This window comes from Podarcis filfolensis, assembly GCF_964270895.1.
Source record: "Podarcis filfolensis genome assembly, chromosome: 1".
In the NCBI taxonomy this organism is placed as follows: Eukaryota; Metazoa; Chordata; class Lepidosauria; order Squamata; family Lacertidae; genus Podarcis; species Podarcis filfolensis.
In genome coordinates this window covers 41,577,274-42,730,706 of record NC_139604.1, presented here as the reverse complement: position 1 = coordinate 42,730,706, position 1,153,433 = coordinate 41,577,274, and the positions used below count along the sequence as shown (strand labels likewise).

At 40.4% G+C, this 1,153,433-nt stretch overlaps 5 protein-coding genes and 8 long non-coding RNA genes across 26 annotated transcripts in view; 6 read left to right on the top strand and 7 right to left on the bottom strand.

Moving 5' to 3' along the window:
* Positions 1 to 2,115, top strand: part of LOC310748043 — a 39,280-nt gene extending 37,165 nt beyond the window's left edge. Inside the window, exon 3 of the long non-coding RNA XR_014541070.1 lies at positions 1,773 to 2,115. This is a non-coding gene — a long non-coding RNA (uncharacterized lncRNA). The remainder of the gene's footprint in view (positions 1 to 1,772) is intronic.
* Positions 2,116 to 21,951: 19,836 nt separating this feature from the next.
* LOC310748064 lies at positions 21,952 to 40,024 on the bottom strand. The gene is made up of 3 exons (XR_014541077.1): positions 39,966 to 40,024; positions 25,176 to 25,243; positions 21,952 to 22,069 (listed from the first exon to the last, which is right to left on the bottom strand). It is a non-coding gene; the product is annotated as an uncharacterized lncRNA (long non-coding RNA).
* Positions 40,025 to 118,643: 78,619 nt separating this feature from the next.
* LOC310747993 lies at positions 118,644 to 145,368 on the bottom strand. Its single transcript, XR_014541056.1, has 3 exons — positions 145,264 to 145,368; positions 128,733 to 128,826; positions 118,644 to 118,685 (listed from the first exon to the last, which is right to left on the bottom strand). It is a non-coding gene; the product is annotated as an uncharacterized lncRNA (long non-coding RNA).
* A 90,961-nt stretch (positions 145,369 to 236,329) lies between these two features.
* DPP10 (dipeptidyl peptidase like 10) lies at positions 236,330 to 789,104 on the bottom strand. 3 transcript variants are annotated; one of them, XM_083582231.1, is made up of 29 exons: positions 788,954 to 789,104; positions 733,085 to 733,180; positions 729,550 to 729,768; positions 729,324 to 729,510; positions 409,830 to 409,944; positions 403,845 to 403,940; positions 355,896 to 355,990; positions 348,838 to 348,912; positions 305,441 to 305,493; positions 305,277 to 305,358; positions 288,869 to 288,989; positions 287,428 to 287,582; positions 284,932 to 285,029; positions 281,274 to 281,397; positions 279,049 to 279,087; positions 278,328 to 278,435; positions 272,377 to 272,468; positions 270,942 to 270,989; positions 270,232 to 270,353; positions 268,286 to 268,333; positions 265,420 to 265,518; positions 265,243 to 265,312; positions 248,415 to 248,609; positions 247,263 to 247,317; positions 241,019 to 241,118; positions 240,734 to 240,792; positions 240,562 to 240,634; positions 239,008 to 239,081; positions 236,330 to 237,415 (listed from the first exon to the last, which is right to left on the bottom strand). In XM_083582231.1, the coding sequence occupies exons 4-29, from the start codon at positions 729,381 to 729,383 to the stop codon at positions 237,278 to 237,280; spliced, it is 2,394 nt and encodes a 797-aa protein (XP_083438357.1). In that variant the 5' UTR covers positions 729,384 to 729,510; positions 729,550 to 729,768; positions 733,085 to 733,180; positions 788,954 to 789,104; the 3' UTR covers positions 236,330 to 237,277. The 3 variants fall into 3 exon arrangements, with proteins under 3 accessions (XP_083438357.1, XP_083438356.1, XP_083438358.1); XM_083582230.1 differs by lacking the exons at positions 729,324 to 729,510; positions 729,550 to 729,768; positions 733,085 to 733,180; positions 788,954 to 789,104 and adding an exon at positions 455,662 to 456,596; XM_083582232.1 differs by lacking the exons at positions 729,324 to 729,510; positions 729,550 to 729,768; positions 733,085 to 733,180; positions 788,954 to 789,104 and adding an exon at positions 455,424 to 455,445.
* LOC310748036 lies at positions 347,734 to 353,059 on the top strand. Its single transcript, XR_014541069.1, has 3 exons — positions 347,734 to 348,011; positions 348,833 to 348,934; positions 352,685 to 353,059. It is a non-coding gene; the product is annotated as an uncharacterized lncRNA (long non-coding RNA).
* Positions 789,105 to 817,901: 28,797 nt separating the features above from the next.
* LOC310747940 lies at positions 817,902 to 830,871 on the top strand. The gene is made up of 2 exons (XR_014541038.1): positions 817,902 to 820,930; positions 829,575 to 830,871. It is a non-coding gene; the product is annotated as an uncharacterized lncRNA (long non-coding RNA).
* A 34,287-nt stretch (positions 830,872 to 865,158) lies between these two features.
* LOC310748002 lies at positions 865,159 to 871,978 on the top strand. Its single transcript, XR_014541059.1, has 2 exons — positions 865,159 to 866,049; positions 866,836 to 871,978. It is a non-coding gene; the product is annotated as an uncharacterized lncRNA (long non-coding RNA).
* LOC310747966 lies at positions 868,073 to 916,212 on the bottom strand. Its single transcript, XR_014541044.1, has 2 exons — positions 916,056 to 916,212; positions 868,073 to 868,523 (listed from the first exon to the last, which is right to left on the bottom strand). It is a non-coding gene; the product is annotated as an uncharacterized lncRNA (long non-coding RNA).
* Positions 871,747 to 922,449, bottom strand: ACTR3 (actin related protein 3). Of its 3 annotated transcripts, XM_083582904.1 has the most exons (13): positions 922,385 to 922,449; positions 918,656 to 918,713; positions 887,062 to 887,117; positions 884,327 to 884,451; positions 883,065 to 883,175; positions 882,019 to 882,114; positions 879,820 to 879,927; positions 878,642 to 878,785; positions 877,802 to 877,975; positions 876,506 to 876,598; positions 874,893 to 875,018; positions 873,156 to 873,239; positions 871,747 to 872,685 (listed from the first exon to the last, which is right to left on the bottom strand). In XM_083582904.1, exons 4-13 carry the CDS (start codon positions 884,396 to 884,398, stop codon positions 872,590 to 872,592), a joined length of 1,104 nt encoding a protein of 367 aa, XP_083439030.1. In that variant the 5' UTR covers positions 884,399 to 884,451; positions 887,062 to 887,117; positions 918,656 to 918,713; positions 922,385 to 922,449; the 3' UTR covers positions 871,747 to 872,589. The 3 variants fall into 3 exon arrangements, with proteins under 3 accessions (XP_083439030.1, XP_083439029.1, XP_083439031.1); XM_083582903.1 differs by lacking the exons at positions 918,656 to 918,713; positions 922,385 to 922,449 and adding an exon at positions 905,480 to 906,195; XM_083582905.1 differs by lacking the exons at positions 918,656 to 918,713; positions 922,385 to 922,449 and adding an exon at positions 889,143 to 893,337 and having other exon boundaries at positions 887,062 to 889,090.
* A 544-nt stretch (positions 922,450 to 922,993) lies between these two features.
* Positions 922,994 to 954,087, top strand: SLC35F5 (solute carrier family 35 member F5). Of its 6 annotated transcripts, XM_083582482.1 has the most exons (19): positions 922,994 to 923,262; positions 926,248 to 926,317; positions 927,600 to 927,661; positions 928,259 to 928,329; positions 928,435 to 928,516; positions 929,708 to 929,849; positions 933,085 to 933,228; positions 935,279 to 935,341; positions 936,717 to 936,798; positions 938,343 to 938,533; positions 940,175 to 940,256; positions 941,727 to 941,814; positions 942,518 to 942,582; positions 943,271 to 943,375; positions 944,003 to 944,162; positions 946,016 to 946,106; positions 949,056 to 949,210; positions 950,010 to 950,101; positions 950,764 to 954,087. In XM_083582482.1, exons 6-18 carry the CDS (start codon positions 929,715 to 929,717, stop codon positions 950,092 to 950,094), a joined length of 1,446 nt encoding a protein of 481 aa, XP_083438608.1. In that variant the 5' UTR covers positions 922,994 to 923,262; positions 926,248 to 926,317; positions 927,600 to 927,661; positions 928,259 to 928,329; positions 928,435 to 928,516; positions 929,708 to 929,714; the 3' UTR covers positions 950,095 to 950,101; positions 950,764 to 954,087. The 6 variants fall into 6 exon arrangements, 4 of the variants coding, with proteins under 4 accessions (XP_083438608.1, XP_083438610.1, XP_083438611.1 ...); XR_014540984.1 differs by lacking the exon at positions 949,056 to 949,210; XM_083582484.1 differs by lacking the exon at positions 928,259 to 928,329 and having other exon boundaries at positions 923,015 to 923,262.
* A 51,414-nt stretch (positions 954,088 to 1,005,501) lies between these two features.
* GPR39 (G protein-coupled receptor 39) lies at positions 1,005,502 to 1,134,125 on the top strand. Of its 3 annotated transcripts, none has more exons than XM_083582379.1 (3): positions 1,005,502 to 1,006,025; positions 1,006,303 to 1,007,178; positions 1,132,277 to 1,134,125. In XM_083582379.1, the coding sequence occupies exons 1-3, from the start codon at positions 1,005,917 to 1,005,919 to the stop codon at positions 1,132,801 to 1,132,803; spliced, it is 1,512 nt and encodes a 503-aa protein (XP_083438505.1). In that variant the 5' UTR covers positions 1,005,502 to 1,005,916; the 3' UTR covers positions 1,132,804 to 1,134,125. The 3 variants fall into 3 exon arrangements, with proteins under 3 accessions (XP_083438505.1, XP_083438506.1, XP_083438507.1); XM_083582380.1 differs by having other exon boundaries at positions 1,005,504 to 1,005,947; XM_083582381.1 differs by having other exon boundaries at positions 1,005,507 to 1,006,123.
* Positions 1,088,524 to 1,091,551, bottom strand: LOC310747982. The gene is made up of 3 exons (XR_014541049.1): positions 1,091,459 to 1,091,551; positions 1,090,362 to 1,090,555; positions 1,088,524 to 1,088,718 (listed from the first exon to the last, which is right to left on the bottom strand). It is a non-coding gene; the product is annotated as an uncharacterized lncRNA (long non-coding RNA).
* The window catches only part of LYPD1 (LY6/PLAUR domain containing 1), a 29,452-nt gene continuing 6,321 nt past the window's right edge, over positions 1,130,303 to 1,153,433 (bottom strand). For all 3 annotated transcript variants that reach the window (XM_083583220.1, XM_083583221.1, XM_083583222.1), the window contains one exon: positions 1,130,303 to 1,133,431. In XM_083583220.1, coding sequence (XP_083439346.1) covers positions 1,133,193 to 1,133,431 — 239 coding nt within the window. In that variant the 3' untranslated portion in view covers positions 1,130,303 to 1,133,192. The remainder of the gene's footprint in view (positions 1,133,432 to 1,153,433) is intronic.

Genomic DNA, 1,153,433 nt, shown 5'->3' with positions numbered 1-1,153,433 from the left:
TGGCAAGAAAAATAAAGAGCATAATTTTGTCAAAAGATGAATCCCACCAAGGCTCTTCATACTCCAAATGGCTTAAGCAGCAAACAGCAGAGCTGTGTTTTCAGTTAATGAAATGGGTAAATCACAGTGGCAAAGGCAAAAAGAAAACCAGGAAGGAATTGTACAATCATTTTCCTGTTAAAAGCAGACCAGAATTGTAGAGTCTTAGAACACTGCAATTACTGCAGTGAGATTTGGTCTGTGTGCATTAGCAATTTTTTTTAAAAAAAATAAAAATTGGCCAATATATAAGTGAAAAATGAGGTAGGAAATTATTTATTTATTTACCTATTTTCCTGATTTTCACAAAACAAGAATTGGGAAAGATGCAAAACTATATTTGTTTCTGTATTACCCAATCATGGCCCAATTTTGCGAGGTGGAGCATGTTAATTTCATTCATCATTTGTAAACTATAGCAAGAATCTAAGATTTAGGACAGTGGTAGCCTACATGGTGCCCTTAATATTGTTGTTCAACTCCGGCTCCCATCTAAGTCACGGTGGTAGTGTCACTTGCAACCATCAGACAGCAGTTTGAAAATGGATGCACTAAGAAGGAAGAGGGGCTCCTAAATGCTCCTAAATACATTTAGAGTGTCCTCACCAGACTCTGAAAAAGAGACTGTGGAAGCATGACGTGCGGAAAGGAAATGTGCAAAGTGTGAAGAGGAAAAGGAGAGAATAGTGTGTACAATAGAGAAATGAAGGAGTAGATGCCAGAGGTGACCTTTAACCATAAGGACTAGAAGCTTGAGAGTAATTGAAAGGTGAGAGGGACCTGGTGCAGAGATGGGAGGAAAGGGGGAAATGGCTTAGCCACTCAGGAGCATTGAGATGGGTCAACTTGATGCAGTAACAAAATGAAAGCTCATCAAGTAACATCTGGAATCCACAGGCAAGCATACAAAGTAACGTCTCATAAAAAGCAGAGCGAAACTCCTCTGATATTCTTGGTATACAATACATGCTGACTTCTGCAAACAGGCTGTCAGAACCAGATGGAGTGGAAGGTCTGTTAATTTTATGGAACAGTGATGGATGCCCACAAGGGCCTTTGCTTACAGTATGTTTCATTCAGTACCTGTGGTGCTGATTTTATAACACATAACAAACTTTCTCAACATATTGCTCATAAGCAGCCCTGTCCGGGTTAAGCTGTAAGCAGCTATCAGGGAAGAGCCAAGCATTGTGTCAGGGGAGTCAGAGCTGGGGAGAGGCTCAAGACCTATAGCAAGAGTGTTGTGAAAGCCTCATCTTTATATAGCTTTGTCCTTTGTGAAATTCTGTTGACATTTTAAAAGACAAATTCTTTAAATGCCAATGGTCCATAGGCAAGGTCTTTCTGTACCCCTCCTAGGAGTATCTAGAAGCTTCTAAATGGGAACCAAAGTTATTCCAGGGAGAAGAGACTGCAAGGAGAGTAGAATGGAAAAAAGCCACTGAGTTTTCCTGAAGGAGGCATGGAAGGACCTAGTTATGCGCGAATGACCTGGCTGTGAAGTTGTATGACTGCAAGCTCCGTGTTGGCATATAGACTTGAGGCTATTCATGGGAACTGGCAGGCCACAATGGTTTACACTGGAAAGCTCTCCACACAGATTTCCACAGAAGTGGAAGAACTACCTCATGGACATGGGCCCCAATGCAAGTTTTTACCTTTGCTGTTTGGTTTCCAAGACTACTTTGCGTACCGTATGTAGTACCTGTAATTTCATTTCGCATTAATGGCAGAGCTGGACCATGCTGCACTCCAGCAAATGTCTGTGTTTGGGCACCTCCAGACAATGACAGATATCCTCCCACTGATCTGCGAATGAACCTTCCGCTGTGTCACGAGGGCTGCTGTGATGTCATCTCTAATAATGGATCCTATCCAGGAAAACTAAAGAGCAACTTGGCGATTAATCCTCCTGGCACTGTCAAGATTGATCACACTTCAAGAGACGGGTGCTTCTAAGAAAGAAACAGCGGTGACTTTCATGGACAGTCATTGTGGAGTGACAAATTCCTCCTCAAGTTTCTAGAAGTTTGGCGCTGCTCTTAACACTTGGTTCAGCACTTTGAAGCATGCAAATCACGCCCACACACCTGCTTTGTAATATATTTACCCCAAAGCTCTTGGAATCTTTCTCAATAAAGTTTGCAAAAAAAGAAAAAGAAAAATCCTACCAGGCTATCTTTCCTTGCCAGCTTTTCCCCAAGCAACTCAGAAGCGAAGGGAAAATGCGAGAGTGCTAGATGGTGCTAGTTTATGGGCCTGAAGAACACAACTGCCACCTCATTGTATACTCTATTTACTCAGACATACACACAGCACTCAGGTGAACCAACTGCATTTTCCGATTAATATAGCGGTGACAGAGAATGTAATTTCCCCAGCGAAACACTTCTTGGAGTATGCTGGATATGTGAATAGGGGCCACAGCTCATCAGGCACACAGTGCATTATACTTGGACAACGTAATTTAATTCCCAATCTGTTCCTAACAAAGTAAAGAAGCGAGTAGGCAGACATTATAAATTAGAGCTCAAGGCAAACCCAGTGTCATTATTATAGCTATATTACAGAGTCATTTATCAAAATGGATTAAATATTAATGAAGTTTTAATTGCTATTGCAGAGTAACACAGGAGCTGTAGCCAACGCAGGCACAAAAACTGCAGGTTGCTTCTCTGCCAAAATTTGACTGGATTGTTTTGGTTACATGTGGGCGTTTTAAGCTTCTGTGGTGCATTCCAGAATTAAGAAGAATTCCCTTGAATCCACTGAAAGTCAAAGCTCTTAGAATACTTTAATATAAAATTACACAGTCTTATTACAGATATTCATGCAAACTGATGGTGCATCACCCTTACAGCTAGTTCATGCAGTTAGTTGTCTCAGGGATGGGGTTTGTATTTTTATTTGTTTGACTTCACTGTTGCTCTTATAACAAAAGATTAAGATCAAAAAGTGGAAACCACATCCTTAAATTAACACTGAGAAAATTGGCTCCCTGTTGAGTCAGTTTTGTTAGTTCCAGGTATCGGTCCAGCAACATCTGCAATTAGCTCAAGGCAACAACATTAGAGGGAGTCTTGGCTTGTTATGAGTGGCAAGAAACACACTTCAAAGTGGGCTGCTTTCTCTCTCATGCTTAGCTGAGCTGTTGATTGAACTTTTACAGCAGCTCTGTCCAGCAGTGATAGCACATAGCCAGCAAATTGTACCCAAACGTTTCCAAAGTTGGAAAGCCTTGAGACTGCCAAACTTTATGAGCATCAGCAAAATTGGTCCCGATATTGGGAAATCAGTGAAGCAAGGGAAAGAAAAGAATAACCATGATGTGACAGATATATCACATCCACACATCTTGCTATAAATATGGTACCCTCCAGATTTTGTTGGACTGAAACGCTTATTGGCCCCAACCAGCATGGCCAACAGCCAGGGGTGATGGGAATCATAGTCCAAAAGATATGGAGTGCACCACAATGGCTATGCCTCTTATAACAATGTTACATCAAGCGATTCCTCATAGTAAGGATGGTGCAGAATTTACATGAACTCAAGTTCATTATGCCTGCAGAACACCAGCCCATCCAGCAGTTTAGGATTCTGAGAGTAGTTAAAAGGTAAAGGGACCCCTGACCATTAGGTCCAGTTGTGACCGACTCTGGGGTTGCGGCGCTCATCTCGCTTTATTGGCCGAGGGAGCCGGCGTACAGCTTCCGGGTCATGTGGCCAGCATGACTAAGCCGCTTCTGGTGAACCAGAGCAGCGCACGGAAACGCCGTTTACCTTCCTGCCAGAGCGGTTCCTATTTATCTACTTGCACTTTGACGTGCTTTCGAACTGCTAGGTTGGCAGGAGCAGGGACTGAGCAACGGGAGCTCACCCCGTTGCGGGGATTCGAACAACCGACCTTCTGATCGGCAAGTCCTAGGCTCTGTGGTTTAACCCACAGCACCACCTGCGCCCCTACTGAGAGTAGTTAGGAGGCCCCTATTCCCCATCCAGACCTCCTGCAGTAGCGCCAATTCTGCTGAATGGAGCTGTTGAGTGGGCACATATGGGGTAAGATGATCTTGTAGGTAAACTGGTCCCACATTGTTAAGGACTTTATATACTAAAAGTAGCACCTCGAACTTTGCCCAGCAGCAAATGAGCAACAACTGCAGATCTTTGAGCGCAGGTGTTATATGCTGACAAGGCCTTTCTCCTGTCAGCAATTGAATTGCAGCATTCTGCACTCATTACAGCTTCCGGATCAAGCTTGAAGGAAGACTCACATAGAGTGTGTTGTGGTAATCCAGTCTTGAAGTAACCAATGCATAAACTACTGCAGCAAGGCTTTCCTGGTCCAGAAATGGCCACAGCTGTCAAAGCAGTTGCAGTTGCTGAAAGGCACTTCTATCCCCTGAGGCTACCTGAGCCTCCAGTGACAGAGCTGGGTCCAGAAGCACCCTCAAGCTTTACCTGCTCCTTCAGAGAGAGTGCAACCCCACCCAGGGTAGGCAGCTGACCAGTTTTATGGACACAAGACCTCCTTACTCACCCACAGTGCCTCCATCTTGCCAGGATTCAAGCTCAACTTGTCATGATACTACTATAAATGTACAGTGCAGATGGGGCCTTAATAAAGATGTCGCTCACATTGCATTTCATTTCATTCTGGTGGTGTGGGGGCAATCATGTGATCTGGACAATTAGCTGGCACTACACTGCTTAAACAATGATTTTGAAGATTGCTGTAATGTTTCCTTTCTAATTTTTTTTCTTTTGCTCTGGGTTTTCACTCTCTTAACCTATGGCTTCTTTAAATATGTTCTACCATGAAATCACATTACAATATACTTTATAGTTTGTAGTATTTAAATATGAATAGCTTCTTTGTATACCTGGGGTGTGGGTGTGTACCTCACTTATAACTTATCCTCCTTAATTGAGTCTTATCAGCACCACAAATGGTGCAATGGGAAAACTACATGGCCATCCAAAATTACCTGCTGCCTCTTCTTTAATCAGCAGGAGGGTTTACAGAAAGGTGATTAAGACCAAGATGCTTTATACTGCCAACCTGCCTAGGTTATATTCTCGATTCTTTATCTCAAATTATCTGAGAGTAAGATAGAGGGAATTTAAAAGTCAAATGGAGAAATAAATGGTAAGAACCAAGAAAAATGATTAAACCTAAGGAGTACATCTTCTACGTTCTGGAATTCATGCAACTATAAAATGATAATTTACAGATTTTTTTTTTAAAGGGACTTCAGGACGGGACAGAGATTGTGTTTTATTGCACAAATACTCCTCAGTTCCTGTGTACTTGCTTTAATTGGCAAGACAGGATCCTAAAAGAAGCCACAGACCATAGTTTTTCCAATTAATATTTTCCTCATTCATCTTTTGCCCCCGCTCTTTTGTCACCAAAGCCATCTATCAAATTTCAGTTGACGTCAGCGATGCAAGTCAGTGCCCTTAGTTTCAGCTTTCACTCCTCATTTCTGACCTTTGAACCCCATTGCAGACAATGCTTCTTTATTACTGCCACACGTAGTTTCTGCAGAATGTTTTGGGGAATAAAACTAAGAGAGAGAAACAAACTAAAGATAGCACATTAAAATGAAAATCTATTGACAGTTGTTCCTTCTCTCTTCCTGAACCACTCAGGGTTATGTTCTTCTTTTCCAAAAATGACCCCTCCCCCCCAATAAAAGTTACAAAGCTTGTCATAAGAGTAAAAGGCACACAGGTTGCTGTGCTTGATTTAATAATTGATTTAGCATTTCAAAACTTAGTATTAGACTCCAGAGAGGCAAAGTTGTTTTGTTTCTTAAATTTAAAGTCCAACTCCATTCATTGCCCAAGGCATGTTTCTGTACCTCAGCTTGGTTCGGTTTCTGTATTCAGAAATTCAGTTTAATAATTCACTTAGTTTAACTTGTAAATTCTTTTTGAAAAAGATGACACTAAGGTAAACAGCACAATATGAAAAGTCTCACAATGCTACTCACATAGTATACATATTCTTTTGAAGATTTTGGGCATCATCAAAGTATTCACAGAACTAAGTTACTTTTAATAAATTATGCCTTTGAAACATTTTTTAATAAAAATAAAAATAAAAAATCAGTCTTACAATATTTGGCAAACTATGGGTGACATCTATTGGTGGCAGAACACAAATGGAATAGACTTCCACTCGTGCCATAGCACCTACTCTGCTTTTTCTCCCACCTCCAATCCTTCAAATATGGGGGACCCCATGAAGCGGGTTTGAGAGGTATGCAGGGGCTGTGGGGAGAAGTGGAATGGGGAAGCCATGCTGCTCAACTGGAAGTCTGTTCGGAACTGGATTTCACCTTTAAAAAAAAAAAGTTCTATCAGTAGATGTACCTAAAGGAAACGCTCGTTAGGCTGGGTTGTTAACTATTGTTCCCTCTTACTGGAGATGTTGTAAAGTGGTGTGGGATTTATAAAGCCTTTCTGCCATTGCTTGTTGGAACATCTGCTTCTCCTGCAAATGGTGAGCAGCTTGTGTGGTTGTTTAATCACATACCTGACTAATTGATCATACTAATCACCAACAGATGGAATTCGTGGAATCACAGAACTGTAGAGTTGGAAGGGACCCCAAGGGTCATCTATTCCAACCCCTTCCAATGCAGGAATCTCAGCTAAATCATGCATGACAGAAGGCCATCCAAAGAGGGATTTGACATAAACTTTATCAATCCGCTGTTGAAAAAGGGAACAGTGGATCTCTTACACAATGAACCACTGGCACAACAACTATTGAAATCTCCCTGCTAAAGATCTTGTTGTTATTTTCCATATGGACAGACTTCCACTGTTATTGAAGACTGTTCAAAAGTATATTTCAAGAGACTACCTAATAAGGTAACTGTCTGAGCTAGTCAGCTTGGATGAAGAATGACCAGACTGAAGACATTATTTTTCTGGAAGCCTAACATTTGGCAAGCTTTCTCCTACCATTTTTTAGTACAGTGGTACCTCAGGTTACAGATGCTTCAGGTTACAGACGCTTCAGGTTACAGACTCTGCTAACCCAGAAATAGTACCTTGGGTTAAGAACTTTGCTTCAGGATGAGAACAGAAATCATGTAGCAGCTGCGTGGAGGCAGCAGGAGGCCCCATTAGCTAAAGTGGTACCTCAGGTTAAGAACAGTTTCAGGTTAAGAACAGACCTCCAGAACGAATAAAGTTCTTAACCCGAGGTTCCACTGTATGGCGTTTTAAGGTTGTTTGTTTGTTTGTTTTGTACTGCTTCAAAGATTATTTGCTTGGATTCAACTAACCCAGCACGCAGGGCAGACTTTGGTAATCTTTCAAAATATGTTGCCCTGTGTGAAGCCAAAATTTGGTGTCCCCAAATGGATTTTCCCAATTATGGATCTTCTCAGTTTCGTGCCCCCTCGGCTTGGTGCCCTGTGCTGGGGAACCACCTGCTCCACCCAAAATTCAGTGCGTCAGTACAGAAGCCAGCTTAAAGACTCCTGCTAGTGCAACAGGACTTCTCTTTTTCTGTGCTCCTGTGCCTCCCCCAAATCCTCTCTGAAGGGTCACAGGAAGAGCACAGAGGGGAAGGAAAAGAAGATCATTCCATCTGGCAAGCAAAAACACTTCTGTTGATGAAATGATAATAATAATAATTTTTATTTATACCCCACCCTCCTAGCCAAGGCTGGGCTCAGGGCAGCTAACAACCATTAATAAAAACAAGTTGAATGAATACAACTTAAAAACAAAATTAAAATACAACATTAAAATATTGAAACATTAAAATATTAAAATGTAGCCTCATCGCAGGAGGAGAAAGGAAAAGAAAAAAGAAAGAGGGGGAGGGAATCAAATTGGCTCCAAGCGAAAGGCCAGGTGGAACAACTCTGTCATACAGGCCCTGCAGAAAGAAATCAGATCCTGCAGGGCCCTGGTCTCGTGAGGCAGAGCGTTCCACCAGGCCGGAGCCAGTGTTGAGAAGGCCCTGGCTCTGTTTGAAGCTAATCTAACTTCCTTAGGGCCCAGGACCACTAGGGTGTTGCTATTTATGGACCTTGAGGCTCTCCGTGGGGCATACCGGGAGAGATGGTCCCGTAGGTACGAGGGATCAGAAGTGTGTGGTGATGAATTCTTTCACACAAATGCAGCTCCCACCCGTCCAACACAAGCATGGACCCCATTCATTGACCATCCATTTGTTCTCTCTTCCATTCATTGGCTTGCATTCAACGTAGCACTAAGGTGAATGTTCCATTAGCACAAGGATTTTTCTTTGTGTGATGGAGCATTCTCCCTTCTCTTCCCCACTTTGCATCCCCTTAAACAGCTCCCTTCTCTTTGTCCAGCAGTAGAAGGATTGTGGCAGTGACAGTAAGGGCGCTGGGGACTGTAGATGGAGGCTGAGGGTCTCATGCAGCCCAAAGGCTGTGGCTTGCCCAACTCTGCTAAAGAAGTCTTAGTGGTGGTGGTAATGAACGAGAGAACTGCTGTACATTCATCTGCCATGTTGGATATATATGGAGGCAGGGGCGGGGAAAAGGTATACATTCTCCATCATACACTTTCCTGCTATTTGTTGCTAAGAGTAAACAGCAAGCTTGTCAGTGTAGAAGAGAATCTGTTCAGGAATGACACAATAGATAATTTGGTGCACTTTATAAAGAACTCTGCTATAAAATGGATAGCTATAGGAGGGAAATTTTGATGGCTAATAATGGAAAGGTCAGGGTCGAAACTACCTTCTCTAATGCATAGCTTTAAGTTGTGGTGGAGCAATAGGTTATCATGGACATTTGTAATAGTTTTAGTCTGGAAATTGCTGATAGTTTGGGGGCAGACTATTGCCATTTGGGTCTTTCCATGATCTATTAACTCATCTTTGTAGTGAGACTATAAAAATTATTCTTCCCTAGAAATCATGTAGTCAGGCTATCAGTCTTGTGTTTGTTATTTTCTTTCTATCACAGCTCGTGATTTGTTTGACAATGTTTCTGCGGCCAGCCTTTGGGGAAATGGTTTTAGGTAAACAATTTGCAAAATCTTTTCTTTTCTGTTCTGTGTCATCCCAATAAATCACACAGAATCTCTGCCCTTCATCAATAAAGTGAGGGAATGTTAATTCCCTTTATGTTCCTGTATACTTTAAAACAACCTACATGGATTATCATGAAATTTTACCACTCATGAGACTCGACTGTACTGCAGTGGCATGTTCATAACTGCCTTTAAAACACATGACAATAATGTGATGGTTCACAACCTTGAAGCTTTTATATACACCGATGTCATACATGTTGGCATTTTTATTCTATTAAATGTTGCAGCCTTGCCGCCCCATGAAAGTCACTGTGGGGCCTCCTCTTCAGTGGGCCATCCTTTCTTTCTAGAACTATGTGGCACCCATGATCCTTAGCACAAAACAATGTTTTGTGGGTCAATTGCTGTTGATGGAAGTCTTCAGCACCTATTACTCCTTCCTTAAGGTGATTTTTTTTCCCTTGAGGAAGAGGGGCCAGGAAAGGAGGACACAAAGTGATATAACTGGGTTACGAGTCCAGTGCAAGTGGTCACCTGTTTGTTTTTGTGGACATGCATGTCTGTCCATCCATTTGTTCTGCCACAATGTACAAAGAACAGTTTTGGCTACCTCCTGAGAAAGGAGCACAATACTGAAACAGCAGAGGGGTGGTGGTCATGGTAGGGTGCGTGGATTAGCTGCGAGGCAGGATTATGGTGAAGGAAGACTTACTCAAACTAACCCCTCAGGCAGATCTGGTAAGGCAGCAACCTGAGGCCCTGGTGGCATAACAGACACCAACTGTTCAATGCCATTTATCCTAAATGGGGGCCAACAAAGATGATCCCACCTTAGAGGCAGGGTGGTATTGTACAAACAGGATTGTCAGCCAGAAACATCCCTCCAAACTTTCCCCTAATGATAGTGACTACACTGAGAGATGGCTAGGGGATGGATGATAACACCCTGTTTCAGATCTAAGTTTGTGGTGCTGATTACAATCTATAACCCTGCTTTTCGTCTTCATTCAAAGTGAAGGAACAATCAATCTTCCTACCCCCAAAACAAGTGATTGGTGCTCTCAAGGCACTGCAGAAAGTACAAACTGGCCTGGAATTGTACACTCAGTTTCAGTGCAGTAAGGTGCATCTTGCAAGCACACCAATCCGGGAACAAGATGCTGCTTTTACTCTACATCCATGAACACATGCAGCAAAGTTACCTGTGCACCATATGCCAGTCTTGGATGGCCATAGTTATAATGCAAATTTGTAGAATCCTATAGCTTATGTTGCACTTGCTTGTTATTAAAGCAGAGGCACTGTATGTGGGTCACATACACAAGAAAAGAGAAATACTGAGGTTGCTAAAGACTTCTTTTGGGAAATCAGCACTGTATACCTATAGTCTTTTTTCTCCTTCCTTTGAACTGAAAAGTACATATGTGCTTTAATCCAATGACCTGATATGCAAATGACTAGATAACTTTAAAGAAATTCCTTAGAGAAATGTTATCTTTGTACCATGTATATATATTTTCCTTTTAAAAAGGAGAAATAATAGTTGCAACATGCCAGACCTTCTGTTCATACTGGAATAAATGTGCTTCAGAAATGCTAAATAATTAAGTGACACTTCATATTGTATTTATCTTTTCAAAATATGTTTCACAGCTCCTTTTAGGGTTAGAATTTTATTTTTAACATTTGAATTGTTTTGATGCAGCTGCAGCATTTTAATAGCTCTTCATGGTATCTCCAGGGTAATTTCAGGTTCTGCACAGACTACTTTTGTTGTTCGAAATGAGGGATGTTTGCACAAGACTTTAAAAAGTTTTAGAGCTTTACCATAGCTGCTTGTGAGAGAATCAAATGTTTACTTTTAAAAACAGATTAAGGGTTTATGATGCTTTTATTTGAAGCATACAATGTCATCTTATTCACTGCTTTCTTGCATCCGACCTAGAATAAGGAGTGCAATTCAGTGTAAAAAAATTGCAACTTACACTGCCCGTTAAAGGATGCAGCCTACAGCCCATTAACTCAATGAGAAATGTTTTGGCATTGCACACTATATCACAATCACAAATGTGGATAAATTCAAAATGTTTCCATTGCAAGCTGTTGCTGAATACATCAGCCATTGTCACTGGATGTATTCTATTAAAGTCCACCACAATGCCCTATTTATGAAATATGATTGCTTGAATAGAATGGCTAGAACCACTCTACAAACTACAAACAGGCTACCACTCTACAAATTGTGTCCTTCCCCTCTCCCGAAGCAGGAGGGTTCAGTTCTGCAGGGTGCCCCTTCGCAAACAGCTTCTCTGCCAGCAAGTGAGCAGATGCAGAGGCAGTAATCCTACAGGGTGTGGTTGTATCACGCAGGATGCAGAGTCAGGTAGCCTCAGGCTCCGACCTTCTCCTGAGAAATACAGTCGCAGATCACTCTGGACCATCCAACCCAACCATCAGCAATCCCTAGCTGTCTCAACCCACCTTAACAAAGGCCAGAAGAAAATAATTTTTCATCTTACAAATTTTCCACAATAAAAGTAACTATACGTTGATCTTTGACTTCCCTTTCCCTCCCCCCTTCCATGGTTTCCTCCAAATATCCATTTTTACTGCATATTCTAGTCAATCCTTAACCTATCTCATTTTTAACAAAACTTATACTGCTGAATTTACTCTAAACCTGCTAACGTTTTAACCCGTTTACAGCGATTCTTCATATGTTCCACAAACATTTTCCAGTCTCCATTGAATACTCTTTTCTCTTGTTCTTTGATTTTGCTAGTTAGATTTGCTGGTTCTGCAGAACTGGTGTGTATGCAAATTGGCCCAATTTGGCTCAGGCCTTGGCTGAATCCAGGACACAGCCCTATTAGTATCAGGCTTTAAGTAACTAAGTTGGCCTCTAGGGTGATGCTCATCTTTTAGTGGGGTGGGTAGAACTTGCCCTCATCATTGTGTTATTAGAAGGGCCTTTTTTAAGTCTTTTTTTTATCAATTCAGTATATTTTCTTTTAATTGTCAAATAATTCTGTGTACATTGTGGCAGCCTTTGGCTATGTGCAATAAAACTGACTGAGACTGAGAAGGGCCTTTTGGGTATTTTGTATGGTACGCAGTTTTAAATTGTCTGGTTTTTGTTATCATGTGTTTATATTTTATCCTGTGAAGTTGCTCTGAGACTTTTTTTAAAACTAAGAAGTGATAACAACAACAACAACGGCTCCCTGGGACTGTAGTTTAACTGGGGCTGTTAACAAGGTCTAGCCTGGTAAGAATCAATATATAGACACACACACACATGTTGGGCCCAAGTTGTTTAAGGCTTGGTGAATTGACACCAAAACCTTGAACCTAGCCCAGTAGCAAATGGGCAACCAGTGCACCTTTCTCAGCAGCAGAGTAACATGTTGCCAGAAGTCTGCTTTTGCTGCATTCTGCACCAATTGAATCTTCCAGGCCAGATACAAGGGCAGAACCACATAAAGTGTGTTACAGTAATCAAGTCTTGCTGATTCATGGACCAATGTAGCCAGACTATCACAGCCCAAGATCCACCACAGCTGGCCTACCAGCTGAAGCTGATTAAAAAACAACAACGCCACAGGCCACAGAGGTCACTTGGGAGAGAGATGGCTCAGTTATAGCTTCTATAATTTCAGAGCTTAAACTTCTTATATTGGTTCCCCAAATTAAGTACACAAGGAGGTGTTTCATTTTAATTTATTCAGTCCACTATGGTTTCACAATACTTTGCGGGATGGATTCAGTTAACCCAGTGCACTAGTGGAAGCCAGTGCAAGAGCCCTTGCTCGTGCAAAGGGGCTTTCCCCTCCTCTTCTTCCCCCATTTGGATTGGGGGAGGTCTTGTCAGGAGTATCCCCAGAACAGTGCACAGCAGGAGAGGGGAGAGTGTTCCATCAGACATAGCATTTCTGCTTGCCTGATGGAGCAATCATATTAGCATGATGTTCAGTTCCACCCTTGGTGACCTTTTAATGCAAGATATAATTTAAAACAAACAGCAAAATATGAATTGTTAGACTGTATTCTTTTTGAGCACCTGGATTACTGTATCTGAACATCAGTTAGAAATTAATGTTATCAGTTCAGCTTTGTCCATTCAGAGGTGTTCAGGAATCCACCAAACAATGGATAAAATTGTAGCACTAAATGAAGTGCTATAGCAAAAGCATCCCATATAAATACACATTAACATAAGAAATAAATGCTAATAATTCTACAAATATATGTTTTTTGAAGGGGAAATGCCCAAAAGGAACATGAATTAATTTCCACAATGTAGTTCTTTTGGAAACATCATTTTGCAGCTAGCAAAATAACTTGAGAAGAGCCATTTGCTGTCAAAAAACCAAAACAAAACAGTTAACTTCAAGGATTGCCTAGGGATCCCATACTAGCAAATAAAATTAAAAAATAATGGGAAAGAGTTTCTGTTTTTCTTCTCTGGCTTTATCATTCTGAGCTTTCAGAATTGTGTGTGCTTATTATTTCAGTAAATAGCCAAACACTTCAACACTCACACAGTAGCATCTTGAGGGATTAACACCCCCTTTTTTTTTGGTTTCCATTTCATGCATCATTTAAGCTCGGAAGATAGACGCATCCTTAACGCAAGGTTAAGAAGTTTCCCCAGTGTTAGGCCTGTTTGAAGGTTTTTCCAAGAGAAAGACAGATCTGTGTTGTCATTCCCTGTTTTAAGTCTGTCATTCCTACGGCACTATATGAGAATAAAATAAAAGCAATGCTACAAAACAAGTACAACTTTTAACATCCCGGATCACACTTCTCCTCTTCATGTTATGTGTCTCGGGGAGTTTTGCCTGTCTGTGTGCTTCAGTGCTCTGCTTCAGAAATGTCTGACATTCTAAGAAAGAAAATGCCCAGAGCCAGAACCTTCAGAACCTCCTGAGCATCTCTGTATTGTAAACCATGTACTCACATCCATGTTGTACCAGCCCTGGTTGAAATAGAAAGAGGTTAGGTCCCATACCTGCTGTACTATACAAGGCCACACCTGCTTGTTTGCTTCCTCAATACATTCTCTTCACATTTGTATAGACTGCCGCTTATGTGCTAGACTTGGAAGGCACTTCTGTTCACAGGAGGGGACTTGTGCTCTTAGGAGGGGAAGGGACACAGCTCAGTCAAAGAGCATCTGGCTTGTGTGCAGATGGTCCTATGTTCAATCCCTGACAATCTACTGGTAGGGCTGCATGAGACCCATGACTGAACCCTGCCAATCTGTGCAGACACTGCCGGGCTAGATGGGCCAATGACCTGACAGTAAGGGTCCTCCCATGAGCACAATTCTCTTTCTGTGAATGGCAGGAGTATGGATCCAAAGCTACATCTTGGTTTAAAGAGCGAGGAGCCACTTTTCATTCCAAAATTACAAAAGCATGTGTAATAGAACGCTATCCCATGTCAAACGGAAACCAGAAAGTCACAGGTTAGCATCTTAACTACATTCCTGACACAGAACAAACCACAAAAACATCCTACCTCAATGAAACAAAGGAGCAAACACTATCTAAATGACCATAAGGTTCAGTGCCAGCTCCAGTTTTGGGGAAGCGCTCAGAGGATGCCCTCAGGTAGTCTTCTCTCCTCCTCCACACAGTCACCCACTTGCTTTCACGGTGACTCTGACCTCAGTCCCCATTACTATCCAAAGTAGGGCTTATGGGTGTGCAGCCAGTGGAAGTTGCTCTTCGTTTTCATCACTTCTACCCCATACTGACACTAGTAGGATAGAGTGGGCAAGCAGGAGACAATGGCAAGAGGAGCAGCAATGAAGCCAATGAGCTCTGCTGGTCTGAATTGGGCTCTGGTGGTCTGAGGAGCCTGGAAGACCTGCTGTGGAATCTCATTTTGTTGCTATTTTCATTTCAGTGAAAATTCCAGAACTCATCAGAGATTCACCAATCTGAGCCAATGATCCCAGACAAACAGACAGTGGCCCAGGAGTGGTCTATAGATGAATATCACCACATGAAGCAGTTGGGTTTTCATCATTTGATCAACAAACCATTGAAAAGTCACCTAGCAGCAGTATCAGGCTGCAGAGCTCAGGAAGAGAAGAGCAACAGGGCTAGTTGCTCATCTTTACCTAGAGACCAGCTGCCCTCAGCCTCCTGCAACTGCAGCAACCATTCCGTCATAATACCTGAACGGTTTCCAGCTTGTCATTATAAGAACTTTAAGAACTGGTACCCTGGCTTGCTTTCTGCTCTCCTCCCTCCCCATTCCTTTTTCTTTCAGCTAGTGGAAAGGGATTGCCTTTATCGCTGATTTTCATGAGCAGCTCTGGGAGCCCTATCAGTTGAAGGGCAGGTTAAAAGGGCTTTAAACAAACAAGCACCTGGACCTTCTGCTTCTCAGAATTCCACCTGCATATTATGTTAATGGAACCTTATTATTTTTGAATGCATCGCATTTCCTTTTGTCCAGTTAACCACGTTGCAGATTAGTATTGGATAGCCTTGATGAATATGCAAAACTGTTCAGATAAATCAGGTTTTTCTACATATACTTTAGGAAATTTGGCATATTAAGAAACTAGTGCTTTTCTTTAAAAAATAAAATAAAACTCCATAAAGTAAAAATTATTAAGCTAATAATCTATTCAGCATTTTGACAGGCACATTAATCAGAGTAGTTAGGCAATCCTTTTCCAACCCAAAAAGACATTTTAGGCTGTTATTCTACAGCACAAAATCCTACTGGCTCTTAATTTACTTTTGTCAAGAAGAATGTTTGAATTCTTCTGGTTGCTTGTATTATTTTGATCTCAGGGGCAAGAAACCTGCCGAAACCTAACAAATCTGTGTTAGATTATATAAGTGCTGAAATGTCAAACAGAATGAAATGCATCACCAAAGCAATGCTGTAGTTATGGAGTGACAATCCGGAAAATCAATTATTCATTGAACCACATCCTCACACTTTTTTGTTGGTGCAAGTCCCTCAAAAGTGAATATAGCTTACAATTAGCTTTAAAGGCTAGGAATTGTATATTTGAGTATATATTTCTTGCATCGCCGTTAAGCTTTTAACTAATGAATAGTGCAATCTTACTAGCAGTCACGTATGGAGCATGGCCTGGGAATTCTAAGAAGAAAAATATCAGTGAAGTTTTATCAGGATGAGGAACACCTTATATTTTATTTGATTGTTTGATTATTTGAATGTTGTTAGCCGCCCTGAGCCCGGCTTCGGCTGGGGAGGGCGGGATATAAATAAAATTTATTATTTATTATTATTATATTGGCCAAACGGTTTGCATGCCAAAAGCAGGTGGAGCCAATCAGGACTGGCCCAGGACATTTTGAGGCAAAACAGAAAATGACAACCTCTGTCACTGCCTCCTCTGCCTCTGCTCCCCCCATCTCTTCTGCCCTCCCCTCTGTTGCTGCTGCCTGAAGGTAGCAGTGGTGGGTGGTGGCTGAGGGGGTGCGCTCTTTGGGGGCCTGGATCTGCCTCTCCTCCCAGCTTAGCACAAACACATAGGGACAGAGAGTGATTGACTTTCACACCCACACTTAACACAAGCACACATATCTACTTTTCCCATAGTGACTTTCTATTGGAGCATTTTTAAAGAAGTCTAAATTAGAAGCCTAGATGTCAGGACTACCCTGCTGTTCTGATCCCCTGGCCTACCTGGCAGACAGTGTGCCAAGACAAAGTTCAAAAGCCAATTCGCACGATGAAGTTCCAAGTCCAGGAGCCAATCCACACAAGCCAAGTCCAAAGATCAGGACATGTAGTCCGGGGTCAGTCCAAGTAAGACAAGTTCAGCAGTCAGGATGCAGTCCAGAGTCAATCTCGAAGTAGAAACCCATGAAGGTCCAAAGAGAATCCCAGGCGAGGTCCCCCAACATGGACAGTTGAGCAGATACTGTGTCTGCTGATTGCAGCATCTGGGCTTGATGAGGCATGTGACCCTACCTCTTAGGACCCGCTGTGTTCATGGGGATGGGGGCCTCTCTGGCTCTGGCGAGGGGTCCCGCTGCTCGGCTTCCTGTGCATTAGCCCCTGTCCCCTCATCATCCTCTGTCACCCTGTGAGTATTAAAAATATACTAATACGCCACTTCAAAATAATGTATATATCATACAATACATCTCACAAAATATACAAGTGACTGTAAGTTGTTGTATATATATGAGTCAAATGAGGAGTCAAACAAGTCAATGAATAATGAGGAACGCCAAGCCGTCTCTCAAAAGAAGATGGTCTATAAAAATCTCAAAGGAAGACGTCTCTCAGAAATCTTAAAAGGAAATCTCAAGAGGACAGTGTATCCGGAATAGATCACTGTTTCAGAATAAAGTCATAGTATGAAATTTTTTCATGCTATCCAAATCTGTGCTATTTTAAATCTGTCACTTTATGGGTTGCCTTTGCATCGTGATACCATATTGATGTACTGTCCCTTTAAGTTTCTTTACATTATCTTCAATTTATTGTTATTTGAAACATCTGTGGTCAACTCTATATGTCCTATGCATTTGTGTTGTAAGCATCAGCAGCTACACTATCCAGTGAGCACCGATCCACTAGCAAGATTCCCACTTGTATGAAAATTTCCCATTGATAATTATTCGGTATGTACCTCTTTATAATTTTTGTTTTACTGTATAACATACATGCAGGTTGCTCAGTTTTGTTGTCATCCATTGCTAGCAATGCCTTCTGTTCCATTTCCAGCTGATGAATACTTTATTCTGAAACAGTGAACAGTGGCATATTAGTATATTTTGAATGACATTGTAATTAATTATATATCCACTACCAGTTATTAGCCAGCGTGTTGTGTTTGCATTTGTGTTGATTGTTACATTTTGCAAGACAGGGGTTTGTGTTTGTCCACCCTCTGAGTATTGTGTACACCACCCTCCCTTTCCCCATCCCCAGCTTGCTCCTGTGTGACCCACTCCCAGCTGCACCCCATGCCAGGATCCTCTGCCTCCCCTTCCTCCTTCCTGAAGTCCTGCCAGTCCATGACACCTGGTTGTCCAAGCAAGCAGAATCCATATTTTGTTGATTTGAATGCTCCAGCAAATCATACTTTGCCTCAAAATAGGAAAGGAGGGAAGGGCCATATCTCAGTGGTGAATCTTCTACTTCATGGCAGGTTCAATACCATGTTCAATTCCTGACATCCCAAATTAGGATTGAGAATGTACCCTGTCTAAAATTCTGGAGAGGCACCATAAATCAGCATAGATTATACTGAGCTAGGTGGATGGATGATTTGCTGCAGTGTAAGGGAGCTTCCCATACAGTGGTACCTCGGGTTAAGAACTTAATTCGTTCTGGAGGTCCGTTCTTAACCTGAAACTGTTCTTAACCTGAGGTACCACTAGCTAATAGGGCCTCCCACTGCCGCCGCACAATTTCTGTTCTCATCCTGTAGCAAAGTTCTTAACCTGAAGTACTATTTCTGGGTTAGCGGAGTCTGTAACCTGAAGTGTCTGTAACCCAAGGTACCACTGTATTTCTATGTAGGAATCGGTGTATGCAAGGAAAGAGGAAGGAAGGGGAGGGGGAGAAAATAGACACAAGATAACCTCTAAATGTTTTAAGTCATTCCTTATAGAGAAGGTGCTTCATGCCTTTATTCGTTTCTGTTGCCCTTTTCCATAACCAAAATGGAGATAACTTCAGGTTAAGGGGAAAAGATATATGTACCCAGTCACTTATGTCAACGATCTTTATTTTATTTTACCACAAGTACACAGATAGGTATGTTGATATGTAAGCTTATACCTGTTCTCTCTTGGTTTATCTCACGTTTCCGCAGCTGTTTGTTTGCATCCCCCCCAGTTACAATATGAAAGCTGAGCTTTCCGTAGCTATAACAGTTCCTCTTAAAAGTGATTTACAGCATCCAGTCAAAGAGACTTTGGTGCAAGAATATTTCAAAGTAATCAAGCTGGCATATTTTATAGCCAGAGGTCTTGACATTTGCAAACAGCCAAATGTGTCCAGTATATTAATGACCAAATACGTGTAAATTAGCTCTCCAAGTTTTGATGTCCTATGTTTTCCTTATGAATTCAAAATATGATTCAAGATTAAATGTGCAGCAGAAGCAAGTGCACTGCATTATTTTGCCCATATAAAATACTAACAAAACCCTACCAAAGTCTCTAGACCATCTGATGTTTTATGGCTGTATGTGACTCTCACTCAAAAGACACTTATGCTAGATCTTCTGTCCAAAACAATTTGCTCTGTTTGGGTCTTACTCAAATGTGTGCATAGTTATCTTGTGATCCAGCAGGCATCCTTCACCTGTTATCTCACAACCTAGCCCTAAATGCAAGTCACAGAACATTGGTTTGAAATGAATTAATTCCAAATAAAGCGTACAGATTCAGGGAGCAAATGACACATGACTAAATATAATAGTCTCCTTTCCTTCTGTACTCTTGACATCCGTGGAAAATAACTCACTGTTATGCTTTTTTCATGCACATGTTTTGGAATAAATAACATGTATCTTAAAACATGAAATTGGATATAGAAATTCCTGTGTTCATGTTCCTTCATTCCCTTCCTTGCCTGTTTATAAACAGGCATCCCCATCTATTGTAACCAAGTTCTCCTTGGTAATTTAAACAGCTCCAAGCTTACTGTCTTATCATTATTATAAGTATCATATTATTGTCAGAACATCATCAGATGATTATAGAGCAGTATGCATTAATAAATAAAAGTGAATACCATACATTTTACATCATAATACATGCTAAGCAACAGACATCACAATGAATTCTGAATAGCCCATATGACATCAAGCTCTTTCCAAAGCTGGAATGCATCAACACACTTGGGGAAAGTGACAAAAGGAAACTGTTTGTATGTCCAATAGATGGGAGTTTCATTTGTTGAGATGCCATGATGGTGAATGTCCTGCTGCATTCCATTGTGTACCAGGCAACACCTGTCACTGCTGCACCTACAGGGTCCCCCCAGCTAATCTTAAAGGCTGCAATGGGAGTTACTGGGAAAGGTGATCTATCAAGGGTCTTGCTCCTGACCATTTGGGGCTTTATTCACTACTCCCTTCAATAGAATTTCAAGACATAATAGATTCAATTCTTCCGATACCTGCAATGATGTTTGTCTAGAAATAAATTCCCACCTGACCTGCGCTGTGAGTGCTGAGCTGGTTGAAGGTGCAAAGGCAGCATAACTTCCTATTCTGTCATATTGCCTTTGGGGTATGTCACAGTCTTCCTATGTCACTGAAGGGCTGGCGACTGCTAATAAAGCATTCTCAGAAGAATTACTGCTGAGGACTGGTCTTGTGAAATGTGCTCTTCTTGCCTGCATACAAAATTTAGAACACATTATGATGGTACAGTGTAAAGTGTTTCATTTAGGATCTTGAGTTTGACTGTATATTCTTATTCCCTGCTCTTTCTCTTCCTCAGGTTCTTTTGTTCTTTCCAAGGTTCTTATCTTCATTTCTCACATTGCATGCTTCTTTGAGAAGGGACCTGTTGGTCTTCTCCTTTGTCAAGCACAAAACATGTGTCAGTATGCTGAAGGGATGTAAAAAACAAGTTTCTCAGACTTTAGTGCTTAAGAACTAACTAGCTGAAGTCCCGTTTAAACTTTTGGGGCTATATCCCATTGAGCTTGCTCCCAAGCAAACATGGCTTGACTGGAGCTGCATAGCAGTTCAATAGTGACTAGGAAGTTCTTCATGTTGACAATATTCCTGAAGATTTAGCATCACATGTTACTTATGGACTTAAACAATGTCATGCTTAAAGATCCGTGGGTACCAACTGCATCTCCAGTAGCTAGACAGCAACCTTGCCACTAAGTGACAATGCTATGCATTTCTTTATACTAATGATGGTTGAGCTCACCCCAGTCTATGAGTGATTGGATTGGATTGCTTTGAAGTGCCCTCCCCAGCAAAACCTGCAAGGGACCCTCTTGCCCAAAGAATGCTCTGTAAATAGAGAGCTATTGCTCCCTGGACCAGTTTTTCTGGGGATAGCCCTTCAAAGCCGCTTTCCAAACAATGCAACAGAGAATTTCACCTTTGCTTTGCCTGGGGCAATGACTGCAGACATCTGGGGGTGAAGAAAGTGACGTGTAGTTCTTTAGAATTACAAGTAATGCACAGCCCTAAAGCCACTCGTTCCATGTACTGGATTGAATTACATTCAACAGATGATAAATGACCACATAGGCAATGAAAAACCTGAAACAGGATTGGCACATATCAAGAAGTCCAAAGGGGGGGAAAACCAACTCCAAATAAGCTAATGTGTTTGCCTATAGAACACTACAGAGATGCTGTGGTCTGAAATTGAGGCATCCATAAGGTTCCTCAGGAAAAGTGATATTTTAGACTAAAGACGAGTGATATGAAATGAGGGCTATCCGATAAACAAAATGAAACAAGGACAGAGCAAAAAGAAAACAACATTTTACCTTTTTTCTACTACAGAAAAACAAGCTGAACGGTTTAATCTTCGAAGTATAAAATGATACTCTGTTTCTCACAGAATTGCGGGGGAAATGGAACCATTTGGCACTGTCAGAAAGATTCACATGCATTTGCACTGCTCTCTTCTGTGAAAAGAGTCCTGTTTGGCAAGTAACGTGCTGCCTCCCAGGCAAATGCTTTGCAGCTATGCCTAAAGTGACATATGACTCAAAACAGACCTTTAATGGTAGCAGGGAGAAGTTCTTCTTCACTGCAAATGTTCGGACTGGCAAACTAAGTCAGGAGTTATTTTATCCTGATTATTCTTACCCCCATTTCTTTAAAGAGAGTGTTCTGTAGAAAGTTTCTACTTACAGTGAAGTGCTTATTCTTTCCAATCAGGACAAGAAAAATGTCAAAGGTTCAGAGGCTCAGGACCAGCTTTTTGTATTCTGGCACTACTTTTTGAATAGAGGAAGGTGCTTCAAACAAAAAGAAAACCCTTGGCTGAAAAAGAAAAGAGATTAAATAAAAATAGGGGTCAGGTGGAAGCAAACTTACAGCAAAAGAGCAGACCTAGAACTTTTATAAAACATTCCCCAGGCACCTCTATTAGTCTGAATCCCCACTGGTCAGAATCCGATTGCTGAGAATCTATTTTATCTATTTTATCTATTTTATGAATTATGAATTATGAACAGGAATTCAGAAACTATGCTGCCATACCCAATCATTCAACAATCATACTCCCCCTGCACCCACAACAGCATTCCATCCACTCAACTCTCACTTCAGTAAAACACTCAAGCATTTATCAACCAATAATCATGTGGAGGTAGATGTGTCCACTGAATAAGAACAATCCAACAATAGGCGAAAAGCCAACAAACCTGACACTCATTTCCACCCCATCTCTCATCTGAAGTGATACAAACAAAGACCCTCTTCCCCATCACTCACCTGTAGAGAATTGTCCTTCCCTGCCAACAGACTCTGACTCTGTGGGGGGTTGGATACAGCCACCAGTAGACCTGGTGCTTAGTACCTTCCAATCAATCAATCAATCAATCAATTTCCATTGAAGAACAATAACGCCCCAAGAACATCAAAAGTGGACAGCTCCTTGAATCTACACACCATTTGGCTGGGCATCTTGTCATTAAGATGCCAATCACAGCGATAATTTCTTCTGTGCAACTCTTTGTGAGCTTCTGCTGACTTTATGAATATTGCCCTACATGTATTAAGAGGACTTGTGTGAAGAATCCACTATGCAGAAGCTGTTTATGGCTACTTGTATGTCATGGAGGTCTTGTGCTGATTCTCCAAAAAGCTATCAACGTCTGCTAGCTATGATGGCTGAGTACCAATTTCAGCATCTGAGGCAGTATACCTCTGAACACTAGCTGCTGGGAATCACAAGTGGTGAGAGTGGCATTGATTTTGTGTCCTGCATACAGGCGTCTCATGGGCATCTGCCTGGCCAATGTGAGAAGAGGATACTGGACTAGATGGGCCTTTTGGGGGGGGTGTACACACACACACACACACACACACACACACACACACACACATTCTTATGCATACATTATGATGCTAGCTAATCTGTAGTTAGATGAAGGGGCTTTTAGTGTAGTGACCAACATTGTCAAGGAAGGAATTCAATGTTGCTCTAAGGCAATTGCTCCATCAGGAAAACCACTTTGTCTTGCCATATGGAGTGATTCCCCACCACCACCTCCCATGTGCTGTTCTAGGACATCTCCTTACCACGCTCCCTAAAAAAAATCTGGGGCATAGGGAAGCCCCAGTGCTCCCCCCCCCCAGGAGTTACTCAAGGGTACACAGTACCAGCACCTCTTTTTGATGTTGATGAAAGGTGTGGCACTTACTGTAACAACTTCATGGTGATTACTGGCACCTATTTTTCTGGGGGGGGGGGAAGCACTGGGAAGCCCCATTGCATAAGCAGAAGTCCTTGTTCTGGGCTTCCACCAATGGGACTCATTAGTGGAGTCCCATGCTAGTTGTTACAAGACACACCCCACACATAGCTACAATTCTTAGCACCCTTAACAAACTACAATTCCTAGGATACTCTAGTGGACACCATGACTGTTAAAGCGCTTTAAATGTTTGGTGTGGATTTGACCAAAAAGACTTGGAGGGTGCATGATATTTTCTTTTTTAATCAGGTACCTCAGACACTCAAGCAATGAGGCTACAGTGAAGCCCCAAGGTCAACCTTAAAGTGAGTCATTATTTTATAGGAGCTTTATAATGTCCCACTTACATTTAAGAGTTGATAAAAACTTTTGTGAACCCTTTAACCATTTTGGAAGTATCACTGAGTTTCTTAAGCTCTTCTTGCCAGTTCTGAAACTCACACATTGATTTTCTTAAGATTGTCCTCAAATAAAGCACAGAAAATAGGTCCATGTCTGAAATTCATGTTCCTGCCAGACACAGTTCTTATGATATATTGCAACAATACATCAGAGAAAAGGAGCCCTGTTGATCTATTGCTGCGCTACAGTGCACCCATAGAGAAGAAGGAGCAAGCAGAAGCTCCAGCTTTGAAAAACTGACCCTGCTTTTCAAAAGTTGTCTGCTGCTGGCAAAGGACTTTTACTCGCCCTTCCTTCCAAACTTCTCATTTAAACCATGCCAGACAGCAAAACTGAACATTCCAAAGTACAGCCTTTGCAGGTAATTTTTTTTAACTGCAGGTTTGTTTTTGTTTTCTGCTACTTGGAGAGCATCCAGAAGTTCTTCCTAAGTGCTGTAAAACCAATCCCTTAGTTGCAAAGTGTATGAGGTTGGTATAAATCCATTTAATGGACATGCTCTCAATCTGAAAATAGGACAAATACTTAGAAAATGGTGGAGGGTGAATATAAACAAGAAGAACATGCTACCATAAAAGAGCATGCAGGAGGAGAAAATGGAGCTCTTTGGTTGGATATTTTGCTTGAAATCAGAAAGAACAACCTTTTACGATTTCGTTTCCCTGAAGAATCCTTCCTGTTTCAAACCAGCATCTTAGAGATTAAATTTAATTAACTTTGTTTCAGTAGAAACAAAAGATGACCCAGACTTTGTAATTAGCAGTTCATGTCCCACATTAGTGAACTGCCCAATGGCAAATAATCTATCTCCCCTCCACCCCAGTTTCTTTCTTTCTTTCTTTCTTTCTTTCTTTCTTTCTTTCTTTCTTTCTTTCTTTCTTTCTTTCTCTATCATCTATCTATCTATCTATCTATCTATCTGGCATTTGCAGTCCAAAGATAACCTGAACTTCAGTTGTGTGACCTATAAATGCAATTGCACCATTGCTTCCTGGGTCATCTTACTTTTGCTTCCTTCTTAACATTTTCTTTGATTTAAGCATGCAGTGAAGATGGCTCATTTAGTACATCTGCCTTGGCTTCCTAGTAAATCCTCCATATGGCCCCTAATTCATATTTTTTGGAATCTTTCGCAGTCCATAAAGCACATGCTCCTTCTTCTTCTCTTTAGCTAGACATAAAAGGGTAAAGAAAGACTGCAATAATTCCTTGAAATATAAAGTTAAACAAATAGATAGCAGCTAGGAATAAATGTCGTGACTTACTTGCAGCGGGTTCTTCTCATTTCTCTTTTGAAGTTCATGCTAGAGCCTCCCTTCCAAGGTCTCCCCTGCTGAGAGTATATGAAATGCCTAACATGTTGATCAGGTTCGGATCAAAAGACAGGGAAAGGGACTCTAACTTTGACTCTCAATTACTTCAGTGCACCAAGTTTCATTTGAGTAAGGGAAAAGATATTTCTACTGAAATAGGGCATCTTTGAAAACTGTTTTTGTTTAAGGAAGCACATTCCCCCCCCCCAGAAACATAAAGGGGTTTATACCACTTTCTTGTTGCCTTTAAACTCCTTGGGTCCTGAATGTATATAGTACTATACCATGGGCCTTTCAAGATGGGTCCCTATGTTGTTTTTATCTGCCCTCTGCATAAGAGATCATTTGTCCTCACTTGCCTTACCTTGGTTACATTTTCCCTGTCTTGACCTAACATTTCATGTTGTGACATGGGCTTTTCCTTCCTTGTCCAGGCTTTGCCTCCTCAATCTGACCTTCCCTACTGTGACTTAAACTGTGTTTACCTTGACCAGATTTTACCTGCCTTGATGTGATTAGACACTACTGATTCTCTTCGAACTAGATAGCTAACAAGTGTAACCATAGCAACAGTGGTGGACCTTGGCATAACAAATTTCAGTGGCACCCTGTGTGACGCTAAAATCCAATGCCCCCTTGCCTCACCTTTCATTGGACATAACAGTAGTGGCATCCACTGTGGTGCCTCAAAAGCTTCATATCCAGTTCAACTGCACCGGTCTCGCTCCCCTAGAGCTGCATCTGACAGCAAATTCACCTTCCTCCTACACCACTGGGAAGACAACTGGTACAACCATAGTGATATATGATAGTGCCTAGAAAATGAGCATATACACACTGTGGGACCCGACGAAGAACATAGGAAAATGTGCATGTAGTGTACCCCCTCTTTCTTCCACCTTATATGACAATGAACACATATTCATTATTGTCACACTGTAAGTTTTTCTCTGAATGTTGACACGGCCTGTCCAAATATGTGACTTCCAGTATTTCAAATGCAAGAATGATTTGAAAAATTAAAGGCAATAACATGGGAGAAGCCAGCTTGTGGTGATGTATATCTACCCATCAGAGTTCAGTGGCTCTCCCCTGAATGGGGCAATTGTGCCCCTGAAGGACCAGGTGCACTGCCTGGAAGTCATTTTGGACTCACAGCTGTCCATGGAGGCACAGGTTAATTCTGTGTCCAGGGCAGTTTCTGATTGGGGGGCTGGCATGGGTTGTGTTGCAGGGGTCACTGGGTGCATGCATGTTATCTTTTTGCTATTTTTGTATTTTCTGGTTTCTCTCCCCCCCATCCCAGGGTTGAGGACACTTTGAATTTGGTGGCAATTCTGACAGCATAGCAGTGGTGTATTTACTTGAGCTCTTCACAACTAAAGAGACATTTAATTATACCACAAAACCAACAGACTTTAATTTTAACATCTGTTAGCTATGCGTCCATGCCAGTAACTATGTTTGGAAGTATTTGCCAAATATTTATTCAACAAGCTGCCTTGTACGACCAAATAATTGATTTGGTAGATACAAATTGATTTTAAATGTTTCTCAAATCTGGTTACAAAATGAAAGTTAAAGAGGTTGTTATATAGTTAGATCATCCTTCAACATTCACCCTCCATGTCTTGGTTAAGTATAATTTGGAACAAGTGAGATTTGGCCTGTGCTTGCATGTAAATATAAAGGGCATTTCCTGATCTGTCTAGCAGTTCTTGAGAGTCCATATGGGAACTGCCATGAAATTACTGGAGGTTCTACAAAGTATCAAGCCATACTGTTGTTCAATTTGCACTTATCTCAATAGTGCCTCACATGTCTCTTTTGTTTCTTCGATTTGGGTGATGTCCAACCGAGTCATATGCAATAGACTAACTGAAATGAAAGCTGATTAATGTTGGCTATTACCCATAGTCTGTTTACTTGATGTACTTACAGACTAGAAGAGATGAACCTCCAGACCATGGACCTATTTAGATTCAACAAGGATCCCAAACGGTTAGGGAGACGACTTTCTCCACTCCCGTGTCCCCTGCACCTGACATCATATGTGATGTCAGCCATGAGTCAGATAAGGACACTGATCCAGAGGAACAACTTGGATCTCAAAGTGAGCTCATTGTTTCTTTGAAAGTGGGGCTCACTGACAGTGCCAGTCAGTGCCATGAAGTTCTAGAGTAAATTGGATTCTACGGTGTTTCGGGGATTGGTTGTTTCAGGCTCTCAATGACAAAATTACTGTAGGGAAGCCTGACCCATGAAATAAAACATTTACTGAGTAAAAAGGAATTCCTGCCCTCAAACCAAGTACCACATTTTAAAGGTGCTTTAAAAGTAAAAGCCATATTCCATGCTTAGGAACAGAAGGAGGAATTTTAAGCAGACCGACCTATTACCAGTTTTGATGTATGATTCCTGCCACTATAATTTATGTACCAAGTAGGGAAGCCTGGCAATGAGTATTCCTCCTATTGCATTATTTCAGGCCCTTATGAGTTCCTTTGATTAAGCTGGGAACCGTCAGTCAGAAATGGTTATGTGATATGTACATTGTTATTTATTGATTCATATATTGCATTTCTCTAATTCCATACAATAAATCCCACTGGTGTTATTTACTGAATGTTTGCTGAGTCCCATCAGCAAGCTTGATGTACTCCTGTGCAGAAACATGTGTAAAACTTTACATCTCAATTATTCTGTAAATTTACCAAATGCACATTATGTTTCCTTTAAGAGAAGGGGGATACGGAACAGATCTGAAACAAATATTCACTAATAAAAGCATGGGAAACCTGTGGCCCTCAAGACACTGGTAGTCAACACAGCATGGCCTATGGTCAGGGTTGATGAGAGCTGGAGTCTAGCAAAATATGGAGGGCCACAAGTTGCCAATTCTTACACTGATATTTGATATGAATTCTTGGATCCTCCTTTCAAGACATTCTTCTGTTTTCATGGCCCACCATAAGGTATTTTATTGTAAATGGGCATTTGGTAAACACATAGCAATATCTAGTATTTGGTTTTGGTGTACGCAAATAATAAGGACTTTTTATTGACCAGGGTCTTTTCCATGCTGTTTTATCACATGTTGAAATTTTCATGGGCCTAGTATTAGTTATAAAACCTATTTTAAATTAAAACAACATAATCACTTATTTGGGTTCTCTTTGGTTATTTTTAATTTCCTGTGAGGTATTAGCTACTCTGAGAACCCCTTGGGGTTGAACTATATGTATAAACAAAGTATCTGATACATTCTGAACTATGCTTCATGGATCACAGAAACATCTACATTATTTATCCTTGAACCATCAGCTCATGTTTGATACTCATTGGTAGGGTATTTTTGATCCAGTAGGATAGAAAAGATTATACAGCCCCCAGAATGCTTAAAAAGTATACTCATGCATGCAGGTGCGCATGCAGGTGTGGTATGCACATGCATACATGAGTATACTTTTCAATCATTTTGGGAGTCTGTATAATGTTTCTCTCCTACTGCTGGGTAGGTTGGCGCATGATCTGCTTTAGAATGCTGTAGCCCTGTGTGCATAGACAGGCCACATGAATAAGACCCACCCCACAGTTCTCTCTCATCCAGTTAGCAGTCTACCCAGAGCAAGGATGTCCATTGTAAGACAAATGGACACCTGACCATGTGATTGAATTAATTCCACTGATATGTCCTATAGTGTAGGGTCATACCAAGGGGAAGTGGTTCCCATGCCAATGGACATGTCTGCAAGAGGGGCAGGGAGTCACAGAGATGATAGTTTCACTTCCCTCCATGCAATTGTTCTTGCCTCTAATGTGAACAAAGTCAAACAAAAACAGTTTGTGAGCAGAACCAACTGAAGATATTTAGCTGCCTGAAGTGAAAGATTAGATGGTAACCCACACCCCTATTCCATGTGCAGAAACCAACTAGCAGCTGGATCTTACTTTAACACTAGGGAAAGGACATCCTCCTCCACTATACCCAAGGGCACCAAGTTACTTTATGGCAGTGGTAACCAATGTTGTGTCCTCAAGATGTTGCTGGAACTTATCTCCCTATCATGCCCAGGCAGCAAAGCTCAGGGATGATGGGGGTTGGTGGCAGTATGATAGGGGCAATACTGGCTCATATACAGAATGTATGGGCCAAAGATACCATAATCAGCCACTAAGTAAAACCAACCAACTAACCCTGAACTCCCCACTCAAGAGAACATATTGTCACCCCAGACCTATCAGCTGGTAGAAACAAAGAAGATAGAAGAAGAAAGGAAGGGGGGGCAGAAGACAACGTGGATTTCCCAATGCAAGCATCACAGTGGTGCTATCCATCTATCATCTATCTATCTATCTATCTATCTATCTATCTATCATCTATCTATCTATATCATCTATCTATATCTATCATCTCTCTCTCGCTCTCTATCATCTATCTATCTATCTATATCTATCTATCTATCTATCTATCTATATCTATCTATCATCTATCTATCTATCATCTATCATCAGAAATGGCCCTCCCCCCCAAAAAAAAACTCTACAGAGAGAATAGAAGCCATCAGTGTGTTTCATATATCAAAGGGAAAGAAATAATATGCCAAATGGAAAGAATGCATGCTTTCTAAAAACAACATCGCCCACAACTATAGCGAATAGCATTCATCAGATATACTGCAAGCTTCCACAGCACTACTCATAAACAAAGGAAAGATGAAGAATTCTAAAACCTTTTCAACAATCTTTCAGAATTATTCATGAACAAAAGCATTTTCAGGGAGAAAACATTAACAAGCTTTTTAAAGGTAGTTTTATTCAAGTCACCTGCCATGCAGATGTAGCCTACACACACAAGAGAGTTATCAGCAGACCTGGGATGTCTATAGGAGTATAAAAAACACGGGGGGGAGGGCTAATGAGAGAGGGAATCTCCCTATATAGTCCAGTAAGGACTAATGACCACAGAACGCTGACTGACTGAAAAGAAGAAAACAGACAGGAGGGTGGGGCTCAAAAAGGAAGATGGCAACACATAGAAGAAGAAGAGGAGGAGGAGGAGGAGGAGGAGGAGGAGGAGGAGGAGGAGGAGTAGTTTGGATTTGATATCCCGCTTTATCACTACCCGAAGGGGTCTCAAAGTGGCTAACATTCTCCTTTCCCTTCCTCCCCCACAACGAACACTCTGTGAGGTTAGTGGGGCTGAGAGACTTCAGAGAAGTGTGACTGGCCTAAGGTCACCCAGCAGCTGCATGTGGAGGAGCAGAGACGCGAACCCGGTTCCCCAGATTACGAGTCTACCGCTCTTAACCACTGCACCACACTTGTGGTGTATACATGGGTATAAAAGAGTAGACTGAAAATCAAATTGTCCCTGTAGCTTTTCGGTGGGAACCAGGAAACAGCCTATTTTTAAATACTGTTCCCAGAAAATGGAATTAAAATTTCCCATTAAAACCAGCAGAAAATCAAAGACACTCTACTCCCCCTGCCAAAAAAGGAAGTCCAAAATAGCCATCAAAAGTTGCCAAACGTAGACTGAGCATGCTTCTTGGGCATGGAGCTGATAGGAGCAAGTGGCAGTAAGTCCTGAATATTTTGCATGTACCATTACCAATCTCAGCTCTCTGGGGTGCCAGTTGGTAAAACATCATCACCTACACACTAGATGGAGAAATATCTTCATAGGAAGCACAACTGTAGAAATGGATAATACCTCTATGACCACCATCATCACCACACACAAACACATATACACCACCAATGAAGCAGTTCTCTCCAAAACAGCCCAGTGAGGACTGAACCACCCTGCTTGGTATTTGTGGAGGAAACCCAGTTGGATGGGAAACAGAATGGAGTGTCTGTAACCCTGAATGTCCATACCATTATCTAGAAAGTGACAGACTCAGGCACATAAAAGTTCTTTGGCTATCCTGGCTACCATGCAAATGGTATCTGGCATTTTGTTTAAAAGAAGCAAGATGGATTTCTGAAGTCTTTTTATTTTTCCTTGCAATCTTTCAAATAAATACTCAACACATTTTCAATAATCATGTTCTTCATTCTCTGAAGATGGCTGGTAGTTACCTTGTGATCATTAAATTCTTTTCAAATTTTAATCTTTTCTTCACAGCTTCAAGAAACAGTAGATAACTCCTACAGTAGGTTAGTAAATATTTACCATACAAATGAAAGGAAGGTTTTTAAAGATACTGTATGCCTTTTTAGTTATTCCATCTGGGTTTGGGTTTTTTGGGGTTGAGGTTTCGTTTTATTTTTGTTTTGTATTCTTACTTACTTTCTATGTTACGCAGTTCTTTTTAAGGAATGCAAAAATAACAAGACAGATGAGAAAAACTAGTTGTTAGGAAAAGTAGCATCAGTTAAAAACATAACAGCAGGGTAGATGCAGAAAGAAAATATTAATACAACTATTTATCATAGACTTTAAGCTTTCAATAGGAAAACTTGCAGCCTGATCCTATTTTACTTAGAAGCAAGACCCAACCAAGTTAAATTTGGCTGACTCTCAAGGGTGTGTGTGTGCCGCTTTGCAAGCAAACCTGGGCTGTTTTATTTCTCCATACAACAGCAGAAAGAGAAGACAACCACAGGATTGATTTGAAGTTCACCCATTTTATCCTCAAAACCACCTGTGAGTTAGGCTTGGATAAGGAGTCACCCAGTGAGCAACATGGCTGACAAGGCATTTGAAACCAAGGTGGAATCTACACACATATAAAAAAACACTGTGAAAAATGCTTCTTTTAAAAAACATTTTGAAAAATACATTGAATTTTGCATAGCTCACTGTCTCCATCTTGTGTCACATGTGTATATTGCACTTTACAAAACATTTAAAACATTTTATTTACAGCTGTGTAGCTGAATCCCGGAAGTATGTGTATAATCCCGGTAGCTATGTGACCCGGAAGTGTCTCTGGACAGCGCTGGCCCCCGGCCTCTTGAGTGAGATGGGCGCACAACCCTAGAGTCTGTCAAGACTGGCCCATACGGGCAGGGGTACCTTTACCTTTAGCTGAATCCCAAGTCTCTATGGTAGCAGCCTAGCATTCTTATGACCACACCATCTGGCTAATATGTGGAAGTATGTACCTGACTGCTTATGGTTCCTGAAGTTAAATGGCTGTATGGGAGGTGTTTACCTCATGATCTCATTATCCGGGCTTTGATTGAAGCATGAGCATTCAGGAAGGCTGGTAAGTGCAGACCACTGGTGAGATTATTAGTGAAATGAAGAAAGAACATTCACAAACATCCCCTCAAAGTAGGATAAGTGTGGCAATCTAGTCATGAGAATTTCTCCAACATTTCTCTTCCCTTTGATTATTTAACTTTCTTTCCTCATTAACTGATGGGAAATGGGGGGGGGCACAGGTTTTTTGTTTTTTTTAGTATAGCACTAATATCAGCTGGTGGCTGGTCTCTGATGTGGCTGAATTTGGTGCTGACTGGAAGTTTGTGGTCCATTGGGCTGATGGCTGCTACTTGGAGGTTCTGGAAACTGCATGTTCTCTAGTTCTTAAGTTCCTCTTGAAAATCGTCTGCTTGTACTTCCATATCCCAGTTCAAATGTCAAGACTCACAGATATTACACCCATGTTTGAGATGACCTGCAGAGCACAGGTACCCTGCAGGTCAGTTCTGTAGGGGGGTGACAATACAGTCCAAGTATGGTGAAAGTGGTTTCCTGCATTCCCCGGGGGGGGGGGGGGGAGACCTTCCTATGCCTATGATGACATGAAAAACCAAAACAGAGAGAATGAGATCAAAGATCACCATGCAGGTAAATGGTACTGACTTGCATTGCCCTTAGGGTGATCTTAGAGTAAAAGAACACACGTAGGCAGAATGAACTCAGAAAGCTAGAGAGAAAATGGAGCACTGCAGAGGGTCAGAGAACTTTGCTACTTAAAAAAGAAAAGAAAAGAAAAGAAAAGAAAAGAAAAGAACAACCTCTTTTTTTTAAAAAAAAGATTGATCATGGAAGAATATTCTCACTTTCCATCTCAATATTCTATTCACCCCCACTCCAGTGCTGGCCCAGTACTGGATTAAATACTCTAACGTCAAATCCCTGCTTGTTTTGACTCTTACACTGTGATAACTGAGCACATTTAAGGCTAATTCCTGTTGGAACCAAATTATGTAAAAGTAAAAATTATGTGTGTTATCAGAAAGAGGCCCACAACTGACAGTAAAAAGAAATGGTTAATTATCCCAAGGTACTGTTTAGAGATGGGGGGAAATACGATATCAGTTCTCTACTAGAACATCACACAGTCCTACTACTGGGAAGCAAGATAAGTATGTGATCACTCAAAAAGGTTTAGTAGTGCAATAACCATACATTTGCACTACAGCCCTGGGGATGATATAAAAATTCAAGGAAGAATATTCAGCTTCTTATAGAAATGATGTTAGCATATAAAACCATGCTCGATTTGAATGACTTTTTCTCAGGTACTAAAATAAATTAAAGGAGCTGCCTTGAACCAATGGCTTACGCTTCACACTTTATTGGGTTGGAAACCTACAATTCATTCCTGCAAACATGAATAGCAGATGGCTTATTTGAGTATCATTGCTCCTGTGGTGGTGCACATGGGAAGGAACTGCCAAGCAATCCTTCTTCTTTGACATACATAGGCTTCCATGCGGCATCTTGCTGGATCAAGACAATGGCCCCTCTAGTCCAGCATCCTGTTCTCACAGTGGCCATCCAGATGCCTGTGGGAGACCCTCAAATAGGACACAAGCACAAGAGCACTCTCTCTTCCTGCAGTTTCCAGCAACTGGCATTCAGGTGTTATTGCCTTTGACCCTGGATGTAGAGTATATAGCCATTGTGGCCAGAATTTGTCTAATCCTCCTTTAAAGCCATCCAAGTTGGTGACCATCACTGCGTCCTGTATGAAGGAGTTCCATTAGGTTAACTATACACTTGTTGTTTAGTCGTTTAGTTGTGTCCGACTCTTTGTGACCCCATGGACCAGAACACGCCAGGCAATCCTGTCTTCCATTGCCTCCCGCAGTTTGGTCATACTCATGTTGGCTGCTTCGAGAACACTGTCCAACCATCTCGTCCTCTGTCATCCCCTTCTCCTTGTGCCCTCCATCTTTCCCAACATCAGGGTCTTTTCCAGGGAGTCTTCTCTTCTCATGAGGTGGTCAAAGTATTGGAGCCTCAGCTTCCTTCCAGTGAGCACTCGGGGCTGCTTTCCTTAAGAATGGATAGGTTTGATCTTCTTGCAGTCCATGGGACTCTCAAGAGTCTCCTCCAGCACCATAACTCAAAAGCTTCAATTCTTCAACGATCAGCCTTCTTTATAGTCCAGCTCTCACTTCCATGCATCACCAAACTATACACTTACAGGGAACTAATACAGGGAGGGAACCCAGACTGAAACCAATGGAAGACTTAAGGAGTTGAGTCATGGATTGGATACAATACCACCAGTTACATGAGATGTTTAAGTCAGATTTTAAAATTGGATTTTTGGACCAAAGCTCACAATTTGAAAGAGAATTATTACAGAACAAGGATAAACATTTGTTTAAAATGTATAATTTTCTATTGGAATGTGAAACAAAAGATGAGCTTGCTAAAGCTTCAGTGACACATTGGGCAATAGATGTAGGACATAGTATAGACTTAAACCTTTGGGAGAAACTTTGGAAGTATGATTTGAAATTAACTGCATGTTTTTCACCGAAAGAGAATTATATGGAAATGATTAATCAATGGTATCTAACTCCAAGTAGGTTGGCCAAGATGTATAAATCAGAATTTGATGTGTTGGAAATGTAAAGAAATTGAAGGTATTTTTTTTCATATGTGGTGGACATGTAAAAAGGTAAAAGACTATTGGGAAATGATTTATAATGAGGTGGGGAAAAAATGTTTAAAATGACTCCCCGTCCCCCCCAAAAAACACAAAGTCCTTTTTGTTCGGAATAATCTGGACAGAAATTCCTAGATGTCAGAAAAAATTATGTATGCTACTATGGCAGCTCAAGTTTTGTTAGCCCCAAACTGGAAAGTAAGAGAGGTCCCAGGTAAAGAGGACTAGAAACTTAAAATGTTAGAATATGCGGAACTTGCAGGTTTAATGTCTAGAATAAGAGAGCAAGAAGAACATATATTTAAAGAAGAGTGGAAAACATTTAGTGACTATATGGAAAATAACTGCACACAGCTAAAAACGCTGGCAGCATTAAGATAAAATCAACAGTGTAATTATTGTTTGAGGGATGTAAAAATGGAGAACTGACAAAAATGGTTTTAGTAAAATATGCAGGGAAATAAGATAAATAAAATGAACTGAGGAAGGAGAGGGAAGTCATTGGATATTCAATGGTATGTAAAATGTTTGTTTGGTTTGTATAATTGAAAATTCAATAAAAATTATTATTTAAAAAATAGCTCCATAGTACAGGTTGTTGTGTTGCTCATGCAAAGGCTAGGAAGCCAGGCAACTAGGGAACTCCCTGCTCCCCCCATGTTTATAAATGGCAAAATAAAAAAGTATTATTATTATTATTATTATTATTATTATTATTATTATTATTATTATTATTTTATACCCTGACCCCTTCACACACAAACATTTTCCTCATAAGGCAAGCTTATAGACAGTTTCAGTAGATTCTTGTCTACAGCATTTTTGTATGTCTAAATCACTGACATGCCAGAAAGTACATCAGGAGTGCCTGGTTCAACTTCTGCAACTCATACAGATCCCATCAAGACACCCTGCCTCAATTTAGAAATTGAGATTTGTCTAAATCCAATGCACCCCAGTAATAATTATGCCCCCAGTGAGGTAGGACATATTGTGCAGCCTTGCAGTCAGATTCTCATTTATACAATCCTTCACACCAAAATGGGTGAATGTATCCAAACTACATAAACCATAAACCTGAGAATGTTCTCGGTGATTGTACCCTTTGCCATAATACCTGGGAAAAAACCCTTGTAGACAAGGAAATGCTTTATATTTCATGAATTGTAAGGGTTGTATATCTCAACAGCATTTATAAAATCAATGCAACGTAATTTCATAAGAGGGAAAGACAAGTGAAAAATACTGCCATATAAATCAAAACTATGAGAAATAAACATGTCACAGACATCCTGGATTGAAGGACAACTAGAATTAAAAACAAAATAATGGCTGAACACAAACCACAAAGTATTATACTCATGGGGCAACTTAAGTAGGTAGGCATCTGTTAGATGCCAAATGCAGTAGCACAAATTTACAGAGGACAATGTTGTGGTCCAGAAGGCGCTCAAGAAGTCAAACACGCAAAATCTACACCCTATTTGTGGGTGGTGAAATTGAGTGGATGGTAGGGTGGGGAGAGGCATTTTTAGAATATTATTTGGGGGGGGCAATTGATTCAGGTAATTATATGGAAGCTGAAGTCCAACAATATCTGGAGGACCAGGTTCTTGAGACTCTACCTGTAGTTCCCAAGGGCTTTGAGGTTGAAGGGGTGTCGTAATCACAAATTCTGGATTGAAAAATTACAAGCAGCTCAATTCAATCACACTTCAATTGCTTTCCCAAGCAATTGAATGGTTTCTCCATTAATGGTTTCTCCATCTTCTTTTTGTGGGAATCCCCTGAAGTGTGCCAAACACAGCCTAAACACCTGAACCAGAAACACCGTTTAAAACCCTATAAAATAACCAAATCTACACTCAAGAAATAACACTTTAAAACTTTTGGCTTCTTAAAACAAACTTCTCACCTGGTGTTCAATGTCTTGGAGTTAACGTATAAAGTTTCTTGGCGATCACTCGTAGCCGATTAAGATTGTCTTCCATAAACACGGTTTTAAAAGTGAGTCTGTAGGTGACTGTGGAGGCCAATTCTGGATCCACATGTCCTTCCACAGTGGGGACATTGGTTTCCGGGCAGGAGTTGATCACGGTATGGATTTGCCAAGCATGCCTTCCTCTTAGCATGTTTCTTCCTTGTGTCCTGAGTTCGAGTGTCTTCAAAGCCATGACACCTTTGGTAAAGGCTGTTTTCCAACTGGAGCGCTCGCAAGCCAGTGTTTCCCAGTTGTCAGTGTTTATACTACATTTTTTAAAGATTTGCCTTGAGACAGTCTTTGAACCTCTTTTGTTGACCACCAGCATAGAGTAGTTGCTTTGGAAGACGATCATCAGGCATCCGCACAACATGACCAGTCCAACGAAGTTGATGTTGAAGAATCATTGCTTCAACACTGGTGATCTTTGCTTCTTCCAATACACTGATATTAGTTCGCCTGTCTTCCCAAGTGATGTGTAAAAATTTTTGGAGACACCATTGATGGAATCTTTCAAGGAGTTGGAGATGGTATTTATAAGTGGTTCATGTTTCACAAGCATATAATAAGGTTGGTAGTACAATAGCTTTGTAAACAAGCATTTTGGTTTCCCTGCGAATGTCCTGGTCCTCAAACACTCTGCAATTCAATCAGGAGAAAGCCGCACTCGCAGAGCTCAGGCGATGCTGGATTTTGGCATCAATGTTGGCCCTTGTGGAAAGATAACTGCCTAAGTAGGAGAAGTGATCAACATTTTCCAGTGTTACACCATTGAGTTGGATTTGTGGCACTGCAGAGGGCTTATTTTGTACTTGTTGGTGCAGCACTTTGGCTTTTTGGATGTTGAGTGATAGGCCAAGCTTTTTTTAAGCTTCTGCAAAGATATTTAGGATGGTTTGGAGGTCATCCTCTGAGCATGCACACACTACTTTGTCATCAGCATACTGTTCAATGTCTTATAGTTAACATATAAAGCTTGTACAACCTAGAACCAGGTTATCTAGCAGATAACCTTCAATATATGCCAGGGCCATCACAGAGATAATCAAAGGGGAATTTTTCTGACAATGCCATTACTAGGGCTGGGCGATATCTTGTTTTCAGCATTGTGATAGATCAGCAGCTAAATATCGTGAAATGTGATGCAGATATCACAATGTCTGGAATGTATCTCAACTGCTTTCTCTTTCCCACCTTAGGGGAGGAAGAAGCAGTCAAAATACATAGCCCAACCCTGCAGCTGAGCAAGCCCCCATACCGCTCTGGCTCATGTGAGCTGAAGGGGCATGGAGGCTTCCTTAAATGGCTGACCTGGGAGGCGCGAAGCTTGCTTAAACTATGTTGCTGCTCTTCACCCTGGACCCAACCCTTTTAGCACAGGCATTCTTGAGAACTGGGGGAATAGTTCCACCTCTTTCTCTGATAGCTTCAGTTGGTCACAATCTGGAAGGTCCTACAAGAAGACCCTTAGCACCAGCTTCAGAGGACACTGCTGCTCCTCAAGGTCCTCAATCTGTGGAGTGTCTGCTTCATCGTCCAAGGACTCTTTTTCTGGTACCAAGTCGGGGCTAGGCGTGACATATATTTATGTTGCACAGCCATGGATAGAGGGCATTGGGGGGTGTATTAAATTTGAGATTTAACATTTCTAATGTCAGCTAAACAGTGAATGCTATGTTAACAGGAAACAAAGATTGTCAAAGGACAGGGACAGATCCTAGGCATTAATGGCACATCTTAACAATGTCATCATTTTTCAAAGCTTTGCTTAAAGAAGAAATAATCCTTTCATAACACAGAAATAGATTATAAAAAGATTGATCTATGTCTTTTGATGAATAACAAACCAAACGAGGTGACACTACATATTTATCAAACCTTATCAGCAAACAAGAAAATATATCTGGCAGCTCAACTGTTTCAACTTCTAAGATAATATCTCCATGGAACACAATGTTGAAAAATACCATATGTCTGTCAGTGCCATTTGTATACAAGACTACAGCCACTGGGTGCAACCTGTCCTGACAGAAAGCAATAGCACAGCTCCCACTGAGTTTCTGGATTTAGGTTTTCACAATGGATGAATTGTGGCCTATTATTTAATAATACATAGCACAGAAGCTTTTATTTTGATTTTGACAGTCTTGATAAAGTCTAGGGCATCCTTGCTTTATTTAATTCAGGAAAGTTAAATACAGTAGTACCTTGGTTTAAGAACAGTTTAGTTTATGAACAACTTGAATTAAGAATGCTGCAAACCCGTAAGTAGGTGTTTTGGTTTGTGAACTTTGCCTTGGAAGCAGAATATGTTCCACTTCCTGTTGAGTGTGTTCCATTTGTAAATTGAGTCCCCCGCTGCTATGGGAAAGCACGCCTCGGTTTAAGAATGCTTTGGTTTAAGAACGGACTTCTGGAATGGATTAAGTTCGTAAACCAAGGTGCCACTGTATATTGCTGCACACTACCCCAATCTTGGAATGATGCAAGATTCTAGGGATTCCAGGCGCTTACCCAGGGTTTGGTTTCCTCAGAATGAGGGACAGCAGAGACTGGGGTGTCTTTATGATATATGGTTTATTTACACATATATTCAACCTGAACCTATGATTCAGGGGCTCACAGCATTAATACCTCAAGAAGGTATTGCTACTCCCATGGCCACAGAAGGACAACAAGGAGGCAGCCAGTCTAGCTTCTCTAGGAAGGGAGTTCCAAAGTCTGGGAGCAGCCACAGAGAAGTGCGTAGTTTTATGAACATTGCATAACTTGAAGGGAGTGCCAGAGAGCCAGATGAAGAGACCAGGTGAAGTAGAGGTTCATCATTCCTGCGCAAGGACTACAATACTAAATATATTATTTTGGGAGTGTGTGTGAATGATTTTGGATACTTACCCTTCTCCATGTTTTCCACATGGATTTTTTTCTAATTCCCTTCTTATTCCTTGATCTCACTGGAAAGCAAGTTAATGTTTTTTACTGTTTCTGCAAATAATACAAACAATTTTAGTATATTATATGTATTAATATATATTGTACTATTATAACCATATAGACCTACACACACACACACACATACACACAAGCATATATATATTAATACTAATATAGCAGAAAAATAGTACTGGGTAGAATTTGTCTCTCTTATACATTTATTTAAACATTTTAAAAATATATACATAACTAAACTATATGCACATGACATATTTGTTTTGTTGTTTTGTTAATAATTATTTCCCGTGTGCTTTACCAGTAATTTTATCAGGCACACAGCTTAAAATGCCTTTTAAATTAATTGTTCTATAATTTTTTCTAAATAATGAAACAATTTTACATATGATACATATAATATACATATTTTTTATCAATTTGCATGTAATTAGACAATACACAAGCAACTCAGACCTAAGCGGATGCCTGATACAAGAATTGGTCCAATTTGGCAAATCTTAATCCGAGTCAGAACTGCCAAATTCCATATACTGTATATAAAACCATTTAAAGTGGATTCCTCCTTCATCTCTGTGTGTAATTTTTTCCCCCTCCAAGACCATATCAAATACCCAGAATTATTTCCCCTCCTCCCCCATCACTTTTCAACAATAAAAAGTGGAAGATTCTTTTGATCAGACAGTGCTCCATTTCTCAAATTATTGCAACCTGAAAAGCAGAATCTTCATTTATTATTTTATTATTAATAAAGAGTTCAATGCCTAAGCCCACTTGTCTCTTTTTTATTGTTTCGTTTCAGCCTAGCTACTATTTTTTTTTTAAGATAATACCTTGCATCTTGCATCTACCATTTTGGGATCTGGGATCTTAGAAAAACAGATGAGCCATTGAATGTATCAGACACAAATAAAGGAAGCCAAACGCTGGCAGACATGCCCATATTTACATCAGAATCAATGGGACAGTTGGCTGCATTTAGCGTGGGGCAGTGTTTTACACAGCCAGCATGATGGTATAATTGCTAAAATGTCAAAGTCAAGTATGCAATGGTGACATATCTGATGTTGTACATCTAATGAAGCACACTTTTATAGACAATTCCTTTGTCATCCCACAAAGACACTGATAAAAAAATTTTTTTTTTAAACTTCCTGTACTATTAACAACCTCTTCTATTCCTACTAAAGTCATTGGCAAAATTACCTTTGACAATGACCAGATCTAAGTCTTCTATGAAAAGCACTCCTCCATTCTTTGGGGATTGCTTAGATACATGTGAATTAACTTTCCTTATACTGTTTGAGAAGAAACAGGAAAATGGTGCGACATACGTTTTGTTGTTGTTGTTGTTGTTGTTGTTGTTGTTGTTGTTGTTGTTCCAAGGGTTTGATGTGTTTTCTTTCTGTTATCATTCATTTGAGTTGCAATCCAATTTTTCTCAGGTCTGTTTCTCAGGGGTGGGTTTTTTGTTTTGTTTTGTTTGTTTTGTTTTGCCCTTTAAGGACAAAAAAGGTGACATACCTTGCAATCTGGCATTGTTGATGATTGCTTTGCCAATTATCATAACCACTAATTGTATTTAGCTTTTTAAAAGGCAACCAGTGCCAAAATGCCCTTGCTGCATATGCATCATATCACATAATTAGGGTTCTTGTTTGTTTGTTCAAAGATATATACACCACCTTAAAATATAAAGATTTAAATAAAAATACTATTATATCATGTATACCACCCTTAAATAAGACTATCACACTGTATCCCCTGACCTTAAATATGCACATTATCACGTTGAATATCCTATCTTTAAATATGAATATAGTACAGACTGGTGTGGTTTAGTAACTGGAGGAGTTAATAAGTTCCATGGGTGGACCATGGGTGGACCACTTCCTGGTGATGTTTGAACTGGGGGCAGTATCTTCCTCCTGTAGGAGTGGGGGACCCCTGAAGATGGTCTGACCCCAGAGACCAGTGAAACCAGATGGATTCCTGAATCTTCTGGGGGTGCTTACAATTGACACAGTTGGCACTCCTTGTCTCACTACAGAATGTTGAAACAGAGAGGGCCATCAACATTGTTTTCCCTGGTGTGTCCTCTCCAGCATTGTGGATCCTGGAGTGTCCTTGGGTTTATAGAGTGCAAATACTTGTTCTGGATTGGTGGATCCATCTCTGGCATCTCCCTCCACCTTCCAGCAGATGTGGATCAACAGAAATTACTGTTCAAGGATATAGAAAAAGTCAACTAAAGATAGTCCCCCTTGGGACTGTTAGTAAGTGTTCTTTGGCTGACCTCAACATAAACTGAGGAGACATAGTTTGTCAGGCCATCTGAAAATAACCAGGAGCCCAAACTTTATACAGTTTTATAGATGAACTCAATTCCTTGAATTGCGCCAAGATACAATCTCAATAGGCACCAGAGCTGAACAATAAGGGAGAAAAACAACACCCAGCTATAATTATCTTATGCCTCTTCAATCTTCCCATTTATAAGGAAAGAAATCCAACCATTTAGTGCTGAAAAGGGAATCGCTTCTTTTAGAAGACTTCATAGTCTTCAGACAAGCAAAAGTCTAATTGTTCTGGATAGTCTCCCACAGAGAAGTATACAAACTTTTTCCACCTGTTTGCCAATGATGAGCAATTTTCCGCCAAATGATTGAACAAGAAACACTGCTTTGGCAGTCCACACTAGGGTTTGGGGTGAGGGGTTCATTGCGAAGCATGCTAATGATGCAACTGTAATGCATAAGTGGTGAATCATCCAGGTGGAATCCTTGTCAAACAGCTCTTATGGGCAGAAAATTCTTCCTGGTATCAGTGTCAAGCTCACAGTAAGTAGTTACCTGGGTCTTCTTTTTGAAAACGGGGGCCAGGGCTTTTTTTCAGCCAGAACTCACCAGAACTCAGTTCCAGCACCTCTCAGGTGGATGCTGTTGCCATTATAAGAAAGCAAGGGAAGCGTTCCTGATAAGTTCCAGCACCTCTTTTTCTAGAAAAACAGCACTGATTGGGACAACAATTGCCCGCCTCCAGTCTGCAATGTTGTGTGGTTGGACAACTTTTGAATGCACAAAAAGACGTTGACCATCTGCACTGCACTTACGACAGAAAGTGAGTTTGGATATGCAGCCGTATCCTGTCCTGGCTAGCCAAATAAATTGTGGATACAACTGTATGCGGTATCCACTCTTACTTACTGTGTGAATTAGTATTTTTAAAATGAGGATTCTAAGAAACAAAAATGGCTTAGCAATGAGGACATGTTCCACCCAGCACACTGTAAAAAAGGAGGGGTGAGAAAAATCAGAAATTACATATTGAGAGACAATAATCTTCATCAAAATGTATACCAGCCCAGCTACCCAGTTTCAGCTCAACACTAAATGTGTTTCTTTTTCCTCTTCTGCATTTAAACACAAGAAGCTTTTAAGCCATGTGTTTAAGTATGCCTGCCTACTTCAAAACACTTGCTGAGTGAAGTGAAGTGAACTCCCTTTACCTTACAGAACAGATGAACCCACAGCTTTTGAAATGAGACTTACCCTAGGAACCGCGTTGCAAAGAGATAGCACAGAGATTCTTCTGGTGGCGGTGGGTTAATGTACCGTCTACCCACCCATAGAGGCCTGGTCTTAAATGCCAGTTTAGATCACACAAGTGTATTTGATAATGCTACTTGCAATTCACATCTCAAAATGGCCACGAAATTAGACCCAGCGGGGAGTCTTTGTTCCACCGAAGGCCGCGTCAAGGTTTAAGGTACTCTGGAGGAGCTGCCTGGGAGCACACCTGCCTGCCCTGCACTATGCCGCCTCTTCCATTTCAGAAGACCCCCACAGAGAGACATACACTTCAATTGCCACGAATCGCAGGCAGCCATTATGTGAAGAGCTTTGGGAAAGGGTCTCACCGGCGATGCTCAGCGTCTCCAATCTGGCACAATTTTCCAATGAGCTCTTTCCCCCATTGTTTGCAGTGCAAAAGGCACATTTTGCAGGCTGCCCCTGAAGGACAAAGCCATCACTCGGAGTGAACTTGGGAGAAGGGCCAAGGATAGGAGGATAGGAAGGGTAGCATTGCAGCCCCTGCTGCTGATGAAGAAGCCTGTTTTTAGGAGTGACGAGTCTGTACAAGCAAAGATGGGAGTGCTTAGGATAACTGCCGATATATAACATAATTTGTATCTCAGGTTTAAACCTTGCCAGATACAGTACTGATAAGTACTTACAAAAGAAGAGACTATTGCTGTCCTCTTCAATTTTGTAGATTATTTTTTTGTTTATGCACAATATAGAATGTTGCAGACAAGCAAGCAAATAAATTCTTCTGTGTGTCTGTGGCTGGGTGTGCTGTGCTGTAATTTGTACAGGGCTGCCTGCAAGCACTTAATGCAGGCTTCCTCAACCTTGGCCCTCCAGATGTTTTGAGGCAACAATTCCCATCATCCCTAACCACTGTTCCTGCTAGCTAGTGATCATGGGAGTTGTAGGCCAAAAACATCTGGGGGGCCAAGGTTGAGGAAGCCTGACTTAATGGATGTGATCTTGAAGAAGCTTCAGCTCCATATGCACCATACACTTAAAGTGCATGGCTTCTCCCAAAGAAGCCTGGGAACTGTAGTTTACCCCCACAGAGCTACAATTCCCAGCACTCTAACTACAGTATGGTGTGCATGCAGTCTTAGACTGCAATCCTAACCTTGTCTGTTCAGAAGCCAGTCCTCTTGAATTCCATGAGGCATACTCCCACTAAGTGGGGTAAGGATTGCTGCCTTAATGGTGAATATAAGAAAAAGAGCAGAGAGTTATGTTCATCGTGTCAACATATTGCAACATTTGGCCAGAGAGCCTGAAGCAGCAACGCACTGGAAAGCATCTGTAAACGTCACCAACTTCAACAGCATGAAGCCCACGAGGGCTCAGGAATAGTGAAGGAGCTGGGCAACTGGAGCTTTGGAGATGGTTGGTGGAGCACTCTGCTTCACAGCACATACAGGCACCCACTCTTGCCCACTTCTCTAGGCAGGGAGGGAGGAAGAAGAGCACCGAAAACCAGCGGTGACTAAGGCACATGGAACACCACCCCACCAATCTCAGACTGCCCTTGCCAGACCCCACTGCCTACCTTCCTACTTACAACCAACCCAGGCAGAGGGCCCTGACTGTCAGCTTTCTCCTTCTGTCAGTGATGCCCTTGCAGAATTCAGCAGGGAGGAGAATGGGTGCAAAATTGTAATGACTTGGCTCTATCCGTCATTGGCTCTGGTTGCCTCTACTGTTTGGTCTCCTTGCCTTCTACCTTATCAGTCCAATGGGCACCAGTCACCACTGCTGACAACAGCAAGCCAACAAGCACCATGGCAGCAGAGAGGGAGGGCAGTAGTGAGGCCCCCAGGATAGCAAGGGAGCACAGGGAAGCCACATTGGCCAATACCTCCTCAAAAAGACATCTGTTAATCTCCTTTTAAATATCCTGATCCAGCAGAAGATAAGACATGTCTATTCTCATCCTAAATATGTGACCCACACACTTACTGTTTGCTGTGTGGTATAGGTTGGAGCCCTGATCAATTACAGCACATCATGGAAGAGGAGATGACAGGTCTGGGTGCTGGGGGAAATGGGCAAGGACTGCCTATGGCTGCCTTAACTCCTGTTGCATTGAAAGATTTCAAAGTATCAGTCATCATACCACTACTAGTGGTTAGAGTATATTGTGGAAGAAAGACCAGAGAAAAGTCTGGAGGCAAATGAGACATTCATACTGAGCAGGTCTCGATGTGAAACTGCCTGGAGCCATGTGTAAGAGATAAAGCAATCAAGGGATGGCATTGGCAGAAATCACTCTGCTCAGCATGTGTTCACCAGCCGCCTGCGCCCAGTTAATATATCTATGCATGACATAGATCAGCTTAATACTATCCAGATTCCAATTTCAGAAACAAAACAAGAGCCCTTTAGAGTGAGCAGAGAGGTGTGTTTCTATGTAAGGTATATAAAGCAGCCATAGCAAGTCCTTTTCAGGTGACATTGTGATTTTGCAATATGCAATTGAGTCTGATGCAGTGTAGGCCTTTGACCCTTGCATTACATTCCACATGCAAAGCCCAGTATAGTAGTCAGTGGGGGATTTGGGGCTCTCAAATTTCAGTGGCACCCTTTGTGGCACTAAAAATTGGCAGCCCTCTGCCTCTCTCACTCCCTTCTATAGCATTTCTATGGTGTCCCCTGCAGTGTGGTGCCCAGTGCAGCCAAACTGGCCTCACCACCCTAAAACTGCCTCTGCAGCAGTGGTCAGTTAGCACTTTGCTTGATGAAACTACTGACGGCCTTGGGGGCCACTAGGGGGCGCATCGGAAGATGGCTGACAATAACATCTCTCCGACCCACACGAGGTAATTTGGAGGCTATGATGGGAGTAATTAGCCTCCCTACCCCCCCCCCGGATGGTGGGGGGGACTGCCCTTGCCTGCTGTGCCCTATACCACCCCCGAATTTGTGGGGATGGGGGCACTAGGCACAAAGCCCTCCTGCGGGATTCCGGCGCTCCTGGACGCCATCCCTGATCCGCGCCACTAGCTGCAAGAACTTCAAAAGAAACAATTTGGATGAAGGAATGCACATATTTCAAGGAAGGAGGGGGAGTAAAGACTGCTAACAGAAGAGATCTCTGATAAAACAAGACAAGAATAAAACATGAGAAGATACGCCAAGATACGGTATGGCAAATGACTGATGGGGAGGGGGAAAAACTTTCCTTTCTTTCCTTATGTGATTAAACAAGAATCCCCTCCCCTCACGAGTCAGAAATGTCGTTTTAAGGACTTAAGCTGTGGATTTAAGGCTGTGTGGAGATAAACTTTCGAACCAAAGCATGTTTTAAGAAGAGCGTGGAATGTATAAGAGCTTTGGAATGACGCAGTTAAAAATGCCGTTGCCATATTGGGAAGTTCTGTCGGAGGTCTTGAGTCTGGGAGGAGAAAGAGAGAAATAGAGCTGTTTATATATTGTGGGTGAAACTCCTCAGAGGGACTTAAGAGCGACAGTTTTGCGAGATTAATGATGCAAAGAGCGATGTTATTTATGAAAGTGATGATATATGGAAACCATCTCGAGTTGAGGATTGGAAGAACGGAAAAATTCACACAGGATTATTATTGGTGTTTATCGGCTTAAGGAGACTATCAGAAGAGATCATAAAGAAAAAAGAGAAAATATATGAACAAGATGTGATGTGGAAACAGCAAGATAAGACTGGATAGAATTATGAACTCTGTTTGGACTGATTTGGATTGATTTGGATATTAACACAGTAGCAAGAAGATGATCAGAATCCCCCTTCGGATCTTGAAATATGGGTCCCCCCAACAAAATTTAAAATTCGGCTTTGTAATTCGAAATTTATGTGATGTGATTTAATTTGATTTGATTGGCCGGTTAAATTTTTTTTTTTAAAAAAAGAAACTACTGACGGCCTTTGTATAGCAATCAAGGGGGAAAGCGAATCCTGTCTATGCCTTAAACCCAGTGAGGTGCTGACAGAAGCAAGCAGAGATGCCACAGCCAGCTCCAGGCAAGGCACAATTGGTGGCTGAATGGCTGCCCTGATGGCATTAGCAGTCTGTGTCTACATCAGGACAACTGCTCAATAACATACCTTCAGATATGAAGCAGCCCCAAACCAGGACAACATCTTTCAGGGACCCCCCCTCCCACATGAGTCATGTGACCCATGCGAGATCGCAGCCACCCAAGAAGAGCTTTTTCAGGGCACAGCACCCAAAACTACATATTTTGGGGTGCTGTGCAAGATCACTGCCTCAGAAAAGCAGTTTTTCAGGGTGGTGATCTTGCATAGTGCACCAAAACACATGTTTTTGGGTGCCTGCTGGAAAAAGTGAGGCCCGTAATCAAACAAGATCACAGTGGTCATTTGGGCTGCTGTCTTCTTGTGAGCAAAAACAGGATGTCCTATTTTTCCAGAGCAGTTGACAGGTATGCAATAAGCGACTGTGCACCTGCATCAATCTCCATCTCTTCCTCCCAGCTGTGCTTAAAGGGTTGGGATGGGATGCCCCTCATCCTTTGATATAAAGGCAATGGCTGTCAGCAGTTCTGCTCATGAAATCACCTCACCACCTGCTGTTGTCCCACTATAATCTGAAAAAAAAGAACTCCTGAAAACAGCTTCCTCAATATATTGCCTGCATTCCGCATTCACTTAAAAAAGGACTGTTTCTTGTTTTCTTATTAGTTTCTTAAGTTTCAAAAAGCCAACGCAAATAATGGTATCCAGTGACAATGTTTTTATTCTTTATGGCCTGTTTGTGTTATGAGTTGAAACTGAAATGGGTAGAATTTTTACTTTGATCGCTATTCATGTTGGGGCATTTCGAATCCTGTGATGTGGGAGTTTCAAATTATATCAAAGTCCCCAGCTATCACCTTGATCTGTGGACTGATTTTCCTTTCCCCTAAGGCATCAGTTCCTTCAAGTTCATACATTCTGCCTTTGCATGTCATAAATATTCCCGTGCGTCACATTTCTCATTACCACAGTTTTGGCTATTGGTGAATAATTTTATTCAGGGATATTTTTTTTTAAGGGGAAGGGAGATATATTGTTTTTAGGAAGCTCGCTTTTTGTGTTGTGCATAATGGCAAAAAATGGCTATGATGAGTATAATTTTTAGGGGTGTACTCTGAGGACAATATTTGGTTCAGATCCCACTTGAGAAAGTGGGTTGGTTTAGCTCAGCTCAATTCAGGGGATGTGGGTCCAAATTAGAATCTCACTTCAGAAAACCTGAAGCTTTATATGTCTCCCCATTGACTTACAAGGGGAAATGGCTGTCGCAGGCATAACAGCTTGTTCTGAATGGTCGAAGACTGGCAGATTTCATGCTAAAGGTGCAGGCAGTTTTATGCAACCAGTCTTTAAATTTTGATATTTTAAAGAAGAGGAATGCCTGTAATGCTACACTTTAAACAACCACCAAATCTCTTGAAAATATCTCACTTCCTTTCAGGATTCAGAATTCAGAATTCATCTATACTGAATGCATACTCCTAGCAAAAGTTTTCTACAGAAGAAGAAAACTTGGGAGTTCCTGATACTGATTCAGAGGCCCATTTTTATATTTTCATGTTATATACAACCAGCATACATTTGCTCATTCATTTTTTCCTCTATTCATTTAAACATTTACTTATATATTCCTTATTAAATATCATACATTATGGGACAGTTTTTTTCTAGATTACATAAGAACCATGTCTGGGATGCAACTGCGGTCCTTGTTCTCCATATGGAACTGACAATATTGAGCTAGATCGGGGGAGTCAACCTTTTAATGCATCTTTCTTGATGGTAAATTTTCCTTACCGCCCACCAGTGCTCAATGGAAGGAGGATTCAGCTTGTGCCATAAAACCCCCTACTGCCCATCTAGAATCCTGAACACCCACCAGTGGGTGGTAGGGACCAGGTTGACAACCCCTGAGCTAGATGAACCAATGGTGTAATTCACAATATGAATTCCCTGATTGGCAGTTGCTATCTAAGGCCTCAGCCATTTCCCTTTAATCTGGGAATCTTTTCAAACTGGAGATACCAGGGATTGACTTTAGGCACAGCGTAAACACCAACAGATGGGACGTGGGTGGCACTACGGGTTAAACCACAGAGCCTAGGGCTTGCCAATCAGAAGGTTGGCGGTTCGAATCCCCGCGATGGGGTGAGCTCCCGTTGCTTGGTCCCTGCTCCTGTCCACCTAGCAGTTCGAAAGTACGTCAAAGTGCAAGTAGATAAATAGGTACCGCTTCGGTGGGAAGGTAAACAGTGTTTCCGTGCGCTGGTCTGGTTCGCCAGAAGTGGCTTAGTCATGCTGGCCACATGACCCGGAAACTGTACACCGGCTCCCTCGGCCAGTAAAGCGAGATGAGCGCCGCAACCCCAGAGTCGGTCACGACTGGACCCTAATGGTCAGGGGTCCCTTTACCTTTACCTTTAAGCACCAACAGACGTCCCCCTCAGGTGATAGTCTCCTCTAAGCCTCCTTCTATTCTCAACTTCCTGAAATATATGAGAGGAAATAACTAGCATTCAAGGAAGCTGTCTTCTACTGAATGAAACTATTGGTTCATTTAGTCCAGTAGTGTCAACACTAGCTAGCAGCAGGGTTTTAGGGAGAGTACGTTCTCAAGCCTACCTGGAGATGCCAAGGACTGTACCTTTTGAATCCAGAACAGATGCTCTACCACTGACCTACAGACCTTTCCTGGGCGTGAGCATATAAGTAACAGGGGGAATGCTCCTCTTGAAGTCATGTCCTCCCCCTTTTCCAGAATTTGAAATGAGAATGAGGCCAAGTTGTGCCGGAGGAAAAGAAGTCTTCCTTTCCCTTAGCACAGCACAGTCTGTCACTCCTTTCCAGATTTCCACCTGGGGATACAGGGTGGGAAAGCAGAAGGAGACAGTGATGATGCATAAGGATTGTCACCAGCTCTAATGTTGTCAGTAGTGGGAACCAAGCATCTGGATGTGCATACATTACACACATAAAATTACGCAGATTTATTGCCAGTATGGGAGTGGGTGGATAAGTATTACAGGAAAAGAAATGGGATTTGCATGTGGAAAAGGATCTGGGCTGTATTTTTTTCAAGGGCTTACAACTGCCTAAGAAAGTATGAAAATACTAACACAGGGGCATACTTTGCCAAATCAGTGAAAGCTCATTATCTGTACTCTTCCCTCGCCCCCCGTTTGGGTCTTATAAGCCTAGGATTATTATTTTTAAAAATAATATATTGGCAGCTGCCCACATCACATACTTCATATAGCCCCATTACAAATGTTGGGAGGAAACATTAAATCATAGAACCATATTTACCTTTTAGTATGGTCAAATATTGTTATGGCTGCTGACAGACCACCCTTTTAAAAACCTTGCAATAGTAAGATTCCTCCAATGGGAGCTAATTGTGAGGAGAGGCTTCTTTAAATGGATTATTCACCTGCAGAAGTGATATATGTGAATCTGCAGGGTATGTGCATGAGAGAGTGACTGTTTTACAAATTTACAAAAAAATGAGAGAGCTGGGAATTTCTAGCTGAAGTTGGCTGAAAACCAAGAATGTGGCCTGGGGGAATCCCGAGAACTTCAGAGTTTCCCTCTGGTAGTATGATACAGGCTGCTTGTATTAAGAGTATCTGTTTGCATCCCAAAGCACCTTGTAAATAAACCAAATATTGCAAGGACACAATAGATTTCCAGTATTCAGCATCCAAAAGGAAACTAAGACCTAGGATAGACGTCACTCTGCTCTTGGGTGGGCAAGGTGAGGGTAAGAAAAAGAAATAGTAGCCATGGATTGGGACAATGGCACATACAGATGGAGAATCTGATTCTTCCCTCAAGTCCTTTCCCTCCTGAGAATCTCTCCCTGCAAGCTGCCATTTACTCCTGAAATATGCCAGGAAAACAGCATTTGTGGAATGGCTTTTGATAGGAAACAGTATACATGCTTCACCTCACCAAACACCATAATCTTAACAGGAAATGGTTCCTCACAGCTACTATTTGTATTCTTTTTCTTAAAGATAAACCCTGGCTAGGTTGATGATCACATGACAACTGCACCATCTATGCTGGGTCTAATCCTGAGGACTAACTTCTATAATGTCTCACAACTCAGGAAGATGTAGACTATGTAATCATACTAGCCAGGGATTAAACCTTAAGGTGTAGAGCTTTATGGAGTTCAGCAATGTGAGTTCAGATCCACAGAGAAATATATTTTAAATAAACACACTCACACACATATGCCCTTGTCTGATTTGTGTTCCCAGGAGAAAATACAGTAATGGAGAACACGGAGCCATTTTCGTTTCTAAGGAAATTTTGGGCAGGCAGGGTTTAAAATACATTTGTCCAACACCTATGTAAGAATAAAATAGCCATAACTCCTGCAGTGATTGTCAACAATAGCCATTTCCAGGCTCATAGGAAAACACATGGGTGAGTCTAAGCCTCCTGTTCTGATCCTATATTGTGTGCCACCAGTTTTTCCCCACCATCACCCACACTATCTACATGTGAGCGGAAGGCAACCCGCAAAAAAATAAAAAAATAAATATTCCACCAGTAGGAGCCTCTGTTGGATCTCAGTCCCTTGTGTTCCAAAAGGGGACACACTGGATCCCATCCAGTTTCTTGAAGACTAGTAGGTTCTTAACACAGTTACCTTGCCTTGACAATAGAATCAAATTCTATTCTCTCTCTCACACTTTTTATTTTGCTATGCCTTTGCCATTCCAGTTATAACTGTATCCAGTTATGACTTTATACCTTTATTGCATGATGTAACCGAGGTTTAGCACTTCCAGGTCCCATTGACTTCTGGCAGAGATGAGCATGGGTTTGACTCTCTCTCATGGTGGGGGTGTGAGGGGGGGAAGAGAGAAATTAAAACTTCATAAATTTGGCGGCTTGGGTTCCCAGTCCTAAATAAAACATTAAAGATATTTGAGCAAGAAGAAGTCTAAAATATTTAAAATCTTTCTGCTGTCTGATCTTACGTTGTTTTGGTTGACGGTGCTTCTGATATTGCATCTTGTATTTCAAATGTGCAAACTGGGAAATGAGCAGCACTGTTTATTAAACCTATTTGTTTTAGAAGAAGGAGGCTCATGGCCATCCTATGTCACAGACACAAAATTATAAAGTGGATTACTATAATGGTATGGTGCAACAGAGTTCAAGCATAAACACATTAGTTAAAAGCAGAGCCTGTACAATTCATTTCCCCACAGATAAGTGTCCAATTCTAACTGATTGAAATTCTTTCAACTTTACTGCAGATGTTTGGCCTGCATTAGACCATCAACATTCAATAACATCTCTAAGTAAAGGTAGACTCCTTGCATCTCCCAGAATTACTGTATTTTTCGCTCTATAAGACGCACCAGACCACAAGATGCACCTAGTTTTTGGAGGAGGAAAACAAGAAAAAAAATATTCTGAATCTCAGAAGCCAGAATAGCAAAAGGCATTGCTGCACAGTGAAAGAAGCAATCCCTATTGCTGATCTGGCTTCTGGGATAGCTGCACAGCCTGCATTCACTCCATAACACACACACACATTTCCCCTTACTTTTTAGGAGGAAAAAAGTGAGTCTTATAGAGCAAAAAATACGGTATTTCTCCTCCTTTGTGCATGTTGCTCCTTTAAAGCAAGTTGTTATATTATTGCTGCTTTATAAAATCCATGGGGTTATTTGAATGAATGAAGATTTGAAAGGAATATTCCTTGAAATTTGTAGGAGAGGGGTGGGAGAGACATCATGGCACTGATTTTGAAGCACCTTCTCTTTCCTGTGAACCAGAGAGGTTTTGGAGGAGACTATAACATGGGTTTTATGGCTCTGCACATCTGAAGGTCTTGTGGGAATGCTTGAAAAGCATGCGATCTTCATAGCAAAAGATGCATATACAGAATAGCGTCCCTATATTGCATCTTTCAAAGTGCAAAATATGTGGCTGTAGAAACCTATACACAGTATGGCACGTGTATTTAAAACTTCATGACTCAAGTCCCTAGGTATTATGTATCAAAGCTGAATTGCTAAAATGTTCCAGGGCTCTATTTTTCTTTTAAAGACTGGTGCTTTCAGAATCTTTTAGGAATGTTTAGATCATTTCCCCCACTGGGTTCCACTCCATAAACATGAAGGATAGAAGCACCCTGAAATGAAATGAAATGCGTTGCTAAAGGATTCGTGAGTTTAGTAGCAGAGCTTTAAGAAAAGCACCAAGCAACACCCAAGGTTGTCAATGGTAATATGAAGATTATAAGAAATGTCATGGCCAAAAAGAATTCAATCCTTGCATGCCCACACTGGGGGACTCTAGAACTGGAGCTCAGGTCAAGGGACCATGAGGATGACTAGGGGCATCTGGGTCCTTAATGAAACAGGAATCCAAGCAGCTAGCTGCTTCTTAGAAACAGAGGCAGATTCTCTGTCTCTCTGTCGGTGCTGAGGGACTGTGATTCTGGTACAGTCCCTGCTAATTCTCAGCTGCTAGTGTATTATGTTGGAAACTCAGCACAAATCAATAGGTGGCATTTGATCACTACAAATACTGGGATGGACACCATCAAATTTTACTTGGTTCAGTTTTCAAAGGGTGTGGAATTAATTTGTCATTCTTTGCCAAAATTACAGTCAGTCATGGAATCTGTAGCAGTTTTTTCACAACTATCCTGTATTTGAGACTGCTAGATTGGGGGACAGGAGGTCTAGCATAGGCATGTGACCTCCGATGCAGGTAAACAGGAACCTTACCATACTGCCTTCCCAGAAACTTCAAAATAAATATGACTACTACCTGCTTGCATCTGAGACTGTGAGATACAGTATATGCTACAGGGATCTAAAACAGATTTTTAGGTGTGCTATTCCCTCTTCCTCCTACCCTCACATCTGGCATTTTCAATTGAAGGCATGGGGTATCATAAAAAAAAACACATTTGCATCAGAGGAGACATTCTGGTGAAGGGAGTAAAACAAAGAAATATAAATGATCACACACAGGTACACTGACTGAATCTAAAACTGTCAGATATGAGATTAGGGAGATGTATCACAGCTAGGGGGCTGAGGTAGACTTCTCTGCATTTGACAGTCTGAGAAAGCAATCTACCCTTCTGCCTGTATCCATGACTCTCTGGTTCTGGCAGCCCCCAACCCCTGTGCATAGATCTCTGAAAACCTCAGATGAAGGCACACTCGTGGGTTCTGTTCTGTGCTGACACTGGGGCAAGGAAAAAATGGCCACTCCACATTTCTGAGAATATGAAGCCTGACTTGTAATCAGTGATGGAAGAGAAATGCCATTTTGTTTTCATTTTAATGAGAAACAACCTATTTTCCACCTTTTTTTGAACTAATGCAAACCAAAATACAGCTATGCTTCAAAATTCACAGGACTCTGTGAAACACAAAAAAGGAATTAAAGAGCAGAGAGAGCAACTTTTTTATTTTTTACACACACACAAACATATAGGAAATAAAATAATATGCCACTACTGGTTGACTCAATAAAAGCAGTCATTCATACAACCGTTAAAAGATTCCTGTTGTGAAATAATTGAGTCGTATTCTGTGCTGCTCTTTCAAATAGTACATTCAGGTTTTACCAGCGTTACTACAAAACGATGGGTCCACATTTCACTTTGCTGAAGGCTTACTTTAAAAAGAGCACCTCTCAAAGAAAGCCCTGGACTGACAGGGAGGGGAAGTTCTCTCAATTTGCACTGTGGTGTTTAAAATGTTTATTTTTCCCATTGTTAAATTATTGACTTTGAAGCCACTTTCTTGCCTGGTAGTGTCATCAGATGTCAGATCCCTTCCCCACTGGTGTCCATTGTTCTTGAACTGCAGAGAGGAAATTGCTTTCTCTTAGAGAAGGAGCTTGCTGTCAGGCAGCTGTTAAGTTAAACAATAGCGGTAGGTGAAGCTTTTTGAGCCCCCAATTTATATTCTGACATGGCACCAGGAGTGTTGTCAAGGCTTTGAAAGAGAAAGGGAAATAAGAATAATCACCTTAGATGTGTGCAGTAGAGTTGTAGCGCACTGGGCCAAAAATACAATAGGAAACAGAGAAAGGGAAGGGTGTTTGGGTAATATCCAGAATATTATGTGACCACTCCAAAATGACCTACAATGATACAAAGGAAAAGTCAAAGAAAGCACATACTCGAGTTATGTCAAAGGTTAAAGAGAGCACACACTAGTGCTTCAATACATATTAGAGGTATGCACTAAGCAGAAGATTCAATCTGGACAATGATTCAATGCTTTGGAAAACAATCTCTCTCAGTCTGAAGCTCATGGGAGACTATAAGATTTGGGTCAAGGTATGAGGCCAAGTCTACTTCAGGAGGGGGGAGGAGCACCTCTTTGGGGATGCTATTTCATAGTCAGGGTGTCCCTATTGAAAAGAGCCTCTCCAGACAAGTCCCTCACTTCATTTGGCTGGGCCACTCAGAAGAGGACTTCTGAAGCAGATCTTAAGGATTGGGTAGACACTTACAGGAGAAAGTGACATTTTGCTTTTGCTTATTCATTAAATTTGTATGCCATCCTTCATCCGAAGATCTCAGAGCAGTTCACAGTATAAAAATACAAGATAAAAACACAAAATACATAATAAAAACAAGAAGAAGAACAAAACAAACCTGGTAACTTGCTCTTATATCTTTGAGGATAAAAATAGCATGGTACAGTGGTACCTCAGGTTAAGAACTTAATTTGTTCTGGAGATCCATTCTTAACCTGAAACTGTTCTTAACCTGAAGCACCACTTTAGCTAATGGGGCCTCTCGCTGCCGCCACACAATTTCTGTTCTCATCCTGAAGCAAAGTTCTTAGCCCGAAGCACTATTTCTGGGTTAGTGGAGTCTGTAACCTGAAGCGTCTGTAACCTGAAGCGTCTGTAACCCGAGGTACCACTGTATACTGGAACCAGGAGGCACTGTTGTTGATACAGCACAAGTGAAAAATGGCCAAAGCAACCAGCCCCAGTTAATAAGCTTATGGGTCCCATTTTGAACCTACTTCAGTTTCTGAATTTCTTTTAAAGTCAATTCCATTTCTAACACATTAAAGGTAAAGGTACCCCTGCCCGTACGGGCCAGTCTTGACAGACTCTAGGGTTGTGCGCTCATCTCACTCTATAGGCCGGGAGCCAGCGCTGTCCGCAGACACTTCCGGGTCACGTGCCCAGCGTGACAAGCTGCATCTGGTGAGCCAGCGCAGCACACGGAACGCCGTTTACCTTCCCGCTGGTAAGCGGTCCCTATTTATCTACTTGCACCCGGGGGTGCTTTCGAACTGCTAGGTTGGCAGGCGCTGGGACCGAACAACGGGAGCGCACCCCGCCACGGGGATTCGAACCGCCGACCATGCGATCGGCAAGTCCTAGGCGCTGAGGTTTTACCCGCAGCGCCACCCGCGTCCCTCTTCTAACACATTGCAGCAGTCTAAATATCAGGGCGCCAATGATGAATCTGATAAAAGGTGCTTCAAACCACAGAGGCTCCTTGAATGTCTGCGACAACGCTGATAAAAAAAGCACCCAGATTTCAGACCTGATCCTTTCAGACCTGGTCCTGCCACTGTCTCGTCTGGATTGAGTTCCAAGTTTTTCACCCTCGTCCCATCCAAGCACTCGTTTCTCAATGTCTATAGCATCCCACCTGATGAAAAAGAGGTAAATCTGGATGTGTTTGCGTTGATGACACCTCAGACCAAATCAGACTGAACTCCTGGTTGTTGTTTAGTCATGTCCGGCTCTTCGTGACCCCATGGACCAGAGCACGCCAGGCGCTCCTGTCTTCCACTGCCTCCTGCAGTTTGGTCAAACTCATGCTGGTATCCAACCATCTCATCCTCTGTCATCCCCTTCTCCTTGTGCCCTCCATCTTTCCCAACATCAGGGTCTTTTCCAGGGAGCCTTCTCTTCTCAAGAGGTGGCCAAAGTATTGGTGCCTCAGCTTCAGGATCTGTCCTTCCAGTCACATAAATGCTGAACAACATGAGTAAAAAATAGAACTGTGTGGAGCCCCATAGCACAGCTGTAGAGGTGTTGAGCAATGGCCTCCTTCAGGAATTGCCCATCCAAGGAGGAGTGGAACCATTGCCAGGCAGTGCCTCCCACACCCAATTTAGACAGCATATCCAGAAAGATGCCATAGTTCATGGTATTGAAAAATGTTGACAAGTTCAAAAGCAGCTCCAACGCGATGTGTTTTCAGGAAATAAAAATACCGTCCTAGGAGACACTCCTATAGAACAAAGAGGATGCAGTTATGTTAATAAGTTGAGGTGACATCTGCTTATAGAGAAATGCCATGTTTTTAAAACTCCATGTTACTCTGAGATGTCACCTTGGAATAGGCAAGCTTATTAAAAACAGGTGTCAGTCGCCTAGAATGAAACCTATTTCTGAATATCATTATCTCATTCCTATCTGTGAAATTCAATAAGATGGGATTTTATTTGACATACAGTACATGCAGTTTCACAATGCCTTCCCCTGATTGCTGTGCAACACAAGTGAAAGATGGCCTATTGTAATCAAACGGAATGTGACAGAACAATGTTTTTTAATGCTGTTTTCAACTTCAAATGCTTTCTTTTTTATGCATTTACCCTACGGCCAGCTTCTTTACAAGATCATGTTCTATTATTTTATTATTTACATCAAAATAACTTCATTTCAAACTGATCCAAAAGTAATCTCTGTCTCCACTGTAAAACGTGCTTCTAACCACCCATTTTCTGCCAGACCCTTAAAAAAAGAAGCACCGGGTGTGTAAATATATTGATCATGACACTTTTTGAGATTGTTTCCACTCCTTATGAATTGCAACCTGCCCCAGAAGTAGAAGTTATGTAAATCAGAACATTAAAATTTTTATTCTGTACATCTGAAGGCAGCCCTGTTTAGGGAAGTTTTTAATGTTTGACAGACTATTGTATTTTAATATTTTGTTGGAAGCCGCCCAGAGTGGCTGGGGAAACCCAGCCAGATGGGTGGGGTATAAATAATAATAAATAAATAAATAAATAAATAAATAAATGAATGAATGAATGAATGAATAAATAAATAAATAAATAAATATAGTAAGAATCCAAGAATCACAATAAGAAACAACCATTTCTCTATTGTCTCTGCCTTTTCTTCTGAAAGTGCATGATTCTTGAAATATGTACTGATGAGTAATGATCTTTGAACACAGTGGAATTTTAATTTATATTTGTTCAGGTTGGTGTGAAATATCGATCTCTGGTCAGTATTCAAAAGCTGGACATATATGACATAACCAGCTGTCATATACTTTGTCAGATCATTGGTCCATCTAGGCCAGTATTGCCTTTGCTGACTGGCAACTGCTCTCCAGGGTTTCAGGCAGGAGCTTGCTTTCTTTTCCCCAATTATTTATACTTTTCAGTTTGCAACAAACACGAAATATACGTTTAAATTTTAAAAAGAGAAAAGCCAAAACTCAGGACGCCAGTCTTACTTGTAGCTAGGTAATCTCATTCAGTCACAGGCCCTCTCTCTCCTAAGCAAAAATAAGGAAAAAACTCAAAAAAGAGTCCAACTAGCTGAGTATTGTCTACTCTGACTACCAGAAGGCTCTCCATGGTATCACAAAGGTGTGCATTTATGAAAACTGAGAAGTGGGCTGTACTTTTCAAAAACGCAATGTATACATGAGTTGGCGAGTTTACATATTTCAAATAATTATATCATTCCTTTGGGTTACATTTTTTATACATTGTGTTATAAATTGTTCTTAACATTGCATTTTTTTTGTCAGTTGAAGATGCTGACTATTCACCTTGCTATCTGCAAGCATGGTATCTTGAGACATTAGTTAGCATATTATTTGAAGTCATAGGAACTGAAGACATATGGGTAAAGTATGTTTTAAAAAAATTGCTTTATGGGCATTTAGAGCTCATGTATACAGAACTTCTGTATGAGAACTTGTGCCACTAAGGGTCACTGACCAGGCTGAAATGCATTTGGCATTCAAAGTATTCAGAGAACTTCACTGAAGGACATTAATTATTTTAACAGATCACGCTTAATCTGCCATATTTTTAATACATGTTGTTTACATATGACTATTATTACTATCTTATAGTTCATGGATTCAACCTTCCGAGGTTTTTGAATTGAACAGGTTCTGTGGAAGGTTGTATTTACTAAGCTTTTATCCTTTTGTATCTTTGTTTATAATCTTTGTATATATTGCGTCAAATGCATTCTTATCACATGCTTGTATAAGCATTGGAAATGTCAGTAGGTTGACTTTATTAAGAATTGAAAAATACAATATATTCTTTATTTGCAGCTGTTTTACCTTGACTTTGGGGTTGTTTCTCAGGGATATTTTCTCTCCATTCTGGCTTGATTTCATAGCCGGTTCCTGCAGTACTGGGTTTTCCTCTGCAGGTTTGATTAATGTTAATACAAGCAGTTCACACACTTCAACCCACCAACATGCCTTTATTTCCAGCCATCACTGCAAACACACAGGTACAGTCAAAAATCACTTTTTTCCAGGTCTAGAATTCTTCTCCTGGTCCTGAACTGCTAAATTTGATATTCTAGAAAGGAAGGCAAAGATTGCAGGAAGCCATGTTGGCCTAATACCTTTATTAGGACCAAATGAAGCATCACAAAGAGCTGCTTTGTGTTTACCAGAACTCTTATTTAAGCTGAGTGTTAAGCAAAAAGAAGGGGTGGGAGAAAGAATGTTGATGGCCTTGATGATGGAAAAGCCAAGTCTGCAACTGTAATAGCCTTAAGATAGAATGAAGGTGTTCTGCAGACTTGAATAGGCTAGACTGTCCCTAGTGTAGAAATTACCTGATTTGTCTTTTATTGACTCTTCTTCTACTGGAACACCTAAAATGAATGTCTATCTCTGCTAATATATAAACAACTACATTTTTCTTTACTGTTGCTGTTTGCTTTAGAAGGGTCATGTGTGTTCAGTTAGCTCTGAATGACTGATGAATGCTACATTTTTAAAGGGACAACCATCATTGCTTCTTCCTGGTGCTAGGCCTTGCTACAACCTGAGATTTTCTGCTACTAGATATGCTGTCCACCTGCATCATCTCCCACCCTCCCCAATCTCTTTTGGTTGCTGCTGCTTAAGATTTTTCCTTTAGCATAATGCTGGGGAACTTGGGATGACACCCGGGGCGGACCGCACCCACCACACACCCCTTCCTCCGCCAGTGGGTCAAAGGCTGCAATAATAATAATAATAATAATAATAATAATAATAATAATAATGTATACCCCGCCCATCTGGCTGGGCTTCCCCAGCCACTCTGGGCAGCTTTCAACAAAATATTAAAATACAGTAATGCATCAAACATTAAAAGCTTCCCTAAACAGGGCTGCCTTCAGATGTCTTCTAAAGGTCTGGTAGTTGTTGTTCTCTTTGACATCTGGTGGGAGGGTGTTCCACAGGGCAGGTGCCACTACCAAGAAGGCCCTCTGCCTGGTTCCCTGTAACTTTGCTTCTCGCAGTGAGGGAACCGCCAGAAGGCCCTCAGAGCTGGACCTCAGTGTCTGGGCAGAATGATGGGAGTGGAGATGCTCCTTCAGGTATACTGGACCGAAGCCATTTAGGGCTTTAAAGGTCAGCACCAACACTTTAAATTGTGCTCGGAAACAATTATTATGAGTGCATTTATTCATTCATTTAACAAAATGCATATACTGTACTGCCTTATTGTAACAAAACCTCAAAGTGGTTTACAAGAAATATGTATAAATAGTAGGATGTGGATAATAACCTTCTTCCCCTACCATCTGTGCCTGAGACAGTGTTCGGGGAATTGTTGGATGTGGCATCGGATGTGTTTTACTGTTAATTTTAAGTACTGTGTTTTCTTTAGGGATGGGGAGACATTTGATTCAGCTTGCATTTAAAGTGGAATTTATCAAATTTTGCACTTTCCAAAAGTTTGAGAACTCGAACACAGCCATCCTTCAAAATGCGCACTTATCCAAATATTGCAATGTAGTTCTTGAACCAACATTCATAAAAAACATTATTCATTCATTTATTAATTATTAAGAATATTTATATTCCACCTTTCCAACAGAATACTGCTCAGGAATAATAATAATAATAATAATAATAATAATAATAATAATAATAACAGGAAGTGTGCATAAAAATGAATATATTTCTGATGCATTATATTTGAGCAAATTACTTGCGAAAATGTACGTTATTCAAAACAGTATATGAAACTGTGTTTATCAGGAGAAATTTGTACTAAAATGCCAAAGAATTGTCAATGGTCAGACGTTGCAACAGAAATGTGGAAAACTGAATTTAATTTCAGAAAAATATGAGCAACTGGGAGAAGAGAAAGCAACACATTCTTCCACCCCTACCTGCCTTCAACTATTGGATTTTAAAGAATCGGATTGCACGGTATTCAGCTAGGTTTTACTCAGAGTAGAACCACTGAAATGAACGGCACTAACTTAGTCGTGTTTATTAATTTCAGTGACCATTCAAAATGTAGTTGATTGCCACCCATTGTGAACTGCCTTGTAGACTGATTGTGGCAAAGGGCATGGTAGATTTTTTAAAAAATAAAGCAATAATCCATAAGATAAAGGTGACTGGCCTTGCTCCTTCACAGCACAGCAGTACAATGGGTATTATGTACTGAAGTTCTCACCCTGGGCCAGCAGGGGGATACTGTAGATAGTTATGCAAATGAAGGATCGAAAGTGACGTTCAGTGATTGGATAGTTTTAGAAAGGTACTGGAGCTCTATATAAGCAGGCTAACTGAGCACTTCAGTTCAGTTCTGTTCCAGCTTACAAATAAAGAGCTGCTTTGGAAGAATCGCTGTGTCATCTGCTATGTCTACCCACAACTTAACAATGGGCTTCAAGGAATCACAAGGAAGGGGCAAGGGCAGAGGAAGAAAAGCCTGATGAACTCTTCAGCCTGATCTGGGAGCATGTAACATCTATAGCAGGGGTCAGCAATCTGTGGCTCATGGGCCACAAGCGGCCCACAGGGGTAATTTAAATGGCCCATGAGCCGCCACCAAACCGAGCCGCCTGCTTGATGAGTCCCTGCGCACTGCGCTAAACCGGCACAGCACGGAGCAGGGACTCGCTTCTGCGGCACTGGAAATTGCGTCTGCGCATGCGCAGACACAATCCAGCCCATGGAGTGATCTCTGCAGGAGTGAACTGGCCCAGGCGAGGTAAACCTTGCTGACCCCTGATCTATAGAAAAGGAACACAAATGTGCACTTCCGAGGTCAAGATAAATGAGGTTCCACTTTGTAGCAACATGGTTGACTTTTCCATTGTTATTTTTCTTTACAGAGGCGTTTTGGTTTCAGATAAAATACTGGAGGGTGGAGGAATCTCCCTCTCATCCCTTCCCCAAAAGAGATAATAAAAGGAGCATCTCAGTCCTCACTGCAGCATGTTACCAAGATGAATACTTGGTAATAAAACATATAAATCACCAGCATTTTGTATTAACAACTTGACAGGACATTCTGTGCTGCAGACACTTTCAGTAAATGTCATTGCGTGAAACTCGTTTGAACACTCACCTAATTATAGCCATGCATAATACACCAGGCAGAATACTGAGTAGGTACCTCAGATAGCGCTTGAGTCTGCAAAGGCAACTGGGCCCAAATGTAGGGAATTCATGATGTTAGTGCTTCTGCTATGTGAGGGATGGGCATTTTTAAAGCCATTGCTTTTTCAGAATATTAGCAGAGAAGAAGAAAGATCTCTTTTCAAGGTGAGGGTCATCATTACCTCATGAAGTTGGCAACCATTTCAAGGTTAATGATAATGGACTGTAGAAATTCTGGCTTACGGTTTGACCTTGTGTCCAGCGATATAACCATTTGGTGACACATATGCCAGAGTAGGTGTTTACCACTGTCCCCATTTTCTTAGACTGCCCTTGGTAACAAGCACACTATCTCCACTGAGCACAGAAGAATTAATTCCTGCCTGACCATGCATTGGATTGAACTCTTAAGGTTTAGTTTGCTAAATACTCTAGGAATACCTCTAGTTGACTGTGCCCTGCCCACCCACCATTCCACAATGGAATGAACCATTGAAGGAAAAACATGGATGTTAAAATGTGTACAGAATCTGCTCACACAAGTGCCTTCCTCAAGCATGGTAGCTTCTCATTACTCTAATCACACCATACAATTTGAGGTGGGGGAGAAATTCAAGCATCCTAATATACTTTTAGTTAACTCACAAATATGAAACCTTTCGCCTCTATTTGAAACCTACATGTTTTCCTATTCTTCATAGACTTATATAGCTAAATGTGATCCAGTGGTACCTCAGGTTACAGACACTTCAGGTTACAGACGCTTCAGGTTACATAACCTCTGCTAACCTAGAAATAGTACCTCGGGTTAAGAACTTTGCTTCAGGATGAGAACAGAAAATGGGTGGCAGCAGTGTGGCGGCAGCAGGAGGCCCCATAAGCTAAAGTGGTACCTCAGGTTAAGAACAGTTTCAGGTTAAGAACGGACCTCCAGAATGAATTAAGTTCTTAACCTGAGGTACCACTCTATTCCATGAATTTAATTCCCTTGCAGACACTTGGAGCTATGTATGCTGAGAGGACCAGAAGCATGATGGGGACATTACATAAGCGGAATATTCATGTACCTCCAAATGTGTTACTTGCTTAAATTTTTTTTAAAAGGTAGAATGCAATGCAATGCAGGTAGAAAATCCTGCAGTATCAAAAGCTAGGTAATAGTAGGATGTCATGACCTACTGCAATGAAACACTGCACTCTGTAAGTACTTTCCTACAATGAGATTTGGGATTCTTATTTTTTGGTACGTTGGTTCTCCATTCCCTCCATTTTCCTAAATGCACATTGTGTCTGAATTTTGAAATGCAATGACTATCCCCCTTTGGATATCAAATGGCAATGTCCCTCTGATTTCAGCAAGTTTTGTTGTTCATCTTAGATTCATAGACTCTTTATTGTTGGTAATACAAATTACACCAAAAGAGTATCTTCCCTTTCAAAAGGTTTTGATCACCTCAAACATGACAGGGAAATTTACCTGGATATCGACATTCTCAAAATCTTAGTAATCTTAAAATAGTCTATTATACAGAGCAGCTATAGAGAAGATAGATTACTATTATTACCGTACATTAGATTAAGTGATATTCCAACTATCACATGGGTCTGCCAATGTTACACTAAAGCGTAGGCAACACCTTTATGTACATTTTCCCAACATCTTTCAATATAACTGAAAGATGAGAACAATGATGCATAAGAAAAATAGTACCTTTTCTGAACTGGGTTCATATGCAAATCCAATATGACATGTATTTAAATTTGCACTACCTCACACCAATACCACTTTGTCTTATCTAGTAAGAGATATCCATGATTAGAACTCATATTATCAATAACTAGATTAAGCTAAAGTGGAATGTGATTTGTCATTTCCTACGGGAGATGGCAAACATATTCATTATTCAATTATTTTGTTTTATCCTGGCTCACACTGACTAATATTTTTCCATGTATCTTTCATCCCCTAATTTCGCCTTTTCAATCTCCCCATGCTAAGAGGACTATATTTCGAATCACAGAATTAAGAGTTACGATCTTAGAGATCCTCAAGTTCAATTCCTGTTCAATGAAAAATCTGCAATGCAAAGTGTAACTACAACATCCCTGAAAAACAGCTATTCAGCCGCTTCTTAAACACCTCCAGCAAAGAAGAGCCTGATACCTCCCAAGGAAATCTGTTCCACTGTTGAACAACTTGCATTACAATGTTTCTCACAATATTTAGACAAAATCTGCTTCCCTTCAGTTTCCATTCATTGGTTTGTTCTGAGGCAGACTTCAGGTTGTCAAAACACCACATATCAATGCATAAATGTGTATCTGGAGAATTTCTCTGACATCCCTACTTGAGACCTCCCTCAGCTTTGACCCAGAGCCATTGATAAGCACTAATTGAGTTGGGTTGCCCAACCAGCTGTGGGATCCATCTGAGGGAAGTATGGTCCAGCCCACATACTACCCTCTTGTCAAAAAAGGTGTCATCAAAGTCTTTGTCAAATGTTTTGCTGAAACAATCCACTAGAAGAGAACAAACCTATTTTTAAAAAGGCTCAAAAAAAGTTGGTCTGGAATGGCTTGTTCTCAATAAAACTATACTAGCATTCACTAATCATTGCATTATTTTCCAGATACATGTATCATTTAATAATATCATTTAATAATATCTTATAGAATTTGGCCTTGTATTGACATCAGGCTGTCTGGAGTGTAGTTGTTTGGATCCAACTTCCCTTCTCCCAAAAATTATACAAAATTAGAGTTAGTGACTCTGAAATAATAACTGCAATATACAATGTGGGGCCAGTTCATACATGCAAACCAGCCTCTTACTTTCATATAGTGCAAGAACCAGGAGGAGGCGGCAGTTGTTTTCCAGGGAAGGGAAGTTCCATTATGATTTTCAAGTTTTTGGCTCCCCAGAGAAAGGAAATATGTAACAGCAGTACATAACACCCTGCCTGTGCTAAACCAATATTTTAAATCATACCCTTATATTTGTCAGATTCCCACATCTGGCAGTAGGCATTTTGTAAGCATTTCTCTCTGTTTTCAAAACAGCATCCCTCCTGTTTCTCAGAAATGAAATGTCACAACACTTGACAATCACTCTTGCAGCACTATGCGTATAGAAAAGGACAACACACTAAGCTTGAAGTTGAAAAGAAATCTCCTTAGGTAAAATGCAAGTAGAGGAACCAACTTGCCAATTCATAAGAAGTGGGAACCAAGGACACAATATACCACAAAATAGAAAAGAACAAAATGCCCATTCCCCTCTAAAACAGATAAGCAAGAGATTGTTAAATATTATGTATGAATGACAGCAGCATAAGAAATCCTGTGCAAGCGGCCAGTATTTTTACAGTACAAGTGGACAAGGAAAATTATTAAGATCAAATTCATTTGTTTGCCATATAGAAAGATAACAATTGCTCTCATAATGTACCAGTGGTGATCATTTCCCCATTTTAGGACATTTTTTGCAAGAGATTCTTTAATCAGTTTTTCTATTTCTGCACCCATGTGATGATGTTCCACGATACCATGCCTGCCATTTTCTTCTCTGCTTCCGCTTCTCACCAGCAAAATAAAGAAAATGGCAATCAGTGACAGAAATCAGCAACCAATAAGGCATTTCATCTAAAGGAAAATGCATACCCATCAGATTATTTGGATTAAAAATACTTGGCTTGCACTTTGCACACTATATTCATAATTCATACGTACAACTTTACCAACCAACAAACTCCCAAAACAAAAATGCATCAGATACCCATTAGAATGAGCAAACCCAGTGGCAACCGATGAAGCAGGAATCTGATGGTCCATCTAACTGAGCATCATCATCATCATCATCATTATTATTATTTTTACACTGACTGGCAGCAGTACTCCAAGGTTTCAGGCAGAACTCTCTTTCAACTCTACTTGAAGATGCTGGGCATTGAATTTGGGATTTTCTGCATGCAGAGCAGATGCTCTGCTACTGAGGCTGAGCTCAGGTTGAGTGTGAAACAGTAGGCTGCCACTGAGATGCAGCTAAGAAGCATGGGAACTGATACCATTACTGGTAGACACCTGTTGGAGGCAACCAAGCCAGTGATAGCTCATAAGAACATAAGGAAAGCTCTGCTGGATCAGATCAAAGGCCCATTTAGACATTCAAGACTGTGCAGAGTATTGTTAGTATACAGTGATTAATCGCATGGTAGTGCTGCTGGCTAGATGCCTGAAGTGAATTGTGTGAGCCATCTCCTGATTTAGCTGCCTCCCACAACAGGCACATAGGGCTTGTAAGGGTTTAGAGCAGGCATAGGCAAACTCGGCCCTCCAGATGTTTTGGGACTACAACTCCCATCATCCCTGACCATCCCTGAGCTAGGGATGATAGGAGTTGTAGTCCCAAAACATCTGGAGGGCCGAGTTTGCCTATGCCTGGTTTAGAGCTTCCCCTCTTCTCACTGCCAGTTGCCGTTTGACTTCTCTCACTGTCAACCAATGAGTAAGCCCTATATTACCACAAGTTGTGCTAAACCACCAAGCCTCTGATAGTGATTCTAGTCTTTTAAGAACAGGCATTCCAAGTGGGGCATTGAGTTTTCAATCTTATCAGCAGGGATGAAAACACATGGAAGACAGAGGGCTCTAATGCAGAACTCAGACTTGTATGGCAAAATAATAATAATAATAATAATAATAATAATAATAATAATAATAATAATAATTTATTTATACCCCGCCCTCCCCAGCCGAAGCCGGGCTCAGAGCAGCTAACAGTAAAATGATACAAAACTGATCTTGGGCCTTTGTAGATGCTTTATGTGGCTTGATAGCTGAGATTTTTCTTCACAGGATGTGCCAAACCAGGGAGTCCTTTAGTGGCACAGCTCTACAAAATAAGTATTTCTGCTGGGTCAACACTGGCACTGTGTTGAAACCATGTTCATGAAATCATAGTAATGGAAGTCAAAATTCTAGACAGAATTAAGCCTCTGACTTTTATTTTTGTATCATTTCCATCATTATTATCTTTACTTACTTATTTTTATTGAATTATTCATTTTCTGAATAATGTTTCATTATTCCGTATTCATAGTCTTAATGTTCACACTCACTTTCTCCCAGCCCTTGCCTTTTTAGCTGCATGCTAAAGGAAATCTGGGATTCTTGACAGCCAACCCAAACCTCTCTTCTTGATTGTTGTAAGTTGATCCACAGCTACTTTCAGGTGCCAAAATGACCTCAAGCTGTTTGGATGTTGCTTTGCTATTTTATAGCATCTGAACACTAACAATGTATTTTTGAAGCATGTAATACGATTTCAAACCTGGCTTTCCTTCTGGGGAAAGATTTGCTGCTGAATAACCTACAAAAAGGCAGCGATATGAAGCAAACGCAAAAGGAAACACATACAACACGACAAGGAATGCATTATGGATGCATCATAATTGTATGCACAGTTCTGTGCATCGCTGCAGCCGAAGTGTGATTGTATTATTTTATAGTAGAGAAGAACTGACTGGCATTTTAGAAAATCCTTGTTTATTCCTCACTTTCACTTATGGCCAGTGTGCATTTTTGCTTCTAGAAGGATGAAATTTGTAGATGTAGGAGGAGACCCCATACTGTTATCATCCAAGTCAGAGTAGTATGATGGCTTTTGCAGGCACAACTATGACAAGGTGAGAGGAAGGAGTAAATAGCAGCAGTCCTAGACAGTTATTTCACAGACACTGAGGTTGCTGTCAGGCTCCAGTAAGAGTATATGGGAGTGAGTTATTGCTCGTGCAGACTTAAACACTAGTGTCCACTATTAAGCCATTGCCTCACGTTGTATGATATCAAACTCTGTGTCCATACAATGTGGCCTACTCGTTTTATAACCACATTGAATAAACTATGGGGTTATCCAATAACACACGGAATATCCTGGGGATATGATTATTAATGCTTCTTCTTTGAAGCCAAACAAGGCAACTCAAGAACCGTGCCACTTCATTATCAACTATATCAAAGGCTGCAAAGAGACCACAATGGGATCAATAGGGTTCAATTACCATGATTGATTTTTTAAAAAAACAAAGATTGTCAGCAATAGGTTCAGACTCAATGAAATATTTGGACAGCAATCCAGTCTGAAAGGGGAGTGTGAAGTTAATAACATCCAGTTGTTAATGAGGTTAAGAACCACCCACTACTCAACCACCCCTCCAAATGGTAAGGCTGGAAAGGGGACAGTAGCTGGCTAGGAAGTCAGTATCAAGAGGTTGGCTTCCAAGCACAAGACAGAATGAGCATCAATTGTGGCTGTGTGTATATTCCACATGCCTTTCCAAATGAGAAACTGACCAAGCCAGCTAGAAGAGTACCCAAATTTTCCATGCCAACCTTCGCCATCCTGGATGAATGTGGGCCCCAGCTGAAACCAGTACAATACCCTTCTGCATCACTTAAAGCTACCGACCAAGACTTATATAGATAAGACCAATCTGCTTACTGCAGTATTCTGATTTGCTATTGTTCCACTTCAGTTGACCACCCCACCACCTATAAAGCTTGCGGTGCAGCTTTCAGAATTTTGGATCAGGTACTACACTCCTTATACCTGGCATGTCCCCGTGAACTAAAACTGGGAGATGGCCAGTTCTCCTGGACAGGGACATCCCTTTGCATTAGGGTGTGCCATATAAGAGGCTTGGGGACAGGGGCAGACCTTGGTAATATGATGCCCTGTGTTAGGCCAAAATTTGACGCACACATCCCAGCCCAAAGCTACCTCCCTAAAGCTGGGTAATGGAAGTGCAGGGCTTTGGGAAGGAGGCATGAGGCTCTGGCAGGGTCCTAGAGACCTCCCACCTCCTTCCCAAATCTGGGCTAACTAGGCTTTGAGAAGAAGGCAGAAGGACTCTAGGATCCTGTCAGAGCCCTCACACCTCCTTCCCAAAGCCCAGCACTTAATAGGCTTGGGGAAGGAGACGAGAAGGCACCCCCTTGGCCCCTGCACTATGTGGGGGGGGGACAAGTAATGCGACCCTAAACCTGCCTCTGTTGTGGACAAGGATGAGGGAGGATAGTTGGAGAGGATAGTGACAGTACTATTGTACAGTGTAGGTCTTATGGCTCTTAAGGTTTTATTCCATGTCCCCAAAGTCAGCAAGAATATGTAGTAAGGGGGCTGGGATGGAAATGAAAATACTTGGGGGGGGGGTGTAGTTTTCACTTACCTTTTATTATAGGCTGCAACTGTTTTTTACTGCTGAGCAAAGCTCTTGCTCGCAATGTGGCAGCTACAGGTGGGAGGATCGGGTCAGGCTAGCCAGCTGTTGCCTAAGATTATTCCCTATACGGTCACATCAATTACATCTTCTTGTATTGTAAATTATACATGTTGTAGTAGTATAACAGAATTTGTTATCATTCATCTCAATTCTAACTGGCATGTTACCTTTTACTCCATAAATGCCTATTACGAATATGACTCCAGTGAACAGTTATAGAGAAAGAATTTACTACATAGTTAAACTGAAACATATAAAATCTGTTCTCACTTATAGGCGGATTTAAACAGTGGCCGTCTGGTGCTATTTGCATTTTATCTCGCAGGTTTAGCACAGTACACTGTGTAACTTAATACCATACTGAGCTGTGTGCGATTAAAAATGGCATATTTTGACAAAACATGGAAGTCTAAATCATTACAGAAAGGGAGAAAGAGAGAAGGATGTGCTGCCTTTACAAAATTCACAGAGGTGAAATTGTAAGGTACTGCTCAGTCCAATGTTTCCCACTGAAGAAGTTGATCCTGTACTCCAGTTCATTTAAAGTGCATTTATCAAAGTCCCCCTTTTACTATAACTGTGAAATTGACTTATTTGGTACAGCCCATAATACCTGATTAACCTTCCTAAAGCCATTGTGAATACATATATTCAACCCTAATCTTCTGCGTGATTTCCCAAGTTGCTCTGCACTTGGCATTCTGCTGTAATGATTTTTGTTCCGCCTGCATTTTAACTAAGATAAGAATGCCACACATAAGTGTGAGGCCTTTCATTCATTTACTTGCTTTGCCTTGAGCAGGTAGCCAGTAGAATCAGACATACTGTAGGAGCCAGCTATCTAAATGGCAACAGGTTTAACCATGTCCTCACAAACAATAGATGAAGTTGAAATTACGTCCCTCTTCAATGTGCTTGGTGTGTATGTGTCAATAGGACTGAATGGCCCTACAAATCAACCAACAAAATCCTTGCAGCTTGAAAATATCAAGGAGAACATTTTTAGACTAGACTTTTCCTCAGCAAGCTAGATTTCAGTGAAAAGGGAATTTGGAGGGATGGAAAAAGAGAAGTGACCAGAAGGGGCAGTGCCCACAGCACCCATTCCCAAAATCTGAATGTATCCACAGGCCTAAAAAGGTTGGCAACCCCTCCCTAAAAGAAAGGTATCTCACAGAAAGTGTATCCTTAACTATGCCTGTGAGTGAGAACATTATATGCAAATGGTGGGATTCAGTTCTCCATTAATTTTCACTCCTCTGTTGTGTGTTCTGATCTCTCACCAATTCTGTCTGTCAAAATGTCATTTATTGATAAAACAAGGATATAATATAGCTCTCTATTAGGAATGATAATATCAACTAGTTGATTTTTGTCTGAGCTTGGAAATGTGAAATCTTGTAAAAGGATTAAAGATTATTAGAGGTAATATAGATGCAAAGAAACAGATTTCGTTGAAAGATGGGTAAATTGCCATTATTCCTTGCAACGCTTTTCTCTTTCTTGTGGTGTCAGTCTAGAAATTTATTTGCAGTCTATTTAGGTACATGAAATAAGAATGATCTCAGTAAGATGGAAAGGGTGTTTGGGGCTTCTGATTAGAGCTGGCCCTACCACTGGGCAGATCAAGGTGACCATCTCGGGTAGCAGGTGCCTGAGGCAGCAAAATACCTTGGGCTGGCTCTGCTTCTGATAGTGCCAGAGGAGGCATCTGTTTGGACAGGGTTGCACTTGTAATGAAACAGTGAGATCTACTGGACCCATCACTATATAGAGTTCATTACAGTGATCTACCTGGCACAGCCAGGTTCACCTTCTGCAAGAAAAAATGGGATCCTGAAGAAGTTGGAGCTGGTGATGTTATTCATGCCTTGGTCTGTAAGGCAATCTGTGTGGAGCTGCCCTTGAAGACAATCAGGAATATGGTGCAGAATATAGCAGCCATACTTTCTTTTTTGGAACTAGCATGATAGATCATACTATGCTGAACTTATAGCTTCTCTGGCTATCAATTTGTTTCCAGGGCGAATTTGAGGTGCTGGCTTTTGAAGCCTTGATCAGTTTAAGGATGGGTTATCTCAGAACTCATGTCCTTCCACACGAACCTGCTAGAAGAACTTTGAGCACTTCTTGCTATCCCAACACTGGCAGGTATTCAGATGGCAGGAACAGGAGTGCTGGCCATTTTTGAATGCAGCACCCAGATTATGGAGTGATCTTCTCAGAAAGATGCATCTAGCTCCCTCATTACCCATGTTTAAAATTAGCTAATAAGGCTGTTTTTGCAGACTTTTTGTTAATTAAGACATTCTAGGGTTATGTTTTAGTGCTTCTATTTGCTCTTACAGTACCATTATCAGCTTTATTTGAATTCTAATTAAACTTTTCATATTTTTTTTTGCTGTTGTATTGCTTTGTCCTGTTTGCTCTAAGCCATCTTGTGCCTCCGCTGCAAACACAAAAAGGTGAGATATACAATTTATTTAAAAGTTTAAAAAATATTAAATTGAATTATTTAATTAACCGCACAAGTTTTAGACTGCAGCTTGTATCTGCAAGATTCCTACTCAATTCAGTAGACCGCCACATTGAAAGCAATCTAGGCTTTCAGCTTGTTCTGTTCAGAAACGCTTTCCCACACATTTTAGGACAATCTAAAGTTTCATTCTTCTTCAATGCATTCTCAGTGGATAAAGGCAAGATTAGCTGACGCTCCAAAATCCTTGGGATATTTTCATAGCAGCTTCATTTGTAAATCACTTGATGATTAATCACTTATGCAGTGATTAATATTTGAACTGTAAATGACACACAGAGCTTAATTTTCTGCTAAGAAAGCTACCTCATGATCCCCAACTGGGAATTAAGCTCTGTGCATAATTTCCATTGCAGCTAAGGAAAGGTGGGGGCTCTCTCTGAGACTTTTCTCCTACTGTAGTCCACTACCCCTCCCCAAAGTGAGGCTTTTGTGGGAGGGAGATGGAGAAGTGGGACTGTTAGAGAAGATGAGAGCCATGCCAATATGTTGTGCTTTTTGAGAATCACTACCATAAAGGTGGGACGCGGGTGGCACTGTGGGTAAAACCTCAGTGCCTAGGGCTTGCCGATCGCATGGTCGGCGGGGTGAGCTCCCGTCTTTCGGTCCCAGCTCCTGCCCACCTAGCAGTTCGAAAGCACCCCTAAGTGCAAGTAGATAAATAGGTACCGCTTTATAACGGGAAGGTAAACGGCGTTTCCGTGTGCTGCGCTGGTGCTGGCTCGCCAGAGCAGCTTTGTCACGCTGGCCACGTGACCCGGAAGTGTCTCCGGACAGCGCTGGCCCCCAGCCTCTTAAGTGAGATGGGCGCAGAACCCTAGAGTCGGACACAACTGGCCCGTACGGGCAGGGGTACCTTTACCTTTACCTTTTTTACCATAAAGGTAAAGGGACCCCTCACCATTAGGTCCAGTCGTGACCGACTCTGGGGTTGTGGCGCTCATCTCGCTTTATTGGCCGAGGGAGCCGGCGTACAGCTTCCGGGTCATGTGGCCAGCATGACTAAGCCGCTTCTGGCGAACCAGAGCAGCGCACGGAAACGCCGTTACCTTCCTGCTGGAGCGGTACCTATTTATCTACTTGCACTTTGACATGCTTTCGAACTGCTAGGTTGGCAGGAGCTGGGATCCAGCAACGGGCGCTCACCCCGTCGTGGGAATTCGAACCGCCGACCTTCTGATTGGCAAGTCTTAGGCTCTGTGGTTTAACCCCCACAGTGCCACACACGTCGGTAATTACTACCATAGACATACCCAAAAACCTACCTTCACAATTCTTGTGTATCCCAGTTGTTGGTCCTCTTTGAGGGCTTCTCATAGGCGTCTTTGTTGGCCACTGTGAGAACAGTTGGACTCGATGGCCTTTGGCCTTAACCAGCAGAGTTATTACTATGTTCTTATACTTGCAAATTCATTCAAAGTTTTTGAGCATTCAGCAGGAACATGTGAAAAGCTCAATTGGCCTTCAGGGCACATTTGAGGGGCCTCTCACATTTCTACTTGTGGAGCTGGCCTTAAAATGTACTTAGAATATATGGGGTCCTTAAAATTTACAAACAAACGAAATCATTATGAACTTGGGAGATGATCGAGTTAATAGTCAATGACCTTCTTCTTGCCACTCATTTAAATACTGTACTCCCTAGTTGTATGTGTGATGTTCTAGCACTGTATTAATCAGGGAAATATTGCAATAAAATTTGTGTATGGGCCAAAGCTGCTTTGTGCACAAAATCTGACTGTCTACATGAAGAGAGAAACACTGGGCTAAGTATTATCCTTGATATACACCAGATTGAGATATATTCTAAAGATTTTAATCAAGTTGGGCTTTCTTACTTCCCTGCACCCCAAGTGAATTAAATATGACCTTGTGCTATCACATGCACAGCCACCAGCACTCTCTTTATTTATTTGGTGTATTACTTCATTTTTAAGGTCTTCATGAGCTTTTACTCCATTTCATGATATGCCCAGGGTATTTACTGCGAACACAAAAGGGATCCTCAAATAAATTTCTCAGACAGGTAAGTCTGATCTAGAAGAGGAATTTTCTGTCCTCCTTGTGAGGGAGCTATGTATTTGAATTATTTATTATTTTAACAGGGCTTTTGCAAGTCAGTGTCCTGTATGGCGACTCACTAAAATAAGACTTTCCACAATTCCAGTGGTCCAACCTATTTGAACTCCTATCCCTCCACCCTTTTGAAGTGTTCCCTATTCAGCTGCTGTTCTTGTCCTTCAGAGATAATTGTCCATCAGGGAACCTGCCATTTCATATTCACCTCACCTTAAACCTCTGAGTAGGTTTCATATTTGAAATCATTTACTTTTTGGATCACTTCTAGAACTTATTTCCTCTATATCAATTCCTAAGTATACGTGGCCCTGTTGCTTGCTTATGAAACCAACATTTGTCCAATTGCCCAGGAAACACATGGCTGCATGCAAATTACAACAGATTGCCAGCTTATATCCATTTTATTAGCCACACCTTTAGCAGATGTAAAGAATTATAATGTAAGACCAAATTAGACAATACAATAAATTTGTATTTTGAGTATCTTCACATCTACAAATTTAACAATTTTCCCCAAACAACCTTCCTTTTAAGTTATGGTTTATTAGTATTGAAAATAATCCAATGAAAATGTGGGTAAAAACAAGAGCTGGGGGATGAACTGCTTTGGGGCAAATCAGTTTGGGCCCCTAAACGATGAATTTTGGAGCTGTAGCTGTCAGCTGAACTGTGTTGAATCCTTTCTGGCCAGGAGTTATATTCAACAAGCCACTGCTAGAAGCATCATTTGAGTAATGCACTTTGGTTGAAAATATTGATGGCCGGCAACTTGCCTCCCCAAACAGCTTTCTGTCTTGCAGATAATTTAAAAGTTTGATGAAAGAAAAAGGCTCCTGAAAGAAAAATGTTTGTTGAATTTTGCCAGCAGCCGAAAAAGTTGCCAAAATGAGCACACCCCGATGGGATGGCAAAATGAGAAATGACATTTCATCCTATCCGTATGGAAACAGACAATTCCTGCCTGTACCAAAAAGAGAGCATCGTTCTCCTTATTTCTGAATGCCATAAATGTTATCCCAGACTAATGTTCCCTGAAGTTGACAAACCAAGGTGTGATATATGACTCAGTAAACCAAATCTGTTGAGCAATGATTGGTTTGGTTTGGTTTGAGATTAGAAATTTAGGTGCTGTTTCCCCTTACTACTGCTCATAGGTTAACTATAAATATGCCAGATTTCATTTCTATAACTTATTTGGTGAATGGTTAGTGTTAAGGTAATTTATGTAACCTCCTATATAAGTCAACATCAGCAATTATTTGTAATATAATATTGACAGGCACGCTTGAAAAATATATGATATTCTGTTCCACAGAAAGCTGATAGATGAACACAGGAAGCTACCTTATATCAAATCTGACTCTTGGTCCATCTAGCTTAGCATTTCCCACACTGACAGGCAACAGCTCTCCAGAATTTCCCTCAGGAGTCTTTTCCATCTCTATCTGGAGGTGCTAGGAATTGAACTGTATGGAAAGCAGATGTTCTACCATTAAACTATGGCCCTTCACCAAATGCGTATAAGTTGAATGGTTTGGAGACTAGCAAAAGGCAAATGAAACCCATTGAAATGAATGCCTATTGTGTGGATTACACGATTTATCATACCCCCAAATCTATAAGAATTATTTAAGTCTACCCCTTAATTATACATAATGTCACTTTTTCCTAGGAAAGCATTTTTTTCTTTCACTCTTCCCAAAAAGTCCATGGCTGTCATGTTTCCTGATAATTAGTCACTCCTACAACATAACATCTGGTAATCGTTGGATTTTCTGCTGGTTAAATGAGCTGCATCTAATGCTGAGACTAAGAAAAGCACCTCAATAAATAGCAGGCGCTATTAACTGCTCAGTGCTGCCGAACTCTCCAGGCGGACTTGGACAGACTGTACGTGGGCACAGCTATTGGGTGCCTGAAGAACAACAGATGCTGTGGAGCATTAGAGACAACAGGGTTAAAGAAAGCCAAGTTGACACTATACATCTCAAGAGGATTCAAGAATGAAGATTTGTTTCTGAACGCACATTGCAAACATCAAGCTGCAGTGGGGAGGGTGCTCGGATCAAAGAAGATGCACATTTTGTGAAAAAGCAGAAACTACAGTCCTTGCACAAAATGCTGATTCGTGACAAAGCCTGCTCTGGGTAGGGTGGACTTAAGAAACTCCCTCTGAAGAACCAGGTTCACAATCTGAGGGTGATCCTGCCTGCTCAGGCTATGGCTGTGGCTCGAAGGTCTATGTGACCACCATCACCTTGGTTGCAATCTGTTTCAACTACAGTGGATGTTTGGTTTGCGAACGTGATCCATGCGGGAAGCACGTTTGCAACCCACAGTGCGGTGCGGGCTGCAATTTGGCACTTCTGCACATGCGCGACCACCGAAACCTGAAAGCAACCTGTTCCAGTACTTTCGGGTTTCGGCGCATCCGTAACCTGACAAAGCACAACCTAAAGCGTCTGTAACCCAAGGTATGACTGTACAGTGGTACCTCTGGTTGCGAACGAGATCCGTTCCGGAGGCCCGTTTGCAACCTGAAAGGAATGCAACCCGCGTCTGCGCATCTGCGATTCGTCGCTTCTGCGCATGCACGTGATGTCATTTTGTGTGTCTGTGCATGCGTGAGCGACGAAACCCGGAAGTAACCCTTTCTGGTACTTCCAGGTCGCCGCGGGATGCAACCTGAAAACGCTCAACCTGAAGCAAACATAACATGAGGTATGACTGTACTGCAAAGCGCTATATGTGGCACTGCCTTTGAAAAGGCTTTAGAAACTGCAGCTGGTGCAAAATGCTGGGGGCAGGCTGATGACGGGGGCCCAGCTATTCAGAGCATGTAACTATATTGTCATTCACTCTGCGCTGACTCCCAGTATGTGTCTGAGCCCAATTCAAAGCCAGTTTTCATCTTTAAAGCCGCACTGAAGTCAGTGTGACTTACTTTTGAGTTGATGTGCATAGGATTGCACTGTTAAAGGACTTCCCACTTCCATATGACTCTACTAACCCACTGATATCTACCACGGGTGGGGTGGGGGGACCTCCTCAGTTTTCTACTATTGTCTAGAATTTGGGCTGGAATGAAATCCCTCAAATGCATTTTGAAACCTGCATTTGGAAAACTGGCAAAGGAGAAGGGCTGTTTGATTCCCACAAGAAGGGGCACTTACTATTCAGTTTAAAAGCTGCTTCTGGTTCTGCCGGCTGATGCCCCTGCTTCTACTGCCATGCTTCCTTCCTAGGAGGTGTTTTATTGTACAGTTAGTATTTCACACCTGTGTGCATGAAAGGGTTAACCTGGGCCCTGAGCTCAACATTCCAGTGGGTGGAGCTTGGCAGGTTCCCAGCAGCCTTTGCTTCCTCCCTTTCTTCTCTGTGCTCTTTCCTGGAAGAAGCTGCAACACAGCTCTCAGGAGCAAGAAAAACCATATGAATGGAAAACTTCTCAAAAATGAGATTTCTTTCCTAACTCAAAGACTGCATGGTACTTTTGAGATAAAACAAGGAAGCAAATGCAAGGAAGCCACTGCTACTACCATGGGGCAAAATCCCATCCCAGTTGGGCAAGCTAGCATCCTCAAGGTAATTAGAGCCTTACTCTGTATTATTATTATTATTATTATTATTATTATTATTATTATTATTATTATTATCATCATCATCCCACCTTTCATCCAAGGAACTGTTCCTCCCACCTCCATTTTAAGCGCAACTTTGTGAAGTTGGGGTGGCTGAGAGATGGTGATTGGTCCAAGGTCACCTGGGGAGGTTTATAGCTCCAAGGTTCCACTCTAACCCCCTTGGTGCTCTCATGGCACTCCCTCCCATCATCCCTGACCATTGGTCATGCTGGCTGGAGCTGATGGGGGCTGTGGTCTGAAACAGGTTGGGGGGTCTGCATTATTTAGACAGGCCTTCAGTTTGGAGTAATCTGCCACTTAACAAGGTAGGAAACTGGCGTGTGTGTGGCTTGTTTTGCTTTGTTGCTGTTTTTTATTTTTATTATTGTTTTATTGAGTGTGGAGGGGGTTTTTTTGTGAAAAATTTTGCATGCATTGCCACTTGGGGGGCTTTCTGAAAAGCGGCTGTTAAATCAAAGAAAGAAAGAAATGTAGTAGTTTGATGGTAGCCATAAAGTGAAAGATGACAGCTTTGTTTAGGCTGGGACTCAGACTGTAAAATTTTAAGTGTTGCTTAGTTCACAAACATACATTTTCCAAGAAAGCAATTCTGTGAATTTTAATCTCAGCGTGGCTCCCAGGTTCCGTAACAACTTGCTTTTGACAATTTCAGATGAACTTGTTCTAAAGAAGGGCCCGTATGTCATCCTAGGGAAGATGGGGAAACAAGCTCTGATTTTGTTTTCTTTAGTTTCACTTTTAATTTGTATACTGCATTTATATACAGCTACACACAAGGTGGTTTACAAGTAATAGAAACAATAAAGACATCCTATAACAATCTGATCCACGGGATGTGATTTGATGGGATGTATTTTCCATGTTGCTGCCACAATGTGCAGGATGGTGGCTTGCCTTGTGTGTGTTAGGATGCTTAAATCAGGAGTCACCAATATGATGCCCGTGAGTACAAATGTGCCTTACAGAGGCCTTCCCACAGGATCCTGACCTTCGCTGAAATTAGGCTTGAAACATAAGAAGATTTGACATTAGATTCGGCTGGCATGCTTATTCGTGGCATGATAAAGGAAAGATCCATAGAGGCTTCTCTAATCATATCATTAGAGGCTCGTTATTAGAAGTTTGGAACAGGAACAAAAAGCTGATTGAAAGAGACACCCCTTGGTGGCTTTCACCAATTGATATCTTAACAATAAAAAAGTTAAATCTGGAATGTGAAAGATGGACATACGAAGATCTCCTAGTTAAATCAGAAAGAGGGTGGAAAATTAGACCGTACGAAGAGCTAAAGGATAAATTAACTGGATGGATACAATTTCACCAAATTAATGCGTTATGGTACGATCATAAAAAAATAGGAATGAGTGAAAAAAAGTCCAGGTACCAGGTGGAAATCTTAGAAAGTAATACTAAACTTTTATCCAAAATGTATAACCAACTGTTAGACTGGGATACTAAAGATGAAGAGGTGAAAGGAGTCATGGTCAAATGGGCCAGAGACCTTGGATATAATCTGGAGTTTGACAGATGGGTAAAACTTTGGAAGAAAGGTATGAAGTTCACAGCATGTGCTGCTCTCCGAGAAAACATGGAGAAAATGATGTATCGTTGGTACATCACCCCGGCAAAACTGGGGAAGATGTATAAGACCGGAGACAGCACATGCTGGAAATGTAAAACTAAAGAGGGTAATTTCTTTCACATGTGGTGGACCTGTGACGAAGTGAAAAGATTTTGGGGACAAATTTACGATGAATTAAAAAGAATACTGAAATACACCTTCCCCCAAAAACCTGAAGCGTTCCTTTTAGGTATGATCGGAGAGGAGATCAAAAATGAAGACCAAACATTCTTTCAATATGCAATGGTGGCCGCCAGGATTTTGTTAGCGCAAAACTGGAAAACTTCCAATATCCCTACCATTAGAGAATGGCAAATGAAATTATATGAGTATATAGAATTAGCTAGAATGTCACAAAAAATTAGGCATCAAAAAATCGTTAAGTTTACGAACGACTGGAATAAATTTCTAAGTTACATTGAAATCAATCTAGGTATTACCAAAATCACAGTGGGCGGAATCTAAAACCTGCGATGTAAAGAGCTGATATAATACAATCTGCAGATAAGTGATGAGTTTATTTTGCCTAAACCGAGATGGAAGGAAGTCAATTGAGTGATGTTATGTTGGTTTGTCTGTTTTATGTTTATAGGCGTTGTTTGCTGTTGTTGTTTGTTTGTTTGTTTGCTTTTTTTTCTTTTCAGTCTTTTTTCTTTTTTGTATCGTTTGATGTCGTTTCCAAAATATCAATAAAAAGATTAGTAAAAAAAAAAAAAAAAAAAAAAACATAAGAAGAGCCTGCTGGATCATGCCAATGGTCCATCTAGTTCAGTATCCAGTTATCACTGTGGCTAACCAGATGCTTGTGGGTTTGAGCACAAAAGCACTCGCCCCTACTGTGGTTTCTAGCATCTGCTATGCAGAAGCATTGCTGCATCTGACTGTGGAGGCAGAACGTAGCCATCATTGCTAGCAGCCATCGGACAGCCCCCTCCTACATGAATTTGTCTAATCCTCTTTTAAAGTCATCTAGTTTGGAGGACATCTCCTGTGTGGGTGAATTCCGTAATTAAACTATGCTTCTGTTGTAGCCAACGGCATAGGTTGCAGTGTGCATTTGGTTCTGTGGTGTGTATGGTGTCTGCAGCTGTTTCCCTAGTTGTCAAATGTGCCTCTATGAGCCCCCATGAGCCCTGTCTTAGATGGAGGGCTCCCCCTCACCCTGCTTTTTTTTAAAAAAACATCTTATTTTGTCATGTTTGATATTACATTAAAACTGTCCTTGTGTAATAATAATAATAATAATAATAATAGTAATAATTTATTATTTGTACCCCAGCCACTCTGAGTGGTTTTCAACGAAGATTAAAAATACATTAAAATGTCACACATTAAAAGCTTCCCTGAACAGGGCTGCCTGTACTTCTAAATGTCAGGTTATTGTTTATCCCTTTGACATTTGATGGGAGGGTATTCCACGGGTGCCACTACTGAGAAGGCCCTCTGCCTGGTTCCCTGTAGCTTTGCTTCTCACAGTGAGGGAACCGCCAGAAGGCTCTCGGCGCTGGACCTCAGCGTCCGGGCAGAACAATGGGGGTGGAGATGCTCCTTCAGGTATACTGGGCCATGGGGCAACATACAAAGCTTGGGGGCCAATTACAGTTCTTATGGTATGATAGCATGGTCACAGTAGCTCATTCATTGGTAACCTTGAGACAAGATTGCTAAAATGTGCTCAATGTGGGGCTGCCCCTGATCCTGGTCTGGAAGCAAAAGCAGCAGCGAGTCGGTTGATGGGGACAGATGGCCAACAATGATATGACACCACTGTTTGCACATGTGCAGCCAGTGTAGAGGTTTCGTTAGTAGAAGTTCAGTGTTCTTAGGTTGATATACAAAGCCCTGAACAACTTAGGTCCAGAGTCCTGACCCAGAGAAACACTGTTAGTCGTACCCCATGTTACAGAGGCCCAACAGGCCTCAACCACAAGTCCGTCATTTAGTGTTGCCTGCTCCATTCTGAGGATGACTCAGAGATTGGGCCGGCACCCTTGTTAAATTCACTTTCATGTGTGACTTGAAGACTTCCTTTGTGGCAGCAGGCCTGTGCTTGATTTCTTTTCTGAGTAGCCAGTCATTTTAATGATCGTTCTGTACTGATTTTCAAAAAAAGTGTTTTTATATTTCTTTACCCCTACCCCTGATATTTTATGAGAGAATGGAATATACTTTTATAAACAAACATGTAAATTGGCTCCCTCACAGTTACCTCCGTCACCCTCCACATACTTTTACAATTCCACAAAACAGGGCTGCTGAGTACCTTTAACTGCTCTGGAGCAGATCTACATTTTCGATGTGAAATGTTCTTAGAGACTGAGTAGTAAGAGACGAAGCCAGCTTGTTACTTTGTATTATGTTGACACTTAAAAAAAAAAAGTTATTTTGTTGAGATGTAAAAGAAAACAAGAAGTCACAAAGTCATAACACTGAATGGACCATGAAACGAGTCACTAGAAAGGCTGCGTAAAGGAATGAGGTAAGTCAAAAGGCAGAACAGTGTGCCAGGAAGAAGGCCCCAAAATACTGGGCTTCGGGGGGGGGGATTTTATAAGGAGGGGAAATAGCAATAAGGAATCATACTGTACTGTATTGTGAAATAAAGTACTGGTGTTTGGTTTTCTTTTTTTAAGGATGTGTCTGGCATGGTTTAATGATATTCTGTGATATTATTTGTAAAACCCATTATTTGAACCTATTATTTGAACTTTCTTTGGTGAAATATTAAGATTGTAACTGAACAGTGACATGAGTAAAAAGATGCGACTATGCACATTCACTTCACTTATATCTTTAATATAATCCAAAAACTCTCCTACAAATCACATACATTTGTCATTAGCCATGCTCATAAAACCACTATTATTATCAATTAAGTTAAGTGATGGCTTTATTTTCTGGGCAGAAGGATGTTATAAGCAAATTTGCCCCATTATGGTGCCTATTTCCTTATGCAAATGGACTTTAAAATGTGATGATAGCCACCACGTTCCAAAATTGTGCAGTCATGTGGACTGGAACTTATAATGCCACTTTTCAATTAGCACACAGTCCATCAGCATCTAATGCCTTTTTTGAAGTGCTTAATGCTATCTGTTCTATTACTTTTTATTGCTTATCAGTACTGAACAGTTGGGAGAGTGGATTTGATTTTTGTTTAAATGTTATTGTTTAAAGGGCAATTAAGAAAGGCAACAGCAGAAATGTACTAGGGTTGACCTTGTTTACAAAAAAGAAAAAAAAACCCCAACCCTTACGATTGATTGTACACATATACCTGTTTATTGATTAACCAAATTGCTCATAAATTAAATGGCTCACAAATATCCCCATCAATTTTGGGTACACTCCTCACTTCACATGGCCCATTAAGCGTTAGCTCCCCGGAGGTTTACTGTTTTAAAGTGTCTATTTTATTGGATGCAATTTCCTCATGAGTGATTGTTATGCTGTAGGAAGCTTCATCTGTATCAACTAGATGTTTATATACTACAAAAAGCCTTGAGCAAGGTAATACCGTTTGCATGATAATTATATATGGAGGAAATAGATTAATTAACATAAGTGTAGCTATTCTCATAGGGCTTACTTCAGTGTATATGATCCGTGACCTCTTCCTGTTATTTGTTAGACAGATCATGATTCGCAGTTCAAGCTCCTTAGCAGACAATGAAGCTAAAGATGTTTTGCTAAAGTGTTTAGGAGAATGTCAAGAGAACTTGTGAGATCTTAAGTGATTGATCTCTAAAGTATTTTGTAAGCATTTTGTTGCTTTATTGTAATAGGGGCATATGTTCGCGGCTCCAAGTATTGAGAGGAAGGGATTACAACTGTATGGATTGATCTCATGCATAATGAGTGCCCATGAATTGACAACACACGGTTTGTAGGGTATAGATGTGATATCACTATAGATCTATTTGCATCATTTGTAGACTGCTTTTCACCACTGTGTAGCCACAAAGCAGTTTAAAATGGTCAATAATACAACACACATTTAAATTTAAATCAATAAAACCCTGTTAAAAACATCGTAGATTCAACTAGGACCATACCAAACGATCCTGAGATCCAGAACAGGCTTAATCAAGCCTGGATGAAGAAATGTGCTTTAAGTTGGTGATGGAAACTCATCAAAGGTGCAGCCATCTGCAGTCCAGGGCAAGGGAGTTCCACAATTGAAGTTTGTCTTAGCCTTTATTCCCCGTGCAGTAAGTAGCAGCTGCTTGGTGGAACAATAGGGAGGACCCTCCACCCATCTCAGAGCCTGGGCAGGCTGATATAGGTAGATACTGCATCACATACCGAGGTCCCAGGTATTTCAGGGCTTTGTAGACAGTTAATATCAGCACCTTAAATTGGGCTCAGTAACCCATTAGTCCAAGATCTCATTCTCCTCATAGGATACCTCACCTTCTAGTACCAAGTAATTCAGCGTATGGTGAGGGTGTATCACAGAAGAGCAGCCATTACCCTAGCATCCTTTTTGGAGAGAGCCAAGCAAAATCGGCCTCAGCCTACAAAATCCATAGCCAGGTCATGAACAGGTTAATCTCTCACAGCTGGATTTTGGAACGGATTGATGAGGTGGGGTTCGGCACTTCTGATTAAAGGACCAAAGGAGGAGGCTCTCCCTTAAAAAGGTGAAGCACCTCTCCTTTCTAATTGATCATGTGTAGGTTGTAGCATTGGGTCTCTCCCTCCCTCTTCCACCACTCCCAGTACAAGCTGATTGAACTTCATTTTCTCAGACAGTGCAACGGTTTGATTGATATGTTCATCCATCTACGTGTTGTAGCACCTTCGGGGAATATAGTATGAAAATATAGCCCTCATTTTGTTATTACCTTTCTGAGATTTCAGTGCTCATCTTGATTCCTTCTCAACATGTTGATGAAAGTAGGCTCTCTCCCCCCCCCATCTCCTCTCTCTTGCAAAGGACTCTGTATTGTGGAAATGAGATCCAAAGGACATCATGCAGAAAAATCTACTTTGGAAACTCAATGGGTTGCTATTGATTTTCCTTTTTCAAAACTAGGTTTGCATGCTTTAAATGATTTATGGTTCATTAGTTCAGGTTAGATAAAACTTTTACTTTGTTATTTTGAGCTGGAGAATTCAATAAGAGAAAGGAAAGCTATTGTGCTTGTCACTCAGGTTTGAGGGGGGTTGGGGGTGGGAAAGAGGAGTTCCAGTGTATGGGTTCGGATTGTGAAATGGTAGTTAAGAATGAAAGGCACACTTTCAAGTCTGGTTCTTAACCTATTTTGTAAGCACAGACTGCTACAATCTATGTGCTGCATTGCAGACCTATGTAATCAGCACTTCAGCCCCTTTACCTGTGTTTGTTTGCTATGCCATGCCATTGCAATCATATTGTTGTGAGGCAGGCAGGCACAACGTAAGACCCAGGGAATGATTTCAGTAGCTATTTGCAGTCCCTAGGCAGGAGCCAGTGTAGCACCACTGCACCACTCAAGAAATGGCAAGAAAACCTCAGCCATGAAGATGTCCATGCTGCTGCTCCAGACTACTGTACGCGAGGGTTACGCATCAAAAGAATGCTTAGAAGCATGTTTAGGGTCATCCCAGGTGGCATAGGGTTTCTGAGTGACATCTAACTAAGCGCTACACAGAGCAGGCCCATTGAAATTATGGGACCCAAATTAGTTAGGTCTACTAATTTCAATGCGTCTAGTCTTGGTATGGGACGCGGGTGGTTCTGTGATCTAAACCAGAGAGCCTAGGGCTTGCCGATCAGAAGGTTGGTGGTTCAAATCCCTGTGAGGGTGAGCGCCCATTATTCGGTCCCTGCTCCTGCCCACCTAGCAGTTCGAAAGCACATCAAAGTGCAAGTAGATAAATAGGTACCGCTCCGGCGGGAAGGTAAATGGCGTTTCCGTGTGCTGCTCTGGTTTCACCAGAAGCGGCTTAGTCATGCTGGCCACATGACCTGGAAGCTGTCTGCAAACAAACGCTGGCTCTCTTGGCCTATAGAGCGAGATGAGCGTCACAACCCCAGAGTCTTCCGTGACTGGACTTAATGGTCAGGGGGTACCTTTACCTTTTTTAGTCTTGGTATGGTTAATGTTGGATGCAATCTTCTTGCATTATCTTGGCGGCTTAGGAAGCAGCCACACTGTAGCAGTTCCTACACTGTCAGCATAATGTAAGAAGGCCTGCCAGGCAGATGAAAGGGTAGAATAATACAGTGGTACCTCAGGTTACATACGCTTCAGGTTACAGACTCCGCTAACCCAGAAATAGTGCTTCAGGTTAAGAACTTTGCTTCAGGATGAGAACAGAAATCGTGCTCCGGAGGCGCGGCGGCAGCAGGAGACCCCATTAGCTAAAGTGGTGCTTCAGGTTAAGAACAGTTTCAAGTTAAGTACGGACCTCCAGAACGAATTAAGTACTTAACCTGAGGTACCACTGTATTTGCATCACTACATCTAATTCAGCGACGTTACAATAATTTAAAGAAGGTTAGTTCCTGTCCTTGGCAGGAAGAAGGACTCTGCCAATAATTGCCCCAGCCACCATCTTTCCCGCTTACTTATCCTGCCCTAGTATTGGGCCTTAAAGAGATGGCAACAGGTCCTATGTTTTGATCACATATTTGGAAAGCCCCTTGAGGCTCTTTGAGGGTTTAGCTGAAGTACTAGGAAAGTCTCAACACAGAAGGGGACAGTTGTCAACCCTTACCTGCTTTCCTCCTCCTCTCCATTGTTTCAGGAGCTTGTGATGAAGTTGGCTTCAGGCAGTTCATTCTGTTGCAGTCAGTCATGCCGCACAGCCCTCTGATGTCCTCTTCAATGAGTTTTCACTAGAAAAGGGAAAATATTGTGTGCTGCTGCTGAATTTAAGAAAGAGTGCTGGTGGGGAGAAGCAGGAAAAGAAAGGAGAAAAAAGATAATGCATTGAGATTAACGGGAAAATGAAAGTGGGGGAAGGCAACAAATTTGGAAGATGAGGGCAGGGGGTGAAAGAGAGAGAGAACCCAGGATAGACTGGATCTATGTACAGGAATCATTTTAATGTGAAGACTTGTGAAGGTGACAATTGATGTGCATCAGCCCATCTGCCTTTCATTAAATGCCTTAACTGTGCAGCTGTAATAAATGATCTTGAATGCTAATTATTAAGGACAGAAAAAACAACTGTTCTGTCTGAAAAAGGACTGATAACTCAGCACACAGTTAAGAGTCCCAGTTATGTCAAAAACTGAAGATTTTCAATATAGATCCATTTCTTAGTTAATTCAACTATTTAACAAAGACTAGCTCTGAAGACCAAATCTCACCAGATGAAAAGCACTATTATTCTGCAACAGAAGTTGCCAACATTCTTGGACCAGTTGGCATGTTTCAAATTTTGAGAGAGTGCTGGGGCCACCAGTCACAAAAAAGTTGGTAAATGGGGGTGTGGAATAGTGTAAAATACCTGCCATGGTAAGTATGGCATAATGCAAAATTAAAGAGACTGGACCCTCCCCCCCCTTATGCTTACTATGGGAAGTCAGCTATATCCTGTTGGTCCTGGTTATGGAGATCACACAATATTGAATTTATACACACACATGTACACATCCATGCACGTGTGTGTATACACTTGCACTCTCTCTCTCTCTCTCTCACACACACAGATATTGCTGCTTAATAGCAACAGGGACCATTCCTCAGTGCCAGGAAAAATATACAAGGTGGCCACAGCACTCACTTAGAAGGTATCTGCACATTTTACCTCCTAACCAAGAACATAAGACGAGCCTGTTGGATCAGGCCAATAGCCCATCTAGTCCAGCATCCTGTTCTAACAGTGGACAACCAGATGCCTGTGGGAAACTTGCAAGCAGGACCCAAGCACAAGAGCACTCTCCTCCTGCCCCACATGGTTTGCAGAGCATAGCCATCATGGATAGACTTTGTCTAATCCTTTCTAAAGCCCATCCAAGTTGGTGGTTATCACTGTCTCCTGTGGGAGCGAGCTCTGTAGTTCAACTGCGCTGCATGGACAAGTAGTTTCTGTTATCTCTTTTATCTGCTACAAGAGAGGGAGTAAAACTTTTCTTTATTCATTTTTTTCTATGCCATGCATTATTTTCTAAACTTCTATGATATCACCTCTTAATTGCCTTTTTAAGTTATAGAAGTCCCCAGTACTGCAAACTTTCCTGATAGGGGACAGGTTCCTCAAAGGGGAGAAGTTTATTTTAGGAGGGCTTGAGACTCTTCCTAATTGAAAGCCTTCATGGGCACTGAGTTGGCACCCCTTGTTCTAAAATAATGTATCCTATTATGTTCAGAATACATCCCTGATGTATTATGCTAACCCATGTGACGTTTAAGTAACACAATTATACTCTGAGAATGATTGAAATGCAGGGGCAATCTTAAACATGCACAGCAATGTTAGTGAACCAGGACCATTATAAGACCAGATACTTATTTCATAGGGATACATGTATTCACCCACAATTTCATAGTAATTTATTTCCTATGAGGCATCTTTTCAAGGCAGTCACACAGCTCATTTTTGGAAGGTTCGGACTGCCATCTTGTTTCAAAATGGCATCCAACTGTATCCAAGCATAGACAAAAACCATTCTTCAAAATTTGCTTTTGATAGTTTAGGAGGTGCCCAAATGCATAATGAAAGAAACCAACTTTCCAACATATATAGCAGATTATGCTTTTTAAGCTGCCCCTTACAAAGAGTCTATTGAATCAATAAATTTATTGATTTCTGGGCACTTTCAAGATACTCTTTTCTGTTGCCTTCTGGAGGAGTGAGAGTGGGAATGGTGGTCAACCACAGGCAACACCCTTTATGCTGATAAAATTGCAGTCCTGTGTCTTACCTCTTTCTCCTTGGTGTGGATGCAAATGCTGGAATCTGTAAAAATCCATCATTGCAGAATCACAAAACTCTTGAGGTTCTGATAAACCAGCAATTACATGACGATACCCATTCTTTCATCGCTCTTTCATATATAGTGATAATAAGTGATGGATATCTACAGTGACATTGCTGCTTCTGGAGTTTTGTTCTTCTGGGCAGACGTTTTCCATGCTGTAGATTCTGAAGAGACCACATTAGCTCCAAGTGGCAATGGTAACTCAAGTTATTTGCAAGAGGCCCTGCAGCATGCTGACTTGCCACCCCTCTTGACAAACGGCTAGCACGGTCCATCTTGCATGTTGCCTTGGTGACACTCACTTTGGAGACCGGCAAGGCAGAGCTGTTAAAATGAATGATTGCATAAACTTTGCAAACCGATTAATGTGCATGGAACACTGAAAATATTAAAATCTTTAGTTAATCATGATGCCGGAGGGACCAAATCAAGACTAATGTTGCGGTTCAAACTGCCTTCCTTGTGTTAAGAGATATAGTCCTATTTACTCTTATTGGGCTCTGAAATTTCATTCAAGCACTGTTCACACTGTTTCCAGCCCCTTAATCAACAAGCACTCATTTCTGAAAATGTTTAATCTTCCAAACTGTAATGTGATACCAAATGATAAAACAAAACAAAGCCACCCCTTTTCAAAACAGGATTTTCTGTTTTGCCACTTCCAAAATCATGGAAATATACTGAAACAAATGCAAGGCAAATGGTTTTTTACAACTTAGTTTGCTATTCTTTACTGTATTCCTGTGCTGAGTGAATCAATAGTACAGATGACTTCCAGCAATCCTTCCAATGTTTGAGTGTGGAAGTCTGCAACTGTAAGTATATTACACAATTGTTGTTATCCTCAAGCGGAACACTGTCAAGTTTACCAAAGACAAATCTGTGGACAATCTTTATACTGGAAGATAATAACACCAGAATGGTATTTATGACTAAGATACTTCAATGTACAATGAACCATTCAGATATCTGTTTGCTACATAGAGCTGGCACCTACTACAGTTTAAATCTTGGTATATGTAACAGATGGAGATAGAAAAGAAGTGGAAAATTATAGAAAGGGGGGACACATTTATTATTTCCATTTATGAGCCATATAATAAAAACTATTCTCTAGGTGACATACAAAAGGACAAACAAAACTAAAAACACAACAAAGGCAATTCAGCAATAAAACCAAACCAGGAACAATGCAGCAATAAAATCCAACAAAGCATAAAACAAACACAACTTGTGATCATAAATACTGAGAAAATCTGTAGTCCTTACACAGGTTACTTGGGAATAGATCCTGTTGAACTCAGTACAATTTACTTCTGAGTGAATGTACATTTTTGGATTTGGCTGATGGGAGTTGGAGTCCAACAACCTCTGAAAAGCGACATGTTCCCTATCCCTTTCCTAGAGCTGAGTTCGTCAGCCTTGGATTCCCAGATATTGTTGCACTACAATGCCAATCATTCCCAATCAGTTTAGCTAGTGGTCAGATGATGAAAACTGTAGTTCAACAGCATCTGGAAACTAAGGTTGAAGAAGACTGACCTAGAAAATCTTCAGGAACCCAAAGAAAAACCAGGAGATCAAGTGCAATCTGCTGTACACCAAAACTTTGCAGAACTGAAACACTTGGTTCCACCCACCCTTACTCATGAGTTTTTGCCTTTGGTAAAAAACTTTTGCTAGTTTGGGAAATATTTGCATCATACATTTCATCCTTGGTATGTAGAAGCCCCCCCCCCCTTCAAGTGAAGAGAAAGTTAGATACCGCACTGTCTCCTTCCGTCTACAGAGATTAGTAATTTTTTGATGTAGGCAATTTAACAGAGGGAAAATGGAAATTGATGAGCAAGCTCAGATGAATAAGAATTATGTGCTGCTGCCTAAAAAACATTGCTCTTGCAGAATTGCTGGTTTCTCTTCCCAGTTAACACACTGCTGCTAAATGACATGACCAATTGACAAACACAATCACCCAGGACACAGACATGTCTAGTGCATTATTAAATTATCGGCAGATTAAAGTCATTATCATGTCAATCTAAATCAATGTGTTCAAAGGCACGTGTTACCTTAGAGGAATTAGCAAGGCTATTAAAGCTGGCAAGGAGATCCATCAGCAAAACAGGTGCTAATCAGCTCTGAAGAAAGATCATTGCATGAAGAAACAGATGCTGTCATAGCCTAAACTGGGACAGCTTCTGACAGACGGGAAAGTAAAAGCTGGAATCCAACAAATGTAGATTAAAATACTGAAGGGAGAAATTACTATCTAATGAACAACGCAAAGCATTGCCTAGATGAGTTGTGGTTCAGAAAAATGTGCCATTGAGCAATTTATCTTACAAAGGCAGAAAAACTCAGTGCCCAGATTTTTCTTGAGCCAGAAACATGAGAGACTAGAGGAGGTACTTAACTATAGATTCAAATGTTTATCCCAACAAAAGCAAAATATAATCCTGTTGAATTCAAAACAGGAAATGATTGGCCATCTGTCCAAATAATAGTGGAACCATTGGTAGAAAAGCCTGCTAAGATTCAGCCCAAACAATCTGATGTAGGTGAAGAGAAGGCAGCCATATGGTCTAAGAATGATAAAGTAATTTGAACACAGTCTTGGCCCTGAAAAAATGCTTTTGGAATAGGATGCAATGAATGTCTCTTCAAACTTAGAACAGGGATGAGTAACCTATGGCCCAAAATATGTTGTTCAACTGGAAATCCCATCAGCCCCAACAAGCATGGCCAATAGAGAGCCAATGTGGTGTAGTGGTTAAGAGCGGTAGACTCGTAATCTGGTGAACCGGGTTCATGTCTCCACTCCTCCACATGCAGCTGCTGGGTGACCTTGGGCTAGTCACACTTCTCTGAAGTCTCTCAGCTTCACTCACCTCACAGAGCGTTTGTTGTAGGGAGGAAGGTAAAGGAGAATGTTAGCCGCTTTGAGACTCCTTAGGGTAGTGATAAAGTGGGATATCAAATCCAAACTCTTCAATGGTCTGAATAAATATGGGAATTGTTGTCCAGCCGCAACAGGACAACATCCATCCCTCCTTTAATTCATCCCTAATTAATGAAACTACAGTCAGCATCCACTCTCTCTACTGCACTCTTTGTTGTTATAGCCTGCTAACCTGTCATTATGAAAAATTATTGCCACTACACAATTCTCATTTTAGGATGTCTGTTCATTGTTTTTCTTCCCCTATCTTGAAGCCTACATTGTTCCAATTATCTTGAACCTGACGAGTCATTAGCAAAAATCATTGTTGCTGTTTGTTTGTCTTCTTTATTAATGCAGCATCATGTAATGCATTGTGTTTGGACTAGCAAATTAGTAGTGCTATCAGATCACACTTATCCTGTCATTTTAATGATGCATGCAATTTAGGAGTCAGGGAAAGAAAACTTAAGTTCAGTTTGCTGGGGCATTATCCCTTGTATCGCCCAGCCTCCTACATCAAAGCCCTTGTTTAAAGAGATGCTCTTGGGTACCCTCCTGATGTCACAATTTTCTGGAGACTTCCAGGTTTTTAACATCAACATCCCAGGATATTGTGTCCTGGGAGAGTTCAAGAAAACCTGCACACAACAGTAATAGAAGAGGCTCACAGAGGTCCTGTTTGTGCCCCTTTACCATTGTTTGGATGGCAAGAGCTGCTAGCTAGGAGGGCTGTCATACTTGTCTCCCTCACCCTATGTGCTTCAAGGGACAATGTCCTAAATTGAAACATGGAGTAACTAATAATAATAAAAAGCAGACAGATGCATTCCTCAGCCCTCCTGTTTTTTATGCTAGTAAACTCTTTACATTCAACTGATTTCATTTAGAATTATTATAAGCATGGTTTCTGTCAGCTGGGCCTCTTCCTCTATCATAACTGTAAGTCATTATTTCATTTGTTTTGACTGCATTATATCCATTCACTCCTGTTCTTCATGTCTTTCATTTGATTTTTTTTTCAGAGCAGCATCAGTTTAACTAAAGAATGCTGATCTCATCTCATATATATATAGCAAAAGTGCTGTTTGCATTAATGCATCTCATTAATGCTAGTTCCAGGAAGGGTTCTGTCATGTACAAAATAATAATATGAATCATGTGTATAGTATTTACTGCATGTTCAGAGCATACATCACACACACAAACACCATTTCAGAAAACTGTATTATAGTCTTGCAAGTTATGGGTCAGTATTAAAGCTGAACTACAGGCAGTTGCAAGTAGTTTAGGGTCTGGAGTGCAATTTAAAGGGGAATGTTGCCCAAGATGATAAGGTTGAGCACCCTTCCCCATGCTCCACTTTCCCAAGATTACAGATGGCTACAACAGCTTTTTTGTTTCGGGGGGAAATAATTGAAAAACGTTGTACATAGGTTTGCATGTGCTTTAGCTCTTTTTATACCCATATTGTGGAAGAAGAAGGGAATTATTATTGAAAGAGAGAGAGCAGTTTTCCTAAGGTCACCTGGTGAATTCATGCCAGAGGAGAGATTTGGCATCCTGGTTCAAGCTCTGTTTCTACACTGGAACATATTTTTTTAAATAAATGCCAATTTCATGTGGGTACCTATTTGGACATCTGGAGGGCTTATATTGACTTACTTGTTTAATTTCAGAAAGGAATATTCATGGCTATTGTATTCTCAGTGTGAGCTGACACTGTGTGTATAGTTATTGTGTGTGCTTTCTGTAATTTATGTTTTTTAAATCCATTTTTGTCCGTCTCCCCTTCTTTGTTAAACTTGACACTTAATAAAATAAAAGCTCAGCTTCTTATCCAGTATGTTTCTCTAGTTTTACAGAACTTTCTAAAAAAGATTTCCCTGGGGGGTGGGAATCCAAGCAAAGCATCTAGGACTAGTACAGGAGAAATCCAGCGGTGCATTTCACACTTCCATTTGCATCATTTTGTAGGCCTGGTCACCATTTATCATAAATCCTGCCCACTATAGATTGAGCTTTACAATCTGCATTGTTGGTTTTCCTGTTGGTAGGAATACTGAACCAAATTGGGGATGGATCGAGATCACCAAATTGGACCCCAAATCATATGGATAATGCCTTGCACATCACTACTTTTCATCATTATTTTAAAGCAATGATCACTGCATTACAAGCTATCCATCATTTGAGATGCAGTAAAGCAGCAGCTGTTAATGAAAGGTGCAATTACACATATACTGAACTCATATATCACAAGTCCCATGTATTGGTGTTTCACTTGTACTCTGTTTGTAATTATGTAAAAAGATGGAGAAGACATGATGGACAAACAAACTCCATAGAAATTTCAGGTGCTGGCATACTATGGGCTACTGCAGTGAGCTATGGATGGCAATGATTTGTTTTCAGTCTCAGAACCAGACTGAACATGAAATTAAATATGTTTTTGCAAAGGTGTGCACAGGCATCCATGGCAAGAATGGTGCTCTCTCTGCTTCAATATGTTTTTCAGATTCTGAGCTGCTCTGTGTAAGACAGAGCTCTGTGTGTCCCCTTTCACAATAATGGGAAATTGGAAAAAGTATAACTTCCTCTGCTCTTGTGGCCAAAGTAGATTAAATTTACAGGCAGAGTGGTGGGTTAAGTCAAACTGCAGACAAATAGGTCCGGGGATGTTTTGTGGGAGAAGTGAAAGGGATTCACTTTCCTCCATAATTCTTTAAGAGAGAGGAGAGCAGGGGGTTGTCTTTTTTTTACCTGAAAATAATTAAGAGGTGGTTGTGTGATGTGTATTCAAGTGTGTACTTCAAAAAAAAACATACCTTTGCAGCTTCACACTGGGCTTTCTCCCTGGTGGTTCTTTGTTTCCTCCAACAACCCTTATAAGCTGCTTGATAGGCCTCTGATAGGCTTTACTTTGTGAGAGATTGGGTCCTCCCTTAAAGAGGGCACATGTTGCGGTGAGACCTGGCAACCAAACCCTGCATTGTGGGTGGGAATGATTGGATAGCCACAGCACCCAATTGGTAGGTCCCTTGATGCAGGGTTTAATCAGGCCAGTGGGACGCAGGCTAAACGGATCAAGGGACCCATATATACCTATGCACGTGACCCAGAGCTTCCTCTTTCGGTGTGTGCATCGGAACAATTTAGGGATTGTGCGCTTGACTTTGATATGCCGTCGTGTGTTGTCTGTCGTTAGGACATGGGCACAGCAGATTGGCTGATTGGCTGGTGCCATTTGGGTTTCGTCTGCCACGTAGCAAATCGTTACAACTTGTAAGGTTGCGGATAGGCTCTGGTTCTGGTGATAGGGATGGGAGAACACTCTTGCCATCCCTATGTGAAGGGTATTCCATTAAAGGAATCCAGGGACTCGATGGTTTGGTCAACCCCTGTGAGGGGGGGTGCCCGTGCCTGAGTCCAGGGGGACATTTGGGTGGCGGAGATGGCCTGTTCCCAGCTTTCCGCTTATCCAGGTGTTTACCCAAGGCTGACCTATGCTGGTGCCCTGGGTCAGCGCTACCTGCAACGGTGCAGGGAGCTAGTCGAACCAGAGCCTATGCAACCATTCACTTGCTGTAATCAATAAAGCTGTGACCTAAATTCTGCCAAAAACCAAACGAAAATTTGAGTCTTGTCTGAATTTATTTAAGGCGTAGGTTTAAAGGTCTAAACACACAAACTTTAGAATGCTAACTATGGGGTTTTGAGGAGCTCAGGGGCTGAGGTTGTTGCTGTTAAAGCAGAATACTGTAGGATTCTTTTTGGAAAAGATTTTAACTTTTTTTAAAGGATCCTCCTTTTCTGTGCTTCAAAAACAACAAAAAGAGGTATTCGGTATTTTGCAGGCAGCATTTTTGATAGCCTCCCTTCTTGCAAAGTGACTTAGAGAAATGAAAATGTAGGGCAGTATACAGCACAGAAGCAGAAGGGCAGAGTGACAGGAGCTGTCATGGGAGCCCTGACCAGAGGGCCAGAGGCTACTATTATAATGTTTTGATTTGCGGGAAGATGCCCCAAATTATCTTCGCACAGATCTGATGCACACACACTCCTCCCACCCTGTGTTTGCATTTAATCATAGAATTGTAGAGTTGGAAGGCACCCTGAGGGTCATCTAGTCCAACCCCATGCACTGCAGGAATCTCAACTAAAGCATCCATGACAGGTGGCCATCCACGATTTAATCTTTTCCTTCCTTTCTGCAGTCCTCATGAAAACTGCACTAATGAGATGACTCCATTGGATACAACCCACTGTGTTTAGTTTACTTTCAACATTATTACTGCTTGAATAAGGAGAATCTATTGCCTGGGTTGTGCTGATACAAGCAGAGGAACAATATCTGCAATATTTGCAGAGCTATTGGGATGGATTTTATATATGTGGTAAATCAGCCTGTAAAAAAGGAATATTGAGAGGGAGACTCCATATTTTGGTTGTATCACACAAACAATGCACTTCTCTCCCTTAACACTTGCATTGGTCTAAACTGAAAAAAATAAGTTATAGCACTATTTTCTGGAGGAGGAAGGGAAAGGAGAAAGAAATTTCCCACTGCAGAATTTATTCTTTAAATCAAAAAACAAAAAAGTATATCACAGAATTTAATCAGAACTTTAGCTCATCCACTATATGGAGACATAAGCTAACGCCCCAAACCTGGAACCAATTTATCGCATGTCTTTGTCAATCTTACCTGTTACAATCCAAAAACCAACATTAATTAACATGAAACTGCAGCTATCTAAGGAAACCCTTTGCTACCGAAGCCACTCTTTCATTACAAAGTTGGTTTGCCTCCCTTATTAATTTCGACATCTTGAAGTGCCATATACTTGAACATGCCACTGCTACATTTCAGAAAATGCCATTTTTTTTGTAATAGGCTTGCTGATTTAATGCTGTCACTGAAGCACCACTTGATATTTCAGCATCCTGAGAAAAACAGAAGAGTCCACATTGGGATTGTATAAGCATTATAATATTTCTAGCCTAAGCAAGAACTTGTCGGGAATCCAGTCACTGGGAACAAATCTACACTCATATGGCTACTTGGCAAAATTAAACACCGAAAACCTGCTGATCTTTTTATTTTCTCCAACATAGTGATTAATGCTTAAGAGCAAAAACACCTCAGGACTTCCATTTAATGAGTAATTTACAGGTCAGAACACTTCAAGTGTTACAAAAGCAAGAGGAACAAAGGAGAGGATGTGCATGAAGTGGTGCTTAGCCCTTAAACATAGGGAGCATTTTAAAAATAATCCCAGTTTGTAAAAGAAAATCTGCAGAAGGCAACCCTTCCATAAGTGTCATGGCAATTCTGTTCTTTTAAACTTGATCGTTTTCTTTGGTTTTCATGTTATGATGGTGGAGAATGACTTGCCGGAGTTGCTGCGGCCATTGCCTTTCATTTCCATGTAAGCTGTAACATCAGTGTTTCTTGTTCTCTAGTCCCAACCCAGCTGCTCTGAGTTGTCCTCAAAAGAGTGTGGTACAGATCAGGGGTGGAATTCAATGCCATGCTGTTGTGAATGTTCCATCTGAATGTACCATTTCAGCTTCCCAGATTAAAAGACGCCCTCACCCATTTGTTCTCCATGCATGCTGTTCTGGGGGTTCTCCTAACTCTCCAGAACCAATTTTGGTGGGGTGTGCAAGGGGAGGAGAGAGCTCTGTTGTTCAGGCAGAAGTCCTGCAGGGCTTTCATGTCTTCTGATGCTTCCCACCCTAAGTGTGTGTGATAACTCCCTTTGATAACAGTTGATTTGGATGTGGCCTGGCTGGCCTTGATTTCTTTCTTGATGTCAAAGCCCCTATATGTTCCCTAAGTGGTTATACTTTGGTATTTAGAATCCATTTTATTGGCTTATGACGTTCACCAAGGTTAGGGGCGGGTCAGTTTGGGGTTCTCCCTCCCCCCTCTCTTTGTCTCTGGATTGTAAATTCAAATCTCCAAATTGCATCTTTATGGTGGCTCCTGGCTCTCTACCGAGGGATGTGATACATTTTTATCTGACTTTCCATAGTCAAGACTAGCTCCAATTTACACTGATCTACTGTGCATGAGTTTTAGTGCACGAAGTGATATTAGGGTTGCCACAGGTCCGGAATTTCCTGGACATAGCCGGGATTCTACAATTGAAAACAGTGTTCAGGCGGAAATCGCTGAAATGAGGAAGTGTAGATTTTGGTGAATTTCCTTTAAAATAGCCCAACAATCTTTGTGTCCATATTCTTCCTTTTTAAATATGGCAACCCTATGATAGATAATAAGTAGGAAGGTCAGGTTGTATGAAGTCTTGAAACATCCTTAATTGGGTTCCAATGAATTTCTTATTCTGAATCTAATTTGGATATTTGGCCTTCAAATGACTCTTAGAAATATTCTGTTATTTATTCAGTATCACTGAATTCAGTATTCAGTATTTATTCGGTATTATTCAGTATCACACAAGGCATCTTACACCACAACAGATAAACACTTTTAAAAAAACAATAAAATATTGAACCACCCCACCCCCATAAAACCCACAACAATAATAAATACACATTTCAGCCCATATAGGAAACAAAGGGGTTTTTCCCTCCACAAGTCCATAAATCTAAAGGACCATTACAGTAGCATAGAGAATCACTTATGAATAAGCTAGTGAAAATGAGTGGGTCTATATCGTGGAAGATATGCTATTAACAGCTACTTGCCATGATGACTATGTTCTGCCTCCAGTGTCAGAGGCATCATGTATCTGAATGCCAATTGCTGGCAATCACAGTTGGGCAGTGTGCAGTTGCATCCATGTCCAGCTTGCAGGCTTCCCACAGGCATCTGGCTGGTTGCTGTGAAAACAGGATGCTGGACTAGATGGGCCATTGGCCTGTTACAGCTGGCTCTTGCTATGTTCCTCTGACCTTGCCTGTCAGTACTGTCTGTGGCAAGCCATTTATGCTATCATGTGTCAAGGTTGGCCTTGCGGTTGAGGAGCAGGGTGTACTTGCACCTGTCTCATGGTGCTTCTATTTAACAGGGCAAAATGAATTTGATAACTACAACTGTTTCTAAGACCCTACTGACCCACTCCTTTGTTATTAGCCCTTTAATAAAGTCATAGGCAGTTTAAATCCAATTTTGTTGTCAAGGTCTTCCTTCCACCTCTGCTCGCAACCGTAAGGCCTGAGCAGCCCTCATGTGCCTTCTTTCCTGCTCACGTCTCCCTGTCAATAATATACAGTTTTCCTTTTCCTTTGGCCCTGTGATATTTCCCCAGCCTTTTCATCACAGTTTGACTACTTTGAATCTTTCCTGAAGCCCCGGTTGAAAATGGATCTTTAACTTGCCTGGCGTTAAACTAATTTATTGGCCAGCTGGCACTTCAGTAACGAGAAAAGTGTTTCCTTCTTGTAAACTGCAGGAACACAGCACCAGGGATATCTCTGCTATCACCTGTTAGTGATTGGTATTGTTTTCTTGCAAGACTGTAGGGCCCCTGACTAACTTGAAATAAATCCCATCATAATCAGGAAGCAACTCTTTCCCCCAGCCTCCTTTGCACAAAATGCGATTCAGTTTTATGTTCCTTCCTGGGGTATGTAACTGAATAGTAGAAGCAAAATCAGATATGAGCCATGGCACTTCCTGTTCTAATAGCTTTGATTACTAATGAGTCTATTTCCTGATTTTTGTCGGCTGCAGATGAATCCCGAAGAAGTCTCGAGTCATCAGAATTTGCCTTCCAAATAACCCGATAGTGTCCTTTTCATCTAACGTCAATTAGATTAGCAAGCAATATACTCTAATGCACCACAAGAGAATAATATCCTTCAGCACAAATGCTGTCCTTTTAAGACTTCTGATTATTTGTGGTAATGAGCAGTCTATGCTATGGTCTTTTCTAATGTACTTTATCTTCTCAGTTGGTAAAAGAGTTGGTTCAATCTCCTGCAGAGCTATTGGTCAAGTTCAGAAAAATAACAGCTTTTCTTGTTTCTTTAGCTGTTGAAGGTTGAACCATTCTAGCATCAAATCTGAGTGGCTTTCTTCACTTGCAAAATAACCAACCCAGATAAATAGTTGTTGTTGTTAATGTCTTTGAAAGCTTTTGCCAGTGTTTGTACTCTGCATCCAAAACTCTTCCCCTCTCATCTGAACTTCAGTAAGCGCAGACATTTCTCTCTCCCTCTCTCTAACTGTGGTGTTGAAATGGTTCAAAAGTGTACTCTGAATTCGTCCAGCACAAAGATATCACCACTTGTTATTAAGGATGTGCAACTTGACAAGAGACAAAACTGCTGTTCTCCCCACTTCACATGGATTTAATTCTCGGGTACCACTTGAGCTCTTGCTGCAGTCTGGAGATGCCGTCAGGAAAAGTGCACTTACTACTCACTGGTTTCTTTTGTGGTGCCTCTCATTTTTCCTTAAGGGTCCTCAAAAGAGTCCAAGCCGTTAGCATAAATCATTCTTCAGGAGATACCTTCTCTCAGAAGCCTAGAGTGGTCTATTTACCTGGTTCAATAGAGGTAGCTGCTCTGCGGCATTTGGCATGACTCCTTGCTGTAGAAGGTAACAGAGCAATTGAATAAAGTACAAGCCATCATTGAGCAGTTATGCCTTCCAAAGTAATCAGTCCTTTCAAGTGGAAGTGGGTTTTTTTACTAAAGAACTAGTGTGTGGTGCCACAAGAATGCCTAATTTCAGCAATGGTGTGAAGATCGTATGTGAGACTGTGTGCACATTCCCTCCTTACTAAAGCTGGTGCAGCTCCTCGAGAATACAGAATTTAAAAAGTTTGCATTTATTGCATTGTGGCCAGAAAATCTAGTGCAGATGTACGATCACTTGCATCACTTCGATGAGCCATGCAGTTGAAAATGCAGGTTTGCTACATTCTTCGTGTCCCTTTTTAAGTCTTCACATACAATATCTTCTTCCAATGTATGAATCAGCTGATCAATAACGAGGCTATTCACTCTGATAATAAGGATAAGAATTTCAGTTTATAAATAAGTAAATAAAATCACTGCAGATTTCTAAACTTCAGTTCAATTACAGAGAGAGAGAGAGAGAGAGAGAGAGAGACTCAGCGCTCACTAGAAGGATCATTAAAGTGGGGTGGGATGGGTTGCGGAAAACTTGCTCCATTAATTCCTATATTTAAAATAAGTAATGAAATCTGACATCTTGAAAGCTAGTTTATATGATTACATCAGTACAGTTTTTCAAGCTGGAGAGTTTGAGCAGTGGAAGTACTTGATTTCTTTTCTGGGCTTGCTTCATAATTTTAATTTGTATCTGCATTTTTAAAAGAGATTTCAACAGTCCACTTCCTGTTACCTTTTGAACATATTTGTGACCCCCTTTCTCCTTTCCCATGTATTGTGATGCAGATAGTTCTGTTGCAAATAGTAAGGTCTAGTTGCTTCCTTTGAACTTTTGTGCACTTTTCTCATTTCTGACTTGAAGAATAGAATAGCCCTTTGGGAATCTGAATGTTATATCTTAAAAACTACAAATAGATATGAACAATATTTTCTAAAACATATTCTCTCTCTCTCTCTCTCTCTCTCTCTCTCTCTCTCTCTCTCTCTCCACAATATAGATGAAATGGTGCTCCACAGTCTATATAGGCTTAATCTGTTGCCATGCACTCCAGAGTTCTATGGTCCTTCCAAGACCTCACTCTTGGTTATTGCCTTTAGCTAGAAACTCCCTTCTCTACCTACTTTTTCTGCCTCTGCTAATTCCAGTTATAAACCACATTGCTGTCTTGCTGCTTCCTTGACTCAACTTCTCCTAGCACTGTTTGGTACAGTGTTTTATTCCAAATATTCATGGGAGATACCCAGTGTCACCTGTGTGAGAGCACAGCACCAAAAAATGTGTGTCTTTTGCAAGCTCCAGCTCATCCTACTCCCTGCCAGAGGCAGCAACGCTGGAGGGAGAAAATGGGACATTCCAGGATCCAATGAGAAGCTGGGATGGCATCTGTAATTCCAGAATGTCCCAGGAAAATTGGGACAGTTGAGGCATGTGAAACAGGAGCCAGTCTTCCTGGACTATTAGCCAGCTATCAGCCTAACATAGGAGCCATCAGCCAACAGGATTCACCAAAGAAGAGGGTTACGGAGTTAGCGATTTGTATTGCCTTGAATATTGAATTAACAGGTACTATTATTCTGCTGCCATTCTGTAACCCCTGACAAATCAGAGAGATAAATAAAGCCAGTAAAAGAATATGAGTTTGTATGTACTGGATGTTTCTAATACAGAAATGGATGGCAGTTTGGATTTTCTGGTATTTGACTTGACATACAAAGCAGACAGACAAGTAGCACATTGATTCTAGGATGGTGTGCAACAGCAGTGCAAGAGGATCAGAAGCCTTGTTTTGGGATTAATTTGAACTCTCCGTACTATGCATTTGTGGTTAAAGTAATCCTACATTTCTCTCTCTTTTGTTCCTCCTTCACTCACTTTGGTGCTTGGCCCAGAAACCTTTGATTGAGCTTTAGGCCTTTTTATTTTTGCATTGATTTTGTCTGGCTGGGCAAACACTTTTGCTCTGGGAAATCCTTGCTGAGATTCCATGACCTGCAGTTGCCTGGTGATGCAGAGGGCAGAGATCCAAGAAGATGAAACTGTGCTTCAATCAACACCTGGAAAAAGGGGTCTTAAAATTTTTGTGCTCAGCAGCTATTACTGCTGGAAACCTTCCTTATAAAAAAGGACTGAGCCTAAAGTCATGCAGAGAACTTGGGGAGGGGGGAGTAGACCTAGAATCATGTCCAGATTTGTTCTTACATTTGAGTTGGAATTTTGATTGGTTGGTTGGTTGGTTGGTTGGTTGGTTGGTTGGTTGGTTGGTTTTTACAAGTCCTGGGATCTTAGGTATTGCACTTAAACTCATCATTAGGAAGTTGCTGAAGATTTATTTCTTTTTCTCTAGTGGGTAGGATCTTTTATTCCCGGTTGAAAGCTACAGTTATTTCTGTGTACAGGACGATCCAGGTCTTTGCTTAAATGTGCACATTTGTCTGTACCTTCCTGCAATCTTGTCCCCACAAAATACATTTGAGATATCAAAGAACAATTGCATCAGATGATACACCAGAGTAACTGAGACTGCTCTTCAGGTTGTACTGCCAAGGTCTGTTTATCTGTTGCCTTCCTGGGAGTAATATTATTTTGGCCACTTTCAAATAATCAAGCTGGGTCCTGAAGCAAATATTTTGGGTGGTGAGGGAGTGCCAAGATGAGAAATAATGGCTCAAACCAAGTGTATATTTGGTTCTGCAAACTTATAAAAAGATGCCACAGCAGACTGAACTGTGGAACAAGCACCCTTTGGAATGCTTCCTTAAGGTGGCTAAGATGGCTGCTAGTTCCTTGCTAGCGTTCCTCAGAACTGCTTGTCTCCACAATCCTATTCACAGAATACTTTTACCCCTTTCAGTCGTTAGGGCTCCTCTCCATGCATAGGATGAGTGTGCAGGTGGAAGCCCTCCACTCCCTCCCCTACAAACATCAAGACACACTTCTGCAATATGTATTAAAAGCTCATCCAGACTTCTGCTCGCCCTGCCATTTTATTGCAGGGAAACCCTATCTTCACCACTGAATTGGAGCAAATGCCAAACAGGTTTTCCGCAGTTTGACATTTTCTCCGATTCATTGCTAAAGAGTGGGTTTTCCCAGTGGGGCTAACAGAAAACTGCTCAGACCAGTGGAGAAGCACTCAGACCCATGCCTTCTAGGCTTGGAAGTGTAGACGAGCCTTAAGAGTGCTCATGTAGGCAAGTCGTCAAGTGAACTATTCTTTTTCGGGTTTCCTGATCACATGGAGCCGTGCCACCATGTCTATGCATTTTGCAGGCCTGCATTTAAATGTGTAGATGGCAGGAGGTGGATTCTACCGCTGCCTGCCATTTGCATGTTCATTCCACACCTGGACAGGAGTCTGAAGACATGAAAGTGATTTTTGATTTCTCCTTTCCTTACACTAGCTGTAAAAGAGCAGAAGCGATGCATTTTATTTTGGGGAAGTGGTCAACGGTGCTATGAAAATAAGCAAAGAAGGACACACAGATACAAGGGCGTGCCAACCTAGGTTTGGCTGCTATAAATGATGTCCTGGAGAAGTTGCTTCTGTTACAGTTTTTGGAACAGAAACTGAGTAGAGTAGTTATATTGATTTGTGTTGAGCACAGTGCAAATGAAATTTGTGCAACTCTGTTACAATGTGATTACACAGAGATAAATCCACAGGTTCAGCCTTCAGGAGGGGTTGTAATCTGTGTTCAGCAATACCAGGTTACTTTGACCAATTCTGATAACAGAATTGGAGGGAAATGAACAGAGTCTCATGAAAGACTTACCGGTAAGTGCTTCCTGCAATGTAATGAGGCAAACAATTCGGAAGTCAGTGACAGTAAAGATGCTTATTTAATTATTTGTTTTATTTGATGTTGCCTTTTATTTGTCAACCACCTTGATATTTCTTCTTAAATGAAAGGCAGTATATGCAGTCTATTATTATTATTATTATTATTATTATTACTATTATTATTATTTCTTCTTCTTCTGATGTGGCAATTCTCTCTGTAGCCCATCTACAATTCCTGCCAGGACCCTTCAACCCATACTTTCTCAGCCTTGGGTCCCAGATGTTGTTGGACTATTATTCCCATCATCCCTAGCTACCAGCACCAGTGGTCAGGGATGATGGGAGTTGTAGTCCAATAACATCTGGGGACTCAAGGTTGAGATGCTGCTTCAACCAAATAGCCAGCCCACTGCACATCACAGAGCTGAGCTCACCAGCTCTCCTAGCTTTCCCCCTATATACATGTCTTCACTACTGATAATGATCACTATTATAACTGAAGTAGCCTATGCTGAAGGCTGGAGCAAGAAGCTGGATATTGTGTGATACCTATGCTGCATGTAAGCCTCTGAGTATCTGAACCTCAACAGTGTGGTTCTGTTTCATTTGAAGCCTTATGTTTTCAGTGGAAGAGTGGCCAGAAATGGACAGAGAACTGATTGATAGGACTGCTACAGCCATGCATATTTACTAGCCAATTCCCGGACAGGATTTGAGAAAAGGCGCCATGAGACTTAATGTATTGCTTAAGGTAGTACTCCTGTAACAGCTACTGTTGCTTGACACTTGTAGCTTAGATTTTATTAGTTGCCTTGGTCCCAGAGGCCATAACCTAGTTATGGGAGAGCATTGGCTTTTTAGCATTGCAGCTCTGTTTGGTGTGCCTATATTAAATGGAGTTGCAGTTAACTGGGGCTTGCCTCATGTGGGTTCCTTGATTTGCTTTTAACTCACTCAAGTCTTTCAACGATTGCCAGCGTGGGCCCAGTGGAATACCTCACTCCAGGAGATATGAGTATCAGATTCTGATACTGTCTATATGTTAAAAATATAAACTCACATCTAGTTCACTTTCTGTTTGGGCTTAAATTCCTGTTGTGTGCCTACTAGTACGTTTTAAAGTTGGTGTTTAAGGATAAAGAGACTGCCAGAGTATTTTACACACACACACAGACACACAAACAGACTTGCTGCCATTATTGCTGTTTGAACTGCTTTTGGTAATGGTGTTTTTGAAAGACCAGCTCTGAAATCCATCTCTTAACATTGTTTGTTTTTCCTTGTAGTTTATGTGCAGGTCTATTCCTTTTTAGCTCTCCTCTCCTGCAGCCACTCATCATGACTGCTGATTCACCGTGTGTTTTTCCGCTCACAGATAAATCTTTTATTTACTAAATTGAGCACTGAAGCATTTGTTTGAGGGAGAATTACGGGGAAGCACAATGTGTAAACTTAGCAGCAAATTGAAGAAGAAAGGGTCAGTGAGATTTCTGTGCTTGCTAAGATGGAAAGGAACGAGGCACCTAGGAAACCAGGAAGCAATCACATTGCTCCACTGTGCATTTTACAGCCTTATGGAAGGGGGGAAGGAGAAATTGAAACATATATTAAGAAGGCTGTCCAGGTTGGTCATGAGAGAGGACATTTGGTTAATCAGGGGAAGTATGCCAAAACTACAAACATGAAAACAGCAAGAAGCAACCACTATGAGACCGTGTCCAGAATTCTGTTTTCTAAGGTTGAGAGGAATCTCAAGCTCATAAAAGGACTGAGTATAGAAAAGGGCAACCAAAATGATCAGGGAGATAGAGCAGTTCCCTAAAGCGGGATAGTATTTCAGACATTTTAATCTAGAAACAGGTTATTTATTGTTATTGGCCTTCATTGGCATAAGTTTAAACAATAAAATCATACAAAGTCATCCAAATACATTGATGATCCAAACACATACAATATATAAAAGACTAGATAACCACCACTGAATAAATCAGGCAACTTTAGATTTTGCTTTAAAGATCTCAGCTAAATACCCCAGAACAATCCTGGTAGTTTCAGGAGAATCATCCCTCAACAAATACTGGATTATAGACTCTTTGTAAATTGGTATTTTAAGCTGTATGGGAGTCACCAGGAGATCTTTGCAAGGGTGTCAAGAAGAGAGTAATCCAGAATTATGTGATGTATTGTATCTGGTGTTTTCTTATTACTGGAGCAGAATCTGTTCTGGAAGGGGATTAGTTAAGGTTAGTTAAGAGGCGACTTCCTTCTCCCGTAATAGAGACTTCTGTTTTTCTGCCTCATTTGCAGGTTGCATTAGAAATCTTGAAAGGTGCATGGACTGAGCGTACCTCATTGGCCCAGGGTGGATTGTGTTCTCTTTCCATTAAACATTTGTCCAGCGTTCTGCACATCCTTGTCTGGGAATGCCCCACAAGACAAGTTGCTTCATGATGTCTCCCCCGCTCCAGCAGGAAGCCAGAGACACCAGCTACTAATCACACCTGAGGTTCCTGCACTCACTTATTTTGTTTGTTATAGAAGTCCTTCCTTTTACCTTTTAAAGGCTCTATTTCACCCTGATTTCTTTAAAAGCTCCTGGCTGTTGTTAACAGCTTCTCATGCCCAGCCAAAGATGCCAAAGCACCCAGGAACACTGCAAAATGCAGGCCACAGGTATGGTGACATGGAGTGCAAGACAGGATACTATAAAAAACAACAACCTGCCATCTTGAAAGCAAGGTAGATGCAATAAAATTTGTATTGCTTTCACCCCATTGCTGAGTAACAAGAGATTCACATAAGAAAATAAAGGAAAGATTCACATGGGGGGGGGGGAATAAGATGGGTTTTACTTTTATACTAGGTAAAAACACAGTTCTCAGTGTCCCAGCCATGTCCCATCATGGTTGCTGCTTTGATCCAGTAGGTTCCAGTCTGGTCTGAGGCCTACAGGCAGTGAAGTATCAGTACAGTGGTACCTCAGGTTAAGTACTTAATTCGTTCCAGAGGTCCGTTCTTAACCTGAAACTGTTCTTAACCTGAAGCACCACTTTAGCTAATGGGGCCTCCTGCTGCTGCCGTGCCGCTGGAGCCCGATTTCTGTTCTTATCCTGAAGCAAAGTTCTTAACCTGAAGCACTATTTCTGGGTTAGCGGAGTGTGTAACCTGAAGCGTATGTAACCTGAAGCGTATGTAACCCGAGGTACCACTGTATTCAACATTAGTTTGCAAGAAGGCACCCGGATTCAGTGCAAGAAACTTCTTTCCATCAAAACAGCTAAACCTTAAGCAGTATGTTTCCTTTGCAGACTAATAAAACTGAATACAGTATATATATTCCTTTTCAGTGGTTACCCAGGCTGTGACTGAGGCTCAAACTACACATTTCGCACCACCGCTTTTAACAGTAGTTATTTAAAAAACAAGACATCGTGTTTTATGTTAGTAGAGAAGCAACCAGAAATGCTCAGTCCCATTTCATGCCCAAATTACCAATCATCCATTCTCCTCTCCTCAGTGGCTATTCTTTCCCCAATTCTGACCACTCTTTCCCCATTATTTTCACAATTTCACCTTGTCGCATTTCTTGAAGGCCACATTGGCAATGGTGAGAATGGTGATTCTGGTTTCTAACAGTACCTGTGACATACACACACCTCGGCTAGTAGGTAGCTTCTGAAATATTGCTTGAATATCTTGTTATTTCACCCCATCCCCTTATATTTTCTTGTATTTGGCTTCTCCCGCAGAAGATGTTTCACCAGACTTAGATGTCTCCAGTTTCACCTTGAATGACAGCTCAAGATGTTCTGCAGGCTTCATTAATGTATCAGGAAGCCAAGACTCAATAGGACTTCGTTTCATTACATTCTAGTTTCTGGGGAAAGAGTTCAGTATTTTTGCACTTTTATCACAAAATTCGTTTTCTCTTTCCATTTTCTTTCCATCCTACTTTGGCTTGTATGAAAGTGATTCACATCTCTCCGAACTGAAAGAGATTTATTGGCAAGAAGCAGAGATTCCAGCCTTCTGTTCATTAGCACCTGTGGAAATGAGAGAAATGTCTAGTCACTTTAATGACTGAGGCTTCAACAGTCCTTTTAGTATGAATACATGGACAACAAACCTTCCCTTTCTCTCCTCCTCCTCCTCCTCCTCCTCCTCCTCCTCCTCCTCCTCCTCCTCCTTAATGTGTATTGCTGGAAATTCTGCATTTATTATCATTTTCACGCCACCAGCCACTGAAGGGATCTCATTACAGTCAGAGTTACACCAAGGAGGGAGAGGAACATTGTCTCTTTGTCATATCCTCATCTGTAAAAAGATTCTGGTGACATGAAAATGTTTAAGCGGTGACTTATTTGTCTTTCCCACTTATTTATTCTTCTTCCTATTGAGGAGAGGAAGGAGGGTGTGTGAAACTGTGTTTTTAGAGATGCAATGGTTCAAAACTCTTTCTAAATACGCAAATGCTTTAACTGTTTTTATAAGTGCCATTGTTTTATATGTGTTTTATTGCATTCTGAAATTGCTTTGAGATGCTTCATAGGAAGCCATTCAGGAATGAAATAAATAAGAGTAATAACAATAAATAACCTCCTGCCCTGTCACCTTTAAAGAATTGCAGTGATTTAAAAGCAGACTTGAGATATTCTTGTTAGTAGTGCTCTTCCCTCTTAAGTTTCTGCCAGCAATTTATAATTCTTGCATTGGAAATCTCTCTTGTGCCGCCCCCTTGTATACCCTCGCTGCCCCTTTAGACTTAACCTTGACCTTAACTATATGGTGCTGGAAATCGAAAAGCAAAATAACATTAATTTCTTTAGACTCAGCATTCTGTTGCTGTTGTTTATTTTTTACAGTGGTTGACACCCCCATTCCCACTACCCAATACTACAGTTAGTGATACAGGACATATAACATTAGGCCCCCATTTCCCATGGCTCCTCCCACCCCCCAACACTTCAAGTCACTGGTGTCTGAAGTTCCATAACTTACATACTGTAGAACTGACAGCTGTCATTTGTTACAATCTGGCTATTCATATATATATGGGTGTGATTCTTTTAAATAATGTATAGCTTGTTACGTATTTTTGTGTTTTTATATTGTAAACTGCTCCATGACCCTTTGATGAAGGGCAGGATAGTAATTAAATAAATATAAAATAAATAAAATAAAATACCTACAGAATGTATTTTCTCCCCCTGGGATTTGGAAAGCCAGAATAATTCAAAAGGATAGCTACAGATAAGGAGAGGTCTTTGATTCAGTTTGCATTTAAAAGCGACTGAAACAAATTTGAAATACAGTAATCTTTTCCACTTTTCTGATGTGATGCAATTCTCCAATCAACTAGTGTTTGCAAAAAAAGCGCTTATTTTAGTGGAAAGTGTGCATAAAAATACATATATTAGTGAAAATAGCCTTTAAAAATGCAGGACATTAGGAAAAATTGCCTGCAAATATCTGTACATTAGTCAGAACTGCATATAAAAAAGTATTGATTGGGAGAAATTTACATTAAAATGCTGATCAACTATTGTGAGGATTTGATTTTAGGAGATTGCTGCAAATATCTGGAGAAGTGAATGTTAAGTCTGGAGAACCAAAAGTAGTAGACACCACACCTGGAGACACTGAGCACAGGACCTGAAGACGAATGTCACTTTTTTAACCCACATGAAATGCTTGAAGTTAGGTCTGAAGCAGAGCCAGCACATGGGAGGGCATTGAAAGTAGAGCTTAGGGAAGGGCCATCGCTCAATGATGAGAGCATCTCCTTTGCATACAGAAGGTGCCAGGTTCAATTGCGAGCATCTCCAGATAGGGCTGGATATCTGCTCTGTCTGAAACATCAATGTAGACATTACTGGGCTAGATGGACCAATGGTCTAATTTGTATAAGACAGTGTGGACTTCAAAATAGGCAAAAATATATCAAGTGAAGCCTTTCCACAGATCCTGATGAAAACGTGTTGCTGCCTGAAGTGAAGAGCAAATTGGGACTCCCGTCCCAATTATGATGCATAGTACCAAAGGCTAGACAAGTTATTTTGGCCCCTGAGGCAGAAAATCCCTACTTTCCTCTTCCTGACAGTAACATTATAGGAATAATAAATTCAGTAACTAACCATTTGCTGCCTGCACTTTGGTGACATTCAAATTCAGCTGCCTTAGGCAGCTGCCTCATTGCTGAATAGTCAAAATGGGAAGCTGCTTTATACTGATTCAGACTGTTCCATCTACTTCAGTACTGTCCACACTAACTGGAAGAGGCTCTCCAGTGTTTCAGGTGTGTGTGAGGGGGAGTATCTCCAGCCCTACCCAGAGATAAACCAGGGATCTTTTACATGCAAAGCAGGTGTAACAATATAAAATTGTCAAGCCATGGGGAGATTTGAAGCAGAGAACTTTGGCTGTGCCTTGATTTTGGGCTGCCAACTGATCATTAAACAGACTAGTTTGGGATATTCCTAGGACTCAAACTACAAGTTGATTTGCAGATAACATTATTATCTGATAATTGCTGGACATGAAATGGCTGTCAAAGGCGCAACTGCAGAGGCCTTAACAAAAGTTGACAAGTCTACCTGGAACAATGGAATAAGCAGTGAAATTTCTCAAGTTTGCTTTCAAATCACTGCAGTTCTCTTACGTTGTTCAGGCAGGGTCCTTAAGATATTGTGGTCCTGAGCTGTATTCACATCCATTATGGCTTTGTGAGGTAGGGGAAGGGGGAACGAGTCAAATTGCAGGTGTCTGTTCATAACTCCCTGCATTCTTCAATTCATCTGCTCCTCTCAGTTCATAACTCTTTGCTTTAAAGTGCAAAGGTGGTCCTTCTCCCCACCCCCACCCCCTATTTGTCCTCTTCTTATTGTTCTCACGGTGCATTAGTTCACTAGTAGGTTTTATTACATGCAGACAGATATTTGCATTCCCCTCTCCTCCTGATCTCACTCCAGGGGATGTAAAAACAACCACTTTTGGCTTGCTATATCATACTGCACCAAGGTAAGAAAACTGACATCTGCTTAAAAAAAATATCCCAATGGAAACCTTCAAGTTTTGTGATTAATAAGGTGCTGTGTGGAAATGTGGTGGCGTATTAGTCATTTTGCAAGTCAATCTATTCAAGAGCCACAATCCTAAGCACGCATACTGAATAGTAAGCCCCATTGAACTCAGTGGGATGTCCTTAGGATCATGTAGTAATAATGCAGCAAAATGTAAATTCCATGATTTAAATGGAAGTGCCACATTTCTGACAGTTTCGATTAGTCTTAGCGGTTTTCTTACTCCTCGAGATGGTGTGTACCACCACATTTTTTAGAAATGTGCAATAAGAGCATATGCCAAAAGACACTGTCCCCTGAGGCTTTCATATTATTTTCTTGCATTTTCTTGAAATAAAATGCATCAATCATGCGCAGGCAATTATTTGACAGTTTCTTTAAACATATTTCTAAGCTTTCTTAAAGAACAACAGTTAACATACCAAAAGCCCATTGGTTTGATTCATAGGCTAGTTTCCGAATGAGGTACAATATGCACAGAAGTGCCCCTTTGTAGTGGCTGAAAAGTGTTCTTTGACCCCTTCCTTGCATTGCCCTCTTTCACCCTCTGACACTATAGCATCTGCTCTTGCACTGCAAAACTAGGAAGTTACCCTCTGAAATTATTCTCTCTAAAGTTGGCTCCTTTAATTTTCAAGTTCTCTTAATTTCAGTAAAATGCCGAGATGACAAATTCTGATAAGTCTGTCTTTTACCTTTCTCCACCACTCTGAACCTGCAATTTTACCAGCATGAGCTCTTAATGACTTTCTCCTCCTACCTTTATCTAGGAAACTTTCTTCTGTTCTCTCTCCACTTCCCATCCCTTTTCAAGATGCCACCATGCTTCGTCTTAAGCTATATGCCTTCAAATAAGATCTGGATAGCAGAATATTAGCATAATAGCTTGCAACAATGGTCAGGCCAAGAGAGTATTTGCATCTGAGGAAGGTCAAAACAGTTGCTCCAGGAGGGATGGACTTAAAAGCTTAGAGACACAGAATAGGGAGTGGGATGCATGTCCCTTTTTGTGATGTAATAAAGGATAATAAAAAATGCCCCTTTGTTTCTTCTTTCTTGCCCTGAAGGCATTTGTATTTATTTTTTTTCTAATGGATGTGATTTCTCTGAAATGCTTGTGAACACTTTATCCTTTCATATTGTATGTGATATTCTCTTTTCAGCTTTCTCCTTATAAATACATGTCCTTTTTTTTGGTTCTCCTACATTTCCCTTAAGTGTAGGATGTAAACCTTTACTATGTTTCAGATATGTGGATTACTCTGCTTAAAAAAGTTTGCTGTCATGGCAGTGTTATATATTGTCAAACATAAAGCTGAAGAGAGGAGGAACTATAGGCCAATTATTCTGCTGTTGGGATGTATATAAGCAGAACTCCATCCATTTCAGAAGTGGTTACTGGGTTATATTTGCTGACGAGCTAGATATAAAAATATACACAAAACCATATTCAGTGATTGTTGCCAGCACCACTGGAGGGGGGAGGGGAGAGAAGTGAAGTAAAAATTAGATTGGGGAAACTCTCTCCCATGCAAGTATATGGAACTGAGTAACCACAGACAAATAATATATCCTCAGCTCTAAGGAGAATGATACCATTTTCCATAGAATTAATATTCTAATTTATTTTAGCCCTTCATTTGTTGCTTTAGCTTATATTTGCTGCCCTTGAATCATACAAAAAATTCTGTGTTAGGCTTTTAAAAAAAACCCATGCTGAGAGACCTACTCGCATATATTTATTTATCCATTCATTTTGAATGGAGGCCTCGCACTCATCTGCTTTGCTCTTGTAGCCTTGAATATGAAACACTGCTGAGCTCTTAACTCTGTTTATCTTGAAATGTCCTTGCCTCTTCTGTGGTGTTATGTGTATTTGTGTTTTGAGTAGAAGATAGCTGAACTTTCAACAGCCACCAAACAGATTTATTTTCTCAGTCTTCCTGGAAGGGGGAACATGATCCACTGCAATGTTATGACATCTGCTTGCTTTCCCAGAGCTTTCCTGCCTGCAGTAATTCAGCTCAGTTGAGTAGTTAGGAGGAAAGAAAATGTCCTCGTGGCTGGGTAAACTCTGGTCTGGTTTAGATGTTCATTCGCAGCTTCACAAACTGTGGTTTATGACCTTTGGGATGATCATGGGCTCGAAAAGCTTCTCTCTCCTTTTTCTCCTTGTCACCTCCTGACTCTGGCATGGAGACACAATGAGTCTAATACAAAACAAACCTGGATTCCTTCTCCAATGTTTGAACACGATGAGAGGAGAGGTGTGGTGTACTAGGGCTTCTGTGTGTATGTGTGGAGGAATGCATGCAGGGCTCTGGGTCAGGAATCATGTGTCTTATTTTTTTCTTGCATTATACATATACATCAATGTTGCATTCATATGCCGCAGTCTGTGATGTAATAAGGGATTACAGCATCTGTGGTGGACTTCTTTTTGTTGAACGGTCAATCCCCCACTCCCAATGATGTATGGAAAATGCTGCATACTTGGAGAATGAGTATGTAGCTTTGAGAGTAAAAACAAGACATTGAGCTGTGGCTGGCCAAAATATGCACATAAAAGCAGTAAGATATTATCTTATGGTTACATCTTTTAAACGAAGTGAGCCATTAACAGTAATGAAGGAAATGGAGTGTAGACTGGCTCAATCTCAGATAGGTAGGTGGAATCCATTGTTTGTGCCTGTTAATGCAACTGAAAATGGAAGTCCATCTTTTGCAAACACCTAGTCTTTGAGTATCTTCACACTGGCTCCGGATGTAGGTTGGATGTGGGGGATCGGTTTCTCTGTTACTGCCTAATGAGTCTCCGATGAGCACAAGGTTAAGCTATATAATGAAGAAGTAGAGTCCATGCATAGAATAGTTGACTAGCAAAATAAGGAGGCATCTGGAGTAGACTGTGTAAGCAGAGGAGACTGGGAAGTTGTTTGGAATTCAGTAAGTGCTCACATAGATGAAAATATTACCTGGCATATGTTGTGGGAAAGGTCAATTATTTGACACCAGTTCTGAGGAAAGTACCATGAAAAGACTGGGGGGAAAGCTCTGAACTGCTCGTGAGTGAAAATCCTATTTCATGCTGTGACTAGCCTTTCATTTCACCCAAGGGAGAACCCACCAAAGGCCACCATCGAAACTAGCTGTGCAGTACTGTTCATTTTCCATGGTAGAAGAAAATTGCTTAGAAGAAAATTCCTTCACTTACTGAAGATGGTGTTGAACGATGGGGGTAATTCAAAGCTTTGCATGTACAGGGGCCTTTCTTTTGTTTCTGTTTAATAAGGGAATGTTTCATGTGCCTTTAGGAATATCCTGCTCTGCATACACAGAGTTACTGTGCTCAGGGAAGAGGAAGTCTCAATGTGTGCATATTAACTGCTGGATCTCAGCCAATCATTACATAAACTTATAGTAACTGACAGACATTTTTCATTCATAAATATGAATATTTATAATATTTGGCAGCATTGAAGCATCTCATTTTTGACAGTGTATCCTCAACCAGCTATCTATAGAAAACAAGCCATTAAAAAAGTAAGAAAACCATTTGAGAAACTTCATGTTCTATTAGTTAAATGGAAGGTATTTATGCCTCTCTCTTTTAAACTGTTGCAGAAGAAAATTGCATCTTCTTTTGTGATACATCTTCTTTCTATGCAATTTAAACACACCCAGTAGATATTTAAATAGGACACAAATCCTAACAGTCCAAAACTGAGGAATGCGTATTCCTTAGGGAACTTCACGGGCAGAATTTGTGCAGTGCATACAGACAAACATTTATAGCAATTAAACTGAATACAATTTACAATAGAATCACCAAATAAAATCCCCACAAAAAAAAACACACACACAACCAACATCAGAATAGCAAAACAGTGGTACAGAAATTCAGTGCACAGCAATGTAGAAGAAGGGGAGGGATCCCCTCAACCAAAGTGTCTCTTGTCAGTCTGAAAGAACTCTAGGAGCTTAGACTATATGGATTGAATGTGCAGCAGAAAATGAAACCTAGGTGACCAAAGACATTAGCTGCCTTGCCTATTCACTGTGGAACTCATTCCATTAGAAAAGAAAAACTAAAAATAAATATTTACATTATATCCTCTCATTTCTAAATAGCTGAAAATCCTTATTAAGCTGTCCCATCTGCTGCTTACTGAAGATGTTCTCATATATCCCTAGCCTTGGCTTAGAGAGAAAAATGACTATATGAACCTCACAACTGAATCAATCAATCTTACATCTTGTTAGAGCTACCACCACTATAAATGAAGGATTCTGTCATTCCGCCATCCACCCCAAGCTATGAATGATTTGGTTTCTGTCTGCTTCTATCTTAGTCCATCAGTAGATAGGTAGATCCACTGTACAGTAATTAAAATTTTGCAGTAGCCTTTTAAATATGCTGCCAGTTTTTCCTTATGAGTAATGATTTAACTATCAGTTAAATAGTTTGTTATTGCTCATTTTCATGTGCAGCATTTTATTATTTGCAGAAAGGTATCAAATTGTGTATGTAAATCATAATGCTCAGGTGGCTGCATTGATTACCTAATGATCAGCATTTTTAAAAGCTTTTCAGAAGAGATTGTGTACATCAAAGCACAAAAAATTGCCCAAAAGGAAAATTATGAGCAATTAAGTTTTGGGAATATATTTGTAAAATCAATTTATAATGATAGGTTGAAGAATTCTGCTGAAAATTGATAAGGAAACAGAAATTACGGCAAAAACTGAAATTCAGAAGAACGGGAACATCTCTGATTATGATGAAAACAAGTTGGAAAAAAGTCACTGCCTTCTTACATCTCTGTGCATAATGTACTCATTGTCCACGGTTAATACAGGATTCTCACTACAGATATCTGTACACTATGGTATAAGCAAATTTTGGTATAGCAATGCCTACTGATGCTTCAGTACAGGCCTGGTAGAGGCATGAGGAAAACAGCTACATTTTCCAACAGTACAGTGGTACCTGGGGTTAAGAACTTAATTCGTTCTGGAGGTCTGTTCTTAACCTGAAACTGTTCTTAACCTGAAGCACCACTTTAGCCGCGCCGCCGGAGCACGATTTCTGTTCTCATCCTGAAGCAAAGTTCTTAACCTGAGGTACTATTTCTGGGTTAGCGGAGTCTGTAACCAGAAGCGTCTGTAACCCGAGGTACTACTGTACCGAGATGATTCAGCCTTAGTCTGTGAACTAGTATGAACTTACTGGGAAAGAGTTATGGCTCAGTGGTGGATCATTTGCTTTGCATGCAAGAAGTCCCAGATTCAATCTTGAGGGGGCTGTGGGAATACTCCCTACCTGAAAAAAAAATAGGTTAGCCACAATACTCAGCTACTTGGACCAGTGGTCTGACTCGGTATAAGACGACTTTCCTAGCTTTTTGGATTGTAGTGTAAGTTGCAAAAATGGTTGTCCTAAGGCATTGGCTGTACAGTGGCAGTAGTTGTGAAGCAACATGTTTTCTTTAAAGTATTTAAAAAGTGCTATTTTACCATCTAGGAATGCAAAGAAGTGACTGTTGAATAATGCTTGACATTAGAAGTGATATAGAGGTGGCATTAGATCAGCTTCAGATAACTGTAATGTTTTGTGAGTGGGTGTTTAACGAAGTACACACCATTTGTTCAGATGGCGCTTAGCGGAAATAGTGAACAGCAAGATATATTTAATCTTTATTAGATGAACTAAGATTTGAATATGATCATGAGATGTCTGACACACTAATTAACTTGCCAAGCATATGGATGCCTTTTGTTATCGTGCCACAATATGTTTCTCTCTAAATGAAATAGAGAGAGGGTTTTTTGTTGGGTTTCTTTTATTTAAAGAAAAAGTTAGGTGACAGAAATTTATAGCCTTTTGAGAGAGAAGGCCTTAGGCATCTATGGTTCCTTACATTGCTGCATGGATTGGAGATTTATTTCTGCTCAGTGAAAATTTATTGCATACATAAAAAGTGGCAACACACCAAGATCCAAGGATTTTAAGATGCCATTTCCCACACAATTTGTAGTTTTCTATTAAAGAATATTTATTCAGTATCAAATGCTAGGAGTTAAACATATACTATTTTTGAATAATGTGCACTTTGGGTTGGTTTATTAATATATTTCAAAAGATTTACTATTAGAAAATATAAGATACAAACTCCTGAAAAAGCTGTGTGTATGTGTGTGTGTTAAACTATACTTACTTTTTAAAAGTAGATAGGCCAATAATTAGTTGTCAATTACAGCTTTTGCATAATCCTTCTTGTGTTGACTGCTTCCTACTGGGGTGGGTATTACAGTTCTGTTCTCACGGGCTGGACCATGCTCCAGTTTTTCACATTGTTGGGTGGAATGTGATAGATAGATAGATGATAGATTAGATAGATGATAGATGATAGATAGATAGATAGATAGATGATAGATAGATAGATAGATAGATGGTAGATTAAAAGCATTGAACAGAACTTCACACACAATCACTCAGGATCTCGCATTAAAATAATCTCTGTGTTCCTCTGATTAATAAAACAAAGCATTTTTTAAATGTTTTGGTTTCTGCCTTCATCAGCTACTCTGATAAAAGGAGAATGATGCAGTTTCCAAGGTGGCAGGTTGAAGACATGCATTGTTAATATGTCCTTAGTCTCAACCTAGAGCAATGGTTGGCTTCAGTGAATAAAGCCCTTCTGAAAGCATTCCATCCTCAAAGCTTTATCACTGCTACCTTGGAAATGGCATCATTTAATCAGAGCAGCTGATGATGACAGGAGCCCTAACCTTTTTCCACATTAAAAAAAACACACCCTTCTGTTTTGTTGATCACAGTAAACACATAAACACACATTCTCATATACATACAGATTTACGGTTTTCAATGTGCAGTTCCGATTGGAGAGTTTGTGGTGCTGCATCACAGTCCCGGACTTGAAAGAAGTCAGGGATGGGGAGGAGAGCACAAGAGAAGGCAGGTTTTAAAATGGCAGTTTGAAACAACAGAGGGTTGAATAAAGCAGGGCTGGAGGGACACAAATGAACTGTGGAAATATGGGGGGGGGACATAAAGGAGCTGGGAAGGGATGGGGTTTTGGAATGAAATGTAACGGGAGAGGCTTGGAGAAGTTGGCAAGGAGTGGGAGGTAGGCAGCATTGACAGACAATTGAGCAGGGACAGCAGCTTCTAGTCTCTCTCTCTCTGTGTTGGGGGGGGGTTTGTTCTTTGGCCAGATGCTTATAATAATAACGATAATGATTTATTATTTATGGCCGCCCATCAGACTGGGTTGCCCCAGCCACTCTGGGAAGCTTTCAACAAATTACAAAACCACAGTAAAACATCAGATACATTAAAAACTTCCCTATACAGGGCTGCCTTCAGACGTCTTCTAGAAGTCAGATACAGTCATACCTCGGGTTACAGACGCTTTGGGTTGCGCACCGCGCCGAACCCGGAAGTACCGGAACAGGTTACTTCTGGGTTTCGGCACTCACGCGTGTGCAGAACCACTGAATCGCAACTTGCGCGTGCGCAGACGTGACGCTGCGGGTTGCAAACGCTGAGGGGTTGCGAACGTGCCTCCCGCACGGACCACATTCGCAACCTGAGCGTCCACTGTAGTTTCCTTGACATCTGACGGGGAAGTGTTCCACAGGGCAGGCACGACTACCAAGAAGGCCCTCTGCTTGGTTCCCTGTAATCTCACTCCTTTCAATGGGGGAAATGGCAGGTTAACATTTCAAATAAAGAGATTCCAGGTGACTAATGAGTAATTAATACTCATGATGTGTCTGTGTGTGTGTGTGTGTGTGTGTGTGTGTGTGTGTATGCTAAGCCTAACCTGTTATGAATATATTAAATTCCCCCCCTCAAAAAAAAGACTGCTTCAGCATCGTACTGGGCTATATCCTATTCTATGGCAGCCCAATTGAGAATTACCACACTAGAATACTTGAAACAGAGAAAGGAGTGACAGAGAAAGAACATATAAGATATAGCTGCTTTAGGGACCAAGTATGATTGCATGCTTTTGCAGAAATATTTATTTATTTTTAAATCAAGGACTATGCCTTTTCCCCCCTTACTATTCCGCGTTCTTTCTTTCATAAAAGTTCTTCTTTCTAGTAGTTGGGTATCCTTTCCGTTTTATATTAAAGGATGGTGAGATTTCTCAGGTGTTTAGATGGAATAAAAAGATATTGTGACCATACCTTTTTTTTTTTTTAGTACTTGGGACAAACTGGGACATCAGGTAAGCTTTCTGCACAAAATTACTACTATGCATAAAACGACATATTCACTGTGTAGCAATAAGAACAGATTGCCTTGCTGGTGCTCTCAGAAACTCAGGCTGTTTGAGATATGCAATTTGAGCTCAATGAGAATTCAGAGTTTCCTATGAAATATTGATTGCAAAAGGTTTCTTTGGCAGAACTTTTCTATCAGCTGGTTAAAATGCTGATGAGGGTCCTCAGAGAACACAGCAATATAGCAGTAAGCGCCGTAGCTTTAGTACATGTCGAAAAGCCCTGCAGGCTGCAATCCTACACACACACACCCTACATCTGGGAGTAAAGCAGCTTACTTTTGAACAGACATGTACTGTACAGGACTGCACTGATAGTAGTCTGAAATCCAGTTCTTGAATTAAAGGGTGTGGGGAGCCGAAGAGATTCAACCCCCTTATCCATCCTTGGCTACCTCACAATCGTAAGGTAAACTCAGCTCTGTGCTCTACTAAAATTCTGAAGTACTCTGAAGCAGAAAGCATGTGAGAAATTGGAGGATAGGTTTAATGTTGTCACTGTGTTTCACTGACATTTTGGTATAAAAGAGCCTCACGTTATACTTCAAGCCACCAAGAAAGCCCTATGGATAAATAGATAGGCGTTTTCCCATCACAATGTCACTTCTAGTGGGAGAGTTAAGTATTGTTGCATGCCACCCCAGTCTCTGATCGGTGTGAGATTCCAGGGGTTCCAAACGCCCTTGTTCTCAGGCACTCACCACGGTGTCCCATTGCGCCAGAAGTGGTTTGGTCATGCTGCCCACATGACCAAGAAAGTTGTCTGTGGACAAACGTCGGCTCCCTTGGCCTGAAGCGAGATGAGCGCCACACTCCATAGTCCAGTTTGACTGGACTTAACTGTCCAGGGGTCCTTTACCCAGGGTCTATGTTTCCTTTTGGAAAATAAGGCACAGCGGAGACTGTGGTGTCTTTATAATACATGGTTTACTTACACATATATACAACCTGAGCCAGTGATGGAGGACCTCCCATCATTACACTTCAAAAGAGTCTTGCTTCTTCCATAGTTGTAGCCTTGGATCTAAATAGACCCCAGCCATGGCTCCGACTCTGTGTAGCTTGCGGCATTTAACTGAATGCCACTTTTTGTCCATCCTACATCATCCCCAACAGCAATCCTAAATTCTACTCTGTGTCTGCTGATTTAGATCTCAGGGTGCAGCTCCCACCATTTGCCAGCTGGCACACTGTCTTTGCTTATGTCCCACCCCCTGTCTTTGTTCTCTTTTAATGGCTCAGGCGATTGCCTGAACACAGGAAGCTGAGACCAACTATTAAGAATCTGATTTCCAGTTTAACTCTCCAAGAATTTAGGGAAATCTAGCACCCACAATTTATAACAGTATGTTGCTTAAGTTTCTCCCATTGAAATAAACTTGACCTAAAAGTGGATGAATCAGTTAAATACTGGGATGCCTTTATCTGTTTTTTAGTGTCTGCCTGCCTCTTCCCTCTCTTTCCCTGTTTTAGGTGATAAAATCTTAACAGGATTTTATTGGGCGTTACGCAACGACATGGTTGCAAGTGTTCTGAAGGCTGCATAATTAGGGTACTTGTCAAATATGTATTATAGAACCTGACAGTGAACACAGAGAACATCTTAGTTTGTGGCTTTTTAAAGAGCACAGTCAATAGGAATACTTATTTTATACTGCTGCTAGGCTTCTGGCTAAGCCAAGGGTCAGCTTTCAACAGACAACAGAAGATGACCTAGAAACAATGGAGCTGCAGAGAATTATAGAGAACAAGAGACTTTGCTCTGAAATGGCAAGATGCATTTAGATAGAAGATCAGGTCAAGATAACATGTACATATATTAGCTTTGAAGAAAGTGAACTGGGGATTCAGTGGACCTTCAGCTGACATTTAGAAAAGTTCACCTGCTTCAGGAGCGATTCTTGAAAATTGTAAAGCAGAAAATAGATAGCTAGAGTATCCAGCTGGCACGCTTAGATGAAATGAGGATATGGTTCTTACATTTGGAAGCAAGGTTTCTGTGATAAAATAGTGATTCAATTTTGGACCCATTTTTCCCAGACTAGAGGAGAGTGCCTTCATATATGCAATTACAATAGCAGCACCCACATGCAAGAGAGAAGTGGGGGAAAACTGGGGAGAACCCCAAGGGTTTCAGAAATACAATGTAATTATGGGCGAAGCCTAAGTTGGGAAGCCCTGCAAACCTGCCCCATAACGATTCAGAATGTTGATTTGAGGAGGGGGCTGACAACACATGGAATGAAGTAGGTGGAAAAGAAGGAAGCAGGAAGAAACGCATAGAGATTAAAAGGGTACAGACAGAACAGTATCATTGACCAGATAAGTCACTTCCTGGATCACACTCAGAAGCTGAAAAAAATCCATGAAGCAATGCAATGTAGGTAGAATTGGGCACCAGTGTGTTTTAACATCTGCACCCCAACCCCAAATAGCAGCAAAGAGAATCCATGCACTTTCTCACTTCTTATCTAGTGTGAAACATTTTTTAAAATATTCCATTTGAATGTAAATTCCAAAGCAGATGCAGTGGGTTCTCCACACTGAAGGTTTCAAGCAGCTGTGATTTGGAAAGTGTTGGCTTACGACAGCTCAGCTCTGAATACAAGATCAGACCCTGAACAGCTTACAACAACCCTGCAGTGGTATCCACTGCTTTTATCCCTGTATTGAAAGTTGGGTTGAGAGAGCAGAATACAACAAACCTATGGGTGTGGATGTGTTTGATTTTTCATCCATCACATTCATTCTTAGTACTTACAAACAACCTTTCAGGGCAAAGTACCCTCTGCACCACAAGGCAGCTTATATAAAAAAATAATTAGATTCATACAAATACAAGACAAGTTGTCTCCATAAACATAGCTGTGGCTCTGAGCTGCAGTGGTATCTATCCAGGCACATTAGAGGGGTGCATGAGTGAGCCTTCCTCTCCCTCTGATGGCCTCAGTAGTGGCAGCTGGTAGCTATGTTTGATGGGGCTCTCAGCTGGAAGCTATACAGTGGTACCTCTGGTTGCAAACGGGATCCGTTCCGGTGCCCCGTTCGCAACCTGAAAGGAATGCAACCCGCATCTGTGCGGGTCGCGACTTGATGCTTCTGCAAATGCGTGTGACGTCATTTTGTGCGTCTATGCATGTGGCGAAACCCGGTCGCCGCAGGACACAACCTGAAGCAAACGTAACATGAGGTATGACTGTATTTAGTTCAGTGTTAGAGCCCAGTTGCAGGTTGGAGGGCTGTGCTGGCAACAGATAGCTTACAACAGTGGTGGCCAAACTTGGCCCTCCAGCTGTTTTGGGACTACAATTCCCATCATCCCTGACCACTGGTCCTGTTAGTTAGGGATGATGGGAGTTGTAGTCCAAAAACAGCTGGGGGACCAAGTTTGGCCACCACTGGAATAACTTTGCAGTGTAGGCTGTTGCTGATATTTTTCAAGCCTTTACGTCACATGCTAGGTTGGCGCACACACACACTCACACCAAACATACACTTCCAACTGTGTGCTGTGTGGCACTGGTTGTCACCTGTATTTTACTCTGAAATGATATTCTAGAATTGAGGCAGCCTGTGTTGTTTTTGTTTGAAGTGTAGCTATAGCAAATAGATTGGCAGGGGAAGGTGAGGACAGGATTTTCAACCTGGGCTGCTCTGTAATCTGCCTGACTCAATGAAGCAGGTGACATGAAATCCATATATATATTTCTGGGATCAGTAAGATGGTATGGTGAAGGGTTTTCTTCCTTATTGGCATTTCACCCATATGACAGGAATCTATGCTTATGGGACCTAGGATTTTATTCACTGTCCACTGATGCCTGTTGCAAAATGCCCCAAACTATGATCTAGTTTTAACTGCACCAGCAAAATTATTTCTTTCAATGACACGATCAGCAGTTGAACCACAAAGATGCAACTTGACAAACAAAAAATGATTGTATGTGTCTACGTGCACAATGTTGCATGCTGCTAGTGGCAATCACCCTGCTATAGTAGCAAAGCCTTTCCTAAATAACCCTGGCTGTTTCCTTGTTCTCTTGACTGGCCAATATACAGTCCCGTGCATCTGTCTTTGTTACAGAATTACCGGTAAGTCTCCTGTGTCATTTCTCCCCAGTAACCAACAACTTAGTCCCTTTCAGAGAACAACATGTTTTTGGGTGGGGTATAAATAATAAATTGTTGTTGTTGTTGTTGTTCTGTACCACGGATTAATTTTATGGCGTTGGGGTGCAGGAATGCAGTGTCAGTCCCCAAACTCATACGTACGTACATACATACATACATACATAATTTTATAGGAATTCCACCTTAGCATAGTTAAAACCATGCTCAAGGCATCTTATATAATTACAAACAAAAGTAGTCATAAACAATAAATAAAACATTAAAAGTACACAACAAAACTGAACCATTTCTACAAATTGTGGGGGAAGGCCTGCAAGGCAGGGAGCAGGTCTTCCAGGATTCACAGCCAAGAGGGCCTCTGGCCTCTTTAGCCACTACAGCTGGAGTCAGTCAGGGCCCTGCCCTTCCAGGCCAGGTAGAAAAAGACCTACTTTGACTGCAAGTTAAGGAGCCTGCCTTTTGCATGGTCTGTTTGCATATACAGAGCTAGGGATCTGTTGAACCCACCTCTACACACACATTTGGGGGGGAAATGTGGGATTAGCCTCATATAACAAACATGCTAAAATCTAATTAATGCATGAAGGGGTTAATACCATAGAGCAAGCTGTTCAGCTAGGCTTAGCTATGTCACTCCCCTTGCCTTAAGAGGAAATAGGTAATCAAGCTTAATGTTTCAATCCTGTGCACCTGAGAAGCTCAGCTGTGTGAGGAGGTTTGAGCTGCTTGCTCCAGCTCAGCTGCATGGCTCTCATCAGCAATTCTTGAGTTGTTATAGCAATAATTTAGGAACTTTGGCCACTTTGTAACTAAGCCAAGTTCTACTGCCTGTGCAACTTTTCTGAAGAACGTGAACCTGACCTTTGAAGCGTTTGTAAGTAAACCATTCTTTTATTTGCCAAACACGTGGTCTTTTTCCCATGCTGAGGGAATTGGGAAACTTTGAAGGAAACCTTTTAAGGGGACATTTTTGCAGCTCACTTGGAGGGGCACATATTTTAAAGATCTAACAGCCAATATTTCCACACTTTACTTCACTGCATATTTTGTGACTTTAAATCTATGCTGGGGTTCTATTACCAAAGAATATTTGCCCCAGACTGTGTTCTTGGCATCCAGGAATTCTCCTTTATACATGCACAAACACACACATATAGCATCAACAAAATATGACCATTTTTCTGTTCTCTGTGTGTGAAATTTCTGACAAATTTATAAGTGTGGTGGGGGAGTGTTTGCACTTCCCTTAATAATGCTACAATATGACTGTTCCTTCTTACTACATTACTGATAGATTAAGTGCAGAGGCAAGTTTACTGTGGCGATTCTCCTGTACTATATTGGTGAATTTTCCTTCTAAAATCAGTGATGCAACTACAGTCCACTGGGAAATGTCAGAGGAAGCCCTATACAGTGATACCTCGGGTTACAGACACTAGAGGTTGCAGACTCTGCTAACCTGGAAGTAGTACCTTGGGTTAAGAACTTTACCTCAGGATGAGAACAGAAATCGCATGCCAGTAGTGCAGCAGCAGTGGGAGGCCCCATTAGCTAAAGTGGTACCTCAGGTTAAGAACAGTTTCACGTTAAGAACGGACCTCTAGAATAAATTAAGTTCTTAACCTGAGGTACCACTGTATATGTAAGGTTTAAATTGGGGGCAGTTTGAAGTGAATATTGATGGCCCAAATTATACTTCTTTTTATCACGGCACACACTGCAAGAATAATCTTCTACCTGCTGCAACAAACACCAAAGGGGATTCTAGAGATTACGCCTGGTCAGGGCTTCAATTTATATCTTATTCAAAAGGTAGCATCTGCTAAAAGTGGTGTGCAAGGGAATTACCACAGAACTGACACAGATGGCAGAGCCTTTCAGCAGCAACTATTCCCAGCAGTGCACAAGGTTACCTTATGAGGCCTCCTACTCAAACTATAGCTAGCTAAAGAATGTGTGGTTTCTGTTAAGATCACAACCTGAGGTGTTACAATTTCAGAATCTTCCTGGTTTTGAAGATACTTGTAAATGATTCACTTCTTATGTTCTGCTCGCAGAGTTTTGATAGCTTTCCTAGCTATCACAAAAATACTCTCTTCTAATATAAAGGTTCTTAAAGTGTGTGAAAGGCGAGCCCTCTCTTTCAGGGGATCACCAGTCTGTAAGTATTTTGGGAGATGGGATTCAGGTGCCTTCCAGAACTTTAGGTTTTCCTATTTAAAAATACGCAAAATAAAAATAAAATAAAATGTTTTGTGGTTTGGAAAGTGATGGGGAAAGGCGTTGAAAAGTATGAGATGCAGGAATGATTGAGAGGAAGGCAAGTAAATACCCCTCAAGCAAATCGGGACGAATGCCAGATGAATGCTCATTGTCATATAACTGCCCGGTAAACAAATCAGAGTGTATGGATATCATCTAATCACTGTGTAAATTTTGTGCAAGCAAAGCAGGATGAATGCTGAATAAGCAGGTCATCTGGAGCAGCCCTCAGTCTCATGTGTGACTAGTTCGAAGTATATTGCATCTACAGCTGTAGATGTCTTCTCTCTCAGTCTAAGGATAACTCAGGCATGTAAAGGGGAAAGGTGGCGCTGTGGGTTAAACCACAGAGCCTAGGACTTGCCGATCAGAAGGTCGGCGGTTCGAATACCCGCGATGGGGTGAGCTCCCGTTGTTCGGTCCCGGCTCCTGCCAACCTAGCAGTTCGAAAGCACGTCAAAGTGCAAGTAGATAAATAGGTACCGCTCCGGTGGGAAGGTAAACGGCGTTTCTGTGCGCTGCTCTGGTTCGCCAGAAGCGGCTTAGTCATGCTGGCCACATGACCCGGAAGTTGTACGCCGGCTCCCTTGGCCAATAAAGTGAGATGAGTGCTGCAACCCCAGAGTCGGCCACGACTGGACCTAATGGTCAGGGGTCCTTTTACCCTTTACCTTTTTATAAAACACCTTAATTGCAGCTATGAGTTGTTTTGCTTGCTGAATGCTGGAGAGCTGTTTGCCCTTTGAGGTATTGTTTACATCAGCCATTAGAGGTAAAAATGTGCCAATATCAGATTTTTCTTATATGTGTTTTCCCCAAAACCCTATTATATCAAACGTCTGGCCTATATCTGGAATGAAAGTATTTCTAACAATGTTGACCCATCTGTGAGTGGAACAGGCAGGTGTCATTGTTGCCGTTGGTGCTACACAACTGAAAGAAATATATTTCTGCCTTGAGGAGTTGTGTCCCCAATTAGCTGATTTCAAACTTTTATCCCTAATTTAATTACTGATATAAAATGTTGCCGAGGCTTCAGCTTGAAGTGGGGGATTGGAAAATTTTCATTGGATCTTTGGGGTGAGGGTATTGAAGGCCTTCTTATCCCTTTTCCCTTGGGACAGCTCTTCTCACCTAAAATTTACCCCAAGCCAAGAGGTGGAGAGGAAGTGTATAAGGCAGGCATAGGCAAACTCGGCCCTCCAGATGTTTTGGGCCTACAACTCCCATCATCCCTAGCTAACAGGACCAGTTGTCAGGGATGATGGGAGTTGTAGTCCCAAAACATCTGGAGCGCAGAGTTTGCCTCTGCCTGGTATAAGCAATAGGGAAAATAAAAGGGTGTGTGTGTGTGTGTGTGTGTGTGTGCTTTGTTCATGATGTCATTCAAATATCCCATTTACTATTCTACGGTGTGGAGGCAGCTAAGCCCCTGTAACATGGATTTTCTGGAAACAATCCAGCCAGAGTTACAGCGTGAAGTCCAGTGTAGCATAAGCAGGCTACAATGGGGCTTCTCCTTCATCTACTCCACCTGCAACCCAAATGCAGAAGTGGGTAGACATCACTGGATGTGGCCTGTGCATTTTGCAAAATGCCATAGGTTTCAAAATGGAATTGAGTATGTACCGGAAACCAGAATATTTTCTTTTGTCTGGATGGTCTCCTTTTGTATGTTGGAGAGTAATCTCTATCTTGATTGTATGCAATGTCCACAGTAAACAGATAATGATTTCTTCTTTATCCAGAATTATGCCATAATTAAGAGTTGGTAGCTTATTGACTGTAGCACACAAAACTGTACGGATCAATTTATAGGCAAGAACATAATACTATTTATGTGGCTTTTAGGTAACTAGGTTATGTAAAACACTGATTAATAATGAATCATGCCATTGGATTGGCCCATTCCAGTTCCATAAGCAAGTCAAAACCTTATTATAATGCTTGCCATGTTCCTTAACTAACTCACAATCATTTTTTTTAACGAAAACCAGAGGTACAATAAGGTGCTTGAATTAACATTCACTCCGCAAACTCCATCATGATTCTGCTCACTATAAAGTATTGGATGTGCTGCCTTCTCTTGAATTACTTTATTGCACTTAAATTATCACAGCATTTTCCCTCAGATAATAGCAATTGGAATAACTACCAGGAGTACAATCTGGTAACTATATCCTGCTATTTAAAGTCATTGTCTGTCTCATATGTTTCTTTTAAGTAGGCTGAACTGTATGTGCAATAAAACCAAAATAAATAAAGTAAAACACTCACCTTAAAGAGCAGGTCTGAGAACCGGGGAAATAATTCGGCTTTGCAATCCCACAACCTTCTGAGGCATCCTGTGTGAAAGAATATCCGTTGCATGCTGGGGAGAGAAGAACACAGCTTTAGTCAGATAGGGCTACTTCACACTCTAGTGAGAACAAGTTTTTGGATCCCTCTTGGTTGTTTTCGTATGTCTGCTTAAGCCTAGTTAATCTCTTTATAATCAGACTTCATCCTACTGAGCAGATAGTTAAAGAGAATGACATATATCACGGTTGGGATTTTCTTCCCCAGAGGCAGATGTTCTGTGTCACAGTTTATGCAACACAAATGAATGTGCACTCAGAGGATGCAGGTGGTGAAGGAGTGGATATAAGTCATTTTGTATGCACTATTTATGCTTTAAAGATCTTCCTTGTCTGACTATCGCAAATCTCTGTATTTATATTGGCTGTCTCAGTTGACTGAACTAATTAAAGAGAGTCTTTATCAAAGCGTTCATAGGTATATGTTTGGAGGCAGAGGTAGGGAGGCAGGAGAAATTCATGCAGCTTATATTTTCAAATGAACTAATATAATTCACAAGTCCTAGAGTATATGTGGATTGGAACACAACTATCAACCTGATTACACACTTCTATGATTTTGTGGTGAAAAGATGTGCATAAAACACAGACGTGTATTTTAGGGGGCGTAAATGTATGTTCCATGTGCACAAATGGAGCGATAATTCCTGTGCCTGATGGAATTATCTCCCCTTTCTGACCCCCATGTGCTGTTCTGGAGGTTCTCCTGACACCCTCCTGAGTCAATCTGAGCAGGCATGGGAGTCACACAGTGGGAGGAAATCCTTTCATATTTTTTTCAGGAGCCATTCACAGAAAGCCTGCATGTGTGTGAGAGAAATAATGAAGAAATAATAGAGCTGAGAGGGAAGCGTTAACTGGAACATGCAATCAAATCTGAAAAGCACCCGTGTCAGCTAAATGCCACTAGTGTCCAGAAAACAAGTACAGTAGTACCTCTGGTTATGTACTTAATTCGTTCCAGAGGTCCGTTCTTAACCTGAAGCACCACTTTACCTAATGGGGCCTCCTGCTGCTGCTGCGCCGCCACCATGCGATTTCTGTTCTCATCCTGAAGCAAAGTTCTTAACCCGAGGTACTATTTCTGGGTTAGCGGAGCCTGTAACCTGAAGCGTATGTAATCTGAAGCGTATCTAACCCAAGGTACCACTGTAGTGCAAAATGTGGCCACTTGCATAATAGCAATTTCAAACGATTGTTTGGAAAGTACATCAGCAGATACCAAGTCTCAAGGGAAGTCAGCCTATCCTTATGTCATGCTGCACTTACTGAGTATTTATTGAACTTCCTCTAGTATTTATCTATCCTGGAGAAAACCCAACCCTGGAGATGAGAAACTTTATATATCATCATGGCTTACATTTTACTTGGCAGGCCTCTTTAACAGAAAAATGTATGATATGATACATCTTACTGAAACAAAATAAATAGTAACATAAACACAATGCAAATATCAAATAAATTATTGCACTACAACTGCCTGGAAAAACTCACCCAAGGGTTTGCCACAGTGTAGCATTTGTAGCGTGTTTGAGGCAGTTGTTGCAGCCATCCTGGCTTCTCTTGGTACCAGTTTAATACAGGTATATGCACTTGTTTTTCCACAATTATTCTTTACATTTTAGAGGCACACCTAAGTTGTTTTTTTTAAATCTACACCTTAAAATGCAATATGAAGAGGTCCTTACACCCCTTTTCTTACTAGCCTCATTAGAATGCAAATCTCATTGGTCTTAATAAACTTACTCCCAAATAGTTGTGCTTGCATGTATAATTACCCAAACAGAAATGGGACTGTGGGTCGGACTGGTGCGGGGGAGGGGGGTTGGCCAAGGGATTGGTGGCCAGGGGGGCTTGGTGAGCAAAGCCAGCAGGGTTGGCAGTCCCTAATAACAAATAGTTGGTGCAAACTGCTTAGAGGGTTTTATTAAACTAAGTGTTGTATAAATCTTCCTAAGGAAATAAAAATAAATTTAGTATTCTGGCCTAGGGGGCTTCAGATAAGCAAGACTGATAAACTGGGAGTTCTTCAAGAGCTGTGGCTGATTGCAGTGTTCTGGATGCCTTCCAAGCCATTCAGATATATGAAGTTGTTCTGAAGTCATTTGCAGTGCTTATCACCACACTTTTGAAGGAACTATGATTAAGAATATAAATATAGTTCATGATAATACTGTTAAGTAATAGAATATTGATTCAATATTTTCATAATTGCTTAGTTCGTAGGAAGCGAGTGGTACAAAGGATATCTGATATTATCCCATTTCTTCTAATAACAACTTGCCCATGGGAGATTCATGTTCAACCTAATGCCCTTAATTTAAAAGTCCACCTTATTAAGACTGCAAGCATTAAGCTATGGCAGCCTGATGTGAACCGTCTCGGGAAACAGATAATGCTAGGACCCAAACTGTGTATTCTTTGCAGCACAGAATGAAAAAGACCAAGTGCACATCCTAAAATCAATAATCACTCTAGAAAGAAATGGAAGATCAAAATCAAATGAGAAAAAACGTTCCCTTACACACTCCTGCTATATGAAGTTATTCTGAACATGCTTACTGGTCTCGTGATTAAGAATATAAATATGGCTGCTTTGCATAGTTGCTTCTTAAGAGTTTATTGTCTTAGAGCAAGAATGGGGAACATTTGGCCCACCAGGTGTTGCTGAACTGCAAATTCTATCAGCCCTAGCAAGCATGGCCAATGACCAGAAAAGATGGGGTTGTAGTTTAGCAACATCTAGAAGGTCACAGTTTCCCCACACCTAACTTAGAGTTCACATAAGTCTAACAGTTTACTTAGCATTGCAGCATAAGGCAGTATGATTCTTACAGCTGTCATTAATGAACCAGCCCAAGCAGTAGCTCTTTCCATGAGAAGGGCTGGCATAAATCAGAAGACTAGAGCACAAGGAGAGCATGCTAATCATGTTTGTATTCCACTGTGTATTGCTTTCTCCATCAAACAAGGCCTCTCATCCTTCGTGGTTCCCTACTGCTGTGCAGCTCTCTTGGGTGCCTGCTGAGCAGCAATAAACAGAGTTGGTCAACACCTAGTGTTAACCAGCCTAAAAACCTTTATACCTGTCTGCATCTGTACTGAAACTGATTTTTAACTTAAATGTTTGCATTGCTTTTTATATTTGGAATGGTTTTTCATTGTTTTATCTGCAAACCACCCCACCTCTTAATTTAATCATTAAAGGAGGACAACCTCTTCCCTGCTGTTTCTGTTCCCTGTTTGTTTGGAAATGAAGTCTATTGCTTGAAATTGTCTTAAGTCACAAGATTCAGGCTTACCTGCCCTTAATTTTTGTGACTGGAATTACCTTATTTTGGTGTTTATCTCATATACTATCTCCATCCAGAACACAGATTTTGCTTTGTTTTTACTTGAAATGTAGCACTTCATGTTTGGCATGTATCATATGGGAGGGGTGAATTGGAATACATTTGCTGTTTCCATGGTGGATGTCGCTGCAGGAAGATTTCTTATTCCAAGTGAGAGTGAGCCAGAGTACTTCTGGTGGACAAGGGAGGTCTTGTTTTAACTGACAAGGAGTGATGCCATCTGAGGAAATGCACCCCTTCTTCTTTTTCCTTTTCCTTTTTTGAGAAACCCGCTCACAGCTGTGACATATGCTTACAAACCCAGTGATATTTCTCCAGTGGAACAGCTATTTTGCTCATGGCAATGCTTATTCCTTCAGCACTGCAAGGCACTTCACAGCTGGGTAGTATGCAACAACCATGCTGACATAAACAGATGGGGAAAGACACCAATATTCTTGGAACTGATGGCTAAACACTGTTGATAGACAATGTTGGATAAAACCATCACTTATAGAACATTAGAGAGGCCAAACCTGACATTTTATTTAGTAATTCAAAATTTCTACTATAAATTCAGTTGCTTGGGTGTAGCTCTATAGAGTGAATTGTATTTTTGAATGGAGAGTAACACCTGACCTATATTTTATCAGTACTGTAAACTATTAAATGGGACACGGGTGGCGCTGTGGGTTAAATCACAGAGCCTAGGACTTGCTGATCAGAAGGTCGGCGGTTCGAATCCCCGCAACGGGGTGAGCTCCCGTTGCTGGGTCTCTGTTTCTGCCAACCTAGCAGTTCAAAAGCACGTCAAAGTGCAAGTAGATAAGCAAGGCTTTAATTTTATTTTAATTTTAAAAAATATATAGTGACACCCAAGTGGATCCCTACTTTTAGCAGGGATTGGCTGCACTCGGGGACTCCTGATGGGAAACTCAGGAGTGCAGCCAATCCCAGCTGTGGTTGCTGTCATCTCCAGTTGAATTATTGCAACCCCCCACTTTTGACAGGGAATGGTTGGGGTTTATGGGGTGTGCTGTGGGTTAAACCACAGAGCCTAGGACTTGCCGATCAGAAGGTCAGCGATTCGAATCCCTGTGACGGGGTGAGCTCCCGTTGCTCGGTCCCTGCTCCTACTAACCTAGCACTTTGAAAGCACATCAAAATGCAAGTAGATAAATAGGAACTGCTCCGGCGGGAAGGTAAACAATGTTTCCGTGCGCTGCTCTGGTTCACCAGAAGCGGCTTAGTCATGCTGGCCACATGACCCGGAAGCTGTACACCGGCTCCCTCGGCCAATAAAGCGAAATGAGCTCCACAACCCCAGAGTCGGTCACGACTGGACCTAATGGTCAGGGGTCCATTTATCTTTAAACTATTAAATGGCTCTGTTCAAATTGAAAATGGCAATATCTAATGACCTAATAAGGGGACGCGGGTGGCGCTGTGGGTAAAACCTCAGTGCCTAGGACTTGCCGATCACATGGTCGACGGTTCGAATCCCTGCGGTGGGGTGAGCTCCCATCTTTCGGTCCCAGCTCCTGCCCACCTAGCAGTTTGAAAGCACCCTTAAGTGCAAGTAGATAAATAGGTACCGCTTTATAGCAGGAAGGTAAACGACGTTTCCGTGTGCTGCGCTGGTGCTGGCTCACCAGAGCAGCTTCGTCACGCTGGCCACGTGACCCGGAAGTGTCTCCGGACAGCGCTGGCCCCCGGCCTCTTAAGTGAGATGGGCGCACAACCCTAGAGTCGGACACGACTGGCCCGTACAGGCAGGGGTACCTTTACCTTTACCTTTAATGACCTAATGCAAAGCAATATATTTTGGACAGAGCTTCCCTGGTGGAAAGGGTATGCTGCTTGATGTTTCACATGAAGCAACATATTATTTTACATGTTAACAGAAGCGACATGTTTCCCCCTTGGGAAAAAGGATTGAACTCCTAGGCATTTGTGTTGAAATGAATGGGCTTTAATATACTGGGGAATGAGAGTTGTTGGGTTAAAAAAAAAAGAAAGACATTTAAGATCCCCCCCCCCAAAAAAATAGAGTCAAGTTCTGTGCCCACTGCTTAAAAAGAAGTGGTAATGATTAATGAGAAAAGATTTATGAGGGCTAAGTGTTATGAAAGAAAAAAAGCGGCAGCTGACAAAAGCCTGATGCTCTGCAGTCGTGATTTCCAATTATCCACTCACTTTTAATTATTTGTCATCTTTATCTTTTTTTGACTGTTTGTTAAATTCCTCTGTCACTCTGCGCCCTGTACCTTTACACTTTGCCTCTCTTGTTACATAATGCACCACAAAACAGAATATTTGGTAGTTAGCAAGAATAATCATTTATTTTAGTACAGTGTCATGCCAACCTCCATTAGTTAGTAATAATGATTGGCAGTGCAATTTTTCTTGGCAATGAAACCAATTAACATGCACCTCAATGCCTGTAGCTGAAGTATTTCCCTAAAATTCAAACTTGTTCATGCCTGTTTATCGCGAGCCATTAAAAATTTCCATGACCCAGAAACGCAATCCATAACCTGTCCCATTTTAGATGAAAAATAGCAATGAATGGGTGGCAAAATGCATGGTACAAGATCAGCGAAAGCTGCAACTGTATTTGCAATGTTCATATGAGAGGGTTTAGGGGGGTGGGAGACATTTGATAGAAGGAAATAGTTCTGACAACCACCTGGCTGGACATTTAATAGCAGCATAATTGTAGCTTCTTCTTCTTTTTTTAAATCTTCATTGCATTTTTAAAAATTACAGAGAAAGCATGAAAACATTACATCTAAATATTTAAAAATACAACATACAAAAAACTGAAAATATAAAAAGAAAAAGACAAAACTAAAAGGAATAAATAATAAAAAATGAAACAGAATTAGTCAAGTACACAAAATTGTTAAAAGGATACAAACAGTAATTTGAATATTCTATACGCCAGGTTGAGCTTCGAGGCCCCCCAAGCCCACTCCTGAGAAATAAAGACACAAGGACACAGAGATTAAAGTTAATGTTGGTGGGCGAATTTAGGCCACAACTTTATTGATTACAGAATGTGAGCGCTATTGGCTTAGGCACTGGCAAGCAAGACTATATCTGACTCCTGCCTGCTTTGCTGGAAGTCAGGCAAGGGTAAACTCCTGAAGAGGCAGCCCGGCCGCCATGAACCAACTTGAGCACCTCAGGGTTCCCCTGGTCATGGTATGGCCCTAGCCCCTCCGTAGGCTTCGGACAGGACCCAGACCCCTGGATTCCTTTAGCAGCATACCCTAAAGCATGGAAAACTACTTTGAATCCCTGCTTTTTAGTTGACTTCCCTCTATCTCTCTGCAGCTTCAACATTTCACTTAAGTGACAAATATTCTGTATTTCGTTTATTAAAATCAGTTTTTTCCCATTATATCATAATTGTAGCTTCTAATCCAAATACTGCCCATCAACAAGAATAGATCTTTTTTATGATTTTTTGAGTACTTTAAGACAGTCAGTCTCTGGATCTGGAGAAAGACAAATCTTACTCATCAAGCCAGCCTTCAAATCATTCAGCGCTAACATAAAGTCTGTGCCATTTACAGTACAGATTCATTTATCTGTACAGTCTATGTGACATCTGAAACGCTCAGATAATCAAAGGATTGGATCAATGGGAATGTTTTCACAGTGTAATACTGACATGGAGCCACACAGGGGACACAATAAAGTCCAAAGGCTTGGAGCTTCAGACACACACAAGAAAAAGATTTCAATAGAAGCTTCACCACCAAGGGATAAATTAAAAAAGGGAAAGGAGTAGAAATGTTTATGAGTCATGTGAAAGTAATCACATAGGAACATGGACTTAACTTTGGTGGGGTTTTTTGCACAAATGCTAGACAGGTAGCATGGAATCCCTTTTCTCTAGGCCTGAGACTGTATAATGTTAGGTAGGGAGTAGTGGGCCCATGCCTTCTTCCTTATCCCTTACATTCCCAGAGTTAGCAATTTTGTGTACTTGGAGATTATGTGCTTACATTGCCTGCGTAAGTTCTATGCATACAGAAACAATGGACAAGTGGAGGCTGTGGAAGGGGAGAGTAGCTGCAATCCCACTTCCCCTCTGATAGCTTTGTAGCCGAAACAAGTCCATCAGTGAACTAGAAAAGGAGGATTCTTTAATTTGGGTGCAACCCCAAGTTATGAAGAAATTGAGCACCCAAAAGGGGAGGGCTCTATTTAATATTTGATATCTGTTCAGGCTGTAGTGACTGCTCAGCGGGGTGGATAAAAATCGATGATTTTAAAAAAATAAATCAGATTTTAAAAATTTAAATCAGATTTTTTTTATTTAAATCGGTTTTTTAATTTAAATTGGATTTTTAAAATAAAATGCTTTTTGGGGAAAAAAATCTTTCTAAAGATAGTTTTCTACTTAAGTTACCGTACATTATAGTCCAAAGGCCATTAGGAAATAAGGATTTGTTTTAAGTTTTTCATGTGTGCTGAAACTCAGACTAAGGGTTTGTTTTTTTAAAAATGTTTAACTACATCAGTTAACAAACATGGATACATATGCTATAATATTATTGTTTTAGTTAAATAAATTGTTTAAATTGTTATTGAGGAAAGGATTATTTTTCTCTTTCCAATGAAGTACAGCAAAAAAGTTGTCCAAATATAAACAGTTAACTTATTAAACCTCACAATAATTTCATAATTATCTGTCTATCAGTAATCTTTGATATAACTGTAAAAAACTACTCTGAAAATTTATTATTCCAAAAATGAAACCTTCATCTGGTTGAAAATATTAAGATTATACCAGCAGGAATGCCTTTCTGTTTAAAAAAAAGAGATTTAAATCAAGTCTTACTGACTAGTGATTTAAATCAATTTGATTTGATTTTGATTGAAATCATATCCACACTGCTGCTCAGCTCCCCTGACCATCAGAATTCTGGCCTCATGCATGGAAGAATGTAACAAGTGAAGAGAAATGAAGAGCCCATGAGATTGTGAGAGGCAAAGTTCAAGAGGGAGAGGAAGCAGAGAAGTTAACAATTGGGGAGGGAGAGGAAGAACCACCAGCAGAAAAGAGACATGTTGTGAAGGGGCCCGCAGAACTCCTGAACAAAATTATCTTATAAGGATTTTAAAAATGCATTAAGCCTGGGAATGTCAGGCAACTTTTCTTTTTCTTTTTGGAGGGTCTAACAACAACAGCAGCTCACTAGCTGTCATAGCCATAATACCGTATTTTTCCCTCTATTACACGCAGATTTTTTCTCCTAAAAAGTAAGGGGAAATGTCTGTGCGTGTTATAGAGCGAATGTGTGGTCCCTGGAGCCAAATGGCAAAAAAAATCAGGCAAATATCAAATCGTCCGGAGAAGGGAGGAAAGAGGAAGCTGCGGCTTTCCTGCATTCTGCCTCAGGGTCTTACTGCCCACCCGCTTCTGTTTCCTTACTGTGTTTGCTCAAACGGAACAAAGAGCAGAGAAAACCCCTCCCCTCCAGGCAAGCAGAGTGGAAAGCTCCTCTCCGTGCGTCTGGGACTCGAAGGCAACATGCAGGTTGGGGGGGGGGGAGAGAGAGAGAGCTGGCTGGCTTGTGGGGGGGGGACTTTTGCCTTCCTTTCCTCCCTCCGGTAAAACCCCTCTCCTGCATTCTTAGCCAGCTGCTTCTCTGCACACCCCTCTCCTTGTCGCTTCTATGTTTTTCCTTCCCTCCCTACTTAAAACGTGGTTCCAATCACGGATCCACATGGATCCTCAGGATCTTTGCATTGAGTCACCCCAAATTCACCATCAGATCACATAGCATGTCCATGGCTACAGCCTGCACCAAAAAAATCACGCACCCACTGTTGCCTGGGGCTGCAATGGTACAAAAACGTGGTTACAAAGCATGGATCCACATGGATCCTCAGGATCTTTGCATTGAGTCACCCCAAATTCACCATCAGATCACATAGCAATGATCTGATGCAAAAACAGGGCTGCAATGCTGCAAAAACATGGTTACAAAGCACGGATCCACATGGATCCTCAGGATCTTTGCATTGGGTCACCCCAAATTCACCATCAGATCACATAGCATGTCCATGGCTACAGCCTGCACCAAAAAAATCATGCACCCACTGTTTCCTGGGGCTGCAATGGTGCAAAAACGTGGTTACAAAGCATGGATCCACATGGATCCTCAGGATCTTTGCATTGGGTCACCCCAAATTCACCATCAGATCACATAGCATGTCCATGGCTACAGCCTGCACCAAAAAAATCACGCACCCACTGTTGCCTGGGGCTGCAATGGTGCAAAAACGTGGTTACAAAGCATGGATCCACATGGATCCTCAGGATCTTTGCATTGGGCTACCCCAAACTCACCGTCAAATCACATGTCTGTGGCCGCAGCATGAAGCACAAAAATGATACATCCACTGTTTCATTCAGAATTTTTTTTTCTTGTTTTCCTCCTCTAAAAACTATGTGCGTGTTATGGTCAGGTGCGTGTTATCGAGCGAAAAATACGGTAGTTAAGTCACATTTTGGGAAAACTGAGCAAGCTGCCCTATCCCATACAGCTTAGAGAAGTACTGAGGACAATGTTTGAGCTTCTGTATTATGTAGATTTCATCGAAGCTATTAAATGCAGCAATCATGAATGCATTACAGTGTTTACTTTCAGAACTTAATCATATAGCACAAATTCGATGTTGTGGATGGTCAATCAGTAGCCTTTAATACCGTTTCTTCTACCTGAATAAATGATTATTCATTAAAGGGACAATGAATAAATAAAGAGCACCAAAGCAAATGAGTCGCTAAAGGGAATGATTTCCTGTGCAATTGTGGAATTTGTACTTTGTTCCCAGAACAATTTTGAACACAAAAAGATCTAGTCATGTGAATAAATGAAAAGGAATGAACAAGGTCCAGATAATCAGCTGTTTGAAATTGAAGCAACTATTCATAAATATTATTTGGTACAGTGGTACCTCGGGTTACATACGCTTCAGGTTACAGACTCTGCTAACCCAGAAATAGTACCTCGGGTTAAGAACTTTGCTTCAGGATAGAATAGAAATTGTGCTCCGGCGGTGCGGCAGCAGCAGGAGGCCCCATTAGCTAAAGTGGTGCTTCAGGTTAAGAACAGTTTCAGGTTAAGAACGGACCTCCGGAACGAATTAAGTACTTAACCCGAGGTACCACTGTATAGTAGAGCTGCTGTCCAAATATATTTGCTACAGTATTTTTGCTACAGTATTGTGTCCTGGGCTCTGTACACACCATGCACTTAAAGCAAATTGCTTTCATCAATGAATCCTGGAAATTGTAGTTTACCCTTTCAGAGCTACAATTCACAGCATCCTTAAACTATAGTTCCCGGGATCATTTGGGAGCTCCCAAGTGCTTGGAACATGCTTTAAGTGCCTGGTTTGTGTGCAGCCTTGTTTCTGCCGCATGCCACTCCATTCCCCATCAATTCCCTGGTTCAGCTGAAGTGACTGTTAGTGCTGCCTCTGAATATGAGCTCTTCTATCAAGCTGTCTGAGCAAGTCTGCTTTCGGAACAAAATGATACTTTTCTGCCAAAAGGCTGGTGCAGCTTAGATGGCATAGGGCTCTGTTTGATTTGTTACCATTTGGTATGGAAGGACCATGGGGAATATCTTCATTTGCCATGGATTGTAGGCCCAGCAAACTAAAACCAGCTTGGGTGGAGCAGAATGGAACTGATCCATTGAGATAAGTAATGAGGGCCAAGAAGCTTGTAGTGTATTCCTGGAGAGCAGAAGTGCTTACATGCTATGGATCTGGTGCAGTGAATGTGCTACCACAGCTGCACTGTTCTATTCGCTTATTATGAAATAGTACCGCACAATGCAAGGGGCCTGTGAAGGAAACTACAAGTCACAAGCAGACACTTCTTGTTAAGTTGTGGGCGAACATATCAGATGACACAGCGATTCTTCAAACAGCTCTTGTTTATTCAAAGGCCAGAACAGAACTGAACTGAAGAGCTCAGTCAGCCTGCTTATATAGAGCTCCAAAACAACGTAACTGTAGCAACTTTCTAAAACTATCCAATCACTGAACGTCACTTTCGATCCTTCATTTGCATACAAACTATCCAATCACTGAACGTCACTTTCGATCCTTCATTTGCATAACTATCTACAGTATCCCCCTGCTGGCCCAGGGTGAGAACTTCAGTGCATAACACTTCTAATACATTTTTTTAATTCTAAAGAATTCATGAAGTTTTGTAAGTATTATTATTATTAGTAGTAGTATTATTATTACAATTAATGACCCACCCTTCAACCTAAGGTTCAGGGGTCGGTTACAACAATTAAAACATAATAACAAAAAACAGTTTAAAGCAAATTACCTAAATAAGGTGGGTCCTAAAAAATGTACATCTAAGTGTCAAAAGCCAGGATAAGGAGGAGCATCTTAAGCATTTGCCAGAAGCTGCATAATGAGGGACGCTCACAATTCAGGGGCTGCCACAGAGAATGCCCTCTCCTGAGCCACTACCCTCTGAGATTCCGAGGGTGGTGGCACCTGAGAGGGTTTGTGGGGAAGGAGGCAGTCTTTGAGGTATTTGGGGCCTGAGTCATTTCAAGTTTTGAGCACCTGGACCTGGACCCAGAAACCAGTGCATCTGTTTTAAAACGGGGGTTATATGAGATCTGAAGGGAACTCCAGGCAGTAATCTGGCTGCTGCATTTAGGACTAATTGAGGTTTCTGAGCCATCTTCATGTGTGTTGGTAGCATTTGACTTAGAGACACTAAGCCCAGACAACCTTATAGAAACTTTGCAGAAAGAAAATTGGAAAACATGAAAGCCTCATCCCAGCTAGCATGTGTGTAAGTTTGTGTGTGTGTGTGTGTGTGTGTGTGTGTGTGTGTGTGAGAGAGAGAGAGAGAGAGAGAGAGAGAGAGAGAGAGTTGTTTTTTTTTTTTTTTTTGCTAATGCAAGTTTTATCTGTCTCTTTGAGGTCTCTTGTTTCCAGAATGCCACATATTTGAGAGTTAAAAGCTTAGACCATGGGTAGGCAAACTAAGGCCCGGAGGCCAGATCCAGCCCAATTGCCTTCTAAATCTGGCCTGCGGATGGAATCAGCGTGTTTTTACATTAATAGAATGTGTCCTTTTATTTTAAATGCATCTCTGGGTTATTTGTGGGGCATATGAATTTCGTTCATTTCCCCCCCCCCCAAATATAGTCCGGCCCCCCCACAAGGTCTGATGGACAGTGGACCGGCCCCCTACTGAAAAAGTTTGCTGACCCCTGGCTTAGACATTATAACTTGATGCATGAAAGCATGACTGCAGCCATTGATTTTTCGGCCTTTTCTATCCTGTCTGCACAATGCGCTGAACAGAATACGCTTCTCACGCAATGCAACATGCTTCCCTTGCATACACATTTTACTACAAACAAATTGTTAAGTGGAGCTCTGTTGGGGAAATTTTTGCCCTTGGGCACTGCAACAAGTAGACGATAGAGAGGTGGCAGAGAATACCTAATTAATGGGATGGGGTGGGTGAACCTTGCTTTGCTTGACGAGGCAAGGATTTGGTTTCCTGCATGGCATAGGCAGGCAATCTTCAGTAATTTCAGTGATTCTTAAGAGCAGTTGTGCTGACAATGCAGAATCTGACAGTTTATCAGAGCCTTCTGACAACTGACAGTCTAAAATCCTTTATTCGCTATAAGCAGGATGGATGGTTGCTATTTGCTTTGTGTTCTTCTGCACGCCATATGTGATCTTTGTAGCTTGAGATATCTAGCCTGGCTATGTAAGAACAGAGAGATGAGGCTGGCTCCAGGGTTTTACTGCCCGAGGCAACCTGTAAATACCTGGAATGTCTCTAGCCACTTTTCACACTATACAGTAAGATATTCTGCTACCCTCCGCGAATACCTCTTCTTCCCTGTGGGTGTTGCTGATGGATCCAATACTGAAGATTCATATCGCCACAGAAAACACGCAACGTCTTGACTGGATGATTGGGGGGGGGGGAGAGAATCACTTTGAAGCTATGTTATCTCTTACCATAGTCTCTAAATAAATCACCATGCTCTGGAATAAAGGAAATAAAAAAAAAAAGCTGTAGGATTCCCGATTAAAAGGAATATTCTTTGGCTTCATCTGACACCCAGCACAGATGAAGACTTAAGATGTCTCATTATTTCTAATGCAACAATAGAGCGGAAAACTCAGAAGGGGAGCAACGGCCACTCTGTTTTCTGTAAACCCTCTAAAGCATGGCGGTGATACATATGCAAATCATTGTCCTAGTTCATCCTCTTTATTGGCAATGTGCAGTTGGGCAAGAGTGCCACAGTTAGGGTGCTGCCACTGAGAAGACCCACTTACACATGCCCAACTCCTTCCAGTTCAGCAATTGCCACCAAGCTGGCTGCTAAAAAATCATGCAGTGCAGAATATTAGCCAAATGAACCCCATCAACAGATACATAGGAATTGTCTGTTTGGAATGTCAGGTTGCCATAAAGTCTCCCATTGTTTGACCGATCACATTTATATACTGCCTTTTTGCCAAAGAGGTTTGCAGTTGTAAAGTACTAAAACAAATGATAAAAACGTAAAATTGGCCGAAGGGGGGAGCAGTCCAGTTGGAGCAGCTTCTCTTACTGACTTTGCCCGTCTACCTTGCTCAACTGAAATATTAAGACAAACCAAAGCATTTTATCATGGACCATTTTGTATATTTTTCACTGCAACATTTCTAATGGGAATTGTATGCCCTCAGTTGAAATATCATGCTCACTGGATGTGCTGCCAGCGGGGTGTTCATGTGAATATCACTGTATTTCAAGCTCTGTATCAAAGTCTAGCTGAAATTGTTCCGGGGGGGGGGGGGAATGTTATTATTAGAACCTTAAAACAACTAATAACCAAATGCTTTAAAAAATGGGTTTATTTTCTACACTGATGCTCTCCGGCCCTGTAATCAGATCCCTGATATCACCGGTTCCTGGAAGATATGACAGCTCTATCTTCTTGCTGAATAGTGCAATGCCTAATGGTTCCTTTTAATACATGAAATATAACATCCTATGTTAAGTGTGTGTGTGTATGTGTGTGTGTGTGTGTGTAAGGGGTTGGTGCTGCCAAAGCTAGCATAGATAAAACTTCAGGCTCACAGCCAGGTTCTGTCTTTAAGATTTATTTACAAAGTTCAAACGGTTCCAAGAGCTTCAAAGGCATGTCCGTGCCTGTCTCACTCAGATGCCTCGAATGGCTTTTTCTTACTCCTCCTCCCCCAGCAGGCCAATCGTCAAAAGACCCGCCTCTTACTTCCTCTGTTCAGTGAATAACTAGTTCCGGGCTCTGAATCCCCCCTCCCTGTCTCTTCTTCCGAATCAGATGAGAAACTGCTAATTAGCTCTTTCAGCTCTCTATAAGTGCTAGTCTCCCCCCTTGGCTCTCTAGCCGTTTGCACTTCCCTGACAGTGTGTGTGTGTGTGTGTGTGTGTGCGCGCACACACACACACACACACGTTTACTCAACCATCAGCAATAATACATTATTGCTCAATACTGCTGAAAGTACCATGTATGAGTTGTATGTTAACAGGAGGAGTTTTTAATAATAATAATAATAATAAATATTAGAGATCATTTGAAAAGGGGAAGGGAAACAACCTGTTAATAACAGAAAGTAATGGAACATATAGTCAAACCAACACTATGGGTTGTCAGAATCAGTGCTCATGGCAAGGCCGATTTTGTCAATCATTCATTTTATTGAATGTTAAATATTCAGATGGTGTAACATATGATGGTTCTTCATTATCTAAATAGGAAAATAGGTCAACAATATTTTAATATTGTATGTCCTTGAAAATCCCCAAACACTGAATGGGAATTACAAGACAGCTAAAAAGCACAGAGTAGAAATGTGTAAACATATTAATTTAATTTGCCTCTTGTGCATGTCATTTAGGATAATATTCATAAATTTGTAATAATTTTGATGTCTGTTTCAGCTGGAGATTCTACAAAATTCAGCTGAGATATACACATTTCCCAAGGGCTGTTGGGGATTGTGTATCTTGACTGGTAAATGTGCACAATTCCCTCTTCATGGAATGATTATTTGCACATTCTCTGTGATGCCTGGTGAATGTGCACAATGATCAGTAATTATACCCGTTATCCTCTCAATTTTCATCTTGTTTAACAGATACACAGAAACAAAATAGCTCATAACGGTTTATTCAGGATTCACTGTAGGGGGTGCAAAATGCCAGGGTAGTTCAGATGCTGCTATTGCATTCAATAAGAATATAAGGGTTCATCACAGGGATCATGAGGATCTGGAACAGAAAGTGGGCGCTAAAAATCCTTGATCCATATATGACACACTATTCATGTCTCTTTCATTCTCAGTCCACGGCTCTATATACCCATGGCTACACAAAATTAGGTTCTAAAATCCATTAGAGTTCAATACTAATTTTGCAGCTTATAACACTAATAAGGACAACTCAACATGGTTGTATTTAAATTATGCTTCCTTATATTTTTTTAAAATATGGGACATAAAAACAAGATTTTCCTGGTCATTTAAATCCATATGTCATAAGAATGAAAAGAATGAAAGCATATCTTCAATCAGTAGAAGAATCAAGCTTCTAAACAGGCTGTAGAAGCAAGGCAGCCATTCCAGACTTTGCAGTTAACTCCAGTTATATTTTATAGGAAATTGTATGCAATATTTTTCTTGGGCAATGAAAGCTAAGCAGAAGTCATTTGTCTGAACACCCTGTGGTTGCATAAACCAGTAAGGACTCCTGCCAATGACTAGCAGCAAGCATCAACACACAAGCAGAAATCGAGTTGATACTTTCTTCTCCCCACCCAAAATAGAATGCCAAAGGGCACATCTTGTAGACTGCAAGACAACAGAGAGGAAAACAGATGGCAAAATCATTTGCAGCCTGAGCAGAAGCAGATAAAACGATAAACTGAGGCCAATGGACTTTTCTCCAAACCATCATGCGCTAATCCATCCAAGTTATTAAATAGCTAATTAATTGATCTCGGGCTCATTCTCCTTCTGCAATTGTATAATCAGTGCTTCCTGGCTTACCTTAAAAAGCACCCATTTTGTACTTAGGTGAGTAGAGCTCTTCATTTCTTCTTCCAGACCCTGTGTAGTGGAGCTGAGGACAGACAATCAACTGCTCCGTTAAGTAGTCCCTATTTCACTCACTCTGTTTCTAGGCAGCTCCTATAAAGGCTTCCTCATAGATATTTCTTTTCCTAAACAAATATTTACTTTTTGAGAATTCAGGAAACACATTCCGAATGCAACTCTTCCATGGCTTTTGTGGTCTGTGCCAATGTGTCATCGCATCTGACAGGCTGTCAGTTGTGTTAGTCTTACCACTGTCTCTGGAAGCATTCTTTGCCACGAGCTGTTTGGGGTGGCAAGATATGAAGTCTGTGCAATGGTTTTTCAAGGCCCTTTCTCTGAGTTAGACTTAACAACACAAGGTAGGTTCAGTTGGGCACATTCAATATGCTACTTGATTTCCTCAGCACTAGACTGGCAGCTGAATGTGAGAGCTGGTCTGTTAAAAGCACTGGGGTATGAGGTGAAGGAATACAAGCACTTTCTCTGTGGTGTTTCATCTGGGATGGCTCATTCAGGCACACAAGCCACTGGATATCAAACAGACATGTAAACCAGTACCCCAAACATCTAGAGAACCACAGATTCACCACCCTTAACTTGCAAAATAACATTTCTTAAAGAAGTCAAACAAGAAAAACAAGTCAGAAAAATAATAAATTAAGAAGGTTATATAATGGCTAGGGTCAATGGTCAGGGGGCAATTAGATTCCCAATGGTTTGGTGGGGGAAGCTGGTGAGCTCTGAGCTACTTTATCTGAGTGTTCTGTTTTCCGAGGGTGCTTATCATAGCAGCAATGACTTCCCCTCCTTCCTTCCTTATACATTTTAAAAGCTACCACCTGTGAAAGTCGAGGAGGTGGCACCTGAATTTAAAACTCAAGCTGTGGTGCTTGGAGCAAGAATTATGGCAACCTTTCTACCCACAGAATGTGATTCCAGGGACAGAAAAAAGGAAAGGGAGGAAGGAATGAAATCTACCACCTGTCACTGTAACATCACCAAAACTGGGTGAACTAAGTAGCTCAGAGCCCACAAATCCCCTCTGAGAATAAATGTGGTGATGACATCACCACCCCAAATGGGAGGTGAATTTGTAGCATGTGGGGTTGTTCGGTTTCCACTATGAAACCTCAGTTCATTTTGGCAGGGGAATGACTCTTCTGGCAAAAAGCAACCACTGAGTAACCATCATTAACAGTAGACTCATCCATGTAGTGTGCTAAAATAATAATGCACCTGGAAAAAAGCATGGCAGTTTGGTTATTTAAATATTTCCTAATAAAGTATATTGCTTTGTGTTCTCAAGAGAACAAATGCTTCTTGGGCATTATGTATGAACAACATCTCCCCTCCCCCACCAAAGAAACCCACAACAAATTACGATCTAAAACTGAAAGAACCATAATATTTTACTGTAGTTATTGTTTAAATGACCTCTTATAGAGAAATTCAAGGGTCATTTTGACGGAAACTTTCAGAGAAAACTGATGTCACCAGAAATCATTTTAATGGAGCCTCATCTTCACATCCTATTGATTTATCTGTGGAGTATGAAGGAAAATCAATATGCAGAATAATCTTCAGTCTTTTAAACATTTATGCAAGCCAAGAAAATACTGTCAAGTGTAGGCAGGAGTCTTTGGCAGGAAAATAATAATAATTGTAATTAGTAGGTTTTAAATCACTTTGTTTTGTTGTGTATCAGTCTCCTAATTCTTATATGATGTCCATAATTTGTATTTTTAAATGTAACTAATAAACAGAGAGAAGTGGAAGAAGTGTGACTGATTTTTGCTGATTTTTCTAATTTAATTCAGGTGTTGCTATTATAATTGCAATTAATTAATTAATATACCACTTAATGCCCAACAATTCCACAAAATGCTTAAAACACAGACTCATTAAAAACAGTCCATAATTAAAATACACAATCCTATTGAAATATGAACAACCATTATTAAAATGTGTAATAATATTGTTTTATTAAAGCAAAACTGGAGGTTTGGGTTAAGATATCACAGGCATGCATGTGTAAGCAGCTTCAAAAGTCAGCAGAATACCAGTACAGATGGGGCCTCCCATATTTCATTAGGGAATACATTCCACAACACCAGTGGCACCAGAGAACAAGCCTGCCTCTCCTTGTCATCATCAGGCTGTGATGAACTAACTGGGTTCTATTTGTTGAGCTTAATGCCCCTACTGAACAACTGAGGGGAAGTATGTCTTTCTTATAACCTGGTCCACCAGTGTTAAAAATATGGCTTGTAAAGCTCTCCTACTGGGAGAAACGATAGTTTCAGGTGGTGCTGGTGGGAGTTATGAGTATGGGATGATGGAGGGCAGCATAGAAGACGCTGATAGCCTCAAGCATTGGAGTGGGGAGAGGCATATCATCTCCTACATCTTCTCGTGCCAGCACCGAGGGATGGTAAATACAGTGCCATTTACTCGAGTAAATATGGTAAACCATCACAAGGATTAAGCCAAATGAAGAAAATGTCCAACAAGAAAGAAGTTGCTTGATTGGTGGACTGGTCATGTAGTTCACAATCGTCAATGAGTTTCATCAAGAATTAGCTGTTGATTAAATAACTTCTGCCCATGATGCACCAACAGTGCAATTGGCTTTATATAGGTAGTTTCAAACCAAATACACATATTCCTGTGGAAGTAGGTGGCCTGCCACATTTTCCCACTCCAGCCTTTCCTCATGGTCAGAACTTGTTCTGAAGGCAGATGGAAAGGAAAATATTGAAGGAAATACATTTTACACATACATATATGAAATAGTGTTAACTTTTGGTGCCTCTGATCTTCAAGGTAATAAAATGGGTGACGTGGGAAACAAATGGCAGGTTTTTCTCTGTTCTCCATGTCTAGTGCGCCAAAGTTCAATTACTCTCTTTTTTTTTTTTTTTTTTTTTTTTTTTAAATAATATTTATTAAAATTTTTCAAAAATACAAAAAATATCACTTTACGGGACTCCCCCCTTCCCCCACCCCTACCATATTCCCCTTTCATATTGTTGGCCAAACAAGTTCCCCATTCAAATTGAAACTTAATTTGTTTTACCCTTAATAATAATAAAAAAAAAAAAAAAAAGAAAAAAACCCAGTGTTCTTTCCCCAAGACCCACCCCATGTCATTCCACAATTTCCATTTTTTAATAAAAGAAGCACCCCAGATAATAGAAACAGAAAAGGTAGAAAATAAAAAAAAATATAATGAATAATAGACCAATTCAGCAAAAAATAACAAAGTTGGCAAGCCTTTGGAGTTTTAGTTCTCCCCCCCCTGTCTCCGGTTTAATTTCCCCCTGACCATCAACCCCTAGTGTCTGCCTGGAATTCTTAAGGCCATAAATCACAACTTTTCCCCAACTCCTTGCTGGCTATTTCTTTTTAAAATTAAAAATAAATTTTTTTGAAAATCAAAATTATTATTATTATCATTATTTTTCAAAACTTTAACTTCAGTCTTTAATAAAACTGTAATAGAACTCCCTCCATTGTTCTTTCCAGGTTGTAGTCTAATTTCCCTTTGTTCCGCTGCTAAAACGTTGTAATTCGAAAGTTTGGTAAGTCTGCAGGGATGGTTGTTATTCAGGGGCAAAACCTTACGTTCAGTCCCTTCCTTTCTTCAATAGAAAAATCTATTGTCTCCTTTAAAAAAACAAAAAAGAAAACACCCTGAAGACGAGATGTTATTTCCGTTTTGCAGCTTTCCCAGAAGATAACCAGTCCTGTAAAGTTCCATTGGTGTTTTTCCACTTTCCCAATCCTTGTAATGTCCCGAAGCTCCTCAAGGGGGATTGTTGTGACTTTGTTTCCTCTAATCCAAAAGTCAATTTGTTATCCATATTCGCCATTTTGTATCCAAATTTTAACAAGTTGTATCAAATTGTATCAAATTTAACCAGCCAAGTTCTCATAATAAAATCCACTCCGCTTTTCGACTTTGACAGCTATTTTGACAGCTGTCAAAATCTCCGACTCCTTTCACCAGGCTCTCTCTTCAGTCGCCCCGGTTCCCAGGGGGGGGGGTTGCGTTTCCCTTCTCCAGTTCCTCCTCCAGCACAGTTCTTGTAGTTCCCCATCGTGAAATTTTGGATTTTTATCAGCAATGCAAGCCTTTTTGGGTCTTGGTTTCCCCGTCCTTGTTTTGGAAAGTTTACAATAGGGAGGGGACTGACTTCCTTTTTGGATCCCCCCCGCTCGTATCCAATTCGAAAAAAAAAAAAAAAATTTTTTTTTCCTCCTTTTGAGCCCGGTTTCCAAATTTACTCACGGGTTGTTGTTGAAAAGTCCGAATTTTCGGACTTCCGGGTTGGCGCCATCGCCGAATGGCGGACTCCCTCCGAGCTCCGGAGGGAGTCGGCTCGGCAGGGGCTGGGTTTTACCGCACCGGCGATGCGGGGACCCTTAGAAACCACGGCCACGGGGGCCGTGGACTTGGAGACTCGGCTAGCACCGCTAGCGCCCTCCCGACTCGTGAAGGAGCCTTTTTAAAGGCTACGGATCGGGTGCCGGGGAGAAGCGTGGTGCTTTGAGTCCTCTGCCATCCCTGCCGAGCGAAGCCGCATGCCATCCGGCGGAGAGCGCTGACTTCTTCCATTGAGAATTTGGACTTTTAACAACAACCCGTGAGTAAATTGGAAATCGGGTTTAAAAGAAGAAAAATTTTTTGGATTTGAGACGAGCGGGGGGGGATCTAAAAAGGAAGTCAGTCCCCCTCCCTATTGTAGACATTTTAAAACAAGGATTGGGAAGCCAAGGCCCAAAAAGAACGGTATCTTTGCTAAAATCAAGAATTCCATGATGGGGAAGTACAAGAATTGTGCTGGAGGAAGAATTGAAGGAGAAGGAAAATGCACCCCCCTCCCTGGGAACCGGGGCGATTGAGGAGTGAGCCTGGTGAAAAGAGCCGGTGATTTTGACAGCTGTCAAAGTAGCTGTCAAAGTCGGAATTTTAAAGAGGATTTTATTACAAGGACCTTGCTGGTCAAATTTGTTACAACTTGATATAATTTGTTAAGACTTGAATACAAAATGGCGAAAATACGGAGAACAATCGGATTTTTGGAAACAAAGTTACAACAACCCCCCTAGAGGAGCTTCGGGACATTACAAAGATGGGCGTAAGCCGGGAAAAATACAACACTTCGGAATTTCACAGAACTGGATATCTCCTGGGAAAGCTGCAAAATTGAAACTGAATCTCGTCTACAGGGTGTTTAGACTAAAAGGAGACAACAGAATACTTTACTGAAGAAGGAAGGGACTGAACGCAAGTTTTTGTTCCTGAATAACAACAACCCATGTAGAGTTACTAAACTTCTGAATAAGAAAGTTTTAGCAGCGGAACAAGAGGAAGCTGGACTATAACCTTGAAAGAACAATGGGGGGAATTTTATAATTTGACATTTTTAAAGATTTAGGAATTAATTTTTAAAAAGTAATCCTAAAAATGGGAAATAATTCTGCAAGGAGTTGGGGGAAAAATGGGATTGATGGACTTAAGACTTCCAGGCTGGAAACATAGATTGGAGGATAAGGGAAATTAAACCGGGGAAGGGGAGGGAGAATTAGAATCCAAAGGCTTGCAACTATTTTCTGAATTGGTTTTCTTTTTTCTAATATATTTCTTATTTTTTTATACTTTTATTCTGTGTGCTTTTACTTTAATGGGAAAAAAGGGGGACATTGTGGAAAGAAAAGGGGGTGGGCTATGGGGAGAGATCTTTTGCTTTTTTTTATCAAGGGTGTTGCATAAGGTTTGTATAAATTTAAATTTGAACAATGGGGTATATAAATTGTGCTTTAAATCAGAAACAGAACTTGTGGAAACAACAAGATGAAAGGGGAATATGGTAGGGGTGGGGGAAGGGGGGAGTCCCAGAAAGTGGATGTTTGAAAATAAGGTTCTGAATGTATCTTCATAATTTCTTTTCTTCTCTTTCTGTATTTTGGAAACTTCAATAAATATTATTTAAAAAAAAAAAAAAAAAAAAAAAAAGAAAAGTCCGAATTTTCAATGGAAGAAGTCAGCGCTCTCCGCCGGATGGCATGCGGCTTCGCTCAGCAGGGGAAGCAGAAAACTCAAGGCACCACGCTTCTCCCCGGCACCCGATCCGTAGCCTTTAAAAAGGCTCCTTCACGAGTCGGGAGGGCGCTAACGGTGCAAGCCGAGTCTCCATGTCCACGGCCTCCGTGGCCGTGGTTTCTAAGGGTCCCCGCATCGCCGGTGCGGTAGAACCCAGCCCCTGCCGAGCAGACTCCCTCCGGAGCTCGGAGGGAGTCCGCCATTCGGCGATGGCGCCAACCCGGAAGTCCCAAAGTTCAATTACTCTCATCTGGCAGATGAAACAGCTTGCTAATTTCAAATTAGAATTTCAACATGAAGGACATAGATTCCTCGAGGCTTCCCAAACTATATTGCTATTAAATTCCAATCTCCCTGCAGCTTCTAATCTTTGAAAATCTAATCATGCTTTCTGCTGGTATTATATTGCCACATCAAAGAAATCATTGTTGCTACCACCATTTCAGGTGTGCAGTCTTAAACACTTGAAACTTAAGTTTAGGATTCTTTCAGTGGGCAATCTGATTTCTACATTCAAGCAAATGCTCTTCCTGTGGCCGCATCTTTCCCATCATATGAACCAAAGAAAAACCATGGGGATGAGGTTCCCCCTCACATCCAGAAAATTGTATTAACTGATCATAGAAGCCTGCCTTGTAGCACCAGGGGTAGACTCTTCCTGTGGGTGGAAACTCTGGACTTTCAGGAGAACATTGTTCCATCCAAGAACATTGTTTCACCCAAGGATAACGTTGACAGCAGAGGGCAGGACTTGCTAGGGACTTCATAGGAAGGTATGTAGGCATGGCAGGGAGTGATTGTTAATCATACGTAGTGAATGCTTGACAAGGATTATAGCCATTGTACACAGCAAGGAAGACTAGTAGTCTATCCTCATGCTCTGACATCAGAGGGGTGAGTCTTGAGGAATGTCCTGCTCTACCTGAAAGCTCATCTGTCAGGAAGACGCCTGTTCCTCTGGGAAAGCATGGGTTGATCCATGTTTCCTTCAGCTTGCCATCAGTCAAAGTGAATGTGCTGATAGTTTAGCTGTGGCTGCAAAGCTGAAAGTAAGCCTACATTGAATTCACTGAGAGCTGCACTCCTTTTGTTGGATTTAAGATATAGACAATCATCATTCATTTTCAAGCCTTTTTCTTACTTCAAAACAGAGCAATCATACCTCCCTGCTTCTGTTTTAAAGGCAGACATATTCAAAGGATCCTTAGGCAAAGACTGGAGAGGGAATTCAAATGACGTGTCAAGTTGCAATTGATAGTATTTGATGATAAATTACCATATAATCTTAAATGATAGTGATAAATTGGATTTAACAACATAAAATTATAGTCAAATTCTTTTTTGCAGATAATTCACATGACAAAGGATAATAACTAGAAGAGACCTTTTATAGCAAGCTGCCACATCCATCACTTTGACCATTATTCTTGGCAAGGGAAGCACAGAACATTTTTGCTTCGAAATACTGTTGAAACACTGGACATCTTTCTTGAGTTGGATAGGATACTGATTTTCATATTTAATTTTGAAGTGGAATGAGCTCGGCTTCCTTTGCCCATTAGCATCAATGTAGTTATCTCCGAACTACAATCTCAGAGATAGGGAACCTGTGCCCCTCCAGATGTTGTTAGACTTCAGCTCCCATAATCTCTGGCCATTGGCCATGCTGGCTAGAAATGATGGGAGTTGGAGTCTAATAGCATTTGGAGGTCCACAGGTATGCCACAGCTGCTCTAGCTGGTTTACAGTGTCTAATTCAGGCATGGCCAAACTTGGCCCTCCAGCTGTTTTGGGACTACAACTCCCATCATCCCTAGCTGACAGGAACAGTGGTCAGGGATGATGGGAATTGTATGCCTGGTCTAATTGAACCATTAGCACCCCATATGTATTGGGTGTGTTCAGTTCTCCTGAAACACACCTCTCTACTTGAGAAGCTGTCAGAGTTGAAGAAGGTATCATAGAATCATAGAATCATAGGGTTGGAAGAGACCACAAGGGCCATCAAGTTCAACCCCCTGCCAAGCAGGAAACACCATCAGAGCACTCCTGACATATGGTTGTCAAGCCTCTGCTTAAAGACCTCCAAAGGAGGAGACTCCACCACACTCCTTGGCAGCAAATTCCACTGTCGAACAGCTCTTACTGTCAGGAAGTTCTTCCTAATGTTTAGGTGGAATCTTCTTTCTTGTAGTTTGGATCCATTGCTCCGTGTCCGCTTCTCTGAAGCAGCAGAAAACAACCTTTCTCCCTCCTCTATGTGACATCCTTTTATATATTTGAACATGGCTATCATATCACCCCTTAACCTTCTCTTCTCCAGGCTAAACATGCCCAGCTCCCTTAGCCGTTCCTCATAAGGCATCATTTCCAGGCCTTTGACCATTTTGGTTGCCCTCCTCTGGACACGTTCCAGTTTGTCAGTGTCCTCCTTGAACTGTGGTGCCAGAACTGGTACTCCCACAAGAAAGCATCACATGAAGAAAGAAAAGAGAGGTTATGGAGAGGAGGGTGAATTTCCCTTTCCTTTTCAATTTGCAAGAATGTTACAGTAGAGAGAGACAACCCTTGTATTTTAGGAAGGATACAAATATTGTGAATGAATTAATTGGTATTGTGTTACCATTAGCAGCCCACCAAACATTTAGCAGGCGTGTAAGATATCAGATGTTTCAAAGAGCCGTTGTGATGTGATACACTGACTAGAATGTGTGGCTTTGACTGAGGGGATCAGCGTTTAAAGCCACAAACTTATCCAGATAGCCAGTCTTGCTAAACTAATTTATGCACCTGTTACACAGGGTTGTCGTGGAAGTAAAGTGGATGAAACACATATGCCCAATCTCTTTGGAAGCAGTATAAATGTGACTATAGCATAATTAGTTTCAACAGCATCATGCTGTTCAGTTTCCTGGGAGGGGGCATTGATCATTAAACCACTCTGTGAGTCTCCTAACAACTCTCAGCACCCTTAACAAAGTACACTTCTTTGGGGTGTACAGAGTTTCTTGGGGGAAGACATAACTGTGTAAAGTGGTATGATACTGCTTTAAACGTATAGTGCAGATGCGGCCTGAATAAAGCTCACGGACCCACCATACCAAAAATCCACCTCTGGTTGTAGTGTCACACTGTGAAGTCTTTTGTTATCACAAGGAGTTAGAAATGATGTCGGCAATTGCCTCTTTCTAATGTTCCTGTATGAGGTCTAACAAGCCTGGATTTAGCATTGCTTGTGTTAGTCTTTAAAGAGTTCTAAGACTCCTTGTTCTTTTGCAACAGACCAACATAGCTACCCCTCTGGAAGAATAAAAGGCATGTGATTAATCAAGAAGATAGCATAAATAAATAAATAAGACAAAAGCATATTGTATGAAAATATCAACAGAGCGGTAATGAAGGCAAAGTGCTCAGTCTCAGGAGAATGAGTTACACAGATATTGCCAGAGGCTCTGATCATTAATGGATACTAATGAATTTATATAGCTTGTAGTTAATGGCAAATTTAATCACAACTGCAACTACAAAATGGTCTGAATCTGCTACTGTCAGCCCTAAGACAGACATTCCACAAATGATCACTTCAAATATACGATGCTACTATAGGCCAACAATACTTAGACACAAAACTTCTTCCAATGCCAATGAACAGCAAGGCTTTAATTTTATTTTAATTTTAAAAAATATATAGTGACACCCAAGTGGATCCCTACTTTTAGCAGGGATTGTCTGCACTCGGGGACTCCTGATGGGAAACTCAGGAGTGCAGCCAATCCCAGCTGTGGTTGCTGTCATCTCCAGTTGAATTATTGCAACCCCCCAATTTTGACACGGAATGGTTGGGGTTTATGGGGTGTGCTTGGGGTTAAACCACAGAGCCTAGGACTTGCCGATCAGAAGGTCAGCGATTCGAATCCCTGTGACGGGGTGAGCTCCCGTTGCTCGGTCCCTGCTCCTACTAACCTAGCACTTTGAAAGCACATCAAAATGCAAGTAGATAAATAGGAACTGCTCCGGCGGGAAGGTAAACAGTGTTTCCGTGCGCTGCTCTGGTTCACCAGAAGCGGCTTAGTCATGCTGGCCACATGACCCGGAAGCTGTACACCGGCTCCCTCGGCCAATAAAGCGAAATGAGCTCCACAACCCCAGAGTCAGCCACGACTGGACCTAATGGTCAGGGGTCCCTTTACCTTTACCTCTGAGGGGGCACTTCATGCTCCTTCTCGGGTAGTTTGTCCGCCTTTGGTCCCCACCCTGCACTCAGTTCTCACCTGTGGCTCTTAGAAGCTGTCAGCATGCAACAGCGGCCACACCCCAGGTTGGCTAAACTAGTTGAGGGTAGATGATGAGTCTTAAACTTTCAGTAAGCTAGGGACTTTCCCTGCATGTGAAGACAGGCTCTGGCAGATTGAGCAGATGAGACCAATAGTGGGTCCAAGGGTCAAGAAGGCGGTTTCTGTTTCTTCTATAGGTGGATGTGAGGAACAGATGGGGCTCGTCAACCTGGGAAATGTAGCTTATCTAGGAGAAGGAAAACTCTTATCCTAAACCTCAGTTGCCTTTTGGGAAAAGAAAAGGCTAAGGAGTTAACCCTACACAAATCCAGAGTGGGGTCCCTAAGATGGTTGGATGATGTGTACCTCCTAGCAACTTCTGCAACCAAGTTGGTGCCAAATGTATTGCTCTGCTTTCCTTTGGGCCACATCAGTGATGCCCAGGCTTGTGCCCTGGGGAGGTCACTTTGGTGCTGCTAACGCAATGGTTTGATTTCACTCCCAGACTACAGCCCTCAGGAGCTCCCAAGTGGAAGCAGTCTCAGTGGGGCTTTTATTTGCTACCAGATTCAAGCCCCACTTTCCAAGGGACAATCTAGACCACACTTAAAGGCTCCCATTTGTTCACTTTCCTCACACCTGACATTGGCTGGGCACAGTTTGGGGAAAATGGCACCATGAGCCAAATTAGGACCCTGACTGGGCCTAATTTGTCTGACAGGCTTGAGGCTTCCCACTGCTGCTTTAAGTAATACATTCTGCGGGATCACATAGAGCATTGGTAGAATAGCAGGCGATGATGGAGTGCGATGTAAATCGGGGTCTTGAATCAAAGTATCTAGAAGTATATTCCCAACCCACTCACATTCTGTAAGCAATATTTTCGTTCTTTCATGTTGCAAGTTTCCCACAGGGAATGATTCAAGGCCCAGCTTCATTTGACAAATACCACCCAGCAAGAAGCACCAACTTCCGAAGGCAGTAAAGGTGACATAAATCCATGCTACTGCTGTGCCATCTTCACTGAGGCATCATGACGAATTGGATGCACCCATTATGCTGCTGGAGATGAACATGAATATGCAGTTGGCATTACTATTTCCTTTCAATGCTCTGCTCAAGCTCAGCCCAGCAGGATGTATTGAAGACGAAGCATGCTGCATTAAGGATAGATTTTCAGCATTATATCTCCATTGATTTCCCTTTTCTTTTGCAAGCTTAAATTGGATCTTTTAATGCCGCCTTAAATATGCTTTTTTCTGACTTAATTATACTAGTAGTGAAAGTCAGATTACATACCCCCTCTTTCCGTCGCTTAGATTGTGGAGGAAAAAGTACTACTACTAAACAAGTGAAAGTGCATCTGTTGAGAATAAAGGAATAAAAGTGATGATCAAGCGGGGTGAAAATAACCGTCCCCTGCCAGACTGAACCAAAGTTTGCTAGATTCATTAGATTAGCTTTAGATCACAGGGAGTCATTTTATTTCCCTATGGCAACTCAAGGAAAATTGTATGTTTTAAAGATCCTGGTACTTTGGTTTTCAAACAGGACAAGGAGAAAAAGCATGCAGCAGCAATGTTTACAAATAACTCCAAGAGTTAATGTCATTACTTTGTTTTGTCTCGGAAATTCCCACAAGAGTGTCTGGCTGCAGCATAATGCACAGATTCTGCCAAACAGGCTATTGGGCTGGATCATTTTTGGTGGGGGGGAGAGATGCACAGGTGTACTACAATCTGTGTTTTTATATTAGCATCCCTCTCTAGCACCCAAGTGAATCAAATACTAATATTTAAGTCTTTCCCCTCCCTACTCACTTGTTTGACTGCTGCTATTGTCTGGCACAATGCGGAGTGGATGGCACAGTGGGTTAGTGCATGCTAGGTGAAGTAAAAAGGTAAAGGACCCTGGAATGGTTAAGTCCAGTGAAAGGTGACTATGGGGTGTGGCGCTCATCTCGCTTCAGGCCAAGGGAGCCAGCATTTGTCCACAGACAGCTTTCCAGGTCATGTGGCCAGCATGACTATAATAATAATAATTTATTATTTATACCCCGCCCATCTGGCTGGGTTTCCCCAGCCACTCTGGGCGGCTTCCAAAAGAATATTAAAATACTGTGATACATCAAACATTAAAAGCTTCCCTAAACAGGGCTGCCTTCAGATGTCTTCTAAAAGTCTGGTAGTTGTTGTTCTCTTTGACATCTGGTGGGAGGGCGTTCCACAGGGAGGGTGCCACTACCGAGAAGGCCCTCTGCCTGGTTCCCTGTAACTTGGCTTCTCGCAGTGAGGGAACCGCCAGAAGGCCCTCGGTGCTGGACCTCAGTGTCCGGGTAGAACGATGGGGGTGGAGACGCTCCTTCAGGTATACTGGACCGAGACTAAACTGCTTCTGGTGCATGGAGAACCGTGACAAATGCCAGAGTGCATGGAAACATTGTTTCCCTTTTCACTGCAGCAGGACCTTGTTATCTACTTGCACTAGTGTGCTTTCTAACTGCTCGGTTGGCAGAAGCTGGGACAGAGCAACAGGAGCTCACGCTGTCATGCGGATTCAAACTGCTGACCTTCTGATCAGCAAGCCCAAGAGGCTCAGTGGTTTAGATCACAGCACCACCTTACCTGCATGCTATCGGCCTCCCAACAGCAGTGCTTACCTGGATGAGGTGGGAGCATGGCAACAGCAAGGTCGGGGCTGCATGGGTGCACTAGCAGAGCCAATCTGGTGTTGACTCAGGGCTGCTTGCACAACCCTGACCGCGTGGTTGTCCGTCTTCATTGCAGTAGTGACACAGCTACCTGGGTTGCAGCACCACAGCACCATCCTGCCAAGCTGGCCATTCCTGGTACTACTGCACCTTAATGCAGCACACGCGGCTAATTCTGCAGGCAAAGTGAGTCTTCATTCACTCTTCACCACTGATTTCTAATTCTATACTATTGCATAATGTGGCTGCTTAGTCCCATTATAAGTGTGCATTGTCTTTATCATTTGCTGTGCTTTGAAAATGCCTTCAATGTAATGTATTTGTCTTAACATCTTGCTACAAGGGTGCCAGCTCCTGGGGGCAGGGGCACTGGGGGCCCCCAATCTTTCTTTTGAAGGGGCCCGGGCCCCTCAATGTTCAGAGGGGTGGCATCAGGATGTCAGGTGGTGTTACACGTGGGGCCCCTCAATCCTCCGGTGAAGGTCCTGCCTCTGTCTATAATCTTGGTGGCTTATAGCTATGGAAGAGTAACACCAACAATGTACGTAGTATATGCAATCTTCTGGGGTTGCCATAAGTCCAGAATTTCCTGGACATACCTGGAATACTGTAGTTGGAACCAGTGTCTGGACGGAAATTGGCATAAATGTCTGGGGAAATGTCTGTACGTATGGCGAGCCATGTTGGCAGTGTTGTTTTTGCCAAATTTTCTTAAAAACGGCTCAACAACTTTGGTTGAAAAAGAAGAAAGCTCAACAGCTCTGCGCCCCACCCCAAAAAATAAGCTCAACAACATTTGTGTCTGGTTTTCACTTTTTGAAACATGGCAACCCTACATTCTTCTGGTGTAACTTCTTCTTCTGCTCCTGTCAGATACCCAGTTTAAGCACAATTGTATAAAAACCTTCTAAAATGCTGGTGATAACTTTGCTTGTGATACCCATGGATGGGTGCTACTGTACAGCAGAGCTGCTGGAACATTGCTTGGAAAGGATCATAGCCTGGAAAGTCCATTTACTCCCACAGAGGAGGAGACTATCCTTCTAACTTTTCAGCAAAATCTTTTCATCTTTTCACTTTGAGGCAGTAGTTCTCCAAAACTTAAGACTCTCATAGCATGCTAAGCACATCATACACATCTGAAGCTTTGCAGTTCTTTGCTATTATTTCACAGTTCATTCAGCATTATTTAGATCAGCTTTATATCTACTAACCGCAAAAGGAAAATAAAAGTTCACAAACGTGGCCACTAAAATTGTGGAATGACAATAATACAACACCGTAGTGCACAGAAAATAAAATGTTATGGTTGCTTTCTAGCACTGTGTTTCGTATTAGACATTCATGGAAAATTGGCAAGCTATATATAGTATACAGCAGGGTCTGATACCTCTAGTTGTGTTTTTGTCTCTGCAGATACAGCAACACTGGCTGTTTTGCCCTGCCTCAGTTGCTGATTCAGTTTTTCATTTGTTTCCTATGTATGTGTTGATTTGTTAAATCTTGAAGGCTGTTTTTACAAGATCTTATGCGTCTAAACATGACTAAGTCACGAAGAGATTGCCATAGGTTAGTTGTATAACAATTTAATTTGCGTTATCATCATCATCATCATGAATGTTTTAGTAGCAAATGTGCTGAAATGGATTGAAACTTAGAAAGCATGAGACATAGCCTAGTCTCACACCAAGCCTGATGGAGCTGCTCTTTCAGTCTTACAGGACAGCCCTATTTTTCTTCATTACTTGACAAACAGCCAGTGGAGTCAGAGGTGCTATTCATGAAATAAGCACAAGTGAGGGGGCAGGGGCAGTGTCTGAGTGATAATTAGGTTACGACACTCTGGCCTCAAAAGGATTCAGCTGTGTCAAAAAATATCAAGTACACAATGCTTGATTGGGTTCTAAATTCTGCTTGTCCACCCTCTTACTCCTCAGCCAAGCCAATTTTACTGCATCCCTTTGTGAGACATTGCACCAAATGTCAGAGCTTAAATTGAGTAGAAAAAGTAATTGCGGAGCTGTCTCCGTGACTGAGAGCATTGCAGATATGTAAATTCTATAAAGCAATATTTCTTCTTTTTGGGATTCTTCTAGAAGGCAAAAGCTAATAACAATTTTTATACTGCTGCATCTTCCTTTGTTATCTTGTCACGTCTTGCTGGATAAAGTTAATATCTTAAGCACACAAAAGTGTGTGTGTGTGTGTGTGTGTGTGTGTGTGCGCGAGAGAGAGAGAGAGAGAAAAAGAGAGAGAACCAGCATTGTAGCTTCAAAAGAGCAAATGGCCTAAGGAAAAGAATAACAAAGCTCTTGTAGCACCTTAAAGACTAACAAATTAAATTTGTTATGAACAAGCCAAGATTCAGCAAAATATTGTGAGTCAACCCTACCCATAGATTTTCAAGTTATTCAGATTTGATATTATTTTACTGTGGGCAGCTTAGGGTAACAAAAGGAAGAAGACTAGTCTATAAATAGGTTGTTGAGGATTTGCATCAATCCCAGTTTGTTGTAACTCTTTTTGGGCACCCACCAGATATGTGTTTAATCATATTAGTATCTTCAGCTGTAAGCCTCTCTGAAGGGGCTGATGGCTCCTTAAACTACTGGACCCAGGGTCACATAAGGGTTCCTTTCTCCCACATGGACCTTCATGGTTATTCAGAAGCTAGATCTCAATAGTCCAATACTCTATTCATTACTTCACATTGACTTTCCCACACAAGTCAAATGGCATCAGAATGACAGATTTCTCTCGCTAGCAAGAGCACCTATGTCTCAGACTGCTTGTTATCTAGCAACATAGTTTTGTTCTACAAGTTCTTACATTACAATCTAGTAGTCTATAGACGCTTGGTGGGGAGACTTCAGGCTTGTGAGATCTACTTTGCTTTTTTACTTAGAATCCCAAGGTCTACCAACTGAAATTGTGCAAAATTGTGGCTCAGGCAGCCGAACAGATGCTACGGAATAAGGAATAAGATACACCTGAGTATACACTCAGCCTAGAAATTGGCAATCAGTACCAGAACTAGGGACGTCAGAGACTTCCAATGAAAATGGGAGCAGAAATTGCTGGTGTTACTTATTCACACCATGTCTGGAATAGAAATCAGTCTATCAAATACTATCTGTATTAACTGTTGTTACTTTCAGTCTGCAAATGATACATAACAGATTTTGCTCCCCCACCCCCGCATTTTCAATGTATTATCTTTGCACTGAAATGAGTGGAGTGAAATAACATAACATAATGACAACATAATATATGTAACTTGCATAAATGATAACAAAAAATATGCAATTTCTCCATACTGGAAAGTGAGATGAATAACATAGCTTTTGGTGGAGGATGAACTGCAACTGAACAGAAACGATTGCAGATCTTCTCTCATCAATCTACCTGTAGATCCCAATCTACCTTCTGCTCACACGCCCTTGGTCCAGACTCAATACTTTAGTCTTTCACAGATAATCTTTGCTCAAGTCCATGTGCTCTACACATGTAAAGTATATTTGCGCATTTAGCTCAGATGGCTATACATCCAGCTAACAAGTGTAATCTGGAAAGGGCGGAGAAATCCCATTAACCCAAGAGCCAAGTATTAGACCCTTACAAGACTCAGTATGAATCTTGCATAAATAATGTATGAAATAATCACACTCTGAAATGTAGAAAGTGCAGAATAGTGTGTGCTTCATAAGCTTGCTTCTGCAGTTAGGGAGACAACGCAGCTATGAAGCTATTAATCACTTAAGTGTAAAATTTGGAGTTTCCAATATATCTTGCAGGACAGATCCACAGCACAGCCCGTTGCACAGTATGGAAGACATACTGTTACACATTTGCAAACATCTTCCTCTACGAACGTTTTGTCGCTGATAATTTACTACTTATAACCTCAGCTAGATTTGTTAGCAACTGGAGATGTAATGTAGTGCCTAATACTGTGTGAGCTATGACCTGGAAAGTCCATTAGTTTCTATACCACATCCAGTACAGGAAGAAGTTGTTGCCATTGTACATCATTTGGCTCACTCTGCTCTTCCTGACTCAAAGAGTCAGGTCACAAAATTGTGCCATGAGCTTGTGGTGGGTGGGGCTCCATTTCCTGCATCTCTTTCTTTCTCTCTGGAGTTTTGGCTCCATTTTGATCTATCTTGTACATGTGGGCAAGGCTCTAATAACAAAAATTAAAAGTCACCTCCTGCCATAGAAGGTTTTTGATCCAGTGGACCAATCCCATTGATGGAAGTGTGAGAGTCCCTTTCCATTCACAGAAGGCAAGGTCTGGATCAAATCCCTCTATCTCACAGTAGTTAAGATTATACCGGTTAGTATCCCACCCCTTATTCCCTCCCTTTCAGGTCAGTCTTGTTATACTGTCACAGCACTGTACATTAGCTTGTACTGCCAGCACACTATCAATAGTTGAAGTCTGTCCCAAATATTTGTTTGACAGCCTTAGAGTTCATAGGATTGCCCCCAAAGTTCTCAACTTTATTTTATATGCTTAAATGTTCACTTTCAACACTAGCATGATAGTAGTATGATACCTTGTAAATTTTGGTTGCTAAAATGAATAAGTATTAAATTCACAGCACTGAATATCTGTAGTTCTATGAATCCAGAAATTTCCTATATATGAAACGAATGGATTTGATTGTTTTCTCCATTATCCTTTACACTCAAATGAACATTATGTTCCTGAATGGGCATTACTTAAGGCAAGTGATTCTTCTTGGATGTTGGACAGAGTTTTTTAAAGACACATATATCAAAATGAAATGCGCATTTCCACTGATGTTGCATTGAATGATCCTTCAGTAAAAGGTACAGTGAAACAATCCATTTCCCCCAACTTTCAGTGTTCATTTTCAAAACAGCCCTCCTGGCACCCTTACAAAACACCTTCATCAACTATGTGTATTTGCAAAAAGAATAATCAGAGTCTGTCTTTAATGAGCATATGGATGTCTGCAAGTGTATAACTTATGGGCATGTCTTATTAAAGGGGTTCAGCTTACATCTGCAGAATCTTGTCTTCTATTATTTATGCCTCAGCCTCAAGTGCAGCCAGCAGCCAGTCTATCAATCTATCAACATTTATGTAGAACATTCCCCATTTTTTGTGTGAACACATTCACGCCCAGAACACCCTTCTACAAATATGCGGAATGCATGCAGGGCTTGCTGAATTTCCACATGCCCTTTTTGTTACCACCTTCAAGATGCTGATGTGGTGATACTGTGCATGTATTTTGCATCTCATTGCACAGGGGATTGGTTAAAACAGTAGTAAAAAGAGGGAGCCACAGATGTACAGCAATTAGAACTGGTTAACTAGGTCTACGTGGTTCTCTTTCCCAACAGGAACTTAATGCATGAAGGTATGTTACATATTGAGGAGGAGGCAGAAAGAAGTAACATGACAATTTGTAACTGAGCCAAGTGAGCACTGCTTGAACAACAATGCCATAATGTTTGCACCAACAACATATTAGTAGGTAAAAAAGAGGCAAGATACAAGTATGAAGGGTTGAATTGAGGCCATGTTTTATTCAATCCAGATCTCCGCAGAGGGTACAACAGTAGTGCAGGAGCAACCATCACTCAACCAAACTTAGGTAGCCCCATTTGCTCAGGGCTAGGGCATGACTTGCTCATAACCCCTTAACTTGAGCTTCTCTGTTAAGGTGACTAGGAAGTCTTCCTGACTCCAGGCCAGGGCCACACAACTCTGGGTAGGTGGCACTGGGTAGCCCCAAAAGTATTCTGTATCTAGCTCCACAGGTTGCACAAGCCAGAGGGGCTAGCCTAAGAGTGCCAAAAGAGTGTTAACCCTCTCATCTTACAACCCTTCCTTCCCACATACCTACCTGCCAAAATTAAACCAAATCAACCTATTTATCCACACCAACCATCTGCACCCTTTCCTCACCACACTGCCCCACAGTGCAGTAAAGAGTAAATGAGAGGGGGAAACCTGCCCGCCAAAGCCAGTTCACAGAAAAGGGGAAAAAATTGTAACTCAGTCCTGCAGCAATTGGCAACCAGACCTGCTTTAAAATATAAAAAAGCACAGCACATTTTGTGGTTATTAAAAATGGAAACCAAATTTCTGGGACGGCAAATGCCAGTGGGAAGGGGCTTCAGGAAAAGTAAAAAAAATTGCCACCCCCTGCCACATAATATAGAGACTTTACTTTAAGAGATGAGCATTCAGCCATGTTTAAGAAAGGAAAACACTGTCAAATAGTCTGGCAGGCAGAGAAATAAGGGAAGATACAAGCCAGGAAAAGCTGCTATGACAGAAATTATTTTATGGAAGGACATTTAGCACCTCTCCTAGGAACTAGCTTGTTGGAACTGATAGCTTTAGATAGATTTTTTTTAATTGCATTTTTTAAAATTAAATTTTAAAGATTAAATTTATCCAGGAAATTTAAAGATTAAATTTATCCAACAGTTTCTCTGAGGTGGGGCTGACCCTTACAAATGGCAGAAGCACAGCTTCTTTCTCCTTCTGCCATTCCGCCCTCCCCTCCCCGCGCTTCTGCAGAAGATAGCAATAACAACTTTTGAATCCATTTTGCAACCTCCACAAAGCACCATTCTGGGCATTGTGTGCCATTGAAGGGAAATTTCTACAAAGTAGTTTTCTTTTATAGGGGGTGAAGAAAGGGAAAACCTCCACGTGGTATCTAGTGTGCCTGTTTTGCTAAAACAAGGGACGTACACTGTGGTTGTATGTTGTGATCCGCCCTGAGATCTGTGGGTATAGGGCAGTATACAAATTTAATAAATAATACTAATACACTGGTGGAACAGAACCTTTCTCTCTTCATTCCTGCAGCCCCCTATTCAGTCTGAAGATCAACTCTGGAGCATCAACTCCTCCCTCCAGAGAAGATTTGGGGTAGGGCACAGTGGGAGGAAAGAAAATAGAAATATCACTGTGACAGCAGAACTCTGCTGGTGCTACTTTGGATACAACCCTCAGAAATTACCTCAGAAAAATGTCTTCTGAGGAATTTTGACTCAGCTCTAGCAATTACAGACATAGAAATGTTGCAGTGCCATGAACCCTCTTTGTGGTGAGCATTGATCAACTAAGACAGACATTATACACATCTGTGGGTTCCTTTCTCATAAGTGCAACAGTCCTCCCACAGGACTCCCTCCTACTAACTTTAAAGAAAAATAAAATGTTCTTTACAATGTATTTTAAAACATAGTAACAAATGATCAGATAACACACACACAAAGACAAACAATTTAGAATATCGCAATAAACAGCAAACGGCATCTTCTTAAACATCAGAATAAAACACTGAATGTAAAAATCAGCTACAAAACATACCAATCACAACTCCACAATTTAGAACAACATAATTACCGGCTTTCTTTGCAACTAGACAAAAGAAAATAATTACAACAATTAGCACAACTGAAACACACCCTTCCATAATCAACGCACGTAAACACTATATGGTAATATACTCTTCCAGCGCACTCTCCAATCCCATTATCAACACTCCACACACACACCCCCTTTAAGTCAATCTCACATCCCTAACCAACAATCCACTCGTTATGTCTGCACCGTATGACCCTGAAGAACCTTGACAAATATTGCGAAGCAAAGAAAACAACAATACAGAAATACCGTCAGTAGAAAACATTCATACCAAGCTCTCTCTCCTCTCACTTGTGAGGAAGGAACCTGGAATCTCTCCATAAAAGCAAGCAGGCGGCAAAATGGGATATGATCAAGTTTTTGGTGATCCACATTTTGATGGCTACAAGAGCGCAAAGCCAATACAGCACAGTACACCACCTCAACTGATTGTGGTCATTGCCTGCTCCTCCTCCATTCCCCCCACCTTTTACCTCCCCTCTCTCTCCACTGCCTTTTCCTTCATCATGTTCTTCCTCCTCTTCCTTCCTGCTGTTGTTTCCTGGCTGCCCTGGCTCTTTGAGCCTTCCTTTACTTCTGCTTGTAAGTTCATACCTGTTTTTAGCCATCACATGCTGGTACAGTGGTACCTCTGGTTACGTACTTAATTCGTTCCGGAGGTCTGTTCTTAACCTGAAACTGTTCTTAACCTGAAGCACCACTTTAGCTAATGGGGCCTCCTGCTGCCGCCGCGCAGCCGCAGCACGATTTCTGTTCTCATCCTGAAGCAAAGTTCTTAACCCGAGGTACTATTTCTGGGTTAGCGGAGTCTGTAACCTGAAGCGTATGTAACCCAAGGTACCACTATAGTGTCATGATTCCATGTCCCTATAATCTTGAAAACCTTTGATTAGTCAGGAAATTGTGTGTAATCCATGTACCTGTATGAATACTATTTTAGTCCTACTACGAGTGGCAAAGACAACTGACACGGGAAAATGTGCAAACCGAGGACAGTACTGGAAGAGATGAAGTGCTCTGTGAGTCGTGTAGTCCGTTTCCCTTCCTTTGGGATCCCTGTACCATTCGTTCAAAGAAAAGCAAGTGTCAGCAGGGTTGAGGACAGCTCCTTCTGGGGACACCAAATGCCAGTAGCTGGCATTTGTCTTACCTGACAAATCTAGCCATCAACTAGATGCTTTGGAGCATCACTTTGGGGTCTTTAGCAGCTAGAAAAGAAGCGCCTGCCCCTAACAACAAAAAGTGTAATACTGGAAGCAATTCTCTGTGCATCCATTGCCAGATTTATTTAAAGAATAAAATAGTAGGATACTCAGCTTTAGCATCATTAAGAATGTTCCTGCTGCCCTAAATGGTGCCAGAGGAGCAATGCATTCTCCAATTGTGCTGAGGAGGTGAAAAAGCGATGTCTAATCTCATCCTAATGAGACTTCCTGTTTGAGTTTACAGAACCAGAGGAGTTTATGATTCAGTGTGCAGAGTTTCCTTTAAAAACAGACTTCGGGGGCCTTGGATTTTAAAGCTCAAGTTTCATATTTCTGCCCTCCACATAGAACAAGACACTTTCATAGCAGATGCCTGTGGTGACAACATACATTTAAAACACTCTTATACCACTTTAAACAGTTTGGCGTCTCCCAAAGAATCCTGGGAACTGTAGTTAGTTAAGGGTGCTAAGAGTTGTTAGGAAACTCCCTATTCTCTTCACAGACCTACAGTTCTCAGAGTGATTCAACAATCACTCTGTGCATTGTAGCTCTGTGAGGGGCTCTGTTTAAATTGGCATGTCACTGCTTTATATGTATAGTGCAAATCGGGTCTCTGTTATAAGTAAGAGTGTATACAAATTTAGAAAAACTCATTCTAAAGCAAAGTGCATGTCTTTTATCCCTGGATAGGGGTAGCTTAGCCACTGTGATTTTAACACTGGTAACCACCTGATTGGATTACTGTAGTGCCCTTTATTAAGACTGGCCTGGAAGATGCCGCTGGTGAAGAATTCAACAGCCAGCACCTTGGTTGGAGGCAAGCATTATGCCTGTGTTGAAAGAACTGTACTGGCTGCGTATTAGCTACTGGGCCATCTTCAAGGTCTTGCTATTAACCTATAAAGCCATGAGCAACTCAGGGCCAGTTTACTTAATGCACTGTCTTCCCAGTAGATCATTAAGATTGTCAGAGGAAGCTTACAGATAGTGCTGTGACTCGTTGAGTGTCATCTGCTGGCAGTACAGAAAGGGAGGCCTTTTCTGTGCTTGCACCAATACTCTAGGATGCCCTTCCCTGTTATTCAGGAGGCACAGATTGTTAGGTGCTTTCATCATTTTATAAAAACCCTGTTTGCTCAGACTTTCCTTGTCCAGCGACACTGTACCCTTCTGCACGATTATCTGTTGTGTGATTCCTGTGCTTTAACTTGTTTCAATATTTGTTTTTACTTTGGTAAACTGCTTGTGAGATTTCTTTTAATATAAGCAGTACAGAAATATTATCTCTTATAAAAACACACATGGGAGCTCTCCCCCAGCCTCCAAACCTGAAACCTTGGGCCAGATGTTTATAAGAAAGCATTCTTTAACTTCTGGCATTATATAACACACAAGACCTTTTCTTTGCCACAGAATGTGACCTTTTTTCCTGCAATGGGGACACTGAAGTTTAAAAATTCAACACCAGGCAGACAATAAACAAACAGCCATGTGGCATTGCATGCAGCCAACATCTCATTTCAACTTGCTCCTGGGCAATTACATGTGGTGGTGGCCATGCTTTAGGTTGCTAACACTTCATGCTGGTTTCAACAATGTGCTAGCCATGTGCAATGCCACATAGGTGATTTCTCTTTCATTAACTGGGGCCACAGTTAAATGAGGCCTAAGGATGATCTTCTTCTTCTTCTTTGGCAATCACTTGTGGCCGAGTAATATTGTCTTCCATAAACACGGTTTTAACAATGAGTCCGTAAGTGACTGTGGAGGCCAATTCTGGATCCACATGTCCTTCCAGGCAGGAGTTGATCATGGTGTGGATTTGCCTTCCTCCTAGCATGTTTCTCCCTTGCGACCTGAGTTCGAGTGTCTTCAAAGCCCATGACACCTTTGGTAAAGGCTGTTCTCCAACTGGAGCACTTGCAGGCCAGTGTTTCCCAGTTGTCAGTGTTTATGCTACATTTTTTTAGATTTGCCTTGAGACAGTCTTTAAATCTCTTTTGTTGACCACCAGCATTACGCTTTCCATTTTTAAGTTCGGAATAGAGTAGTTGCTTTGGAAGACAATCATCAGGCATCCGCACAACATGACCAGTCCAACGAAGTTGATGTTGAAGAATCATTGCTTCAACACTGGTGATCTTTGCTTCTTCCAGTACACTGATATTAGTTCACCTGTCTTCCCAAGTGATGTGTAAAAATTTTTCGGAGACACCATTGGTGGAATCTTTCAAGGAATTGGAGATGGTGTTTATAAGTGGTCCATAGCATATTGTAAGAATCATAGAATCATAGAATAGAATCGTAGAGTTGGAAGAGACCACAAGGGCCATCGAGTCCAACCCCCTGCCAAGCAGGAAACACCATCAGAGCACTCCTGACATATGGTTGTCAAGCCTCTGCTTAAAGACCTCCAAAGAAGGAGACTCCACCACACTCCTTGGCAGCAAATTCCACTGTCGAACAGCTCTCACTGTCAGGAAGTTCTTCCTAATGTTTAGGTGGAATCTTCTTTCTTGTAGTTTGGATCCATTGCTCCGTGTCCGCTTCTCTGGTTGGTTGGTTGGTATGTTGGTAGTACAATAGCTTTGTAAACAAGCATTTTTGTTTCCCTGCAAATGTCCCAGTCCTCAAACACACTGCACTTCAATCGAAAGAAAGCCAGACCTGCAGAGCTCAGGCGATGCTGGATTTCGGCATCAGTGTTGGTCCTTGTGGAAAGATAACTGCCTAGGTAGGAGAAGTGATCGACATTTTCCAACGTTACACCATTGAGTTGGATGTGTGGTGCTGCAAAGGGATTATTTTGTACTTGTTGGTGCAGGTTTTTTGGGTGCTGAGTGATAGGCCAAGCTTTTCGTAAGCTTCTGCAAAGATATTTAGGATGGTTTGGAGGTCATCCACTACATTGTCATCAGCATACTGAAGCTCTATGATGGAAGTTACTGTAACCTAAGGATGACATTCGCTGCATATCTCAAGTGACCTGGAGGTCAATTCAGTGGGTGCAACTGACCAGCATGAATTTCAAAACACAGAAGCAAGCAAAAAAGTTGGAACAAGGGAGTCATCAGTTTCCAATAAGAGCGACATAAGCAATTAGTCAGTGAAGCCAAAATGGAGTCCATAAAAGTAAATCACTATGAAATGAGTACAAACAACTTGATAAGGTCGGGATAATGCACAAGCCCACTTATCATTAAGTGCAATAGTTGCTGCAGTGATGATAAATAGCATTGTAAATGCCCAAATTAATTTACCATGAAATATTCTGACTTTCTCTCCAAACACAGTCGTTTATTCAAGAGACACCCACAAATCTCTCTGAATAGCATTTGTTGTACAATTAATTAGCTGTAAATACCATGAAATCTTGATTTTAGCTTCTAGGAGAGCTGCCAGCATTCCATTGTTCCTCTTAAGAGCTAATTACCAAAATGTTATCTTTCAGATCTTCTTCCACAGGGGTTCTTGTATTGCTTCCACCATGTAATGTTCTCTCTCATTGAATTTTTGGACATTGTATACATCAGTATTCAACGTTAGACATGCAAAGATAACCTTCAAGAGACACAATAGCAACTAAGACAGTTTGGTGCGTATTTTAATCCAGACATAGTGTCAGATAATACTGCTCCATTATCAAAGCCCATTAAAAACACAATATTTGTATTTACTGGTACTTAGATGTCAGACAAGTAAATTTGTTTAGTTAATAGTCAAAAGGCACACATCAATATTCAAGCAATTGTTGCCACCCCTGGAGAGCCAGAAGGAAGTAGATTTCATTACCAGCTGTATGACAACTAAATCATCACATTCTTCTCAAATTCCAGAGACAACTATTTTGCTTGTGCATCCAAATGGCTTTCTGAATAGTGGGTGAACAGATTGGCTGGTGTTTTCTTTTTCTTCTGAGGATGAATGTTCTTGTATGGATGGATTTTGTATTTCTAACAGCAATCCACAGTGGGATTCCAACTGGGAGAAAAACAACAATGCTGTGAAATGCGGCACAATAACACAAGAACCTCTGTGTGTCTAATTTCCATAACATATCTTGGGCAACAATCCTCACAATGTCAGGTCGATCAACAGAAGGCCTCAGAGCAGGAATTGGGGAAACAATTTAAGAACTTCAAATTTTGAATGCATAATATACCATCACCAACTTCATATGACAGTGGCAGATGGAAGGGGTTTTCCCATGTATCTGGATTTTCCTGTTTTTCCACTAACACTCTTTCAATGCCTCCATCCCCAGTAAGTGCACTCCAGGCAGTATTTAGCAATTCAGTTATCTTCATTCACATTAACCTTGAAGCCAATTGCAAATACACAATATGGCTGGATCAACTTAAAAAAAAAAACTAGAGAGGGACAAACTTTCTTCAGAATCTAATGAGTAAACTTTAGCAATGGGATGGATGCTTCATGATACATCCAATATTTATTGGCACTCTTGGCAAGAATTTGTTGAATCTTTTTACAACCCTTATCAATTTTATATGTTTGAATTGCAGGTACTGCATTTCAAGTAAGACCTTGCAGTGTTCTTGGCAAAGGGAAAGCTGGGGCTGCCAGATTTCTATCCATATATATTATTTAGCATTTTTCATGCTCCTGATTGTTAGGCAGTTTTCATGCCCGGTGTACCCATCTCATCTTCACTGGCAAATGACCTGAAGCTACCATTTTCCTAACCTAATGGGGGAAAGTCATTGCTCAGTGTGGCCATATTATGCATACAAACATGAAGCCCGCCATGGCCTTCTTCAGAGGATGGGGTGGAGGTGGGATGTTGCTCTTTCGTTTTAAAATGTGTAAGAAGTTTCTAACATTTGTAGAACCTGAGATATGAGAGAAAATGTACAGACATTCTTCTCAATTTTTTTGTGAGAGAAATTAATGGTTTAATTTGCCCTACCTGTATAAATTCTGCTACCACCCCAGAAAAATTACTGTGGGTGCGCATGAATCCCACATAATGAAATCTAAAGCAACTCTTCTGACACATGGCCAATTGTCGAAAGAACTCGCATTGCAACATATTTTCACCTTTAAAAGGTTATTGTAGAGTTGGAAACGGTTCAGAAAAAGGCAACCAAGATTATGGCTATGATAGAGCGAGTCCCCTATGAAGAACTTTAAATTTTAGAGAAAAGGTAAGAGGTGACATGATGGAAATTTATGAAATTATGCATTGCATAATTTCTCACTGTCTCATAACACTAGAACTTGTGGACACCCAATGGAACTAAATATTCGAAGGTTTATGAGAGACAAAATAAAGTGCCATATTTTTCGCTCTATAAGGCGCACCAGACCATAAGACGCACCTAGTTTTTGGAGGAGGAAAACAAGAAAAAAAATATTCTGAATCTCAGAAGCCAGAACAACAAGAGGGATTGCTGCGCAGTGAAGGCAACGATCCCTCTTGCTGTTCTGGCTTCTGGGATAGCTGCACAGCCTGCATTCGCTCCATAAGACGCACACACATTTCCCCTTACATTTTAGGAGGGGAAAAGTGAGTCTTATAGAGCAAAAAATACAGTATTCCTTGCCCAGCACATAGTTAAACAATAGAACTTGTTCCCCCAGGAGGTAGCAATGGCCACCAAACTAAATGGCTTTAAAAGAGGATTGAACAAATTCTCGAAAGGGGAGGGCTATTGATAGCTACCAGCCATAATGGGTTTGCTGTGCCTCCGTTGTTGAAGGCAGCGTTGCCTCCAACTACTAGTTGCCGGAAACCAAAGGAGGGAAGAGTGCTCTTGTACTGAAATCCTGCTTGCTGGTTTCCCACAGGCATCTGGTTGGTCACTGTGAGAACTTGAAGCTGGACTGGATGGGCCATTGGCCTGATCCAGCAGGCTCTTATGTTCTTATGTGTACTTTCATGACATCTGCCAGCAATGCTGAGCGAATTCCATTCTGCAGTGCTCCTGGTGTCTTGTTCCTGGACATAATAGCATGCTTTGAAGTCAAGGAGAATCCAGAAGGTCACACTCCATCAGGCTGACTGAAGTTATTTCTGTGCCCTCAGCAAATAATCCATTTAATCTACAAGAGCTTGGAGTTAGCTAGCCACCACCCTCTCAAGTTTTGTTGTCTAGGAAGGGGGTATTTGTGACGGGATAGTAATTGTTGCGATCGTCTGGATCCAGAGAGGCGCTCTAAAGGAGCAGTTGCTCCAGCACTTCCTTCAAGGCACCTGGAACTGCCCCCTCTCTCTTGAAGCGGGGATTGCCTCCTGGACCCACATAATTGTTAGAAATCCTGCTCCATGATTGCAGTCATGGGATTTTTGTCTTTCACATGACGGTATATGTTTTGACTCCACAGAGTGGGAAGTGATGGTTACAGGATGTTTGTGTTCCTGTGTCCTACTGGGTCCTACTCGAGTGTAGGCTGAACTCCTAACAATAATCAGTACCTTTTTGCTAGGTTTATATAGCAAATGGGAGATGAACTGAACCCCTCCATTGACCTGGTCTGCATCCTTAGGCCATAACAACTACTATAACTGTTGACTTCACAAATCCAAAAGGATTTGTTAAATAAAATATACAACGTACAATGGAGAGTACCCTTCCATTAAAATGAGCTTCTTGCTATCTTGTCACTTTTCTTCATATATCTCTCCCATGGTGTTTTCATTGCTAAGGTAATGCAGCCATTCAATATTTCATGACTTAACTGTTTTTAAATTAGTTGTAAAAAGAAATACGGACAAAGCATGGGAAATTTATAATCAGTGCCACCCACTCTGGCCTCAGTGACAAAATAATGTGAAATAGATTTTGTTACTGAAAGTAATCTATGATAGGGTTGCCATACGTCTGGAATTTCCCAGACATTGCTGGGATTTGGCCATCAACAACTTTGCCAAAAAATGCTCAACAACTTTTGTGTCCGAATTTTCACTTTTTGAAATATGGCAACCCTAATATCTGTATTCTTTCATTATAATTTATTTTAAAGTGTTGGATTTGAATTCAATCACTGAGTATAACATTTCATTTTTATTTGTATGTATTTTAGCTTTACGGCTTTCCGTTTGTCTGAAAGCCACTAGGAATCCTCTTAATTGGAAAGCTGGTTAGAAATGTTAAGGAATAGCTAATTACAAAGAGCTAATACTTTAGGCTGCAACACTGGACATAAGGAGTGAATGTGGATACAAGCAGATACATTGGAACTTACTTCTGAATAAGCATGCATATGATTGGAATATGACTGAGATTCTGGAAATAGGCCATGTCTTCAACTCAGAGCAGACCCATTAAAATGAATAGGCAGGGCATATTGATGTCAATTTCAATGGCTCTACTCTATGTAGGACCCATTGGGTGGTACTTCAACTCAGAGTAGACCTATTGAAAATGGTTCTTAGTTATGCTAGCTCTTTTACTAATCTGGGTCTGTCTGTTTCGGAAAAAGCCAAGGTATTGATTCACCCAACACCAATTTTTTTCTTTTTGTAAAAGCGGGTGAACTTTGCAAATCTTTCTGCTGCTTGTACCTGTGCCTTGTGCTCTTCTTTGTTTCATGTGTGCTGCTTATCTCCTTGGTGTGTGCTTTTCACAGAGTATTTTAATCTGTTTTAGTTTCCAGTTTGGTACATTTTCCTTTAATTCTTTAGCCACCTTAAGCAACACTCTGTGGGAAAGGTGTGATATAGATATTATTATAATTAATAAAAATAAATAATGTGTTTATTAATTTTAGCAGCTATGGGTAAAATGTTGTTAAATACCACCCATTTATTTTAATGGTCCTTACTAGTTTCCACCATGTTTGCTTCCAGTAAATAAAGCCTATAAAATATAGGTTGCAGTTCTGTACGCAACTACCTGTCAATAAGTCCCACTGAAATCAATGGCAGTTGATTAGGCATGCATAGGATTGCACTGTTGGATACTTAAACATTACATAAATGACTGAAAGTCCAATCCATTGAAATTATTAGGAGAGACATATTGCAGCATTGCCAAACTTGATTAATAACAGAACATTTGTCATGGGAGGACTTCACAGGACTTGGCATCTGAAAGGATAATAACCTTTTAGGTGTGTAAAAAAAATAGCACTCCCTTTTGCAATGAATGTGCAATAGAAAAAGCCACCAGGGTATATTTGATCATTCCAGCCTGTTCAAGTGTCTTAAGTTCTGAAGGAATGTGTGCCTTTCAATATGAACTGTGAGCTAATAGCAAAGTTGAAGAGATGAATAGCCTGTTCCTGAATCTTGTGAATTCCAAAATGGAGTATGTTGTGCTGCTGCTTTTCACCATTTTCTGTATATGAAGGCTGGAGTAATTACATTACACATTAGTGGGAAGCATAGGTGTGGCATGGGGAGGGGGGCTGGGTGCCCCAGCCCCCACAACATTCTCAATGAAGGGGTGGGGCACTCACAATTTTTTGCTCCGGGGCCTGTGGGCCTGACGTCAGCATGCCCGCTGACATGCATGTGAGATGTCAGAAAGGGCCTGGTGAGAAGACAGAGATAAAAGTATTGGACTTATCGGATAAGCCACAGTGAACCGTAGGCTTTCATGCTCCCCCCTACTTACCCTATCTCCAGGATGACTGTGAAGAGAAGGCACTTGAAAGCTTTCATTTCTGGTTTAGATCAACTGTACCTTCTTGTGTTATGCAAACCCTACAAACTGTGGTTAATATTAACTATGGTTTGAACAAGTTGGCTTGTGTTAATAAACCATAGTTGGCATTAGTCATGGTTTAAAATGTGGATAAACAGTGGTTCATTGAAACTGAAAAAGAAAGCTTCTGAATTGCTTCCTGTGACCACTCCAGAGGAGGAGAGGTGGGGAGTCCGTGCACAAACTGAAAGCTCAATGTGGCTCATTGTCATCATACTAAACTATGGTTTAGTGCAGCAGTGGGAAACCTCCAGCCTATGGTGCTAATTAGACCTGGGTAGAGGTCCAAATTTTGCCTGTGAGGTTGTTTTCCTCAGAAACATGCCAACCTACTCCACATCTGATGTCATTTTTATGTCCTCAGATGTGGGTGGGTAAAGATGCGGATGTAAAGGAACAACTGGGAGCTTACCATGCGCTCCCAATTGTTCTACAAAGCTCCCTCTCAGCAGGGACTATGCCCTGTGCAAGACCAAAATTTGATGCCCCCCCTCCTGCTCTTGCACCACCTTCCCAAAGTTGTATAAGTTAGGTGCTGTGCTTTGGGAAGAAGGCACGAGTACTAGATCCCTCCTGCCGCCATCCCATAGCTGGGCATGCGCTAACTAAGCTTTGGGAAGGGGGCAGGAGGACTCTGGGACCCTATCAGAGCACACACACCTCTTTCCCCAAAGCCCAGCACTTATAAGGGAACTGGTTGTGGTGCCCTTAATCTACCTCTGCTGTCAGTACTGATCAGTCAATGCAGATGTTTTGGATGGCAACTTCCATTACTCAGGCATTGGCCAAGCTGGCTGAGGCTGATGGGAGTTGTAGTTTAAAATCCAGAGGCCAGCACAAGTGGTGGACCTTGGGGCCTAAAATTCCAGCAGCATCCTCTGTGGTGTCCCCCAGCCCTGGCACTCCTGAGGCTATGTGCCTGGTGTGACCGAACCAGTTACGCTTCTCTCAATCTGCTCCTGCCATCCCATTAGCTATCCCTGCTGTAGATTCGTAATATGGCTCAGGATCACAATACCAATCCCAACAAAAAAATAACTGGATCTTACAGGCATCACCAGAGTCTCTTCTCTGTGTGTACCTTCCAAGAGAGGCTCAGAGGGTGGCAACATTGGACAGAGTCTTGCCATTTTTAAACACACACCCCTTGTAGTGCTAGCAATGAAATCCTTTCTTTGCCATGTTTAGACTTTACAGACATTCACTTAGGGACTGCTCTGTGTTAGTCACCTAACAGTCAACAACATAAGTAGCCTCACAAATAACTCTGTGATATAGATTAGACTGAGTCTTGCCCTGAGTCACTGAGGAAACTTCAGAGCTGACAGGCGAACTTAAGGTGCCTTCCATGTCCAAGGATATAGTCACTGAGTTGCACTGATTCAAGTTGCCAGTCTGCTAATTTTTGAACGTTGCATCGATTTTTAACCTAAACAAAATGGAAAGCTGCCTCAGAATACTTTTCAGATATCTTTGGGTGCTAATGCCATGACATTTCCTTATCAAAAAAAAGAAGAAAGAAATTATAGGAGTTTTAATTTGTTAGAGATAAAAAAACAAAACTTCACTGTTAGGAAGAAAATAATCAACCATCTCGGTCAAAGAAAACATTGACCTCATGCTTATCTTCTTTCAGAGATTTGAAGGGTGATATTAGCAGCATTTCCTTCAAAGACTAATCTTTTCAGAATTAGTGTACGTATTCAGCTTTCAATTTTTCTCTTCTGATAATGGGCCACCTAGTTAGTTACCTTTAGTGCTTATCTTTCTGCCCTCCCAGGATCTTCAAGCTGCGTGGATGAAGTCAGAGAATATGCAAAACTTTCTCTGACAGTTGAGTTCATGGATTTACTGTTTAATGAGCAGGAGGCTGGGGTCAACCCATTTCCTTTCAAAAATATATTTCCATCTGTTCACATTAGGCTGTAAAATGACAAAATATATTTATAGGCTGCCAGAACTTTTGGGAAAATTATTGCAAGTTGTCAGCAAACCCTATACTGGGAGCCAAAAAGAACTTTTCAACATTAGACTGTTGGGGGCATCTTGTCCTTTGATAACCCAAAAGTGTAATGTTGTCAGGACTTTTGGCTTTATTATTTCATCAGTGGAAAGTATGCCTTTATCTTTTTATATATATAAATAATTATCATTCATTTTCCAATAAAAATCTTCCAATTATTAACAAATCAAATCAAGTCATAACAGATTATATACATCATCGCCAATTATATATTCCAAATTCAATTCAATTCAATTGATTTCCAGGGACTCCCCACGTTCTGGTTTCTAGAGGTAATGTCTTTTATTTATTTTCTGCTTTCTTGTTTATTGGTTCCAATTTCAAAATTCTAATTGTCCATCTTCATCTTATCAATCTGTCAGTCTCTGATATGTGACTCAAAATCTTGTTTTAACAGGTCCTTATATCTAATTAGCATGCCTTTGTCAACATTATATCTTAAAGTGTGAGTCTTAAAAACAAAAACAACTGAGGTCCTTTTCAGCTTTCTTAAATGATAATTAAAAATGTTATCTTCACTTACATTACATTATATTTAAATTTAAATATTAACCCTGGAGTTCCATAGCCACCTTCATGAACATAGCGACATAATGAGTATTTGCATCATTTAAGATATTTTGCCCATTCTATGTAGTGGAGGAGTAAAAAAAAAATGTAAGTGTATAAAAAATAGTGTGTGGAGACCAGTATTAATTTCCAGATGGGTAGCTAAATTAATCTCTGTTCCAGTACAACCAGTTTAAGGCCAGTTATACAGTGTCCTGGGAGGCTGAAATGCCACTCCCCTGCTTTACTATATTGCCGTTTCTGGTGGCAGATTCATGCCCATTTATTTTTTTGCATAGAGACTGACCAATTATTCCTGTGCTGAAGAGTATTGTTGGCAGATAATGGCACTGTGGCCATTGGAAGGTTGAGCAAGTGAATGAACTCCTCGTGTTGTTGTGCATGACATTGTTTTGTGTTGTTGCAAAAGTAGATATGGGGACTGAGTTGGTATCTGTGTCTGCCATAGGGAGTGCAAACATCAGAGTGGGGAGAGGGTGGAGGGAGTGTTTCTTTGTGACTGGCAGCTCAAAGTTGCAATCGGAGGCCTCACTCTTCTCCACATTGTATTAATGGTGCAGTTACACCAGACCTAAAATGGTGGTCTGCATAGCTCACCGAGGCCTGTCTGCATATTGCCACAGGTATGAGCACCAGCTGTGACTGCAGTTCTTTTTGTTGCCTCTCTGAACTGCTGATACTGTTTCTCCTTGCCACACAGTCATGCAAACATTTTTTCCTTCTATTACAAGTGTTCCTTTCAGTTTGTAGACACTTCTGTGATCGTCACAGTTTTCACTCTCTGCCGTTCACCATTGTGGATTGTTCTTCTTAGCAGCTTTTATTTTCTCCCTTCACTTCCCCACCCCAATTCTTCCCCACCCCAATTCTTTAGCCTTCTTATGATCAGTACAGTATTTAAGGATATGCCTCTTGGAAGCACTTCAGTTTTTATCTTGATGGCCCAACACTCTGGGTGGATCAGATTTGTTTTCTCCTATTCTGGAGGCTAGAACCTGAATCAATGGATTCAGGTCACAAAAAAGGAGATTCTGACTAAACCTCAGAAAGAGCTTTCTGACAGTAAGAGCTGTTCAACAGTAGAACAGAGTCCCACGAGAGATGGTGGACTCTCCTTCCTTGGAGGTTTTTAAGCAGAGGTTGGCTGGCCATCTACCATGTATGATTTAGTTGAGATACCTGCATTGCAGGGGGTTGAACTAGATGACCCTCATGGTCCTCTACAACTCCATGATTCTGTGACAGAAAAGAAGAAGCCAAGAGAAAAAGAATAAGTTGAGTGTGTTGCTGTCAATTCTACAGTTTAAAATTATCCTTGGGTTGGAAGGAATGTGCACTTTTACATGCCCAAAGATATAAGATGCAGCTCAAGAATTGCTGCCCAGAAAGAATTTGTCCCAAAGCCTGGCCTAGCCTATAAGAAATCATTTACAGGAATGGGCCTGGCTAAAACCCAACAACAACTGAAACTGCAGCCATCTTATAACCTTAATTTGTCCAAATCAGATATTTCCAGCTGAGCACAGGCTCAAAGAAAAAATTATACTATATACTCATTAAGACAAAGGTCACCTGTAATGCTCATTTGCCTGCATCCGTAGAGAGAAATCTGATTTTGTTAAAGAGACTTTTTTTGTTTCACCTGCAATACAAAGGTCACATTTCACATTAGGGATTCTACCCCCCCCCTTCACCAGCACATGCAACCCAATAATAAATGAGTGCAGCTGAATTTCAGGAGTTTAATCTCCCCAGTATCACAGAAATTAACTGCATGCCATTCACTCAGTGAATGATGTGTTACCATCAATTTGTATTAAATGTTTTAGGATAATGATAATAATAATGCTTGTGTGATGTTACTTTTCATCTGAGGGCTTCAAAGTCCTTTACAAACATAAATAATAGGGCTTCCGGCAGTAATTGAGCCTCACAACAGTCCTGTGAAACAGGTATAAAGCAGATGGGAGAAAATGAACCATGGAAATGCTGAGAGACTGTCTCAAGGTCACCCTGTAAGTCTGAGACTCAGTGGCAGTAGTACATGAAGCCATTGGATTGTATCCATCATTTACATTTAGAGCAACAAAGCCCTAGTGATAAAGCTTCTTTATTCAAGGGTGGGACTACTCCTTTTTACAAGGGCATGCTAATATAAAAATATTAGTAGCTTAGAAACTTAAAAGGCTCATGTATGCAGATCACACAATTTTATTTCACAGTATATCACAGCAATGTTAAGGCAAACAAAATATGATTAATTAAGGCCCAGAATAGGTTAAAAAAAAAACCAGTTGTGGTGTACAACTTACCTTTTAACATTTGTCAAGGCAGAGAGGATTTTCAAATACTACTAGTTAATCACACAAACTTTTTTTTTTTTTTTTGGCCAAGTTATTAGAGTTTATTTTTTCAAGATTGCAGACCAGAAAACACACAGAGTGTGTGCCTTGTCCTTCTATTTCCTTTAAATATATATAGAAGCATCAAAATGGAAGCCAAGAAAAGGAATAGCAATCAGTTTTGTCCTTGATTTATAATTATGGGGGGAAACAAGAATTGTTTTAGGCAACAGCTGTCAAACTGTCATAAATGTTACTCTCAGGGGAATGGTTTTTGCTTACCCTAAAAGCTAGAAACTGAAATATAACGTTAAAGGGAGAGCACAGGGAAGTTGTGTTTTTTTAAGAGGAATTAATTACTTAAGTGGAAGAGAATCATGTTCTTCCTTGTCACAAAGGAAAGGTAATAGGAGTGGGTGGTGAGTCAATAATCCCTCTTCTGGAACTGTTGCTAACTAGAATGAAGGAAGGAGAAGCATTTTCTACCACCATATTTAAAGTGTGGGGGGCTGGGGATGAGCTGAACAGCACACTTCTTCATTATTTCCCAGTTCCTTTGGGAAGTTTTTAGACATCTCTTTGTGTAGTAAAAAGGTAAAGGTAAAGGGACCCCTGAGCATTAGGACCAGTCATGGAGCCGTCATACAGCTTCCGGGTCATGTGGCCAGCATGACTAAGCCGCTTCTGGTGAACCAGAGCAGCGCATGGAAACACCGTTTACCTTCCTGCCGGAGCGGTACCTATTTATCTACTTGCACTTTGACGTGCTTTTGAACTACTAGGTTGGCAGGAGCAGGGACCGAAAGATGGGAGCTCACCCTGTCACGGGGATTTGAACCGCCGACCTTCTGATCGGCAAGTCCTAGGCTCTGTGGTTTAACCCACAGCACCACCCGCGTCCCTCTTTGTGTAGTAGTTGGACTTAAACTAAGGAGATCAGATCACTGACACAGCAAGCACACTGGTTGACCCTATGTCAGCCTCTGTTTTAGCCTCACATACTTCGCAGGGTTGTTCTGGAACTAGGAGACCAGGGACTTACACTGCCCTGAGCTCCTTAGAGTAAGGGTAGGAGAATCATCATCATCATCATCATCATCATCATCAACAACAACAACAACATCTAAGCTGGAGGAGGAGGGCTCTTAAGTGAGAGAAGCTGGGTGTACTAATACCAGATTCGTTATCTGCTCAAAAGCACATGCTACAGAGTTCAGTGGGATTTATTCCCGGGTAAGTCGGTAAAGGATTGCAGCCTCAATTTTGTAAAAGCTTCAAACTTTCATAACAATAATTTTTAAAAAATCAGAGTGCACACAACCATCCAGGAGAGCAACATAATTACTATTCTTTCTATGATTTATTAAAGAGTAAGTTTTAAAAAATGTTTTTTTTCTTTATTGCTCTTTCTCCTTTCTTTCAAAAGGAAGCACACCCATAGCAATTCCCAGTATTCATCCTTGAATGTGTGTAATATTTGGGATTGTAATTGTTTTGACAACAATGTGAAATGGTGAAGACATTTTATATGCATGATGTTTTGTCCTTGCCATAGCAAAACATTTGCACCTGGATCAATATTGGCTTTTATTCTTGTGCTTTCTCATTACCAAATCAATGAATCATTGGATGGTTGAGAATCTAAAGCCCTTGACATTAAGATATGTGATCTGAGAAACCATACCTTCTGCAGCATGGATTTTCTGTTGTGTAATAACACTGGGAGTTATGAAGTATCTAGACAGATTCATACAGTTACTCCATTATTGTTGTTATTGTTATTAAGTTTCTAGAGTTCCATCTATGCACATGGAGCATCAGAAAGAACAGGTTTGACAGATTGCTACTACAGTGGTACCTCAGTTTTTGGACATCTCCATTGCTGATTGTTTTGGTTTTTGAATGCCGAAAATATGGAAGTGAATGCTTCCGTTTTCGAATGCGCCTCGGAAGTTGAACGGCTTCCGCTGTGTGTATCTGTTGTTTTTCACAGTTTTCTCTAATGAATTGGCAGACCACCCTTTGTGCCTCAGTTTTCAAACGTTTCAGAAGTCAAACGATTTTCCGGAATAGATTACATTCGAAAACTGAGGTACCACTCTATAAGGGGCTCATCATCTAAAGTGGACATAGATAAGCTAACAGAAAAACTGAAAGAAAATAGGGAGGAGTAGGGTATACTCAGCCTTCACCATGAGTCCCTGCATCCAACCCAAAACACTTGACTGCAAAATATAGAAAACTAGAGATATTCAGGCAAAAACTGGCTTGTTACCGCTAATGTGTAGTATTCTGCCCCCCCCCCAATCATGTCCTCTCTTGGGTTTCCCTACAACCCAGTTTCCCTGCTGTCCAAACAACCTTGTGTTTCTACTCAGTTCCTTTCAAGAAAACACAGGTCGTCTTCTGTCTTAGACCTATATACAGAATTCCACAAGCGCAAGTTTCACATTGACACTTTCTTTCCTCTGCTTTTGACTCCTCCACACTTTATATTCTTTCAGGTTCTATTCAGGTTCCTGCTTCTTTGCACTTTAGTATCTAATAGGAACCTCCCCTCCTTTTGATGCCTTGACTCCTCCTTGCTGTGTCCCTCGCATGGGAGGACATGATAGAGGCAGGGATGGTTCTGTTCTCTCAGTTTCTCATTTTTCCAGTCTTGAATTCAGTTCTCTACATTTCTGTAATGCAATTTGCACTGAAGGAAATTCTCATGGAAATTCTCCAGTACAGTAGTTTAGTGTGAGTTTCTTCTAATAAACACATTTCCGTGTGCAGTTATTACATGCCCATCTAAAACCAGTGCCTCTAGCTTCTCATACCTCCTAAACTTTATTGCTGGTTACTGCCATTCATACCCTGGGGGTCTGTCTTTTCCCCCAACAGACCTCCCTCTTACGCAAGCCAAACTGTCTGTTAGCATTCTAATACAGTGGTACCTCGGGTTACAGATGCTTCAGGTTACAGACTCTGCTAACCCAGAAATAGTACCTCAGGATAATAACTTTGCTTCAAGATGAGAGCAGAAATCGCGCCGCAGCTGTGCAGCAGCAGTGGGAGGCCCCATTAGCTAAAGTGGTACCTCAGGTTAAGAACAGTTTCAGGTTAAGAACGGACCTCCAGAACGAATTAAGTTCTTAACCCGAGGTACCACCGTACAGCACTTTACCACACTGTCATAACTGCAGTTCGGCCAATGGCTAATAGGAATTGCGGACAAAGAAAAGGCAACAGTGAATCAAACAGCAGGAAGGTTTTAACACATCCAAAGGTCAAACTATCCTGTAGCTGACATTTGGCTTGCTTTGATCACTCACTACCACAACTCATGTTCTTGCATTGCACTGCTGACTGATTTCTGCTGATTAAATCAGACAGATACCTGACAGAAGTCACCACCCACACCAGTTTTGGAAAGGCTGCTCAAGGCCTGATATTAAGTGACCCATAGTAAGGTTAATTATGTGCTTCCCTTTGTGTGGAAATATAATTTAGAAGCGATAAGAGAACCGCTTACTGTATATAGTTGTCTGATTGAATCTTTGTCTTCAAACAGAACAAGAACAAAGATAATTAAGGAAAATTGTGTTATTTTGTAGTTTTCAGTGAAACAGTGATGACATCCTACAGATAAATCAAAGGGATTTATTTAGATTGACACCAGATTGAGTTTATCTTTGGAGAACTAAATTAAATACAAGGAGTGGAAAACATACCTGACAAAAAGACACTGACAATTTAGTTCTTCTCTTTTAAAAGAATAGCAATCAGTACAGTGATCGGTAATCTAATGACAGGTATTACAAAATGATCAGAGTAAGCTATTGAGCATGTGTGGTTAACATATTGAACAGATTTCCGTGACATCAAACAAATAATCGAAACCAGTGCCAAGCCAAGGCAATGATTGTCATGTTGTAACCCTCAATGTCATGTGTTGCATTGTGATCTAGTGACTTCATGTTCTGAGTGCTACATTTTAAAGTTATTTTTTCATCCCAAGAGGCAGAAAAGTTGGTTGCAAGTAGTGAGAACTTGCAGGTTAGACTAGATGAACCTTGGGTCCCTTCCGACTCTCAGATTCTATGAGGAGTTCCAGCATTCATACAGGGCAACTTCCTCTTAATTATTCATCATCATTATTACTACTCGTATGTAGTAGGCATAGTATATCACATAACTTTTGGGTTATTGTCATGGGCTCAGGGACAGAGCCCATTATATATAAAACCTACCATTCAAAAAAACTCCAGTCAAGTGATCACAAATGGCAAGAAGATTGTCATGCATGCTGCATGAGTGGCTCTGGCTGGATTAACAATTTATGAAAGCCTTATATACTACGACCATCAGTCCAGCTAGTTCAGCGCCTGTTCAGGTTCTTTCCCAGGCCTTCTGCCTGTGATCATATTTTAACTATTTTAACTTTAGACATACCAGGGATTTAGCCTGGGACATGCACTCAGCTATGGAGCAATGCACAGTCAGCGATGGACAATCTGCGTAACTTGATAACTGTTTGGAAACCAGGAATTTGGTAACAACTAGTAGTTCTGGGACGTGGGTGGTGCTGTGGGTTAAACCACAGAGCCTAGGACTTGCCAATCAGAAGGTTGGTGGTTCGAATCCCCACGATGGGGTGAGCTCCCATTGCTTGGTCCCTACTCCTGCCAACCTAGCAGTTCGAAAGCACGTCAAAGTGCAAGTAGATAAATAGGTACCGCTCCGTTTCCGTGCGCTGCTCTGGTTCACCAGAAGCAGCTTAGTCATGCTGGCCACATGACCCGGAAGCTGTACGCCAGCTCCCTTGGGCAATAAAGTGAGATGAGCGCCGCAACCCCAGAGTCGGTCATGACTGGACCTAATGGTCAGGGGTCCCTTTACCTTTACCTTTAGTAGTTCTGGACTAGAGGCACAATTGCATAGTCACAGAGGAAAGTCTTAATCTTCTCTGTGTATCTAGATTCTGAGTCTAACTCAAGAAGCCAACCATATCCCAAAAGGGCTGCATCATTAGAAAGTCATGGCAAATGACCTGGGACTTGAAAATAGCACCACATCAGAAAGCATGTGTATATAAATATTGGACTGCAGTGGTTTTAAAAAGAAGGGTAGATGGTGAGGTGGCGGGGAATCTTATTTACTGCTTAAAATGTTTCCTTCACATACTTCAGGAACCCAGAGGTCATTTATTGTAGTTGTAACTAACACATTCATTTCCACTGAGGATAATAAACATTGCAAATTAAGTTGAATAATGACTGCACTATCTGTTTCATTTCCACAGGAGAGATGCACTTGGGACCAAATGTAAGACAGTATTTATAATGCAATATATAAGTTTCAGTCAAAGATGGAATTGCAAGAAATGTGACAAACATTTATTTATTGTTACTGCCTTAGGAAAAAGAAAAACTTGTACGTGCCACCGAGGACAGAAGTAAAAAATGAACAATTTTCCTAGCAATTTATAACTTTATTAGAAGAAGAGGGTATAGAGCAACTTCACGAAATCAAAAGTGAGAAAGAAATGAGTTACAGGCGGCCAGTTCACAAGGTTTTAACTAGGCTAGGAATGAACTGCTTATTTTTGCATACCTCTTTTAAGTATTTCTATCAAAAATAATGGTAGAGTTGAAAACAAAATCACGTCTAGCCTTGGCAGAAAAGAATAAATGGGAAAATAGTATGTCACTGCCATAAATAAGCATCTGCAGAGCCAATTCTCCAGTGTGTTCTAGGTTGCTGACATGCAACACGAAGTTCCCACCTCAGTTTTCATGATTTGTTCTGACATAAATGGAGTGTGCAAATGCTACAGACCCACCATTCAAAGTAGTCAGATATGTTAAGTAGGTTAATAATGGATGGCTTCCCTCTTGTGTGTGGGGGGGGGGGGGTAGGCTACAGAAACTGGGAAAGGAAATATGACTGGGAGACTCAGATGAACTACTGAATGAAGTTGGAAGGGGATAAATGCTTGAAGAAAGAAAGATGGCAGTCCAGTAGAATAATTTATTAGAAGCCCAGTGGTCAACCTGTATGGAAAGTGTACTTTGGACAAGTATTAGTTAATACTGCTCTAATGCATATTTGAGTAGTTTTACCTCTAATCTACTGAGCCTGGAAGCACAACAGCATGGAACTGTGTATTGTTTCAATCCCAGGCAAAGACTCCCTTCCCACCCAGGATTTGAACACCACCAATGATTGGGAATTATTTTACTCTGACTGTACTTTTAATAAGTTTATGTATCTTTATTATTTCTTTTATTCTTGTTGGAAATCAGGACTTTTTGCTGAAGGAAGTGATAAATTCAGTATATGTAAACCTAATACGAATTAACACCAAAGGTTGGAACTCTTCCCGTCTTTCATCCTGTGGTTTATCTTCTACTCCCCTTGTGTGGTATCTCATAATGACCTTGATACAGAGGAAGTGTAATAGCTTAAGCATGAATGTGTTGGGGTGTATGCAGGAACATGGTATGTGTTTGTATATTTTTGTCTGTTTTAAAGATGACTACAGAAGTCAGACAATTAAGAGTTTCCTTAAATCCATTATTTGGAGCTGGTATGGTTGAAGAGAGCAGGGCTTGTTGACATCTTGTGCTTTATCTGCCATAAGCGTGTGTAGTTCATATTTTTAGAAACCAGGGACTAAGACTGAATAAAATTTGACAACTGAGAGGTACAAATACATTCTTTGAATCTGGAAACCCAAATTGCAGCCTGCCATTTTAAAATGGAGGTCAATCCAGTTGGCTGAATTTGAGCGGCATACTTTGAAGTTAACCCTTTAGGATACAATAATGGTTTTCAGTGAAAACTCCCCCCCCCCCCAGGATGCCAGCTCACCAACTAAAATGACAGGCCATGTATCAGTTGATGATTGTCATGGGGGCATAGCCATTTTCCAAAGGTGATGGATCTCACTGTTCAGCAGGGAACATCTGAGTGCGGAAAGAACCTTGATTGCAGTATGTAGATTGCAGCTCTTTCATTTGCAAGGAGACCTGCTGCATGAAGATCAATGCAGAGAGGGAACTGTGTCAGCAGAGAGGCAGACTTCTGTTCCTGGAAAAATCTGCAAGTGGTGTCCATGCAGTTAACAATGGCATACATGCAATTTTGAGGGTGCAGCTGGATTTTGAAGTTTGAGCTTCGAATAGCTTTAAGGCAGGGCTTTCAGTTCAGTTGTGTATTTATTGATCTTATTTGCATTTTTCTGATGAATTCCCTTTTCCTGAAAAATATTTCCCTCGCTTGTCCTAGAGTAAACAATGGCATTCAAGCATGATATTATTATGAATGCAAGCTACATTCTCAGATTGTATGGCTGGATAGAATGTACTTGTAGTTACCTCTGGTGCAATGTAACCTGTTAAAGATGATAGCAATGCTCATAATCCGTATTTCACAGTGATAAAAATATATTTGCCGCAGCAAGCACCTTGAAGCAAAAGACCAAAGAGGATTTTTAAAAAATGAAGTTCCTCAACAGTAACTGTCCCTCGCCAGGAAACCAAAGCCAGCTATCCATTTTAAGAAGATTAAGAAAATATGCCAGCTGGTCATAGAGTAAAGTATAATTGTTACAATAGGGACTCGTTCCAGGTTTCATAGGAAGCTTCCATTTGTGGCAACATATCCCAGCAACTTTTCATTGCTGTGAACAGCAATTGCATTTAAAAGACACTGGCCCTTGGAGACCTGCTCTATAGAGAATAAAGATGCCCTTTTATCACAGACGATGTTAATGAATCACAATGCTGACATGGTGTAAAGAGCAAACACAGTGGAGCATATTAAGAAAGATTTGGGAAGATTCATCCTTTATGCGCTAAGAATAGTGTTGGACATGAATTCTGAATGTCATTTCTCAAACAATAATTAACTACTTGGGTGCACACACATAGGTGGTGCTTTCTAGAGGTTTGCAACAGGCCCAAAATCTGCCTTGTACGTATATTCCAAACACACTCTGGGACAGTGCACTAAATAGGAAGGTCCTCAGTGTCCGGGCTGAACGATGGGGATGGAGACGCTCCTTCGGGTATACTGGGCCGAGGCCATTTAGGGCTTTAAAGGTCAGCACCAACACTTTGAATTGTGCTCGTAAACATACTGGGAGCCAATGTTGGTCTTTCAAGACCAGTGTTATGTGGCCATGCCCAGTCACCAGCCTAGCTGCTAAATTTCAAGATTCATTTTGATGGCTCTAGACATTGCACATTTTCTCTAGAAGTTGAAAAGCTGTGCCCCTTTGCCACTGCTCTTTGCCCCACTTCAGTTTGCTACTCTACATCGCCTGCCATCAAAGATGAAAAATGGGGTCTAAGTAGGGTTCATCCACATGCCAACCACTGCTGTCACCTTCTTGTCATACTACAGACAGGCAGTAAAAAGTAGGAAATGGGTGTCATCAAAATTTCTCTAGGAAAAAACCCTTCGTCGACAGAGGGGAAGGTTTCAGAGCATCCCTGATCCCACTCATAAACATTCATTTTCACAATGAGCAGGAAAACACTGGAAGGAACGGAAGGCTGTTATATGTCATTGACCTTCAGTACTAGTGTATTCCCTTCTCCCTAGTGCAATGCTGATGCTGAGCCACTGCCTTTTATTAGGCAACCAGGGATTAACTTGGCAGCTCTCATAGTTCACAGGACTATTCTGCCCTCCCTTTCTCCACACACATAACCCTAAAATGTCAAAAGCGGCCACATGCACAGGTTGATAAATATGATCCAAATGCCATTGGTGTGTATTTTCAGGACCTCATTTTGCTATTATTTTAGGAAGCACAGTAAAGAGACAGTGACATTTTGTTGGGAATTACACTCAGGCTCCTGTGTGTGCTATATGGATTTTCTTTTGGGACACAAATGGCAGAGATAATATTGCATGGATCTCCACCTAAAATGAGAAATAAAGGCCCAGACCAAGGCATTTTGCTGCCTGAGTTGTCGCGGGAAATGTGTTTTTTTAAAAAACAACAACAACAACCCACCACCACACACAAGTTAAGTTGTGCTGTATCCAAAGCATGCCAAATTATTTTGGCACTTGATGCAGAAAATCCCACAAGGGACTGGCTTGTAAAAAGAGAACAATAATAAATTTAAAAACAGTTTGCTGTCCTTTCATGACACCTAAAATAAACTTCCTGATGTAGTCTTCTACCTCTTCCTAACAGTAGGACTGGTCTTGTGGATTACTGAGAAAACATATGTGAATTCTCTGAACACTTGTTATAACACTGGACCAAAGAAATGTGCATTAGCATTGCCAACATAAGAGATTTGTGGCAAAACCAAACTGTTTGGGGGTACGCTGAATGTTGAGATTTGTCTTTTCATAATTTTGGCATTTTGGGAATTAATTAGCGATATTTCCCTTTTCATGCATGACTAACTAATAAAGAAAGCAGCAATTTCTAAGAAAGCTGTGAAACATCATCACTTCATCATTTTCCAGTGCAAAAGAGCATCCAGCTTTTCTTTAACAAGTATACTCCATAGCTAATTAGCTGAGATAAATACATAGTACATCTGTCATCAGAGTTAATCTTCATTTCCAATAAGGTTTTTAGAGATGTAGGCCTTGCCTCAAGACAGATGAGGGGATGAAAAAACAGCTCTATATGGAACAAAATATCTTGTTGTTGCCCAAATAAATTTGTTTACGTTCCAAAGAGTTATGTAGTTGACTATTCTCTTAGCATGTGCATATGTCTGCCTCATAATAAATAAACAGAGATGTAATCCCACACCACCCTGTGATTGGACTGATAACCACATTCACGAGCAATCATGCTGCATGTATGTGGCAGTTTTGAAGATGAAAGAGAGTGAGACAAATTCAGTGACTATTGATAGTTGCTACCCAGGATGGTTGTGCTCTGCATTCACATTTGGGAGGGTAGTGTTTCTGAATACCCGTTACTGGAAACTGCAGAAAGATAGAGTGCTCTTGTGCTTGGGTCCTGCTTGTGGATTTCCACAAGCATCTGGGTGGCCACTGTGGAGAATTGAGTATTGGACTAGTTGGGCCATTGGCCTGTTCCTGAAGGCTCCTCTTATGTTCTTACATTAAGTTCTTAATGTAGTTGCCATGCGGATCTAGACATCATTTTGCAATTTCATCTACAGTTAATTAAGTGCATCTCCAGTTATCTTGCCCCACACATCCCAGTATGAAGACTTCGTTGTTTAGTTGTTTAGTCGTGTCCAACTCTTCGTGACCCCATGGACCAGAGCATGGCAGGCACTCCTGTCTTCCACTGCCTCCCACAGCTTGGTCAAACTCATGTTCGTAGCTTCCAGAGCACTGTCCAACCATCTCGTTGTCTGTCGTCCCCTTCTCCTTGTGCCCTCCATCTTTCCCAACATCAGGGTCTTTTCCAGGGAGTCTTCTCTTCTCATGAGGTGGCCAAAGTATTGGAGCCTCAGCTTCAGGATCTGTCCTTCCAGTGAGCACTCAGGGCTGATTTCCTTCAGAATGGATAGGTTTGAAGAAAACTCCATGGACAAAGACAACAGGCATATAAAAGTTATGACACTGGAAGATGAGCCCCTCAGGTTGGAAGGCGTCCAACATGCTACTGAGGAAGAGCGGAGGACAAGTACAAGTAGATTCAGAGCTGAAAGGTCGCTCAGTTGCGGATATGCCTGGAAGCGAAAGGAAAGTCCAATGCTGTTAAGAAAAATATTGCATAGGAACCTGGAATGTAAGTATGAAGACACATAACAGTAAATACAGTGGTACCTCTAGTTACAAACTTAATTCGTTCCGGAGGTCCATTCTTAACCTGAAACTGTTCTTAACTAGAGGCGTGCTTTCGCTAATGGGGCCTCTTGCTTCTACTGCGCCACCAGCACACGATTTCCGTTCTCATCCTGGGGCAAAGTTCTCAACTCAAGGTAACTCTTCCAGGTTAGCGGAGTTTGTAATCTGAAGCGTTTGTAACCTGAGGCGTTCGTAACTCAAGGTATCACTGTAGATTGAAAGACGAGCCATGACTTTATTAATTCAGACATATAATCTGCCAATATCCTAATTTGTTAAATGTAGAGAGTGGGCACCTGCCATCTCATAGGGATGTGGGAGGCTTCTAAATTTCAGAAGCCGAGGACTGTTTCTTGTCTGTCTCATAATAATAAATTCAGAGATGTAGTTCCACAATGCCATATGTTGCTAAACCTCAATTAACATCATATTTTTACCAGTCCTTGGAAATATCCCCCCCCCCCATTTGCTGATCTTTCTGTTTCATTCCCCTCCCCCTTGGTAATGGTGTAAACAGCAGTGACACAGAAATTTGCATAATTAACTGTTCTTCGGTTTTAGTTCAACAAATGATACTTGTTGAATGGGTGATGTTAACTTGTACAACAGGAAGAAAGACTAAGTGCACAATTTTAACACATGGTTAATGAAAGACATCACAGGACTAATCCAAGCATTTACAAAGGGCTGGGACATTTCTGCCATTATTTTGGAATGTGTTCCAGCACTTCATTAGCCACTATTAGCTCCTGAATATTTCAGAGGGTTTATAACAGATTTTGATTCCAAAAGATGACACCCATTGGGAAAAAGAGAGCATGTTCTGAAATAGCTAATTCATAAGGAGGTTGTATGAAATCCTAGTTTTTATTTACACCGAGAATGACAAAGCTTCATTAATTGTGGTCTACATTTCTTCCCATGAGACGCAACTGTGTAATAAGATGATTATGGATTTCTAATGCATTACAAGATAGTTGGGAATTCATTTGGTATTTTGAGTCCATAAAGAATTTGCATATGTTTTAAGTATCCATTTTCTTTTGGTCTAGAAACAAAGAGATCTCTGGAGGCACAAATCTCACAGATGTTTAATGAATATGCGAAGGGTCAGTATGCATACCAATACAGTCTTATCACAGCCTGTCATGGGGAAAGACAATAGTTTAAGCTAACCCAATTTGGGCTCTGTGTTAAACAATGTGGGAGGGGGAAGTTTTCATTTTCAAAGAACTATGAAAGGATAGCTAGCAAGCTTTGTATTTTCTAAATTACTTAACTTATGCTAATTAAACAAAAGGCAGTATGGTTCTGAATACTGACGCAAATAATACTGTCGCTCTGTGCTCATTCAAGTTCAAGGCCAGCCCAGGACATTTTGCTCTCTGAGATGGAAAAGCAGATTGGACATGTCCTCCTCCCAAAATTCCCTGTACCTCATGCACCGTTCCCAAGGTCAGCCAAATTATTTCAGAACCTGAGGCAGAGAATCCAGCAAGATGCCTCACCAGGACAACAATTTGTAAATCTAGGTCAGCATGATCTACTTGGACAGGCAGCAGATCTTTAGTCTTAGAGAGATGTCAATTAACAGCTAGTTGCCTGAATCTTTCCCACCTGATAAGCACTTGGCAAGGATTACAGATTTTCTGGGGAAGGCCCAGGTGACTGGCCCCTTCATCCACTCACTGTCTCCAATGGCATCACATATTGGAAGAAGCCACCTGTGTCACTGAGGCAGGCCAAGAAGGTGCTGAATTTTCTCTGTGCTGCCACTGTAGAACTAGGACTTTCTTCACAGGAGACATGCCAAGCCATTACTTCAGAATTTTATGTACAAAGTGAAACCCTTTTGAGTCCCCTAGGCTGGTATTGACAGTAATTGATGTTCTGCTTCCTGTTTTATGTTGTGTTTTGAACCCAATCCTATGCAAGTTTAGTCAGAAGTAACTCCTGTTATGTTCAGGGCTCTTAAAGAGCAATTCTAACCATAGAAAGTCCTTGCCAGCAAAATTTGCACAGGCATAAATTACCCTCGTGCCAAGCTTAATTCAGGGGGAATTTGACTTAACCACCTTTATTTGCCGGCTAAGTTCTGCTGAGTTGCTAGATCATGTGACCCAACAGAAAAGGGTTTGAAATAGGTGTAAGTCTCTCCTTGCCCTGTCCCATCCCTGCCACACACTCAGAATGCCCCTTTTGGGAACTTAGGTTGGTATAAGTTCTGCTGGCTGAACCCCACTTAATGCTGATGCATTTCCAGCTGAATCCAGCTCAGCCTGGAAAGCCCCAAATCTGCTACATTAAACTCCCTCATCCCAGTAGATCTTGGGGGTGCATTACACTGTTATTGTATTTCTCTGTGTGTGTTGAGCTTGGATTCCACAGGTCTGGGCCCCAGTATAAAATAATTCCCCTTTAACACCACTTAGAGGTTTTATTTACAACTAAGTGGTATACCATTTTGTTCTTAATTAAGAAGTGCAAAGCTGCTGCTCTTCCTCATGCAATAATTCTTCCTGATCATGTGCATATACATACACCACATTTGCAAACAGAGCTGATCTCATCCAATTCTTCAGCAAGGCTCTCTCATCTCCACTTAGCTGTGATTCAGAAATGGCAAGAATGATTCTCTGGCTGCATTTTTATTTGTCACCAATGTCTATAAGAGAAATGCAGGAAAAGCCCTTTTTTCTGTGGCTGGCTAAAAAGGTCCATAGAAATGTGCCCACATGAAGCTAATGTTGATATAAAAGGCTCACAGAGTTTGCACATCTCGCTTCAATTTTCTAAATGGGCAGGCTGGCATGTCTTAGGAAGTAACAGCTGTGAAAGTGTTATGGGAAATTGAGATGGAGCTGAGTGGATGCCCACCCAGGGAGGCTACATATGCCTTATAAAATAGACATTTAGTTATTTTAATACTGAAGTTTCTGAATTCATTCCAGAAGCTTAAGACTTCTGGAAGGGTGATTTGGGGTGTGTGTTACTTTCCTCTCCAACCCCGCCCCAGTCTCTGCAATTAGAGTGCACCGTCAGTTTCCCCGGATTATTTAGAAGCAGAACATTTTATGCTTCCCTTTTCTCCTGTGTTCATTGCTCAGACCTTGTGCAGTGTACCTAGTCGAGTTATTGGCAATGAGAGGTGCCAAAGTGAATGCCATACAAAAGGAGGATTGTCATTGTAATCATGAAAGAGACAGACCTCACATTTTAGGCACCAGCCAGAATAGTAATTAAAAAAGCAAAAAAAAACCAAACACAACTTCATGTTTACGTAGCACTTTTGAGTATACTTCAGATACATTATCTTGAGTAGTTTGCACAACAGGCTTGTAAGTAGGTCACCACATTTGTCCATGTTTTGCAGATTGGAGGCTGCAGTTGAAAGGCAGGAGCTTGCCTTAGAGTCTACTGAGTCATAGGCTCAGTGGTGAAGGGCTGTAGCTCAGTGGCAGAACTTCTGCTTTGCGTGCAGAAGGCCCCAGGTTTGATCCCCAGCATCTCCAGAGAGGACTGGGGATGACTCTCCTATCTGAAACCCTAGAGAGCTACTGCCAGTAGACAATACTGATCAAGATGGGCCAGTGGTCTGAACCAGTAGAAAGTAGCCACTTGTTTTTTTCCTAAGAGTTCGAAACAAGAAGGAAGATTTGAACCAGAGATTTTTCTGGCTCAGTTTCTTAATCATTTCATTACAATAGCTTTGAGATGGCAATGCATTTTTCAGTCCCAATTAAAAATAGGGATACACATATAAAAGATCAAATTCACCACCTTGTACTTGTCTACTCATAAGAAAGTCCCATTGACTTCAATGGGATTGACTTCTGGGTAAGTGCAGCCAAACAAGGGAGTCCTGTGTATGTTTACTTGGAAGCAAGTCCCACTGTGCTCAGTGGAATTTACCTTCATGTAAGTTTGTTGGTGTTTGCAGCCTAGGGTTATAATCCTGTACATCAGTGATGGAGAACCTGTAGTCCTCTGGATATTGATAGGCCACAGCTCCCATCACTCCTGGCCATTGGCCATGCAAGTTGGAGCTAATGGGAGGGTCACTGATTCCTGCTGCTATAATGGAACTGACTTATCAGCAAATGTCTAGGTGATTGGGTGGTATGAACCCAGCTGACCCCCACCAGGACCTGTTTCAGTTATTCAGTTTGTGGAGAAATGGGTCTTGAAAGGATCCTCACCAGAAGCACACACTGCTTCCAATCTGTGCTTAGCTTGAAATTATCAGGTAGCAATTTTCACCTCGTACCCCACAAGCACACTAACCCAGTTTCTGGCAGACTAAAAGGCCTGTGTGAGTTGTTCCTTAGTATCCTCAGTATATGCAAACTTTGCTATGGATTGGAGGTCTGAAGTAGCCTAAGCACAAGGGAGATAAGAGGATGGGAATAAAGATGCTACTTAGCAATGGTAGCAGCTACTGCAAAACTCTCAGAGGTCAAAAGCAAAAGGCACTCTCCTTCAGGAGTACTATACCTGAATGTTCAGATTTTGAGAGATTAGATCTTAATCCTTGTGCCTGTGCTTACCCTTATGCACTGTGAATAGACTTGGTGAAAATCAATGGATCTTCTTCGACCATGTTAAGCATGCAAAGATGCCTGTAAAATGAGGAGCTATTCAAAAGCACCACTGTAATTCCAGCATCTCTCTTTTCCTTTACACCACAAGAATAAGATTTAGAATAAAGAGACATTTCCAAATGCACACCACTGGCACAGTATGAAACAAAAAATTATAGATACTGAAGAGAAGGCAAGGAACTGGGGGAAGGACTAAAGCTCAGAGTTACTGATAGAGCAAATGGGGTGTACTCAGAGTAGACCCACTGGAGTTAATGACATGACTAGGTTAGGCCCTGTAATGTCAGTGGTTTTACTTTGAGTACAAAGTTGAATGCCACAAATTACTTGCATGCAAAAGTTCCCAGCACCTCTAAGTAATTCAGAGAAAGACCCCTATACCAAATTCTGGAGAGCTGTTACTGGCATTGAGCTGGATGTACCAGTGATTGACTTGGTATAAAGCAGATTCATATATTTTTATGAGGTCAGTAGGAAGCTGCCTTAAACCAAATCAGACCATTAAACTGCCTAGTTCGGTTATCATGGAAGGGTGATAGCTCAGAGACTGAGCATCTGCTTTGCATGCAGACAATCCCTATCGCCAAGTAGGGCTATGAGTGTCCCCTGTCTGAAATTCTGCAGAGCCACTGCTGGTCAATATAGACAATACTGAGCTAGATTGCCCAGTTGTCTGCCTCAATATAAGGCCGTTTTCTCTGTCACTGTGTTCCTGCTGTCTACACTGACTAGCAGGGACTTTCCAGATGTTTCAGACAAGAGCAATTGCCAACATTGCACGGAGAGTATGAACCTGATACACCTTGCATACAAAACATGCAACACTACACATGAACTATGGACCTCTTTTCCTCTAGCTTGCCTACATATTGAACCCAAAATGAGAATCAAGTAACACTGAGAAAATTCTCAGATAACATCTCAGTGCAGAGATGTTTGCATAGGAACCTTCCACACCTGAGCAGCTTTCCTTGTGCAGAATTCTGTGCCAATGCACAGACCCCACCTGAAGAAGCATGTAGATTCTACACATGAAGAATACCTGAAAAAAAGCTATACAGTGGTACCTCGGTTTAAGAACAGTCCTGTTTACGAACGATTTGGTTTATGAACTCCACAAAACCGGAAGTAGTGTCCTGGTTTATGAACTTTACCTCGGTCTACAAATGGAAACCGAACGGTGGAAGGGCACCAGCTGTGGGAGGCCTCATTAGGGAAAGCGCGCCTCAGTTTAAGAACAGATTTGGTTTAAGAACGGACTTCCAGAACAGATTAAGTTCATAAACCGAGGTACCACTGTAGTGTGAAAGACGTCAGTTCACTTTCTACTTGGGAAAAAACAGATAAAGAGAACCATAATGTTGATATGAGGTAGTGGTAAAACCCTGTGTTCTACATAAACAAGTAGTTACTTATTGTCGAGAACTTGTGGGAAATGTGTACAGTTTCACTCTAGAAATAAGTAGTCTTTAGGGATGGGTTCAAAGGATTCCAGGGAGTTTATTAGAGTGTTCTAAGCTTAGTACAAAAATATTAATTTTTGACTGCTAGCTGCACATTGCAGGTGCATGGAAGTTTGCCACCCACGTTGAAAGCTCAGTTTCATTCAGCCCAGATTGTGCAAGTAAAACTCACTGAGGGAAGTGAAACAACATAGGAGTAAATTTGCACAGTAGCATCAAACTTTGGTTATTCATGTATTTCTATGCACATGAAAGCCTGCTGCAAAGGTGATGCAGTTAATGTGAAAAGAATGTGGTGGCCTTATTTTCACAGGTATTATGGGCCTCCCCTTCAAATGTTAGCACACCCTCCCAGTGAGCATTAGCTTCGTGAAGATCCAGGATAAGTGTGAGAAGCTGTTCTCGCACACTGGTTCTGTTTTCCCATCCTAATAAGATTGCTGGAGTGCTAAATCTCAAAATGAAAGAGAAGTACACTATGTGAGTTGGTGAAGAAGCATATTGAATATGTTTGAGCATCATCTAAAAAAAGGTACTTCTTTCATCTTTCCTGAACCTGCCTGCTCATCCCCTGATGACACATTGGCTAGGTATGTTTTTGTTGTTGCTTTAGTTTGCATTGAAAATAGGTGTAGGTGTATACCGTTCTTCATTCAAAGTGGAGGTCAGCTAGCTATTTTATATCTGCTCTGCTTGTCATTTTGTATGTTTCAAAGTAAAGAATGGCTTGCTGCCAGATACCTTGTGAATATATAAGACACCTGGACCACTTGTGACAAGAAATGTTCAGACTATTTTCTAGATGCATCCTTTCTTGTGTTGGGCTGAAGTATTTGGTGGAGGTATTTTCAGTGATGTTGGGATCAAAGTGGGCTGAATACTGGCTCTATTTTCAGGGGGTAAATAGTATGCATGGAGGGGCTGGAGACCTTTGCACATAGCTGTCAACTTTTCCCTTTTCTTGCGAGGAATCCTATTCGGAATAAGGGAATTTCCCTTAAAAAAGGGGGAAAACGTTGACAGCTATGGCCTTTGCATGACTATATAAGACTGTAAATTCTCCAACTTTTCCCTTCTTTACACATAAAGAGGCTAGGTGGGGCAGCACCCCCCCCAAACAGCAAGGCTCAAGGCGGATTACAACATGGGGGGAAATTATATGGTTCCATTGGGCAAGCTGAAACATTTGCACTGATGGAACTATTGGAAAAGCACAATGTGGAATTCCTCCCTTCAGAATTAAAATTTCCCTGTGCACCTGGTAAAACCTGACTACAGTGGTACCTCGGGTTACATACGCTTCAGGTTACAGACGCTTCAAGTTACAGACTCTGCTAACCCAGAAATAGTGCTTTAGGTTAAGAACTTTGCTTCAGGATGAGAACGGAAATTGTGCTCCAGTGGCGTGGCAGCAGCGGGAGGCCCCATTAGCTAAAGTGGTGCTTCAGGTTAAGAACAGTTTCAGGTTAAGAACGGACCTCCAGAACGAATTAAGTTCTTAACCCGAGGTACAACTGTATCACCAAAAATCTCTAAAAACCAAATTTAGCTAACAGGCTCTCCATTATCTGACTCAAATCATGTAGATAATTGGTAGGAGGAAACAAGATAACACCCCAAAAAGTGTCAGTTTAAACCAATTAAAAGCCTATCGCAGTGGCAAAAAAGGAACGGTGTATTAATCTCTCAAACTTCACCACCACCGATTGTTCCCTTAAGATGCACCAAATGGAGTGGTGCCTTCTGGGGACTTGCAGCGGCAAGAGCAGCCTCTATACTGTAGTTGAAGGCAGACAGGGCCCTGCCCTCCCAGACCAGAGGGAAATGACAAATGAGCCAGAGAGAGAAGGTCTTGTCGCAGAAATCACAGCGAGATGGTCTCTGAGCACCTTCATGCTTGGCCTGCTGACCATTTTGATTTATATCACTGCAACCTTTTGCAAGGAGTCCTCACGTAACTGGAAGCTTAAAAAGGGCCAGCTTGAAAGAATGTTGTCAAGGTTGCCAGGCTAGAAGCTTGCCTAATTTAATTACATATAAATATACAGTGGCAGCTTTGACTCGTATTTATAGCCGGGTCACTTGAATATGGTAGGACTCGACTGGCATGGACATAAATAAAGTTACGGTGATAGATATATACATACACTAGAAGGGTTTATCTCCCTGCATGCGAGGCTAGTGAAACCTCATAGATTATGGCCAGAGTCCAAAGGGCTTTGCCCTAAGCAGAGGAGAACCCTCTTTCCTCCTAAAAGCAAGTTCCTGTGCTGACTGAAAAACTGCCCACAAATTTTGGAAAATTCTCCTGTGCAAGAGGAGCTGCTGTTTAGAGAGCAGAAAAGTTAAGATAAATTCATATATGCAAAGGGACTCTATAGATCTCATATCTTGTTACTGCATTGCATTCTAGTAGAGAAGAATTCCTCACAAAAGTGAAGTATCTTGTTCCACACCACCAATTGGTTTGAGATGTACGCCACAGATTCCAGCCCCCCAAAAGCATACTTTGAGAGTGTCCCCAAATATTTTGTAATTGATTTAATGCATTTAATGCAAGGGACACCTCACAAAGTGACACACAAATGCCTCGTCAAACTGCCCCCCCCCCGAAAAATGCAAAACACCATTTTACATTTTTTAGCAGTATCCTAATAACGGTGGATTGAGCAGCCTACTTCTGCCCCATTTCTATTTCACTGGCAGTCAGTCACAGTCAGGTGGCACAATGGGTCAGTACATCTGGCTGTTAATCAGAAGTTAGGTGGTTCAAGCCCACCATGGGTGGGATTCCTGCACTGCAGTGGTTTGGACTAAATGACCCTCTGTGTCCCTTCCAACTCTATGATTCTATGACTTCCAAGTCCACCTTGTCTCACTTTGTGTAGATTTTTTTTTTTAAGAACACAGGAGTGGTCCGCATTTAAATTGTATTCCCTTTGTATATACTTATTGCATTAAAAACACATTCCCAATGCATTTTCTTGTAAATTACGCAATCAGCACACATTTCTAGTATAATATACTGTATTTTTCTGTGTATAAGACTATATTTTTTCCCAATTTTTTAAAGTTTAAAATTGGGGGTCATCTTATACACAGAATGTTGCAATTAATTCTTTCTTAATTTGGGGCTCAAAAAATTGGGGTCGTCTTATACATGGGGGTGTCTTGTACACGGAAAAATACAGTACATATTTTGTGCACCAAAACACCAGAGTAGCATAAATCTGACTGAAGGTTACATTCTGATCTGCAAGCAAGATTGGTCGCATTGAATGGGGTCAGTCCATTGCAAAAAGTGGACTCAATGACTTCTTCCTTCACTCGTACTTTTAATAATCTTGAAAATAGCTAGCATACAGACAGTCATCAGCTTAGCATTCTACTGGGCACACCATAGGCAAAATGAAAATAGGAACACCATTGTTCTGTTGCTCTGCTAAAGTCAAACCACAAGAGCAATGGAGAAAAGAGAGGTTTTCAAAGCCTGTTTAAAATTTTACACTGATAGGGCTTGCCTGATCTCACGTGGAATTGATATACAATGGATACATAATACATGGGCAACTCCAGGGCCAGGCATCAATGGGCAAATTCCTCTTGGCTAGATTTGGAATTGACTCAATATCTACAAGCTTCCTTTAGCTAGTATTCAGAAAAAAGCTTGACAGCTTCCAAGAGTTCTGAAAAGACTATTGATGGTGCATATGTGCTGACTATGCTCCATCCATGATCATTTTTGTATTCCTCTCTGCCATGAGAGAAAGGCATCTGGAAATTCACCCTCTTTTCTGAAAAGCACACTTGTGGAGCAGGTGGGGAGGTTAGATCAAGGGTATCAAAGGTGGTGCTGGCCAGGTGTTGTTGGTTTCATCAGCCTCGGCCAGCATGGTCAATGGTTAGGAATGATGAAAGCTGTAGTGCAACAACATCAGAAAGGAACCATATTGACTACCTCTCTTTTCATATCGAAGAGATACAACAGCAAAATGAAAATATTTTCAAGGGAGAAAAAATCAAGACAACTGAATGACGGAAACAGAAAATACATAAGGCTGCTTAGACAGGTGGTTTGATCATGGAACATTTATTCCTCTGCAAGAGAGGCTTCCACTTTGCTTTTTTATATATAATTTTGGTGGGTGCAGGTTTATGAGCTCAGGCAATTGTTGTGAGGTTGCCAAGGGTGGTGCATGTGTTTTTCTTTGCTGTAAACGCTTCTCCAGCACTCTGCAGCCTCCCCAGCTGCCCATATCTGTGAAAAAGCCCCATGGAGTAATTTATGTCACAATGTGTTGCCCTGGGCTTTGATTGACATGCAGGTATGCAGTAAGGTGGCAGAGTGGACCATTGATGAGATAATTTTCAGCATGAAAGAAATGACATCACAAACAGCCCTTGGTGGCCTCAAAAGTACAGTAAGCACAACAAAATCTCTGCATCCCTTTCCCACCCATGAGGTTTTCACCAAAAATTTCTCTTCCCTTTCAACGTTATTTCAAGCAATTTCTTTTTCTCATGAATTTATGGAGATGGCTGGCTGGCAGGGAGAATTGACCAGCACAAGTACTAAGTGCAGCTGAAGAGGTAACAATATTTTAATGGTTGTGTTCTCTGCCTTCTTGTGGGTCTTCCAGTTTTGTCAAAATTCGAACAGTTCTGTAGCTGTACAGAGGCCTGCAGCACCATGATGAAAATGTTGAAAAGATCCATGTTTTGTGATGCTGCACTAGTATACTTGTTCACAAACCTCTTGTTCTGGCTCAGCAAGCCTTCAATATGGCTGTTTGTGAGGTTTCTGGAGTTTGTGATTTACTACGTGTCACAAAGTGGGCCAAATCTTTACTTTCAGAGTCACTGTTCTGGCTAGGTTTTGTTTTGTTCTGTTCTGTTCCATATGCATGAACTGTGAACATTACTATGCTCATTCAGGACCCCTTTTCAATGTTGAAATCATAACATTTCTCCCTTCTTTATTTGACAGCATAGATTCCCCCTTTTAAGAAATCACTGTAGTTACCAAGCCCCTCCTGCCCCACATCCCTAAACTCCAGAAGACCATCATTATAATGCAGTACATCATCTGCTAAGCCTGTAATTGAAAGAGCTTCTGGTGCATGGAAAATGAGATTCAGGTGTATGAAGAAATCTGATGGGACATCACAGCACAGTCCCTTTAAAATGTCAACGGTCCCCTCTGTCTTCTGCCTGCTCTGTGTGACATTGCTGCCGAAAGAGTATAGATTGAGGGCAAGCTCATCGTAAATGAGTCCAATAATGGTGATTGATTTAGATGACAGTGTACTCAAAGGACCAGGTCCTAAGTGGGTAGAACTTGGCATAACACCATTAAATTCTGCATCTCATATTGGAGTTATAAATATCAAGAGCCAACGTCACACCTAGAGCAAGTAGGTCAGATTTCAGCGACTAGACTGGTATCCATTTTTTACCATAATTATACAGATTTCCGCTTAGGTTAAAAGTTATAGTGCATTAATTGTTCCTATAGCTCTGAAAGCAAACGGCAATGTAAACAAAAGAAAGATTAATTGCAAACTTTTCATTTCTGAAGTTATCTTAATGCATAAACAGGGTTTGGGTTTTTTAGACAGGACTCAACCCCCAAACCTATTTCAATGACTACACTGACTACATCATTCAGATGTGCTAATATTTTGAGGATACCTCCCAGTCCTTCCAAGCACTTTCCCTGGATATTGCCATTTCTGTTATGTAGTGAAAAAGGCTGTTCTGTGAATTTGCAAAACTGTTAGTGCAGAGAGTGCCGTAAAGCATTTGCAAAGAACCTTTTCACATTGGTAGCTACAGGCTGATACCATGAAAATGGAATGAGCTAAACTGAATTATTTAGTTTGGTCTAAACTAGTTTAAGAATCAGTTATTAATTTATGACCTACAATTCTCAGATAACCCTGGAAAATGTAGTTCTGCAAGCATTGCTGGTGGTTAGGAATCTCTGAGAATTGTCTGCACCTTACGACTATTTCAAGGGTTCTTTGAGGGAAGCCAGAAAAGTTGAAGTGGTATAAAATATATGTTAGTCAGAGGCTCCATTTTGTTTTTCATTCAGGACTAAGGATATGTGTACATTTCTTCAGTGGCCAGAACATAGATTATTATTTACATGTTGGCATTTATAATATTTGTACATTACTCTTTTGAGTTGTGTGTCTTTTTAGTAGAATGAAAGCAGGTTTATACAAAAATATGATGGACGTGTGGGTGGACTACTCTGCATTGCAGTACATGGGAAATTAAGGCAACAGCTGTTTGCCATTTTGTCTGCTTAATACATTATAAATGCCAGTTGTTGCAATTCTGTGGTCTCAAGGCACATTTGTAAATCTCACTACTGTTGTTGGAAATAAATATTACTTTGATAAGGCACGCCAGGCTTTGGGGAATGGGCCATAGTTCAGTGGTAGAGCACAGAAGGTCCAAGTTTTGAGTAAGAGCCATAGACCATGTGCCACTACTTCAGAAAATAGCTAAAGGACCACATCACTGAATTGTTTCCCTACCCTACCCACATAGAACTCTTCCAAATAATTGGTATATAAAGGGAAAGCTGTACTCAGGTCAATGTACATGATGTGCTATCATAGAATTGTAGATTTGGAAGGTACCCTGAGAATCATCTAGTCCAACAATGTATATTCCTGCAATGCAATGCAGGAATATACAGCTGTCCCATATGGGGATCAAACCTGCAACCTTGGCATTATGTTTATATGGACTGTTCTGCACATATTGTATACATGGACATTATTCAGTTATGAAAACTCATCTGTGTCTTCTGTAGAAGTACAATCCCAGAAAACCTATACCCAGTGGTTTTTGTGTGTGATGGTGTTCGCCAGTATGGAGTACTGTCACCTCTTTTTTGCTGTCCTGGGCAGCCTCCCCCCCCCCCCCAGCACCCATGGCACTTTTATGAAGATATGTACCAGCACCTCAGTTTTTATCAGAAAAGGAAAACACTGCCTGTGCCAGGTTTTGTTTCTTAACTTGTAGATCACCCATAAATAAATCCCATTGAACCCAAGTTTGCTGATTCACTAGTTGCAATGCTTAAGAGAGGATCCCTTCATTACTATGATGTAGCGAAACAAGCCTCCAGGCACACATCTGCAATATATTGGTGCTTTGCGTTAATCAGTTCCCAAGATCCCATAGCTATATTAGGAATGGCATTCGCGACCACAGTAGGGCAATGAACGAAATCAGTAGCCTCTTCTAATTTGCAGTAATCGGACTATCCCAGTTTAACTATTCACATATTATGGCATTCCATGATGGACTCAAGCAGCAGCACTAATTAAAGCACAATGTGCAATCAAGTTTTAAATAACATTGAAATAAACTGTTTATATAGCACTTTATGTAACGCACCATGAATACACTAGGATCATGCTCTTAGTTAATTTGATAACGGAGAATGTTACATTGCATAAAGCTGGAAAGTGCTCATAAAGATCGGGCATTTTTCAGTAGCTATTGTACAACATGGGATCTTCATTTATCCTTTTTATCCATTTACTTTACTTCTTATATCTGCTAGCCACTAGATTGCTAAGTTCTCCCCTATAGACTTAGCGAAGCCTGGAATGTCATTAATGAAACACGACTTATAATAATAATAATAATAATAAAAATCCCAAGAGGGTAAGATCAAAATTGCAAATAGAAACAGTCAAACACTACTTTGGGGCATTGCATTATTCCAATTGCTCTTGCTTTTCATAAAATGTGAATAAATATAAATTTTATTAGCTTTTCATTCATGATTTCCCTAATGGGTACAGATTGTAGTATAAATACTTTGTTACAATATTTGTTACTTGGAAGGATGGTTACATTTGAATTAGCTCCAGTTTAATCAATGAAATTAAACAAAAGTTGCTTCTGAATGAGTTTCAAACTCTAGGGATAAAAAAGAAAGTTGCCATAATCCCAGTATCAAGGGTATCAAGGGATGTGTCATTTTCCCATTCATTTCTATGGAAGCAGAAGCTCCATTCATGCCTTTCTCTGCAATCAAATAGCCCCTTCATCCATCAACATGAATGAGGTTGCCCTTGTGGTCAGGAGAGGGTGCTGCACCTATGGGAGCCAAATCCAGAGATCACTGGATCAATCTGTTTACTAAATCAAATATAGTGTTTTCTTATGCTATACAGATAAAGACCGTTGGCATTCTCTTTGATGCTGCAGTAAAACAATAGCATTCCAGACCTAGGGTCTCATTACTTTACCATGCCAGTGGGACAATCAACCTGCCCTCTTTCCCGCTTTTCAAAAATCATGTGCAATTTGCTTCTTTCGGGAGGTTGCTACCAGTGACATGCCTTGGAGGCAGCAGCATAATGCTTTGCAGGCACAAATGTGAGAGGTACATCAGTAAACTAATTTTGGCATCAGAAGGAACACTCAGTCAGCCTGTTGCCTTATCAGAATGCTTGCAGATATACCATCTCCAGAGATCTTAATATGTATATTTATATCATCTCCTCCCTCTGTTGTCAGAGTTTGCCAGTTATGTGCCCAACTAATCATCCTCAGCATCGGTAAGAATCATCCTGCCCTCTGCAATACACCACAGGGCAATTTGAGATTTTAGTACATCACAAAACAAAAATTCCTGTTTTCAAAACAGATGCCTGCCTTAACTAATAAAAATTGAGATGTCGGACATATGCATCCATTGCCTCCCAACCCATCTCAAGTGCAGCTCAATCATGACTCTGTCTTCTGCTTAGTCTCTTCGGCGCACTTTGCATCCCACTAGATGTGCCTTGTTTTGCACGAGGTCTTTCCCTGGAGCAAGAGGCTGTGAGATGCCATCGAGCTGATTGAAAGTGACTTGCTGCTTGACAATTTAGCCTGGCTGTTTCCAGGGGGCATGTGCGTGTCTATTAAAATCACACACACACGCAAAAGTTAATATGCAATCCAGATACAGCTGTTAAATCATTCATTTGGAAGCAAGCCTCTGGTCTTTCAGGCTGTGTGCGTAAACAAGCCCTTTTCTGATGCCTCATTCTGCCCATCCCACCTCAAAAAACCCCACTCATCCAGGTGGCATTAAAAACATTGCATTGCAGTAGCAGTGAAAGAAGGAGCAGTCTTCCCATAGATGGACAGCCCTCCTGCTTTCTCTCTCTCTCTTTAAACAAAGTGGGAGAGGACCAATTCTCCCGTTGGCCTCATGCCAAGAGATGGGACAGGGCTGGCTGTTAGGCCATATGGTGTCATGGTAGAAGCTTTGTTGAGTGAGCTATTTATGGCCAGGCTCCACCTCCTCTAGACATAGTCAATCAGTCCAGCACTTGTCATTCCACCCTTGGTACAACGTGAGAGGTTTCCGCTTGCCAAATATTTTTTTTTTTACCACATAAGAATATATATATTTTTTCCTTTTAAAGCTACATGTTGGTCCTGAGACTGAACTGGTGAGCACCTTGAGGAGAAGGACAGAGGCACTGGGAGACTCACTCACCAAGGCTGTGGGGCTTGGGGACGTGGACAGGAATAGGGCTGGACAGACCCATAAAATCTGTCCTTTTCTTGGAAATATTGTGGCCATGCCAGCTCTTGAACTGGGGTTGAGACCACAAATACAACAGCCTGATACCCCTGACAGGAAGCAGAGTGTCCATCCCCCCCGTAGACACAGACCAAAGCCTCCCCTGATTGCAATAGAAGTTGTGACAAATTATATCTTCATTAGTTCCTAACTGCAGTATTGCTACTAGGAAAGCAAAACCTCTACAACTCCAAGTCTCCGTTGTACATATGAGTAAAATTCCTGCTCAGCCTTGTCAATCAGTGCTTAATTTCTGTTCATAGCAATAACAAACAGCTCTTCTACAGAAGCTGGGACAGGAAGTTTGTAATGGCCATGCTGAAGCCAAAACCTTGGCTCTCCGCTTGTGACCAAGGAGCAGAATTTCTTTCACATACAGAGAAAGGGAGAGGTTGGGGCTGCTGATGCTGCTCATTGCCTTTGAGGAGCAAGGCCTGCCCAGCCTGCATGTATTTGGTCATGGTATAAGTGATTCTGCCTGCCTCTATGCAGACAAGGACCCATGCTGCATCCTGTATAATGGAAAACATAGGTTAACAGCATGAATCCTTGGGACAAGATGTGTAGGTTCCTTATAGCAACTGGAAATTTATTGCACAGTAACATGATAATCTAGAGAGACTTTAATACTTCAGATCAAAGCAGATTTAAGCTGAACTTTCTCAGTAGTAAATGATTTACAATTGGCAGTAGTTGAAGCTCAAAGCCAGAACAGTGTGTTGAGCAGGGATTACACTGTGATCCCAAAGAATACAAGGTCAAACAAATAAATTCTTCATTCAAACACAATCAGGAAATTGACTTTGATGAGTAAGCACAAAGAGCACCGAAGAAAGCATGTGCTGTCAGTGTCTGAACACCAACCAGTCTAAAATCAGGATCAGGAAAGCGCTGGACAGCTTCAGTGAAGTTGCAAATATACCTCCAAGATTTGCCTTCCCTGCCTTTGAAGATGTTATTTAAAAGTCTGATGTGTCTTCACTACAAAAGCAGAGGTTTGCCATTATGCTCACTTCTCTCACCCTTAAGATAACAACAAGGTTGCCTGTAGGTACAACTGTTCAATTCATTAATGATTTTCTTTCATCTACCACAAAGCAAAGGAACCAGAACGGTTAGCTGCTGTATACCCTTGTCTGCTCAGATCAGTATTTACAGAATCCCATATTTAAAGTTGGAACCCTACATATCACTTTCTGGCACTCTGAGTTTGTACCAGCTCTTCTGCTCAGACTTCACTAAGGCAAAGTGCCATAGGTCATCCTTGGTTACACATTGCTCCCAGGAAACAAATACTCCTTGTGCCTCTCATATCCATGCAGATTTTCATTTTTCATTAGCACATCAGTAGTTCATGCCATCTCTTTCAGCAACAGAATCAATCATTTGCATTCAGAAACCGGAGTGAGGTATACCCCTCCCACCTGCGAGCATCTTCTCAACCCACAGGGGATGGGCTATGAGCATATAAGAAGTGCTGAGAGCAATAATTTAAAATTATCTTGGCGAATCAGTCTACTCTTTTAATGAACATTGTTTTCTGTTCCATTGGGAGGACACCAGCAAGGGAGGAAGATAACAGGGCATCTTACATTTTATGTCAATGAGCTCTCCTACTGTAACCGTGAAGTAAATGAGGTGTGAAAAAGCAATGTTTTTGTTTCTATCTTTTCCCTTTATCTGATTGAATTACAGCAGGAAAGGTGTCTTGGGACAATCCAGATAGGGAAGTTTCAGGTTTTATAGTTCCAGTCCGTCATAGACTATTACACCGGTTCTCTAAGTAATGCAACTAAACTGCAATAGCTGCAATAGCGATTATGGGGTCACTGTGTTTAAAATAGGGCTGAGAAAGGGGGGGGGGAACAACTATTTCCCAACCCGTTTTTTCTTGTGTTGGAAAGTGTCTGCTGAACTTAAAAAGCGATAACTGCTTTAATTCCATTCTATGAGTTGCTATTTCCAGTCTTCCTCTTCTTTGCAATCAGCTGGTAGGACACAAGACTCTTCTTCTTGGGATCATGGGTTCAAGCTCCATACTGGGCAAAAGATTCCTGCATTGTAGGGGGTTGGACTAGATGACCCTTGTGGTCCTTCCAACTCTACAATTCTATCATTCTATCACTGTTTTCATTTGCCCTCCATTTGCCTTCATGGACATTTAATTTGATGATGTTGCACTGAGCACATAGCCGACAATTGAATGAAAATGTGTTGGCACAGGAGAAGGAAGGCAAGTCCAGAAGATCAATATCTGCCAGATTGGGGAAGGGGGACATTAGGACTGGGAGGAAGGAAAGACACTTAATAGCTATGGATAGGCTGTTCCAAATTAACTGCACCGGGTGATTAGCAGAACTTGTTAATTACTTTGAAGGTGGCCAATGTAAGTTGCGAAAAATTCCAATAAAATACAAATTCTCTCAGTCATCAAGATTTAATCTTGAATGAAGGATTGGACCTGAGACATAGAGATCTACTGTGACAAACCCACCCCACATATTTTTATGCAGAACAACAGTACCATCTGCAGCATCTTGGATCTGGCACTCATCCTGAATAAGCAGTACCCTGGGTTTTTTTACCTCCAGTGCATATTCTGAGTTTAATCAATTCCCACCCCTCACAATAACGCAACTGGTCTGAAAGTGAAAGTTCTTCTGTAATGAAAGTTAAAGACTAAGTACATTTCTGGTTGACTATCAATACCCTTTACATCAGATATGAATATTTTCTCCCCATTGGACCAAATTACAATTCATCTCCAGTCAGAGGCTGGCTTTTATTGGTCTTGGATTCCCGTGACTCTGTAAGGCATCATCCCAGCACTTTGAACCACCCAAATCAGGAATCCAAAGATGCTCTGTAAGGATACCTTTCACAACCTCTTTCCTAAAAGCAGGTCTGCATATGCCCTGAAATCCAATGTTCTACTCAAAAGGTTCTTGCATAACTGGCTATGTCAGATTGTTTTTATTGATGTTTATTTGCAAATTTATGTGTGTCCATAGCCTTCATCCCCACCCGTATCCCCACCGTCGTACACAAATTGCCCGTTGACATGTGTATTCATTGGCTTAAAAAAAAATAGAAGCTTCTCTCTGAAATTTCCCACTGAAATCTTCCTATGATTGCACAGTTGTTAAGGTATTGTGCACTGGATTGTATAAGATCTCTCATCCTCTGGGATTTAGAAAAGTAAACTTAAAATTACTTTATTTTTACATTTTTCAAGAGCTGGGCTAAAGAAGGACCCTTGTCTGAAAGGCTTAGAAAGAAACACAAACAGCTTTCATTATCTCAGTCTAATGACAGCCTAATCTAGCTATCATCCATCTATCTATCATCTATCTATCTATCTATCATCTATCTATCTATCTATCTATCTATCATCTATCTATCTATCATCTATCTATCATCTATCTATCTATCATCTATCTATCTATCTATCTATCTATCTATCTATCTATCTATCTATCTATATCTATATTGGGGGCGGGGCTATACAAAAAACCCCTTGGACTGAACTTGGTGAGGCAGTGCCCCATGTGTCCTCCACTGGTATAGCTATGGGAGGGAAGGTTTTCTGTATTTTCAGAAATTGTTTCTGTCCCCAGCTATCCTATCATCACACCAAGTGCAAAATATAGATTCCTGGTGTTAGGCAGTAGCACTTCCAGGATTATTAAGATTGTGGCTTTAAAATGTTTGATCAATTTTATATGTTTAAATACATTGTGAGTCACATTGGAAGGGGGAGGGCTAATCCCATAGAAAGTGACCTGCATATACTGATATAATTAAATATTTAAAAGGATCCTCCCTGCCCCCAAGGGCTTCAATTACCTGTTTTAATGGAAGTGTCTGCTTTTCATGATGCTTCTTCCTGTTGTTTTATCCGACCGGTTGTTTCAAATCTTATTACTTCGCTTATTATTTATTTTTTAATGTATACAGAGGCCTTTTTTCAGCTGGCAAGTAGGGTATAAATTAATTAACTAATAATAGTTAAATCAATCGCTTATTGTCCTTTTGGCTAAGATCAACTAATAATGGTTAAATCCATCTTGTTTTGCAGGTTGTGTGATGACACCACCTCTGACATGTTATTTAAAGAAAATCCAGGTCTGTCGCCGCAGTCAAATTTTGGGTACAGCAAAATCCAGATTAGCTAGCAACATAGCTTAGCGAAGCCGCTGACAGTGGAAGCAAAGAAGGAAAATGGTGCCAGGAAGAATCAAGCAACCGTCAGAAGAACAAAAAGGCGCCAGGCGGCACTGAAAGAATGTCAGCCTTTCAGTAAGTCATGTTGAATGTGCTACTTTTGAAGCAAATATCAAAACTAGAGCATTTTGTGCAGCTTTCATTTTCAGCCTCAGGGCTCCATTCCCTACTGGGCAATATGCCATGTGGAAGTGGTGGATGGAGCCAAAAGTGGATGGGGCAGGGAATATAAGATTTTGATCTTGTACAGGAGACTAGTGCCTGCACACACATATCCCTCTCTAATCTCCAGCCTGGCAAAAGTCATCATCAGCGTTCAAGGACACATTCCAGCTAAGCCAAAACATGTACAGCCAGTGTGAAGCAAGGTCCCAGTGAGGGATGTGCCCAAGGGTTGGACAGAGAGATCTGAAGGGCCACGTTTGGTCCCTGGTCATGAATATTATTATTATTATTATTATTATTATTATTATTATTATTATTATTATTTATACCCCACCCATCTGGCTGAGTTTCCCCAGCCACTCTGGGCGGCTTCCAATCAAGTGTTAAAAACGATACAGTGTTAAAAACGATTCCCTAAACAGGGCTGCCTTCACATGTCTTTTAAAGAGAAGGTAGCTGCTTATTTCCTTCCCATCTGAAGGGATGGTGTTCCACAGGGCGGGCGCCACTGCCGAGAAGGCCCTCTGTCTGGTTCCCTGTAACCTCACTTCTTGCAATGAGGGAACCGCCAGAAGGCCCTCAGTGCTGGACCTCAGTGTCCGGGCTGAACGATGAGGGTGGAGACACTCCTTCAGGTATACAGGACTGAGGCCGTTTAGGCCTCACCCCATCATTTCCATATTTTGCATTGTTTGTGTTATGATAATATCTGTGTTATGGGAGGTACATTTTAAATGCAGGTTCTGCTAGGTTCAGGTGCCATTTTCTTCAACGGCAAAGAAAGTTTTACATTTCATTTTGAAAACCGAGTAGGAAATTCTATTAAAGTGCAAAAGGAATCCAGCCATTGCTAATGAACATTTTCGCAAAACAAAAGATAAACTTTTTCCACATCTCATTTGATTTGTACTATTGCCTTTGCACTCTTGAGTGCACAAAGACAGCAGCTTTTACCTGCCAACCAAATAATTTAAATGGCATAAACGTTAATCATCAAAACAAACACACACTATTAACTGCTTGAGGGAGTATCTTAAATGAGCGAGATGGTGAAGAAAACAACAGCATTTGCTGCTACTGAACTTGCAAATCCTCTGGGGTTTCATCAGAAGCCTGTATGCATGTTTCTGACTGCAGTATCTGACGTATTACATGCAGGCAGAGGGCTGGAAGAAAAAGGGGAAACACCCTATTTTGTTCTCTGTTCTTCATTCCCCTTTAATTCTCAGTGGAATATTCATGGCTTATAATTCCTAACTCAGTTATAACATGCACATATGGATGATTAGTAGGAATCAGTGACACTGTAATGCTAGTATTTAATTAAACTTCCAATGTAGCAGCTCCTGGGAAGACTATAATGAAGGGCCATATCTCACAGATAGAGCCTATGTATGGCAGGCAGAAGGTCCCAGGTTCCATACATGATATCTCCAGCCCCCAGAAATTAGGAAAATAAAATTAAAAGGGGTAATGTGTCAGGTGATGATAAAGACCTGTGCTGGGAAGCTCTGCCAATCATAAGAATATAATATAAGAAGATCCTGCTGGATCAGGCCAATGGTCCAACTAGTCCAGCATCCTATCCTCACTTTGGTAAACAAGATGTCTGTGCAAAACAGGACCTGAACACAAAGCATTCACCCATTCACTGTAGCTTCCAGCAACTGCTATCAAGGAGGGTTACTGCCTTCAACCATAGTCATCATGGCTAATAGGCAATATCAACTTTCCAGATAACAAGATACTTATATGCCATAGGAAACACTGAGGAAATATACAGACACAAGCCAGGATCGTTAACCAAGTCAATACAGCTTCACATTTCATGTTCAGGTGGATGAAGGTGTTCTCCCTGAAATCAAAACCACTTTGTTGTATATCTGTAGCTACAGCTGTACCTTCATGCATGTTTATCTGACCCAGGATGTCTTTTTCAATTTCAACCTGTTATTCTAGCCCTGAAGTCAGTGTTGATGCTGGTTTTTACTTCCAAATAAACCACCAAATCAAAGAAGCTTACTAATGGGTAGTTTGTGATCATTGATTAATTTCAGTCAACAAACCTGCCGTCAAAACACAATAAAGTTGAGTTAGTAGTCACTTCAGCTATTTTTAGAAGAAGGGTTGGGCCAATAAAATAGGGGTGAAGGTCAATAATTACATAGGGAGTGCACCGAAAGCGATAACCGGCAATATTTTCACATGGCAAAGATGAAGGGAAACTGTTGATTCATCTGCAGCGCTGCCTCTAGAAAGGATATTGATTCACCTGCCAGCTGAATGCCTTTGATATAAGGTGAATGCTTGGCTTTTGCATCTGTAGCCCTAAGCACTTTGATGAGTATGATTCAGTGTTATGGCTTCGGAGGCATCACAGCTAGGTTTGGTTCTACTGTTTTCATTCTCTCCCAGTGAAAGCAGGGGCACGGCCATGACCGAGGGACAGAAGCAGTCTGGGGAGCAGTTTTCCAACAATCTGACACATTTAAGGACCATTCCAATGTTACTTTTTGTGGCTTGGGAACTCTACAACTTGGCTTCTGCCTCTTATAGGAACTGAATAGGAGTGGAAATCCATGGTCACACACTGAGGAATCGTGCTATAGCTTCTTCCTCTGCCAACATGGGAATTACCCTAAATGTCACCTTGAAAAATGCATGCAGAAACAAAAGCCAGCTGAAAAACAGGTTCGGGAATGACACTATAAATGGCGCCCCTTTGTAATGTCGGGAAGAAATCACTATGCAATCAAATGCCATCACATTTTGAGTTTCCTTCAAAGGGGTGGAGAAACTCACAGTATAGTGATGGTATCACATCACACAGCTAAATTACCAGGTGTTACAAGTAAAGGGGGAGAACAAATCACAGAACAGGTATTTTCAATAGCAGCATCTTGCCTGTTAGAACATTGCAGGCTCACCCTCCAATTAAACAGACTGCAATCCCCGTTCGTCTCCAACACCTTACCATGGCCCTCTTGCCAAAATAGGACATTCACACCTCTAATTTAAAATATTTATCCCATACATTTGCCATATTCATTGTGGCTGATTATTTTTAAACTGTTTTTTGACCCAGACAAACAAGTCAATCCAAAATAAGAGAACTATCCAGAGCGGATGCCATTTCCCCAATTATTATTCCAAGGGGCTTCTTCTCATCTGACACCAGAAACGGACATATACAATTAAATGTGCTGAAAATCAGGGTGATAATCTTACATAATACCCAATTTGTTGTTGCTTAGGTCTAGGGTAGAAGGATTAGTAATATGAGTCACAATTCACTGTTTTGAACCACAGGCTTCTGCTTGACAAAGGTTCTTTCCTCCTGCTACATATCACACCAGAACACATTTGCGCTGCTCTGTAATGTGTTGAAAACATCAACATTTTTGCTCCGATAATGTAGTAACATACCGGTAGCAGCATGATGGAAGACCCACTTTGTCACATGCTTCAGTATCCTTGTGCCCTATTTTTTATAGAATGAGAAACATTTCCAATTATTTAATGTTATATTAACTTCCCGTTTGCCTCATCCGGCTTTGATTTATTGTACAGCTTCTTGCCAGAACTGCTGATTCCCTATAAATCACTGCATGCAAATCAATAAAATGAAATCAAACAAATCAAGGGACCAAACAATATTTCATTACCTCCATTTTTACTGTTTCATATAAACTTAATTAAAGTTTCAGATTAATTAAATTTAGTTGTCATCAGCACTGCTGCATATAAACGACTTAGCTTCTATTTCTTCTGCGGCACACTGGGGTGGGGGGAATAGCAAAGCAGCACTGGCAATTCTGCAAAAGAATGCTTAGCAATTTCTCTTCTGCTTTGGCCTCTTGAAGATAATTGACAGCAAGCTTAGAGCTCGACATCTCCACAGCTCCACAGCACAAGTTCTGCTACTGGCTACTTATGTACATATCGTATATCTCACCTGTGCATTTTCTCTGGTCTAAAAAAAAGGTAAATTTTGTGTGGGCATATGAATGGCAGATTAAACAACATGTTATATGCACGAATGTCCGAGGTTTGTTGGCATGCTCTTCATACTCTATTCTGCATACCTAGGTTTGTAAGTTCTGGCCTGTTTTATTGCTCATAGGGAAGGAAGATTCCCTACATATGATTTGTAGCAATCATTGCTTTGTTATGTCAAGGACAGCTGCCACTGAATACAAGATACTAGAATTTCAGTGCTGAACATTTGGTGTATCTCTCACCATCTGAGTGATTGCCATCTCTTGGAGAAAGGAACATTTCTGCAGATCCATTTGACTCTTGCCCGGAATATATTTTTATTTCTAATGTTCCTTATGCAAGATGAGGCTTGAATGCTGGCTTGGCTTGCTGCCATTTTGCTGCTTTGTTGTTTCTCTAGAAGTGTGTAGAGGTTGGTGGTTCGATGGACCCACCTTCTTCTGGGCTCCTCGAACTCTGTAAGATGCAAAGGCTTGCAACAGTTGGAGGGGAATTCAGAAAAAACTAGATGGAATCCAGCAGATCCACCAAGGAAGGATTGAATACACCCCCAACTGACTCTTTGGAGCAAATTTATTTTGACAAATCAGGAAGAAGAAAAGTTGATCTCTTCCACCACCCCATTGCATTTGTTGTTGTTATTACATATCTTTCAACGTGTAGGTACCTTGCAACTATCACTTAATCATCCTCACACTGAACGATGAAAACATGATTACCGTATTTTTTGCTCTATAAGACTCACTTTTTCCCTCCTAAAAAGTAAGGGGAAATGTGTGTGCGTCTTATGGAGCGAATGCAGGCTGTGCAGCTATCCCAGAAGCCAGAACAGCAAGAGGGATTGCTGCTTTCACTGCACAGAGATCCCTCTTGCTGTTCTGGCTTCTGAGATTCAGAATATTTTTTTTCTTGTTTTCCTCCTCCAAAAACTAGGTGCATCTTGTGGTCTGGTGCGTCTTATAGAGCGAAAAATACGGTATTTCTGTTTTACAGAAGGCTGGAAATATTGCTTTTGCTGAGTGGTCTGGTTGACACCTAATGCTACAACCCAATACACTGTTACTTGGAAGTAAATCTCATTGAACTCAATAGGACTTACAGCTAGTGCATTTTTACAGGGGGTACTCAAGGGTACGCAGTACCAGCGCCTTATTTTTTTGGTTGGTGTTAAAATGTGTGACACTTACTGTAACAACTTCACGGTGAGTACCGGCACCTATTTTTCTAGAAACAAAGCACTGCTTACACTCGAATAACAAGGCATAGGATTGTGCAGTATATTAGCTGAAGAAGCAACTTCATGGCTACCTACTAGGGCTGGTATGTGGATGGCTTTGCCCTTCTTCTACTGTTGAAGCCAGTATGCCTTAATACCAGGTGTGGTTACACTCAGATCCTGGCTTTCAGGTTTCCCATACACAATTGGATGCCCATTGTGAGAAAAGGATGCTGGACTAGAAGGGTCTCAGGCCTCATCCACATTGGGGCTCTTAGGTTCTTGATGCAATTGCTACCACTCTCAGCACCACCTGTGTTTCACCCCACATTATTCAGAAGGGTCTCATGACCTCCTGGAGAAGCTTCTTGGTAGTGCAGGTATCTGCTGTGGGGAGAAGGGGACAGCAAACTTTCCTTCCATGGTCTTCCTTAAGTTAACCCCTATCCTAAAAATACAATCCTATACACACTTACCTGGGACTAAGTCCCACTGAACTCAACCGGGCTTTCTGCGGAGTAGATTCATATAGGATTTCATTTTTAGTATCCAAATCAAAGCCATTTTGATGGCCGTTTACAAGAGCTTATTGAAACGTTTTTGCACACAACTTCTTAGACTAACTGATTTTGCGCTGGTTTGTCGTTTGAGGTTGAGCTGCGTGCCTGTTCGCAGTTAAAACGCTTAACTCCAGCTGACTGCTATCCATCTTCTCAATTGGATTCTTACAATTTAAAACACTTGCTATTGTGAGGCAAGAGGGGGAATGGCCGGATACATTGGAAGCCATAATGGAAAAGATAAGTGAACTCAAGCATCCACATATTTGGATAGGAGAGGCTAAGGCGAGAGAAAGCCTTAGTATACAATTTCTTTACAAAGAAAAAACCCCAGTCCTTTCAACATTATGTGGTTAAGCTTTCTGGGGAGTTCTATAAAAATAAAATGATGCAATTTGAAAGCAGGCAAATATTCTCAACTTCCCCAGGAACAGTACATTTGCTATGCTTAGCTATTTTAGTCGATCTAATTTGGTTCTGTAAATGCAAGGAAGCTGTTCAAATACTACCACCATTTGCCTACAATTCCCCGCATTTAGTGCTATTTGTTTTATCCTGAAATTCTTCTAGCTTTGAAGTTGCCCTATATGTGCATGCAAATGTACACTTCAGGAAGCAAACACGGTAGCTGTCTATCAATGTGAATCTGAAAACGAGGGTCTTGAAGAGTGGAATTCTCCCCCTCATTTGAGTTCAATGCACACTTACCGTACATTATTTTTAAAAATGTTGACATTCCGATTGACATTACTTTCATCATTTCCTGCCCCCAATACATCCTTGCTTACAATTAAAAAGTACAAGTTTATAATGATAAATAATTTATTCCCTCATCTCTCCATCCTTCTCTCTCTTGGCTTTATCCTTTACTTCCCATCTTGCCAATACGCCTATAGAGAAGAAAATGTTGCATTAATGCCCACTCTACCTCTGTGCTCTTGTTTGCTACTGCTTTGGGGTACCATCTTTCCTTTCCTTTTTCTGCCGCCACCTCTTTCCATACCAAACACATTTAATATCTCTCCTTGATGCATTAGGAAATTCATTACGGCCACACAGGCCTGCCAAGATCTTTTAATGCAGGTAAATACGTGCAACCCTTCCCCCACCCCAGGTTAGTACTGATTGCATGTTATCTAGCTGTGCACAACTACAACTGGATTGGAGTAATGAAATACAGCGGTGGTGTAATTGTCGCTGGGCTGATATATCACCAACCCCCCCCCAAAAAAAGAAAAAGCGTGAGATGGTAGTGGGTTGTGTGGTGTAAAATGTTCCTCCAGGCTCATTGTACTTGTTTTCCATTTCTTTTGGAGTCTTGATGATCCACCTCTCTGCTACACAAGTTCGCCTCAACGTGAAGGAATGCTTGCTAGTTTCCAGCCAGACCCTAGGGCTACAGATTGCCCATGCGATGCATGGACATCATACTATACTCCAGACTCAGCACAGGGAAAAGAGAACATGTCCTAGGCAACAGCTTTCCTTCTTCCTGCTCTGTGCCATAGGCAAACTTTGCCTAGATGCCATAGGCAAACTTCTCTACTTCATCCCACCTGCCAATTGCAGCTTGGTCAACTAGGGGGACGTGGGTGGTGCTGTGGGTTAAACCACAGAGCCTAGGACTTGCTGATCAGAAGGTCAGTGATTTGAATCCCCACGACGGGGTGAGCTCCAATTGCTCGGTCCCTGCTCCTGCTCCAACCTAGCAGTTCAAAAGCACGTCAAAGTGCAAGTAGATAAATAGGTACCGCTCCGGCGGGAAGGTAAACAGCGTTTCCGTGCACTGCTCTGGCTCACCAGAAGTGGCTTAGTCATGCTGGCCACATGACCCGGAAGCTGTACGCCGGCTCCCTCAGCCAATAAAGTGAGATGAGCGCCGCAACCCCAGTCGGTCGCAACTGGACCTAATGGTCAGGGGTCCCTTTACCTTTTACAATAAGAGTTTCAGTGGCCATCTATTTTAGAAGGCCAGATTAAGGCTTCAGCCCCCTAATCAAAATACACACTAGATATATAAAATTGCTTCATTGGCATTGATCCAACAAACATCTTTTCCGTTATTTGTAAGGTCTCCCCCTCCAAAAATGCCCCACTTTCAGCTAAGTCATACTGGTATAGCACATGGAAGTAGAGGAGGAAACCTGTGTCTCTGTCTGTCATTGATACCTGAACAAGAGAGATAGTTTAAGCCCTGCTGATGTTAATGGGTGGATTCAGTATATGCTTTCAAAAGGTTGATACTTCTGTTACATCTACTTGTCTGTTGACTTTATTGGTATTTTTTTAAATGAATGTTTTATATTTAATGTATAAACCACTTAGAGGTTGATTTCAATTATTAAGTGGAATATAAATTTTGTTAAAAGAAATAAGTTCCCCACTAAATGAGAGAGACTTGAAACTGCTCACCTTTGACCAGGGCATGCCCACAGGTTTTTATTTTTTGTAGAAGCTGGGGCAGAAAAATACAGCCTTGAAATATTGCAGAGGTTGTATAATATTTTGTGTTCGAGACAGGGGGAAACAGCTGTCAGTGGAAAAAGACATCAGCAGGAGATGTTTACCAAAGAGATAATGGAGCTGAAACTGACAGAAGCTTAAGGATGAGCAGCGTCTTTTAAAAGTCTACCTGTTTCATCTTCCCCTGATCCCTCTGTGTGAAAGAAAGTCCTTCAAAGGCATACTAATCCCTTAAGTAAGTGAGCTTTTGCACTTAAAAAAATGGGGAGAAGCAAGCAAGTATGGTACAAAGGAATGATGCTTTGACGGGCATTGGTGGAAAGTGACATAGTCCTACAATTCCTCATGCAAAGTGGTCTAACTGATGCCACTGAGAGTAGATTTACTGGGATTTCGGGTCATGCATTCATTTTCTCAGTCAAGTAGGTTAAGTTTCAGCAACAGCTAAATGAACTGGGGGAGGATGGAAGGAGAGAGCTGATTTCGTGAGTTACTTGTTTGATTAAGTAATGATATTAAATCCAGTTGTTAAAATCCTGTGTGGTGTATGAAAGCAGATGTTTGCCAGAGCTCTTGCAAATGGATTAGGTAGTCAAATAGGATGTATGGCAGGGTGTGGGTGTGTGCACGCATGCACACACACTCCTATGTGGTGGACTTAACCATCTTCTTATGCGTGGTTATCTTTTTTTTTAAAAAAAAAACCCTTCCCCATTGGTTCCAGTGGGGGGTAAGGTTAGAAATATATAAACATGGGGTTGGGGGGGAACTCCCCTAAACCCTAGAAATTGATAAATGGTAGGATTTTGGTTGTTTGGGATATGAAGGGGGAAATACCAGCTGCAGAGGAATTCCTGAGCTAGCCTATGCAAAACCAACCTGGCCAAGCTAGGGCTATTAAGAAACAATACAAGGCCATTAGGGCTATTGGCAGTGCAAGAGAACTGTGCTCTCCCCCCCCCCCCGCCGCCCTGAGGTGTGAAGAGAGACTGAGGGGTTGGAAGGTTGCCAGAGTAACTGGGTGTGATGTCACTGGAAGAAGTTGGGACCTTTGACACAAGGCTTGGAATATGAGAAAAAAGACAGAGATCCATTTTGGGCAGGCTGGCTGAAGGCAGACTGGGAGAGATACTTTGGACTCCAGTTCTGCACTGCTGGGGGCAACAATCTTCTCTTGAGATAACCATGCTGTAAGAGCTGATCTCCTTTCATCTAAACTTAGGTGTAAATATGTGAATAAATCACATTTATTAAAACTATGACAGCCTCTGCGTGGCTTGGCAGGGATTTGGATGGTCAGCAACATTAGGAAGCTGCCTTGTCCCAAGTCAGACCATTGGTCCTTCACAGTGTCAGACAAGAGCCTTTCCCAGGGGCACCGTGATGGAACCTGGGACCTTTTACATGTGCTCTGCCACTGAGCTATGGCCCTTCCTCATATGGCTTCAGGTTGTCATGAGGTGTATATGGTCCTAGGCCTTTTGTCTCGTAGATCCAAAGCTGCCCATTGTGTGTTTTCCACCACTACCCTGGGGGTAGTTATTTATTTATTAATACTACTTTATGTGACTTGATGTACATGATACCCAAGTAGTTTACAGAAGATGTTAAAACCAAAATATAAATACTTTCCACCAAAATAAAACAGTTAACACACAACATCAATTAAAAAAAACAAACATCTTAGGAGGTCTTCATTATAAAGTGTGAATTTCCAAGGCACATTTAAAAGTAGCATTTAAAAATGCTCTCCGATGAATCCTGGGAGTGTGTGTCAAGCACCACAATATCCTTCTGAGATGGGTTGACCAGAACACTAGGTGGTATTCCAAAGAATTATGATACTGGTTTTCTTGTTTTCAATCTCTAGCATGCAATTTATCTTTTCCATTGCCACCACACACTGAGTTAATGCTTTTCACTTACCTGTATCCATCACCCCCCTATGATTTCTTTCTTGGTTGCTGACTGCATGTTCAGATCCCATCTGTTTATGTGTGAATTTAGGATTTATTTATTTATTTTGCGCCACTGTGAATCATGTTTCAGTACTTCTACCCTGAACCACTTTTACAAGTGATGATTTTACACTTTCACACTGAACCTCATTTGTCATTTTGTTGCCCAGTTTTAAGAAATGCTTTTGGGGCCCTTTGGTGTCCAATACCAGACAATGTATTAATAGGTTTAGCAGCATTCGCCTCAATACTCAGAAGTAGTTTAAACTGCACGTTACACCTGCTAATACATGGTAGTTATGATTCCCAGCACCCTCAAGAAACTACAGTTCCCAGGATTCAGTGGAGGAACGTGTGTGCTTTAAATGCACTACAAGTGTATGTTGTGGATGCGAGCCTTGTCAGCTAGGGTTCCTGTCCCCATGGAAAGTGTGTGTGTGTGTGTGTGTGTGTGTGTGTACATGTGCTGCACATAGAAGAAGAAGAAGAAGAGTTTGGATTTGATATCCCGCTTTATCACTACCCTAAGGAGTCTCAAAGCGGCTAACAATCTCCTTTCCCTTCCTCCCCCACAACAAACACTCTGTGAGGTGACTGGGGCTGAGAGACTTCAAAGAAGTGTGACTAGCCCAAGGTCACCCAGCAGCTGCATGTGGAGGAGCGGAGACGCGAACCCGGTTCACCAGATTACAAGTCTACCACTCTTAACCACTACACCACACTGGCTCCCATATTTTGAGAGCACGAGGCTTCAACACACAACAAAGCAGTTATGTGAGATCATGGCCACCGTGTGTTTGGCATGCGTTTTTACTACATGGAGTGGTATCAGGGATGAAATTTCACTTAGTCTGAAGATAGACAGATATCAGGATCACAGCACACAGGGATGGAGATTTATTCCTTTCCAGCCATGACTCCCACCAGCCACACAGCTTAATAAAAAAAGTTCCCATCGGCACTTAAATCCCATCAATTCAAGAAAAACAGGAAGAGGCATTGCCACATCATCTACATTAACCTTGATGAGTTACCCATTAGAACACTTCATTTATATTGTCCAACAGCAGAGAGGAGTTAGAATAACTATCCTTCACAGTTTCTAAATGGGTAACAACTGTTTCCTTCTCTGATATATATATATTTAAACAAAGAAATCATTTTAAACTGTACACTGGCTCTAAGGCTAAAAACAGCTGGATGTTCAAGGCCCATTTCCCTGACTATACAATTTTGAGATTAAGAAGAAACTTCTCGAAATTATTTATCCACCACTCAATTGCAAGGAAACATCTCAGCAGTATATAAAGCTATAGAATCAAATTTTAAAATTCTTGATAATTTCACCAGTTTAAAACAGGTGTCCCTATAGAAAGCATAGTATCATATACGGTCACCATTGTGTAAAAGCCATTGTGACAATACCTTGACACAGCATTGATAGTGCCCAGAAATGAGAGAAGTGAAAAAAGCACCTGGTGAGCTTGGACTGGCATGAGAAATGTCAAACACGTGCACTGAAGGATTTGACATCTTTGTCAGGAATATTAATGGCTTCTAAGAGAGGGGAAAGCACTTTAGCCAAAAAGAGCCCGAGTCACTCTAAGATGAAAAGCAAAGTCATAACCTTCAATCGCAGCTGATTCTTTTGTCTATTCAAAGATAGATAGTGCCTGAGTTTTCCTGTGCAGCTCACCAGGTCCAGACTCTGTTATTTTAATCTCAATTCATTTTATCTCTATCATGTAGTATCAGGTGCTATTTAAAAAGCGGGTGTGGGTGTGGGTGTGTGGACTTTGTTGATATCCGTCAAACCATACCAATACACACTTAGTAAGAAAACCTTCTGTGGCAAAAAATGTGGTGGCAGAGGGAGATCTCAGGGTCTGGAATTTGTTTTCTGATTTACAAAGCTGTGGTGTTCAATAGTCTAGTGAGCTGTTCCAAGCCGTTAACAGCTTTGGTATGATGCTACCATTTCAAAGACAACAGGAACCTGAAGCCTCAATTACTTTAGCCCTACCGTAAGTTGAATGTTGTGTTTTGTTTTTTGCCAGAGGCATTTCAATTCACCCACAGCTTTTCTTGATGGGATTTTAATAATAATAACAATAATATTGAAAGCAGAATGCAGCAAGTGTTATTCCATACTGATGGCATATATTGTGTGCAAACAAATATAAAGTCCAGTAAATCAATAAAATGCTGGAGTGATCTTTTCAGTGTGGATTAGTGGCAGCTGGTGGTAGCTAGACCTGGTGCGGAACCTGGACAGAGCCTAGGTCATTTAGGTGGAGCCTAGGAAGTGACTGTTTGTGAGGTCCTCATCCTCTTCACTTGTAGGAAAACAGTAGACACTTACGCAGTACAGTCACCCAAATGCTCAGCACCTAAGTGTCTCACTTTGGTTCAGAAAGGGTCTCCTCTGTCTTGCCTGCTTCTTGGAAATCACATTTCTAGACACCAAGTTAGAGGGAAAGTGTTTGAGATAATTGAATCACTACCCAGTGGCATGTGGTCAGTAGACTAGGGGTTGACTAGGCTAGTTCCCTAAATGTTCCCAGTAAATTAGAGTATTAAAGTTTGGCCCCTCCTTCCCAAAGCCTGGGAAGCATCTGCGCATGCACGTAATGTTGACCTCCACCATCGCCCTCCCAATCTGGCGCCTCTGGCCCTGTTTCCCCACAAAAATATTCCCCACCCACCAATATCACCACCTCTCCTTGTTTTCCCCTTGAAAGTCAAGTCCACAACTTCACCACTGTAGGTTAGAGATGGCAGATTCTGCCAGGTGCCCAGTTCCAGCCTCAAATCTTACATCTTACGCCACTTTGCAAGAGAAACTTGCTGTAGAGTCTAAGGGGTGTGGGTGTGCATGCACACCTTCTACTTTCAATGCCTAACAATGGCCATGGCTATGCATGAAGCTGTTAGTATTCCAAGAAACAAATTTTAGACCAAAAGTTTAAGTAAGGCACCTGCTGGAGCTAGTTGTACATTAGCTCACCACTATCCTAGTAACTAACCAGGGGTAGTGGTGAGGAAAAACCACCAGCCGACATGTAGAATCATCATGGCACTGTGTAGCTGGGATGCAGCTCAGCCATCTCATTATTAGGTATGTCAGTCCCAATAGGTAAGAATTCCCAATCAACCAAGATGTTATTTGCAATTCAACACACTTTGAGCTGTGTGTGCCATCGTTGTATGCAGCCTTTAACCTAAGAACATTGATGGCTCTGTAGTTAAAATTAAGCCAAAATTTGGTCGTTTTAAATGAGAGTGGGAGTAGCAATCTGACCCCAATGCACACAGTTTCCTTTCCTTAAATGTGGCTCCAGGTTATTCTTCTGCAACAGGGCATGTCTTCAGTTATCAGACAACAAACCAAATATGGGTTTACTGGAAAATAAGATTAAACACAAAAAGAGTATTCCAGTTGTATAAAACAATAAAAGAAAACAGGAACCCACAAATCAAAGAATGCATAGATTTGATTTGATTTGTATAGAATAATTTGGCAAGAAATCACGTTGCACACATTTAATTGTGCGTATGGTTTAAAGTCTTTTGTTGTGAAAGTCAGATATGTGGCATTCAATAATAAAAAGAATTCATTGCATGTAATGGTGTTACAGCACAATCCAAATCATGTCTCTTTAGAAGTATTGAATTCAATATGAATCACAACTCTTGGGAAGTTAGGACTGAATTTAGCCTGCAAGCCTATCCCCACTTACCTGGGAGACATCCCTTCAATAGAATTCACCTGTGAATAGGCTTGTGCTGTTAGTCAAATACACTTCTCCCACCTGTAACCTCTTTTAAAGATCTGCAGTTGTGTTAACTAGCTAATGCAGCTGTGAGGTGGATGAGGAAAGCAAGCTGAGCTTGAATCCTGGCAAGATGGAGGCACTGTGGGTGAGTGATTCCTGTGTCTGAGAAAGTGATCCTGGTTGCCCTTCCCCACTAAAAGAGCTGGTTGGGGGTGGTCCTGAGGTGCTTCTAGATTCAGCTTTGTCACTGGGAGCTAGATGTGCTTTTGACCAGCTTTGGCTGGTATGACAGCTATTACTAGTCATGGACTGGGAAAGCTTGGCCATAGCAGGCCATGCATTGGATGACTGCAATATGGGACACCACTCACACTTGATCCGGAAGCTGTAGCTAGTACAGAATGCTGCAGTATGGTTGCCGGCAGGAGTGAGACCCAGGGGAGGTCCTGCTGTTGGGGCTGCCACTTGGGGTTGCCCAGGTGGTGGTGATGTGTGCTGGGGTCTTCTCAGTGGTGGTTCTTTGTTTCTTGAATGCCCTCCCTAGTGAAGTGTATCTCTCTCCCTCATTATTAACTTTTATGAGAAATTGAAAGCGCATTCCTGCTTTGGATAGCTGAAAGTCCTATCCCTGGCAACTCTGAATTTGTTAGTCTGAGAGCAGGTGATTGCCTTTATGTGTGTGTTTTTGTTGCTGCTTGTGGAAGTTGGTTTTTTAGAAGATACAGTGGTACCTCAGGTTACAGACACTTCAGGTTACAGACTCCGCTAACCCAGAAATAGTACCTTGGGTTAAGAACTTTGCTTCAGGATGAGAACAGAAATCGCGTAGCAGCAGGAGGCCCCATTAGCTAAAGTGGTACCTCAGATTAAGAACAGTTTCAGGTTAAGAACAGACCTCCAGACTGAATTAAGTTCTTAACCCAAGGTACCACTGTATAATTATATTCTCTTAGTATTGACATATTTGCCACCCTGGGCTTCTTTGAAGGAAGGATGGGATATAAATTAAGCAAGCAGCAGTTAGCTGCGAGATGCACAGATCTGTGCTTTGCAAACACGTGGTCCTTATAGGCAGGTGGCATGAACCTTCCCTGTTCTGTGAGATGAGACAGCATTGCAGAAACAAGCAAACCTATGAGGAAGCCAAACTAAATCTACTATGTAAGAAATGAAAATAAAAAATGAGGCAGGAAAGGTTTTCAGCCATATGGATTTGAATACAAAAGACCCAGATAGAAAGTAGATGAGGTGGAGAAAGTCACGAGTGTTTTTCTAAAACAATCACCATTAGAATGGGAACCATTCCTGGAGGGTTTGGCATAGAACCCTTTGCCATATGCTATTAACCTCACCTTCATAAATGTTTATTTTATGGTCTCTATGAACATTAGAAGGGCATTATTTTCAGTAAGCAGCAACAAGGCAACAGAAGCTAAGTGAATGCAGTGATATATGTCTAGTTGTAAAACTGAACAGCTAAGGCTTTTCTGAGCATATTTTTCCCTGTAAGGGTAAGAGTGTCATTGTGTGTCCCTCCTTGCTTCCTTTGGGACTGTTTCCCTTCTGTGGGTGCTAACATGATGTAGAGGGATTTTTGAAATAATTGACACATTGCATTCACATCTTTAATCAGTGTTGCTCTTGTATTCTACTGGGACAGATTAGATAAAGAATTGTTCTCAATTTCTAGTGAGGATTACTCACTAATATTCAGAGATGAGCTAATTGCTTTTCACACAGTGTGGGGAACTTTCTTTAGACTGTGGAAAGAAAGGTACTGTATTTGATCAAGAAAATATATTTCTCATTGCCATTTATATTCCGGATGGAGAAAACAAAAGTTAAAGGTTATGTATTAGCAAGGAAAAATGAAGGAAATAAATTCATATGACAGTCTTCGAAAGAGCGCACCAACAGGAACCAAATAAATGATTTTTTAAAAAAAATCAGTTTGGTTCTAGAGTATGAATTTATCAAACATACAAAACCCAGAATAAAGTGTGGGATAACCAACCTCATATAATTCATGAAGGTGTTAATACATAGAATAAGATGTCCTGCCAGGATTAGCTATGTCCATCTCATCTTGGGAGGAACTAGGTAATTAAACCTCCCTCCGTCTACCTGAGAACTTCAGCATGTGAAAAGGTTTGAGGTGATTGCTCCAGCTCAGCTTTCATCAATCATTATTGAGTTCTTATATTAATAATTTAGGAACTTTAACCACTTTGTAAGTAAGCAAAGTTTTACTGCTTGTGTATTTCCCCCCGAATGCTGTATGGAAAAACAAACAAATCTGACCTCTAAAGAGTTTGTAAGTAAATTACCAAATGTTTGGTCTTTTTCTATGCTAGGGAGCAGAGAAACTTTGGAAGGAACTTGAAGTGACCTATATTGCTATGCTTTATTTTGCTGCATATTTTGTGATTTTAAATCTCATTTGGGGTTCTTTCATCAAAGAGTACTTGCACCAAACCTGGGTCTTTGCATCCAGCAATTCTTGTGTGTGTGTGTGTGTGTGTGTGTGTGTGTGTGTGTGTAACCAACAGAAAGAAGTAGCTGTGAATAGTTTTCTGAACAGAAATTCCTCTCTAGGACCAAAACACCTCACCTTTCTTGGTACGGGTTCTTTTGATAACAATTACAGCCAAGCTAAGCGACTTGTTCTAACCCTCTGATTTAATCCCTCCTGCACTATTTGACATACTGTTTTTCTGCTGTTATTTTACAGTCACTATACTTAATTCTGTTACCGAAGTTTTCATTACTTACAGACTCCTGCAGTTCTTTGTAATTTCATGGTGTAAGCATTTTAAAATGATTTTCTATTGCAAATGTCGTTTCATTCACGTAAATGCACCAAGAAAATTAGCTGGTATAACCCCTGTCCTTAAACACAATGTAGATGACATTTCGGCCATCAAGTAAATTAGTTGTCTCTTGCTATAACTTCCAATAATAATAATAATAATTAATAAATTTGGAAGCCTTTAGAAGCCAACCATAATGCACAAACAGATGCCCCGATAACTTTTTTGTGGTTAAGTTCAATGTATGTGGCTCTCCTTTCCAACTGAAAAGAAGCAATCCAACTGAACAGAGGAATCCTAAGTGAGCAGATATGTCAGACGGGGGAGAGGGGGAGAGATAAATTAAGCTCATTCCTAACTGCTTCTGGCCAGCGTTAGGTCTGTGTGTGAGGGCATTGCAAATGTTTGCTTTTTCTGCTTCCATTGATTCCTATGAGGTGAATTACACCTGCATTTTGGGTGGTGTAAGTTCCACCTAGTTCTACATGCAGTATCAAAAAAAGGAGGGGGTTAGAATGAAGCATAATTCTGTTCATCCCTCGCTGTATTCTTTGCCCTTGGCATCTTTACAAAGGCTTTATGTCAGCAAGGTTAAGGTTATTTGTTCCAGGGTGCTTTACAACTTACTGCAATTTTGACTCATCTTAGAATCATCTATCTCTGGGGTTGGGAACCAGTGGCCCTCCAGATGTTCTTGGGACCCCAGCTCCCTCCATTTCCAGTCAGCAGGGCCAATGGCTAGGAATGAGATGTGGACTCACAATATCTGGAGGGCTACAGGTTGCCTACCCTGTTTCTCATTTTTTCAGAAGAAATTGGGTGATTTGCAAATCTCTCTTCTTTCCATTGGTCGGTTTGCTAGCTGCCAGAGCACCACATCCTCCGCTAGGTACAGCCCTGCTGGATGTTTAAAGGCATGGCCTGCAAGTTTGCTAACAATAGTGCTTCCTGTGAACACATTTTGTAGACAAAGCTGCCTGTCTATGAGCATCTTTCTTAAAGGATAAGCTGAGCACAGTAGTGGGCAGCAGGGGTGTTGCAATGCATGGCCTCAGATCAGCGGAGTTGCTGTTGCTTATTGAAAGGGACAAGGGGCAAGGTGGTTGGCATTGGACTAATGGGCCAGTGGCAGCAGCAAATGGGCTCTTCTCCTGTGTCTGCACTGTGTAGCCCAGGCATAGGCAAACTCGGCCCTCCAGATGTTTTGAGACTACAATTCCCATCACCCCTGACCACTGGTCCTGTTAGCTAGGGATGATGGGAGTTGTAGTCCCAAAACATCTGGAGGGCCGAGTTTGGGTATGCCTGGTATAGTGGAACTACACTACTGCTGCTAGTCATAAAACTGAAAAGTTCACACATACAAACTGAGGTTTCTGGGCAGGGTAGGTTTCTCACAAGTGGTGTGCCTTTGCATTATATATATGTGACATATATATGTGGCAAACCTACATGAGTTTCCCCACTATCTTCAAACAGCAATATGAAATAACTAGATAAAGTGCTTTTTAGACACAACTGCTTAGAAAGGGCACGGAAGATGAACCATCAATCCAGTCAGACATCCATTGGAAACCATATTGGAAACCTTTGCTTCCATGTTGAATGGAATGTAGTCTTTCACATATCAGATGGAAGAATCGTAATTGCCCAAGGCACTTTGTTAGGATATTTTTCAAGCTTAATTGCCCTGTCATTTACAATTAGGGATGTTAATGCGACTGTTAAATGTCACAAATAGCTTGCAGCTTTTACTCCCCACTTGGCAAATGGGAATGTCCGGCTGCATATTTTATTTGGAAACATTTTGATGCATTTTAAAACTATGTTCAATGACAAGTTAATCAATTTAATGCTACAATAAAGAGAGCATTGCCTAATTTTTTTCTGCTGAACTATTTCAGCTGCAGCTACATTGGGTGGTCATGCATGATAATGTGCAAACAAACTTCATTTTGTTAAGGTGGCTGGTTAATTGGGACAAGGATGGAGCAGGAGCAGCATTCTAAGTGCATCGCACAAAGCTGATATATGACTGCTAGATGCTTCTTCAGTTTCCGAGCTGTGTGCTCATCTGCCAATTTCTGCAGTCATCTACTGCAGGAAAAAATCCATTAGGATTTTTATTTATTATATTGATGGACAGCTGCAATTTTGTTCCAACAGAATAACTTGTTTTGCAACCACACAAGAAAATAAAGAGGCAAGACAGAAAGATTAGGTGCACGGGGTCACATTTATTTATTTAACCTCAAATAGATCTGTATAGGGGAACAGAGGTCTATGGTGCATGAGCCAGCTCTGCCAACAGTGAAGGGCAGCTTTTCTTCTAGCCTACCTTACAGCTAGGGATTCCATCCTGCTGCACCCACTCCTGGGGCGCCACAATGCCAGGCAGGTGTTACAGGTTGGCACCAAAGGTGCTCCCTAGCCATGCCAGCCCTGAAGGCAAGCCTCTGAACTTCACCTTTAATGATGCCCATGGGTGTTCAGCTAAATCAGCTCTCCTCCCTTAGTTTTGAAGCTGTGTGTATCTGCATGCTGAAGCTACTTGCCAGGCCCCTTAATTCCCTAAGTAGCTGCAAAAGCTTTGGGCACAAGAGGGCCATGAGATTATTCTACCCAAGGACAACTAAGTTTTCAATATCTGTAAACTGCATATTATATTATAAACTAAGGATCCAGAACCAAGAGATACCTATAATGCTAATAATTCTGAATTTCAAATGTGACACCCGGATCTAAAGCATGCATTAACAATAAAAATTCAGCACAATTTTGATTAGACAAACTGGGTGCCATCATCCTCAAATGACACATGCATAGTGGAACAGAGCAGGGTTTCTCTGCTATGGGTCCAGTTCTATTGAGTGTCCTTCCTGAATTCTTGCTAAGGTACAACCTTGCCAATATTGATGGTGAAAAGAGTAAAACCCTGGGAGGAATTTAGTGTCATGCTTTTCTGGCCATTCCATTAAAAAGGTAAAGGTAAAGAACCCCTGACAGTTAAGTCCAGTCACAGACGACTCTGGGGTTGCGGCACTCATCTCGCTTTGCTGGCCGTTTGTCTGCAGACAGTTTTTCTGGGTCATGTGGCCAGCATGACTAAGCTGCTTCTGGCGAAACCAGAGCAGCGCACGGAAATGCCGTTTACCTTCCCGCCAGAGTGCTACCTATTTATCTACTTGCGCTTTGATGTGCTTTCGAACTGCTAGGTTGGCAGGAGCAGGGACCAAGCAACGGGAGCTCACCCCGTTGTGGGGATTCAAACCACTGACCTTCTGATCTGCAAGTCCTAGGCTGAGTGGCTTGTCAGATGCAATGATTCCGCCCTCTCCTCCTCCCAGGCAGAATTCCTGGGCTTCTTCTGATCTCCCCAGAGCCAATTTCATGGGGCATGGAGGGAAAGAGGGGAGAAGCCTGTTGTGCAAGTAGAAGTCCTTTCATGGGACTTACACTCATTAGTCAAATCCCACCTATTTAAATTTAACTCTTTCTAACACACCACATTTTAGGTATACCCCTGAATAGTTTGAGTTTACACAGGCTACAATGTATTAGTATACATAACTATGGATATATTATTTATCAAAATATATGTAAATTCACACACCCATGTACCCATGTGTCATTTTATCACTTAGTGACTCATCTAAACTTTGGAAATGCTTCTCTTGAAATGATAGTGGTTGTAGCCCCTTACTCATTACTGAGAGTACACTTAATGAGCCCAATTTAGTCATGTTAATTAATTTCAATGGCAGTGCTCTGAGTAAAAGTTGTGTTTAAGGTGGCATAGAAGCTGTGATGAAATCATGATTTGGAGTGTAGTGTAGATGATTTGGAGTGTAGATTTGGAGCTGCAGTGATTGCAGCAATAAATGTTAATTTGTGAATTGTACCTTAATTGCCAGTATGGCAGGATTTAGGACTGGACAAGTCAGCATTTGGTTTTGGAATTGTAGTCTTTGAAAAGACCCTTCATATTGTGTATAGACTAGCCAATACAAGGAGTCAGAAATAGCAGTATTTACAATATTGCATTACTTGCGGTGGTTTAAAGATAGTGGCTAAACTTCAAAAACTAAATTTATATGCAGGAGGAGAAGGATCTATCAAAGTTGTAATTATTGTAGAGAGGTTGTGCTAAAATAAGTTTGTGATCTATACACTTTCCGCTCCTTGGCCAGTTGCTCTCGATTTCACAAACATCACTTACCTGTCACAGTGGCTTGAAACGATACGAAAAGCTAAGGTTACTTTTTATGGGCAGAAGCTCAGTTTCAGGGGATGTGCTTGGCATACAGAAGCCCCAAGGTTCAATCCCTAGCAATTATAGATAAGACTGAGAAAGAACTTGGTCCGAGGTACTAAAGAGCTGCTTTCAGTCAGTATAAACTAGGGCTATGCCCTGGATTCAGCTGAGACCCAAGCCAAATCAAGCACCTTTTGAGGGAGTCAGGTGCAGGACAAGTCAGGTACAGGCAGCCATGGCTCGCTACAAGTCGGGTTGGATGGCTGGCCCAGAATGATCCATGGCTGTCAAAGAGCAGGGCATCAGGCAGGAAGGAAAGACAGGCACTGGGTGAGGGGGGAAAACCCTCTGAAAATACCCTGATCACCCAGAAAACGTAGGAGCCCACCACCTGACTTTCTTTCCCAGCATGGTGCAAAGTGCTCCATTACAAATGGCTTCCCTGAAGAGAAATTGCTTGTAAAGGAGCAATATGTGCCAAGCAGAATTGAGGTGTCTGGTGAGCAGCTCTTCTGCAGAGGCACCGATCCTGCTAGGGAAGCCACCTGCAAAGGAGGACCCACAGAATTTACCCCACTGCTCTCAGTTGGGAAAGGGGAAAATTAAGAGCAACATTTCCTTCCTCCTCCTCCCTTCCTTTTCACCCTCCCAGCTGTATTTATTTAGACCCTAAATAAACTTTGGGATTGGATCCGTAACAGGACTCGTGGTTCACAGGTTAGTCCAGGGCTGGTTTTGGGGTGCATTGCGGCCGTAGTATGGAGCTATACACAGCCCTAGGACGCACAGTGCTTAGCCAGACTGGCCAATCTTTTTACTTTGTGTAAGGCAGCTTCCTACAATTGGAGCAGCCCAGATGAGAAAAGAAGAAATTGGATATAGCTTCATCCCCCTTCTTTGCAGAATGATTAATATATTGTTTTAATTTATGCAAATATATCCAGATGTTACAGTGGTGTGCAGATAAATTATTGTATAAATAAGCAAATGTGTCAACAGTGGGGATAATTAGCTCAGTAAGAGAACATGCTTCATGATAAGACAGGTTCACCACCACTGGTAGCCTCAGTGACAAGATTGATAACATGCCTTTGCAAATATTATAGCCTAACCTTTTGCATTCTGAATTGAATTCATCAGTGGTTTGCACTAGGCTCTGGATCAATAGGAAAAGCCTAATGGTGTTATAGATACATGGCGGCAGTGCTTACTTGATAGTATCTATATTGTTTGCACCTTCAAATTATGGTCGAGGTCCAGATGAATGTGTATGTAATTATCTTGTGCTTCCTGCTTTTTTCCCCTTTTCATCTTAGCGGCTGCCTCTGGCTCCGATATCAAACTCTCAAACCTAAAGCTATTTGTGTAACAAACTATTTGGAAGGCATCAATGGCTGTTCCTATTGAGTGGTGCCCTAGCAAAAAACCATATACAAGAGAGAAAACCCAATGTAGCTCTCCAGCCATCTATAGTGATCTGCCAGGTACTTGATAAGGACTGTTCCCCCCCCCTTTTTTTGGAGGCAGTAAAAACTAGAATCACCCTCCCAATAGGCTGCTCCACATAGCTGGCATGGAGCACTCAGCTTAGCATGTTAAACGTTCTTCAGGCCTCTTTAGTTTTGAGCAATGGAACTAGGATGCCAATACAAACCAGCAATTGTTTTTTGTTGTAACACCTTTTCAAAAACCATCTTCCATCCTATATTCATTTTTTCCCCACTTCTATTTTGTTGTTGCCTATTCTTCCTAAGGCATTAATGGAGTATTTGCTCCATTGCTAGTAAAACTCATGATTTGAGGGCATGGAGCTACAATGAAACCTCCCAGATCTAAGCTGTAAATGAGCTAGGGAGCATCCTGGGAAAATTATCGCACTCTTGTACATCATATGAGCCTAGAAACCAAACTCATATGATGGGCCCTGGCATCCCAGGCAAGAAGCAAAGATACAAATATTATCAAGGTACTAACCTATGGCTAGCAGGCCATATTTGATTTGGTATTTCAAAAGTTGCACAGGACTAAGGTACAAAAAATGTTTGCTAAGGCACACACTTCAAAACTAATGTGAATGCTGCAAGGTACTCAAAACAGGAGACAATACTAATGAAGAAAGCCTGATTTGCAAACTATCCCTTATCTAGTAATTGTAGCTATTTAAAATATTGTGTCTATAGATCAGATTTCTAAAATATGACCCATTATGTCAGATAGTAAAATGTTTTGACACAAATAAAATTTTAAAGTGGGATATTTTCAAGTAAGTATTTCCCCACATAAAGTGGATCACTAGGCACACTTAAGGAATTGAATCTGAGTGCTGCTCTTCGTGCTTTTTCTGCTGTTTTTGGTTTGATAATGTGTATTTTAATCATCAGGATTATTGCTATTTGTTAGCTGCCTTGAGCAGATCCTTTTCTAAGAAGGAAAGTAGGATATATATATATTTTTAAAGGAAACAAAATGCACAACATTGTGGTAAAAGCTATCAAGGCCATTCAGCTAATGCATTTAAGTGCAGTCTTGTAAATGTATTGTGTGAACAAAAAAAGGAGATAAATTTGTGTTTGCTCATCATCCCAGTGAATTAAAGGATAGGGCTATAGGACTAGTTTCCATGTATTCATCTACCACATTTCTCTTGTCGTTGGTTGAATGTTCTTGCCATTCTTTGATGCCATGAACAGCAGAATATGGACCTGAAGAGACAGCTCTGTGACCAGCTTGAAGAGCACATTAGAGTAATATACCACAAGAAGTTGTAACTTCTAACACTTTGAGGGTTTCATATGCAGGGTGTTAGGTACAACAATATTGCATGTCAAAGAGATGCTCATCTAATAAAGATGAGCCAGGCTGGCCCATTTTTACCACCTTATTGGGAGTGGAGAAATGGATACCACATTGGCCATTTTTGCCCCAGGAGGAGAAAGCGCTACAAATTATTTCAGGCAACTCTGCTGTCTCAAGAAACTCTACAATTTTGTTTCTTTACAACTTAAAAGGTGGGCTTTCTTTTGATGCACAGCAAGATATAGATAGAGCATCCTGAGTGTTGAAACAATGCTATAGTACTTGTAACCTGCTTCCACAACGAACACAACCCCCAATGCATAGTGCTTTTAAAAACAAAAGTGTAATACCCAGGATCAAAACTCCTAGGGACAACAAAAAATTATTTGGGTTGGACCCAACCAACTTGCCTCGTTAGCACAAGTTGCCTCTGCCTGCACAATAGAATTTTCCCTCCCTCTCCCTCGCCATGTGTCCCTCAGTCTCTGCTGGGTTTTCCTTGCCAACTTTTCAGTGTTCACATGAGGGGCAGATGAGAGTTTAGCTGTGCAAGCAAAAGTCCTTGTGCAAGTTGGCAAATTTCTTTGGATGAAACAGCATCTTAGAATGTATATCTAAAATTAAGAGAATACAGAACTTCAACCGTAGAAGTTAATATTCTGATGGCCAAAGTTGAGTGGGTTGTTTATTTCATAGTGTGATTTGTAGGGCTGTAATTCACCTTGACAATACATTTGATGCATTTCAGGGACTTCACCTGAATAAAATAAAAATTTAAAAAATCATTCATCAGAAGGCTCCTTTAGAAATAAAACAAATCATTTCCCAGGCTGAATTTAAATCTTCATGTAACAGCCTAGGCAGCTGTGACACACCAAATAAAAACTGACAGACTGTTCTGTGATGCGCTACCACAAGTTGGCGTTGAAGTTCAGAATGGAATCTCAGCCCATCTGCAAGAACCAGCTTCACAAATGATTCATCAAAGTAGTACTCAAATGGCTTACATTGTTAATAAAATCTCTTTATCTGAAACTATAATTTAATATTCATGTATCTAATTTACATGTGACAAAGTAGCATATTCTAAAATTAGAGTGTAACCAGCAAACTATTGACTACTGTAAACAATACGAAAAAACACAACCCAAATATTTCTTAGTAAATGAAAAGATACAACTTTTAACCAGGGAAACTATTTTAGTTGTTGATACTGGTTTAAACATAGCTGTAATCATGGCTTGAAAAAATTGTTCAAGCACACAGACATTTTCTGTGGAAGGAGTTTTGTGTATATACATAAAGTCCAAGCGTATACTACCAAATTTCTGCTTATTGAATTATAGTTGGTACAGTAAAATAGTGAATGCTTGAAAAACTTTTACAGGGAAGGGAAACAAACTAATATGTGTATTTATCAGACTTAATCTGATATTGTTTCCCAATGTAAATTGAAACAAAATGATATTTTCTCAATATTTTGAAGCTTGACAGTGAAGAAATTGCACTAATTGAAAAGTTGCAATAGTTGGTTAGGCTGCAGCTCTCCTGTGCAAATATCAATATTTATGTCAGGTGTGCATTATGCTGAAATTGAGAAATCATGTGCATTTTAAATAAAAACAGAGCAACTACGTACAGAACAAACAGTGAATCTTAACAGAATCAACATGCACTAACCCTACTCTTATGCAAAATTAATTTCTTCCAGGAAACTGCATCTGACCATTGGCCTTCCACAAAGGTATATGTTTTGTCCCTTGGTAATACATTTGGACTTTTGTATTCAAATCCCAGTTTGTTAGCTCATTGTCACCAAATGTGCTGCTCCACTGGTATATCCTTTAGCTGCCCTTGGGCTTCTGTAGAATCTGTTCTCTCACAGTCACTTTTATTTATGGTTTCAGTGAGCCTCACTGAAAATCTCCTCAGTTCTGTACAAATAGCTTCCTTATTCATCTTCCTCTGGTTCCTGTGATAAAATTGGCGCTTCCTCCTTTAAACAAGCACTAAAGAAGCTGAGAATTGTGCTATAAAGGTGATATTTACTCTTCTCTGCTGTGATGTAATGACCTTCATCTGGGTAGATCTGGGTGAGGAAATGTAAAAATAAATAGGCTTTAAAAACCAAATGATAGGGGTCTCTGATTTGTTTTAAATGCATTTGCATCAACACAGAATTAGGCATTAGGCAATGTTATGGCGTCATTGAAAGCTTATAAAATTCAAACTAAAATTCATTTTCCTGATATTTTAAATCAGCATTTCATCACCTACACTGAAAGCTTTAGCAATAAAAGTATTTACATATATTTATTTAAAATGGCCTTTCTGATTTGGATTTTCAAAATGGTTTAGGGGAAACAGATATTTAATTTCTATAAATTACTGTATCAGCCTGATATACAACCTGGTAAAAATGTGGATCTAGTATGACTTCAAAAGTAATCCAAAGGTTTATTGTACAGTGGTACCTCGGGTTACAAACGCTTCAGGTTACAGACTCCACTAACCCAGAAATATTACCTTGGGTTAAGAACTTGGCTTCAGGATGAGAACAGAAATTGTGCAGCAGCGGGAGGCCCCATTAGCTAAAGTGGTGCTTCAGATTAAGAACAGTTTCAGGTTAAGAACAGACCTCTGGAACGAATTAAGTTCTTAACCCGAGGTACCACTGTACCTTGTTTTGAGTCCAGGATCCATTCCGGAGCCCCGGATGCTCAATGAAAGGGACACTCGACAAAGTTCTGCTTTGTGTAAGCGCGTGAACAGTTTTGCACTTCTGCGCACGAGCGATTTAGCACTTCTGCACGTGTGTGAGCGGCAAGCCTGGAAGTAACCCAGAAGTAACTTCTGGGTTTGCTGCAGAAATTCCATGAAATGGACGCTAAACGGGGCGGACTCACAACAAGGTACTACTGTACTAGCAATATTAATGACATGGAGCCCAGATAGTGGGTGGGATTGTATATTGCTGCTACTGGTAATATTTGGACATAAACGTGGGTATTGATAATGATACTGGACTGCCTTTGCGGTTTTACTTAACTGACAGCTGATAGGAAATGAAAACTACTATTATTGTACGGTTGCCAAACCTAATTTCAAAATTAAAAGGTTTAACAAACATATTTTACTTAAACAATCAGTCACACATGTTAACTGGTGTCTCCAAATATATTGTTCCAAAATATTTCTGTTCTCTATCTCCTACAGATAGTCTACATTTCAGTAGTGTTTCACAACCTTAAAAAAAAAATGGCTTGGCTACTTCCAAGCATTTCATCCTTTCTAACCAGCAAAAGCAGAGTTTTAATTTCCAAGTTAACCTTATAACAGATAGGAATAATGCACTTATAGTATATAGTATTGTGCTTCTAAATACTTAAAAGAGCATCAAAGAGGCCAAGATGCTCAAGCTCTGATACCACTAAAGCCATCTTCCTGCAGTGCAGAGTCCTCTGTGCAGAAATCAGTCTGGATCCAACTCTCTATTTTTAATTTTATTTTTGCATAGATTCATTTTTTGAAGTTATTCAACTATACATAGTCTAGAAAAACATGATGCTATTTTCTTATATATTGTGTACTTGCAAGGAAAATAAAAATAAAAATTCTAAGACTGGTCATAATTAAAACATATTGAAGGATGCACTATTGAGATATCTGACCATTACATACCTGCATAGTATAATTCACTCCAGCTTTTATTAGATGTTTAATTAATTCTGCTGAATGCTGGAAATGAACTTTAGCTGTGGGACAATAACATGTGTTAGCAAAAAAGCATTATTAATGTCAATCAGATCTTACAGATTAGCTGCCATCCTGTTCAGGCTTCAATCTAATATGCTCATACAAAGGGCCTTATTATATTTCTGCACTTAACATGTGAAGGTCAGGGACACTGTAATGACGGGGATCTATCAGTGAGGCCACAAGTGCATCTTCTCTGTTGCTGTTGTGTGTGAGTGCCCTACACACAAATAAAGTGGGTAATTCTGCTGAATATTCTTTCCTAGCACTTCCAGAAATATCTTCTTTCTTCATAACAGGACAGCCATAGCATAGTAGCTAGGGATAGAATTCTCTGGAAACACCTCAATGCCAGGCTTGATTTTTCCTATTTCAATCCTTGATCTAAAAAGTGAGTATTTTTTTTACTGGTTTGTCTAATTTTTCATACTATATGTACAATATTATATACACAATATTGTATTGCATTTAAGTATTTTTATTCAGTTGTATTTATTCCGTATACAAATACTTATAAAATATGCTGCAGAAGTATAGTATTGCATGGGCCTTGACTCCTTTATATGTATTATATATAGGGTATACATATTAATATGTTTGGGTAATATATGCATTTTTAGACACATTGACTAGTGAACTGCATCACAAAATTTACAGTAGTATGGATATTTAAGGATAGTTTGTTTTTATTTGTGTATTGGTTTAAGAAGGGCAAATTAGATTCTGATTCACCATTCCTAAGTGAAACTGAACCTCTTAGAATTAGCTGGTTTTTCCAGGAAAATATATTTCATCCTGCTTCCACTCAATTTTAGTTTTGCCTTCACAATGCAGGTAGTGGTTCTGGGTCTTCAGCTGGACTGGTTGAATGATTAGCCTTTTTAGCTGTCCAATGAGGTAGAATGGTTGTACCCATCCATTGAGCTGGGACAAGGTGTTCCAACATTATGAATCAGTGTTGGAAAACCCACTCCTCTGGAAATATTATTCCCATACTAGTTAAGCTGTGTTTGAACATATAAATATAAGAAATCATGCATTGCTTAGCAGTGAAGAGCAGTACACTGTAAATGCACTATAGAAATTAATCCACTACAATCTATTGTACGCCACAAGTCCCCCCACCCCCGCAACATGTATATTTTGCCAATGGTGGAATCAATAATAATTTGAAAGCTGATTAAATATTGATGCTGTCATTTATTAATATATGTTGCCATCTACCAATGACATGGGTGTTTTATATGATTTAAACAAATTGGTACCTACAGCTGCTAAGAGTTACAAATATTCAGTTACGAGAAATGTCATCTGTTCAGATGTAAAACCGTCAATTGACTCTGACAACAGGCTCTCTGGGGGCAGACAAAGCTCAGTATTATCAAAAGAACACACACAGACACACACGCCTCTCTTTCACTTAACTTAGCTGCGCCACTAGCTGCAACTGTAAATGGAACTATTTGTGTTTCTACTTACTATCAGCTGTCCCGTGGACAATTAACAACTTTTCTTCTTTAAAGCCGTGAATATTGTGTAGCACGCTGGATGCCTTTAGGAAAGAAACACACACACTTGTACACCTCTACGAGTGATTTGCATTTCAAATCCCCCTGCAACACCATAAATATCTAAAGTACAACTTGCTTACCTGATAAGCATTTTCTTCTTTAGATGGAAGGCCAAGGTATCTTTCTGAAAAAGCTGATGCTGCAGGGGAAACAGGATTCCTTTTTATTTGTTTCTGTTAAATTGTTTCCAGATTAAATGAGTTAACATTTAGGGACCTAATCACACGTAACTAAACCCAAGGCTTCATGGGTGCAGAATGGGTACAGTCCCTTCCAGTGTAAAAGATTTGCTATTTTTTAATCCATCAGAGAGGGAAAATTGGGTACCTGCCTAGTAGACAAACTGAATAATACAAAATACTCACCATACAATCTCATGTCTGTAATTGGTGCAATCACTGCTCCACACTTGAAAAGCCTTTCATTGGACTTGAGAATCATTGATGCAATGTATCCTCCATAGCCCTACAAAACAACCTAATGTGAGTTAAAATGTGCCCATTATTGCCTTAATGAAACTGGCTTTTTTGTTATGCAGTACCATAGCATTTACATCTATTTCTATGGCCCTCTGATCTTCTGTGAATTATAAATTGACATTTAAGAGAGAATTAAACCTATTCTAAGCCATTTTTGGTCTTTAAAAGGTGTTTTGAGCCAATATTCACTACAACAGTGTGCCCTGAAATTATTTAAAGTTTATATCTAGTGGTAAAAATGCCATTTTAGCCTCCTACATCCTCTCAGTAGTATGGTGGCTTGGGAAGCATAGGAAGATGCCTTATACAGCCAGACTATTGGTCCTTCTAACTTGGTATTGTTGACTGTGACTGGCAGGGAATAAACCCTATTATTCAAAGGTTAAGTCATGTTTTTTTCTTATTTATGAATAAATATTTGGAGTCCAGAATCAAATGTTACAGGAGATGTGTGATGTACTTAAATATTTGATGTATTTATTCATTGGTGGAAATGGTGTGGGGTGGATGTTAATGATGGGACCCAGCACTTGTCCCCGCTTTCCTTGGCATTTCATGGGCTGGGCAGAGCCAAAATACACTCTAAATATTTAAGAGATATTTACGAGGGATTTCTAAGACTTCTCAACAGGCACGGGGGTTATGAGGTAGCTGAACCTTGTTATTGTTTTCTTTTGCAGATCAGAGCCACTCCAGCCCCTGCAAACGCCTTATGGAATGAGGCTATATCATGATGGGCATTCAAGCAATAGTAGAAGAGAAAAACCAGTCACCCCAGATTAAGGTAAGAATTAAGAAAAGGGTATGTCATGTGAAAGTTCTTAGAGCCCCACTCCCCTGCGAAAGGTAAGCAAATATAACCCCCTCCCACATTTTTTCAGGGGAATGGGCCTTCCAAAGTGGTGATGGGGAACTATTTGGTGTGTGTGTGTAGAAATTCTTTGGCTTTTGGCTACACACTGAATGTGGCTATGGCAACCTATATAACACCTTACGTTGATTCTCAGACTGTGCCATCTTAATACGCAGGAAGTTCATGTCTAAATGTTTATCTGATTTATTTGTTTTTTTAGGAGGGAGGAGTGTGTCTAGAAAAACAGCATATAAGGAGAAATATCTCTCTCCAACACATGCTTTTGTGCAAGGGGTTTATGATGCAAGAGGGAATCAAACAATTTATCAAAACTCGGGCAGTTGCAGGAATGCTGTAGCAATGATATTTTTTAACATACAATAGGCTCTAAAAAGTAAGCACTGGTTTGCTCTTCACAAATTATCTCCAGTGTCAGATGTGCACCACAATGAACATTATGCCCACAAAGCAGCTTATGATGGCCAACACCTGCCTCACTCAAAATTTATAAATTGTTCTTTGTTGGATGAAGATGAACTGTGTTGAAATAGCTGTTTTTTGTTTTTAAAAAACAAAGCCTGCTTGTTTTGTTTCCATAGAAAATGCTTGCCAATTGATTCCACACTTCTAAGAGAGAGAGTTCAAGGTCTAGCAATCCTAATTTAAGACTTATATAACCAACAACAGGTTTCTCCAAAAAACCTGTGTCATTCCCTACTCTGTGGGAAGAAATCCATCCCTTTTAAACCCAGATAATAATTTATTAATCATTATTATTATGTGCAGAGGATCTTTTGAGTCCTTGACAATATGGACTTTCACTGTGCTCTGTGTATGTCTACCTCAGAATAACATCATTTATTTAAAAAATATATATCCCTGAAAACTACAATAAAATTTTATATAACCCAAGATAAACAAAGTTTATGCAAAGCACACAGTTCAAGATTTGTAAAATAAATTACTTATAACTATAAAATACAAATAAAAAGATTGGGGGGAAATTCCTTCATTCCATTACTTCATTGATTTGATCTGCCACTGTCAGACGAACGTGGAAATCAGAACATAATTATGTTTTGGATTTTGCACTTTTCCGAATTTTGTGATATAGCTGTTGACATTAAATACATTAATAATGCATTTTAATGAATAAAATACACTTAGGAATTTAAATATTTATTTTATCTCAATGTACACATATCCAGGTCTTTTTTCCCAGCTAGAACAGCATTCCGATACCTCTCACCCCGGCCCTGGGAGAGTCCTGACCAGTGTGAGCAAAACCCCACTGCACCTCTGGCTCATGAGGAAACCCTCCCCGGACCCCAAATGGGATATCCTCTATGGGCTCTGGAGAGGCAGAGGCACAGCGGGGCTTTGCTGAGGCTCTTTGGCCTCCCAGCTGATGTGTGGGGAAGCCATATCTCAGCTGAGCAAGCCCCCACCTGCTCCAGCTCACGTGAGCCAGAGACGCATGGGGGAACCTCATTAAGCTCCTCAGTAAAGCAATATCAGCAATAGGCCTGGACGATGTATTGATACATCATCCAGGACTGGTATGAGGGCCAGAGCGTGATGGTGGCTTCACAAGGCAGTGTATTGCCAGGGCACTGGGGGACTCAGGAGTGGCAGCGTTTTTACCAGTGATATACTGCTGATGAAGCAGCCATCACACTCTGGCCCTCATACCACAGATGGGCTGTGTGTGCAGGCAGCTTCTTTAAACTGCTCCACTCAAGGGCGTGCGGCTGGCTGCATCTCAGCGGAGCAGTTCATCAAATTCCCTATCCTGCTTCTGGCTCACATGGAGAGGGGGGTGGCTTTGGCTTTCTGTTGAGGCATGGTCAGCCTGACAGAAGCTGCCTCTGGTTGATGAGGAGATCCCCAGCCCAAATATATCCTCCTTGGGCTCTGGGTGGGTCTTCTGAGGGAGGTGTGTTCTGGCACCTTTTACTCTAGAAAAAAAGCACTGCTTGTCTCTGAGCTTGGCTGAGTGCTGCATACCAATGAAAGTGATAGGAATGTGCCATGGTCTTATAAAATAGCCCAACCAGAGATGGCAAAAGGGGGCCTATTTCTGTTATACAAGGGGGTGGGAAGCATCGATTGAAGTGGTAGCGCAGGAACCTTGCTTTTTGGACATGAAGGTTGTGTGTTAATGGCCACATAATTAAAGATATATCTAAAATGTCAGCAATAAAGGGGAAGATATATAACTTTCCTGGACTGATGGATATTATATTTGATACTGAAAGTGTGCAGTCTGTAGTACACTGTATGCGCGCATGCAGTCACAAATTGTTACAGCATTCACAATGAGATTTACAACTAGGAAGGGCACAAAGAGTAGATGTCTTAAAAGAGTTGCTTCATCTCTTGCATCCAAAAGAAGCAAACATCGATATCTGAAAACTACAACTCTTTTTGTGGTTAAGTTCTAAACACGGTTTGAGACAGAGCAAGAGAGATGGTTGAGAATCTATTTAACTTTTTGCTAAAGGTGAAAGTATTTGTCTGGCTCTTCTATTTAATGCCAGAGGCAATAGCATCCAACAGCTGACAGACTAACAAAGGATATCTTGAACAGATGGCACAAAAAAGGATGTTACTCATAGCACAATAGGCTGTGAATGGGTTTGCATGTAAAATATGTATTAAAAAGGGAACGATGAAAGTAATAGCAAGCCACATTTGCATTTTTGGATGGAAGGTTTTTTTTTAAAAAAAGATGTGTATATGCAGGATAACTTCAAATGCAGGATTCTAGATTCAGGTAGGTAGCCATGTTGGTCTGACGCAATCGAAATAAAAATTTTAAAAATTGTGCAGTAGCACCTTAGAGACCAACTAAGTTTGGTCTGGGTATAAGCTTCTGTGTGCATGCACACTTCTTCAGTTACACTGAAACAGAAGTCACCAGACCCTTATATATATATAGTGGGAGGGCGGGGGTTTTCTCAGAAGGGAAGTAGGAGATGGGTGTTTGACTCCATGGGTATGGTAAACCGGTTGATGACCGTTAACAACTGCAAATGCAGGAAGTTAGTCTTTACTTCTACCATGACTTCTGTAACCAAGCACCTCCAGAAAACATAAATATAAAAATGAAACTGCTTGATTCAAAAATATTGGAAAATGTTATGTATTAAAGGCACAATGAAGTCAAACTTCATACTTTCAAGTCTCATTGATTTCCATAGGCAGATTGACCATGTACTTAACCTAAGTGGACTTTAAAGTGATTAACTTTGGCTATATTGAGTTCTGTTATAAACCACAGGCTTAGTTTCAACATTTGTTTTTTTTCCTTTTCAGATTACAGTAGTACTTAACTTTTGCTGTTTTGAAGTTGGCACTCAAGGGTGCATTCCTAAAGGTAAAGGTAAAGGGACCCCAGACCATTAGGTCCAGTCGTGACCGACTCTGGGGTTGCGGCACTCATCTCGCTTTATTGGCCAAGGGAGCTGGCATACAGCTTCCGGGTCATGTGGCCAGCATGACTAAGCTGCTTCTGGCGAACCAGAGCAGCGCACGCAAACGCCGTTTACCTTCCCGCTGTAGCGGTACCTATTTAGCAGTTCGAAAGCACATCAAAGTGCAAGTAGATAGTTTGGCAGGAGCAGGGACCAAGCAACGGGAGCTCACCCCGTCGCAGGGATTCGAACTGCCGACCTTCTGATCGGCAAGTCCTAGGCTCTGTGGTTTAACCCACAGCGCCACCTGCGTCCCGGGTGCATTCCTAGCTTCACCTAAAATTGGCAGTAGAGCTGGGCAGTAATCCAATCTAATGTCTGAAATAGTATGGTGTTCACATTGCGATACCAGCTCAAGTTGCCTGAGCTTGGTCGGCTGTGTCTTTCCTCTTTGGGCCATCAGTTGCTCCAGGAGGAAAGATGCAGCCCACCAGCTGGGGCGAAAACAGGCAGGCACCTTTGAGGGAGCCCTGGTGTCCCTCGGGGCTCCCTTACCGTTGCAGGGCTGGGCAATGTATCTCGGCTGCTTCTTCCTCCCCTAAGGCATATAGAATGATATTGAAAACCAGATTATTGTCCGGCCCTAATTGGCATATTTTATTTTTAAAATGTCCACTCTATATAGCACTCAGAATGTCACAATGGAAACAGTAACAAGTCAAATAAAAAGGTACCGTATTAATCACCAAAATGATGGGAAGCTTTCAGGTGAACTTCTTGGGGAAAGAAATCCCAAAAAGCCCTGTCCCAGTCACTACCTATCTGACATGATGGTGGGGCCATTTGGAGTAGGCTGCTGCTGGTGACGTCTGAACATGGACTGGCAGATGCACATTCCTTCAGTTACACTGATCTCAAACTATACGGGACTTTAAAACAAGAATGGGTAACCTGGGGCTCTCCAAATGTTGTTGGACTCCAATTCCCATGAGCCTGAGTCAGCATGGCTAATGGGGGTTGTCCAGCAGCCTATGCAGGACAACAGGTTACCCATTCCAAATTTAAGCACCAGCAATTTGACGTGTGCTCTCAAACATTTGTAATTAATGCAGAAGTGATATGGTTCAACCTATTGGTCAAAAGCTTTGCAGCTGAATTTTCCAAATCATCCTCAAAAGTAGCCCCATGGAAGCAGCCTTACCTGGAGGTTTCACAGCATGGGTCACTATCCAGGCACACCCTGCCTGAGACAATGGCCCTGCATCTCCCAACATCAGCTGGACTGAGTTTCAGTTTACTGGCCCTTATCCACTCCATTGTGAATTATAGGCACTGCTCTAAGACTTCTAGTTCTTCAGCTAACATGGATGTGAAAAATAAATACCCTTGGGTTTAATAACCATACTGATGCTGCCTCCACAGCTGCTTCATATAGATGCCAAAAGGAGTGGGAGAAGTAATGGAACCCTGCAGTATCCCTAATATAAAAGCCAAGCAAAAGTCTCACTACATCACCTCTTGGAAATGCCCCTACTCCAAGACCCACCAGTCCCAACTGCAGAGTGTCTATGGAGAAAGTTACCCAAGTCCTCCCCCTACATACCACTCCTGGCATAGGTTTTTCATCAGGGTTATCAAAGCAGTATCTGTGAGAGTTCCAGGCCTGAAACCAAAGTTAATTTAATCTAGATAATAAGAAATAAATAATCAAAGAATACCTGGAGTTGTATTACCACCACTCCTAGAGGGGGATATTAGTAATTGTTTGTAATAAAAACAAAATTAAAACATAAAAGAATCAGAAACCAACGAAATGCTATTAGGAGCAAGTTGCTACATCATATTCATTCCAGAATGTTACCTTTCCAAATATGCTCAGTCTCTTGGAGTCAACGAATGGTTGTTTTATCAAGTATCTGTAACAGGAAGTTTATATCGTATTACAAAAAAGTTGTTTTTCATTAAAGTTATTTCCTGAAGAAGAATGTTCATATTTATGACTACTGTGCTGCAGATAATTCAAAAGAGGATATTAAATAAATTACACTTTGTTTTAAGTCTTCCACATTTTTTCTTGATCCCATTAATAATACATACTGCAGTTGTAACAATCTTCAACATAAAAATAAAAGCTGCAGTGTTCACAGCAGGATAAAATATTAAAGACATTTTGTGAGCTTAGGCCACAATTCTTGTTGTCCCTTAATGTGGGATCCCAGGAAAGAAAAAAAGCATTCAAGCAACCAAAACTTCCATACTCCTGACATTATATATGGTGTCAGGCCCTAGGAAGGTGGGTGTGGCTTACCCAAAATGGCATGATATGATAGCCTCTAAGACTTGGTGGGCCTTCATAAGATTACTGTTGTAATACAATTTGATGCATTTTTAGCTATTATTAGTAAATAACACAATTTTTCCATTCATTCAGACTTTTGTATGTCTTAAACATGATTATTCATTAAGCTATTACACTGATTAGGGATGTATACATTTTAAGATAAGTTAAGAGTACAATCCTGTGCATGTCTACTCAAAATTAAGTTCATTTTGTTCAATGTGACTTGCTTCCAGGAAAATGTGTATAGTATTACAGCCTAAATAGCTTTGTCAAATGAGTGTGGGATCTGATAAATCAATTTGATTTATTATGCTGAAACAGGATCCTTAGCCCAGAAGTGGGATAAGCAGAATTGTACTCTTCATAACTGGGATACATTGCAATTGTCTGATACATTTTAACCTTTTATGCATTAACATATGGAGCCCATTCTCCATTATGTGATGTTTAATTAGTCAATTAAAAATCCCAGTTAGAGTAGACCTTGAAGTTTCCTGTATCAGGAAATCCCAAAACAATGGTTCAGTGAATTTTATTTAATTTTCTTGCTATCAAACATTAAACATTTTTATATTGATCCATTACAGCAAATATACATTTCCAAAATAAACACTGGATCAACCCAAATAGAATAGAATATAGGAAATAGAATAATATTTTGCACATACGTACTCTACAGCTGCTATCTGGTCCTTCACTTCCACTGATCCTAAGGAACGGTGGACTTCTTGCAGAATCTTTAGACCTTGAAATCCACTCCCTCTTCCATCAAACTGAGCTACGATGACATTATCAGAGTTGACAAGCACAGAATCCCAGTCAATGTGAAACTTATCTGTAACCAACTGGCTGCCTGGAACTTCATCGCTGTAAATACCAACATACCAGACAGAAACGAAGGCTATTGACAATGTGATGCACTTTGCAGTTCTTCAATATTTTATTTAACCTGGATGGCAGAGTTCACTAGAGTTACGCAACCCGGTTGAATTATTGTCAGTTTAATCTATAACAGCACATTAACCACTGCTGTTATCACTTATGGGGAACAGTAAACACAAATAACTTCTTGAACTGTACAGAAATAAGCTGTTAAGATTAACACGTTGTTTACTCGTCTCATAGCCAGGAAGGAAGGCACACACGAAGATGCTTTGTACCATGTCAGACTACTTGTTCATTTTGAAAACATCTCCCCAAGGTTTCATGAGAGATACTTAACCTGACACTTTTAAATGAAGAGACTGAACGCAGAATATGATGGGGTGGGAGGGTAACAGTGGCCAGGAAAAAGGCATGAATAAATCTTAACCTGGGCAAAACCACCTGGACAAAAACATTTTAGATACAATTAGAGCCCAACTGTTTTATTTGCTGCAGTGTTTTCAGGGAAGGGGAAGGCAGCCTACCTGCATTTTAGCCAGTTCTATTTTCATTTTCCAATCAACACTACTTTTGCAGGTGGCTGGTGGTGCAGGAGGAAAAGTACATTTGGTGACATCTAACAATCAACTTAAACTTGCACAACCAGCCACCTGTGAACCATCTTTCTTTTTTTAGAAAAAATAACCATCCTATTTCCAGTTGCATATTTTCAGATTTGCTGTGCATATGAAATAAAATCAGCAAAATACTATGTGTGAATAATAGATGTGCCTTCCTCCCTTGTTCACTTGCGCACTCACGATTTGTGTGCATCTTACCCAGGATAGATAATATGTGATTCCCCCATAAAAGATGTACAGGTTTTAGCACAGGAAACCGATAAGCAAAGAAAGACGATGTGTGAGTAACTCATAGCACTTGCTTCTGTCCACTTACATAATCTCCATAGTTTTGATGAGTTTACTAGGCATAAGTACAACAGCTATTTGGAGGATTCATAACCACACAGGTCTGAAACTGACGGAAAGGCCAAATTCCTGCACTATAATTTATTTTTCTTTATTAAATTTATAGTCTTCTCCAGACAGGCAAATGCCCGATTGGATTTTATAATAACCTCTAGGAGATTTAGGAAATGCTGTTGAGAAAAACTCTTTTCTCCTTCCAAGTTAGTAAGATACAGAAACGACTGTAACTTATTTTGTGACTATAAATACAAATATTCTAGGATGGGGTGAAACACTTCTACTGGCTATTTTCATCCAACACTGCTGCTATTCATATTTTTTTTCAATGACAATTAAATGTCAGTTTTGAGAAAGGTTTGTTATTTTCCCCCAGCCACACATGTCATAAAACCAAGCAATCTATCAAGAAGTGGTATATCTCAGTGAAAACTATATATGCCAGTAGAATTAAAATAAATGTATATTTGCTTGTACCTTGTGTGGAAATTAGATTGGACAGTATCTATGAGCTCACTGTTCAGGGTTCTTGAAGAGTAGAGTAAAATTAATCACTGTGGGAGTCTAAATTTAAGAGACATAGAGGAACATACTAAAAATTACAACTATTCCCTTCAATCATTGTTCTTTCTGGGAACATGGAGGAGATCATCTGACAGTGTTGCTTTGCCAATTTACAGCAAGACAAGCATATTGCATTCCATGATGTCACGGTCAATGACAGTAAGTCCTACTAGGTCATAATCTTTTAAACTACTTCCAAAGAATAAAGAAGTTTCCATTTATGAACATAATTCCAGATTGCAACTGTTCACAAAACTGTCGTTTATGTGAATTACAGGAGCTTTATCTCTCACCCATTACATAACATCTTGGGTTCTTATTACCTCTTTGTTTAATTTTTTTGGGTTCTTTGCATCTAAAGATGTGACACTTCGCTTTTTTTGAGGAAGATTTAACATGCCTCCAAAGGACTAAAAGAGATATAAATACAGTGGTACCTCGCAAGGCGAAATTAATTCGTTCTGCGAGTTTTTTCATCTTGCGAATTTTTCGTCTTGTGAAGCACGGATTCCCTGGGTATTAACGGTTTTAAGAAAAAGGAAACAAACTCGCAAAACGTTTTCATCTTGTGAAGCAAGCCCATAGGGAAATTCGTCTTGCGAAGCAACTCAAAAAACGAAAAACTCTTTCGTCTTGCGAGTTTTTCGTCTTACGAGGCATTCGTCTTGCGAGGTACCACTGTACTGAACACTCTATCTATCTATCTATCTATCTATCTATTTATCATCTATCTATTAGAATTGATTCCCCACTGTTTAGCTGAAAAGGCTATCATAGACGGTTCCTGGCCTCACAATCTTAGGAAAACAAACAAACAGCCCATTGCCTCCAATGAGGTCATGATTAAAGATACTACAGGCATTTACTTTCCAAACCTTGCAAATTTTTTATCCATGTCCTGTGCATATTCGTCAATCAATGATTTCAGCATTAAAACACCCAGACAGAACTTATATTATCACCCGTTGTTATATCAAATGCTACATTTTTTCCCCCATGGAGGCTGCTCACATATTTCGCAGCCATTCATCAAGCGCTGAGTAATAAAGGAATAAGAAGTGAAATACACACATGCAGATACCAGATCTTATCTGAATCCCCACAAAAAAGAAAAGTGCATTCTGTTCTAGTAAATGAAATAGCAGCAAAAAATAGCTCCCACTCAACTGATAATGCAGATTTCTGCAGATTTCACAGTTCAACCACAGAAGGGAAATTTGCAGAAGATACCCTTGCTACCAATTTTTTATTGGCCACTTCTACCCAAGCAGTACTACATTGATTTTAGGCAGGGACTAGTTTTCCTCTTTTCCCTAATCCTTATGAAGTCCATGTTTTTATTTCTGCATTAGCAGTATCCTCCAACAGTGCAGTCCTATAACTCTTCATTGGTCTACAAAGTTGACACCCACCAAGTCTGTGCCTGCAGATACTAATGATATATATCTTATGAACTTGCAGTGTTAGCAGGATGTATTATGATTCAGAACATCTGCCAAAGCTGATGTGCCTTTTAAATATACAGGAGATACCAATTACACAGCAAAATGATGGACCTCAGCAGGTAATTTGCAGGCTTCCAGCAGTGCAGTCCCTCACACAATAGATATTCAAGAGGGAGAAAATGGCAGCCCATCACTTGGTATTTGAAATCTGAAGACTAAACCATAATTTCTGCTTGGAGCTCTGAGGGAAATATGAACTCCATTACTACAATTAGTATCAGATCTGACAGTTCTGGACTCTGCATCTTCACTTTTGTACCAATCAAGAATGCAATGAAGTTTCTCAGCCTCTTTTGTCTACTGGACACTGTATCACTATATACAAAGGGCTAATTAATTTTAGTGAATGAAGCAACAAAACAAAATAAGCAAAACACAGTCTTCTAAGACTTGCAATTTTAATTCAATTTATCTTCCTTTCTCTTAATAAACTCTCTTATGCAAATGAACCTGAAACAGCTATGCAAAAGAGATTGACAATAAAATGTGTAGCTACTATCTACTATGTCACTATTTAAAAATTCAAGGATTGTTTAATTTATTCATATAAGAATTTTAACCTGGCCTTCTAACACAAATGCATCTGTCAAGGCAGCTTAAAACATTTAAAAATCTCAGTTTAACAATAAAGCAGTTGTATTTTTTTTAAAAAAAATCAATTGAGGAAGGCAGAACAGAGATAACTGAAAACCTTTGCTTAAAGCATTATTTGCCTGACAGCTGTCAAGGGAGTAAACCCTTGAAATTTCATGAAGCAGGGTGCTCCAGAGTTTGGGTGTAGCCCCTCTCCTGTCACAGCCTGCCATGCTTCTGTCATAGGTAGGACTGAGGTTCACCAAACTCTACCTGCCTAATTCCCAGAACAAATAATCTACCAAGAGGACCAAAGCTGCCTGAAACCCCAAACCTAGGCCTGAAGACAGATTGTCTAGCCCCATTTAAATCTGTTTCATCCAATCACCCTTGGATCTGAGATGCCACCACACCTTCAAGCACCTTCCCCAAGAAGAGTAGAGCAGAGGCTGGCTGGAAACTTATCCAACCCACCCAGAGAGAGATTTTCCTATAAAAGTTTCATGACAGCCACCTTAAGGCTAAATAGACAAATAGACAGTCCCCACTCTCTGTGCCCACTCAACCAGACCTAGCTTCCTTAATGTGCCAGGAAGGGCAGGGATCACTTAATCTTGCCCGTCTCCTCAGACTGTACAAATGAAATGAATCAAGTACGACAAGACATGCAGGAGTCAGAGATACATAATTAGGATTTGGTACAAACACGGCATAAAAGTCACAGTAGATGTGAGCAACTTTATCTGCAAAATGTCTAGCAATACTGTCAAAATGGGAAATCACATCCTTTTCCTCAATTCTTGATGCAACAGACTCTTTAAAACTCATAGTTCAGCTAGGTGCCTCTCGGTAGAGGCAAAGTGTGGGGTTTTTTTCATCACCACAACAGAGGACTCAACATGGGCTCTAGTCCATGTCCAGTCATGTTGTCTTGAGTTTTCCTCCCACTGTTGCTCAAATAATTGTCTCTGCCACATTATCACCCTGAGTTCCCAGAAAAACAAAGGAGGCAGCTGGCTCCATTATCAGCTGCCTGAACCCATCAGTTTGGGTGAAATTCTGTCAACCACCTAGGTCATTTTCCTATCCCAGAGACAGGCCGAGACTTTGACAGAATCACTGATTGATATAGCAGAAAACTCACTCAGAGCACTTAGGAAATGATTTAGGTCCATCTTTGGACCTTTATAATGGGTCATGTACCACTCTGAGCTTAGGAGCTTATTTAAGCCTAAACCCCACAAGGTAGGAATCTGTACATGACAATAAATCTATGACCCTAAATCCAAGTAAATACCTAGCTCACCAACCACCCCATATAGAACCAAAAAGCCAAGTCAAGAATCTGTCCTACAATATGAATGGGCCCCGATATCAGTTGGTAAATTCACACAGATGCCAAGTAGTCCATGAAGTTCTGAATGTCTACTGAAAGGTTCGCATCAACATGGGCATTGAGTCATTTAACCACTAATCAGAGAGACTACTGTGCTTAATACTACTCTAGCTAGCTCAGGCAAGGAGACTGTTGGGCAGCAGGGAGACCTGAACCCAGGGGCAGCGCATCCTGTTTTGCTACTTGAGGCAAAACAGGAAGTGCTGCTTTCCCCTGCCCTGCTACTCCTGTTGCGACTGGCATACTTGTTGCCACTGGCATACTTATTGCCACTGGTACCGATTCTCTACCTGCCTGCTACTTCCACAATTTCGGGCAAGAGCTCACATGATTTCGGCTGATACTGGCAGCACTTCTGCACTGGTGGGACAGGGGCGGCACCTGCGGGGCATCCAACTTGGGGGCTTCTGCTGCCTTAGTCTGCCTCATGGCAGAGCCAGCTCTGCCAATATCCCAGCAGAATTCCCTATCCTCAAGTATAAACAGGAAGATGGTTTAATTGGAATCCTGGTTATGCTGATGGAACTTCAACACCGCAGCAGCTCTGCTTCCCTACCCACCTCCCTAGCACTTGGATGGGTGCTATAGAGAGAATCCTGGAGGAGAGATCTGAGACAAATTCACCCTGCCCACTTCATCTAGCCTTATCTGTGTAATGCATAGCAAGTCAGCTCCCTCACCCAGGATCAAGTCCTAGATGGCCATGCCCTTCCTATTTATGGAACTACCTTCTAAGATAACCATCTTCAGACTAAGAGAGATGCCACCACAGCCCCAAGGAATGTTTGACCAAATGAGCTGGAAGAGAAGGAAAAGACTACCTAGTCACCCCTGCTTTTCCTGTAATGATTAGTCTACCATTCCTCCCATTGCATGCAGCCCTTATGACCATATGTGGCTCCTAAGGATATCTCCAATACTGGACATTAATATAAATCTTGACACATGCCTGTAAACCCATTCCAAGCAACATTTACAAATGCAGTAAGTTACATCATTATGGTTGTCCGGCTTGTTTTAAATATACATCCCCAGAAGTTTTTCTTCTTACCTTTTAATCAAGTACATAGTTATAGCTCTGCCTTAAAAAAAATAGCATGACATTATAAAATGTAAATCTGCATGTATTAAAATAAGTTATGAAAATGGATGATTCTCCTATCCTGCCATGTTGTTAATCCAAAACGTAATAATTCCTTCACTCTGTTCCTAGAGAAAACCTCCAAGGACAACACTAACTGTACACAGTGGGTTCTCTTTTATGCACCTATATTTCTAGATTGCAGACTATACAGTTTTGTGCAATAGAAAATACCACATGTATTGTAACTTTATACTTAGCCGTGTGTTCTTCCATTATCATATGCATCACATATTGATCAAAGCTAAGAATATCCTTGCGGCAAACAGACCAGAGGAAATCAATAAGTATAAGAGTGCTATATTTAAAGTAAAATTGCAGCTGGATAGTTCTGCTTTCCTATGAACTTTCTGCTGTTCATATTTAATATAGCATAGTCTGCGTTATTCTATCCTGCTGTTCTATGCAGCTAAAATTCACTGTATCACATTTTAAAATTCCAATATGATAATGCGTTTGTATAGGAAGCTTGGTAGCCAATGACTGAAATTATGCCAGATCTGAATTATTTTCCATTTGCATAAAGCAGGGATGGAGAACCCGCGGCCCTCCAGATTTTGGGGTACAGGTTTGGGATACATATTTATAAAATTATCAATATATTGCCTTTTGGAGCATAGGCCACCCAAAGGAGTTAAAAATTTCAAAACCCACAGTGAATATGACATTCTAAAATAATCTCTGATCACTGGCCATGCTGGCTGGAGTTGAAAGGAATAGGAATTCAACAATACCTAAAAGGCCACTGGTTCCCCAACCCTGGCATAAGGGAAGCAGAAAAGAGTGCAATCCAGTGGGTGCCCTTGTACTCATGGAAGGGAGCTGGAAAGGGGGGAGGAATAAATAATTTACATTACCTACTCCACCCCTTCACCTCCACCCCCCAGTTTAAACTCATATCCAGAAAGTTGGAGGACTTTTTAGATCAGTGGCTGCAGAGGGAAAGTGGGCTTGGCAAATACTGCCCTCCTTCTCTTCCGTAAGTGGATGCCTCCACTGTGAATGAGACGGGCACCAACTGGATTCTACCTACTGCAGAGAAACAGTAGCTTATCCTGATGATTTAATTGTTAAGATTACTGGAGACATGTGCTGATTCACTTGTACTATACCCAAATTTTCAAACAGTATTAAACAATGGATGCTACCATTTAAGATGCATTATCTACACATTTCAAGGAACGAGGTTAATTGTGTCAGAGAGAGAAAAGAATGATGATCACCTCTCACTTTTATTATACAGATTAAATCCTGCTGCCTTCACTCTACTTAATTATTTCCTATGCAGCCAGGGAGTGTATCTTCCAAATCTCTAAATGAATAAGGTGGACATTAATGAGGAAAATCAAAGATCTGAGAGTTAAACTTTGATCCTAATTATATAGAAGAGAGATAATAATCAGTCTTTCAGGCAATTATGGTACATCTCTCTAATCTATAGAGTACAGTATATATAATGTAGTTAAAGGAAGCTGAACATGAAGCATATTAGAATGGGAGGACCAAACTGAAGAATTAGCAATTTACAATCTACTTAGCAATTTTAGTGTATGCATCAAAACGAGAGAGAGAGGTAAGTACAGACAATTGTAACATGTGTAAATTTAGAGGCTAACACTTCTGCTATAGTGGAAATACAATATATACACATTTTACAACTTTCCTTGAAATATCCAAACCATTTATGTTGAAATGGTCCACAGAATCAGTGTACTGAGAGTACACTAAGTTATACTTTGAAAAGGAGGAATGTCTTAAGGTGGGGGTGGGTCTTTACTGAATATTCACATCTGATGCTACACCCTTTAAAAGCAGCCCAAGGGAGTTATTGGTCCAACGCAAATGGAAACTGCATCCTTCAAAGCAACCACATCAAACAGCTGCAACAAAAAGAAAGGCTTTAATAGCTGAGGGAGTCAGCCAAGACAAATCTGAACTTTGCTTGACAAAAATAACCTAAAGGCTTTCTGTGAAAGTCAGTTGTTGTAAAGGATGAGACTTCACAACATTAATACTAATAATATAGGGATCATATCTCCTTTATTTATTCATTGTTCCTAAGCCACCTCTCATGCAAATGAATCCCTGGGCAGTTTACAAACAACAACAACAACTGCAGATAAAAATATAAACTATAAATAAAGCAAAAAGGACAAAAGGTAGCATAAAGTAGTAGATTAAAAAAAACTGCAAAAGGCAGAATACTGCTCAAATCATGAAACCTTGAAAACACTAATCAGTACCACTGAAAGTGGGACATGGGTGGCACTGTGGTCTAAACTACAGAGCCTAGGGCTTGCTGATCAGAAGGTCGGCAGTTCGAATCCCTGCAACAGGGTGAGCTCCCAGTGCTCGGTTCCAGCTCCTGCCCACCTAGCAGTTCGAAAGCACGTCAAAAGTGCAAGTAGATAAATAGGTACCGCTCCGGTTGGAAGGTAAACGGCGTTTCGGTGTGCTGCTCTGGTTCGCCAGAAGCAGCTTAGTCATGCTGGCCACATGACCCGGAAGCTGTCTGCGGACAAACGCCGGCTCCCTCGGCCTATAGAGCCAGATGAGCGTGCAACCCCAGAGTCATCCGTGACTGGACCTAACGGTCAGGGGTACCTTTACCTTTACCTTTTACCACTGAAAGCCTGCTTGCAAACATATAGTAGCAGTACCAGTAATAATAATAATAGTAGTAGTAGTAGTAGTAGTTGTTGTTGTTGTTTTGTTGTTGTTGTTGTTATTCTGGGTGGCTTACAACATAATATATAAATATAAAAACACAATGTTTTGACTTGGTACTGGAAGTCTATTGATGTAGACTAACATACCCCTAAAGGTAGAGGGTCAGATTCAAGTATCCCACTACACTAGCTGAAGGCAGTGCAAGGACTCCTGCTAACACAACAGGTCTTCCCTCTTCTTCTTCCCCCAAATTTGCTCTGAAGGATTGTGAGAAGCCCCAAACAGCATGTGAGGGAGGGGTGGTAGTTCTGTCTAGCAAGCAGAAATGCTTGCACTGATTGAATTATTTTATTAGTGCAACATGGATTCCCTCCTAGGGAATTCCATAGTCAGGGTGCCACCATAGAGAAAGCTCTATGCTGTGTCCCCATACAATGAGCTGTCTCCATCCACAGGGCACAAAATGCTGCCTCTGCAGATCTTAGAGCTCAAGTTGACTGGTACAGGAATCCCAACATAGCTCCTTGCTATGATCTCTGTCATCTGAATCTGTGTTGATTCTATAATTATAGTGGCATAAAAGCCTTAAAAGCAGTGCATACACATAACATAGTATGATTCTAAATACAACTCAACTATTTGTTTTAGGTTATGAATATATGGGCCTTCCATATATGTCTTCCATGTAAGTAGTTAAGAGCCATTCACAGGCACCATGCTGATTGTCAGAAACTCATATGGCAATGTCTTTTGGCACGGTAGGCTTGCAATACACAGGCCTCAAGCCAGGCCCTTCCTCACCCTCCTTTCAGAAAGACTTCATGACTTATTTCCAACCAATAAGGATTCCAAGCAATCCATGTTGTAGCTATTGCTGCCTGAAAAGAAATAGAAGGTGATAATATTGGCTGAACTGATGCTCAGGTATTACTAAGTGTATGGAGGGGGTAGATTCAGCCATGCTCACATAACACTATCTGGCTATCTTCTGTCTTCTCATTCTTATGAGCACTTGGGTAACCCCCCCCCCAAAAAAAATGCCTTCTTCAATAACTAGTTGCTATAGAAGTGATTTTTCTTTGAGACTGATAAAAGGATAATTGCCAATACTGTGTTCATTCTAAAAGGAGGAAGTCCTCACGCTTTACCCAGGATTACTCAGGTTTCTAAATCACACGGAATGCCTCTGTATGTAGATAAAGCTCCCTGCCGCAGAAGCTATATTCAGTGTAGCTAAATATACAATCAAGATGCTTTCATTATGTCTCTGGATACCAATTGTTTGGGATCACAAGCAGGAGAACGCTTTTGACTTCATATCCTGCTGGTGGGCTTTCCGTAAGCATCCATCTGGCCTCTAACAGAATGAAAGAATAGGCCCAAGAAGGCTCACCTAATATTTTTATGTTCTTTATATGTGAGCAACGCATGAAGAGGGCTACAGATTCTTAATATTGTCCTCTTATATCTAATGGCCCCAAGCCCTTCATATCATGCCCACATTTAGATGTGGAGCTTTAAATTAATTGAAGCTACAGTAGCACTGTATCAAACTGCAAACAGTGTAGAAAAACAAACAAGACCAGGAACGTTGGCAGAGTTCTGAAAATGCTTTCAGTTAGGTGTGTTATTGTAAAGGGGCACTCCTGAAAGAAATTAAACCTTCGAAGAGTGATACAACTGTCTGAAGCTTCCAGCCCTTCAATATCCAAGAAGGTGCGAACTACGCTGACTTGTAATCAGGAATAAAGCATCCTGCAATATCATCTGAAAGGAAATTAACTGTTTACCATATGTGCACCATCATACAAAAAGAGATTGCACACAGAGACCTGGTGTGATAGGACCTCATGTTAATTGCAGAACTACCACTTTCACAATGTAGAGGTTTGATAATTGACATCATAAAAGGCATCTATATCACTGCTACTTGAAACTGAGGGAAATTTATGCAGCCAAACATATCTATACATAATTGTCAGTAAGAAAGGGGTTAGGGATCCCAGAGTTCTTAACTGCTAGAAAAGACTCAGGTTGGTCATGACCTCTCTCCTTTGGGCTGGTTCTTCTCTTAGAAGCATGCAATTCACCAGATACATGAAGCTGGAGCTCCCAAGCAATGACTCCATATCCAAATATACTTTTTATATTTTGTAACTTAAGAATACCTTATCCATGCTGCTTCTGCTGGGGCACAGAGTTCTCATTACCACAAGTAAAGCATTTAAACTTAAGGTTGTGGTCTATTCACTCCAAGGTGGGAGAGTACAATTGTAAGTGCTTAATACTGGGGCATATAAAGGTTTAACCACACATATTCCCCACACTTTGCAAATGCTGCACTTATTTCTGTTTTAAACTCTGCTGGGAGCTCCGAGAGTGAGTCAGGCCCCCACACTTTTGAATTCAGACAGTCACCCATTTTTCTTCTGCTGTTTCCTACACGAGGGACTTCAGAATTAACTTATATTCCCCTGATATTTCCCAAAAGAAACAACATGATTCTGTATCTGAACTAGCAGTACAGTGGTACCTCGGGTTATGAACTTAATTTGTTTCGGAGGTCCGTTCTTAACCTGCAACCATTCTTAACCTGAGGTACCACTTTAGCTAATGGGCCCCCCACTGCTGCCACACCGCCGGCGTGCGATTTATGTTCTCATCCTGAGGTAAAGTTCTTAACCCAAGGTACTACTTTTAGGTTAGTGGAGTCTGTAACCCGAGGTACCACTGTACAGTGGTACCTCTGGCTGCAGATGGATCCCGAGGTTTTCACAACCTGAGGACCGCTTCTGCGCATGCACAGACCCTTTACTGCTTCTGCGCATGCGCATGTGGTGAAACCCAGTAAAATACTCCCGGGTTTGCCGTGCACGCATCCCGAAGTTTACGTAACCAGAGGGTTACATAAACATAGGATCGACTGTATATTTTTTTTTAGAGCAGGTACTTCTGGTGTTGAGAAGGAGGAAAAGGTCACTGCTTGGACATGAGAGGGGTTTTTTTTTTTTTTTTTGGTGTTTTTAAGTGCCAATCTATATTTCCCCCACCCCAAACCAGATCTCTGAAGTCTGCACACAGTTCAATGGACTTAATGCTGTATTCATTCTGGATAGAAGCAACATGCGAACCGCAAAAGTAAGTTCTGTATTCTCAGGTACAATTTGGGCTTATCTTTAATTATAAGAGGATACTAATTCGGCACTTTCAGGGTAGAGGTTCTAGCAAATTGGATTGAGGATTACCACCTCCTGCTCTTCTGAAAGATCCAAGACAAATTAAATCAGCCCCAGAAGGTCTCTCCTGACAGACATTTAGTATTGACTTTTCATTATATTGTGAAGAGATTTCTAAAAATAACTTCTCTAACACCAGCAGTGAAAATGTATAACTGAAAAGGTAAGGGGTTCAGCAGAAAGAAAAGAAAAATGGTTTACTGTTAGAACAACATAGAAGTGTTAATGTGTTCCTTTCGCCCCACTTCTTCTTTCCTTGGCAGTGAGCACAACATAATTGCATTTGAACAGGGAGGCCAATATGGTGGCTCCCACAACTTGTTAAACTACAACTCCTATCTGCCCCAGTGAGACTGGCCAATGGTCAGAGATGTGGAAAGTTGTAGTCCAGCAACATTGAGGGTACCATGTAAGCAACCCCCTGCCTCAGAAATATAACGATTCCCATGTTTTAAGATTAAGTCAGATGGGTGAACTGTGAAGCTTGCACTCTCAGAATTAACACTTTCCCAGTACCCTTCTGTCAATTCAGTTGTCTCAACTATTATTTTCCAGATCTCTCTTCTTGCTTCTATGTTCTGATCGTTCTTTAAAATGACAACCTGGTACATCCCCATATACAGTTACACCAGAGTCTGTCACCCCTGCTTGCTCCATTCACCAACCCCTTTGCTAACTCCTCTCCCCCTTGGCTACCCCCTCACAGCTAGCTCAAACCTCTCCTCATCCTATAGCCTCACAACTCATCCTACCCCACCCCTTAGAGTAGCACGAGTTGGGTCTAGTTGTTTAGGCCATTACAAACAAAGGCCTGGTCTCATTAAAGATTATACGCACAGTGGAAGATGGGATATGTTTGAGTGAAACCAAAGTTCACTCCTATATCCCATTCTACATATCACGATCACATGTGAACTGACTAACAGAGGTTTTCCAACTGCTGGAAATCAGTGCATGTCTTAAAATATCATCCTGGATTGAAGAGGTTTCAAACTGTAGCTCTTTGGTTTACAATTGAAGACCCGTAGGTCAAAAGGCAACTAGCAATCCAAGAAATAAATAAAATGAGTAGAACAGAAAATAGTAGCCACTTAGACATCACCAGAAGAAAAGACTAAAGAGAACACCGATTTCTTAAAATGTGCATATTTAGATGCAAATTTAGTAACAATTGCAATACTTTAAATAGAAATACAATACATCTCACCAGCCTTCTGCCCAAGTACTAATTGTTGATGGACAACTTCAATGCCCCAACCCTCCCTTCTTATTGTTCTTTGTTTTAAAACTATACTTGGACTATGCAGTCCTTCAAGTAGAGGACTATCTTCTGTTAAAGTAGGACACATGACAACCCAAATCTAGAGTATTGTTTTGTTGCCTTACTGATCATTATGGATGCTTCATCTTATACAAACGATTTATGTAACCATACATTAATATATACTTTATGATGTAACTTAACTTGCTCAACGGTGTTCTAATGTTGCAGACATGTGCAACTGTAGAAACTCTTCAGCTTTTTAAAAGAGTTCATAACTAGCATACTAGCAAATAGTACCCACATATACTAAGTAGCAACCCAGTTGTACTAGCAATAATTTAAATATTGTAAGAAAAAAGGAAAATTAAATGGACAGCAAAAACAGAATATTGGGAGAAAAGTATATGAGGCAAACTGCCTGAAAACAGCACAACCCACAAGTGCAACAGCTCTTTTCAGTTTTAGGTGTTCTAAAGGGGTGGGGGGAGAATATGATAAATTCAGTCTTATCAATAATCAAAGGTTAGCAGATGCTGAAGGTTCTTCTGTGCACTTCCCATTCATGCTAATGAGATTCCTTGCTAATTGCTATTTCTTTTCATATTGCTACACTGGGAGGTGGGGGGGGGGGGAATCTGAAAACATTCTGTAACATTATGTATAGTTTAGATGTGCAACTTCCAGATTCATTAACTAGAATTTCCTTTGCACTGTGAGAGCTTTATGAGAAAAAGGCACGCTGAGGAATCTAGATGACGATGTTCTCAATTTCAAATGTGCTATACTTAGCAATCTGAGCAATGCTAATTTGACAGGTGGGCTAAAGACTGTATAACACAGCTCTGTTTGCCATTTCCCAACACTGGAGCAAGAGGATGACAAGTCATCAGCAAGCTGTTACAAATGGGGGTTATGCAAGGAGGCGTACAGGCCAAGATATAACTACATGAGCCATATCTATCTAGTAGGGTGAAACTAAAATATCATAATAAGTGAAAAGTGGTCCAGTCCAGATAGAACATTAAACCATGATTTAACATTGCCAAAAAGGGCCTTCTCTAGCCTTGAAGATCAGAAGCAACCTCATACTGAACCAAACCATTGGTCCACCTATCCTAATATCGTTGACACTGACTGGCAGTGACTCTTCAAGGTTTCGGGTGGGTAGTATTTCCCAGCCCTTTCTGGAAATGCCAGGAATCGAAGTGCAACCTTCTGCATGCAAAGCCTGTGCTCTACCACTGAGCTACAGCACTTGCCCCTAAATGCCCCTAAATTATGAAACCAGGCCACTATCTAACCAAACAGTAAGTTAGGAATCCTTGATGCAAATACAAATGATTAATTGATGATGGATGCAGTCTGAAAAGCCATTCTAATTCCCCATCTGAACTATGTAGATCTCTTAAGCTTGGAGGCCTTCCATAACACTCCCATTACTTTCTGTAAGATATCAGCCTTCAAATAGCACATCTGTGTTAAAAAGGTAATTGTGTGGTGGGCCCTTGGCTTCACACTGAAGGCCACGTGTGAAAAGCAACTCATACAAATCAGCTGATTTTTAACTACAACAGAACCCTCCCCTTTCCTTTTCCCATTGGTAAGGACTGTGATCCAAGCGAGTCTCCTGCTGGTGGGACAGGTGATAATTGTTGGTCTGCCTCCCTGCCTGCAACTCCCAATACCACTTCCAACACGGCTCTGGTTTTCCAGTGCTCCAGAGCAACATTTTGGAGGAAACAAAAGTGGAGGGGGAAAGGGAAATCTGCAAAAAAATCTCTTCTCCTTCCTGCTTTCCACCAGCAAGAGCAGAGTTCAAAGGAAATTAGGATTCTATCTATCACAACTGTTCTGTGCTATTCTTTTGATGGATAATGGTGTAATTTTGCCTTGTTTAATTTTTGCATTTTTAAAGAATTGACCACTTTAAGCTTGTGGGGAAATGGTACAATATATTTAGATAAATATATGTAAGCTACCCCAATGAATTCTTTGCACACTTTTGAATCAGACACTTTTATTATGGCCAGTGTAGTTCTGCTGCCATGATCATATATGAATTCTATTAGCACAGTGACCTCCAGGTGCTACTAAACTTGACTCCCAACCACTGACTATGCTGGCTGTGGATGGTGGGAGCTTTAGTGAGAAAGTGGGTGTAATTTTAATCTGCTTTAGTATTTTAACTTCTGTATGTTTTAAAGTAAAGTTGTAATTTTATTCTTGGTTTTAGTCTTTTATCTTTTGTAAACTGCTTGGAGGTTTGCTTGTTTTTTACTATCAAACAATACATATTTTTTATGAAACAAGGAAATAGTTAAACAACATCTGGAGGGCACTTGCCACACATGCATCAGATGCTTAAAAAGTCAGAAGCAGATTATTGTGGTATGTGCTCACTACAATTTAAATCAAATCTAATATCATTTTTCAGCTATTACATATAATCAAAATCCTTCTAGCTTGCAAAGATTCTAGGACAAATTATTTTTAACCTGAAAAGCTTTCCTTCAAGAAATTTCACCCAGGTATAATACCCAGTTTGGCACACACACACCTGTGCACATTTGCGTGCACGCACAAACACAGACCGAGCCTCAATGGTGCCTCGAAAACCCAGATAGCCCCCCAACCCTCGTAGCTACGGCTCTGGCTATTATTATCATGAACAAAAAAAACCCTGTGCGATCCCTGCAATGGTCAAAGCGTACAGGAATGTTTTCCATGCTCAGAAATAGAGAAACAGCTAGTCACTATGGGAAAAGTAGTAGCGACTTGTGTAGATCCCTTTGGTTTTCTCTCAACATTTGAACAGTTTCTGTGAAAAATCTACCATCCACCCCAGGGAAGATATTCTTGGGATAATCAAGTGGTTATTTTGTTTAACATCTGATCCCTTCCGAAGGTGGTGTGCACATGAGTGCATGATGTGAACCAAGCAGATAGCTCCTCTTACGGACATCTTTGGGCACGATTAAACTAATGAATGCTGTCACCAGAAGCCTGCTCAATGACTTCTGCTTGTACAACAGCTTCTCCTCTTCCTGCAGTTCCTTCAAATTTGGCTCTGGGGTGTTGGGAGAGTCCCTGAAACAGCACATGGGAAGAGGGGGGATAGTTCCATCCAGCAAGATTAAATATTTGCCCTAATGGAACGATGGTCCTATCTATTGATATATAAATAATTTACAGGATATTTAGTGAAGCCCTTCATACAATGACAATTTCATGTGGCCTAGAATAGCATGCAAACAAACCATTTCATAAATCAATTTAACTAATTTTAATGATTTATACTCACACTATTAAGAGGACAGGATATGCACTCCGTTCTGTGAAATCCTTTGGAAATGACAACTGTAAAGGAAGTTCTTTTAAGAAAAGAGTAAAACATTAAAGGCTGGTAGTTTCAAAGATGAAAAAATATATTATTTGAAAATGTTCTGTTTGGTTCTCAACAGCATTCAGATATATTTACCATAGTCATCAATGTGAAGCATTTTAGTTTCCGCCCTGAATGTTCTTTTCTTTAAGACTGCTTCATTTAATACAGAATTATTTTCTAGTATATAAAATTCTGCAAGAGCAAATGACAAGAAAAAGAAACGCATATGTGTGTGTCAATCAGTATAGTATAAAAATAACAATCCATATTTTTAAGGAGGCTAAACCCAAACCAAATGCATGTTCTAAAAACATATTTATATAATGGACACTATGAACACTCCTTAGCTCAATTTGTAACACAATTGAATTTGATTCATTGTTAAATACTGATTGTGATGGGATGGTGAGCTGCTTGTGCGTAAAATCCTGATCCCTCAGAGTTTGGCTAAGTTCCCAAACCTCTGTCTGTGATGGAGCTCCTTAAGCATGGCTCCATCAACCGCTCGTTGAATCGGACAGTGGGCGTTTACGGAACTTCTTCCAGCATAAAAGCTCCTTAACGGAAACGCGTCTTCTGGACTCTCGGCGTGACAGTTTCCGCCGAGGAGTGGGTGTCCCTACGGAAGGTCCTGAAACCTCTCCACTGTTCTCGCTTGAAGTATCTCTGAGCCCTCCCTCCGACTCACTTTCCCTTGTAACTCCACTTCTCCCCCTGCTGGTCCCCTCCTCCGCTGAGTGGTCTCTCTCACCCTCCATGAGCCCTTTCACCTCCTTCGTCTCAGATGACAGTTCCCTGACACTGATGTTACCTAATTGAGCCTGTTCTTGGGTGGATCAGGAATAATATTATCTATAGAGTATAGAGAGAAGGGATGTTCAGCTGAGTAAGGCCACAAATGACTGCCTTGAGTATTTTCCTATTTCCACCTTTCAATTCTCTGGGGTATGGATGGACAACTAAACTACTGTAGGCCAGACCTGGCTGAGGTGTGTTTGGAACTGCCCTGCAGCCTCCCCACCTCAATTCCAAAGTAGGCTAAGGGGGAACAAAGTATCCGTTGAATCCAGGACAGGGCAGGTGATTTTCAGGGGCATAGAGAAGGTCCAGAATTCAATCCCTGACATCTCCAGGTAGGGTTGGGAGAGACTCCTGAAATCTTGCAGAACTGCTGTCAGTCAGCGTGAGCAAAACTGAGCCAGGTGGACCAATGGTCTGACTTAGCATACAGCAAAGTCCTCTGTTCCTATGGTCCTTAATTAAATGAACCAGTGCAGAAAAAGTTGTAAATCAGGGAATCGCTTGCCCAGCGTGCCAGAATGAAAAGAGAAGTTAAACTCTAGTAATGCATTTTCCCAGTGCTCAATTCAGAATGCCACAGAACCTTAACATTACAACATGGTTTGAATTAATATTTTTTAATCTATCTGGATAAATATTTGATTGGTTTTCTCTCAGCTTCAATCTTCATTTTTTCATTTTTTATATCTCTCCTCATTTAGGGCAACAAGGGATAATCTAGCTAGGAAGTAATTTCTGGGCAGTCAACCAAAATATTGTAATCATTGTTTCAGATACAGTAATTGAAGTAAACTTCAATCGTGTATTTTCTGCTTTATTAATAGAAGAGATTATCTAATTTTGCATTCAGGCATTAGATACGTCATTGGTTTTATCGTAAATGGCAAACAATGATCTCTAGACATTATCCAATTTTCTGCTAAAAATGCTCTGAACAAACAAAATCTTTCCTTTGAACCTTTGCAGATGGAGACTCTAAAAAGGATCAGAGCCAGTCATTGCTTCTTTGTACAAGTATCAAACCATTATGCTGACAACTGCCTAGTCCAGTTAACATAGACAAAAATATTGTACTTTAAAGAGAATATCAAAAAGACTTGAACAAGGGATCATCTGGATCCAAGTCTTCATCAATTAAAGTGCATTAATTACATTATCCAAATGATGCACAGCTGCATGGAGTGGACTGAAATGTTACTTTCCAGCCATACATTTGAAATTAAATTATAATTAATGCTAAGAATGTTCAGACTAAATGCCAGCAGTACAGTAGTGCTAAAGCTAATGAAATGTTGATATTTATTTTTGAGATTTCAAATAAAAAGGTAAGGAGAACACTGCAAATCCCCAGCTCTGCCGGCTGAAAGAAGTTAAGGAGGAGAGCAGGTGCCTGTTCACTGACAGAAAAGTGTAGAGCAGAGGTTCCAGTATAGGGTCCCACATCTACACTAGCCTTGGAACCAAATGGGATAAAGAAATAAAAAGAAAATCTAGCTGAGGAAGCTTGTCCATACTTCCTGATTTGGCCAGGATGAGCCAACAGGGTTTTGGATGTGGCAGGTAATCTGTCACTTCACACACTCCCAACCCTACTGGGCTTGTATTTTTATATCATCTGTGGAAATGAATTATTAGAGTAGAAAGAATATTGAGGGATTTTTGTGGGTGGGTTTTTTATTGGATATATCTTACAGTTTTGGAGAAACACACTGCACATTTTTAAAGAGTTTTGTAATACTGCAGAAGATTAAGAAAAGCAAAATTTGGTTTATTAAACGTAGGTTGAATTAGACAAGTAGCACTCGTAAAACAGCACCTTAATCCAAACTAATTGGATTACAGCTTTAAAGTATTTCAAAGCATATAACCGAGTCCCTGTAACAGGAACTCAATTTGCATAGTTAGTGAAAGGGATCGTGCCATTGTGCCACCTAATTAACGCAAGCATTAACAGGAGTTAAAAGATATACATCTAGTATAACATCAGTCTGCAAAATCCCTGGTATGTTATAGTCACTTGATTAATTTTCCTCTACTCTTATCACTTACAGGGATGTTTATTGCTAGGCTGTAATTAAGATGGGTTTTCATAAATTAATTCTGCGAAGGTCTAAAAGTAAGAGAGAAAATCCACAATGAACTAGTAGTGTAGACTTACTTTCAGGATTGCTTGTACTATGCACACTGACAACTGGAACACCAGGTCCTATAACATCAGACAACATACACATACAATTATTAAACATAAAATTATAAAATATAGAGGCATCAGCATTTCAGTAGAAAGCAAGCATCTCATGATGCGCTTTAGCTGCTCTGCACTCAGTCCTCCAAACAATTAATGCATGTTCTTCAACACTAAACCCATGAGTAGTCTCGTTAATGCCAGTGCATTACTAGGATAGTCCCATGGCAAATAATACAAGTTTGAGGTACTATTATTATTATCATCTCAATTTTACAGTTGAGAAACTGACACATAGAGCGATTAATAGTCTGATTATAAAAAGTATGGAACACCTGCAGCTACTATTAAATTCAAAAGAGAACAGTGAGTATTCAGCACTTTTCAAAGTCATTTGGAGGCTGTTAGAGATTTAGGGAAAGAACTCAAAAGTAATGTGTCCCAGGCTCAGTTCAAGATTCAAGGGCCAGACAACAGTATCACAGTCAAGGACAGCCTGACCTCAATTTATGTTCTTGCTGCTGCGGTTTCTACTGTCCAACAGTCAAGCTGACTTCTGAATCTGTTTCTTTCCAACTGTGGACTGCTCTTCACCAGCAGCAAGTTCCTATGCACTTTCCTGAGATTCCTGATAATGAAGGCAGTTTGAGGCTATAGGACCAGTTCTCACATAACACTAAGTGAAACCATGGTTTAGTGCAAATGAACAAACATGTAAATGGCAGCAGCAAAGGTTAGACTGCTTTGCTGCTCCCACAGTCCTGCTCCTGCTCTGCTGGGTACATCAGAACCCAGCCTTGCGCTTTTTATCTTCCAGACAAACTATGAGCAGTAAACCAAGAACAAACCTTGATTACACTTTGTGGTTTCCTTGGAGTGACACAAACCATGAGCCTGGGTTCGGACATATCGCTAAGCCAAACCATGGCTTAGGCCTGAGTAGAGCATTAGGACTGAGGGGGCATCAGTCTTGAGAACCTGCACGTTTGTAGCAGGTCATGGTTTGCCTTAGCATTATGTATTAACAGGGCTAAAGAGAGCTTACTACGGTATGTCATTTTAGATCTTTTAGGGACTTAGTGGAGTCTGGTAATAACGGATCCCAATATTTATTTCTATCAAATACAAAATCTGGCATCAGGTTAAGAACTGGGAAATCTATGCTATCAGAAAACAAATGTGGCTCCCTGTAACCATAGCTTAGGCTTTAGTGTCATATACAGACTGTTGTCTTTCCTCTACCAATACATATACATATGCACTTATAGATAATTCTAGACATATTTTCCATCTCCTTGTCATTGAGCTTTAGCAGGGGTGGGGGTGGGATTGGAAATAAAAAATGTTAAAACATCGTGCAAGAAAGCTAGTTACATAAACCAGCTCTGAGCTGAGCCACAAGGAGCTTATCCATCACTATTCTGGATGAGTCTGGAACAGAGCTTGCAGAGTGTCCATACTTTTTTACAGGAAGGGGGAACCTATGGCCCTCCGGATATTATCATACTCCAATTGCTATTGGTTGTATAATTGCATATGGCTGCAATCCTGGGATAAACTTCCATTGACTATTGTGGGGCCCACTTCTGAGAAAAAATGCATACGATTGCTCTGCTGCCTTTTCATAGCTTCTACCTTCCCTCATGTCCTCTTCTCAGTTATGCTCTTAGCCGATGCCACATATTTTTATTTCTTTTCTGCAAGGTCTGAGTTCTTTAAATAAACAGTGTAGTATTGTGCCGTGCAGTTGTGACTACCACATCTGCTGCCAGCTCCTTCCCATCTCTATTCCATAAACTTCCATGGATTGATGGCATGAAGCTTATGGGAAGATGACAAATGGATAATAAAAAGGCAAAGTGTTGGTGTTTAAAATAAACTGAAATACAACTAACATCAAACTGAGGAGGCTGACTTACCTTTACATTGCAGAATGAAATACTTGATAGTTGGGCTAAACTTTGCATTGAAATACGTGCACTGATCTTTCATGAAGTTGCATGAAAGGCACTGGCGATTCAACAATTCAATCGTTGACACACTGAAATGCAAATATATATGCATATCTTGACAAAGCGCATGTCAACATTTAACAAATATATACAAAGAAGACATTAAGATAGCATGCAACATAAGCATACACTAGGTTGTATGCAATGATGGTGTAATCAGAGTAGACACATTAAAATGAATGAACCTAAGCTTGTCATGTCTATTAATTTCAATGGGTCTACTTTAATTTTAGCATTGGATACAACTGACTATGAGGACCAGTATCATAGGAAACTAGCTTAAAGGGGACAAACTTTTTGTAAATTACTTCATTCCCCCAGTCTCATTTCTCTTTTCCTGAAATGTTTCAATGTATACAAAACATTAACTAGACACAGTATCAGGATCAGAAGAGAGACTGAAAGTGGCACTCATTTTATCACAACATACATCACATATATAAAATAACATCCTTTGTAAGACCACAGAATTGTATTGTCTGTTTCTCAGGTAACTGATGGCACATGAATAAGAATGCATGGAGCTATTTCTTCAGACATTAAGGATAACAGGTTTTATAAACAAAGAGGCACAGGTCCTGTCAATCAGTTGGAAAATATGCTGTTGTTCTGCTTACCTATGTAGCTGTCTTCCTCTTGGTGAACTCTCAGTACTTAAAAAATAACTGGCAATGAAAGAGAAAATTAAATACCTTCAGCTGAGATAATAGTAATTTGTTGTAAAGATAAACAAAAGGAGTATCATAACTGCAGCAGATATATGCAGTAGAGGATATTTTGTAAATGCATTTTTTTCCTATTTTGACAAACTATCTCAAAATCTATTGGTACAATTAAGAGATAGATTGCAACATTATTGTCAATAGCACTGAACTGCTTTGAATAGAATGTGACCTAGCTTAAAATTGTTGTCTCTCTCTGTGTGTAGTATAATGTATAAATAATGTGTTCTCTTAACCGGGCAGATTAATTCATTCTCACATCAGGTACAGATGAAGGGCCATGTTATGATGTGGAAACCTCAGCATAATAAAAATTCTTCGAAAATTAACTGGGGAAATCTCACAAACCTAGGGAGCAGTCCAAACCAAAGATCCACCAGGATGAGTAGAACAGGCATAGGATGCCTGAGCTCAGCCAGGGATATGCTGGCTAAAGTGCCTCATCCCAGCTCAGCCAAATATATGCCTTTGTAAGAACTAGATCCCGGCTCTGCTGAAGAAAGGGTGTTCTAGTAGCATAGCGGTGGCGAAACAGGGCCACCTCTATTTCGGACTCATTTGACCTACCCACCTGGTGGAAGCTACACTAGCAAAAAAGGGTGGTATAATTCAAACTCCACTTTAAAGGGTTGTTTTCCTTCAGCCAGGCTTGGGCAGGCTCAGCTGGCAGCAGCCCTGCTTCTGAACAGAGTTTGAAATAGGCATATAAATTATGCTGGCTTCCTACAGTTTGGATTGCTCTGCCTACCGTATAGAAGAATTACAATCATAGAAACATTTCTTACTCAACCTTCGAAAATGCTTCTTTCCCTTGATAATATTGCGAGGGTGGCAGACAAGTCCTTTTATAAGCAAAACACCCCCAGCACATTCATCCTTACTGACGATATCCGACATTTATCCCTAAGTATTCTAAGGAACACAATTAATCTGTAGGAGATTTGAGAATGTAATCCAATATATTAGCTTTCCAAGTTGTATTCAAGTTATGCTCCTTATTTATTAGAGCCTAGAAAAACCCATTTTTTATTTTAATTTCTGTTATTTCTGTCAATGTAGTCAGCCAGAAGATGTCACAGTCTATCTCTGCTCTTTATCTGAGAAAGATTCTTCAGTACATTGACAGATGAAATGAATTAGCACTGCAATCCCTGTCTGGGGATTGGCATGGCTTAATGGAGGCTGACAGGGCTGGAAAGAGGGGTCCTTTGCCCAATCCAATATCTCCCCCCCCCCCACAGCCTAGTGTAAAGCAGGGTGGATTGCAACAGTTTTTTAGCTTGATAACACATATATTTTACCTGAACAGACAAAGAAAAATAATGCTCACATCTTTTGCGTATATTCGTCATATGCCAAGATTTTGATAACTTCCCAGTTTCCTGATGTCAGATGTCTTATACTAAATTGTTCACTCTTGGTCTGCAAGAAAATAAACAAAAATAATAATAGGTATGTCAATGTCAATGTCCCCACTCCTCTCTCCCCCCCAAATGATTTTCTGTTGCCTCCTGAATTACCTGTAAATATGATTATAATGGCATTTTCAAATGTACAAGTTTAATGTACACAAAATGCACATTAGGAAGACGGTGATCATGATCCTGTGCATGAAAGGCATTGCATTCCAAGCATAAATATCTAGCCTGAGCCAGAGACAGATGATCAAAAGTCAGTTTGTGCAATGAGGGCTTTCTTGACTTGCATGCAAAAATGCTACTCTGGCAGCACCTTTGGGAACAACATTTGATGGGGTATTGTGGAACTGCTGCAAGATGTGGAAATTGGGGGAGGGCTACTGTAAGCAAGTTTCTGAAAAACATCCCTGGATACAAGCCAGGCTGCATTTTTGAAGGCTGCTAATATGAAGTTCAAGTGTGTGTGTGTACATGTGGAGTGCTAATTCATTGTACATGTGGAGTGTGTACATGTGGAGTGCTAATTCATTTCATCAAGGTTTTAATCTACAAAAGTCTGGATATGGTAAATGGCAAGAAAAGAACTGACCAATTTATGGGGGGCTACCTATGATCTGCCAGTAGCTGACATTCTTTCAAAGAATGCTAAACTTGCAGGTCTTACTCTAATGCAGCAAGACATTTCCTATGTGCTTATAGAAAAGTAAAAAGAAGATAAATGCTTGTGGTATCTTAAAGACAATCAGATGTACACAGAGAGACAAAATAAATAAATAGTGAATTAAAATGGCACTCATTGACAATTGATGTACACAAGGAGGGGAAAATCCCTGTCTCCCATGTTCCCCTGGGTGTAAAGGAAAGCCTTCTCTGCCAAAGCAACTATGGAGAATATTAATTCCCTTCCCCCCTTCAAACTAAGTGTGGAAGAAAGTGGACTTAGAGCTGGTATATCTTTGGGTCTGTCCCTCTTGACTCTTGAAGAGATTTGGGAAAGAGGTATGTTCAGAGACAAGAATGCATTCCATTTGGTCACGTTTGAGAAGTGGGCCAAATGTGTCACTTAAAGGATAAAGGGACACTTAAGCCAACCATGGTCAGAAAACCCAAGCTGAATTTTATATATATATATATATATATATAAATTCAAGGGCATAATCTTGTGTTAATATAATAGCAACTTATTTTTATGCGCAACCATGCATTTACTGGAAACTGCAGAACTGACACATACGCTCAAGCCTTGTCTCTTTCTGAAATGACTCGCTATTAATTTCCTTCAATCCTCAGTGACACTCTGGCTACAAGCCACAATGCTATGCGCCCTTAAAATAGCTTATTCCTGTGGGATTCAGTGGAACCAACGTTACACTTTGTCAGTCATTTCTTTTTATTTTTCCTGAAAGTGATCTACCTATGCAGAGTAACTATAGCAATTTCCAGCACCAGAGAAGTATACTGTAGTGCTATCCTGATCATGAAAATTAGGCAGCCGCACCATGCGAGCTACTTGTTCACACAGCAGGGTGTTCACATTACTCATGTGAGAATACTGCAAACATGAGAGGACAGCAGTGGAGAAATAGCACAGAAAATGTGATCTGTAAATTAACCTTTTTTTTAAAAATAATTTTTATTAACTGGCCAATCACATCAAATTAAATCACATCTCATAGATTCCAAATTACAAAGCCAAATTTTTAAATTTTGTTGGGGGAACCCATACTTCAAGATCCAAAGGGGGATTCAGATCATCTTCTTATTACTGCGTTAATGTCCAAATCAGTCCAAACAAAATTCATAATTCTATTCAGTCTTATCTTGGTGTTTCCACATCATATCTTGTTCATATAATTTCTATTTTTCCTTTACGATCTCTTCTGTTAGTCTCCTTAAGCTGATAAGCAAAATAATAATCCTGTGTGGATTTCCCGTTCCTCCACTAAGTCCAGATGGTTTCCATATATCTCCTTCGTAGATAACATCGCTCTTTCCATCATAAATTTGGCATTTTTCGCTCTTGAGTCCCACCGAGACGTATGTAAACAACTCTATTTCTCTCTTTCTCCTCCCAGACCCAAGAGCTCCAACAATGCCTCCCAAAATGGCGACGGCATTTTTAACTGCGTCATTCCAAAACTCTTAGCTTTCCAGCTTCGTCTTGAAACATTGCTTTGGTTCGAAAGTTTATCTCCACACAGCCTTAAATCCACAGCTTAAGTCCTTAGTTCCTGACTCATTTGGGGAGGGGATTCTTGTTAAATCACATAATGAAGGGCAGGTTGTTGTTTTTCCCCCCTCCCCCCTCAAGTCATACCGTATCTTGACGTATCTTCTCATATTTTATTCTTGTCTTGTTATCAGAGATCTCTTCTGTCAGCAGTCTTTACTCCCCTTTTTCCTTGAAGCATGTGCAATTTATCTCGTCCAAATTGTTTCTTTTGAAGATGCTTGCAACTAGAAGCGCGAATCAGGGACGGCGTCAAGGAGTGCCGAAATCCCACAGGAGGGCTTTGTGCCTAGTGCCCCCACCCCCACAAATTTGGGGGTGGTATAGGGCATAGCAGGCAAGGGCCGTCCCCCCCACAATCCTGGGGGGGTTAAGGAGGCTAATTACCCCCATCATAGCCTCCAAATTACCTCGTGTGGGTCGGAGAGATGTTATTGTCAGCCATCTTCCGATGCGCCACCTAGTGGCCCCCCGATCTGTAAATTAACCTTAAGTAAGTCTACTCCCTTTGTGGTTTGGGAATATGTTTCTTTTTGTACCTAGTTCTATGTGATAAAAGTCTAATGAAAATAGAATTCTATTGTATACAGATATTTTAAATTCCATATACATTTTAATTCCTATGCATCTCAAATAAAATCAATATATGATGCTACTTTTAATCAGGACTACACAAAGCTTCTCTGAGGCCTGGGCCAAAACTTTACTGGTCTCTTCCTATCCAAGATATAAGGCACCTATGTGCATGGAATTCTATCATACAATACTCCTTTTAAGCCCCACGTGGAAGGCATGAGCTAACACTGGTTCCTCGTCCTATTTAAAGCAGCCTTATTTCTTATTGCAGCAACAGTGAATTGGTTAGGGTGGGAAACCACTTGAAAGTGTTGTAGTTACTGAAAGGGAATTATAATTACCTCCTTTGTCAGTGGCTTTTGAAAAGGATCATGTAACCCTAGATGTAATATCAACCCAGGGGAAAAAAAAGTTTTCTTACTTCTTCCTTAGTGTTTAGTGCAGCAAAGGTAAACAGTGGTCTAAATATGATAGCAATTTGACCCCACCTCTCTCTCTCAGTCCCAGACATAGATGAGTAGTGCAATGTAAAGAGGTTTTCCATCACTACAATCTCCCAGCATCCCTCAAAACTGTTGCTGCTCTTGAAGTTCTTCCTGGAATGTCAAGTGATTGGGCCATGAGAGGCTCACATGGAATGGAGAAACTGTGAGAATTTGGTGGGGCTGCCATAGAATCATGGAATGGGAGAGTTGGAAGGGGCCGCAAAAGTCATCTAGTCCAATCCTCTGCAATGTAGGAATCTTTTGCCTAATGTGGGGCTCAAACCCATGATCCTGAGGCTAAGAAGGAGACTTGGATCCAGAATGTGGCAGCTAGACTGGTGACTGAAAAAGGCCACCAGAACTATATAACATCGGGCCTAAAGGATCTTCGTTTGCTCCCAGTATGTTCCCGAGCATGATTCAAAGTGTTGGTGCTTTAAAGCTCTAGATGGCCTCAGCCCTGTATGCCTGAAAGAGCATCTCCACCTGCATTGTTCAGCCTGGACACTGAGATCCAGCTCCAAGGGCCTTCCGGTAGTTCCCTTACTGTGAGAAGTGAAATTACACAGAACCAGGCAGAAGGTCTTACTGGTAGTGGCACCCACCCTGTGGAATGCCCTCTCATCAGATGTCAAGGAATAAACAACCATTTGTCTTTCAGAAGCCAACTGAAGGCAGCCCTTTATAGGGAATTTTTTAGTGTTTGATGTTTTATTGTTTTTAATATTTTGTTGAGAGCCACCCAGAGTGGCTGGGGCAACTCAAACAGATGGGCATCTTATTCTTATTCCTATGCTCTACCAAATGAGCTGTCAGGTGGATTGTGGCAGAACAGAGTCTAAAACAAAGATGTGCGCTCCCAAGACCACATTCCTAGCATGTTCACACTCTTGTTTCAGCAACATCTATGCTGGCTTGGTCATGTCCACAGAATGGAAGATGGCAGGATCCCCAATGAGGTGTTCTATGGGTAGCTGGCTTCAGGCACCAGGCTTGCTGGCCGACCAACTCTGTGTTATAAAGACATCTCTGGTTCCAAGCATTATACATATACATTTTTATGAGATTCCATTCAGAAGGACTAACATTTCAGTAAATGTTAATAGGATCTGAGTAACTGAGATTCACCCTGCCTATGGAAAGAATGCTAGAATATCTCTTAATTACTATTAAAAATGTAGTCAACTTAATAAAAAGAAAATAAGGTGTTCCAGCATTATCCAAAGTATAACACACAGGGGAAAGCATTAGAAGCATTCACTGACAGATCACGATAATCACGCAAAGCTTCAGTACTGCCGCTGTGGCTTCCCATGGCTTTTTAAATCCCATGACATTTCACAGAATGTTCCTCTAATTACTACAGAAACATTAAATGAAATGCCACAGACAGTTGTCATATATTTCTGTCAGTACAAATGTATAAAGTACAATAAATGTGCACTTTAAAATCTACAATCTCAAGATCAATAGCATGGTATATAGGAGCAACATATCAGGCGGTGGGGAAACACACTGAAAATACAAATCCAGCACATACATTTCAAAGTCAAGTCGGCACATTCCCCAACAGACCTTGGCTGAGTCTAGACTTGCAGCAGAATGAAGTGGGTTCTTTAAACTACTGGTGGGCAATAGCACTTTTGATAGTGACCTCATACAAAGCAAAAACAAAATAAAACAACCCTCCACATACGGCCCCATGGCCTCCCCTCTCCAAGTCTGCTCTGGAGGGTTGAGTGGACTCCCAGAACAGTGCATGTGTGGAGGACAGGGGAGATTATTTTGGCAAGCAAACAGAAATGCTTGCACTGATCAAACATTCTTCTTAATGTTAGGATGAATGCCTCACAACACTTCTAGCTCAGCTCTCTGCCCTTTTTTGCTGGTTTTCCTATTTGTGCTACATTTTTAATGTAAGGAAGCAATAAAAAAATGTGATCTCCCACTAGTAATATATCATTTCACCATACTACCACACATTGCACCCTACCGTCTCATTCTGCTGAATGTGTAGACCAGGTCTTTGTTTCTTCCAAGTAAGTACAACCAGTGCTTTTTTCTGGGGCTACTCAAGGCTGCACCCGACTACTGCCACCTCCCCCCCCCACATGTTAAAAGTGTGGCACTTACTGTAACAACTTCATGGAAAGTACTGGCACCTTTTTTTCAAACAAAACCAAACCAAAAAAAGAGAGCACTGAGTACAATGCCCTGAGATACTCAAAATGGTTCCAAGTGCTTCATTCACTGGCTTCTTTGCAAGTGCTCTTTCATGAAACAGCAAAGGAATCTTTAGTCATTCACCAGCTTTCTTGCCAAATCAAATCACCACATCAACCTGCTGGAAGGATGCTTTTCATCATTTCAGAGGACAGAGCTATGCATCATTTGAAGTGTTCTGTGATTACGATTTTTGCTAATACCTACAAATCAGTGACTAAAATCAGAATATATTTGGAGGAGCGTGCAACTCAAGGCATCGTACGTCGCTTCATAAGACGTTTAAGCAACAGTATAATTAATTACAGACTTGTGCAATTATGAACTTGAAATTGTGAAATAAACTTACCTGAACATTAAACATGGCAATATGATGGAATTCACCACGACCACCTTGCTTAACAGGAACTGTCATAAAGAATTTATTGCCATCTTTAGAAAAAACTGGCTCCTCATTCTATAAAAATGAAATAGAATCAGAATTCTGAAATTTTCTGTTAAGCACTATGCTTGCCCGAGGGATAATATTACACCAATCCTGTAGTAGCTGCACAGGTTATCAATTTACCTCTAGGCACAACTGATAGTTTTGGTGGTTCCCTTTAAAGTCCTAAATGGTTTAAGTCCAAGATAACTTATGGGCCCCCACCCATCTTGCTAACTCCCTAAGATGAGAAATAGGGAGGAATACTCCTAAGGTGGAATCACATCACTATAAATGTGACAAGCCATGTGATTCTTGCCTGGTACATTAAATGTTATTAATTAAGATCAGACAGCTGTATACACCTGACACTGCTCCTGTGCACCTGTTCCAGAATATCTGCTTGAAATGCCATCCCAATAGCCTTGCGAGTTCAGTGTACTTCCAGAATTTGTAATACTTCTGCAGTTACTCCAATGCTTAAAAACAATTTTGTTTGCTTCTCTTAAATTAATCTTTAATTCTTTTTCAGATTAATGGATCAACATAGTCTAGTTTAAAATGCGGACATTTACCAACATTTTATTAACAGCTAACGTTTTAATGATACACATTTTCCATTCAAAGCCATTAATAATGTAAGTACCTGTTTAGAAAGCCACACTTCAGATGTAAACTCATATTTCTAAAAAGAAATATATATAAAGTTATAAAATACATATACAAAATCTTGCTAATTGAAAATCATTGCATTTTGCATTTTCCTCTGTTACCTATTTAAAATGCCACACAAACAGAAATAGCAGCAGGTTGCACTTTGAACCACATAGTTCCTATAACACAGGCAATTAAGATGGCCTTTTTTAGAGAGTGTGCGCATGCAATTTCTTTGTTGAAACACTGCCTTTTGATTTATTTCCAGGCATCAAAGTGCTGCTGCTGACCTTTGTTTAGGATGTTGAAGAACCACTTTTCCCTGCTGGAGTCTGCTTGTCAATTGGGCTAATCTCTGGAAGCTCTCCTGTGTGTCTCAACATCCCCAGAAATATGCTTATTTGAGACTAAGGGAGGACTCTTTTTTTGGTAGCTGCACCTAGGCTTTCAAACCAGATTCCAAGGGAAACCCATGTTGTCTCCTCAGCAGTGACCTTTCAAAAACATCCCCCTTTTTAGAAGGGGTTTTGGCTGTAAACTGCTGGAATTGGTATTAACTGTAAATATTTGAATTTTTAAAAATTGATGCATTATGTTATTATATCCTGCTGCTGCTTTAATGTTAGGTTGTAAAGTATAATTAAAAATTTTACATGTTTCTGGCTAATTTATGTTTTTATTTTATTTTGTAAGGTGCTCTGAGCTCTTTGGAGAAAAGACAGGATACAAATATTTTTTTAAAAATAAATGAAGTGGTATCCTACAGAAGATTAAATTAGCTACTGACCCTCTCCGGTGCCAAGACTGGCAGAAGGGCTTTCTTTGTTCTCTCTCTCTCTCTCTCTCTCTCTCTCTCTCTCTCTCTCTCTCTCACACACACACACACACACACACACCTACCCCTGTGTGTAGGGAATAGTGGCCTGGAAGAGGGCTTTCACTGTGGAACCCCCAAATTGCAGAACTCCCTTTTCATAGAGTTGCACCAGCATCTTCTTTGTATAGCTTTTGCTGTACGATGAAGAAACATCACTTTTTCCTGGCTTTTGACAGTTAAGGGGTTTTGATTTATGGGACCTTCTTTTGCTAATTTTGTACTGTTCTGGCAATAATGGTTTTACTTGCTTTTATAACCGTAACTGTTTTATCTGTTCCTCTAATTGCCTGTTATACCTTATAAACAACTGAATAGGTAGATTAAATAGCATGTCCTCTGTACTCAGCTCTGATCTAACTCCTGGAAAGCTTTGGATTGGTCACCACTAATTTGAGTAGGAAGGCTTTTAAAAACCTATGTCATTTGTTTGGGAGTGAACGTGTATTTTGATAGCTAGCATTTCAATGTTAGTATATCGGAAGCATACAAGCAAAGAACAATACACCTATATACAGTGTCTTTGTAACATAGCTCTGTCACACAATATCAAATAATGTTTGGTTTTATTAATTATTTCAGCCCATCATAACTGAATATTTATTTTATGGTTCTTTTGGTTAACAATTATACATCAAAATGAAATATTTAGATTAGCTAACTGTTCAGTGAAAAAAGTGAGCAAATGCGTGTGCTTGAATAATATTTACAAAAAGTGTGTTATTAGGAAACATTTCTAAAATGCATGTAAACAGTAGTAAGGCTGAAGTTCTAAATATCCTGCTATTTTTTATGATTCTCAGCCTTACTCTGAGAGTTGAACTCAAACATTTTGCTTAGACATAAATCACACTTATGTCAATAACTCTGATAATGAAGAGTACTCTTGTGGTTACTAACACTGCTGGAACACAGATTTATCTTTGGCTAAAGGGCCAATTATTGCTGCTGCTGTTTGCTAAGTGCTTCCAAAGACCCTACTGAGAATCCAAATGTTTCCTCGGTGTATTGAGTTTTGGCAGGTAGAAATCTGTGTGGAACTCATGCTTCCTCTCCACACACCCAGCAGCCCTCCCTACTAGATTATCAGGCCCAACTTTTGAGAGGAAGTAAAAGCATGGCAGCAGGGCAGGTGTTTGTGTGTTTTTCCATTCAGAACAATGTGTTCCACATTATTTCAACCACAAGGTGAATTCTAACTCATGGAAATAAATTGGCCTCTGGCACTGGCAGGAAAACAAGCAAACAAATTAAAAATAAGGACCAAAAGCATGTGCTCTGCATACAGGGACAATAACTGTAAATCTATCCTATGAAAACGATAACAAAAATAAATTGCATACCATGCTACAAGCACCAGTTGTCGTCTCGCACACTGTAAGGATGGACAGGTTCTGAGGTCTGTTTAACCACCGCACGACAGTTTTAGTATTGCTGACCCACTTCACCATCATTATGTAATATTCTCTATGGCAGATACACATTTAAAAATACAGTGGTTATATTGTTCCCACATAAACTGTGAAATTACATCCTGCGCACTGCGATAAAGGACACTGATCCATTGTTCCACTCAGCATTATACTGGTAACAAACCACATTCCAAGAGCACATTCAGATTCAACATGCAAAACATACATAGCGAAATTATTGTACAGTGACTGTACAGTGGTACCTCTGGTTACATACTTAATTCATTCCGGAGGTCCGTTCTTAAACTGAAACTGTTCTTAACCTGAAGCACCACTTTAGCTAATGGGGTCTCCTGCTGCCGCCGCGCCGCCGGAGCACAATTTCTGTTCTTATCCTGAAGCAAAGTTCTTAACCTGAAGCACTATTTCTGGGTTAGCGGAGTCTGTAACCTGAAGCGTATGTAACCCGAGGTACCACTGTACCACTGTGCTCCGGCAGTGCGGCGGCAGCAGGAGGCCCCATTAGCTAAAGTGGTGCTTCAGGTTAAGAACAGTTTCAGGTTAAGAACGAACCTCCGGAACGAATTAAGTACTTAACCCGAGGTACTGCTGTACTATATTTTACAAAATTGACATAACAATTGGTTTACTGGTTACTGGCTGTCATGTTGCTCTTAACAACTTAGGTTGCCTTATGCTTTACAGTTTTGCTTTAGGTTTTGTAACAAACAATAGTGTTTTCAGTGATATGAAGTAGTCAGAAATAATGTAAAATGCCAAGGACATTCTGCAAACACTCTGTGCAAAAAGGGTAGCCGACAAAGGAGCACAGATACTTGCTTCCATAGAAAAAAAGAAAAGAATAATAATAATCCCCAGCACTGTATTGCCAAATAGATTGCCTGCCTGCAAACATTTGTAGCTAAATCGGTTTTATCAGTGGTACAGAAAAATGCTCTCTCCTTCTAAATCCTTGTTAGATTGCCATGATGAAACTGTTACCAAGACCACCTAGTACAATCTGTCATGTCTAGGCAGTTCAGTACATTATTTGTGGCTACTGACAAACAGCTATCACCTATCATACTCTACGAACAGACTCCTTACCCACCAGACCTTCTATGAGAAATGTGGGCTGTTGAGGAGGCTGCGACACTCAGTGCTAGTACTGGGGGCGGGGTTAAGGTAAATGAAGGATATGCATCATTGTAACCATATTAAGGTAAGTATCACTCCCAATCCACATACCCCAAAATTTCAGGGAATATCTTCACATTTTCTCTCATTTTTACAGGAAATTCCCAATATTCAGGGGTGATGACTTTTCACTTTCTCTTCCACACAAAAGCCTCAGAATCAGCACACCCCTAATTTAAGCTACTCTAGGAACCTGGGATGCAATTTTCAAGTACTTTACTGAATGAAGCAAAACTCTATTATCTTATACAATGCTACACAAAAGACAATGGCTTCAAGAATGCAACTCTAAGCACATTTTAGATCATAGCATATGGGTAACATGACATTAATTTAGATTTGATTAAATATTTGTTATTGTTTTTACTGAAATATATATACCTATATTTCCAAACTGTAGGAATGATGACTCACACTGTGTATAGATATAGGTATAAACACACACAAACACACACACGTATTTCTACAGATGTGCATGCAAAGACTGAGAGATACAGTTCAGAACAACATAGTTGAATGAATGAATTCATAGTTGAATATGCCCTGACATCTGTAGCATTTGGGAATGTTTTACTACCCATTCCACCTGATGTTTAGCTCATATTTGATTAGCAAGGAACTTTAACAAGTCATCTTTCTATGCATCGCATACCATCTCTTTGGGAAAGTATGTTTTAGTGCTTTTCCCCTTAATTTGATGATTCAAATTGTTTGTATTAAAATGCATTACAATACATTTATTAGAATAAAAAAACTGTCAGAATCCAGCCTGGGTCATCCAAACCCCAGCAGCACAGAGCAAGACCAAGAAAGAAATCTTAACATACACAGTCATTAGAGTAAGGACTGTTTTCAATGTATATACAATAACACACAATTTCTGTGGAGTGGGGGAAGAAGAGATAGAAATTGGACAATCTCTCTCTCTCTCTCTCTCTCTCTCTCTCTCTCTCTCTCTCTCACACACACACACACACACACACACACACACCCCATATATATGAATGGTTTATACTGCTTTAGAGCAGCAATATTCAGTAACCAGAGAAGGATTTCATAGATAAAATGGATTTTCCTAGAAATGTACATGGTCCTCAAGGCTTCTGTAAAGTAACAGCAGAATGGATTTTTAAACAAGCTCCAACTCAAAGAGAATATATCAAATGCATGGAGCTTAGTAAGAATGTATGAACCACAGTTTTAAAAACAAGACTGTTGTCACTTTGATCTGCAGCATTCTTGCAATCTTCCAGCTGGTGGGATATTACTTATGTGCCTACACTTGGTTGAAATGATTAGAGAAAGCCATATTTGATAGTCAGAGCTAGAAGGATGAGTTAGAAGCATTTCCAGTTATGACTGAGCCTTGGTATGGTACAATCAGGTCACATCTACACTATATGTGCACATTTCTACCACTTTCACAGGCTTGGCTTCCCTCAAAGAATCCTGGATGGGCTTTACTAAGGTAATGGCTACAGGTTCTAGCTCTGGGGTTGGTCAGTTTCCATAAAGAACTTTGTGTTTAAAAGAGAAGGGAAGAATCAGTATTCTAGGAATTCTATAAAAACTTTATTGGAATACAAGCCTATGAGTGGGATTACCAGTTTAAAGAGAGTGTAAATTTTGGGCATTAAATATGTGAAGAATTATCTGTGTTTCCAAGTAAGAAAAGAGATGGAACAGAAACTGGCAAGCTGTAACTTAGTGGCTGTAGTCTCCTGATACTGGTTGGCTATGGTGTCAAGAGAACCTGAACAGAGGTGACCATACTCTGTAATGGTCCCTCGTGCAAAATCCTCTTTTTTTGCAGGGGAGGCTCCAAATTGAGTTTGATGATATACCTGTATCCAACTACATACCTTCTGATCAGAGGTGAAATATGATTATGAAGAGAAGACGTTTAATTAAATATGATGTCTGTGTCTTCACTATGTACTATGTAGAAATCATAGATCCATATTTATATTTAATATTAACTAACATGACAAAGCTATATTAGAATAATAATCTAATTAACACCAGTAACTTTAAATTCGTTCAGTTCGAAATTTAAGGGTATTTGTGAGCTGGGTGGGCCCCTTAGATCCTATGGGCCCCATGCATCTCACACCCAGTATGCTGTTTATGACAACCACTAAATCTGGACCAAGTTATTATGCAGAAATGATTGTACTTCAGTTCCATTGCATTGTAATGCATTGGCCATTACAAGCCTTATAATAAAGATAGTCTATTTAAACCCAAGCTGATAGTCCTGCTGTTTTTTCCAGCTACATGTTACTTCCAGAAAACTGTTGCAGGACTGTTATCTTAAACAGAGATTAACTTCAATTTATTTGTGCATGTAGAGAGTCACAGATAGTTAATTTTCAGATGACATACTGCTTACCTTGATTTAAAGCCATCTGGTGGCATGAGTTCCAATGTATGTGTTGGTCCATACAGATTGACTACGTATAACTTGACTGTTGGATTCATTTCTCCTGCCTTTGAAAAGAATGGATGAATAAGTGTGATATGTATTTGCAAAGACACAGAGAAGAACCACAGCTGTATGTGAAAATGTTAAAAGATGGATAGCATAGTGTCAGGGAATTGCCATCAGTATTGGAGGGGGAGCGCAAAAGCCAGAGGGATTCCAGAGAGCGTCCAGGGATCGGGAGAAGCAGCCCATCTTCTGGGGAAGAGAATCAGCGTAGCACCAGTGGAGAAGGGGGGCAGGTGGGGGAAGTGGCGAGGCGGTCCCATGACTCCTTGCCGGGGACCAGCGGGGAGAGTAGAGGTCCTCCGTTGCCCACGCCCTCCCTGCGCAGAAGGCTTTCACGCAGAGAGGGTAGGCGGAGACTAGGCGTCAAAGAGCTTCTTTGCTGGAAGAAGTTTAAGAAACGCCCACTCACGGATTCTGCCAGCGACAGTCAGCCACGGGTGAGTGGCTGTCCGGACAGAGGAGGTTCACTTTGGCAGCCCAGCCAGGTGTTTGCACCCAGCCAGGGAGATAGGCATCTGCTTACGCATGAGCAACCCCTTAGAACCATTACACATAGCTAACCAATTGTCATCGAATACATACATTAGTTGAATTCATGTGTCTTAACCAATTGTTGAGAATGCCCAACCCTATGCTCCCAGCTATGAGGCCATGAATGACTACATACAAGAAAGCATATATTCCTGTAGGCCTGGTGGAATGTATTACATATCCAGAGTAAAATGATTTAAAAACATGGATTTTAATCTAAAATGGGGGGAAAGAACAACTATTATTGAAAACATTTACTTTCTGGATGGACTATTCTGACTCCTGTCTTTGTAGTTTGGGGAAGATGTGTACTGCATACACAAAACATTGTAAAAGTGGAGATCAGGCTTTCAAGTTAAGCTGTGTAAAAAGAAAGAAAAAAACCTAACCTTAGTTATCACTTGCTTGCAGCCCAAATATGCTGCTGCCATGGTGTTACTTTGGTATGTGTTTTTTAATCTTCTTCGTTGCTGACTGATTCTAGCTAATCAGGAATTATATAGCAACTACATTATCAAGGCATCAGAGAGCCAATCAGGACCACTTCACGACACCACTGAGGGCAAATGAATCTCTCAGATTGTCCTTATTCTGATGGGGGATGGATGTGTCATCACTGCTGCAGAAAGCAAGCAGTCTGGCATTCTTTTCTCATTGCATATGTGTTTTCACTGAAATAATGCAAGTCATAGATGGCCAGCTGCATAGCAGAATTTGGACAGAACCTGAATGTGGATGCCATCCATATGCATTTCATTCCTTTCACTGAAATGTCCATTTGAATGTGTAATGCCATCTCAATAATGTTGCACTGAATCAACTACATATATTATGAGATTAGGATGAGGTGATGTTGCCACAAGAGGGATGTGTTCTGTCTTCCCTGACACCCATCACCTTGTAAACACTTTTCACAAGGGGATGTCAAAGTTGCTGAAAAGGATTGGTGCTTTTTGTATGGGATGAAAGCATTTGTAAAAAGTGCCATGGAAACCCTATTTTGGCTCAGCAGCAGTCATAAATATTCCAGTAGTAATGAAGTGGAATACTGTACTGCAATAACAAAGTCCTTTGTCAATATTACCAGATCACTAGCTTCGTAATTAATTATGGTGAATTGAAAGCTAACAGAAGTATTAAATAAAGGTAAAGGTTTTATTAACATAATTCTGCATTGCCTGTGATAAATGGAACTAGACTTTCATTTCCTCTTCCCAAAGCTTAATTTTATTGTACAGCTTGTCTTTAATTTTGTTTTCCTTTTGGCACTATAGAATAAGACATTGCTAAAGAAAACTAACAAAGCGATTCTAGAGATTAATTTTCCTGCTACTGAAAAGAAACAGGATATCAACTGATTTATTAAGTAAAAATAGTGTTGCCATTCAGTTGTAGACACTGTCATATCATTTAACAATTTAATTTAGTTAAATGGAATAATTGTAACTGTCAAACAGATCCTATTACATGATAATATTATTAACTTGTTATGTTTATATTAGTTTTTATTTATGATTTACTAATATTGATAGGTGAATTCATATATTCACAGCAAAAAAATCCTTGAAATCTTGCTGATCCAAATGCTTGTACAAAATACCCAACCCCTCCAGATGTGCATCATATGTAGTTATATTAATATATTAAGTTATGTTGTCCTATACTAAACAAAAGAGCTTTTGTTTCATTCAATCCAGAAAAGAACAAAGCTTTTGTAGCTTTTTGAGAAAACAGTGTATACAGTAATTTCTGCAAAAACCATGACAACAAAAAATGGCTTCCTTTCCTTTTTGAAATAACTGTTTTAGTAACACTGAACACTATACCTTAGGCAAGTAATGAAGATTGTATGTAAAATTTCCTTACCTTTGGATAAGGGTACTGTTTTCCTCTGGGATACAGGAATCCAGTAAACCGGGGAATAACCATGTTTGGTACCAATGAGTCATTTATCATAAGAAATGCCAGCCTCTCTCCATCAGGTGACCACCAGTGAGTTATGTGAGAATGAAGGAGCTCCTCTGGGGGAGGGGAGGGAAAATGTTCTTAAAACCCATGAAATTAACAATTGCCATATATAATTTAGATCCCAATCCACTGGCTGCCCACAACAGCTTTGCCACTTTCTCCACTGTTGTCTAGAGTCTCACTGAGGATTGCTTTATATACACATTTTGCTGCTGTTGGCAAACTTCCTACTGTTAAAAATAAATCAAACAGAGCAAACAGACAATGCTACATTATTTTGTACCTGTTAGGCCATAGCACAGCCAGGAGGCTGTGATTTTCTATATTCAACTAGATTAGTACTGTTTTGAAATCTGTTCAATATCTCAAAAAAAAATTTTTTTACTGCAAAAAGGCTTTTATTTTCCTTTTTTGTAGATCTCATTCTCAAAATACTTAGAATTTCTGTGATTGTGGGGTTTCAGCTTACTTTATTCTTTCGAGCTGACCCAAGGTGGTGTGTCTGTTTCCTCTCCAGTAAACCTTTCTGCAGTCTCCTTAGCTGCTCACACTTCCTGATCTGAAAACACTCAATTGGAGGAGTAACCTCATGATATCTTTACCTAGTCTTCATCTGTGGAAAGCTGGAGAGGCTGCAGAGTGAAGACCACTGGTGGGATGATTTAATGAATGAAAGAAACAGACACCTGAGAATTTCATTGACTCTCTCTCTCTCTCTCTATATATATATATAGAAGTGGCTGTATCTCCTTCCATAGTCTTGTGAAAAATATAAATTGAGATGCTGCAGGAAGAAATGTAAAATGCCAACAGCTTTTTAGCTGCCTTGCATGAACCACAATTTCTAATGCTTGTCTTTATAACCACAGATTACTTCCAGGACACTGTTGGGTCCCTTATTATTCTGCATCCCTATATTTATTTGTATCAGAATAGTTATATGCAACCAAAGTATAATATTTGTGATGCAATGCAAAACTAGTAGTCATATTTATAAGTTGAGCATAATCATATACAATTTCTGCAAATATGCCAATGAAAAATAGGTGGAGTAATTTTCAGGGCTGTTATGCAAAATAATGTATGTTCTTGTTCTGTTCCCTTCCCCATACAATAGTTTTCTTCTTGAAACAAGAAAATAAGGATTTTGACAATTTAAATGATCACAAACAAAAGCTTATATATAGGCATCCCTTTGTTTTAATGCAGACAATTTTGCAAGAAAACATTAAAAAGAAAAATCAACAGCATTGTCCTATAATGAACAGATTGTTCTCAGAAAAATTGGATGCATGTATGTCCTCTGCATTTCTAATAAAGTTGCATCTGTGCAATTTACCTTCATATAACCAGTCTGCAATTCCATTAAATACAATTCCTTCTTTTCCAGACGATGTTAGTCGCAATGAGCTACTCTTTACATCAGGCTGGTAGTAGATGTTATTTTCAAAAATGTAAATCTAAATTAAGTAAGAGGGGGAAAGGTTTAATGCAGAAGCTAATGAATATTTTCAAGTTCAGTGACAGGGGGAAAAATATGCAGTTTAATAATATTATGTACTGTAAAGGATAACTCTTTCTAGTTTTCCACCAGCCATTTCCTTCCATTTACTGCTTTTTATTGTGATGTAGATTCCAGACATTACCAGAATGTGGAAATGGATAGAAGCTGAATAACGCACATTCACATTCACCCTGTTGAACCTCTCACAACTCCAAAATATTCTCATTCATCTACATAGCAAATGTTGTTTTGCTTCATGCTGTTCCTGAGATGGACCAAGATAGTAGGCTGTATGCTGAAATAGGACTGAAACTGAAGGACATAGCTGATATCCACAAGCTAAAGCTTATTTTGCTATTTCATCATTTCATCGTCTCTATATTCTAGTTTTCTGGAAGTCCTACAACCTGTGTTACGGCTACCCAGCTATGTCAGCTGTCCTGCTGTCGTTGTTGGACCATAAATATTCAATCTGTTAGTGGAGCTGAGAGTTGTTAGTGCACAGTAGACCTAATGCACTTTACAGTTTAGTTGCTGAATATCCCGCCCCTCTGTGAGCTGGGCCCAGCAAATCCCCTCAGAACCCACCTCACCAGAGCAGCTCCCTCCCTTGCAGCTGGGCCCCAGCTCCAACCACGTCACAGCGGAGTGACCCAGCAGCGAAATGTGTAGCCCCACAAGAAACAGGAAGGGAAGGGAGAATGTGCAGTCATTTCCTAACCTCGCCCCATGATGTGCTCGGCTTTCCCTCTCTGCCCTTGCCACCTAAGATCAGTTCCTCCTCTCTAGATATCTGGTAAACATATCCATTCATAATTATATTTATTAATCTACCTGTGCTTTTTTCTAGAAAAAAGGTGCCAGTACTGTGTACCAGCACATACCGCCAGAAAAAAGAACTGGTCCCACATATATGACTTTTTAGTTGCCATTCTAATTCCAGGGTCCACCAGCCACCGTATGCATATAAATTGATTTGATGAATGTGTTCTTGTTGTTTTGCTCTCTGTATACTTTTTAAAAAAGTATTTATGGAAATATTGTAACTGTTTATATGTTTTCATTATATTGTAATTCGCTTTGGGATGCCTCGTGTGAAGAGAATCATAAATGAAATAAGCATATATATCTCCAATATGGATACTAGCACTCCAAACCAGAACTGTGAATTCTCATTTCAGAATAAAAAACTATAGTTCCACACAGGCATTTGACACTGTGTACACAGTATACACAAAGGGTTGTATACTGGATCCCTTATGGACAGGCCATGAAGTGTTACAGCATTAGACCAAAAATGGTGGTCCTCTAATAAGTGGCTATTTTTTCCTAGGTTTTTAAAAACATTTATTCCTTCCCTTATTCATTTACTGTATATACTCGAGTATAAGCCGACTTTTTCAGCACATTTTTAATGCTGAAAAAGCCCCCCCATGGCTTATACTCGAGTGAGGCCAGTGGCAGCGGTGGCGGAGGGACGAGCAGCCCGAAAGGAGCCCTTTCTCACCGCTGGTCCCGCCACCGCCGCCCGCCTCTCGCAAGAGCAGGCACAGGAGCCATGGTTGGGAGAGGTGCTGCGCTGCACTGTGCCTCTCCCAACCGTGGCTCCTATGCCTGCTCTTGCGAGCTGCAGAGGCAGCAGCAGAGGGCTCCTTTTGGGCTGCTCCTTCCTCCTCCACCGCCTTTGCTGCCACCACCAGGTTTGTGGTGTGGTGAACCGGCATATACTCGAGTCAGTAAGTTTTCCCAGTTTTTTCTGCTAAAATTAGGTGCCTTAGCTTATATTCGGGTCAGCTTATACTTGATACAGTGGTACCTCGGGTTAAGTACTTAATTCGTTCCGGAGGCCCGTTCTTAACCTGAAACTGTACTTAACCTGAAGCACCACTTTAGCTAATGGGGCCTCCTGCTGCCGCTGCGCCACCAGAGCACGATTTCTGTTCTCATCCTGAAGCAAAGTTCTTAACCTGAAGCACTATTTCTGGGTTAGCGGAGTCTGTAACCTGAAGCGTATGTAATCTGAAGCATATGTAACCTGAGGTAACACTGCATAAGGTATCTTTTACAGTCTCTTACTATTTCACTCTCTTTTGGACTCAAAGTTACTCATTAAAGTTGTCCTTTCCTATGTGCTTGTAAACAGCAGCCACAAACAGCTGTGTTTTCACAGAACTTAATTACTTTTTATCTTTTTATAATGTAATTGCATAATAGAAAAGAACATACTAGCGATAGTGTAAAAAACAATGCACTTCTGATACTTTAAAAATACACAGGTATCTATCACTATAATCATTTTAGGAGAACACAAAACCTTCTCATCTTTACACATAACAGTATGACCTTTGCTCCTTCAGCTCAAACACTCAGGGCTTCTGGGGCACAGCACTCCCACAGAGAATGTCAAGCAATTTTGTTTTAAAGAAACATGCCCCCTAAAGCTCAAAGCAATACACTCTTTCCTATCTCACACACACATTTTATACTTTTATTTGAACATTTCTATCAATCTATTATTCTCTGGCCAATCAGGTCTATACAGCACTCAGCGTATCCAAATCCCAAAGTACAGAATGACCCAATTTCTAAACAAGAGGAATGTATTTAGAAGGACTTTAAATGATTTCAACTTTTTGAATAAATCCATGAGAGGCACTGTTAAATAAATGAGAGGACTGTTAAATCAGTAGTTCTACAAATATTAAATAAAAGAAGTGACAGCATCCAGTTTTAGGAAAGATGTGAAACTCATGTAATAATTAAAATAATGAAAGGCTACATAACCTACAGGCATGAAATGGAAGTCTTGCTTGTTTCTCTAGCCTTCTAAAAATATTACTACGTATATTAGATTGTAGCCCCAAGGTATAAGATTCACAGGTTTAAGACTGAATGTTGTGTAAGCAGCCTTCTACCTGTGCCGTGGGACTTCACCTTCCCCTCCTTCCCCACTGTACCCCCAAAATCTGCCCTGGAAGATCTTCCAAAGATGAGAAATCCATTCCACCAATTGTGTCCATTCCACTGGTGGGCACTGTTGAATTGCACCCAAAAGTAGTACTGTATGTTATTTATAGGGCTAATGGAGATAATATTCATTATTTATTTTTAATACTAATCTCAGATACCAATCTACTCAATAAAAGAATTGTTTTCTGTTTCTCTACTCCTGTATCATCTTGGAAAAGATGCAAAGCATTCATAAACTTTCACTTAAAAGTTCTATTAGCTATGCTATGACTTATCAGATCCACATAAACATGCTGTCTACTGGAGAGAATCTTGCACCCACTTTGCTCCTCCATGGTCCTTTTAGCATGGACAGCATGCTGCAACAGCTAAGCCAAAGTCTGACTGAACCCTGGATTGTGGGGTTAAGGTCTCTCCTTCCTACTTCGCTCCTCTTTGAGAGCAGGCTAAGAATGGCTGACTCTTGGACCATGCCAGCTGAATTTGCTCCCTTTTGGCTGCTCATCCATTTATATTAGCTGGCTTGAATTGCACTGCCAACCTGCACAACACAAGGAAAAATATGCTACCTGACCAAGAAACTAAAGCCAAAGACTAAGTAGGATTTTTTTTTAAGTCGCCCTCTGTTATGGGACTACAATTCCCATCATTCCTGACCACTGGTCTTGCTAGCTAGGAATGATGGAAGTTGTAGTCCAAAAACAGCTGGAGACCCAAGTTTGGGAAACACTGGTCTAATTGATATGATATAATTTATGATCATGAGATGACTACGCAAAAATGTCACTAATAGGTATAGGAAGTTGTATTATTCAGGTAGTGCTCAATCCAATATAAATTTTGTGCATCTTCCAAAGCTTAGATATCTGACTGTCAGCTCACCACTATAGTCGTATATAATATTTAGAAGAATTTCTTGTGTTTTCCTTACCCAAATTAGTCTGAGTGTAATTTGCACTGCCAGCACTTCAAAGTTGTTGTTTGCTATGTTATTAATAAAGCTATGGCCCTTTAACCTCACATGGTTGTCATGTGTGTTCATTCTGCTGTGTGGGTGTGAGAGGGACATCACATCTGTATAGCACTTTCACGGTTTTTAAAGTGTTTCACAAACATTATCAAGTTGTAATTCTTACAACAGCCCTGTAGGGTAAAGCATCAAAACAATGTGAGGTATATATTTCTTTTTCTGTAATTTCTTTCACTGTATCAATATTATATTGCAAGTACTGAATGTTCAGTGCAGTCCTATATATTATGATGATATATAGCATAATTCTGAAACTGCAGTTCTCCTGAAAATAGTTGAAAGAGAAATTGCTTACATGGTATCATATATAGATTCAAGTGTGTTCTCATAAATTTATTGGTGGCTTTGTGCCTAAAAAGCTTTCCCTGATTTTTGGCATGAAGATAAGAAATAAATTGAAAAAGGCAAGAGGTGGAACCAGGCTATATTACCTTGCATGAAAATCCTACTTTTTTTCTTTTTTTTTTTTAAAAAAAGCTTTTCTCCTAACTGTCCCTGTGTGAAGACTAATACCTTTGATTGCAATTTATTTAGTGATTAGTAAATTTGAAATATTTACAAGCTGGGACACAAATACATGCACACACATGCATATTTCCATGTTACATCACAGAGCTCTTATCCTTTGGCAGTCCCATTCATGTACCATTTTGTTATTTAATAAATATATCTTTGGAAATTAGGATTAGAGGGGGCTTAAGAGTTTATCATAATCACATTTTTATGATACTGTGGATACTGTGAAGAATTAAGGGCGCAGTCACATTAACATGGTACCTCTGTAAGGAAGCCTCCATGATACTGTATATTTATAGTTTCATAATAAAATGAAATGTTAATCATCCAGCTAAAGTAATTGTCATCTCTATTATGATAAAAACAAAGGTTTCAGGACCCAGTCACTGGTTCACATGCCGTTATCTGAACAGACATTAATGGAATTGCTGATTTCATGGTTTGGCAAGCGCTTCTGATACTTCAAGGCAGTGGTTTTCACCCTTTTTGAGTCCAGGGCTCCCTTGACCAGCTACGTTCTTTCTGTGGCTCCCCTGGGAATCCCCACTTATGCAAGGGTTTCATTCTGGACCACTGTTCACATTGCCAGGATGAGAATAAGTGGGGATCCTCTCTACTCTGTCTCTGCCCCACCCCTTTCTAGTGCCATTTTCAATGTGTGTGTAAGTGGGAGTGTGCATGCTCATTGTGCACAAGTGAGGATTCCCCTGTACCAGGTAAAAACTTGTGTTGTTTTGCCCTGCCTGACCTCACCTTTGTGTTTGGTCTGGATCTCCCCCCCCCCCCCCGCCTTTGATGCAGCGGAGAAGGAGAGCTAGGAGGGGGAATAGAGAGAGAAGGCATGTACATTTTATCTTTAATGTGGGGTGGCAGGGTTTGTTTTTTAAAGAAGAGGGTGTGAGAGGAAAGGGCACACACATGGAGAGAGAGACGGGGAGGAAAAGGAAGAGGGAGCGATACAGAGAGGAGCTTCTACGTAGCGCACCAGAATTGTACAGGGGGAAGGACTAAGAATCTAGGACATATCTGGGAGAAGGTGGTGTGGATTGGCGAGAGTAGGCAGGAACAAGGAAGGGGAAGGGGAAGGGGAAGGGGAAGGGGAAGGCAGTGGCATGGAGGACGAGGAGGGAAGAAAGGTTGGCTGGGGCGCCCTGAACATTCTTCAAGTCTCCCCAGTGAGCTGTGGGTCACCAGCTGAAAACGACTGCTTTAAGGAGAAGAATTCTTAGTGCCCACTGCAAACATTAATCAAATGAAGAGAATAGGATCACCATTTCCAAGCATGTGCATGCACACACACACTCTCTCTCCAAAGACAATATAAAAAGGCAAGTTAAAAGACTATATTATTATAAGGCAGTTTGAGCTACAATACCATAGCATAATATCTCTAACCTATTTTGGCTCCATTGTCTTCTTAAACTCAAGCAATCAGTACTCATCCAGGAACAGTAAGCTTATTATTATGCAATCAGGTTACCTCACAAGTTCTTGACAAACACACCCCTTGCAGATACAGGACAAAGGAAATTCTCTGCCACAATGTACTTCAAGTCTTTTCCTCTCTAAAAGTACTGCATAAGCTTTATGCCATGAGGTGAGATCGCTCAGGGATGGTGTTTATGTTAGACACACTCACAAGAATCAACAGGTTGAATGAGCAGGTGCCCTTCTGTAAGCTGAAGGCCTCTTCTGCATGCAAAAGAACTTTTTCTGCCTCTGTTCAACACCACTGTGTAAGAAGAGAGAAAGACTATTGAAATGTAGAGGTGTATTTACATCTGTGGCAGGCATTGTGCTTTCTTGCACAAGGTCTTTTTTACTTATCTCAGAATTTTATTATTATTATTACTTAGCAGCCCTTTTTGTGGCTTTTTATATGCTTTTAAATATTGCCCAACCCCAGGCTTCTTGAAGTTCATCTTTGCTGTGGCGAATTTTGTATTGTAACTGTTTCCATGGTTTTGCATTATATGTTACATTTCATTTTACATTTTTACATGCTCTACCGAGAGCATTTCGGTTATAGGCTGACATAGAAATTAGGACTGTGCACTGGGATCTAGCCAAATCCAAAACTGAGTTGGGCTAATCTGGGTAGATCCCACCTTTGGCCAGCACGGGTTGATAGAGCTCAGGGTCGGCCAACCTGAAGCAATATGGGGTAGTCTAAGGCTGTCATAAGATGGGACATCAGGTGGTGGTGGGGGGATAAGGAAAGGCAGGCAGCTTCTGCAAAGAGTAGCGCAGAGCCGTTTGCAAAGGGGCTTTCAATCAGTCACACATTGCACTTGGCTTTGTGTGCCTGTTCCCAGTAGGGGAACATCAGTACACAGTCAAACTGAGCAAAACTGAACCCAAAATTAAGCACAAAAATGGCTGAAAGTCATATTCCTTTTCAGGAGGTCAATACAGATGGGTTGTATTTAGGCACTGAAGGCGGCAAAATGTTGAGCAGAGACAGACTTGCCAAATGTCCCTATTTTCCAGGGATGTCCCTGATTTAGAGAAGCCATCCCGGTTTCTGAATTGATCCCAGAATGTCCCGCTTTTCCTTAGGATACCCCTATTTTCATTGAAGAAATATTGGAGGGTATGGAGTTATCCAACACCTGAGCTGTCTGAAGGAAGCCCTATACAGTGGTACCTCAGGTTAAGAACTTAATTCGTTCCGGAGGTCTGTTCTTAAACTGTTCTTAACCTGAAGCACCACTTTAGCTAATGGGGCCTCCTGCTACAGCCGTGCCGCCAGAGCACGATTTCTGTTCTCATCCTGAAGCAAAGTTCTTAACCCGAGGTAATATTTCTGGGTTAGCGGAGTCTGTAACCTGAAGCATCTGTAACCTGAAGCGTATGTAACCCGAGGTACCACTGTATAAGGATGTTTTTTATGTTTAATGTTTTATTATGTTTTTAATATAGGAAGCTGCCTAGAGTGCAGGGGCAACTCAATAAGATGTGTGGGGTATCAATAGTAAAATTATCATTATGCAATGGGACGTCTCCCTATTTTCATCAGAAAAATGTTGGAGGGTATGCAGAAAGTGAGGGAGGAATAGGCATAGGCTTTTGCACAGCATCAAAAGCACTGAAGAGGCCCTTGGGATTCCTAGGCTGAGTGTAAGTGTGAATTTAGCTAGGTTGATGGCAGAGGAGAAAGATTTTTTATCACACTGTTCCATCCATTAGATTACTCCCACCAAATGGCTTTCAATACAAAAGTCACAAATGCAGTAAAAACTATTCAGACTCTTGCTGAGGTACTTTGGACCCAAGCCATTTAGGGCTTTAAAGGTCAGTGTCAGCATTTTATCAGCTGATTGATGGGAAAAGAGGATTGCAATTGGATAAGTACAATGCACCATCAAAGATAATGGAATTATTCATTGTACGTTTCAAGGATCAGTAGGTTTTGTGACAATTTACCCTCTGCACACCAGGTTTGATAACCTCCTTAAACTTAATGTTCTAGACTAATAGATAATAACAAATGTCTGATGTCTTGATGTAGAGAGTACACAAGAATTCACACCTCACTGAAACTTTTTTGTGTGATTTGCAATAAACATATGGGAATATTCTAACCATAGTATATTGCTGAGAATATTAATCTTGTATTCTTGTCAGTCCTGCTTGTTTATTTTATTGTCTTATTTCTTATATTTTTTAACTTTTGCGTATTATATAATATTGTAAAACAGGACTAGTACTGGGCCCACAGAAAAATGCAGCAAAGTGCTGAAAAGAAGTTGTGTGTCAAACAGTGGTGAAAAATCAACCCAAAAGATCACTGAAGGGGAGCACATTTCACAGGCAGGTAAAATGTTCACAAAATGGGTATTTATTAAGTCAAAATAAAGCGGCAGAATCTTTGGTTCCATCAGACTAAAATCTAGTTTTATACAGAATGTGGATTGCGCAAAAAATATAAAAGGGTCAGTAAAAATATTGTCACCCCAAGAGTGTAAATACTGAAAGACGTGTAATAAAGGATCTCATTGTTTAGTTTGGACTCTTCCATTTTCCTAAAAATGAAGAACAAATAGGAACATCAAAAGAAAGTGAACTGAACAAGGCCAACGTACCATGGCAAATCTAAATGGTGAAGTCCACTGCAACATGATGAAGATCATTTTATTATTGAAATTACTGGATGGTTACAAAGTGAAATATACTCCATGTTGATTTCCAGGAATAAATGTTGTCAGGATATCCTGCTTATATTCAGGTAATCAGCTTCTCTATCATCCATGACACGAATAACTAAACATCCAATTCTTCAGCTCCCATTACATTAAAAGTCTAGCCTATATGACATCTCTCCTTGATGTGATATTGCCAGCTAATTAGCTGAATGATTTAAAGCCTTCAAGATGTTTTCCCATATGAGCTAGTTGCATATCCATTTGTTCTTTTTCCTGTTCCTGTGTATATAATTGAGCCAACCTCAAAAAGAGTGGATGAAATTAATCCATCACAAGTAAATGGACAAGAATCATGTTGTCCTGGTCATCAATATGCAATGCTCAACATTGAGATAAAACATGAATTTCTTTGAAGTTTGGAATAATTATTAACATGTTTCTTTACCATGCAATCCTATACACATATACTCTGAAGTATATATTCAGAAGTATGCTGAAGTCATCTTGAGTTCCATGAAGCTTAATCCAAGGTAAGTGGGTATCAAATTATAAACACAATGTAACAAAATAAGAAGGGACCAAACTTTTTTTACAGGTGGTAACCATTTTAGGCATGTCCAATTGAAGCATGATTGCTTACGTCCAGGTCCTTTGGGACCCAGAAGGGGGCAGGGTGGAGTATAAAGGGGCGGGTCACACTTATGTACACTCCGCTGATGCACACCTGGGTCGGAAACAGAACCCCCACACAAAATGGCCACCACCTGTATTTAATATGTGCAGATAATTCTAGACATGCACTCAGATGCTACTCCCCTGAGTTCAATTAAACAGAGTTCTAATGAAATGTGTATAGAATCACAGCCTAAGCCAGCAATCCAAACCTGCTGATGTGACCACTTAGGCTCTGCTGATCAACCACTGCATCCACAGTCCAGACATTCACTCCTTGCATCACTAATTGAATACATATGCCATGCTAGACAAGGGAGAGTAAAAGATAAAGAGACAAAGGAAGGCTGGCTGTGTAGATCACAACTTTCATTACTAAGCTTTCAGCCATCACTTGACATGCACTTTCAAGCTTTTCTGTTCCAGGCTGGAAACATACATCAATACAATTAAAGCTGAAATTCCAAAGAAGCTATATTCTGAATCTGAATCAGATGAGATTCTGAATCTGAATGTTTATAATCTGAATCTGGATTTGTTATATCCTATACCCTCAGAATTACAACCTTTATCTTAAGACCGAAGTGAATGCTCGACATTCATCCTTAATATATTTGGGGCAACCCATCATATCCTTATTTATAATCAAAGTATTCCTCATAATAATAAAAAAGCACCATAAACAGGAAAAAATGTGATACCTTAATTGTGGAATGCTCTCCCCTTTGAAATTTAGCAAGTATCTACTCTGTTTTCACTCAGATGTACCTTAAAATGTGGCTCTTCAGTCATACCTTTGAAAGTTAATAATGCCCAGCTGGAAAGACAGTGTTCTTTTACAGTTTCTGTGATGAATTGTTAGGTGCATTTTATTCTGCTCTTAATTATTAAGGAGTGTACATTTTAAGACCGATATTCTTTTCACCGGTCACAAAATCTCTGGATGTAGGGTGGGGTATAAATGATACAAATAATAATAAAATAAATGAATAAATAAAAATATCCTGAAGGGCTTTTTAACTTCTGAAACATGTCATCAAATCCTAGTGATCTAAAAGGTTAACCTTAAAAAGGAGTGTGATCATCAAATCTTCCCCTTGCTTCAGAAATACAGAGAGAGCAGAAAACTTGTCCATGTCTTGTAGGTTTTGTGTTCAAAACCTACATATAACATTGACAGTGACACAACTATCATAACAATGCACAATCATAATAAATACCAGCAATTATTTCACCCATTCACCAGAGGTGGTACTTCTTCTAAGCAATGTGAATGATACAATTACAGCTTGTCACAGTGGGAGTCCTTAATTAAGACAAAAACATAAAATATATGGGAGTGGGAGAGGTGTATTCAGATAGGTTCATTAAAGGTACTTTGTTTCTTTCTCAGAATCTCATTAGTCTATCACAGCTCATTGGGCAAAACCCCTAAATGTGGCTAGGATAAGTGTGGCATATAGAATCTTAAGAAAATGGAAAAGGGCTCTGTATTATCTCTGCTCTGCTTGAGTTGCAGCAATGCCATTATCTATCTGACACTTGTGCTTTAGCATTATAATTTTTACAACTGCACATTACCTAGAGGACTATTACATCTCAGTTGGTGTTTCATTGGTTACGCATATCCAGGACATGGAATGACACATATTCATCAGAACACAGCTAGAAATGTCTCTCCCCACCCTCAACATACAGACATACTTTTGAATAAGCTGAGTTGTGGCAAGAACTAACATAAAGCAAGTCCCAGGTGGTCTCAGAATTGCTTGTGCAAGTAAATATACTCCAAATCTTTGGAATTCGATATGAGACAGGCCACTGTTGTTATAGCCAAAACACAGCCATCATTATAAAGGAGACAATGTATGGCATGCAGTTTGAAGCAAATAAAAATAAAAATACTGTTTATGGGGGGATGCTCTGAGTTAGTCATGCAGATGCAACTTTTTGCATTTAATTGTGGTTTGAACATGCATTTGCTGCTCAGGGAGGAAAACCCACCTAGCTTGGAATTCAGTGACCCACCCTGCCAAATTTAGGAAGTATTTAATGACACAGTTTGAAAGAATTGAGGCAGTGAAGGGGCAAGAATCAATGCAGAAATGAAATCAGGTCTCTAAAGAATGCAACAAAGTCCACGTTCAAAGCTGATTTCCCTCTGCAATGGCAGCTACACAGATTTAGCCTCCCAAAGTAGGAATTGCTGGAATTGCAGAATTTCTGCTGCTACAACAAGGTATTGCTCTTTACAGGATCTGCTTGCTTTGTGTTATTTTCTTGTGAAAGTCAATGCTTATATTAAAATGTGAAACTCTGGTAATTAAGTAAGTAAATGATGAATTCACACCAAACTGGCTTTGATGTATCTGAAAGGAACAGTTGCAGACTCCTTAAGGGTTCTTATTAGATGAGCCTTCGGAATGTAACCATGCATTTTTCTCACAAATAATCCCTCAGATGCCACAATAAGTCACATATAAAGACAAGTGCACACAAATGCAATTAGGCAGCATGGCTGGAAACTTTTTACCCACATCCATTAAAAAAAAAATTCCTGGGGTTGATTCCTAATTACAACTCAGTTATCAACACATGGTTTTCATAATATATTCAATAAGCATTTTATCTTTCTGTCAGTGCTATTACTATTTGTCTCATTAGGACAAGAATGAAAAATAAATATTCAGGAAATCTTTTGATAGTTCTATTCATGATTTAATGCTGTTTCATCTAGCAGCTTAGCAAAAGGCTTTGAAAAAAAATACAAATAAAAATAGCACCTTTAAAATATTTATTTATAAAGAGGCTTCATTATCATTAATTAATTTCCCACTTGGCTCGTGAACTTTGTCATATTTCCCGCTCTTTACATTGCAAATAAATTTTAAAAAATCCCATCAGAGTATGCTAAAAATTCCAAGGGTACTAAATACTAATTATGGTGATATAAACATGTAACTCAGTATCTTCCCAAAAAACACACACCAGATATGTTGAATTGTGTGATAACTATATTTTGAAAGTTGGAATATGTTATATAACTAATAGGAATTAAGCTTCTACAATGAAGCGATTTATCCAGAGTGCTATTCCACCATGATTCCTAAGGATGCAAGCAAATGCAAGAATCAGGGAAGCTAAACCTTTTACACAGGTTAGTTGGAGAATTTCCAAAGATTTAAAAAGTGAACAGAAGTAGACCTGGTTTTCAGCTAACATTAAGCCAAATCATGGCTAAACATAGGGGCATGAGAATGTGGTTACTAACAGGAAAATTCACGGCTGTTTTGCTCCTCCTACTGAACTGCTCCTGTACTACTGGACCAAAGCCATCATTTGGCTTAGCATTACATTAAAACTCAGGCTTGTGGTTTATCTCTCTGAGAGACAAATATTCATATCTGCTTCTGGGTGTTTCTTCTAATCCAATTTTCCAAACTGGAATGGAGCAATTGCATTGGGATATATATTTTTTTTTTAAGTGAACCCTTTCCTCCAGTGTTGTTTTCCCAATTTAAATTACCACCCCTGCCTGAAAAGCTGGTATTTGTATTTATTCACCTATATATGTCTTATATTTATGCTATTCCTTTCTTATTATCCTTTGTTTGACTGTAATATAGCATGTGTTGATCTGATTTAATAGAAAAGCAAACTTAAAAAAAATAATAAACGCAGAATTAATTCTTTTCACAAAATCAGAGTTTAGAAAATAAATATGCAACACCAATGAAAAGCCTAAATGTTTGAGAGACCACGAATGCTCTTGGAAGAAGCCAGAACTCGCACCAGAAGAAATATATGCTTTCTTTTTTAGGATAAAGGAAGATTGGAAGGATGGAAAAGATCCCATTCCTGAGACAATATTTGTTGTTTAGTCGTTTAGTCATGACCGACTCTTGGACCCATGGACCAGAGCACGCCAGGCACTTCTGTCTTCCACTGCCTCCCACAGTTTAGTCAAACTCATGCTGGTAGCTTCGAGAACACTGTCCAACCATCTCATCCTCTGTCGTCCCCTTCTCCTTGTGCCCTCCATCTTTCCCAACAGAGACAATATACAGAAGGCAAATAGCATATACCTGTCTTGCTATTGCCTTCCCTGTAACTCAGCAACTGCCTCAGCACAGTGGAGTGAAGATGGGAAGAAGCTAACTGTTTCCTTGAAAACTTGCTTTGGGGACAACTGAGCTATTAGTGTTCCCTAAAAAGTGACAATACTTTCTGCAACACATCTTCTAAGTTGTCCCCACTCCCCTTTGCTAGCAAACAAAACCAAAGACCAAAGAGCAGGTAACATGGAGAAACCATAGCTTAATGTGGCATTACCATTTGCCAAGTGGTAACTTACCAACATATACGTATAAAAGCTGGTTGTCTGGATTGTAAGACCAGGCGCAGTGAGCCCGGGTTCACGGGGGGCAGGCGGTGTGAGAATACCAGTAAAGATAGGAAAAGAGCTTGAGATAAATATAGCCACAACTTTTTTGACCACAGGTGTAAGTCCTAGCCCAATTGCTGGTTGATTGCTCCTTTAGGGTTGATTCTGGGTTAAGGGATCCTCCTGTGTTCAGATCAAATGAAGGCAGACCTGCTACACCACCACTTGTGACATTTTAAAGCCTGTTAACCCCTGTCTGGGCCTTTGGACAAATGTTTTTACTTGGACCCCTTTACCAAAGTACTCTTAACATCTGGTTTCAGTTTTGGCTCAGGATTCAGTTACCAGAACTAATTTTGGAGTGCACAGAGGGAGGAGGAAGCTCCATTGCGCAAATGGATATCCTCCTGTGGCACTTCCGCCGATGGGACTTGGTTAGGTGAATCCTGCTTAACTAGTTTAGATACACATTTTGCTAAAGTTTTATATTCACCCAAACAATTTTTAAAATGGGTCATACTGCACTGTTACAGTATCACAAGCTGCTATTTTACACCAACACAACTGTGCACCTCTTAGACAATTGTATAAGGTTATGATTCCAAGTATACGTTTAGCCAAAATGCATGACATTAGCCTTCTTTCCCCCCAGGAATCTTAATTCCTAGCCATCTTGTTTATCTGTTCAAATATTTCCCTACCCTTCCATATGTAACAATTAGACAAAATCATTCTTTGCTTCCAGTGCTTTTACACACACACACACAGTCTTTTTCAAATGTTTCAGGGATGTGCAATTTGATGAAGCAACAGTCACAAGGGGTGTTCTTGGTTATGTTCCATTATATTGTTAGCTGCCTGTGTTATATAGCCAAGTGTGAAGAAATAAGCCCACTCTTCCTGGTAACATCTTGCAGCATATATAGGGAAACCTTTATGCCTTCTGTACTTTTACCTGCCTTTCTGTCAAGAGTGCATGCTTCAGTTAGCTGCTCTCCTCATATTTCCGACATATTTAATTTTGTCGTTATGCTCTGATGTATTGATAAATTAGCATAGTTAATTATTTAAACATTACCAATCATGTTCCAGATGGATGCAATTACTTCTCCCTTCAGCACCGTTTCCTGCCCCTATTTGTTTAATGTGATACTTCCTAACCAGAGGCATTTTTCACCATTCATGCAGTCTTGATTAACGATACATGAAGCAGTATATCCTTACCAAGTGCTTGACTGTATAGACTATTAGAAAATTTCTGTCTCTTATCAGAAGCTGCATGTGTGTGCCCAGCTCCAAGATCACAACCCAAGGCAACAATAAAACATACTCATTTTTGAATATGTGTGTGTTTTCACCAACTCCTAAGGGCCCAGGTCCCTTCGGCCCACCTCAATAAAATATTTGACCTACCCGCCTCCATTGATGGGCATTCCTTTCTTTTCAACATTTGGACTTAATTTCACAACAAGCCCTGCAAAAGAACTTGTAAAAACGTTGTTGGATGGCAAGAAAGCTGGGATTGGGCCAGCTGATGACATGGTTCACCAAATCTCTTTTCTGATGAGAGCAGCTTTTGCATCTCATTTGGAAACCAAGGACCCAGAGTCTGGAGGAAAAATGGGGAGGCACACAATGCCAGATGCTTGAAGTCCAGTGTGAAGTTTCCACAGTCTGTGTTGATTTGGGAAGCCATGTCATCAGCTGGTGTTGGTCCACTGTGCTTCATTGAGTTCAGGGTCAACACAGGTCAACGCAGCCGTCTACCAGGAGATTTTGGAGCACTTCATGCTTTCTTCTGCAGATGAGCTTTATGGGGTTGCTGACTTCATTTTCCAGCAGGACTTTGGCACCTACCCACACTGCCAAAAGTAGCAAAACCTGGTTCAATGCCCATGGGATTACTGTGCTTGATTGGCCAGCAAACTTGCCTGACCTGAACCCCATAGAGAATCTATGGGGCATTAACAAGAGACAGATGAGAGACATGAGACCGAGCAATGCAGAAGAGCTGAAGGCTGCTATTGAAGCACTCAAGAGATGTCACTTAGACAGTAAATGTGGAATCCCTAGACTTGTCTCTCAGAGCTACTGAGCTCAAAATAAGGACAGGGGCTTGTCTACTTCAACAAGAAAAAATAATAAGCCCAAAGGGATGGTCACTGGATGTGTGAGGTGTGATGGATACGTGGCTTGCTGTGTGGGCAGAGGTGCCATTCAGCCAACTACATCACAAGTTCATGGGGATGCTGGTAGATAGGTATATATATCACAACCTATTGCGGGTTAATTAATGAATAAAGTTGTTTATTTAATCTGAAATCTAGTGTTTTGTCTCCTTATTCTCAAATGTTTGTGCAGTAGATCCTTATTTGAAAGGAAACCTCAAGTGGATTAGAACATATAAAAGGACTAAATGCTTAGAAATCCATAATAATAACCATCATTCCTTTATATTTTATCCCCCCCAGTTAACAGCCCCTTTAAAGCACAACCGCAGATAAATATGAAAATTATTTGTCTTACCAGTTGCTGGCCTTGTACACCCCATGCTGCATACTGTAAAACTGAATCCTCTACCTCCGGAGGGTTTAACTCCCAAACTTCCCTTGAAAAAAGGTAAACATTTTACTTGAACACATTTGCACCATTACATGGCACAGAACAGCATCGATATAACACCATCTTACCTCGTACGTATGTTATATATCACATATGAAGCCGTATACGAGTAATGAAAAACCTGTGAAACAAGGAGAAAAAGTAGACATGAGCACCGTCATGGGATACATTTGGAAAACTTGGGGAGAAGAAAACTTTTATTCATGATGTTAGATATCCCATTGTCTAAATTGACATGGCACGCTTGCATAAGTGGGCTTGGTCTGTGCTAAACTGTGCTATCTTTAGCTGTTAGTACTCTTTGTTCCAGTTCACAAGTACATGTTTATTGTCACTTAATGAGTATAACACCATTCAGTGACATGCATCTTTGAATATGCACCACAGATCAAATACTAAAGATTGAACTTTCAAACATTATCATGAGCACAATACTTCCCAGTGGAATCATACATTCAGCTGTGTGAGTTATGAAGCATTAAATAATCACGAAAAGAGAAGTCAAGAGAGGTACTTGCATGTGTGTGAATACGGTCAGGATAAAGTGTCACTGGAGACCACATGATTTTTGTGCTGAATTGTAGCCTAGATTTTTTTTTCTTGTTTGTGCAGTTCAAACAAATAAACACAAACACCCATGGGATCCTAACATCCATAATTCTACCTTCTAAAACATTTTTTAGTTCTAAAACCACTATGAATCATGCCTGCAAAACTGCAGTAAAGATAAATAACTGCCCTTGGAAACCTGCTGCTTGTACTTTTGATTCAGAATAATTATTTTATCCAAACATATGTGGCTAGGGGGGGGGGAACCCATTTGTTACACTGAATACTTACTAATTATTATAAGGTTTTCCATAGCTTAATCTAAATTTCAGCTGAAGCAGGGAACTACAACCACAAATTAATAAGGACAATACTCCATCAAAACAATTTCTGTAGACCAACAAACTAAAAATAATTCCTATATGAGATGTTTTCAAACCTACAGGCACATTATAAATTAAGCACTTCAAATATTTTCCCCCAGAATGTTGATATGTAAGCAGTATTTAATAAAGCACAGAACTGTATTAGCATTCAATTAAAATAGAGGCTGATCTAATATATGCAATACATGGACAGCTCAGAAAAACTACAAAAAAGAAGACACTCAAATTTCTGGAATGAAACTCTAGATACAGTTGTATGACCCAATTTCCCACCTTACCTGGAAATTCCCAAATTGCACCCAAGCACAGTGAAGGTGGGAAACACTGCTGTTTGACTTCAAACAAGCATGGCTGCACAGGCACTGCAGCAATGAGAAACAGCTGGGTTGGAATGTGGACAAGCCCAACTTCAGGTGGGTAATTGGCTTCAGCTTGGCTTCCCAGGGGAGGGGAGGCAGGCCTGGGAGTGGATTAGCTTTTCTCTGGTTGGCTCATGGTCTAGTAAAATAGGCCCAGCCCAGTGTGATAAAGACTTCCCCAGTCTCATTCCCTAGTTACAGAGGTTGTGCTTTGTTTTTGTTTATCTGGTTCATTTTGCTGTTTTGTCTGTTCCTCAAGATACACTGTGCTATGGTATTAGTCAGACACTGGTTACTTTTACCTGTGGGCTTTTTGCATTCCTTATAGTAACAGTGCTATATGATATTGATATATATTTTTCTTTCACAATTTCCCTTAGCAGTAGAGGCATTGGCCAAGATCTATTGTTGAGTAAAGCAAGGGATCAGCTCCCCGCTCCCCAGTGGAAGATCTTCTTAAAGGCGGTGTTTCTCAAACTTGGGTCTCTAGCTGTTTTTGGACTACAGGTCCCATCATCCCTCACCACTGGTCCTGCTAGCTAGGGATGGTAGGAGTTGTAGTCCCCAAACAGCTGGAGACCCAAGTTTGGGAAACACTGCCTTAAGGGATAGTGGGATGTTGCCTTGTGCTGGGTTGCAGCACTCCCAAGCTGCTTGGGACTAGACTATGCTGATGTGGGCCTATATACTTCAGCCCATCTGCTAGGGGCTGTGGACATTGGACAGCAAGGGGGCTGCACATTGAATAGATCTTGCACTCTGCCATGGTTGTTGTAACCAAAATAAAAGTTGTGGCATTGTTCAACCCATCAAAGCCTCTGCCATTTACTGCTCTGACACCCTATTCTGGGCACGCAAACATCAACACAGGAGCTCAAGGTGGTGACACACTGACTGGTCCAAGGTCACCCAGTGGGCTTCATGCCTCAGTAGGAATTTGAACCCAGGTCCAACACTCTAACTGGCAGTCCAACAACTAAAGTAAGTAAATTTTTATTTATACCCCGCCCTTCCCAGCCAAGACTGGGCTCAGGGCAGCTAACATCAAATGTCAAATACATTAAAACACAAACAATTGATTAAAATACAGCTTAAAAATTAGAATCAGGATAAAATTAAATGACTGCCCATGAAATTACAACCATAGGGGTTGGAAACCTCAAGTATGCACCAGTGCCAGCTATCCATGTATGCAATTATGCTAATGATCTGGAGTTCCAATGACATTCTGCAGCAGGCTTTAAAGTCATCGTCTTCTTTAAAGTGGTGTGATACCAACATAAAGCCACTGAATTTGAAATTAATTAGGAACGTTTGAGTAAATGTTCATTATAAGAACCCCAGTCTGCGTGGAAACTGGTTCGTCCCCACATGCTGAGGAGAGCACAGTGTCGAATGAGACAACAGGTTGGTGGGGCAATCATTTGGGTCAATAGAATGCAAAATAGCATTCCCATGGGAGGAAGTTAAGGAAGTCACTTGATCATTCCCACATGGTTGCGGCTTTCAAATGAACTCTCAAGTCATATGGGAAAACGTCATGGAAAAACAACTCCAGCTATCATAGAAAAGCAGCCATACTTGCAAGGATGACTGCAGGTATGATTTAACAGGTAATTAGTACAGTATCATCAGTAATATAAAAAAGTCAAAGGAAGATTACATGCATATTTTAATATGGTGATTTTTTCTAGGTTTAAATATGGAAATAAGAAACTTACTGTATTTACAATAACATACATTTGCATGTTTATATTTAGTATTTCTAAAAGGCTGCTATTATATTGCCAACAACTTATATTTTAAAAAGTATTAGTTGTCAAATGTGCTTTAGAATAAATTATATTTTATATACATGCAGTAAGGTATTCTATATTCCATTTAATTAATCTGCATTTATGTTTAGTGAAAAATCTTTTAAATATTTATGAGGCTTTTGCTGAAAGTACCACTTATAAACTAAAAAAATGCAGATTTTATAGATATCCTAGAATTACACTTCAGCCCTGTGTGAACAGTTGTTTATTTCAAAGCATTACTACAATAGTTAAACAAAGTCTAGGTGCCTCATTTTCATGATGTCATACTGAATATAGGGTTGCACTACCCTATGCATTGCAGGGGGTTGGACTAGATGAACATTGGGGTCCCTTCCAGATCTACAATTCTAAGATTCTATGATTCTGTACTTCACTGATACACACAAAGAAGGCATCAAACCTTTCTGTTGTATTTGCAAATAATTTCACTAAATACAAAGAGTGTTTATCTAATTAGAGGTTCAGTAGTAAGTGTAAAATGGACAGACAGAGTTGATATTTTTTATTTTCAGTCAGTTAAACAGAGATTACCAAATCTGTATCTTAAGGCACTTCAACATTTGCAGTAGACACCCACTCTCGATTTCTCAACCCTTTGATTTCACTCGATTACAAGCACCTTTAATCTTTACCCAGGCAACTCAAGTGCCCTGATCACATCCTCTATATCTGTTGCTTAGCCTCTGATCCAATTTCCCTGTTATTTGATCTCCATTGACTTGTGACATGCAGCTGACGCTTGCTTATTCCATTCCGGTAGCAGACCCATCCGTGTTGTCCAGTCACCCAGCAGTACCAAGGGTGAAGACAACCATAACAGTCTACAGAGACAATCCTGTAAACCCTGGAGTAAATCCCATTGGACACAATGGGGCAAATTACATTTCCCTAATACCAGACTAAAAGGAATTAGCAATCCCTCAACAGACAACCTTAGAATAAAAGAATATACAAATTTATTATAGAAAAAGAGAAAGATTGATTGATTGGCAGGCAAGTCCTTAAATAAAAGATTTGCGATTATGCTCAGCAACCCTCAGAATAATTTCAAGGTTCTTGGAGGGAGATAGATATCAGGTGGTGTCTTGTACAGGGGTGTTGGACATATTTCAGCCTGAGGGCAGTATTTCTTTCCGGGCAGCAATCCAGGAACCACATGCCAGTGGCCAGAGGAAAAATGGGTGGAATGTTTGATGTAAATGTTATCTTTGTACAGCAAGCTGCTTTCTACACAAGGCCAACATACCCCTCTCTATCCTCTACCCAGGCAAGGAAGGGGCATCATCGGAGTTCGAGGTCACATTGTAGCCAGGCAAAAACACTAAAAGAACGGAGCAAAGCAGGACCAGTGAGGGGTGTGGCTGGGGACGGGGTGTGGCCTGGGCAGAGTGCTGTGGGCTACAGCTTGGAGGGCTGCATCTGACCTCTGGGTCCGAGGTTCCCCACCCCTGCTGTATGGGAATAAAACAGTGATAATCTACATCTTAGAGAAACACAATAAAGTTTAAATTAACTATAGTTTATATAGTTATGTAAATGCATGGCATTTTTGTTTTTACTATTCTAGGAAGAGGGGGTGGGGGGAATGGAATAATCCAGTACAAAAAGGATGAAGGCTAGGGAAGAGGGTTGAGTTAGGTGGGCAGAGCTGAAATTGTAAATTAGCTACAAACTCTTCTGGCGTATCTGAAACAGCTCCCAAACTCAGCAATTTACATTTTCATAAATACCCTGACCCCAGAGGATCCCAAACTAGCACTCCAGTTTTATAAAACTCAGCACAGGTCCAAAACATTCCTGTTTCAGCAAATGTCATTGATGGAGCTGCAGGAGATGCCAAGGTACCAATTAATCCTGACTAGATGGGATTGCAAATTCTGCCTCTGATCTGAAATCATTATACAGAATACAGAATCAAACATAAACACGTGATCACAAAGGAAGCATTATCATCCTCCCATGATTCAAGTTTCCACTATCAATTTTTCCACATAACTGTGATGAAAGAATTGCACCTGAAAATCTACATATATAAGTGCTGATGGGATATGATGCTGTTCCATTTTTATACTGATACAAAGAAGAGTAACTTCTTAATGATATATTAAATGATGTCTGAATGATATATTTTGAGTCTAACATGAAAGAGACAATGAAACCCTTTGGTGTTGGCTTAGAAAACTAAACTCCTACACCAAGGACAAAATACCTACCCACATCTCAAGATTTTATTGGCCCATTCCATTCCTACAACAAAGCAATATTCTATACTTACTCAGCTTTAACTTATAGATATCTGACACTGCTAAGATTGCAGTATAAAGAAAATAGAATCCGTACTTAATTTGCCCAGAAAATTTTCAAGCAGCAATAAAAATGACTTATTTTTTTACTTGTTCTGTCTAAGGGAGAACTGTAGCTTTCCTGTTACTAAAACATCTGATGCAGTTAATAAATTGAAATTAGTAGCAGCATGTCAGTTGCCTATGGCAATGTAGAATTGATAGATAGTAAGAAGAAAATCTCCACTCCAGTTCACAGTGCATCTACTAAATAAATTAGTAAGACCATCAATAAAGTTTAAATTCATTTTATGTTGAAGCACCATTATCAATATAAGATGCAGTCCTTGGCTTGGTAGACTCATTGGGGCAAATAGTCCCATGAATCTCCAAATGTTGGGTCCTAGAGAGAGAACCATGACACACAAGCACTCCTTTGGTGAACCTGAGAATTCTCATATAGATATTGGTTTCCAATGCCATGACTCTTCAATGCTGAAATCATATTGTACCCTCATCAGCACAGAAATAATGTATGAAGTTCTAAGACTTAAAATTGATAACCAACAGATTTAATGTCATATACCTTGCCAGAGAGAATGCATGGGTCCTAAACTGAAGTTGGCATTCTTTATTTTGCTGTTTCTAATAATTTACATGTTTCCAATAAATTAGAATTGTAGGCAGTGCTCAATAGGATGCTTGCATTTAAATGTCACTGTAAGCTCTGGTCTGGAAGCTCCTTAGTATTTCCTAATTCCCCATGGAGTACAGTCACAAACATACTGCTCCATGCATGTCTTGTTATTAGGCTTATTCACCAGTCTTCAAGTTGCTTGTTTCTGTACCAACTGGAAGCTTTCAGAGAACTCAGAGTTTCTTGTATTGGACAATAGACATAAAGCAGCATACAGAAAAGTTCATTGTGTTACATTCACTGAATTGAATTCCACTCAGGATGCTCCCCTTAACAGAAAGAGGGGAGGAAGTTTCACCAATTTCCCCTTTCTCCTGCAGCCTCAGCATCACACTATTTCAGAAGGATCTTCTGGAGAAGACATTCAATAATATAGGGAGCTACAGGGAAGGCGCTCAACAAAAATAGCCCCACCCTTCCATTCTGCTAATAGGGTTTATCAGACAGATCAAAAGCCTTTCATGGATGAAAGCCCTTCCATTTGTGGAGAACAAAGTCTGGATTCAACCCATTGGGCTCAACTGTACTGCAGGTAAGGCCTCGTTCATATTTCTATACTGAAAAACATAAAATGTAAGTTATTTTATCTAACTGGGGAGGTGATTAGCTACATTAGCCCATTACATACTATATTGTCTCAATCCACCTAGAACAGAATGCATGAACTAAAAGAGTTTTGAGGACCTTTTTTCGAATAGAGAGCTACCATGGTGTGGTGGCTAGATCAGAACTTTCCAAACTGTGTGTCACAACACGTTAGTGTGTAGGTGTGTTGTGTGAACGCTCCCCATGCTTGTCCCAAGGCTGGAAAAGGATCGATTTATCCTCTGGTTTGCTAGTAAAACTGAATTACTGTGTCACAAAATGATGCATGTCTAAAAAGTGTGTCACCAACATGAAAAGTTTGGAAAACTCTGAAAATTAAGAGAACACTGTAAACAACTAAAAACCTTGGCAGTATTTGAGTAATGCTTATAATGTATGAAAAACCATGAAAAATGGATTACTATTCTTTTAACAAATTAGAGAAAATATGATAAGCAGTTGGAAAAAAAGATTGATAATGGTAACCATGGAAGGGCAGAGGGAAGTCAAAGGATTCAGGGAATCCTAAATGAAGAGGTGAATGATTTGTTTGAATTTGAATTTAAATTTGTTATGTAAAATATATTTTTTAAAAGGGCAAAAGAGAAAAGTTTGGAAAGCTCTGGGCTAGAGCATTCAACTAAATCCAGGGAAACTGAGCTTCAAATATCACTCAGAGCAAATATCACTAAGCTCATGGAGTGATCTTAAGGAAGTCAATGTCTCTCAGTCTGAGCTACCTCACAAGATTGTTGCGATGATCGTGTGTGTCCTTATGACCTCCACACTTACATAGCATATTGGATATAACACTGCTTGCTTTATATTTAATTTCAATTCCTGAATCCAGATAATTGGTCAGCTGCCTGGTTTGGAAGTGGTTGTACTCTCCCTGAAGTATTGTTTGTTATGAGAACTATTTCATTTACTAATAAGCAGCACTCAGAATTGCAATACAAAGATCACACAAATAATCCTCTTAGAAACTGTTTGAAGTTTCAACATGAGAATGGAATTAGAAGATCAAATTATTAAGGGACCAGTTCACTATTAGCCACTAATATATTCATCTCATTGAGTAAAACAAGATGGCATCAGTGCGAATTACCAGTAGATCAGTTGAAGTGTGGCACTTCTGATATTGTTTGTTATTCAAGAATTCCTTCTTATGAATAGCACCCAGCCAATAGTTACCCAGCCTAGCAAAAAGAATCAATATGCTTTGAATTAGAAAATCAGGGATAAGAACATTGAAACAGACAACACCGCAAGAAACAGACTATTTTGCTTTTCTCTGCCATTTTGTCTACTGATTCAATTTGATGGCCTAAAAAGTGCAAACTAGCAGTTTTTTTACCTTCACTTCCAGGAATTTATAAAGTTATGTGGGTTCCTACAGAAGCATTATTGGGTGTCTTAAAGCACAGCACCAGTTCGAAAAGAAAAGAAAAGAAATAAGAGAGGTGATTCCAAACAGATACAATAAAGTTAAATGACAAGGTCATAACCTCCTAAAGCATCACATTTATTTTATTCAATCAACATCAATTACTTGTCATGATTGATGGCAACTATTGCATATCATTGGACGGAATTTATGGATAGTATTAACACTTTTGGCTATGAAATATTGCTACCATAACAACGATATGCTGCCAAGCCAAAATAAATATAAGAGAGGGAGATTTCTAGACATCTAATTCATCTAACAAGAAAAAAGGCTGTCAACCAAGACTAAACAAAAAAAGCACATCTAGAAAATCTGCTTAGGCTTATGCTGCACTACTTATCATTTTTCACTAAGATTAATTATCTCATGAAAAAAGTCATCTTCTTTGGAGTGTTAATTAATTCACAATCAATTAAACTCAATGCAGCTAACCAAAAGTTCAAATGTGATACACACTGCAGATGAATACTATTTTAGAGAAACCCAACTATGCTTGCTACTATTTCTACCAGCATTGAGATCCCTAGTCCTGTATTTGAATGCATATTTCAATCATTTCTCTTTTAATACCTAACCATTTGAGATGAGTGAATTACTCAAAAAATGTTTCCCATTACCACATTTGAAAGCGTCATATATCACTGTCAATGGAAATTCTTTTACTACATTATCTTGTAAAAAAATGCCTCTTTTGGAGTCTCTGCAAGAAAAATAAAACCAAACCATAAAATATGGAAATAATTTTAATGTCAAGTGATATAAGAAGCACCGCCCATGACAACATTCACAGGTGTTGTTCACAAATTACTTTCTAGCAGAGATGGAGGAGATTTTGTTCAGTCTGCATTTTTCAGTGAAACAACCTGATGATGATGATGATAAATATTGAGACCATATTTAAGAAGTTCAACTTTTGTTAATCAGTGTAGCACTAATTAAAGTGATTGTAATGAGAAAAGGTTCTAATTCTAGACCATCACTTCCCTTTCCTCCCTACCACAAAATGTGACGGAGTACAAATTGCAGGGAGAGGAAGAAATCCCCATAGAGTGAAAATAAGGAACAAAAGCAGCAGCAAAACAACAAGCATTCCCTTTAGAAATTCAATAAAGAAAAAGAGTTTGCAGCAAGAAAATGAAGATACTGTACAAGTGCAAGTAGTGAGCAAGCATGAGGATGCCAGAGTCACATATGCTAGGAAGGGAAAAGTATAGTAGGGAAGGGGGAAAGTCGAGTGACAACATGCATGAGAAGGGGCAGAACTTCAAGGGGATGAGTTACAGGGTAGGAGGCAGCAGAAGGAGCTATGTGGATGTGATAACCGAAGCACACACACCACAGGAAAAAGCTGCAGTATCCCAAGAAAGAAGGCTGCCTGCAGCACATGGAGCATCATTCTGTATCTATAGAGAATAAAGTCAGAAAGCCAGTAGCAGCCAGCCAGTCCATTTGCACCCACCAACCTCCCCATTGGCTCCCTTCCCCTTTCAAGTAAGCTGTAGTGGTAGAATCACCCAGAACCCACTATGCCATCCACCACTGCATGAAGTGGAACCAGAAAAGAACTTGCTCTATTCCTCTTCCTTTGATTGACAGTCGTCAAATATCTTACACCTGGCAATGAAACATAGTACAGATTATGAGCACAATCATTTCCCATTCCCAACAGCGGTGCTCTGTGGAGAAGCAGGACCACATAGAAAGTGGGGTAGCAGGACCATTGGGCTTGATACCGTCACATGACAGCACTGTGACCAGCTCAGGAGCTAATGGATTTCAAATTGGCTCTGCCCATTCCTCTACCAGACTTTTAATTGCCCCACTTCAGGGCCATCTGCTATCAATGGTGGGCATTCTGCCAACAGCACTCCTGTCCACCCATCCATTTGACAGCTGGAAGGGGGAGTGTTGCACCAGCAGCCTGCAGAGGGCCCGCTTAGGCAGCAGAACTGGGCGGAAGGACACTCCACCCCAAGCCTGGTTTAATGAGGAGGAAGGTTGGATTGTTCACTAACAGAGGAGTTTGAATAACAATGGTATTTTGAGAGGAACTCCTCCACACTATTTTACCATACTTTAACAACCCCAATTGCCTAATGTAAGGAAAAGCTGTTTTAATGATTGCCTAACCTGCATTGCATAAAGACAAGTATGAAAACGTTGGCATTAAACCATATGGTTAGTTGTAAAATCAGAAGACGGATGTATCATTTATGTTAATCTGAAATAAGTGGGAATATGATTTTGCTAATTACCATCATGCCAGCTCAAAGAAGGATCAACATCAGGCATATTGCTCATATATTTAGAATAAATTGTAATAGTGCTGGTATCATTAACCAGGACTCTGGTTTATCCATTATGAAGATTATTTTCATGACAGTTTACATAATAGCGGAGAGATTAAATTATAAGTTATAAAATATTATTAAGATCATATTTATTGACTAATTCCTGGTAATAAGCTCTAAAATGACCCTTCTAGAGATGAACCAGGGATAATTTCCAATATCTTACTCTCTTTGTGGTTCCAGATTAATTTAAATATAATTACTCAAGCTTCTTGGGAAATACTAAGGAGCTTCCAGACCAGAGCTTCTTGTCTCACAACCAATAATATGGATTAAATTAAATGTTTCTATACTAAAATTAAATAAGAATATTAAAATGATATGGATTGTTTTAGTTGTTAAAATACATGCCTTCTGCAACTATATCTGGGATACCATGCACAGTTCTGGTCACCTTACCTGAAAAAAGGATTTTGTGGAGTTAGAAAATGTTCAGAAAAGGGCAACCAAATTGCTGAAGTGGATGGAGCAACTCCCTTACAATAAAAGGTTCCAGCATTTGAGACTTTTTAGTTTAGAGAAAAGGTGAGTAAGAAGTGACATGATAGAAGTTTAGAAAATTATACATGGTATGAAGAAAGTGGATAGGGAAAAGTTTTGACCTGTCTCCATAACCCTAGAATCCTTTAACATTCAATGAAGCTGAATGCTGGAAAATTCAGGACTGACCAAAAAACAACAACCACAACAACCTCCTTATGCATGGAACTTGCTCCCACAAGAGGCGGTGGTGGTCACCACCTTGGATGGCTTTAAAAGAGGATGAAGTTATCAAAGGCTACACTCTTTCTCCCTGGATGGAGGCAGTATACTTCTGAATACCAGTTGCTGGTAAATGGAGGAGGGGAGGATGCTCTTGTGCTCAGGTCCTGCTTGTATGTTTCACACAAACCTCTGGTTGGCTACTGTAAGAACATGATGCTGCACTAGATGAGCCATTGGCCTAATCCAGCAAGCTCTTCTTACATTCTTAGGTGTTCTTAACATGCATCTGTTAACAGTTCTTGCTGAAACTAAGCACTGAAGTTCAGTGTTCTACTTATTAGCCCTGAAAGCAATTGACCACATAAATGTAGCTGAATAATATATCAACAGTCAAGAATGGCTTACTTGTTGTATTCTGCATTTCATTAGTAAAACAGGAGAAGAAATATGTAGAAGAAGATGCTAGGATGGTCTATAAGACGTGTGTATTTTGGTACACCCATGTTTCAAGCCTGAGTCATTTCAATTTAAGACATGATTATTGACCCTTGGGTCATTTTATTGCTCTTATTGTTTTGTGTGTCAACATTAGTCACAAAGGCACTGTAGAAAGAAGTTATCTGAAATATCCAACTTGGAGAAAGGATATTGAAAAAGAAGTCAGTGCTAAGCTATGACAGATCTTGCTGCCTGGGAGTAAGCTGGTCACTGAGCGAAGAAGACTGAAGCCCCATCCCAGAGAGAGTTTGCCAAGTGGCAGAGGGCTGGTGCTCAGCAGCCATTTCTGATATTTTTGAATCAGAGCTTACCATAATCCAAAGATGTTATTTTAGGCAGCCTTAATTGTTATCTGAGCCAAAAGAACTAAGAACTCTGCATGACCACATAGCCATGCCAAATCTCCCAATAAGCATGCTGGAGTGTAGGGACCCATTTAATGAAAAAGGACTTACTGGAATATAAGCTAGAATGGTGTCTAAGGGCAGTCAAAAAGTATTTCATATTCATTTCAGAATGAACAAAGAACTTTGCAGCTGATGGGAAGTTTCTCGGTATGAGTCAATTTGAAATAAGGAAATGTGTATTATAGTTAATGTCTATGTGAAGCTATATCCAGTGAATGACACACAATGGGGGTGTGTCCTACACAAAATAAACATGTTTAAAGGAAGGTATCGGGCTTGGCAGATTTATAACCCCTTTTAACTGAAAGCATATTTTTTAAAGAAAATCAATAGACATTTTAGACATTTTAGAGATAGTACAACTTATAGCCAACAAATCAAACATCCTCCTTTGTCTAATATAGCATATTTTCTCTACCTTTGGTGCATATAGTTTAAAACATTTCTTATACTGGCAGATCTGATTTAAAAGGACTTGGCTCTGCATTGCATTTCAAAGTATTCAGTCCTTTTTCGAAAATCTTCAAAAACATTTTCGGTTTATCTACAGCACAGAAATGGAGCTAACTGTTATTCTCTTGGGATTCCCCTATTCAACAGTTCCTTTTTCAACAGGTCTCTTTTGTACATTCAGGTATGCAGTGTTTAGAAATGCAGAAATAAAAGTGTATAGCAGCTCCCCCTCCACCCCAGGTTTTGGGAATAGTCTTTTATACTAGCAAACAGAATAAAACCAGCCATCATTAAGAGGCAATCATGGCCTTCCTATATATGAAAGAAAGGGGCTAGCTCACCAGGACAGGATTACTTATTTTTTTACAAAGAAATTGGGAGGAAGGGAGCCACTGAATCACATTCAAATGCCATGCCTGCAGCAACTTTGTTCAGCAGTGTAACCTCTGTTGAAGTCTTTAATTTTGCTTCCTCTTTTTCGTTGTGCAGGACATCCCACAAAAGGGTTCGTGATAATTTGATTCTTTCCCACCCACCCAAGAAGAAATTAGTACATCAGGAAGCTGCCATAGTTCCTGTTAAATAAAGAATTAACTGTATAGATTTCAGTTACCCAATCTGAGGATGTGGACAAGGTTCTGGGAGAGATGCAGCCTGCCACTTGTGAGCTTGACCCTTACCCTTCTTGGTTCATAACACTGAGCACATAACATTCTGAAGGCTGAATGTATCCTGCTGGTGTGCCTGCCTGCTCCTCCTCATTAACATCCCAGTACTCGGCACTGACTCCACTGCCAGGAGGCTTTGTCCATGGTGTTGCACCTCCCCCAGTGGCTACTCCTGCTGGAATCAGGTGTGTTGAACCAGCCCTGCCAAGCTTAAAGAATCCCAAAGTAGCAATACAGTGGTACCTCGGGTTAAGTACTTAATTCGTTCTGGAGGTCCGCTCTTAACCTGAAACTGTTCTTAACCTGAAGCACAACTTTAGCTAATGGGGCTCCTGCTGCCGCCGCGCCACCGGAGCACGATTACTGTTCTCATCCTGAAGCAAAGTTCTTAACCTGAAGCACTATTTCTGGGTTAGCGGAGTCTGTAACCTGACGCGTATGTAACCTGAGGTACCACTGTAATGAAATAAGATGGGTAACAGTAGTTGAAAAGGTCAGCTCTGTGTAAGCTTTGTGGAGACTTAGAACTTGCAAGGTGGCCTCACAGAGTAGCACCACTTCCAAACAGGAACATGCACAAAGAGGCCAGTTATGCTATTTTGTATATGCCCCCAAAAAAGCATCTTAAAAAGTAGAGACATCACCTTGCCAACAAAGGTCTGTATAGTAAAAGCTATGGTTTTCCCAGTAGTGATGTATGGAAGTGAGAGCTGGACCATAAAGAAGGCTGATCGCCGAAGAATTGATGCTTTTGAATTATGGTGCTGGAGGAGTCCCATGGACTGCAAGAAGATCAAACCTATCCATTCTTAAGGAAATCAGCCCTGAGTGCTCACTGGAAGGACAGATCATGAAGCTGAGACTCCAATACTTTGGCCACCTCATGGAAAAGACCCTGATGTTGGGAAAGATGGAGGGAACAAGGAGAAGGGGACAACAGAGGACGAGATGGTTGGATAGTGTTCTCGAAGCTACCAGCATGAGTTTGACCAAACTGTGGGAGACAGTGGAAGACAGGAGTGCCTGGCGTGCTCTGGTCCATGGGGTCACGAAGAGTCAGACACGACTAAACGACTAAACAACAACAACAACAACATATGCCCAAAGTGAGCAACATAAGGTATTTCAGATTCTGTGTGTTATTCCGGAGTTTTCGTGTGCTAGAATGAATAATTTATACCAGAGGCATAAATATTTATACTAGTGTATGTGGCCCTCCAGATGTTGCTAGCCAATGTTCAAGGATAAACACACATTTAATCCAACAATATGGAGGTGGGGCAGTTTTTCCATATCTGGCTCAAAGACTCTCTATGAAAACTCTGGTGGAATGAATACACTTGATTTAGCTCAGTTCCGCTCTAGTGCACTAATTCTGCATAGTATGCACTCAAAATGTCAAAACTACTGTATCTCAGAGGCTACTCCAGTCATTTGTCTAGGGACCAAGAGCATCTAACTCCATAATGAAAATGGCACCATCTCACAGCATGGTCTTCATATTTATGGAGCATATACACTCAGTCATAGAATTAGATATCAATATGTATGTTTGCATATTACATACAAAATCCAAGAAAGTAACTGTTACTTTTGAATGTAACTCTTTACAATTCTGGTATGGCTATCAGCATCCAGAATAATTTCTTTGGAGTTGCATCTGGTCCATGGACACCAGTTGGCCATCGCTGACCTACACCTTATACAGTTTGTATGATGCAAGATGTTTAGAGACTGTGAACCTCTTATATTTTTTGAAACATCTGTGAAGGCACCAACTCTTTTCATTTCCTTTATTTATTGCCTTGTCAAGCCAGAGACAAAGGTGATTTAAACTCTCAGAGCATGAGTTTCTAGAGAATAGAACAACTGTCTATGTTTTGTTGTGCCTTCATGTTAGCTGGTCCTGAATACATTATATCAAATGTGTAGGTCATAGGTATTTCAGCACAAATTGATAGTGCAGATGGTGCAGCCTATATTAATACGGGGCTCAAGGGAATTAACTTTATTTTGCTCATGTTCCTTTGTCTTTCAACATTTGATAATTTTGTTGATGTATTTATAGAATCTGAATTTCCCATCTGTCAACAGGCTGGTTTCTTGTTTCCATCAAGTGAGATTGGTTCCAAGCACATTATTGTGCTATTTTATGACGCCACGTTCCATTGTCACAGGATGTTTATCAATACATACAAAATCCACTGGTGGCCACTTCACTTATCACTTTGCAATGCAGTATCCAGGAATGTTTTAAACTACCTATATTTATTAAATAACCAATAACAATTTCATAATGTTTAATGCCAAGAGGAATTCCAAGGTTACTCTGCCAACTGAGTTGATAAGCACTCAAGGATAAAGCAAATCTATTTCGTTGATTACCCTTGAAAAATAATTTGCAATCATCTATCTGGGGAAAAAATCAGTGTGTGTAAAAACCAGTTTCAACATTATAAGTAGTTCACTAAATTTGTATGGAAAATCCTTAGTAATATTAACTGCAAGTTTTTAATGGATGGGCTGAATAAACTCATTGCTTATAGCTACATAATGAAGTTATTCTGCTGGATGCAGAATATAACTTAAATAGACATTGCTTTGCATTTATTTTTTGTTGATTGACCCACAATCCTTTGCGGGGTGAGACAGTGAGTTTCATTTATATGAAGTTCAGGTAGTAGGGCCTGGTTAATAGAAATAATTTAATAATATTGTTTCTCATTTGCTTTGATGAAATAGTATGAGACACATTTATTGAATTTGCTATTAGCAGTTTCAGCCTTCCTAGTAATAGTTCAGTACAATGGCAAACAAAAGTGAGATAACCAATGAAGCTTTGTGTGTGTGCCACATTTTATTCAACCACTTAAATAATCAAATGTGTAGGAGAGCTGTCATTAACGTTCTATAGCCAATATTGCACAAGCTCTGAACTCACCAGATCCCATCATCGTTCTTGTTAGAATTATCATAAACTATACTGTATTAACTGAATTATACTAACTTCTTTAGTACTTCCTATGCCAACATGGTAGCAGACTTTCAACAAACATGGTCATTCGGTGCACTTTTCATTCAATATTTCTGTCTATAAGTACTTTCAACACAATTAATAATATATAATCCATTTGATCCTTGGATTCTGCAATGTTGCCAATAGAATCAGAACCAGAAAGAACATCAGGATGATTTTATTGATATTTGCAATATTTATTTCATCTGTCAAAATGTGGGAATGAAACATTCTGGCTCTGTCAGCCTCATTCTGTGCAAACAGGTTTAGCAAGGAGGACTGTAAAACAATGTAATGTTGCTGACAGATTTAGATTTTAGGAGCAAATAGTGAGTTCAACCTAAATCTCAAGTCTAACAAAAACACTAGATGAAGGACCTACAGAGCAAGAACTAGGAGAATATAAACAATCTCATCTAGGAGATCAGTGGGCAGTTTACATTGAGAACTAGGTCAAATTAGCTAAATAGGTAGACTTCCCGTAGCATGTTTTCCTCCATGTTGAAAAAGTCTTATAATAATAAACTCAAACTCAATTTAAACATGACAAAGGGTCTGTATGGTGAAGTGAGTTTGAGTTTGTTGGCCCTTATCCAGCACAGAAAAAAAGACTTTCTTGTGAAGTGAGTATCTCATAGGAAATAGTCTGAACCCTTTTCATCTCATGTATTTTTGCATGATCAATACCATGATCAAGCAAGGAGTGGATCTGTTCATTTGTGCAATGACATGACAGATGGACCCTAGAAAATGAACCTAAAGGACTGAACTGTACAACTCGTGTGAGAATGCCAGGAGGGCCAGGCTAGAACTGAACATCTTCAATTCTGTATGCAGTTGCCCCGTGCACTGCCATATAAGAACTACACTTTGGAGTAACTTCATGGCAGTGAAGTATTCTCTGACTCTAGGCTAGCCTGACCCACCTAGGCTAAGGAGAAGGGGGGCTATAAAAGGTTTCCTGGTAGGGATTTTGTTTGAGAAACAAGATCTTCCTAGCTTTGATGTGCTTCAATTGATTTGGACCTCATAGAATCATAGAATTGCAGAGTCATGGGAGTTGGAAGGGACCTCAAGGGTCATCTTGTCCAACCCTCTGCAATGCAGGAATCTCAGCTAAAGCATCCATGACAGATGGCCATCCAGCCTCTGCTTAAAGAATCTGCAATCTATGGAGGGAGTACTGACTTACATCTGACAACTCCTTATAGCTCAACCTTGGGGGCCAGGGCAGAGAGATCTTATACCTTATTTTACATATTGTAAAAAACTGAAAGTATTAGGATTGAGGTGTGTGTTTGCATTATACAGGGATATTTTAAGACAAAGAAAGCACCCCTTTCCCTTTGCAACTCTCCTGAGTATTTCCTTTTCCATCCTGCTATATAGTATAAAATGTTGGTAGCCACATCAAATCTGAGCCCTCTATTCCTAAGTAGCTCAATAAGGAAAGAACTGGAAATATGTGATTTCCCCATTCCTTTTATGACCCCTCTCTCCAAATAAATAAAGACAGGCTCCTGTTACAAGGTATGTAGAGCTCTGAGCAAATGCAGTGCTTTGGGGGATTGGGACACATTACAAAAATTCATGAAGGTTGCACTGATTTGACAGTCAATTCACATCCATTATTTCAATATGAATAATTAAATGATTAAACCAAAGTAATTATATATGTAATGAGGAGGTGCATGTTATCAGCCCCTTACAAAATTCAATTTAATTGGTGGGAGTTGTAAAACTGGTAAAGTACTATTACTTTAATTCACAGTTGTTTTCTTGTCCTAGTCTTAATAAAAATAAATTACTCATCAAATCAAATGAAACTTCTCATGCTTTTCAGTAAGTTCAGGCTAATTCATTATACATTATTAAAAACACTATTTGATGGTATCATGTGGAACCACGTGCAATTAAATTTCACAATTTGTTCTTAAATATGCTGCTGTAAGAATGGGGACATACATTATTTAAAATAGATACTTTGAACCTGTATTTCAGAAATTGCTTCAACTGAATCATAACCAATACTATTATGTAAACAGATGAGAGATTATCCAACTCTAGGGTTGAATTAGCAACATGATGGAATTAATATGACGATGATGATTGAAATTATTTCCTGCCCTTCATCAGCACATCCCAGGACAGTTAACCACTATCTATAATTCAGCATTAAAAGCAGTTAAAACAAATCACAGTCACAAATATAAGGTGGACCACAAAAACACATACCTCAGGGTGTCTAAGGCTTGCGGAAAGAGGCATGTATTCAGCATATAACAAAAGCTATATAACGAAGGTGCCAGATGCATGTCTGTAGTGAGGGAATTCCTAGGAACTACTACAGAGAATGCTCTCTCTCAGGCAACTCTCTTCCCAAAAAAACTTTTGAGGGACATGGAATTACCAAGCCCCACCCCCTTTGCTGATCTTAACACCCAAGATGGAAGGAGACAATTTTGCAGATATTTGGGGCTAAATCATTTAGGACTTTCAACACTAACATGACCATCTTTAATTGGGCCTGGAAAAGACCTGGCAACCAATGCAGCTGTTTTAAAACAAGTATCATATGAGTTCTAAAGGAAACCCCATCCAGTCATTTGGCTGATGCATTTTGAACCAGCTGAAGCTTCCAAGTCGTCTTTGCGAGCAACCCCACAATCAAGCGCATTGCAATAATCCAAATTGGAAGTTACCAGAATGTGAATTATCATGGCCAAGTCATCTGTCCAAAAAGTTGGTGGAACAACTGGAGTCAGAAATAGGCACTCCTAGCCCTGAGACCACCTGAGCCTCAAGAAACAAGCTACAAACAAGTAGAACCTCACCTGTAACTATCTTCTCACCTCCAGGACTCAAGGACTTGGAACATATAACACCACTGTCTTTTTGGGACTGAGCTTCAGTTTTTTGGCTCATATCCAGCCTATCACTACCTCCATCTAGTACCTCAGCTGCCTCTCCTGATTCAGATGGAATGGAGAGATAAAGCTGGGTGTCACCCACATATTGGTGATGCTCCAAATTTCCAGTTGCCTACTCCCAGTGGCTTCATGAAGGCGTTAAATAACGTGGGAGACAAAATGGAACCTTGCAGGGTGTCACAGGAAAGCTCACATGGCAAACAGTTCTCCCACCTCAGAACTACTTTCTGGAAATTGCCCTGGAGGTAGGAGCAGAAGCACTAAGGTCAAGTGACCCCAACCCCCATATCCCTCAGCCACTCCATAAGATTACTGTGATCAAATGGTATCAACAAAGGAAACATCTCGCAAGTTAGTGAATGTGGGATTGCAGCTTTATTTGTGACTGTGTTGATTTCAATGGAACTTAGTTTCAGGTGACTTTTGCTAGATTATTCCCTTATCTATTCATAAAGTACACAATAAAACTTTTAAATTACAATAAAGAAATAGTTTCCGGCACACATTTCCCTTCAAAAAATGTTATCAGAATAATACTATCTCTCTGCCCCCTTTCATTACACAGGGATACGATAAAGAGGAGACATCACTGTGATTGGGTTAGCATAGGAACAGGGTTAAGGGAGAGGGGAATTCTGTATTTCTAAGTTGCCTGGAACTGCCCTTATGTTTCCACTGATATTTCTCTAAAATAATATGAAAAATATATTACTGCAAGCAGGTGAAATGACAAGATCAGCAGGAAACCTAGATACTAGTAAATCATTTCCTTCCTCCATCAATCTCAGCCACTCTAGGAAGCAGTTTGTGCTTGGAAAAGGCGATCTTGCCATGGAATCCTATATTATGCCATGTTTCAAACTGCTCAGTTAAATATTTCTAATAGGCAGCATATACTACTGTACCAAAATCTCTGAAGACTTTCATTATTTTAGGTTGGCTTTGTCATGGATTAAAATTGTGACAATTGCTTTAAAAATATATAGTTTGTTACTCAGATGTCTTTCTACATTCTGTAAATTTAAGGTGATTACATATTAATATTACTGTAGTTTTAATATTCTATGTACACAAAAATGCACTTCTATGAGGTACCATTCTCTTTATGTGCTACTTATTGTGAAAATCACAATACAAATGGATCAGTGCATTTATTTCCATATACTATCCAGAAGGCTGCTCAATATCTTTCCACCTCAGTTAGAAAAATGACTGAAATTATGATCTCCTCAACAATTTAAAATCATTACTTTGCATAGGCAGTAAATACATGGCTGTTAAAGAATAAGTTATTTTGGTTATTACACCTGTCAACTAGGCATTTAGTTGCCTTTTATTGTTTTCAAAATGCCAGATAACATTGCATCTTTATAACTATGGAAGATAAATAGAATGACTGATTTAGAACCAAGCTTGTTGATACTTCATAAAAAACCACCCAAAATGTAAATTGATAATATGCATGTTAACAATAATCATAAGAGAGTATTGAATGATTAGACAGTTTCCTAAACCTAAGGAACTAGGCCCTATAACCAACTCAGAAGCCAACTCAGGACCTCCGGATTCTATTAGGCCGTGTAAGAACATCGACCACATCCATTTACACATCTTCCAGTGAACAGATATCACCTTCTTTAGAATTTAAGCTGTATTATGCACCCATGTTTTTAACTGGACAACTGGTGTTTTAACTTCTTGCCTTAATTTCACATATGCTTTGTTATTGCTTCTTTTGTAATTAAAAAAAAATGAGAGTGTTGCTAAAGAAGCAACATGCAAATATGTTTAACAAATGATTAGAGAACACATTTGATATTTGAAGATAATAAATGAGCTGAAAACCATGATATAATGTTTGATAAAAACTGATGGTAGATAACTAATAATTATTCTGCTTGTATTTCTGTATAAGGTTATGGGCACACACAAGTTTTCAAAGAGATTCTTACTTGGAATGATGCAAAATCTCTCATTGAAATCTAAATGTCCCTTAGTTTTCACTTGTCAGCCAAAAACACGTAGCAAAAAAGGCAGCTTCTTCTAACACACATCTCATAAGGGCATGTTATTATATTGTTATCCTCAAGGTGCCTGCAGACTGATTGCTTTATTATCAGCTTCAGTGAAAAATCCCATGGCGAGGTTAAAGTAGGTGATTTGTAATTTTCAGAATCTGTCGGTATTGTCTGAGTGACTCCCTTTGTTTTCTTGCTTTTCTGATATTTATATCCACTTTGTTTCTTTCCTTCCATTTTGTCTCTTCTCTGTGGCTGAGTATTTGGCTTCATCTGTTAATTGTAGTTTCATGTCCTTTTTCTACGAATTTGATTTTCTCTAGTTTTATTTCTGGAGGACAAGGCAAAGACATAATTTCATCCTAAAATAAATTATAACACTGTGAAGGAATTTTTGCCTTGGAATCTAAATGCTATAAAAGCAGAAGGCAGCTCTGAGCAGACTTTGCCTTTCCCCCAGCAAATGGAAAAGTCTATTCAGAGAAGAGGTGCCCTATGTGGTGCCCAACGTTGGACAACAACTCCCACTATCCCTGAACACTGACCAGGTTGACTGTGGCTGATGGGAGCTGTATTCCAACAATATCTGGAAGGCACCACACTGGCTATTGCTACCCTAGATGATTTGGAAGACCTGAACATCATAGGATGGGGTATATGTGATCTGGAAACTGATGAGGAGGTGGGAATTTCATAAACAACATTGCAGAAGGAACTGTGGACAAAAAAAGCCATCTTCCAGTATCTTCCATCTGCTCATTGTTCTCAGGACCCAAGTCAATTAGACTGTCATAAAAACAAAACAAAACAACATTCCAAATATATGTGCAATTTGATTTTTAAAATTTTCAGGAGTCTGCAGCTGGGCTTACGAAATATATCCCTTCACTTGGTTTGTCTAAGATGTCTTAAAGCACTGGATTCCAATTTGTCTCTGAGCTGAATCCTTGTCACTTCGACTGAAAAGAAAGGAATCAAATGGTGATGGGGAATTTCTTTTCTCACCTCCTCCTTTTATTTACTTGTTAAAGGCACTGGCTCTGCCAGAGGTATGGCAGCACTAGTCACTGCTATCTTTCTTTCCAGAGCCAATATGCAGCCAGCAGGGTCAAAGACTTTAAGAAATTAAAAAAATAACAACTACTAACCTATACTTACACCTGCCACATACTGCCCCCCCCCCCAAATTTGGGGATCCTATAGTGTATTAAGAAGCAAGACAAAGTAATTGAAAAGATCTGACAACCATTTGAAACGGCAATGGTGAGTCTGGAAGCAGATGTTTGTTGCCTTGGCTCTGTAATAGCTTCACAGAACAACCAACCTACACAGACACAGCAAGCCTCTAGCTGACCAGTTCTGGACCAGTGTAGGCCTGTTACCTTGGCTTTGCTAACTTCTACTAACATATTGTCTGGCTTTACAATTGCACTAGGTCCCCTCTCACACTTGAACACACAAACACACACACACTCCAAACTTGAAACTGCTGGGAGCAGTACTTGTCCTTGCATTGTATGACATCAGGAACAAGACCTTCCCACTGGGAAAGATTTCTAGTCCTGGAGATCACAATTTTTTGTCTGGCTGCCAAACTCAGCAATTATTTGTAGATCTCTGGATATGATTAAGCTAAAAAAGTATGATTATATCAAAGGTAAAGAAAGCTCAATTACATTAATAAAATTGAAAAATAATTTTGTTTCAGATGTTTCTATTCTGCATTTTGATCAATTTTAAAAGTAAGGATCCTGAGGTGTTTTAACTGGTGGAAGTCACCAGATGAAGCCTATGACACTCATCAATCAATCAATCAATCAATCAACAAGCTAAATCAACTCCACCATTAATCAACAAATAAATGTACAGACTGAAAACAAATAATAATCATCCAGAAAGAACAATATCAATAACTTGTGCTCCAGGGCTCCCCAGACAGTCTGTTGGTGTGGTGTCTGGGTCCACAGATGCAGCTTGGAGGCTGGGACTCACAGCCTTTGTATGAAACTCAGGGAAGGAAGGAAGCAATTCGAAAAGTTTGCTGCAGTGTCATTTTTGGGGAAACGCTTGGGAATTAGTAGCAGAACCAAAAGATAAGCACTTAAGAGGTAAATCAAATCTTCACAGATGCAGAGATGCTGAGACAAGATATTTTCACACCTCTACAGTGCCCACAATCTGTTCTGCCAGCAGCAGCTTTCTGAAGCCCAAAGAAGGAAATTAAGCAAATCAAAGCACTATTTGGATAATTTTGTAGCTTAAAAAGTTGGGTGTATGTTTCAACACTGATTAAAGGCTGAGGCTGAATCATCATCATGTTTCAGGCAACATTAGTTGCAAAAGACATTTCTTAAACACACACACACACAAGAGCAACAAAAGACATGATATAATAATTTGAGTAGAAATACTCAGTGGTGTTGTAGTTAGTACACTTCTTCACTTTGATAACATTTACTGGTACTTCACTTCTAGAAACCTTCACTATTGAGATTAAAGCTGAATACTGAATATGTTCATATTCAATTTCAGCATGATGTAAAAATCTACCATTTACTAAGTATATGGAATGCTAATTTCCCATGATCTACCAAAATGTACATCTAATTCTCTATTGAAGAGTTAAACACCTCATTTTTCTGCACATTCAGCAAAATTTTTATGCAAAGCATTCTATTCTCTACAAATACAGTCACATACTTTGATTTGTAGCAGAATGATTTTCACTTTTACTACCATTAAGAACAGCATAGATTTGATGTAATATAGGTATGATGTTTTTAAAAATATAAATATTCTAAGGTTCTGATACACATTGGCAGCATTTAACTAACGAGTCACATTAGCAGAAACTCTACACAAGCACTTTCACTTGTGCAATGGGATTTGACCTTCCTCTCCTCCTGACACACACCCCAAAATTGGCTCTGTGGGGGAGAGTCTCCAGAATAGCACATGGAGGGGTGAGGAGAGAGGGAATCATTCTTTCTGGGAGCCAAAATGCTTACCCTGAAGGAATGATTGTCTTGGCACAAGTATAGGTACATAAGTATAGGTACATATTGATACAATTTACCTTTACAACAGCCTTTACAACAATGTCAATCTTTATTGCAGATATTAATATTACTCAGCTTGAAGCAACAGGATTAATAAAAACTGACTCCTCTTAGAATAAAAATTGTCCAGTCCCAAAATAGGGCTTCAAAACTTTACTAACAGAACTTTCTTCAAAACAGAACATAAAATAATTATGCTATATCCAGATAGTTGCATAAGATCATGTGCTTGTCCAAGTACAGGTTCTTCTTCTTACAAATATGAAATACAGTACTGTTTATAATCTGAGTTGATACAGCTCTGTCTCTCCCAGAGACTCCATTATCCTGAAGGCTGTTTTCTCTCCACACCTTTGTCTTCACTTGCTTGGGGGAAAAAGGCTCACAGAAAATGGAGATTTGCAACAGACTGACATGTGATCTAAGTTAGACACACGGAGGGCCAGCAGAGATACTTAAAAAGTAAATTATCAACCTGGTGGCATTTAGACAGCTCCTAGTTTAGGTCAATGGAATTTTCCAAACCCTTTTAGCAATACACATGCAGAGCTATTTTCCATTTCAACAATTAAACCATCATATTTAACAATCTTTTACTAAACTAAGGGCTGCCCAAGACATCATGGTTTGTAATCTTAACGCTTTGTTATTGTTAACTTTAAAAATTTTAATTCTTCTCTGCTTATGATGGATTCCATAGAGCAAATGCTGATCCCTCTCCTAAACACATTAAACTTCAAATATCACACGCACACACGTCAAAGATTGGTGGGAGGTCAAAAGTTTTTTTCTCCTGGTATCAGCCATACTGCTTACATCAAATTTCAAATGAGTAAATGATATTTTATCTGCTGGTAGATTATGAATCAAACAGAAATATTCAATTGAAGTTTCTCGTTCTAATTAAACTTTCACTTTGCATAATATGCCATTTACTCCATATCTACAGTTGCAATCACTGCTACATAAAAGAAATGTCAACTTCAAAGTAAGTGTTCCTTTCAGATAAGGCATTCTGCCTCTGTGCATTATGTGTAGCTGACTCTCAAAATAATTTAAACTTGGATGAACTACATTTTTCATTGCATCGAACGGACATTATGCTCAAGATGATAACATCAACTAAGGCCGTTAGATTTAAATTAGAAATAACATGCACAGCTAGAAAATTATGAAGCATGGCATCTGAAGCTAATGTATAATAAAACTCCAAAACATGTATTGAGTATATGCCATTTTTTCCACAGAGACTTGCACCCATCATGGGTAAGATCCAACTATTCAACCCTACTCCTTTGCCTCAGAAGACATCAATATCTGTAGCAATACAAGTGTACAACATTTATATTTTTCCACAGCCACCATTGCATATCATTTGACTCTGGTTGCACAGTCCTAATATTTGTTATTCAATCTGAATGACTCCTGAACTGGGTGGCTAAATTTAATTCAGAGTGGAATCATTGAAATTAATGAATGTGATTGACTTCAATAATTTCAACTGTTCTAGAGTAAAACTTAGTTGAATATCACCCACAGTCTCCAAAGTGTTGCAATTGTTAATCACAACACCATTTAAGGGGAATGTCAGGGTGGGGAGAGAGGTAGTAGGGGAACTGGACTTCACTCATTGAAAGCTTCCAATCCAGGGGTAGAAGCTCAGTCAACACTTTCCAATCACTGTACTTAGGTGGGAGGGATATAATCTGTGCTATGTTTTCTGTGTGTTAGTAGTCTGTCTTCTGTTTGTGTCAGTAGGCCTTGTAGGGAAAAAGTAGCATATAAAAAACTCTGGCCTGTCACCCAGCCCTGCTACTTCAAGAGAAACCAGTCCCAGGCAGGCAGGCAGGCAGGCAAGCAGGCACTGGCATAGAGAGGCAGGCAGACAAGGGAGAAATACTCTTGCCAGGCTGGCATCCACAGACCCCATACGGCAGTGCTGAAAAGGCAAGGAAAGTTGAGCTACTATACTGGAGCGTGAGAATTGGCAGGATTGGAGTACGAGAATTGGCAGCATTGGCCAGTGCAAGTGATTAGGAATACCAAAGATTTGGATTTGTAGAGCAGGACAGAACAATTTTTGTGCTGAGTCGGGGATGGATCTGGATGTATTAATTCAATCCCAAGCAAGATCAAGGAGGCTTGCACAAACAATCCCAATAAAAGGGAAAAAATGCACTTAATACAAATACAAATTTACCACATTTGTATTCCAATGTTTACCAAACACCACTTTCTAGCCACGTTATTTTATGAATTAAAATGAAGTGCCATTATTTGTGTTGATTGGAACTATTCTGGCATATAATGGGAGAAAAATATAACGGCAGAAGCCCTATTTAAGTCAGATACCATAATCATTGCTATGAAAAGAAACAGCTATAAAACAGTATGCCTCCAAGCGAGTGTCCAAGACAACATGTGATCCATTACTCTTTTCAGATATCTCTTCCCTGGATTTTGCATGATACAAGGGGAGTTCAGGCAATTTTTCCATTTCACTTAGATCACCTCAAAAAGACACTCTAATGTGGGCATTTGAAATCCTTAAATAAAATTATATGTTTCCCTGTATTTCTCTCTGGGATAGAAATTCTCACAGCATGCTAGAAGCAAAACCCTCTCATCCTTATTTCACCAGGCAAGCACAAAATCACACTTTATATACAGAGGAAACCATGCACTGGATTCTCTGTTACTTTTATTCACAGCAGCTTGCTTAGATTCTACTACGTACTTCTTCAAAACAACCCAAGGTAATTTTTTATGGTAGCAATAGCATCCCTATCAAACTCTTCCTTTATTAATATGTTTTCCAGGGTATATCAATAGGAAAGCAGGATTCCAATCAATAAAAATACCTACCACTCATCCTATCTTTTTATCCTGCTGTTATATACTTTTAGAAATATAGTTTCATATTCCATTCCAAGTCCTGTTTTTAGTTTGGGTTCTTTTCAGTCTGCAAATAAACAGTGGGTAGTCGATAGGCCATTATACTACTCGACAAGGCTAATAATGATGATCCAGCTCTCTCTGCTCCCTTCTTATAACTTATTCAGATAGTTTCATTTATTATTTTCCCCATCTTATATGACACACTCAAGAACTGGTTTTGATCCCACTAAAAGGTGAAGACAACATATCCCTTTGTAGCTAAATCCTTCTGAATCTGCATTATGTACTCATATCCCAACAACATAAGTTTCCTGTTAAAGAACGCTCCTTTTCCCCAATCACAAAGACTTTTTTTATTGTGAACACAGAACAGAAAGAAAAGCGTAATATTACCACTTATATGATCCTGCTGTTCCAGTACCTATCTTTGCCCAATTTTCCTTAATTTTTCATAATAATTATATTAAATATTAAATATTAAAATAAAAAAATCCTGTTTTTTAAAATAATAATTCAACTGTTGAGGAATTGTTAAGAAGATTTATTTTTGTACTGAAAGGATCCATTTGTACTGATAGCATCAGTCCTTGTGGAACTCATGTTTGTTGGATATGTGTGATATGTAGGTCTGGCCTGATTTTATTAGGGGGAGGGGAACACAATGCTACTTCAGTTTAACATTTTAATACATACTTAGGGTCCCACAAACCCTTCGTTCCATGTTCCTCCTTTCTGCAGCGATGGCTTCCAGGCAGCATTTAGGCCTTTTGGCTGAACATTCTAAGCTCTGAATAAAGGTTTTACAAAGCTGTTGCTGGCTGCAGCCTCCTTCTCCTTGGATGAGAAAGAGTAGACCTTGCCCTTAACTACCGGTACTTCCTGGCACCTCCCAGGAATAGTAACCCCCTCAGGTTGTATCTAGTAATTATTTCCTTGTTACAGTGGTAGTCCAAACCTCAAGTCACTTGCATTTAAACTTCTGCCTATTGTATCTAGGCATTCAATTTTTCCTGATTACCTAGCACCTTTTTTACTTCATAAAAGGCAATTTTCCCACCTATATCCATCTCTGAAATAACAACTGTCTCAAATTGAAGGGTTATGGCTCTGCTTTGCATGCAGAAGTTCCTAAGTTCAGTCCCCAGCACCTTGAGGTTAAAATTAATGCTCTCTAACAGGAGAAAAACTTGTGTGGATGTGATTATTGTTGTTTGTTATTCAAAAGCATTTAAGACTACCTGAACATTTTCAATGTAATGCTTTCTTTGAGATGGTTATTATATTGTCAATAACTTCCTTTGAAACCACCCGGTATGAAGAAGGAAACTTTATTTTTATTTTTCTATCGATCGGTCAGGTATGAATCAATATAGAAATATTTTCCTTTGTGAAACAATAAAACAATTATTGCTCTCTACTGTGTAAACAGGAGAAGGAGAAAGTGAAGGAAGAGACGTTTCATATCCAACTTATTGGAAAACTAGTCTTAATACACATAACAACCATTCAGGTGAAGAAAAGCACACCTGTAACTTAAGAGAAACCACAGAGAAAAGTTGTACAATTCAGCGATTTCACAATACTTCGCTCTAATTGTTATAGGTGCAAAGCGTTCCCTAGGGACAATATAAGAAGAGAACGGATCTTGGTAACCCGTCATTAACTCCTGGGGGAAAGCAGCTTTTTCAGCTCACCTTCAAATCCAACTCAGAAAATAAAAATCTATGTCAGGTGGTGTCCATATATTCCTTTCCATGAGAAGAAAGGCATTTTTGACAGCCTTGTGTTAAAAACACAGAATTAAATTTAGAGGTGTGTTTACATTTGTGCAAAACATTGCTCAATATTTTCTACAGGGTCTCTTGAACAAAGTCCCAAGATGTGTGCTAGCGCAAGTTATTTCACAGTAACACGAAATAGTTTCCAAGGTATTTTCCTACTATGGTACTCAAATCATTTGGCTATGCTAGCAGATATCTAAAAATCCAGAGAGCCACTGCCACTCAGTGTGGGCAACATTCAGCTATATGGACCATTGGCTAGATTCAGTACAAGGCAGCCTTATATGTTTCTATGTTCTAATAGTCTAGGTATTTTAATTCTGGAATTTACTTTAATTCTTAGCTGCAAACTTGGTATACTCCTTTGTAATCCAAGATCAACTTGCAAGCACTCGTGATCTCTGGCTGAAAACACGGCTAGCTTCCTGCCACGCAGGACATTGGACAAAATCTCTAGTGTTGGTTTTTTGGCAGGAAGGGAAGGATCTTGTATCCTTTCCCTATTCATCGTTCCACTTGACTTCATATAGGATACAGAAAGTGGCATTTGTGAACTCCTAGCTCCTCAGAGAACATTGTGTTAGACATACAAATGCTAAGAATAAATAATGAGTAGGAGAACAAAAACAACCTCCATCCTGCTGAGGGCCTCTTACCCATTCTCTCCATATAATAGGCCCTCAGGACCTTTGTTGGCCTGAGGGTATTATTCATTCATGGGCAATTACCTAGACCACATACCAGTTGTGGAAGACCAGAGATAAAATTGGATAAAGCAATGATGTGATTCTTACCTTATATATTAGTTTACATTCTAATCACAAGACAATAGCTAGCTAGATAGATAGATAGATAGATGATAGATAGATAGATAGATAGATAGATAGATAGATAGATAGCCAAGGAGGGTGTAAAGCAGGGCTGCTGAGGGGTGTGGTCCAAAGGCCAGATGGAGAGACCTGGAAGATGTCTTCATCTCCTGGTTCTGAGGTTCTCCATCTCTGCCCTCAGGGGCAGCCCATCCAATTTCATCATCCAAAGAGAAATGGAAATTACTATCTCCTGCCCCACTTGCTGTGCTAAATCCCACCACCAAACCCACCACCACCATACCCTCCTTACGCTGAACTCAGCAGGTGCCAGGGCATTCCTCAAAGTATTGTGTTCCTCAAAGAAATGTCACATGCCAGAATGCCTCCCTTGTGGTGAACAAAGCAGTGAGGTGGATGCCACTTCTTGTACCTCTGCTGCCTGAGTCAGGTGCTTCACACCGCCTCATGGGTGGACCAGCACTGCCTGCCTTACAAGGGCACTCCAAAACTGCAGGGAACCATATGCCTTCTGTGGCCATAGATCTGTTAAACAAACTTGCACAGCCAGTAGATAACACATTAGTCTAGGCTTTGACAGTCAAGGATGGAGGCCACAGACACACAGTACTTACTCATGGAAGGTTAGCTTCATGTGACCAGCGGAGCTCACATGAGGTCTCCTCCTGCTTAACATTTAGCAGTCAAGAATTGGAAAGGCTTGTAAATTTGTACAATCTGTGACTGATATATGGAGACGGTCTCCTAATTTAGACTGTCTTGCAAATGTCCTAGAATCTCAAGGAAATGGCTAGGTTTAGTTCCAAGCCAATCTGAGGCATGTCGCAGGTCTGTCAGTTATCTTTGAGAAGAATACAATAGAAATCAGATTTTCATTTCATGAAACAAATTCAATAGGCAATCCTGAGCAGTCCACACAATGGTACCTCTGGTTATGAACTTAATACGTTCCGGAGGTCTGTTCTTAACCTGAAACCGTTCTTAACCTAAGGTACCACTTTAGCTAATGGCAGCCTCCTGCTGCCACCGCATCACCACCACACAATTTCTGTTATCATTCTGAGGTAAAGTTCTTAACCCGAGGTACTACTTCCGTGTTAGTGGAGTCTGTAACCCAAAGTATTTATAACCCGAGGTGTTTGTAACACGAGGTACCACTGTATAATAAAGATAAGAGAAACCTCCTGTACCAAAATAATTTCACAGTGTTTGCTTTACAACACAGAACTCTTAATGTTAGAAAATATTAATAGCCTGAACATTTTAAGGTGTTGAAGCACTTAAGATCTGAACTTTATTGTTGTTTGCATCAAGCTCCATTAACTCCTCTCCATGGGATATCTCAGCATGTTATGCTAGTGATCTGTTACGCAGTGTGTGGTTGAAATAAACAATGAATATAAGTGTGGAAGTGCTCTTGGATGTTTCTTCTTTCAATAAATAGTTTTGGCAGAGTTTGAAAAACTTCAGAACAATCCCTGGTTTTCACAGGACCCAAAACATGGTAAAACTATTGTCTGTGAAGCAAAACAGGAGAGGGAAAAAGTGCCAGGATTTAATCACTCTTCTATTTTATGCTACAGTAAAGCTCTGTACTTAAGATACTTCCAAGCTTTTTCTTTGAGGCTGAGGGTATCATTGTGAAAGCCACAATGAATCTTGATTTGTGAAAATGTCGGGGAAAATAACAGACAACCCATGATTTGGCCACCCATATGGGATTCCACAGCCAACTACAGATGAGACAACTATACACATTCAATGGAATGCAATACTGAAACTGCCTCCCTAAAACTTGGTGTGTACATCAGACACAGCATGGGGGAGGTGCACTTTAGGAGCCAGCAATCAAATAGGGCCTAGTCCAGGCTACAACCCAACTACTAAAGGAGGTGGGTGGGGTGGGTGTAGGATATTTAATGAAGATTATTTCCCTGAGTCTCAATTCTTAGAATGAACTAGTTCAGTTAAACATAAACAACAATATCTGAACTACACCCTGACCAACTAAAGATGAATTAGGTTCATTTTGGGGTAGAGCTTCAAAGAATTTCAAGTTTATTTTCACATCTGGCCTGAAGGAAGTTGCAGAAGTGATGGTAGCTCGCTATTGCTCGTTTGCAAAGCACTTTGAAGGTAAAATTGCTTGCATTCACTGGAAGATTGACTCCACTGTTACAGCAGATGATCTCAAGGGTGTCCAGACCACTGTCTAGTGCTGGTGTACTGGATGTGTTTGGGTCAGGGAGGTGATTGATGGCTCCCTGCAAGATAGGGTGGTCGCTGCCTGAAGGAGGCAGTGGTAAGACCACTCCTTAAGAAGTCATTTCTGTTCGTGGGATGCTTTCCCTAGAGAGGCTTGCCTGGTGCCTTCATTACATATATTTAGGTGCCAGACAAACAACATAATGAGGCAGATATATAGGTACTGCTGTTAGTAAGACTGATTAGTCCCTTAATCACTGTTGCTAAGCAATTTAAGGGAAGAAATCTGAAGCATTCCGTGTATCTTTCCTGCTGAAGATATTTGCACTCTTCCAACAGGAGCAGATTGCAGTAAGAAGTACAGATAAAGGAACAAAATGAATTATGCCCTGTGTCTAACAGCTGTGTGGCTGGCACATATTAAATTGGGTAAGTTCTTTTCCAGTTCTCTTGGCATTCTTTCTGTCAGAAATTTTATTACTTGTGTGTGGCCCCTAATTTACTTTTGCCCCTACACTTCAGCACAGCAGCTTATAACATTGTCAATGCTATATTTAATTTTGGTGTGTTTTTTTTCCCCTTTTCGCTATGGATGATCTTTTTTGTGAACTAAAATGTTCATCTGGATGAACATGTACTGAGCTAGTTTCTTTTAGGGAAACTAGAACTGCAACTAGTTCCTTTGGGAAAATGAATGTTTAATGAATTCCTATTTAAAAAAACCACCTAATTTTCCAAGCATTTTTGTATCTATAGGTCTGTTGTCCAGATCCTATGAGTGAGATTCACCTAATGAACCACAGCAGTAGAAGCCCTTGCCCTTGGGCCTTTCCAATCTTTCTTCCCCGCCTTCCAAAATTGGCTCGGGGGGTGTCAGGGAGATGGCTTCAACTAGGAAGGTAATACGCTTGTGCAGATGAAATTGTTGTAATACCACAATGTTGAATTCTACCCTGCAGTCAGCAGTAAGTTGAATACTCTGACATAGCTTAAGCCAGTAGTCGCTGGCACATTGTCTGGCAATCTGCTGAGCATTGCTCATTGCCTTTCTCAGTGCAGCAAGTGTCTTCTCACAGGACACACATTTGTAGTTCGCAGGAGCCTAGCACTATGCAGTGACAACAGGTTCAATGTCTTTAATGCCAGTCAGGGATCTGCTGCTCTCTTTTGCTGAAAAAGGGCATAGCTGTATTATAGGTTGCCTTTTTGATGTGCTTTCAGCTGATTTTGACACTGTCTCTAGGGCACTTCATTAGTGCTGTTTTGATGGAATCAGAGGAGCATTCACAAAGTTCAGGTATAACTGCTCTGGAAGTGTTGATTTGAGGCAACACTTTCTGCTTTGTTATGGCCCTTCTTTGGCTGGAGAAGGATCTTGCTCACCACCATGTGATCCATGTCACAATCAGCACTGTGATAGCCTATGTGACATGAACACAGTTCAATGCCAATTGCCTCGTAACAATCAAGTCCAGCTGGTGCCAGTGGCCTAACCTTGGATATCTCCACGACACTTGCCATTTTGCCTTGGCAGAGAAGAATGTGTTTGTGATGCAAAGGCTGTGAAACGAGCACAACTCAAGCAGACTTTGTCCATTCTCGTTCGTGCTGCAAATACCAAAGTGCCCTGTGCAGTTGTCCCATGTGTGATGATTGTCCCTAACTCTGGCATTGAAATCTCCCATCCAGAATAGGTGTTTGCAGGCCAGAGGTTCATTTCATAAACAATGTGATCTGCACCTGTCCATGAGATGTTGTGGATGTGTATTGAAAGCATATAAGTGACACTTGAAATATAAACGACACTTGAAATGACTGATCAATCCAATAAAGATCTACTGTGGTTTCTCTGCTACGCTCTGCCCTGTGTAATCCATTATATCATCATTACTGCTTTAAAAGGGCACCTACTTCCTTATAATCTATCATCCCTCAGTGTAGTGTATCAGAGATAGAAAGGAAAGGGCAGGCACAGCCTTGGGAAACAATCATGTTACAATACAATGAGTAGCATCTCTTACGTAACTTGAACAAATAAAGTAACTATTATCCATAAAATTTACTTCTCTGACTTGAATTTTAGCCAGGATATGCACTCTTCCATAGATTTCCAATTTGGGCTTGAAGGGAGCCAATGTACCTTTGCTTGAAAATCATTAGACAATATCCTTCCTTCTATCAGCTTAGGTTAAAGTGTATATCAAATTATACACTTACAAATTAATCCATGTCATATTGATGACAGTGTGCCAGAAGTCGAAAAGAACAGTGTGTCTGTTACAAGAGCTCAGATATGACTGAAAAGTGCAGTCATAGTTAAGGTAAAATGCTTGTTCTTCAGAGATGAAATATCTACTTTAAACCCTCAAAACGTGTTATTATACTTCAGTTAGACACTTACAATAATTAATGTAGCTGGTACCCAGTCTATCTTGCCTGCGAACTTTATTTCTGACCTTTTTTGAGACTTATAATTTCAGTCTACTAACAACTGTTGATGCTGTTGCTGCTCCTGCTGAGTTTACTCATTAAGGAAGAATATTGCCAACAGTTTGTTTGATTGTGTTCACCTTTGATGGTCAGGGGGATTTACTATGACTAAATTATAATGAGCAAATAACACTATTTTCCATCCTTGTATGAGTGCTTATTATGTTTGATGCAAGATATAAAATCTCCACTTATACAAGCCCTGTTAATTTTAATTCTTTTATCACTTATTTTATTGCTTTATTTAAAAGCATTTATATGCCACTTAATATTTCAAAAATCTCTAAGTAGGTTATTATACCCCCAAATCCTGTTGTAAACATGGTCCTTTCTAAGTAATGAGTGGGGTTGTTACACGAAGCCAGTGGAACTTATGTCACAAACAGTTTAGCTGTGGGAATTCCAACAGGAAAAGAAGGGTGTGTACAAAATTTTGCAGCAGGCTTGAGGAACTAATGTTTTAGAATCTAGATGTTGATACATGCTGCCAACCTATACCATCGCTGCTCAACCATATTTGTACTTGAAGCAAAATAACCCCTATGGTTAGAGTGTTACATGACTGGGGTGCCATCACGCACATAAAAACCTTTTATTTGGCAGTCATTCAGCTCACCATGGATGACAGTGGTGTCATTAGAAAGCCCTCCAGTGAAGTGGTATGGCTAGGTAAAGATGTAGGCAGGTGGTACTTCAAGTACTCTGGTCATTCACTTAATAGTCCAGAACAGACTGGTAAAGTGCAGCTAGCATAGTATAGGCACTAACTGCTGTTTCTTAACAGTCTTCAAATGTAGTTTCACACATCCCATGGTTGTCTAATCTGGAGACCACTAGAGTATGGATAATTTACAAAATGATATATATTACTATTATCTCTTAATGCAATAAGAACATTAAATAAATACAAAAGTTATTTTAGACTGTTGTATCAAATTAAAGAATGCTACTAACCAAAGTATGCATAAAAAGGAATGTTAGCAAAGCTATACAGTTGTTTTTCTTCTTTAAATGCAAAAATTATCAAGTTTGTTTAGCAGAGGTGTACGTATGGGTCAGTGAAACCTGTGCACGCCCAGGGTGTGGGTGTGTGCAAAATTCACCTATCAGACTATAGACTACTGAATATATGACATATATGTGAGTGCCGACGCACCACTGCTATTGCCGTGAGATCAAACATGGGAGAGAAGCTTTCTGTCCTTCTTGCACTGTGGTGGTGGTGGTGGTTGCCCTCCTAGCCTCATCCTCGCTCATCCTTGCCTTGTCCTCACTCCAGATGCTTTGATTACTTGGGTCACATAAAACGGAGTAATTGCTAAGGTGGCTATTGTGAAATTGTGATTTTTTGTGGAGGAGGGGCTCTTTGCTGGGGGTGCCAGGGCCTCTAGGTACACCTCTGCTATTTAGTACCCCATGGTGCTTCTGTATAGGCTGTCAGTAAGATTAAAATTCAGAATACTGTGATTCAATATTTTTTTAAGATTAAGTGTTCACTTGCAGCTAAATTCATCATTACTAATGGCATATTGTTTAAATATTTAATGCACGAGACTTAGTACACACCACATTCTCTGCAGCAAGCTACTGCAGATTTTCAACCACAACACAGTATTTATTGACATATTTAATTTAAAAATGCATTTTCTAAAAAAATTGGATTTGCTAAAAATGTTTCGTACATTAAAATGGAAAGGTATGCTGTTGTTTGTGAGGGCAATTTTCCAGGATTGCCTGGCTTTGTGCCTGTAGATAAAGGGAAAGAGTTTGTGGGGGTCGTTAAAATGAGCTCTGATGAAAAGGATTTTGTAGAACACTTTAGCACGCACAGTGGTGTCACTGAGTCCTACCAAAAGCAGCTCCCCTGACTCTCAACATGGTGCTCTTGAAAATCAAGAGGATTAAGGAGTGACTTCAGATTCCCAATGGATGTACAGTTCTAATTATATCATGTAATGGCTTTCAAACACACTATGTAAAATCATTTTTCAGAGTCCCATATGACAATGTAGATATCTTGTGTAAATTATTGATTTATTCATCAGCAGACTTTGCTCATCTGACCTCCCGGAGTGTGGTATGTATGCATGAGCCAAGCTCACCAAACTTAACTCAGTATGATCCATCAGTAAAAGACTACTAAAACCCTATAGAACAGCTATAGAAGCCAACTCCACTGTATCTAAAACATCGAGAAAGTATACAAATGCAAAACACAGCAGGGCTAAAAGGTAATTCCCACAGAAAATACCAATATATTTTCTGAGTGTTAAGAAATACCATTTAGTTTGTACAGTATTTGAAACACATTTCAATACCCAAATTTTCAGTACTACCCACCTATGAAACACAACAAAAGTGTTTATCCAGTAGAATTATTAGTACAATTTTGACACTGAATGTGTTATTTGAATATCAGGCCTAACATACACCGTTTTGTTATTTTTTTGCTTAGTTAGCAAGAGGTTCTACTGCATTCTATATGCACTATAGCAGGGGTTCGAATTTTGATTCTCAAGTGTTACTATTCTCTTGTGCTAATATAATAGCAAATTTGAAACATTCAAGATGGACTTAGTTCTAGCAATAACTTGCAGCTTTACTCTGCATCTTACAGCCACTTACCCGGAAGTAAATGTCACTGAACCTAATGGGACTTAATTCTTGTAGACATTTATAGGATGGCATTCCATCAGCGTTTCAAAAAAGGCACTTATCATAAAGTTTTGGTAGTATACATATTTATTGAACTGGCTAGTGGCTGATAAATTATTATTTAATTGATTTACAGTACTGATTACACTAATAATGTCATTCTTCCCTGAATTATTCTGTCATCCCGGAAACCTGATATTGTCAAAACTGTCTGCACAACTGAAAGAAACAGGTCATGTCAATGGACATGGGTTTCAAAACAAGGACAGAGCTTCAGATAATCTCTGTGCTATCCATGGAGATGGAATGTCCAATATCAAAATCATTGTTCAACTTATTGTTTCCCCAGGGGAGAGACATACAGGATCTGTAAGCATTTGTGCTTTAGCTTACAGAACCAAGAGGAAAACAACACTGGAGAAACCATGAATCAATTAGTAGTTTTAGGAAGTCAGCCATTGTAATTGCGTACTTCACATTTCTGTTTCTTGGTAAGTATGGCCACTATATAACTAATTGGTACTTCAAAAAATATTACACCAGTCTCCACTTCTCCTTCATTGGAAAGTCAAGCAAGAAATAGCTCACTTATGCTAATATGGATAGTTTGACTAAATAGTAACAACTAGGCCACATGTTGAATATGGCAAAGGAACAGGAAACAATTGTCCCTCTAATGGCCGACCCAGTTAGTTGGTTGGTTGGTTGGTTGGTTGGTTCTAAGTATTTATAAATCACTTTCTGGTATACAGCCTCCCCAAGCAGTTTACAAAATGTCATGGTACCATAGCAAATAAGGCAATCTCATCTCCCCAGTTAACTGATCTTAGCCTAGGCCATTTACCGTGATGTGCAAATAGTGTACTTATCTTCGGCAATTGTTTCAGAGTCTTAGCAAGAATACTTATAGGCAATGCCTCTTTTTCTAGAAAAAGAGGTGCCAGAACTCAATATGAACGTCTCCCTTCTTCTCTTATTTTGTTCATTTTTTCTTGCTGTTAAAAAATTGGGATTCAGAAACCCTTGCTGAACTATTGTCAATAGCCAGCAGATCTGCCATTAGATGCTGATCTACCTTCTGTCAACCTCTGGTGTAGGAAAATACAGAAGGATCTCAGTTGAGAATCTTAATACCATACAAGTTTTAGGGCTCTGAGGTTGGCCTCTTCTGGCATACCTAGTCTTAAGACAGACAGTGTATGGGTGGCTTTTTGAAACTTGCCTTTTGTGATAAAGGAGTGACTCAGATTTCTGCCTGGCTTGCCATTGTTATGGTCAGTTAATAACAGCAAGGAGCTGGCCACTTCTTAGAGATAGCAGTAGATGTTTATCAAGAATGAAGGAAAATTTCCCTTCACAAACAAGGCCAGTCTAACTAATTTACCTGGGCATTTGCAATATTGCTGCTGGCTTTAGTCACACTGTTGCTGTGCAAAACATTTCTTGATAAATGTTTTGCTGCTGGAATGTCTGCAGAGGATAGGCCCAGCCCTACCCCCTCAACTACACAATAGAATCCAGTTCTGCTAGAATAGGGTAAGAAAATACTCTCCCATTCCTTCCCCACTCCCACTGTAAAGTCTGAAAATTGTTAGATATTTTGAACTGTAGATTGGCCACCGTGTACCTAAGCACCTTACATTTTATACCAGCATAGCAGCTTATCTGAAGAGAGAGCTGCTGGCTTGCTATCCATTGCACTTGGATGCCTCCCATAAATAAGTGTTCATCTGTCTCTGCAAAGCCTTAGTATGTATCCCTGGCCCTCCAAGAAACTTTCTTTTCTTTTTTAGTGAAGACTAAGCAAGTGCCATACTTCATAGTGTCTGCACTATCTATCTATCTTGTCTGCACAGGACTTGGACTAATTTGGATTTCAGGCTAGCTACTCAAAGTCTGACAGTCCTCCACTGAAACCACAGTGTTACCAATATTGAAGCAAAGTGAGGCCTTAGGTCTAGCATTGCCACTTGCTCACATACCAACTATAGTGGGTGAGGTGAAGTGGAAGGAATAAAAAGACTCAGAAGTCTTCTAATGGTCTCGTGATGCTCACCTGGCCTTCCGATCATCACCGCCATCACCACCTGCCAAAACTGATGAGCCTACTACAGTACAGAATTATGTGGATGGAAAAATCAGCATGCTATACATAGTTTCTATAAACAAATTATTCTACTATTTAAGTAAGTTCAACCAAAATGGTTGAACTTGAGCAACGTAATTGGAAATTTATTACTGGGTTTTGGTATTTTTCTCAAAGATTCTTCAGAGAGCATTCTGCAGTTTAGTAAGCCTGTCAATATGATTGAAAGCAAATGCTTGTACTGTGAATAGATGTATTTTGTAAAAAAATTATCTTTGACAAATGACGAGTAGCTATCGGGGGGGGGGGTGTTTGGGAAAAGAAGCTAAAACCAAGTTACAGCCTGAAAACTGTTTTCTCAAATTGTAATTATAAGAACCTGAGCAATTAAAACAGAAATTACTGAGGTGTGTATGAAAGGAAGGCTAGCAGCCATATTAAAGTAGAAAACTGTACAGAACATCTCCTGAGGAGGTAGCTTCCTCGCTATTGAACTCCACTTCTCCTGCCTATTCCTTCTTTAATCCATGAACAACCACAAAAGTATCATGCCACAACTCCCAAGTTGGCAGACATTGAAAATTGTAGTGAAGTATCAGCTGGTATTTTATCATCATTTTATTTTCATTCTGCAGTTGTGGAAGAGACCATGAACATTAACCAAAGTCTGTTCTAAACGTGCACCAGCATGCTAGCTTGCTAACTGTAAGCCAAAGTTTGGCTTAGCTTTATGTGTGAAATGAGTCACTAAAAAAATTATTTCATGGTTTGACAGTGGGAAGAGAGAAAGTGAACAAAGGATTAATAACCAAAGATCTACCATTTCCAACTTGCTTCAGAGGCCTCATTTGCCAATCCGTGTACAGACCACATGATAAAAACTCCTGAAATCTTATCACACTTAATCTGAAGAATGGAAACACAATAATATATCTGCCCTACCTAACTGGAGATATTTCCTAGATACCTGAATATTTCATATCAAATCCTTGAAAAGGAAAGCACTGTGGGATGATGTCTGTCGTGCTCAAAGTCACTTGAACAGTTTAATTCATCAGTAGCTCATGTGTGAAAACTTTTATAACCAGAATCAAAGTCTTCCATGACTAGTAAAGCATAATGTCATAAACACATATGAGGGATGATTTTTAAAGAATCCATAAACTGGGCTCCAGTAATCTGAATCCTTTATCTCACCTTTTCACTGCCGATCTTACTTATAATACCAATTAGGGTGACTGTGTCTACATTTAGGCTTTATTAGGCTTGTTCAGGGCCTTAGAGCTTCCAGCAGCAGCCTCAGAGGGCTACCTAGGTAAACCCTTGCCTTGAGATGGTCCTTCCATTCCAAGTTTGACTCTGCTCAAGTGTCAGACCCCCGGCAACAGCAGGCTGAGAACAGATATACACCTGATGTCTGAGCCAAAGCCTACCTACATCTAGAATAAATAAAGTTGCAGCCAATTTTAAAATCCCAGAACATTGTCCTGTGCAGTTTTTTATATCCATCTTAGACTAGGTCTTTGTTCCCTGGGGGCAGCAGGAGTTGTGTCACTGTGATTGGATCTGCCATTATGGCTTTCTTTTCTTAGAAGGAAGAACACTGTTTTGTACATGCGTGAAAATGGCATTGGGCAGGATCAACATAATAAAGGAGGGAGGGTGGCCATAGTACACCCAAGCTCAGGGTGAGGTCTCTGCCTGACCGGAATGCTCACCCTGGTCACCCAGCGAGACCTTGCCAGCTTGACTTGCACCATAACAAGGTTCAACACTGGCCAACTCCCAAGGAACAAGTCTAGTATGGTTCAATCCCAGCTGATTCTATGCCATAAGCATTGGGTGGATGGAATGAAGAACTGATCCTGACCCTACTGCCATGCTAGTCCTTACCCTGCCTGCTCCAGTCAATACAAGATTTGGTCAGTTTTTTCATAGCAACACCTAGTGTCCTGTTCGCTTATCTGCTGCTTTTCTGGGTCACATAATGCTCCTAAAAATGCAAAATGTAGCTAAACATCTGTATTGGGGGGCGGGGGAATGACTTCAGTTCTGAATACAAAAGCTGAAGTGAACTTTTCCCACTAAGAATTAACATACACTTATTTTAATAGCCCAAGTTTATAGAGCAACATCACAACAACTGCAAAAGCATGCATCTAACAACTTTCCTTATTCTATCGTATACAGCATGATTTAAATGATTCATTCAATTATTACTTTTGTATTCAAAGAAAGCTTATTTTCATGCAAATTTACATCCCGTTATGAATAAAGGATATTCTTAATTGTGCTGAAACAACTTCAAATTTAATTAAAGTTTGACTTTCCAAGCAGAAAATAGATTAAAGAAAATGCTGACAACATAAAAATAAATATCCAACTATTTAATTTAACTCTGCATTTATTTTTAATCCAAACATCAAAATAGCTATGGCTCTAATTACAATTTCAGGGCAAATGTTGGGTGGAACGTGTGTCCTCATTTCTTTATTCAATTTGTTTAAACTTTTCAGTCGTCTTTATGCAATAGTTTTGATGTAAAAATTGTCCACTCTTTTATGTAATGTGTATTACCCAAGGAACTATAAGATTTTATTTAGAAATCTCTATTTCTAAACTGTCACTAGGAGGAAATAAGAAGGGAAGGTGGAATATTATTTTCTAACAAGTCCACCTTTTCTAAAGATTCTTCATATTCAAATGACATCTCTTGCCCTTTGAAGACTAGTGTGACTTTGAAGACAATTACCTAACTTAATGACAATTATGGACAGGAAACTAACTCTGTGATTTATAACTCACTCTGATACAACAGAACATGATAAGGGAAATTTGACCTGCTTGCAGCAATGCTGATGCTGCTGACACAATTTGTTAACATGCAATCCACTGTAACCATGTAAATGGATAAATAAGCAAAACTGGGAATGAAATGGCAACAACCATTTCATTCATGTCACTCTAGGAAATTTGTTTGGCCAATATGAGCTATATACACTTGGAAGCCGCCCAGAGTGGCTGGGGAGGCCCAGCCAAATGGACGGGGTATAAATAATAAATTTATTATTATGCTGTATATGTTCTAAGTTCCATCCTATTTTTCAAAGAACACACATATACATGCTAAAACCTGACAAAGAATTTGGTAGCAAGTTGTTTTTGGTTTTTGGTTTTGTTTTTTTAAACATGACAGCGTATTCAAACATGCAATCTCTTGTAGCATTCCGAAGTGGCCAAAAGAATTGCAATTAGTCTAAGCAAGTTGAAATATCTTCAATAGAGTGGCCATTATCCAAGGGTCTGCTACCTATATTGCATGTATAAGAATAAAAGCTCAGCTCACAGACCTGTAACTTAATGACACTTTAATTCCACCTTAGCATACTCATAATTTTCATGTTTTAATTCTTTTCTTTCTTTGTCACTTCAGCCTCAGCCTAAGACCAGAGAGATGTCAGGTAAGCAGCACAGTTCTACCATGCCATTTCCTAATGTTTCTATGCATTTTTCAAGGTTCATATTAATTATTTTACGTAGCTAACGATGGTGATATTTATTTATTTATTTGATTTATTATCCTCCCATAACCATAAGGCCACAAGGGTGGGGGGCACATCAATTTAAAAACACAATATTAAAACCAATTTCCAACAATTTTCAGTAGGATGAATCCTAAAAATATATAACTCAGTTGTCAAAGGGCACCTGGATAATGAAGGTGCCAGATGTACCTCTGTGGAGAGGGCCCCCTCTGTTGATCTTAAAAACCTGACCATGTCTATAAGCGATTTGGTGCCAAGTTGTTTAGATCCCTTGGAAAAGTCAATCTTGCATATGCACACATTCTTGCCCTCCCTAGAGTTTTCATCCTGATCCAATTCCCCCCATCCCAGACATTGCCCCCAATGCCCTTAATTTTTAAAAAGCAATAGATCTTGATTATGGATCTTTGGAATGGCATATGGTTTAACCCACAGAATTACACTACTGTAAAAAAAAAAAAAGTTATCCAAATGTAATAAAGACTTGTCAATCCATCAAGACAACCTTACAGAAATGTCAGTAGTAAGAAATTCTAACCAAAACAAGCTTAATCCAAAAAGGAAATGGAACCAACACTTTGAATCCATCCTATTAACACAGGATGTCATCAGTATTAAAAGAGTTAAATATATATTGTTTCATAAATGAGGATGTTTTAAGTATAATTTTCTGCATATTACTATGCTCAGACTTCTAACCAGCATGTATTCTAATTTTATTTTTGGCCAACTGCTAGCTTACCTGTTTGATGTCATATGCAAGGAGAACATATTTTAAATCTGGGGAGACTGAATATCTTGATGCTTTGAAAGTTACCTAAGAAAAGAACACAGTGTTGGTAAGTTTGTTACATGAAGAACACTTTGTCTTAGACATTTCAATTACATTGTGTATATATATTACATTTTAAAAGACCCCAGAGAAAGGGATGTTCTTAAAATAAAACAAGTATTAAAAAAACAAGTATTAAAGTACATTAAAGTACAGTATTAAAAACACCAAGAGAGTTTAAAAGCAATTGATGCAAGAAGCAACAAGGCAGCATGATTTCTTGATAAAAATGCAGATACATATATCATGCAGTGAGATTTTTTTTTCCCCTGGTCCAAACATTTTACACAACACCTACTTTTTATTTAAGAAAATGCTTTACAGAAGATTTAAAATCCTCAGTGGTGTGGCAAAAATGGAAAAGGAGAAGGGAACATTATCAAACTAATAACACTTTATGTCTAGATAAGAATACATGACACCCAATTGAATTCAAGGCTATAATTTAATCAAGAGGTAATGGTGGTGTCAGAAAGAATTTAATGGAGCTGATGTAGAGGAAGGACCAGAAAATACTTGAAGCAGTGGAACCATTGAAGGGATTTCTTTTTACGTGGATATGAAGATACTTCCCATCTGAAGAACAAAGAGGTCAAGCACAAGGCACATCAATAGTGCAGGGAAGATGGAAAGAGTATTTATCTGTAGCTGAATTATATATTACAACTAAAATGGAAAGTATAGTGGGGAAATGTCTTGCACATGAGCTTATGCCCCTCTTTGTCTCATAGGTAAAGGTAAAGGGACCCCTGACCGTTAATTCCAGTCATGGACAACTCTGGGGTTGCGGCACTCATCTTGCTTTATTGGCCGAGGGAGCCGGCGTACAGCTTCCGGGTCATGTGGCCAGCATGACTAAGCCCCTTCTGGCAAACCAGAGCAGCGCACGGAAAAGCCGTTTACCTTCCCACCGGAGTGGTACCTATTTATCTACTTGCACTTTGACGTGCTTTCGAACTGCTAGGTTGACAGGAACTTTGTCCCATAGGAATGGGCAATTTGGAATACACAGCAGTGAGTTAATTAGCACAAAATAGAGCATTTGTTGGCATTACCAATGAATTACTAATGTATTTAAACAACATTTTGTGAACTGCTGCAAGTAAACTGTCAAAAATCATAATGCTAAGTTAAACAAGCAAATATATTCAGGTAGGGAGCCGTGTTGGTCTGACACAGTTGAAATAAAAAAAAAATTAAAGAATTGTCCAGTAGCACCTTAGAGATCAACTAAGTTTGTTCTGGGTATAAGCTTCTGTGTGCATGCACACTTCTTCAGATACACTGAAACAGAAGTCACCAGACCCTCATATATATAGTAGGAGGTTGGGGTGGGTTTTTTCTCAGAAGGGAAGTAGGAGATGAGTGATTGACTCAATGGGTATGGTAAACCTGTTGACGACTGTTAACAACTGCAATTAGTCCTACAGGAAAAAGCAAGGGATAGTATGCAGAAGACCAAAAATAGCTTTAGCATATGTAATGAGACAAGAATCCAATATCTCTATTCAGACCAGGTCTCTCCATAGTTTTCAGTTTAGTAATAAATTGTAATTCAGCAACTTCTCTTTCAAGTCTATTTAAGCAAATATATGTTGTTCCTAACAAAAAAAGCAAACCATTACTAATTCTTACAAATGATTGTTCCTGCCCTGAAAACTGTTCCATAGATTTGTTAGTTCCAAAGAAGCCTCAAGATAACATTAAAATACATTAGCATATTTGACAAAAAAAATCACAAATTAAGACAATGAATTCAAATAAAACAAAGTTAATAAAATCATAGGAATGGAAGACTAAGTTCTAGACAAAGTCATTCATACTTGAGTGACTTCTAGATAGTCTATTAATTGTCAAGAAACTTCAGCTTGGGCAGAACGTTGCAACCTGGCTGTTGTCCTGGAGTTGGCATTCTCATATTACATCCCCGCCCCCTAAATAAATTCTGTCAACATCTTGAGTACCATTGTGTTTCTAGTGTAGCTGTTTCCAGAGCTAGTTCAAGATGCTGGACTTGACATATAAGGAAATAAAAGAATACTTGTGAGTAAGCTACTCCTCGTGAGCAAAGCAAATCTGTAAGCAATGTGCAGCTGTGTTCTGAGTGGGGCTCTGAAAACTCAGGTTTAAAAGTCTCCTTTTCCAAGCACAGAGGACTAGTACAACATCCTTGAACTAGCTCCCTCAGTTGTCTTTGCCTGCCACCTAGCTGCTTGCTGCACAAGGGGAAAAACTGCTACCCTAAGACAGGTTCTAGATCTTTCGTCCTGTGTTGCCACTGTTTTAGACTTTGGACTGCTTTTTGGCCTGGCTTCTTGGGGGTTTTTTTTGCTCTGTTTGGACTTTAGACTGCTGTAAAACTGTGATCTCTGACTCATAGCTGCTCTACCTGGGCATCACTTGGAGCAGGAGAACCGTCCCTAATGAAAACTTTACATATGGATCCCCCATGCACACCTTAGTGAAGTTACTACTCTACTGCTCTGTGGGACTACCCACAGCTCATTTCTGAGACTTGGAAAAGACAAGTATTCAAATTGAATGCTGTATCAACACCAGCTTAAACCAAAGATCTCCCAAATACTTAAATTCAGGCTGGAGGCAATCTCAAAGAAAACAGAAGCAAAGAGCAGTTCTGGGATTTATATGATTTGATAGAACTCCTTCATGGATTAAAAGCATTTAATGTTCGTCAGAGCGCATATTGGAGAGAGGTCTGGGGCAGGAGGCCCTAGGAGCCTCATGAGATCTACCAGCTTTTCATACTAAGCCTGGACCACATGGTCACTTGAAAGTAAGCACTTTTCTAGTTTTTGCATCATTTTGTGCATATATTTATAGTTCAAGTGTCAAGCAGCTGGATTTTCCTGATATAACAGTACATTTTACTGTTATATAATATATAGTAAATAGATAATGCCACCCCACATATAAAAATATTTGCCCAAAGTCATCTCAGCAAATAAATATTTGGAATATTTTCAAAATTCACAAGGTGAACAATTTATAGAACCCTGAAGGGAGCTCTCCATGCCTAATTCAGTTTTAGGCTCTCTTTCAAATCCCTGATTAAATAATTTGGCAACTGAAACATATAGTGGAATGGAAGCAAATTCAAGAACAAGGTCCAGAAGTAGTTTTAAGGATATTAACCATAGAGCAGTTTAAATAACAAAACAAATAAAAACAACAACAAAATGCTTCATTTCTTACAATACAAACACAGGTCTTTCTATCTAAAAAATATATCTAACACCCCCCCCCCAAAAAAAAAATATATGCTAGCAGGTCAAATAAAAACAAAGGAAATCATCTATTACGTCTGATTTTGCTTTCTGTGGTGCATGATTGTCTGCATCAACCGACTTTAAAGTTACGTAATTCCATCACGTATATCTGGGATTATTTTGGAGATTATCAAACAGAGAGTTGTTGGCAACAACACGTAAAGACAACAACATGTGATTACCCCCTTAACTAATGTATATATTCTGTTGTTTTGTTAACACAACTCTTTCCCAACTTATCTGAAGTATCCCCAAAATTTTATTTACATTAAAAATATTAAAAGGGAATCATAGATTTAATTAGTTGTCATTTAAAAAAGTAAAAGTTTGTTCTTTTCAGATAAGAAGATTCTCATTCTACTGACAGCAGGATTGGGCAAAACTGTGTAAAACGAGTTGCAGATTGAATTTCTTGCCTTTTCCCGAAAAAGTACCTTTCGTGACCTGAGTTTTAATTCTCTACTTGACAGTGATACATGAGGGTGCGATGCTCCTTGGACAAGCAGCCCAAGCCTCTTCTCTGCGCCCAAGAATGCACTTGACAACCGTGACCACAAGTATTGCCAGTACCACAGATGACAGGGGTGATAGTCAAATGGAGACAGAAAGATAAAACACTACAAAGAAGGACTCCCACCCCCTCCATTCTCAACCTTTATTGTTTCACGTATTCTAGGAATACAAACATTAGTTTTTGCTGAAAGTAAAAGTAGTTCTGTACTCTGAAACGATCTATCAGTCCACTGCGGCCCTGAGACTAGAGAACCATGCAATGAAATGAGGGGAACAGAAAGAATGTAACTTCCATGCCCCGCTTAAGTAAACAACTTTAACATGTCTCTTGACATTTGTGTTTGCCAAAAGTATCCGTTCTTTTCCAAGCAAATAAAGCACACACTCATGTACCAAAAAAACAGTATAATTAAGGACACATTGTTTTAATTTCCCCACAAGTTAAGTGGTAAATTTCTACAATATCTGAGATACTGAATTAGTTTTCAAATCAGCCTGCAAGAACAACTTAGCCTTTCTTGTTTACCGGTAATTGTGCTTCCTGACTAAATACATACCCTGTGTTGCTGTTGTTGTGTGGCTGGTCCTTTAATCTTTGCTCAACAGTCTCATTTGCTATGCACTACTACTGCATCAATTTTAATTGCTTTTAAAGTACGGTTAGTGTCCCCCCCCCTTTCAACTGAACATAAGAAATGGGGGGGGGGGAGAAACTGCACCACATCCACTGTTTAAGAAACAAAGGCTCACTTCTAAAATACATTCATTTGTGTAGTAGCCTTCAACCAAGACCTACCTTTAATCTCAATCTACAACACTGGATTATTGTCATGGATATTACAGAAATTTCACTTTTGCTCCTCATACTATATTCATTTTAGTCCTAGCAGCCAGCCTCTACATCTTTGCTCAGGGCTATACATCTAGGAGAAGGAATTTGTTACAATGATGAAGAAAACTAAATTTATAGTGGGGGGGGGGAGGCATCTTCCTGAACTTAGTAATATTTCTGCTGTCTAAACAGCCTCTTGATCTTTTAAACAGGGAAAATGATAAAGTTATGATAAAATTATGATATGATAAAGAAGTAAGATTTCTAGATAAAGAAGTAAAATTTCTAGTTATGATAAAAAAGTAAGATTTCTTACTGGCTGGCTATGGAACTGACAAAGGGAGGAGACACTGAACTTAATCTTATGTGGTACCCAGAACCTGGTGTGAGATACAAGTGTTGTTGAACTGACTAGGAAAAGTGACCACAGTGCTATCAAATTCAACTTACACGTAAGGAAGTCCAACCATTACATTTTACTTTAAATGTCCCCAAAAATGAGGGGACTGGTAAAAAGGAAGATGAAAGTCAAAATGAGGAAAGTCAAATATCTCCGGAATATTTGGCATTATTCAAAAGCACATTAACACCGGCTCAGCTAGAATGTATAATGCAAATCAGGAAATACATCAATGAGAGTGTCTGTATAGTTAATAATCATAATCAAGGAAGCTATTACAGGCAAGAAGGCTTCCTTCAGAAAATGGAAATCTTGTCAAATGAGGAGAACAAATAGGAACACAAACTGGGAAATGGGACACTGTTGTTTTTATATTGTGGGAAATCTGTTGTGATGTCTTTTTTCTTTAGTATTTATAGGGCACAACTGGAAATGGTTTTCTGGGGTTTTCGAATGGCTTGTCATCACCATCCAAATAGTGGAAGGAGATTTACCTGGGACATAAAAATGCACATGTGTGCATTAAGGAAAGCTGCATATAAACATAGGTATATTAGGATAAATTCACACTAAGAGCTGGTGAATTTTCTTGAGAACTAAAAATAATAATCACAAACTGATGTGGCAATGTGGAGACCTGTACTTAAGACAGGAAAAATTAGAAGAAGAGAGAAGCCCAAAGTGACAGATTCCACCCACCCCAGTTGGGTGCATGTCCTGAACTACTGTAAATATGTTTTATATGACAATGCAAAGGGTTGGACTAAATGATCCTTGTGGTGCCTTCCAACTCCACAATTCTATGATGCTAAGACTTTGTTGTATCCACTAATAACCTACTTGAAAACAAAATTATTTATTTAAAATATTTGTATTGCACCACTTAATCACAAGGATTCTTTAGACATTATAAATATATGTTTTAATATCCTAAACGTTGTTTTAAAAATTAGGAATAAAAATCTATAACAAAACTGAACAGATAACACAACCAGCACATTCATTTTATCAGCAGCACCAATCAAATTCATTAAAAGTTAAGAGAAAGATAATCATTTTCAGTTGTCTTCTAAAATTCATCAAAGCCTGAATGACACGGTCAATGGAGAGAGTTTCAGAAGCAACAAGAACTAGAAGGCCCTGTGTTGTATCATCACCAACCTACCTACAGAGTGATGACTTCTGCTTAGGACTACCAAAGGCCAGGCTTCTGTGGGAGCAGGTGGTCCTTTAGGTAGCCACAACCCAAATCCAGCACTTTGAATTATCTGAGGAAACTAACTGGTAGTCAGCATAGTTCTCTACAGGTGGCATGTGTTCCACACTAAAAGAAGAGCTAGCATCCTTGGTAATAACATTTTTCACATCTTGTTTACAGACAAATGGAAGACAGATCCAAGTAAGGAAGACCCACATTAAGCAGACTGCAATAATATAACCAGTTATCAGGTCATGTTTGATAGTGGCTAGGCCATTCCATCTCCCCCACCACCCTCAGAACAGCATAGCTTATAAAGCAGCCAAAGCTTATAAAAATCACATCACTATCTTCAAGTGGAGTATAAGCAGAAAACCTAGCAGTTTTATTCAGAGAAAGGACAGAAATAATCAATTAATGCTATAATCATGGAAAACCAGTGTCTACATGTCCATAATCTGCTCTGCTCTACATATCTAGAATTGCCTGGAAAGAAGGTGAAGATGTTCCACAAGTATGGTGAGCAGTTCCGCCATGTCACATTGCTAACCATCTGTACAATTAAGCTTCAGGAGTTTGAAATGAAGGCGGAGAGGGGGAGAAAAAAAGAAGCTGTATTGGTATGCATTTAAGATATGTGGTTCTTTGCCAAACATAGTATAGTAATTTTACTAGGTCTGTGACTGTATAATAGAACTTGTTGTTGCCATAGTAATCATAAAAAGAGTTAATACTTACAAAAGTTGCATTTTCCAGCAATAACGTACTTGTATTTGTTTCTACATTCAGTTTAACAACATGCCCATGTCTGCTTTTATACACCACTTCTGTATCTGTTAATAGAAAAACACATTAAGGATCAGCAAAGGCAAAACATTTCACGCAATAGCTTCTTAGTTAATGGACCTATTCAACAAAGAAAAGACATCACTGACCATCCAATACATTAAAATGTGCTTAGGTTGAAGTAATGAATTCATTAGTAGCATCTAATTTTGTTGATTTGTCCAGAGATAATTGGAATGCTCAGTGCTTCTAGTCTTTCTGACCTTGCTAATGGAGGTGGTTTCATCAAATCAGTATAGCCACATCCTACTCCTTTGTGTAAAACAAGTTCAATTGTACTGTGTAAAAAAAGCAGCAACATTGGCCATATGGTCTTAACCCTTGAACCTTTATTTGGTTAAATGGCTGTTAATCAAGAATGAATTCCGATTGCACTTGCATGAGAAAATGGTTACGTAACCAAAATATTTACAAGAACATCCAACAATTTCATTGCTATGATTTGTTTGTTTGTTTGACTATATTTATAACCCACCTTTTTCTCCCAGTGGTGCAGCAATAAAACTGCTAGTACATTTACAAAGCAGGGTCCAGTATGGTTTCAAATTAGATGGGGGCCGTAGATTCCTGCATTTCAAGGTATTGGACTAGATGACCCTTGAGTTCCCTTCCAGCTCTACAATTCTATGATTCTCCAAGGAGTTCAAGGTGGCATACATGGTTCCCATCCTCCTCATTTAATACCTATAACAACCTTGAGAAGTAGGTTAGGCTGGGAGGCAGAAACTAGTCCAAGGCCAGTCAGTGAGCTTCATGGCCAAGTGGGATTTTGAAACCTGGCCTCCCAGGTCCTAGCCCAACACTTTAACCATTATGCCACACTGATTTTCAATCCATCTTTCTATCCATCTTTTTTAAAAATAAAAATAAAAACACTGAAGCATGAGAAAACTTTTACTGTGGTTTTATCATTCAACCTCAACAAAGCCACCTTAGCATATTTCATAAATAGTGGTTTAGTGCTTTTTAAAATCCTTGCGCTGTGGGTAAAACCTCAGTGCCTAGGGCTTGCCGATCGCATGGTCGGCGGTTCGAATCCCCGAGGCGGGGTGAGCTCCCGTCCTTCGGTCCCAGCTCCTGCCCACCTAGCAGTTCAAAAGCACTCTTAAGTGCAAGTAGATAAATAGGTACCACTTTATAGCGGGAAGGTAAACGGCGTTTCTGTGTGCTGCGCTGGTGCTGGCTCGCCAGAGCAGCTTCGTCACGCTGGCCACGTGACCCGGAAGGGTCTCCGGACAGCGCTGGCCCCCGGCCTCTTAAGTGAGATGGGCGCGCAACCCTAGAGTCGGACACGACTGGCCCGTACAGGCAGGGGTACCTTTACCTTTACCTTTTTTACATACCATGGAAATGAAACAGTGCAGAAGGAAGAAATTTACAGAAAAAGTACAATGATGTAACATTTTCTTGAGCAGAAACATAATACGCAAAACCTCTGTTAATGTATATTAATTGTTGCCACATGTTCTGGCCACATGCTGTGTATTTTTCTGTCTCTCTTCATTCGAAACCCATGTATTCTGTGAAGTCTAGTTGTTCTGGTCCTTGTACCTGATGGCCTGCAACCAAGCCTAGGCAATTGCAACTGGAACATCTGCTAATTGCTTCCCTGTTCAATTCAGCCTCCACCTGCCTTCCTACGTTACTTTCTCTCTGTCAAATTATAGATCGTAAGCTCCTTGGTGTGGTGACCTGCCATTTTGTACTCTGAAAAGATATGCAGCTGATATGTTTGCACATTAGAATCAGATGAATAGGAAAAGGTAGATCCATTGCTTATTTCAAGAAACTTTTATAGTAATTTCAAGAAACTACTTTGTAGTTGTCATTTCCCCTTATGTTTGAATAGAAAGTTTTAGAGGAGAAAAATGGAATGACACAAAAAGTCAATTCTTTTTCATTGTCGAAAGTATGATGTTTGCAAACAATGAAGATGTCTGCTGAAGAGTCATACAGAGACCCTGGTGTCACAGTCACCTCGGTATAAAGCAGAAAACCTCATTGCAGTGAGTGTGAACAGATAAAAATCCTTGAAGTGTTGGAGATACTAAAATAAAGCTGTGCATATACATAAGTACTAAGCAAGTGCTGAGAGTAAGTATAGTAATCATGAACAATCACTATTAATGTCTATTAAAGTGTCAATCCAATGAATGACATTTTGTGTGATAAAGAACACTTCCTAGACAGAATAATGGAAGCATTTTATGGCCATTTGACAAAATGATGGATTAAAAAAAAAGTAAAAATCTACAGAGCAACTATGGGCATTTTTTCTTCAATAAGAGGGGGAAGTAAGGGAAGTGGGCAGGGGTAGCCAGAAATGATACTTGGCAAGTATTTAAACACTTATGGATACTTTCCTTTCCTTTTTGTTTCAAAGAGGCTGTCTCCTTTTTCATACTTGTACTGTACGGCCTTCTGCCTCTGCTGCTGCAACCCAGTGATGATTTCTGGCAATGGGATAAACACCCTTGGTGGCAACTCATTTGCATCAAGTAGCTAGCTCTCTCCGAGCCCCATCCAAGCATGCTTTAAGCCAAATCACAGGAAACATGTGGACATCCTAGTAACATTGGCTCCTAGGCTGGAACTCCAGCTATCCTTCAGATGCCAGCCTCTTCCTCTGTTCCTGGTTTCCAAGAGGCTTCCCTGAGCCTCTCCTTAGCCTATTCCTAAGTCTCTTGCCATTCCACTCTAACTGTGGAGCTCCAACAGGTACTTTCCCTAACCAGTATTTACACCAGCCAAGCTTTTACACCCAAACGTAACACTTGGATGAAATTACATCCTCTTATTGGTCTATAATTATGAGCCAATAAGAAGAGGATTTCAGCATTGCATTCTTCTGATCTTTCCCTCTGACTCTCCAGAGCAGATTTCAGAGCAGTGCACGGAAAGGGGGAGAGCCCTGTTGCACTAGCGAAAACCCTTGCACTGGCTTCTGCTAGTGCAAATGGGTTAGTTAGTTGAATCTGGGTTATGATGTCCACTAACTGGCCAGCTAAAGCTGACCACCCCTTTGATTCCAAACATAAAGCCAGAGATCTTCCCATTTGTTGTATTATAGATAAATTATGATGAGGAACAGTGCAACTGAAACAATAAACATGAAGGGTGACTAATATTGGGCTTAGGCCCTACAAATATTTGGATTCTTTCTGATTCAAATGCAAACCTATTTTGAAATAACATTTAAAAATAAATAGCCCTTTAGTTAGCTGGGAAAAGAGACCTGTCTAACAGTGAGCAGCATAGTGTGACTAGCAAGAATCATGTTTAAAAGCATGGGCATTCTATGCCCATGCACTAACTTGAAAAGCTTACGTGAGAAGTTTCATCTAAATATGAGCTGATTTGTGATGGTTTTACAGAGTATGAATCATAATGCAAAGCATTATAGACAGCTGTGGGGAAAATGAAAAGCTGACCTTATAAATATAAACCAGATGTAATTTAAAAAGACAGTACAGCATAATAAAGATTTTAACAACATGCACCAATCTTCAGTGGAATGCATATGTATATATAGTGTAACATTGCATCATAGCACACAGTGTGTTTGCATGTGTGCAAGCATTGATTAAAAGGATAGGAGGTTGGTTGAAGCTCAGTTAGCACAGTGCAATGATTGCTGAAGCCTGACTTAGCCCCACATCTCCACAGGTTGCATGGTTGCCGAAGCCCCACACCAAAGAATATGCCACAGTTTCCCTGCCACTCAGCTTCATTGGCAGCTTCATTTAGCATCACAGTTTTGAGACTAAGTTTTACCATAAGAACATAAGGAAGAGATGTGACATGCCAAGAAAATGTACAGCCTTCAGATAGACAAAATGAAACATTTGTTTACTGGACTGCATATAAATTAATTTAAGGAATCCACTGTCTGTAAGATGTAGTAATGGTCACTACCCAAGACTGATTTTAAAATGATTTGATTGATTAATGTTACCAACGATAACGTTCAGATACAGTAGTAACAGAACCTGATTTTGGGCTCCTCAACACAAACTAGGGGCAGGGGTAGCCAATATTGTACCCTCCAGATGTCGGTGGATTACAATGTTAGGATTGCTTTATAATGAAAAGAGGATAACAAATTTAATAAATGAAGAAAATGCAACCCCCATCATTCCTTCCTATAGGCATATTGACTGGTGCTAATGGGAATTGTAGTTCAACAACTTCTGATGGACATTGTGTTGGCTACCCATGCTAAGAAGATCATTATCATCAGGCCCTTCCTGTGAATTTCAAAGAGGCAATTGCCTGACTGCTGCTAACAACAGAATACTGGACTGCATCAGGCCGCTTGGCCTGATTCAAAAAGACAGTTCTCAGAAAATCAGCAATGATTTGTTTTCTCAACTAGAAAATTGAGGGTTTCTTTATGGATGCTGTGCTTTTCTACCTGAGGTCCTGCTCATTTTGCGCAGCTCAGGCTTATAGGGGAGCTTGTGAAGAAATGACAGTTTGGTGACAGTATGACAAATGAGGGTCACCACCTCTAAAATTGTGTTCACTGTTAACGATAAACATCAGGAGGCACAGAGCTACTGTAGGTCTAGCCTCATAGGTACCCCTGCTCATAAGGCTTCTATCCAAAATCAAAAACAATATGCAACAAAATGAAAAGGAATCAATCTTTCCAATCTTTTTGTTCTCTCAGGTATAGAAGTCCATAATATACAAAACAAAAACAATACATTTTCAGTAGGGAATATTGTGGGCTAGCTTATCTCCTGAGTTACATCTGTATGGCTGAAGAGAATAGGACTGCACTGGAAAAGACAGTTATACAAACATATAACTATGACAGTTTGTTGTAAAATTATCTAAAAGCACTACAAAAGTACCCATCCTAGGTCACAGCCCACCTTGCTATAAATAGCTCAAAGTATTGAAAAATGCCTCAAAGATCTTAATACCTGGGCAGGTTTGTGCAGAAAGAGATAATCCTTGAGGTACTTTTAGTCCTAAATTCTGAAAGCTAAAACCAACACTTTAAACTGAGCCCATAAATTGACTGGGAGCCAATGAAGCTGTTTCAAGACTTGGAAATGTTTTCCATATGCCCAGTCCTAGTTAGTAACCCTAGCTGTCACGTTTTGTATTAACTATAGTTTCTAATTTTATACAATTCTTCAAGGGCACCCCTATGGAAAGCACTTTGCAGTAGTCCTGAAGGGATGTTACCAGAGTGAGAATCACTGTGGCTAGACCATCTCTATATTAAGCTGGTGAAAGGTGGTCTGTGTCACCAAACCACTAGTTACGGTCAGGTCTAAAACCACCCCCAACCTATGAACCTGGTCCTTAAGGGGCAATACAACCCCATGCAGAACAGGCTACACAGCATCTCCCAAAACATACAAACCACCTACCAATAGCATCTCCGTCTTATCGAGATTGAGCTTCAGCTTACTGGCCCTCATCCAATCCATTACTGATCTCAGACATCGGTTCAGGACTTCGACAGCATCACCTGAATTTGATGAAAAGGAGAAATAGAGTTGAGTGTCATCAGCAAACTGATGACACCACACCCCAAATCCCCAGATGACCCCATTCAGCAGTGGCAAGTAGAAGTTGAACAGCATGGGAGACAGAATATAGCTCTAAAGAAGCCCATAGCATAGCTGTCTTGGGACAGAGCAGTAGTCCCCCAGCATTGCTTCTGGAACCGACTATCCAGGAATGAACGGAACCAAAGGAACCAATGAAGCACAGTGCCCCCAGTTCCAACCTCAGGTAACAAGTCCATAAGGATACAATGACTAAAGGTATGTATCAAAAGCATCCAAGAAAACTAAGAGAATTAAAAGAAGCACATTTGCCTTGCCTTTCTCCCAACAGATGTCATCCATCAGTGTGACTAATGCTATTTCAGTGCCAAAACTGAGCTGGACACTTGGCTGAAATGGATCTAGATCATCCATGTCATCCAAAAGTGTTTTTAGCAACCATTCACTCAGACAACTTGCCCCCAAAGAGTATCTTTGCAATTGGCGCATAGTTGGAATAATTTTCATGGTCAAAAGATGCTTTCATAAGGAGTGGCCTTATGACTGTCTCTTTGAAAGTGGCCGGAGCCATTTTGATAAAAAAGACTCAGAAATAAACTGAATTTAGCATTATTATTTATATAATTTGTGTGGGGGAAAATAAAGTTTTAATAACTTTGAGGAATTTGTTCCTCAAACAGAGCTTTTAACTCTGTTATTTGCCTATTATATAAGCAGATGTAAAAATATCCCCGAAAAATAGCTAATACTTATATCTTTTTAAACCCACTACTTTTAGGGTTCCTGTGCAGACAGCAACAACCAACAAACATCAGCTTGAAGGCTCAACACTCCTTTCTTTCTGAAACATACCAAAAAAACCACCAAATCTTTTAAAAGGCAAGATTTTAAATTTCATTACTGAAGACAGCAAAACAGAGATACCCAAAAGTAGACTTCTGGAATCCGAAGTTTCCAATTTATGTTTTAGTGCCTTCTTAGAAAACACTATGCTTGCTCATTCACACTTCATGCACATTTGGTCTTGTCAAATGGTACACGCGTAATCTATCCCGAAAACTAAATAGGTGAGAATGTAGCTCAAGTGATGTGCTCCGCCATTCACAAAAAAATGATTATGACTTGTGATTTTTATGCCTTATTTGACACCCTCTTTCTTTTTTCTAAAGACTGAAAAGGTTGTTTCACAGCATGGGAAAATGTGTAGTGATGTGACACGAATTGTTTTGCCAAGAATAATCATGTATTCTGGACAGGGGGGGAAAGACTCATAGTAGCATTATGTGAACCTGTCATATGAGTGTGGCTGCATTTGTTAGTGAATGCATCAGTAAGCAGTGCCAACCAGGATCACAACAGCATTACTTTTCCCAAGTTCAGATGTTATCTGGAGAGCATCTTAGAAATCAGTAGAAATTCCAACACTGGCTTATCTGTGATCATGAAGTGCCTTAGTATCCCTATTTTTTTCTAACTATAGCCTGCTGTACAATGAGCTATTCTAATGCTATGTTGCCATCTAGGATGCCACAGGAAATAATATTTGGAATTAGGTTTATTGTATGGATTGCCCAAAACACAAGGATAATCTCCATGCCACACATTTCTGGTCACTGCTATCTCTAATATAACAACAGTCCATCTGCTCAGGTAATTCAGATTGTATGCAACACTTATACATTATGGACACTGCTTGGCACATCCACAAGTCTTTCTTAAAACATCCTATGTGACAGCCATAATATCTTTGTTGTATTTGATAATAAAGTTATCAATGGTATGTGGTGTGTAGATGTTTAAAAGGAGATTGGCTATAACGATCACCCCTCCTATGACTCACTGAATGGGATTTGTGTTTGTGCTTTTATTTCACCAGCTGAGTTTTGCAGGGGTGGGAGGGACAACGCTCAGATCCATTCCTGTTTGTTAACTGTCTAATAAAGCAACTGTTCAACAGTTCTGCAGAAGTCTGCTGGGGTGCATGGTTAACAGGGAGGTGTGAAATCATTTGAGTAGATGCACAAAGCACCCATGTAAGACTACCACATGGTGTCAAGAGTTGGGCCTATTCCACACTGGTATCTGAACAGTGTGGTTATTGCAGAAAGAGTGCCTTTAGGAAAGTTGCTGCTTCCAGGCAGCACGGCCAGCAAGAGGAGGAAGCAGAAGCAAGGCATTGACGTTTATAGCATTGCTTGTGGTGTAGATGCAAAAGATGAAAGATTCCATACTGTTTCTGTTTCTGCATGTGGTTGCAGAAGAAGCCGGGGAGGTTTTCAAGAGTTCCCAACCTTTTACTGAGAGGCTGACTAGCAGAATATCACAATTGTTACTGTGCTCCAAAAAAGAACGTGACAAGTACTTAACCAGAGCTGGAACAGAAGAGGAAAATAATTGATCCCCATGTTACATAATTAAAGCTGCTTTACAAACTTGTGATTTGGAGGCATGGGTGACTCACTCATTAGATATTGTATTATTTATGGTATTAGATCAGACCAGATGAGGGCTGGCAGGCTGACAGGCTGTTGTCATTTATGGAGCTGAAGAAGAGGCATAGCAGTTGCAAGCTCTTGGAGCTGCAGAGAGGAAAACACATGCAGTGCTCAAGAGAAAAAGAAAGTTATAGGAATACAAAAAGTAAGGAAGTTTCCTGCAAACTCCAGCACAAACGGAAAGAGCAGACCCAGGAATTGCCAGGTGCATGGAGCTGTTTGTTTTTATTGCTGAGGAAAACATCACTTTGCAAAACCGTGCAGGGCTAAGCAAACAACTGAGCTTCAGGATATGGACCTGAATGTTCTGTTTGTAGATACTGTATTTGCAAGCCAGAGAGCGGAGCAGAAGGCATCTACTGACTCCTGGCATGCTAAGGTTATTGTTCTGGAAAGCCCAGTTCTTTCAAGCTTGGCACTGGCGCAAAAGCTAACACTCTTCCAGAGGACACAGATTAATTATTGCAAATAAAGGTGCAAAACAAAACAAAAAAAACCCTCCCAAAAGTTGTCACTTTGATTTTGTTTAGGGGTGCCAATAATCATATCCAGAGGTGTGTTTACAGCCCTATGCGAGAAAGGTGCACTTGAGGAAGATACTACATTCTTGATCACTGCTAAAGGAGATCCATCACTCCAGGGTTATGCTGAATGTGTGATGCGACTTGGCCAGGCATGTGAATAAAATCCCATGTCAGCGACCCACAATTAAAGATGATTTCTTTACTGCATATTTTGATGTATTTGCAGGGCTGGAATGCTTTCAGTAAAAAAAACCAACAGTCTGCCTCCAGAACATTCATAGAAAAATGTGAATACTGCAAAGACTTCTGTTACTCAGAGACCAATGGAAATATTCACTTTGATGCTCCTATTTAGATACTAATTAACTCCAGGAAATGTTACTATGAGCATCATCCAGCACACACCTTCCCCAGGTGGTTGGATTTACATTGCTTGGCAAATAATTCCACCTTTATTCTTTCAGAACACTTTAGAAAGTTGACTGCTCTCTAGTGGAAAAATTATATCTGATGTCAGCTTATTACCTGTATTCGTTGTCATTTAATGTCCCTTCTATCTAGGCCTGTCCTTAACAAGACTGCCTTTTGTGTAAGAATTAATGCCTGATAGGAAGTTTCTTTCATATAACTTTCAGTCCCCACTTTGTGCAGCCAGGAAGCTATTCTGCACTATTCTTTTCCAAGATGCTCCAATCAAGGGGTCGCTGTGAGAGTCAGACTTGTTTAGTTTCTGCGATACACCCCCCCACCCCATTACCCTGCCTTCACACTGTGTTTGTTATTTTCTTTGGGACTAGTCAGGAAGCAAAAAGCCAGTGTCGTCTGAGGATAAAACTTTCTGGACAGGATTCAACTAATGAGTTCTATCAAAAGAAGTCGCAAAGAAGGACTTAACCTTTGTAAGGGGACTTTCCCCTCTTCCTCTCATGCATCATACTGCTCAAAAACATGTCCTCCCCAACAATGGAGAGCAGCATCTCCCACACAGGGGAAGTACTGTATCCTTATGCAGTTAGTTCTTGGCTGGCAATGGCTCTCCCCCACCCACACTCCAACAATTACCACTGCTGCCCAAACATGCATGAGCACTTTTGCCTTTCAGGATCACAACCTAGACACATTTTCAGGATGGATATAATATATCCATAAACTGTTTTACTTGAATGATAAGACATCCCTCTCCTCCTGTTCCCATTCCTGTTCCCATCTCTAGCTCTCTACTGAACTACCTTATTTACTGAACTTATTTAAGTAGAGTTGATTCCTATAATTCTGAACATCACCCCCTGCACACACACATAGCTCCCTTAGAAACCAATACATATTTTGACTAGCAGCAGCAGGAAGTTGGCCATCATCACTCAGGGGGAGCAATAAAAGGCAAGAATTGGACTCCACCATCATGAAAGATCTCCACAACTGAACTATGCCATTAAATCATCAGGAGGATATTAAGGTCTGTCAAGAGCTATTTTGAGTAGCACTGTATAGCTTCCATTCCTGATATACTATACATCTTTCCCAGTTGTAAGAGGAATTCTGAATTCCTTTATCATCTGATGGCAAGAAGTGCCTTAGGACAATTTTTTTTTTTAATGACGCATTGTGCAATAATATTTCCTGCTTGTTCCCTAACACATGGCAGTAGAGTCAGAAGAATAAAAGGAAATCAAATTGCTCATACATTTCTTATTCTTATTCTTTTCTAAACTTCTTTACTAAATATCATAAAAATTGATTTTCACTGTTGCTCTGAAGTTGATGGACCACAATGGAATAAGTAACTCTACAATTTCCCTCTTCAAGAGGGAGAAGCTGGAATCATACGTTCTAGAGCTGTGGATCAGATTCATCTGAATACCAAGCTGAACTGTATCAATTAAACAAGATTCAGGATCTCTCTAAAGCAGCTCATAGCAAAACAGGAGCCTGATGAGGATGGGGAGGGAGAGCTCTTTTATGACTGACAAGTCTAGCTTCTAATCAGAAGGCCTGAATTAAGAAGGCTCTCCAATTACCGGTACATTGCCTTGATGGAGGGATGCTGTGGTAATGTACTGTGCTCTTTGTATCTCTGCTAGTGCTGCTTGCTTGAAAAGTGCTTGACCTTCATGTCATGCTGCTTCTGGAGTTGTTTCCTCCTGCCCCATTTATCATAAATCCCTACCCTATGGACCCATCCTTCTTAACTCTCCTAGGAGGACTTCTACGATACAGAATATTTTCATAGTGAAATACCCTAATTGCCTGCAAAACTACAGTGAGGGAAGTTAATCCCTGTTAAAAGAAATGTAAACACAAGAGTATGTTAAAATGTCACTGGTGAAAACAAAAGTAAGCAATTTGTTCTATGCTTATAAAACCATACCACATTTTATTAACATCCTTTTATTAATCAACATATGAAAACTAAAGATTTTTTCCCCGTATGGAATACTGTACACCACCTGTTTTAACTTTATATTTCGCTCTTCTTCATCTTGAGTGCCTAATAAAGGGCTTTGTTTTAATTGTGTCCTTTCCACAGAAGGCAATGGATGCTGAAGATGATTTTTATTTTTGAAAAATCTGCCACTTAGTATTCCCAAATCCAACTACAAATGGCAAGCCCAGACATAATAGACATGTTTTAGCAATGCTAATGTTGTTGATATTATAATGTTTCATTGTGTACCCTCAGGCCTTGGGATTGGACAACTATAAATCTAAATATTTATATTTTTATATAAAAGTAAACAAATCCATCTTCAAGATGCACCTTTCCAACTTATTCCCCATATGCATTAATGTTAAAATATTAAGACATCATGAATCTGTGTTTTTCTGGAGATTAACACACCTCATTTTACCTTAGATTCCTAGGACTCTGAATATGTTTTTAAAACAATGTGGTGTCCTACATAACGAATGAATTCACATTGATTTCAGTGGGGTGTAATGAAGCATTCAAATTGTACTGGATTGTAATATAGTTTGATTATAATAAATCTTGAGGTACTGAGGAAATTTTAGGAAGCAAAATTAATACAGCTGCCTGTTTTAAACTCCAGTCAAACCTGATACAGAGTACCAGGTGTAGCACAGTTTCAGCACACAACCTTTGAAGAGACCAATTAACTTACAATATTCTGTAACACACTGTAATTTGCTTGTAAACCAGAGCTGAATGCAGATAGTACAACTGTCTTGGGAACAGGATAAAGAGCCCCCTGTTAGTTTGACCCAATTAAATCAAATGTTTGCACTCTGTGATATCTCCAATTATAATGTATTTTCACACTATCTCCATTAATACATCATGAATTCTTGTAACTACTATACTAGTAGCAATAATTGCCAGTGCTAAAGATTTACTATGCTATAGATCCCAATCTTTATGGATTTATATTGATCACAAAAGGTATGGTGATGTTCCACGATAAACATACCACTGTGGGTAAAATATTTTGTTAACCTTTAGTTGAAATACTCACAAAGTAAACTAGTGTTTTAATGGTGTGTCCCACTCCAGACCTATGAAACCTGAATGTTCTTCTGTTATTCAGCTGATATGATGCTATCTACACACTATTTATTCAGTAAGTTGCACAAACATTGATCATGTCATGCTAAACAGATACAACATATTATTGAAATAACACAGCAGACAGAAAATTTCAAATAGAAATTTGCTGTGGGTTTTTTTTTAAATCCCCAATCCAATGCATAGTTGTAGAATTGTATTACTGAGATCTTACAAAACAAACAGTACTGCTTAAAAAATTAAAACTTAAGCATTCCTCTGTTTTAAATTTTCTGTGTTGTGTGGAATTATATGAATCGTGTCCTTAAGGGCAATAGGGCAGAAAAGAATAAGTACTACTAAGAGTTTACCCCAGACATGCCTTTGAAGTTACCCCACAAATGACAATCTGTTGACATTGTCAACCTCCAAATAAATAGACTTCCTTCCTTGGAAGTCAGCTACAGTTAAGGCAATGTTTTTGCTCTTCATGGGCGGATCTAGCTGATCAAAAAGTCTGGCTCCTCCAATAAGCTGCTGTTCCCTAACTTCAAAAGAACAGTGATGGTACTGTGTGCCTGCATGCACCTTATTGTATTGCCTACTGCAAAGTTTTCATTCATAGCATTTGCCATAGTGATGAACTATATGGAAATCAAACCATTCACTGCACAAAATCAACACACCAAGAAACAAGAGAAGCTCTTAGATCCTGGAGTGATGGGACTACATAAAACACTTGCAAGCAACAGTAAAGAGAATTGAGTGTAATAGAAAATATACTCCACAAACAAAAGGATGATTGGTCTAGTAGCCAGCTCCCATAGTTCACATAAGTTGAGTATGCCGTTAACAGAAGACTTATTCAGGCATGTACCCTTTTCAAGTGGGGACTGCCAAATGCATAAACTAGCCAGTGGGAACATATGACACTAGCTTTGCTCCTTTGATAATATTGTGCTCCACAGCAGTACTCTCAAGCCAACACTTCATGCCACATATGAATGATTAATAATGACCTCTGCATCAGTATTTAGTAGGATTCCCAGTACAACCAGCATTTACTCATGCACAACTAATTACTGAATTTGTATACAAGAACAAGATCTAGAGTACATAAAAAGTTTCTCCCACACTTCTTTTAGTTTTTTTTTGGGGGGGGGAAGCTGATAAATGATTGAAAATAGAGTTTTGACTGTAGCCTCACAGAAACTATGGAGTTACAACATGAAACTAATGCTGAAGGGATTTCCATATCAAATCTGAAGTGTTTCAACATGGCCTTTTCTAGCCTTGCACTGAATTTAACTCTGTTAGTTTCAATATGCATAATTTTTGAACTGTACCATATAACATGCCCTTGACAAGGTTTGTCTTTAAAGACTCTATTCCAGTCTTCTTAATATGCCATGAATGACATGGCTGGTGAGTCTCCTCATTACACAAGGCCATCTGAACAAAGTTAATACACTTGTCTCATTCTAAACTGCTCAGTAAATTTCTTAAACACAATGGGTGGAATCCAACTGAGCTCGCTCTACTTACAAAAAGCACCCAAAAGCAAAACAGGGAGAGAAGATTTTTGTTGAAAATCCATCGTCTTCCCTGCAGCTCCCCAATTTGCCTCAAAACATATTCTGGAGGATTGCAGGAACCTCCAGGGCAAATTGTATGTGGGCAGCTGCAGGGGTTGAGTGGGGAGAGAAATTGGCAAAAAATGTTTCCATTCCCACTGGTGGAATCTATTAATTACTGCATTACAGCTATAATGTAATTGTATAGGATACAACAGCTTACCAAAAGAAGAAAAACAGATGGCTTGGAAATTAAACATGTCTCAACCCCCCTAAGCATACTCAGTAGTTACCACAGACAACAATACAAAATACAGACAAAATTACAATGTCTAGCTGATCTCTGGTATTTTGGGGGTATATAATCTGGAACCTTATAACAAACTACAGTATTTAGTAAAGCTAGTTTAGTGCCTGGTTTATAGAGAGAGGCATTTGCATAATGTTGTTCATTATATATAGCACAGTAATTTTTCTCAGAAGGGACTGGAATGGATTCTATTTTTTCATGACACACATAGTAGATATATAGATAGAACTTTATCCACGGGTACAAGAAAAACGAGCATAGCTCTGAGAATAAGAGCAATGCTGCCACTGTAATGTACCAATTTGATTCCTGTCTTCATTTCTATAAAGCAAAAAGATAAAAGGAATGAATGTACATTAAATTCTAGAAAGTGATATCTACCTTCTTTCATGATGCAGGGCTATAATCAAGTGATTATAGTTGCCATTAAGCAGAATAGTCAAAAGAGTACAAATGGCAAAATTGTGTTTGAGCACATAAAGTGTGGGTATGAACCCTTCTAGGAACAGTTTCTTGACACATCTTTAGAACATATATAGCATACATTCTCAGTTTTGTAGTACACTGTATAGTTAAGTGTTCCAATTTCCAAATGTATAAATAATAGTATGACACAGTGATCCTATTTTTTGCGCTTGGCAAAAATCATTCTGACTACATTGAAGAAAACACCTAAATGGATAAAAAGTTGTACAAACGCTTATGTTTGCAAAGCCCAGGTCATTTTCAAGGTGTGGCTTCTGTTTACAAGAGCCTTCAAGATTTGCAATGGTCTACTGGTGGGCCATAGTCCACCTTGCAGATAAGCTGTTTTAATAACATCAGGTTCATATTTACCCTACATTGACTAATGTCTTGATATTGGTGTTGGAGCAAATGTCATTTCTTTTCCTTGCAGTTCAAAAGCTTTAGTTAGTAGACATATTTGTACAGTGGTACCTCGGGTTACAGACGCTTCAGGTTACAGAAGCTTCAGGTTACAGACTCCGCTAACCCAGAAACAGTACCTCGGGTTAAGAACTTTGCTTCAGGATGAGAACAGAAATTACGCAGCGGCGGCACAGCGGCAGCTGGTGGCCCCATTAGCTAAAGTGTTACCTCAGATTAAGAACAGTTTCAGGTTAAGAGCAGACCTCCAGAACGAATTAAGTTCTTAACCCGAGGTACCACTGTATTGCCTTGCTGTAAATGAGTGATTATCTCCAGTGCTTTTTTCTAGAAAAACAGGTGCTGGTACTCACCATGAACTTGTTACAGTAAGTGCCACATTTTATCAACAACAAAAAAGAGGGCAGTACTGCGTGCCCTTGAGTACCCCCTGGAAAAAAAGCAGGCGTAGTGCTAGTCAAAAAGGTGCTATCCAGATGTTGTAGACTACAGCTTCAACCAGTCCTAACCAGCATGGCCAGTGGTCAGGGATTATGGCAGTTGTAGTCCAAAACACCTGGAGTCCAGCACATTGGCTGCTGCTGCTCTAAAGAGGCAAATTACAAAAATAATAAACTCGAAGATTAAATTGTCAAATTGTTTTGTGACTCTGAAAAAAATGCTTGAAATGGCAATATTCCAATTTGTGCATCTATATGCTAGCTGTTTCTCACAAGGCTTGAAATCAAATATATATTGTCTTGTAGTTTAAACTAAACAGTGCCATTTCTAGCAAATGAATAAAAGAGAAAGGTGGTAGTGGCAAGAGGAGTAAAATAAAAACTAAACATACAACCCAGTGAATTGGAAGTGAGGAGTGACATTTGAAAGGTGTGAGCCGCTAGGAGGAAGAGAAACAATTAAACTTTCCCTTTCCCCAAATGCCAAACATTCACTTTCAGCAGGAGTTTGTGACTTTCTGTCACACTCGATTTTCCATTCTTGGTTAAAGCAAGATCTAGAGAAGTAAGAACAAATAAGAAAAACAAAATAAACCCCAAGAGCAGAGATGTTAGAAAAGATGAATTCTTATCAGTAAGTAGGATAATGCATTAGAGATAGGGATACATTTGTTTTATTTTGTAAGAAAATTTCTTTATCACCTTATAATCAAAGGAATCTCAAAGCAATGTACAGAAACAGAAATCAAATCCAACAGAAAAGAATTTCAGAACAAAGTAGAGGTCCAGCTCCATACAAAATTTTATCAAAACCATGTACAACTTGAGAGATACAAAAAAAAAAAGCCAAAAGTGAATGTTTAATTGAGTATCATTGAATATTTACTACTGAAAGAATAGGAAATTCTCAGCTCTACTTCAGAGGGTTTTTTTTAAAAAAAAAATCTTTTTTAATACACTAATTTGGAATACGGGGAACAGCCATCTATTTTCCATACCCATGATCGCTTGAAGGATGGCATGTCATCATATACCATCCTTCCCAGAGATACCTGCTGTCACTTTTTGAACAAGGGCACACCAGTTTCTAACATGCTTGCAGTAGCAGCTACCCGCATAGAAAATATTTTCAAAGATTTCTAAAGGCAGTCCTGCTTTCAGACTACTATGCAGAACTATGATTGTTTCTGTCCTCTCAATTTTGCTGAAGTTAAAAACAAAACAAAAAAATCACAGGGAAAAGGGGCATAACAGACCAAGAAAAGATCAATGTTTAAAGTGATACTGACTAGAACTGATCCATTCATCCCTAGATTTAATATGGCATTAGTTTATGTAATAAAGTTCATCATAACCATAAATTTCAATGAGTCTACTCTGAATAAAAAATAGTTCAAAACAATCATTGTTTCTAAATGTTTTTAGATGTTTTAATTTTTAAATATTTTAAATATGCTTTTGTTTTTATGTTATTTGTATTTACTGATTTGTTGTTGGCTGCCCTAGGTTCCTTTGGAAGGAAGGGCAAAATAGAAATTATGGGTGGATTTCAATGTAGCACTAAGGAGATTGTTCCATCAGCACAAACAAGTTTCGGAGGTCTAAACTTCCTAAACTCATATGTGGTCAGTGTGGCTTGCATAAACCTCCTAAACTAATATGTGGTCAGTATGGCTTGCATAGAAAAACAGTTCATTATTTTTTCACATTTTCAGTGACCGAACTCTGCCAGTGGAATATGATTTAGAATTCTGCATGTAACCCAAAGGCAATTTTCATTGGTAGGGAAGCACATCTAATAATAAAAAAGAACAAGAGCACAACTCCAGAGAGAAAATTATGATAAACTTCACAGAATCTTCATAGAGGAATATATTTTTTATGAATCGAACCCCAAAGTTCCAAAATTCCAGTTACTACAATCATCTTTAAATCAGATTTACTTGTACTTGCAATTTCTGTTTCCCCCCTTTTTTTCCTTTCCGGAAAGTAGCAGAGGCCACCATAGCTTTTACAATATGAATTACAACACAGATTATGAGCTAGTGAAATGTGGATTACTGCAGCTGAGGATCTAATCAAGACGATCATTTAGAAGAATCTAATAACCTAATAATTAGACTCCACAGTGTTCAGACCTTGCCAGAACATAGGATGCATGGAAGGTCACAGATTTTGGCTGAGATTTCGGTGCTGCCAATTCAAAAAAAAGAAAAAGGGAAAGAAGAGTGCTTTTAAGTATCTGGCCTCCTGCCCTCATGAATCTTCATTCGTCAAATTATTGGCAGCATTCCCTGACTTATTCAGTTTCTTTTTTTACCGGCTCTCAGTTTTCATTGCTTCCCACTTCACAGTTTGCTATAATTATTGCACTGAGGACATCAATAATTTCAATAAAATTTTTCCTCCATTACTTTACTTTTAGTTACAGAAGGTACAAACCTCAGCCAAGGAGGTCCACTTAAAATGTCCATACATAATGTGTACAGCTGCCTTTTAGCATCCACATTTTTAGAAACATTTAAAACCTGCAAGCTACTGCTGCCACAGTCCTCTTTAATTTACAGGATGGCTGGCTCCATGTTAGCTAGGATGAGTTTGTGGGAACGCTGAAGAGGAGGAGGAGGAGTTAAGTAGCTGCTAGGAAAGCATCCAAATATGCCTTATCATTTCCTGATCAAATTGAAATTGACAGAGAATACTTGGCTAGCTGCCTAGTAGCTTCCCTGTGATGGTCTCCACTTCCTCACTCTCTTCCTAGAATGCAGTGCTTTAGAGCATGGAGCCAGCTGCCTACTACGATGCAACAGCTATAGCTGAGGGGATGTTAACCAGTAATTTACATAAGTAGCTGCTCTGTGCAGCCAAATCTAGTAGGCAAGGAGCCCTTGTACAGTTGCAAGCACTGAACAAGTGATGCAATTTACTCCAATGAAGACATAAGAAATGAATGCTGCATCTAACAAATAACTATATTTCTTTTAGCAATTTTATTGCCTCGTCTTAAAACTCTGCTTTCAGTAAACCATTCTTCTTAAGGGTGACTCAGCATTGGTTTTTAAAATTAAGATTCCTTCACCTTTTATGTATATAAGATCTCTATATTTCATCATTTATATTGCACAGCTCCATTTTTTAAAAAAGCATAAAGCAATATGCATTCTTATCTTAGGCATGGGAGATGAGTCTCTGGCCTGTGGGATGGAAGAAATCTTCAGGGCCTCCTAATATAGCATGTATTCATTTTTTCTCGGCCATATTAAATGGCAGTTAGGCTTTATAATAAAACTTCTAGCATAATTCCAAGGGTTATTTTTTAACTTAAAAAATAAAATAAAATCATGATTAATCTTTCTCTTTTGCAAATAAGAAACTCCTAATTTCCTTCACTTTATAAAGAGCATTTGTATTTTGGTGATCTAGTCATTGAGATCTTGTACATTTTATGCCTTTGTATAAAGATAATTGTTCCTCTGTATTTGCTTCTAGCAAGTCCAATGATGTCTCAATACTACTCTTTCATTTCATTACACAGAAGTTGTTATCTTCTGGGGAAGGGCCCAAAGCTTGAAAAATCCTGCTTTTAAAAGTTGCCATTCTAGCTTCACCTTCATCTGAGTTTTTTGCAGTCTCCTTGTAATGATGAGACATAGCCTTGTTTGAGAAATGATGATGGAAGGAAAATGATTCAGCTGTAACCTCTGTGGGTGAATGATCTCAACAGCCAGTGCTAATAACCCTAGATATTGAAGTATTTTATTGCTTTTAAGTTCGGCATAAATTACAAAATAGTATACAAGTTAATAAAGAAACACGATTACCACTTTATTTATGCTTCACTTCTTATTTTCAATGATTCTATGCTAAATTCTATGCTAAATGCAATCTCGTAAACAGTAAAGTAATATCCAGCAAGACTTGGATGCAGCATTTTCCCATTTGAAGTGTGCAAAACAAATGCCTTTTAAAAGGTATGACATTTTGATAATGTGCAAGTGCCATTTAAAGCAACATCTAGATTTCCCCTTTTCTAAATAAGCTATAAGTTTTATACTTATAGGAAGAGGAATATAACGCAGGCATCAAAATGTGGGCAACCTGCATGTACCGTAGTTGTTATTGTCAGAATCACTGTAACATTTGTATTTTCTCCAGTGCTTTTGGGGGGGGTGGGGGGTACGCAGGGGTACGCATACCTCTAAAGTACAATTTGTTAATCTAAGTTTGGCCTCATTGAGGGGCAGTATTTTAGTATAAGTAGGAAAATGAGAGTACAGTGGTACCTCGGGTTAATAACTTAATTCGTTCTGGAAGTCTGTTCTTAACCTGAAACTGTTCTTAACTTGAGGTACCACTTTAGCTAATGGGGCCTCCCGCTGCTGCCGCACCGCCGGAGCACAATTTCTGTTCTCATCCTGAAGCAAAGTTCTTAACCTGAGGTACTATTTCTGGGTTAGTGGAGTCCGTAACCTGAAGCGTATGTAACCCGAGGTACCACTGTACCTCTAAACATTTTTTTAAAGGGAAAAAAGCACTAATTTCCTCCTTCCTCCAAAGATGCATGGGGTTTAGACGCTTATATGTTCAAAACAAACCTGTGAGGGGGATTCAGCTTAGAAACAGCTACTCAGAAGAATTCATATATAGCTTTGAGGAAGGATTTGGATCAAAGTCTCTTCAGGCCAAGGCCAAGATTCCAACTAAACTCCAGTGCTTGAGACATAACAGTTGGAATTACAGTAGTACCTCTGGTTACAAACTTAATTCATTCCTGAGGTCCGTTCTTAACCTGAGGTACCACTTTAGCTAATGGGGCCTCCTGCGGCTGCTGTGCTGCCGCAGCGAGAATTCTGTTCTCATCCTGAGGTAAAATTTCGGGTTAGCGGAGTCTGTAACCCGAGGTAGTATGGAATAAATCTGCATAAACTCTTGGGCCATCCTTCTTGTCTCTTTTCTGGAAGGAACAACCCATGTGGTTCCTGGATGCAAAATAAATCATTGCACATAAGTGTCGTTTCTGCTGGCTTGTGTAAAAGGAGCCAACAGGGACAAGTTAGCAGGAAAACTAGGGATTAATCTGAGTGATCTAAAAGGAACAGGAACTAAGAGGAACTAACTAAAAGGAACTAAAAGGAACAGAAAATTCAGTGCCTAGCTATGTTGGTAGTATGTACGGTACTTTACTTTCCTACTAGGACAGAGATCACTTCTAAAATTACAAAGCACCTCCCGTTTAGAAAATTTCTTCCTCCATGGTGCCTCTCACAGCCAGAATGTCAGCAGCATACTATTAGGGAAAAGCAGAACACAATCTTTTTCACTTCAAAATATTCTTTTCAGTAGAGCTGTTGGGCTGATTTTAAAGGGTGAATGCTTTTCAGTGTATAGAAATTTACCAGCTGATATAATAAAACCATGCACTCACCTTTTAGCACTGTGCAAATATTGTATTAATTTATGGGAGGGGAACAGGATTGACCTCATTACAAAAGTAAAGTGGCAGCACTCGCCCTTTGGAACTCCTGCCCATCAAATATCGGATAGTCTTTTGGGTACCTATTAAATACCTTTCTATTCCAACAAACCCTTTAAAACAGAGATTTTCCTTCTTGGCTTAAATATTGTATTTGCACATATTTTTATTGTAGAAATAACTTGCATTGTCAAGTTTTCAAACAAGTCTCAAAGAACCTTCACACATACACCTGCATGGACAACCCTTTCCACACATTCAGGAATCCTGAAAAACCAGGATTCCTCATCACATGCAAAGAACCGGTGACATGTGCAGCTGTCCACAGGAGGCTCTTCCAGGCCTTATAAATAATAGGTAGAGGCTGTGCATATGTGATCTTACTCTCCCTCTCCATGTATTCATATAATTGTCTGAAAAGAGATCTTGCTGAACAGTGATATTTATTTTCCTCCGTTACAGCAAAGTGCACCTCACCTCTTTTAAAAGCTTTTTTTTTTTTTGTAATTGGCACATAGTTTCACCAAAGCCCCGTTGTTTTTAATGGAGCTTGTTTCCAAGTAGTTGTTTTTTTACATCTATAAGATTTAAAACCTAATACTGTGCTCTATAAAATTGGCAAGGCAAGGTGAAATTCAGTGCACACACTGTCAAATGCCATTTACGGCTTTGCATGGTGTTTCCACACTGTCTCTTTAAGGCTTGTTGAATATACCATATGTTGTTGATGTTAAGGAGACTGATTGAGACTGGTTATGGCAGAGCAACTAATTTTTAGAGGAGAAACCAGGTAAAAGCTACCATGCTGCAGAAAGAAATTTATATGTGGCAGATGAAAATTCCAGCATGGAATGGATTATAGGAAGTTTGCCAATATGAATGTATGTATGTCAGATAGAAATAGGAGCAGAAATTGTTGATGTGCACTTATTCATCCCATGTCTGGTACAGGAATCAATCTAGCAAATATTATTGGTATTCACTGTTGTTTTTAGTCCACAAATGATATGTGATTGATGATGTTCTTATCTCCCCACCCACATTTGCACTGTACTTCCTCTGCATTGAAATGAATGGTGTGGAATCACACAAACATAATATTGTTAATTATGTAAAATTTCACCACAGCATACTAACTTAGTTTTTGTCAGAAGCCAAGCTGAAATGGAAGAGAAACTGTGCTGCATGTGATGAGCATAGGTTGGAATGGAAATCAGTGCCTTTTTACACTGTTAACAAAACAAAAGTTTTACTGCTTTCCTTGTGTTAATTCTTATCTGATTGGGAGAGATTTTCTGGATTTCAGAAGGCTTTTAACCAGGTTGAGGAGCGGTTGTTTTTCCTTTTACTTCTTTAGGAATATTTATTATGCACATTATGCCTGCCTTTGTAATGTCTTTGTTGTTGTATCTACTTTGTTTGGACAACAAAGAGAATCATTTTTATCACCTATTCTTAACTGTTCCTCAAGACAATCCCTCCAGGAAGTGATGGCCAAACTCTTAGCTGATGAAGATCTACAATCTACATACCTGATAACCAAATCTGCTCTTGCAGAAGCTCCCTTCTGGATATGTTAATACTATAATTTTAAAACTATATGCTGTACTTTTGTTATGCTGTAATTTTTTTATAGGTTATGTTGTGTGATTTCAGAGGGAAACTTTGCTCTTGCCCCCTGTTGTACATTGTAAAGGCCTTTGGCTATACACAATAAATTGATTGATTGATTGATTGATTACAGTATATCTACTTTGCATGCAGGTCCCAGATTTAATCCACAGTACCTTGAGGTAGGACTAGGAATGCTTGTTTGGACCAAGGGTCTGAGTTAGTTTAAGACAGCTTCCTATGTTTTCAATTATTGTTAGTTGCCTTGTGTAATATGTATGTATTAGAAGGATGGGGTACTTTAGATAAATCCACTAAATTTATATTGATTTCTCTCCTTAGTATTTTATATAATTTCAAATTTTTATGTTATTCCATATTTATGGAATTCTATTTTTTTTACTGCAGCCATTATTTGTATAAAAATACATTATAAGATAATTGATATTTTCTAGGAAAATGAAGTACCACAGCACTAGACATGGGGCACTTATAATATATCAATATAAAAGTATATTTTGCAGTAATGTTGGCTCATGAATCACAGCACTGCCCTAAATGATGTGAAGCTTACAAGAATTCGCTGAAGTGCTTTAGTATTATAGTTGCATGCCTCCTCCTTCCTCTGTTCCACGTGATATCATTTATATTTCACGAAGAAATGGATAAAAGTTCCAAAATGATCGGCTAACGATCTTTTCTTCCTCACAGGAAAATGTCTCTTTTCATGTTTCATTTTATTTTATTAATCTAGAGTTTTCCTTCTATTCAGACCCAAAAGAGAGAATAAGACAAAGACAGACATCATAGATCTTCTTCATTGTAGCAGCTAGTATCAAGGGCACCATACAGGGAGAGCAATCCATCATACCACATTTTTCAGACCACATGTGATCACTCCACATGAGAAGCTATATATCTGGTTATTTTGAGCAATTGCAGGAGGGGAAAATAATACTGCAGAGCCTCTTAAAATACACTACTTTAAAAAAAGAATTTTTTATGTTTGTTTAAACGGCATTTATCAAAAAATATTTTCAATTTTAATAGGAAAGAAAAATTAACATACAAAAAAAATTAACAAATGAAAACATGGTAGCAAAGTTAACCACACTCTTAAAAAAAGGGAGGTAAGATACAACACAGAATGAATGGGCCACATTTATTTATTTTAACACAACGAACCGCCAGTGGTTCATAATCAACTGTGGGCCTGCCAACCCTGCCAAGGGTGAGGAGGAGTGTTTCATCTACCTGTTACCTGCCAGAACAGAATGCTGGACTAAAGGGGCCTAAGTCCTAAGTAATTTAATGGGACAGACCTCCAATAAGGTGTGCATAGGATTGCACTGTGATGTGTGGGGGGTGGGAGTGTATCAAGTGTGCAATATGTGCATAATATATGTGCAATAATATATGTGCATACTGTCTTGGGGCACATTAAAGTCCAGCTCTTGACAATCCTTTTTTTTAAATAAATTTTTATTAATTTTCCAATATATTTATACATTTTTGACCAAATTACTGTATAACAAAGCATCTCTTTTGGACTTCCTTCAGCTTCTCTGGCAATCATCCATGTTTATCTCTTAATTACACATTCCCTTTACACATGTTGCCGTTTGTCTTCCCTCTCCCTTCTATTTCTTTTTGACAATATCTCTCAGTTTTTACAGCACCTCTCGAAACCCTGCTCTTGACAATCCTAGCTGTAAGTAAAATAAGCTTGGTATGCATTAAAGTCCTATTCACTCCCCCCACCCCTTCTACAAAAAGAGCTGTGTGCAATAAAGAGAACATAGCAAAACACTGTGGGAAGGGGGGGAGTCTTTGCTGTGACTCTTGGAAGCCCTGCTCCATGCCTTGCAGGCCTTTCTCCACCTTGTCTGGGAAGGGAGGGTTCTGATTCCAGCTACAGAAGCCAGGCTGTTGAACAGACTCTTGGGTTGGAGTGTTGTTTTGTGGGAGGGGCTGTTGCTGTTTCTGATACTTTTATACACAGTGCTTAGTAACAAAAGCTTATAATATAGAAGGCTTTAAATCAATAAAGAAGTTATAGCTGGTGAAATGTGTGTCCTGTCATGAGTGGTGTCAGGTTACCTGAGGAAATTACTTCCACTACACTGAGTCTTCAGAAGAGACCAAGGTCCAAATTTCCTGAGATCTAACTAGCAGGGTTAAGGAATCGAGCTTTCTCAGGGATTGTGTTCTGTCAAGGGTTTGTTCCTTAGGGAAGCTTGTATGGACAGATGTTGCAAAAACTGGTGAAATCCATTAAAAAAAGCATTCCTTCAAGCACTTAGAGGGCTGCTGTTTCTGATACAGTACTTATTTTATTCAGCCGTGTTACTGTTTGTAGTTTTAAGTGGATTTTAATTATTGATGTAATTGTGGAGTTATTTTACTCTAAATGTTACTGTTTTTAATTGCTTTTGTTACGGATTATGATTTTGTAATCCGCCCTGAGGGCTCATTGGGCCATGTGGTAAGATGTAAAATATTATAGCCACTTTCCACTAGGTGCACAATACGATCTTAAAGAACTGTTTTTAAAGAATCATTTTCATAATATTGAACAGTACTCTAGGAACATGTATACCATTCAACAAAATATGGTAGCAACCTGTACTGAACATTTCCTGAAAGCTGCTACATTCATTTGCCTAAACGAGACGGTATAATGAGCAAATAAAACTACTATTTGGAGGGTTTTTATACAACTGAGGTTTGTCCAGGTTTCTAATGGCAGGCAATGTCTGAAAATATTTCACTGAAATATTAATTGCATAGCTAAACTGGACAAATTGACAGGCTTGATACATGTAGGGTGGAAGAATTAACACTGAGGTTAATAAAAAACATTTTGTCCATTACTGAAACTGCTACTGCAAATGTTTTCTCTTAGGAATATTTACTCTAGTAATTTCAGTTAGTGGTTATGTAAGTTTTTACTACAATATTTGTATCATATTTCTACTTTTCCTTCCCATAATATATTTTAATAAGAGCATATTGTGTACAGGAACTCCAAGTTTCTCACCCAAACAAAAAATTGAAAACATATTACCATGCCCAGAATCAGGGACTGACATGGCCTCAAATGGGCCCACCACCTAACCGGCTACCAACTCAAAATGGACAAACCTTCCTTCCTTCGCCTAACCTTTATAAGGCATTACAAATATAGGCCACCATAAAACATCCATATATAAAATTTTAAAATATACACAATAACAGCCATGTAAAATATGCAATAATGAGGATTTTCATTGGAGTTTCTTCCTACTAAAGAGTGCAATTCACCACTCTAAGAAATACTACTAACAAAAACTCAGCCACCCTTGCAGTTACTTCCAGGTTAATGTTAGACACACAGAATCTGATATTGTCATTGTGCCGTGATGTTAGATTACCCAGAAAAGGAGATAGCATGTGTTTGTGTAACTGGTTGTACAATGGACAGTAGGAAAGAATATGTTCTACAGTGTCGGGCATATTCAAAGAACATCCACAATGTCTATTGTTTCTGCGGATGTTTAAATATCTGCCCTTGACAAAAGCTGAGGGGACAACTTTCAGTCAGACTAACATAAAGGCCCTGCATTGGACTGGAATTATTAATTCTGAAATATAAGTTACCCTGTTATCTGTTGTATTTAAACCATAGAACTTAGGGACACAAATTTTGTTTACAGCTGACTTGATGTTTTGTTTTTCAATGTCCCTTAATCTAGTTTGAATATTGTGATAAATATATTGCTGACTTGAATTACACAAAAATTCCAAGTCAATAGATCAAATTTTGCTATGTAAGAGTTGGAACCATCTGGATTTATAAGAGTCCTTAAGTCAGAAAGCAGACAAGAACAAAAATGGCAATGCAACCAGGATTTTATAGAGGTAGTCCACACCCAATATTCCACCATGTGTATACCTAGTTCTGCACACATCGTCTCATACTTGATTGAACTTGGGAGCCCCAGGATATGTCTCAAGAAACTAGAGTGTATCTTATCTAAATCACTATTATATGCTTGTATCCAAAAATCTGAATAGCAGCTGGTATAAATTGGTTACCTTTCTGAAAATAAAATGAGCTACTGCTGAGGAGGTTCACTTAGCCCTTTTTATAGCACTTGTGTGGTGGTTTGACCAACATGAATTGCTCTGGAATGAAATTCCGAGATATCTGTGCATCTTTACTTGCTGGATTTCTTGTCCTCTTATTTTCCATTTCTCTAATTTCTGAGAATTAGAGAAGACCAGAATCTTCTCATAATTTATTGAAAGTTTATTGGTTTCACAATAGAAAACCAGGGAGAGTAAAAGACATTTCAGACCTATCCACATCAGTGATAATAAGGCTGCATCATCCACATACATTAAAATTGGGACCGGGTTTTGATTGATTTTTGGGGTATGTGATTCTATTGTTTGAACATGTGCTGGAAGATCTGATAAAAATATATTGAAAAGGGGCAAGAATACACCCTTGTTTTACACCTTTCGTATTAGGGATGTCGGAAGAGAGGTGACCTTTGGCATTGAGTTTGATTTCACAGATGTTAAAGGAATATATAAATTATTTATTAAGATCACCAAGCATTGATCTATTCATAACTCTACAAGCTTCTTCCACAATATCACATGATCGACCAAAGGTGCCACAAAAATCTATGAAAGCTGCATAAATCTTGGATTGGTTTTGAAGTCTATATTTTTCAACAATGGTCTAAGATACAGCAGCCTTTGTTCTTCCCCTGGTCAGTTTAGATTTTTCCTCCAGGTAAGTAATTTAAGTAAAAGGTGCTTAGAGTAGATTTTCCCTATCACAATGTACAGGTCCAGTACTCAGCCTGGGTGGCCATAGATGGTGTCCACTATTTTAGTTCCTCTAAAATGCATCTGTGACCCCAACATATTAAAATGGTGGGCCAAATAAAACTGGCAGAGCTTGCACCTGCACAAGATTTATTTGCTACTCACCTGCTGCTACCAAGCTGATGGGAGGGCCCAACCACAAGGATGACAAAAGCAAACATTGCCTGCATAAGCCACCCAGTGTGCGTTTACAGAATAACTCCCCAAATTTTACAGCAACTTGAATTATTCTATGAGTGTTTCAGATAGACAGAAAGCCTTCAGTTTGATTAAATCCTCATAACATTTCACACCTTGCTTCTCCCTGGCCAGAAAATTAAGTAGGCAGTGAGAGAAATATCAAAAGACTACACTAGATCCACAAAGGATAGGAGAAAAGTGGAATCAGATCAGACAAGTGCATGCTAATTTACATTTGGCACAACCTTTTAAATTTATTGTGCACATCATTTACTGTGCTTCTCAGGTGGGTGGTAAACAGGACAGACTATAGAAAACCCAATAAAAGACATGTGAAAGTAGCTTTCAGAAAATGTATCTAAATTTCATATTAACTGAAGACTAATATAGTTCAATTAATAATAATATCGCTCTTGCTGGTCAGAACCTTTTGGGAAATGTTGCAAATGATATACACTAAAATTGGAAGCAATAATAATAATACTAATATTTATACCCCACCCATCTGGCTGCGTTTCCCCAGCTACTCTGGGAGGCTTCCAGCACATAAAAAAACATAATAAAACTGAAATGTTGACACCTTGGAGTGCTGACTATCAAAGATTACATGTATAAGTTTATATGGAACCTTCCTCTCTTGGGTACTGTTTGCAACCTGAGTTCATTTGGATACTTCACTGTGCATAAATGGTTTTCAACAGCTTAGAAAGTTTGTTCAAACAACTTTGAAGAACATGTTAGGATTTCAAACTCCTGTAGCTCCTATTGATTTTCTTTAGCTTTGGCACATTTCTTGTTTATTTTTGATTTAAACTCCATCACTACCCCAACAGATAAAACAGTACCTTGGGGAAAAGAATAGAAAAAAGCCTCAGATGTACAGTTGAGCCAATAAAATTAATCTATTAAGGCAGCACTCTTCAAGCTGCTCTAGATAAGAATAAAAAAGCCACAAGAAGCTTAACTATGGCCTTGTGGCATTAGATCATGTCTGTACAAATACAGTATGATCTGAAATACAAGCCATCAAGACTGTAAAAATGTTGTTTTGTAACTACAAATGCAAGAGACACAATTTACACAACATTTTTAATACAACAATCTGCAGTACACAATGGCTCACAATGTTTGTTTTGTGAGCAATTGAAAATAAAGCTATCAAGAAAGATACAGAAATTAAAAGTCAAAATCCTGTCACTATTGGCTTTGGGGATCTTCTGTCACAAACTGCACTGGAGTGTGCCAAAAAAACTTCTAGTTAAACTTACTGCTGCACGACAGGACTATGCACCCAACAACCCATATCCCCAACCACCAAGTTACTAAAACAAACCATATTTATGGAGCAAATAGCTTGAGGTCGTGATGATCAGCAAAGAGGGTGGCCTGCACCTGCCCTCTTAAATACACCAGGGGCAGGCAGGGAGAAGCCCCCATGTCCCTGTCCCAGTTGGCCTTGTGGGCAAGGCCTGCCCCCCCCAAATGAAGAGGAACATGGCTGAGGTGGGTGGCACCAGGTGACCATTACATCCCCTGGCTATGCAGGAAGATGACGGCCTCCCAGAACCAGCTGCAGATGCTCCATATGTGGCAAATTTTGTTTAGAAACTGATGAATTAATCCAGTTTGTGCCATAAAATTTACAAATAAATTCTTAAGATTTCTGATAGGAAAAGTTTATGAAACAAGTAGGAACCCAATGTAGGAAAGTATTTATCCATCATTGGAAATATAATAAAAATTGTGCCCAGGTATTCTATGAAAGTATCTAGAACAACAACTGTGAATGGAAATCCAAAAATATGGGGTCAAAAATTATAAAAGGCTATTTTTTTCTTCCACAGCTCTTCCCAAAATATGAATATTGGAGACAAAGATTGTGCAAATTATGCTCTGTATACAAGCATATCTATTCTGCATAATTTATTTCAAGCCTAGCATTTTTATTGCCTTTACACAGAATATTGGTGGCAAAAATAGAGAACTTATGTCAACCTGGGCAATACCAATGATTTTTGAATATTCTGCAGGGGGGAGGGGATTTCACCTGCTTGCCATGTCTTATCTTTCTTATATGTATATAAAGAAATAATGTTGCTATGACTACCTTTTTATGTAGAAGACTTTAAGGCTGGTGAACGAATAGGATTTGACTATTTTTTTGAATAGCAGTGTTTGGTTGGAGATATTGTGTTTGAGAAATCTGTTGTATTGTGAGGGGATAAAAATTGCATACAAGAGGAAGGATGTTTTCCTCACATTTTAAAAAAACTGTGTGTGCGTTTGTGCCAATGAATGTGTTGCTGTAAGAAATCATGAATTCAAAAACTTATTTCATGTCATATGGCTTAATTCTAAATAAGAGGCATGGATGTATAGAGTTTGAAAATCATACTGGGGCCCTCTTACATAGAAGCATGTGCAGAAAATAACTGAAATTTTTGGAGAGAGGAGAATGTCACAGTTTCCTACTTAAGGACTTTACAAATCTTAATGCAATGAAAACAGCAAGTCTGAAAACTGCAGCCCTACCAAGTCAACATGTTACCAGCTGCCACTCCCTGCAACTATGCAAGAACACACCTTAACAACATGGTGATTAAAAGTAGTGTGTCTGTGCACATGCATGAACACACAGCGACTTATCTTTGATATTGTTAAACATAACAAGATCTACTATAATGCATGCCTACTGGACTGAATAAACATAGACACTACATGAGGAAAATTTTCTGTATGGTTGGCTATTGCAGCTACCCCTGTGGAAATTGACCACAAATACTATTTTATTGTTCTTGTTCCCTATCCACACCAAGCCCTTCCTTCTTTCTTTCATCCATGTAGTTTTCGATAATCAAGTAGAACAAAAATGGAAGAGTCTGGGCAGTAAGCATAAACTATTCCCACCCCCACCCACCACCGCCCTAGACCTAGGTATGGTATCATCTGAAAAAATAACAAGGAACAGCAGTGGGGGTGTAACTTGTCAATATACTTTAAGAAAAAAAATCTTAGTTGCTGTCAAGAAAAGCCTGATCTCAAGTTAGCCATGAAATGGATAAGTTTAATGGAACAGCTATTTACCTGTCAGCCAAAGGAAAATAGAATAAAGACAAGAATGCAGTGGCGTAGATAATCCCTGAAAATTTGAGCTGGAAGAAACCTAATTTAAACACTGTGATTCCGTGTTTTAAACTACACGCTATATGAATATCCGAAGTACAAGTAAGTCTAACTGAGTTTAGTGGACTTATTCCCAGGGAAGATTTATAAATGATAGAGAGGAGGGAGGAAAAAACAAGCACACTTGTAATGCCAGCCTGTATAGTTCTATACGTATACACATATAGAAAAAGCCCAAGCCTACAATGGATGGGCTCACAGCAGCACTAACATCCCAGAAAATCTTGCTTCTCCCATAGTCACAGCTTGGATTCAAGCAGAAATCAAGCGTGGCTCTCACTATCTGGCCTCTGCCTGCTTCTAGCCAGCTCCCTCACACACTTTACGCTTTGGTTTTATCACTACATAGCCAGGTGAGAAAGGGGCCAACCCATTTGTTTCCTTTGTTATACTAAGGACTATGCCTAGGCCCATTAATTCCAAAGCCTCACAACATTATTATAAATGGGAACCAGGTAATGGCAGCAGAATTTTTTTTAAAAAAACATCACTTACTCACCATTCTCTTTAAAAAACAAAGCAAGAATATAACCCCAATAAGTGCTTTGGGGTGGGTACTCAAAGGTACACAGTATTGGCACTCCCCCCTCAAATGTCCCATGCAGTTCAATGGAGCTTACTCCCAGGCAAGGGAGTGTGATGCTGTAGAATCAGATATATTTTGCTTCTGCTACCTGCCTAAATTTCACATAGCCTTTACCGCATCCAAATCTCTTTACAACAGCCAGATCTCTTAAGGAAAATACATGTATATTTCTTTAAAATAAAGCTTTAAAAATATAAATGGGCATTATTTGTTTCTTCAAAGTCCCATGCTAGTGCCAAAAAAGAAGAGAAAGAAAATATATGAGGCTGAATCAAGCCATAGTGTTTGATACTGTACTTGTAGTTAAATTTCCAATGACATTCTAATCTGGCAATGGCCATTTAAATGACTGGGGTTTGTGGTGGCAGAGAGACTGAATTGGTAGGGAAACCAAAGCCATCAAACTTAGGGTGGACATGTGTTCTGTTTTACAGACGTCAGTCCTCTGTTTGAAAGGCTGTCAGAGAACAGCCTTCTATTTGAAGAGCTGTCTCGTCCAAGGCTGGTTTAAAGATAAATAACTCTAAGGGAGAGCAGGGGATGATGGTGGTATAAGTAGTGTATCAACAGTTAACACCTGGACAGCAAACTGAGCAGATACATAGGTCACCCATAAAATTGTATTCTACAATTATTTCTAAATTTCCAAATATACATATAAATCAATGTGTACAAATTTTATGCAACTCTGGGTCATCCTATGTTCTCTATTTTGGATGCATTTCCTCTGTATTTTGTTTGTTTCTTTGTGATAAGTAGCCACCCTAAACAAAATGGACCTAAAGTCACTACTGATTTAATTTAAACTGTTAACCTGGAAACTTGGGCTCATACTCGACCAACATCATGCAAAATTGTGCAAATCAAATGTAAGCATTTAATCATCAAATAAAACTCCTATAATTAATTAACTGCAGTTTTAATTAGTCTAAATACAATAGGGTGGTGTCTGCAATGGTACCAGGACATTTTACCTTTATGTATCACTCACTCAATTTAGGACCAGTTTTTGTCTTCATTTATATTATTCTTCTCAAAGCATCACATTTCCCATTCGTGTGCACTGAATTTCATCTCAAATCTTATTGCCAGAGTCACATAGTTCTTAACCCACAGTATTTTATTGCGTTTCTGGCTAAAGTGTGTTGTTACTCTTGTCTCTGAACTCTGCCAAAATGCTTCCGTGGAGCTTCAATTATCTTGTATGTTGCCCAAAATTGGGGGGGGGGGGGGAGGGAGAGGGAGAGAGAGAGAGAGAGGGAGAGGGAGAGCACGACTGGGCATTAAATCTGTTGAACAGCCAAGAGCAGCCAGAATTTCTTGGAAGTAAGGTTTTCTGTCATTCCTTATGTTAAAGTGCCCCATATTTCTAAGATGCAAGTACAACACACAAAACCCAACTCTAATACTTTTTATGTTTAACTTTTTTGACCTTGAAACTCTAACAGAAATCCCGACAAAGTGTTTTATTTAAAATGCTTGAGGGTCAGGCATCCCAAGGATGTTTACTTTGAAGTAAATGCCATCTAAATCAATGCTACTTATTTCTAAGTAAATTAAGTTAGGATTAGGGTGTTAATTTAAGAAAATGTTGGGGAAAGTCTGGCCATAATACAGCATTTTAAATCCTATTGATTACAGTCCTTTTAATGAACAGGACTTTTTAAGTCCTTAATTTAGGTTGAGTCACGCTCATTTATTCCTAGTTGACTCTCTCCCACACACTTTTTAATACACAGATAATTCCTAATTCTAAAATCAAGGGTTAATTTACCACTGAAGAACCAGAACACAAGGCTCTAATCTGTGGGAGAGGGGCTGTACTCAGAACTTCTTGCTACAACTCAAAAAATAATTCTGATGCAATAGTAGTGAGGGCCATTTCACACCCACCTACACCCACACCAGAGTGTGGAAACCGTTTCAGTGAAATATTATATACTGTGGGGATACACATGTGAATAACACAGTCACCTGAACAGGGATTTAAGGGGTATTTTTCATATAGTCACCACCCTTTCCCCCAAGTTAGGGAATGCCCCATTGAAAATATATGAAAGTACACCACTCAGAATAGACTCCCATGCTGAGTGGGGTGTGTGTGTATAGGGGAGCAGATTTATAGAAAATGTGTATTTCATCCTTCCACAGTAACTTGGCCTCCTATGCATCACCAAAAATATATATTTGTTATAACAAGTTTTCCCAGGTGGATGAATAGATTTCTGCCATAGGTGCCCATTTTGTATTTTTTGAAACTTCACACATGCTAATTTTCATTTATCTATTCATAAAATGTATTTCCATACCACCCTTTCATGGTGGTACACAGAATTGCTGGTACATAGCAATATATATATATATAAATTAAACTATTAAAAGCAGTACCAAACTATCAGTGAAATGGCAGGCTGCTCAATAAAACTTTTAACAACTACATAGGCCTACTGGCATATGTATAGATGCAAATTTAGACATAAATGGCATAAATACAAATACACAATACATCAGGTGACCTGTGTGCCTTGCTCAATTTGCTTCTGAGGTGCTAATTACTGATGTGCAACTTCAGCTCTCCTGCTCTTCTTTCTGGATTCTTTTATCATGAAACTAGACCTGGACAGACCAGCTCCTCAAATAGATGACACTTGTCCTTTTCCTACCCAAGAACAATAACAAGTGTACTTTCTTTTACATAAAGAAACAAAGTTCTATTCCAGTGGACAGATGGTGCAAACTCAACAAGGTAGGAGCAGGAATAAGTCCAGACACACTTAGGCACCAGAAACGTGCCAAGGGTTAAAACAACTTTGATTAGAAGAGCTTCAAGGTGCCCTCTAAGCACAGTTCAGGGATAAGCTCCTGGGCTGAGGATTCCAGGATCAGCAGCTGCAAGGTGACACTGCACAACAGCATGAAGTTTTTCTTACGTTAAGCCACACCTACACAGTGCACTTTTAAAAGCGGACTGGGAAAATCCAGCTACTCACACACACATGCCTGCCTCACCAAGGATTCCTGGGATGAAGCGAAGTGCTACTTCTTGCGGGATTGGTCTGCTCCTGCCGTTTGATGCACGGCCATTGCCTCTGAGGCAAGGCATGGCTTTCCCCTCCCTGCCCCAACATCAATCACCCCACTTCATCGGCCAGGGTGAGACAGGTGCAACAGAGGAGCTTGGCTCTGAGTCAAGGGCTTGAGCAGGAAGGCCTGTCCTCATCACAGTGATCTGGGAGGCTTATGATAAGATATTCAGCTAGATGAATGACAGTTGTGTGTGAAGACCCCCAAAACCACCCCCAAAATAAACGCACAATAGACATAGAATTTTAGTTTAAGGTTTTTGGCAATAATTTGGCCACAACTTTATTGAATTATAGCATGTGAGTGGTTGCCTAGGCAATGGTTCCCAACTACCTGACCCTGCACAGTGGCAGGGCAGGACTGACAACTGGACTCCACTAGAGGTCAGTAAAACATACAGGCTCCAGTTCACCCCATAAGTTCCCATGGACTCTGGTGTGGCCCTAACCCCTGAAAGCGGATCAGACAAAAGCAAGGCGAGCCCCTGGGTTCCTTTAACGGAATTCCCTAGCAGCAATGGAGGGGCAGGCACAGCCAACCACTTCCCCTCCGCAAAACATTGAACCAATGCCTAACCGCCAACCTTACAAAGTTGTAGGCAAAAACCAAATGGCGACCGCCAATCAGCCAAATGGCAAAATTTCTACTGGGCCCCTGCTCCAAAACAGACGACCTCCTAGACAGGCATAGCAAGGCCAAAGAACAGCCCTAAATATAGGCTGGGAGGGCAGGTGATGCACGTTGCAAGAAAGAGAAAACTCCCAGCGACGGGAAGCTTAAATCGCCCCAGCGATTTACAACCCAACAGGCCAAATTTCTGCCCCAGCAACCGAGGGGCGACCAATGGGGTATTGTGGATACCCAAACGGTCCTGCCCCACAACAGGGAGGCAGTTTAGGTGATCTCACCGCAACACGTGCTCTCCATGAGGGAGGACACGATCTCTAGAAATAAGAAAAGATTCCTCTGTAAGGTAGGAAACAAGCCCACCCTATTGCACTGGTAAAAAAAAATTCCTGTGGGGAGAATTTTTAAAATATTTAAACTTTTATATAATTTAAAGTATAATTTTCAGTTGTGCGCCCCCCCCCCCCCCGCAATTGTATTATGCTGTTCCATCACTGCTAGTTCTTAGGTGGCAGGCTAAGACACTTATATCTACTCAGGTCATTGATGGTTAGGTTAGCTTCTACTGTGGTAGTTATTTCATTGGGGTGAGGTAGAACTTGTCCTTTTTATTGTGTTGTTGAATTAGTATTTTAGATATTTTGTATTGTACAGTTTTCTGATTTTTAATTGGTTTTATCCATTTGGATTTTATATTGTTAAGTCAGTTTGAGACTTTTTATATCAAATAGTATTGTGGGGGGAATTAATGGAGAGCAAACCAAGGAAAGATGAGACTGCCAAGTCTTCCATTTTGTAAATGTGATTTTTGTAAATGGATTCTGTATTTTTCTGAGCACTCAGTTCTACATTGGTTTAAAGGGTGATGCCCATAAGGATCAGACAACAATAACTAAAACTTTGGGAATCACTCTTCGTTTTATAGAATTTATGAACTCCTTTAATTAAATATCCCCAAATGGTATACATTAATAATAAAATAATACAATATTTAGTCCATAGACAATTGAAATTCCATACATTACAGTATACATTAGCATTATGCAACTGCAAGAGAGAGTTCTGAGGTTGGGAGAGCAGCCCAGTTTTAAAACTGAAAAACATTAGAAATTGAAAGTTTTCTCATAATAGGCCATCAAGAACAAAACACTGAGACCAAACAATTTGGATAGAAATAAAGGCCCAATCAGTGTGGAACACCAATACTCCAACTCAGTCCAAAACCTGATTTTTTTTTCTTGATTTCAATGTTTAGCAATTTTATTTTAACAAAGTTCCCAGAATTTAATTATCCCACTAGAGAGAATATGAGTTTGTGTAGCCCCATTAATGGATGTAAATCAATCTACATTTACTTATTTGGCAAAGAGAGACATGGCTGCTATAGTCATTACTAGTTGGCAAATATATCCCACAAATTGCCTGGAAACTTTGTCAGACTGGGATAAACAAAAACATACCAGTTGCCAGTGGTTCAATTTAATGTTACTCGGTATGTGCACCACGTCCAACTTTTGCAGCAGTAAATTAAAAATGTAATTAAGTCAGACCATCAAAAACATAATCAACCAAATCTCATAGTACTTATTTTGTTCTTGTAGCACATATTCCTAACCAAGGGTTAAATTGCATCTGTGTACCCAAGACCCAAGTGTGGGGTGTAATGCCTAAGTAGCATTTCCTGCAGGCAATTTGTCTAAGCAGAGTGTCCAGGAAAAAATTATTGCAAGGCAGTGATAGAAGCTCTCTATCAAATATCAGGCAGAACTGGCTATGAGACAAGTACACTTGTAATTTGCAGAAATATATCCTCAAACTCTAGGGATTCCTCCAGACATATGCTTTTAATGTCCACAATTCTCCCGCTTCCTGCCCCCTAAGATTGTGATAGCAGCTTCTGAACTATAGCGTAAGTACCATTGTGAGGGTAAAGGTAAAGGTAAAGGACCCCTGGATGGCTGAGTCCAGTAGGACTTGACTATGGGGCGCGGCAGTCATCTCACGTCAGGCCGAGGGAGCCAGTGTTTGTCTGCTGACAACTTTCCAGGTCATGTGGCTAGCATGACTAAACCGCTTCTGGCACAATGGGACACTGTGACAAGTACCAGAGTGCATGGAAATGCTGTTTACCTTCCTGCTGCTGCAGTACCTATTTATCTACTTGTGCTGTTATACTTTTGAAATGCTAGGTTGGCAGAAGCTGGGACAAAGCAACGGGAGCTCACCCCATCACATGGACTCGAACTGCCAGCCTTCCAATTGGCAAGCCCAAGAGGCTCAGCGGTTTAGACCACAGTGCCATCCACTCCCTTCTGTTATGTATCAGCAATGGTAAGAGAATGGTGCAGTAAGGACTGAAGTGGTCACCACAACTATAAAAACTTCCCCAACCAATTCAGTGATTTCCCCATCTTTTCCATATATGTCTATAGCTGAAGATGTTTTTAAACAGAAATTTATGACGTAATATGGTGGTTATTCAAAATTACATTAACAGAGGATCAAAGCCTGTGGCCTTGTGAAAGACATCAAGGACATTTGTTGCAAAAATCAGGACTGGCAATACAAACTAGAGTCTGTGTCAGCCAACTGCTCTCTGAATCCATTTCAGATGGAATAATACCACCCTCCTCATTTGAAAAAGTGAACATTATTTAATCTAGAAGATTGCCACTCACCTGAAAAGAATAATGTTGTTGCCAGTTGGACAGACAAGCAGCAAACTATGCTTGTTATGCCCTCATTCTGAACATCTGCTATTTCCTCATACTGGTACAATGATTGGCCAGATTTGTGAATGGAAGAGTGCAGCTGTTATAATAGGATACGGTTTCCCCATGTCAGATGGAGATCAAAGGAATGCTAAAGCAACCATGCACACATTTGCATGGAAGCATTGTCATTCACCCTAACCAATCCCAGAAGAGTTCCACCAGCAGTCCATCTACATTCCATACTTGGATTATCTTATTACCACACGAGGACTCATTTCAGTAATGAAAACCAGCCTGTGGAGTTTGCTGAAACTACATACATCTCAGATACACTGCACTGAAGAAAATGACTTTTGAGCCAATGCCAATTCCACTCAGGAACCTTATAAATTTGAAAACTTTGGGGATCAATCCCTTACTATGTAAGAGTTGTGGGTAAAAAGACATACCAAAGAAATTCACCCGTAATAATCTGGCATATCCAGCATGGGTCTTACTGAACTCTTGGACTACACCAAAAGCTGCTAATAAAATGTCCTCACAGCTCATTCCCTCCCAGTTACAATATACACAACTGAATGATTTTAGCACTTTGGACAGGGTGATGATGAGTGAAGATCGATTATTATTTTTCATTTCATTTCTATACCGCCTTATATTTTAAAGAAAAAATCTCAAAGTGGTTTACAACACATTAAAATATTGAATAAAATAATCTCGAATAAAATAAAATAAATTCAAGCTTCAAGGAAAATATTTCAGATCCTTCTCTAAGTAAACTGTCGCTTTCCCCATATTTATTTACCTACTTAATTTAATTGCTTGGCTTGTATTGTTGCGTGTCCATAAAGAAAAGTTTAACACCTATCCCAATGAGAAATTTATAGAAGAAATTATTGACTATTTTGTTTAAGACCCTCAGAGACTCAAGTTTTTGTTTAAAGAGTGTTTGACTTTGTATTATATTCTCCTTTATGGACAGACAAGCGTTAACAAAAGAAATTCTGTCTGGTTTCAGAACTTATGTCTGACATTCACCACAACCAAGGCAAATTCTAGGTAGTGAAATTCAGCCTTAGGGTTTTAAAATTTGGTTTGGAGTAGTATAGTTCAATGGGCAAACTAAAGCTGAGTTTTTCTAGTGCCTGTTATTGTTAAACAGACAAATGAAGCAATTTGTTACAAGTTAGTTCTGAAATATATAATCTCTAACTCTAATTGGATGCTTTTGCCACAGTGCTTGTCAAGTTTGATCTTCTGCTGTACCAGTATCATTGTCAGTGTCTCATACTGCTTTCAAACTCATATTAGAACCCATAACACATGTTAGGAGGTCCCTGTAAATGATAGAAACAGAACCTTCTAGAGTACCTACAGAGGCTTACAGAAACTGTAATTAAAAGTTAAGGATCTCAACTGGCTGTTAAGTCCTGAGGAGAAGTTTAGTGAAAGTTTTTATTTGTAAACAGTTTTTCTCTCCACCAATTGAACTCTATTCAAAGATATTATTATTAAACAAATTATGTAACCTATATAGGCCTTTGGATTTTTTCCATTGTTCATATTGAGTGTATTTGATAGGGTATTGGGGTGGAATTCAGTATTGAGTTCCTACATTCATTCCATCTCTGCAAGCATTGCAGCTTACCAACTGAAATAATCCCCTTCTCTGGCTCTTGTGTACTGTTTTATGGTTCTCCCCAAAAGGACAGAGCCCTGTCCTCTGCCTGCACCTCAAAGCAGAGCTGGTACATCACATGAGGCTGGGCACCATTGGCAGTAGCCTCCAGCAGCTGCCCAAGGAAGGAGACCGACAGCAGCTGTAGTAGGTTGGATATACCTAATTTACCTTCACTATGATGTGTGTGCATTGTTCTTCCCATTAGTAATGTGACTATTGTTTTTACCATTGACTTTATTCCTTTAGTAGTTCAATAAAAAAATTAAGGTTCTGGAACAGGTATAGAAATTTAGGCACAACGTTCACTTTTACTGCTCATATCTGCTCAAACCAAGTCCATTTGCACGCTTTGCATCTTTCAAATTGAATCAAATCTTTGGGGAGAAGAATACCAAGGTATTTAATGCAGCTATCAACATTCCTTTAATCAAACAATTATCATGGAAGTTGACATGCAGCTGGTTCCTGGAACATTTTTTTCAAAGCTTTGTCAGACAGTGCAGTGCAGGTGCCATGCTCTGAAGGTGTTCCTAGTAGCTTTACACTGATAAATAAGGAGACAAGCAAGCAACCTTCAGACAACCTCATAAGTAGGATCTATAATATGTTTCTTAAAAATTTCTGTGTGATTTGTTTAGCTTCTTCGCTTTAAAAATTCACACAAAACCAGGATAGGATGAGAGAGGTCAGTTTTTTGGCATATTCAGAAACAAGATATAAAAGATTTGGACCTGGTTGTTAATCGCTAAACAGAGGATCATGGTTTTGCTTTGTTGCAAGGGCTCATGGAAACTTTCCAGGATTAGACGTATGTATTCTTCAATTTTCACAACCAATGTCTATGTTTTCCTTCATGCCACAGCAATTGGCAGGTTATGGTGCTTATTTATGAATGCTCTGGCTGCTTGGCTGACTAGATAAATGTACTCTGACTGCCTACTAGATCCGTGTGTTTTCATCTCTTATCCCTGGGCTTTGTCTTCTATGCATCCTGTTATCCTTCCTCATTCCCATTGTAAAGTGAACACTCAAGCTCTCCATCCATCTTGGCCTGAAGCTTGTGCACCTGGCCCTGTGGCTCCCTGCCCTACATTTCTATCTGCAGTCCAACTTTTTGGTTTCCCATCCTGAGGTCCTCCTGCAGTCTGCTTACTGACTACACCACAGCCAAAATCATTTCTCACAGATCTGCTGCATCCTCTAAAAGCTCTCTTTCGCTTTCTTTGCCTGCCAATATATCATGCTTCCTGTTGCTTTTCTCATCCTCTACATACTGTCACAAAGTGCTCTACAGGATCAGCCTTCTGATGCCACATTAATCATTTTTAGCTCCATGACTTCTTCCATGCTTCTCACTGTGCTTTCAACAATTGCGTCCTTAATGTTTATCAGGAAACATTTTACTTTTCCTGTAAACCTTCCACCCTGTATGCTGGGACTCTTAGAAATATGCACCTGTATTCAGACTATACTTAGTTTATTTTAGAGCTCCTTGCTCGTAACTAGCCAAATGCAGATTAGCACGCTTCTTTGTGAATCCTCCTTACTCCTGTCTGTTTTCTAGGCTACTCGGCTAATTTTGAATTTTGAGAGAATGGTGTGGGCACCAGTCACAAAATGGTTGCCATGGGTGTGTGGCACAACACAAAATTAGAGACAGTACAGTCATAGTGAAGCTTTTTCCAGAATTGTATTTCTGCACTGGAAAAGCTTTGATTTGTTGAACTTTTGCCTGCCATACAGCTGTTAAAGGGACAATAAATTACAATGTTAACCCTAAATCAAAGCCCATTTGCCTGGATGCAAGCTCCATTAAACACAGTAAGACTTACATCTGAGCAAGTGATAGTGATTATGATTCTTTTTCTGGCCCTGACTTTCTTGTCGCTGCCTTACCTGCTGGTTCTGGACTTTTTAATTCTGAAAGAGATCTGGCTTTAATTCTGAATATATATAGCCATAGCCATGAGGAATAAGACAAAGTATCTGGAAATTCCGGGAGTGGGGTGGAGCCATTCTTCTCATACATTCTAGTGCATGGCCAAACTTGGCCCTCCAGATGTTTTGGGACTACAGTTCCCATCATCCCTGACCACCGGTCCTGTTAGCTAGGGATGATGGGAGTTGTAGTCCCAAAACATCTGGCGGGCCGAGTTTGGCCATGCCTGCTCTAGTGGGACTAAATTCATTTCCACAGAGCAGACTTTGGTAAATAAAATTTTGAATACTTGCTGTGCAGCAAGATGCACCCATGGGCTAAAGATATTTATAACAAGCAAAAGTTATAATGATGGGAAATAGTGAGTAGAATGTGACAAGAAGTGGAAAACAACATATTTCTTTTCCTTTTCCTCTCTTCCTATACATCCCAAGGACATTCCAATGCAGTTGTTTGCACGCAAGACAATTCTGTTAATAGTCAAGTAGGGACGGGAAAGCATCTCCCCATTGCCTCCAAATCATTAATATTTTGCAAGCATTCCCTTCAAATATGCACAGAACCTCAAGGGCTTTGCAAGCACTTAAAATAAATGCTTGCAAAAAACCAACAACACACCAGTGGCTCTCTTCATTTTGCAAGTCGAGGGAAACCGTGGGAATAATACAACTTTACCTTTGTTAGAAAGGTGGGAGAAAACCACTGGCAGAGGAAACACACCTTACTGGCTGCACTTGGTGAAATTGTTGCCAGGGGTGGTATGCCCACCCACTGAAGAGGACCCTTGGAGCACGACAACTTCCTTTGTGAAGTAGTTTTTCGCCCATAGCAGAAAATTTTCACAGTTTAGCCCTTCAATGCTTTTCTCTGTGTACATGTTGCTTAGAAGTGTTGCACCTGAGAAAAATGCTACTGCATGTGTGTGGCAGAGAGATCATCCTGAAAAAAGACTCAGGGTTGCTGATGGGTGGGTGCCTCCCAGCAAGTTTTGCATCATAAAATCATCTGGGACAAGTCAGCCTTTTACAGGCTGATACCCTGTTCCCCCTTCATGATTATTATTGTTATTAATCTTTCTTTCTTTCTCTTATAGCTTGCAGACATCTGAGTAGAACTGAGGAAGGGAGATCTGTCTGAGGTGGGCTGTGTTAAACTGAATTCTGCTTACAACACTTGAGCATTTTTTCTTCAGATTGCAGCGCCATCCCTACAAAGTAGCCACCTGCAAAGCAGGTGTTGTTAGAAGAAACAATTATGATAATTACGATATTAAATCAGAAACAGGAAACTGGGTAGCTGCTATAATTGAATTCAGTCCCCCCCTTTTTTTTAGTTTCCCATTCTGCAAAAATATCAACATAGCAGTGTAAGTCCACAAAAGTGTCCCTTTAATTATTAAAAAAATAAAACTTGCTTACACTAAGTATCAAGTATCATGCATTTAAAAGATGCAGGTGCCTTCACTTTAGTCTTTTCGGTGTCTGCTTAAAACATTAATGAGAGGTTTAAACAAATCTAGTGCATGTTTACTCAGAAGTGTGCATAATGGGATTTGCTTTCTAGCATGTGTTTGGTATAGGAGTTGCCAGCATAGTTCTGCATGTTTACTCAGACTTAATTCCTATAGCAGAGCTTTCCAAAAGTGTGTGTCGCGACACATTAGTGTGTCAGCTGCAGTGAGTAGGTGTGTTGCACGAAAGCTCCTTGCACTCCTCTTGGGGCTAGAAAGGGGTTAGTTTAACCTCCAGTTTGCTAGTAAAATTGAATTACTGTGTTATGAAATTATGCATGTCTAAAACGTGTTTGGAAAGTTCTGTCCTATAGTATTCATTGGTGGTGTTTTAACCAGTGGTGGTGATTCACCTATCCAGCTCCATCAGCTAATCTGCAATTGCACAACACGGCTGTCCCCACTCTAATCCCCCTGTGCAACCCCCTGAAATTTGGTTTATGGTGGTGGGGGATCAGGAGGGACCCCTGAACAAAGTATGAAGGGAGAAGGTGGATCATTCCATGTGAAAAGCTGCAATGCTTACACAGAACAACTGGAAGAGTATGGCACTGATTTCCAGTGTATTTAGAACTACAGCAAAGCACTCTGTTGTGTTCTCAGATGAGAATCAAGCTGAATAATTGCAATATATGAGGTCCATTTCTTGTTATGCCTCTTGTCCTCTGCTTCCCTGCCTAATCAGCTTTGTTGTGCATAGGGAACTTCCTGGTGACTTGTTCACTGAGCCTTCATCCTGATTTGTTTACAGGGAGATTAGTCAGTATTGGAATGAATGCTGATTAAATAGCCAGTTTGTTTGCCTGTGGCCTTATCTGATCAATTAACTATCTTATGAAAACCTTCACATACATATTCCTGGCCAAAAGAACAGCTCCCGAGTACAAGAAGCATTCAGGCTACAATCCTAACTCAACTTACTTGAGAGAAAGCCCAATTTAATTAAGTTGGGCTTACTTTTGAGTAGACATGGTTAGGCTAGTACTGTGGGTGGCTAAAGATACTATAATAATAGAACTTGAAGTTTGACCAGTTTCCTTTGTAGGCATAGGAGACTAATGTGTATAGAGATTACTAGTTAAAATGACTTTCAAATAATGCGGCATTTGTGTATGTTTTCAGGGGGAAAATCTTACCAAAAATATGCCTGTAGAAAATAAATATGACAGTGTTTCAACTATAGCCAATGATGAATTTTCATGGCTTAAACCATTATTAAAGTAAAAATTTATATTAAGAAGTTAGAGTCGCTATTCTTGTAATATAGTGATTTCCAAAGATCTGATACTTTCAAATTAATTAGAGGAGCCCTAAGATGGATCATGCACTGAACCAACACTTGAATGAATTATGGGGTCCCAAGATCCAGCACACATCACTTTTCCCAAGAATACTACCCCATGTCCATGCCAATTTAACTGTACTTTACAAAGATTTTTGCAACTGAATTCTCATGCATTCCTTTAATAGCCTTGCCTTTTTGTAATTCCAAACCATCTGATAACCATTTTAATACCTCATAATTCAATGCAGCAGTGTAGTTTAAGCAAATTAAGGCCATTTCCTCCCATTTCTACTTCTGTGGCATAGCCTATACTTCTCTTTCAATGTGCCCTTAATCTTAACACATTTTGTATCACTCACTGGCAGCGTTTTAAATTTTCACTTTTTTAAAGTTAAATGTTAAAAATCAATACTACTAAAAGTAGATGCACTCTCATTTAACATCTTCAAAAGCCTGACAGACATCTAGACCTCTTTTCAGAATCATATTAGAGAACAGTGGCTGATCTGATAGAATTTAATTATAGCATAAAAGACATAGGCCACAATCCAGAGAGCCCATTTACATGCTCTCAAGGAATTGTTCATGCAGAGCCAGGCTTTCTGTAGCTCTCTTTTGGTGCATTAGGCATCAACACCTGTAACCAACTTGTGGGGGGTGGGAAAGGGAAGCTCTTTCAAAAATCTGCAAGGAGAATAGCAATAAAATTTGTGTAGAAATTAAGAACATACCATTTTGTGTAAGAGGTTCTAGCGTGCCACGATAATTGTGACTGAGATACAGTGAAAATACCAGTGTTACAAACTCAGTGAAATGATATTGCAAAGAATGAATGCTGCTGTCTTAAATATAGAATTGTGAGATATAATGTACTCATTAGTATATGAGACTCTCACCAAAAAACACTTTGCTGAATTTATCAGTATGAGAACTTATTTCATGTCAGTGTCATGATCACTTGATGATATGCCAGAAGGTAGTGACTGAATTGATATTATACTTTATTTTTGAATAAGAATTAAGTGTTATTGCCATAACTATCTGAATGTGCAGAAAAAAGTATGAACATCAAAATCTGAATTTACAAAATATTATCTCAGTCTTATACCAATTATTGCACTTTTCTTGTCAACCCTTCATCCAGTTCTCATAAATAAGTGTCGTAAGACGATTCCCAACATGCCTGACTAAATCAGGGTTTACTCCAGCATATGGTATTTATAGCCTAGAAAGAACTGTTTACGAAACAAGGCTCACATTATTATTTAATCTTACTAACCAGAATAATATCCAAAAGACAAATACAAGGCCCACATACTAGTATGTTAGATTTCTGTTCTAATATCTAATAGATACAATACCATCACACACAGACAACCCTTCTCATCCCTACAGCACTGATGCAGAGAAACGGATATCCATATACAGTTCTCCAAAGCACTTCCATCTACTGACTACAGTGTGTGAATTATAGCATGTATGAGTTTGGTTTAGGAGAAATGCTCAAAGGTGTGTGTGTGTGTGTGTGTGTGTGTGTGTGTGGTGCATTTGAGTTCTTTACTTTAGAACTGAAGCTCAGATTATTCATATTTAAGCCAGTGCACTTAGACCAGTTTTACTTAGTTTAATACTAATGTTTGCTGTCTCCAAAGGGACTTTTATCCTTATAACAATATTAATTTAAGCCTTATAGTTCTGCTGTGCACACATAAAACAACTTTACAACATTATTGAAATCCTGACGTGTCAATGAATTACAACATACATTGGTGTTTCAGAATGGCTTCTTTATCGTACCTTTTTTTTCTGCCTGAAGAATGTTAGCTTGCATAAGTAATTCTGAACACATGTACCTCAGACTACAGCTTTGGCAATATATTGGCCCTAACTTTAACCCATGCTCCCATTCCCTGTTGAAAACCATTCTCAGTTCCTGCTTCATTTGAATATTTCCCAAGGAGCTGCAGCTCCTACCTTTCAGTTGTGCAACTATTGGGTACAACCCAATTTCATTTACAGAAATCAATAGTATTAGAAAAGGAGGTTTCCAATATTTTGCATAAATCTCAGCCATTGTTATGGATACAACATGTGCAAAAACTGCACATCAATCTACAAAACATGTAGTTCTACTTTTTATTGTTAACATAAAAGCGAAGACCATTCTGTATCTATTGGTGGAGCAAGCATAGGCATAGTCTTGATACATAATCTAGTATTAGTTCCCAACCCTAATACATCACAAAGATAAATTCTGAAAATATATTTTTTCAGGGGGAGCATTAACAAACAACAAGAAAACAACTACAAAATCCATTACAAAAATCCTCGAAGTTTAACTACTCAAATCTGTCTACTCCATATTTCAAGGTCTCTGTTGTACTGTATTAACAGCATTCCCTGTCATCTAAACACTGTTGCTGTTTTTTTTAAACTATCAACAAAAAATACTGCCTACAAACTTAATGAGCACTACAGGCAGTTATTCATAAGATCCTAAGAAAGACAACATAGTAAAAGTGCCAACCTTTTTGTCTATCAAATGAGAAACAGCCTCGGTAGCTGGCCCTGGAGAACAATTTAAGCAGCAACACCTGGAACCACTCAATACTACATCTCCCACAGAATTTGGCATTCACCACTGAGTCAAAATAGATGCAGTAAAAAGATGAGAGGAGGAAAGAAAGGAGGAAGGTGAGAAACCAGGAAAATATAATAGTGGTCTAGGGATAGAAGAAGCAAGTGGGTAAGAGAGGAGGAAGCAATAGTATATACAGTGGCTGGGAAAACCCAGCCAGATGGGTGGGGTATAAATAAATTATTAGTAGTAGTAATAGTTGTATATATGGCCTAGTGCATAAATATTGTGATATAAGGGCTATATAATGATAACAGTGACCTCATTTGACAAATCTCAAGTCCTTTGGCATCATTAGGACATCTGGGTAGAATCTACACACATAAAAAATGCTGTGAAAATGTGTGTATTTTTTTTAAAAAAAAGTTTTGGGAAAAAAATTAATTGAATTTGCCATAGCTCGCTGTCACCATCTAGTGTCACATTTGTATATTGCTTTTTACAACACACTGGCTATCAAAGTTTACCCACCAGGTCCAGTTATCAATCACTGCTGTAGGTTGTAATGGATGGATTCAGAGAAGACAGCAGTGGCATAGGTTAAAGTTATGTGATTTTACAGTTTTTGTCTGGCTGTACTGATTTTTAACATTATTTCAATACTCAGAGGCAAAAGAAGACACCTTTAATAGTTGTTAAGAAAAGGCAACTTCAACAGATACAGTTATCATGCAAGCATATCAGTTTGTGAGAATTTTTTATTAGCCAATTATATGTTTCTTTCAGCATCCTCTTCTCTGCACTACCTGTGCCCTAATCCTTATTCCTAATTCCTTATGCATCAGGACCTTTTCCCAGTTCCAAACTTGTTCCAGGAGATTTATTCACAACCAAACTCGCAGCTTTTCCTCGTCTCACATAAGATGGTCTGCAAGCTGTTTAGTTTCTTGAGCCCTACATCAGCTTATTGACAACAATCAGTACCAAAATGCAATAAGTTTTTTCATAATTCTTGTATAGATGCAGTTATGGTGGAATTATTTGGACACTTGGGCACCTGAAGTTTATCAACATGATAAATCATAGGTTGTCCAGATCTTAAGACCAATCCTCAATAGGAAGAAAATGATCACATGTAGACCTCATCATCAAATTAAGAGTTTGGTTGGTACAGCAACTGATTTCCCCTCTAATATCCCCATTCCCATATCTTTCTATATAGTACTAAAAATAGTATGTGCAACATACCATTGATCCATTTGGCTTCTGGATTGTGAACTATGAATTCTTTTCTGAAGAGGTCTTCTAAAGACAATCTGCTTTCTGATGAATTTGACAGTTCATCTAAAGAAAAAGAAAATTGAAACAGCAAATCACACTTTTTTATATAGAAAACCCTGATTATATTACCAAATTCTTCACACAACACCAGACCATATTGAAATCCTTCCCATTCATGAAAAATACAGACTTTTATTTTAGCAACAGTAAGGTAAAGGTAAAAGGACCCCTGACCATTAGGTCCAGTCGTGGCTGACTCTGGGGTTGCGGCGCTCATCTCACTTTATTGGCCAAGGGAGCCGGCATACAGCTTCTGGGTCATGTGGCCAGCATGACTAAGCCAAACCAGAGCAGCACACGGAAACGCCGTTTACCTTCCCGCCAGAGCGGTTCCTATTTATCTACTTGCACTTTGACATGCTTTCAAACTGCTAGATTGGCAGGAGCAGGGACCGGGTAACGGGAGCTCACCCCGTCATGGGGATTCGAACTGCCGACCTTCTGATCGGCAAGTCCTAGGCTCTGTGGTTTAACCCACAGCACCAGATAAAATATTATTGGGGGCGGGGGAATCACTCACAATTTTGGCTGGCTGTAATCTCACACATATGTGAGTTCTGCGGAATTCCAGGAAAACACAGCTTCCTACAAGATTTACATTTACAGGTATGTGGGAAAGCCCTCTGGTTGCTGGATGCAGCCAGCTACAGGGTCAAAGCCTGCAGGAAACTAGAGACAGTGTTCCCTCTTCCAGTTCTGCAACCATATCACCTGCTGCAGGTGATGCCATGGTCCAGGGGACATTATTGCTTGCTTGAGCATCTTTCCTGACATTTTAAAGCCATAGACTACTAGGTAACTTGTAGAAGAGAGAACTTGCAAATTAAATATTGAATCTCACTGTCACTTTATAATCTGAGCACATTTTCCCCCATCTGGAATTTGTTCAGGGTTCTTGTTCTGTCTCCCCCCCCCCCCCCCATTTTGGCAAGACTAAGGCTGGATCTAGACCCGTCAAATAAGCGATTCAATTAAACACATTGTAAACCATATAGGGAAATCCAGTAGGGAAAGATGGGACTCCACAGCACCATCTAGTGTCACAGTGTTATATTGCGCTGTTATATAAAACGCTTTTTCTTTACCAATCTAGCTGAGTCCTAAGTAATCTGCACCTTTAAATACTTGCTGTGCAGATCTCTCTTCTCAGCTTTGCTTTATGAAATTGCTATTTTTATTTTTATTTTATTCCTTGAAGCTATTTTTTCTCCCCATAAAGGCAGAATATATAGAGATATATGGTATTCAAAACACAGGTCACAGCATTTCACTGTAAGAACTTAAGACAGACAAGTACAACCTTTTCTACAAGCTCATGCTTGTCTTTCCTGGCACCCACAGGGTGCCCCCACCCTTAAATTAGGCCTGAAAGAAACATTCTAGCGTGGTTCCTCTGGTTTGCAAATCGGCCCACAAGCCCTAAAAGGTTGGTGCCCAATGGAGTAAAAGAATGATTAGAAAGTTTGCTAAGTTTCTCTGTGAATTTACAGAGGGGATAAAAACAGTTGAAACTGGCAAGTCCCAATTGAGATGATATACCATTTACCTTTACCATTATATTTGGACTTTTAGATGACAAGTTTACAAAGAAAGAATATATAGAGATATACAACCAAATTAAAATACAATATATATAAAATGTTGAACTCCTCACTGCATCGGCATTTACACTAATCCTACTTCCTTTGAAGCATACAACTCTTATGAAAGCCTTAATTCCAGTCCAAATATAGTTTATGAATCCCCCAATAAACATGCAGTTTTGCCCCTTACATTCCATCTTCCACAGTATTAATACGCCTTCCACCATGCACTAGCAATCCAATACTGAATGCTGCTAGAAAAGGTAGGAGGCCCCAATTTCCAAAGGATGTCATGAGGCAGTGGCCATGCTGATACCATGCACTATTACTGACTCAGCAGCCATTTGCCACCACACTGCTCATGTGCCTCCACTGCCTCTTCATGATGCCCTTCAGTAAGGCTACTGGGTTCCCTCCTTCATTTAGCAGTGGTCAACAGCAGAAGCTAGTAGTCTACTGGGATTTCACAGAATCATAGAATCTTAAGAGTTGTAAGGGACCCAAAAGTCATCTAGTCCAATCCCCTGCAATGCAGGAATCTCAGCTAAAGCATCCATGACAGATGGCAATCCAACCTCTGCTTAAAAACCTCCAAGGAAGGAGAGTTCACCACCTCTCATGGGAATCTGTTCCCCTGCCAAACAGCTCTTACCTGCCACCTGATCGTTTTGGTCCCTAGGAAGCATTAATAGTCACAATACATGTAATTAATGAGGTGTTTTCCCCCCTCTATGTCAACATTTTCTGAGCTCCCTGTTTCTTTGCTATAATCATCTTCAAATCAGGATTCTGTAAATTTAATTGAAAATCACTAAATGTTAAATAAAACTGGCACTCATTTAAAAAAAAAAACCCTAAAAGAATCTCATGAAACCACTGAGAGTGGGGGAGAACGAGAACCCTTTAAACCATTAGACAGATGTAGCAGCTTTGTTGAAGATTCTGAAAAGCTGGCTTTGTTGCATGTTTTTGAAAATATACTTTACCATATAACATTACTGAAGATGTTATTGAGAGCCACACATTCTCTTGAAAAATGATGTATCTTTTTGTATGTAAGCTGGAAAATTCACATCACATCACTGTCCAATCTTTTATTTTTTTGTACTAAATCTATGTTTCTACCTTTGTCTAACGTTTCAATAAATGTTGTTCTGGCTTCAGAAATCTCACAAATTCACAATGCACAGTTTATACAATGCAGTAAAAGTATTTCTCCTTCACACTGCAAAAACTTTCTGAATCCTGTAACCAGGGGAACTTTTCTTTTGATACCTTTGTGAATTCATATGCATACTTTATATTTCTTGCCTCTTACTGGAGCATATTCCTTTCTCCTTAATGTTTATTCTCACATTTCACAATAGGCTATGCATTTTCCATCTCCATTCAAGATTATATTGAATTATTCATTGACAGTATGACATTTCCCAATTCCTTAACTGTCTGATAGATTTTTAAATTTGAAGATATAGATACTGAGTACAGATTGCAAGCCAGAATAGAATTCTGAGCTGTTTAAAAGCTCCACCAGAATCCAAAATCATGATTGCAGAAAATTAAGCAGGAGATTTAGCTAATGTTGCCCAACAGGAAAGTGTTCATATACTTCGCTATGACTATGATCCAGTCCTTCTTGGAAAGAGTTTATACCCCTCCTCCACAGTTGTCACAGCCCATGAAACAATGGGCCTACATGGACTGTGTGTGCACTACAGTTATCCCTAATTTGCTAGACATTATTTCAGGGGCTGGAATGTGGTCATGTAATCTGACATAAGCAATCATGAAGACTGAGCATCAAACATACAACTAGAGTACTTGGAGTGTCCTCCTGCAATCTGTTTTACTATTCCTTCTTGCCGACTCCCAGACCTTAGCAGGCCTAGTGAACTACTTATATCCAGTAAATGCTGCATTGAGGCCCTCAAACTGGTGCTCCTCAGGATTTGATAAGACACAAGCTATGATAGTTATAGTTTTGATAATTATTTTGCTTTATGCCCTAACTGCAATTGTTCTGCTGCTGTTTCTTCCATTCTTCATCCCATCACCAAAATTCTTTCAAATCTGTAAATCAGGGTTTGGGCTGTAAAGATGCCATTGATAAAGGTGTCCTCTGTCAACAACACATCATATGAAGTTGTGCTGGAGTGCCTCTGCCTAGCAGGTATTCAAGCTCAGTTTATTTTCTCTCATCTATCCCACCATTGTGTCTGGGCCTTAGTCCAGGTCCTGCACAACCTCTCCTGATTCAGATGTTATGGAGAAATAGAGCTGGATGTCATCACTGTACTGATGGCACCTTGTCCCCAAACTCTTATTGATATCTCCAGCAGCTTCATGTAAATATTAAATAACATTAAAATAGTGCCCTGCAGCACCCCAGGCTGTGAAAAAGCACTCTCCCAATGCTAATCTCTGGACATTGTTCCATAGGTCGGACTAGAACCAATATAACCGAGATATTTATAAACAGATTTGGTTGTCCTCTATCAATCAAACAAGTTTCTGACCACACAACCTAAAGCCCATAGTTACTTGGCCAAACCAGACCAATTATCTGCATACCTCAGATGCAGATTCTTGTTTATAACTGGCCCAGTTTTATGTGTTCTGTGTACTGCCACAAAATAACCTATTTTGATTGGTTGGGTCCCAAAAGTTGAGTATGCTTCTTTGCATGAGGGATTGGTGCCTGTCACCTTAAAGGAGGTAATAGCACAACAACAACTGAAAAAGCCAGTCCTGGATCCAATTCATTGTCACAACTATCATTCAGTCACAAATACTTTCTTTCTAGGGAAGTGATTGACAAGGCCGAGGTGGAACAAATGCAGACATTTCTGTAGACTGATTATTTGGGTGCCAGTCTAGTTTCAGTTTGGTTTGGGACCAAATCAGCCTTATAGTGAGACTGGCAGGCAGAGTAGAACCCTGCTCCTTCTGCTCTTCTAAAATTTAGTGCAAAAACAAGCTCCCGTAACTTTTGCTTGGATATCAGAACTCTAGCTGCTCATTGCTACATAACTATATCTGAAGAGTGTGTGTGTGAGCTGGGGAGACAGCTTCAGAATATTCTCCTTGACTTTACAATAATACTAACGCCAACACTTACAAGAGATGCTTGTATCCAGGATGCAACAGGACTAAGTGTAGCCAAACAAGTAATTTACCATTGTTTGGTCTCTTAGTTGCAGTCATAAAGCTTCATACTGTTGTTGTTGTTGTTGTTGTTGCTGTTGTTGTTGTTGTTACATTGTGACAAATGAAAAGATCATTATCCTATGTGCATACCTTCTTTCACCAAGCTTCTTTTGTGAATATTATGCATAGGCTTGAATGTAAAGAAGTCAGTGTTTAAAATATACAAAAAGAAAAAAATCACGTAAAGGGACAGAAAATGCCAGATTATCTTCCCTGGAGCAGAGGTCGCAGTCTGGCGTGGCCATGGCAAGCCACAGCAGTAGGGAGGGGGCACCCTCTGTCCATGTGGCCAATGCACAACAGCCATGGGAACAGTCCACCAAATTTTCAAATTTAAATTGCCCAATCATGGGCTGTCTCAGGGTGGGGTTTGGGGTGGCATACCTCACTGGAGACCACCTCTGGGTGTCTCCAGTCAGGTGTGCTGCTCAAGCACAAAGATTGGCTGCTCCTGCTCTATGCAGTGCAGCCGGCTTTTGAACTCCCATCCTCCCATCCCTTTATTCCATGGTTGCCCTGGTCAGGACGTTCCAAGGACCTTGCTATTCAGGGCCAGTAAGGAATTTGCCTGCAGATAAACTGGGCCTGTCTGGGGTTTTGTCTACTTCATAGCAACTACCAAAACTTTCTGGCAGAGAAGACATTAGAATTGGATCCCTGGGCTAGCTGGAAGGGACAGGCATGACTCTACCTCCCCTACACAACCCATGTTTTGGGATACCCCCAGCAAAGGGGTGCTCTGTCCAGACCACCAGATGGAGGTGGACAGGCTGCAGACTCCCACACACAGAGACCTAACGGCTTCTCATAGCACTGTCTTGATTTGATGTGCATCATAGGGTGGTCCATAATATAAACTCAATCCCAACATAACTACCAACAAGTGGACCAGGTTGACTGATTTGGGATGCAAGCCCAATGCCTAGAGACCTTCTGACATCTGTAATAAATAAAGTTGATTTCAACCCAAGTGGTTTGTCCTGTCTATTACTAATTGTATCAACAGCCTTGACTCCTGCAAGCTCAATGTTCTTGGGCCCACAAAACAAATACAATACATCTGGTTCAATAATAGGGTAAGTACATGATAAATGAATCCTACCTGGTGTTAAAAGAATTACAGACATTGTGATCAGTGAACATACGACTAGGATCACCAGCAGTGCAATTGCTATTCCCTTCCAGTTCCTCTGTGGTGGGCTGTTGCTTCCAAGTTCCTGGAGGGAGGGAGAAAAAACAGTATTTCATAATTCACACCAAACAGTATGATATTCAGTTATCAGAGCTCCTTTCTCATGAGTTCATTTAATTATTTATAGATGTGTAATTCATTCTAAATAACAAATAAATCTCACCTACCCACCAACCCCAGACATGCACACCAAAACAATAATCAAATTAAGGGTATAAGAGTGCTGTCAAAATGTGAATAGAGATCTAATGTACTGAAGATAAACTTCAGGACAACGTGAACTAGCATTTCACCACATAATTGGGGAAATAAAATACAGCAATTTACTATAATTCCACCTGAAGTGGTGTAGGCCATAATGGTTTAAATACACATGGCTTTTAATGTGCAGTGCTAAATGTCCTATTCAGAACCAAATAAACATTTGTTGCCTGAGGATCTGGTCATTCCATTTTAAATTGAACATCATTTATTTATATCATGATATGTTTTATATGCTGCTCTTGTATTACTCATAAAAATCAACATTATTATGTAGTAGCAATGAAGAAATTCTAGAACTCCAAGGATATAGTTTCCTCTAGGATTTGTGTGTGCCCCAACTCCTACACACACTAGACAATAGAGACCTAAATAAAATCCTGCAATAAAATAAATTCTCTCTGCCTATCTTAAAAAGACAGCAAGAGAAGAATAAGAAAGTCTGTGCTAGATTTTATATTGTTATATCACTTTAACATGCTATGAAAACAAAGAGCTACCACAAATTTTGTTACATTCTTATAGACCAAACAACCAATCAACCAATTAAAATTATCATCTGTGCTATGATACAGGGCTAGCATTATCAGGAAGCAGACTTGCTAAGGATGGGGGAAAGTTGCAAATTCTGTTGGAGCCCTAAAAGTTTGATATGGAGCTTGCAAGTGGTTTTCAGACTCATAGGGGCTACAGGGACTGCTTGGTTGAAAGTAGCATGCAAAAGTTTAAAGATCTTCATACTTCAGGGAAGAGGCATAGGTAGGTGATCTTGGCAGAACGGTCCAGATTGCACCCCCTAGCCATGGACAAATTAGCTTTTCTTTCCACCTCTCCCCCAACCTCCACCCATTCAATTCACCCTCTATTTAAAACCTTTTCTCATGAGGCAATAATCAATATTTTTATAGACATATTTATGGACATATTTTTAGCAGATTTTGCCCCCCCCCCCGCCTGTCCCCCTGGGGGAGGTCCACCTCACCACCCCCTAGCTACGGCCCTGCTTCAGGGGTCCTTGCATAATGACGGAGTCTCCTGGCGTATACTGCACCACTTCTAACCCTACGAAATAGTAGATAAACTACTGACTAAATGTGGAGATCCAAATTTTGTTATTGGGCCCAAGTGTGTGCATGCGTGTGTGCATGTGCACACACACACACACACACACACACACACACACATGATAAAACAACATCAGTGTAACTAAATGCCACTGGTGCCAACATCAGTGTAACTAAATGCCACTGTGGAGACATTCAAATAATGTTAGATATTCTAGCATGTCACACTAAATTTCACTCACACTAGTGGGCAGGATGTGAAACAAAAAAGAATACCATTGGACGTTGCTACTCCCCCACCCATTCTGCACATGCATGCTTCGTTTCCACTGTAATTCATGCATGAAAATGGCAAGAGAAAACAGTATGCTAGTATAATAATCCAATATTTCATCACTTTACTCCTGTGATTTTCTAGGTTAATGTAGTTGAAAGCAGTTTTTTTTTCTGCAAGCAATTAATTATATTGTTTATTATTATTATTATTATTATTATTATTATTATTATTATTATTATTTATTATACTACCTTTCATCCAAAGATCACAGGGTGGTTTATAACATAAAAGCACAAAATACCACCTGCTGCCTGCCAACATGTTTAAAAGGCCATAAATTGTTTAATCAGCCAAAGGTCTGATTGAAGTGGAAAGTTTTTACCTGGTGCCTAAATATATGTAACAAAGGTGCCAGGAGATTCTCCCTGTGGAGAGCATTCCACAAATGGGGAGCCACCACAGAAAAGACCAATTTTCATGTTGCCACTCTCTAGACATCTCACGGAGAAGGCACACAAAGAAAGACCTCATGATGATTGCAGGGTTCATAGAAGGAGAGGCGGTCCTTGAGTATTACAATCCTGAGTCATTTAAGGCTTTATAGGTCAAAACCAGCACTTTGAATTGGGCTCAGCAACTAATTGGCACCCTACTACAGTTAGACCAGGATTGGCGTTAAACGCTCAATTCATCTTGCCCCAATAAGCAACTTAGCTGCTGAATTCTGCCAGCTTGAAAATTAATATACTGCATATTCCAACACTATACAATACTTTCTCTTATATGTCATTAACAAACCATGGCTATAGAAAATATGTAAATTTATGTTTAAACTAGTTATTGGTCATGATTACAAGCAATATATTAAATGCACCAAAACTGCAATTCTGAACATGTTTATGTATATCCAATTCCTTTATAGAATTTACACAGCATAATAATGCATCATTCATATCATTACAAACTATATACTGAAAAATCTGATCACACAATTCACCCATTCATTATGGAAAGTATGGCCATTATTGTCTTTGCTAATTAAGTCCCAATCCTAAAAATGCGGTACCCCATTGCTTTTATTCAGGTTCAACATTAATTAATAATGTAGTAGGACTAATGCTTTCAAAAATATTTATGCTACAATTCTGAATCACCAGAATCAGAAAACAGATACAGAGTTACCACTAATGCTAACATTTCAGTATCCCTGACAGTTGTGCTATCGCCATTCCCACATCCTGGCCATTACTCAACCCTTTTTATCATGCTTAAAGGAGGAGAAGAGCACCTATCTAAAAGCTGGTACTGATTTGTAGATCTTGCATTGATATAGAGCTGCCTTACAGCAATGGCCTTGCAGATTCCCAGACCTATAAATACCACCTTAAAACCTCCCTTGGAGTTCTCTATTCAGTATTGACAAATGCAGACATAAACAGGTGATGAAAAAGATAATTGTAAAGACATCACTGGGAAGGATTTAAAGTTTGATTTGGTGTACGGAATTTAGAAAGGTGGTGAAGAGGGAGCTTGCCTGTTCTACAAAGAAGTGTATGAAAGTTACCAAGCCAGAGAAGTAATGAAAGACACTGAGATTGACAGATCTTGTTGCATGTGTTTAAAAACGCAAAGACACTGCCTTTGACTTTGTAAAATTGAGGCCATTACTGTGAAACTGTAGGGTGTTCAGATGACACCCCCGCAACACATCAAAGCAGTGCCTGAAGAATGGGGTTGCATAGGCTAACCTTCCCCACACTGCCAATGTGACCTGGGACTAGATTGGTAAAGAAAAAGTGTTTTATAAGTGTTGTATATGTGATATAACACTGACACCAGATGGCACTTTCCCTACCGGATTTCCCTGTATGAGTTTACAATGTGTTTAACTGAATCGCTTCTTTGATGTGTCTACATCCAGCCCTGCAGTCATGTCCTCTATCAATAGTGAGAAGCGTCAATCTCAAGTGTGGGTGGACAGAAGATCATGCTATTCAACACAAATATTTTTTAATCAGGCCCATTTTATTTCGGTAAATTATATACTATTTGTAACCAATATAGAAGAAAAGAAAAATCTGAAACAAAATAATTTTCCCAACTTTGCAAAGGACTAATTGAAATTCATGTGCACAAATTTTGAAGTTCATTAAATGTATTTGTTTTTCTTGTGTGTGTATCCTACTGTTACTTGTTCAGTGTGGAACTATGAATTCTGTTAATATTGCTTGTTGCTGCATTACTCTCCCAACTGTTAGGGCAAGGAGAACAATTTTTTAAGTACGATTTCATAAAGCAGAGTTTTCAGCTACTCATTTTTAATGTCTCTGACTATTTTATTGGCTACAGAGATGCTTAAATAACCATATTTTGATGTGATTTTTAAAGAATATATAATAAACTGTGTTCTTGTTCTTTTGATTCTTGGCCTAATTTACTTTTATTTATTAAATGATTTGTCTATTGTTTTGTGTATATATGCATTGTGCATAGAATGCATACCAATAAACTCATGGAATCTTATTTTCTTTGTACATACAGAGCTTAAAGCTGGAGACAGGCATAGACAGATGGACTGTCCTTGCTCTAGAAGCCACTTGCCAATGCAGCGGCTGCTAGCACTGTATCAAAACCTATTCTCTGGTTTCTCAAAAAATATGTTGCACAACACAAAATGAACTTTAGTCATGCCCATGGATACGCTGAGCATGACTTCGTTGGATACAACCCAGTATCTCTCCCAAGAAGCATGCCACTAACAGAAACTGATAAGGTTATTTTTTACCTTCCATTAATCTGAATGGTAAAACACATTAAATAATCTGCAAAGAAAACTATTGAACTTGGGGTATCCTAAAATTGTTGTAACCCTGTATAACTCAATGTCAATATAGATGTCAAATGCTTTGGGATGAAAGTATCACTCCAAAGTGGTTCCTCCCTCCTTTAGCCTATTCTCATATGTCAAACAAGCTCTCACATTTAAAAAATCACACATAAGGAGTTTTCTCAAGACCATTTTACTGTATCAGTGTTACACTCAAAATTATTGTGTTATTTTGCTGGGTTTTAAAAAATCATTATATTTCTAATAAAAATGTTTCTTTGCGCATGCCTTCCTTTCTGTAATGTTTACTCCAGGAATAGTAATGTCCAGTCACCAGAAGCTGACTATTAAGACTCAAGAAGGCTGGATTCCACTGAGCAAACTTGAAGAAAAAGTGTCTTTTGTCCATTAGAAGAATATGCTTCTCGGGGCAGATTGGCAGTGAAGCTATCTGCTGGCAAGAAAACTTCCATAGTAGTAAAGTACAAGTGCATTTAAAGGTTAAACACATTGACCCAAAGGAAGAGAATATTTCTTTCCTTTTCTCCTGAGTCCATGATGAAGGAAAACATCTTGTAAAATTGACTTTTTGGAAGAAACTTTTTCGATCGAGGTGGCTGATCTTTTGTGGTCTAAGGGCTACATTCACCCTTCGACAACCTTCTGTAGGCCACATGGCAGAGAAGGATGTGACCACCCGACACTCTTACAGGTACCAGATGTGCACACAACATATATTTGGGAGGAGGTTTTCTTGCCAAACCATTACAAATATCTCACTGATCTGCAGAAACAACTATTGCTTACACTTGGTAACACAATAATATATGAGGTAATTTTAGACACAAGCTTTCTAAAATAACAATAAGTAAATTGATAATTAAATCACTTCTCACAAACTAGCAAACCACAGTGACAGACACATTTTATTAATTTCCTTCATTTTTAAAAGTCATGACTAATTATATGATAATAACTTACTACAAACAAAAAAGTGATTATTGTTGTCCAGAAATAGGTTTATCATATGCAAGTCAGAATACTTAATGTCAGAATATTTCACTGAACAAAGATCTTATGCCAAAATCCTCAAACCTAGTGGGTTGCCTCAGAGCAAAAAGCAAATGTCCTCAATTCATTTCGAAATCATGCTTTTGTATTAGGCCAGGGGCACCAGCTAGCAGGGGCTGAAGGACCTTGCTCCCTCAAAATTTTCAAGGAGGAGGATAGGTTCCTTCAATATCCCATGGCAATGTGCACACACTTTGCATTATGCCACACAACATGCTCACGTCACTTGCAAACACCACGTGACATGCCCGTGTCATGCATGCAAGCTGCAAGGCATGTATGCAACACACGTGTGGACGTGTGATGTGAGCATGTTATGCGGTGCCAGCCCCCTCAAACACAGGGAGCAAGCGGCTGGGCCGGTATTAGGCAATGTAGCAGTTTTCATGAAAAATAAGAAAGAGGTGTTTGCTACTTCTTATCTCTTTTGTATCAAAATTAATGTACATATTTTAATCTCCTTCCAGTTCTGAAACGAAAGCACTTAGTCAAGCTGCACAGTTTGGGGAGGGTGAATAATGGTAACCTAATTCAATTAAGAGCATATTTCAGATTGTATGTCTGTAGAAAGGTTTTATCCTTTTATTTTATTGTATTGAATGTGCTTTTTGCACAGGATTGCAGCATTAGAAATCTAATAATATGCATCTTCCTGGAATTAAGTTATTATTATTCTTTATATATGCCACATTTATATATGATGGCCAATATATAACCATATGAGAAGCAGATTGAGGGCCCCCTCAATTTTCTGTTAGAGGGATGCATTTCCAGCATAAGAAACCTATTTGAGTAGATATACTTCACACCCCACACAATTGGCAGACTAACAATGTGAAGTAAGTTGAAATTTTCACACAACTATGTGTGCTTAATGGTTAGTGACTGACTGGATCATCCCCTGTGTGTGGTTTTGCAAGTGCTTCTGACATGGTCTAGTATAAGTAAATTGGAATAAATCTGAATTGATTTTGTATCAATTAATGTAATGTATGTCTGAATGATGGTTAAAAATACATTTAGTGAATATATGGGATAATGATTGTTTATTCAATGACTGAAGACAAAGACCATAGCTGAGTGCCAAACTGGTGGAGAGAACCACAGAGAATTTGGAAACATCTGCTGTAGGACAGAAAGCCAAAAATCCAGACAATGGTCAGATTAAAAACAGAGTATTTATTTAAAGGTAGATTTGGGTGATTTGGGAAACATTCTCATATTTCTGATTTGGATCAAACCATTAACAAGGTATTTCAGGTTAGTTCAGAGACTCACAAAGCTTATAAGATAATCAGTGGTCTCAGCTGACTGAAAAATGTACAACGGTTTTGTTTATTTTTGAGAATAATGAAACCAAGCTGATTTAGGAAATACCCAGAGCTCAATAAACAAATGGGCGGGGGGAAGAGAAGTGAAGGAATCTTTCATTTTGATTAATTGATCTAGTTTTCAATCTTAGTGAATTATTTTCCTAGGGCAGTCCAATCCCAATCAGTTGCAGGAGGAATTAAAAAAATTAAACTGTACAAGGGGAAGGGCATAGGATAGGTTCACCACCACCAGTAATGCTTGGGGTAACAAGGTCCTTGCTAGGAAACTGACATTTTCCCCACCACAGTATTTCCTGCAGATCCTTGGTCTTCTCCACTCTGGACTACCAGCCTTCCTCTTTGCAAGCCAACTGAGAGATGTCTCTGGCTTAGGAAAAAGCTGTATCCCCATAGGTGGCAGAAATCCGGCCCCACCAATGACCTGGGGCATAGTCTCCTTACTAGGAGAGGAGCTACATTTCTGCCATCACAAACTTTCTTGGGAAGTTTCCTGTCACCCCCCACCCCCGAGAACCACCATTGCCCTCTCTGATTGTATCCACGCAATTTGGCAGGCTTCCTTCCAGCAGAAGGGGTAGCTATGCTTGTAAATTTTCTGTTAATTCTAGCTGAAAATGCGTACGTTATAGACTGTAAATTCTAATTACGATTTATATACATTTAAAAGCGCCCTGCATTAGCATGCCTGGATGTATTTATTTATATGTGGGACTCTACAGGGGCTGCCCTGGCTGTAAATTTCATCCACTTCTATGAAAAGGAACCTTAAAGCCATTCTAAAGGGGTGTGAAAAAGATTTTTGGGGCAAACTTCAGATCTAGAAAGGTGTGGCTTTCTGATAGGTGAGTTTTTTGGTTAATTGCTGGATCTAAAGTTTCCCTCTTTAGTCTACAACTTAAAGGAAGAATAAATTACACCAGTGCACACCCACTCCCAATTACACAAGTGGTCACCCAAAATTACTCTTTTTTAAAAAGGGTAACACAGAAGTACTTTTAGGTAGTTTTGAACTGTATGCAGAGTAGACCCATTGAAATTGATGGACTAAACTATTTTAAGTCCATTGATTTAAATGAGTCTACTATCTGAGTATTACTAATGCTCGATATAACCCATTAGTCTTGCTACTGAAAACAACTCTTTTGTAAATTTACACAAAAATTAACTTTGGTACTTCCAAAAAGGTAAAATGCTGTGGTTTCAATTCTAGCTGTTTTATTTATCATAGTTCCATACCTCTTTCTATCTGTTTCATAACAGATAGTCTGAAAGTACTTACAGATATAATATGTAACTTACTGGGGAAGGTGGAAGAAGCCAAGATATTAAACCAAGCAGTTTTAGGTACATCTGTTGTATAATTATTTTTCATATATAAATATCCCTTGTAATAAATTAACCTTCTATGAAATCAAGGGAATTACACCAATATAAAATGTTTTTAATGTACTTCATTGTTCTAAATATATTAGTAACAGCCAAGAATGCTGAATGACTCAGCTAATATTTGTATGAACTCCTGACCTTCATCTTTTTAATTAATCATCTACTCCCTAAAGCTATTTGCAGGTTACCTAGATTCATGCCAAAGACCATCTCTCTTCATTGCAGTTCCCATTTCTATTAATACTGCATATGCTTAACATAGCAAGTCTTTCTGAAATTCCTAAAAATAATGAATAGTAAGCCATTTTCACACCAAAATGGTAATTAGTCACAAACTGGCAGTGAATGCATTTAGACTATTTCACAGTCTCTCGCCTCTCTAGGTGCCAGCAAGAATATAATATTGTGTCCAAATACCACATCTATCACATTTCGTTTTACTTTTATCCCTATATTATTTTCTTTTTGGAGCAATTCATACTACCATAAGCCACCAATTCCCTATTGAATAATTTCTCTGAATAATGCAATAAGCAAGAACTTCAGCGTGTAAACATTTTATCAGCTTTTTTGGGACAAATCACCAGACTAGAACTTTGGACAGTTATAAAATCACCTGCTGGGGCAAGAGTTTGGACAGAACATTCAAACTACCAGATACATAAAAACTCAAAAAGTATCTGCACTTAGTGAACACAATAATAAAAAGGAGGAATTGTGCATTTGATATTGCAATAATTTGCTTGCTAATTTTGGTGTCAATCCAGGCCCCCATTCCAGCACACCATGTGTGGGGATGGAGGAGTTGGATGAGGCAGAGGTCTGAGTGAAAAAAATCTTCACCAGCCTCTGCTCATGCAGCTTCCTATTATACACACACTCTCCATCTCCATTGTTCCCATAAGTAATGAATGCCAAGCAGTAAAAAGAACCCCAGCCACCATCAATAAATTGGTCCCTGTGGCTAAACTCCCCCCCCCCCCCGCAAAAAAAAATCATAGGACAAAGTGCTTTGTTCCATCATCTCGCTTTATTGGCTGAGGGAGCCGGCGTACAGCTTCCGGGTCATGTGGCCAGCATGACTAAGCCGCTTCTGGCGAACCAGAGCAGCGCACGGAAACACCATTTACCTTCCCGCCTGAGCAGTACCTATTTATGTACTTGCACTTTGACATGCTTTCAAACTGCTACTTTTTCTTAAATTATGGTTCTTATCCATATTTCACATACCAAGAAAAGGGATTCAATAACTTTGGAAGATGTCTTGATGCCAATACATCCCAACCTGACCACTGAACAAATGAACAGGGAACAAGGCCAGCACAGAGAAAGGAGATAGCTTTTTCCAGCCACCATGACCAACCCAAGCCCCCCTAATGGGCCCAAAGTGAAGCACTGTTCCCAAGACATTTTAAGGATGCTCCAAGGCAAGGGTGTGCTAAGTGCCCATTCTTGTTCAGCCCTGGTTGCAGCCACTGTTTGATGCCCAGAGGCAGTCCAGAACTAGCTTTCTGAGCATGATAAAATTTATGTTTCCTATAAGGAAGGCAAAAACTCTGGAACTGACTAGCTAGTCAGGAACACAGATACAAATCCAATTCAACTAGCAATGAACAACCATCCTATAGCAAAGCAAGCAACCTGTAAAGAAGGTTGAACACTAAAGGAGTGAAGACAATTGGGCAAGAACACACTAGCCTGAGTGAACCAGAGGTTTCAGTTTGTGGATTACAAGGAGTGCATGGTCCTTCCAGTATACACCAAATCTCTCATCAAGGGGTGTCAGGCTTCATCAAATGGCCTGGGAAAATGGGAAGATGCAGCCCAGATGACCACACTGGGCCAGCTCAACCCGTGTTCCTGCTCACCACCCTGTAGCACTGGACAAAACTGTGGTGCAAAGAAGGAAACACAACACCCTTTCCCCCATAATAAATACTGCTAGTTTTATTTAAACAACTTTCAGTTCATTGTCTTGTCTTTAGATGTCTCAAAATTATCTCTGAAATTTCATTTTTGACAAAATTTTGTAACAAAACTCTGCCACCAGAATTAACTACCGGTATATTAAAAGGCCTTGGAGAAATTTTTAGTCTTTCCTGATGCAAAAAATGACATTTATGTGGTCCACAATTATATCTAAATTGTAGTTTCATACACAAGAGTTAGATTCTCAGTGACAATTTGTTACGCTGAACTTGGTTTTTTTTATTGTTCCATTAGGAGAGAAGGATGCTTCTACTCACTCAGAGTTGCTTATATAAAATACTAAATTACACAGCACAGCTAAGTACACTATGTACGTGCAATTTTGCATCACAATTTAGTTAGGAAGTTTTTGGCAAGCTAAAACTGAATGCAGTATTTCTCCTAGTTACATAAGTGCACTGATGTCACTTGGACTTATTTATGCATAACTGGATACTGGATTGCAGCAGATACTACACATTAAAGGGGGGTTTTTTGCCACTGACTTTGAATTTTATTCTATTTGATATTTTGCACCAGTGCCCAACATATAGCAAAACAAAACCACTGGTTCTACATACAAAATATCAGACTGGATTCTCTTTCTTCATTGAAATGCATCAAATATTTAGTTGTAAGAACTTGTTGTAAACAAGTTCCCAGACGGTATAGTAAGACGCTTCTTTTCACCCCACTAACAATCTCTGCAACATTCAGCGTTATGGGGTGTTAGGGGAGTGGTAGTACCTCTGGTAGGCTGCCTTTAAAAAAATAGATTTTTTTGACTTAAATTTTGTATTTGCATGTTGTCCTCTGTGAGTCACCTTATGGACCTTTCTTATTTTTGTCAAAAGGCAGCACAGAAATAAACTCTAGCCAAAGCATAATCAATAGGTAATACAGTGGTACCTCGGGTTACATACGCTTCAGGTTACAGACTCCGCTAACCCAGAAATATTACCTCAGGTTAAGAACTTTGCTTCAGGATGAGAACAGAAATCATGCTCCGGCGGCGCGGCGGCAGCAAGAGGCCCCATTAGCTAAAGTGGTGCTTCAGGTTAAGAACAGTTTCAGGTTAAGAACGGACCTCTAGAATGAATTAAGTACTTAACCCAAGGTACCACTGTATATAAAATATGAATATTTATCATTATTAAAAGGGTAGTATTTTTGCTCAAGACTTGACACCAGGATTGTGTTATGTCACACTAAGGTTCCATTGAAATCAATGGAATTTAATTAGTCATGATTAACTGTCTGCGTTTATTTCAATAAGACTTAAATGCAAGACTTAAGCCTAATATCATTGGGAAATCTGTGCATTAGTTATGTTGGTCAGGGACTACCTGGGAAGAATCTGTCTTTAAAGTTCAAAGGGCTGACCTATTGCTGTTTACAGCTATCTTTAAGGAAGGCCCATTTTTTATTACTTGTGAAAGTGAACAGAAACATCTAGGTACTATATCCCTTGTACAAATGTATATAGATATTTTATTATTATGTTTAGCTCTCAACTCCAGGTAATTGCTAACTTTAAGACACACACATTGACGTAAAGAACAAAGGCAGTTTCCTTTCAGATGAGACTTCTGGGAATAGGTGCATTTGTCACATGAACGTTATCCCACTTTGCCTGCCCAGTTTAATGAAAGTCATTATTTTTGCCATACTCTTTCAGAGTAGTACCTACAGTATAGTACTAGATACATCAAGTTAAGCTTTTTAAAATATCAGGAGCTAATGGAATGATTTCCTTCTATCTTTCAACCTCAGCTCCTGAAATAATCCTCATAAAATATTGTTTTAGGAAACATGGCAGAAGCCATATGTCAAGGACCAGCTAGATGATGAGGAGTGGTGAGAGGTACCAGCACAATGGGTAACATCCACTATCACAAGAGTAGACTTCCACTCAGTAAACTTTCCTCTCCTCCCTTCCAAACTCCCACATCACCTTAGATCTGCTCTTAGGTGCCCTCCAAATTTTGGGGATCTACAGGGAACTGCAAGCAGACAGGAATCAGTTTCACCAATGCTATCCATTATTTTGGGGAACAGATTCTTTCGGTACATTCTACACACTATGTCATTAATTGCAATATTGCAATATACAATATGTTGGGAATAGTTTGAACATAGTGGTTTGGATTTCTAAGCTTTCACTTCACGTCTAGAATGAGTTTATATTCAGGAAAGTCATTTCACATACAGAAGGGGTCCTTCTCTGAACTGAAGCTCCTTCATGACTCGAGCAAAACCTCTGGATCAATTCCAAACTAGTGTTGGGAATTTTAAACTAAGTTTCTCGTCTCTCAATAAAGAACACTCAAAAAGGCCATTTCAAGGGCATATTCTAATTATAATTTTGACGGGGGCCACTAGGTGGCGCATCGGAAGATGGCTGACAATAACATCTCTCCGACCCACACGATGTAATTTGGAGGCTATGATGGGGGTAATTAGCCTCCTTAACCCCCCCCAGGATTGTGGGGGGGACGGCCCTTGCCTGCTGTGCCCTATACCACCCCCGAATTTGTGGGGGTGGGGGCACTAGGCACAAAGCCCTCCTGTGGGATTCCGGCACTCCTGGACGCCGTCCCTGATTCGCGCCGCTAGTTGCAAGCATCTTCAAAAGAAACAATTTGGACGAGATAAATTGCACATGCTTCAAGGAAAAAGGGGAGTAAAGACTGCTGACAGAAGAGATCTCTGATAACAAGACAAGAATAAAATATGAGAACATACGTCAAGATACGGTATGACTGAGGGGGGAGGGGGGAAAAACCTGCCTTCCTTTTTCTTATGTGATTTAACAAGAATCCTCTCCCCTAATGAGTCAGAAACTAAGGACCTAAGCTGTGGATTTAAGGCTGTGTGGAGATAAACTTTCGAACCAAAGCAATGTTTCAAGATGAAGCTGGAAAGCTAAGAGTTTTGGAATGACGCAGTTAAAAATGCCGTCGCCATTTTGGGAGGCATTGTTGGAGCTCTTGGGTCTGGGAGGAGAAAGAGAGAAATAGAGTTGTTTACATATCGTGGATCAACTTCTCGGTGGGACTTAAGAGCGACAAATGCCAAATTTATGATGGAAAGAGCGATGTTATCCACGAAGGAGATATATGGAAACCATCTGGACTTAGTGGAGGAACGGGAAATCCACACAGGATCATTATTTTGCTTATCGGCTTAAGGAGACTAACAGAAGAGATCGTAAAGGAAAAATAGAAATTATATGAACAAGATATGATGTGGAAACACCAAGATAAGACTGGATAGAATTATGAATTTTGTTTGGACTGATTGGGACTGATTTGGACATTAACGCAGTAATAAGAAGATGATCTGAATCCCCCTTTGGATCTTGAAGTATGGGTTCCCCCAACAAAATTTAAAAATTTGGCTTTGTAATATGGAATTTATGTGATGTGATTTAATTTGATGTGATTGGCCAGTTAATAAAAATTATTTTTTAAAAAATTAAAAAAAATAATTATAATTTTGACATAGTTTCCCCCCCCCCTTTTGAACTAAACATGAATTTAAAGTATACATGCTTCACTTGTCTTGTCTACTTCCTGTTTTAATATTCAAATTTTAATGGATTAAAGCAGTCAAGGATAAGATCTTTAAACGTAACCTTTTAATAAAACATTGCAGACTTGTATAAATAAAAGCAAGTTCTATAAATAACTCAGTTCTTTTTAAAGTTTGCAAGAAGACATTATTATTATTATTATTATTATTATTATTATTATTATTATTTATTATTTATACCCCGCCTATCTGGCTGGGTTTCCCCAGCCACTCTGGACAGTTCCAACCAAATATTTAAAACACAATACAGCATTAAACATTAAAAACTTCCCTAACAGGGCTGCCTTCAGATGTCTTCTAAAAGTAAAAGTAAAATGATTACACTAATCATTTACACAACACTTTTAATTTGTAAAGCAATTTGCCATCTCAGAGTAGCTTCTAAAACAGCTACTATGAAACAGACATTTTGTGGAAAGCAAAATGAGTTTTCATTACACTGGGACAATTATAACGGTGACATCTACATATCCCTCGTGTTGAATAATCCCAAACAAATGAGTATTTTAAAAAATGCTCTCCTCCTCCTCCTTCCTCATTTTGAACAATCCCAGAAGGGAAAACTTGCAGAAAAGAAGCACAAAAACTTCCAGTGAAAATGCAGGGACCAAATGTGCACATGGGCGTTTCCTTCCATATAAGGAAGGGAAGGCTTTTATGCATCTGTAAAGGAAATTATTGACGTGGGTGGCGCTGTGGGTTAAACCACAGAACCTAGGACTTGCCGATCAGAAGGTCGACGGTTCGAATCCCCACGATGAGGTGAGCTCCTGTTGCTCGGTCCCTGCTCCTGCCAACCTAGCAGTTCGAAACCACGTCAAAGTGCAAGCAGATAAATAGGTACTGCTCAGGTGGGAAGGTAAACGGCGTTTCCATGCGCTGCTCTGGTTTGCCAGAAGCAGCTTAGTCATGCTGGCCACATGACCCAGAAGCTGTAAGCCGGCTCCCTCGGCCAATAAAGCAAGATGAGCGCTGCAACCCCAGAGTCAGTCACGACTGGACCTAATGGTCAGGGGTCCCTTTACCTTTAAAGGAAATTATTATTATACATCCCACCTTTTTCCCTGACCAGAAAATAGTTTCAAATGTTCAATTTCTTGCAGTTGCTTAACAACAGTATAAAATAAAGGTCGCAATATTTCCAGATTAAGCCTAAAATAATATATTGTGCCCTCTGCAAAGTTGTCTACAATTTAAAGTACTCAGCCAAGTACCAGAAAGCACGTCCAAGTTTGAAATAGTCTTCAAGTTACAAAGGGCTTAGCTAGATCCTGGCCCCATATTCTGTTTCTGAAAGCAACATCAGCTATCTTTTTTAAAGAAGACTATGTAGTCTTATCAATAAAAAATTCAGTGTGGCGCAAGCAAATTTGATTCTGAAAGTGTGTCCCAGAGAAAAAAGATTGAGATAACAACACTGAATTCAACCATTCATGCTAAGTCCTAACACTAAAAATACCAGAGTATAATCCAAATAACTACAAAAGCGGGGAACCCACATCTTAACTAAAACCATATTACCCTAAAACAACAATCCCTAAATCAGTCAGAGTCCCTTGCCTCCCAGCTAGGTGAAATTGAATAATCCAGGAAAAAAGAAAGGGACTACATCTTGCAGGATTCACAGTCAGATGTTCAGTGAATGATTAGAACATTTTCTCATTTTTGGAAGCTATGTTATCAAGTGAGAGATGAAGCAGACTGTGCAGTTGAGAAATCTTATTTCATAAAAGAAAATCCTTCATAAATGGTAGCTACTTGATATGCACTGGAAATTATTATACATCTATACAAAATCTCTGCTTCTCCTTTTTCACATCAAATTCTGATTTTTAGTTAGTTCAAGGTCTGTTTCTTTTGTGAAGGCCTCAAAGCATCTCTTCGCATTCTAGCATTGATTTCAGCATTGATCTCCATAGCCTTCTTTATTTAAATATTCATAAGAATTTGTATGATATTTAACTTCCTCTACATATATTGTAGCTTAATTTAGGCAAAAAGCAGTTTCCATAAAACTGCACTGGTGTCCGAAGCTACTGCAATAACCTTCGCAGTTTATTGACTACCAGAAATTATGGAACACAAAAAGATAAAAATGCTCTGCTGAAGTTGTGGCAGACATAATATCAATGATGCACTGAAACAGCTTTCAGACCAGAGTTATTTTCACATGATGGACTGATGATGAAAACAGATTTTTATACTAAAACTGATTTGAGGATTTAATGCAACTTCTGAAGGTTAGGCAAGATGAGGTCAAACAATAATTTGGCTATAACAAAGAATTATAAGGTAAACATCAAGACAAATTTATTTTTTTGCCAACTGCTTACATGTCTACTCAGAAGTAAGTCCCACTGAGTACAATGGGACTTATGTCCAGGAAAGTATGCACAGCAGCCTTTCCCAACCTGGTGCTATCCTGATGTTTTGTACGACAACTGCCATCAGCTCCATCCAGAGACGACAGGTTGGCAAATGATGAGGTTGTGAAACATCTCAGCACAGGCTCAAATAGCAACATGGGTTAGAAGTTATTGTAAACCAGAGTTTGGGCGAGGACTTCATGATGCATTTCTCTTACAATATCGCAGAACAAAGCTGGGTTACAGGCATTGTGGTACGTTTGGGGCCCCAAAGGCAGTAAGGTACTGACAGACACCTGATCCAAGCCAAACTGCTTTAGAAAATCACCAGGTACTGAAGTGATGTGAGAAGTGGCTTTTAAATTTTGGCAAAAGGCAAATTAGTAAGGGAGGTGGAAGAAAGCATTTACTTTATCATCAGTAACTAGGATGACACTTATCTAGATAATAGTAGAACCAGTTAATAAGATAATAAATCAGTTCATTGAAGTCCATTATTAGAAACTGAACACAAAGTACATTTCTTTCATGTGCATTATACCCCACGTATACTTATCACAATATTGTTTTTCTTTCTTTAGCTGGACTACGCTTTATTACTGTATGTGTGAGAGACTGACCATATCTGGTGTCCACTGAGTGACAGGTAAGATTAGAAGGTAATGATGGACTTTTGTCACTGGGAGCCAGCTGAAAATATGATTCTTGAGAAAATGTACCAAGTAGCTAGTTTCTGAGATAGTGAACAAAAATAATCAAAATGACCTCTATCTTAGCAGAGCAGAGTTCAGTTTTCAAAAGGTTCAGTACAGTAGTGCAATGACTTTATACCAGCCTAATATGATCAAAGCATGGGAAAAGGCATCCAACACACATCTGCCTCTAGAAGCAAACAATAAGAAGAGTGACTGTTTTATTAAGGATGGAATTTGCAATAATGAAAAAGTGCAGCACAGTGCAACACATGTGAACTTACAATAAATTATTATTTCATATTTAGGGGAGAAAGATAACAGTGTATTTCCCTTGAGGCATTTAGTTCAGACTTCTAATGATTTGAAAATAAGATATATATCAATTACAGCTCTTGTGAATTCAGCGACACATTCCCTATTTGTTTTTACAAGATGAAGATCTCACACTGATCTGGCAAGGGTTGTTTTTTAAATGTGTTGCCTTTCATTTGTTTTCCAGAAGCATGGAAGGCTAAGACCCTCCATCTTTTCACAAAACAATGTGTTCAGAACATGTAAATCAATTTCCTCTAATCATTTATTTTCTCCCTAACTACATATGAAGCAACAGAAAAACATGTTCAAAAACCCTTATTCTTTCAGATGCATATCTGAAATGACCCATCCATAACTTAGCCATCTATTTAATGTCATTGTATGTGACTATGATTTTTTAAGGAAACTAGAAACTATGCAGTTATTGGTATAAAATCTGTTTGTTTCACCATTGCAAAGAGTGAAAGGATATTATGGCTAAATGTCTTGTTTTTTGGCAGGATGATCCTGCTTTTGGAGTGTTCTCCTCCTTACCACCTGCCTTACTATGTCAGGAAAAAAAAATCTAGGAAAAGTCTAACCAGATGTTGTAACACCCCACCAGCTGACTCAGTAATATTTTGTATCTCTCATATCACAGGGTTACAAAGCCTTCCATTTAAGAGAAGAGTCCTTACACATTCATTAATGTTTCCAAGGCATGAAAATTGCATGAAAGAGGTGCAATCCCATACCTACCTTAGTCCCGTTAAATTAGACATGTATAAGGGCTGTGCTGTAAAGCACAGGACAACTACTTCTGAGTAAACATATATGACTGGGGTTCATTACCTACCCACATTAAAAAAAATAATGTTTGTAGCTCACAAAAAAGAAAAAAATATTGTATGTCAATATATATCTGGGTGTCACTGGGTGATTTGAACAATTTATTCACCCTGAGGAAACTGCTATCTACACCAAGTGGCTTGCCAAAGCAAAAACTATGTCTAATACATACTGATGATCCTAAACTTCTTAATAATATAAGAAATTGCATTTAAATGCAAGAAATTACATTTAAAAAAAAACAAAAAAGAAAAAAAAACTTCACTGTTCTGGTTGATAGGAATTGGGTGGTTTGAAGACCTGTAACATGTGGTGAATATTGTTAGACATCACCCCCAATTCCAAGGAGTGCAGTTACCCAGGGTTCATGTTTCCTTTTGGAAATGAGGCACAGCAGAGACTGTGGTGTCTTTATGATATATGGTTATTTCCATATATATAGAACCTGAGCCTACGATAGAGGGGTTCCCAGCATTATGCTCCAGTGAGGTCTTGCTTCCTCCATAGGGACAGCCCTGGATTCAAATGGGCATCAGTCATGGCTCTGCCTTTTCTGCTTTCTGCTTCTCCATCACATAACTCCTAATCCTAACTCACTAAACTCTGTGGCTTGATCTGTTGAGGGAGGGATGAGGCCCATTCTTTGGCTATCTCAGACAGAGTCTGATGTCCCTTGATCCTTTGTTTTTCTAAATGGCCCACCCAAAGGCTGGCATCTCATGAGGGTTAGCCTTGCTCAATTAGCTTTCAACACATGCTGACTCCAGGAGATTAGATAGGGCAGCTTAATACACATGATCTAGCTATCACCTCACACAGGAGACTAGACTAGCCTAGCTTATAATTTAATCAAGGCTCAGTGTGTCAAAAGGGAACACCTACTGGACCCATGATATTAGGGTGTCTAGCACCCAAAAACTCATTATAGGACTACTTATAAAAATCTATTCATCCTAATTCTTCCAAATTATTTGGAGAATTTTGGACACAGACACACTTTAAAGGCCAGCAAAGTACACCTGCATGCATATGCATAGGTCAAATGATAAGAGCAAAAGGGAATTTTCGTGTCCTTGTGCAAGCATACGTAGATTCCCTTTCGTGTGATTTGATCAACACATATGAAGACTGAAAAAGTGTTGAAGATATGCAAGATGCAAAATCACCTTTAGAAATTCTCAGGCTGAAGACAGAGATGAATGGCATGGAATCAGAGTGTCTGAGAGGTTGACTTCTCCCATATTCATATCTCCATTTTTTTCTGGTGATCATCTGGCACCTGCTCTGTACCCTCCTACCTTCAGAGGGTCGGTGGGTGGCTAATATATATAAGGACTCTTCTGTGGTGGCACCACTGTTATTTATTTATTATTATCACTCATTCAACATAACTACCAAAAGTATCCCTTCCACTGATCTTAAAACCCAAGAACATTTGTGGGGAAGGAGGCAATCTTTCAGATATTTGGGCCCTAAGCTGATTATGGATATATTTCCAAGACATTCATTAAATATCCAACCAAATGGGGGGAAAGCTATTATTAGATTCTATGATAAATTAAAAATGTTTTTAAACCTAAAAATACTATTTCTGTGAAACTTATCATGGTACTGGTATTCTTTCTATTCTGATTAAGCCAACGTTAGTTTTCCAGCAATAACAACTGGAGTAGGTTCAAAACCAACCCATCCAAATATGAAATTAGTGCAGAATGAAATGAATGACATGATGGCTGGTGCCAATATCTCACTGTTCGTTGCTCTGGAAACACAAAGGGGTTGTAGTGAACTCTTTGAAGGTACAATATTTATGCCATGCTCTTTATTCATATGCAGCACTTTCAACCGTGTTAATCAGTCTCAACAAATAGTTCTATCAGAAAGCTCTGGGCAATCCTTTGATGCACAATCTGGTTTTGTGAAGGAAGTGCCATGGGGACTGAATTTAAGATTTCTAAAATAGAATCCACACAGAGAAGGCAGCTGCGCTCAAGGGCTTAGCAACAATGCTTATGGAAAAGTTATGTTCCAGACCATGATTTTTTCTCAGGCCCCTGAGACAGGTAGATACTGACATCAAAGAAACTTTGGAACTTGTTGCCTGATTTCTAGCATGCTGCTAAGAAATAAGCAGGTCTGTGCCAGGATATCTGACAGAGTTCAACATGCTCTTGCTTCATCCATTTTAATTAAGCTTTATCACAGAAGCAACTCTTACTGAGCATTTCAGATTCCCAGCACTGTCATGCACTAACTTAGTCCCATTTCCCCCATCATATCCTGATTCAGTGTTTGGGGGGGGGGGAGCTCAACAAGAGTACAAGGACAGGAATATCTAGAAATATAAGAAGGTTTTTAAAAAATAAATTATAGCAGCACAACAATGTAGTGATAAAGAAAAAAATATCTAAGATGTATTAAATAGTTCGCATGCTTGGCTACAATCCTAAACCCAGTTTCCTGCGAATAAGCACCACTCAACTCAGTGAGTTTCACCTCTGAAGAGACATGTATACTGCTAACGGAACTCAATGACATTGTAAGACGAACTATTGAAAATATCAATCTATCTCCTCAGTAAATATGTGATGTAGCTAGGAATTTGGCTATAGCTTGCATTTAGCAAGCAGGGAGTTTAACTATGTACCCAGATTCAGACAATTTGCTAAGCCAAACCAGTGCAGTGTGGGAATACAAATACCAGGAGAAGCAAACAGACTAAGAACTCCCCTCCAGGGCTCACACATTCAGACAGTCCCAGTAAGCCATAGTTTGGTTTGCCATGCCATGTGAACCAGGCCATTAGCTAAGATTATAGTACTGTACTAAAATGTATTTTGCCACTTAATTAGTTCCACATTTTAAATGAGATTCAACCAGAAGCTAGGAGGGTTATGTTTTTAATACACAAAGGGAATCAAACGGGATTTCAGGACATTGAAGTTGCCTTTAATGGCTCGATCTGGCTCAGAGAATATTACCCAAATCAGCCCTGTTTCCCTTCTAATTCAGGTGGTAGTAAATGTTTCATGTAACAGAACGTGTAAGGTTTTCGGTAAGAGTTGAGACTGTAAGAATAACTTGTTAGAAATAGGGTTCCTTCTGGGTGCAGTATGACTTGGAGAATGATGTTATGATATGTGTTAGGTCGGGCCATCAAAAAGTTAAACATTTATGCATTCTTTTCAATCATAGTAGATATTAAAACTGCAGTGGTTTGAATTCCCCAGATTTGTTATATGAAATTGGCCACAATATACCTGGACAACTATACCTCCCTACAACTATCTCCATGCAAAACTCTTGCTAAGCAGATGCTCACAAAGGATATCTGAAATTGAATATGGGTGCATCTTCACTCTCTCCCAACAGTCTATTAAAAGTATCACTGTGTCTATTAACCAGCCTTCCTCAACCTGGTGCCTTCAAGATGTGTTAGACTGCAATTCTCATCAACCACAGCTGACAAGCTGAGGCTGATGGGTGTTGTAGTCCAAAACATCTGGCAGCACCAGGTTGGGTTAAGACTATACTACATATACATCATAGAAAATTGGAAGACATTGTACCAGGTTATTATTGCCTTCCTTCCTTCCCTACTTAAAACTTTGAAGGCTGGATCCAGAGAACAATTGGCAAAACAGCCCTCATGAACATGCTGAATGGGGTGCTATACAACATCTTCATGCTTCCTAATAATAAACTCATTATTGCTTATGCCTTATTGTGAGCCAAATCAATCACTGTTGTTTGAACCTTGGATGGGTGGGGGGACAGTACTGTACCACATTTGAAAATAATGTGTTCAGTCGGCATACAGCAAAGAGATTGCACATCATTGTTTTCTGAAACTAAAGCAATAAATAGCACAAATACAGACAAAAGCCTGACAGATGCAGCTTCTTGATTTTGCAGCTTTCTTTTCATTCCTCCCTCATTTATTCTCGGGGGAGACTGGGGGCAGAGAAGAAAAGCAGCTGTGCTCCAAGTCTTCAAGTTGATGCTCTGGCAGGTAGTACAGGCTGAATCAGTACAAATTCTCCTTTGAGTGTATCCAGTGTTTGAAGGAGAAATGTACTCATAACAACTTCATCTTAACAGATGTACAGATTCTGACTGGATGTCAGAACCCAAGCTTAAACAATTTGCAAGTTAAATTTTAGAACAATGTTTCATTTCTAAAGTTTGTGAACAAATGCAATTGCTCACTGTCGACTACACTATTATACTTCTCTGATGCATTTCATCACATCTGCAAAGATACCGTACATAAAAAGTCCCAGGTGGAGATTACGCTTTGTGTCTCTAGAGGTCTGTTGCTGTGGAACAATCCACAAATCTGGGTGGTCTTGTCACTTAAGAGCTAGTGATTTGATATCATCAGCCAAACAAATATTCACAGCCTCCTAGATGCCAGGTTTTCCAATTGTATTGAGAATAAGCACCAGTTTGCTCATGAATCTATTTGCCATAGGTAGCAAAGGTAGCCCTACCTGCATCAAGCCCCCTTATGGCTGCAATTGATTAACAAAAAGAATTCCTGTCACAAGACCAATCTTAGTATGCACAGAAGTGTCAAAGACATGCAGTGTTAAGAACAGCCTAGAGAGATCAAATAAATGTTTCCTAAACAGAAAGACATTTTCTGTACATTGTTAAGGTGTACACTTAAAAAAAAAAAGCACAGTTTCTTCAGAATTTGATTGTTGTCTTGCCAAGGAGCAAGCAATGCTTCTTGGATTTAGGTAGGTGATGAAGGGAGCACCAAGCTGGTTACTGTAACAGATTTATTTGCAGGTAAGGCAAACAACAGGTAAGGTAACAAAGCTCAGTTAACTGGCTTGGTGTTCCCTTTATTGCTTACCTGAATCCAAAAAGAACCCTGTGGCAAGACGATAAGCATTGTGGACAGGATCTGAAACTATACAGGGACACTACTGGAGTTTATATACTATTTTCAACATCTTGTAATGACATCACTAGAGTTTTCTACTCTCCTAGCTATTGACTGCAAAACCAACATGGGACTTCAAAGAACTGGCTAGTGGCCAAGGGAGATAGCTCACTTTATCTTGATGGCCTATAAGGGGATCCCACCACCCTAATTACTGTACTTTCTCACACCCTGAGTCTTACCAGAAGCTCACAGCTCCTCCTGATGACATAACACATTCCTAAACAAAATCAACTCCTTAAAGACGGATTATTACTTTAACAGGTTCAGGATTATATATAGCCCCTGAATAAAGCATCAAAGAGGTAATCTGTTGAATGCCACTTTCTCCCCATAACACAATTTCCCACATATTCCATAACACATATTTTCTGTTTTTATCCAACAGCTTGTAAGCCAAAGGAGGAGCTCCAAGGAATATCTTAACACGTTAATGTGGAAAAGGAAATCCATTTAGTATCCTGAGCTCAAACTGTTTAAGGATTTATACATTAAAACCAGCATTCTTGATTCTGCTCTAAAGGAGCTACTGCAAGCTTCCTCAGTCAACCCTCAGAGGGAAAATATCCTGAAAGTTTCACAGAAGGTTGAATGAGTTTCTGAATACCACTACCTTGCTATTTCAATTTGATTAAATCAGTAAGAAAAAGGTGTCAACCCTGCAGCTCATGTTTCAAGGAGAATTGCAATTTATCTCTCTCTTCATTTCTTCCCCAAAGCCTCAAAATTACTATAGCTGTGAGCTCAACTATACTATACCATAACAGCTAAAATACAGCATAACAGAGGTATGGGTGATGTGTTCAGCAATACTGTATAAGCTGTTGGAAAGAAACAGAAAGCAGTTCTGTGGGGAAATAATAAAATTATACACAAAGCCCTGAGAGGGTGGAGATCAGGAATTCTAAGAAACATTGCTAGGTATATACATAACAATTTGATTTGAACATTTTAATCAGTAAGTAAAACAGCTTCAGAAAGAGTGCCAGTTGGGATAAAAGCTAGTGTTGTACAGAGTTTTCAGCCACCATCAGATTTAAGGCTATTAAAAATACTATTCATTTATATTTGACATTTTATTTATCACCCATTCACCAATGTTGGGACTATCCCATACCTAATTAGAAGGAACAATTGGCAACCCTTACCATGCAGGTAGTGCATAAAACCACTCAAAGACAAATATGTAGTTATAGCTTGAAGTTTACACTGAAATATTGCAGATGTTAGCATTTATTAGTGGCGACATTTTGAACTTCCACATTTTGTAAGTTTTGTGTTCAAGAATAAGGCAATGGCAGCAGCTACTAATATGCTTCTGGTTTAAACCTTTAAAGCCCGAAATCAGGCTTCCTCAAACTCAGCCCTCCAGATGTTTTTGGCCTACAACTCCCATGGTCCCTAGCTAGCAGGACCAGTGATCAGGGATGATGGGAATTGTAGTCTCAAAACATCTGGAGGCCCTAGGTTGAGGAAGCCTGACCTAAATGATTTAGGTTTGAGTTACCTGACGGTCCACCTGCACCTATATTTTCCTGCCTACATTCTAAGATCTACAAAAGAAACCCTCCTTGTTTGCTTGCCACCTGAGTCAATGAAATTGGCAGGTTCAAGAAAGAAAGCTTTTTTTTATTTTATTTACCTATTGATATCCAAACTTTTGGGGAAATTTTCTGGTGGCTTTTAGAAGTCCAATCAATGTTATTCAGCTGTGGGGAACTTTTACTACTGATTATAGAACTTGTGAACTGAATTGTTCTTTGGGACTTTAAGAGGGGCTAATTTGTCCAGTAATAGTTTGTGTATTTATGTTTTGACATGTAAGCCACCCTGAAGGATTTTTTATTTAGCAAGGTGGCATGTAAATATATATAAATAAATGGTTCATGCAATTTTGAACTTTTTGGTGTCTATACTAGACTTTCATAGCAAATGATGGCATTTCAAGGTATAGTCAAATGCAGTGTTCCAAATCTCTTTTTCATAAAAGTTGCCAGAGTTTTGGAAAGGGACGGTGGAGATGAAACATGGACACCACTTTAAAAAGCCCAACAGCAAAACTGAATGGCACTAGTAATTTCAGCTGGACTCTAATTAAATGAACCAATACAGCATTTTATATAAAAGATATTGTACCCGCAAAATCACTCTTTCTTAAAGTGGATCTTTTCAAACTCAAGAGTATTCTCTAAACAGCACGCTTTGCTTATTTCTAAGACGGGGTGGGATCAATACTGTCGCCTACAGAATTTACTACGACAAACAGTGAAACAAAGGTTTAAATAAATCTTAACAGTTGCAGTATTACAATTCCGCAATACAGGATGCCCCCCCCCAATTCTTGAGTAAACATTAGCAATTGTAAAGCACCTCATGACTGAGCATCAAAATTGCTTTATTAATGTTTTCAAATATATCACTGTAGCTGCTCTGTGAACAACACATCACAGGTGGAAGAAACAAGACCCTAATGTAAGAGATTACAACACCTTAAAAAAATATATGCTAATAATTACAAGGAATAAATAATTACTGTTGCTGCTGTTTTCACACTGCTGGCGCAATACGTTTTGCTTGCTAGAGTAGAGTTCAAATCTCTTCCCTTCCCTGCTCCTTGCTGCAGCAGAAAAACACCAGTTCCTGCTTTCATATATCCTCCTCTCACAGTTTCACCTGAAGCGGGTTGCTTCACCTTGCTTGCGAGGCAGGACTACCCTGTTGTTACTTACGTCCATTAATTATAATGAGTCTGCTCTCAGCATGATTTATTTGGATATACTCTGGCTTGCACCCAACTAAGCTTTGCTCAGAGCAAGCCCACTGAAATGAATGGATCCAAGTTAGTCATGTCCATTAATTTCAATGGGTCTATTCTGAGTATTGCTACTGTTGGACACAATATCCTATGAGCATTATTACACAGACACATCTGCATACTTTTAATCAGGAGCAGTCAGTGAGGAGGGGCAAGCATTGCACATCTGGCCTCCATGGTACATATCCCAGTATGTCTGCTGGTTTCCATTCAGTCTAGATACAGTCTATTAATTCTAAGCATTCAACTCCGACTGGATTGAATAAGGAGGTGTAGAAAACAGATTTCAAAATTTATGAAGTGAAAATCCTCCAGCTATCGGAAGGGTTTATCCCCTCCTTTGATTCATTTAGTGACAATTCCCTGCTATCATAATTTAAGATATCCTGAAAAATATTAGATTGATTTCTTGGGTAATGCCTGAAGGCATTGCCTTCCAGATGTAATTTTGTCCGGTGTCAGTAAAGTTTCAAATGTAAGATTTTGCAGAAAAGTATCACATAGGCTTCAGTATATATTTAAATATTCACTGCCATTTATTCATATTTGAATGGGTAGTAAAATGATAGTTAGCTGACCATGTATCCTACTCTCCAGAGGATAATCCTTTCTTTAGGATTTAGACAATCCTACTGTCAGAGAACAGTACTCTGCTTGAAGGTATCCTCTCTTTGAAGACTGCTATCCAAGTCCAGCTTAAAGATGAAGAGCCACAAGCAGAGAGAAGAGAAGCCTTAATGTTGGTCATTGTCATGAACCCCTGGCCTACCTGACAGGAAGTCAATATGCCAAGTCAAGGAACAAGCCACATGCCCAAAGTCCAAACTTTATGCACAGTCTCACAGAGCATCCAAGCTGAGGTCCTTCAACACAGGCAGTTGAGCAGACACAACACCTCTCCTCTGCTGCCCTTTTATACTATGCCTGCTGATTGCAGCATCTGGACTTGATGAGGCACCTGCTCCAAGCCTACTCAAGAAGAGAAATCAAACAAGTCCTCCCAGAGCTAGCGAGCCCCACCTGGCCAGCTAGGGAGCTGAGCTGTGGGCAAATTAGCAGATGATGCACACACATGTGCCACTATATTAGGATATAAATTTTATTGGAAGCAAATACTGAGACACAGAGAGTAGAGATCTAGAGCTATGATCAGACACCACATAGTTACATATGAACAAAACTATATCAGAAAATGACACCACCAACTTCAAAACTGTTAAGGATATATCATGAGTTCAGCTACTGAAGGCTATAACTTAAAAACAACCATGAATTCACTTGCTGGGATTCTGAATGATGTCAAACTGTACAAAATCTTGATATTCTGTGAGATGGGTGTTAAAATTTTCAGTTGCCAAACTATGTTATTTATGATGCATTATTCCCCTTAACATAGAACTCTTTTGTTTTGAACAGCTTCTTTGCCATGGAGAACATAATGAGTTCTGTAATATTAATTCATTAATGACAAAGCTAAATATCTTTAACACACATTTCAAATGATCTATTTAACAGAAGGAGAAATGTTCAGCAGTAAGTAAGTACACACTGAAGGCTTTTCTATATGATATTTCCATTTTCCTACTGTATACAGGCTTACAGCCATTATGGAAAACTATTAGAATAAAAACATCCAAAGTTCTATACGACAAGCAATTCTCAAAGATGCTTCATCAATCATTAACAGGATAATATTGTCAGCTGTTTCTGAATGAATTTTCCTTCACCACAGTTTAATCAACTTCCATTCTAATAAGCATTCATAAAAGACTGGAACATCCAAAGTTATAATTAGTTTTTAAAACGTTTTTTAAAAACCCACTTGCTGAATAATTCATATCAAAAAGTTCAGCAAAACTTATAGGCAACATTCTTTCAGATAAGATCTTTGGGCCAAATCCAAAATCTTAACAATAAATATTATTTTAATACAGCTTCAGTTAAAAATATTTTATTCAAAAGAATCTTCTGTGCACATCATTCCGTCTGACAGCACATCATCAGATTACCTTAAAAAAAATGGATTAAAAAACCAAACCAAAAATGTTATTCCTAATGTACTCACAGTTCTAAATTATTGCCTTTTGGGAGCTCAGTATATATTAAAACTACCAACATTGAGATTAAAATCTTGCCCCCTCCATGGGGGGGGGGAGGGATAGTATGAAACATTCCAATTTAAACAATGAAGAGTCTTTTGGCACATTAAAGGCTAACAAAATTATTTTAGCGTAAGTATCTTTGGACAAAACAGAAAACTATGTTTAATTAAATCCTTCCTGGTTTAACCACAGTGTGTAGTGAAGGGAGGAGCGAAGGAGTTCAGTGTGGCAACTTGATGTGTGAAGAAAAGGCATGCACAGGGAAAAAGCTTGTTCACAGCTCCATTTAATAAAATGAGATACAGGAACATGGAAAGCGAACATATACAGACGGTTGGTCCATCTTACTTTCCAGCATTTCAGGTAGCTATTCTTTCCCAGCACTACCTGCAAATTCTAGGAAGTGAATTTTGGACCTTCTAAATGCAAATAATTTGCTCCAATGCTCCCAAACCTTCCAAGCATTGCTATAGTTTCTGTGCAAATGAGAAAACGGAAAAGAATGGTGAGGCACCTCCCACAATATCTACAAGAGGGATTTTATTATATTTTCCACACTACGGTAGTTTGACAACTACCTTATGTTACAACAAAGGCTAGATTATCTGATTAGAGAGAGTTATGCAGCCATCAAGAGATGATTGCAGCAGGTACATCAAGGAACGATTATCCAAGGAACTTTACCAGAAAGGGAGGCTGTGTTTCTGGATAAGGATTAGCAGGATATGTTCTGGGTGTTGTTTTTTGCAGCTTTGGGGCAATTTGGTTTGGGCTGCCTCCTGAATTGTTTTGTGGGAGAAAGCCAATGAACAGCAGAATGGACTGACACATGTGCAAAGTGGAATTGCTTCAAAACCACTATGTGTGGAAGATCTAGACCAGGCATAGGCAAACGCGGCCCTCCAGATGTTTTGGGACTACTACATCCCTAGCTAACAGGACCAGTGGTCAGGGATGGTGGGAGTTGTAGTCCCAAAACATCTGGAGGGCCGAGTTTGCCTATGCCTGATCTAGACAAGCCAAAGAAATAATGCATGAAGCTTCTAACTTGGATGGACCCAGAGAAAGCCTCTGTAGGGCAATGGATAGAGTGCAGGGCCGTCTTAAGCATATCCGACGCCGTGGTGCAAAGATCCCTCCAGTGCCCCAACCCCCGTTTCCCAGAGTTGTCGACCTCTTCCCAAGCCTCTGCGGGGATCGCTCTCCTCCCATGGAGGCTTGGTAAGGAAGCTGCACGCCTGCCAGCCATATGGTTGATGGGGTGCAGCTGGCAGGTGTGCAGGAGGGAATGGGGAGGCTGCCGGCAAAGCCGTGCAGCTCCCCCACGCCCTGGCACAACATGCCAGTAAACCCAATGGGAAAGACTGCTCTGATACGAGTGTTAAACTAATTGTACCTTGGATGTAAATACTCCACTACATTTAATATGAAACAGCTTTTACTTCCTACTCAACCACTCCCGTAAATATTTGTTGAAGAAGATTTGGCTAAGGACAGAACAAATAGTCAAAATGTGTACCTTTATAGTGAACCTATAGCTACTTTTCAATTACTATTGAAGTAGTAAGAGAACGATTAATATATTCCCCCAATTATTGACAATTTTAGTACTTGGGTTTGAAATGTTGCACTGTAAATCTGAGGGAAAGTGTGATTTTATATACATCCACAAAATGTGAAAGTGTAACAGAAATTCCACTAAACCTCTGGGAGAATAACACTCTGAAGGGAAGGATATTTTTTTTCTTTTACATGCTGAAAAATGTTCCCATGTTGACATGATATATTGCTTTCCATGTGTTTTTTTCACAAGGTGTTTGTTATCTTGGCACATGTGCTGTTAAGATACTAGGTTACCATGGCAAGCACACATTTTTTATTGAACTTGGGGGTAAATAAAATAAAAAGATGTGCCATGTGTTGGCAACTCAAGTCAGCAATGCTTAAAAGCTGCAGTAAATTACACACTTAAAACTGGTTCAACTTTCACTTTTCCTAAATAAGAAACTTGACATGTTATATGAGAGGTGAGAAATATCCCTGCCAAGTGCTTATGGCTAAACTCTACTGTATTTAAACTGATTAGATTTTAAACATAATATTTAATGTTATATACACTGTATATACATAATACTGCGGCTATAAATAAATCTTACATATGTACTTCTAATGAATGCATTACGTGCAGTGAGAAGATTATTTTTCAGTTTTGTCTGGTGTGCACTTTCTTTTCAAAAGGAATTGCATTGTGATTTACAATACTACTTCTGCCTTACAAGTATTTTAAGTAATAATACAAACTTCAACAAATCTTTAAAAAATAAGACCAGTGTTCCATTGTGGGGGGAGGGATTCATCTTTTACCAACTGATCAATAAATTGGTCTATTCCTCTGTTTGCATACTTTTTTAACTCTGGCACTGTTTAAATTGTGTATCTATTGTCCAGTTACAACAATTCAAAGTAATATGCCTAGGGATTCACATGATGGAGAAAATAGCTGGCTATATTTTAATTGAAAAATACTATGAGTAGTAGTAGTAGTAATTAATAATTAATAATAATTTATTATATATAATTTATTATATATAATATTCTGGCTGGGTTTCCCCAGCCACTCTAGGTGGCTCCTGACAGAATATGAAGAAGAAGAAGAAGAAGAAGAAGAAGAAGAAGAAGAAGAAGAAGAAGAAGGGGCAATAAAACATCAAACATTAACAACTTCCCTAAACAGAGCTGCCTTCCGATGTCTTCTAAAAGCCAGAGAGTTGTTCATTTCCTTGACATCTGATGGGAGGGTGTTCCACGGGGTGGGCGCCACTACCAAGAAGGCCCTCTGTCCCTCGCTTCTCACAGTGAAGGAACCACCAGAAGGCCCTTGGAGCTGGACCTCAGTGTCTGGGCTGAACGACGGGGGTGGAGACACTCCAGGTATACTGAAGGGGGAGCACCTTGATCAATGGAGGGCGCTTTTCTTCTTAGCATATCCATGGCTGTTCTGGAGCAGGAATACTTTGTCACCTGAGAGCAGAGTGACAACTGTATACAAGATGTATTGTAAGAAATACCTGTTATGTAAGAAATGCCCAGTGTTCTATGTATGTAGACATTGGAAAGTGTGTTTCACAATCTGATAGCGGAGGGCAGGAAGGCAGCTCCACTGAGGCCCATGCTTATCCTTCCTGCAAAGCAACAGTACCCACATTGGAGTGAATTGTAGCCTAATAATTTGGAAAACAGAATACAGTTTACAGTGAATAATTGAGTGGCTACAGGGTTCTGACTGTAGTTTCAATCCAATCATGGTCTCATAGGGCAGCTTCTTCCAGTACATTTTCTGCTTAGTACAGATATATAAACTGAGTGAAAATACAGTGGTACCTTGGGTTACATATGCTTCAGGTTACATATGCTTGAGGTTACAGACTCCGCTAACCCAGAAATAGTACCTCAGGTTAAGAACTTTGCTTCAGGATGAGAACAGAAATCGTGCTCTGGTGGCGCGGCGGCAGTGGGAGGCCCCATTAACTAAAGTGGTGCTTCAGGTTAAGAACAGTTTCAGGTTAAGAACATACCTCCGGAACAAATTAAGTACTTAACCCGAGGTACCACTGCAGTGTTAATATTAATAAGCATGATAACTTAGTATTCAAGTGTATGTTGCATCTTTTCTAGGCTCATTAAAATAGCTGCTATTTAAACATGAAATATAGAATTGTAACTAATTTCATTCTAGCGCTGGTTAGCATGAGCTTCAATTGGGCTCTCTTTCTGCCCTTCTTCAAACTAGCTTTCCATTGGCTAAATGGATACCACATTGGCCATATCTTACAAAGTCTGCCTTCCATGTATTCATCCCACTGTTCCCATCCCCCAGACTAAGTCCCTGCTCACAATGTATCAATCCTTAAGGATGGTAAGTATTGTTAAGTATTTTGAATTTTCTTCCCCACTTTAAAAATGTATGTGGTCACCAACAGTGCTATTTTTCTAGAAAAGGAAAAGCTGGAACTCACCATGAATGCCTCCCTTGTTCTCTTATAATGGCAATGGAGCCCATCTGAGAGGTGCCAGAACTGTGCTCCCATTGAAAAAAAGCCCTGGTCACCAATATGGTATTCAAAATTTAAATGTTGAATTGTATCCTGAACATGAATACCAAATTTTCATTTTGAACAGTCAAACAATATCTGTCAAGTTAGTACGTAAAACTTACTCAGCCAATTTCCTAATGAGAGAATGCTTGGCCATTCATTATGAAATGATGTGTCGATGCATTCTTAAAATATGTTCCAAAATTCTAGAATATATTCTAATATTTAATGTTCATAATAGTGATTTTGATAGCTATTGAATGAAGGTATGAATAGCATACTGTTTCCTTTTCTATTTTTCTTGTAACAGTTGGTTAGAACTGGAATACTCTTGTTTAGTAAATTAAATATCAGATAAAGTAGATGGCAAGCAGAACTAATTTAACTTTAGTTAAATATTTTATCACGGGAACTGAGAGAAATAGTGAATGAGAATGCGGTGGGAAGCAAAGAAGGAAGCACAATGGAATCAAAATATATTAACATTGCATTCATTTTCAGAATCATCCCTAGCTCAATGTGAAGGATTATCATTATTTAAAGAGAATGAACAATGTGAGTAGATAGTAGGACATTAGTGGGGTTCATAATTTGCCATAACATAGAACTAACAATTACACTGCATGGAGGGCTTTGGCAGATATTATTTCTGGGCTGCTGAATAGCAGCAGCAGAGGTAGTCCCCCTGTACCTGGCTTAGCTGTGGTCTGCTCCAGGTTGCAGCATCCAGAAGTCAGTAAGGGACACCCAGGGGGTTTGGGCTGAGCAAGTGGACTACACAAGGAACTTTCCTACACCACGTCTTTAGAGCTGAGCAAGAACTGCGGCACGACCCTTTCACTTCACCATCCACTCCTCCACCCTCAATTCTCAACCATTGATTTGGATGTATATTGGTTGCCAACTATTTATTAAATTTATATACTGCCCTATACCCGTAGGTCTCAGGTAGGCATTAGGCAGGATCCATAAGATAGAAATGGGAGATCCCTTGAGGATGTTGTATTATGGCAGTATCCCCATTATGGAATTTTGTCCCAAAATATTACACACTTCATGTGCTGGAAATTTTGAACTACATTATCTGAAAAATATTAAGCGCTAAGTTCTCTTTTGTTTTCACTTTATCCCCTGAACGTAAAAAGAGTATCAAAAATAATTTAGCAGATGTACCGAGATATTAGTACCAGAGAAGCTGTGGGGATCCACTTCTTAACCATGTTAAGAATGATTAAGGAAGTTCTTAGCTTCAGCTCCTAAGACTGTAGGCCACCCAACTGTCTTTTGTAATGGATAAATGCAGTAATTTATCATCATCAGTCACCATCAGCATTGTTCTTTTTTATTATCTTATATTCATGAATATTATTCTATCTAGCTTAGTGGGACATAAAAGAACTGCATGTTTAAAAGTTAAAAGGGACAGATATTGAGACAGCTCATGTTTCATGGTTACTTGCATAGTCCCAAAAAGCAACACAGGCCTTCTAATAGTGGGGGGGGGGGGGAATCTGCTATCACATTATGTCCACCTCCTGCAAGGATTCAAAAGAGTAACAGTGCATACCCTCCAACATTTGTAGCAGACTTTCCATCAAACTCATTCAGTGCAAATATAATATATGAAACAAACTTTAAGAGGGAGTTACAAAAGTTGGGTGCTGCAACAGTGTGAAAGAGAACACTCCCATTAGATAGGAACGCGGGTGGCGCTGTGGGTTAAACTACAGAGCCTAGGACTTGCCGATCAGAGGGTTGGCGGTTCGAATCCCCGTGACCGGGTGAGCTCCCATTGCTCGGTCCCTGCTCCTGCCAACCTAGCAGTTCGAAAGCACGTCAACGTGCAAGTAGATAAATAGGTACCGCTCCGGCAAGAAGGTAAACCGTGTTTCCGTACGCTGCTCTGGTTCGCCAAAAGTGGCTTAGTCATGCTGGCCACATGACCCGGAAGCTGTACGCCGGCTCCCTTGGCCAATAAAGCGAGATGAGCGCCGCAACCCCAGAGTCGGTCACGACTGGGCCTAATGGTCAGGGGTCCCTTTACCTTTACCTAATGAAAAACAAAACCTGAATACCAAATCTAAATATGACTGTTATCTTTCTAAACATTTGACTCAAAACAACAGTACCTTAGGGATTTAAAACAATAATATTCTATAAAAGTCTACGTATTGCTTAAGTTTATTCCTCTGCAGCAGATTCATTATGAGAGTATGTTAAATTTACAGTGCAGTCCAATGAATATTTACTCCGAATCAAGCCCCACTCAGTCCAAAGTGGCTTATCAAGTAAGTGTCCATTGCAGCATTCATACAAAATTGGGGAAAGGGGGGGGGGGAGAGAAGGGAATGCTTTTTAAACCAAAGAATAATTATTCAACTTTAAACTTCCAAGATACTTGCTGCTCCTGAATATTATAAATTGTATTTTGGCCAACAGAGCAAACTAGCATTTTAAATTAACTCGTTTTAATGTGAAAATTATGAAGAAAATGCATTATGTTAACCACATGCTCATTGTTAATTGGTATTATTTATATTTAACCTGAAGAAAGAAATGCAGTGCCCCTTTTATGATTCCCCTCCATCACAGTCTGTCTGTCTATCTGTCTCGTTTCTCTCTCTCTCTCTCTCTCTCTCTCTCTCTCTCTCTCTCTCACACACACACACACACACAAAGATTCTTTCATTCTGCAAAGTATTTCTGCATAGCATTGTCAGAGGAACAGAAACCAATTTGCTGGAAGCAAAAGAATGAGATATTATTTTCTTTGCATTTTGACTAGGCAAGTTGGGTTGAAATTTTCTTTTGGGAGAAAGAAGCAATTGTAGGTAAATGAAGGGTCAAACAGTCATGGGCAAGGACCAAAGCCCAAAAAGGCACCGCAAACCAACCAAGTATCAAAAGCACAAAAATTAATAAATTCACCCTGTATATCGTAGCTTTAATAAAAACTAGGTTTGCTACTGCAAAAATATTATTTGCATTTTTTGTGAAAGTTGCTACCTATGTTGCATAAATCTGGAACAAGGACAACATGGTACCAGGAATGCTTTACCAGGCACAAATACTAACTGGTAAGCTATCCACCTGCTTCTCTGCTAACATCAGCATATCCTCTTCTGTTAGTCATTATTGGGATATTCACCGCTACCACCTTTAGCTTGAAGGTGTGAAGAATCATCGCCTACTACACAGTAGTAATTTTTCATAATACCCAGCATATATTATGATACTGTACATGTTTTTGTCTGAGATCTGAGTTATAAAAAATCAGGCAAGGGGTTATTTTTGTGAATGGAGAATAAGAAGAATTAGGACTTTCAATACACTTTTTTTGTCAACAACAATATACACAAGCAAGCTGTACATAGCTTTGAGATACTACTTCAGTTTTCCATATCACTATTTGGGGAGTGATAGCCAATGGTGTGTGTTCCACTAATGGAATGAATCTGTCAGTGGAATTAGAGAGGGAGAGAATTTTCAGTGATTCCTTCTCACCCTCAAATTGGGGAGGCAAATTAGGGGGAATGCAAGGGAAATGCATGGGGAAAATCACTAAAAATTGTCTCACTCCCCCATTACTATGACAGATGCTTTCTGTCAGCAGATATCCGTTGGATGCCATCCTTTATCAGTATAAAATCTTTTCACCTTGTACATCAGCAACTTCTGCCACACATCCTTAGACACGTTGCACCGAATCACCAAGCACACAGAAAGTTAGACAAAAATCTCTGAACCACCCACAGGCATCCAGATATAAGCTCTAAAGTATATAAGGAAATTTATTTTATTTGCCTCATTTGTTTTATAGAAATTAGTGGGGTGTATCTTTTGCCAGAAAAGGGCTGTGATAAGAAGCCAAACAGATAGTTAGTAGCCATATTGCAGAGGGAAAAGGTAGAATATTTATGCAACATCCATGATGAATCCTACCCATATAGGTAAAAGGTAAAGGTAAAGGACCCCTGGACAGTTAAGTCCAGTCAAAAGTGACTATGGGGTTGTGGCGCTCATCTCGCTTTCAGGCCGAGGGAGCCACTGTTTGTCCACAGTTTTCCGGGTCATGTGGCCAGCATGACTAAACCGCTTCTGGAGCACGGAGGACCGTGATGAGTGCCAGAGTGCACAGAAACGCTGTTTGCCTTCCCGCCACAGTGGTACCTATTTATCTACTTGCACTGACGTGCTTTTGAACTGCTAGGTTGGCAGGAGCTGGGACAGAGCAACAGGAGCTCACCCCGTTGCGGGGATTCGGACCGCCGACTTTCCAATCAGCAAGCCCAAGAGGCTCAGTGGTTTAGACCACAGTGCCACCCGCGTCCCTCATACCCATATATGAAGTTAGACCATAGGTCCATCTAGCTCAGCTTAGTATTGACTAATGTGACCAGAAGCAGTTCTCCCAAAATTTCAGACATGAGCTTCTCCCTGCCCTACCTGGAGATGCTGCGAGTGGAATCTTGGATCTCCTGCATTTCAAGCAGATGCTCTACCACTGAACTCTGGAGATATTAAACTAGATGACCCAGGTGACCTTTGGATCCTCATTGCTTTTTGACAACCTATGCTTTTTTATGCTGTTACCCATTAACTTTTAAACTTTTAAGACTCTAAAATGTGTCTGAAAGTATACAGTCATTTGTCAAGAAATACATGATTTATGGCAGAAGGAGCTATTAAAACATTCATTTGATCTATGAATGTTTTTAATATTTCATTCCAGTTCTTTAAAGCTGCTGGATCTACTTCTATTCTTGTAGTAACACGATTAATGGAAGAACTTGCTCACATATTTAAAAGTCCTAGTAAGCTGTAATTCATAGACTTGAATTAAGAAATACAAAGTTTTAACATTTAGGTTTCTAGAACAGAAATTCACCTTTGGTAGGCAATGTAACCACAATATCAGGATTTGTCCTTCTAAATAAAAATGTTTTGTCTACTATTATTTATTTTCACAACCTATGACTATACAGTGGTACCTCGGGTTAAATACTTAATTTGTTCCGGAGGTCTGATCTTAACCTGAAACTGTTCTAAACCTGCTGCCACCAAGCCGCCGGAGCACGATTTCTGTTCTCATCCTGAAGCAAAGTTCTTAACCCGGGGTACTATTTCTGGGTTAGCGGTGTCTGTAACCTGAAGCGTATGTAACCTGAAGCGCATGTAACCCGAGGTACCACCGTATCACAAATTACTATCTATTTTTTTAAAAAAACCAATATTTTATATAAAGCTGAGTAATATTACCAGTGAAATATCCAGTAAGATAGAAAATACAGCGGGTGGGAAGGAGGAATGCAAATACAGTTTTGTTTATGTACTGAAATATTGCTTCTTGTTTCAAGCATATGCAAATATAAAATAGAATCAAGCCAACCACATAGAAACAGTTCCTAAGGCAATTGTTAACCAAGCTGAATTGTTACACACAGTAGCGAAAGTATTGAATCAGGCAAAGTGGTACATGCAGTATTCAATCATGCAGGCTTGATAAGAAGCAAACAGCAGCAGCAGCAACAACTACAACCCTCAACATCAAGTACATATTATAAAATGTCAAGTTTCTGTGTTACCAAGCAGCTCAAGATTAATTCCTAGTGAATAATACAAAAAAAGTTATTAGATACAATCTTATTAAATAAGATTAATTAATATTTTTGTGTTTTTTGTGTGCATGTTTGCAAGGGGAATTTAATAGATTATTTGTTTTATATAAATAGGCCTCTCATCAAATCTACCAGAGCTCTTTTTCTTTTTGAAAAACTTTTTATTGCGTTTTATAAATGAGGATCATAGGGGTGGGTAAGGGATAATAAATGGTACAAAAAATAGAAAAAGTTTTCACATGTCATTTGTATATCACAAAAATAGCACAATAATTTTGCAGCAATGTCTATGACACATGGTTCATTATTAGTAGTCAATGGTCTTGGTTTGTGAATTGGTTTAAACTAAAACAATAACAAAGGGGAAACACGATAGAACAGAGTTAACATAACAATCAACACACATAGCCAAACACCTAACCAGGAGCCCTTGTGGTTGTGCTTAGATTAAGTAATAGTTATTTTTCCTCTTAGGTTACTAATGAAACAATATAAAGTGTTGGTATATTGATGAACATGGGAGGGGGGTTCAAAGCGAAGATCATAATTAAGGTTAAGATTCAAATTTAGATCTAGCAGAGCTCTTTTTATGTTTGTATTTATTTAAGGGGGAAAGGGATTTTTTGCCCCCCAAAAAGCCCACATACCCACCTGAAAATGTGTTCTAAAGGATTGGAAGCTCCTCCAGAACAGTGCAAGAGTCTGTAGGGGAAGGGGAGATTGACAGAAATTGCATCCCCTTCTGCTTCAGTGTGCAGGAGTGTTTGCTGGTTCATATCCCCTTCCATTTGTAGAAGCGTTACTCTGGATTTAAACCAGTGTAACTTGTTGTGAATGTATTTTGAAATGCCCTTGGATTGTGACTGAGAAATGGTTTATGAATGGATTTAAATCTTTGTCACGCAAACCTATCCAACCACAACTCAATGCACAGCTGTAAAAACACAGCATTAAGGTTAATGGGAAATAAAGCTCCGGCTTCCAGCTGCCTGGAGAATGGGCACCAGTGGGATGACTGCTACTGCTATGAAATTTGTGGCAGAAAAGAGAAGTCAACAAGGGTGCCACCACAACCAGAAACCTTAGAGCCAACCAGAAACCTTTCAACTTAGTTATAACTGTGACAGCAGAGAGTGAGAGGATGGAGCCACTATATGATATAGAATATAGTAACACATTCTAGATCTGCCCCTATGATATCCTCACCTAGTTCTCTACTTATTTATGCATATTCTGTGTTGAGCAATAGTTTTGCTTAATACCAGTTGATATCATCCCACAATGGTAGCTGTTGGTGAGAAGTCTTAGTTTAGTTGTACTAATCCAAACAGTCTTGGTAGGTTGTCACAGGTTGTGAAGTTGTACTGGTGTCAAACTGAATACTTATCTGAACACTGGAATTCTTCATCCCATGTCCCATAGAAATGGGGTTCTTACGTAATTTATTTTGATTCAGTTGTGAAAGAATTCTTGAACAAAGTAGAAAAGGTTATCTAAAGTTCTGAACACTGTTAAAAGATTTTTGGTTCATTGCATGCAATTATTTTGTAGGAGTAAGTTCTCTGACATGAGGTTTTTGTTCATGTGGTTTATCCTACCTGCCCCTTTGGGCCTGCGTGCAAGAGCAATTATTATGAGTGTCATGGGATGGCATTATGCCTCTGGAACCATGGAAGTTGCAGACTTGATGAAGCCTGATGACATATCCAGGCTATCCAGTGCATTTAAACCTAGTAAATTATTCACTTGAATAGCAAGCACATCGGCAGTGGGACTGACTATGAGGCTCTTGACTATGAGTGCATGAAGGTAATAACAAGCTGGGTATAATTTTAGTGTGAAACTACCACAAAGTATTGGGGCATAGGAGAGAACCCTCATCCAGTAGGCAGGATTCAACCAACAAGCCTTCTCAGAGGAAGCCCATGCAAAGACTTCTGCTAGTATAAGCACGGTGGAGAGTTTGGGAGAATCCCTAAAACAGCATATGGGAGGGAGGAGAGGGCAAATAATTCCATCAAGCAAGCAGAAATGTGCTGATAGAGCTATGTGCTTAGCACTACACTGAATTCCTCCTATAGAAAGACAGACAGAAATTTGTTGTTTGTACATGCCTCTATTGGTTCCATGAAGAAAGAAAGACAGGATAGAATTGTAAAACAGAAATTAAAAATTATGATATTTGTAAACAACAAATTACTGTGTGTGTGTGGAGGGAGGGAGAGAGAGAGAGAGAAAGAGAAAGGGAGAAAGAGAATGAAAGCCTTGAGTTATGAATGAATCCTGTGCCCGAAGAACATACAAGGTATATTGCACATGCTATGGAAATCTGCCTAAAATATGTATTAAATGTATGCAAATTTGATATTATAGTTAGGATCCATTAGAATAGATTACTCGTATCAATGAACTGAATGCTTGTTTATTTTTAATCTTCAGATAGTTTGCATAAACAGCAATAACCTCTACAAGATGGTACCGCTTAACTGCTTTTTTGTAAACAAACTAGTCTCTCACTGTGTTCATACCTGTAGGGATTATGTGAGTATTCTCATCTGTGGCAAAATAGAAGCATTCGTCAACTAGCACCCCACATGGGTACATTATGTTGAATGGCTGTGGTTTCTCTTATGCTCATTAGGGGCTATTGTTTGATATATTGTGGAAAGTTGCTACAAGTGAGAGGCGGATAAATGCCATTTGATGAATTCTTCAAGCAGATTCAAGGAAGGTTAATTTAGGTTCAGAAAGAAGCATTTAGGTATTTTATAGTTTTTTTAAAAGAATTCAGCTAAAGTCGGAGATGTAAAACAGGATGAGCTGACTTTTTATGTATGTGAAATATTATTGTGACATCTGGGATGTATTGCCAAAGTGTAGGTGTATTGGGGGGACAGAAAACTGGCGTTTTCTTCAATTTTCAGCATTTCTGTCTTACACACACACCTCTACATGCATTCTCTGTATCTTTTTAGTCTTAAATCTGGCATGGAATGTGGTTATCCTAGGAACCTCAGCTTTCATTTGAGGGTGGGGGAGAAGAGAGGACAATAGCCATGCTTTCCTGCTCTTATGGTTTTTCAGAAAATCTTGCATTCGTTTGAGCCACATCTGCAGATGGCTAAAAACAAACAGCTGAGTTTGACAGTGACCTGCAAGTATATTTCAGGAGCCTCAACAATTTGTGATTTTTTGCCTATGATTTTTTTTTCATTTTCTTATATTCTTAACAGATGAAAGGATAAATCCCTGCTGGGATTCTATAGTTTTGCCTCTCTGTTCTTCGTGGTCATAGCAAACTTGGATTTTGAAGAAAATATATGTGAGTAGTTATTCCACACATGCTTATAGCATTGACATGTGAAATGATATTTAGAGAACAAAACAGATGCCAGTTTTGCCAACTACCCTGCCTGCGAGCACATCTGTCTGTGCCATTTCAGGAAAAGGGGGCATGAGTGTGCACATCCTTCTTCTTCACCAACTCCACTTATCCCACTATCACTCTGAGCAGAAGGAGTTTACTAGATAGGAAGTGTGCACATACCTCATCTTCTGTAATGGCCTGGCGTGGTATGAGAGAGAGGAGTAATTTTGTGAACCCCAAATATATGGAAACTGGAACTACCTGGGGAAGGATTGTGTCACATGCCTAAATAAAACCAAGAAATTTTCTTGAGCCCTGAGGTGAAATTCAAATGCAAAAGGGAGAACCTGAAATCTAACTTGGTGGATCAAGCTGCAAGGGGAAACAAGTAGTATTTGAGATTGAACCAAGAAAATGGTGTATAGGAAGATTAAACCAATCCCAGTGCCATTGCCCTGATCCAAACTGCCCACTCCACTGATACAATCAATAATATTGCCTGTATTTTTCTTTTCAGGAGACGTAATCACATAACTCCTTCTGTCACATCCAATAATTTCTGTGACATCTAATCATTTGTACCTAAGTGATTCCACGTTCTCATGCTCCAGTGAGAGCAAGAAAGTTTCTCTCTACCATTGATAATCATATGAATCACTACAAGTTTCTAACTAAACCCTAGTCATCTTCCCTGCTCCCAAGTAAAATCTCAAATCACTTTACACTTGGGTGTTTGAGTCATTTAATCGTTTTAGTTGTTCTTGTCTATACTTTCCATGAGATGTGTAAACTATTGTTTTCCAAATATGTCAAGAGCAAGAAGTTCTATTTGGATACTTTGGAGAGCAATGGGGAATGGGTGTTTAAACCTCTCTTGCCTAACCATTTTCCTAGTCTAAAGTGTGCTGCCATTACTTTCACAGGGGGAAACATACCTTATGTTTTTCCCTGCATAGTTAATGGTAGCTTCAACAGCTTTGGTGAGTGAGAAAGCACAATTTAAATGATGGAAATGGTGTTGGAAAAGCACCTGCTTTCACAGCATAATTTTCTGCTCTTCAAAGTAGCAGTGAAGATCCTCATCACGGATCTCTGGCTACTGGAAAAGTTCAGTTGGTAGAGCATGAGACTCTTGATCACAGGGTTATGGGTCTGAATCCCACCTTGGGCAAAAGATTCCAGCATTGCAGGGGTTTGGACTAGATGAAAATCATGGTCCTTTCCAACTCTACAATTTTAAGATTATATGTCTAGCTTGGCCCTAAATAAGCTTTTTGTTAATGAAACAACATACTGACTTTATATGTTCAGTTAGTTATCTAGCACAGGTCTAACATCTGACTTCCATCAGCATATATATTTTATGGGAATAAAAAGTGATGGACTTTACATTTTGCATTTATTTACTTTAAATCATAGCTGATATTTAACCCAGCCCTGCAGGGGTACCAACTTGAATAAAATATTGGGGGAGCCGGTGAACCCCACTCTGCATAATCAGTCACATGACATGGTGTGCACACAGTATTTTAATGACAATGCCCATCTACTGGGGTGGCAGCTCCCTCAAATATTTTATTGGAAGAGCAAAGGGAGTTGGCTCCTACAAAGCCCTGGGAGATACTCCTTTGAGGAACTCAACTGTTCTGCTTGCGATTTCACCTTTCTGAATAATATCACCAACTAGGCAGGTTTTTTCAGTGTGAATACTGTTTTTCCTCCCTATTTCTATCTAATACAGAAGAAAGCAATAGCAGTAATGCTGTTTTTATGTTTATACAGTGGTACCTCAGGTTAAGAACTTAATTCGTTCCGGAGGTCCGTTCTTAACCTGAAACTGTTCTTAACATGAGGTACTACTTTAGCTAATGGGGCCTCCCACTGCCACCGCTGCCATGCGATTTCTGTTCTCATCCTGAAGCAAAGTTCTTAACCCGAGGTACTATTTCTGGGTTAGCGGAGTCTGTAACCTGAAGCGTCTGTAACCTGAGGTACCATTGTATATGGATTTACCAGCAAAATAGTAACTGGAATCAAGTTGTGAGTGTTTACTGATCTGCAGAAGCTGAAAGTTATATGCATGTTATACATAGGAAGCTGCCTTATACCAAGTCAGACAATTGTTCTATCTTATCTGACACTCACCAGCAGTGGTTCTCCAGGGATTCAAGCAGGAGTCCCTCCTCCAGCCCAACCAGAGATTGAAGCTTGGACCTTTTGCAAATGCTGTACTATGAACTACAGCCCTTCACATTGCATTGAGACACCTGTGTCCGAATGCTGCCACAGCTAGGCATTAGTCACTACATGGCCTAGGCAAAAGTGACAGCTGCTTAGCTTGAAAAATGGAAGTGTGACCAACATAGCAATGCAAGGACAGTAGTGAGTAAGATGAGATTTTAGCAGGACAGGCTGCAAACCCAATTAAATTAATTACAAGGAACAAAAGTAGTAATATTTTATTCAATACAGAACTCTGTAAAATTTCAAAAAGCCACATGAATCTGTCCTCCACATAAGCATTAAGTACTGACTGAAATAACCCAATCACCCTCTCCCAAACAAGTTTAATTAATGAATTGATTTTACTCAGAACATTAAAAGACTTCTCACAACAAAGCTGCAACTTACTAATTAAGTTTAGTGTTTCAGAAAACAATGCCATGTAATTTGAGATGGAGGGCCACACTTAAAAATCTAACTTGGGCATTACCTTTTTGTGAATAATTCAGAAAAGAAACTAAATAGGTAGTCAGTGCAAGATCTTCTACTGAGAAAATTGACATCATACAACATACTGAATATGTAATAAATGTTATAGAGAGAGACAGAGAGATATAAATCTTGTCCAATAGTTTTCACAAAGGCAATGGGGAAAAATCTTATTGCAAGTTGTAATATGTTTTGTGAAAAACATTCATTGTGCTTGTCATTATTAGCCATACATGGCTTAGAGCAGATGTGCCTATGTCAATCTCCAATATGTTCTGCTTAGCTCCCCTCTTCCTCCCACTTTCTCAAACTCTGCAATGCCTTTCAAGGTAGTGTCACGGGTTAATGAAAAGAAGTGTGGGGGGGTGCATGGAGAACTTGCAGGAAAATTGACAGCTAATGAAACAGTTTCTGCGATTCGTAAGCTACTGTAAGATACAGCTGCTTACTGTAATGAAACCTAAGATATGTGAATACTGAAAGGATATATCTGTAAACAGACATTCCCATCTTGACCACACTTTACAGTTTAGAAGCAAATTGCTCCAAATTGCTCCTTTCCACCTTAAAAATGGTAGAGACATCTTAGTGCTCCAGGCAGTAAGATTTACTAATATAAACATGAAGCGTCCCAGAAAAAAGGGGGGGAGAGATAAATATGTATAAGTTAGAAGTCATGATATGAAGTACAGTTTTGACAACTGAATACTTTGTAATTGCTTTGTTTAGTAAAAACAAAAAAATACCACTACAGTATCTCTGTAGCATGGCAGTGAATACTTTTGCAAGTGTTAACCGGGAGCAAAGGACAAGCAGCAATGATGAAAACGCCAAACGGAGCTCTAGAGAATCGATAACATTTTCCTTCTGTTTCTTGTTGCGGGTTTTGGGCTGGCACAAGTTTCTGCATCTCACTCCCAGATCTCTCTCTACACACACCAGTTTATTTCACTCCTTTCATCCCTGCTTCTGGCAACAGAGTAACTGACAAGCAGGGAGAATTTCACAGATTCCTTGTGTCTATACTGAGCGCACAGCACCATCTCTGGTAACACCAGCCAGCCTTTTCTCCTCTCTAGAATGCCACTATTAACCAGTGACCTGATAGCTGGCAGCCTCTTCTGAGGGCCATTAATTGATGTAAACACAACGCATCTATAAAAAGCCTGCACATTTTCTATTTGCTGTCTTTGTTTAGTGCAACTTGCAGAGAAAAAGAAGCCCACAACCAAAGACAGAAAACCAAGGGAGAACAGCAAACATTCCTTAGGATGACAACAGAAGGCTCTGAATATGATGGTCTGCATTCTTCTTCATCTCCCTGAATTTCCTAGTGCTGTGCCTTCTCCTCCCCTCTGCACCTGTACAGCCATGTCATCTCTCTCTTGCACACACCTATTACTTCATCCGATAGTCTTTTCCAAAGAGGAGCACAACACTGGACTCTTGTGTTCAGACCTCTGCATCTTTTCCCTTCTCGCCATAGAAGCCAAAAGCCTTCTGTTTCCCTTTGACTGCCCCCTCCCCTCCCCCACCAAATCTTCTCTGCCCCATAAAGGTCAGTGGGTTGTACTGTTATTAGATGCATCTAAAAGCAGGGCTCCCTTTAGTACTTTGCCTGCCAAAGAGGGAGATGCAAGCAGGTTCCCTTCCTCCCCTCTCAGGCCATGGCTCCCTTTCCCACCCCACCCACCTCACCTCCTTCCCCCAGCCATTGCCCGCCAATCCCCCACCCCCCACACACATCACTTGCAGCCTGGCTGAAAGGATCCTTTCCGCACGCATAAGCAACAGTCTCCGCCAAGTGGGAAAGTCTTCTTTTCCAGGGAAAGAGGCGGCAGCAGAAGCAACAGCACCTGGCCCCATATTGTGCCTTCCTGGATGCTGATGCTCGCGCGCCAAAGCAGACTCTCATTTCTGTTTCTTCTTCCTCCCCCCAATTATTTGCCACAACTTGGGCTGCCATGCTAGTCCTCAATGGGCAGGAAATGGTGGACGAAAGCCCCCTCCCCGGAAAGCACACACACACATACACCCCCCCCCCACACACACACCCGCCCGGGCTGAGGCGGCGGAGTTGCTGCCAAGTCCTACCTGGTCTTGCTGGGCAGCCTGGCTCCCCCGGCTGCCCGGGTTCGGCGGCGCCTGCTGCTGCTCCTTCATGGCTGTCATGGTCGGGGAGTGGGGGGGGGGGAGAGAGACACACGCGGGCACTTCCTCTCACTGGTCCTGCAGTCCGAGAGCCGCTTCCCTCGGCCCCGCTGGCATGACAAAAGCTGCCCGCTCTCTTCCCGCGGCCCGAGCGAAGCAGCAGATGACGCGGAAGATGAAGGAGAAGAAGAAGAAAGAAAGAAAGCCGGCGGAGGGACGCGGCGGAGAAACCCCCACCGGGCAGCGCGGGAAGCAGCCGCCTGCCTCGTCCTCCTCCGGCTACCGCAATTCCAACCCCCTCAAGCCCAAGCCGAACTGAGGGAACCGAGAGAGAAAAAGCGCGCCCCCAAAAAGAGGACCGGAGCGGCCAGCTCCAAACCCAGGGCGCGGGGGGGGGGGGACGCGGCTAATGAGCGCGCGGCAGCCCCAAAGCGGCAGCCACCTGGGACGCGGGTTGGCTCCCCTCACCGGCGCTGTCGGGCATTCCTACAGTGTGCCCCCCCCTCAAAAGCAGCAGCAGGAGGAGGTCCAGTGGCAGCGGCGAGTGGCTGTGGCACCGGTGGTCCCAGAGTCCGAAGTGGTTCCCTAAGGGCAGGTGGAAGAAGGGAGGAGAACGGCAGCCCAGGGCGCGCGCGCGCTCGCCTTCTCCCCCGCTCGCCCTCTCTTTCCCTCGCAGCAGCAGCTGGATCCTGCAGCCCGGCGCCACAGCGAGAACGCAGGGGGGAAAGGAGCACAGCGCGGCTCCCTCAGACGGCACATTCGCTTTCCCTCCTCAGCTGGAGCGGACCATTCGGAATCCCGGGCATAGGGGACGCTGCTGCTGCTGCTGCCTACCTGGCTGCTGTAGAGCGCGCCTCTTTCTCCTACCCCTCCGCCTTTCTCACTTCCCGGTTTTTGCACGACTTCTGAAGAAGAATGCCGCCTCCAATCGCGCGGCTCAATTCGTCACCTTGGGGTAGCAGGCAGGGCAGGGCAGGGCGTTCGCTCCGAGGGTGGATCGAGCTCTTTGATGGGGAACGAAAGGAAAAGGTGGGGAGAGGAGCAGGCGGGAGAGGAGAGAGGGGAGATTTGCCTTGAGCATCAACTGTTAAGTTATTATGCTTCGGCGTGTGACTTCTGCGGACACGCACAAACGCACGCGCTCGTGCAAACTGGCTAAGTTACAAATCAGCCCCTTGATCTCCTCTCTGAAATGAAATATTCCAAGCAGGGGGACTCATCGGCAATCCAGTAGCCTTTCTGAGAAAGGGAAAGGTTTTGTTTCCGACTGCCATCCATTTATACAGAATTGCACAGTGCCAACGGCATTGCTGGCTCTTTATGCTTTTTCTCATCTGATGTCGATAGAAATATTGTTTTGCAAGGTGGAATAGTTTTTGCACAGAGAAACGTTGGTGGGGTCCAACGTTTACAATACAAGTAGAAAACAGGGTGGTAGCCAACTAAGCTTTACTCAGAGTAGACCCATTAAAATGAATGACCATGACTAAGTGAGATCCATTAATATCAACACCTGACCTTCTCTGAGTCCAGAGTTTCTTTCAAATAAATAGACTATGATTCTGTGTCCAGGTATGTCTCCACTTTGGTGGTGGTGGGGGGGAGCAACAGAGACTCTGCTGATGTGCATGAGTTAATTTAATTTGAAATGTGCACTATAGGGCTCACTGAAAGCAAAATCTATTTTGAGAATAAAAGTCCTATATGTTTCCTAAAGGTCATATTCATGCCTTAGAATCTAAGATGGCCCCCAGATGTTGATGAGTTCCAACTCCCATCGGGCCCAGAAAGCACAGCGATGTTGGGTGTTGTAGTCCAACAGCATCTGAAGAGCCTACGAAAGTGAAGCAGGTCTGGTCTGGTCAGATGTTTTCAAACTTGCTGAATACTCAGTGCCTATTGAACCAATGATATCTGTGTAATCATTATTTAGCACTTGAATACTGAGCAGTTAGGCATAATCTAATCCACAGATATCCTTGCAATAATCAGGAGTTTAGTCAAGCCCCAAGCCAGTATCCCAAGACCCAAGCATATCTATGGAAAAAGTTGAGCTCAGTTTCCTAAACCCTTGTCTGACACCATCCATCTAAATGTATCTTGGAAACAAAAGTTACTGAAACAATTTGTTGTTCCATACCTATATATCTCAATGAAAGAACATGTTTATTAAAAGCTGATTACTTATTTTCAGTTTCTATTTCTTATTTTTTGCCTCCCCGACTTAGAAAGATTGTCCAGCTGGGAAAATCAACAGCACTTAACTTTCCATTTCCCTGATTCTAAAATTGGATTTTTTTAATTATTTTTTTTGTTTAGTGAATCCATAGCACTAATTTTCAAGATTAATGAAACACACAGCCAAGGACTGTGTGTGCTAAATTTGCTACATATACAGTAAATGAATAATAAACAGCTAGCAGGAAGTTTGCAGAATTTGTAGCTAAGGTGGTCAAGTACAGTACCACTGTACAGTGGTACCTCGGGTTAAGAACTTAATTCATTCTGGAGGTCCGTTCTTAACCTGAAACTGTTCTTAACCTGAAGTACCACTTTAGCTAATGGGGCCTCCCACTGCTGCTGCGCCGCCATCGCGTGATTTCTGTTCTCATCCTGAAGCAAAGTTCTTAACTCAAAGTACTATTTCTGGGTTAGCGGAGTCTGTAACCTGAAGTGTCTGTAACCCGAGGTACCACTGTATATGCATCTGGAGAGTGCCCCTAAATTCCTCACTGACTGACACTTCAGTGATTTACAATAATTGCATACTTTAGTAGTATAGTGTTACCTTGGGTTACAAACACCTCGGGTTACAAACTCCGCTGAGGGGCAGGTGGCAGGCAGACTGTTTGGGCCAGCGTGGAACCTGCGGGTGCCCAAGGCATCACTCCCAGGAGAGATGCATGACTGGGGTGCGTTGCAGGCCCCACGGTAAGTGCCACCCGGCATTTTGTCACCCCCTTCAGTGGTGACACCAAGGGTGCACCACCCCCACCGTACCCCCTTTCCTCCGCCCCTGCTTAGGATATTGTGGGATTGTATTTTTGTCTGTTATTATCCACAAAATAATCCCTGTCAAAATGATACAAACACCTACTTGGTCATTTTATTCTGGCTTGTTAGAGCAACATCTCCATTTTATGAAGTATATTGTTGCCTGAAAAAAATTGCATGCCATATTAAGGTAGTTACAGTCTTCTCTCCAGCAATTTCTCGTAACCTCAACAGCCTCTCTAATGTGCACACACACAAAGGTGCTCCAGCCACAAACAAGTCTATAGTCACCTTTATAAACAGCCAAATTTTGCCCGCACAAGGAAATCCTTTGAACTACTATATGTTAGACATTTTGCAATGCATCTGTCTGAAATGTGGCTGTCTATCATCTCCAACATGTAGATAATTCATGCAGCTTTCAGAAAGTTGCGACAGACTGTTCCCATTTTATTAACTTTTAAGACTTCAAACTTTGGAACGGTGGGATGTAGTTGGACCTGTTTAGGTTAAGTACACAGACTCAAAATAGTGTTTCAGATTATGTAAACAGACACTTGTACAAACTGGGACAACTTTAGGCTCTTAGATGTCCTCTTGGCAAAAAGAACAGCTTTGAAACAGAATCCATTTCATATATATAAGTTGGTTTTGACTTTCTTCTAGCTTTCAATAATATAAATGATTGATTTAAATGCTTAGTTACAGCAAAGTTATGGAATACTCCTTAGAATTTGAGTCAGATTTAATAACTAGCTAAAGGAATGAATGACATACATATATATATTTGCAATGTTGAAATGTTTTATCCTCCCACCAAAAATCCATTTGTGTCAGCATGGAAAACATCTTTTATATAATGCACCTTTTTAGGATCTGAGCTAACTGACAGCTGTGGGGTGAACCAGCTTATGGTCTTACTAGGACAAACGGCTAAACTAGTTCACCTATGGTGTATTTATGGAATGCATGTTGTCTCTCTAGCAGACTCCAACCAGCAGTCAAGATTGCTGCAACCATTCGTGTGCTCTTAATAAGGATATAATATAGATGGGCGGTTGATTTTATCCAACTGACAATAATTTAATTCACAATTGACTCAATTATTTCATAAATGGTTTTGAATATAATATCATTTTAATAGTTCTTCTGTTATCCAACAATTATACTCTGTGGGGTGCTATAACTAAGCATGTCAGTGATGGAGAAGAAAGCAAAGGAAATTTAGCAGATCATTCATCTAAATTGATTTGTGAGTAGGCACCTGGATACTACAGATAAGCAAGGTTGTGCTGTAGGCATGTGGAGTGGGAAATGGGCAAGTCTGTCTTGCTCTTGGTGACTGATATTTGGAATGCTTCCACTTACACAGGTTTGTACCTGACATTAGGAGCAAACACAGGTGCTTTGCCTTTAGGATGCCCTGGAGAAGGTCTTAATTCCTTTCCACCTACATCAGACTAATGCACCAGAGCTCCACTGAAGTGATGTGCTCAGCTCAGCCACCTAACAAATCCACAAGGTTCAATATTGCCGTCATTATGCTACATGCTAAGCAATTATTCGTTAGTGCAGTGTCTGATGAGTCGGTTATTGTCTGAATTTATTTCATACCTCTTAGAATGTCTACTTATATGCCAATATCCTATACAGATATTTCTTCCTTTTACTGCTCAAGCACCATCAGACATACATTTTGGACAAGATGCCAGAATTAACTTGCTTCTGGTCAGCGAGTGCCAACATTTATCTTAGTTAACACTAGATGTAATAAGTGGCAGGGTGACACATATCATAGCATGTATGCAGTACTGGCTAATAAGAGCAATATTCTGGCTGACTGGCCATTCTTTTTTTCTGTGATGTATTAAAATGCATGCAATACTCAGGAACAAAGAGTTAGTTCCTACAAGGGAAGAGACCCAGGGCTTTAATTTAAAAGCTCTGAAGTAGGAATGGCTGAGCTTTGGCCCTCCAAATGTTATTGAACTCCCCAGCCAGCATGTACAATGAGGAATGATGGGAATTGTGGTACAACAAATCTGGAGGGCCAAACATTCTCCATCCCTTCTGTAAAGAACCTAGTCATGCAAGTCCTGCTTTAGAACTCTGAGAGATGGGTGGGAAGAGACTCTAGACGTCAAGATTAAAGAGATGCTTAGCACTGGAGATGGAGGGATCTATCAGTTTTGGTTAATTCAGTTTCTCATTTTTCTGATCTTTAATTCAATTCTCCACATTACTGCAGCAATTTGTGTGTGTGTTTTAAATATTCATCATGAAAATTCATCAGCATCTTAGTGTGTTTTTTCCTAATAATCACATTTTTGTATGCAGTCTTGATTATCTGAAGGAGCGTCTCCACCCCCATCATTCAGCCCGGATACTGAGATCCAGTGCTGAGGGCCTTCTGGCGCTTCCCTCATCGTGAGAAGTGAAGTTACAGGGAACCAGACAGAGGGCCTTCTCAGTGGTGGCTCCCGCGCTGTGGAACAACCTCCCATAAGATGTCAAGGAAACAAGCAGCTATCCTATTTTTAAAAGACATCTGAAGGCAGCCCTGTTTAGGGAAGTTTTTAATATTTAATGCTGTATTGTTCTTAACACTCAATTGGGAGCCACCCAGAGTGGCTGGGGAAACTCAGCCAGATGGGTGGGGTATTAATAATAATAATAATAATAATAATAATTATAATTATAATTATAATTATAATTATTGCATACACACTTTTGCAAGCAATTTCCCTAATGCATTTGTGTATGTTACTTTCACTAATATGTTCATATTTATGTACACTTCCCCCTAAAGTAGGCATTTTGTAAACATTGTTTGGTTGGACAACTGCATCACAAAATTCAGATCAGTGTTAATTTTGAAGGATAGCTGTTTTGGTCTGCATATTGTTTCAGGAAGTGTGACTTTGAGAGATTCACCTATAAATGAGCGCTAAATAGCCCCCACTCCTGCATCCCTATCATAAGCCAGTGGCTTCTTTTCTCAAATGTCCATCATTCTGCCAGCTTGTTTTTGCTCTAACTTGTGATTGTTTCCCCACTTTTACCTGCTTAACACAACTCAGTAATGGAAATGCTGAAGGGGAGAGCAGAGTACACTCTGCTCAATAACAATCTTCATGGGCACAGCAATTGTAATGGGCTGGAGGGGGGAGAGAGGGCCGAATGGGACCTAGAGGTTATCCGACATATCAGAAGGCATTTACCTTGCGCTTAGATGATAGCTTTTTAAACCATGGAGATCAATTTGCTGCTAACATGTGAATGTGGCAGATTGTATGTAGCAGGCCTGCTGAAGTGCTCTTCTGTTCAATTCAAATCCTCATATCTAACGATGTGTTTACACTACAGCATTAAACAGGTAGCCAAACTGTACGCAAATATTTTAATCTGTCGGTGGCAAAGCTTGCAAAATTATAGCATTCGAACTGTAAAAACTATGTTGGCGTCTGTTATTAAAGCTGTTTGCCAGAGCAAAAATAATGATTTTTAAATGTTTCAGTAGGAGTTGTTAAAAAGCTAGAAGTATTTTCTACAAATAACTCCTTCTGAGCATATGTGCTGTTAAATGGCATTGTCTCGTTTTTCATAATAATCCAAGAGAGCATATAAATGAGCTTCAAAATAAGAAAACTCTGAAGGATATTTGAGAGACACCACACACAGCAAATTTCCAATACAATACAAATGAAGTTTATTCCGTGTAGGAATTTGCATGAATGTACAATTATCATGCATCATAGGAACCAACTCCTAGGGGCCGAGGTCCCTTCGGGCCCCACAATAAAATATTTGAGGGAGCCAGTCATCCGTCCATCCCCCGAGTTGATGGGCAATGCCATTCAAATGGTGTGCATGTGTTGTGTCTTGTGATAAATTATGTGGGGCGGGGCTTACCTGCCCCCTCCAAAATATTTTATTCAAGTTGGCACCCCTGTCATACATCTGTTTTGCTGCAGCCCAAAGGAAACCACAGCAGGCACTGACCCAGTGAGGTTGTGTAGATTAAAATAACTGTGTTTATTTTTCAGGGTTTTTATGCTCTGAATACATAACCCAATGACTATGGAGAACATCATAGCAAGAGGGGTGATAGTGTCCAAGTGTTGGGACAGTATATACCGCTTATGACCTGGTGAGTGCATGATCTAGAAGTTCTGTCGAATCCTCTAGATATGGATTTAGAGCCTAATCCTGGGCTATGCTGCATTAACTGACTCAGTCCAGGAACAGACTTTGGTAATTTTGGTAATATGGCACCCTGAGCAAGGCCAAAAATTGGTGCCCAAAATGGATCTTCTCATAGCTTGGTGCCCTATGCAGGGGAACTGCCTGCACCACCCTAAATCCAAGGTAGCTCAGTTCTAAATAAGCATGCACAGAAGTGAAGAATTAGACTGGCTCCCCCACAAGATTTAAGTAAGTCTCATGTATTAACATTATATATATTAATTTAATAATGGTCAAACATAGATTCAATATATGGTGGGAGAGGGCTGATTTTATAGAAGAGTCCTGACATCAGTCTAAAAGTCTATTTGTTATATCAACCTGTTCTCAGTAGTGGCTAATGGAAGCTCTTAGGAAGCTCTCAAGAAGGGACTGGAGAGCATGGTGTTCCCAGGTTGCCTGTGCACTCACATCCGGTATTCAGACTTATATTTCTTTTCAGTGTGGAGCTTCTATATAGCTTTTGTTGTTAATCACTCTTAATAAATGCATTAGCCATGAATTTCTTTAATGTCTATGAGGAGATTGGGATCTGATTAATAAAACCTATTCCTGCGTCACATCCTTACGAAATACTATGGGTTGGAGCCTGTCCACCTCTGTAGATGGAAAGGCTCCTTCCATTAATGGAAGGTTCTTGATTTAGCAAAGGAGTTCTGCAGGCAGGTGAGGAGTGACTTTTACTGCATCTCCACTTGCCAATTCACTGTAGGGTTAAGGAACCCTTCACAAAAGTGTGGGAGGTGGGGCAGAGGGCCACACTGGGAGGGGAAGTAACCAAATCCTACTTCCTCCTTTTACCATCCCATGAGTGAAATTCTGTTCAAGAGATGCTCCCACTGGCCTGTGTGAACTTTGTGTCCAACCTATGATCATTTGATATAAAAGAACTGAGTTTTATAACAACAATTTATAAAAATTAATTGAGCTCACTGCTTCAGGTCAAATGTACATATTTCCGTCCATGTATGACATATTGCCCTTTTAAAGATACAGTGGTACCTCAGGTTAAGAACTTAATTTGTTCCGGAGGTCCATTCTTAACCTGAAACTGTTCTTCACCTGAAGCACCACTTTAGCTAATGGGGCCTCCTGCTGCTGCCGCGCCACCGGAGCACAATTTCTGTTCTCATCCTGAAGCAAAGTTCTTAGCCCGAGGTACTATTTCTGGGTTAGCATAGTCTGTAACCTGAAGCACATGTAACCTGAAGCGTATGTAACCCGAGGTAGCACTGTATATGCATTTATCCTAACCCCTGGAAGGGCATCAGGCTTTGCTATCATCATAGCAAACAAACATTCAAACAAGAAAGACAGACTTCCAAGCTAGTGAAGGCAATGTCATGAAGGTGCATCATTGGCCCAGAACTTCAGCTTATCTACATAATTGAAATTTGTGTCAACTAGTTTCAGTGGAACAGTTTCCTACTCCTAGAGTAGAAGGAGGGAAAGGTTGATTTACAGAGTTGAAGGACCTTATGGGGTGGGGAACCATTTCCCTGTAGTCAAGAACATATTTCATTCAAGCTTATGCCACATTTTGTTCAAGCTTTGTTCCAGCTTCATTTGTGGGCTAATTTATATTTTTTATCTCCTTGCCTATTTTGTGTGGGGGTTTTTAAGCGCAGACATTATGCACAAGAGGCTCCCAGCCTGGAAAATCACGAAACTTATTAAATACTTTGACAAACATTCCAGCATGAATGCAAACATCTAAGATAGAGTTCGGAAATAGCTGTCCTTACCCTAAATGCATAATCAGCACACATGACTGTGTGTCTTTGGGAAAGCGCTGGAAGGAATAATTTATTACTGGAGGATTCGGAAGTCACAGCTTCATTAACATGACATTTGCCTCTCATTAAAATAAATAATTTATACTTTCAGAAGCAATACTATATCATCTTTTGACAAGAAAAAGTGATACAAAGCCAGACAGCAGCCAGATGAGCCAAGTATCGGGTGATCATTATTTGATTCAGTCATGTACCACGTTCACACAAAAGTCACAGACAATTGCAATGTATATCATTACTTGGAAAAAGGATTTCATTATAGCATAGCCTGCATCATCTTAGGTCACTAGGCAAGATTCTTGGTGCAACAAATGAATGTCTGTTTCCAACAGTGGCAGTTGTTCAATATAAGAGTTCAATATATCTTCAAAAGTTCAGAAATGAAAAGAACAGAAGACAAAAATGTATGTATTATTTTATGTTACAGATAGGTAGCCGTGTTGGTCTGCCATAGTCAAAACAAAAAAAATTTTTCTTTCCAGTAGCACCTTAAAGACCAACTAAGTTAGTTCATACCAAGAACTAACTTAGTTGGTCTTTAAGGTGCTACTGGAAAGAAAAAAAATTTTTGTATTATTTTATGTAATTTCCCAAGTGTTTATATCCCCTCACCCAAGACATTGTCCACTTTGCAATCCAGAAGCTCCCCATCAGTCACAGAACTGAACTTTCTGATTTGGACATTGTAAAGATATGCAAGGAAAAGGGAGACTCTTAACTGCCCTGCATTTTTGCAATTAGCATATGCTCAAACCTGTTGATGATGAAAGTGTCGTATTTGTGTTCTAACAAAATGAACACATTAAAAATCCATGACCAATAGTTGACTGGTCAATTGACCAGATCTTTTCTGTCTGATCAAATGCCCAAAATGAGACAGGTTACTTATATGTGGTAACTCAAGGTCAGACTACATAAATCACACCTTTTTTAAAAAAATCTGCTTAAACTGACCACTTTTATTTTGACTTTTTTTTCCCTCCTTCAGGATCAACTGGTTGGGGAGGAAGAAATATTTGGCAGAAAATTAACACAGATCCCAATCCGGGTTGGTGGCTTTTTCTTCAAAAGAAAAGTGTCCGCTTCAAGCACATTTAAAAGAAGAAGTATGAGCAATGCAGCATGTATACTGGATTATATGACCTATTGGTCTAATTCAACAGGTTCTCTTAGTAACTATATCAGGATAATTACCTAATATATAGTATTTTCTGGGGGAAGCTATTATTTCTGTCTCATAGCTGATAATCAGGTCCATTTCAAACTGATATTTTAAAAAATGCTTAGCTGCTTTGGTGTTTCTGCTGGTTGGATGGGTACTTGCCCATACGCAGGAAATGCTTTTATACATGACATTTAGATTACTTCCAAAACTCATTCAACTGCATTGTTTATGCAGCTGTGCTCCTACAAGAAAAGTGAACTAAACATATTGCATATTTACAGAAGAGAGAAATTAATTTGGAAAGAAGGAGGATGATGATTAGAAAGTCCAGAACAAGACTTCCTAAGACACAGGGTGGGATACAGTATTAGCTAGGCTTCAGCACTGGGCTGAACATAAGACCAGTCAATTTTTTTTCTTTGACTGCATATTCATCTAAAGGGAATTTAAAATAACATCATGCATTATTACCATTTTAACAGAAATTCTCTTTTAACATGACTTCACTTTGTATATGAGGTATTTCTTACAAGGGAGAGCAATTACAGACATGCTCTCTGAAGTGGTACTGGCCTTTGCCTGCACACCTCAGAATAGAGACTCAGCAAAAGAATTGGTCACAGTTTTATTAATAGTACAGAAGGATCTGCAACAATGATCTAAACACCTGAGGGCTAAATTTTCTATAGTGCCTTGAGGGCTGAATCAAGAGAACAAGGAAATGCCAAAAGCCTTGCTCTCCGTGTCTGGACAGCAACACCCTGGCTCAAACCCAGACTTGCCCTTTAGAACAGGGAGAAGTTCCCATTGCCACCCACCAAAAAGATGAGCTGAGAGGGAGACTGTTTCCCCACCATCTCTCCACTGTACAGTGTGAAGCAGGGCAGGGAACCAGGGCCCAAGACCATCAGGGCAAGCAAACCATGAGCTGGCTAGCAATGAGAGGCACCTGGTCAAAGAGTCTTCTCAAATTGACATTCCTGAGTTAGATAGACTAATGAGATAACTTGTTACAAGGCAACTTCCTATGCTCAGTGTCTAAATGTATGATAGTATTATATATATATATATATCAATAATACAGTAAGGTAAGTCATTAACAATTTTGTCCATTTAAATCACATAGGTTACCCTCTAAAACATACGGAAACAAAAACCTTCAGAGTTGCCTTATTAGGCTAATATAATCCATGCACATTTTATTAATATTTTGTATGATATTGGACATTGTCTTGGATCCTAAAACCATGAACATTGGAAAAAGTCTGCTAGTGAGCTGTTCCTGGCCCTTAGTATACAAATAATTTATATTTAAAATGAAACACCAGTAGTTGGCTGTAATAGGCCATTATGCTAAATTAGCTTCATCTGCATCATATCAGGAAACTAATCTATAGTAAAGTGGATAGAGTGTTGGACTTTGACCACAAAGACTTTCAGTTCAAATCTCCACTCAGCTATGAAGTTCAGAGGGTGATCTCTGGCCATTCATTATTTTTCAGTCTAATCTATTTTACTGGGTTATTGTAAGAGAGTGGAGAGTTATGTATTCTGCCCTGGGATCCTTTGAGAAAATGCAGGATAAATGAAGGATGGATGAATGAAATATTAAGCACATTTGGAGAGAAATAAATATGATAACAAACATGATAGAAGCCGTTTGGTTGTATCCAGCTAAATCGTACTCAGAATAGACATGGTTAAAATAAACACATTGATTTTAATAGGTGTACTTTGAGTATGCCTTAGCTGGAAACTGATAATCTAGAAATGGTTATTTTGAGTGAATCATGGTAAATAACCCAAGGCACTATAGACAATTCAAGACATATAATTTGATCTCTTAAGTACCACCTTCTAGAAAAAGCAAGCAGAAAATTTATTAAACACAAGCAGGGGGTATTATTCATTTAACCCTCTAGAAAGACCAACCACAAGTTGAAAGTTAAGCATTCTTAGATGAAGTGCAGAACCAAAGAACTGTGATGAAATTTTATGGGTTGGCATCTTCAGCTCGTTCAGCTTCTAACTTCATTGTTTGCATTATCTTTCTGTCCCTACCCCTCAGTGAAATAATGTGGGGCTGTGTCATTAACTACCCCACACATAACAATATATCCATAGTTTTATTGTTGTTGTTTAAAAAAATGTAAGCTACTTTGGGAGCCAGTATTGGATGGAAAGTAGTGTATGAGCAGAATATAACAGGATACAGTATATCATTTCTGATGCATAATAGAAAGGCAATGCAGCAAGCACCATAAGGCAGATATTGCCACTGTAACCTTTAGATAATTCCAGTAGGTACATTTCTGAAGGAAGCTTTAAAATAACTAAATAACACACACGTAAAAATTCAACCCCACCCTTATTATGGCAAGATGCAGAATTATTTTCTGCTTTCGTAATGTGCACAGTTCTCTCCCTGGGCAAATGCCCTTGTATTTAACACAAAAGGACCATTTTCAAGGAAATCATACACTAGGGAACTTGTACAAAGGTAAAAAGAACCACACACTCTCCTTCCTCCTTTATCTAAAGGACAGTGCCTTGTGAAATTATCAGAAATTCTAAGCATTTGCAGCATCACTGCTAAAAGTGACATTATCAGTGACATGCAATTGACAAGAAGAATGGTGAAGCTGCAAGAAAGACAAAGTAATTTGCAAAAGTACAGTAGGCCATCACAATGATGCCAAAATAGCTTTAGGTGATGGAAATTATATGTATGTTCATGTATTAAACACTTTGCAGTGGCATCTCCCAGAAGATGTCTTTCTTTAGGCTGGTCCAGGTTTTCAAATACATATGTGGCATTAAACATCGGAATAAAATGCCACACGTTAAATCTAAATACAATTTGCTTTAGGTATATTTGTTCTTTTTTACTCAGTACTGTGTTCAAGCCACCCACCCATCCTCATCTAATTAGCAGATTCAATCAATTAAAGGGTTCTACTTAAAACAATAGCTAAATGGATAAATGGATAAATAGAAGGCCTCCATTTTTTGCACTAGAACTTCATTTCAGAGCAATCCCATAGACATATGGAACATTTTCCCCCACTGATGATCCTTTGGACTGTTGGGATTTCATTCCCTCCCACTGCTGATGTGTGACTGTTTTCATCACATGTCTGACATTCCACACTGCTGGAGTCACGAGAACGAAATTTCAGTTACACTGTTCCGTTATGTTATGCATTTGCATTTTCCGTTCTCTCTCAGACGAGAAGGAGAGAGGAGCCATGATTTCTTTGTTCTGTAACACTTGATCTTGTACATAATAAATTAGCTTAGTATTCTACACCTCAAGTCCAGCTTCTCCTTTGAACTCGGCTATGTTTGTGTGTGCAAATATCTTTGGATATATGTCTCAGTAGCGACTCGGGACAGAAGAGTGATGAATCATCCTGAGGGGCACTTCGGAGGGAAAGACGCAGTTCCCTGGCATTTTCCTAACATGTAGTTTCAGGCCTGGTTCCAAGTGGGTGAAAGAAACTGTCTATCAATACCATCCCATCACCTTCCAAGTGGTATCTTTCTTGCCCTTCTGCACAGGGGAAGGGAAGAGGCAGAGGAAGCAGCAAGTGCCCTAGTAGATTCATCTTCACTAAGCTGTTAAGCTCCAGATATCCTGGACTATAAGTATCATGAGCCGTGGCCAGCACATGATTTGTAGCCCAGAACATCTTAAGGACACCAGGTTGGTGAAGGTTTTTTGTAAGCGAGCACTCAAAAAACATTTGGGCAGATTTAACACAAACAAGAAGATGACCAACCATTCGCTTTAGAAGAATAAGTGCTTCTATCTGCCTACTTAAAATGTTCTTACTATAAAAGCTCCTATACAAGCATGGAAATCACTTGCCAGAAGGATGAACACTGACCCTTTTGCACAGAATGAATTTAGCATATGGGGTAATCTTCACATTACCATGAACCAACGAGGTGGAAGCTCTCAACCACTCAGCAAATATCCTCATTGACCCAGCTTATGACTGTAGACCAATCCGTCAATTCATTTCTGGACCCCTAAGGAGAATTTAATTTTTCACCTTTGGCAGCCTGGCAGTGCCTGAAACGTAAGTAGCTACATTTGGCCTAGATGCAATTTGTGCAGCAGAACCTCCAGATGCACAGCACCTGTTCCTCTCAGCTGCAAAAGGAACTCAAGTACGTATACACATGTTATGTTTTGTATCCATAATGACTTCCACAGTTAGATAGGTATTCACTCAAAACAATGAAAAGATCATATTTATTGTAGTGTAAGCTTTTGTGGACTAGACTTCACTTTAACAGATGCAAGAAGTGTTATTCTTGGATGGAACATATCTCTGTACAAACATGCACACACACCCCACAAACACAGGTGAAGAAAAAATGGTAAACAGTGTGATCAAATGGCAATGAACTTTTAAAAGTACAGTATGTAACAATTCAATTAAAGTTTCGATTCATGCAAAATTAACACACTGACCATTCAGATGCTCTGGGGAATGCTCTTTACCCAGGCCTTCAGCCATTAAATAATATTTGACCTGTTAAATGTGTGACGGGGGATGTTTTAATGATTATTTTTTTATTATGCTGTCTATTATTATGTTTTGTATTATGTTTTATTATTATGCTCTGTAAAATATGTTTATTAATGTTGTACACCACCCTGGGATCTTTTGATAAAGGGAAGTATATAAATAAAATAAATACAGAAATAAATAAGCACCCTATATTTTCTGGATTGGTTAACACTTGCAGTGGAACATGAAACATTTGGGTGGTATTCAGGCATGAGCGGAATAACTTCCACTTGCACAGTGGAACTTTCTCCCTTCTACCGCTCCCACCACAAACCTATTCCAGAAGGTTGGGGAAGACTTCAGAACATATTTAGAAGATGCACCGGTGAAGAGGAAGGGGGAAGCACCCCACTGCACAAGCAGAAGTCCTCCCCCTTTCAGAAAACCTCGAATTTTTCTGCCCCCCTTCCCCCCCCCCCATTGCTCCTTTCAACCCCTGTAGCCAGACTCCAGACCTTTGAAAGCACATAGTATTGTCTCAGTTTTACTGGTCAAGGTTTCACTATTGCCTTTCTTGTCTGGAGTTTCAGGGTGTCAATAGTTCTCTTGCATGCAAGTTTGTTTGTAGGGTCCACATTACATTGTTGTCCTCAAAATGTCACTTTGTATTTTGTCCCTACTTACTAATCCAGATTTCCCCTTTTTTGCAAGTGGGGGTGGAGCCGATAAGAAAAATACTGTTGCCAAAGACCCATTTGCAGTCTCTCAATGACCAATTTACAATATTAAACCCCTGGTGTTTTTTTAGCAGTCTTGGTTAATGTAGCTAATAGATGAACTTGCAGGCCAGTTACTCTCCTTGTTGGTGGTATGGGAACCTTTGACAGGGTAACTATCGACCTAGTGGCTCTGCTAAAAACAACAGCAACAAACAGTAGCTAGGCATATGCATATCCTGTGTTGACTGACTACACAACTAACATTCCTGAAGAAGTGGCAGTGCACGGGTTGAACACCAATAATGTGACGAGTGATCCTACAAATGTTTTTATTTTGGGGTAGTGCAAATGATGTAAGGTGTATTATTTATCTATATGCATATAATTTAAATTGTACAAGCATGTGGCATTTCATTTAAACCCTTTTAATTAAAAGGTAAGTCATGGAGGAGATTTTGCTTTGCACATAGCTTGAGTAAGGCTACTGAGATTATAGAGAATATGGAGCTGCTATTCTTGCTTTACAAAAAGAAAAAAAGAAGTGTCAAGTACTCCACCGCTGCCAGCTCTGTCAATGGCATAAGCCTACTTAAATAAGAAGTGTCTGAGTTAAATGTTGTGCATCTGTGTGTATAGCACACATTAGTGACTACTGAGTGAGTACACAGTATATTCGCAGACTCTTTACTTTGAAGAAAGTGTTTTCATTTCAGATCATCCACAGAGGTTGCTTCTTTGATTGCCAGTTAAACAGGAAAGAACAATTCATTTGAACTGATTTGTATTCTAATGCTATTCTTTGTTTACAACACCTAGTAGGGCTGTGCATAGGAGCTGCATTTGGATTCATAGCATTATAATTTACTTACTGCTCAGATTTAAAAACATTTCTAAAGGATCTGCTCAAACAAGGCATCAATGACTGCTAAAAGTGTTTCATTATTCCAGTTTAATATACAGTATTTCCTTAAAACAACAAGAACATAGGATTTGATCCTGCTCTGATGTGAGTGAATCACGTTCACACAGAGGATTTTCATAGATACTTGTTTCAACTGTATTCTCCTCACCAATGCCAAGGCAGCGCAAGAGGCTGGGCCATTTTAAAGGGGAATTAGATTAAATTAATTAGACTATTAGTGGTTACAGGTCATGATGACTACTACGGATGGAATTTTCTATGCATCTTCATGTCGTACTTATCCACATGGATTCCCTCCCCCTCCTTAATTCCCAACTGATTCCTGGACCTTATTGAGAAGGGAGTTATTATTCTTACTGGTTCAATTAAAATACGAGCAATTATTACATATTACATGCATTATCATATCCATAATATTATATGCATATACACTTTCTTTCTTAAGTTTTCTTTCTTAAGTGTGCTTTCTTAAGTTACCAACACATTAACAGGTGGAGGAGAAGAGAGGGAGCTGCCCTTTTTATCCTCCTCCCCATCTCCTCTCAAGCACTGGCAAATGCCTGCACTCAGCAACAGGAAGTGACTTCATGACCCACTTCCGCTTTGTCTGCACATGTGCTCCCATCTAGACTGCTTTCCAGGGGCACCATCTCACCCTCAGGATTGTGGGTGCCCGCCACCATAACACAGATAAGCTCCCCCCTCAAAAAAGAGTGACTTGCTGGCTGGCTGTGGAGGGCGAAGCTGAACTGCTCTCTTGGAGGCAGCACCACAGAGGTTGTGTGGCTGCCTCTCTCTGGCTTTGCTCATTGACTTTGCGGGTGCCCGGTCTCCACAATTATGTTTTTGTGGGTGCCGAAGCACCCAGGGCCGCCTGGAGTTGGCTCCTATGCTGCTTTCAGTGGTGGATGGTAAGGAGCAATATAATGCAATATAATGCATATAACCATGTAACCGTGTAAGGAGCAATATAATGCATATAACCATGTAAAAATACTCATACGGAAACACTTATAAAATTATGTTGCATAAATACATTATCACATGGAGCTTGACTCTTTTACATATTTTTTTTTATTAGTCTACATATAATACAGTATTGCCTATAATTAGGCTTTATTATTATTATTATTATTATTATTATTATTATTATTAAAAGGGTTAACACAGGAATGGTTTGAATGTAAGTTCGCACTTGATACAAGAGGCAGTCCAATGTGGGGAAAGTTCAGTTGTGTCCAAACTACCAAATTCCATGTAGAGATCCATTTAAAGTGGATTTCTTCTCTGTCACTAATGACTGTAGAGTGCCACCGCCATTGGAGGCAGTAGATCTCTGAATATTTGCTGCTGGGGAAGATGACCAGGAAGTGCTGTTGAGCTTCTATGTTCTGCTGGTGGGTTTGCCATAAGCACCTGGCTGGCCACTGTGGGAAAAGAATCTGAACCAAATGGAACAGAAATCTGTTTCAGTAAGGCTCTTCTTATGTTTAAGGAAGGAGGGGTCTATGTGTACCTCCCATTTCCCCAATTTCCCCATCTGACTCTTCATCTTTGTATAATGACAATTAATTTCACTTCAGAGCACATTTCATTTGCATAGAGCACAAATGGAGGCTGTTTCAGGATAGATATTTTGGCCATGCATTGATTTAAGATGCAACAATTCTAATTCTCTCTCTCACACTCTCTCTTAAAAAAAGGTAAAGGTAAAGGACCCCTGGCAGTTAAGTCCAGTCGCGAATGACTCTGGGGTTGCAGTGCTCATCTCGCTTTATTGGCCGAGGGAGCCGGCGTACACCTTCCGGGTCATGTGGTCAGTATGACTAAGCCGCTTCTGGCGAACCAGCGCAGCGCACGGAAATGCCATTTACCTTCCTGCCAGAGCGGCACCTATTTATCTACTTGCACTTTGATGTGCTTTCAAACTGCTAGGTAAGCAGGAGCTAGGACCGAGCAACAGGAGCTCACCCCGTTGCGGGGATTTGAACTGCCAACCTTCTGATCAGCAAGCCCTAGGCTCAGTGGTTTAGGCCACAGCGCCACCCGCACACTCTCTCTCACACACACAAACACAAGCACCAAACCCAGCTGTTGCTGCTACTTCTGCACTATTAGGCTATTAATAATAGAGACATTGTTCTATTAATAGAGAGGTACAGAGAGACACACATGTCCTAATGTTCATAATATCAAGAGTTAATGATTAAATGAGTTACTTGCAGCACTCCCAATTAACATTATTCATTACTGCAATGGAACTTTTTAAAATAGCTTGAAAGTCTTGCACATTTTGTGCTTATGATCTTTTTTGCACCTTAATTTAAAACTGGAGGCTTAAAAAGTGCATGCAAGTGTGAATGCACCCGAAATTAAGACAACAGTTCCTTTTGCGTTCCTATTAACTATTATTCAACTAGAACAGAATGCATGCGAAAATAAATGTGACATTTACACAAACAGAAAACTCTGTGAGAAAAGATAAATCTCTATTCCTCTCTTAAGATTCACTTTCTAAAATAAATTGTTGCTCCATAAATTCAAGGATTTTGCCTAGAGTCCAAATTAGCGATAGATGTATATGTGTAATTGGAACTTTTTATTCCAGAGGAGTGTTTTGAAAGTGGAATTCTGCAGCTAAACAATAAACAAAGCTCCATCTGTCCTTATTGGTTTTCCCCACCCCTGTTGCTCACATATTACAAAGACATTATGGTTGTTGTGTTGAAAATATTTATGTAGTAGGGGGGATGACACTTGGCCATTCCCCACTTGCTGAATAAGATACCAAGTGGATTGGGTAAACACCCAAACCTTGAGAGGTAAACAATGGAGAGATCGGGGATCTTTCTGATTTAACTTACTAGGCTAGATTTATATCACAGTTTCTTATTTTCCAAGAGCACTTACTTCAATCACACATTTTTAAAGGGTAGGGATAGAAGAGGAATCCACAGAACTCCCAAAGCAGAGTCACATGTAGGGATAGAAGGATCTGTCAATTTTTATCCTCTCAATTTGTTGTTTTTCTAATCTTAAATTCAGTTCTCCACGTTTTCCAGCAAGTTGTGATTTTTAAAAAGAATCCTCTTGACAACTTATTAGTATGTTAGCATGAATACTTCCTAATAAAAAATATTTTAATGTGCAACTTTAGGCTGGTTTAGAATGTGAAGTCCCAATATGAAGAGATCCAATTGCTCCAGTGTTGTCTCCGTCTGTTTTCATTTGTTCCCCTTAAAAACCTTTGGAGATCATCTAACTGCTCACAAACTGGAGTAGCTAGTGTGTAGGTCTTCTTCCTGCACTTTGAATAGAACAGAAAAGTCACTCTGGGAGCAATGGGACTAGATGATATCCCTTTGTTCTCAGAGGGATTTGTATTAAAGAAAAAAAGGGCTGTGCCCAATGCTGGTCATTGGAGAGTTGTATCCATTGTATCTCCAAAACTCCAAGTAGGGGCAGAAGCCATATGGAAAAGAAGTCAAGAAAACGGAAGCTAATAAACAGTATCTATTAGGATTTTGGAGCTTCTTCATGTTTGGGATAGGCAAGCTCAGGACTGCATAGATTTATCCTCCTTAAAGCTTGGAAGCTTCTCTGGAAAATCCTAGGCTTTTCTAGGCAACATACTTTTGTACATGCACTTGAGAGGTAAATTGAATGCTAGTTTGTAGGCACATATCCAGAGTCTCATCGTACTTTCTGAGTCAATGAAGAAGCCACTTGCTTCTGAATACATCTGAACACTATAAGCTGTTCATATTCATGTTCATGTTCTCAACAAACTCTTGTGATATCACTATTCTTGACACATGTAGATGTCAGTGGAGCCATCAAGTTTCCATTTGAAATAGAGACAGAATATATCTGCTGAAATTAAATAAGCATGGATGTAGAAATATTTCTCCCCACCCAAGTTATCCAATTGTCCTAAGGAACCCACAGTGCCACTTCCCCTCACAAAGAATCAACATTGTCCCAAAGTTATCTACAGAGTATGAGAAGTTAACTTCATAAAGATACAAAGGTGGTTGAGGGAGACATAAATAAGTAAGAACTAAGGTGAATGGCAGTAGCTCAGTGATGGCACATCTGCTTGGTATGCAGAAGATCCCAGGTTCAATCCTCCCTATCTCCAGGTAGGACTTGGATTGTCCCCTATCCAAAATCCCCAAGAGCCACTGTCAGTCAGTGGAGATTATATGAAACAATACTGGGTCAATTATCTGACTGTGCAGAGTGGACCCTCTGGATACGAATTAAATTTGTTCTGGGGATCTGTACTTAACCTGAAAAGTTTGTAACTCAAAGCGCTGCTTCTGCGCATGCATGCAGCGCAATAGAGCGCTTCTGCGCATGTGTGCGGAGCGCAGAGCACTTCTGCACATGTGTGTGCGGCAAAACCCGGAAGTACACACTTCCAGGTTTGCCGCGTTCACAACCCGAAAGTTACGGTACATATGCAGAGCGGTACATAACTTGAGGGTCCACTGTATCAGGTTTCTGTGCTGACAAGAAAAGAAGCAAGCAATTGCTTAGTTTGTAGCCTCTTGCTATCTAACGTAAGCATCCTTCCTCCTTCTTACAAGCCGTTTCCAATGAACACAGTTTTATACTGGCATGCATTTCACTGGTTTCCCCAAGGAAGGCCTCGGCCCATAGGCTTAGATAATTAGGCAAGTGGTAACCTAAACAAATATCCTAATTCCACTCCTGTATATTTTAGGCTACCGGTAATTGTTTTACACCTCAAAGGCAAACATGTATTTAAATTTAAAATTAACACAGTGATATGTTTTAAGATACTCTTTGGATTATGCTTATTATTTAAATTATAAACGATGTGAAAATAATAAGTGATCTAGTAACTCTTGCCATCTAATCATTCTGCTGTGTGGTCTGTTGGCTAGGTTTGAGATATACAGTGAGCTAAAAGAGCACAGAAAAAGGTTTAATGGTTCTGGATTAATCAAACTCATCAAATCAGTTACAGTAAATCCAAACTCCTCTTTCTGCATATTAGATGTAGAAAGAGTCAGGCAACAGCGAAAGACAGATGGCAATAGCAATAAGACAGATGAATTGATTTATGATTCTGTTTCATGCCACCCACACTCCTAACACTCCATTTGTCTGCAACATTCATTTAAGACAATTCTTTTGATACATATTATGACATCTGAGCTAATAAACTTTAATCATCTTTCAGATGGTAAGAATGATTAGAGAATGAAGAAATGGGAGGGAGGGGGAGAGGAGGAGTATGGGGAAGTCTAAAGCCTATGAAGAAATTGACAATTTCTTATGTGAGCTGTCAGACAGAAATATACCATTTTTCATCCTTACTGATTGCCTGGTATGTATAATCTCAGTCCTATGGAGTTTTCATGTTCCTCTTTCCATGAGTGAGGGTGAACACTGGATATCTGCACCTGATAGTTTATTTTGCATGCAAATTTTGTTCAGCACCATTAACTGGATTAACTGTTTCCACAATAAATATTGATTAAATTGGGTGGAGTGGGGGTGAATATAGGATGGCATTTTGTTGACGATGACATCATGTGGATGCTGTGAAAACCTTGCATGAATAATCAGCACAGAGTCCTCAATAACCTGCTGTGCGGAAGTGACCTTTATTATAGAGAAATTAAGGTCAAGAAATTAAAAACATCATTAGTCTTTCCATAACTCTGTTTCAGTGCATGGAAAGGATATGTACTGGTGAAGATGAAACCAGCATTCTTAATTGAGCCAGGAAACAAAGTGAGAGACAATGGTGGTGTTCATGATTAGTTTTTGTGAGATAGAGAAAAAGCAATCTTGACTGAATTAAAAAGTTGCCTCTTCTGTTCCTCTCATTCAAAAGCTGTAAACACATAGATTTGGAACATCTAGCTAAAAAGCACAAACCTATCCAGGTTGGCTCAGAAGCAAGCCCTGCAGAATTCAATGGAAATGACTCCCAGCTATGTGGGTTTAGGATTCCTTAATTGCTCAAGCTCTTTCTTAAGGCCAAGGGTCTCCTTTCACCTTTAAGTACATTTATCGTCTGAGGCACAGAGCTACTAGTCGGTATAGTTTTAGCTGAGAAGTCATGTTTCTTATCTACATTTCTGATTTTAAACTGAGCTCCAGGCGACAATGTACCTTCAAGCTATTATTAAAAATAAAGTTCTTCTGTTAACTGGGCCAACTTTCTAAATGTACCAATGGAGTTGGCTTTCTTTTCCCTGTACAATTTTCCAGAGAGGGACAGGACAGCAAGACGTCCCATCCCTCCAATACTTGTCACCCCATTTTCAACATGCACAACAGCAGCCATTTTCCGACCACTCCAAGCAGTTTTTAACCTGTACGAAAAGGAAAAAATGTTTTTAAATGCATTATTTGACTACCTTGCAGAATTTGGAAGAGTGCAGTTTCTACTCTTCTCCACATCTGATCCACATCTCAGTTTGGTAGCCATAGATCAGGTGAGTTCACTGTAGCGTGTGTTTTTTTCTCATTGTTTTTTAACAGGTAATAAATCTATTACCAATTTCCCCACATTATTCTCATGCTATAATACCATAACGGAGGGGGCGCAGCAGGCAATGATTCCAAATCTGATAGCTTATGTTTCTGAACCAACCATAGCAAACTGAACATTATATATGGGTGAATATCATGGGAGAGTATTACAAACGCATCATCCCCCTACCAGTAGAATCAGTTCAGTACAAGTGCCCCCTTGACTTAACTATAGACTATCAGGTGATAAAACTGTTTGCTATGATTCTCAAAATTAGATACATTTCTGAATTACACCTAATTCACTTTGGTGCCCTTTGTTTAACAAGGAGCACCTATTTTCACACATTCTCATCTTCATGTTGTTAGCAAATGTAACTGATAAATGGAAAACTGGTGAATAGAAGCCAAATCTTAAACTGTAATGTACAGTGTTCACAACAAATGCTCTCATAGAAATTCACAACGTGTATGATAAACAGGAAGCATAGGCCTTGCACTTCCTTAAAAAGGTAAAGGGAACCCTGACCGTTAGGTCCAGTCACGGACAACTCTGGGGTTGCGGAGCTCATCTTACTTTACTGGCCGAGGAAGCCGGCATTTGTCCGCAGACAGCTTCCGGGTCATGTGGTCAGCATGACTAAGCTGCTTCTGGAAAACCAGAGCAGCGCACAGAAACGCCGTTTACCTTCCTGCCGGAGTGGTACCTATTTATCTACTTGCACTTTGACGTGCTTTCAAACTGCTAGGTTGGCAGGAGCTGGGACCGAGCAACGGGAGCTCATCCTGTTGCAGGGATTCGAACCACTGACCTTCTGATTGGCAAGCCCTAGGCTCTGTGGTTTAGACCATAGCACCACCTGCGTCCCTCCTGCACTTCCTTAGTATCACCCAAAATAAAAGCTCATCTACCTCCTTCTGTATGGAAAAGGGCCATAGCCCAATAGTACAGGATCTGTCCAGGATCAATTCCCAGCATCTTCATATAGGGCTGAGAGGGACCCCTGTCTGAAACCTTGGAGAACCACACAGCCTGTTATACGGCCCAAGGGTCTGTCTCAGTAGAGAGGCCAGCTTCCTATTCCCTCTCTCTGCATGGGAAAAGGGGGAAGTTTAGGGCATTTTGCTTCCTGTTTACAACAAAAGCCGTCATATCTCAAGCTTGCCATAATCTTGCCATTTCAACTACAATTAAGACATTGAGAATGGTGTCTGACACCTGCTGCACACCAAATATTTGAGATGGCAGCATTTTCTTACAGCAATTCTGTTGCTCTGCTCTAAAGCAAGGTGCTAATTTAGCACTTCAGATTCAGAGGGTCGGCCCACTAAGCCCTGGGAAAATAATAGCCACCATAACATGGTTAAGTGTACTGCAGACTGCTGATTCAAGAACGTATGGCAGGAGTCAGGTGGATGCAAAGCCCTTGCATTCATATCTGCACACAGCAGGAACCATGCAAGGCAATATGGTAAGGATGTCTCTATGAATAAAATATAAACCAAGGTTGTTCCCTTAAAGAAAGTGAATCTATCCTGAATCTTAAAAGCCGGCTTCTGCATACAATCTTAGATTCCATTTCAGGTTAGCACTTCTGTTTATTGACGAGGTTTTTAATCCTACCTAGTGCACTTCCTGCTCAGTGCAGCTGCTATGTGGATTAGAGCATGTCATGTTAAAACTGTGTAAAGGAAGCGAAGATGATCACCATGGCTATAAATCTATTATACCACTTGCAGAGGACTTCTTTGAGTGGCAGGGCAGAATTCTGCTTTCCTACTTTGAAGTAGCTGAAGTGTTTCAACATTATTCATGAGATGTGATTACCCATTGAAAATTTAGGGCCACTTCACACAATATCCTTTCATGGGCACACATTGTAGGTTTGGAGCAGGAATTCCCTGAAATTCCCTGTCAATCAATCTGTTCTTCTCATATATTCACTGTAGGAAGCTGAAAATGACTGAGGCTTCCTGCAGCAGACCTAGAATCTTGGACTTTTGTCCAGACACAAGCACATAGCTGTTGCTTTCAGTATACCCAAGCCATCAAATAGAAGTTCTTGAAGAAGATTTTTGCTTCAGGATGAGAACAGAAATCGTGCTCCGGCGGCGCGACCGCAGCAGGAGGCCCCATTAGCTAAAGTGGTGCTTCAGGTTAAGAACAGTTTCAGGTTAAGAATGGACCCCAACTGAGCAACTTGGCCACTGAATTCTGTACCAGCTGAAGTTTTCAAACCAACTTCAGAAGCAGACCCACATATAATGCACTGCAGTAATCTAATCTAGAGGTTACCAGAGAATAGACAATAGAAGTTAGGTTATCCCTGTCCAGATAAGGGCACAGTTATAAGTATTGGGATTATAAGTATTGATCAGTTATAAGTATTGGAATTATCAATATTAATAAATGAGGATTGTTTTGAATTTGCTTTGAATTCAAAGCATGAATTGTAATGTGTCTTTGTGTGAACATTCCTGGTGTATTCTGAATGTATTAATAATGTTCCTCTTTTGAAGCACCTGAATTTTGTTTAAAAAATCATTCTAACGCGGGAATACTCGATTAAAGCGTAACCATGTTTTATCTATAATATTTGAAGGAAATAACCAAACACTATCATGTACTGTACAGCAATTTATCGCATCTGAATTACTTAACATGTTTAAAATGGAATAAATAATCTGTTGGCCTTTCCAAGGATTGTGCTGGAGTTCACTATGCACTAAACACTGATGAAAGGTCAGACGGTGGTCTACGTTTAGTTAGCTCCAGTTGAATATAAGATGTATTACAGTACAACCAAAATTAAATGCAAATAATATCAATATTTTAATATTTTTGTCTACTGTCCCAAGAGCATTAAAGATGAGTGAATTATATTTGCATAGCCAATGAACATATAGTAGTAGTAAGAAAGAGCAGAAGGATAATGTCACATTTACATAAGATAATATCTGGTATAAATAGCTAACGTCTTTCTCATTATCCACTTCCATGAGCCTCCGTTGCTGTCTTTTTAAAAGAGTCTCATGGTTTTCACAATAGGTTATAAAAATAAAAGCCGCATGTAGGTATTAAGCACAAATGTTAATTGCATGTACAAGAGCAGAGTGGTAAAGGATGACAATCACAATGCAAGGAGAAGATATTTCACCTCCACCCTGTGAAACCTCAGAAGATAGTGAGTTTGTTTAATAAGGAAAAGAAGCCAATGCCAAACATTGGGACCAAGATATTCCTTACAGCCAGTAGAAACCATATCATGGAATCCAAATATTATCAAAACCAAAAAGAATTTGGACCTTTCTTTACTGGACATGACTGAAGTTAGAAGAAAAATAAATGCTGGAAGAGTGGGAAAGTGACACATCCACCAGCACAAGGGTCTGGTGCATAGTGATCTTTATTAGATTGGATTCCCACTGCCCTCTTCTAACACAGGTATGGGGAAACTTTTTGTGTGTGCCAGAGGGTCACGTTCCTTTCTTGGCAACCTTCTGAGTGGCAGATGGGGCCAGAGGCAAAATTGGCTGAGCAATGGATATACCTTTCTTATAGTAGGCTATTTACTATATACACTCACAAATTCCTTTCTATCCTTCATCCAGAAAAATACACGTTATTGAAGACACATTCCACCCATCTAAAAACACTTGGGGTGCAAAGCAGCGTTTGTGAGGGGTGTGTCCTGGGGTGAGCTCTGAGGGCCAAATGAAGAGGTATGGAGGGCTGTATTCACCCACTCCCGCAGCCCTAAAGGATAGTCACTATGATCAGCTTTTACAATGTCAATAATTTCCTGGGATATGTAAGGAACTGAAAGCAGGCTGTGTATGTGAAAAGGGCTGCCAAAAGCTGACCTTGCAGGCTGAAAGAACACAAAATCTTGCATGTATCAATATGTGCATAGTCAACCAAATGACAGTATATAAGCATATAAAAGAATCTGAGTGCTTCTCCCTTCATGCTCTGGTTGTCAGCTTTTCAAAGGCACCTGCATTACTACTATTTGAAACACTAGAACAGGAATGGGGAAACTGTCGCCCTCCAAATGTTGGTGGACTTCAATTCCTATCAATCGCAGACAGCATGGCCAGGGATGATGTAAGTTGCAGTCCAACAACATCTGGAAGACCACAGGTTTCCCACCCGTGGATGAGAGAATCTGATCCACCATGGCTCTTTTGTAAAAGCTTTTGAGTGATTAGTAGCAGTAACATAAATATAAACACAAATTTATATGCATAGGACGTCATCCTAAACTAGGAACATGTTTTAAATTCCTTGTAAGCCATGAGTGAAAAAATGACTTAAATTCTTGACGTACCTAAATATGAAGCAGCTTGAATGTGAGGGACTGAGACAAATTTAATGAGCACATGTTGATGCTTCTAGTCCTACAGGCCAGATGGCCTTATTTCTACAAAGCTCAAAGATGGTGGGAAAAGAAAATGCCTCCAGGTGTCTACTGTACATTTCAGTCTGTGATAATAGCCATAAAATGGTGTTTGATACACTGAAATCCTAGGAAGCCAAGGCAAAAGCAAAGGCAATACAAACAGTGATGTAATTTATACAAAGAACCAAGGATGCAAACTAGCAATTAAAGCTATCATCTGGAGTGGAGGAGCTGAAGCAAGGAAAGGAATTGTGGGTAATTTGTTGATTTAATTTTTCATTTCATTGCTAATCAGGAGAAAAATGCCATTTGTTCTACAATGCTGCCTGATTTTTATATTCCATCATTTAAAATTTCTATTAACTAACATGCAAGATTCAAACATTTGTATTTTGAATATAATCTCTTGGTAAATTCACTTGCACAAATGACAATGAATTTAAAATGTACAGATGTAATGTAATAGGCATATAGTAAGACTTTCCTTCTTTCTTTCTTTCTTTCTTTCTTTCTTTCTTTCTTTTTCTTTCTTTCTTTCAAATTTACCTTAACGTAGCCCAGAGGCTATAGGACAGTTTACAATGCTTTTAAACTTATATTATTTTCAGAGCCCCATGCTACCTGAACACTCCTATTTCATTCAGGATTAGCAATATATTTTAATTGGATTTTATGCAGATTTTATGCTGGAGGGGAATCAAATGTACTGTACTAGCCTTCAAGTTATTAATCTTTTTTTTTAACAGATACTCGCAGCCTATATACAATTTTATTTTATAAAGAACATCTGTTGAACTAAACACAGCTAGAAAGAGCTAACAGACACACTATATTTGAGAGAAGGCCGCTCCACTTCTGGGTGGGGTGGTGTTGCAAGATGGCCACATGGTCTCACAAAGGGAGCTGGATCAGGCCCCCTCGTCATTGGGAGGGCCCTGGCCGTGTCACAGACCCTGGCTGACCAATCCAGTCGGCTGGGGGGCAATTTAAACTGCAGTGCAGCGAGGGAACGTCCTTTCTGGCTCACTTTCACAGATCTCCCGCCCTCCCCGGCCTCTTTTTAGGTCTTCGACTTTGGCCTTGCTATGGACCTCGGTTGGTCGCTGTTGAAAGGCCTGGTAGGAATTTTTCCACTTGGCAAATTGGCACTGGCCATTTGGTTTTCACCTACCTCACAGCAATCATCACAACTTTTGTAAGGTTTGGCGGTTAGGCTCTGGTATAACTTGGTTTGGGGGAGGGGAAGTGTGGCCATCACCTGCCCCTCCATTTTTAAGGGTATTCCGTTAAAGGGATCTGGGGGTGTGGAGCTTGTCCAAAGCCCGGGTAGGGGCTAGGGCCATGGCACGACCCCATTGGGTACCCTGGGGGAGCTCGAGTCAATGTGCATTGACAGGGTTCCCACTATTGGTGGTCGACCCTTACCAGACTCCCTGCATGGCGGGCAGGAGTCAGATATAGTCAGTTCAATTCCAATGCCTAAGCCAATACCGCTCACATTCTGTAACCAATAAAGTTGTGGAAAGTTTGCCCATTAATTATTAACCTAATATACTGTGTCCAAGTGTCTTTATTCATCACAGGGGAGGCCTCGGGGACTTGACGCACAAGTGTCCTTTAACTCCTGCACTACCTTTTGGGGTTGGGTAGAGGTTGAAATAAACTACCTTTAAGCTTCTTGTGATGAGAGCCACCTAAACAAATTTGGTTTGAAATGTGGTTGCTCTTACATTTCAAAGCTGTGTATTTAATATTAGAGAGCAACACATCTCAGTTAGTAAATATTTGACATTCCTGAAATGTCCTACATTTTGTTGTTACTGAATTTTGTTACATATTCAGGTTATTACATGATATACAAGCCTTTCCATCCTGACAGTGGTTGTATTGAAACAGGATAGGGATCTTTTAATTTCCTACCCCTGTCTGTTATTCTTAAGTGATATTCAGCTAAGTCATACTCAAAGACCCACTGAAATTAGTAGACATGAATTATTTAAAGACCACCATTTCTAGTGGGTTTACTTCAAATAAGAATAATACATGGTACCTCCCATATACAGGTTGAATGCCAGAATCTGGGACATGATGTCAACATTTGAGATCATTGGACATGCCCAATGCCTTTTCTTCTGGAGATTACCTTCACCATTAGTTCTCTTTCCTCTCATGATAACCAGATACTGACTCTCCTAAGTGGTCTGTATGTACTGTATTCATTAGAGTTTAAGAGAATCTAAATCTAGAGACTTGATTAATGAGCTTTGCTGGGGGGAGGGGAGAACCCATTTTCTTTTCCATCTCTGTGATTATACTCATCTTATTCACCTTCCATACAACTTAAAACCTTGACTCAACCTTTCTCTTTCCTTTTGCCTTTCGTTTTTTCATCTTTGCTTTCCTTTTTATTTTGAATATATTGTCATGCCATTTTCATTTCATGGAAACTGCAGGACATTTTGCATTTGCACAAGAGGGTTGGGGAAAAGAATTAGAGGTGCAGGAGGAGGGGGAAAGAGAGGGGAAGTTCCAATGTGCAAACACAAGTCCTTGCACAAATGGCTTGACATTGTTGGCTACAATCCAAAGCTTTTAGAATTAGGACTGTAAAGCAGGGGACGGGGGGAAATTTCTGTCCCACACACTTGGCCCCAGGATCTACAGCTTGTCCCATTACTTCAACCTTACGTCTACTACAACTTTCAAAGGTAGTGGTAGTTCTTACCTATGTAATTCAGTTTGTATAGTTACACACTTCATGCTCTGGCAGAAGCAACAAGAAAAACCACTGAGCAATTGAAATGTGGCATAATGCAGCAGGCAAAAGAAGAATCTCATCCAAATCCCCAAATATGTATCCAGATTGTCCACTCCAGAGTTTTCCTGAACCGATATTCACAGGTCCATTGGTGGCTGTGGCTAGGAATGGACAAATCTGACAATTTAATTTCTCCTCAATATCTCCTTTCCCCAGTCTTCATTTCCATACATTTCCATAATACTTTGTAAAAAAATTTTTTTTAAAAAAATCCTCATGGAAATGCATTAACTGTTGTTTGGATTTAATTATTTACTTGTGTTTTATCTTGTATTTTATTCTTTGAACCGCCTTGGGATCTCTTGAAGAAGGGCAGTATATAAATTTTAATAATAACAATAATATACATTTTAATGAGAATTTATCCTAATAAGCACATTTTTAATGCAATTTTATACACATTTTTAAAAAGCAACCTCCCCTAGTATAATATGTTTTTGTATGTTAGTTGCACCAGTAGACACATTTTTATACACACTTTTGTATACATTATTTGGCTGGAGAACTGCACCACAAAATTCAGAAAAGTGCTAATTTTGAAGGATGGATGAGTTTGGGTTCAAATATTATTTTGAAAAGTTCAAATTAGATAGGTTTATCTTAAAATGCAAACTGAATAAAATTTCTTCCCCATCCCTAGTTGTGTGAAACATTAATATATTATTCTCTTGAAAGAGGAAGGCAATATGAAAGGAAGGTGATATGAAAAGTGAAAGCATGTTTACATTCTCTGTAAGCAGCATGCTATAGACAATCATTTGCCTAATTCCCCCCAACCTCCAAATAGTCAAAGGTTTTCTTGCTCATACTGGTGGCCAAGGAAAATATGCATTGGTTAGAAATACCGAACTACAGCAAGGAAAAGATCAAAGTCAACCTCAAATAAGAAAGAGAATTGAGAACTTGCCTCTGTATTTTCAGCAAGCTTCTAGAAATGGAAAAGTTAATTCAGGCAGTGGTCATGAAAATCTACTTCTACCTACTTCTCACACAGGCAATGATTATAATTTCTCAAGTGGATTGTGTAGAGACACTAAGGTGATAGTTGGATATGTGGCTGGGAACAGAATATCATTCCTAAACCATAGGTTGTATATATTCTTCAGTACACATACAGTGCAGACTTCCACATCCACTTAAAAGCAAGAGATGTTTCCATACATACAAGTATATAAACATGTGCCATTCAACTGAATGGGGAACTCCTCATAGACATATACCTTAAAAATACAAATATTTTCAAGTACATATAAGCTCAGTCAAGTGCACAGGCTTCCATCAGAAAATGTTTTCACTTTGTATCTTTGGAATTTAAAAGGGGTGGAGTAGGAAAGAGTGGCTATTGATTCGCTGATTTAAGGCAAAGCTGTCTGAGTTGTGACATGCTTAATTGAGAGTAGTATAAATAAGGTGTCCAGAGAGCAAGATATTTATTTTATGTCCTCAAGCAGGCAGGAAAACACACTCTCAAGCTTATTGAAAAGACCCATGTGAGCAATCTTATTCCAATCTTCGTGCTTTCAAGTTTCTATAGTGAAGTTTTACAGTGTTTCATCTGTGTAGTGTATTTATGCTTTAGTCAAAAAAGCAATGCAATCCATATTAATTACAAAGAGCCATCTAGTACAAAGATATTACTCTTATCCACCCTCTTTATACTGAATTGACAATAAATATTTGCAGGAAATATTACAGTGTTTTCTAGGATGTCTTCTCAAATCACAACAGGGATATTATAAGTCACTATAGGCCAGACAAGTACTCTGTATGAGAGGAGACTGTGCTAAAGATGGGGTGGGGGGATGTTGAAGCATGCTAGTTAGAATCTTAAGAGTAACTGCCCTGGTAGGTGCATTTCATAACCCTGAAGAGCAGCAAATGGTGAGACAGGACACCAGATGTTGGAATTAAATCAGGCATAGGCTTTATTGACTACAGTGGGGAGGATTGGCATGGCAGTAGGGCCGGGATCAGTTCATCAGTCCACCCGCCCCTTGCTGGGAATGGAATCTTCTGGGATTGGACCATGCCAAACCCATACAATGGGGAATTGTCCAGTGCTGAAACATGCTGTGGTGAAAGCCCAGCTTCCAGGGTCTCACTGGGAAACCAGGGTGAGGATTCCAACCAGGAACCTGAGCATGGGAGGTTCTATGGCTAATCTTCCCCTCACGCCCCTCATAGGGGGCACCTTTGACTATGTTGATCCTGCCTTGTGCCTATACACTCTATACACATTCAATGCTATTCAACCTAAAAAAAGAATGTAATACGTTTCACTGAGGGAACCCCCATGGGATCTAATACATGGGAAAAATTCCACCCACCCCCTTTCCAGCTCATCCACCCCCATTTCCAGCTTCATCAGGCCACTCACCACGAGGCAAAGCAGTTCCACGCAGATTGGGTCTGGAACTGTTATGATTATTGCCATCACACTCTTGAAGAAGACTTGTTACATAACAATAACAAATTAGAAATATAACAAACTTGAAATATAACAAATTAGAAAACCCTGCACAAACAAATGAACCAGATTAGCCAAATCAAATTTGTCCAGGCAGAAGAGTTATCCATTATGGAGGGGTTTGATCCCTGTCATCTCTTGGGCATGTTTACGGCTGCAATATGTGGCCAAACAGGAGAGAATTAGAAAAAGATTACCCCTCCTTGGTATGTAAACCTGACTCCACTCCCCAGCATTCACCTTGGTGTACATGCCAAGCCTAAATGGTACTCCAAGGACTCCCCAAGCCAAAGGCACCAGAAGGTGACCTGAGGCATTACTCGGTTAAGGGTTCTTAAATTCTCTTTCCTGTCTGGACTTAATGCAAATTAAATGGGGGGGGGGGGGAGCCACTCCAGATCACCTGACAGTGTGAAGTAAGCATAAAAGAGGAATCCCAAAGGCCAGTCAGGGGTTGCCCATTAAATTCCTACTCAGACTTCCCAAATGGGTGACTTAGCCCACACCTTCCTAATTGGGCTAAGCAGCCCTCGTGCCCAACCCTAGTCTTCCCCTGGGACAAACTGCTCAGGGGAGGAGGAAGGTTTGCTGCAAAGTGGTAGGAGGAGATACTTAATCCTTTCCCCAACAAGACAATCAAAACAACCCTTTCCAAGCTCCTCTTTCTCATGCAGGTGAAATGTTCTGGAGCCTATATATTGTCCCTAATGGGGGCGGGGGACGACAATTTTAATTGTGGGAATGTGGGGTCAGGCAACACGATTAAGGATCGAGCACTCTCACCCTGCTATTGCAGCTACAATCACATCTGAAAAATTCCTGCAGCTTCATTTCACTGGGAAAAAAATAATAACAATAAAGGAGACATGCACATGGATATATCTCACATGCATCTACCATGACTCTTTATTAAAAATCTTTCTTCTCTTATGCAGTAGTTAAAAGGGGGCTCTGCACATTAGATTATTATAGCTATTCCAATATTGTTTAATATACGTCTTTTAAAGAGCTATCAAGCTGGTCAGACCAAAGGCCAAACCATGCAGACTCAAAACGCAGAATTTCACACAGCAAAACATGTGAGCCTGTGGTGGTGAGACAGGGGAAGGCAGTAACTATCAAGGAGGAATGTGACTGGGAACCCAACACACAGAAGCAAAACATAGCCTCCAAGGAAGAGCAGTGACAAAACACTGAGCAGAACCAAGCTAGTGAAAAAGAGAGCTCGTGTCACTTTGAGAAGCTCCACGGAGGGAACATGAGTAATCAAAGGAATGAAACAGCAGCACTTCTCGTGGTTATAAACTCTGGGAGAGGGATATCTTCTTTCTTTGTGCCCTTAATCAATGACTTGAAAACTCCAGAGGGAAAGTAAGTGAGATGGATCACAGTCGCAAACACACCTTGAGTGGAATGTGGAACTAATTGGTAAGGGTAACGCGTGTATTGCAGACAGCAATGAGGAAGCAACCCCAAGAGCTGCCTTTGGGAGAGTGTCTGTGCAATGCACCTGTCAGCTAAAGGGAAATGATATAGAGCTTCTTTCCTCTGTGGTTCTCAATTTACCCAGCTCCTTTTGATATAAGGCCTCTCTGCAGTGACAGCCAGCTTCGCCAACTTCATTATTCAGTAAATAGATGCTACTTTTATAACTCTGCTCTTGATAGAATATGCAAATCTCATAATTCTCAGGAACACGATGCGAGAATGTGCCAGAATGTTGCTTAGATATTTATACATACATATACAGTCTACCTCTGAGACCGAAGATGCTCTTTTTTCTGAAACTTAAGCTGCATAAAAACACCATTTTGAAAAAATTGTTTATAAATGCTCACCTTGGTCTTTCTCTAAACTTTTTTTGTCATTTCTCTGTGTAGATTGCAATGGAGACAATGCTTATTTCATGGGCTGTTGGGTGATACAAAGGTGATACAAAGGACAAAGACAGATGATAGCAACATGAAACACAGGTTGGAGAAGCCCTGAGTTGTTATTTGAGCATTGTATTATAGCTTTGTATTAAAGCAATGACAAACCTAGACAGCATCCTAAAAAGCAGAGACATCACCTTGCCAACAAAGGTCCGTATAGTTAAAACTATGGTTTTCCCAGTAGTGATGTATGGAAGTGGGAGCTGGACCATAAAGAAGGCTGATCGCTGAAGAATTGATGCTTTTGAATTATGGTGCTGGAGGAGACTCTTGAGAGTCCCATGGACTGCAAGAAGATCAAACCTATCCATTCTTAAGGAAATCAGCCCTGAGTACTCACTAGAAGGACAGATTGTGAAGCTGAGGCTCCAATACTTTGGCCACCTCATGAGAAGAGAAGACTCCCTGGAAAAGACCCTGATGTTGGGAAAGATGGAGGGCACAAGGAGAAGGGGACGACAGAGGACGAGATGGTTTGACAGTGTTCTCGAAGCTACCAGCATGAGTTTGACCAAACTACGGAGGCAGTGGAAGACAGGAGTGCATGGCGTGCTCTGGTCCATGGGGTCACGAAGAGTTGGACACGACTAAATGACTAAACAACAACAATTATAGCTTAGGCCTCTAGTGGTGGTGTGTGGCAAGAAACATGCAAAAGTGATCACATGTTTCATTCTCATGCTGACTTAGTTCTTTTAGCATTAAAGAAACAGCGGCCAATTTTTAGCCGTGACAAAGTGAGCACATGTAGGTCACTGAGAGGAGCAAAGTACCTGGTCTAACCCACAGACTACTCCCAGGAAACCAAGCATTCGAAAAGCAGTGAGGTTTCCATGCTTCATAAGCAAAGTACATGCTTACTTCAGGTGTGACTCAAAAGAAAAATATTAATTTTTCACTTTTTGTATGTTGATCAATTAACCTGAAGGGTTTGGGGGGGTTGGGGAGGGGACCAGCATTATTATTTTACATTGTTCATCAATAAATTCTTTGTTTACCAGCTGAGCCATTCTGAAGTGATTCAAGAAGTATAGCTATGGCTGCCCTTAAAGCTAGAGTTTCATCTTAAATAAACTTTTCTGACAGATAAACTGGTTATTCAAAATCCTGTCATTTCTAACAATAATAGTCTTAAAAGTTAATAAGAGACATCCTTAAGCTCCAGTTACTGCCCTCGGGCAATTTATCATACCTACGGCACTCTATATGGAATGTTACTGTCATCTTTCATATTCTACAAATGAATGAATGATCATATTATCAACTATGGCAGCATTCTGAAAGTTTTTTTGCTGACAGAATGTCTAGTGAAGGCAATAGGAAATGAAATAGGATTTGTATCTTGGTGGGGATATTTACTGTTTGCCCAAAATTGTTCAAGTATCCAGAAGGACCTAGAATTCACTTCAGTTGAACATGTCAAAAATGGAAATACAGATCATTATAAACACCCATGCCCAGGGTTTTCTTTTTTTATTCAAAACAGTTGCCATTTAAAATGAAATTGAGGGAACGACATAGGTGCTACTTTTGACATTTCTCCCCAAAACAGTAGCCCCTGTCTGAGTGGAAAGCTGTGACTGGAATGAAGGTGAAATATGAATAGCTTCTCTTCATATAGCAATACTAGTAATATCTATTTTTAAAGCAGTAAATACTCAGAAGTCCATAAGCATTTTGGAGCACCTACAAGTGCTTTCCGAGGGTGCCCTATGAAGTTTACATGCAAGAGGACGAGTTTATCCAAGCCATCTAGGCTACTTCTATCGCACTGTAGTGTGTGCATGCTTGTGGGGAGTGATTTTTAATTGCCATATATATAGCTGAATCAGAGAAAGGGGAAAGGTTAAGAAATGTAAGATTCTTGAAATATTTGTTTTTCATCTTGTGTGAGAACACAAATATGGAGTTTAAGAACTACAATTACATGATAATTTGATTGCAAAAGCTGACACGTTCTGCACTTTTCTAACACCTTGTTTAATAGATCATCCCTGTGATTAGACAAGTGGCACACTAAATGACTCATTAAGTATTAATGTCAGCAGAAACACGTTAAGATTTAATTCCATTTTCTTGATATGCATTGACTAGTCATCATGGCTTTCTTCCCCAGCCTTCCACCAACCACAGTTAGCACCAGTAACTGTAATTCTGCAATATCCAGAATATTTCTGGAACATGTTATATTCTATCTTCTGTAGCTGTTTTTCTGGTCATATCTAGTTGAGAGTAATTAGCACTCTACAACCTCCTGGATTGCAAATGGTGCATCATTTATATGAGAGAAGAACTGAAGAAAGGTCCACAGAAAAACAATTTTTCTTGTGGGAGATTCTGAAATTTGGTATGGCATGTTCAGCTAAGCCGTACCCAGTGTTTTACTACTGAAATCAATTAAATGAAATTATTTCAGTGGGTCTGCTGTATGACTAATATCGGATTATTTCTTCCCTCAAAAACAGCCTTTAATTCAGTGTTCGATAGTCATCATTATTCAGTTTCATTTTAACTGTAGATGCTAAAAAAAAATAATGGTATTAAATTCAGATTTCCATTTAAAAAGTGTGTTTGTAAAAACAAAACATAAAAACCTATATTTGAAATTTTACAGTTTTTTTATAAACAAAAACCGTTTTAAATGTTTGAAATCTAATTTTTATATAAAGAAACATCAAATTGATCTGTCCCCAAACCTAAAATGGGGTTTGTGATGCAGACAGATCATTAAAATTCTTTCAAGAAATTAGATTCAATTAAAAGAAAGTACTCTAGATGCAAAGTTCAGTAAATTTCTACCCTTGTCTTGCCATCTACCAATGGAACAAATTTCTTAATACACCATATCTTGCTTATTTAAAGCAGACATGGTGAATGCTGTGGAACAATGGAATCAGATACTAATTTATTCCTGTTAGTGCATAATAATGAAAAGTCAGCGAGATTAATGTGCTGTTACTGTTTATTCAGTGCCACATTGCTCGTGACTAAGTACAATGGATGGGACCTTCTTTCTGCCTCATTAAATAAGTTAATCATGTAAATCAGGAGAAAAAACATTTTGGATAGTAGGAGAGTTGGATGAATATTAGAAATGCATTTTTCACAAGACAGTGTGAAAGCAAACCTGACAAATACAGGAATCCCCATTTCCAAACTGTTTTATCAAAACCTAAACAAAAAAACCAGCTTCAAAAGGTTGAACTTGAATGATTACTGACTGAAATGTAGAAGGGTTTTTGTTTCGTTTCAGAAGGACAATAATTATCAAAGCCGTAATGGCCAATCAAGTTATCAGGAAGAGAGCATTTTAAAACTGTTTGAAAATGCCTTTTCCTGTTGCTTACAAAATGTAAATGAAACGTACCAATTAATTTGTCTTTCTAGACACAGTGATAAAATGTTCACAGTTTGTCCTTCCAAGCAGAGTTAATATGAAAAATTCAAGAACAGTTTCATTTTGGTGCTTGCCTTGGCTGCTTATTACAATGTTGTCAATACTTAATTCTACTCGTATTGTTTTATTTGAGTTAAAAGAAACAATATAAGTATAACAGAATATTGGCAAAAATTTAATGAACAGCCAAGTTAAGCACCAAAATGGATCCCTGTAATGCAATATTAGTAAATGTGAGCCTAAGTCACATATTCACAAGATTAAATGTCAGAGTTGTTAGCATGAGGCAATCAACGTGCAATCAACACAAACCTTAGGCTACAGCCAAGAGAATAAATGTATGGTTGTGCTTCCATTCAATAATGTTTGGAATGGAGTAGCAATTTTATTTTTTTTAACCCAGACAATAATGAAACCAACCACAAACCACCCAGAATAAATATGGAAACACTTTTTCTTTTTTCAAAAGAAGAAGTATGTTATGCAAATAAAGATAAGCCTGTGGGAGCTGTAGCAAGTGGGACCTCTTTAAGGACAGTGGCGACCACATCCCCTTTCAAGGGGACTACCTCCAAAATCCAACTCTTCAGATCCAATCTAGCCATTATTATTACCCAGGATGGTCATAGATTTAGTTGACAAGTAGTGGGTCTCAGACCTCCAGGCAGGATGTCTACATCCTCAAGCTGTAGGAGCTGAATACTATCCATAGCAACATGGCAAATTCTTAACAGACATAGCCAGTAGCATGCAAGCTGAACAAACTGAATTCATTAATATTATATTTAATGAAAAATGAAGCTACATTTGTCAATAATCTGTAAAATCTAATAAATGGAAAGGGTTTTTTTTAAAAAAAATGCATAAATTATATACACTAGGTAAGTGCTTTGACTGCAGATGGTGACAGCAGTCACGAAATTAAAAGGCGCCTGCTTCTTGGGAGAAAAGCAATGACAAACCTAGACAGCATCTTAAAAAGCAGAGACATCACTTTGCCAACAAAGGTCCGTATAGTTAAAACTATGGTTTTCCCAGTAGTGATGTATGGAAGTGAGAGCTGGACCATAAAGAAGGCTGATCGCTGAAGAATTGGTGCTTTTGAATTATGGTGCTGGAGGAGACTCTTGAGAGTCCCACGGACTGCAAGAAGATCAAACCTATCCATTCTTAAGGAAATCAGCCCTGAGTGCTCACTGGAAGGACAGCTCCTGAAGCTACCAGCATGAGTTTGACCAAACTGCGGGAGGCAGTGGAAGACAGGAGTGTCTGGCGTGCTCTGGTCCAGGGGGTCACGAAGAGTCGGACACGACTAAACGACTAAACAACAAGTGTTTTGATAATCTTCAATTTGTGCTGGGGGTTTTGGAGAGTGAAGAGCACTTGTGCCCATGTATGGTGGAATGGCAACCAAGATGATGGTAGGATGAGGATGGCTGAAATAATTTATGAATAATTTGATGATGATGCTTATTATTAATGTATTGATAGAACTGTTTTTAACTTTTAACTTTTGCATGGTGTGTATATTATGTATGTTGTTTATTAAGCTGTATGGCACAGTCTTGCATTTGGAGAAGGGTATAATATACTCATTTCTTGAAAAATAAATAAAAGAAACCAATTTCTGGAAGCCATGATAATATAGTATCCTAATCTTATCCATCCCCAACTTTGTTAAAACCATGGCATCCAATTAGATTAAATGCAAATGATTTTAGATGCAAAAGTTAAAGCAGATTTGTTTATCTGTACATGTCTACCACCTGTCATACTTACCTCTCTCCCTTTTCTTAGTCTGTCCTCTCCCTCCCTCTATTGCTGAGTTCCCTGCTAGTGTAATGTTTGCAGAAATAATAATAATGGCATAATGAGGTCGTGTCTACTAACAGTGACATTTTCATTACTTTGGAAGTAATGGACTTCCAACTTTCATTACTTTGGAGTAAGCCTACATGCACCCATAATACACACCAACAGCACTTGAGCAAATCCCCATTCGAATAGCATAATTGTATAAGCATGGGTGAAATCACTGAGGAGGTAATTTGGAGCTTACCTGTAAAATCGGCTCTCAATTACTCCTATATTACTTTGATTGTGAACAGGGAAGGCACCACCGTTTTGGTGCAGAAATATCCTCAGAACAATTTTACACTTAGAACTGTAGTCTGCTCATATTCTCCACTGCAAACCCAAAATATCTTAAAGCTGAACAAAAATATTTTTAGGTTTGACCTGCCTGACTTTGCTTTGCTCATGCTGCTAGATATGTGGTGTAGAATATAGAAAAGCTATCTAGTCTTCTGGTACAATGAATAATCCAAGTCCTTCTTCCACTGAGAAATATATGACACTAACACGAAGGTTAGAAGACGCAAGAAAGGGATTAGAAGAAGCTTCTCCCACCCCTTTTAATGCCATGCTCCATAGTTCATCTTTTGGGGGGAAAGGATGTTTCAATTATTGTATTCCAAGTTTCCCTAGTGCCCTTTTTACAGTCAGATATCTTCCCTCCTGCCTACCTAGCAGTTGTGATTCGAGGACCCGATCCCCGCTTGGGGAATAAAGACACGTGGACACAGAATGTAAGGTTAATGGGTAAGGTAAAGGCCACAACTTTATTGATTACAGCATGTGAGAAGGTATTGGCTTAGGCATTGGACCACGGAACATTAGACTCCACCCACTCAGAGAAGAGTGAGTCTGATGAGGGGTTAACCACCAGTAGGGGGAGCCTGTTGATGCTAATCCAACTATAGGCTCTCTTCCTGATGTCACTGAGGGTCGTGCCATGGTCCCCCGCCACACGGGCATCGGACAGGATCCACGACCGCCGGATTCCTTTAGCGGAATACCCAAAATTGCTGGGGAAGGCGATGGCCACACCTTGCCCCCCAAAACACCAACAACACATTCCAATGCCTAACCGCCAAATACCACGAAAGTTGTCACGGTTGCTACGAGGTAGGCGAAAAAAACCAAGAGGCCGGGCCAATTTAGCCAATTGAAAAAAACTCCTACCAGGCCCCCTGGTTAAACAGGGCGACCAACCAGAGGTCCATAGCAAAGTCTCAGGAACAGCTAATCTAAAGGGAGTGGAGGGTGGGTGACTCGAAGAAAATGTGTGTGCAATGGTGGGGATGGCTGGCGCGGCTGCATTTGAACAGCAAGCCACGCCCCTGCCGAGCTTCCCTATTGGGTGCCCAACCACGGAGGGGCGTGGCACGCCAGCCCTGGAGTTGAAGCAGGGGGCGGAGCCCCTTTTTATCTTCCCTCAAATACTGTCCTTCCACATGCATTGCCACCAAGATATTTGTGAAGCTAATTTGGAAGAAGAAAAGCAGAGAAATGTGTGGGGAAGGGAAAGCAATACAACAGAGGTTCGGCTGCAATTGGAGCACTAAGGGAATTATGTTTTGCAGAGGGAGAGGATAGGAACTGGGAAGTAAAAAGACTTTCAAATACAGATTGTTTTGAAAAAGAATAGAAACAAGGGAAAATTAACAGGACTTGGAAAGGTGAGAAGCAAGAATCAACCGCATCGTTACTGAGAGCTAATTCATATTCTTCTAGCAAGACAAGGGTTGCATGAAAATGAGCATTTATTGGCAGATCAGTACAAAAGATAAGCTGCGCTGGATCAGGCCAAAGGCCCATGTAATCCAGCATTCTGTTCTCACAGTGGCGAAGCAGATGCTCATGGAAAGTGTATAATGGCTATACTCTGCCTCCGCGGTTGGAGATAGCAATGTTTTTGAAAACTGGTTGAAGGAAACTACAGAAAGGAACAGGGCTCTTGTGCTCAGGTGCAGTGTGAGGGTTTCCCATGGGCATTTGGATGTCCACCGTGAGAACAGGATGCTGGACGAGATGGCCCATTAGCTTGATCCAGCAGGTCTTCTTCTGCTTAGTCCACAAGCAAGGCGTGAGTGCAACAGCTCCAAAATGCATAGGAAACACTGGAGTGTACTGGGGTAGCAGTGCCTAATGCAATAACCATGTACATTGTACAGCCGCTCTGAGTTGAGTAATTTCAAAAAAATTGGTTGATTATAGACCTGGGGAAAAAATCTCTGTGATTATTAAGCACTATGGAACGAGTCATGTATGAACAACCAAATCAGTAGCAAAACTCTGCAACCTAGTCCTAGGTTGTGGATCTTTTTTGAAGGGAGAGGATGTCTAAAAACATCTGAAGTAGGTAGCATTCTTCTGTTTCTAAAACATAACAGAATGCTCTCCTTCTCAGAAATCTGTGACTCAGTTCACAGAACCAGTGAAAACCAAATACATCAACTTTACAACATTATTTCTTTGCCAATTAAGGAAAAATATCACACTAAACATCCCAGGAGTCCTTGCCTTTCTTTAACGTCTTATTTATTCTGTATGTATTCATGGGAACTGACAAAATATGGAATGCCACAGGCTGTAACAAGGCATAGGCAGAGTTTGATGAATATGTACAATCTTCTAAGAATATTTTTTTTAAAAATAATAATAACAAGTACATTCTATCCACTAGATCTTTGTGCTGATCTTTAATATCACCACCATATTCATAAAATATATATCCTGCAAAAAACCAAGTACACTATGATTTACTGCTTAAGAGATCAATAAATATTTTAGTAGTAAACGAATGTGATTTCACCAAAGAATGAATGGTGATTGCAGCTTGCCTCCAGTCATCAGTGATATATTCAAAATAAATTAAATCCCTCTGAAAATATACAAACCCAGTGCAGCCTACGTCCTAGGCCAGACATCTATGACTTTCTTAGCACAATCTAACACCTGCATACTCAGAAGTAAATCCTACAGAGTTTATGATGGCTAGTTTGTTATAGCGGAACATGCTTAGTAACTAACTGGGAGCACAAACATGTTTACTCTCAAATAGGTCCACTGGAGCTTACTCCCAAGGAACGCATCAGACTGCAATCCCAGGCACATTCAGCTATGAGTAAGCCCTGTTGGACATAGTGACACTTTTTTCTGTGGAAATATGTCTAGAATGGCACTGCAAATAACATAGGAAGCTATATGACACCAGATCAGGCTATTTGCTACCTTGCCCATTATTGTCCACTGTGACTTTCCAAGATACAGCCCTTTCCAAGTACCTGTTACCCAATCTGTGTGTTTTTAAATGTATATCCCAGGGACTGAACCTGGAACTTCTACAAACAAATCATGTGCTCAACCACTGAGTTATGGTTCCTCTTCAAGGCCCATTGAGTTCCATGAGATGTATTTCTAAATAAATATGTATAGAGTCCAGAGGTGAAATGACATGTGAGTTTTGGTTCTCTCTGTTTTTCAAATTTCTGGACATAAATTCAGTTTTGTACATTTCTGCAGTTGTTGTTCTTTTTTAAAAAAAAATCTCATGAAATTTTTGTTAGCATTTTCTTCCAAATTTCTCCTAATACATACGTTGTTATGTGCAGTTTTGACTAATGTATAGTTTTTGCAAGTATTTTATCCTAATATAATGCATTTTTGCATGTCATTTTTATTAATATATTCATTCCATGCACACTCCCCCCCCCCATACCTGCATTTTGTAAACACTGTTTGGTCGGAGAGCTGCATCACAAAATTCAGGAAAGTATAAATGGACGGCTGTGCTTCAGTGCTCATATTGATTCAGAAAGTGCAAGTCTGATAGAATCAGTTTTACATGCAAACTGAATCAAATTTCTTGCCCATGCCTAAGATATTCAGAGCACTAGGTTGCAGAAGGATACTCATGGCAGCTTTGCACATGACCTTACCATGCCAAACGTTTGTACTTCTTTTGAAAACATAATGTTCTCCGCTATGAATACACATATATTTGCAAACCACAGTTTCCAGGATGAAGTGTGTAGTGGTGCGATAGTGCTTTAAATAAACGTAAAATGCAACTAGGGCCTTATTTGTGACTTTGAACTGTAGCCCTTCCAGAACCTTCAAGGCAGGATAGGCTTTATATATTAACAAAATAATGTTGATACATCTACCCAATATTCTAAGGGCTGATGACCCTCTCTGCAATGCTGAAAGAATTTAGGAAATTGCTTGTTTCCTTTTGCACCTGCAAAACTACCATTGCTCCAACTAATCAAAACAGTTGGGCTGCTATGATTGTACAGCTGGTGGAAATGTTCCCCACAGAGTGCAAGGTTATACAGTGCAGACCACAGTTTTATTCTTAGCTAGGAAACACTGGCATCTGTGTGGCAACTTAAAATATATAGGCCGAATTCCACCGCAAGCCTTGTTTTATATGCAAGGGATAAGACTGCCTATGACCCAAGACTCAGAAGTGACTATTCTGTTTTGGAAGTGTGAGGATTTATATGATAATTCCAGGAAAAGAGAGCATATTTTACGAATTGACTTTTCTTTTTTGAGAGAAACTCTGAATCTGATAAATAAATGGGATGAATTATTTAGGTTTGTCCCAGTTTCTGGATGACACCCATTTCCATCAGACATAAGTGAGTTTGTGGGTGGACTGGATGAAAGCAAACCATCTGATACTCATTCCAGGCAAGTTAGAGATACTGCTGGTGAGTAGATTACCCATTCAGGTAAATTGTACTCAACCTGTTCTCTAAGGGGTTGCATTTCCCCTAAAGGGTCCAGTTCACAATTTGATGGTGCTTTTGGACAATTGTCATTGTCAAGTAGCTTCTGTGGCTTTATCAGCCAGCTGATATGGTAAAGGTAAAGGGACACCTGACTGTTAGGTCCAGTCGCGGACGACTCTGGGGAGCTGCAGCCATATCTGGATGAAGATAATTTACAGAATTATATGGTCTGGAAACTGGAAACAGTACAAAATAGGGCTGCAGGATTGTTTACCCAGAGGGTAAATTCTGATTATATTGCACCATTGCTTTACAGCTGTGCTGGCTTCTTTGGTCCAATTTAAAGTGCTCGTTTTAACCTATAAATATTACTTCCCACATATGCCTACCTTAAGACCCTACCTTAAAATTCTATTTTGCATCTCTGCTCTGGGTGCCACTGTCAAGTGAATTGGGAGTGGTGGCTACCAAAGAAAGGGCCTTTTTGGTAGTGGCACTCCAGCTCTGCGATAGGCTTTCCCAGGGAGACTTCCATGGCACTTTATTTATAGTCTACACTGGCTGGCATGGCTCTCAAGGGGTTCAGCCAGGAACCTTTCCCAGCCCTACTCAGAGATGCACAAGACTGTAACAAAGATAATTTGCATTCAAAGCATGTACCCTACCACAGAACTACATAGAACTAATTTTAAAATAATTCCATCATCCAACCAGAAACAGGAAACCATTTTTTTAGTGGCAAAATAATCAGAATCTTGAAGACATGATGCTCCAACCATTTTACTTCCAAAGACATCTGAACCATATTATGACAGCCATCTTGTTCGTTAGAGTGTACATTTTAACTGATTCAACAAACAACTGTGAAGGCTAGCATATACAGTTGCAGACTGCTGAAATTTGCAAAATATGTATGTGCTCCTTATTTCAGCATCATGATTGATGAACAGATTTGATATGTAAAACATTGAAATGAAATTAATTGAACAGCGTGAGTATACCACATGGTGTAATCAGTGAAATACTTTCCTAATCCAAGGTTTTTTTTATTATTCCTGGTCACAAATCCAAAGTTATATTAGTACAGACACTATTCATAAGGAGGGATTCAAAGATTAATTAGCTTCTAAGATAATATTAAATACAATGAAATTTGGAAATCAATAAATGCACATGCCAGCTAAGCTTTTACGATATGACATCTAAATATAATGGAGCCTTAAATACCAAGAATTATGTCAGGATTTCAATAAATGCACCCTAATTAAAATGACTTTAATGGAAAAATGGAATCATTCAGTAAATTTTATTTAATATTATTAAAAGTTCATTTTTTCACATTTCCCCCCAAAGGCATTTCCACATATATCTATTTCAGCCTGTCTGAGATATGGGAGATCTGATACCATAGCAGTGAAAATTAAAAATGGTTAAAACTGTCACCTCTACCAATCAAGTTCCAACACTGTGTACAGTGGGAAGCACAATATTGGTGTCAGTGTAACATTGTTGGTGGTGAAGCATGCATGTGTGTGTCTCTACTCCCTGTCCAAAGTTTCAGCTTTGCATATTCAGGCAAATATCTCCCTGTCACTCAGATTAGCAATCAGAGTGTGGAAGGTGGGTGCTCCCGAGTTTATCAACCCCGCACCCACAATGCATCCGAAGACTGGCCCACATAGCTAAGTACCATCTACACTGCCTAGCAGTAGCACCCCATAATTCAAACAGAAATCCTATCTGGAGATACTAGGGATTGACCCTGGGGGATTTTTGCATGCGTAACATGTGCTCAACCACTGGCATCAACATTTCCCATCAACATTCTGTTTTGCTGTACAGTGGTACCTCGGCTTACATACACTTCAGGTTACAGACGCTTCGGGTTACAGACTCCGCTAACTCAGAAATAGTACCTCGGGTTAATAACTTTGCTTCAGGATGAGAACAGAAACCGTGCAGTGGCAGGGCTGCAGCAGTACGAGGTCCCATTAGCTAAAGTGGTGCTTCAGGTTAAGAAAAGTTTCAGCTTGGCTCCGCTAGGGGCGCTACGGAAGATGGACAGCAATACCATCTCTCCAGCTCCCACGAGGTAATTTAGAGGCTGAGATGGGAGTAATCAGCCTCCCAAATTCTTCCCGGTGGAAGGGAAGATGCAGCCTCATCCGCGGTGCCCAACAAACCACCCCCGAGTTCATAAAGAAGGAGAGGGTGGGGGCACTGGATGGAAAGCCCCCGAGGGAGTTTGGATCTCCTGGACGCTGTCTCCGCGAGCGCACCTAGTTCCATTTCTTAAGATAAAAAATTGGATTTAAGTTCTTGGACATACTTCAAGTGAAGAAGGGGTAATTAATCTGCCAATTAAGCCAGCCACTGAGGTGCCAAGAGTGAAGGAGAGGAAGAAAGATAACATCTAAGAATAACATCTAAGCCGGTATGTTGGAACGGAATGGAAAGGAGGGGGGATAAAACTTTTTCTTTTTCTACTACGATAATACCTAACAACCCCCCCCCCAAAGAACCGTTTACATTATTTACAGCAAGTGAGATGGGAAAATATAAACTGTGTGGAAATAATAATACTATATAACTAAAGCTTTTGTTTTTTGAAACGTTTGAAAGAAGATAAAAGACTCTCCAAATATTGATATTAGAAAGAAGTAGGATCTCGTTAGCCGCTGGAGAGACATCAAAAAACTTTGGACGGATTCTGAGAAGGGTGATGTGACGCATTCTTTAATTGGGATCCGCCATTATGGGATAAGAAAGAGTTGCGGGGAGGTGAGCTCTTAATTTGTTGTTATATCTGTACTTCAAGTCCGATTTGGCAAATCTCCCCTAGAAAGATTAATGTTTGATGCAACCTGTCTGAGAAAATTAACGAGCAAACGCCCAGATTTTATTTCATCGGAACTGAGTGAAGATGGCGTCTGCCACCAGAGAAGGACTTTTGGATTGATTCGGCATAAACACCAGCATGTGAGGACATTCTGCAAATAACAGACTTACCAGCTGCAAAAAAAAAAAGGAGAGTCATACAAATTTCACACAGAAGCGCATTATTGTTTATTTCAACTCGCCTGTGGAAACAACTCAGAGGCCACGAAAGAAGAAGGATAACAACAGGAAGATTTAAAGAAGGAACTATTGGAAACTCAAGGCAGTAGAAACATAAGATGATTGGAACCTCACTGAACTTGAAGCATGGGAAGCCCCAACAAAAATTTATAATTTGGCAGAATATTTGGACTATATGATATGTATTTGTATAATTTGGAATACTTAATGTGATTTGATTGGATTGTTAAAATGGAAAATTTAATAAAAATTATTTTTTTTAAAAAAAAGAACAGTTTCAGCTTAAGAATGGACCTCCAGAACGAATTAAGTACTTAAACCGAGGTACCACTGTATTTTCAAAACATCAGGGTAATGTAGACGTGTACCTGGTTCTCTTTAGTTTAAAGCATGCACATATTTTCCCTACTTCGAAGTTGCAAGCAGCTCCCCTGAAATTTCAGCTCCCCTGATTTCCCACATTGCAAATCACTTTTTAAATTCCCATATCTGGCATATAGCTCAAAGATTAAATTGGTTATGTAGCAGTGGCTTTGCCACTTATAAAAAAAAGAGAATACATGCACACACTTTGTATTTGCTCAAGGGGTTTGTTTGTTTGTTGCCGTGTTTAGTCACTGTCATTGAACATGGCACTTTGCAGAGAAACATAAAAAGATAAGATCTCTGCTTCAAGGCACTTACAATCTAAATTTAAATAGAGAATGGAAGGTAGACAAAATAGAAGAGTGGAAAGAAAAGCAAGAGATGAGAGATTCAAGTGCAAAACGGGAAACCTTTGTTTGCACAATTAAACCGCATTGTCTCCCTAGCACAGCAAATCCACTTTAAAAAAAGAAACGGTCCTTTTGCCATTAGAGAAGTGATGGGGAAATGCATTGACAAGTGTGGAATGGACAACTGATTAATAGGAAGTTGTATAAACACCCTGAAAGCAAATAAAAATGAGCACAAGATGAATGCTAATTGTTGTATAACCTCCCCACAAACAGATTGGAACAAATGCTCAGTGAAGACTAAATACAATCTGACATCCACATAAGCAAATCAGGACAAAGCTCAATAAATAGGCTATCTGGAGGAAAGCATGTTCTCCATCACAGAGAGCACGTGTTGCGGTTGGGGATTCCAAGACACCTTGCTGTTTCTGGGCAGATGGTTTGGCCAACTCGTAAGCAGGGGCGGGCTGTTACCGGGGAAAATTACATGTTGCCATTTAGTGATCGACAGCCCTATTTGTTAAATACAAGGCACACAGCAACGGACGTCCTCTTTCGCTGCGTGCTTCGGATCACCCGCCCTCCCTTCCCTAATGTTAGGCTGTTTGCTTGACCTTGCTATTGCCTGTCATGGGGTCGTCTGCTTTGGGGCAGGGGCCCGGTAGGAATTTTGCCATTTGGCTGATTAGTGTGTGCCACTTGGTTTTCGCCTACCGCGTAGCAAATCGTCACAACTTGTAAGGTTTGCGGTTAGGCATTGGTCTGGAATTGGTTGCTGGGGGGGTATGGATTTGGCTGTGCCTGCCCCCCAAAATGCTGCTGCTGGTGGAGGGGTATGGATTCGGCTGTGCCTGCCCCTCCAAAATGCTGCTGCTGAAGGGTTTTACCATTAAAGGAACCCAGGGGCTCCCCCATGGTTTTGTCCGAAACCCCCTGGCAAGGGGCTAGGGCCACGCAAGCCCCTGGGAGCATGCTGGGGAGAGGTGGGGCATGGTTCCCAGTCCCGTCTCTCTCCCCAGGTGACTTACTCTTCCTGACTTCGCGGGGGGTGCGAATGTCAGAGCTGTCCCCATGCAGGGGCAATTAGTGCTACCAATGCCTAAGCAACCACTCACATTGCTGTATTTGAATAAAGTTGTGGCCAAAATTATGCCAAAAAAATTAAACAAAAATTAAGTGTCAATTGTGTTTTCCTTTGGGGTGTATTGGGGACCTCAACACGCAACTGTATGTGAAAAAATATATACTTTAGGAATCTGTGGAGTGTGTAATACCATGGGCACAGATGCATTCTCTACAGTTGCCTATGGAGAAGGGGTGTGTGTGCACACATGCACACACACACACACACCTTAGAATGCTTGTGCCAATATTGAATGCTACTTGCCCACAGTCACTGGTGTGCATTTTAATTCCTTGTGGAAAACCGTGTCCCAAATCTAATTTCATATTTAGTGCAGTGTTAAGTGTTAAAAATTCACACTATTTCTTTCCACATTCCGTATCTTAAAGCCAGCATCCAGGCCACTGGTTGCTCTTGTTGCCATGGTGAATGTATACTATGTGAATAATACAGTAAATTGTCGCTTGAAATCCCTGATACAATAAACTGATAGTTGAAATTAACTGACCCCAGCCATCCTTATCATATACGGTGACCTTCGAGAAGCAGAGGAGTTCCTCCCTTCATTCTAGCTTTAATGTTGTTGGCCACAAACACCATTAGGCGTTTAATGGGCCTTGTTTAGTGTGGCAGGGAATTGGGGAGTGGTTTAATGAATCTCAGTGCTGCATAATTTACCCAGAAATAGCCACTTCTATACACTTGAGCATAAGTGTGTAAAATTCATGAGTACATAAAAGTTATGCACCAAATGGAAAGGCTATCTTTTCCTTCTTTTCTAAATCAATCTCGTGGCATCCATTCTGCAAGTAAAGCTCAGAGCTTGTAATGGGTGTTGCATGAGAAGACTACAGGATGCTGCTATCAGACGACCAAAAGGTCCACTCTTGGAAATGTCACAAGCCTTCCTTGTTGTGTCCCGTTAAATAAAGTTCACAGCGACTGCATGGGAAGACGTGGCAATGGGTGAATGTATTCACACAGACTGTAAAATAGCCAGATGTGGACAAGACAAATGCAACTCAGTGGGTATCTTTGCCCCAGTCACTCTCACTTGGAGGTGGGCATAACCCCAACTCCCATATGATCTCATGAATGATGGGATTCAAATGTGGCACACAGAAAAAGAAAGGGGAGAAAGTCTAATACTTGCTTTAAGGGTGTGGCATTGTCAGGCCTCTTGCTCTGGGCATTGTGGCTCACCCAAAACAGTTCAGTGATAGTAAACAATAAATGTGACCTAACTTTATTACAAATTGGGGGGGATGGGGAAATGGGTTGGGATTTGTTAGGCAAGGAGGAACATTTGCATCAAGCCTGATTTGCACAAAAGGGACAGGCTCAACTTGAACTGAAACCGGTGCTCACTTAAACAAAAGAAAAAAAGGTTGTGGAGCAGCTTTAAACTGCCCCCTGCCCCCAGGGAAAAGCTGATAGGAGCTGGGGAACATCTAGTTCAGGGTGAGGGTGAAACTGTTTCTGTTTGTCTAATTGAGGGTGGAGTAAAACTAAGCAATGAGTGAACAGTATGACATTGATAGCCAGTCAAATAGGTCTAAGGACCTGAGCAGAAAATGCACACAACATAGACATTTGAGGAGGCATGCTTCAGTGCTAGAAGCTAAACATGACAAAGTGGTAATTCCTTCAGATGCACAGTATGAAGGATGTCTGAGAATTCCAATGAAACAGGAGCAGAAATTTCCAGTGTTTGCTTATTCATCCCATGTCTGGAACGCAAATCAATCCAACAATTGGTATTTGCTGTTGTTACTGCTTTCAGTCTGCAAACTATTACATCCCCTCCAGTTGTTTTGAGTTTCCTTCGCTGCATTATTATTAAATTTCTATACCGCCCTTCAACCAGAGATCACAGGGCAGTTTACAATATAACACCACAAAAATGCACAGCATAGCAACAAACAAAAACGATACCTCCCACCCCACAATTTAAAAAGCCATAGATTATTCAGTAAAGCCTCTCCTCCTGCAAATGAGGGGAGGGGTTGTGGGCGGGAGCCGAGCTCCACCTCAAGCAGGGGGTGTTAGCCCCCTGCCACCCACTTACCTGGCTGGCGCACCACGCCCACGGGCAAGCACCCAATCAGGTGCCTTGGAAGGGGCGTGGACTGCAGCTTAACTCACTGCTGCACCAGCCACGCGGCCCTCACTTTTCACCGTCCCGTTGCGAGTCACCCACCCTCCACTCCCTTAGAGCTCAGGGTTTCAGTTTTCTCTTGGCCTTGCTATGGACCTTAGGTTGGTCGCCCTGGTTGTCCGGGGGGCCTGGTAGGAATTTTTCCATTTGGCATTAGGCTTTGTGGTTTTTTCGCCTACCTCACAGTAATCGTCACAACTTTCTCAGTATTGGTGGGTAGGTTAGGCACTGGAATAATGTGTTTGTGATGTGTGGAAGGGCTAGGTGTGGCCATCGCCTACGCCTTCAATTTTGGGTATTCCGTTAAAGGAATCTGGCGGTCGTGTATTCTGTCCAATGCCTGTGTGGTGGGAGGCCATGGCACGACCCTCGGTGACATCAGGGGAGAGCTTATAGTTGGATTAGCATCAACAGGCTCCACCTAATGGTGAATAAACCCCCCTTTTAGACTCACCCCTCTCCGAGTGGGTGGAGTCAACTGACGTGATCCAATGCCTAAGCCAATACCTTTTCACTTGCTGTAATCAATAAAGTTGTGGCCTTTTCTTGCCCATTAACCTTACATCACGTGTCCGTGTGTTTTCATTCCACTACGTGGGGATCGGGTCCTCGAACCACAACTAAAGGTCTGGAAGAAGAGGAATGTTTTTGCCTGGCATCTAAAGATATGTAACAAAGGTACCAAGCAAGCCTCCCCGAGGAGAGCATTCCAAAAGTGGGGAGCCACTGCAGAAAAGGCCCGTTGTTGTGTTTCTGCCCTATCCACCTTACATGGAGGAAATACACAAAGAAGAGCTTCAGACGATGATTGCAGGGTCCGAGTCGGTGCATTGAAATGAATGTGGTGGAGTAACCTAATGACAGCACAATACATAACAAATTAGTTATGCCACATAATTTTGCCAAAATGATCATTTAGACTAATGGAGTAGTTTTTGGTAGAAGGTGAACTGCAATAGTGCAGAAAAAAGTATTGCACACAATGAATACAGGACACAGCAGAAAACAACGCAGGAAACTACTTCAAACTTCCAATTTTTCTCTCATGTTTATCACAGGCTAAAATTGTGCTGCCTATAAAACTGCACACGTTTTTCATATAATTGATTCCAAATTATAATTATAGGCCTACTTTCAAGGATTGTTCTCAATCAATCACTGTTTCCCTTTCAGAGTCCACAGGTTAAGTGGCACAAACATAATGAACAATTGTTTATAAATTTCACTTTTACCTGCTTTGCTTGTTAAAATATAGCAGTATTATAAAGTGTTTTACTTGCCTGCTTTGTGTAGCAATATTCAAGGATATAAGTGAGCCTGGATAGCTCAGTTGGTTAGACCATGGTGCTGATAACACTCAAGGTTGCAGGTTCAATCCCTGTATGGACCAGCTGCATATTCCTGCATTGCAGGGGGTTGGACTAGATGATCCTCAGGGTCCCTTCCAACTCTACAGTTCTATGATTCTATGATTCTATGAAGTGGCATGAAGTATATACCACAAGCATGATACCAACACAAGCCAGAATTTAAAAATGAAAACTTGAGCCCAGTAATGAAAAAATTTAAGCCTATGTGCCCATCCTATGGATCAGCTTAAGCCTCAGCAGAGTGACTTGGTTGCCTTGAACAGTGACTCTGAGATTGAGAATAGCCAATTTAAGGCAGTAGGCATACATACTGCATTCTTTCCATGAATGTAGCTTACGTTTAATCTCTTGATTTATGACATCTGAAGTCACTTTTTTTTTTATTAAACTCATGTCGCACATCTGAAATACTCAATGTAGAAGATTCCCTTAGGAACAGGAAAATTTAATAATATTATGAATTCCAGCCTATGGACTGAATGAAAGTCCATTCATTGGCATTCTTGTACACTTCCTGAAAACAATTAAGGCTTTTTCTCCCCATTCCTATCGTATCCAGCTGCTATTATAATTCCAACAACAGATGCTTTTCTTATAAACCACTGAATTTGTGCAAAATCTAAATGTCAGGCAGACTAAGCAAGTGCACAATCCATGAACCTGCTTTGGGAGGAAAAGAACGCACATCTGTCTTCCTGTAATCTATTAGAGTCCTATTTAATTTACTTTTGCTCTTCAGTGTAATCACAAGCCATTTACCACCACCCCTCCCATGTTAAAGTGACTAGCATCATTCTGGTGGCTTCATTTTCTCACTGAAGGTGAAAAGTATGTAACTGTTGCATGCTATATTCTAGTTATACTTTGTTCTTATGAATGCATTGTTTAATCAGTAAGCAATGCAACATAACGGCAGAAACGGGGAAGGGGCAGGCGGTAGCACTGATGGAAAAAAACATCGTCACCTGCAACAAACACACATGCAAATACATATGGGATGTTATTAATAGATTATATTTTTTTACAGATATGGATAATGCTGCGGGTTACCTAAGTTGGTAGAACATAAGAATCTTAATCTTAGGGTTGTGGGTTCGACCCCCACGTTGGGCAAAAATTTCCTGCACCATAACCATGGACACAACACAGCTATATTACTGGCTACAAGAGAATGCTTGTTTGACACCTATTTTCAATGTGGGGGGAAAGCCTATGGGTACCAGGGAAAGCCTCTGTGGGCTCCACTGGTACCATGCTGACAGTCCTTGCTGTAAACGTATGTTGGTATGTCAGGCATGGCCCTAAACATGTTCCTTGACTATGGTTTCCATCATCCCTGATCTTTGTCCATGCTGCATGTGGCTGATTGGAGTCCACCAGATCTGGGGAGGGGGCAGGTTTCCCACTCCTGGGGTATGTAATAGCTTGTAGCCTAATTTTACCTGTCTGCCTCTTTTTGTTGGGGGCCTTTGAGCCAGTGTTCTGTTGTTTTGATATGAATTCATTCATTTGTTGTTTGCCAATTCAATTTGTTGTTTGTCTTTAATCTGGGTCACACACAAACATGTCTGGAAAAAACACAGAGACCTTGTCACCTTGGCTGTCTTCACTGTTTTTCTTGCTTGCTTACCAAAAAATAAAAAATAAAAAAAATATCCCTGAAATCATTTTACTATTTTGCTTAGTTTTCTTCAGTAATTAAACATGTGAATAAATTAAAGCTAACTGAATAAAATTAATCAGATTAAGTATAGCTTCATTAAATAAATTGAGTATGGACATTACATGAATCTGAATATTAGGTAAACAACTACAGCACAGCAAATTTAAAATAGGAAAGACTGTGATAAGAGACTTACTTTGGTTTGGAAAAAATCAAATAGTTATGACAGCAAAAATGGTCCCTGTGACCATGTTGGAAAACTGGAAGGTAAGTAACAGAAAGCACAATACTCTGTTGCACCTGAGATATACTGATGATAGAATTTATCATCTGGACAATTTTGACTCATTATAAATTCCATAACAAATATCCTGCAGCCATCTAACTTGCTTTGAAAAAAATCCTGAATCTTCTTCAACTTCCATAATGCCAAATGGTACACAATCAGTTCTTTCAGACTGCTAAACATATCCCTTGAGATCCAACATGAACCCAAATACATCAACACCACAGGATCCTTTCTTTCAAAAATTCTTGTGATATATAGCCATGTGATATATACCAAAGAGAATGGGATTCCAGAGAGTGAGCAAATGAATGAATAAATTCCATCTGAGATGATACTGCCTTCTTGCTTGCCTCAGCAAACTTGTGAAGTCTTAAAGTGCCATGAACTCTTTTAGACAAAGTAGGGTTGAATTCCATGTAGGAGTAGTTAGGTTGTGCCATTGCACAAGAATAAATCCTCCCCAAAGCAGATTTAGGGACTGCATGGGGAGAAGAGAGGCCAATCATGGTGCTAGAGCGACTGTTTGGTTTAATACTGCACTAACTCCCATTAAGTTCAACAGACCTCACTTCCCAGTCCACGGGTACAGGAAACACAGCCTTACAGTACAATCCTATGCATCTCTACTGAAAGTAAGTTTCACAAACTTCACTGAGTATTGCAGCCTCAATCTGTTGTGTTCTGTCAGAGAAGTGTACTGCATCATGCATAAACCTGTTAACACAATAATATGATCCGCTTCTTCAGTCTTTTCCTCAGCTTTCCACTCCCAATCCTGTCTGTGTGTGTGTGCGTGCACACACACACACATGCATGTGGAAGTGAGTGAATGACCAGGCACTAGTAGAAAATAACAAAAAAGAATAAGCATCACCTTAGTGGAACTGAATCTCTCATATATATGTGTGGGTGTGGGTGTGGGTGATATGCTTCAAAGCTCCTACTTTAGGGTCCCCTACCATTTGAAGCAAGTTGGTGGTCCCTTTAGCAAGCCTTTCAAACTCCTAGCTGGAGAATTGCAAACTACTACCTTTTATTTCTGGGAGTATATGGGACCATTTGTGACACTATATTGGAGATCATGCACTTCTGCTGCTGGCTTGTATTTGTTATTCATTGCTTCTGTGCTTTAGTGATTGTTTTTGTTTTTGTTTCCATTTTAAGCCGCCTTGAGTTTCTTTAGCATGAGTTGGCAGATTTAAATAATTTTAATAATTCAATTAATATAGGATCCATGTGTGCTTGGCAGTGGAAGTTGCTGTTATAAAAAAACCCATCAATCCAATAGCTAATTGTGATTGTGGATATTGCCCTTCAAAATCAGTGGATATTGCTTAAATTTTTAAAAGTCTCTGTTTAATATGCATTAATATTTAAAATCTCCAAGCATTGTCCTTGGGAATAAAATATACCTTGGGGAATGTGCCATTAGTAAGTTTTACTCTTAGAAAAGAACTACAGTTATAAAGTTTTGAACAGTGTGGTAAAAACTTTGCAAAGGGAAATAAATCTGCACAGTTAAAAGTGTCTAGTACGTTAACATAAAATTTAATATTTATCATATTGGATTAATCACCATTTCATTTCAGTTCATTGTTTAATGATGAATGATGAAGTCTTTGACTTTTTCTTTCTAACCAATATTCCCCAAATACTACAGAAATCTGCCTAGATTTACAGCGACATTGGTCTCCTGAGTAAGTCCAAATGCTGAAACTTATTTGAAATTGAAAAACTGCAACAACCGTGGGGATCTTCGTGTGACTGCCACAAAAGCCGACAGCCTTGTTTTGTACAATTCCATTTCAGTCTATCCCTTTTCCTTTAAGTAGTTCAGGGCTGTCAAGTTGCTCTCTTTTTCTCTGAACTCTTGAGCAGAATTACTGCTTGTTTTTGTAATAAAATATGTGCCTGTCCTTTAGCTGATTACAGTATCAGTGAAAACATTACAAGATAATTCTATGTTTCCAAAGGTTTTCACATCAAGCACAATGTAACCTGTTTGTAAAATGGTCTTGCCTTGTTAGAACTTCAGACGTGTAACAGAGACAAAGAGGGACTGTTTCAGTCTTGAATTTTATATGTTGAATCATGTACCATGACAAATGTCACCTATACATGTCAAATAGTCACATGCAACAGGACAGAATTAAAATGTGGACCACCATTTCTGCGAGGAAAAGCTTTAAGTGACTCCCCACTACAGGAACAACCTTGTTGGTTTTGGGGAGAAAGGGTCACTGTTTTATAGAATGGAGTTGAAATTTCTCTTAATACATGTTTCTTTTTAAAATAAAAAATAAAAATCTCCCATTCCAGGGGGTGGGGGTAGGAAATTCACTTGTTGTCTGGATATTCTCTCCTATTTTTTCCTGGTGGCTACCACTCAACAGCACTGCCATGCCACAGTAAAACTCAGTGTTAGACCTGGCAGCTGACCCCCCCCCCCCAAAAAAAACAACTGACAAAAAAAAAGGCGTGTTAACAAAATTTCTAATGATGATACCCATTCCAGAGAAAGAGAATTTTATTTCCTCCAGGATAGAATTCTCTACTCAGAATAAGGGTGGAGAATATTGAGGGCCATTTGAGCAGAGCTCTGTTATAAAGTGTGTGTAGAGGTGAGTTTGGTAAGTACTCTCAACATTCTACTAGGCTTGGAAATTATATTTATCCGTTCTAGAGCTGGAGAGGTGGAGTATTACCTAAAGAGATTTTGCCCTTAAGAGGTTCTGCCATTCTATCACAATCCAAACTCATGACCTAGGACAAGTTATGTAGTCCCCCTCACAAATTTTTAATGTTCTCTTTCCATTTGTATTTTAATGTGCTTGGCTTGGATCCAAAGAACCATGAGCTGAAAGAGAAAATACATTAGTGTGGTTCTGTGAACTCTTGGGTAAGCGGTAGCTAGAAAATTATTGCACTGCAGCATCACAAAACATCAGGGGCTCTGTTACAGTAAGGAGCTGGAGCTATATAAAGTGATCCAAAACAAAAATCAAGAAAGAGCTTCAACAATTTGTGCAATTTGCATGAACAGAGGGAAAGGGTTCTTAACCATAACCTGATAGGTTTCAAGGGGTATGCAAACTTGATGCTCTTTTTCTGCAAAGAGTGTCAACAGCTTTCAACAGATTTGTGACCCACAAAACATTAAGAACCACTGGTTTACAGTCACTTTTTTGATGCCTTAGTCTTTTCCTAGGTTCACAACAGCCATTTGATGACCAGAAGAGTCTTTCTGCTAATAGAAGAAAACCATTGGAACCAAGTCTTCATGTTTAATTACATTTGTAAGCCAGAATGGCCATTTTGGGAAGGTAGGGTATAAATATTTAAAATTAATAAACGAGCAAGCCATCAATCATCTAACTATGAACTCTCCTGCCTTCTTTATGGGATACGGGGGCAGGATAGAGTTGCAAAGGTCTCTGGTTGCAAAAGCCAATGGCCAGGCCAGAAAATGTCTCCACACTGCATACTGAATAGCCAAGAGCTAAATCTGTGTTGGAGTATCTAAAGGAATTATTTAAATACCTTGATTGTGATTAATACAAGTGAAATACTTCATTCTACCTTTACATATGCTACAAAGAATAAGGAATAATTCCACTCCTAAAACCACACATCTGCTGCTAGTCAAAGGATCAGGATTAAAACAATTAAAACCCAGTGGCTTTAACAGCTACGAAACAGAAATTTCCTACTTATAAGTATATATATTCCCATCTTAAAAAAGAAAGAGCATTTTGGGCACAATCTGGCCAACTGTAACCACTTCTATATTCCATTAGATTCAATGGGAGAGGTTTAAGTGTGTGCTTAACTTTCCTTAATATTGGTTTAAAAGTGTTTAATTTTAGCTGGATTGTGGCCTTGGTAGGTTAGAAGAACATGGAACAGCCAAGTGAATCTTCCACAATCCTTCTCATTGTTTTTTCAACAGGGGTGGACCCAGCTTTCTTTGACTTCGATTCCAGGGGTAAAAGGATATGAAAACCTAGTAAACCTAGTAAATTCAATGGAACCTATTTCCAGATAACAGTCTACAGGAGTGCAGCCTAAATTACATCTCTAGATTGTTCTTGTTGTTGTTATGTACCATTAAATGTTTGCACATTTGCAACAGTTAAAATTTGCAACTTTTACAGCCACAAGAGCATGACAATTTTATTCTATAACAATGAATTTCTCCTGTCATCAAACTCCTTTCATAGCATAGCCAAAACTGCTACCTTCAGAATATCTCATGTTTTAGATGACCTTTAAGCACAAAACAAGTGTTTGCTCTGTATTTCTGTACTCTCTTACAGTCACGGCTAGTGCAAAACATTGTTCTGCCTGAGACAATGTTGACCAGCCTTGTCCTCTTCCTGCACTGACCTCAGCAGCCTCCTTCTGCTTTAGTTTAGTTTTGGGGGTTTTGCCGCTAGCAGTGACAGTGCAGGCTAGAGAAGACTCCTTGGGTCTTCTATGGAACAATACATTGTGAGCAGGGTGGCCGTGGAAACACTCTGCTATTTAAGGTTTCACAGTAGTTAACTGTGACTTCAGATCAGTGACAGAGAGCAGGCAGGGGCATGGCTGGCATGGGTCCCAGGGGCGTGGTGCGTTTCCCGGGGGCATGGCATGGTGCCCGCAGGGGCATGATGTGCGTCCTGGGGGCATGGTGCGCCACCTGTGGGGGTGTGGTGCCCAGTGTGGGGGGGCAGCAGCGATGGCACCCTGCTGACATCGTGCCGCGGAGGGTGGGGTGGGCTCTCCCCCACCCCTTTTCCTCCGCCAGTGCTTCAGATAGGCATTCTCCAGGCCTACCCCAATCACAACGCCTTGCTCTGAGGAAAGAGCTTCCTCAGATAAAGGCATAGCCAACCCAGACAGGCATTTAGGCATGTCACTGCCACTTTGCTGCAACGGAAATGTGGAAGTGGTAATCCTAGCATTTTAGGCAGTGGCTGTTGGGCTGGGGTTGCAGCTGCTCAGTTGGTGGTAGCAGTGGCAGTTGAAGCCACCACAGTAGCAGGCAGTCCACAAGATGGTGGTGGGCAGCTCTGCAGATGGGCAAAGACAGCAACAGAGAGGCTGGGGGGGGCACTGATTTGCCACTACTCCTGATCTGTTTAACAAACTCCTGATCTGTTTAACAAACTGAAGGACATCATTCTCTTTCTATGCTCATCCCAATGGAAACATGCAGATGGGGACAGATATGCCCCTGCTTGAAGTCATTTATACATACTTTATTCTCTTGTATATTAGTTACTACAAAGCTTGATGACTAAGCTCTTAAGTGAGGAAACATCTGATTACCAGACCGACGTCTGGTATACCACAAGTGGACTCTTTATTACTGTGTTTGCAATTGTTTAAGATAAAACCTATTTGAGAAAGAAACTACTTTTATTGTTTGTTTACAGATAGCTGCCTTGTTGATATTATCTTGTGTCAATTGCCAGCTGACACAAGGGGCTCACCCTGGCTCATGGATGGGCTGGTCCTGTCTACGTTTTTCATATAAAAGAGACATGTGTTGATGAAGGGACACTGCTTTCACTGCTGAGTGAAACATTTTGGGTTTATAAGTAGGCCAAGTATGCATGTGGAAACAACTGTATACATCTTCACAGGTGTGGCAAACCAAGACGGATGGAGGGTTATTGTTGTTGTTTTTTTAAAAAAGGTCTGTTCTAATTTACATCTCAATTAGTGTTAATGATAACAAATTCTATCTTGCCTGTTAGAAAGAATCAGATTATTAAAACTGCTACATTCTAAAATGTGCTCCACTGATTATACATATGGTTAGAGCCAGGCAGAAGCTATGAATGGTGGTCTCTGAATCTAAGATGCATATGCTATTCCTGAAGCCTGTTGCTAGATATAGAGGCTGGAAAAGCTGGCATATGGTAGTTAGACGGAAACTACTTCTTACCCAAGCTCTATGTATTTATTTACATACAGAGGTATCACGCTATCAGCTTCCAACACGGACCACCACTGAAGCGTGGAAGGATGCAGCACCTATACCAGTGGACATCAGTAGGAGATAGCCAGCACAGTAACGAGGCCATGTCAGCTCCATGCAGACCCCCTGAATGCCCTGAAATGATGCTACATTATCACAAAAGAGTTCTGCTCTCGACTGCAAAAAAGACCTTTCTCCCCACAACATCATCTGCTATGGCAAGACACATACAAATAATAAAAAGGGGGGGGGGGGAAATACCTGCCACTATAAATGGCGATGCCAAAATGTTCCCATCACCCAATTTACCTTCTGCAGATGGGGCAATAAATTCAGGACAGGGTTTTACAAAACGCTGACTAATGTATCTAGTTGCTTCCTCGCAACTTTCAGTACATTTATAACAAGTATCAACGGAGGAAGAAAGAGCTATCTGGATTTCCCTTTGATGCAACACTTTTATTTCACCTAACTTGTTTTGCTGGTAGAAGCCTGTGCAAGGATTTCTGCTAGCACAATGGGGCTTCCCCCTTGCTGCCCTGTCACTCTGCTGCTCTGTCCTTGAAATGAGCTCTCAGGGGTGGGGTGTCAGGAGAACCCCTAGAGCAGCAGGCAGGGGTAGGAGAGGGAGGGATCATTCCACCTGGAAAGCTGGAAAGCTTGTGCTGATGGAATGATTGCCATAGCGCTATCTTGAATTCTTCCCTTAGTATATTCAGTCCTTTCTAGCCTTTAAAACACACACCCATCCTTTGAGACAAAACCGCAACATCATGTTATTTATAGCCAGAGTAGTTTGTAGGACTGCCAAAAATATTAAGATAATATTTAGACTTTTAATGGAAATAGTGCTTACATGAAATTCACATGAAATTGGGTAATGGTGTGGAACTGCACTGAGAGAAGTCAATTTACCTTTGGATGCCAAGCTTCAGATAAAGGGGATTTTATTTTGCCTGGGGTGGTAGCTTCTTTTGTGCATAAGAGCCTCAACCTAGTAAAAATGCACATGAAATTAATATGGTTTGTATTGTGCCAGCTGCACACTGTGCTCTGAACAGCATGCTATAAACTAACTACTTACATGCAATAATACCTGAAGGATAACAAAGGTTGCCATCCTCAGAAGGGTTCGTAAGACCCATTTAACATCTTCTCACAACTTTATGAGATTCCATTGCTTGCAGGTGAAATAATCTGAGGTTTACATGGTTTGACAGCATACCTTTCAGCTACCTCTGTCTGCCCTGTTTTCTCTCCAGTGTAAGGCACCACTTGCTTCCATGCATTTAAAGATTAATTCCCAGCTCAATCCTATTCATGAGTACTTGGAAGTCATTGTGGCTTTTGGTGAAATAAGCATGTGTAGAGAAGGCTGTAGTTGGATAGCCCAATTCTATGCATGTTTACTCAAAAGGAAGTCCGACTGCATTCCAGGAGGATGGCAGCCTTGGGACTCAACACTGAATTAAATGCACCAGAGTGCACAAGTTCTCTGTACTATGCATTCTTCTAACTATTTGGGGATGAGAATTCAATCCCACAAATATCCCGTCTGCAATAGGCGTGAGCTGCTGCATATCCTTACTTTTCCTTGTAGCTTAGCATGCCTGATTCAGCCCAGAAAAGCACAACAGATGTTTTGATCCCACCAGATTCATCACTAGGAAGCTAAAAGATTTGGGGCACAGGTCTGTGGCACATATTTGCATATCATGATTTATATTTATAGAAACTGATGTAAGTCTGAGAGCATGGTGAAATACTAAGCGGGGTCTCACCAGAACTGCATTTTGCAGCTAACCCAACCCAACTCTGTAAGTTATGAATGGGGAACCTGGGTTCTCCAATACCCATCAGCCCAAGCCATCATGGTCAATGGGCAGAAATAATTGAAGCTGAAATCTAGCAACATCTGCAGGGCCACAGATTATGAATCCCTGCTGTCACCCAAGATTTAAATAAAGTTTTTTAGAAGGAGGTAAAGGATATCTGGGACCCAGTACCAGAGACCTGGGTCTCAGGCCATTCCCTAACAATATCCCTGGACCCCACATAGTCAACTGAATTCATGTATAAATTCTCAAAAATACATGAGCCACCAGAATATGCTTCCATTAATAATAATAATAATAATAATTTTATTTATATGCTGCCTATCTGACTGGGTTGCCCTGGTCACTTTGGGCTGCTCCCAGCAAAATATTAAAACCACAGTAAAGCATAAACTATTAAAAACTTCCCTAACAGGGCTGCCTTCAGATGCCTTCTAAAAGTCCAATAGTTGTTTATTTGATTGGAGGGCATTCCACAGGGCAGACACCACTACTGAGAAGGCCCTCCACCTGGATCCCTGTAGTTTCAATTCTCACAGTGATTTAACTGCCAGAAGGCCCTCAGAGCTGGTCCTCAGTGTCCACACTAGATGATGGAGGTGGAGACGCTCTTTTAGGTACATAGGGCCGAGGCCATTTAGGTTACATATATCATTTAATCTAGTTTTTAATTATGAACACTTGGATTCCCCCCCCCCCATATTTTCCTAAATATGAAAGGTACCCATTATTTCTTTCTTTTCAATATACCATGCCAAACTGCATTGGTAACTTTCTTCACCTCAAAGAGGCTTTACTAAGGGAAACATGTGGAAATGCAGGTTGATAAAAGGGGCTGACAAGGAATAATGGGTTTGATTTACTGAACATACAGCGAGACGCATTTGTTTTGGTATAGGAATCTCATAAAAATTATTAGCTGTGTAAGGCAAAAATAAGCCAATTTAAATACCGCAGATGCCAAAATCAGTCATGTAGCACATTTTTTCCTGCAGTACATTAGAAGAGATTCGCAGGGAACTAACAAAATAGTATTAGTATTCTTCAACACACAAAAGGCTGGTTTAGGGAAGACTTGAAGAATTAATGACCAGATATGGTGATGCATATTAACTGCTCAAGAAGCCCTAATATGTTATATTAGAAACAGAAATAGAACAAACCACTTTGAGTATAAAATATGAACTGACCCTAACAGTGCTATTATTTCAAGGGAGGAAAAACGAATTCTAGTTAAAATAGGCTTACAAAAATCTATTTGGGCAGCCACTCATGAAATACCATTTTTAGTTATTTTATCCACTGAATATAATGTTTGTTTTACCTCCTCTTGGTGGCAAAGGTGCTGAATATATTTTGTGCTTGGGCTGGTCTTTTTAAAGATGAATTCACAAACTTGCATGCTGGTAGAGTGCACACAACATGCACAATATGGGAAAGTAAATTATCATTCTGTGCTAAAATTTATGTCAAGCTGGCATGTGAAAGAAACATTATTGTGCCATTTTCTCTAGTCACAGAATTTTGTAAGTGCTAGCTTTGAATGGGATAAAGAATGGGATAAAGTGATTGCAACACTCTGATGGAGTGATAGATGTGGATGGGTTAATCTGTCAATTTCAGTTTCTCTCACTTTCCTTTTTTCCCAATGTTAAGTACATTTCCACATCAGTTTGCATTTTTTTTAAATAAAAAAGGTCCTCATGAAAATTCATCAGCATTTTCATGCAAATTTTGCCCAATATATACATTGTTCCTAGCAGTTCCCTGCAGTATATCACATTTTTCTTGCAATATGTTTTTCTACCTTATTTTTGACAGTATATATTTATATGCACACATTCCCTTAATACATGCATTTTGTACACATTTTGTTGGCCAGAGAACTGAATTGCAAAGTTCGGAGAAGTGAGAATTCCGAAGGAGAGCTGCGTTTTGGTCCGTGTATTGTTTCAGGACATTTGAATTAGGTAAGTTTGCACTAAAATGTGAGCAAAACTGACTTTCTTTCCCTTACGTAATAACAGATAACACGTCATCTCTCTTTGCATCGTGGGGATGGAGAATCATCTCAGTGGTGGTGCCTCAAGGAGGAATGAGAGACCCACCATTGCTCTACTAGAGCTCTATTTATGGGCAGCTGACCACTACCGCTCCCAAAATGAAAAGGCAAGCATGCATGTTGTCAGAGGCAGAAGTCACCTATGTTTCCAGCTGCTCACTACTTACTTCTGGAATGCTCTACGAGCTCACGCACCCTCTCTCTCTTTGGGCAGGGAGCTGGGGAGGACTGGGCAAGGAAATACCACTTGGAGTGAGAGAAGAAAAGCTGCAGTGTAGCTTGCGGGGAGACACAGGGGCAGTTTCTCTGGTTGCAAAATTGTTAGGGGCACAAAATTGCACCGCTTGCTTATTTTCTGAATGTTGAGCTGTTTCTAAAGTTGTTCATAAATAAATAAATAAATAAATAAATAAATAAATAAGAAAAACACGGCCCTCTCTTCATGGTGTCCAAAGCCACTTTCAGATAAATTGTAAAGCTTAGCTCTATTATGGAAGACCAATGGGTGTACTTTTGTAATTTGAGTATGGCAAGAGAAGCAGTAACTCTGTGGTCTAAATTCTGTGCTTTAGGAAGGCGTGAGTGGTCCTGTGTGACAGTATCTATAAAATATCTGAAACTCTGCCATAAGCAAACAATCTTGGGGTTTTCAATCAGACCTGACAAAGATACAAGCCTTTTTCAATTCTTTTTTAAGCCAGCATCTACTAAGGTGCCAAGAAGATGGCTAATGGTAAATGTTTGATAGCAGCATTAGCTAGGATGGAATCACCAGATACAATCAAAAGGACACACTATTTAATCTGCAGTGCAGGGAATCTCCTTGCTACCAAGGCTAAGGAATTCTAAGAACTGGATCTTATATTCTAGTTACCTTAACTAGAAAATGTCACATCATTTGCGAATATGATAAGCAAGAATACATTCAGAAAGGACAAAAGCAACACAGGTAGTATGCCTTTCATCACGTTCCTGGAAAGACTTGCACCAATACTGCAAAGGGATCAGCAGTAGTTTGTTCTATTTTCTTGGAAACAAGATGGTCTGTGGGTGATAAGTGCAAAAGCAGGTTGATATGAGCAGCAGCTTAGTCCTGAATGCTAAAATCTCTATAAAAGTGAAAGCTGGTCTACAGAGATAGCAGCCAAAATGTCATGTTTCAGCAAATGGCATTCTGGGAGGGTGGTAAAGGGGGTTAACTAGAGGTTCCTGGAAATGTTATTACCACAGAGAAGGCCCACTATTAAGAGGGAGCTAACTCAGTGATGATATCCTTTTTTCATGCTGTACAAGCTACAGGAGCACTAGTTAGAAGTCATTTCTGTTTATCACTATGATATTTCTAAGGTGCAGTAATCATGACATGTCAATCGTTTGCCCTGCATGTTTCCTTATTCTTGTGGTGAACCACTTCTACATGGCAAAATTTTCCTAATATCTCTTGCCATGTGGATTACCTATAGAAATTATCTTCCACTGGTTCTAAATGATGCTGTAATCAGTGGCATGGAAAGTCTCTGTGTAATCCAGGGGTGTCAAACTCAAATTCATCGGGGGCCGCATCAGCAGTTTGGTCACCCTCAAAGGGCCGGTTGTATCTGTAGGACTTACAGTACAGGAGAGAAGGGTTCAGGCAGCCGTTGGATCTGTCACATCACAGGATGGCATGCGCTCAATATAAAAACAAGTGGAGGTTTCCTGAATGCATGTAAAGTGGAGGTTTCCTGTGTAGAACGGCCGGCGCCATTAGAGGGCAGACGTTCTCTGGCTTGTAGGCTGCCGTGCATGCACTGAAGAGGCGGCTTTCTTGTGTAAAAAAAAAAAAGCGAGAATAAAAGGTGAAGGCTGGCGGCCGGCGGCGGCTACACGGGCCACATGACAAGGTCTGGCGGGCCAGATTCGGCCCGCGGGCCTTGTGTTTGACACCCGTGGTGTAATCAGAGAAAATTGTAGGCAGGGCCAATAATAGGGAAATGACTTCTCATGGTTAAAGGTAACATGTAGACCAACGCTCAGCTATCACTTACTATAGGAAGGTTCTGTATCTTCCCAAAACAACATCGCTGCATAGCAACTGGGGCAGACCAATATGGTTCAGGTCGAATCATTTCAGTACAAAACTGGTTCCTTTCTGGCAACCTGGGCTGGCCTGTCCATGAGACATACTGAGTGAGGCAGCTGCCTGAAGAGGCAGAATCCAAGGGGTGCTTCTATGGGTGCCCACCACCACAGAAGGAGAAGATTCGGTGCCTTCTGGGTTCTGGCAAGATTTCTAATTAGGAAATTTATCTGAATGTTTACCTGAAATCTTATTGCATGTCATTTTCACCTATCAGTTCTGACCCTGTCTTTGGGGGGGGGGGTAATGTGCTTCAGTATGGGACGCGGGTGGCGCTGTGGGTAAAACCTCAGTGCCTAGGGCTTGCCGATCGCATGGTTGGCGGTTCGAATCCCCGTGGCGGGGTGAGCTCCCGTCTTTCGGTCCCAGCTCCTGCCCACCTAGCAGTTCAAAAGCACCCCCAAGTGCAAGTAGATAAATAGGTACCGCTTTATAGCAGGAAGGTAAACGGCGTTTCCGTGTGCTGCGCTGGTGCTGGCTCGCCAGAGCAGCTTCGTCACGCTGGCCACGTGACCCGGAAGTGTCTCTGGACAGCGCTGGCCCCCGGCCTCTTCAGTGAGATGGGCACACAACCCTAGAGTCGGACACGACTGGCCCGTACGGGCAGGGGTACCTTTACCTTTTTTTAATGTGCTTCAGCATCTCTGTGACAGTGTTTTCATTAGATTTAGCCTACTTTTCCAGGTTCAACACACTTATTCCAACTGTTGCTCATTATACTTTGTTTCCAGACCCTTTATCATCCTGGTCTGCACATACTCTAGTCAGTCAGTGACCTTCTTAAAACATGGCACTCAGAACTGGCAACTCCAAGCATGCCTGGCTGAATGCTTGCGAGAAATATTTGAGTGAAAGCAACCATGCTTGCAGCTTACTATGAGCAGGGTGTGCAGAACTAAGTTTCTCCTGATCTTGCAAATTGCTAGTGCTTCCACATCTCATTTCTCTGCCTAAAGGCTGAAAAAAACCCACCTTAATTGCAGTCAGGTGAAGGGAAAGACAGAAATGGTGGCAACTGCAGGCGCTCTGCATCCCAGTGGAATGTTGTTGTTTCTCCTGCCTACAAGTCCCAATATATCCAGTGGAAAATTGTGTCAAGTGGGGCACAGAGTAGCAGTTTCCAACCAATGATATCAAGAGCTGTAGTGGGAAAAGACAACTGGGAGGGGGCACTTGCCACAGGTACCCTCTCTGCCTTTCACTTTCATCTGCCCCAAAGTAAGTTTCTTTACCTGCAGGCAGGGAAAGAAGGGGGGCTGAGGCACCTATAGATGCTTCTCAACCACCTTCCAGGGGTTCTTGCATGCATTCACTTGCAGCATGCACAAAGCCCCGACCTCTTTCTGGTTAAGCAAAGGAGTGTTAGTGAATTTCTTCCTATTTACATCATCCCCACCAGCACCACCACTCCATTTGCAAAGATGAAGGATGCTTCCAGGTGACCCTTTGTTTCAGCAGTCATCCTGATTTGTTTGCAGGGAGGCTAGATGATGCTGTGCCAAAGCAAGTGGTGCCCCACACTTTCCACTTCATTTTCCTTATTGCAAATTGCCCAGTTGTTGGGGGAAGTGGGTTTATTGTGCAATATCTCCCAATCAACTATAATTGCACAACCTGAATTTGCCAGTGTTTGACTGAATCCGACCTGAAAATAGCAACAACCTGGAAGCACCCTGAATCTTCCCCTCCCAAACTATGCTCTCATGTGTGCAATATCACTCTGGACTGGACTCCTTTAAGCTTAACATTAAAAGGTTCTGTATTCAAAGAGGTAATCACATTTGTGCCTTGGACATCGTCCCAAAACTTGTGCACGCTGCAACGTTTTCCAAAACACTTAGAAGCCCTTTGATGACAAGGTAACAACTGTTTCCTACCATCCCATGTATTGGGAGGTTGTACAATCTTGCAGGGGCAGCTTTGAGGTGAGTGGAGTAGGAGACTTCTGAAGTATCTGAAAGCAGTAAGACCAGCCAGCAGCTTACAGAGTGACAATAGCTTGCAATCTTTCTTTAAAAAAAAAAAAATTGCATAAGATACTGCATAGGAGTGAAGTGGAATCTTTTCCCTTTAAAAGGTCAACTTCAAAACAAAAGGTGCTGGAAGATGTGGAGAGAAGATGCCACGTATGGAGTACAGACTCCCAGAGAACTGAAGAACAATGGGCTATATATAGAAGAGTCTGCCAGTCTAGATATAACTTGCACTCTCATGAACCCTGGAATACTAAGACACTAGAAAAGGAAATGAAATAAAGACTAGCTATTGGTATAGAATCTTAGGAAACGGCAGGCCATAACGCACAGAGAACACTCTGCAAGGTCTGTTTTAGCATCTCTTAAAGGGGACGCTTGGAGGAATTGTCTTCCCAGCTCTTAAGCCATTCAAGTGCAGCTGTCTCAGTGCAAACTATTTGTGGAACACTAACTTCGTGCTATCTTTTATATGTGACAGATTGTAATTATGCTAATGATATGCTTGCAGCGTATGGACCTAAAGAGGGGGGGAATGGCAAGATCTGTATTTTAACATCACAATAGATTCAAAAGTGTGTCAAAATCTTTGGGGTTGTGTGTGCTGCATATTAATCACCTCATAAATTTATTCAGCATCCAACAATAGCCACTGACTGAGACCATCTCCTGGTTAATTAACTAACATGGAAGCTGTCTGAGGGTGTCTGTCTCTTATCCATCATTCTTTTATAAATTTTTATCAGGACATGGTTCAACTCTTTGAGAACCAAAGGCATGTAATTTAATTCTAAAATTTAAAATGTGTAAAATGCTGCAATTACACACACACACACACACACACACACACACATTAAAAAAACATTTTTCCAGAGTGCATCAGCCAAGAGTGCATTGTAGCAGAGGTGAGAAGCCTCAGGTCTCGGGGCCAAATAAGTCCCTTCTGGTCTCTCTGTCTGCCCCTTGGAATTCTCCACAGGCCACGCCCCTCACTGGTCCTGCTTTTCAACCTGTTTGTGTGTTTTTGCCTGGCTGGCATGTGTTCTTCAATTCTCATAAAGCCTCATGCTTTTCTGGATGGAGGAGAGAGAGGGGTGTGGTGTATGAGTGTGTGCAGAAAGCAGCCTGCTGTACAATCTCTGAATGCAGTTTCTCTTCGCGTTAATGGATAGGAAATGGTTTTAAAAAGGCATATATTGTTGGCATAGCAGTAGCTATACTGCTAATTTTCTAGAATAAAGGGGGGGGGGGGAGAGAAACCTTTTCCAATCATTGCCATCTTAGCAAAGTAGGGTTCTCCTCTCTGATGAAACACTTTCTGTCTACACTTCTAGCCTAAAAGAAATGCTAAACACTTCATTATTTGCAATTTTGTGGGTGATAATGGGCAAACACTTTTTTTTAGTTTTTAGCATTAAATAAATAATTCTTTTTTTAAAAAAATGCTCAGAATTGTTCTTCTCAAATGGCTGCTCATGTGGACCTCTTCATTCCCTACACATACAGTAGCACCTATGTAATGCCCACCGGTTTGGACAGAACATATATAAGGATGAACATACATAAGTAGTACAATATCCCCCAATAGGTGCAAAAAAAAAACACAATTGCAATTCTGCTTGCAGCTTGTAGCAGAGCAGCAATGATTTATTAGCACTAGGAGCCGCCCATTGGGAAACAGCCTAGGAGAGACAATGAGCAGTGGGGGGGGGGGGAGAGAGCATCTGGGCAGGAGCTCCATCACTGAGGAAGGATGGAGGACATTTGAAATAAGCAGCCACACCTTTGGTTATTGTCCTGTAGCAGGACAAAGCAGAGAACACTTATTTTCAAGTCCTATCTGTAGGGAAGGCTTAACTTGTAAACTAGCCTCAAATGATTGGCCTTCAGATGGTATACTGATCTTGCTGCTTTCACAGTATGGGCAGCTAATTAGGAGAGCAATACCTATAACTCTCCAAAATGGGTCTAAAAATCTCCCACAGTGTATTTTCAAATATGGATTTTATTTTAATGTACACTAAATAACAGCAATAGAAACACAAGTATACATACACATATTGAATGTGTGCAACACAATGGCATGTGTGCAATCATGCCACATGTTGGCAATGGGTCTCACATGTAAGGCAGATAGGTGGTGCATGGGCAAGAGAAAGAAGGGCAAGTGGAGAGAGAAAGACAGGTAGCCTTGATTGAGAACAGGCCTCAAAGACTGGGTGATAGAGAAACAGAAGGGAGAGTAGATGGGTGGGGGTTCACAAAGTGAACTGATTTAAATGCTTGATTTGGGGAAGTGTGGGAGAAGTGTGCGAGCATTGGAATGTACCATCCAAAACATCAGCTGCAGACCTTAGAGACCAAGGGCACAGAAAATGGGAATAAAATTAAATTCAGAAAACCCAAATAAGAACACCATGAAGGAACAGAGTCCCAAAGGAGAAATGCCAGATAAATGGGATGTCTAAACTAATTTGTGCAAATTTGGATTAAGACTAGCATGCCGTCAACTCAGAAGATGAGTTGTATTGACATAACATTACGTGATTGTGCTGACAATGCTAAACCAAAAAACCATCAAACTGTAATTGTGTATTTTTTTTGCCAGACAAGATTAAGATTCTGTGTCACAAACTTGCATCTTAAAAAAGCAGATTTGAAAAGTGACTTGGGATTTACATAAAAGTCATTCAAATTCAATACTTTTAAGTTTTATCTTGCTTAGCTGACTTTCAGACATTAGTACAGCAACATGAATTAAGCTGATCTTTGACAGGAGCAAATACGATATCGCTCTCGCTGTTTACATTTGACTGTTATCTACTTGCATTACAGCTGTTGATTAAGGTAGTCGTGCAACCATCATCTGGAATAATATTTGGAAAATGACACTTTGGGAATAAATTTAATTTGTAAAGCATCCTAAAAGTGTTATGACGTTGTTTGGAAATTGATTTTCAGCAGGGTGCGTTTAGTAAAGGGATTTTGCCCTAATGGAGACTGTCTCCTAATGGAGACAGAAAAAGAAAATATATCTTCCTTTGTTTCCAAAGGTATAGAATGCTCAGGGATCATGTATTCAAAGCAGAGGACTCAACAATCTTTTCAGTCATTCTTATTTAACAGCCGGGATGGCATCAGGAGTCAGCATCACCAAGCACCAGCTGAAGCAGGGGGACGACTGCTGACCATTAGAGACCCCTGGCCCTGTTTCTGCTCCTCCTGTCAATTACCCCCTGCTCTTTTACCCTTTTCCTCTGGTCCAGAGATGTAAAGTTCCAGCAAGCAATAACAATAAGCAGAAGAAACAGCAGCCTACTCAGTTGCCTGTCCATTCTGAGCAAGGGTGAAGACTGGGATTAGAAGCAGAAGGGCAAGTGGACGGTTGCAGCAAGAAGAGGGGCTTGCTGAAGCCATATTGCCTCAGCCTCCTCCCAAACCTGGGCATCTTCTGTAAGCGCCTCTTCTCTTCCCTGCAGTTACCCAACTTGCCACTGTTTAGTAGGTCTTTTACTAATGTAACATATTTTGGCTCTATTTTGTCTTTTGAAGAGAGATTGAGGATGTCTGTATAAATATGACCCTAGAACTGTTTTCAGTTTATGAATTTAAAACCCTTCTCCTCTTTGGTGGTACAGTGAGACACTCATTGCAAAAGCAAATTGAGATTTGTTTGTCTTTTTCCTGACAGCAGCTTCTTGCATTGCACCAGAATCCACCGTGGAAGAAGCTAGCTGGGTGTACTTGGAAAGACCTAACCTGGAAGCCATGCAGAAGTCACAGTTCTCATTCTGGAACACAGTTGCTCCAAGGACTAAATAGTAAAGACCAATTACCAAGAAAGGAACATGTGCAGCTCAGTGGTAGAGAACATGCTTTGCAAGCAGAAGGTCTCAGGTTCAATCTCTGCTGATTCCTGGTAGGGATGGTAAATGCCCCCGCCTGAAACCCTGGAGTCATTACCAGTCAGTGTTGGCAATATTTTGCCAGATGGGTAAATAGCCTGGCTGCTCCCTATGTTTCTGCTTGAAATGGCACCTGCGAAAGCAAGGCAGCAATGGCAGAGTGCAGGAAGGGCCTGGCTAGACTGACAAGAGTCTTCCAAGCATGCTTAATGTATAGTTGGACTCAGAACAAGGCTCAAGATTCACAGCAAACCTAGCTAAACAATGGTGGTGTTTTGTGCGAGTTAAACCTTCCAAGTGGCTCAAGAACTCATATTATCCCTAAGTGTTTTGCTGGAGAGCGAGGAACAAAAGGCGGGAAGGGGGAGATCTTTTGCCTTGAGAAAATTATATGTAACATCAATAATGAACAACAGCAGCATTTATTGCTTTGCTAATAGGCTACTATGGGACATTTTATTCCACTTCTTTGTTTCGACAAGCTCATTTTCTTTTAAGGGGACATTTACATTAATCTTCCCTGGTGTTCTATTCTTTTTATCTATAGTTAATACTAAACTTCCTTGTGCTAAACAGTGTTACTGAAATTATATGATGGTACTGATACAGCTATTCACATACATTTTAAAGCCAACATCATTAGCTCTCCTGCTGCCTAGAAACCCAGGTTACCAAAGAGACTCTGAATGTGATTGCTGTCCCTATAATACTGCCAGATTTGTTAATGAGATGATAATCTCTCTCTCTCTCTTGTCTTAGACCAATTTTTGTCATTGTCTTTCAAACAGTACATTGGAATGATTAACATTTAAATAAGCTCCAGTATACTGCACTGTGAATCAGGTTTATGAAAATATACCTAGCATCCTGATCTAGAGGCTAAGCCACATCCCCAATGATGTGGTGCCATTTCCTCTGGTTTATATCTGGAAGCAAGGATATCTTTTTAGTCATATGTAGAGAGAAAGCAAAAAGAAATAACATAACCAACATAAAATATAGTGCATTAGCCTAGTTTCTGGAAGTGATGGCAACAGTGTTGAGTTGTGTAGAAGTTTCAGGACATGGCCCACCAACAATTAGTAGGATCTGTTATTGAAGACAATGGAATGCCTGAAATCTTAGAGAAGTGGGCACCACTTCCGACTAAATATGCTCAAGACTGTGCATATCTCCCTCCCATACAGGGTGACCAAGGCAGTTTCTGTACCAAAATGAGGCCTGAAACCTGATTGAAATGGATCTAGAAAATCTGTGTCGTCAAGAGTACCTAGATCTGATCGGCAATGATCCTCTCTATGACCATGCCCAGAAAGGGGACATTTGCTACAGAGCTGAAGTTATTAAGAACTCCTGGGTCTAGGGAAGGCTTCATCAGAAATGGTCTTACTATCTCAGGATGAAACGGTGAAATCTGCTATGATAAAATGGGCACAAGATGTTGGACATAATATTATGATGGCTGACTGGGAACAGTTATGGACCACAGGTATGAAGTTCACGGCATGCAATGCCTTAAGAGAGAATATAATGAAAATGATATACAGGTGGTACATGACACCAGTCAAGCTTGCAAAAATCTATCATTTGCCTGATAATAAATGTTGGAAATGTAAAGAGACCGAAGGTACATTCTTTCACCTTTGGTGGACATGCCCAAGGATTAAGACTTTCTGGGAGATGATCTATAATGAAATGAAAAAGGTATTTAAATATACCTTTCTGAAGAAACCAGAGGCCTTTCTCCTGGGCATGGTTGGCCAACTGGTGCCAAAGAAGGACAGAACTTTCTTTATGTATGCCACAACAGCAGCAAGAATACTTATTGCAAAGTACTGGAAGACACAAGATTTACCCACCCGGGAAGAATGGCAGATGAAGGTGATGGACTACATGGAACTGGCGGAAATGACTGGCAGAATCCGAGAACAGGGAGAAGAGTCAGTGGAGGAAGATTGGAAGAAATTTAAAGACTATTTACAGAAACATTGTAAAATTAATGAAGGTTAGAAGGATGTTGGAATGATGTTATGTGACTTTAGCAGGAATGATATAAAGGATTTGGGAAAAACTGACTGTTAATTGGTGAAAGGAGGGAAAGTAAAGTTACATTATACTAAGACTAATTACAGGACTAAAATTTGAAAAGATGTAAAGGATTTGCTGAAATAGATAATGGATCTAGAATACAAAAAAGGGAGGTGTGAGGAGGTCAAGGAAATAAGCTAATGAAAGATAAGTAATGGGAAGATTTATTGTATTTTTCTTTGTTTTTTTCTTTTTTGTTTAATGGATTTTACTTTTCTGCTTTTTCCTTTGTATCTTATTCTTTTTTCTTTACCTATTGTGATGTGTTGTATTGTTTTTTGTTTAAAATGATGTTTTTTACTTTTTCTTTTTGTACCCCTTAAAACTTTAATAAATATTATTTTTTTTAAAAAAAAGAAATGGTCTTACTATCGTCTCCCATGTCATCCCATGTACAGAATATATAAATGGAAGCCGCCGCCACTATCACAAGCATAAGCATGTTCATCATCAAAATTAACCAAACCTCACTTAATAATGCCAACAGAATATCTTGGCATGACTTACACCTATCTGGTAGGTAGAGTAATTGTATTTTAGAAGAGGTGACCAGCAGGATGATCTTGGGAAACCCTAAGGCATGGTGCCAAGTGTCCTTAAAAGGCCCCTGCTTATTATTTTACTTAGCAGCAGTTTCTCCATGCACCTCAACCTGATTTGTTGAATGAGTTGAATGTTTTATGTTTACTGTAGCTAACATCCAAACTAAATATTGCTTGTTTATTATTTGACATTGGGTTGGATCCAGAGTGTTATTTCCATTAATGGAAGGACTTCAACCCTTTGTGCTTAACTCTTCTTATCATTAGAAGAACATGGAGGAACAAGTCTGCTTCAGTATATTTTCCTGTCCCAAATGGCACTACCCACTTGACATTAAAAAGTTTTGCTGTACAACAGACATCAGCATCTGCCTTCATCCAGCTCACTAAATTATGTTGCTTGGAGCAGCTTGCTCTGCCTTGTTGCATGGAACAGTCAGCAGCTGTCCAAGGAATCTATAGTGCACTTACCAACAGAAGTTGAGTTACAGATAATACAAAATTACTCTTTTCATTCTCTCATAAGATACATAGTAGCAACACTTTCAACTCTCGGAGGTGAAAATTTGAAAGCTTTAATGAAAAGGACAGAGGGATTGAATGCAATTGGTATGGTGACGCAACAGTCACCAAGTTGCAGGCAGCAATCAAGAGAGTTGAGAGCAAATTACTCTAAATGTACCACAAAACTTAATAGAACAGCTGCCCAAGGAAGCATCATTTTGAATTTAATTTTATCTTTGCAATCCCCAAACCATTTTTAAGGCATTAGCTTGCAAGTATACCAGAGTAAAAGTGACAGACAGCACCACTCTGCTGACCACTACAAGGTTTTCTGAAAAACAAAGAAAATGACATTTGAACCAAACATCCATTTATAAGAAAAAATAAAGGGATAACTCTAGGAGCTTTTTAGTTAAATACTTTCCATAAAGCTGATCCACTGCAAAGAAAATTTCACACTAGTATATGTCTATTAATTCCCTGTTGTTCCATGCAAGCAGTTAAAATATATACTTAGCAAAACAGGTGGCATATAAGCTCCTTGGTGTCATCCTTAGATTCTCCCTCCCCCTTCATTCACATTCTGTTAATCTGGTTTAACAAATATTCGAGTGGGTCAGCTCTTTACTCAGCAATGATGCCTTTTTAAAAGTTCTGCAGCCTCAAAGTTCCCACCCTGTGGCTTTGTGAGTGTTTTCAGTTAACTTCTCTTCTGCCATCTGCTGCAGGCAGCAGGACTTTAGTTCTGCCCCACAGCAGGCAAGAGAAATGGGTAGTTTCTTCCAAGCTGGTTCTGTGTGCAATGTCTTATTCCAAGGTATCACTTGGCACCACCTTCACCAGAAGTCACTCTTTATATCATCCCGGTGTGGCTGCTCCTTCTTCTACCTCTGACCACTCATCACCGTCCCATCACCAATCCCCTAGGGCTCTGAGCCTTCTTCCCCTTAGGGGTCCCTAGCTGGTGGCTCCCACCATTCCTCTTAATCCAGCCGATCCATGACACATACTGAGACGGGGTATTTAAGAACTTGAACTGAAAAAAGCTAACAAAGAAAATCATGACAGCAATGAATCTTTAAAGAATACGTAGCAGTAGCAGAATATTGGATCCCTTCAACCAAGTAATAGATTAAACCCTATAATCCAAACACAAATAAACAAAGCTATTTGTCAGCTGGCCCCCTTGGATGTTGTTAACAGGCAACCAGCATGCTAGTAGCCTACAGCAAGCTACGGGCCCTGTGGAATCCTGACAGCTAACAGATGAATACCTTTGGAATTCTATTAAATAAATTATTAATCTGAGCAACATCATTAGAACAGGAAATCTATCTTCTACAACAGCTGTTGTTGATCAACTGATTTTTCTTTCCTATCCATTGCAAGGCACTGCAAGTGTGCCTAGGTGTACAGGGAAGGCAGGCAGGCAAAGGAGACACTCATCCTACACATCATTACAATAATGACACCACCCATCTTTTCCCACCAAGTTAGCTTCATATCACAAGAGAAAATGAACAGAAATGATTTCTATGGATGGGGAGCAAGTTTCTGTTCTGTCTGCACAGCCCATTGCTGGTCAAATGTAGCCTTCAGCTGCATATGAATGTGAATATGATTTGGCACCTAGAATCCTCTGTACACAACCCTATGCATATTTACTCAGAAATAAGTGTTGTTTGTGTAAAATGGCTCTTCCCCATTCATTGACATTGAAAAGGCTGCAAGCTGGTCAAACTTCACTCTTGTAATTACTCCGTTAACACCAGAAACCATTTACCACAGTTTGTTGTGTGCAAATGCCTGTAAATTCGCAAAGCTCTCTGTTGTTCACTTCTTCATAATCACAATGTGTTTAAATTCCATTCCCATGCCTTTTTCAACTTATCTATTGTTAATGAAACAGTGCTTCTGTGTTGGTTGCCTCCATACCTTAAGTAAAATTACAGTTTGTGAAACAAGTACAGAATGCATTATTTTCTTTTTTCAAACTTTGGATGTTGTGTTGTTTACAACATATCTGGGGGGAAGTAAGTAACAGGAGCTAGGTTGGTAGCATGGCCACCCTTTTGCATTTTGTGGCCACCACAGCACCCCAAACATCATGCAAGTCTGCTTGGGGGGGGGAATGACACATTATTCTACTCATCCTGCCTTTAATTCATGCTTGGGAAATTTAAAAAAAGCATGTAACTTTCCCCTTTTGACATAAGTGTGTAGAATTTGCAGACATACTAACCCCTCCACAAGGAATACAGCATGCCAAATTATAGGTAAATGGGTTCAGAACGAAAATACATTCATTTGCCTCACCTGAATCAACAGGATTGGATAAAACCATTCTCTCTACTTTCAAATTTGTCATGTCAGTCACAACACAGGTCTCCCTCTTCCCATCCTGGTATTTGCTCTATGCACATGCACACACCACATTTTCCTTATATAATGAAGCTAGAGACTTGGCTTTCACATATTGCAGACATGTTCTTAGTTCTGCTGTTTTTGGCATCTAAGTAGATAAGGCACCAAAAAGCTCTTCCAGGATCCCCAGTTCAACTCCGGGTGTTTTCACACAGATCCTGCTTTGCTTTGCATAAGGCCCCAAACCCTTTGAAGTACCCTGCTTCAGTTTGGGGTTCATCTGAAGCCACTACACATTCCCAGCCTCTAGGAAGGAACATGCATATTAAGAAGACATTTTGCATTGCCAAACACTACTTTGGAAAGCAGAATTCTTCCACTGAAATGCTTCTATAAGAAAAACACCTTATTCACAGTGTCTTGGGCTCTGTGAAATTATTTTCCTCTAAATCCCCAGCCATTTCCTGGATCTTTAGAGAGTTCACTGCAATTCAGCACAGAGTCAGCTTTTCATTTGTATTTCCTTCATTGTGGAGATTAAAACATATTTTAAAAACTGCTATATCAGTATAAAACAGTGTGAGCTATTATGCTTTTGTCACTTACTAAAGTCCATGTTATTTCCATGGGCTTTCATTGTCTGTGGCGGATAATGTTTTTATGTTTGTTTTTAAGTGCTGATCATGTCTCTCTTCAGTTGATTGTTTTATATTGTTGTTTTAAGAAATTATAATTTTAAACGTTGTGAACCTCCCTGAGGGAAGCTTTTGCACATGGAAGGGCTGGATATAAATGTTTTAAGAAGTAAAATAAATAAATAAAAATGATTACATTCTTCGTTATTCAAAGTTGTGTTTTCTAACTTAGGGACTAGAAAATCAGTCCACTTCCAGCCTGTAACACTTTGTACCTGTTCACTTTAAAATCTGTTCCAGACAATTTCTTCATTAATCTGTAAGGTTTATATTAACCTGCACCAAAAAATCACACTGAAATACATTATAGAAATGGTATTTTAAAAAACACATTTTATCTGAAAACCTTTATTTTATTTTTAATCAATCCTTATTTCAAAATGTATTTCGGATATGTTTTTCCCAGGCAAGAATTGCATTTGTGCTCAGTCATTCAGGAACTGTAAAAGTTGGTGGGAAACGGAGTCTAGGTGGATAACTAGTCTAGCAGATGAAGACCTCAGTTAAGGTCAAGTGATTCAAGCATCTCTATTTCCAGCACACTGACATTAACCCTCTTCTCAGATGTTGGGAATGCCTAGAGTGTAAACACTTAGGGGTTGTGTTCGTTAACTTTGTGCCTCCTTCCAACTTCCACACATTCAGCATTAAGTAAAAATAGGATCTATGCATTTTGGTTTTCTGTACGCATCACTGGAAGCCCTGGTGTAATCAGAGATCCCCATTGCAAGGTTCTATGTTTTGTGCTCTGTGGGTCCCCTTATAACCTTTTGCTTTGTAATGTAATATGCATTGTAAACTAGAAGGCCTTTAGGACTCCACTGCTTGCTTAAACTGCATAATCAGCTGAGTTCTTGTGAAGATGAGTGAGATACAAGCAACATCCCCCCCCCCCATTCTGGGAATACTCTTTGAACTGTCTATGTCAAAGGAGGCTCAGGTGGCATCCATGGCTGAGAAATGCCTTCTACCAGGTTTGGCTGGCTCTCCAGCTATGGCTGTCCTCTGTCTGGAATCTTGGATAGCTGCTGCCACTCGGTGTAGACAATACCGAGGAAGATGGACTAATGGTCTGACTCAGTGGAATGAAGCTCCCTATGTTCCTACGATCACTATTGATTACTCTATGTCTAACTGCTGCCAAACCTGATGAGAGCCAAGTGGTACACAGTAACTGCCTTTGGTTCCCTCCTGTGTGTGGTTCTTCTATTCTTTCTACTTAGCGTTCAAAGCTATCAAAACAGTATGTGATGCTCACATATCAGCATGTCGTAGGAAACCTTATTATGAGCCTCCCAGTTGTTGTCTGTGGCCTGTTATGCATTAGCTTTCAGCAACATGACACATCTATTTTTAAAAAAATGGTCTGGAACAGAGGTCCACAAACAATTGTGCAGATGGTTCACAAACAAGAGAACAGTTTCATCATGTCAACTGTCTTCTCTCACTTAAAGACATTCTGTGCAACACGTGGGCTGGGTTTATTTATTCCTTGTTATTTTTTAAAAAGCCCCCATTGTTAATACTTTCTCAAACTAACTACATTTCACATTTAACTGTGGTAGGACAGAGCGATGCCTGTAGTGCTGTGCTAAGTCTGGCAATGTGTTTGCAACCAAAGCCACCACCACCACCCCGAAAGTATGGAATGAGAAAAATAACAGCTTATGACACAAATATTTAATTTTGTGGAACTTTAGACTGGGCTGAATGGCAAACCAACCACAGGAATGCTGCCAGGAATGGCATCCCCATGGAGAGCTTTCCCCTTTCCTGCCATAATGTCTAAGAGTGCTTACTAAATGATGCAGCTTCATCACACTGTAACTTTTGGGGGGATGCTGCTGGCATCACTGCTAGCATTACTCACATGTAGCCAACAGCCAGAAGGGAAAGGGGATCCATTTAAGCCTATGAAGATTCCCTTCTGTGTGTGAAGGTCTGAAATTCAACATGCCCCTCTCCTATAGTATGGGTGTGTGCATCCTCTTCATGCATCCTATCATGATGCATCTCTTCATAGAAACAACTTCTCTCAAATTCTGGAAAATATAGCCATAACATAGGCTCAGGGTAGGGATCTTTGGTGGTAACTTCACTTGGGGTGAAGTTTTCAATTTTGTGCTTGATAATGCAATATATGTTGGGCGGATACTCTTGATGGCACCCATCCTGATCTTATGAAATCTGGTCTTCAGGAATGGATGCTAAGTGTCCTGCTGACTGCTAAATGTCTAGTCTTAAGTCACTGGAGGGGGTTTAACTCATCCCAACAGACAGCTGATTTTGCTGTATGTTTATGAACTCTCAGCTTGCTGTAGGCATCACTGAATGTTGATCAGGCTATTTGGATTACTCATAGAAAGACATATGCTTGATGTGCTGCTCAACTTGCAGATGAGTGACATTTCTCATCCACAGAATATGAAGTCAGTTTGATCCTTCCCTCTCTACCCATAGGGCTCTTCCTCCCTCATGTATCCACTTTATGTTTCATGTAAGTTATAAGGAGAGTAAAAAATAAACAACCAATAAATTACAGTTAATATAGAAAATACAAATGAGACTTGCATCCAGTCAATGCAACTGAATCTGTGCTAGATGAAAATGGACGACTGAGTTGCCACTGAACCCAAAGAAAACTTCTTGGTTCAAATATTATGTTGAAGAACAGTGAGAGAGAATGCCAAAATCCGCTTTGCAAATTTCTGGGGATGCTTGAATTATTCACATGCTTCAGGATCAGAATTCACTAATAACTGGTAGAAGACTTATTAATTTATTTACTATTTTTATTTTATTGTAAAACAAACCTATTTTGTGGGGGCTACAAGCAACAAACATGGTGCTTCGGCAGCCCCCCCCCCCGATAGCCATGTCCTCCCATAATACTCCACTTGGAACAATTCTACCTTGAGGCATGGATCATCCCATGAGCATTGTGGGAAGAATGACAGCTACCAGCAGAACAGGTGAATAGGAAATACAGTGGTACTTCAGGTTAAGTACTTAATTCGTTCCGGAGGTCCGTACTTAACCTGAAACTGTTCTTAACCTGAAACACCACTTTAGTTAATAGGGCCTCCTGCTGCCGCTGCGCCGCAGGAGCACGATTTCTGTTCTCATCCTGAAGCAAAGTTCTTAACCTGAAGCATGATTTCTGGGTTAGCGGAGTCTGTAACCTGAAGCGTATGTAACTTGAAGCGTATGTAACCTGAGGTACCACTGTACCAAGATAAACACAAAGTGTGAGCATTTCTGTAGGACGGGAGGCACATGCAAGCTAACACCTATTGGAGCTTAAGACATTACCTTATGGACAGTATTGTAAATCATACAAATGGTGCAGCCAATCAGAAGCTTAGAGCTGCAATCATTGCATGCGCAGAATTACTTCTGCTAGAACAATGAGACTTCCCTCCCCTCTCCTACTCCCTAGGGCCTGAAATCTGTTCTGGGAGTTACTCAAACCCTCTGTAGCACATTTGGTGGCAGTGCAGGGTGAGGAGAGCTCTGTTGTGCTTGCTGAAGTCATTCTGCATGTACAATGATTTAGCTGGATTCAACTTATATGAAGCTACTTTATACTGAGTCAGACCAATGGCCCATCTGGCCCAGTATTGTCTACCATGACTGGCAGTGGCTCTCCGGGGTTTCAGAAACCAATCACTTCCCCCTTGCTGGATTTACGATGCTTTGTGTTGGTTTCCATCGCACATTGATATTGTTTTAAGGTTTTTATTACATTTGCATGTTTTGTAATAAACTGCTGACAGTATTTGGCTGGTGGTGCAGTATGGAAATACCACTGATGAATACATTAAATTATACAAGTAAAATTCTATCAGTGTTTAAAGTGATTCTTTATGTAGTTAAACAGCATAGGTGATAAACAAGAAAGGGTATTTAAAACATGTTATTTCCATGTTTTATTGGATATTTTAATGGAAGCCATTATTATTATATTTTCTGAAACTTGTTATATCTAAAGTATCTGAAACTTTTTTTAAAAAAATCCACCATTTTTATTTTGCAAGCATGTTTCATATGCAGTAATTTTTAAAAAGCTGAAACCACACTCTGTAAAACTTCTCAGTAAATAAATGTCATGCAGTTTTGCAAATTTATTCTGACTCATTTTCCTTTAAGAAGGCTACAAATATGCAGAAAATGGCAGTCTGAAATATGCTGTGCCTTATTACTTTATTAACTTGCATCATTTTTAAAAAAAACACAACACATTGATCTTACTGTAATTAAATTTAACTATTTAGATTACAAGCAACTTCCTTCCTCTGCCAGTAATAAAGCCGATCACTGTACAGAGTTTTACTCTGCCAAAACATTAGTAACTCATTACTGAATATTTCATTATTTAGCAGAGCAATGTTCAAAGATAAGGCTCTTGTTCTTTCGGCATAAGCAAATGACATATATTCTGCGTGGTGCAGTGGTTAGACTGAACAGACTGAAGTTCAAATCTATCCTTAACACCCAAAAACTTACTAGGTTACATGGAACCATTCACTGCCTCTCAAACTAGACATGGGCTCATTGTGCAGATAGAAATGGAGAGAATCTTATATACTGCCATGAACAACTTGGAGGGAGGGCAGGATGCAAAACAGTAACATAAAGAATGCTCATTCATAGATTATTGTGTTTTTATAAGGAAACACCACCTATCAAATCCTGATCAAAAACTGGATCTTACACAATCAATGGTGAGCTACTTCAGCATTGCTAATGACAGGGATGGAGAACTTGAGGCTCTTCTGTTGTTGTTGAAGTATAACTCCCATCATCCTTAACCATTGGCTGAATGCAGCTCAACAGCATCAGAAGGACCACAGGTTTCCCACCCCTGGTTTCCAGAAATACATTAGCTCTATCCGTGCATTCTGCACACCTGTATTGAATAAGCAGTACTTATCTTCCAAAGTCTGCATATACAGTGTGTATGTCTATAGGGAGGAAGCCTTTGTGCATATAGTTGTACATGCTAAGAATTCCCCATAGCATGGAACCATGAATGATCTTCATTCTGGAGAAGGCATCAAGCATAAAGACTGGAGCATATACCTGAATGGGGATTAAGACAACCAGCAGAAGAATATCAAGGGAAGCAACAACAACAAAAAGAGGAGGGCACCTATGCCCAGTGCTCAAAATGACAAATTATCACAACCTATTATGTGTCCAAAGTGTTGTAAAAATAGTCTTCAGAGGCAAAACTGTATTGATTTATTTTAATTGTTAAAGCAAAAAGCTAAATTGGCTTTAGACTACAACCCATATAATATTATACATATGGACTGTTTCAGTTGATGGTATAAGAAAAAGAGATTGCTGCAGAAGAAGTCCATAATAATGAATGTCTGTCTTCGTTGTGGAACCTACAAGTTGATTGTGCTCCCCAACATCTGGTGCAGGGCTACTAGTGTTTTCCTTTTTAATTTCTCATTTTAAGAGGGGTTTTTTCCAGGGACATGTCAAACTGAAAGAGCAGAAAGAAAAGGAAAGAAGTAAAAACAAAGAGAGACATATACTTTACAGAGAATAGAACAGGCAGGGACATATTAGGTTGGAGGAAGAATTTAAAATGGTTCCCACACTACAGGTTGAGGTTGAAGGTGGGTCAGAAAAGATTGAAGCCTAGATTGAAGGGTTAGAAAACATGTTCAGTAAATCTAATCTAAGTGGAACAAAGCCTTTGTTTCATTATTTGCCTTAAAGCTATGGCTTTTAAATGGAATCATTTGAAGAAGGAGAAAAAGCTTGAAAAATGCTAATTATATCAGGCCCTAAATGTGGTCCTTTGGAACTTTCCAACAAAAGGAAAAAGTAGCTAAGCGCTTTAGTTCACATCAGGCATCTGTTCACTCAAATTAAGACAATCATGCAATGGAGAACACATCAATGTTCCCTTCTTTGTAGCCCTCCTTAGGCTTGTTCACACATTACTCTGAACTAATGTATAAGCTGTGGACAAGGGACGCGGGTGGTGCTGTGGGTTAAACCACAGAGCCTAGGACTTGCTGATCAGAAGGTCGGCAGTTCGAATCCCTGCAATGGGGTGAGCTCCTGTTGCTCGGTCCCTGCTCCTGCCAACCTAGCAGTTTGAAAGCACATCAAAGTGCAAGTAGATAAATAGGTATCGCTCCGGCGGAAAGGTAAATGGCGTTTCCGTGCGCTGCTCTGGTTCGCCAGAAGCGGCTTAGTCCTGCTGGCCACATGACCTGGAAGCTGTACACTGGCTCCCTCGGCCAATAAAGCAAGATGAGCGCCGCAACCCCAGAGCCGGCCACGACTGGACCTAATGGTCAGGGGTCCCTTTACCTTTACCATTTACGTATGTGGACAAGTGTACACATGTTGATTTGTGCAACTCAGCTATAGTGTGCATAGGTACACAGCCTGTAAACTGACTGGATATTACATGTGAATAACTGTATGAGTCACCAACTCAACTATTTGTGTACACAGGGAGACAAGATTGTACACTCATTGAATGTAATGTGTGAATGCCCCTTGTTTGCTGGAGGATAAAGTGCTAAAACAAAGAGACTCAAGAAGCCCCCCTGCATATGTTTAAAACTCTGGAAGTTCAGAGTTCTGAAACATGTTGAGTGCATCCATCAGTACAGAGTACTCTCTTTAAAGTTAGGAAATAAAGCTATCAAAATGCAAGGTAAGGCAAAACCTGAGGAACTGAAGAGTAACGCAGAACGAACAACAACGATCTAAAATGCTGAAATGCCTGGTCAAAGCACTGAGAAGCCGGGCATGTCTTGGGGACAGAATTCCAAGGTTGGGGCACCACAGCAGCCATCTCCCTTGTGCATGAGAGACTACTTGGAGCTGACCCTCTGCAGAAGATCTTAAGACACAGGAAGGCAGAAGGGAAGACAGGGAAAAGAGACTCCTCCAGGTATTTGGTACCTGCAGCACTTTAAAGGATAAACGCTGACTTATGTTTGGCTGAGAAGCAGATAGGCAGACATTTCAAAAAAAACTAGGATACAACGTGGTCTGGCTATACCTGTCAAAATTCTAGAAGCTGAGTTCAGTACAATTAAAGCTTCCAGATTGCCTTTAAGGGTGGCCCGACATGTAATCCAATTCAGCAATCCAATCCAGACTCAGCTCTAAGCATCCCACCTCCCCACAATTATCATTTTTTTTATATACAATCACCATCCATTTCTCTCACATTCTAAATGCTGACAATATAAACCATTATGAAGTATGTGTGATTAATGACATTCAGCAGCACTGGCCTATTTATTGTGTAATAGAATATTTGTCCTCAGTGCTGGCCTTGACAGAGACACCCTGCAGCTGACTGATGAGCCCAGTAGCATCACTCATTATTGGAACATGCTCACATAAAGTGATTATGCAATTTTCACAATGCTGCTCTGAATCAATAGCTCACATTGCAAGAATTTTGTGATCTGCACGTTGTTGAATTGTACATCGTGATCCCCACTCAAAAGCACAGACCTCTCTCTAATAAGTGCAGTGCACAGCTGAATCACAACAGCACTTCATATCTATCTTATTGAGCATATTGGCAGACAGATTGCTGGTTAATAGCAAGGGATGGTTGATTGATGCTTCTCTAATCAGAGTGAATATTAGCAGACAGTTCAGGGGTGGAACTCTAACAAAAGAAGAAGATGAGTCTCCACTGAGGTTGTGAGTCACTCAGTATATTATATCAAATTGCAGATCCTCGTGGGATCCTCATTCAGAGTGAAGCATCCAGGGCAAAAGGCAAACCTAACAAATTTGAGAGGGAAAATGTGAACCTTTCCAGAGCTTGCTACAGTAATGATATGCGTTTGTAAAAAGGTTTTGATGAAACGTTTTTTTAAGTTTGCTTTCAAAAGTTTCACTTTCACACACATGCAGGGCCACCGCTTTAGGTTACTAACCTAGATCTCCCCTGACCTCACTGTGAAGTCTGAATGTTTCTAATAGCATAATGTTGAATTGTACCTTATATATTTTCAAGTAACTATTGCAAAAACACCATAAGCCTCCAGTGCTCTCCCTTCAAATGGAATCCAATCCTGGTATCTCTTCTTTCCACTCAGGAAAGTGGGGAGTGTGCCATCTTAAAGTTGGAGTAGACAGCTGGTCTGTCTAACCATTTAGGGTTGGTTTTAACCCCAGTGATTAAAGGCTACCAGATCAGAAAGGAAAAGATCCAGAATAGCTTTTCGGTAGAAATTAAGCATTGTTTGGGGCATGCACATCTAAAAATTGTCTTATTTATATGGCTAAGTCCTTCGAGCACTGTCAGCTGGTCCATTTAGCTCAGTATTCTCTACAATGACTGGATGCAACTCTCCAGGGTTTCGGGCATCCCTACCTGGAGATGCTGGGAATTGAACCTGGGACCTTTTGCATGCATTGCAGATGCTCTTATCACTAGGCTATGGTCCTTCCCTTGTGCAATAGTTAGAATGCTGGAAAGCCAAGAGTCCTGGGCTTAAAATCCCATTAAGCAATCAAACTCAGTAGTGGACTTGTTGGCAAGTCTCTGTCTTTTAGCGTAACCCACTTCACAAACATAAGACCACAAGAAAATAATGCTAGATCAGGCCAGTGGTACATCTAGTCTAGCATCCTATTCTCACAGTAGCTAACCAGATGCCCATGCTGTTGTTTGGAGGGCGTGGAGAGTAAAACCTCAAATATGCAGCACAAAGTTGAACGGGTGTGGTGCAAATGCAATAAAGACATTCATCACAGTGCTTATTTTCAAGTCTCCAAAAGAAAAAGAAAATAAGAGAGAAATTATGGAAAGCCAACTTGATCTGTGCTCCAGATCAAGAAAATATGATTGTTAAAAGTCTGATAAAAAAGAGACTACCCTCATCTAAAAAGCGGTTATAGGAACAAATTATCCCACGTTACTCCCCAAAGTCCTATTCATTAAAAAAAAAAAAGCATTTCTTGACAATCCAACCTATAAAATGCCTTGGTGGTGGTACTCTGTTCCTTTTGCCTTACTGCAAGATGACCACCACACCCACAACTTCAATGCCAAAAGATTTCTCCCACCAGGAAAGCAGTGGCAAATGTTTAACCCCTCTGGGGGCACTATGCAAGGAGACAGAGGCTGCAACTTTTCCAGGCTATGCTGAAAGAAAGAAAGAAAAAGCTTTGAAGCTCCTCTGCAGCTTGTCATGCTCCATTCTTTCTCTTATTGGTTCATGTTGTGCAATTCCTAGGATCAGCTTTCTGATCACATGTCAGCATCCACTGCTACCTTGCAGCTTTGCCTCTATTGCATACTAGCAAATCTCTACCAGCTGCACAGGAACCACATTTTTTAAATGACAGCCAAACAGGCAGGTGGGGGGGACTTTTGGCCATATGAGAGGTGAGTTGGTCCCAGCAAGCCCTATCTTGGCTACAAGCCTGATTCTCGCAGCTCGTCATTGGGGTAAACAGAATGACAATAATATAGTCTTCTACGTCAGAAGTCTGTGTGCTTATGACAGGCAATTGTTTAATACTGGTCACAAAATGGGGAGCCATTGCCAGAAATGACAAGGGCACAGACCACAGCTTCTACTTTCCTGCAGCGACAAACAGCAAAGCTGAATAGAGCAACACTGCTTGAAGCTTAGAGCAATGCTGCTTGAGTCCTTACAATGTCTCAGTTTTAATGATTTGTGAAGCAGAAATGAATGGTGGCTGGATGATAGTGATGCATTCATGCTGAAAGCCATATATGAACTTCATGCTGAAAATATTTCTTGTATCTCTGAATGTGCCAAATTTCAACTTTTTAATTGGCAACAAGGAACAAAACACAAACAAAAGAACCTCACCAAAAGCTGGGTGATCTCTTCCTCTCAGTTTATAACATTCACTCTCTTTAGTAAGTTAACAGTATAAAACTATTTCTGTCCATATTTTTGGACCCCCTGATGGCAGCCATTAACTGTAACATTTCTTAACAAAACTTTCTATTCACTGGTGCTATAGATGCTATTTCCATCTCTTAAAGTGATGTACCACAATAAACCCTTTATCGGGGAAGGGGGGATGCCATAAAAACAATACTGCAATAAATGATTAAAACTAAGTTCATTTAATCCACTTTAAAATTCTCTTCTGATTCATTCATCCTGAAGATCAAAGTTGGATGGGGGGGCAGCGGGGGGGGGGATAGGGCAAATGACAATTATGTGTCTTCCACCTTTCTTTTACATTTCTGAATGAGTCACACCAGCTGAAGGCAGGTTTTAGAAATAGTTTTGTAAAAAGGATGCTAAATCTTTTTTCAGTGCTGTGCAGATACTAAGAGAATGCAGGACCATAGAATTAAAATGAAAAGCTCTGTGAGAGGTATGGGGGGGGGGACAGGAAAGTAGATTTCAAAAATCAGAAAACAAATACTACCAGCTGCCAACTCTTAGACATTCTAGCTGCCTAAGTCCATTGTTGCACACCAGGCATAGGGGTTATGTGCGCATTGTTTAAGTATTAATAGAATCAAAGTTCCATGTTATTTACTCCCAGGGAAAAAAAACCTGTTTGCAAAAAGTGTGGTCTTGAATGCTAAATGTGATCCATATTCCACTTTTGTACCTGAAGCTCCAGTATTATTAACAGTTAAGGGAACACATATTTAGAGAATAAACTGCCGTGTGAATGCAGCCTTTGAGTTTTTGCAGACACTGGCAGTGTCTCCAGAATGACAACTGCTTATATTAACCCAGACACAGACAGACAGACAGACAGACAGAGAGACAGAGAGACAGAGAGACAGAGAGAAAATATTAAGGGATGATTTGAGATAATTTTAATTTATAGTACTGAAGATTTAGATTCCACCAGGGACAAGTTTCCTTGGTGTTAGAATGCTTTTGAGATGAATTCATGTGGAAAGCTGGTCACTCGGACAAGAATCAAGAGGACAATGCATCTGTGAAGCAGCCAAACAGTGCAGAAAGAAGCTTCAAATCATCCATTGCCTCAACTACAACAATTTTCAGTTAAAACTGCAACCCTCACATTTAGCTTAGGTCACTGAGTGCTGACTCATTGACTCATGTACACGCATGGATGAATCTGCCTTAGGAGGATGTCAAGAACACTTTCTCAATTATTAATCCAATGCTTGTCAAATGAACCAGATATGTCGGCAGGTGTATTGACTTTTCTTATAGTTGTGGTGAAGATCACATGGTTTACTTATACCTGACTTAAGGAACCTTAGCTTGAGCACAGTGTGGCAATGTCTTCATGCTCACACTTTTCAAGTCTGAAGAACTGTCATTTGCCCATGGTGAAATTTCACAACCTATAATTAGTTTGAAACACCAGTGTTTCACGTGGTAATAGGTTCTTAAGTATATGACATTTTAATATATAAATTGAACAGCCATTAGTAGGTAACAACTGCTTTAGTTGTGCATTAAAGAAAGGAAGCAGATAGCATATCTTAACGTTCTGTCATTTACATCAGATTCTGAATGCACAGGGGTGGGGGCACATGTGTATCATTGCGCTGAGCTCCAAATGCCCTTGGGGAGCAGTGATCACATTATTTATTCCTAGCATAATACAACACGTGCGCTAGAGAGATTAACCAGAATTATATAGATAGAATTAGCCAATGCGTACAAATAAACATTTGCATGTTCAAATATAAATATATTTGGGCTATGGTTTCTTAAATTTCTAAAGACTAACTAAAAATACCCACAATTAATACTTTTTTGCTGAATTATACTGAGGAGAGTTCGTCTAACATTCTTTCAAGTTCTGATATGCCCCCTATTGACGAGGGTGGCTTGCTGAAATGCTAAAGCAAAGTCCACCTCAAAAAATAGAAAACAGTAGAGGCATTTTATTGATATCAGCCAAGGAACTACAGGTAACCCAGTAGTATAATAAGCCTCAATTTAATTTCGAAATGCCAGTATATATGTGTGAGTGTTAAAAAAAGAAAATACATCTTTTTCTTTCCTTTTTAAAATGAATATTTAGCTGTCTTGAACAGCAACAAAGAGTACAACAGTACCTAAGTAGATCTTGGATTTTCTGAAGTAAGGGAAAGTATGTGAAGATTCAGACTATATATGAAATGGTCTTCAGATAAGTGAAGCAGGACACTTTGAGTAAGTCAGTCCCTGAGTGAACTTCAACACCCTTTGTGAAAATGAAGTCCTTGTGATGTTACTGTAGCTCCTTAAGGAGCAGCATCCAGAATCTTTGCCATCTACTGAAAGTCTAAATCCTTCCCTTATGTACCTTTGAGGGAAGGCACTTATTTCTGCTCTAGTTACTGAAGATAATAATGCTCAACCAGCTTTACAGAAAAGTTGCAAACCTGAAGCACAAGATTATTCTGTATTGTTATTCATAGAATTTATAGCCACCAGGCACCATTGTGATCATTGAGTCTGACCTCTTGAGTAATGTAGACCATAAAATGTCCCCTAAAATTCCTGTATCAGCCCTATGAAATGGAGCAGCTCTTTAATAAAAGTCACCAGATCTTGATAAAAAGACTTCCAACTGACAGAGAATCTATCATTCCCATTAGGTTCTAGCAGTTAGCTATTGCCACTATTAAAAGTGTGCATGATATATACTCTTCGACTAGGTCCAGTTATCTGTTGGACTCTGTTGTTTTACGACTTCTGAAGTATCAGATGGGCTTAAAAAATTTAGAAAAGAATATCAACATTTCAGGGATCTGAAAGATGGCAGGTGAGAGCATCACCAGAGATATGCACATGCTGGTATTAAAGAAACTTAATGCAAAACCTCTTATACAGAATATAACACACACAAAGGTAATGCATTTTTTAAAATAAAAAACACACACACCGCCTTTTCTAGTTATGAATCTACCTACCCACTTCACGGCAGAAAGACACTTGGAAATGCAACAGCAGTCTTCAAAGTCACCCAACACATTGTTATGTACAGCACTGTATTCTTACATATTTCTTGCTGTGCATGTTATCCATAATCAAACAACGGCAACATTAATTATTAGGTCTGGCTTACTGTGTAGTCATAGACTACTATGACTGGATCTCATGAGATTAAAGACATCACAGAATGTGTTCTAAAGTGACAACCAGGGCAGACGTGACTTTCTGAGGGTCAAACTGCACATTATAAGAAAGTTTTTAAATGCATTTTTCTTATACAAAAGTAAACATGGAGGGTGGGTAATCTGGACTGAAACTTCAGTACATGGGGGGGGCATTAATTCTTCCCTACCCATTCATTATCTACACACACACACGGCCCACAACACTTACCTACTGATAATAAAAATAAAATTAAAAATAATAAAAAGCTATTGGGAACTTTTCATTATTGATAACAGCTGCACAAAGTGGGAACTTTAGAGAAGGATTAGGCCCCTACTCCAAACATACTGCACTCTCAGTCCAGATGGGGTGTGCACACTTCATTTTGAATAAGGAAAAGTGCCTATGTAGGCTCAGACTATGTGTTGTATAGTGTGAAGTTTGATTCTGTTCTATATCATGATGCCCTCAGAGATTACTGGCAGTTTCCGGTCAGCAGCTTCTTGCTCAGATTAATTTATACTAATGTTCCTGGTCACTTTCAATGGCTTAATCAGGCAAAATTCAAAACATTGACCCTAAATGTTCTGTCAGATATACTTCAAAAGCTGTCTTGCTCCCTACCTCTTATCTTGATATACACTGACAGAGAATAAAGATGTGTTGAGCATGTCAGAAGGTGAATAAATTGCATATTGTTCCAATTCATCATGTCTATGGCATTTTTAGTATGTTTGCTGAGAACAAACCTGTGAGGTAGGACATTAATATTCCTATTTTATAAATAGGGAATCAAAACCCAGGGATTACTTTGCCAAAGCTATCCATCAAACTCATACGAGATCAGACAGCAATCCACTCTTCCTAACCTCGAGACCACAATCACTCACCATAAAGCCTCTACAATTGTTGAGCTGATGTTCATGTCTCAGAACCTCTTAAACCAATGTACAAGTTTGTTTTGAACTTGAACAGAGTTGGTGTTTTATTAAAGGTATAAAACTGACTTATTTGATGAAAGTTAGAGAGTTAGCAAGTTGAAGAAGAAAGAAAAAAAGGTGTGATTTTTTTTTTCAATTATTGCAGTAGAAACTCTAAACTCACTGGTATGAATTGGATGAAACTATTAATTAACCCTAAAGATAGTTCATGGGCTGAGATTGCCAAACTGACTTATAAGTGTGTGTGTGTGTAAATATACAGAGAGAGAGAGAGAGAGAGAGAGAGAGAGAGAGAGAGAGAGAGTGTACAGTGACATTTTGTGCAGGGGTTATGTTGTGGTGTGTGTATGCAAAAACACATATATCTGAACTGCCCCTGTTTTAATCACCCCAGTGTGAGCATTCTTACCTTCCAAGGAAGGCAGTGCACCTTTAACTCTCCACCTTGCTTACTGAGCTCTGGGATGCTCATGTGAGATGTTGTGGGGCCCTCCGAGGTCCTGTAAGATCTCACCAGTGCATCCCAGACCCCATGTGAGAGAATCCCAGAGCTCGGTAAGCAAGTCTGAAGGAATAAAAGCTCTTTATGCACTGGGAAAACCCACTACAAAGAGCTTTTAACCCTCTGACTTGCATGCAATTAACTCGCATGATTTCAATCAGCCGGCTTTCAACTGTGCAAGGTTGAAATTGTGTAAGTTAATCATACCACAAGAACCTAATTTATACCAAGTCCAATCATGGTCCTAAGCTGTGGTCCTTGAATAGGAAACTGGAAATCCCATATAGTAGTGAGATATTAAAATAATATTTTTTTTAAATAAGAAAATAGGATTGCTTGAATATTTGTAACACTTGCCTTATCCACCCTCCTTTCCCTACATATTGCTGGTCTGTTCTCTGCCTGCTGTGAAATGTATCGATCTATTACACAGCACCCTGTCCTGCCTGGGTTCTGTAGCAAAGCTGTGTTACAAAAATGGCCATCACAATTTCTTTATTTTTATATTATTATTAATTTTTAAAGGAAAGGGAGAGGAGAATATTTATTAGAATGTTTATTCTCACAGCAGACCTTATGTATTATAGAATCATCACAGAAATATTTACTGTTTGGATAGACAGTTATGGGAAGTAGGTTGAGATGAAAGTGCTGCACTGGCATTTTGTGTCCATGTTTATGCATCTATATCTATATATAGATATATGTACAGTAGAGTCAAGATGCATCTGCCCTTCACCTAAAGAGCTGGGGACACACCTACAAGCTTCAAAGGTTCAACACCTTAAAAAAGGGCCCCCTTAAATCCTTAGCAAACAGAGATAGTTATCTAATAAAATATACATAGCTAAAATATAGATAATAACATAATATAAATAAAAGAAATTCTTGCTGCAGACCACAGCCTGCTTTTGGGGGAGTAAGCTCCACTGGACACAATGGGACTTAATTCTGAGTATGTATGTGTAGGTTTTCACTATCTGAAATCTACTTTCAGCATCTGTAATTAATTCCTCTTACAATTTATGTTTGCGGGGGGGGGGGATCATGTTCTTTATTGGATCCGGCTTGAACATCGGACTCAATAAATAGTGTGAAATGCCATCCAATTTTCAATCAAGTTTTGCATTTGGCTTATGAATGTAGCTCTCCATCTTTGCAAGCTACCCAAGCAGTAAACATCCATTTTTCTCATTCTCTTTTATTCATGGCAAACTGGTTCGCTAGTAAATAATGAAAATCTAAGAGCCCATTTTTAATATGGCTGTCATTCATTCATTTCCAATTCTGCCTCGAACCAATTAGTATGCAGAAGTAAGTGAATTTAAGCCTTAGTGCCACATATATTCTCCATAGTTCCATGCATGCTATAATGAAATCATATGCCTCATAGGGAGCATTATAACTTCAGTGCCACTAATGCTGACAGTGTCATTTATAATAAACCTACAACTTAAAATAGATGCAATGTAAGGTGTCCAGGTATCTTAAAGAACAGCAGCTCCTTGCATTGTAAATGCAAATCAGTGAGGAAATGAACGTGCTTAGAAAAAGAAGGCCCATGACACACCTTAAAAAGTCAGTTTTAACCCACTCTGCTACAAATTGTATATGGCAGAGGAGGCGGCATATATCAAATCAATTTGGAGCTTAGTAGGTAGAAATGCCATTATGGGATAATATCTCATTAATTTATTTGCAGGAGTAATGGTCTGGCAGAAAGAATCAACCCTCTAAGATCATGCCAAAGCTATAGAAAACAGCAATGCAACTCAGTGCGGGAAGTCTGATCAAATGCGGGGGAAGCACTTCCAGAACAGGTTCAAAGATTGGTATGGGATAGAAAGTTCTTATTCTCAGCCTGTATTGAAAAGGTTTGTAGTGAAAGGTAAAAATTACAGTTTCTGTCTCTGGTGAACAGCTTCAATCACCCAGATCCAGTGGGCCAAACTTCAACAATAATGTCATTTTATAAGCTCATCAGGGTCACCTTCAGTCCTAGTCAATTCCTGGGTATCTGTCCAACAAATAACCAATTATAATTTGAAATATAGAGGTTTTTGTGGCTCATACAAATCAGAAATGATGCTCAAATATCATTTTCCCATATATGATCCAAGGATTTCCCATTTACCTCCTCACTAAGCCACACACAGTGCAATCCTATACATATCTGCTCAGAAGTAAGTTCCACTGAGTTCAACATAGCTTATTATCATGTAAGCATCTATAGAATTACAGTCTTAGGCACCATATGTCTAAATATTGATTTTTTTAGTATACAGTAATCATAAAGGTCTTACACATGAAGAATAAGCAAAAATGGGCCACTCAATTGTGGGAGTGGGACAGTTTCAGGGCCTGTGGCTAGCTAGCTTCTCTGCTAAAATCAGGTTTTGTTGAATAGGCCAAGAAACACTTCACTGCAGTTTACAGGAAGGACAATTAAATGCTGCAATTTAAGTGGAGATTGGGGATAAATCTGTTTTGCATTTAAAGTCACACCTGGGGTGAGGCAGTGAACCCAGAATGATGCAGGGTGGGTCAACCTCATACCCCAAAATCAGAGTCATGGGGTGGATGGGAGGTTCCCTTGGTGGAGTCCCGTATAAAGCATTGGCACACATCCAAAAGACATGTGCATGCAGTATAAGGCATATCAGCAGAGTCAGTGAAAGCAGAATTGTGTAGGAATTATGGAATCAAGTATTTTATTATTTACAGCAAAAGAAACAAAAGAAACATGGCATTCTGTGTGAGCTCCTTCCCACACATCTTCTCTAGCTTTCTAGCTGGACAGACAACAAAGAGCGGATGTTTGTCAGCTTGACTTCCGCTTACACACACGGTGATAAGAAATGAAATTATCCGATCATGTGGCCCTCTGGAATAGTGGCAATGGAAATACTGACAGGGAGTAGGGGTTGTACACAGCCCAACCTTTAAGTCCCCTTGATGGGGAAAAGGAAGACCGTTTAAAGCAGAAAGGGAAGAAGCTCTCCAGGGCATCTCCTGGGTCTCTGGCCACCATATTGAGGAGGAGATGCTTAGGAACAGATTTTCTTATCCATCCAATTTCTCCATGACCAATGGGAAATTGATGCAGTATTTCCTATCAGGAACACGCCATTAGGCAGAACGTGAGGCAGCCAGCTCTGGCAGTGAATGCTAGAGGGTGCAAAGTGGCAGAGCTTTGTGTGCCATGCAATCATCCTACAGAAAGTTAAAAGCATATATTTATTTATTTTATGGGGGGGGGGGAATACCCAAAACAAGTCATTTTATACAGAACACCAATAAGAGTTCCAGTAGGTCCACCCAACATTCCATCACACTCTTCTGCTGGCCAACATTCTTCTACTCACTCTTCCACTGCACATGTGATGATCCTTGTGCCTCCATAGCTATGCTATTGCCTTCAGCCGTGATGGTGGATGCTGTCCAATCTCCAGTGCTGAAGTCACATTCAGCAGCTTCTGTACTTTTCTAGCATTTGCTATCACAGAGCAATCTCACTGCTCATGCAGTCAAGGGCCCAATTTCACAGGTGTTTACAAGGGTACTCCACCATTCTTCATTTAAAGCACAAGCAAGAAAAGGTGGCAATTAAGTGATAAATGAGAAGGACCCAAGACCTGAGACACTTTATTGCAGGAGAAAGAAAAAAGCTGTTAGGCGCCCATTCTTCTAAACATTTTAACTCTTCAGAAAATTAAAAGCATTCCTATCTATATTCCATTGTCCCTTGTATTTTTAGTGGCACTGCCAGCAATGACAAGTAGGACTGGAGGGATGCTTTACTCTGAAATACTTCACAGCATTGCAATCAGTTGAATTTAAACAGTGAAACTCCATAGCTTTGCAATGATGAGTTTTAACATTATTCAGAGAAGCTGGGAATCAGAAATCTCTTGTGCACTTCAGGTTTGTGCTGGCTGCTAACTCATTGCTGTTGACAAATAATAGAGTTTTTGTGCCTATTTAATACAGAGAAGAAATGGAATGGAAAAGTAATAAATGCCATGAATGTGATATATAGCTTACCCTTTAGGCAATTCCCGTAGTTCTGCTAGGTAATTACACAATGCAACTCAGATCTTTTCAGCTAGAGTCAATAAAAATCTGTGAAGTAAAATTCTAGAAGAAAACAGCAGAAAACTATCATCACGGGGCTCAGTATTATTGACCCTGCTGTGATATGGCTTATAGACAGCTGTGCCTCTGTGGGTGCAGGAGTGTATGCCTGCAATGAGATTATATTATGCCTTATATATACATACCCAATATAATTTGGGTCATCACCTTTTCTGGTCTGGCCCCCTTCCTATGTCTTTAACGGAAGCTCAATACAAAGATACCTAGCAGGTGAAGCTACATTTTTCCAAGAGTTTTATGAAGAAAAATTTACAGGGAATGGGGGTAGGCCAAGGTTTTGAAAACGGTATAGGTGCAATTTATTCAGAACAAAAAGCTAAATTGATTGTGAACAACGTAGTTACAGAAGAGTTTAAGACTGAGAAAGGAACACGACAGGGGTGCCCAATCTCTCCATTGCTTTTTATATCGGTCCTGGAGGTTTTGCTAAATATGATTAGAAAGGACCAATTGGTTAAAGGCATACAAGTCGGAGCTAAACAGTACAAATTGAAAGCATTTGGTATTGATTGATGATTTGGTATTGACATTACAGGAGCCAGAATCTAGTACTAAAAGAGTATTGGAACTGATTCAAGAATTTGGTCAGGTAGCAGGTTTCAAGTTGAATAAGTTGAAGACTAAGGTTTTAGAGAAAAATCTAATACCGATTGAGAGAGAGAGGTTTCAGAAAGAGACAGGATTAACATTGGTTAAGAAAGTGAAATACCTTGGGGTTAACATGACTGCTAAGAATGTGAACCTATTTAAAGATAATTATGAAAAATGTTGGACGGAAGTGAAAAAGGACTTAGAAATATGGTCAAATTTGAAGCTTTCATTGCTAGGCCGAATTGCTGCAATAAAAATGAATGTATTGCCAAGGATGTTGTTTTTGTTTCAAACATTGCAAATTTTGGACATAATGGAATGTTTCAAGAAGTGGCAGAAAGATATTTCTAGATTTGTCTGGCAGGGCAAGAAGCCCCGAATAAAATTTAAAATACTAACTGATGCTAAAGAAAGGGGTGGATTTGCCCTGCCAGACCTTAAGCTTTATTATGAGTCAGCCGCATTTTGTTGGCTGAAGGAATGGCTACTTCTTGAAAATACTGATGTATTGGATTTGGAAGGGTTCAATAATGTATTTGGTTGGCATGCATATTTGTGGAATGATAAGGTCAAAGCACATAAAGCGTTTAAAAACCATATTGTCAGGAAAGCACTGTTTAATGTCTGGATAAGATACAAGGATTTGCTTGAAAACAAAACTCCAAGGTGGTTGTCACCAATGGAAGCAAAGGTTCTGAAAAAGCTCAATATGGAGGCCAATTGGCCGAAATATTGGGAGATATTGGAACAAGAAGGAGACAGATTAAAGCTGCAGAGTTTTGAAAAACTAAAAAACAAAGTACAGGATTGGCTTCATTATTATCAAATAATGGAGGTTTATAATTTGGATAAGAAAATTGGGTTTCAGGTGGAGAAATCAAAATTGGAAACAGAATTGTTAGATCCTAAAACTAAGAATTTGTCAAGAATGTATAACTTGCTGTTGAAATGGAACACCCAGGATGAAACGGTGAAATCAGCTATGATTAAATGGGCACAAGATGTTGGACATATTATTATGATAGCTGACTGGGAACAGTTATGGACCACAGGTATTAAGTTTACGGCATGTAATGCCTTAAGAGAGAATATTATGAAAATGATATACAGGTGGTACATAACACCAGTCAAGCTTGCGAAAATCTATCATTTGCCCGATAATAAATGTTGGAAATGTAAAGAGACTGAAGGTACATTCTTTCACCTTTGGTGGACGTGCCCAAGGATCAAGACCTTCTGGGAGATGATCTACAATGAAATGAAAAAGGTATTTAAATATACCTTTCAGAAGAAACCAGAGGCCTTTCTGCTGGGCATGGTCAGCCAATTGGTGCCAAAGAAGGATAGAACTTTTTTTATGTATGCAACAACAGCAGCAAGAATACTCATCACAAAGTACTGGAAGACACAAGATCTACCCACCCGGGAAGAATGGCAGATGGAAGTGATGGACTATATGGAACTGGCGGAGATGACTGGCAGAATCCGAGACCAAGGTGAAGAGTTGGTGGAAGAAGATTGGAAAAAATTTAAAGTTTATCTACTGAAACATTGTAAGATCCAGGAATGTTAGAAGGATGTTGGAATGAAGTAATGTGGTTTTAGCAGAAATGATATAAAAGATTAGGTAAAAATTGATTTTTTAACTGCTGAAAGACGAGAATGTAAAATTATAGTACATTAAGATAAACTATTAGGATAAAAACCAAGCCGGAAAGGATATGCTGAAATATTTAATTGAACTAGAATACAAAAAAGGGAGGTGTGAGGAGGTCAGGGAAATAAGTAAATGAAAGACAAGACATGGAAAGATGGAAATGTTTTTAATTGTTTTTATTTTTCTGTATTTTGTATTCTCTGTTTCTTTTTTTCTTTTTATCTTTTTTTTCACATTTTTGTAACTTTTTTGAAACTTTAATAAATATTATTAAAAAAAAAAAGAAGCTACATTTTTCCATGATGGGGGAAAAACTCAATTTTCTCAAGTATCTAGTATGTCTGACTGCTGCTTGTCATTCAGGTCATTTTGAGGTGGAACCTGGGTACATGCTGAGGATGATAGGCCAGAGAGCTATGAAGCGGAATAGAAGCAAACTTTGGTCAAGAAACTCAAGAGGCACTCAATGTCTTTCTTGAGGACAGAAATATCTTTGCCTGATCTCTGGAATGAGGAGACAGAAATGCTGACTAAGCCTTAGCCAAGCTAAGACAATACACCATTGTGAAGAAGATACAGGATTTATTACTCCTTACAGCTAGCAGCTTTGAGTGACCTTCATGGGCCTTGCATATACCCCAGAACACATAAGTATACACATAAGTATAAGTATATAAGTTTTCTAAAACAATAGAAAATATTAAAAGCCTGCTCCTTAGCAACTCAGAGCAAAGCTTTCAGCGACATTATGTGAAATAGGATCTCTGCTGAGGTATGACAAGTGTCCACTATTTTTGTTTTAGTTTTGACGAGCTTTTGCATCTAGATGAGAGTGGAGAGCATAATTATTTTTAGGTCTCTGTCTTGGATGTTTATTTGCATTGCTTGAAAACCAATTTATGTTGTTTTTGTTGTGTGATTGCAAATCCCTCTGAAACTTATGTGAAAGGTAATTCATAAATCACTAAAATATTGTTATTATTAAGTAATTGTTATGGTATCCTGCTCTTCCTTCCAAAGGAGTCCAGGGCAGCAGACAATAGCCATAAAAAGTTTTTAAAAACAGTTTTAGGAACAAGGGAGAGATTCTCCTGCAAAAGACAGTGACCCAATGGGTATTGTAAAGGATTAGGCAGTCTCTTAAGTATCCTGGTTCCAAGCTATATAAGGGTCATATACATTAGTACCCAAACATTGAACTTTGCCCTGTAACTGATTGGAACCAGTGCAAATCCTGCAGATAAAGTGTTTTATGTTGACTGTAGTTTGCCCCCACCCACAAGCAGCCTAGACACCACATTCTGCAGTAGCTGCAGCCTCTGAAGTGTAGCCCCACATACAACACACTGTATTAATCCAACATTCAAATTACCAATGCACGGGCAAAGGATGGCTGTGACATTACGTAAAATGGAGATTGTTCAAACAGTGGGTCAGGTGCAAAGTTACGTGAATTGAAGGCAATTTGTGCAATAGTTCTTTTATGTTTTCTTTATACTCCTGTGGTTCCTGAAAGTTCCCACCGGAAGGATAGATACCTGTCCTGAACAAAGGGGGCTATTATACCACAGTTTGAAAGAAGAGGAGGCAATGACCCAAATTTGTATGGAGGCAGCTAGCTTTGAGTGTTACAGAAGACGTGCAATACAGTGGTACCTCAGGTTAAGTACTTAATTCGTTCCGGAGGTCCGTACTTAACCTGAAACTGTTCTTAACCTGAAGACCACTTTAGCTAATGGGGCCTCCTGCTGCCGCTGTGCTGCCGCTGCACGATTTCTGTTCTCATCCTGAAGCAAAGTTCTTAACCTGAGGTACTATTTCTGGGTTAGCAGAGTATGTAACCTGAAGTGTATGTAACCTGAAGCGTATGTAACCTGAGGTACCACTGTACCAGGAACCGAAACTCACTCCTACTTCTTTGAATGTGCAAACACACAGTGCCTTAAGAAGTTTCATTCATTTAAAATAATTCTGCTATATATTTCCCTTAATAAAAAGTATTGAATGCAGCTATCAATTGAAAGCAGTAAAAAAACAAAAAAACCGCTAACACCCAACAGTAACACGCAGCTGTAGCATATTGTACTGTGGCATCAGAAAGGGAAAGATGAACAGGCTTCAGGAGTCTAATGGCCTACAGCTGAGGCACCAGATCAAATATTCCAAAGCCTCTTTCAAAAGCATATACAGCTCTGTTTGGCTGTTTACTTCAGATCAAAGTAAGCTATGTATGAAACAATGCATTGAGAGACTTATTTGCAGAATAATGAGACGGCTTTGCTTCTAAAAAAGAATTAAACACACACATACATTAACAGTTCTGGCAGCTTCTCAGATCCAATAATAAATGATCTGAGACACAGTACTGTTAGATTGCTGAGGCGAACTACCTGTGGCTCTAGTGTGCCATAGATGGCCCAGTAGAAAATGAACGCCATCAGCTGGAATTCTAATCGGACAAATGTGGCATGGACAGAATTATGGGCATATGTATGTACGCACCTGTTTGGCAGATTTCTTGGGTGTATATCTATCTCATGGGTCATGCAAAGATGGAGGGGGCAGAAGCTCAGGTGTCTACAAGCAATTAGCTTTTAAAGAAGGCTCTTGCTGTGATGGATGCCAACAAGCTTCATTACAGGTGTCAGCTGCAGAGTCTTTGGCTCCTTGAAGCAAAGCTCTATCCCCCTAGGTTGCTAATACAGTAGCTAGTATATTTATCCCAACTCACATGATAAACAGTATCTTTTTAAGCTGGGGAAAGGGGGTATTTGTACTATAGTGTGCTTAAGAGTGTCCTAGGCACTTCTAGAAGGACAAGCAGCAGTGCCAAGCTTTTAGCCCAAGAGAATCAGACTAACTGAGTTTCTTCTGGTCAGTTCAATATTTAGGGTTGCTGACTATTTTAGCAGATAAAAGTCTCCCAGACGTATGAATAAAGTGATGGAAAATGCAATTATGACCTCCAATATTGATTATACTAGTCTTCCTTTCCTTTTCTCATGGGATTTGTCTTGCAGCCTGGCTACCACCCTTACACCTTTAAATCTCTGGTGGCAATGGGAGGCAAAACAGTCCCTGTTCCTCCCAATAGTTCCTTTCCTGATTCTGGTTCACTTCCCTCCATCTCTTGTGTGGCTTATCTAGAGCTCTGCTTCACACAACAGACAAGGGATGTGGGGTACCTGTAGAATCAGGGAGGAAACAGACTGAAGACACTCTTGGTGCCTCTTCTCACACTCTAAGAGGAGATATAAAAGTCTGGGTCAAGGCTGAGAGACAGCAATTCTCCCAAACACAGACATTTAACAAGTCTGGCATTTTCCTGGTATGGTTGGTGCTGGGCAGCTGTGAAAAGCGTCTGTATCAGGGTCAGTAAAAGAAGAAGAAGAACATAACATGTCAACCCTCCTGATATATGCTTACATGGTAAAAGAAAGCACAACTTCCCAGTTCCAATAAGCTATCCACTACCTTTAAGAACAGCAGGAGATACCTATCTACTGTCCCACTGCAAAGTAAATTACATGTTGTATTGGCACAGAAAAGGGCCTTTTCTAGGTGCCACCACACTTGCTCAATGTCCTACCTTCTGAGATGTGTCTGGTGCCACTACTGTTTGCCTTTCAGTGCCAGTTAAAGATGCAGCTCTTTGCCCAGGCTTCTGGAGGAGGTTGAAATAATGTGGTCAGTTGCTAACTGTGCTTGCAGTCTCCTGTATTATTGTGAATAGTTTCACTCATTTTCATTTCATCACCATCATTTTTAATTTGTATACTGTCCTTCTATCTTACAATACTCAAGGCGGTTTACAAGCTGAAGAAACAAAAAATGTACATCTTATAACAATCTAATGCAATATAAAAATGTGATAATAAAACATAACTTTAAAATAAGCAACCTCCATCTAAAAGTAACATTCAACTATCATTAGAATAGTATTAAATAATACCAACATATAAAAGTTAAACAGAAATTCACTCAACAGTTACAATAAATAATTTCTAAACTATAATCAATAAAACAACAGCAAGCCATAGTACATAAAATAATACAATACAAACTGAAAAGCAGAGACTAGAGGGTGGGGCAAGGCAGGTGGAAAGAGGCCTTGCCTGATTAAGTCTCTCCCCTCACAGTTCTTCCTCCAGACCAGCTCCCTTATGAGGACTCCTAGGGTTGGAGGGTGGGGCAAAGCAGGTGGAAGGAGGCCTTGCCTGATGGAGTCTCTTCCCTCATTTTTCATTTTAAAAATATTTTTATGGAAATGATTAACACTATTGACATGATCCTGATTTGTTTTATGTAGGTTTTATGTTGCAACCATCCCTGAAATCATTACAATGAAGGGTTGGTTTATAAACACAAAGAAATCAATTGAAGGAAGGAAATATCATAAAACGTTGCTTTTGTCATCCTGACTGACATTGCGTCATGGACTAAACTAGTGCAATATATTGTTGTTGAATTTGTTATTTTTCCATGGCTGAATTCGCTCCAAAGCAATGTACTATAACTAACAATAAGTAAATTAAACTCCTTGCTTTATCTGTTATTGCACCTAAATGTCTTCCATTGTGGAATGGAATTTTGTTCTGACACACAATAACTGCTGTCACAACACACACAATAATAATGTGCTATCCTGTCATTAGCAATTTTGCACAGTTAGGGTAATTAGATTTCCCACCTGCTCAATACTGAGGATCCAAAGAAAATAATAAAAGTAGTATTATTCAGAACCCACAACAGCCACAAATAATATAGTTCAGCACTGCAAGTTAAAATAAGTGTACAAAGTATCTAAATAATCAGAAATACTATACACCATGCAATACAGTGAAATTCAATTTGTCATAAATTTTAATTTATTTTGATGACACTGAGACTCTAAAGGAATGATACAAGCATTGCAAGGCATAGATTTTAATTATTTTCAAAACAAGACTTATAAGGATAAATAGACAAATATATTTGAAAGAATAATCCAGTGTGGTCTCTGAGTAACTTTAGAAGTCATACATTAATGCAGTAGGACCATCACAGTTGCATGTCCATAAGCCAAGCCTCAGTGATGCTGAAGAAATGACAGTCCAATTACAGTCTATTCACTATGGTTACGGGATATTGGTGTAAGTTACTGACAGCAGTCCATTTTATCTGAATGTCTGGTTATTTAAATAGTTTGGATATTCCACAATCCATTTAGATACATAAAACTGTAATCACATTATAAAGTCTTGATTATCTATAGCCTCTTGTAATTGTATTGCCATAATTACATTGCTGTAAAAAGACTTAATTGCCTACAATAATATTTTAAAAGGTTAAAAAAGTGTAGATTTCACTTAGCTGCAATATTCTAAGAGTTTTAGGCATGCTTCTATAATGTTCAGTTATAATGTTTATGACAACTTCCTCTGCCTAGAGATAATCTAATCATATACGGTACATGCAAACTTCTGAGCTGCAGTTTATAAGAAACACAGTCCACATACAGCAGCTGTTGATCATAACAACTGCTATAAGCACCTATGGTTGGAGATCTTCTTCTAAAATTGTTATTATCTTGTAACAAGGCAGCCCATGATAGCCTATTATTTGGTTCATATACTGGACAGAGATCTTCCATACACATATCTGAGATCCAAAATCTTAGAAAAAAATGAAGGTTTTGGTCCTTTCATCAGTCTTTTTTCTTTTTCTCCACCACCATCATCATCACTGATACATGCAAGTGCAATGCACCAGGCTGAGAAGTCTTGAAGTGAGAGATCCTATTACTAAGCTTTTTCTTTTGTTGTGATCTTAACTCACAGGGGATGCAGGGCAGAACAGACATCTTAGGAATGGAGTTCCTAGCCTAAGCTTCTGGTTCTGAATTTCTGCATGTCCATGCACATACTCACACACATTCATCATCATCATCACTTAGCAGCTGAAGATGTTCCTCAGAGTACTACATAGGCAGTTTTGAACTCTGTTCTGTTTTCTGGAGTTTTCGTGCCAAACAGACATGCTCCAGGTCTTCTTCTTTTTCAATTTCTTTCATATCAGCATTCTTATTCTCTATTTTCAAGGCATTCATACTCATGCTTAGTTGTGATTCGAGGACCCGATTCCCGCTTGGGGAATAAAGACACGTGGACACAGAATGTAAGGTTAATGGGTAAGGTAAAGGCCACAACTTTATTGATTACAATGTGTGTGCAATGGTGGGGATGGCTGGCGGGGCTGCGTTTGACCAGCAAGCCACGCCCCCACCGAGCTTCCCTATTGGGTGCCCAACCGGGGAGGGGCGTGGCACGCCAGCCCTGGAGTTGAAGCAGGGGGCGGAGCGCCCCCTGCATGACGCAGGAATCGTCTCCCGATCACAACCCCTTCCCTTCCTGGGAGGAGGAAAGGCTTTACTGCATCAATTGCTTACTGAATTGCCACCAAGTTGTTTAAAGTATAACTGAATGTTCACCCCCCCCCCAGTAATAAATTGATGATTTGGGTTTGACTTCAATTTTTTGTGTGGGTGTAAATTATTGGATTCAATACACCTTTCTGGATGCATTTTCAGGGCACCACATGGCTGACCAATGTAAAAGAACCTACTGACATTCTTAGAGACAGGTAACAACTACACACCCAGAAGATCTCTGCTTGTTCACTCAGAAAAGGAGGAAGTTGTTCCAAGTTGTTTCCCTTCCTTGTGCTCTACTACTATTCTCTACATTTCCCAATGGTAGGCAAGCCTGGTCTGGGGTATTTGGCTTTGTGAATCACAAATTATTCAGGTCTTTGACATCCTCTGTACACTAGCAGAGATTAGTATATGGATCAGCACAATCTCTGTTTCAATAAGGGCATTGGATAAGCTGATTTCACACATTATTCAGAGAACCATTACAGATCATCAATGGACATGCAATACCACATACATTCTATGGTAGAACAGGTATGCCAAGGAAGTCTGACAGGATGCACCAGCCAAAAAGTCAGATACAAATCCTATTGTCTCTCTTAAGCAATAGCAGAACAGATCCGGGGAATGCCTGACACCACCCAGATACAATTCTGTCCGGTGTCACTTAGTGACTAAACTATATAAAGGCACTATTCACATAGGGGATATTCTATTCATCAGGATGTTTAATCCAAGATGTTTGCCCTTCTTTTGTTTTGTTGGCAATGAATACTGAAGTTTCAACAAAGAAATATTCATTGAAGGAGCAATTTTGCAATCATTCATATTTCTTTGCCTGCAGAGTTAAATTAAAGATCTAAAGCTGCAGTGCTGATGTTAATGTGTAGGCTAATTGAAGGTCTAATATGAATCCATATACTCTATTGCAAAATTGATAAAAGCTGCCATATTAAAAAGGTACGCTTAGCCAATATATTTGTTCCTTTTTGATAGGTTTCTTGCTGAGATTCAGCAAAGAAAAGGAACAAATTAACTACCAGGGCTAAAGGGTCACATAAAAAGGACAAACATTCTTTAACTAAACCATACTCTAAAACATACAAAAGTTAAAATACTAAAACAGATTGTTTTAGATAAATTTATTGTCATTGTCCGTATATACACAGTATACACAACAACGAAAATCAAACCCCCCCCAAAGACCGGGTTCACATACACATTTACACGTATCTCCAACACTCTCATCCTATTCAGACATAATCTATAAAACATAACATAATCCAGAATATAACATAACCTATTTAAAAGCATAACATAACCTAAAACCTATCTCAAATTAAAATTATCTCAACTTCCTAAGCATTACATCCATTTTCTAAGCATCTGGGTAAGCTTGTCTAAGCAAGAATGTTTTTAGCAGACACCGAAAGGAGTACAGTCAAGGTGCCTGCTTGATCTCATTAGACAGGGAGTTCCAAAGTGCAGATGCTGCCACACTAAATGTGGAATAGGTATTATGTGGCACCTGTAGTGGTGTGAGTTCCAATGACTGAAGCAGTCAAGTGGGCACATGGGATAAGGCGATCTCATAGGTAAACTGGTCCCAAGTTGTTAAGGGCTACATGTTGTAAACTACATCAGCTTTTATATCACTGGATGCTGACAGTCTGGCAAATTTGCTTACTAATGCAGCCCTGCATGTTTTGTGACTCTTGAGTGGAATACATCCCACTGATTGTAGATTGCGGCCAGGCATGTGCTTGAACAACTCCAGTCAAACAAGCTAGCAGAAGAAGAAGAAGAAGAAGAGTTTGGATTTGATATCCCCCTTTATCACAACCCGAAGGAGTCTCATAGCAGCTAACATTCTCCTTTCCCTTCCTCCCCCACAACAAACACTCTGTGAGGTGAGTGACTTCAGAGAAGTGTGACTGGCCCAAGGTCACCCAGCAGCTGCATGTGGAGGAGCGGAGACGCGAACCCGGTTCCCCAGATTACGAGACTACTCTTAGCCACTACACCACACTGGCAGAACTAGGAGGCTTATTCAATCACCATGTATGGCTGATAGATCTTATTCAGCCTAGTGGGTGGCGAGTTTTGCCAACAAGTAATGACATACCGTATCACAAAATGTGCAAGTATTCCTAGCACTTTGTGCTCTATTTTAGAAAAGATCCTTTAAATTGGAAGCCTTTCCTTTTTTCCTTCCTACCTATTAGGTCAAGTTGACTCAGTTAAGCGACAAGTCCAGCTCTTGTCCATGACCAGCCATCTATCACTCCTCTATTCCTGTACTGAGAATTTTTTAAAGCAACATTATCTATGAATGTGAAAAAGCGCATAAGAATGCATTGCTGAGCTTAATGCCACAAACTCACAAAGCATGGCCAAGAAGAAGGTTGCTATTGTGATGTCACACCCATGATATATTATATTGTGGTGGCAACAAATGGTTCAAGGTAATGAAGCATCATTTTAATACATCACCAGCCAAATGCAGAATAATGATGTAGCTCATTGATAGCCCATCAGATCATCATCATTCAGGAGATGTATCATAGTTAATACATTATGATAATGATCTGCCCTAATGAAGCCCTGTATTTTTTTAATGCCAGCAGGAAGTAATCTATTCAACCAGTGTAATAAGTGTGTACTTATGCTGCTATTATACATAGCATATAAAGAAAAGGAAACTGAATATGTTAAAGACATGCCCCAGGGGCTTCCGTTATATCAATTCATTGGGATTCCATAAGGTGTGTAAGTGTCTTAAATGAATTCAGTTTTGCAGCTTTAATGTGCATTTTTCAAAAGGAAATGTACCAAAATATGTAGCTTTGATTCCCATTCACAGAGGTTTACATTACGATAAATGTAGCATACATGCATTCAAACACTCACAAGCCTTCCTTCTCAGCATGGTGTAACTATAAAAGCAAACCTTTTAAAAAAAAAAAAACCAAACCATACACATTTTAAAAATGATTGATAATATAGCACTTACTATGCTATCACACCTCTCAGTATCTAAGAGCATCTCTTCACACATGCTTGGGTTGTCAATCTGCAAAACTCTTCACCTTCATTTTCCACTTCTCACTCCATAAGAATGTGCAAGGCAGATGTACTGCATAGACACAAGATGCAGAAGGCAGCTACTCGGGCATAGGGTAGAAATTTCTTTAGAACTGTTGAGCCATTTCCCCTCTCTCCATTTGCCTGTATATTAGTTTCCCAGAGGAAAGCTGTGGCTTTGTGATTCAATGGCACAAAGTAATGATTCTCCTGTAGAGGACAATCAAAATCTATCTAGTTTTGGGGCATCTGCCTTGATTGCCATCAAAAGGGAATAAGGTGCTCACACTGATGGACTTTTGCTCTACTACTTAGAAGTTTAACAAGGCCTAACATGCAGCTCTCTTAAATGGAATGGGAAAAGAAATAGAAAAAGATCAGAGAGTCTACTTCTAAAATAACAATGGAATAACTATATTTTATGTTCAGATCTTAAAATCCACCAGCAGAATAGGTTGAAAGCTATATTCTATTTCCAGTTTTATGTCCAAAATACATTTAATTCCATACATTTTTTTCAAATTGCTTCTATGTTTACCTGTGATTCAGTTTCCATAATAAATAAATCCACTCATAATAATTCATAAGCATAAAATCTGGTTTGAATCCTCCCACAGTTGTTGAGTGATATGGATGACTAGTCTGAAAGACGCTAGGGGAAACAGAAGCAATCAAGATGCTCAGCTGTTAAATTAGCCTCTCAAACCCCACTCTTTCTTTGCTACTTATTTCACAACTGCCCAGTAAGCCAATGGTCATCATGGTGCCAAGCGATCAAGAAGGGCTTGGTTCCTTTTAGAGGAGCAAGAAGAATTTGACTTAAAGGCTAACTCTTAATGCATTATTCCAAAAAGGGTACCAAAGGCAAAGAGAAGATGGTTCAAGAACAAGGTAGGAGGGACACATTAGGTAGCAGAACTCTCTAAAACCCTTCAGATTTCTCCTATCTGTGAAAAGAAATGCAGATGAACAACTCAGAATGCCAAAGGTCAACATAAAAAGTCAGTTTAAGTTCTGATGAATTCCAGAAGGAAAGACATTCCAAGGTAACCAAATGAGGAGACATAGGTAAGAAAGGGGCATGACACTTTACTCCATATACGACCTTGCAAAGTAGTACAAGAGCTTTCCATTGATATGATTAACAGCCATCCATAATTACGATTCTTTTTTTGTGATGGTGGGGAGACTCATGCATCCACAAAAGTTGGGAATATTTCACGGGTTGACTTTTTTCCCCCCTTGGGGAACTGAAAATTTTTGTAACATTAATAATCAACAGTATCATATAGCACCATTCATTTTATATATCTGTATTCATAGTTAGGCCTTTAAAGGAGGTTAGGGTGAAAGATGGTGACTTCTCCAAGGCAACCCATTATGATTTATGACTGTGACAATATTTGAATCTGAATTTATACCAAAACCCTACCCATCACTGTCTTCTATACCCATGACACCCAGACACATATCACCCAGACACATATACGGTATGTCCTAAATAAAGCAACTATTGATGATTTGTGAATTCTTAATATATATGTCACAATCAAGCCAAAGTTAAATACTTTTAAATCCCATTGATTTAAATTACAGAGTTAACCATGTGCTTACATGTCTCCACTGTAAAGATACAACAAAACATAAATATGCATAATTTTGCTTACTTTGTATTTCTAACACAAATTAAAAGAATGCCTATTCATTTAAAATCCTAGGTTACTGGAGAGCACTGTATTTAACATCCTGATCCATTAAAATGTCTACCAAAGCCTCTTCACTGAGGATTTGCTAAGGCTTTGAGAGGATGGTCAATCATTGCTCTGATATAATTGTGTCTTGCTGTTTCCTGTTTTCCTCACTCTAAGCAAAAAGACTGTTATTCCAAATCTCACTGATTTTATCTCACTTTTTCACCAAGGAGCTCTAGGTGGTATACATGGTTCTCCCCCTCTGCATTTAATCCCCACAACAACCCTGTGTTGTAGCTTAGGTTGAGAGGCAGTGGCTGGCCCAGGGTCACCCAGTGAGCTTCATGGTCAAGTGGGAATGTGAATCCTGGTCTTCCAGGTCTTAGTCTGACAATCTAACCACTACACAACACTGGCTCTCCAGTTTCCCACGGATTACCTGCATTTCTTCTTTGATCCTCAGAAATGCAGCATTTGACCTTAGCAATCCTATGGGAACCTGTTTGCTTTGCCCCCTGAAAGATTTGGCACACCGCATTGGAGGAAAAGGTTGTAATTATTAAATATAACAGAACAATAGGATCTGCAACTTCAACCAAAGAATTAAGTATAGGCATGCAGACTCTATCACATTGTTGACTCCTTAGCCAAGGAGTAGGAGAAGATTCTACCTCCTTGCTAAGTGAGCCTTGGGTAAGTGAAGTCCAACCTGCGCACCACTAAGATGTTTGAGCCAGATCCTAAGTGCACCCCAAAGTACTCCTGAAGCCTCACACTATGGGTGGAAACCCCAAGGTACCCCTTAACCCAATAATGCTTCAGAGTGGCAGTGCCATAAGATTTTGCCTTCTTTTACTTGCCCACGCTGAATTTCAGATAGCCAGTTGACCCAAAAGAGCACAGGTGTGCCCTACAGTATAAAGTAGATGAAAACGCAGTCCCCCGAGCTTCCTTCTCAGCCCATAAAAGGTGACTAGTCAAAACCCACACTGTAAAGTTGAGGAGGGAGGGCATTGCTGCTGCAATAGGAGGGAGAAGAGGGGGTGGTGCAGCCCTAAATGCAGATCTGAATTACACACCCTTTTGGGGTTCAAGGAAAGAGGGGGTGGGACAACAATGTCCTAACATGATCTGTCTAGACCAGTTATAAACTATTACCTGAAGTCTCTCTCCTTTTCCCCTCCTCCTCCTTCTCCTCCTCCTCCTCCTCCTTTCCTCTTTGGTTCCCCTTTCTCCTTACCTCACTCCACCGCCTCCATTTCTTTCTCTCCTTACCTAGAACCAAAATCTGTGGGTATACTTCTAGAAAAGATACAAAGAATCAGAATGCTATTTAAACATATTAAGATGCAAACATAATTGCACATCTCTTTATACTCCACTATTTCTTAGTGTTTGGTCAAATGTTTCCGATGTATTTACTCAGCATTATACTTATCTATAGCCATGAACACCAGCGATTTAATGGATGTTACACCATGTACTCCTGGAATTTCACAGTGATTGAACTCATACATTCCTGTGCTTAAAAAGCATCATCCGTTAGCTTTGTGAGTCATAAGAAGCCCTACTCACAAATTTCATCCACTGACTAATAGTGTGCAGATATATCCTTTGAAGTAGAAGATATGAAAGGTTCAAACTTACTTTACTATTATTAACAGGTTTGCTAATTTATCCAAGAATAGTACAGAAATTAAGCTTTGAAAAGCTGGGAATAATTTTGAGATGATTAACCATTATATCCATACATAGCCATAAAAATAATGTATGCTGATGGATTATGTTAATGGCTTGCATTTTTGTTTAACTCTTCTTGGCAGAAGTGGAGTAACATATTTTAGCTCTGTCCAGTTGGTTTACTCTGTAATCAACTGGTTTCAATCACAAAACCCTGGTAACATTTCAACTAGTTGCAATATAACTGGGAGGTGGAAGTGGGACATGCCGTGAAGGTGCTAATTTTCTTTCCGTTGCCAAATGGTTTCCCCTAGGTATCACATGATTGATTAAATAAACTGTACCCAAGCACATATATGTTCTTCCAGACTCTACTGGGGTTGTGAGCAACAGGAACACATCATGTCCCACTACTTGCACATACAATGCCTGTTTGCATGAATTAGGGTTGTAGCATCCTGAAACTCTCCCAGTCTTTCCTTATCATGCTATTTAACCAAGTCTTGCCTCTAGCTCCCATGTGCACTGACCAAGACACTGATTGTGCATCTTCCACTGCCTATTGTATACCCTAGAACAGGGATAGCTGACCTGGTACTCCCCAAACACTGTTGAACTATAATGTACATTAGTCTCATGCCTCACCACCATGGCCAACTGTCAGGTATGATGGGACTTATAGTCCTGCAACATCTGGAGGGCACCATGTTGCCTACCCTGCTTCAGCTGAGTTAAAAAGGATGGAAATTGCAGCGATGGAGGGAACAGCTAGTGTGCTCATTCGGACTGTACTCTCCTGTGTGTATTAACATATTAAAGTAATGCCCGAAGAGGGCCATAGAATACCAGCATAATGAAGTGATTCCACATTACCAGTATATTTATCTAGACACAGCAGTTTAAGAGATGCATAAAATAAATATTTTTTGCTGAACAGAGGTAGCCTGCACAGTAAGGAAAAGAACTGTAGTGATGCATCTTTCCACTAGAGATGCTGCGATATATTTAGTATAACAAAACAATGACTTAAAAAATGTAATGGATGCTCTAGCTTGGAATTCCTACACTAAGCAGGTGTTGGATTAGTAGATAGCCCATAGCCCCCTCCAGTTCTGTGGTTTTATGTCCCTTATTTGACCAGAAATAATTGGGGGTTGGAGGAGAGGAAATATTCTCTTCATGTCTTGGCAGAAAAGGAAGATGGTACAATGGTGACTTCCTGGGGAGGCAGGAAGATTTCTGCAGCTCCTAGCTCCTTTCATTGTGTCCTGATGTTAGGGAATTATTTTCAGTGGGCCAAATACTAACGAACTGAAGAAACAGTGGCAATATTTATACCTGACAATGGAAGAGAGAGAGAGAGAGAGAGAGACCAGCAAGTAGATTAAAAATATGCTATTCACTAAACAAAACATGAGGGAAATTGCTGTAAAAACTGCCACTGACAGAAATAGAAGCGTATTTCCATAGTCCAGGATCCTACCTTTAAGTAGTTTCAAGGCTGACTACTGAGCTGCACAAACTAGAACTGCAAGATCTCCAACACTGAAGGTCAAGTTTGCTTCTATTATTTCTAAGGGACCTGCTCTTGATGAGACATGCAGTGCCATCTAATTGCAAGTTGTCAACAAGATAGCAGTGTACCACAAGTTTATCAAACACAGCAAGCTACCATACTTGCATCTGGTGAATGCTCTGCTGAAAAGTGGAATATATTTCTGAAAAATCTATTGAGATTTATGGCCTCTGTAATACATAGGGCAGATTGTAATTGCTGAATTTCATAAATATATATTCAGTATATAAAGAATGGGTTTTGATGCATTTTGGACATGTACATAATCATTGTGATTATGCCTTTCATGGTAGCCATATTGATACAAATTCCACCTGGTTGTAGCAGAGGGAGAGATGGGAAATGAGGCCCACTCAATTAGCTCTCCTGAGAGTGTGGCTCCAACCAGGTGCTTCCCTCCATCAACTGTTATCTGGTAGCAGCCCTCTGGCTTGGCTGCAGCTGAGAGAGAGATGGGGTGGCAAACTACTCCTTTAGATGTGATGAGAGAACAGGTCCATTTGGTTCCTCTTCTCCATGTTTTGATTCAAGCTGGTCATTATAAGAACTTCATAACATTAAGAAGTATCATCTGCATCTGCCTATTTTCCTCCACTGTTCCTATCCTTTTTATGTTGTGTCTTTTACATTACAGGCCTCCTGACAGGGGTTGACTTATTCATCACTGCTCTCATTTGTTCTGGGCTCTTTTTAAGCTGAAGAGAGGTGTAAAATGCTGTATATACGTAAGACATTATTGGTACCTACCCTTGAATGTGTTCTGCCTGTAAGTGGAACAATGGTCCCCTACACTCTCAGAGGGGATGATTAGGGACTGCCAGACATAAATGATCCATATACAACTGTTCTGATTTGGGATTCAAACCTTCAATAGCATTATATCACATTCTACTCACATCCCTTAATATCAGGAGCCATCATGGCATTCTGTGATCTCTTCGTCCCATTTTAACATTTATACTGGCTAGGAAAGCTTTAGGCTGTCATGAATTGAATGTTGCCTATAACAGGCTCTTTAACATTCCTGAACAGTAGCAGGGTTTCTGTATGTAATTTATTTTGATAATTTTATCCTATATCCCTTTTCAGCAAGTGTCCATATCACATGGTGAATGTTTCTTATTTCTCAACAATACAGATATATAGAGCAGATACTGAAGCTTCAGAGATACATGTATTTTTGAACAATTGATCTGGGAATAGTGTCATTGAGCCAGAGCAAGTGCCAGTTAATCTGGGGTCTCAGAAAGGTTCTCCTCTATTGACACAACAGTGTGAGCAGAGCAAGCATGTCAAAATATGTGACCAGTGTAGCAGAAAAGTCATCATGAAACAGTAGCCTTATTTAGCACGTCTCTATTCTGCTATACTATATAAGGGAGGAAATCCTTGTCATTTTGAATGATAGTTTTGAAAACACCCATCTGTTTTAATTGACAGTGGAGCCAAACAAGGACAATGTCAACATCTAGTTGAAATTACTAACTTTACATGTTGCCTAGTACATAAAATTGAGCTTATGCCTTATGTCAAGTGAGACACTGGTCCATCTAACTCAGTATGGTCCACATGGACCAGCAACAGCACTTTGGGGTTTTAGACACAGCCCTTTCTCAGTACTTCTGGAGATGTCAGAGACTGAAACTGGGAGTTTTTGCATGCACATCATATGATCTGTCAGTGAGCTATATTGCTTCTTCAATTAAGACTGAATGTTAAATTAAATTAAAAGCAAAATAGCAAAGAAACTCTGAAGTGCTGTTGCCAGTCAACATGGACAATACTGAGGTAGAGAGAAGAGTGGTTTCACTAGGCATAAGGCAGCTTCCTATGTTCATGGTTCAGAACACAAATGGGAACAACCAGCTATCTGACAAGAGCTACATGATCTGGATTTGATTGTAGCGAAAGTGCCTTGGACTAAGTCAACCTGTTGGTCCTCCTAGTTCCTACACTGGTAACATTTTTAGGGTTTAAGGTGGATTTTCTAGGGTCCCCCTCCCCATATATGCTAAGGATTGAACCAGAAAAACATATGCCACTGCTTATGTATGTGAATATTCAGATCTTTAGCTATTTCATAATCTTCTAAAGCTTAATTTAATCTGCCATTAAATAGCATTTTGATTTTGTCTTCTGATGAGTTCTTATATTCTTGAATCCATGGAACAAGCCTTTGTGCAGAATATCTAATTTTCTTTCTATTTCCAATAGTCTTTAGGGCTTCTTTTCCTCTGACTTTCATAATGATAACAGACACAGAAATAACACAGTTGTTCTATTTTCCTAGGAACATAGAGCCTACAATTAAAGCCGATAGTCTGCAAAGAATTCTTAGATGTTGTGCCACGCTAAATAGGATTGAAAATAAAATGTGTCATTTCTGTGTCATTTAGGAGTTGATTAAAGAAGTCAGAGCTATGTCTACAGATGGGAAATCTGAAGGGCAAATTTCAAAACCATCATCAGGAGGATAAACTAGACCTGCATAATTTAATACATGGCAGAACCTTCACTCTTGCCCAGCTCAGCTGTGAGAATGCACATCATTTTGGGTGAAATATTTGACATAAAAATGACCCAAGATAATAATAAAACAAGGCCTTCTGTAGATACAGTATAATGACCTCCTTGACCCACACCATAATATGCACCCAGGACACTTCCATTCCAGCTGTAACTTCTCCTGGCACATTGAATACAACTAAGAGTTTCAGGGACGGTTTTGGGATGTTCAGACACATACAGTATTAAAAGGTGACATTGGTGCATCACTTTAGATGCCATCCTATTGGTATACAAAGCAACATGGAGAAAAAAATGATAAGCAGGTGGTGGAAAGTCAGTGGCCAGCACTGCATTAATTTATGTATAATAAATTTAAGTCAACTTGTTTATATACTGCATTTCCTCCAAATAAACTATGTGTTCAAAGCAGTTCACAAAAATAAGCAGTCTGCTGTATAGTACATGCCAATGTGCCTACATGTTCCAGGGTGGGATAAAACATAACAAAGCAAAGGATATAAACACCTGGTCTTTTCAGCAACCTACCTAAGACTTACCAAGGGTATGCAAAAAGTGTATGTGTGGCATTACATCTTTCATTTTTGTTGTTGAAAAACATAATTCTTACCTTTAAAAAAACACACATTTGTGTCAAATTTTATTTAGATAGTATCTGTTAGGTTAACCATATTTGTTTTTTCCACTTTCAATTCTTTCTTTAACACCCCATCACCTACCAAACTGCTATCTTGCCAGTATTAACCAAATTCATACAGCATGATGTTGGCCACAGAGACCTCCATGTTGGCCAAATTTGTATTCTGATAATATAATCATATTTACCCAATGCTGCTAGAGCAGTGGTGGCGAACCTCGGCACTCCAGATGTTTTGGAACTACAACTCCTACCATCCCTAGCTAACAGGACCAGTGGTCAGAGATGATGGTTTTGTAGTTCCAAAACATCTGGAGTGCCAAGGTTCGCCACCACTGTGCTAGAGGGATAGTAGCTGGAGTGTGTGCATTGTTGCATTGACAATGGTGTACGTACTCTTCAACTTCCATAGCTGCACTTTTATAGACATTTGATTGCAGCCACTGTCTTCCAAATATTTGGTGGTGCTTAAATAATTTCAAAACAACCTGGAATATCACTTGTGCTCTATCCATTTCACCTGTAGTCATCTAACACAGTTCTATTTTAATATATGTCAAAACTGATTAAATCAATTCAGCAAGTTGATTTAGTTAGCAGAACAATACTGCTTAGAGGATCTATTATCTACCGAAGATGGCAATATGTTTTCTGGATATTAAAGCCCAATAATGTTAAAGCTTCACTAAATATAGACTTACCAAATATATGTAATTATTGTAAAGACAGAATGTTAATTAAAAGCCTCTCTGGTCTGCTCTGAAGACCAAATGTGAAATAGATAATTAAAGCATGCAATGATGAGAATAAATGTAGATTTTATTTCAGTGGAGCCTTCAAGCCACTTAAGACATCTGGAACAATTTTCATAAGTCTTTTGCATTTGTCAAGGAACTGTGTGAGGAATTTTCAGAAACATTACAGAGATCTATAACACACACTGTAGGGAATGCTTTTACATTAAAATGAATGCATTTAAAAATTCTAGCAGTCATTAAAATAAGTATCCTTCCTTTTTCATATTTCTATGCTCAGTGTAATGACATGTACATTTAATGATACCAGCTTCGCAAAAGATCTGTTGATGGGATAGGTACCCATATTTTGCAGAAAAGATCTGCTGCATTTAAAGCCTTTCATTTTCATATTAACATTGATGAAAAGCACAATTAAATCAAAATATATTTTACATGACAGATTTCCTGTGAATTTCTAATCCTAACTGATGGCAATGTTTTTATACAACTGCAAGGTATCATATTGGTTGGTAGTGGGGAGTGCAAATTGCATGAATCTTTTGCAATGAGAAGTATATGAGCAGCATAGATGAAGAAGCCATAATTATTAGAATAGTAGTCTCCTAATAACTCCCAGCACCCTTGATAAACTACAGCTCCCAGGATTCTTTGAGAGAAGGCATAACTGATTAAGAAGACATGGCTCTTTAAAACAGTGTGATGCTGCTTTAAATGTAAAGTGCAGTTGGGGCCTCAGAGGGAAGGAGGATAAGGTAAAACCAGAATTAGTTGGCTCTAACTGTCATTAGAAGCTACCAACATGAGTCTGACCAAACTGCAGGAGGCAGTGGAAGACAGGAGTGCCTGGCGTGCTTTGGTCCATGGGGTCACGAAGAGTCGGACACAACTAAACAACAACAACTGTCATTGGCTCTGGCACTACAATTGGTCTCTCTGTCACCCGCTCTGCCAGTCCCAATGGGCTGCAGCCAGCACTCTTCTGAAGAGGTTTCAAGCTGAAACAGTCTGTTTTACCCCTCCTACCTTCCCCAACTATACCAAGCAAAAAAAACCCCAACCATTCATTATTATTCTCAACTTTCTTAAATGCAGAAACTCTATATTGTAGATGAGTTATCCATGATATCACACCAGACTTTTATACCTTTCAGAAATGTAATACCTAATATCTCTCCTTCATCAGGCATGCTCTCATTATAAAGGGCGAAGGAGCAGCACTACAAGATGGCTTATCTCCAGGCCAAAATGGAGAATGATTGAAATTTTATTTCATTTCCCACTTTGTTATCTTTGTCATATGCAAATGAATTCTGTGCCACATGGGAACCCTGTAACCGTGGCACTTTAGGACATATCAGATGAGGATATATATCATATGACAATGACAAATTTCTACATACCATACTTTGTTCCTTCTTTTATAACTTACCCCCCACTAAAAGGCTTCCACTTTTAGATATCAATTAACAGATGTGAAACTCAGACAAAAATGTTGTGTAAAATTAAAAAGGCTGCCAACTAATGCTGAAATGAGGGTGACTTTTTTTTTAATGCCTGTCTTTTAGACTACCTGTTCCCAGGAGGATAATAAAGCAGTTAAAAGCCAGCACAGTGGAATGGCTACTCACATTAAACTATGTAGAAAAGGTCAAAGCAATACAGCACATCAATATAATTCACAGTTCATTCATGACATAAAAATCCAAATACCCCTTTCTTTAGGAAAAGAGTATAAAAATGAAGACAAGGTTGCAGAACATTAGTTCTGCCATGTTAATATTTGTGCAGAAAAAAACTTCAACATAAAACAAAAGCTATGCATTCTAACACTTGCCAGATAGTGTGGTTACATATCTAGATTTTGGTTTTTCAATGCTAAAGTGATGCCAAAAGACAATGGATAAGTTTTCAGATTGATGACAATGATATTTCAATATGTAAAGCAAAACTGGAGAACCATTTTCAGCCTGAAGGCCACATTTCCTCATGGGGAAATCTTGTTGGCTGCATGGCAGTGGTGAGTGGTACTAGAGACAAAAGTGGGCAGGGATATGGGTGTGACTTTTACCTTTGTACAGTGGGCTACATTCTGGCCATGCAAAACTGGATATTCCCTCGCTCCCTCCCATCAATTAAGCATTCCAACAGCACAAAAGGACTCGAGGGGGTTGCAAAGTTTGGGGCATGGCCTAGAGAGTGGGTGTGGCCTTCAAAAGGTCTTGACCAGATAGAGAGGATTTGTCTGCTAGATCAAAACTCTTCTGTGGCTGGAGCAGTCGTTCCTTCCATGGAAGGCAAAGTCCTAGCCCAACCTACCAAATGTCCAATTTAAACAAAAATGTAAACAAAAATGGAACATATTTCTAAGCTGTTACATTATTTGTTTTTAAATTATAATACAGCTGCAACTAGTCAAGGGCATGAATAATACTTTCTTACAAGGCATGGTATATTCTACGCTGCTACCAACAACTGCATAGTTTACATATAGAATATTACACTATGCATGTGACAAATAGATTATTTCAAGCTGTGTGTTCATTTTGGTAAGACCAACTGTAATATTTACAGCTTACGATAGCCATTATTCCTGAAGTGATAAGTTACCATGAAAGAGATAATAACTGCCATATAATTGTCTTCTGGGCACTTAAGACAATAATATTGGTGCCATAATGACTGGTTGTGCTATGTATATAATGGACTTTATTGGAATTACAGATATAGAGAACGGCATGCAATTATTAAATTAATAATGTAAAATCTGTGGCCACTTAACATTATATGTAGATCTCATTGGGCTTAATAACTGAGAAGGTGGGAGAGTCTGGTACCTGGAAGAGCAAATGCATTTCTTGTTCTTTTTACTCTGCAGAAAAAAGACCCTGTATTAAAGTTTATCCCTATGTTTCTAAATCCACCTGTTTGTTGATAAATTGCTAAGGTTTCCCAGAAAACAATTGTGTTGGGAAGGCGAAGTCAGACACAGCGTAGATGAGTGTTCCTTTCCCCCACAATTCAAAGCTAAACTAGATGGTACAATAGCTATGTACCTATGTCCTTATACGCAGGATTTGGTTTTTTGCTTTACAAAAAGCGCCAGTGCAGTGACACCAATCCAGATCAGGGCCCTGACCTAGGGAATATGGGGCTTTAATGCTTTGCTTCATCCCACCCATGGTCTCAGTCTTGATCACCTGCCCCTGCTCAGCACAACACATTTCAAAAGGAGGTTTCATTCAAATACACATTTCAACGCATAATGGGGCAATCTGGATGGAGACTGCAAAGGGTGAGAATACCCTAAACTGCATGCTAAGGTCCCATTCTGGGCCAGGGGCCCTGCATTGGCAATTTGTGTAAAAAAAAGAACCATGCATTTAAGAGCATAGATACCCAGTTAATATTTCATCTAGTTTGGTTCTACAAAAGTGACAGATAGTGGAATAACTTCCAGGTTGCTGCGAATTCAAGTAACTGTTCTTTATCACCATCAAATCCTTGCTTGCCTTGCAAGATGGCTGGAGGCTATCAGAGCCCACACAAGTGATAAAATCAAAACAAGCTTTTGTTGTGCAAATTCTGCAACTGTTATTTGATTGCACTGATTCTTGCACTTATAGTACAGAGCTGAAACAAATCAGAGATCCATGATGAATCATTGGGTGGGGGAAGAGGAAGAAAATGGGTAACATCCCTCTCCAATAGTGAATGGCTTTCTGCTCATCGGTGCCTGTACTTCAGCAGTTTAGCACCATGGCTGATATATTTTGCATGTGCTGTTATATGCACAGCTCCTTGGAGGAGGCTGCAATACACACCTGCGCACAAACAAATCTCAGGGTCCAGTAATAAAGAAATCCAGTCTCCAACTGACCACCCCTGGCCTCAGACAAGGGCAGGAAAGGGCCACCTCTTTCCAGTTCACCCCTTGTCCTCCAGCACTTGGTGTGAAGTCATTTGGACATTGACTCCCCCCCCCTCACATTGACACAAGTGCAATGGTACTCCCAGGCAGCCCACAAAGCACCCCTGGTTTCAGTCTGGATCAGTAACTGCCGAGTGGCACGATTCATTTCAATAGGAGCTTTCAGTGAAATACAAGTTGCAAGTATCACTTGAGCAATGGGGCTGTGGCTGGCCAATGCAATTTTTGTGCTGTGATTGGCCAATGCATTTTTGGTTGCAAGTTCCACTGCTAGCTGCCTTTGCTGCCCACTTCCATTTTGGATGGCTTGTTATGTCCACCAACCTCCCTCATACAGTCTAGCCTTCCACGGTGCCACAGGTAGGCTTACTGTCATACAGGGTCTCAAGCCTATATACTCCTCATAGCTTAAATCATCCTTGGAGGAGTGACTGATTAGAATTCAAGAAGGCAGCTTTCCTCCTGTCCTTTTAATCATTCTCTCCAGACATTTCAAGTGATCAGAATCCTTAAAATCCATCTGTTCAGGCTGGGTGGGTGGGGAAAAAGACTTTGGAAATGTGCACCTCACTGAGCCCTCGGGGACTTCAGTAACTGTGGCAATCCCTCAGCCTTTTTTTTTTTTTTAAGGTCTGCATACCTGAGAGCACAGTGTATTCTTGAAGTTCACCATTACAACAATACAGGAGAAACCTGGAGTTACTTACAGGATTGGTAATGAAAAAGAAAGCACCAACCATTTAATCTAAGTATGTGCTGTATTGCCTATAAGTAAGGCCCTACAGGACATGATGAACATCTGTGAATGCTTCAGATTGCAGGCAGCAGGGCTAGCACTACCATGAGCCTTGCTGAGGCAGCTTCCTCAAGCCACATTCTACAGATTGCTGGGAGGGGCTTCATTTCAGCCAATACTTATTATGACGGCACCCTAAAAGCCATTTTTCAGCATCAGGCTTCAGCTACAAAATAATAAAAGAAACTACCTAGGAAAGTGTGTCTTTTCCAATTATTATTATTATTATTATTATTATTATTATTATTATTATTAATTTATTAATTACCTTCTAAACCACTGTCTCAAGACAATCTGCATATTAGATAAAGACAGTTAAAAGAATACAAACACAATTCACTCAAGGTGAAGTCCCATTTATCCAGCTGGCGATGCTTCTTGGCTTTCCTTGCTGTGGAATAGCCACAACCGACCACAGAAAACACTATGACCACTTGAAATAAGTAGGGATTGTCTCCAGCTTAAAGATATGTTGCAGCCAACTTTATCATCCTCAAGAGTAGACCCACTGAAATAATGTTACTGATTTCCTTTTACCAGTAGCAATTCACTGGGGGGAGGGAGTGGCTTGACTGCTGTAGGATATAGGAATAGGATACATTGTACATTCATATTGCTTGGTTGCAGAAAAGAGTGGCATATAATGTACACTCAGTTAAATCAGTGCAGATAAGTCAATAATCAAGAGTTCAACCATCACTACTGAGCACCACCATGCTAAAACTGTTATGTGCAAGGAAATCAAGAATCAATGTTGCCCGTAGCCACAATTCTGAACCTTCATGCATATCGCTTGCAATATAATTTCAGTAGTTTATGCCAGCAAAGGGTTTTGGAAAAACTGCTAGTACACAATGAGGTATTGATTTTGACACATAGTACAACTGTTTATCAGTTCTCCAAGTTCTAATACATACTTTGAAAAAGACAGCTGACAAGTTGACTATGGGCCAGTTCAATGCTCAGTCCGCTTGTTGTAAATTCTGCCACCATCCCTAGAATGGTGTGAATATCTTTTTCCATGGAGAGAAAATGAGTTTAAGTGGTGGTAGTTTTGAGATGAAAAGTATCAGAGGAGAATGGTATGTTGCCCTCCATTTCTCTGCTCAAATCCACTGCTTTTGGTTAAACAAAACCAGGGATAAGATTTACAGTATGTGACTATGTGTCAGGATTAGTTTAGGACTCAATTGCACCGAAGCACCGGTTTAGAAAGAAAAGGAATGAAGGCACCAGCTTGGAACTGTTAAAGTCACCTTCTTCAAGTAATCCAATGCATGTTCCTTGAGAGTTGTTCATCCAAGACATATAATGACACTGCATTTTCTTCGACAGGAAAGGAATGGCAGCACAGGGTGACAGAAATATGACGGGAAGTCACACTGACCCTCTTTGTGCCAAGCAAAAGCTAATTAGCTGATACTCACAGAATGTGGGGAGAAATTGGCCACGCTGACTGAGGCTGATGGGAGTTTGAGTCTAACCACATCTGCAGGCCCACATGTAATAATGTTACATGTATAGAATAAATCTTCTTCTCAGTCTGCTTAGGCCTTCATAAAGGGAAGATCTCTTTCACACAGCAGAGGACATTTTCATCTGAAAGCACTTTTAGCACTCTTTCTTCCTTGGGGGGTCAGTGCACTGCTGCCACCTTGACCGCATGTGGTTCTTTTCTTTTCTGTCAACAATACCTTGGTATGTTTTTAACAGATTTATATATATATATAGTTCTAATTCTATCAATGTTTAGTTATATTTTATTGATTGTACCCCACTCCAGGCTTTCAGCAGTTCTTATTTTTACCTGTAAGCTGTTTTGAGTCCCTATCAGGGAAAAGGTGGGGTATGTATGTATGTACATACGTATGTATGTATGTATGTATGTATGTATGCATAAATCAATCCAATCCTTGCTCATTCTGATGGTGTCAGCTCTCAGGGGAGAAACAGATGGTGCTAGAGCAAATGAAATGTTAAAGAAAAAGATTGCAGATGCAGGTACACTGTGCAATGGCAGCAGAAGATCCACAAATGCTTTCTGGAAATATTCTCATCTTCTCTATGCTAAATTACAGAATTCAGCAAAGGCGACATAAGAATTAGATGTTAGTCTCTACTCATTTTATGACTACATAAATGTTCTTCTCTCTACTATTTATTCTCCCTCTCAGTTTGCAAATGCAGAGCAATTTAGAGATTGGCTTTGCATCAGCTGTAACAGTGCACATCTCCAGTAACGAAACGCTGACATTGCTTTGATACCCATTTGAAAAGCATTGCCTTCCTCATTTTTTGTAATGTTTATAGGGGTTGCTCGTGCGTAAGTTGCTGCCACTGCTGGCTAGGTTGCCTGGTTAAACCTTTTTCTGGCTGGACAGCCCTTCACTTCATGGCTGTTTCAGTCGCTAGCAGAATCCGTCAGTGGGCGTTTCTTGAACTTCTTCCAGCAAAGAAGTTCTTTGATGCCAAGTCTACGCCTACTTTCCCTGCGCGGAAGTCTTCTGCACAGGGTGGGTGTGGGTAGCGGAGGACCCGTGCTCTCCCCGCTGGTCTCCGGCGAGGAGTCCTGGAGCCCCCTCGCCGATTGCCCCATCTGCCCCCCTTTATCCCTGGTGTTACGTTGATTTCCTTCCCCAGCCGATGAGTTGCCGCTCTCCCTGCTGGGCCCTTCTCCAGCATCGCTTGGGAGCCTTGCCTCCGCCTCTCGCTCCGATGTCAGTTCCCTGACATTTTTGAAACACTAAGTAATTAATATATAGCACTTGCACAATTTCACCAAGTCATTTCACCCAGCAGTGCTCTTTCAAATATTTAAAACTCTCTTGATGAAATATATCAATGATCTAAGATAAAAAATAAAGGAAAGAACCTCATACTATTCCATATCTCAAATTTTAAAATGAAATAGGAGTGGGGAGAGAACAGTTACAGCACAAGTCCTTAGAGAGATATCTCAGTGAGCTGTCTTTTTTCTTTTCTTCCCCCCCCCCCAGAGGAGAATTTTTAAACTTCAAAGAAGTGGCCTCTCATACATTTCCCTGGGTGATGACATTTTGTCTCAAGCTGCTAAATCCCAGGGTGCTGTTGGTCAAATAATGGCAACAGAACTATCTCAACACTGATAGATCCTTTGCAGTAATTTAAGGTCCATCTGAAATCAAATAAATTCTCTCTCTCTCTCTCTCTCTCTCTCTCTCTCTCTCACAAAAATGATTTTACTGTGCTGATGCTGCTGTGACAATCTGGGTTATTTGAAGAGGCCATTTTCCAGTTATTGTATTGGAAGTCAGTAATTACTTTTTCAATAAAGCAACTATAAACTGTTAAGAGAAAAGTGGGAAAGCAAAATAAATTAGCATAATGGCCTATCCTCAATTAAACTAACATAGTAAGAAAATAATGATTTAAGGTAATTTAAGGAATGAGATTCTACAAAGGGTGTCCTTTAAACTACCCTAAAATCTATTTTTTAAAAAAGAAGCTTTAGATGCATGTATGCAGCACTGGTGAAACAGACAGGCATATTTTTGTTGTCAGATTTTGGAAAATATTATTCTTCATTACTCTTCCCTCCCCAGCCTACTTCTTCCTTTTTTCGAACAAATTTCACAGCAAGAATTGTGCAACTCTGCTTGTTCTGTCACTTCTGAGCCAAGTCACAAGGAATGGGAATGAACAACAGGAAAAACCCAGAATTATAACATCCATAATATATTATTTGCTCTTAGGGGAAACAAGCTAATATCACATCCCTTCACATTAGCATTTAATTGTCACTAATGTATTAAGAATTGCTGAAATCCTTCTGCTATACTGCTTTAGGGTAAATGAAAGAGAAAATGATGCAACTGCAGATTCTTAATGTCACGTAACATAGGTGTTATAACGCAATTCAGTGGGAGGAGCTTCCCTTACAACATTAATTAAAAGTATGACACACACACCTGTGCTGTATGCTTTTCACTGTATGCATCGTGGAACAAAATTGCTTGCATATTATGACTAAAACATGCCTGATTTAATAATGCTAAATTCAACACAGGATAGAAAGGTTTATATTATCCAATAATTCTAGCTTCAAGGAGTGTGTGAAACTGGGTGGCTGCACCAGCAGAATTATTTGAGGCAACAAAGCCATGTTCCATGTTTAATCAAAAGCCACACTGTCTGGGATTCCTCCAGACATAAAATGAGGCATGTTCGGCTGCTACTCTGCTCCTTGAAAAGCTTTTGAACACACTCTTTTCTTCCATCAGAATATTGCACAGTGAAATTGTCACGCAGGTCCAGTCATGCCAATGGAGTTGTGGTAACAGCATTAGAGGTGAACATAAGTCTGAGTTACATCAGACCACCACCTGTCCCCAGGAGCAGATAGCTGTTAGTGCTCTAAACAGATCAGATCAAAGAAATCTGCACTGATGAACATGTGGCAGGGCAGGACATGTAGGTTTAGGTAAGCTCTGACAAGGATTTTTCTTTGATTCAAATCTTTCAACCTATTTATAAACAGGTACCGATGCAGGAAGAGCCTGAAATTAGTGTCTATTGCATAGAGCAAAAGGAAGCACCAGGAGCCGGAAGGGAAGAACGTGCCATCTTCTCAAATCCCCATTCAATAGCTCTGGCATGCACTTGGCACAGACTGTGTGTGTGTGTGTGAATTTATAAAAATACAAAATACAGAACTGAATAAAAGAAAAAAGTGAAAGAAATAGAAGAAATAGAAAAAAGAAAAATAGATACATTACATCAATCCATAATACTCCATCGACTTCCCATACACCCTTCCATGGCTCCTCAAAGTTTCCTGCTGCATATTCTATTTTTTTCTAACTATTCAAACATTCAAATTCTACTCATAAACTGTAACTGCTGAGTTTACTCCAAACTGACTGGAGTTCTAACATTTTTACAATGGTTTTTTAGGTAGTCAACAAATGGCTTCCATTCATCTTTAAAACTTTTCTCTTCTTACCCTCTAATTTTGCTGTTTAAGCTTGCTAATTCTGCGTATTCCATTAATTTCATCTGCCACTCTTCCTTTGTAGGTACTATCTCCTCTCTCCATCTTTGTGCATATAGATTGTAAATTCTGCTGCTCTTTACATTGTCCTATCCTATTTTATATGCAAACAGTGAACTTACTCTTCTTATGTAGAAAAAGTGGGACCATTCATACACAAGAGTGACCAAATAAATCACAATAGGATAGCAAGATATTCAGGGAAAAACTTAGGAACAGGGAAAGACCTCAAAAACAGCCCAGTGAGGAATGAGGATGTTCAGTGAGCATGGAATGCTGAGTTCCTATTACAGAGCAGGTGTGTGAAAAAATAGGAGCAGAAAGGGATGAAAAATCCTGGAGGAGGGCATCCACGGGCTGCATGTCCAATGCAACATTTGGTGGCAGGTACCACCTGTTCCGTTCTATTAATTTTATATTGTTAAACAACAGTGGCAGCTTTTAGCAACATTTGGTCATAGTCTTGAAAAAACTGTTGTGGCTTAAGGCAAATTGTGTGTCTCATTCAGATCAACTTTTTTGACATGTGCAATATGGGTGGACGTATTATTTTTTCCCTCCATGTAGCTACTCTTTCAATCACTAGATCTCCTCCCCCACCCCAGAATAGCTTCTTCAGTCAATGGAATATGACAGTGAAATAAATGCGTTAATGATTCCTGATGGCATTACCTTCTTATATGTGTTGTGTAGTTGAATATTTAATACACTGGCATACTAAGAATAGCGTGACATTTTATGATAATCATTTTGCTGAAATGTTGCTCAATATTTAAATACCGTTTCTTGAAGTGAGACTGGCAAATAAGTGTGTTGCCAGTTCCCAAGGGAATGTGAGACAAATTGATTCTGACTTTAGGGGGAAGATTTGAGCTGAGCACAATTTGCGTAATTAAACCGACCTTCTAGTTTCTCACTGGAGAAACTCAACAAAGTCTGGAACAACTCTGCAGACCAAACTTTGTAATTCATCAAATTGTGCCTGCTTTGAAATATGCACTGTTAGTTGAAATTTCACTGATTTGTTGTTTTACAATACGAAATATAATGGAGTTTCTTTCTCCTCCTTTTTTGGAGTTTCTTTCTTCTCCTTGCATCTTAATAATGAAAGAATGTGCATATCCCTAATAATGCTGTTGTAGTCCAATTCCGATCAGCCACAACCAGCACAGCCAATGGTCAGGAATGATGAATGTTGTAGCCCAACAACAACTGGAGAGCACTATGTTGGCTACCCATGATTTGGGGCAATGGTGCTATTGTTGTTGCTGTTTTGCAGGTTATTAGTTAGAGCAGCATTCCCTAATCCTGCAGACGGATTGACTACAACGCCCATCATCACTGATCATTGCCTATGCTGGCTGGTGCTAAAGAGGGTGGAAATTGGTTGGGAAGGCTGATTTAAACTTTTAACCTGCAGATATTAACAACAGATTTAAAACTATTTTTTTGTACATTAGGGCTGACATACATTATAAATAATCAGTATGACTATTATTGTACTTTTTTATATATATATTAAAGCAACTGAAGTGACTGTCCGCTCATCTGTTGTAGTTCTGAAAGCTCTGCTGAAACTGTTGACCCCAAAGCAAGGCGTGTGAGCCTCTATGCCTCTCTTTCCACATCAGACACCACAGGACTGGCAAACAATATGTAACAATACGTCACAGCAAGATATAACATTGTTTTCTATGTGTCATAATGACAAGAGCAAATTCACATTTTCATGCCTTTGGAAATGGGCACATGACAACCTTGCTATAGTTTTTATTTCTCAAAGCATTTCAGTGGATCATATTGCAAGATAATCTGGTTGGTGCCAAGGAAGGGTTTTGACATGCATATGGCAGCCAAGACCCCTGCTATCATTACGTACAGCTGAAGACAATTTCCACACAGAACACTACCCAAAGGTCTCCAAGCATCACAACACATTAAAAATGTAAATACGTACTGGGAATCCAGAGAGGCATATTACTCTAACTTATGTGCTAATCCTATAGATTAGCATTAGATGCTATGGGGCAACCAGTAGTTCATGACACAGCAGCTGAAGTGGAATCTTGTAACTGGAAGGTTACCCACTTTTCATAGCCTCCTATGTTAAAGAAAAGAGTGGTGCTCATTTCTTCCGGTATTCCTTGCTCTGGGGGAATATTGATAATTTATTAATGATCAATATGGAAGGGTGTATGGGCCCATCAACCTCTCCCTCTCACTTACATGCTTTTCTCCTTGGTATGGTTCTGTCACACTAGGCAAGGGGAATGCAAAATTCCTTCAAATTTGCAGAATTGGAAGACACCGAAGTGAGGCCTTCTGTTAGCGGCAAGCCTCTATTCTTAACGTCCCAACACTTTAATAAGCTTTGAATCAGACTTGAAAGAGTAGGAGTACTATGTAATTATTATTACTGAAAATATCCCATACAATCCTAATGATCAGGCCTGGCTTGAGTTATCTTCTACCAACTGGAACAAATTAGTTTGATTTACTGTATGCTCTACCGAAAAGGGACGGTTTGAACACTTAAACTGTTCTGGTTGGAAGATGATATACATTTCTTAAGTGAAACATTGCAGAACACACATTAAGGACTTAGCCAAATCCATTTTTCCCTAGATGATAGCATACTATATAGCTAGCGTTCCATGCTACATTTTATAAATGGTAGAAAAGTCAATTAAATATTTATGGCTTCTTGGTTCACATTTATTGCTTATTACCAAATTCTAATATGAAGGATCCCAAATTTAAAGGCTGAATTCCATCCATGTGTAGTGATTATACAAATCTTTATTCATTTCATTGTAGAACCATTTCTTATAGAAATAATCAAGTACATATAAAAATCATAGGCCTCTGTCTTCACTCCAATTCTTTTTTTACTGCTGCTACTAAACATTGGTTTTGTGCCAACAGGTAACTAGGTAATGTAATTACTAGTTAGAGATTTTGGGGATTGCCCATTTTGAATATGTTCAACACTACAGGTTCAAGAACATATGTGATATGGCTAATTGATGCAATTGATGTGTGCAGATGAGCTTTCTTGTCTTGGATGATGAAGGAAAGTAAAACAAAACTCAGCTGGGGTAAGTCTGGAAAACCTTTGGGTTGTAGCCAATTAAGTAATTATGCTGCTCCATATAACTCCCCCCCCCCCCACTTACAAATATGCTATGGTGATTCCCCCAACCCCAACATGTTTAAACTCTTTAAAGCAGTTTCAGGATTTTGATACATTGGACTAAACCTCTCAGGATGAACTACAGAACATCATGGCTGATATGGAGAAATGGGAGGTGCTGCTCAATCCTGTGCAAACTTTTTGGAACCACATCCCATAGATCTCACTGTGTTCAGAAACAGTGAATTTGCTCCACTGCCACTTGTACCTGAATGAGACTCTGAAATAAATTTCTCAAATGGAGTGAGTGAAGAGGTCACCGGTGGTACAGTCACTAGCCACATGAGAGTGGGCTGGACCAATTTTGGGCTGCTCCAACCCTTCACTGTTCCCTTTCTGTTCAGTGATACTCTCCCTGTACAGTGTGGTCTGGGGCTAGCTGGGGCCACATGGAAATTATTTGGGGAGAATTCTCCCTCTCCCTTTTTTCACCTACTTCACATTGCAGGGTATTTATTAGCTCATTTCATCGGTGAATATCATCTGATTGGCAATATTTCCATTGCTCAATTTGGTTTATCTGGTCTAATTGGCAATTGCTCACAGAACTGAGGAAAAATATATATGATTGGCATAAGTTCTCATACCTTGATTTGGTTAACCTGGTTTGATTGGCATTGGCGTGCTTAATTAAATCACTCAATGTGGTCTCACTGGAATTAGTTGAATTTGATCAATTTCTTCTCATTGACATTTAGTGCGAGCAGATGAGCAAATTAAGATGTAATCCTATGCCCTCCGAGTCAATGAGGATTATTGGGTTTTGGGCAGTCAGCATTTATACTCGAAGGTTGGGGAGGGGGTTCTCCAGAGTGTTCCCAAGGACGGACAGGTACACATGGGTGAACACCTGGCTGCAGATTCATGGTGTACATGCTTAGCCCTCACACCCCAAGGTTCATCTAGCAAGAAGGGAGAAGTTCATTCAATCAAATGAGTACAACAGCTGACATGCCCAGGGCATTATAAGAGGGGTGCTCCCCTTAATATGATGAATAGACAAACCTTCTCTCCCTTATTAACTGGCTTTCAGTAAACATAACCACTGTGCCAATATGCTGGTTTTTGAGTCTTCTTTGGCAGTGAGAGTGCAACAGACACAAGGATTATAAAACCCATTTTGTGCAGGACTGCTAGTCTTTTACACATTTACCAAAAGCATAAACAGTTACATGCATTCTGAGAAATGAATATCAATTCACTGGGGCGGAGGGAGGAAGCTAGGTAAATTCTGCGTTGAGATATTGGCATTCTGTATAACAATGGAAGGCTGTCATCACAAGCATTTCTAAAGTACTGTTCGGAAACAAAAGGTCAATGTTAGCATATTGATGCTGGAAAGTCAAAGACGAGCTGTCTGTCAGTTTTCAAAGATCAAGCTGATATGATCTAAGGATTCCCCCTCCCCCTTACTCTTTCAAATACATGGAAGCTATGATCCTAAGCATACATTATTTGGGACTTATTTATTCACTGGGAATTATCTGTATGCCAGACCCAATTCTAACATCCCTGTTGTGGTGTGTGCTGCCACCAGAAATGAAAGCTGTGATAAAATAGACTCCTAAAAGGTGCAGAACTGGCACGGGTACTCCACACATGATTCAGTGGACCAACCTAGAAGGGAAAATTATTTGAACAGTTTCACAATAGTGGCTGATTTTAGTGGACAGCAACAGTACAAAAAAACATTGCAATTAGTTACTTGAAGCACTCTGTAACACTTTGAAGAGAAGCGAAGAAATATGAATGCGTCTCCACAGTTGCTCTTCACCTGCTGTATAGTAATAATGTTCACAACTGGCAGCCAGCCTTATTTTTGAGCCCTCTAATGCACAGTTCAGGAACACCTTGGGGATGGGAAAGAAAAAGGTTGTCATTTCCACCCTTCCTTCCTCTTAATCCTTTTCTATATCACATATGGTGTTTGCCATCTTTGCACCATCTGAAGCAGCCAGTTCCTTCCTATAAAGGCACTGTGGAGTCTTTGATATCCTGAAGCATTGATATCTGCTGGACCATTCTCAATTTTAAATCTAAAGAAACATAACATAAAGAAGCAAATGCAATTTTCCATTTAGCTGAATAGAACACTCTCCCTTTTCCATTTGTCTCTGAGATCCTAAACATCCAATTTACAAAATACCAATCAACATTTATAAGCAAATATTATGAGTTTGGCTTTCCACAAAGCTCCAGATATTTCCTCTAACAACATAAGAAATGCCAAAGAACTCAAAGATGACAGTTCATGAATAGACACCACGAGGAAGGGACCTTGTTGAATCAAACAAGAGGTGTTTGGGGTTTGATTCCACAGATCATAAAAATAAGTAATGAGTCACAAAGCCTTTTCCATGAGAAAAAGTAGTAGTAGACAAGATGTAGTGAGGTGCTTATAGTTTCTCTGGCCACTTTGTGCCTACTATGTCTCACAGTCCTGAAAACCGCTGCTTGGCAGAGTGTTCTGCTAAAATATGGATGGCTAATCTATGACCATCCTATATTGTTGAATTTCAACACAATGCCAATAAGTCAGGGATGTCCAGCAACATCTGGAGGGTTTATAATTTATTTGGCAGAGTGGTTATTATCTAAATCCTCATTGCTTTCTGCCACCTTCATCCCAATGCTAGACTTATTATTATTTATGAAATCTATATACTGTACCTTCCTTCATCAAGAGACTACGGGGGGCGGGGGTTACAACATAGAACACACAACAACAACAACACATGGACACATCACTTTAAAAGGACATGGATTGATTAACAGCCAAATGGAGTAATGTTCCCATCATATTCAGCAACTAAAATCCAATTCCAATAGAACAACCCCAGCCTTTGGGGTTATGGGCAAGAAGAAAGCCCATTAACACTGGGAGAGGCTTTGAGAGTTGGCTTTGTGACAAGCAAACATGCTGTGGCCAAATCTGAAACCCGCAAATACATAATATATGCAAAGTAGTTCAATAGTATAATATGCAAACATCATTTGCTCCAATGTATTCATTCAGCGTTTTAATTTAAATCCACTCCTTGTGGCTATGGTCCGGTATGAATAGCTCAGCTGCCTTTGCGTTTCAAATCAAGTCATTTGTTATTATGATGATGGGCTGTCCTATGAGGCTTTTTGCCAGAAAATTGAGAGCAGCAACAGAGAAGCTAATGAGTAAAGCAATAAGGTACAGTTGGATCCCCTTCACTGCCATGTATCTCTCAGGAGGGAGCATCTTCTTGCTGAAAGTGACTGATGCCCACATTGGAATACAGCATATATCAAGCTGCTATCATTTCACAAGTGTTCATATTTATTTCAGATGTTATTATCATCTTATCTGACAAAACAATCTTTCTAAGGTATTCAGAATTGCCAGCCTTCACTCAGTTAACATAAATTTCATATGAAGCTAAAACTGTTTATGAAAGTTCAGTAGTTCAATATTCCACTGTTATTGCTTTTCCTTCAAAATATTCTAAATGAATTAGCTCTGGAAAATGGGATTGACTGGCCATAATCACAGTGCATTTTTGTAAGCAAAAGTGCACATTTTTACCTAGCTCTCACATTTGGGTAATTTACTATATTTGAATTGGTATAATAACTTTCCCCTGCAATCATATATTTTCATTTTATTTTGTAACCATTGAAGTAGCGCTAAATGCAATTATAATAGAGGGCTGAGGAACAACAAAGTTTCTCCATTTACTAATGCAGAAGAGTGGAATGAAAATCCTGCCTGACAATTTGAAGGCACACCCTTCATACCAGAAAAGGCAATAATCCTGGACAAACCATTCCATTAGGCTTTGTCCCTTAGGGCTGATTAACTCATTACAGTAGATGTGAGAAAAGTAGTCTGCACTGGCTTGTACCCAGTAAATTTACTACTGCTGTTTGCATTTATATCTCACCTCTTTTTCCCAAGGATTTCGCAACTACCCTGTGAGGTAGGTTTGAGGGAGAGGCTCTGACTGACTCAAGGTGACCCAGTGAGCTTCATGGCTGAGTGGGGAATCTGAAGCCTGGTCTCCCAGGTCCTAATCTGGGGTTCTAGCCACCACACCACGCTGGCTACAATGTGTGAGGTGGCTGTATGAAATTTCCATCGCATGTACATAATGGAAATACAGTACAAAAGGGGGGGAAGTTCAGTGTAGAGCACATCATCATCATTTGCTGCATGCATGCTTTGTGATGTGTAATGATTACATTGTGGTCCCAGGTTCATCATACCAGCTGCAGATCTGAGGGGAAATTGGCCAGCAAAATTTTAAAAAACCAGGCAGTGGGATAAGAGGCACTTCAAGACTTGTAGTACCTGACAAACTTTTGAGTTTGTGGGATTTTACGAATGGGCACATTTCTTTGTTTAAACACACACAATATATATTCACCAAACACACACACAAACACAATAGCACTGTCCCACTGTTGTTTCTCAGCAACTGGTATTCTATGCCTTTGAACAAGTAGATTTAATTCGGCCATCAAGGCTATCACGGGCTGCTCTTTCCGTTGTTGGAAGCAGCAAGCTTCTGAATACAAGTTGCTGAGCCATGCAAGTGGGGAGAGTTGCTGCTGCACTTATGGGCTTCTGATGGGCATGTGGTTGAGCACTGTGAGAACAAAATGCTGGACTAGATGTTTCTTTGGTCTGATCCAGCAGAACCCTTATTACGTTTTGAAGTAAATTGTCAGTGATATGCCCAGCATCTATGAATTCCCCTTCGAAGCAATCTAAGCTAATAGCCTTCATCAGTTTGTATGGAATAGAACTCCATAGATTAATTACCCATTGTGCAAAGAAGTACTTTATTCTGCCCCATGAACCCCTAGAGAAGGCTTGGATGATAGGAATGTCTGTTGTATTTTAAACTTAATTGTGGGCTGTTCTTTCTAACGTAATGTACAGAGAGATGTGTCTACCATTCCACTGAATCGCCTTCATCCCTCTATAAATATTCACCTAACATTACTGCTCTCCACTATGTAACCAATTCATAATTGAATAAACTCTGCTCTAAAATGTGATTAAATGTTACTTATAAGAATCTGTCCCTTCCTGATGCATTGTATTGGTTTATTACTTACATTCCCGCAGGCGAGCCTGCTGAAAACTAATACATAAATTCCATCTTGATTCATATTGCATGATGTGGCTAAGAAATACAGTCCCAAATAATAAGAAGTAGGTGACAGTGTACGACACTGTCAATATTTTAACTGTATCTCCAAAATGTACATGAATAGGTGAACGAAATTGTTATGCCGTGGAGGTAATATTACTCAGAAAAAAACAAGTTTACATCCTTACATTTATTGTTACATAACTAAACACACAGTACCTGTCAGTAATAAAAAGCACCAAATTTATCAGGGGCATTAAGACACAACTTTAAATCAACACATCTTCATAAAGCTTCTACAGCAAACTTTAAAAGGAAAAATTATGTACATGCCTTTTAGGAAGGTACCGTATATTACTGTGTCATTCAGGTGCTACGTGGAGGGTTAATGTGGCGTTCTGACTTCTTATGGTTTCGCAACTTGGGCTCAGTCTGGAAACCATCTCCTAGCAGAAAACAATGCACCATTCTATCAGAATTAGGGTTACCAGCATTTGATGAAAGGCAAACTTTTGGAATCTGGGTGCAGCCTAAGTGAAGGGCCTGTGATTTAAGAATGGGTGAAAGGGCCAGGGCCAGTGATAAATGGATGGACTGTTGTTGTTTTTTAAAAAACAGCAACATAGAAAAGCAACTTGGGGCTGGGTGATGAATGTTGATTGGATACGAGTGGGTACATAGGATGGGTTTCCAGAAGCTGCGGAGTGAGGGATGGAATGCAGAAGAACTAGAGGCTGGGGAAGCAGTAATTATTGAACATCCAGACACTAAGAATTATGTATTGGTAAAATTGACAGGAACTGGAAAATATATTCTTTACCTCTGTGTCGATCGCCTCCCCTCCACTTGTCAGACTACCTGCCTATCTCTCCTCCCCCTCTTTAACTGCCATAAACCACCACCTGATTTGCCAGTTCAGCTCTGAATTCACTGGAGGAACCATGGACCAGTTACCTACAATCCCTCTATCTCAGTACAGTGGAACCTCAGTTTTTGAACGTAATCCATTCCGGAAGACCGTTCGAGTTCCAAAATGTTTGAAAACTCAATATGGAGCCTCAAAACGAAAAAATTAATATGAAAAACTAAATACGGAAGCTGCCTTGGAAGATTGACTTCCAAGGCGCGTTTGAAAATGGAAGCATTTACTTCCGGGTTTACGGTGTACGAGTTCCAAATCATTCATCAACGGAAGCATCTGAAAACCTAGGTTCCACTGTATCTTTTTGGACTAAAAAAATGACCTATTTCATATTTGGATAAGAACAGATTTCAAATTGTGCTAGCTTGCTGTGTTAATTAGGAATAGGAGCAGCATCCCGCAGCTCCCACAAATTTAGTGGCTCTACATCTATGGCTGAAATTTGTCTTATTTGGAATCTAGGCAGAATACATTTTCTTTGGTTATGTTGCTCATTTGCTACAATTAGGTTTAATGGAAGCTTTGCCGCACTCCCAGGACTGAAGACACAAAACAATAAAAGGGGGTTAAAAGGTCATGGCTTTTTTTTAACGTATAAGGATGTACAAAAAGTAGCAGCTAGACATAACTTTTCCACCCATGTGGGCATCCTGCAGACTTACAGAGAGAGCTGAAATAACCTCCTACTCTCTTCCTTAGCCAAGTGAGTCCACATGCTGAATCAGTTATTTAATGGATCTGCGAACAGTGTTTCAGTGGCTCACCTTACAGGTGAATGAAAGAGGCAACTGACTGCTACATCCCATCCTACCTGGACAGCTTTAGAAAAACTCCCTTCTCAAAGTGGGATGGCAATGAGAGATAGCTTGGGTAAGCAACCCAAGCTACTGTAGCCTGTCTTAACATCCAAGCCGGCCCACACAAAGCTGTCAGTTCTGATCAGCAGTAAGTTGATACATCCACTTAGAGTGAGACCAAAGTGCAAAACCATATTGCTGCACACTTTTGCAGTGTGGAGTAGTAAACACACACAAACAAAATTGGTGAGAATCACCCCACCCCACCCCAAAAAACCCTACTCAACTGGCAAATGGACAACTCGTTAATCCACACTGCTGTATATTGGGGTTGCAGGGCCCATAGAACCCAATAACTAGTTCTACTTGCCCAATGGAAATGTGTACTTAATGTCTGTTTCTCAAAGTGAAGAGATTTTCAAATCCAATTTGAGATATGACATAACTGGCGTAAAGAGTTGGAAGCTTCGGAAAATATCAAATGTGAGGCTTATCCACATGGATTTTCCCCCAATTCCCTTGATCTTGATAAAAAGTGAGTTTAGAAAACCCAGTTCTGCTAAAAATAGAAACAATTCTCATGTGTTATAAGCATTATTATATGTATTATGGTACATGTATGCATCAGGTTTCCTAAAGTAATCCGATAAATACAACAGTACATATAACTCTGTAAGAACACACAGAGAATTATGCTGCAGAAATACAGTTACACATGAAGCTTGACCCTTTTCTGCATGTTACTTGTATAGCACACATTTCAATTGCATATAAGTAGGTTTTAAAAAAGCAATTAACAAGTGGCTCAAACAATGCACAAATGATAAGTGGGTACTTGACGCAATAGTTGGTCTGAAGCAGGCAAAGATCACTCTGCTTGCATCTGCCAAAGTTTGTGTATAAACTTTGGAGTGCCTTACAAGAAGTGATTCATAAATGAAATAAAAAACAATTCTCTTTAAAACAGATTCTTTTTCCATCCCTAGTGGAGTGGAGGAACAAATTTCTTCAAAGAAACAAAAATCAAATTTAGGATGTCCTTTGCTAGCCAAAGAAGCTGTTTGGATGTTTTATCCTCTTCTGCCTACCCCACCCAACTATACTGCTACAGCTATATTTTGAAACCCTACTGAGTTTCACATGTGGCTCTTAATGCAGAGGGCAAAGGTTGCTATTAGGCAAACGAAGATAAGATCTGCTGAAGACAGATCCAATTGCGTGCCTAACTGCATTGCAGCTCAGGTCTCCATCATCTTATCACCTGCTCCAGCATAGGTGCGCTTGCTCTTAACGTTTCCAAATTACTTTCTCTCTTATCCTATGTTGTGGAAGTAATATGGACAAATTGGTTGAAAGCCTTCTCAAACTGATGGATTTTTGATCAGCTCAGCAGGCCATGGTATTTGCAGAAAGGTCAGTTTGCTGCAGCCATCAAGCCCACACATTGAATGCAAAAATCCAAGGCAGAGTGCAGCCTTAGACATTAAGCAAAATATGGATTTTCTCAGGACTCCCAATTCCACACAAAACACTAATGACACACCTACATGAAATTAAAATGCAAGGGGGAAACCCTGTAACTACCTGTGGCCAATAATTGTAACCACATTCCCTATACTAGCAACCAAAAATAGCTAATAACCCAAGTCACAATCTTTTGGCTATCACCCTCCAGCAAAAGCTGGAAAATGTGGGAGCCAACTGAGCAGGCGGCATCAGGAACTACGTTCATCTGCAACTAGGTATCAAAACGTAAGGGAAGTTGTCAGAATTATGTGGAATAGAGAAATGCTTCACCCTACTGCAGCAAGGGGCTGCTATTCTTTGCCTGTGGCTAAAGACGAGCCTTATTTTAGAGAGCCTCAGGGAAACTTAGGAACAATTCACCCAGCCAGTTCACAGAGCCCCTCCATTTTCAGCTGATAAAACAGTCTTAAGAAAAGAGTCCCAAGTGGCACTAAAACAGCAGTTTTATAATTATTTCAGCTTCAAGAATGGTTCTGTGAACTGACAGTCAGTTAAGCATGTATTATTAGATTTCTTACCCACGCTTCACCACAAGGTCCCAGAGTGGGCTACAACAAAATATGCAATTATAAAACAACTAAACCAGTTGCAACCAAAAAACAAGGGTAAAAACCATTCAAAACAGTTCCACACATTAAAAGAGTTAAAAATAGCTCCAATAAAGATGCAGCCTGGAATAAGAAATTAACTATCTTAAAAACAAACACTAGGAACAAGAACTGGCTACTATACCAACTAAACCCTGGTTAGTTCTTGGTTACAGCTAATGGTCAGTGAGAAGATAACTTTACCACAAACCCTGGTTTGCATGACATGGTAAGTGAAATCTTGGTTTTGCACAACATGGTGCAACAAATAAAAGGACAGGGGAAGAGTGAAGTGGCTGGGAGCCCCTATCTAGCACCCGGCACATCTGTGCAGTCTTGCTAAGCAAATGCAAACCAGGCCATTGTTTCATTTAGAAATAAGGTAACGTGCACATCTGGCAATCTCTTCTGTCTCTGAAATATTGGGCATGTTTTTATGCTTAACAGAAATCTGGACAAATACTTTGCACTTTCTTCCCGGCTTCCACACTATGACTGTCACCCCATTATAAAGCCAAAGTGCTTTTGATTCGTTTTTATTCCATGTTGTTGTTTAGTCATTTAGTCGTGTCCGACTCTTCGTGACCCCATGGACCAGAGCACGCCAGGCACTCCTGTCTTCCACTGCCTCCCGCAGTTTGGTCAAACTCATGTTCGTAGTTTCGAGAACACTGTCCAACCATCTCGTCCTCTGTCGTCCCCTTCTCCTTGTGCCCTCCATCTTTCCCAACATCAGGGTCTTTTCCAGGGAGTCTTCTCTTCTCATGAGGTGGCCAAAGTATTGGAGCCTCAGCTTCACGATCTGTCCTTCCAGTGAGCACTCAGGGCTGATTTCCTTCAGAATGGATAGAATTGATTCAAAAGTCCCCCTCCCCTGTTTTCAGTGAACACATTGAGAGGGATACAGAACTGCACCCTCTGGCCCCACCCTCAGCAGGTATGGCTCTGCCAGGTGTGATACACATTTTCTTTCTAAAAGAGGACCTTACTTACATGGAATTGTATGAACGTAGGATCCTCCAGAATATTGGTGTGTGTGTCCAGTTGGGATTGCCTATCACATGGGCAGCTGTACATGAAGGCAACTACATACATGTTGGCTCCCCCTTCATATATTCCATTGAATGTATGGTGGTAAGTGAAGACATAGCTGGCAAAGACATGCATGTTAGTATTTGAGCCAGGGGGCCATAGACTTCCTTTCATTTCCACACATTCAGTAAAGTGAGCTTCACTGCCTAAAACTAAGGTTAAGCCTACTAAATAGACTTAGAAGAAAGACTGTACCCTTTATATTCTTAAACAGAAATATTATGTATTCAGTGTCTGCATTTTGCTCCATTTTGATACCAGATTGGTTTCCTACATTATGAAACTTTCAGGAATAATGAATTAGTAATCCGTGAGACTTCTAAATATTATAATTTGGGGGGGGTGATATATATTTCATTTTCTTTAGCTTTCTTGTCTGAGAGTTTAAGGTTAATTGGGGCCATGTTTTCATGTTTTCCCACAGCCAGGAGGCTAGAAACCTATCTTTTAAATTAAATCGAGGACTTTTTTACATTCATATCATTTCAGGAGCTAGAGATGGGGTGGGGAAGAAAGAGACTATTCCTTATTGTGGGCCTGTTGATAAAATCATTGGTAAATTGTCTCATTTTGGACAGATATACGCCTCATTTTTATCAGTTTCTTCCTGATACAATGCATGTTTACTTACTATATCTAAATCAAAATGCACAAGTTACATTTCAGTTAAATTCACCAATTGCAAATGAAATAAATGGCTAAACAGAGTGCAAAGTTCCTTTTAAAAATATGCCATTTTAACACTCAGTTTTTGTGCACTGACTAGTTAGGAAGAATAAAGCCTGGTTTCCCCACCCCCAACAATGACCCAAACTGACACAAACATAATTGTACTCAAGCTATGGAGATTCTCAAAAAATTAACCTGTGATCTCAAATATAACTGCTTTCTGGAGAGGATAATTGCAATAGATGGGGACGTTTCTATTTTAAAGTGTTCTTCTACCACTATTATTGGAAAGGCCACTGGAAAATTGGATACCATTCAAATAACACCGCGGAACAGCGATGAACAAACTCTGCTACCACTTTTGCTGATGCACTGCAGAGAGCTGTATTCCTGAAGCGCTGTCCTACTCTCCTTCTAAAACCATTTGCTCTGGGGACACCATTACGACAGTGCTAAAGACATGTGCTTTACAATATGATGCAGAGTATTGCATCCTTACATTTATATCCATAACGTAATCCAATATAGCATACATGTGGTTCTAAGATGGCCACCCATCCAGGAACTCATCAGATCCAGAGCTGCTCAGTCTCAAGAAGGTGGGGACCTCATGTGCCTGCAGGCCATATCCTGGTTGCATCATACACCTTCCTTTCTTATTCCCCTTCTATGCCCTCTTCTCAAAAGCATTCCACAGCTGAAGTGCATTGCATCAAATGTTCAAAAACAGAACACCTTTCCTCCAAGTATTAGTCTTATAATGCCAATGGGTGCTGCTGTTGTGATGAACTCAGGTTGCAGCAGGAGATTTGTGGTGGCCACTCTGCAGAGCTACATGTGAAGAATGCTGTGTATGTGCAGAACAGTCTGCGCAACTCCCATTCAATGAAGCTGTTGTCTGTGCATTCACAATGCAGGACTGAAATGTCACCTCAGCTTATCTGAGACTTATGTTTTCAAATCAGAAGTTGGCTTGAGGAAAAACACATCAAAGAGCAGTATTTCGCATGAAAATACAGGATACCCCTGGATTGTAGCTAACGTCGTGCATATGCAGCTTCATACACCAGCAGTGGGATCGCACTGGACCCGGAGTAAATGGTAATGTGCACATAGCCTCAGTCTCTAACACAGGCTGTTTCCGTCTGCCAAAAACACACTTCAAGATGAGCAAGCCAAAGGGCTATTTACATGCAGCTGAATGTTTGGCAAATAGTTATTCAAGAGCAGTGACCACTCACAAGGAAATGAAAATGACAGGGAAATGCTTCAAGCGCCCTGCTACAGCATGGTAAAACACAGATCGTTTTAAAGTGCAGTGAACAATCACTTGTGCTGGATAGTGCTCACAGCATATGCACACACCCTACTTGCACATAAGTACACATTTAATGAGGTGGTTTAGGTGGAACTGCAGCCTTTTTAATATATCTTCTCAAGCTGCTTGTACAAATAGAAAGACTTGTTGTTATAAAGGATTGAGGCTGCATCAAAATGCCCTTATTTGCAGGCCTCTCTTGAGATATATGGTGGGATGGCAAACTGGGGGTGGGTATCATCCCTCTTTTAACCAGCAAGAAACCATAGTAGGTACAGAACACTCCAGTTAGTCTTCATAGCTCAGGAAAAGCCAAATCCTAGTGAGGGCAGGAAACATGCTGCTTTTTGTAAAATAGCAGCAGCAACAATAAAATCAATATTTTTTGTCCAGCAGAGAATGCAACCACTGCTTCTGCCAGGACTATATGCAAGTAGTGAAAATGGTTAACAAGGGTGGCAATTGTATGAAATCTTTCACACATGAAAATCTCTCTCTTCCAAACCAAAAAGAAAAAGCTTGCTAGCAAGCTTCTGTCTCAGCCCTTCAAAGAATTCTATAGTTCAAAACTGGTAAAATGTTCTGTTACCTTCCTTTCTCCTAGTACTTACATATTTTACACTGGAAACCTTTTGAAATAATGGTGAAAGTAACTAGGGCATTGAAAAGAAAGGAGCATCCAGACCACGTTCACAAATTACTATTTTCCATGTTCTCCCCCAGAAACATTGAAGATTTGTTAAGTAGGGCACCTTAAGTGGGCACCATCTTCTTTATTCTCCCAAGGGTTGAGAAAATGTTCTGTATCTGTTTGCTCCATGACACTAAAGGGATTTCGCAAGTTCCTACTTTTATTTTAATAAGCAAATCTTATGAGTAGAAATCTTATGAAGACAGAACTATCAAGTACTGGCTGGTTTTAATGTGGCTATTTCTGTAAAACATGGACCCATTGCAATATGCTCTCAAAATTTGATACAGAAATTTGTGGCCATAAGATTGCTACACTCACTCCATGCTGGGGCTAGGCAATTTTAGCCTCTGAACCTGATGGTCTTAGTTGGAACACTCGCCTCAGTGCTAAGTATTCACAAGATCTCTGCTGGGATAAATTCATCCAACCCTGGTCAGCTTGGCCCCTTCCCCTTCTACTTCCTTCCACCAGGGGATGCATTCCAAAATCCTTGGATGCATTGCAAAACAGAAATGTCACAGAGCACTGACAGCATCAGCCCCTGATAAAATTCTCACCTAGGTAAGAAGATACAATGGTAGTTTCGCGAATCATAACCTCCTCACAGTCTCTCAATGGCAAAACACCTCCATGGTTAATCTTGGTTATCAATTGCTTCTAAATTTAACCATGGGTAGGATTCAACTGAGGGCCATCAGTAGAAGCCCTGCACAATCACTTACATAGCAAAGACAGAAATTGTCCTTCCAAGATGGCAAGATAATACAAATGAGCAATGTAGTTTGGTTGTTTGAATAGTCTCAACATTATCTGGTACAATCTGTCTTCAAACATTCTTCTGTATTAATGAGTTTCTGTGGATTAAGAAGCTCACATCTGTATACAGTTTGGAGCTGTTACGTTACCTTTGTTCAAAAGTTAAATGTTTTAATGAGCTGAAAGTGACTACTTAAAAAAAACTGGAGTGAAAAAAGGTCAGGTAGCAACTACTAGCTCTGTAACTAGCAAAAGAAGTTCAAGTACATATTTGGCATTTTAGAGAACCTTCAGGCTTAGTTTGATGAGTTATTAAAATTATGGTTGGCCTATGGGGAGAATCACGATAATTGGTAGAGGTCATAGATAATCAAAAGTGTCTCTCCCAGTGGGATGAAACCTATTAAAATCAGATATTTAAATCTCTATACACTTAAGTATTCCAGTCATGTGCAAAATGACTTGTCCCAAATCTTAGTCTCCAAGGAAGAATGCAGACATTTTCCATTGTTCTTTATTTGGTGCTAATTAACATTTTCAAGAGGTTTAGAGATGGAATGTGCTTACTATACCCCAAAGAAATAATTCTTTATAGCTGCCAGATCCTTGCATTATCTTGTTAGAAGAATTCACTTTCAATATTCTGAATGTTTAGATTACTTTAAATGACATCTTGAAAGCTAATAGCACACACACACAAAAGAATACAAAATGCAGCCTATTATTACTATTGTGAGAGGCTGATTTTGAGAATCATGTTAATCAAATCAGGTTTTGTCAGTGTCTCAGAAAGCCCACTTTGAAACCAGAATGACAAAGATTATGATTGCTGTTTTGTTACTAATATGAGTGTCATTTTTCCCCAATGTACTAGCCATGTAAAAACAGACTAAATTAAAATACTAAACCTTTCAACTCTGATTTATTTATTCATCATTTTCATACTTAGATTCCTATCTCACTCCTTTTATTCTGAGGCCTGCATAAAAATGTAAGTTACATTTTTAAAATCAGACTAATATAGAACATACGTAAAAACTTTGTATGCAATCAACGTATGATATCTTATGTCTTGGCTATAACAAAAGCCACAAGGAACAGAACAATCTTGGAATACTTTGGGAAATGGTTCACACTTGGTGAGTTTTTAAAGAACTGGATTCCATAATTATAATGCTACATGCCTAATGTGGCAGTTCTTAAGTTCCTATGGGGTGCGGCGCTCATCTCGCTTCGGGCCGAGGGAGCCAGTGTTTGTCCACAGACAGCTTTCCAGGTCATGTGGCCAGCATGACTAAACCGCTTCTGGCCCAACGGGACACCGTGACAAGTGCCAGAGTGCACGGAAACACCGTTTACCTTCCCACTGCAGTGGTACCTATTTATCTACTTGCACTGGTATGCTTTTGAACTGCTAGGTTGGCAGAAGCTGGGACAGAGCAAAAGGAGCTCACCCCATTGCATGAATTTGAACCAATTGGCAAGCCCAAGAGGCTCAGTGGTTTGGACCACAGTGCCAACAGTTTTAATGTAACAATGCATAATGCAGGCTGGCATTTACAGCACGGATGAAGAAGGAACTCTTATAATATCTGACAGATTTATGAGACATCCACTCTGAAAAACTAGTCTCTAACACTTCACATTTGGCATTCCAATTGTTGCTGGACAGCAACTCCCATCATCATTGACCAGTGGCCATGCTAGCTGGGGCTGATGGGAGTTGTAATCCAACAAAAACTGGAGGTAGGTCACAGGTTCTTCATTCATAATGAAGTCACAGACAAAACAGCTCTGAAATATACTCGGAGTTGAGAGTGGATTTCATGCTCTTTATTTATTCAGCTCATAGTGGTGAGGAGGAATGGAAGTTCCCCCAGAATGTCTGCTTTATATACATTATTTACACAATGGGCCCCACGTGATTGGCTAATTCCAGGATTCTCCTGCAGGCCAATCAGGTTGCAAATTCACTTCCACCTGGAGCTGGATTGTGTGGCTCCTGTGGACCAATCAGACTGCTGCATTCTGAATCTTATTGTTCTAGGACCAATCAGACTGTTGCATTTTGCATCCTATTCAACTCAGTACATAACAAGCTCATTTCCATTTAACTAAAAGCTGCACAACAGAAGCCAGTTAAAGCAATGCAAAACAGAACTAACAATCCTGAAAGACACTAATCCTTGCTGTAGATCAGTTGTGGTTCCTTCCTTGAGCACTTTCTATAACGCTTTTCACTTTAAAGATCACCCTTCAATACCAGCTTTCAGAGTGCAGTTAAGTGATGCTATTTAGGCTTCATAATGTCATTCTAAACTTAGATGTGATTAGAATTGCTAGGTCAATTATACAGTATTGTTTGTTGCTCATTCTTTATTCATTCATGTAGCCATTCAATCATTGGAAGCACTGTGCTATGTACCTCTCCTCCTGAGGTGTAAAAATAATTTATCTCCTGGAGTTCAGAGTGTTTATCCACCAAAATGAGGGAGAGAGAAAAGGCATGGTTGGTTGCCAATCAAGTCAGAATGGGAAAACAGGCCCTACACAACTTGACTAAGTTCCAACACTAATATTGCAGTCAAACCATGCCCATTTGCAATTATTCCTCTTTTCATCATCGGCATGAAAAAATGTCATGAAACAGTGTTAGATCCTTGCAGTTTGAAATAAAGCAAGCCTGGATGTGCATTCCATATTTGCCATAATAAAATGCAAATAAGGACTAGGGAAAATTTTATGAGCGGTAATTTGTGGCATAGTTTTCAAATCTACCTGGAGTGAAAAGTTCTGCTGTCAAAGCCTAATTTAACATTTTAGTTGTTGCCCTGGGAATGCCTTTTATATGGCTTTATAAGCTCCTTTTAAAAACTGTGCATTGCATGGGATTCATCTTCACCAGCAAAGGAGAAAGCTCGCTAATGAGGTTAGGTCAACAGAGTGACTGATCTGAAGGCACCTGGAACAAAAACGGAATGAGCCAGGCTTGGTGTGGCTTTCACTAATAAATGGCCTGTGCTCTTCTAACCACAGTGACTCCTATTAGGAAATATATTTCTATGGCTCTCTGTGTGGGCTCTAGGAAGAAATTGATGCTGAACCAGCATGGTCCTCTGCCCTGAAGCTCATCTCTAGCCAGGTTGAAAGAAAAGGGCAGCCAACAGTACGGCGGCCATTGTCCCTTCTCCCAGGGACGGGATATTGTGCAATTGTCATGAGGAAAAGATTTGCCAAGTACGCTGCAAAAGCTAAAATGGTTTTATTTCACTAAAGCACAAAAAGCTGTGGCAATACAAACAATGTATCAGGTCCATGCCCTAGAAACAATATTTTAGGGCTCTAAAAGGCCTTTGGATAATATGTGGAAGTTAAAGACATAGATGGAGAAGATAAAGGAACAACAAGAGAAGCAGAAGAGCAAATATCAAAATATGTGCCTGCAAGTACAGTGCAAGTTTCCAGCAGAGGAATTGAGGCTGCATTCTGATGTGCAGTTTATTGCATTAGTTGCACTGGTTATAATGCTAGCATCTGTCCCATTTCTAACATTCCTTGTAAATAATAATAATAATAATAATAATAATATATTTATACCCCACCCATCTGACTGGGTTTCCCCAGCCACTCTAGGTGGCTTCCAACCGAATAGTAAAAACAATACAGCATCAAACATTAAAAACTTCCCTAAACATGGCCACCTTCAGTTGGCTTTTAAAAGTAAAATAGTTGCTTATTGCCTTGACAGTACCTGTTGAGTTACAAAACTGTGGCTTTTCTATCGAAATACCTCCATGTCATGCTAGATTTTAAATGCCAACGAAGAAATGTATGCCAGGATACTGCCTTAATTTTCAACACGAGTGGTGATGGTGTTAAGATGAAAACTGCAGGGAAATTACAATGCAAAAATCTCACAATTTCCTGAGCAAATTGATTTTTATCTGGAAACAATTAACATGGTAATGAGCACTAAACTTCTGTTAGATTCCACTAGATTTCCAGAAGTGCCTTTTCTGTCATGTGAAAGGAGGGCCCTTGATGTTGCCAGCAACAGTGAGTATATGGACAGCATATACACAAGTCACTTGATCAGAGTCTCCCCCGCTATGGCAAGATTTATTGTATTTCTGCTTCAAATTACAGTAAATTATTCCTAAATAAAGGGATATCCTGGGTGATGGGACTGTTAATACCACTGAACCATCTGGCAGAATCAATACAGTCACACTCCCCTTGTTCCTTTCCCAGTATGAGTCACCAAGGCATCAGTTATTCTAGAGTCCCACCTGCCATGTAGAAGATCCTTGAATAAGCTGATGGCTTCTCTTCTGTATCAGTCAACTATCTGAACAAGCCTCTCCTTTTCCTCTCTCTTTTTTGCTATCACTTATTCTGGGGTACCATCTACCACATCAATGACACAGCATGAAAGAATACAAAATGAAGGATGTTGTCCACTTTGATACAGTATGTGTCCAGTGTGTATTGTAGAAGGTAGCAGAATCCTTGCATTATGTTTGAGATAAGCAGTGTGTTGTGCTGCTCTATTAGCTACAAGTTTGTGTTTTATAAGGTGCGCCCCAAACCAGATCCAGAAGATGAGGGGGAAGACAGGAGAAGCAGAGCAAAATAGGCAGAAAGAAATAGGCTGAACATGTGACTGGATGTGATGAATAAAGATGTCCTGAAGAATCACTAAAACCTATTTTTCATTGCTAAAGGGGTAGATACAAAACAGTAGGCACGTTTCTTCCCAAATGAAAACAGATGCTCATTTGGGATATGTTAAATTTATCAAGACTGAGCAGCTGTTTTGTAAAATTTAGGCTACCAAGTTTTGAGACTAGTAACGGCATACTATTGGAAGCTACAGTTCTCAGCACTACACACTAAACTACTGTTTTGATCTGGTTTAACTAAAAATGTATGTTTGCCTTATAACTTTTGATCTGTTGATTAATATATATATATATAACTTGGACGATTTCCAAATGAGGTTTAGCCACACCATTGCCCTCTTCAGCCATTCAGAAATAATGCAAGAGGCTTAAACTGGGGAGGGGAGAATGTGCCAAACGCACCTTGTTCAGTCTCAGCAGGAACTATCCTGCACTGATGCAGGAAGGTGCTTAGAAGCCTGTGACTGAGAGCCCTTTCAGACTTTCCTGCTCTACTCAGAAAGGTTGTGTGTGGTGTGTGTGTGTGTGTGTGTGTGTGTGTGCAGATAGTGTGACTTGTTGAATTGGGGACAGGGGAAATAATTCAGTGGCCTCTTTTAACCCAAGGCTTTCTGCCCAGGTTTCTGACAGATGATCTCTTCTGCATCCCTCTCAAGCATTTGCACATCTTTCCGTTCACTGACACTGATGGTTGGGATGGCAGGGAACAGTCACAGTTATACAAGGCAGCTCCCAGCTTTTGTCTTCTTAGCAAGTATATTCACACTGAGTTTGTGGAGGCGGACTTTCACTAGTTAAGAAGGACGTAGATCATGAAGGGGGAAATGGCACATGCTGAAACCCATTCAGTGTCTGGCACTGCCTTCATTCCAGGGCTGTGGGGACAAACTACAATATCCTCTGTTGCTTGCAAAGAAAACAACCTCCCATGTTTTAAATGTAGTCCCTTCCCAAGCTGGACATACTTTGATTCTTCTACATGTGGAGTTCAAAGGAGCCATTTTGAACCATATTTCTGCCTATGTGAGAAAAACGAAACACAGTTGAGGGAAATCGCTTGCATGCAGGGGATGCTGGCGAAGCTGTTGTGTCTGTCCAGCTGTTACTTCACTGTAGATGCTCCCCTGAACAGATTGAAAATGAAAGTTGCCTTAATTATACTGGAAGGCAGCGTTACAAATTGAATTGGAAGTTGAAAAACAAAAGTTGTGTGCAGTTCATTCTATTAGTGGTAAAGAAAATCTTTTCTGATTTAGAATTATCTAAAAGGGAATGTGTATTTTAAGCAACTATGTGACAGTTTGAGAGAGGGAGTGATACTGCTGCAGCAGGCTTCTCTCCTGACCTGTGCACAACAACTGCACATTTATTATAACATCTGTAAAGAAGTGGTGAAGTTGCCAATTTCACAGTGAGAGAGCCCTCAGCACAGAACTGTAAATCCAAGGGTTCTCCATATATTCTAATGAACCCATGTAGGGTGGGGAGCAGTGTAAAACACTGCTTCTTTTTTCACACATACTCATTTAGGTCTAGATTAAAGTCTCAGAATGGCTTTTCATTTCATACCTTTCATTTATTACAAGGTATGCGAAATCACAGTATTCCAACCTCTTCACTTATTCATTAACTTCAGTTTATATGTAATAGTGTGGGGTTCTATTGTGCTGTTTCACAGATCATTAATAAATCATACCTGAACTTTCATGCTTGGTTGTGATTTCCTTAAACTTCATGGGGGGTGGGGAAGCTTTCAGCTGAAAGCAGCTTCAGCAGAGTCGGTGCCAAGCCTCCAAATAACTATAAGAACATAAAGAAGGGCTTCTTCTGGATCAGGCCAATGGCCCATCTAGTCCAGCATCCTGTTCTCACAGTGGCCAACCAGATGCCTGTGAGTAACCTGAAACCAGGACCCAAGCACAGGAACCCTCTCCCGTACTGTGACTTCCAGCAACTGGTTTTCAGGAACATTACTGCCTCCAAATGTGGAGGCAGAGAATAACTATCATGGCTAGCGGTCATGTATAGCCTTTACCCTCCATGAATTTGACTGGTCCAGATTACTTATGTTGTAAATGTAAAAATCAGTCTTCAGTAAGGTTGAAATAGGGATCACATTTGGATTCTTCTCCCGCTTTAAACTGAGTTTCCCTTTTCATGTAATGGATATACTTTAATACATAGCTGTGTCCAGTACCTCAAAATAAATTCACATCAGTTTTCTGTAATATTATTATGACACCATTTCAAAATCACCCACATTGTCTGGGTTTATATATAAGAAAGATGCACGTTCATTTAGGTGGCATCTTTGCAAAGCAGGAGGCCTGAGAGGGACTTCAGCTCGAGCCTTTGAAGACCCATGGATGAGAAATGTAGTCAAAGATAAAATTAGTCAGTTGTCCTATAAAATCTTTCAGGACCTTGATGCTTAATACATTTTCAACAAATGTATGCAGTGTTTTCTAATACTCCTGAATTAAAATGATAAATTATTTACCAAGCTTACCAACTAGTCAATAAAAGATGCAATTAAAGTGCAGAGTCTTTATAATTCAGACTACTGTTATCTGCTTTGGGAAACTTGAAAACACTAGCCTATGTGAATTCATGCAGAGCTTTTCCACTTCCAGTTTCTGTCAAACTCTTTCAGCAAACACTACTGCCACCTCCTGATGATCTGCTGTATATATGTGTGTGGGAGAGAGATATATAATATTGGAAAGAATCTGAATTTTAAAGAATAAGGAATAGAAATGCATATGGTAATCTGATCCTGCATTTGACCTCTGAAAGGGTTGAGTTCAGTGAGACTTAGGCTGTGTACACGCTTGTGTTTACTCTCCATCCAATGTGCTCCCACTGCTGGTTTGTGAAGTAGTGTACACACAATGTTAGCCACAATCTATATCTGTCCTTTATCTGTCCTATTGTTTCTTATGAAATGCTGCATTTTCATGCATTTTCCCTCAAACCAGCTTTGATCCAAACTGAGGAAAAGAAACTGAGGAAAAGAACAACCTAATTGCATTTTAAGCTGCTTAATGTGTACACAGTCTTACTTGCTTAGTTTGTTTAGGATTGGAGCCTAAACCTGCACACTACTGTTTACTATCATATACATTTTGTTTAGCCAATGGAGTTTAGAATACCAGTTTTTAGCATGGACCTTTCCCTTAATGGCTGCTCCAAGCATCCTCTACCATTGATGCTTAAAATTATCTGCAATGTTGTATCCAGACCCTGCGCTTGTCATCTGAGGCCCTTCTCTATGTCCCCTATGCCAGAGAGGTTCGGAGGGTGGCAACAAGAGAAGGGCCTTTTCCATGGTGGCTTCCCAATTGTGGCACCATCACAGCAGGCATAAACATTCCCTTCTACCCAGGCCTATGGCTATTAAACAATCTATGGCCTGTGAAAGTGTGGGGAAGTGAACTGTTATAAGAATGATTATTTTTAGAATTAGGCCCTCTGTCATTATGTTTTTATTATGTTTTTATCACTGGTGTTCTGTAATGTGTTTTTAATGTTGTACACCTCCCTGGGATCTTCTGATAAAAGGGTGATAATGATAATAATAATACTCAATCGACAGCATCATCTGATATATTTGGGAAACTACGTCTTTAAAGCTTTTGCTATTGCATCTTGCATTACATCAATAAATCGTATGACTCCAGATTAAACATAACTGGGTTGTAAGAAGGCATTATGTGCACCTTTTAATGTTCACCTTAGTATGACCAAAGTAAATAAGAGAATCACTAAGTAAAGATGGACAGATCAGTCTATTTCTAGTCTGTTTTCCCTGTGTTCATTCACAAGTCCATTACATCCCATTTCTGAACCACTCTTTTTTTAATAAAAAAGCACAAAATTCAGCATTTTTTAATATGTACCAGTACCTATGTAAAAAACACATATTTTTGAATGCATTTTTTTTTTACAAGATGCATTGGTATATACATTTGAACCTAAAATATAGGGTATGCATTATATATACATTTTGGTATGGTTTTTAGAACCAAAAACTGTACTGTAGAATTTGGAGAAACATGGACGCTAAAGAATAGCTCCATTCTGATCCCTCTGTTAGTCCCAAAAGTACATATCAAGGCAGTTCACTTAAACTGAATGTAATCCTCAGACATCCCTAGCAGTAACCCCCTTTCGTAATTATTAAGAAGGCTGCAATCCAATATACACTTCCCTGGGAGTAAGTCCAATCGAAAAACTGGTCTCCTAAAAGAGCAAGGAATGAATTAGACTTCTTGTTTCACAACCCCCACCAAATCTATGCTTCTCTAAAAAGCAATTTCCCAAGAAGTAGCAGCATTAGCAGATTTGAAAGAATATGCATCTTTAAGTGGAAAGCAGGAAAGGTTGCTATATGAAGCACTCACCATATTTTACAGCTTCTTTTGCTGCAAAACACCTTTTAATTACTACAGAAGATTTTGGCATAGATAGCTATTTCAGTGGTGGCTGATATATCTACTAAATGGCATTTTTCTATTAATGCAGTTGTAGTTGCTATATTAGTAGCAGGAAGAGGAACTGTGAACTCATTCAGGGGTAACATGAGGAGGAGATATGGAAAGTCAGTATATAATTTATTAAATTTATACACCTTCATCAAAAGATCACAGGGCAATTCCACAGAATACATATAAAAAGTGATAATGATGAAGTTGATGTTGTATATGTGAATGAATTGTGTAGGCTTTATTTCAACCTTGGAGATATTTAACCGATACAGATAAGGGTGCCATCTTGGCCTCAGGATTGTGGGTGCCCATGTCACATGCACACGTCTGAGTGTTACGTCGCATGTATGCATTGCAGGGGCCAGCAGCGACAACTCCTCTTCCTCCTCCTCTCCACAGCCAATGAGGCTCCCTTTTCTGCAGGGAGGGAATCGAACTCTGCCTCCACGTCCGAGCCTCACCCCTAGAATAGCCTTGTTGGCTAGCTGCAGAGGGCAGATCTGAACCGCCTCTCTCTTGAAGGCAGCGCTGCTGCCACCTGCCAGCTTTTTTCATTTACTTTGTGGGTGCCCAAGCACCTACAGCCCCCTGGAGTTTGCTCCTATGGATACAGATGTAAAGAAAATATTCTGGAAGATAAAGAGGGAGAGAGATAGAAAAAACCTCAATGCTATACAACTCTAGTAATTAAAAATTTGCTCTGTTTTCAGTAAAAAAAATTAAAATTAAAAATGCCTTTCCAAATGGGCGATTTTTAAGTATTCCCTCATGGTATATCAGTTTGCTGCTACCACAGATAATGCATATTGACTTAAGAGAGAGGATGCTCTACATTTTTATGAGGCTTCAGCTCCCCAGTGCAATTATGGACCTTGAAGCAAATTCTCTTTGGAATTAGAGCAGAGACACCCTGTTAGGAACAGAGCAGGATAAAAGAAGCAGGTTCAAAGACCCCTTTCATACTGCCATTGCCTGGTGTCATGTTATATTCCAGCAATGGCTGTGTTACAGTATGTGAAAGGACAATGAGAATGTGGGACGGAGAGGAGACCTCTCCTCTCTCTCTCTCTCTCTCTCTCTCTCTCTCTCTCTCTCTCTCTCTTAGCTTTTCAAATATTCTGATCCACAGAGAACCTTTAGTTGTTCTCCTTATAACTTAATTAGAATTCTGTGCAGTGATGACTTTGAAATGGAATGTTTACCCTCCCAAGATGTTGACAGGATAATCTCTCTTGAGGCAGGAGTAATTATTTCGCTAAGAGCCCACAGAAGTGTGAGGTTCAAAAATATGATATGGTATGGGTAAAAAAAATAATAATGGGTTTGCACTGTCTGATGAGTCCATACATGGCTCAATTATCCATCAGTCCATCCTGCCAACTACATATGGTGGAGATGTTTTTCTTTAACACAAAAATGTTCAATGAATGTAATGAAGAAGCTAAGAGGTTTCAACAACATCTTCTGGTTCTTCGGCAGATTGTTAGCGTTAGATTTCATATTGAAATAAGGGCTGTAAAACATCCCAAGAACTAGTACAGCACAGCCCAAGCATTCAAGATTTCCTGAACAGTAGGTGTGGCACTCCGTATTCTGTATTTGTATTGAAGCCCCACCCCTTGCAAAGCAACCAGGGTCATGGGGTACAGGCTATTTGGACCCCACTTGAGTGATTTCTTTTATTGTAAATTTTTTTAGAGCTGTTCACACTATGCAAGGCTCCCCATGCACTAAGAGTGGCATATGCGGCCTTTCTTCAAGTTCCTTTATTATCTAGTGGTTGGGATAAGATACATGGCCTTCTCGAAGGGGGCAGCACCCATCACTGTGAAACTCCCTCTGAAGATATGTCCATGAGGGTAGCCCTTTCCCTCCTACATGTTATAACTTTTAAACACTCCAGTAGTAATCATCATAATAATAATTTTATTATTTGTATGTCACCCATAGGCGGCTCCCAACAGAATATTTAAAACATGATAAAACATCAAACAATAAAAACTTCCCTAAACAGGGCTGCCTCCAGATGTCGTCTAAAAGTCAGATAGTTGTTTATAAAAGTCAGTTAGTTTATTTCCTTGACATCTGATGGGAGGGTGTTACACAGGGCGGGTGCAACTACCGAGTAGGCATTGAGAGCAGGCCTGGCATCAACATCTGGGATCCTAGGAAGCTGCCAAGATCTCAGCATCATAGTAGCATGCAGTGGCGTAGCGTGGGGGGTGCAGGGGGGCCGGCCGCACCAGGCGCAACATCTGGGGGTTAGGGTTGGGGGCGCAAATCCACGGGTTAGGGGGCGCAAATCCACGGGTTAGGGGGTGCAAATTACTTGCCTTGCCCCGGGTGCTGACAACCCACGCTACGCCACTGGTAGCATGCAAGTTTGACTCCTACCCTGCCTCTCCCAAAAAGGAAACTGGTTCTGAGAGCTGCCATTTTAATTTTCCACCATGCCTCTCTCAATCACTTTGAGCATTGTAGAATATCAAAATTACCACTTTAGATGCCCAGGCCCCCCTGAAGCTGGTAGACAGCTCTGTTGAGGAGCATGACCTGGTATATCTTAATATGCCAGTTACAGAATATCTGGAAACAGAGGTCATTTTAAAAACAGAGGCTGCTTTTATATACTGCATACACACCATAAAATTAAAGCACATTTAAAGCAAACCCACCCAAGAATCTTGGGAGCTGCAGCTTGTTATAGGTGCTGCAAACTATAGAACCAGGAGGAGTAAACTATACTTCCCAAGGTTTTTTTGAGGGGGTGTGCTATAAAATGTGCTTTGAGTGAATGGTATGTATGTAGTCTTACGTTGGTGGTAGTTTTGATGACTTTAGTTTTTATATTGTGATGTATTCTGCTCCTGTCACTTTATGTGTGATATGGCCATTTGTGGTGGATGCTTTAGATGAGTTTCCTGCATTGCAAGGGGTTGGACTAGATGACCCTTGGGGATACTAACTCTACAATTCTATGATTCTACGGTGCAAGAAGCTTCCCAGGGGGTGCTGTGTAGCCAAATGGAAGGATATGAATTGCAAAGCAGAATAAAAGCAGGCTTGTATCTGACTGATTAACACTTGGAGGAGACCCAGGCTGAATCTAGACACATCAAAAAAAGCATTTCAGGAAAACGCGTTGTAAACTTTATTATGGGAAATCATGTTGGCAAAAGACAGGACTCCACAGCACCATCTGGAGTCACAGTGTTATAAAGCATATAAAACGCTTTTACTTTATCAGTGTAGCTGAGTCCTCAGTGGAAAGTTAGTCAAATTATCTTAGTTGGTTAATTTAATCAGATTAGAAAGAGACATTCTTGAGGATCCTTTGTTTTTGGCATTGCCTGCAGACGGTGAAAACTGTCCTTAGTTTTGAAAGCAGGTCAAAGGGGAGCTCACCTACTCCTACTTTGAAACAAAATAATTAAAAAAAATTTCCTTCCAGCAGCACCTTACAGACCAACTAAGTTAGTTATTGGTATGTGCTTTTGTGTGCATGCACACTTCTTCAGATACACTGAAACAGAAGTCACCAGACCCTTATATATAGTGAGAGGGTGGGGAGGGGTATTACTCAGAAGGGTGGTGGGAATGGGTGATTGGCTGATAGGTGTGGTAAACCTGTTGATGACTGCAATTGGTCTTACAGGAAACAGCAATGGGTGAGATGGCTAAAAATAGCTTTATCATGTATAATGAGATAAGAATCCAATGTCTCTATTCAGACCAGGTTTCTCCATGGTTTTAAGTTTGGTAATAAGTTGCAATTCAGCAACTCCTCTTTCCAGTCTATTTCTGAAATTCTTTTGTAATAAGACAGCTACTTTGAAATCTTGTATAGAATGTCCTGGGAGATTGAAGTGTTCTCCTACTGGTTCCTCTGCCTTGTGATTCCTGATAGCAGATTTATGTCCATTTACCCTCTGGCATAGGGTTTGGCCTGTTTGTCCAATACAGAGAGCTGAAGGGCACTGTTGGCATACTTTGTTGCTGAAGGACCCACAATAACTTGGAACCCATTCTGACAGCGACTTTAAAGCCTTGGCTTCATTACCAACCTCTGGCAGAAAAAGTAACTAGCTAAGAAAGAAAGAACACATTCTGCATGTTTATTTTTGTGCTAGGGCTCTAATGCTTCTCTCTCTTAAAATAGATGTGTTTAATCAAAAGAGTGGCATATGCTGGCCCTTGGGTATTTGGAGATTGCTTTCTTGCTTGGTTCATGTTTATCAAAGGAGCTGCAGGCTCAGTTATTTTAGCTAGGATTTAAAATATTGCAGGGCAAGGGCAGGACGTCACTGGGCTTGAGAGAAGTTCCAGCCACAGTTTGTTCTCCAAAGTCCAGAATAGCCTGAGTAAAATTCATGGTCGTGGCCATGAATATCCCAGTCACATCAACAAAGTGCTGGTTTAGATGGCCGAAGAGTAGCTTGTGTGCTTTAACAGGCATATGTGTGTGAGCTCATAGTTGACTTGCAGCAAATAAGTAAATAAATCTTTTCCTTAAGATCATGTAATCAGATAATGTAATATTTTGTTTTCAGGGCTTAGAAATTGACAGGCCTTAGCAACAGCCTCACTCTTTATGCACAGTGTGATACTGGGCAACCACGGAAAATTATGTGTTAAATCATGCGTGTGAAGGTGTGAACAGAGGCAACATGTCTATCATTTAAATGTGCAGAAGCTTTCCCCATGTAATCTCATACCATGCAAAAAGCCAGCTAACATATCCTGCATGCAGAGCCTGAATGTGCACAGTATGTACACTGAACGTGCAAAGTATGTGCATTGGTAAACTAATGGAGATTGGAAGTGAGGGCTGCACAATAACATTCCCATCTCCACACATTACGGTAATTATCCATGATATTTCTAACATCTAAATTGCACTGCTGATCAAAAGAAAATAAGGCTTTCCATTTAACCTATAAAACATAGTTAAAAGAAAAAGAATCAGAAAAGGAGCAATCCAAGTAAAGTTTAGTAATAGTATGTCCTATTCAATTCAAAATGACAAAGTACGTGGCTGGTCCCACTACATTCAATGGGGCTTAAACCCAGGACTGCAAACCAAAGTATGTAATTTTGCGTGTATATTTTCCGGTGTTCATATCAGACTGTTATTTTCCAATTACAGTGGTACCTTGGGTTAAGAACTTAATTCGTTCTGGAGGTCCATACTTAACCTGAAACTGTTCTTAACCTGAAGCACCACTTTAGCTAATGGGGCCTCCCACTGCTGCCGCGCCACCGGAGCACGATTTCTGTTCTCATCCTGAAGCAAAGTTCTTAACCCAAGGTAATACTTCTGGATTAGCAGAGTCTGTAACCTGAAGCGTATGTAACCCGAGGTTACACTACATATAGTGACTGTTAATTGCATAAAACTCTGTTTGATTCTTCTGTAAGGAACCCCTATAGCCTCCAGAAGTTGATGTGGACAGACATACTAAAAACTGCCGTTCCCCAACCTGATGCTCTACAGATGTTTTGTACTACAGCTTCCATGATCTCCCATCACCATGACTGTGCTGGCTGGCACTGATGAGAGCTGGAGTCCAAACATCTGGAAGGCACTAGCTTGGGGAAGCCTACTGTAGACATTTCAATATTTGCCTTGCCTATTATTTTTCAGATAAATAGGTATTTGTTTCCCATTTTAAAACTACTGGGTTTTTAAGTACTTGATCTTGTGGAGTTTCATTCCTTAAAGTTATTGTCAGTATGATTTTCTCATTCTCATCTTTGTAGAATACAAAATTCTACAAAGACACATGCAATGTGTCCAATTGCAATTATAAATAGCCTACATGCCCAGATGCAGCCTTTGATGCAACCCTTACCTTTTATAAGAGCTGACCCAATTCGATTGGTTGCAAAATAAAAGAAAAAGCTGCAATATCTGGGTGGAAAATTATATTTATCTTTATGCCAAAGGAAAAAACCCCAGCATTTCATATGTCTTATCACACTCTGCTCCTTTAGTCAAATAGAGGCAAAACCTGGAAATGATATCAGGTTGCTAATATACAATGCCATGAGAAATGTTATCTTTTCCTATGTTATAGCTGTCAGGCAGCTCAGTTTAAATTCTGAATAGCGACTTTTCTTCCATTTTCAAGCTTTAGCCACTCAGTTTCATTTTATGTATTGGAAAATCATTAAAATTTAGAACAACCATTATGTTGCTGTTGTTTTTCCTGCTGCTGCTGCTGTTACTACTATTAACTTTTCTTTCATGATTTTGGTGCAAATCACCCTATGATTTTTTTGCTGAAAGGTGGAATAGAAAATCTGTCAATAAATAAATACATTAATTAATTAATAATAATGCAAAAATTGCAGGCTGGCCAAAACAAATGGCAAGCAAAGTTGAATCATTCATATAAGCATTTTATCAATTTGTTTGTTTGAACCCACGATGCCTAGCTAGTGAGAGTAGCTCTCTTTGTTGATTACCATACACAGAACAGCCAATGCCAAGTATAAATTTTTCACCCTCTTTGCCTGAGGTTTTGCTTTTGCTTGAAACAGCAGCAAGGTGGAGCTCATTGGCAACAGCAGTTTCATACAGTTGTCAATGCGCATGGGAAAACAGGATAGAACCACCCTATAGCACCCTATAACCTAAAGGCCAACAGGGCCAAACAGCATTCCTTTAGCACCACCTTCTGGGACCACTACCCGGCCTGCCCCACAAAAGCACCAGGGCCACAGCAAACCAGGACTCCCAGTTTTTTATTTACTGCCCTTCCTCTGTAAGGAGCCCAAGTTCCCACCTAGTGATCCATGACAGAAAGATATCATGATTGAAAGTAATGAATCCTGCAGATAAATCCAAGAGAATCTACGATGTCACACTCCCCATTTCTGTCCTCCAACAAAGGACATGCACCAGGGCAGCCAAGACAGTTCCCATTCAAAAATCAGGGCACAAAACATACTGGAATAGATCTAACAATATCAGATTGTTGGGATTCTGATATTCTTGCCTTGTTAACATCTCACTTTAAATTAAACTATGCTTGGAAGTGAATGTGCAGGATTCTGGTGCATACTGCACAAAAATCCCCACAGTCCTCCTCCCTTGTTCCTTCCTTCAGCGCACCGGGGAGAAAACAGGTCAGAGGCTGGATTGTTCTCATACGTGAACCAGCAATGGCTGTTTGTTTCTCTGCTGAGAAACCACAGTGGCAAACCATTGTTCTTAGCTTACCGTTGTAGTTTGTAAGGAGAGAAACAAACCACAAGTACTGGTTTGAATATAACAAGCCACTTGTTTGTTTGTTTTCTCCACGTGGAAATGGAAGGAGCAGGTTTGAAGTAATTCGTTTCTTTTGAGTAGTGTACACCCGCATGCTACACGTTCTTGCAAAAACAATAGTTAATTTTTAACAATGGTTTAGCGTCATGTGTGGACTGAGGCTTTAAGTTGAATACCAATGCATAATATGTGCACTTCTCCCTTTTTACTTTTTTTTAATGTACCTCCTGGCACCAGTTATATTTAGCTATCTGCAATTTTGCTTGAAGTTGCATGCCTGTCAAAGGGATTGAGCCCTCACAAAAATCGCAGATGATGCAAAGGGAAACCTGTTCCCAGTCTCTAAACTGTTGAAGTCTTGTCATTTTGGTAGAGCTGAAGATGAAACACAACTCCATGAAGTTCTGTACAAGCCTCTCCCATGCTGTGTTAGTTATTTTTGTTAGTCAAGCAGTATAGTTTGACTTTCCCACTTTAATTTCCTATCTCTCTTTCAAGCTAGAGTGAGATTACAGACTAAAACAACTGAAATTAATGGATTTAATGGGTCCACTCTGAGTATGATTTACTTGGTTATTATCACCCATTGAGCTATTCTTTTAAATAATATCCTTGCTTGGATTTGCTCCATTAGCGCTAAAGCTGGCTTCTCATGACTGCTTTCTATCCAGTTTTATAAACACAATTCCTTGAAGTATTTGCGGTAATTAACTTTAACCTGAATGCAGCTGTGCAGGCTCTGAAATATCTCTACCTTGGGATAATCGTGACACTGTTTTTAAATAGATGTGATAGCTTTTTAATACCTGGATCTCTTCTCTTAATTAGGCTCAAAAGCCACTTATAGCTTCTGTTTGATAAATTAAGATTTCAGAATTAATAATTAAAATATAGGTTCTAAGTACTGGCTGATTTTTTAATAAAGGTAAGCATTTTAATGGAGACTGTGTCATGGAACAGATTGCAGGGCATCTAAAAAGTGATCGTACAGGAAATGATTGATAAACCAAACACTGGAATGAGATGGGCTACTACTATCAAAAGTTTCCATGGAAATGCAAATTATGCTGCTGATGTCACTGGGAAGAACCCATTACATGCCAGCTAGATCTATGACAGACTTACCAGCTCTATTGATTTTGATTGGAAACAAAGGCATGTTTCCCTCCTGATAAAAGTAAGCATACTTCATTTTATTGCATTTCACTTTCTTGCATTTGTAGATATTGCTCCTTATGAGGACGTGGGTGTAGCTGCAGGAGCCTAGCCACTTCCAGGGGAAGGTAGCCCCCTGCCACTACCACCCCTCTTCTGGCCATGGGAGTAGAGCTGGCTAGGGCTGGAGCTGGGTTTTTCCCATCTTGCCTCTGCAGCTGGATGGACTGGCTTAATAGACTACAGTTTACTGTAAACATAACTTTTATATGCATTGGGAAATAAAAACAAAAAAGTGTGGCTTGCTTTATTGTGGTATTCACTTTATTGTGGTGGCCTGGAACTGAGGTGGTCTCCGAGGTATGCCTGCGCTGAATTTGTGCTGCTATAAGCCAGTATTCATGCAACTTACAAAAATGTTGTAAATATTAGTAATAGGATATTGTATGAGAAACGCTTTGGACACTCTGATATATGCCAAGTATAACTGTAATTAAATACAATACAGAACACAATGGCAGTTAATGGACTATAGCTTGTGAGTCAAAGCTCCTCCACAGATAGATCAGTTTAATTGTCCTAGTACAGTTAGTCCTATATCTACAAGACAGGTAAGGAAGGTCCATAAAACTAGATCAGCACAATACAAGAGAGACAGTAATGTATTGACTTCAGTACAGGCTTACAGAGTTCCTGGCTTATAGAAGACATATTGACAATGTTTAAGGGAAAAAAATCAAAGAAAGCGAAAAGGTGCTTGTGCATTTGTTGCTCCACTGGGAGATATTGAACCTTCTTTTCAATATTACTTAAAGCACCTGAGTGTTAAATAAGCTCATTGACATATGGTACTTTTAATAGAACCAGCCCTTTGCACTAAGGCACAGCGAAATTCAACACACGCTGTATCATCAGGTACCCCTTAAGCATAATATTTTATGCTCTACTGCGACTGTCAGGGAACTGTCATCAGCTCAGAGGCGAGAAGTGGAAGGGCAGCTGGGTTACAGGGAGCCTCCAAAGATCGTGAGAAGCAGCACTTCCTCCATGGAGGGGGGAAGCCCCGCCTCTAGTGGGGAAGGGATGCAGGGCTTGGAGGATGCAAGAGAGAGCCAGACACCGTGCATGAGCAAAGTGGGGGGGAGGCAGGTCCCCCTTTAGCCATGCCCTCTCTGCGCAGTAGGTTTACACGCAGAGAGGGGAGGCATCGGATAGGGGTCAAGAGACTACTCTGCTGGGGAAAGTTTAAGGACCGCCCACTCTCAGATTCTGTAGTGACTGAGCAAGACATGGAATTGAGACGTTCTGCACTGTAAATGTTTTTGCACCAATAATAAAGCCTTTGAAAAGACCAGTGGGGATCTTGCCTGTTCACTCTTGAGCAACCACGCCGGTAGGCATAACAGCGACATTGCTAGGAGCTGGGATACAGGGAACATCATTATGAGGCTATAACTCACCTTAAACAGCCTTTCACAACCTGGTGCCCTCCAAATCATTTGTGCTACAATTCCCAATAGCCGTAATTAGCACAGCTGATGGGAGTTTTCATCCAAGACTGTCAATATTTTGTGAGAGGGATTCAAGTGTATACTACAACTTAGGCTGGAACTGAAGTGTTGTTTTGCCCCAGAATACTTCCACTTTAGGAAAGAAAGAAAAAACCCTCAGTCATTTTGCAGATTGGAAAGTAATGGAGAAATTCATTGAAAAAGTGCTGGGTGGATGATTAAGAGGAAAAGATGTAAACACCCTGAAAGGACATAAAGATGAATGCAGGATGAATGCTCACTGTCATATAAGCACCCCATAAACAAATCAAACGTATGGTCAAGACAGACCTGGCATAATGTAACCACTTTTTAAGCTTTGTGCAAGTAAATCAGGATGAATCCTGAATGGATAGGTCATCTGAAGGATCCCCTGGAGAGCAAAAGACTGAGGAAGGCTCCCTTAAAATTCATGTCATATTACAATATGCTTTGTTAGGACTGTGCCAGAGGAATATAACTAATATAGCTGAAGTCTGCATTTGCACAAAACAATTGTCACATTGTTATCCTGTGAATGATTCTGATAGTGCCAGAAACTAGGGCCTGTATCTAACGCTCCCATTTCGCTTATGCAAGAAATTTGTGACAGTTCCCTGCAGCCTCCACCCGCGTGCACCCTCAAAATCATCTCCAGGGCGCATTGAGGGACCCTCTAGCGAAGATTTTTTGACTCTGCTGGTGCTGCTTTCTGTACAACTCTTGGGTATGTATAGTTTCTGGTTAAGGTAAAGGTACCCCTGCCCGTACGGGCCAGTCGTGTCCAACTCTAGGGTTGTGCGCTCATCTCACTTAAGAGGCCGGGAGCCAGAGCTGTCCAGAGACACTTCCGGGTCACGTGGCCAGCGTGACGAAGCTGCTCTGGCGAGCCAGCACCAGCGCAGCACACGGAAACGCCGTTTACCTTCCCGCTATAAAGCGGTACCTATTTATCTACTTGCACTTAGGGGTGCTTTCGAACTGCTAGGTGGGCAGGAGCTGGGACCGAAAGACGGGAGCTCACCCCGCCGCGGGGATTCGAACCGCCGACCATACGATCGGCAAGTCCTAGGCACTGAGGTTTTACCCTTTATTTCCTGCCACTTAGGATAACACCTGCCTTTTACAGCAGTTAAAACAAAAACAAAAAATCTCAACTATGATCCTAACAATGGTCTTTCTCCAACCCCCTGTAGCTTCACAGCCCCCACTGCAGCAGTACACTGCAAGAGAAGATATCCATAAATCAGTCAGAGTTCTGGAACTAGAGCCATGTTCATTGTCTGCCAGTAGAGAAACATGACTATTATGGCCAGAATCACTTTGTAGCAATTAGAACCTTCCTCTCCAAGGCCTACTTGACTTGATAAATGGTTTCTTTTGCAATACTAGATTGTGAAAGTTATCTTAGAAAAAGCCAAATTGAAGTAACGGCGGCAGCAGGCGGGGTGAGGATTCCTAGGCACAAAGCTCTCAGCAGCAGAAGCCTTGTCAGCATTTCAGCTACTCACTTTAACAAGGATTTCCATTTTATCTCATCTGTTTTCCTTCACCTCAGTCTCCTTTGCAGCTTCCTTTGCTCTTGCTTGCCCTTTTTTAACTTTACAAAAATACTACTAAAATGGAAGCAATAAGATTTATAACTTCTCAGAAAAGGGTTTTTTTCACATCAACCATCTGCATATGCAATAATTGGAGAAGTGAGCTGGTGGTATGGCAGAAGCTTGGCCTTTTAGGAAGATGTTTGACCTGTTTTGAATCCAGCGCAAATACAAGCAAACATACCACATTTTTCTCAAACCAACCTCATTCAGTTGCAATTGCTGAAGTACACTATTTAAGTTGCCATCAGTATTAACACCCCAACTAAACGTTGATATTTTGATCTCATGGCTTTTTTTACAACATATCAGAATTATAATTAGGGGTTCCATAATATTGCACTGAAATAATTGACTATCAAAACTTGAATGCTTGAGAACTGAATATCAAAACTGCTCTGCCCCATCTTTCCTCAAAATGACAGCCGCAATCATTAGTGCTAGTGCCCTTGCACTGTAGCGGTTTTACATACTAGATGTTTTATTTGCTCTGTAATATATATAATGAGCATTTCATTTGGATTATAAAAAAAAAAAAATGACAAATGAATAACGGCTTATCGATTAGGCCTCCACAGCAGAAGTCTGTAATCATTCTGCTTTCCAAGCTTTCAGGCCTACAGAACAGGAGGTTAAAAATGGTTTAATTAGAATGTGGGAAAGTATCCCCTTCAATCAACATCTGGTAGCAATGAAGATAAAGGGTCTAGAGCAGAAATGTCTAATGGCTTGCTGTTGGAAATGTTAAGTGATGAATGATTCTAGCAGTTGTTTCTCAATCACTCCCTCAAGGTTAATATTAAGCAGTTTTGTTTGGTTTCAAACCCTTCCCCCCGCAAATTAAAGTGACCATTATTGAAACCATCTACAAGGCAATGACTTTAAAAACAACAGCAGCATTTCATTTGAAAGGGAATAAGGGAAAACATTTATCAATGGCTCTTTTTGAACATAACATTAAATCAAGTTTAGCTTTCTATTTAGAACCTACACTGGCCCCAGGTTCACATGCTGCCCCTACCCACTTTTAAGGCTGCAATACTATGGCCCCTGGGAGTTGGAAGGGACCCTGGGGAACATCTAGTTCAACCCCATGCACTGCAGGATAATATGCAGCTGTCCCATATGGGGATTGAATCTGTACCCTTGACGTTATCGGCACCACACTCTAACCAACTAAGTTAGCATAGATTGGATCTCCCTCTCCAGCATCTGAAGAGATCAGATTTCAGATCCACTCCCTGCCATTGCAAAGCATTCCAATGCTTTGTATCAACGAAAGTTGGAGCTCCAATGGCAGCAGGGCCAAAAGAGTATAATATCAAGTGTATGCTGGGAAGGGACCATAAGCAGTTGGGATCGAAAGGACTAAAAGCCATCATGATTGGCAGTCCTGCCTTCAAAGCAGGAAATAATTTAGAAACACTCAGAAGCATGTTCACTTTCCCTACCATTGTTTTCAAGAGGAAGAATATATGCACAGAAATGGATGACAAAGATTTTCTGGCCTCATTTCTCCCCTGTTGGCTCAAGCCTGGCAGGGTGTAGAATAAGGCAGTTGAAGCACCTTCAGACCTCCCTATCCTTGGATGTTTTAGGACTGCTGCCCAAATGAATCAGATTTCCCCATTATTTCCAAACACAAGAAACTCTAGCTAGTTTGAACTAGGATCAATTCATAGATCATGATCCTGCCTTGTTTCATTGATCAGTGTCCTGATTTTGGATGTAGTGGGTAACTGGTCAATTATCTCTTCATCACAATCATGCCAGAGGAGAGGGAAGGGCGAGCACGCAAGCCCAACACCTGTACATGTAATGTTAAAATACAATTCTCATTATGGATGAACTAAAGCAGTGGCTAACAATATTTGTGTAAATTTTTTTTTAATGAAAATGGTTTTGTCATACATTACTAAAGTATCCCAGTATGGGATATCTATCCACTATTTGGGACCAATTTGATGGTGTATGGAATGAACAGCAGATGCCAAAAAAGACATTCAGGTTAAAATCACCTCACATTTTCAGACTCTCCTAATCAAGTCGCTCCAGTGTCTTAAAAAGGCTAGATGTATTGGACTGTCCCCAGAAAGAAGAGCAGGAATTGCAGGGAGCAGTAAAGAGTTGTGTGAAAAAGAGACCATTCCCAAGAGCCCCTCTATAGCCCCGCTTCCCCAATCTCTATATTTATTTATAAGCTTCTATTTCACATGTATCCATCTTTCTATCTCTTCCTTCTTTCCTAGTGTAACAAACAGAGGGAATGAAAAGTGGGTAGACATATCAGCGAGCCAGTTCGTGAGGGGGGACTTCCTTTTCCCAACTAAAGTGGCTGGCTGATAAAACTAGATTAGTTGCCAACCAAGGCCTTGTACTAAAGTTTCAATATTTCCCACCACCACTGCTGTTCTGTTGTGAATATAAACACACAGGAAACCTTAAAATCAAGTCAGGTTTTAGTATTATCCCATCCAAACTCATACTGGGGAAGTTCATTACAGCCCTGAATCAGTTTGGTGGTTTCATTTTACTTTACTACAAAGAGCCATTTTTCATTATTCCATCTTTCCAGAAATGACCTCAGCTATATGGTAATAGATTGCATGACTTGTAAAACATGAATTCACATTGTACATGATTATATTTCTCTTGTGACCATGTTCTAGTCTAATTCAGGACTATTACAAGATGTTTGGCTGCAGAAGTGCAACATGTTGTACAAATGTGTTAAAACTGGAGATCAATTGAACAAAAGTAACAGGCGCCCTCGAATCAAGAGCACAATGCTTTATATGGGAAGTCGATGATCTGAGCCTTCAGTCCCTCATGTATTCCTACAAGATATTGAAAAGCACCGTTCAGCAGGAAAGTGTCAGAGATTAGAGCTTTCAATAGTCATTGCATGACTGCACTTTTCATGACGAGGAACAGACAAGAACAAGTAGCACAATTTCAGGCTCTCTGATAGGGTAGGGAATGGAGGCAGGATTCTTGTTATACTTCTGCAGCCTGATATCTCAGTCTAAGCGACACCTTGTTCCCATCCTTCACCCTGCAGACTCCTTGTCAGGTTTTAAAGCAGAGGACAGCAAGGGGATAATGTCGGGAACCTTTGCCGACTCAGCTAGTGTGAGAAAATTCATCTCAGCTGAAGTTGAGTCAATAACCCTACTAAACAGAGGCCAACATCATATATGGGATCAACACATGAACAGCTGAGTAGCCAATATTGAGGATTACCTTCTCCAAATCTTTCCAAATCAGCATGCCATATTTTCATTTCTCCCCCCCCCCCAGATATTATAAAATAGAATGTTATCAAATCAAATATTGCAATTATGTATACCAAATTCACTACATTTGTATAAATAATGTTTCTTAATGTCCAGCAATTGCTTGATATATTTGCCTATCAACTTAGTATTGTGGAGGAATGTGGGGGAATTCTGCTCAATGACCTGAACAATTAGGGAAAAGAAATTCCAGATTTTCCTAATCACCAAAGGCCTAGGAAAATTGAGCATCCCATAACTTCATTTTATCAATTATCCGTTATTCCTGCCTTGGATGGAGGGAAGCATAGAAGCAGGCTGTCTTTTCTTTCTTTGTAGCTACATTATAGCCTAGTACGCAGGCTAAAACCCTACCTGCCCGCGGAATGTCTCGCCGGAGTGGTGCATGCTCTAGTTATCTCCCGCTTGGACTACTGCAACGTGCTCTACGTGGGGCTACCTTTGAAGGTGACTCGGAAACTGCAATTAATCCAGAATGCGGCAGCTAGACTGGTGACTGAGAGTGGCCGCCAGGACCACATAACACCGGTTCTGAGAGATCTGCATTGGCTCCCAGTACGTTTCCGAGCACAATTCAAAGTGTTGGTGCTGACCTTTAAAGCTCTAAACGGCCTCAGTCCTGTATACCTGAAGGAGTGTCTCCGCCCCCATCGTTCAGCCTGGACACTGAGATCCAGCGCCGAGGGCCTTCTGGCAGTTCCCTCATTGCGAGAAGTGAGGTTACAGGGAACCAGACAGAGGGCCTTTTCGGTAGTGGCGCCCACCCTGTGGAACACCCTCCCTTCAGATGTGAAGGAAATAAGCAGCTATCCTATCTTTAAAAGACATCTGAAGGCAGCCCTGTTCAGGGAAGTTTTTAATATTTAACGCTGTGCTGTTTTTAACACTTGATTGGGAGCCGCCCAGAGTGGCTGGGGAAACTCAGCCAGATGGGCGGGGTATAAATAATAAATTATTATTATTGTTATAGTTTGTCAAAATGAAATTGACTTCCTCCCACATCATGTGCAAGCTGCAATTCACAAGTACTTCTAATAGGAGTATATCTGTACAAGGTTTTCAAAGCAACATTTGTTTAGCCTTGTAGCTTTGTGAATGAACTCTCACAAGCCAAAGTTGCTGTCATACATGTCTTGTAATAATTATGTGATCCTGTAAATATTATGTTCAATTATGTGGTCAATATATGTGGTCCAATATGTGCCTCATACTAAATGGGATATGTCTATAAGATACAGGACAGGATTTACCTAACAAGTCCCAACAGTGGAAGTCTTGCACAAGGGCTTTCACTTGTGCAAATGAGTTTTTCGCCTCCATCCTCTGTGGTGCTCCCCTGTGATGCCCCCCAATGGCTCTGAGGTGTATTGGGAGAACTCCAGTGTACAGGCAGTGGAGAATGGGGAATAATTTTGTCTGGCAAGCTGCAATGCTTACATTGATGAGACATATACCATAGTATGGTGTTGAACAGTACCCAAAGTCATCATCATTGCACTGAATTACATTGACGTTTCAGGCAATGTACCTGCTTTAGAGAGCAATACCACAGAGAGAAGATTCCAGGCCTGCATCCCTCACACCTAACCCTGTATTTGCTTATTCCATAGAAGCATATATATTTCTAGGATACTCACGACTTTACACAATAACTGATTATTATTAGAAACATTTAAATGAGCCCATGTAGGTATACGCTCCAAAATAAATGACTTAAAATAGCTAAGGGTTTCTTCTCCATTGGACTTGGATAGTGGTCCTCTGCTTTTTTCTTTTTTTACAAGTTTATATTGAATTAATTTTAAATTGTTCTTCAAGCATTTATGGGAATTGTGCCCCAGCTACACCACTGAATTCCAAAGGGGATTTCTGCCTTTACTCAAACACACACAGACTTTGACCTGAATGCTACAGTTCTTACTTCCATGGTTTTTGAGTTATTTTGTAAGAGATAGCACAATAAAGCTTCTATTCACTTTGCTCTGGAGGCAAAGTAAATGATTCCCTGACCTTTTATTAAGGAAAGGACCACATTCTACTGCAACTGAGCTGCAGAAGAACTTACTTGTTTACACCACTGGCAAACCCATTACAGTAAACCATGGAGCATTAAGTCTACATAGATACTATAGGGCAGGACACACAACAAAATAGAAGGCAGGAGCCTTCATATACATGATGATATGTATATATACACAACATGGCTGATTGTTAGTTGTCAAAAAAGGGCTGGGTTCTGGAGCTATGTTTGAAGAAATGAAAACAAAAATGTGGATAGGATTTTAAAGTACTCAACTTTTCAATATTTAGCCGGTCGGTTTATTCAAAGAATGCATTTTCATTTTAGAAAAGGAAGCAGTTAGAATAAGCAAATGCCATGGCCCAGATGATCTCTAGACAGAAAGCAAATGTCTTGTTTTCCAACCCTAGAAAACAAGTCAGACGCAACACTAGTACAGTCTCTGCTTACTCAAAAGTTTGAATTATATTTGGTGGTGGTTGTAAATCCATGCCTGCTTACTCAGATGTTAATGGTACACACAGGGCTTACTCTCAGTTAAGTGTACATAAGATTGCAGGCTGTATTAAACTTTAAAGAGACCTAACAAGATGTATGTCTTGCTAGCATTTTAAACTGAAATAAAGACGAGTTGACCTTTTATCACTGCTATGCAGTCTTTTGTTACTTTGTCTTCTGGGAGATCAATATATTTGTCAGGATGTTTGTGAATGTGAGATAATTTTTCAGGTGTTCAAAAGACAGCTGAGTCTGTTGACCTTTTCATCAGGTAAGTAGACATCCCCTCCACCACCACTACCAAAGATAATTCTACATTTCCTTTACTTCTCTTTCTGATTAGGAGGTCTTTCAGTAAATAGATTCTACTTTCCTTTCTTTTAACAGACAGCTGATGTTTTGAACATGGGTGAATATTTTTATTTCCATTACTAGATTCCTAAAACTGTTCTAGGTGATTATAATTTATGAAAGACAAACCCAGTTATCACTGGCCCTTTGAGAATTTAATCCAAGGGTTTAATGTGTCAATGTGACAAATATTTGTTGGACTACAGCTGTCATTAACCCTAGACAGCATAGTCAACCAGGGGTTGTGGGAGTATAGCAACATGTGGAGAGCAACAATTTTCCCACTCCCTGTATAACCTGCACTGAATGTAATGGATTGACTCCTAAGATGCTGTGAAAAGAGGTTTGCTTACAGAATGGACACTCTCAGAACCTGCTAAGTGAAGGGGGAGGAGTGATTGTCACTTGATTAGTATTGTGCAAGTGACAATTGCATACAATGTCTAGGCAACGGGTCTGTGATTGTTCAAATTCTTCAGTGAAAAGTGCACCCTGGGTAGGATTTTGTCCCACCATAGTTTAAAACTGTCCATGCAATCAGTATCTGCTTGGTATCATTTCTGTGGCTGCAATCCTATGTACACTTCATTGGAACTAAGCATCATTAAACTCTGTGGTGTTTACTTGTGTGAATAGGCAAATTCAAGAATGGACTGTATACCATCAATTTCTTCTCCAGCTGCATATTCATTTCATTTCTCACCCAAATCTATATTACTGCAGGAAAGTCAGTCACTGCTTGTATCACTGGGGTAATTAATGTACTCGTTTAAATTTACATTCTTGTTCTTATCTATTAGCTGCTCTTCCAGTACAGTGTTTAAATAAAGATGCTACTGCCAAGAATAATAAATAATTAAGAATTTCTTTGAGCACCTCACAAGGTATAAGTAATTGCTCTTTACAACAGATAAGCCTACTAGTGGGAGACAGGGAAATAATAAATTTTAAGGTGCATTGCTGGAAGTAGGTCTGATCCTGATGCAGTTACTGGTGATGGAAGTATTACTCCGCTGCTGCTGCTGGTGGTGGTGGTGGTGCTGCTGCTTTTTCTAAGAAAACGTGTCCCTTAGCAAAATTAAACAAAACACGTTCTTTCTAATAAAAGGAATCTAGCCCCTTACTGTACAAAATATTCCTGAGATCCATGCTTCATATTATCTGTGGTTATACATCTGGAATGTATAATTTCCTAAGCAGAAATGACATAATAGTGATAAATGATAAGATAACAACACAAAGCAAGTATGTAGCCAATAGAAATATGCCCGAGATGTTTTCTCCTTTGTTCTTTACACTGAAGAAAGAACACTAAACACTAGGGAAAAAAGTAAAAAATATAGCAAACATTCGGTAGTTATACATGACATTCATGCCTCCATTGTTACCAGTCCTGAAACAAGCTCTTTCTAAGTGGGGAAATGCACATCATTGTTTGCCCATTTCTAGTTTGAGGCTTATCACTTTAGAATAACAGAAACCAAACTGGGATTTACTGAGCATGCATGAATATTCAATAAAGGACTTGAGGATTCTGTAGCTTTCTGATTTCATTATCATTAGAAGTATTCTATTCTATTAATTCGTCTCTCCCTCTCTCTCTTTCTCTTACACACACACACACACACACACACACACACATTTTAATATTTCAAGTAAGATATCATCTCCATTATGTTTCAAGAAAAATGGATATCTATAGGGAATTGGAAAATAGGATGAAAAGCAGAATAATGAATGATTAGACTTGAATCAGTGACTGTGGAATGCACAGGGCTTTCAGTGCTGCAAACATGAAAAAAATCACTACTATTGGAGAGAATGGCAGCAGCTCATACAATCACAATGCATTTTAACATAAACTAGCAAAACACCGATCATTTATGGTCAGGACAGAGAGAGGCCTATATGGCACAGAGATGAAGGTTGCACACAGAGACATGGAATCAGGGCTGGTCACTGAACCAAGTTAAGTGAATGCATCAGCCAGCAGTTTTGGGTGTCATGAAAGGGCAGCAAATGATTGCCTTTTGATTTGTTTTTAATGCACTATTACTCCCTGGTAGTACTTGTGGCATTTTCTGGTTCAGGTGCCAAAATAACTTGGCGAGTCTTCTGTGCTATGCATCTTAATTGTGTGCATGCGGGGAGGGGGAGTTGTTCCACCTTGGACAGCCAAAGTCTTATACCAGCCCTTCACAGAGCACACATTCCTTCAGGGTCTCTATGGATTGAGTTACCAGAGGTCGAGGTCATGCCCTAGACCCTGGGGTTATCCTGCAACCTGCTATTCACTCCAATGGTAAAAACAAATGAAACAAAATAACTGAAAACACTGCTGTGGAGAGGGTGTGGGGCAGGTTTTGCAACTGTGTCTCAGACTGTAGTTTACGTACTATAGAACTGGATTGGAACTGCTGAGAATTGAGTCAAATCACATCCAGATAACCAAATATTGAAAATGTCATATTATTGATCTTCTTACCCTTTGTTGTTTTCTATTCTCAGCTGCTACGGATAGGCATTTGTCCAGCAAATTATCCTAATTTTTGAAAATATGTAAGTAAAATATCATGGCCAATGGAATATCTGGAAAATAGGCATGCCTACCTGTCTGCTACCTTGAACAGGAGCATTCCACAGTCCAACACATCATTGCAAGCAGCCTCCAACTTTCCCATCCCCATTCCTTCTAATATCCCTTATATTCCTTCCAGCATTCCTACCCTCCATTCCAACTCTCCATCCATCTCCATCTCTATATATGGCCATTTCAATCACCAGCACAGCTTTGTCATACCCACTGATAGCTTGCTGTTGTTACTGTGGATAATGAACAGCTGGGTGTTTTGGAAATATATATGTTCTTAAGTAAAATTATTTTATGGTTTACATTAGAATCAGTGCACATTGCTGTTGTGGCACATGCACTGCAAGGCATTTTGTATTGCTGATAATGTAAGGTCTACCCAGCTGTTTAGTGGCCTTCTCCTCTTCAAGCCCCAGCAGGCATGGTCTTCCCATAATAAGTATGAGTATGTGAGACACTTAAGGTCCTGGAGAAGCAAATGATGTGAGGTACAAGTGTTCTTAGATTAGTAACAATGCTCAAACATATTTTTTTTCAGTTATGGCGCATCAATATATCTGTTGTGGAGCCATCATGGAGTGACTGGAGAGCAATCTTTAGCTAATTTGCTATTGAGAGCCCATCTACAAATGCAGAGCATGGTATGGAGCTTGAATAAAAAAAAGCCATTACTTTTTAGTGGCTAAATCCACAAGGAGGTCAACAAGAAGACCACCCCAACCACTTTTTGATCCTCTATTCCCATACCTTGCTCTGCATTTATAGATGGGATCTTAAAACCAAACCAGCTAAACTTTAACCCAGTGGATGAAGAGACATGATAGGGCTTTCCCTTTTGCAGCTTTCCTGGCAGGGCAGATGGCAGAGACCTTAATGGGCTTCCACCACCGGGGCCGCCATTCTCACTGATCTCTGGACTGCTGCAGTAATGTTTTGAGTTTTATTTGTCATTTTATTAAAATGTGCTTTTCACTTAGTTATTTTATGTTTTGGAAATTGCCTTGGTATTATTAACTGATGAAAAAATAAACATTTGTGCCCAGTCTCCCCAATACAAATTAATATAGTGGCATCCTAGTTTGGTAATGTGCTGTCACTCTGCTGGACACTTGTCTAAAACAAGAGCAATGTGTTTTTATTTACAATCATTCATAAACTAATGTACAACCTTGAACATTTTCCATACTTCCCAGAATGCTTTAGTAAGTTACATTCCTTTGAATGTAACTGTGCTCAACAATAATTCTGTTCATTTCATTTTAAAGGTCAGGGCTGTATAATTCTGAGGGTGTGTGTGTGTGTGTGTGTGTGTGTTTTCGCAAATAGGAATATTTTCAAAAGATCATGTCTAATTCCAATTGGCATACTTAAATATTCATAACTCTGTCTGATGTTCAGATATTTGTAATTCAAATCATTAAAAAATTTCTTTTTTTCTTTACAAGCAAGGCCATGCTCAAAAGTGTCATAGTTCATCTGCAACAAATTAAAAATTTAACAACTTGCAACCTCCTTGACTAAACAGAGCAAACTCCTCAGTGACACACATAATTCAGATGACCCAGCTAAGCAGATCTTACTTTATTTCATAAGGTTTAATGCAGATAAGTGTTATGCAAGCTGTAAATGCAATATTGGTATTATAGTTCACAGTAATATGATAAATAAACCGTATTTACCCTTTTAAAATATGGTCTCCTGATGGTTTTGCCTCAGCCATTTTTAATCCTTCATAGTTCGCACTTGCATGATTAATATTAAATAAATGCCTCTCTTCATGTGCACAGAAGTAACCAAAGTAGATGGTTTTTAAATGGAATTTGGAACTCATCCTCTCCCACAAACAAAATGAATTAACTTGCTAAAAACTTAAGGATGAAGATAAGGTTATAGTGGGAAATTGATATTGATTTTGACTAATACTCTTGCCAGCACATACACATATAGAAGTTGTGCTTTCTATTGTCCCTAACCATTGGTCATGTTTGCTACAGCTGATGGGAGCTGTAGTTCAGCAACATCTGGCAGTACATGCTTTCTATATGCTTCTTTTCACTTTTTATGATGTTCTCAAAAAATAAGGTAAAAGGTAAAGGACCCCTGGACAATTAAGGCAACTATGGGGTGCAGTGCTTATCTCATTGCAGGCCGAGGGAGCCGGCATTTGTCCACAGCTTTCCGGGTCCTGTGGCCAGCATGACTAAACTGCTTCTGGTGCAACGGAACACTGTGACAGTAGCCAGAGCGCACAGAAACACCGTTTACCTTATATATCAGGAAGTGACTGCCTGGCAAGGCAAAAAAATATGCCTACCTATCAATCTTCAAGAGTTTGAAGCTAGAATGTCTTCCATTTGTGAATATTATTGCTTATTCTGTCAACATCAGAGATGAATGAAAGTCTAGTTGTACCAAGTTCAGAAAGAGTGAGAAACTGAAGGTCAATGTAATGACATAATTCTGCCACATGAATAACTCTGCTGAAGATACCTATGGAATTTCTGAACTAATTTTATTTAAAAAGCCTGGAAATCAGTCAATAAACAAGGGGACAAAGATCAGCAGAAAATAACACTTGCCAGCTAGATGGCTGGGAAGGAAATATGGGGGACTGAAGCATATGCAGTGAATAGTTAGGTAAACTTAAATCAATGTGTTGGATGGTAGCTAAGGAGTCTCACAGTCCAACACTTAAAAAGAAATGGTGGGCAACCCTCTCCAAAGCAATTAAATAATGAAATTTTATTTTTAGGATTTCCAGAACAGCAGAGCACATTTAAGCCTTCATCACAAGACAGTTATCAAATGTCATTTAATACTGAGTTGCAAGGGAAACTTGGCATTCTGCTGTCTGAATGACTGTAAACATTAAGTAATGCTACAAAAAAACTGGGAATCCAAAGTTTTTGGACTTTGTGAACATCAGAAGAAGGGAAACAGAAATGTTTCCTTATGAGGGAGGAGCTTTTACCCACGCTCCAGTGTTACTGTCGCTTTTGTATAGCTAAACCAACCATATTCACAGTAGAACTATTAGTTCCTTATAATACTTTAGCCTAATAGCTGTTACATATAACTGCATGAAGTCACTGCAACACTAAGTTGAAAACGTGCAGCCTAGCCCTACTGTATTTATTCAGAAAGTTTCAGTGGGACTTATTGTCAAGTATGTGCATAAGGGAAATGGTATGATAAGCCTAAGAGGAAAAACCTCCCCCTCTGCACACACACTCAAGGGTTACATGAGACCAGAATGTTATAATGCCTCATAAAACAACCATTTAGTTGGCCTTGACTAATAAACCACCCTATGTCAAGGATTAGGGCAGGTATTATGACAATGATACTGATTTCGTACAGTAAAAGCATGAAATGAACATGGATTTGAACCCAAAGCCCAAATACAGCCTTTTTCTACTATAAAGAGAGCATAACAAAGTCAATAAGTTTACTGAAAGATCATAAAAGCATGTGTTCATGTGAATCCCAAGTGCTATGCCATTTGGTGACCCTTCACTGCTTAGGAAGCATACATACAGTACTTGTTTTCTTGAAATACAGAACTGGTTAGATGAGCAATAGGATATACTAAAATTCTTAATCATAAACAGCTACAGGGGAAGTAAAAAGAACATTTAATGCAATGGCTACAATTCATCACCAGTACAGTAATATGTTTACTTAATGCATCTGTTTCTAGTAGATTGGATTTATCTATCATTTGCCACAGCTTTAGGCCATAGAAACAAAAACACATATCCAACAAACATATCCAACATATCCATCAAAATATATGACTTCTGTTTAAAAATACTGTAGAACAAAACAATAAACATACTATATACAGATAGCAGAATATTAAAATATAATCAAATCCCCCAACTCAAAACACAAGATACAGGAATATATATTTATATAGAGTAATGTTACTATTGCAGAAGTCAGGATGGCTAAAATGACTAACATGTTGATGTTATTATTTTTTCCAGATATTAATATTACTAAGCTGTGTCCTCAGTTTTGTTTGGCAAAATGTAAAAGCTGCTGTTGCATCAGTAATTTAGGTGATATTGATCACCCTCAATTTTTTAAAGGAATTTGGCAAAAGAAAACTTTTTCTAGAAACGGCCACATGTACTTTCTCACAATACCAATAACTATTATTATAGTTATTATTTTGTTTATCTCCCACCCATCTGGCTGTGTTTCCCCAGCCACTCTGGGCAGCTTCCAGCAAAATATTAAAAAATATAAAATGTCAGACATTAAAAACTTCCCTGAACAGGGCTGCTTTCAGATGTTTCCTAAAAGTTATGTAATTCTCTATATCTCAAACATCTGATGGGAGGGCATTCCACAGGGAGGGTGCCACTGCTGAGAAGGCCCTCTGTCTAGTTCCCTGTAACTTTACTTCTCACAGTGAGGGAACTGCCAGAAAACCCTCTGAAGTGGACCTTAGTGTCCAGGCTGAATGATGGAGGTTGAGACGCTCCTTCAGGTATATTGGGCCGAGGTCAGTACCAACACTTTGGACTGTGCTCAGAAACATACTGGGAGCCAATGAAGGTCCTTTAGGACCGGTGTTATATGGTCTTGGCGGCCACTCTCGGTCACCAGTCTAGCTGCCGCATTTTGGATTAGTTGTAATTTCTGAGTCACCTTCAAAGGTAGCCCCATGTAGAGCGCATTGCAGTAATCCAACTGAGAGATAACCAGAGCCTCTACCACTCTGGCAAGACTGTCTGCGGGCAGGTAGGATCTCTGCCTGCATACCAAATTTAACAAATATACACTTAAATTAGCAATAAGTTCCAACCTGTTATTAATTAAATACCTATTGATTCCAATGAAGGAAAATCACTCTTTATAGCATAATTATACAAATGGAATATGTAAATTAAAGCCAGACTGAATAATAGCTTCCATGATGCAACCAGGCATTTAAATGTTCTATAATGTAAACATTGTGGACGCTAGTTTGTTTCCAGTATTAGTGGGAACAGATAGATTTGCAGATTTAAAGTTTTTGGAAAGTGGAATGTATTGTGTGAAAGATCGACTGTGAAAAATAACAACAGAACTATGTAATTTGATTTATATGTCTGGTTAACCATCTGCAACTTGATGAAACCCTATAGACGCAGCATTTTGATTTATCAGAATCTTATTACCAAGCGCCTTTTGTTCCTGGTAGGTGCCTCAATAAATAATGGTGCATTCCCTTCTCACCCCCCCCCCCAAAAAAGATACATGACTCCTGTGGACAGTTAGCAGACTCCTTGTTTATCAGGAGAGACCAGGGACTAGTACAGCATCCTGTTTCCAACAGTGCCCATCAGGGATGAGCGAGAAGTTTGATTCCATGTGCATTTTAAATGATTTTGCACTTTCTGAAACAATATATGAACTGAAACACATTTATCCTTCAAAATTTGCAAGGCAATGTTTACAAAAATGGATATATTAGGGTAAAGTGTGCATAGAAAAGAAGATATTCATGATGATAACACACAAAAAATGTATGGTGTTGTGGGGAATGGCTTGCAAATGGAAACTAGTCAAAACTGTGTTTTAAGGAGAAATTTGCACTTAAATTCTGATGAATTTTCATGAGAATTACTCATTTAAAAAATCTCTAATTGAAGAACTGAATTTAAGATGGGAAAAATGAGAGAACCAGAATGCCATACTGCAATTGTTGATGTACTTAAACTCACACAAGTGCCTTCTATTATTTCAAGTCTAGGAACAAGCCTTTATCACTTCCCATAAATATTGCACAAGGATCATTTCTCTGAACCACTAAAGCAAATGGGTTCGACAATATGTGGGTTTTTCATTGCATATACCCACTGCCAAGAGTGGAGAAGGGGAAGGGGATACATGACATTCTTCATTTATAGAAGACGTTGTCTAAACCAGATTATAAGTAGAATGTTAATTGCTGTTAGAGTTAAATATGCCATTTAATTTATCCAAATGCCACTAACAAGGCAAATAAAAATAATGAGCACAGCCATGAAAAGAAAACAGATAATAGCCACGGTGCATATTACTTACAAATCCTATAGACAAGAAACATGACATTTCCATTTACCATGAGTAATCCATTTATGACGAGTAATGCATAAGGTTTTAGGGCAGAAGTATTGATAATTAGGAATACATATTCTAATGTGATTTGTTGACTTCTAAGGAATGGCTGTTCATTAAATGTAAAACAGGAATACAGAAGCTGGAATCAAATGCGCATCTAAAGTACAGTACTGAAACAAGTCCACAAACTTCATTGACTCCATTTTCTTTCCGAGCAGCAAAGAAATAAAGAACAAGCTGGTGGCTTTATACATTTAAGCAAATAAATGTACATAGTGGACTTCTCAAAAGTGGGTTTTCTTCAAGCAACAAATGCACACAACCCCTATTGAGAGCAAGAGTTCCCCCACCAAAATGTCTCTCACTTAATAGCCTATTATTCCCACATAAAATAATATTATTGAATCTTCATCATGCGATATGGAAATGAATTAGTAATACAGCGGCTCTATGTATAAAATGAGAGAGAAGATCTCCTGGAAAAGACTCTGATGTTGGGAAAGATTGAGGGCACAAGGAGAAGGGGACGACAGAGGACGAGATGGTTGGACAGTGTTCCCGAAGCTACCAGCATGAGTTTGACCAAACTGCGGGAGGCAGTGGAAGACAGGAGTGCCTGGCGTGCTCTGGTCCATGGGGTCACGAAGAGTCAGACATGACTAAGCGACTAAACAACAACAGTATGGCAGCCTTTCACAAATTGCTGCTCTCCAGACATTTTCAGACTGAATCTCCCATTAACTCTAACCAGGACAGTGATGCTAGTCTGGGCTGATGAGAGTTACAGTAGCAGCCAGCATGGCAGATTGCTGCTGCTCACCTGGTTTCCTAATGCAGATGTCGCAAATGGCAGCTGAGAGGGAGTAGTGGTAAGGAAGTTGGTGCAGTGAGGGTGCTTCAGGGGAACCAATCTGACCCTGCTGCTGCTGCACCTGCACTTTACCATCCCAACCACTGCCTTATGTCTCCCCCCTTAGTCACTGGCAGTGACCTCCACACTGGGAAGGCAGGTAGCAACATCCCCCTCCCCATCTACTGACCACGACTGGGAAACTGTAGTCCAAAATATCTGGAGGACACCAGGTTGGGGAAAACTGCAGCATGCTATTGGGATGAGGGAGCTGTGTCAAAGGCTTCACAGATTACGGTAACTGAAAATTTATGGAGGATTTGAAGATAGTATGCAAAAATATTTGTGCTCATCTTGCCTCTTCTTCTGTTTCCCCCCAGAGCTCAGTCTCCAATCTTGTTCCCCTCCTTCAGGCATTTCACTCTTGCCACAAACAAAAGAAAAAAAGACATAATCTTTGCACAAGTTAGAGAGGGAGGAGCAGTTTTTGCCGCCTTGGCATTATTTTTTAGCATTGTGCCATTTATTTTGAGGCACAGGGTATGTACTTCCCCAATCATTGTTTAGAGTCTGAATTCTGACCACTCATTTATGAGTGGACCATTCAGGGACTGGAGAATCTGTGGTCCTTCCATATATTGTTTTATGGAAGTGGGAATATGGAGAAGGAATGCAACACAAGAAATACCTTTACTTCCATTTGCACAATGGAAACTGGTCCACTGGGGGAAATGGGGACCTGCCCCACCAAGCTTAGTTTGCCCTCATCCAGACCCTGTTTAGCTATCTCCTTACGTATACTGTTTCAGCAACCTATATATTCAGATTTGAATAATGCTCCGTTTCCCCCACTATGCATCTCATAAACCCTTCAGGGATCAGGGCTGGTTCTTAAATTAATGATAAACCTAACTTGGAAAAACTGAGCTTTGCATACTCCCCAGAGTGCAATCTAGCTACATGTGATTTTATATGTTTGTGAGCTACTCCAGAAATCCAAGAACAAAATTCAGCACTGGGGAACATTCTGCAGATTTGCAAGTCTCCCAGGGATCAGTGCCTTTGCAGAACAAAATAATAGTAATAATAATAATGCTATTTTTCATACGAATCTCTTTGATGTAAAGCTTTTCTGCTTTTATGGTTTACTTGCACAAAATTTCTAGGCAATTTGATTTCCAGCAATCATTGGGTTGTGTATTTTGGTTTCAAGAAGTACACTGGAGCAAACAGTGTATTGTAGGATCTGACAGGTACAGCCAGTACCTGTTCATATTACACCTATTTTGAAAGATCTGCACTAGATGCCCATTCACTTCTGAGCCCAATTTAAGGGCTGGCACTCACCTTTAAAGCTGATGCTTACCTTTAAAGCCCTAAACACATTGCAACCAAAACACCTGAAGAAGTGCCTCTTCCCACGCCTGCCAGCCTGTTTTTAAATCTCTTGGAGAACTCCTGTTCCAAGTACCTTCTTAAGTAGAGGTACACCAAGCTTCCAAAAAGAGGGAACCCTTTGGTGATGGTTTCTCAACTTTGGAATTGTGCCAGCAATGCAAGGCTCTCCCTGTGATTTATAACCACCCTGGATAAAGTGGGTTGGAGTGGAGGCAACAGGGTTGAACTGAATAGGGTGAACAGATTATGACCAATTCACAGAATGAAGATGACCCAACTGACAGTGTCTGTTATCATTCCTCAAGCTTTGAATTACCATTCTGCATAGATGTTTTCTAGACAGTCCTTCCCATGCTTAACTCCTTATTCATATAATATATTATCAAAGGTGATGTAGCCTGTGGTTTTGGACTCATTACTTTCTTGAGGAATCTACTTTACATGCAAGTTAGTTCCTGGTGTTTTTTGTTTTGTTTCGGTGGCTTGCTTTTGTAACTCAGTTGTAATCTGAACTATATTGGTCTGCAATGGCCTAATATTGCATGAGGATAGGTAAAGGTAAAGGTACCCCTGCCCGTACGGGCCAGTCTTGACAGACTCTAGGGTTGTGCGCTCATCTCACTCTAGAGGCCGGGAGCCAGCGCTGTCCGCAGGCACTTCCGGGTCACGTGGCCAGCGTGATGAAGCTGCTCTGGCGAACCGGCACCAGAGCAGCACACGGAAACACCGTTTACCTTCCCGCTATACAGCAGTACCTATTTATCTACTTGCACTTAAGGGTGCTTTCGAACTGCTAGGTGGGCAGGAGCTGGGACCGAACGACGGGAGCTCACCCCACCACGGGGATTCGAACCGCTGACCATGCGATCGGCGCTGAGGTTTTACCCACAGCGCCACCCGCGTCCCATTGCATGAGGATGGTATCACTCAATAGTATGGAAACTGGCAAGGTCTTTGACCCAGCAGTTTCCACCTGTAGACTAAACAGGCTAAACTAGACTACACTTCCTGATCTAGACCCACTCTGGTGGGAATGCCTTAGCAGACTAGATGAACTTGTAGCAACCACCAGAGGTTACAGGCATGTAGAGGTTAAGTTTAATAAGAAGACAAGGATAAACTGAAGCAAAGTAGCTGCAAGTAGTTCTTGCCACAACTATTAGAAATATCACTGTTCAATGAGCAATGGGGGAAGTGTGCATTTGAATCCATAAAGATAAATTGCCCGAAAGAAAGATTTTTTCCTCCCCATTATCTATAATCTAGAAAAATACCCTACAATCCTACAAGGTAATTTCTTTGACCCTAATCATCAGTGTTGCCAAATTCTGGCTGCTAGTCATGTCTGGCCACTGAAATTTAACAAGCTTTCCTGCATCGACAAAATTATGTCTTGTTCTCCCCAGAATCAAATATAACGAAGTTGCTCATTAAAAATAATGAGCTGCCTTAATAATGAGCCCTGATCTACAGCATCTATCTGCAAAATATCTCCTTTTCAATTGAAAAATAATTAGATTCAATCAGGGTCCTCAAGCTGGGATATAAAAGGTAACCAGAAAATCATACTTAATTATAATAACTGGATACTTTGAACTTCTGAAGGTGCATGGAAGATAAGTTACGAATCAGCATTTATATCATGGATACAGCATGCTGTATTTTAACTGTGAGCTTTAGACCAAATGCCTGCTCCAATATTGCATAATATATCAAGTTCAGCTATTTTGAAAGTAGTGTTCTAAAATATACTGAATGCTTGGACCTTCAGTCTGCAACAATTCACACTTCTTGAGCCAATATAATTCATATTTCTGAGAGCCTGAAAACTTTGAAAATGCCATAACTTATTCAATAATGGGTGTATGCAGCATCCCAGTTACTACCTGACCCTGGATCAAAGCAAAACTACCAAATAAAAAGCACATTCTAATATATGCTGAAAATAATAATAATAATAATAATAATAATAATAATATATTCCAGTTGGAGACTTTTGTGTTCAGTGCTTTGAGACTCTTGGAAATAAGAAATTTGGGTGCCAGAAATCTGGTTATTATACTTCGATGGGGCCATATTCCGTCATTTCTAAAGGAACTACATTGGCTCCATATTCACTATCTAGTCTAAATCAAAGCACTGGTGCTTATTTTTAAAGCTTGACACCAAATAATTGAAGGAGTGCTTACTTCCATACTAACCTGCCTGTGATAATCAGAAGAGGCCTTCTTCCATGTTCTGTTTGTAGCATTTCTGTACAAAAAAGAGAGCCTTCTCTGTGATGACAACCTAACTGTGAATCACCCTTATGGTATTTATAGCTGGTTAAGCAGTTTTCATTCATCCTAATTGTACAGCATGGTTGTAATGTGTGTTTTACATTGTATTTGCATTTTAAAATTTATTTGTATACCACCATGAAATAAACAAAGAAGCAGCATGATAAATCCGAACAGAATATGGATCAGTCATTACGGAGCTCTGTAATATTTTGGTTCAGTTACTATGAGGCTTGTAATGCTAGTATGAGACAGCAGATGGCAGCATTTCAAAAGCTCCTGCAGCTTCTCCACTGAGTTACATCAATCTGAGCACATACACAAAAAGAGTGAGCATTATGAACCGCTGAGGTTGCTTCACATATTTTGAAATGCTTTTGCTTTCACATATATGCTGTCTAAGGTGTTGCAGCCTAATGCTGAACTAGACGTGCTGGAATCTGTGTGTGAGCTAACTTTATTTATGCAGCTGTCCCATTCACATCTAAAATGAGGGATGAGGACAGGGGTCTACTTTTTGCAATAAAAGGGCTGCATGGAGCGAGCCAGTTCAGTTGCGCCAGTTCTATCAGTGTGCATGGCACTTTATCATACAAGAGGATAGGTCCTTGCTTCCAAAGAGTTGACAATTTATAATTCTCAACGTAAAAGAGTGTCGAGATACTCAGGTTATAAGAGTGAAGATGTGATAAGGCCACAGAGAGCTGAGTTTTGTTCCTAACAGTGTTACTTCCAGCAAGTTATGTGCAAACCAGAATGCCAGGGGGAAGGCCAAATGTCACCTGTCCCTATGTCTGCCTAAATCTGCCCCCTGTCTATCTAAATAAGGTGTGTGTGTGTCATTGAACTTATGCTTGGTATGCATCACTCATTGCCGCTTCGAATATTTTTCATATTACAGCCAAGTGTTGCTCTGTTTAAGTGCTTCATCTGAAATGCTCCTAGATATCAAAAGCTCACACACACTTTGAGTTTTCTGAAGAGCTGCTGTATCTGCATCAGACTCCCCACACATACCACACAAAAGCATACATGCTAGAATTTACCAGTAACTTTATCTTTTGTCCCAGCAGCTACCTTCAGGCTAATCTAAAGATAGGGAGAACATGCTGACCACAATGGGCATGCACCCACATGGCACCCTTACCCAGCAGCACTGTTACAGAGCCAGTCTCCATTTCTGCTAGGTATACTAAATCTAGGGTCTGTATCTGTGCTACAATTCTGAAGGGGGAGAAGAGTATGGGGGAGAAAGTGGATCTGTGCCTGATACTTCAGTACTACTAAAAATATCTGCTAACCACCAAATGATCTTAAGAGGACTAACTACAACTGACTCTCAAGCACATTAAGGACAGATTTCCCCCTTCAAGTATCTGCACGCCAAAGAAATTGATGAGGGTGTTTGGTGACCTCTTCTGTGCCATAATTCTGTTGTTCAGCAGTCACTCTGTTTTGTTTGCAGGGAGATTAGACAACATTGGCTATTTAATGAGCATCCATACTGGTTTCGTTGCAGAGAGGTTAGATGGCAATGCATCAAAGTGAGTGTTTCGCTCACACTTCCAGTGTATTTTCACAAAAAGTCTGATCTTTGGGGGGAAGGTGGATTTGTTGCACAAGACTTCCCAATCCACTTTAATTTCACAACCTGAATTTGATGGTTAGTGATTGAATCTCACCCCAAAATAGTAACAGCCTAGAAGCATTTATTACTGAGCAGAAGGAATTTTTTAGAAAAAGTTTCAGAAACTCAGGGTTGGAGGCCTCTTGTCTTCATTATTTATAGCAATATTTCTTATATGTACTGTGAATTCCTGATACTTAATACACTTGGTTTTAGTGATAGGGAAAAGCACCAAGAGATAGCCTTGTTATTAGCAGGAAAGCCTCTACTGAAGAATGAATAAATCAGAATTGACCAGGAGATTAAACTTCCAGGAGGTAAATCCTTAGCCAAAGCAGTCAACAAAGCTCTTTAAAAGTGGTAGCTGTCAATCTATTTGTGTGGCGTAGGAACCTATATAATGGAATAAGAATGAACATTTTTTCCTACTCCTAAATTTCCAAGACTCTATCTATAAAAGAAAATGTTATTCACAGAATGTTTGTTGTTGACCAAATTTAAATCACAGTTATGTCTCAGAATTTTCATAGCTCAAGCTTCTAACATATGGTTCCTTAAAAATCAGAATCTAAACACTGGGAAAGCACAGAATTCAACTTCAACCCTGACTGACCAATGAACTGGTTATGTATACACCTAAATTATATCGCTTTCTCTGGATAATCTTATGAGTTAGTGGAAATTATGAGCTGGCACTCCAAAATTATTAATTTGATACTTAAATTGTCCTGACAGGTGTCTGAAGAGAAAAAGAAACCCTAAAGAAAGAAAGAGAAGTATGAAAGTCAGGGACAGGAATTTATAGCTGAACATAGGCTGAAGCTGCAAAATTCAGTTTTTCCCTCACGTAAAAATGATTTTCACAAGCACTTGACACAGAAGGTATTTTCTCAAACACCTCACATATGGAAACATTCATAAGAAGCATCCAGCTCAAGTTTATTGGAACATTTCAAAAGGCCCAATGGATCTCCACTAGCTTTACAGGATACCTTTTTAGAGCAGTACAATTGTTTCTGTGATCCAGGTCTGCCATACTAAGAGAGGATGATCAGTGGAGCAGTCACCCAGGTGATTCCAATCTAGTGGTATGAATGATGCCCAAATATATTTAAATCAAATTCTTCATACCTTACAGCATGTGCACATTGACATTATTACCACATTAGGTAATATATTAGGGTTGCTCAGCACGGCTCAATCCTTGTTCTTCCACGATTATTTGGACTTGGAATTAAAATGACAATTCTATTCAACCCTGCAAAATAGCACTATTCCCCACAACAACCCCATGCAGCCCTGCTGCATAGCATCCTCTTTACTTAGAAGCTATTCCCATTGCATCTTAGAAAGTATGCTTAGGAACGCAGCATTTAGCCAGCCCAGATGTGGTTTCAATTAATTCCTGTTTCTCCCAGTCATTGGCGTTCCTGAAATCAACTTAGCTGGTTCCAGGAACAGTTTCCTCCTGGCCCTTGGCTTATTAAAATAAGCCATATTCTATACTCACTCACCTAGAAGTAAGCCCATTGAATTCAATGGGACCAACTTTCAGGTAGATATGCATAGGGTTCACGATTACTTATCTGCTCATTGCAGGCATGGCAATCTCACCATGTGCTCATTCATTTGTTTTATTTATTATTGGGGGGGATTAAGGGAGAGTTCATTTTGTACAAGAACAGAATCCAGAATTATTTCACAATCATCAGCTGTGATATCTTATTTCCCATGATCCATGGTGGGATATATAGCAAGAGGCTTAAAGAATCTGGTAGACAATTACAAGCCCCTCCTATGCATTTTCAAAAGGTCATTTTTAATGTTTTTGTCCAGCAGATGGTAATTATGAATTCCAAAGCCACAGTTGTAGAAAATACAATTTTACCTGTTTTAATATTCATTTTTCATTCCTCTTTTTAATCATTTGCTTCATTGACCACTTACTTGCTTAATTTCATTGAATTATTATGCTGCATCAAAGAATATTGTACTTTTCTTGGTGTGCTTGGAAAGGTGCCTCATTAGAAGATTTTAATAACTTTAAAATAGACTTTGGCCGCGGTCAAGAAAGCCTATAAAAATGTTCAACAGCATTTACTGTGGACTGAAAAGTGAACCTCTGCTTATTTAACTAATTGAAATGCTAGAATAAGTGAACGAAGAAACATTTTCTCTCTCTCATGAACACACATTTATAAGAGCAGGAGAGAAACATTACAATTATGGTCAACCCCCTCCCAACTGAAACTTTTCAGTTCCAGATGGTCTTGTGGAACATAACAGCACATTGTTCTGGTGCTGGTTATGTCGATCCTAAGAAAAAATACCTGCATCTGCTTTCACACAGAAGGGCCCAGGTTCACTCTCCAGCATCTCCAGATAGGACAGGCAGAATTCTTTGTCTGAAACTCTGGAGAGCTGCTGCCAGTCAGTGTAGACAATACTGAGCTAGATGGACCAATGATCCGACTCAGCCTATGAATTATAAGGCACATGCCAGCCCAAGCAGATGTAGGGAAAGCACAGAAGAGATGAATAGGAAAGATCACATGATAAAAGGCAGGATGGGCAGAGATATATTTACACACATATTAAGGGCAACATTAAAAAAGTAACCTAGTATGAAATGAAATATGATTTTCATATGAACATGCTAAAGTCACATTGGAAATACACGGAAACTAGTTCCGTGTGTGTCTCAGATTGTATGTAAACAGCCAATTAGACATGAATTCATGCCACATTTGCTCCCATCTCTGTACGTTTACTAAAGTGTCCTCAATGACAAGTTCAGTAAGGCAAGACAAGTTTGCTTGAAATATACCTTTCCATCACTCCCTGGTAGTGAACAGCCAGGGGATTTATTCTAGCCCTAGGTGGAATCTACACACATATAAAAAACAGTGTGAAAATGCTTTTTTTAAAAAACATTTTGAAAAATATATTGAATTTGCCATAGCTCACTGTCGCCATCTACTGTCACATTTACAACACACTTAAAACGTTTTATTTGCAGCTGTATAGCTGAGTCCATAGTCTTGGTTCATGTGAGAAAACAATGGGGCTCAGTAATAATGAGCACAGGGTCTTTTGCAACCTGGCAATGGACAGATTTCTAAGAACTCCTTGCAATGTGCAGTAAAGGTTCCCTGTCAAATGTGCAAAGAATTCCTTGACAGACAAATCAATGTAGCAAGCCCCCCGCTTCCGAAGATATTAAAACAATTGCTCTAAGCAGATAATGCACTCTGTTAAAAGACATACATAGGTTTTATAAAAGCTTTTTCACAGAGCACCTACACGTTGCAAAGGATTCTAAGAAATGTTTTCAGAGTACATGCTCAGTTTATACAAAGTCTTGTCGAGACTTGTCGAGACTCACTGACACCCTGAGCATATCTAGCATGCACCCATGACACTTCTGTGACTGTTTATTGCAAGGAAATATCTATTTGCAATTAAATGGGCAAGAGGTCCTTGGCAGGAAAAGTACTGCTCTAAGCAGATAACTCAGCACTTCAAAGGGCATGTGTTTGTGTGCTGCATGGCCAAAGTTCTGAATTATTGTATGCAGTTGTAGAAAGACTCTTTCAAAGTACAAACCGATGTGATGTAAGTGTTACAGCAGGCAATTAATATGCCTGCTTCTTCAGAAAATATATTAAACATAAAATGAGAAAAATTACTGGAGGTTTTTTTTTTAATCAACAGCCATACTAATGGAAACAAAATTAAATTGCCCTGATTTAAAATCAAACCACCCTGCTAAAACATAAACTATTCAAGGTGGAGAGGGTTAGTAAGATTCTAGCCCACAAAAGCATGTGTCATGATGAATGTGTTAGTCTTTAAGGTGCTACGGATCACTTTATTCTTTTTGAAAACTAAAAGGATGTAGTGTTACAGCACTGCACACTTACAAATTGACTTGGGAGGCTTAAAGGGGATTCATCTCCATTTGTAAATTATCTGAGATTCAGTACCTACCTTGAGCCTCTCTGCATTCTTTCTTTTCTGTTCTTCCTGATACTGTGGCAATTTCTTCTCACACTGCTCCATACCCACATCTTGGCAAGCTTTAAGAGCTAAACAACCACAGGGCACACTAGGCAATTACTTGCAAGGTGCAGAAGCAGCAGTTGCCTTTGCCAGTGTGGACAGCTGGAGTACCCCTCCAGAGATGGCTCAAATGTCCATGGAATGGGATGCCTTCTTTATTGGATGGAGCCAAAATAAAGGAGGATAAAATTAGCATTTTATCAAAAAGTGTATTCTCATCTGAACACCACTGAAAATCTTTGAAGAGGTTAACATGGAAGTGTATCACATGGCACGTGTATCACTGTATCACATGAACTCTGTATCACAAAGAATCAGCTGCTTGTTGCTTTGTTATCATGGTATCAGAGAATGAACAATAGGTACAAGCCAAAGTGCTAACTATCTTCCAACTAAGACAGGGACAGAAAAATGATAGGTGCTAGATCCTATTCTATCAGAAGCAAGCTGTACTGTGTTAAATGGGGCTTGTGTTCTAGCAGCCTTAGAGTTGCAGCCTTAAGAGTTAAACTATACAGGTAGCAAACCATTGAATTTCCCCACTTTTAGAAATGTTCTACAAAAAAAAAGGAAAATAAACTTCACTGGTAATGAAGTTTGTATGGACAAAGGACAGGGATGGAGAAGTCCAAATAGGCAGAGAGTTTCCAGGTCCAACTATGAGTATAAACTTGTGCAAAGGGAAACACTTTGCTAAGGGGAAACCACCAATAGATACATTTTCTAATAAAATATCTGCTTGGACAACATTTTATGGTCCTGATCTACAGATCCCTATGTGCGACAGATGACTCACACTGTCAGCCTTGCCACTGCTGGTTACCTGTTGATGCAGAAAGAGGGAAATAATGCCCAGATTTCTTTTTCTTTTTTTAAAGATATTTATTGAAGTTTTACAAACAAAAGAAAATTACAGAATAAAAAGAAACCAAGAGAAAGAAAAAGAGAAAAATACATAAAATACAAAAATACATAGAAAAAAAGATACAAAATACAGAAAAAAAATATAGAAAAAAATTAAAAACAAATCAATTTTTTCATGTCTTAAATTTCGTTTGCTTATTTCCCTGACCTCCTCACACCTCCCTTTTTTGTATTCCCATTCACATGGTTAGTTCAGCAAATCCTTACCCTCTTTCATTTATCTTAACTCTATATCTCAACATATTATAACTATATATTTTCATCCGTTATCAATCCATTTTTACATATTCTTATTGACCTTGTTACTAAGGCCGCTTAATTTCAATCCAACATCATTTTAACATTCATTAATTTTACAATGTTTCTGCAAATAGTCTTTAAATTTCTTCCAATCTTCTTCCACCGACTCTTCTCCCTGGTCTCGGATTCTGCCAGTCATTTCCGCCAATTCCATATAGTCCATCACCTTCATCTGCCACTCTTCCAGGGTGGGTAAATCTTGAGTCTTCCAATACTTTGCAATAAGTATTCTTGCTGCTATTGTAGCATACATAAATAAAGTTCTATCCTTCTTTGGCACCAATTGGCCGACTATGCCCAGGAGGAAGGCCTCTGGTTTCTTCAGGAAGGTATATTTAAATACCTTTTTCATTTCATTATAGATCATCTCCCAGAAAGCCTTAATCTTTGGGCACGTCCACCAAAGGTGAAAGAATGTACCTTCATTTTCTTTACATTTCCAACATTTATTATCGGGCAAATGATAGATCTTTGCAAGCTTGACTGGTGTCATGTACCACCTGTGTATCATTTTCATAATATTCTCTCTTAGGGCATTACATGCCGTAAATTTCATACCTGTGGTCCACAACTGTTCCCAGTCAGCAAACATAATGTTATGTCCAACATCTTGTGCCCATTTAATCATAGCCGATTTAACCATTTCATCCTGAGTATTCCGTTTCAACAGCAAGTTATACATTCTTGAAAGTATCTTTGTTTTGGGATCTAACAGTTCTGTTTCCAATTTTGATTTTTCCACCTGGAAGCCTATTTTTTTGTCCAAATTATAAGCCTCCCTTATTTGATAATAGTGAAGCCAGTCTCGCACTTTATCTTTTAATTTCTCAAAACTCTGCAATTTCAGTTTGTCTCCTTCTTGTTCCAAAATTTCCCAATATTTCGGCCATTTCGCCTCCATATTGAGCTTTTTCTGAGCCTTTGCTTCCATCGGTGACAACCACCTTGGGGTTTTATTTTCAAGTAAGTCCTTATATCTTATCCAGACATTAAACAATGCTCTTCTGACAATATGGTTTTTAAATACTTTATGTGCTTTAACCTTGTCATACCACAAATATGCATGCAACCCAAAAACGTTATTAAAACCTTCTAAATCCAAGATGTCTGTGTTCTCAAGAAGCAGCCATTCTTTCAACCAGCAAAATGCTGCTGATTCATAATAAAGTTTAAGGTCTGGCAGGGCAAATCCACCTCTGTCCTTTACATCAGTTAATATTTTAAATTTTATTCTGGGCTTCTTGCCCTGCCAGACAAATCTAGAAATGTCTCTCTGCCACTTCTTGAAACAGTCCATTTTGTCCAAAATTTGCAATGATTGAAACAAAAATAACATTCTTGGCAATACATTCATTTTTATCACAGCAATTCAGCCTAACAAGGAAAGCTTCAAGTTTGACCATATCTCTAGATCCTTTTTCACTTCTAACCAACATTTCTCATAATTGTCTTTAAATAAGTTTAAGTTCTTAGCAGTCATATTAACCCCCAGGTATTTTACTTTCTTAACCAATGTTAAACCTGTCTCCTTCTGAAACCTCTCTTTCTCAATCAGTGTTAAGTTTTTCTCAAGAACTTTAGTTTTTAACTTGTTCAACTTAAATCCTGCCACATGACCAAATTCTTGAATCAGTTCTAATACTCTTTTAGTACTAGATTCTGCCTCCTGTAATGTCATCTGCAAAGGCTTTCAATTTGTACTGTTTAGCTCCGACCTGTATACCTTTAATCAGACGGTCCCTTCTGATCATATTTAGCAGAACCTCCAGGACTGAAATAAAAAGCAATGGGGAAATTGGGCAGCCTTGTCGTGTCCCTTTCTCTATCTTAAATTCCTCTGTTACCACGTTGTTAACTATTAGTTTAGCCTTTTGTTCTGAATAAATTGCACTTATACCATTTTCAAACCCTTGACCAACCCCCATCCCCTGAAGATTTTTCTTCATGAAACTCCAAGAAATATTATCAAAGGCTTTCTCCGCATCTACAAAGATTAAGACTGCTTTAGTATTAATGTTCACTTGCAACTTCTCCAAAATATTGATTATATTCCTCATGTTATCAGACAAGTGTCTACCCGGGAGAAAGCCAGCTTGGTCTTTATGTATCTCCTCCACTAATACTTTTTTTAACCTTTTAGCCAAAATATCTGCAAAAATTTTGTAATCCACATTAAGCAGGGATATGGGGCGGTAGTTCTTAAGTTGTGTCTTTTCAGACTCATTTTTCGGTATAAGTGTAATATAGGCTTCCTTCCACGACTCTGGCGCTTTTTCCCCCTCCAAAATTTCATTACAAACCTCCTTTAGTGGTTGAATTATCCAATCCTTCAAAGATCTATAGTATTTTGAGGTTAAACCGTCCAGCCCTGGAGGTTTGCCCAACTGCATATTCTGGATGGCACCTTCCACCTCCTGTTCTGTGATTTTATAGTTACAGATAGGTAGCCGTGTTGGTCTGCCATAGTCAAAACAAAAAAAAATTTTTTTTTTCCTTCTAGTATCCTTCAGATACACAGAAGAAGTGTGCATGCACACGAAAGCTCATACCAAGAACTAACTTAGTTGGTCTTTAAGGTGCTACTAGAAGGAAAAAAAAAATTTTTTTTTGTTGTGATTTTATAGTTCAACATTAACTTGTTTTCTTGAGAGATTTTTTGTAGTCCATTTGTTTTTAAAAATTGGTCTATATCAAACTCTTTCTGTGGCCCTTGTGTATATAACTGTTTAAAGTACCTCTGGAAGCATTTTCTAATTTCCACTTGATTCTGAATATTCTTTCCTTCCACTTCCAAATTGGTAATGGTGTTAAGTTTTTGTCTTTTTTTCATTTGCCAGGCTAGCAATTTTCCACATTTATTGGCCAATTCAAATGTCCTTTGTCTCATCTGTTCTATTTCCTGATTCATCATCTTCATATATTGAACTTGATATAACTTTATTTCTCTCAGAATCTCTTGTGACTTTGGTTTCGCTCTCAATTTCCTCTCACCCTCTTTTATTTTATCCAAAATTTTGTCTTTTTTCTCATTTTGAGTTCTCTTCTTTATTGCATTTCATCCTTACTCCCAAACATCAAGAGCAGCATGGATCAGTGGTTTTGGACCTCAGGCCTGGGGGCCAAGCATGCCCCTCCAGGCCCCTCTATCTAGCTTGCATAACTTTTCCCAGGCCACACACCCCACTAACGCTGCAGGGATAAGGTACTTAAGCCCCAGGGGCAGGGTTGCCATATTTTGAAGAGGGAAAAAAGAGGACACATTTGGCAACTTCTACTTTTAACTATGGATCACTATGAGGACTCTACCCATGAAAAAGAGGACGTGTGATGGAAAAAGAGGACATATGGCAATCCTATAGTCAGGGGCCAAATGCAGCCCTCCAGACCTCTTTGTTTGACCCTTAGAACTTACCCCAAGCCATATCTCCTCTTCAGTCACATTCCTTCTCCTTAGGTCACACCCCTTACCAGTCCTACTTTACACCCTCTTGGAATGTTTTTGCCTGGCTGAAATGTGTCCTTGAACTCTGATCATGCTTCTTGCTTGGCAGGATGGAGGACAGAGAGGAATGTGTGGGTACATAGAGACTAGACTACTGCACAAAGGCAAAATCTATTGCTCCACCTACTTTTGCCTCTGGTCCTACCCATCCCTGGAAGGATGCCCAGGGTCCTTGGGTTGGTCCTTGGGTTGAAAGCATTGCCCTCCCTCTGCTATGATTGTGGCTTCAAATACTGGGCGTAGTTTTCCTCCAGTACAGCACCCTTTTGTTTGTGCAGATATCCTGTTCACTAGGTGGTCGATCTGCACAAACCTGCTTTCATGTGCAGAACTGGGCCAGAATGCTCGTTTTCAAACACAGTAGGCATAAAAAAATATGCTTCGTCCTTGTTATTCTTTGTGTTTTAGTGAAGTTCTTTAGAAGCTTATACTCTGTGCAGATGATTGTTTGTTCAAATGCAAATATTACTAGCAAAACTATAAAAAAAATCCAAGGGGTATCATCAATGGACTGCCTAGATAATATATTCTGCCACTAAATATGAAGCACATTTCACTCAACATGACTCTAATTTGCTAACCACATCAAGAAATCAAATGTAATTTTCATTATATATCTCACAACAATATCTAATTAGTGCATTCATGTTATGATCAGTGTTAATTTTGCAGGGAGGTGAGAAGGAGAAGGAAGCCTATAGTCTACTATCTGAATTCACCACAACCCCCGTAAAATTAGCAATACAATAATATAATGGTTACCAATTAGTCAAAGTTATTTAGAGCATTTTAAGCAAATGAAAATCAAAGCTGGAAAATTTCCCATTAACAGAGAAAGTAATCAAGTGGGGGAGGGGAAACTATTCCAGGGGAAAAACATTGCTTGCTTAAAAAAGAAAAGGTGGGGAATTGTTCTGTGAATATAAATAATATTAACTAATTTTATATTGGAATATAACTATGTTAGAACAAATTTTGTTTAAAAAATTGCCCTGCACATTTTCACCAACGTAAATTTTATTGGAATTTTCTGCAAAGTACAGAGAGAAGATGCTAATAGAAATTATTTTAGCTGCCAGCAATTTCTGCCTATTGACTTCTACCCTCCTTTTGCCACAGGGTCATATATCCTTGTGTGACTCTTTTAGTATGGCTAATACGTGTAATTTAGCTTTATCTCACTCTCTTGTTTTGTGTAACAGTGGTAACTAAAGTGTTCTTTGAGGTCTAATTTACAATCGCTAATGAAAGCGTAATTTTCCTATGCTATATTTAATACAATCCTTTCTTTTTTCATCACATCCACTGCATTTTTTTCTAATTGACCAAATTCAATTAGATTTCAATCATTGCCAGTTTATTAAGCCATTTCACTGTTAAATTAAAGAACATATTCCTCTGAGATACCAATGTGCAAGTAGGCTTCCACTTCAACAGCTGTGCTTTCAAGTAAGACCAACAGCTCATCAGATCCGGAAAAAGTGCTTGCCTTAGCTCATTCATAATGTGTAAATAAACTCACAGTGCCATCCGGATGGCATTAAAAGTGATAATGGAGCTTAGCTGAAAGTTTTATCAGTAAATTCCACTGCAACTGGAGCATAGCAGGAAACTGTCTCGGTTGTCACAAGAGCAGCCTAAATTGTTTAACTTAACAGTAGCTATAATCTCTTTGGTAACAGCCAACGCTATAAAGCATCGCTGGCAATGCCTGGACACCTCTATGGGAGAGCAGCTGAGGAGCAAAGAAGGCAGAGGAAGGGTATGCATTGCCCAGTTTCGTCTGAATGGTGGTGGCACATCATCAGTTGTTACTGGTGCATGCATTTACATGATTCTGCATGGCTGCAGGGGGCTCCACAAGTATGCTATATGAGGTTCCACACACATGTAAAGCTAAAGATATGCTTATAGTGCTACCAGGAGGACTTCTGAATGTGATTACCCTGGAAGCTCAGTTGTCTGTTTATGAACATCAGAAGCCGCCATGTACCAAATCAGAACACTGGTCCATTTGGTTCAGTAGTGTCTACACAGACTGGCAGCAGTTCTTCAAGTTTTCAAACAGGAACTTTTATACCTACAGTAAAAAATGATTTGGATGGTTGTTGCCTGGTGCCTATCTTCTCCAGCATAAGGATATAGAGAGACCACATCAGAAATTACCCATTTTCCACCATTCAACTAGCATAGGACAGATGGTGAACCTTCAAAAGGGCGTCATATTTTTGAGGATGACAAACTAAGGCAGTTAGCTCATGTGGGTATGCATTCACTTTTGAGTTCCGCCTTCCCAAATTAGGTTGGCATAACAGGATTCTAAATAAACTTCACTATCCAATAGGTATCAGGTTGTAATCTGCTGCCAGCAACTACCCAGTTATTGACTGTCGTGACAGGAAAGACTCCACCTGTTTCTGGATCCTCTCTTTGGGATTTTGTGCACACAAACCTCATCCATTTGTGCCCTCAACCAAGAGTTGTACCTCACCATTTGATGGCCAAGGAGAGAAAAATAAGATTATGCTTTTAACAGTATTCATAGTACTATAGTCTTGTTACTTACATCTGAACAGCCTCTGTCCTTAAACAGTCTTGGGTTTCCACTGGTGACAACAAATATATCCAGGGTATAATGTGAAGTCCAAAAAGACCTGTAGCAAGACTGCTGTTGCTGCAGCTGATTTGAATGGCTATTAGATCACCCTCAGAGGATAAGTGAACTGAATAAATGTTGTCTACTGTGGAAGCTGTAAAAATTCCACAAATCTGCATTCATGAGATCAATCCTTTCATATTGAAGAATTTACACCACTGGTATTTATTTCTTCCCATAAAGTGGGTCTTTATTGTCCTAATACTCTGTAGTTTTATGTGTCATGAATAATAAATAATCAACATCTCTTTCTCGAGAGGCGGCTTGTTTGCAGTCCTGTATTTCAAATGCTTTAGGTGGCGCACACAAATTATCACAATTGTCTTATAGCTTTGTGATAAATAAAACAACTAATAAACAAGAAGCTCAACTGCAGCAGCAAGGCTTACCAGAAGCTGATGGTGACACAGTCCTGAAGTTCTGCTTTATAAATTTGTGATATAATAGCAAGCTATCCTCACTAAGGAAGCCCACTGCATTAAACATCAGGAGTCAAGAGACAAGAAACTATGTTCACAGAGAACAAATTATGCCATTCCACATCCCTTATTATAATTCAGCATCTTATTATTCAGCATCCCTTATTATTATTATAATTCAGCATCTACCACAGATGCTCAATCAAGTAAGGGTACTGCAAGCATTGCACATACTGTACAGCCAAGAGCTGCAGAGGTGCAATGTTGGACTCTGTTGGTCACACTGAGAGCTAGTGCTGTGTGGCGGATAGAAGGCTTGACTAGGACAGGAAAACACAGGTTCAAGTCTACACTTAGCCATGAAGTTCACTGACCTTGGGCCAGTAACTGTCTCTTGGATCGACCCACCTCACAGGGTCATTATGAGGATAGAATAGGGAGGAACAACAGACCCCTTGGAAGAAAGGTGGGATATAAATGCCAGGAAGGAAAGAGTAAGATTATATTTATTTGGAAATGTATAATATGCTTTTCTTTATCAATATAAAATCAAACTGTCTTACAAGAATTAAAAACATACCCCATTTAAAACTGGCTCTTTATTATCAGATTGATTTGGAGAATGTCTCCATCCCCACCCCCACCCCCATAAATAACCAGATGCATTCCAAATTGACAGGGTTTATATGAAAAAGAATATATTCTTATTCGATTTCTTTGTCACCTTTCACCATGAGATGCAAAGAAGGTCACACCAATTTAAAACTACAGTACTGAAACAGTTAAAACAGATTACAATGAAGAGAATAGGGTAGGTCCTAAAAACTTTGTCTCAGGTGTCAAAGGCCAGAGCAAAAAAGATCTCTCTAAAGCTTGTACACAAAGAGTGGCTGAGCCATGGCCAGCAGTTTTATGCGTTCCTCCAAGCCCTCCCCAAATTTGTAAGTTTTTTTTATTTATAAAAAATAAAATTTGACTCTCCTCTGGGGTTGCCCCCCAAATTGTCCCCCCATATGCACCCAGATTTGTCCATTTAAAAAAAAATAAATAATGACTGTCCTCATGGGTATGTCACTATGATGCCCAATGTTTTCTGTGGCTCTATATCTATCTGTCTGTCTGTCTGTCTATATCTATCTATCTATCTATCTATCTATCTATCTATCATCTATCTATCTATCTATCATCTATCTATCTATCTATCTATCTATCTATCTATCTATCTAAACACTTATTAAAAACTTTTTACTTACGACTCTAATGCGTCTCCTGATTCTGTGTGACAGCAAAAGGTTTTTCTGACCCCAACCCCCAAAACGTGTTGTTGTTGTTGTTAAACGTACCACCCATTTTATGCTTTAGCCTCAGCCACTTTTACTGCCTAGAGGGCTGCCCATGGGTCATTGCAGTCCTTGGACCAAATGAAAGGTTAGCCAAACCTGCTGCACACGGTAAGTGCTTGCCCTCTTCCCTTCCCTTCCCCAAACATAACCAGCTGTAGGGATGGCCTTGCACAGAAGCTTCCACCAGAGGTCCTGAGAACTAGAAACACTGGGAAGCACTGGTAATGTAATATAAGGCAATGCCAGTGTCCCTAGAAGAAATGGTACACAAATCCAAAGCAGCATTATTTGTGCTCACAGCATTGCTCCTTGCAGGAAAGCAAGATGTGGGCTGGGCTTAAGATTGTACCCACAGCTCCATGAGGATGGCTAGTATTGCATGTTTATAGACGGGATTCTCCAGCCACTGCACACAATGAGAGATTCTCACTTTTTGCAAGAAGGAACATGGTTGGCTCTGTTTTGCTAATATGTATTTGTGAATACAGTTAGTTAATTATGCACATCGTTCTACTAAAGCCTGCACGTTTATTCATTTTGATCAGGAGGCAAGCTCATCTACCCACAAATGTACTAAGATCTTGACAAGTCTGTATTCTAAATTCTAACCTTGTCTCTAACCTTGCTATAAAATCTATTTTTAAAAGTATACGGTTCTCATTTTCCTTTGATATCGGCATTTCATTGCATTCCTACTTATTGCTGCCTCTTCTTTTTCTTCTTTTGCCAAATAAGGATTCAGTCTGCTTTTATCTAAATTAGGTTTTAGAGCAAAGCATTATATGGAAATATCAGAGCCTTTGGTCTTTTTACAAACCTAGTTAGGATTCTCTTGCTACAGTTTTATTTCTCATAATAAACTCTGAAACTAAATCACCACCTGAAATAATAAAAAGCAGCTTTAAAAAGGGGATTAAGCAACCACCCTGGCATCTAAGGGTATGTATTTTTCAGTTTTGTTCTAATGAAGTCCCGCACATAGCTTATGCCTTCTTTGTCTGTTTCACAAGCTTATAAAGCTGAAATAATAGTTAATATGAGGAACAAGTCTGAAATTTTCTATTAAAATCCTGTGTAAGGCTTCCTTTAGATTGTTTAAATTAGCATAAAGCAGACACCAAATAGAGAGGAGAGGAATATGTAAGGATGGTTTTTATTGGACAGAACTTTCACATTTACCTTCAACTCATTTAGCTTCAAATGCTTTAATGAATGGAAGTAAGATTATACCACCATACCAATGGCTTTACCACAACTGAGCAATGCTTAGCGTGTTTTTTACAAGTTTGGCTGGCAACAAAATGTTGCATCATGGAGGACTCCTGTCCACTGCTCAAGCCAGACAGCCATGGGGACCTCCTGCATCAAAGTCCATTCTGTTCCTCATTTTCCGTTTCCTCTCCAATAGTTACTGAGCATCCTCTGTCCACTGAACAGACTGAGGCCACGTTCACACCATACATTTAAAGTACGGTACTTATCACACCCCTTTATTCAGCCATGCCTTCCTCTCAAGATTATAGGAGCTGTAGTTAAGGGAACTGAGCATTGTTCGGAGACCCTCTAGTCCCCTCTCAAAGTTACAATTCCCAGAGTGGTTTAACAATCAAGGATTTGTAGAATGGAAGAAAGGACACTCACAAACACTTCACAGCCAACTCTAAAATAAAGTAAATGCATAAAAAGAAAGTCTGCACCCACCCATGATAATTTCTTTCCCTTCTGTTGTTTTACTCCTAGTCACTCTTTGGCTATCGAAGTCTCATGGCGAGGGGGTTTTGGTGCACTCTTCACCAAGAAGCAAGACACTGAAATGTGTGGGGGACCAGTTCTATTTCTGAAGCATGACAAAACTTTCCAGAACAGTGGGCAATATTTGAGGGGAGAAATTAACCTACAGTACTAAAGCCTGTATGCTTATTACAAGAAAGTCCCACATTTCTTCCAGAAATGAAAATGAGAAGAGTCAAAACAGAAGCTGCCAAAACATGGAGGGGTTGTTTTTCTTTTTATGCAACTAATTGGAAAAGCAACCTATGTTTTGAAGATAAGCAGATCCGTGGGTTACCTAAAATATTAAAATGTCTAGGCTGGACACATTAGTGCAATGCTTTTGAGAATATATGGCAACTGCTGACTGTAAGAAATACCTAAGTCACTTTTAGCTGATGTGAATATCTTCCTTTGATCATATTGATGTCAGAATATGAGCAGGCTTTTGGTACTATGAATATTATTATCTCTCCAGTAAGAAATACAGTATTACCAGTGACAGCATCATGTCTGATGAGCTAGCTGTGTAGACATTTAAAGTTGAACATAAGCCACCACCATCCACCATGATTGGCAGGCAGTATGAAGCCTCTGAAAAGGCCTGAAAGTTATCAGAAACCCACTATCTGCCTACTGCACTTCAGATGCCAGCACAAATCTTCACACTGCTTCCAGCTCCCGCAATTTTCCTGAAGAGCCATGAACCAGGTCTGGATATGAATAGAGTCACTCATGATCCTAACCAGGTTCCAGTGAACACTCTTTGAAGGACATAGTAGCTCCATGCTACTATGGATGGCAACAAAAGCTTGTTACAGAACTCAATGGCATTAACATGAAATAAAGGGATCAGGTATAAACCCTTACTGGACTTATTTTCAAAAGGTCTGAAGAACCACTAATTTAAAAATTAGATCCTCAAATTGGTCACTTTCAAAAACCACTACGCTTGCAATTCCCAGCCTTGCCTTCCCATTAGTCTCCCACCCCCTTTTGGGGGGCCATAATGTAGAAAACTGGAGTAGGCGTTATATCCTCAATTATTTCATTATGTGATTAAGGCTGAAATCATACAAACATTTACCTGGGAGTAAGCCCCACCTAAATGAATGGACTTTACTCAATGGGGTAGTAATACACTATTGGACTTCAGAGTTGCCTGCCTTATAATACTATTCTAATAGAAATTCAGCTTCATTTCAGAGGACTTGGAAATTCAAGGCGATATTTACATGGTGCATACTATCAGATATATATGCTTTAAAAAGGTAAAGGTAAAGGGACTCCTGACAGTTAAGTCCAGTCGCGAACGACTCTGGGGTTGCAGCGCTCATTTCGCTTTACCACACCCCAAAGGCCTAATGTGAAGATTTCTAAAGTTTGTTTAAGCATTTCCTGTGCCAGATACTCAGCACTCTCTCCATCTGTTTGCTTCCTTTATAGAATAATGATTAATTCAGCATAGCATAGTGCACTGTAATGTATGCGGAAAGCATATAAAGCTAACATTACTACTTGCAAATTTCATAGACTGTTTGTACAACCTAGTGGGGAAAGCTGGCCAGTGCACCTTTTTACTTACATGTTCAGTGCATGCAGTTTACTCATTAGCATTCAAAAGTAGACTTCTGCAGACACCATGTGGGAGCTACGTTTTCCATTATAGTAAATAATGAATTCATTTGAAGAATATTTCTGTACACAATTGCACAGATTAGAACTTCTCATATCCAAAGACCAATACGGGTTTTAATATAAACAAACCCTTACACACCATAGATTTAAAGCAAAGTATTACCAAAAGACACAAGCTACTTGCTGTTAAAAGAGAAGCAATAGTGGAGTGAGTTTAACTCCTATTTCTCCTGGAATTGGGGAATCTATTCTTGGTGATTCTGGTCTGGGAAGTGACCATATTCACCCTCTTAATCTGCTTCCTTCAGACGTTACCAGACCAGTGTAAGAACAGCTATGTCGGGACTTGCATTCCTTGATGTGACTTGCTTTGTTGGGAATAGGATCATCTTTATCCTAAATTTAATAATTACCAGAGGTGGAAAGACCACTGCTATTGAGGGTCCCAGAAACCACAGGCATGCTGCAACCAGAAGCACTTTTGCAAGTCATTTCCTCAAATATAATGCATTTTTATGTGCATTCTCCTTAAAATAAGACACTTTCATAGACATTATTTGGTTGGAGACCTGCACTGCAAAATTCAGAGAAGTGAAATTTCAAAGGCTAATCATGATTCAGTTCAAATATTGGTTATATAAGTGTGAATTAGGCAGCTTCTTATTAAAATGCAAACGGAATTGAAATTCTTCCCCCTCCTCACAGACATGATCACCTAAATAACTAATCGGTACTGTCAAAGGTGGCAGTGCTAACCAGTTGAAAATCCATTACTGAATCCCCGTTGCTGCACACAATGATCCCCAGGAACTATGCATGCACTGCCATTTTTGTACACAGGTCCACATCTACCAGGGAATGACTTTGCAGATGACTGTTTCCACATTCACATCATTCTTCCCTAGCTCAAGGTCAGCTATTTTTATTTTCATAGTAAATCAATAAAAATATTAACTCATCAGGTGTGGGGGGGGGCATCTTCTAATCACAAATTCAGAAGCAGCTCACCAGGTGGGGCAGAGCCACTACAGTAACTTGATGGCAGATAGGTCACTGTTACTTACTGGGAGGGAGGTTGAGGTGGTGCAAACACAGCAGCAGGAGCACCAGATTGGCTCTGACACAGTGTTTGCACCATGCTGACCTCACTGCTGCCTCTCCCTCCATGTAATCAACAGAGACCCACCTACCAGGAAGCTAGCATAGCAGCTCTGCTGTAGCTGACAAGCCACTTCAGCATGTACCGGTAAATATGTATGCTAATTAATCTATTCTTGCAGTTCACAAGCAATGCATGGCAAAAAGGACTTTAATATAAATGCTTTGATAATATTTCTCCCCGTTTCTCTTTTTCCAACATCTGGTGGTAGACATATTTCTAAATGCTCTCAACAGTGATAAATCTGCATCATATATGTCTCATAAGGTAATGGTCTAAATATTTTTTCTTTTCTTTAACAAGACAGCCTCTTAGGTTCTATGCTTCTAGTTACTGAAATTTTACACTATAAAATAATGGTGCCATTTGTTTACATTAGAATCAAGGTTCCATTTTGAAACTTAATACTGTCATCAATTCTCAAAATAAAAGTGTGCCAACAGCGTGGAACAAGGCAAATTAGAACTATATTTTACTGATGTATGGTGTCTTGAAGTTTTGACAGCAGCTTCACAGAATTTACAAAGCAGAAAATAAGAACGTGACATTTAAGACTTGAATAAGTTCTATTTTAAAAAACAGAGAGACTGTTATTAAGTTTCATGCAGACTAATTCGATGCATGTTTACTCAGACGTAAGGCCTACTATGCTCTGTGGACTTAACTGTTCAAAGAATTGCAGCCATAGAAAAATACACATACAGGGACAGTCACTCAATTAGAAATACAGAGCTGGAGAAGGTCTTGCAGACTATCTAGCTCAGCCTCTGCTCAGTGCAGGAAATCCAGAGCTAAAGCATCTTCAACAGAGGGCTATTCTCCATCTTTTCCCTAAAGACTTGGTTTTGTGCAAGACTCAGTTGGATTTAACGCATTCCATCACTTGGAACTCTGTTTCAGTATTTTAATCCCTGAAATTAATGTGGAAATCAGAACTTAGATATCCACTAGATTTTTGCATGTATTCAAATGTTGCAATAAATTTTGTCAAAATATGGAGAAAATATATATGTTTGAATATGTATTAACTTATGAACTAAAATATGATTTTGGAGAGGGCATGGACATCAATAGGCAACTTCCTTAGAGACCCCTTAAAACCTCTGGAATCCTTAAGTCTCATAGATATGATCATCTTAGTTGCTCTGTCACCTTTAAGTACCTGACCAACTCAGCTAGAAACATAGAATATATTATGATAAAATATGAGCATTAACAGCTTATCAGGTGGGATAGACCATTACAATAGCTTCCCAGCAGATGGGTCACTATTGTTTATCAGGAGGAAGAAGGGACAGAAGTGGGGAGGTCAGCACTGTGCAAATGCAACAAGGAGCGACAGGAAGCAATAGTATCCCTCCTGCTAGGACGCATGCATTGTGTCTCCACTCCACCTGGTGATATGCTTCCGTATATGAGTACTGATAGTTAGCTTTTACAAGGGTTTTTGTTTGTTTATTTTTTAGAGGGGGGGACCAAATGATGAACTAGTAAGGCAAGAATACAAACACACACACACAAAGAAGATGATCTAAAAATTTGGGTTGGAACATATTAGAAGTGATGATGGTGGTGATGATTTTGCTAGTCTGGATTTTAATTGAATTTTGGTTAATATTTTATCAAAAAAAGTTGTAAGGCAATAAACTGAAATGACCAAAAAACCCAACATTTTAAAACTCCAGAAGAAGTTTGAAATGGAGAATTATGCAGTAATGGTACAATTAATAATACAGAAGAAATCTTTGGAATAGAATACCCATTACTGATAACTCGAGAGCTAGGGCAGAGTACAAAACTTTTATCTTGGTTTTCATGAATATGATATGCGGAGACATTTTGTTAAAGTGATTTTGATTTTACTGAATGCAGCTATGTCTTAAAGCAATTGAAGATATCATTTTAAAAGATTACTATTTAAAAAAAATTGAACATGCCATCCTTAAAAAAATACACAAAAGAGATGAATACTACGTATTACAATCTTTGATAATGACAAAGAAAATGAAAATGTGGAAAATTGTGCTTTAAATCTTAAAAAGGACAATTTTCTTGGTGCAGCAATGTGATGAGAAATGAAGAGAGGACCATTTACATAGCAGATGTCTGGAAAATTTGTTTTGATATTTTAGATATGTGGTGTTCATCAGGAGACAAAAGTTATCATGTAAGGTGTCTGCTTTGTCGTCTAATTCTTCAGCAAAATTAAATCATTTCAATTTTAGCAAGTCCCAATCATTAGTATCCTCTGGCAAAGAGATATACTAAGACTTTATGACTCCAGACCCAGAGCTCTAAGCACTATCCCTGTATTTAGCCTTCCCAAGCCTAGTGGCCTCCAGGTGTGTTGAACTACAACTACCACCATCCCTGACCACTCTGCCTGGGGCTGAAGGGAGCTGCACTCCCAAATATCAGGAATGCTGCTCTAGTTTCTTATTTTCTTTTACCTCAGGGTGGACTTCTTTGCTCAACCCAACCTGATATCCCCTCTCCCACAGGCCAGGACCACCTGCAGGGCAGGTGGCTATGGCATAGCCAAAATGGCACAGTCCTACTAGTTGCTCCTGCATATTCATGAAGAATTTTCAGGACCCTTTAAACACCACATAGTTTCAGTTGTGATAGATGCCCATTTGAAATGGCTGGATGGTTTTAAAAATGAACTTGTTAGTTTCCTGTGAATTAGCTTTTAAAGCCAGATGCAGAACAGTAAGTAATGTTATATAAGCAGAAACAGAAATAACTCCTTTATCTGGTTGGAAAAGACACTTAGGAACCAACCCTAACTTAACTTTGACAAACCTTTCCCACAGTGCATTTAAGGGTCATCAGACATGTAAATTTGGCAGTAGATTTATACTGTACTGAATTGGCAGGGAGTGAGATTACAATAATCTCTGATAATGACAGAAGATAGTGTAACAATTTAGGGTCTCAATAATTCTGCCATAAGAGCATCACACATTTAGACATTTAATTCAGGGGCAAAAACATGTCATGATGAAGTTCAGTTTGACTGATTAATTTTAACTGTGCAGTTCTTCACTTGGGAAAGAAGAAGGATGACTATGATAAATTGTTATATTACCTTTTTGATTAATGGTTACTTTCCATTTCATATAATTATCAAGTGATAGTTTCAATGGAAGATGCTGCGAAATGAAACTTCACTCTAGATAACAATATCCCTGTCTGGCAAGAAAAATGGGTCTCCATTTTCTACACACTGCTGTGCAGCAAGACCAACAGAGAGAAAACCTACGGTTTGTGAATTTTGAAGGATAAGATGGATTTGCAAAAGCACCCGTCTAAATGAAGTTGCAAGTAGGATGGGCCAACATGGATTCCATGGCCATTATAGAAATAAAGTAGAAGTTTAAGCCCAACATTTCTGAGATAAAGATTCAGAGAATACTATAGATACTGTGGTGCATATCTCCAGCTATACAACAACTACTATATAAGGCAAGTGTGAAAGAGCTCTCTACCTGCCAATTCCCTCTGGCTGTGACATTAGGATTAGATCAGCTCTAAACAGTAGCTTCACCTGCAGAAACCAGCAGTGAAAATTTTCACACCCTAGAGATAAGCATTCATTAGGGATGGGCAAATCAGCCTGTTTCCATTCCATGTCGGTTCTGCAAGCGTTCAGTTCACACAAGGACCTGCGCTTGCAGAATAGAACTTCCCCTTCTTTTCCTCCCTCTGCATGTCCCCTAGCAAAATATCTGCTCTAGGGGTTCCTCAACTTGAAAGAACAGAGGGGGTTTTTTGGGGGGGGAGGTCAGGGACAGGAGATGGAGGGGAAGTTCCATTGTACAAATGGGACTTCTTTGGATACAACACATGTTATATGTTATTCCTTTTTTAAAAATTCCATACTGACATGATGATTTTTATATGTATGGATAATGAGCTGTATATGTACTTTGGTCTCCTCCCCCTCCCCCTTAAATAACAGGTATTGGGTTTATTGCATGTTTATATACCTGGATTCTTTCTTTTTTTTAATATAAGGCGCTTTGAGATGTATTGATAGTTAAGTGGTCTATAGTTAAGTGACTTTTATGCTTGTTTTTGCAGATTAAAACCAAGCATAAATTGCAATTTAAGTGCATATATCTTGTATGCATATTGAACTTATTATTCCCCTAAAATATGTATTTTTTTCATTTTTGCAACTTTTTGTATTAACTATTTTTACCAAAACTGCATTACAAAACTTGAAGTATGTAATCCAACTAGTTGTGATTCGAGGACCCGATCCCCGCTTGGGGAATAAAGACGCGTGGACACAGAATGTAAGGTTAATGGGTAAGGTAAAGGCCACAACTTTATTGATTACAGCATGTGAGAAGGTATTGGCTTAGGCATTGGACCACGGAACATTAGACTCCACCCACTCGTAGAGGGGTGAGTCTGAGGAGGGGTTAACCACCAGTAGGGGAAGCCTGTTGATGCTAATCCAACTATAGGCTCTCTTTCTGATGTCACCGAGGGTCGTGCCATGGCCCCCCGCCACACGGGCATCGGACAGGATCCACGGCCGCCGGATTCCTTTAGTGGAATACCCAAGATTGCCGGGGAAGGTGATGGCCACACCTTGCCCCCCGAAACAAGCGATCAGAGTGGCCAAACCTCGTGGCAAGTACTTCCCAGGCTTCTGCTGACCGCAACGAAGACGACCCTGTTGACTCAGAGAAAATGTGTGTGCAATGGTGGGGATGGCTGGCGGGGTTGCGTTTGAGCAGCAAGCCACGCCCCCGCCAAGCTTCCCTATTGGGTGCCCAACCGGGGAGGGGCGTGGCACACCAGCCCTGGAGTTGAAGCAGGGGGCGGAGCACCCCCTGCATGACGCAGGAATCGTCTCCCGATCACAACTCCTTCCCTTCCTGGGAGGAGGAAAGGCTTTCGAATGCTGAGAAACTGTGAAGAGGGGAAATAGCCAAAGGGAGAGGGGAAGATGTTGAAAAGGCTGCAAAGGGGTCACATTGATATAAGAAAAGTGCCCACATATTGTATGGGCTGGCCATTTCCTGTTCTACACTAAAGAAGTATTTTTAAATGTTCCCAGGGATAGAAGGGAAAGCTGCCTTTAGAAATCAATGAAGAAACCTGAGATTTGTATGTAACTGAAACTGAGCTCCAGTTTGGACATCCCACCCGCTTGGCTCCAATCCCATAAAGCATTTGATGATTCATTTAATTAATTTATTTCATAAAATGTATATACCATTTGCTTGCAAAGAAACTCAAAGTGGTTTACAAAGTATATGTGGTTAACATGTGCTCACATTTTTTATTTGTTGCTGGCCTTCCCACTGTCATATTTGTCCACTGTTGTGATTACATTAATAAACCAGCAGTGGAAGTGTCTGTTTATATTTTGGGCTGTCTTCAATGCAGCACTTAATTAAAGTCACTTAGTGGTACATACTGTATATGTATTGGTTGGCAAACTGTTTTGTGCAACACTGTTGTGCAAGGGAATAAGCAAGCAGGTTGCTTGCAACTTTGTTGCAATCTGTTGCACAATTACAGTACCTTTGCTAAGGCAACTGTTGCTTTGGATTCTAATGTGCAACATTAAAACTCATCTAGCACAGGCCAACCTAACTTTCGTTTAGTGCAGCACATAAGTTTTTTTTAAAAAAGTCCAAGGGTGAGCAAAGTAGCTCCAAGTCCTTCCCTTGAAACTTTTGCATGGTTCCTGCAAGCGATAGTTTGGGTTACTGTGGCATGCGGACAAGGGCATTGGGATAATTTTTATTGGTGAACATGATACAAGATTTGAAATTTAGCAAAGCCCTGTCCCATGAATGTGGATGTTGAAAAGGTGTCACTGGGCCTATTTTACTATGTCTAATCTCATGTAAGAGTTTATGTATCCAGCCAATTTCTAATGTATTTAATTTCATAACAATTACCTGACTGAATGACTTTAGCCAATGGATTTTTAAACAATTAAAAACCCAAGCAAGCATATTTTTGGCACAAATTCAAATGGTTGAACACTACAAAACCATTCTAGGCTAGACGAGGTACTTTAGCTTCCCCTGAGATAATGATTTTTGTATATAAATATTCATGCTGAACAGGAAATAATTAGTTTTTGGTGCATGTCCTTAGTCTAATTTGTGGATAAAAGCACATTTTTTCCAAGAAAGGAAGGCAGAGGAAAGGATGTGAGATTTGTGGATTTAAAATATTTTGGATATGATAGAAGGCTGCTAATAATATAATTTCTTTTGTTACAAATCAAAGGAAACTTCAGGAAGACTAAATAGTGTTTAAAATTATACATGAAGAATTACTAGTAATGTATGGCTCCATCCAGCTAGGGCTCTCCCATGAAGATATACTTGGTGACTGAAGCCCCCAGAAGGTTACTGATCAATCCAGCAGCCTGGGTGTTTTATATGTAAAATAAGCTGCAACCACCCTGATCAGAAATTCAGAGGGTAAGTGACAGACTAGATTTAGTTCCTCCTACGTACCCTGTCCCCAAAAGTGACTGGTGTAACTGAACGTCATTCTGCAGACATCAACATATGCAGGTCCAACATACTGTTGGATCAGGGCTGCTGATGTGCATCAAAATATACACATCATTTGGAAGAAGAAAAATATGGGTTTCATTCACTTCACTTTGAAGCACCTGAATGCAGAGGTATGTTCACGGGGCATAACAAAACACTTGATGCACAGGTTGTTTATGGGGAATTGGGGGCTTCTGTGTCCCTCCCCTATCCATGTTCAGCTCTCTCCTTTCTCCACAACAATTGTGGCCTTGATCAAATGGACAGAGTAGCATATGGGACAAACAAATGGCCTCAAGTGATGCTTATGCATGTACTACAGGGGAGTGGGGGAACTTTCTGATGCCTGTAAAGATGCTTCTGCTCTTGCTGAACTGGAGTGTGTCTCATATGTTTGATTACTAGCTCACTGTGCCACACCACTGGTGATATAACAAACATTAGTAATGTCTGAGAAGAAGATTATTTTCTGTATGAGGAAACTGTGGTTTAATTCTCCATTCATTCTGCCGGAGTAAAGAATTTCCATCTATACCCATATGCCAAGTTGCGATGCATAAACTATAGCTATTTATTACAGCACTGTGTCATTTGTCACTTTTATAGAATTCACCATATTTTCCAGGCTATAAAATGAAATAAAATTATGCAGCAATGATGTATGCCATCATTACTTCTCATTTCCAGTGTTTGGATTATATTCAGCTTCACAAAACAAGCTTGATTTATAAAGTGAATAAATAACAATAGCCTTCAACTCTATATATCTACTGAGGCTTCATTAGTGGCCATAAGATTCTGCAACATTATTCAAAGAACACTCTTGGATCAAATTAAATCCAGCCTCCTACAAGTAAGAAATTTAAATGAAAGGGCAGTATCAAATGTAGTCTGATAGACTAATGGCTAATCTGCCTCTCTGCATGTCTGCATTTCGCTTTTTGTTTTGTTGGGGGTGGGGGGGTGGAAGGCGCTTAAAAAACTATACAAAGAAAATACTGCAAACAAAGTGCCTTAGGATGAAATGCAACTCACCAGGCGAAGTACAATGCACTAAAGCATGAATGGAAATGAAAGTAGCAACTAACAAGATTAGAATGAGATAGAAAATGGGGAAGGAAATAAGGTAAGACAGAATTAGATTAGATTTTTGGTAATATTTCCCAGCAAAGGTATATTGTCTTAAAGGTTTCAGTACAGCTTATATCATGGTGTACCAGGAAGCAAAGGGAGGAAAGGATTTCATGTTTCACTCAAAAACAATTTTGAGCATTACTAATGATTTTTTTTTTAAATGGCAAAATGCTCAAGACACTTTTCTGCATTACATTACTGCTGAATAATTTCTAGCAAATAACCTCTCTGTAAGCATTTTGAGCCATCATATGTCCTAATTTGTAAGGATTCTCAGAGTAGCAGATTGGATCTTTCTAAGTTGCATGGGCTGGCTTGTTTTTACTCCCCAGTCACCTCTGGATAGCAGCCAAAGTTTTATTTTTGCCTCTGTGGGTTCATGTTTACACACAGCTTTTTGGGAAAGATTATTACGATGTTTGATTTAGGTTTTCAATCTACCACCTGCTTCTCCCTGATAGGTCTAAAGGGGAGTAGCAAGGGAGGGTGAAAAAGTAGGAGACCATCTGGAAACTGTCAAAGAAGCAAAGATATCACAGCCTCAGGAAGGTCGCCTTTAGAATGCTTTATTTGTCAACTTTGTCAGGAACATTCCCCCACCAACTCACTGGAACTTCTTTAACATAGTGCTAAGCACTTTGTCCTTCACAGAGAGCCTTGAACATTATCAGTCAGGCACAGCATCTGAAGAAAACCATTCAATATCCCTAAGAAAAGAGTCTATCTTTGTGGTCTGTTCCATGGGGTAATTTCTCATGGGATAAAATAATTATAATTTCTTGCACTGGTATTCTGATTATTGATGCTGTTATTCAATAGACTTGCTAGTAGCTTGTTACTCAAAAGCATCCAAGCCATTTACAACACATTTCAAAACATAAAGACAAATCCATTAAAGAAGAAATGCATACCCAAAGGCAAAGGTCTGGCCAGGGCAGTCGTCCTCTTATATACCTGCTGGGATCGACAAGGCATCTGACCCTCACCTGAATCTCATAACTCTCCTGACAGGTGATTTGGTCTGCAGCCACAGTTTGGAAATAAAGGATGAGATTGCCCACCGGATACCAGGCACTCTACTATTCAAATTAGCCCCCAGTGTTTTTGCTACAATCCCCTCCTCAATTAAGTAATCAATTTTAATCTAGAATTTAAATTCTCAAAACTTTCTTATTTGTTAATTCGAGCAAGTACGCTACTGTTCTCATTTCATTACAAGCAGTATTTCTACCTGCAACACACCTGAGCAAACCTGCTCCTCTTCCTTTCACAGATATTTTGTTGCCATTTGCAACTGTAGCTGCCTCTGATTAGTTATCATTTAACTCTTTGGGAAAATAATTAGCATCACACGTCATGTGCATGGAAGCTGCCGAACCAATTAACCAACTAGAAGGATTACTGTTAATAGCACCAGTTTTCCTATACAGTGGTACCTTGGGTTAAGTACTTAATTCATTCTGGAGGTCCTTACTTAACCTGAAACTGTTCTTAACCTGAAGCACCACTTTAGCTAATGGGGCCTCCTGCTGCCGCCGCGCCGCCAGAGCACAATTTCTGTTCTCATCCTGAAGCAAAGTTCTTAACCTGAAGCACTATTTTTAGGTTAGCGGAGTCTGTAACCTGAAGCGTATGTAACCCGAGGTACCACTGTAACTTGATATTGCTGGATAGTTTTGATGAATTGCTAAAGCATGTTTATTTTGCTTTCTGTTGCCACCCTGGAACTTGTTTTTATTAGTGCCACTTTTTTTTTGTACGATTCCTTGCAAATGAAGGAAAACAACTTTTCTGCTTGTATATGTTGATAATATAGTTTTGGTTACTGAGAACGAACAAGATTGTACAAAAACAAGACTGGGCATAGGCCTGGCTAGGACATAGGCGTCCTGACTGTGACAAAGGTGACCTGTGTGCTTGCTTGCTTGATTGATTGATTGAGTAACAGCTGTTGGGAACTTCAAGGTACCTGCTCTCCCTTCTTATGGTCTTTGTACTGGACCTGGAGACTCCAATAGAGAGCATTCCATGTCAAGAAGGAGGGCAAGTGGGCACCCTATCAAATGACAGCGCAGGAGCTACCTTTTCACTGGTGGTGCCCATTGTATGCCTCATTCTTCCCAGACCTGTTCTCTTTTGGGCTGTATTTTAGAGCTTTATAATTTAGGAAGACTTTGGAAGAACTGGTTGACAAGTCTTATCAGTCGCTGACGTATGAGTGGATTTTATTTGCTGCTATTCTGGGCTTCCGTTGCACTAAGGTTTACACCAGTGTAATAGAGTTAGCCAGGATGCCAGAAGGGATACAATTTACGAGCTTTCTCCATTATCTGCACAGCAGGGGGTGATCAGTCAACAGTGCAAAGGCAGAGCTGAAGCGTTCCCTGCTGGTTACCTACTTTCAGCAATAGGAGTTGCTGTTTGGTAGTACCCAATTGGTTAGCTGTCAGATTCTAGAGCTCCCTATTGGTGGCTCTTGGGTAATTCACAAAATACAGACTCCATTCATAAAGCACAGTGTTCATTCATAAAGCAGTAAAATAAATCTCCATTGCTACATATTGGGTGTATATTTCAGCAGTTGAACGTACAGGTTTATGGCCATGCTGTAGTGTAGTCCTTATGCGACTGTGACTAAAAGATGGCTGGGTTCATTGTCTCAGGGGGTTTTTTGGGGGGGGAAGAGGTGACAAAACTAATTTCCAATAAGTGCCCCCATTTATTTCCATAACAAGTCTTTGAGTCTGTACTCTAAATAGTGACACCAGGGACCTAGAAGGTGCAGGGCTTGTCAGTCCAACCCCTACACAGTATCATCAGGACTGACCTTAAGGCAATTGGAGCAATTTGGCCAAATTGGGCTCCGCGTGTTGCTCCTAAGGGAGCCCCTGCACCAGGGCAATCTAGATGGAGTCTCATAGTTGCTGAGCCTGAGTAGCCCTGCCCTTGCATGAAGTCTTGGGTTTGCAATTTTGGGAGAGGGGAGATTGCCTGCTGGGGAGCAGGTAGGCTGGCAAGGCCCCCTAGATTTAGAGGCCCTAGGCTTCAGCCTACTTAGCCTATACATAAATCTGGCACTGATAATGGCTGACAATTTACGTGGCTTCAAAAGAGTATTGGATTGATTAATGTAGCATAAGATTATCAATGGGTACCAATCATAATCAAGTGATATGCTCTCTCCAGGCTCAGAGCAAGGCATGTACCTCTGGATTGCAGTTGCTGGGAAACAACCCAGGGAAAGTTATATTGCCCTTGTATTCTGTTTGTGACATCTGGTCGGACACTATTAAAAGCAGAATGCCGGACTACAGCCGGACGCTTTTTAATCTCATTATGCTGCAGGAGTTAATGAGAAAACCCTCAAAGTTGCATGAACAGCTAGAAGGAATTCTCTTTTAGACACCCAGCTTTTAGTGACAACAATGGCAGCTTGCTTCCTCAGCCCAATCTTAAATTTAAGGAATTGTTATATTATTATAACAATTGTTATATTATTATATTGTTAAAGTGGAAAACTTGTTAATGAATATTAGATTTCATTTTTCTTGTTGTTGCTGGTAACCCTGTGATCATTGGATGGAAGCATGTTTTTAACAGTAATTGCTTTGGAAATGTTTTGAACTGAAACTGCTTTTTGATGCTTTTAATTCTTACTATTTTTAGAATGTTTCAACTGTTTTAGAGTGTACTTGTTTTAAGTTGCTTATCTGTTTGCTGCCCTAGGCTCCTTGGGGAGGAAGGATGGGGTATAAATTCAATAAATTGAAAGAGAGGAGGGAATTGGCTTTTTCCAGCACTGTCCCCACATAACTGGCTTCGCTTACATGTTTGGCATTCCTATTTTGCCCCCTAGACCTGCCTCTTACATACATACCAACACCTATTTCCAAAAGAGAAGGGGAAATGGGGAGGGGAATAATGAGATATGTGCCTTGTAAACTGTCTGAATGAAAACCAACAGAAAAGAAACAAGAACAACTATGAAAAGGTGTGTCAGTGGGGGTGCTCTTTTGGTGTTGCAGTGATGACTTTTTCTGTATTTCATATTATATTAGTACTTGTTTCAGCATGTCTAATGTGGTGGTAGTGCCCACATTATTGTTTAGGATAAGGCTGTGTGCCTGTGAATATCACTCGCTGGGAACTGCAGGTGGTGAGAGTGCTACTGCCCTCAGGTTGTGGGCTTCCATTTGGGATACCTGGATGGCCACAGTGAGAGAAGGCTGCTGGACTAGATGAGTGGGACACTTCTTATGTTCTTATTAAACCCCATTTAAACAGAGAGAGTACTTTTTAAAGTGGTAGCCCAGAAAGTAAGAATGACACAGAGCAGATGACATATACCTTGTAAAAATCAAGCAATTCCTTCAGACCATTTTTCCTGTAGTCTAGAACATAGGGGCAGCAGGGCATTCTGCCACTCTACAAGTGTACTGTATGAAGTGGTTTTATCGTAACGATCAGTATTTTATTCACTTTCAGAAATGACAGGGAGTTCCCAACAGAGAACTGTTCAGTTCTTTTCTTCTTGAGAGGTTTGTTTTCTTGTGTGATCTGACAAGAAGCAGTCAAGAGAAGCCAAGAAATCCTCTTCAAAGCCTTATTTTCTGTATGTAATGCTTGAAATAAATACAGTAATTGATTTGCTCAGCCTCAGATCACAGAACTGGAAGAATTTTTAAAAGTTATTTTAAAAAGAAAGAAGAAATCACCTGGATATGTATTTAGAATTAAAGAATGTGTGTTCTCACAATGGTAGAATGGGAAAATACAACACACTGTCTAGCCACTAGGACTGGGCATCATTTATTGAGCACCAAAGTCGCAAACCCAAAGGCCCTCTCAACCACTCAACCCTCCACACACACATATCATGGACAAACAAACAAACAAAGCAATCAATCAAACAAGCAAACACTCAGCAACTTTTCTCCTGGCCTTTTCCTTCCTCAATTGAGGGCTTTGGTGCCATCCTGCCCTACTGCAGGGCAGGGTTCTTGCTTATCTATGATAAGATCCAACTAAGTACCCCACCCAATCAACCTCCTCATGCTACAATGTACGTCCTTGGAGAGTACCTTGCTTTTCAAACTTGAAAAACCAAGAGCAATTGACTGTTCAGAACTGTAACTTTTTCTGTTATTTCCATTCCCATTTTCAAAAATTCTAGCACAAAACTCAACCACAGTTTCACTGAGATTAAAGGGTATCATCAACATTACATGGAAAATGCTTCAGCAATAGCTGGAGCTTTTAGTGCTTAGTATGATAAATACAGCTCATGAAGGCACACCATTGCCACACATAAAACCCACAACAGTCTCAGTTTAAATTGTGAGCAGAGGAAGAATTTAGGGAAATGGAGCTCTCCATGAAATACACCCATGCCTTATGAACAGGATGGAAAAAAACTCAAACAGCTGTTATTTTAGAACTTCAGTGGCATCACTGCAATCTTAGCGACTGCTCTTCAGCTCAGAAAAGCTTTGCTATTTTTTCAATATGATTCAGTAAATCCTAAGGGAGGAATTCAATGCTGCATTAAATTAAAGTCCTTTGTGCTATACTAGTTGTGCTACGGAATGATTTTCACTATCAAAATTCTCACACTAGTGCCCCAGCCCCAGCACTAACAGTCAGAGAATATTGAATCTGGGCTTAAGTCTCTTTCAATTGTAACAGAAGACCTATCTGTTTAGGATATATTTATGGACCAGTTTTCTGTTGGGAGATATATAATGTATCTTTAAATGTATATTATTTGATTTTCTTATTATGTTTACGTATTTAAATTAAATTTTAGACCATGTTTCCATGAGCCTGTAGCTACTCTCATCCCATGCCTCTTATTCCCAGTTCATGTCAGGGGTCAGCCCTGAAATAACCCAGTGAAAGGGTGGCAGGAGTCAACCATACTGAATTTACAAGCTAACCCAGACCCAGTGTTTATCGTCTAAGGTCCTCCTCTGAGGGAGATCCAAAGGGTGTCAGCATGAGGACAGGCCATTTCGATAGTGGCTCCTTACTTATAGAATACTCCCCCAGCCCCCCGGGAAGACATGCCAGGAGCTATCACCGGCTACTTTTAGGCACCAGGCAAAAACCTTTCTATTCAACTGGGCTTTAGGCCTTTAGAAACCGTGGCCTCTCTTGGTGAGTGGGATTTGCTTTTTTATGCACATTAATATTTTAAGCTTCTATTTTGTTTTAGATTTATATCAGTTTTAATTTTTGTATTATAATGTAAATTACTTTGAGTTTACATTTCATTCAAAAAGTGACTGATAAGTCCAAATAACAACTACAACTGCAACTACAACTCAATGCATTGTTAACTCTGTTGAAATTCTCATAATTTTTTGGAAGCAGTTTGCAGTGTTGCACTTCAATCTGCTGTTCTGAAATCAAATACAGAATGTAATTAAGTGCCCATTCAATCTCACTCATGGTCACATGAGAACTGCTTCAGAACGTTGCTATTCCACATAGCTGCAGAGCTGTATGAATATTGCAACCACATAGGTGAAGCAAGTTGAGTGAGAAAGACCCACCTGATTGGTTCCAGCCATGAGGCTCGGTATGCACTTAAATACCGCAGCTGCATGATGCAAGAACACTGTGAAGCAGATACCATGCAGCTGGATGAATGTGCAGAAAGTCTTAATTTTGCCATCTAGATCAGGGTAGCCATGCAGAAATTGCGTACTACAGCTCCCATCAACCCAGACCATTGGCTACACAAGCTGTGGCTGATGGGAATTGTAGTCCAATATGTGTAGTACCTCTATTCCTGATCATGCTTTTACAGCACAATCTTCTCAAAAGTAAAACCCATTGAGTCCAGCAGGTATTACTCCCAGCTAACTGGGTGTATAATTGCAGCTTTGGCTTTGTTATATACATTTAAATAAATGGCAAGGGGAGAAGGTTGCTTACCTGCTTTCCATTTTTCTATAACAAGCTGCGTGCAAGAGCAGCCACTTTTAAATTTTCTCAAGTGAAAACGAAAGCAAACTTTCCAGCATGATGGATAGCAGATGACTGAAATCATTCTAGCCTCTCTGTAGCAATGAGTTTTAAAGCCCTTGGGAACAAACTGAGAAGTATTGTCTTTAGAGGAACAAGATTGCTTCTTCAGAATGAAATGACAAGACAGCAAACACACTTAGAGACCCAAGTAGGAAAGCTAAATTTCAAGTTTGAATTACTTTCTAAAGCAGGACATTATACGCAGCTATCAAACAGGGCCCATGGTTTCCATTGTGCTCATAGGCCTTTCACTCTGTAATTATGTTTAAAGTTTCTTCTCTGTAATTATGTTTAAAATTTCATCTCCAAAGAAGTTGCATGGTCGTTCGTAAGTACAGCAGATAGGGCAATAAATAAGACTAGTACCTGAGCTTATGAGAATCTTAGATGAGGTCTAGCTCTGTATACTATCTCCTATGGCTACTAGGAAAATGAGGTTATTGATGGCTCTGCCTACATTGCTAAAGGCAGTAATGCTTCTGAATACCAGTTGCTGGAAGCCACAGGAGGGGAGAGTGCTCTTGTGCTCAGAACCTGCTTGTGGGCTTTTCCACAGGCATCTGGATGGCCACTGTGAGAACAGGATGCTGGGCTAGATGGTCCTTCGGTCCAACCCAGCCGGCTCATCTTGTGTCCTAACAATCTGTGCATCCTTAGCTTCATCACTTGCATACTCTGGTGCTCTCTGCTTCCTACCTGCTTGCTGCATTACTCTGACATCTGTATCCCAGATCACTGAGACTGCCACATAATATTCAGGGTTCTTTACAGATATTGCTACCTCCCTCCCCACCACCAATAAAGATTTAATCCTTTCGTTATAAGGATTATAACCTCCTAATCATTTTCTGCTGCAATCCTATACCCATTTACATGGGATTAAATCTGGCTGAAATTAACAGGGCTTTCTTCTGTGTAGAGATGCACAGGATTGGACAGTTAGTCTTTCTCTTCTGTGACATCTTGGGATATAGGGAAAGCTCCTCATTCAGACTTTTGGTCCACCAGTATTGTCCAGCTCAATATTGCCTATACTGATTGGCAGGAGTTCTTCTGGACTCCAGACAATAGCTTTACTCAGCCTTACCTTGAGATGTTGGAGATGGAACCTGGGACCTTTTGCATGCAACACAGAAGCTCTACCACTGAGCTTCAGCCCTTCCTCTTTTACATTTTTCAGGAACTTCAGCGTATATTTACACACACACACACACACACAACTAGAATTACAACTAATTTTCTTAAATGTACAGAGAGTAGAGACTTGGGTAATAGCATTTGACATTTTGTTTCTAATTCCTTTTCCTATTCATTCTTAACACTCTGTTTGCTCTGCCGATTGTACCAGATAAAAAAGGTATCTCTTCCTGATCCAGCCCATCCACATGGAACAAAGAGCACTTGCCCTTTGCAGTCACTAATGATTCTTGCACCAGTTCTGACATTGCTAAACATCCATGCAAAGCCATAACTCTTCAATACACACCACACATTGGCCCAGATCATGTGAATGATTTTACATATTCTGTTCAATAGATCAGCTATGCAAAATCAACCTGCACACCTTGGGTTGTGGCCAACTAAATCACTGTGCGTGCAGAATGGCTTCTATGAGTACAGGCGCTTAAAGTGTGAGTTAGCCCCCATTGAATCAATGCACCTGTAGCCATATTCATGTGTTATAAGCCTTACATATTAGCAGAGAGCAGGCCCTGCCCTGCACCCAACACCCTAGTGCTAAATAGTGTGCACACATGCACACACAGTGTCCACAGGTACAGTGTGAATGCTTGCATTTTAGTGTATTTTTGGTCTTTGTTGGAAGCCTCCCAGAGTGGCTGGGGAAACCCAGGCATATGGGTGGGTTACAAATCTATTATTATTATTATTATTATTATTATTATTACTATTATTAATTGCATTGTGAGAACTGCCAGGCATCCAACTGAATAGGACTTCAGAATCAACCAATCAGGCCTATCAAGCAAATATGATGCAATTCTGTGTGTTGTTTTTTAAAAAAAGGAACTACAAAGTTATGGATTTCTAGTCTGGCCCTTAGTAATTTATTATAAGGGAATGAACAGACATTTTTAATTCACTCAGAAACAGTTATTTGGCAGAATGATTTGAAACGTAGCAATTTCTGTTTACAGAAAGACTTCTGTCAAGACTTCTTAATTGAATAAATACATCAACAATGCATTTATACATTCACTTCCCCAGCTGGCATCAGTTTCTAGCTGTCTGGAGTATATTTTCAATCTTTTTTTCTCCCAGGCATGCCTGTGGAACTTAACAAGGTCGACACACATATATTTATTCACTGTGTAGAAAGCGTGAGACTCATTCCGATGACGGGAAATTGTAAGTTTTCTGAGAGAGATGCTATTCAGAAATGATTAATGAATGCATAATACATACATAAAACCTATTATCCTGCAAGGCTTTTAAATCCTGCTTTTAAACTAGTGTATGAAGGGAATGAGTAGTAGGGTATTTTTAGAGGGGTCTTCTTACAGTTCCCATTCCGTTTAAAAGTTTACTAGTTTTATGGAGTGATCTGTGAGTCTTACTCAACATAGACCCACAGAGACCAATGAAGTTAAATTAATCATGACTGACTTTAAATCCATTTACTCTAGTGTGTCTGCTGCTCTGAGTGCCACTTAGTTAGATACTATATATGGTCATCACCAGAGAGGTAGTGGCAGAGACAGCAGGGATACTACTGGGATTTTTTCAAAGTTGTGGATCACAAATACATTTGCAAGAAATAAGACTTGCTGTGTAAAATCATACTCCGTGTTCTTGTTTTACTTCAAAAGTAATTCTCTGGCCCATTGAGAAAGAAAGTTATGAAATATAATGTGCAGCTACCCATCTAATTAATTTCTGTTAAATGATCCAGCCTGACTGCTCCTGACTGACAGTGTATTTATCCAATGAATTAAGCCAGAGCTGTTTTTTTTAATATATATATATAGATTTTCTTGGTTTACAAAAGTATCTGCACTGTCTTTTCTCAGGTTGTAAAGTCTTTTCTATATACCAGTTACAGTACATGTGATGTGAGACATTAGTGTTGTATACAGGATAAGGTTGGGGAAGAGGAAAAGAGGGAGGATGGGGGGAGAGCTGTGGTTGATAAGTAAATTGTTTGGACAATAGGCAGTAAGAATCCCTGGGATTCTAGCAGAACAGGATTTATAATAGTGCATTGGAGTAAGTGCACCAAGCCCCATGCTAGCAGGGATCTTGGACTCTGAACTTTCATTTAGAAATAAAAATAAAAAACCAAGTCTATAGCTCTTCTAGAAGGTAAGTTCTGAAGCCTATAACGTGCAGGCAACCTTCGAAACCAGAAGTTGCCAACTGACGCAAACAGAGAGATGATTATAATGCTTCTTCTGGCTCTGCAGTACAGACCATTGGTTGGGGTGGGGGAATTGCTTAGGGTGGGTTGTTGCTGTTATTGATATTAATTTTTTGTGCCTTTATTTTCAATTCTCTTATGATTTATGTGGGAATTGTTCAATTTGCTTGTGTACTTTTTGATGTTTTTATTGTTTATGACTTTTGTTATGTTTGTAATGATGTAATTTTTATGTGTTGTAAGCCACCTTGAGCATGGTTTTAATTTTGGAAAGGTGGCATTCAAATAAAATGATTGATTGATTGGTGTTGGAAGGGCCCATCCACTTCCAACTGAATTTGGCTATGACTTAAGTCCTCCCCTTCTTTCTGGAAGAAAGTATTTGCCTGGGCTGTTGTTTTTGAGGAGAGAAGGCAAAGGAGCGGAGAGGTAGGAGAGCTGCCACTGCTTTGGGGTTTTGAAGGATGTTGTGGCTGAGGAAGTGCTGAGACTGCTCCATCTCCTCTGCTTTGGCTGACCAAGGACTTTTTGAAAAGGGGGCAGAGCCAAGAAGTGCCTTCCCTTCCACAACTGCCCATGGGAAGCCTTTTGAAAAGTGGGAGGAGAAATTATTTCTTGGCCACAGAGACTTTAAAAGGGGAGGAGAAGCACAAGGGGTTGTTTGCCTCCTCTTTGCTTTGCTGTCTGCTAGACTTGTAGAGCAAGCAGAAGGCAGCTGCTCTGGTAATGGAAGAGTCCTTTGAAAGTATGTGGGTGCACTGGTGGAGGGAGAAGCATAGGATCCATCCATTTGCTGCTCTATGTCTTTTGTTTTGCAGCCTGCCAGACACATGGGGGAGCAGGCAGGCAGCTACTTTAAAAAAAAGTGAGGGGGGATAATAATAGTAATCACACATCAGTCATTTTCTACCAGTCATTCACATGGCTGGCAGCTGCATGAGGGACTTTTTTTAAATGCAGGGGAGGAGGGCTTGGAGGGAGAAACATAGGACTCATTGCCTTGCTGCTGTGTTTGTTTTGCTGCCTGCTGGCACTTGGAGCAGGCAGCTGGCATGAGAAGGATCTCAGTTGAATTTAAGGGGAGGATATGGCAACTCTTGTTTCTGCTGCATGTCGTACAGCAGAGATTGTTCCAAAGCTGTTTGGGGGGGAGTGCAGTCCAGTGCAGAAGTGGCATAGTCGTCGTCATCATCATCATCATCATCATCATCATCATCATCATCATCATCTCCTCTTTTCTTGTTCCCCAATTGCTTTTGGTGGGGTGAGGGCGCAGTGCTGAGGTGTTACATTATTATTATTGCACCAGGGGCCATAGAGTGGTGTATCATCCTGTTGTTTTTTGCTATTTATCATTTGTTTACAGATCCATCACTTCTCATAGTGGTGCCGGTCATGCTTTTGTCATATTCAGAGTACATGTCCAGACAGATGACAGGATTATCTTGTGCTCCATGTATCCAAAAACAAGAGACCAATATATTCTGCCCAGCAGACAAAGACTCTATGTGAGAATGTGAAAAATGTTGCACTGCATAGCACATTTTTCATCCCACCTGCAGACTAATTACAATGAATTTGCCCACTTTTGCTGCTATATTATCTATTCAGTTTATAGTAACTGTGAATACATGGTTTAACCACCAGGAGGCACCATGTGTTTTACAGAATAAATCTACTTGCTTCACTGCTTTGCAATGCTTCCCCAGGTAGTCAGATTTAATAAGAGTGCCATTAGAACACACTTTCAATTTTGCTCCATCCAGAGATTGGGGAGGGGGATTAATACACCAAATTGGTTACTAAATTTCTCATTTCTATTAGCACTGAACTATAAACTTAATCTGCCATTCTGCTTAGGCTTCTGGGCAGCTGTGTAGCCCTGAGCTAAGATCTAAGTCCAGTAGGTAAAAGAACAACAACAAAAAGATTTCTGCTTTAAGCACTGGATTAAATGACTCCGAAAAGATGAAGGCTGCTGATCACTTGTGAAAGACTAAAGAAAATTGTCATAAAATTTTGTGCAGATTAATCAAAACGTTGAGGACATTATATGGAAAAGAGAAGGAAAATTATTCAACAGGAAAGAATTGAAAGGTTTATTATTACAGCTATTACTAATAACGATTTTGAATTTTCGATGCTGATTAGAAAGAGCTAAATTGTGTTCGAATCAACCATCCATGTGTCTGTATGATAATGGTTTTCAACCACACTATGCAGTTACCTGTAAAAATAAAAAGAGATTTGCCTGCTTTTTATTTCAATTGCCAGTGACAGATGGCAACATTGCAGTTTGGTGCTGGCTTACAGATGTAGCCAAACCACTGGCTAGCTGGTTAAGAAACATTGCTAGATCAAGAACGGCAAGAGACTGAGTTTGTAGAACCCAAACACAGGGCCAAACAACACGTTGCACTAAATTTTACATTACATTAAACTTTCATTAAAAAAAACAAGAAAATTGGAGTTCCCAATTTTGATCGCAATCATAGCACATGGGCTGCAGATCGGGACAAAAATCCTTCCAATACAGCTAACAGACATAGGAAAAAATGTTTTCACTGATGCCAATGGGAATATTTTTAAGCCTTTTAGCTATGTTGCAGGATAACCTTTGTACAGTTCACATTAATTAATTAATTAAATTTATATTCCATCTTTCCTTCAAAGAGCTCAAGGTGGTGCACATGGTTCTCACTCTTCCCATCTAATTCTCACAACAATTCTAGGACGTAGGTTAGGTTGTAAGATATAATAACTGACCTAATGCCACCCAGTGAGCTTCATGGCCAAGTTGGGATTTGAACTCAGGGCTCCCAGGTCCTAGTCTGACACTCCAACCACTACAGCACATGGGCTCATTAGTTGGGGAGGAAAGGGATACACTTTCCCTTACAAAATACTGTGGTCTAAAAATCAGAATTGGGGATATCACCATGCCTGTAATTTATTAGGAAAATTCTAAATGTAGCTTCATACAATACATTTAGCATATTTTCCATTTGGCCCTAAGACGAAAGATATGAAACACCACAAGACAGCATGCGCCAAAAACACATTCTAACACACATGTGGGCTTTTTCACCAGTAGCACCTGTGTTGCAGAATGTGCTTCCTGATGGTATATGAGGCCCCATCAGTATTGGCATTCCACTGGATCTTGTATATACATCTGTTTAGACAAGCATTCCCCTGATCTCCTAACCTGAACCTCCTGAACTAGTTGCTTTAATTGCTGTTATGCTGTTTTCATGTGTTTGTTTTATTGTACATTGTAACTACATATTAATTTTTTTGATGAAATCGCTTTACTGAGTGTTTTACTTAGGTGTGGATATTTTCCTATGATTGCTTTTACATTTGTGAACTGCTTAGAAGCCATTTCCACAAGCAACCAGTATATGAATAAAACAAAACAGGTCAGCAACAGCAACAATATTGCACACATATTTCTCTCCTCCAACAGAGGGGATTAGCTTGGGAATTTAGAAAGAACAACAAAGCGGGGGCAGCTGCTCCCAGCATTTGCCACTGAGGTGGTTGCCTCACTTTGCCTAATGGTAGAGCCAGCCCCAGTGGTATAGGCTGCAATCCTACACAAACTTCCCTAGAGGTAAACTCCACAGTGGAATTTACTTCTGAGTACGCACATATAGAAGTGAACTGAGATCCACGGGGATTAAAAGAAGAAGAAACATATTGCAGAGTAAAGGTGGTTGGTTTTAAAGTTTGAGCAAAGCTGTGGGTATATTTTCAGGGATTTACACACAAAACATGAAGGCTTATAAGCCAGCTTGCTTTAAAAATATGGTGGTTCCTCAGGCTTTTCATGAAGCCACCATATTCGGCTGGAAATATCCTAATTCCATTGTTTGATATCCCTTATTATACTTCAATATGCTTGTGTAGTCAGAGGTGCAGCTGCCCTAAATCCACCACAAATGGATGCAGACTTCATCTACAACATTGTTTCTTTGCAGAGAAAAGCTGGAAATACTGTATAGTGCTTCGACTTAAGGCCTCATTTCTTTTCTTTTCATAACTCCATAAAGTTTGCACAAAGAACAAATTTCCCCTAAGGAGGCAGGTGACGACACAGATGAAATGAGAAGTCACATCACTTGGCAAATTTAAAATTAGACTAGAAAGGCAGTCAAACAATCCTGGCCAGAAAGAGACAGACTAGATGAACTAATTGGTCATTTCCATCCCTCACTCCTCTTCTGCTTGTTATTAATGTGCCCAAAGCCTTAGCTCATCACAATACATCATGGAAAAAATACCTGAGACATCAAGGCAATTTATACACTTAATTGTCCAATATTCTCTTAAATGTAAAATCAATTTTGATCTGCAATTTACAAATGAATTGATTTTGCATAGCAGACAGTCATTATTTATTAATATCCACCGACCTTGTAGTAGAGTTATAGTAAACAAAGCAATACTCACACATCACCTAAGATTATTTTTCACATATTTAACCATAATTTTGCAATAGGAACACAGTTTTGTGCAGGGATGCGAACATTTTAAAGCCCACTGATATCAATGTGACTTAGCACTGTGGTGGGTTGCTCTTTAGGGCACTTTCCAAGATGCTATGTGTTCAGTGCACAGGTGAGCCAAAAGCATATATTGTTAACTTCTGACAACTGCAAGTGGGAGGAGAAAAGGATAGAGAACTGGGACTCTATATGTAATATTTCTCACTTGGTTAGGGCATATGGTGTAGTGTACTACTGTTCCACTGTCATCCATAAAGATTAGCGATCACACTGGGTGAAGTTGATCGCTGTAAAGCTATTTACCCCAGTAAAATGATATGTACACAGTGCTTTTCAAAATGTATCATTTCTCTCTCCTGTGAATATAAAGATCCTGCTTGGAGAATCGGAATAATTGATCCAAGCATTTCATGGTTTGGTGAGTGTGTTTTTTTACACTTTGAATACAGCATACTCCCTGTAGGTAAATGGGGAAAGGCGCATTCGAAATAAGAACACATACTTATTTCCCTCCAAGTACTTTTTGCTCTACACCCACACACTGCTTCTGGTACATATTTTCTTCCCTGCTCAGCTTCACTGCTAGTACAAACCTCTGATTTATCTTTCATATCTCCTTTAACGTTTTTAAATGGGGGGGGGGAATCACATTCAGATATAACGACAGCTTTTATGCACACTGGGCACTATGGTCTTGATAGGAGAAAATAATGAATGCAATCACTCTCTTTCCTTCCTCTACTTTTTCTTTTCTTTTCATCTTTAGGAATTACATACATTAGTGTTTTTTCTAATGCATTCTCCATAAACCAAGACTTCTGCTGGGGTAAGCAGATAAGTGCTTGACAATGAGTTCATCATCCCAATTTTTGTTATTTCATATGCCCACTCTTTCACAAAACTGTGCTCGATGTGTCTCACAACATCTCGAATAGCTTACAGCTGAAAATGATTAGAAGCAATTATAAATACTATCAACAAATACCCCCAAAGCCCACCAATATATACAACACAGTGTATATAAAACAATGCAAATAAGCAAACCAAACTTAACAGCTTCAGTTCCATGCTAAGCAAGCCTAATGAGTTAATGATATTGCCATGACTTCCTATCGAGGCTTATGGTAGGTGGTTGAGTGCTTACAGGCACCTGCGCACAATCAGCATTTGCGCTCCCACTGATACACATGCCAAAAAGGGGGGGGGGGGCGGAACGGGTCAGAGGTGGAGTAGAATGGAGGAATCCCCATTTGTGTGTGTCCAACCCAGAACACAAGGATTCCCTTGTACTTTGCTGTGAAACATTCAAATACTTTCCAGCCTCCAAACATATGCCCCCATAGGAAGTCATTACACAGTTATTCATATCTAAACATCCCACCCTTAATTAAAAGTCCCAGGGTGGGGGCTTTTGCAACACTAAAACAATCCATAAATGTATGCTTCAAAGTGTGCCTCTCAAAACAAATTGCTGGGAATCACAAGTAGGGAGTGTGCAGACACTCTCAAGTCCTGCTTGTGGGCTTTTCACAGCATCCAGCTGGCCACTGTGAGAACAGGTGCCTGGACTAGATAGGCCTTTGGCCTGATTCAACAGGGCTCTTCTTATGTTCTTATATCAATGATGGCGAAACTTGGCCCTCCAGCTGTTTTGGGACTACAATTCCCATCATCCCTGACCACTGGCCCTGTTAGCTAGGGATGATGGGAGTTGTAGTCCCAAATCAGCTGGAGGGCCAAGTTTGGCCATCACTGTCTTATATGAATGTGATGGCAACCTGACTCATACACGTGGGTCTAAAATCACAATAAGGAATTTTGTCCTCAGATCCTTCAAGCTATATTTTTAAGAAAACAATTACAGAATATTAAAAAATATCCCTGGGTATACTGTATGCCAATTTAAATACTTGCCTTTTTAAGGCAAAAGGTAAAATGACAACATATTTCACCATAAAGAAGTGTGGCCGTGCTTATTTACATTGGTGTGCATCCCATGAAGCCCAGAAAACACACCACTGTCACAGGTTACTGAAAACAAAATGCCTGCAGTTTACTGATAGCAAATGGTGTGTATTAGAAAATAAATTTTCTTTTGATCTGAGTAAAAGAAAATAGCAAATATTTTACTTACTGCCAGGGAAATTCAAATAGTGAGCTACTCTTTTAAAGTAGGCTATTTTTGTGGTACGTGCTTTTATTTTTATGCCCATCAGCAGCAGCTTTGATGTCTGTTCAAAGAGCTAGTGAGCAAGTGATAATATGGTTCTTCCTGCCCACTTTGTATGCTAGAAGAGAGGAGGTATGGAAACATCCCATGTTGCAAGGTATAGAAAGAAAATCTCTGCTATCAGTGGAATGGGATTATCATATTTTTAAAAATAAAATCTTGTTATAAGGTCTCATCATTGAAACAAACACCAATGTTAATAGCAGATGGTGTGGTGGGACACGGGTGTTTACCTGACCTCCCAGTAGGTTAACTACTGCTGATTACTGGGAAAGAATGGGGCACAGAGGTGGGGGGTGGGGGTAGCACAGTGTGAAAATGAATCAGAAGAGACAATCCCTGCACCACAGCCCTTCCCTACTTTCTTCTGGTGAACAGCAGTGATTCACAGGCCAGGAAGTCAGGTAAGTTTATCTGCCCCACCATGCTGTCCACTACTGACCTACATGTGAACTAACTGGACAAAATAAAGGATCTCAGCTGTCGTTACTGGTATCGTTAAGATCACCATCTATGAAGTTTTCTAACTTCCACATTGAAGTCCACAATACAACCTGCTGCTCTCACCTTTAAACCCTTACTCGATTCAGAACATAGGATGTTTTTTTGAATCATTTTGGAGAACTTTTGAGATAAAATTTGTAAACCCCACCCTTGGAGAGTTGCTCCACAACCTGATCCCTTTCCTTCCAGTCTCCCTCTTCCTACTTTCCTAAACTTGGCAAGCTGTAAGGAGGTTTGGTGGCACTGTCTTAAACTGTAACTTGAGGGACCCATTGCAAAAAAAAGCTCACTGCTGATAATAAGCATGGCTACATTACACAAACAGGTCATGTGATACATCTAGCCCCCTGAGGAACTGGTTCCTCATAAATTCCTGACAAATTTAGAGAATAGCCATTCCTACCCCTGCCCTCTCCCCAACTCACAAACATATGCCCAGTTGCTGAACATTTAATATTTAGCTCACCACTTCACTAGACCAGCCATCAATAAAGTTAGTACAGCGACACAGGCAGTGGTAATGGAGTAAGTGGTCATCTGTTTACACACTTAGATTGTATGGAATGAGCCATGAATGCTTAGCAGGTCTTTCTGCAAGCCATTCTCCCTGGATTGTACCATAGCTTGCACCAGCAGTGGTGTCTGGTGCCGATTCAAACTGGTGGGGTATAAGATAGGAGGCTAGGAGTAGGTTGAGTCAGAGCCAGTTTTGGCCCATCCTCCTCCCTGCTGAATTCTACAAGGGCAACCCTGAGACTAAGAAGGAGAAAGCTAACTGGCAGTGCCTCTCTCTGGCCCACTTGTAAGAAGGCAGGTAGGTGGGGTTGGCTGAAGGCAGACTGAGGCATAGCTGTCAAGTGTCCCTTATTTGAAGGGACAGTCCCTTATTCCAGCGTCATGTCCCGCTGCTGTCCCTTACTGATGGATGTCCCTTAAATGTCCCTTAAATGATGTCCCTTAAATTTCAAAGGAAGCAGCTCCTCTCCCTCCCTCCCTGCCGGCCAGGGAGGAGGGAGGCTCCAACTGTGTTGCTTGGCTGTGTTGCTCACCCAATAAGAAGTCTAAGAACGACTGGGGGGTGGAGCTTGCATGCCTTGTGTGTGGCTAGTTAATGCAAGCTGAGGGGTTTTTTGAATGCTGGACGCCATTTTTTGCACGTGCTGCTGCAAACTTTGTAGTGCAAAGCCAGGCCGGGGAGCCGTCTTAAGTTGAGGCTGCATAGGCCCTGTGGTGCATGTGATTCAGATTCTATTCAGTTGAACCTCTGGTTACAAAGTTGGTTGGACAGTGTTCATGAAGCTACCCAGCATGAGTTTAACCAGACTGCGGGAGGACAGGAAGACTGGAGTGCCTGGAACAGGTGAGACTGCAGGTCCCTTATTTTGGCTGCTGGTCCCTTATTTTCAAGGCTGCTGGTCCCTTATTTTCAAATCTGTAAGTTGACAGCTATGGACTGAGGTTGATGGGGCAGTGCCTCATTTGCCACAATGAACCAGCTACCACAGACTCAACAAAGCACATTTTCGCTTCTTGTCTGGAAATGTCAAAAGAGGGAAGTTATCAAGCACCCAATGCGCTTCCTGATTCATTTATTCTTTTGTGAACGAAAAGTGACACATACATTTAAAAAATAATAATACCCTGGAAAAAGCAGAGACTACAAATTCTACAGAAGCCTCAGCTGGATAAAACGTACTGTACTAAATATCTTTAATTTGACTGTATATTTTATACTTGTAAGCAACCTTAAAAAATAATAATTCAAGGACACCACAATTATTTTTCTTCAAACTTGGAAACCAAGAAGTTGTGATACACACAGGTCCATCTTTTGAAATCCACCAATGATCCCGGAGTCCAGACACATTATTTGTGGGCCACACTCCCACTAGTCATTTCATGCTAGAGAACATTTGTACATTATCAACAAACCTCAGCAATTGATAAGCGACTTGCATTAGTGCTCCTGTCCCCACTCAATAGTCACTCAATATTCTATTAAAGCAAACATGTTGCTTTCATCTGTCACACTAATCTCTTCATTATGCTTCTCCTTGGTGGCACATATATTATGTGGTGCAATATAATTTGCCACCATAGGTTATTAAAAACCATTAGCCTGCTTCATTTTTAAATGGCAAGACTATCTGTCTAAATAACAAGCAGTGACAACTCTACAAAAGGGCGGGGAAGATGCGGTACCTGTCATGAATGCAGAAAAATATAATGCTTCATCACTAGCATATTCTTGGAGTCTAGAGTGCTGAAATGGGCTTCTAACAGCAATGAAACCCAATAACTGATAAAGTACCTTATGCCTTCTCATTGTCACCATGACCCTTATTTCTGCCTAGACAACTTATTCAATTTGCAGATTTGAGGGCTGTCACCAAAGTCTACTAATACTGAAACTCTGGTCAGAATGTCTATGTGGCCCAAGGCAAATCTCAATTAAAAACAACAATAACAAGCAAAGACTTAAGGTTCTCATATGGCTGGATCTCTACTTGCACCCTTCCATGAATGGAAGAGCTACTTCTTTTTGCATTGAGACTGAGACCCAGTGGCAACTCCCATTCAAGGACTTGGGAAACCAATTTTTGCCAATTCCCACCTCTTAGGTTGCTCCATCCCCCAGCTCTATAGGGAATACAGGTGACTGCAGGGATATTTTCCTTTTAAAGTGAGAGGTATTTGCAGTGTCAGTGGAAAGAGATGAAGGTTTTTGTTTTTTTAAAAGAAACCAAAATTTAAAACAAAATGATAGTACATAGAATGCTATACAAATGAAACAACAACAAAAACAAAATCCAGTTTAAACTTCACTTGTGGAAGAACATTCTTTAAAAAATAACTCCAAACAAGGAAACCAAACACATGCACTAATAGTGGCAAAAACATTAATGAAGGAAAAGCAAAAAAAAGGAAAGAAAGGGAAACTAAATTCACAGAATGATGCTATAATTGTATGTATTAAAAAAAAAAACAAGGAGGCTTAACACATCTTAAAATCACAGCACAGATTCAATCAACAAAGCATCAGTATTAACAATTATTTAAAAGCACAGACCAGTTAAGGGATAAAATGATATAAATCTGAGCAGTAATTTTAAAAACTGTACATTTAAAAAAGTATTTACAGAGCTTTTCAAACAGCAGTCTATTGATGCCCCTTGAAAAACCTCTTTAGTAACTAAGAGAAGTTTCCAATGCAGTTTGTTATACTGGACTGGGCTCCATTGTTCCATTAAATGAAGTCAAAAATTTATTTGGAGAAGCCTAAAGTTCCTGCTTCAAACAAAGCCATTATGTTTGAAGCAGCTGAGCGAAATTAATCTCACTGTTGGAAAAAGTAACCTGTGGAGGAGCCTATAAGTCACACCTTAAAAGATAAAATTTTCTCAATCCTCTAATTTTAAATCTGCTGAAAGGAAGGTCTGAAGCCATCTAAACATGTATTTCCATATAGTGCATTGCTTGCTGTTGCAGATCTTTCCATTCATATCCTATTGAGAATGATGATCTGCTGACAAAGCTACAGAGCTTGGGGAGTGGTCTTTAAAAGCCTTTAAAATGTAGCACACAGAACTAAATAATTCAACAGTTTCTTGAGTGCTCCTTACAAGGCAACTTATGACTTGATTATTTTCTGGAATGCTCACCTGTACCACAAGCTGAGCTCCTTGCACTGTGCATTCCCTACACACATGCACTTCTCTCCACACCACCACACTATTCCAGAAGTTCCCTCCAGACCAGATTTTTCTAGAGTTACAGGGGGCTGCAGAAGGGAAAAATGGAATTTGTAGAAATTGCCTTCCCACTTTCTTTTCAGTGGGAACATCCAGTGCATGGGGTGCCATGTGCAGAAATTTTGGATCCAACAAAACATCAACACTGTAGTGAGGCTTTGACAATCACCTGCTGTGGTTGGCTGCCGCAACAAACTCTAGGTGGGTAGGCAGAGAATTTTCATGCATGAGAAGAACTGTAATGTATATTCCAGGAATTATCTTAATAGACCAGTTTTTCCTCAAGGGGATCAAAGTTGCAAGGTCTTCTGTTTTTCCTTGCCTCTGTGCTGACTCAGGAACACTTGCTGGTTTTTCATTGATATACAAGTCTTATACCAAGTGCTGCCTATTGATAAGAGTCAGCAACAAAAACTATGAAAGAAATCTTGGAGGAACAGAACTCCCCATAATAATTGGTAGTCCTGTTTGTGTTTAAAATTCACACCAAACGTGACAGAAAACAGTGAGCTCTCTCTCTCGCTCTCTCTCTCTCTCTCTCTCTCTCTCTCTCTCTCTCTCTCTCTCTTCTTTCTCCAGTATAAACTGCTTTCTTAAAAAAGGTCACCATTCTGCTAGTAAAGGCGTGATCCACTTTGACCTCAGTTTTACTGTGTCCTCCCAGTTTATAAGACAGAACATAAACCCATCTGTGTAGAAAGCACCAGTGGAGTGACTAGATTTTTGTATGAAGAACAGTATACAGGTTGAAGTTGAACTGCTAACTTTTATTACTGGTCCCTCATAAATACCAAGAGATATTAGATGTCAGAATATTGACAACACCAAACTGCAATTAGGGATATGTGAATCTGTCGATTTTGGTTTCTCACGTTTTCATTTTCTTTTCCCCAGTCTTAAGTTCATTTCTCCACATTTCCACTTTATTAATTTCTAAAAGTCATCATCAATAAAATGCATAAACTGAGATTAACCTGGCTGCAACCTTGCTTTGAACAGAGCTTGAGTACCCAGCACTAAAAAAAATATTTTTGTGCAATCTTCTAAGATCTATACATCAAGGTAGAATGATGGTTGGCCACTGAGAGGACAGGATGCTGGACTAGATGGGCCATTGACCTGATCCAGCAGGCTCTTCTTAAACTTCATAATCTAAAGGCTATTCCCTTTCATCTATAAAGTCACTGAACAAAGTATTAGTATATTCATTTGAAAGTTAATTTGCATCTGAGGTGTGTGCGACTTTCAAGCTTTCCCCACAGCAACATGGATGTAATTAGATTTAAGAATGAATTCAGTAGTTTCTTAATTAGCCAAACGATGGAGCATTCTAATTGTTTGTGCATGTAGGCACTGGGATGAAAAGAAATTGCTTTTTCATAAGAACTGAGTAAAGATATGGCTCTGTGGGGAACACATCATTCAACAGTGGGAGGGGGGAACACAGAGAATCTGTAAAGAACAAATGCAATGCCTGTGTTTCAACAATGTACAAGCTTAACAAAAAGATAAAAGGACCCAGTCCAGAGAAGCAGTAGAAAGTGGTCTACACAAGTAGAATCTGGGAACATAGGCAGTGAGAGGAGGACACTGACAAGATAAATAGCCATTCACATCTGATCCCAGCATTGAATTGAAAGCTATAGTGCACTCAGTTTAAATCTAATAACCTACACAAGTACTGTTCCTTCTGCGTGCACAACACCTTGTGATTTACATGTAGAACATTAGATGGGATCTATCCTATATGTCCTGCTTTCCAACCGCCTGCTACCCTTCCCTACATGACCAAGTTTCTTTCTTTTTTGAAAATGCATATTAGGTAGAGAAGGACAGCTCCAGGGTAGACACCACTGATGGGATCCCCACCGACCTGGCACTGGTCTGCCGATATCAGGTGTTTGCATCAGCACTGATGTACAGTACAAAACTGCAATTTCAGCCAAAAGTTAGACCAGGTCCAAGAAAGAACTAAGGTATCTGGTTTAGACAGCTAGTAGGATTGCCTTGGCGAGCCTTCACTTTGGCTCACAACTGTGTTGGCATGACCAAAGTTGCATTAGGGGTACCTACCTCTCAATTATCTTCTTTTCTGAACTTTTACATTACCTGTTGGACAGACCTGGGAAAACTGGGTTGTAACAATGAGAATAATGTGACTATTTGAGTGTCAAAAGAATGTTAAATGCACACACTATATGTAACTGATCTACAGGCGTGGGGTTCACTTTAGACAGGAATCTCACCTAGGTGTAAATTGAAAGGTTGAGCAAAACAACAGGTGTTCATTTCAGGTATCCTGTTAGACCAGGAAACTATATGCTGAAACTTCGTTTACAAGTAGATGATGTATTCAAGGGGCTATTTCAGAAATAAAATCCTCTCAACGTACATACTGTCATGACCTTTCAGATATAAACTAGATTTTCCCACCTAAAAACTACGTTTTTCCACTTGGTTCTGTCTTCTTTTTTGAGCCCATCCACTTATGCATCACCAAACCCTTCATTTGACATCTTTAGACTCCTTCTTAGTTCCTACACATCTGCAAAATTTTAAGATCAGTTTTTTGCAATGTTTAGCTAGCTCCAGTCATTTCCTGCTCCTGTTACACTGCTCTCAAGAACCAGTCCTATCATCTTCCATTGTGCTAGGATTGCTCTATTGAGAGCCAGCATAAGTAAAACTTTGCTCCTATCACTATACTCTTGGGTTTCCATGATGAAGGGTTATTCTCAAACCGCTTTGTTTCCTTTTGTTGATTAGGGCTCTAATTCATTTAGATTTAGGTGTATATGAATGTATTAGTTATAAGTGCTGCCTGCATATCTCCATAAGGTCAATTCACATTAGTTAATCCGGTGGTTAGTTCTGTTATTCTTTTCTTCTAACAAACCTATCTGTGTGAGGCTGTGTTTGTTGAATATATAAGGATTTGATCAGGGACACATTTGGAAGAGTGCAAGGTTTGACGCCACACACAAGATGCTGTTGCTCCCAAAAAATTGTGCATTAGGTATTGTAGGGGAGGGGTGGACACACAGAGGGGTTTCCCATGTACATGTGCAACAACTTGTATATAGCACAGCAATGTTGTAGGTTCAAGGGTCAGGGGGATGCAATGCGGGGGGGGGGGAGCTTAGCATGCTCCTCCCCACTCTTCCTTCTCATGTGTAGCTTTTACATGCAAGCAGGACACCCATTATCAGAGACTGGTTTGGTGACCTGATTTCTATTCTCACCAAGAGAATTTTCCCAGAACATTAATGCATCCTTACAACTATTCTCATGCTTTAGCGAACTTGCGCTTGCAAAGTTTATGACTGCCTCAGGCTTACATTATGTGTGTATATACACACATACATAAATGCAATGCATAAATGCTTTTCTTCAGAAGCTATTCAGTTCAGCTTCTTCTGCAAATTTAGATAGGGCCAAATGCATTTCCAAGAGCACTGTTTCTTGAGATTTGTCCACATTTGTATTTATTTTAAACATTCTTCATGAGGCAATATTCTATACACACACCAAGAAATGCTATGTGTATTTGTTCTGGTTTTTACTTTTGCTTAGCCGTTGTGTATTTTCACACAACGCTAAAGAACTTTTGGTCCATTTCTGTCTCAGTGTTGTGGACATTTGTATTCCAAAGAGCTAATTACAGAGGTGACCTGAGGCTCTTGAAATGCATTATTAATGCATTTTCTTAGTGATGGAGAAACACTAATGTGAACCACTTCTTAGATGTTTGTTTGCCATGCTTCCTAGAGTGAATTAATTTGAGGGGAAAAGGGGGGGGGAGAGGGAGAGTCAAAGAACCATCTTCTACCATCACTCTATAGTACATGCAGCATCCAAGCAGCAATTCAGGGTCCTTATAGACCAACATCAGTCTCATCTATAGAAGCAGCTTGCAGAAGTTGTTGCAGTTGTTACCAGAGAAGAAGGGCAAGGTTTTGAGTAGATCAGCGCAGTGTAAATATGTTGGCAGGAGCACCAAATTGGCTCCACTGGTGCTTTTGCATCATACCAACCTCACCAGTGCCTCATCTCTCCCCTTCTTCATTCTGGTAGCTGCCATGAATAAGTCAGAGGGAGGTAAGGTTAGCAGGGTAGCCCCACCAAACAAGTACTGTTTGAATTGCAAAAAACAAAATAACAAAAAAGCTTTGGCGAGGATGATTAAAAAAAAAAAAATCATGACTGTCGTAGGGAAAGGAAGATTGCAACTCCACAACCCTACCACCATACTGCCAAGACTTCCGATGGTTACTATTTACATAACAACAACAAAAATGTGCACACTAATTGCATTCATGGAATTACCATCAAATCTAGTTTGGACCTGTGATAATACTGATGCCAATTCGTACAACATTTCCAAGTGTTCACCACTGGATGATTGCAGCAGCAAGTGATGCTTTTAGTGTTCGAGTGACCCATCACAGCTAGAAATCCAAGCAGAGTTGATACATCATTGAAATGCAAAGGCTTTCTAATGGTGCTCATTTACAGATTCAATTGATAGGACATACATATTCATCAAATGCTGTACATATGTGTGAAAGTGTAGCACAGTCAGAGAAGCCTGATACAGAAGTGTGCATGACTCTTCAAAGATAGCCACTAAATGACAAGTCCTCTAAAAATCTACAAAACTTTGTGTGCCCTATCTTTCTGGATTGTGACCCTGTAGGAAAAGATCATCTTAGTGCTGGTTTTTGTAAGCCTGTCTGAGAGCCTTTCTGGCAGAAAGGGAAGTGTATAAATGCCTAAAATAATTAAATATATAAATAACACTCTGGTTAATGCTTATATATGCCCTTCTTGTTTACTTATTTAAATTTTTTATATGCTGTCATTTGTCAGAAAGGCCACAGGGTGTTTTACAACACAGTTTCATAATAACATAATATATGCATATAACATAAGATTCATAAAATACAAAAAATATTAGTACACAAGCAATACATTATACATAACAGACAGCACTGCCAAATTATTCACAGTGTCAACTCAGCAATAAACTGCACTCATGATTGCATAGAATAGCCTGCTAGAAAATAAGTCCCCAAGTACTCAACTAGAATATCTTGCTGTATCAGAATATCATCATTCTGACTCACAGGTGCTGAAAACGGTCACTGAGTTGGTAATTCACCTTGATTCTATTTGACTTTCAGTCCCCATGTACCTAAATTCTAGGCTCTTATTCTTCTCGTGTATTCCCTTGTAATTCTTACTAACCTCCTGTCATTGTAGCTAAACGTATGTGCGCCTCTGAAGTGGTTATACAAGGTTTGAAATTTCAAAACCTTATATTTGGGGCATCCAAAACCTGTGGCAAACACTTCACCTTTGACCTGAAAGTCAAATATATGCAGTAAGCTATTGTACAGGTTTTTGCTTCCTGCAGAAAATAAGTAGAGATTATGCAGAGAAATAGATAACCAGCCTGCAGGAAAATTCCCATTGAATCAGGCTTGGAACCTAGCTGAAAGATCCAAAGCATTTTCATTAGAACTCGGAGAATAGCTTTTACTTATTTCAAGTCCAGTTCTGAAACAAATCAAACTCTGTTCCACTCTCAATTATATCACTGTGGGTGCATCAGAGTCTGATCCCTTTGCCAATTCCCGGCCCCCAAACCCTCTCCCACTCATTCACTTACATGGCTAGCAGTGCAATGGAGTAAATATGGAGTCATTCTTCCCCCACACCCACTGGTGCCTGGCATGCTGTTACAGAGCCAGCTCATCACAGACTCCATTTTGCAGAGCTCCCTTCCTCCCCTCCATTGCCAGGGCTGCAAGGGAGGTAAGTGGGTGTGTGGACTGATGGAGTGAACAAAAGGAGGAGGGCAGATGAAATGGAGGAAGGAAGGTGGGAGGAAAGAAGGAATATTTAGTTTATCTGGATGAGATTTTATTCTAAACTTGAGAAGAACTCAGCTGCTCATGTTGTATTTGAGGCGAGCATTATGAGCCACCAAAATTTATTTTCCTGAGCTGGTAAACATGAAAATTTCTATAGATTAAAAGAAATACTAACGGTATTCAGTGCCCTCCTCAGTAATGTTATGCAGTACAATCCAGGAAGAATTACTGAAAGATAGGAAGAGAAAGAGAAGCTGCTGTGTCTTTTTGCTCTGTTCAACTGAAGTCTTGTACTTGGAGGTGATGCTGGATTGGAGTTGTGCCAAGAAGCTGGATTCTCAATAGACAGATGTGTCTATTGTGTCTATCCCAAGTCCTCATGTCTGGGAAGTGAGGACTGCTCTCCCCTGGAAGAAAGAGTCCCATACTTTGCGGGTGCTCCTGGATTCAACACTGTCACTGGAGGCTTGAGCTCAATGGCTATGAATGCCTCCAGCTGGTTTGCCATCTCTGTTGGACAGAGTTCAGAGGGCATTCTCTGTGGCAGCCTCTAAGTTGTACAACTTCATCCCACACAGGGGTACACCTAGTGCCTTCATTATACAGCTTTTGGCAAATGCTGAAAACAACCTGTTCACCTTGGCTTTTGACACTGAGATGCATGGTTTTAGGACTTGCCTGAATTTTGAAATTTTAAATTGCTTTAAACTGTTTTGAAACTATTTTAAATATTGTGTGATCTTGTGCTTTATTAATAATATTGAGTTAGGGTGAAGGGTGAGTGATAAATTGCAGCAGCAGTAGCAATCATAAAAGGGTGGTGGCACTGACTGAAAAGTGACAGTAAATGTGGCAGCCTTCTTCTGTGCTAGCAGTCCCTCCTTTCAGTAAAAGCACACTATCCAAAAGAAGAATGCAATAAAACGAACTCCTTCCATTTCTGGTGCTTACTAGCAAGGGCTCACTGCAAGAGAAGTTTCATCTATTGATTAAAAAGTAGAATGGAATCTTCAAATACTGTGTGAACTAGTGCAGAACAAATAGTAGTAGAACCATAGTGTCATTGTACAGTATAGCCAGCCAATTTATTTGTTTCATGTCCTAAATGCAAAACAAAGTCTACATTCAGATAGCTATTATCCGTTATTTATTAATTATGCATCACACCTTCAATACATTTCAACAATTACTCCAGCTTTAAAAGATGATGCTATCTATATTTGATAAGAGTGGGACCAAAGCTTACATTAATCGTATTTGTATCATTCTTCTAATTCCTTCAGCGTTAAAAAAAAATGAAGTCAACCATGCTGGCACCACCCTCAAGGATGTTATTAGTTAAATCTATTATTGTCAAATCTAAGAACACAAAGATCTGACAGAGTTATCGTTTCACTAGCTTGTCTTTGATACCATCTACCCCCCTGAAGAAATGAATTTAGAACAAAGGATTTATAATTTAACAGTATTCATAACTTCAAAACAGTTTTTTTTAATGACAGTCTAAGAGCTGCATGGGCCAAGGTGACTGATAATCCATGCAGTCAACAGGGACCTGATATTTAGTGGAGTGGAGAAAAATTCACTTTTGGGGTGGGGTGGGGACTTCATTGCCCAGGTTCCAGTCTGTTGGAGAAACAACGCATTTACCAGCTTCCCTCAAGACCATGTCTGTTACATGTCATGAACAGTTTGTTTGTGGTTTAATTGTCTATTGCCTTGAACAGTTTGCTGCAAAGGGGACACAGAAGCTTTATGAACAAACAGATTATCATATTTATACCAGCCTAAAACCATGCAGTTTCAAAAGAAACACAGTGCCAAGTGCATCAGCACAATAGCCCACATAGGAACTGGGTTAATAGGTTTTGTCCAGCTTTGGATGGTGCACTAGTTGTGCCTATTTCAGGTACAACTGGGCTTGGCCAAGTTGCATTTTTGACTACTGGGGCACCATCTATGTGGGCTGCCATTGAAAACCACTCATAAACTTCAGCTGGTGTATAATGCCACTATTAAAAGTAGGGCATATAAAATAATTCCATTAGATGCCTTATTTTTCTCTTTACTCCTTCTTACTTTGTTTTTCACTCAAGACCAAAGAGTACTGCAAATTATCCAGATCATTTGCATATATTTTTGCCCCAGTTGTATTTTTACACACAAGAACTAACTCTTGCCCTCAAAACTGATAACGATAAGCTAACATTTTAGACGTGTGGAAAAAGCTTTGGTGATAAATATTGCCACTGTCATTTTTCTTTGGCAATGCAAAATGTCAGTATCAGATAAAAAAATATTGTGGCAGGGGAGGGGGGAGTGTGAGTCATACAGGGAAGTATAATGTGAAACAATTTGTTTGCTATGCAACATGCCATTACTGATCTGCAACATTTTGCATTGGCTCAGATTTGGAATAAGGCATGATGTGACCTGAGTTATGAAGGCACTTCCAATTTCTGTCACACCATGGCTTAAATTAGGGTATCTGCAAAAATGTCCCACATGGCTCAAAGTGTACTATAAAAAAGACTTTTAAGCCTAAAGTGCTATCCCCATCACCCCATGGCTATTTTCATTCACAGAATCACCTGCTGGTGGAATTTGCTTAGTGGCTCAGTGCTCTCTGTGTTATCATTCTCTGACAAACCCACAAGAAAACCCACATGGGAAATTAAAGCTAACCGCAGCTCATGCGTTTCCATTCCACTCTGCCAAATGACCTCCACTGTGAAGGGAGTAGGCAGCACGCACGAGTGGGAAAGATATTGACAGACAGGGCTACACAAGGAACACATGGGCCTAGGGGTCACTTGCATGGTGCCACAGCACCAGAAGAATGTGTGGGCTATAAGCCTCTAGAGAGGGAAGCTCTAGAGTTCCTCCACAGAGAGCTGACCACAAGTTTGGCAATATTATTTTTACTGGAGGGAAACTTTCAGTTTTGAAAGCACTTGCCTTTCGCAAAGAAACAGAGGCCAATGCATTCAACCCCAACTGAACAAAGGGTGCATTAAACAATCAAGCATTTCTGAACCTCTCCTGTTTCCATGCACATATAAAATCATATGCCTCACTAAAAGGTGTGTTATTCATTCACCCTGGAGGAGTTTCCAGCTCTATGGGAAATGCATCTTTCCGACTCTCCGGCTTCATGTTGTAGATGAGGTGCTGCTACCTCCCTGAATGAATGAATGAATGAATGTACAATGGGAACTAGCACAAAGCTGCTCCTGAGAAAATCAGAGAAATGAGTCAAGCTAAGCTTATCCATCACTAAGTATTGGGGTTTAAAAGTTTTAAATGTTAGCATATTACTACTAGGTAAATGTCAGACACTAATCCAGCAGCTGCAGAAATTTAAAAGAAGGAAAATGGGATGAGCACTGAAAGGAGGCATGGTTCTCTAGTAAATCAGGAATGGCTCACCAGATGCTGTAGTTAAAACTCCTATCAGCCTCAGCCAGCACAACCAATGATCAGGAATGATAGGAAGTGGAGTCCAACAATTTCTACAGGGCTGCAGGTTTCCCCACCCCTGTAATAAATTAATCAGGAGCAACAAGAAGTACCAGGAGTAGCCAGCATGCTTGGATGGTCCCATGCAGCGACCCTTCCAACAGTGGTCTCATTGCCACTTACTTGGGAGGTGTGGAGGGTAAGGGTGTGGTTGGAGGTGTGTGGGCACAGTGTTGGGAAATTGGCTTCACCAGTGTGGCCATGTAGCCCTGACCTCACTGCTACCTTCCCCTGATAAGCAGCAGTAACACTACTATTGGAATGGTGGATCTGCCGCACTGCTCTGCTACCCCAGGTTCTATTGAAACTACACTTCCCCAAGAAGCCAATGAAGACTCCAATGATGCTCAGAAATCTCAGAGTGAGGAACAGTTTAGAGCAGGATTTTTTTCTGTCACAGTATTCACCGGCGCAAACTACCAGCACCTCTCGTCCCCAGCAACTATTTGCACTGATACCCACAGCACTTCTATCAATCTATGAGTGTCAGCACATCTTTCTTTTTTACATAGAAAAAAACCCACCCTCACTGGTTTAAAGACTAAAACTGTAGTGTTATTTTTAAAAATACATTACTCCTTCTTGTGAACAATGAATCAGATTTTACTTTGTCAATGTCTAAATGACTTTAAAGTAGCCCTCCATTTTAAGCTTGGCTGAAATTTTTCCACCTCTGCCCTCACTTCCCCTCCCCAGAGAAGCTGGTAAATTTGGGAAATGTAAGGGGAGAGAACTTGGCAGATGGGTGGGCTTGCTCTGAGCCTTTTGCAAGCCAAGGAGAGAATTAATTTAGAAGAGGGTTGGGTCAGCTCATAATTGCTCTGGGATTTCTCAACTGTGATAATTCATCTGCAGCCCCACTTTCCTGCAAGTCTTGTCCATCTCAATGAAGCTAAAGCGAATATTCCAGTTGTGACTTTCTCCTTTGTCTCTGTCTGTCTGTCTGTCTGTCTGTCTGTCTGTCTGTCTATCTATCTATCTATCTAAATCTCCCATGCAGAAATGGTGCAGTTACTATATTGTGCTGTGGCCCTTAGTCACACAGCAAAATGTCCCAGATGAACAAGTGCCAAGTGTAGTAGCCTATTTTTTCCTTTGATTCAAAACTGAACAAGAATTAACAGTCCAAATTATGTGCAGAGGTAGTACACAAGTACCTTTCCTTACTGATGCAATTTCCTTCCTCTCTTTTACTTTGTGAAAGGCACTATTCTGTGGAGACCTTGGAGACAGCACCCTGCTAGAACTAATGAACAAATTCATGGAATGCAGACGTCTATTTCAGCAAGCCACTGAAGTGGAGAACAGTAATGATCAAGTTTGAATCCTGCTTACAACACATCCTTTGAAATTTACAATAGACCGGATGGCTGATTTTGGCTTAGCTTTACATGATTTGAAAAAGGGGATAAAGGTATATAATTGCTTGCCTGTCCACCTGCTACGTACTCCAGATGCATGCTGTGAGGGTTCAATCAATTTGTTAATGTTTATAATGTCCTCTAAAAATTATGCTGCAAACTGTGCAGCCAAATCTACTGTGCAGCCCTATCTCAATGGCTCTGTTTAAGTCTCAAGACCTCCACAGCGGGCCCACTGAGTTGAGTACAGCCCACCAACCACATGTAGTGGTGTGCTGGTGCTTCCAGTTGCCCCCGTTTTGGCAGTTTCACAAAGGCATCATCATCAACAACAACAACAACAGAATAGGCACCTGGTAGCCCCAATTATGTGGTTGGAAGTCTATGCTTGGTTTGTTCAATCATATGTAGTGCAAGCTATCTCAAATAAGAGACAGTGTGGTGTAGTTTTAAGACCATGAAGACCTAGATTCAAATCCCCACTCAGCTATGATGAAGCTCACTGGATAACCGTGGGCACATCTCTGAATGTCGGCCTTGCCTACCTCACAGGGCTGTTGTGAGGATAAAATGAGGAGAGAAAGAGAGAGAGAGAGAGAGAGAGAGAGAGAGAGAGAGAGAGAGAGAGAGAGAGAATCATATGTGCTGCCTTGAGGTCCTTGGAGAAACGATGGGATATGAATTGCTATTAAATTAAATGTTAATTATCTTGATTTAAAAGCATGCAAATGTTATGCAAAGAGCTTATGTTTTGTAATTTACAAAAGAATAAGATTGGGTTCATATGTCACTTGGCTTGTTTAACGCTCCTTACTGTATTTTAAATCGAGCACACTTGTAGGATACACAGTGCTGAATTCTGATGAACATCTATGGAGAGAGTGGTCAATAGTTTTAGCTAAAATCTTTATTTGTGTCAGTCACAAGCCATAGCAGAGGACTCAAATACAATAAAATACAGATGTAGCTAGATGGTTGCTACTCAAAATGGGTTCTGAAAGTTTACAACTATAAAAATCAAAGAGCTAATATACAAATTAAAAAACTAATACAAATAAATATATAAATAAAAGAGTCAACTCTAATAAAGGCCTCTTATGATAAGGACACTTGCTTTTTCTGGCGCACAATATCAGGTTTTCTAGAGAGTGCATATAATGCCCCCCACCCCACCCCGTGCACTATCGGACCCAAGGAATGGATGCAATATTACTACTCACTTTACTTTGTTCACGATGATGAGGCCAATCAAATAACAGAATATTTACCACACTGACCTCTTGTTTCCATAACCCAGGCCAAGAACCTCATCTCACAGTTAAAAAGTAATAAAAAGTAATAAAGCACCAGGCAGAGACTACCTGCTCCCAGACCTACTAAAATCTCACACCAACTGGTGGGCTGCCCTGTTGGCAGTTATTTTCATTAATTGACTAGTCGGGAATAATGCCTGATGTCTAGGTCACAGCTATAATTATCCCTATATTTAAAAGGGGTTCAACATCTGACCCAGCTAACTATCATCGAATCAGTCTGCTATCTACAATTAGCGAATTATATGCAAAACAGCTCCATAATAGGTTGGTGGGCTGGTTAACTGATGAAGCTATCTGTGCCGACAAGCAGCCAGAATTTAGACAAGGTATACTCTGGTTTCACCTCAGATCGTAGACAAGGTAGATCCACCATATACCACTGTTTTGTACTAGCCCATCTAATATGCTAAGAAACCTGGTGGTTAATTTGTTGTGGAGCTCTGTTCTTAATCTGAGGTACCACTTTAGCTAATGGGGCCTCCCGCTGCCGCTGCGCAATTTCTGTTATCATCCTGAAGCAAAGTTCTTAACCCGAGGTACTATTTCTGGGTTAGCGGAGTCTGTAACCTGAAGCGTCTGTAACCTGAAGTGTCTGTAACCCGAGGTACCACTGCATGCATGTTTCATTGATGTGAAAGCTGCATTCAATTCAATTTCTCAAGGAAGACTGTGGGACAAATTGAATTCTTCAGCTGACAATGACTTGTGCCAGCCCTCTCAAATGCCACTTTTCCTTCTTTGCCAAGCTCCATAGGCTTGCAAAAGGTTGCTTTTCACATGCATGTTCAGTATTTTGCTGTTTTGAGAGAATTCAGATTAACCATTATATGACTTAATCAGCCAAATTTCTGGGGATGGATGTTCACTCTATTAGGCATAAAGCCATTTGGGTCTTCTCCAAAGTTGCCATTTAAGGAAAAGTCCAACATACATTATCTAATATCTAATGGTGACACTGGGAAATGCAAAGGCAGTTAGGCATCCCAGCTAAAAAAATTTTTTTAGTTGCAGTATTTGTAAAAGTGTCATGTATAGATTTTAGATATATTATCAGAACTACATAAATAATTGGATGGATGCTACTTATAACCAAGCATACTCTTATATAAGCATATACACACTTAAACATGAAATGATGTGCATGTATGCTAACGTTTTCCCCCTTACAGAGTTAAAATAAGCTGGGAAAGTGTTTTATTTTTAATAAGTGACATGCAATATCTTTCCTCATAATACAAGCATCTCCCTGCCGTGTGCTCATTTCAAAAAACCTTCTACTTTTTGCCTGCAGCCGTCAATCAGCTTGTTCACTGGTTTTAAAGTTTTTGACATGCTTCAGTCTGGATTTGGTCTTTAGTTCAGTTTATCACGGTCCCTAGATCTGCACGGTTTTGTTTATTTGATGTGTCTCTTAAGTACTAATGTTACTGGGATCATTTCCCCTTTGGCAAGTAGTCACACACTTTGGCACACTCTGACCAGGCCCATGCAGTGGGGGTGGGCAGCCAGATGCACTTGCCCTGGGCCTTGGAGGGCTAAGTTGCTTAGGGCAGTGGCGTAGCGTGGGGGGTGCAGGGGGGGCCGGCCGCACCGGGCGCAACATCTGGGGGTTAAGGTTAGGGGGCGCAAATCCACGGGTTAGGGGGCGCAAATCCCCAGGTTAGGGGGTGCAAATTACTTGCCTTGCCCCGGGTGCTGACAACCCACGCTACGCCACTGGCTTAGGGGCCCCCGCCAGCACTTATGCTGTCATGCTAAGAACAAGACTCCCACCCGGGGCCTCAGACAAGTACCTACTACACAGGCCTGAATCTGACCAAAGTGAGTTGAATGGTAGAGTTAATGCACAAGTGTAAATTCGTCCCACTGATGTCAGTGGGACTTAACTTTGCCTGAACTTTGCCCATTATGGTTCCACAATTTCAGATTCACCTTGTTGAGCAAAACATATGAAGCATAGCTAGTATCTCCTCACCTGGTATGGATTTGAAAGCTGAAAAGTACTATCCGTTAATTTCTCCCAGTTAAATGGTATTGCTCTTTGGTTTCATAAATCTAGGCTAGTAAAAGACAACAGACCAATTTCCATCATGATTGCTTTTTTAATGTAAGAAGCTTCCATAAATGTGGCAATGACAAAGGTCTCTGCACTGTACCTATGAGATCTAAACATTGGGTATGGGGATTCCAGTAAACCTCCAGAAGCTATGCCAGATATGGATATCTGAGATTTACTAGTCACATCCTTGAAATGAAACCTGCTTCAATTTTTAACAGCAGCAGAATAAAAGAAAAGAGTAGATAATAATGGAGGTGCAGTACTATTTTCTAGAGCAGTTAAGCTTTCTAGATGGGCTGTTTGAAAAATGTATTTTTAAGCAACAAAACCACCAACTGCACCATTTTAAAAAGTCCAAAAATACTGCAGTGTTTGCAGGAACATTTCCAATATCTTGTGAGACAGGTTTTCTGCAGTGAGTGCAACATTCATCAAATGAGAGCATAAAGTGCTTCCTGGGTCTCACAGTTTAACAGTGAAACATGAACTTCTAGACTCTCAAATGTGCCTTTTGTTTTCTCAATTAAGCATCCCTTTCTGTTCATTTTGCATATCATCCACAGGGTTTGGGAACCACTGCTCTAGAATATCAAGTGTGGGTCAAATAAAGAGCACTAAGGAAAAAAAGAAGGAACACTTGGGTCTAAGAGTAAGAAAAGGACAGTTTTCCAATTTTCTACAGTTAAACCTCTAACTTTCCAACTTTTCATGGCAATCCTATTGTTTCTCTTTCTGAATAAATATCCCACCCATGTACTCTGCCCCTTCTGTGCCCCCTCCCAATAATTTTCAAGGTGTGCTGCTACCTTCTGTGTACAAAGGAAAAATGAATCTCATTTCCATGGCAAGCACATTCCCTTGCACTATTTCAGCCTCTTATGTTTATCTTCTCCTTCATTTCACCCTCACCCACCCTCCGCCAAGGAGTGCTACTATACTTTGCCCCCAGCCTTGAGCTCCAAGTATTCTCCTCACAACTTACACTGTGCACTTTAGAGAGAGAGAGAGATTACTGCACAGCATCAGGTCCTAAATTAAACTGCCTGCTGAATCAGGTGTAAGAGTCAGTCTAGAGGAGGCCAGCTAATTGCGGGAGCTCTATTCTGGCTGTTGTGATCAATACTACCAGGACCTGAGTGCATTAGAAATAGATAGTGTGCTCTAGACAGCCCCACCTCACTGTCAAATAGGTCAGGCTCCTAGACAGCTAAAAGTTCTTGAGCCTCTTGGCAGAGACTTAATGTTCAAAGATATAAATGGGCTAAGTCTTAAATGACCATGACAAATGCCACCTACCTTTGCAGTAGATGGTTTAAGTTGACTCATAAATAGTTTCTAAGACTGGCTATGTACTTCCCAAAGCAACAGCAATAGCAGCACACATTTTGATGGGAGTTTTGTGGCAATCATAAAATGTAGAACCATTACCAAGGTTTTCCAAGGAAAGTTTGGCTCTTATAAAAAAAAAAAGGTTGAATTTGTTGTTGTTGTTTGTTTAACTGCCCTACACAACTGAAGGCATGAAACGAGAAAGCAAATAAAAACTAGCCTCCTGGTGTAATTATTTGTAAAAAAAATACTAAGAAAACTGAAGCAAACATCCATAACCAATTCCATACATAGAATTCATATGAACTGCAGATTGGCACTGTGCAAACTGTATTATAGAGAAATGGCAATTCCTTTTAATAAAGGAATAATTTTTTATCATGCATAAGTCGGGGGGGGGGTTGCATCGTGGAGCCATTTCCTCTCATGGGAGAAAAAGACTATAACAGCTTGTGGCCTGCACTCTCGCTATGCCACCCATCTGTGGTTCAATAAAATTTTGGCCTGTTATTTTAAACTAGTGCATGCCTGATCTCAGTGATGGTCCAAAATGCTGGGACCTGAATCAGAAGTCCAAGTACACCCACATAAGCGTGACAAAAGTATTTATTTTTTAAATAATTTCTGTACTGCTTCATACGGTAGTTTCTAAACAGGTTACAGCCTAAATAAACATTGGTTAAAAGTAGCCATAAGATCAGAAAAACTTACTTAAAACGGCTGCTAAAATAAAATAAAAAGTTTTCACCAAGTGGCAGAAATTCATAAGGGAGGGCACCGGCAGAGGAAGGGCTGTGTGGTCCACCCTGGGTGTCATCCCTGGGGGGGGGGTGACATTGCCACGGGCAGCGCCTTCCTGGGACGCTCACTGCTTGCCATGGCACCCCCCTGGGACGCTCACCACAGGCAGCGCTGCCCCCATGTACAGCTCGCCCTGTCCCCAGGTGCACAACCAGTTCAGATGAAATGGATCGGCATGTCAAGACAATAATGGCGGAACTGCAGCAGCCCGGGCCACTTAGCCAATGTGCTTGCCCCACCACCAAGATAGATGCTCATCTCTTTGGACATTACTCAGGCAGGGCCTTCACAAATATTATTCATCATTCACAGGCCTGGATTAAACAGTTAGTTCGTATATATCATATGCTCCAACATTTCTCTGATGAAAATAGGAACAACCCATTCCATAATGATCATTTTACTATTTATACCCGACACATCTTACTGGGTTGCCCCAGCCACTCTGGGCAGCTTTCAATATATATATAAACATAATAAACCGTTAAACATTAACAAAAACTTCCCTATACAGGATTGCCTTCAAACAGCTTGGGCGTCAGATAACTCTATACCCCCCAACATTTCTCCAATGAAAATAGGGACATCCTAAAGAAAAGTGGGACAACCCAGGATCAAATCAGAAACCATGACAGCTTCTCTAAATGAGGGATGTCCCTGGAAAATAGGGACACTTGGAGGATCTGATATCTTATGAGTATAAGAACCACATAGCTCAAACAAGGCATGTAGGCCTTGTCCAAACATTATATCAGATGCATAATGATGCTGCACACAGGCTGCATTGCTTTTAGAATTTGTCCAAACCAACCTGCATTTCTGCTCATGTCAGATGTTTGGGTTAACCACAGCAGGCAGTTTTTCACATACTAGAATTCTAAGTAGGTTGATCGGTGGCATGAAAAATTATGATCCATGCCTATAATTAACTGTTGACGTCTGGTTGAAGCAAAAGCATTTTTTTAAACGCTCAGGTGGAAACGAAGCTATTTCCAAGCAGGTTTACCATTCCTGCAGTTTGTAAATGTGATTCTCGAAAGACTTACAGCTACAGTATAAAGAAGGGATGGGGAACCCTTTTCAGCCCAAATCCTGTATACCAAGGGGCTCTCGGATGTCTGTGGTGGGTGGGAACTTAAACAAAGACAGGCAGAACCAAAGTGGGCAGCAATGGATGATATTCTTACCTGTGTTGAATTCTTTCCTCTGTAAAGTAGGCTACATCCCAGTCACACCAAGGTAAGTGGTTTCCAGGCATACTCATACCCACACATCTTTCTCTCCACACTCAGGCAAGCAAGAGGCACTGTCATATTCCAGACAGGGAAAAGCACCTGAGGAGGGTCTGTGAGGTGTGTAACCTGAGCAAAAGGGGAGCAGCTGAGAGAGAGTCCCAAAGGTCTGAGAGAAACGCATGTAGGGCCCCATCCAATCCAAGGCCTGAGGTTCTCAACCCCTGAAATAATATCTGTATGAAACAGAAAGTCCCCATAAATTTAATTACGATTACACAAGAACATGCAGACTGATGCTGGAAGGTAGGCACAGTGAGTTAGCCAAATGATTCGACCCTAATTTCAGTGTTCCAAACAATTTATCCCCTTGCCCTCTTTATTCAAAGGGCAACATGCGTAATTATTGATATTTGAATAAAGTAAGTAAGCAAAGCCATTAGTCTGTCATTTCCGAGCTTCTAAAATGCTTTAATGATTTTAGATGAAAATGGTGGAGGGGTAGGGGACTTTTACAGGGAACATAAAGTAATGCATCTCAGAAGGGAGAAATTCAAAGGCTTTATAATTTCCTTTTGACCTCCCTGATGAACAAGGTTAAGATACAGCTTTGATCTGGAATCTCTGTGTGTGATCACATCCAAGATTTTGCTATAAAAGAAACTATACTTTGTCCTGGAAACAGATTTTCAAATTACATAAATGAACCACCCACCCCAGTGCCTCTGTCTTATCAGGATTCAGTTTCAGTTTACTGGCCCTTATCCAGTCCACCACTGCATCCAGGCATCAGTCTAGGTTGTAACTGCCAGGGGTCTGAGGCACAATTACCCAATATTACTCTCTGGAACTGGCCCAGGAACCAATGCAGGAGGACACCATGGACAATGGTGTCAAAAGTCACTGAGAAATCAAGCAAGAGTAACTTGGTGGCAGCCTTGCTGTCCCTTTCCCAATAAGCATAATCTGCCAAGTGATCAAGGTGAATTCCAACCTAAACCTGGGCCTGAGCCCAGACTGGAATGGGTCCAGAAAACTAGTATCTTCCTAAAACATCTTGCCCAAAGAAGGGGAATTTTTTGCAGGTGGTAGTTATTGTAAACATCTGGGTTCAATGAGGTCTTCTTTAGGAGTGGTCGCATAATTGCTTCTCTTCTCATAATTTAAGGAGCAACCAAAATACTGTAGTAATGCAGGCATAACACTGCAAGAAAGGACGACCTTTACAGAGAACTGTGCTGTTCAACACATTGAGAATACGGGTGGGGGGCGGTCTGTAAGGCCGTGACTAAATGCAAGGATATTCAAGCCTCAAAACTTTGGCAGTCTCAATCAGAAATTGAGCTGGCAGCCGCAACCTTCTTACCTGCATACATCTTCATTGTGTGGGTTTCCTGGAAAACACATTACTCATGTATATCGAGTCAGAGCATCCTAAAATAATTGGATCATTTTCAGTGTAAAGTAAACCCAGACTTCAATAATGTTGGTCTGTAACCTTGCCACACTCTTGCTGCAAGGTTGTTTTTCTGCATGGCATTTACTGGATGTGCATAGGATTGAAGCAAGACTCCTATTTTCCACATGAAGCAGGATTATCAGTGATTGGTACGTAGGGTATTTGTTTCATTTTTATCTTCTCCTTTCTCCAGGCTGCTCAAGGAAGCATCTCTTGCTCCAGCTTTCCCTTACAACATCCCTGCAAGGTGGGTGAGGCTGAGAGATAGTACACAGCCTAAGGTCATCCAGTAAATTCCATAGCTAAGTGGGCATTCCCCAGTTATAGTCCAACTGGCATCACAATATCGCTGGCAGCTTTTCTTTCCAGAGTCAGTGAGATGTAATGGCTAGAGTGTTGGACTAGCACCTAGGAGACCAGGGTTTGAATCGCCACTCATCCATGAAGCCCACTGGGTGACCTTGGGCCAGTCAACATCTCTTAGCCTAAACTACCTCACAGAATTGTTGTGAGGATGAATTGGGAGAGAGGGAAACCATGTACACCACCTTGAGATCCTTGGAAGAAAAATGCGGTATATAAATGAAATAAATAAATATTTTGGAAGCCACTCAGAGTGGCTGGGGCAACCTAGTCAGATGGGTGGGGTATAAATAATAAAATTAATTATTTTTTATTATTCACCAGCTGGGGCTGAAATGCTTCTATTATCTGCCAGAAGTAAACAGTGAGTTAACTGGGATTGTCCAGGGGTTGGGTTTGACCTTTGAGCTGTTGCCATATACTGTTGCAATAAACCATTCTCAGTACTTCTGCTCTGTCACAAGCTCCTCCGCCCACCCTGTATGTTGGATACATTATTTAGGAAAGCAATTCAGAATTACTCTACGGCAAACAAACTGCTAAATAACCCACTGACAATCTAAATGTTGTAAGCCATTTAGTAAGGTGCATATCACTTCCTATCATTTTCATGTCCAGGAAATAAACTGTTACTGCAGTGCTGTGTTACAATTCACTCACAGGAACAGTCATTAAGTGTGTGTGGGTTTTTTAAAAAAAGAAAATCTAAGAAGCTTTTGGCTATTTACTCATCTTGGGATTTCTTGTTGGGTGGTTTGCTTTCTATTTTATCATGTGTAATATAACACATAAGTGACTGCGAAGAATTTGTAGTGCTAATCTTACAAGAGTGCAATACAAAAAGGTGGCCTGGATTGAAAACAGTTGTGGTCGATGTAAGGATCAGTTTTACCAGGTACTCAAAATGGAGTGTGGTGGTGAGAATGCCCATCGCCAGAAACTGATGCTAATCTTTGGGAATTCATTGAGGGCATAATCTCAGCACACCCAAAAACACCACCCAAATTTGATGCTGTGACTGTGGTTGTATGGATCCGCAGGCAGCCACAATAGGAATCCAAGGTAGCACTAGAAGCACTTAACTCAGAAGTGTCCCCTCTCTTCCCTTCCCTAGCAGATGACTGAGTCTAGATTCTTCAAGTCGGGACACTCCTCTGCCCTAGGACCAGACCAGCTAGACAAGAAACCATAGGGCATCACCATGAGGGTGGGACAGGTGAAGGCAAGACTTCTTATAATGTTTGCCCTAGCACGCCCGGGGGGGTGACACTGGCCTCTTCTTCTTCAGGCAGCCAGATATCTTGGGCCGGCACCAACTTCCTCTCAACTCCAATTTCCATCCCACTTAACAACAGACTGACTGGCACAGTGACAGTTTTTCTGCAAACCAGCCCTCTACTGGCTCCGCGATGAGACTGGAAGAGCAGCAACAGGCACGGAGCCTTTTATAGTTCTTTGAATTCCAGCCAATGTCTGAAATCATCTTTAATGAAAAAAACAAACCACTTAAGCCCGTTTGTTTAGAGCAGACACCATATATGCACACAAACACATTACAAGCTGTATAGGCATGCCGGGAGTGGAGGGAATGTGCTCCCCTAAGGCTCTCTCATAAAATAATTCAGTTTTGATCTAGAAACTGCCAACCCTGTAATAATGTGGCATGGCACTGAAGCATCCTTATTAAATTACTCTTATGTTGTGGCTGGGTTTCTTAGCGCTTTTTTATGGGGGAAACACAAAATATAGATCAAAGCAGTGCTCACTATTATAGACTTTGGTGATTTTATTTTTCAGGTTGCCACTGTTACTGCTTAAATTGCTAGGTGATCTGAAATTAATCTGGCACTTTTAGCAAACACAAGCTCAGATCTTTTGAAGCGTCTGAGGATGCAGGTTAAGCATTGTGAATACTTAACAGTGATTTTAAAATTCATTTTCGGTACTGGACCTTCAGGACCATTTATCAACATAAACTGAGAAAACTTTAAAAGCAACAGACTTAAGACTCTCTCGTGCAGTCAAGTTCCCATCAATCACTTCAGCGTAGCACAGATGACAATGTCTTACGAGGATAATTTCACATGCTTCATTCTACTTTACAGAGAAATACAGCTAAACAAGGAGCAGTGTATTTCTTCAAAATAGTGATGTAAACTAAATCCCCAAAATATCTACTGGCTGTTCAAGAGTGATTTTAGCATTGCTTGATACACATTTCTATTTAGTATTTCATTGTGGATAGAAAATATAACAAATATAACATATTTGATCACTCATGTGATTTCATCTACCCCATTAAAAAATCAATAGATCCATCTTTTTAAAAAATATTTAAATTGGATAATGATTGCACTTATTAAGTTTTAATTAAATTTATGGTCTTTCCAGACAATCTGTAGCATAACAAAAGTACAGTTATTCTTGATTTATTGCTCAGTATCAACATCAAATCCCTCAAATGGTTCTTTCTGACTCTGATTATTTTACTGTTTCAGCCATACCTCTTGCTTGTTGACAAGTTCATTTGCCTGTCTGACATCTAAAGGTAAAGGTAAAGGTACCCCTGCCCGTACGGGCCAGTCGTGTCCGACTCTAGGGTTGCATGCTCATCTCGCTCTAGAGGCCGTGAGCCAGCGCCGTCCAAAGACACTTCCAGGTCACGTGGCCAGCGTGACGAAGCTGCAGCTGGCGAGCCAGCACCAGCGCAGCACACGGAAACGCTGTTTACCTTCCCGCTATAAAGCGGTCCCTATTTATCTACTTGCACTTAAGAGTGCTTTCGAACTGCTAGGTGGGCAGGAGCTGGGACCGAACGACGGGAGCTCACCCCGCCGCGGGGATTCGAACGAAGGGGAGGGAAAAAATGCACATCTAGCAAAGTCTGACATCTAGCAAAGTTCAACAAGCTTCTGGGAAGATCAGGCAGGTTTTGTGTAAGGTGCTTCCAGAATCCCCCATGTCCAATGACATTCTGCTAGCCTTCTCTATGATAGAAACCTGATTATGAAATGCACTTCCACTGGAAGCGCAACTGGAACGGAATATAAGCCATACATTCGTTTTCTCAAAAAATCCTGGGAATAGTTTGTTAAGGTAATTGTGGTTCTGTGGGCAGAAACTGTAATTCCCATAAAACTTTTGGGGAAGTGATGTGTTTTGAATGTATGATGTGTACACACCCTGGGGGCCAAAGATGTTTTTGTTTCAGCTCTAGGGTAATGACTCACATTTTCTGGGCTTTTGCATCTTAGTTAGGAGCAGTGAACCCTTGGCCCACCAGATGTTGCTGAACAACAATCCACATTAGCCCTATGGCCTAGAACCCCTGGAATCTCACATCACTCAGAGTTGGGTGGGGTGCAACAATATCATGGCTGTAAATTGTAGCCAAGAAGTACCCAACAGGATGCCTTGTAGTTGTTGTTGGACTATCACCACCCTTATCCTTGGATGTGCTGATGAGAGTTGCTGTCCAAAGACATCTGGAGGGCACCACATTGGCTAGTCTTGATGTATATAGCCTAAGGCAGAGCTAATGTCTTACAAATCAGTAGAACAGAAGAATCCAGTATTCCTTCTGAGACTTAGCCATCCAGAGAAGTCTCAAGCACCTTAAAAACACACTGAAGTTTTGCAAGTGTCCTTCAGTTCAAAATACAAAAGGAAACAGTGTGGAAACTGCTACCACATATCATAGCAAAAGTAATTATTCAAAGGTCATTTTTTATCTTTACAAAATGATTTTTTTATGTTTGAAGGCCATCACTGCAGCAACATGAAATGAGTTTTTGGGAGTTACTATGCTAGCCAATACCAGGTTTTTGTTTTGTTTTGTTTCTTATAGCTGAACAATCTTTTATGCTTTCCCACAAAAGCTGTTGTGCAGAGGAGACATGATACAAATGGTTTAATCAGGAAGACAGGCTTCCTCCCACCTCAGCAATTGATTATATTAAAGAGCTGTACAAAAATAGAGTTTGGGACAGGGCCAAATCTCCCTCTCCTGTTCCCCAGTAGGAATCTACTCTTCATTTGTAGCCAAAGAGTTCACCAAAATAATATAACTTTGTCCCTGTGCAGTACTATGCAGCACAAGTGACTTAAATAGACAATAGGTATACTCAACAATGGTAGGCATCTCATGGGGGAAAAACCCTCATATATTACCTATAGAACAGATACTTAGTCAACATTGATGGCTGGGATTTAGAACTTTAAAAATGGAGTCCCCTTCATGTGCGCATCACAATAAAGGGACTCATGCATGGAATAGAACTGCAGGGGTATATTGTCCACACATCTGGAAAGCAAAGTTTATGTGGGGAGCCATAGCTTAGAGGCTGCGCACATGTGGTGTCTACAACAATGTCCCAGGCTGAATGTCCAATATCCCCTTGTACAGCAGGAAATCCTGGTAAATCCCCGGAGAGCCTCTGCTAGGCAGTTGAGAAAATATTGGATGGCATAAAGTAGCATCCTAATGTCTGTACATGTAGGTTTTCTCTACGTGCTGGAAGACTGCATAATTGGTGTTCCAGAGCACGGAGACAGCTTCACGTGTGGATCGCTGGTCCTTCTTCCATAGTATCCTTGCTCAAGTGTCAAGTATCCTTGCTCAAGAACATCTTAGTGTCCCTAAGCATTTCAGCATCACTGAGTGCCACAAGCCAGAACAACTACATCCTTCCAAAAGTATTGGTCACAACCTGAAGATCACCTAAAGGTAGGGTACATAAGATTTTTGGCTGTAACCAAGAGAACTGTGCAAACAACAACAAACAAATTGAACTCAAAGTCATGGATTCTGACTGTGTGCTTTGGAGAAGAGCATTATTGGATTTGTGAAGTACCCATAGCTCCCATCCAATGAAGCAATCATATTTTCAAAATGTATTTTGCTATGTTTGAACAAATGCAATTTGTTTTGTTACAGCAGGTACATATGAGTGCAGAAGCATTTACCCAGACATATATTTGATCATAAGCTGTCCAAAATGACATAAAAAATAGCAGCTTAGTAAGGCAGATGATGACCTATTTACATCTAATATATAAATAGTTCAACTGTCATAAGTCTAAAAAAATATATAATTTTGCATTCTAGGAACAAATCTGTCTATTTTCAGAGTGTGCCACTTTTGTATATTTTTACCCACAATCCATCCCTTACCCACATTCATCTGCATTAAAAAAAACACCTCTAAGTACCTATGTAAATAAGTATTTTAACATATCTATGACTACTAGTACCAGCTACCTTATAGCGGGAGTTATATGGGTTAATCTATGCAGAGCTAAAGTGTATAGCTTCCTCTGCTGGAATCAAGTGTTTGGAAGAATGTTTTCTCTATCCCTTTCACAAATTCACTGTTTGTGAAATATCTTGGTATCCTGTGACAGTTTTACATTTATCTGATTGCTACATTTTTAATTGCTACTGAAGTGCAATTTTACATTTATCTGATTGCTACATTTTTAATTGCTACTGAAGTGATCTCTTTAAGAGTTAGGAAATAACAAAAAAAAACCCACTAAGAAGGTCCATAGCACTTAGAGGTGTAAACAGTCATCTGGCAATGCAAACGGACAGATTTGATACTTGAGCAGCAGTATAGAAAAGTTCACAGTCAAGGCAGATTATATTGCTTTGAAGAAGAAAATTGCAATCAAAAAGAATCCAGATCAATATACCAGTCTCCACACAATATTAATTACTTTTGATATTACTGTCCGCAAAAGCACAATACTTGGGGGAGGGGGGATTTCACTGTAGTGTTGCTTTACTATATTTGCAAAGAAAATATTTCATTGCCTTAACATCAGTTCTAGGCATCTTGCAAAGAAATGCAGTAAACTGAAATTCTCAAAATTCAATTTGTGCCCTCTTAGCAAACTACCTACAGACTCAAAATATCTTATAGTTTCTTGCTGCGAAAGTAAACACTCCAACTGTTTAAGGACTCAGCTACATTAGTCAAATTACACCACTATAAATGCATTATAACACTGTGACACCCAATGGTGCTATAGAGCTGAAATAGCAACTCAGTAATATTTTCCATTGCGAGCTTTACAACGGTTTTTTCCAGAGCATTTTTTATAACTGTGTAGTGTAAGACTACCTGTCCTTGAGCATCAAACTCCAGCATGAATACACAAGACAACCTGCCATTTTAAAGCCATTTAATTAGTTCATTTAAGTCAGAAGTGGTGAAGCTTTTTCAACCCAAGAGCTAAATTCCCTCATGGGGAAACTTCTAAGGGTTGCATGACTGTGGTGGGTGGAGCCATAGGGAAATGTACATAGGTAGAGCCAAGTATGCTACTCTTGCCTCTACTTGTCTTCAGCAGACCAGTCATGCACAAGTCAAGAGATGCCCACATAGGTCTTTCCATTCTACATCAATGCAATCAGCAAGCACATTATCACAGCTCAAGGCTAAGCAAGAGCTCTTGAAGAACAATGCCAGTGAGAAAAATGCCTAAATGGGCACATTCAGCCCCCAGAGGTTTCCCACCCCTGGCTTAAATGCAGCTGCTGTCCACTGACAAAGAGAACTGAAACCCCATATTCACTATACATTTAAAGAAGCAGCATTCCACTTTATGGCTCTCCCCCAAAGGATGGTGGGAACTGTAGCTTGTTGAGGGTGCTGCGAATTGTTAGGAGTCCTCTATTCCCCTCAGGAAGCTACAATTCCCAGAGTTAAGAATTGTAGCTCCAAGAAGAGAATAAAGGTAAAGGGACCCCTGACCATTAGGTCCAGTTGTGGTCAACTCTGGAGTTGCGGCGTTCATCTTGCTTTATTGGCCGAGGGAGCTGGCGTACAGCTTCCAGGTCGTATGGACAGCATGACTAAGCCACTTCTGGCGAACCAGAGCAGCGCACAGAAATGCCGTTTACCTTCCCGCTGAAGCGGTACCTATTTATCTACTTGCACTTCGTGATTTCAAACTGCTAGGTTGGCAGGAGCTCACCCCATCATGGGGATTCGAACCGCTGACCTTCTGATCGGCAAGCCCTAGGCTCTGTGGTTTAACCCACAGTGCCACCTGCGTCCCTTCATGAAGAGAATAGAGATATCCTAATGACTTTCAGCACCTTTAACAAACTATACTTCCCAGCATTTTTTTCATTCCCTCGGGATTTTTTTGATATTTTTTTCAGGGGGGAAGCATGAGGGGGGGAACCATGATACTACTTTAAATGTACAGTACAGGTGGTGGGTTCTTAACAGCTGAAGAGTAAAGATGACAAATAAAACACCATTCCTCTCTCATATGGAATAGAACTTTGTTTTATGGCTCCTTTATATTCCCCATCATTCCCTGTGGGAAAGAACTGGCACATTTCCATGCTCTACTAAATTAGGAGTTTCTTCTTCCCCTGCTTCTGACTCCCAGTTTCTTACAAACTTGCACATACCGCTTGTTTAATTCAACATGCAGTGTGCGAAAAGAGAATCTAGATCAGTGCCTAAAAGAGCTGCCGTAAGTATATTTTACTTGGAAACAAGCACTGTCTCCTGCAGGCAGGGGTCTTTCCAAGAAACACAGGAGGCTGCATTATACTCAGTCAAACCACTGATCCAACTAGAACTGACCGGCAGTAGTTCTCCATGAAGTCTTTCCCAGCCCTACCTTGTATTGCCATGGATTGAATCTGGGACATTTTGCATGCAAAACGCATGCTTTCCCACTGAGCTATGGCCTTCTCTCTGTAAATAAGCATGTTTAGGATTGCAGCATAAATCTGACTCTCAAGATGCTTTAGTGACAATAATGGGAGGAAAGCAGGGGTACAACTACAATCTACATTCCTCGCAGGACAGGAATGGCACCTGGACCTGTAACCTGTCTCCATTATTAGCTTGCACTAAATTGCTAAGAGAGTTGAACTGATGGGAAGAGATAAACAACAGTGGTTGCAGAATTTTCCTGCAGAATTTCTGGCAGGTGTTTGATCCATCTCATAGTTTTATGAGACAGGAAAGCAAGGAACCCTATAGCCCGCTTGTCTGTGACCCAGCCATGTGCCCATTTTCATCCTTGGAAACTAATACCATCTGCACTTCATTTTCAGGCAGAAGGCAGGTACAAAATAAAAGCTGGTAAACATGTTGAAATTCATTGTGTTTTGCATCTTTTGTTGCCCATATGTGAGGCACGTACCTACGTCAGCAGTTCAAAAACTGATTGATATGTGGATATGGAAATACTGAGAACTGAAAACAAGTTTTAGCCTTTGCAAGGTATATTACTGTTAGCCCCATAGTTATCTGAATTCTAAAAGTACCCTGCAACCATGGAAAAAAAGTCTGTATTAATCCAGTCTAAAGTCAATTACACCAAGTTCCAAGCATCTGTGTGGGATGTAATATTAGAACTTTCCTTTTAAAATCCCCTTGCAGTTTCTGGACAAGAAACCAGAAGTGAAATGAAGCACATCTTTTACTGCTCCCCCCCCTCAACTGCCAATGTAGAAATCCCCTGGAGAAGCAGGCATGATGTAGTGCAAGAAAGCCCAGCAGCAATATCGCACATTGTTTTGCACAGTTTGCACTGTCCCAGCTATGATCCATTTCTGATCATAGCTGCATTTCTGATCATCTGCAGATGGCAGGGGGCTGGTCTGGGCTCCACTCAGAAGGGTGGTATACTGCAGAGGAGCAAAATCCACCAATCTCATCTCTATCCCCCCTAAAAATGGGCTTATCAGCATCTATTCATTTATTGCTATTGTTACTATTATTAGTACTATTGCTACTATTACTATTATTCATTAAATTTCTATACAGCCCCTCATCTGAGGCTTACAGGACAGTTTATAATACAGAAGCACAAAAATGCATAATATAGGAACAAACAAAAACAATACCCACACACACAGTTTAAAAAGCCACAGATTGTTTAATATTTTGACCCTTTTTTCTTTTCATCACACTGCAGTTCATTTCTGCAGCACAGATTGTATGGACTAAGAACCAAACTAAACACAATGTTCATTGTATGAATACAAGTAATATACATTGTTTAATATATTTTTAAAACTCCCTTTGGTGGGAGGGTGGCTTGAGTAGGACTGGGACCATAAGGAGTAGAGATGAGAGTTAACCCTTCCTTACCCATGCTGTAGACTGCCTTGCTCCAAAGCTCTGAAGTACTGTGAGGGAGCTTCCATTAGAGCCAATAGGAATTCCCACCCCCACAGGGCTAATACCAGCTTTGAAGGCACAGGACATGTGGGCTGTTGTAGCCATGGCACGGCACAAAGGCTTGAACTCTCTTCCCCAATCCACCATGATCTTGACCCTACTCTGTCCCCAGCACAGCAGCTATTGCATTTTTTAAGTGCAGGTTATTTGCTTTCATACAATCCATGTCACACCTGGCTTGGCACTTAACTCAGAATGGAGGTTTGTGGCGACTGCAAATCAAAACAATGGAGATGTATCTAAATCCACATATATATATAACAATAGGTGAAAATCCTGACTCCATGCAAAAGAGCATGCACTGGCTCTATACACATGGTAGACACATGTTAAAGCATATACCTCACAACATATACACCTTTCAAAACCAGGACTGGTTCCAGCAAAAGCATTTTTGCTAATAATAATAATAATAATAATAATAATAATAATAATAATAATAATAATTTATTATTTCTACCCCGCCCATCTGGCTGGGCTTCCCCAGCCACTCCGGGCGGCTTCCAAAAAAATATTAAAATACTGTAATACATCGAACATTAAAAGCTTCTCTAAACAGGGCTGCCTTCAGATGTCTTCTAAAAGTCTATAGGAATAAGAATTCCTATAGAATTGCTATTAGAATTGCTCTATAGGAATAAGAATTCCTATAGAGCAGAGATGTTGATGCCACACCCTAGACCCGGCCTACCAACCCATTTTTAATGGCTTACCAGTCTCCCTGACAAACATTTACTGATTTTACCAGTTTTACTGATTCCAACTGTGGCTTTGGGCAAACCACTACCATTGTGAGAGTTGGTTGGGGTACTCTAACCTACGCTAGTGTTTCACAACTGCTGGATGCCCCCCCCCCGGTGGCTCTCTCCAGAGTGCTTTAACCAGCTGTCAACCACCAAAGTCACCAAAATGCCCAAGCACTGAGGAGCAGGGTTGATGAGAATGGGTGGGTGCACTGTATGTGTAGAAAGGGGGTGGCTGCATGTAGAGCATGGCAGTGAATGTGAATTATCTTTGTGGGATGTATACATGTGGTGAATGCACTGTGTGTCTAGCATGTGTGTGTGGATGTGCATGGTTATGGGTGTGCTGTCTGCACCCACTTGGCCCTACCCATCACTGACTTGCAGCCTTCAGAGAGTTAGCCAGCTCTTGATGCAGCTCTTGGACTAAAAAGAAATAAAGGTTAGGGGCCCTCTTTGCTATTTGGGAATGAACATAAACCGTTGTTGCCATGCACTATCTATGTGGAGCTTACACTGTGACATATGTTTTCATACATGTTTTCTCAAGTGATATTTCTCTACAGAGGAAAAAAAATGTAAGATTAGAATTAGCCTACAGAAGAAAGCAAATAATAATAATATTTTAATTAATAGCTGTTGTTCCTTCCTTCAGAGGAACTATAACAAGAATATTAAATCTTTTTCATAACTCTTTTGTACAGCTGGCAACTGCTCTGCATCCTTGGCAGAACAGAACCCTGCAAGGGGTACTTAACATATTATAATTTTAAATCGAAGCATGCTCAAACTGCTCTGTTTTCTGCAAACATTTAAAACAGCGCTGAAAAACTCCTGACTCTTCTGAATAGTGGGAAATAGTACTCCTGGTGGTACCATTGGATTATTTATTCATGTTGCCATCACTATCCCATAGTGAAGTTATCCTATAGCCAAACCTGACTGGCTTTGGGGTGTTTTTAACATTATCCCATTCATTAGCCCTAGTCAGGGGTTCAAAAGACTACATGAGGGCTCAGACTATATAGCAAGCCTGACAATCGGTTGTGGTGCATGTGATGGCCCTAACCTAACTCTCCACATCCCTTGGCATGCTGGCTCCACCTCTCCTCTCCCAACATGTGCAATGAACAGATCTTGCACGCCGAGTGGAAACTTCTGCAGAGTCTAAGCATGTTAGAATCTTCCTTCAGATCTTCACTCAAAAGCTGGAGGAGCAATAGGGATTGGGGGTGCCTAGGGATACTGGGGGCATGGCCAGTGAATACACTCCTGCCCCCCTCCCTATGCATGCCTAAATAGAGGTACTGTATGCTCCCTAACAAAGCGGGATCACATATTTGACTAATCCAGAAAGGGAACAAAAGCAAGTGGGTTTGAGGTAGAAATTCTACCATGCCAAAAATCCTATTTTCTGTCTAAAAATTGAAATTGGAGTGTATTGAGTACAGCATAAACTTTATATGAGCAGATGTTGCAGACCTGCATAATGTATGCTAAACCTCTTGTGTTTAAGGCATTGTGCTCATCTTTCACCTTTGTAGACCACAGGCACCAAGTAGACATGGCTGGCATCAGCTCCTTAGCCCGTGGGTATGCAATGTACTCATACATTTAAAATGTAGGCACATATAAGCAACACTGTTCAGTAATTTGTGCTCACTAAAGGCATTATGTGCGGAACAGCTTTGTGGGGCCGGGAGGAACCAAACCCATGACGACTGAAATAGAAGAACGGCTGGTGTTTGGAGAGTCATTTCATAAGTTCCATTAGAAAAGGCAATTATATATAGTCTCATACATTAGGCTTCTACAAATCACCCAGGAACATAGTATCAATTTTTCTCAGTGGTAACAAGGATTTGTGAAAAGCAAATTTAGCTATGATTACATCCCAAGAAACTACTGACCTTGCTTTAAATAAGGTTTGTTACACCTTTCGTAAACATTTGGTGCCTACCTGCCTTAAAATAGCCTTTTTTCAACCATGCCATTAATCTAAAAGCTATTAATGACCAGGGCAATGCTCACAGTGCATGTAGTTCATGCCTAGGACAAGTAATTGCATACGGCCAGAGTAAAGATCCTTAAGTGCGCAAAAATCTCCAGTTATTTGGCAGGGGTGAGGGGGGCTCACAATGCTTTATTCATTTTTTAAAAAAAATAAATTGGAAATATGTTTGCAAAAATAGCTAGGAAAATTTAAAATACTAAAGCTTTACATTGACAAATGACATGGTAGCAACTGGAAGATTAAAACAAAACAAAAAAATGCCTTGTCAAAGTCCAACTAGTGTTGATCTATAAGGATTTGAACCTATATCAGGTTGGATCCACTTAAGCGCATTACACTGCCGGTGGGACCATTTACATGCTCTTAAAATGCTAAATAGATTACAGTGTATTCATAGGATGAGGGTAGGGAGTTCAATATATTGCAGTATTGATCTCTAATAGATTAGGTATAGCATAGCACAGGAAAGAGAGGCGATGGGAGTGAGCCAAGCTTTCAAGTTATTTACAGGCCATCTTTCCCTTCTCTAGGTGTCCTGTCTCATCTACTTTTACATACCATTTCTATTTTTGCGTTCCCAGTGATGTTTCTCTGCCATCTGAATGCAGTCAAGGACTACAGCACTCAAAATAATCTCTATTTATTTATATCGAGTCCAACTCTAAAATACAAGAGATACTTGTATCATTTTGAGGATAGAAGGATTTCATGTATGGATGTGTCTGCATAGATAACGGTTTTACCATTTTCTCTTTTGAATTTTTTTAATGATGTCAAATTCAGACATGGACAACAATGTAAATACATCCCAGAATCTAATCACAACCTTCTTTTCCAAACTCTTTTTTTGAGTCCATTTAATTTTTAGATTGCAAGCCTTCGGGGAAAGCCTAGTGCCATAAAATTACTTTTCTATGGCACTTTGTAACCTGCAGTGCTCTCTAGAGCAAAAAAACAAAATTAAGATGGTGCCCCACATGCGTAGTATTCTGCCTCCTTTATCCTGAATCACCTTGTCCATGTGGGAAAAGCAGGTGCTGTGGGGAAAATGGAAGACCAAAGGGTAGTGAAAGCCTTGATATAAAGATGCAGCTAGCAGTGTGTGTGGTGGAGCAGAGACACTGGGCCTCCCAACCCCCACCACCCACCATGGCCACTGCTGCTGCTTACTTGAATGGGGCTGGGCTGGGTCAGGGTTGAAGGTTGGAATCACATGGTTACACAGATGGGAGTTGCCATGACCAATCTGGCACTCCTGTAGCTACAACAGCCTTCTCCACCCTCATGCTGCTAGATGAAGCTGCAGACGGGCAAGAGAGCCAAGGGATAAAGAGAAGGGCAAAGGAAAGGTGAAGGAAAAGAAAGGTGAAAGGAGTGACATTCACTCATTTCCTCAACTCTAACTCAGTTTTGTGGCCACATTTTTCATACACGCACCCCCACATTTGTTGTCCTCCTCATGGATGATTTTTAGACATCAGCTTAAAACACAGCCATAGAATCATAGAATAGTAGAGTTGGAAGGGACCACAAGGGCCATCCAGTCCAACCCTGCAATGTAGCAACCTTTTTGCCCAATGTGGAGCTCAAGAGATAAAGATTCTCATGCAGGGATGGGGAAGTTTTCTCAACCTAAGGGCCACACTCCTTTCTGGGCAGCCACATGCCAATGGTGAATGGAGCCGGAGGCAAGTGTGGATAGAACTTCTACCTTTGTGTCCTAGGCTAGTTTTTCAACACCTTCTCATACCCCTCTCTGTTCTCTATGCAAGCAAGCAAGGGGTGCTATCAAAGACACATTCCAGCCAGACAAAAACACTTAAGGGGAGTGCAAAGCAGGGATGGTGAAGGCTATGGCTTGGAAACAGGTCTAGGGTGTGATAGAGAGGCCAGAGAGCCACATCCCCCCCCCCCGGTCAGAGGTTCTCTGCCTCTAGTTTAATATGCATATTAACAGACATCTTAATTTTATTGTTATGCTGTTTTTGGTTGTTTTGTTCAGTGCCCTATGATTGTATGGGATGAAGGGCAGCAACAAAATAAAAATAATAATAAAATGCCACTGGCTGATAGCAATAAATGGGCATGTTTTGACCAGACCTGGTTAATGCCAACAAGAGATAAGCAAGACCAAATGACAGAGCAAGTGGGGGAAATGGAAGAACCACAGGTGATTGTCACAGTTAGCCGTTTTAGTTAGAGAATGGCAGGCTGCCGATACTGAATGCTCAAGTCAATCCAATAATGTATGTGTTTATATGCTTGTTTCTTCTGACTGTGTAGCATGATCCTAGGTGCATTTACTCTGACGCAAGTTGCACTGTGTTCAGTGGTGCTCATCCCTTAGAAAGTGCACCTAGGATAGCAGCCTTAAATTCCGTGTTCCCAAGCGTGTAGGCACATTGCGGCACGTCTCACAATATTGTCTCACCTCTCAGAAAATTCTGCCTGACAAATGACATTACAGTGTGCAAGAGTCAGGTTTATGGATAGCATCACTGAGCAGAAGAAAAGTCTAATTATCCAATGCTGAAAATGCCGACAGGGAATTGCATCGCTGCTGGGACAAAATAGAGCGGTAAAGCCTATACAAGGCCATTAGAGTGCTAAGCGCTCAGACAGTCTTCCCATTTGATGTCATTAGCTCATATTAGTGATGTGTGACATTTGTTACACACTGTATAGAATAATTCTTAATGGACCAAGCAATCAGGCTATTTCTCAGATATTGACTTACATTATAGCACGGTACATTTTGGCAATGGTCTGCTCCAGTTTATTAAACAGCTGGAGTGGGGGGAAATGGTCATGTATTTCCAAAATGCTGTATACATTTAACTGATTTGCTCGTGCAAATCTTTGCATATAAAATAGAATTGTGGAGCTGAGAGGGAGACGGAGAGGGAGAGGGAGAGAGACTGCATCTACTTCAGATATGCATATATACACTAGGGATGGGTAAATCTGTCAGTTTTTGTTTCTCTTTTTTCCAGTCTTGGGTTAAGGGCTTCACATTTCCACATTGGTCTGAATGATGCAATAATATCCACATCTGAATGCACCCTAAGAAAGCTGCAGTATTGCATGGGCAGTTTGGCAGTTCCACCCCACCAAATGGGCCACTACCGTAAGAGTCTGACTTATTTGGGGTAGGAGTGGATTTATTGCACAAGAGTAATATTTAGCATTTGCTATTAATCACAATGTACCCATTTTCTTTGTGGTGTGTTCTCGAAGCTACCAACATGAGTTTGACCAAACTGCGGGAGGCAGTGGAAGAGGCAGTGCCTGACGTGCTCTGGTCCATGGGGTCACAAAGAGTCGGACACAACTAAACGACTAAACAACAACAATGAAGGTGCAAGATCTGTGCAGAAGTGCTGCAGTCTGACACAAAGACAGAGACCAGATCTAAAGTGCTTCCTATCATAACATCTGCTGAGCTGTGTTAGAATGAGAAGAAGCTTCCAAATTGCTGTCCTACCAGAACTTCAGACTCCAGTTCTGCTTAAAAATAAAACTGGTCTACAATCCAATCAGTTGCTTGCTTTCTTACTATCAGAAATATGCTAATAACTTTGGTACAGATTTTCTGAACTTGTACGAACTTGTAAACTTGTGGCATATATTGGGTGGGGGGGGGAGAGAGTAATCTTTATAATGCTCCTCCAGACAGCAGATTCTGCATTACCGGCTTTTTGCAGCTGCAGGTGAGTATTTCAAAGTAATTCATGTGCCTTTCCCAATGGATATTTTCTGATGTGCTGCTACAGTTCCATGCCATGCCCCTGTAGTCTAGCATTATTCCAGCTTGATTAGTGTTCCTCATATGCCTGGACTTATTTGAAGCACTAATCACACATCCAGTTCCTGAAAGAAGGAACATTTTGGGGTGAGCTCAAGAGCTACCCAACCAAAGAGGAAACGACAATGCATGGTCTTCAATAACAACAGGAAAGTCTCCCAGCACTGCAAAATTAAAGATTCCAACACCAAAACAAGAAAAGTAGCTTAGTAAATTGCTCTAAGCACTCCCTATTCCAGGTTACCCCTTGATCACTTTCCTGCATGTAACACCAAGTCATATCCATTCACCAAGGGGTGTAAGGCAGAAAGCACCACAAGGAAAATGTCAAAAGTATGAAATGCACAAATCTTCATTGTGGTTTTTCCCCCAGGTAAATTTAACAGCTTGCTGCACAAACAAGGTAGAAAATATTTCTACTATGCAGTGTTCACACTTTGTAAGATGTTATATATTCACACTTATGTTATCAAGAGATTCAAAGTTGTTGAATTTATCAAGCCCAAGCTATTGAGTTTTTTTTAACAAGATGAGCAAAGCTTTAGCAGTTCTCTCCCTCTGTGACACAATCTTTCCATTTTGCCATTAGTAAAGCATAACGGTACACCCAACAGTGGTGAAATTCCGCGACAGGATCTAATTTACTTTCAGTGTTACAAGATGAGCCAACAGTGTAAAGAATAAAAACAAGTCATTTGCCCAAGGGGTGGCTTCTGAAGCCAAGGTTGTAATGAAAGAGAAATAAGGTGGGTATTTAGCATTCCCAGCAAGACCCTAAAAAGTTTTCTGTATTACAGATCTAAGTGAAAAATCATTAATTCAGAGAGCTGCTTAGCTCTCTAAGATTTGAAAGTGTTTCAGAAAATGCAGTAAAATGAATCTCAGTTAAGAGAGGGTTTCATTAGGAGGCTGGGAACTTTATCTAAAGTCAGCTGAAATGCTTTTGCACCCTCTCTCCTGTTTTCCCTGGAAGGAGACTTCACTGACAGAGTAGAGAATCCGAATGTTTTGGACTACAATTTCTATCACCCGTGACTATTGGAAATGCTGGCTGAGGTTATAATCCAAAACATCTGTAGGGCACCAGGCAAGAGAATGCTACCATAAAATGACTGTTTAAAAAAGAAATAAAGAAACCCAGAGCCACACATTATTCTTCATGTAAATAAAATGAATTTTATTTATTGATGTTTAGAAAAAGTAAAAAAAATGCCCATAGTTATGCCTTGTAGTGAGCCAGACAAATGGATCTAGCTGGTTCACCATGGCTTACCCTGTCTAGCAAAGGTACTGAGGCAAAATATTTTTCTTGGAATCATCTTCTAAGTTTAAGCTTCAAAAATTTTATATATAAAGTGCTGAGTTGACTCATGGGCCCTTTGCAAGTCAGGTTCCCAACAAGTGTACTTTAGTTTGAAAAAGAGCTATGGGTCAGTTTCTTCAAAGCAGCAGTCACCACCATGGCAGGTTATAAATACAACTGGGAAATGTCAAATTAAGTGAGAGATGCAAACAAAATAACCCCAAATTACATTCAAAATGTCTTGCGATATTTGATCAAGGTTGCATATATTTCCTTTCGCCCAGTAACCACTCAGCCCTTGTAGTGTTCAATTACAGCTCAAACCACTCTCAGATCAGCTGCATCCAGCACCATTTTTTAAGGGCTTATATTCAGACTAACAGCAATCATATATTACAAAGCTGTTGAATAGCATAAAGTGGAGGTTTTTAATTTCAAAATATGGACCAAAATCTAGCCCCACCATTTGAGAACTGATCATAGTTTCATATTTTTGCAATTCACAGGCATGAAAATTGGCAAATCAATCCCCTGCCAGTCTGATACAGGGTCTGTTTTGCCTGCACAAAAATATAGTTAATATAATAATCCGGTCTCAAGGTGCTTCCCAAAAAAATGTATCCATAGTTTTATTAGGTGTCATGTTGCACTTTCAAACAATATATGCAACTGCCTGCCAGCCTTGCCACTGCGTAAGTAAAAGCAAAACTTCACCTTGTTCTAGTACTTGCTTTATAGTGCTACACAGGGAAAAATGATTATTCTTAGAAACATGGATCAAACCGGAAATTTCACTTGCAGTTCAAAGATTCTAATAATGACCTTTTTTGTGGGAGGAAGATTGCTTTTGCTTTTCTTATTTCCATGAAATGGAAGATGCTATACAGTTGACTGAAGCTAATGAACATGCAAACATTTCCAAGACCACTATGTTTCAGAAACATTGACTATGGTTTGTCTGTGGAAAGTGTGGCAACTTAAGATTTGAATTCATGCCGTCCTCCTAAGTAGATTTCCTTTTGATCAGCCTTTGCTCATGCACTGTTTGCCAGAAGCCCCCAACCAGATTTTGCACTGAATGGTCTGTTTCCATGTTTTCTACCACTTTTTGCCCCCTTTATCATCCCCATCTGTATTGGATGGAATGTGTGGAATGGAGGCTGCACCTGGGAGCTTGAAAAAGGTGAGAACGCAGGGCACCGTGCACAGAATTGTGATGATGACAGTCTCAGGATCACAATGGCACAGGACATCCATCTCACATGACTGCAGACTATCATGATACACAAGAAATCATGATCATACATGTTTGGTACAGCTTTTCCAGAAACACTAGGCGGTGGAGCCGGGGCAGAATCACTGCAGGCAGAACCCTGACAGGAAAAGGAAGAAGGCACCATGCATCTTCTAACTCTCAGCTCCAATGCTGATGCAGATCCAGTTGTTCCATCAGCAATTCAGGCCCCGACAGATAGCAAACTACCCAGAATTCATGTTCATCATGGCCAATGCCTATCTTCTCTCCATTTCATTTTGGATACAATCCTAATTCCCACTGCATCCCAGTCTGATTCCACTAAAGGGTACTACAACAAAACCTTTTCACAGTGCCCAGTAGCATGCCAGACACCCCAGCTTGTAGATTGTACACCTACAAAGGCTGCATTCCTAACCCTGCTTGCCTGGGAGTAAGCCCCCTTGAATTCAATAGGTTTATTTCCAAACAGACGTGCTTAGGATTGCAGCCTAGACTATTAAGCTACTCCATGTACAATTTTAATGTTTTTGTCACTGTCTCGCAGTACATTCCAGCTGATTGCTGAAAAAAGGGATTAGCACTTCCTCCCTACCCCCAATTTCTATTAGAAACACTACGTCTAAGAAAACATGCTAAAGAGCTGGTGTTTTTTCAACTACTGAAGCATATTGTATCCCAACTTCATATTTATGTCAGCTTCTGCTACCATTTCCTTAGCACTGCAGTATCTTGAAATGTTTTCAAAGCACATAATACACCTGACATCATAAAGAGAGTGCAAAATATCAAAAGGTTTATCTTGGGTATTGTTATTCTTATGACAGCTGTAGCACAAAGGGTCCATGGCTAAACACAATTGGCTGGTGTTATTTCTTCTCCTCGCCCCCCCCCCTCGCTCGTTCGCACACACACACACACACACACACACACACACACACATTGACCAATCTGGGTTTTTAATGTGACACTAACATTTTTGTGCTTTCTTCCTGGCATGTGGTCAAGTGCATTTAATAACTGCTGCCAACAGTGAAAAAAATAGTTTCAGCTGTAGCAGATATGATACAGGTCCCATACTGCATTGCACAGCCTTCGTTTAGTACTCACAGGGTTAGAACTGCAGATCCTTAAGAGGAGTGGAAGGTGATTTCATCTTAACTGCAGTATGATCGGTTTAAATGCAATTCATAGGATTTTGCTTACCTTCATATGCAAACATGAAACAAGTGGTCATTTAGTTTCTATAGATACCATTACAACTTGTGTGGCTGATCATTACAATCTTGTGAGAAACACATACCTTACGAATTACTCTTCGGAAATGTAGCCCATTTACACACACAAGAAGATTAAAGCTGAAATCCTATGCACACTTACCTAGGAGTGAGCCCCAGTAAACTCACCTGGGATTTGTACTGTATAAGATTTTACTATAAGTCATGTTTCCTATATTGTGTCCAAAACAACTAACAAAGCTAAATTTGTTTTAGAAACTAGTTTCGTTGTAACCGTACTTTACATCATTCATTTCTTTAAAGAGCCTAGATCCTCACTGTTCATAAGAATGCAGGAAGCCGCTTGATTTTGCCATATCACAGGGTGCCCAGCTGTGTGCACACTTACTTGCAAGTACGGCTACAGTCCTTCAGATACTTATTTGGAGTAAGTATCACTGAATGCAAATTGCAGAGGGTTACGCTCCATGTCCCACTGCATTCAGTGGTACAGCCCAGAAAATAGCATTATGCAGGGCTCCCATACACACATGTAATTGTAATTGTAATGTAAAGGAAGTACATTAAGAAATCCTTACACCACCAAACAAAAGTCTGTGCCTTGCCTGAAAAGTTATTTTCATTGCTATACATTTGCCTTACTGTAAAGGGTAGATAAGTTTATACAGAAACCACTGCAGCCCTTCTGTCGGCCCTTTTCACAGTAACATTAGCAATGTCTATCATTTGCCACACATCGAATATGTATGCATGTGGCTCAAATGCAGAGTAAGGAGAACACAAAATGATGAGAGAGCTTATTTCATGTTGTTATTAGATCAATCCACGTCAGTCAAGACCGTTCACAGAATGACAGGGCCATCAATAAAAGTTCAGCTTTCCACAATATCTCTAGGCTATCCCAGCCACCCAAAACATTTTCAATTAACAAGCCAACAGCAAGCCAACTATACTCTATTTCATTTCAACTTGGCACACATATCTATTCATACAACTGATCGGACCTTACCATTAAAATGATTGACAAGAATTCAAAATCCCAGTGCCTGGAGCATTCCATACAGTACTCAGAGAACACAAGAAACTAATGGAAAAAAAATCAAACAGGTTGCTAACTGTGTGTGTGGTGTTTTCCTTGGCTGTTTTGCCCCTCATTGTAGAAAGTACTGCCAAGCCTACCAAACTTGCTAATCATTATAACCCATTGCTAATATTTAAACTTAGAAAGCTCACCAACTTAGAAATCCTAAGTGAAAACTAGAAATAACAATGCAAGCATTATTCAAAAAATTCAGAATCAAAAGATTCAGTACTCTTCTTATAATCCACAAGCAATCAAAATTAGTCAAGCAAATATGTCAGAGTTTCTTAAATATGCAAAATAATGAACACCACATATTCCTATATATATGCACAAAGAGAGAGATGCACACACAATCTGCAACAATAATGAATTGTCCATACCTTGATCGTCTTGGATGACTGGCATTTGACGTGATGGGACACTGTTGCAGTTTGGTTCATGTTTCAGCACCCAGGATAGCGCACAATTCCACAATGAGTTATGGAGCAAATGGCTAGAAATCCGTCCTTCTTGCTCAGACTTCTGCTGTTGCTCTCTCTCTCTCTCTCTCTCTCTCTCTCTCTCTCTCTCTCTCTCTCTCTTCTTTCTCTCTCTCTCCCCTCCTACGAGTGCTTATGGCTCTAGAGGCTGGGATGCTGTCAGATTTGTACAAGTCTGAATCTCAGCCTTAAACTCGAGTATTCATTTGATTCATCGTTCTTCAGGTTTCTGAAGCCTCTGCACACAGAGAGCTCAAATGCTGCTTCCATTCACTTGCACTGCACCTCTCCAGCACTGAGAATGTGACAGCTCCTCAGCGCAGCCAATGATCTCGACTCACCAACCCTTTGAAAAGAACAGAATACCAGCAAACTGCATCAGTATTTACTGCAGCCCAGCACACTCTCTCCTTCCTTGAAATTAATCTAACTCAGGGGGTAATTACAGATTAGCCTTCAAATCCTAACTGCACAAACACAACGCACCACAGACACATACATACACACAATTTCAGTGTTATCAATTAATTTCAGTTTCCTGAGGTGGTGCTTGGAAAAGTAGCTGAAATATATGCAGACAATGAGACATCCCATCCAGATGCTTGCATCAAAACTCCCTCCTAATTTCTCTTTTGGAAAATCTGAAGGGAACCACCTGTTCTTTAGTCACACCATACACATTCCTGTGTTGAAATGGCCCCATCCCTTGGCATTAGGTTAGTACCTGGACTGTATTTTACTATAGAGTTCTCATGTTAAAACGGGATGCTGATATTATACCTTTGATCCTTTTCAAGTAGGTATAAGGGTTACACTATGCAGAATCAGATCAAATCCCTGCAGTAGTTCCCCACTTCTCCATTTCTCTTACAAGGGCTACAACAACTTGACTGACTTTCTTGTGGTCATTTTCTACAGTTCCTATGGTGCACAGAAATGCACCAAAAATGAGGCAGCTGTATTTGTAGACATGACAATCAATGCCACATATGCTGAGGTGTAAGTGTGAACATGACAAACAGAGGGATAGGGACAGTATAGTTTATTGTTGACATTGTTTCTCTTGTAATGCTCTTCACTGAGCTAAATCAAGTTAAATATCTTGATTTACAACTTCATGGAAATCAGGTAAACCAGCTCATTCCTGCTTTATACACTGAGGTTGCTTTCATTTGATGCATTTATTTTCTTGATATCACATGCTTAGCTCATCACAATGGGTGATATGAAATATGAGTCATATTCAGAGCAGACTCTGCTTTCAATATGACTTAGTCAGATTATCACCCAACATCTATAAGGATGATCTTGAATATTAATGTTTTCTATTATGCATACAGTCATCCAAATCTATACATGAGACATTCAGTGAATGGGAATGTTGATGTAAATAGTTAATCCACGCTAATCATCAGGTGAAGATGTAGGAATAAATAAGAAATTCTGTTGCCCATTTAGTAAAATTGAATGTTATTACCCTTTTATGTCATGAGCAAAAGAAATGTGGCAGAACAGCCTCAGCTTCATTTATAAACAGGGTGGCCGTGCTTTTAAAGCCCAGAGGTCTCCCGTGCCTTGGGAGGTTGATGATGTCACTGCATGCCACGCTAATAGCTCTAAGTGACAAGACCTATCATAGCCTCACAACTTAACAGAAATCAGCTTTTTGTAAACTGCTTTGATGCTTTGTTGCACTCAAGTGGTACAGAAACCTCATGAAATTTAAAAAAGAAAAAAGAAATTTAAAGAAATCAATGACCTGTTAATGGATTCTGATATGTCCTGGTCATGATTCAATTCCACCTATAACATGAACTGTATATTTTGGAGCAGATTCCATTTGTACATAATTTGGCTGCATTTCTTCCTGGCAAAGTGACGTAATTCACTTGGGTAACACGTCACTCACTGCTGCCACTTGTAATACCAGCACTAAACATGACAGATATGTCAAAGCAGAATGGACCATTGTGTGTGTAAATGTGTGTGCTTGTATGTGCAGCTAACATTTCCTCTGTGGTAGCCTATACAAAACAGACAACCTGAGAAACAAAACCTACATTTTCCATATCACCTCTTTGAGAAATTACATGTCACATCCTATGAGGCAGTGCCTATGCTGGAACCTTAACTAGTACAGGCTAATAATACTATATAGTGTTTGTTTGTTATTATGGTATGTATTTTTTGTGTTTTTGTATTGTAAGCCACCCTGCGATCTTCGGGTAAAGGGCAGTATAGAATAATAATAATAATAATAATAATAATAATAATAATAATAATAATAATACAAGCATGCTGATTTCCTGAAAACATGAGTCCAAACAGGGCTGTGTCTGGATTCAAGAGGAATTGATGAAAGAGTTCCCACAGGAAAACCTAGGTCTAGAATGAAGATCTGCCTAAAGGCACTTTCACGTGTACTAACAGGAAGAGCAGTCTAGAGCAAAACTCTGCCCAGTTCCAATGAGTCCATTTGGAAGAGGTTTGACCAGTCGTGAGGATCAATGAGGAAAATTCCAGGCGGGTGGATGAGCAAACAGAGAGATCCAAGGGTGAGCAGACATGGTTAGAGTAAACTGCAGGAAGTTACTCATACGTGTCCTTGCCTTTGCCCCCAAGAAGAGATAATGGCTAAATGCTTTCCCCCTGAACTAGAAAAAACATCATTTCATATTTAACAAACTGTGGCACACAGTATTTGAAGCTAATGAAATTCATTGCTAAGAGTTTGAGGAGGACTAAATATGCACTGAATTTTATGAGACCCAATAAGAACTTTATTGGAGTCTTTATGTCTTGTTTCATGCTTTGGCAAAAACCAATTTTCTGTGCAAATTTCCCCAAAAAGGCACCTAAATTAGACACCTTGAAGCTGTCAAATAAAATCCTTCTTTAGACAACAAGAGATGAGTGGGAGGGGGAGCAGACAAAGACATACAGCGTGATCAATAACTTGCTGGCGTTGTGTTTGGATGGACTTCTACAAAATGTTAATTTATCTGTCCCTAGGAGGCATAAATTTCACTGATTAACCTCTCAGTCTTATTTTATCTGACCTAATTATAATATAAGCCTAACAAGGGGTCTCAAGAATGATAATGACTCTTTAAGCGGATCATTTATCAAGATAAAACATCATAGGGACAACTCCAATCAATAGGATGGGATTCCATAAAACGCTGCCTAAAATTCTCTGCAGGGCTGTTGTGGCGCTTACTCTTTGGATAAATGCCATCCACTTCTAGTCCTTTCTTTCCTTAATGCAACTTTTAATCCTTCATAGTGCTTGTAATCCTCTTTGGTAACTGGCTGCTTAACTAAATTCAGTTCTTCTTAGCATTGCACATCGCTTGCTGCCTGCTAATGTGCATATTTGCCGTTGGCTTGTTCCAGAAGGAGGAAGAGGACAGATTGAAAAAAACGTATCATAGCCTTCAGGGTGCGACTAAATAACAAAGTGGATTCCAAAAATGTACTGGAGAGCATACAAAAGCCATGGACAGCTGCCTAGATTTCACATTACAGTACAGAGGAGGAAATCATAATGATGACTCTCCTCCTCCCAACAGCCCTAACAGGAACATAGGAAGCTGCATATCCTCAGACCATTGGGTCCATTTAGCAGTGGCTCTGCAGGCAGGGTTCTCTCCCAGCCCTACCTGGAGATGCAAGGGATTGAACTGGGTTCCTTCTGCATGCAAGGCAGCTGCTCCACCACTGAGCTATGGCCCCTCCGAAACAGAAGCTCGATCATCCTGGAAGAAGGGCAGAATTGAAATACAATTAATTAATCAATCAATAAATCATCAAACAAGCTGCTTCCTTTGAAGACAGAAAAATCTTTAAAGAACTCCCATAAGTCCAGAGGACAGCATCACCAAAACTTACGTTGTTCAAAGCCCTGCAGTTAAAACACATCAACAGCAACTGCAGGACACTAATACCATCATTGCAGCCATCTAATTAGAGAGACTATTCCCTGCAGCACTTGATCGTTATTCAGATCTCTCAGTACCCTGCTGTTAATACTCTAATTCCCAGTATTGTTCCCTTGCCACACATATTTGCCTCAGCCTTACTTCCAAAGCCTTATGTTCTTCCTTACCAGCGCTGCCAAAGTCAAATTTTTCAAATTATGATGCATCTAATGTATGTGATAGCAAAAGAGATGAGCAAACCAATATACTAAAGTTTTGATAGGCAAGGAGCACTCAAGGGACGATCCCAATTGCTATTTTGCTTTCCTTCGACAAAATGCTCTCGGGCAGTATTTTTTCCTTTTATTGCATCTTATACGCTCTGTGAGCTGGACCATGGTCTTACTAAACACTAGAAACTACTGATATCAACTGAGCATATTCTAATTAGAAGGGGTAGCAATAAGCTTTTATGAACAAATGCGAGGCAGATTTCTGAGTGATTGGTAACTCCATCCAATGGCAAAGAGCAAAACCTCAGAATCTTGATTAGTGTTAGAAATGGGGGGGGGGAGTGGCCAAGTTTTGATCCTACATGGGGGGGGGGCAAAAGAAAATGGCATTGTTTCCACTTTACATTCCTTCAGATCTAGACTCACAGTTCTATTCATGTGAGGGTAAAGTAGGAAATAGGAAGGCCAAATTATCATTTTTTAAAAAAAGTTTAAGTGTGTTAATTAAGAAAAAATTAAAACACTCACAAAGTTCTTAAGGTTGGTTCTGCTCATATCACATCATGGAGTACCTCACAAGAAGTGGCAATGGAAGTGACCATCATCTAGCCTACCCTTTTACCAGTGGGGCAGTATACTCCATAACCAAAATACACTGACATGCAAAAAACAGAAGACCATAGTATACAAGTACTAAGATGACAGCATGCCACAAGAGAAGGGCAAAAGGAATGAAGTTTTACATGCCATGGATATATGTAAGACAACAAATAAGATTATTCCCAATGGATATGTTGAAGACAGGCTACCACACATACACACACACTTGGCAGATCACCAGCCAATGTTATACAGAAGGCAGGATAGAAATTGAATAAATAAATTAAAATATAATATTTTATATGTTATTTTGTAAACTGCTTGGCGAATGTCTCAGTGGTAAGTGGTGTGAGTGGGTGTAAGAGAGATTTATAAAAATGACACTTATCCGAGCTCTCCATAACACAACAAAGTGCATGCAGAGACCATTTATTTTGTCTGTCTGTTAAGTTATCCTGCCTTTTATCTATCAAACAAATGACCTTGTGATTTGATGGACTGCTTGTACATGTGACCACAGGGAAACACAGTACTTTTTAAAAGTGTCAGCTCAGTAAAATTTCTTAATTTGTCTTTTCCTTGTGGCTCCCAAATAGTTGACTACTATTTTTTTTAAAAACAAACACATAGATAAATGTGATCATACACTAGATTATGTTTGCAAGAAAAGCAAAATAAATTTGAGCCAGTTGCTTAGAATTGGCTTCATGATGTTTAACTTCAACCAATACTGAGCGGAGGGAAATAATGTAGCACTCTGACCCACTAGAAGAATTAAATGGGGTGGGGGAGAAATAGAAATGGTTTAGATCCTTCCTCACTAAAAGATATACTGCCATCCACACATCTCACTAAGTGTTTGATACTTTGATCAGAAAATATTCATGGCACTCAGTACAATTCTAAGGTTTTCTCACATTATGCATTTCCACATTAAGCTTTTTAGTAATTGTGTTTCATAAACACTAGGGCATCATGAAGCTACACCATTATCTAAGCACTTGAGGTTATTTTAATTTCAGCAAACCCTTATTTACACCAATCACCTATACTTAGATTCTTCTTTATAGCTCTATTCAGGTGTTATAATTCCCCAGGTGAGTAGCATTGAGGGGGGAGAGCAGGGGTGAATGCCTGAAACTTCACCCTGGTCCCCATTGTCCTCCACAAGTTGATTGTCTGAAGTGGGAGGAGCCGCTGGTATTTATGGAGATTATCAGCATGGTTCTGAATGCCCTTCTGACAGCACAGGAGACACTCTGCTTCAGAGGTTCATTCTCCAACTCATAGAGGGGGATGGAGATGGGATACAGCTTAGCACACACATCTGTGCTCCTACTCATATGGTGGTACTCATGTGGGGGATTGCAGCACCTGAACAAATTTAACTTCTGCATGTTTTGTGTCATACAGCACATTGCTGGCCTCTTCAACCCATTGCAACAGAACGTTCATAGTGGAAAAGAATCCAAAACAATGAACCAAATTTCATGTAAGAGATGAGCTGCTACCAATATTTCAGGCACTCCTACATTTCCAGGCTATCGTGAATGGCCAAAATATAAAAATGACAAAAGAGGTCATTCTGTTTATAGCTTTCTATACTTCTTCCAACAGCTAAATTTAACTAATATGGGTGACAATGGGACCAACACATTATTAAGTAGCATGGCAGCATTCCTTATCTACCATAAAATGAATGGAAAAAACAGGTGGGGCAGAAAGAGAGAAATAATGTGTAGAAATTTTTGGTCATTTCTCCTCTCCTTCCGGATCTCCAAGTGTTCCTTACATGGTAAGTGGGGGGATGCTGAGCAAAACAATGCAACTTTCCAAAAGCTCTCAATGTGTGATGCTGACCTTTTCCATAACCCTTTCCTTGGGCCTCAGGTTGTTCGCTCCCCTTCCCCTTCAGCCCTCAGAGAACTGCACAAGCTTGTCTTGGAGATGATCATAGAATGTCGCATCCATTCCCTACACATAAGGGACCCTGGCGATAGATTCAAGGCAGGTCACTTGCTCCCATTTGCCAACCTCAGCTGCGAGTGTTTGCTGACCGAGGACTACAGCCCTGTGTGCATTGTTCTATATGGCAGAGATTTTCTCTGGCAGTGTGTTTGTATAACCCTCAGCCCATGACAGTTTCAAGTGTCTACTGAGGCAGCAGAGGAACTTTGATGAACTACAAAATTATAAGATGAAGTTTGCCTTTTTGACAGAAACATTGGGCCCTTGAGAAAGGCAATACCTCTGGACCTTTAAGATATGCACCATTCCACTGCCAGTTAGAGAAGGGCTCAACTAACACAGAAGACATCTCTCCAACCTTTCTGAACAAAATTGCTCAAGACAGCATTAAGGACTGTTACGAGAGCAACAGGACCCAAAAAAGGAAGATTTTGTATAAAGAGTGGGGTAGATAATTGGGGGGGGGGAGTGATCAGGCATGGAGAACTTGTGGTGCTCTAGCTGTAGTTAGACTCCAGTTTCCATCAGCCCCATCAATGTGGACAATGCTCAGGAATGATAGAAGTTGTCATTGAGCAACATCTGGAGGACCACAGGTCTCCCATCCCTCCTTTAAACATTATCAGCAACCACAATGGCAGAGGGTGCAGCACAACAGACCTCCTATATCCAAGTTCATATGAACATACAAATGCTGCCTACCGGTAATTAAAAACAAACACTGGGTTATGTCCAGAGAAGCTCCAGGGGAGTTAGCCTTACGCAAGAGTACTTTCCCATTGCCACCTTCACGCTTCAGCCCCCATCAACCTCAAAGCCTGAATAAAACTAACTCTTGAAGGTGCTCTCCAGAATGTCATGGAATGGGACACGGGAGGCTGCAACAGGAGAAGAGAATCAACAGAAGTGGGAAGTGTGTTAGATAACTTGGGATCAAACATATTAACTAAAACTAGGGTTAATTTATTTTAGATCTTTCGTTGAGGGCTGCATGTAGAGGCCCATCATAGTACCAACCCAACTCATTATGCTGCCCCAATTTTCCAGTAACTATTCCAGCAAATGGTTTTAAATTTGGAAAGGCAGCATACAAATAACATGACTGACTGATTGATGGGATTTCCAACAGCTAGAAATCCCAAATGTGAAGAGTGATATTGCGTTCAGGTCCTGCTTGTGGATTTCCTAAAGGCACCTGGCTGGTCACTGTGTGAACAGAATGTCAAGCCAGATGGGCCTATGCATGGCCTGATGCAACAGACTTCTTCTTATGTTGTTATGTGACACAGTCACATCCAGGATACGCTACAATGTTTTGTTAAGGGAGTATAACTTGTTAGTTGAATTATCCAATTTAACTAATGGAGGGGGGGGACCCCTTTTCTTCCTAAGAAACGCATACAAACAAAATCCAGAAAACCTTTTGAAGAGCTGCAGAGCTATTAGGAAGCCCACAAGCTAGATGGAACAGGAGTAAATGTCCTGAAGCTGGAAATATTGCTCAACTCTAGCTAATTCTAATTCAAATAGTCTTCACCAGTGGTCCTAAAAAAAATGTGAAACCTGCTAATGGATGCTGGTCATACAACCAGGTTTCTTTCTTTCTCTTCTGCTTTTAGTGAAACAGATATTTACAGTCATTTCTGGAGAAATGTTCCCTTGGTCTGCCAATGTAATAAAACAGTTTATCTGGGAGTTTTCCACAACCACTTTGACTTTACAATACAATTTTTTCAATATTTACTGGTGGGTTGTATTTCTTATTTCAGGTCAACACCTTCTGATATATGTTCGGTGTTGTACAAACAAGGAGGGGGGAAATGACAGATATTTATAGTTAGCATGGGAAGAGGGTATTCCCTTGCAATATATATACAAAACATAAGCGGTATATTTGGGATCCAGACACAAACACACCACCTCAGCCTTATATTCCAAATTTACCGTTTATGTTGCTGGGAAATGAAAGTCAATCTGATGGGAAAAGTCTGGGTGGCAGGTGGGGGAAGGATTATAAAATCTCACTACTTGACAAGTAAATATAATTGTTTGTCCTTCCACAGGCCTGTTTTCTTCACTGGTTTTCAATTGGTGGATTGGGGACTCATAAATAGGCAGTGTCCCAAATTTAGGTAAGTCAAAGCAGTAGATTCAATGGCAATTTCATTTCTTTCGATTTTGTTTGATGGAGTGGGGTAGGCACACAGACCCAAAACAACGGAAGACAGAACTAGTTTACTTTTCATACTTGTATAGAAAGGGGAATTTTGCCTGGTCCATCTTGTCATTTAGGATTGGAAAGATGCAGCCTTCTACACAAATGCATCCTCAGAGAAAAACAGAAAGATGACCATATGGCAAAACATTACAAACATGCCCTTGGATTGCTGTTGATGTCATCAATCAATAAACAACTGATTTGGGAGTGAGTTCCAGTTAAGGAAGGGGCATAAATTTGATTTTGTTTGCATTTTAATGGAAATTTACCTAATTCACATTTTCCACACCAATACACAAACCAAAACATAGCTATCCTTTGAAATTCACACATCTTCACACTTTGTGCTACAACCAAAGCGTGCAAAAATTCACATGTTAGGGGGAAATATGTATTAAAACGAATATATTAATGTGGGAGGGGAATACAAAAGTGCAAAATATTAGGGGAAAACTGCAAAAATGCTTATATTAGTTAAAACTGCATTAAAAATTGTGTTTACTGGGAGAAATTTGCACTAAGATGCTAATGAATTTTCATGAGGAGCTTTAAAAAAAATGCTGAGGAAATATAGAGATCTGAATTTAAGATTGGAAAATAGGGAAAGCCAAATCTACAGTCCCAGAAAACTCAGTGTCACTAACTTCTGAATGCAATATACAATGTACTGGACGTGTATCTCAGTGACTCCAGAAAAAAAGACTGCAGCTTGTTGACAGACAAAACAGTAGACAGAATGTGAAAAAGAAACCTGCAGGATTTGTCACCTGCAGCAACCCTCAGTTCTAACTGAAGTTTTCTTTTGGCAGAAATATAATTTTAATTGGATTAGACATTATAGACATATATAACAAGGCAAGCTGAAGAGCACTGAGACACAACAGAAAGGTACAATTCAGGAAGTGGCTTGTAATTCCCTTGGGTCTGTTGGAAGAAAGTGGATTTACATTTCAGGACATTCAAGTTAAGGTGCTATGAATTGGCAGCCAGAGACTGTAGACAATCAGCTGAGCTCATTGTCAGTTCAGTAGGAAAGAGATAAATGAGAAGATATGAAAAAGAGAAATGTGCTTGGAAAACTAGCAAAAGAAAAGATAGTAATAATGGTCAACAGGGTCTAAAATGTTGCAAAAATAGAAAGCTGAACTGCACCACACTTGAGTATGAGAATATTAATATTTCATCTTTAACTTGGACTGTCAAAAGCATTGCAATAGAATTGGATATCAGTTTTAAAAGATCTAAGTAGGAACTAGGAGGAACCTCACATGACACAGGAAATAACACTGACATAATTAACTCTTCATCTGTAAAATGGATGAAATATGGTATTACTACCTTGCAAGTCAATAAGGTTTATCACACCAATGTATGAATTAGAAGAGCCCTCCTGGATCTAGTACAGTGGTACATCGGGTAAAGTACTTAATTCGTTCCGGAGGTCCATTCTTAACCTGAAACTGTTCTTAACCTGAAGCACCACTTTAGCTAATGGGGCCTCCCGCTGCCGCCGCACCGCCAGAGCACGATTTCTGTTCTCATCCTGAAGCAAATTTCTTAACCCAAGCTACTATTTCTGGGTTAGCTGAGTCTGTAACCTGAAGCGTATGTAACCTGAAGCATATGTAACCTGAGGTACTACTGTACCATGTTTCCTACAGTGATCAGCCAGATGCCTTCAGGTGCCCCACAAGAAAAGGAAGAGTGAAATCAGTTTTTCCTGTTTTCTGCCCCCCCTGCCCCTCCCCCCTACAAAATGCTGTCTCTGAGTCTGGATGTAACTTATTGTAATCATAATTCATTGCCACTTGTGCTCTTATCCTCCATGAATTTGTGCAAGCCTAACCATAAGTCCTACTGAATTCAATGGGGCTTGCTCCCAGGTAAATTGAGTTAGGAATGCAGCCTAAACGTGGCATCACCAGGAATAGACAATGTAGTAGAACAGTGACACACACCAAGGGTGTCATAACAGCAGTGCCATCACTGCTTATTGTGATGGTGCAGAATAAGGGCTATGTGATGCTGAGGTTGTGATAGTAATGTGGACACACAGGCAAGAGCACTGGATTGCCTCTACCAGTGTCCCCCACCCATTCCTGACCACACCACCATTCTTCCCTGTCCCTGCACAGTGTTGATAAGTGGAGCAATGCCGCTGCTGGGAAGGTGGTGCCGTGGTACTGCCCTACCATATTCGCTGCTCCTGGGCATTATCTCTGTGGAAAAGTACTTCCTTTCTTCTGTTCTGAATCTTTACATAATTCATATTTAATAGATTATACCAAGTTCCCAGCATGCATAAATTTATGCACATCTACCACCACCACCCCACCATGCAGCTTTTTCTAAACTAAAAGTCCTCCAAGGACATATTTTTTTCCAGTTACTCCCTTATAAGTGCAAAGAACACTACAAAAGCACCACACAAATGTAAGCATTACTGTATTGCTATTTTATTTGCTAACATGGGTGGATTTGTAATCATGTACCTCCTGCAAGCGTCTCATCTTGCTAGTACTCTAGCAATATAAACCTATGCAAACACTTGACACCCAAGGAAAGTGTGATTCAACCAAACTTGTGGGTTTATTTACCCCAATGGCTGCAGAGTTTTCACTTACATTAACACTGGTTGTTGCTTCAGATTTGTAGGTTTTGCCAGCCACACACAAATGTACACCAGCCCCCTTAACATATTGGTGTTAGATGGTACAAAGTTGTCAGTCAACATCAAGGCTGGCTTACCAGTGCCATATTGTTATAGCTCTTCTGCATCCTGGCTACAAACCAGACTTACTAACGTGTGCATTTCAACAAACATGATTCAGCAAACTAGGTGGCTAAAATACCACTCAAAACAACTGAAGACTGCTTAGGTAGGTTTGCAAAAGCTCTCTGTTTCAGTGACCAAGATAAATTACACCACAGAAGCTCATTTTCTAAGTGTTCAAGCTGTCTTCCTTGCCCTCCTACTAGTATTCAAAAAGCAGAATGAAAAACCTTAAATCAAAGCCACAGCAAACACTTCCCCACCCCAAATTGAAACCATCTCTAGCTTTAAAACCCAAATGCCCAATTAAATGCAAGTGGAATGTAATTATTAGCATTCCTAAAGCAAAATAAAACCAAAACAACAAGAATATGTTAATTCAGCAACCTTAACGAAGAATCTCTATGGAAGTTCGTGGGAAGAAAAAATCCATTGTCTGTCAAAATATGAAACAATAAATGTCAGCTAAACCACAATACATGTGAATAGCAATTTCCAACACAGTTCTTTGGCATTTTAACACAAGATAGTTGGGGCTGTTTAACTGTTCAGATAGCCATACGAGTGTTGTCAACTTAACTTTCAATGAAAAACAAAGTTTCATTTCATACAGTCAGGCTGGTCATCCTAACCTGGCTGTAATGAGGCATTACGGAATTCAACAGACTTTTTTTTTACTCCTAGCATATCTTGGTTCCACAGTGAACCTGAAAAGCACCTGCAGTTTGTGCCACTTCACAATCAAAAAGCAAATTGATCAAGTATTACTTTTAATTCAGAGCATTCTGCTGGCTACGTAAAGAATGATAACCAATTGTGTATAAAGGACTTCCATGAGCAGAACATGACTTCCCCTTTCTCTCCTGACCCTGGAACAGCAAACAGGTACAATACCATGGTAAATTTCTCAGTAAAGTTCTGGCCATTTTCAACCAGTATTTGGACTCCTCAGCAGCATCCTGCCACTATCAGTAACAGCTTCCAGAACTACATATATGTATGCAATTTGAGACTTTTGCAGAACTATATACCCAGTTTGCAGAATCAGCTGAAGAGCGGCTAATGTCAATAAATAAGTACTTAACCACAGAAGAAAAATCCAGAACGACATGCTTTCACCACCAGCAGTCAATTTATGCTCTGAGCCTAAAAGCGCCAAGCTGAAAGAGGCATGAAATCTACTTTGCATGTATTTCCTTTGAACATTATTAACGCTGAATATATGTGTCTTCCAAATCCATATCCTGTGGACTTCATCCCTACCTAACCCCACCTTGGCCCAACGTCATTTTTCCAAATTAGAGTTGAAATGCATACAAGTTTGCCTTGAGGTTGTGAATACTACTTTGACAGTGTGCTTACATGCGAGTCCTTTTGAGTTAAATTAGGCTTACCCACAGAAAAAAATAATGCATAGGAAATGTCTAACTAAAACTGAAAAATGCATTCAGTTCATTTGGCAACTTCCTTTTTATTTTATTGAATAGTGTGATAATGATCAGGTGGCACACAGGGTTGGTTCACAGGTGCATGTTCTATTGCTTGATGGCTTCATCATCAAATAGAGCCATCGCACATCAAACAGTGTCCCCCATCATATATTCGAGCAGCTAAGTGTAGAACCTTACATTTGTCCCTGCTGAAATTCATTTTGTTCTGGCCCAGTTCTCCGTTCAGTTAAGGCCATCTTGAATTCCAGTTCTGCAATAGCTACTCTTTCCAGTTTAGTGTCATCTGCAATTTTTATGAACATCCCCTCAATTCCTTCATCCGCATCATTTATAAAGTCATTGAACAACAATGGGTCCTGGACAGAACTCAGCAGCACCTCACTTGTCGCTTTTTCCAGTTACTGCTGGGAATATTCCCTGCCTGAAACTGGGGAAAGTCACTGCCAGTTGATATAGACAATACTGAACTTGGTGGACCAATGATCTGACTTGATACAAGACCACTTCTTCTGCTCCTAAAAGTAGCATTTTAAAAAAATGTTAATAATTTTCTGTTTCCCAAAATTTCATCAAAATTGGTCAAAATAAGTGGATGTCAAGCCCAGCTTTCTTGGCTCCTACCCTTCTATTAATTACAGAAAGGAAATGCACATTAAAGAAAATACCTAAATCAAACAAATTCCCCTCAAACAACCTTAGAAGTTGAGAAATCTCCCTGACTAGACTGTAGCTGTGTCTGGGAGCTTTTTAACTCAAAAGCAAGCTAAATGTTTTTCACATTAATCAATCAATTATAAAATGGCTATTTCTCATGCCAATATTGGCATATAGTCTGTGTCTTGGAGGTCAGAGTTTTTACAGACGTGTCTATATGCTGGCGGTTCCATTCAGAGCAAGCTGGCTCATTTCTAGCCATGTGCTCAGCAGATGGGCTGCACTTTGCTAAGCGTATTTGACACACAGCATTACAGAACTTGCTGCATGAGGAAAAACTATCTGCAGTGCCCAGAGAAGAGAGCCCAGCTTCTATAAACAGTGACCATCCTGCATTCTCATAGGATGGAAAATTTTAGATACCGTACATTACTCTGTAAGTATAATGACTTTAGAGAAAATCCTTCCATCCAAGCTGTGTTCCTGTCACACTTCAATCGTGCTGCTCCCTATCAGTTACAGTATACATATCTCTCAAGGCCCCTGTTATTTATGGAAGTGTCAACAGAAAAGTGTGGGGATAGGGCTTTATATATGTAATTTCCCCGTTGGTGGAGGGTGATGGTGGTGGCCCAGAACAGTGCTCTGGCTGCTGCTGAATAATTCTGAATTGTTACATTGCAATTCTGTAAGTTCTGTAACTCAGATATAAGGTCCACTGAGTTCAATAAGACTTTGCTTCAGAGCTATGGCTGCAATGTGTATAGCAGAGCTTTCCAAACTTTTCAAGTTTTTGGACAAGCATCATTTTGCAACACAGTAATTCAGTTTTGCATAATTTTGTGACACAGTAATTCAGTTTTACTAGAAAACCAGAGGTTAAACTAACCCTTTCCAACCCCACTGCAGCCAACACACCAATGTGTCATGACACACAGTTTGGAAAGCTCTGGTGTATAGGATTGTAGCCTCCAGGGTGCTTTTTTCTTTCTCTCAATGCCATGAATTGGTTTTTTCCTTAATGCCTTCACCCACCATAGCTGTCAACGTTTCCCTTTTTTTTTTTAAGGGAAATTCCCTTATTCCGAATAGGATTCCTCGCAAGAAAAGGGAAAAGTTGACAGCTATGTCACCCACCCCAACAATATACAATATTAAATTTATGTATCTACTACAGATTTTCCTTAATTTTCCCCAAGTTTAGGGGGACAATCAGTCAAGTGTAGGAAATTTTACAAATGATTTTTATTTTTTGTAAACACACATTTCATGTATTGCTCCATTATTGTGTGGATGTGAACCCTGATGGTTTTCCCATACTGTGAAATCAGTCATTAAGTCCAAACTGGAGGCAGGGCGGTGTTATACCACTGCAAAATTCCTGAGTTAAAACCATGAGGTGAAGACTGAGTGCAGAAGAAATTGCAACATTTTATATTATTATATTATATTATTATATTATATTATGTTATGTTATGTTATGTTATATAATTATATTATCTTTTATATGTATTATATTTATAATTATTATATTAATTAAATATAATAGATATTTAACCCCATCTTCAGTTGCCTAAGCCAAGCCTACAACAGATACTTTATTTAAAGTTCCCTTACGATATTGCTTCCAAAAATGAGCTAACCAAAATGGCCACATCCAAAGTTTAGGCTTTGTTTGCTTTTTTAAGGGGCAGGGGGGACCTAGAATACTTTTTCCACCTCTGGGGCTTTCTTTTAATGGTCTTTGCAGAATAGGAAAAGTATTTCCGCTTCTGCGGTCCTCAGTAAATAGCTTTCCAGTTAATTGTAGAATGTTTCCAAATAATACTGTTTTGCTCCCTGTTAACTTGGTTTCCAGCTTTACACAATTAATTATGGAGGCATTCAGAGGCCTCCATTTTAGACCACTTAGTTAATAAGGAATGAATGTTTAATGGGTGCTCCTTTCAGACTATTTAATTTAATGAGAGAATTTGCAAGAAAAGGAAGTAAGGAGGATCAATTTAGCATGTAGCTACCTGCAACAGAAAAAAAGCAAGACAAGAATGTCAAGGGAAATAGCATATGCATTCATTTATTATTCAAATGCACCACAAGTCCCATACTGAGAGCTTGGGGTGTTGTATAATCACAAGACGTACAATTTATTAGGCCAAACAGGTTTTCCATCTATCAAAAACAGAAGGGAAAACAACTTTAATTTTAATACATTCCATCAGTTAAAACTTGTAAACACTGTGTGTTCTGCAGGGGGATAAATATAGACTATAGTAGGCCCTGGCTGAGTAAAGCAGAAGCCAAATTAGCTTTCTCTGGGGGTGATATGGGCAATGTAAGCCACATGTGGCACCATTCATCTCAAGGATGCAACCACATGGAGAAAAGAGAATCATACTACAAATCTGCACCCAATCAGAGAAATAGGATAGTGGTACAATTCTCTTCACAATGTGGGTGAATGCTTGAGTCAGATGGCCTGGTATGTAATAGTACTGTGAGTCCAGTACAGAAAGTTATCACTTAACTTCAAAGTTAAGTCATATGTATTCAACCTCTGAGATGTTGCTTTCTACCAGATTAAAAGCCACACGTCTTAAAACTTCTGTTCATGATCCAGAGAAAGGCACAGCACACCCTCCTTCAGAATCACATGGCAGGCTACTTTTCAAAATAATAGTCAGAAGTAGGCTTTGGTACAGAGTTGTGGTTGTTGTTTTGTTTTTAAAAGCCATAATTTCTGCTAGGTACACATGCTGCCTTGATACTGATGTTGGCCCCTGCCTTAAGGCCAATACACACATTACTTTTTAATACCAGTTTTGCATACTACAAATCCATTATGAAGATCAGAAACTGTAATTTTAACTTAATGGTATGTATTTGATCACCTTGTTTCCAGGGCAAAGTTAAACGAAACATTTCTCAACTTACAAAATACATGTACCCCATGTATTTCTGAACATGCACTTGGAAAACTAGCACAAGAAGTAGCTTATATATCTGGGTAGCCAACTTACATTTTTTTTGTCGATTTTGTGCATCAAACAAGGAAATCCCTGTTTAAGGAAGCTTTTAATGTTTGATGCATTACGTTATTTTAATATTTTGTTGGAAGCCACCCGGAGTGGCTGGGGAAGCCCAGAAGAAGAAGAGTTTGGATTTGATATCCCGCTTTATCACTACCCGAAGGAGTCTCAAAGCGGCTAACATTCTCCTTTCCCTTCCTCCCCCACAACAAACACTCTGTGAGGTGAGTGGGGCTGAGAGACTTCAAAGAAGTGTGACTAGCACAAGGTCACCCAGCAGCTGCATGTGGAGGAGCAGGGACGCGAATCCAGTTCACCAGATTACGAGTCTATCGCTCTTAACCACTACACCACACTGGCTGGGGTATAAATAATTTATTATTATTATTATTATTATTATTATTATTATTATTATTATTAAAAATTTGCCACCTAACCACTTGAAAAGTGGCGCTGAAGGATTGTAAGACACGGGTCTCTTGATCTAAAGTATGCATGAACCTGCATCCTATTGAGCCCTTCATAATTTACCCTTCCAACTCCCCATTCAATACTTTCTACAATCATTATCCATGTGTACTCTCTCTTCATACAATTACTGGGCAGTTTGGGGATTGTTGAATTCATGCATTTCATTAAACCAGTAGTGCCAAAGTTGTGCACAAACACCTATAGATATTGCTGACATATTTTGTTAAGGGGCAAGAAAGGACCAAGGAAACATCTTTGTACCATTGCAAAACAGCTAAGAAGATTGCCTCTTCACCATAAAGTGGGTGAATTAGTAAGAACAAGGTGTCTGAGAGAGATGGATATATAGACTGTCCACTGAAAGCAAGGGTAGGAAACCTCTAACTTGGGACCTGAATGTCTGGTGGAATGCAGAGAACAAGTGGGAAACAGCTAGGTATCTCTGTATATTCATTATAGGGAAGCTGTACTGTAGGTGGTGTCACTCTGTACATCAAAGAGGGCATTGGGCAGTCAACTAGAAATCCCCAAGAGGTAGACATGTTGTGGGTGGTGATACCGGGCCCCAGTAATAGTTTAGTTCTGGGGATGTGTTCTCATCCCTTTGATCAAAATGCTCAGGGAGATCTTGAGCTGAGGAATGAAATCAAGATAGCATCCAAAAGAGGAAATGTTGTAGTCAGTGCTTTTTTTCTGGGGGGACTCAGGGGTATGCATACCCCTAAACATTTTGTGAATCTAAGTTTGGCCTCATAGAGGGGCAGTATTTCAATATGAGCAGGAAAATAAGAGTACCCCTAAACATTTTTTTAAGAAAAAAAGCACTGGTTGTAGTCATGCGTCACTTCAACTATCCTCACATAGATTGGCTACATATGTGTTCCAGTCATGACAAAGATGTAAAATTTCTAGATACTCTAAATGGCTGCACCTTGGAACAGTTGATCATAGGACGAAGCAGAGGGGAAGCGACCCTGAATCAAGCACCTACTGTGAAATATAAGTGTTGTTGAGCCAACTGGGAGCAGTGACCATAGCACTATTGAACTAAACATACATGTAAACAGCCAATAACCAAGAAAATCCAGCATGGTCACATTTGACTTTACAGGAATGGCAAAAAGGAAGTTGAAAGGCAAAGTCAAAATAGTCAAAACTGCCAGGGAGTTGTTTAAAATCACAATATTAGAAGTTCAGTTGGAGTGTATAGCACAGATCAGAAAAGGTACCACAAGAGTTGAAAGGATGCTGATGTGCTTAACAAGCAGCATAAAACATGGTATTAGAGGCAAGAATGCTTCCTTCATGCAAATGGAGAGAACACACAAAAGTGCAAGCAGACAGTAAGCAATGCTAAAAACATTAAGACCAACAACCAGTGCTTCTTTTTCAGCTGGAACTCGGTGGAACTCAGTCCCGGCACCTCTCAGGTGGATACCAATGCCATTATAACAGAACAAGGGAGACGTTCATGGTGAGTTCCAGCACCTCTTTTTCTAGAAAAACAGCACTGCCAACAACAGAAAGTTATTTAAATACATTTGCAGCAGAACACATTCTAGGGAGGGTGTATGACCCTTGGATGACAAAGGAGGTAAAAGTGTGCTAATTAGGGACAAGGAGATTGCCGAGAAACTGAATGAATTATTTGCATCTGTCTTCACAGTGGAAGGTATAGAGCAGATCCCAGTGCCTGTACTAACTTTTGCAGGAAAAGAGTTTGAGGAATGGAGGCAGATAATGGGCTTTTTTATTTCAAAAAAATGAAAAATCTTTCTGACAGTTGAGGTGGGAAAAGGGTTATGAAATATATGCCTGGATTGTGAAGAAAGCGGATCATAATTACAGTGCAAAAATAATCTACAGTGAAGTTCTAAATGGGAGACTGCCACAAGATTTTGTGTCAATTGCATAAGCTCTGTCTGGTGTATATTTATTGAAAGAGATCATGCACAACATGTCAGAAGCAAACCCAGACTGCTCTACAGTACAAGATCCTGCCAATTAATATTTGGAAGCTGTTTTCTTGAGAATAAATCTAGCACAAGTAGAAACAGTGCCTGCAACGTGGCCAGTATCCAAACTAAAGGCGGAAAGATTCTGTCCAGTAAATATTAGTGCTTTTCCATGTCAGAGAAACAAAATGTACGCAAGTGCTGCACTCTGTAGCTTACCCTGAGAGGAGAAGGATGAAAGAGAGAGAAGCAGCTTTTCCTTCATCCTTTGGATAGAGGCTAGGGTATCTGCTGGAGGAATCTGCCCCCCCCCCCGCCAATGGGATGCTGGTGTGGGTGCTATTTTAAAGAGCTACTCTTCTTCCAGGGCTTCTGCTTTGGTGCCATGACATCTGGCCTTCTGATAGGGTTGAATGAGGCAGCTGACACACGTAGGCCAATTTAAAAAAAAAGGTTTTGCTATGCTCCCCAATTGGTTGAAAAGGTGGGAAGGTCTTTCTTTTCTTTTCTTTTCTTTTTTTTGCCTACCCTGCACTGACAGATGGTTGAAGTGGCACTGTATCCTAAGCAGGAATAACTGGAGTTTCTGTGCAGGATGAATGGGAGGGAAAAGGCACGAAAGAACAATGAAAGGTATCCTAATGTATTGGAGGGCTAAAGGGAGGCTTACCTAAAGAAGGGCTCTCTCTTTTTGTAAACCACATTGAGGGTTTATTACAACCACGTGCTATATAAATATCGTGAAAGAAATAATGAGAAGGGCACAACTCTTTTGTGCTCTTCTTGAGAGCAGCATGGAAATGCATGAACTTTAGCACTTTGATGTCCTCATTGGCCCCAATGCTCTGGACCAGTGGCTGCAATAGGTGGTGCCCTCCAGATGTTTTGAGATGTGATTTCCATCAGCCCCAGTCAGCATGATCAACAGTCAGGGGTCAGGGGAGTTGTAGTCAAACATCTGGAGAGCATCACATTGGCTACCTCTGCTCTGGACTGTCCCAGTGGCTTTTTTCTCATACAATTAAGGGGGGGGGCAAAGAGTACTGACTAGTGTGATCCTTGGAACCAGAGTAGAGTCACCCATCCAAGGTGATTGAGGCAAGTGGTGGGTTTTCTGTATGCTGGTGGCTCCGAGCCCTGCAAAACAAGTCACCCAGTCAGTACCAGGGCTTGTGACTCTGAATTTATTTAAGGTCAGGTATATCTTGCCTACCCACTCTGCTTTGGTGAAGACACCTAGAGCAGTAGGATTCAGTTTGATTTTCTTTCCACATGCATATTGCTATTGTTTACTTGTGCCAGGTATAAGTAACCTTGTTTTATGTGCTTGTTACTTTCTGTCACAATGAAAGCAGAGGAGCCTCCCTGACGCCATCTGGCTGTCTCAGGGTGGGATTAACTCTTGAGCCAAGTTTGGGGTCAACCGCAAAAATAAAATTAAAAAAACAGAGGAGTACTGAACACCTCATGAACACAGAAAAATGACCCAGGATTTAGGAAATGACCGTGCTGAGTTTATTAGTAACAAATATTCTAAGACATTGGCAACAGCAAAGCTCTTATCCATTGCTATTAATCACTTTGTTAATGCTAAGAAATCCAACATTATCGATTGTTGGAATTCATCATGATAAGTACGTGGTTATGTGCATGTTTTTTCCTGCTTACTTTGCCCAACACATCCTGTGCATGTCACATTGAGTTGTGTCAATAGTATAGCAAAATGAATGGTTTGGCTAGGCTTAGGCAATACATCTGCCAACTTCTCGCAAGAAGAGATTGGCTGCATTGCAAGAACTAGCTGCAAATACACCAACTCTTAGGGCGCAAGTCACCTAACAACCTGTACCTAACAACCTGTGCAATGATTTGAAAAATGGAGCTTTCTTCTCCTCTCCTCTCCTCTCCCTGCACCCCCTGAAATTGGCTCAGGGAGGTTCGGGAACCCCCCATAACAGCACATGTGGAGAGGAGAAGGGGGGTTGTTCCAACTGTCAAGCTGAAATGCACAATTCATAGCACAATGTTGAATTCCACCCTTAAAAGTTTTATTTGCTGACTATAACTTATGTTTTATTATGCTTTTCTTTAATGTTACCCCATCCTGGGGTTATTTTTAATGAAGACCAGGTTAGAAAGCTTCTAAATAAGCAAACCACCTAGAATAGCTATAATGAGACCCAGGCAATGATAGCTAAATATCTGTAAACTGTGCATTAGGAAAAACCAGTGAGCTGAATGAACTTTAAAGTTTTTTTTTAAGCTTTAGTCAGCACATAAAACGTACTGGATATGCTTTCATCTGTATTTGCATTGGAATTATATGGATAGATGTCTCCACAAGGGATCAAGAGCAATGAGCAGGGTCTTTATGACTGCATGAGTGATGCCAGTGAGGGATTCCCCTGGTGCCTCTTTAAATAGAATGGTCTCTATCCCTTCAACTGCAGCTTTATTATTTACAGTGTGAGCACAGGAAACAGAATTGGCAGGAAGCAGAAAAGCCCAAAGAGCACTTTGTAAAACCTGAAGATCACTTTTAGGAAACGCATGCTTTCATACCACTATGCTTTGCTGACTGTATTCAGTCCTAGAGAAATGGGTTTGTTGGCTTGTAAGCTCAATGAACTTACAATTACACACAATATTATTAGTTTAACTGATTGTGGCTCTGCTGCTCTGAATTAGTAGAATAATTTGCTTCTTTTTACTATTCTTAATTGTCTCAACTGTAAGGAGTGGCTAGCTGGGCAGTCCTAAGCAATTTTCTTCTGATGTAGTTCTGATGTGAATTTCTTCTCACGCACCTGAAATTTACACCACTTCAAAAACATTTTGCCATCGAAAAATAATCTGGGATGTTATTTGGCTCAGCATTTACTGTGAGCCCAGGAGGACTTCTGAATTTACCTGTGTATTATTTTTAAGTTATATATGGGATAATTGAAGAAAGACATTTAGAGAACTGCATTTCTTTACAAGTAAAATCCCAGATGATATTTTGAACTACTGATTCAGTAGATATGGTCCCCAGAGGGCTAAGGAATACCTGGCTTCCTTATTAAGTAGTGAGAGAAATGCACTGTGCATACATTAATGCACTTCCCTGCCTGAAAAGTCCAAAACAATGCTAGCGCAGCTATTTTATTTTATTAGTAATTTATAGTCTGCCTGTCGGTCAAAAAGATTCTTAAAGTAGAGCATAGTTACAAAATTAACGCTATAATTAAAATCAAATTACATGGTCACACTTAAAAGAAGGAAGGAAGGAAGGAAATTTTTGAACTAAGAAGTTTATTAATTCCAGTTTCACCTTACAAAGAACATTTATTTTTATTTTTTGAAAAAGCTAGTAATTTTGGTAGTGATGATCCCTGAAGGTGGTACAGGATTTTATTTTATTTATTCTTAAAATTTCTAACTGACCTTTCATCATAAAAAAATCTCAGTATGGGTACCAGCAACTTAAAACCCAATAAGACAAGACAAACACAATCAACAGCTAAAGCTGCCAATGCAGCTCATATATGGGATGGCCCTACAATGTCAAATGTCTGGCAGAAAAGGTAGATCTTCAGCTGGTGGCAACTGATGGATAATATATGTGCCAGTCTAACCTGGAGGGCTGTTCCAAAGCCACTATGACATGGTTAAGAAGGCACTCTGGTGGGTCACAGCCCCTCTGGCCTCAAAGATGGTACTCCCCTTCTGACATTCCAAGATTGTATTGCCAGAAGGCTCTCACAAACTGGCTGTGGGGAAGAACAATGTGTCCAAAAGTATGTACAGGTACAAAGAAAATACACAGGTGTGCTAAAGCTGTGCTTGCTTGATGCATAAATAATACAGAAAACACAAATGCTATTTCTACAGTGCTGCCCCTCCCAAAACTCCAAAATTTGCTAGCCATCACTCCAGTTTCACTGAACTTCAGAGTCAAGAGAGAAGCAGGCAGAAAGGCAGAATCAATCAACTCTGATTGGGTGAAATACACAAGGCTTCTCTTCCTTTTCAGAGCAGGAAGTTGTCATCCATGAAATTGACAAGGCTTTCCCCTTGACCTTGTCAGAACTTTTGCCAAAGGCCAGATAGATGAGAGGAATAATGATGAAATGTGTTGGCAAGTAATGCAGGAAGGCTGTCATGAATCACACTGTGATGGATTGCATCAAATCACAAGGAAATATGGCCCAAAATGTCAGGGTAGGTGTGGGCAGTGTCTTCTTCTGCATTACTTGCTGTGGCGATTGATGCTGTGGCAATTAAACGAGGAACAACGTAACTTCCAAATGGCAGAATGTATGCATTAACTGGAGTAGGGGAAAGCTTCCCAAGCAATCATGAAAGCATTTGGATATGTGTATGTGATTTTGGCTTACATGTTTAATAAGCGAGCTGTTAATAGTTGGCTTTCTACCAATTTAGAAAGTAAAACTTCTGGGACAGAAGTTAGGCTGATAAATTGTAGGCAAAGAAGTCACTAATTTCCTGGATCCCCTCTGGATCCCTGTTTTAAAAATTGATGTTAGATTGGTTGCTCCCCGTTCCTCTGTTAAGGATGCTGGTTTTTAATGCCAAATTTCATATATTTGTTAAAAGATCAGCAATTTCACATCTGAGTTCTTTAGGAACTCTCAAGTGAATGCTATCCAACCTGAATTATTTGCTAATTTGTATTTTGCCAATTAGTTCTAAAACATCAATATTCCTCTCCACTTGACATAGCTGCTCAAGTGCTTTCATGTAAAACTATTGCTCATATGTGGTTATTGCTTCAGCATCTTCCACAGTGAAAACTGATACAAAGAATTTAGCCGCTTTGAAATCTATACTCCCCTCGGCACTCTTTCCACACTTCTCTTGTCTGAACAAGGAAAGCCAATGCAAAATTTAGACTGTTCTGTTTTCTAAAGACATTCAAACTTTGTTACATCTATAATTACCTATGAGTAATTACTTGTAATTGCAGAATGTTATCATTCATGCAATTACCACTTTCGCCTGGGTTTTAAATTGATATGAGTCATACATCTCCCATTTGGAATTTAATTTTCCATGTGCATAGTACTTGCCAAGTAGACTTCAGTCCCAAACAGAGATACATGGGGGTCTAATTTATCTTTAGAGTGACTCCATTAAGTCAATTGCATTTCCTCTCCATATAAATAGAGGTCACTGAATGAAGGCTTCCACAAAAATGTGCAGAAAGAATAAATGGCCACATATAATCACAGGTATATAAATTGCCATTGGTTCTACAGTGCAAATAAAAGTTGAGAAGAAACCACTGGCCTCTCATCTTTTTTCCATTTGGAAAAGGTTCTCTTCTAACCTCTGGCTAACTGGACACATGGCTAGGATCCAGACTTTGCCTCCCATGAAGCAAAGGATTCATTCTGTCTACAGCAGGCTTTTTGGTCCAGGAAAGAAATCTGGCTGGAGGAACAAGGAGGGTGTGTTTTTTGTAATTCTTTCCTCTTCCTGTACCCCATTTTGTAGTCCCCTAAAATAACTGCTTTGGAGTAAGGATGGGTCAATCTGTCAGTTTCATTTCTTTCAGTTAGATTTTCCTGCTTTCCCCCCCTCCCACTCCCTGTTTTCTGTAATATCTTGGCTGATGAAGAGTTCTGGAGAACTCAATGATTTTGTGACTTTTTGGTGGTCTTAATCAGGAATAGATGAATTTCAGCTTTTCATTTTTCCAATTGTAGTTAATTTCCACATCAGTTCACATTCATACATGTTTCTGCAAAGCAATTTTCCCTAATAGAATGCATTTTTGTATGTTTTCCCCAAAATATGCATCTGTATACACATTTCACCTTAATATAAACATTGTGTAGACAATGCTTAGCTGAAGAACTACAATTTAAAGAAATGTGAATTTCAAAAGGTGGCTATGTTTCGGTTTGTGTATTGTTGCAGAAAGTGTGAATCAAGTTGATTTACTTTTAAATGTGAACTGAAATTTCTTTCTCATCCCTGGTCTGGAGAGTTGTCGTGATGGGGCTATATGAGGAAAGAGAAGTGGCAAAAATCACATTCTGTTTTGTGCCATTCACTCACATGAATGTGTTCTGTTGGCATTGGGTAATGGTTAAATGCCTCTGTTGTATGCCTTGGTCTAAACATGTGGTGTGTTTTCATGCTGTTATCATAGCTGCCCCCAAGTATTTTGATCTCCTCTCACAAGAAGAATACAAAATAACTTCTTAGCATTAAACTGCAACCACTGGTAAATTGTGGGAGTTGCTTTGTAAGTTCCGGTACTGTACCTCAAGAGTGTGTGTCTATTTTTGTGAACATCCCCCAATGGAAAATAAAGAGCTTTACTCATCCACCAGGGGACCAGCAACCCAGCAGAGGAATAGAAGCAATTCAGCTGCTTTTGGCAGAATACAGTTTGTTGTCACTGTGCCAATGATATTCTCTGCTTGAAAGGAAATAGCAGAGCTACAGTTCTCCAGTTCCATGGGAGACATGTGCCATACCGTGGGAAACACTAAAAGTCCCTTTCCTCCAAAAGAAGTCAGAAGGCTGAAGTTCGGAACAAAGACATCAGCTGTAATTGGCACAGAGATCATGGAAATCCAGTCATGCTCAGCCTGATTGCTAACTTAGTCTGAATCCAAACCAATGTGTAAACCAGACCTTATTTAAACATTAAGTCTCTTTTCTGACTACCTTGGCAGGGAGTCTCTCTTCCCATGTCTTAGCTTACTCAAGTTATATATTTTTGACTCCCTGCTTGTGGGAGCAAGAGTGAAATCTGAAAGGAAAAAACATTGTCACTTTCTCTCCAATATGACTCCAGGCATGTACAGATTTTCTGTCTATTATTATTTGAGAGAGTCCTCCTAAACTTTTGAATGTGGATTATGCAGGTGGATGTGTATATGTCGTAAGTATGAAACAGCTTTTGGAAATAATGCTTTCTCTATCAGGAATGGATTTAGTCATAAGTATAGTGCAATGCATAAGCCATGTTTAGACATTTGAGTGTACAGGCTGCAGATCAGACCTTTGCATATTTATTGCAAAGGTCTACAGGATTTTTCTAAGACCAAACATACCTAGGTTCCCTTGCTCCCTTGGCAAGGAGAGGTATTGGCACCTCCAAAGCAGGAGAAACCATGGACCAGAAAGTTTGCTTTTCATCACCTTTCACGCTCCACCAGTGACTTCCTAGACAACAGCCACCAGCGTAGGGTCAGGTCAGGTCTGCTCTGCTCTGCTCCTTCCCCTCTTCCTCTGTCAGTCCATCTGCCTGCCTCCCTCCACCCTTCTGTCTCCTTACTCCCTTCCTTCCTTTTCCCTCCTCCTGCAACTCTCACCCACTCTATCTTCTTCCCTTCGAGCCCTACTGAGCACTCTGCTCACACTTCTCATAGCACTGGGGACAGCCCCTGCAGGGCTGCTAGGACAGCCCATGACAGCAACTGGATTTCTCAACTGAGCAACGAAGAAGCGGCCCAGGGAATGGATAGACTGGTTCCTAGCCACTCTGAGCCAGTTTTGTGCCCCCTGTGCCTGCACCCTTGGCAGGGTCCAACCTGCATTCACACCATACATTTAAGGCACTATTATACCACTTTAAGCAGCCATGGTTTCCCCCAAAGAATCTTGGGATCTGTAGCTTGCTAAAGGTGTTGAGAGTTGTTAGGAGACCCCTTATGCCCCACAGAGAGGTGCAATTTACATATTTTCCTGTGAAGAGGGACTGATGGTTGAACCACTGTGGAAACTGTAGCTCTCTACGGGGAGTAGAGCTTTTTAAATCCTAGCAGCCAAAGAAAGAACACTTAGTTTTCTCAAAAAGTTTCATGTGCACAAATCATAAAATGTGCAAATATTAATTGAAAAATAGTATTTTTCAATGCCAGTTTTGATTTGTATATCATTTTTTCAAAGAAGCAAAATCCAAGGAGGGAAATTGCTTAATTCTGACACCAGGTGTTTCAGTGGTAGTATGGCAATTTTGAATGGAAATTGGAATTGTTTGGTGCTTGATGTAAGGTCAAGAATCTCCATGCTGTAATACAGTTGCATGGGAATAAATGGGTTTTTATTGATTTTTTCCCCAGGTTATGCAGGATCACTCTGTGTATCCTATTATAGCCACCCATCCCAAGGAAACAGTGGGATATATGTAAGTTGTAACTACCTTGCCCTGTTGAGTTCAATGAGACTTACAGTGTAGTCTAATGCATTCTCAGTCAGTATGTCCATGAGTTACTTCCAGGTAAGTATAAGCCTGCTGCCTTAGCATAACTAACATTCTATGAATTACCAAATATTATTTGATAATGACTACAGAGTAAAAAGAACGCAGAGATTGAAGCTACTCTCAATTATTCAAAGCAGGACATCAATGAGCAGGCCATGAGGAGAATTAAGTGCTCTGGTGCCTTAGTTTCACTCTCAGATGTGTTTTAAAACTTTCTTCTCCCACAGTCCAGAACCTTTATATATCAGCTGAGGGCTCCTAAGTATAATAAAATCCAGTCAAATCAGAAAAAGCACCCATTCACTCCCGCATACACAATTGTTTCCTGGCTTTTATCTCAAATCTCCACAATGAATGCACAGCCTCTAATTTATTTGATGCATTCGTATTGACTATGTAAATTCTCTTATCATTAGCGCATGCCTCAATTGTCAGATAGCACGTACTGAAATAAATAGTCAGAGAGTAGATAGTAGCTATTATGTACAGTAACTAATGGCTGTAGACATAAAATTAAAATACTTATCTCAGGGTCAAGTGCTCTACTTGTACCAAGCATTTGACCTCTAGAGCTAAGGTTCAAATTTTAATCATAGTATCCAAACTTCAGTATTTCATGCTACGGAGGCTGCATGTCTACTTACATCATGGTCCAGGAATTTCAAGTACAATTGGTACTATCCATCACACACGGCTTTGTTTCAGCAACATGCTTCCTAAACAAAATAGGTACTTCATATAGTTCAAACTTTTTGGACGAGTGGGCACATTTGGAATTTTGGGGGGTGCTGTGGGCTCCAGTCATAAAATAGCTGCCATTTGCCATTGGGGCATAGCACATCACAGAATGGCTACCATGGAGCCATGGCAAATACTGTAGGAAATGGCTGCCATGGGATATGGCATAACCCAAAATCGCTACTGTTGGGATAGTGTCTTCAAGGTCGGAGAGGCTGAACCCATGTAAACAGCAACTGACTCTGAACACGAATTTTTGAGGAATAGTTACTTTTGTGGGTGCCATAGGAAGTACTGGTGGGGACACTGTTATCTGCAGGCACCACACTGATTATTCTGATTATAGTTGTTTTTAAGCATAATGAGAAACATCACACACCCCTACCTAAACCTATAGACTTCTAGCATGCTAAGTAGAAATGTGAAGTAGTCCAATATTCATCCTTAGGATTATAATCAATCAGTAGCTGTAGCAATGAATAGGCCAGTAATATTATACTACCAAAATAAATTATTATGATTGTAGCAGATTACTGACTAGGGAGGATAGGTTGAGGCTGAGTTGTTCTGCAAGATTTGAACCAGGGACTTCTCAATCCACACTATACCAGCTAAATGAGCAACTTTTACATATTAAATGTATTTCTGTTCTAAAGAGGAATTAAATGTAAACACTTGTTAAGTAGCCTTCTCTGAGTGACAAATGAGAAGAGACTGGCAAACAAACCAGATATCGGATTCCAATGTGTGGTGGCCCAGAGAATATTGATTGACTCTCTCATAGATCAAACTTGCCAATGGTTATTGGGTTAGAGTCACTAGAGATTCTGCCAGCATATCTGACCTCTAATTAAAGAATGAGCTGGTAATAGTGACACTCCATCACAAATATGCCACACTCTGGATGACATCTCAGGTTTGAAGTACAGTACCAAGGGAAGAAAAAGGGAAACAGACACAGATTCTCAAAGGCTGATATAGATGTAGTTTTGTGATATCAGTAGTCAGTACTTTTTTTCTTAAAAAAATGTTTTGGGGTACTCTCATTTTCCTACTCATATTGAAATACTGCCCCTCAATGAGGCCAAGCTTAGATTCACAAAATGTTTAGGGGTATGCATACACACACCAGGAAAAAAGCACTATCAGTAGTGAAACATCTGGTAGACTGCTGTTCACTGCATTGCAGTGCTTAACAAAAAGAGACTTTTATCCTAGGCTGTGTGCCTCTTTCTAATCCTAATACTTATTCTCTGTTAAATAGCACCAGAAACAAAATACAAAGATTCCTAGATACGCACAAATGTAATCCATTCTTACATATTCAGTATATAATTCAGAGGGAAGACATTGATACACCTTTCCTAAGATGAGGTAATGGGACAATGTCTGCCTAAGATTGGTGCCTAACCCACACACCTTTAAATAGTTATGTTATTATTCTCTGCATTCAGATTTCACATTTCCAATCCTCAAAACCATGATGTGAAGGATCAAGATGCCCTGTGCTCACAAGTTCCCTCCTCTTCTCTCTTCTGCACTTCTCCCTGCATGTGTGCAATTTAACGTATCACTTACTGGTTTGATCAAACCATAGTTTACTGTTGTGTGTTTATTATGATTTGAGCAAGCCCTCCAAACCAAGATTGCAAACCACAGTTTGACCGTGGTCTGCCATCCCTTGTTGAGGGCTCACTCAAATAATTGTTTTACAGTTCAAACATAACTTCAAGCACATTGAATGACCATGCCAGGAGGTGTGAAGGAAGGAGGCATGGAGAATTAAAAACATGATGTCGGAATGCAGCCACTTGGTGGCATTATTTATTGGTAGTACTGGAGCAAGCACCAAAGAAGCATCATGTTTAAAGCACACTCTTCAGCCTCAATAAAAATCAAACCCATATTTATAATCTACAGGTTTACAAAAATGAGCAAGTGAGATGCAAAGGAGGAAAACTATCCTTTGAATGAAAGGATTGTGTTTTGAACTTTTAGAAGAACCTCATGTGGACAGTATGTATCTAAATACATTTAATCAGCTTTAGAACTTGAAACTTAAACACACCAACCTCATAGCTTTGGGATTGCTTAGGTTTAAATGAGAGTGGGATATTGGCAAGAACTGTGAAACTGTTCACTAGATCTTGTTTCCACCCTAAAAGGGGGGGGAAAGGCCTCCATGCCTTCCAGGAGATAAGTTCTGCTGAAAAAAAGTTGTTTTCTAGTCATTTATAATGTATAGTTTATAGGGAGGGAAACTGGTTTGCAAAATTTATGACCATGGGGGCAAGGGGTGTTTTTCTGTTTAATGGATATGTTGTGATCTATAATGTGTCCTACACCTCAGATTTTGCCTTCTGCTGCATGCAGCAATATTCATCCCAAAGATACTCAGAATGCTATTAAAGAAATACAAGAAATCCAGTAGGGAGTCGAGTTAAAACTGCCCCAGCTGTAATTACAGATTGGAAATATCCTAAATCCCTGCTTTGCATAATAGTGCTGGCCATTTCTAGACTGTAGAAGTGCCTGTGAATTTTGATGCAAATAAAGCATTTATGTACACTGAGGCAGAGGTTCTTGTGAAGCAGCCTGCTAGGTACATTTGGGCAATATTATAATGACTGCATAGAATAGAATCTTGATACCTGTGTTGTGTTTGCGTATATGAGCAGGATGATTTAGGGCACCAGCAACCTGTACTTGCCTCATTGCATATATATGAGCTTTGGCTTATGCAGACTAAAAATAATCACCTGCCTTGTACATCTTTGAATAAATCATTCAACCAGAACTACTATTAATGTTACATTTACTTTTGGTTGTTTTGAATGTCAAAGTGAATTTAGGCTACATACAATTTTTATTCAACTGCTTCTACTTAGCTCGATTCATTATCATGGGAGACTTCTGAAAGGATCTCTTCCAGCTTCAGTGGGATAGTGGCAACCACTTTCAATTGAAAAGCAATTCCTATAAAGTACTAGTCATCATTTTTCCCTCTTGATCATTTGTAGCGGCTATCCACAGAGCAGAATTTAATGAATCAGGTCACCACTTCTGGATGTTTCTAGATCTGATCCACATGGTTCAACTCCACTGAGTCCTAAGGAGGCACTCTGTGGTCCAGCTTAGCCATAATAGGTAGACATATTTCCCTGATATAGAGACAAGCCTCTACTGAAAAAGATCAATAGCTTCCCCTTTATATAATCATAGAATTGTAGTTAAAAGGGACTCTGGTCCAATCCCCTGCAATGCAGGAATCTTGCCCGTCTCTGGGTGGGCTTAAACCACCAACCTTCTGGTTAACAGCCAGAAGCACTGACACGTTACAACAACTTTTAAACAAATCATAGTTCTCCTATTAACTGCAGTTTGTTTAAAACTGTCATCACATTCAACCCAGGATCAAATAGTTATTTCAGATTCTGACTTGTTCTCAAACCATAGCTTAAATAAATAACTGTAGGGAACTGTGGTTGTTAAAAGTGAAATGGAAGTTTGCATCAGTCTCATCTGGAAGTAAAACAAAACAATCTGCAAGTTAAGGGGTGGGTGGGGAATCCAGTGTTAAAGTTTGACTTGTATCCTGTAGCAGAATGTTGTCATCGTTAAAATGTGGTCTTTTCTGTTCCTAGGAACAAGGTGAATTAAGTATAGAAATGAAAACATTTCATGCAGTTCACAAAAGCTGTATTTCCGCCCCCCCCAAAAAAAACAAAGGAAGCAAAATATTCACAGCCCACTGTTCTCCTTACATATACACAGTGGTACCTCGGGTTACATATGCTTCAGGTTACAGACTCCGCTAACCCAGAAATAGTACCTCGGGTTAAGAACTTTGCTTCAGGATGAGAACAGAAATCGTGCTGCGGTGGCGCGGCGGCAGCGGGAGGCCCCATTAGCTAAAGTGGTGCTTCAGGTTAAGAACAGTTTCAGGTTAAGAACAGACCTCCGGAACGAATTAAGTACATAACCAGAGGTACCACTGTACTTCAGTTACAAAGCAGATCACCTGGATTCTGGAGATTGTCCAGTGATCACAAAATAACATTAAGACACATGCTAGATTCCTCCCTGCCACCATCATGTATGTTAAAAACCTCGCTTGAGATCAGCATTTTTTTATCTGTGCAACCCAGTAATTCTCCTCAAAGTATTTTCTGCTAAAAAATAAATAAATGTTTTGCTAGTATCCTAAATACACTGGCTGCCGAGTGAGGCTATAAATGCAGTATTTCACATTGCAGACATGCCGGCTGAACATCCCCTGCATGTTCATCTCAACTAGATCATCTCTTGGGCGACTCACTGAGACTATGCAGGGAAACTGAGAGGCAAGGTAAAGAGGATGGGTGAAGTAGGTCACATTTACTAATATAGCACAACAAATCTGCAGCCGGAACCATGGTGCAAGAGACAAACAGCTCATAACAAACTGTAGGTGAGAAATCCATTCCTGTTAGCTCTGCTGCTAAGTCTGCTACCAATTTAAAGCACAAGGGCATGGGAGCTATTGGCTGTTGACATAACTCAGTATTCTCTACAATGACAGACAGTGGATCTCCATTTAGGAGACATTCTCAGCCCTATTCAGATGTACTGGGAATTGAAACAGGTATCTTCTGCATGTAAAGGATGTACTTTCCCACCAACCTAAGGTGATTCATTGTTATCAGACAAGAATGTGCTATTAATTAAGACTGTCACCAAGCAAATTTGCATGTTTACAAGACAGCAGGAAGAACAAGTAGGTAAGTCATTCATCCATTCACATTTTTTGCTTACCTTACAGGATTGTTCATAAAGGAAACGTAAAAGAATTGGTGTGTTTTAATAATAATAACTTAATTTATATGCGACTTTCAGCTATTGGACCCTAAGTAGCTTCCAGAATATGGATAAAAACAGTACAGTATAATCCTAAATGTAGAAATGACATTGATTGATTGATTGATTGATTGATTTACTGAATAACCAATATGAAGAAAATCAATAGTACAGAGGCTAAAATGGTGTTCTACTCTTAAGGGGGGGGACCAGCAGCAACTAAACGATATTATATGCTAAAAGCCAATTCAAACAAAAGTATCTTCAATTTCTGATGGAAATGATGTACAGAAGGATGGATTTAGATGAGGAAAGCACTTAAAACTCTAAAAGCACTACATAAATGCTAGGTAGCATTTATTTCTCCACTGCTTGAAATATAGAAGAACCTCTTAGGTACATGCATTATGACCCTTCTATCTAATCACAAATTTGGTGTATGCCAGCTCCACCTTTTTGTAATCCCATGCTGTGCCCAGCAAGGAAATTCCCTTAAGTGTCATAGCAGGAGTGCGGGAATCTGCAGCCCTCCAGATGTTTGGGGGGTTCAGCTCACATCAGTCCCAGCCAGCATTGCTGATGGTCATTGATGAGGGGAGCTTTGTTGCCCAACATATGGAAGGCCACATGTTCCCCATCCTTGGTCCTGAGGGATGATAGGCAAGGCCAATGAGAGGCAGTAAATTCTGGCATGTGCTGTGGCTTGACATGATTAATGCAGAGCCATCTTACCTGCATTGTGATCAAATATGGCTAGAGGTGCAACCCAATAAGCTTGAAAATCTAAACCAAGAAGGTACTTTCAACAGTGCTTTTAAGAAATGTTTACATTCAATCTGTACTCTTTTAAGGCAGTTTCACCGTAGCTCCCAAGCTAGAGTTCCCTTGCATAGCAACTTATCTTTAGCATTGACTGGACTGACCTAGACTTCCAGCCCCTAGTAAAATAAGCTTCCAGTAAGATATGTGGTACATGTCTATATAATCAAAGCTTGACTAACTTGAAGCTCTTCACCTGCTTTATTGATCAAAAGGAGTTTCATTTAATACTGTCTGAAATAAAATCAAATTCAGCCGGCAATATACCAAAATGGCACTTGCTGACCATTAGACAAATTAAACTGCAATGGCTGATCATTGATCAATACTGAACTTCTTGCTATGGGCTGGTAATCCAAATAATGCAAAGAATTAAAATGTGGTGTTTGCCTGGAAGGTGGTGTGATGGATAAGAAGGGCCAGGAAGAGGCCACCAATGCTAAATGGAGACTGAAGAGGAGGAGACCCCCAATACTTTATTAGTTGAGATTATATGCCAGCACAGTCAGAGGATCACCAGAGCTGGCATCATTTGAGTGTGCAGCTAATGACTCACTATGAGTCCCCAGTGTGACATTAGTAGCATGAATGGGTAAAATGTTCACAACATGCAGGCTGTCTGTTGATTGGCTAGGAGATCCCGCTGCTGACATTAGCAACCTGCACTGTTGCTAACTCTTAAAAATGATACAGGCAGCCACATGCCTACAAGGTTGTGAGCATTTCCCATATTAACTGCACGGTGTGCACATGCAACCAAAATGAATAAACATGCACGCAAAGTCCACAATACTGTTTGAAAGCTAGGAATATTTATGTAAAACCATACTTCCCTGCTTATGCTGTACATTTGTGCGCACGACATGGTGTTTTATGCACATTTTCTATTCAGCCCATTTTAACTACAACAGATACTAGATCAGATTCAAGGCTTCCTCTGTCCACAGGAGTCTTTTGATCCAGTGGCAAAATCCCACTAGTAGGAAGGAGCAACTCGTGCTGATTTCTCCCTCCCTCTGCAGCTGACACCTCCACATCCCACACTGGGAATATGAAGGGTCTTCCATTCATCCAGGACACTGTGTGAGAGGTAGGGACTGAGAAGAAATTAAATTCAGTTCACAGTTAAAGCCATATTAGCACATTGTTCAAAATTCCCACATGGCTGAATTTTACAATGCAGTTCTCCAAAGGAAGAATATATACAAAAATGCATATAAAGTGGTACCTCCGGTTGTGGACGGGATCCATTCCGGAGCGCCAGTCAGATCCCAAGGTTTGCACAACCAGAGGGACCGCTTCTGCGCATGCGTGCACGGGGAAACCCAGAAAAAAACTTCTGGGTTTGCCGCGTTCACATCCTGAAGGATATGCAACGGGGGGGGGGCCACTGTATTGGAGAAACTGCATATCAATATGTTAGTGAAGATAGCATACAAAAATGCATTATATTATGAGGAATTGCTTGCAAATAATTGTACATTAGTCAAAGCTGTATGCGTAAATGTGTTTAGCAGGAGAAATTCACACTAAAATGCTGCAGAATTTTCATGAGGTTTTTTTTTAAAAAAAATCACAAATTGCTGGTGAAATGTGGAGAACTGAATTTAAGTTTAGAAATATGAGAGACTGAAATTGACAGATTATTTCATCCCTAGAAAGAGGTGACAAGGGGATCTGAAGAGGGGGATAATCAGAATGAAGTCTGGATCCAGCACATATTATATCTGTTGTACTGTCTTGAACATGATTTTCAGGAATAGTTTTCACATGAGGGTCCTGTCAGAAAATTATTCTGCATGGCAAAGACTCTGGACATGAGTTTTAACCTTTGAAAGCTGCTCAGCAAGTAGATTTTCCTCATCCCATGTGAGTATTTATGCCACCAACAATGACCACACAATAACTAAAAAGGAAAAGCTCACATATCTATTTCTATTGCATATACAATGGTACCTCTGGTTAAGAACTTAATTCGTTCTGGAGGTCCGTTCTTAACCTGAAACTGTTCTTAACTTGAGGTACCACTTTAGCTAAAGGGCCCTCCCACTGCTGCTGTGCCGCCGCAGCACAATTTCTGTTCTCATCCTGAAGTAAAGTTCTTAGCCCAAGGTACTACTTCCGGGTTAGCGGAGTCTGTAACCTGAAGCATTTATAACCCAAAGCGTTTGTAACCCTCAGGTACCACTGTAACAGGAAGTAAAGTGATGGGTGTATGTTGACAAATCCACAAGTGACATTGGGGAGCAGGGAGCTGTCAACATCCCACTGGAGCTTGAAGAGAATATTTTTAACATGATAAGGAATTAAGGTAAATGGTAATGGGTGGAATAAAAATTGTTTTCATACTAACTTCACTCTGACATTCAAAACAACCGTAAGACAATGTAACATCAATAGCAGTTCTGGTTGGATGATTTATTCAAGGTGTACAAGACAGGTGATTATTTTTCATCTGCATAAAAAGCCAAAGCTCATATTCACACACATAATAAGACAAATACAGGATGTTGGTGCTCTAAATCATCATGCTCATATACATAAACACAATGCAAGCACTAAAATTCAATTCTGTGCAGTCATTATAACCCAGCCCAAATGTACCTGTCAGGCTCTTTTGCAGCATGAGCCTCTGCCTTGGTGTAAACTAATGCTCTGTTTGCATCAAAACTCAAAGGCCCAGAGATGGTTTGAACTATTATGCAAAGCAGGCTTGAGAATATTTCCAATCTGCAATTACAGCCAGGGCACTTTTAGCTCAACTCCCTACTGGGATTCTTGCATATCTTTAATGGCATTCTGAGTATCTTTGGGATGAATATTGCAGAATGCAACAGAAGGCAAAACCTGAGGTGTAAGGCACAATATATATCACATCATATCCGCTAAAGAGCAGGGTGGGGAAACTAGTCCAGGAAGACATAAATTTTGCAAGCTGAATTTCCCACCCTGTAATTTGGCGTTCTGTAGTATAGTTGATCAATGATCTCTGCTGAACTGATCAGTCCAACAGAAGAGTGCAGGGACAAAACAACTCCTGAGTGTTTGGTACACCATTTCTAGATGCTTTCTTGTGTCAGCATAGTGTTGCCCTGTACAACATATGGCCTACAAAATGCAACATGTGGTCCATCTATGGCTTGCAGTGCATTCCCAGCATGTTTACTTAGAAGTATCTCTCACTGTTCAATGGTGCTTACTTCCAGCTAACTATGCATAGGGATTACAGGCTTTATAATTGTTTTTGTTTGTTTGCCCTGCAAACCCAGGGGGAGGCAGTGTTGGCTCCATACAATATATGTGGCTGGTATGCTATGGTTGGCTTGGTGGTGCAGGTCTGCTGTTTGTGCAGATGCTCACTCTTATCTCTAGGCACAGGGTGCACAGTTTTGAAATCCAGTTTCAGATGTTACACACAATAGCAAGAGATCCCTTCCATGCCAACTTTTCACACTTTATGCGTAACATGCAAAGTGAAAGTTTGCTGAGCTTCCACATGCATCACAAAAGAGTTGCATGGGTTTCCCTTTTGAGGTGCACACTGAGGAAGGAGGAGTGATGGGGTTCTTCTGTTGCCACGGATAACATCAAAACATCTATCCCAAGGCAGGTGTCACTAACATGGTGGCTGTGAGTGTAATGTCACCCTCAGTGTCTTTCCCTGTCACCCAGAAAGACTCTGAGCCCTCCCACTCACTGTCCCCTTTGTCATGAGATGGTGAGGGTGGTTACCCTATTCTCCCTGGGGAAAACGTAGAGCTAGAAGAGGAAGTTGTAAGAATGGTGCTCATTTCCACCTTTTTTCACCTCTGTGTTTTCCAAGGCACAGGTTTGTTTTGCTGGATCTGACTTCTACCCAGATTCCTTGGAAAAGTGAAGAGAAGAAGGGGCTTGATCCAGGGAAGGAGGGAGAAAAGTGACCAGCAAGGCTGATGGTCACTCAAAAATCTAAGTGTGTCCCTGGGCCTAAAGAAGGTTGGTGCCCTCCCCCAAGGCTGAAGATGCCCCCCAAAGACTTAACACTCTCATCATCTCAGATGGTAGCCTGGACAATACAGGTCACAAATCTGACATAATAGATTGCTTCAGAACCTGTTATAATGACCACCAAACATTATTCTGTCCTCCCGCATCAGTTATTTCCTTCTGTTTAAACTGCCTGGTGTCTAGTTCTGTATTTAGCAGCCAAAAGGTCCGTCACACATCACCTTCTTATTTAAAAGTCATCTAAAATCTGCTCACGTCCCCATGTTAATTTTTGACAAGGTTGTTCAGCTATATGCAGCTTCCCCATTTTATTTAGACATCCAGCAATGACAGATGCAGAACTAAATGTCTGTGTTCAGGGTTATATCTGCCTCTTTCCAGATGGACTGTTTTCTGAGGTTTTTATATGGATTGGAATTTGGAGATATGGAGAAGGAGAGAAGCATCTCTTACAGTCCCATCATAACACTTCAAAGAAAGAGAATTTAAATCAGGCTTTTACTACATTCAGCCTGCACTAAATCTGTCTAGGGCTAAAATATTAAAATGAAGGTAAAATTAATTATTGATCTGCATTCTTTATTCACTGACACTTTTTGTCAATTAAATCAGGCTGCATTTTGCTAGGTACCCTATATTATATCCCATAATAGCCACTAATAATTTTTCTACACTTTTCTTTGTTGCTGCTGTGGATTTAGCAAATTCCCTTAACTCTTGGCTGACCAAGTTAAAGTGCCTTGAGACCATTAAGAACAACACAGTGTTATAGGGATGGTGTGAAAAGATAAATAAATGTAACAAGTCACTTCATTAAATACCTTCCACTTCTAAGGTGTGACTTATTCCCTAGTTGTAATTCACCTTATGTGGTCTAGCACAAGGATTACCATTCATACGTGTCTGAGAGCATGAGAGAGATAGAGATTCATACACACCCCACATAGTTAATCAATAATTTTGACACCACACATTTGCCATCCTCATGTACTTCTCACCTCACAACTTTTCAGCAGTCTCAATACATCAAGAGCAGCTTCTCAACACAACTTTCCCTCCACCAGTAAGTTTTACAAACAGACATTTAAACCAAAGTCATCCTGTTGTTGCCTGACAGCTATTGTTACAAAAACAAGCTCTCAAAGTAGCACCTAATGAGGTAGGGAACAAGTGTAAATGGGGTTGACTCTCCTTTTACTGGATAGCTCATTTATAACCACTCCACTACCTCAGGAGAGATGACACAGTTATGAGGCATCCTTCACTTTGTCCTGACAAACCAGAGAAGCTTATGCCCATTCATTCAGCAGATGGGCAGCAGTGCTGAGAAAAATGGTGGGCTTCCTGAACAAATGTAGTATAACGGCAAGACAACAATACAATAGGAAGTTGGAGGGAAGCAGAGCCGGCAAGTCCTGGGGGGTGGGGGTTAATGATGAGAATTAGCAATGGTTGGCAAATCAGGCTGGACCACAGGAGTATATTTTAGCACACCAGCACATACCTCGCAACAGTCCAGCTGTCAGGGCAGGCCTTTGACTGCATTCACCTAAAGCAGAACTGGCTTACCACATTTTGAATGTAATGAAATGATATACATAGCTATCTCAAGAGGGGGTGGTCCAGACTCTAACACTGCCCGTCTTTACTTCCCATGGCATTTGGAAAGTGCATTCATGCTTACTTGCGGGGGCAGGTAGTGTGGTGGGAGAGAGCTGCAGACCCCAGCATCTCTGCAGCTTACCTGGGTGCAGGCTTGTGCAGACCTTGCATGAGGTCCAGGGCAGGAGTCCTGTTAGAATAAAGTTATAAATTCAAACAAAAATGCAGCCAGCCCCTAGCAGGGCTCCCCGTCCAGCTTTTCCCTCCAAGACCCAGGGCAAGTTTACCTGGCTGCCCCACCCTGTCCACGGGCCTGCCTGGATGGGGCAGGGCACCTAGAAGTAGTTCAAGTGCATTTCTGCTAGTGCATCCACACAGCTATGACCCCATTGCCACTCTGGATTACTCCAAACAAGTCTGAAGTGCAAGGTCAAATTCATTTGAATGTTTCCATAGTCTATCTGGGAGAGTGATTCTCATTACATTCCCCACAGTCTGCACACTGTCTTGATGTGTCTTCTGACTTTTTGTTCCGTTTCAGCCAGACATCTCTGCATCCAGCACTTGTGATTTATTCCACTGATGTCTTATAAACCAGACTGTGAAAATTATACTATGTTTGATGCGCCAGACTATCCAGAACTGCAAAATCTCAAGGTAGTTTGGAAACTATAGAGACCCAAGGAGCACTAAATCTTACCACAGAAATAAAGAAGCTTCATTGCATTACTGTAAGCTCCAAATGATTAAGAACTGCAATTTGCTTTTAAATACTCATGCACTTGCACAAGTTAATCTGTTAGCAGTATGATTCCAAAGCCTCTGTAAAATAGATTGGCTAAACTCTTGCCCACATGCACAATTCTGTACAAGATGTAGAGCAAAAGCATGTTTCCTCTCTTTCCAATCAAGCCTGCCTCATCTCCAGTTCAACTGGCCATCTATCTACACTTTGAACATAATTTTTAATAAGGCATATATGCATAAAAGCAGACACACATAGGGTGCAATATGAAGAGTGAAATCTAGGGCTGTGTATTTTGGATTCTGCATTTAAGAATATTATATACATCTGTGTGCGTGTGTGCCCGCGTGCGCGTGTGTGTGTGCATGTGTGTGTGTGTGTGTGTGTGTGTGTGTGTGCGCGTGCCTATTTTTATGATTATTTCAATTTGTAACTGTTAGTGAAGCCTACAAACTTTCTGGTGTTGTGAACCACCCTGAGCATAGTTCACTGTGGAAAGGCAGCATACAAATAAGTACAATACACCCAGTGTGTTGCAATGAAGGGCAGATGTCCTAGCTGGCTGGGCAGAAAGCACATTTTCACTCCCAAGCATGTGTAGGATTCCACATTGTCCCATATGTCTCTCTGTGATAGCTATCTTATGAACACTTTCAGATACTCAAGGGGAACTGGGCTATTAAACAGGAAAGAGTGATGAAACTGCTTATCTAGGATATGTGTGGAAGTGGCAACTTGCTGCATCAGAATCAGTCAGAGCCAAGACTGTGTATAGCTAGCCAAGGCCATAGCAGGTAATGTGTCCCAAGAGCCATTGGAATAGGGTGGACAAGTAGGTTGAGTCAGAGCCAAGACCAGTTGGCCCTAGCATAAGACTAGTGAGTAGAAGATAGAATGCCAACATAAAGACAAGAACCACATTTGTAGGACTGTCCTCAGTACTGAAATTCTTGAGCATTATCTAAACAAGGAATTAAACATAAACTTAAAAGCCAGGCTCAAGGAACTTCGTGTGTATCAGCCCTAACTGAAAATATATATAATTTAGCATGAGAGTTATTTAAAGGAAAAAATTGTGGCAGTTCATGCATGCCAATTAACCCCTAATTTTCCTCTTGAAATGGCTCAAGCATCGAATTGCTACACTTATTTGGCAATCCAAGGAAGTTTAAAGAGCAATTTAATGATCACTGCAAGGAAGAAGTCTTGAAAACATAGTAAACAAATAATAATAATAAGACATGTCCTGTGTCCTGTGGATCACAGATGGAAGTGCCAGTGAGGAGGGGAGACACTAGATAACTCAGCACAAGGCAATTATTTTATTAGGCAGATGTCCAAAGAAAAAATGTTGAGTCTCAAGGGTTGATGCTATTTTACCAGGGCTCTAGCCAGTGATACACTATCCCATCTAGAGCACTGATTTATTTATTTTAAAGAAAGCTAACTTTTAAAAAATCCTTTTTAATTTATGGCATGACCATTTCCATTTGATGAATGGCAGCTTTATTTTTGTTGTTTTAAAAAGTCAGTTTTTCACTAGCAGTTGATGCTTTTCTCCCTCAAAATGGTTATGCTCACCACTCCATGAAACCTGATCAATGCAGTTCTGCACACACAAGATTCCCCTTGTTCAGCATGGATCTTTCATGTCTAAATGATGTTGTGGCAAAATCCCCCCCACACACACACACACTTTAGATATTATGGTTGTCTGAAAGAATGCTTAAAGGGGTAAATGCTTAAAGGAAGATGATCACAACAAACAGACTAAAGCTTTTACTGTATGTTTCTTAAATAAAAAGAAAATTAACAGAAATATGTAGCTTGGTTGCAAAGCATCTGATTTGTATGCAGAAGGTCCCAGGTTCAATGGCTGGCATCTTCAGGTAGGGCTGGAAATGACTCCCTGCCTGAAACCTTGGAAAGCCACTGCAAGTCAGTGTAGACAATACTGAATGAGATGGACCAGCGGTCTTATTCAGTATAAAACAGCTTCCTATGCATGTTCCTGTGCACAAGATTCTTGCCTACTTTTCAGTTGCCTAAAGTGAGAAGCCTAGGAGAAGTGTGGGACACCGTCAATGCTCCATGCCATACTGCAGCTGCAGTCAGAAGCTAAATGGGAAAGTACTGTCTATGCCCAACTGGTTTAGCTCTAGAGCTAAATGTTGCTTTGCCCAGGCACAAAACCCATATGCAGGACTGCATGGAGACTATGAAGAAGAATTGGTATATAACTCCATCATTGCTCATTCCCATATTTACCAGGACATTAAAGTGGCAGTCCCTAAATGTGATAATGCATTTGCAATTAGAGTGTATTAAAGTGCCTTCTTGCCCTACTGCACAAATCCACACCCACCCATACAAAACCAGACCTTTTTTTCATTTAGGAAAATGACAAGCAAGTGCACTGAACAATATTTCAATGCTAATTCTACTCGGAGCAGAGCCACTGAAGTTAGTGGACATGACTAAGGTTTCTTAATTTCAATGGGTCAACTCTAAGTAGAACTTAGCTGAATGTGCTCAATAAAAAAAGAACACAATCTAAGCAGCCTGCAAGCAAATAAGGATAAATGCTGAATAAACAAGTAATCTAGAGGAATTCTATAAAATGAGTGGGGACAATAACTTGTGATTTCTTTTCTACTTCTACAATCATTAGATAATTCCTTTTGACCTCCCCCTTGTGCCAAAAACAGGCATAAAGAATAAAAAAAATTGAAAATGCCAGAAATTATTTTTGCAAGCTGTAAATTGTCCTCTCAGCTTTATGGGAGAATGAGTTTACATCTACACTCTCAGAGGCTGTGCTTTCATGTTGTGTTTGTTAACAGGAAATTCAATAAGGAATAGCCAGTTATGAGCCAAGCCACTCAATAAAGCCGGAATTGCCACTTAGCTGCCAACTGCTTTCTATCTCACAAACGGTTGTTCAAATCTGGAGAAAAAAGTTGAGGGCCATTCATACTTCAACTCTGACAAATAGGACAAGGAAATTCCAAGGTACTAAATAGCTCCAACTGCAAACTAAAGTAAAATAAAAAATAAAAAAATGAATCTTATATTAAGAGATATGGAAGATTTATTCTGCTTCCTGCTCATTTCTCTCCCTGCTCTCAGTTGATGAGAGCTGTTTTCTATGTTGCTGCTTCTGCCAGCAAAGATAATATGCTTGTCAGATTACCTGTGCCTTTGGTAGAAACACAGTTTGATTAAAAGAGGCTTATAACGTATTACCTTCAGCAAACACTTGTCTCTCCATACACACCACACTCATGGTGGATGTGATTTGTTATAAAATCATCAACTCCTTCCTGTAACCTGGAATTTTCAAGATGTACAACTGTCTGAGAGTTCTGGCACATAAGAATGATTCAATGGCTCAGGGTATACATAACTCTTTAATGCTGTGCCATGTGCCTTCTCCTCAACAATAACAGTAACAACCTTCCCCCTCTTCCCCCAAAAAATATGGGGCAAATGTACACACACACACACACCAGTCAAGCTTGCATTATAGCACCATGCTCATGCCTCTATGTCTTGTTTGTTCTTCTGCAAGTCTGCAACCTAGGGAACATAGTTTAGTGTGTTTTTTACCGTTAAATGATCTGGAACACTGGGCTAAGGGAAGCTGCTTTATACCACTGGTCCCTCTAGTCCATCATTGTCCTTTTACTGGTTACACCCAGGATTAGCCACACCTGAATTCAACCCTGGAGTGTGTTTTCTTCAGCCCAACATCCCTGAGATCCGTTGTTGGCCCAGGCTCTGAAAAGCAGCTTACTGCTAGGAGGATCTGCTTTATTGAGATGGATACTAATACTATCAAGGAGACCAGCCACAAGAGACTCACAATGCCTGCCAGTTACAGGTCAATGCTGCACTCTTCTCCTTTCCATATCTGAGGTGGGATGCTGCAATCCAATGGTTGTTCACTAGGCTAATTTCAAGCCTAACGAAGCTCCTGAGGTTCCTAGATCATGGCTCCAAGTCCCTGGCATTGCGAGAGGGCCTTGCTTCCCCAACAGCCCAAAAGCCTTGGAATCCCTCAGAAATCAGGTATATAGCTTTGTCTACCAGCTGCCCAGCCTGCAGCCTTGCTTCTACCTCACATAACTCAAACTCTCAACTCTAGCCTTTGTCTTTCTAACAACCAGCAAGTTGAGGAAGGGTGACCCACCCATTTGTCACCCTGCACAGAGCCACTTCCTTTGTTACCTTACTGACTCCTACTCAGAGGGCCATTACCTCACCAGGAAGCTAGCATGGCTATTCCAGGAATTGAATCTGTGCTGGATCTGGTCGACCATTCCCCCCCCAACCCCAAGTTTGTAATCAACTCCCAACATGAAAGCTGCCCATAGCTGTAAACAGTGGTGGTCTTTTCCTAGAAAAAAGGTGCCGGTACTCTATCATGAGCACTGCCAGTGAGGCAACCAGGGTGCACATGGCCAGCAGCAGGGAGCAGAGCCTGATAGGGGAAGCACATCAGATGTGTGCCGTCCACTCTTGCACTCCTCAGGGAGTGGCACTCGTACATTCCACCAGCCCTGGGAGGCGGCAGCAGTGGTTGGGCCTGAGGAGGGCTTTGTTCATGCCATGGCTCCTCATGAGGCTGAGTGTCTCGGGGGGGGGGGGAGTTGTTGGTTCTGCATACCAGTGCATACCACAAGGAAATAAAACATTAGTTGTAAAGCAGTGAGATGCAAGACCAACCTTATCACTTTTCTGGCAAGACCGACCTTATCACTTTTCTGGCTTGTGCCCGCCAAACCAAACAAGACATTGGACCAATCCAGGGTTTTGTTTTCTGGTCTGTTGGCAAGCCCACATTGATAGCATCTCTTAAAAGCTGCTCTTTACTCAGATGATAATTCTGCCTTCTTCAATAGTTCTTTAAAAGCTGTGTTGTGATATAAAGAAATCTATTAGCATGCATCCTTTTCCTAACATGATTTTCACTGGGTTGCTGCCTTCATTTAATTTTATCCTTTCTGTTAAAACACTCTTAAGACTGAGATAACAAACATAATTCAGCAATTTGTACTTCAGTTCATTTTGACTGATAATTTTCTAATTAATTCCCTCATTCAAAGGGGAAAAAAACCTCCGCTGATTTTTATGTTTCAATTTAGCATTCAGTTTAGTGATTAGATTAGTAATAGAGTCCATTTTAAAAGATGACACTCTTCATGGAGAAGTGGGAATGGCTCCCAAATCACATCTTGGTAGGTATCTAGCTTATTATTATCTAGCCTGCACTAATCTTGAGACATTTACAGGATCGCAAGCAGAATGATGTGGGCATAAAGTCACTAGTGGGTTAGATGACCCCAGGGGTCCCCTCTAGCTCTGCAATTGTAGCCCTCTGCCCAACAAGGAGATATGCAATTTAATATAAGTGACACAAGAGACATGCATTTATGTTCAAGTGGCTCAGTGGCAGAACATCTGCCTTGCATGCAGAAGGTCCCAGGTTCAATCCCCAGCATCTTCAAGTAGGACTAGGAAAGTCCTTGCCGGAAACTCTGAAGAGGCACTGCCAGTCAGTGCAGGCTATACTGAGCTAGAATGGTTTGACTCAGTATAAGGCAGCTAAGTGAGATGAACATAAGAAGACTCCTGCTGGATCAGGCCCGTGTCCCATCTAGTCCAATGAGAAGCCTATGGGAAACTCACAAGCAGGATCTGAGCACTTTGCGTGGCAAGTCCCCCTCCCCCCTTGGGAAATAAAGACACAGGACACAGTATTTAAGGTTAACGAGCGGAAAAGGCCACAACTTTATTGATTGCAGGAATTGAGCAGTATTGGCTTAGGCATTGGTCCTAACAACTAACCGGCTTCAGCCCGATTGCATGAAGGCCGGTAAGGGTTAACCACCAGTGGGGGGAGTCCTGCTGATGTACATCAACTAGGAGCTCCCCCAGGGTCACCGCTCGGGGGCATGCCTTAGGCCCACACCTCCATAGGCTTTGGACAGGGCAACGCCCCCCCGGAATCCTTTACCGGACTACCGGACTACCGTATTTTTCACACCATAGGACGCTCCGTCCCATAGGACGCACCTAGTTTTTTTGGGGGGAAATAAAGGAAAAAAATTTTCCCTTTATTTCCCCCCCAAAAGCAGGTCAGGGAAACCGAACCAGGTCAAGGAACAGCGGGATGGTGGCGCTGCGCCTCCCTGCTGTCCCCCTAGCTTGTGGGGCTGGCTGATGTCTGCCTGGCGCACGGGGCGCTCTGCTTCAGCGGGCCCCACCCGCCAGGCAGCAGGCTGCTATCCGCAGCGTCGGGAGCCCTGTGGGGAACTCCTGCAGGGCTCCCCACGCTGCGGATGTCTGCCTGGTGCGAGGGGCGCTCTGCTTCAGGGCGCCCCGCCCACAGGGTGGCAGGCTGCTATCCGCAGCTTGGGGAGCCTTGCGGGGAACTCCTGCAGGGCTCCGCACGCTGCGGATGTCTGCCCGGCACGAGGGGCGCTCTGCTTCAGGGCGCCCCTCGCGCCGGGAGGCAGGCTGCTATCCGCAGCGTGGGGAGCCCTGCGGGGAACTCCTGCAAGGCTCTCCACGCTGCGGATGTGTTCCCGAAGCGCCGGGCGCTCTGCTTTCAGGGCGCCCGACGCTCCGGGAAGCAGGCTGCTATCCGCAGCCTAGACAGCCCTGCGGGACCTCCCGCAGGGCTGCCTAGGCTGCGGATGTGTTCCCGAAGCTCCGGGAAGCAGGCTACTATCCGCAGCCTAGACACGGCTAGCGGAGCGCTGCGCTAATCCCGAAGCTTGGGGCGTGCGGAGCTCAGCGCGCCCCAAGCTTCTGGGTGCCGGCAAGGTCTCCGCTAGCTGTGGGAGAGCCACACGGCTCTCCCATGGCTAGCAGAGCGCTGCGCTAATCCCGAAGCTTGGGGCGTGCGGAGCTCAGCGCGCCCCAAGCTTCTGGGTGCTGGCAAGGTCTCCGCTAGCTGTGGGAGAGCCGCGCGGCTCTCCCATGGCTAGCAGAGCGCTGCGCTAATCCTGAAGCTTGGGGCGTGCGGAGCTCAGCGCGCCCCAAGCTTCTGGGTGCTGGCAAGGTCTCCGCTAGCTGTGGGAGAGCCGCGCGGCTCTCCCATGGCTAGCAGAGCGCTGCGCTAATCCCGAAGCTTGGGGCGTGCGGAGCTCAGCGCGCCCCAAGCTTCTGGGTGCTGGCAAGGTCTCCGCTAGCTGTGGGAGAGCCGCGCGGCTCTCCCATGGCTAGCAGAGCGCTGCGCTAATCCCGAAGCTTGGGGCGTGCGGAGCTCAGCGCGCCCCAAGCTTCTGGGTGCCGGCAAGGTCTCCGCTAGCTGTCTAGCGGAGACCTTGCCGGCACCCAGAAGCTTGGGGCGAGCTGAGCTCCGCGCGCCCCAAGCTTCGGGATTAATGCAGCGCTCCGCTAGCCCTGGGAGAGCTGGGTCTCCCACGGCTAGCGAATAGCTTCCTGAAGCCTGGAGAGCGAGAGGGGTCGGTGCGCACCGACCCCTCTCGGTCTCCAGGCTTCAGCGAAAGCCTGCATTCGCTCCATAGGACGCACACAAATTTTCCCTTGCTTTTTAGGAGGGAAAAAGTGCGTCCTATGGTGCGAAAAATACGGTACTTTACCAGGTCAGCTGGAACAGCGAAGAGAGGGAGGTCCTCAGGCGCGCCGGCCATAAATAGCTCAGGCCACGCCTCCCTGGCCAGCCCATTGGCTGGACAGGGCGATGACGCGCCCGAGGACTCCCTCATTCTCGCGGGGGCTGTGAGTCAGCCCCCGCGTGCGTGGGGAGGGCGTGGGCCTGCAACCCCACCTCCTCTCCAGCTCGGAAGTGGCTTTCTCCTCCTGTGGTTTTCAACAGCATGAAAGGCAGAGCACAGCCATCAGCAGCCTTCTCCATGAATCTGTCTACTCCTCTTTTAAAGCCACCCAAGTTGGTGGCCATCACTGCCTCCCGTGGGACTGAGTTCCATAGTTTAACTATGTGCTGCATTAAGAAATGCTTTATTTTCTCTGTCCTGAATCTTTCAAAATTCAGCTTCATTGCTTTTCTCCATCTCTCACAACACTAGAACTCACGGACATACAAGTTATCACTGTTCACTTAAATCTAAAGCACCAGATGTATTTGTGCATGCAGTTCTACTCTCAGGTGCAATCTCATGAATGTATTTATCACATGCATGCTTATTTTGCTCTATGCTGCACCTAATATTATGGAATCTGGCGAAATTACAGGAGGCAATTTGTAGCAGAACAGTGAAAACATTGTGAGAAATCAGATTCTGCAAGAATTCTTAATTGTTGTTGATACAAATTTGCCCAAAACAAAGACTTCTTGGTCTTGAGTAAACATGCAGGACATTTATTTAAAGCATGGTGCATATCACTGTAGCTGGATGAGAATTAAGATCAGCAATATTTGTTCTGCGTTCTAGTTCTTGCTAACTTGGGTGGCACAATTTTATTCTGTGAACTGCCCTAAGACCTCCAGGTATAGGGCGGTATATAAATTCAATTAATTATTATTAATTATTATTATTATTATTTAAAACCCAAGTAGAGTCCAACACTTACTATGGATGATAAGACATACTCAGAGTAGACCCACTGAATTTAATGGACTTAAGCAACTTAAAACCTATTGATTTAAATGGGCATGTTCTGAGTATGGCCAATACTTGATATCTCCCTCTATTAATAAGTAATTTAGAGGCACTCCTGGTCTGCAATTTTTACATGATGAGCACTCTCATCACAGTTTGCAATTACACATTCACACAAAGATGTTGGAGTAAAAGGACATATCATCACATACAAGCAGCCAAGGTAGCTCCAAAGTTCTTCAAGAAGAAGCAGATCATTAGGCATTTTTTAATACCAGAGCAATTTCCCCACTTACATCACTCCTAGGAGCAACATCTGGAAGCTGCCTTAATCTCAAGAGATGCAGCAAAATGAAAGAAATAGATTAAATATGTTTATGTATATTTAAGGAATAATACCAATGAGCACCAACATACGTCTTTGAGACATTTCCTGACTTCAGGGAGAAATAAATTAAACATGCAATAAAAGTTTATTGCTGTTGGGAGATTTCACTTTGGAAAACCTGCTAGGGATAAATTTAATGGCATTGTAAATTTTATTTTGCGAGGAATGATTATTTGGGCCTGTAAGGACTGACAATTCTGTGTAAATCTAATCAGCTAGCTAGCAATTAATAATATTAAACTGCCTCACATCTTTTGCACGCTTGAATGACCCACGATGTGCTGAGGAGTCTACCCCTTAAAAAGCCGATTATTCACAGACCAATTAATGCTTACTTGGCATGTTCAAAAAGTAAGCATTCCCCACCGCTATTATTATTTTTTTTTAAAAAAAGGAAAATCATCCCCTCCTGTCATAGCAAGATACTGCTTTCCTTTGATGCAGCTGAAAGAGCGTCCAGAACCTTTTCCCAATTCAGCATTCCCAGATTAATTTCTTACATTTTAGCAAGAGAGAAGAAAATCATTCATTCCTGTGATTTGTCCCCTAGTAAAACACTCTCCTAATTTTCCTCCTATTTTGACTTTTAGAGGGGCTTTAGGCTTTAAAAACTGTCAATATGCTCAGTTGGGCACTGGAGTTGCCATGCTTATGGTTTCAGCCACATGAAATCTACAGCCTACTGTGCTGCCCCCCCCACCCCAATTTTGGAGCAGGTTTGGGAGGTGCACAGAGGCTGCAGGAAAAAGGGGTAGTCTGTTCCATCAACTATGTCTATTTCACTGATGGATAAACACCATTGGATGTCATGCTTTAAAACACACACACACACCATTACTAGAAGACTTCTCCTTGCTCTCAGGATACTATACTTAGCCACCATGAGCCCAGCGCTTATGCATTAAAATTAAGGCACCACACATCATACATAGCCTCACATTTCACATGCTGAATCAATTCAGGCTCATTTTGAATGACTGAGAATGGTGACATATCAAAGGACAAAATGAGCCTTTAACTATAAGAACAAGCACTGAGGAGAGGTTGTGTGGTGCAGTGGTCAAAGTGCTGGAGTAGGACCTGGGATATCAGAGTCTGAATATACAGTCAGGTTACTAAGTTGAGACCAGTCACCATCTCTCAACCTAGCCAACCTCTTAGAGATACCTATAAATATTTACATTGCAAGTAGAGGACTCACCAGAAAAAAATGAAAGAACTTTTTACCTAAGGTCACTAGAACTGCTTTCTTGACTTTGAATGAATTAATAAATGACTAATCAGTTATGTCAACTAGTCAGTCAGTCAAATTTATTTGTTAGAAACCATTGGTCATCAAAAAAAATTACATGCTACCATTATTCATACCTTAAATGTAAACGCCCACCACTTTCCATACTGAATGTCATATATTTACATATTTAGAAGGACAAATGTAAGCATTAGCCAGTCATCAAAGATATAAAATTAATGAGCTGAACTAGGGCATTAAAAGGAGAATAATAAAATTTGTGCACTCATCACAAATTTTTAAGATGGATTAGTTGTGCAATAGACATGTATGCTGACAGCACAAACTCAGATTCGTGCTTGCCGCACAATAAGATTTTTTAACAAAAGTACTGTTTAAGTTGTGGTATTTTATTTTACATGTGTTTAACCTGCTTTAAGCTAAAACTGCCAATCCTGCCTCTTTTGTAATTGTTTCTTACAGTTTAATGAAAATATGATTTTATATGCTCGAAGCTGCCCTAAGTGGAAGGGGATCTTGCTCTAATAATAATTTTTAAAAGAAAAAAGACACTGTTTATTGTCAACAGAGAAAATCACCTTGAGCAATTTACACTTGGGCAATACTTTAGTTAGGGTAAACCAAAATGTCACAAAATACAGAGCAAGATTTTATGTTCACCACACCTCTTAATCAGGTTGAACGCTAAGGGTTAGGAGTAAGAGGGTATGGCTAAAGGGGGGCGGGATATTAAAAAATCACTTGAGGAGGTAGTCTCAAGACAGAATGAGGAGCAGATTGCACATTTAATTGGATTAGTCTCTGCTGGTTTTAAGCAGGTGTCAGGTTACCCTCTAGAAGTATAGGGAAAAGAAGCATTGGCTGATCTCTACATTTTAAAAATGCAACAGTTACTCAAACTTAGATTTTGGAATTAAGCTGCTTATGTTATTATTTCAACCTTACTAAATATAAACAATATATAAATAATTGTACACATACATGCATACAAATGTTTTCTGTTGAAGCATGGAAGACTAAAATCTACTGTTTAAAGTTTGCCTTTGATAACACCTTCCTTTTTTATAACATTTGTATGCATATAACAAATCTTCTGTTCCTAGGAAAGTTGGTAAGTGATTCTATCATTAAATGAAGACAAAGGGATAATACATATATGCTTTCCATTTTTAAGACCAACTTGGTTCAGAAAGCCAAGATAACTTGTTGGCACCCTAGCTCCAGGTATGCTTGGAGGAAATTGTGAATCTAAATCTTTTTAAATTTGGATTTCAAATTTGGTTTTGCGTGTGTTCCATTATAGTGCAATATTGTGTATGTATACTCAGAAGTAAGCCCTACTGTGTTCAACAGGACAAATCCCCAGGTATCTGTGTATAGGTTTGACCTTTAGTTTGCCTTGGGCATCATGAAGAACAGGATATTGGTAAGGAGGGTAAGATCCCATTGATTCTGGATCCATCAATGGCTTTTTCAGTATGTCAGCTTTCATATCCATCTGACCCACCTAAAAAGGAAGGGCAAGGGCACCATACTTTGGTGGCTCCAATCATTCCTGGAAGGTATATCCCAGGATCTCTTCTCCAGGTACCCAGAGTTTTGGAGGACTTTGTCTAGGATGACATCCAGGGGAAACCTTAGATGATGGCACAGGAGGTTAAAGCTTCAGCCCTTTGGCACTGGTGCCCAAATTTCTAGGCCCTTCTACCCTTATCTGCAGCCTACTGTGCTCACGCCCTGCAGCCCAGATTAATACTTTAAAAAATCATACAGGATTTTGATTTTTTTAAGAGAAATATTGCACATTGCTCAACTTCATACTATGTTAAGTATTAATGTCAAGAAGAAATTAATACAGGAAACATTATACTTTACAGCTGTGCTATTACATTAAATATTATAGTCTCAGCAAAACCAAACATAATATATCAAGTAACCTATGATCACGTGATGAAGGTGTCCTTTTGTTCCACTAGTCAATTAATAAAACTCCAATTCTGTGCAAATCTATTACATTTCTGCTTGCTTTCTTTTACTTTTAAACCTCGTAAGCTGAGCTATTACTGATTATTGTTGGCCTTGAATTTTGTTAACCTGTTCTTATGGCTATATATTTATTCTCATTGCTGTATGTATATATATTTGTAAATAAAAATAAAGCATGTTCTAAATCTAGTGGTGCTTTTGTTTCTCTATTATATTCTCAATCGGAAATCAATACTGTTTTGCCTTGTGCACAACCGCCAGCTATTGAAGTCGCTTCCAAGACTTGGCTCACATTTCCAGCATTTATAATTTCTGCTTATCTGACGTACTCTTTCTAGAATCATGTACCAGCTGGATGTAACCTTATGACAACTTTCACATACATTTCCATAGAATGAAAAAGTTATGCACACTTTCCCATATATACTTCCTATATCATGACCCTACTGTAACATACTCATTCTTCTTCACAAAATAGGAAGAATTAAACTTTAATTTTAGGCATCAAATGCTTTCCATCTGCCACAATATATACTTATATTGTCAGAGTTTGTAAAGAGTGAATGGAATTCAACTAAGTTTTACTCAGAGTAAACCCACTGAAATTAATTAACATGAATACGTTAGGTCCATTGATTTCAATGGATCTCCTCTGAGTAAACATTAGTTAAATGCCACCCAGTATACTTTTGGCCTTATCTTAAACGAAGGCTGCACAATTTGTAGCCCACCAAACTGAACTAAGCCATACTTTGGCACCTGCAAATAATTTGATTGCATCCCCTATAGTTGCAGGTACAGGGAGACAGGAGGAACAGGACATTTGTTAGGCAAATTTATCACCAATGATCAAACTTTGATTGACTTTTGAAGTTGCCATACTTTGGAGGGATTCTGAGTGTGCTCCCAACAAGGAATGCAAACTTTTTTAAAAAAAATAATAAAACAGGATTGAGGACTTTCTACGAGTGTGTGTGTAGAAAGTAGCCCACGGTGCAAAAATTGAATTCATTGCTCCACCCATTTTTCCTCTGGCTCTGTCCATCAATTGCATGTGAGTCTTTGAAGGCTGCCCAGGAGGGAATGTGATCCACAGGCAGGAAAAGTTTTCTCACCCGTTTTAAGCCCTCATTGCTACATATCCCAAAACTTTCAACAGCCCATCTACCAATTCTTGCCTGTGCCTTTTATCATTCTGTGTTCAGCTCTCTTTAGAATAGTATACAACATATACAGTTTTTAGTTTGCCTTGCAGAGTGCTTGATATATCTACTGCATCTAATTCCTTTGCTTTCACTTGAAAGTAAGTTTCAATTTACCCATCCTTTTGAGGCATACTGGAGCAGAGGTGTGAGGAGCAATCTCTGTTTCCAGAGCTAATCATCAGAGAGAGGTGGTAGGTTGCGCAACAGGAGAATTTCTTAGGTTGAGATCTTATGGACTGACAAGTTTCTGAATTGGTATCTCATGAATATCTTTTAGCCTAGTATTTGTTGGGGGTATTTGTAAAACTGAAAGGAACTCTGTAGTGATGTTGTTCAACTTTCTTCCAATGAATCCAGCTGAGTAACATATAGCACCTCCAACCATTTCAGCTGCCAGGTTTTAGATCTTACAGAACCAATAGTGCTCGTTCACCAAAGTCATTCTCTGCTCCAATTAGATTACAGTCTTACTCCATTATCAATCACAAGCCAAGAAAGCTATGTTCATTTCAGACACAGCTGCATATGGTATGCCATCTCTCTATCTCCCGCTCTGCAAATCAGTACTTCATGAAGAAAAATGAATGTATGTGTCTTCTTTCTACATAAGAATCCCTCAGAGAATTGGTTCTGTCCCTTTGGAAATGCAATGACACTGCAGAAAACAAAGCCGTTCTGTTGATGTTAGAAGCACAAAAACCAATGTCATAAATGAAATTGGAATGGAGATTGATGCACAAAACCCCTAATGACATCTGGTCTTGAAAGAGCCAAATATGTAAATTTTGCATGAGAACAGGCACGGCACTATCCAGTACAATGGTTCATCCTCAGACATCTTCCCTATAAACAGCAGTGTGAAGCAGGGCTGCATTCTTGCAGCAACTCTCTTGCAGCATATTCTTCTCTCTGTTGCTCTCCTACGCTTTCAGTTTGACCAAAGATGGAATGTACCTCCATTCAAGGAGAAACGGGGGTCTGATCAACCTGGCACATCTCCATACCAAGAACAAAGTGCAATGGGTTCTTATCCAAGAGATGTTATTTGAAAATGATGCTGCCCTGATAGTGCATTCCAAGGAAGCTCTACACAGACTCATCAACCATTTTGCCCAAACCTGCAGGGAGTTTGGCCTTACCACCATCCTGATGAAGATCAACATCCTGAGTCAGGATGTTGCCAGCACCCCACGCATCAGCATTAAGGTGGTAAATGATGCTGTCTACCTGGACTCCACAATAATCAGCAATCTCCCCATCGACACTGAGCTTCACATGCGTATTGGCAAGGCAGCTATGGCAATGGCTTGCCTCTCCAAAATGCTATGGGAGAAATGTGATGCTAGTGACCAATACCAAGATGAAGGTCTGCCAGGCTTGTGTGTTGAGCACATTGCTTTATGGAAGTGACTTGTGGACAATTTACACCCACCAGCAGCAACACCTCAATACATTCCATATGCACTGTATCAGGGAGATTTTGGGAATGGCAGGACAGAGTCTCAAACAAAGATGTGCTCTCCCAAGCCCCCATTCCCAGCATATTTGCATGTCTGTCTCAGTTATGTCTACACAGGCTTGGTCAGATCTGGCCCAGTGAGCCAAAAATTGTTCCCCACAGCAGATGTACAATAAATAGTATACAATTACAGCATAAGGTGGTAAGTCTGTTAGAAGTTCTCTGCAGCCATCTTAGAATCATAGAATCATAGAATCATAGAGTTGGAAGAGACCACAAGGGCCATCGAGTCCAACCCCCTGCCAAGCAGGAAACACCATCAGAGCACTCCTGACATATGGTTATCAAGCCTCTGCTTAAAGACCTCCAAAGAAGGAGACTCCACCACACTCCTTGGCAGCAAATTCCACTGTCGAACAGCTCTTACTGTCAGGAAGTTCTTCCTAATGTTTAGGTGGAATCTTCTTTCTTGTAGTTTGGATCCATTGCTCCGTGTCCGCTTCTCTGGAGCAGCAGAAAACAACCTTTCTCCCTCCTCTATGTGACATCCTTTTATATATTTGAACATGGCTATCATATCACCCCTTAACCTCCTCTTCTCCAGGCTAAACATGCCCAGCTCCCTTAGCCGTTCCTCCTAAGGCATCGTTTCCAGGCCTTTGACCATTTTGGTTGCCCTCCTCTGGACACGTTCCAGTTTGTCAGTGTCCTTCTTGAACTGTGGTGCCCAGAACTGGACACAGTACTCCAGGTGAGGTCTGACCAGAGCAGAATACAGTGGCACTATTACTTCCCTTGATCTAGATGCTATACTCCTATTGATGCAGCCCAGAATTGCATTGGCTTTTTTAGCTGCCGCGTCACACTGTTGGCTCATGTCAAGTTTGTGGTCAACCAAGACTCCTAGATCCTTTTCACATGTACTGCTCTCAAGCCAGGTGTCACCCATCTTGTATTTGTGCCTCTCATTTTTTTGCCCAAGTGCAATACTTTACATTTCTCCCTGTTAAAATTCATCTTGTTTGTTTTGGCCCAGTTCTCTAATTTGTCAAGGTCGTTTTGAAGTGTGATCCTGTCCTCTGGGGTGTTAGCCACCCCTCCCAGTTTGGTGTCATCTGCAAATTTGATCAGGATGCCCTTGAGTCCATCATCCAAGTCGTTGATAAAGATGTTGAATAAGACCAGGCCCAAGACAGAACCCTGTGGCACCCCACTAGTCACTCTTCTCCAGGATGAAGAGGAACCATTGATGAGCACCCTTTGGGTTCGGTCAGTCAGCCAGTTACAAATCCACTGAGTGGTAGCATAGTCAAGACCGCATTTTACCAGCTTCTTTACAAGAATATCATGGGGCACCTTGTCAAATGCCTTGCTGAAATCAAGGTAGGCTACATCCACTGCATTCCCTTCATCTACCAGGGTTGTAATTCTGTCAAAAAACGAGATCAGGTTAGTCTGACATGACTTATTTTTCAGAAATCCATGCTGACTATTGGTGATCACAGCATTCCTTTCTAGGTGCTCACAGACTGTTTGCTTAATGATCTGCTCCAGAATCTTCCCTGGTATTGATGTCAGACTGACTGGGCGGTAATTATTTGGGTCCTCTCTTTTCCCCTTTTTGAAAATAGGGACAACATTTGCCCTCCTCCAGTCTGCCGGGACTTCGCCTGTTCTCCAGGAATTCTCAAAGATGACTGCCAGTGGTTCTGAGATCACATCTGCCAGTTCTTTTAATACTCTTGGATGCAGTTCATCTGGCCCTGGAGACTTGAATACATCTAAACTAGCCAAGTATTCTTGTACTATCTCCTTAGTTATTCTGGGCTGTGTTTCCTCTGCTGAATCATTTGCTCCAAATTCTTCAGGTCGGGCATTGTTTTCTTTATCGGAGAAGACTGAGGCAAAGAAGGCATTGGGGAGTTCAGCCCTTTCTGTGTCCCCTGTTTGCATTTCACCATCTTCTCCTCTGAGTGACCTCACTGTTTCTTTGTTCTTCCTTTTGCTACGAACATACCCAAAAAAAGCCTTCTTTGTTGCTTTTAACCTCTCTAGCAAGCCTGAGTTCATTCTGTGCTTTAGCTTTTCTGACTTTGTGTCTACACGTGCTGGCTATTTGTTTGAATTCCTCTTTGGTGGTTTCCCCCCTTTTCCATTTTTTGTACACATCCTTTTTTAATCCTAACTCAGTTAAAAGTTCTTTAGATAGCCACCCTGGCTTCTTTAGGCACCTTCCATGTTTCCGTCTCATTGGTATTGCCTGAAGTTGTGCTTTTACTATCTCCCTCTTAACAAACTCCCAGCCATCATGAACTCCCTTTCCTTTTAGTATTACTGTCCATGGGATCTCACCCAGCACTTCCCTAAGTTTTATGAAGTCGGCTTTCTTAAAGTCGAGAAATTGAGTCCTAGTATGCTTGGCTGCTCCTTTCCGCTGTATAGTAAACTTCAGAAGAGCATGATCACTCGCGCCTAATGATCCTTCCACTTCTACCCCACTAACCAGGTCATCAACATTGGTTAGGACCAGATCTAAAATGGCTGTTCCTCTTGTTGCTTCTCCCACTTTCTGGACAACAAAGTTGTCTGCAAGGCCAGTGAGGAATCTGTTTGACCTTATGCTCTTGGCTGAGTTTGACATCCAACAAATATCCGGGTAATTGAAGTCCCCCATTACTACTATCTCCCTTCCTTTTGCATGCTTGGCCATCTGTTCCAGGAAGGCATTATCTATGTCCTCCGTTTGGCTTGGGGATCTATAGTAAACTCCCACAATGAGGTCACTGTTATTCTTCTCTCCCTTAATTTTGACCCAAATGCTCTCACTTTGGCTTTGAGGTTCTAAATCTTGGATCTCTTCACAGGCATACACATCCCTGACATATAACGCCACTCCTCCTCCTTTCTTGTCTGGTCTGTTTCTCTGAAATAGATTGTATCCCTCCATTATTACATTCCAATCGTGGGACTTATCCCACCAGGTTTCAGTGATGCCTATTATGTCATATTTAGTTTGCTGTACCAAGAGCTCAAGCTCATCTTGTTTATTTCCCATGCTTTGCGCATTAGTGTACAGACATTGAAGTCCATTAATCATTCCCCCGTGTCTCTTATTTAAGGATTTTTTCCTCCCACCACTAGGTCTGCGTGCTGTTTGCTCCATTTGGTCTATGACATTTGGATGATCATCTTCATCAATTGATAGACTCCTACCTTCAGGAGCACTGTCTTGAAAGTCACCTAGCTTGGATCCAGTGGTTATGCAAGTGGAAAACAACTCAGGCAACCCATCCTGCCCTGCAGCCCCTCTATCCTCCAAAAAGTCTCTCCCGAGGGTAACATGGGAATCTACTGAACAATGTAAACTGTATCATATAAACCTACAGTCCCAGGAGCGGGAGGGAATTGGTCAATATTAGGTGCAGGAAGGAACACTGGGCAAATGGAATGGACAGGTTCATCGGTCCTACTATTCTGGGCATCTTTTCAACAAGATGGTGATAATGCTTTAATTAAATAAATAGTACATTTTTTGTTTCTATCTGTATAGTGAATGAAGAGGCCCAAACAGAATTGTGGATCTCTTACTTTAGGACTGATCCTGTTTAACATATTTCTATAGTAAATTATTCTATTCGGAAACAGTTCTGGACCTGCTTAATTCATGCTACTTCATGTGAGAGATTGCAACATTTTCCAAAGAATATTCATTACATTTTGTGTTTGCTTTGTTTTCAGAAAGGTCATCAATCTCTGTTAACTCCGGTTTTGCTGCTGTTTAATAAAAGTCCTGCAGCTGCAATTCTTTGTGATGTGTGTTTGTATATGTATGAATAAAATATGTTATATAAATATCGCCAGCAGGACAAACTCAACCTTTATAGCACCTCAGCTTTGGAATGTGCTATTCTAATCTTATTTATTTTTATTTATAAGATTTCTCACCCACCCTTCACTGAAACAATCCAGGGTGGTTTACAACACTATAATATGGAATCTTTTTTAAAAAAAACAAGCAAGATAAAACTATTACAATTATGAAACAAGTAAAACCATTCCAGATGGAACAGAACAGTCCAAGTTCAATAAAAGAGATGGGCCCCATAAAACAAACTACCTCAGCTGACAAAGGACAAGATAAAAAGGTGTGTCTTCAGCATATGGCAAAAGCTGAGGAATGATTATGCTAGGATTTAGGCTGAGTAGTGAGGGAGCCAAGTTTGCTGATGACACCAAGTTGTTCAGGGTGACAAAAACTAAAAGGAATTATGAAGAGCTCCAAAATAATTTACTATATTAGATATAATAATAGAGAAAACAGTGAAAAGAAATGTGATGGGGGGTTTTATATTAGCAAAGCTATGTGTCAATTTAAATGGTGTACTATGGAAAAAGTCAATAGAAGCTGAATTAGGTAGCCTTACCTGGAAGGAAGGTTCCTCTCCTTTACTGCACTGGAAGTTCTGAATACATTTGCAAATGGACAAAAGGATGATTGCCAGAGGTGGAGAATGGTCAGCAAGTTTGTTGTTGTTTAGTCATTTAGTCGTGTCCGACTCTTCGTGACCCCATGGACCAGAGCACGCCAGGCACTCCTGTCTTCCACTGCCTCCCGCAGTTTGGTCAAACTCATGTTTGTAGCTTCGAGAACACTATCCAACCAATGGTCACCAAAGAGCTTTGTAAAGAAACAATTTGTGGACCCTTAATCAGAATATGTGTTTCCCTTGCTATCTTCCCTTTTCTTGTGTGTCTTTTTTCAGTATCAAGCCTCATGACAGGGCCTGTCTCATTTCCTTTTCTTGGCATGATCTGCTTTGCGAGGTGATGATGATAGTCTGAAAAGTGGAGTAAAAATATCATGCATAAACAAACAAACAAGAACAATCTATTTCTATATTTAATCATTTATTCTAGTTTTTCAGATGGTCCTTTCCTTGCTTTAAGCCCTGTTTCATGCTCACAGAAATAAGAATTAAAAGGAATAAAACGTTCTTTTAATGGTCTTCATTTGAACCTGACTAGAATAGGTAATTGTGCTCCTTCCCATGGTACCTTGCTCCACCATAAGGAAGGTCACATCCTCTCTAAAAATCAGGACAGATAACTCTTGAATGGCCTCACGTGCAGTTTAATGAAGGGGACAGGCAATTATATAAAAGCCTCCCAAAAGAGAAGCAAAATATATTTTGACCTTTACATTGCCACACACTGCATTTTCTGGAAACAATGTCCTTACTTCTTAATTTAGAATTGAAAAAAGATTTGCCAGGTCTGAACTAGTTATATTTCTTAACCATTCACCACTGCCAACTGCCTATAGATTTCCTATAAGTAAGACTCATTCATTGTGCAAATTAGATCAATCTCTTTGCTCCAAGGTTGTAATCTCAGCAGTGATACCTGCCTGTTGCCATGACAAGTAATTTTCCAAGTTAGGGGCTAGCTTCCAGAGAATTCTGTTACTCATTCGATTTATCAGCTCATCAGAATACTTTATTGGTTCACAGAGATTCGTTAACCTTCCGCCACTTGTTATTCTGCCCATATGACTATTACCACTACTGCTATCTCAGAAATGATGTTTTTTAAAAGGAATGAGAATAGACTGCAGTCCTGTCAAATGCAGCAAAACCAAATCACTGTCATCACTCCTATTTTCAGACCACTAGGTATTGATTACATTGCAGGTATTCCAGAATAATTACTTCTGAACAAGTCGGAAATCCATAACAAGCACCATCAAACAAATTTACATTTTAATGCTACAAATATTTCCCATTGCATTGACATATCGGTGCAAGGGGTTAAAATAAACTGCTTTTACCTTTCCCATTAAAACTCTTGAAATAAGATATTAGACGCCGGATACATCTCAACATATGCTTTCTGGGAGTGAGGATAAAATAACATTTATACCCCTGCTGACCTTTCTATAAATATTTTTAAGTAGTTCTGTTTAAAGAAAGGTGCAGTAGTGGTCTGGGTGACAGAGCAAATGCTAAAGCTCTATAAATTAGGAATGTGTAAAAGATTTGGATGAATCCCAAATCAAGTACCAAAACAGGGCCGTTCTGAAAAGTTTGGGCTTCTTCAAGCCAAAGTGGAATTTCTTCAAAGCACCGCTAAGTGAGGCAGGAAAGTCCAAAGAAATTACGTACAATGCTTTTTTCCCCAGTGAATGAGTCTAACAAATTCAGCACATTCATTTCCCTTCCACATGCTGACGAGAAAAGGTAACAGGCAATGCCTTTTTAATGGGGGAATGCAGGGATACGCATACTCCTAAACATTTTGTGAATCTAAGTTTAGCCTCATTGAAGGGCAGTAATTCCATTTGAGTAGGAAAATGACAGTACCCCTAAACTTTTTTTTTTTTTTTAAAGAAAAAAAGCACTGGTAACAGGTCATTTATGTGTAGGCCAATTAGCTTGCCTAGAACAAAGAAATAATTTTGGGATGGGAAGAATGAAGCTATAATTTTAAGGTTTTCTGTGTTTTGTCTTTCTCCAGTCTTAAATTTGGCTTGCCACATGTCAACATACATTTGCTTTATTTTATTTTTAAAAAAATGAAAGTCTGCGTGAAAATTGATACATGTTTTCCTGGGCATTTCTCCTCAAGCCTGGATTACAGTGGTGCCCCGCAAGACGAATGCCTCGCAAGACGGAAAACTCGCTAGACGAAAGGGTTTTCCGTTTTTTGAGCTGCTTCGCAAGACGAATTTCCCTATGGGCTTGCTTCGCAAGACGAAAACGTCTTGCAAGTTTGTTTCCTTTTTCTTAACACCGTTAATACAGTTGCGACTTGACTTCGAGGAGCAACTCATAGAACGCAGTGTACATAGTAGCCTTTTTTGAGGTTTTTAAAGACTTTGGTGATTTTTGAAGCTTTTCCAAAACTTCTTTTACAGCCATTTGGTAAGTTAAGCTTTTAAAACTTTTTTGAGGGGTTTTGGATTTTGGGTTGGGGTGATTGGAATTCAAGGACTTGGTGTTGGGGAGGGGTTTGCAAGAATCTGGAAGCTTGTTTTTTTTTCCTGCATTTTTATGATTTTTTGTGACCATTGGGGAACTCTGCTGTTTTTTTTAAAAAAATCTGGATTTGAATTTCTGTGTGCTGGGTGGCTGGGGGAACAGTTGGGGAGGGGTTTGCAAGAATCTGGAAGCTTGTTTTTTTCTCTGCATTTTTATGATTTTCTGTGACCATTGGGCCACTCTGCTGTTTTTTTAAAAAAAATTCTGGATTTGAATTTTGAAATGCTCTTTACAGTATGTGTGACTTTAAAGAGCACTTAATAAACTCTTGTTGTACCAAATTTGGCTTTGTTTGGACTTTTTTTGACCATAGGAATGCATTAATTGATTTTCAATGCATTCCTATGGGATTTCGTGCTTCGCAAGACAAAAAAATCGCTAGACGAAAAAATTCGCGGAACGAATTAATTTCGTCTTGCGAGGCACCACTGTACTGCAAATGCACTCTATGCTGGGGCTAATAAAGTGCATTTTTGTACATTACTTTCATGAATATACACATCTTCTAGAGCACATTTCACATAAGTACGCATTTCTATAGGAATTATTCGGACAGAGAACTACTTTGCAAAATTTAGAGAAGAGCTGTGTTTCAGTTCCTATACAGTGGTACCTCAGGTTAAGTACTTAATTTGTTTCGGAGGTCCGTTCTTAACCTGAAACTGTTCTTAACCTGAAGCACCACTTTAGCTAATGGGGCCTCCCGCTGTTGCCGCGCCGCCAGAGCCCGATTTCTGTTCTTATCCTGAAGCAAAGTTCTTAACCTGAAGCACTATTTCTGGGTTAGCGGAGTCTGTAACCTGAAGCGTATGTAACCTGAAGCGTATGTAACCCGAGGTACCACTGTACATCATTCTTAAAATCTGTACAGATTGTATTTCTGTTTTATGTCTCTTGACAAATGAGGAAGCCAAGGATGGTCAGTAGTGGCTTGTGGGGTGGTGGTGTTCATCCGGAACGAACGGACCTCCGGAACGAATTAAGTACTTAACCCGAGGTACCACTGTAAATGCAAAACACTTCCATCAGAGAAGCCACTGACCTGCACATACTGATGTGGTTCAGGTTGGCCAGAGCAATGAATCTGACACCACAGATGCCTTTAAGGAGTTGTCAATGCTTCTTAAAAATCAGCTAATTACAAGCTGTGACTCTGTCATCCCAGTATTTTTCTTTACAAATTTGGAACAGTGAGGTGAGGCAACAAGGAGGAGGTGGGGATCAAAGAATGTAAGAAGCCACCTCAGTAATTATACTGATTTGTGGGGTATTATATTTTTGCTTAAGCCATTGCTTCAAAACAATCACAGTCTTAGGCAAGAATGGATGGACATGTCAGAAGAAACAATAAAAAGCAGAATGGGAAATCAAGTAGATATGGGGAGGGTGGCGAGAGAAAGATACATGGCACCCATTTAGAGCACTTGAAAAATAAAAATAAAATGGATGCTCTTTATAATATTAAACAACTCCAAAGCAAAGAGGTAATGCAAAACTGTATTTTTCTAGATTAGTAAATATTTTTTAAATATTTTCAAATAAATAAATACACACACACACACATGCATAACATTTTTTATTTTAAAAAAAAATATGTAACAGAATAAATTTGTGATAATCTATTTTAAAAGCAGGACATAATTCCAGGTCAGAGATTTATTTCATCCTCCAAGCTAGTTGCCAAATAAGGTGCTAAAAAGTAAAATATTTATTCAATTAGTTTTAGCTAATTGAAATGCAAACACGGTACACACTTAATCTATGCAGGCAGGAAAAGCAGCCTACTGTCAGATTTTATTAAGTCTTTTTGCTGTTCTGTGAATAGTCAATAACAAGTGTCTAAACCCAAGAAATGATGTAAAGGTAACGTTCAATGGCAAGGATATGATAAGGTAGTGTTTGCATTCAGGATAATATGAAAGGGTCCAACACATTCCCTGGAAGATTTCTCTCCATGTCAACTAATTAGCATGTTTATTGGGAACATTAATTACTGTGACAGCCTCAGCAATTTTAAGCACATTAACTCTTTAAGCACTATCTACTATCACTATCTACTATCTTTTTCACCAAACATTGCCAAACTCATTTTTTATTACATTAAATATACAACTTCAACATCTCAGCCATCTCTTAACCGAGCTATTAAGAAACTTCAGGCGATGCTTTTTCTCGGCTCCCCTACACAGCATATGTTGGTATGGTTCACTTACAAGAGTCACTCATCCAAAGCCAAAGGTGCTACCAATGCCTGTGGAGCCTCTCTGCTCCCTGCTTGTGGCCCTAAACACTGTGGTCTGAACTGCGTAGCCAATTGGCAGACGTTTCAAAGGAAGGGTTTGTATTGAATGACTTCCAACTCTATAGTTATTTGGACAAACAGTTATTTGGAAATCACTCTGAAGCTTTCCATGTTAAGTGCCCAGTTAATCCTATCTTTGAGAGGTAAACCTTCTATAGATCCTCTTCTTGTTGTTGTTTAGTCGTTTAGTTGTGTCCGACTTCGTGACCCCATGGACCAGAGCACGCCAGGCACTCCTGTCTTCCACGGCCTTCCACAGTTTGGTCAAACTCATGTTGGTAACTTCGAGAACACTGTCCAACCATCTTGTCCTCTGTCATCCCCTTCTCCTTGTGCCCTCAATCTTTCCCTACATCAGGGTCTTTTCCAGGGAGTCTTCTCGTCTCATGAGGTGGCCAAAGTATTAGAGCCTCAGCTTCAGGATCTGTCCTTCCAGTGAGTACTCAGGGCTGATTTCCTTAAGAATGGGTACGTTTGATCTTCTTGCAGTCTATGGGACTCTCAAGAGTCTCCTCCAGACCATAATTCAAAAGCATCAATTCTGTGGTGATCAGCCTTCTTTATGGTCCAGCTTTCACTTCCATAGATCACTACTGGGAAAACCATAGCTTTAACTATACGGATCCTCTTCTTCATCAAGCTTTTTTGGACTCACACCCAGTCTTGCAAGAGGAATCATCCCAGGAGCAATTGCATCTTTTAGAGGCTGGCTGTGCAGAGTACCAAAAAAAAAAAAAAAAAAGATTTAACTGGACAAAGATGATGACTTGAGAAAAGCCCAAAAGCTGTCTTTTGGGGCAAGGGGAAAAGGACATGTCATCATCAGAACCAGGTACTCAGAATTCAGCCCATGGCAGGGGAAACCCCCCCCCCCCCATCTAAAGGGAGATCTTCTCAACTCATTGTATTCCATGAAATATGTCACTATGTCCTAGAAGCAACAGAGGCCATCACCATGTTAGCAGAGCTAAAATTAAAAGGAAGAAACAGAACATTCTGAGAATCATGGCAGTCGTGTCCATTTCTATGACACAGGCTAATGTGGCCGCTGCAGCAATAAAAGTCACAACTTGTGCTTCAGTGACTGAAAAATGCCTACTGAATCATCTAGCTGCCCATTGGGTCAGGGGGTATGCTGTGAGAGCTGGGTGTTCAGAAAATGAGAAAATATCAGCTTTGAAAAGTGGCAAAGGCAAGAGGGGATAGCAAGAGCAAAGGCTTTGATGGAAGCAGTCCCAAACTGAGAAAGGAGTGAAGTCCATAACAGGGCAAGATCCCATTAGTAATAAAGTCCAGGGGCACGTGTTAGCTGAAAGAGATGGAACACTTTAAAAATTACGTAGGAATCAATGAGTTGGGGTGTCATTAATAATACTGTGCATAGGACACTCAGAGGTTGCACTGCAACCCTAATGCCAATTGTACAGATTTCCAAAATCCATGGATTGCAATGTATTTATGTCATGTATTATTATTTCAAGGCAAACAGTTGAAGGTCAGCCCTGCAGTTCAATATTTCCTATCACATTTGTAACCTCAGAGTTGGCTAATGAACAAGCACAAGGGCCTGGTTATGAATCTCTGTGATTCATTACTGCGGGGAAGAGAAAGATGAACTGGGTGATCCTTGGGAGGCACATAATGGCAAACGACAAAACGTTTCCAATGTGAACATGCTGAGTATTTAAAAGCTACCACCACACGATTAGCAATTTAATTAATCTTGTTACACCAGACTTATTTTAATGTCTAAAGAGACTTGCAGCGGCACTTGCATTCTGCTGGTCTTGGAACTAGCATTATCCTTACAATCCAAACACATACAAGTAACTTAACTTCATATGAATACAACCTTTGGATTATATTATAGAAAATCATCTCTTTTAGCAATTCTGTAGAACTACAGGTTGGCTTGCTAGCTTGAGCTACCTATCTGCATGTTATGATTGTATTCTTCTCACTTTTCAGGGATAGGGAGTATGTGCCACTTCAGAAGTTGTAGTTCTACAACTCCCATAGTTCCTGCTTATTTGCCATTCTGGTTGGGCTAATTGGAGTTGGAGTATGACAACATCTGGAAAGCCCGTGCTATTTTTTCTAGAAAAAGAGGTGCTGGAACTCACCATGAATGCCTCCCTTGTTCTCTTATGATGGCAATGGCGCCCACCTGAAAGATGCTGGACTGAGTTTCGGTGAATTCTGGCTGGAAAAAAACCCTGTGGAGAGCTGTGGTTTCTTCATTCCTAACACTGGTACTTATCAAATATAGAACCATTTCTCAGTTTGTCACATACTATAATCTCAAGTAAACAAATTAATCTATGAGAGATTAATATTGTTGGATTAGTGTATGCCAAGTCCTTTTCTGATGTGCGATCTAAAATATCTAAAATTAAGATAACCCCAGCATGTGATCCAAAGACCTATGACAAAGCAACTTTGCTGGAGCTAATTGGGCTTGGCTCTTGGGAAACCCCACATCTACTGCCTTCAATGGTAGAAGCACAAGATAGAAACCATTAATCAATCTCTACATGTGTAGCATTGGTAGCTCTTCTTTCTACTAATAAATTTGAACAACAAGTGCTCAGATCGGGAATTTGCATCTGATCATACAAGCAAATGACCTTTATATGATCACACCTGACCTCCACAAGGACAGACAGTGTGTGAGGAAAGGTATATATTAAATAACATTGTGTTCCTCAGATTCAATCCCAATGCAATTTCCATGATTGGAGCACCTCCAAAATAAATAAATAATTGGTGGAAATTGCCTAGGGAAGATCTGAATCTTGCAGGATGGTTTGGACAGGAAACAGTGTCGACTCGGTAGCTTGGGCACTGCTTCTCACACTGTGTGGACACTGCAGGTAAGGGATCCACGTATGCTTTGAACTGTGTTTGTATGGTTTGCAAATTTCATACAGAAAATTACTTCCTGATACACACACACATATCCCATCATGTTGCACCCCACCTACTGGGGCTTGGCGTTGTCAGATGCAGGGGTGAAATGATACACAGACCACATGCACAACATGAAATATACAAGTCAGTTGATGCTCAAAGACCAGCTCTAATATTGTTAAATGATTACAGTAGTGCAAGACTGGAGACTCCCAGCACGTTATTGCCTTATGTATTACCACTTCTCTATTTACTCCCATGGTTATGATGGTTCGAATTTTTTATATATATATTGCTGTGCAGGGCACTCAGAAGAGCCATTCTGAGGAATGCTGCCCATTAAACTTTTCTCCCAGCAAAGGCAAAGGAGATTTGTTTTCTTCTTTTACGTTTATGTCATACATTTCAGCCTCCTTTGGCAGAGCAATAATAAATTATGAGGTTTTATACACTCCTTTATTTGCTTTCTCTTATTCACTTCCACTCTCTTCTTTTATCATCATTTTTTCCCCTGCCAGCCTTTCTTTCCTCCTCTCATATTTTTCCAATTCTGCAAACCAATTTCCACCTGGGATTGGGTCCCCATTGCAGCTTTGGTTCTGACACTACATTTATCAATTTTCTTTTTTATATATAATATAAAAAAAACTTTAAAAAAACACCCAGTTCAAATCTTGGCACAGCCACAGCAAAAACTTCCAAGGAGCTTTTTAAGAAAGTATGGCGTCTTTCAGCAGAGCATTATTTTATGCACTTTTTTACTTTTATAATGTTTATGCAGAAAAGCAACAAGAAACATATTGTGTGTGTTTATATTTCTTTTACCTTTGCTGGCTTTAAAAATGTTATCCCACTTTTACAGTTCTTATAATGGAACTTCTCCAGTTGGCTTACAAAATATAAAAACATTAGAAGAGCCCTGCTGCAATAGGCCAAAGGCTCATCTAGTCCAGAATCCTGTTCTCACAGTGGCCAACCAGATGTCCATGGGACATGGACATGTCATATCCTCCAACATGTTGAATCCCCAAACCAGGAGGTGCATCTTCCTGGCCATGCTCCCTCGCGAGTCACGTGACCTGCATGTAATCATAGTGCCCAAAATGGCCGCCATGCTCTTGTGGGAAAAACTGGGATGTCCCAGTTTTGCATAAGCAGGATGTGAGTACAACAGCACTCTCCCAACTTACAATTCCCAGCAGTAGTTAAATGGAAGCACGCTGCCTCCTACAGCAGAGGAATAACACAGACATATCCTCGATGAAGTCTTTAAAAAAAGACCATCCAATTTTTTCCCTTCACATTTTAAAAAGCTGCTGGTCTAGCATATACATCTAATTATAGAAAATATGGGTGCTTGAGCCTTCTGTCGCACAGAGTGCAATTCAACAGAGATGCATGCAATATCAAAACCTCAATAACTAAAAATTATGTTGAATCTTATGGTGGGCTCAAATTCAGGTTTACTATCAAGGAAAGTTATTTAAAACAACCCTGTAGAAATGCAGATGGCCGGGGGTAACTGGAAAGATGTTAACAAATAACAGTGTTTCTTTTGAAAATGCCAGAAGCCCATCTGGGGCAACTACACTAAATGGCATTTCGATGGCTCTTTTCCACAAATTTGTGCAAACTTTGGGTATGGCTTAATGCAATTTCTAGTTAATAATTTAGAGACATTGCTTTGAAAGCCCTGGGCTCTTTTTCTGCAGCTGAGACACTCCAAGGATCAGACAAAAACTACAGCAGTTCTCTTAGCCTTTAACCTGTCTGTTTAGCCTACCCTTCCTGGAAAATGAATGTAAATGGCAACACAAATAAATGGCTAGCCAGCTGTGGTCCTTGGCACAATCTCCAGGGCACAGAGGATGCTGTCCCTACTAGAGAGCTTACAGTCTACATTATTGCTATCAATATTTGTAATGGCATGTCCATATTCAGTCATTCCAAGGGTCTAAACTGGGATAGAGGGGTGGGTAGGGATGGATGGGGATTGAAGAAGAAGAAGAAGAAGAAGAGTTTGGATTTGATATCCCGCTTTATCACTACCCGAAGGAGTCTCAAAGCGGCTAACATTCTCCTTTCCCTTCCTCCCCCACAACAAACACTCTGTGAGGTGAGTGGGGCTGAGAGACTTCAAAGAAGTGTGACTGGCCCAAGGTCACCCAGCAGCTGCATGTGGAGGAGTGGAGACACGAACCCAGTTCCCTAGATTACGAGTCTATCGCTCTAAACCACTACACCACACTGGCTCTCTCTCTTGACTGATTGATTGATTCATTGATGGTTGTATTCAAGGTAGCACTAAAGAGCTCCGTGCACAAGTGGATTTCCACATGTGCAATGACACTTTCCTCCTGCTCACCCGCTAAATATCTTCTAGGGATGCCCGCAAACTTTCAGAGTAGATTTTGGGACGGTACAAGAGGTATACGTGGAATGAGGGACAAGGAAGGAAAGTCCCATTACACAAGCCAAAGTTGCTCTGCTCATATAATTATTAGCTGAATTATTAGTTGACTAGCCAATATTGCTACTATATAGGCTGTCTTCTAAAAACAGTTCTCAATGTTGTTTTCAGAATATAACCCACTGAGTTAGAAACAAAAGCAATTAAAAGAGAAATGCAATAAGCCTGCAATTGCAAGCACATGTACTGGGAAGGAAGATCCACTAAGTTCAATGGGACTTCCTTCTGAGTAAACAGGATTACACTGTAAAATTCAATGCTGATTGAAAGGCTACATCAAGATTTAAGTTCTGTGGAAATAAAAAGACCTTTGCTTGATACCAAAAGGACATTAAAGTAAGCACCAGGCAGGACTCTCCCAAACTGAAGTGTTGGACATTCGAAGGGACTGATGTGGGAGATTGGCAGAAAAGGATCTTTGCTGCTCTACCATTGCGAGAAACCTCATTTTTTCCATCAGGAAAAGGTGGAGTCTGATTGACACCTGCCTATCTCCAAACCACTTCCATATGCAGGTTGCATATACTGCCTTCCTTCATGCCTCTAGGAACTTTCTTAGCATTCTAGAATCATTTTCATCCTGAAAATCATCTAGTTCAGCCTTTCCCAGCCTGAGTCCCTTAAGATATCATGTGATACAGCTTCCATCATCCCTGAACATTGGCTATGCTGGCTAAGGCTGATGGGCATTGTAGTCCAAAGCAACTGGAAGGTGCCAGGTTGGGGAAGGCTGATCTAAGAAATGCACTCCTACACCATCCTTAATAAGTCTCTTTCCTATCAGAACACATTGCAGAAGCTCCAGTCCTGACTCAAGCCTTCAAAGTGTTTTTGCTGGGGTTTAGAAACAGCACACCCTTTGATGGGTTGTCTATTCCCAATGGTTGCTTTAAACTTGAAGCAATTGCAGGGAGAGAAAACAACTGAGTTCCAAGACCACACATGCCCCCTTTGGCCCCATGCTTTTGAGTTCATTTCTCTGTCTTCCAAAGGAACCACTCTGGGGAAGCTTTCTTGACGCCTACAGCTCCATTTTGATTCATTGCCATGGGAATGGCAATATGTCCCATGACTGACTTGGCCCCAGGGAATGCATATGGGTTCCGGCATAATGTCAGTATGTTGTAACAAGTACATGTTGATTTGTTTGGAAGCCATTAACCATAGTTCCCAGTTTGCACATAGCAGGAAGTGACAACTAACAAGACTTCCTGATTTGTATCTCTGCTTGCACAAAGGGTGGCGCAATGGCGCTGTGTGCAACTTCACATATCTTCATTTATTAAGTGAGGATTTGTCCTGACTAATACTTAAAAGAGGCTTATAATGATATGTACTAGGCAGAGAAAGGGTGGCGTGGGGTTGAGAAACAAAGAGAAAGGAAAATGGAAATCAGTGGTTTACAATGACTAGTGAAGACTCAAGTGGCATCGAAGATACTCCATCAGAGACCTCAGTGGTGCTGCAATAGTCTCCCTTAATGCTGCACTGATTGTTAAATTATTAATTTATTCTTTGTCTTTGAAATACTCTGTGGACATAAGCCCATAAAGATTGAAACAATCTTCTTCCCAGGCAGTGAGAGATACACCTCTGGGGATGCACAGAATTATCTTTAAATGACTAATTCACACATAAGCATGAACTCAAAGGGGACTTGTGTGAAAACAAGTCCTCTTTGATTATGAGAGTGAATATGGATTCCCCCCTGTGCAGCACATTGAAAAGCTCTAAGGCAAGGATAAAACAATATTTATAAGCAAAAATGTTCACACTTTTGAAGCAAGCCATTTACTTATTTCACATCTGCCCTATACATTTAAAGCAGTACCACACCACTTTAAATAGCCGTAACTTTCCCCTCCTCTCACACAAACAATCTGGGAACTGCATGTTTCAATACAAAACCATGTGCAAGGAGATCTGGAGTTTAGGACAACTTCTGTGTGCCTGTCCATTACATCATGATGGACTGGACTGGACTGGGTGGTGTAGTCACATTCTGGATGTCCTAGCTACACACTGAGTGTTCTTGTTTGGGTGACGACATTGGAGTTTAATCGGTACCTTCTTTGTGGCCAAATGCGGAGGCTGATGATGAATGGTGGCAGCAGAATGGCCTGGAATGCTATAAGGTATGTCCATTTCATTGCTGTACAAGAAATTATGGTCACCTCTGCTTGAGATTGGGATTGTTGACTACATTTGTGCTAGCATTAGCCTTGCCAGAAGAGCTGCCCAGCATAGCAGAACTATAGGATTTCCATATTTAGAGTGTGATACTGGCAAACTGAACTCATTAAAGGTTTTGCAAGTGTAAGGCCTTTCATACACTTATATGTGGTTCCAGAATTTGCATGTACTGATTTTAAACAGCAGCAGCAGAGCCATTACTAATCACCTGAGGCTGGCCTTGTGTGCCACTGCATTAAATAATGTAGCATTGTGCTGAGGCAAGCAGGCCTGGTGAAAGATTCCCATCTCATTTTTTGTTCCACTGCAAGACTCTCTTTTCTGCTCTCGCATCACAAAATGGACACAATTCTATTAACCTAAGCTGTATACAGATTATTATGTCGGTAGAGCAACAAGAGCACTGCTGCACTAGCTCAGCTCCACCATTGGTAGCTTGATAACTGCACAAATGTAATGGCATGGGGAAACCTTGCTGCACTGCAGAGGAATGGCCAGTTCAGTCTGTTTTCCTCATTATAGCTACTTCCTCTTATCCCACACAAACTAATAGAGTGGTAAAATTGAATAGACTGGGTTGTAAACAGCTTTTTTTGTCAATTTCACTCCAAAGTGAATCTTCTAAAAGAGGGAGAGGGAGAGGGAGGGGAGAGGGAGAGGGAGAGGGAGAGGGAGAGGGAGAGGGAGAGGGAGAGGGAGAAAGAAAGAAAGAAAGAAAGAAAGAAAGAAAGAAAGAAAGAAAGAAGAGTTTGGATTTGATATCCCACTTTATCACTACCCGAAGGAGTCTCAAAGCGGCTAACATTCTCCTTTCCCTTCCTCCCCCACAACAAACACTCTGTGAGGTGAGTGGCTGAGAGACTTCAGAGAAGTGTGACTGGCCCAAGGTCACCCAGCAGCTGCATGTGGAGGAGCGGAGACGCGAACCCGGTTCCCCAGATTGCAAGACTACCGCTCTTAACCACTACACCACACTGGCTCTCCACACTGGAAAGAAAGGAAGGAAGGAAGGAAGGAAGGAAGGAAGGAAGGAAGGAAGGAAGGAAGGAAGATCTTGAGTCTTCTTCAGATGCGCTCTAAGCCTTTCTGGACAAATGACCTGTCAGACCAACATATCAAAAACTGGTTCAAATCAACCAGTTGTGACCCTCCTGGTATCTTGCTCCTACTGCTTTCCACTGGGTGGGAAAAGTTAACATAAAATTCTGCAACTGGTCTGATAACCCTGTTTGAAGGCAGCATCACAGCTTGACTGAAGAACACGCTGGGCGTCTTCTTTTTTATATTATATTTGCATTCTCATTAAGAAGAACTCTGAGTGGAGAATTCTAAGACAGGGATGGGGAACCTGTGGCCCTCTAGATGTTGTTGACTCTCACTCTGCCCAGGAAGGCTGTTGTGATTTGTGAGAGATGATTCAGCGTGGCTCTGCGATCTCCATCTCAGTGGAAGAGCTGCCCTTAAGGGGCATTTCCAATTCAAATGACGCCCTTCCTGGGCAGCCTCTTCTTCTTCTTCTTCTTCTTCCATGAGCACTCTTTTTTTTCTGATACCTTCCTAAGACTGCAAAGCCTAGGAAGACCTTTAGGTTGTGCATTGAAGGGACACTGCACATTTGGCTTCCATTTCCCTCTCCCTTCTCCTGGCAGCTGTCTCTCTCCTTTCCCCCTTTTCTATTGTTGGTGCGGACGCACATTAGGTGTTGGAAGTAGGAAGGAAGATGAGGGCTTGCCTTCTCTCCATTGACACAAGTAAATGGAGAGGTGTGTGAAATAGGGGGATGGCGGAGGACCTACAGACTCTCTTTTTTTCCTTCTCAGAGCAAAAGATGGACAACTTTGCAAGAGGTGCAGCAACAACAGCAGCATTGTGACTAACCTCAGTCAGTTTCTATGACCTGAGTAATTCCCATAAATGTGGCAAGTTATTTTCCAGTTTTAAGAGCCTGGCAAGAGATTTCCCATCAGGGATCCTGCAGGCATCTTTGAACTAGTTGAGAATTTGTTGGCACCTATGGACACATTATGAGGAACACGGGTGGCGCTGTGGGTTAAACCACAGAGCCTAGGGCTTGCCGATCAGAAGGTTGGTGGTTCGAATTCCCGCAACAGGGTGAGCTCCCGTTGCTCGGTCCCTGCTCCTGCCAACCTAGCAGTTCAAAAGCACCTGAAAGTGCAAGTAGATAAATAGGTACTGCTCCGGCAAGAAGGTAAACGGCGTTTCCATCTGCTGCTCTGGTTCGCCAGAAGGAGCTTAGTCATGCTGGCCACATGACCCGGAAGCTGTACGGCGGCTCCCTCAGCCAATAAAGCGAGATGAGCACCGCAGCCCCAGAGTTGGCCACAACTGGAGCTAATGGTCAGGGGTCCCTTTACCTTTATTGACACGTTATAAGTAGCTATGGGTGGTGCACAGACTGTCTGTGGGAATCATCTTATAAGTAGGGCAGGAGCTGCCCTGTCATCTTGGCCTGGACACTGTCACCTGCTTTGATCCTGGATCTGAGTGGGAAAGCAATAGTGCTTCTGGTAAGGGCAAGAACACCATTGACACTGGTGTTCTTGCCCTTGTGAACACAGCCAGAATGCCACTGACACTAGTGAGAACTTGCTGTACAGGCAGAATTATATAGGTCTGTTTTCCCAACAGTTCCTGACCTGATAATTTTGACATTTTATGTGTTCTTTCATGAGATGTAAAAGCTACTTCTATGTATCTAGTGGAAATTTGACACTCATTTATGTGTATATTCCGTGGTGCGGTGGGGATTCATTTGCAACCCATGAACTTGGAAAATCACTGGAATTTCACATTGTAATTTCACATTATAATTTCCCTGTTTAGAGAAGTTTTCAATGTTTGATGTCTTATCGTGTTCTTAATATTCTATTGTGAGCCACCCAGAATGGCTGGAGAAACCCAGCCAAATGGGCGGGGTACAAATAACAAATTTAGTAGTAGTAGTAGTAGTAGTAGTAGTAGTAGTAGTAGTAGTATTACTGTCCTGCCACTGAAAATTTAGCATAACATGGCGATACAGCGATAGAAAAGCCAGTTCCATAACACAACAGGTATTGCAATGTAAAAGGTGCATTAGAAATCAGGACATCTGTAAGTGCTAGCATTATAACCAGGGAAACTAATGCAAGAAACCCCACATCTGACTATTGTCTATAAGAACTTGTGCTTGAGCTTACTTTTCCCTCTTTCCCCCCATTTCTTTTTCCTTGTGTGCCCCCTTTTCAGATTATGAGCTGAAAACTGGAACCACCTTAGTACTGAGTTTTGTAAGCTGCTCTGAAAGGCTTTTTGGCTAAAAGGCAGCGTATAAATGTCTGAAATAAATAAATAGAGTTAAATAAACAAAGTTTTATCAGGCCCAGTCAGCATGGCTAATGTTTAGGGATGATGGGACCTGTTAGCAACATTTGGAGAACCAGCTTTTCCATCTTTGTTCTAAGATACACCAATCAGAGTAATCAAACAGAGGGAATTGTCCCATGTACCCTCAAGTTACATTTGAGCCATGATTATATACACTGCCCTGAGGGTGGCATAGAAATGTCTATAATAATAAATGGCTATGGCTGTAAAAATGTGTTATCAGTTTCTTGAGTTAAGACTCCTTCTCATTTGACATTTTTTTTACCTGAGCATACACATACGTATCCCAAAAATATTTCTCACTAGCCATATGTTCATGGCAGCCATTTTGTGGAACTGTCTATAAAACTATTTTTCAAGATGTGCCAGTCAGCCAAAATAAGGCTCTAGTGATTAACTGTAAATTTAATTATTGGACCCCACTTATTGATACCCAGTTCCAAATCACTTACAGCTGAACTACATCTCCCATCAACCCCTGCAAGCATGGCCAATGGCTGGGGATGATGGGTGTTGCAGTTCAGCAACATGTGGCAGCCCAAAGCTTCTCCATACCTGACTTGCTGACACTGCTTAAAATTACTTCAGCATAATCACAAGTAATCTTTCCTTCTCACCGTTAACTTTTTCCTGGATTGCTTTGGAGGGGTGTGTGTCTGTAAAGTGTGTTCTGTATAATGCATTAGGTAAAATGTCAAATGAAAAGACATCATTGCTACTATTAACATTCTGGAACAACAGGGAAGACAATTTCTTGCCTGATGAGCGAAAAGGTCATTTCATATTAATCATGTATTAAGTATAAAACAAAAGCTCATTTGTCAAGACGTTACAAGGTAATGGTCACAGAAAAAGCCTCTTTTGCAGAAGTGCCTTTTAAAAGAATTACTTTAATATCTCCATGAAGATAATGATTTAAACTGAGACAAAGAGAGAAAGCTCTTGCGTGCCTTTTTCTTTTTTTAATCGCTTTACTTAAATAACTGCAGATCTTTTTGAACAGATTCATAGCTATGCAAAGACAGATTTGATTTTTCTTAACGGAAGTATGTGTTAATTATATGGCATTTCATTCAGGTGCCTCTTCTAAAAAAATTAGCACAAACCCTTTACTTCTCTTTTCTCTAAAATACCTCAAGGCTGCTTTAGAAAACCCTTAAGTACCAAGGAACTAATTCTAATTATTTGTCAACTGGTTTGCTACAGTGGATGCATCCTGAGGTGGTGCTGGTTAGATGATCAGGTCAAGTCTCTGAGGATCTGCTACTGTAAACTTCAAGACCTGATGCTAATGCTGATGTTTGCATTAAACAAAACAGGAAAAGTTAAAGTAAGGGCATTCCCCACCCCCACCCCACCTGCCATAAACAAAACAAATATGTCAACTATTCATGTATAATATGCATGTTGTCATCAGCACCTTAATGTTTGTCCATTTCCCGCATAATGCCCCCCCCCGATTAATTTTGGCCTTTCAGTGCACGGGGAGGGGGGGCTCTTGAAATGGTTCCTGATTGATTAGTGGAAGTATGTTTCTTTTGAAAAGCTAAGCATTTCCTAGTGCCTTTGATGTCCTCAGGCTAGCAACAACAACAAAAATGGAGAAAGGGGATGGCAGGCTTCCATTAGAAAGCAGAGTGCTCATTTTTAAGGATGAAAGGAGACAGATGACTCTCTTGTGTACTGAGTCATATATAGCACAGGCAGAGATGAAACAGCTGAGAGAAAATAACAGGAAGAGGAAGAAAAACAACAGTTGGGGACCCAGATATGGAGTTTAGAGTGAGTAAAAGGCTTAGTCTGAAGTAGTATGAGGAGACAAGAGTCATTACTATTACTATTACTATTATTACTATTACTATTACTACTACTACTATTAATTACCACCCTTCACTCTAAGGTCCCACAGTAGGTTACAACAATTAAAGCATTATTTAAAACACTATAAAACTTACAATCACAGAAATAAGATGGGTCGTAAAAATAGGCACCTCAGGTGTCAAAAGCCAGGGTAAAGAGGTGCATTAGTAGCATTCACCAGAAGCTGCAATGAAGGTGACAGACACATGTCTGTGAGGGAAGAATTCCACAACTGCCACAGAGACTGCTTTCTCCCGTACGGCACAAGGTTACGGAATATTTATTTATTTATTTGTGCACGGGAGGAAACAGAACTGAGGGGAAATTGTTACCCAAGGCCTCGGAGCAGCTTTACCACAAGTACACATGAGCCGTCTTGAGGGGTTCAGGCTGGCACACAAAGTCAAATGTTTGTGGAGGAACTGGCCATGCCTATAAGATCTGTGGTTTGCTCCGCCGCAGCTGCCTCTAATATGAAGAGATGCCAAGCCATATAAGTGCTGGCAAAACCACTTAAATAGCAGAAAAAGGAATCCTGACATTTTTTTTCTGTGGATACTGAACAAAAGCAGGGTACAATATGAAGAAAAATAAACAAGAGAGGTTTTGTCTTCCTTACCTCAGGCCTTTTACACAGCAGGGGGACATTCAACCAAGTATGCAGAGGAGGGTGGCAGGTGGGCGTGAAGGAGGCCAGCTCTGCGGCCTGAGCTGACTGTCTCACCTCGCCTCACAGGTGGGCTGACCCTGAGTGCAAATTCTGACCCTTCAAAATTCAGTGAATCAGCTTGAACTGAAAGGGGTCTCGCAAGGGATTTTAATTGGCTAAGGATGCACATGGCACTCTCCCTGGGAAACCTGGCAACACACAAGGCCTCTTTCCACACCCTTCATAAACAGAATAATAACTCCTGGCAGTTAGGTAGCCCAATTCAAGTTTGACATGCTACACCAGGAGAGCATTGTATGGTAGATCAGGGACATGCCTTTTATGTATGCAGGCATTGTAGACTGAAGCCAGGCAGTATGCATGCTATTGCAAGCCTAGGCCTTAAGGCCTCCTGGAGCTCAGGGGTTTCACCTGCATAACAAAAGGCAGAGGGGATTCTAAAACCCTCCAATTAGATTTGCTGGTAGCTGGCAGGCAGGCAGGTAATCCCTGCTGCCATAGAACCAGTTTTCTGATTCACTAGTTGCAGCATGAGGCGACCTATCACAGGTAGGGAGGTGTTACCGTATTTTTCTGATGATCCCTATTTTTTTGAACCCCAAATTAATAAATCAATTATTTATTGAGTTGTCAAGCTTTTGGGCAGAGGAGTTGAGCATTTTAGAGGGGAGTTACCCAAAGTTGTTTAGCTTTGTGTTGCCACCAATTGCTCACCCGCCTGCCTGCCTGCCTGCCTGCTCGCTGCCGAATTGCAGCTTTGTCCACTCGGCTACATCTTTATTTTTGATTTGCATACATTCTTCCATCTAAGCTACCCATTTTTGTTGCATTTTTACATCTGTTTAAGCATAAACTATATACTTTTAATCAAAAATGTGTATTAAAATAATTACCTTTTTTATTACGCTCAAAACCAGCATGAAAACCATTAGATCCAAAAAGTTGAATGACTATAATGGGTTTAATAGAGTGGTGCTATTTTCCATAATGCCCTGCTAAGTCTTCAGATTTTCTATTATGATGGCGACATCATCATGAACTACATTTTCACTGCTTTGTCCTACTATGTTTGAGCTTCAAATAACTTCAGGCTTTTATTAACTCCGCTCATGAGTCCTATTCATCAGTTGGGCAGCTGTATTGCCTGATAGTGCAATAATCTCTCTCAGATGTATGAGTTGTTTTATTCCTTTTTATTCCAGTAATCAGTTCTGGGAGCATAATAAAACAAAGGTTTATTTCTTCTTTTCCTAGTAGTGCAGTTGTAAATTATCATCCATCAGCAATAAATGTGGCTATTTAATAAATAAAAAGTCCCTCTTGACTCTCATAAGGGACATAAGAGATAAAAATAAACACAATATTTATTAAAGCTAATGACAAAATGAGGGATTAACAGAAGGCAGAGTGAGCAGGGAAGTTATTTGTATAGGTGAAAATGGGATAGCATTTTTTATTAAAAAAAATCTTACTTAGATGTTGCAAAATGGATATTCTATAAGCAATTTCTATGAAAAATCACACCATTTCAATAATCTTATCATTCCCTTTTATTCATCTTTCATATGTGACAAAGTTTTTTTTTTGGGGGGGGGGGGGAATTGAAATAAAAATGGAAAATCTCCCTGTAATCCTTTAGTGGCGTAACGTAATGGTTAAGGGTATTAACTGGATGTCGCTGATTATTGGCTCACCAACAAACTTACTGAAGGGCCTTAGTAAAATATATCCTACCTTTCAGAATAAAAATTATCTCAAAGCTGTGAAGTACAGAACAGAAAACCTCAATAAATTTCACATTAAAACTGTACACCACAGAATACTCTTCCTTCCTGGGAAGAACAAGGGATCTCAGTGTTTTCTGAAGAATGTTGCAGTTGTGTTCAATATTAAATATCTAAAAGGCATAGCTATGCAATTTTCATTCAGGTTTCACTAATAAAAGAGTTTTGTTTTAGCTTCAGTGCTGTTCCTGTTTTTAAAAAATCATGAGCAGCGCCTGACAACAACTTCAACAATAAAACATTCTGACCTTAATAACTGTGAAGCAGATACTTATTGAGACTCAACCCTATTCCCAAGTGTAGTAACTATTTCAGAGAAAAATGGAGTAAACAATATCAATTGATATCAAAAACATATCAATATGACCAGAGACTGTATATGGGTCATTTCACACAATGGCCTGACTTTGGGAAGTACTTACTCAACAGGTTCTTTGTATCCCACAAGAGCAGATGGTTAAATTAACAATACCAGGATATTTATCAACACTTCTTTGTGAATGGTCACTGTAATTATTTTATACACATTTAACACAGTGATCAATGTCTCTATTTCTTGCATTTTGTTTCTCTCTGGCCTCACTGCTCCCCCCCCCCATTCTTCCTATGTATGTATATATATATACCAGCCAGTTCAGAATGACATTTCATGCTTCTGGTGAAGTGAATTTGAGTCTACACAAGCTTGTTCTGTATGAAATACAGAAATCTGTTTTTAGGATGCTACAAGACTCCTTGTTATACTTATGCCACTGTTTCAATTAAAGATATCCTCTACTCCCTGTCTGGTTTCAGTAATGTACAATATGATATACAGTACCTGTGATATTAGAGGGATATATACAATAGCAGGTGTGACTAACTTACCCTACCCCCAGATATTGTTGGACCACAAACCCCATCATCCCTGACCATTGGCCGTACTTTCTGGAGCTCATGGGAGTTGGAGCCATAAAACTTATGGCCAAAACAGTAAAATTAGATTTTAATAATTTATTAAATCTTAATAACAACTGAGTGGAAGATTAATAGCCAAAGTGGCACTGCCAGCAAACATTCTGATGACCTGTGTCTTTGACTTAAGAAGGATGGTTGTCTTCATAAAGCAAAGTAGGGAAGCATAGATGAGGACTCAAGAAGTGGAGCAGAAGATCCCTGTTAGCAGTTTGGAAGCAAAGGTAGCCCTGGGATCATTCCTATACCAGGGCCGGCGCAACCATTAAGTGTTGTGAGGTTGCCATCTCAGCCGGTGGACGCTCCCAAGCTCATGGCATAAGTGCTGATTTCAGGCAAGAATTTGCTGATTTCCAGTAAGATATTGCCCAAATCATGTGAGAACTTGTGGAGCATGTGAGATCTGGAAACTAAGCCTTATGAGGAGAGCTTGAAGGAGCTGGGTATGTATATTTAGCCTGGAAAAGAGGAGACTGAGAGGACATGATAGCCATTTTCAAATATCTTGAGGGCTGTCACATGGAAGAAGGAGCATGCTTATTTTCTCCTGCTCTGGAGGATAGGACTCAAACCCATGGCTTCAAGTTACAAGAAAGGAGATTCTGACTAAACATTTGGAAAAACTTTCTGACAGTAAGAGCTGTTCAACAGTGGAACAGGCTCCCATGAGAGATGATGGAATCTCCTTCCTTGGAGGTTTTTAAACAGAGGTTGGATGGCCTTCTGTCATGGATGCTTTAGCTGAGATTCCTGCATTGCAGGGGGTTGGACTAGATGACCCTTGGGTCCCTTCCAACTCTAAGGCTCTATGATTTCGCCCAAAATCGGCAAGCTCTCATGTAAAACTGGTGCAACAATGGCACCACTTCTTCGGAGGTGGCAGAGCAGGACAGCACTTCTTGTTTCACCTCAGGCAGCGAAATGGGTTGCACCGTCCCTATGCTATACATACTGAATCTTGAAGAAGAAGAAGAAGAGTTTGGATTTGATATCCCGCCTTTCACTCCCTTTCAGGAGTCTCAAAGCGGCTAACATTCTCCTTTCCCTTCCTCCCCCACAACAAACACTCTGTGAGGTGAGTGGGGCTGAGAGACTTCAAAGAAGTGTGACTGGCCCAAGGTCACCCAGCAGCTGCATGTGGAGGAGCAGAGACTCGAACCCAGTTCCCCAGATTACAAGACTACTGCTCTTAACCACTACACCACACTGGCTTCTCTCTTGGGGGAAAGCCCTGGAAAATTAAGACCTCACAGATTGCTTAAGGTCTATAGGCCTATTGTTGAACTGGCAAGAGGAAGAGGGGAAAGACGCTGGCAGAAAAGGGGAAGAAAGGGATGGCCTACCCACAGCTGGCTGTTGCTGGTTCTGGCCTCAATTACCCACAACAGATTATGCCAATGGAAATGTGGCCTCGGGTTAAAAAACAAAAAAAAAACCTCATCCCTGCTCTAGGGAATCCACAACAAGAAATATTAATCCTCCGCATCTGTTGCTGGTATTATTTGCATAGCATAAACACACAACACATCATAACAACACAACAGCTCAGACTCCATCCACGCTATACATTTTAAAAAGTATCATAACAATTTAAACATTTATAACAACTCCAAAAGGATTGTGGGGGCTGTAGTTTGTAAAGAGTGCTGATTTTAGAACTACAATGTTCAGAATGGATTAACATTCAATACCAAGAAATTTTAGGAACTGCAGCGAATTCTCACAAATGCCCCCAAAATGCACCTGGATTGAACCCAGACTACAGAACTGACCACCTCTGCTCATCAGCTGAAGCAGTTTGTCGTTCGCATGAGGGTAGGGGCCCATGCAAAGTAAAAGGTAAAGGACACCTGGACGGTTAAGTCCAGTCAAAGGTGACTCTGGAGTTGCGGTGCTCATCTTGCTTTCAGGCCGAGGGAGCCGGCATTTGTCCACAGACAGCTTTCTGTGTCATGTGGCCAGCATGACTAAACCGCTTCTGGTGCAACGGAACACTGTGACAGAAACCAGAGTGTACGGAAACGCCGTTTACCTTCCCACTGCAGCAGTACCTATTTATCTACTTGCACGGGCATGCTTTCAAACTGCTAGGTTGGCAGGAGCTGGGACAGAGCAACAGGAGCTCACCCCGTCGCGGGGATTCGAACCACTGATCTTCTGATCGGCAAGCCCAAGAGGCTCAGTGGTTTACACCACAGCGCCACCCACATCCCTAGGGGCCCATGCATCTCTAATACACTGAGGTCAGAAGAATAGATTACAGTGGTACCTCGGGTTACATACGCTTCAGGTTACAGACTCTGCTAACCCAGAAATAATGCTTCAGGTTAAGAACTTTGCTTCAGGATGAGAACAGAAATTGTGCTCCGGCAGTGCGGCAGCAGCAGGAGGCCCCATTAGCTAAAGTGGTGCTTCAGGTTAAGAACAGTTTCAGGTTAAGAACGGGCCTCCGGAACGAATTAAATACTTAACCTGAGGTACCACTGTATTAGATGAAGGAAATTTTGCGAACGGTGGCAATCTACTCAGAACACGTGATTGAGCATAAAGAGTACAGAGACTCATTAACATCATTAGTTTTAGCAGAAGATGATTCTGGTAAAGGATTTTACACTCTGAGGTACAAATCTCAGTGTTTATATTATATAGCATTACAGTAAAATGGCTTCCTATAGATGGGCCACAGTGAATTCATTTAGCAGTTTCTAAAATACTATTGCATGCTTCGAAGATTAACAACATATTATGATTTTTGGAAAAAAAACACTCTTTCATATTAGCTGCAGCAATTCTCCTGTGTTATAAGAGACTTAATAAAAAAATACTCTGGATTTTTTTGCCTTGTAAAATGAAAGAGTATAAGGCAATTAGCTGCTATCTATGGAAGGCTTTGAAATCATTTGCTCGACATACCATTCAAGTTACAATTTAGATTAGCAGGTTGTAAGTGATCATCTTATCCTGAAACATCTAGCGAAGAATGCACACTTTAATGGCTAAGACTGAGGAATAAAAATACAGCTATCAAAGCAGCTTCTCCCCACCCCCCCTGCCCCACCCCCTGAGCACTGAAACTTTTTTTACTTACCACTGATGTGCCAATTGTTTTATGCTCAAGGAAACAAGCAATGGCGAAATGAAAGAATTATCTGCCTGCCTTGTGCATTGCAGCTGCCTTGGAAGCCAGAGGGCAAAGGCGTTTATATATGAGATAAGCTCATTCAGTAGAACAAATTAATGCTGGATTGTGAATTAAATGGCATGTCTTCGGACAGCTAATTAGCTTTGTGCTGCTCAATTAAGCTTTGAAAGGACATGTTGTGTTTCTTGATGGAAAGGGAAACATTTCAAGGCTGTTTCAAAATCTCAGTGTTTTTCCTCTTTGGAAAAAGCAGGAGGGGAATAGACCCAGAAACATCTTACAGAAAAACAGATCTTGCAGCATTAGCTCCCGTTTGCTATAATCTAAACTACAAAGGTTCTGTAAGCCAGAAAGCAAAAAAGGGAAAGTCTACTTAGTCACAAATACTTCTATAAAACTTTGATCTTGGGCCAAAGCATTTAAGACATGGAAAGCGGAGAAGCAGGAGTTCTAATTTCTTAACATTTGTGACATTATATTCTCATCATAGAAATAGCAGGCCTGATCCTACAAACCTACAGCAATCTCAGGGCACACAAGCCGGTTATAGGATGAAGATTTTCTCTCTAGCTTTTGATGTGCCGCTCTAACTGGATGGAGTTACTTATCATGCTTCCCAGCGCAGCTCAAGGGCACCACACGAAAGGTAGAAATATTTCCACATTTGGTTTTCTTGAGCAAGATTGCAAAGGGCAAGATTGAGACTTGATAACTAAATGCCGTCAACAAACTCAATCCATCAAGAAACTCCAGAGAAACACAAAGTGATAGACAAGGGGTGGGAGGGACTTATTCACACAATGGCTCACCGAAAGCCAATGGAAGTGATTGTCCTTTTCGCTGATTCATTTACCACAAGCTGCTGTTTTGCACCCCCACCAAACACGCTCCTCAGAACAGGCTGAATGGTGTGCACAGCCGCTCATAACAAATTCGTCAGATGATCTCTTGGCTGTAACCACTGGAAGAAGATCTAAGCAGCTGACATGAGACTCATAGTCATGCATCCCCACAATCTCGACTAAACTTTGTTCAAAATATGTTACAATCTGCATTTACTAGAAGGAACAGGAGATGAGTAGCATACGCAGATCCATAACTATACAGCAGGGCTTTTTTCAGGGGGAATTCACCAGAACTCAGTTCTGGCACCTCTCAGGTGAGTTCCAGCATCTTTCAGGGTGGTGTCATTGCCAATCTAAGAGAAAGAGGAGGCATACATGGTGAGTTCCTGCACCTATTTTTCTAGAAAAACAGCACTGCTATGCAGGTATATAGGTGTATATATTCTATGTATTTTAATAATTTAATGCATCAGCTATAGAAGTCTGATTACAGAATGATGGAAACCTGGTATTTATCTACTTTTTCAGAAATACCCTCCCCCTACACACACACACACAACTTTCATCACATGGTGTGATCCATGGAAATCATGGGGAAATTACAATGCAAAATTACCACCATTTTCTAGCAGGGTTGCAAATGTAGCTTTAATGAAAGCAATTAACACAGAAATGGACACTAAATTTCTGTTAGAATCCACTAGATTTCCAGAAGTGGTTTTTATATTGTGTGAAAGGTCACAAAAAGCACATAAATTTATCAGGTAAGCAAATATGGGGGAAATGGTATAAAGTGCTGTCTCAATGCAGCCAAAGACATTTAATCTACATTCGCTATGTCTTTGGCTGGATTGGACTCTCTTTCCACGGAGGTTTGTAAGCAAAAGTTGGGTGGCCATCTGTCATGGATGCTTTTGCTAATGCACTGTACTGGGTTGGAGTATAAGACTCTTGGGGTCTCTTCCAGCTCTACAATTCTATCATTCTATGATTGATTTAAAGTATTTCTTAACTGCCAGTTAACAAAAGATGCCAGGGAGGGTGTCCAAAAGTGTGAATAAACAGTAATTCATGCCCAACATGGAAATGCAGTTTGAAAACCAACAAAGAAATGTAATAAAATACAATAATAGGCAAGCAAATAAAAGCCCTGAAAAACAAAAGCAAACAAAAAAGCTGCATCGGGAAAATAAAAAATAATTGAATATCTAAAATACCTATATCTAAAATGCTTAAATGCCTTTTCAAATTGAGAAGTCTTCATCTGGTGTGGCAAAGCTTGTAATGTTGGAGCCAAGCATGCCTCCTTAGGGATTTGTAAACTGTCCCTGCTGCACCAGTATTCATGGGTATCAGCTCTAGCTGGACTATATTGGTTCCACTAATTTCTTAGTTCAGTTTTATTGCTGAGTAATTTGCTGCAGCTCAGGGTGGTGGGGGACCATGAACAAAAGAGCTTAATGCCTTCAAATGAAATCAAGATAGCCATACTGAGAATATAAACAACCACTTAATCTAGGAATTCAGCAAGCGGGCAGCCTTACACTAAAGCACCATGGTAATGATGATTCAATTCTTTTGACTGCTGTTGCAAAAATGGCCACAGCCGCAAGAGGGAGGTATGAGCAAACTAGAAGGTTTGAAGACAATACAAAAAATATTCAGGGGCAGAGAAAAACCCTGGGGGTGAAACCCTCCAAAACAGCCAAATGAGGACAGTACATGCCCAGTGTCAACAGACCCCAGCCTACCCTGGCATTAAGAACTCCTGGGGAGTCCCTGCTCCAAGTACTGCTTTAGTAAAGATACACAAGGAGAGGATGTTTCCCCTCCTTCAGCGCTGACATTACAAGCTTCTTGGCACCTGCAAAGTCCCTCCTATTTGCATTTGGATTGTAAATGCATTTCTTAAACGGTGTTTCCTTCTGTTTCTATCTGTTTTGCCTTCTTGTATTTTGCTATGTTTACTTGCTGGTTTTAAACAGTAGCTTTAGGTTGTGCGTATTTTATTCACATTTTTGTACACCATCCTAGCATCTTTTGATGGAGGGTGGTAAATAAATGTTTAAATAAATGCTCACTTGACTATTGGGGGAAAGCCTGAAAGCTAGCTGGAGGGGGAATGGAATGGGTGGGAGAGGAGGAAAAGAGCCATAGACATATATAAAAAGCCCTGAGATAACCACCTCGTTGTATGAATAGTTCATGACTCTGTTCATATTATATATATTTATCCAGGGATAGACGTGAAAGCTGCCCATAGAAATCAGCTGGAATCTGGCACCCAATTTCCCAAAATTCTCCAGAAATTTGAGGGAGGGAGAACAAAACAAAACAGTGGGCCTCAGTGCACTTTCAAGTGGGCCTCAGTGCCAAAACCTGCCCAGTACCCACTCACTTACCAATGCCTACTCCTGGCCATGCTGTAGCCTTTCAGCTGGACTGATGCCAGCACCAGAATCTGCCCTCATGCTGAGTAAGGGACACTGGGAGGAAAACAGTTGGGTGGAGGAAGGGAGGTCTTCCTCCTCTGAGGTAAAAGAGCCATGGGACCTATTAAGATTAATGGACCTGACTAACTTACTTAAATGCATTAATTTTAATTGGTTTGCCCTAAGTAGGGCAAAGGACTGGATAAATCCCATGGAAAGGGATTTGGGTCCTGGAGGCTTTAGATTACTGAACACTGTCCAACAGTGGTGGGATGGAGCAGAAGGGCTCCTATTGGGTCTTCTTTCAAGGTGATCAATCTATTAAAGTCACTCACCAAGATGCTTATTGTTTGAATCTTGCATACAGGGTGAATCAAAGCTACCATCTCTGCCTTGGAAATGTTCCTGCATTGTGAAGGAAACATGTGCTTGCATTATTCTGAGGCTGCAGGGGAAGGAATCTCCCAAATATGTCGTGTTTTGAATGTTACTTCGCTTTATTCAGTGGCTTTAATAAAAAAAGGTCTCAAGCTTCAGAAAATAAAGGTCTCATATCACTACTGCATTACAGCTTCCTAACATATGGCTATGATAAGCCATCAAGCTACACAGGGGCAAAAAAGAGAGAGACTTGGATTTGCAAATGAATAAAGAGCTGAGGAGAATAATATAGACTTCAATCTCCATTTGTAACAATACCGTTGAATTTTTAAAATTATGAGCAGATGATGCATAATACCATGAAAGCTTAACCATTTTGGGAAGACATGGTCAGTTTATACAAAAGGATTGGTTTTACCTAATGGTAATTTCCTAGGATAAATGCCTACCAGGGAAACAACGGGTGACATATTAATTATAGCCCACATACATCAAATACCTAATATGCCATTTTCTAAACTCTTTTATCTATATGGCCATCCAGAAAACTTGCAACTCACTTGTCAGCAGCAAAATTCATCCCTGCAGAAAGCTGGGGAGCAAGTTCAGTTTAGGAGACACAGAAAATAAATCCAGCCACCAGATAAGGCAATTTGGGAGAAGAAAACAATTGAGGCATTGTCTCCAAGGAAGTTTCCTAGCTGCAATGAGCCACCCGCTCCGATTTTGCTAGGGAGCATAAATATACAGAAGCAGTTTTTCACAGTTAGGGCTTCTCCACATTTGAGCATAAATAAGTTCAGAAGAACCTACTCCCATCTAAGCATATGTATGGTTGCAGCCTAATTATTTAAAATGGCATGAAGACTTGCAAATGTCGCTCAGTAGTGTTCCCAGGCTTAAATCAGGTGTGAGGAACCTTTTGACCTCCAGATATTGCTGAACTCCCACTCCCACCATCCCTGGCCATTGGCCATGCTTGCTGTGGTTGATGGTGGTTGTAGTTCCCCATCCCTGGCTTAAGTGAAAACAGCATCTGCTTTACTCACAGAAACATAGCTCACTCTATAGAGAATGAAAAACATCAGCATACAGAAATAAACCAGAAACAGCAATTGCTTTGCAGAAGCTGCTATAAGTTATCACCCATAAATAGACAAGAGCGAAGCCAGCTGTAAGTGTCCACTGAACTTTTCTCAATCAAGGTTTGTTTCAATGGTTGTTGTCGTTTAGTCGTGTCCGACTCTTCGTGACCCCATGGACCAGAGCACGCCAGGCACTTCTGTCTTCCACTGCCTCCCGCAGTTTGGTCAAACTCATGCTGGTAGCTTCGAGAACACTATCCAACCATCTCGTCCTCTGTCGTCCCCTTCTCTTTGTGCCCTCCATCTTTCCCAACATCAGGGTCTTTTCCAGGGAGTCTTCTCTTCTCATGAGGTGGCCAAAGTATTGGAGCCTCAGCTTCAGGATCTGTCCTTCCAGTGAGCACTCAGGGCTAATTTCCTTAAGAATGGATGCGTTTGATCTTCTTGCAGTCCATGGGACTCTCAAGAGTCTCCTCCAGCACCATAATTCAAATGTTTCAATGGTAGCTAGTCCCAAAATCTTTAGTAGGATTTCGGTTCCAAATGCTCACATCCACCATTATCAAGATGGCACCACCACTTAACTTCATGGGCCAAATCTGGTCAGTTCTTCCCAGGTGCTAATAAAACAAAATCATGTGTCATCCTTCCTCAGGCGTTCCAGGGTTAGTCTTGTGTTTGTTAACAGGCTTTTCAGGAAATCAGCACCAAGATAGCTCCACTTTCTGTTTCTTGAGTGAGCAGCCTTGGCTGCAGCAGCCATGCACATATCTTCCTGTGCTTTTGCAAGATGTTAGAAAGTAAGGAAGAGGCAGTAATGTATGATCTGCTGAAATCTGCAAACAAACTGTGGTTGCTTTCTTTTTTCTTTTAGTGGGTTTGGAGGCAGCATGTTGCTGTAAATTACAAGTGGGAAGAGCATCATTGTACTCAGGTCCTGTTGTGGGCTTCCCATAGGCATCTTGTTGGCCACTGTGAGAACAGGATGCCTGGACTAGATGGGCTTTTATGATCCAGCAGGGGTTTTCTTCTGTTCTTACAAGCTAATTTTCACTAATTATCATTTCAAAATAATGTTTTAATGTTGTTTAATGTTGTTTTTCATTTCCATCCACCACAGGATATTTATGACTACTGTCTGCTTTGGGCTGGAGTTGAATTGCAGCTATTTCTTATTTTGTGGGTTCCACAATAATTTTACTGTAAACTTTTCCAAAGTGAGTTTGTCATGGTGAGCCTTCTTACAATCTTTTCCTGCAATGGAACCCTGCCTGCCATGAAAATGCAGCAATCCAGGGCCAGGGAAACCGACCCAGACACCAATTTGTCTTTTGCATGAATTGGCCCCATAAGATTAAAGAGGGCAAGGAAAGACACAAAACATCCTTGACTTCATCATCTCATCCAAAGCCATTGCTTCGTCATTAAGAGTAATGATACTTTCACATCCTTGAAGCGGGCTTTATAGAGCTGATATAATAAATTAGCTGCTTCGTACAGCACTCTCTCGAATGACTTGACCTAATTTAATGGCCTTTTAAACTAATCACCCAGAAGGATTATACTAGAAACACGTGTAGATCTATGCAAAATGTGGACAAAAAGTGTAGACCTGTCAAGGGAGGGGAAAATCTGTTTATGTATTATACTCCTGCGTGTCCCTCCACTCCTTTATATCCCATCCCCTTCTGTTACTGTAAAGCTGGATTTTCAGATTCATATACATGCTTTATCTACAGTTTATTTACTATGAGTGTTTTTTTGTGTTGTGTTCACATACCCTCCAACATTTATCTGATGAAAATAGGGACCTAAGGAAAAGCGAGACATTCCAGGATCAAATCAGAAACCGGGAGGGCTTCTGTAAATTTAAGACTGTCCCTGGAAAATAGTGACACTTGGAGGGACTGTGTTCAGAGCCAGCCCTACCATTAGACAGAGTGAAACAGTAGGTGCTGGGGGTCAGCAGCAGCAGCCTCCAGCTGTTCCTCCATTCCCTTCTGTTGCTGACATATGACCTAATCTGGCCTGTTGCCTCAGGTGTGGTAGAGGGTGTTATGCCATCACCAGTGTTGATATAACATTCAACTGCCAAGCCACTCTTCATCTTTATGTGATGAAGGGAGGACACACCATCTCGTCCTTCACTTCAGGTGGCAAAATGTATTGGGCCAGCCTTGGCTGCATTATTAGGGATTTCACACTTGAGTGTTCAGTTCAAATACAAAAATGTCACCTTTACCTTATCACAGATAGATACAGATCACACCTAAGATGTACCGATAATAAGCAAAAGTGATTGGTGTCCTGCAAGCCGCACTAGGCCTCACCACACATGATCTGGGAATTCTGGAGTATCACAGGGTCAATGACATCATTGGTACATTAGTTTCTTGGGTGCTTGAAAGTACTTATGGGAAAACTCTACATGTTCTCTTCATAACCATTGAGAAAGCACTTTATCTTGCTCCATTCATTTGAATGAAGCATCACACTTTGATGCCTTTGAACAGTTATAATTTTCCAGAGGCTGCAGTAGCTGCTTAAGCATTAACAGCAAGGCGCCATCAGGTAGTAAAATCAGAACATTAGATTTTAATTGGTGAAGTCATTTACACAGTAATAACAAGAATCAAGGCAGAGATGGCAACAACACATTTTCATAAACCTTTAAACAGCTGGTGACACAACAGGAGTGATGGACACACAGCTTTCTCAATGCTTATAGTTTTCAGAGATTTCTATTGTATTTTAACTAAACAGAGCTACTACTATATTTTTTTCTTATTTTCTGTTGTTTCAAACCTTGCCTTGTTTATTTATTAGATTAATTTATATTTTTCCTTTTCTCTAAGGAATTCCAGGAGGTCTTTGTGAGGATTATTCAACTTTAGTCGCACAACAGCTTGTGAGGTAGGTTAGGCCCAAGCTCTTAGTGCCCAAGATCATTAGGTGAGTTCCACGGCTAAATAGTTCATGTCTCTCCAGTTCAGGTGCAATACTTAATCCAGTATGGCACACTCAAATGGGTGAGAGACAATCTTATACTCTTAAATCAGTGCCAGATAGCAAACCAGTTGTAATGTGAAACTCAGCCTATAATGGTTTTGCACCTCTTCTTTTGACAGCTGTCTAGAGAGTCACTGTCAGTCTGTGTAGTAGACCATTCTGAGACAGGTGAGCCAATGGTCTGTCTGTTTTCAACCTTGGGTCACAAGATGTTGTTGGACTGCAACTGCTATCATTCCTAGCCAGCCTGGCCAGTGGTCAGGGATGATAGGAGATGAAGTTCAAGAACATCTGGGGATCCAAGGTTGAGAAAGTCTGGTCTAAAGGATAAAACAGGTTCTTCCTTCCAGCCACTGTGAATTGAACAAAGGTCCTTAGTCTTTAAACACTATCCTTTGGTCTGCATTGGGGACTTTTCCTAAGACAATTTGGAGTGAGATAGTGGACTTAATGGGAAGTCTTATATCCCACATTTGTGCAAGAAATCAACCTCTGTAGAATTATGGATTCAGAAAGAACCCAAAATATTCATTTGTCATATCTGCACATACTCTTATACAGGGCAGATTTTCTTCAAATGTAAGGGAGTTGTTCTGTTTCTGGTCTGCCAACAATAGCGAAACAACAACAGCATACAACTAGCTTTGATACAAACAACTCTCTTTGTCTCTTATCATCTGTTCTGATCGCAAAGAACTCAGCTTGTGGAATATACACCAGCAACAGAAACTGTTGTGTGCACATGTGCCAATCAAACATGGATTTGTGTCAGGCTTGTGCCATTTCAAGATGGCACTGCATGTGGAAGCTGGGTCCGTGTCACACAGGAAGACTTAAGGCACTTGCACACCTCACATTCTAGGTGTTAGCACCATTATTTCATTGTACATCAAGCATCAAAGGAGGGAAGATGCATTAGCAGATGTGTTTGACAGCCCCATCATTGCAGGCACATCTTTAGGACATACAAATAAGACAACAACCTGTCTGGGCATCCTAAAGTGTCACCTGCTCTTTATGCTGCCTCTCTTCATGCTTTCCTGACATTTCTGTATTACCAAGTGAGTAATGTGATGTCACATCAGATAAAGGATGTTACTAATGTATATAATGACTGAGAAAGGTGACAGTTAAGCACAGTTTGGAGCCAGCCTTCTTCACCCATGTATGAAAGTGGTCAGCAAATGTAAAGCACATAATTCATAGGAATACCTTCTAATTTCCCAGCAGGCAAGTCAGAAAGAAAATGGTACTATTTAGTTGTTACTATTACAAAAAAGGGGGACCCTATCATGATCTGAATGATTTATATTGTCTATGTTGTTGTTGTTGTTGTTGTTGTTGTTGTTGTTGTTTAGTCATTTAGTCGTGTCCGACTCTTCATGACCCTATGGACCAGAGCACGCCAGGCACTCCTGTCTTCCACTGCCTTTCGCAGCTTAGTCAAACTCATGTTAGTAGCTTCAAGAACACTGTAGTATATTGTAGTATATTGTCTATACTACAATGCAAAAGGAGTTATTCAGTACCACCCTTGAACAATGGCAAGGAAAAATCATGTGTCTTTGGGAACATGAATCAAACGTATTATATGTTCTCCCTCCCATTTTATTCTGCAAAGTGGGTTGGCCTAGGCACCCAAGTTCAGCTTCCTGGCCAAGTGATAATTATGAACCTGAGTTTGCATCTAGTTGAACCCTCTAACTACTACACTTGCTAAAACTGGGCCCTCCAGATGTTACTGAACTTTAACTCCCATCATTCTCCATTCCCCTCATAGAGGTACAATTTGCAGAGCACCAGAGAGAGAGAGAGGGAGAGAGGGAGAGAGGGAGAGAGGGAGAGAGAGAGAGAGAGAGAGAGAGAGAGAGAGAGAGAGAGAGATCAGAAGGGAGGCAGGAAATCTGTCTCAGAATAAATCCCCTCAGAAACATAACATGCCACAGAGTTTTTACATCAGGGAATAAAATAAAATGTTCTGTGGTGGGGAAACACCCACAACAATCTGACAGAAATCAGATTGATTTCTGAGTAAGGTGTTGCTATAATATTTCAAATGCAATTTGGTATCAAGCAACACCCACTTAGTGTAGCATAAAAATACTCCAAATGCACTCGCAAGCTAGAAATAATCAATCTTCTTCACAACTGTTAATGGTTCAACAAACCCAAACGAAAATGTTGGCACTATCTCCTATTTGCCAACAACCAGTTTTCCTGTTTTATAGAAAACAGGTTTTATAGGAAACCAACTACTGATAGCAAGCCTGCTGTCCAATGTGCCCTTCATCAGCATGGCTTACATATGGATTTGACAACTCCATAATAAGAGAAAAGCCCATATTACAAATAGAAATTGTCTCCCAACTTTATTCATGTGTTTAAAAAATGCTGCAGCATGGGGAAATGCAAGATTTCCAGGAATTCCCAAACTATTTTCAGGTGTTCATGTTAAGTAAACATGTGAGGACAGCAGCTGGGTGGCCATGCAAGTTTAGACCTCCATTTCTGATTCAGTTGTCCTCCAAAAATTGGAAGGCAAACTTCTGAAGATGAGAGCCTCTAATACTCATGGAGGCTCCCAACACATTTTAGAAAACCTAGGAGGCTTCCTGCATCAGAAGTTCACCCTCCAACTCAGAGAAGGGGAAACAAATAATGATGGAAAGGAGCCAGTGTTCTCATCGCCAATGGTCCCCACTTCACATGTTTACGTAAGATGTCTGCCCTCCAACTCTGATAGGGTGACTGGAGACGAGCTAGTGGTAAGGGAAGGAACACATTTGCCCCCTCAAAAATATAATACCTGAAGAAAGCTCCTCATAACACAATTTCAACATCACCTGTTTTTGACAGGAAGGCACTGTATAAACAGGGTTTCAGAAGGATAAAACAATAACCCTTCACAATCCCTTTTAAATAAATGAACGCCAAAGGGTCAATGGTACCTAACTGGCAAGAGAAGCCAGCACCATACCCAGAGAACAACACTTTCAGACCCACCCACCCCACCCCCGCTAGGTCCCCACAAAGGATGTGATAACATTGCACCCTCTCCTTTTCAATTCTGAGACCATTGCAGAAACTTGCCTTGGGCTCAAGGGGAGAACGTAGCATGCCAAATCCAAAGAGCTCTGCCTCTCACAATTAGTTTGGTGTGTGAGAGAAAGCTAACTTCGCCCTGCCCACAAAAAAAGAGATCCAAAATCCATACCGTTAGGGCTCTTACCAGGTTGCTTCTTGCTTACCTTCATCTAGCAAACTTCAAGCCCTGATCAGTGTCAGAGCACCTGTGTGCACTGTTTTCTGCTGTCATTGTGCCCCCCCCTTTTAGTGAGTGGGCATTACGTAGTTGTTGGTTAATGAGAGTTTAGTGTCCCTTGCTGTTTGGAGGAAAAAGTAGAGAGAGACTGTACTGCGGATGAAGGCCCTCTCCTCCACCACCATCTCTACCACATTTTCCACCTGTGTATGCTGTGTGGAGGGGGAATTGGAAGTCTTTTGGAAATGCAGGACACTGTGCCTTGGAAACATGGAGTATATATTTCACAAAAAGCACATGCTCATTTAACCAGACAGGGTGCTTGGTATTAGCACTGCTGCCTGCTTCAGAAGCTAAGATTGCACCCATGAATTATCAATAAATCAATGTAATCCATCCCATTTGCTAACTTCTATGAGATTCTTCTGTTCCTCTTCATGAGATGAATATGTAGCCCACTTGCTCATTTTGAGGACAATCTATTATTTCTGCAATTGGCAGTGACATTAATCCTGAAAAAAGTACTACCTTGAGTAAATAATGATCAAATGATAGACTAGGAAACTGTTTGCTGTGCTCAGCATTTCCGTAAAATAATGAAAATTGCTCAGCTAAACCATACAGCTATTAAAACAAATTCGCAGTTGAATATGGTCAAGAAGAATATACTTTGCAAAGCCTGAGTGCTGCAGCTTTGACAAATGTATAATACTTTGAAAGTTCAGAGTGTTGCTGCCATATTGATCCCAAAGGAGCTAATACACATAACTAGAACTGCTGATGTATTTCACTGGACATATCTATGAATGTAGGGAGAAAATAATACATTTTCGTAGAACTCAGACATCAAGCTGATGATGAAGCTGAACAGCAAATTGATGTCTTGCTTTAGGAGTAGCCATTGTGGGGCTTTAAAGATGTTGCTGAACTACACCTCCCATCGATCCCAGCCAGCATAGTCAGCCGTGATGGGAGTTGCAGTCCAAACATATCTAGAGTTCCATAGGTTCCTCACTCTTGAATTAGACAGATGTGATTGACCTGAGGTCTATCAAAACCTGAAGTGTTTCTCCCCGCCCCCCCAGAAGGTTTCACAGGACAAAAAACAGTGGTGTTCCAAATTTATTCACATTATTATTATTATTATTATTATTATTATTATTATTATTAATCCCCAAACCTGCCAGATTTCATTGTTTGAATTACAGCTGGATATTAGGCATCTGATATATTCTTTTGTGGGCTTTGTTTTATTCCCCCCACCCCTTTTATTACTTAATGTAGATGAGCGGCATTCAAGCCAAATTCTTTCTTCCTTTGTGGGAAAATGTTAATGGGAATATGTCCCTTGAATAAAATTCTAGTGATGCCCCCACACCATGTTTTACTTGCAAGCTGCAAGGAATGGATAGATTGAATTTTCCATGATGTAGAACTGGTTTCGAATATTGAATTAACCATGCTGCAAATGCTGCCCCAGGCCGTGAAGCATCTCCTCGTGATTTATGGAATTGTTCAAAGGGCCTGCAAGCGCTGGGCAAGCCTCCAGTTTTCAAACAGGAGGGAATAAGAGAAAAGGGGAAAGGGGGGAGAAGGAAAGAGGAGTTGAGCCAATAAGTTTCAGCAACATTTACAAAATGAGACACGGGTGATTGGACTACCACAAAGTGATCCCTCCCCCAGTGTGCTGTGAAGCAGTGGTAGAACCAAGATGGATAGGGGTCCTGCTCATTCCTAATAGCTGGAGTCAATCAACCATCAAAGCATCTTTTGGCTGAAATTTGAAATACTTTTACTAGGGAGTAAGTCCTATTGAAAATAGTATGGCACACTCCTGAATAGGATTGTACTGCATATTCTTTAGATATACTGGATCTCTTTCTGAGGCTGCGTTCAGACAAAGGGGGGGGGTGTTATTGCATTAGTTATAAATGTTAGTGCTTCTGTCCTGATGGAACTATGGCATTTTGATTGCTATAACCACTATGCCGTACTAAATTTTAAACAGTGGACAAAAACTATATGCTAGGATACCACCCCAAATTTCCTCATGTTTGTGGCGGCATGATCACGAAAATTGTGGAGAAATTGCAACCCAGAACTTCCATGATTTCCACAGTTAATGCAAATGGATTCTTTTCTGCAAAAACATGAGCACTAAACTTCTGCTGGATTCCATTAGATTTCCAGAATGGCTTTCATGTCATGTGAAAAGTCATATAAAATGCAAAAATTGACAGGTAAGGAAACATTGAGAAGATGGGGGGAAGGGTAATCTGAACGCAGCCTAAGTATGGAAATGTCTTATACAGTGGTACCTCAGGTTAAGTACTTAATTCGTTCTGGAGGTCCGTTCTTAACCTGAAACTGTTCTTAACCTGAAGCACCACTTTAGCTAATGGAGCCTCCTGCTGCTGCCGTGCTGCCGCAGCACGATTTCTGTTCTCATCCTGAAGCAAAGTTCTTAACCCAGAAATTAAGAACAGTTTCAGGTTAAGAACAGACCTCCGGAACAAATTAAGTTCTTAACCTGAAGTACCACTGTATTATGATGGTTCTATATTATTTTATTTTAAATATCTAGAAGCTCTGCCCCAACCTCAAGAAATTTTTCAAAGCTGTCCCCTCTGAATAGTAATAAGAATATCAGGGCAGGTGGCTCTAGTTTCCTGTCTCTCTCCAGCTGGCACACAAAAAAACCTGCTTCCAACAATAGTAAGACATCAGGCTCTCAGTCTGGAGTTGGCATTGCAAGTAGGAAGATCTGTCTGCTTGGCAAATATATTTTAAGATTAAATCTTTATATTTTTATTATTTCCCCAAGCTTTCAGCAGCACAGAAATGTTATAGCTCATATCTTTTAAGAGCTGACATGCTGCAAAGCATTTATGGCTGCCTTTCTTTCTGTGACATGCCATGCAACTGACCCCAGAGCTGACAAGCTGCAGGGAATTTGAACTTTGCAGATTTACTGTCTGAAGTTGCCTGATCCACACTTCTCAAATAGGGATGGACGGACCTGTTGAAATCTGGTCCATCTCAGGGATGGGACTAAGTCTGTACCAGACTGTTCCTGTGCAGATGTTAAAAGGGAAATCCTTAACAATCCACACAGAAATGTGGCACTGTTTGGCATTGTCGTTTTTTAAAAAATAAACTACCATATTTTTCGCCCTATAGGACACGCTTTTTCCCCTCCAAAAATGAAGGGGAAATGTGTGTGCGTCCTATGGGGCGAATGCAGGCTCCTTGGCTTCAGCGATAGCAACGCGAAGCCTAGGAAGCCTGCGCTCCGGAGGCTTCGCGTTGCTTTTGCTGAAGCCAGAAGAGTCTGCGCTTTGAGGCTGGCGGTGGGGGAAAGCAGCTTTTCCCCCCATCGCCAGCCCCAGAGGATCGGGGGGGGGTCAGCGGGAAGGCGCGCGACACCTTCCCGCTACTCTCCGACCCAGCTTTGAGGCTGGTGGTGGGGGAAAGCAGCGCTTCCCCCCATTGCCAGCCCCACAAGCTGGGTTGAAAAGCCCGCAGGAGCCACGCGCTCTTTAAAGGGTGCATGGCTTCTGCGGGCTTTTCTATGAGGTATTTATACGGTATATAAATAAAAGTTGTGATATTAGAAAGGCAATCCAATTAAATGTGTGTGAAACCATTTCGGAAAAGGATTAATTCAAGAGCAAGGTTGGTGGTGCACCTTGCCACTGAGGTGAGGACAAGCATTGCAGCTCCCACCATCCCTGACTATTGGTTCTGGTGGCTAGGACCGTTGGAAACTGGCCCATCAACATTTGGAAGACACCACCTTGGCCACTCTTGCATAATGCAATTAAAATGGGTATATACTAAATGTTGTATGGAGCCAGAGTTAAATCCTGTGTGGAACCGCAGCTCATTTGTCATAGCCACACCTCAGCAACACAAAATGGCTTTAGTGTGGAAAGAGTTTGTGTAATCTCTATTCTGTTGCAGACCATTTAAGTATTTGCTTCAAGGTCTATTCCGATGTTTCTCTAGAACATCAAGGCAGGGGCATAGGCAAGGGCAAATCAATCAATTTCTGCTTCTCCTTTTCCCAATCTTATATTCAACACAATCTTTTGTTGATCTGATTGACGTCCTATAACCTTTAAAAATGTGGTTCTTTTTATGGATGATTGGCAGAGAAGCTGAGGGAAGTCCAAAAAGTTGAAATTTGTGAAAATTGTTTGATATGGTAAATTTGTATAATGGAAAATTCAACAAAAATTATTTTAAAAAATAAAAAATAAAAATGTGGTTCTTTTTTGGGGGGGTGTTATTGGGTGGTTGTTTTTATTTTGATTATATATATTGTGGTTTTTTATGTTGATCTTTTTTGTGAACCGCCCTGAGACCTCCGAGTATAGGGCAGTATATAAATTCAATAAATAATAGTAATAATAGTAATAAATATTCAGTTTTCCACATTTCTATATCAGTTTGCATTTTTTAAAAAGTCCTCATGAAAATTCAGCTATATATTAGTGTGAATTTCTTCCAGCATACATATTTTTGTATGCAGTTTTTCCTACTAAAGATATTTTTTGCAAAACAATTTCCCCTAATAGCCTTTACTTATGTATTCAAATATTTATAAACTACACTTTCACATAAAATATCACTAGATGATATACAGTACAGATATAATATGATACATTGTGCATTACTGTATGTGCTATTTTCACTGATATACACACTGATAGTTACAGGTAGGTAGCCGTGTTGGTCTGCCGTAGTCGAAACAAAATAAAAAAATTCCTTCCAGTAGCACCTTAGAGACAACTCAGTTGGTCTCTAAGGTGCTACTGGAAGGAATTTTTTTATTTAGTTTCATACACAGTGATATACACACATGCATTTCTGTACATGTTACTTGGCTGGAGAAATGCATTGCAAAGTTCAGAAAACTGTACATTTCAAAGAATGGCTGGGTTTCAGTTTGCTTACTGATTCAAAAAGTACAAATTCAGTAAGGTTGTTTCTAAATGAGAACTGACTCAAATTTCTCCCCTATCCACCGTTGGGCCAGGTAGTGTCACAATCTTGGAATAATCAGGCCACAGTTAAGTGTTCTTAGATCTCCCTGGTTGCAAAGGAAAAGTAAGGTGCATGCTTGGATTTCTCCCACTGAAGTGCTTAACCTTGGCTGAATTGCATCTCTTATTACTAAAATGAAGACAGTTAAGCAGTAAGAAGCGACATAGTAAAATATCACAGCAGCAATAAACCACAACAAGCAACATATTTCTTGCCGCCAATTAAAGCAAAAGGCATGAGACACAGTGGATTATGTGTACTAAATATTTATTGCAGGGCCTTGTGAAATTGGAGCTCTTCTTTACACAAGGTGAGTGTTTTCTTCCCAAGTCTTCTTGCCAAATTAATTCACACAGCAAAGAACTAACAGAATTACATCCCCATTAATGCCTGTTGCAGCACTCAGTAGGCCTGCTTCTCCCATGCAAGAAATTATCCTTGCCCGTGGATAATTCCATATCCACAGTGATTACTTACTTATTTTAATCGCAAATGTGCATACGCTATATAAAGTTCAGTGACCTGACATTACTGGAGTCATCTATCATATAACAGAAGATTACTAATGTGTATGTGCCAAGCGTTGCATGGTTTCACTTAAATGCTTAATGTCCTTGAAGAGAATCTGTAACTCCTGTGAAAAGGAGATTATACAGGCATTTTTACACATAGCAGTTCAATCCCCTGGGTCTGCTGTGGCCACAGCACCGACTTAGTTAAAAGTGACACTTACATACTCAATAAACTTTCTGCATGAATACCTAGTGGCAGGAGAAAATGAAAGCTTGTTGGTGAAACTGGAGCAGGAAAAGAAGCAAAAGATCCCAAGAATGTGTACCAATTGTGAGAAGCAAAAGAGCACTATGGGTTAGAACCAGACTTTGCCTTCTGTGCATAGGTGGGCTGCTTCCATCTACAGAAGGTTCCTGACTGAGTAGAAGGTTCCACTAGGAGGAGCAGGGAGGACTGAGGCAGTATAAGGCAGCTCCTGCTGTTCAGGAGGAGCCCCGAAATATCCTTATTCTTGATGCAAACTCAGAAGATTTGTATCCCGACTCATTTGTGTAAAGGCAGGTATTTGTATCAATATTGGTGTCTAGGTTTTCACCACTTCAACTTCTATCTTCTATGCATTAACACTACATATAAACAGAATGCCACAGAATGACAGAAATCAGATGAACTGAGAGAACAGCAAGGAAAGGTGTGTTGCTGCTGCCGCGAATGATAAGCCTGCCCGTCAAGGAAATCTTCAAGAATTCTTCTTCCTCCTGGAGAATATTCAGTGAAATGGTTCCACCCAACCATTATGGCATCCGCTAAAAGGGTGGAGGATTTTGGGAGGCTATTTCCAATTAACATGAAACTGCATCAAAGTTGCCGTGCGTGCCCTACAGAGATTTTAAATATTTTATGTTGCATTGCATTTCTTTTATTTTTGTAAAGGGCTTTCTAGAATATTTCTTCTGTAATAATGTAAACGGTGTTATTTCCAAGTCAAAGCAATCTCTCTTTAGATGATTTCACACAGCTGTTGCTTGAAAATAAAATTTGTATAATTGAAGCAGTAAAAGCGTCCCCTGTTCCCTAATTCAGGCTAGAAGGAATAGGTTCAAAGCTATGACAGAAGATGAATTTCAGAAGGGAAGAAGGGGGATTTTTTTAAAAAAGTGCTAATGTTTCATAGTTAAAATATTATGACTGAACTTTTCTCACTGTTTTAATGACACATTAAATAATCACACCAAACCATAGTTTAAAACAACCTAGGGTTTAACATGAACAGGCAGAGTGCTAGCAGGGACAGAGGAAGGGGATGGTGGGGGTGGTCCGCCAAGGGAGTTACCACTGAGGGAGGTGACAAAATGCCAGGCGGCAGCCACCATGGGGCCTACAGCGCGGCTGAGCTACGCATCTCTCCTGGGAGTGATACGCTGGCTTGAGTGCCTGCAGGCTCCGTGCTGCCCCAAACGGTCTGCCTTCTGCCTCCCCCTCAGCTGTAGGGCGGCTGAGTGGGAGGAGATAGGCAGACTCTGGAGGCCCAGCAGAGCGTCCTGCCCCTGGCTGGCCCTGCCCCCGCGGGTGGCTGGTCCCGCCCCCATGGGCGGGCAGCTGGCCCCAGGTGCCCAATCGGCTTGCTCTGCTGCTGAGTGCTAGTTCATGTTCGCACATCCCTTCTCCTGCACTCCTGCTGCCACACCACATTCAAAGCAAGCCAGAATTTGGTTTCTTGAATAATTTGAACCCAGGCTTTTTGTTTGCTTCCCCCAAACAAATCCTGAGCAGTAGTAACCAATAATTGTTCTTGGCTCACCGCCCATAGTTTGTATTGGGTAAACATACCACTAGCCTAAATTCAGATGATATGATTCTGGCTAGTTTTGTCTGGAGTGCAGCAAGAGTCAGGAAGGGGTGTCCATGTTTTGTTTCAAACTATGGTTTACTATGATGGGCAAAGTGAGCCTTAGGCACCTATGACACCTGCCTACAAGGAATAAATACTACTGTCAGGCAGAACTTAGAGATGGCTTTCTATAAAAATTACTACCTGGAAACCTAACTGGGAATTAGATGGCAAAAGTGGGGCGAAGGATGACTGCCCCCATAAATACTCCCTCTCCACCTTTGGTTTCTGAGCCTTAATCAAGCATATCCACATCATGATCTATTCTCTTAGGGGGAGAACTAATTCTTGGTGTTTGCAGGTGAAGAGTAATTTGAAGATTGGCAAGTCCTTGTGAAATCATGAAGCAACTTCTCCATAATGTTTTAAAAGCAATTTTTCAGTTTACCTTAAAAAAATGGCTTGGGTTCTTTCTTTGTCTTTCTTTTCTTAAGCCCAACAAAATAGCCAAGGTTCTTGAATGTATGTGTTTAAGGGGCAGCAAACTTCCTTAAAGCATGGGTTAGAAAATAAGAAAAAGAGTAAATCAGAACTGAAAACCTGCAATTATTACCTAAGATGCTTCTTCATGTGCCTCCTTCACAAGAATTCAGGAGGGTGGCAACCCAAGAAAGAGCCTTTTTTGTGGTGGCTCCCTGTTTGTGGAAAGCTTGCCAGGTTCCTTCATTACATATCTTTAGGCACCAGGTGACAACATTTCTCTTTTACCAGGCCTTTGGCTTGGGATGATTAACATTCATGTCATTTTAAATGTGTTGGGGGGGGGAGGGTTATTGGCTTGTTTTTGTTCTTGTTTTTATTATGTATGTATTTTCAGGTTGTGAATCGCCTTTGGATGTGCTTGCCATATTTCAAAAAGTAAAAACCAGGACACCCCAAAAGTTGTTGATTGATGTATGGCAGCCCTATCTTCGGACGAAGGGTGATATACAAATTTAATAAATAAATATACTACAAGTGTAAGTGAAAAGGAAAAGTGGCAGCAAGTCATTTTAATGACAAATAGCTTTTTGCAAAAACTGTAAAAGTCATGCCACCAATTGCATTGACTTCCCTCTGACAAAGGATATAACTGGCATTCCAGATTTTGCGCAAAAAATAAATAAATCAGCATTTTAAAAATATACAAGGATGTCATTCTCCAATCCTCTGTAATTTTTTTATTAGCCTTGAGTATCTTTGTAGTGACATCTAAATCAATTTGCATCCATTAGAATTTGAAATTCATCTGTTCTCTAGGCTCTTAGCCTTTTCTTGCAGGGATGTAGCATTGTACCTTGCATTTCAATAGATGAATGCATATCGGATACAATTAAACATAATGGGGTCTGAAGATATCATGTATTTGAGTTAATCTGGATAGCTGTACAGTAAAAGGCTATTAGAGAATTAGAGAGGATGGACATGTTCAGAAGCTAAGATGGATTTTGTTTGAAAAAGACACCCATATATTAAGCCTATGGCATTGGTTAACAGCATGTCTGAAGGCAGAATTCTATCACTAAGTACCATGGGTAATAAAATAGATTTGAAAATAAGATCTTTATAATGCAAGAAAGTCTTGAATTTCATACACTTCTGATTTACAGCACTTTATTCTTTGGCTCTAATACTAGGAAATAATCCTCACTGCCACAACTGCTGGTGCTCCATTCTTTGGAAAAGACACTCAGGTCCTGCTTGCAAGCTTGGCCATTATGGTAACAGGAAGTTGGCCTTTGGCCTGATCCAGTTAGACTTTTGTCTTATTAAAAAAAAAAAAAAATTCTGAACAATAAATGTATCACTATTTTGCAGGAGCTTTCACAAAGCATAAAGAATACAGAAAAAGAGATGGTACAGAACCATAAACATATTGGTTGCATTCAGAGTTTCATAGAATAATAAAATCAGAGAGTTGGAAGGGAGTTCCTAAAATGCAGGAATATGCTATTATCCCATATGGGGAGTAGAACCTGCAACCTTGGCATTATCAGCACCATACTCTAACCAACTGAGCTATCTAGTCTGATCCCCTTCCACAGATAGAAAGCCCTGCTTCCATTCTCAGAAGAGATGGGAAGACATCCAGACATCCCACTGGAGGAAAGGGGGAGGTAATATTTCCCCTGCAGCTTCCCCACGCCAACACCCAAACTGTTCCAGAGCAGCTTTTTTAGGAGCTGAATGGGGGGTGGAAAGCAATTGGAGGAAAAGATTGCCTTTTTTCCTTTCTTCCAATGGGAGAGTCCCAGGGGCACTGTTTCCGCAAGCTTGTCTGGATCCAAGGCAATAACCTTCTAACCGGGCATGTCTACCATTATAAAAGCCCCACTGGAAATGGAATACTGCCTCATGCATACAAGTTTTCACATATTCACAAGTTTGGTCATTTGAACATTTCTAAGCAGAACAATGAAGCTACTGCCATACATGCATTGCATTAGAATCAAAGTCAAGCCTTCATGGACTGGAAACAGCCTCTGTTCCCAAATTCCATCAAGTGCATAATTCAATCATGTAATTTCTCATTTTGTAATCAGTGTTTGGGAGCTTTATGTAGATTGTTAAAATTGATGTTATTAGATTACTGCATTCTGTTCCTCACCTGTGGTGTTTTGTTTTTTAAACCCTCCTGCGTAGAACATTTATCTAAACTTTCTAAAAACACTTCTCTTAAAATAAAAAATGGCAACTTCACTGCAGAATGCTATTGATTGATGGCAAATACCACTTCATCTTCTCATGCTATGAGAAACATCCCAACTAATCCTTTTCAGAAGAATAATATATAGCAAAACGTGTAGAAGGGATTATCCTCTGGTCAGTCAGACTGTTCTAAACTGAATTCAATGTGTATTTTTAGTTTCATTGAGCTGAGCTGAGCTGAAATAAACTGGAACAGAAAGTCCTAGCATCATAAAACACATTGCAAACAGTGTGTTTTGGGGACTTTTCACAGTTTGGAAGGGAGGGGAGCTATCTAAAGCAGTGGTTCCCAGTTACCTAAGTACTGAGGACCCCCTGTTTTTTCAAAGGCCAGACCATGGGCCCCCTACTTTTGAGAGGCTATAGCAGGGGTCAGCAAACTTTTTCAGCAGGGGGGCGGTCCACTGTCCCTCAAACCTTGTGGGGGGCAGACTATATATTGGGGGGGGGATGAACGAATTCCTATGCCCCACAAATAACCCAGAGATGCATTTTAAATAAAAGGACACATTCTACTCATGTAAAAACACACTGATTCCTGGACCGTCCGCAAGCCAGATTTAGAAGGTGATTGGGCCAGATCCGGCTCCCGGGCCTTAGTTTGCCTACCCATGCACTATAGCATGGCTCAAAAAATGGGATATCCCAGAGAATTGACAGATATGTGCCATGGACCCCTGGGTGGGTTACACTGACCCCCTAAGGTCCGTGGGTCACCAATTCAGAACCACTGATCTATTGCATTCTATTTACCTGTGGGTTCAGAGGGTGCATATATAGGGGGCTTCTAGACATGCATATTATGCATTAAATTATAAATGAATTCATAGGGAGAAAATGCTGGAAAAGAAAACAATTACAGGTCTCATGGAAACTAATGGAGCTGTTTTGGGTGGTTTGCTCTCCAGACACAAACTGATATTCAAGAATTGCTGGCCTTACATTATCATTCCTCGTCTACACCAAAGCATTATTAAAGAGCAGTTAGGGGGAAGGCTGTTCCCCCTTTATGTTCATTAATATACACTTTTTTTTTTTACTACCTCTCTTCATACCAGTACACTGCATTCATCTTCAAAATCCAATTACCATACCCCTCTGCATCAGCTGCTACCTATATGAATTGATCTAAGTTAAATAACCTAAACTTGGTCCAAAACTTTATTGCCTGTTGTTTGGTAAGAGGTGGACTATGGATAGCTTACAGAACAGACAGGAATGGAGCTCATATTTTATAAGCCCTTTTATAAGCCATTGGCAGAACTAACATGACAGCCATAGAAGCTTTATAGGTATTTAATGAGCCAATTCACTCAAACTGATGGTCCACTCAAGTCAGCATCATTTTTGCAATGGTGGACAGTTCCCAGTGTCTTAAGAGAAGTGTTTAAGAGCACAGGGCATCAGTGGAACACTCTAGCTCTTATCATCTCCTTCCAGTTTTGATAGGTGAAGTTTTAGGAACATCCTCACAAGATAATGTACACAGACTGCCATAATTAATAGCCACTTATTTTATCCTGAAATACACTTAGGAAAGCTCCAGTCCATAATCCTAAATCTTTATAGACAATGCACCTCTTTTTACAGCCTGTTAAGTCTTTCGGCTGTGTAATGTGGGCTTTACTACAACTTCAACACTGGATCTGTTAAGATAGCTGACACTGTGCTACCCTCATCTGTAATTGCAATCTTGCCTCTACTAAAAGTGGTTCCATGCAGCCACTCAGGAACAGTATGTTCAAATTGTGGGGGAGGAAAGGAGAAAACCAGTAGATTATTCTGTACTCTTTATTACCAATTGTTGCAAAGCTACATGGTCTTCGAGCAAGAAGAGATTGAATTTGTTTTCCCACAGTTCTTATAGCAGCTTTAGAGAACCTGTGGCCCTCCAGATGTTACTGGACCAAAACTCTAATCATCCCTGTCTACTGGCCATGTCAGTTGGGGCTGATGGGATCTGGACTCCAACAAGATCAAGAGAACCACAGGTTTCCATATGCTCCAACTGAAGAAAATTGGGACACGTGTCTTTCATTGCCACACTCTCATGGGAGTCAGCTGACTCACATGAAAGCATAGTACCACAGCAAGCACCAATGCTGGTTGCAAGCTCATCCTCCTCCCCAAGCTTGACAACAGCACTGGAGGTGGAAAATGGGATATTTTGGGATCCAATCAGAAGTTGTAATTCTGGGATGTCTCAGGAAAATCGGGACAGTTGTAGGATATGGATTCCCCACTCCTGCTATAGAACATACTTCAGTGGAACTTATTCTAATACAAATAAGCTGGCATTGCTGCAACAGCAAGGTCATGACCAGAACTGTTGGGCAAGACCAGATTATGCATAGTAAAGTTGGAATAATGACACCAGGGCCCATGACTATAAAAGAATACAACCCACTGATTCTCAAGCCCTTCTGGAAGGCAAGTTAAGAATCAAAGTGTACAACTGTGAGATTATCCTGATATCGCTACCACTTGCTGTGCAGTTTGAAAGAGAGAACTCTGTGAGGTGGTGTGGAAGGGGGTTGCAGGCCATCTGATTTTTGTTGGGGGTTAGAGGGTGTGTAGGGGCAACAGATGCCAAGGGAGTGGTATGAGTGTGCATCCAGTCTGTAAATGTGGATGGGATATTTTCTGATTTGAAGAATTATGCATATAGGATATCCATTTTTAAAAAAAGTATAACTGTTCATATATATATATATATATATATATATATAATTTTAAATTTGACTTCACAAAACACCTTAAATTGTGGTCCCATGCCAATGTCTCCTAACATATGCACTCTTCTGTGTAGTTTTGCCTTATATGCATTTTAAGGCAATTTCCCTCAATATGCAATTTTGTATGTTACTTTTATGAATGCATGCATTTATATGCATACTGGTGTGAGAGTTTTTGTATACATTGTTTGGTCGGAGAATTGCACTGCAAAATTTGAAGAGCAAATTTTGAAACATGTCTTCATTTCGGTTTGTATATTGGTTCAGAAAGTGTGAATTACATATACTCGCCTTTAAATGAAAACTGAATCTGACCTTACTAGGACTCTGTCCAGCCCTTTCCCTTTATTATATACACATTATGAGTTTCTAGGGCTGCTTGTGGCCTGGTAGGATGCCTGCCATATTCTTCACTATAATTTTAGTCTCTGCTGGGAATTTCCAGGTCTTCTTTATATGCTCAGCCGCTAGCCGTCCCCTCTAGCAGTGTCCAGCGACTTAAGATGCTAGGTGCCTTTTTGTTCTGGTAGAAAGTCTCACCTGATCCAGTAGCCTCAACAACAAGACAAATCATTTTGCATGTAGAAAGGTAGGCAGCAGAAAGGAAACTGCATTGTGAACACAGCACATAGCACTAGCCATGCAGCCTGCAAGAACAGATTTCCTCTATCAAATGCTGGAAAAGATGATTGCCATTTAAATAAACCTTCTGATATTTCAGCTTTATCATTAAAATATTGCTGGCTTTTGAAGATGCACCTGTTTACACAGGCATTCCCTTGATCTCTCAACCCAAATCTCTGACTTTAATTACCATATTGTTTCAGTGGGATTGTTTCATTGTGTTAATTATTGATGTTTCTATTTAAATACTGGTGTAATTGGTTTTTATACTTGCAAGCTGCTTAGAAATGCATTTTGGCACTAAGTGGTATATAAATGAACAAATATTGATAATAGCAAACCCAATAGCTCAGGAAGCTGCTGTTTGGATGAAGCCTAAGTATCTCTTCCAGCCACCCAAACACCTCATGGTTGGTGGCTGGTGTCATGCGTGGCAGCATTTTTCTTTAAAGGGATTGCTCCACCAGTGTAAAAGACAATCTCACATTTTTATAAACATACCAATCAGTGGTGCAGTCTGTCTTTGAATAGCAATGTGCAATCATATTGACTCCTTATGAGATTGTGATGAACAAACAATCAGGATATAGGCTGAATCCAACCATGCATTGGCAGAATGCCTTAACAGGAGATCAAGTCATGTCTATAAGATGGATATAAATACTGCAGTTCTCCAGAAGAAGCATCTGGTCTCCATTGCAGTGGTGTCAGTAATAGGACTTTAATAAGTAAATCATAATCATAATTTTATTATTTATACCCCAGCCAGATGGGTGGGTTTCCCCAGCCACTCTGGGCGGCTCCCAGCAGAACACCAGAAACAGAATAAAACTTCAAACATTAAAAACTTCCCTAAACAGGGCTGCCTTCAGATGTCTTCTAAAAGTCAGATAGTTGTTTATTTCCTTGACATCTGATGGGAGGGCATTCCACAGTGTGGGTGCCACTACCAAGAAGGCCCTCTGCCTGGTTCCCTGTAACCTCACTTCTCGCAGTGAGGGAACCGCCAGAAGGTCCTTGGTGCAGGACCTCAGTGTCTGGGCTGAACGATGGGGGTGGAGGTGCTCCTTCAGGTATACAGGGCTGAGGCTGTTTAGGGCTTTAAAGGTCAGCACCAACACTTTGAATTGTTCTCGGAAAGTCCATGGCCCAGCTCAACAGAATGAGAAAGACGGCCCCCATGGCTGGCTTATCACATTTTGAAATTACACATTACTCTGTAAAGGGGTGGGAGGGAAATAAGAACATTAAACCTAAAGTCTAAAATCACCTAACTGTACCACTGCTCCATTCCTGCAATGGCTTTTTAATGTTGACATTAAAGGACTGCAATTCAGTGACAAACTGCACCTATTTATGGTTACAGATTCAATCCCTAACACCATCAGGCAAAAAGGTAGCACGACTGATACAGATCTCTTCCTGAAACTATGGGTGGGCAACTTCCCTTGCCCTTAAATGTCCACTATAATTTTGAATCTGATCATTGCTCATGTCTACCGCGCTTGAAACCTTAGATCCAATTTCTACATAAGGAGAAGGCCTTTAATTTTCAAACAGTGTTTTGTTGGCACCATGAAGAATCACTTTTTGCATATTTTCTTTGTTATAAATTAGATTGCTTTGAGAGGAGTTAATCTAAAACTGGGGCAACCCCTGCTGTGATTTAATGTTTCAAGACTTTATTTCTTCTATAGTAATGCAAAGACACTTCAGAATTCTGGTGCGAGGAAAGAGGGAAAATGAGATTTTGCTGATTATTGCTTTTAAATTGCACACTAAATTGAAAAAAAATTGCTTTCCAGATGCATTCCTTTTGATCAGAATGGATAATTGTTCTCCATATGGTACAGAAAAAGAAGAAGAGGAGGAGGAGGAAGAAGATTAATATTCATAGAGTTGGATCCAGAAAGCACGTTTGTGAATGGAGGGGCTCCTTTCATTTACAGAAAGAATGGATATGCAGCAGAGGTTTCCACTTGAGGAAATGGTCACCCAATTCTCTAGAGATGCTTTTCTGGAGACACAGGTCACCTGCAGGGGGAAGGAGCAATCAGCAAAAAATGCGTCCTCATTTCCACTTGTGTGAGCATCCCATGAGCAGCTCCTCAGTCATTGTTAGACGGGATCTAATCCACAGTGCATTCCTTTTAATAATGTAGAATAAAAATGATATTAGGGAGAAATCTTAAGCTTCCAGGAAATGTGAGCAATGGGCTTTGGATCTAGTGTCTCCTCCTCTCCACCGATTAAAAAGAGAACGAGGTCTGGCATAGAGACACCCTTGTGGCGACAGCAGCAGTTTCACTGCTATTGCTCCACCGCCGCAAGTGCTGACAGCAAGAGGGTATGAAAAAGATATATTGGTGGGTGAGACAAGGAAGGCTTTGGGTGTCCAGGTTTTCCTAACTGAACATGACAATGGGGAAAAACTATCCCAGAACCCTCCCATTGAAACCAAAAGAGAAATGAATATAGAAACTTTTTTTAAAAAAAATAGATAGACAAGCTGGGAGTGAGGAGGAAAAATCCACCCCTACTTGTAGGGGTTGGGAAGGAGAGATTCCTCTGCCTTAGAGGGTCCTTCCCCTTCCTCTCTCCATATTCAGTTAGATTTCAGATCCTCCAACTGTCCCTATTTTCCAGGGATGTCCCGAATTTAGAGAAGCCGCCTGAGTTTCTGATTTGATCCCGGAATGTCCCACTTTTCCTTAGGATGTCCGTTTCCATTGGAGAAATGTTGGAGGGTATGGAGTTATCCAACCTACAAGCCATTTGAAGGCAATCTTGTATAGGGAAGGTTTTTTTCAGGTTTAATGTTTTATTATGTTTTTATATATGTCGGAAGCTGTACGAGTGGCTGGGGCAATCCAATAAAATGTGTGAGGTATAAATAGTAAAATTATCACTATGGAATTAGGACGTCCCTATTTTCATCAGACAAATGCTAGAGGGTATGAGATTTTGCTGACTAACTAGAATTTTCCTGTTATAATCAAATGTAATATAATAACATCATATTATTATATTGTTGTTGTTTAGTTGCTTAGTCGTGTCCGACTCTTCGTGACCCCATGGACCAGAGCACACCAGGCACTCCTGTCTTCCGCTGCCTCCCACAGTTTGGTCAAACTCATGCTGGTAGCTTCGAGAACACTGTCCAACCATCTCATCCTCTGTTGTCCCCTTCTCCTTGTGCCCTCCCATCTTTCCCAACATCAGGTTCTTTTCCAGAGAGTCTTCTCTTTTCATGAGGTGGCCAAAGTATTGGAGCGTCAGCTTCACGATCTGTCCTTCCAGTGAGCACTCAGGGCTGATTTCCTTAAGAATGGATAGGTTTGATCTTCTTGCAGTCCATGGGACTCTCAAGAGTCTCCTCCAGCACCATAATTCAAAAGCATCAATTCTTCGGCCTTCTTTATTATATACTGTATAATAATAAAAGTTTGCAGAAAGGAAATATCACACGGATGTGGATTGATATTAAGAGGGAAACGATTAAAATGTTAGGTGAACTCATTTTTATTCTGGTAGATTTGTTCTTTCCGTTTTATGCTGTAAACTTATCATTTAGAAACCTGCTGACTTTTTCACCCCTGTCCTCTAAGCTATCTATTTACTTTTTGATTTAGTGTTTTGAAGCCTTAACAAGATTAGAGGTGCCCACTCCAATCTCTATCTTTTCTCTCTTGAAAGGATTAATAGAGCAGAACAATGGCTCAGATAAGACTGAAGTTGGCAACGATGCTAGCTAATTAACAAAAACAAGAAATAATTATTTCTTAAGTTCAAGCAGGTTAGTATTATAACAAGGTAGAGACAGTGAATTTCAAAGCAAGGGAAGTGAAAGGTTATTCTTGTGTTATAACCTGAAACTTGAACCATCCATTGCTGCTTTGTTTAAAGTGTTGTCTAAGGCGGGTGAAGCCTGTGACCGTGGGACTCGGCGGGCACCTTCAGCGCCCCCCCAATTTGCAAAGGAACCTGGCTACGGGTTCTGGAGCGAAACGGGGTGAGCGGCGCGGTGCTGAGAGTCAATTGCTTCTTCCGTGGAGTGAAGCCGCACAGCTGTTGTCGGAGAGCGCTGACTTTTTCCCTGTGACAATTCGGCTATCAAAACAACTACTGTGAGTAGGTTGAATTTAAAGATTTGAAAATAAGGGAAGAAAAAGCACTAATTTGGAAATATTGGAAAAAGAAGGAGACAAATTGAAATTGCAGAGTTTTGAGAAATTAAAAGATAAAGTGCGAGACTGGCTTCATTATTATCAAATAAGAGAGGCCTATAATTTGGACAAAAAAAATGGCTTCCAGGTGGAAAAATCAAAATTGGAAACAACTGTTAGATCCCAAAACTAAGATACTTTCAAGAATGTATAACTTGCTGTTGAAATGGAATACGCAGGATGAAACGGTTAAATCTGCTATGATTAAATGGGCACAAGATGTTGGACATAACATTATGTTTGCTGACTGGGAACAGTTGTGGACCACCGGTATGAAATTTACGGCATGTAATGCCTTAAGAGAGAATATTATGAAAATGATATACAGGTGGTACATGACCCAGTCAAGCTTGCAAAAATCTATCATTTGCCCAATAATAAATGTTGGAAATGTAAAGAGACCGAAGGTACATTCTTTCACCTTTGGTGGACGTGCCCAAGGATTAAGGCTTTCTGGGAGATGATATATAACGAAATGAAAAAGGTATTTAAATATACCTTCTTGAAGAAACCAGAGGCCTTTCTCCTGGGCATGGTCAGCCAATTGGTGTTAAAGAAGGATAGAACTTTTTTTATGTACACCACAACAGCAGCAAGAATACTTATTGCAAAGTATTGGAAGACACAAGATTTACCCACTCTGGAAGAATGGCAGATGAAAGTGATGGACTATATGGAATTGGCGGAAATGACTGGCAGAATCCGAGACCAGGGAGAAGAGTCGGTGGAAGAAGACTGGAAGAAATTTAAGGACTATCTACAGAAACATTGTAAAATTAATGAATGTTAAAATTATGTCGGAATGAAATGAAGCGGTTTTAGCAACAATGTTAAAAAGGAGTATGTAAAAATGGCTTCTTAATAGATGAAAATATAAGGCTATAATATGTTAAGACAAAGAACTAAGATAAAAACAAAGAGGGAAAGGATTTGCTGAATTAACCATTCGAAATGGAATACAAAAAAGGGAGGTGTGAGGAGGTCAGGGAAACAAGTGAATGGAAAGTAAGAAATTGAAAGATGGACTTATTTTTTTTACTGTTTTTTCTACTTTCTTTTTTTCTACTCTGTATTTTCTATTGTTTGTTTTCTTTTTTATTATCTTATTACTTTTGTAATCTGTTTTTGAAATTTGAATAAAATATCATTTAAAAAAAAAAAAAGAAAGTGTCCCACTGCAATGGCTTTTAGTGCATAGGAAATAGATAAAACGGCTGAGAAAGAGTGCTCCACTTGAGAAATCCTTACTGTAAAATTGCTAAATAACTTTGACAATACAGACTAGTGATATCTGGAGAGACATAGACTGCTACTCTTTTTGCTCACCCGCTTTCATTAAACGACTGGTCATTTGTATTCTATGACCACAAAACACATATTTCTGACAGTTTTAAGACTTCTGAAGGCTCTCGCCACCTTTCCCCCCTTTTTAATTTGTTTCCTGGATGAGGACACTATCTTTTTCCATGGCTCTTACTGGAATTGATTTTCAATTCAAATGTCTCCACCTCTGGGTCATCTAGTCAGCTAAAGAGGAAGCATTTCTGCCTTCTCAGTTTTTGAACAACTCCTCCCCAATTGATGTGAATAGAAATTAGCTCCTTATTGCTTCTGCAGGTTGATGAATTTAATAATAATAATAATAATAATAATAATAATAATAATAATAATAATAATGGATTGTAAACCAAAGCAGGGAGGAACCAAAATTCTGCAGAGATTAACAGGCAGCTGCCAACCTAGCAGTCCGAAAGCACATCAAGTGCAAATAGATAAATAGGTACCGCTCCGGCGGGATGGTAAACAGTGTTTCCGTGCACAGCTCTGGTTCGCCAGAAGCGGCTTAGTCATGATGGCCACATGACCCAGAAAAACTGTCTGCCGACAAATGTCAGCTCCTTCGGCCAGTAAAGCGAGATGAGCGCCACAACCCCAGAGTCGTCCGTGACTGGACTTAATGGTCGGAGGTCCCTTTACATTTACCTAACAGCATAGAGGCACAGCAAAACCAGTGTAGAGGTACAGCTCAGGTTTCTGTTAATCAGATTTAAAGATTGTTGTTGGTTGTGCACAGGTTTCATTTCACTCTTAATCCTAGATTATTTGAAAGCCATAAAGACTTTAGCCTAAAGATACTATTTGTCATTCACATTGCCATCTAAAATGAGGGTATCCCCTTTAAGGGCCAGTGTCCAAAATTACCCTACTGAACCACTGAGCCTCGGCCTTTCTGTTCATAACCACATACACCTTTGGAAAGATGTGAACCTAGCACAAGAAACCCCAAGCTATATCGCACCCTTCCCACATCACTTTACAAGACATTTGATTTGGCTTTTCATGACCTGTGCTAAGCTGGTATAGAAGAGATATGATCCAAAGTGCTTTGAAATTATTGCCCACCCCCAAACTCTTGGGGTTGGATAAGCAAGGAAATTCAATACAATAAATAAACGTCCTTGCTTCTGAAATTTATGTTCAATATGACATTTTCAGACACAAGCACTGGCCTTTTAACAGGGCCAGTTAAGCTTTAATAGACCTGTCACCGCAGTGGTACCTTGTGATGGAAGATTCCAGCAATGGAGTTGCTGTTCTTTAAGGACACAGTTCATAAGGAATTTGTCCAGCTCAATAATTATTGAAAATGGATAGGAGCCACATGAGAGCAGAACTACACACTATTCCACCTGCTGCTTGGATAGGAGATTGTATCTCAGTACTTGGTAACTCAATACTTTACTCCACTATCTGTTGATGAAAACTTCAGTGGAAAAGGTGAATCTGTACAGTATTCAGTATATTTGTGAAATGTTGGCAACACTTGCCTCTTCCAGAGGCTTCCTATGTTCCTTTGACTGGAAGAAGCATGTACATAAAATGCAATTCTTTTTCTTTTTCTACTTTAAATTTATTTTTGAAGACCAGTTCTATTTAACAGATTTATGCATGTATTTTCCACTTCAAGGCATTTCCATTCAATGTCTTTCATTAAAGAAAAGATGCATCACTGGTGCCACTTTCTGCTTCAGGTACTTACTCTGATCTTCAGATATGCTTTGATGATAGAATGGATCGTCAAACGTCTTGGACATGTTTGGATAAAGTGTAAATGCATTGCTGAACACTTTTCCCTGCAGTCTACTGTGCCTGAAATCAACTTAATTATAAGTGCCAGCATACTTAATGTTTAAATTAAAAGGACACTTGATGGTGAGCCTGATATCAAAGTACTAAAATTGCTTGAATGAATTTAGCTGCAAAAGGTGGCCATCGGGAGGTGGAAATGCAGTAATAGCTTATTCAGGTCTGGGAGAATCTTCTTTTCTGGCTGACTTTTTTCTTCCTCTTCTGAAAAGCTCAGATAACAGAAAAAGGGGATTTAATGGTAGGGCACTAATGATATTTTCCATTAAAAAGTCTTGGCAGTTGGGTCTAAATCACTGCCACATTTGTGTAGGAAAAGAATTTTCCTTCCTTGTCAGACTGACCAATTACCCAAAGGGATTTTCATCTCTTTCAGCTTGAGGCATCTGTTTACTCAATTATATTTTCTCTGTGAGGGCCTTTGACACTGTGGACCTTGTTCCCTCTTCTATCTGTTTGTGAGACACATTATCAGCATGATATGGTCTAATCTTTTAAGAAGATTTGATCGTGGAAGATCTTGCCCCAGGCCGACAGGTTAGGCTAGATGATCTAATCAAATATCATCTTTCCGCCCATTGTAATTTTTTTACTTTGCTTTGGTATTAAAGATGTAAGGCAGGCTGTGCCTCTGCATGAACTGATGCCAAAAAATACACAGTGAGATGAGGCTTTTGGAATCAAGCCCTCTGGAATCAGTATGAGAGCGGTCAAAGTAGTTAAAAGTGCTCAGCACAGTGCCAGTAGTACCAGCCTCAAACTATATCCTGCTCACTGTCTAATATCCCATACACCATTCATTTCAAAAAGCCTGAAAGCAACATTCCACTAGGTTAGATGAAATAGAGATAGAAGTGCCATCAGAATATCGAAAATATCTCAACGCCTGCTTATTTATTAACCTTTCCACCCAGGCACCATTGAAATGAACAGATAAGGCAGAATCAAAGATAGCAAAACAATAACTCCTAGCTAATTACTGCATCCCATTCTGTCATTCCCAGGATGCCTTATCAGGTTCCTTACTTTCCAATAAATCACTGCATAGCAGTTGATTATATTTAGAGATGAAGGTGCCACTGCTTACTGAGTTAGCATACCTCTATAAGAACAAAAAACAAAACAAAACGGATCATGCCCTCACTATGAATTATATATTATGTTTGCACCAATACAGCTATTAACTTTCGCCTTCCTCCTAGCTAGCTGTCCCTTCGCTGCTTATTATATCAGCCAAGAGGGGCAAGGGTCCAGAGGGCAAGGGGTTGCCTTGACCGATCCAGACACCTTGTCCTTGTCCTCGAGCCTTACTAACTGAAACTCATCCAACATAGCATGACTAGACAATGCCCTAGACACCTCTCGAGATTCATCTGCCGTATCAGTGGAGTCAAGGTCCCAGCAGATCTAAGCAATTTTATCCTCAAAATGCTTTGCAAACAAGTCACTGAGAGCTACCACCAGTTTTTCACCTCCTTTGGGCCAGACTATAAAAGGCCCCACACTTCCCAGAAAGGCTCTTCTGCATAGCACAATGAAGATGCTATGGAGATAGCCAAGGCTTTTGTTCAGCCAGAACTTAATGGAACTCAATTCCGGCACCTCTCAAGTGGTTGCCATTGCCATTATAAGAGAACAAGGGAGGCTTTCATGGTGAGTTAAGGCACCTCTTTTCCCCTCTAGAAAATAGCATTGGAAACATCAAAGTATTCCTTCTATGCTGCCTTCACTGCCACTAGGTAGGTTCAGTGATGAGCCCTCACCAGCATTTTACTAGAGTTTTCCTCAACTCAACATTCAAGCTGTCTCGCATCTTGTTTCCTCCCCCTAAGCTCTAGTCTAGAGTATACCAGGGAGCCAAGCAGGCTCCACAAAGTAGAGCAACCATGTCAATGACCTGAGCCATTCCAATATTCCAGAGGTCAGCCAGGACTTCAACAGAAGCACCAGTCCTATCAGCAGGAAAATCCTCCAGAGCCATCTGGAAACCAATTGGATCTATCAGCCTCCAAGGGCAGACCATCCTAATAGTTCCTAATAGAGGAGGAAAGGTGCTGAAAGCCTAAATCTTAACAGGAACTGATCTGATCATGACAAGGGACTGATGTCAATACCACCACCACCACCCTACTTTTCAGATTACCCTCCTGCTGTCCAGTTGAGAAAACAAGGTCCAGAGTGTGGCTGCCACATGTGTTAGGCCGATGACATGTTGGGAACTGTGCTATTATGCAAATTATGGAACTATGCTATTTAACAAAATGTTACTCTTTTCTCAGATTTGTCATTAAAATAGAAACAATGGATTGTTCTTCATAACATATCAATTAAAAGTACATCCCAACACTAGTTTTATGGCAACATGAGAGAGTGGAACTTTCACACACAAATATATACGGGGTGGCTTACTTCTTTGGTCCTGAGATGAAAATACAACTAGTTTCCAGCCCTGAGTATAACTTTGCATAAATAACTCTCTTTCTGTGTGACTCAGTTGAACTCATACTCAGCATTGAGAAAATGAAATCGTTCCTACCCCATTGGGATGTTGTGAGAAATAATTAACAAGATGTGTGTCACGCTCCCCGTACCTTTCAGATAAAATGCCCCCGCGGAGCACCTTATCATTAGAACTGCACTGAGTACCACCTCCAGCCGATGGACCTGTGGTGAGCAACAGCTGGGATATGCAAGCCCCCAAATAAAATTGTTTCACTTAGTAGATCCCTCCTTCTTGTGAGTTATTAATTTTTCCCTGTGCCTTAGGGTACTCATCCAATTTGGCAACTGCATGCTGCTGATAAGGGGATTTGCCGATAAAATGCATTATGGGTTGTTTTCTTTTACTCTGTGGTAGCCAGATGACAAGCACCAAGCAGAACGTCTTTCCATTGCCATTTATTTTATTATTCCTTTAATCAAATGGTTGGCGGCTACAAGGAGCCTGATAAATGGAACTGATCAATGTGCTTCCGCCCCACTCCTTCCTTGCTTAACGGACACATTCCTCTCTACATCGCTCAGCCACGTCATCTGCCCCATTATATTACAGAAACAGAAGGCTATGACATCCTGTCAGATTAGAAGGAGATTTACAATAACATGCATACACTCAAAAATTTACTACCTTTACCAGCACGCAGTGGGTCCTACTGGATAAATTTCCTATGGTGGCATTGGTAGCAGTAATGCTTTGTACAATATTAAAATGCAATATGCTAATTTTTTCTGTAGGTATACGTACCTGATTGCAAAATATGTATGTAGCCTGTTAAGAGTGGGAAATGTCAGGACCAATAGAATTGTGCAAATTTCTCTAGAACGCTAATAGTGCATGTCTCTGCGATCTCTTGATGAACAGCAGTATATAAATTTAATAAATAATATACAATAACGATAACAGGGATGGGGAACCTGTGTTCCTCCAGGTGTTGCTAGACTACAACTCCTATCATCCTTGTCCACTGGCCCTGTGGGGTGTTGATGGGAGTTGGAGCCACAGGTTGACAATCCCTGATGTAGATTACTTTAAAAGAGAGAGAGAGCCTTGTCAATAGCACTTTGTGTGATCACGGCAACATTTTAATTAATTTTAATTCATTTAATTTCACCAACTGCGAAATAAAAACCACCAATACTAAGAGTACTAGCCAGAATCCAAAGACTCCATTGTACAAAGAGAAGGCAGCTGCATTCCACCCACCCGCTGAAATTGTGTACTATTCTGAAAAAGTCATCCAGCTCTCAAAAGCATTTTTCCCATGGAATGTGAAGGGTTTCAATGGAACCCCAGGGTTCATCTGGAATTCAAGTACTTTGAGACCAACCTTTCTACTAGTGAAATACTCACTATCCACCACAATTCAATCCACATAGCCCACAGTTCAATACCCGCTTTAAGAGAGTGGGCAACACAACTTATCTCTCTTTGGTAACTCATTGTCTGGAAGCGACTTAACATGCTGATAGCAGCAGGAATTTTCATTAGGAAAGAGCCTAAAGCAGTATACTCAAAACATGACAATGTACACGAAGAAGATGGGAGAGATGAATGCTTGGCTCAGACCAGGATTCAAAAGGCCATTTTTTCTCTCTCTCTTTGACACATACTTTTGAAAAGCCATAGTGGTATGGCTAAGATAAATGGGACACCAAAGGAAAGTTGGCTTCCAGCGTCTAGCTATTTTTGAGCCCTTTTAATGCTGCCACGCTGTTGTAGATCACAGCACAATACTCTTGTTTAGAAATGACCGGGCCCCTTTAGTAAATTTGTCAAGAAGACGTAATCAACGTATCTACAGGTACATGTGGCATCATTTCTGGTCAATGGCAAGGTGCGTAAATAATGTATCTCATGCTTAGATACATACAGAGCTGAGCACAGCATGTGTGTTTTTAAAAGTGATTTATTGGATCAAGGGGCGCAACTGGTGGTTCCCTATAACAGCTGCTGCAAAAGATGTTTTCTTCTTCAATTTCATTTAGCTTGAAGCAAACACAGTTGGATGGCAATGCAAATACTGAAACAACCGTCCTGGGAATACAACTAGAGTAGTAACCAGAAGGCCTTTTAGAAAGTATATTTCTTTTTTAATTCACAAATACAAAAATCATCTAGTGGGGGTTTGCCCCACACACTGGGTTGAATATCAAGGAGGATTTACCATATTCTACATTTCAATCCCATGAAGAGTTTAGCACACTTAAGACCATTGGTTTCAATTGGTTTAAATGCCTATCAACTCTGTTGGGCTGCAGCCAAACTATCCTGCATCTTTAATTTCGATCATATTCCTCCAAAGGCTGATCATGGGATTTGCTCAATTGGATTGTTTTTAAAAGGCATTAACAAATCAAGTTTAGTATAATTTAATCATGACAGGCCTTTGCATAAAACCCTACCTATAGTAGAGGGGAAGGGGATGTGTTTGGGTTTGTTTGTTTGTTTGTTTGTTTGTTTGGTCTGGACCTAATTTTCAGTTTGCATGTGTCCCTGACGACAATCGGAGTACATCTCTTGCCACCAGTGGAGAATATCTGCAAGACAGGGACAATGGAGAAACAGCACTGTATAATGAGATTAATTATCCAATCATTCAAAAGCATGGTCAACAGGTGAACACTTGACTTTTAATGCTTGCCATAAAATTGCAGTGCTGTAATTTAATAGGAAAGTTAAGTGATTATCAGAATCATTGTAGCCTCTGGCTTGATAATTACACAGACCACAGTGCTTCACAGGCCGGTTATCAACAAGGAAGCTTGCCTTTCATTTTGCGTGAATTTTCCTTGCTTACAAGTTCAGAATAATTTAAAGTTTACAGACTTTAAAAGGGCGATTTTATGTGCTTTGTTTAGTTCCAAGCACTGCTTCTCAGGCAATTTTGAGTTTTTATTAAGATAAATAAAATGTCACTATATAAAACTTAATTCAGTTTGTTTTATGTGTTCTATATGCCACTTTGTGGTGCTGCCTCTTTATCCAGAGCCTGACGTATCAAGGACCACTCCACTGATAAAATGTACTGAGGTTTATAATCTTCCTGTAGTTGAAATGACAAGTGATCTACATTGCATGGTACGAAGGACAGCTATTAAGTTCCTATCTTTCAAAGTTGTCAAAGGCCCCCAAATAAAAAAAGAAAGAGATTGAAAACTGATGGCTGCCAAACAACCTTCTGAACAGAAAGTCTATGGCTTTGCAGTTGAAACTGCTGCGTTGATCCACCTGACATTCTAATATGAAAAATGCCAAAAGGGATTAGAAGGCAATACCGCAAGACTTTGATGCTTCATGCAAAATGCTAGCAAGTCCTAGTTGATGAGGGCCAGTACTGTATTGTACACAAAAGGGAACTATTTCACATTACAGTGGTACCTCTGGTTACAAACACCTCAGGTTACAAATGCTCTGCTAACCCGGAAGTAGTACCTCGGATTACCAACTTTGCCCCAGGATGAGAACGGAAATTGCATGCTGGTAGTGCGCCAGCAGCAGGAGGCCCCATTAGTAAAAACACACCTCAGGTTAAGAACGGTTTCGGGTTAAGAATAGACCTCCAGAAGTTCGTAACCCGAGGTACCACTGTAGTCATGTTCTGCCTTTCCACTGGCATCCTTAAGTTAAGGGTTGTCTGGTTATGACCTGGAAATTGCACTATCCTTTTAATCTATTATGAAAACAAAGCAGTTAAATGCTCCTGCCTGTTCTATTCCCAATTCCTTCACTTGTTTTCCTGTGGCACAGCACACATGTAGCCTTGCACGCTACAAAAGGCAGGAGGGGAAGTACTGGGGAATGTGCTTTCAATGGTACCGATCCTCAGCTGGGGACCTAGCATCAAAGGAACTTGATTTTTAGTTATTCTCTGTGCTGCGATGGGGGAAGGAGTTTCAATTCCAGGTACCATCCAACCCAGGAGACAGAAACAGGCGGTTCTAAAGCATGGCACAAACCTCACCAACTGGGGCAGCTGTTGGTACAAGGGCACATTCCCCTGAACACTGATGTAGTCTCCATTGCCATTGTCGGGCATGCATCCACCTTGTTTCCTACCAAGTATAGAAAGAAGGTGGGAATAGGTCGCCCAAGCCAGGAAGCAACCTGGGCCTTAGCCTGGCACTGCTGCCTCCCCTGTTCATATTTAAAGACAAACCAAACTCACCTGCATTTTCCAAAACAACATACACACTGAAACACAGCCATCCTTTGAAATTTGAACTTCTCTGAATTTTGCAATGTAGCTCTCCAGCCAAGTAGTGTACCAAGAATGAATACACTTTTCGGTAAAATGTGCATAAGAATGCATATATTACTGAAAATAACATACAAAAATTGATTATATTTGCAAAAATGTCCCTTAGGCAGAAATGCATACAAATGTGTAAATTTTGAGAAATTTACACTGAAATGCTGACGAGGGGGAAACCATTGAGTTCCGTCAGCAGAAACTCTGCACAAGGACTTCTGCTTTTTCCTCTTCTCCCACCTGCTTCATAGAATCATAGAATCATAGAGTTGGAAGAGACCACAAGGGCCATCGAGTCCAACCCCTTGCCAAGCAGGAAACACCATCAGAGCACTCCTGACATATGGTTGTCAAGCCTCTGCTTGAAGACCTCCAGAGAAGGAGACTCCACCACACTCCTTGGCAGCAAATTCCACTGTCGAACAGCTCTTACTGTCAGGAAGTTCTTCCTAATGTTTAGGTGGAATCTTCTTTCTTGTAGTTGGATCCATTGCTCCGTGTCCGCTTCTCTGGAGCAGCAGAAAACAACCTTTCTCCCTCCTCTATGTGACATCCTTATATATATTTGAACATGGCTATCATATCACCCCTTAACCTCCTCTTCTCCAGGCTAAACATGCCCAGCTCCCTTAGCCGTTCCTCATAAGGCATCGTTTCCAGGCCTTTGACCATTTTGGTTGCCCTCCTCTGGACACGTTCCAGTTTGTCAGTGTCCTTCTTGAACTGTGGTGCCCAGAACTGGACACAGTACTCCAGGTGAGGTCTGACCAGAGCAGAATACAGTGGCACTATTACTTCCCTTGATCTAGATGCTATACTCCTATTGATGCAGCCCAGAATTGCATTGGCTTTTTTAGCTGCCGCGTCACACTGTTGGCTCATGTCAAGTTTGTGGTCAACCAAGACTCCTAGATCCTTTTCACATGTACTGCTCTCAAGCCAGGTGTCACCCATCTTGTATTTGTGCCTCTCATTTTTTTGCCCAAGTGCAATACTTTACATTTCTCCCTGTCAAAATTCATCTTGTTTGTTTTGGCCCAGTTCTCTAATCTGTCAAGGTCGTTTTGAAGTGTGATCCTGTCCTCTGGGGTGTTAGCCACCCCTCCCAGTTTGGTGTCATCTGCAGATTTGATCAGGATGCCCTTGAGTCCATCATCCAAGTCGTTGATAAGGATGTTGAATAAGACCGGGCCCAAGACAGAACCCTGTGGCACCTCACTAGTCACTCTTCTCCAGGATGAAGAGGAACCATTGATGAGCCCAATTTGGTTCTGGAGTGGTGGTGCCAGGAGATCCTTCAGAACAGTTGGTGGCCATGCCAACTCCAGCGTGACAACAACCTTAACATGTCAATAACTAATTTACACACGTCCAAGTGACTGTGCACTCATGCATTGCACCGAACCGGAAGTGACTTTGGAAAAAAAGGCCCTAAAAGAGTGTCTAGCAATCCCACAAGCCTTTGGAAGTGCAATCCCATGAGCCTTTGCACTGAACATTGAGGCCTGTGGAGAGTGGGAGTTTGGAGGGAGCGAGTGTGGTGTTTGCAAGCTTTTCCAATGGTGTTCCCAATATAAGTGATTTCACTTAAACACATGGTGCCTCAGAAAGTAACCCCCACATAAATGGGGAGTTGCCTGTGTGTGTGTGTGTGTGTGTGTGTGTGTGTGTGTGTGAAGACAATTCTACTATGACTCCTAGAGCTACTGGGATATTGACATATTGTTCTACTTGTTGGTAAATTTGTATATTCAGAAACACTGTTCACAGCCCTAACCATGCCAGGTTTTTCACATAATACCTAGGGCTATTTATAATAAAAATATCAGCAGTATATGAAGCCATGCTAGACACAAAATAGTCAGCCTCTGTCCTTTAAATTCCTTTCACATCATCCCTGGCCAAAAAACAGCACATAGATATAAGTAATTGAAATTAGGGGTTGCTGAAAAAGTTTAAAACAGGGATGCAGAAAAGGGAGGTATGGGGAAGTCGTTGAAATAAGGTTTAAGAAAAAAAGGTTATGAAATTATACGTGTTTATATGTTTGTTTGTTAATGTGTTGTGTTGTGAGTTGTTAGTTTTTGTGTGTTAATATATGTTGTAAAACCAATAAAAATTTATTAAAACAAAAAACAAAAAACAGCACATAGGTACCCTTAAGCATTCTAAAATCAATGAGCTTAAGTGCATAATTCTGTGCTGGACTGGAGATAGCCCATCCAAAGTAGGCATGTGATTTCAGAAGCACTGACCATTATAGTATAGTATTAAAGCAACCCTTAATAAATTGAAAAAATCTTTCAATCTTCTTTGAAATTTCTACAATTTTTGGTCACATGGAGATGCTGTCTGTTCCTCTCACCTCAAGGTTTGTTTTATTTATTTCTTAGCTGTAAATTGATAGCATCTTCTCATTTAGGCTTGGCTTTCTAAAAGCATTTCATTTCATTTAAGATTACAGTAAGAAAGACCAAGCTGCCCCAAGTGTTTGAGAACACTGGAAGCGCTTACATTCTTAAAATTAAATTTCTTGTAGGAAAGTACCATCTAGTGGATATTTTGAAAAGTGCTGGTGTTTCAACTTCAGAAAGACAATTTAATATCCTCTGCAGAAACACCTGGTCAGTAAATTTTCCCATTCACATGGAAAATGCCATAAGGATTCCCTTTACACCAGATTCCTAAATCCTTCTTTTAAAAAAAATATCTTTATTTAATTTTTCAGCAGAAAGGTAACAACACTGAGATAGCTCAGTCGGTACAGATTGAGACTCTAAATCTCAGGGTGGTGAATTTGAGTCCCATGCTGGGCAAAAGATTCCTGCATTCCAGATTGTTGGGACTTAATGACCCTCGTGGTCCCTTCTAACTCTACAATTCTAGGATTCTACAACACAAGAAATGCAAATTGTAATATAACAGCTTGTGAATCAGTCTGCATGGATGGAATCAGAACTCATTTTTATAGTTCCAATCCTATGCATGCTTGCTTAGAAGTTCAATGGGACTTACTCTTAGGTAAGTGTGTTTAGGATTTCAGTCTTAATTGCTTATGCAGCATATACTGTTGCTTGAGAACAAGCAACACTATGCCTCCATTTGGTGCCTCTCCTTGTAGATGCTCTGGCGCAAACAGCCTCTGAAATAGGTGTGCTGACAAAGGCATAAGATGTACGCACTCCTGTTTACTCTGCATCCAGTGCACACCCACAGCTGGTTTGGGAATTAGCGTGTGCATGATTTCGGCTGCAATTCATATCTGCCCTGCATCTGCCCTGTCATTTCTTATGAAATTCTGTGTTTTGATGCATTTGTCCCGAAACCTGCTTTCATTCCAATTGAGAAGAACGACCTAGCTGCGTTTTATGCCAGTAATATGTACACAGGGAAAACCAAGCTGTAGGGTTCCCATATAAATAGCCACCAGCATCCTGATATTTGCAAGGATTCATTCCAAAAAAATGCATAATGCCATTCAGAAATATTTAACGCTACATTGCCATTCAAAACAAAGTAAAATAGAAGAGCTGTAGGTATATTCTATACAGATGTTTTTGCCAATATTTTACTCTTACCCCTCATCACAGGTCAATTGATATATTATTCAGTTCTTCAGAAGTTCTCCCCTGAAATAAGTGCTGCCTTGCATTATAAGGTGTCCTTCCATTTGCAGCAGAAGTTCCCTGAGCTAACCTTCCACACTATTTCAGAGGGATCCCCAGTCCTCCAGCGCAGATATTTGTGCAGCACTGGAGCCTCAAGGAGTGAAATCAGAGGAAACTCCCCCACTTCCTTTTCAATGTTTTGTTTTTTCAAATTTGTATTTTATTTTTGCCATGGATAGTGGTTATGTATAAGTATTTTTGAATTTGGGGAAGAGGGAGCCAATATGATGTAACATAGAGTGTTGGACTAGGACATGGGTCAGCAACCTTTTTCAGCCGTGGGCCGGTCCACCGTCCCTCAGACCATGTAGTGGGTTGGACTATATTGGGGCGGGGGAATAAACGAATTCCTATGCCCCACAGATAACCCAGAGATGCATTTTAAATAAAAGCACACATTCTAATGTAAAAACACCAAGCAGGCCCCACAAATAACCCAAAGATGCATTTTAAATAAAAGGACACATTCTACTCATGTAAAAACATGCTGATTCCTGGACCGTCCACAGGCCAGATTGAGAAGGCGATTGGGCCGCATCCGGCCCGTGGGCCTTAGGTTGCCTGCCCCTAGACTAGGACCTGGGACATCCAGGTTCAAATCCCCACTTGGCAGTGAAATTTACTGGGTGACCTTGACTGAGTCACCAGCTCTCAACCTAAGCTACCTCATGGGGTTCTTGTAAGGATAAAATGTGGGTGAGGAGAACAGTCTACACCACCTTGAGCTTCTTGGAGTCAAATAAATGCACAAAATAAAATAATTATAATTGCACCAACATTTTGTATCAAAATGGTGAATGATTCAGTTGTCTTCTTCTATAACTTTGTTTTATCAACAAAAACAGGTATGATGTTGGTTTTCCTTTTTTAAACTCACTGTATTGAAAATGTGCACAAATGTTTTGTAGTATGGTTTTATGCATTTCATATCCATAGTGTCTCTGAGGAAGAATTCCGTTCAAAACACATTTGGCTCAATAAAAATGTACACTCATGTACACTTGAACGTCTTTGGCCTTTCATCCAACTTAATGGCAAAAAAGCCACAATATAAGCAATATTTTTGAAGTGGACTTCAGATTCAAAACACAGGGAGAGCACGATAAAACAACTGTGCTGTGGGAATCACATGTAAGGGGGCTTAATCCCTTCCACTTCATTCAAGGGATGAAGCAGTTTATTTGCCAGAAACGACCATTTGTCTAGTGGGTGATACTGAACAAAACATGACTTTTGGGGCCATGTGAAAATATATGGCAGTATTGAACACTGTACCAGCAGAAGACTCCCCCTTCCTCTCCTCACCCCTGCAGCCCTCTATATGCCCCCAATCTTCTCTATAGAGTCCTATAACATTCCAGAGCAAGCAAATTTTCAGGACATGCAGGGGGTACAGGGTGGAAGAGAGGAGAATGGTGTCCTGTTGCACAAACTGAAGCCCATTGCACTTGTGCATTAGCAGCATTAGTTGCCACCCATAACCCTGGTGATAGAGCAGGGAGATACAGAGGCATTCAAAATGAAACACCAAACTGATAGCTGAATTCCCAGCATACTCAAAAGCTGCTCTGAAGCAGTGCCAAACTCTTAACTGTCCTTCAGAACATGAGCTGGCTGAAGGAGGAGGGAGAGCCATCAAAAATTGGTGCATTTAAAAAAGTTTTCTCCTTTGTTTTTCCCCAAGTAACTAAATACAGCATGCATATTAAAAGGGATAGTCTCAAGATGAAATCTGTCCTCCAACACTGGTGATCCCTTCACAGTGGAAACCATCAAATAATTCCTCTCAAACAACATCACTGCTTTTATTCATAAATAACCAGAAGCAACAAGCACAAAGAATTCTGATACTTCATGGTGTTGGATTGGGCTCCAACCAGCTGCAATTCCAAGTATGTTACAATGCTACAATTAATGATCAAAATGTGTTGATTATTCTGCAGATAGGGGATACCAGAGCACACCAAAGTACGGTGGGGGTGTCATTTTCTTATGTCTACCTTTCTTGAGACAAAGATATAATGCACACTGTAATTGACTGTAAATAAAAGTATGGGTGTGTTTTTTTAACTTCATGGTTTATTTTGTAAAACTCTCTTAGAATGTTCTACACAAATCACTTGGCATATCCTATAATGACTTTCCTTACTCTACCAGATGTGGCTTGAGCTTTAGTTCTTGAATACTGATTACAAGACCAGCACAGAACAGCACTTACCGTATTTTTTAAGGATCTCTACACCAGGGATGGCTAACCTGTGACCATCGGTTGTCTTTAGACTCAAACTCCCATCAGGATAATGGGAGTTGTAGTCTGTCATCATCTGGAGAATGACAGGTTAGCCAACCCTACTACAGTGGTACCTCCGGTTGTGGATAGGATCCATTCCGGACCTCCGGTCGGATCCTGAGGTTTCTGCAACCAGAGGTGTCTGTTCTGTGCATGCGCGCAGCACAATATAGGGCTTCTGAGCATGCGTGAGCGGCAAAACCCGGAAAAATACTTCTGGGTTTGCCGTTTTTGCAACCTGAAGTTTATGTTACCCGAGGGTAACGTAAGCTGAGGTTCTACTGTTCTACAGAACTCTTTTTCTCCTTCACTGCAGGAAATTTGATACACTATTAATGTTTGTTTTCAAGATCTTGAGCAAGGATAATACAGAGTACTTGCCTCATAAAAAGTGTTTGCCATCCTCTAAAAGCCTTGTCTGGCACGTAAAATCAGTCATCGGTCTTGGAAACTGATATGACAGTGGTCTTATTATTAATAGGGAAGAGCCTGGCAAGAAAGTATCTATTCGTACATCTACTATTATCAGCGAAGATGACATTTCAAGGGCATAATGTGGTCTTTTGGGCCTGCATCTAATTGGGACACACACACAAAGCTCTGTTTGATCAAGCCATAAAATATGCACTATCTTTCCCGGGCTATATTAATTAGTTTTGGGATGTATTCCAATCAAAGGGTTCAGAATAACTTAAAAACATACATGATCAACCATTTTTTTTATGTTAGGCAAACAACTACACTCCAGCTTCTGTGCTCTCAGAATCCACTCTGTTTGGCAGACACTGTCCTGTTTCTTTTGCTTCACAGAATGATCACACATAATCAGGTTCTATAATATAGTTGGTGACATCTAGCATTATGGGTTTTACAACTGCAGAGCTCAGAAGGAGCATTGTATACAAATATCTGTATGGAGCTCCACAAATATTTATTGACTTGACAGCAAATCTTAAGAAAAAGTACCTACATTGTGGGCACATTTTTTTAAAAAAAAAACTATTTGAAGGTACACATAAGATAATAGCAGCAGTAAAACACAACCATAAAAGAAATACCTGATAGAGCAGTCTGTTATCCTTTGTGGCAATCTGCAACATAAGCCTTTTTTTATTAAAAATACATTCAGGGAATTTTGTTTCCAAACAAGCAAAATGAAACCACTTTTATGTTATCTTACTGCTACTGGCAAAGAAAAGCTCAATTTTCTGGCCTATATGTGAACTATATACACTGCATACAAAATCTAGAAGAGTGATTTGAAGTGTAGAATACTGTGCTTTGTCTCTTCAGATCTGGTGACATGCCCCAAACACTACCAGTTAAAACGTTGGTAAAATATTTTATTGTTCCTTCGCTAAAATTTGGTGGGGTGCAAATTTGCTTCAAGGGCCAAAGCTATCTTTCTTCAAAAGAAAACACAACAATCTAGGCAGTGCTTGATTATAAAGTGTGTGCAAAACCGATTCCTCCTTTGTTAAATGAAAAGGCCATCAAGCCAAAAGAAACAGAAAAGCAGAGGCTGTTCTAATTCACTGATGCTGACAGGTAGTTTTATCTTGCCACGCAAAACAAATAAGAACAACTTGAATAAGAAGAATAGAGAAATTCCTAAGAAATATCCCAAGACAAACAAAAGAAATGCTAGAGCTTTAAACACTTTGGCTTGGATTTTGGGATCAGTTCAAGGAAGGCAAGTTTCCCATCCACTCCTTTCCATTTCTGTCACTTGTGTCCTCCCCACAAGTATCTCTGGAGACCTGGAGGGCATTTCTTAACTATGTGAAATGGGCAGTAGAGGACAGTGCAGATATATATAGTTTTAATATATTGGGTCCCTTAATGGAAGACAGGCAGGATATAAATAAATATCGGAAGTAAATAGAACTAAACTAGGCCTGAGAACTTGGCCTAAGGCTGCAGCTTCTTGCCTATCTATCTAGGAGTAAGCCCCATTGTACACAGTGGGGCTCAGCTCCAAGAGACCGTGTACTCTAAGTGTCTGGTTCCATGGGTTTGTAATATAACCTAGCTATGGATTCCTTGTGGCAAAGTGGCAAAGCATTCTGTTAATATAAATTAGATCTGACAGCTTATTGTGTTATGGTGGATAGGGATAGATAAGCACTTGAAGTAGCAGTGTCTAGTTCTCTCTAGGTCATTTGCAGCTAAGAGAGGGGAGACTCCCAACTTCTGAAGGTGGCAGTGGTGAGACCCCTTCTCACATGGTTGTCCCAGGGCCTTAAGGTACTAAATAACTACTGTCTGGTTGTAAATGTCTCCTTCATGGGGTGAGGTGGGTTGATTGAAGCTGGTGGTGACCAGCCAACTCTAAACACATTGAGTTGAAACTGATTATCTAGACCCGTGGTTCCCAACATGGGGCACATGCCTCATAGGGAAGCAATTTTATTTTTAAGGGGTGCAATTTGAGAATGAGTTATTAACAGTTAATGGCCTTTTAGACTTCCTCCACATGAATAGTTCACTTTTTGAATATTAAAAAATTTATGTGGGGGGTGGGATCAGGATTTTAGAGATGCTTAGGTGGGGCATGGCCAAAAAAAAAGGTTGAGAACCATTGATCTAGACCCACTTCAGTCTGGCTTTGGGTCTGGATTTGGTACTGAAATGGTCTGGGACACCCTGATGGGTGACCTTTCTTGGGAGATGGAACGCAACCCTGCTGGTTCTCCTTCATCTTTCTGTGGCCTTCAGTGCCATCGATCATGGTGTCAGTTCTGTGGGTTGGGGCTACTATATTACAATGGTTCTGCCAAAGAGTAGCACTGGGAGGTTTTTGCTCTTTCCTCTGACACTTGTGCTGTGGGGTCCCACAGGGTGCCACTCTGCCCCTGTTACTCTTCAATATATATGTGAAGCCACTGAGAGCTGTCAGCTGGAGATTTGGAACATGTCATCAGGAGTGGCATTGTGGATATTTTTGCTAATGCCTGGAGACAGCAGTGCATCAGATGGTGACCAATCAACCAAAGCTGAAAACTGATGCAGCAGAAATGTGGGGTCAGAGTCAACTAACCCAGCATACTATTGGAATCAAGAACTCCCATTAGCACAATAGGGCTTCACCCCACTCCTCCCCACATGCACCCCACACACCTCTCCCAAATCTGCTCTGGAGAATCAGGAGAACAATACATGAGGGAGGAGAAGCAGATCATTCTGTCTGGTAAGTAGAAATGCTTGTGTTGATTGATCAGAACGGTGGAACACTGAATTCCCCCCACTGTTTGCGAGTTGTTCCAAAGCCCAGGAGTGGGGAAGATGTCCTGTTCTGGATGGAGTTGTGTTTCCCCTAAAGGAGTGTGTTTGTAACTTGGGGGTGTCCTTGGAGCCACCACTGTTGCTTAAGCCACAGGTGAGGTGACCTCAGTGGCAACAGACACCTATGCCCAGCTCTGGCTGATTAGCCAACTAGGGCCCTCCCTGGACCAAGATCACTTTGTGTTACATGTTCTGGTGACCTATTGATTTAACTATTGCCACTGTGACCTTCAATATGATCCAGAAGCTGCAGCTGGTGCAGAATGTGGCAGCCAGGTTCCTGACAGGCAGTTTGAAATGGGATCATGCAATATCTATCCCTTAAGTCTTCTTATTTGCTTCCAGGCCCAATTCAAAGTGCTGACTTCAGTCTACAAAGTTCAATACAGCTCCACCTGAAGGATCACCTCCCCTATTACATGCTCTCCTATGCCTTAAATTCCATGAGAAAGGCTCTACTATTCCATCAACATCCATAGCTTGTGGTGTGGCAATGCAAAACAAGACCTTCACCATTGTTGTAGAGATCCAGCTATCCCTTTTACCATCTGTCTGGTTAAGATGGGTTTATTTTCAGCAGTTTATGGATTTGGGTGATGTAAGAGAGAGATTCTGCAGGATTTTTTAATGTGTGTGTTGGGGGGATTTATAGATTTGGTTTATTATTTGGGGGCTTTCTGGTGCTTGCACAGCCCTAGGAACCTTTGAGCGGAATACAGGTTTAATAAACAACAGTGCAAGACTATGTCTACTCAGAAGTAAGACCTGTGAATTCTATGGGGCTTGCTGCCAGATTACTGCAGTTAGGATTGCAGCCTATATAAATAAATGGCTAATAGTGTGGTGTAGTGGTTAAGAGCGGTAGTCTCGTAATCTGGGGAACCGGGTTCGAGTCTCCGCTCCTCCACATGCAGCTGCTGGGTGACCTTTGGCTAGTCAAACTTCTTTGAAGTCTCTCAGCCCCACTCACCTCACAGAGTGTTTGTTGTGGGGGAGGAAGGGAAAGGAGATTGTTAGCCGCTTTGAGACTCCTTAAAGGGAGTGAAAGGCGGGATATCAAATCCAAACTCTCTCTCTCTCTCTAATAGCACTGAACCTTCCTATGTGCATTAGAAATCCCAGTTTAAATTTCAGTTTAGGCACAGGCTTTATGTAAACCCAATATGCTCTCTCTCAGTCTCAGCCTTCTCTCTGAAATGTGTGTGTAGCCTTATGTGCAGGGTTATTGTAAAGATTATTGTGTGTTGGCTTCAGCTGGTGGGAGCTGTCGTACAACATTTGAAGGGCCTGTGTTTCCCAAGCCTGTCCTGCAGGATTCTCTCCAAATTTAGAAGGGTGATGAAAACTTTCCAAAGTAGCAATCCTGTGCACATGTACCGGTACTTGTGAACTGTTACTAAATGCAGAAGGCCCCAATTCTGAGTAAGCATGAAGAGCATTTCACTGCTATGCAGGAAGGCATTTTCATATATCACACAATCTTTTTAGTGAAAGAGAGCTAAACCGAGGCTTATTTCCGCCAATATTGAAAGGCAGTTTCTGTGATGTGGTTCCAAGCAGCAAGAAGAGACTAGCCATCAAGTTACAGCACTTACAATGGACAAAGGGAGAGTTTTTAAAGCTTGCCTTTTTGACAACAGATACAATTTGTTTTGAGCCCCTTGCACTGGTTTTTACTTTGGCTTTATTATACCCGTTTTATTGTGTTTTAGATTTTGCATTTTTAAGGTGTTTAAAAATACTTTTTGTTCTTAATTTTTTAACCTACAAAATGGCCCAGAGAACTTTTGATATTGGATGATATGTAAATATTATAATTAAGTATCAACTTGAACTGATGGATTTATTTCAAATTCAAATTATGCCATTTTGTCTAACTTTGTTAATTTCCATCCTTAATCATAATTTAATGTGACATCATTCCAGCCACTCTCTCTATTCTGGTGCCTATCTATTCTGGTATATTTTAATTGTGCCATCTATCTTTTTAGCTACTGATTTGGTAAGTGCCTGGAAGAGTGTTTTCACCTTACTATAAATAGGATTGAGACTATTCAAGTGTTCCAGAGTATTTCAAGTATTTCAACAGGAACTTGCATTTCATCTACTGAAATTTTGCTCTTTGTAGGAAGGTTTTGCTTCCTGCATAAGATAAATTTAGAACATTCCTTCACTATAGGCTTAATCTGGTTTAACTGGCATTTTCTCTTGTAAGGGAAACCTAAGGACTGTACTTCTGACAGTAGAGCCACTGACCTCTTAGGATTTTCCATGAGTTTTCAGAAGAGGTGAGAATTCAATGGGTAGCAATAACAATGAAGAGTCATGTCATGCCTTAATGATGTAACAAATTTTATTATGGCATGTTGCTTTTATGAACTAAGAGTCCACTTCATCGGATGCACGGAGAGTCAGACATCACATATATAATTTCCTTCTTGTTCCTTCTCCCCTTTCTTCCCCCCTTGGATATTTGACTTCACTGGTTTTTAAAAGGCTATCTTTTCATTAAAACCTTCCCCACATTGGGCAACCCAAAGGTCAAGGAGAGAGAACAGAAGACCTTCAGAACTACATTCCAGCTCTATCCTTGTAGAATGGACTGTAGCCACCACAGGATCATGTTCCCTCCTAGGTAGACAACACAAGGTACCTTGCTGCTGATATTGCAGCACTGGTCTTGCTGAAATGAAAGCTGAGATGGAGTCTTTTAACATCTCTGAGTACAATTACTTTGCAAATACTGTAAGAAAATTAACAGATCTGGACCAGGATACATTTGTATTTCCAGTGATGTAATGAATAGCTGGTGAAACATCATATATATGAAAAATACCAACTTAGAAATCACTCTCCTAAAGTGTTGATGGGCATAAATAATAATCTGAACAAGGCAATCATAATTAGGTTAATTTCTGTCCTATAACATAGCTAGGTGTCGTTATCTTAAACTGTGTGTGAAGGAAAGCTTATGCCTATAAAGTCATAACTCCTTCCTGTGCAGTACTAATTACTATTCCAGGACATGCTTTTGCTATTTTTAAGTGGTTTCTGTTAAAACCTATTTACCATTTCCCTTGACATGATACTGGTGTTTGATTTGAGGTGTTCATCGTTATTCTTAGACTTATGAGAATAAAATTCCTAATTTCTATCTTTAGAAATATTAGCTCTTCTAGACTGACTTTGGGAGGTGGGGGAGACAAGGATATTTCAAGGTTCAGGCAGAAATTCACAGCAACATCCAAAGACTTGCTCAGTACTAAATTTACAGAACAGAGTGCCTCTCTGCCACTTTCCACAAAAGAGGACCTTAAAACTACCAAAGCCACAGACTTCTTATTAGCAGATAAAAGGTGGGCATTCTCACAAGACACAAGCCCACTTGGGAATAAGGCCATTGACTAATCTTGATCACTGTGAGTGAATACAACTGGCCGTCTTATTTAGTGATAATTATGGGGAAGTTGAAGGGATGCAGGTGGCACTGTGGGTTAAACCAGAGAGCCTAGGACTTGCCGATCAGATGGTGTACGCCGGCTCCCTCGGCCAATAAAGCGAGATGAGCGCCGCAACCCCAGAGTCGGTCACGACTGGACCTAGTGGTCAGGGGTCCCTTTACCTTTTACCTTTATGGGGAAGTTCAGCAATGCAAACAATCAAGACGAGCTTTGTGCTAGTTTTTAGTTGCCATTCCTCCTCTCCTAGTTACTGGTGCTGTAGCTATGGTGCGGAGACCTATCCCTCAATTCATACCTATACTGTTTTGTCACTTCTGCATGATGGTAGTCCACATAGGGCTATAATGCTTGTAAACCTCTTACACATTTTTTGGCAGGCTCTTCAACACTTGTGTGGAGAGGCTTATGTCCATTTCATCTAAGTAAACAAAAGTCTACCTCAGAGGAGGCACCAAGGCAATGTGCAATGAAACATCTTACACAAGACAGTAATTAAAGACTTAATAAAGGCGAAAGGACATTGAAAATGTAAAAGAATAGGAAATGATGTTAACACACACTAAATGTAATCCTGGGCATGTCTTACCATATTTGGGTAATATGGTACCCAATTGGTTGGAATTACTCATAATGACGGCAATGAGGACTGTCTGTCATGAGAAGCCCACTCTGTTCATTTAGGTTCCTCATACAACTTAGAACCCTAAATCACGTGGGGAGCTTACACAAGTAGAAAAGGCTCCCAGTTTCAGAAGTTAACCCTCCAACTTGTGAAGAATGCTGGGACGGAGCTGGCTCATCCCCATTTTCTCACTCAATGCTTGAATAAGGCCTGTGTTGAATAGGGTTTACTCCCAGGTTAAGGGTGTAACTGGAAATGGGGTATGAATAATGAATATTTGGTAGGGTTGGAGTTATGTGCATAACTGAGGACAGATCAAAGCCCTCGCTGTGAAGCATGATAATGTTGAAGTGATTTTGGACGGTTAGCATTTTAACTACATCCAGGAATTTTCAGATTGTAAGTTAATATGATTGCAGAAGCAGAGGCTTAGGAAAACTGATACAAACCTGCACCCAACAGGTTGTCCAAGTGGACAAATCCTCACCCCAGATGTACAGGTTTGAGACAATCTTGGCTGCGAGTCCTAGAAGACCTGCTCCCAGCTTTGCAGGCCTTTTTCCACCTAACTTGGGAAGGCAGGCCCCAGACTGACTCCAGCCATAAAAGCTGAGGCTGCTGAACAGACTCCTGGACTGGGGTATTGTTTAGGGGGTTTTGTTGTGGGGAGGTTTGTTATTTAATTCTTTGTATCTTTATTTCTAGATCCTATTGTGGTTCAAAATGCATGTGGAAATTTTTCAATTTTGTTGTGTACTTTCAGATGTGCTTTATTTGTTTGACAACTTTTGTAATTATGTAAATCATTTCATGTTGTAAGCTCCCTTGAGCATGGTTTTAACTATTGGAAAGGTGGCATACAAATACGTAAGATGATGATGAAGACGATGATGAATATTGTACTGTCTATGTTAAACAGTAGTGGAAACATGCAGTCTAGAGACCACCATGTAACCCTTTGAGTGATGCAGGCCCATTCTTGCTCTCCAGACCAGCCCTTTGATAACTGCTACCACTTCTTCATTACATGCCACTGTGTAAGGAGGGGGTAAAGAAAAGAAAATGGGTCTGCTATGTGGTGAGCCCAGGAATGGGGCTGGAAGGAGAGGAGGAGGAGATGTAGTGGTGGAGACCAGAAACGGACAGAGAGTTGGAAGTAGGGAGAGCTGTCTGTAGTGGTCAGTTCCAATTTGTGTCACTGGAAAGGGGGAAATGGAGAGGAGACAAAAATGGATAGAGGGGAGGGGATAATGGATAGAGTAGGGCTAGAGTATGTGCACATGGAGTGCCACGAAATACTGTAGTGATGAAAAATCCACCTAGTTTTGCCTCTGCTTATTGCAAGCATGCAATTCCTGAGAAATGGCCCTCTACAAAAATGTTTTAAACCAGGATAGGAAAGGAGTGCTCTTTTAATGAACAAAGTAATCCACGATAAGCCACTTTACACATCCAAGGGTAAGGATAACAAATATTTGAAACCTGTCCTGCAGAAGACATACCAGTGACATAGCCAGATCATTATTTCCTAAGTATTTTAGCAGACAAAACAAGGCTACACACAAACCTCAGGTCTTACTGGCTTGTCTTCCCACACCTTACATTGTACTTTTTATAGAGTCATACAGTTAAGGATAGGCTTAGATATTCCTTCCAAAAATTAGAAGAGAGCTTTGCACAAGACATTAAACAAGTTAGCTTGATAGCTTTAGAGAAATGCAGCTGAAAAAGAGAAAATGGAGTTGAAAGTCAAGAGAGGGTTCTTGCGTTGAGCCAGCCTGTAGACCATACATGCAGTGAGGAGGCAAGTGTTTTAGCATCCTACTCTAACCATGCATTGCAAGGGCAGAGTACCTGTGGGCCTCTAGATGTTCCTGGATGACAACTCCCATCTTCTTTGACCATTGGCCATGATGGCAGCGGCTGATGGGAGTTGGTGTCCAATATCTGGAGATTCCCCACCCCAGATGTACAGAATGAGGTGGGAGACAGGGCATGTACACCTACAACTATGAAATCCATGTTGAGAAAAACCAAACCCTTAAGCTACCACACAGTACACTGTATATACCTCTGGTAGCGGCTACATGATGTATAATAGAATGTGAATGCCAATAGTTTGTAAAATATTTCAGGCTTATTATTGAAGCATCATTTCAGTCTCCTTCTTTGAACGCCAAGCCCTTTTAGACACGGAAGACTTATCAATTTTCTTTTTTTGATACCAGCTAAAATGTCAGCCAAAAGTGGCATCACACAATCAGATGGTCTCACTATTGACATAAGGAGTGGTATTTAATAGATTTGAAGATATGGATGTTCAGGAGAAACATGATGAACCAATCTCGCCTACAAGCACAGACAACTTCACTGAGATTGCCAAGAGTTTTGCATTTACCAGGCCTCAAGCTAGAAGGAGGTTAAAAATTGCAGACAAGATTTTCTAGTTTCAGCTGGGATGTAAAGTCACAGCAGATATTACAAAATATGTACAGATAAGATAGCAGTGTGCAATGTTCTAGTATGAACATAACCTTTTTCTTTATAGACAATGGAAAAGTCAGTATTCCTAAAGTAGAGAGAAGAAAACAGAGATTGTTAAAATACCACTAGGTAATTAAAACTTTCAGCGAAAGCAGTAGGGACTTGAAACAATGTTTTTCTAACACCTGTGATTATCTAGTATCCTTGGAAACACTGACAGTGGCTAAGGACATTCAAAGAAGTCTATTGAGCCACATCAAGTTTCTAATGTACTGTTAATTACTGTATCATAGGTGCTTTTTACAGTGTTAGATTTGGTCACATGTGAGTTTTTGTTCACTGCTCAAACAGCCATTAAATGAACAACAAAAATGAATGTTAAGATTACCTGTAGCAGAGAGCAGCAAGATTTTATTACACAGCAGCATATTTGTACCATTGTGATATGGCAGATCTTTATGCCCACTAATTTAAGTAACAGAGCTAAGGAAACAAAGAATAGTTTTGGATTAGGTATTTTCGGCATAGACTTTGATGTTCTAGCAAACAAACTTGGTTCGGGTGTAATCACTGTTCTTCACAGACCTTACTAATAGGACATGTCAGTATTATAGAAAAACTCTATATAAGCAAAAACCAATGGAATTTTGATTTGCCTCAGGAAACAAAAGCTAATTAATAAAGTATCAGCCACCCTCTGCAACACACAACCAGTTAAGCTTTAAGTGACAGGTTTGGTCAGTAGGATCCAAATCTTGTCTGCATTTATTTGGAATACACAAGTGCAACTAAACAGAGACAGATCTTCATAAGGGTTATTCCTTTCAGCATAATAAAACCCTCTAATAACAATATATACCTTTGATTGTATGGGCAGCCTGTGCTGATCTTATCTGCCGTATTCTATAACACCACCTATTATCAGCATCATATGATGCCCTATGACAATTGTATGATGTGTTATTCACTTTCTTAAGCAGGGAAGACTGAAGTTTCACTAACAGTTTTGCTGAAGTTGCCACTGACAGCCACACACTGTTAGGACTTGTCCATAAGAATGCAGATATGTCCCAGATAACCACAAGACCTGAATGTTTGAGATTATGTCATATATAAATATTCAGGAAGCATATAGAATGTGCGCTTTCTCTCACACACATTTTCAAGCTACTTCTTTGTATCTCAAACTGACAAGTATAAAAGCTTAAGCAATGGTGTGTATACAGAGACAACTCACACAACGCAGCCTAGGGCATTCTCTGTGGTAGCCCCTAAGTCGTGCACCTGTGTTGCATCAAACACCTTCATTATACAGCTTCCAATGAAGATGCATCTCTTCACCCTGACTTTTGACACTTTAGGTGTATATTTTTAGGACCCACTTTATTCTTGTGATTGTAATTTGTTTTTACTATTGTGTTTGAATGTTGTAATCCCTACCCTGGGACATTAGCATGAAGGGCAGGTAATTAAATAATAATATATTATTTAATAAAAATTAGATGCATTTTTATACATACACAACAATCTCCTTCGAATCATGTGTAAACCTACATGATTCCTTCCCTTCCTATTATAGGAAAATGACGAGTTTCCCATACAAGGATTTCGTTAAATCACTGTATCACTTAAGCTTGGGGTTCTCTTGCACCACAATAAGCACGCAGACCATCACATTTGTTCTCCTATACCAATTCCTAGCAATTACCTAGCACCTGAAACTCTGCTTCCATATCCACTACAGTTGTGAGATAGTCAGAGCCCAAATGATCAAATGTACTAAAACAATTGAGCTTCATAAATTAGGTACACACATTTTTGATAACTGAATACTGCACAATATTGATATTTGATTAAGGCACTGGGAAATCAGTTTTTTGTTGTTTTTTTCCAATGGAAATATTCAAGCTACCCATGGGCTTCTAACTAGGCAATATATCCACTGACAGTTTAGCTCCTGGTTAGGAACCTAGTACTCTCAGCCTAATTTAATGCAGTGTTGAGAAAGGGGGTGACTCAGAGCATGAGCAAGAGAAGGGTTGGTACATACACTGAGATGGGGTGGGGCAAAAATAACTACTACAAGGCAACTATGCAATGCTGCAAACTCCACATGCTTTTGAACTTGACTTCACCCAGCTAGAGCAGTCCTTGACTGATGTTTTTCTTGTGGGTCAATACCCTTTCATAAAAAAAGTCTGTAGTTAATAATTCCACCTGTTTAAAAAAAAATTGCAGGATTAACAGAAAACTAGCATAATGTTGGGTGATAGTCAACATTAGTCATACACATAGTAACTTAAGCCCACTGATTTCAATGAGTCTGAATATGTCTTAGATATCACCCTTAGGGAACAACTTATTAGCAAAGATTCAGTACAGTACAGCCATGCCATGGCAGAACTTTCCTTTCTAGTTGTACCTTATTAAGTTTTCAGATCATTGCAACAATTTTTGTGTTCCTGCCCCAGGGGGCATGCAAATATGACAAATCCACATAAAATGCATTAAGGTTGAGTATTTTTAGACACAAAATGACAGAAGAGATCAAGGTGCTGGTCTACAAGCATGAAGGCCAACGGGTAACTCTTTAGATGCTGAAGTTTAGGGACTCTGCCTAAAAAATTGTTCATAGTTTCCTCTTAGCTGACAGCTTTCTTGGGGGAAGCAAGAAACAACCGTTACTGAGGAATCAATTTGATATCCTGGTTGTTTAAATAGTTTGCATTATGAATAATCTTATATTGAGCATCTGTATGCAACATTTTATTAGTTGTAAAATTATCTTATTGTTTTGCAAAGCTGATTCCACTGTCATCCTTTACTACTGGTATGCAACACATAGGAGATTCACATCATTATTCATTAAACTACATTTCAGTAGAAGAAATCCACACATCTTCGTTGGTAGACTTGAAAATACAATAAAAGTGTTCAAACCAATGGAATAGCTTTCTAGAACATACGCAGAAATGCTATTCAAGTAGTTCATTGCACCTGTGTTTAGTAGAGATTATATTCGGTAGTTACCTGAGCAGAAGGCACTTCACATTTCTCCCTGGCCTTCTTTCCCTCTACAGTCGCTGTGGCTCTTGGAAAGCCTATCCAGTGAGTCTGGGGCCCTCTGAACAGTGTGGAGTATGCTGTATGAGGTGGCAGTGGGACAAATGGAAATCACCTGAGAAGGGAGCTCTGCTTGTGCAAAGTATCCTTCACCTGATTTCTGGTGATTATCTCTCACACCACAGCCCATGTGTCCCATGGAGACTCATGCTGCAGGAAGGGCATGTGTGATTTTCATACAGTCCACCTTCCTCTGCAACTCCCAGAACCACCTCCCATGCTGTTGCAGGAGGTCTCCTATCTATGCAGAACAGCTTTTAAGGGAACACAGGTGTTGCAAATGAAAAGTTATACTAATGAAATTTGCCTTCCCCACCTGCCATGAAGTGACTGTCTCATCAGCAGAAATCAGGCTCTGTGATGCCTGGATCCAACACTAACAGAAATTTCAAAACTCTTTAAAAATTCAATTTAATTTTTTGGGAACATTCCAATTTTTCAATCTCCCTTTTCACCCAGGACCCATGGCCTCAAGTTGATCAAAAGGTGAATGAGCGGGGCTAAAACTAAATTGGCAATACACTGATCAGCAGCTACGTTTACTCCACAAAGGCCAACGTATTTTGCTCTAAATATTTGTATAGTCAGCCATGCCATATCAGCTCCTTGTTAGATAATAGTATATACAGAAGCCATATAATTCACCCCCTGGATCCTGCAGTAGCAAATCAACAATACCCCCCAAATGCAGCAGCATTATTTACCAAAACATAATGAGAAAATGTTAATGAAAGCTAAATTTTTCTAAATTGCATATGCACTTCTGTATGCTGTTGAATAGAAACTAAAATCACAGAAACATGCACCACTTTCATATTTGTGTCACAATACCTGTTCCATTTTCGTCTCCTTAAAATTACTGATTTAATAACTGCCATGGCAAACTAGAAAGAGAGACCTTCAAACGATCAAGCAATGAGACTGAAAGGCCTCAGACAAACATTAAAAAGAATTTTTGTGTCTTTATTGGAATGGTGGAATACACCTATTTTGATAACTTGAATATTTGGTTGTAATTAGAAATGACACTACAGAACTGCAATACTGGTCCAACAGTCTTGTCTTTACTTCCCCCCGCCCCCAAAAGCAAGAAATAGAATGAAAATGCACCGAGTAATCAGAAAGCACTAGCAGGCATCGGTTAATCCAAGATTCTAGCTCCTTAGTTCCAAAAGCACTTGCCAAGTTGCATTGTGTGTGGAACCCAAGTTTTAGGATTGGTCATAATTTGAAGTTACTAGAGATTCACATGATTAAGCTTCATGTGGGCATTATTATTATTTTTATTCATCTCAAATTGGTCACTGGTATTTCTCTTGTCAAATATTACATTTCTTTCATTCACTGATATTTTTCTCAACGTATAAAAAAGTATGAAATATAAACAAGCTCTCTCATTGTACACGTGTAAGAGTACAATTGAAGAATTATAGAGCTGACTATCTACACACCATCAAATCCCATCAAATCTTGGATATTCCATTAATATACAAAATATCAGGGCACAGAAAGAACAAAAACCCACTTCTTTTGTTTTGTTTACGCACAGGATCAAATATTCAATCGAAAGGAAAAAAAACACTTGGAATCATTTTGGCTTCCCACTACATCTGCATGTTGAGACACTTATTAAAATATTCCTGTTTAATTGTGTTTGGTCTTTTTTCTTCTTATTATTTTCAAGTCATGTTTTGTTATCTTAATACCAGCCATCCAGACAAACATGTATTGAGAAAGACCCTCCATCTCCCAGCCTCCCTAGATCCAACTCATGGCAGGTCGGATTTAAGACATAACTCCAAAAACTGGGTTGTGACGACAGATGCTAGGACCAATTTCTTCATAATCTTTTTTGGTGTGGCATACTTGGTAGAACTCAGGCTGGGGGGAAAAGAAGATAAAAGGGAATATTTTCACTAAAAATATATTTTTGTCACTTTTAGGTTAAACTTGTGATATAATAAAACTTGTTATTAAAGCACCTGTCTCAGTTTCGTGCCTGTATTATAGCTTATGTAACACAAGACAACACTGCCTTAAAAAGATGTTTCTGAAAAAAATTAGGAACAGATAAACAATAGACAGTGCGAAAACCTCTTCCCCCATGCATTTACATTTTTCAAGGAAGCTCCTCATAAGTTACAAACATTTTGGAAAGTCTATTTATAAAAGGTTCGGGGCAGTATTCCCCCCCCCCCAAATAAAATAGGAACACTTTTTAGAGCACCATGACTGGGCTTGTCCTATAAACATATATCACAGATAAAGTGGAAAACAGTGACAATGAATACAGGTCAAAATATATGTGAGAAAAGTTCTCTTCAGATTTCTGTTTCCTTTTGTCAACTTACCGTGGAAGCCAACATTGATCCTCCAAACCAGACAGCATATCTTTGCATATGGTGTGTGATAACTTGTACATCAATAGGTTTGGGCTACAAGAGAAAATAAAATCAGTACAAAGTACTGTTTTAAATAAAATGTCATTACAGACACTTCTTTTTTTCACTGGCTGTAGCAAAACCCCAGTTTTAAGAATATTTAACCGTCAGGCAAAACAGTTTTTAATCAAATTCTCTCAAATGCACTAATCTGAATAGGTTTCAAGATATATATGTTTTCTCAGCACAGTGGAAGAGCACATGACTTTGCATGCAGAAGGTCCCATGTCCCAGCCCCAATATTTTTATCTAAAATTATTGGGTCATACGTTTAAGAAAAACCTCTACCTGAAACCCTGGGAAATCATTGCCAGCCATTAACATTCTCTATATTACAAGTGTTAACTTTTCCCTTTCTCCCAAAAATGCCATAAGATACTTATTGTGGGTTTACATGGTTGAAAACAGGCAGAATCTAGAAATCACTTATTCCCCAGGTACTAAAGTCATAAAAAACACCTCAATATATTTCTCCCTTCTCTCACAGAAGCCACTATAACATGCCTCTTGCCATTTCCAATCTGTTGTGCCAGAGGGAAAGTACAGGACAGTAAAGTTGAAGTGGTCAGGCCAGTAAAGCACTCAGATCCTGCTTTCAGGCTGGTTGGCCACTGTGAGAACAGGATGCTGAACCAGTTGGGCCATGGGCCTGATCTTGCAGGCTCTTCTTATGTAACAAAAGGTAGTTTCCAATATAAGCACTTATTCACCAACCAAAAACAATACACAGTACTGAAAGCAGTTCTATAATTTAATAAGCCTCATGTTGCCAGTAGACTTGAAATAAATGCTTTTTATTATTTTTCTGAGGAAACTGGCAAATTCTATTTGTTATCCATCTGTTGCAATAAACATTGAAACAGGAGTATCCACTCTCCACAAAAGTGGCAACAGCTGCTTCTCCAAAACCACTACTAGTTTTCAAGATCACGGACAGGATAAGTGCCTGTAGCCATCAAAATGAAACCTTCACAAATGTGGAAAGTACCGTATATACTAGAGTATAAGCCAACCCAAATACAGTGGCACCTCAGGTTAAGTACTTAATTCGTTCCGGAGGTCTGTTCTTAACCTGAAACTGTTCTTAAGCTGAAGCACCACTTTAGCTAATGGGGCCTCCTGCTGCCGCCGCACTGCCAGAGCAGGATTTCTGTTCTCATCCTGAAGCAAAGTTCTTAACCCGAGGTACTATTTCTGGGTTAGCGGCGTCTGTAACCTGAAGCGTATGTAATCCGAGGTACCACTGTATAAGCCGAGGCACCTAATTTTAGCACAAAAAACTGGAAAAAAACTTATTGACTCGAGTATAAGCAGGTTCACCACACCACAAACCTGGTGGTGGTGGCAGCAGCGGAAGAAGAACAAGCAGCCCAAAAGGGCTCCTTTCGGGCCGCTCGTCCCTCCGCCGCCACCGCACGCTTCACTCAAGTATAAGCCAAGGGGGGCTTTCTCATCATAAAAAATGTGCTGAAAAAGTTGGCTTATACTCAAGTATATATGGTAATTAAAGATGAGGAGATTGATACAGTTCAAAATGAGGGTGACACAATTTAATGGCTTTCTTATTGGATTCCATTTAGAGATGTGACGTAAACTAGCACAATGAACTACACATACAAGTGAAACGTCTTAACTAAAGAAACAAACCTTCAGTCTGCCACCACTCAGTTCCTCGCTGAGTTTCAGTCTGGCATCAACAGTTCTTTTCAAGTCTCGTTGTAAACGGCGACCAAAGTCCCTGAACATTGTGGAGCCTCCAGAGAGGACAATATTCTAAATTGTACACACAAAAGTTGTATTACTTAACAACACTGGATGTTAGGAATCAGTTTCTGAAAATAAGGAGTGAAGGCAGCTGTAATGACTACAAAACAGTCACAGCAAGGAACAGGGCCATGCTTGAGCCATACATGCTCAATTTAAGAGATTGAGACAAATTATTTCACAAATAGGAATTTTACAGATAGCCTGAGAATTTTATGGCTTTACAATCAGTGTTAAGCTGAGCACCCCATAAAAGAAAGGCTAGATTACAAAATACTACAGATGTTTAGATACTTAAAGTGCACTTTCATCTAAAAATTTATTAAATAACTTGTTTAATAAGTTTGTTCTGAGTCAGCCCAATTTTAAAAGCTATGCAACACAACAAACGTTCCTAAATGATCATGCCAAAATTCATTCCACTCTTCTCCCCCTCAAAACCTCCTCCAGAGGGTCTTCCAACCAGAGAGTAAGAGGGGAAGGAGAAGTTCTGTTGCACAAGCAGAAGTTTGCTTATAATAGTGGAAGAGCAGCAGGGGATACAACCTAACCCTTTCACATTTTGTTTCTAGTTATAGTTTAACAATATATTTCATTCTGTGAATTACATTATTTACAATATCCACTTGAATGTACATTAGTGAAGGGCTAATCACGGATAAATGTGCACATGCTTAGCACACAAAGGGGTCTAAGTTCAGTCCTTGGCACCTTCTGGTAAAGCTTTGGAAAGGAAGCATGAGGACTGGGGAGGGGGCACCAACTTTTAGCCTTGTTCCCCAACCCCTGTGTGACATGGCAGTGTGCAGCCTGGGGGTTCCATGTCTAAGTATTATTGTGGCCCACTTGGTAAGGTAAAAGGTAAAGTGAAGGACCACTGGACGGTTAAGTCAGTCAAAGGCAACTATGGGGTTGCACCGCTCATCTAGCTTTCAGGCCAAGGGAGCTGGTGTTTGTCCACAGAGAGCTTTCCAGGTCATCTGGCCAGCATGGCTAAGCTGCTTCTGGTGCAGAAGAACACTGTGATAGAAACCAGAGCGCACAGAAACGCCGTTTACCTTCCCGCTCCAGCGGTACCTATTTATCTACTTGCACTGACGTGCTTTCGAACTGCTAGGTTGGCAGGAGCAGGAACCGAGCAACAGGAGCTTACCCCGTCATGGGGATTCGAACCACGACCTTTTGATCGGCAAGCCCAAGAGGCTCAGTAGTTTAGACCACAGCACCAACCATGTCCCAAGGCCCACTTGGTATGAAAATTTGGACCACCCTGCCCCAAACCCTGGAAAGCCACTACCAGTCAGTGTAGACCCTAAGCTAGGTGGGTCACTTGTCAGACTGCATACGGCAGCTTTTTACACTTGTAACATAGCCCATTATTGTGCTTTCAACGGAAGAATTGAGATCTCTTTAGCAAGTAGGCAGAGATATATTCTGAAAAAACCTCTCTCTCTCTTTCTCACACATACACACAAACATTATTTAGCTTTACTAACCTTATATAGCGGACGTCTAACATCAATGGGACAGTTCTGAATTACCTCGTCTACTACTTCTGAGATAGGCTGTGTGAAGTCTGGATTAGCAAACTAAAAACAGAAGTATGTATCAGCAAAGAACTGATTAGGTTACAAGTAATTTTATTGCTTACTGCAGCATTTAAAAAAACAAATACAAACAGGTTTCGTTTTCCATACATAATACTGAAGCATCAGCCTTCTCTTTAACATATTAGAGGCAAGTGTAGATTATTGCAGATTTCTAAAGAAAGCATTAAGAAAGCTAAATGAGATGAATTTAGCAAGATGGAAAAAACTAAGACACAACAATGTGAGAAACACTATGGAAAAAGAAGCACTAGTTTAATTGAAGGTAAATTCTAATTCAAAAAATAGACTCAGTATTTACTCTGAAAAATAATCTTTGTTCTCATTTCTCCCTCACCAGCCTCTACAGTCTTCCCCAATGGCTATTTTACACTGTAAGTTTGAGGCAGCTTCTGCCTGCTTATGTACCTCTGTAAAGTACCACTTATTCTCAAAGGTCCTGTGTTATAATAATAAAGATCATTTGAAATTAATAAAAAAAACGAAAGGGTAAAAAACCAAGTACAACCATATACAGATACTGAAGAACAGGAATTCAGGAAAATGTAAGCCTTCCAATCCCTTTACCCTTTCCATTCTCCCTGCTGTTGCATTGTACTGAACACTTTGGAGACCGCCTACACATCTCAGATGCTAAGCACTGAATCAAACAGTTTTATTCAGCATGAAAAAATGGGAATCAGCTGGAAGAAATATTTATTCCTTTTCCCTCAGCTCACCACAGAAGCCAGATTGGTGGTTTCAAATTTGAAGTGGGAAGAGAGAAACTATTATACAAAGCATGTTGTGTGGCTTTTAGTGGTAACAGCTAGATCTCCCCTCCCACCTCCAGCCCCAGATTCTTCTTCAGCGGAGTATCATTTAAGAAGCAGGGGGAAATGCCTTAAAGCTTCACGATCCTCAAAAGTTAAAAACAGATTCAGTTGAACATTAAAGCCAACATAATTAACTCGGCACCAAGAAATTGGGTTCTAAGGTTATTTTAAAAAGGGGGATGGAAGTACGCTGGCTTTTAATTCCAACTTTGAAAGGCACTACCTGCCCTACATTATGAAATGAAAGCTGCAATCATAAGTCACACTTACAAGGGAACAAGACTTGTTCAAGCACAACAGTATTTACTTCTGAGAAGATAAAACTAAAAGTATACTTCTGTGTGTGTTATGAAGATCTGCACCAGTTTACCTCAGGATGAAAGAAGATCTCTGGCCCCAAGAATCTCTCATAGCCAACATCAATGGTAAATTCTTTCTTTGAGATTGCATTGATTCCAGTATATTGTTTGATCCACTTGGTACCATCTGCGTCATACTTGTTAAATTCTTTTACTAAATCAGGGCAGACATAACTAAAGCGTTCCTGGAAATCAGATGCAGACAGTTACAAAAGAAATCCCCAAAAAATCTACTAAGGTTTTATATTTGATCAGTTTAAATGGAACAGGAATGAAACTTCCTTTAAAAAAACAAAAACAAATGAAAACACCAGAGAATTGTTCAGTTAGTATTAACTGCATACATTTAAGATAATTAGCACTCAGCGCTAGACACAATTCTATGCACCACTAGGCAAAAATTCTTGAGACCTGACAGACCTAAACTATCTTAGGTGGGGGTTTTTTAGTTGGGAGATGCTAACTCCGGAAAATGCATGCTCAAATGTACTATTGCCATGGTTACATACCATACCATCATACACTTTAGAATTTAAAATCCGTCAGTAATAATAGAGCTGCTAAAAAGAAAAAATCATGAAAAGTCTCAAGAAAAGTAATTATGACTTTTCATTATGCAAAACTAAGTACTTTTTAGTATTAGAATACCCTCCTAGCCCAGAGAATTAACTAGATTACTGGCAATTTGTTACCACCAAGATAGCATCTTGATTTCCAATATATAAGTCACCTGATCTGAATTGTTAAAGTTAATACCAGTAGTGGCAAAGAACATATATATGCTGTGTCAGTTTTTGAGTCTTACTGAGCCAGTCGTTAAGTATCTATTTGCTTTTTAAAATATACATTACCTTCACCGCTTTAGCAGTTTCCAATGATTGTTCAGGAGGGATTCCTACTTCTCGTTCTCTTAGCAATTGTTGAATAAAGTAAGTTATATCTCGTCCTGCAATTGGAATATGTTTGATACAGCTGCCAATCACATAACCTTCAGCCTGAAAGTAAATAATAATAATAATAAAATCCTTCAATGAACTTAATCCCAAATACAAACTTTAGAGACATATTTGTGAACACATGAATAGGACATATCGCAAGCAAGTCCCATGTTTCCATCTCTCTACTATCATCTCAAATCGCGCACTTTCTGTTGCATGGATATTTCCCTTTACAGAACAGATAATGGTGGATTTTCTACATGCCATAACTTATACCAGCACTTAATTAAAGCATCATCTACAACAACACAAAGCAATCTCTCCACTCTGATTCCTAATGAAATGAATCCTGGAAGTATTAAAGCTCTTCTATTTTTGTGGAAAAAGAGGGGAAATTTGAACTAAAGGATCCAAACTTAAAATAATTCTGAAGATCTCTCTCTCTCTCTCTCTCTCTCTCTCTCTCACACACACACACACACACACACACACACACAAACAAACGGTGTGTGTCTTTAACATAGTGTAAACAGATAATGGTAGACTGAGATATATAAGGGGATCCTCAGTCTGGTACAGTATAGCCTTCCTCTTTCATCAGCTTGTAAGACAGAGGAGGAGGAGGAAGAAAATAAGGGAAGTAAATCTACACTGGATGAAGGGCAGGAAGCTTAGTTTCTGCCCACATGATTTTTGTTTAATGTAGGGGTGGCAGCATCACTTCCAAAGAGATTGCCATGTCTTCCTTAAAAGCAACAAACCCCACAAAATTTTCAGATTTAGCTGAAGGATACCTTCATATATTATACTGGGAGCATTGCAGATTTAATTATTAAAAACTTTCAACAAGCTACAAAGTTCAATTATAAACCTAAAGCAAAAAAAAGCAGATTTTCTCTAACTTCTGTCTCCAAAATAAAAATAAGAATACGTTCCTAAATGCTAATTTTAGCATAATCTTGTGTGATATATAACACCTAGTTCACTGGGAAAATGCTGAACAGAGCTGCCAAGACTATCCTTCCCATAATAGTGATAGTTTTAGAAGCAGTGTTGTTCCACAAACCACACCCATATTTATGTGTACTTACCACAGGAATGACGTGAGTGACACCATCCCCACTGTCTATAACCGTTCCAGTCAGTGTTCGCTCTCCCACTTGTCTTGATGTCCAAGATGCAGCTAAGGCAAGGACGGCCTTATCCAAGGAAAGAATTTGAGATTTAGTATCTCATAACCAGCCTAAAGGCCTAGTCTTCAAGCAAAGATTGCCACATCAGGCAAAAACCATTTAACATAGTTACATTGCACCATGCAGCAGAAGAAAACAAGAAGTAAGAAAACAGAACAAAGGAACTGGAAATAAAAACCCTAAAAATGGTATTCAAAAGTTGGTAGATTTTACTTTCTATAATTGCAGCAGCACCCAAAAGTTAACCAGAAAAATGGAAATTTATTGTAATTCAAGCTTTGGGAAAATCTAAATATGCATTGATATATATAGGAACTACTTAAATGGTACTATATAGCTGAAGCCGCACTAGTTTTAAACAGTCTAAAAACTCAGGCTCCTTTCTCACATTACCTTGTAACGTAGGGATCACTGCAGCACAGCTCCTTTCTGTTACCATGAAGGCAACAGCAGAAGATCTGGCTTCTGAAAGGAGCTTCCCATAGAAATTGCACCCCCTTTTTCAGGAGCTGACAAGGGAGCCATTTTCCCATATACTCAATCAATTACTGTGGGCTTTATCTTTCCTGTGTTGGTACCAAGGATATTATGGGTACTAAAATATTATTGTGTTTCTGAAAAGCTTTTCTTTAAGCTAATATTATATTAAATTCAACAGTTTATAGCAAAGAAATGTCAAATTACTGCTGCAGATCTTCTGCAGAAGAATTTAGGCATAGGCAATAAAATTAAGGAGTGCAATGAAGAGCCGTGCATTCAACAGAACATAATGAGGAGGAAGTAAAACACTCAAAACAGAAAGGTTAAGGATCCACATCCTCACAAGCCTACACAAGACGACAGCTGTTTTCTGGAAGTACGGTAGGTTGAAAAGATTAGCTTTTACAGTAAACTATATATGCAGATCTGAATGGTGAAGTCTCTGAATCATTATCTGACTTTTCTCTTAAGAGGCAAAGTGAATCTTATTCCCCAGATAAAACTGAGACACAGAACTACTCTTCCTGTGACAATTTTGCTGTTGTCTCCCCTTTGAAAGAAGGCAAAGCTGCTCTAAATCTAAACAGCTATACATACACATATGGACTTTTGTGTTGTATTTTAAAAGAAACCTGAGGAAAGTGCTATTCAGAGATTAAATGTGGGGCAATGTATGTTTATGAAATACATAATCTGCTTTTCAAAACAAAATTTCAGAACAACTTTATGTGTTTAACATTGAATTTTCACTGGTATGAATACTTTGCTTAATGAATTTTAAATATTACCCTCTGTTTTAAGGTCCACAAAGGGACATTTTTGGCTTAGAATAGATGTTTATAAATTTATTTATATCTAATAGCTTTAACAGAGAGCCTTATTGCAAGTTCAGGAAATCTACACAAGTGTAGTGTCCTAATTCAAAGAGCCAACAGAAACAGAGAGATGTATCTTCAAAGGGTTAAGACATTCTTTTCATAATCATATCTTCTAGTGCGTGAACACGGTTTTTTGCATTCCTTTTGTGGAATAATTACAGCTTGTTGTTATTTGCTCATGTATTTCTTTGCAACACAACAATTGGGATCACAATTAGACATGATGGCAACAGCTTACAACCTTGTGCCAGCTGACAAACAGGACAGGCGGGGATTGATTTAAAGCATAGCATTGGCTGGTGGAGAAATCAACCTGCTCATATTTCCCCACCAAATATCACTTTTAAAAAGCAGCCACTCTCTGTGACTGGAAATAATGTCTGCCAGAACATTCATGGGAGAAAAACAGCATAAAAAGCTAGGTGGCAGAATAGTTCAGATGGTGTAAGATTCAGCTTCCACACCAATCCAACCATGCAAAAAGTAAAGAGATTTGGAAGCAGACTTAATTCTAAACATGGTTATCGCAATGTGGCATCCAGTTTGGCCCCAAGAACAAGGTGAATTGTTCTGGTCCTTTAGCAGGATTAAACCAGAAATTACTTTTTGGGTCAGAGTCCACATGAGAGGTTCCAAATCCGGTGCCAGTCCCAATTTCTGCACAACAGCTTGCATATTCTCCTCTTAAGGAACGTTACTTAAAACATTTATCTCAACTGTGAACTAAATGATGTTTCACCTGAACAGCAATGTAAAGCCCGGGAACATTGAAGGACTCAAACATGATTTCTGCAGTATATTCCCTGTTTTCTGGAGTATTTAGAGGGGGTTCAGTCTGTAAAGCAAAATCATCCAGTCAGCTCAGTTGAAACACAGCTTTTTACAGTTGAGTTGTACTTGTAGAAAAACAACAACAGAAGAACTTACTTTATCTTAAAATACCCATTCCTATACACATTTAATGTGTTTGAGCATGAACTATATCACAAATTCAGAAGCATGACAAATCCAAATAATAACTGTGTTTCAATCTACATTCTGGTTCCGGAAGGAAAGGTTAGTTGGACCAATTCATATCGGAATTCACGAAGAACAAATTAATCTGGCATTTCTAGTCAAAATACAGGTTTAGCATCTCAGAGTTGACTATACCACATTAAACAAAGTATCTTTAATGTAACAATACTTCTGTTATAATAATGTACCTGTGTGTTCATTTTTCCATTTACCATTTTATATAAAAATAGAGAAATTTAACAAGATAATTTGCATCCAATTCTGAAATATGACATAGGGCCATATAGATCCTGGGCCCATTGTTAAAATAAAAAATGTTCAAATGAGTTTGAAGCCACTCAAGGCCTATTTTCTAAGAATCCCAGCAGAAAAAGGTTGAAGAAACCAAATGTCACTGACTAATGCTTGTCTCTAAGCAACAGCAGCTGTTTTAGCAGTCTTAATTCTACTCAAACACCAGATATACCCCTGTTGCATCACTGGAGAAATACTTATGTAAAATGCAGTTGCCAGGACACCATTATTCAGCTCTAGAGAGAGCTGGTGCAAGTTAAAAGAAACAGAAACTGAAGCAGTCATCCAAAATTCAGAAGCTCTGTGGCTTTTAACACTCCAAAAAGAAAAACTCCTTTAATCAGTAACTGCTACCGTGCATGTGTTCAAGCTGCTACTTCTGCCTCAACTCTCTTGCAAGTTAAAATTTATTCTACACTGTGTGCTGAGAGGATGTTGTGAACGCTTAAAAAATAGAAGATAGGCTGTACTCACCAATAGAAAATAATGATCTTCAGGTTCTGCCCTTAAATATTTAAAGATTACTTGTTCCATAAACCTCTCCATCAAATCCCAATCTTCAACTATTCCATGACGGATGGGCCACTGTTGAAAATGTTGTAATTAAAAGAGGGGGTTTTTTAAGGCATTTTAAGTTATGTTAGAGCTACATAAATATAATTCTGTATGAAGATCAAAAGAACTAGTCTGCAAGGTATTTGCTCAGCGTATAAATTGTTCAAGATACTTATTCTTGTGTGTAGGATTTAAGGACTACATCTCAGTCTTTTCAAACATCCTAGATAAAAACAACAGTACTCTATATCCCAACTATCTTTTACACAGCTATGTTGCTCAGCTGAATATCAACTTAACATAAAATCATAAGACCTGCCCTGTTGGATCCAAGTAAGGGTCCATTTAATCTAACATCTCACTCACCCCCATTAGCAACCTCTGGGAAACTCACAATGAAACATAACGGCCAAATTCCACTGATAATTATTTAGTTTCTGGATGCACTGTTGATGTAAGTAAGATACAACATAACTTTTACTATATTGAAAAAACAAAACACCGAATTCCTTGAACGAGGAGGGCAGGCACAAAACTATTTAGGTGAAGAGCGCCACCAAAAAAATTAGTGACACAACTCACCTTCTTCATGTTGATCTATGCTATTTCACTGCCTAAAAGGATCTTTCACATTAAGATCATTTGTTCCTCTTTTAATTCAAAGACAGCTGGATGGTCAAAGGTAGGCCCATATAGAGCGCATTTTGTTTGGTAATGTTTCATGCTGGTTCTGAGTTATGGCATTTGGCTAAGTTTTTTCTAGTGACTTGCACACAAATGTGGCAGTTTGGTCACAGAATGTGACCAGGGGACCATTTCTTCAGCGAGATGGCTGTGACCCAAGTGATGGCCCTTCTCTGCTGTGACTTCCAAACTTCAGAATTACATTCCTGAGGATAACACAACCTTCTTCATTCTCTAAAATATTGCTCTGAGATATTGGCTCAACTACCAGGACAGAAATGTATTAAATAAACTTGCAATCTTATAACCACAAAATATTTTATTCATTCCAACCAGAGACTTGCGAGTTGCAACATTATCATTGTTTTATGGTACTTTATGTATTATCATTCTATAAAACAACCTCTGTAATGAGCAGGCAAATCTCTACGGCAGGGTAAATTGGTTGTGTGATTTCTTTTTTATTAAAAAGTAGCAAAAGTTCTAGTTGTAAATACCTTTGTTGCATATGTTGGTTTTTCTATTGCTTCATCCCCAATAAAGAAGTCTAGGTCATCCACACCTTTCATAACCCTTCTCTGTGCTTGATCGACAACCTTGGCAGATTCCTTGATAGCGATACCTTAAATGTGGGGGGGGGGGGGGATAGAGAGAGAGTTGCAGTCAGCCGAGACAGATATGTATCCTAAACTTTCAAAGCGATATTCATTTTGTTGCAAGTACTGCCAAGGAGGAGGTTATTCATCTAGTGGGTACACAATCTAACTTTCTAAATAGATACATTTCAAATGACTTTGAGGAATAGACTTCAAGACACCCACAAGGAAAGTAATCTGTAGGTGCAGTGTGCTTCTGCCACATAAATCTATCAGGAACTCTCCAATTCTATAGCACCAAGGAAGGAACTCTGTACCACTTACTGTATGTACCCTCATTGCAGTTATATGTCTCCATTCCTACGCAATAAGTTACTGGAATTTTATTACATTTCTACAGCTTCCCTTTTCTCATTTAGTTTCTCATCCCTTTTCTCATTTGGTTTCTCATGGCCTCCTTTTCTACCACATAGCATTAATCTCTCAGCACATTCCTCTACAAATCTCTCATTTTAGTTCTAAATGTACATTTTTACTGAATAAGCAGAAGTGTTATAATAGAAAATTGAGGTACTGGGCCAATAGCCCTGGCCAGAAAGTTTTATTTGTTTGTTTGCTTTTTGCTTTTAGGTATCCTTCAGTCATTTCAATTCAGTTTTATTAGCTATCACCATCACAACTTGAAGAAGCAACAGATCTTGGGTACGGGATGGGATGGGAAATAATGCAAAAAGTCTTTCCAAACTCCACTTAATAATTTTGCTCTTGTCCAAATTTAAGATGTAGTGGAATTATTTTGGGCAACTTCAGAGCAAGAAGAAAAGAAGAAAAACAGCGCCCTAGAAAAGCAGTGCCCTGGAAATTACGTCTGGGTAGAAGAAAAAGATGGGAGTTGTGCTGGCAAGAAAGTGGTTGTCTTGGATTTGTGTGCCGCAAGAATAAAACGCTTTAATAACAAATAAAGTTGTGTTTGTACTGCATTGGGCATTAGTGTGCACACTGATTAAGTCTCTAGTTTAAAATCTTTAAAAGAAAATTCAGTGACAGCTTCTTCGGAATAGTTTATCACAACTGCAAATGTGTTCAGTACTGTAAAGATCAATCAATCAATGGCATTTTGAGCCATATCACACCATCATGAATTAAGGGGGGAGGACCTGAATATAAATATGACTAATAGTTTCCTCCAGCATTAGCAAAGAAAGCAAGAAAAGGCATAGCTAAATTTCTGAAAGCTCTTTTTACCACATTGATTACCTCAACCTCCTTCTACCTGTTAAAAAGCCTGCAGTAAAAAAAAAATCCACAATTATGTGAGATATTTATGCAAAACTACATGTCTAATGTAGATGTTTCAAGTTGCAGTGCACCATCATTCCTTATGAAGGATGCCACCAATGACCAATGCCACCCTTCAGGATACTACAAGCTATAATGAACATGAAGAACTTGGCTAGATGGGCAGCATATAAATGTACTAAATAAAGGACTCCCTCCACCCAGTCCCCAGGTTTTTATTTCTAACTATCAGTAGCCATTCCAACCAGGCTATCGAAGGAGAAAAGATAATGCAAGGCCTCTCCATCGGTCCTGCTGAAAGACTAGGTTCCACAAGCCTTCTCCCATGATACAGAAAAATGACGAGAACAAGTTTATATTCTCATTTTCAAAGCAGCCCGGGATTGTTTAAATTAGTATTAAAAATCAGTACTTTTCTAATAAAGATAATCCTATTCTGGAGCATGAATTACAACAAGCAATTGCACTTAGTATAATTATTCATGAACTTGGCCTTTGGGGATGGAAGAGCAATAGATGTTTTCATTTAATCAGCTGATATTATAGCCCCTTGAGCAGCAGTTCCTTTCAGACAGAAATAATAAATTGGTGTGAGTTTTCTTTCTTGAGAGCAGCCTCTCTCAACCTCGGGTCCCCAGATGTTGTTGGACTGCAACTCCCATCATCCCAAGCAACATCTGCAGACCCAAAGTTGAAAAAGGGCATCTACTGATCATATGAGAGTTCCGTAACAGTTTTCCCATGAATAGACTTGAATTTCACAGGACACATAGAAAGAATAAGGCACACAAAGCAAGAGGAGCCAGCAGCACTTGCTAATCTAGGGCAGCCAAGAAACAGAACAGCTGGGGAAAGATCCTCCAAGACTCATTACTGCAGTGCTAGAGTCTAATTAGAATATCTTTAGCTATTCTGGAGTTTGTTCTTCAAGAATGATTTGAAAACTACACAGTAATTTGCATCAGACATTGTATCAATTGTATACATAATGCTAAACCACACCATGGCTAAACATTAATACACAAGTGTGTAGGTACTCATAGTAAACATCACAACCATTTCACTCCTTTCTTGGTTGTCTTGCTGCCATTATACCCATAACTTTAAAAACTTACATCTCATGGTTTGTGGATGAGGCAAACCACAAGCCCAGGTTCAGATATAACCATGGCTTAGCTCCACGTAGCACAGTAGCAGAATGACTACAGGAGAAACAAAGTGGCTGCAATGTTTACTGTGAGGAAAAAAGCATTTAAAAATATACACCTATTCTTGAAACTAAGAACTGGATATATCTTTGAACACAAATATAAACTGATCACAAACACAAAACTTACATGATGGAATGATGAACTGTGGCTCTGTATTACCAGCATATCCCAGTTTGGTATACCTGTAAAGGCCAAGAAACAGTAATAGGTTACGTTACCAGTCACCAAACGAAAGGCAGCACTTACAAACCAATGTCATCAAAACAGATACTGATTCACAAAAATATTCCCACTGATATCCCATCACTGATGACTCTTACTGTGAATTTTTACCACTTAAAACACCAGACCAATTTGAGGATTTGAATACCTGAAACATAACTGCTTTCTTGATAACCATGATGCCAAAGCTATATTATTCAACCCTTAATCCACATGAATTATGAAGATGGACTGCTCAATGCAGTATTATTGTTCTAGGCAGAAATCCTAAACAGCAAAGGCAAAGGTTCAAGATACATGCATGCAAAACCACCATGTTTTTATGAGTTTTGCTGCAGCTAGTAAAGTAGCTGAAAAGGTTAGCAGCTTCTTCATTTAGAATTTGTTTCCCTTGCTAAATGAGGTGATCAGCTTAGCTACAAGTTTCAAAACCCATCTAGTTCTATGCACATTTCTAGAATTGCAGCTTTACTCTGTTAATTAAGGAATGCAATTATCTTGCCTCCCACGAAGAACAAATATCACCATTCAAGTCAAGGGTTTCAGTGTTGCAGTCCATATTTATAAGACAATGTTGGCTTATAAGACAATAAGGCTTCCTTAAGGATTTTTAAATTTAATCTTAAAATACCATTTTTAGCATTTCACAGGACTTAGGTGGTGCGTGCTGTAAAGAAGTGCATGTGGAATGAGCTATTGTCGATCATAAGCAATTAACCATATTTTACTGAATCATAGCCACTTCATGTACTCACATCTAAGTGATCACACTGTACTTAGTACTTTAGCATACAGCAAAACAATGCCTGGCAACCATGCACAAATTTAACAACTTGTTCTCCCTCTGTCTCTCGTCTCTGCATCAAACCTCAGCTCTCTAAATTTTTCACTTTTGCTCTTTTGCAAATGGTGCACAACTAATTGCTTTTCCTTCACACATTTGCCTTTATTTCCTATCAAAGGCAAAGGCTTTTTAAAGGTCTTTAAAATGCCTCCTTGCATTGCACTTAACCAGAATCCAATTTGCCTTCACCATCTGGCAATCAATGACATGTACTTTACGCCTTGCTTCTTTTCCTCTTCTCCATATCCTATACTTTTTTATATTATAAACTGCTACTTTTAAAATATAGTACCTATTATAGCTTTTAGTCCTTCAAATAATGCAAGCAGGAGCTTTGTTACTGTTGGAACACCCAAAATATCCTTTTGGGGAACAACTGTGCTACACACAGCACTACTGACTGCTTAAAATATCAGTACAGCACCAGTCCAGAGGGGAGAGCTGGACCTTAGCAATGGAGAAAGGAGATAATCTACAACAGGATCACACATGTTGTCCGCTAGGTAAAAAATAGAATAGAATAAAAATCACAACAGGATCCCTAGTGCTTTTAAGTATGTGCCATTTACTCCAGGCAGTGCACAGAAACTGCTTCTAAATAAAAATCCTGTTTCCAAAAATGCTATTCAATTATGTTTAACTCAGGTAACTCATACTTCTCCATCAAATTTGTTAAAATTCAATTTTAAGCATCATGATGCAAACCTAGTGGAATATTTATAGGATTCAGTAACCTGGGAAATAACCCATAAACTCATCATAAACATTAGTAAGAAACATACAATATTAACTCAAGCAAACAATGCTTGTGATTTAGAGAATGTTTCAATGCTAGATTTTTAAAAAATGAATGTAGCAATTATTAGACATTGCTATGATCATTTCAATTCAGCTAAAGCTTTGCAACCCTTTTCTTGGTCCAGTTCACAAAAGCACCATGAGAAAAGCTGCTGCTAATGTGCATTTTTATATATGGGAATGGATACTGAGCCTCTGCTATAGCACATTTGCAAAGCTGATCAGGTCCAGTATGGTTTCAAATTAGATGTGGGACCGTGTGTTGAGATTCCTCCACTGAAGGGTGTTGGACTAGATGACCTTGAGGGTCCCTTCCAGCTGTACAATTATATGACTCTATGACTCACCTAGACTCACATAATGAATTCGTCACAGATATGGGACTTCAATACAAGTAGTCCAACTACTAGTTGGTTGTCACTTTATGGTAAGTAAAAGCTAACAGATACCTGCAGTCCAACAAAGTCCATTGCAGTGCATCCAGCACACAAGGCATTCACACGGAAATGGAGTGGGAGAAGAGAAGAACTATCAATTCAGCTGCTTGTACTCCCAGCAGAAGAGTTACAGGAGCTTTATTACAAACATGACTCTAAAACAACAGGGAATTTGCCCCCAAAGCTGTCCAGATCAAGGTCTCATAAAGCATTACTCCAGCTCCGTGAATTAATGTAACTGGCTTATGTTCATGTTTATGTTCTCCTTATGCTACTCTGCCTTTATCCCTTAGCCCTACTTACTTACTCTTAATATTATTATCTCTATCCCCAAATAACCTGCATAAGTATCAGAAAACTACAGCAGATGTCGCCAAGCATCACATAAATGAAACTGGTCACATGGTAAGCCAGACTGAAGCTCAACTGATTGTCCATGATTTAGACCAAATTTATCTTCATACCCAACATATGTGAACAACTCAATCCAGGTGAGGGTTAACAATTACCATGATTGAGGACAAGTGCAATGGACTTTCCAAATACAGTCTCTATGAATACAGTATCTAAGGTGTGGGTGCCTTGCAGGTCAAGAGGTTAAACACAGCTATTAGTTGGGAAGGTGTCTTGTTCTGCCACCACGAATAGACTACACTGTGAGTGTGTCTGAACCACACCAATATTTGCCAGATTGTATGTTAAAACTGACAAGATTTCACATGCTAAGATCTTGGAAATATTTTTCTTTAGATACATTCACACTAACGAAAAGGAGCTTTACTCCCTTTTCACCTTATTTATTTTTATTTTAGGCAGAGGAAGAAATACAGCTTAGACCAAACAAAAGTCTGTGCTCCAGACTGGCCCAAGTCCAGATTAGAATGGGTGCTGCTTATCAGGAATGATAAATTCTGCAACAGCCAGACAAGAATATGAACTTCATTGTATTATAATCACTACAACAAGCTTATGGCTGGCATTACTCAAGTTTCAGAAAAATCATTCCTAGTGCATGGACCCTGCCATGTAGAGTTAAGGATGCAACAGGTTAAAGAGTAAAATTTTGAGATATTCTTTAAGACATCTGACCATCTTCCTATCTAAGAAGCAAGAGTGCATAGCTTTTAACACAAAAAGCTCCTACCAACGTTAAGAATAGAATAGAATGGATTAAATTTCAGTTTGTTCACAGTCATCTATATCAAAACTGTTTCCAGATACCTGCTCAAGAGTTCTACAAACTTTCTAGAATTAGTAGGTAAAATGTGAGACAGTTGGGTCTCTGCTGTAATTCAACTGAGATAAACTTTTTCAAATAAAATGTTATAGAAAATTGGTTATGGATGACTTCACCTAGAAGTTTAACGCAAAAGATAGGATGCATGGGGGACAGAATGGAACACTGCAGCACCACAGGAGTCAAAAGGTATGAGGTGATGCAAAAGTCACAACAGCATCACCAGCTGAGTATATCTGATCAAAATGGACTGAAGCCAGATCAAAACTGCCATCCAAGCCCAGCCCAGCAAGACGACACAAAAGAATACAAGGTCTATGACAGTGGATTTCAACCTGTGTGTCATGGCACCCAGGGGTGCTTTGGGCAACACTGGCCTCTGTCCTTCCTTCCTTCCTTCCTTCCTTCCTCCCTCCTCTGATGCCCTCTTGCGTCTCTGCCTCCCAAAGGCCTGCACAGATGTTCGTTGCAGCAGCCCTGGCTATAAGCTCCCCAGGTGAATGGTGCCTCTGGAGCTGGCCAGTGGGTGCTTCCCAGGCCCCTGTGGGCAGTGTGAGGAGCCACCTCCCTTTGGGGCAGGTGGGGGGGCTGAGAGACCAGGGGCAACCAGTGTGGCTGCCCAAAGGACTCCCTAGGAGAGGGGAGAGGAGGCTGAAGGGACCATCCATAAGGCAGCACGTTTGAAAAAGACTGAGAGGGTGCCGACTCTGCAGGCAAGGGGTGGCACAACTGGCCTCCTGAGTCCCACAGGGGTGCCTCAGAAAGAATGTAGTTGGTCAAGGGAGCCATGGACTCAGAACGGTTGAAAACCTCTGGTCTATGGTACGGAAAGCCACCAAGAGCCCAAGAGGGTCACCCTCCACATCCCCAATCCATTCTCAGCATAAGTCATCCGCCAGGGTGACCAAGGCTGTTTCAGTCCTGTAACCAGTCTGGAAAACTGATCAAAATGAATACAAATTAACAGTTTTCTCCAAGACAGCCAGAATTTGAAATACAGTTCGAGTACATTCTGCGTGGGAGGACAGAGGTGAAAAAATAGAACATGAGATTCCATAGGACTGAGATGTAGGGGAAGAGAATGACAAGAATTGTCTAGGGGCCAAAAGATAAAGTACGCTGAATGACAATAGGGAACAAGGCAAATAGGGAAGGGTTATGAGGGGCATTATATGAGACTATGATATGGGAAAGTGGTTACACGTAGGAGATATGGGACACAAGAGAATAGTGATTATAAGGCCAAAAGAAGGAAGTGCTTTATGGGTCAAGATAACAGGAAGAAATAGGGCCATTCATTTGTTGGTATAGAGAGGATTTCCCAGGTTTTCCCAGCTTTCTCTTGCTCAGCAACAACATGGAAAATAACAAAATGGCTTCTCCACCCTTTATCTTAATAAATGCATAGATAAAGCTGAGCAACAGCTATTTCTTCCAATTTTCATATGCTTGTGCTGTAGTGATCTGGAACATCGGACGTTTGTGGATTAATACTGGGTTTTCATAACCAGCCTCTGATAACCGAAAATGCAGCAGATGAAGCATTTTATAGCCCTTTTTATGACAAAGCACATGCAAAATGATCATCCAACCAATTTCTGTCTCATTTCTTTCTCATGCAGACTTTCTGAAACATCTCCCATGAGTGAGCCCTTTGAGAAGAACTAGCATTAAGGTCCTATTAAAATTGCTATTTCTTGCTGCATTTTCAGGGCACAGCATCCCAAACACATTTCCAAGCACAGAAGCTCATAAGTGACAGATTGGGAGTAGAAAGACCTTAATGCCATTCATTGTTTTAGCACTGTTGTGATATGTCATACTTTGTATTGAACAATAAAATAACTTCCAATAAAACAAATGCCTTCTGATTCCAAAACCACTCACAAAAGAATCATCTATGTACATTCTTACTAAGAATAAGTTTTGAATATATTCTAAGACACTGTACATTTCGGATATAGTCCTCTATTTGGGAATAAGTGCCATTGAACAAAACAGAGCCTATATACCAGGAACCATGCACAGGATTAGCCTGTTAGTGCAAGAGTACAGAATTCAACAAAAGAACATAGGTGAAGCAATATCCTAGCATTTTAAAAACGTAAGCTCAGGAAAACAAAAAACAGAAGACCAAGATGTAAAAGAGTGCTTAATAGCTTATGTAGGCAATGATCCACAGCATAAAAACACATCCTGACTGGAAGGAAAATACTAAGATGTACTTCCAGTAAGTCTAAGCTCAAACAGTACAACTCAGCAAATCTAAAAATATTCATTGCTACTTTAGCAAAAATGCAGAAGAATGAGTCATGAAAATAAATAAGATAATTGGCAGGCACTCCGGCCATTCAGTTCTGAGCCTACACTACTACTCTAATTCTTGTTCGAAGAGCTAAATCTCATCTTCAGCAGGGTAATTTCAATACCACAATAACAAGGTGGGTCATCAGTTCATAGTGCGAAACAAGGACAAATATAACAAGGGGAAAAAATAAACAAATCTTGATACTTTAAAAGATTTCTAATTCCATGTTTAAACAGTGGGGAGAAAATCTCAAACTGTATCAAACTACTCTAAGTATTTTTATTCAGTAACAATGTAGGCAAACCTAGTTTAGGAATGCAGTAGTACAAAGAATGCAAAGCAAGATGCAACTCATTCATGACTCAGGGAATAATGAGACACACCCCAATTTCAATTCAGTATACAGTAGGAAACAGTAATTATTATTTAGCAGACCTTGGTATTAGCAGTATCACCAATTCCAGATTCTCTTAGCAATGCAACTTTTAGGTGAATTCATAATTACTATAAGACATACCAAGTAATATGATTATATTTATATTTGCATAGTCCTTTGGAAGCCTACAGAGGGCTATTTGTTGTATACTATTCAACCCACTCTGAGACAAGTAAAGACAAATAAGGTATCTCCAGTACCATTCTGCAATATGAGATTAGTACATACAAATCAGTATTAAACCTACGACACAAAATGGAAGAGAAATCATTCATGAACCAGACAATGAAATTATGCTAGCTACCAATTCCTGTTTATAGTCTTGCTAACCTTTTCAAGTTCCAAAAAGAAAAAGAGTCAGGTCATTTCTGTTGGGAAAATATGTGCTTAAAATATGGCTCTTGCTCTCTATACAGTAGGGAGTTAACACATTAAACAAGCAATTAGATGGCTATACTGGAGAATAGTGACTAATTCTGGCTGTAAAGGTAGAACAAAATGTAATGAAGATTTGATAGCACAAATGCTATAGGATGAAGTGAGTTAAAATGAATGGGATGTATGCAACTAAGTAGACCCATTCCAATTAATAAACTTTAATTAATATACTCCTAATACTGTTTTGTTGGATACAAGCCAATATGATTCAAAATCAAATGTTTATTATCCAAGAATCGCTGGGAGGAAAAACTGGCATGCTTCTGCATGAAGTGCATACACAGAGCAAGCTGGTATAATTCACCAGGTCAAGAAAACTGTGAACAGGATGCTAGATTAGATGGGCCTTTGGTAGAAGGCCAAAGCAGAACTCTTCTTATGATCTTAACAGAAATGGTATTGCAGCCCTTAACTTTCTCATTATTTTTGGCCATGGCACATGTTGATCAATATCAACTTTCAGTTTCTGTACCTGCACTTTTCCTCTTGAAGTTGAAAGAATAGCTAAACCCTGATGCCTGAAAACAGCAAGGAACTAAAACTGTTTGAATTGCCATTTGTCAGTAGTGTTGAAGCTGGAGAAAGACACTGATACTTTACTTCAAAGTTGCAGACAAAAAATCCTTTGTTAGTCTATAAAAGGAACAGGGAATAGAGGAAACTCTAGGCAGACAGCCCACAGGCCAGTTCACTCAGCCCAGCAATTATTGTGGCAGTAGATATTTGCTTTGCTTCTTTTAAACACATATATTTTATAACTAGCTTATGACCCTCAGTATGACAGGTCTTCTGTTGGTTGAATTTGATTCCTGATTGTCATTCTGTCACCATTACTAGCACTGTGTCTCTTGCCGATAGCGTTTCTGGCTGCCATTGATCAGCTGCTCTGATTAGCAAAGGACCTTCCAAATCATGCAGCTGACTCCCTTTGAAGAGCAACTCATGCCTACATGGATCAGACAGTGTCAATAAGAAGCCCAATAAGCAAAAGGAATGGAGGCAGAAAGGAAAAGCAATTGTTGGGGAAACAGGTGGGGAATATAAGACTCAATACTGAAATGTTTTAACAGTATTTGCTGTTGCTTATAGTGATAGGCCCTTGGCTATCTTTATTATAAATATTTCCAGTGATGTAATGAATAGCTGGTGAAACATTATATATATGAAAAATATAAACTTAGAAATCACTTTCCTAAACTGTTGATGGGCATTAATAATCTGAACAAGGCAATCATAATTAGGGTAATTTCTGCCTATAACATCGCTAAGTGCCATTATCTTAAACCGTGGGTAGGCAAACTAAGGCCCGGGGGCCGGATCCGGCCCAATCGTCTTCTAATTCCAGCCCACGGATGGTCCGGGAACCAGCAGGTTTTTACATGAGTAGAATGTGTCCTTTTATTTAAAATGCATCTCTGGGTTATTTGTGGGGCATAGGAATTCGTTCATTTTTTTCTTCAAAATATAGTCTGGCCCCCCACAAGGTCTGAGGGATAGTGGACCGGCCCCCTGCTGAAAAAGTTTGCTGACCCCTGTTCAAGAGGGTTGTTTTTTAACTGCTCACGTGTTATAAGTGCAGCAAACACTGAGCAGCTAAAGCACATATGGGATGCATTGTAGCTATTTTCTCTTCACACACTCAAGCTGACTCAGATAGAGGAAAAACCACTGTCACAGTATCCTAACAGCCAGGAGCATGCAAAACAGGAGAAATCATATTATGGGTGTTTCCCCTTCAATATACAGTGGTACCTCGGGTTAAGTACTTAATTTGTTCCGGAGGTCCGTTCTTAACCTGAAGACCATTTTACCTAATGGGGCCTCCTGCTGCCGCCGTGCCACCAGAGCACGATTTCTGTTCTCATCCTGAAGCAAAGTTCTTAACCTGAAGCACTATTTCTGGGTTAGCGGAGTCTGTAACCTGAAGCGTATGTAACCCGAGGTACCACTGTACTTTAACAATCATCAATTTGTTTATACGAACACACACTCTTTTTAAGAGTGAACAATCAAGTAACTTGCACTGGGAGAAGCAACACTTGTTTTTTCTAAAGAATTCTGAAACTAATAGAGTTCAGGGTAGTCATATTTCACAGTACAAATTTGTACAGTTTAAGGAGTCATTGTTTGGCACATACTTTGTTAACTAATAGCTGTGCGAAAACATAATTGTCCTTACAGTGAGACCTGCAATGATAGTTTCCTGAAAATTCATTGAGGCTGAAATCCTATTACCATCTGCACACACTAATGCTAAAATGATAGAGTTCTCAAAATCTATTCAGTTTTTCTGAGAAAAATAAATACTGTAATACTCAAATGTGAATGTATTACTATCCTGAGTTGTACTATTGTCATAGTTCTTTAGAAGAAAACATTGGGGGCAAAAATATTTAATGACATAAATAACACTAAATGTGGGTGGCAAAGGTAAAATTGCTCACTCAATTTCACTGTAATCCCATCACAAGGAAAAGGCATGCACATTTTAAAAACCCAACTAAAATTAAGGATTCTGGAGTACTCTGTAGTAACTCTGAAAAAAGGTTGAAAATGGATCATGAAAACAACATCTACAGAGCTTAGATAGTTCCAACCATAAAAATACAGTGGTACCTCGGGTTACAGACGCTTCAGGTTACAGACCCCGCTAACCCAGAAATAGTACCTCGGGTTAAGAACTTTGCTTCAGGATGAAAACAGAAATTGCGTGGCGGCGGCACAGCAGCAGTGGGAGGCCCCATTAGTTAAAGTGGTGCTTCAGGTTAAGAACAGTTTCAGGTTAAGAACGGACCTCTGGAACAAATTAAGTACGTAACCAGAGGTACCACTGTAATTCCATTGTATTTGTATACCACATTTTCTCCAAATAGTTCAAAGAAGGCAACATGCATGCATTTTCACATACGGAAATAGGGTCCTCCATTCAGATCTTCTCAACTGAAATACATGTGGAACCATTAGATTCAAGTTTCTATACATACAGAAATAAAGGATAGCATAACAAATTGGCAACTGTCAATACAAAAACTGTATTGTATTAGACTGTACACACTGTACTATGTGTTAGAATGCATTGGTGATTTGTTTACTTTTTAAATTTTGACACAGACAGCAATTGCATTGGGGCATATCTCTTGCAAGAATTTGTGAGGGATTGCTTCTGTAACTTTGCACTTTAATACACTGTCATCTGTTAGTTGGATAAACAAAGTATAGCAACACACAATTTACCATTTACATTCTGCAAATAAAAATACACTCCAGGGAAGAAATTAACATTTGCATATGCTGAGTGTAAACAATTGGGGTACAAAACTACTCCAGTTTATTTTCAATGCTTCTTGCAAACAAAGTTGTCCCTAAAAGGTGTTAAGTACTTCAGTTACCCTCAATATCACTTACTACAGCAGACTTTTGGAAGGGTGACCTCTTTATGATATATGCTAGCCTTTACCAACCTTGTGGCCTCCAGATGCTTTTGGAATACAATTCCCATCAGACTCAGCCAGCATGATTAATAAAAGCTTCCACTGTTTTCTCTCCATTCCTCACTTCTGTGCTCACATCAACCCCGTGAGGTAGGTTAGGCTGAGAGAGTAACAGGGTCCAAGCTCCCCCAAGAGGTAGCCAAGCAGAAATTAGAACCCAAGTTGTTATTCAAGACGTCGCTCATTACATCACTCTTCCAGTTTCTTAAATTCATCTTATTTTCAGTGCCTTTACCATTCTTAAGTATCCTCACAATTCATAACTGAACTGCACATTTTAAGATCTCTTCTGGTTGCACCCATATAGTCCTGCCCATATGTTAAGATCTAACTCAAAGAGCCTGCTTTGAGTTTTATACGCAGGTCCTGTTTTATGGACACAACATATTCCCTGGAAATGGCAAGTGTTCCCTGGAAATGGCAAGTTAAGCAAGTGTTCACATAATGAATCAATGATTTCCATTTATTCCTATGGGGAAATTTCTAATGCGTTCCTGAGAAAGGAATAGCAAGGTTTGGGTACTATTTCCTTGTGTTTGGATAAGTGAATTTGTGTTTGTAAAGCAGGACCTGTGTGTATTTTCAGGGACCTGAAAACACTCAGCACCTTCAGAAATTCTTCATAAAGCAAAATGAGATGAAACTTATATTATATCTTGGAATTTCTAAGAATAGAAGGTTAGTTGCTCGGCACTTATGTCACTAATAACACCAAGTGCTATTTACTAGAGCACAACCTTCTCAAAACAACTATACAAGATAACCAGACTATGTAAGTCAACTACCAGACATCAACTATGTACAGAGGCTGAGAACCCCCCCCCAAGGGCCACATTCCTTTCTGGGAAACCTTATGAGGGCCATATACTACTGGTAGGTAGGGGACATAGGTAAAAGTGGGTGGAGCAATGTATGCCAATTTTATCTTTATACTAGGGACTAATGTCTGCATACACCTCTTTCCTCCATTGAGGCAAGTCATTATCGAGCATCAAGAGCCAAGCAAAAATGCACATGGAGAGTGTGAAAGAAGACCAGAGATGGGTAGGACTGGTGCTCAGCCATGGTCTGAGAAGAAAAAACTTCAGGTAACTGTGAAATAATCTTACAAAACCTGCACAAACTGAATTTCACTTCTACATTTCACACCAAATGCTTCTCGTATGCAAACTTTAAATAAATGTGAATCTAGAAAAATCTGGTAGACAATTCGGTTTTGAATTATACTTTTTAAGTATTGACTTCCAAGGTTATATTATAATACTCCACAAGAACAATTTTGATAAGTCTTTGAGTAACCCTATCATCGTCATCAGTATTCCATTGTTATCCCAGCTAACCCTCCAACAACCTTCATTTCCACAGTGCCTTCCTACATACTATTACATATAGGAGCTATATATTCAATTCTATTTTCTTATCTTTAAGAAAATTCTGTATCCTCATTAATCATGGCTGTTCCTCTGGTGTTCCAAAATTCTGTATGGGTTATCAATATCTCTCTGAATTAATTTCTCCTTCCCCTTGAAGCTCCCATGACTTGCCAGCTTCACTATAACGACAACCTCCCACACATTCCTATCACCTACCCCTACTGAAAGGATTTCAGAACTCTTCCAATGACAAGTGATTATTATTCTTGCTGCTGTCAAGTTGTTAACTACAAACCGAAAAGGGGGGAAAAACTAGACATACAGATAGATTGAAAATGTACTTGAGAATACAATTGGTTAATTTCTCTTAGAATAACTTTGCCCTCATTTCTGTGAAATGTACAAGAGGAAGTGCAAGCAACTTGTATTTCCTCTCTGTGGACATGACAGTCATCAACCTCAGTCATAACCCACAGAAGCAATGCTGAGTTTTACTTTTGATGTTACCCAAGTCATGCATAAAGACAACATGAGAGTCATACACCAGCTGTGTAATGTGTGAACCCCACTTTCAGTTCTTAATCAAAATCCCTTGAGATCTGTACTTGTTAAATGTTGTATAACTAATCATACCAAAATGGAAACTACTAAGCAAGAGATTAAATTAACAGTTCCAGACAGGAAATGGCAACATAAAAGGTAAAGGGACCCCTGACCATTAGGTCCAGTTGTGGCCGACTCTGGGGTTGCGGCGCTCATCTCGCTTTATTGGCCAAGGGAGCTGGCGTACAGCTTCCGGGTCATGTGGCCAGCATGACTAAGCAGCTTCTGGCGAACCAGAGCAGCACACGGAAACACCGTTTACCTTCCCACCGGAGCGTTAACTATTTATCTACTTGCACTTTGACCGAACAACAGGAGCTCACCCCGTCGCGGGGATTCGAACTGCCGACCTTCTGATCAGCAAGCCCTAGGCTCTGTGGTTTAACTCACAGCACCACACACTACTAAAGGAGAACCTGCCTTGTCAGGTGAACAGCACAAAAGATACTGACTGTCATTTATGGGCATATCATCCAAGTAAATATACAGATATACCATAGGCATAGAATAACTATACCCACTAAATTTATTTTTCCACTTGAGCACATTGTTTTTAATGCACTTTAAAACTGGAGTCATTCCATTAACTAAAGTGGGTGATTGATTGATTGATTGATTGATTGATTGATTTTTACTTCTATGGTGGTGATACATGATTACTTTTTCTTTTATACTCAAAATACCAGTTTGAAACATTTGTATTTTTAGAAGAAAACCAAGACCATTATTCTGTTACAGTAACTTGTGTCAGCTTACAACTTTATAGAAAACTATAAATATTCCTTGGCAGAGTAAGTTTTAAAAAAACAAACCCTTAGCAAGCCAAACACACTGTCCGTATCGACACAAAAGCAAGAAAATTTAATTTTTACTTTATTTACAGAACTCTTGAGACATTTTTTTAAAATACTGAAGACAGCTTATAAATCATTATAATCTAACACACCTCACAACTGTCCAAGGCCTTCTGTCAAACTATGCTACCATGAGTACTCCCAAAAACAAAAGCCTGGCATAGACTAGAACAGTTATTCATAACAAACATGAAGAAACAAAGAGTTCAGCATAAGGTCAGCTCTTACTACAGAGCAGAATGATATTCAGCATTGGAATAAATTTCAGCGTAGCTACAAAAGTAATGGTTGAACCCATTCAATATAAATATTCAACATGACTTGGAGAATAGTTTGTTCACCCTCGAGATGCATACGAGTGGCTTTTTTTAAAAGTTTCCAGTAAAGAATTGAGCTAAAATTATGAGTTTCAGGGAAGGGAAGGGAGATAAACAGAAGTCTAATGTGTCCAACATTTTAATATTTTTTTTACATGCTGTGTGCATTTTTTAGTATATGAGACTACAAAAATAAAGCGGTGTCTTCTTGGCTGACTGTCAATTAAGCTACAGAATTTCAAACACAGAAGTTTACACTTGTGCTGGTTTAGAATTGACTATGGGGAAACTTCTGTTTGAAAGTCAATACCTGACCTTCTCTCTGAGCCCTGATCTAGCAATTCAGTATCACCTGTTAGGAATAGACTCTATATAATTACATTGCCGCTTGAAATATAACTGCAAGGCCTAAAAATGAAAACCTTTCCTATGGTAGCTTACTGTACACTTCTTTACAAAAACCTAAAGCATGGACAAAATGTAGGATTGTTCTTTCAGGGACTTCACATACACTTGTAAAAAGTAAGATCCTCTTAGCTGCAAAGTATCATCCTGAGTTGTATGAATTCAAATTTAAAGCTGGGTGGAGCACAACACTCACTACTACTGTATATGGAAAACTGGTCTTTGGAGAGGCATAGAACAAGCAGCCCTTTTAGAGTTAAAATGTATACCCCAAACCCATTCTTCTGCAGCAAATACAGGTCTCTGTCATGTTTAATAATAAAGGTCATAATTCTGTTTTATTTACATGCACTTGAGTGATACTGAGATCAGTAGGACTCATGCATCAGTGCGAGGGTGCAGGACTATCCTGCAGCTTATTTAACTCAATTTATAAAATGTTTTAATAAGCAGAATAACAAGGCTTGCTGAAACAGCTACAACTTCTGAAATCTTCTACAAAAAACAACAACCCATAGTCCCAAACACATCAGCATAGTAACTAAAGCAGCAATCCTATGCCCACTTACCTAAGAGTATGCCCCACTGAATTCAATGTGACTTACTTCTAAGTAGACATGGTTAGGCTTGCTATCTGAAACATTTAATAGCAATTTGATGCTAACTACATTTAACAATATAGCTGATGGGATACTTCCATTTGCAAATACAAATACTAAAGGCAAAATTAGAATAAAAACACACAGTATAATCAATGACCTAAGCATGCTATGAGTAAGTAGCTGAACTAATGTGGTGTGCAAAAAACATCCTGATGGACCATACAAATACATGTTATTGCACAAATCAAAACCGATTACCTAAGCCCCTGTGTTGTACTTAGAGATGTATGGTTTTCCAAATTATGCATGCTTCAGTGAAAAAAAAAATTGGTTATGGTTTACCAAGATGTCTGAACTGACAGGTCATGTTTTTGCAATAAGCCATAATCAGAAACCATGGTTTATGCTAAATATAATTTGGCACGATATCTGAATTGACCAACATTAGTTACAGCTGTAGCTATGCCATAGAGTTGTGTGCTCTAAGCAATGAGAAACAAGAGCAGACGAGCAAATTTAAACCATGGCTCAAACCATAGTTAGTACAAATTGTTGTTTGGTGTGATATCTGAACTGAGCAATTTTCATTCATAACCCATCACATGCACCAGGTCAGCAGGATTCTAACTTCTGTCACACAATAAGGCTTCAAGTTTTTTTAAGAACTTGCATACACACTTACTTAGCTGACTAGGATCCCAATGCCTACAACTTGGAACACCATCTTTTGCTGCAGTAAATAGTAAAGGGAAAATGTGTCCCCCCAAACATCCAGGAGCATCAAATAAACAGAAACCAAGACATTTCAATTCTGTAGTAAATGTCCACTGCATAACTGGACTTATGTATGTCTCCTGTGCACTTCTGAAAGTTTTTGGGGGGAATCACACTGATGCACTGTACATCCGTGATACTATGAGTCACCTTTAACTGCAGCTGTACTAGTCAGCGCACAACACTTTACAGTTAGAACCAGGACCAGGAACCATTCATATGTTATAGTACGTTTTCTGCAAACTTTTAGATTTTAGCCTGCATAGCTCAGTTGGATACAGCATGGTGCTGATAACGCCAAGGTTGCAGGTCCCCATATGGGACAGCTGAACATTCCTGCATTGCAGGGGGGTTAGATTAGATTATCCTAGGGTACTTTCCAACTCTACAATTCTATGACTCTATGAAAGCACTGCACATAAGCAAAATGAATTAGATCTCCACTCCTCCCACCATTCGAGCCTCCAACTGTTCACACTGGCTGGAACCCATCCATGTTTACAGTGCAGACAGATGCAGAGTGAGGTATCTCATATATAATACAGTACGGATGAGCAGAATGCATCGGGTGCACCTTGACTTCCACATCTTCACGTAAGGCCTTGAAGAAAAATTAATATTGTGTTGTCCATGACAAGGTTACTCTTCAATACTGTTATTAAAGCAGCATTAGTGAAAGAGTGTGATACCAACTAAAGAACACTTTGAAATCCCGTTAAATTTTCAGAGCTTTGCACATTTCTTCAAGGTGGCACCTAGAAGTCTGAATTTTGCAAACCTATTGGCCACATTTGCACACCATGGTAAGCCCCCATGGCTTACTGTATAGGATTGAAATTGTACTCTTAGCTCCTCCCCACTAGTACAAGCGGAAACCAATCACAATTTCTGGCTCTGTGCTACATTTGAACCAGGGATTGTGGTTTGTTTCTCTCTACACCTGTCACAATAATCTAAGGTTGTGCTTGATTGATCCATCGTGCTGTGAGCAAAACAAACCACAGTCCCTGGTTCAGACATACTGCCAAACCTGGGGTAATGGTTTGTTACCTTCCTGTGGGAGGAGTGAAGAGGGCACAAATTGTTTGCGCACAGTAAAACATCACAACATAAAAATGGAAGGAATAGCTAGCTACCAAATTAAAAGAGGATGTGCTCTGCAATCAAAGAGGCGGTTATGTGTTCATTTGCAGAGCCCCTTGTAGAATGCCTACAGTTGACAGCAAGGCCCCAAAGAGGTCTCCTCTACAAGTACAAAATGAAAGCTTCAGAAACAGTTTGCAGAGCAGAACCTGCAACCTGCATGTCATTTTAAGTATTGCATTTTGTAGAAGCATTATAGGTTTATCACACCACCAGGATATGTTCTAGGTAAGTGTGACAGCCCGAAAGCAATGAGTACAAAATGCATTTCAAGGCGTTTATAACATATTTAATTTAAAAACTGTCAGATATGTGTTGCTGTCAATCTTACATACTCTGCTCCATTTATATGAACAACCCGTAATCAAATGTGGGTTGTTCCGCCGCCACCCCTCCGCAACCTTTTTCTCTTTTAAAATTGAAAGACAAGGTCACAATTTTAAAAGATTATGTAACTGCACATTTGATCAAATTCTAAAATCCTTTTTTCCAAACAATGAAGGAAATTTGTAACTGGGCATCTTTTTTAAACAGGAGTTAAAGTTGGTGGAATGACAACTGATTCTACATAAAAACTGTACAATCAGACATGTTAAGTTACAGTTTCTGTGTTGGAGGCTGCATATATGATCTGCACACTAAAGTATCTCAGTTCCCCGCCCCCATTCCAGTTATCTGAAAATGGTGGTCAAAAAGAGAACTTCCCTCAAACCCAGTTCCCTAAGGCACTGGCACGAAGGCTACAAAGTATCTATCTGAGGAAGCCTTTGCTTCCTACAGTTGTACCTCCAACGCTTTGTTCACCACCTCCTGGAAACAGCAGCAGAAAGAATCTCTGCAACTATCCTATAAAGCTCTTTTCTACAGGCACACATTAAGTATTAAGCATTACTATTTTCTCTCTTGTCACCAACCGGCAATTGCTAAATAAGAAAAGCGGTTTCTAAAAAAGATTTGGTTCAGGTTTGACACTGAAAACTGCCTTATAAGGTATAAAAGCCTGAAAGAAGGAAGAGCCTTTGACAAAACTAAGGAAGTTCCTCTGCGCTTGCTCACAAGAGAGGGTGGACTTTTTTTTTTCACCCACACAGAGAGAAGTAAGGCTGAATAAATGACACATATGGAAAAATCATGGCACTGCTGAACAAAACTGCCACTCTAAATAATCCACATAGTATAAATGCATATTCAGATTTGGAGACAATTACAGATCACCCAGCCTGGATTTAAAAGAAATAAGGATTAGAATCTATGCTGATCTTGACTCTGCGCCTAAGCTCTATGAAAGTGCATTTTCCTTTCAGAAAGAAATGAAGCAGCACTGCTTCCTGAAAGAGCTAACCAGGCCGTTGAAATGAACTGACGGTGGATGAGTTCTCTCTGAAGCAAAGAGGGTAAAAAAATTTAAAAATCCTGATCTTAGGATATATAAGTGCCCATTTTCAGAAGCTAGCCTGTTCCCAGTCTGGAAGAAGAGAGCCAATATATTTGGTCACCCTGCTGCAACCAACACACTGAATAATTTTTTTAAAAAAAAACAACAACTCTGGCGAATTGCAGCCTGAATGACTTTATGATGATGAAGACAATGCAACCCCCACTTCCACAGAAGGCCGACGCCTCTAAAGGAATGAGTAAAGGCCAATCCCACATATTTAAAAAACGGGAAGGTGAGGGAAGCTGTGCTGTTTAGGGTGTGACTCCCCTCTCCCTCCCACAAAGGCACACAGTTCTGGATGCTTAAAAAAAGCAGGAAGGAGGGCCATTGGGCAACCTGCTCAGAAAAGGCCAGTCAGAGGAAAATGAAGGGGGGGACCCCACCTCTTCCCCACTCCCATTCCTTCCTGCACATGACCCTTTCTCCCCTTAATCTTTTCACAAGTTGAAGGCTAATATAGGCATGAGTAAGAGGGGAAGGGCTGGGGGTGGGTGGGAGAGAGAGGAGGGGGGGACATGCGTGGGGAGGAGGACAGATAAAAGATGCCTGGCGCTGGGGTGGGGGGCTGGAACCGACGTCCCTTCCGCCGCCGCCACCCCCCTTTCTTTTTTTTAAATGAAAAGGCAAGCTACCACTCCCACCCGCATTCACAGCCCCGAATGAAAGGGAATCGCAAGGCTAATCTCAATGGCTCCCTTCCCCGCCCTCTCCAAAACTGTCAGCAGCAGAAAAGGCAGCAGCAGAAAGAAGAAATAAGCAAAAAATAAGAATAAGAGCAGTAGCAAGGCAAGGCGCCCATTCAATCTCTCCTCGCCGCCGCTCACCCTGTGCCACAGTCCACCACGCAGGCCGGGAGCCGCCCTGCCATCCTCCTTCGGGTCGAGACGGCGCTGGGGGAAAGGTGCGGAGGACCCCGCTGGGCTCGCGCTCTCTCCTTCCTTCCACTCTGGGGGAGCGAAGCCACCCACTTCCGCAAAAGGGAGCCCGGCCAGCCAGCCCCTCCCTGCCCCAGACGCTGCCTCGCTCCCGCCCCCCCGCCCCCACTTCTCACACACACGCGCACAGCGCCGGCGAGCGAGAGAGCGAGCGGAGCCCAAGATGGCCGCCTCTTCCGTCCCTCCCTCTCGGCACCCAAAGCCGACGAGGGAAGGAAGGGACGCCCAGGAGGAAGGGGAGGGCGGGCGCGTCAAACCGAAGCTTTCGGTGACGTGCGCTGTTCAGGAAGCGAGTGGGTGCGAAGAAGTGGAGCGGGCGGGCTGCCGAAATATATATATATATTTCTCCTCGCCCGCGCTGGCTGGCTTGCTTGCTTGCGCGCGCTCTCTTTTATAAGAAAGGCTCCTCACAAGTGACTTACAGCGTCAAGAGAGCGCGGGTCGATTTCTCACACCCCCTCCCCCGCGTCCTCGTGATCTTAATGCTCGCTCCCAAAAGAGTGGCATTGCTGATTTTATCACGCCTCCTCGCCCCCGTAGGATCCTCTTTTAAATACCGACCCGGTTGACAGCGGCGCGGGAACGTGTCCCTCCAGATTTTGTTTTCTTTTGCTGGACTGCGCTTCCCATCATGCCCAGCCAGCGCGGCCAGCAGCCGAGGATCATGGGAATTGCAGTCCAGGAGACCCTGTTGGAGGGCCGTAGGTTCCAGCTCCGGCGGCCCTAGCGATTTCTTTTAAGAAGTTCTGGCAGGGCTCGGGTTCTGCAAAACGCACGGCAGACAGAAATGCAACAGCTGAGCGTTTTCACAGCATAGGGGAGAAGTGACAGGGGAAACGCTTTGCCAGATAGATTTTTTGACAACTAGCCAAGCACAGAAGCTCTGTCAAGGAACAAGCTGCCAATCTTGTCTCTCCTGGTTACTGGGGACGGGAGCGGGGAGTGGGGGGTGGACCGCTTGAATGAGGGAAACAAACAAACATTACCCCAGTTCTGAGAAAAAGGCTGGGTATTCATAAATTAATTAATTAATAAATTAATAAATAATAATAATTACACTCCTTCCCAAATATCATGCCTGTACATTATGAAAAGAATACAGGCAGCACAAAACTATCTGTTATATTGCAAATATAATGTATTTTTTATCCACCTAATAAAATAATGTGATAGCTGTTAAAGGCCTCAACTCTTGGCCTGCCAATCTAAACAGCTTGGATGGTGGAGCTGCGAGCAGGACCTCTGCGGCTGATGTTAGGTCTGGGCAAGTTCAAATGAGTGCAAGCAATCCTTCAGATAATTTCATCTCAAACAATTCAGGGCTTTAGACGTAACCACTAGCACTTTAAAGTGGGCCCAGATGCATCAGCAGCCAATATAGCTAACAGGCTGTGTGTAAAATGTGTTTTCTGCTTGGCCACCTCTAGCAGCCAGGAAGCTACATTCTACGGTACTTCTAGCTTCCAAGCTGCCTTTAAAGGCAGTCCCACTCTAGTGATTGCAAGTAGTCTAATCTAGATGTAACCAGGACATGAATTACTGAGGCAAAGTCCACTTTGGCTAGATAGCGTCATAGCTGGCGAATCAGCCAAATCTGATAAAACCGCTACTCATATCCAGTGCCACCTGCACCTCCATCAGCAACACTGAATGCAGGACTCCCAAGCTACTGACTTGATATTTATGGGGAAGTATGACCACCTCGAGTACATACCGCCTGGCTGTTCAGATTTTCCCACCCACAGTACTGCCATCTCTTACATGGATTAAATCTCTGTTTGTTTGCTCCCATCCACCCTAAAATTGCCCAGACATGCTCTCTAGGACTCATACATAATAAGATATGTAAGAAGAGATCTGTTGGATCAGAACAAAGGCCCATCTAGCTTCTTGTTCTCACAGTGGCCAAATAGATGCCTATGGAAAGTGTGCAAGCAGAACCAGATTCCAAAATAAAAGATGGAAACAAGAAGAGCAATGTGTCATTGAGTGTTGATATAATTCCTTTATCCAAACCTCTGGATAACTTCCCCCAGTGGCTTCTGTATATTTATAAATTTAGCTTGTGTATGCATGTTTTGAGAAGTTGTACATTGAAGAAGTGCCCTTTATTTGAGGAGACTTCCATGCCTGAAAATAAACAGCTCCACTGTGGCTATTGTTTGATCTGTTGTCTAACTATATGTGTATTATTACCAGTCAGTTCCATAAGACTGGAACCCTATAAGAATGCCGGTACTTGTTAGAAAGGAAGCTATACCTAGGGTTTACATCAAACTAAAAATGGGTATCCGGGTGTGCTAAGTAGGGTTGCCATATTTCAAAAAATGAAAATCTGGACACAAAAGTTGTTCAGCTTTTTTTGGTTTGCCCAAAGTTTGCCCAAAATGAGATGCTGTTTCAGACATATGAGGCCTTACTCTGGTTTTCATCTACCCTGTAAGAGTGCAGGCAGGACTTTCATAGTCCTGTTTCCCAACCCAACCACATGAAAGCTGCCTGACTTTATACAAATATTTCAAATGTTTTGGAAGAGGGTAAAAGCTTTCCTTTTCCAGGAGAATATTATGGGAAAGGTTGTTTTATGGGATAACGTTTGGTCTTAAAAAGTTGTGAGAGATGCTTCAATTAATGTAGTTCTCTGTTGTATACTTTTCTAAACCTCTCAAAAGGTACAGAAAATGCAATTAAAATTATACTACAGTTTTGATTGCTTCTATATGAAGGTATGAAAAGGCCCAAAGATGAAATGTAATTTCTACCCTCATTTAACCATCCAACGTCTTATGGTCCTGCTATGCTGGCGGAATAGTTTTTGGACTGACCCTTTCTAACTTAGCACATGTAACTCAAGGATAGGATTGTTCTTTTCTACCCTAGAACCTGAATGTTAAGTTGTGGGTGAACATATCAGACAACACAGCAATTCTTCAAACAGCTCTTGTTTATTCACAGGCCAGAACAGAACTGAACTGAAGGGTTCAGCCAGCCTGCTTATACAGAGCTCCACTAGAACGCAACAGTAACCATTTTCTGTAACTATCCAATCACTGAATGTCACTTTCAATCCCTTATTTGCATATGTGGACCTGAGTGAAAACTATCTACAGTATCCCCCTGCTGGCCCAGGGTGAGAACTTCAGTACATAACACTGAAACAGTTGGGCTTGTCAAAATATCTTGGGATTTTGGGGGAAAGACCAACTCTGAAGAATGACATTATTTCATTACTTTTTTAATTTCAAATAATCCTGTTTCACACTCCTAACCATTCCCAACTTATCACCAGGATCCAACCTACAAGATTGCCATGAACTTTGGGTCCAGTCATCACACATCTATTGCTACTCGGCCTAATGTATCTCATGCCAACTATGTGGCTCTTTCTGCATCTCCCTTTGAGGATCCTTGCTTACTGCCCAGCCATTCTTCGCTTTCTTTGCAAGTATGCTTTCATTATTCTGCTGTTCTTGAATAGCAAACATATGTGAACCAAGATGGCACTGAGAAAATTGTTTGCATGTCCTGCTGCAGAAAAATTGCTATACTCTACAAATGGTGATGAGCCACCAGGAGATGTCTGATAGTAAGGTAGGCTCTCAAAGTTATTTGCACATATTAATGTATGCACAGCTTCACAGTGTCTGGGTTTTTATTTTAAAAAAACCATCTTTTAATAGGTCAATATATAATTTTATTCCCACCACACCACCTTATTATAAAATTATTTATGTTAATGAAAAATATCATTGCATAATGTAATGATAAAACACTTGTTTTCCCTTCATACAGAGCAAATGAAATTTAGTAAAATATAGAATCCACATCAGTGGATATTTTGTAATTTCATTTTTTAGATAAACTTTCCTATGCATGTTAAAATTGCTTCCTACATTCGCATGACTCTTCATAAAATGCAATCATTCTCTCTCGCCCCACCCTGTCCTGTAAATGTTTCAAAATAATTGTCCAACAAAGGAAACCTATTGGATGTTTTCCATAAACTGCATTAGTGTAAGTGCTCCTGAGGGCCAAGGTGGGGAGAGATGTTCCTCTCTAATGTTATTAAGAACTGGTTTCTTAACTGACAGCAAATGATCTATACCAAATTATATTTCTCCTTTCTCCACTTCATCTGAAGTCATAAATTCTTGATACACACTTATCAGAAATATATGAATTTTTACAAATCATTTCATCCATTATTACCTGGAGACTGAGACTAATGGCTACTTGCCATGATGACTATGTTCTACACCCACCATCAGAGGCAATATGCCTCTAAATACCAGTCGCAGGGAATCACAAGTGGGAGAAGGGTTCCACTTCCTGAATTCCCACAGGCATCTGATCAGCCACTGGGAAAAATGAATGCTGGACTTGACAGGCCTTTGGCCTGATTCAGCTGGGCTCTTATGCCCCTACAGCTTCACAGTATCCTCAGCTTCTAAAATGGGTACTTACTTATTTGTATGCCTGTGTTGAGCATGAGACGCTTAATTTCAGGGTTGTGGTTTTGAGCCTCATGTAGGGCAAAAGTTTCCTGCACTGCAGGGGTTGGACTACTATATGACCCTTGTGGTCCCTTCCACCTTAACAATTCTATGATTCTATTATCACAAATCCTTTCTTTATGCTTGTCCATTTCAAGAGCACTTATTATATGGCCCTGGTATCTTCTGTTCAAGAACAGTAAGTCTAAAGTGCACAAGGGCTTATGGAACTAGTTTCATGGTTATTTGGATTCTGGCCAGTGTACATAACAATTTATGGCATGTTGTGTACTCACCTCACGTCTTTGAGGCAAACACAATCTAGCCTTTAATTCTGTAATGTGAAACAACTCCAAGCCAAAGGAAAAGAATAGCAAGATGTGATGAGTTTAGGAGCAAAAGTGAAAATGCACAATGAAGTAAGTACAAACACTTTGGTTGTGTAATTACCGGAGTGTATTACAAACCAACCAACTTCTATAAATGCTTCAGAAGCAACAACTGCAGTCTTTTATTAAACACTGTGGAAGAAAGTAGGTGTTCCTTATGCCCTGCCTTCAATTTTCCCATAGCATGTATCTTACTTTCTTTTGACGGCTTTATTTGACCAAGGAACCACAGCAAATACTTGTACTGCGTATGATAAGAGCATTGTACAATTAGGCTGCAATGCTAAATGCACTTCCAAGGGAATAGGCGTGGGAAGGTGCACAGAGACAGTTGCAACAGTTATACATTATAGTGTATGTTCTATATTCCCTTTATTATTTGTGTGAGGTGTTCTCTACTGACTACAGCTACCCACTCCCTCCAGTTGTTGGAAGTGGTGTGGGGTTCAGTGTTGGTTTCTGATATCTCAAAGCAAGGTATTCACCAGGGTTCTAGGACATTAGCACCACTCACTAATTCCCCGATGTATTGTGAAGCCAAGCTGCTTTGTGCAAAGTCCTTCATTTGTGTGCAAAGTGTTCCTTCTCCATGTTTTCCATCTCCAAAGGTCCCCCTTGTGAGCAGCAGGTTTGTACAACCACATGGCCTACCATCTGAGTTATCTTCTCCCTGTGTGGAATTTATGTACTTGGGATGCTGAGCTGTGATTGGGTGTTGTGTGACACCATATCCTATGTTCTGACAAGAAGAGGCAAATGATTTGCCCCAGGTATTGGGCTGATGTAACATTATGCCATCAAAGAGTGGTGGTGGCCATAGATGGAAGGGCTATAGGTAATCATGTAAGTGTTCTCCTCTCCTGTCTTCTGATGGCATATCTCTCATTGCGGTGGTGTTATCATTTAGCCCAAGGGTAGCTACTACAATGTCCTCAAGTAGTTATTAGACTCCAACTCCCATCAGTCCCATCCAGCATGGTCAATGCCCAGAGATGGTGGAAACTGTAGACTAGCAATATCTAGAGTGCACTCTGTTGGCTAACCCTGCTCTAGCCATTCAGCCAATGGCCCAAAAGTAAAAGATTCTGCCCTAAAAAGTAGAAAATATAATTAAAAGCCTTTAAAACTTATCTGAATGTCCCTGACAAGGAAGGTGTGGTAGGTGGTTCCTAGGAAGAGGATCCTTTCAGTTATTGCACTCCAGCTGTGGAATGCTCTCCCCTACTCTGGGGTTATTTTGGCACCAGGAAAACACACTTTTATTTCCCTAGGCCTTTTTGAGAGCTCTTTAAATATTTTTTTTTTTTAATGCTATTTAAATCTACTGTTTTATTGCTCTATGGCTGATTGTTGCCATATATATTAGTATTGTATTGGTTTAGAAGGTTTCAGGCCATTTGGGGCTTTAAAGGCTGAGCTCAGAACAAACTAGTATCTAGCTAAGTTATTTTAACCCCTCTATGATATTCTTGGCCATCAGTTTCAGTTAACAATTTAGCCGCCATGTTTTGCACCAGCCACAATTCTTGAAAACTTCTCAAAGGCATCCCCACGTACAGTGCATTATAGTATTCTTTATTGGCCTTGATTTATGCCATTACGCTTTGGCCTCTGTCACCACTAGTGACACAGAAAGTTGTTGTGAGCCTGCTTGGCATTGATACAATTGACTGTTCCTTTCTTTGCTACATTTGTGTGCCAGGTTGCAGCCCGAAGTAATTAAACTTGCTTACCTCATAGGGTTGTGGCAAGGTTAAAAATTACTTTTAACCTGTCAGTTAGCAGGCTTAATGATTACAGGCTGCAATCTGACATTCAGGCATGCCTAAATAAATTTGTTATTCTTGAATGGAAATTATGTACAGGCAAGTACACAGAATTGTAGTTATAGCAGCGGTAGGAATAAAAAGAAATGTATTTGTACTGATGAAAGTTTGTGGGTTTTTTGTTGTAAAAACAACTCCGACTTGTTTCCCCCCACTCTGCTAGTGGGGGTGATTTAATAGGACTACTCTGAACAATAGGACTACTCTGTAACTTGTCTCATCAGCCTGGAATAATTTTCTCCACAGAACAGTTAATGAGTGATGACAAGAGAGCCTTAAAGCACAATTCTACACATGCCTACTCAGAAGCTCCACTGCTTTCAGTTAGACTTACTCATAGGCAAGTAGTTGCAGCAGAGGTGAGCAACCTTTTTTTGACCCAAGGGTGGCATTTAGCCCTAGCCAGCCCTCCCAGGTGTGCATGCCAGTGGCCAGTGTAGCTAAAAATGGATGTAGCTACCCTAAAGTCCCTCATGCATATTTTTGCATGCATTCGAAATGCGTGAGTAATCAGGCCCCTAAGCTGGGGGGTTAGCTGCCCCTGAGCTACAGGATTGCAGCGCCAGAAACTCACTAGCAGTGTTCATGTTCAAAGTGCTGCACATAGTTATTTTGCTTTCCTTAGGCTTAGCGTGTGTTTAAGCGCATGCAGGTGAGGCTATCTAATAAAATGTAGTAAATCATTCATGGAAAGGTAAAGATAAGCTTCTGGGAAAGTATGAAATTCACCCACGTGAACAAATGCTGTAAATCATTTCATTCCAACTGGGGTGTGTTAGTAGTTACTCAAATTTGCAAATGGAGTGATTTTACTTCTGTACTGCCACCCTGCGATTGCTCAAAGCAAATGCACCTTCTTTGCTGGGTAGAAGAGTGTTTTGCTGCCTTCTCTCCCTCACAGCAGCAGGGAAGCACAGGCCTTTCATTGCCTCACATTTGTTAGCACATAGTCAAGTTGGCCCCCCTTTCCCCACACTGGGAGCAGACACTGGCCAGAAACATATGTTTATGGTTTAGTTTTGGGCAGAAAATCAGCTCTTTTCGTTGTGGTAATTTCCCAGGAAAAAACTGCTGATGGCTTGGCACTGAAAAATAATGATTTAAACTAGGGTGTCAATTCAAATTTGGGAGGAAGCAGGGAAGGAAAATAGATTTTACTGAGCGATATAAATGTTTTAAAAGGTGCTCTTGGATATATTCAGCTTAAGTTGAAAATAAGTAGTGTTATTAACAACAGCTGTTGATTTTAAATTTTGTATATGATAACTGTAACCTTTGATAGAAATATTCTTTTTTCCAGAGCCAATGAGTTGTCAGAAACTATGAATTATTATGGAGAGGAATCTCATGAGGTCTAAAACTTAGGCTGTTTTCACTGAGGTGATACACCTATGTCCAGGCTGTACTACTGAAAACTACGTGCAGGGACTCATACGGATGAACAGTTTTCAATAGGAAAAAAATTGCCACCATGCTCAAAGAAAACAAGATGTTAGGGGAAATGGTTGTAGTACAGCATCCTGAAGATGCACATTTTCTAGGTGGAGGTTTTTTGTCTTTTGTTTTTGTATTGCTAAGAACAATCAACCGTGTGAACTCCCACCTGCATTCTAAAATGGTACAGTCCAGAAACAGTTTTTTTTTTACCCTCCCAATTAGAACTAGGCCTAAGAGCAAGTGGACTATCCTACTCCCTTCTTCCCTTCCATTGCTGTTGGCATCTGTCTGTCTCAAGAGACAATGGAGTGCACCTCCGGGGGTGAAGTCAAAACGCTGGAGAATCACAGCGTGACTGTGGAGACATGCAACTCGTAACTGCTGCCTTCCACATTGTTGTTGCTGTATTAGCAGCACCAAAGTGACCTCTCTGGGGTGCAAGCCTGTGCTACGTGTAGAGAGCAAGACCCCCTTTTCAGCCTCGCTGATGTGGTCCAAAGGAAAGCAAAGAAATACATTTGGCACCAGCTTTTGCCTGGATGAAATGTGTCCTTGAACTGTGAAAATGACTTGCTTGCCTGGATGGAGGAGGGAACGATGTGTATGTGTATATAGAAAGCTCTGGGTTTTGTGTGGCTGGACTGTAGCCTCCTGTGTGACATCACGTTCATTGTTCTGACGACTTTTTCATTAGGCCTCACCCACCACTGGTATGTGGTCCCCAGATGTTTCTGGTATCTTAGCATGGCAAGGATCAGGTCCCGACACAGAGTCCCATGGCAGCATACAGTCAAAGCTGGCAAATATGGTCAGCTGAGCCTGTGCTTGCATTCTAATTTAAAGTATAGAGAAGTGGGTTAAAGATAGGTTTTACGTCTTCCACAGCCAAATGCACTGTCACGTTGTTCCGTCATCACTCACTGCCTCAGTGGATTGTGGATGGCTTTCCAGAGAAGACACACACACTTTGTGATGTCTCGTACCAGCAGATTGTGGTTGATATCAGTATCCTTAGTGCATGTGTACAAGTTGCAAAATTCAAGCATGCACACTAAATAAAAACACTTCTGTTGACATTTACTCAAAGGATTTTGGCTACCTGGCCAAAACTTTAGTTCTGCCCACTGTTCAAGAGTGAGGATAGAGGGAATCACCCAAAACATTTTTTTGTAGGCAGTAGGCAAACCAGCTGCTGTGGTATTTATAGTTTCGTTTGGATTTACCAGCATCCATAGTTCAAATGTGTCTTATCCTAAAAACCAGGATGTTGTAGTAGTTAGGCTGTAGGTGTAGAACCTTGGAGACCCAAGATTCAAATTCCCATGTATCAACAAAGATCACTGGGTGATCTTGGGCCAATCACAATCTCCCAAAAAATGAAGTTCAAAATGTCCTCAATACCTGTTTGCTATTAACTTTCTACATTTTAACCCTACCCTTTCTTTAAGGAGGAATACACAATAGTCCTCCCACCCATATTATCATCTCAAATCCCAGTGGAAATACAGTGGTACCTCGGGTTACATACACTTCAGGTTACATATGCTTCAGGTTACAGACTCCGCTAACCAAGAAATAGTACCTTGGGTTAAGAACTTTGCTTCAGGGTGAGAACAGAAATTGCACAGCCGCGGTGCAGCAGCAGCAGGAGGTCCCATTAGCTAAAGTGGTGCTTCAGGTTAAGAACAGTTTCAGGTTAAGAATGGACCTCCGGAACAAATTAAGTACTTAACCCGAGGTACCACTGTATGACTGGGTCATCCAATGAGCATCACGGCAGAGTGGAAATTTGGACGTGGATCTTGTGGTCCCAGTCCCAATACTGTAACTGCTGCGCTACACTAGTTCTGTTGTTAAAAAATACTGAGCAATAACTACAGCACGATCTTCAAAATGTAATCTGGGGGCCTGCTGCTAGGGGAAAATGGATTTTGAACAAGCAATTGATAAAGGCTCAATTGTTGTTTGGAGGAAGGATGGTTATTGCCTAGCATTTCCGTTTATACTTTTACTCTTTCCATGTTAAACGATAAGGATGGCCTTCCTTTGTCAAGTGCTGGCATTTCAATTGCTGGCCTTTGATCTATAGCAGGAAAACCACATCTGCCCTTTCTGAGAGCTAGTTCTTAGTTTTGTGTTTTTTTTAAAAAGATAAAAATAGATAAACGCTACTCTTTATTGGGGGTTTTTTAACTGATTTTTTTCAAGGCCAGAAAGAAGCATTCTGAATCTGTAGCAAGATCCTATGCCAATGCCAGCATTTTTAAAACTTTTGATATTTGGGACACAGTTTTTATCTAGATTAAAACTGGAAGCACACTTCACAATAATACAGTGGTAGCTCGGGTTAAGAACTTAATTCGTTCTGGAGGTCCGTTCTTAACCTGAAACTGTTCTTAACCTGAAGAACCACTTTAGCTAATGGGGCCTCCTGCTGTCGCTGTGCTGCCGGCGCACAATTTCTGTTCTCATCCCGAAGCAAAGTTTTTTTTTTTATATATATAAGATATTTATTAAGATTTTTTAAAGTATTACAATAAAATGAAAAAAAAAAATAACAAAAATACAAAATAAAAATAATTAAAAACACACAAATTTTCCATTGCTTATTTTCCTTTAGCTTGTTTCCCAGACCTCCTCATACCTCCCTTTTTTGTATTCCACTTCAAATTGTTGGTTCAGCAAATCCTTACCATTATGTTTTTACCTATTTATAACCCTTTTTTCATATTCTCTTAAAGCATTACAGCTGGAAACCACTTAATTTCTATCCAACATCATTCTAACATTCATTAATTTTACAATATTTCTGTAGATAGTCTTTGAATTTCTTCCAATCTTCTTCCACCGACTCTTCTCCCTGGTCTCGGATTCTGCCAGTCATTTCTGCCAATCCCATATAGTCCATCACCTTCATCTGCCATTCTTCCAAAGTGGGTAGATCTTGTGTCTTCCAATACTTTGCAATAAGTATTCTTGCTGCTGTTGTAGCGTACATAAAAAAAGTTCTGTCCTTCTTTGGCACCAATTGGCCGACAATGCCCAGAAGGAAGGCCTCTGGTTTCTTCAGGAAGGTATATTTAAATACCTTTTTCATTTCATTATAGATCACTTCCCAGAAAGCCTTAATTCTTGGGCACGTCCACCAAAGGTGAAAGAATGTACCTTCAGTTTCTTTACATTTCCAACATTTATTATCGGGCAAATGATATATTTTTGCAAGCTTGACTGGGGTCATGTACCACCTGTATATCATTTTCATAATATTCTCTCTTAAGGCATTACATGCCGTAAATTTCATACCTGTGGTCCACAACTGTTCCCAGTCAGCAAACATAATGTTGTGTCCAACATCTTGTGCCCATTTAATCATAGCAGATTTCACCATTTCATCCTGAGTATTCCATTTCAACAGCAAGTTATACATTCTTGAAAGTATCTTTGTTTTGGGTTCTAACAGTTCTGTTTCTAATTTTGATTTTTCCACCTGGAAGCCAATCTTCTTGTCCAAATTATATGCCTCCATTATCTGATAAAAATGAAGCCAATCTCACACTTTGTTTTTTAGTTTCTCAAAACTCTGCAGTTTTAGTCTATCTCCCTCTTGTTCCAAAATTTCCCAATATTTCGGCCATTTGGCCTCCATATTGAGCTTTTTCTGGGCTTTTGCTTCCATTGGTGACAGCCACCTTGGGGTTTTATTTTCCAATAAATCCTTATATCTTATCCAAACATTGAACAAAGCTTTCCTGACAATATGGTTCTTAAATGCTTTATGTGCTTTAACCTTGTCGTACCACAAATATGCATGCCACCCGAAGACATTGTTAAAACCTTCTAAATCCAAAATGTCTGTGTTCTCAAGAAGCAGCCAGTCTTTCAACCAGCAGAATGCTGCTGATTTATAGTAAAGTTTAAAGTCTGGCAGGGCAAATCCACCCCTTTCCTTTGCATCAGTTAATATCTTGAATTTTATTCTGGGCTTCTTGCCCTGCCAGACAAATCTAGAGATATCTTTCTGCCACTTCTTGAAACAATCCATCTTGTCCACAATTTGCAGTGTTTGAAACAAAAACAGCATTCTAGGCAATACATTCATCTTTATAGCTGCAATTCGACCCAACAAGGAAAGCTTCAAATTTGACCAAATTTCTAAGTCTTTTTTCACTTCCGTCCAATATTTTTCATAATTATCTTTAAATAAGTTCCCATTTTTTGCTGTCATGTTAATCCCCAAGTATTTCACTTTCTTGACCACAGTCAGACCTGTCTCATTCTGAAACCTCTCTCTTTCAATCGGTGTTAAATTTTTCTCTAAAACCTTAGTTTTTGACTTGTTCAGTTTGAATCCTGCCACTTGACCAAATTCTTGAATTAGTTCTAAAACCCTTTTAGTACTAGATTCTGGCTCCTGTAACGTCAATACTAAATCATCTGCAAATGCTCTCAATTTGTACTGTTTGGCTCCGACCTGTATACCTTTAACCAACCGGTCCCTTCTAATCATATTCAGCAGAACCTCCAGGACCGCCGAAGCAAAGTTCTTAACCCGAGGTACTATTTCTGGGTTAGCAGAGTCTGTAACCTGAAGCGTCTGTAACCCGAGGTACCACTGTACATGTATATTAGTATTTTCTCAGTTAGTTTCCATAACAATGGGTTGGCATCCTTCCTGTCATTTATGGGATCTTAATTCATATTTGTTTCTCATCTTTTCATCTTTATAGGTATTGGAATACATAAACTTTTTGAAGTAATACATTTGGGTGAGGGGGGTTCTCACTAAAAATGAATTGTAATTTTCAAAAACATGTTTGAGTAATCACTTTGAAATCAATGGGTAAGCAGCACAAATAAGCAAAGATCTCAATAAGGGGGCCCATTTCTCCTCCAGAAAACACACAATCAGGTTCCACTTACCTCGTGTTAAGTGAGCCATTATTCCAATAAAAATTCTACAGCGTTCGATTGAAAGGATCTGTAGAGAAACAGTATATAAAAAGAAATACTCCCATATTTGTGGAAACTATTCTCGCTCCTTCTGGAGGCGTTGTGATTGAGACAATTCATTCTACCTATAGAAATGAGTGATAGGTTATCCTATGCAGCTCAAATAATAAGGAAATAACATACTTTTTAAACTGATAGATACATATATCAAGGACATCTGCATTATGTTTTACCTTTTCAGTAAATCAGAAGAAAGGAATGATCGAAAATGTATTTGGCTGCAGATTTGACATAAGTTCATTTTGTGAGATTGCGATGTGCAAAAAAGAAAAAAAAAGGTAAATAAGGAGATAAAAATGTAGTTTGGAATCCTGTGATATCCCTTTGCTTCACAATAGCTCTTTTAAAACTATCAGACTTATTATCACATTGACCCCATTTCCTCCAGATGCCTTAAGAACCACATCTTAAATGCTTCATTCTGGAAAGGATGAAAGTCTGGCACAATAGCTAAACTATTTCTACTGTTTGCATTTATCTAAGGCAGAAACTCCGTTCAGCCAAATCTCAGCCAGCCAGCATTCCTGCTGCTTGCAGTTGGGTGACTAAGAGAATCTCTCCAAGATCAACATCTGGAAAATCTGAGAGAAGCAAATGTTGGCTTCTTCATCTAAATTGGAAGTCTGCATGCATCCCAGCCTCATCCCTCCCAATCTTTGTGTCTCTTTTTCCAGACCAAAAAACGATGATATGCATTTTACTGCAGCAGTCAGATCCTAAACTTGTTAAAAGCAGGGTTAGTTGCTACACAGTAATGTAGTTTCTTAAGCCAGAACTGAGGGAGGAATGAGGACAGGGTTCGTTAACAAAAGTGCCAAACTATGGGTGTTAGATGACGCAGCCTTGGACTTTGAACACCCCTTCGTCCCCTCACTCACTCTGCCAAATAGAAACTCCCTGGTTTGCAGCAAACGATTTTCCCTTTTACATGGAAATTGCCAATTTATAGTTTAAGCTTCCTGTTCAAACTTGAATTGTGCAAACCAGCTTCAAACCTTGGTTTGCAATCCTGGTTTGGAGAGGAAGCCCAAACCATAGCTTCCCTGTGTCAATGCAGAGGGGAAAGGTTGGTTTTCTGCAAACTACGAATGAATTAATTAGAACACATGAGGACAATAGGGAGGTGGAGTATGTATGTTCACTGAGATCAATTAATGTAAACAGCAAGTCTATTGATTTCAATATTCTGAGTTATAACCTACTTGGATACAACCCTCTAGTTTCCTCTCTTTTTGAGTATAACAGTGCAATCCTAAGCATGTTTACTCAGATGCAAGTGTCACTGAATTCCTCAGAACTTCCTCCCTATAAAATGTATTTAGGATTGTAGCCTAAGAATGACATACGTTTCCAATTTCAGAGCATCAGCTGGTAGAAGTTTGAGGAAGATGGGTAACTAGCGAAAAGGATCAGGGGACTGTGAGTCATAGACTTTATGCTCTGTGTTTAACTTTGCTCTTTGCTTGTTATCCAACCTTGGTTGCTTGCATATGCAATTGTTCAATGACTCAACTTAGCCTTTTAAAAGTAAAACAAATGTAATTAACATCTAAATTTTAATCTGTTTCTTTATGCTACCACAGCAGCTCGAATGGCATATGCCCAGAAATGGAGGGAATGAACAGTACCAATGAAGGAGGAATGGCAGACAAAATTGCTGGAATATGTAGAAATGGCAAGTTTAACCAGTAAAATAAGAGATCAGGAAGAAAGAGCATTTAAGGAAGAGTGCGATCATGTATTCCACCTTGAGCTCCTAGGAAGAAAAAGGTGGTATATAAATGTACCAAATAATTAAATAACTAAATAGAAAACATATTATTTGCAGTCTGATCCTATGATGTGTATGCACAATTCAGTACCACTCAGTCAAAAAAGGAAATGTATATGAGATGAAAGAAGTGACATAACCAAGGATGAATATAAAAGTTTTCTGAACCTGTAATGACAGTGTCAAGAAGACTAAATCCCATAATGACCTATGACTTGCAAGGAAAATGAAAAACAATTTAAAAACCTTCTTTAATTATGTCCAGAACAAAATGTAGGTCCACTGCTTGGGGAAGATGGTGAAGTATTAACAAGTGACGGAGAGCAGGAGGAACCACTCAGCTACTATTCTGCCACAGTCTTTACTCATAAGGAGAATTGTGCAACTTTGGAAAAGTAGAACAAATGACATACAGAGGGATTTGCAGCCCAGGTGGGGTAAGGAGGTGTCCAGATCACAAGCAGTGATAGTTCCACTCTGTTCTGTGCTTGTCAGACTGTTTCTGTGATATTGCGTCCAGGGGATTGGACTACTGACAAGAGGTTGTCCTCCTACTCAAATTAGAGTTCTTTCTAACTCAGAAATCCTAAGGTTCAACTGAAATTGTTATTCAAAACATATTGTTACTGGCCACTCCAAGCTCTACTGAGCGGCGCAAGATTCCAAGTGTTTTGGCACTTAACCAGGGTTTGTGTTTCCTTTGGAAAAAAATGAGGCACAACAGTGACTGTAGTGTCAACCAGGATCTTGGATGAAGGGGTGCATAGTATGACACCCCAAGGGTGTCTCTTGTTGCTTTTCCCATAGCTTCAGCAAGCTTGGGCCCAAAGAAGAAACCAGCCATGCTACCCAGTGTCTGGGTACAGACTCTCCCTGCCAGCCTACATTGAGTTCTGTCCACTCCCTACTTCTTGTTCTCAGAACCCCTTGCCAGATGCAGCTTCCCTTTCCATTTACACCATCACTCACGGTCTTCCTGGCAGCCTCCGTTTTAAAAACACACACACACTGCAAATGGGCACTTTTTCCTGTAGTGGCATCATGGCCCCTGTAACCATGACAACCTCACCCTCCCAATGCTTCTGTCCATGTCCACTACTGAGTGGCAGAGGAAGGGCAATATTTGCATTATTAATCTTTCTTTATGGCCCAATACTCTGCTCTCTTTGTTTCTTAATGACACCTCTATCAGCCGATCTCCCAAACAGGAAAACCAGTATAACCTGTCATTTTACACTATGTCACATCTTCCTTATTAAGCAAAATGTTGTTGTTGGCATCTGTTTCAAGAGACAATGGAGTGCTCCTCCTGGGGTGAAGTCAAACCGCTGTGTTAGCAGCATGGAGGTTACCTCCTCAGGGCACAAGCTTAAGCAGTGGTGCTATGGAGATCCTGGGCTGCCCAGATGACAAGACCCCACTCTCGGCCTTGCTGATGTAGTCCAAAGCAGCAATACATTTGGCATCAGCTGGGCTGCAGGAGTTGCCGGAAGGAGGCATACAAGGCACCATCCAACCATCTTAGGGACTCCACTCTGGATTTCTGTAGGGTTTACTCCTTAGCCTTTTCTTCTCCCAGAGATGTCCCACAAGGCAGCGGATACGTATTTTTCCCTGGGGTTACTCCCAAAGCCTTTCTCATTAATGAGTACAGCCGCAAGGCAGCAGAGGTTTAGGATCAGAGTTTCCATTCTCTGACATGGGGCTCCCATCTGCCCCTCACTTCCCTCTACAGCACATGCAGAAACCACTTTCTTGACCTTTGGACCCACTATTGGTCTCATCCGCTCAATCTGCCAGAGCCTGTCTTTACATGCAGGGGAAGTCTCCAACTCACAGAGGGTTTGAAACCCCTCAGCTACCCTCACCTGGTTTAGAAGGCCAGGCAAAGCTGTTCATGGGATGTGGCCACTGTCACATGCTGACAACTTCTGGGAGCTGAGGTCGAAACAAAACAAAACAAAACAAAATAAAATAATTCCTTCCAGTAGCACCTTAGAGACCAACTAAGTTAGTTATTGGTATGAGCTTTCATGTGCGTGTACACTTTTTTATTTATATTATTTTGTTTCGACTACAGCAGACCAACACTGCTTCCTACCTGTAACTGGGAGCCGAGGGTGAGAGCTGAGTGCAGAGTGGGAACCAAAGATGGACAAACTACCCCAGAAGGAGCAGGACGTGTCCCCCACCAGAGGTCACACCCTCCCCTAACACCCCATACAAATATTAGCTATATCATAGCGCCGCTTACTAAGTTTAGGGAGATCTGCCTCCTTAAAGCTGCAGCCTTAAACTCACCCCACCTCCCATCAAATCGAAGTCAATCCTAAACCCTGCAGCTAAGTTTAGAATTTGCTCCAAAGGCAAAAACCACATTTCCTTTGCTACTTCCCCCCTCCCCCTTTTCTTCTTTCTGCAGCCCTCTCCCATTTCCCACCCGCCTTCCTCTCTTAATACTACTGTCCTATTATTACTCTCCGCGGGCGTGATGCAGATGGGTCGGGGGAGAGGAGGGAGGAAGCGAGCGAGAGAGCGCGAGATAGAGAGGCGGTGGCAGAGGGTTTAGGCCGGCGAGCGGAACCCCGAGCGCATCGATGAAGGGGTGTCTCCTTTCGGCGGTCGACTCACTCCGGCCCAGGCGAGCGGGCTCTTGAGCCGAGTCAGCTGTGGGAGCGGAGCGGGCGGCGCTTGCCACCATCTTTGGCGGAGAGGGGCTGCGGTCGCGCGAGGGTCCGGCACACAGGTACTCCCACCCTCCTTCCGCAAAACTTGGGCTTCTCCGGCCGGGCTGGGCATGGCAGGAGCGCGAGAGGGGAGCCCCGAAGAGGCGGGTGGGAACGGCTTCGACGGGGACGCTGGCGCCTCTCCCAGCAGCTCCCTGTCAAAGCGCCCCACCAGCCAGCCAGGACCCCGTCTCTCCCTTTTCGGTGCGGCGGCTTCCCGGCGGGCAGAAGGGAAGCAGACCCGTCCTTAGCTGTGCACTTTTATTTCTCCCTTTAAGTAGCGTTGGAAAAGGGGCTGCACACGCACACCCAGTCCGCTGCGTGTGTGGTCGGGGGCGAGGACAATCTGCTGCTGTCCCGCCGCACCCACTCACTTCCAGGGGGTCAGGGAGCAACCGGGGTTGGCGTCTGTATGTGTGTGTGTGTGTGTGTGTGTGTGTGTGTGTGTGTTTAAAAATCCTCCTGCTGTACTTCCTTCTTGGCCGCGGAGCCTGCGTGGGCGGGAGGAGCGACGCTATTTCTCCCCCGGCTCAGCTTCCCGACCACCACCCTCCTCTCCTCTCTGTCGGTGGGTTAAATGCCCTCTCCTTTCTCTGAAGTGAAAAATCCTGCTTTCCCCTGTCCCAATTTCTCTCTCTCTTTTCATCTAGTGAAGGAAGAGGTAGGATCCCCCACCCCACTCCCAGCTCTTTCCTCTCCTTCCCTGTAGTGAAATCTGTGGAATTCCCTGCCACTGGACTGCCTCTAGTTTTAGGTGTTTTGAAAATGAGGTTACACAGGTCGGCTAAGGACTGACCTGTCGCGGACTGTTGGTCATTGTGGCTTCTACTTGGACACATTCCCAAGTTCAGAGATAATATGCTTCTGAATGACACAGCACCTGGGAAGCACCACCACCCAAGTATTGCCTTCCTGTCTTGTTTGTCAGCTTTTCCCAAAGGTTGGCTGGTGCGCAGGAACAGGGTGCTGGGCTAGTCTGGCCTTCTGGCTGAACCAGCAGGGCTGTTCTTGTGTTGTGCTGTTTCCCCCCTAATTTTTGTTTGGGGAGGAGTTGTATGTAGCACATGTGGTAGAGCATCTGCTTTGCAGGTTCATTCTCCCCCCCCCTCCCGGTTCCAGGTAGGGCTGGGAAAGTACCCCCCCTCTGAAATTCTGTAGCACCACTTTCAGGTGTGAGACAACTTCCAAAGTTATTTAGAGGCAGGGATCTGTTTCTTATGCCTCTGTAACTCAGTAATTCTACTTCAAAACCTACAGTGGCACAGTACCAAAATGCCCCAAAATTATGATCATTGTTTTGTGATGTTTTGTTTGGTCCTAGTAAAAGTATTGCCCAACTTTGGATTCTGCAGTTGTTTGTCTTATGGGCCGGCATGGCTATATTTGTTACTCAGTAAATGCATATATCATCATATAACTTGACAGTGCTGTGTCAGCAATAAGAACCTGCCTTAACTTGCACAGAATATGTATGCCAATATATAGACACCCAAATGGAATATATAAACGTAAGCAACTATCTTATAGTAGAATGGACCACAATTGGGCTTTATAGCCTTTCCTCCTTCATGTGTGAATGTCTGAAATGGATCTGGTGCAAGCAGATGTTGAGGGTGAATCTTAATATGTATGCCTCTGTCCCTCTCCTAATTTAAGCTCACTTACTTTCTTATGAATGTAAATAGGGCTATAATGGAATATGGGATGTACATGACTCCATGTTGGAAAGAAGCTGCACATTATCCTGTGTGCTGAATCAGGTGTATGGCTTCAGGAGATGGTTTTTGTATAATTTCAGCATTCATCACTGAATGCAAACTAATATTTTTATGCATATAGGTGCTTTTTATCTTAAAAGTATAAACAGTTGTTGAATATCAACATTGACTTGCAGCTGTCTGTTTCCTTGGCAGGCATCAGCTTTTCTTTATTGGAGTAACACGTTTTATTTGTTATTGATGAATCTGAAGTACATGTGATTTAGGCAAACACGGGCAAAGTTTATTTCAGTACAGCATTTGGAAGTGGCTCTTAGTGGCAGTGTCCTAGTTAGTAAACATTTCCAATCTGAAAAAAATACCATCAAATTCTAGTAATTTTGATACTGAATTAAACAAAATTTAGAATTCCTCTCTAGTTCAAAGTGTATATGGTATTATTTCCCATTCAAAGAAAACTATGTTTATTTATGGATGAGCCATTTCCTAACATGCTACCATACTCAGTATCCAGAGCTGAATATGGGGCTATGCAAATATAGGAGGCTTGATTCCTTACTGGCTAGAGTCTCCAGAAGAGCAAAACAAGTTTAGTCCCCACCACAATGGTAGCAAATTGTTTGTTTTCCTTTTTGTTATGCTCTCACTCATAGCTCTGGGAAAAATACGCTATTGCAGTAGAACAGTATGATGGTAGCTGCAGAACCTGTTCACACTTAGCATCTCAGTCACTGCCATTAGCGACACTACTGGGATCTTGAACATCTTTAACCTTCTAAAAGTAGATGCAGGGTTGCAAGAGATGAGAGCAATGGGTTTCTTAGCTCCTTCACTTAATAAACAAGCAAAGCAATAAAAGCAATACCCAAGTGCCAAGTTGATGAGGAAGAAAAGTGAACCTTCTGGTTTGACAGAGGTTCCTTTCCTTCTACTTGGGGTTTGGGGGGTTATATTTGATTTGAAGAAACAGGTAGATGGGCATTGTGCCACCTGAAGCATTGGCTTGAATGCTAGATTGGAAGATGGGCAGTGAGATTGGCAAGAACTCTTTTTGCAGGTCAAACTTGGCATGCCTTTTTCCTAGTAGTGATTCATGATCATGTGTGTATGCAAATGTGTGGTGATTTAAGATACATAAAGAATGGATTTTATTTAACCACAAAGTAGGTATCATAATTGTAAAAGCATGGTTGTGTAATGGTTAAAAAAGAGAGACTAAAATGTGATTGACGTTAATTTGAATGCTGAGAACTTCAGAACTAATGCCAAGTCTTCTTACTTATTTAGACATTTGACAACTAGTTATACCAGTAGTGTTACAAAGAACACTTTGATGCCACGACAGTAACATATCCAGGTAAGAAACAATAGAGATTTACAAAATCAGTTCCTATTGTCTGAACACGTTATATTTTTAATATTCAGCACACCACTTTCTTTAATGTAATTTGGGCAGATATAGCATGGTTTGAGCAGTGAAGCTTGAGGCTTTAGGAAAGAGAACAATTCCTTTTAAATCGTTATAATAACATTTTGATGTTGCTGCTATGAAACCCTCCATCTGTATCTTTCTTAATTAGAAAGATAGTCGGTTATAGATGCAGTTTACACTGCCAGTTTACAAGTCAGACACTCAGAATTGGTGATGAAAAATATCCCTACTGGCTGAACACTTAGACTGCAATCCTCTACTTGCTTACCTGGTAGTAAGCACCACTGAACTCAGTTCCGAGTAGACAGTATAGAATTATGCTGTTAGGTTCATATAATATGAAATATTTGAAAGATATTTCAAATTCATATCTTTGCATAGAATGAATTTATTTACCTTGGTCCTTAAAAGACAAAATAGTGCCTTCTTTATTGTTGATCTTTCAATGGACTATAGGTGGAACCAATAACTCCTTATGGACCAATATGTAGTTAACTACCTCGTCATTTTTCAGTAGCAAAGGTTTCTTTAAATCTTGCAAGTATAGAAGGCTGCAGAATTGTTCAACCAGTTGCTATGGCGGTGCCATGATTGTGTACATTATCCCTTTGTGAGGTCACCAAGGCATCATGAACAAGGATTACTGGCAAAAATGAGTCAGCTTTTCAAGGTTGTTTCATGTTTCATTAAATTAAGAATAGATGTTAAGATATTGATTCAAATTTGTTGAAAGTGAACATACAGAACGGAGTTAAAAACCTATGCATTTAGACGTGCTCAGACATGTTACCAGAACGTTTTTATGAGTATTAATTTACAAAAATTGGCATAACAAATGGTTACTAATTTGCTGTGTTTTATTATTATTTTCCTTTATAAATGGTAAATATGAATTTCTTTGAACAGAGTTTTATTATAACGCAATGAATCTATTAGTGCAGCAAAAGGAAAAAAAGATATGGAAATAAAGTGGCATGTCATAGGACTCTGGCTGGAGTCATTTTTTATTTCAGCGGTGAGCAAAAGACACTTGCAATCTCAAGTGTGTTCAGTATTCTGCCATACAGTACATATTGTGTATTAATGCATCCTGGATAATCTAATCCTGTAATGAAAGGGGTGAAACACTTAACAGGTCAACATCTTATAAAGCATTACTAAGCAGCACAGTTGCTAAGGATTGGTTTTTCTTTTGGTTTTTTTCCAGAAACATCACAAACCCATAGATAAAAAAATATGATCCTTGAGATATGTCTGTCAGTTCAAGAGGTAAGAAATATATTATCATGCCATGACTGTTTTTAAGAATATGTTTTCACCATGCAATAGCTGTCTACATTAAAAAAAGGAAAAACGTACATTAAAACCTGTGGCTCCCACCCCTCCAAAATGATGAGACCTGAAACTCAGTTTTATAGTTTCCTTTAGTCCTTTGATTCAGTTTTTATACAGGTACATTACTACACTACGCTATGTTTCACACAAGGTATATTTTATTCATTATCGGAAAATTATTTTGAGGTTCTCCTATGTTGTGGTTATCCTTATCTCATGATTATTATTTTTTTAAAGCTGTGTCTGTCTTGGCAAACATCTGTAAAAATCTTTAAAGTATTAAAGTACTTTGATAGCGCTCTGTCTTGCTGTCTCTGTCCAGCATGGTTTGTGGGCTTGACATGTTGCACTCTGATGTCATTGTTGTTAAAAAGCTTCTGCTCTCCATTTCTGCCTGAACCAGGAATTTACAGTCCATCTATGCTTCATTTCTGCTGCCCTTTACTGAGCTGCGGCTGCTGTATTATGACTGAGGTTATTTGTGTTGGGTATGCTTTGTTTTGTTTTGACTTTCATGCTTGTTTTACACAGAGCCAGCCTTCTACACACACTGCTGACTTTCTTAAGTGAAGGATGTGGGGAATACTTTGATTGTGGAACAGGTGTGTGCATTAGCTCAAATGGCAAACATAAAGCCTGGTGGCAAAGTTAGGAAAGCGTAGTCTCTTTATAGCCCTTGACACCCTTTATTTCTCTGTTTTTTTCAGGAGGCAGCCTTCACCTTAACATGATGCCATGAAACTTGTCAGAGTCCAGCTATTATTTTAACTTTAAAAGGTTACTGAGCAGGTATGGAAATTGCCCCGTGTATAGCTGGTGATACTTAGCATCCTTATCCAAACACATTGTTATCAATGCAGTCAAACCTCGTTTTGTGGACAAGATCCGTTCCGGAGACCCATCCGCAAGCTGAAAATGACGCACGTCGAAGTGCCGCATCTGCGCATGCACGCAGCGTGATTTAGCACTTCTGCGCATGCGCGAGCGGCGAACCCAGAAGTAACCCGTTCCAGTACTTTCAGGTTTGCCGCGGAAGTTCACTGAAGCAGACGCAAGCGGAGGCGAACGCAGGACGAGGTTTGACTGTATAATAAAGCAAACACAGATTAATTCCATTTCCTCTGTCAAACAAAACCCAAGGTAGTTGTGACACAAACATAGGTGCTGGCTCCAATTGTGGTGGTTGTTTTTTGGGGGGGGGCTTGTTTTTTTGAGGGGGCTAGGAATTACAACTAGCAGATTTATTATTTAAATGCTTATTTTGTCAGCTAGTTGACAAATCCCACTTTGTGACCTCATTCACATGACACAGTAAGCCAGATTATGGTTTGTAGTCATTTTGTCCCTGCCTGTTCTTTTTTATTGTGCTGAGCTAGGTCAAGGTATGACTTAGCATGTCCAAACCAATGCTTGTGGTTAAGCTGTTTCCTTGCTAAACAGGAGCTGCAGCCAAGAACAAAGCCAGTCCAGTCTATTGTAACAGTTTAGTTTATAAATGTGACTTCAAAAGCCCACTTCCATCAGTGATTCCATTGTTTTGCTATTGGCTGTAATCCTAGTATACTTACAAGGGCACAAGTAGCCCTCTCTTTTTCTGCTAAAGAAACACCTGCTCCCATGCTTACCTGCCTGTGTCTTTCTTCCAAGTGCCCCACACCATCAAAAGTGAAAACTGAAATCAACTGAGTGGTGCCTGAATCTTTCCTCTTTATGGTTTTTTTTAAAGCACTCTGGACCAGGGCCCAACTCCAGTGGCAAAACAACATTCCCATGGATTGACCACGTTTTTAACAGAAACGTTAGCTGAAAGAGTAATAGGCCAGTTGTAATAAACTGCTTCCTGTTTCGTTCCTGTGGATTGGTTATTAGTTGACATTTTAGCTGTGTCTTATTTGAGTTTGTGTCCCATCCAGATCTGGAGCACAAAGCCTGTTGCCCACATAGTTTTAAAAACTATTTATTTATTTATTGCTGCCATAGATTACAAATGGTGTGGATTTTTATCATGAACCGGATGAACCCACAAAGCAGTTCTCCCAGTCAGCGTAGGCGCATGGCTCTTGGAATTGTCATTCTTCTCCTGGTTGATGTGATATGGGTTGCTTCTTCTGAACTCACTTCGGTAAGTGGGCTCATCCACCCCTCTTTACCTTTGCTCTGCATTTCTAGGCACAGCTCCAGGCTGTTTTACTTGCAAAAACCTGCTCTTTACTGCTGAATCAGAGCAAACAGCAATCTGTGGAAAACTCAAATTGCTGTTTGCTCCGATTCAGCGGTAAAGATCTGCTATTCCTGGGGAAAGTGGCAGGACAAAAAGATAAAACTTTCAGACACGAACCGGGAAAGCACAGGCTTGTGGCTAGAAAGCGCGGGGCAAAAGGTACCGTATTTTTCACTCCATAATGTGCCCCGGACCATAGGGCGCAGCTAGTTTTTTGGGGGGGGGGATCAAGAAAAAAAATATTATTTCCTCCCCCAGCCCCAAAGAGCAAATAAGCCAAGACAGCGAGCGGGATCCATCCAGCTGGCTGTCTTAGCTTCCTCTTTAGCCGCGCACAACCTCTCCAGCCGGGAGAGGCTGTGGGATGGATGACGCTCGCTGTCTTGGCTTCGTTTTTAGCCACGGGGCTGGGGCGGGGGAAGCCCAAGCTTCCCCCAACCCCAGCCCCCAGAACATGTCCGGGAGCGGCAGCAAGGTTGTGGCAAGGTAGCTGCCTCCCGGAGCACAGCCTTTGAAGCCTCCGCAGAGCAGCAGGGTGAAGGCACCCCGCTGCCCTGTGGAGGCTTTGCACAGCCATCCCCAAGCTAGAACAGCGAGACCGAGCGCTGCGCTCTGTCTCCCTGTTCTGGCTTTAAGCTTAGCCGCACAGCCTGCATTCGCTCTATAGGACACATGCACATTTCCCATTAATTTTTGGAGGGGAAAAAGTGCGTCCTATAGAGTGAAAAATATGGTAAGTGTGGACAAACCCTTTGTGATGTCAGAGTGTATTCACCTTAATGTAGTAGCACAGCATGCTCAAAGGAGAGCAATTAACGCTCACTCCATTAACTTTGTACAGTGATCTTAGTACTTGCTTGCTAGAAGCGGGATGACTGGTTCTTAGTGAGCAGCTTTTCATACCTGATTGGCTACATTTCTGGTCCTGCCTGAAGCCTTTCCCAGCATTTATGCTGTCACGAATTATAATTAAATTCAATTAATCTTGCCAGTTCTGTTTCATAATTCCAAATCCCCTATAAGTATGACTTTTAAACAGCAAACTCTTAACAAAACACAGTCTTCCATAGATATGCTGGGGCCCCAATTTTTCGGGCAGGAATTCCTAAACTGGGAGAAGAATTGTAGCTTTCAGGGGTTCCTATAATAATGCGAAGCTGAATAAAAATGTGTGAATAGGTGACAGTGTAGAGATGAAGACATTCATAGATCCTTTTGATTGGATACAGAAATTACTGCCTTAGGGTAGCAGTTCTCTCTATATGCTAAATCTCTGAAGGTGGGCTTAGCAAAGTTTATGGGAACATCCTTAGGATGTCTATATCCGTTACAATAAAGTGAAAATCGATACTCCTCTAGCAGGCTAGGGCAGCATACATGGGATTATCTCATTTTTATCTTCACACCCACCTTATGATATAGTTTAGATTGAGAGAGAAGTGAGAGGCTCAGGGTCCCCCACTGAGCTGTGTGTGGTGGTTTAAGCCCAGAATTGTCCAGTCTAAGTCAGAGAGTCAGTTCCCTAAAACCAGGGCAGGCAGCCTGTGACTCAGGGACCATGTTCGCTTCCTGTCTTCATTTTATGTAGCCCGCTACAGGCCAATTTTTCTTTCCATCAGAGTTCCTTCCTTCATGCTTTGTTGGATCCTTATTATCACTGGCTTTTAAAAATGGTTGGTCTCTGTGTCTATGTAGTTTCAGAACAATTGGAAGGGATGTTATTCTTTTGATGAAAATAAAACTGGTGTGTTTTCTTTTCTTTGCTTCCCTCCCTGATTGTGTGGTTTGAAGAGCGTATCGGCAGGCTTCTCTCCCTTTTCTATGCAGCCTGATGGAATGGCTGCCCGTAGGTGAAAACAGATTTTAGTTTCATCAGCCGCTGACAGCAAAACACATTGGTAGGGTTGTGCTGAGTCGGAAAGGAGTTACTTTCAATTCCCACATATATAGGAGGAAACCTACATATGTAGTTAAAAGTAACCCCATCAAACCTGTGAGGTTTACTTCTGAATAGACCAGTATAAATTTGTTATCTTCATCAGCTGCAGAGTGGAGGGAAAGAGGCGATTCCATCACACCTACTGAGCGACTAGTTGCCTTTTAGCTTACTTAGCTGTTCATTAGGCTACCTGAACTGTTTCCATCTTCATTTTGGTGCCTCCCATATCCCCTTTGTGTCCTGACTTTCAAATTGTAAGCCTAAGGGTAGGAGCGTGTTTTACTGCTGATTTTCTTAAGTTACTTTGGGAGCATTTCGAGCTGCGATGGAGTGTGTGTGTAAATATTTTAAATAAATTTCTTAGCCAGTTGACCTCCAAGCAGCTTGTGAGTTCCTCCTGTTTTCAAAGGACTGTGGTCTTCCCTCCCTAGGTGAGGGGAACAACTACAAACATTTGTAGCTTTTTTTGTATAAATCTGTATTTCAGATTTTGGGAGCAGGATAGTATTGCAAAGTCTGTCTCTCATTTAGCCTCTGATGCAGTCAGGTAGGTTGCAAGCTGCCATTCCTGCGCATCATGCCCCTCTGTACTTCCTCCCTTCCCAGGAGTTGATGCTTTTGACATCAGCTGCCCTGCAGAAGGTTCCACCTTAGCTTTTTAGACTATTTCTGCTTTCTATCTAACATAGGTAGCCATTGGAATGCCATCTTCTTAGGTCTGTCCTTGAATCTAACCCACAGCAGGTAAAAGTTGTAGGAGGCCAGAAGCCTCATGCCAGAACACCATACTGCCATGTGCCAGAACAGCTTGCCACCCCCAGTTGTTAGCTCTCTTGGCTGGTGGTGTAGTGGGCAATCCTGAGATACACACCCAGGAATACTGCATCTCTTCTCTTCCTTTTCCAGGATATGTAGCTTTTTCTTGCTTGAACTACACCTCTGCTCTTTGTATGTCCATCCACTGCAGGGGGCTAACTGGTGGACCTCCAGATGTTGTTGGACTCCACTTCAATCATGGCTAATGTTCATAGTGGATGGGAACTAGTCCAGCAACATCCAGAGGACCATACGGTAGCCCTCCCATGGTCTGTGACGGTCAAGAAATTTGAAGTAGTACCCAAGAGTTGATCAGTAAGACTATGCTGGTCTTATGACATGTCTTTCATTTAACCATCTTTCTTTTCCTTCCCTTTGCAGTATGTTTTCACTGTGTACAATAAGCCGTTCTTCAGTACATTTGCAAAAACATCCATGTTTGTTCTTTACCTCTTGGGATTTATTGTTTGGAAACCTTGGAGGCAGCAGTGCACACGTGGCCTTCGCGGCAAACATGCGGCTTTTGTAAGTGCCTATTTTCCATTTAATAATTTTGCCATCACTTTGACTTCTGTAAATTACACAAAATCAAAGCTTATGTTGGAGAGGGAATCCTGCATAAACTAGCATAAGCTAAACCTCCAGATGTTCAGTGAGCAAAATAATGCTTTCATTAGTCTAACATTTCAAAGTGAATCATTGCATAAACAGAAGCAGTAATTGCATCAGTAATGCTTCTTAGTGGAATTGAAATGGAATAAATGATATAAAATTTAAGATGTGCCTAGAATCAGTATTTGTACACGTGGCTTATATTTTTTGCTATGTTCTGCCAGTTTTGAAATGTTTTTATTAACCTATTTAAAAAGATGTCAGTAAATGTTTTTGGGGTTTTTTAAGACCTATTTCTCTTGAACTGGTCTACAAAGATTCAGCGGAGTTTTCTCTTTTGATAAAAGACAGTGGCAGTGGTGGTGGTGATGAATGAATTCTTTATCAGACCCATTTTTCATGCTTTCCAAATTGTATTTAAAAAGCTGGGAATTGGTTAGCTAATCCATGTTTCTCAACAAGACATAGCCAATTCATCACCCTTAGACTACTAGTGAGCTGGAAGCATTTCTACCTTGGCTGAAGAGTGCTTTCTTGATGAACAAAGAACAACACAGCACATGAATGTGGAAACCAATAGTAATAACACTGCAAATCCTTTGTTCTCTGATCTCTGATGGAATATTTGGGATCCCACACATTGACCAGGTTTGCACAACACACATGGCTTATCATGACCACACAAGCATGCCAGCTTCCAGAGCAGAGATTATGCCCTCCTCCCTGTTCCCTTTTACTGCCACTCTGAGCTAATGGTTTGATATAGCAAGTTGTCCAAAGCAGGACTCGTTCTTAAGCTCTCTGCTAACCATAAGCTTTTGACATTGGGGAAGGTTTTGAAGATGGGGAAATCACCTTCCTCCTCAGGTCTGTTTTTAACATTTTGGACTGGACAGGAAAGCTGGGAGCACAGGAAAATGATAGATGCTGTGTTGTTTTCCTATTCCCCTCCACTTTGAGGGCTGCTGGACAGAATAGTAAAGGGTACAGTGTGAAAGTTTTAGGTAAACAAGGACTTCAAAAGCCCTCTTCCTCAGTTCTGGTTTGTGGTTCCCAAATATTACTTATAAGGTCTGAGATTGCAGAGTGATCTTGTGAAAGTTTGACTACCTACAGTTAGCTCTTAAGTTGTTTGAAGAGGAACTGTTCAAACAGAAAACTTTAATGTTTTATAAAACTAGTTATTTTGTATAGCTGCTGGACTAAAGTTAATTCAGGCTGCCAACTAATTCCTGGATAATCTAATGAATTTTTTAAATTTGTTTTCGACTGACCATAAGTTTGGCTGCTATTAAGCCTATTCCAGAAAAGAGGCTATCTGGGGAAATCATACAGCTGGTGGTTGGCAGTCCGTTTAATCAAGAGAACCCTATCACACTGGTTTTGTAGAACTAACGTGTTTCTCTAGCCCTTTCTTGGAATAGGCTTCATGCCAGAATAGACTTGGCTTTGAAGCTGCAGCAGCTTGAAACTAGCCTAGCAGCAAGCCAAGGCACAAGAATGGAGATGGATCTGTTTGTTATTCACCAGTGGGCTAGTCTTCCTGAGTCCCATCTCCCCTGAAGTTATTGACCACAGTGTCATCAGTGTGAGCTCCCGTTGCTCTGTCCCAGCTCCTGCCAAACCTAGCAGTTCAAAAGCATGCCAGTGCAAGTAGATAAATAGGTACCGCTGTGGCGGCAAGGTAAACAATGTTTCCATGCGCTCTGGCTTCCATCACGGTGTCCCGTTGCACCAGAAGTTGTTTAGTTATGCTGGCCACCTGACCTGGAAAGCTGTCTGTGGACAAACGCCGGCTTCCTCAGCCTGAAAGCAAGATGAGCTCTGCAACCCCATAGTTGCCTTTGACTAGACTTAACTGTCCAGGGGTCCTTCACCTTTTTTTTTTTAACTTCAGTGTGGAATGTGTTGTTTTTACTCTACACATTCATTGTAATGTCTCAGCTGAATTTTAAATGTTTAGTTTGCAGATGCTGAAGGCTATTTTGCAGCCTGTACAACTGACAATACTGTAAATAGTTCTTTGGTAAGTTCTCTCTCATTTAAGTGATTGTAATGTTCTGTGTGGCAACAGTAGCAGACAGCAGGGTGGGACAGCGGGGTTCTTACCTGACCTCTCTGTGGATCCATTTGCACAGCACCAACCTCCCCACCGTCTTGTACCTCCCACTCTCCATCCCAGGAAGCAGCAGTGACCTACCTCCCAGATGGGTGCTGCTGCCCCTCCCTGCCATCTACTACTGTGTGGTAATAGCTATTCGTGTCTTGTCTGTTTTTAATTAGTACTGAAAATAAACACAGAGCTCTGAATAATGCCATTTTAAATAGGAACTGGATTAGGGAAAGTAAACATATATGGCATGTGAGCAAAAATGAACCTTATTTACTAGGGAATGTTATGCTTGGCCCATGGAATTTTTAAATACATGTGGTTCAAGCACTTCAGTCACTAATTTGCTTACTTCTGTTTCGGTTATAGTTAAACACTGTTTGCCTAAAATGCCATCATGTAATGCAAGATAAAGATATACACACACAGCCTTATTTTTTCAATATGAAGAATCTGCAGCAGGTATAAAAAGCAGTGAAGTGCCCAGGTGGAAGATTTCTATGGCCATGTTGCAGTATCTTAATTGTCTGCAACTGTAGCCTATATTCTATAGGCACTCTCTCATTAAGTTGTGGCTGAATATCCAAAACAGTAGAATCTATAAGGCCACCTTCAAAACACGTAGTTAAGCATATTATCTGTCCTTCCACGGAAACTCATTAGTGACAATAAGGAGCAAAAAAAGGCAAAGTTGAAATACTTGCATTTTTGTTGTTTGTTTGTTATTTGGCTGAATTCAGTGGTTATCCATCTAGCCAACATTAATATTATTACCTATGCCTAGTTTACTTCAAACCAGATATTTATTCTAATACAGGAAACTTACCTAAAAAAACAAACCACCAATTAGAGTTAAAGCCGTTAATCCATCAATCCAAGGGAATGTGGTACTCTGCTACTGGAAATATCAGAACAAGTATTTGAATTCTCCCACATATTTCATTTAAAGAAGGAGGGATACACAATAGGATGTTTTATTTACCTTAAATGGTGAAATGCAGCTCAATTTCTTCTCATCATATGTTCCTTCTTGCTGTTTTTGGTTAACAGTTTTATCGCAAGTTAGCAACTTGTACACATTTACCTTGCAGTTGGTCCAGCTGTTTTGTATATTGTTTTGTATTTGTATATTGCAGTATACATTAAATCAGTTTATGTCCGCATGTACTCAGTAAACATACATAGGATTCACTGTTAGTAAATTTTATTTTGGGGGGGATTTTTTATTATTATTTGGGTGTGTGTTTTTTATATCTTATGATAACTGGGAACTCATTATGTTGCATTTCAGAGTGAACCATTATACGTTCCTGTAAAGTTTCATGACTTGCCAAGTGAAAAATGTAGCAACACTAACAGTGACACTGAAAAAAGTAAGTAAATGCTTCAAAATGTCAAAATATAGTTTTCTGTATCAACTTATAAATATTTATGTCATGTTGAAAGTATGAAAGCAACTTTTCCTGTGGTACCTAAAAACCTGTGTACCCACATGGCCTGAAGTACAGTATTTTGTAAATATGGTAACAGGTAAAGATGCTCAGTAGTAAAATAGAGATAATCAGTTAAGATGCTTTTTTACTTTTAATTTTTTTAAAAAATCAGAGAATTGACAATTACATCAATGTTTGGACTTCATGCAGAAGGCAAATGCTAAAATGAACAATTGACAAACACTGCATTGGAGAAGGGAGCATATCCCAAGTTTAATATTTTTTGTGTAATTTCACAAATTCAGTGAACTTTTCAAAATTCAGTGGAATTTTGAAAAAATGTAGCTCATTATAATTTTGGGAAACTGAAAGTTAGCAAATGCAGCTTGCTATTTTTGCATGTTGGCACAAATTGGCTGCATGTTATGGTAAGCCATAGTTAATAGTTTTTCATAAACCCACAGAAGGCTTCCACTTCACTTCTCCCCTCTAGCTAATGGCAGAAACATACCACAATCCCCGATTTAGCGCTATGTCTGAACTGGTGGTTGTGGTTTGTTTCACTCAAATCAAAGTTTGCTGCTGGTTAACATCCATAGCTTGCTTGAGCAAAACAAATCCCCCACTTGGACATCACACAATGATTGGCCATTATGTGCAAGGTGGGCCTCTTTCTCTTTGTTGCACAATTTGATCTTGTATTTATTACAAGGTGGCCAAACCATTGTAATGTGAACATCCTACGACATGACAGGTTTAGCCAATTGCTGCCAGAGGCATTACTGCAGCCTCAAAATACAATAGTGTGTTCTAATATCGATTCTATATGTGCCCCCTAGTGTATTGCAATGTGGATTTAGTCCTGAGATTATGTTGGTTCCTTTTACATGCATTGATCTGTATGTGATGAATGAAAGTTGAACAACACAGTTCAGTTGAAGCCTGGGAAATCATCTTTGCTGTAGATCAGTTTCTCTAAGAAACAAGTACATAGGCCTAGAAATAGACTAACAGGATTTTGTAACCAATGGCTGTTCTAAGCCTTTGGTTGGTTTTACCACAAGATGGTGTAGTAGCCATACTTAAACTAGCTTAAAGACAAAGTTGTAATATTAAATACTTAACTTTGCCCTTCTTCTGAGAACATGTTTATGGAAGGCATCTTCCATAAAAGAGAAGTAGCTGCACCCAAACTGAGGAAGCCTGGCCCGTTCCTTAAATACAGTGAATATGTTTAATGGCAATAGAAACTCTTAAAGCCATAATTTTCAATTACATCTCTTCTTTTGCGCCAAATGGATAGTCCATGTTCCTGACACACACAAACCATTTTGCTCTCATAAAACTAACTGTGCAAGTAGTTAAACATGGGTTCATACTCTGAATTGCAATTTGGGAGTCTTGGCCTTATCTTGAGGATTATTATTTTTGTTCCAATCTGCTACGTATAATAATGACCTGCACCACTCTTTTCCCCCCTAAAGCTCCCAAAAAGCCTCGTGTAAGGTTCAGTAATATTATGGAGATTCGACAACTCCCATCAAGCCATGCATTGGAAGCAAAGCTGTCTCGTATGTCTTATCCAACAGTTAAGGAACAGGATTCAATATTAAAAGCTGTAGGGAAGCTTACCGCATCTCAAGTAGCCAAAATCAGCTTTTTCTTTTGCTTTGTGGTATGTCACCTATTTTTTATTAAGTATTGTTTCTAAATATATATTATTGGGAAGTTGGTTATTTTGTATTCTTTTTGCCCTATTATTTATATTTTTATTTTTGAAGGCTTGACTAAAAATAGAATGGATCATTTTGGGTGTTGAGCTGGTCATTATATTTTGTTCATGCCATTTAGAGAAAGGGATTATCTTTGGGGGCTGTCTGCTCATTAATTAATTGCTTATAACTGATTGACTTTAATTGTGGTTGTTTACAAAAGACTTCACTACAGGTGACTTATTGCAGGTGAGAGAGTTTACAATTTAATAAGCAGAAGCTGTCATTTATTATTAAAAGTAAAGGCTATCTTTAATATTTTCATTCTCTGTTGCAATAATTCACCCAAATGAAAAGAGCTTCAAAAAATATGATTTTCACTTTCAGTTCCATTTACCAACACTGATTAAAATTGGCCGCCACCAATCAGGCAGATTAAAGTTCCAGCTATAATACTTTATCTCTAGCCAGATTTTGAAATAAAAAAAAAATCTACTGCATCTTACATTCTAGATGATGGTTTTGAATTTAAAGATAAAAGAGACATTGAAGTATTTTCCATTTCACCACTAGCACAGCGGTGTTAAAAATTATTAGCTTTATAGATTGGTGGGACAGACTCTTGTGACCTTTTGGATCTAAAGCAGTGTTGCATTTAGTTTCGAAGTGTATTAGACATTTATATGTACATTTAGTTGATTTTAGTATTTATATATAGTATTTAGAATTAGGATGTATATTTGCAGACTTGATTTGTTGTTACTTAACTTATTTCATATGACTTTATCTGGTAAAGTTGGGAAATATGTCTAGCAGTTTCCAAAGAGGAACTTGAGAGCCATGGGACAATCATTTCTTTCATTGTTTTCAACAAATAGCATGTGATGTGATATGTATGCAATGTTTCTTTTGAACCACGGAGAAATATAGTGGCCTCAGTCCTGAGAAAGTTAACAGCCCTTAATTTAATCATGGCTTAATTTGTCCCATGAGACTTAAGTCCAATTGAAATGAATGAACTTTGAGCATAATTTTCTCTTTCAGGTTTGGAACTAATATGTTGGTATTTTGATAGTTCCAAGCATTTTATATGTCCATTGTGTTCAAGGTGTTTTCAAAGCAACAACTAAGTGTCTGAAAGTATGTGAACAATCATTGTTTCTTCTAGAATGTTTATCTGCTTTTCTTAGCAGCTGCAAACCATTACGACAAAATTCAACATCGTATGAGCAGTTCGTCACTTGTGCAACAGAGCTTCCTCTCCTCCACCCACGCCCTCCATCTGCTCCGGAGGATTGGGGATCCTCTGGAGTAGATTTAGGAGGATGGAGTGAAATGTGAATTCCCATTGCATGAGCAGAAGTCTGTCCTGCTTGTGCACACACCATTGGATTTCACACTTGGTATATAAATAACCCAAATTATTTTTTCATCTAACTGCCTAAGCCTTTCATTTCCTCTTAATATAAATTGAATCTCTCCTACCTCCCAAGCATGCTCTCACTATATAGGCAAAGACCTGATTAACCTTTTGGGTTTATTTTTAATGGTTTGTGAGTTTCTTCTAACTTTTTAAAACTAACGCATGTTGTTTAATCTCCTAGTGGTTCTTGGCAAACTTCTCTTATCAAGAAGCGCTTTCGGACACCCAAGTGGCCATCGTTAATATTCTGTCTTCAACATCTGGTAAGAAGTGAAACTTATAGAAAAGACTGTTGATACACTTAATTTTAGCAACTACAATTCAATAAGCTTGATCCAACTCATTGCATGTTTTAAGAAGGACATTATTCTATATTTTTGGTTGCAAAACTATACCTGATAATTTTCTTTCTTTCTTTCTTTCTCCCCCCCCCCCCGAACTTCAAGTGTCTTTTTCTGTTAAAAAACCAACCATGTCCCACGCTCAAATTGTATTTCTACAAGCCCAGATCAAGTAAACAGAATTTCCTCTAACAATTTATTTCGTTGCTATTCTTTAAAAGATGCCCTGAATGTTTTCTAGAAAGTTGGGATGCACATTTTGATAACAACGAATCATTTTTAAAATGCTGAGTAGGAGGGGATTCTGGTTATGTTCTGAACAGTCCCCCACCCACTGGTAACTCAGTATTGGCTCAGCATGAAAAGGCAACATGAACAAAGGACCTCGATAACAAATAATCTTTATTGTACATGAACCTAGTAAGAGCTAAAGGATTAAATACTTATTAGAGAAACCACCTCATGTAGTCATGCAATCTGGACGCTAAATAATTAATTGTGCTAATAGGGAAAGTCTTAGTAAATAAAACTTTGAAACAAAGTGGTTTATTTAAAAAATAATAATTTCAAATAGTTTCAGTTTAACTCATACCATATAAATATTTGCTCTCCTTAGATTATTTTAAAAGCAGTGGTGCTATATTTTAAAAATTAAAATCATTTTCTGTTTAATTTGGTAAAAAATATGTGCTATTAATTTAGGGGGTATTTTGTGATATTCAATATTAGCCATAGTATTAGACCTATTGAAATCAATAGACATAACTTAATTAAGTCTGTTGATTTTGTAGAGTCTCCTCTGAGAATAATATTGGTTATTGCCATTGTGTTAGACCCAGGCTACCACTGTGGTCTTAACCATGTCTACTCAGAAGTTAGTCCTATTTAATTTAGTGGCGCTTACTCCTGGGTATAAGGAGCTAGGGCTGCAGTCCTAACCTCACTTACCTGGAACTAAGCCCCGTTTAATTTAGTGGGACTTACTTCTGAGTACACATGGTTAATAACATTCATTCATTCATTCATTGAAATTTATATACCACCCTATACCCGGAGGTCTCAGGGCGGTTCACAATAAAAATCACAATATATAACATCAAAAATTAAAATAATCCAATAACATCCCCCCCAAAAGAGCCTCCTTTTAAAAAGGTATAGGATGTAAGTTAGTAACAGCTAGATTCCACTGAAATTAATGAAACTTCAGTTGGTTAACTTTTCTACATTTCTTTTCAGTGGGGCCTAAGTGAGACTAACTTACTTTGGATCCCAATCAATTTTCTTCAACATGTTTTTCAGTGTGTTTTCATCTGGTAAAGTGGTTACAGTATTTCTTTGTATTGTGTATTCAATGTTTCCCCCCCACAAATCTTAAATTCTTTCTTTTCACAGGATTATTTACCTTAATCCTAGCTGCAGTGTTTCCAAGTAACAGTGGTGATAGGTTTACCCTTTCAAAATTGTTAGCTGTCATTTTAAGGTAAGAATATAGACTCCTTAATCTCCAATTTTCTTCTCTCCTACAGGCTTGAATTTTCTTACATTCTTCTAGATAGCTGGATTTAGTAGTGGAGGTTTTGTCACTATTTTTAGATGCAGCAGATCTTGAACAGCTGTAGGGGAAATAAGTTTGCAGAATACCTGCTCAAATGTTGCTCCTGTTCTGGAAGTTGGTCTGCCAATAATTGCTCATAGCCCCATTTTGCAACATGTAATACAGGATTAGAATTGTCACTGAGTCCTAACCTGAGTTGCTTTGTGTTACTATGGCCAGGTGAACCTTGTTAAATCAGATGACTGTGTGAAATTATCAAATATTAACTTTTCCATAGGGCATTTGGATTGTCTAGTGTACTTAGTTATGAAAATGTTCACATATTAAAATAGCTTATACTTCATCCTAAGGGCTTCTCTACACTTTCAGATATATGTGTATACTTTCTATAAACAAGAAATATAAGAAAATTATATTTGTTGTTGATTATCTGAACCATTATGATGCTTTGCTTTTCAAAGCATTGTTAATCCTGGTTTATATAATTCTGAGTGACATAGCAAAGAAGGAATACAAAATATTAATATACTTAGCCCATAATTATAGATAGGCAATACTTTTAAGTGATTTCCACGCAAAATGTCTTACTAAACTCAGCTTGAACTATAATACTTTATTTCTCAAATAGCATTGGAGGCGTTGTCCTTGTGAATCTGTCTGGGTCTGAGAAATCTGCTGGAAGAGATACAATAGGTACATTTCCCAAAAAAATCTAATTATTGTTTATTGAAATATCTGAGTAGACATTACTGTACATTCTTGAGACAGGAACTACAAGAAAATACAATAATTTTTTAATCGTAATATCATGTACGGATTGCAGTTGTAGAAGAAGCACTTTCTTTATCAAATAATTTAGATCAGTGGTGGCCAAACTTGGCCCTCCAGCTGTTTTGAGACTACAACGCCCATCATCCCTAGCTAACAGGACCAGTGGTCAGGGATGGTTGGAACTGTAGTCCCAAAACAGCTGGAGTGCCAAGTTTGGCCACCACTGCTTTAGATGATATCCACTGTCCTCCAAGGGAATGTCTCTGAATGGAATGGGAATTCTCCTTCTCCCAGCTTTAGTCCCTTGCATCCTCTCTATTCTAGATTATTTTGGGGAGCGCTCTAGAACAGATGGTGTGGGGCCACATAGGGAACTGTAGTCGGAAGTAGAGGAAGATCCATTCTGCTCAGGATTAGATTAGGCTGTCACCCTTTGATGTTGTTTTGCAATGCTTTCCCTTTTTGCTTCATATGGTTTGTTTGTTTGAGTATAAATGAAACATCTTAACAGCATGTCAACTTGTAAGAAATGCAGTCCATAGTATAGCAATTAATACTTTTATTTTAACACAAGTTGTGTGGCTTTCTTCTCCCCACCCCCAATCTACAGGGTCCTTGTGGTCTCTTGTGGGAGCTATGCTTTATGCAATCTACATAGTCATGATAAAACGAAAAGTAGACAGAGAAGACAAACTTGATATACCAATGTTTTTTGGTAAGAACAGAACTTGAAACAATACTATTTTCTGTTACCAAGTCTTGCTCACTAGGATCCAGTTTTGTAAAAATGTACAGGCAGCAACCGTTTTAGGCACATCCACTTGATGCGCGATCGCTGATACGCAGGTCCTTTTGGACCCAGAAGAGAGCAGAATTGTCACTGCCTTTTCCTTTAAGAAACCTTAAGGGCAAATGTAGACAGGAAATTGAATTGTGTGAATTTTCATGAAATGCTTATACAGCTCCTCTAGACCAGGTACAGTCTTAGGGTGTCTTTTCTGCCCATAGTAGAAAGGATACCCTACCCATAAGTATCTCCTCTTGTTCTAGCACACACTGCTAGCGATGTGGTTTAATCAAACAGTGAGGGTATACCTATTTTAATAAATAAAGTATCTAATTCCAGGTTAGAGGACTATCCTAGCAATATTATTATTAAATTTTTTTGAAATTAATCCTGTGAATTTGATGTGACGATTATCTACCAAATGAATTCTGTAAAGAGTCTGACATACATATATACTAGAGAAGTAGTGAAGTTCAAGAGACGTTCACTACTGTAGAGATACGCTTAATTATTTTGGCTTTGTTGCTAACACTTTATTATTCTGGGTTTTTGCAGGTTTTGTTGGTTTGTTTAATTTGCTGCTGCTTTGGCCAGGTTTCTTTTTACTCCATTATACTGGATTTGAGAACTTTGAATTTCCCAGTAAATTAGTCCTTATGTGCATTGTCATCAATGGCCTTGTTGGAACCGTCCTGTCTGAATTTCTCTGGCTGTGGTATGTGCCTAGCTCTGATTCATTGTTTCATATTAATATCAGGTAGCTATTAAGGAGTCAACAAATGAGGCTGCATTTTACCGAAAGAGCTAGGACTGTTTTTTACAGGGCATTGGTTATTGCAAAATACTGTGTTAAAAGTTATCGACACAGATATCTTTTGTCATCAACAAGAAGCATTAAATTTCATTAAGTGGAAGAAAGACACTGTATGTAATGCAGCGCTGAAATTCCTGGCTCAATAAGCCATGATAGGCATGAGCTGCATCTACCTGCCTCCCCTCCCCCTTTCACATGAGTTGCAAAGCAAACAAGTATGTAGCTTCCCATGATGTGCAATTTGGGAACTATGGTTAAGGTCTTACAAACAAATCAAGGTTAGGCGCTAGCTTTGAACCAGAGTTTAAAGGTGATGTATGAATCCCGGCTTGTTTGCAGCCACTTGGGACTCAGCTTACAAGTCATGCAAGGCTGTGCTTAAGAGCTAAATCCTCTCTTTCTTTCTTACTCATGCAACCAGAGTAGCAAAGGCAGGTGCACTCTGCTAGTGTATATATTAGCTTATTAAGGCAGGGCTCTGCTTGTCCAGAGCAAGTGACCATTGACCCCCAGGCTATTGCCAGAGTTCCCCAACAGCCAGTTGGGAAGCTTCCAGCACAACGCTGTGAAATGTGCACTCTTTCTCTCTTTAAGAAGCCATCTGAGTCTGCAAAAGTACTGTGAATTAAACCGGGTACATGTCAGTGCTGCGACAGCAGCATATGCAGTTCAGTTCTCATTCTCCTGCCCAGTCTCATTGCCAAGAAGTCTCAGTTCTTGGCTGGGAAAAGGTTCTAGGTGGTAGCAATGGGAGAGAAGAGGAGCTTCATGGAGAAATAGAGGGAAATATGTAGGTGCTCTGTGTTCATGTGCAGCTTTGAATCTTATCTGTTATATGTAGACAGTGTTGCATAATTTTTCTGTGATCATCAACCCTGAGTAGGTATCAAGGGGCTGAATACTGCAATGGCTTTTTGATTACCTAAAATAGTTTCCTTTGAATCAAATTGTGAATGTCCAGTTTGGAGGATCAAGGTCTTGGTATCCATGTTCACTTAGGCTGCAAACCTATACCCATTTTCCTTGTCCTTGGTAGGGCCTACTTTCAAATAGACACACTTAGAATTACAGTGTTAGTCTCTGACTACTTGATGAATCACTTGATAAAGAAAAGTCAAATGTGTGGACTGTCTATAGTGATTTGGTTTGTATTGAATACAGATGATGCAGGTAAATAGTAGTGAGATGCATTAGTTAATTGATGATGTCTCATAAAGATGTGTGAGTCCTCACTTGATTCTGGAATCATTGAGTGAACTGCAATTGGTAGTCCAGTGAAAGACTTTCTTTCCTGTAGGACTAGTGTTGGATTGGAAATACATTATACATATTAACACTACTTGAGTTGGGCCACAGCTGGGAATTATGATATTTATTTATTTTTGAAAAATAGATAATTTCAAAAGTAAAAACCTGGAATTTGTTAGTTAAATTTAAAAACCATGAGACTTGAGGTGTAGGGTATGTGTGAAACTATTGAGCTGGTCTTTCTCTATTTGTCTTCTGATCTTGGTGCAGTTTGTGTTCTCAGTTTTGTCTCCTCAGCTAAGTAAGGTTAGAAATATTTATATTTAGAGTTTCTTTGTATTATTATCCGTTTTCCAAGTGCTTTGGCTTTCAGAAATGTGTTTAGCAGGCCACAACAGGTCCACAAATTATGCTTATCCATGGTGTATACAACAATGAAACTTGCTTCTACACTTCCCCTGTTTAGTTTTTAAACTCAAGTGTTTTATATTTTAACATTTTCTTAGGGGCTGTTTTCTTACCTCATCACTGATAGGCACACTTGCTCTGAGCCTTACAATACCTCTGTCCATAATAGCCGATATGTGCATGCAAAAGGTAATGTATTTTATTATTTTTATTATTATTAATGACAATTGTAAGAACTGCCCTGGTTAGGACTCTTAGCAATGTCACATGACTAGGGAGAATTAAAATAGCTGTGGTAGGGAGGAATAAGTTGTACTTAATTGCAAGTGACTGCTTTTGCTTCTCCAGCAATATCATTTAATGTTCACTACCTTAAATGCAACCTTCTCTTTTTATAAGGTGAAATAAGTGGGTGGCTTTTTTAAAAAATGGAGGGGGGGATGTAATGGGCACGATCCTTGCAAGCTCACTGATCACATAGGGCATAACAGAGGCCTGTTCCTTCCTTCCCCACCTATCTAGACAACAGGGCAATCCAGGACATGAGATGTCTGTGCATGCCTCCCATTGTCTTCCAAGCTCATATTTCTTGACAGAGCAAGGGCTTCATGAGAATGCGGGAGACACACATGGGCCACCCATTTTCCAGGTTTCTTGGTGCCTGCATTTGCAGAGCAGGGAAATGGAGCTCTGTTGTCTCTTTCTCAGCCTCTCTGCACAAGGGCATGGAACCTGCTTGGTCACTGAACCAGTGATTAAGCTTTTGAGTCTTTATATACCTTCTACAAATAAAAGACGTTTCCTAACTTGCTAGAATTCTGTATTATAGGAATTAGATCCTGATTACGTGGGTAGAAGGGCTGTATAATTTTGTATGGGTTTAGAAGCCTCAAAGGCAGGCATAGGCAAACTCAGCCCTCCAGATGTTTTGGGACTACAACTTCCATCATCCCTAGCTAACAGGACCAGTGGTCAGGGATGATAGGAGTTGTAGTTCCAAAACATCTGGAGGGTCGGGTTTGCCTATGCCTGCTCAAAGGTCTTCAAAGGTTTGACTTTTCATAGAAAACCCAAGAATGTTGGTGGTTCTAGTTAAAATAAAAGGAGTTAAAAGTGCATGTCCGCATTGCAACATGTCTCCATCACGGTCAAGCTATCATGTTATTGCAGAGGATTTAGGCATGCTTGCTCTTGTAGTTGCCAATGAAAGCCTTGCTGGAAACATGCTTTGACTTTATCCCTCATTGCTGAACAGAATAAGAAATGGTGCTATAGTAATTAGGGGTATTTGTCCATGAACAATAAGTTGAGTTAAGTTACCAGCTGTCAGAAATAAGATTACTTTTAGATACAGTTCAGGTTTAATTCTACAGCAGGAAGGATTTTATTGAATCCAGGTAGTTGTTGCTGTTTTTCAAGTAGAGGTGCAGAGATCCTATAGGAACATGGGTATTTTGACAAATGAAAATACTCTATCAGTATGTCAGGGACACAGCAGGAAAACTGTTTAAGTAGATGGCATGAGAAATACCTAAATTACTTGATGAATGAAGCATATGGCAGGTTGTATTTTAGCCTGTCACAGTGGAAGTGTTGTCTCGTTTTCATATTCATTTTTAATGCTGGTAGAATTTGCCCTCGTTGTGACACTTTCATTCTAAAGTGAGACATTTCCAATATAGTGTGAGATTAGCATTTGATGCAGCTACTAGTCTCAGCTGCTAACAAAGGCTTTGGATTGATGTCCAAATAACTTGCACAATTCAGACCCACAAATTAAATAATTCACGCTTCTTTCTGCTGTATCCAATGCTGAAATGCTTCTGATCCCTAGTATACAATGTTTCTTCCTTTGTTTTTTACCTTTCCCCTACCCACTGGTTTTAAGGTCCATGAACTACAAAACAGGTTTTCCCACTTATGGCTCTGTGGAGCTAGGTGGCAGTAGCAAACTCTTGGCATTGCACGATGTACCTAGCAAGAAGGAAGCAGCAACAAAGAAAGATGGATGCCTGGGTGGAAAATTGGCACAAAACTCTTTCTTCTTCACAGTGGCTGTGTTTGGACGTATTAGTGAAATGCAGTTTATTGTTCCAGGAATGAGCTGCAGCAAGCTTAAGGCTTGCACACTCTTTCTTCTCTGCTCCAGCAAGGAGAGGAGATTGGAACGGGCTAGGAATCTGGCTTGATTCAACAACCATAGTTGAAATTAACTGAAGTTTAACTTTGGTAAATCAAAACTGGAAGCAAAAGCTTCCAATCTTCTCGTGGCTGATTTGGGAGCAGTTCCTGGTCCAGCTGCAGCTCCCCATGACACAACCCAAGCTGTTGAAACGGGACCCATGTGCCTCAGTTGAGACATTTGGAGGGATCTTAACCACTGAGCCTCTTGGGCTTGCCGATCAGAAGGTCAGCAGTTCGAATCCCTGCAACGGGGTGAGCTCTCATTGCTCAGTCCCAGCTCCTGCCAACCTAGCAATTCAAAAGCACGCCAAAGTGCAAGTAGATAAATAGGTACCGCTCTGGCAGGAAGGTAAACAGCGTTTCCATGCACTCTGGTTTTGGTGTTCCGCTGCGCCAGAAGCAGTTAGTCATGCTGGCCACATGACCCGGAAAACTGTCTGTGGACAAACGCTGGCTCCCTCGGCCTGTAAAGCGAGATGAGCACCGCAACCCTAGAGTCGTTTGCGACTGGACTTAACTGTCAGGGGTCCTTTACCTTTACTTTTTAGAGGAGAAGGAAGAAAACTAATTGTGTGAAACAGCCTTTCAACCTTTTGGGATGCAACCAATATTTTTTTAAAAAATTGATGAGTCCAACTTTTAATCAAATATGAGTAAAAATTAGTTGACTGAAACACTTGGGCTTCTGATTTTGTAAACTGAGTAACTTCATTTACTTGCATATAAATAGTGTATGTGATAACATTGGCAGCCGTTCCAAATAAAGTGCCAATATGAGATGGCTACTCCTATTGCTGTGTTTTAAAACCTTACACAGATCTACTCCATCTAGGAAAATGTTTTCCAAGATTTCTGTAATGACCAAATACCTTCTTCCTTTACTCCACTTTTACTATTGGTGGAATAGCAAATTGATATTTTAAAAGCAAAATGCTATCCTTGTTCTAATTTCAGGTCCAATTTTCTTGGTTATTTTTTGCCGGGGCAATCCCTGTATTCTTTTCATTTTTCATTGCAACTCTCTTATGTCACTACAACAACTGGGATCCAGTGATGGTGGGAATTAGAAGAGTTTTTGTATTCATTTGCAGAAAACACCGTATTCAGAGGTGGGATCATTTCTTTACAGCTTTATCTCTTTCCATTCCTACATGGACTTCTTTTGATGCATATCTTTATTATTCCTTTGTTTTGCCACTGTTGATGGGGGTGGGCAGGTGAAAAGGCAGTTAGGGCACCTGCACTTTTAATAGTTTTACAGTACGGAGAATATAAACAGATGTATTTTGCATGAGTTGAAATTCCCCCTTCTACACAGCTATGTAAGGAGCATGAAACTTCATCTACACGACTTTGATTAGTTTGCATGATCTGGTTTCAACTGTCTGAAATATTTGTTCTCATTGGACATTGTTCTAAATTCTTAAATTATTACTCTCTTATTACAGCATACTTTTCTCAACAGTATTCTAGTTTGGGAAAACATTGTTCCACTGACAGTCTTTGAATTGCTCATTTTACAGATAATCAAGGCACAAATAATTCTTAACATAAAACTTAGCAAGGACATTGAGGAAAACTATGTATATAAAAAAGTACAAATCATTTATATTTTTTACAAAGTAACCCCTGACAAATAAACAACTATCAAAATGATCTGATAATTAAACTGTTCTTTTTTTATAAACATACTTTTCCTTAGTACACATTTTAGTTATCAATTTAATTTTAGAGCCAACAAACGTGGAGTGAAGAATGTAAAAGGGTTCTAAACAAAATGCTGTGCATGACAATTTCTCGTCGAAGTCAAGATATTTTCCCTATCAGGACTAGCATTATAGATGTGCCTGTCTGCTTTTCATAATGCTGTGTATAAATACAAATTTCACAATCTGTATCATTTTGTAGAACATCTGACGAAAGTGAGCAATGTGAAAGTCTCATTGCCATGCACAGTGTTTCGCAAGAAGATGGAGAAAATTGCTGTTCTTAGACAACAGGTATGCACAATTATAAAAAAAGTTGTGGGTTACATCTAAGTTATAAAAAAAAATGTATTACGTTATCAACATGAAACAGTTCCCATCTCCTTACTTTTGGAATGTTAATAATAAGCACAGATGTTATAGAGCCGGTTATGTATGCCAACTGATGACAACAATTGCAGCAGCACAACGTCAGAGAATCTGTGAGCATCAGTTTTAATAGTGGTTTAACTTGTAAAGTTTCTAATGTTACATTGTTTGTTTTATTTAGCATAAAAAACATTTATCATTTAATATTTCAAAAAATTCTTATTAAGTGGTGTGCCAGTCTAAAAAGCATACAAAAATCATGAAAACATGAAAACAAAATTATGTATGTGATTTAATAATTTGATAACCATGAGAAAAGACTTAATAATCACAGGTACTTCACTGCCAGATATGCTTGTCCAGGTGTAAGTGCATGAATGTAATTTAAAATACATTTATTTCCCAATAATCCTTCTGCTTCTTCCTTTATGTACTAAAATGCTGAACAGGCTGCTATGTAGTCAGATCCTTAGGTTTATTTAATCTATAGCAGCATGATTAGTTAATGTAGGTTATAAAGTCCAGTCAAATAAATGCAGAATGTTGTATGTAATAAACTAATAATACTTTCCCCATTTCTTCAATAGTGCAAGATGGAAAAATAACTCAGCGAAGAGACAATCTCCTGGAAAGTCCTTATGGAATCATGTTTCAGTGCCTCTTCTGAATCTTTAATTGTTTCAGTTCTTTTGAAACTTAAAAATACACTCTCACTTTCTCAGTTCCAATCTTGAATCGGTTTTATTAAAGAGCTACTTTACTACAAGAAATCCCAGTCCTTCTAAGAAACCAACCTGCCTTATAGAACTCAGTTGGTGAAATTACTTGATACAATCAATGAAGTGAATGCTGATCTAGTGTTTTTTTGGTTTTTTTAAGCTTTCATATTTTCTTAAGTGCTGGATGACATTTTTACAAATACTTTTCAAATTCTGTAAAAAGTCTGTGTGAATCCTAATTTTGTATAAACTTTCAAATGTAAAAGTAAAATACGGCAGTTACCTGTAATAGGTACTGATTACTCTTGTATGATGCTTAAGCTCTACTTGAATAACAACAAAAGAGCAGAAAATTATTTAATTTATTGAATAACTTCATTATTTCAGAAGCTATTATGGCTACTCAGTACTATATAATATGCCATCTTATCTATATGAAAGACCTTGAAAGAGTTTGGGTGCCTTGTGTTTTAAATATCTGTGTCCTAATTCAAATTTTTGAAGAACTCTTAATGTAAAAGTATAACTTAACATCAGAATCCTTATAAATATGAACTACAAAAACTGATCTAAAGAATCTTCTAAAGAATTCAATTCCTGTTGTTTCAACGAAAGTTGTAAAATGTATCAAACCAAATATAAAAGCTGAAAACAATAGAGTGCTCTGAATTCAATGATGGAGAAGGAAAAAAGTTTCTAAACTTTTGTACACAATTTCTCATTGAAGTCAATATATTTTCCCTATCAGGACTAGCGTTATGGATGTACCTGTCTGTGACCAAGAAAAAGGAGGTCCTTAATTTCCTCCCTCCCTCCCTCCCTCTTTGTTCCCAAAGCTGCTTTCCCATCTGAGGAGGAAAAAACACAGGATCTTATTTTTAAAAACCAAAAGGATTGATTGTAGAATGCCTGTCACATGTAATTGTGGACTAGAGAATAACACATGTATGTAATTTGGAGCTTGTGATGCAAGGCTTTCCTCTTCAGAGAAAGGTCCCCTGGCTGCATGGAAATAATATGTTGCAGTGGTGCATGTTTTTTTAACAAGTTAAACTCATTCTACACTATGTGGAATGGGTTCTCGTTTACAGAGAATTCTAATACATGGGAAGAGTGCATATAAGTTATCAGTCTTCAGTAAGACAAAAGGCAGAGGGCTCAAATGGTGGGGAAAGACTTGGATCTAGAAATTTGCTAGCAGAAATTCTGCTATTGGTGCTGTTCCGTCAACTATTGTGCTAGAGCCAGCTGAAGGCATTGTGTGAACTTGACATGGAAGCTTATCTGGATTTCAGTTCTTGCACAAGGATCTCGCACTAAGTCAGGAAAAGGCTATTCAGCTCCTCAAGGAGGACTTCCACTTGCAGAAGGGCACCTCTGGATCCCACCTTGACATTGCAATCCTGTAGACACCTACTTGGAAGTTAGCCCTGTTGACTATAAGGGGAATTGCTTCTGAGTGATCACCTGGAAGATGCACTGCATATATAAACCGATAGTGCTACAACAGTACTGTGCAACCCAGTAAATATTTTCAGAATAATTAAACAATGGATTTCATTTATTAATTTAAGACTATTGGCTGTTTTAAACACACACACACACACACACACACACACACACACACGACAGCACATTAATTTCAATGTGTCTATTTAATGCCTTTGTTGGATACCCACTACCTAATTTCTAAACTTTGAAGTAGTATCTATGAGCCTACATGCTCTAAACTACATGCTCTAAAATACAAGTTGTGGTTCAAATCCTCCCTATACCTCTACTCTCAATGGCATTGTGAACTTGTACATTCCACTCTTAGAATACAGTAGTATGTAGCTTGGATCCTGAGTTGCCCTTCCACCAAAGGAAGGGAGGAGCTGGTTTTTGCAGTTCCTCCATAGGCCCCACTGGCAGGTCACATGCTGGTCTGGGTGATCTTCCGACCATCAAATGTAAATTTGAAGGAGAAATTCATGAAAATTTGTGCTCTCCTTCAATGGGCAGGAGCATCCCCTGAGCATAGTTCTGCTCATTGGAACTTAGGCCAAAATTTTTAGGAGAGAAATAGTCAAGGCTAGTAGTGCCCATACAAATAAGATGAGAACAAATGAAATTGTGTCAGTTAAGGAAGCACCTTGACTAAACACTTCATCCACTTAGTTAAGTAAACTTTTTCAGAATCCGTATGTATTCCTACTTATGACCGGCAACCATAGATCATGTATAACCTTCCATATCTGCACAGTATGTAGGTTGCTCTCAGTCATTGTCAACTATTGAGATGATTGTAAGCTGTTTTGTGTCCATTTGATTTCTTGACCACCAACTTGAATTGATTTGTGACTTGACCTTGCATAAAGTTTAGATCATTGGCAGGAGCAAGACTTATCTCCAATAAGATTACATTGCTTTAGGAACGCGAAAGATTATGGGCTTAAGTCTGTCTGGAAATGGAAAAACAAACTATTAGTGCATCAGGCAGTAGAGAAAGTAAGCAACAGTAATGATTTGCTTCATTAATGTTCTACTCTTTGAGAGTGTCAGTCAAGCTTGGTTAGTAAAAATTGACCACTAAATTATGTTTTTATAGCTACTGGAGCAGTAATTTGGTGGCTTATACAGTAATGTGCCTCCTGTGGCCAATTCTGCTTTCAGATATGTGAGTTGCAATGTTTTTGGCAGGGAGGCAAGTGCCATTTCTACATTCATGGCAAAATAAACCCCCCCAGTATTTACCTGCAACAATTGGCAGGAAGCCATCCTAACCTTTACCTTACATAATCTGTCTTTAAAATACCTTGATGGAAGAGTGTGTTTTTTAAATAATAATAATAAAAAATTGTGAAGATATGATAAATATATTTATAATGCACACTTTATTTCAACATTTCCTGTATATCCAGCAATACCACTAGGTGATAGACATGTGGTTTATCCTCTCTGGGCCTAGCATCCTCTCATTACATTGTTTGTTTAAATGTGCTCAGAAAAGCTAGTGTGCGAGCAAAACTATTAACCGTTTGGATTGTTTTTCTTACTATTATTTTAGCAGTTGGGAGTACATTATAAAGTGAAATCTCTGAAAACTGTCAACAGTGATTTTAAGGTTTTAAAATGTATGAGTTACAGTACATACATATTATATATGGCATTGGACCTGCATTTAATAAACTGTGATGATATTTTTCTACACTCAATTGCGTCTGCCTAGTCCCAGCCTGAACAATAATTATGTCAACAGTCTTTCTTCTAGAACAAATTCTTAATGTCAACATTTAGCTTTATAAACTTGGCAACTATATTATATATTGTGTTTAGGATCAGCTTATTAACTGCAGTAAGTGTGTGAAGAGGATAAATTGCCTGTATCGCCACTCTGGAAGAGCAGGAATTTATCACTTTGTGTTTTCACAGTACAGTGGTACCTCAGGTTAAGAACTTAATTCGTTCCGGAGGTCCGTTCTTAACCTGAAACTGTTCTTAACCTGAAGCGCCACTTTAGCTAATGGGGCCTCGTGCTGCTGCCGCGTGATTTCTGTTCTCATCCTGAAGCAAAGTTCTTAACCTGAGGTACTATTTCTGGGTTAGCGGAGTCTGTAACCTGAAGCATCTGTAACCTGAGGTACTACTATATCTGGAATTCGTAAATCACCTCTGGATCCAATCCAATATTCTCAAGACAAACTTAGTTCCCAGTGCCTCTGTGTGAGACATAGGGGCAGAGTTGCTTCATTTTTTAATTATTTAGCTTGTACACTGAAGTAAAGTAACTTTTGAAATGTCACATAGTCATATAGTGACCTAAAATGTTTTTATTTGCCAACTTTTTAAATTAAAGCCCACCTCAAGTACATATTTAATATTGGCCTTTCCCCCAGGTTAAAACAGATCACACCAAAATGCAAAATTAAAAGCAGACAGTGTCAAATTGGAGATGCTGGGAATTAGATACGGGGCCTTGCTGTATAATGAACAAATGACCCTGCTGCTTCTGAAACCTGTGCTTATCCTATCTCTACCCCAAGAGCAGTAATTTGGTTCGGAGTATGTCTGTTTATTACAAATATTTTAATATCTCCCTTTGATCATATTCCCAGAGTGTTTACATGTTGATGTTGACTGGATATCTGATAATGAACCACGTCCCTTGATTATTTACTCATTTCCCGTGATTCCTATGAAAAACCTTCCTCGTCAGCCATTTCATCTATATTGTTTCCTTGTTTCCTTTCTGCTTTGTTTTATTCATGATTTTGTTACCCCTGGAGAGGGTCCCTGGGATATGACCTTGGTAACAAACCATGCCTCTGTCTCTGGGTTTGCATTTCTGATTAAGGTGGTTGGCTTCCCCCAAGGCCAGAACTTTGGAAGGTGTTGCAAATTAACATTAGTAACAGCGCCTGAGACAAAAGCAAAAGCTTAACTGTAGGTGGATCTCTGTTTGCGGAGAGATTTGGAAGATAACATAGTTAGAAGGAACATCTGTCACCTGCATTTTCTAGGGAATATGAATAGCTTATACTAGTCTTTAGCTTTGTGCATTTTTAAAAATGGCATAGAGCTAAAGAAAATAGTAAGTGCAATGACTTTTAGCTGTGTAGAGGAGAAGGAGGGGAAATTCCATTGAACAGCTACAACTCATTGCACTAGCGGAACAGTTTAGTTGGATACCACCTATAATCTGGGGGGAAACAGCTCTGTTCCCCTATGCTCAAGAGTTTCATGCAGAGGAAATGTGGCTGGAATAAACATAGTGGTACCTCTTGAAATGCCCTATTTTGGAGAGTGATGTGTTTGTATGCTGTTTGGCAGTGTACATCATAATCGGATCACAACCACCTTGAATAGTGGATTTCTTTGTCTACCTAGGCACTTGAAGTCTGCATATTGGTATGTGTGAATAGACTTAATTGTTGAGAAAAGATTTGGTAAATCCTTTTCAGTGGAAAGTTGCTATGAGCCACTGCTCAGGGGATATTCAAGACAGCAAACCTAAAGCTGTAACACTTTAAATTGTAGAGATAATGAGATGAGAAAGAGAGAGAGTGTCTAATGTTGCACAGATTAATTTTTTTGGCTTGAACAATGTACATACTTCTTTTTAAAGAATGAACAATAAGAGTAATCTCAAATCTATACAGCAGTTCTCATGCACATTTATGGACTTGAGCAATTACTTGTTTTCACTGCCTACCGTGATGGATACATAAACATTTCTAAATAGGAGCAGTGTGCCGAATGTGTACATTAGAGTAGAGAAATAAAAATTGAAAACTAGGACACACAACTTAATGGCCAGATCCTGTACTTGTTGCATTCTTTTGGACTCAATTCATTACAAAAACATTACAATAACATTTTGTTATTGATACCCCGTCCATCTGGCTGCGTTGCCCCAGCCACTCTGGGTGGCTTCCAACACACATAATAATAAAAAAAATCAAACAATCCAATCCAATATGGAAGTCAAAATAACTTTAAAATAAACAACTTATATCAAAGCAATATTCAATAATCCATTAGAATCCAATAGTAAACAGTCAAATTAAGCATCAGCAAATAATAATTGCCAAAGAATTGATGCTTTTGAATTATGGTGCTGGAGGAGACTCTTGAGAGTCCCATGGACTGCAAGAAGATCAAACGTATCCATTCTTAAGGAAATCAGCCCTGAGTGCTCACTGGAAGGACAGATCATGAAGCTGAGTCCAATACTTTGGCCACCTCATGAGAAGAGAAGACTCCCTGGAAAAGACCCTGATGTTGGGAAAGATGGAGGGCACAAGGAGAAGGGGACGACAGAGGACGAGATGGTTCGATAGTGTTCTTGAAGCTACCAGCATGAATTTGACCAAACTGCGGGAGGCAGTGGAAGACAGAAGTGCCTGGCGTGCTCTGGTCCATGGAGTCACGAAGAGTCGGACACGACTAAACAACAACAACAACAACAAATAATAATAATAATTAAACAGTTTAAACTTATCAGTTAGAATAAAAATTACTAATCAATAATCAATAAAAATAACAGGAAAACACAATGCATAAAATACCACAAAACATACAAAACCATGTAAAAGGGTCACATTGCGAAACAAGAACACATAACCTGTAAAATTATTTTTTTTAAGTATCCCTGAACTCCTCCCTTCCGAGCTGCTTCTGCTGTTCTCAAAGTCATGGTCTGGGAAAGGCTCCCAGGGCTGGAGGGTGGGGCAAGACAGGTGGAAAAGCCATTGCCTGCAGAAAGTCTCCCTCCCCTCGGTTCTTATAAAGATGTCTGAAAATGAAACGTAAAGGCTGGCAACATCAGACCCACCAATGTGGAAATGCCTTGCAGACGACTGCAGTCATGTTGTGTATCCCCAGCAGTGACCAGAGGAGGAATGACTGCTGGGAGGAGTGCAGACAGAAGAAACACCATGGTACATCAGCAGCACAACTGGACATGTTCATTGCTCCAACTGCAATAAATTATGTCTCTTCCACCGCAGTCTCTACAGCCACAGCAGGCGCTGTAACTGCCCAGTGATTTCACTTCATCCCCAAAGGCGCACTTCTCCATTGTCTCCAAAGGCAGGCAGGTGTCAGCAACTTCCTGTGTTGAAATCTACCAATCACCCATGTTAAGAATTATCTACCATGAAATGTTTCTACCTACTGATGTTTCATTAATGCTGACTCTTATGTCCTGACTGTCAGGATGGATGGTCTCATATAATATGATGAGTTTATCAATTAGGTTCAGCTGTATGATTTGAAGATTAATTGCCAGCCACCTGCCATTGCACTTAAGCATTCAATACTATATGGGTTTTAATAGTCTATTTCGTTCTATTAAGGGACATTTTCTCAAATCCTTTGTGATTTTGTAGATCTAAAAGCAGAATCCTGCTCACAGCTTGATACTGTCATACTCTATTAATTTTAATCTGTCATAGTTTTGCTGTATATTTTAATTGTATTAAATTAAAAGTGCTCTTACACTGCTGGTCTGGAGAGGAAAAAAACCCTTCTTCAAGGTTAAATGGAAAGACCTGTCTTTGTGTAAGCTCCACCCTTCAAGGTGATAAGCAGAGATGTACAATAATTATATTACCATGGCTAAAAATAATTTCTGAAGTAGTGATCATACCAGGCAATCATTCAAAGGCGACAGGGCTCTGTTGTATGATCTCATTTTGCAAAATTCCAGCTGCTCTTATTTATTTATAGTATTATTTGTGTACTTCCAAATAGCTTTGCTGTGAAATTTGCAAGTAAAAGTCACTTTGTGGTATTGATTCAAAGCAATGCGATTTAGTGAGATTTTCCATTTAAGATTTTTGGAGAAAAATGTGGGTTCACACAATCATGGCAGTTTATCTCTTGCATATGTTTATTATTTCATCAATAATCTTTGGGCCCATGGTTCAAAACTTCATAAACACACACAGTATAGTATCCGGGGCTGCACAACCTTTTAACCCTTCCCCCTTGATAAAATACAGCACTTACATTATTATTCACCAATGCAGAATACATTTGCATGTATATAAAGCTTGATACTGAATTCCTGGGAAACTATTTGTACAAGGGGAGAAATTCAACATTTTCTCCTGATTTTCCCATTCTGTGATGGAGACAGGCATGCAGAGAATAACATGCTAATCATGATGTCCTGTGAGTGAGGCAATTTTTTCAAAACAAGGAAACAGCAGGGCAGATTTAGTAATTTTGAAGTCGATGCACAGGTCTCCTTGGGAACAGTACGGCCTCTTCTTCACATCCTCCCACCTGCCCTCCTTTTGTGCCCGCTCTGAGTTCTATTCCTTTTAATATAAACTTGAAAGATTAGGAACTGACTCTCAAAATAGTATTAGCTTGAGCATGAGATGGTTTAATGTCATCTTTCATTAATTTTCATAGTGACTTCAGTTCAGATAAAAATATAGAAATGATTTAGTTCAGAACAAAGAGGACAAGATACTGTAATTGCTTGAGAATTTTATGCTGTGATCACATATGCAACCAGGAGATATATCTTGGCTCTAGCTGCGCATTTGGCATACACAATGCAGAAGGCATTTGTGGAAACAGGATGGTGGATGGCAGGTGGGCCTGTGGGGGAGGGAGAGGTGATTGTCCAGCTGGAGTAGGACCTGAAGTGACCTTCATCCCACCCACCCTCCTCCTGGAATATGAGAAACTTTGAATAATTCCCCCCCCCCAAAAAAAAACACACACACACAAGTGAGCTGTTTAAACTAGCACCTACAGAACTTTGAAGTCTGTTGTGTTGTATGTTTAGCTGCCCCCAAATATGGGGAATGTGGCTTAGGGATCCTGTCCTATTTAAATATGAATATCTATTCTATTATTGTATCCGATGTTGCCTAGGAATTCTAAGAGTTTGTAAAGTTTTTAAAGATTCAACCTGCCGTCTTGATAGCCATTGTAGCCACACAGAGACGAAAGTCTGCTCCTTGATTTCAGGAACCATCCTGTAAAATTTGGATATGATATCTGAAGAGATGTCGGAATGCAGGGCAGAAAAACATTATCATCTGGAGGACTATAGGTTCCCTACCCCTGCTACCAAGCAAGGCTAACTCAAAATATTTTGTTGCCGAAGGTAAAGAGCAAGAGCATTATACTTTATCTACAAAAATCAACAGAACTTGCAACTGAATCTTAGGCCCTATCTATACTATACATTTAAAGCAGAGCCAAACCACAGAGCTTAAATTACATTTTATTACTATTACTACTACTATTATTATTATTACTATTACTATCACATGCTCCCAATCTGATTGGGTTGCCCCAGCTACTCTAAATTCCATGGGGAGAACTCTGACAATTGTAGCCTGTGAGGGCAATAGGAGTTTCCTAACAACCTTCAGCACCCTCAACAAGATACAGTTCCCAACAGTCTTTCGTGGGGGCCCCAACAGAGCCTATGGCAGCCACAGCAGGCCCCAACTTCGGAGGGAGCACCAGGGCTCCTCTCAGTGTATGATGTCACAATGTTGGGCGGAATCCAGCACACCTGGGGGAAAGCCACGATTGTTCAAAGTGGCGTGATACTATTTTAAATGTGTACTACAGACAGCAGCGGCCTCTGGGGAGTCTGTCTGCCTCCTCCCACTCAGCCGCCCTACAGCTGAGGGGGAGGCAGCGGGCGGACTGTTTGGGGCAGCGCAGAGCCTGCGGGCGCTCAAGCCACCGTGTCACTCCCAGGAGAGACACGTGGCTCAGGTGCGCTGCAGGCCCCACGGTAGGTGCCGCCCACCATTTTGTCACCCCCCCCCCTCAGTGGGGACACCTGGGGCAGGCTGCACCTGCAGCACCCCCATTGCTATGCCCCTGACTACAGATTGTAGTCTCCTTTGCTTCACCCAGTGGCATAGGAGGCCGATGATAGATCACACGGCAATTATACCTTATCCTTCAGCACCTCACAGCTGCTGCCAGCGGGTTGTGCCCCACTCTGCCTAAAGCTAAGGCTCTCCTTACACAAGTACCTGAAGGAGCACCTACTCTCATTTCAATGTGCCCATCAGCTAAGATCATCTCCAAGTGCTTCCTCTAACAGAGGTGCAACAGATGTCAACTGCTGGGTGACTCAATTAAGGAAAGTTGTGTCCAAGGATGCTTGCCTGACCCAAACCACGGTGTCTTTTAGGCATCAGGCAGAATTTTTATTATCCCAGGAAGTTTAAGTTATGTTCTTTAGGCTTCCTATTCTTTGCTTATTATTATGATTATTATTAGTAGTAGCAGTAGTAGCAGCAGCAGCAGTAGTAGCAGTAGTGGGAGAAGTGTGTTGTATTTTAATGCTATGCTTGTTCTTTTATATTGTTGTAAAACTGCAAGGGAATACATTTTGATGAAATATAGAAATATTTCAAGTGAAATTTTAAAATGTGGTTGCTATGGATTTTTTTATCATGGCAATGCTCCTATTTGTGCTTGGTTTTAGTATGTGTTAAATTTGATTGATTGTAAGCTTACATTGTTCAGTTTTATGCTTCATAAGCTGTCGTGTGGGCCTTTTAACATCATGCTGGCAGGCTAGAAAACAAAACCTGACAATCTACATATGCCAAGGATTGAATCTGGAGTGTAAGTCTCACAATTAATGTATGATTGATTACTCAACGTTTCCTCTTAATTTTGGTTATAATGTTTGTTATCTGAATTGGTTTCTTTAACATATGGGCTTGTGTGTGTGTGGAATTTATGTGCTTGAAACAGAGGACCGGTTCTAGATTTAATCACTATTCCTTTTAGCATCTTTAATTTAATTTAGCATCTATAATTAATTTCCCAATTTGCTTTTATTGCTACCTGCTCCTTCTTTTGGGAAGCTATGAAAAATATTTCTAGTTGATTAGCTTGTCTTGAACTCCAGAGGCCACCTGTCAGCAGTAGGAGCTAATGGAAAAGATACCAACACAAGCCGGACTGAATTCGCACTAAATTCAAAGCCAAAAAGGCAGAGACTTTAAATCCCTCATGTCTTTTCTCTCCCTGCACCCCACTGCGCTTGTTTCATGGTAACTTAACTTTCTTTTGATTTGGCCAGCAGAGGGGGCTACTGTAATACATATCTGCCGCTGCAGTCCCGCTGTGGGAAATGACATTAGCCGTACAAAGACCATGAGTCATCTCTCCCCCTGACCTTGGTTCTAGAGTTAATCAGCACAGTGGGCTGACCCTTGGGTGTAAATCTGAATGTGCAGTGTGATTTCAAATTATTTGTTGAAAGTCCTTTGCAGATTGCAGACCAGTTCCAAAGGTCTCGCTGAAAGAGGCATGTGTCAAAACACACACTTAGCCCAGGACGGATCGGAATAAAGGGCAAATAAAGCTATGTTTCTGCAGCTTATTGAGGTTGAAGTTGTTAATTTCCCCACTGATTGTGCAGTGGACTCAGCAAGGCTTTTCAAAAGGACAGGGAACAAAAATAAGCTGTGGCCCAGCTTGGGTTTCATGCAGAAATGAATGCAATTTCCCCAGATGCCCTTCTGAGAAACGTCAGCTTTTTCTTAATGGCTACTCCAGTGGGGAGGTAAGGTGACCATCCATCCTCCTTTACAGAAGACAATCCTCTATTGGAAAAGCTGTCTAGCTCAAGACTCATTGAAAGCTTAAATCACAAGAAGGGAGAACAGGGAGGCTTTGCCTTGTCCCATCTAGAGTTAGCACCTGGCAGCAGAGAGTGAGCAGGTATGCACAAGTCACCTGTTCACAGTCTTCCCCGCTGTGGTGAGATGTGTTTCTATTTAAATTATTGTCCTAATTTCTAGATCTGTATCTACGCATGCAAATCGGAACGCACAAATTGTATGCAGATCTCTTTTCCCACCAATAATGCATCTCCACTTTTGGGGTGATAGCCCTCTGTATTTTTCAGGTCCAGGAAAGCTTTGGCTTTCATAAAGTAGCAAATGTCAATAAGATTATCTTTTTCTCTCCCCTGCCCCTGCCCCTGCCCCAGCTACCCCGCTGCAACATTCTGCCGGCCTCCAAGGTCTTTCCATTCTAAGGAACATTTTGCATCTTAAAAACATAGTTTTTTCCTACTGCTTTGAAAGCTGTTCACTCCTTTGAAAAGCTGCAGACAGAAGCTCTGCCCTGAAGACAGAAGGCTATGCACATCTGTTCTGTGAGATGCTGCTGGTACTGAATAGGGAGCGCCGTAACCAGTCGTCTGCAACTGGACTTAACTGTCAGAGGTCCTTTACCTTTACCTTTAATGAGGTAAAGAGACAGGAGCAGGGTTGGTAGGAAACAGTAGCTGGAAAAGGGGCTGATTGGTGGTAACAGTCAGATCAATGGGCTGTGTATTTGAATTTACCATCAAGATTAGCATATGTATTAATTCCCTGTGATTCATATAAATGCAAAATAAAAGCAACCTGTTGCATAACTTTGGCTCCTTTCAGCCGTGGATGCTTCTTGTTTTCTGTAAACACCGACTATTTCACAGCCTCCTTATTCTTCACATCTTTGTCTTCTTCCTGTAGGAGTGCATACTGTGTGGTCACCAGCTAGGTTCTTACTCAGGGTAGACTAACTGAAGTTACTGGGCCTAAGTGGAACTTTGTGGACTTGAGAAGCCAACACTGAATCCACACAGTGACGTAATGGGGAGGGGCACAACAGGGAGGGTTGCCCCAGGAGCAAAATTGTTAGGAAGCAAATACCCACTGCTGCCTCAATACAGCTGCAAGCTTCTGTTGCTCGGCTCTGTTGAAAATGGCTTATCCATGCAAACCAGGAAATGACCTCTCCAGATAATGGAACAACTCTTCCTTTTCTTATCTCTGTGGCTGTGATGCAGACACCTTTAGGGAGTTCAATGCACATGTGTACTCCATCCATTTCCCTTCTCACCTCTGCACGGCCCCGGGTGCTGGCAACCCACACTTACACCACTGCATCCACAGCCCTGCAGAAGTAGGGTGTGGCTTCACTCCAGCTCACAGGATGGCACAGCGGCAAGTACTTGGATCAGGCCCACTGCCATTGCATGACAGCAGCAGAGCTAGCTCAGGATCCAGTAGAATCTGCTCTGGCCCCGAACTCTTCCCTAGACACCTTGTTTCTGGAGCTTCTGCTGGCTACAACAAGTGAGGATGTGGCACGTGGTAACTTCCACCCATTGGCTGTTTAGGTGGATACGCCTGATCAGTAGAGCCATCCTGTCAACTTCAGAGCTCCCACGCCAGCAAAGGCTGGTAGAGAGACATCATCGCTTCATCCAAAACCCTCTGGTGTGGCAAATCAAATCCCCACAATGGGGTGAGCTCCCGTTGCTCGGTGCCTGCTCCTGCCAACCTAGCAGTTCGAAAGCACGTTAAAGTGCAAGTAGATAAATAGGTACCGCTCTAGCGGGAAGGTAAACGGCGTTTCCATGCGCTGCTCTGGTTCACCAGAAGCGGCTTAGTCATGCTGGCCACATGACCTGGAAGCTGTACACCGGCTCCCTCGGCCAATAAAGCGAGATGAGCACCACAACCCCAGAGTCGGTCACGACTGGACCAAATGGTCAGGGGTCCCTTTACCTTTAATGCTCTGCCAGTTAACCCAATGAATTCAAATCAATCTTCTCTGATGAACAGTGGGAACAATTCACTGCCTGTATTGCAGTTTTCCTCACTTTAAGGTCTGGTGCCTGCTGTGCCTCTAGGAACCCAGGGGGCCCTGGGTTCTGTTTGTAACAAATGCATATCGTGTTTGCAGAAATCTTTCTTACGGAAAGCTTTACTTCCAGATGCTTTCAAACGCATAGGGAAATTACCTAGATGCCATTTTGAACAATTTCCAGCAATACCTTAACTATAGAAGAAAGCAACATTTATATTGAGTGAAATAATTGTGACAACACTAAAAAACAACCACACCCTAAGCTACCAGAATCAATATAGAGTGATCTTTTCTTGTAAAAATAGCTTTTAAGTAAGTTTATCAGGAGAAGGAAAGAAGAACGAGAGAAGTAACTTGAACCCCCCCTCATTGTAGTGTCAATGGATAGCAATTTTTCTATGACATGATGGCTCTTCTATAAATGCCGTTAAATTACTTAAATTGATAGGGGAGAGGTGTTCTTTCAGAGCCTACTGGTGCTGCAGCTTTTGCAATGTGTATTTGACTTAATTACTATAATCAAAGTGTTAACAGTGAAGAGTATAACCCACTATTACAATGAACAAATGTTTAAAAATTATTTACCCAGTATAAGGGAAACATTGGTGACTTGATAACATATTGAAAGCTCTCCCTGAAAAGGAATACCAGGCATTCTTAAAATGAAAGTTCAGGTATGATTTTTTAAATATATATATACCATATATCTTGTAGTAGCAGTAGTAGCAGCAGCAATTATTATTATTATTATTAGTAGTAGTAGTAGTAGTAGTAGTAGAATTTTATACCCCACCCATCTAGCTGGGTTTCCCCAGTCACTCTGAGCTGCTTCCATCACATATAAAAACATAATAAAGCATCAAACATTAAAAACTTCCCAATACAGGGCTTCTAAAAGTTGTGTAGAACAGTTGTAGAAATAGAAAGTAGAAGTTGTTTTCATCTCTCACTAACTTCCTAACCAGTGTCCCCAATACCATTCCAGTCTTAAAAAACAACAACCCAATCCATATGGAATAGAGACTTTTTATTGTGTTTTTACACCAATGACTGCATTGTATGACCAGGCACTTTTGTATGGAACCCCCCCCCCCTTGAATATTGTTCAGAAGATTTGCAAGTCTTTCTCAGATTTCAGCCCTGGGGAGGCTGCAGAACATCCGTGCTTCTATGCGCCGGGATTTTATGACAGCCCTGGCCAAGGAATGGCAAGCCACACGTCAGATATGATAGGTGACGGAGAGTCAGCCTTATAAGAATGACCACTTGATAGATGGACTGAATTACATATTTGACTGCTTAAAATATTGGGTATCAGACTAAAAATATGTAGTAGTGCTACGTTATTTTGTGGCCTCATCAAATTTTGGGTACAAAAAAGCAAACACCTACACAAGAATTTGCCTTGAGGAATACACACCCACCCCATGCAGCACACACAATACAAGCACTACTGGCAGTGGCGTAGGAAGGGGGGGCAGGCTGCCCCAGGTGCTACTCTGGGAGGGGTGACAATATGGCCCTTGCCTCCCCCCAGCTGTAGAGCGGCCGAGGGCGCCAGCAGTCCATATGGGCGTTGCTCGTGCGCCGTCTGTACGGGCCGTCCTTATGGGCATCCGTATGGGCTGCCGCTCTCGTGCATGGTGACTCTATGGGCTGCTGCGTGTGCACAGTTTGTATGGGATGCTGCTTGCGCGGCAGCCTGTACAGCCGCTGTGCAAGCAGCATTCTGTGCGGAGTGCACATGCTCAGGATGCCACACATGCACAGCCCGTATGGGATGCTGCACATGCACAGTCCGTACGGGCTTCGCTGACCCAGGTGCTGGAGAGGGTTCCTCCACCACTGACTACTAGCATATCTTATTTTGTTTGTTATCATTAGGAAATAGAACCATGCTGCAAAAAGGCTGGCCCAATCCTGTTATTTAAGTGCATATTTTACAGCTCCAGAGATTTACGTGTTGTGAGCTCTCTCCCAACTGAGATTAGACAGGTACCTTCAACTGCATGACAAATACTTCTAGTAGCCATTTTATGATAGTGTTGGGGTTTTTGTTCAGTTTTGTGATGACTTTTGATTGTGACAACAACAACAACAAATTATCTATAGGTCAGTCCAATCTGTTGGTTACAATTATTGCTTTCGCTTTCACATTCACCCAGTTGACCAGGCAAGGCTACCCTCTTTGAAATGAGAGAGGGAGCTAGGAGTGAACTAGGACCAGCATCCGATTCAATTCAGAGCTGAGCATCTGGGTTGCTACTACATCATGAGCCTGTGTAGGTATAAGCACCTCAGTTAGAACCACTTTTCCTTTTGTGCCTCTGAAGCGGCGAAACAAGCTTCCTCCCTATTGCGTTCCTTTCTACTACACAGCCATTTTAAAGGACAGAATCCTGGTGCAAGCATAAATATTCCAACCCTGTGTTGCTGAGGATGGATTTTTTCTCTGGCCGACACACCAGAAAGCAGCCTTGTTGAGCCAATATCCACTGGGTTTCCGAATGCAAGAGGGAGGCAACTTTGACAGAGAGGAAAGGCATGGGTTTGAGATGTGAAAAGCACAGTTGGAAAGCTAACTTGGCTATTCATTATTATGCACTCAGAAGATGTTAATGAAGCCTGAAGATGGGCTTTCTGGCCAAATTGCCTTTGGACAAGCCCATTCCCTTTCTTGCTTTGCATTCTGCGACTCGGCTCGCCTTCCTCTACCTCTACTAGTGCACAGGCAAGCTGCCTGCTTCCCTAAGTTTTTAATGAGTCCCAATTGGTGAGGCCAAGAGTAATGCATCTCCACTGTTATGGCTGGGCCAGGCCCTTTAATATTGATGTCTCCCTGGTGGCAACAACAGAGATGAACAATAATGTGCAATCGCCTAAAAGGGGGAAGTCTTTTAGCTATTTAGATCAGGGCAGCTTCCTTCCAATAATTTAAGGCTGGGATATATGTGTGGTGTGGTGTTCCCCACTTGGGTCCCCGCTAATAGAACCAAGAGCGGTTTATCTTCATTGCTGTCACTGCAGAGTCATGTTGGTATCAAAGGATGCAGCCTGGCAGAGGCACATATATCTCAGTGCAGGCACCTCTGGCTGGGTCTCAAAATGCACTGGAGAACTGGCTGCTTGCCTGTAAGCTGCAGGGGGAGGCGATCAAAATGAAGACTTGAAATTCATATGCGGCAGCAGGAGAGAGTGGAGGGCATCGCCTGTGACTGGACAAACCACACAATGAATGCAAGAACAATGTGGTCTTCCCTCTTAAGCAGGGCAGAAGCCATATTTCCAGAGCTTAGGCTAATGTGAGTTAAATATCCTGTGTGTGTATGTCTTCATTTTTTTGAAAAACAAAAACCCTGTTCACTGTAGGCTAAAGAATAACCTTGCGGATTGTGATTTTTAAAAACTTTTATTATTTTTAATGGCTTCATTCGGTTACTCCTGGTCCTAACTTTAGTCCCTGGTCTTACTTCCTGCCAGCTGCCTAGGGACCCAAAAGGTTCCTTCAGCAGTTGGAGATTGTCCATGCCTAACTGCTTAAAACCCCCTTGTCCTTCCTCAGTGCTCACATCTTTGCAGCAGCCTGATGTCCCTAAGTAAGACTGAGTCTACATGGGAGACCCTGGCAGCAATGGAATCGTTGTGGATGATTTTTCAAAGGGAAGTGACCTCAGTGAATACACAATGACAGGATGTGGAGCCATTATCAAAAGTAAATCATTTTGCTTTGTTGAAAATATGGAGTGCCTCTCCTATCCTTTTAAGTTGGGTTCTATTTTCATGAGGTTGCGACACAATGTTTCTAATGGGGGGAGTAAAGGGAAGGGCTTAAATGATCTGCTGCAGAACCGAATGTTTTTGTGAAATAGAATAATGGAGGACATACTGTTACAATACGGGGAATCTTGCTACAGTTAGCTCACACAGAGTCTGTGTCCCTTTGAGAATCAAGATTGTTGTAGCTTTAAGAAATATGATTTATTCACATATTTACACCTGAGTTTGGAGGAAGGGAGTCTAGATCTTATAGCATGCTCATGTCAAGTAGGGCTTACTCCCCACAGCAGTGTAGCACTGGATTCCAAAGCAACTCTCCCAGTCTGCCTTCAGCCAGCCTGCCCAAGATGGATCTCCTGTCTTTCTTCTCCTATTCCATGTCTCGTGCCAAAGGCCCCAAACTCTTCCTGTGACATCATGCCTAGTTGTCCTGGCAACCTTACAAATCCCTGTCTCTGTTCACATCTCAGGGCAAGGCTGGGGGTGGGGGCAGTTCTCTTGCATTGCCAATGGGCCTCAATGGCCCTGTATTGTTTCTGAATGACCCTAGCTTGGCCAGGTTATTTTGCTAGCCCAGGAATTCCTCTGTAGCTTGAATTTTTCATTCATATCCCAAATAATCAAAATCTTACCATTTATTAATTTCTAGGGTTTAGGTCCCCCCCCCCTCTCTGAACCTATAACAAAACAATATTATGTTCCTCTGCAAGGCAGGGAAATCCCAAAATCTCTTTCTTGAAGCTGGCCTGTGGCTGTATATGTTCTGAGCCCTGCCATCCTGACTTCCACAAGGCTGTGGTGGCAGTTGCTGGGAGCAGAGGAGGAGACTATGAATGATGACATCAGCTAAGAACAGCCCGAGAGGGAGAAAGTCCCCCCCCCATTCCTTTCCCCTTAGAGGTTAGGGAGGGTGAGGCAGTCCAGGTAGCAGAGAGATTCCCTAGAAATGGGGGGGGGGGTATCAACTAGCCAGGAGGGGAGGCTGAAAGAGGAGGAGGAGCCAGGCTAACCTCCACCCCATCACTGTAAACAATGGGTTTTGTTTTTGTTTTGTAGATGCCTGACATTTGATACAAAACTGTATCTTAAATACAGGAAGTTTTATTTCTCTTACATTACTCAGACATCTGCTGGTTCAGCTGTGGCAATGTAATAATTTACTGTGGTTGTTATGTTCTCTCCCCCCCCCCCCCCATTCCTGAGAGATGAGGAGTTCCAGGTGTGGTGCTACAGGGCTTAATTTCTTTTCATCGTGAGAGTGTGATCTTGTTTACAAAATATACAAGCCTATTGATACTCCTACAGCAGGTAGAAAAATCTGCTTCCCAGCCCACCTCCCGCATCAGAGTCCCCGAGAGAGCTTCTCTGCCCCAAGGATTTTCACCTGCAGTCAATGCACAGCTCCCAAACACTTCCTGATTAACTTTAAACAGAAAGTTGCTTTAAAAGTGCTACCCTACGCTTACTGAAGGATGTCACATTTCCAAGTTTGAATGGGCCATGACATTCCAAAAGCTGGAGAGAGATTCCCAGCATCAGGGGAACATATTCAGATATTAGCTTCCATTGACGAAATATCAACTAAGCATCCTGGGCCTCTAGCCAGCCCAAGGCCAGCGCCAGTGGTCAGTAGGGTCAGACACTGACTGAGAGCCCCAGGGATTCAGAAGGGCTCCCCCCACCCATGGGCCTGACCTGGCTCTGCCACTACTCACTGTACTTCCTGCAAGCCACCCAGACAGTGATTTAGGCAGTGTGTGCTGCTTTTGAAAGGCAGCCAAGCTCTGCTCCCATCCACAGCCGAGAAGGATATTTGATAGATTGATATTCCTAGCACATCCTGGATGTTTTGATACAGGGTCAATCCGTTATGTTCTGTGGTCAGCTTGCCAAACCTCCGATTTTGCTCTCAAAATTGCTGAGAGGAATGTAGCAGTTCAAAGCAGCTATTGCAAAAATGTGGCATTTGTTTTGCTCATTGAGGACCAGGAGAAGATGGCCACAAAGATGTCCGAAGAGCTTTCAGATAATGTGTGTGTTGAAAAAGAAGTATAAAATGTGAAATTATGTCTTATAGTGGTATTTTGTTCATTGCAGAACATTGTTTTAAAATTTAATTAGCATCTTTTCAGAGATATAATCGCACTGTATAATTCATTGTTTGCAACTTTCCCTGCAAACAACATGGTGCATTTTAGAGACAAAAACAAACCAATAATGTGCGACTGTATTTTCATTCATAGATCTTCGGGAAGGGTGAAGGAGCTGCATCTGCTAAAATGCATGTAGGCAATCACTGCCCCCAAGCTATTCTTCGCTATTAATTTTGATATATTCCCAAATTTAGGAATGTCAAATTCAAGTGGTTTGAAGGGCTAAACCACGCCTTTAGAATTTGCCATGGGCAATACTACACTGGTGCCTCGCAAGACGAAATTAATTCGTTCCGCGAGTCTTTTCGTCTTGCGATGTTTTTCGTCTTGCGAAGCACGGTCCGTCGCAACTGCGCCTCTTCAAGCGGCTTTAGGAAAAAAGCGAACAAACGAAAACGTCTTGCGAAGCAAGCCCATAGGGAAAATCTTCTTGCGAAGTGACGCAAAAACCGAAAAACCCTTTCGTCTTGCGCGTTTTTCGTCTTGCGAGGCATTTGTCTTGCGAGGCACCACTGTATAATTTTTCACCAGCAATGGCCTAAGCAGCACCAGTAATTGGCCTCCAAAAGGACTTTGCCAGTCAAACCTTGTTGAACACTGTCAGTGATACGCTTTCTCCTAGACAGAATTGTACCCGTGCTATCCTTAACACCTCACAATGTAAAATCCTTTTTCGTGTGTCCCTAGGGCTGAGACAAAAGGGCTGTTTTTCATGAACCTCGGTTGTATTGTAGGCTTCTGTGAAAATGGATTAAAACATCACCCTTTCCCTAAAGTGTAATGACATTGGCCATGTGGTTTTGGCTATTTAGAGTGGTGGTAGGTGGCAATAACCTCACTCTGAACAGGCTTTCAGTCACTGCCACATAGATTTGGCTATGTGTGAAGTCCTATCTATTTTTATTTCTTTGTAATTTTTTAAACGGCTTAATATAATACAAATGCCCAAATGGTTTGTAAAGAAAACAATAAAGGTTAAAAACAATATCATTCAATACAATTTCTCATCCATATTGTGATATCATTACTTTCACTACATGATCCCTGGCTTGCTGAGATGATGTTCCCAGGAAAATGTTTTAAAGAAAAAATATCACACGGAAGCAACTGATGAACAGCCCTCAGAGAGTGAGCCACGTGGAGAGCTCAAATAATGTTTTTGCTCTCCAGCACCATTTCCAAACAGAGCCAAGAATTCTACCTTACCTGCGTCTGCTTATTCATTTATTTGCTACCATTTGTACCTCATTTTTGCACCAAACAGTGTTCTAGGTGACTAAATGCTGTAAAATATCAAGAAAAATAATCATTCAAAAGATAAAAGGCTGCTTGCTTTCCAAAATGCTTATGGTATCAGAACAGTTACCCCATATCTTGCCAGGCTGGATATCTGTCTCAGTCAGTTGCTATGCCACATGCCAAAGCCAGGGGTGGAGGAAGGGGGTGCAGTGAGTGCGGTCTGCCCCAGGTGTCACCACTGAGGGGGTGACAAAATGTCAGGCGGCACTCACTGTGGGGCCTGCAGTGCGCCCGAGCCATGTGTCTCTCCTGGGAGAGATGTGGTGGCTTGGGCACATGCAGGCTCCACGATGCCCAAACGGTCCACCCGCTGCCCCCCCCCCAGCTTTAGGGCAGCTGAGTGGAAGGAGGCAGGCAGACTCTGGAGGCCCCACGGTGCGCCCCGCCCCTATGGGGGGCTTGCCCTGCCCTCGTCTCCCCCTATGGGCAGTGCACCCTGCCCCTGGGTGCACCGCCCCAGGCACCTGAGTGGCTTCCTCTGCCACTGGCCAAAGCTGTAACTTCTGACGCCATCCTACACTCTACCCCAGTGAACTAGTCTAGTCCCTTTAATCCCTGCATTCCCTGGCACCCACACTGCTAAAACGTCAAAATAAAAGGGGGTTACTCTGATGCTGAGGTAGGCCATAGCAGACACGGGTAGGGCAGCATCACTTCTGAACCATAGAGATGGTTCAATAATTTACATAGTGTTACGAAGATCGAAAACACTGGCCTCCATGTTTATTTTGGGTTACATAACAATTGGTTTATTAGGAAAGGTAACATGGCACATCAGAGCCTTATATAAGACAGCAAAACCAGACATATTTCAACAACGTTGTGGCACCTTATCTTATATGTCACTGCAAAACAATTTCAACAATCTCTACCACCTGCCTCGTTGGGCGTTTAAACTATTTAACAACCACTCTGGGAACACAGGGGACATTTCTGCTTATTGACTTCAGTGACTCATTCTGTACCCATATGTGCTTATGATAAGTGTGAAAAGGTATACAATATGCTCTGCATTTCCTCCCTCGCTATATTCTGCATCTTTGCATTTTTACATTTTGCTTTCGGGGTCTTTTATTTTGTCTTTTCAAATTCTTGTTGACATATCTGAACATTAATAAAGACTGCTTTAAAAAAGGTAATTTATACAGAGAGTATTAGGGGTGGGGAGACTGACTTGAGGACTACATAAGGTGCAGGGGTGAGGAACCTATTGCCCTGCAGATGTTGATGGTCGGGGGCATTGTTGGAGACGGTCCTGGGGGCTTGAGCCCTGGAGCTCCTGCTCCTTTAAAAACCTGTATTACCTTGCTCACAGTGTGGCTGGGTGCACTGCAAACCACAGTGTGAATGTGAGCTGAGCCACCCACCATCTTAATCTGACCAGAGGCACCTGTATTAGTAAATGCAATTTTACGCAAGTCTTCCATGTGTGCCTGTGCCCCCAAGGCTTTAAGTTCCAAGCAATGACCCTGTTGCTGGTCTACAGCTGCCATAATCCCTGACCATTGGCTGAAGCTGATGGCAGTTGAAATCCAATGTCATCTGAAGGGCTATGAGTCTCCCAGCTCTTTTATAAGGCATGATTAAGCTCATGTGCCTTAGGTGTGATGTTCCAGTTCAGCCTAGTTTACAAAACAGAGCAGGCTGTTCACTCCTGCTACGTGATTACTACGTGTCTCATGAATATTCCATATATTTTTCCTGGAAACCAGACTAGGACATTGCATACCCCATCAGAGCCTTTCGTAACAAAAACTTGTTCTGTTGAGGTATACTCTGTGACTTACTAGCTGAGATGCACCTTATTTTCTTCAGGTACCCCTTCAAGAAAGCCATACCTCTTTTGCAGAAAAAGATATTGGGTGAGTGGTCAGTCAGTCAGCTTTGAAGTTATGACTGAAGTGAATAATCTGGGATCATAAATCCAATACTTTATCTTAAACTAGGCAATATTTCTTTATGGACTCCTGTAATAGCCTGGGCTGCATTAGAAAAATATGTGTATTTCTACATGGAATCCAAGATGCAATAACACCATTCATGTTTTATTTTTTTCAAAATTGTTTTACCCCTTTGTGGAGGCATTGACATTTCATGCTTTTAGCAGAAGCTAAAACTATCACTTTCACAATCTGAAACCTGAATGCTTCAGAATCCTGTCACAGGGTTACTTCCCCTTCTCTTTCAAGACAAATTGAGCCATCTGGATCAGGGCAGAACAAGTGTTTGTACAGGCACAATTGTGTGGGCTCAGCAATTAGGATGCCAGGAAAAGGAGTATTAGAGAGAGAGAGAGAGAGAGAGAGAGAGAGAGAGAGAGAGAGAGAGAGAAGAGAGAGAGAGAGAGAGAGAGAGAGAGAAGTAAAATAAAAACAAAATGGTTTCCCTGAGGGAAACCAGAGCTGTTTTCTTATCTGGGCTATATAACTGTTAATAATTGGTATTTCAAATATCTCTGTGTTGAAATGGCTGCTGCGGTTCCACAATATTGATTCACTCCATTCAGTCAGAATGTAAAGACAGAAGCCCATTGCTATACATGTCCTGCTGCTGATTTCAATGGGGGTTTATTCCAGGTAAGTCAGTATAAGCCTGCAGCCTAAAAGATATTTGGAGGGGGCAACTACTGTATCAGAGAAATCTGGCTTCAATTTGGTAAGTTGCTTTTTACGTACATTTCATCTGCAATTATTTAAGTACATAAAATGTCAAAGCTGGTCATGGCAACAAACCACATCCCATACCTATTACTGTCCTATGTATTTGTGTGGTAGTCCATTAACCCAGCAGTCCTATGGTCCATGAGAATTTAGCAGAACTTCCCCTCTAAGGGCCAATAGAGAGCTCTGGAGACTTCAGAGAGGATGATCTGCCACCTTCCCAGTTCCTCAACTCTCGGGGAGTGGTGGGGAAGCTATATTAGCCCAGGAGCTGATACAGCTTATTTCTGTTTTCCCCTCTCTCATTGTTCTCAGTGGGAGATTATTATTATTTTTTCAAACCCAGAAAAGGATAGTGACGAGAAATATAAGAAACTGCCTTTGGTTCCTCTCCTCAGCTTAGGACTGAACCCTAGGTAACCTAGTAACTGGTTGAAAAGTAAAATAAAATATGGCTATATTTGACTTTGGGTATAACTTGAAATGAAAGCAGCTCTGATTTGAAACACCTTTTAGTCTTAATTCATTCCCTACTTATATTTAAAGGCACTATTAACTATTCTTTATAGGTGCTTCTAAAAAAGAAAAAGAAGAGATGCAGGTTCTGCAGGATTTCTTTGCTCATAGTTGTCTTAGAAAAGAATCATAATTCAAATCTCCATGACTTCATTTAAAGGGCTGAACATTTTCTAGTCATATTGGATTTTCTGCTGCTAACAGCTTAGTCTGATATTTAGATTCTATCTTCATCGAGTCAGTTCATTTGCCATTTCGCTTAAATTCATGGGAAATGAAGGGATAACCTTGCAAGATAAGTGTGTGTGCTGCAAGAACAAGGATACTAAGGCACTGAGAAATGAAATTACATTTTCAGTACAGTTCTTTGAAGACCCAGAGTTGCATGTTTTAATGCTAAGTTTCATTCAGGCATTCTGCCGTATCAAGCACACTTTCCTTTTGGCCTGATAATATTTTCAATGGAAACCTATGCTTTGCAGAGATCTTAACATGCTAATAGGCCACATGCAAAGAAGAAGAAAGAAAGAAACACCAACAACCCTGAAGTTTCAGCTAGAAGCAAGTGTGTGGTCCAAAACAATGGTATCACACTTCAGCAACTGAGGCTGTCTGCATAATCCAAAATGAAGAGGTTGACTTCCAGGGTAGTTTAGTCCTCAGCCAAACATTGGGTTACTCGGGGCGAGGAGCAAGCTTAGAGCTTTGCAAAGATGGAGAATAGACAGAGAATGTTGTTATTTTAATAATGGAAGAAAAACTCTATTACTATCATATGCAACAGAAATATAATTAGTTGAATTAATTGTTGATAGCCATAATGTCATGACACATTCTGTGTGGATGTGCCCTTGAAAGCAGCTTGGAAACTTCAACTGGGAGTGTGAAGTTAGTGGGTTCTTATTAAAATAAGAAGTCAATAATATCCCACTCATCCGCTTCCCAGTATTATCGAGGGCTTCTTATTCCTGCCTCTGAACAATTTGGTTGTGCTTGCTACATTGTGGGGGAAGTTTTCTGTTAGGAACGAGCAGAGAGGCAGGTTATTCAAACCTATCATATAAACATCCTTACCTTAAAAAGAGACATAACCTCTGCTGCGTGGAGAAACTAGCCTCTGGTCTTGTTTCTGCTAAGCAGCAGAGAGTTTAACGTCTGCTTGAAGCTTCCTAGCCCTTGGTTACATCTCAAGCCAGATTATCTCCAAATAACGCAGCACGCTGAGATGTTTTCACTACATGACCACAGTGCTTTTGAATTCAAGGCAATGTGGTAGATTCTGATAATTTTCTTGCTGTTGTGGAGATTTATATATACATGTATGTATACTTTTCCCCCACGGTGGCAGCTTAGGTGTTTCAGACAGCAATGCACACATACCCGAAAGTAAATCCTATTGCACACAGTGGGATTATTTCTGAGTAAATGAGTATTGGATCAGGATGCCCACTACTTTATTATTAGCTCTTGATCATCTTTAATACCCTGTTTGCATGCTGTTTTTTTTCCACTGAAACAAAACAGCATGCCTGCCCCTGAAGCTGAACTGCCTATGGAAAGCCAGAAACAATTTAAGAGTGTCACTACTCAGCACCCTCTGAGGGTGCTCTCATTTGCAGAAAGGCCATTGTAGCTCAGTAGTAGAGCTTGTCCTGGTAAAATCTCCTGCCTGAAATCCTGGAGAGCCTCTGTTGATCTGTTTTGACAACAATGAGCTAGAGAAGTGTTAAGTTGTGGGTGAACATATCAGACGACACAGCGATTCTTCAAACAGCTCTTGTTTATTCACAGGCCAGAACAGAACTGAACTGAAGGGTTCAGCCAGCTTGCTTATACAGAGCTCCACTAGAACGCAACAGTAACCATTTTCTGTAACTATCCAATCACTGAACGTCACTTTCAATCCCTTGTTTGCATATGTGGACCTGAGTGAAAACTATCTACAGTATCCCCCTGCTGGCCCAGGGTGAGAACTTCCGTACATAACAAGAACTGATGGCCTTACCTGGGATAAGGCCACTTCCGCTTTTCCTATGACTCTGTACCTAAAAACAACTGCAAATGGTTATTTGATCACTTTGATCATAGAAGGGTACCTGTTGCCAAAGCAGGGCCTCATTCATAAGAAGATAGTGACATGGAACTCTGCTATACAGCAGCAAATAAAACCTTTTAAGTGTGTTTTAAGTGTAATATACAATGGCAATGGTGAGCCTTATGGAAAATTCAATGTATTTTTAAAAACCCTTTTAAAAAAAAGCATTTTCAGAATGTTTTTTAATATGTATGTAGATTCCACCATGATCTGTTACTGACCTGCCTGGAGGTGCCTAGATGGTTGCTTTCATCTTGCATGATGCCATCAGAAATGTTAGCCTATTGAAGCAGGGATCTTCCTTGAAACAGGCAGAATTGCCATGCCAACAATATAGATTGTCAAGGCAGAATTCAGTTCAATTTTACCATGTATCTGAAAGAAAGGTTGCTATTGTGAATATAGCTAGATTTATCCCTTAAGGGCTTTACTCCACTTTCCAATTGTGTGTGTGTGTGTGTGTGTGTGTGTGTTGCAAATCACAATATGTAACTAAACCTGCTTTTTCAATAATTTCTGTTCCGGGGAGAAACTGCTTTTCAAATACTTCTACTTATTCTAGCTGTTGCATCTACAACATGCCATCACTTCATTGTTCTGCATTTCATTTAGCGTTTGCACTGCTTTTCGAAAGAGTCTCACAGTTCCCAAAGGCTTGAGGATGCTGAACCCATTCACATGTCATTACAGCAGCAGCAGTCTGCTGCCTTGGCTAAATAGTGGTGATTTATGAACCAATTCCATTTAAACACCTTAGCCAGATGTGAGGAAGTTTGACCCTCCAGATATTGCTGAACTACAACTCCCACAATCCCTGACCAGTGACCATGCATGCTGGGGCTGAAGAGAGTTGTAGTTCAGCAACATCATCATTATTATTATTAATTACGCACTATTCACTCTCAGGTCCATGGGTGCGTTACAACCATAGCTGTCAACGTTTCCCTTTTTTAAAGGGAAATTCCCTTATTCCGAATAGGATTCCTCGCAAGAAAAAGGAAAAGTTGACAGCTATGGTTACAACATCAAAACACAATATTAAAAAACAGTTAAAAACAACAGACAAAGGACAAGAGCCAGATGTGATGATCATGATGATGACAGACACTTCAAGTGTCCCTATTTTCCAGGGACAGTTCTGGATTTACAGAAGACGCCCTGGTTTCTGATTTGATCCCAGAGTGTCCTGCTTTTCCTTAGGACGTCCCTATTTACATCAGATAAATGTTGGAGGGTATGGAGTTATGTGAAGACATCTGAAGATAGCCCTGCATAGGGAAGGGTTTTTTAAAAAAAATAATAATAAATCTTTAATGTTTTATTATGTTTTTATATATGCTGAAAGCTGTCCAGAGTGGCTGGGGCAACCCAGCCAGATGGGCAGAGTATAAATAATAATAAAAATTACTACTACTACTACTATTGAATAGGAAATCCCCAGTTTCATTGGAGAAATGTTGTAGTTTATGTAATGATAATGATAAGAGCCAAAGGCAGCCCACACCTGGTTCAGCCCAGGGGCGCTGGGTAGAGGGAACAGAAAGGGCTTTAAAGAAATCTTTAATAAAAATATATTTTTAAAAATAAAATAAAATACAGTCCTTCCCACCTCTATTGGTGCACATGGGGTCTTACAAAGTTGTGGAATGCATCTACTTGGTAAAGCTATAGTGCACTTTCAAGGGACCCCAATTAATTTGACCTTTAAAACCACCTATTAACGGGTGCAGGTTAATCCCCCACTCCTTACGCAGGTTAGTCAAGGCGCATAAGAAAAGATTTAACTGTAGTAGCACTTCACATAGGTTTCTGATGAAGTGACATTTATTATCCTGCAGAACAAAAGCAGCGTTGGGTGTATGCAAGACCTTTGTTGAGAGCTGCAATTATTTCCTTAATTATTTTGCCCCACAGTAGGAGCCACTTAGACAAAAGAACCCCATAAGGAAAGTCTTGTAAGTACATTAAAACACACACACACACCACCACCAAACACACACTAAAGCTACATTTCTCAAATAAATTGTAGTGTAATGCCAACTGACTGTTCTGAGATTACTGCAGTTTAAGAGGTTTGTGGATTGGAGCTGAAGTTTGAAAATGCCCTCTAACCTGGGTTTCTTTCTTTGCTCTTTTCCCTTTTAAGGGACTATAGCTATGAAAGGAAAGAAACACCTGAACTGGAAAATGTAAAGGAGCCCTGCAGATGAAATTGGGAACTGGCATTTCATAATGGAAACTGATTTTGCACTGGGCCTTTCAAATCGATGGCAAAGAGTGATCTTTTGTAACAGCAAAAATTGCACTCTTGGCTTTAATTGTATGCAATTATTCACCATGCTGCACCATTTTCTGTTTTCAGCTGTTTGTAGTTGTAGCTGAATGCCGGGATAAGAGGTGGCTCTGTGCAGAATAAATGTTTGCTTCCTTTGCCAAAAAAGGGAGGGGGCATGCTTCCTCCTTTCTTTTGTTAAATGCTTTTGGGGGGATTCTTCACACAATAATTCTGCTAGCCCACTAATGCTAATATTTCTATTTCCAGAAGTTATCTATGCAAATCGGAAGAGGGGAAAATGGGTCATCAGGGTGGTGATGAAAGAAAGTGTAGGAAGTACAGTGGTACCTCGGGTTAAGAACTTAATTTGTTCTGGAGGTCCATTCTTAACCTGAAACTGTTCTTAACCTGAAGTACCACTTTAGCTAATGGGGCCTCCCGCTGCCACCGTGCGAGTTCTGTTCTCATCCTGAAGCAAAGTTCTTAACCCAAGGTACTATTTCTGGGTTAGCGAAGTCTGTAGCCTGAAGCGCCTGTAACCTGAAGCGCCTGTAACCCAAGGTACCACTGTATATAGAATAGGGGTAGCCAAAGTAGTGCCCTCCAGATACTGTTACGACTCCAATTCCCATTAGCCCCAGCCAACATGTCTGGTGGTCAGGGATGGTGAGAGTTGTAGTCCAGGAACTTCTGGATGTTGACTAACCCTGTTACAAGACATAGCTAAGGGGACTGAGAATCTCTGTGGCAGAACAAGAATAAAACTTGGTGTGCTCTATTTGTAGGGTAACTAGTCTCATATAACCAGCATGTTTGAGACCAATTAATGCATGAAGGGGTTAAAATCATAGAGTAAGCTGTCCTGCCAGACTTAGCGCATGTCACTTCCCCTCACCTTGGGAGGAAATAGGTAACAAAACCTTTCAATTTCCATTTTGAGTGAGATTATTCTCTCTGTGTGCTGTGCCATACTCAGGTGGCTTCTTCATTTGTTATGTTACAGATTGCACACATCGCCCTAGTTTGCATGTACCACTAAGCCAACAGTAGTTTAGTGTGAACGAGCAAATATGTACATATCCATAAAGATGATCTCAGCTACTTAATCCTAATAGTATACCAGAATCCAATTTCCATACTTACAGTTTGTTATTTGCACATACTTAATTTTTTATTTATACAGAATTATATTTAATAAATTGTCAAAAAAAATTCTTGCTGTGAATATTTGCAAATAAGAAACCATTTTAAAAGAGAGGTTTTTAAATGTGAAAATATACTCCCTTTGAAATACATGTACTGGGGGGAAATGTGTAACACACACATACACACACATTGTATCTTGGATATATATATATATATATTTAGCTTCCTGTTAGAATATTTTCATGAGAAATAACAAGTGAAACCATATATGTTAAAATGAAATAAGGATGAGGATATTCCGCTTAACTTTGACATGTGGGGATACATCTGGACATATGGCAATAATTTTCTCTCTTAAAAAATCAGAGAGAATTGTTATAAAATGATGTGCACATGGCATTCAACTCCAAAAAATGTGAATAAAAATCTGATTTATATAGTCAGATTATATAGTCAAGATTTTTTTTTCATATGTGGCAGACACATAAATCAGCAAAGTTTTGGAAGACTGCTAACATATATATTGAAAAGACGGCAAATATTAAAGCTTGTTTAGATTCTTTGTTTTTTTAATTTAAAAAATAACCTTTACAGGAAAATGTACCTTTGGCATACTGACAGCTTATTTCACACATACTTGTCGCAGCATGGATATGCAAGACACTGGAAAATTCCAGTAATAAATGAATTGTCTAAACAGGAAAATAAGTTACACGAACATGCCATAATGTCAAAACAAAATGGAGGCAGACTCCAAATGATTTGATTCACAATTGGAGTTACTTATCTTATCTTCTGGAAAAACGAATCACATACTTCAAATAATATAAATTATGCTTTTGAAATGTTAGAATGTATATTGTGTGTATTTTAGAAGTTTATGTTTTGTTTAATAAGCTTTTTTAAAGGAAGATGTTTAAGCTGTCCAGAATGTAATGGTCCAATTGTGTCTACTGTGTTTCCACACCCAACAAAACATAACTGATCAATTCACGCAGCTGCCTTCTAACAAACTGTCCACATTGCTTTGCACAAAGTGTTGGCCCTACAACAGTGGTGTTTCCATGGGAGTGGGGTGATCCCTCTGTGCCAGGACTCTCCTCTTAAATCTCTCTCTTTTAACAGGTCTTTTAGATAATGGCCCTGAGGGTTTGGAATGATCTGCTAGTACAGCAGCATTGTCCCCTATTATTGCTGTGTCCAGTAAACTGAGCAAGACATGTCTAAACATGATTTAATGTTTGCAAAGGGTGGCTTCAAAACTTCTAAGGCAGGAGTTGGCAAAGTTTTTTATGGCTTGAGCTGGTTCACGGTCCCTCAGACACCACAGTGGGCCGGAGTGTGTGTGTGTGTGCGCTCGCACGCATGAATGCATGCGCAAACGCTATTTCCGGTGCTCCTTCCAGTGCGGAGGAAGCGTGCACAGCTTCCCATTGGCTGCAGGAGCTTCCTGCAGCCAATGGGAAGCCAGCCAGCATTGCGGAAGGCAGTCCCCGCTCTGTTCTGCGCCAGTTATCATGGCACATAGGAGCCAACTGAGCAGGCGGCGGGGGTCCATGGGCTGGTTAAACGTCTCCCATGGGCCGCTTGTGGCCCATGGGCCTTAGGTTGCTGACCCCTGTTCTAAGGAGAGGTGTGTATGTATGTTTTGTAGTTTCCATTGACCTACTGCTATTCTTCCACTGATTAGTATTTAGTCATTTCGTAAGGATTTTATCAATGGGTTTGCTTTGATTTTTTAATTATGTAGTGTGCTGCTTCAGTGTGTGGAGTAATGTTTTAAACAAACAGATTCATGCCTTTGAATATTGGGTGGTTTATCCTGAGGTGTTTCCATGAACAGAAGCCCAGGCATCTCATCTGATGCTACTCAGGCCTGAGACCCACCAAGGTCCCTGTGACAACTCCCAGACAACTCCCCACTATCCCAAAAAAGCTGTGCCTTTGAAAACAAAATCGGTTTTTCATGCTTTTTGTTTAGCTTGTTGCTTTGTGGCACTATGGCAGTAACCCAAAGCAAGCATTTGCATGCGCAGAACCGAAGCACAAACATATTGTTAAAGCCACCAATAGTTCTGTGGCACTGTGAACAAATGCATTGTGGCAAGAGCTGACTTCATTAAACGCATGCTAGAACATGTCTGCAGGAATATCTGTTTCTGCCACAGCAATTTCCACTGTTGAAGTGACCAGCAGCTGTTCAGTTGACAAAGCAACTTGCCTCTTTGGCAGAAGCAAGCAAGTGATGCTCTGACTCCCCCCCCCCCTCTCTCTCTCTCTCATAGGCAAGCCTCACTTCTTTGATTACAGCCATTAGCTTGACTTTTCAGTTGTGCTAAGGATTGATTACCCTGCATTGTTTATATAGTGCAAAAGAACTTCAAGTTGACTGTAGTGCTTATTTATAAACATCGGAATGGCAAAATGATGCATTTCCAATATGCGCTAATCCTTTCTTACTGTGTAATGCCGCCACTATTGAAACAATAACAGGGCTAATAAAACAGATGTAGAAACCTTGCTCAATGCTTCACTTAAGAATGAGTTGCTAGATTATGATAAATCTGCCTCTGTAATTTACACTGGAAATTACAAATATGAAGACAAAGCAATTGGATGCCAAATATTTAAAGCTGGCATCCACTGCAGCAGCTGTTAGAGCTTCAGATCTGCACAACCATATATTACGACTATCTTACCTTGCCTTGCCTGTTTATTGTTTTGGTTTTTAATGTTTTTACTTTGAGCGCATTCTCCCTTGCCCCTTTCAAATTGATAGCAAAAAGGCAAGGCAGCACCTAGATATTCTGGACTATTCCAATCCAAAGAATTGTATAAAGGTTTAACACCTAGCTGATTTTTATTCTTCTTCTTTATTTGCCACATGGTCAGTTTTTAAACTCAATCTCAGCATTGGGCTGTAGGCAGTTTTTAAATATGTATTTAAATGCATTGACTTTGTACCATTTTTCTTGAGGGATTAATGGTATGTCTGACCATGAAATACAGCATTAAAAAAACCAAGTATGTACTTGGTAAGGGCTAGGGGATGTCTTGACACAAGAGCCTCCATGGTTCCTAATATGTATTTAATTGCATCACCAGAAGCAGGTTCAAAGTTCCACCTTGCTGATTTCCTCCTGTATTCACAATATGTGCCGCCTCCCACTCCTGCTGACCATTCCTAACCACACATTCACATTTTCTCAGCAAAATGATGTGTCTTTGTAGCAAATATATTTTTCAAATCAACTTTTGCTGAGATTATGGGAATGGGCATTTAGGAATGGGCAGCCATTCCCATAGATTTCCTCCTTAAAAGCTTGCCACCGCCTCCATTTAATCAGGACGACACGGGTGGCGCTGTGGGTTAAACCACAGAGCCTAGGACTTGCCGATCAGAAGTTTGGCGGTTCAAATCCCCGCGACGGGGTGAGCTACCGTTGCTTGGTCCCAGCTCCTGCCAACCTAGCAGTTCGAAAGCACGTGAAAGTGCAAGTAGATAAACAGGTACCGCTCCGGCGGGAAGGTAAATGGCGTTTCCGTGAGCTGCTCTGGTTCACCAGAAGTGGCTTAGTCATGCTGGCCACATGACCTGGAAGCTATACGCCAGCTCCCTCGGCCAATAAAGCGAGATGAGCGCTGCAACCCCAGAGTCGGCCACGACTGGACCTAATGGTCAGGGGTCCCTTTACCTTTACCTTTATGTCTTGGTTTAGAGTCCAGTTTGGAAAAGGAAGCCATGGGAACCTTGCAGTCACAGCTCCAAGGATCCATTAGTGCAGTGCCGATCTGCCTAGAAGGACACACCTTTCACTGAAGCTGTGTTTATTCATTTTGCAGAGAGCAAGGCAACTCATGATTGTAGAGGAAGGCTCAATAAGTTGGCACAATGTCGTTTCAGGACATTTCCCTAATCATGGACAGCTGTCTTGCAGGTTTCTTATTGGGGTTAGAAGAACACCCCACAGATAAGTTTTTTTCTGCCCCTGGGTATTTGGGAATTGTCAAGCACAGTTCTTCTGACACCACAAACACAAATATTTTATGGGGTTAAAGCTCTACCCCACCATACATTGGAAATCTCACTGGGGGTAAAAAATATACCCCCAAAACCATTAGTGTGATTTTTTTTTTATCCCTGACATTGGACTGAAAATTCTGCACTTTCTATACAATAAATGAAGAGGTGCTGGTTGAGGAACACTTCAAAGTACCACAGAGAAAACCCTCTAGCCTGGTTTGGTACTGCTTAAAAATTATCCCTATTATATAATGATGTCATGCTAGTTCCACATTTCAGGAGTGAGTGAGTAAACAGCAGTTACCAGAACCTGCCTCCCCAACTGCAGTAAAGCATGAACGAACATTCATCGCTATTGCCCAGTAAATCTACTTTCCTCAGAGCTGTCAGCTGGGCATCTTGGCTTATTTTAATAAGCAGTAAAATTCCTTTTAGAGATAAAGTATCATTGCTCCATTTGAAAAGAAAGCAGTGAATCTCCCTAGCAATTAGAAAGGATTGAAAGATTTGTATAGGACCGTTAGAATGGTTTTTAAAAAAACATTTAGAATTATTTTGGGGTTTTTTTAAATACTTGGAATATTCTCATAGGATAAGGTGAAGGGAAAACCAATTTCTATTCCACATATTATTTGAGAAATAGCTTAATTTACAATGAGGAGGTAACCATGCACACTGTGTTCAATAGGCCCCGTCCTTTTGAATTCCTTTCCTGAAAAAGTTCATTCAGAGGTTGCCAGGAAACCAGGAAGACTATAAATAATTACCTGATATGAACACAAAAAGCAAGGATCTTTTTTAAATCCCCCTGGGGACAAAAAGAGCTATCTGAGAAGATGAAGTGTTTTGCCAAATGCTGAAGGAGTAGACCATCAGTATAGAACGTTTCTAAAGCGAAAGAAAATATGATGAGTTCTTCAGTAGCCCCATGAATCCAATTTCATATTCCTACAGCAAGGTATTTCCCCCCTCTACTTTAATCTGCATATTCAAGGTCACATTATAGCTCACCTTTAGCTGCTCTCCCATGAAAAAGGCGTGGAAAAGGCAGTTCACTGTTTTCATTTGTATGGGTGAAGTGGGCTTTTATTGGCCTATGAACACAGTGTATCACCTCTAGTGTGACTTGCACTACAGAGGCACCCAACTGCATAGGGCATGGGTAGGCAAACTAAGGCCTGGGGGCTGGATCCGGCCCAATCGCCTTCTAAATTCAGCCTGCGGATGGTCCGGGAATCAGTGTGTTTTTATATGAGTGTCCTTTTATTTAAAATGCATCTCTGGGTTATTTGTGCAGCATAGGAATTCGTTCATTTTTCCCCCTTCAAAATATAGTCCGGCCCCCCCACAAGGCCTGAGGGACAGTGGACAGGCCTCCTGCTGAAAAGGTTTGCTGACCCCTGGCATACGGGAAGGAAATCCCCATAAAACAGCAAGAGGTGCTGTGCCTCTCTAGCTGTTGTTGAGCTAATGCTCCCATCACCCCTGACCATTAGCTATGCTGGCTGGGGCTGGTGGAACTTAAAGTTCTGAAATGTATAGCGGGCCAGGGTTCCCCATCCTCCCATAAAGCAATATGGACCCTTTGTATACCCTCCTATCATCCTCAGCTGTGGGAACTGCACTAAACCTGTCTATTCCCTTCAGCTGCAGGTTCGTCTGTGTCTCGTGCAGAGAGATCCGACTAAGCAGCACCCTGCTTCTTTCCAGAGCTACAGAGGCATACAACTACTCAGATGCCACACATAACTCTGTGGAAGCGGTTATGGATTATGCTGCAAACTTTTCTGGTTGTAGTTTCATTTCCACACACACACACATATTAGATTTATAACTACAGAGCAGAATGGGTTGCTCTGTCTCTCTATATAAAAAACAGGAACATAGCCTTGGAAGCCATCTATGTCCAACCAGGGATTCCTTTCATGAAGTGTGGTAATAAAGACAATATTGACTTCCCTTTACTTTTCACAGTGACAACTTATCTCCTAATTTTCCAACTGAAATTGAGTTTTCCCCTGTGTGTAGTCAAGAGAAGTAAACATATATGGACAGAAGTCAGTGGCCAATTTTAACGGGGATGTCACCAGCTAGTAATCTGGACCTGCTGTTTTACGGCATGACAGTCCTTTTATCTGACAAAATGATATGTTTTACTAACTTATAAGAAATGAGGAGGGAAAACATGAATGCTTGGATACTTCTCTTGATCCAGAGGAGAATGAATGGACTTATATTCATGCCATTGGGCTTTCTCACTTAACCCTTTTTTTGTCCCACAGCCTGCATGTCTGCTTCTGAGAGTGAAGAGACTCACCAGAATGGCATGAGGCAGGGAGTTTCATCTGGAGTGGATTGCACTTCTGTTCATACAAGGCAGGACTTAAATTTTCACCAGTTCCTTCAACTCTCACACTAATCTAGAAGGTCTCCCTCAGGAGTGCCTGTTGGGGGGTGGGGCATGCCACGTAAGGGGGTACAATGATGGAGATGAATTAGAACAGCCATCCGGTTAACAGCTGGGGAGGGACAGTAAAGAGAAAAGGCCTCCAGCAACCATTATGGAAGACAACAATGGCCTGGTCTTCCTTGTTACTATGTGAAAAATAACCCCATCATACTGTGGACGATCCATCATACTGATGCTGAATTGTGATCATCAGTCCTAGTGATACCACCAAATTGTTTACCCAGCCACTCTGGGCGGCTTCCAGCACATATCATTGCACCTTGTATGGTTCCATGTCACTGTGATGTCAGAGTTTGGCCTGTGAGGCTCGATCCTGATAAGGATCTGGTCTGCAGAACAAAAATACTTCCCTGCCCCTGCCCTAAAGATACAATCACTTTAAGCATAGGTGCCAACTATAGGGGGCCATGGGGGCCCAGGCACCCACAAATCTTTCAATGCAACTTCCAGTTTCTACCAAAAGTCATGTTGGAGGCCAAACATGACCTCTGAGGTGATATTGGAGGCCCTGCCAGGCCTCCAACACGACTTCTGATACAAAGTGCCGCTGCAGCACGTTGATGTAATGTGATGTTAGGACGTCATGTTATGTCGTGGGTGCCATTGGGCACCCATAACCTAGTGCCCAAACTGGCACCTCTGGCTTGAAGACAGTGTCTATAACCTTGAACTAGAACACTTTTCCAAGTCAATGCTATTTGCTAATGCTTCTCTTATTCCAACTCCTGCCCAGTCAGCACACATGTGAGTTCAAAAGTTTAAGCCTGATTCTGGTTTTTATTCTGGTCTGGGTGTAAGCAGTGATGCTTCCACCCAGAAGAGTTATTTCCATTGTAGGTCCCTCCAGACCCAGCAGCTTCCTGAGCTCAGCTGCTTATACCTCACAGATGTGGCTTCAGCTCTCTTGGAGGTCTGCTACAGAGAATTTCCTCTCCCTGCAGATGCCCTCGGCTGTGTGATTTCTGCTCTCTGTGTTGCCCCTCTTCTGCCTTCTTCTCTTCCTCTGGACAGCCACTGCCTGCTTCCTTCTCAGTTGTCCCTCCACCGGTCAGAACCCTTCACAGAATCATAAATTACACTCTACAGGCTCATAGTCCATTAGCCTATAATTAAGGACCGAGGAGAGGAGATAAGTCCAGGAGGGAACATTCAATCAGTGTTTTGACCTTTGACTGCATGTTTTAATTATTATTCCTGTGTGCAGCATAAAAGCAGAGGACTTCGACTGTCACAATGACATAACTGTAAACCCCTCAGGTGATAGGTACTTCAATTTACACAGCAACTTTATCAGTTGTGCTGTTTTTTTGGCAAGCTGCCAGCTGAAGGCCATAGATGCATTGTATCTGTGACCCTCAGGCAGTAAACAAACTGCCATCCTCCTTTACCCCTAGACATTAACCATTCTGTGTCACGGAAGACATTTTTATTTATAAATCTACATGACATTCTGACAAACTTTTAAACTCAGGATTTGCTTATTCCCCACATGCTGTCAAAGATATACACAAGGCCAGCCTTGGTTACACGCCAGTCTCCAACAGTAGAAATAACCCAAATATTCCAAGGGAAATATAAACATTGGACAATGTTTATTCTGAGTTTGGACAAATAAGTTATTGAAACAGAGAAATTGAATCATCCAGTCTTTGAATGCCATGGCTGCCTTCACTGCTAGGTAATTATCCTTCAAATGGATGGCCATTATTCAGACCTGGAGCCTGGTCTTATAGAACCAAGGTAGTTTCTGCTGGGTTATCCAGACGATCTAGTACAGTACATTTACAGATAGTTTGGGTGGATTCCAGCGTATCACCATTCTGTCAGTACCAAGATTTCTGGTTGTGCATTCTCCCCCTCTCCTCTCTCTGTGTCCCCCCTAAATTTGGTCTTGGGCTGCCCATACCCTCCTGAGCATACTTGAGGCAGGTGTGAGGAGAGTCATTTGCTGTGTGAATAGTTAAAAGGTGATGTTAAAAGGCTGATAGCTTGCCTCCAAGCCTAGGTTATGAGCAAGTCCCTCAAAAAGGAGTCCAAAGGACCTACACATTTAGTTCCAGGAGCATATATTCTACTTCCATTCACCGGTCATTAATGATGGGCCAGGGAACTATCTGTCAGCCATAGTAACATTGGACTGGGAAGAGTCTTCTGGAATAAAGGCCAGGCATGGCCATATCCAGCTCCAAGCTGGTTGTTGGTTGGGACAAGACTCAGTAAGAGAGCTGGAGAGAGAGAAAACAGAGGGAAGAATGAAGAAGCCAGCTCACAAGAGTGGAGGTGAAGGCAGAAAGAGGACAATAGGGAATGGAGATCATGAAGGGAGAAGCTGAGAGGAGCTACTGGAAATGATGGGCTTTTGAAATAGTCCTTCATATAGCCAGGTTGGTTGTTCATCTGTGCTGTCTACAGGCAAGCTAAATGCAACTTATACAAATTATTTCGTACTGTACATTCACCAGCATATTCCTAACCAGAAGGAAATCTTGAGTCTTAAACTGATTTGTGATAAGAGGGTGATCTGTCACAGCCCCATTTTATAATGCCACAACAGAAAATAGAATTTGAAGGTAAGCGCTCTTCTCACACAAGTTTCTGCCAGTGAAGATGTTTGTGGGTCAAATATTCAATGAGAGTCTCATATGGCCCCACTTTTAGGTTCCTGACAGGATTATATTTCTCATCAACTTATGCACTGAGGCTGCATTTCACAAGTAGGTATGCACAGAAGGTGTATGATGTTTCCCCCCGTCATTCATTCAAACACAAGAGCTGCATATAAATCTCGGTTATGTCACAGATCACTGTTCAATTAAACATAAGTCCTTTCTGATAGTTTATAAATTATACTTTAACATGCCATAGATATATAACTGAGAATGTGTGCTTTCATATAAGAAGGTCAATGTTAAAAATATCAGCGTTACTCAGCTCCTGCTCTTTTAGACCAGTGCTTGCTACTTAACTGCTTTAAAAGTAAGGGTCCTCTCTCTGCCTCTATTTTTTCTTGAACCAACTCACCACTATATAATGAAGGGAACCCATCAGAGTTGCAGTAGAGCTGTGTATTGTACCATAGAGCGCACTTCCAGACTGTCACTGTTGTCAGGTGGAATTCAATCATATCCTAGCAAGTTCAGTCTGCACAAATCCAGCTGATTTGGAGCTCCTGTGGTACAAAACCACTTTCCCCAAGACTGGGCTTTTCTCGATAAGGGAAGTCATAGGAAAATGCATAGGGAAATGTAGGAAGCAAAGGGAAAGAGCTATTGGAAGACTTTTGAAACAGTCCTTCAAGAGAGCTATAGTTTGCTTGTCATCAAATCCCTCTGCAAACAAATCAGGCTGCATCATCATCATCATCATCATCATTAGTGGCTGCTCATTAACTATCAAAATGCAAATACTTTCCTCCAAATGATATCTACTCATGTAGTGCAGTATACTGCAGGAGAGTTTTGCCAACGTGGATATTGCACCAAGGCAGAATTAAATTCTTAGTCTGGCACAGAAAATTTAAACACCACCAACGCCAAGATCTGTTTCAGTTTGCTGTTCAAAATCAGGATGCGAGATTGTTGTTGTTGTTTAGTCGTTTAGTCGTGTCCGACTCTTCGTGACCCCATGGACCAGAGCATGCCAAGCACTCCTGTCTTCCACTGCCTCCCGCAGTTTGGTCAGACTCATGTTTGTAGCTTCGAGAACACTGTCTAACCATCTCATCCTCTGTCGTCCCCTTCTTCTTGTGCCCTCAATCTTTCCCAACATCAGGGTCGTTTTCAGGGAGTCTTCTCTTCTCATGAGGTGGCCAAAGTATTGGAGCCTCAGCTTCACGATCTGTCCTTCCAGTGAGCACTCAGGGCTGATTTCCTTAAGAATGGATACGTTTGATCTTCTTGCAGTCCATGGGACTCTCAAGAGTCTCCTCCAGCACCATAATTCAAAAGCATCAATTCTTCGGCGATCAGCCTTCTTTATGGTCCAGCTCTCGCTTCCATACATCACTACTGGGAAAACCATGGCTTTTACGAGATTAGAGATGGGCAAACGAGATTAGAGATGCGAGATTAGAGATGGGCAAATCTGTCAATTTTTGTTTCTCTCGGTTTCTCAGTCTTGAGTTTAGCTCTCTGCATTCCCACATTAATTTGTGATACAGGTGAAAATTCACCAGCATTTAAATGTGAATATATCCTAATTTACATATCTTTACAAAGTAATATACAAATACAACACATTTCTGTATGCTGTTTTCATTAATATATGTACTTTTATGCACACTTTACCCTAGCATATCTATTTGTGTACAAGTTATTTGACTGGAGAGCATGCAAGGCACTCTTCATTCTCTCATAAGCTAAATATCCCGGTGCACATGTACAGGTTATGTTTCAAGCTTTTGCATTAGATAAAAACTTTCACTACTGATTTTTACTGAAAAGCTTTGGCAACCAATCTAAAATACTGGCTCTTGCACAAAAGCATCTGGCAACAGGCTCCAGCAGACCTAAAGCCAGCCCGATTATTATTTTTTCCCCTCCTGACAGTTGGCAACAATACATGTAGGAAGCATATCTGAGGCCAAGGCCTCCTAAGCTTAGCTCTGTCTAATAAGCATTGTACAACTTGGTCTCTCTGAGCACAGCTAGCAAAAGTGTGATTACTGACAGAGTTCAAAATGTCCAAGTGCAGTCAAGTCTCAGTACATATCTGTCCCCTTCTCTTAAACCAGGAGCACACAAACCAGTTCTAACTAAGCAGCTACAGGTAAACAATGAGCATTAATCAGAGAGAGCTCACCCTCCCAACAAACTCTGATTATAACAGCTGGGACTGTCAGGACCCAGAAACAAAACTCAGAATGACATACTGTTACTAGAATCACTGCTCAGTGCGCTATGAGAAACATTTTTAATGGAATAAAATTATAGTGAGGCTGTGCATGTTTTTTTTTAGCAACGGCACGTTGAGACCAAAATTAATCACAATACAGAGAATGATGCAAAAAGTCAAATTCAGTGAGTTGGAAGCACACAGTTTTCTAGCTGCTTGTGTGCCTATATCATGTGCCCAACTTACTGCAATTGGGAATTGAGTTGGAGCCCCAGCAATCCATGGGGAGGTGATCACACGATCGTTGCCAGCATTCTGTGTTCAGTACAGATGTGGTGATATTCTAAAACCAAACACATCGTCATCAGTTCACAGAAAGTCATAAATATGAAGCTGCACAACCTGTGATTCACCAGTGCAGCCAATCAGCCATGCTTTGTGACTAAAAGCCAATTTACACAGAACTCAGGCTTTTGCTTCCTTGGTGCATTTTGCTGGAGCTAAAACACAGCACAGGCTGTCTTTGGTGCAAAACAGTCACTGAAAGGGAATGGAATAAAGGAAATTGCCTTCAACCCCAATTCTAGCACGCAGAAAGGGTGAGAGTTTGATGTTGTTGTTGGCATCTGTTCGTCTCAAGAGACAATGGAGTGTGCCTCTAGGGGTGAAGTCAAACCACTGGGTTAGCAGCATCAAAGTGACATCCCTGGGGCACAAGCATGGGCAGTGTAGATGGAGGTCCTGGGCTGCCCAGACAACAAGACTTTGCTCTCAGCCTTTCTGATGTAGTCCAAATGAAAGCAGAGTAATACATTCAGCACTAGCTGGGCTGCAGGAGTTGTAAGAAGGTGGCTTACAAGGCACCATTCAACCATTTTAGGGACTCCACTCCAGATTTGTGTGGGGTTTACTCCTTAGCCTTCTCCCAAAGATAATATGCAAGGTGGTTGATCTTTAGGATCAGAGTTTTCCTTCTCTTAGATGAGCTACCTTCCCAGGTTGACAAGCCCCATCTGCCCCCCACTTCCCTCTACAACATGTGCTGAAACCACCTCCTTAACCATTGGACCCACTATTGGTCTCATCTGCTCAATCCGCGGCAGCCTGTCTTCACATTCAGGGGAAGTCCCTGATTCATTGAGGGTTTGAGACCCACTGGCTACCCTCACCTGATTTAGCCAGCCAGTCAAAGCCATTCCCATGGTGTGGCTGCTGTCACATGCCAACAGCTTCTAGGAACCACAGTTAAGAGCTGAGTGCAGGTGGGATCCAAAGGTGTTCAAACTACCCCAGAAGAAGAATGACATGTTGCCCACCAGCGGTACGTTTAATAAATGTATTTGTTTTATACAACTCCTATCTGAGTCTTCAGTAGTTTATCTCTTCTTCCATTACCCCACTGCTTTAAGTTTTCCTCTCCATTTTTACCCTTTCTACCCTCTTGAACTCCTTTTGAGATTCTCCTCCACTCCTATTAAATTAGTCCAAGACCATCATGAAATTTGCTCTTGGCCAGTAAATTGCTCACCCCTTCCACAGATGGGATTTTTTTTGTAGTGCTTTCCAGAAATAGGACCTCCCCCCCAACCCCAGCAGCACACCTAGATTCCATACACATTATGGGCTTAAAATGCAGCTAGGCTGCTCTTTCCCCCTATTCGGATAGAAGCTAGTTTGGAGAAAATGCATCAAAATGCAGTTTTTCATAAGACTAGTATTTCACAGGCTAGATATGGATTGTGACTAATGCCATGTGTACACCACTTCCCAACCAGCAGTGGGAGTGCACTGGATGGAGAGTAAGTGGAAGTGTGTCCACAACCTCAAATTCATTGCAAACAATGAAATATTGCCTGTACTAGAACACAGATGCTTATTTCTCTATACAAAGGATCCTGCTCCTTCTTTCCATTCATAGGCAGCTTTGTATGATGCAAATTTGCAATGGGAATTAGGATGCAGAAATACAAAAGTCTCAGCACTCAACCACCCAACTTAACATGTTCTAGGAGGCACATGTTAAATAGCTCTCGGATAAATGCAGAGCTTTTTTATCCCTAGCAGCTTATGTGGAATCCAACACCCAATTGACAGTCTGAAGAGCAGAGGGCTGTGTTAACCTCCTTGAGAAGTAGAATTTAAATCGCTGTGACTTTATTTCAGTTTTAAAGCCTTACTCAGCGTTGCCTGCAACCCACCGTACTCCAATGGCTTCCCAGGAGAATATAACATTTCCATAATATGCTGCAGATGAATTTACTTTACATGGTAAAATCCTTTGCCCACTACATCCTGAAGAGCTAATGAAAACAAATGTTCTTCGAGAAGCGGTGAGCTATCTGAACTCAACCATGTGCAAGTGCTACTTAAGAACTTCCAAATGGGAATGTGGTTCATCATGCAAAATAGCATGGAAAGGCAGGACCCAGATTGGGGGAGATTTGGGGAGGGACTGCTGGAGATGCTATTTTGGAAGCTTGATTGCCACAGGGAGAAGTGAAGGAGACTCAGAATCTTGACTGGGTAGGAAATACTCCATGCAGCAAAGTAAGATGGCGATGGCACGCCAGTAAGCAACATGATTCTTGTGCATCGGTCATTTTAACCAGAGACCTTTTATAATTCCTGTACATAAGTATTTGTATACTAAAATTGAAAGTGGTGTTAGATCATTTAAAAAGAGAGACTAAATAATGAAAAAGAGCTAGGAAATCCTTTTGTCTCCTGGATTAGTCAAAATTTCATTTATCTTCTCTTGCCATTAAGAACTGGATAGACCAGGACCCTTGGGTTGCAAGATTCTTGCTGCATAGTAACAGCGTAATGATGGTGTATCTCATTCGCCTTGGCATACCAGAGTATGGGGCTGCTTTGCTTCTTTACTTGGTTTGAATGAAACCCTGATTACCTTTTTGCTTCTATTTGTTTTGCCAGAGAAAGAAAATCTATGCTGCTCAATTGGTTTGCATCCTCCTTTCCCAATAGAAGTGCATTCAATAATAAATGTCACCCGCGTGACAGGTCTATAAATGAAGGAGATTTTATTTTTGTTTTTTAAAAGGCCAACTTCAGCAAGACACAACACCGAAACAGGATTTTCCATATGCTCAAATACACTGGTGCGCTTAACCAATATACAATCATTCAGCATAAAAAGCACAAAGGTGTACTACTATGTGTGAGGTGTCTTTGTTAGGCAAACCAGAGGAAACTGAGAAAACACCTCACCTCTGATTTAGTACACACAAACAGCAAGAAACTCTCCATATGGCAACGCCCCAGGATGTTGCCAGGCGCCACTACAAAGGTCACGTGATCCATTACCCAATTCTAATGTTCAGGTTTCACAGTATAAGATTTTGCAGCAGCATTTTAAAGGTGAAAGTGTTATTTTGGAAGTCTGGTATATTTCCCACAAACTAATACTTTAGGATTTGCATTAGAAGCTTCATTAGCGTGATTATTATGAAAGTCTACTGTCTGCTATGAATGTTGCAGTGCTTGGAGAACAAACAGGAGGGGAATACACAATGTCTAGCATTAGCTCTAAAAATAAAATTAGCATTGTAATGCAATCTTTAAACAAAAGTGGCTCCTTTCTACCAGCATGCAGCTTTTAATAACAGAATTCTAATGATGCAAACAGCGTGTATTTTAGGCTTTTATACCTTCCAACATTTAAATAAAAGAATTTGTGTTCACTGTCCCCCTTTCCAGACCCAACACGTCCACTGCTGGAATTCACCACATACCAGGTAAGGTGGCTTCCCACCCTCTAATCTTGATCCCATTGTCCTGACCCTTTTTATAGAAAGATTACATGTATATTCAGTTTTTAAAAAGCTACTAAATAGCCAAGCTAGCACCCATAGTTAAGACGGGTGCTTACTCGCAGTAGTCATTTTTAAAAAGCATGGGTATGTGTGGGAACACTGTAAGCTAGTGGCCATGAGTAGAAAGAGAACAAGGAAACTGAACAGTACCTGTCCTTTCTACAGAAGCATTACTAGGAATGGACCATTTTACAAATCTTGATGACATTTCAATCTGCGCTGATGTTTCTCATTCCCCTCTCGCTCCTTCATCCCAGTTTGACTTTAATTTTATCCCCGGTTCCATTAAAGCACACTTTTTAATAAATAATTGCAATTGTGTGTGTGCATATTCTAGACAGTGGTACCTCGGGTTACATATGCTTCAGGTTACAGACTACGCTAACCCAGAAATAGTACCTCAGTTAAGAACTTTGCTTCAGGATGAGAACAGAAATCGTGCTCCGGTGGTGCGGTGGCAGCAGGAGGCTCCATTAGCTAAAGTGGTGCTTCAGGTTAAGAACTTACCTCCGGAACGAATTAAGTACTTAACCCGAGTTACCACTATACATTCAATGTGCGCACAGTGTGATGTACAAATTTTATACACCATGCACCTTGAGCCTCTGTAAGTAATACACTTCATGGTCTGTCAGTGTGGCATAATGGAAAGAACTGGAAATGGACAGAGCCATAGGCAGAAATGTGGTTGGTGGCTGAGTGAATGGTCTAGCATACAAAGGTGGAATGCCACCATAGTTCAATGAGAATCAGCAAAGGTCAACTAATTGGGGTACCAACTACCCCTTGCATACTCCTTGCTTACCATAAGACACGGTTGGCCAAGTACAATTTCAAGATGCAGAATTCAAAGTGAGGAGATGAAGAGAGGGTTATATGTCACCCGTACCAATGGTCTAATTAGCCATGCTTAAAGTCCAACGCAATCAGCAGGTTAGATAACTGTTTTTCTTTTATTTCTACTGTTGTTACAGCAGACACCCTGAGCATGATTTGGTGGGAAGATGGGATACAAATCTGACAAGCAGACAACTAAAATATTAGTCTACTGAATGGAGACGCAGAGCATTTCATGCACTCAGTCCAGGATACTTTGTAGATAGCAGGTATGCATAAGGTACATATGCATGTGTTCTTGTAGAAGTGACACAGCTGGAACATTTTACTTTGAAGCAGGAGAAAGTACACTGTCTTTTTCCGCCCCTAGCAAATGTTATTAGCTGATTTTTGAAGTGAAGGTTGAATGGCTCTATAATTATTGAGATGGACATGCAAGTTTCAAGTACAGAAAGTAACAAGAGGTAAAATACAAGATTCCCATTAGCAATGATTTCCTTCCTTCAGCAGATGTGCAGTGTATCACTGAAACAAATAACGTTGCACAAAATAGAGAATTCAAAGCCTTGCCTAGGACTTTCACAGAATTAATTTACCCCCTGCTCCCAAATTCAAACGCCCACTACCTTTCAACAACAATAGCTGTTATGAATTGCAATACTCTTCCACCACTGATGAGAAACCTCTGCATAGCCATATTCCGTTGAATTGAATGCTTAATCCTATAGGTTCATAATCAGAATCTGCAGAGATCAAAGCACCTAAGATGATGGGTTTTTAAGAGTGACTCCATTATGTCCTGTGGATGTGATAAGCTGAAGTTGTTGAACTTACATTTAAAGGAATTAAAGGCAAGATTCTATAGCCATTTATGGAACAGCTGAAACTCTGTTAATATTAACTGAGAAGGCCATGTCCCCTGTTATTAACACAGCTATTCTGTACTGAGGAAGGATGTATTGCAGACATTGTGGATAAATGTTTTTGAGATCCAGCAAAGGAGGAAAAAGCACCATCTCAAGCAGGTGGACAGACACTGTTTTAATGCCAATAAACATCCATCAGGGCAAGCAGACAAATTCGCCATCTGGAACAAAACTAAGTGTGATTTTGGATCATAGGTCATAGGATTATAGAATAGGAAGGGACCACAAGTGTCTACCCCCTGCAGTGCAAGAATCTTTTGCTCAACATGAGTATCAAACCCATGACCCTGAGATTAAGAGTCTCATGCTGACCGACTGAGCTACCCCAGCTTAATGCTCTTCCTACTACAATGAAACCAAAGAGTAGACACAAACATGGGTATCTGATGTAATTTCCCCATCAGTGAGGGGAACTCTGCTGCTGGTGTAAGAAGACTGACCACACAGCCAACTAAGGGGGGCAACGCATTTAAGAAGTATAATTCTTAAAACTTACACAGCCTTGTCTACTTCCCTGGATCTCTGATCTGGCTTCAGTCCAGGCTGGTACACATAGGGATGGATGAGAAATCCCATGTAGTTCAATATAAACATGTATGAACATTACTGGCAGGTTCCCCTTGTGACAATTTTGTCACAAGTTGCTTGAGCCAGAGGCGGATTTAGGGCGTGGAGCCTTGAGGCCACCACAACCAGGATTTAGAATTTAGAACTATTTAGAATGGATCACAAGAGGTGCCGGGGGTGTGTGTGCCAAATTTTGGCATCGCACAGAATGCTGCTGAAATTTGAAACCCCAAAGTCCATCACTGCTTGAGTAAAGTGTCAGAGTAGTTGTTGCCATACTGGTTACATCAGATATAACCCTTGGAACACTTCTTCGTATGTGGCACCAAGCATAGCAGGTTTTTTTGTGCAATCATCCAAGTGACTCTTAGTTCTTCATTTCCAAAGGTGTTTCGCAGAATGAATGTTATGCTCTTGGCCAGTTTAAACCGCAAGTTAGGACATATATTCTTGCTCCATCCTCTTCCCTTCAGTCTAGCACAACTATATACCCTGTGAAAAATTCTCTGTCCCCATTGTCCCTCTGATGTGGCCTTTTGCCTTAGCTCAGAACTTAGGTCTCATTCCAGTCCTGGGGTTTCGAGATTCCTCCAATACTGCAGTGGTGCATTATTTGCTATGCACACAAATAACAGTGGGATTTCTAAGGCTGAAAGCCTTTGAATACCAACCAAGTATAACCGCAACCTCTCTAGGTTTTCAGGCAGGCTTACATTATATTGTTGGTTGGATATAGCTCATAAGGTAGAATGAGCAATATGTGGTCAGACCATCTTACCTTGACCATCATCAACCTCCATATTTCCCTCTGCCCCTTCTTGATTCGAGCAATGGATATGTCCAAATCCACACACTGCTCTGGGGGACTTCCAGACTGTTGCTATTCTCTGACGGGATTCAATTACATACAGTAAGCCCACAACTTATGCATTTTTAACTTGTGAGTATTCAGCTTTACACACTTGGCAAAAAAAAAAAAAAAAAAGAGAGAGTGGAAAGGAGGCTGGCATCTGGGAAAAAGTCTTTGGCAATCCCGCCTGCCATTGCACTCAGTGTGTTTCGAATATACATTCAATATACATGATTCTGGCTTTAGTTGAGATTCTTGTATTGCAGGGGATTGCACTAGATGACCCTCAGGATCCCTTCCAACTCTACAATTCTATGCATCTATGAATGCTAATTGCTGGATGATGTATGATGAATAATTGGAGAAGGATGTTGCAATACACCAGGGGCAGGAAATATTTCACAGCCAGAGTGCCACTTCCCCTTCCCAGAACCACATGGCAGTGGTAGGTGGAACAACAAAATGGGACTCTTATGATTGCATTCAAACCATGCAAAAATAAGTATTTACACATACACACCCCTTCCCATCCAAGCAAGCAAGTTCACATATTCCCACCAGACAAAAAGAGTTGAATGCCACTGGGGGCAGAGCAGGGCTGGTGAGAGGAGTGTGGCCTGTGGAGAGACCAGAGGGCCAGACAGAGAGGCCTGGAGGACTGGATCCAGCCTGCAGGCCAGAGGTTCCTAACCCTGCCAGGGCACTCTGCTTTTAGGCTCCGAGAGGCATCAACTTGGCCATGTGGAAATGAGGTGGGCTTTCAGTCAGATCCAGCGAGACAGTTTCAACTTTCTTAATCTGTTACCTTAAAAGATACAGAGAAGGATAAATCACACTGTCCCAAATGAACCACTGATCATTTAAGCAGTTCCACAGCCTTATTTTTGTCTGTGCTTCTGAGATTTTTCACTTGGGTCCTCTAAGGCTCCACCCAGAAAGAGAGAAAGATCAAGGTGGACTTATTGTCACTGTCAATTTAGGAGGATGGTAGACAAAAAAAGCCAATCAGGGCAGGGAGATTAGCAGAGCCAATTAGGGTACATTTGCATATGCACAGCACAGCTACTGAGAAACAAATATGAAGACAATGGAAAATTAATAATCTCTGGGAGCCATTCTGAGGCAAGGGATTCCCAAGCTGAATGGTAATTGAGAAATAAACATACTGTGCTTATGCAGATTTGGATACCAAGAACCCATAAACAAGGATACAATAACACAACTGGGGGAGAAATCTACATATAGGAGTTAGTCATGTAATTATATTCCAGTATGGCGAGAGAATGAAATCTGTAAAAAGGCACCTAAAATGGGACGGCATCTGTCAAATTATGATGATGTTCTCCATCCAGTTCCTAACGGAAACTTTTTAAGGCTCAAATGTAGGCTATGCAAAGTTAGGTCATGATGAGCCAGTTGACTGATCAGGGAGTTAAGAGCGAGGAATCAGGGGGCAAAAGACAAAGTATATTTTGCTGTGAGTTGGGGGGTGCAGTAGGCTAACCCTACTGCAGTAGGCAGTAGAAGACCCTTCTAATTCCTCGATCCAGTAAGTGTCAAAATCTAAGCAAGGATTCAAATTCCTGGAATAGCCAGGCTAGCTTCCTGATGGAAAGCTCTTCAATCTGAGCAGCCTGAAAGCAAAGAGCATGTGGTATGGCACAGGCTCCCTACTTACTTAAAATGAACTACATTAAATGCATTTGTGTATAATGTGTGGTTTCACACATGCATATTCAAAACTTGATAGCTGCAATGTCAGCATGAGCCACTAAAGATCAACGGCAGATCTGCTAAGTATTATTAATTAAATTTGTGTCCTGCTTTTAGACCAATCTTCATAGCATTCATATAATACATCACTTCCAATAAAACTCTTTAAAAATTTAAAAATCAATTAATGGATCCATGAGATATGACACCTGAGAATGTAGAAAAGAGAAGAACTGGGTGAAAAACAGAATTTTGAAGCAATGGATTCAAAAACAAAGCAATTTCCCCCTCTCCACATATGGATAATGTCAATTTCCTCTGAACATTGGGTACAATGATAACATGTGGAGGGACCCAAAAACATCACTCTGGCAACAGGAGGTGCAAATATGAGCCAAGCAGGTGTGTGTAATAATGTGTTTGCCTGCTTCTTTCCTTCTTCCAGTTCACTTAGATTAGGCAAGTGTTGTGAAGTGTTCACTTTGTATGCATAATCTTTACACTAGCCCTGAAGAGTCACATACTGAAGGCGCGAGGCCAAGAGAGACTGTCTCACATAATGACAGAGGTGAGAACTGAACCAGGAAATAATTGATGTGTAGCTCACACATTCAGCCAGTATGCTACACTGGCTTTTCACTTTGACTGCATCATGCCCTCAGTTGCCAGTTCTCATGGCTATCAGTTATCCCTAAAACAATATGTATGGCATCCCTCGTGCCACAGCAGTCCATCTTTATAATGTTCCATAGACCAGAGAATGAACATTCCTATTATTCTTCATTTCCAGATTTTATTTGATCTAGCACACTTGCTCAACCCAGTCCACACTGATACTAAAAAAGAAGTTTATACATAATTCAAAAAGAAACTGCGCACATGTGACCACAGGCATGCTAAACTATTTTATCTCTTTAGAAAATGGATGTGTGCTTTACAGCCCCTTGTCTACTTTATAAGGCAAATGTATCATTAGAGGAGTTAATGTTGACTGGCCTGTAGGCTATGGGCAGAATGAGATGCCACTGCTAAATCTGCATTGTGTGCAAATAATCTCCATTTTTATGGGCTTTCTGCATTATCTTAATTTCCTAGTTTATATATCACTTTCCTTTCTGATTGATGGCAGCCTGCCTCTATAGTTGGATGCTAATGAAACAAAATCAATGTTTTATATTCAGTCCCTTCTAGATAACCAGTGCAGGTGCATACTTACCTTAAGGACTGCAAAGCACTTCTGTAAACATTTCCACATCCCTGCCATTTGCTGAGAGTGCAAACTATTATGCACCCAAACATCTTCCTATCTTTCTCCAAATAGCAAGGGGAAAGAAAAGAAAACACTGCTCTGATTAAAAAAAAACAACAAAATAATAATTCAAGGTCTTCTTAGTCCCCCCCCCCCAAAAAAAAACCCACCTCGGAAGCTAATGGCCTATGTCGCAAAACATTAAAATCATCTAGGTGTTTCTAAGTGCCATTTACTACTATATAGGAATGCAATTCCTTATTAGAACAGGCACAGATTTTGCCATTGCAATCGTATACACGAAATGCTTAGCTCGCACAACGGAACTTATGGACTCGGTTTCTTTTTTAAAATGCTCAGCAACATTAGTCATATTAAAAACATGCAGAGACATTAAAATGCAAACCACCATTAAATCCACTAGGCTTTAAAATATAAGTATAACCCCCTCATCTTTTCTCTTCAATTATTCCCGAAGGTACAGATTACCACTTTCTTTTCTGACAGAGACTCCTATGCCTGCCTATAAGAACCAGAAGAGTGTGAGATATTTAGCAGGAGCTGCGTTTCTCATCACAGAGTTATATGCAGCAAGAAGAGAAGTCGTACCTCTTGATTTTCTCCCTGTTAGACAATGTTATTCATGTCCAGAAAAGAGAAGGGAATAGTGGTCAGGGAAGGTAACTGCACTTTGAAACATTGTATATATGTAGATTACAATTAAGGAGTTCAAATAAGGTTGACACTGCAGAAAATGCTCAGGTTTTGTCAGCTTCCAGAAAAATTGAATTCTTTAACTGTGAAGCAGCCAGCCACGCCGTGTGTCCATATATGTTGAATTTTGTGTTTTTACAATATTCATAAGGTCAGTGCTTTATTTTTCTAAAAAAAATGTTTAGGGGTAGTCTCATTTTGACTCAAGAAAATCACCATTTTATAGTTCAAATTAGGAAAAATAAATACAGTAAATGAACAAAAGTATAAAGATTCACAAAATGTTTAGGGGTATGTGTACCCCTGCGTACCCCCAGAAAAAAGCACTGCATAAGGTGGCTCTAAAGCTGCAACTATGCTTATAATACAATTAACTTAACTTAATGAGGGAGAAATATTTCTTCACCAATTACAGAAATGTTATTACAAAATTATCGGCACCTAAAGCTCATATACCATAGGTAAACAATGGCAGAGAAGACCATTGTTGATTAGCATCAGAGCAATTTACATATTTTGAGACAGAATAGTCATAATTTGCATTACTGTTGATATGGTGGTGCTTGCTTTTGTTTTGTATCAGTTCCACAACACATATTTGAAGGTGGTTATTGCTCAAGATTACAGGTGTGTGTGTGTGTGTAATATATATATTACAGGTGCATATATATATATATATATATATATATATATATATATATATATATATATATTTCAGGCTCTCAAATCCTACACAAAATAATGCATGCTTAGGTTGCAATCTTTAGCCACTTACCTGGGAGTAAGCTCCATTGAACTCAAAGGGAATTGCTTTTGAGTAGAATTGTGATGATGAAATGACTTAAATCATTGGGCTTAAGCACATGTAAGTTGCATCTTACCCACATTTAGATTCTAGACTGCTGTCAGTCAAATAGTCTGTGGTCTGGGATGATGGGATGATGGGAGTTAGAAAAAAAAAAGACCTGATTTTGAAGTTGCAGCGTATTGTCTTCTTGGAATTGTATTACAAGAAATATATTATTACCTCCTCTCAAGTCAACTACCGGTATATCACTCCTTCTAATAGCAAATTCTTATGGTGGGTATCAACAGGACTGTAGGTAAGTCAGTTTGGATGGAATATCTGGCTGGAGCCCTGAAAATGAGGACTCTTTTAAGAGAGAGGATATGTTGCAACAATTTGTTGCTTGTTCCACTTGTCAGCCACTATGTTTGACTATGTGCCCTGGTATTGATAACTACCAATATTCAAAGCCCTGAGCTACTCTCCTTCCCTTCTAGAACCACACACTTTTCTTCCAAACCTAAGGGTAGACTAAGTGAAAATGCCTATACAGAAACAAATTTAGGTTTTAAATTAGCAATAGCAGGAAACAAGATATACACAAGCAGGACTTAAAACAGGCCCAGTGCATCCAAGTACAGTGGTACCTCGGTTTGCGAACTTAATCCGTTCTGGAAGTCTGTTCTTAAACCAAAACCGTTCTTAAACTGAGGCGCGCTTTCCCTAATGAGGCCTCCCACCGCCAGTGCCCTACCACCGTTTGGATTCCGTTCTTAGACCAAGGTAAAATTCTCAAATAAAGACACTATTTCCGGTTTTGCGGAGTTCGTAAACCGAATCATTCTTAAACTGGACTGTTCTTAAACCAAGGTACGACTGTACTGTAAACTCATGTTTATAGCTATTCCTAATGTCAGTGCTTTTTTATTATTAAAATGTTTAGGAGTACTCTCATTTTCCTACTCATATTGAAATACTGCCTCTCAATGAGGTCAAATTTAATTCACAAAATGTTTAGGGGTATGCGTACACCTGCGTCCCTCTAGAAAAAAAGCACTGCCTAAAGTTAATAAAGTTCGTTTTCCTTCTTGTAACCGGTCTCTTAAGAAGACAACACACCTTTCCCAATTGCTATGGGGAAGAAGCTAGTAGAGGAAGTGATAAATTCACCCCATACCTCTCTCTTACTAGAAGACATGTTAATAATACAATCTGATTACATATGTTATCATACTGAGATTACAAAACTGGTGCTTTTTTATATAATTGGATAGGAAAGTATGTCTGTGGGGGAACCAACAATCTTCCCTGGGCCCTTATTTCCTCTCTTTCCTCAGCCCCTGGTAATGGGCAAATTTTAATTTGTTTCATATCCACAATTCAGCCATGCATATGTAATCTTTGTTCACACTTTTATAAAGTAAAATTAAGTGAAAGAAATTGGGCAATAATAGAAAGCTTGTCTGAGCAGAACAAATTTGAATTATCAAGCACAAGGAAGGAGGATTGGGGCAAGAGGGCTTGAAGCGGCACAGAGATTGGAGGAAAGAGGTTTTTCTCTGAAATAGGACTGCATGAATAATCAACTGGAACAGGTGCTGATTTTTTAGCATCTTTTGTTCATTAAGTTTTTGGGTGGGAAGATAACCACCTTGAATATGATGAGAACTGTTTAATAGCTATCTGTTGTTCCACTCTTGTGAATAGCTAAAAAGCAAGCCCACCTTTTCTAATTATAACCATTTTTAGTCTGGAACTTGTTGCTTTGAGATTTTGTAGTAGATTGAGCCTAGTAGTCTGGAGAAAGTCCTCTGGAAGTGATTCTATTTAGCTGTGAAGTAGCCTGCACGGAAATGTGAAGGTATGCTAATCTATAAATACAAAACTCTGGAGGTTACCATGAGAGGTTCTTGGAAACAAAAAATATAGTGTGCATTAAATTCACTTCCCCTGTAGGGCTCAGAGGAATAAGCATGGTTAGGACTGCTATCTATATGTATTTCTGTTATCTAGCAGGAAAAGAAGAAAATCTTAAAATAATGCTATTAAGGGTTTGTATGAAGAATTTATCCCACATTACACTATGGGCAGACCCACACCCTACATTTGAATCACATTCAGCACACATTTAAAGCATGACCCACTCCAAAGAATCATGAGAACTGTAGCTTCCCCCTCATAGTTACACTTCCCAGAATCCTTATCAAACTACACTTCCCAGGATTATTGGGCTTCAAACGTGCACTGAAAGTGCTTTAAATTTAACTTACCTGGGGGTAGTCCCACTGAACTAAGTGGAACGAATGGGCAGACATGTCTAGAATTGCACTGAGAGTATAAAATAATGGATTTTGGAAATTATTAGCCCAATTTATTAAATATGACTTCTGTTTAGAGAAGGCTCTTGACTTGCCTTTTAACAACAATGTAATTGGGGTTTAAAAGTTATTGGCAGTAGGTGAGAGTTTCATAAGCTAGACCCCTATACGTCTTTTTTTGGGGGGGGGGTGCATGCTGTCTGTTGCAGGAAGCTTTTTGTACTTTTAGGCACGTATGTATTCTGGAGTCCTGTGTTCTAAACCAGCAATGGGATCAACCATCACAGCCTGGCAGAGTTTCTATTCTTCATCTAGTCCCAGGTTCATATGGCATTTGAAGCAATAATCGTTTCTTTTTCCTCTCCTCCTTCGTGACGTGAAAACCTGTACAGTAATCTCCCATGTAGAAAAGGCGAGGAAACGGAAAGCTGCAATAACTTCCACCCACGTGAAGTGCTGTAAACAGAGGACATTGAGAAAGAGGGCTAAATCAAACACCCAGATTCCTTCTGCAGCAGCCACGCCCTGCCTTTATTTAATTTATTTATTTTCCTTGTCAGGTTTCACTTCACAGTTGTTAAGGAGTAGAGATCAGATTTCAGGGAGGGCAGAGGAAGCTAACTGGCTGGAACCAGACTTGCCTTGTACCTTTTTTTGGCCACCTTATCTTTCCAGTCACTAACCACATCCCACCCGGCTGTTCAGCTAGAAGTTAATGTTTGACGGAAGTGGTTGCCTGTCGGCTAGAGGGAAATCTCGTCACTCAGAAGCTGGCGGGGCAAGGAACAGGGAGTGCCTGGAGAAAACCCGAAGGGCTTAGCCTTCCTTCCGTCAGGAAGAATTGGATGCACCCTGAAGCGTGTGAGGAGGAATTAGGTACAGGACAGAAACAATACTTAGAAGAAAGAAGCATTTCCTTCGTGGTTCTTCTTCTTCTTTTTAAAGCGAATAATGGTTTGTCTCATCTCTTTCCTGGATTGACTAATCCACTAATGTGACTGGTGTGAGGTGCTGATTCAGAAAAAAAAGTTGTGTTGCCTGTTTGGGTGTAGGTGAGTCATTGCTATTACTTCACAGCTTCTACCTGTGTGAAATAAGCTTCCTAGAATGCAGTAGGCCTTGGCCTGTGAGTAAACTTGTAAGCTTTGTTAGGAAGGATGTTTGGATCAGTGACATGTTTTGACCCACCTTTTGTCTTTCTTTCCTCCATTGTGTGTGTGTCTGTGATTAGCTCTGCTCATGGAGACAGGAAACAGCCAGCAGGATTGTTGGGATATAATTGATGAAACCCACATTAAAGAATTTGAAGTGGACCAATGGATCAAGATCACCCTAGCCCTTATCTACGTCATCATCTTTGTGGCAGGCATTGTGGGCAACAGTGTCACCATCCGGACAACCAAACTGCTGCAGAAGAAGGGCTACTTGCAGAAAGAGGTCACAGACCACATGGTGAGCCTCGCATGCTCGGACCTGCTGGTCCTCTTGCTGGGGATGCCCGTGGAGTTCTTCAGTATGATCTGGACCCCTTTCTCCACCCCTCAAGGCAACCTCGCCTGCAAGCTCTACTGCTTCCTTTTTGAGGCCTGCAGCTATGCTACGGTGCTGCATGTGGCCACTCTCAGCTTTGAAAGGTACATTGCCATCTGCCACCCTTTCAAGTTTAAAGCTGCTTCTGGGCCCTGCAAAGTGAGGATCCTCATTGCCTTTGTCTGGATTACATCTGTCCTTGTGGCCTTACCTCTTCTCTTTGCGATGGGCACAGAGTACCCATTGGAAGCCATCCAGGGCCACCGAGGACTGGTTCCCTGCAGCAAACCCAAACCCCGGCACCACATGCCTGACTTGATGCTAAATGTCACCATATGCACCAGCTTGTCGTCTCGATGGAAGGCCTTCCAGTCTGGTATCTTCACTGCTTTTATTGTGTATGTCGTGGTGTTGGTATCTGTGGCTTTTATGTGCCGGAATATGATGAAAGCCCTGATGATCCACAAACAAGGGACCTTAGCCGTGAGAGGGGAGAGAGAAAGCCAAAACCAGTACCTAAGGAAAAACAAGAATCCTGATGGCAGGAGTTCCAGAAAACAGACTATCCTCTTCCTAGGTAAGACCCTGTGTATGTACGTGTGTGTGTGTGTGTGTGTGTGTTGGTAATGACTCTGCAGCTACAAAAGGAAAGACAAATGGCAGGGTGGGATTGATTCAGTAGGAAATGATGGGAAAATGAGGTGGGTTTCATCTCCCTTTTAGTGTTCCACCATTCCCTATTCATTATGGAAATAATTCTGCTCAGCACAAAGCAAATGGCATAAATTGCATGGAACCTGTGCGGTGGTGATATTAAAGTAAGCATTAGTGCCTTCAGAATGTGCATTTGAGAGGAATGGTTTTCATTTCAGCTGCATTTCCCTTTTCTTTATGCACAGAACCAAGTAACTCAGCTTTTCAACAGGCTTCTCTACCCATCCTGTCCCACTTTCCCATCATCACTTAAAGAAAGCACTTTTGATTTAAATATTTCAATTTTAAAGCTAAATGCTTATCTTGTGTAGTGTTATAATTTTTGTCTCGTTTGAATTAAGCGGGGGATCCTAAAATTCAATTTGCTTTTACTAGTCATGCTGCTTGATAACATCTTATCCCCCATTTTTAGATAAACGAAACTAGTTTTTTTTTTATAGGCAAAGTGGGGGAGATGTATGGAATGGGGTTCAAGGAAAGGAAGCTTTTTACATGTTGATCTTGCCGGAAAGAATAAGGAGCCCTTTGCAAATCACAACCTTAAGCTGCAATTGTAAATCCTTTACCTGGCGAAAGTCCCACTAGCATCACTAAGAATTATTTCTGAACAAATAGGTTCAGGACTGGAGTGCTGATTAAAAGACTTTGTTTGTTTTTAAACTGTTCCAAAAAAACCCCAAACAAACAAACAAGCAGAAACAAATAATGAGCTCGCAAGCTCCAAATGCTACTCCAAATGTGTGCATTCAGAAAGCTTAAACCTGAGATTTGGGTTGTTGCCAGGGCCACTTTCATTTACATGAAAGTAAATGCTCATGTGCTTTTAACAGAATCCCTGGTAGCTGAAACTGTCCTGGAAAAAATTAGAGTCTGGCTCATGATGACGCCCAGCCCACCTGATCCCACTCCACCCTCTGGGCTGGCATGGAGGTGGCAGTTGTGGAGACACTGGTTTTCAGACGTGTGGGCTCTCCAGACTACTTCCAAGAATTAGCAGCCTTTCCTTGGGCACTATGATTCCTGCCTATTTTGCCTTTTTACAAGACTTAGCCTGAGTCAGTTACAAGCCTGGCAGCAGCCATGCATATTCTCAAGGAGGTTGTCACTAAATGTGAAGACAGTGGCATGCCATAAGAAACCTTCAGATGCCGAAGTTGCCATTAAAGGTATGAGAGCAGGGGCTCTTAAAAAGTTGGAAGCCTTTCTTTCAACTTATTTGTTTTTGCTAGGCCTTGATCACTTTAAGCCAGCCAGATAGTTGCCTTTCTTGGAATTTCCCCTCCCCGCACCTAGAGCTTATTAAAAGACCAATAACTTGGGAATTATGTTTGATTCTGATCTCTCTTGCCACATTTTTCAGACTAAATCTAATCAAGTTGTCATCTCACCATCTTGAGAATCTTTCCAGGCTGTGATCCATGTAGCCTCAGCATCTTGTTGAGAGCTCTTAGATGTGATTTTCATCATGTTCTGCTTGAATTGCTGCAATTCCTCGTTTTCACTGGCCTGCTTTGTACGGTGCTAGCGCTACAATAAAAGAATCAGCTAACATACCAAACCAGAGTGCACAACCAAACCAGAGGAGATTTTAAAATTGTTTTTCTAGAGGTCCACTACATTTGGGGGGAGGGGTAAAGGGTGTGATAAAGGGGGCACAAATTACATAGATTACATAGATTAATAACTGCATCCTCTGCTTTTTTTAGCTCCTTGCGCTTTTGCTATGATCTGTGAAAAGCCCCTGCTCGTTTCTTGTCTATAGAATGAATTTTCCAACCAAAAATCCCAGATGCAGTAAATGTCAGTGCTGGCTCTATTTAAAAAATAGATTGTATTGGAGAGGCCCTGATAAGTTTTGAACTGTAGCAAGGGCTAGTAATCTACCATCAGTTTGGGAGAAGTGTGCAGTCAACAGAGGTATGCTCAGACGAAAAAAGAAGCCAGGTGTGTGTGAGAGAGAAAAAAATATGGGATGAGAGAGTAGCGAATATATAATCAAGTTTGCTTTATTGTGGCCTTTTGTTTTATTTAGTAAGTATATTTCTAGTCCATTTTCATGGTTGTGCAAAGACGATAGGATTTATGATGGAAATATGTGCTACACCAAACAGGCTGGTTCAGGTCCAGTGACTGATGAAAAATGCCATACTACTTGTTGCCGTTTTCATTGTTAAAGCTAAGAAGAAGAATGCACTCCACATATATTATATTAGTAAGCCTTGTGAGGAAGGTCAGTATTGTTGTCTTCATAGGTAAGATCTGCATTGGGAGAGAAACAACTAAGAAATAAAGGCTTGCCTAAAGTGCATCTAAGGGACACAGGTGGCGCTCTGGGTTAAACCACAGAGCCTAGGGCTTGCTGATCAGAAGGTCGGCGGTTCGAATCCCCGCGACGGAGTGAGCTCCGGTTGCTCGGTCCCAGCTCCTGCCAACCTAGCAGTTCGAAAGCACGTGCAAGTAGATAAGCACGTGCAAGTAGATAAATAGGTACCATTCCGGCTGGAAGGTAAACGGCGTTTCCATGCGCTGCTCTGGTTCACCAGAAGCGGCTTAGTCATGCTGCAACTCCAGAGTCGGTCACGACTGGACCTAATGGTCAGGGGTCCCTTTACCTTTAAAGTGCATCTGGTCAGTTCTTGGTGGCTGGCATGATGTGAACGACAGAAGACTTGATGGCTGAGTTTCTAAGCCATAATGCTATACTCACACTGGCTTAGTTTTTCTTACTTGCAGCACCTTTACACATGATTCCAGTTTAGTACTACAAAGTTAAACCAGGCCTGGAAAGAAGGGCCATTTCAAAAACCCAAGTGTGATTTCATTGTGGTTTTTGGTTCAACACTTAGCTCTTTTTATGTGCTATCTGGTTGTTGTTGTTTTTCACATTAACCTTTTCTAGTGTTTCCATATACTATCAGGATGCTGTGTACATGGATGAGTCATACAATTTGCTTTCGCACCTGGGTTGGTTTGTCTGTTCTTTTGGTGAGCAACATCACTGTGACTAGATGTGCTACAGCCTTTGAACATTATTTGGTCGCCTTCCCAGGTGATGGTACCACAATGCACTTCATAGGACTTGAACAACTGGAAGTTAATCTGTGGGTCGCTACAATGGGCCATATTCTAGGAACTGTTACCTTCCTGTCTGTCAGGCCATGCTCTTTTCCCTGCCTGCATTTTCACAGACATTCAGAAATATCCACATACTTTAACAGGACAGAGCATAGGGACTTCAGTTTTGTCTCTCTTATCTTCCATAGTATAAAGGAGGGGTGGGGAGACAGCAAATCCAGATTGATTGGAAAATCTCTGGGTGATTTGTGATCGATTGCAAAAGATTTTTGACTCTCAATTGTTTACCAATAGCAGCAATGAAATAATGCCCCTCCCCCACAGATTATATACTTTTGAAGTAGGGGGAAAAAAGCTTAGGATAACCTAAGTGGATTTTTGTGTGAAGGAACTCTGCGCTACATTCAGTTCTGATGCTGAAAACAGTTCTGGGCTTAGAATTCTTTAATTCTAAGCACATGTATTTTGCATCTGGTTGATCTCAGGGTTCTAGTAAACCCTGGCCAGGGTAAGGTTGCATTACCACGCCTACCATGTGGTTGTGATGAAAAAGCATACTTCTCCGCCATTGATGCATCTACAAGTGGTGAATGGGCTTTGTCATCTGTGCAAGAGAGCATTGCTCTGCCACCCTTGGCTGTAACAAATTTGCAAAGCACTTAGAGGGGGGGAAATGGTCTTGGATCCAAACAGAGTTGGATGCCACAGTTAGAGCAAGTCTACTGGCAGCATACAGAGCATTGTCTGTTCCATCTGTATTGGATTAATTTTGATTATTGTGACCAAAGGATGTGGACACGCTGCTTAAAGGAGTGCATCTGGCCACCTGCTCCCTCGATCGCCCCCCATCTTGACTTGAACAGGATGTACCTGAACTAGAACTAGTTCCTTTTTAAAGTGAACTTTCCAAGGACTGAGTCTACCCACCACTGGCATACATAACATAAGATTTTTTTGAAATATTCTAATATCTGAAAATACGATACTGTAGTTTTGTCAAAAGTCAGGAATGACCCCCTTTTCTGTAAGATGAAGACAGGGCCTTCAAATTTCTTCAATTTGAAGACCCTGTTATCTGCTGCTATCCTCATATGCTACAGCACTATTAGCATGTGTGATCTTTCCTTGGACCTATCAATATACCTTCTCAAGGTATATTTGTTTTTCTTTGTTTGAAAAACTTTTGTTCAAAGAAGAAAAAGAAAGCCATTCTGTAACTTCTAGTGATAATTTTGTCTGCAAGCAGATTTGCATTAATGCCTACAAGTGTCTATTGAGGAAGGGGGGGGAGGAGAAGGGTGTTTAGTGTCCTCCTCCCTGACTTCTGTGCTGTATTTCAAATTACTCTCTTAATATGAGTCTCACTAATTAACTTTGGTTAGAAAATAAATTAATGAACAGAAGACAGAAACCATGGCCTGCATCCATGAGAATAATACATTTTGAAGTGGTGGCTTTCATAAGAATTATGCTTTAGGGTGCTTTTAACCCAGGCAGAATGAACAGATATATTGTTTACAAATTGCTGAATTTAAACATTGTGATGTAGCAGGCCTGTTTGAATTTCATTTAACAGATGGGTCAAATTAAAACAAATATTTGCTCATTCCAAATGTATTTCACATTTAATGTGAAATGTAAATGACAACACGGAGCAAGATGTGTTGAAGAGTCTAGCAGCAATAAAAGCAATTTAGAGTCTCTCTCCTCTAGTTGTTAAAAGTGATAACTTCTATAAAGCAGAAATTAAATTCATAAATCTAGTACTCAAGAAGGAAGAGCGTAAGTTGAAAAACAAGTGGTTTTAGTGCTATGCTTTGGTGCAATGTTTGAAAAATAATGAAAACAAATTGAAAACATTTTAGTATGTGTGTGCGTGTGCTCATGCACGCATATGTGAGGAAATGTTTTCTATATGATATTTAGAATCTGCCCAAGAACAAGAACATAAAAATGGCAGGCAAGGGTATAAATAAGCTTGGTGAAAAAATTCTAAAGTGGATATTGTAATGTATGGGAGAAACTCGTAAGGCTAAAATTTGGTGTAGTCTCTCCTACATTTCCCCCATAATTTCTACAGTTTTGCAGTACCCTTTTCTCATTAAATTAGTGGTCTCAAACTGAGACAGGCTTACTGTGGGAGGAGAGAGTCTTACAGCAAAGCCATAGGCACACTTCATTTAAAAGCAGTTTAAACCTAGTATTCTGGCCGAACAAAATGGCTGTTAGGCATGGAAGGGACGCAGTAGCCTGGTTTACACATAACACTAAATCATTTTTATACTAGCCATGATTTACACATTATTTGCCCCATAGATAATCAAATAAAACAAATCATAGTTTGTTTCTCTGAAGTTTGGTATGTATTACAGCTCCTTTTATCTTGTGCATTGGTAGTTTCGTTAGCATGGTTAAACAAACTATGGTTAAGGAAAGGTGCTGAGTTCACACACAACACCAAGCCATAGTTAAATCAAAGCAAGGTTTGTAAGCCAAACAACAAACCATGGCTTCAGATCATCTTTTTTGGGAGGGCAGTAAACAAACTATAGCTGCCCAGCAGGATTCACATATAACACTAGGACATGGTTTAGAAAACCATAATGTATTAAACCATGATTTAATGTTCTGTGAGAACCTGCCAGTGAACATATGGGAGATTCTGGCCACAAGAGGTCTTCCTGTTCATTGTATTGCTGGTTTTAGGCAGAGTTTGAGGACCACTTTACATGTTTCATTAAAACCTGGAGTGTATCTGTAGTGCTGGGGAGGAGAGAGTGCTAATGCTTTTGTTTCCTTCACTCCATTTTCCCATCTTAAATCTGAAGAAAGAGCTGTTATCGGGGTATGGGGGTGGGCTCAGGAAGGCAGAGTAAATATAGAGGGATTTTAAAAGGTTGAGAAACAATTGAAGCTAATAAGTGATTATGAGAGAAATAAGCCTTTTTACTGCACAAAGAAGTGAGCTGAATTATTCTCCCCTTGACATCTAGCTATGTATGACATCCCTGGAGTAAGTGACTGACATATGCCCTTGCCTTGGGCATGCTATGCACATAATCTTAGGATATATCAGCACCATCATATTTTACATGATTTGTGCTGGTAAATATTGTATAAGGTTTGCACAGTCCTGTCCATATATGTCACTGTGGGGCTCTCAGCTCTGGACCTTTGACACAGATAGTGGTATTTCATGAAGTCAGTGCAAATCTTACTGTGATGGTCATTAGCACAAGCAGTGTTTTATTCCGATGCTTGCTCAGGAAATGTGTCTTTAAATATGACAGTGAACCTAACAATTTGCAAGGAATTTCCAAACCTGAGTGCTGAAATGTTTAGCTAGGGGAACTGCTTCTGAGGATTATTCTGTTCAGTGGACAGGTTGCTGTCAATGACAGGGGCACGGTGCAACTTTTGGCTTCAAAGGAGGTGGAAAGAAGGGGGAAAATTGCAGTGGGACTTGAAAGAAGGCAAGCAAAGACATTGAAAGAGGAGGAGAGAAGCCGATTATTACCTTCTGTTTGAACATTGGAGGAGTAATGGTCTAATGTTCAAACAAGTCAAGCACAAGCTCAGGGAAGAAGAGAAAAAGAGAGAGTGAGACTCAGAAGGGGATGGAGGCATCCAGGACCTCAAGCGTGAGAAGGGAGAGATTCAGGGGAGAAGGGAATCCTGGGGAGGGAAACCATGAACTTTCCTTCCATGCTGACTTGGAGGATAACAAGAAATAGGGATGGTATGTCATCAGCATATTGTTAGCACCTTACTCCAGATCCTCTGCTAACGTCTTCCAGTGGTTTCATAGGAATATTAAACACCACAGGGATGTTTAACAGAAGCTTGTAGTAGTTGCACTGCCCATATTCTGTTGGTCATCTGCCCTCAGAAGTGGCTGACAGGGAGGGTGGGTGCTTACTTGGTGCCTACACTGGTATGGAGTAAGTCAGGGAAGTGATGACGCTGCTCCTCACCAGCCATTCCTGTCTGACCTACCTAATTGTCTAAAGGTCCCCAGAAAGCCAGGGAGCATCATGGGGTCATGAATGCTATCTGTCTCTCTTCATCTCACCATTCCATAGTGAAACTAGGGCCCTGACAGAATCCCCAGCCTTCTCACCCAGGACATGGGCCATTATAACTTAATTCAGCAAAGGTTCAGCAAGGGTTGGTTTGATTGGAACTAGATGGAAGTGGTGACAGTAGTCACGAAATTAAAAGACACCTGCTTCTTGGGAGAAAAGCAATGACAAACCTAGACAGCATCTTAAAAAGCAGAGACATCATCTTGCCAACCAAGGTCCGTGTAGTTAAAGCTATGGTTTTCCCAGTAGTGATGTATGGAAGTGAGAGCTGGACCATCAAGAAGGCTGATCGCTGAAGAATTGATGCTTTTGAATTATGGTGCTGGAGGAGACTCTTGAGAGTCCCATGGACTGCAAGAAGATCCAGCCTATCCATTCTGAAGGAAATCAGCCCTGAGTGCTCACTGGAAGGACAGATCGTGAAGCTGAGGCTCTAATACTTCGGCCACCTCATGAGAAGAGAAGACTCCCTGGAAAAGACTCTGATGCTGGGAAAGATTGAGGGCACAAGGAGAAGGGGATGACAGAGGATGAGATGGTTGGGCAGTGTTCTCGAAGCTACCAGCATGGGTTTGACCAAACTGCGGGAGGCAGTGGAAGACAGAAGTGCCTGGCGTGCTCTGGTCCATGGGGTCACGAAGAGTCGGACACGACTAAACAAATAAACAACAACAAGATGGAAGTGGAGTGTTTACATGCTAGCTGACTAGTGGAAAGGGATTACTTCCTTGTCCATGTCAATAGAGTAGGAGACTATTAAATTTGCCCTGTGCAAACTAAATCCTTACTTGCTTGCCTATCCAGACCAAAATGGATTCTTTTGGAGCCAGGGTGCTAGGAAACACATCAAATGGCAGTGGAATTTTGCTCTCCCAACCACTGCTCAAATGTCTGGCTAACTCCTTTCATTTCTGTCTTTGGTCTTCTCTCTCTTTTTGAGAATGTATTGATTAATTTCTTCTTAACTTACAAACCCCCAAAACCTTTCAGCATTTCATGTAGCTGCTGCCTCACAGAAACAGTTTTCAAGAACCCAGATTTCTTAAAAGCACCGACACCTGTGTGAAGTCAGAAGTTTTCCGCAGGAAGACATCTGTCTGTATATAAATATTTAGTGTGGTTATAAACCAAACTCTTGACCCCATCCACAAAAAGAGAAAGTGCTGTAACTTTTGCAATGTGGAAAGCACACGGTACATGCTATGACCAAAGAAGTGCATTGGGAAACCAAAAGTTAAAATTGCTACAGAGGTGGATGCTGCTTAGATCTAAATTTCCTTTAGTAAGGCTGCTTTTAGGTACACCAACAAAAGAAGGTTTGGCATTGTTGATTGCTTTAACAAAATACTGAAATATGTAACTTATTTGTGAAGGAGCAATAAGGTGTTTCACATGTGGGCCTGAAGCTAGCAAGAGGGATCAAAAACATCAGGTTAAGTATCACAGATGACAGGTTTTGGTTCTTCATACTGGTGCATGTACTACTTTTCGGCAGTAAACCACATACTGTACAGTGATTGCCACAGTGTGGTTGTATGGGAGAAGGGAAGGAATGCCAGATGGGGAACTGAAAAGAGTCTTCGTTGCACAAAGTGCATGCTGAAAGAGAGTGCTGTGGTATATTTTAGTCTATGGTAAATACAGTTTTGTACTTGTGTCTTTCCTCTGTGTTTCTGAGAATCCGGAGGCCAGCAGAGTGTAAAGAGAAACTGTGTGTGCACTAAAGATATTTACCTGGAAGGAAGACTCACAGCTTTTGGTAAAACCAGTTTCCATTTTTTAATCATTATTATAGTGCAGGCTTGCAAACCATTATTCCAGTTGCCTGCTCCATTTGCTTGCCTCTTTCCCTCTGATTCCATGACAACTACTACTGCTCTATTGGACCAAATGGGACCTCCCCTGCAATACAGATGTGCCCCCCCAATCCCCAGACCACAGCAGTGGGAAAAGGGTCAAAGTCTTCCCCAAGTCACAGTTACAGTCCAAATTGTAGGCTTGCCCTGAGCTGTCCATCCCTTTGCTCAGACTTCCACTGTGTGGTTGAGAAGGAGGAGAAAGTAGGAAAATGACCTTTTCCACCAGTAGGAGACACAGGATTTGGCAGCAGAAATTACCATGAAATCTCTCTTCTTCCATCCTGGCTTCATTCTTTGCTTTTGAGGCAGGAAGGTAGTAGCTAGTGTCCACCAGCTCTCTTTCTCATTCTCTCTTGCTACTCAGGTGTTTGAGTGGCAAAAGGCAAGGCTTTTCATAGTATAATTGCATAGCAAGGATTAAACACACATACAAAGCAGACAGTCATTCATTCATTTGCACAGACTTTAACAGGAGTTTAGTAACATTTTCCTCTCCAAGGCTGAGAGCTGTTGTTTGTCGTTGCCATGAAACTCCCTCAGTAGTTCATACGTCTGCATTTTAAGGAAAACTTGTTTGAAAATGCAAGACATTCACTCCAAACAAAATAATTCCCCAGCTCCACAAGTAGTCATGGAACACAGTCTGATTCTATTCTAGTTCTTCAAAAAGAAACCTGCAGAAAATTATTATTCAGGAAGTGTGTGCTAATTGTTTTGCAGCTGAGACTTTAACTTCACAGAATGGGCTACTTTTACATCTCAGTTGGGTTGAGACATTTGGTTTGGGCCTCAGATCATATCCCTCCTAGTGGTGCTGCAATAAAACTGCTAGCACATTTGCAAAGCTAAGTAGGGTCTGGTATGGTTTCAAATTGGACAGGGGACTGTGTGTTGAGACTAGATAGAATCATAGAATCATAGAATCATAGAGTTGGAAGAGACCACAAGGGCCATCGAGTCCAACCCCCTGCCAAGCAGGAAACACCATCAGAGCACTCCTGACATATGGTTGTCAAGCCTCTGCTTAAAGACCTCCAAAGAAGGAGACTCCACCACACTCCTTGGCAGCAAATTCCACTGTCGAACAGCTCTTACTGTCAGGAAGTTCTTCCTAATGTTTAGGTGGAATCTTCTTTCTTGTAGTTTGGATCCTGAGGGGTCCCTTCCAACTCTACAGTTCTGTGAGGCATAGAGAAGGGAATATATGTTGGTACTTGGCACAGAAGCTTATTTGTTGTGCCTGTGACTAAAGTTCTGTTCCATCTCGCCAAGTGAGCTTGGTGGCCTTCCATGAGCATGGTCATTACGGTTGTGGCCACTCAGTTCTGGAACATTCTTCCTTTATCCAAACATCACAGTCCATCTCTTTGACCTTCCGAAACTGAAGATGTCTCTTGGGTTAGCTTCTAATATGGGTTGATGCTGATGGCATTTAGTGATATTGTTCTGCTCCTTAACTCTGTATAAATTCTAGTAATAACTTTAGATTTTTACATTTGTAAACCATTTTAAGAGACCAGGCTATAAATATTTCAAGTGAAATAAAAATAAGCAGATTTCTTTTTTAAGAAAAATAGTCTTTAAAAAGGTTTCTTCAATAAACAAGTTGTCTCTAGAGAACAATGGTGATAGAATTTGATTGTGAGTGCTTTAAAAATGGTTTATAGTGTTCTACAAAAATAATTTGACAGAATGGCACTGAAAATGAAAACAACATTTTCCTGCCGTGGCAGCTGTTAAAATAGCAGTTGTGGTATGCGAATGTCTCAAGTGCTCTCTGTGAAAAATATGTTGGACTTCAACACAATGAACTACCCAGTTTTCAAAATTAAGCAGCCTTTAGTGGATTCTGCCCATACAGGCACAAGGTGTGGTGAATAGGGGAAGTGTCTCTTCCCTATGAACAGGCAGCATGTTACCACATTAAGGGAGTTAACTAATGTTACGATGCACTTTTTAGAATTAGGCTATGTGTGCATTATTGCAGCTAGGTTGCTCTTTTTCTCAGTTCGGATCAAAGCTGGTTTGCGGGGAAGTGCATCAAACTGCAGTATTTCATAAGAAGCGACTGGATAGATGCAGATTCTGGCTAATGTCGTGTGCATACTGCTTCCCAAAGCAGAGGTGGGGGTGCACCAGATGGGAATGTGTACACAGCCACTGTGAAAGCTACCACAATGTTATTTAAGCATTCCTCACGAGGTGGGTGGGTGGGGGTGTTAGTTGTATAAGCACAAGGGCCAGTAGATGGCACTGAGCAAGGAGGTCAGAGGTCGCAAATATGAAAATAGAGTTAGCTATGTTTTAGTGTCCTGGCTTTCTGCTAATCCTACACTTATGTGCATGCAAACTGTACATGTGTAGACTCTTGTAAGGAAGTCTTGCACACAGCTACCTTGTGAGGCAAGCCAGTTGTGCACACATCTCTCTTTTGACTAGGTTTCTGCCACAACTTCTCTTTTCCCTTGCAAGGAGGAGGGAAGGACAGATCTGCGAGCAAGCATCTGTCTGGGTGAGGTAGCTACCATATTTATTACGTTCTAGCTTGGGTGGTCTTGATAGACAGCCTGTCATTTGCCAATCAACTGAGTTTCATGTAGCCAGGAAGGCACTCATAACACCTTTTTGAGCCAGGAGATGAGACTGGAAAGGTGTTAATTAAAAAGGATATTGCTTGGGCTGTCCTTAGTAGACTTGACATATCAAAGGAGTTTTTAGATTGTGTACTGGAAAATAATGTAAAAAATGGGTAAAAGGATTAAAACTAAAATCGCCTGTATCATAAATTCTGTTATACAAGTCGATGGTGTGTCCACACCTGGAATACTGTTGCTTTATCTCAAAAAGGATATTGTAGAGCTGGAAAAGGACAACCAACATTATCAAAGGGTTGTTGCAATTTCTCTATGAGGAAATATTACAATATTTGGGGCTTTTTAATTTTAGAAAATAGGCAATTAAGGGAGGGTCATGGTATACAGGTGTATAAAAATATTTGCATACCCAGGTACTCTGAGCTCACCACCTATTGAGGCTGTGTTTGTGGAAGCTGAAAAGACCACAGTACAGTGTTTTCAGTTCAAATCAGGTCACAACTTTATTGTTTACAGATGAAAGTGAGTTTGGCTTAGGCATTGGGTATCACCTGTATCAACCAGCCCACCTGCTAGAAAATTTTGCTGGGGGTCAGTCCTGCTTTGGGGCTGACAAAGACATACATCAAATGGGTGCAACCTCAACAGGATTGCCACCTTAGGAGATACTATGGCCCTCAGTCCCTGCCTGGACATATGGACTGAACCACTTCCCTTAGGGTCCCTTTAATGGGATACCCCGATTCATTGCAGGGTAAGGCTTACAACCTTCCATCCTTGATTAAGGATTTTACCCAATGCCTTACCCACCAAAGTTGTGATAGTTGCTATAAGGTAGGCAAAACCCCCAGACAGAGCCAATTAGTCCAAAGGAGAAATTCCTCTCTGGCCCTGAATAGGGCAGTCGAAAGTTCCACAGCAAGTTTGTATGGAAGGCACCATCCCCTCTGGTGGGTGGGTTTAGCCATGCAATAAGGGTGAGAGATCCATAGGCAGACTGAGGTGCTGAGGCAAGGAGATGAGCCTTATTTAAGCCTATGGAGCAGATCTGAGTGAAGACTCAGGAAGGAGTCCCAGGCAGCTCCACCCCCACTAGGTACCGCCTCCAGGCCCGCCTAGAATTGGCCAGTTTACAGGAGGGCCTGAATTCAAATCCCCACATGCAGGTGGTGAAGGATGTGATGTCTCCTGCCAGCCATTGAGAACAGAAATTAGGCACCTAGTAATGGCGGTGGGGCAGCGTTGTGCTGCAGTGGCTATGTCACAAAATAGGTGAACAGACATAAGGTGTGGAGAAAAGAAAAACAGGCAGTTTATTGCCAGAAGTAAAACTCCCTCGCTGGAATAGCCCAAGCCAAAGTAGAAATGATCTGGATGAAATAAGTGAAAGGGGGGATGTTCCTCAATAATCCTTGCGCATCCACACTCTTTTCTCACCAGGGCTACAGGTGCTGGCTACTTGCTTAAAATGGTATTAAGTTGGAGGAGTCGCCATATTTATGCATTCCCATGCCTGTGCCATTATGGGGTCTGTTGTATGAAAAGCTGGAATGATTTAGGGACTAGGAAGGGTTTCGATGTTTAGCCCATTCATTAGCAAGGAACACAAGCTAGGATACAGGAGCAAATATGGAGGAATTCTGGCAAAGGCTGGGCCATTTCCGCGTGTAAAGAGGTGTTTATGACAGATTCCTAACTGAATAGTTCAGCACAGTATGCATTATGCCATGTATACTACATCTAGGCTTTGGCAGTTAAGTTTGTGTTTACACTGACACATGAACTCAATCAATGGTTTGGTATTTGCAGTCACAGCAAAAAAAGAAAAAAGAAGGCACCTTAATTTGTTGCTAAATAAAACTTTGCACTTCCTAAATATCTATTAATATTGCAGCAAGCTGCTTTGAAGGCATTTTGCAGGCCTGACCTATAAAATATATTGCTGTAAAACATAATTAGCGACCCGTGTTGGATCTTTTTTGCCTTCCTATATCTAAGACAAAAAGAAAAAGACCAAAGCCCAACACTCTAAAGCTGAACATCTAATTTTTGTACAATCAATCTACTGTTGGCAGATTAATGTGCAGCTCAAAATAAGGGTGTCGTGCGTAGAAAGAAATAGCCTTTCAAAAGATCACTGAGGAAATATATTTTCTGAGGCACCTGGCAAATGGATTTGCAGTAGGACAGATTACTTCAAGCACTCTGCTAAAAATATGTGCTTGACATCTATAGATGACTCGAGCACTGTAAAACTTGACAATGGTAGGACTTCTGTTACAGGAAAATTAGATGTTTCTTCGTAGGCTGAAAATTGTCTGTGTTTGGGTTGTTGTTGTTTTTCCCTCTTTTACAGAAAAAGATACAGCTTGAGGACAGAATGAAATTGAAAGAACAGCTTGATTGATTGGTTTTCAGAAAAAAATATAGCTTTAGTTCATGTACTTTAGTTGACTTCCTTGGAGTTCCTTGTTACACTCTATTGCATTTCTTCTTAGGCTTCACTGGAGTTATCAGAGATGTAGATACTTGTGTCTTGGAATTATTTTCATCTGGATGTCCCATGCAATAGTAATCATGTGAGAGATTAATGGATAGGATGCTTGATAATGGACAATATTTCATCATGCGTATGAATCTCATGCCAGTCTAGGCAAATATTTATAATTGATTGGTATGTGGGATGTGTTGCCATTTACATGAAAACTATTTGGCTGCCCTGAAGAATGCCTTGAATAATGGGTCACAGTTAAAACGGTGCTTTATTTTTTAAAGTGAGAGGTGCCAGGATTTGCCATAAACTAGCGTAGAGGTCAGATCTTCCGATTAGGCAGCCCCAATCCCATGTGGCTTAGGACTCAAAAACCTGGCCAATGATGATGGGAGGCCCTTCTCAGTATCCCATCTGGCTGAGCTGCTGAGGTCCTTTTCAGTAATGGCTTCCCATTTGTGGAACGCTTTAACCAGTAAGGTCTGACTGACATTTTTTGGCACCAGGCAAAGACTTACCATCTCTCTAGGGATTGTTAATTTTGCTGGTAGTGATATGTGCTAGCTAGTTACTTTAATGACTATGCTGTAATAGTAATAGTAATAATTTATTATTATGGTCAAAGACCAGTTCAAGAAGCACAACTGAGACTGCTTTCACAAGAGTGAAATAGACATTTAAAACAATATACAATAACAGCTTATAGATTAAAATTAAAATAGTCGCATGAGCACAAAATGACCTTAGGTTAAACTAACATGCATATTGCCCCTGGGACACCCAGGAGGACGGCTACTATGCTGTTTATGTAGTGTGGTGATTTTTTTTTAATGCACCACTGGTTTTTGTTTTTTAAAAAAATTAGTTCTCTCTTAATTTTGTTCTCCAGATTTACGGCAAGTTGCTATGATACTGCAAATCCCCCCCCCCCCAATATCAACCATCTTGAGGTGTACAATCAGCGGAGGAGACCCTGCTGCTAGTGCTACCTCTGGTTGCTGTTAGGTTGATGTTTATCCTTGACAGGGCCTTCTTGGTGAAGGTTCCCTGTTTGTAGAATGTCCTCCCTTGTGAGGTGATTTTCAGGATAAATTTTAAAGTATTCCTGTTTTCATCCAGGCATTTTATGACTGAAATGTACCAGTCACGGCAACTGTCAAATTCGGAACTGTGAGGGGATGTGATCGCTTTTAAATATTTTTAGATGCTCTAAATATTTTCAAATGTTTCTAAACAGTGTTTAAATGGGCCACTATCTTAAATTGTATTATTTAGATGTTTTGATGTTTGCTGTGTTCTGCTCCTTTGGGAGGAAAGCTAGGATAGGAATTTAACCACAACCCCCTGAGAAGAATCGGGGGGTGGGTAGACATGACAGTGATAGACATGACAGTGGCAATATTATTTATTTTATTTCATAGACTTTATATACCACTTGATTGGGAAAAACCTCAAAGCAGATTACAAAAAGGATAAAACGAAAACAAAAAAATGGAAAGATTCACAACCATACCTTTAAACACACAAAAGTAAAAATACCAAAACAGATTAAGATTACCTCAACTTTCTAAGCGTCTGGGTAGGCTTGTCTAAACAAGAATGGTCTAGCATGTGCTGAAAAGAGTAAAGTGATATCAATGGGCAGGGAGTTCCTAAGTAGCCAAAATATCTAATGAAATTCTAGAGTTTGAGTGTGTTGTGTAGGATCAAGATTTCTGATTAGAGGTTAAAGCATCAGAATTCTGCATGGAAGCCTTGCCCATAAATAGCAGTGGCATAATAAACTGGGCTAAGTAAGGATATGTGTACATCTAGTTAGCCTGTATAATTTGTACAGCTCATGGAATCCGTTTTTGCTGGGTGCGGAATTTTAAACTTTTAGCATAAGCCTTCTGTTTAGAGCTGAAGGGGACCTGTTCCATAATCTTCTGACTGATTCATATTCTCATTAATGAGTAATTAATATTCTTAAGTGCAAGGGAACATCCTCAAGCTTATCTGACCTTGGGGATATGCTAATTTTATATTGCATATAAAGGGATTGCAGATAAAAATGCTACCTTTTCTGTAGTATTCGGCTATATAGATCAAATCTGGATCTTGTAAATACTTTTTAGGTTACCTCTGGGAAGATCTAGAAGGACATGCTGCAGCTATTGCAGAGTTTTACCCAGAACAACCTAGTTATGGCTTGAATATAAAGTGCAGTGTCGGAACAATCCTTTAGTAGAATATAATATTGTGGGGTTTCTTTTTAACTGCTGTAGCTACTGATTTAGACCTTTGGCAGAATACTGCTGTAGTGAAAAGACAGTTGTTCTGACTTCCTCTTATGAACTTTGCCTCTAGGTAACAAGTGCATTAGAGAGTGAGCAGAGTTGCAGCGCCAAATTGCTAGGAACTCATAAGACACCGTATCTTCATTCTATTAAATTTTGAAGAGCAACAATTATTGTTTTCTTGCAGACATCAGAGGCATTATCTTGACACAAAAGGTTTAATTTTGTGAGAAGTGGTATAATTGGAACTGGAAACAATGGAAGAATAGATAATGGATTTAATATTCATAGGTGAAAGCTTTAATAAATCAGCTGTGAAGGTACCGTAAATGAGTCCTATCTTTTCTGAGTTAGGATGAGATAAGCAAGAAATCATGATTTGAAGAACAATAATGGTAAAGTACTTCAGTTGTGGTCCTTTCAGTTTTACGTGTTGGAAGAGAATAGTAAGTACCATTCCAGGGTCCTATCTAGAATCCAGAGTGAGATGTTGTTAGGCCCATGTAATGAACCTCACTCACAAGCAGTGGCGTAGCGTGGGGGGTGCAGGGGGGGCCGGCCGCACCGGGCGCAACATCTGGGGTTAGGGCAAATCCATGGGTTAGGGGACGCAAATCCATGGGTTAGGGGGCGCAAATCCACGGGTTCGGGGGCGCAAATTACTTGCCTTGCCCCGGGTGCTGACAACCCACGCTACGCCACTGCTCACAAGCAGGCACATAGGCAACCGTACAGCAAGTGGAGGCTATGAATGTCAAATCTAGTCCCCAAAGGTCTTCCTAGTTCCCCAACAAAAGCTTGGGCAGAATTATTCCTTTAGACAGATTGTATGTTCACTGCTATTTGCCTGCATCATGGCTTGATCATAGGAGTGAACAGTAGAGGTAAATAAAGAGAACACATAGAGACTTCTTTTGCTGTTTTTTCTGTGAAGGAGATGGAGGTAAAGAGCTTATGACACTACTTAGGAGAAAGTGGTGGAAATGCATGCTTTTGTAGGATGAGGGTTTATGGAATAAAGGTCACCTAGGTGTCCTATTCCTGCGTTAGTCACTGACCTAATTTAGGCCCATTTCAGACATAATGTGAAACCATGGTTTCCCACTATTCAGGGATGGGAACCTATGGCTTTTTCAGCAGCGTTAGAAACTGATCTAAATGTCACCCTAAACTTAGGTTATGAGTGCTGCAATACAGTGTCTAGGCGCACTTTTTTTTATAACAACAATGCAAAACAGTGGCAGTTTTAATCTGAAATCATAGGCGCAATACTGCGCCCAGAGCTCAGAAACTGCTCGCATTAATGAAATTCCCTGTTGCAAAAAGTGCCTAGAACAATGGGAGTTTCAAACGCTGCTCTTCAGGTGTTGTTGGTTTGTGATTACTATATTTGATCATTGACTCTGCTGGCTGGGGCTGATAGGAGCTGTCCAACAACATTTGGAGGACCACAGGTTCCCCATCCCAGCACTATTTGAATGAATTTAAGATCAGATGGTTTTGTTTTTAAACAAACCACATTTCCCCATGATGCCTGAACTCCAGGAAATGTGGCTTGCTTAAACTGTAGTTAGTGAAAACAATCCAGGATCTGAAACAATGGTTTGAAGCTGTCTTCCCACTTAACCAGAGTTTAACCAAGCAACAATTTCCTGAGTTCAGACATCATGAATAATTATTGTATATTTAAAGGAAACTTGAAACATGAGATTTTGCTTAGAAAACAGAACAGTTTTGTTTCCACATTTGAAAAATTCAGCATAAAATCAACATTTAAACTATGAGAAAGTTGACAAATTCTATTGGCTATCCTGGTGGGAAATATTATTCGTATTCCACATATTTTAGTTTTTATTCCAGTCTATATTTTATCCTGGCCAAGCCTGAATGAGTTTCCTGCATTTGGAAACAAAAACAAACTGTAAAACAAATGCACAAAACTATCTCTGCTACAATTAAGTTCCGGGTCATCGCTGTTTTCTTCTATGAGCAAGAGACTGTTCTCCTATACAGGGGTGGTTCTGTTCATACATAGTAACTCCTCTTCATTTGAAGAAAACAGGAAAGCCTTTTGCACAGTGTGGCTTGATAATATTGTAGCCCACAAAGAGCATCTGCAAAACTCCCAACAGTACAAAAATCCAGCAATAATTACTCCATACCATTTTCAGTCACTTATCTGAAAGCCATCTCATGCAATAAGGATCCTGAAAAAGGAGATGCCTGGTTGAGAGAGTATCTCTGTCTAGGTGCAACGTAGGAAAGAATTCTCTGTTTATTTTAGAAACTGCAATAGGTTTTGTTGTTGTTGCTATTGCTATTTCTTAAAGGATGGATACAATGAGCATTCAGTACCACTGAATGCAGTCAGCCAATAACAGTTAACATGGGCAGATATTCAGTGCTGCTTCTTACCTGTGCAATTTCTGCCATATGAAAAATGGATCTTGTGGAGGGACGCAGTGCACACTGCTATTGGCCCTCTACTGGTGTATATAGGGTTGTCATATATGCATTGCCGAAAGAAAGAAAATGAATCACCCCCCTCAAAAACACACACACAAAAAAAACAGATTTGCATAACATTTGCATGTCTATAATTGCTTTAATTTAAATATAAATACACCAAGTTTCATCACATTGGTGGGGAAAACTGCAACCTGTGTGCCTCTCAGTCTGCTGTCCAGGTGCTGATTGGCAACATCAAGGCTTCTGCTGTCCCTTATTATGGTCCTTTACCTTTAAACCACACTTGGTCTTTCAGATAGAGGACTGTCCCCTGACCCGGAAACTACAACTAATCTAGAATGTGGCAGCTATACTGGTGACTGGGAGCAGTCACCGAGACAATATAACACTGGTCCTGAAAGACCTACATTGGCTCCCAGTACGTTTCCGAGCACAATTCAAAGTGTTGGTGCTGACCTTTAAAGCCCTAAACGGCCTTGGCCCAGCATACCTGAGGGAGCGTCTCCACCCCCATCATTCTGCCTGGACACTGAGGTCCAGCTCTGAGGGCCTTCTGGCGGTTCCCTCACTGCTTGAAGTGAAGTTACAGGGCACCAGGCAGAGGGCCTTCTCAGTGGTGGCGCCCAACGTGTGGAACGCTCTGCCATCAGATGTCAAGGAAATAAACAACTACCTGACTTTTAGACACATCTGACGAAAGCCCTGTTTAGGGAAGCTTTTAACGTTTTATCATGTTTTTAATATTCTGTTGGGAGCCTCCCAGTGTGGCTGTGAAAACCCAGTCAGATGGGTGGGGTATAAATAAATAAATAAATAAATAAATAAAAACATCCTTCTCTGTGCAGCTGCCCAAGGAAACAGGACAGTTGAAGGGGAGACACAGAAAAAAGGCATGAGGAGGGGCAGGCGAGACCCCAGGGAGAGGTGGGTGCCTACAGTTTGAGAAATGTCCTTGTGCAAAGCCATGTTTGGAAAAGCAACCACAAAACCTGGATGGCACCACTGACTGGCAGAGAGAGAGAGAAAAAAAGGGTCATAGACTCTGACCAAAAGAAGACATCTGAAAGCAGCCCTGTTTAGGGAAGTTTTTAATGTGTGACATTTTAATGTATTTTTAATCTTTGTTGGAAGCCGCCCAGAGTGGCTGGGGAAACACAGCCAGATGGTCGGGGTAGGATGCACAGACACCCTAGGTAGGTGTACACATAGAATGAATAGTTGGAACTGTGTTTCCCTGAGACTGGAAGATGGGGGGAAGCAGAATCAATGCTGTCTGGTGCTACACTCTGTTGTTGCAGGAAATAGTAAAGGCATATCGCTTTAGTCGAATGGTGTAAATAAGCCTTGAGTTGAATTCCCTGTCTACCTCACTTGCCTCTAATAGCTATGCTTTTGCTTGAAACCTTTCACAAGCTCCTTGTGATTTGTAATTATTTTCTGCATGTTTTAATGAAAAAGTAATAACCTTTGAAATGCTTAAGTGGCCTTTGGCCTCTTACAGCTTAACCTACTATTTGTCTGCTCTGGGTACCACTTTACTATCCCCAATTGAGGGAGAAGAACCTAATTATAATGTGAAGAAAAGCTCTCCTCCATGCTCTAAGAGGCCAATTAAAAGTGACAGTATCTGCAACAGTTTATAAACAGCTGGTTATGCAGTAGGGAGGAAAAACCACACACTGGATTCCACTCCTTTTCAGCTTCAGATGATTCTGAATTGTGAAATTGTTTGTAAAGCCCATTCGAAATGAGAGCCTGGATTTTGTATGTAGTTGTTGCTGTATTCAAGCATTCAAAACAATATAGGATGACATGAACTATAGGTGGGTAACCTGTGGCAACCCAGCTTTTTACGTAGTTTCTCAACAACTAGAATGGGCAGTATTTATTTATTTAAATGAAAACAGATATTTTAAAAACTTATCCCATACCTTTTTGGATGGCTTGTGTTAAATAATTCCTCACACCTCTGGCTGTCTGGCTGTCTGATAACAAATTGGCAGCCTTATATAGATCACAGTAAAGTCAGAAAGGAATTGTTTTCCTTTGTTTTCCAGAGAGGTAGCCCTATTGATTTGCTGCACTGGAGCAGGGGGATTCCTTGGTATAATAACATGAAAGTAATGGAAGGAAGTTCATGGGAGGAAAGTTTTCCATCCCTTTCTCTTTCCCTTTCCCTCTTCCCCTACTTTTCCCTGAAAAGCCAGACTATACTCCTGAGCGGTGTGGATGAGTCATAGAAGAAGAAGAAGAGGAGTTTGGATTTGATATCCTGCCTTTCACTCCCTTTAAGGAGTCTCAAAGCGGCTAACATTCTCCTTTCCCTTCCTCCCCCACAACAAACACTCTGTGAGGTGAGTGGGGCTGAGAGACTTCAAAGAAGTGTGACTAGCCCAGTCACCCAGCAGCTGCATGTGGAGGAGGGGAGACGCGAACCCGGTTCCCCAGATTACGAGACTACCGCTTTTAACCACTACATCACACTGGCTCTCATACAGGTGTTGCTGAAGGAGAATACAATTGTCCCTAGTTGGGTGAATCTCTTCCTGATTTGGGGCAATTCCTCCCTCTCCTGGGTCCTGTCCTGTAATGTCCAAGTGGGGTCCCAAGCCTCCGGAGAGTCTTTGTGGTGGGGTTGTAGCTGGGGGAGGGCAGGAAGAGAAAAGATGTGAAATACTTCTACTGTGAACTAATTTATACTAGGATCCAAGCCATTATATTGTTAGTTGCCTTGAGCGTAATTTTATGGGCAGGGATTTAGAGAGGTCAATATCAATAAATAAAGTATCCAAAGTATTGGAAGTTGGTTTCCTGGGACCTGTTCCCATTCATAATCAAAGGCGAAAGGGTAAAGATAAACAGCACCAAGACACGCAACTGTAGGCTGCTCTTTGCTTCGGGTGTTACACTTCATGACCTGAGTGTTTGCAAGTCTCCTTGTGCACAATTTAAAGTCCTGCGTTGTGCATTCTCTTTGCTGTGGTAGGGCAGATTAGTTTAACCTTATCAAACTGCTGTGAAGTTTAAAAGGTCTGGATATTTGTTTACTGACAGGGAAATGATGATGCTTTCCAGACAGGCTGTCAAGAGTGTGAGCAAAGTACTGTAAAAACCAAATCATAACTTCTTGTTAGCCTTCAATCAGGCTGCATTATGGGTTGGAAAGAGAGATGCTTCTTCGACCAGCTTGGTTCATGCATAGGATTCCCATTTTGAAGCGTGATGCCATGATGAAGGGCGCATTAGGTATCTGCATAATTCAGACGGATGGAGTCCTCTAACAACCTCACAAGTTTCAATTTCATTAGCTTCTGAGAACGGCTGACTGTTTCCAGCCTTTCATTGCAGAGGGCAAATTCTTTTTCACTGCAAGTGTTCTTACAGATTAATTTCTTTCTTTAATCAAGCAGAGAAATTCTACTCAAGGGAACCCAAAATTGATTTCCCTTACTGATAAAATGAGTAACGTTTTATCATGGGCAAAAGCCTCCCCCACAGTCACAAAATACATGGTCCAAACCCCTTTGCTTTCTGCAAATCAACTGCAGTGAGCTCCTTTGTGCTGCAGTAATATAGATGGTATGCATGTGATAAAAGCACCAATGTTAAAAGGCTATAAATGGGCGGAAATACATAATTTGAACTCTATGGAATTGCAAGTGGGTGGACATCCTAGATGCTAGGGGTGTCATTATGGATTTTCTTCCATAATAGCCTATCTTACTCATTAAGTGCAAGTACGGTGCTAAGCTGGTTGTTGAACCAGGCACGCAACCAGACCCTGGTTTCAAGAGACTGTCTAAATAGATGTGTGTTTTGCTACTGTGCAGTCTGACATAAGGTGAGCTGGATGTAGGGATTTTCTAGAAAACTGGTGAGCAAACAGTCTCTTAGAAAGTCATTTGAATAACTGAGTAAAGTCTTGCTTTATGTGATCAGTTTCTTAAACGCCTTTCCATTCACCCACTAAATGCCTTCCATAAAATGAGCTATACTAGTGGCAGAGTAGAACAACTTTGGAAGGTAGAGAAAGGTTGCCACTTGGCCTAGAAAAGGTTGGGAGAAAACCACTGACTGATGGGTATATGTTAAGACACTTAAATGAATGTACCCCAAAATGAAACTCACACTGATCCCAGGATAGAAAAAGTTCAACTCTACTCCTCTTAATTCATTCCAGTAGCAAGCTCCAAGTGAGGTTAGGTTTGTTTATTATCAGGGCTATAGCTGGAAACTTTGGTATTCCCCCTGCCACCACCGCCACCTGGATGGAGCAAGTTTTAATCCAGCTTTCCAGTAGTGCCTTTCTACAATTCCTTCATAGAATCATTGAATAATAGAGTTGGAAAGAGACCAGATGGATCATCTAGTCCAACCCCCTGCAATGCAGGAATATGTACCTATATGGGGTTCAAACCCATGACTTTGGCATTATCAGCACCACAATCTACCCTACTGAGCTCAAATGAAGCTTTTAGGGCTTCCTCTTCAGGTCGTAAATCTGTGCACAAAGTAAGCTTTGCTCTCAAAGCTTTACAGCCATGTAATTGGCACACGCCTTCTTTAAGATTGTTTTTTGCATCTTGTCAAATGTAATTTTATTAGACCAGAGTAGCCCCCCAGGTGTTACTTGACTACAACTCCCATCATCCCTGACTATTTGCCCTGCTGGCTGAGGCTGATGGGAGCAGGAACCCCATCTAGAGGGCTGTACATTGGCTACGCTTGCCCTAGATCTTACTTCCTTTATATATGAGTGAAAGGGACTGAGGTTGCTGATCGTATTTCCAATGTTCTGAATGTTTGGTTCTCTTCATTTAAATTTAATGGCCATGTATATATACTGAATGTCACAGTTATTTCTTATTAGCTTTCCTTTGTTTATTCTACTAACTCTCTGAAACAGCACATCAGCTCAAAGTCTGGGGCAACATGAACATTCTCGGTAAAACGTAGTATTGTTGTAGGGACCTCTTGAGGCAACTATGAGCAAACAAATGATGAGAACAAATATTATGTATATGACTATTGTTATTTGTGCTGGTCAAAGAAATGACACCATCAATTTGATTTTGACTTCAAAGCAGTCTGGGGGATTTCTGTGTTTAAAGGTGGCTTACTTCAGGAAGTGTGTATAAACTTCTCTTAATATCCCCACGTTCTGCGTATGCATTGATGAGAGACCATATGCTGTTTAAACACAGACTAGGGGAAAATAAAAAAGAGAAGCATCTCTTTGAAATGTTTCTTCTGAGGCAAATTTACCTTAAACTTAAGGGTACTTTTCCCAGGAAAAGTTCTGCATCCTGCAAACTTTATGATAGAATTTTTTACCTCAGAGCAGTTGTAAAGATTCTTATGTTCTTCTTTTTAAAAAAAAAAACACAAAAAGCCTTTATTTTCTCCAAGCCCTGAAGTGCCTGTGAAGCTATCCCTACTACTTTCAGCCTGAAACAAGAACAAACTTCTCTCAGTATCCTGGTGCATCAGTTGTAAATTTAGTGCCATTGACTACTTGGGTTTCTTTAGTTTGCATAACTTCTTTTTAAGGTATAAGTTGTCTACTGTTTTGCAGGAAAGCCACCTTGAGAGGCAAGCCAACTTTCCTCTTCTGGACCCAAGAATCTTTTCATCAAGCCCCATTACCATAGCTGTTCCAGGCTTCTCTCTCAACTCTGAGTTGGCAACCTGGAAGGGACCAAGCGGAACTCCCTCAGTGACTAGTAATGGTTCTGAAGATGCCGTTACCAACCCCCGACTTTAAGAAATCTTTGAGATGATTATAATTCCCTCCTTGGTATGGAGGTGAATTGACTTAGCTATTGCAGGGAAGTCAAGATTTTGTGCAAATATTCCCATAACAGGAAAGATAGAGTGCAGATCCACATTCTGTCTTTTCAGCTTCCTTAGTTGCCATTTGCAGTAGAGTGAATAACGTTAAGTGGACGGCACTCTCTTACAATGTGATTTCTCTTCTATAAAAGGCAGCAGGGAACCATGCTGTCATGATGAAACAGCAGCAGCATCGATAAAACAGGTTATTATGCTCTAAGAGTTGTCCACACATACACACAAACACATACACACATAAAGGAAGTGTTTTTAATATTCTCACTATTTATTGCAGAATCCCTCTCTCCCCTTTTGGAAGCAGCATAGAAAAGAAGAGCTTTATTTTACCTCCATTGATGCCCCCCCCCCCAGTTTTCTGTGAAAAACAGCCACCGTTTCTAATTTCATGCTAGTTTAGAATATGGAGGGATTGGTACTGATTGACTGACAGAAACTTATCTATACATCATTTTTTCTTTCTGGTGACCAATGTTTACCATACCAAGGTGACATATTCTCTGTTCCATGTGGTGGCTTGCTTTTTATTGACTTAGTCTCTGCTTTGTTTTGATGCCAGCACAAGAATTATTGCTGGCGCAGCAGGATTTTTCCTGTCCTCCTCCCGTGGGTGCCTCGTGCCATCCCCAAATCTTTTTCTGAGGGTTGGTGGAAGCCCCAGAACCCCAGGAGTTGGGGAGAACATTCCATTACCCAAGGAAAAATCCTTGCGCTGATGGAATGTTTTGCTTAGCACTGCATTGAATGCAACCCCAGGACTCCATTTAAAAGTTTCTGTTCCATTGAAGTGATAGAATATGGAAAGGACCCAAATGGAAAGGACCCAAATTTGTTTTGAGTCATTTCAACTTCGTAATGATGGGCCGCCTTGTCCAAGAGCCTATAGTGAAGTAAAGCATGTGCAAAAAAAAGTTCCTTTTTTGTTAGTTTCATTGGCTATCTGTAAGGAATTACCTCAATTTATACTGAAATAGTTTTATTCAAATACTGTCACATCCAACATGTGTGTATATATATATATATATATATATATATATATATATATATATATATGAGAGAACATCTGTTCCTCACAACATACAACTTATTTTCATTTAAAATTAGTTGTGGCCTTCTGCCTAGGAAGATTTCCAGACAGGCCTCTGAAGCAAGAAAATGGAAAAGGAGTGGTGTGTGAGAAAACTGGAGAAAGAGTGGAACAATCTCGAATACTTCTGTATATCAGTCCTTGCTCTTTGTGCATTCCTGGGTAACCAGTTTCCAACCATGTGATGGCTGTGGGTTTAATTTCTTATAAATCTTGTGATTTCATGGGCAAAGTTATAAGAAGCGCCAATACAGAGCAGTGAAATTGTACAGCTTGATTCTGCTCCAACTCTCTCCACGTAAGTAATAATCTACCTACCTGAATGGTGTGACTTGTCAGTTTTCATTGCCACACCAAAAACAGACTAGTGAACGTTTAGAACTGTTTCAAAATTGATGCTGATATCAGGATTCCATTTTGTAGCCATCATTTCTCAGTCTCTGATATCAAGATGGAGCTTTCATCGCTTGTGCTGGGGAGCAGATTGCATGACAGAGAGTTTTAATGATGTGTCATTTTTAAAAACAAATGGCCTAAATCTTTCTATCTGGATGGGTAGACCAATGTCCTTGGTCTCTGCTTCAGGAAGCATTTTGTAAATGTGAAATAAATCCGGGTTTCTGCAGCAAGGAACTAGTCAGGGAACAAATGTGGTTGAAAGTTGGAAATGTTTGGGCTTTAGATATTACAAATTAAAAAGTGATATGATTTCCACTATTGTAACCTATATTTATTAAGATTTTTTAAAGTATTACAAGAAAAATGAAAAAAAAAATAACAAAAATACAAAATAAAAATAGTTAAAAACACAGATTTTCCAGTGCTTATTTTCATTTAGCTTGTTTCCCGGACCTCCTCATACCTCCCTTTTTTGTATTCCACTTCAAATTGTTGGTTCAGCAAATCCTTACCATTAGATTTTTACCTATTTATAACCCTTTTTTCATATTCTCTTAAAGCATTACAGCTAGAAACTTAATTTCTATCCAACATCATTCTAACATTCATTAATTTTACAATATTTCTGTAGATAGTCTTTGAATTTCTTCCAATCTTCTTCCACCGACTCTTCTTCCTGGTCTTGGATTCTGCCAGTCATTTCTGCCAATCCCATATAGTCCATCACCTTCGTCTGCCATTCTTCCAAAGTGGGTAGATCTTGTGTCTTCCAATACTTTGCAATGAGTATTCTTGCTGCTGTTGTAGCGTACATAAAAAAAGTTCTGTCCTTCTTTGGCACCAATTGGCCGACAATGCCGAGAAGAAAGGCCTCTGGTTTCTTCAGGAAGGTATATTTAAATACCTTTTTCATTTCATTATAGATCATTTCCCAGAAAGCCTTAATCCTTGGGCACGTCCACCAAAGGTGAAAGAATGTACCTTCAGTTTCTTTACATTTCCAACATTTATTATCGGGCAAATGATAGATTTTTGCAAGCTTGACTGGGGTCATGTACCACCTGTATATCATCTTCATAATATTCTCTCTTAAGGCATTGCATGCCGTAAACTTCATACCTGTGGTCCATAACTGTTCCCAGTCAGCAAACATAATGTTATGTCCAACATCTTGTGCCCATTTAATCATAGCAGATTTCACCGTTTCATCCTGAGTATTCCATTTCAACAGCAAGTTATACATCTTTGACAAAATCTTAGTTTTGGGTTCTAACAGTTCTGTTTCTAATTTTGATTTTTCCACCTGGAAGCCAATTTTCTTGTCCAAATTATATGCCTCCATTATCTGATAATAATGAAGCCAATCTCGCACTATGTTTTTTAGTTTCTCAAAACTCTGCAGTTTCAGTCTATCTCCCTCTTGTTCCAAAATTTCCCAATATTTCGGCCATTTGACCTCCATATTGAGCTTTTTCTGGGCTTTTGCTTCCATTGGTGACAGCCACCTTGGGGTTTTATTTTCCAATAAGTCCTTATATCTTATCCAAACGTTAAACAATGCTTTCCTGACGATATGGTTTTTAAATACTTTATGCGCTTTGACCTTGTCATACCACAGATATGCATGCCATCCAAATACATTGTTAAAACCTTCTAAGTCCAAAATGTCTGTGTTTTCCAGAAGCAGCCATTCTTTCAACCAGCAAAAGGCTGCTGATTCATAGTAAAGTTTAAAGTCTGGCAGGGCAAATCCACCCCTTTCCTTTGCATCAGTTAATATCTTAAATTTTATTCTGGGCTTCTTGCCCTGCCAGACAAATCTAGAAATATCTCTCTGCCACTTCTTAAAACAGTCCATCTTGTCCACTATTGTAACCTATATAATACACCACTGCACTATGGCACTGTTACCTTCTAGGTTTGATTTTGTATATGGGTGAAACCATTTCAAAAAGTTGTGCAGCAGAAAACTCACTAAGTAATGTCTTCTAAGGGCTTATCTACACTTACTTTTCTCTGCTCTTTTAGGCACGGTCTGCGCTTTAAAGCTCTGTGTCTGAGCTCATCTCCCTTTAACCAACCAGATTAGAAAAAGAGTTCATTTTTGTGGTAAACTTACGATGTACAAATAAACCACAAGAATGGTGTCTCAGTGTTGCAGAAGAATCCTCTGTATGAATTTGTTTGAAACACAGGTGTATGCATTTCACTGCTGTACCTAAGGGTGGTATGTATAGTAAACATACTGTTTTGTTCATGGGTTTTTCTTCATAGTTATACTTGCTTAGGTTGACTTACAAGCTGCATAACTACGGTCAAAGTTGCTTCCTTTGAATCTTCTCAGTTTCAAAACTCAGCTGAAGAGGGATCCTCAAAGGGTAGGGAAAGACTTTTACTTCCGCATCCTCCATTAAACAGCTGCCACAATGTGCAACTTAGAAAAATATTTCATTTCTCGTAGTTGTTTTGCCACTCATGTGCCATTTCCTAGAGTGTGTAAGATCAGTCTGGAGTGTGGGAGTGGGGGTGGGGAACCCAGAAAGTAAACTTCTCCCGAGGATGCATAGCATTATGGATTTCATATTAATATAATCCAATTATACTAGACTAGGCTGTGCCGTCTTATTTTGTCCAAGGAATACATCAATCCAGGGTAACTAGAAAGCGTCTCCAGCTATTCTTTAGCGGCGTAGCACAATGCAGTTGCCAAGGGAAGACTCTACTTCTGTTCTGTAGTAGGGTTTGAAGTGAGTAATTTGCAAGGAGTAGGGGATAAGCGACTTTGGGGAGGCAGGGTCATGGAAGTATTCTCTTAAGGGAACAGGGAGTTTTTTATAACAAAAATACCATCTGGTGCATTCAGAGTATAAAAAGGTTTTCTCTTCAGAAGTTTGAGCCAAGGATGATAATCCTTCCTTTGCCAGGGGTGGCTTAGTGGTATCCAGAGAGCAGGGATGAGTTTCAGAGGCAGAAAAAAAAATCCCTCCCATAACCTCCAATTCAGACATCAAATACGGATCTAACTGCATTTGGTAGCTGCTTATTTATACATGTATCTGGAGATGTCAGCAGTCTACTAAGAAATCTTTCATCTTTTTTTCTTTTTTTTTCTTTCCTTCTGGAAAAGTCTTTCTAAAGCAGCCAAGTATGGATAAGGTTGTGTATGTGTGTGTCTGCAGGAGGCCAGCTGTATCCATTATTTTTATTCCCCACAAGGTCTCCGAACATACATTTTTTAGGAACAGGAAAGAGTAAAAAGAGGACAAACAATATTAATGCAAATAGACAAACCTCAGTTCTTTTATAATTGAGAGTTCATAAAGAAGTAGGCTATTCTAGAAGGCTAGAAGAAAGCTGCTATTCTACTCCTTTTTTGTATAGGCTACGGGTTGACTCAGAGTTGTGTGTGCTCTCAGCCTTAGGTCTATTCATTTTGTTCAATAGAGCTGACGGTTTTACTGAAACTAGGACAAACCACTTGCAGATAATCTAAATTTCTACAGGCATTCAGGTACAATGAGGACTTACTAAAGAACGGAATACAGTGGAGGTGACCTTCCTTAGTAACAACTTGCCTAGAATAGGAGAACATGATGTCATCCAGTAGCCCACGTGATTGGCCTTTTCTGACATCCCAGAGTAGGATGATTATGGACTCCAGTGCAGGAACCATCTTATAATTGCCTACTTTGATCAGAAATACTGTGGGAGCAGAGACCTAATGTCTAGTAGTCCACAGGGCTCATGGTTCAAGTCGAGCAACACCTGGCAGAAAGCTCATGTGTGCTATAGAAGCCTTCAGGACCTGTCTTCTTTCATCTTGCTGTAATTACAGGTTCCAAGCACTGCATGTGGGTGGGCCAACATATCATAGAATCATTGGAAGGGACCCTAGGGTCTTCCAGTCCAACCCCCTGCAATGAAGGAACATCAGCTAAAGCATCCATGACGGATGGCCATCCAACCTCTGCTTAAAAACCTCCAAGGAAGGAGAACCCACAACCTCCTGAGGGAGATCTTGTTGCTCACCCCATCACAAACATTCCTTTTAATTCTTATTAATATATAATTTTTATTTTTCTCTTACAAAATTGTACACCCAGAAATAATAAAACATGACATGACTGACAAAAAAAACAACAACAAAAAAGATCGGTCACCAGGGGGATAAAATACTAAACATATGATATTACAGTACAAAATAATGGGGTGATTAGAGTAAACCAGTTCAGTGAATTCTTCAGTAAATCAACTTGGAAAATACAGAAATAGGAGTAAGCTAATGAGTAGTACCTGCTTATCTACACCCCCTTGCAATATATGTTGTAGGTATTTCTTGTCTCTGTGTTGTTTCATTTGTATATTTAATAAAATCGCACCATACAGTGTAAACATTATCTTGTTTTTTCTGTCCCTTTGCCACCTTCAATGTTAGCGACAGCTTTTCCATTACAGTTGTTTGCCATACTATAATATACCAGTGATCAATATTAATGAATTGCAAGTCTTTCCAGGTTCTGGCTATTACCGTTCTAGCTGCTGTTAATAAATGTGTTATTAATTCCTTACTTATTAATTGTTCCATATCTGAAGTATATAAATTAAATAAGGCTAAAGGAGGCTTAAACTTACATTCTGTTCTATCCTGTTGGTCCATCTGCACAGGATATGGCTGTTTGCCATATAGAATATATTTCCTTTATAGTTCATACTGGCAGTTCCGAAATGTGAAAACTTTTCAGTAGTTCCTTCCCAATTGCTTGTAAAGCTTTTCTGTTGAAATGTTTTTTCAAAGTGCAGTCCCCCTTTACTTACCGTTCTAATATACAAGGAAGATCCGGCTTATCATCAACTCTCTTCTTAGTGATTCATGTTGCATATTAGCTCTTTATCATCTTTTTTGCATTTTTTTATGACTGACGTCTAATAAAACCATCTCCCCCTTAGTCTGTTGTTAGACAGATTTTTCTGTATTCCTTGTTTTTCAGTGAATCAACCTTCAGATGTTTTTTTAATTAGTCATTTTATCTTCATTTTTTTCAATTTACACCTCTGCTTGATAGATACGGCGTGTAATGCTGATGGAGATATCCAAAGATAGCATAGATCTTTTAAAAAGAACTCTTGTTATTGTGCTGAAGAATATCTCATTGTATTTAGGATAAAAGATAGATCGTGCAGTTCTTTGCTTGATGCCGTGTGTCTTACAAATCCATATAAATGATTTTTTTTTCATGTTTTGAAATTTAACCATTTCCTCCTGGTGGAAATACATTTTATGGATGTAAGCTGGTGTGTTCATAGGAAGCAAATAGGACAGGGAATATAACGGCAAGGAAGGTCTGCTGTGTTATAAATGCTAATTGTGAAGTGGTGTTATGGCATGGCTCAGGAATCTGTGGGCCTCCAGATGTTTTAGGAAATATTGCTGAAAATCACTAGTAATCTTTACGTCTTTCAGTTAAAGTTCTACAAATGAAATTGAACAGTATACCATCTAGAACAATAAAGTGCCAATAATAAGTGCACTATGTAGCTGTGTCTGTACCACACATTTAAGTTAAATTACTGACCAGCTTTTAGTGTCTCTCTCCCAGTTCTTTGAACCTAAAGCCAGCAATGGGTTTGGTTTTTTGGTCACTTCGTGATATTCCATGATCTAACTCTATCTGGCCATTATTATATTCACTTATGTGTTCCCTTTTTTATAGCTAATCCAAAAAGTAAAAGGTAAAGGATCCCTGGACGGTTAAGTCCAGTCAAAGGTGAGTATGGAGTGCGGTGCTCATCTTGCTTCCAGCCAAGGGAGCCTGTGTTTTTCCACAGACCGCTTTCCAGGTCATGTGGCCAGCATGACTAAACAGCTTCTGGTGCAACGAGACACCCTGACAAGTGCTAGAGTGCACAGAAATGCCGTTTACCTTCCCTTGTGGGAACAGATGGCGCTGTGGTCTAAACCACTCAGCCTCTTGGGCTTGCTGATCAGAAGGTTGCCTGTTCAAATCCCTGCGACGGGGTGAGCTCCCGTTGCTCTGTCGCAGCTTCTGCCAACCTGGCAGTTCGAAAGCACACCAGTGCAAGTAGATAAATATGTACCGCTGTGGCAAGATAGTTAATCCACATGGTATCATAGTAAAATCATTGCATTCCAGTGTTTTCTTAGTTGTTTTTTCTCTCTCCCCCCCCCCCCCCCAGATCTGACTAGTGGTAATTCCCCACACCCACACCTATAAAATTCAATTGCTGCAACAGTTTGTCATGTTTGGACAGCAAAGGACTATTGGTGGTTTAAAGGAAACAGTCCTTAAAATCCAAAGCTTCCTATTTGCAGGTTTTGCCCATGTTCCTTCATCAGAGTGGTTGTCAGAATAGTGCTGAACTGTCCTTTAATCAATCTGCTTTTGTTCCTTGTGTGAAGGAGGTTATGTATGTATGTATGTATGTATGTATGTATGTATAAGACACCTCCTATTTTTGGAGACTCAGACTTAAGAAAATGGGGGGAGATGGCCCAGAGTATGACCCCCCTTAAGTTTTGAAATTATTTTTTAGGGGAAAACCCTAGTCTTATACACGGAAAAATACGGTGTGTGTGTATACACACACACACACACACACACACACACACACACACACATATACATACATACATACATATTTCGGTCAATGACCAGTAGATGTGTGAAGGAGCTTAAATTACAAGCTCTCCCACATTCATATCTCATTTCTTTCCATTATATCAAAATAGTGTAAGAAATGCATAATATAACACACACCCCATTTCAGGAATGAAATCACAATGTAAGTGTGGCAAATGTGCATATTTCCTCCACAGCTGTGATATTTCTTCTATGGTTGTTCTCTTATATCCCTGCCTCCAACATCTTTGTGAAAATGCTTACATGAGTACCAGAGGATTATTGTGTAGATCTTTAAAATTGTGGCCTTCAGCAGGGGTCGTATTGTTGGACCGCATGTGACTTGGATATTCTGGAGCACGGACTGGACACAGGCAGGCAAACGCCAATTCAGGTTCATTTGGTTCGCATATGCAAAGCAAATGGTGCAGCGCAATACGTTCGCAATCTGCACACCCCAATCAGGGTGCGCCCACTTTTTATAGACTATACGAATAAACAGAGAGTGAAACTTATCTTATTCTTATCCAATCAGGCTCTAACATTCCATGTTTCTCCTTTTGAAGGTTAAATTCTTAATTTACTCATTCTTGTTTGTCTTCCTGCTATGGCCTTGCTCGTCTTGTAATAGTTGCATGATAACTGCATGCTGGAAGTTTCTATTTATGAGGCCCTTCAGTATCAACCCGTTTATTAAAGTTGTGTGTTGCTGAAGTTCATGCCATATACTCTCCTGGCCTTTTGGTGGATGGTTCTTCTGAAACCCCGATCTAAGCCTATTAATGCCAGAAAAATTAAGTGTTTTTGCTGCTGACGAACCTGTGTTCATCAAATCTTTTTTATCTAGGTAAAACTATTCTCCTCTGTGCCAATAATAACCAGTTACTCTTGTGATATCCAGCTGCTTATAGCAATGATTCTGTGTTAGCCCCTGTATTATCCCTCTTCCTTCCCATACTTAATCAAAGTATAATCTGCCACATCTAGTGTATATGAATATGTGCGTGGTATTTTAGTCCTACAGCTGGCTGTGTGAATGTGGCTTTTCCTTCTGGGTAGGATGACAGACTGAAAAATGACATTGAAAGTTGCAACACTCCTAGAAATAGCTTGGTGTCATGTAGAAGCAATACTAAAGTAACTAATGTGTTGTGATTTTTCTTTTCAGCTGAAATAAGGCGTGCAGACGGATATTTTTCTAAATGAAAATGTCAAAGTATCACTAAGTAATGTATTTTGTTAGGATTTACAAATATTAATATTTAAGGTCTTTGACTATAATTTGCTACAGCAGCAGTGGAATATGATTTTTGTTTTTGGAGTAGGGTTTTGAATGTTTGTCACTTGTGCTGGAAAATTTGCAGTCTTTATAGCTGTGTTGATAAATGAAACCATTATGAAGTTTAACTATGGAAGGCTGGCACCTTTCAGCCTCTCTTCACTGAGCTTCTAGAAGGAATCTTGCATGGCTAAAATTGTCTCCATCTATCAGCTTAATACAATGCCAGATAATGGACAGCAGCGGGCTGTGGTTCCACAAACATTTGTAACAGATGCTCAAGCCTCATTGCCATCTTGCCATGTGTTGACTCTGTGATTACTGAATACACAAGGCATAAAGCTATCCCCAGGGCAGCTCAGTGTCGGACTGATCCGGAACAGATTTTGATGGCGTAAAAGTGCCTATGCCGTACCTGTTTAGCCAGGGCTGTGAAGATTTGTTTCCTAGAGTAGCTCGGAGCCACGCTAACTAAATTTACTGGCATACTGCACAGAGTATTGGGCTGTGAGCTGTTAGTATTATAAGGGTCATTTCCCCCTTCTAGGCACCAGTAAGCGCCCTGTTAAAAGCCATTGACCTGTTGGCAATGAGGGGGAAGTGAGTGACATGCACTGTTTTAGTTGTGAATTCCAAGGCTCGGAGCATGCTGAGTTTTTCTTTCTGTCTTGTAATGTCTGAAGACAGCTTGGATGCTTCAAGCATGCTGTAATTTGAAGGCATTAAGCTTTTACTTGGCTCTGTTTTTAAAAGTCTGCAGTCCAAGCACGATAGTTTGGCTGCAATTATATATTGCTCAGTTTTATGGCTCTGCACACGTAAACTCTGGAGCTTATTCAGCCATGAGTAAATCCTAAAATGTACAGATCATTAGAGGAAGTATTGAACCATTTACTTGTAGAATGGGCATAGATTAACTGGGAATGGATCAGTGCTTTTTTACCACATAACATCAATTGAAATGCTTAATGGTTTCTCTCTTTTGGGTGGGAGAAAGGCCTAGTCTTGGATCCTGAAGACTCTTTCTAAGTTCTCAGACATACAAGCAGAGCTTAACTACTTTGGGAAATGAACGATAATGACACTTAGCATTTATATAGGGTTTTTAAAGAGTTCCTCACAGACAGTTATCTCAGCAGTCTTTACAACAAACCTGTAATGTAGATTGGCATTTTCATTCCCATATTGCAGATGGGAGATAGTGAGAGAGCAGTGGCTTAACTAAGGACAGACCAGCTACTCAGTGCATGGCTGGAAGAAGATTGGAAGTGGCCCACAGCCATAGAGTGCCAAATAGGTGGGTCCAAGGACTTGAAAATAAGAGAGAAGGAGGAAACGTTCACTAAAGGGGAGGGAAAAATAGCAGCTCTTTAGGACCCAGGGGGTTCCTATTGCCTGGTAACCAAGCAATCTACTTAACAAGCACATTCATTGGATAAAAACACCGACAGGTGGGAGCTGGTGCCCTTCAAAGAAATTGCTTAGAAGGGTACCTGCACATTTTTGCTTCAAAATCTGTTTTCTAGAAGGCTTTTTTTAAAATAGGAAAGCTCAGAGTCAGGAGGCCCTGTATTGGGACACCAGTTAAGGCCTTCTCAGGCATCCCATTTCCCATGGGCACTGGGTCGATGACCCTGTTATATAACAATGAAATACAGAAAAAAAGATATATCTGTTATAACAATGAGATACGTCACTTTTTGATGCCTGCTGAAGACCTTCCTCTTCCAACATGCCTTTTAAGTCGAGATCTGTCCTAGTCTGCATCTGTATTGGAATTGTTTTAAAGATGTTTTTGTTGTTTCCTCACTTGTTGTTTGCTGCCCTTGGCTCGTTTGGGAGGAGGGGATGGGATGGGAAATAAATTGAATAAATAAATAATGTTATACCACTCTATTGGAATTTGCATCTATATGGGAACATTGTTAATGCAGTGGTTTCTGAGCTACATTTCGATTGGTTGAAAACCACGGAATCCCTAGTTCTGAGTTCTTTCATCCTGTTGGAACAGCTGTGGCCAGGGTTTAAAAGACAGGCTGTAATCTCTGTTGTTTTAATGAACATTTTGCCACCCTGCCTGAATTTGTGGACATTCCGGAGCACAGCTTTTGATGGTATATCTTCAGTACTAACCTAGATTGAAAAAGCAGACCATTTCATATCTTGAAATTGTTCCGTATAAACATAGATGAGCTTGCAGTAACGTGCTCTTTAAGGAATTCTTTCTTTCCATTTAAATTGAAGTGGGAACGAACTGCAGTTGATATATAAAATCACCCGGGACCTGGCTTTTGTCTTCTCAAACTGTAACTTGCACAGGTGGTGTCTCCAAAAATATGTCACAGTCACTACCTGTTAATGGCGCACAGTAATATTTGTGTAGCTTTGGCCCTTCAAATAATTTGGCCCCGCCAGTAGGGTTTTGCTACTGAACACATTCTTCATATCCTGTTAAATTCACTTTTTCTAGTTTTTATTGTGTGTATGTGACTGTGCGTGTGTGTGTGCTGCTGCAAGAGTGGAATTAATTGGAAATATATATTCTAAGAGTGAGAAACAGCCCATTTTTCTAATAGTCTTAGACTTGGACATTATTACTGAAATACTGGCAAATTCACGCATCAGTGTAAATTGTCTAGCTGCATCTGTCAACAGGCACCTAAAGCAATAATAAAGGGAGAATAGCTCCTCATAAATATCCAATATCCTAATTATCAGAGCTTGACTTAACCAATGGCAGGGTAATAAAAAATGAAGTTTTCTTTGCCATGAAAAATGCACACTTTACTCTTCGAAAACTGACTGCTGTATCACTCCCTTTTTTGTTGCAAGCAGAGCATGAAGCGTATTGTCAAAAATATGGTTGGGGAATATGAAGCCACTAAATATTTTATCACATTGGCAATGCAGTCGGCAAAAGTATGAGCCCTAAATCTATCAAGTTCTCCCCTTCCACCTCCCAAACTCTTTTTAATAATATAAAAATTCAAGTTGTAGTGAGGTGTACCATCCACTTCTCAATGTGCTGTGATATATATAAGGCATACCATGAATTATGTAGTGGTTTTCTTAACTGATATTTTAAGATGTCACTGAGAAACGCTTTGCAAGTTTCTGCTTACAGACTTTGGCTTGATTAAGGCAGGTGCGTAATTGGAAATTTTGATGGGAAAAGACTTCAGCTACACATGGTCTCCCATTCGTTCTCATCCTCTGGCATGGTTGTGAGAAAGAGAGCTGAACCCTAAGCTGTGGCTAATTATGGTTTGATCACATCCCATCAAATGGAATGTCACGATTGATCATAAATGGAAGTAAAAACCCCTGAACTTCCCCTCTTGGCCACGCCAAGGAGGAAGATGGGGAAAAGCACAAACATAAGACCTCACCTAGGTTCATCTTGTCCCAGAAAAACATAATTTTTCATGATGTCTAAATGCAACCATAACTGTAGAGGAAACATGATTCAGCTGTAGAAAACATTATTTGCCTCCTGGTCTCTGTATATTGCTTGCAAAGTCTAAATTCCAGCCTTCATATTTGCTTCAGTCTGATGTGCATGTTATGTTCCCCAAGATGCACAAAAATGAAAACGTTGATCTAAATTCTCTTGAATCTTAAGAATGATTAAAATGGTTTGTGTCACTGTATGTAAATATAATGCGGTATTTGGGCTCCAGGGTGGATTGTGGCCTGGTGACACAAATCTCAATATTGCAATAAACTAGAATGCAAACTAAGACACTTGGGGCTCATATTCATTATTATGGAATAACACTGATCCAAACATAGCCTGCTCAGGTTACTCAATTCTGCTGTGCATCAGCGGGTTAGGATTTGTACAGAAAATAAAAGCAACATAGTGGAGTCTCCTGTTCACCTTTTCCAACAGGTTTTAGCATTTCAAATTTAGAAAAGTCTTGTGTGGTTTTGGGTGATGCCTGGCATGCATATCTCTCATACCAACAAATAAGTTGAGGCCTGACTTGAATGTCGGAACCACTGCCATATCTTACAGGTATGACATCTTCATGAGGTGTGCTTGGAAAGCTCCAGGCCCAGTTCTGGCCCACCCCCTTTTTTAAAAGAACAAAACTTTATTTTATTGGCACTCTGCCGCAAAGCACTTTGCAGCCACCAAATTGAATTTACCTCCAACACCCCAGACACTAGATCATTTCAGATCATTGGGTTAGAGGGAGAGAGGGTGTTATCACAAAGATGCATATTTCTTCTCCATGGAGAGCCAGAATAACTCAGCTTCTAATGCATGTGGCACAATAAGTCAGTGTGTCTGGCTGTTTACCAGTGGTTTGAGCCCATCCAGTGACGGATGTGGGCAGGATTCCTGCAACGCAGAGGGCTGGACTATAGATGACCCTTGGGGTCTCTTCCAGCTCTACAATTCTGTGAAAGAGATAATTATTTCAACAGTGGGTCAATGCAGGTGTTCCCTTTGCTATGGAGACCTTCAACCCTGAAGCTGGACCATGTATGCAGAAGCAAGAAGGGATTTTTCCCCATCATTGAATATATCAGTATATAACACATTCATATACTCATTTAACATCCTCTTTACCATTTGCCCTACAGGTATCACTAGCATGGCTTTACCTTGACCATTTTGCACACTTCAGCCTGGAACACCTAGGCCAGGGCTTGCTTGCCACCAAGGCATCCGGAGGCACTATGTCTGCAAAAGGCCTCAGGAAATATCCCCATAAAAATCCAGAATGTGTGAGAGATGGTTTGGTCTTCTGTTGGCACTGGCTCAGCCTCTCCTACACTGAACAGACACACTTTAGCTTGCCCAGAGCGTCACTTTGTGAGCAAGTCCAGTGGAGGCTGATGCCTTCTTCCCCATTGATACAGGGGCATGTCTGCACCATTTTGTCATCCTACTTTTTGCTTTTTTGTACGTGGAAACCATTCAGTTTATATAATAATATAATAATTTATTATTTATACCCGGCCCATCTGGCTGGGTCCCCCCAGCCACTCTGGGCGGCTTCCAACAAAACACTAAAATACAATAACCTATTAAACATTAAAAGCTTCCCTAAACAGGGCTGCCTTTAGATGTCTTCTAAAAGTTTGGAAGTTATTTTTCTCTTTGACATCTGGTGGGAGGGTGTTCCACAGGGCGGGCACCACTACCGAGAAGGCCCTCTGCCTGGTTCCCTGTAACTTTGCTTCTCGCAGCGAGGGAACCGCCAGAAGGCCCTCGGCGCTGGACCTCAGTATATTCTTTGCCACTGTGGGGCCCATTTTTTTGACTGGTACCCATGGCATTTTCTCACAGCAACACATGTTCCCAATGGCCCAAAGGGTTTGGGAACACCCCATACCTAAGTTAATCTTTTGGCTATGGATCTGAAGGAACTTGTATTATTCTTACAGTTCTTTGATACAGTAAGAGAAAAATGGGATAAATTGGTTAGCAGTATAAATATTTATTTTGTATACCTTGGACCAGAATCCAGGGCCTTTTTTAAATAACTTGTAAGGGCAATGCCGCTGTATGAACATGAGAGTTGAGTGAATCACAAGCCTTGTGTCGGGCAGGCTCTGATGTTTGATACTTCACTCTATCAAACCGAGGTATAAAATGGTTGGCCAGAGTGCATCATATGCAATTTCATTTATATGGAATGAAGAAAGAGGAAGCGACAGCACGAATCCTCAGAAGCCAGCATTTGGAGAATTCCAGTTATATAGCTAACTCACTTAGATTTTTCTCTCATCCTAGAGATTGGATTCTAATTATTTCGCCAATGCAGAAACAAATTATTTCAGGGAGAGAAATCGATCGCTGCTTCACCAGCAGGAATCTTCAGATTTAAAGGCTGCGTTTTTCTCCTCGATTTCCTTGAAAGTGTCAGATGAATTTTCAAAGGCTTATTTATTTTTTAGTTATAGATAAATTAGCCGAGTTTATCAGGGTGAAGCCCAAGCAGATGTAATTGATCTATTGACCTGATTCTATAATAAATGAAAAAAAGGGCACCCTCTCCCTGCTCCCCGGAATGCAATCTAAACTAAAATTATAGCTTTCAGAATTATATGCACAGGCCAGTTGTTCTCAAATCTTGATTCTGGTCTCCCCAAGATAGTAGCATTAGATGCTTGCAGTTTCTCCCCCCCCCCAAAAAAAGATTCCCTGTTGTCTTTCAGAGAGGAGCTTATCAAGAAGAGCTCAGTGGATTCCTAGGTGGCAAGACATTTTTTGCGGTTGGCCCTGCCTCCTCAAAGGAGCTGGATGTGTTCTTTTAAAGCGACCTTGTCCAATTATGAAAGTGCTGGCTGCTGTGAGGCTGAAAGTGATAGAGATGCAGTGTGGAACTCATCCTTGGAGTCAGAGGCTGGCAGGGAGAGAGCAACATTTTCTGATTAGAAGGGCAAGGAGTTGCTGAAGTGTTCCACCCCCCCCTTCCTCAGGTGGGCAAGCCTTAATAATAATAATAATAATAATAATAATAATAATAATAATTTTTTAATTTATACCCTGCCCTTCCCGGTTCAGAAAACCAGGCTCAGGGCGGCTAACAACAAATTTAAAACACTTAATTGTAATACAACATAGAACTAGCATAAAATATAGTATAAAAACATAAATAACAATAAAATTCAAAGTTCAAAAATCTATTTGGGGGAAATCCATCCAATAAACATTATATAGTCACCAGGGCTAGCTGGTTGAATTAGTCCTACTTGGGCCAGCGAGGAGGCCAGGGGAGAATTAGCTGTGGGGTCTCAGAGCAGGTAATCTTCATAAAAGGGGAGAGGGAGGGAAAAGAAGGGAAATAAAAGATCAGGCTGAATTCAAATTAAAGATCAGGCAGAATAGCTCTGTCTTACAGGCCCAGCGAAAGGAGGTTAAATCCTGTAGGGACCTAGTCTCTTGGGACAGAGCATTCCACCAGGGTCAGAGCCATCACTGAAAAGGCCCTGGCCCTGGTGGAGGATGTATTGGCTACAACATCACTGGTGTCAAAGAATTCTGAAGGCATTCCAAAATGATCCGGAGATATTTAGAGGATTAGAGATGCTACCTGACAATTAGTATAGGAAGCTGCATTTTATTGAGTCGGATAATTGATTCATCCATCCATTTCCAGCATTGTCCACCGGCAATGGCTCTCGAGGTTTCCAGACAGGGGTCTTTTCCAGCAATTCCTGGCAATGCCAAGTATTTCACCTAGGAGCTTCTGCATGCAAAGCATGTGTTTTACCCAGTGAACCACAGCCCTCCATTCATTCACTTCGTTAGGCAAAAGCAGCAGTTTGGTTTTGGTTTGTTTGGGCACAAAATCTGCAGAAATCTGCAGATGAACTGACGGGAATCAGTGTGAAGTACTCTGCGTCAGAGAATCTGTAAACTGTTCGTTAACTCTATCACAGCCAGATCTAAATAGGCAGATGAAAGCAATGCAGAAGCTATGGACAGCCCATGAGTATCTTGAGTTTTTCTCCTTTGTTTTATCTCTCTTTACCCTTGGATTTACCCTTGGCCATATAAGCAATTCCAAGACTGTGTTAATTGGTTTTAGAGATTTGTCTTTTTAGCTAAGTTACATGCACAAATTGTCTGATCTGTTGCAGCAATCTGTATGTTCAGTTCATTAAAGATGCTCTGGCTGACCTCTGTAACCTTCAGAAAAGTAATGGCCAACCTTATTGATAAATTTGTTTCCCAATATTTTAGTGAATGGGCATCTGTCAATGAGGAGGATGCATTTTTCAATCTAGTGAAAATCCACCCAGTTACATATGCACTACTCTAATGTGTATAGACAGAACTATGCACCTGCATGATTATATTGCTACCTGCTGTGTGCCAAAGCATCGCTTGCATTTTATAGCTCTCACAAGGTAAGAAATAGGGCAGACAGCTTTTTGCTGAAGATTGTTTGAGATTATGTTCCTTTCACTAGTTCTTCATGTTAGTGCGTTTCAAGAGAAATATACCATGATGTGATGGTTCTTCTATTTTTGGATTGCTTTCAATCATGCCAGGCGTTGAACAAAGTTTCAGTGAAACAAAGCCAGTTTTGGTGGGGTGAGGAGTTGTTGCTTTTAGCAAGCTTCAGGGTGCTGTGGCATGGACACTTTTTGGTGGGGATTTTTAAGCAGTGGGTTCTTTTATGTAGTTGCACATTTACAGATGTTTCCATTCTTAAGTGATTTAAAAAATACAATAGAGCTGAAGAAGGGGCTTCTAGAGTTCCTCTCCTTTTGCCTGGTCGAACAGCCCCAGAGCAGTTTATTCCCATTAAACTGATTAAAGCTTGCAAACTTAATATTTTCAAATACAGTACAGAATAGGGCAGGAAATACATTTCAATTAATAATGGAACGTGGTGCTAAAGCATTGAACCATAGATGACTAACCACCACAGCAGTAATCTCGTGTGGCTGCAGTTACCATAAAAATGTAGATGTTGTAATTTGAATAATTTGTATTCAAAGTGTATAATACTTGATTTTGGTCATAATACTGCTTAAGAAATACACTGCATGCATGCATACAACAGTCACAGGCTGTGCTTATGATTACATTATAAATGTGTTCTCAGTGTTCTTCTGGCAAGCCACATATATTTCAAAATGCATTAAAAAGTAGCCTACTATAAAACTTGTTGGTCTGATTTTTGTGTTTTTTAAAAGATGCTTTCTCACATGTTTCTCCAGTAATTTTTGCCACTGGCTTAATGCCTTCTTGCTGTCAGACTTTTGTACTGATCTTCCAGTTCAAATACATCCAGCATTCAAAATTCACCTTGGTACACTACAAATCTATGCAGATTCTAACTGTAAATCCTTAAAACTCAACCAAAGCTTACATTTGCCCTTTTATGTTAGCTCTTGTATTCTTTAAAATACAAACAGGAGTGAAAACAGCTAAATCTTTTTTTTTTTTAAGTATGTGAACATAAGTGAGCCCTGCTGCATCAGACCAAAGACCCATCTAGTCTCGAATCCTCTTTTCACAGTTGTCAATCAAATGCTTATGGGAATCTCACAATCAGGAAATGAGTGCAATTATACTCTAGGGATGCGGGTGGCACTGTGATCTAAACCACAGAGCCTAGGGCTTGCCAATCAGAAGGTCGGCGGTTCAAATCCCTGTGATGGGGTGAATTCCCGTTGCTCAGTCCCAGCTCCTGCCCACCTAGCAGTTCGAAAGCACGTCAAAGTACAAGTAGACAAATAGGTACTGCTCCGGCGGGAAGGTAAACAGCGTTTCCGTGCATTGCTCTGGTTCGCCAGAAGTGGCTTAGTGATGCTGGCCACATGACCCGGAAGCTGTACACCGGCTCCCTCGGCCAATAAAGTGGGATGAGCGCCGCAACCCCAGAGTTGTCTGCGACTGGACCTAACGGTCAGGGGTCCATTTACCTTTACCCTCTCTCTGCTTGTGCTTCTCTGCAGCTGGTGTTCAGTTGTATACTGCATCCCAATACCAGAGGTATTACACAGTGTTTGTGGCTAATAGTAAATGATTGCTTCATTGTCCATGAATATTTCCAACCTCCTTTTAAATTCATCCATCTTCATAACCATTACTGCATCACACTGTAGCAAATTCCATAATATAATTATTTGTTGTGTTAAGAAGTTCTTCCATTTGTCTATCTGAGTCTTCCAACATTCAGCTTCATTGGATGGCCTTATCGGATGGCCATTATGAGAGAGAGAGGGAAGAAATCCATCTATTTTAAATACTGTATGCTTTTTTTTTTTTTAAGACTACCTGTTCAGCATTCAACCTTAAGCGGAAGTTACAAAATATCTATACTTCGTTGAGGATTTATCCAGATTTGTTTGTGTGGAGCTTATGTATCTCATTCTTCTTAGTGCATTCCCAGTCACTTTCCCAACTGCAAAAGTTCTGTTTCTTTTCAAGTGACTTTGTTACACTAGAATGCTTTAATACCCCTTTAACTCTACAAATATGACTTTCCAGTATGTGATTGAATTCCACCTGCAAAATAGTGATGTTCTGGAGGTGGCTCATGCATAATTCTATACATGTATATACATTCTTCCTTACTTGCTTTCCCCCCTATACTAGAACGCCCCACACATTGCAATATTTCCTCGGTGGGAAATTGTTCCTGGCCCACAATCATTTGGGCTGCCGTTTTCTGAAACTTTTCCAGCTCTACAATATCCATTTTGAGGTGTGGCGGCCAGAACTTTACATAGTATTCCAAATGTGGTTGCATTGTACAGATGCATATGACAGCATTATTATATTGGCAGTTTTATTTTCCATGCCTTTCTCAATCATCCCTAACACCCCACCTTTTCCACAGCTGCTGCACACTGGGCTGATGTTTTCACTGAGCTATCCACCATGATTTCAAGATTGGTTTTCTGGGCAGTCACTGCCAGTTCAGACCCTATAAGTGTATATGTGAAGCCTAAACTGGCAGTTTCTGTTCAGGAAAGGTTCTGGTGGATAGTTTGATGACAAAATTGATGACTGGTTTGTTTTTAGATGCTGCTGTTTGTAAAACACGCGCGTGCACACACACAGAGAGAGAGAGAGAGAGACAGATAGACACTCAATGAATGAGTGAATCATTCATTCATTCATTCATTCTTCAATTTATATCCTTCCTTTCCTCCCAAAGAAGACTGGGCTGGCTTGTGTACAGCTGTCTTTTCTTGTTCATACATAGTAAAGCTTATATTATTTGAAGTGACTTGTCAGTAATGTGTACCTGAGCTCTTTCTTGCTTTGTTTGAAAAGGGACGCATTTGATGGAATTCAACATCACACTCTTCTGATAGTTTCATCAGTGCCAGCATTTCAGCTTGGCAAGTGGAACAATCTCCCCCTCTTCTCCCCCTGCGCACAGTTCTGGAGGTTCTCATGACTTCTCTGGAGACAATTTCGGGAAGGCAGGACATGTGTGAGGAGGAGCAAAATCCCCACTGTGCAAGCAGAAGTCCTTGCACAGGGCGTCTGCTGACAGGGCTTGTTAGGTGAATCCCACCCAATTTAAACTTGTATGATTGTGTGGTGCTGAATAGTGTGATGCCAAATTGTAGCCTCCAGCAAGCTCCTGGTGTTTACTAAAGTTGAGTCCTCTTAAATCCCAGTATGTATAAATCTACTCATTTGAGGTATGTTAATGTGCTGGAGGTCCTGAACCACAGACTCAGGCAGCTAGACCAGCTGACATACTCTCTCTCTATTGATGCAAGGGCTTTCCAGGAGTAGAGCAACTGGCCTGCTGTCTGCTGTGCTTTAGTTCCGTAAGTGTGGCTGGCCAAAAAGATGCCACTGCAGCTACCAGTTCAGTAAGAATTAAGTTGCACAATAAATCATAGACGTTCCATCTGGTCCCTAGAACTGTAACTGAGCTTCTGGGGCTGGGGACCAAATCAAGCTCATTTATGTGCCAGGCCTATGCTTGTCACTGCCTAATTTGCCTGTAGACTTCCAGCCTTGACAGAAGGATTGCCAGAGTTGTGGATGCATCTGTCTGTGTCACACTAAAAACATAAGGCACCTGTCCTTTTAGCAATAAGGATTTCCTTTTACACAATAGAACTTCTCTCTTCTCCCTGCATTTCCCCCATGTCCTACCCAGATATTCTCCAGAGGGTTAATAAAAACCCCACAACAAATTTAGTGGCTTTGCAAGGAGAGGCAGGGGAAGTTCTTGCACTGGTGGAACAAGTGCATTGAATACAACCCATAATCTCAAACAAGCTATAGTTAACTTTAAACATGGGCTGGAATTCATTTCCCATTTTAGTGGGTTCCTTCTTCCTGTGTGGAAATAGGAGGCGAGTTTCTGCAGTCACGAACACAGCCTTGAAATTTTTTGAGGTGGGTGCTTGTTCTTCTTTGCTTTTGCCAGGTTTATGAGGTGGGTGAAGTTTTCTTTCTTTGCTGTACTGGTAATTGCAATAGCCTTGCGGCTCTCTTTACCTTTGGTTGCATTTCCTGGAGGGTCTGTGAAAACTCTTTGAATGGATACTCCTGGAAATGCAGCTGAAGCTGCAAAGTATACAAAATAAAGACCCAGGTAGAGAGAACTCATTATTTTTTCCTGTGCATGACGGAAGGGGGGAAAACCCTATCCTGTCTTGTAACTGAGATAAGGTAATATTTGGATTTCCCACTTCTCATATTTATAGTGCTTTGGATAAAATACACAGCATTTTGAAATGGATACACTCGAAAGTCCTGATCGAAGTTGTTATGCTTCATAATAATTCTTTTTTAAAAAATTAATATTCATCTATGCATCTTGGTTGTAATTATATATCAGCTATACCCAATAAGCATTTTTATGATATAACAGGCTTTGTCAACCTGGTGTTTTGGGCTACAATTCTCATCAGCCCCAGTCAGCATCATACAACAAGTTAATGCTAAAGAAAAACAGAAGTGGTCTCTGCAGAACTATTCACAGTTAGCAACCAGATTTTCCTGGCCACGAATATTTAGGGGAAAATGTTGGAAAGAAACAAAGTTTAATGGGCTTGGCAAAGTGAGTCTGAAAAGCTGAAGGGCCTCACAGTAGTCACATCTAAGAACCGTTTCACTTAAGGTTGTGTAAAATTCCCCTGCACCTGTACTACCTGAAACAGTAGGTGTTAAATGACATTATTGAATGCTCCTTCATATACAAAATCTTCCCACATGGATAGCTAGATTACTGGAGAAGAGTTGGTGTTTTACTCGGTATGCTGGTTTTGTTAGCACAGGTCTTCCTTTCTTTTCTTTGCAGAGAAATGTTTAAATCATATAATCTCCCAGTCTGGAAGTAGTACAGTCCTGATACAATTTTACCAGCTTGTTTGGCCATTTTGTGAACTATACCAGACATGGGCAGGTAAATATACAGTAACTGGAAGCAGCCCTGGAGAGAGAGGTCTGTTTCAAAGCTTGAATGTGAAAAAGGATGATCTTACTCTCTTGTCTTATTTTCCTACATGGATGCATGGACGCCGTCTAAACCACTGAGCCTCTTGGGCTTGCTGATTGGAAGGTCAGCAGTTCGAATCCCCGCAATGGAGGTGAGCTCCCGTTACTCTGTCCCAGCTTCTGCCAACCTAGCAGTTCGAAAGCATACCAGTGCAAGTGGATAAATAGGTACTGCTGCAGTGGGAAGGTAAACAGCATTTCCATGTGCTCTGGCTTCTGTGATGGTGCCCCTTGCTCTAGTAGCTGTTTAGTCATGCTGGTCACATGACCCAGAAAACTGTCTGTGGACAAACGCCGGCTCCCTCGGCCTGAAGCAAGATGAGTGGCGCACCCCATTGTCGCCTTTGACTGGACTTAACCGTCCAGGGGTCCTTTACCTTTACCTTTTTACATGGATGCAGTATATATCCTTATAAAAACTTGGGTCTATCAGATATGGGATAAGCTGGAGTGCGATGTACTGTGTTAGGATGGCTCTTGTTTGCTTTCCTGCCCAGATCTAGGGTTTGACACAGTGACTTTACAGCTTGTGCTTTCTACTCTTGGGAGTTATGTTTATAAAATACAGTTGGCTTTAAAAAAAATTGCCTTTGGTTTCTTTGCTTTTCCATGTGTCCAAATGGATTTTACACAAATTGTATGTCTGTGGGCTTAAAAAAGAAACTTAGCTGTTTCGTGCCTTGTACAGACCAAATTTATGGACTACTTGGTCTATAAACTAGTGAAATAACTTAAGGGTTTTTTTCTCTCTTTAAAGTTCCATTTCAGACAGAAGGGGGCAGCAGTGCACAAAAGTAACAAGGCTAATGTTAAGAGGAAACAAATTTCATAGTCTGGAGACAAAGCAGTATCAAATTAAACAGAGGAATGCGCAAGGTTTGCAATCTTCACCTGTGATTCCTCAAAGAAGATATTGGCAAAGCTGCCCATATCTAGTTGTTCACATGCACCTGGACCTCCCTACACTAAATTGCAAAAATATAATCAACGATTAGTACTTGTCTAATTTAAAAGACCCTTTTAATCATCCTCCTGCTCTGTGTAACTTGTGAATTGCACAGCCTTCCTGGAAATTATATAAAAACTCAGAATTAAAGGCTGCATTTTATTACAGAAATAAGCTTTGTAGCAAATGATTTCTTTGAGCCAGCTGATTAGCTTTCCCTGTTGACAATCCTCCCCCTCCGCCCCCCCCCCAATAATTTGCCTTTGCAGGCGACTTGCATCTGGGAATGCACACCTGCATATTTTAAAAGTAAAATGAAACTGGCCTTCAGCTAGGAGAGCATGAGCATTTTAGCTTATTTGTTTATACAACTTGCTGAAGTAAGATAGGAAGCATAAACCTACAGCATATATTATCCAGTGAAAACGTTGCTGAGGTGAATTCTCAAAACCAGTTAACCCAACTGTTAGGCTTTTTTAGCCACTTATCTGGTCTGACTAGCATGCCTGTGATAAAAGCGTTCATCTGAATCTTCTGCCATAGGCAGCAAACAGCTTCAAGGCTGGGAAGCAAGGCTGGGCGATGTCTGGTATTCAACATTGTGATATATCACCAGCATTGCAATACCAATATATCATCATGTCTGAAATAAAGTTGATACCAAGCAGAGGCGAATGAAGCAATGTACTGGAAACTGCTACTCCTTAGAAGTCTAACACTAATACCTTTAACATATTGTTACAGCTGTTATTTTATAGTACAGAACAACAGGGGTGGCAGGAATCACAAGAGAAGAAATGACCAGCTTCACGATTTTCCTCACAGCACGATTATTCACATAGCACATGTGCAAATCATGATTTGCGATGTATCACCATGTTGAATATTATGAAACCGTTGCTTCAGTGTGCACTTCAAACCATTTTTGGATAATGTATTGATACATTGCCCAGCCCCACTAGAAAGTGGGATAATTTTTTTGAATGTTTCATGATAGAATACTCACATGACTATTTTTCATGGGCCTACCCATCCAGTGATACCTGCCCAACTTGTGTGATGGAAATCTTCTTGTATAATGGGAATTCTGATTTCTGTTTTCCACCTTCATCCCTCCAGAGCAGAATATGAGGGTGTGTGATGAGGTGTGTGTAAGGGGAAGGAAGAGGGAAAAGCCCCACTGCACAAGTGGATGTGCCTGCCCACTCTGTAATGAATCTCACCCCATAAGTGGCCATTTACAATCCCAAGAATTTGGTGAACAGGATTTCAGTCCCATTAAATTTGCCATTTTCTTCGCATTCATTTCTGTGGGGCCAATGTGATAGCTAAGCCTTGCCAATCACAAGCTGCCTCCCAAACAGATGGATCACAGGTTCAGTTTAGCTATCCATGTCAAACTTATTCCTTCACGTATATAATACTATATTCAACCATTAGCCTCAATAGTGATTTGGGAATGGCTCAGTTACCGCAAACGAAGATTAGAGAGTCAAAAATAAAGGGTATGTTTTGACACTGGCATCAAGCAGGAAATGTAAAAGAGGCAGCAACACAGCCAGAGATTAAAATAAGAAAGAAAAACAAGAACATTTTAAATGTATGGCCCTGAAATCCTTTTGAGCATTGCTAAAAGGTTTTCTCAGAGACCCAAGATCAGCAAAACAGGCTTTTTAAGGTTTGTACCTATTATAGTGCTAACCAATAACTAATTATTAACTGATAATTTGAAAGTTTTGTTCTCATGTGCTTTGTAGGGGTGATCTAGCATTGTAGAAGTTTAACCTAAAGGTTAGCATGAGAAGGTGTTTTTTTTTTTTTTTAAATAAATTTAAAATTAAGTCAAACTAGTTCAGCTCTTTTTGATTTATGCAAGCATGGGGAAAATACACTTTTCCCGTATCTTCAGAGCAAAAAAAATTGCACACTCATAAGTCAGAGCTGGCTGAAGCAAGAAATGTCAAATTAGCTTATTTATAGTCCTCACTGGGGAGTTCCAAGTTCATAGAAAATCATTTCCTTGTTTTTTAAGTTCTGTTTATAAAGTCAGCATTTTCGTGCATGCACATTGCTACCCCCCTCCCCGCATAATGCTTTTAACCTAGATCAGCCTAGAGGATTTAAGGAAGGCTTGGTTAACAATTTATTTGGTTGAGACTTGGCTTTCTGAAGCTGATATCACTTTTAAAGCATTTTGGCCATGCATGCATAGGTGCTTCTGGATGCAATAAGCAGCAAGTGACATATGTCTTCAAGAAAAGACAATCTAAGAAATATAGTCCCACACTGTTTTTGTTATTACATGGTTTTAGAATAGCTCATCCAGTGCAGTAACAATCATCAGGAAAGAAAATACAGTATATGTTAGTGAAATGCTTGCTAATATCTCCCACTTGCATGGGTCTACACACTGTAGCAATTTCTGCAAAAGAAGCCATTTATATGAGTAGCATATAACTTAATAAAAAATAAAAAATAAGTAAATAATAACAAGTACTCTAACCAGTGAGCATCCAAATAAAGGGTTCCCCTGACCATTAGGTCCAGTCATGGCCAACTCTGGGGTTGTGGCGCTCATCTCGCTTTACTGACCGAGGGAGCCGGCATACAGCTTCCGGGTCATGTGGCCAGCATGACTAAGCCACTTCTGGGGAACCAGAGCAGCGCACGGAAATGCCGTTTACCTTCCCACCGGAGTGGTACCTATTTATCTACTTGCACTTTGACGTACTTTCAAACTGCTAGGTTGGCAGAAGCAGGGACCGAGCAATGGGAGCTCACTCCGTTGTGGGGATTTGAACCGCCGACCTTCTGATCGGCAAGTCCTAGGCTCTGTGGTTTAACCCACAGTGCCACCCACGTCCCTTCAGCATCTAAATAGGTCTTTGTAAAAAAAGAGAGTAAGTTTCTGCAAAAGCAGTGTTGCAACCCAAGGTTATATCACAGTGTTATACATTGCTTTGATATCTTCAAATTGTGGTTTTAATTAGATGCACCAATTCATTGTTACAATTAATATTGTGCTTACTGTATGTATACATATAGCTTACTTCATGTATACATATAGCTTACTGCATGTATACATGGACAGAGATGATGTAAAAGTGCTATTTCTAATGTGATGCAAGCCTTTGTCTCACATAATGACCAGATGATCATCATGGAAGAAACTATAGGCTGTCATGGTGCACTTGTCAAGTAATGTATTGCAGAACAGATACCTCATCATAGTTCACTCAATGGAGTCTGTGTCAGCAGACCTAGAATAACTGGAATTCATCCCTGGAGGGAAGGAGAAGTAGCAATGGCTCCCACTTGTTTATCCTTGATGATTCACATGCAGCCTGTCCTGGAAGAATATTAAGCAGTTTTCTCCAGCAAACCTGGAATTAACTCATACAGTCTTCATAGAGGACTTCACCTAGCTTCTTTTCTACAGGACTAAAGGACCTGTAAATATAGGGGTTGCAGGTGGCGCTGTGGTCTAAACCACTGAGCCTAGAGCTTGCTGATCAGAAGGTTGGCGGTTCGAATTCCCGCGACGGGGTGAGCTCCCGTTGCTTGGTCCCAGCTCCTGCCAACCTAGCAGTTCGAAAGCATGCCAGTGCATGTAGATAAATAGGTAGCGCTCCAGCGGGAAGGTAACAGTGTTTCCGTGCGCTGCCCTGGTTTTGCCAGAAGTGGCTTAGTCATGCTGGCCACATGACCCGGAAAAACTGTCTGCGGACAAACACTGGCACCCTTGGCCAGTAAAGTGAGATGAACGATTGGACTTAACTGTCAGGGTTCCTTTACCTTTACCTTTAAAGGTAAATATGCCAAATATATTAAGAAGGTGGGGATCAAATGCTCAAATGTAATACAATCATTATTTCAAATAATAGTGCCCCAATGCCCATGGTTAGCTTCAAACATGAGAGAATAATATCATTCTTTAGATGTGACTGTAGCTTCTTACTAAGGTAAATGCCTATTCAATGCCCTCCTTTGAGGAATTGCTAGAGAGTCTGGGGCTAGCCCTCCCCTCCAGTGATGATGGCAATTCCAGTTCAGAGCATTTAGACCCAAATATATATCTTTATTTGTAAATGCAGAGAGATAAAAGCATCACCCATACTAGCAAATTTGGAAAAAAGAACCGAGAAGGAAAATTGCCATCTCTACTCTAGTGCTGCATTGATGAAAGGCATGGAAAGTTAGTCGGTTAGAAATTTAGCACACTAGCAAATTGATTTAAAATATACAGGCAGCATTTTTGCCAGGGTGATTTTCTGACCCTACGCTTCATCCCTCATAGTAAAAGCCTCCTATCCCCAGAAGGACACTTTAGGTGGTGGAATTTTACTTTGAGACTCTTAGCTAATGAGGTCTGGGACCCAGGGATTTGTGTCACTTGCAAATTTTGGACCAGCTGATGGAGACGTTAGCTATGAAGCTGACCCTTCCTGGTGTGTTGTTAATTGCTAAAGACAAATAGGGCAGGAAATGAATGTTATTTTCTGTTGTGGAGAGGTTTCTCTCCTGGGGCATTAGTTTTTCATGCCAATTACTGTAGCCCAATCTCTGGATCTGCTTGTAACCACACACTGACTCTATGGCACAGGCCTGTTAAGACTCATAGGATCTAAGGAAGAGAGCAAACTTAGCTTGGCTCTGAGGTAGGCAAAAGCCTGCTGGGAGACTAAATTCAGGCTGCTTTATTATAGAAATCAGCAAGAGAAACTGGTCTACAAAATATCCAGCAAACCAAAGACTAGGCTGCACCTGTTTCTTGGAGCCATTATACTATACTTGGGACTACTCAGGTGTAACAGTTTGCTACCCAACCCAACGACTCAGATAAATAACTTTACCCAGGCCAATCGGACACTTTCTGCCTTGACTGTCAGCCCGTGTTTCTGGAACTTTCCAGGAAGCTCTGAAAATAGACATGTCATCAACGCTTAGTGCTCCAAAAGCACCAGTTCCATTTACCTTGGACCTGATATTGTTGGCTATTGATTGTGTCTCAGTTGGTTGATGAAGCAATGCAAAGTCAGAATGGCAGGACTATCAGTTCAGTAGCATATTCTTGTTAGGTTCAGATGTTCAAACACTGCCTCCCATACTCAAGTAATGTAAGTAAAGGAAAGTACTACAGTGGTGCCTCGCAAGACGAAAAGAATCCGTTCTGCGAATCTCTTCGTCTAGCGGTTTTTTCGTCTTGCGAAGCAAGCCCATTGACGGATTAGCGGATTAGCGCTATTAGCGGCTTTTAGCGGCTTATCGGCTTAGCGGATAAGCGGCTTAGCGGCTTAGAAAAAGGGGGGGAAAGGAAAAAAAACGCAGGAACTCGCAAGACATTTTCGTCTTGCGAAGCAAGCCCATAGGAGATTTGTTTTGCGAAGCACCTCCAAAACGGAAAACTCTTTCGTCTAGCGAGTTTTCCGTCTTGCGAGGCATTCGTCTTGCGGGGCACCACTGTATAGCTCAGTGGTAGGGCATCTGCTTTGCATGCAGAAGTTCCCTGGCTCAGTTCCTGGCATTTTCAGGTAGCGCTGGGAAAGACCTCTGCCTGAAACCCTGGAGAGCAGGTGCCAGTCAGAGTAGGCAGTACTGCACCAGATGGACCAGTGGTCTGACTCTGTATAAGACAGTTTCCTATGTTCCAAGGGTCATCCCTACTTGGAGCAGAAATAGCATAGAGTAGCTTTATAGCAGTGAAATATCTCTGTGGTAAATCTGAGGTGGGTGAGATTTTTAGTTAGAAATCACAAGATACTGTGAAGGAGGCAATTTAAATCTCTAAGGTGAATGGGTTCCAGACTCAAGAAACTGCTTCCCCACATTCCTATGGAGAAAAGCAAAGGGATATATTTGTGTACACTATTGGCCTGGGAGCAGCTGAACCTGCCTTCTGACAGAGTTTGGATGAAGGAAGTCACTCCAGATAATTGAGCAGGGAGCTATTGAGAAACTGCCACCACTGCACCCACAGTTGTTGCTGAACTACAACTTGCATCATACGTGATCATTGACCATGTTTGCTGAAGCTGGTAGGAGTTGGGAGTCCAGCACTGGGAGTCCAACTGGAAAGCCATAGGCTCTTCCACAATTCATGTATGGAAATAGAAGCATGCTCAAAATCCTTGCCCTCACGGGCCAAAAGTAGCTGTGGGAGTCAACATCCACAATACAGATTCTGAATATGGACTAAACATCTACATCTACAAGATAATATGCCTTTCCAGGGTGAGGCATTAACTTTAGACCAAACAAAGAACACAGCCAGTTGGCTTTCACCAGAGCTAGCCCCAGAGATTTTGTTGCCTGAAGTAGAAGACAAGCTGCCACACCCCTGTACAGAAACGTAACTATAGTGGCTGTTGATACTTACTTCAACATTGGTCTTGAGACAGTGTCTTCTTCTGCACCTGAGGGCTTGTTGTGTGGCACACAGCTCTGTCCTTCAGTTCCTCCTTGGTGCCACTTGACCCTAAGCTTGTGCTGCCTGAGGCAGCTTCCTTGCTCTAGATAATGATAGGGCTGGCCCTGGATTTCACCAGCTTGGACAATTAATAACTGGCCACAGTTTTAGTGCAGTAGAAGTTGATTACTGAAACCACTCCAAATGAACAAAGCTGAGCCTGTAACACTTTATTTTACTTATTTTCTTCTGATCATGCCATTTTTGTAACCTTTCCTGGGACAGTTTGGTGAAGGGCAGAATATAAATACAAACAATAAATAAACCTTGAACTTTGAAAATGTTGGGAAGTGGTAGCTCCCAGTTTCAGCTCACTGCGAATTACTGTGTCTGCAAAGTGATTGGCAAACTCATCATAGATGACTTGGTCTCTGGGTGGAAACTTCTATGGCTTTCATAAAAAATACCTGCATAAAGCCCATCTGCTACAGAACACTTAGTGCTAGATTTTTCATGCGTATGAAAAAGTGAAGCTGCTCTAGGAGAGATCTATTTCTATGCAAATAGATCTATGGCCCTAGTTTGTTTGTGCATTAATCATCATTAACTAAATTACATACATTTAATCATCTTAACCTTGATGTTACCCTAGGCAAGAGGCCCAGGAGATATCTGCAAAGAAAACAATGAAGCATTTGATAATAGTTCAGGGAGAAATTAGAGGTTATTAATTTCATTGTAGTTTACAATTAAGAATTCTACAAGTAGGAACCTGCAGCAATATATATAGCCACTATTCTGTGGCTTAGCTGCCCTCAATAATAGACTTCTTAATGTTAGTTTCAATATAATCTGCATAATTTCCAGTACCTTTAACTCCTCTCTTTTTAAGTTCCACCTCTAGCCTGTAGTAGAACCACCTTGTCATGAGCTGTTCTCTCCCAGTCACGCTGCTTCCTCCCACAAAGTGGTGGTGATTGACTGCACTGGCATTAGCAGGGCAATTTTAAAAAATGTTTTACAACTTTCTTTTTTAAAAACACCCCAAGTAAGACATGATTTAGAAAGTGTTTCTTAGTTTTATTTTGGGCGGAAATGTTGATGTCCAATCGCACCTTCATTAATTGCAAAGCTGCATAATGACGTTTATCACATAGCTTGCTCTTGAGTGCGAGCCTTTTCTTCCACAAATTGTCAGTGCAGGTTCCTCAGTCAGGATCAGGAGGACCCAGATGTGATTGGGGGCAGCTGTGGCACATTGCCCTCTCTGTGGTCTTGATCAGTCCATATAAGGTGTGCTAAAGCTTTAGTTTGCATCGGGGTGGGTGGGTGGATGGAATCTACCATTTGCTCCTATGGGAGTTCTTCTTTTGATGGGGGGAAAAATCCAGTTCAGTTTTGATGCAAAAAAAAATACAGGTGTGGGATCCTGAACTGGATTGAGATCACAGTGGGAGCATAGGATAAAAACATTCCCATCCCACATGACAGGGGCACAGCATTAACCTGATAGGCAGTGCTTTTCTTCTAAAAAAACGGTACTGGTACTCACTATGAAGTTGAAAATGTGTCCATGCATGATAGACACAAATGGAATACACAACTGGCAATCTGTTAAAGAAAAAAAACATGTATATAAATTCAATAAAGAAATAGAATAAATAATAAAATAATAATAAACAATAATTTATTTATACCCCAACCATCTGGCTGGGTTGCTTCCAACACATATAAAAACATAATAAAACATCAAGCATTAATAGTAACAATCTGATCCAATATTTTAAAAAATCACAAGGGCAAACTGCATGAGAAATAACTATCAGACATAATTTGGCCCTGAAATTCTAGATTTTGTTTCTTTGGCCCATTCTCCCTTCTTCTGAAGATGAGAACGAAAATACTGTATGGAGTTGAATGTAAACCATTAAGTTTCTTCCCTGCAAAATGAGACTACCGTATTTTTTGCTCTATAACACGCACCAGACCATAACACGCACGTAGTTTTTAGAGGAGGAAAACAAGAAAAAAAATATTCTAAACGAAACAGTGGATGTATGATTTTTGTGGTTCATGCTGTGGCCACAGACATGTGATCTGACAGTGAGTTTGGAGTAGCCCAATGCAAAAATCCTGAGGATCCATGTGGATCCATGCTTTGTAACCACGTTTTTGCACCACTACGACCCCAGGCAACAGTGGGTACGTGATTTTTTTGATGCAAGATGTAGCCATGGACATGCTATGTGATCTGATGGTGAATTTGGGGTGACCCAGTGCAAAAATCCTGAGGATCCATGTGGATCCGTGCTTTGTAACCACGTTTTAAGTGGGGAGGGAAGGAAAAGCACTCAAGGGACAAGGAGTACGCATGGGGTGTGTGGAGAAGGATGCTGCTAATAATGCTATTTAGCGAGCTGAGTGGGGAGGAGAGAGGGACAGAGAGCCTGCTTGCTTTAAAGGAGCCAACCGGACAGGAGCAGCTTACACACGTGTAAGCGGCTCCTCTCCTCTCCCGCTTTGCTCCTTTAAAGCAAGCAGGCTCTCTGTCCCTCTCTCCTCCCCACTCAGCAGCTCTTCTCCCGCTTTGCTGTTTCAAAGCGAGCCACGGAGGAGGGAAGGAAGGGGAACCATGGATCCTCTGCTCACAACTGCAGCAGATCCCCCCCGCCACCCGTAGGCATTCGCTCCATAACATGCACAGACATTTCCCCTTACTTTCTAGGAGGAAAAAAGTGAGTGTTGTGGTGCAAAAAATACGGTATTTACTTTGGTACTGTGCTCTCTCTATGCCCTCAACATTTTGTAGGTCAAATTTGGGAGGTTTAAACAATTATTTTTCTTTGAATTTACAAATGGGTATGTAAACCACAGAGCCTAGGGCTTGCCGATCAGAAGGTCGGCGGTTTGAATCCCTGCAACGGGGTGAGCTCCCATTGTTTGGTCCCATCTCCTGCCCACCTAGCAGTTTGAAAGCACTAAGTGCAAGTAGATAGATAGATACCACTTCGGCGGGAAGGTAAATGGCGTTTCTGTGCACTGCTTTGGTTCACCAGAAGTGACTGAGTCATGCTGGCCACATGACCCGGAAGCTGTCTGCGGACAAACGTCGGCTCCCTCGGCCTATAGAGCAAGATGAGTGCACAACCCCAAAGTCGTCTGCAACTGGACCTAACTGTCAGGGGTACTTTTACCTTTATGCATATTTGTAGCTGGACAGACAGCTCTTTAAGTATATACAGTAGAATCTGCTACCTTTATATTTGGGTTGTTATGTTTTACATCCAAACCAGCAGGCACTTTGATTACCCAAGTTTGCTATTAAATGAAGTAGTGATGCTGCAGTGGGTTCTCTTGTTGTTGTTGTTTAGTCATTTAGTCGTGTCCGACTCTTCGTGACCCCATGGACCAGAGCACGCCAGGCACTCCTGTCTTCCACTGTCTCCCGTAGTTTGGTCAAACTCATGCTGGTAGCTTTGAGGACACTGTCCAACCATCTCGTCCTCTGTCGTCCCCTTCTCCTTGTGCCCTCCATCTTTCCCAACATCAGGGTCTTTTCCAGGGAGTCTTCTTTTCTCATGAGGTGGCCAAAGTATTGGAGCCTCAGCTTCACGATCTGTCCTTCCAGTGAACACTCAGGGCTTATTTCCTTAAGAATGGATAGGCTGGATCTTCTTGCAGTCCATGGGACTCTCAAGAGTCTCCTCCAGCACCATAGTTCAAAAGCATCAATTCTTCAGCGGCCAGCCTTCTTTATGGTCCAGCTCTCACTTCCATACATCACTATGGCAGTGGGTTCTCTATCCATCCTGTATTCTAATGCCAACCTACAATTCCAAACACACCTACCTGAGAGTAAGTCCCATTGAACTCAGTGGGTCTTTCTTCTTAGTGGATGTGCATAGGATTGTGTTGCCAGTTGTGTATTCCCATTTGTATCTATTCTATTTGTGTCTTATCAAGCATGGACACATTTTCAACAAACAGGGTGTTCTCTAGCAGCAATCCTGATTTGGCATTTAATACAGTATTGGTGTATTCAATAGAAAATGCATTATTATTTCTGAACCATTATACAATGTGAAGTAGCATGGATATTTATAGCCACTTGGGTTATCTTGTCCCTGTTTATTTTTAAAGTAATGTAGGCGCATAATGTTCTGTTCAAGTTGCCTAAACTAAATATCGTTCACCTTGTGAAGGTGTTTAGCTGCAATGATTATATAATCAATTTAGATAAATGAATTATGTGGCAAGTGACTTTTTAGAACGCCAGATGCTTACTCACAAATAGAAAAGGCCTGATTTAATGGTTTTATGTGCCGTACTTTCTAAATGATAAAGCTTAAGACCACACACTTAGTTGGAATATCTGCTCAGTTTGTATGATAATAAAATCAGGAAATATGGGGATAAATATTTGCTGTTGTCCTTTGACAAGAGCCTACTGACAGAAGGATGGACAATTTCTGCTTATCAATCCACTTAAACTATACATGTGAACTATTATTTAGGGCTTTTTTACACATTTATGGGGATCCTCATGCACTTCCAAATATGTATGTGAGGAATGTGTGTGTTCTATTCACAGATTCTCAATAATGTGCAGAGTGAGGCAGCAGAGACAAGAGGGTGCAACCTCACAATCTTTATGCATTCCTTTTTACAAGTCTTGTATGTCTGTATGCACTCCCAGGCACCATTGCGCATGCATACATGTATAATAAAATTCTGATAGTTGCTTTTCCTAGGTTTGGAACTCCACTGGGGTAGGGGAGAGTGCATTTGATTTTGAATGGTGAAGTGGATTCTGTATCCCTATAGCCTCTGTGTCTTAAATAACATTTTTCCGTATGAAAATCAGTTGCTAAGCTTTTGTATGCAAGTAGCATGCAGTTCTGCTCTGAAATAAAGTGGATAAAAACCATTTGTCACAAATTATAAAGTAGTATCTTAAGCCATCTAGCTACAGATAGATGGGAGACACCTAGATTGCCAGTAGTACATGTGAAAAGCATCTAGAAATCTTAGTAAACCACAAGCTTAACAGGAGTCAACTGTGTGATGCAGAAAGAAAGAAAGAAAGAAAGAAAGAAAGAAAGAAAGAAAGAAAGAAAGAAAACTAATGCTATTATAGGCTGCAGCAACAGATGTGTAGTGTTACATCAAGGGATGTAATAGTCCCATTCTATTCTGCCTTGGTCAGACCACACCTGGAGAATCATGCCTGGACACCACAGTTTAAGAAGGACACAGTTCCCTGGTTCTCGAACTCAATCCGTTCTGGAAGTCCGTTCAACTTCCAAAACGTTCGAAAACCAAGGCTTGGCTTCTGATTGGTTGATTGGCCCCGGAAACAATGCTGACAGCTGAAACGGACATTCAGGTTCCGAAAAATGTTCACAAACCGGAACACTTCTGGGTTTGCGGCGTTCGGGAGATGATTGGTTTGTCAACTAAGTCATTTGCCTTGCATTGACAAGTGCTGGATCATGTGCAGAGAAGGGCGACCAAGATTATCAGGAGTCTGGAAACCAAGCCTTATGAAGAACGGTTGAGGGAGTTGGGTGTGTTTACTCTGGAAAAGAAGAAACTGAGAGGAGATATGATAGCCACCTTCGAATATCTAAAGGGCTGTCCCACGGAAGATGGAGCACACTTGTTTTCTCCTGTTCCAAACGGTAGGACCCAAACCAATGACTTCAAGTTGCAAGAAAAGGGATTCCAACTTAACATCAGGAAGAACTTTCTGATGGCAAGAGCTGTTTGACATTGAAACCGACTCCCTCGGAAGGTGGTGGATTTCACTGGATGTTTTTAAGCAGAGATTGGCTGGCCATTTGTCACGGATGCTTTAGTTGTAATTCCTGCATTGAAGGGTGTTGGACTAGATGACCCTCTGGGTCCCTTCCAGCTCTACAATTCTGTGATTCATAGGTGCTGAGAAGCCCATCTGGAAAGGATATCCCACACACCCAAAAATAAATTGGGCTGTTGGTCCTTCTCTTAATCAACGAGCAATCATTGCTGCATTGTTTCTTCAAATCACATGATCCAGGATTTCCTGGAACTCCTTCCAGGATAGCACCAGTTCCAAAAACCTAGTATTTTTAAATTGCTACTTGGTGCAGGTATGGGCGACTTTCCAGTTTGGAGCCCTTTTTAGGTGCTGTAATGCTGCTTGTGATTGTACCATTTGGGATATCTTGATTGTAGTCAGTATCATAACAGCTTGTCACTGTAGTGTTCATTTGGAAACACTAGCAGAACTGGAAACTTTTATTTTCCTTTGACTTTAAAATAAATCAATGAAAGTGTTTATGTTTCACAGTGATACTATGTGGAGTGTTGCTATGGTGCATGAGGTTAGGCTCCTATAATAGAATCAATTTTAATTCTTCATAGCTTATAACTTGTTCTTTGGATATTGTGGTTCACTTTGAATGTGTGTGAGAGAATTCCAAATAAAACGTTGATAGAGAGGCCTACACTTATTAGGGCTGACTTTTACATTTTCCTGCTTTCATCTACTGGAAATAATGAGTTCGTATGCCTTACAATATGCTTGTCTCCTTTGAGAAGCAGAGATGGGGGACTGGATAAACACAAAGCTTAATGTTTCCCTTTAAGGAAAAGAGATGATTGACAGAAGCTTGCAAGTTGCCAGTAAGGTGCCAACTAACAGCAATTAATTCTCTTTGAGTAAAGAGGCTAGTGAATTTGCAGCTGCTCAGAAGTGGTTTAAAGATTCTGCAATGGTCTAAGATTAAATTAGTATAGGGACAAAAATCAAAGAAGATCTAGAGGCCATTATAAAACTTGTGTATGTTTAGTTTAGTTTTGCCATCTTTCATCTGAGGGGTTTGTAGTTTTAAACTGAGATTTGAAGACAAGGATTATGTTTTGGTGGTGGTGGGGAGACCCTGGGAACATGGTGGCAGGTGTCTTGATTAAAAGACTGGCCTAGAGCCATGGTCTAGAGTCCCCACTGAGCTAAGATGTGACCATGGAGTTCTGGATTCTTGAGATTTCCCCATTCACTTCATTGGTAGAGGTAACCCACTGTGTATAACTTGGTACATGCAGAGACTCTCCACTGCTGAAGTGTATATTATTTGATTTTGTGGGGACGCGGGTGGCGCTGTGGACTAAACCACCGAGCCTCTTGGGCGGGCCAATTGTAAGGTTGGTAGTTCAAATGTGCACAACGGAATGATCTCCCATTGCTTTGTCCCAGCTCCTGCCAACCTAGCAGTTTGAAAGCATGCCAGCTTAGATAAATAGGTACCGCTGTGGCAAAAAGGTGAATGGTGTTTCCGTGTTCTCTGGTTTCCATCACTGTGTTCCATTGTGCCAGAAGCGGTTTAGTCATGCTGGTCACATGACCCAGAAAATTGCAGACAAATGCCAACTCCCTTAACCTGAAAGTGGAGATAAGTGCTGTACCCCATAGTCAAATTCAGTTGGACATAACTGGCCAGGGATCCTTTACCTTTATTATTTGATTGTGCTGACTGTGCTCTGTTAATAGCCATGAAACACATTGCATTATATATATATATATATAAATTTATACAGAGTATATTTATTTTTATTATGGTGAGATGCGGGTGGTGTTGTGGTCTAAACCACTGAGCATCATGGGCTTGCCAATCAGAAGGTTGGCAGTTTGACTCCCTGCAAGGGGGTGAGCTCCCATTCCTCGGTCCCATCTCCTGCCCACCTAGCAGTTCAAAATATATTATCATTTCTCCTAAATACAATAAAACTGTATCGAATATATGCATGACATATGAATTTTAGGTCTAATAATAATAATAATAATAATACCCTACTCATCTGGCAGGGTTTCCCCAGCCACTCTGGGTGGCATCCAACAAAATATTTAATATACAATAAAATATCAGACATTAAAAACTTCCATTAAAATTCATTGATTTTCCAGCACAAAAGAGCAGTTTATACTATTTCTTTTAATTATATTTCTAAACTACCTTTTTCTCCAAGGAGCTCAAGGTGGTGTACATGGTTATCTGCTCCTGTTTTATCCTTTACAACAGCCCTGTGATGTAGGTTAGGCTGAGGGAAAGTGACTGGCCTAAGCGAAAGCGACTCAGTGAGCTTCTTGGCTGAGTGAAGATTTGAACCCCGGTCTCTCAGGTCATACTCCAACACTCTTAACCAATATACCACACTGGCTCTCTTTCAGCAAAAATATAGCAGCCACATTCCTTTTGATGTTTATTCATCTCTTGAAGATGTTTCTATGCCATCAGAACTTTTCAGCTGTTGAATTAGCCACTTTGCTGCCTATTTGTACTGTTTCTTAATGGTGTTTTACTCTTTGTGTGTGGTTGTGTATTATTATTATTAGTAGTAGTAGTAGTACCTTAAGAACTGGTGACTTCAAAATTTCTCCTCTGTTTAGGCCTTATGTTGTGTGAACCAGTGTAAATATTGTAGCACTATTTTAATTAAATATTGAGGTTGTATAACTGAATAGTCTCTTAAGCCTCAGCAAGTCAGAATAATTGGTTATTACAGTAAACATCTTGGAGTGTTTTTAAAGGTGCCCCCCCGCGCAAATAAACAATGTATCCGTGAACATGGAAAATCCCCTGTGTTAATTATGAATTGTACATCCAGCTATGGGCCTCTGGGACAGTGGTGTAGCGTGGGTTGTCAGCACCCGGGGCAAGGCAAGTAATTTGTGCCCCCTAACCCGTGGATTTGCGCCCCCTAACCCTAACCCGCCCGGGTTGCGCCCGGTGCGGCCGGCCCCCCCTGCACCCCCCATGCTATGCCACTGCTCTGGGATGTAGTGAAACACTGCTCTCCAACGGGGTACAGCCATCTTTTGCACCGGTCAGAGATGATGTCCATAGAGCCACTTCTCTTTCTGACACAAGATGCATAGAACAATGTGGACTGTTAATTGAGTAATGGCCCTGTTATGCTTCATGCGCCTTATATCATGTGTACTTCTGTCCTTATGCTACTTGCATGTATTTAGTTCTAGAGTCTTAGTTTTTGGAGCGCAAGCAGAATGAACTAATTCCTTGAAGCAGCTCTCTGCCAGGATATAAAATTGATCTGTTTTCGTGTATATTTAGCATTCCTCTGTTTCTTCCACTAAGGGTATTTAAAAAGGCCTCTGTTAGTGCTTCAAGGTTAGTGCTTACACTTCCAAGCTGCTTGTCTGTTTTCCGTTACCATAAAACTTGAACCCTACAAGGTTTGGGATGGGTCAATCAAATGATATTTGCCAGCATTCCTACAGATCTAGGGCAGGGAACTTGTGGGTCTCCAGATGTTTTGGGGCTTCCAACTCCCATTGCCTTCAGCCAGCAAGGCCAGTGGTCAGGAGTGATGGCGGCTATAACCCAAAAACATTCAGAAGGCTACAGACTCCCCAGCCCTGCTATAGATATTTTGACAATCCTGATTTTACAGATGCTCATTCCTCTATTCCTTAGTTTGTACTACAACCCTTTTGCAACAAACATGAGCAGTCATAATGGAAAAAAACTGACTCCTCCTATGACAATTCAAAGGGGTTCACAAAGGGGCAGGAAAAATAATCTCAGGATTTACAATGCTAATAGCAATGTGTGATGGAGTTCATTATTATGCTAAACTTTCAAATAAAGCAAGGGGACAAAAATTGCCACAGGCACTGACCTGTGTGTTGGTGATAATTGAGTCCATTAGCCTTAATTTTATAATTTCTAAATTAACTTTGCTCACTTACAAATAGCTTTAATTGCTTGATGGAAAAAGTTAGAGAAGGGGGAGGGCAGTCTGCTGTGTACTAGTCAGAGCAATGTTGTGGGTTCATTTATATGCAATGTACTCAATTTAGATGGAGGAATATCTCTATCATTATGTGATGACCCATAAACAAAGCTTCACATCAATCCCGGGAGACTAGGACTCCTATTTTTGCATTACTTGTATGTAGGGCATTACCTTGTTTAATCTAGAGTGGGGCCACAGCTTTAGTGTTGTTTCTTCCTCCTCCAACAACTGTGTGTTTTGCTCAGTTATCTGTAAAGAAACCCAATCGCATGATCTTCCATGATGGGAACAACTGGTTGCACAGGCGTGCGGATTGTATGGAGCCCACACAGCCTATTGTTGGCTTGCATGTTGGGATTTCTTTGCAGACAGCTGCATGCAACATGCAATTGGTGGAGGAAGAAGAGACTTTACAGTGAGGCTAAAATTATGGCAATACCCAGTATATTGATAGGGTGGGGAATGGAAAACTATGTTGAACTGTAGCTCCCATCATCCCTAACTGTTGACAGTGCTGGCTGGCGCTGATGGGAGTTGGAGCCAAAACATTTGGAGGGTCACGGGTTCCCCATCTCTGGCCTACAGTATTGCTTTGCATCCAAGGCTAAGACTTCTTGCCAGACCCTTCCGTTTTCCTTCGGGTCCATGCCCCATGCAACTCTCCTGATGCTGCTAAATTTATGCCCAACTGCAGTTTGCAGGCCAAGATGGAAGACATTACTGACCATTGTCACTCAACCTTGAAACTGGACCGAGGGAGACACAGAACTACAGACAAGAGGAAAACCCTAGAACTTTCTGCTCTCTGGCTTGGCTCATGTGCTCTGTCTTGTCTCTCTGCAAACCACTGCCTAATATTTGGCTGTGATTATAGCTTTTGTCTGCCTCATATCTGAAGTCTTTTGAATGGCGTGTTCCAACAACGTATCTAATTTAAAGGTGACTTTTGCACTTGAATGAGTAAGGTGGAACGACTGCTGACTTCTGAACAGAGCCAAAACACTGATCATGAGGCCCCTCAACACAAAAGTTTGAAAAGCTTTATGTATTACTCTGATGGATTGAAGAATATGATTAAGAGTGCAATCCTGCTCACATTAAAGCCAGTGTCAAAACTTCCACCGAATTTAAGAGAGCTGGACGACAGTATAAATGTTGCAAGCTAAGTGCCTTGGAACTAATCCTGTTGAGGCAGATTAGATGAGTCTTCAGATATGAAGACGAATGCCTTAGAAGCTTGCATATTTTGCTGCCGTTATATTCAGCAATTACTTCTGTGTTCCCGCAGGCCTAAAATAATTGATTTTGCATTCCACAATGTTTTAGTTTATGTTTAATTTTCTAGATCTACTTTTATATAGATATAAATGGCCTGCTGCAGTATCAAGGGGTACAGACTGGAAATAATAATGAACGCTACACACACTTATCTTTGAATAGGTCTTAATGAACAAAAGGGCTGGCTTCTGAATAAACATGCGTAGACTTAGCCTGCCAACTGAACTGTGTTGCGTGAACTATGTTATTCATTTCTTCATTGCATTTATATTATTCCTCTTGTCCAAGGAACATTTGGGGAACCCTTCCCCCCCCGTGTTGTTGGACTTTAGCTCCCATCAGTCCCAGCCAAATGACCAGTGTGCTCCACTCCCTTTTATCCCTACAACAACCCTGTGAAGTAAGTTAGGCTTACCCGGTGAACATGATAGGAGAGGAGAGATTAAGACTTGGGTTTCCTCAGGACTAGTTTCAAGTTCTACCTACATGTGTAGAGAGACTTTGACCACATAGATGATCCCCTACAGCAGGCATGTCCAACAGGTAGATCGTGATCTACCGGTAGATCACTGGACGTCTGTGGTAGATCACCAGTAGATCACTGGGTCCCCCCAAAGAAGCTCATCAACTTTGACTCCCCTAAAAAAAGCTCAACAACTTTCCCCTGCCCCCCTAAAAAGCAGGGTTTTCTTTCTCCCTAAAAAAATCTCAACAACTTTGACCTGAACCCCCCCACAAGGGGGTAGATCACTGCCAGTTTTTAACTCTGTGAGTGGTCTCTTGGGAGTTGGCCACCCCTGCTCTACAACTCCCATCATCCCTGCCCACTTGCCATGTTTGCTGGGGTGGATAGAAATTGTAGTATAGCAGCATCTGGAGGGTCAAAAGTTCCCCACGTCCACGCTGGCTGGAAAAGACTTGCAAAGCAGACTCGCTTGAAGAAACAGATGTTCTACTTCCTGTAAAACTTGCTAAAATCCTTTCTGCACTTCATAGGAAAGCAAAGGTTTTATGGCTGTGGAATGGGTTAATGGAGCCATGGAATCTTCTCTGCTAGTGTGTGGCTCTGTCATCTATGATGAGCCATCACAAATATCACTTTGTTGTCTTGGCACCTCAGAGCTTGGTAGCAGAGCTTGCCACAGTCAAACCAAGCACAGTACATCTGGTATATCCCAGCATGCAAAGTTGGCTTCTTGAACTCAGGCATTAGAGATCAGTCACTCTGCTTTTGTTGGAGTTTCTGATGCTGAGAACATGCAGTGGAATGTTTCTTTTTCTTTTTCTTTGCTACTGAGGAGCTGCTAAGCTAGCGATATCTGAAAGAGTAGACGGCCAAAACTTAACTGCACATTATCCCAGTGTCTTGATCAGTATCTCAGACTCAGGCCCTGCATCGCTGCTTCAAGAATATAAAGGTGGAGGGTTTAGAAGAGAAGGAAGCTGACGGGATGCCTGGAGGTTCTGTTAAAAGATTGTGCAGTGCAGAAGGGCAAATGTCATCCAGCTTTTAACTCTGCTGTGAAGCAAATGGGCAATAAAACGGAAAATAATTGGGCTTCTTGCTGGTTGCATTGTCCTTGGTGCCTTAAACCAGGGCAGCAAGCTTATTTCCCATGCAAGGAGAGGAGAACCTTTCTCACACTGACTTTTCTCACCTTAGCAAAGCCTTTTTTAAATGAAGTCCATTTGTCTCTGATAATCTGGCACATTCTCTTTTGGGAAACCTTGCTTTAGAGTCCAATGGCTTTCTGTTGTGGTTCCATTGAATACCTTGTGGAAAGTCATAATTTTCTCTGGTAATCACTTGCAAAAACAAGCGCGGTCTCTGTAACATACATCCACCACATTTTCTCTCAGCTCTTGAACTATTACAGCTGGTGCCTTAGTATTAGTATTGCTATTTTAATTCATCCAAAGATTTAATTCATCCAAAAGTCACAGGGTAAGCAAACTGTACACCTTTCTACATAGAAGTAAGTCCCACTGATTTCAACGAGGCTTCCTTCTTATGAGGATTTGATGAGAACTGCAGACTAGTGTGACATAATATTGGCAAGTGGTCTGTTGTCTTTTCAGTGCTTAAGGACCTGTGGTTTTGAGGATTTCACATCCAGTTAGTGGAGCTAGGGTGGCCATTTTGGAGGTGGTATGAAATATTAAAGGAGGCAGTGGAATCAAAGCCTAGGAGTTACATCTAATGGATGTGATGGCTAATGCAGGCTCACTTCTAAGTGACAAGAAGCTAATCATGACTGCTTGCCATTTCCCATAGAGGGAGGCACCTGAAGCAACCGAGAAAGCAATTTCTTTACCTATAAATTGTTTTTCTCTTTTTCTTTGAGTATCTAGACATGAGATCCCTCCCTTCTACAGTGTGATTGACACTTTCAATGGGAAAAGTAGTTGACCGCTACAGAAATGCTCTGTTTTATATATCTGAGGACATTGGCTTATAAAAGGAATCCTGTGAGGCTAATTGAATAAGATTGGCATCTGTTACTGATACAGTGAGTAGAAGAAAAGGTATACATTTTGAGCCGGTGGAAACAGGCTGCTAAGTAAAAACCATAAGTAGTAAGAAGCTACCATTCTTTCATTCTTCATCTTTTATGCTCTCTGGAACAGTTGGAACTTAATGGAGAATGAGAATGCAGTTTGCTCTGTGAAATTCAAAAAATGCACAGAAATGGCTTTGGCCTTCCCAGAGCAAGAGGTCTGAAGGAAATTGTTTGGCTTAATTTATATATCCCATAAACTTGCTATAACCCAGAATTCTGTGCAGCACTCATTTTGTATGCTCTGTGAACCAATTTCTTTGTTCATTTGCACCTGTTATTCCATTTTAAATTGAAAGAGGTTTCTGGTTGTATCCAAGGGGCAGAGTTTATTACACCAATTTGGTTAAACTATAAATACAGAAATGGACTCTGTAGGTATTGTAGGTGGAGAAAGCTGAATGAAGTCTTATGCTTTGTTTACAAGTTTTGGTTGCATATTTTCATGAAAGCTTCATCAGTTTTCTAGCTTGAAACTGTTAATTTATTTCCTAAATAAAAGGCCAAGTTTTAATATTTTGCGTTCAAGACCAGGATCATATATTCTCATGGCAGTCATTGAAAATTCCACCACAATGCACCTGTGCAGTAGTTGTCTGTCACTAGAATGGATATGAGCTTATAATCCCTTTGTATCTATGCTGTACGCTGTACACTGAAACTGTGCCCAGGCCACAACAGTGTCATTTGAACAGCCTGAACACCACTGCCATTTTCATGCACCATTTCAACAAGGCCAGCTGAGCTGTATTTTCCAAGTGGCAGGTTTTCAGTTCCATGGTCAGCCATGATGGGCTTCAAAGGTTGCAGAAAAGGAGTGCCATATTTTTCGCTCCATAAGACACACCTGACCATAAGACTCACCTAGTTTTTAGAGGAGGAAAGGGGGAAAAGCCCCATTTTTAGGGGATCAGCTCAAAGTTGTTGAGCTTACTTTGCAAAGGAAAAAAATCCTGTTTTTATGGGGTTCAACTCACAGTTTTGCGGCTTCTTTAGGAAAGGAAAGGGAGCCGTTTCTACAGTTTCCAGACAGATAATCTAATCAGCCAGTCACATGTTTCTGGGGAAACAGCCTCCATCTGCAGAACATTCAACAATGGAGGCCTGGGCAAGGGGGTGGGGCCAGAAAGGGAGTCAGCGATCAACCACACATTCGCTCCATAAGACGCACAGACAGCTCTTATGGAGCGAAAAATACGGTAATGGTTGAAGTGTGAATTGTTCATGCTTTTCATATTGCTTGTGAATTGTGCATGAATTGTGTGCTTGTATGTTGAGTTCCTCATTTGAACAAACAGCTGAAAGTATGAAAAGAGGATGGGCAAACTACCCACATAGTTTGTCATTCTCTGCAACACCTCAACTTATTCCTTTGCAGGAGACTGCACAGTTCCAGAAGCACGTGGTTCATTGTGAGCAGAAGCCTCTTCTTTTTCTAATGGCATCTCTATTCTTTTATATGACACTGGATTTGAAATGTGGCTTTTCTTTTTTTTAAAGGAACCCCTACTTGGCTGGGGTGAAGTTTCACTAATGGGGGTGGAGCATCACACCCTTGCCCTCACTGGTTCCCTGGTTGGTCCTGATAGCCATTTTTATTCCTGATATTGCTACATGGCGGGCAGTCTTATTTCATCTCTATTCTTGAAGTTTGATGGAGTGAATAGGTAGGAACAGACAGAGCCTGGCTGAGCAACTGTGAAGCACCACACATAAAGAGATATACTTATGGGTAAGACATCAGAAAAGGATATCAAATGAAGACTTCGTAAATAAAGAACTAATTGGTTATCTGCCGATGGCAACAAGACTGACCATCACACATTTTTGGAAGTATTTGGAAAAAACCCTATGGCGAAGCATAACTTCTGGCTATGTCAGAAAAGCTCATCCTAAAATTTCATTTTAACAAGTCAAAATGGACATGTTTTATCAAGTTTGGTTTGATATAAGAAGATCCTGCTGGATGAGGCCAACATCCCATCTGGCCCAGCATCCTTGTTCTCACAGCAGTCAACTAGATGCCTGTGGGAAGCTTGCAAGCAGGACCTGAATGTAAGAGGACATAACACAGCTGTGATTCCCGTAATTGGTATTCAGAAGGATACTGCCTCCAACAGTGGAGGTAGAACATAACTAACATGGCCCATAGGCCCATAGCCATGTACTCCATGAATTTTTCTAAACCTCTTATAAAACCATCCAAGTCCATCACTGCCTCTTGTGGAAGTGAGTTTATCCATAGTTTATCTACGATCTCCTTGCTTTTATTTGTCCTGAAACTTCTAACAGTCAGCTTCATTGGGATGTCCATGAGATATAGTAATATAAGAGAGGAATAAAAACTTTTCTCTATCTGCTTTCTCCATGCTATGCGTAAATTCATAAACTTATATCATGCCACCTCTATTTCACCTTTTCTTTGAGCTAAAAAGTCCCAAATGATGCAGCCTTTCTTCAAAGAGGAGTTGGTTCATCCCCTTGATTATTTTGCTTGCCCCTTTTATTGATTTAGCTAATTTTATTAAGTATATAGATGAAGGAGCAAAGACCCTGAATTACACCAGAAAAAGTATGTAATTTTGTGGAATTCTTAACTTCAAAGAGACATGATATTGGAGACAGTATCTCTTCAACACTATGCTGTGTCATCATGACACTGTGAAAAGTATAATTAGAATAAGCAAAGATCAAAGTTTATGTTAACTTACTTTTAGTGTATATTTTTCTCCCAATTCCCTTGTTAATACTGTTTGCCTTCCTATCCATTTCAAAAATCCTAATTAAAATGAAAAGGACAATAAGTCAAGCAAGCAAGTACAGTAGAGGGAGGAACAACCTTTGAAAGACCGGCAGCAGGAAATCTCAGAAGTTTATCAAGAGTTGGATGTGGGAAGGGGAATGGCATAATTCCTCCAATAAGTGGCAGGGGCTGTGTGGTTTTACGGGTCCTTGAGGAATTAAATATGGGCATTCATGCATTCCATTGTATGATGCTGATCTTGAAAGGTGAGTCGCTCATCTGGTTTGGAGCTTGATTGTGCCATGAACCTCAAGCAATAAGGCAGAGCCTAACTGCCACTTGACAATTGAAATGGACGTGAACATGCTTTCCTTTATTTCAGTGTGTGGATTTGAAACTGACCCCACAAGCTTCAGTGTTTCCTTTGAAGCTTGATTCCATAATGATAGCAAATTGGGCTTGTCAGAGAATCCAGCATTAGAATTCCTGTGCGATGTCTTCCTGAGAAATACTGAACTATTTCAGCTTTGTAGTTTGTGTTTCATTTCAGAAAATGGATGGTGGGTTTGCGGGAGGATTTGAGAGGCTGAAAAGGAAGCAGAGTGGAATTCTATAAAATTGGTAATGCTGTTTTGTACAGCCTTTGAAAACAGCCCATGCTACTTTCAGGGATGAGGGTAAAAAACTAGCCTATGCTTTGATGAAGGGGGTGAGGTCTTGAAGCCCAAGCCCAGCATTATCAGCCCCTGCTCTCCACTCCTATATTTCTGAGATAGCTACAGGAATTTAGTAATACTGAGCTATAGGAACATGGTAATGCTGCCTTCAAATGGTTAGAATTTCATTTCTAACCTTATTGACGCAGAAGCTGAATATAACTGCTTTACTATAATTTGTTAGTGCAGGCTAAATTGTATAGGACCAGCTTAAATTGTATAGGAGCAGCTTAAATGTTTAATGCAAGCTTTCTTATCAAATGGTGTAAATTCTAGAAGAGGAGAGGTGTTAGCGTATAAGCATTTTATTCTAGCATGAACTGCGAAAGGAAATAGCTAATTCATCTGATCGTTCATTACATGGTAATGAGCAAACAGGAGCAACACTGAGCAGTTAAGCCCAGACAGACAGTTATATAAAGAAACTTTAGTATTTGCAACACATTTTAGATTAATCTAAAAAGTACTGTAAACAGAAGATGAATGAGAGATACAAACCTATTGGTTCTAGTAGACTGGGTGGCATTCAACAAAGTTTTACTCAGAGTGGATCTGTTGAAATTAGCCATGCTCATTAATTTCTACTCTGAATAAAACTTATTCAACAAAGTTTGAATAAGTTTGAATATTCATCAACCATTGTTTCGCATTGCGCTGTACCAACATTAATTCAAACTGTCTGCTTTTCATAATCAAAAGTCTTATTTGAAACATGTCTGCTCCCCCCTTTCTTCCAAACAGTATTTTTCCTTGTTACCAATAAGCACCATTGATTACCTGTATGTCTCACAGGGTGATATGTAACATTTCAAACTGCTCCACGTGTGATGGTTTTCTTAAAGAAACCAATACTGGATTTTGATACGGAAGTGTGATGTGATTTATATTCTTTGACAAAGGACCAAGGGGTCTCTGTGTGTGTTTTTAATAAGTGGTGCTCAAGTCTGAAGTCTTGGAGGAATCACTTTTTAGTAAGGAGCGTTGTTTGGATGCAGCACTGCAAGAGTTAAAGGGGCCTGCCTTTTCTCTTTTCCCATGCTTCCCTGCAAGGAGGATGAGTAGGGGGGCGGTGGTTCTGATTCACAGAGCTCTTTCTGCAGGGAGTGCAGCCTGAAGCTCACATTTGCCAGCCACTGGAGAGACAGGGGAAGGGGGAGGCACAGGAAAGAACCCCATCCCTCGCTTGTTCAGAATCCTTGCGAAAAAGAAAAGCGCGCGGGGGGGGGGGGGGGAATCATCTGTCCAGGGCTTTCCCACCATCACCATCAAACCAAGAGGATCCTCCAACTCTCTGTCCCCATTCCCCTGCTTAAAATGTAAAAATTGCATCTGTGGGGAATATTTTCCTTAGCAAAAAAAGGTGTTAGGGTGGCGGTGGGGAAGGAGTCTCTCTGTGTGTTTTCTGGACTGCTTTGCAAGCTGCATACATGAGCATGGAATGAGCCAGCTGCTTTGGCTCTGTTAGACTCCCTAACTTGCCAAGACTCCCCCCACCCGCATCCTTTTTGTTTTTTGGTTTTCAAGATATGGCAACCCTAACTCAGCAAGTTTGGTAAAGAAAAAGCATTTTAATATGCGTTGTATATGCAGTTATAACACTCTGACACCAGATGGTGCTGTAGAGTCCCATCTTTCCCTACTGGATTTCCCTGCATGAATTTACAACGCGTTTAACTTACTGTATTTTTCTGTATATAAGACTATATTTTTTCCCTATTTTTTCAAGTTTAAAATTGTGGGGGTCAGCTTATACACGGATAGTACATATGGGGGGATTTCTTTATTTGGAGTCTCCAAAAATAGGAGTTGTGTTATACACGGAAAAATACGGTAATTGCTTCTTTGATGGGTCTAGATCCAGCCCTAATTTCCTCTAAGAAGTGGCAGAGGTTGTGTGGTATTTCCTTCCACATAAACATAGTTAGGATTAAGATTCAAAAAGGAAATCTTTGTATGAAATGATGCCAGTGCCCCAAACATAATTACCATACTTTTCAGTGTATAAGACAAGTGTTTTTTTTTACTCTAAAATAATGTTCAAAAACATGCCTTGTCTTATACATGGATGGTGAATGGGGTGGACAGGTGATTGGCTGCAGCTGCAAGCAGGAACTTGTCAGCGACGATTTGGTGGGTGATTGTTGGCTGCTAGAAGGGCTTCTTTGTATTGGCTGCTGCTGCTGCTGCTCTAATTGGGTTGGTGATTGGTTTCTGCAGCAAGGACTGCTTTGGATTGGTTGTTGCTGCCGTGATTGGCGGCTGCTGTTCTGGGATGCGTGCGATTGTCAGTGGACAGCTTTTCTCAGGCGGGTTTGTGATTTTCAGCTGGGGAAGAGTCTGTTGGCGATTGGCTGTCACTGTGGGAAGTGGGCAGTTGATTGGCGGGTGCCAGCGATTGCCAGTGTGGGTGCTGCAGGTGAGTGATTTTTGTGCAATCCCCTCCCAAAAAAAGCCATCTCCCCCCCATTTCCTTAAATTTGAGTCCCCCAAAATAGGGGGCGTCTTATACATGGGGGCGTCTTATAGACAGAAAAGTATGGTACTGGTTTACAATGGGGAGTCCCTCTAGTGAAGGATAATACCATTTCACATGCAAGTGTATATGTTGCCTTGTGCGGTTCTACAATTATTATGAGACACTTTAAATCTCAGGGTAGCCTTCAACATTTCCTCGTAAATACAAAGCTGAAGTATCAGGTGAGGCCAGTTTGAATGTCCAAATGCTGCCAAGTGAAAAACTGGGAATTTTTGCTTTCAGTGACTAGTTCAGTAGCCATAGCATTGAACTGCATCATAATTGGAAAGCGCACAAGTTCAATAACTGTGATGAAAATGGTAATAAAAGTGTGTGCACATAATTCAGCTAAAATTAATAAAAATCCCGTTTTCTGATATTATATAAGCAGCTGACCTTTGCCACTTTAAATATCTTTATCATCTTATCACGGTAAACACAGAAAGCTGCAAGTAAAACGTATTCTGAAATTTAAATGCATAGATCTCCCTTGTGGTTCCTCCAACTCTACAATTCTATGAGATCTCCTTTTTACTTTTGTAGCTGCTTCCATCATTCTGAAAAAATAAATGCATCAGTGTGTTGTCTTCTACTTCCCCTGTTCCCCACAGTAACCCATAGAGTAGGTAATTCGATAAAGTCACTCTGGTGGCTTCTGCATACTGTAGATTGCTACTGCCAAAAGGACTATATACCTTTTTTCCCTTCCTTTGCAATAGCTGTGAAAATCAGTGACTTCGCTGCTGGAAGAGTGATATACTGGGGAGCGGGGGTGGGGGTGGACTTTATTATAACATGATTGCTGCTGAAAAACTGTGAGGTTTTTCTCTTAAGAGAGCTTTTCAGTGACTTTCTCGTTGCCATATTCACTGTATGCTACCGTGGTTTATTCCTGTCATGTTTTGCTTCTTTCCTATTTTCTCCTTAAACTGCTACGTACTTGATTTCAGAGGTGTTCTTCTTGGTTTCTCATTTGCCTACACAATTTCAAACATATGCAGTAGTGACTCTTTATTCAGTGAATACTGTACACTGTATTAAAGGCAAGAAAGCTCTTAAATCACCTGTACAAATTGATTCTTATAATGAAAAAGGTGGGGGGGGTTGCCTTGAAGACCATGGTCAGGAGTTTGGGGACCTATGGAGGTTCTGAAGCTCTAGTTGGTGGAAGGATCAGCCCTGGTGTCGTGCATAGTTCACTGTCTGCCAGGTGGTGCCAGAACACATGTTCTTCATAAGGGATGCTTAAGGGTGGAGGCAAACAAGTTCATAGGTAGTGATGGATTGGTTGTCTTGATCAGCATGAACTTGGCATGGGCATTGAACCCACTTCCCTCCTAATGAGAGCTCCTGGACAATCCAACAAGACTGAAAGAGAGTAGGCATGATCGCTTTGCCATTCTTTGCAGGATTTCTGGAAACTATTGCTTGAGGAGACAGTTAAAATGAATAGGGGGTGGGGGGATAATCTCTCTGTGTGGAGAGGAATCTAGAAAGAGAAATATATTATATTCCCACAGTGCAAAGGATCCTGGGCACCAAGTCAGGTGTCTTTAAAAGGGCATTAGGCAAATTCATGGAGGACAGAACTATCCATGGCTACTAATCATGTTGGCTATAGACAACCTCCAGGATCAGAGGCACCATGCTTCTGAATACCAGTTGCTGAAGACCACAAGGAACAACTCTCTGGGAAGCAACAGTCTGTTTATCCTCATGCTCAGCTTCTGGGCTTCCAATAGGCACCTGGTTGACCACTTCAGAGAGTAGGATGTTGGCCTAGATAGATCTTTAATATCCTCGAGTAGGGTTCTTCTCACCCCCCCCAATTTTTTAATTAATGTGACAGGTAGGATTGTGGAAATTCAGGGTTTCATTGCTGGATTATGGCATTAAGAAGATCCTTGGTGGTAGACAGCAATGTCTATCTAGTTTTGTTACAACAACAACAACAACAACAACAAGAAGCCAGATGCATTTGGAAGCAGGGGATGAAGGCGATACTGGCCACTGGTTCTAGACACTAGGGCAGCTCTCCCTCATCTTCCCAGAGGTCTACCCCTGATTGTCAGAGAAGCTGTGGCTTCAGAGGGAACTCTATCCACCTCTGTCTATGCCCAATAGTGGCATTGTTCCGGACAAACGTATCCCAAGAAATAACTACAATTTTGAAAGACTATATTGCATTAACTCTGCACTTGGGTTTAACTGTCTTTGAAGGTCCAAACTTGGACACTAAATCCAATGAAGTGTTGTCTTTTGTAATAAAGGCAGCACGTTTATCAATAGCTCAACTTTGGAAGAACCTGTTAGATTTGGACTTGTCTCTGTAGTACTGCAAAGTTTGGACTATAGCAGTAGCTGGAAAATTAACCCATCATTTATGGACAATAATAGGACTGAACAGCCTGGACACATATTATGAACCATTGCAGAGTTTCATTTTATTTTCACACTATATTGATCAAGGTTATGTTCCAACACAGTTACAAAGACAGTTACGGTTTTCAAGATGAGAAATTCTTGAGCTACTTGGCATCAGAACCTCCTTGATAGTTGTCTGCCTTTCCTGCCTTTTCTTTTGTGTGAGAGCTAAGAGAGAAGGGCTGCTGGGAGAGGTAGTAATGTATAGCTGCTGCTATCTCTGTTATGTTACTATTGTGAAATCTCTTTGTTTGTATAATGTCCCACTGTGTTTATAAATACAAAATCCCTTTAGAAATGATCATCATCATCTGGTCTCCAGATCATACAGCTTCTGAACATTGAACTCCCAGTTGAGCAATAGCTGTCAATAGACCTTTTCTTTTTGAATATGTCTTAATAGTGTGTGTGTGTGTGTGTGTGTGTGTGTGTTAAAGCTAAGCACCACATCTTGCGGCAGCGAATCTTTTGTTAATTATGCTTTGCAAAGAGAACACATGTTTGCATCATTACAGTGGGAATTTATTTTTCCCTTTTAGTCACTGCAAACCTAAAAAAGTCTACAGGGATAGAAGAGCCATTCAGAACATTTCATACCATGGCTTGACAAGAAATATTATTCCAGAAGCAGTACTAATATCAGGAAAGAGAAATGATTTGGGGCTTTGCTGTTTAGGGCTGGGAGCCCAAATCGCCTTCTAGTTCAGCACTGTGCCTTTATCGCTGGCCAGTCAAACACTTCTGGGAAGCATTAAAACAAGCCATGAAGGCAACATTATTCCCCTGTGTTTATCCTAAATAGGGATGGGTGGTTACACTGCTGCTCCCATTAGAATTGTATGGGACTTTTAAGTTATTCTAGGTGAAAGCCCCAAGCAGCTGGCCTGCCTGATGCTGCCCTCTGATTCTCCTCCCTCTCCTCCTTTTTCCTCTCCATTGCAAACAAAAATGATCTCTGGGAATGGAAGGGGGCAGCGGACAAGACCTCTCCCACAGATGCATCTCTTCCTGCTCAGGATTTGGGGCGTCAAGTTGCAGAATTCCCAGTAGGAACTCCCAAATGTCGTTAGTTGTTAAGGAGCTTCATCAAGAACTGATTTGGGCCTCATCTAAGGCGCTGCCATCTCTCCCCCAAGAAAAGGTGTCCCTTCCTTTGAGAAGGTGGGGTGTTAACGGGCACCCAAGGGCCGTGAGCAAATTTGAGGTGGGGGTCCAGCTTGCAGCAGGCTATGCCCTCACCTTGCACCTGTGCACAGAAAAGTACAGGGATGCATGTGTTAATGAGAGCTCACTTCATCCTAAAGGTAAGGAGGCACATTGCCTCTGAGTACCAGGCATTTAGTTTCTATGACTGATAGGGCTCGCTGGGATGAAACAGAGCTTTAGGCAGCTGGAGCTGATGGAATGTGTGATGGGGATGGCTTAGCAAGGTGGCTTGGATTTGTTGTAACCACCTTGCTTTGGGGAGGCAGTGGCAATCCCTGTAATTCCTATCGGTTCATTCACTCGGCTTAGTTTTCTTTTCTTCCTGCCTGCCCTCCCCCTGCGAGCAGTTAAAACAAATTCTGTCTGAGTTATGAAGCTCTTGTTTTTAATTAAAATGCAGAAATAGGATCTGGGCTATGTGTAATAAAGAAGAGAGGATCTATTAAGGTGGTTACTAAAAGTGAGCTAATTTTTTTAAAGCAAAACAAGAAAACAGGAGCAGGAAGTTTTGATGAAAGGCAAGCAAAGGTTTGGCAGCTCAATCCAGGGCGGACTGGAATTGGCTGGTGTCCACTTGGAATCGGTTTCCTAATTAACTCGAATTCTCTTTTCACTTGTGCATTTTTGGAATGGATAGTTGCTGCTCTTCTCCCCGTCCTCAAAGCCATTTGCTTATTGTAAGTCCTGGTCCAGAAGAGGTGCAAGCCAGAAAGCAAAGGAAGTAAATGAAGAAGACCATTTTGAGTTTTCAAGGGTATTGGATATGCTTTCAATACCCCTTTCCAAGCGGCACATTCCACTGCAGGAACTTCATTAACTCAACTCATTAGTGTTATCTGATTCACTGCTGCAGCCTCTCATCGGAACGTGGAACAGCAGCTGGAGGAAGAAATCAGCTCAAGCTAATGTATATGTTAATAACACTAATGTTTGTAGCATTTGGTGTTAGTAAAAGAGAGGCAGTAAAAAATCTACAGTGTATCCCTCCAACGAAGAGTGGCGGAGAGGGAGAGAAATATCCTTGCAGCCATAAAAGTTACCAGCTCAGAACATTTATAGTTGGTATTTATAGATTAGTGGAGTATGTTAGAAATTCCGACAGTACAATACCCACATGAAGATCCACACCATGAATTATTCAATGAGATGGATTGCAAACCAGTCTAGTGACAAACAAAACAAAACTGATGTTTCACAGAGTTGAAATGAACTTGCCCCTATGACCCTGCCAACCCTCCTTAGTCAATAGACTTCAGCCAGCAAAAACTTCATATGCTTTATGGTTCCTTGATCTTTTTCCTTTAGAAACTCCTAGAATCGTCTGGTCTTTGAGTTAATACTTGAGGAATCTCAGTGGAAATTCAAGTAGAATCAAATGAATTAGCAGCCCTGCTTTTTACAGCGGTAAAGGTAAAGGGACCCCTGACCATTAGGTCCAGTCGCAGATGACTCTGGGGTTGCGGCGCTCATCTTGCTTTATAGGCCGAAGGAGCCGGCGTACAGCTTCCAGGTCATGTGGCCAGCATGACTAAGCCACTTCTGGCGAACCAGAGCAGCACACGGAAAAGCCGTTTACCTTCCTGCTGGAGCGGTACCTATTTATCTACTTGCACTTTGATGTGCTTTCAACCTGCTAGGTTGGGAGGAGCAGGGACCGAGCTCACCCCGTTGTGGGGATTCAAACTGCTGACCTTCTGATTGGCAACCCCTGTGGTTTAGCCCACAGTGCCACTCTCATCCCTTTTACAGGGGTAGGAATAAGTAAATTTGCTTTGAAGTGTTGCATTAACTCAGCCTTTGCCAATCTAGAGCTCCTGTTATTTTAAGTTGGAGCCCTAGATTGCATGGTCAGCAATTGGGGATGATGGAAACTGTAGTCCAAACCATCTTGAGGGCCGCTAGGTTGGGAGAAAGCTGCATTAACCAATATGCACTATCCAATTTTTCAGAGGCACACTTACTCCAATTATAAGCGTAAGCCAAGCTCCCTTGAATGGAGGGAGTGTGACTTCCTGCCACCATCTACTGACAGGTGATAGCACTACTTGTAATAGACTGTCAAGTGGGTTGTTGATTTACAAAAGAGCTTCTATTGATCTGTGGTATAAATGATTACAGAAAAAACTCTTGCAGGATCTCCTCTTGACTTTGTCAAAGGCAAACTGTTACCCGCTTCTGTTCCAGAAATCCCATCTAGGCACCAAAGCCTTACTTTGACATATCCCCCAAGCAACTTATGGAACACCCTTGAGTTGTTTTGAAATGTGTGTGTGTGTGATTCAGGCTACCAGCTTGCCTGGGAGTGAGTCCCACTGAGTACAGTAGGGGTTACGTCTGAGTAAACTTGCCTAGGGCTGCACTGCCAAATTCATTTGCTAAAAATTCCACGTTGAACTCAAACCAATGCCCTAGATAAAATTTTGGTTTTTTGATATCTTCATATTTCTGAATGTATCTGCTATAGCACTTGGCTTGAGTGATGCTAATCCCCACACCCCACCCCACCCGTCAACTGTCTCACCCTGCAGACAGGCTTCTGTGCAACCATATGCAGCATGACTGGGAGCCTGTCTAGTCAATCTGTTAAAGCCTATGGCACTAACCATTAATCCCCATGCTGTAGCCCAAAGTTCTGACTAAAACAATAGCGTATTCTCCCCCTGTTTTTCCCAGCTTTAATTTTAATCACATGTACTTAGGCTTGCTTCCAGAAGGACAAAGACCTGCCCTCTTGAGCTTCACAAAGCAATATGCATTTTGACATTGCTATAACACTAATAAATAATATTTTTATTAATAATAAATAGTAATATTTCAATATCTGAAAGGGTGGTACCTTGGTTCTCAAACTTAATCCGTTCCAGAAGTCTGTTCCAAAACCAAAGTGTTCCAAAACTAAGGTGTGTTTTCCCATAGAAAGTAATGCAAAACGGATTAATCCGTTCCAGACTTTTAAAAACAACACCTAAAACAGCAATTTAACATGAATTTTACTATCTAATGAGACCATTGATCCATAAAATGAAAGCAATTATCAATGTACTGTACTATAAAATAAATAAGACAGTATTGTAGATGATAAGAATTAAAATTATTATTTTTTCTTGCCTGCACTGATGATAGTCATTGTTTGGATGGGGGGCTTTTATCCATTTCCGCAGGTACACAATCAGACAATCAGTAGTAGCTGAACTGGGTTCCACACAGTCACAAAAACAAATTAACCGAAAAGGCTTCAAAAACAAAAATGCAAAATAAATAGCAAAAACAAAAACTCCAAACTCTATCCATTCCGGAAGTCTGTTTCACTTCTGAAATGTTTGAAAACCAAGGCGCAGCTTCTGATTGGTGCAGGTGCTGTGGAAACAATAGCCGACAGCCGCATCGGGCGTTTGGCTTCCCAAAAACATTTGAAAACCAGAACACTTACTTCTGGGTTTTCGGCATTTGAGAACCAAGGCGTTTGAGAACCAAGGTACCACTGTACCACATGTATGAAACACAGAATTAACCATTGTGTAATATCCAGTGTATTAAGGCTATGCATGCATTATTGGCTTAAAATGCAGCAAGGTCATTTTTTTCTTGCTGATTTTCATGTTGAATTTGCCTGTCATGGTAGTCATCAGCATGGGTTGATGTGTATAGAAGTGACCCGCTGTTTGTGCATATCAGTGGATGGAGACTGGGCAGTGATTTCTTTGCTTGAGGGAATCGCCTGGTTGCTTTTCCTGCCCCATCTCTGCTAACAGAAATCTAGAAAACAAGGACAGTTTCCAAAATGTAATGTATACACCTGGGATTCAGTATGACTTGAATAAGGATTGAATTACATTGATGTTGGCTTAAGGAAAACCCCCATCAAAATGCAGTATTTCACCAGAAACTCCGAGATAACTCTGGATCCTGGGTAACATCATGTGTACATGGATTTTAAAAAATGAGCAGTGTATGCACAGTGGAGTCAGAGTAAATGACCAGGTGTACACAGCCTAAGAGGGACTGCCAGTCTTAGAGTAGACAGTAAAAAATGGAGGTACTCATGCTGATAAAACAACATGACTGACTTGATCTAATCAGTGCCGAAGATGTGTTACTGAGCTGGATGAGCCATTGATTTGACACCCCCGGGTTTCACATCAGTGAATAACATTTGGAGTCGTGCCCTTGAAAGAGAACAGCAGAACTCTGATAAGCTGTATGCTAAGATGGACAATGGGTATTCCAAACTGCTGGAATGTATTGCACTGTCTGGATTGAAATTTCAGTGGAGAGCTAAATGTGTTCTACTCTGGTAATTCCTTCCATCATGGTAAGCCACTTGAAGTTGCAGAAGAGAAAACAGTAGCATTGCCTTCTAAAGTCCCAGCATGACTTCTTCTTTCTCACTTGGCATTCTTTTCACCCATTGTCAGCTGGGAAAGCTCAGTGGGTGGAACATGAGACTCTTACTCTCAGGTTAGTGGGTTCGAGCCCTATATTGGGCAAAAGTTTCCTGCATTGCAGGGGGTTGGACTAGATGACCCTTGTGGTCCCAGATTATGATTTTTTCTTAGCTTCTCTACCTCTGCTTTGGTATCTGCTCATCTCCCTAGAGACCACTTTATCCACCTCCCTAGCCAGAGTCTGGTGCTTCTTTAAATCCCTGTTCTATGCACCTTCAGTCAAACTCTTCAGCCTTCTGTTGAGGATGTAGAACAGAGAGCAGGCATTGGGCTTCTATGACCAGGCTTCTATTCTTTCTCAACCTAGGTCCCAATTCAGCAAGCACTTGGAACAATCTGCCCCTTACCTCCTCTACTGTGGTTTGTAACAGGGCAAACCGCTTTGTAAGCACACTTCAAGTACCAATCAACTTAATGGGGCTGGAAGTACACTGTCAAAGGAGGTCACAGGGATTGCCAACCAGCTGATTGGCAGTTATGGCAAGCAACTTTAAACATTGACAGATGTCAGTCACCTGACATCATTATGACATGAGGTGATTGACAGGTGGACAGGACCACTCGCCTGTCAAAGTTGACTGAAGGGTGGGAGAATGAGAGGTTCAATCTGCTGGACAGATCCATTTCCCCAGTTCTGTCCTACAGCATTGTTTTGACACAACTCACCTGTGGAATAGATGGTGGGTTGTTTTTTTTCACCATGGTGACTTGACTATGCACTGCCCTTAAGTTCAACCCGGCCTCTCTTCCATGGGAGTTAGGAGATACTCTGCTACAGGTCTGTGTTAAGATCCCTGTCAGGGAGCTATATGCATATGGCCCTGTTTAATAGTCTCAATATATTATCAAGATTTCACAGAAGGCTTCTGCAATTTGATTTGATTACAGTATTTTGGGGCCATCAGCTGCCCATTGTTCCCACAACCAGCATATGTGTAAATAAATGGATGTTACATAAATTCTGTATAAGGAGACATGGCATGGCATGTTCTTCACATATCTCCTATATTCACGTTGAAAATGTTGACTAGTTTTGCAGTGCACAGGTGAAGATCCATGTGAATCCTCTTTCTCTCCAGCTTTCCCTTTCTGCAGTCAGTATTGGCACTTTTTCACCCTACCCAGCTGTTCCTGTCACCCATACATTCCTAAAAGTAGACAAAAACAGGGCAGAACATGAGATTGAACAACATGAGCCTTCCCTTGGCCCTTGGTTTCTCTCTATTCCAATGGAATCTATGCTTGTAAAGCTTCCATGGGGAAATGGGAGAGAGCATCTCATCGCTGCATGAGAAACATGGGCTTGTCAAAAGATGTAATACTCATGAGTTAGAGCAGTGGAAACTTAGCTCTCAGTAATGGGATTGTCATATTCTTCTTATTATACACCTGAATTCTCTTTTCCTGTCCATAGTGTCTGCTAAGCACCAATATAATTTCAATTAAATTTTGCATCAGATAAAAGGCCTTCAGCTAATTTCATGTGAGTTAATAAGTAATTCTTCTTTCCAAACTGCATTTTCAGATGTCTTATCTGGAATTCTGATCTCTGCCATGCACACTCTGTATTCTGAACATCAATTCTGTGCATTGAACTGTTGCAGAGTATTATTCTGTCATTAACTCCTACTTGGAGGTGTGTAGAGAACTCTGTCCAGCTAGTACTTTTCCTCCCTGAATTTCTGTGTGGTGTATTTGGCTTTGCAGATACTGTTAATATGTGCTCTTAGTTGGTTTAGTCATGGTCCGTTTATCTACATACAGCGTTTCCCACAAACAAAAAAATGTTTGCTCTAAGCACAGAAAACAAGCAAAGTCTAAATGCAATAACCACGGTGCATAATAAAAACCATAATATATGTGCAACATACTGAGCATTCAACAATTAATAGTTCATTTTAAATATATCAAAAGATCAAGTGCATCTAAAGCTTACCAGTAGGCCAATTATTCAGTACATCCCCAAATAGTCCCAAAGCTTATGGCAATAGTGCTTAGCAACCCCCAGTCCATTTTTATATCTAGACCCAGAAGGTCAGAACCAGCATTACCATTTCATCTAGAAACTGCTCCCTTGTAAAGGCTCCTAAGGCTGGTAGATGGGGCAAAGCAAGTAGAAACTCCAGGCATCGAAAGCAAACACTACCCCCCCTTCTCTCTCCCTCTCCCTCCCTCCCTCTCTCTCTCTCTCCCTCTCCCCTGAGTAAATTCTGGTGCTTGGGATTTATTTTAATACATGGAGCAAGCCCACAGAGACTAGAAAATCGTGATCTTGTCTTTACAACGCACTTAACTTGTGCAGTCTATATATTACGTGTGTATATGCTTTCTTGAAGTGTCAAGGATAACAAATTATGATTTTTTAAATAATAAAAAAACACAATAAAAACATAGGCATCAAGAGTTGAGAATGGGAAGTGAAGCATGAACAACATTTAGATAAGTTTTGCTAGAGCTCATTGGATATGGGATCCTAGCAGGAAAAGCATAACCCATAAATAAAAAAATTATGGCACTGACTTAGTAGCAGCAGCAGCAGCACAATGTTCCACTGTGAAAGTAGAAACTCATTAAGTGCCTCTTGCCAGTTTTCCTTAGCACATTCTAGCTTGCTTGCCCTTCTATAAAATTTTCTTAGTATCTTGGTCTTATTAATTTTATACCTTTTCTCCAAAAAAACTGCAATAAAAGCCTATTTTGAAATTCATTGCAATATTTACAGAAGCGTCAAAACTCTCTCAGCTTTTTAACTGGAGTTGTCACCTGCCTTTTATTTCCTGGTGTTAAAGTATTAGAGCATTGGCAATTCTAAATCTGCATATATTCATAGGAATATATATACTGAAAGAACAGTCTTTTAAAAAATAATACCTGGAGAGGTAGCAGTACTGATTCTTTTAATACACTTGAGACAACCCAATTTGATTTATTTATTTATTTATTTATTTATTTATTTATTTATATATATGTAAGGGCTGTGGCTAAAGGGAAGTAGAGTCCAAAATATCTGGAGGACACCAGGTTGGCAAAGGCTGAATTACATATTATGAATAATTTCCAGCTCTTTGGCCTGGAATCCTGTTTTGCCTTAACCTTGGCATGCAGAGGCCTTCATATACATCTTTAACAGCTTCATATAGCCTTCAAGTTGGAGGAGGAGCCCTTGGTGCTTTTAATCTGTTCTAACATTTATATTGCATTTTATGTCTCTCTGCGTGTTTATTTTAGTATTCTAGATTTAGCATTTTAGATTGTAAAACACCTTGGCAGAAAGGTAGGCATGTAAATAACCCCAAAAAAGCAAAACAAAAACTTGCAAAGGAGGCAACTCATTATTATCAAATTAAGTTTCCATTGATTTCCCATGAGTTCTATTCACGTCACCACTGTTTCTATAAAAGTAAGTTAATTGTAAGGTTAAAAAAGTTGTGTGGTGCACGTGCAGTTATGGTGCTGTATAAAAATAATAAATAATAGCTGTTAAGTAACTAGGCTGCCTGGCTGGGAATGCACACAAGCCTCCCATGGATAGCTTGATTAGATTCCTTTTCCTCTGTGGATGTTGCTATGGTTTCAAGTTTGCGCTCTCAATACATTTCTGCCTTGGGCCACATAATGTTTAACCTGAAATCACCTGCACTGGTACAAGATCTCAGAGTACCTTTACATGTTCTCTGAAAAACTGGGACAAACCAGGTCCAAGTAACCCAAACCTACCAAAGTGACTCTGAGGAAGGTTGCAATGTTAACAGTGATTCCCCGGCACTAGGTATTCCTGACCTTTATTGACAGAGCCTGCAATTTATTGACACTCCCTTAGAGCTCTGCCCTGGGTCACATGGCTGGGTCACATGGCCTGGGCAGTTACTTAGGCCTTAAGTTTTGAGTTCTAGATTCTTCTATAAAACTGCTCCTCCTTCATGGTGCCCAGAAACATTACATGGTGTCAGAAAGAGAGAGTGAGGAGTAAATTGCATTGGCCAGCAGAGGTTTTCTGGCCAAAGGGCTACAAGCGAAAGATAAGAAACTGTGAGAGCCACGCCCAGAGAAAGCATTAGGTAAGTGTTGCTAAATATTTGCTTAAATGGAAAATTTGCAACCTTTATTCCTCAAGGGGATATTATTGCAGAAAACAGGAGGACGTTAAGACAAAGGTTTGAACTGTACAGACTTTGCTTGCGGTCGTTCAGAAGCAGTGATCTTGTGAACATCCTGGGTCAAAGCGCAGGTGGTCTAGAATGAACACATTGTCAGGCTGTGAGAATGGTAAATAATTGCATTTCTTCTGTGATTATTGTGGTTGTCTGTAAGCAAAATGTGGAAACTCTGAGGTGCTGTCTGGCTTCTGCTTGGTTACAGAGCATGGGCAAAATGGCCTCTCCTCTTGACTGAATGCTACAGGTGAGCAGGTTGCTATGTAGTTCTGTGTCTGGTGAGTTTACTTACGAGAACATGCCACGGGCAAATGACTATCGTGTAGAAAGCTCCAGAGTAGTACAGCTGGGTGTAGACTGCTGTTATGTCTTTATAGCAGCTTCAGTAAAGTTTGGTTTTCGTTTGGTAGAGATAAATTAGAAAAATAGCAGGGAGAGCTAATTGCCTTTCGCAAAGAAAGTGGGAATTCAAATATTGTGAGAGAGTATCTTGTTTGTCCTCCTTTCTCCCTTCCCCTTTCTCTGGCTTTCTCAGTAAGAGAGGCAGAGAAAGGCTTCGCTTGTCCTGCAAGCTAGAAATCTATAATGAAAACCAGCTGAATGTCACAGGAAGTGTGAAAAGCACAAAATAATGGCACTTGTTATCCCTGCAGAACAACACAGGCAGCAGAGAGGAAATGAAATATTGTTTAAAGGAAAGCTATTACAGCCCTCTCAAATGATACCATCTCATCCCAATTTGCAAAGCAGTTCCACCATTTAGAGCCATGCCAGTTGGTAATTTGATTGGGATGTAGCAGTGTAAAATTATAAACACAATGCACTATAAGTACAGACATAGGACTAAATTGGATTGAGTTGGGGTGTCTGGAGCCAAAGCTCAATACAATACATAGATAACCCAGATAACCTAAGGAAAGCGAACACTTGCTGATTAAATTATTCCCGTTGGAGGGATGTTATGAGGATTTCACCAGTTGTTGGAGCTAAAAATACTTCCATTATTCAAATACTGAAATGAACAAAGTCATTAAGTTCCTTTTTCTCTGAAAGTTTCCTGTTAAAAAATGTTAATTGGAAGCCTTAGATTACTTAAATGATTGAGTGAACCATACATGCTGTTCTCTGAAGGATGGCAAAAATCTGTATTGTCTGATGCTTCTATATGTCCCTTTATTTGATTTGGTTTCTACCACTCGTCACTAAACTGGGGTTATAATGACAGTTGAGAAGTACAGTTCAAATCATCTGGTAACAAGTCCATTTGTCCCATTTCCAAGTAGTAAGAATAAATGGATAGTTCAAGGGGCAACTCTGGAAATGTGTTTTGAGCTGCTGAAGAGCTGCAGTTGCTCATCTTAAATCCATATGATCAGCATATTTATCACTCTCACAAACGTACCAAAGTTAGAATGTAAAAAGAAACAAACATTAATGACATCCAGTCCTAAGCAGTGCATTTAAAAATGGATTAATACACCTTTATTAAATATGGGAACACTCATTGGAAAAGAATTGGGGACCTTTGTTCAGATTTATTGCAGAAAAACGTGATTCTGCTTGTATTGTTTATAGCTTTGATGCTTTTTTCCTGAGCTTTTTACGCATACACACAGAAGTGAGCTGGTCTGAAATGATCAACCAAGCTGCCTTATCTATTAGTACAAAATAGCCCCTCATCCCCTGATTGTACTGTATTTAAAACGAAGTGTTGCCTAGTGTTAAAAGCAGGTTTGAAATCAAAGCTGCTCTTGACACCTACATAAAGCCCAAATGCTGAGCACAAAAGCCATTTTTTAGTGTAGTAGTTTAAGCCTCCTCAGAAACCAGCTCTATAATGGAACTGATAATGAAAGTTTAATTACAACTGTTCTTGCAGGCTCCCTCAGCATACACATCCCATTAGATTGTTTCTGCCACGATAGTGCTGTCTTTCAACCTCATTTCTAGGAAACATTTGGCTTTACCTGAGACTAGAGCTCACAGCGTTCGTGTAGGTATTTTTGGCACACCTAAAGGAGGATTAATATTTTAATTTGAAGCCTGACATGCGACTATTCAGATTGGGGGAGGTATAGAGAATGAAAATTACATTTGTGTAGGAGAGACTTTGCATGCGGAAAATGCCAGAGGGCAGCATTTTTTTTCTTGATATCATTATAAAAAGCTAAACATTAAAGGCCAGGAAATCACTTCCAGAAAAGAGTTGACATGTGGCAGTGCTTTGTTGTTGATTGTGTTATAAAAACATTGTTTTCTTCAACACAACTGAAGATGGCTGTTGTATTCCAGTTATATACCTGGTGTGGTGAACCAAGCAAAGTACCACCTACATTGTTCATATGCATCCATTCACTTCACTTCAGAAGTGTTGCTGGGTACTTGAAGACTTGTGGCATAGACCCACGACACAAATGTTTATTAAATGTGCATATGCTAATGTATTGCTATTTCTGGGAAATTAAGGTGGTGGGTGGGTGGTCTCTCAGCAGCATGGAGCTTCTGCAGTGTATTCAGTCACCCTATAAGCAAAGTAACTTAGAAAGGCGGGCAGGCAGGAGATTTCTGCCCCAAAGTTGGCAGCAGCATGTGTTGTCTGAATTGACCATAGGGCAACAGCAGTTGAAAAACTGGATGAGATTCCTGAAAGGCACATGGCGTGTTTTGAATATTTTAATAAACATTTTATTATCATTTGAATAATAATAATAACTTAATAATTAAAGTGTGCTGTAGAAGTGCCATTTTTAGTATTTTTAAAATCACATACAGAAGCAATTACCTTAAAAGCAAATGATCATACTTCATAAAACGGTGTCAGTGGCGTTTGTTTGCATTTAAAAGTACACGTCTAATGAATTTGGGAGTTTAAAAATTGAAAACGTTCTTTAACTAGACTAGAGTGTCAGTTTCAGTAGTGTTGCATCAACATTTGATGTCGGAGACCGCATAACCCAGAAATCTATTCCAGCCTTTGCCAACTACATTCAAGATGATACATCTTTTAGAGATTTCAAGGTGCCACAGAATCCATGTTAGGTCCTGTCACTTATGAAAACGGATGTCTTAACAGCATAGATCAGTCTTTGTCAACCTAGTGCTCTCTAGATGTTTTGTATTTCACCTCCCATTCCCAAGCTGTTGCAGTCCAAAACATCTGGAGGAAACCAGGTTGGTGAAAGCTGTAACACATCTGTTTTTGTTACATATCTGTTGTTGTTTTCTGTAAGTGACCAGATTTGGCGTTGGTTTTGTGGCATCTAAAGATTCCCTACAGCCGGTGCCATCTTGGACATAATGCCATTGAAAAGGGCTGTGTTATGGAAAACGTGGTTTTGGGATTGCGACCAGCAGTGGATCCTTTTAAGATGAATTCACCAATTTATCTGCTGAGAAATTTTTGTTGTTGAAGAGTATAAATAACTTTTATTCCAATATTTGAATTTCAGAATCCAGTAGTAAATGGGTATCTCTGACCAAGGTGCAAGGTTATGTTATAAATAACTTTTATTCCAATATTTGAATTTCAGAAACCAGTAGTAAATGGGTATCTCTGACCAAGGTGCAAGGTTATGTTTTCAAAAGTTTTATCCCAAAACATGCAAGTGTGTCCAGAATAATGATTCCAGGTTTTGTATTGTACCGGAATATAACAAAACACTTGGCAAGGTACTGACACTTAATTTGAGTATGTTTTAATGTAATTTATATAGTTTGACCTCTTAAGCAGCCCACCTCACTGAACCCTTTTGTCAATGCTGTGTTTAATGCTTTGAAGCAACTGTGTGGGGTGATAAATGTTCATTTGCATAAATCCAACATCAGTAATAATATCCTATACCTAGAAGTAGATGCATCATTGCTGCTTAGAGAAAGGATTCATGATTTCTGTGACATTTCTAAACGCTCATACCTGCTTGAGGACACTTCCATTCAGACGCACCTTCCAGTTTTGGAGAGGTTTTTTCTCCCTTACATGTGCTTTGTACAAAAGAACAGGTGTTAAGAGCTTTCTGACCTCCTGGGTGCTGCATGAATAACAATCGCCAAGTGACTCTAGTACTGCTGAGAGTCTTCCGAGAGTGTGTATAAATGTGAAAGGTATAAGCATTTGAGGCCGTTGATGGCATTAGCTAACCGTGAGCTCTGAAACCTTTACACTACTGCAGCAAAAAATGTAGACCTTCTTCTTAACTGATTGAAAAAAAGATCTGCTGGTAGTTGAGCTTATGAAAACCTGGATTCTTATTCTAAAATAACCTCCAAAGGCAATCTGTTTCTCAAGAGAAAATCTGAATTTGTGTATGTTAGGTACAACTACCTCATAGAAATAAGAGGGATAAGGTCATTTCCAAAGCTGAACCTAAACTCTCACTAGGAATATGCACCCCATCTTTATTTCACAGATGTCCAGTTTCAGTTTTTATTATATAGAAGAAAAGTTTGTAGTGTTTAGTCTGATACCTCTGTCTGTAAGGCACATAATGTATGGAATTCAATACAGTACCACGTTATTTTGTGCTTCTTATGTGCAAGCATTTAAGCTTGCCAAACGGAATGATTCCACCCCTCCGCTCTGCTGTTCTGGGGGTTCTCCTGACCCCCTGAGCCAACTTCAAGGGCATACAAGGTGAGGAGAGGAAGGAAGGCCCATTGCGCATGCAGAAGTTCTTGCACAAGGCTTCTGTTGATGGGGCTAGTAAGGTGAATCCTGCCCCATTATGTTTCTGTCGTCACAGATTTACGGAGCTCTTAAGCCTTCAGACCCAAGGCATTTATTAATAAGATTTCCAAGGAGAAGTTTGAATCAAGTGTATGCATAATACCGTGTAGGTACATTAAAAAATGTTGTGTGTCTTCCTGTTGAGAAGGAAAATAGTTTCCTGCAAACTCACATTTGAGGTTGTGATCTCTGCAAGAATCTGTAACTTCCCACTTCACTAACCGCCTACTCCATTCTGTTCAAATACAATACTGCTTGCATTCAAGTTTAAATAATTAGTCCTTGCTGGCTGGAACATTTCCACATGCAGATCTGATTTTAAAAGGCCATTGCCATGTATGAAGGGAGGGGAACGATGTGGATGAGAAAAAGTCAGGAAAGAGCTATTAGCAAAGCCATTGTATTGTAATGCCTTCTAGCAAATGCACCACTGCTCTTATATACCTCCTTCCTAATTTTTATTCTTCTGAATCATGCAAGAAGAATCCTGTTATGCGTACTCATTTTACCATTATTAAGGTTGCAATCCTACCCACACTTGCTTGGCAGTAAGTGCGATTGGACAAACTGAGATCATGCATAAGACTGGGTGTAAGAGTAGCAATATGCACTGAGAACAAGGCTGTTTGTGTGTATGCTGCCATTCCATAGGAATGAAGAAAAAGTACATAATGTTTTGTACATCCACGCATGAATGCAAGTGATTTAGTAAGAATTGGACATAAGGGATGCTTCATAATGATTGTTAAGCAACAATTGGAATTTGATCCTGGTGTGTTACTATGACAAACCTAGTTTTTTTTTATCCTTCAGGGTAGGTATGAAAGTTCTTCTCCTCCTTGCAAGCCTGGTACATATGATACCATCCTAGTTCAGCACTGGAGGCCAAGCTACGAAATTGTCCCATAAGACAAAGCAGCAGCAGCATGTGTTGGTGGGATTGACCAGTACTGTAGTACTCCTAGGAAGAGACTTAACTGTCTGTTAGCTTGCCACTTTAATATGCATTATATATCTTAATAAAATGAGCTTGAACGCCAGGAGTGTGGTTTATAAAGAATAGGCTATTTGGTTGCGCCTGTGCTTGGGGAATGTTTTTGATGCAGCATTTAAATTGACATTGTACACAGCTGCATTCATAATAAATGTAAAAGCTCTTCTCAGACCTTACTTGATTTGTACTAGAATGCTGCCCATTTAGACTTCGCCATGGGCAGTGAACTTATTTAGCGTGATTCATGGTCTACTTAGAGAAGATGGCTGAAAATTCTGTGTAGAATGCCTCCCCTCCTCCCCAAATAGATCATTCTTTATTTCACTGTTTCAAAATAGTACAAACCCATTTTTCATTGTTTGGCTGACCTCTGCCTCTTTTCTGCACTCTTTCCCCCTTCATTGTCGGCGCATCATACTTAATACGTGTGTCTCTAGGTTCTTCATGTTGAACTTTAGTAAGGCAAGTGTCATAAATTATTACATTTTTTCATTTTTGCCATTCACAGTGTTTTCTGCTGCAAGCAGTATCCACTTTGTGCTCTGAGCTTTAGAGAATTATTTGTTTTATTGAAGGGGGATATTTATACCCCGCTTTTCAGGTGAACCTCACAAAGTGGTTCACACTGAAATAAGCACCAATTAAAACTACATCAAAAGGCAGCCAAGGGAAGCTACCACGGTTGGGGTTGAAAACTACATCTCTCCTCCCCTTAGTGAAGCCCTGTGATGATACTTGAGGGAGATGCCACCTCAGTTAAATTGCTAGAAGCTAGATAACAGGTGGCTCTCAAATGGGCTGGGGGTGGGGCTCCAGCCTTGTACCTCCACATTTGGCCTGTGGGTCTCTGTGCTACACCTGACTCCTTATAGCATGTCAGGTGTGGGGCAGGTAAAAGAACAACAATGTACCTCTCCCCCCCCCCAAATCCCTGGTCGTCCTCCTCACAATTCTCTATATTTCATACATGTATATGGGTGGTGGTGATTAGAAATATTCAGCTCACAAAATCTCATTGGAAAGGTTAAGATAATATTTTAAAAAACTAACTTAATTATTTCTAATACCAGAGATCATCCCAGTTGCTTTTAATAGTATAGGCTTATCCACTTCCTTGCAAGACGGTTGTTTGCGATTGGGGACTGTTAGGGGCTGATGCACATCAGAGTGGCTTACCTTTGTGGTTGTTGCTGCCCTGGCACGGTAGCATTTTGGTATTGGCTATCACAGAAGGTTGTTGTTTCAAACATTTCTGAGTGACTTGGATATGTTTGTAGTTCTCTCTTGCTCTTCTTATTGTGATTGAGAATTTGCAGTTGCTGTTTGTGTATTTTTGTATACACTCAAAGCTGGTTTCAAAACTTGGGTTTTTAAATTCTATCCTGAGGTCACTTTAAAAAAAAATATACCTAATTTGGTTTATTACAATTAAATGTGTCACATCACAGATACATACATACATACATAATTTTATTTGCATGCCACCTTTCCATGGTTCAAAACATGCTCGACAGCTTACAACTTGAGGAAAAAATGCGTAATTAGAAACACTACATAAGTAGTCATAAGCAATAAATAAAACATCAAAAGTACACAGTCAAACTAAACAATTTCCACGTAAATCGTAGTAAGATATAAAATAAAAATACAAAAATTAATTTCAATAACAGCAACAATCCTCCTTCCCAAAACAAAACCCCCTAAACCAGGCATCCCCAACCTGGGCCCTCCAGATGTTTTGGCCTACAACTCCCATGATCCCTAGCTAACAGGACCAGTGGTCAGGGATGATGGGAATTGTAGTCCAAAACATCTGGAGGGCCGAAGGTTGGGGATGCCTGCCCTAAATCATACCCCAGCACTAGATAGTGGGGGGAGGGGTATGTCTAGCCTAGTGCTGGAAACCAGAGGTGGGAAAGGAATAAATTAATACAATATTATATTTGATAGCAATATTACAAGCAAAATTCTTCAAGATGGATAATTTGCAATAGATTATTTAATTGACCAGATGGAAGAAACGAACAACTGTAGGAGTGACAAAGTATTTGACAAAGTACTGGTAGATGCGTATGATCTTGCTGAAGTAGTAGAAATCCGAGCAATTTTGAACCAGATCCAGTTTGATTGAGAAAAAAGTAGAAGCAGTTTGCATATGAAATGAACAATGAACCTATCCAGAATCCTAAAGAAAAATTGAAAGTAAACTTTTACTTTGGTATCCCTAAAACTGCAAAGCAATCCCTTGATGGAAAGTTCAAACAGACAGATAAAATCAATTCTTCATTGGGCTTCTTCTCTAATATTCAAAGTTTGCAGAATAATACATCAGCACAAATTGTACAACACTGTGTAAATTTAGAGAAAGCTTTACAGCATAGGGATGCCAAAGACATTGATGCTGCTGAATTATTGTGATGAATTAAAAACTATTGGCCGACAACTTCTGAACCATGCAACACCCAAGAGATAATTACATTTATATGTAAACATAACGTGACTGATAGTGTACCCAATACATTTATTGCTCTTTGCATCCTCTTGACCCTTCCTGTTTATGTTTCCAGTGGTGAGCAAAGTTTTTCAATACTTTCAATACTTAAATCATTCATACATTTTTTGATGTCTCAAGAAAGGCAGTATCGATAGAGCATGAAGTTGCAGAAAGCATAGAGGTATCTGCACAACTTTAGGCAAGAAGAATTAGGTTCTTAACGTATTAGAGATGTAAAACTTTTGTAAATTTGTTCTGGAAATTTGTTGGAAATAACAAATTAACACAATTTATTATTCTAATAATAATATTGTTTTATTGTGTCAACCACCTTGAGAAGACTACATAGCCCTGAAACGTGGCATACTAATCCTGGAAAGCAGGTAAATGGCTCTAGTAAAGGAGCAAGTAGAAGCGTGGCGGTGGGTTTTCTTCCAGGCTGTTCTCACTCTGAAGTCAGAGTCCTCATTTCCAGCTCACCCAACTGCACACATTTCCTTTGATCTGGTCCAGAGCTTTGAGGAGGCAGCAGGTCAAAGGGAGAGTGTGTGTTTGGCTGTGCAGGAAAAATGGGATGAGACTTGGGAGAGAGAGCAGTCTTAAAATAATGCGGGGGGAGAGCAAAAAGGGACAGAAATGTTTGCCCTGAAGCTACTGAGGTGAAGAATCAAAAGTGGATTTGAAATAACCAGTCAAGTCTTGGCTACAGGCTTGCAGTAGGAAAAGAATGCTTCAAAGTTCAAGTTGTATTGATTTTTCACTGCTTGTTTTCACATTCCTCTCATTTCTGGTTGTGCATTATTGGGCTTTTTCCATGAGATCAATAGGTTTTGTGTGGTGACATCACAGGTAAAGGAAACGCAACATCTTCGTAACTTGATGGAGAAACTACCATGCAAAACACTATGGAAATTGCTTTGATTTAGGCTGGAGACCTCTGTCTCTTTTGATTAAGAATGTTTCAAACTTGTGGACTTCGTGATAGTTGCATCTGTTGAGAATTCAGGAAGAGTTCTGCAAGGCAGAGAAAGACTATACTGGACAGTAATTAAAAGAAGGAGGAGATTGTCTGAAATGAATTCAAATGTTGACTGGTTGGGTACAATAATTTTCACAGCTCAATTTGGTCTGATGGCCATCTGGTACTTTTTAAAGCTTACATCTTATTTTCTGTTAAAACTGAGGCACTAGATTTGCAAGCCTGATATTAATCATTTTATCTACACAATTTTCCTGATAGCAACCAAATGCTTATCCTGGACAGTGGAAATAGAAAATCAAGACAATGATTCATTTCTAGGTTAACCTGTGCAACATGTGACCAAGAAATATTGTAGGAGCGCCATACATTCACTGGAAGCAGTTCTTTCTTCAAAAGGGAAATTATTTTAATTAACAAATGCAATAGGTCCTGTAAAAGTTTATATATCTATGCAGCGTGTGGATAGAATACCATTAGAAATGTTAAGGCAACAGTTTTGGTGGGGTTTTTTTTGCAATATCAAAGGAATAATGGATCTGTCTACTCTCTTAAGATGTTAGCATAATCTTAATTAACATATTTATTAGTCTAATTATGTGACAACGCTCTGATAATAAAACTTGCTGTTGACCGTTCCTCAACATCAAGGATGGAATGAGGATATGAAAACCAAATTGATACAGAAGCCACACTTTAATGGCCTCACACAGTTATTTGGTGGTGGTGGTGGTGTAGAAAATATAGCTGGTTATGAAGGCACGGTTCATGCATAACACTAAAATAGGAGTGGCTAACTTTTGTACTTGCGTATGTATGTTGCTGGACTATATCTTCCATTAACCCTGGCTATTGGCTCTGCTGCCTACAGGTAATGGGAAATGGAGCCCAACCTTATCTGAGAGGGAGGCTGTCACCCCTCTGTTTAAACATGGTTTAGCCTTATGTGTGCAGACTTCAGCCTTGTACACTTCCTCCTCCACTCAGGGGCTTGCTTGAAGACTTTTCCATGGTGTCTGTGTGAGGAGAGGATGGCGGCTCAGGAACGGATGAACCAGAATATTGGAAGGAGCAGCAAGTTCTGCTCAAGTTGGCACCTTGCTAACGCCTCTCTATACTCAATATTCATATTCTGTTTCTTTGCGTGTTTTGAGTGACAGTATTGGCCAGAATGCGTTGCCCCTGGGACAAAAGAAGAAAAAAGAAAAAATTAAGCCAGGTAAGACACAGAAGGCATATAGGATCGTGACATACATGGTGTGTAAATCAGTGTTAAACAAGAACTCCGCTCCTGGCTGGCTCAGATTTCAAAGGAAAACATTTCAAAACACTGGGGGAGATTGTGCTGTTAAGCTGGTGATGCAATTACAAGGCTGTAAGCTGGAGTGGCACATATTAAACCTTTCGAAGGTAGTGCTTTGATTTTTAATTTTACGCTCTTGGCAGGCAGGCAGGGTCTTTAATAGTATGAAGGCCAGGGGGAAAATGTTTCAAAACAGTGAGGATCTTATCATAGTGTGCAATTAATGAATAATTATAAAAAAACCCAGAAATAACTGGGAAAAAGGAAGCAGAAGTGGGCAGTGCATAGCTCTGGTTTCTAGCCTATAATGAAACCTCAAGAGGAGAAAATTACGATATTTTTTCATTCAATTAATTCCCCGCTCTCATACCGCAGTTAAAAGATCAGTAAAAGATACATCAGTCACTTCAGTTTGGTTTTCAGTGACTTTACCATCATGTGGGATGGTATTTTATATATTTGACTAGTTAAGAGACAATCTACCATCTTCCTTCATTAAGTAAGTTCTTTTTTATATTAAAAAAAAGTACGGCAGTAGAAGTCTAAATTGGAAGACAGTCACTCTGGCAGGCTTATCATATATGATTTCCTTTAAATCTTTAGATCAGATTCAAAGCTGTAACAGATTAAACTAATTAGCATGTAATGGCTTCATTGAAGTACAGTGGTACCTCGGGTTAAAAACTTAATTCGTTCTGGAGGTCGGTTCTTAACCTGAAACTGTTCTTAACCTGAGGTACCACTTTAGCTAATGGGGCCTCCTGCTGCCACGGGAGCAAAGTTCTTAACCCGAGGTACTATTTCTGGGTTAGCGGAGTCTGTAACCTGAAGCAACTGTAACCCGAGGTACCACTGTAGAGCCTTGCCCTTTCACGATACTGTCTTTTGATACATGTAAATATTAAGCAGTTTCAAACACTGGCCCCATCACTTCTTGGCTAGCACACCCAGGAAATAGCTTTGCTTAGGTCAGGTCCTCAGTGAACATAGTCACACGATTGGTCCAGCTAGTCTTGTCTACCCTGACTGGCAGTGGCCAGTGTTCTGAGTTACATTGCCAGTGTGAACATGGATTGGAGATGCTCCTTAGCTGTTGTTACTATCATTCCTTTGATAGAACTATCCTCCATGAATCCTTATTGAAAGCCATCCAAGTTAAGGCCATCAGCACATCTTGTACCGTATTTTTCACTCCATAAGACGCACCTGACCATAAGACGTGCCTAATTTATAGAGGAGAAAAGGGGGAAAGCCCTGTTTTTTGGGGATCAGCTCACAGTTGTGCAGCTTCTTTTGCAAAGGGTAAAAGCCCCGTTTTTTTGAGGATCAGCCCGTCACATGTCGCTGGGGAAACAAACAGCCTCCATCTGCAGAACATTCAACAATGGAGGCCTGGGCAAGGGGGCGGGGCCAGAAAAGGAGGCAGCGATCGACCACACATTTGTTCCATAAAACGCACAGACATTTCCCCTTACTTTTTAGGAGGGAAAAGGTGCGTCTTATGGAGCGAAAAATACGGTAATTTACCAATTCCAGTGCTTTTTTTCTTAAAAAATGTTTAGGGGTACTCTCAATTTGACTCAAGAAAATCACAATTTTATAGTTCAAATTAGGAAAAATAATTACAGTAAATGGACAAAAATACAAAGATTCACAAAATGTTTTAGGGGTATGCATACCCCTCCGTCCCCCCAGAAAAAAAGCACTGACGAATTCCACAATTCTTAACTTAAAAATGATATATTGCATAGAATAGTACTTTTTCTGTTTTAAATTTTAAAGCCAATTGATATCATTGGTTGATCTCAACTTGCAGTATATTAGAAAATAATTATTTCCTTCCACTCCATACCAATTTTAAATTTATATCTATTAAGTCTCCTCCCTCAATTAGGCTGAAATCCTAAACACATGCACGCACAGCTACTAAAGTAAAGCAAATCCTAAACTTGTGAAGAAATCTCACTGTGGCTGACTTCTCAGTAAATAAATTTAGGATTTTACGCTACAAATCCTGTTGTTTTTTTCCAATTTAAAAAAGCTCAAAAGCTTTTGGACTGTGACATACTCTTCACATGTATTTTTCAAAATACATATCCACATTTGACTCAATATTTTAAAGAAGTGGGAATAGTCACTTTCTTGGAAACATCTTTAAGATGGGAAAGGTGTTTCTTTTCTAATGCATATGCATTTTCTTCGTTTTAGAAACAGATTAGCTCTCCCAGTTGCATTACATCAAGGGGCGGGGGGTGGGGGACAAGATGACAGTACCATGCAGTGAAAACACTTAGCAAGATGGACTGTATGTAAGGGGATAACCAAAAGAATTTGTATGTGGCATTTCCCAGGAACTGTAACTAGGAGACAATGTTCAAACTTCTCTGCTTTTTACAATTGCTTTCCCTTTTGTGTGTGCATGCCATTTTTAAATCCTTTCTGTCATTTTGAGTTCTCCAGCACAACCTTTGACATAGAGTGAAACAGAGAGCAGCATATATAAGCCATGACAGCTAGTTTATGCATTCCCCGCTACAGAAATTTATCTGTGTCAACATCGTATCCAGTCGTCATATTGCCATAGTGAGGGAGAAAGCGTTCTCAGGAACTTCAGTTTCTATGTGACGTGTTTCTTTTGAGAAGGATTGTCTGTTGAGTTAGAGCAAGTTGGCTGCAATATAGTGAGGACATAAATGTAAAAGTGAGGAGGAATTAAAGAACCTTTTAATGAGGGTGAAAGAGGAGAGCGCAAAATATGGTCTGAAGCTCAACATCAAAAAAACGAAGATCATGGCCACTGGGCCCATCACCTCCTGGCAAATAGAAGGGGAAGAAATGGAGGCAGTGAGAGATTTTACTTTCTTGGGTTCCATGATCACTGCAGATGGTGACAGCAGTCACGAAATTAAAAGACGCCTGCTCCTTGGGAGAAAGGGGATGGCAAATCTAGACAACATCTTAAAAAGTAGAGACATCACCTTACCAACAAAGGTCCGTATAGCAAAAGCTATGGTTTTCCCAGTAGTGATGTATGGAAGTGAGAGCTGGACCATCAAGAAGGCTGATCGCCGAAGAATTGATGCTTTTGAATTATGGTGCTGGAGGAGACTCTTGAGAGTCCCATGGACTGCAAGAAGATCAAACGTATCCATTCTTAGGGAAATCAGCCCTGAGTGCTCACTGGAAGGACAGATCGTGAAGCTGAGGCTCCAATACTTTGGCCACCTCATGAGAAGAGAAGACTCCCTGGAAAAGACCCTGATGCTGGGAAAGATGGAGGGCACAAGGAGAAGAGGATGACAGAGGACGAGATGGTTGGACAGTGTTCTCAAAGCTACAAACATGAGTCTGACCAAACTGCGGGAGGCAGTGGAAGACAGGAGTGCCTGGCGTGCTCTGGTCCATGGGGTCACGAAGAGTCGGACACGACTAAACAACAACAACAAAACAAAATGTAAAACAAAGTTTTTGAGCTTTGTCAAGTGGTTGTCAATTTCCCATAATATACACTTGCTTGTGCAAGCACAATCATGTGCCTCTGGAGAGGGCAGCATAGACAATACCTTGCTAACAGTTGGAGTCTCTACGGACCAACCAGAAGTGTGGTTAGTTATAGTTTCCTCCAGGACACCTTTGAAAACCAGCCACAGAGACAGCTTTATTTATCCTGTCAGATTGCCAGGTGGTAACAGTGAGAACAGGTGGTAACATGAGAATGGTGGTCCCTAGCCGAGGTGCCTAGCATGGAATGAAAACATCCTTGTTTCACCATTCCTGAAACAAATGCCTCTTAGTACAAATATTTTATGCAAATATATTTTTAAACTTCAGTGGTATCTCCAAAGGATTTTGGGAAGCCTTCTGTTTATATTATCTTGCACAGTTCTGTTGTCTACTCAGGTTGAATGAGTAGTTCTTGGTGGCGGCTCCCTCAGCGGAACATTTGAATACCATAATCATGAATTTCTGTGTTGATTAGAGTCGTTCAAGGCGCTTTCACAAAGGATAGCAGAGCTATCCAGTTGTTCTTACATTCTGTCTATAGAGGAGGAGTGGAGTCACAGTCCCTCTAATTCAACCTTCCCATGTTGAGCAGGAAGATTTGGAGCTGTTTAGCTAAACACAGGTATAGTCTTCTGAGTAGACATGGTTATGGTTGTGCCGTGAAGTACCAAGATGAAAGATGCAATTTCCTTACTTACTACGTACTTTATAACAGAAATTAGAATGAAGAACATCTAAATCAGAGGGAAATGTGGGTTCTTTCTAAGAAATTAGCCACTGTGACCATACCGTACTTTTCACAGGACCTGGAATTATAGCAGTAATTGAAGGAAGAGGTACTGAGAAGCTTTGTGTGATTTTTTTTACTGTACTACCCACACTTAACCTGCTAACTTTAGTCTAGTATTTATATAAACTGGCTTTAGCACAGTCCCCATGTGACATGGGGGTATTTGTCCTGCTGGCTCTGCATATAGAAGTACCTTAGTAGTGTCCATCTTTAAGACATATATATTTTCATGAAACCATGGGAATTTGTTTTCTCCAAATAGTTTTAAGTATAGTTGGGGATTATAATTAAGTAAAAATGGATACGCTAGTCAGGAACGGACTCCCTCAGAAGGTGGTGGACTCGCCTTTGTTGGAGATTTTTAAGCAGAGGTTGGAGGGCCATCTGTCATGGATGCTTTAGCCGAGATTCCTGCAATGCTGGGGTTGGACTAGATGACCCATGAGGTCCCTTCCAGTGCTACAGTTCTATGATTCTATGTTCCATACTGCATGCTCTATTTAGCCTAACTCACTTCTTAAAAAGGCACTCTAAATAAACACTCATGTACATTCCATGGTTCTTTATTTTCATATATATATGGACCACCTTCTGTCATCCTTTCTACCTTTCTCTGAAAAGCAAGTATGAATAATGCATGGAAGAGGAGGAGGGTGTTGTATTGTTTTTAATGAACAGACTGGCGCCATGTTGTTTTTATTCTAATTATTTGGTGGGTGGGTGTGGTTTTAATTTTATCAGTGTTTAATTATAGGTTTTTAAAAATGTTTTCACCCTGTGTTTTCCTTGTCAGGGGAAAAGGTGGGGTATGTATGAATGAATGAATGTTTCTGCTTTTGCCTCTGCCCTGGACCACTATGCAGTCCTTGTAACTTCATGATTAGAGCCAGTGTATGTACAACTTGTACACATAGGTTCTATCCATATGCAGTTGGAGTCCAAGCTAGATCAAGTATCCAAACTTCAATGCACGTAGGCTCTGTTTACATAGAATAATGTGTGGACAACAAGATGGGCACAGTGGGCACAAAGGACACATTTAGTGTTGGTGGTTTTAGACTAGATGAAAAGGGATATGTTTTGTGTAGGACATAACTTCTCTAACTACAGCAAGATATAACATATCAACTAGATGTCCATTCCTCCCCCTTCAAAAGTATATAGGTTCTTCTTTGCCAGTGAGATTTGCTTAGCTGTCTTGCCTGGCCTTTTTCTACTGTCGTTAATTCATAATCTTGCCAGATAAGCTTTAATTTAGTGCCAACTCAGCAAGTAACTCATGGGTAAAAGTGCTTTACGTGTCAAGCCCACTGGTGGCAGTTCATCACTTGATTTATCTCTTATTTCCATGTGGAGTTAAATGTAAACTGCCACCGTAAATCATCAGTGTGAATGGTGCACTATTTGCATATTTCTGTACTACCCAATTTTAAAAAATTGCCCATATGTTTATCCTCTTTTGTCCGCTTTCAGGCTTAGCAAGGTTTATTTCTTATCTTTAATTCCAAATCAAGAAGCACTGGCTTAATTTTGATTTCAAACTGACTTGTTGATCACAAAATGGCTTTAGTAATGCATGTTGCTGCCCACAGAGAACCAACACAAGAATGTGTGTTTCCAGGTCCTTTATCTAACATTTGCCCATGCTAATAATTCTTATATATGAACCACTCCTTCCTGTTCAATAGGGACAGTCCTGATTTTCTGGTGTCCATCCATCATAAATTACTATAACTGGCTCTCTGGACAGTTTTGGTGAAGAGAAAATTGAATTTACTGCACATTTTGCTCTGTTTCCCACAAAGATTTATAGAGATCCAAGGAGTGAGACTAAAATATAAAGACTTCAGGGGAAGGTATATATACTAGAGCTAGCTTAAAAGTCATCCCCCAAAACTCTCCAGAGAGCAAGATCACAACTTACAGTAACTTATGATGGATAGGACTTACCATGGGGTTCAATCAGGAATTTCAAAAACTTTTTTAAATTCCTTTTCTTCCTTACTTATCATTTCTTTGCATAATTTCTCTTAAAATTTGGGATGTATCTCTTTGGTAGGGTGATCTGTTGATGCACTGCTTCTAGAATGCTCTTATATCCTGAAATCTGATGTCAGATTTTGACTGACCTTGCTGTGGGGAAAGAACCACCCATTGCTCTGCTGAGCCGACTTTCCCCCAGATAGCAACAGGAGTGAGATCAGGACAATTCTCTTCAGGAGATTTTTTTCCCACACCTGGGTGAGAAGGGTGCAGCATAGAACAGAAGCTGAACGCTGATTACATTTAGAAGCGAGCTTGTATACTATTGACTAAACAACATCTCAGGAGGAAGATCCCAGGTGGAAAGTCCCTACCTGTCAGTCCAAACTGTCATGAAAACCACAATATCTATTTGCAAACATATATTTCCTTATCTAAAGGTCATTTAAGCTTTTGCTGCTTAGCTCTGTGCTTAGCTGCTTCTTGTTCTTGCTTTAAGCACACATTTACTGCCTTCTTGGTAGTGGCGCCCACCCTGTGGAATGCCCTCCCATCAGATGTTAAGGCAATAAGCAGACATCCTATTTTTAAAAGATATTTGAAGGCAGCCCTGTTTAGGGAAGTTTGTAATATTTAATGCTGTATTGTTTTAACACTCGATTGGGAGCCGCCCAGAGTGGCTGGGGAAACTCAGCCAGATGGGTGGAGTATAAATAATAAATTGTTGTTGTTGTTGTTTATAGAGAGATGGGCTCAGACTTCAACCAAAATGTAGTCAGTCCTGCTTCACTTACATCAACATGCACAGGGCTGGTCTTACCAAAGAATATGCTAGCATGAAGAAAAGGTTAAACAAGCACTCTTTTCTTGTACTGTTATCCAGCAGCTTGTCAAAATTTGACAATTCTTTTTTTTTAAAAAAGGTAATTCCGATCATATTAGGGTTGCCAAAGAAGGTAAAAACCATATATTTCAAAACTGAACTATGGATCGATAGGGAACCTGTGGCCCTCCAAATGCTGTTTTAACTACAACTTCCATCATCCTTGACAATCAGCCATGCTGTCTGGGGCTGATGGAAGCTGGAGTACAACAATATTTGGAGGAGCACAGGTTCCTCATCCCTGAACTGTGGATTTTTTATAATTTTTTCTTTGGTAATATATGGGTATAGCATGGTTATTTCGTAGAACCTAGAGATGTCATTCAGAATAAAGGCTGTTCGGTGACCCTATCTTGGCTGAACTCAAGGGAAGCGACTAATATGAGCCATAAGGAGGCAGCCACAACTTAATTTCCTCTCTCTGAGGCCTTATTCCAGAATATTGCTAGAGTTGCTGCTTTGGCCAGCTGCTTGAAAAAGGGTAAGCACTTAAGAATACCGCACAAAGTCTGTTTTTGCAACTGTCAAAACCCAGATCAAAATGCATATAAGCATTTACTTTCACAGTTTTGAAGGGAAGAAAATAGTATTGTGCCTTTTGACAAGAAAGTATAAATTGTGCCACTTGATTTGTTACCAGTAATGCTTCAGTGGCTAGCAGTGCGTAATAACTTTTCCCTTTATGGCTAGTACATTGCATTGTTGTCTCTAAAATTTTCATGTTTGGATCAATTTACTGGATTTTCATTTCATGTTGAGGTGGTTCAATCTATGTCTGAAGGCCCATTTTGTTCAGACTCATAACTCAAGCGGCGTCCTGTAGCTAGAAGAGATTGCTTTTGAATGGTTATGTTGGTTAATCATAAACTGTTGCTTTGGTGTGTGAGTAAGTGAGAGCATTTTGCTGATGATAAAACATGAGTTTTGAGTGCAGTTCAACTGCTACCTTGACCAAATGCACAAAAGAGGTAAAAAATTAAGTATATAGCTCCTGTAGCCTAATCCAATGCTTCTGCATTGCTGAATGTGTAGAAGATTGCACTTTTGGGGAACGAACCTCCCATAGTGCTTAGTAATAGGATTTACTGTGGACGGAATCACTGTGCTGTTGAAAGCCTGCAGCTTAGATATAGATAAAGCAAGACTTCGTACCACCTGCGCACACACACGAGAACACTGCTGTTGTTGATCATCCATCTATAATTAATGTGTTCTTTGCTTAATTGGATATAGAATATGACCCTAGCATGCTGATCTGAATGAATATGATGGGGGATTAAATCATTAACAGTATCCTTCCGGGTTGGCGCCATCGCCGAATGGCGGACTCCCTCCGAGCTCCGGAGGGAGCCGGCTCGGCAGGGGCTGGGTTTTACCGCACCGGCGATGCGGGGACCCTTAGAAACCACGGCCACGGGGGCCGTGGACTTGGAGACTCGGCTAGCACCGCTAGCGCCCTCCCGACTCGTGAAGGAGCCTTTTTAAAGGCTACGGATCGGGTGCCGGGGAGAAGCGTGGTGCTTTGAGTCCTCTGCCATCCCTGCCGAGCGAAGCCGCATGCCATCCGGCGGAGAGCGCTGACTTCTTCCATTGAGAATTTGGACTTTTAACAACAACCCGTGAGTAAATTGGAAATCGGGTTTAAAAGAAGAAAAATTTTTTGGATTTGAGACGAGCGGGGGGGGATCTAAAAAGGAAGTCAGTCCCCCTCCCTATTGTAGACATTTTAAAACAAGGATTGGGAAGCCAAGGCCCAAAAAGAACGGTATCTTTGCTAAAATCAAGAATTCCATGATGGGAAAGTACAAGAATTGTGCTGGAGGAAGAATTGAAGGAGAAGGAAAATGCACCCCCCTCCCTGGGAACCGGGGCGATTGAGGAGTGAGCCTGGTGAAAAGAGCCGGTGATTTTGACAGCTGTCAAAGTAGCTGTCAAAGTCGGAATTTTAAAGAGGATTTTATTACAAGGACCTTGCTGGTCAAATTTGTTACAACTTGATATAATTTGTTAAGATTTGAATACAAAATGGCGAAAATACGGAGAACAATCGGATTTTTGGAAACAAAGTTACAACAACCCCCCTAGAGGAGCTTCGGGACATTACAAAGATGGGCGTAAGCCGGGAAAAATACAACACTTCGGAATTTCACAGAACTGGTTATCTCCTGGGAAAGCTGCAAAACTGAAACTGAATCTCGTCTACAGGGTGTTTAGACTAAAAGGAGATAACAGAATACTTTACTGAAGAAGGAAGGGACTGAACGCAAGTTTTTGTTCCTGAATAACAACAACCCATGTAGAGTTACTAAACTTCTGAATAAGAAAGTTTTAGCAGCGGAACAAGAGGAAGCTGGACTATAACCTTGAAAGAACAATGGGGGGAATTTTATAATTTGACATTTTTAAAGATTTAGGAATTAATTTTTAAAAAGTAATCCTAAAAATGGGAAATAATTCTGCAAGGAGTTGGGGGAAAAATGGGATTGATGGACTTAAGACTTCCAGGCTGGAAACATAGATTGGAGGATAAGGGAAATTAAACCGGGGAAGGGGAGGGAGAATTAGAATCCAAAGGCTTGCAACTATTTTCTGAATTGGTTTTCTTTTTTCTAATATATTTCTTATTTTTTTATACTTTTATTCTGTGTGCTTTTACTTTAATGGGAAAAAAGGGGGACATTGTGGAAAGAAAAGGGGGCGGGCTATGGGGAGAGATCTTTTGCTTTTTTTTATCAAGGGTGTTGCATAAGGTTTGTATAAATTTAAATTTGAACAATGGGGTATATAAATTGTGCTTTAAATCAGAAACAGAACTTGTGGAAACAACAATATGAAAGGGGAATACGGTAGGGGTGGGGGAAGGGGGGAGTCCCAGAAAGTGGATGTTTGAAAATAAGGTTCTGAATGTATCTTCATAATTTCTTTTCTTCTCTTTCTGTATTTTGGAAACTTCAATAAATATTATTTAAAAAAAAAAAAAAAAATAAATCATTAACAGTATGAATAAAGTGAAAACCCAGAATGTATTGAACATAAGCTCATTTCTATACTGCAGAAGTCAGCAATGTTTCAAGCGGTGCTTCCAATTTGCTTCTGTTTACTGATCACTGCGAAAAATGCTTTCCCATTTGTCCTTCTTGCCCTCTGTTACGCTTCAATATTTTGGGGAGTATAAATTACATTCATCCAAATTAAAGGCTCCAGATAAACTTATTTTAACACTTTTTGGGTCTGTGAAATTGGAGAATTTAGTGCAGAAGAATGAAATCTATGAAACTGAGTGAAGATCTTTAAACCCATAATAGAATAAATATAATCTATAAGCTAACATAACATAGAGGTGGATTTGTAACACCCCAAAATACTATTCATTTGTTGATTTTGCTTGCCTGGCATTGCTGAAGAAAATAAATTGCTATCTGGGCATTACTAGAAAGCTATCACAACATACATTTAAAGTGGAATCTAGCTAGCCTCTCTGGAAATCTGTGGTGAAACTAGGCATTGAGGTAGCTATGATAATTGCTTTGCTGTTTTCTTGTTTTGCCCTAGTATTTGTTGCATAGTAGCCTAGGTCCAGTCTTGGTTTGCAGCTGGTATGTATGCCTTTACGTGATGTTCTAAGTAAATCATCTTAGCCTTCCAACAAATGCTCTGTACAGTAGTCTTATAACCCACATTCAGAAAAGATCAGGGCGAAGTCTTTAAAAAGTAAATATATGATGGAATTTAAGGCTACTTCCACCTCAGTTAAATCAATATGTGATTATTTGGCTTACAGTTTATCTGTGTTGAGACTGCAGTACTAAACACTAGTGTGTGCAGCAACCATAAGATTCCCCTTGTGTGTATCTGTAGAAGGGGATAGCAAGTGGAAGGTTGGAAGAACAGCTTGAGAAGCATCTGAGCTCATAATGATTTAGTGTGTTGAGGCATTTGACAGTCACAAAATTCTGCTCTTTAGTCTCTCTCGTGTGTGTGTGTGTGTGTGTGTGTGTGTGTGTGTGTGTGTGAGAGAGAGAGAGAGAGAGAGAGAGAGAGTATGTATGGGGTGGGAGCAAGGGAATGAATCTGCCTTTCTCATAACTGGTATCATGGTTCAAGGTGGACCTGACCCAAAAGGCTACGAAATGGTGAAGGCCCTTAGAAACCACCTTTCAGCAGGAAGCAGGAGTGATTATGCCTATATTCTACTTCCACTGTGGAAGATTGTATGCCTCTGAATAGCAGTTGCTGAGAATCCTATGTGAGTAGAGCACTGTTACACTCGGTTCATACTTTAAGACTTCCCATGGACATTTGGTTGGCCACTGAAAACAAGAGCACTGGATGAGATGGGCCTTTGGCCTGATTCTGCAGGGCTTTCACGTTCTTGCATTTCTTCTGTTAGAATCTTTTTCATTAAAACCTGTTCAGACACCTGTTGAATATGCTTTAGATTTGTATACTTTTAGCAGCATTGCTGTTTAAATGTAACTCGCTCCGTCTTTCTGGCTCCTAAATTTTACCATTATAATTTCTCCAGAATATTATTCCTTTCCATTTCTGTCTTTTTGTACATGGGGTTTGTGTGACCCATAGGCAGGGGCTGGGGGTAGCGAAGGCTGTGCTCTTAACTACTTTTATCTGGTCTTCATGAATGTTGCCCTGCATATCCTGGGGTAACAAAAGCTGGAGAACTATGCAGGTGAACCTCCAGTTGAAACACCAAAGCCTCAGCCATAGGAGCCAGGGAATGTTAACAGAGATGTCTGAACACAGTGTGACTAATTACAACAGCTATTGTGGAACTTGAGACATAACCATCTTACCCTCTTTTTCCAGTGTGAGAAAGGGGTGACAAGGAAATATAATTGCCAGTTATTGTTGCAGCACATATTTAGTCTGTTCAGTCTTTTGCATTGTATCCAGAAAGCATTCACGAAGCGCCTGCAGCCTTTTTGCCTTTTCATGAATGTGGTTTGGACGGGAAAGCCAAGGGGAGAGGAGCCAGGGAAAAGGTTTCAAAACAACTATAGCTTGTTTCCTCCTCTTCCCAGGTTTGATTTCAATGCAGTGCTAGGTATTGGCCTTCTGTGGAAAGGATCTTTTCTATTCCCTCCACTGCATAGAATTGGGGATCCTGAGAATGTTGGCTGGGATAGCTAGGATAGCAGGCTTGTTGGTTTCTGAATGTCTGATGTAGATTTTCAATTTCATTGTTCTGTATGGGACAATGACAATAAAGATTATTGTATTGTATTGTATTGTATTGTATTGTATTGTATTGTATCGTGCGTCCATGAACTGTCCCCTGTATGACTTCAGGTTGTCAACCTCATCTCTTAAAAAGGGCTAGAGTTCAAGCCTGTCTGGAAGACCAGCCATCAGTGGGAAGCCCAGATCCCTAGCCCAGATCTGTGTAGGGTTTGGCTGCACTTAGAATTAGAGAGTTGGAAGGGGTGGGCGTGGAGGTCCCACTTCCCAATGCAGGGTCTACAATGCAGTTTACAACTGCAGCATGCCTGCAGATCACCAGCCTCTTCTCAAAGAGCCTACTGCGTGTGGTGGTGTGATTAGAGTGCCAGACTAAGCCTTAGGTGATCTTGGTTCAACAGTCCACTTAACCACGAACCTTGCTGGAAGACTTGGAGCCAATGACAGTTTTTAAAGAGTGCTTGCAGAGCAGGACAATAAGCAGGTCTAATCAGACAACCCAATCCTAGTCAGTTTTAGAACGAGCTAGAATCTTTGCAGCCTGGTTTTATTTGCTTGTTCATTGTGTTGTGGTTTAAATAAAAATAAATAAACGAAGCATTCCTCAAAGGGTTAGCGATTGCACGCTTTCAGGGTGACAGCCACAACCTACATTCTGTACTTGCAAGCAAGCGCTGCTGTTTTCAATGAAATCTACTCGTTAAATAGCTAATTGAAGTGTGTGGGTTGAGGAATCCTAATTCCAGGAAGCAATTAATTAAGGATGAGAGCCAGTTGATCCATGGAAATGACTTCGAGGCCCAAGATATGAAATAGCTCTGAAACCAGAAATGCACATCAAGTAATAGAGAATGTAGGGCCATTCCAGACATGCCACCCACCTCTCCCAGGGATAATTCCTCCCTCTGTGCCTCAGCTGCACATTTTCCTATTCACACCTGAAGAGGTTGTGCTGTTGTTCTGCTCTTTCTCTCTTTTATAGAGTTACTGCAGAAAGAAAAAAACTTGTAATAAGCAGTGGGAAAACACAGGTGGATTGCAATTGGCTTACAACATCATCTTGACCCCTCTGAAAGTTGCATAAAAGAAGCATTAAAAGCCTGATATGAAACAGCACTCTGGTAGGTGAATTAAGTGTATGAGGCACGGTTGCCTGTGAGTGTGTTTGTATTTTGTATGTCTAATCTTCCTCTTCTCACACATAGACAAAGAGGCAGAGAAAGAAAGGGGGCAAAGAGATAGAAGGCAGGCACGAGAGCCTGATGAATGTTCCTAACTATTGTTTGATTGTGGCTTAGGACATGAGTTTTGCCCATCACAAACTCTGGATCTACGTGCAGTTGATATACTAGTTATATTGGTGAAGATCTTGTCTTGTCTTTCCTACATAGGCTACAATCCTATGTCCACTTTTGTTGTTTAGCCGTTTAGTCGTGTCCGACTCTTTGTGACCCCATGGACCAGAGCACCCCAGGCTCTCCTGTCTTCTACTGCGTTTGGTCAAACTCATGTTGTAGCTTCCGCTTACCTGGATGTAAATCTCATTGAACTTTGTTTGACTTACTTCTGAGTAGACATGCATAGGCTTGTACAGCATATCTTTCAGAGTAAACTGCACTATCCAGTTTTCACATGATACTCTGTCTGGCATTCCCCGCCTCTTGCTTTAATTCATTAACTTACTTTGTAATGATTTCATGTTTATTGCTTGGTTACTGTGTGAAAAAACTTACCCCACCATTGCTTCATTTGATGTTTATCAAGATGGCTGACTGTCTTAAGAGGATGCATTTATTTCTACTCTCTTTGAAAAAGCTTTGTTGAGTCCTACCGTGGTGATTGGTTCGGTATTAAAAAAGAAATATCTCAGGCCTGTCTTTCTGGCAGGAATCTTTGACATGACATCTCATATCATGTTTTGTCTCATTGGGTATATGTATTGAGCAACTGATTATTCATTGAATTCTGCAGCCAGCTTGCAATAGACAACATCTGCTTTATTTGGTTTATGCTGTGCTGGCTGAATTTTGTCTTTAAAACAACAACAACAAAACTTTGTTTGCACACCCAATTGAATGGTTGCACCTCTGAATTTAAATGTGGATTTGTTTTGGAAAGTACATTTTCAGCAATGAAGACATATCCTTTGTCAAAATAAAAGGCAACTGGACAAAAGAAATAATTCTGCATGAATCTTTGGAGCATTGCTTGTATTTTACATCTATATTCTTTCTTCTGTCTCATGCCCTTGAACAGATCTTTTATTATTATGGCATTATACTTTGGGGCAGTTTCTTTGGTATGGGGATATTGAGCTCCGAATTTCATTTAACTACTTTGTGGTCTCAAATGTCACAGGTATTGAAACCTTGGCTTTAATAATCTGTGTGCATGAATAAGGGTTTGATCATTCTTCACTGATTTTTAAAAAACCCCATAGATTTTAAAATGAACTTTAATTTTTAAGTTCTAAAATAAATTGCAGTCAGTTCATCTTTAATATAAAGGCTGAATCAGCAGGGAGGATGACATGAAAAAGTTACTTCTTGCTTATTTTTATCTAACTTTATGCCACAGCCATCACTGTCAAGCGGCCACTGGAAGGTTGCCCATGCAGGAGTGTGGCCCTCAGGCTAAATGTCTAACCCCAACCTACATGGTACCAGGTGACTGTGGAGTTGATTGCTGCACTATGTGCATATTCTGTCTCCTGTGAGAGGCAGACTGCATGTACATTAGGGCTTCTGGCACTACCTTTCCAAGTACAGTGGTACCTTGGGTTAAGAACTTAATTCGTTCTGGAGGCCTATTCTTAACCTGAAACTGTTCTTAACCTGAAGCACCACTTTAGCTAATGGGGCCTCCCGCCGCCACTGTGCGATTTCTGTTCTCATCCTGAAGCAAAGTTCTTAACCCGAGGTAATATTTCTGGGTTAGCAGAGTCTGTAACCTGAAGTGTCTGTAACCTGAACATCTGTAACCTGAAGCGTCTGTAACCCGAGGTACTACTGTAAAGAATTGTGTAGTGTATATAAAATAGTCAATATTAAATAACAATTTATGTTACTTCCAGTGCTGCTGGAACATCTTTTTGCAAGGTACTGGTAAATTCATAATATTAAAAAGAGAAATCAATAGCAATGTGTGTACTATAAGAAAAAACTTTGCAAGCAAACGAAATTGGTTAAGAACATACTTTTAGCAGAGCTTCACTCAAAGTAATAAGTATGGAATGTACAGCTGAAATTAATATTGAGGAGTGCAAATTAAAAAAAAAATTCTGATTTCACACAATTGCAAATTCAGTAGTGGTGTTCATTAAAGTAAGCAAATGTTTGAGTATTTGCTTTGAGAGTCATTACTTTGTGTTAGCTCTGTTGTAGCTCTATTTGAGATAAAGGAGCTTAGGGATTTTCTAAGCAAGCAGTTCATACTGCAAACAAGATATGCTGTTGTTACTCCCTTGTAGCAAGCATCAGTATGCTACCTTCCCTTATAGCAGTGTTTCTCTTTCAATAACACATTTTATTACCGAGAGCGTGACACTATCCCCAGTTTATGAACTTGCTGTGATTTGGAGTGAGATGCAGAATGCGGCTGACAAAGTGACATGGTCCCTGTGGCATCACATCTACAAAATTCCTTAACGCCCCAGCACTCAGTTGTATGTGTGTTTATACAGCCACAAAAAGTTGTAAATTCCACACTTTCCACTCCCCCTTCATTTCAACCAACAGCTATTTCATTGACCTTTCTTTTTCTTTTTACGCAGCACTGGTAAAAAGAAAAAGCTGTATCTAAAATTTATAAGCTTTTGACAAATGAAACCTGGCAAGAGCTAAATTTATACAAAACATTGGGAAGCAGTTGGGTAGATCGGTAACTGGAAAGACCTGGAGGACCTTCATTTGGATTACAAGCGTTTTTGGACGGTGTGCGAAAATGTGTGCTGGGAACCACCAGCCAGTAAACTCCATCCAAAGGCAACCATTATGACTTTGCTATGAACTTTGCTAAATCAGAAATTCTTAGGGAAAACATCTGTCCTTTAAACGCTTTAAGCTAATCACAATTATGGTACCGATTCTATAATTTTGCTGGCTTTATGCACACAGGACATCTAGCCCCCGAGAGCTGTAGTTGCATTTAGTTCTATCATCTGTAGAGCAGTTAGTTATGCTGCAGTGGCTACATTCTTCAGATACATCTGTGCAGACCTGAACATTGGCAACAGAATTTTTCCTGAGGCTGTCATGTAAAGGCGGTTAGATTGCAAGAGGTAAGGAGAACTTGGCTGGACAGGAGATGAGCACACACGGATGTACGTAGCAGCTTGCCCTAGTTAACTCTCGGATTCGTTGGTGAAGCTAAGGAACCAGCAGATGGAAATGGAAATTATTTGACATGGAAGGAGGGACTCAAAGGCATTCTGGCAAATATAACATCATTTACTATACATCATCATCAATGTAGCTCTCCCCAGCTCACCATGGAACATGTGTAAAGTTGGAGCTGTTATCAAACAGCCAACAACTACAGTCGTACCTTGGTTCTTGAATGCCTTGGTACTCGTATGTTTTGGCTCCCGAACGCCGAAAACCTGGAAGTGTTCCAGTTTTTGGATGCCAAACATCCGACGCAGCTTCCGCCTGAGTGCAGGAAGCTCCTGCAACCAATCGGAAGCCATGCCTTGGTTTTCGAATGGTTTCGGGAGCCGAATGGACTAAGCTCGAGAACCAAGGTTCCACTGTAATTGCAAGGTAGGGAAGTGATCTGACCCTATGTAGTGGTGTGATTAGAGTACCAGACCAAGCGTAAGGTGATCTTGGTTCAATGCTCTACTCAACCATGAACCTTACTGGAAGGCTGGCTGCAAGCTGCACTCTCTCAGTATAACCTAAGAGGACTATGATGGAAATAAATGGAGCAGGGTGTGTGTTAACCAGATATGCTCCATGTCCTTGGGAAAAGGGCAGGATAAAATATAAATAAATGCTTCCTTTGCAGCTATTTTACAATATGAATTTTGGGAAGATGCCAGAAGAAATAGTAGTGCAATAATATAGCAGTTATATCTTCTAGAATGTGAGTCTCTTTCAAGGAAGTTGTGACATTTGAGACTACAAAGCAGTCAAATGAAATTCAGAGTTTTTTAAAATATAGACATAGGCATAGACCCGAGTGTGTTGATAGGTTGGTTCAGTTAATGCACTAATTTATTTTCCTTTGTAAATATTGACAAAGGTAAAGCAGAGTCAATAATTATGTCTCTGATTAATGAATTGTGATACTTCCAACATTATCAATATAATTTGCTTCTAATTAGCTGTTACAAATATTTGTCCTTGAGTAAACAAAGCATAACCTCTGAAAAGAAATGTAAAGGGATGATGTACCAGCTCCATTGCCATTTGCCATCATTAGGTGCTTTGTTGTTTAGCATATATATGAACTGTAGCCTGATGGCCAGTGTAATTCTTTGTAACTTTGACTAGGTTGAAGCATTCAAGGTGAGATACAAACTGGAATGGGTCAGGTATACTATACACATGATTTAAAGAATTACATTACAGGGTGTATGGGGTATTAGGGCAGGGGGGGTAGTACCTCTGGTGGGGGGACATGTTGTGCTCCTTCCGGGATGGTTTGTCCAGCTTTGGCCCCTACCCTGTACTCAGCTCTCACATGTGGCTCCTAGAAGCTGTCAGCCTGAAACAGCAGCCCCACCCCGGGAAACTTCTTTGACTGGCCAGCTAAACCAAGTGCAGGTAGCTGATGAATATCAAGCCTTTGGTGAGTTAGGTACTTCCATTGCATGTGAAGACAGGCTCCAGTGGATTAAGAAGACAAGACCAATAGTGGGTCCAATGGTCAATGAAGTTTTAAGAGGAATAAGTGAAAATTACCTCCTTCTGTTCAATTCATACAGTTCAATTCATACAGTTCATACAGAGTCTGTAGGGGTTCCCTCAGGGGCAGCCAAAGAGGTGCCCTCCAGATATTGGACAACAGCACCCATTATTCTTGACCATTGGCCACGCTGGTGGGGGCTGATGGCAGCTGTAGCTCAGCAAAAGTTGCGGTGCCACAGGTTAGCCACCTTTGTTATCAATGGTTCACCTCTATGGTGACATACTTCTTGCGTATATGATAAAACGTATGTGAACCTATGAATCTACAGGTCTGTACTGTTCACCTTGCCCAGTGGCACTGTCAGCTTTGACTGGCAGCAGCTCTCCAAGGATCTTATGCAGAACTATTTTCCAGGGCAATATTGGAACTTGTATATGCATAGAACATTCTTTACCATTGTAAAGGTAAAGGGACCCCTGACCATTAGGTCGAGTCGTGGCTGACTCGGGGGTTGCAGCGCTCATCTCGCTTTATTGGCCGAGGGAGCCGGCGTACAGCTTCCGGGTCATGTGGCCAGCATGACTAAGCCGCGTCTGGTGAACCAGAGCAGCGCACGGAATCGCCGTTTACCTTCCCGCTGGAGCGATACCTATTTATCTACTTGCACTTTGTTGTGCTTTTGAACTGCTAGGTTGGCAGGAGCAGGGACCGAGCAACGGAGCTCACCCCGTCGTGGGGATTCGAACCGACGACCTTCTGATCGGCATGTCCTAGGCTCTGTGGTTTAACCCACAGTGCCACCCGCGTCCCCCACCCCTATATTGGAATATAGGATTATTGGGACATAGGCTGTGTGCATTTCTGTATTGGAAGTAGCCTAAAGCTCCTCAGTACTGCAAATTTTTATTCAACCATAAATTGAGTCCATGTAATTCTTTATTCAGATTCTTTAATTCAGATTCCTCCCTTTTCTTAAACAGTACTCCAATATCCCTAGATCTTTTCTACCCTTTTCTCCTGATTTCTTTTCAAAGTCTTTTCTCCCACCACAGTGCCTTGTCTCTTTGCTGAAGAACATTCAAGTAGCTGCAAATGAAAAGTGGCCACATGGTATGGAACTGTATAACATTTTAAAAATAAACTCTCCACTGGGGGATTTTATGACGCCGGTTTTATAAATATAAATAATGCAGAAAGGTGATAGGAGACTAATGACGCAACTTATGCCTAACTATGGTATATAAAGCCAGGTCAGGTAAATGAAAAACTAAAATTTTAAAACTTAGTCATGTACATTTTTGTCCACTCGGAACGCAACTAGCCATATGCTTATGTTCCACTGACAATTACCATTTAAATGTCAGTGTATAAACAGATGCTGGGAATCCTCTTTTGTGCCATTAATTTAATGACAAAAAAATCCTTTTGGTAATTAACCTTGTTCATGCCAGTACTGTTTTTGTAAATGAGTTGGTCTTGGTCCCAGTGAATCACCTATATCCTGTGACTCATACAAGTAACTGGGGTACCCGGAATGGAGTCTGGAAATATAAGTGACTATGGAAATGGTTAACGGGTCAGCATTAGATAAAGATATAAATATTTGAGCACTCCTAACAACAGCAGCAGTCTTTAACTCATCAGATGACTCAGGTTCTATGGGTTAATTGGTCTCTCTGGAGAGGCTGCTGTGAGACAAGGTTTGCTTAGACCTTAAAACTTAACATTTAAAAAAACCCAACACTTAACATTTTAAAAGCATCATAAGATGAATGCATATTAATCTTGGAGTGAGTAAATGATCCGGTGTTCTCCGCTGTACTTTGAATGCCGCTCTCTAGAATTTATTTTAAAATCCTCAATAAAGATGCAGATAGTAATGAGCTGAGTTTGGAATCCTGTTGCCTGAGGGAGTGTTGTTGAGTCATAAAAAGGAAGAATTGTTAAGGGGAAAGTGACTGCCAAGTTTCTACTGTTCTGTGCCAGTGAGGCAGAGTTATGCTGTTGGCACTTAATACGCTACGTTTACTTTGCTGCGACTGTTTTGCTGGTGTGAATGCTATTTAATAAATTGTGATAATTGTTTTTATTTTAACATGAGCACCGCCATGGGTTTTTGTAATAAGCCGGCTTGGGTGTAGGATTATGATTTCTTAAATGCTGTGTGGGGCAACAAGGCATTAGGATAATCAACATTTTGGATACATGTGTTTTATGCTGCATTACATCAATATGCAATATTTTTATTTGCAACCATGATTTTTGAATAATGTAGTTTCTGCTGCAACCTTAGGAAAAATGACTTCTACTCTGGTTTTGTGCTTCTGTAGAGAGTCTAAAAACTCAAATCCTTTGGGACTGTGTAGAACAAAATCCAACCTAATCATGCATTTTTAAGGCTGCAGTTTTAGACTGACTTACCTGGGAATAAACCCCATTGAACTCAGTGGGGCTTACCATCTGAGTAGACATGTGTAGCCATGCGCTGAAAGTCTTACTAATGTGCATGGAAAGATTCAGTGGTGACCTTAACTCTTTCTTGTAAATTACTGGGACTTACTGATAGTGGATCTTTATTACTCAGAGCCATAGGCAACCACAATTCAATATATATATAGAAATATACAGTACAGATAGGGATACAAATCAACTTAGCATATTTTATAACTTAAAAGTGTTTTAAAGTGTTTGTGTTTGGCTGGACCATGCCACCTTTTGCAGACAGGAGGAGGGAGGGGGAAAGTGTATAAATATAAGTGAAAGACTGTTTTTTACTATGTTAAAAGCTGAAGCTATAGATGGACACTTTGTTCCTGCAAATGCTTCTCTTAAAAGTATGTGCCATCTAATGGCTGTTGTGGTTTGGGTACAGTAATTGGATGGGGGGGAATGAAACTACCGCTCTCCTTACCTTCTGATTAGATTTGCAGTATTCTGAAAGCACACTAAGCCCCTGACCACTGAATAGGTTCTAAGATGGAGCAGCTGCTCAGTCTAATAGAAAATATTGCTTCCTGTGTTATAAGAGCATTTGCTTTACTGGCCTACATAAAAGTTCACACTGCATTACTTAAGCCCACTCTGCCCATTTATAAAGCAGTAGTAGTTGCTATGCATAGCCTATTCGGTCTCTCTCAGTTTGTCATACTCAGGTTTGTATTGGTTGTACCAGCACATTAAACAGAGTGGAAGGATTTTATGCACTATCGTATTATGGCTTGAATGAGAATATAACAGTTTCCCTTGGAGGCTTGTGGTAATTCCTAAGCATCTGAGCCAAAACGTAAGTGTTTTGGGTTGGGGTTTCCCTGCCTGCCTAACCGCTTGCCACCCCTTCCCCCCACCATGTTTATTCACATCTCTGCAAAAGCAAAGGATGTGTTTTTTCCCCCTGAGGAAGAGAGATGAGCAATTATTTGTGCTTATAAAAATGACAAAGTTTACACACGCAGCCTTCCTTCTGCCCCATGAAAGACTAACCTCTACAGTATCGTGCAAGGTTACTAACAACTCATTTTTCACTTGCTGAATGTACAACCAAGCAGTTTGGTGCCTTCTGAAGAATCTAAGGAAGAACCTTGCATGTGCAACATTTCATACTCTCAGTGAAGGTCAAAGCCAAGAATATAGATAAGAAGAAAATCTGACTGTAATGCGGTGTTTTTGTCTTGTTTTATAGTCCCGGATGCTAATTTTGGCACACAGTATTGTCCAAATGGTGTGGGGTTTTTTGAAATTGTAATTTGTCCCTGTGAATGTGTCAGTCTGTAATACCTAAGAGACAGCCCGCTGGAATTTTGTTCCAAAACAATATTTTTATTTAATTAAATGTATAACCCACACAACCCTGAAGACTCAAGGTAGATTAACAGTAAATTTGAGAGACTGTGTTTAATTTAAAAGCCAATAAAATACCTTGTTGGTGCAGAATAAAAAACTCAGATTAACAGGCATTAAATCTCCCTGCCTTCTGTTGGCCTAAACCAATTGCTGCAAGATAGCTTGAAGTTATGCTATAGCTGTTATAATGCAGTGGATACTGTGGAAAACTTGGGAGGGGCAGCGTTCTAGTAAGAATAAGGCAGTGGTACTGAAAACTCCTCTCTCTATAGAATTCAAAATAGTATAAAACTGGTAGTGGTACCTCGGGTAACATACGCTTCAGGTTACATACGCTTCAGGTTACAGACTCTGCTAACCCAGAAATAGTGATTCAGGTTAAGAACTTCGCTTCAGGATGAGAACAGAAATCGTGCTCCGGCGGCACGGCAGCAGCAGGAGGCCCCATTAGCTGAAGTGGTGCTTCAGGTTAAGTACGGACCTCCGGAATGAATTAAGTACTTGACTCGAGGTACCACTGTATTACGATGGGGCATTCTAGATCATTTTAAATATATGACAGATATGCAGAACCAACCCATTACTAATAACCTCAGCAATATCTAAATCTAACTTAGTGCCAGATCAGATTTTGAGGGGCCGTCGGAAAGATGCCTTCAATGAATGATCCCACATGTTCTGATGCTTTTGTCGCTATCCATTTGCTGGACTTGTCCTCGGGGCCCAATCCACCCAGCTACCTGGATGGAGAGGGAAAGTTTGCTGCTATTTTCTTTGTTTATGGCACTGCACTTCCTTAGAGTGAACAGCAGCAAACAGGAGCAACAGCAGGTTCCTTGAGTTAGATGTGTGCCTGGCTTGTCCTGCTACTAGCCCTGAACTGACTGGATACAAAAAAGAAAAAGGGGGGGGGAGGAAATTGTATAGTGACTTTCACAATCCTTGTTTCATAGCCTAGTTCAGGCATAGACAAACTCAGCCCTCCAGATGTTTTGGGACTATAACTCCCATCACCCCTGACCACTGGTCCTGTTAGCTAGGGGTGATGGGAGTTGTAGTCCCAAAACATCTGGAGGGCTGAGTTTGTCTATGCCTGGCCTAGTTTATAGATTAAAGCAGTTTCTTGGTTTGAAAGTCACAGGAAACTATAGTGAAACAAAACTCTGGAACTCTTGCATCACAGTATATGGGACAACAATCATTCTTGGTTCCATTAACCATGGGAGCAAGATTGTTATGTCTGAACCAAAGCATAGCTTCCTGTTATGACAAACACCATTTTTTAAAAAGGGTGATCTAGGGGTGATCCTGGAAATTACAGGCCAGCTAGCTGGAAAAAAATGGTGGAAAGTATTGTTAAAATAACAAAGCATATAGAACAAGCTTTGCTTAAACTATGCCAGTGTGTCTTCTGCAAAGACCAGATCTGTCTCACAAACCTAATATTCTGCAAGAGTGTCCAAAAGACGATAGCACACTATGGAAACTGGACCATCTCTATGTGCTGTTTAGACAAGGTACTTCACCAAAGTCTCCTGAGTAAGCTTAGCAGTCGGGGGAATAACAGGAGAGGTCCAGGAATTGTAGACCAGGGCAGCAGAGAGCAGGAATAAATAGACAGTTCTTCAGGTGGAGGGATGTAGAAAGTGGGTGAGCAGTGAGCAAAGGAAGACCAGCACAGGTAAGAGAAAGTACTTCTTCACACAGCACATAGTTAAACTATGTAACTCACTGCCACATGAAGCACTGGTGGCCAGCAACTTGTCCAAGGTTGATTGGACATTATGGCTATGCTCCATCTCCATGGATGGAGGCAGTAATGTTTCTGCATGCCACTTGCTGGAAACTGCAGGAGAACATAGTTTGCTTGTGCTCAGGCCCTGCTTGTGGGTTGGCCACAGTGAGAGCAGGAGCTGGAATAGGTGGGCCACTGGCCTGAGCCAGCAGCCTCTTACGATGTTATTTCCTTTGTTTCCACTTTTCCTGCTTTTGCTTTTTTCCCTTTTCCTCCACAATAGCCACAGCGGTGTGGCCTCCTCATAAACATCCTAGATTAGGGCCCTAATGTTCAGCTTTAATAGAAAAATAGATATGTATATTTGTATCACTTCTACTTTGGGGGAAAGGCATGCATGGCTTTTTCTCAGGAAAAACGACCCTGCCTTCCGGTGTTTTGGTCAATGAATACAGAGGCACTAGGATAGCCCAAGGCCCTAACTTCATAAAGTTATTTAATTAAATGATGATGATGATGATGTTGTTGTTGTTGTTGTTGTTGTTGTTGTAATACAATGATTGCACATCTTATCACAAAATTTTTGGCTACTGGCCTAAATTGAAAATATTCTAAAGGTTGAGAAATAAATTCATTGGCTCCACCTTTTTTTCTTAAAAACAAACAAACAGAGTACCTTTGTTAGATGTGACGTCTATTCTATGCCTCATTGATCTTTAGTTCTTGTTAATGATTATGACAGCACAGAGAAACAAGAGTGAGGGCATGATCTCATTGTGCTTTTTACATGAGGAATGATCAAAGAGCAAGTGGTGATGAAATGCCTGTTTTAAAAGCAGGTCTGTTGTAGTAGAGGGAAGGAAACAGACCTGAAGTGAAGCAAGTGCAAAGGAGGTAAAGAGACTCACACTGCAATCATGCATACCTACTACAAAATAACTGCTACGGAGTGAGGCTTACTCCTAGGTTAGTGTGCATAGGCTACAATCCTGTACACATTTACCAGGGAGTAAGTCCCATTGAACTTCCTTCTGAGCAGACTTTTATAGGATTGCATTGGAACAGGGAACACATGCAATCAGAACCATCACCTGGTTCAGTTTCTGCTATTTAAACGAATAGGTAAATTTCTAAATAGAGCTAGGAAGCACTTGTTTGAATAGGTAAGTGTACAGATGTACACACGTACACTCACACACACACGTTTGCATGCATGTACAGAGACTTCCTGCATGTTAAAAACAAGGCCTAATTTTGTATGGTCATGGGAACATTCAAAATGCAGTTCTTTACTTTCTGATTCAATTTAGACATCAGAACAAGCTATGATTGTGCTAAACATAACTAACAGCTCACACCATCATTTAATTCCACAGTATAACAGGAAACCATGGTTTAGAATTCTTGAATGCTTTTGTTTTCCATTTGCTCAGCATTCAAATACATTCCTATCACTGGACACAAGCAGCCTTTTGAGGCAGAGCAATTGCCATAACTATATGGTTTTTGAAATCATAAGCAAATCTCAGCAAACACACTGGTTTACAAAGACGCTCCAAAAAAACATGGTTTTGCAGCCCTTTGCAAATTAGTTTGTGAGTAGTGATGGTAACAAGTACAAAACAAACCATGGTTCAGTAGTGTGATGTGTGAATGTGTTTTGTATGAAATGGTACATACAGTCTAGTAAAAGCAGTCTCCACATGACTCTTCTGCTTGTCTGTTTGGGCTCCAAGATTTGAAGTAATTAAGCGACTTCTCACAATCCCATCTTCTATGTGCTACTAGAAACACAAGAGCATCACATTCATTGTTAGGACATTGTGTGTGTGTGCCTTATACCATCTATGCACTAATTAGGAGCTGGCAAAGAAACAGTGCACCTACCTTGGGTCTGCTATGGGCAGCTGTTGCCATGAGGATGATTGAGAATAATAGGAAGATGCAAAACAGGGAGTATAATATCTACAAACTTAGTCATGTGTTCTTAAGCACCAGTGAGGAAAATGACAAAATGACATTTTCCTTCTGTTTAAGTCCTTTTAACCTTGCTCACCAGCAGGGGGGGTAGCCCAACTGTTAGGCAAACAGCTGCCTGGGGAGGGGAGGTGTTGAAAGATAGACCTGTGCATGCTATATGACCTGCTATGCCAACCTATTACCCTCAGGTGTGGTAGAGGATGGTGCTATCATGCTACCATGTCACCAGTGGTCAAGTAAGATGCAACTACCAGTCCAGTTTGATTTTGGTTAGGGAATGCAAAAGGATGCTGTTTGCTCTTTGCCTCTGGCAATCTTGTTAACCAGCTGTTACTTTCCTGTCTGCGAAACCAAACGCACCAAGATGTCTGCTGTTGCAAAACTGTCCCTTGGCATTAAAACTGCACACATTTGTGTGTTTATATACGGTGTAGTAATGAGCACGGCAAATACAGAAAGGTTTTGATTAATGGAAAATTCTCAGTTACAAAAATCAATCTCTTTTATTAACCAAAAGTAAACATTCAAAACGAAAAGATTCACAAAACTACTATCACACAAAGGTTATGTTCAATCCTGGCTCTTCCAAGGTGCTGGCCAAAATTTCCCACTACTTCAATATACATTCATATTTATTGTTCTATCGGCATTATCAAATTCCTTTACATTCCTCGAGACAACAAACTTCCTTTTCCATTTAGAATCCTGGACATCTCAATTGTTCTAACCTTTTTTATTTTAGTGTTCCCATATAATAGTGATTAGATACGAGTCCAGATTAATTTTGGCAAGAGTAAATAAGCATAATGCTTGTACTCTTGCCAAAGAAGCAGGCTGAGTTGAGTAACTGGCCTTAGAGCAAATAGGAGCTTGAGTAAACGGCATGGTGCAAAATGCACAAATCAATGAAAACATTTGCAATGGTTGGGGAACCTCTGTTATGAAAGTGTTTTGTTTTACACATAAGGCACATTTACTGCAAAACAAGGAACACCATTGCAGGGTAAAGAGGCTGAAAACTTTGGAATTGCATTATAGAGGAGTTTAATAATTAAACATAATTTTTTAAACACTTTCCCCCATACCACTGAGTGCATCCTTGAAAAAAGAAAGAGGCTCCAAGTACATTCATTTTAATACTATCCAGTTTCTGGGAAGAGATTCCTGTTAGAGAAACATTATCAGTCAAAATTTAAAAGCACAATCCAGTGCATTTTTACTTGGAAGTTGGTCCTACTGTGTTCACTGCAACTTGGGCTGCAATCCTTGCATACTTAAACTAGAACTAATAGACATTGGCTGTTATCCAGACCATGTGTGTGTTCATCAACTCCCATTGTAGTCTACCAGCTAAAAGCACGATCAATGGGGCCTCCTTCTAGGTAAATGAGGTTAGGATTGCAGCCTAAGAGGCTGAACTACAATCACGGTTCAAGACTCACCACCATTATGAGGTTCAAAGCAAGTCATTTTCTGTTCAGTGGTAGCAATAACAGCGACTTACCTCATAGGTTCCATTGTATGCAAGATAATGAATGGGAAGGACACTGAATATTTTAAAGTGTTTTTGTCAGCTATAGCAGATGAAGCACTACAAGTACCTGGGAGTCTTTCCCCTGTTGCAACCAGCAATTAGCTGTCGTTGTGTGGGCCTGGTACTGGATCAAGGACAAATCTAATGTGTTGAAAAACAAAACAAAACTCCAGGGCCTCATAATGTGGAGAAAATATGTTTATAGGTGACTACAAAATGCATTGGATATCAAAGTTTTGAACATACTTCATATTAACTGCAACTATTTGCCATTTCCATTGTATACTTGAGTGTTTTTTTCCTGTGCCATATTACTTTATATTTTAATTCTACTGGATTTTTTTTCCTGGAAAGCCCATTATATGCTCCTTATCCTAAAGAGCCATTCACACAGTACGTAAAAATATCTTTTGTAAGAGAAAAGTTACCAAAAATAATGCCAAATATACAGTTGTATGCATATTTGTATTGTAAAATATAAACAGAATCTGGTCATCTTTTGGGTATTGCCTGCTCTAATATGGCTGTATATTTTTTTAATAATTGAGGGGGGATGAAGGAAAAGGGAAGGGAGCAGGAACGAGAAAAATATATATAATTTTTTGAGGAATGCACTATCGCTGAAACACAATGTCTTTGAATGTAATCAATGCCAAGGAGTAAAGAGAAATGCTGTCTTAAATATTATATAATACTTATCGGAGCACAGACTGCAGTGACCTTGAATCAGTGGCTTGCTTTTTCCCCTCACTCTGCTCCTTCTTTTCCCCTTCCTTGGAACAAATTTTGCTACTGGCAGAAGAAGCTGTCAGGCAAAACACTGAAAAATTGGTGTCATTTCCTAGCCGGTAAGTGCAGAACTGATACTAAATATTTTATGATTTGTTTTCACATGCTTTCTCTTCCCTCTTTCTTTGCTTGCAGGATTGATCGTTGCCTCACTGGCAATATGCTGGCTGCCAAATCAAGTTCGAAGGATCATGGCTGCTGCTAGACCTAAGCAGGACTGGACAGTCCCCTACTTCAGAGCGTACATCACCCTGCTCCCTATAGCAGATACGTTCTTCTACCTCAGCTCCGTCGTGAACCCGCTCCTGTACAATATCTCCTCCCAGCAGTTCCGGAATGTGTTTGTTCAGGTCCTCCGCTGTCGCCTGACACTGGAACACGCCAACAAACAGAAGCTTTTAAGAGCCAATTTGAATTCTGCAGCCGATAGCGGCCGCTCGCGGCGCCCATTGATCTTCGCGTCATCCGCCATGCGCAAGTCTTCCACCAAGAGCGCTAACAAGGTTTTCTTAAGTACTTTTCAGAGCGAAACCAAGCCTGGCTGCAGTTTGCAGAAATTGAGTCTTGAATCACTGGAGCTGAATGTGAAAACGATGCCACTGGAGACTTGCACAGATCCTAGCCCTGCTAACCAAAATGGACTTTGTGAACACGAACTGTGAATCCACATTAAAAAAAACAGAGCCGGATGATACAGTATGCTAAAAATTGGATTTTTTGGGGGAAATAAATAAAAAAGCACCACAAAGGGTTTTTTGCAACCTATGTGGTTGCACCCTTCAAGTTTAAGTGCTTTGTTTCAATGGACTACGTTCCCAATAACATAAATGAATATGGGTTCTACATGGGTGACGGCTTTTTTTTTGTTTTTTTAAGTGCTTACCAGAAAGACAGGACAACTAGACCTATTCTGCTGCTAACGAAGTTGCTGAGGATTTTTCAAATCAAACTCTTCTTTTAGCAGTTGGAAGCAAACAGCAATATTACAATGGAAACCAGCTGTGTCTGGACAAAACGATGCCAACAACAACAAAAAATCTTCCATTAGAGTTCAGCAGTGTACTGGTGTTAAAAATGCCAAGCTAGAGAGCAGTATGGTTGTTAATACACCAGCCCTGGGCATGGTGCCAGAGTTTCCTCTCTTCTTTGGCCTGGGCCCATTGCAGAGTGGAGTATTGCAGCAGCTTATACAAACAGAGTTTATCTTCCCTGGAGTACAGAAAGTCTGGTATCCGGCAGAGGTCATGAGGCAAGCTGCAGAGGATGCGCAGGACTTGCGATACAGGATCCCTGTGACACAGAACAAAAGTTTATTTAGCCTGATATGAACAAACATGCTTTCTACTGTATGTTAGCTCTTTTTTTATATTTAAACAGACTGCCAAGTTTTCCGTAATAGTGGTTCTGATTCTCAGCGCGTTTCCAAAGGATTTAGCCCACCATCACCTGTTGTGTATCTTAGCAGGAAATGTAGGGCTTTAAATAAATGGCACTATTCTTAAGCCCCCCGCTTTCTGCTTTTGCTTTCCACAAAGCCTGGAAATTGCAAAATCAATACATTTGGGGCATACAGCACTTAAAACTTTAAAAGTTGTACCTATTTAAGATTTGAGTACGTGTAAGTTTGATCACATTCCAAACAGCATTATGGGAGCTTAAGGAGACCCATGATTGTTTTTATGCTTCCGATTTGCAACGTGCTAAAGGAAGTTCTCCTTTTACGCACTTTCTGCAGGGAGGAAATGAGCCCCAAACGAAGAAAGAGCTCATGGGAGAATTTGGAGTCTACAGAGCAATACTCACAAACACAAAAGTTATAAATATTCTCTCTTTCTCCATCCTTGTAACTAGGCTGCTGTAGAAAGTTGGATAAACAGAAGTCAGAACGAAATGACTTGCCTTGTAAGAAGCCCTCTAGAGACTGTTCTGCACTTTTTAATTGAATGCGTGTAATATGTACATTAAATATGCATTTTAAATTTTATGTGTGTGTGTGTACAATACAAATACAATACACTCACACACACCAAAATTGGTTCAGAGGGAGTTAAGAACAGCACACAGGGTGGGGGGCGTTGTTCCATCTGGCAAGCTGTTATGCAGACAGAATGTTTGTATTAACACAGTGTTGAATTCCACCTGATCCATAGAACACTGCATGGAAAACCACATTTTATGAACAGAAAAATGGAACAGAACAGACGGGTTTTACTAAACTTAGCAATCCCTGTGAGTAAAAGCTGTAAGCTGCACCGCACACACTAATAAAGAGTGCTCCGTTATTAGTATATTACGTTATATACGTGCTATGTATTAGAACCCAGGCATGGTACCCTAAAAGGTTTGTGATTTTGGAGACAATTCTCTTGGAAATGAGAAGTCTGCTTTACTAATGTAAGTCTTGACAGCTGTTTATGCTTATTATAATTTATTGGTTTCCTTCATTTATGTAGCTGCATTCACCCAACAGTTTTATTCCATTTCCCCAAACTGTTAATTCCCAGATCATATTTGAGTTTCCACACAACATAGAAGCCATTTCCAGAAAACTAATGGAACACAACACACATTAAGTGCTCTTTCTATGTTACTTAGTTCCAGGGGAGGGGAATCCATTTATAGCCCCCCTGACCTAGAAAATCATGGAAGTGACTAAATTTGGATAAGTATACTAGCATATGGTTCTTTCCTGCTGTTTTCATGGTTGAATCATAGACAAATAGAAGCCCACATGTGTGGGAAGGGTGGTGGAGCAGTGAATGACATTCATTGTTGGGTCAAACCACAACCAGTGTGAATGAAATTTAGCATGCCATGCTGGTATAGAGGTCAAAAAGCCACAGTTCCATAACAAAACTAGTATTATAGTCCGAAATGAACACTGGAAAGCAGGACAGAAGCACTAGCATTATAATCAGGAATTGTAGAGTTGGAAGGGACCCCAAGGATCATCTAGTCCAACCCCTTGCAATGCAGGAATATGCAGCTGTCCCATACAGGGATTGAACCTGCAACCTTGGCGTTATCAGCACCACACTATAACCAACTAAGCTATCCAGGTTTTATGCAATATTCATCATGTATGAGTACACCAGTAATCAAGAAAATACACGCATATAATTCATAGGATGGCTTATTCTCTTCTCTTAGTACAGTAAGTATCTTCTTTCTACCTTTTTTAACCTACTTAGTGGATAAAGATTGAGGCCACTTTCAGACACGTTTCTAGCAGAACACTTGCAAAAGCTCCCTACACCAGTTAGTGACTATACCAACTTCTGCCTAATTGAGTTTGCTTTAGCATGGTGTGGATTGAGATTAACCCCACTGTAAATGGAAGGACTTCCTCCTTTCATTCTCAGAAGAGACCAGGATCCAGTAGAGCTCTATGTCAGAGGAAAAGATGGAGCAATTTTTGCTAATCATACCTGTCTCAGCACCACCCTCCATAAATTTTCCAGAGGATTTCCCAACTCCCCATAACACCTTTTCATGAGGCACAGGGGTGTGGCAATTGGCAACAACCCTTCAGCATGAGTGGAACTCTACTCATCACAAGTCCAAATCCAGAGAGTGTTAGAAACTCAGATATGTAAGCTAGGTGCCAAATGGCTCCTTAAACCAAATTTAGACTCACCAGAATGTCTAGTTGCCACTTTAGGGCAAGATGGGTCTAAAGTCTTATTTTTCAAATGATGGACTGACTCGGATTCTCAGTTAAACACCCGGCTAGCTCGGATGACAAACTTGATCTAGGTTAGGAACTTGAGAACTTAAAGAAAAGTAGTTTATCCAGGGGCAGTCCACATATATATGGCCTATTCCTACCTCTTTTTCTAAACGGTGACACAGTCCATTTATAACTTAAGAATATTCTTCACAACTACGAGCATAGTGGTGGGGTGGGGTAAGCAAAGACAAGCTGCAACATTTAACTATAACGTTACTCACTGTTCCTGCCCAGGCTGCCCAGAAAAAAGCATTTTGGTTCCTGAAATTCATTCTGATTGTGCAGATCCTACAGGATGCGGTATTGGTATGTGAAAACAGTCAACATCCAATGATCTCCATATGGCAGAGATGTCAGGCACCATGCTAGTGCCCAGGCATCTTCACTTGGTCGCAGGTGGCCAATAAGTCAGGTGCAAAATGCACTTGGCGCCTGGCTAATTTCAAACACGGAATCCAGACCATTGTGATCAGCATCCTTGCAGAACGTGGATTTAACGGGAGATTACTATTTCCTGCATAGTTGCTGGCACATGGTCATTGCAGCTGCAGCAGGCACAGCTCTTTACAGCAGGGAAAGAGAACCTGTGACTCCCCAGATGTCATTTGGCTCAAATTCCAGTTACTACCAGCCAGCCTTGCCAGGGTAGGAGCTGTAGCCCATCTGCCTTTAGCACATCTGTGAGAATTGCTGCAGCCATACTAGCAGAGGGCCTGAGATGTAAAGGAATTCAAGACCAATTTCTCTGCAAGAAATAAGAATCTCAAAAAAGGGCATATCTCCTAATTGCTTAAGGAGTTCACTATGGACTACCAGAGCTTGTTACACATGCCTCACTCCGCAGCTAAACTCACAAAAACAAAATAACTAAAGGATCAAAATGCTGCCACATAGCTATGCCTCCTTGTGTGCAACAGATAACAAGGGTTTTCAATTGTAAAAACAAGTCATGTATATATTTCCTTCACATTTTGCACAGTAACAGCAGATGAAAGAGACCATATCAGTCCTTGAAAGCTGAATGCAAACTGAAAAACCTCAGGTGAAAGGTTTCATATCTGCCTTTCAGCGGTAACAATCCTGCAGCTACTTAAAAATCTGAATAACACAAAGAGCCAAATGAGGTAAAATGTTCATAAAGTGCAGCTCAATGCCAAGCTTTTCATTTAGGACATTGGGATGAGCTGTGTTTAATCCTTCTATTCAAAAGACCTAACGGTGCAACAGCTGAGTGTCCAATCAAACCTGCAGGAAATTCATCTTTCAGTGGCAAACACTTTGAAACCATCCGTTCCATGCTGGCATTTCAGACACACTGCACAACAAATGCAGCAGTGGTAACTCACTAATCTGCCATCTAATGTCACTTTTATCATCCATTATCATAAACAGAACAGCTCATCTAGAAACATCTCATAGAAACAAATTATCACAAGTGAAACCTTTTGCATTTCACAGGACAATGATATGGCACATGGTCATGACAACTAACAAAACTTTGCATTTGCAATGTCTGTTGGAACAATTGGCATCTTCCCACACAAGCTGCAATCCAGTGTACACTTACCTGGAAGCCCCACTGAATTCAGTGGGACTTGCTTCTACATAAATGTGAATAGGATAGTAGCTCAACCAACCTGGCATTAAATGTGTCTGCTCATTTAATACCTTCCTTGAGAGACTATGGAGTCTTCAGTGCCTCTGGGTTAGTCCCCTGATCTCTTTTCCCAATGCTGTTATTTCTAGAAAAAACTAATTCCTAGGAGTGCCTCTGGGCTAAGCAATAGTTTAAAAAGGGAGCAAGTTTCTTCCTTCCATTTCTTCTTTCTTTTTTTGTAGCATAGCACCAAACAACATGTTCAGGTTGCAGAAACCAGAAATCACATACATTGGAGTTTTCTTGATTTCTGTCAAGTTAGCACACTGAGATGGGTCCATACAAAGTTAGCTCCCCTTGGGACTTATCGTCATCAGTATCAGAAGTTAGTAATGATTTAACTTAAAACTCATAGATTGCAATGGAAGCTAAATGCAACTGACTTAGTTTAGTTCTAAACCACTGGAATTACAAATGCCAAGATTTTTTGCATCTAAAAAGACATACTTTGTGCTCCCACCTGAAATATCAATAAAAACTTGAAAGCTAGGTGTGGCAACTCCAAAGTTATGCAACTTCCTCCTCCAAAGATGCATCTAACACCTTCATGATGCAATCCACGTCATATGCTGCAGATGCCCTGGAACTTCATTGTGAATGGTGGGTAAGAAATCGAAACTATAAAAGAGTATCGACCAATAACCTTTCATAAATTACCTGTGTTGTGAAATAAATTTGAGCTTATGCAAGTTGGGCTTCACTAGTGATTGAATAATAATCAGCGTGTACTATGTTTCTCCTTAACTACATTTCTAAAAAAGCAAAAACTGTTTTTACCAAATGGTGCTATCCTAATACTAGGGAAAAGGCGAGGACTGTATTCCTAACAGGAGCTAACCCATCTTTGTATTCTTGACTTGGAATTCGATGAACATCCATTGGCTTTGATAGTTTTGCATTGCTTATACTACAAATAAGTTTCTACTCAGAAAGGAATCTGTCACCGTGTTGAAATGACACAGAGACCCATTCGTAACCAACCGTTGAATATATGTCATGGGATATTTTCCCTCTGTTCTGGCCTGGCCAATTGCCATCTGTGGCCAAGAAACAGGTTAGTCATACAAAGACCAAGTCACCAAGTAGATTCTAGTTTCCAGTGTCTAGCCGTTTCCTTTATCCCTCTTGCTCTGTGGTCATTCATTATCCTTTTATGATCAAAAAGCCAATTTATGAAATGCTCTCTTTCCCCATTATGTATTGCACTGATGACAGCTCATTTAGGAATATAAAATGGGTGGCAGAATCTTTTGTTGGGAACTTCTGCACCAGGTGATACCAAAAAGCAATCCGTGTCTTAATGAGAACTAATTTGAAACAAATAATTATGCTATATATAGATAACTGCACCACATAATGCAATAAAACTGTTAGCACATTTGCAAAGCTAATGGGTCCAGTACGGCTTCAAATTGGATGGGGACCATTTGTTGAGGTCCCTGCATTGCAGTGAGTTGGACTATATGACCCCTGGGATCCCTTCCAACTCTACAATTCTATGATCCTATGATAATATACAGCCTCCATCATTCCTCAATAAAACTCAATGAACCTCCAGGTGGGATTGTGCCCTGTGTTCCACTCCAGGACAACCCCACCAACAGAAATGTATTTTTATTTTTTATTTTTGGAAGCTTCACCTTCCCCACTGGCAGACTCCTCTACAGCATCTTAATTCCATTCGCACACAGAATTAGTCCTTCCATTTGTGGAAGTCTAATTAGGATCCAAGCCCCAGCCTTTTTACATGGAGAAAATTTTGCATTACATTTTCTCTCTCACTCTCCCAACTCCCTCTCTCATTTGCAGACTTGGTCATAATTCATGTCAATCTCTGCTGCCTCCATTAAATTTAATTTTCAGCACATCATATAGACAGGCTAGTAATTAATAATTATTCTTTTCTTAATGATACACTTTTGTGATTTATGACTGTTTTCTCTTGGATGTTATTCCCATTTGTTTTTTCATAAAGACAAGATTGAATACCTTGTGCGTAAACTGATAAAGGCTTTTCAGCTCACTCCTGATAAGGGTCTCCTGTAAATGGGCCCATTTATCTCTCCTTTCTCAAACTTTCTCGGGTGTGTGTGTGTGTGTGTGTGTGTGTGTGTGTGAGAGAGAGAGAGAGAGAGAGAGAGAGAGAGAATTTCTTTTAAAGCATTTGCTTTGATTGAAGTGTCAATCCACACTTAGAAATTACCTGTTCTTTCTTCCCCTCCAGATAGCATTCCTTACCTCCTCTCAAATTACATTGTGTTTAGTTCTAACTAACCAAAATTTTAATATACAGTTGCAGAACCACATTCAGATCTTTTTTAATCGCATTTATATTCCACCTTTTCGCTAAGGCACTCAAAGAACCATGGTGTACACGGTTCTCCTCCTCCTGCTGGGGGAGGCTCAGCGTAGTAGACTGAGAGGCAGTGACTAGCCCAAAGTCTCTGAGTGAGTTTCATGGCTGAGTGTGGATCTGAACCCTGGACTCCCGGGTTATAGAATCATAGAGTTGTAAGAGACCTGAAGGGTCATCTAGTCCAACCCCCTGCAATGCCAAAACCTCGGCTAAAGCATCCATGACAGATGGCCATCTAACCTCTGCTTTAAAACCTCCATCCTGCTGGTAAGTCCAAGAATGTATGGACAGCATATCAAAGTTTTGTCTTTCTTATAAAATAAATGTACTGTATGCTGGTAAATTTAAGGAGAGCCCTGCTGGATCAGGCCACAGACCTATCTAGTCCAGCTTTCCATTTCCCACAGCAGCTATCTCTGGGAAGCCTACAAGCAAGCTATGAGAGGAACAGCGCTCTCTGGCTGTTGTTCGCTAGCAATTTGGAGGCACAATACCTCTGATACTGGAAATAAAAGAACCTGATCAGGATTAAGAGTCATTAATTGGTCTAGTCTTCTTTTAAAGCCATCTAATTATGTACCAATCACAACATCCTGTGGAAATGAATTCCCAAGTATTTCCTTTTGACTCTCTTGAATCTCTCCCACCCTGTAGTTTCATTAGCCAAACCTAGGTCCAAGTAGTATGAGAGAAAGAGAGAACCTCTCTCTCCACTTCCTCCAAACCATGAATTATTTTACACACACATCCTTACTCACGCTTTTAATAAACCATAAATACTGAGACCTTTTTTCATAAGGGAGTTGTCTCAGACCCTGATCACTTTGGTCATCCTTTTCCCATCTTAGCAACATCTACAGTATAGAGAAATGACCGTATCTCAGAAGGTATGTGCAGAAGAGGGCATGTTTAGCCTGGAAAAAGAGGAGATATGATAGCCATTTTCAAATATCTGAAGGACTGCCACATGGAGCAAGCTTGTTTTCTCCTGCTCTGGAGGGTAGGACTTGAATCAATGGCTTCAAGCTGCAGGAAAGGAGATTCCCATTAGACACACGGAAAAACTTTCTGACAGTAAGAGCTGTTTGACAGTGGAACAGTCTCCCTTGGGAGGTTGTGGACTCTCTTTCCTTGGAGGTTTATAGGCAGAGGTTAGCTGGCCATCTGTCATGGATGCTTTTAGCTGAGATTCCTGCATTGCAGGGGGTTGGACTAGATGACCCTTGGGATCCCTTCCAACTACCCAGAACAATGTGGAGAGGAGGAAAGGATTGTTCCACCTGGCAAGCAGAACTGCTTGCACTGACGAAATAATCATAAGAATGCAATGCTGAATTCCTCCTCACAGTATTCCAAGACTTTATACAGATTTGCATAAAGGCAGTAAGATATTGCTTGTTTCATTTTCAACCATTTCCCTAATGGTCCCTGACAGGGAATTGACCTTTTTAATAGCTGCCACATAGTCAGTGTTTACACTAAACTGACCATGATAACCCCATGATCCCCTGCCTGGTCACCCAGCTCAGCCTCCGTTGGTATAAGTGTGAAGCTATCATTCTTTTGCTCCAGTGTGCAACACTGATAGTTTCCTTATATTCCCAAATAATTAATCATGTGAGATGAAACTTTAGTACAAAATTTACAATTCTGTAAGTATTCAGTCCTGAAGATGAAGACTCTGTTTTCTTTCACCTTTTCTATTCTGATACTTTGATCCATTCTTTTAGGTCCAAATAACAGAGTAGAACAGACATATTCTCAGGTATATGACCTACAAGGAATCTTTATAAAGATTCCGAAATGACTCTGAAAAGCAGACTCTCCCTATTGGATATACAGGGTGAGTCTTTTAAAAGATGCCCCGTGGAACATGTATACTCTCTATCCACGGGGCCTCTTTTAAAGGACTCACCCTGTATATATTATTTTATTAAAAGATTTTGAAACAACACCCTTCATAAATTAGTAATCAAGGTAGTGTAAAAGACCAAAGAGATCATACCTATGTAGACACAACCATAAAATAGAGTAAGTGATGTGTCCTCCTTTTACAAATATATTCTCATAACCTTTGCTATAGCATTTCTCACAAGAATCCCTGTCTATCATTGTTGACAAGCCAGAAGAAGCACTGTTTTCATATATTTTATACAATGGAATTCAAAATGTATTAGAAGTCGGAGTGATGTGGTAGCATTGTGTATAAAAAGCAGCACACTGTTTAATTTGTATAATGGTTCACTAAATTATTACCATTCTGCTTTAAGAGTGAGATGCTTCTAGTAACTCTTTAACATGCTTTCCTTATGTACACAAATGAAGTAATCCGTCAAATAATCTGTTTTGGCAGGAGGAATTTTTATGAGATAAGATGCTACATTCCTCTAAGGGCTGATTTATGCAAGGGCTGATTATGTGGCAAGCATTCCTGTTGTGTGTACACTGATGATTGCACTGCCTAACACCATAAGCAGTAAACAAAATGTACACATCTCCAAAATGTCAGGGGTAAGCAGTGAATAATCCCCAGGATGCTGCTGTGGGACAGGAGTGTTTTAAGATATTTGTCTTCACGAGTTTACTGTATAGTGTTCAGCACTGCTAACATGGGTGTGCAAGAGCATCTTGTGTAGAATATATATTCTACACGAGATGCTCTTGCACACCCATATACAGTATTCCTATAGGCATAAAAAAAATGTAAGGCTGTCACCACACAGCTCACAATGGAGGGTTGTGTTATTTTTTTGCCGCACTACTAGATTTGAATAAAGTCAGCAGGAGCAGGGGATAAAAGAGATGGCAGGTTGCGCAACAGCAGAGCCCATGTGATGGGAGCGAGAAGAGAGATCACTGAAAATGAAAAGGTGGTGGTTTAAAACAACAGCAGAATAAAGCAGAGATGGAAGGAGACAGAGGAGATTGGTGGTTTTAAACAGTAGAGATTTAAATAAAGCAGTGATGGCGCAACACTGAGAGGGGAAAAACATTTGAAACTATGGGAGAGATCTGAGTGAGCAGGAGGTGACACAGGGGGAAAGGGACAATGTTTTCATACAGCAAGAAGGGAGTTTTAAAAGTCTCCAATAGTATTTTTTTTAATCTTAGCTTCTGTGTTGCACCTCTTTCTGCTATTCCACCTTAAAACTGGTTTTTGCTTTGTTGTTTTTTAAAAAGCCCACAACCCTTCAGCATCTCTCTGTCTTTGCTTTACTTCAATTTTCACCATTGTTTTAATCTAAGTGTGCCTCCACCTCTGCTTTACTCAAACTTATGCCATTGTTTGAGCAAAGCAAGAAGAACAGAATGCCGAAAAGAAAAGAAAAATGGCTGTCCTGAACTTCTCCCTCTTCATCAACTGCCTCATGTGAGAAAGATAAAAGTTGCAGGAAAGGGGGAAGGAATGAGATATTGGAATTGGGTTGAAGATTAAAGTGGGGTGTGTGGAATGGCCAGAAGAACAGGAAGGGGTGGAGGCTTGTTAATTGGGAAGATGAACAGGGTGCTTAGTATTTGCATTGTGTGGGAGGGAAGAAGAGCTCAACATGGGGGTGGTTTGTATGCCGGGGGGGGGGGGGAGTGTCTTAAAAAAATCAGCTAAAGTCTATGTTGTCTATCTCCTTCCTAAACTTTCAAGCAAACCATATATGGCACTGACTTACAGATACATGTATGGCTCATAGTGTACAACTCAATTAATGCCACAGATAAATGGCTGTATCCATGATATTCCTAATGCAGTTGTAGGTTGGGCTACTGCCGCATTTCTACTTTATAATGAGATCCAGCTTTGGAGACAGTGTGGGGATTGGCATGCTCTTTTTATCTGTGGAGTCACTGAAGCATGTTGTTTTTCTCCGTTGTTCTTAAGCCTTCTTGTAAATGGTATACAGAACCATTTTAATGTGCAATCCCATATGTGAATGAAGTTTGGATCCATACCCTGATTTTCTAATAACGTTTAGGAAATTTGGAATATACCATTCAGGTACGCACTCAATTAACCTCCCTGCTACACAGATTATTCCCCCTTTCCCCTTCCATGGTTTTCTTTAACTGTGGTGTACCTTTACGTCTAAATCAGTGCACTATCAAGGATTGCTCTCATCACCAGATTTGCAAATCTCAGTGATTGGTATTGGTGTGTGTGTGTGTGTGTGTGTGTGTGTGTGTGTGTGTAGAATCTTGTTACAGTTAATCTAAGCACATATGCATATTTAAAACAACACTGAAGTTAAAACAACAATGGAAAGATGGATTTTATGTAGGAAAGGCTATGTGAGCCCATAACAAAATGAGCATCAAGACTGAGAATATGACATTGACATCTACAGCCACCATAGTTTTATGAGACAGCTTCCTTATATCATTGTTTTGTCTGCAAACAGCACCCTACCGCTGATTGTTTGAAGTGCTTTCAGTTCTTTTTGACAGCATCATTAGCAGTAATAGTACTATAAAATTTCTAGCCCTTTGGTGTTTTGGGTTTAGCAGTGGATAAGAGTACTCAGATGCTTGCTCAGAGATCGTACCAATAAAATGTAAAGGATTGCTGACATTAAATCCACTTGTCATTATAATAAACTTTTAGAAGGGAAGGGGAGTGTAGTGCATAGATCTGGGTAGGTCACTGCAAATTGTTCTGGAATTTATTCATTTATATGTGAAATTTAAACCACACTCTAGTAGTCTGGAAGCTTAGAACTGAACTGCTAAGATAGCAGCCTGTGGGCACCATATCTGATCATTGTATATCCCCTCAGAACAAGTCCAAGAAATGGAAAAACATAAAAAGCTATTGTCCATATCATTGTGAGAAATTAAAGTCGCTCAACCAGAAATTGCAACTTCCTTTTAAAATAATCCATCAATTTTTTGCATTTTTATTCTTTTCATGTTTTTTCCAAATCATAAACTACTTCAAGTCAACTTCTAGCTCCATCACTGCTTTACTGTGTTTAAAAGTACTAAAAAAAAAAGCAATTTCTTATAAGCTCTCCATGGTTTCACCTTATCTAATGCACTTAATTTAGTTCATCTCCTGCTTCCTTTGTAGTGTTACAGGCAACCGTAAGATTGGAAGCAATTTATTAATAAGAGAACATGCCCTACAGCTTTAGCATCTGAAAACACTTCCTGAATGGTAATATATCTGAAGCTCTGAATTTATAGCATATAGTGAAAGTTAATAACATATACCATAATTCTTTTATTGCATGCAGCCTTGTTTATCATCAACAGAAAGGAGCTGGGTGCTTCAGATATGGGCAACTATAAAGTTATTCCAGACAAACACTGACAGTAAGGAACTGGCTGCAATGCCTCTACAGTGGTACCTTGGGTTAAGAACTTAATTTGTTCTTGAGGTCTGTTCTTAACCTGAAACTGTTCTTAACCTGAGGTACCACTTTAGCTAATGGGACCTCCCGCTGCCGCCGCCGCGCCATTTCTGTTCTCATCCTGAGGTAAAGTTCTTAACCTGAGGTACTATTTCTGGGTTAGCGGAGTCTGTAACCTGAAGCATCTGTAACCTAAAGCGTCTGTAACCCGAGGTACCACTGTAGTTGGTGAAGATGTCCAGGAGCCAAGGCAGCAAATGTCCCTGCTTCTCCCTCTGGGAAGCCTATTTCATTAATAACTTATTGGAAGAGATGCACATCTCCTCATCCTTTCTTGTTAAGCCTTACCACTCCAGTACGATGGAGTATCCTGTCCAAACGCATTTTAAACTGTGTAATATGGAATGCATGCCCCATTATTTTTAAAAGGACTGTATTAAGGAGAGGACTGTGCTTCTAAGCAAAAAAGCCCTCTTACCAGTGCAGACTCCTGGGAAGTAAACCCCCCCCCCGGTAGATTTACATCTATTTTATTTTTATATATTAATTTTCATGCCACCCTTCATCCGAGGATCACAGGGCGGTTTACAATATCTACACACACAGTATTTAATACAGAGTTTAAAAGTTAATGTGCAGCTCAGGCACATTAGTGTGAGGGCCTCCCGAGAAATTATTCTGATCCTCCACTCATTGATTTGGTGGCAATGGTGAAAAGAAAAACCACTGAAGTAGACACAGCACTGAAGTAGGTGGACACAAAGATGTGGATACAAAGAACCATCTCTAAAATCATCATGTCAATCATTTGATGAGCAGGGCAGAAAAACAAACCTTTCTCAACTGATCAGAGGCGTACTTAGGCGCCCTTGTGCCCTTGGCAAGAAGATATATTGACGCTCCCCCTCAGGCTCTTGGCAATCGCTGTCCATCTCCCCCCCCCCCACAAGCCCCTTCTAATAGCGCCAACCAGAGGTGCCCAGAAGTGTCTGCGGGGGCCTGGTCTGGCCCCCAGAAAAGTTGAGGAGAAGCTGGGGGAGCACATGAACAGGCTCCTAGCCACTCTGAGCCACAGTCGAAAGGTGTGATTTGGCAGGAGCCAACCTGCGACTGATCTACTCAGGAGGGGAAAACTGTGTGCCATTGTGTACAAATAAATGAGGTTGTGGGAGAGCCACTTCCCCCAAGGATTGGCTGAATTAAGTCCTTGGGCCAAAAAAAATGTTAGCCACCCCACTGTACATTAATGGAGTGTTATTTTACTTTCTCCATTGACCTCTTATGAGCAATGTGTTCTAAACAGGATTGAATCTTTTAAAAATGTGGAGAACGAACAGCCAAGTTACAGACCATGCTGCCTTTCATGGGATACCAAAGATAAAGCAATTAGCTCTGAATATTAATGACTGGAAGGTTCTCACATATGTTGAAATTTTTCAGTTTTTAAAATGTTGTCAATATGTAAATGTGAGTAATATACAATTTTTCAGCCTTTCTTAAGTAAGGGGGGGAATGTGCACCTTTAAGAGATGCAACTAGTATGTCACCTTTTCCTGGGAGAGGTTCCTCTACCTTTTGACAGGTGGGTGAAAAACAAAAACTCAGCAACTGATTGTTTTGTACTGCAGCTGTACTGTAGTAAAAGCTTCACTAGATATATATATTTGCTCATCATGGTCATAGCAAGGCAAAACTGAATGCGACAGCCGTTGAATTACACATGCACCAGATCAATGAGTTAAATAATTAAGGGGAACTTTTTCAAAATTAGTTTTTCTCTTGGTTTCTGATAATTAGTACGAAAATAACTTGTTTTGCAGAGCTTTAAAAACAGCGTTTATTAATCTGCACTGTACCCAGTTTCCTAACATACTAGCTGAAGTGCACAATTACAGTAATTGCTTTAATTGCACTGCAGCATTTTATACAACCTTGCATGCACAGGAAAATGCCACTGTAAACTGAACAAATGTATTTTTAAAATCCCAAACATTTCATTTAAGGGAATCATGTTGCTGGTAAATTCAGTTGCAGTAGAAATTCAGCTCTCTGGACAGTTTGACATTTTGGCTTCTAGTTTTTCACTTTATTATTTCCTTTTTTAAAAAAGTATTTAAGCCCAAGCCCATACCACTATTTTTCAGGTTCTCTTACAAATGATGTAACACAGCTTATACCAGAAGAATGGAGTAGAAACAATGGGAAATATGTGCTTAAAAGCCACATAACAGTAAAAGTTCAGAAACCATATATATATATATATATATATATATATATATCTAATTACCTAGTTGGATAGGCACCTAATCCCCTTTTTCTTCCTTCCTACTCTCAATTTCTTTCTCCATATTCATTTGCCATGATGGGGAAATTGAATTTAGACAACTAATATCAAGAACCAAGCTCCCAAAGTACTCTCCATGGGATATGCTTTGCACTCCATGCTGGGATGAAGCAAAATACTGTATATTGATGGCAATCACTAACTACCACCAGCTTTGTTGCTGAATACTTTCCTTAGTTAGCAACAAATATTTGTCACAATTACAAAAGCTAGTTTGCACTGCGTTTCTTGAAATTGCATTGACAGCATTTTTTCAGGCATGCTTACTTATAAGTAAGTCCTACTCAATTCAATGGCACTAACCTCCAGGAAAGTGTATATAGAATTGTAGCCTACATCTGAATTCTTGCACCCTTTTGCTATTCTGATCATGCATTTCAGTAACAGAGAGAACTTCCTTGTACTTGTATGGTAGCATGTGGTGTATTTATATTTGATTTATCATTAGTTCACTTATTTCTTATTCAAAGCAGCATACAAAGGTTTCCCTTATGCCCAGACTTGAGCCCTCCTTACCTTACATGTAACAGTACATGCTTGTGTGACTGAAGTTATTAAATTTGCCTTGAAATCTAAGCAGCTTCGAAGGCAAGTTCTCACATTTTGAAAATATCATTGTCAGCTAGCAAAGTTTTATTAAAATGTCATTAAAATACACAACTCTAAACTCACTTGGAACCAATTCCCGTTGAGTTCAATGGAATCACTTCAAAATATACCTAGTTAGAATTCAACTTGTGCAAGTATGTGTTCCTGGTGAAATTGGGAATGACTGTACAAGCTAGATTCCTGGTAAGATGTTCTTGTTTTATGGTCTTCTCCACTAATAGCTTCCTGGTCTCAAAGCAAAGAGGGCATTAGTCCTTAAAAAGAAACTGGTGATATCAAATAGTTCAGCCTCAGTTTGCAACAGCACCACTAATAATTTTATTATTTATATGCCATCCATATAACTGTTCTTACCTTGTGATGGTGCATTGGCATGCTTTACATCAGGCTTCCCAACCTTCGGCCCGCCAGATGTTTTAGACTACAATTCCCATCATCCCTGACCACTGGTCCTGTTAGCTAGGGATCATGGGAGTTGTAGACCAAAACATCTGGAGGGCCACAGGTTCGGGATGCCTGCTTTACATCGTTCTCAGAGTACAGTCTAAAGACACTTCATACAGCCACCTTGCTGCACCAGCTAGGTATGGTCATTACCTGGATGGGTGATCCCCTTGGGGGATGCTGCCTTGAGTTGTATGATAAGAAAGCAGGCAGGAGACAAATGATATATATCTCACGGGTGCAGCTGGTGTGAGAATCAGACTATAGATCTGGAAGAGGATTTCTGTGTTATTTCATTTAGCTCATTCAGCAACAGAATACCCTTATACTCACATTATTGTCCATGATTTGGCTGTGTCCCTCCATTTTAAACGTACTAGGTATCCTGTGCCTCTCTTACAATTTAGAATTTATTTTGGCATTCACTGCCAACGCTACTTGACACTACTTGGCCTTCCTCTCTGTTCTGCTGGTTTCCTACACACATCAGTCTGAGGTTTCACACATGCAAAGTATCAACCAGAATATAATCCATAACATGTATTTACACTCAGTCAACCCATTTACCTCTCTACATGTATAATCTAAACTCCTTCATCCTCCACTATCTCTGAAAACTTAAGGTTGTGTCCAACAGCTGGCTTTGAACTGCTAAGCAGAAAGCACTGCCACTTACGTGAGGAAGAGTATCCCATTTTTACCAATTTCCTCCACACATCTACTGCAGCCCATCACACTCCTTATCCCATACTATTCCAAAGTGTTCCACAGCTGTGAAGAGCAGCATTGCATGGGACAGTTTGTAGGTGGAATCAACAAAAACAAGGTGTCTCACTTCACAGAAGTGCTTTTCGCTAGTGAAAATCCACTAGTTGTACAACCATTTTGTTCTCTTTAATTAGGCAATGAAAGTATGTTGCATTGTTTGTAGAAATGTCTACCTAGTAAGCCTGATGCGATTATTTTATGGGTTGCTTAGTATCCACACTAAATCTACAATCAAAGCTATTACTCTGTTTTTAAATTTGGATTTTCTGAAATTTCTCTGTCAGTCATATGTTTTTTCTACAGACTGATTCTGCTTTGGGTACTGCTAGAAACTACTCTAGTAAAGGTTTGCATGTTAGCTTGTATAACTTACAAATGGGTCTGTCTTGACCAATAATCATGTTCAATGAAGTACATTCTAATTCATTTACATGGCACTTAATTATAAATTGGTTTATCATTCTTTATTAGTTAACTATGTGAGCTGAGCCACAACAATTCTGTTTCCAAATGAAGAAATGGCACCGGGAGATCTAAAATTGCCTGGGGGGGCGTGTCCTACAGGCTAAGATTTGAATCCAAGTCAAATATGCCGATATCTTCCTCTTACTCAAATATCCTAAAAGGTGTCAAGATGGTGAAAAGCCAAACTACTTCATAATTACAAAAGGAACTGAAAATAATGCAGCAGGTCTTAGGATGTTGTTATATAAACCATTTGGTGCGTACACATTTAGTGTAGTCAACATTATGTGTGTGGAAATCTGTTTGCACAAGAGGGTTTTCCTGACCCTTCTTCTCTGTAGCCCCCTGCATCCTTCAGGGAAGAAAACCTGGTATGTGGTGCATGGGCTTCAACAACATGCTGAATCATTAAAAGTTAGTGTGAGACAGTTTGCATAAACAAGCTGCTTCCATCTGACAGCATTTCTGTCTCCAGCTGCAGCCTCTGAACCATCTCCCACGCCTTTCCTAAGGATTGTCTGATCCACAGGCGAAACTTATCATGGGCCTGTGAGACTGCAATGGAGGGGGAGGGGGAATTGGGAAAGCCCACTACACACAGATAATTCTGCCCATATAACATTGGCGTTTTGGTTTTGGTTGCACTGTCGTTAAAAAGACAAGTTGAAGAAAATTAATGCAGCTTTTTGGACTACTGTTTTAAGACCTTCCTGTAAGACAAGACTGAAGAGCCTAGAACTTATTGCGGGGGGGGGGGGGGGAGGCATACTAAGATTGGAGGATGGTATGAGAGAGATTTGCAAAACTGAACAACTGGGCATAGCATTAAAAAAAAACCCAAAGCATTGCTTCGATACTAGGCTATAATTTGTAGTGGTTCACACAGTTCATAATTAATGCATGGGATTCACTATCACAAGATGTGGTTGTAATCACTGGTTTTGAAGAGTCTCTCTCACACACACACATACACACACGTTAATGGAGAATAGTTCTATACAGGACTGTTAGCTACAATACCTAAAATCACAGCAGTATGCCTGTTCTGAGCCCCAGATAATAGAACTAAGAACGGGGGGGGGGGGGTCGTTCAGTTTGACTTTCCAAAAACATCACATTGGACCAACATCCATCTAATGTACAGAGTGGCCAATCTAAAAAGGCCATTCTTACGTTTTTGATCACAAGTGGGAAATCTGTGGCCCTCCAGATATTGTTGGACTACAAGTCCCATCATCCTGGATCATTGGTCATGTTGGCTGGAGCTGATGGCAGTTGGCAGTCCAACATCATCTGAGAAGTCACAGGTTTCCTTATTTTATCTGGATTAAGATAAAAGGGAGACTCTGGTGCCTGGGTACTGTGTAACAAACAAAAGAATTCAGTACCGAAATTGACCTGCGTAAGTGTCATCGTTCCATTTAATGAATACGAACAAACATTTGTGTCACATTGCCACCATTAACATGTAGATAATATATATAACTGTATGTAAATAAGTGATCCTATATATTGCAAAACAGGAAAATAGCTAAATGCATGTTCAAGTGTGTGGATCCATTGGCTTACTGATTTGGACCATTAACATGGTTTCAATTAAATTATGATGATGATGATGATGATGATGATGCCTGCCCTTAACCATAAGGTCCTAGGATGGTTGCAACAATTTAAAATACAACATTGCCTTAAAAAAAAGAACAAAATATGTTGCATTTCACTTTGAAGTAAGATTTACAGAAACCTTTATCATGCGCACTGAGAGAAATGCATATCTTACTAAAGAAAACAACTATTAAATCTATACTAATTTGATTTTAGCCCAAGCAGTCAAAAGGAGAACCTGTAATTGCAAGATTGCAATTTTATTTATTTTATATATTGGGTTAAAAATTCAAACTGAGTGGCTCTCTTTGAATAAGAAATCTCTTCAGTGCTGAACAAGTGTAAAAGTAAGCAGCATTGGGAAATGGTATTTTAAATGTTGAGCTAGACATGTGCTAAAGCATAGGAATGTGGCAAATTTTTTTGTACACATTTTTAAGTATCTGTAAGCAAACAAAAAATCTAGTTGAACACAATCACACTAGAGGTAATTATTTGAGCCCTGAATTGTTTCACAGTACCCTGTAACCTACCATCTCTTGGATTTAGCTACTCATAACCTGATCCTAAGCACATATATGGAGCTAAGTCTTACTAGCGTGAATGAAATTTTCTTGCAAGAGTGCTCAGTATCACAACCTTGACCCCATTGATTGCAATGGGACAAAACTGATTTAAAAATCAAAGTGTTGTTGCCCTTGCCTATTGGGTTAACTGCAGACTGGGATGTCTTTGATATAGGTAAGAATATATAGAAATGTCATCAATCATGGAAACTCCTGATCAAAGTTACAAATATATTTACGTATGAAATTAAGCAGACCAGTAAGATAGTATATGTACTGCTGCTTGATATGCATAGGGAAAGTTCTGCTGTTAAGTCGGGTACTATTGTTACAACTTGATACAAGATTCATAGGTTGAGTAATTCAAAGAAAAAATATCGTTTAAAATGCCTCTCTCTTACTGAAGCCATTACAAATCAATTTCTCTCCAGTGGGGAAAGCATATTTATGTCACTCTAAATGTTTTAAGATCCAATTAGAACGGTTCTTACTTTGAACTTAACATAGTCATGGTAGCTTTATCAATCAGTTTCAAAATCCAGTAGTAAATCTGATTTTTTAAAAACTCCAACAAATTTATCACTTTAAAAATCTAGGCATCCCAAAGGTTTAAGCAAGCCATTCCCAGATAAAGGCCTACTGCTAGCACAGATTTTTCTGCCTCGCTAACCTTCAGCTTAAAAGATTACCAAAATGGTTTCTGGGAGGCTATTAAAAGTTTTAAATTGCAAGTTGAAATAAAAATATTATGGCCAGAAGAAGCAATGCTCAAAAAGCACAACTAAGGAAAACACTTTAATATTTCCGCTGGGATGTTTTTTAATGGCCTTTCAGCCCCCATTCCCATTCAATCCACTGAAGTCTCTCTATATTTTTACAAAAATATGAATGTTCTGCTTTGTGTTATTGTGAGAGTCTTTAAAATTGTATTTCAGATACCTTTCCAAAATTGCTTTTAATTTTTAAAGAGCATCATAATGATGTTAAATTTCTCTCTAGCAGGAGGGTTTCCAGGTAGTATAAGGATTAAGAGGAAATGTTTGCTTTGCGTTGTGCATTCAAATGTTTACGTGTTGAACTTGGGGGTATATTTTTGTTGCACTTTCAGAGAGCAGAGACAGATCTTTTCCCACCACCACTGTCCAATTCTTTACAACTACACAGATCATTAACAGTGCATTTAGAAGATTAGTGCTTTTGTTTACAGGATTTCTACCTGGAGTAGCAATGTACTGAACTGACAATTCTCACCCATTCATTTTCCATTCAGGTTTCAAAGAGGAAACAAATTACAAAACGCTGGTCACCAATAATGGTTATTGTGGCACTTGTTTCATTTACCACAAAAAAGGCCCAATTTACTAAACAACCATTGGTTTGTTGCTGTTGTTATTTTTATGATTAAC

Coding starts and splice junctions, on each gene's coding strand:
- ACTR3 (XM_083582903.1), bottom strand. CDS start 905,523: ATGGCAGGGCGGCTCCCGGCCTGCGTGGTGGACTGTGGCACAGG. Junction 882,115..883,064: donor AAGATCATTATTTTCTATTG/GTGAGTACAGCC, acceptor TTTGCTTTACAG/ACTGAACCCCCTCTAAATAC. Junction 872,686..873,155: donor GATCAATGTTGGCTTCCACG/GTAAGTTGACAA, acceptor TTTTCCCCCCAG/CCTGAGTTCTACCAAGTATG.
- DPP10 (XM_083582230.1), bottom strand. CDS start 455,739: ATGACAGCCATGAAGGAGCAGCAGCAGGCGCCGCCGAACCCGGGCAGC. Junction 403,941..409,829: donor TGTAATTCTTTTAACACCAG/GTAGGATTCATT, acceptor CTTTTTCTTTAG/ATGAACTGTCAAATTCATCA. Junction 355,991..403,844: donor AGAAGCCAAATGGATCAATG/GTATGTTGCACA, acceptor TTCTATTAACAG/ATACAGAAGTGGTGTATAAA.
- GPR39 (XM_083582379.1), top strand. CDS start 1,005,917: ATGCACCCTGAAGCGTGTGAGGAGGAATTAGGTACAGGACAGAAACAA. Junction 1,006,026..1,006,302: donor TCTTTTTAAAGCGAATAATG/GTTTGTCTCATC, acceptor GTCTGTGATTAG/CTCTGCTCATGGAGACAGGA. Junction 1,007,179..1,132,276: donor ACAGACTATCCTCTTCCTAG/GTAAGACCCTGT, acceptor CTTTGCTTGCAG/GATTGATCGTTGCCTCACTG.
- SLC35F5 (XM_083582482.1), top strand. CDS start 929,715: ATGGTGTGGATTTTTATCATGAACCGGATGAACCCACAAAGCAGTTCT. Junction 935,342..936,716: donor ATACTGTAAATAGTTCTTTG/GTAAGTTCTCTC, acceptor GTTGCATTTCAG/AGTGAACCATTATACGTTCC. Junction 949,211..950,009: donor AGAAAACACCGTATTCAGAG/GTGGGATCATTT, acceptor ATCATTTTGTAG/AACATCTGACGAAAGTGAGC.